At 39.1% G+C, this 1,048,438-nt stretch overlaps 41 protein-coding genes and 6 long non-coding RNA genes across 94 annotated transcripts; 21 read left to right on the top strand and 26 right to left on the bottom strand.

Annotated features, from left to right (window-relative positions):
• Positions 1-7,031: 7,031 nt before the first annotated feature.
• LOC117156160 (sperm-tail PG-rich repeat-containing protein 2) lies at positions 7,032-12,050 on the bottom strand. Its single transcript, XM_076618691.1, has 10 exons — positions 11,939-12,050; positions 11,748-11,870; positions 11,524-11,648; positions 11,322-11,420; positions 10,946-11,167; positions 10,709-10,825; positions 10,495-10,642; positions 10,113-10,345; positions 7,450-7,600; positions 7,032-7,198 (listed from the first exon to the last, which is right to left on the bottom strand). Exons 1-10 carry the CDS (start codon positions 12,048-12,050, stop codon positions 7,032-7,034), a joined length of 1,497 nt encoding a protein of 498 aa, XP_076474806.1.
• An 870-nt stretch (positions 12,051-12,920) lies between these two features.
• Positions 12,921-115,924, top strand: nudC (nuclear distribution C, dynein complex regulator). The gene is made up of 7 exons (XM_033332796.2): positions 12,921-13,109; positions 13,215-13,292; positions 13,404-13,622; positions 13,700-13,918; positions 114,341-114,535; positions 115,129-115,331; positions 115,411-115,924. Exons 1-7 carry the CDS (start codon positions 13,035-13,037, stop codon positions 115,460-115,462), a joined length of 1,041 nt encoding a protein of 346 aa, XP_033188687.1. The 5' UTR covers positions 12,921-13,034; the 3' UTR covers positions 115,463-115,924.
• Positions 14,409-84,146, bottom strand: LOC117156084 (uncharacterized). 2 transcript variants are annotated; one of them, XM_076618771.1, is made up of 4 exons: positions 83,828-84,146; positions 16,426-16,608; positions 15,557-15,821; positions 14,409-15,415 (listed from the first exon to the last, which is right to left on the bottom strand). In XM_076618771.1, the coding sequence occupies exons 1-4, from the start codon at positions 83,831-83,833 to the stop codon at positions 15,390-15,392; spliced, it is 480 nt and encodes a 159-aa protein (XP_076474886.1). In that variant the 5' UTR covers positions 83,834-84,146; the 3' UTR covers positions 14,409-15,389. The 2 variants fall into 2 exon arrangements, with proteins under 2 accessions (XP_076474886.1, XP_033188688.1); XM_033332797.2 differs by lacking the exon at positions 83,828-84,146 and adding an exon at positions 32,267-33,030.
• Positions 99,916-102,022, bottom strand: LOC143302725 (uncharacterized). The gene is made up of 3 exons (XR_013058472.1): positions 101,489-102,022; positions 101,286-101,404; positions 99,916-101,170 (listed from the first exon to the last, which is right to left on the bottom strand). It is a non-coding gene; the product is annotated as an uncharacterized LOC143302725 (long non-coding RNA).
• LOC143302726 (uncharacterized) lies at positions 101,917-103,163 on the top strand. The gene is made up of 4 exons (XR_013058473.1): positions 101,917-102,275; positions 102,360-102,511; positions 102,787-102,941; positions 103,064-103,163. It is a non-coding gene; the product is annotated as an uncharacterized LOC143302726 (long non-coding RNA).
• Positions 115,925-116,023: 99 nt separating the features above from the next.
• LOC117156082 (uncharacterized) lies at positions 116,024-140,204 on the bottom strand. The gene is made up of 11 exons (XM_033332791.2): positions 139,406-140,204; positions 137,770-138,414; positions 119,332-119,428; positions 118,864-118,985; positions 118,670-118,771; positions 118,431-118,555; positions 118,210-118,340; positions 117,942-118,141; positions 117,688-117,822; positions 117,385-117,609; positions 116,024-116,930 (listed from the first exon to the last, which is right to left on the bottom strand). Exons 2-11 carry the CDS (start codon positions 137,971-137,973, stop codon positions 116,637-116,639), a joined length of 1,635 nt encoding a protein of 544 aa, XP_033188682.2. The 5' UTR covers positions 137,974-138,414; positions 139,406-140,204; the 3' UTR covers positions 116,024-116,636.
• A 2,443-nt stretch (positions 140,205-142,647) lies between these two features.
• crok (crooked) lies at positions 142,648-144,280 on the top strand. Its single transcript, XM_033332833.2, has 3 exons — positions 142,648-142,832; positions 143,088-143,249; positions 143,334-144,280. Exons 1-3 carry the CDS (start codon positions 142,766-142,768, stop codon positions 143,564-143,566), a joined length of 462 nt encoding a protein of 153 aa, XP_033188724.1. The 5' UTR covers positions 142,648-142,765; the 3' UTR covers positions 143,567-144,280.
• A 7-nt stretch (positions 144,281-144,287) lies between these two features.
• On the bottom strand, positions 144,288-148,975 carry LOC117156100 (uncharacterized). Its single transcript, XM_033332832.2, has 5 exons — positions 148,543-148,975; positions 147,600-147,943; positions 146,480-147,034; positions 145,509-145,845; positions 144,288-145,415 (listed from the first exon to the last, which is right to left on the bottom strand). Exons 2-5 carry the CDS (start codon positions 147,804-147,806, stop codon positions 145,291-145,293), a joined length of 1,224 nt encoding a protein of 407 aa, XP_033188723.1. The 5' UTR covers positions 147,807-147,943; positions 148,543-148,975; the 3' UTR covers positions 144,288-145,290.
• Positions 148,976-151,077: 2,102 nt separating this feature from the next.
• Positions 151,078-191,567, top strand: LOC143302654 (uncharacterized). The gene is made up of 3 exons (XR_013058316.1): positions 151,078-151,378; positions 184,557-184,618; positions 191,367-191,567. It is a non-coding gene; the product is annotated as an uncharacterized LOC143302654 (long non-coding RNA).
• Positions 191,568-332,022: 140,455 nt separating this feature from the next.
• On the bottom strand, positions 332,023-337,015 carry LOC143302669 (uncharacterized). The gene is made up of 3 exons (XR_013058354.1): positions 336,421-337,015; positions 335,714-335,785; positions 332,023-335,541 (listed from the first exon to the last, which is right to left on the bottom strand). It is a non-coding gene; the product is annotated as an uncharacterized LOC143302669 (long non-coding RNA).
• A 20,772-nt stretch (positions 337,016-357,787) lies between these two features.
• sfl (N-deacetylase and N-sulfotransferase sfl) lies at positions 357,788-518,809 on the top strand. The gene is made up of 13 exons (XM_033332961.2): positions 357,788-358,578; positions 421,890-423,480; positions 463,890-464,087; positions 500,574-500,826; positions 502,905-503,096; positions 512,205-512,548; positions 513,217-513,505; positions 514,157-514,285; positions 514,348-514,530; positions 514,623-514,843; positions 514,960-515,238; positions 515,537-515,834; positions 515,924-518,809. The coding sequence occupies exons 2-13, from the start codon at positions 423,308-423,310 to the stop codon at positions 516,032-516,034; spliced, it is 2,670 nt and encodes an 889-aa protein (XP_033188852.1). The 5' UTR covers positions 357,788-358,578; positions 421,890-423,307; the 3' UTR covers positions 516,035-518,809.
• A 199-nt stretch (positions 518,810-519,008) lies between these two features.
• Amt2l (Amt-2-like protein) lies at positions 519,009-520,903 on the bottom strand. The gene is made up of 3 exons (XM_033332825.2): positions 520,891-520,903; positions 519,772-520,532; positions 519,009-519,674 (listed from the first exon to the last, which is right to left on the bottom strand). The coding sequence occupies exons 1-3, from the start codon at positions 520,901-520,903 to the stop codon at positions 519,009-519,011; spliced, it is 1,440 nt and encodes a 479-aa protein (XP_033188716.1).
• A 268-nt stretch (positions 520,904-521,171) lies between these two features.
• Positions 521,172-598,143, top strand: MCU (mitochondrial calcium uniporter). Of its 2 annotated transcripts, none has more exons than XM_076618370.1 (7): positions 521,172-521,439; positions 552,100-552,301; positions 589,979-590,149; positions 590,229-590,347; positions 590,660-590,806; positions 593,346-593,549; positions 594,050-598,143. In XM_076618370.1, the coding sequence occupies exons 1-7, from the start codon at positions 521,335-521,337 to the stop codon at positions 594,410-594,412; spliced, it is 1,311 nt and encodes a 436-aa protein (XP_076474485.1). In that variant the 5' UTR covers positions 521,172-521,334; the 3' UTR covers positions 594,413-598,143. The 2 variants fall into 2 exon arrangements, with proteins under 2 accessions (XP_076474485.1, XP_033188690.1); XM_033332799.2 differs by having other exon boundaries at positions 521,173-521,439; positions 589,973-590,149.
• jv (javelin) lies at positions 552,778-580,540 on the bottom strand. Its single transcript, XM_076618369.1, has 6 exons — positions 580,458-580,540; positions 560,203-560,421; positions 558,022-558,328; positions 556,463-557,281; positions 554,969-555,954; positions 552,778-554,577 (listed from the first exon to the last, which is right to left on the bottom strand). Exons 1-6 carry the CDS (start codon positions 580,523-580,525, stop codon positions 553,545-553,547), a joined length of 3,432 nt encoding a protein of 1,143 aa, XP_076474484.1. The 5' UTR covers positions 580,526-580,540; the 3' UTR covers positions 552,778-553,544.
• A 2,310-nt stretch (positions 598,144-600,453) lies between the features above and the next one.
• On the top strand, positions 600,454-603,259 carry Spec2 (CDC42 small effector protein Spec2). Its single transcript, XM_033332790.2, has 4 exons — positions 600,454-600,743; positions 600,882-600,995; positions 601,366-601,648; positions 601,725-603,259. Exons 3-4 carry the CDS (start codon positions 601,394-601,396, stop codon positions 601,731-601,733), a joined length of 264 nt encoding a protein of 87 aa, XP_033188681.1. The 5' UTR covers positions 600,454-600,743; positions 600,882-600,995; positions 601,366-601,393; the 3' UTR covers positions 601,734-603,259.
• LOC117156076 (uncharacterized) lies at positions 603,040-606,385 on the bottom strand. The gene is made up of 6 exons (XM_033332788.2): positions 606,251-606,385; positions 604,719-604,791; positions 604,362-604,516; positions 604,221-604,277; positions 603,988-604,091; positions 603,040-603,875 (listed from the first exon to the last, which is right to left on the bottom strand). The coding sequence occupies exons 1-6, from the start codon at positions 606,302-606,304 to the stop codon at positions 603,629-603,631; spliced, it is 690 nt and encodes a 229-aa protein (XP_033188679.1). The 5' UTR covers positions 606,305-606,385; the 3' UTR covers positions 603,040-603,628.
• A 144-nt stretch (positions 606,386-606,529) lies between these two features.
• On the bottom strand, positions 606,530-610,464 carry LOC117156075 (uncharacterized). Of its 2 annotated transcripts, none has more exons than XR_013058318.1 (2): positions 608,929-610,464; positions 606,530-606,618 (listed from the first exon to the last, which is right to left on the bottom strand). XR_013058318.1 is itself a non-coding variant. In XM_033332787.2 (2 exons), exon 2 carries the CDS (start codon positions 609,692-609,694, stop codon positions 608,993-608,995), a length of 702 nt encoding a protein of 233 aa, XP_033188678.1. In that variant the 5' UTR covers positions 609,695-609,854; positions 609,936-610,464; the 3' UTR covers positions 608,929-608,992. The 2 variants fall into 2 exon arrangements, 1 of the variants encoding a protein (XP_033188678.1); XM_033332787.2 differs by lacking the exon at positions 606,530-606,618 and having other exon boundaries at positions 608,929-609,854; positions 609,936-610,464.
• On the top strand, positions 607,348-609,097 carry LOC117156072 (uncharacterized). Its single transcript, XM_076618384.1, has 5 exons — positions 607,348-607,597; positions 607,701-607,785; positions 607,860-608,074; positions 608,138-608,479; positions 608,560-609,097. Exons 1-5 carry the CDS (start codon positions 607,478-607,480, stop codon positions 608,908-608,910), a joined length of 1,113 nt encoding a protein of 370 aa, XP_076474499.1. The 5' UTR covers positions 607,348-607,477; the 3' UTR covers positions 608,911-609,097.
• A 179-nt stretch (positions 610,465-610,643) lies between the features above and the next one.
• Positions 610,644-612,803, top strand: LOC117156073 (uncharacterized). The gene has a single exon (XM_033332784.2). It carries the CDS (start codon positions 611,576-611,578, stop codon positions 612,665-612,667), a length of 1,092 nt encoding a protein of 363 aa, XP_033188675.1. The 5' UTR covers positions 610,644-611,575; the 3' UTR covers positions 612,668-612,803.
• A 58-nt stretch (positions 612,804-612,861) lies between these two features.
• LOC117156069 (potassium/sodium hyperpolarization-activated cyclic nucleotide-gated channel 1) lies at positions 612,862-615,367 on the bottom strand. The gene is made up of 9 exons (XM_033332778.2): positions 615,194-615,367; positions 614,834-615,072; positions 614,553-614,768; positions 614,292-614,454; positions 614,089-614,222; positions 613,842-614,029; positions 613,573-613,778; positions 613,233-613,442; positions 612,862-613,149 (listed from the first exon to the last, which is right to left on the bottom strand). The coding sequence occupies exons 1-9, from the start codon at positions 615,242-615,244 to the stop codon at positions 612,862-612,864; spliced, it is 1,695 nt and encodes a 564-aa protein (XP_033188669.1). The 5' UTR covers positions 615,245-615,367.
• LOC117156061 (uncharacterized) lies at positions 613,096-620,754 on the top strand. 4 transcript variants are annotated; one of them, XM_076618377.1, is made up of 7 exons: positions 613,096-613,176; positions 613,250-613,381; positions 616,814-617,089; positions 617,172-618,191; positions 618,424-618,825; positions 618,897-619,040; positions 619,107-620,754. In XM_076618377.1, the coding sequence occupies exons 2-7, from the start codon at positions 613,349-613,351 to the stop codon at positions 619,329-619,331; spliced, it is 2,100 nt and encodes a 699-aa protein (XP_076474492.1). In that variant the 5' UTR covers positions 613,096-613,176; positions 613,250-613,348; the 3' UTR covers positions 619,332-620,754. The 4 variants fall into 4 exon arrangements, with proteins under 4 accessions (XP_076474492.1, XP_076474493.1, XP_033188650.1 ...); XM_076618378.1 differs by lacking the exons at positions 613,096-613,176; positions 613,250-613,381 and adding an exon at positions 613,864-613,974; XM_033332759.2 differs by lacking the exons at positions 613,096-613,176; positions 613,250-613,381 and adding an exon at positions 615,387-616,463.
• On the bottom strand, positions 620,470-631,992 carry LOC117156065 (Heat shock factor). 6 transcript variants are annotated; one of them, XM_033332770.2, is made up of 12 exons: positions 631,760-631,989; positions 630,524-630,632; positions 630,327-630,451; positions 629,910-630,245; positions 629,758-629,840; positions 629,497-629,685; positions 628,862-628,924; positions 627,091-627,627; positions 625,869-625,974; positions 625,716-625,809; positions 625,376-625,623; positions 620,470-622,820 (listed from the first exon to the last, which is right to left on the bottom strand). In XM_033332770.2, exons 1-11 carry the CDS (start codon positions 631,862-631,864, stop codon positions 625,391-625,393), a joined length of 1,980 nt encoding a protein of 659 aa, XP_033188661.1. In that variant the 5' UTR covers positions 631,865-631,989; the 3' UTR covers positions 620,470-622,820; positions 625,376-625,390. The 6 variants fall into 6 exon arrangements, 5 of the variants coding, with proteins under 5 accessions (XP_033188661.1, XP_076474496.1, XP_033188662.1 ...); XM_076618381.1 differs by lacking the exon at positions 620,470-622,820 and adding an exon at positions 624,487-625,067 and having other exon boundaries at positions 627,103-627,627; XM_033332771.2 differs by lacking the exon at positions 620,470-622,820 and adding an exon at positions 624,487-625,067.
• A 529-nt stretch (positions 631,993-632,521) lies between these two features.
• Positions 632,522-639,269, bottom strand: pigeon (gamma-secretase activating protein pigeon). Of its 4 annotated transcripts, none has more exons than XR_013058317.1 (11): positions 639,129-639,269; positions 638,817-638,953; positions 638,416-638,731; positions 638,079-638,341; positions 636,863-638,010; positions 636,354-636,695; positions 636,071-636,285; positions 635,093-635,296; positions 634,952-635,023; positions 633,045-634,883; positions 632,522-632,969 (listed from the first exon to the last, which is right to left on the bottom strand). XR_013058317.1 is itself a non-coding variant. In XM_033332758.2 (11 exons), the coding sequence occupies exons 1-10, from the start codon at positions 639,184-639,186 to the stop codon at positions 634,813-634,815; spliced, it is 2,826 nt and encodes a 941-aa protein (XP_033188649.2). In that variant the 5' UTR covers positions 639,187-639,269; the 3' UTR covers positions 632,522-632,969. The 4 variants fall into 4 exon arrangements, 3 of the variants coding, with proteins under 3 accessions (XP_033188649.2, XP_076474490.1, XP_076474491.1); XM_033332758.2 differs by having other exon boundaries at positions 634,813-634,883; XM_076618375.1 differs by lacking the exons at positions 632,522-632,969; positions 633,045-634,883; positions 634,952-635,023; positions 635,093-635,296 and adding an exon at positions 635,423-635,572.
• A 464-nt stretch (positions 639,270-639,733) lies between these two features.
• Positions 639,734-641,579, top strand: LOC117156074 (glyoxalase domain-containing protein 4). Its single transcript, XM_033332786.2, has 6 exons — positions 639,734-639,866; positions 639,925-639,974; positions 640,110-640,375; positions 640,459-640,614; positions 640,692-640,867; positions 640,937-641,579. The coding sequence occupies exons 1-6, from the start codon at positions 639,777-639,779 to the stop codon at positions 641,042-641,044; spliced, it is 846 nt and encodes a 281-aa protein (XP_033188677.1). The 5' UTR covers positions 639,734-639,776; the 3' UTR covers positions 641,045-641,579.
• Positions 641,580-641,709: 130 nt separating this feature from the next.
• LOC117156062 (uncharacterized) lies at positions 641,710-644,987 on the top strand. The gene is made up of 6 exons (XM_033332763.2): positions 641,710-641,868; positions 641,940-642,179; positions 642,257-642,328; positions 642,983-644,063; positions 644,136-644,550; positions 644,632-644,987. Exons 1-6 carry the CDS (start codon positions 641,817-641,819, stop codon positions 644,863-644,865), a joined length of 2,094 nt encoding a protein of 697 aa, XP_033188654.1. The 5' UTR covers positions 641,710-641,816; the 3' UTR covers positions 644,866-644,987.
• LOC143302655 (uncharacterized) lies at positions 641,931-645,391 on the bottom strand. The gene is made up of 2 exons (XR_013058319.1): positions 645,293-645,391; positions 641,931-645,165 (listed from the first exon to the last, which is right to left on the bottom strand). It is a non-coding gene; the product is annotated as an uncharacterized LOC143302655 (long non-coding RNA).
• A 43-nt stretch (positions 645,392-645,434) lies between these two features.
• On the top strand, positions 645,435-650,392 carry LOC117156068 (uncharacterized). Its single transcript, XM_033332776.2, has 6 exons — positions 645,435-645,634; positions 647,618-647,758; positions 647,964-648,122; positions 648,200-649,070; positions 649,154-649,583; positions 649,665-650,392. The coding sequence occupies exons 1-6, from the start codon at positions 645,583-645,585 to the stop codon at positions 649,896-649,898; spliced, it is 1,887 nt and encodes a 628-aa protein (XP_033188667.2). The 5' UTR covers positions 645,435-645,582; the 3' UTR covers positions 649,899-650,392.
• On the bottom strand, positions 649,997-651,046 carry LOC143302413 (DNA mismatch repair protein Mlh3). Its single transcript, XM_076618692.1, has 4 exons — positions 651,038-651,046; positions 650,884-651,007; positions 650,460-650,804; positions 649,997-650,274 (listed from the first exon to the last, which is right to left on the bottom strand). The coding sequence occupies exons 1-4, from the start codon at positions 651,044-651,046 to the stop codon at positions 649,997-649,999; spliced, it is 756 nt and encodes a 251-aa protein (XP_076474807.1).
• Positions 651,047-651,072: 26 nt separating this feature from the next.
• LOC117156067 (DNA mismatch repair protein Mlh3-like) lies at positions 651,073-653,513 on the bottom strand. The gene is made up of 4 exons (XM_076618385.1): positions 652,673-653,513; positions 652,321-652,590; positions 652,098-652,259; positions 651,073-652,029 (listed from the first exon to the last, which is right to left on the bottom strand). Exons 1-4 carry the CDS (start codon positions 652,733-652,735, stop codon positions 651,226-651,228), a joined length of 1,299 nt encoding a protein of 432 aa, XP_076474500.1. The 5' UTR covers positions 652,736-653,513; the 3' UTR covers positions 651,073-651,225.
• A 91-nt stretch (positions 653,514-653,604) lies between these two features.
• pnt (ETS transcription factor pointed) lies at positions 653,605-798,895 on the bottom strand. 5 transcript variants are annotated; one of them, XM_033332764.2, is made up of 11 exons: positions 798,711-798,895; positions 792,778-792,887; positions 782,934-783,141; positions 695,311-695,427; positions 685,362-685,565; positions 680,616-680,879; positions 657,497-657,697; positions 657,093-657,401; positions 656,480-656,755; positions 656,092-656,389; positions 653,605-655,975 (listed from the first exon to the last, which is right to left on the bottom strand). In XM_033332764.2, exons 2-11 carry the CDS (start codon positions 792,880-792,882, stop codon positions 655,912-655,914), a joined length of 2,046 nt encoding a protein of 681 aa, XP_033188655.2. In that variant the 5' UTR covers positions 792,883-792,887; positions 798,711-798,895; the 3' UTR covers positions 653,605-655,911. The 5 variants fall into 5 exon arrangements, with proteins under 5 accessions (XP_033188655.2, XP_033188660.1, XP_033188657.2 ...); XM_033332769.2 differs by lacking the exon at positions 680,616-680,879 and having other exon boundaries at positions 798,711-798,893; XM_033332766.2 differs by lacking the exon at positions 798,711-798,895 and having other exon boundaries at positions 792,692-792,806.
• Positions 785,454-789,372, top strand: LOC143302677 (uncharacterized). Its single transcript, XR_013058382.1, has 2 exons — positions 785,454-785,775; positions 786,745-789,372. It is a non-coding gene; the product is annotated as an uncharacterized LOC143302677 (long non-coding RNA).
• Positions 798,896-799,294: 399 nt separating the features above from the next.
• Positions 799,295-800,321, top strand: LOC117156077 (ATP synthase-coupling factor 6, mitochondrial). Its single transcript, XM_033332789.2, has 4 exons — positions 799,295-799,446; positions 799,729-799,876; positions 799,952-800,076; positions 800,195-800,321. The coding sequence occupies exons 2-4, from the start codon at positions 799,734-799,736 to the stop codon at positions 800,212-800,214; spliced, it is 288 nt and encodes a 95-aa protein (XP_033188680.1). The 5' UTR covers positions 799,295-799,446; positions 799,729-799,733; the 3' UTR covers positions 800,215-800,321.
• Positions 800,322-800,338: 17 nt separating this feature from the next.
• On the bottom strand, positions 800,339-809,505 carry DNApol-epsilon255 (DNA polymerase epsilon catalytic subunit 1). Its single transcript, XM_033332757.2, has 27 exons — positions 809,007-809,505; positions 808,804-808,927; positions 808,511-808,729; positions 808,211-808,443; positions 807,902-808,142; positions 807,514-807,830; positions 807,165-807,411; positions 806,554-807,106; positions 806,033-806,474; positions 805,736-805,973; positions 805,308-805,661; positions 805,024-805,238; positions 804,766-804,949; positions 804,145-804,690; positions 803,818-804,059; positions 803,540-803,744; positions 803,303-803,478; positions 803,062-803,231; positions 802,638-802,974; positions 802,380-802,569; positions 802,138-802,304; positions 801,779-802,067; positions 801,604-801,699; positions 801,247-801,524; positions 801,042-801,174; positions 800,756-800,967; positions 800,339-800,694 (listed from the first exon to the last, which is right to left on the bottom strand). The coding sequence occupies exons 1-27, from the start codon at positions 809,090-809,092 to the stop codon at positions 800,385-800,387; spliced, it is 6,804 nt and encodes a 2,267-aa protein (XP_033188648.1). The 5' UTR covers positions 809,093-809,505; the 3' UTR covers positions 800,339-800,384.
• Positions 809,506-809,613: 108 nt separating this feature from the next.
• Positions 809,614-812,338, top strand: Pnn (desmosome associated protein-like protein pinnin). The gene is made up of 5 exons (XM_033332780.2): positions 809,614-809,894; positions 810,261-810,453; positions 810,528-810,701; positions 810,770-811,064; positions 811,143-812,338. The coding sequence occupies exons 1-5, from the start codon at positions 809,734-809,736 to the stop codon at positions 811,454-811,456; spliced, it is 1,137 nt and encodes a 378-aa protein (XP_033188671.1). The 5' UTR covers positions 809,614-809,733; the 3' UTR covers positions 811,457-812,338.
• Positions 812,339-817,956: 5,618 nt separating this feature from the next.
• LOC117156071 (uncharacterized) lies at positions 817,957-836,292 on the bottom strand. The gene is made up of 3 exons (XM_033332781.2): positions 835,446-836,292; positions 819,849-820,493; positions 817,957-819,169 (listed from the first exon to the last, which is right to left on the bottom strand). The coding sequence occupies exons 1-3, from the start codon at positions 835,462-835,464 to the stop codon at positions 818,700-818,702; spliced, it is 1,134 nt and encodes a 377-aa protein (XP_033188672.1). The 5' UTR covers positions 835,465-836,292; the 3' UTR covers positions 817,957-818,699.
• Positions 836,293-837,304: 1,012 nt separating this feature from the next.
• Positions 837,305-840,241, top strand: Pbp49 (proximal sequence element A Pbp49). Of its 2 annotated transcripts, none has more exons than XM_033332842.2 (6): positions 837,305-837,584; positions 837,654-837,868; positions 837,938-838,127; positions 838,202-838,474; positions 838,547-838,791; positions 838,878-840,241. In XM_033332842.2, the coding sequence occupies exons 2-6, from the start codon at positions 837,681-837,683 to the stop codon at positions 839,146-839,148; spliced, it is 1,167 nt and encodes a 388-aa protein (XP_033188733.1). In that variant the 5' UTR covers positions 837,305-837,584; positions 837,654-837,680; the 3' UTR covers positions 839,149-840,241. The 2 variants fall into 2 exon arrangements, with proteins under 2 accessions (XP_033188733.1, XP_033188734.1); XM_033332843.2 differs by having other exon boundaries at positions 837,306-837,568.
• LOC117156106 (protein O-mannosyl-transferase TMTC4) lies at positions 839,168-842,069 on the bottom strand. 2 transcript variants are annotated; one of them, XM_076618606.1, is made up of 9 exons: positions 841,891-842,069; positions 841,590-841,754; positions 841,336-841,519; positions 841,074-841,253; positions 840,555-841,015; positions 840,104-840,484; positions 839,929-840,036; positions 839,687-839,828; positions 839,168-839,620 (listed from the first exon to the last, which is right to left on the bottom strand). In XM_076618606.1, exons 2-9 carry the CDS (start codon positions 841,679-841,681, stop codon positions 839,186-839,188), a joined length of 1,983 nt encoding a protein of 660 aa, XP_076474721.1. In that variant the 5' UTR covers positions 841,682-841,754; positions 841,891-842,069; the 3' UTR covers positions 839,168-839,185. The 2 variants fall into 2 exon arrangements, with proteins under 2 accessions (XP_076474721.1, XP_033188732.2); XM_033332841.2 differs by having other exon boundaries at positions 841,590-841,815.
• Positions 842,070-842,346: 277 nt separating this feature from the next.
• Positions 842,347-880,879, bottom strand: LOC117156130 (uncharacterized). Of its 5 annotated transcripts, XM_033332891.2 has the most exons (13): positions 880,613-880,879; positions 854,165-856,703; positions 849,406-849,500; positions 849,192-849,321; positions 848,875-848,978; positions 848,559-848,736; positions 847,926-848,169; positions 847,665-847,839; positions 847,468-847,594; positions 847,222-847,395; positions 847,017-847,099; positions 846,580-846,618; positions 845,914-846,054 (listed from the first exon to the last, which is right to left on the bottom strand). In XM_033332891.2, the coding sequence occupies exons 2-12, from the start codon at positions 856,289-856,291 to the stop codon at positions 846,597-846,599; spliced, it is 3,459 nt and encodes a 1,152-aa protein (XP_033188782.1). In that variant the 5' UTR covers positions 856,292-856,703; positions 880,613-880,879; the 3' UTR covers positions 845,914-846,054; positions 846,580-846,596. The 5 variants fall into 5 exon arrangements, with proteins under 5 accessions (XP_033188779.1, XP_033188780.1, XP_076474887.1 ...); XM_033332888.2 differs by lacking the exon at positions 846,580-846,618 and having other exon boundaries at positions 842,347-846,054; positions 880,613-880,878; XM_033332889.2 differs by lacking the exons at positions 846,580-846,618; positions 880,613-880,879 and adding an exon at positions 863,090-863,222 and having other exon boundaries at positions 842,347-846,054.
• A 1,302-nt stretch (positions 880,880-882,181) lies between these two features.
• On the bottom strand, positions 882,182-885,416 carry LOC117156131 (beta-catenin-like protein 1). Its single transcript, XM_076618774.1, has 10 exons — positions 884,808-885,416; positions 884,591-884,720; positions 884,084-884,463; positions 883,674-884,005; positions 883,378-883,601; positions 883,072-883,254; positions 882,854-883,001; positions 882,615-882,781; positions 882,371-882,554; positions 882,182-882,305 (listed from the first exon to the last, which is right to left on the bottom strand). Exons 2-10 carry the CDS (start codon positions 884,618-884,620, stop codon positions 882,217-882,219), a joined length of 1,737 nt encoding a protein of 578 aa, XP_076474889.1. The 5' UTR covers positions 884,621-884,720; positions 884,808-885,416; the 3' UTR covers positions 882,182-882,216.
• Positions 885,001-887,039, top strand: Membrin (Golgi SNAP receptor complex member 2). 3 transcript variants are annotated; one of them, XM_076618777.1, is made up of 3 exons: positions 885,001-885,019; positions 885,811-886,065; positions 886,232-887,039. In XM_076618777.1, the coding sequence occupies exons 2-3, from the start codon at positions 885,926-885,928 to the stop codon at positions 886,728-886,730; spliced, it is 639 nt and encodes a 212-aa protein (XP_076474892.1). In that variant the 5' UTR covers positions 885,001-885,019; positions 885,811-885,925; the 3' UTR covers positions 886,731-887,039. The 3 variants fall into 3 exon arrangements, with proteins under 3 accessions (XP_076474892.1, XP_076474891.1, XP_076474890.1); XM_076618776.1 differs by lacking the exon at positions 885,001-885,019 and adding an exon at positions 885,051-885,128; XM_076618775.1 differs by lacking the exon at positions 885,001-885,019 and adding an exon at positions 885,457-885,563.
• Positions 887,040-887,226: 187 nt separating this feature from the next.
• LOC117156129 (tRNA (32-2'-O)-methyltransferase regulator THADA) lies at positions 887,227-894,349 on the top strand. 2 transcript variants are annotated; one of them, XM_033332887.2, is made up of 8 exons: positions 887,227-887,526; positions 888,942-889,194; positions 889,299-890,182; positions 890,254-891,016; positions 891,089-891,476; positions 891,549-891,691; positions 891,780-891,931; positions 891,993-894,349. In XM_033332887.2, exons 2-8 carry the CDS (start codon positions 889,117-889,119, stop codon positions 894,208-894,210), a joined length of 4,626 nt encoding a protein of 1,541 aa, XP_033188778.2. In that variant the 5' UTR covers positions 887,227-887,526; positions 888,942-889,116; the 3' UTR covers positions 894,211-894,349. The 2 variants fall into 2 exon arrangements, with proteins under 2 accessions (XP_033188778.2, XP_033188777.2); XM_033332886.2 differs by having other exon boundaries at positions 891,089-891,691.
• CoRest (REST corepressor) lies at positions 894,337-902,181 on the bottom strand. 2 transcript variants are annotated; one of them, XM_033332893.2, is made up of 10 exons: positions 901,933-902,181; positions 901,338-901,406; positions 901,143-901,217; positions 900,855-901,069; positions 900,591-900,773; positions 899,793-899,903; positions 899,188-899,276; positions 898,695-898,869; positions 898,255-898,569; positions 894,337-898,189 (listed from the first exon to the last, which is right to left on the bottom strand). In XM_033332893.2, the coding sequence occupies exons 1-10, from the start codon at positions 902,033-902,035 to the stop codon at positions 898,106-898,108; spliced, it is 1,419 nt and encodes a 472-aa protein (XP_033188784.1). In that variant the 5' UTR covers positions 902,036-902,181; the 3' UTR covers positions 894,337-898,105. The 2 variants fall into 2 exon arrangements, with proteins under 2 accessions (XP_033188784.1, XP_033188785.1); XM_033332894.2 differs by lacking the exon at positions 899,793-899,903.
• A 1,009-nt stretch (positions 902,182-903,190) lies between these two features.
• LOC117156145 (uncharacterized) lies at positions 903,191-908,973 on the top strand. 3 transcript variants are annotated; one of them, XM_033332919.2, is made up of 13 exons: positions 903,191-903,257; positions 904,227-904,430; positions 904,502-904,686; positions 904,757-904,830; positions 904,959-905,139; positions 905,322-905,413; positions 905,485-905,575; positions 905,648-905,822; positions 905,892-906,059; positions 906,170-906,471; positions 906,780-907,107; positions 907,168-907,269; positions 907,339-908,973. In XM_033332919.2, exons 2-13 carry the CDS (start codon positions 904,316-904,318, stop codon positions 907,641-907,643), a joined length of 2,118 nt encoding a protein of 705 aa, XP_033188810.1. In that variant the 5' UTR covers positions 903,191-903,257; positions 904,227-904,315; the 3' UTR covers positions 907,644-908,973. The 3 variants fall into 3 exon arrangements, with proteins under 3 accessions (XP_033188810.1, XP_033188813.1, XP_033188811.1); XM_033332922.2 differs by having other exon boundaries at positions 903,202-903,408; positions 907,366-908,973; XM_033332920.2 differs by having other exon boundaries at positions 903,203-903,408.
• e(y)3 (PHD finger protein enhancer of yellow 3) lies at positions 907,107-921,942 on the bottom strand. Of its 10 annotated transcripts, none has more exons than XR_013058511.1 (11): positions 920,881-921,296; positions 913,823-920,386; positions 913,070-913,720; positions 911,998-912,327; positions 911,416-911,926; positions 911,163-911,344; positions 910,933-911,080; positions 910,652-910,858; positions 910,108-910,223; positions 909,637-909,863; positions 907,107-909,396 (listed from the first exon to the last, which is right to left on the bottom strand). XR_013058511.1 is itself a non-coding variant. In XM_076618852.1 (11 exons), exons 2-11 carry the CDS (start codon positions 920,885-920,887, stop codon positions 909,748-909,750), a joined length of 8,832 nt encoding a protein of 2,943 aa, XP_076474967.1. In that variant the 5' UTR covers positions 920,888-921,237; positions 921,622-921,942; the 3' UTR covers positions 909,464-909,747. The 10 variants fall into 10 exon arrangements, 9 of the variants coding, with proteins under 9 accessions (XP_076474967.1, XP_076474969.1, XP_076474973.1 ...); XM_076618852.1 differs by lacking the exon at positions 907,107-909,396 and adding an exon at positions 921,622-921,942 and having other exon boundaries at positions 909,464-909,863; positions 920,881-921,237; XM_076618854.1 differs by lacking the exon at positions 907,107-909,396 and having other exon boundaries at positions 909,464-909,863; positions 920,881-920,981; positions 921,099-921,296.
• Positions 920,617-927,846, top strand: LOC117156146 (uncharacterized). 4 transcript variants are annotated; one of them, XM_076618863.1, is made up of 6 exons: positions 920,617-920,712; positions 926,057-926,167; positions 926,240-926,420; positions 926,492-926,933; positions 927,006-927,232; positions 927,307-927,846. In XM_076618863.1, exons 2-6 carry the CDS (start codon positions 926,059-926,061, stop codon positions 927,386-927,388), a joined length of 1,041 nt encoding a protein of 346 aa, XP_076474978.1. In that variant the 5' UTR covers positions 920,617-920,712; positions 926,057-926,058; the 3' UTR covers positions 927,389-927,846. The 4 variants fall into 4 exon arrangements, with proteins under 4 accessions (XP_076474978.1, XP_033188814.1, XP_076474980.1 ...); XM_033332923.2 differs by lacking the exon at positions 920,617-920,712 and having other exon boundaries at positions 925,605-926,167; XM_076618865.1 differs by lacking the exon at positions 920,617-920,712 and having other exon boundaries at positions 926,059-926,167; positions 926,289-926,420.
• LOC117156144 (ESF1 homolog) lies at positions 922,283-925,473 on the bottom strand. Its single transcript, XM_033332918.2, has 8 exons — positions 925,201-925,473; positions 924,394-925,097; positions 924,133-924,308; positions 923,960-924,067; positions 923,688-923,888; positions 923,397-923,619; positions 922,567-923,324; positions 922,283-922,484 (listed from the first exon to the last, which is right to left on the bottom strand). Exons 2-8 carry the CDS (start codon positions 925,094-925,096, stop codon positions 922,380-922,382), a joined length of 2,274 nt encoding a protein of 757 aa, XP_033188809.1. The 5' UTR covers position 925,097; positions 925,201-925,473; the 3' UTR covers positions 922,283-922,379.
• A 116-nt stretch (positions 927,847-927,962) lies between the features above and the next one.
• On the bottom strand, positions 927,963-1,036,261 carry LOC117156143 (uncharacterized). 6 transcript variants are annotated; one of them, XM_033332917.2, is made up of 11 exons: positions 1,034,751-1,036,261; positions 1,029,268-1,029,323; positions 956,657-956,797; positions 951,499-951,625; positions 934,133-934,380; positions 933,293-933,794; positions 931,683-933,204; positions 930,190-930,960; positions 929,941-930,107; positions 929,657-929,856; positions 927,963-929,498 (listed from the first exon to the last, which is right to left on the bottom strand). In XM_033332917.2, exons 2-11 carry the CDS (start codon positions 1,029,298-1,029,300, stop codon positions 929,463-929,465), a joined length of 3,747 nt encoding a protein of 1,248 aa, XP_033188808.2. In that variant the 5' UTR covers positions 1,029,301-1,029,323; positions 1,034,751-1,036,261; the 3' UTR covers positions 927,963-929,462. The 6 variants fall into 6 exon arrangements, with proteins under 6 accessions (XP_033188808.2, XP_076474976.1, XP_076474977.1 ...); XM_076618861.1 differs by lacking the exons at positions 1,029,268-1,029,323; positions 1,034,751-1,036,261 and adding exons at positions 1,016,447-1,016,977; positions 1,019,253-1,019,584; XM_076618862.1 differs by lacking the exons at positions 1,029,268-1,029,323; positions 1,034,751-1,036,261 and adding exons at positions 963,541-964,050; positions 1,019,253-1,019,583.
• Between the last annotated feature and the right edge of the window lie 12,177 nt (positions 1,036,262-1,048,438).

The raw sequence follows: 1,048,438 nt of genomic DNA on the forward strand, positions 1-1,048,438 counted from the left end.
AGCTCGTTCGTTTTCCCTACGGTGAATTTTCGTTCGCGTCCGTAGCCATGCGACCGAACAATAGGTTTTCGCGAGCGACTGTTCCATACACGCGCGTCTGTGCTCACATATACTTGAACAAACAACACAAAAAATAAGAACACCCAGATGGAAAGGCCCTTTGTTTTCCACGGTGCAGCCGGTTGTTTTTGCAGGGGCCAAGCTTTTCGACGAGAAAGGATCCTGTCTCGCCCAGGAACATCTTCCCTCCCTTTGTCCTCAGTGACATCTACGTTAAATCGGAAGAAACAAATAATTCCGTAGCTCGTCTGCGCCTCTGAATGTTCCCTATAATAGCATCCTTCGTCCTCTTTGGAATCATCAGATTAAAACGTTCGAATCGCGACATTGTTCACGAAGCGAGGAAACTTGGAAAGTTCGCCATGGAAATTTTCCAATCTCTCGGTTTCTCTTCTGCGAACGTCTGTTCCTTTGACAATCCTTTTGGTTGTAGTTCGTCGAACGACACGGAAGAGAAAACGGAGTCTCGAAACTCTTTCGCGAACAAAGCTCGAGAGTTGAATCAGCAGAAAGGCCTAGTAGTGACGTTCTAATTTCTATAAAACGCGGAATGCAATGGTCGACCGGGGGAATTGTGTAGGTATATACATAATCGAGGTAGAGCGTTTTCCTCCGAAATCCGGCGAGTCGGTATGTCAGGCCTTGGAAAATTTATTAACACCCCAGGTTGGAGGCGTCGACGAAGGGGATCGCGAACAAAGTAACGTGACGGCGTTTCCAGTGGCGCAGAGGCGTCATCAGATAGAGATACGTCGGAAGTTCGCGTCGCTTCTGTCTATCTGTCGCAGCCAGACAATGCGAGATCCGACGACAGACGTGGCCGAACCGCGCCCCTTTCATGTACCACTGATTGATACCCTTGGTCCTGTCCGATGTGGGGTTGCGACGGTAATGTCGTCCTCGTTGCGAGTCCCGCCACATTATCAACGCCGACTGGAGATCCGCCGATTAACAGTCCTCTCCGATATCGTGTCGATCCTGTCGAAATTGTTCACAAGGAGCCTACATGGCCTGGATGCGCTTCTGGTCGCCATCCACGTACATGCTGCTGTCATAGAATTATGAAAATCACCATTTACATCGATCTCCTTATTACGATTCTTAAGAACAAATATTTCTTAAGAAGAAGAAGAAAAAAAAAGAAGACGTGCCCCTGCCTCGCATGTTCGTTCTCAATTAAACATGTTTATAAAATGTTTATGATTCTCTCTTTTACTTGGTTTATGTTCTTCGAATTTAATCCCATGATGATATCCAAGCATTAATATATTCCTTCCGGAAATGTAGATCATATTTTATCAAAAGTAAATGAAGAATTACGCCGATCTTCGTATTTATTAGGAAACTGTGAATATGATAATTGTATAATGCAAGTGTTATTTAATATTGCTCGACCGTGATGATTGAATAAGCGTTTCTAAATTTTTATTTTTACCATACAACGTTTCACATTTTATCTCCGATTATCAATATTTATTTATAATTATCATTATTGATATGATTATCATTATTAATCAAACCCTTTTTTGAAAATTTTATTTCTTATAAAGATGGCGAGTACTTATATTCTAACTACAGGAACATTACTTCGTCGGATTATTATTATCAGTCGAAAAATTCGAGCAATATTACTACTTCACAAACATCTTCCGCAACAACCCCACGTATCACGAACCTCCGACAAAGACGCAATTTCCAAAGTACACGATGTGGCAGGGTTCGCGGCCGTTTGGTCACGAGATGACATCTCGTGCTCGCGTCAACAAGATTCACTGCCAGGCTACATTGTGTGGCTCGACCGCAAAATGACCCGCGTCAATCGCCGTCGGTCGCAAGAGCCGAAGCGTGAGACTACGCTCGATTCAGGCGACACGACGGTATGGCGCTCGGCGATACGCGGCAAGACAATCGCGCCCGTACGACCGGAATTTTTGATAAATGTCGTGTTTCGCCTCGGTTGCTCTAAGGAGGAAGGTGTTTCAAAGGAGATCACGTAGCTATAACGGGAGAATCGGGACCGGCGAGTTATACGTTGCCTCTTGTTAAGAGCAATGCTCGCAAAGCTACGATCAAAGGGAACATTCCTCCGAGGCAAGAATCCACGGAATTGCTTCCCGGACGCGGTGACAAGCGGAGTGTGACGATTCCGCGAGGAAATTAGCGGCTACGATACGTCGTCGACGATGATACGCCGACGTCGACGCTACATTTTGCGGCGCTGATACACACGTCGGCACGTGATGCTGCGAGCAAGAGAAGAATGCTGGGCTTCTCCGATTACTGGTTCAGAAAGACGACCGAGGGTCCCGTAGAGAGAAGTTTATGGGTTCGAATTATTCTCGCTCCGAGAGTTTGACAGTTGATCGTGTTTTAGGAATTCTTTGTGGATCTTGATTAATTTAAACGAATTGCCATTCTTTTTCCTTCTGGATATAGTTAGAAAATATTCTGCAGGTAGTATTATTTTGTTTTGTGAGATTCAAGAAGGCGTTTGGTCTGTATCTGTTCAAGTGTTGGGTATTATTCACGATCAGTCGTTTTGTCCACATCTACATTTCAGTTTGGGAAATTCACAGGACGACTTGATAAATTTGCACATTATCGTTTCATAAGATTTGAGTGTGATTTATGAAGATTTATTTGACCGTATTTGGTCTAACGTTGTGCATTACTTCCGACAGTTATGAAAGTTTTGGTAATTGTGAATGAACTACGACTTCTATAAAGTGGTTGCAGAAAATTGTGCGGTCTTGTTTTCTGAGATTTGAGAATTATGTAAAAAGATGTCTTTTAGATTGTTCAAGATTTACGTATGACTGTTGATGAATAATTTTTGTCAACGTCTACGTTTACACTCGTGTAACCGTTGTTGAAACGTCGTAAGAATTTCCCGGGCGTCCACGATGTATTCTCAAACATTAAAAAAGACCGGACGATCGTAGCGCAAATATGCGAATTCTCGAACATGAATGTTTTCGTGCGATTGTCTTGAGTGTAAAAACGAAGCCGAGAACGTACTTTGTGAAAAGTATAAAAACAGAAGGAAGACGCCCGAGAGATTGAGAGAGAAGTCTGTCAAATTGGATTTAAACCGTTGTAATCGCCTTACATCGGGAATGAAGCATTTAATTGCTTTACTGTCTTGATTTATCACAGTCCTTCCATCTAAAGCGATAAAAAGGTCTTTCAAGATTTTCTTCTTGAAAGAATAAAGTATAATTCCAATTTTAAACGTGACTCAATATAAGATGACGTGCAGCAAAACGTTCTTGCTATTGCAATAATTTTATTCCAGAAATATCTCTACTAATTAATCAGTGAACAGAGTAAAACCGTTTTTAGATTGCATTTAAAATTATTCATTGCATCTCTGAAAAGCATTTCAATATTACGTTCTTAGAATGAAAGTTTTATTTTTCAATTGAATTTCACAAAATAACATGTAATAAAGTGTTAACATAATTGAAATGATTTTATTTCAAAAATATGTTCGCTATGTAATTAATCATCAGACAGGATAAATGCATCATTTTTGCATTACAATCTATTATTTATCGTTCCTTTAACATAATTAAAGTATTTAACAAACACTTTAACCAGCATTATTCAATTTCGGTCGCTGGACTGACAAAGATGTTTTTAGCACGTCTTACCAATAACTAAAGCAAATATGGAAATAACGACACGGGCCACGTTCACGTTAAAAATAAAGCAACGATTGGATATCGCTTTCCGGCCGTTCATAAATTATATCATCGAAGCGAAGAATGCAAATAGATGATAAGGGACCGAAACGGAGCGCGCTTTTTATACGATCTTCCCGAAGATTGCATACGTCAGTGAGAACATCCAGTACATAAATATTCAAGTCCCAGAGGGAGAGAAAAGGTATTATAACTACGGTGAATCTTCGTTTTCGTTTCTACCTTTCATTTCTCTCTTCTCTTTCCTCTTTTTCTTTTCTCCTTCTTTTCTTTTTTTATCATTTTCCATCTGTTTGCCGGTGTACCGAGTGAAACGAAGAGTAATTACGAAAGTAACTACGAGACTTTAAATACCCTCGAAGGATTCTTTTCGCCGAAGGGAGCTGCACGCGCAGATAAAAGAAGAAACTCTCCCCCTTGCAATTAAAGTATTTATTACCCGACAACGATGGCAGAAAACGAAGTAGGCGATGGATAACGCGTTGAAGTAACACCGACTTACGACTTTTTCTCGTCGACGTTGATTTTAAATGCTAAACCGCCGCAAATATTGTCTTCGTCATCGACTGTGTGGATTAAAGCGCGTAAGGAGAAACGGACGGGCCTATTGCCAGACATAGCGGCGTAACCAATGCGATAGAAATTAAATTATATTGACATGCAATTTATAAATATCGACAGTTGCAGTATATTTGAAAATGATTGAAAATTATTTTCGATTATAGTTTTGCGATTTTATTCGGAATTTATAACCTAAAAATTATTGTAGATTAAACTTCTATGATATTAGATACCGAAAGTTTGTGATTGAATTCGAAGGATATCTTTATTAGATCTTTGAGAGGATTACGATATGGTTTTGTGTATAGAATTTCAAGAAGCAGGTTTTGCATTTCAGAGCTGGCGTAAGAAGCTCTTTGAGGAAACTATAAGGGAAGGTAATGTACGAGTAACCGAGTTTCCATTCACAGTGATCGATCAAAGTCCAGAGCAAGCACGTTCGAACCTCAACGCTTCTTGGCTTGGCTTTTAGTGTTTCGTATACATTATGATGATAATGTATCGCTCCATTTACGTCCGATACTTGGCTCATAATCCGGCGGGTTCAATGTCCAAGTATTCATAACCGACTCTATCAATCTATAACGTTGGTATTACCCTATTAATCATAATATCTTTACGACAAGAGTTTTGCATGCAGAATATTTTACGCTAATTTCACAAATTTCCTATTTTGTATTTTAAAAAGTATTTTGTATCTCATTTTAATAATATATCGCGGGATCGATTGGGATATCATTGGCGGATCAAAAATCCTCTTTAAATTTGTTATGCAAATTCGTAGACACCTATGTATCGACGTTACTTCCTGTCGTATTTAGATTCATAGGGGTTATATCACATCATCTACAATGATTTCGCTTCGTGTATGTGCGTCATGATATTATTACACATGGAAATCGAATAAATTTGGCCGGTGTCGATCAACGTTTTTGCAAGCATCGTCGAATAATTTACGTCGATGACATGCGACACGGGGTGAGATGCGATTCATAAAATCCACGACATCAACGCGATATTACAATTGAAATTCTATATTTCGTTGATCCGCATGATTTTTCGCCGGGTTGTCGACGATTCTCGCGTCCCAAGCGTCCTCGACTTGAACGCGCTTCACCGTGAAGATCTTCGGGGAATCTATTATCCGCGAGAGTCGCGTTGCGTTTGATTTACACGCTTGGAAATTTCTGCTCGATGACTGTTGGTTACGTGTCATCCGCAGCGGGCGTGGATAATAATTGTACATTAACGAATAAACTGGAGGACATTTGCTGCAGCGACATTATTAAAATACGCGTTGAAGAGCAGAGAGGCTGTGCTTAGTATTTATGAAAAAGATATATAAATTGTTTTCTGTGGGGAAAATTAAAATCTCGAATTTCCTAGAAAAGCGAAGTGTATATTTGTTGGTAGCAAACTGGGTAGATTTTTGTAAGATTTCATGAAAGTAACAGAATCAGTTCTTTATAAAACGAAGGTAGTCTTTTATCAGAAAACAAACGTGTGACACTTTTTCTGTCGATGTATGGGAGAAGCAAACCAACGAAGCTTCTTCCTCCTGCAGACACAATGAGGTTCTTCCTTTCTTTCCTCCTGTTTCGTCCAATTTCTGATAAGTTTCGGTTTGCCCAAAGAGACGTTGAACGACTTTTTCAGAATGGAGGACGAAAGGTAAGGATGAATCTGTAAGATGATATTCATTGAAAGAATAAAGTCTCTGATAGTAGTATTAACTGCGTCTTTTTATCAAATTAAATTATTGGATTATTCTGTAGGCGATACAATCATTTTCGGAGCTGAATTTTATAAACGAGGAACAGCAAATTTAACATATCGATCGCTATGCAAATTTTGTTTTGTCTACAGCGTCAAGCCGGTCGCTTACTATCGCACATTATATTTGAATATATATACATATTAAAACATAAAAACATTGGAAACTGTTTAAACGTTTTTGGTACATTTAGCACTTTACGTTGTTAATGCACCATTGAAAATATTAAAAATTTCATAAAAGCGACTGTTCATTTCATTCAAATGTTTCAATTAATTCTCGTATCACTCTATTGCTGTGACGTGACGTGATAAATAAAACTGAGAAAATGATTCAAAATTTTTGTCTGCCAGCATATGAACTGAAGACGCTGCATTACTCACCAGGTGTATTACATATATAGAACCTGAAACATATTTTTCTATCCTTTAAAAGAAGACGTGGCAGACAAGCAGCGCACGATACAATTCCAAACTTTACATTCACGGAACTTCCATTCCCTCGACACATTCATCTCGCAGGTTGGTTGCGCGCGAAAGACGTCCAACGGGGGAAAAAGAAGGACTTCCGTTTCAATTCGGGCTATTTACGAACCCTGCTTCGTGCACGGTGGAACCACGTCGGACAGAGGTAATACGGACCGACGCTGGCCCATCTAACCATCTCGTAACGCGCGGCTCATACATCACCATCTGAAGTATCCGGTATTATTCCCGCGCGCGCACCGAGCACGCAATATCCTGGACCGTGACAACAAAGTAAATACCGTATACGTGAACCGACAGAACGGAATAGAAATTTCGACGTGAAAATACGCGAGCCATCCGCCGGCCTCTGCGCCGTTTCGATTTTCGTTTCGTTGTTACGTTGTCGTTCCATGAAAACAACGGCCTCGAAATCGTCCACAGGACGATCGTTTTCATTTCTACACGCTACGATAATTCGATACCGTTAGTTTCGTTGATATAGAGATCAAAACTTACGCAGTAACGAGTTGGTGGCGGACTGAATGATAATTCTGCAATCTTCTCAGATTCTGGAATCACACCACCCTTCACATTTTCCGATATATCAGTGATCACGTTATAATAGGTTGGATCTGGTAAAAATTATATTTGTGTAATTTGTCACAATAATAGATTTAATGGTCATCTCATTAAGTACCAATGAATTTTATTATCCCGATACATTTCTCTGTTACTTGACAAGACAATAATTTACGTTTCCCTAACTATATTTTAGTAATGTTTGTAAAATTTACACAACTTTCGAACGTTGTTTTGTTACTTGGTTCTTAATGGGTTAAAAATAATTTTGCTAGAATTTTTGACATTGATTTAACGTATATACCTGGCATATCTTTGATGTCACGCGGACTTCTCGGCAGTCGTTTGCTGCGAGTCCCGAAGGGAGGAGCTAATCGGGGACAGAGGAAATCACATTTATCACGATTTGCCTTGAAAGCCGTTAAGACCTCGTAAGCGCCGGAATCGGGAGCTGTCTATAAATATTGAATAATAAGGGTCCGTGATTTTTGGAATCAGGGAGGGTGTCGATTAGATTTATACGTAAGTCACATCGTTTCGAATGCTATTCCATCTTCATCTACGGGAGGACATATATATATATATATATAAGTATAAAGAGATCAATTCTCAATAATTCATCCAGAAGTATCGTTCGTTTTAAAGGTACAGAAATATAGAATAGAAGAATTTCCCGATAATCGTCCGATAATGTAAAGGTTTTCACGGGCATTTGCTCGCGAAAGCTGGCATTTCTTCGTCGAGTTATCTTTACCATTGCCCCATAATCGATTACACTCGAATCACCAAGCATAAATTCATTTCCTGTCAGTATTTGATCAGTGTTCGTCAATTAAGCACCGTCGGTCTTCTTCACGATAATTCGATCGAACGACAACGAACGATCTCTCGAGATTCAGAAATGAATACTAAAGGTCGATACTAGCGACGTTCCGCGTTTCAAGGGTGGGTCGACATACCAGGCCAGGGATTGGCTCGAATTTCCGGCTCAACGAGCCGGAAGTGATTTCTCTGGGCTACGTCGGCCACGCGCCTCTACGTGGAAATGACCTGCAGAGTGTGGCAGAACGTCATTTCCGCCGCTGTCGAGTTACGACGCTTCCCTACGTTATGTAAATACCGTCGTCCCTGAATCTCAACGACATCGTCACCCTCCTTCCACTCCGACATCCTTATCCGACGATCGTAAGAATTCGCGACGACACCTTCTTCCTGCGTTTTATCGCCCTGTCGCGATAATCTCGTACGACAAAAGCGACATATAACTTCTGGTCCGTATAAAACGAACCTGCTTCCCTTCCAAAATCCACTTTTATCGAGATTCACGCGGAATTTATTAAAATTTAGCGTAAATTCCTCCGATCTGTTTGTCGAATACTATGATGCGTACTGCGTACATACACCCTCGTCCATGAATATTAGGACAGTTAGAAAAATTGAAGCAAGCGTGAAAAATCATTAGAAAACCTATCAGAACACCTAAGAATTATTACTTCGTTTAGAAGAGTAAACTGTAACAAACCCATAAATTCAATATTATGATAATAAGTTCAGTAATTTAATTACTAAAATAATTATTTCCTTTTCATCACATCAACCATCCCTTTCGATCATTATAAATTAAGAATAAATAAGTTTTCGTGTAACTCTTTACGTGATATTCATAAGATTTGATCGTGAGGTTGTTAGGTCCTATAGATACATCCACACATAACATAAATCTTCGCATGTCAAAAAAAAATGTTGAAAAGTTTTTTTATATAGTGGACTTGATTGTTCTATCAAATATAAAAAATAAATAAATGAAAGAAAATTATCGGCAGTATTGTTCTTCGTATCGCTCTTTGTATCTCGTTAAATTCCACGAATTTGCAGGTGCGATCGTGGAGATTCTAATCTCAGTCCGATACTTCCTCTAAACGTAATTGCGAGCCAAGTGGACGGACCGGAAACCGCAAGCTACTTCTTCGATCCGAGCGCATAGTGGCTCCGAAAAACGATGTTTAATGAAATTTCTGCGTGTCAACTTGTCAAACGCGAACTTCGTGCCGCTCAAAAGGCGAGGCTCACAGAAGGATTCCACCTTTCAGTGTGGAGGAACGCGGCTACTTCAAAGGAGACGGTTGCGACAGAGGCAGGAACACGCGTTGTTCCGGCTATGTCCCGTCCTATCTTGGCCTATCTGCGGCTACACCGTCGTACCAGCATTCGACGGTCTCTCGATTAACGGGCAAATTGGATCCTGGTCTCGAACCGCCCCGGGTACAGATGCATCGCTTCGATCCACCGCCATTAATTTCACCTCGACCTCTCCTGATTACCTTGCGCTTCGAGGATTACCTGGACCTTGGCTGGTTCATGGATTTCCGGCAACGAACGAAAGAATCCCCTGAATTTGGTCTGACCGCAGACTTATTGTGACTATTCGCTCTCGAAGCGCACACCACGATCTCATTAAAGCAATTGCTCCGTTCCTGGTTAACATTTTCAATCTGAAAGTGCTTGGTCCTTTCTGATGTCTGACTCAACTTTGATAAAGGGAGTTTTGGTCTTCTTTTTCGAAGGCGACGACACGTGGGTGGAGGGTGAGTTATGGTAGAGTTTCTTGGAAGGGTTGTTGGTTTCTCCTTTTGTTCATTTTTTTCTTAGAGATGATTGGGGACGGTTTATGAAGAAGGATGTCGGTTTAGTAGGTGTTGTTGAGTATTTTTTAATATTATAATTGTTTGGGGAATTTGGTTTTGCCAGTTCACGTGGTTTGGCTGAGCGAATGTAATGGTGGTGACATCTGTGTTTGCTGTCGCGTTGAGTAGATCTGACATCGTTTGGTTTAGATTCAATATGATACTATTCATTGAGTTTCTTTCACGATTGTCATAGTTTTGTAATTATCATTGTGTAACTACTTTGTTACGAGTTATATTAACGGATGAAGTTAGTAAGACTTAGAAAATAGAGAATCTTTACCTTTTCGATTTTAGGGAATCTCTGTGTTTTAGATTTGAAAGCAGCATGATAAACAGCACTCTTCTTTTCTTCAGTTTTCTCTGGAGAACACGCATTATTATAATCCTCTTCGTTTGGATAGGAAATTGTCTCGAGATAAATCCGTGGCTGCAGCTGTCTTAAATAAGCGTACCGGTAACGCTTCTCTGACTCGTATGCCAAGTTACCGACTTTCGAATGGTAATCGCTGGGTCCTAAAACAGAAACGCGCTTCCTCGATAAGATGCTAACAATTTCGACGAGTGACTGAGTCGAGAACATAACAGAAATAATAATAATAAATAAATTTTATAATAATGAATAAATAACAATGAATAACTTTTTTAATGGAAAAATGTTTTACCTGGCCCAGTGTCGTCAGAAATTTTTGGAAAACGACCAACACAGGTGCCAAATGGCGCAGGGTAAATGGAGCCTGTACATTTTATTCGAACAGGAGAATCGTATTTACCTGGACCAGGTACATTTGATTCCGCTTTATCTTCGAATCTCTGTAATAAAGTATACATTTCTATAACTCGAAAATCTTCTGATAAAATTGTTTCCAAAAAACGAACCTTAGCAGTTTGTCCAAAAGGGGGTGGTTCTGTGACATAAGGGTCACACTTGCAATCGATCTTGAAGAATTTCTCGAAATTGCCCTTTACGTTATACGCATTTGGGGCTGGAAAATTCTATATTTATTTGAAAATTCTATAAAATTAAAATTCTATAAAAGTGTACTCCAAACATCACAATTGGCGAAGTATTTCAAAAACATACTTCAATATAATTTTATGTTCATATGATATTACCTCTCGGGCTTTTTTTCTGCACATTGTATCAAGGAAACGAGGCTGCCAAGAACTCATCCTCTTCGCTTCTCTTACTTTTTCATCTTGTGCTTGCGCGGCTGTTTTCTTCGCTTCGTGTTCGTAATCTCCAGGGCCTGGTGTCAGTGAGGGCGGAAGCTCGATTCTCCCTGTCATTCTGCTCCAAAAGTTTCCTTTGTAGAGCAATGTGGTGGCATTTGTTTCCTAAAAATTATATATTTTCTTTTTGAATATTTTTTTTATTCTACAAATTGCTTTATTTGGCTCGTTAACTTGTAAAGGAAAATACAGAGATTCTTACTCCTCGTGGGACGTTGTAAAAAAAAGTTGTTTTTTTTCTGAAGGGAGGGTTCTTTACTAAGCTTCCATTTTCGTTGATACTGTACGCCGTGTAATTTTTGTCTGGAATTGATGTAGGATTTGGAATAATCGAACGAGGAGGTCGAGTTAGCCATAGCTGCAATTTATTATCAAAATAAAGTGAATACACAATACACAAGATTCACAATGCACAAGACATACAAAGATACACAAGTTTAGAAACTAAATAAATATGTTACTTTTCCTGCAGGTCCTCTCCAGGTGCCAGGATGACATCTTATTTTTCGTGACTTAATTAAATCTGTAGCTACGTGATAATCCACTGGACCTGGTCCTTCGGGTATCTTTTCCTTAAATCTAGCATCTGTAAAATCGATGCTGACTCCGCCCTGTAATTTATCATTCTTTCATCACAAAGACTTAGCTGAATTCAATCTCGATAGATTTAATTTTTAGAAACTACGTTCTGGTATATGTCGTTGAGGTTCTTTTATATTGTACGTGCCAGGCCCTGGTAATCGTTCGGCATCTCTCGATATAGCAATAGTTCTCCTTTTTGATCCAGAGAGAAAGGGATAGCAATCAGCTGTGGAAATAATTTCATGTCATAACTTAGGATTTTGAAACACCGTGAATTACTTTTAATTATAGTACCAAGATGCCTTTTAGGCTCTGGCAAGTCCGATACATCGTAAGTTCCAGGTCCAATTTTAGGCGGTGTCTGAGTAATTAATTTTGGAAATCTTTTTGTTCTATCGTGTGCCATTCCCTCATAACTTTAAGAAAAAATATATACAGCGATGATGAAGTAGAAATTGTAACCTAATTAGCTGCACGTGTGGAACGCGTATGAACTGCGCTGAAAGTCGATCGAATCCAGTCAATCGAAATTTTTAATTCTCTAATGGAGTCCGATTATTCATTTTACTCCGTCAAGAATTCCACATATTTTAAAGATCCACTTGCTTTCGCTAATGAATCATCTTGGTGCAAGAAACATTATATTTGTTTGCAATAATTGTAACGGACGATGTATTCGCGCCCGAAGGACGCTGTTTTCACTTCTTTAACCTACTTTTTTACAACGTTCGCCTTGCATAAATTTTCGGTCAGGTCAGTTAATAATTTCGTTCTCGTTACGCGAAACCCATTAACGTTTTGACGCCGAAGTAAGAGATTATCGTTTGCATCAAATTGAAAACGATTCGCGGGCGCGCTTGCAATGAAAGTGAAGGGTTCTACGATGAACGACTTGAGTGTTTTGCAAGTTATATCTCTTATATTGCATCATTCAAGGAATGTTGCGTATCAGCGATCATAAGGAATTGTCATTCCATATAACATCGATTTCTTTTTTAAAAACCCAGTTCCTTTCGAATAATATTAAACTTGAAATTTTTGCTTCATATATGTAAATTACTTAATTCATCTGAGTTTCGTCGAAGGAGATATATTTTTTATAATAATTAGTTATATTAATTCTTTAATTTACTGTAGAAAAAGGTTGCATCTTATCGATACACAGAACTAAATGACCCATAGATCATTGGACAACGACGCATTCCCTTTAATACCAGCATTCTACGCTAGAGAGCGTCACGTGTACCGTTCAAAATTATGTTTGGTCGATAATTCGAGATGTTTCTCATTAAAACGTGGTAACGAAGTTCGTTGGTTTTCAACGTCAGTAGACGTTTCGTGTGATTTGTTCGTTGATATTAATTAAATATTCTTCTAATCTTGAAGAAAAATGACAAAGAAGGAGGAGAAATTCGATGGAATGTTGCTGGCTATGGCTCAGCAACACGAAGGCGGTGTGCAAGAGGTGAGTCTTGTTTCGTCGCCAGCTTAGGTTATGTCTCACTTGGAGAAACATCATTATTTTTAAAATAACTTTCCCATTATTAATGAAATACCGTTTACTTTGTAGCTCCTAGACACAATCTTCAGTTTTCTTGCGAGGAAAACGGATTTCTACACGGGAGGAGGGGAAGGAGCTGCAGAGAAGGTAATTGTTCTTCGTCTATGACTTTAAACAATGTCGTGTGATGTTGTAAATGATTTCATCACTTCTTGTGGATTTTATAATTCACATTACGATCTTTGTATTTGACTGTAGCTTGTTATGAGTAAATTTAAGAAGCACGAAGCTACGGCTGTTACCAAAGCAGCTGGTGAAAAGGCAGAGCGTGCAGAGCAAGAGAGACGTCGCAAAGAAAGAATAGAAAAGAGAAAGAAAGAAGAAAAGGCTAAGGAGGAAAAGTTCTACTCAGAGTCAAAGATTGTCGAACTGACTGATGAACAGGCTGTTAAGTTACAAGAAGAGATAGACAATAAGGTATGCAATTATGATTAGCAAAATTGAGGTTATATTAAAGAAATTATTTTGATTACACTCTGCGGTTCTGGTTACAGAAATCGGCAAAAGAATCACTTGCTGTTCCTGGTCCAAGTGGTGATAATGCGCATAATGATAATAATGAGCATAATAGTGATAATGCGCATAATGGTAAAAATGAGGAAATAGAAGATGAGGAAGAAGATGAGAAGGAAAAGAACAAACTTCGGCCTAATAGTGGAAATGGCGCAGACTTGCCCAATTACAGATGGACTCAGACACTTCAGGATTTGGAGGTAAGTAATATCATGCATGTAAATAAATTTTCGATTTCTTATTCTCTGAAATATTTTTTTGACATCAAAATGGCAGAATGTTTATTAATACACAGTATAAAGGAAGTCAATCTTGTAATCTCTTATATTTAGGATTATGTAATGTATTTGTTAATACCATTTCGTAGGATAACCTTCTATTTTCTTAAAGATTATCACGTTTAACTCCGGAAAAAGTCGTAAAATATAAAATGCTCTAATTTATTTTTTTTATATTTTACCGTATGTTTTTAGAACAGAACTTTTTCGAATATCTAACGATACGATAGTAACTAAACAATAATGCATTATGCAGTCTTAGAAAGTACTTTTTTTTCGTCTATCATTGTTAGAAATATCTTTCTACATATATTTGTTTTTTAAGTAAAAGAGAAGAAGCAAATAGAGTATCGCAATATATAATAATATTAGGAGGATAGAAGGGACAGGGGTGAAATAAAACACATCCTGATTTTCTTCATGGTTCGACAGTTTCTTGTTGAATCGACGATTAATTAATACGCAAGTAATATCACAGTTTCGGGTCAGCGATCGACACGATCGCTGCTCATTGCTTTTCCGTACATTCCCTGGAACACGACACCCTGGCATGCGGAATCCAGGTTTGATTCAAGCGTTCTTTCTGTTAGTAACAATTAAATAACGACCCCTAAAAATTAACACATATCCGCTTATCTTACTCCCATCTCGTCGATTGTTCCGAACCGTCAACGTTAATCGAAGAAATACTTGTGCGTATGACTTACTAAATGTTTCGCTGGACGACGACTTGTCCAGCTTACAATTAATATTTTCCTTTTACAATCTTATCGTCCTTAAATCTAATTTAAATTAGATTTAAATCAGAAATTTACATTTCAGAAACATCTTAATTTAAATTTAATTTAAATTAATAATTTTCACAAATCGATTCAAAGAAATGATGATTCGTACATTTTATTTAATACGTTATCGTCTGATCTTAATTATAGAAAGGGAAGGATAGTAGAAGAAATATTGATCGAATTTCGAAGGACGCGGATCGGCCTCCTCGCCAGATAATCGAGTGGCTCAATTTAGGAGTTAGGATCGCATTCGTGCTATTTATACGGCCTTACCTAAAGCTAGCTCATTACATGAATGTAATTACTGAGTTTTCACGTACCGCACGTCAAATACGGTGCAATACAGCCTTTGAAACTTTGTCTCTGACCGAGAACGTCTAATCGAGTTGTCCTAACACTCTAAGTGATAATATACATATACATTATAAATACGAATAATTCCATCGATTGTAATCGACAATCTTAATATCAAATGATTCGCAGAGATCGATACATCCCTGATTCCATTCTTCAATGTTGACTCGCAGTTTGCACTCTTTTGTCTCGTCGTTAGCATAGTCTTCTACAGGATGATCCCACGATCGCTGCATTCGCCAATTTTTATAGGCCTAGTGGTACTTGTCGCGAATTCTCACTGTAATCAGAAGCAAAAAGCACCGGAGACTGGTGGAGACTAGACTTTAAAACATTCGGTATGGGTAGCATTGTTAAAAGATTGAAGAGCCTCTGAAGTGGAGCTTTTGAATCAATTAACATCACTACGAGTAGTACTCACTTTCCATGTAGAGAATCCCGAGAAGCAGGCCGACCATGAATAGAAAGCTCATCGTGCAGACGAGCACGGTGAGCTGATTTCTCGCGCAGCAGGACTTCCTGTAAACGGTCGTCGGTCTGCCTAGGCCGTTCACTACGGTGAAGTGAGTGCTGCTCGCAACCGATGCGGTGTCCATCTGTTTCGGCGCCGTCACCGTAGGCGGATGAATCGCCGCGAGATTGGCTAGGTTAGCGGCTGTCAGAAGTAACGTACCCGATGCGGCACTCTGTAATACAAGAATGTTATTTAATCGCTCGGTTATTGAACTTTCTACTTGAAATTGAATAATTGGTTAATTTCAGTCTCCTGAATGATTAGTCTTACACTTAATGATTCATTAGATTTATTGATTATATTAATTTAATTTTGTGGGGTTGTTATGGCTTCTTAAACCTCGAGACTTCTGATACCTAATCTTTTCATTTATTTGTTTAGCTTCAATGGTTACATTTATTGATTATACTAATTGTACTTCTTTCTAACATTTATTAGGATTTCTGAATTCTTTTACAATGGGATAATTTAACCGTCAAAATATCAAGGTAGGGTGCTCAATATTCCTTCAAAGGATCTCATGTTTTTCCTCATAATTGTATCAGTTTATATTATCTTATTTTCTCATAACTGTTTTTCCAGTGACTCTGACTAAGAATTATGAATATTATTTGCTATAAATCTTCACTCATCAAATAAGTCTAATTGTAGTCATAGATGTGTTACATTTACTTTATAATTTTTAAGGTACCAAGAATTAATTTCAACTAGCTTTTCATTTACGTTCTTCAACTTCTTCTAAACTCCAAATACATGATCTATCGATGCACGCTTACGTGTGTACTGGCAGTGGATCCTTGCGACGAGGTGGATCCTCTGGATGGCGAGTTTGGGTGCAGATGATGAGCCCAGCTACCATTTTCGCTATCCCTCTCGCTTCGTCCCACCAAGGACGGCCTTGGGATGTGCCAGGAAAGCGGGCTGCCCGCTACTGCTGTCGTAGCCGCCGTCGCCTCGATCTGAAAGCAACGTAAATCGACGTGAAGCTTTGATTGCATAAGCGATAATGTCGCGGCGATTACGCTTCTGCCTCGCCCGCATGTCCTCCACCTGCAACCGCGTGTTGTTTATCTCACGCCAACAGAACATTACTCTATATGTATCCACCACGTTATCTGAGTTTCATCTGTTCGACGAACAGGCTCGTGGTCCGATTCGATTGACCAATCAGCAGATTAAATAGCTGTTTAAACCTGCTGTATTATATCCTGAGCGAACGTTCTTTGCAAATGTATCTAGTCTTTTTTACTAATACGATTCTATTTTACAGTCGTGTAAATTGTACGTCGATGATATACTAATTAACCGACGAAACAATTGGGAACTTTGGACACATAGACTTTCTCGTTAACCAAGTATTGTATTCATTCGCTTGTTTCCTTGTGTTCGCGTCATAAGCAAGTTTTACATACCAAAGAACGTTGTTTTCGAAAGGCTGTCGCAATGGCTTATTGTTCTAGCTCGGTCCCATCTGCGGGTATCCGTATCGCGCGTTTCACCGCATCGAAATACCAGCGGGGATGATGTACCGCGACCTAACTAAATCGTACACTCTTCGCTTCGATCGAGTTCACTTCAAACGAGAGAAGAGAATAGAAGAGGAGTGGTTATCGAGGAATGGTTCTTAGAACGAGTAATCTTTCTGTAATATTTTCCTCACAACAGACATATACCTTCTAGAATTTTTTTTTTCTATACTGAATCTTCATCTTTATTCTGTTCTTTGGACTTTTATTTATCCTTGCGGCTTTCAAACTCTAATTTACCCCTATGCTCTTCAAACCCTCATTCACGTCATCTTATGTGTTCTTTTCTACAATCACCTGACTAACAAGAAGGATTTACACACCATCGTATTTGTTGTGTGCCAAATATGATTTAGTCGGTCAATAACTTAGTAGCATTATGAGTTTCTTCAGAAGGTCACCAAGAGACTTCAGCTCCTCGCATATCCCAGTTCGAGTTTTGGTCATTTTAACAAACTATTACTGAGTATACCAAATAATATTAAACGCCATCATCTATAATACTCTCATTTCGAACAAAAATGATGCACTTTGCAATGGAGCAACGTTCAGAGCCGAACGAGTCCTCGATTGCGCTACCACTCGGAGCTCGAAGGAAGATTTTCGGGGGACCAAGCTCCCGATATTCCGGTTTGATCGTTGCACAACGCTGGTACTCTCGAATTCCTCTGTGCAGCTCGTTGCTTCGAATGTAATTCTCTGGTCGCATCTTGGTCGTCTTCGTCGTTGTCTCGTCGTGTCGTCGTGTGTTTCCTCGACTCTTGAAGCATGCCTGGAGGTGTACGGCCGCGAAACGTTTTCAGGGCCAAGCCGGGGATAGCAGCGCGAGCATTTCCGCGACTTTGACACTGGCTTGGCCCGTTGGCTCGGCTCGTGCGTACGCACGTCGATTACGCCAGTTAATTGGCCATTTTCGCACGTAAATCAGCCGCGTTTCGCACCGAACCTGTGGCCTACCTTCGCCGCACACTGGCCACCGCCCAAGGTCCGAACTCGGCTTGCTTCTTTTTTCGAGTCGCTTTTTCACTCGGATACGGTTCGAAGTATCGAGTCTCTAATGGAACGCGAGCCGACCCACGATTTATGCGTCCTGTCGGGCGTGGCCGATTCAGAAAATAACGTGGAAGCAGCCTTGCACCGCATTTTTGCCGCCGGTGCCTCGCGGATCTTCCGGGACTCGCCGGAGCACCGACCACCTGGTATTTTTAGTCTTGGAGTCTCTTGTTCATTCCATTGTTAGGTCTTTAAGAGATTGATTCAGTCGGAGATGCATATGTTACATGATTTACAAGGATTAGTTTTGTCTTAAATGATTTGAGGGACATTTTGTGTTAGGTCAGAATTACAGTTCTATTATTTGACAAAGATAATAGTTTCTTCAGCCGATGATATAATTGGAGAATTATACTACTAGATCGCTCTACAAGTTTGAGGATCCTGTTTAAAACAATGCGATTTTTATAAAGGTAGAATAGGAAACTTGATAAAAGATCACTGATACGATATTATTCGTGAATTATCAACACAGAATAAAGCTATTAGGATTAAACTTACTGCAATAATCAAGTCAAGCAACTTTGAATCCTCCATTTTAACTCTGAATAATCTACTGATATCTCTTTAGCAACATTGACATTTTGCAAATTGTTCTCGCTGATATAAAAGGAAGATGACCACTGTATCGTTAACGTTGTCAATGAACATTTCGAAATATAACTTTCTGCTTTCGAAAAATTTCACTGCAAAGGACTACTGAGATCACTGATCGATTGTATCAAGAAATCGTCAGAGTGCAAGATACCAAAACATGGACCTAACAATTAATACGACATATCGTATAAATCGCTATAGAAGATACTTGAAAGACATTCGTTGGCGAAATTACATAGGCTGGAATGAAAAGATACGAGTGAAATTGCGCAAAGCTCCTAGACAATGGAGGAGAATGGCGCCGTATTTGTCGGAATCGAAGTTTCATAACTGAATCTCGATACCCGACGGCGCGTTCTCGGTGACAGGTATTCGTTGCCGAGCTGGTATATCTCGAAATTTTTCGAGACGATGCGAGAGGCAAAAGAGTCGGATACTCGAGCCGGAGCAAGAAGAAAAACCCGTGCACCCGAGCGGGAACCGAGACCAAGACAGAGAGAATGGCCTGGGCGACGCTCAAAGAGAGGCGTCGTTAAGAATTTTTGTGGAATTCAATACACTGGTCAGCCTCGAAGCGCTGCACCTGTGCTGGGACCGGGTAACGCGACACTCTGAAACTCGCCACTCTTTTTTCGTTCTCCCATCGTTGTTTCTGTATCATCTCGAGGGGTTGAACGATTTTGATTAATCGTCCTCTTCATGTATCAAGAACGATTAACATTGACAGAGAGTATCGTTGTAGTGAAAAGTAACGACCGGTCAGGGGAGGATCTTTAAGATAAGTTGTAAATATCTTCGAATAAATAAATATTCGAAATGGGGATGATTTCTTGATCGCAACATGTTAAAATATTTTGATATATCAATATATTAAAGTATATTTTTATCGTATTATATACGTTCGGTGATTTGAGTTTTAACGTCTTCTGAGGAATGTGAGTTCGAGTTTTAACGTCTTCCGAGGAATGTGAGTTTGAGTTCTGGGTATTCCCCACTCTTCTTTATCTGATGTCACATTTTTTGATTAATGTGTTTCGTAAAGTAGTCTTGGTATTTCAGTGGAAGGAGAAGAGGCGTAACCTATTTTCTTAAGCACACAAAAGTGACAATAATTATAATTTGATGGCAAAGTAATATAATTGCTGATCATGCGTGGTTCTCTACTAAACCTGTTGTCTAGGTTTCTCGTAGCTCGGACCGTTGTTAATATATTCCGAAGTCATTATCTTTATAAACTAATTATAACTGTTTAACATTACTAGAATGGCTAAACGGTCGGCAAATATTTTCAAAGAAACGTTAAAACGAATTATCTCGTTTCAAGGGCAGAATATATTCGGTCATCGATCTTTGTTCCCTCTCATCTCGTGTTCCCCTCTTTTGAAGAATTCATTTGCCTAATCTTTAAGTAACCTTAAGACATTCTTCGATTTTGAGAAGACTCTGATAGAACATTAAGGAGTCAGTGCTTTTTATTGCTTCCTCGGAAACGTTTTGTTTCTCCCGGCTCTTGTCGGCTACACAAAAAATACGTCCGCCAAGAAGCCAGTGACTCGGTTGGAATTTAACACTGGTCTTGGAATATCGCTTGAATATTCGTTAACCGGTTGTACGAACGCGAGCTGTGCAGGTCGAGGATCATCATCCAGGAGCGCCACGTCAGTCGATACCTCGAGGTACGTTTTCTCGTTACCGATACCGCGAACGGGTAGAGAAGTTGGCGTCTAATGAGCGTCGCACGCGGATGCGTGAACGATCATAAAAAGATATATGTTACAAGGTAGCGATAACAGATTCCGTGGTTTGACCTTGTTCATCCCGTGGCAGATCGCTTTCGCGAGCGAGCAGATCGCATCGGTGAAACTCGAGGAAGAGGAACGAATCGGTTTAGGAATGGCCGTTCTTGAAGTTTCAAGCCATCTGGCTTTAGACATTGTTTCTTTTTCATTTTCGGAGCAATTGGTCATTCGGTGATGATACTGGAATTCGCACGATGAATTTATACGATTTAATTAAGATAGAGATAATTATGACGAAAATGGTAGAATAGTAGAAATAATATGAGGGATTAGATGGAAAATAAAAGTTATAACTTTCTTCATTTTTTTGTAACGATGGAATATTTGGTAATAATAGGTGTCGGTATTCGTGTGATAAATTTATATAATGTTATTAAGACAGGAATAATTAGATAGATAATAAAAAAATACAGAGAATGTAGAATGGAAGGCTAGATAGGAAATTTTTTTTACAGAGATTAAATCACTAGTAATAATAATGGAATTTACATGTCAAATTTATATAACGTAATTAAAACAGGGACAATTAAGAAGGAAATAAAGAATTTTACAAGCCAGGTTTCTATAACGCCACGTATTTTATGATATCCTGAGATCTAGTTCGATTATTTCTACCTTTTTCCCGTTATGGAAAGACATAAACATTTTTTGGAGCAAATTTTTATAAACTCAAAGTCGACAACCCGGTTTATTAAAAGTAGTTCCGTAATCACCCGGGATTCCCAACGTTGGATATTTACGTTTCAGAGCGAAAGAAAGCGTTGTTGTTTGACAATTTATAAGAACATACCGCTAATTCCACGAAAAGGCACGATATTTACAAGGAATTTCAATAAAATACGCACTCATGAATATGTTGAGTCATTTCGGCTTTGCTGAGCATAGAATGAGCTTGTTTCTTCTATTCGACACCTACGATCGGGCGAACCGGATTTCACATTGCACCTCCGCTCGTTCACCCTCGATGAATTCAAACTTGAATATTTTGTATAATATATCTGGTAATAAAATTAAACTGTTCTTCATTTTTTTTTCGCTATTCATCGAAATCTTATTCTGACATTTAGTATTTTCCAGTTTGATATTTCTTGAGAGAATTATTATTATTTATAATGATAGAGGTATCTCAACAAATTGTCTATACAGTTGATAAACAAACGAATAGAAAGTTTGTTATTAACGAAAGAATATAATATTTGACTCGACAACTTTCGATAATTATCGGTCATTTCTTCAATATACCTTTAAATTTTCGTAAATGCTGTTATTAACCAAATCACAGCGACCTGTTTAAAGCAGTTTCTATTGCTCTTTAATACGTATGTATTTACGAGCACGTTACGTGTCACCAGGTGAGCTAAGTGTTACGTTACGATTATGCTGTTAGAACGTTACGTGACATTTAAACATCTCCATGTTTCGTAGTGAGGAAATTACGAAGACCTGGATCTGTTACCCTTTGCATATTAGTTTACCTTTACGCTCCTCGCAATTTAGAAGTTGGTATTAGCACAAATGGAATATCTAAACACACAATGTGAAAATATTTCTTGGAAGTACGATCGTTTTGAGATCATTATGAGATTACTAGTTGAAATGGCCTAAGACACATCTGCACTGCAATTCAATCATCTCGTAACCAATTAATCATTTCAACATTCTTTCTTAAGGTGAACGAAATTAAAATAGGGTTCCTTATGTCGTTAAAGAACTAAAAAAGGGAAACTCAGAACTCGTATTCCTATCGGAAAAACAGCCCAGCCGACAACCTATTATTTGCCACTATAAAGATCACCTAGGGAGGTAATAATTTTAATAATACACAAGTTTCGACATGGTCTCATTTCCATCCGCGACGGCGTCTTCGAGCGCGGCCCATTTTCACGCCGATCTCGCGCCGCGTTGCCTCACAGAAAACATAAATCTAAGGCCCGTTTGCCACGATCGTCTACATATTTTGCAACTCGCGAGCTGGGCTCATTACATCGACTATTGCACGATGCTTCACTTTGTTTACCACGAGATCCACGGCGGTTCTTCCAATAGAAAAGAGAAGTCACAACGGCGAAGTCGAATGAAAAAAAGGACAGAGGTCGCTGCCCTCACTGTATCGCGATCTTTGATATTTGGTATGATAATCTGCTCATCGATATTGGAGATACGCATTGACTTTCGATATTTCCATCAAATCATTTGCAGTGGTCGAACATTCTCGTCCTTGAGACTCCGTGTGTCTGTTGGCTCTAAACTAGACAGAACGCGGGCATCTCGTGGATTATGAAAGAGCTCGAGCGAGCGTTACGAAGGGAGATTCTACCGTCTGTGAAATCGTTGCGCGCCTCCTGTCGTGCACAGCGAAGACGAAGATTCATGGCGAATAATATACGGGATTTAGAATAGATTCTAGAGACTTCGTTAACGAGACCGTATTGAATTCCGTGTATTATCGGTTTGATAGAAGAGTGATATATCCGGAGATATTTGCAAGAACTGGCTGTGGAAGCATTTAAATAGTCAGTCAATTATCCATCATGTTAATAGGCTCTAATAAATATTACAATTTATGTAATAATAAGCTCATTAAATTAATGAGATTAATAGAAACGTGGTGCAAATACTTCTTGCAGTTTAAAACTGATAGAATTCATTGAATTTATATAATTATTAAAAAAATGAAATTATAAATTGTAAAAGGAAACGAATTTTTTGCTAAAATAGTTTGCTAACCATTGCTAAATAGTTGGGTAATTAACAACTTTCCATTTCAAACCGACTTCTTCAAAAAAATCTTCTCGCAATAATTGTATCACTTTCCTAGCGAACCAATGAATTCAAAGTGAAATGTTTGACGCGAAATGATCCGAGAATTAAAATGATCGACGAGTGGAAGAAGCTTCTACACCGATTTCTAGCGAGCCTGCTTAATAGCCTTGGCGGCTATCTAGATGGAATAGCGATCGCGAAGTAATTATTTCGTCGCTTATATTCACTATATTCATTGGTGCAATGTTACGGGGATGGCTTTCAAACGATTTTAATGATCCCGGACGTAATTAGTTCCGAACATCGTACAGGTATCGCCGGTTTCAGGTCGTTTCCGTGATGACAAGGTCTCTGTTCTATGTCCCAAGTAGTTTTTACGATTTGTCCTCGTGTCTCGGAGAAGCGTGAAAAGTGTAACAAGAATCGTTTAGTGAGATCTAAAGCGTTCTTCTGACCTTCCTCCTTCCACGAGGTCGCTTTGATTGCCAATTAACAGATACCAAACCGATCGAAAATAGGTCGATCAATCGAAATCAGATACACCTGTCATTATTATAATTACACGCATGACTGAGCGCCTTTGATCTCGTTATGGGATATTTGTTGCAGTCGTTCCAGCAAATTCAGTGTTTAATAGAGTAAAGAGTCTAATAATTTAAAGATAACATAATATACCGATTAAATGTCAATGTCTCGTGACAGTGAAAAAAGTTCTTGTACAAAAATGTCGTTTAAGGCTCATTTTCCAGGTTACAAACAATTAAATCATCCTCCGATTTTATACCTTGTATAGATGCGTATGCCTATTTCGGAAGTCAAGATAGTTATTTATTTCTAGTTAGACTTTTATCGCAATTTTTTTTAGAGAAAAGAACGTTCCTCTTTACGCTCTATTCATTGCGTTGCACATTTGACATTTCTCGCTGAAAGGAATTGCAAACATTTTGGAAAGTTTCCAATATATGCTGGATTGTTTCTCAATCATCTTGAACTCTACATTGACATACATAAAATACTTGTATTTCTTTCAGGGTTAATTTTGTAACCTGTGGCTATAGAACATTTCTCCTTATATTTAATTATTTGCTGTTCTTTTTTTCTCTAATAACCTTTAAACATACTAGTTCCTCCACCCTGTTGAAATTTCACAATAACAAGAAAGCATGTTTGTCTCGTGTACGAGCTCTTGACAAATACCGGTCGCTGAATAGGTAACCGGTGAGAAGGAAAGTCGTTATGCGGAGAGAATCTTCGAGAGTCTGTAAAATAAAGAAGCGTTCGGAGGAGAGGAAGAAAGCCGTTTCCTGATGGCGAATGTCTGTTTCACGTATACGAATCGTTTCGAGCGTAGTGTGCGTACGCGTTCTACGGTTTTCACCAGCAGAACGAACGCGCTTATCTTTGGATAAGCAGTAGTGGCTGTTGCATGAGCAGTCGAAGGACTGTTAAAAATCGAAACGCCACGTCGTTCCACTTCCGCGAGTTGCGACCCAGCTCCAGCTCTGGGACCTTGTTTGCGAATTTACCCGCCTATTTCGTAACGCGCCTGGCACCGTTTCGGAATATATCTGAGGACAAGAAATTAACAGAAGCTCGTATATCGATACCACTGATTTATTTTGTAAAAAGAACACGGTGGTATCGGGAATTGTCCGGTTATCTGAATTTAGTTTATACGTATACAGTGACTGACGAAAGTATCGAAACGCTTGTAGATTTTTTTTATAGATATATGTATTATGTTGTACGAAACACATTTAGAAATTTCATTAGCATCGTTACGAGACTGGGCTATCATGTTTATATCGAAGTAAATAAATACTTTAGACGACTGTTTACGCTGTATATACTAATTTTTTTTACAGAATATACATATGTTTCCAGTAAATGTCTTGCAACTTCTATAAAATAGTTTCGAAGTTGTTGAAAATTTCACCAATCATGGCAGTCGTATCTCGTTATAATGCTAATGAAATTTCAAAATATTTTATATAACACATTCAATATACAAGAATTTTCTATATCTGTAAATGTAAATATCTAAATACTTTGGAGCCACTGTGTGACTGAAATTTATATGATTTTTCCTGTGATTTGGCATTCGGTTAAGAAGAATTCAGATATAACAAGAGAAGAAAGAAAGTTTCGAAGTGATACTTATGTACTTGAATACTAGTAATTTTTGTATTAGATGGTTTTTACTACGTCGTAAACATGATTCATATATCCATTGCTCTCGTCAATTATAATTCTGTCTTGTAAAATTATGATGTCATTTAGTGTCGTTTACCATCTAAGCTTTCTTCGCTGTGTATAGATTCAATCTGCAGTTTACTCAATCAGATACGAAATAAAATGTCGTTCCAATAAATGAGGTTCTATTGTTCGTCGATTGTTGGTCAAGGTTCCCAGCGAACGCTTTAAATGGTTCTTGATTATCCTACGAGTACCTTTGTCTTATGATTTTTGTACTTATTGTCTTCGAATATTTTAATGTTTGAATATGCATGATTAAAGATGAATATGTTTGGAACAGTAATCAATTTAAGAAACTATTTGGGACCCATATAATTACAGTATAATTTACTGTAATTTTCAAACTTTCTTCGTTGAAGAATGGCTGACTATCCGTTTAGCTTGAAAAATTCTCAGATTTTAGTTGAATCGTCGATTTGCTGGTGAGTGAATGGAACACTTAACCTCTGTTTCATCGTCAGCGTATAATTAAATCCAAGCTTTCCAGGTGAACCATGGCACCGTTTGTCTTCGTCGCGATGCGTCAACGTTATGTCACTGGGTGTACGCGCGCAAATTTAATTAGTCCGAGTAATTTGCACGCTTGGCTACTCTTCCCTTGTTTTTCTTTAGCAGAATTCGCCAGTCGTTTGTCTTCATTATCCTTCGCTCGAGTACCGTCCACATAATCTGTCACATATAATGGGAGAGTCAGCGAGTGTAACAATCGTTGTTATCTTCTTCACTCCAATTTTTCAATCTTCCTGCTTCGTGAATGAAATATTTAATCGCGAATTAAACGCTCGATCTCTCATCATCGTCGGTTTCTCAAGAGAAATAAGATATTTCTAAACAACAAACACATCGTAACGGGAACTTTCCATTTCGTTTATCCAGTAATAAACTATACACGAAATCCTGCTCGTGCGTTTTTAATTCCAAACTTTCGACAGCTTTCTACTTCTCTGCGAAAAGGAATATTATCGATCGAAGCGAGATTCATCGCTATCGCGATCGATAACTTCATGATGCTTTATCATCGATCTCGTTCATTTATCGCGAGCACTGCCCGCGGCGTCGACCTCAAACCGAGTCGCAAACCAATCGAACACCCTGGTCCGATCCAACTCTCTGAAATTCTTTTCTACCTGAAAGAAAAAGCTTGTGTATAAATTCATAAATCAACGCGACGCGCGAGGCTATAAATAAACCAGTCAAGAATCCATTGATTTCATAACAGCGAGGCAATTCTGTTTGCAAATTATTTACGCGTCTCCCAGCCGTTTCTCGTGATCTGCCTCGATCCCGAGTACGTTTACTCCGTGATAATAGCTATGGCCGATGATGATGCTCGGCGCCGCCACGTCCTCCGTCATCGTCGCGAAATGTCACGAGCACGCTTCGCCGAATCCGGAGGAACTTGTTGCTGGTCGATTCTAAACCTTCTCTAGGTCATTTGGAAACGATCGATTCTGGTCCATTTGCATTTACAACGTAAATAAGGAGTACGTTCCGAAATTGTGACATCGAGGCAAACACGTGTCGTGAGACCTAATAGTTGTAAACGACGTTTGTCAACCTTATCCCTCCTATAAATATATCTTCCTCCTTCGAGTCTGTTTCTTCTTGCTTTCTTCGGTCTCGAGAATCGACGCGTCTAATACACGTCGCGGCGGTGACCGTTGAAGTAGAAGCGGCGTGTCATGATCAGACACGGAGTGATCATAGCTTGGACGCGAGTGACGTGTGTGAATATATGGCAATACTGGTTCTTACGGTTCTTCTATAATGATCATTCTTTGAAAGTAAAATTATAGTGGTCTATAAATGGTGCCGTGTAGGTTAGGTTAATGTACAGTACTGGGCAAATACTAAGATCATGTACGAAGTTGAAATGTTTTGTTTTTACGAGTGGATGTGAAGATACCTTGAATCTTAAATTTATTCTTTGTTAAGTATTGAATTCAGGAATTATTGATGATTGATATTTGTTATGAAAGTATTAATAATTATCATATATATTTATTTCTCATGGCTCATCTAAAGTCGTTTTGGAAAGTTACAAACATGATACCATAAAGGGGATATTGCTTCTACATAATGATTAATATTTCCTAAAAATATGATCAATTAGTGTTGCAAAATTACTGTCGTAGATGATCTAAGACTTTTGCATATACGGTCCTGTAAATTTAGGCAAGCAGATAGGTGTCTTTGTAAATTGGAAACAGCAGGACCCGTTAGAAAACTGTCACGTCGTGGTGTCTTGAAACGAATGAAAGTTCGACACGCGTCGCTTCTATCACGCAATCTAATGAAATATGCTTCCTTAATGAAGCAGCACAAGACGAATTATATAATTACGCCGTTGTCGCTGTCATCGTTATCCAATAATTGTTTTCGGATTATAGATGGAGATCGCAAATCAATGTTTATCTCTTATTTACACAAAAATATATTTAATACTTTCATTGTTCGTCAACATAATTTAAACCTGTATTTGACATTCTGTAAAGCTGTCATGCATTCTTTTATTTAATAATTAATGAGAAAAACACCTGTTTTTATTGACGATCTTGTTCTCAAAGTAACTCGCTGTCACAATAAAGCACCCGTGAGTGTTGCACGAATCAATGTCGCGATCTCGTGAATTCCTTCCCCGAGGCGACATTTGCATGCAACAAGAGAAAGCACTTCATATTGCAAAATCGATTTCTCTGCTTCGACCTTAGACGAAAACACTCCAGCTTTTCCCCTCGGTTGATCGATGACCTTGTATCAAACCTTGACTTGACAAATCCAACGAAGATTCGTGGCTACTCCGTTTAATAGTTTTGGATATTTTCGAATTTTATCTAATCCGCTAATAAACAATGTCGTTTCGTCAGTTGATGACTGGTGAGCGAATAAACGAGCCTTCCAAATATCAAGATGGAAAGTGAAATCCTCGATTCCGCACCAGCGTAAGTTCCTCTTAAGGTCAACGACTGAGAATTGTTTTCACACACAGATCGATTAGTACTCTAATCTTCCAGGGACACGGATACTCAACCGTTCATAGCTCGATAGCTGTTCACTGTTGACGACACTAACACTTCTCGGTTGACAAATGCGAAGACGATTAATCGCGCATGGATGATAAAGGACGATTCTGATTAAAAATTCGTCGTCGTGGAAACGTGTCGACCAATATTTTAATTCCATATTTAACATGCGAAGGTTATCGATGTTAATAGGATTTGCTGAACGAAGTTGTCTGTATTCAAAGGTTAATATGTTTCTAACGTATATTTTGATTCTCAATTTTGTAATATTCACACATTTAAAAACATAATTTTGTTACATTCAGATCTTCAGTCAAAAATATCAATTTTCGTTTCATTCATATTTTCAACCGGTCGTGAATGCAAAATTTCGGATTAACATTCGGGAAATGTTTCTAAAAAGTATTTGATACGTTGTCGACCTTTACGAATTTTTCTCAAATGACTAATTTCGTTCACCAGCTTTCCGTTTTTAATCGTCGCGCATGACTGATCACGCGAGTGGAACACGCGGCATTTTGCTCGAGTCGAATCGAGTTGCAACTCTGAAGTTCTGGTGTACGCGCGCGGTGCAATGATGAAATAAACGCGTACGTTCTAAATTGTAGGTTCGCGCTAAAGATCGCGGCCACAGTTCCGAGAGATATCGCGATGTTATGTAAATGATCGATAACGAAGGCTGAATCGACACGGATCGTATCTTGCTTCTTCGACTTGCAATCTGCGTTACGAGATGCATTCATGAAATCCATTCGAACGGCAGATCTCGAGCGGACGATCAATTATATCTCGTTGATTTAAACGCGGCGTTTCCCAAAATGGTTACTTTGTTTTTAACCTTTTGCAAACCGCTTTCTGTTTGAGTTTCACCGTCGAATCCGTACAAGGTGAACGCGGTACATAAATCAGGCTAACTTCCTCCTATGATTAAGTTCCTTCCTAATATTTGTGAATTAATGTGTATACATTAACTATATATATTGATGTATATCGATAAGGCCGATCAAAGTTCTAGATAATCGGCAATGTTACACAAGGATGTATTGCAAAAGATTCTGCTTGCCAATAAGTATTCAGCTGGTCAATATTTAACCTGCTAATTGAGAAAGTTGTCTTGTATTTAATCTCGAGATTAATAACTTGATTATTGTGGGATAGGCTGTTTGTAATGCTTCGTTCTTTTGTCTTATATATTATACATTGGAGTTTCTTTTATTCGAACTTCATTTATTGGGACGAAGGTTGAATCAGTGTCTGATTAAACGAATTCTCGTCGACTGAATTTACTTGGCTGAACTTGAACTTCTATTTTATAAGAATGAAAGATCACGGATAGTGAATAAAATTAATGAATTCCTATTATATAATCAATTAGACAAATGAAATTCTGCTCTGAACGATAGCAAAGAATGAAAATCCTTCTTTATTCTTCAAGTTGTTTTATTTAAAACATATAAGTCTTCGTGATAAATCAGAATTAAATCTTTCACGATGCCTAACAAGTAATTTACACTTAGCATAGAATCAGTTTAATTCACAGTAGTAAATCCTAGATTTATCGTAGTTCGAGTAATAAACTTGGAATTCCAGCTAGGATTCTTACGCCTCGAGAAGCAATCGCGGTCCATGCTCGTAAACGTTAGGACGGTGAAGGAATTATGAAACGCGAATGTGAGAAACGGCCTACAGGTGGCTTGGTTACCGGCTTCTCGAGAATCAACCTGGAGCTACGGAATTATGGAAATCGTTTTTCAACGCGAGCCGTGTAGCACTACTTCTATCGCGTAACGCCTACACGTTCTACTGTATGTCAGTTCTATTCGTTTCTTTTCCTTTTAATATAATAACCAACCAAACGCTTGTTCGGTAGATCGTATTTAAAGTTAAGTCACTGCTGCGGGCATGAAAGTTCAATTCGTTGAATTTCGATTCCACTGACAATTGCTAGTTGCTGGTTTTCTCATTTAGGCGACTAACAACCACTTTTAATATCGAGTCATATGGTAAACTATGATCTACTCACTTAGGATCATATTCGAGGATCTTTATTTTAATTTTAAATTTTATTTCAATTCCTGAGACTGAAGTTTAAGTATCCGCTGTAAATCATGAATTTTAAATTACATACACATCTTTTTAAATTTTTAATATTCTACCACTTTATTCATACAACATCCAAGTTAAATCGTATTTCCATTCTTCTAATCTCGAAAGAAACGTAACAACGAGATAGTGAATATTTATACAAATTCAAATTTTTATGCATACATCAAAATGCATCTGATTTTTCCTCTAGATATTATAATGAATGCTTTATTTTTTTCACATTGAAGTTCCTAATGAATTCATGAAGGTCTCCAGTCTAATAATATTTGTCCTAAGACTTTTGTATGTAACGTATCGGAATGTAAAGTATCTCGTTGTTTTTCGTATTAACCATACTGCTTCAAGAAAGTGTAGCTACAAAACAAATAATAAGTGGACGGGTTGAACCTTAATCGGAATACGCGTTCTCGATGTTCGATTTTTCGTGGAAAGTTGCAAACGAATTTCTCACGAGCGACGCGTCGCAGCAGGCAGGTTTTATTGCACAATACGCGTGTACCGTAATTTGTTCGCGATTCGTCGCCGTGGTAATCGCGGCGTGGCTTTCGTGCGCGTTATTTTCTACGAATATCTGGGAACGATATTGTCCTTCGTTTCCCAACTAACATCTAGTGCGTCGACGTTGTCGCGGTGTACTCGGTTTTGCGTTATATAAACCCGTACCGGGATGGGTGTCAGGCTTATTAAGTATTCGCGGTGAACGGTGTTACGCGGCGTGTACATACGCACGCACGTTGCCCGTGAACCTAAACTGTTCGACGCCTTTTACCAAGATATCTCGATTAATCAGAACAGTTTACCTGTTTACCAGTGTCATTTTATATGTCGTTCGTTTGATAATCGTCCGTTGAACTTTCTGCATTATTAACTGTTTCTCATTAACAGGATAGGCAAAGAGAATAGAATAGATAAAGAGAAACATAGTGTTGTTAATTATCGCCGATGCATTAAATCCGGGGAATCTAGTTCCTGTTAGATAACGTTGTGAAATTTTTTTCGCGGACTTCCTCAAAATCTACGCCTGCTTTACGTAACCAGCCCAAACCTGCTAATCACTAGAAACCAAAGATCGAGAGATTTATGATTCCCGATGAATTTAGCTGATTTAACTTCCTCTGCTCCTCTTGTAGTCTCTCCTATTTCTCTTGAACCAGAAGACTAACTTGTCCATCCACTGGATGGTCTTCTATTTCTTTTTCTATCATCTGTTTCCCACCAAAGGAACTTCAGGACGTGCTTTGTATTTACATCGTGAAAGTTCGATAGGAATTGTTCGGTAATTGTGATTAAATCTCGTCGGGCCACAGAGAGGAATTGAGATTTCTGAATTGCGGAAGGGACGACGAGTAGAGAAAGCAGAGATAGTTACAGAGAAGGACCACGAGAGTTCCGTGATACAGCCGCGAACTATCATTTGTCTTCTAAAACACCATTTGCTAGAAGAAACGTCTCAACCATGTATATTCTTTAACATGTAATTCATGATGGACTTACATCAGGAACAGAATCCTCGCGTCCGTCGTTGGAGGCTTCTTCCACGTTGATTTGGATTCCAGACATGTTCCAGGGTGCCTTTCTTTTTTGCGCCTCCTTTTTTCGTTTGAAATCACTCCTATATACTCTATACACTCTCTTCGAGAATTTCGAAGGTCGATCTCCTAGGTCTCAAAGAAAAATCCGCACCTAAGAGCCGCACTCTCCGGTTACCACCACTCCCGTGAACGGCTGGTGATATCCCTAGCTGCACGTATATTCCACAAGAAACCGCGATCACCCTCGAAAGAAAGAATTCTGCCCCTCAACGCTGTGCTTCGTGGCTGAACGACCAATCCCCGAGGACCAGCCTGGCCAAGTCCCAGGGAGCCGAGTCCTCTCGACGTACTCCGTCGAGCGCGGAGTTCGTTGTCCTTTCTCTCTCCCTTTTTGGAATCCGAGAGCAGGACGAACTTTTGTTTCTCCTCTCGTCTCTCTCCCTTCAGGACGTTAGCTACTTCTCTTTTCTTCCCTTTTCTCTCGGCTGCTCCTCTCTCAGAGGCTGAGTCGAATTATGCGCACGAATTCACAGACGAAAGGCTGGGTGATCGCCGTGGTGAACCATGAAGGATCTTCACGGGTCGAACGTGATTCCCGGTATGTGTTTTCCAAGCGTTTCGCTATGTCGCGGGAGTACCGCACGCCGTGTCGTTATCGTCTCTCTCGCACGCGTGCGACTAGAGCCGCCGCCACATCTGGCCTTTGGACTGGCTGCCAGCAGTCGGCCAGATCGGTTTTATACCTTCGTATCTCCCACCCTGGAGAGACGAGCGAGCGCGCTCACGGCACGTCGATCCTGCACGCGGCCAACTCTCCGCGGCACACCACGGCCGAGAGGATCGATCTTTTTTTCTCTTCCTCCCTGGACTGTGCGTGTGTGTACGCGTTTACCAGGAATACACAGGGACACGTAGACACACGGAGGTGGCAGGTCTAGGCGCAAGGACGAAGTCAGGAATAAGGGACCAGCCGAGAATTCTGCTTCGTCCGCCCTATCCAGTCCCACGGATTAGTCCTGTGCGTTTCTCAGGATAAAAGCGTGTCGAAGATAGAATTCGTGGCTTATCTCGGTAATTTTTCTCAGTCTCGTTGCCTCGTTTGGTGTTACCGAGTTAAGGAAACGAACGTAGTATCGGCTCGTATTTTCTGTTTTATCACGTTCGTTTTATTTAAATGGCTTGTTCCGTACAAGCACCGCTGAATTATTTTCCACTGGTCGTCTCTATGGAGAAGGTGGTCTTTACAGACGATTCTTGGCAGATAAGAACCGTCAAGATACGCTTTCTGCGTCTGGTAAAATTCAATACGCGTTGTTTTTCGATGTTTTTTCACTTTATCCTGCTGTATTATCTTGAATTTTGATTTGACTGTTCCCCTGATTTTTCTATGTATATCTGTTAGCCGTTGGATTCTGGCGAAGTCGATGATACTAATCTGGTGGGTTTTACGTGGGCATCGGAATGACATCGCGGAGCGGATCCTCCTGCTCGCAAACCTGTTCCACGTTTTCGTGCAGGTATGCGTAGGTACGACGGTAGGAGAGTCTCGTTCCTTCTCTGTCCTTTTAATCTTGCTCGCAGATGTTTTATTGATGAACGAACCGAAGGGTGGCGGCCAGACGCGTCAGGCTTCCTCGGGAATCGTGCACTTTTCTCGTTTACCCCTAACCGCAGGAGACTTGAAACACGATATGTACGCTACCAGATGAGTTGCTTCCGTAAAATGTTAATACAGGAAACTTTTTTGCAATATTTTCTTACATTGTTATTTTAATATGTATATGCATATATATATATTTATTTATCTATTTATTAATAATGTTAAATACTGAGGAGAAATTCTGTTTTTTTTAAATATTAATTATTGAATAGCTTGTGAATATGATTGAATAGAATTTTTGTTTATTTTTTAAATTATTAAATTTTTACATTTTTCTTGACGACTCCACGATATAGTAATAAGTCGAATCTGTGCCTTCAAGTTTGTCTTTAAACTAAGTTATACTTTCGACAGCTTCATCTATCCTTTTAAACGGTGCAGGTGCTTTTATAGGTATTATGCGCTACTATATCACTATAGAAAAATTCGGAAATTATTGCCAGCCATAAGCTCATAAATTCCTGCACAGAAAAATTCGAAAAATATTACCGCCTACAAGATCATAAATCCAACAACTCCCTCCTTCTTCACGCTAACGTTATAATTCAAAAAATAAGCAGAACCATTTATTAAGCTCAATATCAACTACCCCAGATCTATATCGACTCTCCTATAAAGAATTGCCGCGGCAATTTTTTTCGAAGAACCCTAGAGAATCTTAATTAGATTGAAACGCGCCCTATTTATCCATGTTTGCGAAAATTAGAGAGCGCATTTATTGCCGGCGATCATGTGCATAATCCTCGTTTCATAATCGCCGATACAGGTATACGGTGTTTGCGTGGGAGGCAGATTCCCAGGCAGGTAATCTCGGCAGGCAAACGTATCACGATAACGTCCCATTAGAACAGGCAATCACGACTTCGAATCCGGGTCACAAGAAGCTTCTTAGGTGATCGCGTGTCGCGGCTCGTTGCACAGGGTCCTGGATTTACGTTTTAATACGACGACCATGTCGTCGAAACGTTTCATCTGACTCTCTTCTTGGAAACTCGAATCATCGTGCTGGAATGCCGGAGATGGTTGGATAATCCATCGCCAGATGCACCTGTCAGAAAAATCATCGAACGATTCGTAACACGAAAAACCGTCGATCCGAAACACTTCGTCATCGTGACTGCCAAAAATTGAACGATAGGAAGGAGAACGTAATCGCGTGGTTGTACCACGAGGAAATATCGTTTGCGTAATGTTTATCGACTTCGACTTGTTTCACGTGGCCTTGAGTAACGTGATGGTCATATTTCATGATTACGTTCATCTTTGACCACAGTTCGATTCGTGCAGATCCTCGAATCGGTTTAATAGTTTCTCGGAAACGTTTCGACGTATCGTCTCGCGAGAATCGGAGGCTTGAGTCACGCGTTTTCTGCGAGCGAGGACATCGTGCGTGTTAACCGTGGCGCGGGAATTAGATCGCTGTTCGGGCCTGCTCGCGATTAAATATTCCGCTCAGGAGCCAGACAGGAGCTCGGCTCGCTCTATTTCTGGCAAGGACTTCGGTTGCTTCCGTCCTGGCCGCTTCCTTTTCAGCACTTTACGATCTAACGAGGTCGTGATCTAACGAAACGATCGCGTGTGATCGTCAAAGAGACGAACAACCTATTCAGCCTCCGGTTTTTCCAAGGCGAGAACGTGTTACGTGGCTGAAACGACACGAGCGATCTTAAAGCGATCACGGACGCGCCTCATTTGCAAAATTTTACTTTGAAGCGAATCGTGGCGCGTGCCTTCCATCTCGTTGCATCGATTTCTGGCTCCAACTCGCCTCTGACCTTCCATCCGCGACGCAAGAGCATGCCAGACCCGGCGAATTGTGCGCGGATTTTTCATAATAAAGAGAAAGGCGTCGACGAGGCGAGGTACATATTATTGAGTAATCGCAAGGCTGTGCATGTACGCCCGCGAATCGCGGGCGCAAAGATAATTGGTTAATCGGTAAACGAGTCGTTACTTAATCGTACAACGGCAAAAGGTGTTGCTTGATCCTCCTTGACAGACATAATTCGATCCTTTTCCGCGCTTTGTCCGCTCGGAGAAATTGTGGAAACTCTTGTCGCCTTGTTCCAATCGCGTGTGCAAGTACAGAGCTCTGACTATATATAGGTATAAATATGCTTGTGCATGTCAGGAAAGAGAAGTTCTTTTTGCCAAGTTTTCTTCCCGCGTGTATGATTCTTCTCTGATAAATATTTCATGGAAAATGGAATTCGCGTGTTGTTGCAGAAAATTCGTTGTAGAAGTAACAGTATCTCGTTGAATGGTCGATCGTGCTCGATTCCCACCGACTCTTCTCCTCATTTCTTCGTTTCAGTGTTTCTCGTAAATCCATATTGTGGCAACCGAGGTGTAATTCCTGCTTGTCAACAGTCGCGGCTGAATGCGAGCATACCGAAGGTAATTAAAGTTATTAGTCGCGTTTCGTAATTTATGATTAATCATCGCGCCTGAAGATCCTGTTATCGCGCAGACTACGTCTAGACTACGTACGATCTTTATTAAAGATACGTGTAATCGTCGATTTGACCCATTGTCTCTAAATCAATCACCTTTTACTGTGTAATTATCATGATACTTTTATTAATTTATCGTGTACCGAGGCTATCATTAAGCATGTATTTGCTGTTGCTCTATTGGGCAGGGTGATTTTTTTTTTTTTTTTTTGACAAGAATTAATGACCGACTCGGTGTCAAAAGTTATCAATTTTAAGACATTTAATACCACACTTCAATTAATATTTGGAAGAAAACTAAAATAAAATAAGTAAAATCCCTTCTCAAGTATCGAAAGATGATTCCTTAATACATTCGCTGCCACTTGATATCCTGGCAAACTTATATTATAATTTTCATCGGTAACATACTTTAAGTTGATTTGGTAGTTATATAACAGACATATTTAGAATGTTCTTTTTTCCTCAATTTAAAATAATTTTAGGATTTCTTTTAATTCTATTCAACAAGTTCACTTAAGAATCTTCCTATAGGAACGTTCAGTTGCGACGCAGGTTTTTTTCATGAAATATAGATTAAAACAGACAATGAACTTTGGATCTTCTCAAAATCCTCGCTAATTCTTGAACGACTCTCAATTTCTCAATGATTCACGGACGATTCTTTCTTCTTTCAATTATATCACACTTTCATTTATTCTGATCTCTGCAAACTATATAAAAACCTCGTTAAACAATTCATTATCGATAAAGTTATTTAGAAACACAGATAACAAGAGCTATCTAAGAACAACAAAATATCAAAGCATACTATTTTTTAATTTTCCGAAAATTCCACAACAGTGCATTCTTTCCAAACAATCCACTGCTATTTTAAACGCTAATAAACGAGGGGGGAAAGTGAAATGCAGGTCCGGCACACGGTGTGTTAAAAGCCCCTTCCAAATGCACCGAGCGAAGCCGAAACGAGTCATCGATGACTCAGAAACGATATTGATCGCATGCAAACCGACCGTTTCCGTTGTTACCGCGGGTGAACAGGCACTGGATAAAGCGTCCAAGGGTGACGGTGCGTTGTCGAACGTGTCGGAAGCTAATTCGCCTTCCCTCTTGTAGTCTGTTCTTTCTACCTGCTCGCAATTTTGTCGGCCGTTCTATTCGTCTTCTTTTGGCAAAGCAAGGCCAAGCTTTCGACAGCTTCCTGATCCACGTTTCGAAGCGTGCGCGTAAGGAATTCGAACGTCCGCCAGGCTCGTGTATATCGATCATTTCCGATCGCGAGCAAGGCCAAAAGGGATTGGCTACCTCCGATCTTCCTCTCCATGTTGCCTCTTCGCGCCGGGCATTCCCCATCTCTGTTCGACTATCGCTATTTTTGTCTCTCTATATATTTTACCAGGCGGTTCATTTTAGAAATTGATCGCATACATTTTATAGCCTTACACAGACATCGACATCTGCGACGTTATTTCCCGGTGTATATTGTTACGATCTAAAACATAGTTTTAACAAATAAAATAAACACGATCTTTAGATGATAGTACACGATACGATTCAGGAAATAGATTAGGTACTTTTTGTCAGACCTGACGTTCGAAGGGATCGTGGAGAATGTGGTCGTGATTCTTGCGGCAATAGAGTGACCGAAGGTCTTAGAAGAACCTTCGGACTACCGTTATTCATAAAATCCGTTATAAACAGGTTGATTGAGTAAAAACTTGATTTGTCGTGAAATGGAAGTATCGGAGGAGTGAAATGTCTTATTAATTAACTTTTCGCAGAATTATCTTGAAGAGTAGAAATATGTTGGTGATTTATTAAGCATTTGTTATTCTTCCGCAGTATCGTGTGATTCGGGAAGTACATATTTATTTTAGTTGTCGCTCTTAGTTTTGTGTTACGCCACAATTGGACGATCTTTTTTCTCGTTTCAATTAATCTTCTCGTTTCTACGGTAGTCGTGTGACTACATACTTAGGATTATGAAGTAGAATGTTACTGTCATCAGAAGCTAATCGTAAATTTATAGACTTATCCCTGTTATCCCATTGATAAAAAACATTCCTTGTTTCTAAATGTCAAAATGTTATTTGTCATATTATAGGCAGATGAATCAGAGAAATAACTGTCTAAATATCTGCCGAATAATTCGGATGATAAAAGTGTTACTGTAAATGAAAGTTCTAATTATACAGAGTTAAGGAATGTTTTAAGTATTCGTTGAATGAACATTAGTTACAATAGCAGTACGTTTAACGTGCATTAGCGGCAGCGTCCTCGGAATATTTTCCACGCTGTTCAACGACAGCATTCTGTACTGTCCAGCGTCTGCGAAGACGAGCTATACGCGGTACTAGCATTAGTTTATTGCTCATCGCATGCAAATTTTCCCCGTTTGTTTCGATGGCCCATTATCGAACCGTAAATATTCATCTTCCTAGACTACAAGCAAAGACCGAGGATCGTCATTCGTTCAACGGGGATTTCCGTAAAACCGACCAATCTCTCGACACTCTCTGGAATTTTTCAATGTAGCAACGATTAATAAAAAAGAAAAAACTCCGTAAATCGAAAACGAATCAACATTCCATATCGATTTTTCAATTTCTTTTTATTTGCATATAAATCTTGAAATTGAGCAAAATTGGCACACGTATAAAAGACACGTAGTTGGAAAACAAATCCAAATAAGAACTACAAACTTTTTATATCGCTTTTACACGTCGAACTCATTTCTCCGTCGAGTTTTATACCTGTGGAAATTTTACGATCGTCTTAACCCATTCTGAAAAATTATCGATAAGATATTCCTCTCTAGATTGCTTCGAATAAAACGCAACACCGTGACGCGTGTTATACATGTCACGGGAACGCTGTTTGAGCATTCTCGCAACGATAAAGCCATTATATGGCGAACTTTCCCTATCGTCATTCGAAGACAGCCGATGTGTCGAAACGAAACTGGGTGGGTCGGTGCAAGGTGTGAAACTTCGATGATATTTCGACGCTGTGCGCCGATCGATATTCCTGTGGACAGACATGCGAACGAGAAGGAAGCGATAGGCTCTGAGGAGAACGAAACTGGTCCGGGAAGGCATGGTAACTCGCTCAGGGTATCGAGGGCAACCGCGCGATCGAAACGGTTGTTCACGACGCGGATATCCGCATGCCTCTGGATATAGACGAATATTCAGATTGTCGAACAAGAGCAATCGTACCTCTACCGGAGGCAGGATTACGTAGGAGCCACGTCAACAGACACCTGTAACTATCTTGGTTACGATTTGAAGTTTGAAGCTTCGTTCAGATTAGTCATGTTACGTAAAGTTTAACTTGAAACTCGTTTCACATTCGACTTGGAGTTTCTTGAGCAGTATGTACCTGTTGTTTAGTTTTTGGTAGCCTTTGCCCCAATTATTAACTTCAATTGATTGGGAAAAATCTGATGCAATAGTTTTTTATTCTTAACTTTGGAATAAATAAAGTTTAAAATTGCAGTGTAAGATCGTTTTTCTTTAAATTTATAAAAGAACTAATTTACTTTAATTTAATTTACTTTTCTAATAGTATAAAATCTAGAGAAATGACTGAGAGATAACTTCTAACTGTAAGTAACTAGAGTAAGTAGAATGAGACGCTACAACTTCGCCTGAAATATCCTTTCTAGTTTCACCGTTCGCTCTTAGTATTCTACTTGCTTGCTTCAAGTAACTTGAAATCACTAATGCGACTTGTATTGTTAAGCATCTTTTTCGTGTTTTTAATAGAATCTAATTATTTGTAGCCGTTGCTTGGAACTTGAAATACGTTTCGTTCAATAATGTTAATTACAAACGAACCGATAAAAATTTGCGTTTTTCCTCAAACATTATAATTGATATTCCAACAAACTCTAACTGTTTCGTTGCCATTTTAAATACGAGTTCAATTCAAACTTGATTCGAGCAACTTCACTTATTCGAACATAAATTTGGTTTCAAGCAACTCGACTAATCTGAACGAGGCTTAATCCACGTGCCTAGTTCTGTTGAACGCCTTTGTGCTGTCTAACTTAATACACGTCAACATCGTCTGCGATTAGCATGTCTCCATTATTCTTTTTTCAATGCAATCCAATAACTTACAAAGCTTTTTATCTTTGGTAACAAGATAGCACAGTTGAGAAGATTAATACCACCTTTTTTATGCTGTACATGATCTTGAGATTCATAAAAGTTATATAATTTATGGCATTTCTGGCAGGATTTTATGAGATACAAGATTAATTGTACTCTTTTCTAAAGATAGTTCAAAGTTACTTTAGATTCTAATAATAGCCAAGTCACCCTGTAGGCGGACGTAGAAGCCCTCGGATAGAGGTTAGTATAGAGGTTAGTATAGAGGTTCGTGAATGTGCGAGAGAAACGGACTCTGTCTACGAACCCGGACACGATCGCCTGCCTCTCGTGCACTACGTTGTTACACTAGTGCCGATTCTGTTTATCCGTTCAATCCAGAACACACTATATCCGTGCCCGTGAACTATTCCACATATTTTACATACCAGTTATCGTCAAGATTTTATTCTGGAAGTTCTTCGATCGTTAAACTGGATCACTAAGATTCGAATAAATTCTCGTATAAAATGACTTCAATCCCCATTATCATCTAAATTAATAAAAAGTGTACATATAAGTATTCTATAAGAGGATTAAAAATTTTAAACGATTGTAAATATTAAATCACTCAGTAAGTTCGTGACGTAAATATTTCTGACGTGACGTAAATGCATTCAGATCCAGTTCCATTTACAATTTTTTTAAAAATATGAAACACGATTGGCATGGTTATATTAGCAAAATTTATAGCCAGTCTGAAAATGTATAAAAATTACAATCGTTGGTTGCATCTCATTATTGTGCTAATAAATTCTAAAATTCGAATGTGTAACGGATAACACATTCATAAAAGGTATGGACATACAAGTGTTCGAATACTTTCACGAGTTAGTGTACGTTGGAGCATTCTAAATTGTTTAATTAATTAGAAGTACGCTGATCAATTCACGGCGAGCTAGAGAGCGTGCTGTAGGATGAAAGTACTTCACGCTGATTTCATTTACAAATTCATGGCAAAGTGTGAGCGGTCGATAGTTATCGTTCGCCTTGATAGCGTGCATTGTCGTTAAACGGTCACTTTACACAGGGCACGTCACCCTCGGGCGCGATCACGCGATCGACACTGCCAGATAATCAAATTGCCGTTCGATCATAAAGGAGCGATCGTGTTTTCGCACGACCCACGCTTTTTATCGCCCCCGTTATCGATGGTGTGTAATTTTCTCGTTGTTCGAGCCGGCTATCTCATTTGGTCCATTAATCAAATATGTATGTACAGTGAACGATGAAAGTATTTGAACAGTTACCGCAGCAAATTTTTATGGATATATTATGTACGTTATAGAAAATATTTTTGAATTTCATTGGCATTGTAAGAAGATACGATTATTACTTTAACGAATCCTCAGAATAATATATACGCATAAAAGATGTTTGTAGCAGTAGTGTTTCCACAGTTTTGCCGTTAGTTTTCGTAATGCACAATCATTTTGAAACGTTTAGTTCGAACACGTGCAATTGACAACGTAATTAATCAAGAAATATAAAGTCAATGAATATTTCCATATCATGTGATTCGAAAGTTTCAAAAATCCTTGTATAACACACATAATATATCCATAAAAGCTTGTCTATGATAACTATAAAAATACCTTTGTGAGTCATTGCACATCAATCTTGTTTCTCATTTTTTTCTTTAATCGATGTTAAGCGAGAGATCTTCCGCCTCAAGCTCACGAGTTTAAGCAGAGAAGACACGCGCGGGTCCGCGTGAAACAATTTGCAGACACGGATTGTTATGTGCAGCGGAAAATACCAAGGAGAATAATTTGCTGGGAAATTACACATTCAATTGATTCTGATTATTGGAACGATATAACGCATTCCACGTGGATTTAAAATTAAATAACGTGTCTTAAAAAAGACTCTTTACGTCTGAGTTTATTTTTTCTCTCGCGTCACGTCTTAAATTATCAATAATTTTCTCTAATTATAGGCTAGTTTCACGAGATTTATTCCGTGTTTGTTTTTATACCAGCATCATTTAATTCCTGATAGAATCAAACTCGAGCCGATAATAATCGTCCGCCGTTAGTCGTTGCAGTTTCATAATACGTTAAATATGGTCACATTTTGTGAAACGTGCCGTGTAGTCCAGCTGTTTCTTCGATCGATACTAAACCGATCTTACACGAGGAATTACATAACGGACATTGCTAGTCGAGTGTCGGACCTAAGGCCAGGGACGGAGAAAACACTTCACGTCCTCTTTCCTTAAGACTAGGTTTACCAACAACTAAAATATTCATTCAGACTGCTGATTATCTGATTATGCTTATGACGAATTAAGTCTATACAATTTCTTAAAAAAGTTATGAATTGGTAATTTTGTTAATTTTTCATATATCACAAATCACGAAATATCTTTATATTAAAAACCTTACAAATTCCTACAAAATTTCTGTGAAAAATTTCAAATTTGGGATTTGAACATTCTGATAATTAACATTATATAATTATTATTATATAATTTCTGTGGATCTGGAGCCGGAATTGTTGGAAAAGGCAATTATTCGTGATAAAGGCAAACTACGTTGTAATTTAACTGTCGTTAAGATATGTCAGTTTCCTTCTGGATTTTCCTAAAATGAACACGATTCGAATTACATCACCTGACGTAGAAATATTTTCGTATACAGTACATTCTTTTTAGTCAACATCGCGAAACAAAGTATATATGTTCTTCACTCCACGAATGATTGTGTTATGCAAGCGGAGCATCTTCGACGTGTCAGGAAACACGTGGACGATTCGTAATCTTAGGCAAGGCGAAAAGAAAGTGACCATCGGAAGGAGAGACCCGCCTTCGTAACGCCTGTGTACACGTGAGTTAACGACGTCGCTAACTTTTCACGTGTTTTGTGGAAACCACTTGCACAATCGTCCTCTCGTTGACTCAGGTAGCTTCGATTATCTTCGTTACTCCTTCGATATCGATTATTGCATCGATGTTCTATTGACTGAGAAAGTGATCGAGATAGGAACTGAACTGGTATGAGCTGAGAATATTCGATGGCAACGAGAGGGCGGTGAGAACTGGAGTATGAAACGTATTCGGGTACAGAACAAGGATCTATCTGTTCGATCTATCGGTCGTGGAACGTAGGAACGTGTAGAGAATTTGTTGGAAGCTGCATGTTAGTAGAGAGAATAGTACGATATATTCTTTTGAAACGAAATTTTAATTATTGCTTGATTAAGTGGATTGTGAGTTCGATTCAGGTACCTGAATGTGAATTTCTATTATTTGAATGACAAAACACAGAAAGAAAATAATTAAGAGAATTAATAGGAACATAATTTATCAAAATATATTTGATCATAATATAAATAAAGTTTTGGTTTGTATATCTTTCTTAAGACTCTCAATACGACGCTAAGGATCTCGATTAAGATTAATTTCATTGATACACACCACTCATTTCTCTCTATCAGAATATATTAAGTATATTGAGCTATACATGATCGTGTATGTAAATCCGACTGAAAGCCGGATTACGCGTGTCTCGCGAAAAAGTACACCCATGCGTAATCATTGTAACATGGATTATACAACTGGTTACACACAAGTAGGTAGCATTGTTACGTCTTATCAATTAGATCTTGGCTAGACTCGTGGTTCAATAGATACCACACTAGTTCTCCATGTTCATAGGAAAAGTGAGTCGGTTTGCGTACGAGATTGCTACTTTTCTCCATTGTTCCGATTCAGCTTTCACTGTTGCGCCATCACTAGTGCGGATGTTTTGCATTTACCATGTAACATGCTACTTCTCGTAATCTGCTCACACTTTTGCTCCAATGAGAGTGACTAATTCGTACGTGACTCCGAAATCGTATTTTGTTCACGAGTTAATGGAATTCCTGAACTTCGCGCTTCCTCTGTTTGTCATCTGTAAATTACATGCAAGTGTTAACTCATCGAGGACCAACGATGTTTTGACACATATTTTATTTTCAAGTTTTCGAGTTTGGATGTTCGATACTTCCGAATTTATAAGTTTGCAACGTTCCAAGTTTTCATGTCACGATGCTTCCAGATTTCCGTGTTCCTAAGCTGGAAGTTTCGAAATTCTTAAATTCGCTATTGTGCAACCGTGTTATTTCACAGTTTGGTCCTTAAAGAGTTAAGCAGAAGTGAAAGAAAGGTAAACGAAGCTCGTCGATGCGTCACGTTTCAGGCCGCAGTGCAAACAAAGAAAATTGCTTTACGGCTTAAAACGGGCCCGCTGTGTGTAATCCCAACCACATTATAAAAACGCTGAAGAGTAAAGACAAAAAAAGAAATTATTAATACACGAAACCAATTTCATTAGTCGTCGAGGCTTATTCGAGAACACAGTGTATGTCAGGTGGGCGTGTACCAAACAGATTCATCGATTACAACGCGCGTCTTTTACATCGAACGTCGACGAGGTCTTTATAAATCCATATTCATTGTCAACGCTACTTCATCTCCTCCCTTCCCCTGTTCAATCCTCGCGTAACCCTCGCAGGTATCGATTTCACGGGCGACCGGTCAATTACGGACAGGCAAATCCGTGCAAACCTGGCATAATAATTACAGTCGTGTATAGAGCCGACGATGCTGGACGAAGCAACGCCCGTGTTACGACCCATATTCACCATGTATCGTAATTTCACCAGCGCTGCCGTATAAATTACGATCCCACACTGGTTGTAACTCATAGCCGACCTTCGGTAGCAAATTATAATTATGTTCTGCCATACCGATCCGTGAGTAACGATCTTCTCTGTTCTCCAAACCCGTGAGCGATTTAGTGTTTCATCTTGGGAAGCGTCGATGGTATACCATTGGATCGATTCGTGAGATCTGATCGTTACTCGTTACTCGATACGATGATGTGCACGCTTCCTATTTTCAGTTCTTCGCACGTGAATTCCTTGCCTGATTGGAGATGATAAACGATCGTGATCGTGTATAATATGACTATGCATGTACGTTATCGTTCACAAGTATTGGAACGCTTCCAAATTGTTGCAGGTGTATAAAATATATCTCGAATGAAACTCTTTTATTTAATTTTAGTCGCTGATCTTATCTGAGTTAGTTATCTACAATTAGATGATATCGACGAAAATAATAGAATCGATGTTTATGCACTGTTATACTTTCACGTAATCAGAGAGATGGAAACTAAATGTTTCCTAAATATTATAAGTACTCGTAGTGTATGTTTCCGAGATTGTCTGGGAAAACGTTAATTCGATGAAAAATTGGAAAGCTTCTATAAGTATATAAGAATCTAGTATTTTAACTCTGTAGATTGTTACGGCGTGTTTCGTGGGGAAATGGATCATTCGTAGCCGGATTTGGCAATGACGAGCCAATGATTCGTATAATTGCCTGGACCTTGAGATGTTATATGATCGGAAGAAAAAATAAACAGATTGTAGTCTCGTACCTTGATCGAGATCACGATGCCGAATACGGAACCAGGAAGCTGTTGTCTATGCGTTACTCAATAATGAAAAAGGATTTTGGTTTTCGAGTATAACGATTAGTTGTAAGTTTAATTTCTTCTGGTTGGTTATATCTTTAGAGATGGAGAACCGAGATTAAATTGAGGAAGTTTTTTCTGTGTTTCAATTAATTCCTTGTCTGGACAAGAAAGCGTACGAAGAAAAGGGATTTGTCAGTTGTTTCACTGGTTGACTGTAATGCCTGCTACTTATAGTGATTTTTGAGGATCAGTTCAACGATCTGTGATATACGAGATCTAAGATCTTCGATGAGATTTTCAGATAATTCGGTTCAGCGCGCTGTAAAATGACTAATTATTCGGATTTGTAGAAATTTAGTCTCCAAACGGGTACTGAGTAGATTTAACAATAATGACGCGACATGTAAAAAGAGAAAAACTTATGAATTAATATTAATAAATTCTTTAATGACTATTATTATATCATGCTAAAGAACAGTCGCAATCGCTGGGAGTACGTAAAACATAAATTTCTATCAAATTAATCAAATGAAATCAAATGAATTTAATAATGTTCTTATAGATAAAACGAAGAACATAAGAATTAGATATCATTATTCCTAACTGTTCTCAAGTTCCATAAGAACCGATTCGTTACAGGTTAAACACCCAACGAGTTCATTCAAACCAGTCGTGTCAGCGAGTACACTTGACTTTCAAAGAGAATCGCGTCATTTTTAAGTGAACGATCATTATGACGAAACATGTCTGAAGATAGACGAAATCTGTCGAGACCAATCTATCCGGTTCCTGGTACGAAATTTTCGGCACTGTGTACCGTTACCACGAATCTCATCCTGAGCAGCTATGATAGGATCATGTTACCCGAATGAAACAACGTTACTTTAACGTTTGCATCTCTTTCCGGTTCGATGTCTGACATAACCGGGCAGGAATGTTGTTTTCCTGGCGCCGATTCTAAACGCGCCGGTCATCTTCGCGAATTATGCAAACTACGGCGTCTCATATGCAAAAATGAAGAGATCGGATATTTCACGAACTTCACATTGAAAAAGGAACAGATCACCTGTTGCTTTACGATGGTTACATACAGGTTGGTCCGTAATTGACGATACAGTTCGATACAGGATGATTCTATGTGAGAAAATAAGTCGAAAATATGGAATAACATCTTTTTGTATGACACTTCGATTCTGAGAAAATCGAGTTTGAAAATTTATCAAGTACAGTTAAACTTGGCTACCGGTTAGGTCTGAGTAAACGATCAGCAGGAGGCTATTATATATGTGAAAATAAGTAAAAAAAATAAAGTAACATTTTTCCGTGTAAGACCTCATTTTCAAGCAAACAATGTTTTAACATGTTTAGCTAAGAACTGGTCTGATAATGCTCTGGATATATACATGATGCACGATAAATTTTCTTATTTTTCTCGAAAACAAGGCATCTTGTGATCATTCTACATTTTTTATTTATTTTTACATGTTTAACTCCTATCGATTATTTACTTTTGTTCGAAGCGCCGTATGGAAAAATTTTATTCTATATTTTCGCCTTATTTTTTCTTGTTGAATCGCCCCGTATCAAATTGTACTACCAGTTACGAACTACCCTGTATAAGCTGGAGGAAAGTATGCGCGTGAGTCGTCGGAATACGCTTCGTCAGGGCGCTCGTTGATCCTGACGGAAGCTTATTATACCTACTTCTACCGGTGTCGTTGCACCGTATTATTACATGATGTTCCAGCGTGAAATTGTTGAAGTATCGTTTTTCTTCCGCGTTCAGGGATCGCGGGAAGTCGGGATGCGCGATTCGCACGGACATTTCGCACGCAATCTTTTATTGAGTTAAAGTAATTATCACGATTGTCAATATATTTTAAGCTAACGTATCCTTGTGTCTTTCATAATACTTGATTAATAGAATGAGCGATATCACGAGCGACGTGGAAAGTTTAATAGCAATGACAATAATTGAACGTAATAGCTAAAACGGCATGGAATGAAATTCTATGTTCAAAGTGGTCAACACTATCAGTAAGTGAATTTTATGAAAAATTGTTTGTATAAAAAATTTGTTGTTTTTAATTGTACGACAAAAAATTTTATGAACCACATATTACTTTCTGTACATATCTAAAGTATTAAAATTTCTTATTACGAAGAAATTTGTGTTGCTGCTAATACGACGATGTTACATGTGGATGGAATTGAACATTCCAATTATAATTCAGCTTTGATTACCTGATTTTCATTAATTAACCTGACATCGATTCATTTAAAAACATCCTTTTAATCGATCTGGAATTTCTCTCCTTAATTATAGCACGTATATCCAACTAAGATCAGCAGTACTTCTTCCGATTCAATCTTGTTTTTAACAGAACAGAGATTTAATTAAGCAAGCATTTTACCAGAAGTTTATCATGAATAATCGCCTGTTGATCTTGCTATATACACAACGCAATACGTTGACAGTTGTGTGAACTTTCCGAGCAACCTAATAATTCACGAAAGCAAGGACTCACTCGTGTTACGCGAGTAAGAAGGATTAAAATGGCAAGAACGATGTTCGCCGTTGGTCGAGATCTTCATCGATATTAATAAACCGGAGTCCGCGAGCGGAATTCCAGCCATTGAATAATCGAGGGTCGGTAGGAGCGCAAAAATCAAGCGTCCTCCAACCATCGATCACCGTGACGCCGCGGGACGGTGTCTCATCGGTTTGTGCGCGTGTCGCGCGATAAAAACGCGCCTTCTCACGTGAGTCATCCCTCACGACACTCTAAAGTGCGTGGCTGCACGTACGTGGGACGAAACGTCGATGCACCATGTACGTACACCACGGCGAAGCTTCCCTTTGCGGCGGTGCAAACGCGGCTTCTTAACGAACCAAATTAAAAAAGGAGAAACGACGCGGCTGAAAATAAATTGCCAGTCACGGTGGCATAACGCGGTCAGCGGTCTAGCGAACAGCGATCGATTGCGCTGGGATCTCTAATTAGAGGATCATACGCGAGGTTTTGCAACTGCCCCTTTCTTTGATGATTCGGTTGTTTCGATAGACGTGTACGTGTGTGCCTGTGTGCGTTTTATATCGTACGCTAGGTTGGTTGGTAGATTGGTGGTAGGTTGATAGCGCTGGATTAATTGCACGTGAGATTTTGATTGATTCCGAGGTTGCGATTCGGAGCTTTGCAACGTAATTTGGATAGGCTATAGTTGAGAGTAAGACAGTTGCGCAATATTAAGCGTTTAGTTGCCTGAGAGTTAGTTGCCTTTATTTTTAATCAACCGTAGATATGGTAAAGGTGCTGGTAGGACGGTATTTTCGAGATCCGTTTAGTCCTTGTTTTCTTGTTAGAAAAATTGGAATGTAGAATTTTTGCTGTCATTTGAAAATAGAGTTTAGATATAAGGAAAGTAAAATTAATATTGAGATATCGCTAAAAAGATTGGACTATAGAATGTTTTTATTGCTTGCTACTTATTTTATTGTTGTGAAAGTAGCGTTAAATATGGAGATGACAGTTTTTCAGATGTCAAAATAAAGACAGAATTGAGGTTAATTTTTGTTAGAAGAGAATTACATTCATTTTCATTACAACATTCTAATTATTGTGACTCCTGTATAAGATGCCAAGGTACAATCGAACTATTGGACTGATAGTTCTAGAAGCAACAACTTGAGACGTAATATTATACAAGTTTCACAATAGGCACCCATAATACCGACCCAGCTACCTCGGCAAAGGAAATTCATCTTCCTTTGGAAACAGAGGAATGCAATCGAACCATTCATTGAAATGAAGCAACTAATCCTCGCGAGAGAAGAATCGTGCCGATTGCGATTCTCTTTTCATCGCCTGTCAAAGATTAAGAGAGAGAAAGGAAGACATAATGTAACAGGGCCGATGTTGTTCTACAAATTCCACACACGTCCCATCGCCAACATAACAAGGCACTGCTCGTGACATCCAAATGCTCCTGCTATTGTTGTTCGAATGTACCACGTATGCTTCGAACTTCTGCAACGCGCGATCATGTTTGTTTCGTGCTAGAGTATCTTCATTTCAATTCCTATTGTTGATTTCTCAGAAATGGATTCAGTAATTCCTAAATATAAGTCTACGTTTCTCGTGACGAAATCAGATGGAAGGAACATTTACTGTTCACTCGATAGAGTAATCATTCACAAAGTCTGATATTCTATGGTGAAGTAATATAAGTGTGAATTTTTTTGCGAGTAGAATGAGAACGTCTGTCGCATTTACGTGAAATTTATAATGCAAACGTGCGCAGAATGTATATAGGTAGTTTTTCTTTGGATACAACGGTTCATACAGTGTTTGTGTCATTTATATTCCATAATTGTATAGCGTACAATTGTACCGTCGTGTTAGTGAAAATATAAATATTCCTAAGCATAGAATCCCTTCGATAAATACGAATTTACATAATAATCTGCAGCCTGCTTATAATATCACTATGCTAATTTTCATGACATTATAATAAGGAAAAAAAGCAAAAATCTACAGTTACAACAAACACTTAACAAGACCAGCGTACGGTACTTTAAAGACATTCGAACCCCGTCATTCAATTCGTATGGTTGCATTATTCAGATCTTCGCAACAGGTCAACGAACCTGCTTCAACCTTTTCAATTCCGACATAAGACATCAACGACTCTGTTCGACTCGCGTGTCGCGATGCAAAAATTCCTATGGCGGGTTTCAGTGCCGAGAAAAAGAAAAGCAGCAAGTAGAACCGAAACAAGCGCCGTCGGTGTGTTGGCCTGAACGCTAAACGAACTGCTCTTGAAAGGGAGCCGGCTCTTTTTCAAGATTCACTCGCGAGTTCTTTGACCCTGGTGGTGATGGTGGTCGTCGCATCGCAAATCCGCCCGCGGATTCTTATTTCTCATTCTCTGGTCGTATAATTCGTCAAAAACGTGGCTTGTACTTCGCGAGAACCTGCTATTCAACGTGGTAAACTGAAAGAACATTTTAGACGGCGCATAGAAGCGTTTGTCCTCTTTTCTGATCCGTTTCCCTTGTCACTGGCAACATCGTTTTTTTGCTCTGTTAAGCGTGTACTTTGACATCAGGCCGGTTTTATGATACGCGTTATTGGTTTTTGACTGAGGTGTGGTTACACAGTGGAAGTCTTTGGTTTCAGTTTGGTTCGAGGTATCAGACTATATATAATTCTTTTGTCTTATTGAACTTTAAAGTGAATGTAGATTTTACAATATATATGTAATTTCGTTACGTTAATGGGCTGTTACTGACCCTACCAATTCGTGGAATTTGATGAAGTATGCAAAATAAACAAATATGTCAGGTATTTGTATGTTATCTCAGCTTAATGATTCAGAGATATACTTGGGATTTTATAGAAAATTACAATACATGTATCTCTTAATAAGTAATTAAATAAGATCCCGACTGGTGACAGTTAGTGAAATATTTTTGTAGCTTAAATAGATGGGAAGAAAAATACAGATCGAATTAATTATTGTAGATAGTCTTGATGACTTTTTAGTAACATAGCAGAGCAACGTTCATATAGTTTCTATTGTATAACGTTTTCGTTTTAGAATCATTTGTATTCTACGATGTAAGATATCCTCTCTGTTGATGAATTAATATTTCTTAATAATACTGCTCGTTATACACAAAAGATACATGAAAACACATCATTTGTAGGTTATTAATGTAGACACGAAAAGATTCATCAATGAATTTCTATATTAATATATAGGCGCGACATCATTAGCAAGCTGCTAAAGTTATTAATGATTTACAAAAAGGATACAAAGTAATTTACAGGCTCATTGTCAGAAAAAGCCTCAATCATTTTTGAAGTATCTATAAAAAGATACATACACGACATGATTAATAAGTGACTAATATGTACATGCAGAATGAATGATCAATGAAAATGAAATAATTTAGTCAAGCATTGTGGTTCTTAATTCACTGTATAAAAAGCGGTCCGTATCATTGGATTCCTAACACTTTTGGCCGTCATTTCTCCCGATACTAGTGCAACAAATAACTCATTTCGACACGCAAGGTGCGGTCAGTTCCGGCAGAACTGTGTGAGAAAATCTGGAACTCCGCTCACGAGACTTCTTTTATCTGGTGGCGTTCTAAACGGGGCCGGCGTTTCCTCTCGGACGATCGTGCTCAAACGATTCCGCGGCGACCTTCGCGTTCACGGCGGAAACCGCGAAATTCACGGCCTTGTCAGTTGCAAAAAGAATGCTCTTTTACCCTTTCATCCCAGCCGCCTTCCAGAGATACGCATCAACGCCGTTCTGGCGACACAGGTAATCCTGTCACGTACAATACTCCCCCCCCCCCACACACACATATATGTTCGGTGGTCAAGATTTGTTCCATTTCCGGAATGAGGACAATTCAGTTTGCGCGTGTTTAATTCCCATTCGAGAGGCTTTACACGCCTTTACCGACAGGCTAATCCCAGTTGTGTACACGTGAGCACTTTTATTAAGGCTGGTTTTATAGGGTCGGTAAAATGCCTCGAGCCTGCCAAGGCTGGTGATAAACGTCGTCGCGTTGCTTTCCTTATGGCGTGTATCGTCAAGAGAAGAAGTACCTCGCGAGCGGAGCACGGCCCTTCGTAAATTTGCTACCGGAGATAATTGGTGGCTGCTGAAATGGCTTCATTCCTCGACTACTCGACCGGCTAAAGAATTCCGGGGTCTTGTATAAATTGAACGTTTAATTTTCTTTAGTGGTAATAGTTTTCATTTAAGGCGATCGAATGAAACTAACTGAAACCAATTAACTTTTCAAATGAAATATTCTGTCGTGTATGGAAGGTGGTCTTATTAAGGGACAAGTAATTTGTATTATTATGTTTCTGTTGGAGTCGCTTTGCTCCTATCGGAATTCACTGCTCATTCATTAATTGCAAATACTCGTGGTTTTTTCTTTGTACAATAAGAGCCCCTGTTCAGATCGATCGAGTCAGTCAGCAGGAATTTGGATGTCGATAAAAGTAACGGCGTGTTGGAAGATTTAAGGTATTTAAAGAATTTTTGATAATTTTAATTTTTTTTGTAATTATTTATCTGTTAATTAATATGATAGATGCACATATGAAGACTATAAATAATTATCCGTGTATCGTTATAGCAGTTATAAATCTATCCGTCTGTTATGAAGACGACGTACGTGTTCAACAACGTAAAGGTTAGTTGATTATCAACTAAACTTTCTTCTCAATAACTGAAGTTCTACCATATCTATAAAAAAATTATAATAGTTAACGCAAACAACACTTTATACCTTCGAAGTATCATTGCTTCCAACTGTATATTTAGTAGAAAATATTTCTACCAGTAGAAGGACGACCACAAAGAAATACCCGAAAACCTGTCAACAGCCCAATTAATTAAATTAAAACGATTCCGACTGGAATTCCCACCCAGTGTCACAAGCAATCAGCTGCATCCTTCCTACAAGCAATTAAGATAACCAACCGCTCTCCAGAACGTTGGAGGTCCTTTTACTACGTCATCACACCGCTGCATTCGCGATACGACGAAGAACGACCATTATCTAACCCGGGGCAATCTCGAACTTCTTTTCGCGTTAAAGCAATTTCTGCAGTCCATTGACAAGGTCAGGCTGCGCGGCTATCCTGCTCGTTTCACCTGTAACCCTGAATCCCCCTCCAAGAGGACGCGTATCCCGGAGCTGCAGCTTCTCGAGCGTTTCTCTTCTTTGTGTTTTGCTTTGGCTTCCCCTGGCGGGCGACTACCATCGTCTGGATACGAGAAAAATGTCTAATTGCAACGCGGGTGTTAGTGACCGTGTCTACGTCCACCGTGAGTTCGCGTTTTCTCTGTCTTCCAAATGAAACTTTGATTCCCTTGATTCGCATAGAAGGAAACGGAGATAGGTACAACGAATTTATATGCGCGCCACGTTTATATACAGACATACGAGCAAACCTGTCCAGGGGAACGATAAGCCACGCACGCGTTGTGTATGGTTTTCCTCCTTTTTTTCTCCTCGTTCCTTTCCGTTCGGCTCGTGCCTTTCTTCTCCTTTTTCGCCATCCACTCACCCTCCCGCGAACGACTCCTGCATCCGACCGGATATTCAATTCGCAAGGTTACGCACAGTCGCCCCGGGATGGCAAGCTGAATTATTGTGCTACAATTAATTTTTAATTAGGCTTGCCACCGGTATTCTTTGAGTGGTTCTTTTTTTTGTGTGCAAAATGTTTTATGGAGTACAAAGTGTTGATTGAATTTTAACTTAAGAGATGGGAGGAAGTACTTGGGTGGTTCAGGAACAGTCAAGGTTGTTAATACAAGAAATACGTATTTGAAGTAATATCAAGCGCTCTTTGGACGCCTCGTAGAATTAGCTTTTATAGTCTTATGGGAAATTGTATTCGATTATACTTCGATTATATTGTGAAGTTTTAGACAAGATACTTTTGGACTGAACGCAATGGAATTGACAATAAACAGTTGAAACAACTAAAGCAATATCTTGAAGTTGAAGCATCCTGAAAAGAAATTCTGGATAACAAGGGCAAAATAAAATATAACGGCCCCTGAAACCCAACAACAATACGCTGCCACACGTATAGTACAAGCGTAAAAATTATGATAGCTATGAGTCATAAGTAATTCGAGCAACCTGTCCCAGGAGAGTTCGTGTACTCGTCAGTAATTAAAACGAAATAACATATAGGCACGTAGTTCTTTAAAATTGGACAGTCTTCCCTCAGGACCCGCTGCCTCTTTGTCAAAGAATCACGATAAATTAAGAAAGAAAAATCATGTTATTATAACTGTCGGATTATCGCGTAACACAAATAAGATTATCTACGCAAACGATCTCTTGAAAAATCCCCCCTGTCGTAACAATGACGACAGCTCAATTAACATCCGCAATAGCCGAAACCCATTAACGCGACGTAAAAATGGATTCTGAAAAATGGCAAGGCCAGTGCATCCGCATAATAAACCACGAGTTGTGGCTTGGAGAATTCGATCTCCAGCCGTTCTCTTTTCTGCAGCTCTGCAATCTGATGTATTATGTCCGATTACTTAAGACGATCGCGCGAACATCGAGCGTTTGAAATATCGCGTTCAATAAAAGGGCGACAAAAAAGGACGAGCAACGTGAGATGGAATCGCGTTTTTTCTTGTGTACCCTGGTTGGTTTGTTGGCTCGAGTTAATCGCTCACCTCTGGACGAAGTCGTTTTTTTCATTACTCGTCGACGAATTACGTTTTCATTTATTCCGCGATGCGTCACGCTGCACGAGACGATAGCCACCGACTGCGCGATGCAGTACCAACGTCCTGGTGCACGCACGCTCCTTCACGCCGATTTATTATCTCGCCAGATACAGAAGTACTGGTTACTCACCGTCGCGACCCGGAACTCCACGTTATAATTATATGCGTTATGGTATTATCTACGAAGGCACGAGGAACATGTCTTGTCGTTTGTTCCGCTTATCGTCGACAAAGATAAGGAGGTCGACGAGAATCCTCTCCCGCGCACAAATCACGTTTATCGTAGCGTGAGGACAGACCCAGGCGTGGAATCAAAGACGGTAGACGAGGAACAGTCTGGTACAGCGACTACTGGTTGCTGTAATCTTTCGTTTATGTACTTATGTGCTCATGGAAGCATTCAAACAAGCACTGTAGACATATTTTGTGAATTTATTATGTGCGTTATGCGATGCATTTATGAATTTTATTAGTTGTAATGGAAGCCGATTATCATAATTATATTGGTAAATTTTGAAACGAGTCTCAAAATGTATTATATGTAGTTGCAAGATATTTATTGAATGTAGATTATTACGAACACCGAGTAGAAGTGAACTGCGCTTGAAACTGAAGTAGAATAGATCGATCTGTACTAGCCATTAGTACTGATTTAATCACGCAGTCAGTTTTTTACGAGCATATCTGAATCAGACGATTACATGATCACCTGTGAAACTGTTTTAATCCTCTACATAAATATGTTTTCCTCAGACTTAGAGGAAAATAACCATTTTAAGAGAATCTGCTATGCCATCAGGGCGTCATAATTTCCGGCATACGATGTGATATGTAAATCTAACACAATCCTCAATTTTTTTTTTTTTAAACATTACGATATTTATCTCTTACATTTTGCATAGACAAGATAATACTATTCAAATATGTGAAGATCTATTTCTTATAAAAACGTGGTTCACGTAGCATAGAACTTGCACGTATCATAGTAATTACTCGTTTCTTGGAGAATTTTTTTGTTTCTTCGTTTGAGAATAAATTAATTCGAGTAATTTAAGTAATTTTCGTGATCTGAAAAATTAACGTGAACCGAGTAAATTGAGTAGACGGTTAACCGGAAGATAGATCAGGGACAGATTACGTGAAGCGCTTAAATGAGATTCTCCTCACGTCGTACTCCATTATCCGTACGAAGATATTATGTCAATCAGTGTACCTTCTGACTCGAAACGGGCTACTTAAGAACTACGTTCACGACCCGTGTATAATATTAACGCCGCAGTGTACATTCGCGAAAGACTCGTCATAAAATTTGACAGATTAAAGTCAATACAAATCGCTCTTCCATTTATAAGAAATTTAATCCCATTGCATTTTCTCGATCATTTTCAACTCGTTGAAACACGAGTACACTAAAGCGTAAAATATTCAAAGTATACATAATGCTCGTTATAATGTTTAGTAAAAGAAAAAAGCCTCTACTTCTAGCTTCTCACTTCTAGCCTCACTTCTAGTTACATATTATGCATATACTATACATATATGACATTCATAAAAATATGAATTCGCGTAAACATTGTTAGAAAGGTTAGCTATAACTTTCTTCGAGTCGTTTATGCAAAATCAATTCGCAGGTGCGATTCGGGTTTTTATTCAGGAACAAAATTCGTAGAAGACGTCTTTTTTCTATCCTGGTTACGCAAACGATTTGTATAATTTCAAACTTACGCAAATCGACATTAGGGAAGCGTTTGACGGAAACGTGGGCAAGTGAAATCCTTTGGAATCCGGAGATTTACGCACCACCCGGACTAGGAAGCGTAAGTAATGAGGCAAGGTTGCGAAGAGATGTTGTTAGATAACTGTAACGAATGCCGCGTGCCTCGCCTAGGAATATTTATTATTCGCCAGTGAGGAATAGCGGCACGGAGAAAGGTTAATTTGTTTTATAATGTCGAACGATCGGTTTCATCGATACCGCTTAATGTGTCGATTGCCCTCGATTATCTCGGTTAAGCGTAATATATCACCTAACTAACGGGAATATTATAATTTCTTTTTCCACGAATAACTTAGAAATCTAATATTCACGTATATATAGTTTTGTCAATTAATGCAAAACTCCATTTATATGAACTTGTCAGGGGACAAATAGTTTATATAATTGGAATTCATGTAATAGAAGCTCATGAATTTTCATCAGAGTCTTTCATTTTTCGTTCACATGAGAACTCACGTTCACATAATTTACGACGAGTTCAACCAGCAGAAGTTTAGTTAATCGGGCATTAAGTACAATTTCCATCCATTAGAGTTCAAGTAAACGGAGTTAGGCTGTAGAAGAAAAGAATTCATAGAAATTACCATCGAAATGTAACATTTTTTGTCCATAAAAATTAATGTTACAGTACAATAGTTCTTGTTCGTAGAGATTAATATCGGAACATAACATTTTTTTCTTAATAAAAATTAACGTCGGAATATAACTTTCTTATTCCTCTTTCCCTAATAATCTACCAAAATCATCACGCGAACTGAGAACAGTCATCCGACGTCCTAAGATCGGGATGACCTTCTTTTCGCATTTCGTGGCCGTGAGAGAAACTGTCGTCTGTGTATTGCACACATCCGCGACACGAAAAGCAAGTGAATATGTAATCATATGAACAGGTGCAATGCGTGTCATTCAATGTTATCATATCTGTCCCTGCATTCCGGCTTTCGCGCCGATCCTCGCGAAAAACCAGTTGCAATCAAGACTTGTGTCTCCAATTAGGTTCTGCTCTCTCTTTCCGTCCATCCAATCCACTGATTCATTTATCCGCTTTAAATATCCTTCGTATTAAACCACATTGTGGATCGATGACATTTTCGATAGGAATTGCGAATACTTTCGTATATAAGCACGACAAGAAACAGTCGTTCGTAACTTACAGAAAAAAAAGTTGAAAAAAAAAAGATCATTCGACGATTACCTCGGAGACTCGAGCGACTGGGTGCTCCATTTCATTCACTATGAAATTACGGTTCGTGTAACGTGTTTGTAGCGTTTAAGCATTTAAAATCGAAGAAGAAGGAATCGATAAGAATTCGATTACGTAAGGAAGGGCTTATAAACTCGTTATGTGCTACTACTAGTAATACTCCTATGAGAAACCATGACTAAGTCGCAGTGAAAGCCACGAAGCTAATCTCAGATTCCTACACGAGTGATCTCTGTTTGCCAAGACATTAATAACGGTTAACGTTCCTACGCGAAACCTCGTGAAAATCGCGTGTTTTTCGCGAATACTCGTGATTACTCAGCTTCGAGCGGAATTCTGAGTCGAAATCGAACGAATAAGTAACGTTGTTAAAACAAGTCTCGAGTTTGACTTTTCAGAAACTCCAGCTGTAATTCAAATCATAAATTCTACAGCCTTATCGCTTTTGTTTAATGCTTGATCATTTATACTCGAAAGCTTGAAACATCTAAATTAGTATCTAAATGTATGCACGTTAGTTACGAATGAGAGGTAATTCGGAGAATGCACTTGACAAGAAAATTGAAACGCTATTTTTATGTTCGATATTACTCATTAAAGAAATATGTACAAGATCAATTGCACGTGAATACATTGCATATAAATGTTCGAAATGATCAGTCATTTTCAAAAGTGGTCATTAAATTGCCAAAAGGAAGGAACAGACTAAGCCAATTAACGATTCAGCCTCTCATGTACTCAAGTATATAATTACTTTTTATAGAATATAAACAAGATATATCGCAGAATTATTGTCAGTTTCCCAACTTGTACCTTAAGTGTCTCAAACTGTGACTCTCGAAGTTTCGAAGCTTAGCCTTCGTACAGCATCAGTTCCAAAAGTTCAGTTTTTAAGATTGAATTTTTAGTTCTCAGAGATTTAAGTTTTCTGTACCACTAAATATATTCTGTACCATAGATTCTGAGATTTTAAAATCGTTTCTTCTTCGATGGATCCGCCTTAGCCTACGTCGAAGAAGGATCTCGAAGGACACAGGGCTGCACGGTGACCATTTAAAAAGTGGCGGTCGTTGCACCATCTGACTCATGCACCCTCCAACGAGAATAAAACGAATTTCCGCGACTACAGGATACGTTAAAAGGTGTTCCATTCCGAACATCGTATATCTTCTTTGTTTGGTTTGGCGAACACGGCCCGCGCGTGACTGAGAACCATTACAATTTGAAGCCTTTAATCGATACTTAATTGCAACCGGAGATCCCAGATCACCTCTTTGTATTTGCCTGCGGCGAAACGTGTTTTCTGCTCTTTTCGATCAATAATCACTGGCTCATTGTGCCCGCACATAAATTGGAAAGTGTTGTACCACTGCGATTTTTTCTTGTCTCCCTTTGACGGTCGCATGCGATGCGGACGTTTGGGCTATGGCTACTTGCGCGATCGGTGTATTAATATTTGGTGATAAAATCGTGATTTATCTCGTGGCGAAAGTGGTCTCGGACAAATAATGGTATTGACGTATGCAAGAATTCGCCTTGAATGGTTTAAAAGTGGGTTCACCGAGTTCAAGTTTAACATTTTGCACGCCGGATTAACATCGCGTGTGTATTTAATTTCACAGGATTAAAGTGAAAAAGAATAATCCGGCTGTTTTGTATAGTTTGTCAGTTTCAATCATTATTGACACGCAAGAATTACCATGTCTTTAAGTTTCACAGTTAACATTCTTTCTTTATCGAATTTTATTATCAATCAGCAGGCTGCGAGTGTTTCGCCGAGTTCAAGTTTAACGCTGCCGTATGAACATGTAGCGTGTGCATTTAATTTCAGATGATTAATCTGTGGAAAGATAATCTGGTATAAGATGTCGTTTTTAATCGTTATCGACACGTAAGAATTACCATCTCTTTAACTTTCACAGTTAGAGTTCTTTCCTTCAAAATGTTATTGTCAATCGGTGAACTATAGGTTCTAAAGAACTAAAAAATGCACACAATGCACGTAATATAAAAAAAATATGTAGATTATACCGAGTAAACCATTAATTATACTATTTAGTAGCTAAAACAGATTCCTATCGCGATTGTATTTCACAAAAATATAAATTTGCATAAACATCCGCTGCCTGTAATGGGAAAATTGACAGTATTAACACAACAGCGTCTAATTTTCGTTCCAAGATCGTTTCAGTTTCGCGTTGCTGCCTTGAAATTGCGATACGTGTTTGCAAATATTCATGCTGTTCCACTTTCACACGAAAACCATTCATTAGTCTCACGGTTGAGTTTCAAAAATAGATGGATCCTATGAAACGAAACTCATGATCGAAATTACAGGGCGTTTCCTCTGAGACGTAGTTTGGAAATCGCTGGAATATTTAAAAAACGCTGAAGACACCATGAGTAAACAGTCCTTGTTTCCGCGTGATATTCATTATCGTGTTTTAACATTCCTTTCGGCAGTCTAGCCTGATGTAACTGGTTTTGCACGTTCGTAACTGACTTCTGGTATCTGCGGATCTAGGCAGATAGATTTAATTTAAAAAAAAAAGTAGAATGCCTGGACTTTTATTGAAACTGAAATTGGCGGCTTGAAATGCTTAATAGAAATATTGATCGATTAGCGTTAATAAAAAGATGGACGTTTTGGCAAAAACAAGGTCGGAGGGTTAATGTGTTTACGTTGTGATTCCAGTGACTATCTTTAAACGTCGGATTCATTGCTAAAATGAGACCCATTAATTTTTAAGAGATCCAGAATTTTCACGCTTTTAGTTCTGAATGAATCGAGCACAAAAGCTCGGTGACCATAAACGAATAAATTAGGCAGTTCCAGACTAAACAATTTTTTTATTCCCTGAATATCAATCTCTCGTTCCTATACATTTGTCATTCGCTTCGTAAAAACAATCGATAATTAACGTTTCCCAAAATTGTGGCTGTCACGTTGCTATTTGGATCTAGCAAAAAGTTGAATGTAAGTTGAATACGGTTGAATGTAAATACCCATCCATTTTAATATAACACGGTCGAAATATGATTTAAAGGAGTCCAAAGATATCTGAAATTTATAAACAAATCATTTTCTTTTTAGTACTTATTCACCTCATTTACTGTAAATAATAGAAAAATTATTACAGTTCTATAGACTATAGATATTTACGAATTTATAGGAAATTCTAAAAATATACAGAATGTACACGATGTACAAAGATATATAAAATATCCGAATGAAAGGACGAGAGAGTGAAATGATGAAGTAAAGTAATCGTTAGAATACTTAGAGGGTAAAACGATTCTGAATTTAGGTTTCATTTCTCTAATTACGTGTTCAAGACTACGAAATTGCATGAACATCGACGATTTGATTATCATAATTTTATAATAACAATGACAATAACTCGTAGAAAGCTCTGTAAATGAAATCGAATGCGTGGAAAAAATTATTTGCACTTGGCGAAGAATAACGTGAAGTGTCGTAACGGGCGGCGCGGTAATCACGTTCGATACATTAATGAAATACGGTTAATGAAAAAGAAGGCATGGGCGTTTCGCGATTCTGCATGACGCGACCGTGGAAAAAAGTGTGGCTTCTCGAAAAACTGGGCAGAGGCCGAGTTTCTAGATTGCCCAACGACCGGCATAAATAACTATGTAGTTAAAATAAGGCGTGCAGAATTCATAGGCGTTTCTTTGACTTGGCCTCAATCGCATACGTTTTTCTCTTCCTTCTCGTCTTCTTTTCTTTTCTCTTTTTTTTCTTTTCGTACATTCCCATCGTTTCTGAATTTTGACGATACACGAGTGTTTGTGAGGATCGCGAAAGACGAGCGAAGCAATGAGCAGTCAGACAACAGAGGAAGAACTAATCGTCAGAGAACTGGCGAGTCTGGCTTAATTACCGTCTTCCAAGCTTAACTAAACGAACGGATCTTAGAATATCAATTACCGGTACACAATAATCGCTGACGCAATGGGGATTGCACGGTGAAGCAAAGGATGTAATTATAGAGCGTCTAATGGTAGCGCATTAGTAGGTCGTTTTTGGCCTGGCTTCTACATATCGAGAACGAGCTGCTAAGTTAATTATATCGAATGATTTATGGGTATTTATGAAAAATTTCAATATTCAAACATGAAGAAAATGCGTACAATACAGGGAAAGATTCAAGATGTTTAAATGTGAAACTTTGTAAATCGTACTCCTTCTTTAAATAATAGCTTTAAGGAATCTCTAACCTAATAAATAAGCTAATTTCTACCATCAAATATCCACCCAATGAAAATGCAAAATGTAATATGAAAAATCCTTAAACTGCAAAATAATATGAAAGGAGGAACATCTAAAGTACACTCGTCGCAACCAGATCTACCTCAAGTTCAAAACATAGTTCCAAGTCGATAGTCGATCGTACGCACGTTCCCCTACCACGTCGTAGCTACGTATAGTTTCGGAGGCTCGCCGATCGATTGCAAACAAACTAGTGGATGCAAATCCGGTACCGCGGGACGAAAGGCGCGCGCTACGAGCGATGCATGCTCGATCGGTACCAGTTCGGACAGGTTTGAGGCCGAAGGCGAACCGCTCGACCCACGAAAAGCACACGAGCACAACGACGAAAAGTGAAAGGAACGACACGGAGCAACCGACGAAGAGAGGAAAGAGAAGGGATGTGGCGGTACCGCCCGTGGAAGCTCCCCGACCTAGCATAACCGCTTCTTTGACGCGTATAGACGCGAAATTCCCCGTGTTACACCCGGCCCAGGGGTCCGTTCGAACGAGTTTCTGCCGTTGAAAATGTTTTACGACGCTACCAGTCCGGTGTCTCCCTCAAGTCCGGGTGAAAATCGACCAGCCACGCCGGACGACAGAAAGGAATCGTTTCGAGGAATCCTCGAACGATAGGTGGTGCTTGGTCGATGCATCGTTGACCTTCGAGGGAACGAGAAGACGGATCCTGGAACACGAGATGCCGCCTCGTTACCAGCAGTAGTGCACAACGTTCGCTTTCGACCAAACGCTGGCCTTCAATTATGACTGTGACCGCCGTGGAGCATCATCGTACCGCGACAAAGAGCTAATCGTGACCTTGATACACGCACGTTGCGCGTTTTCTATAAGACCAACCCATCCCCCAACTTGGGAAGCTCCCGCAGTGGGTTCTCCCCAAGATCGTCATTCTCGTCCAATGAATCTTCCAGACCCTTTGGTAGTCGGTGTTCGTGACCATGACCTTGGTCATGCCATCGAGAAACCGGCAAGCTATGGTCTCTGTAAAACACGATGGAATTCGATCGGTTTTATATCGTACGATTTGTCGCGATCGAAAAAACACTTCGGAGTATCGCTATGAGCCGGTCGAGCGGCTGATGAAACGATCCCTGTTCATCTTCTGACAGTCGTAATTATTCGTCGTCCCGAGTGTACTTTCGGGACGACTTTCTTTTGAGTTTGAACGTACGGCACCGTTTTTTGGAAGCGAGAGTAAGGTCGTGGTTTGGATCTTGTTTGATTTGGTTCGGAGAAATGAATATTGTTCTTCGTTTTTTCATTATTTTTGGGCGACCTATACGTAGGGATTTTTAAAGATTAGATCTTGTTCGATTTGATCCGATGATCTAAATATTGTTATCCGGAAGGATATCTGTATTTGCGTGATTTTTATCTTCTACTATTTCCTCATTTCTTTGGAATTGCAGGATATATACATTTATGGCTTTCATCTTATGCGACTTGACTTGGAAAAATGGCTACTATTATTTATGATAAGGTTTGATTTTCTCCCTTTTTCTATTTCATTATCCTTCCACAATTACAAATGATGTACATTGCAGAAATTTGCATACCGGTACTCATCAATCTCGGTCTTTTAGGAAAACCAACTTCCCACTTTTAAGATTAATCTCCATCCGCAATGGTGTGAACGCGGTATGATAAACGTCAGACCGAATGATTGCAATAAGTTCCTTGTAATGATGGTTATAACTCTGTGTCTTGACACTATAACTATATCCGGTTTCGTGATTTCAAGACGTACAAACATTGGCCGTGATTGCGCTTTAACGGAAGAAAGCCTCGCGGAAATAATGATGACCCTTCCTCGATTTCTTGAAACGAGCGTATAACTCTCCAAGGTTTACTAATTCATTTTTTGGTCATTCACGAGCAATTGCAAGTAAATCGTAAATTAATGGTGCTGAGATATTCGAGTCGGTTGTTTTATACCACGTTAGGTGCAGAATAAATATTCGATGATAACACGTTTGGATTTATTATATTATTGTTGTATCAGTTTCAGTTTCACATTGCTTTCATTCCTTTTTATCTCAAAGATTTTATCGCAAAGAAAATTGATTTTTAATGATGATTGATAATTGCTTTTTCATACCTTTTCGCGAATTATTCGCACTGCAGAGGTCACGGTTGATGTACGTGCGAAATATTTTTAGTAATATACTTAAACAAGTACATTGTAATTTTTCTGTGTAATTTTTATTTTTGTCCATACACCTTGAGTTTGAACAATTCGTTTTTAATGATTGCAATCTCTTCAGGATTAAATTAATAGAAACTCGTTACGACATAAATTCTATCTTTTAAAAGAATTCATTGGGAAAGAATTTTACCCGTATAAAATGTTTTTAGAAAGAGAATTTATTATTTATTATAAAATCTACTATTTAAGTAACAAATATACATCAATGCCTCAAGCGAAGTATAATAGAAAGAAAGAAATAATCATTATAAGATTCTTAGCCTACAATCATTTCGAATGCATCTGTACAAGTCTTACCAATCTTTCGTCGTAACAAAAATCGCTAATAAATCTTCCCTTTGCGTGACAGTGGAGGAGCACGTTTAATGAATCGACTTCGGTGCGTGCTCCAGCAATGAAACAGTTTCGAATCCTCGTGACACGCGTACAATCAACCGCATTTAAACGTTACGCTAGATTAACACGTGAAAAAGCATCGGACTGGTTGTTTCGCCGCGCCTCTGGCCCATTAAAGTCTTCCTGTTCATCATACGCTGTTAGAAGTAACGCCGTCGCTAGCGATATTTGTCGTCTCGAATTGCGATTTGCGTAAGAATCCTGCTGGCGCAACCGTCGCAATAAACCGTGGAATGCTGATGATTTTCAATGAGGAACGGGAGACAAGGTTTCAACCTGATTCCTGATTCACTGCCAAGTCCCATATCTTCGATCGATCGAACAAGCAGTAACAACACGTTGGACAACTGTTGCAACTGCTCACGGAAATTTTCCTGGAATTTGTTTCTGGCTATTTCATTCTGTGAAATCATTGTGTCTATAATTATCCTCTTGCGCTTTACGACTTTTTAAGTAGCTATTTAGCTAAGTGAATCTTGGATATTCACTGTTATAATACCTGTCGTGTCAGGTGCAAAATATTGAAACGTTATGTACAATTTCTACCTATCTTTACGAATCTAAGTCGAAGAATTTGAACTGAAATTAGAACTCAGAAATAGAACCGGTGTTAAACTTTTTTGCAAACGTATCGTTTTTGCGAGGCTATTAGGTCCGAGGAAAATGTTTTCGATAAAAGTCGAATATGATACAATAAATATGTAGTTTCTTCTCGACCAATTTCTATGCAATTACGTTTCAGTTCTTCCTTGTTTAGAACGAAGGACGACGATGTTTTCAGAGCGATTGCCTGTTCCTAATGAAGCCTCTCTACAGGTGTAGGTGTATTAGATACGGTGAATTATAATTATAGCAGTGAAACTGGTATCTGAAGATCGTTTACGTAGTCAGGGAATTCACGCGATTGCTAGCGAAAATTTATGGAGCTAGTGTGAACGATTTGTCGTGGACGAGTTGCTTAATTGACCGGTGGAATGTGGTAATGTTTGATGTGTTCGAGGTAAATAGCGTTTTCTCTCTTTCCTATTTCCCTATACGACACAATTTCTATATTGAAATAGGGAAAGTTGTTGAGGGAAATATTCGAGTCTTGGAAATAATAATACGATTCGAGGAATTTTTCTATAATTTCAATAATATAGTTGTAATCCACTAGAAGTTAATGTTATCTTATTAATTTTTTGAAGCTATTGAGACCGAAAATGAAGAAAGCTTTGCCTATTTTCACACCTTTACAGATTTTTTACAATTCCAATAATAATGTGCTGATCAACATAAAAATATAATTTCTAACAATATGAAGCAATTAAAATTAAAAATTGAAAATATTTTCTCAATGCTATACATCAAGATAGAATTTTGAGAAATTCTAATCCTCTAGGATATTATTCTGCTGATATTTCTCTGAAAACTTAAATTACACGCATATTGAAGTACCTTACTTCCTACATTGTCTTCTCCAATCATCGTCAGGGACTAATAATAAGTGCACTTTACTGTCGCGTAAGTCGGAATGGAACACGGATGCGAATTGTCCTTTCGGTGTCGCAAATATCGTGATTGTGCAGTACACCAGACTCGAAGGCCGCTGTGGTTTCGATGAACGATGATTAGGCGTGTTAAATGTACACATAACGGAGGACGGTATAATGTAATAAGAAAATGACAGCGTTCGTTGAAAAAAAATTGAAGAAAAATCGTTAGAATGGCACCTGACGTAAGACCGTAAGAAAATAGCCGAAGAATCGATCAGTACATTCAGCAGACGAGTTGTCTTCCTCGAGATCATTTTTCATACGCCTACAACACGGTGTCGTTCCGTCTGTTGAACGAGCCGAACGACACGGAACTCTTCGTTCGCTGTCGATTTACAACCGAAGGAAGCCGATTCTGTAATGTCTGTGCATGAACAAGAGAATCTACTTACAACGTCAAGTAAAATCTTTCGACCACCGCGATGGTGACATGGTGTTACTGAAACGTTTCCACTGTAATATTCGTCAAATTGTTCCAAGATAATGTTATTCGTAGGATGAATAAAATTAGAGAATTATTAAGATCAAACAGCATTGCCAAACATCTTTTCTTTCTGTAAAAATCTGCAAATTTTCTTCACTACGAAGATGAAGATATTTTTGTCAAATTAACTTTTACTTTTATTACGACAAAAACACGATGAATACGAACCACGCAGGAACCAAATTGATTAATTCCATTGTTCGATTTCTAAAGAATCAAATCTTCATCGAGATTAAATTAAATTCGCTTTAGCTTTTGGATAGCTGTGCGTAGCAAATTTAGATTCATATTACGGACTGGTAGTTTCAATGATAAGCCAACGATTTACCAAAGATTATCTTTATCTATGCTCTTCAAGATTGCATTAAATCAAGAAAACTCAGTATCGCCATAAGAACGCATGAAAAGCAAATAGCACAGGACTCGATTCGCTGATCAAGCCAGTCCGCGACCTTGAATGGAAGAGGCATCAAACCGTAGATGGAAGGAGCAGCAAGAAGAAGAGACTCGCCCACGATCGCGAAACGCGAAAACGCGTGTTCTCTTCGCGTTGTCTCCCTCCTGGGATAATTAATTCAGCTTCTGGCATCGATCCTTGGCACACAGGCGTGTGTGCGCACGTTGGTGAATTCCAAGCCAACCGGAATGTAGATTTTTCGCAGTAACAAACGCGTGCAAGGGCAAGGCTTTTTTGCCTGGTATTCCCCCAGCGTGAGAGCGGCCACAGCCGCGCGAGAGAAGTCCAGCGCGTTTCGTCGAACTGGCCGCGCTAAACAAAGGAGAACCGGACGAGACCACAGCCCCAGGGAGAGAGCCTCCTCTTCGAGTCGAGGACGAAGGTAAACGTACCTCCAGGTTCCGACACGTCAGCGAAACACGGATAACGGATGCAGCACTGGTGCAACAGGTGGACCGGACACAAAGGCGGGCCACGAAGGCTGGTTTCCCTCTCTGCAGGAGGAAAATTGTAATTGCGTTTTATAAATAGAGGCCTGGTGACTGGTGCGGTGTCCCTGTGGTTGATCCGATAGACCCCCGTGTATTGATATTGAAACGCGCGAGTGCATATGTAAGTGTGATCCTGATGAATGTTTGACACGAAGATGGGTGTTATTTTTTGTATTTGCAAATATTCTGATTTATTAAGATAAAAGGTTTGATGAGCCTGTTCGTTCAGTTGAGTGAGATGAACAGTTTTGAACAGTGTTCGATTCGAGTAATATATTATATTCTGAGACAGCACCGCTTAGCTTGATTCATGGATCTGTGGCTGCTTTAATGAAACTGGTAGATGGATGATAGAACGTGGATGACTATGGTCCTGACGACCGTTTAATGTAAAGATGGAACAATGCTTGAAGAAATCCTGATTTAGCGTGAGTAAGATGAAATTTACGAATGGTAGTTAATTTTGGACATTACGCTTTGAGTTACGTTCAAATATCTTGGTGTTTAGTATGAGCGTGATGAAACCTATGTATGAATAGTGATTAATTTGAAAGCAGAGTTTTGTAAGTATAGCTGATAGATTAGTTCAATATATTTCGTTGCACAATATTAATATCCCTCTTGTTGAAGAACATATTTTATTTCATCGAGTGAAAGTTTGATATCTCGTGATTATCAATTATATAAAGTACAAGGATTTAAGAGTGACTAAATGCATGCAGTCATTGACTTGAATCATGATAAGTGAACTAAAAGATGGAATTACTTAGAATTAATGGGCGATTAAGTTGATAAATTCATATCCGTGGCTAATTCAATCTCCGGTTAATCTGCATAAAGCCGGAACGTCCGTACATTGAAACCCTGGGGAACGGGCCTCATTGTAGTCCTTCTCCGGTTAATTAAATCTTCCAGCGTGACTAAGTACGCGGTCTACCTATACTGCCGCGTTTCAATTATCTGATTGATACGAAGTCCTTAGTATGCTCGCCTTCGGACATTATTTAATTGACTCGTCACTTAATACGTCCTCTCTCTCCCTCTTTCTTCGTGCAATCTTCGTGTTCAGCCGGAAAGCGCGCATCGAACGAGTACCGGCATTGCCTTAAATCAATTATATGCGCCGCTTACACAGTCATAATTCATTGCACGGCCTTAATCTCAAAATACAAGATCAGGAAAAGTAATAAACGATCGGCGAGCTGTAATGGCCGACCTTGGTACCCAATCTGGATCATTCGCGTTCCACGCATTCTCGAAACTTCACCGGAGAAGTCGACGATCGTGAAGAATTCACGATGCTGTGGTCCCTGTTAAAGTCGCTACGTTGATCTTAAACCCTTCGTAAGCAGAATTCCTAGCTGTAAACCGTTCCATGGGATTGGAGGCAAAAACTGGTTTCTCAGAATCTAGTCGTTGCCAGGATCAAAATTATTCAAATTTGATTGTAGGACGCAAAGAATTATATTTCAAAGAAATTCTCAGTCGTGTCTTCCAAGTTTAGCCTAATTTTCTAGTTGGTAAAGGTTACTTACAAGGTTTTCTAACCAAGAAATAGAATCTATTGCTGCCAGAGCTAAAATTGTTCGAAATTAACAATGAATTACAAAGAACTAAATTTCGCATGAATTCTCAGTTCTATTCTTGAAGTTTCAATCTTTTCAATTCAATCCTCGATTAAAAAGCTATTCCGACAAAGACTCATAGTAACGCAAACGTGTTTCTTCGAGTTATCGCTAGGAAGAAGTTCTTTAAGTTTGTTTGGAATAATAAAGTAAAGATAGCAGAAACAAGATATGATCCTATTTTATGATCACCATTTCTTTTACCGATAGATGTCATGAACCAAATGTACCATATTATTATATTCAAAGACAGTCCCTTATATTTGATAAGAAACGAATATTTTCGAGCTCTGTCACTTTCAAATAAAAGATACGATATATAAGATCACTATGTCCTGCACGAAATCGCCAGAAATGTCCAAAACTCAAATGGTAATACAATTATCGAGAAGCATTTAATTCTCTGCGGTTGACAAAGAACTGGATCTTCCCAAGTAAGATCAAGAATCTTCTTTTATTACGATGTCGGCCTTCAGAAAGGAAACCTTCAGGATAAGCAGAAAACCAGAGCAATTCTGCTTTACTATACGCTTCATATACTCCGATTAAAGCGATCCTATCGTTTTTATGATCCTTAAAATCCAAATCGTCAACATCTTTGTAGCACTCGACGCGCCAAAATTGCCTTTTCGATGTACGCCCGGTTCTCGTGGGCGGATCTCGCGTTTGAACAGCGAAAAAGCTCGTTCGAGAAATCGTTCTGACTGTTAATTGAGTCGAACGACACGCGCGACTTGCCTTTATTGCCCGCGACCAGCAACCATAATCGTTCGCCACTTGCCCCCAGGAGCGAGGACGCCACCTCGAAACGAGGTTAATCGCAGGAAAGTGGCCCGCAGAAGCGATGTTCCGTTCACCCACGATTCTACCCGCGTTCTTGTGATTCTTGTTCTCCCGCGATAATATCGTATCGTGATTCTTTCCCATTTTGCACTACTACGCTATGCATCATGACTAGACTGTGGATTTTCGTGCAAATTCGTATCTCTGAGAATATCATATAAAAAGCAAAACGTCGGTAGAAAATTGTTTCACTTACCAAACATTATACAAAGTGCTATAGTTTGCATATCTTAAGCATTTTTTCACGTTACGCGCGCTCTGTACAATCCTGCTCTTTCAAATTTTCTATAAATACATGAGAATCCGTAGTTCACGTGTGGCTATAAAATATTCACAACCATTCAGATTTTATGTGTAAACTGTGGATTTACTGTGGACACTAACTGCGGACTATACGCATCTGAACGCATATGTGTGGTTTAATACTTACGGCACGCAGTGTATTCTAATTAAATTAAAGCTAAATATATTCTCGACATATTCTTGCTTGAACAAGACTGTTTTGAAGGATCGTGAAAACATGTAAGAGTCTGATCGTTGTTTTTTAGCCATTGAATGGAGAACAGCGTCATGAAAACGATAAATTAGAGTGATACACAGAATTGGTTTATTTTTCGAAAACTGTAATCGTTATTTTAGCGTGATGTGTTCTGTGGAGAGTGCAATAAGAGGCCTCGATTAATATGCTTAATGGCAGGCTTGTGTTCAACTTGAAATCATATTCGCTCCGGAAATCGTCGTTTTATGATACGCTCGTTGTTTGTTTATCGTGGTTTCCACTTAAACGCAGTTTCTTACTGTGACCATTTAATATTCGAGGGAGGATCGGGTTTAAAATGACCCGCCTTTTTCTTGGCGAAGGGAAGGGACGCGTCATCATTATATATAAGAGGCTCCGAGTCAAATTATCCGCTGACCTCGTTCGACCGAGAAACCGTAAAATCGATGTTCGTTTAATCCGCGTATTTATCCGCCACTTCCTAGTTGACTTTGGTTAACTGTGGGTTTATAGTCCTGTTACATTGACAATTTGGAGAACACGGAACGGATCGATTCGTAGTTATTGCCTTTTGGCCAATTTTAAACGTCATTCATAAATTTTGCGTCGTCAGAAAAGAATGGAAGATTGTTTTGAAGCCACAAGTTATTTCGGTTATTCCAAACTAAATTTTTTAATTTCTTATAATTGATGATATATATTAATATTAATATAATAATGGAAGATCGTTTTAAAGCCAAGAATTATTTTGATGTAAATTTTTGAAACCTGTTAAAAATAATTTACATATATTAATATGAATGCATTTAAAAATAAAATTTTAATTATCTTTCTTGGGAATGGCAGTTATATGCACAAAAATTAGCCTAGCTAAATTTGCGTTGCTTTTGTTAGTTTTAAATTCTAAGAATCTTGACTTTTGACGCTTGTTTGGTTATTCCAAGAGCCGCATTCCATCCCTGACGTAATAAACGCCCGATTTATATAATTTTAAACGCGACCGTGGACACGGCCTTTTCCTACGTATCATTTGTATTCAACGACGTTCTTGGCCCGTTACGCTGTCAGAAGGAAATTCTCGTAAAACTTCATCAGTATCACCCATTGTAGTTTTATCTCATATTTTCGCCGAAACAATTACAATTACCCCCAATCCATAAAATACCTTAACAATTCCATTCGTAAATTATTTATAAAAATATTTGAACAAGAAGTACACATTTACTTCGTTGATTGACAAAGAATATGACAAAAGAATACGAAGGGCTTCGTTAATGGCAATCGAGCCAACACAACAGATTTTGTTTGAATTGGATACTTATTTCATATGCGATTCCTCATTGTAATCTGCATTTATGATTGCGACCTCGTCTGGTATTTGTTAGACAATGAATATGAGAAATGCAGATTTTTAATTCAACTGGTTTTCCACGTATCTGTTATTATGAGAAAGAGGAATCTGTGTATCACGCTAATTTATCATTTTCATTATCGTTATGCAAGTGTTTAATTGATAAGAATTAGACGAAATGGTATATTGTTCTTTGATAATGAATTGAGGATTGCTTCTTGGCGCGCGTCTTCACGCTGAAGAAACATACTTATCGCTTCTGCGTTAACCCAATTCCTTACTGCGTAATGCTGGCAACATTACCTTCGTCTGCGAGTGAAAAGGTTATTTGAGAAGCGTCTCGTGTTCGCTTTCTTGGCAAATCGAGTTAAGCGCCGGATTTTTCGACCGCCGTCGAGAATTTACTCAGAAAGTCGCTCTGGCCTTTTACGAGTAGCGGCACGATGAGCAAAAATTAATTTTGGACATTTAAAACATTCGACGTTCAGAAATCGAAGAATTTGACAATTGGAAGCTTAAGATATTTGAAAATTTTAAGGCAAGAAAATTGGAAAACTAGGAGAACCTAGGCAAATTGGGAGCCTGTAAATTCGAAACTAAGAAGCTTGAAGATATGGAAAATAGAAAATTTGGAAAATTTGAAGATTAGAAATCTCTGTAACCGAACACTCCAAATCTAAGCAACGAGCCTTCTCGCATAACCACCTAGTTCCCATTTAATCCATCCGATCCAACAACAATTAACTCTCATTAAATCCCATTATATCACAATTACACGCTACACGCATGGTTCGACACAGTGGACTTCAGCTATCGCTATTTTTCCCGCATCGATTGGAAGAGCATTGCCGTAGAAGCTTTGTCGTGAATTCTAGCACCTGTTATCGTTCGATGTTACATAGTCGATGCATGGAAAATCGCATCTTGTGGACAATTCGCGGTATAGTGCGAGGTAGAAGTAAGATAGAGTCGCAAATGAAACAGAGAGAAAGGGTAGAGGATCAAACGAAGGACGAGTCGAGAGACGGGACGACGCTGTGGCATATTGTCGAAGGCTTCGTTGTTGCCCATCCTGGGATTACGTACCTTGGTCGTAGACCTTACTCGAGGCGAGCTCGTGCTCGCAGCTGATTGCATAACAGCCGAGACTCTACGGTGGCCGCTCATTGCCGCGACGATTCACAATAATGCGTCGAGAGGCTTCCCTTCGTGAGGCATCCCACTTAACCACTGTGAAAGGTTACCGGGATCGCGGTGGATAACCGCGTTATCTGCTGCAACCTCTAGCTCAACCTACGATTATCGTTGCTCCGCCGACAAAACGATGCATTTGATTGTATACATAGGTGTATGCAGCTTGCGAAGTTTATGTTTCTTTTTATAATGGGATATTGTTTAGAAGTATTCCTTTGACGGGTTGAGAAGCTCGAGGATAGATTTATATCACTGACTAGTCCAGAAAACTGTACAGTAGAACTCTATTCATGGGAATAGGATATTATTTGGATTTATTGATTGGATTTACTTGTCCAAACTTCTGTAAACTTTTGTTATTTTATGGTGAGATTGTGGACAATGGAGAGAATCAGTGAATCTTTGATATATGTATACAATTTAGTTTTATGGATTGTTTGTTGCTGTAAACTTCTGTTCTGTATTTCTGTAAACTTTTGTTATTTTATGGGGAGATTATGGACAATTGAGAGAATCAGTGAATCTTTGATATATGTATACAATTCAGTTTTGTGGATTGTTTGTTTCTTAATGGAATCAATTGAGAATACCCAATAATTTTACAAAGAGATATATGCGACAAAAGCAATGAATAGATACAATATATATCACCGAATAAATGATTTAGCGTAGTAAAAAATGTCTACTATAAAGCTATCGATATACAGGCTTTGAAATCCCTTTAGTTGGCTCTATTTGAGGAATCGTAACTCTGTTCGAAAGTCTTGAATCTCCACTCTGCTTGATAAGCGATATTTTGGTGACTGACGATAATCGAAAAGAAAGTTGAAAGTTATTTAAACGTTCATCTGTCAATGATGGCGTCGATACCAAACCAGAAACAGAAGAAGTCTCTACGAACACATACATATATCCACAGAATCAGAAAACTTTCTCCAAAGTCCCTGAATCTTCTCCTCTACCAACCATTAAAGTTATATGCAAAATTGTCTCTCGCTAAAATGACGTGCCCGTGCAAAATGCCAAACTATTCAAATTATCATAATCATCTGTGAGCACATCATGCATGTCTGCCCTTTACACGCCCTGCAACATCGATCAGAAGTGCCGAATGCTTAAATAAATATCCTCAGTGGAATAGAACACTTCAAAAGAGGCGACGTGACTTCTTAACTCGTCAGTTTAATCAAACAACTGACGTGGGATCATAATGACCCCGGTTTGCTGCGTTCCTAGTTACGATTGCATGACACAATGCGTCTTACACGACATCGTAACGAGAATAAAGCGTCGAGGAAAGTCTGCGTTGTGGTTGGCACGCGAAACTGCGTGCCAAGTGTTTGCTCGCGGTGCCCGAGGGCTTGAAACGAGAAGAAAGGTAAAAGCAAGGTAAAAGTGGCAGCAAAGGCGCGTTTTACCATCAACGACATCGTTGACGCGACCTTTCGACGAGCCTCTCGAGAGCCAAGAGCTGAGTGCACGTCGAACACACATTCTGGGGGAACGTTTTCGACCTACGATGTTAGTTTATGCGATATGACTCGTAGTATAACTTACGCGATGGCAACCCGAGACGAAAATAAAATTTTTTTTTTTTGGAAAATGGGTTTAGTGGATTTTGAAATGCTTTTGTAATGAACAAGTAGTGGTGTTATTTCGAAGAATTTTAAGGAATTTAAATTCTAGAATTATCAAACCGGTTAAAATAATTGGTTGGTTACCAAAATTATGGTTTCTTCAGTTAGCAGGAATATGCAAGTGTTTTTGGCAAGATTAATGTTTTATCGAGAATTTATGGATAAATATAATTATTCACGTTGGCCTAGAAAAAAAGCTTTTACGTCTATTGACTCTCGACGAATCACCGATCCAATATGCAACTATTTAAAAACTAAGATATTAAAGCATTCAAATATACAAATGCCACGATCTAATTTATGGCACTTGGAAACATTAGACCAGCGATTTCGTAATTACGGTGAAACTAATACCCATTAGTATTACTGCATTTATCAGTTATATTACGAACTCATAAATCACGGTAAGCAGCAATTCTGTAACCACGATTAATTATGTCGCTACTATAATGGAAACTAGAGTTTTCTGTATGCTTTGGTCTTCGACCGAACCATTGAAGCTCCGCTCGACACTCGAGTTATTCCAGAAATCGAATCGGCGAAGACAAACCGGTGGAAGATACGATCGGCGACGCGCGTACACTTCTCCCTCTCTTCTGGCGGGTGCCTTGCGAAATTCCAGTTTCCATCGTGGAGCAACAATTCAAGTGAGAGAGAAAGAGACGGAGAGAGCTAAACCAGTCGCCATTAATTGGCCCGTTAGCGGTGGAACATTACACTTTGTGTTTCGAGGGAATGCTCTTATTATCTTCCTGATTTGCATTCGTCTGTTCGTGCGTGTTGGCGCGCGACCTAATACAACCGGCTCGTAAATATTTCGTAATCGTGTGGATTTTTATGTAAGTCGTTTAACACATCCGACTGAGAATTTTACATCGGTAGTAATGACAAATTCACGTAATGAACGATGTAAATCCGAAGAATGTTCCCTTGCGAGGACAGATATCGTGCCGCCTGTTGTATCTTTATGCAGCATCTGGCGACAAAACGACGTTATCGCGAGGAGATTCGCGAATGCTCGACAGACACGCTTCGCGTAGGCGGTCGGTGGGCACTGGACAGGTGAAATGGGCAAACGAGAGGCTGATGTAGCAATGTTAGGTATCTCGAGGGACACAATTAGTTTTTAAATAATCTGGAAAAGGATAGGGTAAGATTGTTTATTGGGTTTCGAAATTAGGTTGTTATGATAATTGATGGGAGGCTATTTGTAATAGATGGTAGTTGTGACTTGTATCGAGAACATTGGATCACTCATTTACTGGCTTCCAGTATAATAGAATCTTAAAATTCCTAATGATTACGATTCCGAATATGATTGCGGAAGATTGAAGAAAATTGAAGTACATAAGATAATATTGGAACTGTGTTTTCTAACACGGCAGAATCTTATTATTCCTGAGTTTACTATATTTGCATGTAAATTGTTTCGTTCTTCGTTTTTGAACGTTTACGCATTTTCCACATTCTCCAAATATTCACCAAACACTTCTAAACATTTTTAAACATTGCTCCTAGAATCCTGATAAATACTTCAACATATGACCATTATGATGTTATATTATTATATTATATACTATATTTCTACATGAAAAATGCTCCGACATTCGTCCATAAAAGAATCGTCATCTTTGAAGCATCCACGAAACTTGATCTTACGCTAAAAACCAAGGAAAAGTAAAGTGCAGATACCAACTATAGTCATATCGTAGAGCCCACCACCCACCTGTGTCTAAGTATATACGACAATCGTGACCACCCACGTGCATTTGCGTCGAGTCGCACAGTTTTTCCGCACAGACAGCGAGACTGCTTTTTCTTTGACCAATTACGGCGTGACGCTCGACTAATCGTCCGATAAATCTCATGGAAACATTTACTTTAGCGCTGCTCGCCTCACCATTGTCGATTCACGCGGTTGTTTCGCAGTTTGCCCTCGAAATCGGTACCGACGATCGCGTTTCACGGCTGTATTACGTCGACTTCATTAAGACACAACTGCAACCTGTCGCTCTCCTTAATGCCAGTTCGCCTCCGCGCCGGAAACGCGGATGCCCACGCATCACTAGACTTCCTACCTTTTGCTTTTTTCCGCAAACCGCCCTGCAGAACGAAGAACTCGCAGTGAATAAGGAACATCCTCTGCTTTACTTGGTTTCATTTTCTCAGAAGAACACTAGCTATAAGAATCTATTGTTCGTTTTGTCTATTTGATATAATTTTTGGGGAAGTATTTTGGAGATCTATTTCCATCTGTCATACGTCTCCACCGATTAAATTTTGGATTCTTCAGGTTTCTTCTCTCACTGCGGATATTTTACACTTTTAAGAATTTCATTATTCTTGACCCTATCTTCACAATTTCACTTCGCTTTAATCGATAATTGGCAGCGATGGCACTGTTCAATGACGGCAATTCAGGAAAATTATATCTTTCTTAATATTATTGCAATGGACTAATCTATATTCGTGTTAATACAACGCACACGAATCTACATATTAGAAGTATAAATACCAAAGTACACAGTAACATCACCTGAATGAGATCTCAATGAAACTTGATTGTTCCTTTGCTTCAAAGCTTAGGCGCAAAGAATATTCGCTGTGAAGCGAAAGACCCAGAAAACTCAGAATTCAATCAGACAAGCGAAAAAGATATCGGTCATTTTAAAAGCGTAATGGAGTCATTTGGAGGTGTTTCTCGTTAAGAACAGGTAGCGGATCGATTGCTTCATTCGGTTCGGTTCTAATCGATCGTAGCCGTGTGGGGCTCGGTGTTCGGACGTAGTTGACCGACATTAAAAGTTGCCAAGTGCAGCGCGACTGGATAATCTGGTCATGGCATCTGGCCAAATAAACAAGCATGGAGCCGTGGGCGAACAACGCCAGCGGAATCGTGACTTTTTATTATGCCGTGGATTCGTGAGACGTGGCCAGCGCGACGACAGAAGCAACGAAGCTCGCTTTCTGATCGGAGCGTATACCGAAATACAAAAAAAGAAAGAGACAAAGAGAAGCTGAAACGAGATGAGTGGACGAGAGAAAAATTCTTCGATGGACTCGGCGAAACCGAGCACGCTTTAAATATCTTGAACGAGTCGCGCAGCCAAACCGAATAAATCGCGTCCGTTTCGAATGCGAGGTGTATGCGCCCGCACCGATACCTCTAATGATTAAGTGACTTTATTGCCTCATTAAGAAGTAACACAGGTATTTATACGGTGTACGGCATAAAACGATTGCTCAACGATGGAAATAAGCACAGAGAGACTCGCGGGAGGAGACTCTTTGGAGCACTGTTCACCCGGGAATGTGATAAAACGATGATCGCGACTGGCCGTAATCGCGTAAATACAAACGTTTTTCTTTTCTTTTTTTTTAAATAAATATACGGTCGCCCGAGAGAACCAGCTCGCTTATGATTAATTATCGCCTCGTTTGTTGTTCGGCTTTCGTAAGAAGCTCCAGAGCGAATGGCGAGTGGCGCTTCTACCTTCTTCTTCTTCTTCTTTTTTCCTCGCCGCCTTCTTCGTACTTCTAAAAATACCTTCGCCACGCTTTGCCTGTCAACGTCCCAGAAAAGAATGTTTTTACGATGCTTCTTCTGGTCGATACACGTGAATTCTCAGGTAGTGAAGGTTTCGCAAAAAAAAATCAATTGTTACGAAATTTGGACAATCTTTTTGCGAACTTCATCTTAATCTCTTATGCGGTATATTATGGTAGAGAAACAGCAAAAATGTCAAATACTTTATTACAAACCTTACGCAATTATTAATAATATGTTTTAATTTATCTTCCAGTATTTTTAGAATTGAATCATCTTGTAACTGTGTGAAAATTTATTTCTATCAATTAACGATAGGAGCACATGCTTCCTGGTGTTTCTGTTCAGATTAGAATTAGAATCAATATTTCCTACCAATCCTATTAAAAACATATACGTTTATTATTTAATCAATGAATAATCTATCAAAGTACAGTATACAATATTATATTCTGTGCAACATGATGCATGAAAATCAGTAGAATCTGTAAAACAAATTTCAACATGGATTAACCGTTGCTTTCGTGAAAAAGCAATCTCTCCTCGAAGAGACGAATTAGCCATGAATGGCGGACAAATTGAAACGTAGGCGTCAAAGATTTCACGGAACATGGCTAACGAAGTCGAATTGATTTTTTTAATGGCGTGTTCCAAGTGGAGTCTTAATGTGACTTCGATGTTTCCACGATACGCGCGGCCCGGCGTCCACAAAAGCGACGTGCAATTCAAGCGACTTTTCGTCTGGTCAGCCTACTTGCAGATCCTATAGTTGCATAATGCGATAACACGTAACGCTCACGTTTATAACGAGACATCGATATAACCGAAGTCGATTCTACCCACCGACTTGAAAACTTTCAGTTGTTGCGATTTGTCAAGCGGCCATGGATCGAGAAGTTTAAGGGCCCGTTCTGTCTTAATCCCCTTGCACGATAATGACACAATCTTTTGAGAGTATAAAGTTTACGTATTTTGGCGTAGGTGTTACGTTTCGGATAATCTTCAACCTTAAAACGGAAAACGATGATCAGTTTGTATTACGTACTCTTAAACGATGAAGTTTTTGTTTTGAGATTAACACTTTGAGAGGGTGTTTGTTGTAAAATGGCGAACAACTTTAAGTGAGTGATTTTGAAAATAGTTTCTTTCTTAAGACATAGTGTCTGTAGAAAATATTGATACGCACTCTTATTTTCCACTGAGGCGATTTTTTTTCAATCTGATTCTACATTTCATTTTTATAATACCAAATTTTTTTAATCGCATGAGTATGTACTACTAAACGATACGAAATTTATTATTGTTTGAACCTGATTATTTAATATGTAAATGCAACAATGGATATAATATAATGGCGTGCCAATACTTTTTGTAATTACTGTATGGACACTTTTGAGCAATAGTAGGTATAGCCGTTAATTCGCGGAAAAAATTTGAGAAAAAGAGTTTCACAAAGTGTTTTAGCTACGTGATATATCAAAATTAACATTCATCAGAAATGAAGCAAATTTTCTTTTTCTTTATTGAATCCAATGTGACAAAAATCCTAATAATTTCCTTATTAATCCCTTGCTGCTTCTAAAAACCTTGCCAAGGAATGCGCGTTCCACCGACCAGTGACACAATCCGTGTCATTGCTGCCGGAGGAATTTGAATATGTAGATCACGCACGCCACGGGGGCAGATTAAAAATCTTAGCCAGAGTACGCGCCTGTTGTCGCCTTTGAAACGCTGCAACCTATTTGCATCACGTGCGCATGATTCGCCTGCATCGTACCTGCACAGATCTCGATCGAGTCCATTAGACAGAATCAAGTTCCCATCGGTTAATTCGTTGCGATCCATAAAAAAATTATTGTACACAAAACGACGTCTTAATAGGCTTTCTTTCGCGGAAGGAAATCGTTCAAACCTATTAGGCAAATGATAATTACGAATAAACCTTTCTTGTCCAATGATAATAATCACAGGTGGTTCTCCATTTTTATTATCATTCTTATTGTGCTCGATGACAGCATCGAAGTCTCTTAGCAAGTGTTTTCTCTTCCATTGACGGCCAATCCTAGCGATAAACCAACGTCACGGTGATAAATCACGTTAACGAACCATTGCGTTATGGTATCGCGATATTATTTCTCTATTCATGGAAAGTGATTAGAATATACGTCGCTGGTGCGGGAAACAGAGTGCTCGTTGCGACAGTTGTTTAACTGGTCTGAAAATGGAAGGGTGCCACGCTGATGCCAAGGCTGAATTCCATTTCCATTGCATGCTTCTCTGGTTGGAACACTGTTGAATTAATACGTTTGATTTGTATCTAATGGCTGTCCGGCGTTAGGTAACCAAACGACTCGTATGTGATCCACGAAGGATGCACATGGGAGAACGTCGACTTGTTGCTTTGCTCTGACGCGTTATTAATGTTCTATGGGATTTTCTAGAGCTTCTCTCGAGACATAGAGGCGAATTATATTTGCATTGTTAAATTTCGAGTTTTCCTCCCTTTGTGGTCTTTCGTTGCCGTTGACAAGAAAATTAGATAGCCGAGATAATAGGGTTTTGGAAAAATTCGAGACGCAATTCTTTACGACCGATATCCCGCGGCGAATTGGAATGGTAGAACGAAGCTGTGGCTGTTACCAGAGTCAACGAAGCGTGCACGCGACTTTTCCACAGTCACTTTCATAATACAAGCCACTTCCGAAAGTGAATTGACTTATTCGAAGTCGAGAGAAGGTTACGCATAATATGCGGCCTTACGTGTACAATCGGTCTCGCACGCGCAACGGTTCTGAATGCCTTCGACTTCTTCGTGCTCCACGCAATCTAAGCGACATTTCCCTTTTATGATAATACGAAAACATAGGAAAATGCATGTAGAAACATTTTTTAATTAATATTCCTTTGTATTCGCCAAGAAAGCTGCTTTATCTACTTGAATTTGTTCCGCTTGAACATTTATTAGATTTAGCTAACGGTCTCGGTCTGCTACGGTCCTTGGCTATTTAGGTTCCAATCTTATTCTCGTTTCAACGAGCAAAAAGACTTTCAATGTTTGCAGGCAAACTTTCATATAAAATTAGAACGTAGAATACACGTTCGTAATTTCTATAATTGGTAAAATTTTCATTTGTTGCAACTTTTATTATTCCATTGTGACTTATTAGCTAAATAAAATGTTAGACAATTTTTACCAATGATGAAATGTGTATATTGTACCACAAACATAGGAACTATGAAAACTCGTAAATTTTATAAACAATATGAAGAACATCCTGCTGTATAATTAACAAGCTATTAACGACGATTCCTTCATATTCTTCTTAGACTTAAAAAATTTATGAATCATAGAAAAGTACGATTAGAAATGATCAAAAGATCGTAACAGCGTCAAAGAACGAAATGCAAAATTCTTCGCGAGGAAGCATCGTGCCTAACATTCGTTTGACAATTCCTGAGATAAATTCAGAATGTGGCCACGGCTGCTTCGATACCCTTTCGAATACGAAGCTGTCGTAGCCACAGGCCGCCCCATTGTTGACTCGTTCCGCTGCCCCATGCATCGAAGCATGACGATCCCGATTGCAACGTTTCCCTTACTAACATTATAGTCACTTCGATTATCCGCTCGAAACGACACCGAACCAATAGGCACCGCGAAATCGCCACAACCTTGTTACGCCAGCTGCCTACGTTTATACAAGAGACTACTGATAACTCGTATGACTAGCATCGTCTGTATCCCCTTGTCAGACGCGCGGTTAGTGAAACAGCACGTTAATGGTCTGACTTTCACGCTCGACGGTTCGCAAGGATAACCATAGAGCCACGGCGCGCAGACTCGCGAAATTAACGAAAAAATTCCACGTTCTTGCTCACAACGATTGAGATCTCAGACTATTTTGCAACGCTGATAATTTATGAGCCTTCTCTGGTTGAAATTCAATTCCTTTGTCATTATCATTGGTTACTTGGTTTTCTTCCTAGACGGTGGATAGGCGAGGTACGATTTGTCAAGGCGGCTTTATAAATAAAAATAAAAAAAGTTTTTAATTAAACTCAATCATTCCAGCGAGAAGTGGTCAACGCGTGTTCGCTTTTGCAACCGACGAGTAATTTGCGCGTGTGGATCTCTATAAGAGGGAATTTCACTTTCGTTTTACCCTGCTTTTTGTCGTGCTCGTTGTCTTATTGGAGTTACGTTGTCACGGTTACTTAACTATTCTAAACCGGAACGTGATTTACTAATTTTTTTCTACCTTGGTTCTTTAATCTTGACGTGTTTTAGTTTCGCATAGTTCTCTTTTCTTTTTTTGGTGTAGCTATTGACTCTTGTTTTTTTCTTTTTTTTTTTCGAATGACCCAGTTTGTCTGTGGAAAACCGATGCCACATAACGAATCAGCGGCAATGTCAATCAACGCGGCGATGTTACGTGACTGGCATTGTTTCCGAGTAAGTAAGTGTCACGGACGCGTGAGGCGCTACATCGCTTCGACGAGTGATTGACCTAGCTGTATCGTCGTTTCGAGCTTCGATCGGTCGGTGAATGTTCAACGAAAGGAAAAGTTGTTTCTCTTCGGCGTTTGCATGCTTTCAATGTATGTATAAAATCGCTAAATTTGGAGGAACTCCTGGAGTTCCAGTTCCGTCTAATTACAAGTTCTAATAGTCTGTTCTAAATGCAAATATTCTGTCATCTCTGCGGCCAAAGCAAGCTAATTATGTTCAAGTTTGATTTATTTATAATTGTTTCTAAGTTTTAACATTTTTACAATGTGTAATAATACAGTCTTTCGTTAGATGAAATGTTTGAAACTTTCTTGCGTAAGAAAGAAAAATTCAAGGGTAAAGATTCTCTTGTATCATCGATATGACCCAGTTCTCTTACAAAGGGCCAAAGAGTTATCAAAATCTTCACACGACAAGGCCACCAAAAGAGAGATAATTACTCACCGACATTTGGCTAAAATTCCAGTAAACGACGTCTCGAATCACACAGTATCTCGCGAAAGACCCTCGACCTCAGTCGCGTGACAGCGATCGCCAAAGGAGGAGGGTCGCACCTACACAGCTTCACACTCTTCTTCCTCGAAACGCAAAATTCGCCTGCTTCTCAAAAAATCACGTGAAATCGAACCAAGTATCGTCGCAATCTTTCGAAACCAAAACCAAATAAACTATACCGACAAGAATACTATGTCGCGAGTGATTCTTCTGGACTGACCCGATCCAGACCGCTTAATCACGGGAGACGTATGCGGGATTCGCCCGTAATTCGAAGACTGGTCATCACGGTGACGACGCTGGGGTATTCAAAGATCGAAACGGCGTCGCGATCCAACGGAGGCGCGTCCCGATGGTGACCAGGAGGGGTACGAGAGGAGTGAAGCGGGGTCACGAAGAGGGGATCGGGTCCGAACTGGGCCCCCCTGCGATCCTTTGCCAGAGCGGGGGACCCGTGGCCGAACCCTCGAGTGAGAAGTGTTGGTAGGGGATTCGGTGAGGACCCAACAGCCGCCAAGCACCACAGCAGCGACGAAGACAGACGAGGAGAAGAGAGGAAGAGACGGACGACCGAGTGAATCCAAGCCGGTGGGTAAGAAGCGCGCATTCTTGTGTGTCAGCGCGCGATAGTTATGGACCCCTGGCAACCTTGTCCCAGTAGCCTGTGTGTGTGCGTGTGTGTGCGTGTGCTTGCCCATCCGAAAGCTGTGTAGCGAGAGAACGAAGAGAACAGGAATATACGAGCCCTGATAAGGAGCCACACGGGGAGAAGCTTTCCACCAGGGGGAGAACATCCTTCCTCGTGAACGCAGCTTGTTTTCGCCGACCAGAAAACGCCTCGCTGCTATCTGGGTCATGGATTCCGGCCGTTCGAGAGAAGATGCGTTGCCGTTGCCTACCTGGCAGCCCCTCTCTTTGGATCACGGGAGTGGGAGGCGAAGTTCGAATACCTGGGTCTTTGGACGACCATTGTCCTGTTTGGTGAATATTGTGAATTGCTAGATGTTGTCAAATTTTTTGGAAACTTTAGGTGACTATAACTAAGGATTGTTACGAAGGGTGTTGTAGGTTCGATGGTAATCATGAAAGTATCGGGCTTAATCCGTTGTGGTCTGAGCAACATTTGGTATTTCGTTTCAATTGGTTCATGCTCGATAAGCTGTTTTTAAAGGCCTCGGGATGTAATTTCATATTTTCGTAACCAATGACATATTTGTATGTACTGATACCTATATTTTTACGAACACGTATAATAGCATTGTTTTATGACCTCAAATTGGAACGAATCGAACGAAGTGTAGGATATCAGAAAAAGGCTAATTCTTGGATGAAAGTGGGATTAGCAAGGGATTTACTGTTAGATAGAATGTTGAGTTAGATATCACAAATGGATTTAGACAAATATTGCCTATTATTAATCAATTAAGGACAAGATCAACGATGCGGGTTCTTCCGGAAGATCAGATCGCTGGCGATCAAATCAAAATAGCATTAGTGCTCTGTAGAACAGGCAAACAACGGAGCAATATGTGGGTCAGGGTCGAACAAAACGATTGTTTTGTCGGCCTAAAGCAGTCGAGGATGTCTCTGCCCTTTTATCTTTGGCACGCGAGTCGCGTTTAATTTAATTTTGTTTTCTGCGTTTCGTTTGTCAAAGGAATTGACGGTTTGATTTATGACTTAATCGAGAAAGCGCAAGGATTCTCGATTATTTCCTGATAAATCTTCTTCCCTTTCTGAAACTATTGCATCGTAGCTCTGAGAGAATTCTGTTTCCAGATTGCTGGATCGCGAGAACGAACAAAAGACATTGTTGTCCGAGTGACATCAGAGTAATCTTCATTTGAAATGCAAATCGAACGTCTTGCGTATCATATCTCTAATATGAAAAGTCTGAATAATTCGCAAAACAACACGAAAGAAATATCGTCTAGATTTTTTTATCTTTTCTAAACAGATTTTTTCCAGATAATTAATGCAATAATATAATCATGTAGACGTATGATACACTCAAGTTTGAAAAAAAAATAGGGGTTGCATTTCTTTTTGAGAGAAACATCTTTACTTTAAATAATAGTATTTTGTTAAATTCATTATTTCACTTAGTCTTCTGACTCATTTTATCGAAACAGAAAATCTAAAATACAACAAATGCATATGTATCAATAGCAGTGAATGTGTGAAGCATAATTTTGTATATGAGACGTCTATGAGTTTCACTTACAACGAGATCCTATATTCTCGTAGAATTTTATTGATGACAGAAAAGTTACAATTTTTTCTAACAATTTCAAGAAGAATTTAGAGATGAATGTCATCGTTTATTAGAGAAGAATTCTTATTATCATAATAATTGTTTACTCTTCTCGGGAATGGTAACAAGGAATTACTTTCCTGGAAGATAATTCCCTTCGAGTTTATACCACGGAATGTGGGTCATGGACAATGGCTTACTTCTTCACGTTCTAGGCGGAACACGTCGTAACAACCCTTTTGATAACGATCCCCATAAAATGCAGGTTTCTTGCCAATTACTTTTTCACGTGATTCAACTTGAACATCTGTTTTTTGTTACGGAGTCCAGCACGCAACCCTTCGGGTTATGGTTATGGCTCTGCTTGATTGGGCAGCAAGCTTTCTATTCCGTGAAATTACCATTATAAGTACAGGATTTCTTTACGAGTACCACGCTTTTGCTTTTTATGGAGATACAAACACGGTTTCGCTTGAAACCCAATCTTCTGATTATAACAAGTATGTGGATTTAAAAAGGTTTTTCTCCTTCCGTTATACTTCAGGAGCGTCAAGATACAAGGAAAAAGTTCAATTTGTATAAAAAGCAAAGCTATCATTATTAATGTGTATAATTTTTTTCAGATCTATTTACTTTCACCACCTGTAGGAAAAGCTTCTTTATAGTCGGTGATCGCTCGATACTAATTTATTTCGCGTTTCATTTACAAACATATTTGAAAGGTTTATTTATTTGTCAGTAAATAAACGAATTGATGAATTTATATAATAGCACAATAACCTACTGTACTGTACTATACATCTACTTTTCGTGTATTATATTTTTTCAACTAACACGAGGAGCACCTATTAATTTACAGCAGCAATAGCTGATACATTTCGTGTGCTATGTTCCACGAACATCAATCACGATCAAGTGAGAGGCCGACAAAGTTCAAACGGCAATGTACACCATGTCTAATGATGAATCAAACGCTCGAAACGGATTATTTATGACGTGAGCCTATCCCAGACCTAACTCAACTGCACTAGAAGCCTTACACAAACCTAACTGAAACATGACCTTATTTTTCTCCGCACCTAAATAAGATTTTGAGATTATACACGTTTATACCATACACGTTTTTAAGCTTTCCTATTAAGTTCTCCCAATTGGAAGAAATGTAGAGTCGTTTAAATCAGGCGAATAAAAGAGCCAATTAATGTTCCTACTTTTTGACGTACGAATTTAACAACTCGAATGATTGATCTCAATAATAAACTCTTATTACCATAACTGTTCAAGCGTCGAATGTTCCATGATAAAATTGGATGCTCCACGCTATACGACTGTTACCATAAAATTGCCATAACACAAACGGAAAGAAGTTACGATAAAACATAAAAGTGATGCTTCTTTTTATGACACGTTATATATTAAGAGCGATCTAAGACTCACTCATGCAGATCTCAAGCAAAGTCATTTCGATAGAGTATTTAACAGACATCGAAATCAGCATCGAAACGATCTCGATCTTGGGGCAGCCGGTGTCCTCGGTGTTTTCTCGGTTCACCGACCAAGAAAAGGCTCTCCGGATCCAACGTTTCCTCGCGCAATAACTGTCGATTGACTTGTGCTCCAGAAACGGCCGGCGCGCGTCAGTTCACGTCGTACGTGGTCGGCTCGATCGACACGGGACACCGTAATTGAGTTTTCGCAGCCCGTAATTACCCGTGCAATTGATACTAATTTGTACATGCGAGATTTATGCTCGCCCTCTGCGGATTGCGCCTTTTGTGCAACCCGCTGCATTCTTCAGGATACGCACGAAAGTTTGCTGCTGTTCGTTAGAAGAGGTACTTGTTTGGAAAGAAGATTGTAATTTGATGTATTTCATTATTGAATTGATTTGATGAAAAAATTCAAGGAAATTCTCCAGTGCAATAGAGCGATTTGTTGAATGAAACAAATATGCAGTGAATGATTTCATCAATTAGCAGCACATGTCTTTCGAAATCAATCTAACCCAAGCTATAAATTTCCTGATTGTAATGCGGTTTCCTAAGTCAAACGAACGACGAATGAAAACATAATAACTTCAAATCAAGGGATTTCTTTCTAAGTATACGAGTCCTTTGAATGAACGTTCTTCAAAATCTAGCCGAATGATCAGAACAATGATTCGCCATATCACCGCTAATCTTAAAAAATAACGTTCACGATATTATATACGTATACCGCAAACTCTGTCAATCTTCGTTCAACCACGTTTAACATGGCCGAACATCTGCAAAATTTCCCAACGTTCAGACAACTCTGGAAACCATCCTGACACCGACGAGTCCCATCCACGTAGCAAAAAACACTCACGGTTCGTGCGTTACTCTGGCCATGGGCCACACGAACGAAACAACCGACTGTCACCCAGAAATCTCATAAAGTCGGTGTGCGATTAACCAGCGCGAGAGAAGAATCAACAGGGATCAACGGCGGGGCCAAGGGTGTCGTTTCTTTTTCTCTCTTCTCGTTCGCTGCTAATTGTTTCGCACGAAATCGCCTGGAAACGAAGAAACTCCCCCACCTTCTCATCCCTTCTCCCCTCTCACCCCGTGGAGCCCCGCGGATGTATTTCGCAAGATTTCGCAATATCAATTGCGCGCTGCCTGTCAAGCGGTGCCAGCTCGCGCGCTTTGCCCGCTCTCGACCGAGAATTATCGCCCGCAAGAGGCATTTTACGTTATTTAAGACTATGTAATTTAATAAAGTGACGGCCTCGCGATGCTTCGTTCCACGATTCTCAGGGACAAGCCGCGAATTCGATTCGGTCTTCGCGTATCGGCCGCGTTCCACGCAGGGTTCAGGAAATTACGGTCCCGTGGCGGCCTTTTAACGGGCCTTTTCAGCGTGAAATTATTCCCTCCGACATAGGAACGCCGGTGATCGACTCGATGGATCGGACTCTCGATACGATCTCTCGTGGATCGACGGCGTTTGTGTTCGCCTTTCGAAAGGGTTTCTAAGACGTTTTGGTCATGAGCGTGGAACTGATCGTACCACAGGCTGTTTTAATTGGGAGATAAGTGAAACAGCACGGAGAAATAGTACCGGGGTTTGATACGGTGTGATTTGCTGATTTATGAGGGGTGTGTTGCTTGATGTTTTATGGAGGAAAGCTTAGATTGCAATCGTTTGGAGCAGTGGAACGGATAATGATTGACTGTGCGAATTTTTCTGGTCCACTGTCTTCTAGATCAGTTCATCTGAAATTCAACTGGCTAAATGAACGTGATTCGCTGTATAACGTACGCTCGATGTATTGACAGATATTTTAATAGATCGTGACTGCGTGGAATGTTAGAATTTAGACAGATGGTCAGTTATCTGATAGTTAGGTAGTAATCAACTTAGAAAATGTTTTCTTGATCGGTTCATCTGAAGTCCAACCCATAGAGAACTACTATAATTTGCTAATTTATAGATGCCCATTTTTTATAGTAGATTGTTTTCTCCATCGCTTAATCAAAAATCCATCCGATGTAAATAATCTTTTATGGGATCTAATTTTGAAATCAGATATAAGACATGGATTTAAACTCCTAAAATGGAACTGGTCCTAAAACCCGTCTTTCCTTTATCGTGATATTTTGTCTCAGCCAAGTAGATATTCTGTTATGTCTATGGACCGCCTTTTGCATTTATTCGAACTGGTATCGACCGGTGGCGCTTCCACTAGCCTCGTTTGCATGTTACACCGAATATCGCGGCTTCGTTCCCCTTGTAGAACATCAATCATTCGGTCGATGGATCACTGGACACAATTCTAAATTAACCGGTTTTGCAATGTTGGCGCCACTCGCTGTCGCGAATCTGTGGCCCAATTTTGGCCTGAAGAATCAAGGATTCTTTAAGAAAATTATAATCAATTATACGGTATATGACATAAACAAAACGCGTATAAAAATATACCATGTAGTATGTACTACAAACTGTATCACAAAAATCCTATCCCAACAGAAAACCTACAGTTATCGCTTCTACTGGCAAATCACATCAATTCAATCCACCACACAGAGACTCATCCAAAGGACAGATTTACAATGACGTCTAATCGCTTCCAGAAAATCTCTCCTCTACCACTTGACCCACTGCTCTCCAACTAGAAGTTTCATGGCGACACCATTAGAATAAACAAACTCTAATTCATCGTGTAAAAATTCCACGCGCCGATAATCGACACCTCTGATGTTCGAACTGTCTCGCCTCGTTCCTTTTGCTTACGTCAGCCAAACGATTCACTCGCGATCGATCGATGGGGACAATCTGCAATCTGGATGCAGATCTCCTCTCCGTGCATCCGGCAGAACATGTCGATTGGTATTTAGGCCTTGCGTTACATAACCTTTTCTTGTCATCGTGCGGCCGCCAAAGCAACGGATAAAAAAACTATTCCGGGAGGCGAGCGGGGGCGGTAGCGTATCATCGTTGTGACATTGGGACATTGGTTTTCCGTATGCGAGTCTCGTTCAACCGGACCCGAGCAACCTCTCTATCCTTCTTCCTCTGTGTGTTTACGAGTGTTTCACTCTCTTGTTCTTTCTCTTTCTCCGTCCATCATGGATAGACGCTTCTACGCGGCTGAAATACGGAGTTCCGCGCGTCAAAAACGACTGGTTCTGCCTAATACGTGGCCGGGAACGAGGAACGTGCTACGAGCATCCGCCAATTGCGAAATGCAGGAATTTAAAACAGCATTCCCGGTAAGGTCAGCCGGCAAACCGGGGTCATTGGTGTAATTGCCACGCAATTACTGAACACGAGAATTTGTGGATAAGTTCGTGGATTTTGGGATTTGAAGAGTTTTCGGCACAGAAATTTATTCTCTGAAGTTTGAAGATACATTTGAATTTCTGGAAACTTTTCTTTTTTTTTTTTTTTTTTTTTAGACAAGTTAGGAATTATAGGAACGAAGCACAGCGTAACGTTGATGTTGATATGAGTTTAAATGGACAATATTGATGTTCCAATTTCTTGACATACTTTACATACAACTTGACATACGTTACTATAACAAAATATTATTCGAGTATTCAATTGTTTAAAATATTAAACAAACAGCTCAACGTTTTTTGTATTTCTGTTTCCTCGTCTTTCTATCACTTAGGAACTAAAAATTCATGGAAATGTCGTTTAATCAATTTTGTCCACGTAGCTCGTTTAATTTGTTCAGTAGGATGTGTTCATCCGAAATTCAGACCTTCGAATCGACTTAAAAATTAATCAGACGACCAGAAAATCCTTTGAATGAAAAATTTATATATCTGGAGCCTCGTCGATCAAACCTCTAGACCCACATAGGAAGTCCATACTGCGAAAACCGACTAAAAGGACGTCAAAAATCACTTGAGCGATGATCAATTAAAGATAGAGTGTACAACGAAAGTTCAGTGAGCCTTTTAGTCGTGCGATTATTATGCAAATTCGCTGTCTCGTTTATCGAGGTAATTATGCATTGATCGTGGCCTGACTCCTCGAGCCAAAGTTGATCCATTTATAATTTCGTGTTATACCTTGCGAAACATCACGATTCGTAAGGTCAATCATGACGTGATGGGGTCATCACCTTCGACCAAGTTTCTTTCGTCTATGATTTCGTTTTTGTGGAATGGCGAACGCCTTGAAGAAAGGAAAATGGTCAGGATTTCTGGCATTGCGCCATAAGGAAGTATTCAAAACGATGGAATCCCTTTGAAGAAGAAATTCGTACTTGGCCACCTAGTGGATTGTGAAACGAAGGAATAGGAAGGACGCCACGACACGACAAGGTTATCCTGGCAATTATCGCGCAATTAGACCATGCACTCGATTGCTACTTTCGACACGGACGTTTGCAACATCGTCGACGCGTTATACCGTGGAAAAACGAGATTATTATTGTAAAATTTAATTCCATAGCAGCTCGTAGATAACTCGTGATTGTTTAGAAGTTGACAGGTGAAAGATAAACGCGGTCGTTTCAAAGAAATACGAAATCCTTGGATTTCTATGTACCTTTAGGTACGTAAAAACGAAAATGGCCAGTGATTGTAATTAAGTCCTGGACTCTTCGATGGAATGTTTGGTTCTATATTTAACTCGTTTGCTGGGTTGCTTTTCAAGTAGAAACTTCTCTATAGTCATGGAATCAATTTGAGTCAATTGATCTTCAATTTAGTTCATGTCAATTTTAGCCTTTACATATGTAAATGTGATGTAATTTATTATTAACAGAAGTAGGACATCGTATAAAGTAATAGGAGGTTTCTAAATAAGGAATCGTGTACAAAAAATTGACAAAATGTGTAACAAATTAACTTGTCTTTCTCAATCAGTGGCTTAATCGTCACTCTTCTGTACATGTTCATGAAACTTGTTCTTTTTCCAACTTCTTAATATTCTCCACGAATATCTTTTCTTGTAAGAGTTAATTTATATAATTTTTTTATTGCTATGTTTAAAACTATGTAATGTTAAGAAACGGCCTCGGTAGAAACCACGACAAGAATAATTGCAACATAATATACTTCGTAATAAAAATTATCTAATCATCAGCGCGCCGATGCTTGCACAAGAATTACAGAAATGGCAATTTTATTCATATTTCATATTTCCACCTTGCGTTTAAGAGTTGTCGGATTAGCCTAATGTAGACGACCATGGAAACTTCTATCCTTTATCCAGGAGAAGTTCAATGTTCTTAATGGACAGTCGATTAACCAAGTTTAATCATCTGCGTACCCTTTGCATACAAATATTGAGCAACTTTTACTTGAAATGATCATCTAACTCCAAACGAATACCAAACAACTGTGCACTCTTGAAACACAGTTAGTTTACGTCAAATTAATCGATTCGCCGAATCATTTTCTTTCGTATTGTTCGTTATGTCAGTTAAACGTTGTCGTGTACGAAACGATTAATTGTAGAGTCTTAAGCAAATCTTAACATCTTTGTCGTTATTATAATTGAATGTTATCGCGAAGGAAATAATTAATCGCAAATTTCAAGCGAGCCTTAATATCCTTTCAATTATAGTAACATAACCGCATCCTGTATTTTATTCAATTTGAAATTCATACAAATAAATTGTTGTTTATCAAATTCTGATATTTTTGATAAACAACAGACTTACTCACCAAAAGTCGGCTGTATTTTCCTGAAAACTCGATTCTTACGCACAGTTAAAGCGATATTATTAATAAAACTTCTCAATTTACTAATTACAACTCTTTTACAGTAACAGTAACAGGTTCGAGTTTCTGGTTACTCTTTGCCCTCTTACAATAATGGTAACGAAGAAAGCATGAAATTTTAGAAGTTTTACAAATGACAAGTCATCGTGGTCTAAAATTAGACAAAACATTTCTACAATCAATAACCTGTAACCTGTCAGTTTCTAATTTTCACTAATTCATAGTAATAAATCATTCGTTCAAAAGGTTCGTTCCTGGTATCACAGACGTATGTAACGTAAGTCTTCTCTTCCGTCTTCCTCGTTATTTTATTACTTTCTAAAAAAAATTTAAATACCACATCCATAAGACGTCACGTCATAAACCACCTGTAGAAACTCGTATTAGTAGCTTCTTCAGAGAGCAAAACCGTTAATCGTTAACGTCATGGAAAACCTATTGCAAGCAAATGGCATCAAACGCTGATTGTCAGAATAAAGAGGAATATGACGTTTTGCCTCCACATTGTGCCTTTATGAGAATAAGCAAAAAGCAGGAGGTGGTGGCGTGCAGCGGAAGATCAGCTGTCCAGGATTCACCGTTGTCACTTGGCGCTCGTAGCCTTGTAACATATACGCAAATAACCCAATAAATCTCGGTATAGGCTCATCCTTCGGAATCCTTGACACCGACGACGGTAGTGTCACCGTGCAGACGCGCGCGCGTATCCTCGTCGAAGCCTAGGCATCAAACCGGAGGAGGGAACACGCGATAAAACGAGCGGAGCCGGATCAAAGTCGCGTGATTTCCCAATAGCGATCTGCGACCACGAACACGAGTAGTGCGTCACTTTTCCCCACGGGGAGAGACTCTCGCGAATCCTCCAGAGAGACGTTAATGATCCTCGGATGTTAGTGATCCAAACCACCGGTCTCAGTCTTCGTCATTCTTCGGTTTCTTTGTACCGTTTACGATTTGCTAAAGTTTTATGATACTGAGAAATTTGACATACAATGGGCGGGCCGAAGAAAGTTTGAAATTAATATTTGCGTATTTGGTATGAGTAACAGGAGGATGTTAAAAGCTGGCCATTTATCGACCTTCTTGCAAACGAAAAATTCTTGCAGGACATTAAAGAGCATCTCTCAAGGAACAAAAGTTGGCATTTTTGCTTGAGATGTGACAGGAAAGTTGAAAGAACTGAGCAGAGGTCGAACTTATCTGCGCGTTACGATTAATCTTCATCTTCTTCGGATATTGATCCATCTATGAAACAATTCTTTAAAAATTCTACTATTTCTATTAAAAATGAGTAAAATTAATCGAAGTCCGGAATAGAGCAAATCCGAAGCATCGCAAGATCGTTGTTGGCTATTGTTTTCGCGTAGCAACAAGCTGGCGATAGCTCAGACTTGCTCGATTTCAAATTTCAGTTGATTTATCTGCATAATTTCTAAGAAGAAAGAATCATTACGCCGATATAGATGAATAATTATTCTGTAGCTTGATGAGAATATGCAGGAAATGAAGCTCAAGTGTAACGCACGAGTAAGTTTGATCGTTGCCACTTTCTCATCTTTCCACTCATTTTTTTCAACTTCGTTCTTCTTCTCTTTCGATGTATTGTTTTAGATAGTTGTATTTAAGATTAGAATAGCGACGTGTGAGTTTAGAAAGTTCATTGTTGAGCATCCTAGACCTCTTGGAAATGAGCTAGAAGATATTGCGGAATTTTTACGAATTTATCGACGATGGAGGTTAACGAGAGCTGGATTGAAAGGAGAATCAACACGTGGAAAGATAGCGTCTATGATTCATAGATTGCAAAATTGAGTGAATTGTTCCTGGAGGTGAGAAACACATCGAAACTCCTACTTCTAACCTTAAACTATGCTATCTGTTAACCGTCTTAACCATGTTACAACGAATAATGAGTTAACTCGTCTTGTTCGGTTAACAAGTTAATGAATAATTCAACTGTGAAGAATAAAATATTATACAATGTTATACAAAGATAGAAATCCAATCCGTATCACGAACAGCAAGTCTTCAACTGGTTTAACTGGTGTTTAACTCCTCGAAAACAGAAGCGGCGAGTATTACTTAGGCGGCGCGGAGTTGCGGTTTCCGGATGGATAAAGAAATTGTAACGATTTCGGTTGAGTAACCTGTGCGTGAAAGGCGTTCATCGAGTCGGATCGACGATCTCGATTCAACCGATTCGCAATATCGATTGGCTAATTCCCGACTCTTCGCGATTCATAGACGTTTCTCTAAAAAATCTCAGTATATTTAACCAACTACCAATTTTAAATATTCCTCTATTCGCCGCTAATAAATCTTTAAACCTCTCATGAGAAAGATGTCGATCTTTTATTTCCAGGAAATTTCATTAATTTTACCATAAAACATTTATTCAGAAGAGAGAAAATATTTATTTTGCAAATATCATTTATGAAAGAAATGTATGGAATTCGTAGATTTCCAAGAGATTTTCTACCAGTTACCTAACATTTTCAACAAATGTTGACTTAATAAACCTCCTAACGATTTCAATAAAGGATCGCCCCATGCACGATCAAAGCGCGCGATAGTCGTTGACCTGGATCAAAGCTGTGTTTCCCAATCGAAAGCCACATTATCGTCGATTAACCCAGGTTTGCCGCGGGTTCCCCATTCGCAGGGAAGGATCATCGTTGGTGGATCGATGCTTGTAATAACTGGAATCAATCGGTGGTACTCGTCGCAAATGTAATGAGGATGATGATAATGATTGCCGATGTCAATGACAGGGACCTAAGTAGTAGATGCGCCGGCGAGTCTGGCGCAACAATCGAGATGGACAAGCGGCTGCTCATAACGCGGTCGACTATGGGGGAATAGAACGTTTGAGAAGACAAGAAATTGCTTTTAAGCAGCTGCTACACGAGAATCGTTTCGTTGTATCGATCGTTGTGCAATGGATTGAAATATGATTGCCCTTTGGTAATTATTATATATGATTCATCACTCGTTAATAATACTTTCCTTAAGCAAACTAAATTTTCTTTCGATAATTTCGAGCTGAAATAATTTCGAAGCACATTAGATTAGGCTCAGATGAGTCTCTCAGATGAGATTGATTGGATTGAAATTGTTATTGGAGATGTTTGACCTTTGTTACAATGGATGTTGCAATCGAAAATTCTATATTGAATTGGTCAATAGTATCGAGGGACTCAATACAAAAGTGGTATAAATACATCCTTTTTTAGAAACGAATAGAATAAATATACTGCACAAAAGGATTTAATTAATGCTTATACATTCTTTCTTTAATTATTTCCTTGAAGTCAATTTTTATCTTAACATCGTACAAATAATACGTTGATCTATCCAGCCTATTGAGTTTCTTCGCTTTTATTCATTCGGTTGATTCAATAGAACCCAATTGTTCCGAAAAGTGTATAAGAATTAGAATATAATTTATTTCAAGAATTTTCCGGGGGGTTTCTATGTTTTTAGTGGTTATAAGTACAAAAATATTTTAATATGTGACAGTATACAGACTTTTGTACTAAATGATAATTTTATCCACAGTTCCTTCGAATTAAAAATCTAGACACATACCTTTTTCCTTCAGTCCTTCAATTACAATAATGAGAAAAATTACAGTCTACTAAAGTAATCCCATTCTAATAGAGTGAATTAATCTTGGAGGCTTCAAACCAAATAAAAAGTACAAGTAATTGTCGATAGAACCAAACATAGGGCTAGCAGCTGCCACTTGTGCTAACCAAGTTGGACGAGATTTGCTATTTCTCAACTGGAAACAATAGTTTCCACGCAAAGCGATTCTTGATTCGGTCGAGACTCGGACGAATGACAGCCGTAGTTGCCATAACGGTGCACACACCGCGTCGAGGCGAAGTCAGACTCCACTTTGAATCGATCGATGCATTCCGCTTATGTACGCTCGAGGAATCAGCGTGCGCACCAACCACGGTAATCGTCGATCCTCTCAACGTCCAAGGAATTATTATGTATTTAATTACGACGAGTCGCACGTAACGGCGATATTTCACCGCGTATCCAGTCAACGCAACGGCGCGATTAAAGTCTATCTAAAAATTTATCGTGCTCTCTGTGCGGCGCGCACGCGTGCGTTTCCATGCGCATTCGTGTCAAGGAATGCCGCACAAAATTGCACCGATGGACGCTTTGCATAATGGAAATCCTGGAAACAATGCGAATTAATGTCTTCCTAACATTCTGATCCCATAACGCTAGTCTAGGGTCGCATTAATGTGTGAATTAATTGCATTTCTTATGCCACAGTCAAATATGTAATACGTTTGCTTCTATGAGGCAAGATTTTTTTAGTAACGTTTGAAATATCCTTATAAAATTGCGCATCATATGGGTAGACGCAAATATAGAGTGAAAGTTATAGTAACCAGATTTAAAAAGAAAATTTAAATGAAATGAAATTCAGGAAGTGGATTTTCAAAGACAGATTACACTTCAAATCTTTATAGGAACCCGAGTTTGTCCTATGTTTTGTAGATAATAACGAAATAACTATAAATTCAGTAATTATTAAGTAATAAAGAGGACAATTGCGTAAAAACTGTGTGCGATGAGAAATGAAATACGCGAGGATCAGTACAAGTATTCACAGTGACAGAGACTTTGTTATCCGCTATAATCTGTGCACGTGGTGAAAAGACACATATAAATTGCAAGTTAAAACTGTAAATAAGAGAAAAGTGGATTTCTTCCAATGCAAGAAACCGCGAAATAAATTACGCAAAATATCGCGGTCGAATCGTTAGGCAGTGCCCGCATGAGCGTAATTTTTGTATACGTATACCTCTTGCATGGGTGGTCCTTTAGCAACTCGAACCATTCTCTGCGATTCTAAGCGTCGATAATGTCAATCGTTCGCGTTGTTTCTGTTTCGATAGCCAAAGTATCTCCATACGTAGTTGCGCAACGAATCGCCAGATGGTTAACTGTTTTATTACTTAGTAAGATCTCCTTTGTTATTTAAAAAAAACAGCATCATGAAAAATATGAAGGTTAAATAAAAACGGTCAACTGACTATCTGACTGTAATAAAGACTGTAAATATGCTGCTAGTCAAGTGCATTATATACAGTGGCTCCAAAAAGTATTGCCACATATCCTTAATTTTCAATGAGACGTCTTCTTATCAGGTTATTTATTTGATTTTCATAGTATCAAGTTTTTGTAACCATATGAAAGTGCTACTACATGATACGAAATTTAATATACTTGAATCCGACTAATTAGTATGTAAATGCTATATAATAAATACAGTAATGTGTTAATACTTTTTATAGCCACTGTTTCATCATTTTCTTAGTTTGTATCTCCTGTGTACATTTTCAAATTGGATTTAAACTCTACCAATGTAGTCACGATAGACGTGATTTATTACTAGCACTAATGAAGTTTCAAAATGTCTTATATAATACATACATTGTATACTTAAACTCTCGTTATGATAAGCGTTCAAATACTTCTTGTTCAAATATCTGGTGAGCAATAGTACATCGAAAGGGAGCAAAATTGGCAAGATATCCGCGATCTCGATCATGCATAATGGCTCGCCTCTCTCTAGCTCCTGGTTTACCCTTAATCCTATGTTTTCATTTAACAGCTGCCGGCGATTCCCCTCCGTTTCGTCCTGTGTTCCACCTCTCGATTTCACTTTTGGCGGCCGCGCCACCGATCGGCGCTCTTCGCCCCCTTGTCCCCCTATCGTCGAGTGGCGAGTTGCACAATTGCCTTGTTGTGCGCGGTTCGCGCGTTCGCTTGTGCGCAACTTTGCGGCGATCATGCGCATGCGCGGTTGCACGCCACCGATCGCGTACTCAATAAGTGTATCAGCCACTGGCGTAACGCGGTAACGAAAAAAAGCTCCTTCGATTGTTTGTATCTCGTTACAATGGCAACTAAAGAGCACGTGTATCGATGCGATCGAGTTTCCTTATTGTCGCCCGAAATGTTCGTTTTGTTTGACGATGTCTTACGTTTAACGGTGATCGGTAGCGACGAAAGCTACTAAATAATCGCCCTGGGAGTACATTAATTATTCTATTCTTGGGCAATCAGTCTCGTTTTAAGTGCAATATTCGTACGTTCAAAGTATGATTAATTACTCGGACTGAATAACCTTAATATCACGATTTTTCACGGTATTACTATGGCGCAAGGGGCCGCGTAAAACACTCGCTATAACAAAATCTCGCCGCGTAGACAGATGGCCAGCAAGTCGAATCGCATCAGCCGCGAGCCTCTGTCCTCGTAAAATTACGCGAGATTACAAAACGCTTGCACTTTCTCGAACAGATGCAGACGCCGTGCACACGTTCATTGTTCGTGCTGACTCTCTGAATCTATATAAGCTTCTATAGGCTCCGCTATGAGAAATCTACTTCACGCTGTAACGCTGTACAAATTTCAGGCGACTATTTCCCAGTAACCATTTGGTTAGTGAAATATTTGACCAATTTCCAATTTCACACGCCTATTAATATATTCGCTGTTATAAGTCGCGACAATTTAAATAGTCGCATTTAAAATTGAATTATCACTTTCTATATAATACTATCGTCGCAAGTTACACCTTTATTCATATACACAATAAACAACAATATTAAAACATTCATTATTACATATGCCATCGACACTTTTTATAAGAACATATGCAGTTTCTGCAAAACAGTAGTCGCTATTTTACGCTTGTTTCTGATCTTGGCGATAATAAATACAATGCTCCGGGCAATCGTACAGAAAATCGGGAGAAATTCGAGATTCTGTAAACTTCCAAGCGCCACCGGATTCCAGCGATTAACTATTTCTGTTTTCGTGTTTTCTCTGGTATGTTGCTTTTTTTCTCTTCTTCCTTTTATTTCGAACGATCGTGTAATATTACGCCACTGGCGTCGAGGTGGCGATGCGAAACCACGATGTATCGCGGCGGTGGGGCACGAGGACGCGAAAAAGTACGTGGGGAACACACACGAGCGACGAACGGGGCACGGAGAGGCAAGGTCGTTCTTTGACCCGAAACATGGTCCGCTCGGCGCCAATTTTTTGGGAGGAACCGGTCCCGGACCTCTGGAATTTTTGCCGGCGAACCGCTACCACACGGTTTCGCCGACCGATCGACACCAACACCTGCCTTCTCCGCTAATATATCGCCTGGCTATAAAGTTTCCATCGATTAACGTCAAACGTTGCAACCGCGTCCTCGTCGACGCTCGCCGATCATCGATAAATCCAACGATCTCGCGTGAAAAACTGCCTGATCACTCTCGATCGTGTTTACGCGCCGATTGGCATCCTCGAATGTTGCTTTCAACGATCTTTTAGTATTTATCTCTTCTGTGATAGTGTTTCTTGGGTGAGAACATGATGGTTTTAATCTCTCTTATTTACACCCCCATTCATCAGTATAGGCACGCTTGGTTGGTTACGGCAAGTGTTTGGTAGTTATGAAATCATGGATGGATTTCATTAAATTTTATGTATTTCGATGGTAGTATAGAGTATATATTTAGTAAATGGGACACGCACAGAAGCTGAACTGGCTGACTTTGTCAAGGTTAATTGTTCGATTTGTAGGAAATTATAAGCTATTCTAGTAAAATTTACAGTAGGTCTGCTAAACCTGGCAAAAAATAATAGATTTATTGCCTTTGTGAACTTATTAAAAATATAGAAATAAATTGTAGTAAATTTACATCCGAAATACAGCTTTTTTTGGCAAGATGTAATTAACATTTATAATTTAATGAACTTATCTTTTGAATGGCTCAAATAGTCCACCGAATGTCTTGCCTAGAACATGAATTATTATGTGATTGAAAATGCTAATTGTTCTAAGTCTTCACTTTAGCGTGTACATGTATAATTCTTGATAAATATAAGTACAAATAAGAGATCATTTAGATACCTGTAGAAAATAGATCGACCCAATTTCACATACTTATGTACTTCAGATTTTCAGAATAATCTACCGCAAGGTAAATCGCTAATATCCCAATCGAAAAGAGAAACATCTCACACGAAACCCTAAAAAACAAAATTCCAGTGAAATTACTGAAAAAAGAGAAAAAAGGAACACGAAACCTTACAAAATTGCGTTCTCTTACTCACCGAAACTATCGAAGAATCGCGAAGGCCACCGATTCCAGCCAGAAGATGCCTATCGAGGCGCATCTAACAAAAATCGTAGCGCTCGCTCGGCTTGCTCGTTGCAACCGGGCTTTCCATCATTACTTAATCGCTATGGCTCGCACGAACGATTAACAAAATTACAAAACGCTCGTCGTCGTACCCGCGTGGAACACGTGTGTTGCTCGCCTTTTCAGGACACACGGCGAAAGACACCATCTGACACCATTAGACCCTACACGCTTTTATTCGTATCGTTCGGATACGGGAGCTTCTTAAACTTCTCGTGTCCGAACCGGTTACATAAAGACCTCGCGTTTTTCCCACTGAATCGACGTGTCTGAAGTTTTCTTAAGCCGGATGCATAGGCGCACGCGCCACTTCTATCTGGGCCTCGTATCTCTTCTCGTCCCTCTATGTACCTCTCTCATCTGTTTAGTATCGTGCACGTGCTTTCGTAGAATCATCACAGTTCACCTGTGCACGTAGTGCACCTGTGTAACGCGGAGCCGCGAAGGCTCATCGATCTTCCCTGTCCTCTTCGTTTTATAGTCGCTTTTACTCCCCTGCCCTTGCCAGCTATACTTCTTTATGTGACCGTACGTCTTCGTCGAAACGATGTCGAACGGCTGAAAGAAACGTGGATACGTTCGAATAAAGCAGGATTCGTGGACAGGGCTTTGGAGATCACGTTAGTAGGAGGATGAAGTCTGTTAACGATTAGAAATTTTGTAAAGTCATGAGAAACGCGTTTGCAATTATCATAGTAGTATGTTGCTGTAATTAATATTTATTGGCCAAGTGTTCGTATTATTGTACAACAGAGTTCTTTGTGCCTGCGTTTTTGTTTTAGAAGAAGGACTAACTGGGGGCCATAGATTTTTCGTTTCGAAAGAACTACGACTATAATTATCTTGCAAAGTGTTGATGCTCTATAATCAGAATTTTGTTTTCTTATGGGAAAAGGAATCCCAGTTGACAATATCTTCTCATAATGGCCCAAAGGTTAGAAGCTATTAATTGGTATAGATGTATTGTTTGGTACTATTCGAATTAAAAAACATATATATATACAAAATGTAGATAAAAATTGGTAGGTAAATAAGTAGATAATACATGATCGTCCGTATTTGAATTAGATTGGAACACGGTTTTTTCATTTCTAGATGAGATAAATTTATCTATATTTCCAATTCATTATACCGTATGTAGTTTTTATCTTAGAAATGTTTTCTTGTTAAGTACATCAACATTGTTTTAACGATTTGTTCTTTAATTAGAGTCCGGAATGCTATATGCAATCGCTTTTGCAACCCGCGAGTTTTATGGTTCCAGTGATTTTGTAAAGCAGTTGCTGCTGATGTCATCGCCTACGAAACGGTTGCTCGATTCGATCCGACAATTAAGCGAATAATAATTACAACGAAATTTGAACGTAAGTACCATATAAACGTCCAATAATGCGCGAGGTACCTGCAGACATTTGTGTCATGAATTTTAAATGAATTGTTGGACGTGAATCCTTTTTTTTTTTCTTCTTCTTCTTCTTCTTTTTAGAACATAAATTCGAGTGTTTGAACAACAGGTCGAAAGATAACGGGCTTCGATCGATCTCCGAAACGTTACTTTATCATTTCACCGTCACCTCCGACGGCCATCCTTAAAAATTTAACTACTCGAAATTAAGTATTCCGCTGTCAGCTTGTAAATCAGTGGCCGCTCTTTTATGAGACACTGGTATCAAATTCTTGAGAGACACGACAATCCATTATGAACGATCCTTTACGTGATATCACGTTGAAAATGTGAAATGAATTATGGTTGGCGTGCACGAACCTCGCGAGAAAATAGCTTTCAGAATAGCTATGAATATTCGCGTAAGTATGCCTCTGTTTCGCGGTTTTTAAATTCATGTCATTCTTCGTGATATATACGAGGTCAGTGAATTTAACAAAGTTTCAAAAGGGTGTGACTTGACAAATTGTTATTAGGTAATAGTTTAATGGTATAGTGAAATATCGAATATCGAGAAGCTAGTAGTACCTATCGATATATAAATATGTGCCGAATAGATTTATTAGGCTGCTCATTTCTTCGAAACGACATCTCATATAATTTATACTCTTGTGTGATTTCAATAAGAAATCAGTTTTATGTACTACGATCTTTTTCCATATACGTTTCACTGAAAAATTGCCTTTATCTCAATTTTTACTATATACTTAATTTATCTTCGCTAGGCCTGACACCTGGATCAATTTATCTCCCAATTTCACTCGTTTTTACGACACAATTAACGAAATCGAAAGTTGCACACAGACAAAGCTAGATAGGCTTGTAAATTTTTCGTGAGTCACTGAATTCAGTAGTTTCGTTCACGAAATACCGTTCTTGGTCTCGAAATTACAAGATCCTAATAACAATTTGCCTGTGCTACAATTTCTGGAGTTCTCTTGCACAATTTTTAATGTCGGAATATTATCAACGAAATTGTACAAGGCACAAGTAATATCATCAATACTAATAAATCCTCTATAACAGCATCAACTTCGCTAATAAACTGAATGCAATGCTACAAACGATCTTTGATTTCTGAGAAATATTAGAAATTACAAATCACTACAATTATCCTATTCGACATGAGATCGTAAATACATAGAAGAGAAATACGCGATTTACTTTACGATCTACAATTCACCGCTACCATTACTGGGTAAATTATTCCGCAAGAAGATCGTAGCGCCATAAAATACAACAATACAGCACTACTACTTTATCAGAATCACGAGCAACGAAATGTAAAGCGTATTGCACGTAGAGTGCAACATTGTACGCGCGATGCGCCATGGGATTTCGTTATCGAGCGTGAGAGTGCAGAAACGATCATCCCGATAAATGTAAATGCACTTCATCGTTCGAGAACAGTCTGCTGACCTTGAATGGAATGGGATCTAACGATCGTATTGATAAAGAGAATCGTCGCCCGAGATAATATCGGCTCTTATTGTTCTCTCTTGCTTTTCATCTCTTTGACTTCTTTCGTGAAAGAAACTCCCTTTCTTCGATCGTCTATACGCATGATCGGACATCGTATAGCACAAAGAGCTTCAAGTATCAGCATGTGTACGTCAGGATTAATAATCAGGCTCGTCTATATATAAAGATCGTTCGATATCAATCGAAAGACCGCCGTAAGTAGTTTGTATCGGTATAATGATCCAATTAACGTCGAAAGCGGTGGATGGTCGTTTTTGTCGTCGACCGCGATTTGTTCGCCCGCGACAAGCTATTTATTGTGATTTATTCGCGTGAAGTAATCGGACGTTGAAAGGAAGGAAATCGCGTCCTTGCGGATCAAAGGTTGCTCGAGCGGACGAACAATCGCCGCCGTGAAAAAGGTTGGGAAAAAATTGGAAACTTTCTGACCGATGCCTTTCGTTTCGCATTCGACGCAGTGTCGACCCTTGGATCGATTCTTTTCGGTTGGTTTGAATGTAATTAGATTTATATTTAATGGACACGTGGTCCATTCTTTAGTCGTAAATTGCCTTTTTTCTATTAGAAAGCATCGGTGTAAATTTATCATCAGTAGAGTGTGGACTTTTATGTAAATTCATATTCTTATGAAAACCATTAAACATGAGTAATTAAAATAAGATTTAAAAGATGTTAATATACAGGCTCTGTATATGTATAACTTCTAAATCATATGATACTCATAGTCGACTGTAAGAAATAAATGAGCCTAATTTAATTCATACGTGGTGTCATTAAACACGAACAGTTTCTTGTGACGAATGCTTAAACGATTCCTAGAAAGAAAGAGTACTGTTAAGTGTTAAGCTTAATCGTTTCTATCTGTTAGAAAACTAATATTATGGTTTCGTGTTGAAGTACATCATCGTTTGCAAATATTATATATGTTAATAAGATAGATACGAGTTAGTAACTCTTGCTTTTTATTAGTACGTCTCGACCTCATTCGTTAAACAGCAAAAACGATTCTCTATGAGAGAAATCGTTTACTCGATCGTGATTGAAAAGGAAATTTATAAATATAACCGAGTATACATAATATAATAAGAACGCTAGATCATTGATGTTCAATTGTATCAGCCTTTAAGGCGCTCGCGTTACTATGTCAATGCCTTTTTAACGCTGTATCTAAACGTAGTACTACTCATTGACCGTGTACCCGCGACATGAATATTAAACCTGCACCATCAGCCTTGGTTCGACCTAATCGATCCAAGTCTAACGTCGAACGCCTCCTCGAAATAATGACCAGAAGCTTCTGACGTTGAATGGAACTTCCAGTCGTACGTGACTCGGCGAATTATTATTGAATTGCTGCTATTAAACTCAAAAGGAAAGAAAACATTTCAAAAAGTGTTATATGGCTTTACATCGGATTTTACATAAAGTACTTGCATTACAAATGTATTATTTCCCAATATACATGAGATTTCAAGTGACAATTCTAAAGAACTTAAATTTTGAAATTACGCGTTTTAAGAAAACGATATGTGAAAAAGCTACGATGCTTTGTTATTTTCTGTAATAAATGTCTGAACACTGTATATATTTTCTTTCATTTTTCTTAAGTCAAATACGATTTTAGAGACAAATCTGTATACTTTATCGACTCGATCTATATCATCTGTTTATCCAATTATCAATTTAAGTATCACAAATGAGCTACTAATGGTACAAGTCATATCCATTTTTCGTGCAGAAAAATATTATAAATCGTCGAACAAGTTTCATTGGCGAATGACGATCATTTGCCAGATACCGACAGGAAAATGTGATCTCTGATCCGTAAAGGGTTCGATGTCACGACGTGATTTTTGACACGTTATTCGGCGCAATGAGTAAAGAGAAAACTATTCGATTGCGCAACAATTCGTAAGCGGGTAGCAACGTCAATTCTTGATTACCAAGGATTTTGGCGAAGACACCAAATAAATCGGTTCCACGCGCTGCAACCTTCGATCCACTGGGCCATTGAACGAATCTACGATGAAAGTTTGATCCGTTGCGTGACTTTGTCTAAAGTTACGAAGCTCTCCGAGAAACTAGCCTTCGGCCCTGTAATGATGACGAGTTATGTGACGCATCATGGGTCAGCCAGTTACGTGTTATAAATGAAACCGAATTTCCAGATAAATGATTTTCTCCTGGAAGGTTCTTTCAACGAAAAATTTTAAACTTTGTATCAGTCGAATAGCTCGATTGTAAGATAAACACTTATGGGTGATTTGTACATCTGTCGGATAAATCGGTTTTGATAAACATACAATGAAGCGACAAATAATTTTTGTGTGTGGACAAAAAATTAATTCGCTTCGACTTGAAACCTGGCAGCTAAAAATAACTATGATTAGATTACTCGATATCAATAATAGAAACAAAGGGTAAAAATTGTAGCAAGTCAACTTCGTAATGAGATTAGTTTAGGAGAGATTATTGATGTCTGTTGGAATTTAACTGTTCGAGTAGAAAGCGCGTTGTATTGCTCAAGGAGCAAAGTTATCTGCGTAGACAGTCAACAGACCAGAGAAAGTTGCTTATTCAATGAAATGTTCGCCAATGGATACCTTATACATGTTGTAACGCGTGTTCGATCTGTCACGGCGAAAACCGCAAGCCTGATTACTATATGGACACAGGAAACAAATTCCTCTTGAAACTCACGCAGCATGCAGTATCGTTAAACACGTTTCATTGTACTCTTTCTCTCTCACAACGTTCAAAAGAAGGAAACGCGAATACTTGTTAATTTTCCTCTGTGGAATTCTTTTGGTACGGTGGCCATTTACAAGAATTCGAAAGTAAATTCACACCTTGTATAATGAGTTGAGAACGAAATATGCAGTAGAAATGCATTATTGGAACGAAATTTCAATTAGTACTCAATTACCCTTGCAATTCTATGTTGAACTGAATTCGATTTTGTCCAACTTTAATAAAACACATTCTGTTATCTTCTACATTAATTTGCTAGAAATATGTCTACGGTTACGAAAATATAAAAGTACATTCACATTATAAATAGCTTCTGAAAGTGACATGTGAATTATAACGTATGAATTAAAAATTGTAGATAAAGGGAAAATTAGTGAATTATTATTTAAGCTGTTTGTTCGACGATACATTCAGATAAATACGATTCTGCTATATCGTAATTTTAATCGAATATTTCTTTTTTATATCGTACAAATCTCATCTGTAGAATGTAATTGACAGTTTCGAAAAAGGATCGATCCGACTGATTTGTATTTTCAATTTAATATCATAGAGTAGGTGAATCGTGTGCAAAGGGAAACAAAGCGCAGCCGCCTAACGTTCTCATATCGTGTCATTTAGTTAGCGTAATCCATCCTTTTGTTCTTTCAAATTCAAGGCTACGTTACAGAACCGCGGCAAACTCTGACACACCGTTGCCCCTTAATTGTTTTCGCCACAGAAGGAATTCATTGTTCCAGCGATACGTCCGTTCGTCCTCGTGAACATCGTTTCCCGTGCTGATTGACGAATCAGATTAAATCCGTCCGGGTTTCGCTGCTTATTTCCATCCAGTTTTTACGCCGCAATGCTGCAATCTCCCTTGCGGGTTTCAATTCAATTTCAATTTGTTATTTCCAGAGGTTCGATCATTTAAATTCAGAATAACATATAGAAATTGAAATTGCGGAAATTGAATTTCGAAGGCTTGATTTCAGATATTTAAATTCAGAAGTAACTGGAGGACTGAAATTTCAAATATTTGCATCGAAAACGTCAAGTTTACAAATTGAAATAAAAAAATCCAAGTGCAAGAACATTAATTCAAATAATTAAATCTACATGTTAAAATTCACAGATATGAATTGAAGCTTTCGGATTCAAGAATATAGTTTCCAAGTTCTAAATTACAAATTTGTTATACCAACGTTCCTTTTCCGAGCAATCTTCCTCTAACATTGGCAGCTAATCAAGCGTTTAACAAATTTTCTCAATCACCTAAAATCAAGGGTACTTGGAATGCTTGCAACGTCAATTAATTTCCCCTGCCGAAGAAATTACATTTTTCCTCGATTCATTAGAAAAACCTACATCGAATCGCAGATCAAGCGTGCTTTCCTTCGACTGCCAGCGTGCACGCTATCTGATCCGATCGCGCGCATTCCCCGATACCCTAACGCTTCAATTACCCTCGCCATGAACTCCCATTAAACGTTCCGAGGCACCGTTGAACCGTTCACTGACATCTGCGTTGCGCAACATCAGAACAATCTCTATATTAAACCCGTGGCCGTGTAACATGCAACCTGGCGGTATCCGCGGATGATACAAGTTCAGAAAAACGCGAAGAACAAACGATCGTGCCGCGAGAGCGGCGGGGATAATGGGCACGAGGGAGCGTCGATTGAAAATTGCAGGATCTCCTCCCACCTCGGTTGCAAATTGTCGGCGACGTTCCATCGTAAACGATAACCGTACATAATGACGCGTGCGTACACGGGTACGAACACGCGGCCACAGGTGGAGAAGAAGACGATGATTTCGCAAGTGTACATACAAAGCGAAGATGACTTCGATGCGAACGACGACTGGAAATCACGGAAACGATGCCTCTAATGACGCAGTGTGAGACGATTAAATGAGCGGAGAGCAGTGTGATTATACAGGCTGTCTCACCAATCTTGTCCACTTGAAATCTCTCGTTGCTTCAAATATGAAATAAAAATGTTACTTATATACGTCGTAGAGTTGAAAAGAAGTAGTCGACATGGCCAAGGGGTTGGCAATTATAGTTGTATAAATCAACCTACCGATGGTTTACGTGAAACCGATGGTTTGCGTTCTACGTTTGTTATTATAAAAATTAATTATATAAGTTATTACTTAACTTATTACGAAAGCAGGCGTGTTATTTTTGCAAGTGGAAATACATGATTAAATTCGAATTGCCAGTCTTGACCTGCATCACTGTGATACTCAGTTATTATGATAAAATTGATCTTTAGATTTCCTCTATAGCTCCACGCACGTAGCAAATCATTGCCACCATACTAGGATGTCTTTGCAACCTTGAAACTTTCATACTTACGATTAGACTATAGATTTTTATGCTGTTTTATATTCTTACGAACATACCTAGCGAAATAGAATCTACATAAAAATTTGTTTCATCTATTAAACATTATATTAAGCAAGTTCCTTTGAATATTTTATATAATTTTGCATCCTTAAATTCCCCCAAAATACATAAACATCCACTTATAATAGTATACGATACTTTCATTTGTCGTTTCTAACAGCGAAGATATTTCAAATAAACAGAGTTGCTGGAACGTCCTGTATAGCATCGAGAGGAAATCGGTATTATACTCTGGAGTCTAGATAATTGGAATGGGTTAATGAGTCTGAGAGGATGTTGCGTTAGCAGAGTTATTATAATAAGGAATCTGGTTAAATAGGCGGTAATCTCTTGAGCAGTTGTTACAGTTAGCGCGAATTGAATTGATTAAGTTTTTCTGACGCTTTCATGTGCTGTTTCTCTCTGTTGATCACTTGATGGGTCTAAAGATTTGTAGCGTCTAGGTGAGCTCTTTTCAGATACGTTCTTGTGTAATGATTGCTTCAAATTGTGTATGGAGAAGAGATACATAATTGTTAAGCTGGCATGAATAAATTTTTTGTAATGGATATAAAGATTAGTAATGATAATGTGAACTTTTTTCAGATGAATTCTTGTGTAACGATTGTTTAATTAGATTATTTAAAATAAGACTTGGTTAAATTGTATGTAATGTAGCATCTTCTTATGCAACAGTTGCTTGAATGTCTACGGGAAGATTATGAAAATGAAATGATCATAAGCTTATTGACATAAATATATTTCGAAGGAATAGAATTTTGGAGGCTGCTTAGAGCTACATCGACGAGGTGTGAGACGTGAATTTGCTCACGTACATCCCTTAGTCTTCCAAGGTTGCTTTACTTTCGATTCGTCAGTCTTCTAAAGGACAAGTTTTAAATTCACGATCCGTGACTCTTTTGAAACGCTTCCATTTTTGCCACAATTTACGTATCTCCTTTATAAGAAACGGATGTAGCATTCCTTCTGCTCCTTTTCTTCGAGTAATAGACTGATTAAGTTAATCTTATCATCGTGAGTGGACGTTTAGGACGGAAACTGTACGTTAATTGTTAATTTCTCCATAAAGCGATCTGCTCTATGGCAACAAGTCTTTTCTTCCAAATCGTAAAACCCGTTCAGTTGCTACCTGCGATAAGGTTGTGGTTGTTATTAAATGCAGAATAATATCAACTTCCTAAAGGAATTGCGAATTCAGAAAAAGCTACTGAAATCACTCTTACGTAATTCTCAAGATTCAAGTTTAAAAACTATACTTTGAAAAAGTTTTTTAACATAAAAATTCCTCAGATTTAAGAATTTTTACAGATTTAAGAATATTTATCGTTACACTACGATTGAAGACACCAAAAATACTATAAATCATTCTAAAGTCCCAATCAGAATACCATTCCTTTTAGGAATACCTAATGATATATAGTAACTGATAAATTATTGTAATCATAGTTTAGAGAAAGGTCTGAGTACAAAACGAATTTCATTTCTCAATATAAGAAGCTCTTAGAAATATAAGGCCTTTTTATAAACAAATATGTCATATATATTTTGCAAACTAATAGTATTAGTAAACTGACAAGTTAAAAGTTCGAAACTATCAACTTCTCTCTTACGATTTCATAATTTTTCATTAAATAGAACAATCGGATAATTGTTTCTAAACTGTCATTTGTTTTATTACCAAACTTGTTAATGTTACCCAAGAATATTTATTAATATCGAACTTGCAAAATTTCGCGAATTGGTTCAATCGTGTGAGAAAATTTTATCTTTCACAGTTGTATATTTCTTTAAAACATTGAAAAAACGTTTTGAAATTCCTGAGAGATATAATAAATATGACATGTATGACACATAATTCCTGTAAAATATAATAAATAGATACACAGTGACACATATGACATTCTTACATATTTCGAAAGTATCCTCAAATTGAAAAAATGTACACACGTGCCAATATTCCTCCGAAAATGTGAAGTCTCTTATCAGCTGCATAAAAGCTGACGAGCGAATCGTGACGAAGAGAACAGTTGCAAAATACGAATCCCCCCTCCCCCCTCTCTTTCGTCTGTCCACCTCGATCCAAATTTTCGTGTCACAGTCTGGTTAATGCCGGCTGAGAGATCGAGGATAATCTCCGGCGACACGAGCCTCTTCCCTCGGTTATGCTCTCTGCCGTTCCATCGTAATGATATTCCACTTTGTTAACGCGCAAACTCGGTAGCCATGATCCGTTTCCACGCACCGGTGCTCTCAGCTACGCTCAGCGTCGCCGCGGTCGTCGGCGTCGTCACGCTGGAAATCCAAGAACACGTCTAACGCGAGGATGACGCCGATGATGATAATGATGATTCCACGACGCGTAATCCACGTGTCGTTCGTGATCTTTCTCTTGATTTTCTTTTTTCTTTCGAATACTTGTAATTGCGACACGAGATACGCACGATGGATCATCTAGGATTTTGGAACTTCGTGGATTTAATTGTTCCTGATGCTGGCCACCCGAGGACGTCCCACATCGATGGATCGTTGCCTCCAGAGAAGTGATTCTCACGAGTGTGATTATGGAGATGATTAAATAGGGAGGAATGTCGATGGAATGAAGTTTTACCGATGGACTGCTGCTGATTCTGTTATTTCTTGATATTTATTTTTAGAGTTTGGAGGTTTTGCGACGAATGGGAATTATAATTTGGAACTTGAATCGTCAAAGTAGTCTTAGTGTATAATACTTGTAAGATAAATGATAACTTGTATCTTGGAAAATCTTTTTTGTTGGTTGTTTTATTACTTGTTTCTCTCTCTCTCTCTCTTTTCTTTTGTAGCAAAGGTTTTGGAAGAAAGTTTAGTATTTTTATAAGAAACGATATTAAGCTGTAATAGCTTGAAAATCTTAGGAATCTTATTTTTTCTATTTCGTTACGGGTTACTTCTGTGTTAGAAATTCTATTATGTAACACTTGTTCGAATGCGGCGGCTTGATCCTTAAGAATGTTCCTTTCTTATGTCTGTTTTTGAACGGGGCAAAGCATTCCTTATGGACGGATTAATTCAGCTCATTACTCTGGATGTAAAAGTACGAGCCGTGCGATTTCATATTCAGATTTCATTCATAGCAGTTTCCTTTCGTAATGATACTTCTCGTGAGCGACTTCCACTAACCCCATTTTCCATCGACTCTATTAAGTGGTCTTAAGACAATATGAAAGTAATCAGGCTGCTGATCAACCAAGAATCCGTTTTCATTACAGCCGATTAATTCCAGTTCCTTGCTGTACGTAAACCGACACGTAAACCTTCGTTCAAAGGTAAAAGATACGAATTTGAAGCACACGGTAATAAAACAAATCATAAAGACAAACTTTACGTTAAAATATATTGTAGAACTGTTTTTTTTTCTCTCTCTTTTCGTTCAAATAACTCCCGATTCTTTTTAACGTCGACAGTTTGTGTGCCAAATCACCATATTATTATGTAGTAAATTATTATACGCAAACACCGTAATCGATATTATGGCGAGTCGGGCAAAAAGAAGCGTGATTAAAAAGTAATTCGCGAAATGCGTAAATTTTATTATCGTACTATGGGATCTTTCTCCCTTCTTTTCTCCCCTTATACGGTATATTTCGTTCGTTGGATTCTAAATTGCCCAAGGTCCGTCACGAAGGCTGCACCGTTGGGTTTCCGAAATCCAAGGCCACGGTGGAGAAGTGGATCACGATGATACGCAATGAAATCGCAGTCGCGAGAAGGACTGAGAGGGTAGCCGTGCGGAACCATGATCGATCCCTTCATCGATCAAATGAATCGCGCTATTGTTACGATAGACTCGATGAACGTCGTTTGTGCACGTCGAGGAGATCGTTTACTTTGAGGTTAAACGAAGAACCTCGATTTTTTTTATTGGATTTATCGATTGGAAAGGAAAGAGCTAGTCATTGATTGTATTGGTATACGTGAGCTGTGTTGTTAAAGATTTTCATGCTCAATTAGACCTCATCTGATAGGAATAAGATTGATTATTATTTTAATCTCTATAATAGACTTTTCTCGTGATGGATTGTAAGATAGAAACAAAGAAAGAGTTTTTAGGGCAATTAATAATAAATTGTGTTTTAATAATAATTAAATAATAAAAGTATAATTTGTGAAAGGAATAGTTGAAAATGTCAAACGAATAAGATACATACATATATAAATTTTTATAGTTGAAATATTTATTAATAATATATCAAAGTAAAGTTCATTATATACAATGTTTATAATTATATATAACGTAAAATTATACATTGGCGAGAAGAAATCTCAGCCATCTTGCGCTTTTTAAACAGCATTGTATACCTTTCTTTTCGTATTCTTAAACGACGTAAGAAAAACCAAAGCAAAAACATAGAACCAGATAATTTAAGAACATAAAAAGAAAAGTACATAATGCCACTTAAGAAATGCATGATCACCTCATTTCCTTTGTAGCAGAAAGGTACTTTCAGAATCTTTTTACACCGATAAATTCGTAATTTAACATCAATAAACTCTGCCTCCTTGAAATCTTTTTTCTTTCTTCTTCTTTTTTTTTTTTTTTTATTTGTGAAACTATCATAACTAGTTCGAATAAATCTGCCAACTCATGGCGACCGATTCGCGCCACATTCCGTATGAATGAAATAACATTTATTATCGTCTAATTCCAGATCAAAGTACCTCTGAAAGTGAACTTCTCGGCCAGGCCCAAGGACGTTGCCGTCACGATGACGAAGAAGCGGCTGACCTGTGGCATCAAGGGTCAGCCGCCGATCATCGACGGTGATTTTCCACACGAGGTCAAAGTGGAAGAATCCACTTGGGTGATCGAGGATGGAAAATTGCTGTTGATCAACCTGGAGAAGGTAAGTGATGCGAATAAACATGCCAATTTCATTCGTTCCTCGGTCCCCTGGACACGCGACCTTGTCCAAACGAGGATTTCGACGATGCTATCGCGCTAGCGGGAATTCTGTCCGATGGTATCGAATACGCAAAGAATTCGTTTGACTTGACGTGGCCCTGAATGATCAAGCCAGTGTATAAAAAATTTTGGCGAAGGTTAAATCGTGACCATTTAACAAGCAACTGTTTGCTTGATCTTTAATTGACAGGATTCGGTGGCGTTTGTTGATATTTCGATAATTGGTTAATCATGATAGATATCTCATTGATGATTTTGTGTTTATCGAGTTAATGAAGAGTGAGGTAGGACTTTTTGGATTATTTCTCTGTTTGCACAAGTTAACTTTCAATTTTTATCAGAAACAAATTTAAGTAAATGACACGGTGTGTTTCGATACTTTTATTATCGATCTAACTTAAAATGGTTGTTCTTCGAAAATATTCTAACTTTCAACTTTTATACATAAATCCAATACATTCAGAGATTCTTTAAACACTGATTCTGTTTAACGAACAGTTGGTTGAAAGCAGGAATCACCTATTCTTTCCGCAGGTGAACAAAATGCAATGGTGGGCGCACGTGGTGACCTGTGACCCAGAGATCAGCACGAAGAAAGTGAATCCTGAGCCTAGTAAACTCTCCGATCTCGACGGTGAAACCAGAGGTCTGGTGGAGAAGATGATGTACGACCAGAGACAGAAGGAACTGGGCCTGCCAACGTCCGACGAACAGAAGAAGCAAGATGTGATCAAAAAGTACGAGACAACAATCACAAACTCGCTATAAATCAACTTAACGTTAAAGATCTAAATGTTGTAAATTTTTGTTTTTCAGGTTCATGGAACAGCATCCTGAGATGGACTTCTCTAAGTGCAAATTCAACTAAAACGATTCGACCGATTGTAAATGACCGAATGTTCAAGGTTTTACAAAACTGATTATGCAGAAGATACGAGAAAAATATGATATAAAAACAAAAGGAAAATATTATCGGTATATGCCCTCGCGAATCCAGTGAAACTCTTTATGGTACTTTGTTAATCGTCACGACATAGTCTGCACTAATTAGTTTGCGTATCACGCGTCCCGGGCATGTTACCAAGCTCAAGAGATGGCACCACGATCCAGTCAAAGACTGGATCCGTGGTCATGGTAAAGAATTTTCTAGATTTCTAATAACTCTCGCTTGACAATTCCATTTTCTTTTCCTTCGATTATCTTCGAAGCGTTCGGTTTAGATTAGTACTCTAAAACGAGTACAATATCGGTCTGCACAAATGTATATTGTATGATTTTTTTCACGTTACATTTCGTATAATTTGAATAAAGAATATGAGGAAGAAAGAGATCGTCGGCTGTGTTTCGTGTTCGATTCTCCATGAAGATTCACCCTTGTTTTGTATGATAAATCGAACGATTACTGTAGGGATGATAGATGACTACTACGAGAGCTTGAACTATTATTTTATTGCTAGGAAAAAAGAGACGGTCGCTCACACTCGCTGTTCCGTTCGCTTACATTCGCTGGCTAAGACTCTCTTGTCTTCACGCAGGCACTCGCTACAAACACACACACACACACACGCTCATGCACATCTTTTTTGACCTATGCCTACGTGCCTCACAGGGACTACACGTGGCCACTAGCCCATCATTGCCTGCTGATCTTAAGAGTAAATAGAAAACTGTCGGCAGTCGATTCTCATCACTGATAGCTCTGTTCCCTTAAACTATCTACAATGTTACACTTGTCCTAACTTATACAACAACACTACATTACTTTTTATTGTTGTCGTCTATTTGTATAAAACGGACGTTGTTAACGGTATACAAAGTAATGCTGTATCAGTAGAGAGAGAAAGAAAATTAATAATAAATGGCATCCGTTTCGAGCGAACAATGGTGATGAGAATGATTACTCCGTCGCTCGGATCGTCCTCATATTTAATTGCGTTTGAAGCACGCTGGATATTATTTCAAAGGTTACTACGGGTCACAGTTAATAGCACTGAGCACGATAATTAGAGCCAAACACACAGGTGTGTGAAGGTGTGAAGATTTCAATCATAATCATCAGTTTCTTTCATCACTTTACTGATCCAACGAACGTAGTTCGATAGTCTGGCGTATATTCCGAACTTTCCACGTTTGCCACAACCTTCGCCGAAACTAGTGATACCAAAAATGGTCCACGGACGATTGGGTCTCCTGGGATCCTGACACAGAATCGGACCTCCGCTGTCACCCGCGCATGAATCCATTTTCCCGCGACGATATCCCGCGCAGAACATGTTATCGGTGATTCTGTAATCGACGTAGACGTTTCGACATGCTTCTGAAGAAACTATGGGTATCTGAAATGGAAAATGAACAAGAGACAATGATATAAATTTTTGGTTAATTTTTTAGAGCACTTGTCCATTGGCAGATCAATTACTATTACTATTTTCATTACTATTTTCACTAATAAGTACAAGTATTCTCAAGTTCGTGGCTTACATAGAAAAACTTTCGTTCGAAATAATAGTAGAAAATTCTAAAATAATAAAATTTCTATTCAAAGCTATAGAACATTTTTCAAATAACTGTTCTTTAGTCAGACTGTCTTTAAGATATAACAAAGGTATATTTAAAGGAATATCAGGAAAACCAAACTAGTACTTCTAATACCAAAGGTGATTATATCTTAGAGTTTTACTAAATTTAAAAACTGTGAAACAAGAATTCGACAGTGGAAAGAAATTCAATTTTTCGTTTCTTTAGAAAGGTGAATGCTATTAAATTCGGTGGTACTTAAATGTAACGTACCCGTGCCTCGTGAAGAACGTCGGTTCCGTAGTCATCGGTGACTCGCGATTTTCCCCAACCAATAATGGTGCACAGTTGATTGGCGGGTAGAGGCTGGCTAGGCGCTGGGAGACAAGCGATTCCTCTGGACGGTGATGCTGTTAAAGTAACCGGAAGACGCAGCATAGCGACGTCATTGTCCACTGTGTCTGCATCATATTCGGGATGTATCGTGACCGAATCCACCTGAAAAATAGGAATAAAAAATTTAATTGACAAAAATGTAAAAGATTACATACGCGAATGTGTATACGCGCCAAATACCCTTAATTCCAGTTCAGTGCCCTCTTTCACAGTCAGATCGTGCTCCCCAATGCGAACATAAAGTCGTTTCCTGATACAATGTGCAGCTGTTAATACCCATCTTGGTGAAACCAAAGTACCTCCACAGAAAGCCTCCTGTAAAATAATTTTATTTTAGCAATTAATTGAGCCAATTAAGATACAATTTATAATTAGATTTACATTTATAAATCAAAATTAAAAAGCAATTTAAAATTTTTAATTGATGAACTCACACGAAATCTGTTCAACACGGCAACTTGCCAGGGCCAACTTCCTGGAGTCGATGGGCGGCCACCGATGATCCTCGTAAAATAGGAGAGTCGAGATGTCTTTTGAGTGCTCGGAACTCCACATCTCCAAGTATGAGAATTCTTTTCAGGAATAAAACTATCGACTGTGTTGGGATTCAACTCGAACTCGTCTAATACGATATCTGTAATTATGGAAAGCGATGAATATTCCCTCGAAGAATTCAACAGAACATTCGGCTACTATATTCACCATCGCTATCCTCTTCTTGGCTTCCACGAATTTTTCGATGAATCCATCTTTGGCAGAAGCTACCCTCCACGTAACAGTAGGCACTCTCCCTTATCACGTCGCGACCGCAAATTCCAGGTTTCTTGCACCACCTTTTGATCATTAAATGAAAAAATAGAAGATATGGATATTTATACCTCAACAAGATTTATGGTTCTTTAACTGCTGGATGTTATACTCACCTGTGACGTTGAGTGGTACATAATCTTGTACAGGGTGACCATCTACTCCATTTGCCATAATATCCTACGGTTTGGTCTTTGCCTCTCTGCCTCCCTTGCCTAGGTTCTGCTTCCTTTCTAGGCACCTAACGTCAAATATTTACAATTAATTTCTCTACAAAATCCTGCCATATGGAATTAGATAATTTATAGAGTCTATGATATATTTTTTTCAATTAAATGTGCCATTAAAGTTTTACCTGTACAACATGAAATTTATCCTTCTGTCGATGACCTCGTCGCTGATGTTGCTTACATCTCCTCCACCTACTCTTCCTGTTATGCTGACAGGTTCGTTCTTCCTACACAGAATACAATGAATTCCATTATACTCTACGCCTGAGACCAACTAAAAAATACTAATTGCAATACAGAATATAATTTAAAAGCTCACTCTAAGTATTGTGGTGCTACATTTTTTCTTCACGCGACACCTTCGAACACGATTCTGCGTACAGTGTCGATCACACACGCTCCATTCGCTCCAGTTTGTGAAGTACGATAATTTCGTGGATCCTGCACAATCATTTTACATAACAAATTTGTATTCTAACATTTTGCAACACTTTCCTACTAATTAATTACATGTAACTATATTAAATTTCATATCATTTGGTAGTATTCTCATATGATTATAAAAATTTCATACGGAATTGCTTCATTTGAAAAGGAAATATAGAACCTGACAAAGGAAGGGACTATTGGAAAATAAGGATATGTCCAAACACCTTTTTGTAGCCAGTGTATATCTGAAACTGAGCATCGACTTGTATAGGCAAGATGCAGACAAATGATAATGCATCAATGCATATGCAGATGGCCTGCAATTAAAAGAATAAAAGAAACTCTGAGAAACACTCACTGTTCTTTGGTAATTGCACCATAGCAGAATTCTGACCGACCACGCGCTGCCAGCTAGTGCCATTGTTCCCGTCGCTCATGAATGTCTCGTTTCCGCTCTAAAATTAGCAGAGAGCAACGTGTAATTAATCATCGACACCTGAAAGGCAGAACGCGATCGTGACTCGTTATAAACGATTGGTCTTCTTCTTAATTAAGAGAATATATCGATATAGAAATTATTTGCGGTACGAAGTATCATTTTTATTTTCATTCGATTAGCTGCAACTTTGATAACGGTACGTAAATAACACATCGAGCGATACGTGCGAGGAAACGCAATCCTCAGTTGTGGTACACGTCTGTCACGTAGGCAGATCGTAGCAAATACGGTTTGAGATTAACGGCTATTAACTTAACTGACAGACACGCAGCGCGCGCGTTCGCGCTGAATTCGTCGCGTCGCGTGGATTTTAATTGGGCGGATTAAGTTGCATTAAGTTTTACTATGACTCGTTGCGCTGATATCTTAACCTACGCCTACTGCGTTCTTTAACTTATCTTTGATACAATCGTGTTTTTCTATCGTTAAAGCACATATGCAGGATATTTGTTTTAATTTTATTATAAAGGATAGAATGATATATACGATCAATATATGCCGCGTATGCTTGAAGGGACGTATCCCACAGACATATTAAACAAGTAAACTCCTGAAAATAAGCCAGATCTACTAATCTTAATGATAACGATGTTGTTTCGATGAAGCCACGGTCTTCGTGCTTTCTTGTCATATTTAGGAAAGTTTAGAAAAGTTTCTACTGAGAAATTGCAAAATTTATGAAAGATATAAAAAAGAAATTTATTATTTTAACATCTGTTCTAGTTAATACCAAATTTTCTTTGGATGTAAAGGTACAGATAATACCATATTTTCTATACGTTTTATCAAAAAATTCTGCATGAAATATTTATATTTCGTAATTATAATTATATATTAAAAACATCGTATATAGAAGATTGCGAAGAAGAGTAAAGATAATCGGAGATATTGGTCGTTAGTCGATCACTTTGAGAACTCGCAAATATTAAAGAAAACTAATTGTCATTGATCCGTAATATGTTCTTGTTCCATGAAGTATACGCTTAACGAGAGATGCCATAGGTCAACGAAGAATCATGGAAAACCGTGACGAAGTACGAACAATGAAAGCAATAAAAACTCGATCGAGATCCTACGTACGCGGATCGTTCTTTTGAACGGCAAAAGTCGTGGCAAAAAATGGGGAACAATTACTCGTTCTTAAGCAAAGAGTTAATAGACCAGTTGCTGACGTTGCTGTCGGCCGTCTCGGATATCGTCCAGCATTCCGCAAGGCTGTAACGATCAGCACGCGGCACTAAACTTAATTTGCCGGTTCGTAAATGGCACCGGAACGTAACCACCGGCGCGGCGTCGTTGCTCAATGTCATCATCGCGTCGTGCATCTAAGATCTGGTAATCCTAATAATTTCGTTGATACATCACTTGTTTTTTACAAGAGAAGCTCGTAAATATAGTTCTGTTAACGATTCTCGATGAATATTTCCAAAATGGTACCTTTCCATTGAGTGTAGATGCACATTTGAGGATATCATTGCCAGAAATTTAATAAGTATAATTTTATTAGTCATTTTCAATGAATATTTCATAAATAAGCAAAAATTTACAAATATCCTCATCAGAAATTTAGCAGTAATTTCCGGCGATTACGAATAATCCTGTAAACGTAGATGAAAATTGTCTAATATAATTTTATCCATAACCTTCGATGACTGTTTTAGAATTGATGTATTGCTTACGTAAGCGGATAAAATAGCGAAATTACGATCGAATTTCCTTTCGACTTAAAGAAGGTTGCTGATAAACACTCGATGAATGAAAATGGAACTGGCACACGCAGATCACACCCTTCATCGATCCAGCCCACGTCTCCCATTATCCTAGACAATGGTCGGGACAAACTAGCAACGAAGTTACCTCATCGAGGTCGGCCGTCTTGGGAAATAAAATATTGGATGGGCGATCACGAGCGATATTCTACTGTCTACAGGGTGGTTCATCGAACATAGGTCTGATTATCCCTTTTTCAGTTAGAGGCAAAAAGAACATCGGTATAACGAGACAATAGACGAATGATGTCATGGGGCGTATGAAGCGCGAAGGTAATCTTCTTTTTATCAACTAGTTTCTCAGAATCTTTAGCTACCATTACTGGTTACGATATATCTTTGGTGACTTAGTTGTTTCAAGTTTTACACACCGACCTAGATTCTTAACATAATTGACAAATTATACAATATTCTTTCACGCCAGAGGTGATATACTCGTTCCTAGAAAATTATGTATACCCAAGTATGTTTGTTGAAGAAATATGTACTTTGGAAACTTACACACGTATCTTCATATGTTTCTTCATATATCTTCGTATGTTTATTTTTAAAGCTAATTTTATCTGCCAAACTTTTTCTTATCTTATCTTCTGTATTTATATTTTATATTAAATATTAAATATCATTTTCTATATCCTATTTTATTTATTTGCCACTGAGCAATTGTTGCACCACAGTGTTCGAGATACGGTGAAACAATTTTAATTTTGTTCTTCAGAAGCAAACGAAATTCTAATTATAGAAAGTTAGACAACCATGTAATACCTATATCATATTTCGAAATAAAATAAATTATTATATGTAGAAGATGAACACGAGAGAAAGCCAGACGAATTCACCGATTTCGACAAACTCGAGTCTCGCTAAGGCGATACGAATCTCTGAATCGTTGAACTTTATGATGTTGTCCCAGCAACAGTTGCATTGGATTCATTTAAATCAGGTACATTAATTTCGTTGTTCCCCTCGAGTTTATGATCCGATTAATTCTGTCCGCGTAGAGAGAACCTCTTAAACGTATGCAACCCGAGAGTTCAGGGTTAACGAAGTTCTCGCATTGCACAATTAATTTCTTCGCGACTGACTACAAAAGGGAAAACTGGTTCTCGCACGCCGCAAGTAGATCACGAATGTATGTTCTTCCTTATTTTCTTTAATCCAGTTTCTTGTAACTAGATTGCGGGTCTTTATACGCATATGGAAAATTTCAATGCTAAAATATGTACAAAATATATGACTGTTCAAGATACAGTGTTCTGAACTTTAAAGACCCGAGGAGAACGGTAGAGTTAAATAGAAATTTCTCTATGGAATTTCACGGAATTAAAAGTTAATAAAAATAGATGGAATACATAAAAAAATGAAGGATTGACAAAAGTTTTCTTTAAAAATTCTGCAATACCAGGTTTCATTTCTTGTTAGGGAATTCCCAAATGAAGAAAATAGTAAAATTATGTATATCCAAAAAAATTGACGATCCAAGCCTCGAATTCAGCTATCTTCCTCGGTTAACAGATTAAACCAATCTCTGTAAGAGTTCTCCTTTTTTATTTACGTTTTTTAAAAAAGAAAAAGATGGATTTCTATAAACGTCTTACGAACTGCAAAATACTCAAAGATATTCAAAATATGAGAAAGGCCAGATTTGTCGTTTCTTCCGCGACACGATCGCCAAAGAAAAAGCAGACGATTGGAACAGAAGAGGACATCTCTCGTCTACACGAGGACGAGCAGAACGTACGAGGAATTTGTACGCGTCGCTGTCTGGACATGGCCAAACTAGGCTGAAGTTCGCGGTGTCCTGCATCTCCTCGATGGAATCGCAAAAACCGCGTGCCACTCGCGAGTGAGACGATTCCGCAGGATGGACACCCGACGAAAATCGTCGTTGTTAACTATTTTCAGCACGAAATCCAACTTTGAAAAAATATGGAATTTTATCCTGGAAGATTCTACAGTGGTAGTACGAGGCATCATCGGAGAGAAATTCGCTGTTGGTTGCAACGTAACGAGAATTTCGTGAGTCCGTGCCACAAATGATTCACTGGCATTACGTATGCAACTTTAATACCGTTTCGCATTCAAAGCATCCCTGAACGGCACCCTACCAAGATACATTCCACCGCTGTGCTCACCTGCGCTTATTCGTCTGCGCCTTATGCGCGTGTAACTGTACTTAAGTACGAATGCTGGTTTATTTTGTAGAAATGGTATCGAAAGTACCTACCAATATCCACGATATACACTAAAGATCCGCAAACCATTCAAACCTGGAATTCTCGCTAACAAGATATTCGTCACGGTATACATTAAAAATCTACAAAATGTTCGAATCTGTAATCCTCGCCATATATTCTAGGAAATATCCAGATTTTTAGCTCGTTATATGAACAACATAAAACTTCACTCTTTAAGGTTTTAAGCACCAATATTCACAAATTATTCAACTTGAGAACTTTCTCCAGATTCCTCTGTAGTTTTTTTAAACATTCCAGGAAATATCCATTACATCGACTCATCATAAAAACGTCAGAAAGCGTCGTTCTTGGACGTAATGGTCAACATTCAGAAATTATATGTAAGTCTGAAATTCTCCGTAAATTTCTCCTTAAAATTCCTCTTGAAACATTGCAGAAGGTATGCTCTGATTTATCCATCGTAAGGCGTTCATCATGTTCCTGTTCGGTAACAAAGACTTGTTATAAAACAGCCGCGTCACACAAATCATCATTTCTCCCCATTAAGAATCCAAAAGGCACAATTACCCCTAAAGTACATCCATGTTCACGATGAAGCAAAACGAGCAAAAGGAGGTTTAAAAAAATGGATCGTGTATCCATTTCCGCCGCGAGGATCGCGACGTGCCGCGGTATCTTGGCTGCGAAGAAGGTGCAGCAAAAAGGGGGTTGCGAAAAAAGGAGAATCGAAGGAAGGGAGAAGAACGATGGAAAGGACCGGCGCGACGTCCATGCCGAAGAAGATGGATAAGGTTCGGAAGCAATGACATTCGTTTCGCGGGCTGACGCCCCAACTATACCTTAGATGGTAGCGCGGTCGGTGTGTCCAATGTCCGAAAATGGCCGGTGATTTCTTCACCGTGGCTACCGTGGATTTAATACTCGCGGTCGGTCGCGGCGATGGAACGCTCGCTATGGCGAGATCCCGGCCTGATTTATGTGCTCGTGCGCGCGATCCGAAGGCCAAGGTCCTCGTCCACCTACTATGGTCAGGATGACGTCTGCTACAGGCGACGTCGCGTAAATCGTGCCGCTTGTATTCGCTACATGAGAATTCCGCGAACACACGCCTGATTTTCATTGGGTTAAACTGTGTCCGCTTTAATTGTAGGCGGTGAGCTGGTTTACGGAGCGACGATTTAAGTCGGTGTAATATGGGGAGTACACGGCGTGGCAAGGATACGCGATGGTATTTTGAAAATGTGGAATTTTGATTTTCTCGTATTCTAAGTTACTGGTATTTAGGATTTTCATTTTTCGCAATTTACACGTTCAGTTGCGTACGTTTTACACATTACGGGCTAATTATACGCGTGTAAAATGGCAATGATATAATTAGTTCGTCTTTGAAATTAGATTAGTAATTGAATTTGTGGACCATAATTGTTACGCGAGTTGTGTCTTGACCGTAACGAACAGCCTTACATCTACCCTAAATAGAAAGTACGTCTTCTAAGTGGATAGAAAATAGAATATCTGAACGGTATATCGGAGTCTGGTTCTACTTAGTCAATTAACTTTAGACAAACCATCGTTCAAAGACCATTAAACTATTTCTCAGGCAATAATTTTGTCTCTTGCAAATGAGGCAGAGAAGAAGATCTTACAACAAGCCAGCCCCTTGAATCTGTTTGGGTTGGGTCCGATCTGACGTTTCAGTCACGGTACGCTTGTAGACCGCGTAAATGTCATTCGAGGCTTTTCAAACGAACCGTAACTGCAACGTGACTGGATCGCTGCTGTTCTGTGCGTTACGCGACATTTGTTTAGTGCACTCGAGCAATTTGTATTCCTATTTATATGCCTTGCTGTTCACCGAGAACAAGATCGTATATAGAAGGTTTATTCCTTTTGAAAGAAAACTAGCAATCGATAGAAACGAACTCGATCGATTTCAATTGGAATGGTTTGGAAAGAAATTGAAGGATCGTCCTGGTTCCTTGCCATCGCGTAAGTCGTTTTATGCTTGTCTTGTCTGTAACGATTCAACAGAATGGCTCTCATAATGCGACACTCGTCTCTTCCGCGAAGACTCAGCGCATTTTGCGAAAGAATGCGTTCGAATACCGTTCGCGGATTAACGATCGGTCTGTCCACTGCCGGCAGATTCTACTTCCCGAATGCAGCATGCGTGCAGCCTTGTCCATCAACATTTTTCAGATATCTTTTCTCTTCTGATTTTAGTGATTTGTTTGGTGCAAAAAATAACGCGAAGTGTGATATCTTCCATTTGTACAATTATTTAAATACATTGAAGAATCTCGTGTTTTAAACTTTCTTCCAGTTACCGAGCTTTTCGATAATTGAGCAGTAATATGTTGTTTAAACAATGAATCCGGTGATGTGATATAACGAGCGTCGTTCTATTTGATGATACTATATAAGAAACAAAGTGAAATTTCATTTTGAAGATCGTAGAAGAATTTCGTTTTGAAGACCTGCGTAGTCTTAAATTTATACAGCCACAGGATTTTAAGTTTGAATAAATTTTAGCGAAAAAGCTAAAGAAAATCGGTGTTCAAATTTATGGGACAAGAATGGAACAGCTCTAAGTATATTTCGCGAGGCGATAGTCGTTGAAGGGAAAACTGCGGAGCGTAGTTTTAGATATTTCACACGTTTTACCGTTGTTCAACGGCAATTTCTTAACCGAATTATTATAAAGTTGCGAAGTTTATTATCTAGTAATATGAAACGCAAACGTGAGGAAGACAATTTCAAACTGCACCCACTGAGACAGTCCTAGAGTTTCACTAGCCTTAAGTGGCCAGCCATTTAAATTTGCATCTCTTTAGTTGTACAAAAGTCGAACCGTGCCTCTGACTATACCCACGTGGCTGTTTGCTATGAGCAAACCGCGAAAGCGAAAGTGCAAGAGAATCGACCTATTCACAGAGGGTCCTGTAAAAGACTTTCCAAATCGCTGCATAATCAAATTCTTTACCCTTTTTTATCTCCATACTCTTTCCTCGAACAAGTAGCATGTCTACATCTTTACATCTAAAGCTTTGGAATAAATTAAATGAACATTTTTAGCTTCTACTAGAATTTTACGAACCATTTAACGTTATTAAAAATTAAATACCGAGCAAAAATATAAATAACTAAAAATCAAAGTATTTCTAACAGATAGGGACAACACCCCATTAAAACTCGATAATGGAACAACAACAGAATATAATCATTTGCGATTCTTTGTTTTATAACTAGACTGCAGATTTGTACAGAAATTTATAATTTTATAAACACATGTGCAAAAATTGAATTTAAGCAGAAATTTATTATAACAATTAGATATTGCAAGAAGAACGCTGTTTTGAATATTTTGCGTATTACGTATAGTCTATAGAATTTTGCACTTTTAAATTTCGAACAAACGCATAAAAATCCGCGGTTACCCATACCCTAACAAATCTTCAGTTGTACGAGTTTAAATCTCATCTGAAAAGAATAGGAATAAAAAGGAAGAAACACAGAGACCACACAGATCACTTAACAGAACCAGTCCTCCTCCTCGGTGGTTACTTTTAAAGGACGATTTAAGCTTTGTCCAGCGGCATGCGTCTCTTCCAAGGCGATTTGCACTGAAAAACGATAACCCTGAGCTATTGCTTGGGCGTTGCTTGTTTCTCGTAGTCCCGACACGGAACGTTTAAACGTGTCACGTGTCGGAAGAACGTCGCTGAACTCGACTCCCACGGAATTTATTGCCAGTGCAACGGTAGCGCTGCTGCCTTGTTTATCGCGTCTCTTGTATCTTCCATATGCATCGCTCTTTTTCCTGTTTCTCTCTTCCTCCCTCGCGTAATATCTTAATGCCATGATGAGATCATCGCGTGATTTACTCTCTCGCTTGTGCAATGAGGAGCAGCACGCCGCTGTCCGCCCACTTCTGCTGAATCTAACGAAACGATTCCGCGCTTCATACCTTCTCGTCTGGTATGACTGTGGTCAAGACTTGCAAAATTCGACAATTCGCGAGTGATATTATATATATGTTAATACAATGTAATAGTATCGTGTATGCAATTGGTTTTCTTAGAAAGTTTTTCTTCCCCAAACTCTTGACTTCTGATTCATAATTCCGACGTCGATTAACTTTTGCAGTAATTAATCCATACATAGACTCTTTACAACCACTCATTCTTGCACACGTATATTATCTCTTGCTCTATTTCTCAGCCTGCTTTAGTGTAGTAAATTTATCGGACAAGTCACATAAAGGTTTCTTTCAAATTTCTCTAATATTCTAAATCAAATATAACGGCTACAAATTTTCCAATGAAACGTTTCTCTACCTAGCTTTAAATTTTATTTCCATAGTACCAAACTTTTGTAGTAAAAAGTACACAATACTACCGAATGAGGGGAAATCTAATATTCTCAGATTTAGTTAATTAGTACACGTAGATGCTACTATAATCAATACAATAATGTGGAAATATCTTTTGCAGCCACTGTATACCATGTAAAATTGGACGATGGAGCTGAAACCTTTGAAAGGAATGTTTGCTTGCGTTTTTGGGGAGCGAGGTTCGACGAGAGATTACTTGGTCTCGTCGAAGGGAAACGAAGTAAAAATAGTCGTTCCGGACAGCTTTAGTCTCGTGCATTTGTTTTCTCGACGCCGTCTGTTACTCGAAGCTCGATTACATTGGATAACGCGAACAGACGACTTTCTCTGAAAATGGATCTCCAGAGGACGCAGCTTTCCTTGAACTTTACAGTTGCAACTTTGTTTGAAGTTTGTGGAACAGAAATTAGAAACAGAATTCCTTCGTTGTATCCTTTCGTGGACAAACGTTTATTAAAATATCCTCATAATTTTTCCCAAAATTTAGTTTCCTATAAACGAGTACATACTATTGTGACAGAATTGTCATTTTTCATTTGACACCACAATATTAATAATCTGTCGTGATACGTGTCTGTTCTCCATAAAACCGCTCAATTATCGTTCCACGCATACCTAACACACGTCGTTAAATTCTCATAACGTGAAACAGGAAAATTTCCCTCCGTGATTGTCAAGAATCACTCAAAACTGAATCTCTCGACTGCATACACATCGTGTATTCCACTCTCAACGAAGATCATGACACGAAAGGAGCAAAAAACAAGCACGAATCAAGCGTTCGCGACAAGTGCACGTCCGTCGAGTGTCATCCACCGTCCAATCAGAGCCATCATGGAATCACGTTCCATGGCAAATGAGATGATAATTGATTCGTCGAGCGCGACGCGTGTTCTTCCTCCGCTGGTTTCGCTCAATTTCGCGGCAGTTTCGTTCGGAAACGCGGTGTTCTCCAGCGACTTTACACAAGTAAAGGTCGCTATTTCTGGCTGGCTATTAACGAGCCTTAATTCGCGGGATTAGTTCGAGTCGTGCGGCTCGAACCGTGAAACCATAAAGCCTAGCTGTTACGACGGAGCCGGTCCGTGGATGCGGCAGTCACCTGCCCCGGTTTTTCAACGACGACCGTTAAACGTTCCTCTTCTTCTTGCATGCGCTTAACGTCCGGTGGCTGACTTTTACAGTCACGGTTATTTCCGGATCGTTGCCACGACGCGCTGTACTCGTCGTTTTCAAGCGTCGTTCTTTATTAGGACATGTTCATTATCGAGCCGCGAATTGTATAAGGTCGGTTGATAAAGAGAGTCGAAGGGGTTGATTGAAACGTTTTCTTCGACCAACATTAGAGTTAGGGGTAGTTTGAGTTTGAAAGAATGTCTTGTCTGATTAAACCGTGCGTGATATTAGTATAGATCGAATGTCTATAAGCATAAGCGGAAATGATAGGAAAAGGAAGACAAGAGTAAGAAGAATTTAAATTCTAGTGAGAAGATCGTGAGGCAATCTTTATTTTTAGGTTAATATTGCATGACAGCCGAACCTAAAATAATCGCGAAATAGTTAGTATCTGTTATCATTTGACGTCTTATTGCCGGTTGAACCCTGACCTCGGCATAATTTCCAATTTCAGACGATCTATTCTAATAGTCAAATTGATACACAGTTTTTATGCTCATATATAATATACAATCAGCCACCGCGAGTAAAATAATAAATAAACAGGAAACATGTGAAAGAAAAATAGCACGTTTATCCATAATACATATATATATATCACTCGTTCGGATGCAAAAGACTTTAAAAGAAATCGCTGTAAATTGAATTGTCTTTTAACAAACACAAGACCCAAATTCGTCTGTTGTAAATTCATCTAAAAAATTTAATAAGACGAAGCGTCCACTAAAAAGAGTAAACAGAATAAGAAGAATTTTCTTGACACCTCATCGCAATGTGCCATGTGTTTGCCAACAAATCGTTCCATATCTCATAAAACAGTGGCATTCGTGTAGCATTTATGGTCACAGAGTCATTCGAGATCCATTCCATGGAGTTCTGGTAGACTTCTGTATGTTCTTCGTTCATTCAGCGGTCGTCTGTCCACTTCACATCCGTAAATTTCAATGGTAGCCCGCGTTCTCGTTAAATCCCGCTCTTTGCTCGCATTTTCCACGCTCGTCTGTCCCTTGAATTTACAGTGCGTCGCGTCCCGTGGAAATGCTCGGTAAAAGTGGCGGCCTGTTACGACTGGCCGTATTCCAGCTACGACTTCGCCGATTCGATCGCCGCTTCCTCGTACGACGCAGGAATTTACGACGTGATTGTTGAGAGTCGATTAATGGCACGTCGAAATGGTCGATGGTCAATTTGAGATTAATCCGCCATTACATTCAATTAGATTTGTATTAGGTCTCGAATGTTCCAAGTAAACTTCTATCTTGCAATTTTTTCTTCCTCCGACACTTTAGTAGAAGTTAATTTACGTATCTCCGTTACCATCCAAGAGCCTGCACACGACGATTACGCCTTTCGATTCTAATCTATGTAATTTGATGAGCGAATCTATTTTCTGAGAATTTTTATGCTGACCACGAAGATCATCAAATGATCAACGAGTGAGCAGACTTAAACATTTCTCTATTTTACTAGCAAAATACATAATTAATGTATAATCTTTCGAGAATCAAATTAACTCCGAGTCATTTTCAGTTCGTCTTCCGTGGATATATATAAATAGAAACTCGATATAAATCCTTAAAAAAAATTTCCCAGGGCGAGTAATAGTCATAAATATAAAATATAGATTGAATTCGCTCCCGTTCTAAATTAGATTAACACATATAACATTCACATATATAGAAAGATAAGAAGCAAAAGTTTAATTGGCTGTCAGTCGGCTCAGTATTTAGAAAGCAGTCCCCGAAAATCTCGGCCAAGTATGTATTTACTTAAGTTATACTGAAATTCTCGCCAGTAATCGCCATTTCTACCAATCCGTTCGAACTCTAAACGAAACGCGGCCATAGTTTTTAATCAGGAACCCGTAAAACGAGTGATAGTAGGAGTAGATAAAAGGGAGCAACATTAGCGGCTAATGAGATCGATAATTCAACGGTGATCGTGGATTCGAGAAAAGACGGTCTCGTGACTCGGCCCACGAGCATAAACCGCTCCGTTTGGTAAACACGGTCCATGCTGATCGTTTCGCGGGAATCGTTAAATCGGTCGTGCAGAAAACGAGTTGTATTTAATACACAATATTAATGAGGGCAGTTCTTTGTGCGCGGGCAAGTTATACCGGAATAACTCGTTCCGATAGGTTCCCACTTCTCGCTGGACGATTGCTAAAGCTCGGGTAAAGGTACAATGTCACGCGTGCTGCACGCCAATTAATATCGTCTGTCGCTGTTCTTTCTCGATAAATCGCCGGATCTTAACACGTCTCTGTAATTACATTTTTCTAGCTTTCAGTGTTCTCGGATACTTTCAACGAGAAGAATGTCCGTTAAAGATCAACTTCTTTGCTTGCTTTACGCGCGAGTCATTTAGAAGATAAACTAATTGGTTGCATCTTCTGGAAATCTCAGAATTTTTGTATTAGAATGTAACTTCAAACGATCAATTTCGATGAAATGGATCAGTCAGGTTTCTGTGTGACTTGAACGTTAGACGATATCTCATTATCTCTTTGGTATGATATGGTATTCAATAAAATAGATACTTTGATGAGATGATTTCCAGCTGTGCCTTGTTCTCCTCCGGAGCATAAAATAAAATTCATTTTTAAATCAAAACAATCGCCGAAAAAATACTTGGAAGAATACTGGAAGAAATTCCTGGTCACAGAACGAAGCTTCAACAGTATTATGCAAATGCACTATAAAATTGCAAATTCACCAAGAGATGACATGAAACGTTAGCTCTAATTGTAAAACGGACATATTTATCGACACTTCGCAAAGTTTACACATAAAGAGGGAATCATTTTTGTCCCCTGTATATTGTGCCAAATAAAAGCAATTTCCCCATAGTTTTAATTATTTTAACGTCAGCAAATAGATTTTAACTTTTCTAAATACCTCTGGAAGCCGATAAATCCACCTTTCCATGTCGTACTCGAGCGGTACACTTGGAATCGTTAACAGACCGACAGCGACGTCGAGGAATCCGTTTCTCGCGGAATGCTAATCACCAGGCGGGCGATCTCCGCCGTTTCACCAAACAATGGAACGGCGATCGTACGGAATACGAAAAGAAACGAGTCAAAGGAAAGCATCGATCGTAAGAGGGTGAGAAGAAAGATCGGCTAGGATTCACCAGCCTCAAACGGGATCGTAGTCGTGGAAGAGCGAAGGAGGAACCGAAGAAAGACTATATGTATCTCTGCTCGTTTGCTCGTCCTCACGATCGTCCTCGCTCCGTCTACTCTCTTTCGCTTTTTCTTTCTTCCCCGTTGCGACAACTTTTTATGAGACGCGAGGCTAACATACTTCCTGCACCGGGACGGACTGAAATTCCACGCGATAGTCGTCACGATATGTAGTAAGAAGCTAATCGAGCTGGCTCTGCTGATCCCGCGGGAGGAGAAGCCTCCGCGGGGTGTCCAGGGAACGTCTTCTCCGAATCCACTTGAGAGACGATGAAAATCACGCGATACGTTTCATACATCCCCATGGGAAGTGAAAATTCGAACGATAATGATCAGCAAGAATTTGAGACGCCTAACTATAAGCTACTCCAATGGAATAGTGATAATTTCTTTATCTTCGAAGTTAATCTTCATGGTCAAGACAAAATTTTAAAAGATATGCAGAAATTGTAGGGAAACCTAGCAAATTAAAATGTATGTCGAGAACACGAATAGGAATATTGGTATAAAATGTGGAATTCTGTTCGCATAATAGAAATTCAGTACTTCTCTTCGCTGTTTAATGATGTTTCATGAAATGAATTGAGCAAAATTTTCCAACTAAAATTTCGTTCTAATAAACCGAGAAAGAAGGATGATTGATAAATTGCAAAAAAATACGACCGAGAATATATTTCTTTTCACAAGACATCTATTGTAGTTTCTACGGATAAAAGGCGCGAAATACAGAACTTTCTGGTAATTTGTTATTACAGGAATTATCATTTAGCTACGATCATTAGTATCGTCAGCTGTTAAAGATACGTTTACAATGATCCTCTGAGATATCTTATGGGACTACACAAAAGGGGCTCCTGCGGTTAACAATACCGTGAGAATACGAAGCAAAAGAAGGGTCGTACCGATTATTAATCTTCGAAAGGTGACGGATCTTCAGCATGTACCTTACGACCTATTCGCATGGCTACATTGTCCGCTCGTGACCCTGTGTTCTTCGTTGGATAGCGGTAAATTATTCCAACGATCTCGACACATTAATAGAATCACAAGGAAAGAAAGAGAGAGTGGAGGAGAGAGCAGATCTCGCGACAGGAAGTTTCACCGCGGGGTGTCCAGCGCCCCCGAGGTCAGTCACCATTTTTATGCGGCTCCAGAGTCACGGGTGATTGGCACGTCGTCATTTCTCCATCGCAGCCAAACGCACCTCAAGCCGATTATTAATTGCATTATTAAATGCGTAATTATTTGGAAGAGAAACGCGAAGAAGAAGATAGGCGATGGAAGTTCACCTTCCTTTCACTCAATCGGTGCGAAAACGTGGCCGTGTCACTGTTTGGTGATTTTATTCTGTCACGGTATACCGTTATTAATGGCAGATGTTGAATCTCCTAATTTAGATATTTAGAAGTTTGAACCTTCTTGCATAGAGAAACGCTTTAAAAAATGCCGACCAAGCAGCAATTTTTCTTCGCAGTTAACAAACTTTTAATTCCAGAAGAAGGTTAACGAAAAACCAATCGCGTTGCAGAGAAAATTCCAAATCACTATACTCAAAGATTAAACTTCAATTTTTTATAAAAATACTTGTTCTAAAAGAACTCATCCCTTCGATCGTTGCACCACAGGAGGAGGGGGTAAGGAAAAGCAATGGTCCAACATCTGTTCGCTATCTGCGGCTTGTCCAAGGATCAACCCATAAATTGGCGTGTTAGTTCAGATAAGGAGTCCAAGAGGAAACTCAAACAAATGCTTATCCTTTATCTGATACTCGTTCCTCGTCTCTTCGCCTAGCCATGATGCTGCTCGTACAAGATTACCGACAACCGAGCACTGGTATCGATGTTACCGCTCGCTGAATCGTCCGGCTGTGAATCTGGCGCGTTTGACAAGCCGAAGGAGCAATTCCATGGATTTACGATTCGACGGAGACGCGATGGTGTTTGGTGCACGAAAACATCGTAATCGAGAACGAGGGGGCGAAAGGATGCACTAAATATAAACCGGGGACTGTGTACTTCGCGGGGAGACGTTATCGAGATCATCGGTGGCGAGCCAACAAAAAACTTCGGGTAAGTGTTCCGCTCGAGCACGAAGCTTGCTCTTTGATGTTGTTCAGACTGTGGGTGGTAACTCGAGAACTATTGCTGTTTGTTTTCATCTAAATTAGATTTTAATATACCTTCTGCGACATTTTTATTTCATGGCGATGAATCAGGGTTCGTAGTTCTTTAATCTGTTACTCGCTTCTCATTCTCTTAAACGCGGCTACGAAAAGTATTTCTACTCGTACATTCTCTTATTTTTACAGAGAAGCATCTTTTTATCGCGTTCTATATTTCATTTTTGCAGCGAGTATCAAATTTTTGCAGTCATATATAATGACCACTAAGTTACACGATATTTAATGTACTTGGTCTTATTTATATAGCGTGTAAATGCGTGGTATAGTAGTTACAATTGTATAGAAATATTTTTTATGGTTGCTGTATATACCAGATTGTGAGAAGCATCAGTGGAGTGGCAGGAAAAGGTTCTTAGCTTTCAAGTGTCCCACTTGAGAATTTAATATTCCTGGTATCATGAGTTATTATTACGAGAGTTACTATCACAAATTTTTACCTAAGTTACATTTTATCAACTCTTTAAAGCATTTTCATTTCACGACGAAGGATATTATAATTTTATGGTTCATATATTTTTAATAGACACTGATTCTCCAGAATCTTTGAAAATTTTGGAAACAATTAATATAAAGATCGAAATTATCTGGATTAATGATAGATCATAAAAGTATCGATAACGCGTTTAATCGCGGAAATAACCGTTTGTTGAAGGTATAATAGGTTCGTGAAGGTTTTAAGCAACTTCGGATATCTCGAAGCGATAATTCGATTGAATATTCCATCGGATCCTTTATTTTAGCGTTCGAAGGGGAATGCAGGTGCGGAAACGACAAGCCTTGAAACGCAGGATCAACAGGAGAATTCGAAGACGGCTACGAAATGAAATTATAGTAATTACCAGGGTATCTTAAGCGAAAGCATCGTTTCCTCCGCCTAGGCTCCGAACGATTGCGTCGCTATTACCGGGTTTAGACTGACACAATGCCTCACCGTAGGCCCCCGAGGCTTCACGCGAGCCTGAAACTACCTACTAAACGCCATTCTACCAATTTCTTTGCCGGCACAATAAATCGGCACAGATCGTTCGGCACTCGCGGAAGAACACCGTTTCTCTTCGATGTAGGTAACTGATTGTTGCTTCCATGAAAACGACTTCTAAATGCCCGGTGCCTTCTGTTCGCGTCCCCATCCAGGAATTCTATTTGCGGCACGTTGTACACGGCGACCGTGCCATCGACTTTCGTCTTGAAATAGGAGGGTAAAATATCTCGCAATTAATGGAATGGCGAAAAATTCCAGGTATATTTATTTTGTATCTTCGATCGTCTGCAAATGAGACAGTTAGTTTGATACTATACCATATGGTTTTGAATGGATCATCTTAAAGAAACGCAAACATGCCAAGGGTTAATCTCTTGTTCTGTAAATGAGGATTGAAGGTACTCGATTTACTTTCACTTCATAGAATATCAAATTAACGATGATCTATGGTCTATAAATTACCACGATCCGATTAATAACGATGATCCTGATGATCACGATGAATACGAATGAACTATTGTGATTTCCAAATGATATAGTATGTCCATGGTACAACCCCGATGACCTTTCGCGAGCTTCAAATGATCTTAATGTCCAATGAAACGAATTTGATGGCTCGTCTCTAAACTTTAAATGATCTTGAATTTCAATGACACGACTTCTATGACTTCTCGTGACCTTAAGCGTCAATGACATGATCTTCGCGATCCTTCCGTAACATTCACGTGATCTCAATCATCAATAAAATAACCTCAGTAACCCTGCATATTTTTCAAATGGTTTTAAATGCATTTGCTGTATCTAGTATGATGTGCGAAATTTCTTAGGAAATCTTTACAATACGAGTTGAACGTTTTCTTGCAGAGGTTTCCTTCTCATTTGTAATTATAATCACCGCATCTACGTCCATTAGACATCCACTTATCGCAGACTCAGTTCTGATGACGCGACGAATTGAATTATATATCATGTGCGCAAAAAAGCAGCTTCTGTGCGATACGGTGCTTGGATACATATTTTTACTTTTTCATCGTACAAACATTTTATTCACGACTTCGTCGAATTCGAACTATCTATGTACTCGAACTGTCGTCACACTGCTCGATTGTTTTGATCCGCGTTAAAACATTTACGAGGCAATTGCATTTGTACGAATAAGTACAGATAATCGTCAGACTTAAATTTTAATCAAATGCGTAATACCCTGTAATGGTACGATCGATCCTTTCATTCGCGAAGTTATCGACAATATTAACGCCGCTTTGAACGAGAAACGGGTTTGAATACTGAAAAGAATTGTCGATCTCGATGCATCAAACCGAGGCTTGATTTCGGTTAACGATGTCTTGAAACGCTGTCGACTTTCGTGTAAGAGGCATGTTACTCGCAAATACGCGGTTATCTCGGTTTTAATTAAGCAGATTAGTATGCGTCCCACTCTGATTATCTTGTTCTCGAGATTTGCGAGATGTTTTTTGTAATATTCGCTCGTTTTTTTCTCTATTTATACGTCGAGAATGTTATGAATATTTTCCGCCAGGCGGTTGCTCAATTGCGCGTGCACCGCATAGAAACAATCTTTTGGATCGGATTTCCACGCAGAAAGTGAAACTAATGAAACGAGGGCCTGGCAAACGCCGCTGCTAATCGGAAGCTTTGCTCGCCACAATTGCTTTTTTTCCTAGCAATCGTGGTTTAGTGCTCTACACACGCCACGTGCCCGTTCAATGGCTTGAAGATACGCGAGTATTTAGAAAGTACCTTGCCGTAGATACTACGGATACGTAAGTACCGATTGTTCTTGCTCAATTGAACATTTTTTGGATGCTTGTCATACGGTCAAGCTATATCGAATCTATTTAGTTCTCGATACTTCGATGTAAGTCTAAATCTGATTGCAAATAAGAACTAGAGCGTGTCAGTTCACTAAGTGATTAGTCGTAAACTGCACTGAACTCAATATCAATCAAATACTCCGAATTCTTTCTCGCGTTATCCTTCTTTACTCTGTCACCACAGAGAGCCCGCTAATCCTAAAGAATATTTACTGAGATTGCGTACTCCAGAATTAATAATAATATACGTAAAAAGTTAAAAAATACGAACTTATTACCACCGTATCCTGTATACGATTTGTAACGAGAATAATCTTATCTCAAAAGGAAATTGAATCTGACTACTTCAGTAATTAAAACCCTTCACCGCACTTAAACTAAGTATGAACCAAATACTCTGAATTCTTCTTCAAACTGCCTGCCATCAATTTACCCTGTCATTCTAACAGTATAAACGACTTCAACGCTCCATCACACTTAGTAAAACAAAATTTTCCCATCTCATTAGCAACAATGAAGGCACTCACACGAAACAGCCAATCAACGTCGGCAGAAAGTTTCTAAATACTCACCGAGACGTCGTCGAGGCAGACAGCGAAGCGTATCGTGGCGAGAAATAGCAGGAGGAACAGGAGGGACGCATTCGCCCCCAACAGTCGAGCGATCATGCCCTGTGAATCGAGGCCTGCCAGTGGGGGCAGCGAGCGCAGACAGTTCGACGACGTCGAGGACGTGCTCGACGACGAAGCGGGCCGGTGCTCCTGTCGCGGATACATCGCTTCATGATCGCGACGTGCCCGCGTGCTCGTCCCTTCGTCGACGCAACTTTCGTTCTCTCGTTTCCTCTCCGTTTGTACGGTGCGTGTCTTCCTTCCTCTCTGTTTGTCTGCGTTTCCCTTCGAACTTCCACCACCGTCTTCCTTTCCTCCTTTCTCTCCTCCTTGCTGGAGAGGAGATTTACGCGCGCGCGCGCGTGATTCTACGTGCGCGAACTCGCGAGTCCGCGCGCGGCTCTATAAATACGGCCGCGACTCCACGCGAAGAATTTCAAACGAGCTCGCCGTAAAACACCATGAGTGGAAGAACCTGGGCCTCAAGGAGGAGCTAAAAGCCTTTTCCCTCGACGACGCCGCTTCTGGATGGCCCCGTGGTACGGGGCAGCTTCAAAGCGACCACTCGACGCTCGTTAGAAGTCTTCTGCTCTTGTTCGTACGCTCCTGAAACCATCGATCAGAGAGGAGCTTGTTATTAGCGTTTTTCCGGATACTCTCACCCGAGGTACTTCGCGTTCGCTTGTTAATCTCGAGTAATACGCTGCAACGAGCTGATGGAAGGTTGAAGCTCGTTGTTGCTTAGAGACTGATGATCGTGTGAGGATGAAATTGGTATGGATTTTACGATGGAATTCGATATTTTCTCGAAAGAAGAAGTTGTTAGAGCGTAGATTCTATGCTGTCGGGTTTAAGAGGTCCAATTAAAGTGGAGGAAGTAGCTTCTTCTTATGGCTCGTTGGGTAATTGCCGATGTTCACTCGCGTATTGCGAGCAATCAGTTTCTGCTGCTCTGCTAATTGTGCCAATGAACGACAAGCTCGTAAATTATTGGTAACAATTAGCCGATAAAACATCAATTCTCTATAAATCCTTTTCCTGTATCTTTTGCTCCTGCTTGTGTGAACTTACAAGGAACGAAGTACGCGAATATTCGCGAAGTCACGAACGACTCGATTATTCATTCGGAATTACCTGTTCAGCGGATGTGAATGGAAAATTAATCGACTCTGCTCGTGAACTTTAACGGTAGAAACAATCAGCGAGTCATTGGATCGATGGTCTCGAGCGGAAGTAGTCGAGTGTGTAGGGTTACAGTAGGAAGATCTCGCGAGGAAGATATATACGTGTGGGATACAGGTGGTGAGGCACGTTCCCTAGCGAAAAGACACGAGAACATTAGGAACCTCCACGCAAACCAGCGTTGTATACATGTTACGATTGTTTATGTAACGCGAAAGTTGATACGATTCATGGGTAGCGTATCTCTCCTGTTTCATCGGAAATCGAAGAATCGAGGTGTCTTGGTCACGAGAACCATTCGTTCATACTGTTATCGAACTTTATTACCCAACAGATTAAACGTAATCAAAGCGAAAAACAAAAAATCAGGAGTATGATAAAATTTTATAGTAGAAAAAGAATACATTATATATACCTTATCTGTTGTAGCCATATTTCGAGGAATCACGAGTTCGACCATCATTCAACGTTTTACTGAACCGAGAATAAAAGTTTATCGATTTTGCACCGATACTGTCCGTTACCATTAAGATTGGATTATTAAACGATAAGAAAAGACACCAAATAAATTGTTTTGTACTTTCTCGAGGAGGATTGCACCGCTTCGACGATCCTTCCTTTGACCAACCAACGCAACGTCTGCGAGTTCTCAGCGGGATTAGAGTCGACGCACGGCCATGGAACGGTACGTTCTCCAGCCGGTAAAATTGTTCAAGTTGAAGTACAGCAAGCCAGCGGCGTGCCAACGGCCGATATTTTTAGTCCTCCTTGCCTCCACCATCTGTCTTCGGGTTTTGGTTTCCTGGTCGTTTTAGACGCACCGTCGAGACTGCGCGGTTCTTTCCTGCTTTTTCGTGGCAACGGTGCAGACTGTTCGGTGACTATCGCCGTAGACACTCGACGCTTCTCGACTGAACACCTTAACTCCTTTGGGTAAGGGTGGCTAGCTCTTCGACTGGTCGACAATCTTTCGAAAGAATCGTTCTACTGTTCTGTCTTCCAACATCGATTACTTTTTCCGAGAGACACTTCTTATCGCGCACTTAAGAGCTTCTGCTAATTGAGTTTCTTTGTTCGTACAGTGAAACGTCTTGTCAGGTGTTATTAACGAGTAGGAAGTACAAAGTCGATCGCAAACGAGGCTTGCGTTTGGCGTGCTGGAGCTTCTCGAGCACACGCACGTGGCTCCAAGCCGACTGACGAGATACACGCGCGAGGAAGTATCAACAGAGGCTGAGAGGAGTGGCTACCAAGCGAAGCGGAAGTGGAGGGTGATTCTGCGGGAGCTGCTGTGGTGGGGTGCACTCTGATAGGGGGTATTCTTGGTGGATTCTCCGTAAAGATGATACGCTTGGGGACCACGATGGGGAGACGACGATCAGTCCTTCGAAAAGTATCGGACCGAAGATGGACATTGAACAGGGTTATGTTTGATTCTAATAAGGACAACGTTCGTCCGTATAATGAACGTGATGATGAAAGCGTGGAGCGTTTTCAATGGCGAAGAATCATCGTCGTTAATCCAGGTTGACGTTTTAGGAATGAGAGGAGAGAGCGATTTTCTCGCGAAAGGCCACGTCTGTAGAATGTATTTTAACACCGATCTTCTATAGAATAGTACTGGTCGAAGGATATGAATATGGGTCAGTTGTTACGCACCTTTTATGAAATGGCAATAAAACATACGCGACAAATGTGGAAGTGTAATGACGTTACGGCTAGAAATATCTAGGATGATTCAGTGATAATCGTAATCTTGACTAAACAATCTAGCAAAAAAGTGTATATACCGTTTGATCGATAAAATGACGGGATTTTTTTGTCGAATGATGATCGAAGGACACCTATCGATCGATACTTCACGAACGTGCGAATGTTTCGTTTTTCACCGCGAAGCGATGAAGAAAGGGGTGTCAGGTTGTTTGGAGACATCAATTCGCAAATGTCGATCAAGGTGACTATTAACGCAACTGAGTAATTCGAAGACCCATTCTTCCGGCAGCGGGATGAGGGAAGACAGGCCAGGGTCGTTTGGAAGATTCGGTTTAATGACACACGCCGTTCTTTAGCGGAGTATGTTTGTGGTTTGACCACGCCCAAACCTCCGTGAAGATTACACGAAATTACCCGATTTTTGGGAAAAAAGCCGACCTCGAGCCGCTCTTGAGACGGTTGATTTTATAGCAAGAATAAGGACCATTTTTCCTCTCGAGAGTGGCCTTGATACCAAAGACGAATTCTTCATGTTCTTCGTTGTTTATTTTCGGAAACATCGACGCTCGTGTTGAAACATCGACTCGTAAGGATTGATGGATTCGAAAGGACTGATGGACTCGAAATTATATCATATGTTTTAAGTTTTCAACATTTTACTGGTCGTTGGTATCGTTTAATTGAAACAGCACCATCCTCGGTGGAAGAGTCTGTTGCTTTCAGAGTTAATTCCCACGCGAACAACCGCGAGACGAGACAGGCTCGCGTCCTGATCGTAGACCCGTGTCCTTTTAAAGTTAAAGAGACGGTGAATGCCGCAGGAACCTAAGGGACATCGGTATATAAATCAACGTCTGTGTCGGTGCGAGCAAAAGAAAGAGAGAAAGAGGTAGACAACGAAGAGACGCGAGCCGCACACAGGAGAGTCGAGGCTCTCTCGGCTACTTATGCTAATGCCAGCAAATCAATTTATTTATATTTATTTATAGCATTCAAATGTTTCCTCGAGACCGAGCTGTATCTTGTTCCGTTCGCGGACCACCCGCAAAAGAGAATCAATTCTGTTACGGGCCATAGATAACTGTAGGGTTCCTCTATGAAGCAAGCTAGAAATCGACACCATGTCGTCGAGATTTTGGGTATTTTTCAAGCCCAACTTGACCCGGAAGTGTGACGGTATGATTACATATTAAATCGAAATTTTTAAAAATAATAAGACTTCGAAAATTTGAGGGTTTAAATATTTGGAAATTTCAAGAATTCGAATGTTGATATTTGAAAATTCAGAAATTTGAGGATTGAAAAATCTGAAACATTGTAACTTCAGAAAATTAAAAATTGAAAATTGCCATGGATTTTTTATCATGTCTATATATCGCGCGTATCTGAGATAAGAATAATCCTCAATGTTTGTTAAATATCAGAGGTTCATGTTCGGATAAATTGTGCATTACGAGGCTTTCAATTAACTGGTATGTTAATTGTTGTTTCGTGGTGCATTCTTTCGTGACTAGACTTGTGACTATTAAATTAAGACTGTATTTCTTCGAATGCCTCATATATCGGGCGCGGTCTCGACTCGGAACCTGGTCACGTGACCCGAAAGAAGACGAATTTGTTCGAACTGATCAGGTGCGTACAGACTACTGTAATTCCATTCATAACTTTCTTTATTTTTTGTAAATATATTAATGAATTACTCGTTATACCCATAAAAATTTGTATGTGACTAACATTTTGATATATTCTTCTGTTATACATAAAATTATACTAGACTCTTCGGTATGTAAGTTTGATTTAAAACAAAATTTATTCAATTGAAAATAAATTTGAGATTTATTCCTTTTCATTTACAATCGAACTATATAACATTTTTGATGATTCATTTGTAACTTGTAACTTGTAGAATATTTTCGAGTATCAGCACCAGCCCTGTTACGATATTAGTTCATTAGTGGCGTTGTCGTTGTCATATGTAGGCGTGTTCAGTTGGAGTTACTAATTGTTACGACTTGACGTGAGTTTCAAAGTTCTCGTAAAGTGATCTTCAATATCTAAGAAAATGGCAAACAAAACAAGTTTTCATATTTTATTAATAGTATTATTCGTTTTCTGTTGTATTCAGCAAGGTAAATATTGCTCTGTACAATGTATCGTTTAGTTTTCCTCCTTAACCTCAACATATTTGTAAGAGATAAATTATGAAAAACAGAAGCTTTATGCAATTTTTTTGTATTATTAAATTACCAGTTGTACAAAATATTCATCACTCTAATATATTACGTATATGCGTATAAATAAATAATATTTTATTACATTAAAACAATTTCGACAATTTCACTTTATAAACAGACGATAATAATTGCTACTGTATATTTTTACAGGATTATCTATCAAATGCTGGGTTTGCAGATCCGATTCTGATCCAAAATGTGCAGATCCATTTGATAATACCACTGTACCCATAACTGACTGTAAACAAGAACCTGACTTAGAGCATTTGCCAGGTGTAAGGCCTACCATGTGTCGTAAAATTCGTCAAAAAGGTGTGTTAATAACTCCAAATTTTTTCGTAGCAAAATAACCTTTTGCAGGAAATGTTATAAGTTAGATTTTATTTTTATTCTTAGTCAACGGTGTATGGAGATATTTTCGTAGTTGTGCGTATATGGGAGAACCAGGAATTGAGGGGGATGAAAGATTTTGCCTTATGAGGACAGGGACGTATAATATATTTATGGAATATTGTACTTGCAATAGCAAAGATGGCTGCAATGCAGCCTCGTACAATCACAAAAGCATATTTACTTCAATTATAGCTTTAGCAATTTCGTTAAGATATATACTTGTTTATACTTTATAGTGTTGGCCATGTCGACAGAGCTAACTAGACAATATATATTTGAACATATTTTTTTTACAACATAAAGATTCTCTTGTACTTACTAATGCAACATTCTTTTCAACAATCATATGATCTGAACTTCAGGGAAATAGAATATTCCAGTTACAAATTAGATCATACTCACTCAAAAACCATTTTGTACCATTGAACAATTCTTTTTTATAAGTGTTTTAAAGTGCCTCTCTGTGCCTTACTACCTACCAAGATGATAATGAACAAGGTATTTTTAAGACAGTTTTTTAGTAATATAGAATATTGCAAAGATACATTTTTATCTTTTCTCAGAGTATTGCAATTTTTTAGAGAAATATATTTTTATTACTATAGTATAATTTTTAATCCAAGCACATATATGCTTGTATCATACTTACTGTTTAATTTAGACTTGGTTAGTACAAAAGATTGAACATTATACCAAACAAATGTATTGAATAGTGTTAATATTTAGCACAATATAAATAAGACTGTAAATTCTGTCTATTAGAAACTTATAAATTTAGTATTAATATGATACGATTGGGCCTTTTTGTATTTTTGTATGCATTTTCTAGAAGTGGTTAACGTTGCCACAGAAATAAAGCTATGATTGCTTGCATAATATATCATTCCCTTATATATGTTTTGTACATGTGTATGATGAAAAAGAGAATGAATAAAGCGATATGGAAAACATTCCGTGTAAAAAAATAAAAATCATCCTTTATGTATAACAACAGGTGTATTACATATAAAATATATCTCTGTCATACAGATGCGTGCGTTAATGATATTGTACATATAAATCTTTTGGTGTGACTGTTTAGACCTTAACGATATTCCTCGAAATACAATTAATTTCCGTAATAAAATACATATGCAATTAATTGCAGCGATATAAATAATTCTTTAAACAAAATACAATTATTTAAGATATAATACGTTAATGCCTACTTTCGAACAAAATTACATTTGAAACAATGAGCGAAATATTTATCACTACCATTTCTACTAAACAAATTGAAAATCGTCATAATGTAAAATATCCTACATATGTCAAAAAAAAAAAAAGAAAAAAATATTTTTCCATTGATTTTCTGATTCATCTTAAAAGTACCTCAGAAAAGTGCTAATACAAAATAAAAAGTGGATCCGCTAGATTTAAATAGAGTAAAAACGCATCGTTATGTCCATATTATACATCTTACTGAGCAGCTGCTAATTATCTGCTTACAATTTCCTCTGGCACAAAATTTAATGTATATCTTCATTTCTCCCTTTCACAATTAGGATTCGATGAATTTCGTATTCGTTTCTATTCAACGGTGGTAACCACTTATTTATTGGACGGTTCTATTATTCCGATCCTCGGCAGAAACTTTCACAAATCTGTCTTGGAATCGAGGACGGTTGTATAAAACAATCGATATGTACAATCAAATCGATAAAATACTTTTGTGCAAGTTGTCTTACAAAGAATCAAAAAAAAAATAAGGAAAGCGGAATAAAAGTAAATTTCACGAAAGAAATAATTTACAATACGAATGCCTTTCATATTCACAGATGTTTGCCTAACATAAGTATTCTTTGGAACGACACTATCGACCGTGCGCTTAAATATTCATAACATTCGCGCGAATCGAAAGTAGGTTTATACTCGAAGGAAAACTGAATAGACGTCGAAGTTTATTGATCTATTCACGTTCTCACTCGAATGCCTGCCATTTCGTTATCTGTTGTCCCGATTTCGCTAGAGCCTGTTTCCACTGTTCACCATAGGTTCCACCAACATCTGGTCCTATTACAAAATGACCAACAGTCGTTTTCTTTCCTGAAATAACATCAAATGTTCATAACTAAGAAATGACCAAACAATTGATAAAACTTTCTCACGATGAAATTTCGCTAGAGCAATGTGGCTTACCTAATTTATTTTTCGAGACGAATTTAACAACAAAGCTAACATCCTTCAGTGCTCCCTGATACGGATTATCTGCGATCACTCTTGCCGAGTCTGGCGCGAATTTCATAGACACGCAAGGTGCGAAACGATCGCTTTTCCAGAAATGAGTCACTCTACCGTTGTCTACAACAGACATCTTGATATACATCTGTCCTTTCAAGGCTTCATGCTCGTGCATTGTCTGTAACGAACATCTCAGACGATGCAGAGACAGTGTCAGTTTTTCGCTACCCTCTTCGTTCTTGTCTGTTTTTTCTTGACACAGTGACAACTCCACTTGGCCTTTCTTATTTTCCTTCTATAACAATGATAATGAAAAACTATTTAGTATAAACATGTCCTTACTCCAAAATTTAGGCACAATATCTATTTAACTCTTTTACGCCCGATATTATGTATATGCAACATTGTACTCTTATATGTTATTAATTAACTAAAAGATAAATATCGATAAATGTATGTTTTCAGTAAAACTAGCCCCAAATTTCAATACATTGTGTCTTGTATTAAATGATCTGAGGAAAATATATTTTTTTATTAGTGACTGATGAAAAATAATTTTTTCACAGCAGGAGAATTCAATCTTGAAAGGATTAATGAAAAAGAAAAAAGAAAACATGGTATAATATAAATAGTATAACGTGGTATAGTAATACAGGGTGGTGGTACAAGCGGAAAAGAAGTCGAAAATATAGAATAAAAATTTTTTTTTTAATTTTTCCATCGAGACAACGATCTACAGTGAGATCCGTTATAACGTACCGCACGCGTACCGAGCGAAAATTCAAAGTCGAGTTTCTCGAAAACAAAGCCTCAAACGAAAAATTTTTATTCTATATTTTCGACCTCTTTTTTCGCATAGAATCACCCCCTTTCCGCTTGTACCACCAGTTACCAACCACCCTGTATAATATATGTATTTGAAAATGTACCCTGTCTTCAGCTCCAGAAATGCCACTAGCAATTGGTCGCAATGGCTTCCACATATCTCCAGTAGACACATCACTTGGGTGTTTTGCTTTGTGTGGCTTCGTGGTGAAGTTTTTCGGGTCCAGGGAAATCGTCGTGGCGCCTACAGTACGTCTCTTATCAAATAGTTTCCTTTCCGTTGTTGTAGTGTCCGCAGATTTATCCGATCCCTTATTAAACAACTGACTGAGTAATTTATTTTTCGTTGGCTCCTGATTCTCCGAAGAGGCACCCTGACCATCTTTTTTCTTATTCCCCTTTTTTGGAGATTCTTTAGTGGAAGACGAAGTCTTCTCTTCCTTCTTCTCAGTCGCTATCAATGGTTTGTCCTCGAGAACCGCGTACAAAGTCGCCACGATGAATCTGGATCCACTGATTTCTTCTTCTACCACTTTTGTTTTACCAAATTTCTGTTTCGTCTCTTTGCGTAGAGGAAACGTGAATTCCTCGTTCCATTGCGGCCACGACTCGTTCTTCGACGTTGTCTCGAACTTCTCCTTTCCCGGTATTAGCTTCACCTGGAATAGAAGCGACTTACTTTCCTTCCTGTCTGAGTTCTTGCTTTAGATATAAACAGTTCATAGTGAAGTGAATGTTAGCTATAACTGCAGTTACTTCGATCAAGAACATTTTCGTTGAATTTGTGTGAAATATTCGGAACTTATCAGGGTAATGAAGTCACGAATGGGTCACGTGGAATTGTCATTCTACGCCGTTCCCGTAGTTATTACTCACGAATTTTACATAATTACACAGCCTAGCAACATGAAAATTCCTTTCAAGTTACGATCAACATCATTCTCCTTTCAGCATACAAAGGAAACAAGACGACGGCAAGTGCATCGAGCCAGAGTCTCTCCCGACCATTATAATTTATTTTATTTCAAACGTATCGTACGGAGATAAGGGGACGTTGTACGATTCCCACACGACGTTATTGTCTTCTAAGATTCGTGAGTCAATGACGGTTTTGATGTAGGCGCGCAAGTTTCGTGCGATTATTTCATCGAGTTACGTAACTATAGATAATGATGCCAAAGATCACAGTCTGCCCACCTAGATATCTAGTCCATCGTTATATACCTTGACTACGTAGCTGTTGACGCGTGTGAAGCCAAAATTCTGTGGCAAGTGACGAGCTCCCAGTACCGTCACATGCAGCGCTTTCTCGTTGATCGAATGAACGATCCTAATGCCCACTTCCGGTTCCAGATTCACCGTGCGATCTAGCGGCGTGGACACGGTCTTCAGCCCCGTGTCTATAAAACTCTTGATCTTTGCCAAAGCCATTATGGACGTTCACTGCTGGATGTTCTCGATAAATATGTGCCTTCTTATCGATCTCGAGCGATTAATAATAACTCATGGTTGGAGCAATGACAATTCATGAGGTCATCAATAATTCAATATCCCTTAACAGGTCGTTACTGCAAACAGAGAAAGCAAAATCTCGTCAAAATTACAAAAATAATAACATGGAAGGCAATATCTGGATACTCCAAAACCTCTACTAAATTGCTTGCTTTCGTTATCTATCATATGCTTTAATCGATAAACAGTCGTGTTTTTTCCGCTTGAAGCCGACTTGCCACGAAAGCCATTGACAATAATCAAACGCCGGTGTTTACCGCGCTTTGGTGCAACGCTCTTCGCGGTTCTAGACGAGCGATAAGACTCCAGCGGAAACAGTTGAGCTGCGATCAACGTCGATGAGTAACGGTAAATTTCAAAGTGACTCGCTGATCGTTCGAATAAGACTACGAAGTTACTCTGTCTCCTTGACAATCTTAAACTTCGAGCAAATTCGATCATAAAAACAGGTGATTATATCTATCAGCTGTTCCATCGAACGTGCTCCATCCTCATAAATATAGAATTTCAAGTTATAATAAGATCACGAAAGGAATTTATTCGAAGAACTGCATCTAGCGATCGAACTTTCTCCAACCGAGGAAAATTGTCCCGGTCACCGGGCGTTGTCACCTGTTCTTCGGGAGAAAAGTCCGCTTAGAAACAGCGTACGTACCATAGTCACGATGATTTCGACCGGCTGTGAAGCGTGGCTTGGAGCTGGCCGTCGAAGCTCAAAGAAACTGGCCGGTTTCTTGATGAAGCACGTTGCCAAGGAACGTTCACTAAGCGCGTTTACGACGATTATCCAGGACGAAACGTCAGATCACCGTTTCCATGACCACAAAGGCGAATATAAACACGTAGCAGGATAAAGGTTGCGTGTCTTTCACTGGCCATGCACTACATCGCCACGCGGCTCGATCTCTTCAGCTCTGTTACGCATCGTGTGGTTGATTTGAGATAAGACTATGTACGTCACTGAGAATCACTAGAGTTTTTGTCTAATACGTAGACACACGCGTGCTAGGAATTAAAAGCAATTACACGTTGAATCGTTACCTAGAGCTTCGAACGACGCGCTACCATGGTATGCGACCGGCGCTCTCGCGTGGGTTCCCTTTATAAGGGGGCAAACCGACTGCAAGCCAGGGACGGACTATTTTGAAGGTACTATTTTTCGGGCATCTGTATTACCATGTAGAATTTTGATTCGTTAGAAGGATTTTAGCAATTTTGAGGGAAATTGTGGAAAATTTTGTTTGTTATAGATATGAACAACAAGTTACAAATATCATAGATATTATAAATGAAATAGATATTATGCGTTACACATATAAGTATGAAATTAAACACGAAGGAGCTACTAGTTGATGAGATTGATATGAAAAGTATATTCTGGCATTTACATTGTTATCTATTAATGCGTGTTATTATTTATAATAAGGCACATCAGTGTGATCGACAGGAATGATGTAATCTACATCGAGATTATTCTTTAATGAATATTATTACGTTCAACGTTTCACGATTTGTAATTCAGTATATGTTTCTACAAATATTCGTATAATATTTATTACATGTGATATGTAACGTGTAATACAAGTTGAGATGGCAGATGAAAAGTAGATTTGTTAATTGGCTGCAAATATTCGTCATAAGTGTTTCATTTTTAAGCAGCAATGTATTTCATTCGTTAGGATAGGGCATGTGAAATTATTTTCACGCTCCTGTCGCAAAAACTGGCCAGTCGTACTAAAGTAGAGTCACTACTCGTACACTTCATCGTATAATCTTTATAGACTTTACTGGGTTTCTGACGCCTGTTGCGCACACAAGGTCGCGCATTGATGTGCGTGTGAATGTTTGTAACAGTATGGTTACACGTGCATGAGGTGTATGCGTGAGTAAATACGACGTAGTGAATGAGAGTGTATAAATACAGTGCCGTAGAAACGACAAACGTAGCCCTTCGTCTCGTAGTATACAAGACAATTTCAAGTGTATTATGATAATAAATTACATAATCAAATTAGATTAGGAAAATCCATGAGAGATGTAGATATGTATTAAAAATATTTATATTATGACTTTAGTTATGTCACTGTTTAATCAGTTTTTTTATCTTTTAATTAATGATTAACCGGTAGATTTCGAGTAATTAATAATTAGAAAGCTTTAAATGCTACTTTTATTATTAAAGGAAGTAACGAGAAAGATTGCGAGTAATAAAAGAAAGGGATATCAAATTGACGCGTAGTAGATCTAATTGTAATGTGTAACAATATCAGAGACAAACAACAGAATTCCATATGCATTCCATAATGTAGCACAGTGTATTGTGTCGCATAAAAAACTAATCGCGAAGATGATCGCGGCATCATGAATAGACGTATAAAATGCAATATATATGTATATTTATTTATTTATTTGTTTATCTTTTTTCATTTAATTTACTTAGTTATTATTGAATTTTTGAAACAGTATATTTCTTTTAGTTTCATCCCTTGTGATAGCTTTGTGAATCCAGATAACTGTTTATGTATATTTTCTAAACTTTTTATTTCTATTACATGAGATTTGTTTTTCATTAAAATTGTGACATTATTCGTTTGTATTCCATTGACAATTTGTTTGTAACTATTTAAATTATTACTTGTCAAGTATAATCGTCTTTAAAAAAAATGATTTACATCTTTAGAGGTTTTGATACGTGCCAGTGTGTCTATCACTATGCACTTAGAATGTTACTCTACGAATAATAAACTACATTGATCACACGTGATGACATGCAAGGATACGTTTAATAGACATATTGACCTTCGTTGCTCAGCATCTTTTGCTGTCATGCTTAGAATTATTGGGGAAGAGCATTTGTTCTTAAAACGAAACGATACTGCTTCAAAAACTACAACAAAGTAACCAGTGAATTATTAAAGAATCATATCCTACAGTCTAAACTTTTTAATTTCATTTTTCCAATCCTGTTAAATTAATCTTAAAGTAATTATTAATTTAATCCTTTTGAATAAAATAAATTTCCTGCGTATCTATTTGAAATTTAAAACCAAAAATTCGGTACAATGTTGAAATATATAATTTTAGCGATCGATGAAATATATTCTAGGTTTCAACATTGTCTTCAAAGGATTTCCGGTTCGACTTTAAGTCGAACGCTTCCTATATCCGTCGCTAGATGGCTCAACTTATCCTCCAAACCCTTACTTGCCCCTACCAACCCCAATAACGACCCTCCCTCCTGTGAACAGCTGTTCTTCACCGCCATGGCGCACGCGACTTCGTGGCATCAAAAACGCTCTCAACGTTTTCGACTTTACCGGTTCGAAACGATGTTTACGTGTCCCGCGTTATTGCATTTCGCGTCACATTTTCGGTCATAGAACAATTCTCGTATAGAATGAGTGCGGGAAAAAAGTGTTCGTGTGTTGTGTCAAAGTGAGAACTTTAGGTTTTTTCATTCGCGAGGTCCACCGGTTTGTCACATCTGAGAGGTAAGTGACGCATTACCATTTGATATTGTTTCTATTTACATATAAATATAAATGTTATACACATAAGACGAATATTTCACATAATATGATACATATAATATGTGAATATGGAACATAACATGTATGTATGGCGCCCGTAAACATATCCTTTGATGAGAGTGGTGCAATTAGAGTTCAAATATAAAGACTATTTGCGACCAATTCGATAAAACAATCGAGTGATTTTTTACTTTGAAGCATTGGCAATATAGTTTGATATATAATACTATCGTGGCAACGAGTGTCACTTTGTAATTCCGAACTTGGCTGTTGATTTTGACATATGTCTGTTGATATTGTTGGAGAATATATCTTTCCAAGACCATTCATTGCGACGTGACAGTAACAAAGATAGATCGATTTATGTAGTATGAAATAATCAGAATTCTTTTGGGGTTTTCTTATATCTGTACAATAATTTTATTAGAGTAATTATTTTGTAAGAAAACTAATCCTAACCAAGGCGTCTTGTAGGAACCATTATATTAGTAGGAATTGCTCATCCTGTCGTCAGGTGGCAGCACATGACTATATATTTGAATTGAAACGCGGTTCTTAGAAGTTGTCATGCTAGTACATAATTAATAATTCAAATCTATCTTGTCTGAAATTAATGCGTATTTCTTTATTTTCATATCGAATCTTCAACTATCACTGTTTGCCTCCTATATAAATATAACAATTCAATTCCAATTATTATAAATAATTTAATATAACGAATCAGATATATCTGCCAAACATATCAATTTATCAGTATATTAATATTATTTACATAAGAACAGATTACATCAGGAATTATTCAACAATAGGAAGAAGAAACGAAGACCGGGACAAGACTGAAATTGTGGCGCATAATAATAATTTAAAACTGCGTTACAACGTCTATCCGTTTTTCTTTTATTTTATCTGCAGGGTGAAAGAGAGGACGTTGAAGGAGAAAAACTTTTCATTCCTTTATATAATTCACGTTTCTCGTTTCCGCGTGCATGCACCTCCATCTTCTTCCATCACTTCGTTTCTCACTCTTCAAGCCAACCTCGGCTTATTTATTCGTTCGTCTATTTATTTCTTCTTCTAATAGCCTGAAGAACTTTAATCACAACCACATTGCTCTAGTTGTTCGCGCGTTCTCTCCGTTTCACCCTTTGTAATTTAATGAACTTAACGCCCCATTTTCCAGCTTCGCGAACCACCGTTTGTCTCGACGATGAATTTCATCCCCTCGTCTTACCTTTTCTCTCTTCGCGTCCCCGTTATAACGGACTCTTTTGTGTCGCGCAATTTAAAAGTTTTAGCCTCGGTGGTGGAAGATGTGCGAATCGAACCTGAAGCAGAGATCCGCAACTACCAGGCAATTTTATGCAACCGTTCTTTTCATTCCACGATGGATAGTCCTGAAATATAATTTATTTATCTGGATATAGTAACTACACGGTGATATGATCGACAAGATGCCATTGATCGTTATTTATGGAGCTGTTACTTAAGCTTTGGTTAGGTTAACCAAGTTATGTATTTTCAATTTTACTAATTTGAAACTACTTTATTAATATACTTAAAATGAAATATTCTTTTAATTTTCAAGCGAAGTTGAGAAGTTTCCAATTATTCCTTAACATGAAAGGGGCAGCTGCTGAACAATATTGTTTCTAATTACATGTATTAACATTGATTCCTTAAACAAAATTATTCTTTTTCAACGTTATTTAAATTAGTATAGTGATCTCTTTCTAGAGATAACATAATCTCTCTTTAGAGATTACATCTGTTTCTAAAAATTATATACGCTGGTAGAGTGTCGTTTAATTTTCATCGTAGCTTACCCGAACAAACTGGTTCGGCTGAAATCTCGACGAACAATAATCGTAACTCGCAATATTTGCATCGGCAATTGAATATTCCGTGGAACGAGTTTCATTCGGTGGAAACCACTGCTACATTACTGCTGTTAGTAGTAACTAACTCGTTCGAAATATTCTAGGATACTTGACCAAAATTATACGAAAATATATGCGGCTGCCGAAACTAGCAGCGCGTCATTACCTGCATTTATCGCGCGTCGTTATATCACGTATCGTGAAAGCTTGTTCAACCATTCCTTTGAGCTATGGTTCGGCCCTTCAAGTACATTAACCGTCCGGTGAAAAATGATTTCGTTACACGGGACGTATTATTCAGCTACGCGGGCGTAACGTTATTAGCACTCCGTCGGTTGCCAGCTCTCCCGGCAAGTTAACGAATTTCGACGGGGAACTTCCGCGGCCGGAACTTCGAAACGCGTTCGTAAATGTAATTCGCGGCTGGAAATTAAAAAACGCCCTGGTTATTCCGATTCACTGGTCCGTGAAATGCCTATTCGCTTTAATTAAGCTAGAGATTGGTTGATATTCCCATGAAACATTCTACAACTTTTTCCATTCACCAAGACGGATACACGACGATCCTTCCAGTTTTACAAGCGTATGACGATGACTATTTTCACGATGGACATTGTTCATTTTTCTACATACTGTCCGTTTACTGCAACCTAGAAGAGCGTGTTAGATTACTCGGGATAATTTTGTGTCATTAAATAGTTCTATATAAGCAATGTTGGCTTGAACTTTATCGATGTAAGCTTGACTGAATAAAACAGCCGTGAGTTGGTAACCTGTACCAGGAGTAAGATTATGAGAAGAAACTGACAATAAAGATATGAAGCCAACAGATTTATTGGTAATACTATTTTTCAGAATCAGGAAGTTTGCGAGCGTGAATCAAATATCAATTGGGATACTATTACATCTTTTGATATTCCGTGTTTTTTTTTTATAAAGATTTAGAAATTTTTCTGTTTGGCAACTGGCAAATTATATTATTATACATTTTGGTGTTGGCATAGGTATAATACAAGCTTCGTTAAAACTACCGATCCTTCTACTAGTTTGTCATTCTCTGTATTTATTACCAGCGTGTCCCGGCATATTTAGTTTCGCTTTGAATAGCTCGCACATCCCTTTAAGTGCATCATTACCTATTCCCTTTTGTGTCGACCGACTTTCCGTTCACCGATGCATCTCTTCTTCCCCAGTTTTCAACCGTCTTGTGCATAGTTCAGACAAAATGAATTGCAAACTGTCTGCTATTCTGACTGCAGCTTCTTTCAATTGTTTTTCTACGCCTCTTCCTTCTTCTAGCTTCACCTCTGTAGGTGGCTGAAATTCGAGGCTGATTTGGTATAAATAATTAATAAAACAATTTTCGTATTCTTCTCAAAGATTTTCTCTGAGGACTTTTAAGGGTAGTTTTGATTAGAACTTGTATTTTTATCGGCGTTTAAGTTTAAGTTCGGTCGTAGTTCTCGATTGAAATAGAAAGAACAAACTGAATATCACTAATGAATATATGAATGAATAAATACGTCGCTTGGTTGGGATCCAGCAGGTTTGTGTGCTTTGCCAGCATGGAAGTTGAAATAAGGGCGTACGGTAATTCAGACGTAAGTAGAATGCCGAGTAACTTCTAGTCTCCTGTTTTTAGAAAAAACATCTTTCTTGAAGCGTATATACATTGGGTCACGAAAGTGTTCGGTTACTTAGCATAAAAATCTTTTATGTATGTATTGTGCGTGTTGCATAAAACATTTTGAAATTTCATTATTACTGCAATTAAACCATTATCATAATTATATGGGTAAATTTTCTACATATTTTCTCAAATTTGTTCCCATTTATAATAATATAATCACGATAATCGTGTCTTATTATAGCGCTAATGAAATTTAAAAATGTTTCATATAACACACATAGTATATTCATAAGAAATATCTACAAGTGTTTGAATACTTTATATTTTTTAATTAAATCAATGCTGAAAAAAGAAACTAACAGATGATGGAGTTTCGAACGAATACTTTTCCATTTAATTGCAAAAGTCCAACAAAGTTGCACAAACAGAACAGTTTCGGGACAAATCGCTTTTTCTCAATAGTTTCGAATTTTTATTGGATTTTTAGAGTTGGCTGCCAGATACGATTGGCGTTCGGTAACGTTGATAGATGACAATTATCGCAAATAAACAATCGGCAGTAATGAAGGCGGGCCGAAACGCGCGGCAGCGGCTCATCAATCGTCGCCGCGAGTGCGCAGACAGAAATTTCATTTATCGAGAAAGTTTAAATCAAACCGCCATTACTCACGGTGCCGCAACTGTGACCGGCCGTTTCGATTCCACCAAAAGCCAATTGAAATTCGTTTCGTCACCAGGACCGTTGTATCGCTTCACCCTCTTCACCCCTTTGCCTTTTTAGCGTCTGGCTAACTGTTATTTGGAAATTTCTGAACGGACGAATTTTCGTTTCGTATTTTTTCGTTACGTGTTCTTTCTGTTCCTACCAGCGGTAGCTGCAGGAATTTTTATTTTAGTGTCTCTGGGAGCGTGGAAAGATAGGGACATGAACCAGTTTCAATATTAAAGCAAAAATATAATTCACGAACGACTAACATTCAGAAATTTAGGTATCTTCTTTTTTATAATTCTTGTTTTAGGAAGAGGATATTTGTTATAATTTGTATGTAATCGCCAAAATTGCTATTCTTACGTATTTTTACGTTTCTTCTACGTTTTATATGGACAAATTGTTTGACGTTCTTTAAGGTAGTTTAGACGATTATAAAACAGAATATAAAGGTACGTGGACTAATTGGTTTCGATCTGCAGAATACACGAGTCGCTTTGAAATTTGGGGTCGTCGAAAGTCCGAAACAAAATTGATTAGCAAGGATTATTCTTTTCAAAGAGAACGTTGATTGAATCGACGGTATCCTCTGGTTCTGCCGACCGGTCTGATTAAATTTCTCAGTTGGAAATGGGTAACGAGATTTCGGCGGAAGTGACCTGGATTGCCTGAAGGCAGCATAATACGCTTCTAAGTACGTCGCATTTCCTGCTGATTTCGGTCCCACGCGATTGCTATCTTCAAATGAGTCGTCGTTATTGTCTTGACCATTATCAATTGTCATTCAAATTACTCATAAGGGGTGCTTAGCACTCTTCTGAATAATGCTTAATATAAATTACTTAGATCCTTGAAAGATTCTAATTTCTTAACATTCTTTCATAGTCGATCGATGATTAAGAAACTAATGAAAACGAAATTCACTAAAATTATGAAAACAAGGATATTCTAATTAATGTGTGCGGTTCCCGCAAAAAATACTTGAATTCTGTTATTCTATTTTCAAATACAGGACTAACTCTCCTTGACGTCAACCATATTCTACATATCACCAAATTTCGCGTCAGAAATGTTCACGATTAACTGAACAGCGATAAACTTTTCATTTCTTACTGTAAACGAGGCAACACCTAAAACGATTTCAATATCTCAGTTTTAGACTAATATGTCAAAAGACGAATTGGACAAATATCCAAATCGCGTTAATATACATAAAGACACGATTCGCACAAGATACTCGCAATTAAGGGATCAATCAATGCATACGAAATCTTTCAATATTTTTGAATCTTTTCACAGTGAGATATCCTGTAAATACAAAAGACACAGTTTTACATCAGCGATCATTACTTTATTAGGTTCCCTTGTCCAAAATGTTCAACCGATGAATACAGTTCCTAACGTTCGGAGAAACGAATTCGTGGCTGAACTATGACGCTATTGGTCTTTCTGTTTCGAAAGTTCCATTTAAAAAAGCCTGTGCAATGGCCACGAGTATCCCGTTTCCTGCTCTATTGTCGATGATTTATTCAATCGAGAGGTTGTCGATATTTATCGTTCGGGCCCGGGTCTCTCCCTGGGCACGAGACACTCGATGAGATAAATCATATTATCGTGGACAAGTAGCGGCCAGTACGTGGCAATCTGTGCCGATGCCAAAACGGTCGGCCGCGTATGAACATGGAAATCATATTAGACTAAAACCACATTGCTTAATGGACGCCATCTGCCTTAATCCCATTATCCCCCGCAATTCATCACGGTTGCCCTTTTCCCTTGCCGATGCGATACTGTTTGCTGTAACAACGAAGACCTGCTACCTATTGTTCTATCTTGTGCGCCTAGCTCGCGCCCTGTTTTCCTTTGCCGGAAATGTTTGATGAGATGATTTTCCGTTGTATTCAGACGTCGAATTTTGACGAGTGTTGATGGCCATTTAGATGCAAGAAACGTGATATGATTTTAACATTCAATAGTCTTTGGAATTTCAATACTCTTTGGTTAGGATAGATAGTTGAATGAGAATATTTAACAATAGCGTTCGAACTTTCCTTGCACAAAATTCTCGATAAAAATTGGGAAAGAATATCGGAAGATAACGATTTCATTAAATAGATGTACCACTGATGTTAGTTTTTTCGATCTTTTAATTACTGGCAATAATTAAACGGGAATACTCGAAGTTGTTGGACAATTTTTCTTGCTTAGAATTCTGAGTGAAAGTGGGAGAAAGTTATGAAAGACGAGATGGCTGAAGGAAAATAATTTGCGCCATATATCACGTCCAGTTCCTTCGATCTTGAATCACATTGTCATTGTATAATATCATTGCCGGCCGCGTTTTCTCTATTTTAATTTTGCTAATACATATTTATGAGAAGATATTTATGAGATTCGTTGTCATAGAATATTTCGCAGAGGCTCGTGTCATTTACAAACGTTATCAGGGCATATTGCATCGGACCAGAGCAGCGTCTCTTCTCCTTTTTTTCACGACACACTATACTGAACGTTGTCGAAACGCAAAACAGTGTTCTCCATTCCGAGCCGGACAGATCGATCGATTAAAATGGCCGATGGACCGGCTGAAAGATTCGGATTCGGGTTTCAATCCAGAGATTCGATCGGATTGCGATTCTTTCTCGGCCAGCAGCAATAAAGGGAAAAAAACACGATGAAACTGGTCGCTTGCGCGCATTCTGATCGCCAGAGCGACGCGCGGAGTTCGCAAAGGTTTCGCTCTGAACGCGAAATGGTTTTTAATATTCCCCAGCGACATGTGAACGTATAAAGGAGTTCACAGCTACCCTGACTGTGTTCTCGATGTTCATGCTTAACAGAGTGGAATCGATATTATTCGCTGCGAGAGGCGGCACGTTGACTGGCCTGGCCCCGGTGCTTGCAAGTTTTTGAATTTTCCTCAAGAAATATATTCGATGGATGTTGGTTTATAGAAAGCGTCGGCGGCGGTAGAACGTGGGGGCGGTCTTTGTTTGCGTGAAATCTTAAATCGAAGGGATTTCTTGTGTACATACGGGGGACGGTATTTTCTAAAGTCTCGAAGTTCGAGCCGCGATAGGAAATCGATATTCCGTCCGGGCGAATTGAATCGAAAGTTTCGCGCTGCTGCGAGACAAGAAACGCGGAAACTCGATAAACGACAAATCCGCTACGGGGCGGGCCCCTTCCTATCTCGAACTTCGACTCCTTCTTCTTTCGGTGACGCATGGAAATAGGAAAGGGAACGCTTTCGAACATCGTAACGGCGATCTATTAGCATGGAATTTCTCGCGTAGGTACAGACAATGTTGTACGAGCTATGTCTCGAAAGTATTCAGGTATTCTCGACATCTGGAGAATGACTGGTGTGATGTTGATGTAACTTAGCGATCACGTGGATCATGGAAATTCTCTGTATATCCGTGAAAAATGGTTTGCTCGTTGGGATAGCAAAATTTTAATTAATGTCCGGTTAAATGAACTGAATGCATCGTTACGTTTCTGTTATACAATATACGTTACATTTGAGTTTTATTTATTCGAACTTCAGTTATTGGAACGTAGGTTTAATCAGTGTCTGATTAAATGAACTCTTGTCGATCGAACGAAAAATCACGAAGGAAATTATTGGATTTCTGTTATGCGAATTCCAATTATAAACTGAGTTCTATTGTAGCCTAATTAAATCTGAACGAATCTTAACTACGGAATATTCTTATCATAGAATCACCAGAATTTTTCACTCACCTTAATGCAAACACCGATACCTTCGTTTCCAAGCAGCAGCGAAGTACGATTTAAATATGCACGGTTGGTCACGAGCGCGTGCATACATCATCTTTATAGCATCGAAACGTTGAGGTAGCCGGCTGAAAAGAGGCCGACTTGCCTGGCTGATGATACGCATGCATTAATGCACACAGTGTCGACTGATAACGACTTCCTGGTGAGGGCATCCTCGCGAACGGAAGTGCCTCCACGGCCGATGCTTCCCGACATCCATCGAGATTCCTCTCCGACAACGTCGCCTTTAAAACAGTATATTAGGGCGATGGTTATAAATCAGGCTGGCAGGGGTGTCGGTTGGTGGTCGCCGTGCCAGTGCTTAGTAAGTAAGACACCATGGATACGTGCAACGTGTTCTACGTGTTACCGTTACGCGACGGTGTGCATGCGCGCATGGGAGCTTCACGTAGGTAGAATGCCAGCAGGCCAGAGTCACGAGATTCTCCGGGTTGCCTGCTGCTACAATATTGCCGTACCCTGGCACCAGGCCAACCTCCGGGAGGAGGATCAACGAGGAGGAAGAATCAGCCACCGGGCGCAATTCTCAAACGAGAGAGAGAAAAAGAGGTGCGGAGGAGGAAGCGAGAAAACGAAATGGGTGGATGCGAAAACGAGAACCGGTTAAAGATCTGACGAGGTTTTTGAATGAAACAGCCGTCGAGGTGTGCGAATGATGGGTATAAATAAATTTTAGATTTCGACGGTGGTATTCGTTTAATGGTGGTGTGATGGAACTGATTGCGAAATGAAGAGAATTTAAGTCAAGGATTGTTACCGGTGATATGAAATTACAATTTAGCAATTCATAAAATTGACTGTAATATCGCGAATTTTTATATGGGCTTTTAGTTACTTTTTGATGACGTGAAGTCAGAGTCGATCAATACTTTTGTGTACTTCAGTCTTATATTTAAGGCAGTCGATTCAGTGATACGAGTCAACGTTTAGAATAAATGAATCACTAATGAAAGTACGACGAAGCTCTTGGATACTTAACTATATTTGTATTGAACGCTAGGGGTTTCTTCAAAATTCATACGAAATTCTTTATATCGTCGCAACGTTTCCGAAAAAGAATCTTGGAAAGTGGAAAATTGTTATTGCTTACATACACTTGGTGTTCTGGTTCGGATCAGTTCCACGTAGCTTTATGTCAAGACGTTTCCTTCAGTTGGCGACGACGGAATAAACAAGAGAAATCCCCATACGACGTTATCGTCTGTTTCGAAAGTTTCTCCCGTTCCGTTCCTTTATTACACGAAAATATCGAAGAGGGCGGCTAGAGCAAGTAGATAAGTTGGAAGTCTATTTTACGAGCGGCACCATATTGCGGATTTTCCGCGGTATGAGAATGCTCTCTTCGAGAATCCCCGCCCTTATATCTACTTCTTCTCCCCGCGTTTCGAACACACGTTCGGTGGGATCTACGCGTTCCACGGATTGAAAATCTCGGATTTTCAAAGCGGCTGACAAACGTTGATTCGCCGTGTTATGGATCGCCAAGATCTGGTTGAATATTCCATTGGCTACTCTTCCATAGATCCAAGAAGTCATAAGAGAAATTACTTTGGTACCACGGGCATTATCGAACGACGTTCAATCCAATTCGAAATGATCTGATTCCGGGAACCAACCGAGCGAAACAATTGAAGTTACGATCGAATACGATTTACCTAAGGCTTTACCAGGCTCCTAACTTCAAAATAAATCTTTGATCGCCTGTGCTTGAACTTTGTCGCAATTCGTTCCCCCGATTCTCTTATAAGCGTGCTTCCCTTTGCGTGAAACCTACTTCCAGTTGATGGAAGATAACCGACTACATTATCTCTGCCACTTCACGAACTTCTCTTTGACGATATTTTCTTGGGAGTTTTAATTGCAAAAATTGTCGTTCCCAATATTTTTTATAGAATTCCAGAGACGACGAAATCGATAACAATAGTGTGCCATATGGATGTGGAAAAGAATGACACGAGAATTTGAAAAGAAGTAGTGTCAGAGCGATAAATCAGACTATCGGAAAAGAAGAAAATATCGACAAAGAAAAAATTTCAGTAGCGGAAAGAGCGAATAAAAGTATAATAAAGGAAATTACTGCAACAAAATAAAGCGATTCTAGAGCGGCAAAGAATTTTCGGCAATAAAAAGACGCAATACAATCACCAAATAATTCCAACAATAGAATGAAACAATTTAAGAGCAGTAAAAGAAATTCCGGCGATAGAATGAGACAATGCGAGGTTACCAAAAGCATTCCAGCGATAAAAGTGGCAATTCGAGATCGCTAAAAATGTTCAGCGATAAAAATGGTACTAACCTATCTTTGCACCAGCAAAAGAGATCGCTAAAAAAGTTCCTGCATTAAGCCAGTGCAAGATTATAAAAAAAAGGACACTAGCAATATCTATACTTTTCTCCAAGCAGAAAGCACTCGCCACATACTGTACATCGTCAATTTTCCTCCTCTTCTTTTGCATACCAAACCATGTGAAAATTGCGTTGTCGTGGCGATTTCACGGGGGATGGTTGGTTCTCTGGAACAACTCGCCATTCTATGCGGTCGATAGGGTTTCGAGGTCTAACGAAGTAGCACCGACGAATTCCTGATGGCCCGTTGTTTTCCATTCATCAGAAGGCGGGGTACGAGGGGTGTCGAAGCGTACGCCCGACAAGAAAAGGGGCGAACAGCCATAAACATCGAACACGTCGGGACGAAACGCGGCAAGTCGCGCTACGGAGGTGGTTCGGCCGTCATCGTCATCCCCGTGGGTGGTTTTCCGGGTTAACCAATGCAGCACCAGACAGCAACGGGGTGTACCATTGTAACCAGCTTGAAAATCGCTCGAGTGTACCGGTGGCCAGACTGAACTGGCCGGACTGCGGTTGCTCATTGGACGTTATATCTGCTGTATTATATAGACAGAGACAAAGATAGGATCAGTGAAAACGTACACCTTCATTCATAAGTATTAGGATACATGTCAAACCATGACAAATATAGAAAAAATGCTTGAAACTTGTTAAAAACATTGGGATTATTATTTCCTTTTGAAACTTTCAGATATGAAGAACGTATATATCCCATATTGTAATAATCTTATTAATTGTAAATAATACAATTGAGCTTTTTGCTTACTGATATGTTTGCTTTTCGTTAGCGGTAAATCTTGACATTTCTATCATTACATGTCTCATCGTATTTTTTGTTTCTTGGTTCTATGTATTTCATAACCCCCGGAATGAGATTCAAACTTTTATTAGACTCTTCTGAATTTCCTATCTGACTCATTAAAAGTTCCCGTAATGAAGTTTAAATTAGAAGATCGCGAGCCTCAATCCATAATTTTTAATTCATTATTTTTTTAATTTCATTATTTTCTCGTGTACTTCCATAAATATTATACGCCTGCCCTGAATCGTTATCTCGCATCAATACATAATTCTGACCGATTAGTCGTTCCACTAATAATCTCTACTTACTATCGCGTTTTATGTGAACCCAGCAGGTGTCCTAATACTTATGAACGTGGGTGTACATCTGTTCTCGTGCGCGCCACGCGTCGATGTGGAATATACAAGCGAGCATAGGATGGCTGCGATTCTACGTGTTGGGAGAGAGTTAGGTTGGCCGGGTATCGGTGTTAACGTCTCAGTGGACACGCCGTGGCGCTGTCCGCTCTAACCGATAACGTTGCCAACTCGTTAGAAATGAATGGCCGGTCCGGGGGTAGGTGCCGCAAGGGTCGCAGACAATAGAGCTCGGGCCACCTCCACGCGCTCCACGCGACTTTGTCCGGTTACTTCGCCCTCAATTACTTCGATACCTCGTAATTAATCTCGAGAGCGCGCGAGGTGGCTGTTAGACTTCGTTAGGGGCTCCTAACTCTTACTCGCTTACCAAAGAAGGATAAAAGACGTTGATAATACGAATTGTCAGCGCCCTCGTTTCCTCCAGAGAAATTAAAAGACAGATGATACCAACGAAAAGGGATGCGAAAGGGAAGGGAGCAGAGTCAACTTCGATGACGGTTCTCGAAGATCGTCCGGAGAAATTGACTCTGGACTGTTCAGGAAGATTGGAAGATTTTAAGTCCAGACGAATTAGTAGATAATTTCTAGGGTGACATCGAGCTCTGCGTTTAAAGGATGTCGGATAAAATCCTCCGTCGCTCTTAATCCATGATCAAGCTGGATCTTTCGGTGAAACCCAGGTGTTGGAATTCCTCATGGACCGATAAGGGGATTTTCGTTGGGAGTTTCGTATGGTTTGGTATCGCTACGTTTCTGGTTATCGATCGTGCAGCGTAATCGCGACATTTTAATACAGGCCGATCGTGCTCGTCGCTGACTCACAAGACGAACGAGCAATCTTTTATCGTTCGCCTGGCCGATAATGCCGCCTCCAGGCGCGTGTGCACACGAGAGCAATCGTGTCACACGATCGTACGAACTTTTGCCTGAGCTGTAGATCACCGTAAACCACTGCACGTGACGCCCAGGAACTTTACAAAACTTCGGTTTCCCTTAAACTGCGCGGCATTAAACTCGCGTCCGACTCCGGGAACAACGATAGCGGCTATCGATCGCCAGAGCCGACAAACAACCGGGTTTTTTCCGGAAGACTTTCGGCTCGTAGATCGCTATCGGAGGCCGAATTCGATCGATCATGGATATTACCGATGCTGCAGGCGGGAGAACACGTTCAGGGAAAGATGAACTCGATATATACCCACTGGGTTAAACCAGTTGACCCCGTGTGTCGCGTTATCCCTGCAAGATATTGCCACCGAGGATTCTTCGATTATGGCATCGCGACGTTTCTCGGAACGAAGTTTACGAAATGGAAACGACTTTAACGCGAATGCGGTGCGCTAAACAGTATCGGAGAGCGGGTAATGTAATATCGGAAATAACGAATGCTAGATTGAAGTTCGAATAGGAAAGTTGGTTTTAAGGAAATTGAAAGGTCGGCAAGGATATTCTACGTGGTCTAGGAAAATCGGTAGATTGGACGTTGCATGTTCCACGTAGATTGTTGAAAACAAGCGTTTAGAAACTTAAACCGTTTGTAGATCGGAACTGTCGCAATGTGCAATTTTCTGCTCCGCTACTGCGAGTAATTTATACTCGTCCGTTACAAAGCCAAGCGGTATGCAGCTGGAAATCAGAAGATTCTGTCGCACTCGAGACGCCCGATATTGCTTCCTACTTATTTCACCCTCTCTTGTACTCCCAATTTCTAAGACGATTTCTTCCAATAGAAGAACACTCGACGAGGTTTATAAATCTCGATGATTACTCTCGAATTTAATCTTCTCGGGCAAGAGGAGGATGAGAAAAGAGGACGCAATCTGCCGGTTGTTTTTCGGCCGGAAGCGATCGACGTCGTCCAAGGTAAGGAGGATCGTTCGCGCGTCGTAAACTTTTGGGGCGGAGAGGACAAAACGATCTTCGACCAAAGACGACGACGATGGCGGAAGGACGTTGTAAGCATTGTTGCCGCAGCTTTATGATGGATGGACGAAAGGAATCCCGTGCCTGCCCCTCGTGATTCCAGGGGTGGAATGCTGCCCCTTAAAAAGAGGGCCGCGGATAAACTCGAGTAATTTGTCACTTCGCCACCAACTTCTTTACGACGCTGAGTTACGCCCATCGTCGTGTTCGCAAAAAGCAAGTCCCTGTCTCGCCTACCCCTCGGCTCGTACACCAAGAGGGATAGATATGACACACCCCTCCTCGTTCCTGTTCCTAACGATGAAAAAGTAACTTCTTTTCACGCGGACCGGCCGACCGTAATTTCCGTTACTTTTGACCACGCTCTCGTGAACAGAATGACGTTGATTTAGATGTTGCGTAGTAGGTTTGGAGACACGTAAATCACGATTTTATTTTTCTGGGCAAAGAAGGAGGATGACAGGAAGATACGCGATGTAGGATTAGTGGATTCAAATAAATAGTCAAGATTATTAGTTGATGATATTTCATTGAAATTTTGTAGATCTGTTATGGCGAACGATGCAGAAAAGAAACTTGTCGTGTATCTTTTATCTAGATTTCTTTTGTCTCTTATTCTATCACAATTACAGTTGTAATTGGATTTTAGAATTATAGTAGACATGGAGAATCACATTTCATTCGTATCTATATTAATTAACTCTGAATGAATGCTACAGATATCAACGATAATTTCTTTCATTCCGATAGATGAAAAAGTTGTCTAACGTTCGTAGAATTTCAAAATGCTAAATTCTAAGAATTCTACTTAGATTCTTGGCTTTTATGAAACACGTAGGTACTTTTAGTTTTCACAACTTTTTCACAAGTACAGAGTCATTCCACGTGTGCTTTCGTCTAAAATTGATCAACGTGTGTCAAATTAAACTTCTCTATTCTGAAAGAAACATGAAAATGTTGTTGAAATCTCCCACGAGGAATATGTACATATACATTTTCCTCTTTGCCTTTGAAGAAATATGTGGATTGCCACTCGTGTCTGACGAAATGGAATTCCGATCCCTTTTGCTCGGGCAAGGTCGAACGGAATACGCTGTTTTCAAGAGGAATTCCCTTCGTGCGCTTTTTCTCGCAATTCCATCAAGCTCCGGGTGGGAATCAAGGCAGTCGATCGTCACTTCTTGCGAACGACGTTCACGATTCTATCGACGATAACGAGAGAGGAGTCGTTGCAATTTAGGGCTTTTCTTTCAGGCCACGGTGCGGAGTAAAACGTCCGCTCGAGAGCCGGCTGAAAACGCGCGCTCGCGTGTGACCATACATACACTCTCGTTCATAAATATCAGGACACTCACAGAAAGTGAGATTAATCGTGGAAATGTCTAGGATCTTATAGAGTCGTTAATAACTATTATCTAATTTGAAGATAGATCTCATCATCTGTATATAATGATGTTAAATTTTTCTTTCTTTATATCTCACGATTATTGCTTCGATCAATCTCGTATTCTTTTATTATTCGATTTTCTACCGTAATTTTAAGATTCCAGGCAAACATTTCTGATTTCTTGATTTATTTTGTTGAAATAACTACTTCAAGAAAAACTCTACATTTTATTTATGTACATCCGTGACCTGGAAACTGTTATTACGCAGAAGTATTCTAAATAAGGAGCAGTGCATATTATTGTACCCTTGAGTATACATTATGTTTTTGAGTTGCAACGTCTAGGAACAAAGGAACTAATAAACAGATTTCTATTTATGCTCCCTGTAGCCTCCAGCCAAAGCTATAAGGTAAACTTTTTTGGTAATGTCCCTTTGCTATAAACGTATGAACGTGCACCCTATCATTCCATTGTCTAGTAACACTAAGAGAGTAAGGATCTCAATCAGCATAATCTTATACATTATACTTATACTTATACCTTTAATTATTTCAATATACTTTTCTATTACAAGTTCATCCACCCAGTCAACCTCAACCTCAACATATTTCATACAGATTTTTTCTATGAGATTAAGGGAGTGCGTATGGTTCTTATTTTATAGTTCCTCCCGCGACTCTTACAAGTAGTTTTTACAAAGTTCGCCGTTTCTTTGCGTAAATATCATAATCGGCTAACCATTTGGTTGATGGTTTCAACAAATTGTATGAGATCAGAAACTGTCATAATGCTTGTGGACGGGAGTGTACATGTATGAACCCGTCAGTGGAAGTGGAAATAAAACGTGTGGCCCAGGATCCAGAGACGCTTACCGTCATTTCTCTTCCTACTTTCCCGCCATTCTTTCGTCCATTGACCTCCGCCTCTATTGCCGTCCATTTTACTTTGCCCCCGGCTGTGTATAGAAAAATGCGCCCGTGTTCGTTCGTATATGTGTTTATATATATATATACAAATATAGCGGCGGCGAAAGGAGAAACGCTGTTGCGGATGACGTTCTGTCCGCGAGGGAGAAACGTTTAAGAGATTCGAGCTTCGAATGGTTAAACTTTGGTTCGTTAATTGCGAATCCCTGTACATATTTCCATAGAGGATTCTCTAAATGTTACCCTCTCTTAGTTCTAAACGAGTTTTGATAGCTTATAGAACTTGGAAAATCGAGTGCTCTAATGCGTCGTTTTAGAGATGGATGGCTAATTGCTCGCGAGATCTTAATGGCTTGACAAAATTTCTAGAGTGTATGAGAACGCTTGCAAGAATGATCTCGGCACAGATATAGTTATTAAGAATTAAACCTTTGCTTTTATTCAATGAATAATATGCGAAATGATTCGTGAAATCGAATTAGATATAAGAAACCGAAAGAAGTGCAATTCGTTGAGCATCATAGTGTGATACTACGATGCGATGAATCTGTTGGTGGTAGTTTTGCAGGAATTCCAAAGTAGAAAATTATAGTTATCGATTACTAATTCAACTAATTATTGATTCTTATTAGTTCAAACGAATACGAGAAAACTTCCTTTCTTTGCAGAGTCAAAGGTATTGGTATATATCATAAAGTACTGATTAGATTTATAGTCTACGATATACGAATAGAATGTTAACTTTTTTTATAAATACACTTCGTGAAGAATGAAGTTACATACCTAATATTAACAGAATTTTATCCTGGTACTTGCTATTTGCCATATTGTTAATTCCACCCAATAATAACACTTATAGGTCGTAATCTTAAATAGTAACATTCTGCTAGAATTTCCTAGCAAACCCAATTACATGGTTCTCATCAATGCTAATACACCACTCTTGCTCTTGCAACATTCCAATTTGGCGCTAACAGCCACCACTCAAGTCCTTATTTCTCTCTGGAACTTTATCCAAAGAGGCGTTAAGCGTTTCCCTTGGAGCGCCTAATACAGTTCGAAGCTACTATCACTCGCCACCTACCTCTGAAGCTTAGCTCAAGACCTTCTCTGGTCCCGTTTAACGTACTTCTCGCGACCGTACCACTTTTCTTCGAGAACGACCCGTCTAACGATCTTCAACGCCCCGACGAGATAACCGAGCCGATTACAGAGCTGTGTCCGCTCGTGTCCTCGATGCTAATTTATGGTAACATGACCGGCTAGACGAGCGAGCATCGTAAAGCTGGTAAAGGGAGAGAGTTTAGCAAACTTGGTCAAACGTTACAATTACTGTAAGTTACGAAAGTATTTGAATACTAGTCGATACTTTTTATGAATACGTGTATTATGTATGGTATACGAAACATTTTGAAATTTCATTGGAACTGTTATGCGATTCAATTATTATGATTAGATCGATAAAGTTTGAAACCAATTTAAAAATTGTACATAGATACTAGAAAATATTTAGTAGAAATATTTATTTCGTAGAAATCATGGGAACATTGAAAATTTAATCAATTATTCATTGTATCAATAAATCTGAGTATTCAATAACATTATATGTTATTCATGTTATATACCAATTTTTAATAAATTGTATATGTTTGCAGTAAATATTTTGCAATTTCGATATACGTTCTCAGATTCATTTCAAATTTCACCAATATAATCGTGGCAGTCGTGTTTCATTAGAGTGCTAGAAATTCCAATATGTTTCGATGATTACGTCATACGCATATAATACATCTTGTATAATGTATACAATATATATCTTTCCAGATTGGTTTGAAATTTTGACATTAAAATCATTATAATCGTATTTCGTTACAGTGCTAATGAAATTACAGATAGACACGTACAATGTGTATTTTCAGATTGATTTGAATTTTATTGATATAATTATCATGCAGTGTTAATCGAATTTCACAATATGCATACGAAATTTTTCTATCATATGTGTTCAAATACTTTCATGAGTTACTGTAAGTAGGCGCGGCTGCCTCATATCGCCACGGGAAATCTACATACGTGGTCGCTGAAATCGGTTTCCTCTTCGGTTAACGTACGAAAATTACAGCTGAGTTAAGGTCGCGCGTTATCCTCTCACGCTTCGATATCGATCGATAAGTTTATCTCGCCCTAGCAGCGTACTGGAATGCAGAAATTTTCATGGGACGCGCGAGTCATCCTCCATAAGGAAGAATTATGCTCGATGAAAATGGAGCGGTTTTCGGAGGGAAAAATGAGCAAACGCCTAGTCGTGTTTACACATGTTGCCATTCGTGCTCGTGCGAGATAAAAGGAATCGTTAGTTTATTATAACATGCGTGCTACCTGCTTGACGCCATATTCGTACTTCATGGTGTTAATATGTGTTTTAATGAATATTGAATAGTGGAATGAGAACAGTAATGAAGATGACTTTATTTATAACATCTATTTTTCATTCTATAGAGAATAATTTGCTGTCTGGTATTAAATTGACAGAATGATAATGATCAATATAGAGCGGCAGTGGTACAAATCAATATACGCTTCGCTTTATAGGAAATCTATTTAGTCTGTTTGAATGGGAACACTAATGAAAATGACTTCATTTATATCATCTACTCTTCATTCTCTTCAGCGTAATTTGTTACCCGTAAATTGGCAGAATGGTAGTAATCAATATACAGGGACGGTAGCACAAATCAATATATACTCCGCCTTATAAGAAATCTGGTTAGTATAGTTTAGATACAGTGGCTCCCATTAATATTCGGACACTCTTTAGAATAGAACAACTTTTTAAAATTGATCCAAACAACCCGAGCTTTTTTTAGGAATTAGATGGATTAATTTACTAGACGACGTATAAATAAAATTTTGAAAAAAGATTAGTCGGAATCGCGAAGAAAAATACAAAGGTCGTTTTTTGGAACACTTTTACCTGGGCTTGTAACGAAAATTTAAACAACACATTTCAAAGATTTAATTTTTTATGTACACGCTGAAAATTTTATAAAAATCAGTTAAGATTGTTACGAGCTACAAGAGTTAATCTCACTGTCATTATGAAACTTCTCATTATTTAAAAACCCATTTAATACCGAACAAATTCCATGGCAAAATCGTCTAAATGGTGAACGCAGAAAGTAACGTGTTAATCAGCGATACCTTCTGTCTCCGCAAACTGAAACAGCAGTTTCCCAACTTCTTTTTCCCTTGGCCTCTTTTTAACCGTACCTTCCTCATCTTGCTATCTCAACTTGCCACCGAATCTCTCGCCAATTTATCTTCCGGCGAACAAAAATAAGGAATGGTGTCTAGCTAAGAGTTCGACGCAGTGGTGGTCGCGGGAATTCGAGTCTCTGCAGGTAACACAGCGATGAAAGAGGAAGAAGGGGGTGATTATGAAACCTGGTAGGATAGGACAGTCGTTTGTCATCGCTGAATAATCGCGAAGGACTTGGGATGGTTGGCCGACGACACGTTGGGTGGGGGTTGCCAGGTTGAATGTCGGAGGTCGTGGGCGAAGGGAGCCGAAGTCAGGGGCGTTTAAAAGTACAATGGAGACCATTTACCCTCGGCTCTCTCTTGTAACAGCCCGCTCACCCTTCGCGTACCTTTGCTCTGCCAGGAAAGTGGCTAGCGAGGGGTTGGAATCCGGCTCATTGATGCGATCGTGCGCTAGTGTCCGTGTTGAGCTGTGGACTATTTCGCCTGGAGAACGGAAAAGTCGTTCGTCGTTCTTTTCTCCACGCATTTGATACGCTCGTGGCATCTTAATACAATTTTTTCGTGGAAACGTGGATATCACGGTGCACGAGTAACGACGTGTAATAAGCTTCCGGATATATCCTGGTGGAAGTATCGGGTATGATTCACAGGCACGATAGCGCGATCGTTGCATCTTTCGGGGCAATTTGTCACTGTCGCCGATTCACACCGCGGATCGTTACGCCGGCCGCGTAAATACGATCGCGCGTGAGATCACGCGATCCATCGCTTTTGACGCTACGCGGCCGCGTTCTTGCATTTGTCACGGGTAACAAGTTGCCCCGGGAAACGCATTCTGGGAATATTAAATCACGAGCGACCAAGTGAACTGCCACCTCGCGAAAATAAAGATTTTTTACCATAGTATTCGTAGAAAATTTGTATGGCAAATGGAAGAGATTGGATAGATTAGCGGTCATATAGAGTAACTCATTGTGCACAATCATACAGAAATGTATTATTAATTAGTAGAATACTTGCATTTGTAGATGTATAAATGGCGAATGTTTATGCATTTGTAGTGAAATTTACAAAATCAAAATAAAACGTGCGTTACAGTATTTAGTAAATCTCCATTTCACTTTTTTAATCACTTTGATTAAGGTAATATGAATTGACATAAGAATTCGCAGTTTATTAATCGGCTATGGAATATGTCAGAGAATGAAGCTGGATTTTGCAAAGAACAAACAAATTTTTTTCAAACTTTGATCTAAATATTCTGCGAAGGCTGTATGCAAAATAACACGTATCGTGGTTTTATTAGTATCTCACGCTGGTTTTTCCTATTGGTATCTGACGGCAGTATGGAATTCGCGTATCACGTATTCCCGTAAATTGAGATTGATCGTTTGCACGTAGTTTGCTTCGTAACGCGGAATATTGCGGAACGTTTCGTGCACTGTCTCGCGGCTTTGATCATCTTCTCGTTTCGTCGTAAGCTGGTTGGCTTTTGTTCAACTCGGAGAAATCTGATCACCGAGATCGCTTCCAAAATGAGATTCACAGCGGGACAGCTTTGTTCGCTGATTTTCTCAGATGTCGGTTGTTACATTGCAGTGACGAGGGTCGGTTTACGATTCGAATTTCTCGTGCATGGCATCAATAATCATTTCGCCGCACGGCAAGAAGGCGACAGGTCATCCGTTCTAATTACTCAAGACAAGCTGATGGTCAACATCGGCACACGGATGTGTACTCGATCGATGTTACATTCCTGTGAACCGTGAAACGGCTAACTGGAATTATACCTAATGCTTGACTGTTCCAATTTGTAATGCATCGTCTTTACGCTTGATCGCTGAGGAGTGGAATTAGGATTGGCTATGAGTGGCTCTTGCACCTAGAAATGTACGATACAGAGCAGATGCTTCTATGTTTCTAATTATTAAGGATTTACACTCGGAGGACGAAGTTTTACGCTTCGAAGCCTTTCGAACACTCTGCACATACACTGAAGTACTTGGACACTTGCTTATTATTGGCAACATGTATTTTAATTATAAAATTAAAGATAAATGAAACTACAACGACTTTATCCTTCATAATCGTCGTACTTATAATAGTATATTACGAACTGATTCAATGTCTGGTTAATATATCTTTAAAATATATCTTTATCTTCAATATGTTTTTCAAATTCGATATACTAAAAAGCATATCATTGGATCTTCGAAAAATCTCGATCAACGTACGAGACGTTAATTTATTGCCTCAGAACGCAGAAGTTAAAAACCGTTCAATTTCGGAACAAATAGCGATATCGAAAAACGTTTCGCTATGTTTTCAACAATGGAATTTTTATTGGAGAAGCATTCGTGTACGTTCAGACATTGATTGGTCGATGAAAACGTTTCGTGTCATCTTAAATTCTCGACTGTTTCAGTTTCCAGTATGTCAGCGTTTTCAGTGTTGTAAACGCCACTTTAAACGTCCGTTTCAGTGGCGAACCCCTTCCTTTTCATTCTGTCCCTTCTCCATGACCAGAACTGAAAAAACCTTTCCAAAGCGTTTTAGAAGCGCCTTCGCACAAAGCGGAAGGTAAATGAAACAGGGAGAAGAGTTTACTATTTATAATGCCCGGGATGCCGTATTTAGACTGACCTCGATCCTCGTATCTAACAAAACTGGACAGAAATTGCATTTTAGAGCGGTTGTCACTGTCGCATGCACGACGAACAACGACGTTTATTACGATACGATAAATTGTAACTCGACGACATTAGATAGCTTGTTACATTATAGCTTGATTGTAAATTACACCTGGAGTGTGATGTGTATCGATCACATATGAAGCAGTAATTAATGTTCCTAGACCGCTAATGGGTTATTGATTATCGGTCAAAAGGAAAGATCAATGTGTTCCTTTATTTTCGTTAACACATGGACACATTGATAATTATCTTGATGTGTAAGCTAATTTCACAGCGGGCTGTTTATGTCTCGTTAAATCCTAGCTATCTTGGATCTTGATATTTTGACTGATTTTTACGGTTTTACACGCTTCAACGTACGACGAAGCAATCGATCCCATTGAAATATAATGAAATACGAACTTCTTGCGGTGGGAACTACTCTATGCGAGAATTACTATCGCGTGACTGCTCATCGTCTATTTAGATAATGTAACGCGCCGACGTGACTGAAAAATGGAGGCACATCGTCGTCGATACAGTCACGCATGCAATCGTTAAGTATCTTACCTACGATCTCGTTACTTACATCCCATTATTCCATCGAAATTGCGATCTCCTGTTCGAACTAGTGCGTGGAATAAGATTTCGTCGTTCGTTCGTAAGATACTTGAAGCTTGAACATCGAGCGAGTACTTGCTATACTGTCGACAAAATTTCGAAGTCTTTCGAATGTAGCTTTTTATTTCACGTGATGTTATATGATAAAATTTGCCTATTTTCTAATCTGAATTTCGATAGACTCGATTCGATTAATATTATCAGAGCACACAAGGAAAAATCAAGTGTCTCCGTAATTAATAGTTTCATTTATAAAATCACGACACGTAAAGATAAAACGTAGGGACATGTGGAGAAAAAGATCGAAATTACCATCCCAATCAATATTTGATCGTTTGATCATTCAATCTACAATACAGAGAGATGAACAAGAAAGTATTACAAAAATATAGAATCTATACTTCTCATCTGCAATTATAAAGTATTCTGTATTGTATTTATTCCTATATTTACTTGTAATTTCAATTACTGCTACCATTACACGGTGGTCTTATCTTCCGTTGAGTCGCTAATTTTTCAATGAAACCACGTTAGATAACGAATTTCATCTACAATTCTTGGACACGAAATAAAAAGTTGTATTGGCTGCTGGTTCTATTTTATCCGTGTTTACTCCCACAAGCAAATCGAAATGGCGACAACGAGAAACAGCCAAATGTTGTCCTCGATCGCGTCGTTTCTTACGGGCTGTTAGCCCCGATCCAACGACCCATTACCAACATTACGTTATCTCGCCGCGGTTCTGAATGTTATCAGAGCCATTTCTCCCCGCAGCCTCGTCGAACGCCTCCGTTGAGCTATTGCTCTGCGCGGCTGGCAGATAATCTCGGTTGCATGACTGGAGGCTCGTCATAAAGCAGTCGTACACCCACTACGGACACGCACGTTGTCTGGCGTGTAAAATGGGGAAATCGTGACACGGAGGAAGAAACGAAACGCTTGGCCTAGCGGCTAAAGCGCTTCTCTTCGACGAATCATAATGGAGTGGAGGTGTACGGGTGTCATTGGTTGGCTAGCTCGTGGTTGGTATTTCGTCGAACACCCTTGGGATAGATGTAATCTGCCTTGTGTCGCGTTCACGCTGCCGTAAGGTAAGTAAGACCATTCTCGTGTCAATGGACGATGAATTCATCCAGCTGCTTTATCTCGTCGACACGCCCCGTCAGGTATATCCTGCGTACCGGTTACCCTCTTATGATTTACGTTATTCGCTGCTCGCAGATGTCTTTAGTTACTGCGTCGTATCAGCGGTTTTCGTCGCGCTCACCAAGTAGAGACGTTAGCGGTGTCTGATCATTATCAACCGTTACTACTTAAACTGACCGTGGACTTAGAATCTTCAAACGCGTTTAATAATAAAATGCACGAACGATATCAGACTGTATTATGATTAGTGAATTACCAAGTGTATAAATAAATTTAATCACTAAATATAAATTAAATATATAGGTCACTCGTCAATGAAAAATCTAAAGTCGGTTATTTCGTCGAATTTGGTAGTTCTAGTTGATTAAGTGACGATCATGTACGTGTTACATATTATCAGTTACATAACGCATTCATATTAAGTGCATAGTAAGTAGCACCGATGCATTGACAATCGATCATTGTTTGCTTTGGTGCAGTTAAATAGACACTAGCTGTGAATATACCTACGCTAATCTATCATTCGTGCGTTATTCTATTAGATAATCAACCGCCTTAAATCTACCTAAATCTATCTGTCGTCTATCTTAAATGACAAAATTTAATTCCAATTTCCATTACAGCTTTTAATTAACAAACATTTATCACATTTCACCGCCGCTATCTTCGACTTCCATTGCAATGAGACTTGAATAACTGAACGAGTAAATACGAATACAGAGTGTCTTGTTTGATCAGTTGCTCGGCGAAGTATAGAGTTCGATTCGATGTCCGATGTACCGATGCCGATACCATATCGGTAGCCTGTAAACGAGAAATTTTCCAGTCGCGTAGCCCGCTAGTCAAATGATAGGTAGGAAGCGGGCCGCCCACGTATCAAGACTTTTCACGGGGGCAGCGGCTAGGAGTGCCGGCGATATTTGCTGCGTGCTAATATTGGCCTTTGCTATTGGCTGTTTGCCGGTAAATAGGAATTTTCTCCCGACCGTCGGATACTTGGTCAACGTGCACCGGGAACGAGATTCGATGCTGATCGCCCGCGCTTTGAAAAATTGGCTCGTTTCGGTTTGCTCGAAGTCTGCCACTGATGCGGGCTCGCGTTCCTTCAAAATCTTTACTTTTCTATCACTGCTTTAACGCGATTACCTGACCGTGATTTTTCTTCTTTCTTGTTCGGTGTCAAGTGGACAATGAACGATACTTCCTATATAGTCTCATGGAGTTACGTAGACGATTGTCTTATTGTACGAGTCCTTTTACAGGGTACAGGTTTAATCTCGCGTGAAATGTTTATTAATAATTGAAGACACAAGTTCTAGTATACTCTTGAGGCCATAGTTATTAGAATATATACCCATTGCGTTTCTTAAAAGATTGACAAGCTTTATTTAGTATTTTAAACGATAAGATACATATGTCGCGAATAAAATAATAGATTTATGATAAAATAAAAGCAATAAAATAAGAGAATTCAGTTTATACTAAATATCAGATGTTCTAGTAGTTATATCTGTTTGCCTGTGTAACAAGGGATGGCAGAAATGTTGAATCGATACTCCACAATAGCTAACGTCTCTAACCGTGTCGCAAAGCCTGTTCACCGACTAATTCTAATAAATGTAGCCTGTTCTGTTCATAACGATTCTCGCATTATCAGCTGCTTGGCGCTTTCTGTATCACGGTTTAATCTCCGATGTGTTCGCGCACCTTTTCCTTCCATCTGGTATCCCCGTATTCCTTTGCAAGCGTGAGGCTCCTTTTGTTGCATCACAGTTGCACGGCATAATGATTCTTTTCTGAAAGAACTCCGAGAGGTGTCAACGTAGCGTTCGCGGCGCGCATCGATCATTAGAAAGGTACTGGAAACGGTCTCCCTTGTTCGCCAGTGTTTGCACAGCGTGTATCGTCTGCCGGGCCCTTTGTACGCGCTCTTCACGCGACAGACTAGACGGGCAGAAAAAAAGAACACGAAGGAGACTCGTTACGCGGCACGATCGTAGGACACGTGTGCAACGCGGTCACGCGATGCATCCTTCATCCTTCCATGCGTTTGCTCGATGTCTTTGTCTGGCCTATTACCATAATGCTTCCTTGGCTCGCGCTAAAGAGCGAGCAATTTCCTTCTCGACTCCCGAAGACAGTTCCTTTTGAGTACAGCTCCATGGAAATTAATCGTCCGCGTAGGGCAGAGTGATTAACGAGTGTACCACTAGCCTTTGCTATAAATCATTCTTTGACGCTGGAGTAGAAAGACCGCGGTACTGGTCAGGCATCACTTTACCCAGTTTCAGTAGTAGAGATTGAAATTACTCAGACAACTTTCTTAGTAACGTGTCAGAGCGGTAGTATAGCTAGCTTCTAAGAATTACAAATTATTGCGTTATTATCAATGTGTTATTATTCCAGGATTAAGTGGTTTGTTTATAATTTGTTACTCCTGGACTTCGGATTACTGTAAAAAGCTATAGATTCAGATAAAACTTTTAGTTATAAGGAGTTAGATCATTTAAAAAACTACGGGTCAGGATTTTATTGTCAGCCATACACAGTGGCTGTTTATTTCGCGTATTAAATACTTTAAAATTAATTACGAATTGTTGGTAGTAAAAGATCATTCTGCTTTGAAATAATAGTTTCCAATTACGTTTCTTTATATCGATGAAATACAAATAGCAATGATATTCCGTTATTGACGCACAATATATTAACCGAGAAACTCGTAAAGAAATACGAGATATTCTGTCGTAGCCATCGATCGATCATCGTATGACAGTTACAAGACGCGCGTAAGACGTATAACTCGTTGATAAGTAGACATGGACGACCATAACGATGGCGTACTCACAATAATTGGACGCCGGTTGAAGGGACGATGATTATCGTCGGGCCGGAATAGAGCAGCGGTCGTGACTAATCGTGACGTTATTACGATTAGACCCATCCAAGCTATAATTAGACGACGATCACCGGGAATATAGTCTCTGGCTGCGATCACGTGAAACCCGTTCAATCGGTTGACATTCGGTGGTCGCGTGCATTCAGCAAACAATGGTCGAAATACACGGTATGGGGACTGTGTGTAACCGTAGATTCGAGCTGAGAAAGCAACCAGCCCCTTCCACAGGGGTTTCAATCGACGAAACGTGGTCCGAACAGGCTAGCCGACTCCCTCGATTTCTTTCTTTTCTTTTTATTGGTCGTTCAGTCGTTTAAATAAGCCGGACGTCGTGATAAGGATCGCAGGTGAAGTAAAATAAATTACATTCGTAATACCGAGTGGCCAACCCTATTACCGCGGGCTACGAGCCACACTCGCGCCTGTCCGTCTATCCTCTCTCTCTCGCTTTTTTCTTCTATCCTTCCCTTCCTTTCGTTACTCTCCTCTCATCCATACGACGGAAATAACGGAAGCGAAACGAACTCGAAGCTCGCAACGACCAGATATTTTTTCTCAATTTCCGCTGCCCATGACACTGGCCGGAATCTCTTTTGATTTTCAGCAGAACAGGGGCTTTTGCGTTATTGGTTTCCCTTTAAACTAACCACCATCCACCTTTCTCATAGCTTGTTCTCCTCGCCGTATTTAACTAAAAGATGACTTTGCAATTGCGTAGAAAATTCTACATTTGCTTTGTGTTCATTTATCGATCGATTAACTTCACTTCTTCGTCGATGAGTTTCTTACATGGTGGATTTAAAGTATTAAAGGGTCCTGTTTTCAACGTGGATATACTTGGAACTGGTTCGGATTCGTAATTGTAAACGTTAGCACGTATTGTAAGTATTTCCTGGTATTGCAAATTCGCTGAAGTCGGAACATTCGATAAGGATTTGAAGACATATTGCTAGGATTTTATTCGACGTGCAATATGTAAAGCCACTCAAAAATCACAATTGCTCCTGACGTATATCCAAGATATATGAGGTAGCTCTATAGATTCTTCAAGAATGTCTGAGTAACGAGAGTTATCTTGAATGGGAAATTCGGAATTTATATCTCTTATAATTCGATTCTTTAGAATTGCATCTGTATCTTAAAATTGTGAAAAATATTTCCCAAATTGTTACTGCAAAATCGAACTATATCTTGTATATTTCTGTCAGCTTATCCAGGTCATATAATACTACAAACATCAAAACGATGAATTCGTAATTTTTCACAGGAATTTTATAGATTTACATCCTGCGTTACATAGTTTCCCATTCTCCGGTATCAGTTTCACGCTTTAGTCGGAGTTGTAGTATCAATTACTTGGAACATTGAAATATTTCTAAATATTGTTTTATCTACTAATCGCGAAACTACTAACTCGACATTTTTTCTTACGCGAAACTGCCGTCTGAAACATAAACCGCCAAGAGGATGACGGAACAAAATTTAGAAATACAGTTAGGAAGTGTATGCAGTAGCGTACAATGCAGCGAAGCGAATCAATGCTCCAGATCCGTCTTGTAACCTCAATTTCTCCTATCATCGCGAATTTCCCAAATCATGTGTCTCGTCCACGCGAACATCCGCCCTGACATTCTGAATACGTCCTCCCTCATATTCGAAGACGTTGTAGACTGCGAGCGTAATGACAGTAATTATGAGCCGGTGCTAAACGTTCGTTCTATATTCTCACGTGTTGTTTGCCACGGTAAAACAAAGACGTCAGGATGTGTACACAACGAGGCGACGGCTAGTGGAACGTGGCAATAAAGCGGCGGGCGTTACATCGATTACGAGCACGGAACGGAAATTCCCCACGATCGAGCAATAACTCTAAATATCGAGGTATCGACCAGTGGCCCCGTTTCTCTGGATTAGTTGGCCCGTGAATAACGTTCGTCTAACACCACCCGTTATACTGAGTTTTTTTCCCATTCCGGCCACGAAGGATGTTTCCGGTCCCTTTTGCTCGATTTACACCCATGATTCTCGGATATGTTTGCCGAGGATTATGAAGTTGACGTACGAGTCGTTCTCCAGTGATTAAGCGGAGGGATAAGGTGGATTCGGCACGGTTGTTGATGCGTTGTTTGAGGATTCGTGAATCTCTGAAATCTACGCGAACTACATGGAGTTTGAATCGAATTCTCTGTGGGATCGAAGCATATTTCGTGGTTTAGCGTTAGTTTATTTAGTGGTTTGGTTGACAGGTTAGATGTGGTTTTTCAAATTTTTGAAGAAAATATAACTTTATTTTAAAAGGTGAAATCTTCGTTTAAACGTAAAATAAGGAATTATCTGTTTGCGGTCTGTATTATGTGATTTTTAATTTTTACTCGTGGTTTTGTTCTATGTTTTACCGTTTAAACCGTTTAAAAGATACATGTGCTAATCACAAATGCCTTTTATAATTAGCGGTAGAACTGCACATAAGTTACTTTTATCTAAATTAATATCGGAGTTACAAACATTTTTATTCTGCAGAAATATTTTATTAAAGTGGTAATTTAACGCAATTTAAGAACATGATAGATTAAGAGGCTTCTACACTCATTCATTTATATGTCATTCATAACACCAAAGTGCATTTACCATCAAAAATCGTATTATAGTACGTTAGAATTTTTTTCAAATTATGAACGCTATTCTTCGTGAACTTTAACTCTATTCGACGAAGAAGTTACGTAAAGAATTCAGTGCGTCATATGCAACTTTCTTTATCTGATTTTCAAGCATCTGTGAGTATCATGAAGGCTATTTGAGAGCTATTAATCGCGATGCATCGTGATCGTCCGAAATTATTTTCTCAATCGACACGCAATTAGCAAAATTATCGGCACGCTGCCGTGTCAAGTGTTGTTATGCTTTCCAATGTAATGGTACTTATTTAATTGCGTTCGCGTCGTGATACGGCCAGAGCAATTTTTTATTCTCGCGCAAAATCGTTGGCTACCACGGTTTATTTTACGCTTCCCTCGCGCTTTTCAATTTTTCCTCCTTCTCCTTGTCTTTCTTTCGTTAATTTTAACGAGACACCGGTACGTGCTAACGATGCAATATGCATCCAATTACTTTCGCACCTTGCTCCCCGTAATTGTTAATTTCGCTTGTGTTTTCCGCAATTAAATGTTTAAAAGAGAGCCACTGGCTGATTCTTTTTCCCCGCACGATGGAAAATCGATCTGTCCACTGTCTCTGTTGTAACACGTTATTCAAGGTAATTCAGGTAATTCATTCGACTTTAAACCATGTGCTTTCTCCCGTTTTTGTTTCTCAGCTTTTAACAATAATCTACAGATTTATGATGTGTATTTATGATGACTTATACACATACGCTGGCGAAAGTATATGAACATTTGTAAAAACCTTCCGTCAATATTACATATTACGTGTGTTATACGAACCATTCAATCTATGGTCAATATTTGTTAACAACTTTGTAACAAAGCGTTTACACACAGCCAAACATTATAAAACATTCACCCGTCATTTTCATTTCTAAATTGAGTTTCTTCCTTTCAGAAATTTGAAATACTTTGTATAATCGCAACAGTCGATGTCTGTATTTAACAAAAACGTGCGTATATTTCCGTAATCAATGATATTAAGTAGTTCTATTATTACATCAAACAACAAAAGTCGTTGAAAGCTTTCCAGACCGCTAACGTCGTTTGTCACAAATTTCCCAAGATTGAAGTTCCTCGGCGAACTCCAGTGCGAATCTACGACTGCTCTTGACGTGCCTGCCAAAATTGAAGTTGCTCGGTAAATTTGACTTCGCTGTTGACGACGCAGTCGTCATCCGTTTTAATTTTCCCCGTTAATCTCGAGTCGTTCATTCCAAGCAACAAGTACTCGTCGTTGATTCGCGACAGAACATTTCGCCATCCATGTGAATCGTTTAAATTACCAGACACAGTAAAATACCAATAAAACAGACGTAAATTGTTGGAGCTGTATATAGAGTGGCGGAAACGAAGTCGCGTGGTTCGATATTCGGGGCAAACGGTTCTGCAGGTCGTGCAATATTAAGGGGTAGGCCCTTGTCGGTCCGACTGTCGAAATTGAACCGGTCGAATTCATGCGACAACTTTGAACAAAGTTCCGAACGACAACGGGCCTCGCGAACTTTCGATGTTAACCTTCGAAATTCGCAAGCTGGAAAGCTGTCGTTTCTTCGATTCTACGCCTTGTTCCTCCTATGGCCCGCCATTTTTCCCTCTTTCGCATTTTATTCCTGGCGAATGGCAGCCAGTCTGTGCCGCGCTTCCCTCGAAACTGTGTAATTAAAATTTAACAGCACGTTCTCGGAATCGCCGGCCGGAAACGTCCCTTTCGAGCGGCTGGCTTTCAACAAAACGATCCGGAACGGTTTCAGGCGACGTCGTTGATCGTGCACGGAGATCTATCCCTATTAAATATTTCTTTCTGATTTGCATGGCGAAGGTAGACGATCGAATTCTTATATGTACCGTAATTCAATGATGAATTTTAAGAGGCTGTACTGTTTGATTCAGCAAAATTGTCTGGAAGGAAATAGGATTGAAAGATTAGAAGATAAAAGACTTATAAGGTATCTTCAACTCTCAATCGTAATGTGAGACTTTCATGGTCGTAACTAATTAGATTAACGAAGAGAAGAATCGAAGATACTATATGGGATTGTGCATAGAGTGATAGAATAACCGAGATCGACCTCGTGTACGTTAGAGGCTTCATTTTGGCTAAACTGGCTAAAGTAAACGCTTGGCTAAACACCGAAGTTTCTCTTATGCTATTGAGACAAGAAACAGATAGTTAGATTGTGATCTGTTCTAAATTGATACACGTAGTTAGGTTGTGATAGAAATGTTACATAGAAATAATAGTTTCTTTAGGGTGGACAAATCAGAGAAACGTAAGAGTTTCGTTGGATGAATTCACTTTATAGATGTATCGTCGCGATCGTTTTTTTATATCTGCCAAAAATACTTCTGAGTTCGGTAGGAGCAACAGTTTCCATCTTTATGGTATCAAGTGCGACTGTAAATTGACCGAAGTAATAATTTACGTTCGTGTAGTGCATACCGTGGAAACTTCAATTTTCCAAAGTGCCAGACTTTCTTCCAAAAGCGACTTCTAGTTTCGCAGAACAGCACTTCCAAAAATTCTGTAAATGATGAAATCGTTAGACCGGTACGCTCTACAAAGCCACTTTCATTCCGGCGAAACTCCTGACGCACGCGAAAAGTATACGTTGGCCAGCAGCGAGAGAGCCAGGCTACAAAACGAACGTTCCCTTTGTCGGCGCGATGGCAGATGCAGGGAAAAAAGGTCGTTCCAGAAATAAACACGAAACGCAATGGAACTGTAAAACGAAAGCTCGACATTGCCACTACAAAGCGCGTCACCTTGTTATTCCTTTTCTCTTGTCGCGACCCGCGTATAAACGCGAACGATAACGAAGCCAGGTCAGATCGATATCTGAGCGACAGGGTTGGAGATTGGAATTTACCATTCTTTTATCGAGTCGACGAGATACAGAGGGGTGATGGAGAGGAACGAACGGAAACGAGGGTTAGACTGACCCCAAGCAAGGCCAACGAACAACCCTCGAACTTTTACCTGGTGGCAACTTGGAAATCCTTTTATTTGCTCGCTTCGTCGCGGCATTGAACGTACGGGGAGCGTCGATGGTGTCAGGATTAAGTAAGGGCTTCGTCGCTTGCCCCCGCCATTTGGCTAGGCTCGGAAGACACGAAATAAAATCGTAGCACGACGGACAATGATAAAAGGGCTGAGAACGAATCAAAAGAACCAAATTGCTGGTTTTCTTGCTGTACACTCTCGTTCATAAGTATTGGATTACCTGGGTTCTCTTGTATAGGTGAACTACTGCCATTATTAGTAAAATTGTACAAGTTATGAATCATTATGAATTATGATTTAATAGAATGTCTAATATAAATATCGTCGAAAGCTTTGAATAATACGAATATGAAAATTGACTGGGACGATGAATGGAGCCATTGACTAATTAACTCTGTGTATTCAAAAATAGAGAAGCACGAGGATGTCACAGATATCTTACAAGATTTACTTTGGAATTCGCGAATGTTTATATTATCTGCTTATGACAAATAAACCTTTACAAGTAATTCGATTACTTTTTTAAGAAGATCAACGTTAATGTCGCATCTGAAAAAATTTGCAAAACGTGGAATTGATCAGTTTGACTTCTGAGATTCTTATTACAATATCGATTAGCTACGCGAGTTCTTAATGCTTCAAAGAAGGTTTAATAATTTCTCACTGATTAACTGTCAGGTTTATCTTGTTTGTTCCTAAATGTCCTAACACTTCTGCACAGGGCTGTACCTTGGAGTTTCCCTCAACGAACCGGTCACGAGGCAAAGTTCTTTTTACCGCGCTATTAACTTGGCCCTCCCTCAGGAGATCGAAGAGATTCATGTAAAATTCATCCGAAGTTACCGACATTAGTTCTTCGATCATAGCCACGGTTACAGAGGAAATGGACTTTTATGAAATTTATTCTTTCGCGGTCGGAACGTACGTAATTTTCATTGGAGCATCCCCTTTTCTTTTAATTTCGAAGCAATTCCTCGTTTAATTCCTCGACCAACACTTTTTCCGCATTAGCCGGATTTTTTTGAACGGCTACGCGTTTTTTTTTTTCAAAGTGACACGCGCGAATCACCTCGCTGATCGTTTTTTCCTCTTGTTCTCTGTTGCAGATTGCATGGCCTGAGGACTCCACAGAGGAAGCGAGAGCCGAGCGTCGCGATGGGGTGAAAAGGTTAGTCCGACCACTTAAAACTTCTCTATCCGAGTATTTACCGCGTTACACGCGGTTAAATGTCTCGCGTGCGGATGCTCGCGTTCTTTCACGACGCTCCACGTTGCGACAGCTTCCCTCGTTTCAATGCTTTTTCTTCGGGAATATCTTCCCGCGTGGATTAAGTGTATATTTAGAATTACTCGCGAGGAACGTAGGAAATGGCATCTTTATGCCGTGGAAATGAATGGATTTAAAACGTTCCTAGCGCCCTTGCAGTTTTTACTATAATACCAGAATGAAGTATTTTCACTAAAAAATGCATCTATAATTTATATTCTTCAAGTATGGACCAGGTTTATGTTGACAAACCTTTCACGATTCTCAATTGTCTACATTTTTTTCACAAATATTCATCATTCCTAATATTCTGATCTTAAATCAGCAGGAATATTTGCAATAATCAATGAGTAACGTCATTGTCTCATCGCTAAATTTTAATCGCTTAAGGTCGAATTTTTGTTGTTGCAAAAAATTATTCTTTATCGAAACATGTATTTTTTTCATGTTTCACGATGAAGTAAAATTAGGACCATTTTTACAAAAAACAAATACATTCATCGTTCAGTTAGTAAATAACGGGATACGGCAATTTAAAAGCATCGAAGTTAATAATTAATAATATACTTGTTTAACATTAGGTTTAATTATCCACGCAAAGAAATTGTGTTCGATAGAAACAAATTGTATGTATCGTGAATTTTGAAACGTAGGAACGGATCAGATTACAAGTTTGAAAGCATAGAAATAAATCCTATTACAAACTTCAAAATATACAGGGTGGTTGGTAACTGGAGACTAGACTAACTAGAATAGAATAAAATAGTAACTAGAATAAAAATTTTTTTTTATTTTTTTTTAAATTTTTCCATCGAGACAACGATCTACAGTGAGATCCGTTATAACGTACCGGACGCGTACCGAGCGAAAATTCAAAGTCGATTTTCTCGAAAACAAAGCCTCAAAGGAAAAACTTTTATTCTATATTTTCTTTTTTCGCGTAGAATCATCTCCTTTCCGCTTGTACCACCAGTTACCAACCACCCTGTATAAAAGAAATTAGATTATAAATTTCACGGCACAAAGACACATTATATCAAGAAACAAATTTACCTAATTACAATTTCTACGACGATATCTAAAGAATTTATTTTTTATATAAATCACCCACAGATCTCGGAAGCCACGTGTACAGCTACTTAAACGCATTCGAAATTCCTCGCACGGTTCACGAACAAAGAAACGTTGATGTCGTTGCTGGACCCGCAAACATTTTCTCCATGTTCCCTCTTTGATCCCTTTTCCGTAGGGCTTTGTTAATTTACTCCCTCGTGTTATCCTTTCCGTGTTGTCCGTCACGATAACTCCTTGATCCTCTCTTTGGCCGTGGCCCCTCAGCGCCGGACAGTTTCGTTTCCATCGAGCTGTTCGGGACTGTTTACTGAACCCTCGAGCATACGAGATCCAGGACGGGTTTTCGAAACTTACGGTATGAATGTCTGAAGTGTAACGAAAGGGTGAGGATCGTGCTTTCTCGCGCTGCCAGCCGGGGACAAAGATCGAAACAGAAGCGGACAGTTATTGTTGCTAGAATCGGAGGAAGACGGAAATAATGGTGTTAAAGCGTCGCTGGAACGACGAAAAGTTTCGCTCGAAATTGAGCTTGTAATGTCTCGCTAAACTTCCTTCTTTCGTCGTAAGTCTTGGTTTAGGTGAGAAGAGAAGACAGAACATCGATATTTCAGTTATTCTTCATAGAATAAATTCTCGTTACATTCAAAGAATTTACTTCGATGATCAGTTGTTGAATAATACAGTGAATATGAAAGTTAAGCAAGTTTTGGACGAAAGTAGTACAACTCTGATTAATAACTATTACGCGTATACTTTTGAAGGAAGTGATATTAAACGTCGTTTTCATTATTCATAAGCCCACGAGTTATGGTGTCAAAGTTTCTGGTGAAACAGTCAGTTCATTGGAAGGATGAGCTTTCCACGGGTTTTCTAAGTGTCACTTAGCTAGGAAAAATTTCACGGGCAACAAGTGCCTTGTAGTCTCCTTTAAACGGCGGTTCTTGCCACATCTGCATAATAGGATATCTCACTGCGAGCCGTTGGTCCGAACAAAGAGGCCGGTAATTGCATGATTCATCTTACTTGCATATCAGACCTCCTGGAACGTGTAATAATTTCATACCGGTGCGAGAAAAAAAATGAATTACGTCGTGTCCACGGACAGGAAGGGATCTACGTTACGTTTCTCGTGATAACGTTTTAATTCATATCGTAATATATACTTAAAATACTTTGATAAAATCTCCTCCCGTGCTAAAAGGTTGACCCGTTAGACACACGAAATGAAGAACGCTTCATTTACGATTAATAGTTTCGTTTAAAATATGATACGAATAATTAAACATGTTTTTATGTCGTTTGACATTTCTCACCGATCGTTGCAAGTAATTCCTTTGAACGTTATGGTGTTACAAATAATTTAATCAGAACTAATTCCTTAAATCCTCGCAAACCTTCTAGTTACAGTTCCTCATCGAAGTACCAACAGAATAAACAGCAAGAGTTTACGGCCAGACGCTTGAAGAATACAGTCGAGATCGACCCAATAATCCGATCAGTCTCCACCACGTACTCTGCTATTTCCTCTTTTTAAATCCAATTAACTATTGATCGATAAGAACATCTTAAACACTTGGTATTTCCTCAACGATAGGAGAACAAGCTTGGAAAAGTAAAGGTCGAAAAATCGTTTCACGCTTGACGTCTTAATTCTTTATTCGAGCATCTTGAATTCATAATTGCCCACTGCTACGGATAACGGGCACTGAAACCCACGACACGACGGGGATCCAGCGTTTCTCGTGGGCGATAGCTGACGGAAATTCAGACCTGTTCTCATCCTCCGTAGCCGCGCGAGAATATTTACCCGAGCACAGTGTTCGTCGCTTTCCGCGCTAATAAACCGTTACCCCTGCCAGCGTCGCTAATTACTCGACGAACGAAGCCTTCGAGCTGCCTTCCTTGTCTCTACGCTTACCCTCTTCTTGCAAGACGTTGCAACGTTCTGTCTCTCTTTTTGAATCTCGCGCCGTTTTCAGCTAGCAGCCTCCTTATTTCCGTTTCCTTCTGCAAGAGACCTTAAGATGCTCTTGGTATTTTGTTTCCAAGATTATTTGAGATTACTCGAAGGTTTTATGAAGATTGTATAAGGTCATGTTAAGAGCGTTAAAAGCTAGAGACCATGTTGAGCTCATTTCACGATCCAAGTCAACTGGAAGTCATTTCCAGGAGGATCAAAGTCATTGAAAAGAGTGAGAAAAACGCATCAGGTGCGTATATGTGGTGTTTAAAGCTTATTTAAGATAAATTTGAGGTATTTCTTCAGATAGGTCACGGTTTACTCAAGATATAATCAAATTATCGAAGAACATTGAAGGTTCAGCTTGTGCAAAGTTAATTTTAGGTTATTTGTACATCGTTCAAAGGTATTTTAAGCTATTGTCAAGTTCAGATATTCGAAAATTCAAAGATAAACTCTCGATCGGTTAAAGGTTACTTATAGGAGAAAGAGATTTTATCTCATGGAACATAAAGCTCGTCAAAATCGAATAAAATCAACGATATCAATGATCAGTGAGAAAGTTCTATGTTATCAATTATAGCGTGAGCGTAAAATATTAACGCATTATATCTGATTGTAATCGATTGAGCAACTTAATGAATTATGCCTAACCAAATCGGTCTGTCGTCGGATAATCAAGCGTCTTCGGAATCCGCAATCTCTTTCGGGAGTTATCGCGGGCGAACGAGAAGAACTGGGTCGGAACTTTCGCAGGCAGAGTGCAAGAAGGACGAGAAAACGGAGTTAGTAGGAGAAATAGAAATTAGAGAGTACCGAGGGGCGGAAGACGTTCAACTCGAATAATTAAGGGCAGCGGGAGGCGGTCGGGCACCTTTAATTCGGTACGATGCGCTCGTTAATATTAAATTCAGTCGCCAGCGAAAGAGAAGTCGTACCCTCTCCTTGCTAATTTCCTTTCGCCTTGAACTTATGTATTATGAAGAAGAAGTCGGAGTTCTGAGATACCTGACGCGTTCTTCAACAACCTGAAACTATAAACTATCCTGGCCGTCCGACGAAACTGGCCGGGAGATTTATTAAAAAAATTTCATTGCGTCTTCTTTTAATGGAGAAAGTTCGTTCAAGCTAGATCTGTGTCGAAGAGAAGAAAGCAACGAAGCAAAGAGAATGTTATTCATAAACGGAAATTCTTCGTTCGACAGTTGTAATATCCGATGTACAGTGGCAGGCAAAGAAAGTTTTGAGTTATATTTGTGTTTAGGAATATTAAAAATTGTTGAATTATATTTTCAATAACTTTCTGTATTATCTTCGTTGCATCAGCACTGGTATTTAGTCCTGAAATCATCAAATAATCACAACATCAAAAATTTTGAACCTGGCAACCTAATCTTGAAATAAAACACAGAACATTTCAAAGATAAAAAATCACTGAGAATCGATTAGACTAGCTCGAAATTCTTGGCTCAACGATTATAATATCTAACCGAAATCCAATTTTTGTCAACTTCGACGCTCTATCATCGTACATTCTCGATCTGTAATCTTGCTCATCTTGAAATAAAATACAGGACTTCCAAAGATAAAAACTCATCGACATAAAGATATCTGTCATGTTCAAAATCCTTTCACAAATCGATTCCCGGTGATTTATACAAGTTGAAAATCCCACAGAAAATTTCAAAGTATCCATATCCACTTGTATGAAACTAATACATAGAACTTCCGAAAGTGAGAAATCATAGATAAAAAGATATCTTTGCCGTACACTATATTTCCGTAGCGTATGGTTCCTTTCGACTTGACGAAGATCGAGGTATCCATCGCCCGAGGGTTGGAATCGTCGAAAGTTGAAACGATCGCAACAGTGGCTTCTTCCCTGTCCTGTTTCACAGGATATTCGCGAACATTCTTCTACTTACAAGCATGGGGTCGTTAGTCTCGGATTCCCAGAGGGTTTAATTAAGAGGGCGTGTTGTCGGTAGCTGGTCGTTGATCAATAGCTCAAGGGTTGCCGTCTATCTCTTCAGCTCTCTTTGTCCTTGTCTGTTCGTCGTGCTCTATTTCCGTCCTTGCTCACACGTCCCTGCGCTTCGTCCTTGCCCGTCTTCCTCCCCCCAGTCTTCGATTTCTCCTAGCTCGGACACTAATTCTCGTCGAGCCCTTTGATGTTGTCGTCACCGTCGTCTGCTGGAAGACGCTGTCATCACGTCGTCACGAATACAGTCGACCTATCGCGAGATCACTGACGTCTGTAGCCCTCTTCTTTTCGTGAGAAATTAAACGCCACTCCATCTTCCTTTCGCTTATTTCGACGACATTTGGATGTCTCATTACGGAAGATACAGAGTGCGTTGTGATTGATTGTGCCGTGAATTCTTGTCTTTGGGGTATTACATTAGTCTGATTGAATTCGGTGTGGTACGATGACCATTCTTCCCTAGTCTAATTGGGGTTGGAATTTTGGCATTAACGTAGCTTTTGGAATTGTTGTTATTAAACTATCTTTGGAGGGTTGGAATGCATAGAGGTTATAAAATAGTTAAGTGTAATTAGGTGTATTGAAAATAATTCTAAAGCGTAAAATACAATGCAACACAACATAAATCGAAATTGTTATTCAATAATTAACTTAAACTTAAACGCATATTTTCCTTTATCATTTCCTTCGCTCACTTCGACAAAAATACGAAAATACTCTCAAGACGTATCCATCCACGTTTACTAGAAGTTTTCCATGACTACATCTCTCACGTGCTGAACGTTGGTTTTTACGCAAAACTTCATTTGGATCATACTTTGAGCTCAAGTCTTACATATTTCTCTCACATATTTTTGCATTCAAGATATTCCTCTGTTTAACCATGATATGTTAAAATACACCGTTCTAATTACTAAATGATATGAAACGAATAAAATTGTATTATCTAATCAATCAAATTTACAAATCAAATTTGTAGCATTGCTATCTTCGTTATCGCGAACGCTTGCTCATCTTATAAAAACGTCATCTCGTGTTGGTTCGACGTCGCCTCCTTGAACGCGGACGTTTACGACACGATATTATTGGGAATATCGTGGGGAGACTTCTAGGCAGTCGTTAAGAATAATAAAGCCGCACCGTTCGAAGTACCAGCTCTCTTTCTATCAGTTTTAATGGCAGTTCCTATTGGAGCTGACAGCCTCTGGTCCCGACGTCCTTCACCACCGTCGGCCACTCGAGAGTCCGTTTTAATGGACGCGTCGGCAAACGAATATCCCCTTACGTTCGCTTTATGGAAGTGTGCGGAGGGTGACCGCTTATTATCCCCTGTATTGTAGCCGCAATTTACCTTTGTCCATTGCATTCACTCTTCTCGGTCATCTCTGCACGATAAAAGAGCATACACACTGCGTCTTTCGATTCTTATAAGGAGCGTTTTTATTGCCATCGTCGATTATTTTAATCGTCTTTACGATGTCATGAAGACGTTACTTTAAATTTCATCCACACGTTTAGGGGCGAATTTGGATGATTCGCAATCCTGCGTTTTTTAATTCACGATTATTGTTAATATTTCTTGTTGAAGTGGTTACCACTTCTAAGAAAACTCTACATCTGGTCTTTTTTAGTTTTCTCAAGCACTGAAGCCATCGACAGCGTGTAGACAAAAGACTGCGACGAAGTCAGGCCATAAACAGTAGACAGGCGACGTTGGCTTCGGGGTTTTTCAGTTATTAGGTAACACAGCTAGCGTGCGGATCTGGACCAGCTCAAATTGTATTTTTACTTATTACACTTCTATTTAAATATATTTTCTACCTTACAATTTATCCACGTGTTTTCTCTGTTTACACACCGAATAACCTCAACATTTCTAAAATTTCTTTTCGATACTAGATACCACAGATTTCATGATTATTCGAGATTTCAGTGCAGATTTTTGAGTATCTGACCCACACGATTGTCATTAACATATCTGAAACTGTTTTATTTTTCATGTCTTTACGGAGTATCGCAAATTTCACGATTATTCAAATTTCCAACGCAGTTCTATAAGCACCGACGTCTTTCAATTTGCAATTATCACTGATATTTCTAAAATTCATCGATGTCTTTTCGCTATTTATACGTCACAAAATCCACAATTGATCGGGACTTCATCAGAGGACACACCCGTTCGAACTCATCGGGAATTCGGGTACGTCCGCAGAACGAACGAGCTTGTTTTTCGTCGAGGCAGGGTAGAGATCGATAAACCGTACGGGCATGTAAATCACGGTACGAGCCATTTGCAAAGTTCCGCAGTCGGCGTGTGCTTGTTGTCAAATTAATCGGCAAACTCATACGGTGGCTCAGCAAACCGTGCGTCTCCTCGTGGAAACGTTTCCAGATTGTCCGCCACGAGCTGCCGATCGCAATGTTCTAAACCACTTAACCGCGGGCCGCGGCAGAGCGGTTAGACGAGCATCGAAAACGTAGCCGTGTGCCGCCAACGAAACTCCCGTAGCGCTGCTAAATCCCGGGGACTTCCGGAATTCGCGGTATCACGGTTCATCCCTGAATTCAGGATTAGCACAGAGACTCTGCGTCTATCTCTTCCCCTCTTCCTCCCTTTTCCTGTTTATTCACGAATCAAACGCAAGTTTCCGCAGCAAGAAGAAATGCGCGTTCGTTTGTTACCACAGCCAACGTTAAGTCACACGAAAAGCGAATATCCTGGTTGGATAATTTCTGACTTACTTACCAACCATCGAGCGATAGAACAATGGAATTGGACAGATTAACTTCGGATATAAACTCCGCCGTTTCTGTTTTCCAGCCATGGATTTGTCTTTTGGCGAACGATCTGGTTTCAGTGAAACGGCAACGCGTTTCGCGTTGCGCAACTTGAAATCAAGCGATGATCAGAGGTTCCAAGGAAGAGTTGATGATATACGTGTAGACTATTTACTATGCGACATTTGCCGGAATTGGTATTTTAGCTATAAAACCATTGCTAGATGGTCGCTAATTATCACGGTTTATTGGTGTAGGCGAATTAGACGTGTTAGGAATTAGGGTGGTTCAGGTGTCTTCTTGAACAGGAGGGGAAATCGCTTCCAATACGAACTTCCATATTGGTTAATACATGGAATATTCGATCGAGATTCATTTTCGTGGATTGGTCTCTTATAAACGAGGAATATTTACTCTATCGATTAAAAGTTGTCGATAGGACATGCTCTTATAAGAAATTGTGTTTTTAAGAATACAAGATTTGTTTCAAACTCGACCAATCTAATCGTGACACACGATATTCCATTACAGTGCTGACGAAATTTCAAATGTTTCAAATAACACGGATAATAAATTCACGAGAGGCTTCTGCAAATATTCGATCACCTGTATCCCATATCAAAATCCAGCTTCATATTCTCCAACAATTTTCAATCACCGACGAAACATCCATCATCTTCTTTAAAAAGAACAAACCTCCCAGTCACGATATCAAAGTGCACGCACAAAAGAGCAAGGAAAGTCGGCGTTACAAAGGAACATCGAGGTTCATCGAAGCAACTTGCACGGAGTCATAAATCGAAGTTCCCCTTCGTAGTCGCAGGAACACGAGACTATCGGTACAACAGAAGCGGAGGGAGACTGGCGGGGGAGGGGGTTGGTTCCGTGCACGCAAAACAGTAGTGCACGTTCGTGTACCTCTGAAAGGGGTCGTGCAGAGACGAACAGAAGATAGGGATATTAATCCGCGAGCAACCCGCCACCCGACGAACCCTTTAGACTCTGTTTGTACCGGGTGTCCCGCTAAAACCGAGAGCCACTCGCCGCTTGATTTACGTTCGAAGTCGCCGCGAAGTTCCAGCGAAGCAAGCCACGAGTTTACTAACCTTTTTGGCACGTTCATGGCCTCCTGACTAATTGCGCCGCGCTGCTTGCTAATTTCCACGCTTATCAAGACTGGCACGTTCAACCGTGGGTCTCGCGCGAATCTCGCTACCCACAGTCTCCTTAATAATAAGTAACATCGTTGGTGAAGCGTATTTCCCGCGGTGAACACCTGCTGGATAGGTGTTTTGCCTATGAAGACAACGTCACGCGGTATCGTTTTATGTAGCTTCTTGGTGTCTTGGAAAAGTTCATTCAAGCGTTTGAGATTTCTGAAGCTGTTCAACTGATTAGACGTTTAGGCTGATGACGTAGGTTATAGGTATGGGATTTTTTCTCTTTTTAGAAGATTTCCAGATGATGAAGTTGTTTCGAAAATGCAATTTTCTTGATGATTTTGTATTAATCTGTAATTTGTTATTCGTGTTGATAATCGTTTCCATGTGATAGTTTCTTTATTCGGGGATCCTCTATCTTCGTACATATCGTTCAATTTTTCTCCAGGATACGTTATATCACATTTAGGTTTTTTTAAATTTCCACTTTCGTATTTTGCTCAATTTTAAGAAATGTTACAAAAAAAAAAAAAAAAAAAGAAAAAGAAGTATCGAATCCCAAGTATCTTAAGAGGGTTGAAAAGCCACCCTTAAGACCACGTACTTCTATACCTTTAAATCACACACCATTTTCTTCCATTGTCAAGATATATTATTTGATCGAATAACAGAGAGCGATCGTTAAAAAAACATAATGCACGATATATCCCGGTACGAATTAACGAAGGAATTAATATCTTAGCAAGCATACGGTGGATCCGGCCGTGATGGTCGATAGAAGGGTCGCCAGGTTTTCCATTGTTTTTTCCCTTCCTCTGTGGCTCTCCCCTTGGTACTCGCGAGAGACCACGTGATAAATGAATTGGATGTAATCCGAATGCCCATTGTTTCGCTTTAACGAGGACCCCAACGAACACGTGGAAACGTCGACGCCTTTAAACGAGATATTACAGCCCGTTACAGACGTTTCTCTGTGAGGTCCGCGAACGAACAAAATTCCCGACGAAGTAACGAAATACCGCCTTTGTACGCAATTCGGTCGATTCTCGCGACTTCCGTTCGACTCGCGACTCCGAGATATCCACGTCGAAGGAATCGAACGATTTACCAGAAATAGAAAGCTCTTTATTCACCCTTTTCAGACCCCCTCGATCGATGATAGTTTTCTATGGAATAGAGAACGGAATGGAATAGAAACGGAACATCTTTCCTCTTGCCTTCGATGAATGTTATTCGTTGAGCTGCTAAGCTAATATTTTAGTTGCTCGTCGAACGTTGAAAGAGTTCGTTGGTTAACCCTCAGCAAATGAAATTTTATTCCAGGAAGAAAAAAGATTATGGTTAGTTATAGTTCTGCAGCTTTAATTTCAGAAGTTGGAAATTATACTTGATGCGACTAGTGTTTGGTATCAGGCTCAATGATGAAATATAACGTTGCCACGGTGAGATTGCGGATGGTTATGTGGATTCGTATTTTTACACAAATGAACCAGCAGTTAAATGAAAATTTGTACGCTTTTCTAAATATATTTTGCGCGTTTGAATTTTCCATAAATGCATAAATATCAGCAGTTTAATGATGAATATATGAAATAAGAGAGAGATATACGCATATACGTTGCACATTTTTGTTCATACACGATTTAATTCATAGGAACAGATATCATTTATAAATGAACCGCGGGTGTGTTTTTATAAATTTATACAAAATTTCAAGATGCAAAAATTTGCGGAATGTATGTAACGTAAAAAAGATAGATAAAATATTTAAAGTAAGGCGCAAAGTATAATATTTAGCAGCTGAAATAAATCTGTATTTAAATTTAATTTTTTCAGTATGGATTGACACTAACGTCCGCGTTCTATTTATAAATTGCAATGAGAATAAACCGTGGAACATCATGAAAGCGTCGAGTTGAAGGGCACAGGAAAAATGAAAAAGTATGAAAGTACGAAAGACATGAAAACGAGGACTACGTGAACCACGCGACGCCTGCAAATAAATGAACATTCGTTCGTCGAATATGGATGTCCCGCATCAATGGTGCACAATTTCGATGAACACGCCAATTCGTATCGTGAAAATTGTTTACGAATCGGCCGAAAAATGCTCCGATATCAACGTAATGTGTCGGTTCGGGCTATTGCGCGGAAATAAAATGTTTTCTCGGAGGACGGGAGCATATGCGAGAGCGCGAGGGCTAAATTTATCGGCTTTCCGCGGCCGGCCTCCGCGAATTTCGTGGCTGTCGCGCTATTTTCTGGCCGTTCCGCTTTGTTGAAATTATTCGCGAGGAAGTTGCCAGTGATATCGTCGAGAACAGGGAAAAAAGCCACGGGAGGAAGAGAGAATCAAGTGGATCGGTGAAATAACTCGAATCGCTCGACGATAAAGCGGTCTCGTGACTTAATTGCTTAAACGCGACGCGCCACATTCTCTTCTCTACCGTTTCTCCTATTCCTTTTTCTCCTTTTTTTCTATTTTATAAAAAGAATTGGTCACGGGAACATTTCCATAGTTGTCGAAGATTACACAGGAAAAGTAGGATGAGTTTATTTCTGTTAATTTGCTAATTTTGTAGCGCTTAGCGGACAGAAATAAGTGTATTCTATTTCCATATAAAATAGTCAAAGACGGAAATAACATGATAGTTTTAGAATTAGATAGTTTTAGAATAGAATTAGAAGATATTTCATAAGATTTTGAAAATTGGCAGTAAAACCATAATCATTTTCGGCAAATAAAATATCAGTTTAGTTATTACATTAACTTAAATCAATTAATGTCGGCCTATATAATCAATGGAAGGAATGTCTTTGAAGTATTTCTGGCAGCGATTTAAGTAGATGTTATTACAGCTACTCGTTGGTATAACGTGCTGTCAGATATCTTGCTGTCCCTCTCGAAGAATTTTGAAGCTAAAGTTAAATTGAAAACAAGACTTCGTTACAAGTACAACCTGTCTTTGTTCAAACGCAACCGTAATCCTATCAGGAATGTGACACGGTATTATAGAAGAAGAGTCCGTGCCACGATACAACCAGATCGTAAAATCAGTCAGAAATTAAATTGAGTTTCGAACGTCGGAGGAAGGGAATTGACAGAAATATACGAAGACAAGAACCTCGATCAAACCTGTACGGAGAGAAATTTTTGATACGAAATCAATATACCTCGTATAGTGGATTAAAAGAAAATTTATATTATATTTCTACTAAAATCTCCGCTTTATAAATAATCTGAAATAAATAATCCCGGCTTGTCTAATTATAAATAAAGCATTATTGGTTACAAGTCGTTGTATTTAAAACAGAATATGTATAATGTACGACGTTATAAGTGGGTCAGAAACCTAAGACATCAGTTAGTGTCGCTTCTTGATAACTTAATTTACGACCTCGTTATATCTTAGGCAGTACTGTATGGCTAAAAATATAGTTTTGTTCCGATTCTGGTACATAAAAATTGTCGCTCCAGTAATCCGTTTAATCGCATCGTAGATAATAAAGATGTTGTTCTATAAACGGCGAGGCAGAAAATGGAATTAAGGAGCAATCTTTATAATCGGTGTCGTCGCTCGACGTGGCTCGCAATCGAATTTCAGGGTCCCCTCCTCGTAAGGATGTTATTCGATCGTAGAGTTGGCAGCAATCAGAGAACCTTAATGACGTTAACGAGGCTGTTAGATAGCTAGGGTTCCTCTGAAAAATTTTCTTTGTGCTGCTCGGCCGACAAATAGATACGTCATTCGAACAATCCACGGTTAAATAGAACGTACGGGCCAAAACTACGTGAAGGAAAGGCAAGTTCGCCTGGAAAATGGGATAGAGTTTGCCCTGGCCTCTTCAAAGAGATGCAAATGAGCTAAAATACAATTCGAATGGAAACTGTATGTTGTGCACTGTTGCCATACGAAAGGACGATGTGCTGGCTTTAAATCACATAAACTAATTAATTCGCTTGATTCTCGTTCGTACGATTAAGGGGAGAGAAATGCCAGACCCAAAAACATCATCGATCAAACGAAACGCACCAGTGTGCGCCTGGTACCGGCTATGCAGTTTAATACGCAATCATTCGTGCGGCATCGTTCGTTTATAGATTCGGTGACGACAGTGTTCGTTCGGTAATAAAGGGGTGGCGGCCGCTGCAGGAAATCGTCGATCACCATAAAATCCTCCCTAACAGTTCCAAGCGACCGGCAATTGCTTCCAAGAATTACAACCGTGTCTTAGTCATTACGTCTTACGTGGAATATGTTCCGAATGAAACAGTGATTCGCCAATTAAGAGTCGCGTGATGCTTGCTATGATTCATAGTTGATCGCGACTGATCGAATTTGAAAAGCATTTACACGTGCAATGATTTAAGTATTTGAATACTTACCATAGGAAATCTCTATACGTAAATTATTTGTTACACAAAACATCTGGAAATTTCATTAGTTGTGACGAGGCACGAGATTGCCACAATTATATCAGTATTTGAAACTACTCTGAAAATGTATGTAGCAGGCGTTTGAATACTTTTATGAGCTACCATACGTGTCGAGTAATATCTCGAAGAATCTGAGGTGTAGCTGTTGTTCGAGATACTTGTGTAGCTGCTGGCTGTAGATGTCGCTGCTGGGGTACTGCTATTTTTCTTCTAATTTAGATGCGTGGAAGAAAAATCGGACACGGGCGCCGGGATTCGAACCCGGGTCCCGAACGTTTGTAACCTAAGGCGCTAACCACTGCGCTGTCGTCGTCCGACGCTAGTTACTGTCGAGTGGTGGTATGTGCTGTTGAGTGCCGCCACAAATCATTCAAGTTGACGAACATGGAACAATGATGAATACTAGCCGCGACTCTAATTGCAGGATTCTATGGAACTATACAAACACTTAACGATCAAATTTTAATCTTCTCAGAAGACAATACTCTCTTTTCCTCCAATTAAAACACCCTTGTGCTTCAGAGGTTAGTCTGAATTAATCGAAAGCTGTAGGACTCGGTTCGTCGAACGATCACAGTAGATGACGTCATCGAGATGGGCGCGACGTTGTACGCTCACCCCTTCGTTCTTACTCAGCCTCTCTGAAACAGCCTTCTTTGCTATTCACCAGAGCGAGTTCTTTCATCCCTAGGCGTACGCGTAAGTATAAGGGTGCTAGACCTTGATAGCGTGCTGTCTCACGCACAAAGCCTGTGAAAAATCCGTGAATGCGTCGTCGACGATACGATATATACGGTACACGCAGAGGTACTCGGCCGAAAGGGTGACACAGAGTTAACCCCGTACGGCTGGTAGGCGTTCCCTCGACACTAGGGGTCGTCGTATTTAATTTACGATCGACCGATCGATAATTCGTGGATTTATCGGCAAATAGGTGCACAGTTGTGTAGCCACACGCGAATAATCGAGCCTTTTTCGCGAGTGTCAATGCGTGGCTTAATCCCGCGTTTGGTAAATGTCGATGGAACCTATCACCTTCCTTTTTCACCGATCCTTTTTGTCCTCTCGTTTCAACCTCTCTTTTTGCCAAGCTTTTTTCCCCACCTGTAATATGAATGTACCGTGGCTCGGCCACGGCCGGACTTTTATTCTGTCGCCGTGAAACGGCCGCGTATTTCTTTCGCTGCAATAAAATTTAATCCTCTTTGCGAATTTTTCCAAGCCGATTAACGAAACTTCCGCGAACCTCTGACTCTACCCAACGTTGCTGATTTCGTGTCGCGTTTCCCAGGGAAGTCACGTTTCCCTTTGATCGTCGCGCGCGAATATTATTAGCGAAACGATCGCGATTCGATCTGAAACGCGTAACCCCCCTCCCCTTTCCTCCTCCTTCCGCTCTCCGAGCTACTAAACGTTCACAAGAGCTCTATACCGTGTGCAATTTGACTTGTTGATTTAATCCCGCGACCGTGGAAATTTCACGATTTTCATCATGCGACGCATAGTTAGCGACGCGTCGATATGTCGTCCATAACGGCGCTCGTTCCCCCGAAAATTCATACGCTTGTGGCCATATATATCGCGGGCTTTTCATGGCGGTTTAATGAAACGCGTATTTGCGCTGACTCGCCGCCGCTTACCCTCGATCCACGCCATGAACCGTCGATACGTCGTGAATTTCGAAAAAATAACTTTAGCTCGATATAATGAAGTATCGCTCCTCTCGATAGTTCATCGAACAGTTTTAACGCATTACATATTATATGTATAGCAAACCACGGGAATTTATCGCCGCGGTAAAAATTTCAACGCCGTGGAAAATTCATTCGCGTTATAATATTATTTGGCGTTTGAAATTCGTGTTAATTCGTGTTACGTTTTATATCAATTATATTTATTGTTGGGTATTTTCCAGAATTTTAGTAGTTGTTTTACAATGAAAATATTGCTCTTTTGAATCTTATGGAATTGTTTGCGCGAAAGATGGAAATGTGATTGAAAATTATACATTCGAAACATTAGGTTGTCCGAAAATGTTTCTTTCGTTTTATAAGGAAATAATAGACGCACAATGCTTTTTGTTTTATATTAGTTTATCGAATTATGCACGAACGTAATAATAGAAATAGAACGAAATGGATCATACCTAATTGAATAAAATAGTATAAAACAGAAATTGTTGTTCACCTATTATCACCTTATGAAACGGAAGAAACTTTCCGGACAACCTAATACTTGGAGATACAGAAAATCAAATATTCAGAAAATCAAATTTTATTTAGTGTTTAATATAGAGATTAATGCAGCTCGTAGAAAAGTACTAAAATTATTTTGATACATCAAAGTACTGTATGTATCTTTATAGGCTACAGAAAACACGTTTACATCTTTCTCACTTTAGTGATTCTATAAAAATTGGAGAAGATTGGTAATCTAAGCCTATCGTTAAAGTTTCAATATATAAATCTTCAATATCACTTTGCCTTCAGCCCATTAGAATTCGAGTCTCTAGATTGAAAGATCACAACAGAAGAATACTTTGGCAGTTTCCAATTATTCATGTATGCTAATTTTGTCAAAGTGGAGCCGAGCATCGCTTGAATCATGTCCACTTGACATCGTTTCTCTCGGTGGCGATGAAAAGCCGATCGAAAGTCACCGGCCGACGTGAATTTTCACGAAATTCGTCGTCAAAGGGTATTTATTTCCCCCTGTGTTCGAACGACTCGGCCACGTTCCATCGGATAAATTGACCTATTTATCCGCTTCTCGGTGCATCGAATTAATTCGACAATCGAACACGTCTCGTTCGAAACTTTTTCGAGTTTGTTTCAGTGACCTATTCACACGATCGGTTTACTGTTCGCAACCCGCGAGGTCGTTCGATAAATCGTACAAGGCAGACTTCGAACGATTACATATAATTAAAATGCTAACAGATGCGTGGTAATCGCAGATTTATTTTATTTGTTCTTTTTTTGTACTTAATTTATCCATGGAATATTACGAATTCACATTTGGTTAATCTTCTTTGCTCGTTAAGCTCATTATCAATGTGCTTCGATAAAACGTGAATTATTTATCGTGTTACACAATGCAAAGTAAATGTTCAACTCGCTGACCCTTCGATTCCGGTAAATTTACACTGTGGATGGTATACTTTTGGTATACAAAGTCATCGTATATTTTATAGAATCTAAGAATTTAAAATAAAAAGTCAGCTTAATATCCCTGTCCTTTAATCTTCTCGCACGAACGTCTGTTGAAATAAAGAAATTGATCATCGATGCATCTAGCATTTACCTTTAATTTGTAACAAAATTAGAAAGAGATCCAACGTAGATATAACTGAGGAATAATTAGAAATTTTAGATCGATAATGCACGCCACTCATCGAAATTATCAAGTATACAACAGAAATATATAATGGAAATGACTTTTTCAAAAGAACGAAAATTGAAAAGCTGTTTTTGCGTGATACGCGAATTTGATAGGAAGTTTCTTTCGACAAGACAGCGGTTTAAGGCGTCGATTTCGCGGCACAGCGAACAGATCTCGAGCAGATCTGGACATAATCCGTGCGGAATGCTGAGTGAGCCATGAATTCCGAAAGAAGTTACCGGAAAGCGGAAAGTTCCGTGGCCCCGTGGAATGCCGTTTAATCGTTTCGCCTTCCAACTTCCTTAACCCCTTCCTTCTCGTCGATAACTCACGATTCTGGAATTCGCGTTGCTGGAACTTGTTGGGGATCCTCGAAACCCTCTATGCCGGAAAACACGTCCTCAGATGGAAGAACTTTAACGCGAAGATCACACCGTGACTTATTTATTTTCACGAATTGTTGTTTCCTACTTGCCTCTGCACTTTGTGATTCTCGATTAAATTACTAAATCCTTAACCGCACTATATTACACGTTTGATTAACACTCTTAAGCGCGTTTAAGAACAATGATCTCATTAGTATGCGTACAAGCAAGATAAAACACCTACATCGTTAAATACAAATACCATAATCTCGAGCAACTTGGAAAGGACGTGAAAGGCGAAGCTTATCGCACTCTTCCGCTCCTTTCGTTCCCAACGCCCGTCAATTCCTTGGCTTTACAGCTTATCGCTACGAAAATGCATTCCATTGGTGGGTGAAATGCGCCAGTTTATCCGGCCAGTTATTCGCCGATCAATCCTCCCGCGAAATTCACCGAAAACCGCCAACGTCATCCTAGGATCGCGTTAGAATATTTAACGGCTCGTGATTTGCCGTGGGAAGGCGCGAGATACGGACGCGCTAGGTCATCCTGAAATTTCACCGAGATCGCACACACGGGATTAGTATCGGGGATAGTGGACAAAAAGCTGCGCAACCCTCGTCGATGCTGATAGATTCCTGATGCGGTCACGAGATTCGCGGTTTTTGCCTTGGCTGTCTGTCGAAAAACGTGGCGTTGAGACCGCCGGCACGGAAGAGATAAGGATGGCGACGCGCAACGCCACGAGAATTATATTTTCGACGGATACATCGATGGCCGAAAGATGCACGCGTAAACGACATTTTAATATCCTCGATCTCTGTTACGTCGCGTTTCTCGTCTTCCTGCTTCGAATCGAGAATTGGTTTGTTTAAAAAGCGATCAGCGTACAGTTCCGTGATTTTTACTCCTCTTGTCTCCACGTTACTGTAATCAGAAGTTAAACATGAATAGAGGATTGGAATTTTCAGTGTGATTTTTAACCTTTATGTTTCCACGTTACTCTAATCGGAAATTAATCATCAATGGAGAAATGGTTTCTTCAGAAGGCAATAGGAATACTTCTATGACTGTTGGCCCCTTTGGTTTCACGTTACTCTAATTAGCAGTTAGTCGTGAATTGAGAATTGGTGTTTTAGGAGACAGTAAGGGCAGTACTAGAGTTTCAACGCTCTTGTTTTCATATTACACCAACGAAGAATTAATTTATTGCTCTACCATTACCTGTTTGAAAAGCTAGGTGATACTTTAGTATACGTAAATGTTATAAAAATTGTAGAAATCAGTGGCGATTAAATGAAAAGCACAAAAGAGGTATTCACTTGAAACTGACATTTTAGTTAAAAATCCTCATTTCACAGAATTTATTCACCTTAATAACTATAATACGATGAAATACAATGTAATACAAAATAAATACAACGAAATTGACCATCAAAATATCTGTCAGATTTTTTCCAGAAAAAAGAATATCTATAAACGTGGAATTTTCTAAATACTAAACTATGGTAGGAAATTATTTCCGAGCCGCCCAAAAAAGGAAACACGTTTTCGTCCCCTCAATCTTCACGAAGCAAGTTGTAATTAATGTCAACAGGGGAGAGATTGCCCGTGGCCCGAAGTGGAACGTGCACTTCATCTTGGCTGTGACGCGACCTTGATGAACCAACCCCCTCCGGTTTTTCACGCAAGAAGCACACGGAGGGGTGCCGCCGTGCTCCACACGTATCTCCGCTATTCGATTAATGATACTCACGTTGCCGCGATAAACCATCTTTCTTCTCGTGTCTGATCCTCGTCCACGTTGGATGATCGTCGATTCGCAACCAGATGTAAGTCGAAGCTTTGTTGCGTCGCGAGGGTTGAACTAGCTGGTGAAGGAGGATCGTGGAAACAAGATTCAAAAACTCGTAGGTGGATCTCGCGTACATGAAGCACGTGTTTCGAGGCGTATCAACCAGCCTAGGCCGCTTACGTGTGAGGTAATTGAAGTGGTTTATCGATCGTGATGCAATGAGCAAGCAGCGAGCGTGGAATGGGTGAACGACGAGAGTGAAAGAGGAGAGAGTCAGCTTCTGAAACAGCTTAGAGCAAGAAGTACAAGACCATCTTCAAGTGATCCCATAAAAGAGACTTAAGGCTCGAGTGGATCATTTCTGTGCATGAAGCACGTACTTGTTTGGGAGCCAAATTGGCTTAACTCTTCCGCCGCTTCCTTTCCCTACGGGTTTATACGAGCAAGCCGATAACTCTGGCGTACAGTCCGCTTCAACAAGCAAGTCTCGTGGCGAGTTTTGCAATAAACAAAGCTTCCGGGCCGCGCTTTATCGTTCGAACGACGGAGCTTTAGCCGTGAATGGGTTCCCTTTATGGGGGGCCGTTACGATGTCGAAGCGTTCCCGTTACGAGCAAACCAGTGAATTATTTTTTGCTGTTTTCTATTTTATCTCTCTTTTTGCTAGTCTGGTATATTTTTCCTTTGTTCTTTTTTCCTTTTGTTTGGTTCATAAGAGGCAGGATGATCGTACGGTTTTCATGAAATTTTTAATGGCCGGATGGAGATGAGCTTGTTACGTGTACGATCGGTAATTAAATGCAACGTTTTACTCTTGAAATGGTCGTGCTCGCATACTTCAAACCTGGAAATTGTCCGACCGCGTAAATCTGCTTGATGAAAAAGATGCGATGCTCGTAATTACGAGCAATTTTGAAACATCGAAGTCAGACTGCATAATAGAGCGTAATATATTAATTTTATTTGTAATAAAGCGATTGAAGATGAAGAAGTATATGTTCGTACGTAAATAGGACGTTCATATGAAATACATTTTTATCATTCCGAATGTGACTCAACTCATTAAAACGTACAAATTTTTCCCCGCTTTATAAAGATAATGAAATATGTTTACAATAAAGAAAGACGATTAACAATAAAAGAGACGTGATATATCTTTTATAAAATCGTGCAGGTACTGTACAAATTTTGACTCTCACAAAATCACTGAGTAAAATAACGGAACTATCTGTGATTATTAATCACGTATTAAATAATTAACAACTTATTCCCACGAATTTTAATACACCAACCAATAAAGCTTCTCTGTTTCGTTCCAGGTTATTTGAAAATCTTGGAAACGTCCTTAAGAAACCGTACGGCCTCTTAACTGCGAACACGTTCACGTCTGGGCCAACCCCTATTTCCGGGGGCTGGTCTCGCATGGTCGATTCTTAATTCGCGGCGGGATGCCATTGTCGCCATTTTCCCGGCGATTAACCCGCGGACGGTCTCGCCTTCATACAAATTTCCACGTCCCTCGGCTATTTTTCTCTCCTAATGCACGCTCGCATTAGCGTCACGAGAGTCGCCTCTTTGCAAGAGGGAAAATTATAATTTCCCCGGGAAAACTCGTCGTTGAATTTACAGCTGCGTAATACGACCCACGCGACCTACGGGAAACTCTTTCCTTCCCCTTTCCTCCTTTATTTCCTCCTTTCGTTTTTCTGTTTACCCTCACCTCTGCTTCCCGTGCGTGTCTGCGATAAAACGCGCGAAGGGTGAGGCATCGGCGCGAAATTATTTCCGCGCGTACGCGACTGCGTTTCGACCGCGAGATATCGCCACGGGGAAGCTCGCTTTACGAGAGTATTACGATAGCATTGACGTACACGCGCAAACATCGTCCCCATATAAGCACCCTGATTCTTTCGCAATCTCGTGTGCTCGGTTCGTACAGTTGGGGAAGCTATAGGGTAAACAGCCTGGAATGAAAACTACGACTGTAAATTGATATTAGTATGTGGATATTTCGATATTACGTGCATGCTAGCGACCATGTATTTTTAAAGCTCGTCGAAGGTTGTTAGTTCGATGCCATTTTGCTTTTAGATACAAGTTAGCTCTACACTGCTTCACTTTCAGATAGTTTACGACAGACGCTTTTGATGGAATGGATATAGCGGAGAAGCAAATTAAACTTTTAAGCGTACTTCGTTCTAAATTATCGCCTTGCGCTATTAAAAACGATTTATAGGATTCTATAATACACATATTCGATTATTATTCAATGAACATTTATTTCACTGCTTTGATATTTTATTTTACTATGATTCGATTTCACAGCTCTATAAAGAAACTTTCTCTATAAAGTGCAGAACAATTTGTTAAAGTTTCTTTTTCTTTAATCATCTTACGCCTTTAAAAATTTATTCGATTTTATAACACACTTGTTCGATTATTGTTCAATTAAAATTCATTTCGCTACCATGATATTTTATTTTGTCAAAAGTATCCGTCCATATTATACGCATACATTGCTCTATCAGCAACCTTTTTTGTGAAATCCAGAACGACATATTTAAGTTACCATTCGAGTAATCTTGGGTGGTTAAAAACGAATTAACACGACTCTATAACGCTGTTCAATCCGTCGAAAACGACATCGATAAATTCAACGAGATCGTTAGGAAACAAGGCGGGTGGCAGGGTGGCGATGTTATTGTTTGGCAAACGCGATCGGCTGGCAACGAATCGTCCGAACGGATTAACATACTCCGTTGCGTTTGTTGTGTGTAATTACGATCTACTGTATTTTCCCGCGTAAATATGCCCGCGATGCTTCTGTATAATTACCAGTACGCCGGTTGCGCGACGGCGGCGGGAAATCGATAACATTAATTACAGGTAAATTACGTTCGATGGATTTCTGGCTGTACTTGAAATCACGCGTGTTGTGAGCCCCCCGTCTTCTTCCTCTCTTCCATCGGCCGGCCGGTTAATTTGGAACCGCGTGAAACGTCACGTTTCCCCCGCGGTGATTTAATTAAACCGCGACGGGGCTTTGACATAATTTCAATTGCCTTAATTGAGGGAGAAGAGGCTGTTTCTACACCGTCAAATGACGTTCTATCAGAGTCCAGATATGTAGAAGCTTATAGTTATTGCGATATTATTGTACAGCTTTCATAGGATGAAAGAGAAAGGTATATTATGATTACTATAATGAGGATCAAAAGCATTTCATAAATTTATGTCTCGATTCTGAAGATGGAAAATACAAGTATAATACAAAATACATTATTGATCAGGTTCCATTCTTTTAATTATGTTTATAAAATTATAAACTTGCATAAATATATTTGTCTAATTGTAGTGTATATTTATAATATAATGTCGTTAGAACTCTGATGTATTTTTTAATCAACTGGAAGAAATTTCCAACTAATCGAATTTCACAAACGTATTATGATAGAGTAGTCTAGCTGTAACGCGGCGTAATAAATCCAGAGAGCGTTTGAAATCTTAACAGACGTAACGAGAAACGTAACGAGAGAAACAGACGGACAGAAATTGGTCGAGATTGTAACCAGAATCGTAACAATGCTTGTCGACCAGACGACGTGGCTTCGTCCGTTTCAGTGAATGGTTTCGTGATTCGGACAGGCTTGTGGAATCGTTGCCTAATGCGGATCATCGAGTTTTCCCAGGCTGGCATTACGTTTCCGCCTCGTTTCACGATTTGCCGTTCGCTCAGGATAAATCATAGGTCTGGCCGGGCGTTAAACCGCGTCCACAATGCGGCATAGTGTCATCGAGTGCTTCACAGGAATATCGCGATGGACGTACGGTATGGTTAGAGCACGGTACGATGGAGTATCGTAATTGGTCGATTAAATTAGGCCCCGCCGCGTCGTTTGTACGTCAACGTCCGTCGCGATCGCCCGTGGTTTATGCGTTTCGACGCTTGGTTTAGATCATCGGTGACGTTGAACGTTTCTTCCAAATCCGAACCTATTTAGTCTCTTGTTATTTATCAGGGTAAATCGACGTTGAAAGATTTGGCGAGGAACCATCGTGGACATTGACGAATAGTGATGATTGTGAAAATTGCACTAGAAATTACATAATAAGTGGGTTATATCGGTCACTGAATCAGAATTGAAGATCTGTCCTCTAGAAGATATAAGTCGAGATAATATCATCTGGAGGGTCGATAGATTGTTTTTGAAGTAATGTTGAAGAATACAAATTATTTGATAAAAGGTTCTTCTGAAAGCTTTAAATAGGTCTCAGGAATACTCGATGTCTTGAAAGACTATCACATTGATCTTATATATCGGAAGATAGACTAGAAGAATAAATGAAATTTAACGAAAGACAAGGTACACGATCCTTTATAAATACAAAATATTCGTCTAGAGTCGAGGAGCTCAGCGTCACTCGAGTTCTAGCGCGCTCGTCTGACGAGTGTTGACTTATTCTACTGAAAGGCTCACCGTCGATCTCCGCGCAACTGTTTCTCCTATACATATTTTTCTTATACTGCGTTCTTCTATCTGTAAAAGATATTTTTGTTCAGTGGTATCTGTTTCTTGTCCACTTCTTATCTTATTAAACCTACTTACAACAATTGAAAGAGTGTTCGGCTTTTGATATTTCAATTTACTTTTGCTAATAGTGTACCGCAATATAAATTCACCCCCGTTTTTATATATCGTAATAAATGCATAAATATATATATATTGAACATATGCATTGAAGAAAAAGTAATGTATATTAAAACCCAATACAATTTCGTAAGTCAATCGTATCGTAATGGAAATACTCTATGTTACGTCAGGCGACACTCTGCCTAAACCAGGCCACACACCGCGGGTAAGATGGCAGCCAGATGTCTTCAGATCCTTACTGCGTACTCTCAATAGTCTCAAGCACTCTCCATAAATCTCAGGAATTTTCTAGTTAAGGTCGTTCAGACCGAACAAATATTCTTTCACTGAATTGTTTTCTAAAGTTTATTGTCCATCACGGGTTGACACGGGAAAGTTGCCTTTTCTCACGTATGAGGCCTCCCACTAGCAATTTTATCTCGAGGGCGTCCTTTCTCACCCACCACCATAGCAAATAACCAATTAACAACGAAGCCTATTTCCCTCACTCTCTTAGCCAAAATTATCATCAACACATCCGATGGTCCCGTGCGCTAGACACACCCGCCCTTAGCTTTCCTCCGCCACAGCATCGCCACCGAACTTCACTGATTTTCCATCTTTCAACATCCTTTTGACCGGGTTTACACCTTCAGATCAGTCACTTACTTAACTTATATATACGCACCAGCGTAACTATCTTCTTTACAAAGTTGTTGAAATAAACTGTGATTTATGACTTGTTATATCAGTGTCATATTTAATTTAAGTATCTCTATTATCCTAATCGAAACAGGGGATCGATCATTTCGTGGCGTCGATTATCTAATCGTAACGGGAATTTACGACTCCCATTGACGTTCTTCTTCGCTATCGCGTCTCTCCGCGAGTGGTCGAAACACTCTATGAAACGTTAAGAAATAGTTTCCTCCTTTCTTGCTGTTGATACTGTTTGCCCGAAACTATAACGAGACAAATTAATTAACTTATTGTTAGCGGCACCCGTAGCCAGGAGCGAACAATTAATCTCGTATCTAGACTCCAAAGGCAAGCGTCTGCTAAATCTCGCAACGAGTTTATTTGGATTCCGAGGTTGCGGGTACAAGTGAGCGTGCATTAAATACGTAACAACCGCGCGAGGTAGAACGATACAAGGTAAACGAGACTTGGGACTCGAGAAGCGGAACCGGAATCAAAACTACCGCGAACTTGCCATCTCTGTGAAACGTTACCGTTCTCTGTATACGCACATTCGTACCGCGTTGCGTGTTATTAATTTGCACTTTAGACTTGGTAATCGAAGCAGTTAGAGCCCGCTGTTTGCGCTACTTTCTTTTCGTTGCAGAGCAAAAGTTGAAGTGGAAAATCTTTTCTATGTCGAGATTGGATTTTTATAATGTCGAATGGATTTACGTATTTCTCTCGAATTTAATAAGACGATTAAAGTATTTCGTGCTGTAGTTTCAACGGGAGATGAAGAAGAGAACAAATGTAATACAAGGGAAGATGTACGTCTAAATCGATCGCAATTCTATTCATTAAATACACGCCATCTTGCTGATGATTAAGCGCTGATCAAACAGTTACACACTTCATTAAGAGCAAACGTTTATCTAACGTGTCAAGATTATACACAGCATACACTTGGTGCGCTTCATCCTCGCCGATTGGACAACATCGATCGCCAATTGAATTAAAAATAATTTATCGTTCTTCCTCTAGTTTCATTTTCCTTTATCAAAATACATTCGACTCTCAACTAACCAAAGCACTTGACAGTAACAACAAACAGAAACACTTCCTATTTCGTTATGATATTCAAGTAGTAGCTGCCAGTGTCGTATCAGACATAATACATTAATTTGTCGGGGCTTATTATCGCTATTTCAGTATCTGAAAATTGTACGATATTTTACAAGAATGGAAAAGGAAAAGAGAAACATATATATCTCAGTCTATCTATTATATTTCACAAACGAATTCAAAATTTTTTATGCAAAAGTTGGCTTTGCAGCACAGCTTTCAATCTCGTTACAATATTAGTTTCTGGAAAATAATTCTCAAATCTGTTTTTTCGGGCTTGTAAATTTTGAAACAATTTCTTCCGAATGATAAAGCCGATTTCAAACAGGCTGGATTCGATTTTGTTAGTTCGGTGCTCAAGTATACAGATTTTCATCCCTCTTAATCACAGGTCCATCGATCGGTATTCGAAAACCGTGGCTGAATACGGACCACGAATCACTCTGGTGCGTGATATTTACGACTTTAATTACCGCAATTATAAGTTCGTCTGTATTTTTCGCATCTGGTGGCCAGAGCGCGCGGACTCGCGTTGTTTGACGCGGCACGACCGTACCGGTCGCGTTTCGGCACAAATTAGCTCGGTTGATTCGCCGAAAATCGATTTCGTCGTGCGCTGATCCGCCACTACTTGATTAATCGGAGAGTTTGAAAATTGCCCCTAATCGCGTCGCACGCGCGCGCGAGCAAACTCTACCGATAAAAGCCGCGGAACACGAATCAGAGAATCAAATAATTATTCTCGTCCTAGGGGTAGAAAGGGGACGCGTCACTCGACAAGCCTGGCAATTTTACCTATTAATTAAGAACGACGAGGGAACGCTGCTAATACAGTCCGTTCATTTTTCTTCGTCGTCGAGAGCTTTCACGGAACTCTCTTCGTGGCGGTTCTCGCGCGTTTTAGGTCCTCCACCTAGCCGACTGTCTAATTACGTTACTGATGTTTGCTCTGCGGAAACTGTTACGTTCTCATCTTTACGCTGATCAACTGCAGATAAAGTCTTCTTTCTATTTTTTCTAATACTGGTTTCTCTATTTATTTTGAATATCGTGAGGAATATGAGATTGGAAGATGATGTTCAGTTGGACATTGGGTGGTTGTGATAGGTGCGGAAGCCCAGTGCTGGTGTGTGGAGGCCGGCTGAGATAGGTTCTGCTGCGGATGTAGATGTCGCTGATAGGGTACTGCTGTTTTCCTTCCATTTTTGATGCGTAGAAGGAAACTCAGACTCCAGTCGCCGGGATTCGAACCCGGGTTCCGGACGTTCGTAACCTAAGGCGCTAACCACTGCGCTGCCATCGTCCGACACCAGTTAGTGTCGAGTGGTGGTATTTGCTGCTGAGTGCCGCCACAGACAATTTAGAATCGGAGAACTAAGCGTTAAAGTACTGTAGAGTAGCCTGATTCCCAGATTAATATTCTTGGTGTATTTTGTATCTGGTTTTCTAATTTTTCTCACATCTTTCAATTCGTACATATTATCATCTATTTGGATTGTTAATTCCTCCTTCATATTTCGTACACGTGTAGCCAATCGAAATATAGCAGAAGTTATACACTTTAGAATCAGAGTTAGAAATACTGAACTTATTATAACCCGAATGCTAAATCAGATTATGTAAAACTTACTAAAACATAATATTTGTAATTGAACATGTACATTCATCGAATATTCATCAGATCATCTTTATCTGCAAACTTCACGCTATTATGTTATTGCAAGTATGTGACGTACGTACGTATTGATACTCTGACATAAACGTTCGCTCGGTTCTCAATTTCTCGTCGTCCGCATAAATTTTCATTCCCGTATCTTTACCTTATTTTCCTTCGAGAACAAATATATTCAACCCCGGCTAACGGAATGTGAAATAGAAGGTACGTGCATCTCCAGTACACGGCAGCCTAATCTCATTTTCCTAAATCAGCAGTGGAAAAATCCTTGTCTCGAAGCGTGGCTTTCAGACCGCCTAACAAGGTATACCTTGCGATATCCGGGGCCGGATCGTGAATTTTCATTCGCTCGTGGCCGAATAAATTCACGGTGAATCTTGATTACGATCACGACAAAACGATTCCGTCCAACAGACGGAACGCGAGATCTAGCGATTTTTCTTAATTAAAAAAGCTTTGTTCCCTTGCGAACGCGTGAGGGGGGGGATAAGGGAACACCGATGTGGATCGTCTAAAGGAGAAAAGAAGTTTCCAGCGGCGTTCGCGTCTCGTTACGAACGAACTTAAAGAGAATTTTAAAAAGGCCCACGATTCAGAACGGCGAATCCGTACTCGACTGATCGCGAATTCCGACTAATTTCGCGAGAATTGAAATTCAAACGCTCCGAATCTCCGTTCCTCTCCTACCAACCCTTGATCGGTTTTTTTCTCCTTGGCCCGCTTTTTGTCCCTTGGCTCTCTCGTCTTACCTTTTCCGGGTTCGTCGTCGACGAAACGAGCGCCGAATTCGCTCCGCGAAACACGTTCTCATTGTCGCCGAGGTAATTGCTCGGTAATTACGGGACGATAGCCAAAGCTCGGAAAAGAGAGCCCGGGAAACGGGTTTCGGCAACTTATTTTATTTCCAGCCGTTGGCCGGATTTTTTCGCTTCGCCCGTACCCCTCCATCGTCGTGAAATACGATTTTCCTATCGTTCTGTTGCTCCTGCTTTCGCAGCTGGTGGTGCGTTTTAAGATTCAATCTTGATAATTCTCTGCTCTTCCGGATTTTTCTTTAACGAGCCATTACAGAAAGCCATTTAAGAATTTGCGAATGTACTACTTGGGATAATTAGTTTGGCGACGCTCATGTAAATTCATATTTTCATGAATGTATAAAAGATATGATAACGAGAATTTCATATTTGCTATTTCATATATTTTATACATTTTAATACATTTAAATTTCCTATAAACACAAAGACATGTGTAGTTTACTCGTAATCATTCGAATAGCAGGGATTTCAGATTGAATTTTATTCTAAAATAATTGTTTGTTAAAATAATTGATGCTGTTATCATACGTACGTTAAATTTATATTATTCATGCAATATCAATCTGCACTTTCGCTTAAATAATAATTACTGGTACTGGTATAGTACATCTTACTTCAAGTAAAAAAGAACAAATCTACGAGATAACTTCTAAAAGTTTACAATTATAATAAATCGACTTGAAACATTTTTTCCCATCAATTTAATAATAATAACAATTTATCACTCCGTTTATTATTGGATCACCATTAAACAACAAAGTGACAAAAAATGATACGTCATTGTCCTGTCTGTAATCTTTAAATTCCTTTCCAATAATAACGTTCCTCGAGCTGAAAGCAATTCCTATCAATCATAATGCGCCGTTCTATGTAACGGAAAAACAAGATGAGCGTGGAAAATCGAATAAATCCGTCCGTCCACGATCGGTGGGATTACACAGGAATCTTGTCGCGAATTTGAGTGAAATAACGAGGGACGCGTTTAATTTGTCCCGTAGCGACGCAACAAATCCCCTTGTTTCAGTTATGTTTTACGTGGTGCGGCTGTTCATTGGGGTGCAATCGATCGTGATTGATTCTCTCTTCTGCTATAGTTTCCACGAAGACCGAGACACGTGAAATCAAGTTAAAACGAGTTTCTTTAATTTAGAAAATCCCCCTTGAATTAATCGAATTAATTTCTTTGCGAAAACAAAAAATTGATATTCAATATTCACATTGAATATTAATCATTTTGACTTAAACAACTTCGGCCTGGCAGAATTTTTCCTCGATTAAGCATTCCCAATGATTTAAATTATTTCCAGCGACGGACAAGCGAATTACTAAACCTCTTATCGATGATATTTATAAACAAATCTGCTAGTTCATCATACATCTATCGACGATCGAATTAGGTATTTTAAATGCAATCGGATCGAGCGCTGGCTGCGTCAAATATTCGTCAACCGGGTCGGCAGGTATTACACGTTTCGGAATAATAATGTCATCGAATTCGTGACCATACAAACCGTTCCTCTTGGCCAATTTCCATCGCAGAATTTCCATGGACGCTCCATTCGCCGCTGATTGCCCGAAAGTACACGATAATCGTTACTCTCTGTCACGCTTCCCATACCGAGCGCAATCGCATGCTGTTTTCCACCTTACCGCCATTCGTATAATTAAAGTAAATGAACCTTACGTGACTGAAACGCTGTAAAATTTTATAAACGCGTAACCACGTTACGATTTCTGCAAAATTTCATTCACGGAACAATTAAAACTATTCTAACTTTTTTGCTTGCAAAAATAATTTCTCGGCATATCGTTGCGCGTTCGGGCATCGATTGTTGTTACGATCATAGAAAATAAGATATGAAAGCATTTAAAGACTTGAAGCTCGTCGAGTGTAATTTAGCAAGTAAATCTTTGTTACTTTATCTGATAGTTAAAATTAGGTTCTGATCCGTTCTTACAAAGCTTCTGGGAAGGAGAAATTATGTATTCTTAGAATCACAAAGGATGTTTTCCTTAGAATCGGATTTATGATATCTACATATGCGAAGAAATTAGCATTCATTTGATATTCTATGCAATTTTATCGCAATACTAATCGTTAGTAATTTATTCGAATTTGGAGCGCAATGCAACGAATACTTCGATGTCTACAAAGAATTTGTGATTTTGGAAATTTCGAAGTTTCAATTTTTCTAATATTGAATACACGACACTTCACAGCAAGAAATTAGGATTCGTCCGCTATTCCACGCTGTTCTGTCCAATTCGAATACGATCGTTACCAGTTTATTCGTATTCGAAGCGCAAAGTAACGATTCCGCGTGGCAACGAGTACTCGTGAATCGAAACATTGCACTCGTTTAAATATGTCGATCGCGCGCTCACCTCGCCATTCGCTAGATACAATGGAACTCATCGTTATTTGTCGTTAGCGGGCATTTGTTCGAGACACAGTAGCCCGTTTGTCGTCGCTATAGGATCTCTTGTCACGAGAAGAAAAAAGGAATCATGGTCACGTAGATCGTGCTGTCGAAACGCGAGCACGTGCCTTCGAGTCTCCATTTATGAGTTTCACTTGAACTTCGCTATCTCTTTTTAACCACGCGTTTATCCTTTTTGCTGTGCTATAGAGCAGAGACTAAACGAGACTGCAGGCCGGCTGATTATTTATTCATCCCCTGCCACGTAATCGAGACTGTAATGGTTCATTTCGAGGAATTTAGTTGCCGTGCGTTCGCCAATTATCCGAGCTTATTCCTTTATTATTCGCAGTTGAATTATTTTTGGTGCAGTCTCTGCGAATTCTGAAACCCAGTATGCTTGGACAGGCATTCTTCCATTATTCTCATTGAGCGAGATGATTTAACGAAGCCGAAACGCGATATCAATGAAATGCTGTGCGTTTTCCGCGATTCGAAAATAAAAGCAAGGGAACAATTGTGGTATTGAAAAAGCATTTTTATTAACACATATTTTTATTAATTTTCGACGCAATTAACGAATACTGTTGGTATTAAAATTCGAGAGTGAAACAAATATCGAGAATTGAGTCTCTGTGAAGCTGATCAACTTCATTTTGTGTTGTGACAAACAGTTATTCAAAAATAGACGTGTTAATTTTTCATAAAGAAATTTCACGAACAGTAGGAAAGTTTTTAGATGAATTTGAGAAAATAATATTTCTGACATCATCGTTTTATTCTATTATTTCATTTATAGGGCTGATCGATGTAACTTCCGAACGATTCAATCGAGAAGCGAATAGAATAAATTAGAATAGCAAGCGAATGCTAATTTTCTTTCGTTCTTAATTCATCCACTACAAATTTTAAAACTCGCAATGGCAATGACCATCAATCGCCACGTAAAATCGTTGCGTTAGATTTCGAATAGAATAAACTGCTAACTCCAATTGGATAAAACAACGCAAAGCAGCACCTCCTTGAACTGTCGTAAATTGGATCCTGGAAAAATTCAAGCTTCGATCGTAACAGACGTAAGTTGGCTTGGTTCTCGTTGTTTCGACGATGCGTTGGAGAACGTTACCTGTTGCAGCGTGTCTGATGTGATTCCGGAACGGTTGGCACTCGTTCAATTTTACCACGGATTATAACTTTGTAAAAGTGAATAACAACTCGTTCTCTTCTCGGTGGTCGACGTTGATTTAGTCGGACGTTATCTTTTTCTCGTTTTTTGTCTCGCGAATAGGTACTGTTCTTTTTTTCTTTCTCCTTCCTTTTTTTTTACTATCCATGGTCCGATTAAGGTTTGAAATATCAGTTGACTGGAAGAAACGAATGGCTCGCGTCGATTTAAAGAGAATAAAGGAGCTGTATCCGTCTTAAAAGATCGTTCCGGTCGACTGAAATTTTTTTCAAGCAGCGCTAATTAAAGGTACGAAAAGGGAAGTAACGAGATACCGTGGAGCCGTTGCGCGTTATTAATGGCCACTTCGTTTATGTCACTATCGTCTCCTCGCTATATATACTTACCGGGATTTCATTAAATCGACCGAGCAACTAGTCTCTGGCCAAGTTTTTAAATTCAACTATAGAATAGCGTGGCGATGACGTTTGCGGATTACGATTCGCTTAAGTAACGAGCTCCAATAAAATTACAGAAGTCGCTGACGGTGACGCTGGTAATTTTATAAGCAGCCACTTTTCATTCTTTCGAAAACGATTTTAAACGCTCCTGTTGCAAATAACTTTTACAATTGCGTTGGAATTTTTGTTTTATAGTTCATAATGGAATTGTTGATTTTCTGTCTTATTGGTATTTAATCGTTCGCTACATTTACACTTTTCCAGTTCTTTTATTTCATTGAATATCATTCTTAACTGCTTTCATTTACGATATCGAGTCACATTCGTTTAAGACTATCATGGGGTTAATTAGAATTTTAACTAGAATTAGTTACTTATTTAGAACGCGAAATTCTGCTATATGAGAAATCGTAGATTATTTTCTAAGTAGAAACATCGTAAGTAGAATTCCTAAATAAAGGATTCCTAAATATCAGGGAATTTTTGCTGTACGAAAAATAGTAAATAATGCAGACAAATAGGGTTCCATAGCATATCATAGTTATAATAAAAAGTGAATTAATCAAATTACAAGAATCGAATCATACGATAAGAAAGTTAATTGTATGAAGCAAAGAAATCGACCTTTCGTTTTCCGTTTCGATACTGCAAAGAATATCACCACAAAAGGGAAACTTTTCCCTGCGCATCAGGAAAATCAACCACATTAAACGAGCCATACGCGTTTCTTTGGTCGAACGATAAAGCTGGGGCAACCCAGTGCCAAATAAATCATCGATTATCTGCGGCGAGGATCGAAAACGCGAGGAACAGGCGCAGTATCGAAGCGCGAAGTCATTAAATTCAGACAGGCGAAAATTAATTTCGCGTTATTCTCACGAACTGTGACCGCGGGGTGCGTCGGTGGTTGGAGGTGTTGCAGGAATCGCCACGAGTCAGGGGGCGAGGCGAGCGAGACTACGTGACAGAATCGAAACTAGTTCCTGAAGCTGGTTCCCGTCTCGATGCTCCGCGTCCCGTTATCGTGGAATTCGAGATTTCCCATTTAACTTTCGTTTAATTATTATCATGGAGTGGCCGAGGCCGGAGGCGTTATCGTTGCACGCTTCGGCCACCGGAGCGAAACGGCTTTTTCATCCCCCACGAGCAAAAAGCAAAGGAATTATGAAGCGGCCACCGCGACCTGTGTATCGGCCAAACGGCCAAATTTATGCGTATGGTTTTCATTCATTTTAAAGGGTGCCTCGCGCCGCTGTTTTTAACTATTCATCCACGGAATTACTCCGCGGTTGTGTATTGCCCCGGAAATAATCGCATAAAAAAATATCTAGAGAATAAATCTGGCGTTCGGAAGCGCGTTATTTTCTTTAGAAGAACTTGTTCGATGTACTGTATACTTGATCGAGTTTATTAATCCGATGTTTTAACGAGTAACGACAAATGGAATTAATCTTCCCGCATCGGAAGATCTCTAGCATTTTATGCAAATATTCTTCTCGCATCAGTAACTCACTCCTCCAGATACACATCATTTTCACATTTACTTTTCAAAATTTAACACTCTGCACTAGCCTCATAAAGTCGTTTCACCTGTATTAAAATCTTCCGGTTCATCCATCCACTTCAACATGCACCCATATCCACTCATATTATTATCGTTCCTAATCTTACACATTATTTGATTCCCAATAGAGTAAACTCGCAAAATGCAAATTTTCTCTACGTTCAAACACACTTTACTCGTCTCACAAAATCGCTTATCCGGCGTTACAATCCATTTACTCAAATATACATACACCCACATCCACCCACATTACCTATTATAATTACCTATTTGACTCTCAATAGACTAACGAAATCTTGCCAACATCGGCATTGTCCATTTTCGTTTCAAAGCGTAGGCAATCGCCAGCATCGACCACAACGACGCTGACGCTGGCTCGACGCTTGTTCGCCGGCTACATAGCGGGCCGCTGACGTCTGGTTGCTGACGCAGATAGTGGCCGAAACGTCTCGACAATGCGCCTAAGAGGAACAGAACCGAGAAAACGAAAAGGAGCGCGGCGTTGTGCAACCGTCGACGGTGCACGTCGCGGCAAGTGAGGCGTGGACACACAGCAATGACAGAAGTCTCGGTATTCCAGCCGTGGCATTTGAATCGCAAATTCCACGGAGTCATTGTTACCACGACCGCGAGACGGATGCGCGAATCCGCACAAACGGATTCCAGGTTCGTTCGCCTAGTCCTGAGTTGGACGCGAATTAAAAGGGATCTTCCGGTTGCTTTGAGCGGCGTGCTCCTGCTTCGTGGCTCCTTCGTTCGGGACACCGCTTCCCTTCCTATCTTCCGGATCGTATTCATCCGGTTGCCACGGGAGTCGGGATAACGAATGGCTGATGGAAGACAGACTGATGCTTTGGAGGAAAATGCTAATGCTAAGTACATTGATGCAGTTGGATGCCGGAAATTTTCGTCTAATTGGTCTTTGTTAGAGAACAGAGAAATTGACAATCGAGAAACAGTCGCAGAAGTGGATCTTTTTCTTCGAAAATGCGTTTGGTATAGAAAATGTTACTCTGTTTATCCATGAGATTTATACTATAGTTCTTGAGAATTTGAAACGAGCGAGAAGTCTAAATTATTAGGATTTTACTGAAACAATGGTGTTGCAAATTATCGACTAAAGAACAACTGGCCATCTTCTTTTACTTGTTCTCATAATTCGATAGGTTTTCCTTGTGTTGTATATTTTTCCCGCGCATAAAAATGTGTTTAACGCTTATACCACACTTGTTACATAATAATTTGACGATAGAACAATGATCGATTCTCTTCCCTTAGTCACTAAAATTCAAATTCTAATTGTTGCACATTATTCTGCTTGTTTGCTCGTTCGACGAGGATTAAAGCTCTGGCTGAGTTATGAAAAATTAATTCACGACCGACGCGCAGGTTGCAGCGACGCTTCCTAATTTTCATGATAATGGGCCAGCCTGAACGCGTAACGTACGATAGACCGACAAATCGCCGCGAAAATAACGCAGCTGCGTGTGCAAGCGGCTCTCTCGTTTTTCCTCCATGTTTCACAGCACCCTACCCCCCACGGATGGATCATGAATTTTTCGCTCCCCGGCGTAATACATTTTTACGCTGACACCCAGGCATTTTTATTGGAACCAGCCCTGTGTTCTACCCGGTTCCGTGTAAACAATACGAAACGTTGTTCCGGGATGCGCAAAAATTTCTGCCAAATGTTTGGATATGCATTGGCAGTCGGTGACTCTAACTTCGACTACATTAGTGTTAAACTGATGAAACTAATATGCAATAGATTATTTATACGAAATAAATTAAATTTTTTATCTAATAGTTGAAAGTAAAATTATTCGTAGTTATGATCAAAATTTTATTTGAAATGATTTTAAATGAAAGCGCAATTCTTCGATGATACAGCATACAAATGGGCTAATAATAAATTTTAATAATCACGTAAAATACACAACTCTGTGCTCACTCATATTAATTTTCAAATAATTCATCTATTCCGAAATGATATAAATATCCTCGCATTCTCACATAACATTATCTGATTTTAATTCTTGAAATTCTTTCTTCGTCATCTTTAAATACGTCATCTTTAATTTACAATTCAACAAACGACACGGTGTTTTACCAAACCGACAACTTAACAGCCCCATAAATTACTCTAAAACAACACTCAAGCTTCTCAATGAATCTCCCCTAACCTCTCACAAAACGTTCCGTGTAAACCAACCCTCCGCCACATTTTAACCATCGCGGAACCAATCCAACCTCACCAGAGATATTTAATCGTAGCACAAAATTCGTGCCTGCTGTTTTAACCAAGGCTGACCGAACGTGAAAACGTCGCACACAGTCGCTGGCAGAAACAAGCGGACATATAGTAAAAACAGGTATCGACAAAGTTTAATCGAGCTATTATGATACTAGTATCGTGTATTTAAGTTTCGTTTATTATATCTCCTCATATATTTATTCATACATAATTAATTATATTATTATTATATCTCCGCGTACGCTGATTATTTAGTGCGTAAATACATAGACGTATTTAATCGTATTCAATTATTATTTTATTTCATTTGTTTAATCGCAAGGAAACTACGTTGATACCCGTTTCCACCACCGACCCATTTATTTTTGTCTCCAACTGTACTCCTATACTACAATTGGATTCGTCATGACTAACGGTTTCATTTCCCGCGTCGGAAGGAAATACGCGATTTTTACGACGTTGCAGCCGAGCTCCGTCTCCGAACCATCGGGAGTGTCCCCTATTTTCGTTAAAGGACGCGGCGGAACAGAGTGCAACGAAGCGTTACCCGTGGGTTCGCGGTTTTCCGCGTGTACGCGTCGACCAATTTTCATCGTCCGGTCATTGACGCGCGCTGTCGTATTGTTGGAACGGATTCGAAAATTGTAAGCTCCCTTTGACGAGTTACACGCTATAATTTGCGCGTCGCGCTGCCGGTAAAATACGGTCGAAGTCGTGAAACGCGAGAGCTCCATTCAGCTTCGGCAATGCAAAGGGGTGGAAATATAAATTCTTCGTAATCCGGAACAAGATGAGGGACGGCAGAGAATTTTTCACACGGTCAGACGAGTATACGAGTGTCGTAAGTTATGCGTAGGAATTTTCGCGAGCTTTTGAGCGATACTGGATACCGAGTAGACACGAGGGTTGCACGTATTTTCCAATATTTCCGAAATATGGGAGACGTTCGCACGTCGTTCACACGGTAGTCCACATTTCAGGTGCCGCGTGCGGCGAATGACGACGTCGCGTTGTAAAGAAGTCCGGGCGCCGCGGTTTTCCGGGGGCAAATTTTGAATTACGGCGGAAGCGTGTGTCGCGTGCCAAATCGCGGGTCACGAGACGTGAAAACGGCACGAGGATGAAGGAGTTTGTCGAGATGAAGAGAACCCGCGATTTTAAGCTACAGTTACAAGGCAGGTTTTTGTGAGCGAAACGTGTGAAAATTGGAATTTATACACTCGTAGCGATACGTATGTACATACACTGTGAATCTAAATTCATCTGGGACAGTTGAAGCTGGCGGAGATTTTTCATTTAACGCCTCGTCTTTCTGAAGAAAATCGAATTCGAGAATTTGTCAAGTACGCGTGCACTAATGTGTGGCAACTCCGTTTACTTCAAATCAAGCATTAAAGCAAATCATTTTCTTTCATTTTTCCAATTGAGATTAAATGAAATTCGTGCATATTTGATAAGTTTTCAAACTTGATTTCTTAGAAAATAAAGCTTCAAAGGTAATTTTGTTCATTTTCGTCTCATTTCGTGCCATAGAATCTTCCTGATTTCAATTGTATCACAGATTTAGGATCACTGCACAATATACGGTATACACATTCGATTGCTCTGACGTATTCGAACGCGTATTCAATGTAACTGCAATCTTATTCGACTCTGTCTCGGTTTACGATCGTTTAACAAAGTATGCTCTATATACAGCCTGTTTCCTAATTGTTTATAGCGAGCCAGTCGAGGTTCTATCGGATATAGGATACGTATCAATCATTCGCTGATACATACCCCTATGCGTTCCGTATACCTCTAATTAGTAGTTGATGTTGGCCGATTCTTTAAATCGGTGCGATTTAATATTAGCGGTTGAGTAAATTTTCCACTCGCCAAAAATTATGTGTATTTATTGAATCAAGCGTGTGTTTATTAAATTCATTGTTTGAAATTACGGATGTATGTACGAAGAAATTGAATGTACGATCTTGTGAATATTCAAAACAATTTTCCTATTTTGATAAACGAAAAATATTCCTAGGTCGTATTAGTTACAAATTTTTGAAAAGAAGAAGATACAAAGATACGCCGTAATTTTACACTGATCTGTCGATCATCGATAAATAGATTATTACCTTTCGCAGCTCGCTATCGTAACCAGCATTCCTACTATATTCACCCTAAACGTCTCGAACCTCGTCATTCGCTATTCACCATTCAAATAGACTCCCCATAGAGAATGGTAAATATCAGCTATACTCAGTAGCGTGTTCCCTCTCAAAGAAGACGACCTCAGATCCTGCAGCTTCGGGAGTCCCCGATGCACACCCCTTTTTCCAATCTTACACGAAGCTACACCTATTTCCGAGGCTTCGTATCTCGTTCGAAAGAGGGAGGCTTCTGTGTCTGGGAGGTTGGCGATGCTCGAAAGCCCCATGGCATTACCGTAGAACCAGGCTGCTGTCGAGGGGCCAAGCCTTCGATGGAAATGCACAAGGAATATCGTCAGAAGGAAAATCTCCTGAGAGACAGAGAGATCGGCTGCTCGAAAGGGGTGCGAACGGAAGTCAAGGCCAGGCTGGGACGGAATTTGAATAATTGAATCGAGCTGGAGTCGAGGACGTACGTTAAATAAAATAACGTGGCAAAACGTTGGAATAAAGTCCGACGAGAGGAAGAAAAGGGTCGTAGGATGGCTCGTAGGCTATCTAATTTTCTCATGGTCGCCTGAGATACGCTCTTTTCTGTCCGTTTCCAGTCGACACAACGAATCCCCACTAAATAATGGCTTCTGGCTATTGGGTTTGAGACCTTTGTCAGAAATACGGTTTTTTCTGGTCTTCTGTATTTCCTTCGAGAAATATGCATCGTTAATTATTGTTAGTAGTTGACGTTAGTGTCAATGATCGAGAAACAAACGGAGTTTTGTATTGGGATATAGCGAGCGAGGAGTGTAATAAATAAATTGAGAAAAGGAAGATGTTTGCGGGTTTTAGAAGATTCGATAGTCGAGTCGTATCGTGCAATTAAACGGTGATTATATAGTTTCTGTCTTATGGGTCAAATTAATATTTACTACCTTATGTCGTAATTAATAATCAGAAACCTGTTTGCAACCCAAATTACAAGCTTCTTTCTCAACATCCACTAAACGCTCGTATTTTTAACTTAAGATGTCCATAACATCACATTTTCGTTCCAAATCTGTCCGACACTTTCCTGGGCAAACTCGGTTTAAAATCTCCGGGTGCATCGACAATTAACCATCGAAGTTGTACCCTGAATTCGACAATCGTTCGCCGACGACCGTGGAGCGGCGTCTATCTCTCTCGACCGGGAAGTTCGTTCGAGTTGCCCGCTTTCGAGTGTTTTCCCACCGGATGGAAAAAGTTCCGCAACGAAAACGTTTCGATAGGGTGGACCAGGTTCAAAAAAAAAAAAAAAAAAAATTCCTCGACCGCTGCGTGACGATCGCACGGTCGAGTGTTCTCTAGCGCGGGGGAGAGATGGAACGAACACGAAAACCGGGCGAAAGAGAAACGGGAAACTCCGGTGAACTTTCCGCCACCATAAACGCGAGGATGTTGTAATAAAGCAAGCTGAATTAATCCAGCGTGGACCGAAGAGTTTCGCGCCGTGACCGGGTACTTATTACTCGCTCGTACGAATGGTCGGAAAATGCGCGAGTAAGCAAGAGACTGGAGGAATAGAGATAGACAAAAAGCAGGAGAAAGGAAATGGAAGGAGTAGGAGAAAGCGAAATAGAGAGAGCGGGAAAGTAATGTGACCAGGCTGAAACAAAGTTTTTCCCGGTCAGTAAATTGAACACGGGAGTCCTGCAGTGACAGAAAATTACACGGAGTCGCTTTTATTGGTGACCACTCAGCGTGAATCGCGACTGTATCCCTTCCCCGTTCGTCTTTCAAAGGGATTACTTCAGCGACGCGGCTTTGTGAGCCGCGTAATCGTGAACCGACGAGGGATGAGACCGCGGCTAAATATCCGTCTAATGGCCGCCGGGTTTTCAGCTACTTTTGCTTTTGAACGCGAGCCAGCTAGATGCAGAAGTAGGCCGAGTGTATGAGCCGAGGCTCTTACGGTTGTCCGTTGTAGGGCATGCCGCAAGGACCGTCCGAAATATTAACGTCGCGCGTCCTCGCTGCTTTAATATATCAACCGTAGCCGGACTTGCTTCCGAAATTTGCCTGATTAAAACCGACACGTTTTGGTTGGAAATGAAAACGTAGCTCGCCGATACGCGACTAGCTTCTAGCTAATTGCCCGTGGAAACGATTACACTTGATTTTGATGGTATTTGAGTTATTTAAACTTAACCCTTCCTCTATGGCACATATGATTATGTTTTATGGGTTTTGTTTATATTACGAGCATAGTTCCGTTATACGGGGAAGCTCGCTGCGAATATTCAGTTCGCGTAAAAATGGTATTAGGTAAAAACATAAGCTCGAACACTGAAGAAATTAACGGATATATCATTAAGTGATGTTTTGTGATTTTCTCGAAAAAATGATATTTTTAATAGGAATCCAAACACAGGCTCAGACATTATGTAATTACTCGAGCGCGTTGATCTTGACTTTAGACTCTAGACTTTAGAAGAATCGTAAATTCAGATACGTTTCACGAATTACGGCAAACAAAGGATAAACTTATAATCATTCTCATCCACGGCATCTCGGGATTTTTGAGAAAATTTTGGGGGATATCGTGCGTTATTCTTTGGTCCCGTTATTTTCATCGATAAATAAACAGCTCGATACACTTGGTCGACCGATCGCAAAATATTGAAACGAATCAGAGGGGCTCACTTTTCTGTTTCGATATACGACGAAGCGAACTTTAAATATTTAGTATGGCAAATATTTGTTTGTCCAAATAAATTCCGTTCTTCCGTTTGGCGGCGCAGCGCGGCGGTGCACGTGGCGGCAACAGGACGATCTGTATCGTTGATTTTTAAATGTGCGCGATTCAACGCCGCAAGCGTAGTCCGTTTCGATATTCAAAAACCGTCGCTCGGAATTTAATTCTTACGAAACGAAGCTTTATCGTTGGACACGCTGACAGCCGACAGCCATACAAATTTTTCGCGTGCACGTGTGCACGAACGTGGCATTCCATGAAATCTTTTGAATTTCGACAAACGACCATATTTTGTCGTAAACTAAACTTCGCGTTTTCTTTTTTTTTTTTTATTCCTCTGTTAATTGCTTATTACTCGATCATTTATCTGCCTTTGTTTATTCCTCTGCATTGCCGTTGCCGACATTTTTCTGTGAAATATTAAATGAAACGATAATTACTATACCTAATATCAAAATAATAATGTGGATGTAACAAGTTTATTCATACACTTTGATCGATCGACTGGTTCTCTTAGAAAGTTTCTGCTGCTTGATTTTGTATGTTTGATTTTTCATTTCTGATTCTTAAGTTTGACTCTTAAAAGTACTTTATAAAACTCTAAAATTCTGTTATTCTTACCAATGCAATCATATCAAGACTCTGCAGTCTTCATATTTATGCAGATTTATATTCTTTGGATGCGATTAAAGAATAGAACCTATGCAGTGATTTGTTTCGCTCACCAAATATCCCAATGCCTACTATACATTCAGTGTTTCATATATCTCTGTGCATTGTCTATCGTGTGCATTCTGTGCACTATTGCGCCTTTAAATTTCCCATAAATGCACGAACATCCGCGTTCTAATCACAACTAAGCCGCGCCAATTTCGATTGCCCCATTCCAATTGCATTTGTCTCTGTCAAAAGACACGAACGGCACCAACAGTGTAGAATATTCCGTGCTATTCCAACGACTAACCAAACGATCCGCTAATTAATACTTCAATCACCACCTTTCATACCACCACCACATCTGAAACATACCGCACAGCGAATTCGCCCAAGTAAGTTGGCGAATCTGAGCGAGGAACGCACCCGTGTTCGAACGGATCAATCGAAATACTTGCGGTCGATCGAGGCAATAATATCGAGATGCAAGCGCCGGCGATTCTTTGGCCGATTGTTCAACCTGCATTCCGTCGTTATCTGATCAGCAACGTGCAATTTAATTCACGAAGAAGCGACCGTTAATCAAAGAGCCTCTCTTCGCCACTCCGCGCACGTGTTACAAACGGAAGCGCGTGGCAGTCACAAGCGGGAAAAGACGAAGAGGGTGCGCGTGTGGCCGTTTGCTGTTCGAGCGGATGAACGACACGCGTGCTCGAAGCTAGTCAACGTTAATTACCGCGGAATCGGCTCGCAAAAGGGAATGATTCATGGCCGGTGAGGGGAGCTTTGAGGACAGACAGAGCCGCGCAAACGAGCTCGCTCTCCTGTCGAGTACGAATTTCTTTTAGTGGAATTGTCTGTTTCATGATTCGGGTTAACCTTGTTTGCTTTTCCACTGCAGAAACTACACTCCGTTTGGACAACCACGGCCAAGGGTTTTTGATCTCTAGCTCGATGTTTGTTGCCAGTGTTATTGATCTTCCTTTTGATATACTAGTTTGTATGTACGTACGTTTAGTATTAAGAACAAATACGAAGATAACTTTAGTAATATTAACAATATAGTGAACTTTAAAACTGTATTTCCTGTAGAAAGTGGAAAACGTGTTCTTATCCTATAGTTTTCATATACTGCTTCTACTTCTAGGAACTTTTATGAGTCCTACATTATACGGGTATAATAACTTTTATGACAAGACTTCTATGATAGAACTTGATACGATAAATTTAAATTCTTGTCGTTGCTTGAAGTATGAAACTTGCAGCTTTTATTTTAGAATCTTCATAAAATAAGTTATTATAAGTTTATTAACTACAATTTAAATAATAAATGTATTGCATTCCGTTATTAAGTCGAATTTCTCGAAATTTTTCAATAGAATTTGTTCAAATTTTTTATCACAGAAGAATTGAAGATTCAAGCTGCATTGCCATTTCTACAATCCTTGATCTGATAAAATTTGTTATTCTGAAAATAAGCTCCAGGGATATCGGGAATTTCCAAGAACGAAAATACTTTTCGTACCCTGGACTCCTGTAGAACAAAAATTTCAGTAAATTCTGTTGGAAAAATCGGTCTAGTTTGTGCCATTTGTACATTCAACTGCATTTGATACTTATCTAGCAAAGTTTCTCTCTTAGAAAGTTTCGCACGACAATTTCGTACAAATTCTTTTTTACTTCTAGTGGCAAAGAAACATTTTGGGTGGGAGAAATTTCGTATTTTTCTCGTGTTTCAGTTACTTTTTGCGGAAACGCACTCTTCGAAATCCGGATTTTAATTGGATGGAAGGCTGCACGATGCGCTTAAATGTTTAAATTCGAGGCAGTTTTGAAAAGTCGTCGCAAGACCGACTTTCAAATTGTAATTTCGCGACCACGCCCTGAGGAAACGGAATGAGAAAAGACGGTTTGAAAGGACAGAATTCCGGCAGCTTGTGTAAAAGACAAATGTCCGGACTGTTTCAACCATGTGGAGGATTAGGAACCGGATATAATTAAGGATAATATTTTATTCAAAATGCGAATTTTATGAATAGTGACCTCCTTCTTCGTGGAAATGTACATTTCTGTGAATTGAAAGACGTATTATATGCTAAAGAAGAAAGGAACACGATGAAATTGTTTCGCCACCATCTTTTGACAAAATGCAATGCTAAAGATATCTATTTCGAGAAGACCAGTAGAATACTTCAAGCTTCTTCATATTATAATAGAATATTTCGTTGAAAATATATTTATTATTAACGCAAAACGACTTTTCTTCTTATTTTCACAATTATTATAGTAAACCATATCGCAGACATCGTGGAATCTGAATTTCATTCGGAATCTCTTCATAAAATCCAAGTATGTCAAGGATACGAAGAATTCTATTCCGAATAAACAAGCTTCTCGAGGTTAAGGATGCCCGTATTTCCGGCCAGTTATTATTTCACCAGCCAATTTCCTCGGACGTCGTCGAAGCAACCTTTGGGCTTGCGTGAAACATTAAAAAAGAGAAATCCACGAAGCGGATGCAACGATATTAGCGGGACGAGCGAGTAGCGGTTGCGTCCGCGGTGTTGGTGGTGGTCGCGTGAATAAATAACGAGCGGTGCGGTTTTATCTTCGCAGCTACATTCGGCTTTTATCATTTCCCAGTCGCATTAGTACCTGCAACGAGAAAGAATCATAAAAGAGACGAAAAAAAAGAGTGAGATTAATAAACGAGAGAAAACGGGAGAAAAAGTGACCAAAAACGAGAAGAAGAAATGAACGATAAAGAAGGGGAAGAAAGGAAAGGTGACAAGCAAGGCGAACGAGAATATAACGATGAAGAAACAAGAACTCAAAACTCGTCGCTGTATCCGCGAATACGAGATAGGCAATGAAGGAATCGTCGGGAGAAAATAAAGAGGAGGAGTGTTGCAGTGACGAAGAAGAAAATAACAAAAGGATGAAAGGGGATGATAGCAACGATGGGGAGAGAAAATCACACATTAGAAAAGAGAATGAGAGGATATGAAACAGAGAATCTGATTCCTTCTACGAATAGGAGAAACGAAGAGTGAGGATGATGAAAAGTGGGACAGGGAAAGAATTGTAAAGGGAAATAACTGATAAAAAAGCTGATGATAGTGAAGGAAGTCGTTTCTTCAGTCGCGATCACAAAATTCACGCGAAGAAATCGACTTTCTGATTCATGTCTGGTTTCATTTTTCTTTTTTCATCGTTTTAACGTCACCCTTGGGAGTCGCTGTTTGCCCGGCCGTTTGATTATTTCGCTCGCGTTGTTTGCCCGTTTGTTTTCGTGTTTGCTTGTTTGGCGACCAGCTTGCCAGACAAATCCTACGAGCGGCTTATGGCTGCTGGAACGTTTAAAAGCTGTTTCGCGGTTCGCGCAACGCGCTAGAAATCGGGACCTTGGAGCGTAATTGTTCGTATTACGCGTCGAACCGCGCCGCTGTAAAGATGTCCTCTTGTTGCCGCTTTGTCGAGTTACTCGATGGACCGCCACGGAATTACGCGCCGCGAGTTTCGCTTCGTTTCGCCTCGTCAACTGCTGTCGTTACCGCTCGCCGTTTCCAAACACGAAGGTTTCTTGTTTCTATAGGATTCGCTCAAGCTATTGAACATTTGGTACAATGATACTGTTACTGAAACTGGAAATAATTTATTGGGAAAACACTGGCTAATTGGTGAGTAAAATGACAAATGTTAGTTGATGAGAGAAAAGATATAGTTGACCAGTTTATCGAAGGAAGATTGGTTAGTTCGTAAACACGAGAAAATTACAAATGAGTTTATTTAAGGAAAGTTGATTTAAGATTTTGAATGAAATTACAAGTCTATTTAATCGAGTTTTCTTTGGAATAATTACATATGAATTCGTTGGGGGAAGATTGGTTAATTAATGGTTAAAAAGGTATAATTGTAGGTTTATTAGGCGCAGGTTTGCTAATTGATAGATAACATACTTTAATAGAAGTTTATAGCGAGATTTAATAATTAATATACGAAACGTTAGAAATATGAATTTAATGGGAAAATATTTATTAATTGCTAGATAAAAAAAATTACAGGACATTTAATATTCAATCGAGTTTTCTATGTTTTACTTCTCTTTCATATTAACCGATGACTAGGTTTGCTACTCTGATTTCGTATAGACACATGAGTGGACGAATCACACAAGAAAAATCCATTTCTCGTTCGTACGTACCGTAAGAATAAAAGGTTCTCGTATAATAATTCCAGGTAATATCGGGCCACTAGAACGAAACAGTCGCTTCGGAATGAATTTCAACTCGACTCAAAAGATTTTTCTTCATCGAACCTGCATCGAGACCGATTATAGCGTGTACATTTTACGCCGGATAGATACGTAAGCGTGCTTACCTGCAGAATATGAATTATTTCTATCTGAATGTGCGACACACATGAAAAATTGTGCCATCATACGGGCAACAGATACACATTCTAGATCGTTTCTATTGGTGATTGGTCTTTTCTCCGTGATTTCCGCGTTTAATTCGCGGTTCCTAGAACTCCGAATGCTGAGGGAAATGCCTTTGTTTTAAATAATACGCGTCGGTAGCGATATGCATCATGTGAAGCCAGATCGATCAGGCGAATTTCTTTGTTATTATACTTTTCTCTGGTGTCTGCTCGGCGAGCAACGGCTTCTGGAAATCCGGGTTACCCCGTTTCTGGTCGAAGTAATGCGAGACTCGCGGTGAACGCATAAATATTCCCGCGAGCCGAACAAATTGGATTTGTTCGGCTTCTACCCCGGTAGAATATTTAACCCTTTGAGGATTTACGCGGCTGGCAAGTGTAAAAAGAACGAGTTGCGAGCTTCGTTCACCTCCGACTCGGACCCTGTTCTGAAGAACTTTTGGATTTAAAGCGGTTCTCGAACTGTGTCGGTTGTTGTTGCCTGCGAAAGTAATTGTATTCGTAGCTTGAATCACATTTAATACTCTCAGGAGTCTGAATGTCTTAACTTTAATCCTCTGCTCACTTTGTCCTTTCGTTCTTTTTTGCTGAAACATTTTTGTGAAATATCACTTGGGAAAATATCGGCTTACGCTCTATATGAGTGTCATACGAGTGTCTATGGAGAAGAATTTCATTAATGAAAAATATTTGTAACGTCATCATTTTTCTCTACTGTTCAATTTGTCGACGGGGTTGTCGATAAATCATGGAAGAGTTAATAATAATACTAATATATAAGTATCATTAAAATTCTTCTTTATTTAAACATAACAATTTTAATTGGTAATTCCAACAATCTTTAAACTTAATAATATCGCAAAATAATATATAACCAAGCCGCATGCATTCAGTTTATCTCGGTAGAGCCAAATTTCGTTCTTCAGAGACTAAAATTACGAATTATCGATTTAATTTCCCCTTTGTAGAGTTTTACTTTATAACCCGCACCCTGTCATAATTTTATCCCGACATAATTTAACGCAACCAGTTCACTACCATATATATTCCATAACATATATTCCATATATTGTTATAACATTTAAAACGCTATTATCCAAGTAATTAATACCAATTAATTCGCATTTTCGCCATTTAAATAACGTTTTCCCACTCACAGTCTCGAATGAAATATTAATTAGTGATTTCGTGGATTCTATTTGTACATTTTAAGGGTGTTGGTGAGTTACTTTTCGTGGTTACAACGCGACGGTCGTAAGCTTCTAAAACGGTTTAGGAGAGGTATACGGTAGTTAATGGTCAGCCTATGCGCGCAACATTTCTCTGCTAGGCCCTAACAGGTGGCAGTACAATTAAACCGCGTTACGGTTATGTCAGTTGCGTTATTTCTGCCCGTTAGCCGCGTTGCATTACCTTTGGCCCGCTCGTTCGCGTATTTCAGCCGGTCAGGACGTTTTAGATTTTATGCGCGTTCACGTGTCCTCACATAAAATCAGGAAACGATTCAACTCGTCAAGTGCAACTGGCCAACTCACCGTGGAATGTTTTTCCTTCGCGAGATTTCCTCTTGACAAGTAACGATTGCTTCTATTAAATTATATTAATTATATTAAATTCATCAGCTGGTCCTCACGCGCTACAGTATTTTTTTTTTTGTTATTTAAAAATATTCTACAAGATGCAATTCAATCAAAAAATTGTTGCTACAAAGATTTACCATCATTTCATTCATAGTAGATGATTGTTTTTATATCATAATAATAATGTAACATAATCAAGCTTCTCAGATTCCTAACCGATTAACTCTACTATTTTTTTTTATCTAATATAAAAAGACACTAATTTAATCTCAACTTTTCCAATTTATCAAATCATCTAATTCCATCAGTGTCACTCCTAAAGACAAACTAATCCTAGCTCCCCTTTAAACAACCATAATCTCCCTTTCGACCCATACATCCCATTTCAACAAACCTTCCCATGTTTCATCATCGAAGCCATTTATAAATCCCTCCCCAGCGATCTCATCCATCACTTCGTCAATAACCATAATCGAACCGACGACAGATCGTCCAAGATTCCCCCCATAACATCTCCAGAGTAAAATAGTTGGCACGATGGAAGCTCACGATGCGATTGGAAAAAGGTCGTGGCGCGGACTGCGCGATTTTCCTGCCATGCTGTCGCGGAACTCAGGCCAAACTGTCATTCTCTCGGTACCCGAGAGAATTATCGTGCGTGTGTCGGCGGTCAACCGCTGCCACCACGATACTCCACTAAAAGTCCGTTGCACCGTTACCAACGAACCACGGTAAGCATAAAAAGGAAGTTTGCCAGACAGTTCGAAAGGCGTAAAACGGCGTCACTTGGCGGCAACCATGCCGCGGTTGCCCGCGTGTACGTACGTGTGTGACATAGTGGAAAAGTTCGCAAGTGTCTGGGCCGTATCCGGGATCCGAAGACCCGCAGGGTTAACGACGTTTTCTTTACGAGTCCCGCGGGTCGAAACCGACCGCGGAAAATGATCGTGACGGCTCGTTGGCTCGTTGCAATAGCCGCGTCCTCAGCGATATAATTCGATGATACTTCGCCGACTGCTATTCCCGTTTATGGGGCTTTGACGAGATGGCACGGTTGTTAGATTCTTCGTATTTTACATGTTTATGATATGTTTGAAATTTTGTAGAAGAATGAAATTTGTCTGCAAATTTCTGATATTATTAGCAATTTAATCGTGCAATATTACACGTATATATCGCCAGTTTATCGCTGTAATAGGATTCTATTTATCTGCACTTATATCGCAGGACGATAGTTCGTGTGTTAGCTACTCGTTGATTTCTCTTATTCCTATGATTTTTCGTTCATATTGCTGGAGTTTCCGGTCAGATAAGTGAATTCAGCCGGCAGGTACACGGTAATTGGAGCTTAGATCAATGGAATCGTATTGTATTTTATCGAGGAACTGTATGTCTTAATAAAGAAACTTCACGTAGATCGAGACAAAAGGAGAGTTTAAATTGTTGAAAGATACAATTTCATTAATTTAACGTTCATTTGCATTTTGGAACATTACCGAAAATTATAAATAACATAAAATTGTCACACACAACAAAACTTAATTTTTTATTAGAAAATCCGAGATTTCTAAAGAATCCTTAGATACTTCTCGAGGAACATACTTAAGACTATCCTCCTTTAATTACTGTACTATTGGATGCATGTTTATATTGCTTTTAGACCACTGCGTAACTTTACTGATATCATACATGATAATAATATACGATACCATTGTGTGTATGATAATTAAAATTTAATTATTTATTGCAAATTAACATTGAAAACAACGTGCAGATGTGAGTTAAACACGAAAGTAAAATCAAATTAACTCGGAATTTATTAATTAATTTGCAAACGGTCTCCCCATATCGCTATCGATTAATTTTTTAACAAATTCACTTTATGCCTCCTACCATTTCATATATAGCATCTTTATCAATAAAATTGATTTCCTCACAGGCATTCATACCTATTCTATACTTAATTAAATCATTCATTGTAGTCATCATCACTGTATTTTTTGATCTATGGACGATACCTGTAATATTAGGGGAAAAAATTCTTGTTTGACGGTGCCGCTCATTTATAATTCTTCCTGGATCACAAGCTTGTGCGAAACATCGCAATAAATATAACTCTGACGTAATAGTATATGCAATTATCCGCAGCAAATTCATAATCGTAAGAGCTAACCGCGTCTCTATCACCATTTCGATTAAACTTCCCTCATTTCCATGGTGCCGTGACCGTTCCTCATAAAAGTTGCCCGTAAACGCCCCAGGGCCGTGGCCTTTCCGTAATTCGCGAGTTGGGAAATTAGTGGCCGCGATGGTCATCGCGAGTCTTCTCGATACGACCAGCTCGCCCGACGGAAAAACGCAAGACTGGTACGCGTAGGGATGTTCCAATTAAATTGCAAATTAAAACGCATATTTTATTCGAGCACCTCCGGTGCCATTGGGAGGCGAAGAAGGAAAACCAGCGAGATGGTTTGAACGACGTCGGCGTCGCGAATTAAGTTTGCTATTTCCGCGAGACTTTCTTTTTTCGCCCCATTCCATCGTTCTGTTCCGTTCATTTCGATCCTCTTCTCTTCGTCTTCCTTCGACCGCAAGAACCCCGTAATCTCGTCAATGATTTCGCAAACTTCGGCCAGCCGAGGACAAATCAAATTTTCCGAGGGCGACGCGCGCGGCCAGACGCCGATTTCCAACCCTCGCTCACCTCAAAGTACCGCCACCCTTCCCCGAAACTAACCCCGTTCCACCGCAGATAAGGGTTGTTCCGTGGCCTCCTTGAACCTCGACGTGCACGCTTTTATTCTTCCTCCCCATCCTCTCTTTTATTCCTCTCCATCGATCTCGGACTTTCTTCCGCCTACTCCTCCAGCTGGTATCCCGGTTTCCCTCATTATTTTGCACGAATTACCATTTTCCGGGACAGCTTGTTCGCGTCTGAAACGGACCGGAACAGCCGTGTTCTTTCAGTGGTTCTTGCGCGGCTTCTTCTCTCTTCTCGACTTTAGAGGAGGATGGTTCAGTGGGTTTTATTGGGAAATGGCTGTGTTGAGATTTAGAAATGCTAGTTTCAGATGGAACTTGGTTATTGGAGTTAAGGAATTATGTCAAATTAATTGACAACGTTTAATTGAGAATTATAATTTACGTTTTCGTTGGTTACAAATTAAGTGGATATTTATTCAACCGTAAATGTTACACGATAGCGAGAGAAAAGATCTTTTGTAGTTGCAATACTTCCTGTTTCGACATCTTTGCAATTGTCCCATCTGCAACTAGTAGAATTAGTCTATGCGAGCCAGACTGTTTACTATTAGTTATCCTTCTCTATAGCTTTCTTGATATGCAATGATTATTAAAAATTTGATAATATAGTAAACGTAGATTTACTATACTGTCTAAATAGTAAAATTTAAGAAATATTACTGTCTACGTATAACGTTCTTATAAAAACAATTTTGTTCGTTAGTCTACAGTAGTTGCAATCGATATAGAAGCAGCTTGACTAGAAGTTGCAGACAGTATGCCTCTAAATATCTGTCAATAATTTATTAATCCACAAATATCTAAACGTGCAGATACGTACTTAACGCACATTACATCAATATATAACTTGGATGAAAACGATTTAGCTTAGCTGGAAACTCTCAAGAGACCCGCATCTTTATAAATATCCGAATAATCTGTTAATCCGTGAATTTCTAAGCGAACAGATAGGTACTTGAGCAAGCAGAACGTTAAAACCTCGCTTGGAAGGTGTCCAAAAGCAGTATGCAGCGGTTTTAACCAGACTATGCCCGGTCTGTTCTTTTTTTCCCAACCATCGTCCGAAAGACAGGGACATTACGACCCTAAGGAACCACTCTGGCAGAAACTATCCTTCGCGCCGTGAGAGAGAACAATATCTCGTTACCGGGGAGGGAGTCTTCTTTTTCGAAAGAAGCCACGAACCCCAAAAAGCCATTTCGCGGCCGGAACATCCGGCCAGAGAACCTTCCGACGAAGGCAGAAGATCCCGGTGGAACTTTTCCACCTTGTGGAGAAGATCTTCGACGAGGTGTGTATATGTGCGAAACGTCTCGACTAAAGTTTCCCACGGACGAAAACTGATTCCTCACGGCCGGAAGTATCGCCTTCGTTTCCGATGTCCTCGTCCCCTCGTACCTTTGTTTTCGCGCGTCTCGAAGAAAACACGCGTCTAAAGTCGCGACGGACGTGGTTTCGAACTTTCTTTGACCATCGGATTGTGAACCTTCGGCGAGGAGTGTGGACTTTTTACGAGATGGCAAATTTTTGGAAGGAAGGCTGAACCTGTTTGACGTCAGTGACAGCCGCTGAGTTGCGTGTCTTTGGCAACGCCGTTTCTTGCCTTGCCGAGCAAAGTTGCAGCCGAATCGTGTTTGTTTCGGAAGTCGAAAGTGGATATATAAAGTTGAAGTAAATGTACGGTTTTGCGAGCTGTTCTTTCTGACGGGAGTAATGTACCGGGTATGTGGATACCGGTTGTTGTTGAGTTACGAGAAGGAAATGTGAAGAATGTACATGTAAATCGCAGGAGAAATACGTCGGTTTTCTGATTTCGATTACGATCTGCGATTCATCATCACAGGACTTTAATGCGACGTAGATGAAGATGTAAGCGTTGTAAAGATAAAGATAAGAAGAAAGCCAAGTAACATTTTGATCATTTTCCTTTACCTTTAAAATCAAATAACGAGACAACAATATTATACGCATTCTACGTATTCTTACACCTTTAAATTCCACATAAAATAACGCATAAAAGTCCGTAGCTTGCTCTATTCACCATCTGATGATAGGGAAGTAGGTATAAAGAAAGGGGTGGCAAGTAAGAATACTTTCATGGTACGCGATAAACCTTCCAAAATTAAAAAGGAGATGCTTCTTCGCATAGATAATCGCAGTGGATCGCAAGATAAGAATGCAGGCTTATCAAATATAAATCTGCGATATAAGTCTTGGGGGATAAAAAGAAAACAGGCTTTTTCTCGTACGGACTCAACGAACGCGATAGTTTCTCTCGTAGATGTTAAAGTGAAAATCGCGGAATCTGATTTCCGCTGGAACTAAGGTCAAATATGGGAGAGGAAGTCGGACTGACTGGATATTTGACAGTTATCCGGCGTCGAAACGGCGGCAATCCTCCTTTCGCCGCATTATTCGGCGGGGAAAGGAAAGAAACGACACTTTTAGACGGCTTCTGGTCTCGTGAAAGCCGGAGGGTACGAAGTTTCCGTGGATTCGACGACGCGAAAGCGGGCGGGGGCCATCGATTCCCCGTTTGCCATGGTTTTCCGCTCGAGCTGGAGGATGTTCGATGGTTCAAGGGATTTAAACTCGCCGTCGAATCTTGAATAGTCGAACAGTCGAATAAAGAGCTTCGTCCGTTTGCTATTCTCACGATGCGCACAGCTTCGCCTGAGCGACGGATGCTCTCGAGTAGTTGCAGCGTTTTCGATATTTCCGGTATCGGCGGCGCCCACTTCCAAGTGCGTGTAGCAATATTGACGGCAGATGAAAAGGTGATTCGAGGGATTTCCCGAGAGCGAAGTGCAGTTCCAAGTTATTGTTTCGATGGATTCGACGCGAGCACAGTCTTGAATTGATTGGAATGCTTGGCGATGCTGGAGGAATGATTTATTGAATGTTTATCGTGATTGACAGGGGATTTAAAGGCTCGTGGAATCGTTGTATCATTATTAATGGTTTTTCTTTCTTCCTTTTTCAGTTTTCGAGCTAGGATATCTTTGTACGTTCATTGTTAATAGATTGACAATGATTTATGCGTTTATTGTGTGTGTATTACGTTATAGATCGCTGTCAGAATTTGAGTATAAACCATTGGCAATAAAAACAGAAACCCAGCATTCATATGGATTGAATAACGCGAATCGTAATATCCAAAGGGAAAGTGCAATCCACTCTATTAACGTTGGTCGGTCGATACCTCATGGACAGTAATAGAACATTGACGCAATAGGAACGCATTGACGACGTCAGGGAAAGCAAATCGATCGTACGTTTGTCTGGTGAAACTGGAACGTCTGACTCCTAGTTCCTTCCTCGAGCAGCGTAATTGTTATCGTGACTAAAATAGCTGAATCGGTGGACTGGGGTTGAAAGAGTTAAAACGTCCCATTCAAATCTTCCTTAGCGTCGTATTGTCCGGCTAATGGCAGTAAACGTTAGTATTAACAGCTTCATTTACCCGTAAAAGTTGGCAATATATTATAGCAGCACTCCTGCTGTTTCCAACTCCATTTTACGAGTAAGTGTCCTCTTAGTATCGTACAATTCGAACGGCTTCTGGTTTACCTTTCTCACTTATCTATAGAATGTTCGTCGTAACGATCATCATGATTTTCTGCAGTATCACGAGAAATTGCCAGAAAATTTGTTATTTATTAAAACTTACGTTCGTGTTTAACTTAGGCATCAATAAAAAAACGTTACTATATTTCGATCTAAATTTCTATGACACGGTTAAATTTCTCTAAATGCTACCTAAAATACTATACTATGAAAAACATCATATCGCGTCATCCAAAAAAGTGCAGCTGCTCTCAATCTTTTATCAAAAACATTGTTTTTTTTTTGACAGTTTCCAATATTTTATCCAGTTGTTGATTCACTACTCAAACAATTTTGAGTGTCCGGAACATTTTTCCATCAAATTATCGGAAGTATCTAAAAAATCCTTTTTTTCGGATTTTCACTTTAAATAATAAAATCTCCCGGAAATAACTGTCAGAAAGATATCTACGACCACTCTGCGTATCTAACACGTAATCGAAGATCGAAATTTCTCCAATAACAGCGAAACACCCTAAGAGGGGTTGCTCGAACAATTCGAATGGAAGCAGGGATGGCGCGCCAGTCCATAAAGGTTATTAAACGCGAGTGCGCGATCGCGAAAGGGCGGAATATTTATGAAAAATATTCAAAAGCAGAAGCACAGCCAAATGAATAACTCTCCGGAGGGTGTAGGATAGATTCGGTTTCTTGCATTCGATGCACGAACATCGGCGTCGGCGTCGCCTCCGAATGTACATGCATTTCAATACATTAACATTCGCGCCTCGCAATACACGGAACACGGTTATCCGGTCTAGCTAGCAGCAGCCGTGTTTTTCATCGTGGCATTTTTCATTCTCAAATTTCTCTCCTACACCGACGCGCGTCTCTTCTGCGTGCTCGACGATGCATCTCGCGGACTTTTTTGTATTCTCACGCCTCGTACATGTATGTAGATACGTGAAATCGCGTTCATTTTTCAGCCGGCTTTGCGTCGAAACCACCTAACGTATTATGGATGGAATATTTCTTTGACAACACTCCGGTGAATCGCTGAATAAAGTCATTCGTTTCACGGTATGTGTAATTAGAGAAACGTTATATTATTTCCTTAATTCGGATTGTTTCTTTGAACAATGGACATTTTACACTTGTGATTAATGGCATGCAAACACGATTGAGATGCTCAATAAAAAAGGTTATTATAACCTTGTAAGTATTATTATTGGATAGCATTTTTTAAGATTCACTCGCAGAACTTTATCCATAGTATCAGCAATCTTGTTACTATCGTACAGAGGAATTTATCAGTACTGGTGGATTGTAAACTTTTTTCTCATTAGCTCGATCGTCCTTTTCTCTACTCCTTTTTCCTCCATTTTCTTTTCCTCTCATTATAACGCTAAGATGGAAGTAAGAAATGAATTTATTTCCTGTTTGATACTTCGAAGTCGTGGAAATATCCATTGCGAACCAATCCATTTCATAAATATTAATTCTCTGAAAAATGACGTAGAGGTACAGATAGCTAGGATATCAGGATACATCGATTCAGATGCAATCATTCTTGCCCCCGAACATATCGTTTCACGAGCAATCACACACCACCTGATCCACTTGTAACGCTCCATTCCAGGCGTAATAAACACATAATGAGTACTTGTTGCTGACGCAATGGCCACGAGTAATTCGGCCGTAGAGCAGTCGATGTCCAGCATTGTTTCTCAGGCAAACAGGTTCGTTAATGAACAACCGGTTACTCGTTGGATAATTTATTACACACAGGCGGTTCGTTATCCTGTCGGCCGTCTGAAATAAAACGAGAATCAACGTCAAGATATAGAAAGTTCCGTAAGAAAAAGAAGAACAGCCAGCCAACGAAATAGGATCGCAGAACTAGAGATGATAAGACGATTAATTGTCGCACACGTGTCGCCATTTCTCTTGAGACCGACAGAGAAAAGGAGATCCTTAGAAAAATTGCGGGATTTAGGGGTAAAACGAGACGCTACAGACAAACTGGGGTACTCGTTTCGGATTATCGAACTGAGACGAAATATCAAGGTGATATAATAGTTACTCTCAAGGATTTATGACGCGGACGTGATTTCTCTGCTATTTTTTTAGTATTCCTCGCACACTCTCGGACATTTCGTTTTAGCTTTATTTATAACTAGAAGAACTTCTAATTGTCTAAAATATTAACCGAGGATACAGAGTTTCTGCTCTTCAATAGTAAATTGACACATCGTAAATTCACAAAGTCTCGAGAATTATAGGAACGTAACATGGCATGTATAATTCGAAAACTACGATCGATTATATGTATAAATAATAAATATGTATATATATAAATATAAGTAATAAATATGTATACGATTATATGTATAAAAAGAATTATTTAATACATTCACTTTGACATATTTCTTATCACTTATTCTAAATAATTACTCGATTTTCATGCGTCTCACCTTTGTAAAAGGTGAACGAGAATGCGGATTGGAGATTTCACACTTGGATGGAATTCGTTTAATCGTGATGGAGTAAGCATGAAATCATCTTCGTGGTAATATCCGATATTCTCGTATCGAACTGGTCGATCGTTGTAATCACACGAACATTTAGTAATCATACAGTTCTTTTTCCCAGTTTCAAAGTCGCGAATACCGAGTTATTCAGGCAAGGATTCGATAACGTAACACAAAACAATATTTCAGGGCTGATGGTTAATGCGCGTGTTACGTCCGATGAAAATCGAATCGATCGGATGAATTGTTTGGGCAAGGATTAAAAATTATGCTCGAGTTACGGAACACGATAGAACGACCGGTGCGTATTCATTAATGAATCGACGGCCCACATTTCAGAGTTACAGGCGCGCACGTGCGAGAAAAGCCTGTTATCCAATACCGCCGCCACCGGTAAACCGGATTACTGCGCTTACATTCGCGCCGCGTGCCGCTCACACGCGAATATGTTTCTCTTTGTGACAGACGCTCCGAGTGGACAAAGCGGCTGTGATTTTCATATTGTGCCACGTGCGTGCTTCTCTTACAAAATCATATTTTTAATATCTTAATCGCAACTTCATTTACTATTAAGAATTCGTTATCGTTGCAGATTCAATGAGATTATTTTTGATAAATTTCTTCCATCGAAGAAACATTTTTCCTTTGAATTTCATTTCAAACAATTTCATAACAGAGTGGAAATAATAGCCCTTCAAATCTCAAGCTATTAACCTTCTCGCGAACATAGATTACGCTGTTTCTAATTCGACCGAATGCATTAACGCAGACCAGTTTCGCCACGTATTCCGTAACAGCGAATAAAGCCGGATAAACCGTGGGGCAAGTTCACGGGGTTGAATAACGATGATATTTGGGGAAGGGAAAACGTAACAGTAGCGCGAAAGCTTGTTTTCAGCAAGTCTGTTAATTTCAACGTCGCAGCCAGAGGCGTTTCGACGCTCCATGTATGACTAAACCGCACCCCTCGCGATTTTATGACACCACAGCCGGAGGCGACGAACGGCCAACGATCGACGATGTGATAAAGTAAACGCGAATTACGCTTCCAGTCGCGTTCCAGGTATAAAAGCGAAATGGCGGAAACGTTTTGCGAACGGTGACGGCTGCCAATGTTACTGATTGTCAAACAGCCTTTATGACGCTCGCTCGTTGATGCAGGGGACGATTTACAGCGACCGGAAGTCCCTTCCCCCTTTTAGAATCAACGAGCGAAAGAAACTGAACCGCCTGTTGTCCGTGTGAGATAGCTACTTCGGAATGCATAGAATTTTTTCGTGTCCTCGTAGATGGACAAATGTGCAACACATTTTTCGATAAGGTTGCTGGAGAATATGTGTTTCAACGGTAATTGCGTATTGCTTTTCGTATTTGTTCGGTGTGTTTGTAAAATATTTGGTTAAGATTCTATTTACCGAAATTGTTTAAACAAGAATCTATCGAAATGATCGAAATTTCTACTCGCGACTGTAATGTTAATTTCAAAAGTAAAAGTAGGGAAATGATGAGTTCAATTAAATTTTAAATAGCGTAGTATTATCCGATTGAAAGTATATGGATTTATTTCAGTAGTATAAGAACGCGTCTTAGCGGACGTCTGAGCACTGCGCATGTACTCTACTTAATTCTTTCTCCTTCGATCTTATCATACATTAATAAATTAATTAAAACTTCACATCAAGTCTATACTATACCATGCATATTGTTAATAAAACGTTGTCTGGTCATCATAAGTATATTCTACTTCATTTTCTCCTTGGTCTCCTCAAGCGCGCATTAATACTTCAAAAACTCACGTTAAATCCAAGATATGTTACACGTATTTACAAAATAACGTTGTCCGAATAATACAGGTATATTCTACTTAGCTTTCTCGTCACTCGTCCCAACCGCGCATTAATATTTCCAAACTTTCCACAAACGCACACATTTCAATTCGACAAAGGACAGCATTTTCTATCAGCAGCAGGCCATACTACTCGTTCTTTCTGATCGAAACGTTACCCCCGTGGCTCGTATCGGGTTCCACCGCAGCGTGCATCGACACACAAATCAGTCGGCGATATTTCCGAAGCTCGTCAATCCGCGAGCTCGTTGGATCTCTGCTTTCACAACGAAACCTACCCCCGTTCCCCTCCGGTGTCGCCTGATTCGTGGTGTAACGAGAGAACGAAACAAGAACGAGAGAAAGAAAGCAAAGTAGGGAAAGAAAAAAAAATAGAAGAGCGGTCCATCGAACCGTGGAACGCGTACACGTGGACGACAGTGGCGAGCAACAGTGACGACGGAGACCAGGAAAAAAGCAGCTTCCTCGCGTAGCTACCGCCCAGCCGACATTTTTGCCTTTTGGCCGTGTTCCCGGTGCGCTTTCATGGTTATTGTTCTCCCCGACCGTCGTTCGCTATTCCTGTTATTACCGCCCTTACCTTCATCTGCTCGTTTCCTTCCTACTACGTTTCCACGTGCCACTCGCGTGTACCTTGCGGATTCTACAAGCTGCCCGCTTGTCCTCGTTCACCGGCATATTACTATGCTTCAATTTTAATCTAGACCTACCAAAATCAGTGCATCCACTGCTCTTTTTTCTCCCCGTACTTCCATCAACTTTCTTCATCCCATTTTTCTTTTCCTCTCTTATCTAAATTTCTCTTTTCTTGGTTTCTTCGTTTCTGTCGCTACCAATCTACATGGATTTGTTTCTGCTTTTTCACCAGTGCTTTGTTCTCGTAGTTTCTTCTTCGTGGTTAGTCTGGCTCGTTCGCTAGTCTCCTTTGAGTATGCCCAACGCCTTCATGAATATGCATCGCGATGACCTCGTCTCGGTAATCGTGGCCCGTGATGCGAACGGAAAGCGACATGCTGGCTGGAAATCGTCTCGTCTGGCCGCGTTTGATGCCTGTATAGTCAGGGATGAACTGGTTGATGAGCTGTCCTCGAGATTAGGTTTGACCTTCGCTTTGGGAGCTGCCTCAGAGAGGATTCCGAAAGTTTCCGCATCGAGAAGTTAGATTTGCGAGAATATTTGGGATTGGGTCTGAGAAATTTGCGACAAGTGTTTCGTTGTTGTGTTACGTAATTACAAAACAGCTCAAGATTTCATGGAGTATTACATAGAAATAATAAAATAGTAGTAGATTATGATTTAATAAAAGTTAGTCTTTTGTAAGGATTGTGTAATTATGTAGTTATAAAATTGCTTAATACATCGCTAGAATACTATTTGATAAAAAATTACATTAGAAAAATTAGAAAGGTAAATTAACAGATAAAGATATATAGGTAGAATATGAGATCGAAATTGAAATTATCATATTTAGGTTATTTGTTAAAAGTATATTTAATTGGTAAAACGATGTGACCATCAGAAATGAGCATTACGAAGTCGTCATAAGTAGAAATACTAATTATTTATCGGGACTTATCGGGACTTTTAAATATTTCGGTCATATAACGCTTCTATTATTAGTATCATATCCTAGTAATTTCTAGACCCGTATACTTGGTGTCTATAGAAGACTATGCTTCGTGGAAGTCGATCCTAAACGCTTTGCAAAGTTTCAGAGTTTCAATCGAGTTTAATGGATTGTCTGACGCTATAGAAAATTAACATTATACCGTACTCCACTGTAAGCCATGTAACGCGACGCCAACTTTACGAACACCCACTTAGTATATGTAAATAGACGATTGAAACTATACTAAAATAAGTTGCCCTTCTTCATCGAAAATTTAAAGAAAGGTCCATTACTTCTTAGAACATTTCTCTTCCATTTCTCGGATAGAAAATTTTCTACGAGATTCGTGTGTACACAAATCTTCCAATTATTCTTCTATGATAACAGAAAAATTGGAGTCCATCGGTAGAGGAAATTCTCCTTATTCCCGCTTCCCTCTTCAAACGAGAGTATAGTCTGTGGTATTTAGACGAGCGTACAAAGTTTTTCAATTTTCTATGTTATCTGTCTCAGCCTTTGTCACATCGAGCGTATTTCCACCGAGAAACTAAATGAAAACTAGGATGATTTTCCATTATGGCTGCGGAAATTTGAAATCTGGATTGTACAGGTGTCAGGATAAATTTATGGCAATAACGTCAGCGAGAAATTGCGTTTCGTTGCGGTAATGTCGCGCTCGCTCCTATTATTGTCATTTATCGACTGATATGTACAACTGTTGAATTAAAAAATTTGACTGCTTTGCGGCCATCGGTTCGGCGATTATTTGTCGATTAGTTCGATGGTTATTAGTGCGGAAGAGATAGGAGTTTTGTGACGTGAGGCAAATATACAGTGGTTAGCGAAAATATTCCAACAGTCATCATAGAAAATTCTCTGTTTATTACGTATAAGCTAAAATTCTGTTTATCAGATAGAATCGAGAGTAACATGTAATTCAAATGACAGTTTGGCAGAATATCTGATCGACTAGAGCGAAAATTATATTTTTATCGTGTCGTTATCAAACGTATAAAGCTATTAATCATGTATTTTATTCATTTATCATTTTATTTTACATTTTATGGGTCGTTGTTTGCCTGTAACATTTCTAGATATTGTTCTGAATATTGAAAAAGAACTTAGTTTTACCATTATACGTTATTCCCCTTTCCCATTATCGTCCTTATCCTGTATGCAATAAAAATCTAACAGAAATAATAATAATACTTCATCGCCCCGCGAGAAACAATATTCGACTGTCTTCCACGTTTTCACGGCACGACCCGGTGAAATACGAGTCGATTAACGGTCTCAAGGTGGAAAATCTGAGAAATCCCATTCCAGGTTCTATTCCCGAACACATATCGAGATTCTAACAAATAGCCATACGTATTCGCCGGCGAAGGTAATATTTTCCCTTGGAACAGCCACGGACCAGAAAGAAATATTAAAATTCACGGGATACGGAGTAGCCGTTCGAGTGTTTAATCGGAAGATGCACGGCGCGATAGTGGAATTACCATAATGCGACTAGGGGACGACAAAGTTAGGCGAATGTGCACCCAATCAAGAGTCGTGGCTATCGTATATAGTATATCGTATATATATAGGAAAGACAGGGATAGGGGAATGGAAGATAGAGAAACGTATCGTGGAAGGGACGAGGCGAATAACGATAAAATATCTTGGCCCTTGACGTAAAGAACGATCGTAAACTGCAGCCAGCACGCACACGAGTAAATATATACAAATGTATAATCGTCCTACAGTTAGTAGTATTGTGCGTGTTTGTATATTATGTTTCAATGTATTTAGATATTCGTATGTTGCTTGTATAAGTGTATCTCTGTATATGTATATGTACAGGGTGTTCTAATTGGAACAAGCTGTAGCTCTGGAACGGTAGAAGATGGAGAAGAACTTTATTGAACGAAATTAAACAGTGAGTCTCAGAAGTATTCTTCCAAATTCCCTCTAAATGTTATAACGAATTCCTATTTTTCAGCGAATTACATGTTAATTAAAATCGTAATTATACTACGATATATTCTTACTAATGAACATTGCAGGGTATATATTATTGTTAAATAATATTAATCTTTTAGATTCAATAATTGCAAAGGTACGAATACTTGTGTGACTTACCGTGTCAATTTCATTCATTGTAAAAGTGATTTTAAAAATTTTTCAATCGCCTCTATTCTTTCAAATAAAACTATAAATTTGTTACACACGCTTCAGTATTTTATGTATGTTGATCTAGTCACGCGAGGCACCGTGTGTACAAACACATACAAGCATACTCAAACGTATACAAACGCACGCAAGTACACGCGTTGCTACTAACTGCACGATTCACTCCTCTTCGATTGTGTTCCTTTCTCTTCCTCGCTATTTCCCGCTGTCACTGTTTCTCCAATGTAAAGTGATAGATCCCGAAGCAAAGCACTCGTTCGATTGCGCAGGATTTCGTTGAGTTAAAAGTGCCCTTTTCCACTCCACTCCACCTCCACCGTTCCTCGATAATCGACGAACCTTCCGAGAGGAATTCATTCGGTTTTAGTTCCTCGACCCCGCCTCGAAACTGATTTGCATTCGTCCGGTTTTACGGTCGTCGCGTCGGCCTGCTCGATCACGCAGGATTAGCAAATTCCGCCGCTTAGATCGAATTCGATCGACGCCGGCGAATCGTTGCCAGGTATTGGCCGGTTGAGTTAAGAGATAGTTGGATCCAGTTTTCCAGGCGATATCAACGGGATTAGGTTTCGTATCGAACCATGCATGATTCTTGGTTTAACGTTTTTGATTTATTAGAAAGGGGATATGTAAAATTGTGTTTGGAGTTTGCGGATATCGTAGAATTTTGACGTGTCGAAGATTTTCGTTGCACCGTTTCTTGATATTTTTTGTCCTGCAGAAGTACAGCTTTTAGTTTTAAGCACGTGATCAATCTCCTGGTTTGTTACATCGAATGACAGTCGCGATTTAACCAAATATTAAATAATCTGCTACAGGGAAATTGTGAAACGACAGGTGAGAATGAAAAGTTAAATATTCGCAATTCTGCGAGATGAAAATTTCGAGATAGTTTGACAATATGTGCAGAATGAAATCTCAAAAAACCTAGTTTTCTTAACATGTATCTTTGAAGGAATTAATTAATTAATCAAGCGATATCGCAATACAAACGCTTTACTAATTGCTTTATCGGTTGTATTTGCAGACAGTTTCATGTATATTTTTCTCGCGAATTGTATTTACGAGATGTTGTTTGCGTACAAACATGAAGTAAACATATATTCGTTTACAGCGTTCAGGTTCCGTTTCTCTTTTTTTTCCTTTTTTTTTTTTTGGAATGCATGTCGGAATTTGATCCGTTAATAGCAAAGCGAAATACGCGTTAAAGCGCGATATATAATATCGTGAAACAACCAATTGTCGGCTGGAAATTTTCGTTTAAATCTCAACAAGCGGGAAAAAGATGAAATGAAGAAGAAGAAAAATATTTTTATGATACAAAATTTTGAAAATTTGTGAATTCGTTAGGAGAGAGTCGTTTGACGTAGAATTAACGCGGAAGACGGAAAATGCGAAACTGAAATTCGCGTCGATGCGCGGCTTTAGCGTATTATATTTTTTAACAATCCCCGAGGTACCGCGAAGCGGGCAGGTTAAGAGATCTCGTGGGTCGAATGTATCCACTTTTAATGGCCGTGGCGTAATTAACCAGCTATACCAACTGAGTATAAATTTATCCTTGTTGTTAAGTCTTGGTCCTAAAGCATCGTCAAGGAAGAAATATAGAAATTGTTGTTTATTGTCCTGTTTCCTGATATATACGAGTAATATATAATTCGCATTTTAAAAAATGGAAGGCGTATAAAATTGAATGAAAAGCCCAAGAAATGTAAATATTAAATTATTCTATTCTTTCAACTATTCTTATTTCTTCCTTCAGTTTTGACAAATTAGTTAAGAAATGAGCAATATTTACAGCAAACACATCTTACTTTTATACATTAACGGTAAACTATCAATTCACAATTCGTAATTATAGATTGATGATTATAATCGAGACGATGTAACAAACATAAATAAATACAATAAGTGTAGAAAACATTCGTAGAACAGTTCTCGAATAACGCTCTACAAAACTATGGTTAGCTAATTTTGATAACAATATATTTCACAACAGAATTGACAAAAATTGGTAGGATATAACCATGTTTCTATACCAATGAAACTCACCACCAATTTTATCAAAAGCACCAGCGTATTTTCTGTAAAAGCGAAAAATATGAAATCCGGCATTCTAACAATTTCAGTATCTCTATGGTCAATAATTATTTTTCATTTTCCGATTGGTCGATGCCGTGGTAAAAACTGTAAATATAGGATTCGGTATCGTAATCAAAGTCGGTTTCGTTCGATTCGCACGCACTCTCGTCGCGTGTTACGATGAAACGAAACTCGCCACTGGCGAGTTTTCGCTGCAAACAATATCCCGCGTTTCGAAGGACCGAATCGTTTGAATTTTCCAATAGTCAAATAGCATCGCTTGTTTTTGTAATATATCGCTTATTTCGTGACCGGACAACGTTCGAGCGGTACAATACGATACGATACTGTGTGAACAAACTAACCTGAAACGCGCGGAGATCATCGGATGAAAAATGACCGAAGAAAATTCTCTGGCGATCGCGAACCGGCCAAACGGCATTTGAAAATAGTGTGGAAAAAAAAGGTTGTAGTAGAAGGAAATTTTCATTGGAGGGTGCAAACCTCTGCCACTATGCATTGAAGAGGTGGAGGCGACCGCGACTGCGCCTATATCAGCTTCCGGTGGTCCGGATGCGAGAGCCTATCGTTCTCTTTTTTTTCTCCCCTCTGTATTTTTTCCCCTATTTTTCTTCTTTTTTCTTTTTTCAACCTATCCCGCGTTTTGCTGTAGTAACGACAGCAGATATTTGCGTTGCTGTTATCGAATAGCATTGCTTTGGATAGAATTTATTTCACTAGGTAGCTCGGCCGAGATATAATTGTGTAGCTCTAATGAGCGACGCGACTGTGGGACTTGAATATCGCGTTTAGAATGATGAACGAACGATACTGAAATTTGGAACAGTGGAACTTTATTCTTATAGAAAATTTGTGGATAATTTAGATTATGGCTTTATAGTTTTTGTTTACTCTGATATTTGCCTTTGAGCTGACAGCTAGCCTTTGGTCTTCTGTACTTTTAAGCTTACTGTTATTATTTATTATTTATTAATTTCTATTCATAATCAAAGAGCAAATTTTGAACGCAAAAGTAAGTTAACTAGGCGTAAACAGGAGTCTGATCGTTGACCGACATATTTCACTTAGCATGTATCTCGGTGCTTCATTTAGATCTTAACTATATCGCTAATTATTTTTACTACGATGTATGTGACTAGTAATTAGTTTTCATCAATTGTACATATAAAGTAGAATATACTGGTCTATGTCTGAGCAATGATTGACTTATTCCACGTACCACGTATCTCGGCGTAATTTTCTTTTAATATTCTTATCTTTGATACCGAGCTCTATTGTTAGTTATTTTTATTATTATTTGCCTAATTATCAATTTGTATTCTCTTTTTTAATAATATTTTTTTCTCTCGACTTTTATGATCGATCAAAGTCCGTATCGAGTATATTCGAACAGAAACATAAAGCCGGAAGAAAATCAGTCGATTTTGACGGATTCGTCTTGTGGCAAGTGCTCTACGTAGCTTTCAATCGTATCGAATAAAAAGCTGAATTCTTCCTACGATCCATCGATAGGAGAGTAACGGTTTGTGGAGTATTGTGACAGCCTGCCATTATTCTTCGCCGCTGCATGCCGGTCGCTGTTTTGCCGGATCCATTCTATACGGCACATATTTCAAGCACGCAGGCAAGTGGAAACCCGCGGAAGTTACGAATAGATAAGTTATTTTCCTGTTTCGAAAATCGACCACGATCGGTTTGCTACCAGGATGGCCGATTTCTTAAGCGCTCGTTATACGAAACACTAACTGTTTCTATGGTTAACCGTGGATTTACGTGCGTTCTCTAAAATTCTTAATTCTGTTGGGAACACAAACACAAGCATTTTCATTAGTATCAATAATATATCATGGCATATTTAAAGAATAATTTGTAGAGTATAAATGTTAAGAATATAAATTTTAATAAATCACCGACGGATTATCGTTTCGATGGCGTTTAAACTTTCTACATGATGTTATTAGAATTTCATTTAACTAGCTCAAAGTAATAAAATCCACGAGTAAAATAAATGATTTGAAAAATTTTATGATATCCGGACGAATGAAACGCTTTATTCAATAAACAAAGCTTTTCATCCTAATGAGATCCCTATCTGAAATCGTTTCACGTGACAAGCCTCTAACGATTCATCTGAAGTAACAGTTCCTCTGTTTATGGCTTATCTTATCCTCTCGCTTATCTCGTCTTGGCCCTTGCAAAGCCATTTGTTAATCAGAAACAAACTATTTTTCCATCGATAAAAAGCTTCGTATTGCAACGCGTGTATTTCAAGCACCAGAGATTTGTCGAGACTGTTTAAAGAAGTCACTACATCCGTCCAGTCGAACACATTTACAAAAATTGCAAATAAAAGGTACAAAATGTAGGAATGGTGGCAGAGAAGGTTACATAGAACTCGAATGGTTAGAGGCACTAGCGATACGTACCGCCGTCCCTAGGGATAGCCCTTTCGCTTTCGCAAGCTGCGACACCGCGCTCTATTTCTATTTTCTAGTTGGGTTTCATTTAATTTTATTTTGCCTGCTGCGCGTCGTTTGGAGTTTTTAACATTTTTAAATCGTAGCTCCTGGTGTTCGTTTGTACAGCCACTCTACTCGTATGTCTTCTGGCAATAAGTTGCAACTGTGGAATTTTAGGAAGAGAAATTTAACGTTCTTTAGTGGCCTCCTTCTTCTATCTTCATTTCTCGCTTTTTCAGTACTTTTTCTTTTTCCTTTTTCTTTCTCATTCTTTCATTCCCTTCTTAAGTTCACTTATAAAGTTGTAAATGCAGCTCATTATTTCACTCGTCGTAATTAACCAGCACACTGATCCCTACAATAACAAACTCATCCAAAGATTCCTTTAAAACGCGATTGCAACTCAAGACTGGAGTCAAAAAAAGGAAACTTTTCCAAGCCATACAATTTCCTTCGTTATCTTCAAAAAGAATCAAAAGAAGAAATGATATAGTTCATTTTGATTGGTGGTTGTCGAGTTCTAATTTCATCTCCATCCAATTCTGGCTGATAGGAATTTTAAACCCTCGCGAAGACGAGTCACAGAAACAGCGAAAGAAGACGCGTAATGAAGGCTGGGGAGTTTTCACGAGCTTGGGAGCGGCATGCTTTCGTGTCAGCTTAAGAAACACTCCTTGATGATTCGAGTGAGATTACCCTGGATGTTGCCAGCGGCCGCGTCGGGACACGTTTTTCCCGGTTATTTTCCTTCGGAGACGTTCGTCTCGGATTTCGCCTACAATTTTATCCGAGTTAATTTCCTTCGCGGCGTTGTTCCCTATTTTTTCCTCCGCCGCGAATACAACCAAATCTGTCTGCATGCAGCTCGTAATAAAACACGATACCACTGAATGTAAAATACATTACTCGATCCACGGAGATTCGTTTTCCATCTTTTTCCCTCCTTTCTTACTTGAATGCCAGCTGTCAATTTTAGCGAGAATCATAGTATCGCGATTAACCTTTCGAACACGGGACCAACAAGTCATCTAGAGCTTTTTACCGGAGGAAATACGTGGCGACAGATGGCGACCCATTAACGAAGCTAGTAGATCATCCTTGTTTGACAGAGGCTAGAAAAACTGGCTCGGATAAGGGTGTTTGAACGCTTCTTGCTTGACGAGCTTGGGTTTCTTGTTATTAGAGGATTTTATGAGCTTGTTGTTTTATAGTCACTTTTGGAAGAAGATCTTTTAATTATTATTTTGCAACGGTTATATTTAGTAGTTACCTGGGATAAATTATTAACAAAGAACTTCTGAATATAATTTTCTTTTTGAGAAATTATTTGATTTTGAACGAACTTTAAAAGAAAATCTAATTATTTTGTAGTGGCTAAGTTCGAATAATTTCTGAGATAGATTAAAAGAAAAACATAGTTTAAAGAACATTTTTCGGAAGGTTATTAATTTTTAATAATTTCGGAGGAATAATTTTTTAGAATATTTTGAAATAACTAGTTTGCAACGATTACATTGAATACCGTTCTGGGATAGATTAACAACAGTGAATTCCTGAATGGAATTTTTTATAAGGTTACTGTTTTTTCGAATAGTCCCTTTGTATCGTTGAAAGTATGCAGAATGGAGAAATAACGTTGTTCACCTGATACACCGTGCACAATAAAGTCATAAAGTATCTAAGTATTTGCTATCGCGGTGAGCATAAAACAGCGCAGCGTTTCATTTTAAAACAAGTTATTGCCATGGTATCGTAGCCCCCCTGATACCCATGCAACTTTTACGAACCACATTTTTTAATATCAGCAGATATTTCAGTCAAACAAAGTTATTGCCGCGTATCTTTCATCCCCCGCGAAAGATAGATAAAAAGGGAAAGAGAAAGAGAGAGAGAGAAGGACACTTGTAAAAGAGGACTTTGTATCCCATTTGCGTTTCGATTACACGTTTATTGACACACCGGAATATTCGACGGCAGTTTATCGGCCCTTCGGGTATCGCGTGCTTCCACCAGCAGCCAGCCCGGATCTTTTCATACGGTATAAAACTCGCCAAGAATCGAGCAACCCGTACACTGCAAAAATTACTGGCAATTGGGGCTCATATCTTCGCAACGCATGACGGGCCAACCTAAATATCCGCCCCTATATATCCCTGTTATTTAATAAAGTTCCAAATCAAAGTGCCAATATTTTCATCCTACTGAAACGTTATTGCTACCCTTTCCGAGTAGCGAACTGCTCTTTCACAGGGTTTATGCACCATTCATGACGAGGTAATTCATGACACATGTTTGAAACGTTTACAGAAATTCTTTCGATAGAGCGACCTAAACATTTAGGAAAAGGAATTTATGTAAAACCTCCGTTTGCGCAAGGTTGATTAATATATTCACTGTGTACAAATCCGTACGTATTTTTACCATACATACACATATGTATATGCGATGCCGATTCAGATATGCGACACAAATTAGAATTAGCATAGAAATAGCAATTATTAGTATATAACGTCAACGGCGAAACTCAAAATTGTTTCTTTTAACTGTGAATATTTATATTCAATTAACTTTACATAGAAAACACACGCATGTGTTAATTTCCGCATAATAAAGTACTTGTACTTATCCATTTTTCATACAATTTCTTTCGATACCATTGACGATAGTCGATCGTTGACCGCCAGTTGGCCAGAGTAATATTCTCAAAACGGCATCACTGACGATACGAGGCAGAACCAGTAGCTCCTGTGGGAGGGAGCATTAACGACGCCGGAGGGTGGTTTCGTTCAGCCGGGAATTAATTAACGAGATCCCGTGCGCGACGTAATGAAGACTCGACCGGAGGAGAGCCGGCGTAAATAGTGGAGCAATTAACGAAACGCTTATCTCCGCTCGCAAGGAGACAAGAAGAGGAAAAAGAAGCGCGAACGAAGGCAGGAAAACGGAACGACGCAACGGTCGTTGCGTGCGTGCCTCTTTCATTCGTCTTTACAGCCAGTTTCTCCTGCTACTGCTCCTCTTGAACGCGTCACGGCAAAACACCCCGAGCCTTCTTTCCGCTCTTCTTCTTCTTCAACTCCTACTCTCTTCCATCGCGCTTCGACTACTTTCTCTCACCAACCAACCCCGCCTTGTTGCCTCCCTTAACGCATCGCTGTACATCCCCAACGAGACTTACGTTTTACGCAAAGATCGCAATCCACGCGTGTAACGAGCTTCTCTGAGGGATCTAGTACACTTCTGGTAGAAAGTATTTGTAAGTATCTTGATTTTTTTTTTAGAATCAATGAATTAGGTGATTTTGATTGGGTAAATACTCATATATCGTATCATTTCATTTTGTATGTATTTTCCTTTCATTTTCGTATGTATATCGTATCACTCTCGATTCAGTTCTATTTTTATAATGTTAACAGGTATTTCAAGTTCGAACAAAATATGAGAAGATTCTCTTACTAGTATACATGATTTGCATTTCAATGCGGCACATTAAATATCTTAAAACATTAAAAAGTTTGTTTGCTAAAATGAAAGCAGGATTGAAATATAAGAATTCAATGATAATGGGATTGAAAATGTCAGGTGTCCAATAAGTTTTTTAGGAAAAGTAAATATTGTGACAAAGAAAATAATTCTTCTAATTATTTTCATTTTAAAATTCTACATATTTTCGTAAACTATAAATCTTATTCGAAACGTTCAGAATAACGAACCTGCCTGTATACATTCAGTCGCAACTACCGTATGTAGTTTAAATTCAATAAAATCTTAGTTTTTTTTAACTTCAACGAACAATTTCAGCGAAGTAAATCCAGAGTTCCATAAAAAAATTGTGACCCGAAGAAACTGTATTGCTCTTCGGCAATCGCGTTGAATGACGATCGCGATTCCTGGTTCCGCTCGTAAAGCTCCTTCCTGCTCGCTTCGGCGTCATGATTTAGGACGCTGGTAATTCTTCCGAGATGCTCGGAAAATTTTTTTTTCCTTTCCCGTGACGAAATTTATCGCGCTGTAACTTACGGGAAGTAATGCGCGTTAAAGACGTTTCCGGCGAGAAGAACGCTCATACGTTTCGCGTTAATTTCCTTCTTCTTATTTTTCTTTTCTCTTTTTCTCTCTCCCCCCCCCTTTTCTCTTACTAAACGAGGCTAGTTACCGGTCAAATTTATTATTGGATTACTGGCCACCTTTTTAATGGCCATTTCGTCTAATTTAATCGGTCCTCTTACTGCACGATCGCCCTCGAGTTTCATCTTCGTGGGTTCGAATGCCACTGATTTCTTCCATTCGATATCGCTTGGTTAGGAAAATTATTTAATGCAAAATGGTGATAAATATTTAGTCAGAAAATTCCAGAAGATTTTACTGTTCTTTAGGTATTAGAAACGTGTAGAAGAATATTGAAATTCTAGGGTGAAGTTTCGTCTGAATAATTAATTTGAAAAGTCCGTACCTTAATTAATAGCTTAATTTTCCTCACGATTTAACCCTCGTCCAGTGAAATGTGTAGATCATTCTTGTCACGAGAATGAGGATGAAACGAAGACTCAAATGAAAACATTTCTTATACTTAAGGAATTAAATTGTTTATATAATTTCGCACCACGTTAGCATGTAATATTGTAACACGTTCGCGAGTAAATTTACGATTGCACGTTGCGTATAATATCTTTTGCAAGCTAAGCTAAAGTTATTTAACTACGATATATTGAATATACAAGTTAAATTCCATTAATTTCAGCCTCTACTATGCTACTCATGTTCTTCACGCGTAGTTCGCAAAACTTTCCCACGATACTACAAGACAAGGAGTTAAAAATCGATGAATCGAAACAGGCCATTACTCGACGACAAAGAACCGCGCAGCAGCTCCTAAATAACAAACTTTCTAATAATCTCTACAAATTCGAGCATCCTCGATACACCAGCCGTTGGACCACCTTTACAACCATCTCGCACACAGAACAAACACCGAGTACTGTAAATCACCCTGTAGTGTATCGTACAACCTTCCACCGAGATCGTCTTTCAACTATCTTCCCTTGCCTTCTCCTGGCTATTGTTTTCATCCCACGGAGAGGGTAGTTGGAAAGTTACCGGGCAATTTCTCGACAGGAAGGGATGCAGCGTTGCTTGCACGCATATTGTGTATTGGCGCCGGCCACCCCTACGCACGGCTCATCGCTTTCTTCGTCGGTTCTCGAACGCGTCCCATTCAAAGGGGGATGCTCTGCCAAGTCGTACGTCGTGATCGCCACAACAATGCGGCCAAAAGTTGTCCAAACTCTCGCACCGTCTCCTCTACGCCGCCAAAAGGGTCGAACGAGGTCGTGAGGGTGTGAGTGAGGGCAAGAAGAAACGGTGCAAGTTGGCGGCGGTCGAGCCACCCCCGTGTCGGGCGGCGTGAACACGCCGCGTCGTAAATCGACGCTGGAAGTTCCGTTGGCTGGCTTGTAGACTCGCCCCGCCCCCTCGCCATCCTCGCGGCCGGAAAACTGTGAAAGTTAAATTAATTAGCGGAATCTCTATCGGAGCGGCGCGTTCGGAAAAGGTTCCGCGATGTTTTCGAAGCGGTGCGCCTGTTTGATCGATGCACCCGTACCACTTCGCTCCTGAAGTTAATTTCCTTGGCCGACACCAACGGCGAATTAATAAACGGGAATGATCATGGAATTTTTGTAATAACGAATGGAACTAAGTGTTGTCGATGAAAGTAGCTAGGAAAGAATGGAGAAATTGAGTGTTTCGGGTGGTCTGACTAGTATCGCTCCGTTCTACTTGCAGTGGATCGCTCGAGCTACGGGCTGTTGTTGAACGAAATAAGTGGACAAAAAAAGAAAATTGAGTTTCGGTGGCCTGATTAGTATCACACTATTCTACTTACTGTGGATTACTCGAGCTAGGGGCTGTACATTGAGGGAAATAAATAGGGATATAAAAAAGGGAAAAATGAGAAAATTGAGTGTTGCGGGTGGTCCGATTATCGCTGTATCACGCTATTCTATTTACTGTAGATTACTTGTTACTATATATGTGGAAGTTATTCTTTCAAAAAGCTGATTGTATAATGATTTTCGTATCTATTGTGCAATTTTTGCCAATATTATTCATATGTATCGTTAATTCTTGTTTGAGAAATTAAAGTAATACAGTTTAATAATAATACTAAAATTTGATGCAATGTATTCAATTTAAATTCCAAATACGTAGAGGGTGAATTATTTTGTAGAAGCTCGGACATACATAATTCACCGTAGCCTGAATGATGCACTTAACAAGAAATGTTGTCCCTTTATTACAACAAGAACACGATATATAATATCCTTTAAACTACGTTAAAACGTATCTCTTCGATTATGAAAGTGGTCTGAGAAAACGTCCATCTGCTTCCTGCTTTCATTACATTCTCGTAAAAACCTAAACTAAGTCAGAACGCAAAAAATATCCGCTGACCCACAAAGTACCATTTTCACGCTGGCAGTTCGTTTCTTGTCCTTTCACGAAGCTTTATTCCTCGTTCATTACGAAGATGACCTGATAATTTTGCGAAACGAAGGTCGAATGCGTGAATTGAACAGCCGAAAGAAGGTGTCTCGATACATCAAAACTGATTTACCTCGTACGGAAAGGACGCATCGCGAAGAGGGCGGAAGCGAGCCTTTTTCAGCGGAGAGCGACGTCCTTCTTACGTGCTCCGTAGCCAGTGTAATGGGCAAAAAATTGTACTTCATGGCGGCGGTCTAATGAGATTTTGAATTATGTTGTAGTTGCTCCACGCTCCTTGCCACCCCGGTCTCTCTCGATTCATCACCTCGACCCTCTCGCGCTTCTCTCTCCCCTTCCCATCTTCCTCGTGATTATACGCGACCAGATTACTGTGAAGCATGGTCGTGCTGCTTCTCTGGGTCTTCGTAAAAATTATTGTTAGTGCAGCGATGTAATTTTACAGGATTCACGAGTAAAATTTATAAGTTAGAGCGCTAATATCGTGTCCTCTTAGAGCTTTGCTTTAAAATGGTAGGCGGATGCTCCATTTTTTAAATAAAATATTTACAGTTAAGTATTTAATATGTAACTATTTATTTAAATATACTACAGGATATTTAAATTTGATAATTGTCCTAAAGAAGTGAATTTTCACCGCAAAAAAGTCTTCTACTCTAAAAACTAACGAATGCACCGAAATCCTAGAGCCTCCGAATAATAAAACCCACGTTTCCTTTACCTCGTCAAACATATTCGAATTGCTAAGCGAAATCCAAATAACGAGATCCAACTACCAACCTTCGAAAGCTGATATAGTCTGCGAAATAGTTAGAAGGTACACAACATCGACCTCAAGCCCACGTCAATGGTTGTAAAAGAAAATTCCAAGAGGAATTCCAAGGACCTCTCTGGACGCCTCTTCGATTCGTCGTCGCTTCTAGTTCCGTGGCGATGCACCTGTCGCCGATACACGACGAAGCGAAGATGGGCTGAAATCGAATTCGTAATTCCGGCTGACGTGGCGAGAGGAAACAGCCGAGGCCTGGGTGACACGTGGGAAATCACGGTAACCAGTTCCATGTATTTCTTTCGTTTCGATCGGTTCGCGAATTTCTGGTGCCTCGTTGCCTCCCACCTTCTTCGTCTTCGTCGCCCTTCGTGTTCATCCACGTTCGCGAGTCTGCATCGAGGTCACACGAAGCTTGTCGATACGATTTCTGGGTCGACGGAATTTCCCACGAGTAATCGAATCGCTGTCGACGGAACACGCGGCCGTGTTAACGATAATGGCTACCGATAGCTCGCAGACCTGCCGAGGTGTTATGTGCCATCGTGATATTTCTCAGACGACGAGGTGTCGAGAAGTTTATTAAAAATTACATTTACCAGCAGTGTCGGAGGGACGTGGTATGTTAGTAATGTACCAATGCTGGGTTTAACCCTGTCACGTCTCTCGGGTTTTCATCCGCGTTCGAGTTCTCCTATATTTTTACAGATTTTTATGTTTTATGATTTATTTACGGAAATGGTTGGCGCGTGATTGCATTGAAAAGATTTGAAGGATTGACAGAATGAAATATACACTGGCTCGCGAAAGTATTTCAAAAGTTTTATAACCATAATGTGTTGGGTATATAAAGCATTTTAAAGTTTCATTGGCACTGTAATGAGACACGACTATTATGACTACATTGGTCGAATTTGAAACAAATCTAGATTTTATATAGAAATTCTGAGATATTTATGGGAAACATATATTTGGTGAGAAATTAACATATGGTGTAAATAGTATTCGAAGTATATAATAATTGTTAAATTCAATCAATGAAGCTCTTTTTAAAAGACCTACATCTTTGGATCCGACAGGTTGTTTTCATTTTCAATTATATTAAAATTCGTCCTTTTAATCATAATTTCGCAGTAAAATCAGAGAACCAACAGAAATATACCTATCATAATTTTCTCCTGCGATCTTCAGACATAAACATTATTCTTCTTCGTTCAAAGCATCCTTCCCCTTCTTACGTTATAATAAATAGAACCAAAGAAACGAAAAAAATTCTTTTCAATTTCTTAAAAAGCCACAAACTCATTGTTTCTGCTACCAAAATGGTCAATGAAAACCACGAATTGCCAAGTAATCCAAAACTCCTCAAGCTTCTATAGAATACCATACAAATCTCGTTCGCGCTACGCTCAGATTATCCACCGGCTGCCACGAAAAAAAGAAAAAGTAAGAAAAAGAAAAACGAAGAAAGAAGGTCGTCCACTTTTTTTTACGAGACGTTTCATGCGGCAGAATAAAGAGAGGATGGAGGAGAAACGGGGACGAGCGCGTTCCCGTGGGCGAAAACGCGTCCACGCGCTCGTTCCCCGCGGTATATCGATATTCGCGACACGTAAACGGAATTAAATTTCCCGCCGTTGAAAATAAGGAATGTCTAAATGAAAATCGACATTCCGTCGGGGTGGCGGCGTGAAAGTGGATAGGGTAATCTCGATGACATAGTGGACTAAGAGGAGATTTCCAACACAGTGGAAATCAGGGTAGTCGTCTCCAATATATATTCGCACCCACCCTGGCGACGCAGGAAACGAAGGAGAGACACAGAGACACAGGCAGATACGGAGAGAGAAAGAGAGAGAGAGAGAGAGATCGAAGGAGGTTTGGTGATCACTCACACATTCCTAGGAATCCTTTCTGCGAGCATGTAGGTCACGCGACCTGTGCCGGATTCTGGGTCGTTGGAATTTCCTACAAGCAATCGAATAGACGACGAACGTGACACGATAATGGAGCGTCGAAGACGCTCGGAAACGTCAAGAGTACATCGATTACCGCAACGACGTCGTCGGATGTCCACGATGATGGTGTCTGGGAGAAGCTTGCAGATGTACGAGAGGATGTTGGGGTATAATCGACCTGGTCTCAGATTGAAACGTTTAAGACATTGTAATTTGGAACAGAATTGTGTTCTGAGGAATAGAAGAAATGGGAGGAAGATTGGAACGTTTACTAGATGGTAATTTAGAACAGAATTGCTTTTTAAGAAATTTTCGAATAATGTTGTTGTAAAATTACTTTTTAATCTTATTTGAGAAATAATCAATTCTTGAAATAGTATAAATGTTTCATACTGGATTTTACATAAAAACTAAGTCGCTTTATTTCAAATTAAATGATTTATCTTTTATTCCACGAAACGAATGATTCGTCATATGCTAGTATGTTTATTTGCTTTTGATAGAATTTACGAATATGCAGTGTGTTTGTTTCTTACTAATACTGTTATACGCTCGCTACACCTGTTACTATCTACGCTCGTTTCGATTAACGTTCGCTAGTTTTATTACATGTTATTTCACGAACAAATTTTCAATTAACAGGTAAACTGATTATTTGCACAAACAACCTGCTTCTCAATCTATTATTCTCACAATTATTCGCTTAACGTTAAACTTCTTTAATTGACCAAATAATGAACACAGCATTAATTGGAATACATCATTTATCAGGCAAGTTGGACGGACAATTAAAAAATATTTGATTAAGTATAATATTTCCAATTGGTGTTTATCTCAACTTAAACTGTCTCACATTTAAAACCATTATACCGATTCTATGTAAAAGAACAACGGAAATAATGAAATAGTGAACATTACAAATTAACATAATTCTAAACTGATTAAACTAATATATTCCTGAAACTTCGTCATTCAAAATCCACCCAAACCGCATTTAAACGCGAAAATTAGGGGAAGGAGGCACGCCGCAGCTATTTCGGTGTCGTAGTTTCGTGTACCAGTTAGAACAATCCAGGCAGATCGTCGCGAGGACTCGAAATATAAAGGAAATCCCGAGGCGGCTGAAGCTAGTCGGCGATTAGGCAGCATCGAGCTTGTCCACATTTCCATGCACATTGTCACGACCGAGTAGACGATAGAGTTTCCCCGCAGTTGGCACGCGGCTCTCTTATATACAAGCTAAAGCCAAGTGGGCCGAGAATTTAAGGCCGAATTAAGTTGATAGTCCTGGCTCGAAACCGCGTGCACATTCATGCATACGAATAACAGAAGAGAATTTATTTTCGTATGAAAAACTCTCGTACCAATGGCACGCAATTTTAGGTCATTGCTGCTGGTCGTTCTCCTCGCGAATAACTTGTCGAAAATCGTTGCAACGTTCCTTTACCTCCTTCTCCTCCTCTTCTATTCTATTTTCTTGTATATTACAACTTGCGTAACTCATAGAGAGGTTGTTCAGTTTTTTTGCAAAGCAAGAGGCCTTACCTTTGGTATTATGGCCAAATGCGACTGGTTTTGCATGTAGATTTTGAAACATCGATGTAGCGAGGAACGTTCGAGTCATCTATATTTTAACATCTTAAAATTCAATCATGAACTTTGCACAGAATAATACAATTTATATATTGTGAGACGCCGTTAATGTTTCATACAAGAACGAAACTACTTTTCTGGTCCGACGAGAAAACGATCTAGAATGAATGATCCAGAAAATGAGCTATCTTACCCTCGTAGGAATTTTACCACCGGCTATCCTCTATGAAAATCATTTATTCCGTCGAGTAAATTTTGAATGAGAGAAATCCGCCACTACGACGTAGACGAAATGGCATTTCGCTGTCTCGCCAGCCGCCCCCTTTATTATGTGCACGATTTACTCTGGCGACAATTTTCATCCTTTTGTCACCTTCATCTTGAAAGCGAAGGACGCTTCCACGTGGATGTTAGGGACTGGAGGGTTCCTTTCCAGTCAGCGTAGAATTTGCTAAATTATTTGCCCTGTTTTGGTGTCATTGGTAAGAGAGTCTCTAATTTGAGAAATAGTCTGAGAAATTATATTTTACATCATAAGATACGTATGATACGGACGAAGCGATAGATTTATGAAAATATAACGGAACAGTCAAACCAATGAATTTGTAGCTAATTTCACATTTTATCCAACACAAGTGTTTTACTTATGGCCAGCTATGTACTATGCGGATTTAAATTATAGATTTACTTGTTCTCTTCACATTATATATTTTTTATATTTATCGCAACATATGAAATTATCGCGAGTAATAGATGAGATTTAAATTAGGTTTAGAGATTTGGATAAAACGAGGTTTTTAATTTAATTGCAAAGTATCAAGACGAATAGAGTTTTGAAGCCAACGCATTGTATTTTATCTACCGATGTTCATCTATGTGGAAATTTCGCTATATTTGTATCATATACTATAAATGTTTCTCATTCCTCGCATTCTAGCATTCTAAAGAAGACTTCAACTTTCTCTGTGATTCTTTATCAATTCTGCTTTGCAACCTCTTCCCTTGTTCATATTCTATTGCACCTTCTGCTTTGATATAGTACACTTAGGTGCAAAGTGCTCCTTTTAAGTGTCCGTATCCTTTCTCCGCGTTATTCGCATGATATTCTGTTTTCCACGTCCTGTTTTCTACGATTTCGAGTCCCTTCTTGGAATTTCTCCCCTGTCTAGTGCCTTGATGTCCATAGTACATGGCATTTACCATAAGTAAACTCTGTCTTTTAAAAAGACGACATAAAATGAGCCGTGATATTATTGTAAATATTTGATGTGTACTCAAGGATTCGTAAAAAGTTTCCACAAAAAGCATATTTCGGTTTTTTAAGTATAAATAAATATTATAATACCATGATGATGATGGTAGAAAACAGTAAACGGTATGTTAAAATCGCCATTACTAAACTACAAACATTTCCAGTTGAAGAGATGTGCAATTCCAGGGAGAACCATATTTTCATAGCAGCGAATCAATTAAACGTTAAAACTGTTCTCACACGCTGAATACTCGAAACGTAGTTTCATCGCGCATAGTTAATTACAGCTTTCATTACCATCATTCCCAAGCATTCTTCAGAAGCATCTCGAACATCAAAGTCCCAACACCCTTGCTCTATCAGCTGTCAAGTACGTCGAGCCAAAACGCTAGCTCCAAAAATATTTCTCGTCACGCTTCTATCCTACTTTCCCCACCACTGTATGTCTCACCCCACTCCTAAAAATTCAATTGCTAATTTAAAATTACAAAACAAACGACCACCCTTAAATCCTGCCTGCGAAACCTTGCGGCTTTCAATTTGTGCCACGATCCAATCCCCTTTTCGCAAACCTCCAGAAAAAGCAAACTTTGGCGATTGTTTCTGATTGGAAAAATTGTTAAACTATATTTTTTAGAGATTGGAAATCACGAAACCATGGGTTAGGGGTAAGAGGTTGAATACGCGTGGATAATGAAAATTTCATTAAATTAATAAAATAATTGTAAAAATTTCATTCTTCTTATTTTAACGATTCATTGTTAGCTGAGACAACGTCGATCGCTCATCGTCTGCATTCTCTGTAACGCGATCGATCGTCGCGTAGAAACAGATCCAAGAATTAGTAGAAATAATCATTTTGTATCTATCTATTAAGCGGAATAAAAGTAAATAAAGAGAACAGAAGGACTGAGTTTGCAGTACAGTTGCAAAGTATGATTTTATTATTCATCGATTGCAGGTGCGGGAGCCGACGTCGGACGCGGCCGATATACTCCCCCGGGGGCTATTTAACAGCGCGGCCGAGGAACAGGGGATAAAGATCGACGATAGCTGCACCGGTATCACGCACACGAACACAAACACAGAAAGAGGCGGTCACACAGGCAGCAGGTAAGTTTAATATCTCCATGTAGCAAAGGTATACATTGTAACGCGGGGAGAAAGAGGAAGGAAGCCAAGATTATTGCTTCAATATTGCCCCAGTGTCAGGCGTCTGCGTAGCCTTCCGTTTCTCGACGCCTTTAGCTTCTCGAGTCTGCGACCACTCTTCCAGCGCCAGCGTGAACCCGAGTTCCGATGGGATGGCGGTCCACCAGCTTCAGGGTAGTTTAAGTGCTCGAAGGTTTCAACGAGCTGCGTTTATTCAGAGTTAGAGGGTCAGTTTGTTATTCCTTTTCGAAATGGTCGACTTTCGTTTGTGCACTTTACGGGAGGATTTCGGGACGTTGGGTTTTTATTTTAGCGTTCGTTTCTGTTGGATGTTTGCAGATCTTTTTTAGTAAGTTTCTTTGGTAAAGCGAACATTTCACGTTTCTTAGACTTTTTACCAGGGTTATGTAAAATAGTCGACAGACGCGTGAGATAGGTTTGCCATTAAAAAAGATTAATTACGTTAATTAAATGAAGATTCTCAATGAGCACACTTCCTCTTCCTACATTTACATATACAACATTTTAATTTACATATTACCACGATGTTGTAAAAAGTTCCTCGATCGTTCTACCATTAAATAAGAAGATAGTTTGCAGCAGCATCTAAGAATTAGAGCGAAAATTACCACACAGATTCCAATAAGCACACTTTCCTTTTAAGAGATTACATTTTAATTTACGTATTACTAGAAAATTACAGAAAAGTTTCCCACATTGATTTGCTTCCATTAGCCGTTAATTGAACGTGACTATGGAAGCTTCTGATCAAAGAATGACCCGATTATCAAGTTTACCAAAAAGCTTTCAACTCGAAGTCCAAATCTGTTCGAACTCGTGTCGAATCCATCGCTAGCATCTTGCAGCTTGAATTCAAGTGGGCACGTGTGTGTACGATGGTCGCGCCGTTATTAAGTCATCTCTTACCAGTTATATCGTCTCTGGCGAGCTCTTACCCTTGCCTCTTTGAGTTTCTACCGTTTGGTTCGAATCAAGAAGCAGAATTCAAGCGACCTCGCGTCCAGACCGCGTATATTTTATCTGCAAACTGGATTGCAGAAGTTATGTTCGACCTGAACGATTATCGGCACTTGGGAGATTGACGTTCATGCTTCAATTTGTCCGGCAAAGCTCTTTGTTGACCTTCCGCACTCTGTGCTTTTTCCTAACCCCTGGAACAGTAAATGCAAACCTGTTTGCACTGTTTAATCGGTATTGCGGTGCTGGGAATTTTCGTTTCCGAATAAACGTTCCAGCAAAGTGAATCGTCTTGGGGAATCCTTGCTATTGCTGTGATACGACTGTGGTCGCCCGTTGCGTTTTGCGATTGGGACATTCGGTTTACAGGAATTTCAATTTTATGGGGTAGAAAACTGCGATGAGAAATTGACACGATTAAGAATTTAACACCAGAATTGCTGGAATGGTGTATTTGTATTTTTCATAGGAATTTTATAGATTTACGATGCGTCTGTGTTTTACTCTTTTGAAGATTTGAATAACTTTCCATAAGATATTCGGATAAAGGCTTGTCCTCATTCTTTCGTTGTACTCTTCTTTTTTATCTTGATTTTTTTTGACACACATTTTATAATTTAGTCTCGGTAGTTCTATAAAGCTTCGATTATTCTTCCTAATTTGTTTCTAATAAGAAAAGGAGGACGAAAGAGATTGGTTGTTCAATGATTGAAAATCGAACGTCTACGTGCATCTTCAGATTCATTTACCTTATCAATACAGTCACGATAGTTAAGACACATTATAGCCATAATATAATTTTTTAATATTTCGTATTACACGCATAACATATATTCCTAGAAGTGACATGTACATGCAAGTATACAGAAAAAGTTTATATAAGTGTTCGAATTCTTTTGCGAACTACAGTAATACACCCCCAATCCCTTCGATCTGCATAATCCTTAAGAATCTTTGAATCCTTTCCGAAAATAACGCCGGAACCCCTAAAATCCACATCGTTGGGTCGTCGTCAGAAAAACCATTGACCGTAGCCGTTGATGAATTAGCGGTGTTCGAACGAGAGCCAACAGGCAACAATCCCGCGGGCCAAGTCTCGGAGCATCGAGCGTCGTTTGCACGGTCTCTCCATTACGAGACACAAAGAAAATCCTGCAAAAAGACCGTGCTCGATTGGTGCACGGCTCTTTTCTGCCCTCGTTGCGATCACCATCGAACGACGATGTTGGAGAGAGAACGAGAAGGTTGGTCGGTGCACTGGTGTACCACTCGGTAGAGGTGGATGGACGCAGAGAGGGTTGGAGAGGATGGATCAATCGTCGTTGCGGAAGTGCGTTGATTTAGCAATCAGAGCAATGAGAAAGGGGTAGTGCGGCGGAGTGAGGGGATAGTAGGGAGGCAGTGGGCCAGTGTAAACGCAGATGGAAAGATGAACAAGCAACAGGAAAGAGAGGAACGAAGGGTACACACGGAAGGATAGCATCAGGAGATTGGGGGAGGAGGGAAAAAGGACCGTGTGCCTCTAGTAATTACGGTCGGTACAGCGGAATCATTTGTTTGCGCATTGTTGCCGCAAAGCATTGTTGCGCAGCGGAACGTTCCACCACCATCGGCCATCATCCCCCACCGTTGGGGGCTCGATTCATTCGCTTCATTCGCTTCTCTGGTTGTTCGACTGGTCGGCCCTCGTACCAAGCTTCAAACGCATTGTACCCTTTACGGGCCGCCTTCTAGCAACGATAGTGCGCTATATATTATACATGGTATAGTATACACAGTATAGTATAGTAGTATATATATATATATATTGATTAGACTGGTACGTATGTATGCATGTGCTCATGTGTGGCCAATGTTGCTGGGATCAACGCTGGAGAAGTTGGACCAGACGAATTCGACTGCGATGACAAATTAAGCGGGCGAAGCTGCGGCTAACTAGTCCGTTGAAACAGCCCGCTTCGATAAAGAGCGCTTCCGGTGCTGTTTTCTGACTACAGTTCCAGCAAATCACTTTGGTGTTGCTGGATGATGCGTATCGTATACTGTCTAGATGGTAGTGTGGATGTTAAAAGTTTGGGCGATGGTGTTAAGATAGACTGTTAGAGATCGTATGGGAATATAATTGTACAAAGGGCAAAGAAATTTAGTATTCTATTTCAAATCATGAAATTGCGACAGAGAATAATGTTACAACATAGTCGATCGTGAAACTAAAGAGATGACACTTTTAAAAATTGAGCCTTGATTTATATACAAATATAAAGCCATCAAGGGGCTAAAGAAGTACACTGCTATAAGCTCCAAGCATTTCGTTCGATTAAAATATTTAGTTTATATATACGATACATACACCGCTATGATATTCAGTTTGCCGTATAAGGAGAAATATTCGAGCTAAAGGAAACGATAAATTATATCAACACGCATAATACGCACATAAAATTTATCTATGGTACTTTCGTAAGCCAGTAGAGAGTTTGGTGAATCGTAGTTGTATGATTGTATTACGTGCTCTTCCTCGTTTGAAAGAATGCAGAGAGTAAACCGTTTTTGATATGTTTTTCCAGCGACGCGTTTGGAGACGTTCCAAGCAGCAAGCATTTCGGTGTGAATTATATGAGACGTAGTCACTTTCTTCTGTGCCATCAAGCAAATGAGATTCCAGGGACAGGAGATAGAAAAAATGTTTCCAGGATCAGATCGTGTGCCTCTAATTTAATGAAATGCTGAAAGCTTCTGAGATTGCACTTTTATAGTCCCTTGATGATTTAAGGATTAACGTGTAGGAAATTTCAACTCCTCTTATCACGTCTTTGCTAAAACGTCAATGACACGAACCTCAAGAAAATAATTTCTTAATGAACAATAATTTCTTTATGAAGGCTATTCTATACCGACCAGTAGAGGAACGTATATATTTTGCAAAGATCGCAAAAGTATTTAAGCTGTCAATCATTCATCACATTAATAAATCTTAATATTCAGTGGAACCATCTTTAACGTTTATGTGTTAAAACGGCTACTCGTTTTATACTATACCTTTACTAAATACTTGCACATACTTATATAACAATATCTAAATTCTGGTATGTCTTCAGTAAATATCTATTGTAGTAACTTTCGTATTGATTTTCCGATTGCTTTCCAATTTTATCAATATAATCAGTCGTGTCTCCTTACAATACTAAAGAAATCTCAGAAAGTTTTTGCATGATACGCGTGATATATTTATAAAAATATTCCAGGGTAAGTTTAATTTTTCTACAATCCGTGTACAAATTTTCCAGAGTCAAATATCTTCGTGAGGTAGCCGTATCTCATAAATATTTTCCTATTCCTAGGAACCTAATCGTTTCGAGTGAAACGCCATAGAAAAAGGATAGAAAGTCACCAACTGAACATCGACGAATATTACAGCCGAATACCGAAAATATCCGGTCAACGATACGGCTTGCGAGTCTCTCCATTATTTCCGCGTCAGGTACGAGCCTTCACAGCCATATTAATTATCGAAGATGCCGACCAGACCTGGCGAAGCAATTTTCCCCTGAAACGGCTCGGCTGGCAGCGCCTATCGAGGCGTATCGATCCCGCGTCTCGAATATTCGATACCCCGCAATATTTCGTAATGGATATTCAATATTTACGATGGTGGACAAACGAACTGATCGACTGGCAGCAGAAAAAAAATCGCCAACGAGATCGCCAGCGTATGAAGTTCTGCAAATATTCTACGGGTAAAAGGGCGGCGCAAAACTCTCGGCCGTTGCCTCGAGATTGCTCGATTTCGTGACCGTTAAAAGGAAGCGTATCGTGAACCGGAATTTGCTTCCGAATTTCGTGATATTTCGGTGCACGAGGTGTCTGCAGTTTATCTTTTTTTCCTCTCTCTCTCTCTCTCTCTCTCTCTCTCTCTCTCTCTCCCTTTCTCTCTCTCTCTGTGAATATTCGTCACAGGATTGTTGAGGTTATGGATGAAATGGTAAACGATGCAAATGTGAAAAAATGGAAAAGGATTCATTTCAATGGGGAGGAACGTAAATGTCACGTAGAATAAAGTGAAAAGAGTTATAAATATCAGTTAACTTTTTTTCATTTTTAAGGCCATTATACGATACAGCTACTATCGTAAGTGTCCTCCAAATAATGGAAAAATGATATCTTGAAAAGCGTGACAATAGAATACAGACATCTTTACAGAGTTGATATCTTTAATTCCTATAAATTAATTTAATTAATTTTATTCTTTGTAAAGATTTTAAAACGCGATGCGATTGAAATATCAATGGAATAGCAAAGAATGAATTATTAAAGAGTACTGCAGACAACTTTCAATTGAACTCGTCTGAATGCTCAAAGTTAATTAAATAACGAGTATCCCTAAACTTCTCGTCAACCCTCTAAATCCAAATTCCGATCTCCAGCAAGGTGAACGATTAGTTCAACAGGGCAACATAATTTAACAAGAAGTACAAATTAGACCGGAAGAACTAATCGAAGAAGTACGGCAGTAGCAGTTGCGAGGATAATAATTTGAGAAACTAAATAACAAAACGTAGATCCTCGGTAGAATTCCTCGTACCCGTATCAGTTCTATCCATCCAATTACCATCCGGAGAACTTGCACGAAACATCAAAACACATTCTCGTATCCGTTAAGCATCTCGCGCTCGTCTGTCTCGTTAAGGATCGAGCGGTGAAACTCTAGAAAGACGCGTGCTGCCAGGATCCGGCCGGAAATACAAAGTTGTTGCCACGGCGTGCGAACTTGCACGAAATTAGCTTGGTCTAGTGGATGGAAGCGGGTCAAAGGTGAGTCTCCGAGGATGTATTAGCCGAAAATTCGGGCTGATTGAAGCGCATGCCGGCGTAACCCGCGTCTCGACGAAGCTTCATAGGGCGGAGCTCGAAATTTTCAAGCGAGTTTCGTGTTTGTACATTGTCTCTTTACATTTTGCCCTGTTCGTGGCTTCCAGCTACACGTGCACCCTCAAATGTCTTGAAAACTATTTTTAACGAAAGTTTAAGGTTTCAGTTTGTGTAGATCGCTATGTACGATATTCGACGTATCATCGTGTTGATAAAATATAACGATTGTTCTAAGACTTTTGTCTATAGGTTCTAACCTGCAGGTTCTGTTTCATGAAGGATATACTCTTACGCTCTAAAGCCTTAGAGCATATCCTATTTTTTATAAAAATGTAATATTTCCTATAGATTATTTGATAGAATATTATTTGCTAGAATAGATGCCTTTTAAGCCTTTTAAGGTAAAAGAACCATCAAGTCAAAAAAGATTCAATTACAAGGATCGAAAGCTGAATTACTAATAAGAGGATGAAACATAAAAGTGGGTCTTTCATGGAAATCTTCGTGGAAGAGGAAGAGGATGTCTACGAAACTCATAAAACATGCAAGCATTGAAATTTAAATCGTCGCGCTTTATGGATTGTATGTTGCGTTATATGTTGCATGTGAAAGAGACGAAGACTTTTAGGGGCCATTACTATGGGTTCGTTGAAAATTTAATCCTGATAAAAAATGGACGCTCCCCTTGAGACTCTCTATAGCGGAGCACTTATCTCTTTGTATTCCAAGTTTTTATGCTTTCCTTCCTTTTTTCTACGTTAGATAAATCGTTGGCAATCTTTCTGGTTTAGTCAAGGCGTTCTATTTGCACGATTTTTATCCGTTCGATTCCCTCCACGAAAGTAGAACGACAATACTTGAAAATTCAAAGTTCCCTTCGACAGTGTTTATCGTTGGTTTTATGTATAATTTATGTGTTTGGTTCGGTGGGAAATTTATTCCGGCCGATTTCGAATCCAGATTTACCAACGAACGACGAGTGGACCGAGATCAAACGCGAATATTCCTTTCATTGCTCGCAATTTGTACAGCTGTCGATTTTCGTGCCAAATATCACCGACGATTCTCTCTTAACTTTCCGACCAAATCGCGAATTTTAAGTTAAACGATGTTCAACGACGCGTTCCGGTGAATTGCGACCCGGGTCGAAGTTTCGTTCGTTAAATTCCGCCCCGTCATGAAATGAATCTGGAAATATACTTCCTTGTTTCTCTTCTTGCGCTCTTCGCGACGCCCAACCATTCTCCTACTTCAAGTGTCTACTCTTCTGTTAACTTTGCCTAGAAGGTATTCTTCGAATTCATATAAACTTCTTCGTAATTACGATCCGTGGATCGTTATCCAATCCTTACAGATCGTATTCCGTCGATTCCTAAAAAGTATAAACTTTTGAATTACTCTAGAATCAACTAAGAATCAATAGGTTTCTAGAACCAATTGAGAATTTTCCATTTCCCAGAAAGTTTATTAAACCGGGCTATTCTACCTTCATTTCCAATAATTACGAGATAAGCAGAAAAATATCGGGAAAAAGAGACAATTCGGATATTTGTAATTCATCTGAGAATTCTCAGTTCTGACAAATTTGTAGTAAATCAGAATACCCAAGATAAGATTGTCTATATCTTTGCTTGCAGCAATTACAAAATGAGCGGAAGAATCTCGAATAAAATCTTTATTATATTCGCATACCTGGAACGTTCCAATTTGCAGTTTTGCGTGACGATTGAAATAGATTCCGCTATTCTTATCGCACTATCGTTGGTATTCTTTCGAGATCGCAAGGAAACGCGAATCGAACGATTTTCTCCGTCGTGTAGCCACGAGATCTCTCGTGCGATCTAAGCACGCCATTACGCCGCCGGAAGGACGTTTAATCTCCGTGGCTCGAGCGTTTCAGCGTTTCCTAGAGGCGGACGAGAACCAAGACGATCCGTCGAGGATCTTTGCCAGCATTTACCGCGATTTTCTTCTCCGACCTCGCGACATCCCGTCTGATCTCCCGTGATCGTGCCCTTTACTTTCGAATCCGGACACCTGTTCGCAGTTATATTCGCCAAAAGAACGCCTCACGATCTTCTGTTACGAATTTTTTCCAGATAGAATTTTTTCAATGTAGGATCTTTCAAGATACGAGAAAGAAAATTGAACGAATCTGGCTTTCAGCCCAGTTCTAGGATAATGAACCTTTGAGTGTGGTTTTCATTTCATTTTTTGATGATTCAATTTCTTCAATGCTTTTTTATATTGCGAAGGAAATATTTTTAACTATCGAAAGCAAAAGAGGGAAGTTTGTTGCTAATGTTTTGTTTATAGAGGAAAATGGATGATTCATGTTTTACTTTTATTTTATAGTAAAAGAGTAGATGAAATTTAAGTGTGACGTTTCTGTACAAAGTTTTGCTCGAAATGTTATCGAGATTTGAAATTACTTTCTCGGATTTATATCTTCGTATGTAATTTCATCAAAAAATCCTCCAAAATTGCCATGGAAACAGACAGGTCTTCGTACATCTCTGAACAACTTTTAAAGAACTTCTACATCGATAGTCGCAAACCAGCGATGGACAATGAGAGTCCAACTAATAATAATCGACGAAGGGAAGAACATAAAACGGTATTTCATCAAAATTCATGTATCGAACGAGACATTCAATTAGTGTCCATTAAGAAGCGGAAGATTTGATAAAACTACGAAACAACTTAGAATGAAATAGAATGAGAAGTAGGCTTCTGGTAGAAGCCACGTCTACGAAGAGGATTTCTTACGCTTGTACAGGAATCTAATGAACTCTCAGGCTGTCTCATTGCCTGCTGTCGCGCGAACTCGTGCACGAACAGTGGAATAGATATCGGAATAGAATTTTCCTTCCGCTACCAGCAGCTTGGACTCTGAAAATTGCTTGTCAGCTGTCGCGATCGTTGGTTCTCGTTTTTCATTGGCTAAATCACCCGATTCTTTTCCTCTTATTCGGCCATGCTTGCAAATTGACGTTGTCTTTCTCTGTGAATGCGATTCTAATAGCTTTCTGATAGGAATAAACGTTTGATCGTTAAATTGGTAGAATGTACGGTGCGTTTGGAGTTTAGGAAGATTTTAGGATCGATATTAAAAAATTAGAGAATGTTGAAGATCAACTTGACGCTTAAGAAATTTAAATTTTAATTTCTTCGTTCCCTTTTTTATGTTAAATCTTAGCATGTTAGGTCAATCTACTTTAAATGCTACTAGCACAATTTTTGAAGAGATTCTCTTCAGCTACTAATCTTTATCTTTAAAACGATCTCGCCTTTGAGGATTCTCTAATCTTACATTCACGTCACATGTTCTGCCCCTTGCATTAAACAAGAAATTAAGAGCAAGGGAAAAGGAAAGAAAAGTAAAAAAAGCAAGGAAAACGAGCTTTATCTTGTTCTTTTTCGCGCAGACCTTTAGGTTTAATCGTGAGACATCTGGAGTGTCTTTTTTGCGTGTCCTCCTCGTTACCAGAAACACCATTCTCATTGTAATGTTACAAATGGCCTGACACCCGACGCTGCTTTAAAACTTTTTATCAAACGTTGAAACATTGTTTACCTTTTCTGACATGCACAACCGCTGTTTTTAAATGTTTCCATTATCCTGGACCACAGTCATATAGAAGATTGGTAATTAGTTTTTTATTTTCAACTATGAAGATGGAAAGATGCAGGTTTGAAATATAATATATGCAAGTTATTTTCGGTATTTATGACTTTCTATAGAAATTTCCTCTATTCATCTGCAGGGAAATAAAATCATATCGTTTGTAACGACGATAATTACTAAAAGAAAAACTAAAATGGAATTAAACCAAAATTTTTGTTCCTATATACTCTGTTCTTTTCTTCTTCTTCTTCTTATCTAATCTAAATTTCCCTTACGTTCTTACAAAAAAAAAAGATTACGATTCATATCACAATCATATTCATATGAAATCGTCTTTAAAAGCAATTTTCTCCGCACAGCATCCACCAATCAATAAGATACGTTTGATCGTCGCCGTAAAGTGGCCGATCCGCCATCGACAGGATTCAAATCAGTCTGAGATCGCAGCTCATTAAAGAAACACAAAAAGACGCAGACGTTCGTGTTTTCCATTCAATGTTTCCATTCAAGCGATCGCACCTGTAGCTCCCCGTCGCCATTTCTAGCATTTGCTAGAAAGAAAGGTCGATGAAAGTTCCACGACACCAAAATTGTTTCCGCAGAAAGAAATAATTAAATGCATGGCTATCGAGAAGCGCGAGGAGTAATTGGTCGAAGCGACGAACAAGATCGAGTTCTCGATCGACTTCCGAATGGCGATCGTGAAACTTTTACGAGCCGTAAGCGGCAAGTAACTGGAATCCTCCTGACACCTGTTAAAGAACCTACATATTATAGTTATCTACTATAGTTCTCTTGTCTGATGCAAATCTATGAAACGATCAAACTTTTTATTAGAGTCTTTTATCGCTCCCGAATAATTTCTCGTATTAATTATTCGGAAGTCGATTTATTGAGGCCGTGAAATAATGATGAGTAGCGCTACTCGTTGAGTGACCGCTGTTCTACTGGGAGACTCTACAGGAAACCTTCTCCATTTTCTATATTCTATCTAAATTCTACATCTATTTAAAAATTGTTCTACTTTATAGAATTTTTTAATCCTCCTGCGACCCCTTTCATTATGCCGTGAGAGCAGAGAAATTAGATCTTCCCAAGAAGGAAAAGAGAAAGAATGCATGAAAAATATAAAGATACGAGAACTACCTACAATATAGGTTCTGTCTGAAATCCATCAAATCATCTAATTTGAAATCATGGAATATCTGTGTATTGACGTCCAGAAAAAGATCAAAGTCTATCTTTTGTGACCACACAAAGTTCAAGTTTCGTTTCAAGCCTATTTAATAACAAACTAATAATTTTCGTCACCTCTCAGGCCCGTTCGACGCTTGTTAAAGCGCCGGAAGTTATCGCCATGTCTCGCCAAATCCATACACCGCTTCTCTTCTCTGGTGCAAATCGATGGAACGAGTCAACTCCCAGGTCAATTATCGTGCGACGTAGCCTGCTGGTTTTCGGAAACCAACCTCTTCGACTTCATTTCCCGTCCTCAGCCGCATTGAAATCGTCTCGAAGGCTACCTAACGCTTCCACGTTGCGGCAGGATGGTCTTTCTCGCGGCTCTGAAAGCCGTGGAACAATGTTACCGGATGCAGATGAGACTCGATTCCCTCCAGACCGCCCCGACCTCTTCCTTCTTGATCCCGGGGATCGAGCGGAATTTCTCAGAGACGTAAGTGAGATCTCGCTTTCAGACATCCAGCCCGTTTTGGTCGCCGTCGTCCTTGACTCCTCTCGCTTCTACCTCATTCGGCATGGTTCGATTTCTTGTCACAGGGAAATGAGGTTCTGAATGGATGCTGGTTCGTATTCAAGTCTACGTTTCTTGCTATTTGAGACTCGTCTTTCTTGTTCGGGAAATTTCAGCCTGATGAGCTGGTAGACGTTCTTCTACTTTCGGTATCTTGCCTTTTGCTTTTCAATCTTTCGCTGCTTCTTTCGACTAACGGATGCTCGATCTAAGCTTTGGGTTCTACATATTTTCCTATTCATTTTCTTTCTTGTTCTAGGCATCGATTTTAGAACGAAAAATTATCGTACCTGACAATCACGTATGTAATCGTATGACTTTATTTGATCCACCGTAGACGAAACGGATAAGTTTCTTTCGAATTTGCAAATTATTATTACCATTATAACAAATTGTTGCAAACTATTATTATTTTTATTGTAAGAAGTTACAAACGTTTGACTGAACCAATGATTGTATAATGTATTAGAAACGTCTAGGAATATTTCAATATATTTTTGAGATATTTCTTTGAGCATCTAAAACGTTACAAAAATTAGAATATTATATGTCTTGGTGCATTTATGAAGAGCTAATGGTACATTTATCTTCTATTAATACAATACATCAGAACGATAAATTTATCATCGAAGCAAACAGGACAAATAAACGTCGTTTCACATGTATTCGTATCTTTGCTCAAAATAAAACGCCATTCAAAAAATTTCAAACTTATCAGTCCACGCTTCAACAACCTATTCCGAACTTTCTCTAAATTCAATACCCCTATTTGCTTTGCAATTTTTCCCATATTTTCTGATCGCGGAGCACAGTTTTGCTACTTTTCTACCAGTTTCCACCGTCGCTTGTCCGCGCTGGCAGAAAACTTTCCAACGCCCAACCGCCTCTTTCTTTTTCTCTTTTTCTGAATGCAGAATTTCTTGCCACCGCACCGGTCGCTTCATCGGCTCCATTCTCCATTCAGTGTCACCGTTTGCCTAACGATGCATCGTGGCTCGCTTTATCGCAGCGTCGAACCGGAAGTCCGCGGTCGAACAGCCACCAAGCTTCGATCGTCGGTTTCGCGGTCAGGTCTCGATGGTCCATCGACCTCTTTGTTGCAATTTTTCCTCCTGTCGTTGATTTACTTGATTATAAGTTGGTGTCGCGAAAAATTCACGCTGCTTACGGTCAACCGTGTACCTTTTTTCAAAAATTTCCACCAATTTCGGTTTCTTTCTCTTTTCTCGATGCAACCTTGAACTTGGTTTCTCATTGGAAAAAAGAGGGAGGCCGGCGTTTCAGTGGAAAATTCTGTGATAGTTGCTTTGGAAAGGGAGATCTCGCGCTGTTTTCCTTCATTTTATCTCATTATTAGTAAACTTGAAATTCTCTTGTGAGAAAGAACTTTCTCCGCGTTTTACACAGCTATCTTCTATTACAGAATTTCGTTTGTTTTATGATTCTGCCCTGAATTAATTAATTCTGTGAATGGGAGTTCTAGTTGAAGGATTGTAGATTGCAAAGAGGATGAGTTTTGGAAGATGAAATACTTTTTTAAAGAAGGAAACGCTAATTATCTTAGCTAACTAAAATTTCCTAATTTCGAAGGGTCTTCCATCTTTCATTTTAAATTCTCGCCTTATTTTACGTCTCACGAATTTGGCTAAGTGTGAGGGGAGGGAATCGATTAGATTCGAATATGTGATCGAATAGCAACAAGACTTTATAGCGCAAGATCTACTAACTGGAGGTGGAAGACACCAAAGAAAGAAAGAATTAGTTCCACTAATTTATCGATATAAATATTAAATTGTACTATATGAAATTTTTAATTACCAACACTCATATACACTTGTAAATGTCAAAAAATTCAAATCGTACATCGGAACGAAAATTCTACGCTTTAAAATATAATAATACAAAAATATAATTTTCAAAGGTGAAAAAATATTTACCGAAAGAAAATACGTTACGAATAATAAATAATTTAACGATCGTTGCAAATATTAAATTTCACGATTTTATCAATGCATGACGCATAGTAATTCATTTCAATTATACAAGTAAAACACGAGCAATCGTAAACTGAAAGCAGTACTTTTTCCCCTCGAATCTTTCCTCGGGCTCCCACAAAGACTTCTAGTTCGTTTCAGCGGTGAACAATTTCCGCAAACAATTTAATAATATTATCCTAGGATGCGCACGCGTGCGGGAATGCGGCATTAATTGCAGCGAATCGTGATATATAATTAACGGGGGTGGGCTGCATGGGCGTATCGCAGTCGGCAACGAACGGCCGAAGTGGGTCGGAACGTTTCGTCGACGTTACATTGCATTACGGAACATAATTTCCGTTTATGCGCCGCAGTATAACACACAAACAGCGGCACGGACGCGCACTCACTGGTGCACACGGTCCAATAACTCGGCCCGTCTGCGAGACTTTTGATCGCGCGTGTATTTCATCGCTTTAATACAGAGGCGAGTCTAGTCGAGCACATTGGCCCCGAGACACAGAAAGTTTCGAGTCGAACGAGAGACAACCCTCGCTGGAAAATATATGTGGCACAGCCAGCAAAGAGTCGGCCGAACGAAGTGTGTGGGATGATTAACGAGTTTTACGGCTCGACCGCCAATTCCGCTAACAGTTTTCTCGTCGCGAAAATTCACCGGCTTGAGAGAGCCTCCGCGTCTAACTTTGTTCATATTCCCGGACCCTGTAATAGCGGCTCATTTGCTAATGCGTTCATAATTTAATCGGTGCCACGGCTGGCCCGCGGAGTACACGTTCGCAGCCGATTAATTCGATCGAAGTGACTTCCTCCGTGAGGGAAGTACATCTGGGGTTACCTAAAAAATGTTGAGTTTCTACGAGTAGTAGAATGTATTACGACCTGAAGAGAAATCTTTACTCGGGATCGAATATTTCTGTAGAGTTTGACGTGGTAAATGATTGTTGGAAAGACAATAGATCTTTTGATTGTTAAACAAAATATTAATAAATCTAGCAGAGTGTAGTGCGTTATAGATAGTAGGAGTAGCAGAAAAGGATTTTATTAGGAAACAGTGATGTTTTAAGTAGATCGTTTGATGAAATATTTCGAAGTTTTAACAATGGTAGTGTACTTTATGAACAGTGGAGGTACTAATTTCTGCTTCACCTCGTTTATACCCTGGATTTGAAGTTTATGTCTAGCACACCAGAGTTTCTGTATGAAGACATTATATGAGACGTAAAATAGAATTTCATAGTTTCTAAAAGATTAGTCCTCCGTTTTTGAGAACAGTCGGATATCGTAAAGTAAAGATAAAAAACTCTTTTGAAAAACACGTTCACCAAGTCCAAGTTTCTTCCGCAATATAATTTGAATAATTTCTCGAATCCACTAATAATGTATTCACCGATACAAGAAAACGGGGTAAATACCATAACCGTTACTTACCACGAATGCCATATACCATGGAAACAGTCTTGGAAAGTTACGCGTCACGTTCACCTCAAATAACGGCAACCTGTTAACACGACCGACAACTTGATTCGCCGTTGTAATTGCAAAGTTGATCGTCCCAGACGTCTATACCGCGTTGAGAAGTTCGCGAAGCGGTTACGTCGCTTTCAAGGGAGATGATTTACAGATTGAATTTCAAGCGGTACTCGTTACGGCACGGAACAGCTTCTTCCACCCCCTTCATCGAAGGAGTAGCCGGTGTTCGTATTAATTCGACGAATTTTTAAAAACGTCGTGGTAACTTCTTTCGCCGCTGGTCGCTTTGTATTTTAATCGACAACGATCCTTTTTATAATGACCGCTGGTTTCGCGTCTGCTATGCAAATGACACTCTCGGGGAAAAAATTGCCTCCTCCGTAGAAAACACGAGGGAATACCAACGAGATATCTACACAGCACTCCCACGCTTTCCTTTTCTCTCTTTATGTTTCTGCTCTTTTATTTTTCTCCTCACATTTTTTTCGTTTGTTTGTTGCTTTTGACGGAACACGGTCAGCTTGAATACCAAATGGCTGCCCCTACCCTTGGGCTTGGTTCTTTGGCGAATCCTGCGCAATGATTACGAGCACGTAAGATTTGCGGGAAATGGAACACCCTCTTGGATCCGGCGGCGTTGCAATTTGAACCTGTGTCGTCCTTTGTAGCGTGTGCAAATCGACACTTTTCCCAGTCCTCGCTCTTCCTGTCGTTACCTTTTGTTGCTCCCTTCCACGTGTTTCCATGTAAAGTAGGTGCCGGAGCTGGAGAAGCAGCCTCGGCTAGTGATGTATTTGAAATTTAACGAGAGTTGCTCCTATTCTTTCCTGAAGTTTTGTTATAAATCCAGAGGCGTTATAAGCATATGGAGATTTTTCCTCTTAGCTTTAGAGTAATAATCTATGGGATATGACAATAAAGCTTCGAGATAATGACTGAATATCACTCATTAGGAATCTTCTATTTTCCTATTTGCTGTTCTGCAAAGTAAAGCGATTGACCACGAATGATGGGCATATCTGGGTTAATAAAATCGGAAATCAGATTAACAATATAGATTCTGTCATTCTGTCGAACTTTGACGATCTTTAACGTCCTTTGGCAGTCGATCGGGAATTACCTATAGCGACAGATGCTTTCATGTATTGGTGAACGATAAGGAACTAAAAGAAGGTCGCGTCCAAGTGGACATGTGGTCGTTACGATGGCCAACGACGTTAACGAGCCCCTTTTACAGAAACCCGGTCGAAGGAAGTTCGATACTGGCACTTTATTGAATCACGAATTTCGTAGAAATCGCTGGCGCCGCCGGGGCAAACGACGATTCTAGCCCGGTTCGAATGTATATTTAATGCGATTACTTGCAAGTTTGCGTTCGAGCCGCGTTCCCTTTAAAAATACGATTCCTTATGTGGGTCAACGACGCTAGTTCGCTTAAAATGGTCTAGGGATGATTTTGGATGAATTTTGCCGATAGAGACGATAAAATAGTTAAAATAATTTTGTTATGTGTTTGGCACAATATATTAATTTAGATATATTCTTGTAATAATATAGGTGGTCAAAATGTTTAAATTTTTAATTTAGAGTGTTGCTGCTGTGGACGATTATCTTCAATAGAAACGACGAAACCCTATTACAATCCTAATACATTGATGTTATTTGTATGATACTGTGATGAATATTGATTTCAAGATAATTATTGAAACAAGATGTACGATCACAAGAAGTGAACATAAAAATCAAAGTTCTCTTGCTTTGAACAATATATACAGAATAAAATATATATGTTCATGGTAAATGTTTCCACGTGTCGTATAGACTGTTTTACAAATAATTATTCACTTGCACCAAATTGTTGTTGTTGCTGTTGTTATTGCTGTTGCTGTTGTTGCTGCTGTTGTTGTTGTTGCTGCTGCTGCTGTTGTTGTTGTTGCTGCTGCTGCTGTTGTTGTTCCTATTGCTGCTGTTGCTGTTCCTGTTGCTGCTGTTGCTGTTCCTGTTGCTGCTGTTGCTGTTCCTGTTGCTGCTGCTGTTGTTGTTGCTGTTGTTATTGCTGTTGCTGTTGTCGTTGCTGCTGTTGCTGCTGTTGCTGTTCCTGTTGCTGCCGTTGTTGCTGCCGTTGTTGCTGTTGTTTTTTGCTGTTGCTGTTGTTGCTGTTGTTGCTGTTGTTTTTTGCTGTTGCTGTTGTTGCTGTTCCTGTTGTTGTTGTTGTTGCTGCTGTTGTTGCTGTTTTTGTTGTTGCTGCTGTTGTTGCTGTTTTTGTTGTTGCTGTTGTTGTTGTTGCTGCTGCTGCTGCTGCTGCTGCTGTTGCTGTTTTTGTTGCTGCTGCTGCTGCTGCTGTTGTTGTTGTTGTTGTTGTCGTTGTTGTTGCTGTTGTTGCTGTTGTTGCTGCTGTTCCTGTTGCTGTTGCTGCTGCTGATGTTCCTGTTCCTGTTGCTGCTGTTGTTGTTGTTGTTGTTGCTGTTGTTGTTGCTGTTGTTGTTGCTGCTGCTGTTGTTGTTGCTGTTGTTGTTGCTGCTGCTGTTGTTGTTGTTTCATTTTAGTCCCTTAGATATCAAACCTTTGTCTTTATTTATTATCATTAAGCTGTTTATCTGTTGAAAATACTCTGTATTATTTACATTGTACAATACAAGCTTCATCAAAATCCACGTCTGCTTAAAAATTCCGAAACTATCCGCAACCTTTCACTTTCCCCGATCCGCGCTCTATACTATCACCAGAACATCAAACTGTAATCAAACCCCTTCTCAACAACCATACTCCCTTTTACCGTACCCGAATGGATATTGAACTTCGAAACTGCGTACTGATCCTCGGAAAAGGATGAAAAGAAGCTCGATGACCCGACCCAAAAACCTCAGTGTGCCATGGAATACTTTATTCGATCGTAAAACGGACTGTCCGATTTCCATGGCTTTTCAAATAATGTGGCCGTACGATGCACTATGTCACCGGAGTAGTTTCGGGTCGAAGGCGCTGTAAATCGATAGTATCGTAGTCTTTGCATCTAGTTTACTGTATCACACAGAGATTGGATCGAGTTTAATGTAATATGTTGATATTAATATGTAGATATGTAGATAGATCTCTCTTTATCCTAATATATCGACTCAGAAATGCCTTTTGTTCGGAGTTTCGTGTAACTTAGAGAAGATGTCTTTTTCCTTGATTTAATTTTCATTCGTAGGATGAAACAAATATTTTTTCCGCGGTCATGTTCACAAACATATGAATTTGTATGAAAATCTGCGGTTTAGTCGTAAGAATAGACAAAACCTGGAGAATTTCATGGATTAACGTCTAAGAAAGAAAATCAAAAAATAGGAGAAAAGAGAAAAATATTCGCGCGAATCGTACGAACCACGTTAATTCCGGCCGACTTTTATTCACACCGAAATACCACGATCCACTCATCTCGGGACCATATGCTTTTCATATTTCCTATTTGAAAGCCGCCTGTCACGTTCAGCCGTGCACGTGGAACCACGTCCACCGTAATTTCTCTGAGGGTAATTTTGCGAAATCCCGCGAAACATTGTCGAAATATCCCAACGTTCGACTAGATTCTTACAAAGATATCCGATAACCGTGTAAAAGTAGTCGACGACACGCGAAATCACAGTTAGAAGTGATCTATTGAGTTCGATTCGACCCTCTACTGTTACAGTTTCAATCGAATATACAGAATGGTTAGATAAACATGATGACAAATTTAAGGGGTGATTCTACGAATTGGAATAAAACGAAAACGAAGAGTAAAAATATTGCTTTTCGGAGTTCGTCTAATAGTATTTAAAGATCGATAAAGATGGTGCATTTATATTAGATATATGCAAAGAATCTTCATAAAAATTCATCATATTTTGTTATTAGTTTCCGTGGTATTTCAAGTTCTCCGACCGTTAATTAAATATCTCGAATCAAAATTCATTTGTACGCTCGAAGTTCGCCACGGAATTCCTCCGCATTCGTGAAAATACCTCGTTGTGGTTTCATCATATACGTTCTCGTGATTCCTATTTAACGAACGTTGAATGTATAATTATTGCTTTCAACGGAATTCCAAGAGCTTGCTAATACGCAAGTTTCTTTGTCATTTCGATTCAGAGACCACGAAGCAATGAAATTTCGAAACAACCCTCAATTAATTTCTTTGAGCCACATCTGCCTCATCGTGAAAATCGAATTTGCAGTAAACGTGTTAATTTGATTAAAAGTCCACGAACCATTGAAATTTCGAAATAACTCTCGACCAACTTCTTTGGACTACACCTACTCCAATTAAAACCCAGAAAAATCAGTTTACATCCTAAACTCAACCTAAATAATCATCCGAAACACAATCACACCCCTTTCGACGTAATTTATTCTTCCATTCCATCACCATTTACTCTATTCGTAAATATCAAATCTGTAGCGAACGCGTTAATCTGATTAAAAGTCAACGGACCATTTCGAAACAACCCTCAATTCCTTGCAAACCTATTTGCTTCAATTAAAATCCACAAAAGTCAGTTCACTTTGCAGGATCCAGCCAAATAATCCTCGAAAACACAACCACCCTTCTCGACATTCTCCCTTCTCTTCATCATGCCACCATCCTACCCTATCTCGAAACAGCCACAATTCTCATCCCCATTCTCGGCTCTTCACCGCAGAGATACGAAGTGTCGATTATCAGCGAACCCCAGTTTCGACGTGTTTCAGTACCATGCGCGACGAACAAACCGGAAACCGGTCGCACGAGTGGTGTAACACGTCGAACTGGTACGTGGAGGTTGGCGTCAGCAGGGGAGGCATTTTCGCGACGTTCTCGTAAGCTGTTCGTCTACATCTTGCGATGCACTAACGGGTTGTAGATAGCAGATGACGCTCAGGGGATACACTGGGATGTTAATTCAACTATTACTTATACATCATGATCGCCAGCCACAATGAGCCTGCCTCCGTGGGATTTTAGACCTGGGATAGTTTCTATATGATTAGGGTCAGACGCTAATTTTCGAATCAGGTACAGTCGAGTTTAACTGTAAAATTTTCAAAATAAATATTCCTTTAAATAGATTTGAATCTAGTCGAGATAGATTCGAATCGTTCATAGAAATGTAAGTAGTCGTTTAAAGCATAGTGGTACCTCGATCAAAAGGATTTGTATCTTCTATGAATAATTTAAATTTCCAATTCTTACAGGGATCTCTAGACTGTGTAGATCTATGCGCTATTTTTTATTTATTATGCGAAATGAGTACACTGACTGTTTATATGTTGTAACGTATTTTAGTATTTGTTTTAATAGAGTAATTTTTAGACAAACGTAACAAGTTACTCTTAAGAATTCTTGAGAGGAACTACCCTTCTTTTCATGATTTTCCATTTATCGAGCGGAACTTCCTGTCGTTACACAGACTAGTAGTATACTAAATGAAGAACTCTTGCAGCCGAATATTTCATGGCACAGAAGCTTCCCAAGTTTTCCATCTTGAACCCAGTCACCCTGCGATCCATCGAAGGAATTCCGGAGCCACACTGTGCAAGTTTTCCGACCGTTAATTAAATGCAGACAATAGCTGACCCTTGCTGTTATACTCGAATCGACGGGTCGTTATTCAAGTTATTTTAATAATCTCACGATTAAACGCATCTATCACACTATCTCGATGTTTCTTCGTTCTTCTACAAACTAATACCATTAATCTTTGTGTATGATGTAAAACTCAATGTGCAGTATTCTGAACAAAGCTTCAATTTATACAATTGTAGGAGTATAGCGTTGCTAACAGATGTTTGTTCATCAAATATAAACATAAAATGATGGAAACTATATTTGGCAATGAAATACAAACGTTATAATGACAATTAAACTTTACTCTGATAGTCCCTAACTCTCAACGTAGTTCAATTGTCTTAAAATATGTCTGTTTCAATTCTCTCGATTCATCAAAGGTTCACACAGAGTCCTTCCATTTCTCGGTTATACAATTCTCTTAGACTATTTGAGACTAGTGCTACAACGTGTCATTTCATGGTAAGTACAACCACGTATTACCTGTTATAAAACCTGCGGCTCATGTTAATACAAGTAATTAATGGTAGTAATATGTGTATTCCATTTCTTTTGCAAATTTGAGTAAAGTATAATGAAATCGTTATTTAAGAAGAAACTACCTCAAGAGGGTTAAATATCTTAAACATGCAACACATATTCTCATCATAAACGCAGTGAAATTTTCACGTGACACCGTATATACCAAATCTCTTATTTCTTACTACTGATACAGTAGAACTCCATTTATATGAAATTTTAGTTAATGCTCCATTAACCGAATTTTTACTGCTTCAATTCTTCTATCTGAACGCGAGCTTCTACCACGTGAACGAAAAATAATAGATAGCGCTGATAATTGGTGAGCTTCTGTTATAGAAACTCCAACCATATAAACTCTTTGTCCGTCAAAAAGTTCAGATAAATGGAGTTCTATTGTACTCTGCAGAAATATACACAGATGCAGTTTTACGATACCCACTCAACATAAACATTCACCGAGTTCCCAATCGTTCGTCGTCTACAAAAATTCTCACTTTTACATAATCATTATTCAACCTTCGAAAAGTCGCGATAAAATTGAACGATAGCAATTTGAAAAAATAACGACGAACTGATACCTACGACAGTCTTTTTCTTTTACAACAACTTCTCGTGAGAATTATCGATCCTAAGTGGAGGTTTATACCATAGATGCAATTTTCTTTCCGGTGTGTAACGCTTCTCGAAAACTAGCGTACGTCGGGACGACGCCGAAGCGTCGTTTACGTCGCGTGTACGGTGGTTGTATCCACAAAAGGGCAACGCACCACCGTCACATCGACGACTTATCGATTCCTCGGCCGTTGCTCGCGAGGCTGTTCGTTTAATAAAACACGAAGACGGACGATGCACCTTTATGTTGGCCCAGTTGTGTTCGCGATCGAGTCCCAGCCGTTGTATCGTATCAATCATTGCGCGGCAAAGAAGCAAGACCGCTTTATTCGCGGCGAAAAGATATATATCCACGTGGTCGTTTCGCAGGCGCAATTTCCTCCATGATCGAGGTTTATGTTGGAACTTAGATTTTTTTTCTTTTGGTTGCTATATTTTGCTGGCCCTTAATGCGTTGGGAAATTTGTAAAATTACGATGGCAGGCGATGGTTTGGAAATTTTATATGAAGCAAGTGGCGAAGGAATTGTTAAATGGAATAAGAATTATTAGTTGGGGACTGGTAGTGTTAAATACTTTTAAGTATGTAAAATTTGTCTGAAAATTTATGTATTGATTATTCTAATTATGCGGATAATTCTAGTATCAAAAGTAATTATTTTTTTCTTTTTGTAGCTATAATCTACTATATTTTTCTTTTACAATGATGGATTATCTTATTAAAATTGAATTCGACAAAGCTCTGGCTGAAAAAAATATTTTTTATAATTACTTAAAATATACCACTAATTTTAACAAAATTAATACAGGCTTTTATTAAGACAGAAACATGTATACGCCTATTTATTTTTATGATACTACTTTAATCATAATAATCTAATGTATTTAGATGCAAAATAAAGATTGCAAGTCTTAATCCTCCGCCTAATCGCTTTAGTAGCTATTTACGTGAGCATTAGCTATTCGATACTCTTATACCGTGCAGAACATCGAAGAATTATACACAATTTGTATTTCGTGATGCTTGTAAATAAATTGAAACCATAATTAGACATAAAATCAAGTTTTATTCAAAGGTTATAATCTTTGGTACTATGCCATTGCCATATAATATGTAAAAACATATAAAATATCCTGTTAAAAATAATAGTAGGCGCAACGAAACTTTGTTTAAGCTTCATTTCTGTAAATTTATAAAAATTTTAATTTGCATAAATATTCGCAATCGAATCTTCACTCATATTACAAGCGTCTCTCAGTTGCAACATGAATATCGACAGAATATCGATTATCCAATTATACACTCATTTACACACTTCCTAACTCGTTACGTACAATTTTTACTCTTTAAAAATTAGTAACCGATACGAATTACGTATCTTGCACGCGAAACCAACTGTAATAATCGTCGATATTCTCTACTTAAACGTGCAGGAATTTCATCGAAACGACGTTGAAAACAATTCGGTCGTTCGTGGAAGCACAAACTAGCGTACGCTACTTGGTCTTCATTGGGGCGAAGTATAAAGTTTACGGGCACGCTATACCGAATTCATGTAAGCCTGTAAACCAGCAGTTTCCCGCGTGATTGGCCGCTGGAGAGGAAGTAAATGTCCAAGGGGATCGACAAGGAGTCGATTATACAGGCCGAATCAGACAACTGGGTCAAGTTGCACCTCCCTCGGTCGTTATCGGTGCACAGTCAAGTGGCCGTGACGTAAATGACGTTGGCGTAATGATGTCGCCCTACGTCGTTTCTCGAAAACTACCGAATTGTCGACGTTGCACGCGAGCAAACGTCCGAACGACCGTTCCATAACATCGTACTTCCTATCTGCTGGGGCGTGGCGTTTCTCGTCTGACAAATCATTGCCAATCAGAACCAAATGGATATGGCACAACCTGCGCTGTTTGTAAACGATGCATCGTCAAACTAAGTTTTGTGCGATTGGATTAATTATAATGCGAGGGTTTCTTGTAATTTTGAGAGCTTCAATGAGATTATTCTGAGACTGATCTTGTTATCTTTGTTAATTCGTCTGCTGTCTAATTGTGATTTCATTATCTTCGGTGTAGCCTGACTGTTCTATGGTTGGTTATTACTAGACTGCGAATTTTTATGTATTTTATGTATTAAAATTATGTATTAAAATTATGTATTAAAAATCCAAATTAGAATGTATAATACGCGGTATTATATATAATGGATAAAACAATCTTATACCAAAATTCTATTTTTTTTTAGTTATACCTATTCCAAAAAATATTAATTTACATAAAAATCCACAGTCTAATTATTATAAATATATCAGACACCTGACAACTTCGTCCATTCTGACTGCTTTACGATTCTTATTGCTCTAAAGAATAGTTATTCTCGAGATTTTAACTTCTCTATAAGTTTACTATTCAAATTCGAATTGCTCCCATAATCTCTCATATTTGTTCGAAAAGTTCTAAAATTAATACGAAGCATCCTTTATCCTAGCTATAATTCCCCATCAGAATGTTCTATGAATGTTTACAGTATCAGATAAAAGAAAGTTTAAGAGAGAAGCAATACGGAAAAATGACTATTCAAGTATTCCACTTCTCAACGCAATCGCTCAATCGTACCTCAATCTTTCAAATTCTCTCTAAATTCAAGCCCTAAATTCACTTGAAAAGAGTAGCAGTCTCCTCGACGTAGATGGGAATTCTCCAGTGAAACCAGAATTGTAGCCGGAGAACCGGTAGGCTGGTTTGTTGCCAGATTAAATTGTAACCTGGTGGAGGTTCGTCCGAATCGAAAAGGGATGGCACGGAGCACAACGGTGGCAACAGAGAGAAAGAGAGAAGGGAGAGAGAGAGAGAGAGAGAAAGGAAAAAAAAGGGAAACGCGGGTCAGCGAAACGGTCGCGGTTACGTCCGGAAATTGGTGAAACTTTGCGGAAGGTAAATTAGCGGCGATAATAAAAAGCCGGGTGGTTCGCGGTTCTCGTTGAGTTTCGCCCCTACATCTTCACCCTCGACGAGTCGCTGGCCCTCGAACCCGAACGAACTCGATGGCTGGAATGGCCGACGAAATTATGAGAAGTCTCTGGCGCAAGAACGGCAACGTCGTCAGGTTCCGATTGGCCGGAAGAACAAGCGCGTCGACCGGCCAAAAACAATTTGCTTAATGCTTCTCCAACTCGCGCTATCGTTCCCTTGATAAGACGGCTGACGTATATCTATATATACGTGATCCAAGGCCGGCCGAGTCGAAAAAGGGGATCATCCCCTGCGTAATCTTGCCAGATTTGCATTTAAAGGAGAACGTTTAGATCGGGATAGGCTGGCTGAGGAGCGCATTCCATGATTTTCATCGCTTATCCCGCGACGTACCAACGCTACTAGTCGAGCACTAGCAAGTTAGCATCGACGACAGATGGATCGTTCCTCGATGCTACTTGCAAAGGAAGAGGATTTTTCTTAGCCGGGGATCAGTCTACTTTGTAAGAAGGACAGTGATTTTACTCTGCTGGATTCTTTACTCGGTTTGTTATCGAGCTGAAGGTGGTGAGAGGTTTGGGATGTCTTTTGGGATTGATGATATTGAGGGTAGAGTTGGTGTATTATTTAGTAGTAATCGTTTTTGGAATACTTTTTCATAACAGGTGGGAGTGAAAGAAACGGATGAAATATGAAAAATCTGACGATGAAGTTATTTAAGTTAACAGCGTATATAGCGTTTTTTTGGATAACCTGAATATAGAAACTGCACAATTAAATACTATAATTAAATAAAGATACTATAAATCGAATACTATAATTCGCCTATACATTCGTATCTTACTATCGCTATATTTAAAATTTAGCCTTAAAAAGTTTCTTCTAATCTTCATATATATTGCTTTAATATTTCATGTTTTGATAACTTGTTCAGGTTTCATAAATTATCTTCAGTAAACTCTCTTGAAAATCATATGCCATTAAACATAACTTCTTTTAATAATACACCTTCTACAGGCAGCATGAAATCTGTATAACATCTCATTTGTTTCTTCCGACAACGGTATCTGAGAATAAAAGTTCTATTTTATCCGTAAGAAACATGCACCACTAAACATAATTACTTCTAACAAAAGTTCCCTTTTATCTGCAAAGAAACATCTACCAAGCAAGCACAGTCCTTGTTATTAGACCTACTCAATCTCTCCATCTAATAACACTATGAATAAAGTAGGCAAAAGAACAGATTTAAAAATTTGCAACAGCACACACTTAACAAACGGAGGATACATCCTAACGAATTGGCTGAAAAAACTGGCACAAATTTCAAAGGTCAGAAGATTGAAGAGAACGAAAGCATACGAGTTATTGGAATGAAAAATAAGCAAATGGAGTGGAAACGCTATGAAATGTTATCCGCACGCGCGCGATATCTACACTATCATATTTGCTGGTTGGTTCAACAAAGCGAATTGTAAATGTGATATAGGTATCAAAAAAAATCTAATAAAAATATCTAAAACACACAGAATTTTACTACCAACCACTTTTTTTTTCAATCGACTTCCGCCTCAAATCGAATCTGTGCAAATCTCGCAGGAGTGCAGAATTGTTCTCGTCGCCTAACGAGCGTAATAGATCGTTGCAAGATCCGCTGTCCAGCGTGACGATTACGAAATCGCGACAGATCGCGCCTAATTACTGGCTCGTCGATGTTCATTCCCCCGAGAGAAACGTTCTGGCTGGTAGATCCGGCCTGTTAAAAAGCGTTGCTCGGAAATTCCTACCTTTTTTTCGTTCTCTACCAACGTTCCAACCAGCGAGAGAAAGATAGATAGTTAGAGAGAGAAAGAAAGAGAGAGAGAGGGAAAGCAAGAGCAACGTTTCACCCTTTCCCATCCCTCGGTGCATCAGCCACCCCTGTCTCCTCCTCCTCCTCGTGTATTTTCCGGGGAAATGCAAATTCCGGGTCACTGACATCGACTCGATTCGAGCGATATATCGTAGCGACGACGTAGAAGGGAAGTGGATGTACGTGTGCGGAAAGATAGAGGGTACACACCGTAGAATATATTTCCAACGAATTTTTCCATATCCTCCTCGGAGTCGGAGGCCTCAGGTTGCTTGGTGACGAGGTCGAAACTATCTGCACCGCTCGTCAAACGACCAGCGAACATTTCGTATTACTGTCGCGACAGAGTGTTCCAACTGATGCTGTTAGAGGATTTCAGGAGAATTAGTCGACGCACAGCGCACGGACAGGAGTAGTGGCGCGTACTTGGTCAGACGATTGCCTAGCTCAGAGATGGAGTGGTGAAAATATTGTAAATCGAAGGATTTTCACTCGATGGGATGGGTTTATGGAATTTTTGAGTATTGGTGAAGCATTTCTTTTATATTCTGGAACACCATGGTAGGCTACTATATTTAGTTAGAGGATTTCAGGAGAATTAGTCAACGCACGGCGCGCTGGCAGGATATTCGGCGCGTCTCTGGTCAGACAGTTCCGCAAGAATCGGAAGAACGAAAATATTGTAGAATATTGATTCGATGGGATGCATTTATGACATTTTCCGTTATTGATTTAGAAATATTGAATGTAATCTGTTGAATTAGAAGTTTGTTGGAAATTCAAATGTTTAACGAAGCGAATAGTAGAAAGATAATAGAGGTTGGTATTTTAATTACAGAAAAAACGTATAGAAATATATTTTCTAAATATTAACGGCACGAAATATATAAAATTTAAAGAATTCTAATAAAACGATGATATACGTTTAATATTACGAAATCATTTTAATCAATTAAAAAGAGCTCTGTTACGTAAGCTATGTGAAAAGTAGAAAACGTTATTACTTCTAAATTCACAATGCCTCCTTCACTGCAAAAGTATTCACTAGAATTCAGTCTACCGGTTTAACCAATCCTGTTCTCTCGTGTAAACGGAATGATGAAAATTTGCAAAATTTGCAAAAGAAAGTTCCCATTTTTCGTTTGCACACGTCCGACGAAAATTCTTCGAGTCTGCACCATTCTGGTAGTTCGTGCGTTATCGTTTCGAGTCTGGGTCTCAGTGTAGACCGATCTCAAGGTTTATCGTTGGTCGATCAATTCTCGAAAATCGCCGATCGGGCACCGTGGCCGAATATGAAAAGGAATCGTGCCAAACCGCATGCTAGAAACTTGACTGTGATTTGTCTAACAGACACGCAACGGTATGCTGCAGAATTCTTTGGATTAACCGCAACGATAATCCCAGAATCGATCCATTTAACGATTTAATCTGATTCCACGTAACCCGTCTGTTGACCATCGTCGCTTCTGAAATTGAAAGGTGTTTATGGTGGTCGTTCCAATATTTCCTCCGACATCGTGCATTTAATTTTATTGTACTTCTTGTTTGTGGCGGCTACGTGTATTTTTCTTTGACTTCTTAAATGTGAGTGTTGGAAAGTTATGTTGATGTAGGTTTGAGCGTAGTTTTATAGAAGATTGGAATGAGTTAAGAAAGATTGCAAAAGTTCTAGAATAAGCAGAATTGCAAGGGACATCAACTACTTAAATTATATAATTATTTAATATAATAAAATTTTATACATATGGATATATGAAAACTTATTAATATCGTTTATCTTGTATAAGTGGAGAATAGTAGTGAAAATTTGAATGCAAAGGGAAAGAATTTAAAGACGGATGTATCACTTTTCGAGGGATTCATCTTGAAAAAAATAGATTTATTAATTTATCTTCTTTTTTCGTTTAGTTATGAATTCTATGTTTTTTAGTGATTCGATTACGATTCCAAGAAATATTTGTTGCATTTCGTGCATATGTATTTAAATATGAATTCGGATGAGAGGCAACGATTTTCCACGGGAGCATAAAAATTAGGGAACCGGGTGGGGAAGATATTAAATATCAATTACACGGTCGCGGATTTAATAGCAGCATGTATTTAATTAAGATTACTAAATTATAAAATTCGGATATCCGATTTCAAAATAATGTATGCAAATTGCAACTAACAAAAATATTTGTTGTTGTCATGTTTCTGTGATATCGGTACCGAAGCGTGGAAAGGTAACAGAAAGGAATTTAAATGGTATAATATTTCACAGAATGTTAAAATTCGTACTATCCAATAAATAAATAACACTAAAAGTGTTATTATTCATCCAAGTTATCTCTTAGAAAGGAATTTTTTCTGTCCACTTACAATATCCATTAATGTATTCTATTTCTAATTTCATTATATTTTGTTTTTCGTAATACAAAAATAATATACAATGTAAATCGCAAAAATCAACGGAGACAATAAACGAATGTAGAAGTAACAGTGTAAAGATGCAGTACAAAAACATCCAACGTAATCCAAAAATTAAATATCATTATACAAGAGAAATCCTACTTCGTTAACAATTCGCTGCGTATCAATTTCCAGAAATTCACTTCGCGTTGCATAATTAATCGTATAATTTTCATCGTTCTGCAATATCGTGAAATATTCTGCAAGCTTCGTGATGGCTGCTCGGCCTGCAGCCTATGATGGATTTGTACTGAAATTGGAGCTGCCGTGTCGTTTGAGGGTTTCCGTGGTGTCGTATTGCGGCCTGATAGCCTTTGATGCACGCGATGCGTGTCCGCAAACAGGGAGAAGTCTTATCGAGCCGAGAAAGGACAGCCTGTGTCGCTATTGCGACGGAGGCCCGTTTTGTTAACGCGAAACCATCGATAACTTCGTACGGTACCGTGGCTCGTTTTACCCTTCCTGAAAGAGATTATTATTTCTTTCTTCGATGCTTCGATCACTGACTCGAATAATTCCATAAATATCAAGCCTCGAATACGTAGTATTTCCGTCTTGAAAAATCTACCATTGATATTTCGAAATAATACGGCGAGACGTTTTATCTTTCTCGGAAGATATCATTATTTCGCTCATGGATACTTGAACGAAAGCTTGAATTTTTCTGTTGAAATCAAGTCTTGGATTCGTGGTAGTTCCAATTTGAAATATTCGCGATTCTTAATGCGAAATCATCGATACTCCGAAATTGTACATATTTTATCCGTCCTAGAATAATTCCATTAGAATCAAGCCTGCAGGATATATAATTTCTATAATTATAATTGTTCTGCCATTCGTATGATTATATATATCTTGCATACAAAATTATATCTTTTTCTATCTCATATATGTATTTGATTACGGAGGTCATTCGTAATATATTCGTTGTAAAAAATTTGCAATTTTATAACGTTTCTGCTATTTGTGTAATTGTGAATATTTTGTGTATTGAAATATGTTATCCTTAATATTATACGTTTTTACAGGTACAGATAGGTTTTAGAGTCACCACTAAAGGGTCGTTTCATCTAGGGTTTAAGTGGCTCTGAAAGGTGATATCCTTTTTTAAAGGGCCTCTCTGCATAGGAAACTAGAGCATAGAATTTAGTTCACCTTTTTAGTTACTCCATGAATTCCAAGAATAATTCCCTGCGCCGGGTGGGCTAAGGCAAAAAAAGAGAAAAGGACGGGAAACACAGCAGCACGAATGCCGGCCCATTAGCCCATGCAACAAAGAAAGCCAAAGAAGTAAGAGCAATTGCAATAAAATTTGTTGTCACGAACGCGAAAGGGTAAAAACGAAGAGAAACCGCTAATTTGCAAGTAAAAGGCGGTTGCGTCGCTATCTAAAATTCTCTCCACTTTCACCTCGCTTTCTCACCGAAAGGATCGAAAAAAGAAAAAATAAAAAATGCAAAAATGAAAGAAATAAAAAGAAAGTAAGCGAAAGAAGCTACCTCGGACCGGAAACAGCTGCGTAACAACCGCACGCGACAGAATATATCAGCCAGAGGGTGGAAGCGCGTCTTCTTCGTCTCTCTTTCTCTTCTGTAGTTGCTAAGCTTTTGTCTGACTTTCAAATAGAGGCCAGTAGCAGCTGTCTGGAACCCTCTTCTAGTTATTATGATTTTCTTTTGGGACAGTGACCTCGTTTTCGAAAGGGGATAAAGACTGTTCGAAACAGCTTCCATGTGGACCGTCCCAATACCCTGCCGCTCGAAACACTTTGATTGCCATCGGAGAAATAGTTCTTGGTCGAGTTTATGTACATAATCTTCGAAAATGAAATATTTTTTCAACGGTCGTAGTATATTCCGGAATAATTCCTATGGCTGTATTAGGCGACTTTATTGGGATAAGTTTCGAATTTGAGTAAAATATATAATAAAAGTTTTCTTGTGGTTTATACCATGTTTCCAAGGCACGGAGGGATATGTGTTAGAAACTGGGGAAGAAACGGGAATTTCTTACAATAAATTTGGAGAATTTATGCGAGTTCGTGGCGAGTCTCGAGGGCGAGTGGCAAGGACCGAGGGTAAGTTCTTGGGGTCAGGAGGTTTTATGAAGATTAGAGCAATCAGAATTATTTATAATAAAGTAGAATAATATTAAGTTACGTGTACTTTGCCCATCACCTTACTCCAGTACTAACATTTTTATTTAATCGCGAAACATATCTCATACGTCACAAGATGTATTCAAGAATAACGAGATATTGCAACTCCAATTTTTATCAATTCTATACTATTAATCTTCATTTCTGTATTTCTATCTAGTCGATCCTATTCTATTTTTTCTTTCAAAGAAAGAAACTTTGTTCGCTGTACCGTTAACGATACTAAATTATGTACATTTTCTTCTTGAAGTACTTCTACTTCGTCATTAACATCCATGTTCATGTAGAAAATCTAAAGTACCTCAAATCTAGATTTTCGTCCATACAATCCTATACAATAATTTCCTCTTCCCTATAAAACCCATCTAGCATTCATCATATTTTCTCAAGACGTTAGCCCAATCGATACCCGAATCCCTACCAGCCCTCTAACGAAATGCTAATCCGAGCTTCGAGAGGAGTGACGCAAACGTCCAAGACAATTATTCATATCGCCGCGCTATTAGTTACAAAGTCACGTTCCACGTGGGAACAAGCTCCGAGGGGGGTTGATATCGCGGCCAATTAATCCCGGGACACGAAAATAAGAATAACCAGGGGAAAGGAGGAGCAAGAATGTAAATGGAAGATTTATGTAGGAGCTAAATGAAGGATAGAAGTCGGGATGGAGCGCCATTTACTCGGCGACGGAAGTTCTCCCTTCGTATTCGCGCGACTCCGAAGGGAAGCGTCTTTCGGCCGATCCGCTAAGAGGAAAGTTCGCCACGCGATGCCAAGAGAAAAAAAAAGAAAAAATTACCATGTTGGGATCGTGAGGTCCCCGTTGTGCTTTCTTCTGCGATGTCTTCCGCGCTGGGTCGCGCTTCCGGTCGCCAGAACGTGCCCTGCAACCCTCTTGCAATTTATTCGACTTCTTCTTTTTCTTGTTTTGTTCGGGGAAAATTTCTAACAATAAGACGAGGAATGGTCGTGGAAAATTTCTCGAAATTTTGTTATTGGTTAGTACATTTGGAGATGCAACACTTTTAAACGAAGACTTGGTAACTTGTTCTTAAACGAGGACCTATTGTCTTAGGACAATTATACGTTTGCAGCGCTATCTCTAACAGTGGAATAAGGTCGTCGTGGAAAATTTCCAGAGACTTTGTTATCGGTTAATAAGATTGGAAATGCGACATTTTTAAACGTAGGCGCGTTAACTTCTTAATGAGCAAGATTACGTAAAGGCGATGTTCCTTTTATAATTTCTACTCAGTTAATTTATATTATCGAATTGAAATTCTGTTTTTAATATTGCGATTAATAGAGGAAGTTTCAAGAATTTAACTCGTATCTTTTTCATTATTATTTTCTAGATCCTACGATTTTATTATATCTCCAATTAACCACGAATTTTATAATGAACATTTTTAAGTGTCTGCTCTTGTTAGAAAATTATTCAACGTCGAGATACATGAGCATGTGGATTTTTTGGTTCTCATAGGATATTCATGTTAAATAAAAATTCTTTTACCGTTCATTTTACACGAAGAAACACGTGAGGCAATTTAGGACAATTTCATAGCGAACTGGCACGAAATCGTGAATTTTTTTCGAGATTCGCATATTCACGTCGCTCCGTACCTATCATATATATCAAGGAAGTAATTGAATTTAATCCCTCGTGAAATTTTCAACGATACTTTAGGAAAGAGATGGGATTATATTACGGCAATATCAGGGACATTTATGGCCGCGTGGCAAGTGCCATCGGCGCACCGTCAGAAACGGACAAAATGATTTACATTGTGAACGCGATGCTACGTGCTAGCTCTGCCTCCGTTTCTCCCATACTCTGTATATCTCTCGTTAAATTGCCGCGAAATTGCCAAGTTCAATCTGCTCTGGTCACGCTAATTACCACGCTTTTTCGTTGGTGTCCGCTCTTGATAATTCCGCTTCGTTAAAAGTCTCCAACGATCGTTCAGTCTTCTCCTGAATTTCAACAATGGATGAAAATAAGTTTTCGTTCTTTTTGGAGTTACCAAGAATCAGTACTTTATGGCTATAACAAGACCAATTTACACGATAATATAGACTTGTGTCTTAAATTTGATCGCCTATATAAAACAATTTATGGTTCAGTATTTTCCATCACATATATCGTAAGAGATCTTTCGAAACTTTATATTGTCAATTTTGTTCGCTAATAACACAATTTTATGATACTTTATATATATTTCGACGTTAAATAATTTTCTATCGACAGCAAATGTAAAAAGATTCATACTAAAAATGGAACTTCGTTGTTACATAAAAACAGGAAGTAAAATGGGAGAGTTTTCTGTAGAAAGTAGAAACTTCACGTTGTTTAATTGGTTTGTGGTTGAATAGTTTCCGAATAACAGCACAAGTGTATATAAAATATTTCTCTGTAATAGTCGTAGTTCTTTGTTAAGTGACGGATTGAATAAAAACGAGGACGAGAATATTCCTGTGGAAACTAAAAAATCCACATTGCACAACCGTAACAGAATAATGTTCAGATAACAGAAAAATGACAAAGAAATTCGCTATAAAAATATAAATTATTTACTAAAAGAAATCACTGAGTAAAGAAGACAGCAAAGAAGAATCGCATGAAAATATCTCCGATGTTCCAAACGCGAAGGATCTCGGAAGTAAAATTACTTTTTATTCCTGTGAAAGAAAAGAGAAGTAGAAATATGGATCGGTTGAAATTTTAATAGGGACAACAGCGGCGGAATGCGTAGGAATATCCGTGGACTCGCGCGATCGCAATTATGTTCCGGCAGACCTCGAAAAGCGTGAGCAGACAAAATGATAGCTGAAAATTACGGCGGGCCATTGGAGAAACGTCGGATGGGGTGCACGCGCCGCTGCACCAGATATGGGAATCGAAAGCAACGAGCAAACGAGCCGATTCATTTATTTTCCGGCACGCGCAAATGCATATTGATTTCCCTGCCGTGTGAGTTTGCACGAGCCTCCTCTTTTTCGCATATAGTAGCTTCTACAGGTACGTTCTAAATTAAAGTATCATATAGCGATGGTGATTGATTTAGCGATACAGACGATTCTACATAGTCTGTTATCTTTTTTTATCTTTTGTAATGAAAACTGAAAGAAGATAAAGATAATCAGAATAGGAATCCATAACATGAATTGGCATAAGAATTCATAACGTGAATTCGCATGAAAAATAATGAAAATGTAACAAGATTAAGATATAAGTTTCCACGTCTGATTAATACATTAATTGTTCTCCTTATTGTATTTATCTGTGGATTTATTGATTATCTGTTTGCTATTTGAGAAAATATGTGATGGAAGATTTGGAATGAATAATGCATGCAGGATACCGAAGGAGGAGGAATTTCAACAATGAAAACAGTAGAATAAAAACCAGAAACAGGGAATCCCAGGAATGAAGAGGACAATAGTGAGATTATACTGCGAAAGGGAGTTGCAGCGATATAAAGACGACATGGGCATCGGGATAAGAGCAAGGAATTGCAGTAATGAAGGATGAATTACGACGGGTATCAAAAAGAGATTGCAGGATGTAGCGAATAAATCTGTACAAGATTTGAAAGCTTAAATAAAAAAAAGAATTTATAAAGTGAAGACGAGAACAAGTAGCCTACAGCCATACAGATTTCAACAATAAAAAGGTAGTACGAGGGTACAGAAAAGGGAATTTCAATAACCAAAATGAGATAGCTAAATAATGCTACGAAGAAGAAAAAAAAAAGATTGCAGGAACAAACATATATTTACCATGTTATTATTATTACCATATCACATAATCTTCTTCTAAAGGACATCTCCGATAAATATGCTTAAGAATCGAAGATACGTGCAGTCTCGATGCTCGATCTTCGTTATAATTTTTCCAGCGCCACATACCAGCTCATCCTCAAGCCAGAAAATTCGAACCTCTTCGCAAAACAACGAAGCAAACGTCTCCTTTTTTCAAAGACAACAATGTACATAAATTTCCAACGCATCAGCCACCATTAAAAACGTCCGGTCCTCCCTTTTCCGCAACGTCTGCCCCATTTTTGCGCTTTTTGTCTAGCCCCCTCGCCCCGTGGTCAGCGCAGAACGGCGAAAACCCTCGCGTTTGCTTTCCCTTTCCAGAACCAACCCACCCCCTCCCGGAGCCTGACAAAACGCATCCCGTGACAACGTACCGGTTCCTTGCGTTCAGGAAAAAAAAGGGGGGAACAGAATTCACTGCCGGTATTCTGGTCCACGGCGGGGCCGCGTTTTTAAAACGGTTTCCAGGAATCTCCGTCACACCGACGACCACGGTTCCCCGTCGTTTCCGCTGACCGAGACGGTCGCCGCTTCCGTTTTGAATAAAGAAATCTCTCTTCTGTGCTCTGGTCGTCTCGTTACATCGAAATCGGCCGAATTTTTCACTTCTTTTTACTGTACTATTTTTCAGACGGTCTGCTGAAGGAAATAAAGATTGTTTGGTCGTGAAACTTTATCGAGATGCTTCATGTGCGCAGTGGTTTACGGAACGAACGTGACTGCTCGCTGTTTTGGAGAATTAAAAATCTGTTGACTCCGTTGTTTTGGGATTTTTCAACTTAATTACTCGAGGGGTTTTAATTACGAGGGCTTGGAATTTCTTAGTTCTAGGTACCTCGACACAGTGTAACAAATGCAGGATAATATTTTTGAGATTATATTTCTTATCATTTTCAGAATAATTTTTTTTTATTGATTTTTCGAATAGGTAGAAAACTTCCACTAGAGCTACTTTAATTTTATATTATTCGAAGAAAAGGAATTTTTCAAGATTTTCTATTAACGTTCATAACTCACGGTATAATTAATACAGTATCATAAGCTAATATTATAAATGTCAAACGAATGTAGTAAAGGAAAAAGTAAATTATTCTATGTTCTTCAAGATTTTATTACAAATATATCTTATTAAAGCTCACGTTTAAAGTTAGCAAGTGTCCCACGATTTATGAACAAAAACCTGTTCTCTGTGTCACGTGTATCGGAAAATCTGTATAGATAGTCGCATATGTATATCGTTATGCATTTTTTCTAAATTCAGTCGCAAAATTTAATCGAAAATGTTCAGTAGAAATTTGTCTATACCAGGCTTTATGAAACTGTTCCAAATTTAATTCAATTCAGCCAATTCTACTGAATGTTAACGATTTCGCCAAACAAAATAATGAAACCAAAAAGCAATCGGGTTTCTTCCCGTGGTATTTCCGGAAAACGGCACGGTGCATCGAGTTATTTTCTCGAAGCAACGTCGATCGTGCTAGGGCGCGATCGTTGTCCATAGAAATACATTTCGCGTTTCAATTTCGCCAGGCTCAATATCCGAAGGAAAACGCGAATCGATTCGCGGAGAAATTCAGCTCCCGGCCAAGCCCCGAAAACGTCGAATCGCTGACGGTTTCGGCCACGCTCTTAAGCCTCTGTTCGTCTTCGATGTTTCTCCGCCGCCGCACCTTGCGGACGTTGCATTTCCATCGGATCGATCGCAACTGGAAATCGTCCACCCTTGCAGGATTTCCAACTCAGACCGGACAAATAGACTGCCCGGCTTCTTTGAGTGTATCAGTTTTTCGATTTATCTATTTTTCGAAATGATCCTGATGGCTAGTGAACATTTTTTCCTTTCTCTTCTTTTTTTTTTCTTGTAGAACCTTAGATATCTCTGGATCCTTTGATATAAAAATGTTCTCGGAGATTCTCGATAAAATGTATCACTGAGAAACGGCCACTGTATTTTTTGGTTCAGCATGTAGAATTAGAGTTTCGTTTCGTTTATGAGAAAAAGAAGTATCGTTTTTGATTTTTGATATATCTGTGTTTCTTTGAGATTTCGAATAAAATTTATCACTGCAAAAATGGCTATTGGCCTTTTTTAACAGATTGACTGTCACCATGTTGTAAAGTTTTTAAACTAATGGAATAAAAAATATTTCGTGTGATTAAATTCCATGGACTGACAAATTTCCTACAACGTGAGAAAAAAGTGCGGAAACACAATATGCTATTTCGCAAAAATTAAATGTTATGGTATGCTACATTTCAATCTATTGTGACTCTCGGTGCAAAATATATCAAATTTGTGTGGCAGTCAATGTACTAGCCATTTGTGTACAACTAAAATTTTTGTTTCTTCATGGAAAAGGATGTATTCTATTATTTTTACGTTCCATACTTATGGAAAACATTTACGTTACACATGTCGCAATGGTACGCTTTGTATTGTCGAATTTTTTCTCCGAATTTTACCTTTCTCTGCTTATTAGTTTACATTCTTTTGTACGAAGAGTTAGGTGGAATTTTATTCAAGCTGCTATCTGGAAAATCAGAGACACCAGCCTTGTTGAATTGAGTTATAAATAACCCATGAACCGCGACCGAGCGTTTTACCTTGTTACCAAGGCTTATTTGGTTCGCTTGTTTGTGGACCATGCACTAGCCTCGTTGCCGTCTGACGAGAAACTTTATGAGAATCGTATAGGAGATGCTGGAATGAGATAGTGTTTGGTGCTCGCTTGATAAGAAGGATGGGTTCTTTGATATACGATGATGTAATAAGATCGAGATTACAAAATTGGGTGCACAAAATCATATATGGCTCACTCGTTTCATCGTCAAAGAATAATTAACATTGAACTCTTGTCTGTCGTTAAAATTTAATTTATTCTCTCGTTATCTAACTTATAAATAATATACTTATATGTCTATAAGTGTCTCAACAATTTTCTTCCACTTTCTTATCAATGCTCCATCATACTGACACAAATTGTCTTATCAAATTTGAATTTCCGATTAAACGTCAAATAACCAATGCATATTCGTTCAGACTGGTTTCAAATTCAGCCAATATAATCATAATAGTCGTGTTCAAAGGCAGTGATAATGAAATTTCAAAATGCTTTCGACAAGCTATTCATAAACAAATTTTCGCGAACGTTGAAATATTTGCACGAGTCACTGTGTGTATGCGTCGACTTAATAAATTAACTGTCAGTCACACCGAGCATTTTACTAAAATAAAACCGGAGAATATTCAAGAATACGTAAACCGTTCTCGTCGTTCATCGATATCTGTAACTCGATTCATATTCGATGTTTTCCAAGTTCACGTGCTTTCATCCCCTCTTTCCCTCCTTTTTTGCTTCCATAGAGGCAGAGCATCGTTGCGTCTCCGTTAAAGCGCATTTTGTCGGTGATTCGGTCTGATATTCGTTGCAAAATGAAGAATCGAATCGATAGGACGACGACGACGATCTATGACGATTCCGTTCTCACGCTGGATAGAGCCGCGATGCACTTTTATCCTGTACTCTCCCCCTCTGTGCCACGGGTTGGATCGATAGATATTATTTCCGGCCTGTACACGACACGCACTGAATCCACAATGCGCTTCCGCGTGTGCACCAGGCCGCCGCGACCAGTCGTCCATAGTAATGCGAATGCGATTTGCGTGAGTCTCGAAAAAACTATTGGCGAACACCTTCAGATGTTTATACGCATCGATCTATGCTTCGTTCTTTAAATTTCCGATGAATGACCAACCCTCTGATGAGAATTTCGTCTGAGATTTCTTGATTATTTGATAATTGAAGTTTGCGATTTTTGCAAATTTCTGGAAACGCGTTTTAAGATTTTTATGTGCGGAAGGTAGAAATGTTGGCGAATTCGACGCGATAAAATTTCAATACGGAGCCTCTTGTTTGTCCGACAGCCGTAAATTTGGCTTTTTTGTGAATTTCTGGAGATCTGGTTTTCAGATTTGTGTGCGAATCGTTGATATAGAAAATTATATTCGTAATTTGACTTGTGGTTTCCTTTTATTTGTTCGTTTGTTTGACAAGATGAAGTTTAAAATTTATGTAAATTCCTAGCGATGGATTTAAACATTGTAATGCGAATTGTTGGTATAACATTCGTATGATAAATATTCGCGCGCGTGCGTGGAAATTCGTGCATAAAATAGTCGATGGGATTTAGGATTTTTGAGAATTTGATGAATTCGAATGTGAAATGTTTGTAATTCGGCGCGATGGGATTTAAGGTTTCTATGAATTCAAGGAATTGGAATTTGAAATGTTCGCAAATTGAAAAGGTTTTCAGATTTTTGCGTTTTAAATACTTTGGAACATGCTACGTTTGCGGATTCGACGCGATGGGCTTTAGAAGTTTTGCCAATTCGATACATTGAAATGTAAAACACTTGCGTGTTTGATGCAATCTAAGATTTCCGTAAAAAGAATTTCGACATTACGGAACTTAAGTATTCTGCGGACTTGATAAAGTTGAAACGTGGTCGTTTAAAAAGTTAGTATTTTCGAAAATACAGTAAGTAAGTGTACGCATTATGTAATTCCTGTATTCCCCTTTGGAACAAAGCACATGCTCAAAGATTAAGGAACATGAGGTACAATTTCACGTATAGAAGCCATTAATTCCAGATACAGTACGTGGACAGACTATTCTGGACATGGTATGTAATTTCCCACTGAAACTGCTATCTAAGCATTGATGTATTCGATTATCGAGCTTCCCGATATCAGCTGATCTAACGTCTTGCTGTTTGAAGCACTAATTTAACAGCCAGTCCATTTGAAGAATTCAACCTACTATTCCATTAAGTTAAATAATTCAAATTAATTTCAAACTCGAAATGAAGATCATGCATTATGAATTTCAAATGATAAAATATTCATCACCAATCAAAAATGCTTCAACTAAATCAGTAGATACGCGAATAAAGAGTATTTAATCTACATGTAGAAGTAGATCATAATAGATTGTAAGTATTTATGCAAACGTATATTTTTATGAACTAAAGAGATGAAACCTCCTAAACAAAAATTTACTTCTGATACTAAATATTGTAAGGAATATTCTACTTGGACTATTTTAGACATCTTTACACATCATGCGCGTTACTGCATTTCTAAATATCCTCTAAGTGCACAAAAATTCACATAGTGTAATTGCAATCGACTCATCGACTCTGAAATTTCCGCGAGTAGTTACCAAACTCCTCTCTTTTATTCGTTTTCCTTCAAGCGTCCGTAATTAACGATCTTTTCGTGTATTCTCTCTCTCTCCTTCTCCTTTTGGCTACCAACAAATGTACAAGCCAACCGCACAAAGTTAGAAATGTGGCGCGCAAACGTGATACAGAGCAGAAGGCAATCGTCGCGTTGTCTGGTCCGCCAGCGCGGAACGCGAACCCGCTCGAACGTGAGGGAAAAGCGTTTCGGCACACAAATCCGGGGAACCGCTTCAAAAGCGCTCGCGTTTCCTCGAAAATTCCCCCGAAAACGTTTGGCTGAAATATTCAACCAGGCAGCTTATGCTCAACATTTTTCACGAATGAGGAGGAAAAAACGAACGAAGGAAAAATCAAACGCGCACCACGTACGCTAGTGGTTGGGTCGAAGGAAGGAAAAACAAAAGTGAAGGAACGAAAGAGAGAACGCAGTATTGTTGTAAAATTGCGTCGGAAACATCGTTCTCGGCGGAATAACACGATGTTCTACGCTCGAAGATTGACGTTCTACTCCGAAACTGCGCTTCTCGAAACAACAATGCTCCAAATAAAGAAAATAGTTATATTCCGCTGCAAAAGGAAGGGGGAAGTGTTTCTGTGTTTAATGGAAACGCGCTGTGTTCGCCGTTAGTTCTCGTATTTAACAGACTTTGCGAGTTTTGCGGGATGTACTTCGTTCGCTGCTCCTCCAACAGTCACGTTAAGTAGAAAGGGAATGTCATGGACAGACACGGCCGATGAATCGATTTTGACAAGTTGACGGTAATTAGGATTGAAAGATCGCTTTCTAGGATGAATTCTTTCCTTTTCTCTTATAAATTTTACTTATTCTACATGGTATTTTTATTTTCTTTTATTTCTTTTACGAGGAAGATTTTGGAAATTCATACAATCTTTTTTAATTTCTCCATCTTGGTAAAGTGAAATCGGTTTGTTTAAACGTCCCATATCGATTTTAAGGTGATCTTTTAATGTACATTTTCAAATTATCAAAGTGATGTATCCAATTTACATTTTCTCTAGAAATGATATCCCTTTGTAACAATAACACGGATCAGTTTCAATTTTTAAAAATCTACTGATTTGTCATTAATATCTCGATTGTCATTTGAAGAATTTGTTAGGCTCGCAAACACGTACCTCGAAAATAACTGATAAATCTATCATACGTGACAAACAACCAACGATCATGTTTGAAATGTCCAATATCGTGCAAACATACATATTTATCTCCACAAGCAAATAAAACGACAATTTTAGTAACATGGAACATCGTTGAATCGAAAAAATGGATCATCGACTCACCATGCTTCATTCTCGTGAAAAAAGAAGAACGACCCGATCCAACGCGTGGTTGGCGCATACAAATCGTCGAAGCGATCCGGCTCGAAAATGCTCATCAATTCTCGAAAGAGGTGTTCGGCGACGGTGCCATCGGCAGCCATTAAGTTGGTCTGCTAGCAACCGAAACGCGGCTCGCGATTTCCCTACGTCTCGCCTCCTTCTCCTCCGCCGATTCCCCTTTTCTCTTCTCGTCATCCCACGCGAGAAGAGGACGACGTAGACGGGTGTAGCAAAGCGCTTAAATTTAATCAGGCTGGAAATTCGGGGGCTCGAAGCGGGAATAGGCGGGCCGACGCTAGGGGCGGACGTAAAATTTATTATCGCGTCAATTAGAAATTGATGGAACGCCGGATAATCGATTTAGGATGGAATCGGGCCGCGCTCGCGAAACGACCGATCGCCTCGTTTTCCCGCCTGTCTGTTTCCGGCCGTTCGACCGTGCACGCGTTTCATTACGCGTTTTGGAGATGGTTCAACCTATCTGTAAGGCTATTTTTTTTAGCTTCGGATTTGTCAGTTTTAAACACGACCGCGGGGTTTACCAACGTTTCGGTTCTGCGCTACGTTTATCGATGATCGATGAGCCGCTTTTATTGGTTCGTAAACACGTTTCTCTGTGAATGCGAGTGAATGCGATGAATCGTGTCATTAAGGTGGCTTCGTGTTGTATAATGTTTACGATCGAATCGAGCAATTAGTATCGCATAGAAGGTTTCGCGGATGTCCGACGTGGAAAAATTTCACATCTGCATTTGGTAGTTTAACATATCACTCGTGTATTTCAACAGTGAAATAAACAAGGGAAAACGGGAAGCTGTTTGAAAGCTAACAAACGACTATTTATTAAACACATAATGTTGACAGAAAGCATAGATTCTAGCAACCAATGATCGAAATATTTTTTCAATTCAATAATTAATTCCACGTTTCCAAAACTTTCTTGTTTAGCTGTGTTAAGTATGTATCACTACACACTATTGAACATTTCCAAAAATATTGATTCCTCGTCTAACTGTTTATCAAATTCTATAGATTCATCGACTATTTTCAAAAAATTTATATTTGTGAATGTAACAAATTTGTTCGTCATATCGTTTCCAATTGTCAAAATTAGATTGCTATAAAAACATATTTTACAGTAGCAATAATAGAGAAGAAAAATAAGGAAATTAAACGTTTAAATACTTTGCTCGACGCTCATTGATATCTGATCTTTCACCGTCAAATCTGTCACAGTCACCCCACGACGCAACCTTCGTTCTCGCAGATGGACAAGGATTCTCCATCCCTTGCCGCAAGGGATCGAGCCACCCCATAATACCAAACACAGGTTCCCACTGCGATATGACATATTACACGTCGTCGAGTTCGTCGAACAATTGATATTCAAATAAAACGACCGAGGCGATGTAAACAGTTTCCTGTCGGCGTCACCCTTTTGGGTAAGTCGTAAAACAGCGGAATAATGGCCATGACGGGGTTCAAAAGGGTGAAACGAGAAGAGTCGAGTGGTCTTACGTGCCCGTGCCTAAACACGGCCACTTGTATTCAAAGGGATTGCACGGCAGACGACTGTTAACGACGATGGTAATAAGATGTCAGAAAATTCACTGTCACAGAGGTCGCGTGACGTGGACGCGTCTAGCCCTGATTAAAATTTATCAGCGATGAAACTGTCACTCTTTTCAACAGGAAGATGAATTCTGAAAAGATAGAGGAGAATAGAATCGATTTTGATCGATGCTTGATTAGAAAAATGTGTTTGTGTCGCTGTTTGAATTTTATTATTCTCTTTCTTACTTGATTTCTATCTGCTTGTTTTACTCTTTCGACTGTCCAAAACAGTAAATTAATTGTACCTTCGGTCAGTAGAGAGTAAACGGTGCATGTAGAATGTAAAATGATAGCATTTTGTCCATACTACTATTTTAGTTTGCACCTAATCGTGTTGTGTCTAGATTCGAAAGTATGTGAAAACTTGTACGCGTATACTAACGTATAATTGCAAGCTGAGAATAATAGAACTAAATTCTAAATAGGAAACATCTATCAGTCTATGTGGTTTTGAACGAAATAATTTCAATATCGCATTTATCACGAACCTGGTGATTTGGAGAACGCGTGAAAGAAAATTTATATTGCAAAATCTACGTCTACGCGGCTATATATCCCAAATCGTTTGTCTGCGACCATACACTCTCTTAAAAACACCATACTAGTGCTCACTATGCAGCTAAAAATTGCTCAGACTTCCAGTCAACTTCACATCCCATTATTTTCCAACAGCAGAACCTGTTGACTTTAATTGCATACGCGAGCATCTCGTCCTCATGGAATAATCCTGCCATCCATTCTCTCATCCCTCTTTTTTTACCACCCCCTGGGTTGAACTTCCCGAACGCAGAACATTCGAACAGAGGAACGAATAATAAAATGTAGAAGGTGGGATGGTTAGAAAGACGATGTCAGGGTGGAGGAAATCTTGAAGTCGATGGACCGACTTTACGACTTGTCGAGAGAGAGAGAGAGAGAGAGAGAGAGAGAGAGAGAGAGAGGGACGATGGATGATGGGGGTTGGAAAAAGGGAGGGCCAAAAGTTCCTGGCAGAACTCAAAGGCGTTCCTTTCCCGTTTTCCCCCATTTTAAACTATCGAGCGGGCCGACTTCACTTACCCGGAGGCACCATACTAATTAGAAAACTTGCCAAGTCTCTTCGGACCATGGGAACGATCGTTGGAAAAGAGAAATCGGGAAGGGGACCAGGGGGTGGAGATATCGAAGACGTCAGAATCGCAGGCAGATAGCGACGCAAATATTTGCCTGGACGTGTATCGCAGAAATGTCGACATTCCGATGGTGTAGTGGGTTTGCGAAAATATGAACGTTATGGAGGAACGTAGGTCATTACCGTTCTTTGAAAGTTTTTGCTTCTTGCCTTTTCTCTTTTCTTTTCTTTTTTGTCTATCGTTATTTGTAATAAACATGCGATAGCGTACGAGTAAAGAACAGATCTCGTGTAAATTTTACTGCACTATCTCTAGAGAAGTAGAAAAGGAGGAGCTGTAAAACAAGTAAATACAGAGTGACTCACTGAATACTTTGAACACTGTATGCTCTGACAAGCGTTCAGCCTGAATACCCGAGCATTTTTGAAGTAATTGAAAAGATTCGTTCCGACTCGAGTTACATTTATTTTGAGTTTATTTCAAGTTTCGATTCGTAAATATACATTTATTGAATTATAAACATTCTTTCACGCAAAAGTTCCTTCCAGAACCTGTCAGGTTTTTCGGCGAAAAACTTTTCAATATGACTTTTTACGCCGATCAAAGAATTGAAAATCGCAACGAACTTTCCGAGCAGCATTTAACAAGTGTAATATTTTATTAAAAATCAACGAGCATATTTAAAGATACTTCTAGCAATGTTTTTTAGCGTGACGTACTGAGAGATATTAATTATTGTATTGAATTCCTTAAAAAATCGGGACGAACTTTGTTTGCAAAGTGTTAAGACAAGAAACAACATATTGTCGAAATTATACCACAAAATGGTTTAGACAAAAATGAAACAGTTTCAAGAAAAGTATAATTACGTGTGATTAGATGTTTTATATGTAAACACTTACATTTCCTTTCTCTCTACTTTCCAGCATTTGGTCCTTCCGTAGTATAATTAATATTCGACTCATTCGTTATCAGTGAATGAAATTAATCATTCATAAATATCGAATCGCATTGATAAATTTTCTAATTGTTAAAGCGACTGTAACGACAGAATTCGTCGTAAAAGAAGCAAAGAATTGTTCAGATGGGCGAAATGATAGAATCCATCATCAAGGAAAGGCGATTATTAAAACGATCGGAACGTCGAAAATCGCGATAAAAGGAATTGACTGAATTGTTTCAGACAGAACCGATGTTTATTAATTAACCGAATAGCACGAATCTCTTTGAATCGTGTTTCGATTGGCGGGCTTGAAATTTTTATTGTTCGTTCAACGACCTAGCCGACCAGATGGTTTTGAGGTTTGAAAAGTTACAAAGCTTGGAAAGACAAAGCTGACCCCGGTAGCCGTTTTCCAATTTCCGATACAAAGAAAATCGACAGCGAGATCGCAGCGTTGGTCGAGCGGAAAACTTATTCGCGTCCGTGTTTCGATATACCGTGTCGAACAAAAATGACGGTGAAAATTCGTGGAAAAGAATAAAAGGAAAATGGTGAAAAAATCTTGTAACAATAGAGAGACGAAGAGAGATTTGGAGATAAAAGGAAAATAACGTTAAGGCGGAACAGCTAGAGAATACAGGGGATGAAGGGTTGGCGCACTTTGTAGTAGAAAGAAATGTGTATCGACGGAAATAACGCAGCAGACGTACTCTCGGGAAAGCGTATTCGCATTACTCATGCTCCAAGACCTGCTTCCAGAAACCGAATGACGTTCTCCTTAAGATCCGTCTACTTCGCGAAACCTGTGCGGAGACAAAAGAGGCCTGACACTTGGAAAGTCATACCACAAGTAACTTTCTGTTCCACCGCCTACTCTATCCTCTAGACGATTATCTCTTTCCTTCGTCCCTTTGGAAAGGAAAATTTTCGACAGCACTATTTTTTACGAAGCTGATTTTAATTAGCGAGTAAATTAGGAGATAAAGGAATAGAAAAACGAAAGTGCTAATTGAGAAGTTCAATGGATAAGTGGTACAAGCTCATTGTTCTACAAGACGAGATAGATATATGACATGATACAAAAGGATGTGCAGTAGCGTGAATTTATCAAAAGAATTTTGTTTCACTGTTTGGAGGATCCAGATGATTATACGTTTTAATATTCATCGTTCCTAGTCAACGTTAAGTTAACTAGAACAACCAACTTCTTGTGCGTAACCAAATATACTGCGTGCAGATAATTATCATTGAAACTGTGTAAATTGAAAATAATATGGATATACACAATTGTATCTCGATCTCCATAAAGGCAATGTGTTGATTCTACCAAACACTCCTACGTGTTCTTAACAATGATAAGAAACTCGCCACTTTGCCTCCAGTTTTTTCAAGCTCAAAGACCCTGCCGTTTGTACTACTTTCCCCTGAGACTCTCAATTAACAATTAAAAGTTCTAACGTGATAGAAAAATTCCTACGACTGTCAGAATGTTCCAAGCGAACTAGACAGTACCATAAAGAAATCGGAAGAAGCGTACGATAAACTGACGAGACACCAAGCAACGAGAATTCTCAAACAGAACGAAAGTAAAGTCTCTTCTGAAAGAATATCGAATGCTCATTGCGATATACGAGAGGGAAGCAACGTTGCGCAAAGACGAACAAAAATGTTCTGCGATACGAGGCAGAGGCATCGAATACCGTTTACCGCTAGGAAATTTCGTTCGTCGAACGCATCGAAACGATTCCACGTATCCAACCCGTAGACTGGTCTGCACGTAGTAAAAAAAAAAGAAGCATCTTGAAACTGTTGAAAAGCAGAGCGGGGAGAAAGGGTAGCCATCCATTAAAAATTCACTCGACCGGATGACGACGTTTAAATAACCACCCCGCGGTCCCGGCCATTTTCTTCCTCTGCTACCCGTCGTTCCGTGGAAACATTATTTCATGCACCATAGCCCGGGAGAAGATTCTCGATGATGAAAATCGCGGTTTTCTATACCGGACCTCCATTTCCGTACGAAAGTCTTGCGCAATTTCAATCCTCTTTTTACGACCGCACGACCTCTCTCTCTCTCTCTCTTTCTCTCTCCCTCTCTCTCTCTCTTTCTCTCTCCCTCTCTCTCTCTCTTTCTCTCTCGTTCCGCGCTTTTATCTGCGAAACCCCGTTCCTGCCTGCTTTCCACTTCCACCGCCGAAAAAAAAAAAAAGAAGAACGAAGAGACTGGGAAGAAGGAAAAAGAAAAATATCGTAGAGACAGAGAAAGAGAGAGAAAAAGTGGGGAGAAAGAAGAAGAGGAGGATGGAATGGTAGCTCGATTTCTTTTCAGTTTATAAAGAGATAGACCCCGACGGACGGTTCTGAATCTCGATAGAATGTGCTGTGTGCCCACTGCTTATCCTCTTTTTTTCTCGCCCTCCTGCTCTTCAGTTCGGCCTCATTTCGCAGCCTGGCTTTTATCCGCGTATCATTAGTCCCCCCGTACTTCATTACGAAAATTTCCCATTCCCCGCCGTCTGTCCCGATCCTCTCCCTCTCTTTGCTTGCCTCCACGCGCCGGATCCCCACGTTGGAAATTAATTTCAACCAATACACCGTGACCCGATGTGTCGCGAATGAAAGGGAGCCGGGCGGAGAATTGCTCGTCAGGGGATCCATTGACGCCCATTTAGCGGTGGTATTCTGGAATACAAACCGCTTTCCGCGAGACTACTTCAAGATTAGGGAAGCTTCGGTTGTTGAATGGAGTCTGGTGTTGCGTTTTTGTATACTCTGATTGATGGTCCTTTTTGTCGCTTGTTAAGGCAGGATTTTGAAGAATTTGGAAATACAGTGAGAAGGTTCGACTTAATTTCCGTTAGAAAGAAATGATCAAGGAATTGTTGTTTAGCGTTTGATTACGAATCTCCAAAGATTATCGCGAGAATAAATAGTCTAGTACGTGTAAGTAGATACACTAACATGAACATATCATAAATGGTTATATAAAATGATTAAGTATAAATTATACCGCAGTGAGTGCGACTAAAGAAATGATACGATGAAAGTAGAAAATATATCATACGATATAATCAAACGTCAACTATATTCTAATCGTTATCACTTAGTCTTAATTCAAATATCATACACAAATCACAATCCACCCCAAACTGGCCATTACTGTCCACAATCACGCCCGCTGCCACCTAATCCAGTCCAAACAAATCAATCGCTATTCGTATACCATAATCAAACGACATCTCGAGTCCCATCTTCTCCCCAAACAACTCTGACAAAGCACAATACACCCCAAATTTACCATCACACCCGCACTGTACAATCACATCTATATGTATATATAATTAAACAACCATCTACCATTGTCACCTAATTCAGTCCAAACAAATCAACCCCTATTCCTACGCTATAATCAAACCACACGTCTAATCCTGTCTACTCCGCCTCGTTCGCTTCCCTAGAATCCACAACCAGAGAGAAGAACACACAGGGAGCGTGTGTGCGTTGCGATCCCCCTCGTATGAACGATAAAAGCGAAGAGGCCAATTAATGGACGATATTAGGTTCGACGTTCGGCGAATAAGCGTAAGGGAGATGCCACCACCAAGAGGAATGCTAAATACGCGATCGGTATCCAACATTAACCATAGCCGACACCCGGCTCCGTAGTTCCGGAAGCTCGGTACGTCAAACCAGGCGGATATGTTGGCCCGGTGCCGTAATATTAAAAAGCTCTGGCGGTTGCTGGCTTTCACAGGCAACCAAGAGGGAAACGGGAGAAGAAGCGAATATCGTGGGCGAATTTATGAAACTATGCATATGTAATGCGCAGTGTACGAAGGCTGGACTCTGTATGTGTTTGTACACGCGCGAGCGGAAGCGTGAAACGCGTCGGATTGCGGCGCGAAACGAGTCGGCTTACATACGCTAAGGGACGCGTGTTCCTGTCCCCTCGAGGCTGATTTGTAAATGGAAACTACCTCTAATTTCCGAAATGTAAACTCGTTTTATTTGCCTAGCTTGATTGTTCGTTTTACGTTGGTTTGTATATATTTTTGGTTGGAGAAAAGTTGCTGCTTTGTTGTTACGGGGGTGGTTGCATTTTCTTTAGCTTCGACCTGCAACCTGCGATTCAACGTGTGTGGCTGCCCTCATATTTGTGACATTGGAACGCGAATCACGTTCGTTGCTCGGCGCGGTGGCGATCTCTAACAAAAGTTGAACGAGTGAGAGATCACGCGATGACCGGTCACACTGAGGTCGAATAAAAGAATATTGCGTCCTTCGCTGGGATTTCAGGCAACTCTGGACAAATCGCCACTTGTTCCCTGACAAGTCTTTTCCCGGTAAATTAATCTGGAACAATATTTATGGAAATAGTATACGAATTGTACGAAAGTAATCCTCGCGCAAATAAGTTTCCATAAATTGAAGAGATCAATATAGACCGATCTGTCACGTTGTACATGGCGAACGTAACATTCTGAAAAATATCATCGAAAGATACGTTTGTATATAAAATACATTTGTACGGGGGAAATAACAATCATATTATATGAAAAAGAAAATTTTCATTATTAAAACGACATATAAAATGATCTATGAAAGGTTAAAATTATTTCTCGAATAAAGAGAGATTTAGAGAATTGAGAAAGTGAGATCAACTTAATATTTACGTTTATATAGAGTGTACAATTAAATTACAAAATAATTCTCGGAAAAATAAGAGTCTCCGATTAGACATTTTAATACAGACATAAATATCGATCTGGTTTCATTCAAGTAGAGCGAACGAAAGGGCGAAACTCGTCGCTACGTTGGCTCGCCACACACGACCCCGGCTGGTCGGCGTTAATTTGTCCCGATGCAGTGTCGGGGGCTGGACACGATAAATATTCAACTCGCGTGCTTTCTGGAGGTCGGCAGTCCTGGCCCGTGCATTTCCTTGCCACGTGACCACACGTCGATCCACGTTTCCCCGGTTTCTCTGTAGCAAATGCGGCTACGAAACGTACTGTTCCCAAAATGCGAGCAATTTCTTCCTAACAATAAGAATAAAAAATAAGGAAAAGGAAAACGAAACATAAAATCTCTTCGAGACTAAAATCCAAGATAAGTTTTTCGAACAAACAGAAAAGATAGTTTGAAGAGGATACTTTCCGTATGAAAGATAAATTTCACGATTCATCAATGTTTAACGGTTACACTGTACTTTGTAAAAATTCTTGAGCACACTGACGGGAAATCTTGCCGGGCAAACAAGTTTACCGAGAAAGGGATGAAAGGTTGCTGGAGAAAGCCGTTGAACGCGCCACCGTCCAAGAAAATGTATTTTCTGAATTAACATGCAGCGCATCGGCCCTATAAGTCTATTAAACGGTGCGATTATAAAGTTCGCGTTAGACGCCGTTTAATTAATTACTTTCATCAGCAGCGTTACTGCGAAAGCCGGCTGGAATTAATTTCCTCGACTTAACAGCGGTGAATGAAATCTTGTTAACAATGTGCTCGCCACCGTTGCACGCTGAATATTAAAAACTCGATCTATGACGTCGTGACGCGAGCAATTCGAAAAAAAGAAACACTACTTTGTATTTCTGTATTTACGTTTTATTAAGACTCATAGGGCTAAATATACGGGAGGAAAAGAGTAATTGTAGCGGGTAGATTAGGCAAATTATATTTAACTTTTATCGAAAAGTAATAGAAACTATTTGGAATACGTAGAATCGTTTATATTCGTTCGATTTAGATATTCGTGAATACAACTGAAGATCTATTTCGTCCCTTAAATATTATGAGAACTATTTTGAGCATTTTGTACATTCTCGAGCGTGATATATTTTAGCGAAACTTACGTGATTGAGAAGAAGACTCGTTAAAGCCAAATGTACAAGAAATAACCAGTATCATGGCAATCGATATTGTCAAAATGGTGAAAAAAGTAGCAGGCATACATATATTTAATACGAAAATAAAACAAAAAGGGAGAATGTAAAATCGATGGACGATATATTCAACTTGAAAATTGTTTCTCTATAAAACATGAAAAATGTGACTGATATTTTTTCCTGTGATCTTGAAATATTGATTAACAAAAATCATAAAAAAGCCATAGAAAGGGATATCGAAAACTCGAAGAAAAATTCTCCTATTTCAAATGAATATTCATTAACAAAACACGCTCGAAAAAATTCCATCAATTTCAAACCTTCCGGCCCATACGACTCCTATATACATCGCCCGTCGACTGCATACGATCGAGGCTTAAACGTAGTTAGTTAGACACTCGAACAACGCGGAAACTCGTATAATATTTCCCTCGATGGAAATTTCGCAGTGAACGCGAAGTCAAAGTTCGTTGTTCGACCCTTTCACGCGTCTAGGTGTCGCTCGGAAATAAAAGACGCCAATCGCACTCGTGTTTCCGCCGAGTCTTTGGAATTTTCCCCGTGAAACCGAGAGATTACGGAGCTGCGTGTAAACCTCGAAATTACGGGTAAATTTCAGGGGTGGCCTCGGTGATTCCTTGTAGAAAAAATGCGGTGGATCAATTAGCAGAGGGAAACAGACGACCCCACCCCTCGAAGGAGGGTGTACGACGAACGTAACCATGATGTTATTGGCGAGGCTGGTCGTTACTTTTATCGTTCCTCGAAGCTTGGAACACGGAAATCGGACGTGGATTACGAGGGACAGGGATCCTCCTACCCTTCGACTGGGAAACTTTTTCTACCCTAGAATAGACCCGATAATCGTGGCTTTTCCAACGGAATATCGTCAAAGCAGAGCGTGGGGAAATTTCATTAGAATAATCGTTTAGGGATATCATTATGACTCTCTTGGTAGAATTCCTTGTGTTTTCGCTGGCAAGGATTATGTTTAGGGGAGTAAACCTTTGTGAATTTTGTAACCATTCGATATTCTGTGACATACGTACAACTAATTAGTATTCAATGGGCTATTTTCAAAAGTTTTTAGTAATTGTAATGTGTCTTTATAATTTCATAAATTTCATAGATAGTAATGTATGTATAGTAATTCGGAGAATATGTTTTATACAACTTGAACAGAATATAGCGTACGTATAACCTGATTTCTCAGAAATCATTGCAGATATCTATATTTTTTTTCTTTTTTTTCTTTTGAAGTTACATGTTCTTATTATTCAAGTTAAATGAGATAGAGGAGTTGAATACTTAATGCGCAACAAAGTTTTCTAGAGGAGTAAAGGCAGCTGTCTCCTCTGATTTGAAATGAAATGAGATGTTCATTTTTTTATTCCACTAAACTTCACTGAAGCGAATAATTCTTTTTTTATCCTTCCTAACAATAGTCCTAGGGAATCTTGTTGTATACTAAAAGATTAGCTCATATGTCTCACTGAATTATAGAAAGAAAATGAAAACGATATCTGATTTCTAAGAAAACAGCACGTAACACTTCGTCTGATCCACCTATGTGAATCCTTCTTCATGAAGTGTGAATTCTTCTCCCGTTATAAAAAGAATCCTATCATTTTTCATACATCGTTTTGTCGAATGATAATCCAGAAACGAGTTATGTACTTTTCAGAGCGAGACATTCGGAAATTTCGATATTTTCGTAAATAAAAAATCTATAATCGGCATTCAATTGAACCACTCTATGCTTTGATTCATTCCTCTCTTTCTCTCTCTCTCTCTCTCTCTCTCTTTAAATTTCAAGTAATCGAATTTATACAGAACTCTTTCGCTCTTTTCATTGGTTCGCCGATATTCCAATTTTATACACTATCAGCAAGAACGACCTGGCAATCATTGCGTATTGATATCAGTCGAAGCTTGACCCATCTCTATTGACTTTGTCAGTTAGTGCGATTAAATTATTCGAGCATCGGTGTGGCGAGTTGTTCTCCAAACAATTTCGCAAGTCGCCGGGTCAAGCTTCGATAAACACGATTCATTAGATCATGGGACCGCCATTAACTGGTCATCATTTCAAACCGAATTTCCATCGTATCTCGATCGATTCGCATCCTATTCATCCGTTTCGATCGTAACACGCGCGTCGAGCAGCTTCCTCATTTTTCCTAATTCACAATACGAGCAACGATAATTTCACTGATCTTTAGAATTTTATACAGAAAACACTTTATATCTACATATTTGCGCATAAATGTCAGAATTGTTAAAGTATAGAGAGGATTCGGAAATACAAATAGTTTACTTTATTCACACACAACAGCTATACATATATATTACACTCTGAAGACCGCGATAACCTTCTTGCACGCACGCTTGTTGTCAACAGACTCCTCTAGATTCTTCTAACGGCTCCAATCGCCTTTTGTCTCAACTCAGATCTGGACGCCCTCTGATGCTTACACACACATTCACATGTACAGTGTAAATGTATCATCTACCTAACAAGAACAGGGAAAATGTCAGTTCCCTAGAAAATGCGATGGTTATCTGACATTAATGAAATAGTTAATAAAATAGAATTTTATATATATACAACAGAGAGATGACGATTCAAGACTATTTGTAACAGTTACAGAAAAATAGTAGACTTATTAGTTATAGATACATCGCTGACCGTAAGAAAACAATCGTTAGAAAATTCGAGTAAAACTTTACTTTGCCAGGCACAATGATACAAAGCAATTACGAGATTCATATGAAAATAATTAAGAAACGAAAGCGATGAAAGGCATTTGATTTAACACCACGAAATGTCCAAGTACGGTCGTCAGTATGCATCAGATTCCACAATCTGCTTAAACGAAAAATTCGCCCAGCAATTCCAAGAACTCTTCAACCGCTTTCGCGTAGTCGTCAGAAATCCAGCACCCTTATTTTCAAAGGATAGAGGGTCCAGCCACTTTCCTTCTTTCCTTAGAGCACCGAGTCCGATATTAATCATGGAAAACGCGACGAGATCTCTCGTCGACTGAATCCTCAGACGATGGTGATCGTCGGCGTGAGCCATCAAGACGAGCGTTCCGCGCGGTTATATTACCGTGGCAGAAGGGGCGTGCCCGGTACGTCAGGGTGATTTCGAAAAGAGCCGCGCCGCATAATTCCCTAGTTAGTCGCCTGCCGGCTGCCCGTTATAACCCACTCGGCGCAATAAACATTTGTAATTCGCGAATGGCTTGCCGGCGAGGGGCTGGCGCGGGGGTGAATCGCCGGCGTTAAAAGCTCAGTGGAAAAAATATCAGTAAATCTCGTCGCCTTGTTCCGCCGACGTAGAAATTAACGACGCTTCTCTTCTCGTTACCAGCCCCTCCGACCCCTCTGGCGTTCTCCTTTTTCTACCTCTGCTTTTTACCTCCCATCAGACTCCAACACGCTCGAAACAAAATGTGTTTGTCGCGAGTTTGTGTACGTGTGCGCACGTGGATTTTCGAGTATTACAACCGAGGACCGAGTACGCGACATGGTCACGCCGTGGTACAGGGTGACTCGTTTCGATTCGAACATTCTGTTCCTTCGCTGATGGAGATATAATGGTGATGATACACTGGGGTGATATGGACAATACGTGTATCTGTGGAACGTGACGTGAACAAGGTTGTTTGACGTCTCAGTGAATTGCTCTGGTATGGAAGTAGTGATCCGGGGATGACATTTTGTACGCGAGGGTGCTGATACAGGGTAATGAATTAGGGAAAGTTGGGATTTCGGCTGACGAGTTTTAGCAGCTTATGTATATTTGGGAACATTGTGTATCCGTTGGTAACGTTTATTTAACCGTAGTGTTAATATTCTTGTTTAACATCTTCTATCAGATAGCTAAAATAAATTACTCAATTTCTCATCTTGTGTGTGGGATAGAATGGTCTTTACGAGGTTATGCATTTGAGAGTGTAGTTTCAGTAATATTGTGTATCAAATTACCGATTGATAATATGGATTCTCCAGCTTAACATTCTCTGTCAGATAATTAGGTGAATTATTCAATTTCTCATCATCTGTTTGGAGCAACTATTTTTACGAGGTTATGAATTCAGGGCGGTGTATCCTTGGCTAATAACGTTAATATTTTCATTTAATATTCTATATATTGGCTAGTATAAATCGCTTAATTTCTGATCTTGGAGCTACGCATAAAATAAACAGTTTATCATTAGCCACAATAACGAAGATATTTGTGAGAAAAGTTAAATGGAACACCCCGTATAGAAGCCCAGAGGTGTATACATTTGAGTTTTCCACGAGAGTATATACGTCCGTGGAGAAGTTTACTCGCTGGTTATTATGTCTTACATCCAACAGTTTATTGTGTATTCGAGGTCGTATTTTTTTTTTAAGTCGTCGTAAGAGCATCGCTGTGAGAGACGTATTTTTTTAAATCAGGATTACCAAGTCATTTATACGTATTTCGTTAGTTCTGACCTCGTGATTCGAATTTTCTGCCTCTTAATCCCTCGATGAATATTTCCAAGTGCGTAGAAGCAAGGATTATTCACTTTAGAGTCAAGAAGTCATTATAGGAGTCTTTGTTCTCGCAACGACTCTATTTGCCAAAGGTTAAAAATGTTCATCGAACCCTTATAATCATTTAACAATTACTCTCTCGGTTAGCGAATTGCTTTCGATGAATTTTCAATGAAATATACTTTTATTTTAAATTAATTCTCTGGAAGAAAGCTATATCGTTCTTCCCTATCAATAAACAAGGACAAGTATTGTCTTGTATTAACATGTAACAAACTTAAAAAAATATTTATTTCTATCAAATACACTTAAAACAACTTCCAAACGAATCCAATCCAAACCACTCCTCATTATCCCTTAATTAACAATTAACAAGTTTAAGAAATACCTCTTTCCATCGAATACATAATCCAATTGACAGGTAACAAGCTTTGAGAAGATTCCTGTTTCGGTCAAACATATAACCTGATCAAAGCAATGCTCAACTAAAATCAACTCGCCTTACCCTTTACGGTATTATCTATAATGACATCCAGCTAATAACCAACAAACTCAGAAAGGTGTATTTCATCCAAACTCATGATCCAGTCAAAACAACCCCCAAATAATTATAAATCCAATTTAACGTGTCCCCTATAATATTATCCAAGCAACAGCCAATGAATTACGAAAAGACACGTATTTGTCCCCCAAATGCGCGATCCAATTAAACAAACTTCCAACTAACCCCACGTCCTATAATCTTGCACAGCTACCAAGCAATAAATTTAGAAGTAGGGTGGTTTCTTCCAAATGTATGAAATTAAATCCACCCCCCCCCCCACCGAATCTAATTCGACCCTTATAACATCAACTAACAACGAGTCGAAACAAAGCTCGACCAAACCCAACTCCCCGAGAAGCTGACGTCCATATTTCAGTTTCCATTGATCCGGACGAAAGTGCACTTCCGACAGCGGTTCCTCGGGGTGCGGGCAACCTTCTGGCGGGAACATCCGGCCCGCATTTATAATCGATGACACGCGGAGTCGACGTTGACTTGCGGGGCAGTAGCCGAGGCGTAGGTGTTTGCGATTTTCATTTTGCATCGTTCCAGCAATAATTGTTTACACCTCGAGGGCGCATGAAGGCTAAGTTAAACACGCTTGCCGCACCACGCGCACACACAGCCCGCGGACATGTACACTGCACACACTGTGTCGTCACACGTGCACACGTAAACTTGCCTGCGTCTGTGTAACCTTCTCTAGGAGGATTTTCCGCGCCGGGCACCACTTCTAACGACGACCAGGCGCGGGGGTGGGCGAGCAATTACGAACATCTGCTCTCTCGAGTCTACGTGCACACGTAGCGAACCGAGTTCCCGACCGGTTTTCGTAAGCTCGACTTTAATCCTTAAACGCGTCGCCGTCGCTCGTCAGCAAAGCGCTAACGTGTACGCGCAACTCCACGCAGCGCGGGAGAGTTGCGCTCGATTTTCAGACTTCTGCGACGCTTCTGATTATCGTTTTCGATGTCTGTCTGCAACTTTAGGGTGATTTTCGGGGGAAATTTTGTAACGAGAATGGATCGAGCGACGAAAATTGAATTCGAGCTTTAATGTTTGCCATTCTCGGAACTTAATTTGTTGAAATGCTTGAAAATTAAGGGTTATTACCATCGAGATGATTGAATATACCGTAAAAATGATGGTGATAAACATTCCATTCTGTTGGCGTCAGCAACTCCTACTTTTTAATTAATAAAATCATTTAATCAAACAAATAAATCTTCCTAGTTAATCGTTCTAATAGCTCTTTCCGGAAATTAAATTCTTATATCACATCCCTGTATGGAACGTGTCGTGAAAGACAATCGTGTAGCGGCACATGAGTTAGAGGACAATTCAAATCATGTTGTTGTTTTGCCTCGGAGTATCAAGATCGTTAGGATACACGTAATGTAAGAATAAATAAGCTCCGAGCAAAACAATATCGCCGCTACGTGCACCGTCGAACAAAGACGAATTTGAATTTTCCGATCGCGAGGAAATGAGTTACAGTCAGTTGTCGATCAGTTATCAACCAGTTATCAACGAATTATCAGCTATCTAATTACCGAATCATTAGCGATCCTATTTTACGACTTATACACTGTCTCAGCGAATCGGTTAGTACGAGCGTCTTTGCGAACACAATCTGTATACTAATTTATCATTTTAAATATATTCGACGGTTTCAACAACGAGCAATCTCGTCCATTAAACCTTAGCGACCAACCATCCTCTACACATAAACCTCTACAAACGTAACACCGCTTCTTTTTCTGTCTGGTTATCTAATTAACAAAAGTTATTTATAAAATGCATCTGTTTTAAATGAAACAATGTCTAAGCTTAACATTACGTTTTAGAAAATTGATTGATGAGTGTACGTGAAAAGGATAGGTCATAATACTGAATAATATCTCTCGCGATATTCTTCGAGGTACGTCAGCGAGTCTAAAAACTACCCCCTTCTGGGGCCATTATTCGCAAGGGTAGTTCGTTTCCAACGGCCAACACGACGATTAATTAATTCATAGGGCAGTTACACGACGTATTTATACGACGTATTTATCTTGCACGGCTTTCACGGGACGCGAGACAGCGTATTTCGTGGCGCGCGCGTGAAACGAAAGGGGGTGGCTATCGAAATTCGTAGCAAGAAGCCGCTCGGCTTTGTGAGCATGGTTTCCGAAAGATCCGACTCCCCTCTCTGGTGGGGAGGTTAACATAACTCGACATAATAGTGAATTCTGTGTGATTGAACGACGTCATTTCGCGAGGACAATTGGCCGAATAAGCAGCTCGAACCGTTTAATGGTACCATTTGTATTCAAAACTGGCCGACTGCGCCGAACACAGTGAGAAATATTGCGCGTCATTCATTGCAAACGGCAATTAATATAACAACTATACCGTCGGTGTACTTACGTCCTATACTACACGACTGAACGCTTCTGCGCGTGATTTAATTCTACAAACGAAATTTTAGAAGCGAAGAAGAGAAAAAGATGAGAGACGGCGGAATTTTGTTGCGCTTTTAACTTGTCTAACCTGTCAAGTCCAAATGTTTTATGAAGCATTCAGCCATTTTTGACTTGACACTGTTTCGTTAATTTGTATGTAGATTTATATAAAGAATGCAAACTAGTTTCCTTAATTATTAATAATTCTTCTAGAAACTTTAGAAAATACGTGCGAAAATACGAAAATGTTTCTTTCTATAAATATTGTTTAAAAGTTGTACTTATACAACGTTTTAGTTGTAATTAATTACTATACGATTACTTTCTCTGTAAACCTTTGCTGTTTTGCTGTACATAATTTTACCACTTATTGTTGTTACTAATCGTGTAATATATCGTTTGAAAATACATATGCTTTAGAAATATAATACTTTCTATATTTTTTAAATATAATTATTTAATTAAAATAAAATTAATTATTTAATAATTATTAATTCAATTATTTATTTAATTATTTAAAAACCTACATATGTATGTATACATATTTCAGGTTACTTTGATCCGCCTGTGGTACTGTTGCAAGATCCAATCTTCGCGGATTAAAACCGAGGTACATCGCAATTTTTTTAAGATTTATTTATAAACGAAGTGCATGGTTAACGTTAAGAATATACAATTTTCTGCTTGATGAGAGATTGTGACCGAAAATGTTCCCTTCGTTCAAAGAGAATTTGTCTGTCACGAATCAAAGCTGTCACTTTGTTATAATTAATGAAGAAGCTCGGTTGAATGTTACACAAATAGTTCGCTAATTAATCGATCAATATACTTCAAACCCCACTCTCTCATCGCTGTCAGTGTAAACCCGCGAACAAAGAGAAAGTAGCAAACTGTGAAACTTTTCCATTAAAATACGGACGGGAGTTACAATATTCAATTTAAAAAAGATTTTACATTCCTTCGTTATTGAAAACGCATCAGTAATTTGCCATAATTATTAAACGTCACTTAAAATATCTTTAAAAATCACCATCAAAAGACTACCTCAAAGGAACAGTCGAAGCCAAGTTAGAAGCGTCCATTAAGCGCCAAAGGGTTCAGAAAACGTCAGTCTTATTTACCCGGCTTGTTTCTGTGTAATTTGCAACCCATGGTTCTTCCTCCCCGTCCAGGAAGTTGCTGATGTACACACGTATAAACACGCGTACAGAAGGGGTGGTTCTTGCGTATAGTTCCGGCTCAGCGTCCCTCATATTGCAAGTATTATGCGAGGAAAACGTCCGGCCCGTGGGTTCCTTGCGTCCTCTCGCCAGTTTGCACGTATAAACGCGGCTTTTGTCCTCCGGTGGCCAGCCGAGTGTACCATGGAAATGGGCTTATTTCGCGTACGCGTGTGTATACACGGCCGCTGTACGTGTACGTACCGCTTCAGTCCACTAAATAAGCGGCCTGGGCTCATTCACGCGCGCGTTCTTCGCGAATGGTTCAATTCAAGCTGACGCGACTGTCCGGAGACCCAAACGGTACCACGTCCCCGAGCGCGAATATTTGCGGCTGGCCACGCAACAACGTTTGTACCCACCAATGGAGCCTTTCGTTAGATGGAAGGGACAGAATTCTGTTAGCGATAGTTACCGTTCGATAGATGAAGAAAACTTTCTCCTTTGAGGATTCAGAATGGTATCGATTGCGTACGATGGTTTAAGCGAGTTAACGCACGTTGCAGAGTTGGTTTGCGACTCGGAGTTTAACCAGCGAATCGTCGGTGAAGGACTAGAATAGCATAGTATTTTCGCGTAAGTTCAAATTAGTAGCTCAAATTGGATAAGGGACTGGTCACGTTATTTTCTTTTTTTTTTTTATTTTTTTAGAGTTGCGCAGGTAGTTCGAATTAGATAAGGAAGAATTGGGAGATGGAGTGTTATGTTTTTTATTTTTGGTTTTTCAGAATCTGTAGATAGTCTAAATTAGATAAGGGCGAGTTGAGAGATAGAGTGTCGTGTTGTGTTTTTATTTTTGGTTTTTAGAGGTGGCTGGCTAGTTCGACCTAGATAAGGGAAAATGGAAGGACGGAGTATTACGTCGTTTTTTATTTTCCTCTTTGAAGATGAATCGATGAATTTTGTCAATGTCTTTCTTTATAGAAACGTTTTTCACATTCCGCTTAGCTGATAAATAATACAGTGAGTATTTTTCTTTGAATGTTTTATATATTTTCGTATATTACGCATAGAATATACGCTCTAAATTTGCCATAAATGCACGACCTACCTATCGTCGGAAGTAATTCTCCTTACACTTTATTATACGCTTCAAAGAACACTAAAACTTTCCTGTACGATATTTATTCCTTCCTAGACAGTTTCCAATACCTCAGCTAATTATAATGCTCAGTGAATACATTATACGCTATAAACTACAAGAAGGAAGAATGTTAGAGAAGTAGAAGGCGAGAAGGGTTGGCTCGACCACCTAGATATTACGGCGCGGACCATTTGAAAACCGATAAACCGTAGGAGAAAATCGTCGTGGCCCGACATATCGTTTTTAACTTCCCTCCAACCCCTGTATTTCATCCCTCCTTTAGGTTTCGATCGGCAGTCGCGTGGAGGAAGGTAGCAAACCCTCGCAGGCAACGTCTATTTACCATAAAATAGAGTTTCCAGCTCTCCAGGTTGCGAGGTCTGCATCCCGCCATTTATTTCTTCCCCTCTTATCGGTTCATTCGCGATACGTAAGGGAAAATTCAAATCATCGTGCTGCTAGGCGTTTCCTCGACTTCGTGCGAGTTCGTTCGAACTGAAAATGTTCCGCGTTTTTTTTTCTCGCCCTCTAACGACGTTCCTTTCTTTCAACCTTCTCGCTATTGTATATTCCTGTATATATCGCACAATTTTTCTAACCTTCTATCATATAATCGAAATACATAAAATTATCGATATTTCTTTCAGTCGTTAATTTACTAAAAAAAGGGAGAAACGAGATGTTCGAGAAAATGGCAAAGATATGATAATTCTAAAGTCGAATAAAGAGAGAGGAAATTAGATGACATAAAATTGACTGACAATGCACTAAGTTTGAAAGCTGTACCTCCGCGAAACACGAAGAATGTGACTTATTAAACTTTTCTCCTGCGATTTGCATATTGCCAACCCTTCTCACCTTCCCCTACGAACATCTCCGCAATCATCCAAATATGAAACCTAATTTCTTTCCCTCGAACCAGCTATAAAACGCGAATCTTCCCCCGAAGAATATAACTTCGCCGTTGTCGTTCTCGTCGTAAAAAGGACGAACGACGGGATAAATCTCACTTTATAAGGGATGTGCGCCGGGGCCACGTACGAGGAGTTAGCGTCACTTTCATCGGTTCCGGAGCGGCGATACACTCGGTGTCGCGCGTACGAACCGAATCCTGCGACGTCGTCGCACAGACACCTTTCGAAACTTGTGGAAACTTCACGATATCGGAAGCACCGCGACCTATCTTCTTACTCTATCTCCTTCCATCTCATGTTACGTAACGAAAACTCAAAGATCTCGTTGCTCGCGATTTTAGTATCGCTCCGAATTGCACGATTTCCACAAAACTCACGCCTTTTGGCACCGTGCGGTTTCCCGGCATTCGTTTTTATGCTTTTCGAAAATCGATTCTCGATCAAGATAAACTACCAGTCGTCGATCGCTCGTAATTCCGAATGCGACACGTGTGTGATACGACTCTTTGGAATATGACGCTGTAAATGATTCAAGAGCGTTGCCGGGATGTGCGGAATTAGAGGAGAAATTTAAATATTTAACGATTCCGAGTAAATATCGTATCATGAACAGGAATTCTTGCTGGTTAATTCAACTGGAATATTAATTTTATATTTGAATAAGAATTCCTAACGTTGAAGCAGTATTTTGAATAATGAAGACTTAGGATAATGGAAAGAATTAATCGTACGATACGTTCGAATTTTTCTGCTGTTTTGGATTAAATCATTGTATTTTAAAGATGGTCTTCGTGTAGAGCTGCAATAAAAGAAATTTATGAAACTTGAAATCATATAATCTGGAACTTCTTGCACGATAATTTAATAGAGAGTAACATAAAAGTAGAAAGTAATAATATTAACGTACTTATAAGTTACAAGTTGCTTATAGACCTCTCTTCCACCAGTTCATGTCAACGAGGATAGTGAAATCACTTCTGGTCGCTAAAATTCGTTTGTAAAATTAACTTTCATTAGCTAATTCGTTATCAACATGTGAGAAAGTTTGTTAATGGTAATAGTTTGTAACTTTAACTGTACAATTATATTTGTCTCATTACCAAACTTGCTTGTTGCATGTACAAGAGAATGTATTAATATCAATGACTGGTAACTTGTAACTTGTATAACTTAGCTAGGAATATATTACTTCGATAAGACTATGACAGTAGAATGGATGTGTAAAGAACAGCCTGAAAGACACAAGATTCATACAGCGGAAAGTCAATCATCTTCTCCTTCAACTTTTCCTCAAAATATAGTACGCCAATCAACTCGTATAACTGGAAAATCTTTTCACACCAACAACTCCAATCTTCCATCAAGTTTCTTCACCATATCAAACTCGTTTCGTTACGTAAGCCGTCGTAATAAAATCGTCGACGAAACGACACGAGTACTCGTGACATCTCACGCCAAACCGCAATGTCTTGGGTAGCCAGCGAATGGGAATAAATTTTATAGTCGAGCCGAATCGATCGAGTTCCTGCTGTTCGAAGGAGCTGGAAGTTATCGGGGCCAGAGCGATAGCTAGAAGCCACTTTCTCGTCTTTGTGTGGATTGCTAAAGGCTGCTATCCCTTTAATGGCGCGAAGACGAGTTAACTTTGTCCTGACGTCTTTCGCGACAAATATTTGCTCGACGATATTCATGCTCCTTCTTCGATCGCTCTTTTCTACCATGGCGATATTTCGTCGAACGATGTTCGCGAATTTGTCTGTTTTTATTTAACGAGCTACTCGTATACGAGTATACGCTTTTATGTTTTGGAGAATTTCTGAAAACAAGAAATTTAACAAATGATGGATAGACGTCAGGTATCACGTGAAAGTAACTAGGAGGTTAGGAGGGCTATCGCTGATGCGGCAACTACGAAAGCTGGATTGCGGTAACGTTACAACTTTTGCTAACTGAATTACCGCGACGCGCTAACTTGCGGGACGAGGTTGTTTCAGTGCAGCGAATTTAGCGTCGAGTCTTCAGCACTTACGACAAAAACTTAACTCCAACTATTTTATATATTTATTTACGTAGTGCAACTGGAGACTTTCACCGTCTCTCGTCACAGTTATATTAAAAGTAACTTGATTCTAACGACAAAGACTCTTCGTATTTACTATATTTTTCTATATTATTGCTATATATATAACATAATATAATATACGTGTTACTCGTATATATCGAACGATCTTTAATTAATTTATTTTTTAAATTTAACACACACGTTCATGAGACGTATATGTCATACTTGAAAATTTGTTTATTTTACTTATCGATCTTTATCAATCCAGGTTACGATATCATCTGGCAAAATAAATCTCTTATAACTAGACTACGGAAATTTATGCAAACTTAAAAAAAGAAAAAAATAGCCCCTCATCGAATGCTATTTGCCAAATAGTACAATTACTTTGAATATTTTATATATTTTTAGACACCTTTATGTAATTTAACCTCTTAACGTGCTAATATCTCTCCGATTTACTGTTTCCTACAACGAAAGGCAACTACCACTAATTTACCAGTAGCAAACTAAAGAAAATTTTGTTCGTTACTGGACTAACTACCTCTTTATCAGCATGGAACGTGAACGTAGCGCGAACGAGACAAAGGGGGTGCGGAAACGGCGTTTAATTCTCGGTAGAAGCGCGCGTAACTCTTCTGTGCAAACACGTCGACGCGACGCGTAGCGATCAGCTAAACAGAAACGGATGCCCAATATACGGCAACGGTTGTTGTACGTGAACTGGGGCGCATCGTTTCTTCGATGTTCCTCGGAGGGAAGAATACGTATATTCGGTCACGTACGAGGTGAGGGTCGGAATGGGTCGCGTGAAATTCACGATCGACTACGAGACACGTTGTTTATTCGAGGAAAATGTCCTGCTACCTTTTTCATGCCGTTTGCGTATGTGGATAAACAACGATAGAACTACATGGAACGAGCGTCGTATAGCGGTCATTGGCGCATTGACTCGCGAGGAAATTGTCGGCCGTTGTTAATCTTTCGCTGAATCGAGGAAGAGACACCGAACTGGCAAGAGAGAGAAATTGTAAAAAAAAAGTCACAGTATCATCCGTCTTCCCTTAGTGGTGGACGATAGAGTCGCATCGTAATGAACCAGTGGTTACCTTTCTGTTTTAATACGGAGGAGCGAGAATTATATTCTTCGCGTCATATTACGCTGTCTTCAACGTTGCTGGTAAGATGAATGTATGGGTTGGCCCTGTTTCATGAATGGTAAAAGCTACTTTAACGACGAGTTCAGTAGCTGGAGGATAGTCGAGGAGTTACGTTAATTCTTTAGCAACCAACCGAGATGAAGCTGTAAACGTTTATAATAAGAATCATCCTAAGAATAACTTCATTTTCGCGAAAGTCGTGGATTATTCTGAGATCTTAAATGCCGTGCATAATTCATACTGTAATGAAAGTAGTTACACGAAGTGTTGTCGCTCGGTCTCCTTAGATCAATATCTTACGTTACCAAGCCTATGAATATTTCTGTCAAAAGCTCTTTGTCTTTAATATTTACATTGTTTTAATTTCTTTATCTTTTCATATTGCTTCGTTCAGCTTCTACTTTTTCTGCAACAGCTCGCTGGCTTCGAAGATATACTGCTTGAAAACTGTACTTTCAGATTCTCGAATAAAAGTTGATTTATTCCGTGAGCAAATTTTCTATAAACTTCCTTCTGGCTCTGCATGCAACTGGTCATATTGGCGCGTGGACTGCATACTACTAACTCAAGGTTCATAATTTCAAAATATCAATGGTATATGATCGGTCAGGAAGTTCAGGTACAAAAGATACTAGAAATTTCCAATCTCGTAAGAAACTGGAAAATTGATTTCCGCCTCGAGAAAACTCGTAGTAGATTAAATTTGTGGCTTTAGATTCTTTTTATTTTCAATTCAAATATTCTCCGCCTCCTGTTTTGAAGAAATCCGAAGAACAGTGTAATAGATATCGATCAAGGGAATTTATAAATTTCAATTTCGTTTAAAAGGCCACCAGACTAGTGTATATATTTTTCTAAAAATTCGAAATCTCATCGAAACCTTGTTCAGAATACTTTACGATTCCATGTTTCTCGGTTTAATACAGAGAAGTCAGTCTGAGGGTGAAATGTAAATGCGAATACCGGCAAGTGTAGATTGAAAGGTTCTCTCCAGCATATCTTTGCTAAGGTTTCCGGAGGGCAAGGATTCATCTTACGTGCGATTTACCCTGCATCGACCCTTCCGGCTGTTCCATATCCGTTTAGCCAAGGTCTGACCCTTCTCGTAATATCGTCCCCATTTCCAAGAAAAAAGGGTTCGGTTCTTTTTTATATTGCCCACGTGTGCCAAAGAAACGGCCTGAAAATGATACACGTGTGCAATATGTGCAAGAAATTTCATCAATGATCCTTCCCTCTCCGATAATACAATTTCTATATGTACATACGTATATTTCCAAAAAATCCGATGAAAGCTGTTAATACTTTTAGAATAATTGATTATACAAGAAACTGTATAAATTCACACGTCTCTATTGAATGGAAATATCGATGAATTTCCCTCTATCGAATTTCAAATTTCGCGGAAATAAATTCCAGTTTATTCGTTGGAAGCCATATTTCATCGTACGTATTTTTCCTCCTTTTTTTTTCTATTTTGATAAAACCAGACTGGTACACACTATACTATATAAATGTACCGATACTGTGAAAATAAAGTAAAAACATAAAAAAGATAACCGTCTCTCCCTTTCCGTGGGGGAAAAAAATACGTCGGCTCCACCCATCCCACATAAAACCATGTACCATAGGGACGACAATGCGAAACCAAGTCTACAATTAAACCGAGTAAAATCTCGTTTCAACGATGGAACTCAGAAACAGGATACATCTCGGGAATAGCAATTTGGAAAGTTCGTTTTGAAGAAAATAGCTCGTTAAGGGGATCGTGATAAGAATATCGAGAATCGTGGTTATGTATCGCGACGTCTCGTCGGCGTTTCCACGACTATTTAGATATTCTACGGTGGCTGCCGGTGACAAAAGCGTCGCTCGATGGGAATTCAGCATACTTTCGTCGTATGGCGAGGTAAAAACAGCCGCGGGAACAGGTTCGAAGGCGAATAAGCCGCTAGGTGTCCACCTGTTTTACCACTTGCGTTTTAAACTATAGCTTCGTTAGGTAGGTTGCTTTGTATTTTGAATAACAATAAGGAGATTGTGGATTTTTATACGTTTGTAGGAAATTTATAGATACAAACATGCGCAGAATGCATATGGAGATTAGAGAACATGATAAAGTAAAGTGTGCATATGAGGTAGATTTTTATACGTGTTGGTTTATTAAAGAGACGAGTGAAGAATTCGTAATTATCAGTTGTATTAAAATCACTTTAAGTACAAGTACAGAGATAGCATATACCGGTCGTAATCGTCGCACGCTCAACGCTACTGTTCAACTGTACGCTCGCTATTCGACTAACTGACTCGCTATAATCACTCGTTATAGTGACTATACTAAAGAGCACGTTCGTCTATTTGTATCGACCGGTGGTATTATAAAAAGTTCAAATGTAACTCCGGTTGACGATTACAAATAGCGGCGATAATATTTTGTCCGCAGTTCGTTTACCTTTGAACCTAGCAAACCAAAACAACGTTGGTATTCCAAGGCACAATAATGTGAGTCTCTCCTGATTCAAATCTTCCGTTGACTCATGTGCCACTACACATATTTATGCAAATTCATATTTTTACGCAGCTAAGTTAATGGAACTCGAGCAGAAATTTGTGTCGTGTATTAAATATGTATTTAGTAATGAATATTGTACGATAAGTCAGTACAAATTCGTCAGTTTAACAAATATTTTAATCTAATATTACGAAGTGTGTTAGAAAATATTGAATACCTCTTTCGACGCTATTTAATCTTTTCGTAAAACATTTTTCTCTACGAAGAACTATTTCACTCAAAATACTCGCCCGACTTAAATGACTCGACCTGTACAGACTCGTGTTCTCCATCATTTCTAAAATTCCAGAAATCCCCGGCATTCTAAAATCACCTAATCAAAACTGAAACTCTAATCACAGGATTATTCCAAAGATTAGAGTATCCGTGCTTACAACTTGCCCATTCTCGACCCTGGACCGTAAACTACCATCTCGAGGAATATTCCGGCTATCGAAATAAGCTTCAAATATTCCACGACTTAACAATGTCCATGCAACATGTCCATTAGGAACAAGAACCGTGCGCGATAACAGGCGAATCGTGGCTGCTTTAAATAGGAAAACAGCGTGGAAGCCGGCGGCTTGGGCAAGTTGGACGGTGGCTGCTTAAGGATAAACTGTTTTACTTGGCGCCCGGAAGCGTAACAACGCAACCCCTCCACCCACGAAATACGTAGTAAGTAGCTTAGTCGTGTTTACGCTCCCGATTCAACTTTATCCTGAATCCGCGAGTATTTAGCGACCATACACGGCCGCCTATACATATAATAGCATCGCTTCGACTTCAAACTATTTCGCTTTACAATCAAAATTCTGCCTGGGATCTCTCTCGCTTCTACCATCTCCCTATCCGCTGTTCAGGCGTTGTAAATGCAATCTCGTGTTCCACTAGTTCGTTATGAGACGATCTCGACTAGCGGAAATTTAGTTTTACGTAATGACGAAATTGCGAGTGCCGTGGTTATGATACTATCGCTATCATATGATATATCGCTAATCAGTGTACGGTATCGAAATACGGAATACGATCGAAATTCCAGGATGTGGACGAATCCAATTTTATTTGTTATTCGAGTGACAAGTAGTAATATTCTCCTTGGTTACAGCAACCTAGAATTTTTGTTATTCTTGATAGAGACGAGCTGAAATATTCGTGAGGTGGATTATTATACGTGTCGGTTTATTAAAGAGACGAGTGATAAAATTGTAATAGTCAGTGGTATATTAAAATCACTTTAAATACAAGTACAAAGATAGTGTATGCTGGTAGTAATCGTCGCTCGCTCAATGTTACTGTTCAACTCTACGTTCGCTATTCGACTCTATGGCTCGCTATAAAGATTCGCTATAATGATTCGCTATATTGGTTCGTTATACTGACTCGCTATACTGACTATCCTAGAGAGCACGTTCGTCTATTTGTATCTACCGATGGTATTATAAAAAGTTCAAATGTAACTCCGGTTGACGACTACAAATAGCGGCGATAATATTTTGTCCGGAGTTCGTTTACCTTCGAACCTAGCAAACCAAAACAACATTGACGCTCCAAAGCACAACAATATGAGTCTCTTCCGATTCGAATCTTCCGTTGACTCGTGTGTCACTACATTTGAAACTCTTTCTGTACTGTTATGTTTTAAGTAAAATTATACAGAATAAAATAACGAGGAAAAATTGGCACGAAGAAAATGTTAGAACTTCGGTCTTTTTGCTTACAACAATTTAACTCGGATCATTCTAAAACCAACAGCAATCTATTTTTCTTTAGAAAATTTGATAATCTTTTTCTAATTAATATACGTGTTGATAGAACGGTGGAACATCAGAAGTGATCGGAATGGACAGAGGTTGCTCTGTTTTCCAACATTACTCTTTTCCAGCAATGCGGCGTTTTGATGGGTGCAGCGGTGTTCAGGTGCTCAGTCGAAGAATTACGATCAAATATAAGAGTGAAGTTTCCGTCCTCACAAGCGTCACGTGTTGCAGCGTAACAGTAACTTTAACATATCTCAAATTGCGTGACTAAGTAGAGTACCACGATAGTTGAGCGAAGTGGCAAGTAACAAAATGGTAGAAGTTTATATAGTATAATGACTAGGAGAAAGTTTAAATTTCGTAAGCGCAATTGTCACTGCAGAGGGAAAGACGAGGTGGGGTATAATAGGGCGAATTTTGTAAATCGCATATTCCGAACTTTGGACTACGATCTCCGAAGTTTTACAAATCTAATCGTGTTCTTGTTCCTGTAAACGAATTTGATAATCTAAAAAATGAAAGATCTCTTAACATAACGTTCCAATTAGAATAAATTTGCATAAACATCCGCGATCTAAAGTGAACTCTATTGCTATTCATTCTAACATAGCCAATATATCCATCGTGCAATCTTACAAGTCCTGAATCGATAAAACTTAACAGTAACACGTGTATCCACATATATACATATGTATATATCTGTATTGGTTTCCTTATAGGATTACAATGTCTCGCTTCTACACATACATATCACACACGATACTCAATGCGATATAACAAAATGCAATAAAATACACCTTAAATAAATATCACATACATGCAGACTGTAAATCCATCTAAGAAAAGGCAGGATATCTTAAAGATGATGGGAAAAACGGAACAACGATGGAAAAATCAGTGAAACACACACAGAGAAAGAGGAAGAGAAGGCTCTCGAGCAAGTCAATTCCCTTGGCGGAACAAAGCGGATCGATGCTCGAATAATCCGGTAGCGGGGAACCGGTGGCGCGAGCGTGTACATCCAATAAAAGAGGTTACTCATTCTCGCATCGAGTCGCATCAGCCACTTCGATATTGGGAAAATGCCACTCTTCGTAGGAGCGGCCGCACGCGCTCGCACGAAACACGACCGTGCTGCTTGCGATTCAGCTAGCGAGCACGTATTGCCATCGCGCGCTTGTCCGTGGAAAGGGCGACGCGTGTATGCATCAGATGCATCGTACGTTCACCCCTTTCTGTCTCGATATCCCCGTATTGCCAACACCTCTCGATATTCCTCCTCGCGACAGTATGAACGATTCTTCGCTCTGATACCAACGGAGATCTGCGATCTCTTAAACACCTTCGGCATCTTAAATCATTGAAAGCCAACTTCGCGTTAACGGAATATTTCCTTTGAAACCTCTTTTCTCAATTGACCTATATTATCGAATTTTATGTTTTATTAATCTTATTAATTGTGGCTGTGACTACGAATTTCCACGATGCGCTTAATATTCTCTTTGTTTCGTTATTTCTTACATACGGATTTTACGATCGCGTAATGAAATTTTAAGAATTGTGTGTAAAATATTTATGCAATTGTTTCCTCGCCGCTATTTCTTACACTTCGATTCTACGATTGTGCTAGAGATAAAAAGTCTGAAGTATTCGTAATCTTACGGTAAATTATTGCTTTGTCTTATAGTGGGTTAAACATTTTGCTCCCTTGTTGAAATGAAAGTGTGCTAGAATTTTTACATGATCAGTTTACATGTACATGGAGCTTGCCTCAAATTTTTGCAACAGACATCGTCTGTTTTGCCTGGATAAAAGTAATTCCAGCGGTGTATCGTTAATCTTTGTCGTTTCTACTCAGATATGAAATTATGGGAATTTTCTTTTTTTCTATTTCTTTCCTTTTTAAGCAAAACGGGACTGATGAATTTGTTCCCATGGAATCACCAATTTTTTGTTATTTGTAAATCGATAGAATTAATCTCGCTAGTACATTCTTGTTTCTCTATCCATTCTGTCGAAAAACAGAATTATAAAATTTTCCGCCGATTTTACAAAAGAAATGAATTTTCTCTCTCTCTCTCTCTCTCCCCCCCCCCCCCTTTTGTAGCTCGAACCGTGATATACGGAATTTTCGTTGGATTAGCAAACGGATTTTGTCAGTTTTAATTTGGTTAGATTAAACCGGACTGGTGTATCTTGATCCCTTCTCGGTGGCTGCCAAAGAAAGCTGAAAAAAGAGTACAACGAACTGTTTTAATTGAACTGTTGCGCCATGAATTTTTTGCGGAATTAACGAACGAAATTCGTCGGTTCTAATTTATCCGTGTATTTTCTGCTCTTTAGATACACTGGCTTCCAATATAAAATAACGAACGTTTCAAACCCCGTGTCTTTCTCACCTTTCGAATATAGAACTATCTCCGAGCCGATGTAAAACTTCAGATACAAGATATTAGGATGAATATATTCATCTAGAATAAATATATTCCATGGTTAACAAAATACATATGAAAAATGTCAGCTAAATGTAAAATATCTTTTCAAACACTGGTTTTCAGTCATTCGAAAACACATCCTGAGTTAGAGTTATAAAAAAAAAGTTATTAAAGCAGTTATTAAGCACAGCCTTTCGTTGGGAAAGAAATCCTTTTTTCATCGGGAATTATAATAAAGAAAAGAATTTCTGTTGAATCTAGATCAATTTTAATAGAACAAACACACACATATATATACGAACGTTACGTCCTTTTTTAGATCATCATCATTTTTTTAATTCACTTTCCAATTAATGATCATTAAATCTCAGAATCGAACTCAAACTCTATTCTCTTCTACTACTTCCATTAATTTCTACTAAAAAAATGCACACGTACACAGGCATCTCCTTCATAAAAATACTCTCCTTTTAAATCTATTCTCAGGTAATAGAAAAAATTCCAAGAGAAAGAGAAGTCGTTCATTCTTCATTGAATTAACATAAGCAAACTAACCACTACCAAATCCAATCTAATTCAAACAAAAAATCACAACCAAAAACTCACAAACACTAAACCCTTTCATCCGTCCACCGAACTGAGGCAAACTGAACACATAACAATCAACTTACCAATCGAAAGAATCCGCTTGCATCACTAATTCTCGGTTCACTGATCCCAATGCGTTAAGGAGCGTTCACACCATCGATATTGTTGTCGATATTATCGTCATTATTTGAGGTTAGCAACATTGTATTGACAATTTATATATATATGTATTGATCGTCTAGGAGGCCCCTTACGGACTACAATGCTAAGAATTTTAAATATTGACAATAATGTCGATTGTCTGACCGCTCCTTTAGTCATCGTCCATCGATGCTTATCGTTCCTCCCTTCCAACTTTTCTCCTTCTACCAATTCCTTTCTCTAATCCCCTCTCCTTTCGTTCACGTGGATTTAGCCTCGCACGAACCGCTTCTGCAATAGCGGAACTACCTATATGTATCCGGTAGTCGTTCCATCGAGTAGAGACAAGGAAACAGGGTAAATTTCGGTGTGGTAGAAAGAGAGTAAACGGGTGGTGTAAGCGAGGAAGGGGTCAGGGTGACTATAACAGCTTGTACAACGTAGCCTGCCCGCGCGAATTAACCGGGATGCAGCTGCAAACTGCACGCCCACACTGGTCGTTTTAGCTACCGGTGGCGCGAGTGACCCGATGGAAAGGCGAGGAACACGGGGGAAGACTCGGAGAGCGATCAAGGCCGACCGATAGAGTGAAAACGGTGCCGCGCGTATTATTTCTCCTGCGGTGGATGCGTGGGCGGTGCCAGTCCAACGGAGAAAATTTATTCCGCGAAGGAATTGCGACAGCTCACGCTGCAAGGCAAAGCGATACGCTTACGCGTTGGCGTCGCTTTCTTTTGAGCTCGGGCGCCTCTCGGCGGCATTTTTTCGCCAGCGAATTCAATGGCCGCCGAGCCGTTATTTATGCCTGACCGAGCGATCGGCTTTAAATTTAACCGCGGATACAGAGACCGATCACGTGTATACCCCACCCGATCTCTAACGAATCTCGTTTCAACCTGGAACGAGTTATGGCAGCTTTAGGCGAGGATACGAATGTTTCGACCCGGCGATGATTGGATTTCTCCGGCGTGATTAGGACCGTTTGATTAGGATTTATGGAGATTCCGGGCCTCATGTTCTTTGGGGAGATACGACCAGGTTTGGCAATGAGTTATTACGAGATGTAATTTTCCCATTGATAAATATTAGGTGATTTACGAGGAGCGTGAAGTAGTTGAAATTGTATCATATCGAAGGTTTATGAGTTTGATAATTTTAACATGTTACGTAATCTTTGCCTTAAGACCTTCAGGTGTTAAGCGTAAATTAATATTACGAATACATTTGAAGGTGATTTAATCTCTTGAGAGAAGAATCTTCCAGTTGTTTCATACGATATGATAGAATTCATATTTTGCTAGAGTAAAATTGTACGTGGAGAGAGATTAAATTTAATATGCAGGCGTAAAAATGTATACGGAAGAAGGAAAAAATAAACCATCCTCTGCGTTGTTGCAACAGTTTATTGTCTCTTATCCTCTTATCGTATTCATCTGAACTTGGTTGAAATTAAAACAATTACGTTAAGAATAATCCATAAGTAGATAAACTCACGGTTCCTCGTTGCAGTTTAAGCCGATGAAAATAAAGTCGTAGCTGATAAATGATTGATAGCAGTTGATGATCGTCCATTATTACGCTAGATCGGATTTCGCAATAATAAGGCTGGTAATTGGACGAGATTATAATAAGGCACGGGATGCTGGGTCGTGCGTTTGGAGTTGGTTGACCAGAAATTCGGCAAGTAAGTTATCGACTCATAGATAATCGCGCGGACGCAGCCCGCATACCAAATCGTTCCACGGACCTACCCTCCGGCTCGTTCTGGACATTCCTTATCGTTCTCACGTCCGTTGCAAATTCCGCTGTTACGAGAAACCACCGGCCAGCCTCGCAATTTCATCGTAGTCGTGTATCGTGCCGCTTTAATCCGAAAGGAAAATCACGAAAATATCGTGGTGGACCCTTCCAAGTTAACTTCGTGCATGATCGAAACTTTCTCAGCATAACCTTCTTCGTCTGCTGAATTTACGATATCGTGTTTGAATTACGATACGATGTTTGAAGAATGATTTTGGCATTCGATAAGAGGCATTGAATTTAAGAATTATGACCCATTAAATTAGTGAATTATATCTCGTGCCTCGTGGAAATAGTCTGTTCCAATTTTTCGTTTAAACGTTCCGTTTAAAAACCAAACAAATATTTTCTTTTCACCATCAAACTTAATCGAACAAATTTCAATTACAAATGTCCACCGCGAGTTTAAAATCAATACGAACCATAATTTGTCTGAGGCTACATATATTCTCAACCCATTGATATTCTTTTTGGTTATCACAATTCTCAAAGCGGCGGATTTTCTTTCAAAGATAAAAAGGAAAAGATCCAATTCTGTCGTAGAACCGAAAAATCCCCCATCCCCGAACGTAGTGTATCATTCGAGAAGAGTCACTTGCACAGCGAGAACCATCTCGCAGGAAATTCACGAGGCGGCAAAGGCGGATGATGAAAAACGTCCTGCCAGAAATATTCGACGAGTCAGCGGAAGAGTCGACGTCTGCGTCGGCCACGAGGGCGTAGAAGAGACACGTTTCTCACGTTCGCCTCGGAGCGTCCGGAGAAATGTGTCTCGCGAAATTCCACGGTTCGTCCTCGATGGAGACCCGTTTTCCCCTACCCTGTCAAGATATCGATTCCCCCTGGAGGGGGCCACCAGAAGTATTCTCGAGTTCGCCAGCCCGCGGGGACTTTCTCAAGAGCCTTTCGAAGTCGAAGGGAAGCGCCACGGATCGGCCGAAACGCGGCAAGGAATAGTTTGCTCCAGGCTTACACGTTAGTTCCTGCCACGGTTTCCATATTTTTATCTCGCGGTTTTTTCCAACCGAATCAATTTGTACGAGTCAATATTATCAGTGAAATTGTATCAGCCACTCGTTACAAGTTACCGATATTAATAAACATGCTCGCAGAATATTAACGATTTTGCCAAAGAAACAAATAAACTTTTATAAGCAAACTTTACGAATTACAATATCGTAGAAAAGAGCTCTATAGTGTGCAACTTGTAACTTGTCAATTTATTAATATTGTCAATATGTAAATTATTCAAGGAGCCCGGGGATCTTTAATAAGAAAATCGAACGATGAGGTAGAGGGGACATCCTTGCAGTGAAGAGAAGTCGAGTTTCCAGGCCACGATAATGTTTTTGTCAGACTTAAACGAGGATCGTTTTCGTCCGACAATGAGGAAAGGCGAGACGGTCGTTAGAAAAGTGAACTCTCTAATTACCGGTGAAATTGGTATCGACGGCGCCGATTACCACCGGAGGACAAAGGGACCGCGAAGTGACGCCCTTTGTTCCGGCGAGTCCCCATTCAACACATTCAGGCCAGCCTCGACTCGCGATCCGTTTTCCCATTAGGGGTAGCGCTGCTGTAATACCCAATGAGCACCCACCAATGGCAGCAGACTGTGTCCATGGAAATAAACCGTCCTCTTTTGCCTACTGCTATAAATCCAATGGAAAAAATTATCGAGACTACAGAGAATTTCTGCGTAGAGTCGTCCGTCAGATGCATTTGTCCATCGATTTGATCTTAACATTTAGCCAATCGACGAAGAAGAAGCGACTCCGTTTCGTAGATTTCTCTTCGAGCTGATGGATTTGTTTCGAGGATTCGTGAAAAATAAAGAGAAGATAAAAAGTTGAACGAAGATACTTTGGTTGATTTTTAAGTTTCGCTAACTAAAAGCCGGACACCCTGTACATTCGGAAGATCCTTCGAGTTTCTTTCCCGCTACACTGTGGAAGAATTAGAAATGTATCAGACGATGCGATTTTCTCGTTTCTCGATTGTGGTATGATATTTGTAAAAAAGATCAGTTTTATCCAGCAATAAATAAATTACAATAATTAAAGGTTAATCTAAAAACGAGTAAAAGCTATCCTATAACATTTGGAATCGCTTGCTATCCCTGCGACGATTATACCAAAGCCCCAGAAAATTTTGTTATTAATTCGAAATTAATATCACAAATGGCAACAGTATTGTCCTTTATTTCCATAAATGTTTGAATAAAATTTCCATGATGATAGAACCCTCGACTACCTTTCTTTTGATCTCTCTGTATTTCTAGACCGCGCAACAATTTCAAAGTTTAGGCCGGTAGTGCAGAATTAGATTTGTACATTGAACAGTGCCGTTATAGCGGCAAACACGGATCACTTGGTCGCTGACAAAGACATCGTTTCCGAATCCCATCGGCATTGGAGACAGTTGTAATTTAATATATCGGGAATCGACGGATATTCGCAGCACGATTCGAAATCGGTGGAACGTCCGAGAGAAATTACGACGACGCGGCACGTCGCGACGGACTCGCACGTCCACCGTTTATACGTCGGTCCGTGTTCGGATTAATTTAATGAACCGCGATGTTTGCACGCGTCTCTACGTGCGTTTAATGTCGATCCCAGCTGAAGTCGATGCCACGACAATGGTATCGGTTATATTCGCTGATAAAATCGTTTTGCATTGAATCGTATCCTTCGTTTACAAAAAGATATATTACATATTAAGCAAGTAGAGATACGAATTTTGATTTTCACTTCATCAAAAGTTATTTTCATCTGTCTGTTCCATCGTACCAGGTTTGTGGTAATTACGGAATAATTTTATGCAAATATTTATTAAATGTTGTATAACAACTTTCATGTCAGGATTATCGTTTCAAGTTTCAACTCGTATAAGAAAATCATCACGACTATTCTGATTATTCGCATCGATCAGTAAGGGAGTTTTCATGTTTTTATTATAAATCTTTATATCGTTATGTAGTTTTATATCGCTATGCGTATTTTGTAGTAAATGTTTCTCTTTCTAATGTGACTGATAATCAACGATAGAACAAGAACGGCTGGTATCGTCTCGTCAAACTGAAACCCGGACGAACAACGATGCACACCAAATACTAAAAATTTCTTGGATGGAATTTACAACGCCCTTTTAATGGAAGTTTGAAAATTTCTAACGTTGGGTGATAAAAAAGAAAGAGTAGAAATACGTCGCATAAAAAAAATTGCTGTAACTCGTGACGAAGCGAAAGGGGAATGTTTGCAGGAATTTCATCTTTTTGTTGTTTCGCGTTGAATGCATCGCGTACGTTGATTTATAAAATATAGATTATCCAGTGGCCGATCGCACGTGCGTCGACTCGATGAATCATCTCACAGGTGTCTCGATGGCTTTTCGTATCGATCCGGATGTGTCCGCAATGAATTTTAGTTTACCACGGTTCAGTGCAAATGCAAATTTACCATGCTATTAAGGTCCGATCTTTTAATTCGAATATCACCGAATCTACATTTTCATACGGAGGATATATTATTGCTTTATTTCTTCCGCGAAATATCGAAGCTTGTCACAAACACGCGTTTCCGAGAATTTCATTTTGAAGGTAGAAAATTATTTTCCAGCGAGTTGCTCGATTTACATACGAAGCAACAAGGTTGCAAAGCTTCTGTGCAGCGCCTGCTTCAACAATTTAGTGGCGTTCGACTTGATTCTTAGGAAAATCACTATTTATATCTCGCTGACGTAGAGGTGCAAACAGAGGCTCGTAATTCGACGATTTAGAAGCGCATCGCGATTTAGAAGGCTGAATCAGCAGATTGCTTTCGTTTTGATAGCTTATATCTTGATACGTTGAATGCTACGAAAGGCCTTAATACTTTTAATTCATATGAAAGTTAAAAATAAAGGTACGTTAAAATTTATACGCTCGTACAAGCTACCAGATCTTCAAAATCACAGGTTATCATGAAACAGATGTAAATTAAATTTTACACAACCAAATATACTTTATTTTATGATTTATGAAAATACGGATCTTCATTCAACTACCATAGAATAATTGAGACATCATGAAATGTTACAGAATCGTTCAAAATCTCTCGTCCATTATTTACGAAAATCTAAAATTAAAAATTCTAGATAAGCTGTCCAAAAAACCTTCACAGCGTCCTATATTTTATCTAAAGATAGACAACCATAACATTGATTGTCACAGGACAATTGCAATATCTCTCAAAACATCAGAAAATCGGCAAAAATTTTATCTATCATACGTATTAGAATCCAAGATCTATGATCTTAGATAAGCTGTCGAAGAGACACTGACGATTCCGGGGACGTTCGGTGATCCAGGAATCGTTATTTGCAGAGGCAGTACCGGAAGGGCTAGCAGGGTGAAAAAAGAAGCCAGAGGCTTTCCCGGGCTGTCAACACAATTTGCGTCATCGCAAGCAATTCCGCGAGTCGCCGGGAGGTTCGCTTTCCGGCAGATTGCATACGACGATCGTGATGAGTTTGCTTTCGCGTCGTAGACGACTAGGACGACGGATATCACTGCCGGAGCCAACTGTTCCGCGGAGTAAACATACCCAAGGATAACACGAAGGGATGGATCAAGCCACGAGCGTCGGAAGCTGGGCCTTTTTGTACAATAATTGTTGAAAATTTTGGATCTTAATAGCCGAAATAATGGTATAGGAACACTAAATTTACACTTAGAATTCATATTAGAATTGTTATATATTTATTTGATAAGCGATTTCAAAGATATTCATCGATACACACTTGCACGCGTCTCAGCACTTTCTTCCATATCGGACTGTTAACCGACTGAACACTTTACATTCATTTGTTTTCGAAACGCCGCGCACACACATACTTCCACACACTGATATTCACATACAAGTATCACTACTACGCATCTAACCTAGTCTAGTACATGAAATTATACATGTTTCAATAATAATATTAGTGGTTATTAATATCAGTGAATCTACAAGTTACTGTACATATGGTCGTTGTAGCTGATAGAATTCTGGTGTGCAAATAATTGTATAATTTTACGAGTTACAAGGTAAATAATTCACATTATTGGTGCATTTTAACAAAACGATCTTAACAAAATGATTGATCGATAGATGTAACCTTAATATTTTTACTTGACTTTAATTTAATAATATAAATAACAAAGTTGCTGATTAGTCGATAATTAAGAAAATGATATCAATACCCTTTGCGTAATAAATTCCATTGAACATTTTATTCCAACTAATTTATACTCAATATGATATTTTCAAAAGCTATTTCTAATTTAGTATTTTCACATTTTCAACTAATAACGCATCTGTATGTTAATATATTTCTATTAAATTAAGTTGGATAACATAATATATACAAAACGCTATATTTTGCATAGTAAAAATAAAAGAATTTATTACTAGCATCGTGCGACAGAATTCGCTAATACTTCGAACTAATGAAATTCCTCTAATGATATTAGCTCAATCGTGCAAGGAAGCTGAAAAACGAATACACTGTTACATCCATGTTAATACATGGATATTCGTGTATTCGTAGCGACAGTTAACTTATCTAAACGTCTGAGCAGAGTGTCGCCGGTACTGGTCGGCGTTAACTTTATCGAAACTCGTTTCAGCGAATACTACGAGTTGCGTCGTGCCGTTAACCGGTTTCCCTACGCTGGAAATTGGACGAGAATTAGGCACTGTTCGCTCTCCGCTTAGATTACGAAGCCAAAGGAGACGCGTGCCTTCCGCTCGCCAGACACAACGTTTGCCTCGTGTTTTCGGACTCGTTGCCGTCGACTGCGTTCCACTTGAGAACGAGCCACTTTGTCAGGAAGTTGTTCGGAAGAGATGAAAACAGAGAATTCCGTGTTTCCAACTGGAACAGATTGGGAGGGTGAAAGAGTTAGGCTCTGTACGAATTAGAGAAAGGTGTTTGGGGTTTTGTTTTACGAGCGTGTTTTTCGAATTTGTTTAGAGGAAGATGCGAAATAAAGTTGAGATTGTTTGGAGATCTGTTTGTTTACACATCTTCTTACGTATTTTACCGTTAACCAGTTAGCTGTTGCGATCTCTTCGCTGTACCGAAAATGTGCCGCATAAAATAAACGATGACGAGTATACTCGTCAAAAACACGCGTTTCCGAGAATTTCATTTTGAAGGTAGAAAATTATTTTCGAACGAGTTGCTCGATTTACATACGAAGCAACAAGGTTGCAAAGCTTCTGTACAGCGCCTGCTTCAACAATTTAGTGGTGTTCGACTTGATTCTCAGGAAAATCACTATTTATATCTCTTAAGTTGTTAAGGTACACTGGCTGGATTTTATTCCGAATAAATGAATAATAATAATGATGATAATGGGCATGCGTATCAAAAATCGTTTCTGATGAAACGGCTTTACTGCACTCCAAAGGTAGAATAATCTTTTAATAACGTCGGATGCGTTAATTGCACTTAAAGTAAAAACAATCTAAAATACCCGAATATCAGACTACATATTTTTCCAGATATTTAAAAAAAAAATATTCTAAAACCAATCAAAAACTTTCTTAAGCACACGTTTCATAACTCTATTAAATTTGATGGTAACGTTAGGTAACCAAAGTATAAAAAATTCTCGATGAAAAAAACATTCGTCGATCAATTCGATCGAAACCAACAATTTTTCTCCCACCTAATTCTCATTTTGTCATGTCGCTGAGGAAACATTTCAAGCGATCGTATCTTGGCAATCATATCCTTCACACAAAGCAGCGTACGCGAGGAAACCCGAGGATCTTTCCTGACGTGGATGTTAAAAGGGCGTCGAAAGGATTCTGTTACGAGAAATTAGCGATCGTTGAAGCAAGATCTTTCACCAGCAAGAATGCTTGGCAAGGAGCGGGGTAATGGAGTTTTCTTGTTCCTGGCCTTTTTCCTCTCGCGCGACTCGCGTTCCAACCGTTCTTCGTTCCCTTGCAACGAAGATGCTGTCTCGAAACAACGAGCGTTACTATCTTGGCCTTGTGCATACAGGCTAATGTGCCTAATTTACCCAGCCAATCTAGTCCCGTATCTCAAACTTAATAATCATTGTTTGTACGCGACGACCGTGAACCGGTGCGTCTGATGATCTCGTCTGCGAAAGAGGATCTCGATGAGGGCTAATATAGCGTCGACTTGCCACATTGCTTGTAAAGAACGTCGAATATCAGGCTTTAGAGAAGTTCATCTCGTAATATCAAGAAATAATCGCATCGTACTTGTTCAGATATAACAATTTGATGCTTGAAATATTTATTCAGTCATCGTTATACCATCTTCTGTAACAGAACACCCTCGCGATATGGACTGAGATATTTTTGAAATTCTCTATTTATTTTCCACAATAATGTCCTTTTTCTTCATTCGATAATTAAAATTCGATTTAATCAATAATTTGACTCGCAGACGACCATCTTGTCAAAGCGAGCTCAGCTAATACGAACGGGGCTGAAAAATTAGGTATCCTATAATCATCATTTTAAAAGTATATGATGCATATCTGAATTGTCGTTAAAATAGTAAACATTCATGGGAACGAGTCTACATAAAGCAACGCAACATGAATTTTCCGAAACTGCGAAATTCTTCGAATTGCACGGACGTCGTGGAAAGTGGAATAATTTAGTAGAGTGCTCACCGAAACTAACAATTGTTCAACATCAGCCATGCCAGCAGACTTAATTTCTGATTCCCTGCACGATGCACTTGGTCACACGCGTAAGCGCGTCCATCGTTCGAATTCCTTTCGTCCGTCCCAGCGATTTTCCAGTAACAAGCTGCAGCCACTCGACGCCAGCACCTACGTACAACAGTATCCTGGCATTGCTTTTTGCAATTTGCGAAATGGAGTGTCGGAGGCCAATTAACCGTGAGCCAGGATCGTTCTACTGGATTCGTTGAATTTTTCAAGAGACACAGGGATGGTCAGTGTCGTGCGTTGAAAGGCAAAGAAAGCCGCGCGCGGCGTATCCACGCGGAAGAAAGTTGGCAGCAAAGTCTGTGAAAACAAAAGGGCTGAAATTAACGGGCCATTACGAAATGGCTCGCGGGAGGAAAGAGAGACTACGCTCTCTTTCGTCGTCGCTAAACTCGCGAGCAGCGCTCAATTACGTTGATGAATTACGTGTACCTACTTCAATCCGCGCGAGGACAGACAATGAATTCATCTTCGTCATAATTCTGCGGAGGATGAACCCGCTGACGTATATTAGTCGCGTAATCCGCGGATATTTCACCACGAAGACGCGTCACTGTTCGAAATTTTCGGGAAAATCCTGTTGGCTAACGAGCAACGACGATCCGCTTCGAATCGTCGCCTAATTTCCGCGAAAATGTTGCATCGTGTGTGCCGCTAATTATCGTCGAACGAGGTAAGAATGATCGAATGTGACGGTGTCAATTTCAGGAACCTGACCTCGCAGTTCATACGACTATATAAATATAAATAACACAGAGACAGATTTTAGGTACCATGTATAAATGTTAGAGAATTATCGTTTATACAAATTTCGGTATCTGTTTCAGGATTTATATTATACACGTAATGTATTTACAACAAATTTTTGATTAATTATTCATCATATATATATTCAGATATAGATAAGCATCGGAAAGCTCAATTATGTACTCTACTATATATGCCTATCAACAGGTTAGATATCTAGTAATGAAATAAACATAAATTAGGGTCAAAATCTGTGAATTCCATCGAGTTAGTAATAATGTAATAATGCCATGCCAGAAATCCAATCCCCTAATGTGACATATTTCCAATATTTTAAAAATTAACTCCGTATCTCGTCAAGTTACAATTTATGCTACCACATTTCAAGCATAATAAGAAGAATAAGAAGAACTCCAGATTTTGTGGGTAATAATTAGCATGGATGACAAATACGTAATCGAAAGCCAAGCGGATGTTCGTGCTATGACGGGAGAAGAAGAAATCTCTATGTATACGTGGAGATCTGGTTGCACATAAAAAATATATACGTATGTACGTGCGATTAGTTCAAGTCTAATGTGAATCGTTGGAAATCGTTGGAAAGTTGAGAGAAAAGTCATAAATTATTATCGAGCCACGAGTTGTTGAAGGATCGTTGAAGTATCGAGAATTAGCTTTAGCCAGGAACTTCAAAAGAACCAAGTTACAGAATGAAATTATTACACCTGAGAAGTAAAAACGTGTCTGCAACGGAGTAGTTTCGCGGAACGATTCATCTCGATCGACGAACAGGTTACCACAAGCGACTGCTACCGGTTGAACAAGCGCAATCGAACCGACTTCACTTCGTCAACCGAAGTCGAACGTAATTGTCGATGTTCTTCACACCGTGCCGATACTTCCGAGCGCGACTTTCGACCTGCAGCCTAATTGAAGTCGGCAACGCCGAGTCCTTTTATTATGGCGAACAAAAGGCGCGAGCGGCGAGCAGTCACAAAGCGCGGAACTCATTACGAGCGGAGCCGGGGCGAGCAAGTCAGCCGCTAGCTACGCGGCGGCGGCGCGAAACCTTGATGAGAAATTCCGGAATGGAAACGATCGACTCCGCGGAAAAGTCGTTCGTTTCAAGGCGTGGGATCGGGGGGAGAAACCGGCAGAAAGGGTGGCAACGAAGGGAAATAAAAGCGAATCGCGCAAAGGAAAACACCGAGAAGATTTAAAGGATGGGAAGGTTTTAAAATCCGCTACGACGCGAACGATACTATGAACTAGTGGAACGTTGACGATAATGGGAACATTGATTGTTGGGTTCGATACGGAGAGAATAAGATGTAGTAGACTTTACATGTTACACCTAAATTTATTTTATTATGAAACGGACTATATAAAATTGAGATAACTATTTTTATTTTAATTAGGATACAGCAGATTTTAAATTGCCGTACGACGTAAAAGTACGACGGGGTGCAAAGCTTATAAAAGAGTGTCATAGTTACGTTACAAATATTATTCTTTATAAAATATCTTGAATTCTATAATTTCTTACATCATTCACTGTAAACCTGACCAATAAACCTAGGGAACTAAATAATATATTCCTCTGAAATGTTCAACACTAATCACGAACGTAGGTGAAACAAGACTACTAAGCACGCGCTTGTACTTACGTTACGCGCGAAAATTTCAAAGGATGATGTTCCACGGTTTCCGGCTGCGCGGCAACGCTACAAAGTTTCATAATGGAGGAACTAGAAGAGCCGTGAGTTTCTGTGCTCGTGATTCGCAGCAGCTCTCCGCTCGTCGATTGCTTTAAAATTGGAAACTCGTAAATTCGATGCGGGCGTTTTACACATCCCTTCTGCAACGGTCTCGTTCGTGCGGTTTTTCGCGCATTTCGAATTGCACGTTCCGCTCGTCGATACGGTAACTTTTAACCCGAATTTGTAGTTTGTCCGAGAATTCGCGGGGATTTTTCAATGACGGTCGTTCTCCAGAGAACTAAACGCTCGTTAGAATGAGACATTGTGCTTTCATTATCCTGTATGAAGGTATTATTTTATAAATTTTTGAAGGGAATACAATTGAGGCAGGCATAAGATTTATCTAATTTTAAGAAGTCAGTTTTTTCAAAATATTGTACCATGGCTTATAGTGTATTTGAAAGACGTTATGAACTTACTCCTGCGACAATTTTTACGTCAAAATACAGGAATATATGAAAAATGTTTAATTTCATTAAAATCGGTATCTACAACTGCTTATTTTTCATATTTATAGAATATGTCATATGCTCGAACCAATCGAATGATCGATGCGTAAAACACCTATAACATGCGTTAGGAATAATACCAACATGTTGGACACAGAGTTTTACGAACATATACACATACACGGTATTATATATATAGCTATGCTTGGAACACATAAAATTTTATTGTACCATGTAACAAATGTATGAACAAATCTTTTAACATGTACTTAAAAAGATTTCACGTGTATAGCTATCAAATTAAACCGCTACTTCCTTAAAGGAGAGTGGATAATGAAATTCCTCCAGTAAAACAAACCCATCCCTAACATCACCGACAAGTTCCTCGAAAAATCCCAGAGATCCTTTATCCTTCAAACGAACTCGTATTGTTTACGAACGTCTCGACTATTCGCGCCGCGAAAGAGGGTAACTACCCCTCAAAAGCTATCCTCCGGCCGCGGTGGCCTTCGCATTATTTACGCCTGGCTCGTGGGTCGAGAGGGACCGCCGGATATACTACTTTCGGAACTTGAACGAACTTCTGACGGAAACCACGATGGCCGCGGCAAACCGGAAATTTATGGATTTTGTTCTGCCTTTCGGGCTTCTTCCAGTCAGGCTAGGCATTTTGATTTATACCGTAACCGTGACGATATCGGAGGACGAGATGCTTGTCGAGAGGCCAGTTTCATCAATTTCACGATGGAACCGTATCCCGAGCCACTCGCTTGTTTGCCAAATCGATTAACTCTGCGAAATAAAAGGTGGAAAAATTTCATGAAATTATAAAGTAGACTTTGGATATTCATGCAAATTTATATTTTCACGAACGTAATTAGAGAAACGAAAGCTAGTTACAAATTTGTTTCATCTACTGAATGTAATAAAGAGCACCGTGCATCGTGTTCTTTATATATTTTTGCGTATCATGCGCATTATTGCATCTTTTGTATTTCCCATAAATGTATAAGAATTCGCATCAATCAAGTGCTTCCTCGTTAAAATTTCAAAAATTTCAAAGAGCGAACCTTGGTCTGTGAGCGGCTCGATTGTCTCAAAAACATTCGCTGCTTCTCTCATTCCTATCTGATGCTGCAGCATCGAAAATCTATCGCGAAGGAAAGAAGCTTACGACGAACGTGGTACGGTAATGCATGAGAAATTCGTTTTATAATAGAAGTCGTTAGCACAGCATATCGACGTGTATCCGCTTCAAGGGAACGTAGGTTCCTCCGTCTTCCTATTTTGGAGAAACGTTGCAGCGGAACGTTATTCGAGAACACGAGGCTGAGTCAATTTTGTATCGGAAACAACCGAGACACGGGATCGCTGGTGCCGTGCGAAGAGACCGGACGAGAAATTGTTCGAGTTTATGATACATGGATATGACTCTTCGGGGTTGTAATACAATCACCTCGGATATCCTTGCTGTTCGTTTTCATCGACGTTAATGATGGGAACAATTTAGGGATGACAGAGAACAAATCCCGCGAAATAAAGGTGGATATTCTTCGATCTTGGAATATTACAGCGAGTATTACATTTTCCAGTAGTTTTGTTTTAGTTATTTTCTAGGAACAATGAAAGACTGTGTTATTTATATTCCCCGATCAATTTTTGGTACGAAGCAAAGTTATGCTGTTCAATTATCTAAATTCTATTTTTACTCCACAAGAATAACAGACAGAATTTTCATATCACAATTAAAAAATTCTTCAATTTGTTCGTAAACATGAAGTACCACCGAGATGATTGAGATTGATTTTTCCTATTTATATTTGTCTATAAATTATTTCTCGTTGAAAGTTATTATTCACTTGACTAAAAAATCTGCTATGATCGTCTTTGATATACGAACCATCCTAGAATAATAGGTACTAATGTGATTCTGCATAGATACACTGTTATAGGCTTTAATAAACGTATGATCATTACTATAATGACAGCATCAATATATATATACACATAATTTTTTTATTAATATTATTTTTATTCGAACATTTCCGCGTCCATAAAAACCACTGCAATCTACGCACCGGGAATACTTAGACATTAAGCGCTTTACAAGGGACGGTTTAATCGCAATTTCATCAGGGGATCGGCTTTATCCAGCAGGAAATTTCCCTGTTTACATCGATACCAAGTAAACTCGGTTCAGTTCGTTGGCTCGTACCAACGAGAACTCCTCTTTCTCTTCAGGCGTCTCAACTAAATATCTCGTTAACGAAGGTAACCCTGCACGCCGTAATCGATAAATGTCTAAACGATTGAAACCGACGATTCACGGAGCTTACAGGCTATCCTTTCCAGTCTTAAAGGACTCGTCCACCAGTTTCTTACGCCATTTCCAACGTAACGAACCTCGATCCTTTTCCGTCTATATATTTCGATTTACCTTTTCACTGTGATACTCGCGAATTTTGTCGTACGTGGGCTTAATTAAAGCGACTACTAACTAGCATAATGTATATTCAACTTCCAATAACCAAGCAATATTTTCCTTCCTAGTCTTAAACTGGAATTACCGACGGCTAAAGTATACAGCTTATATCGCAAAAATTAAAGTGCAAAGCATAGGGCAAGATTTATAATACAATAAGAAATATAAGCTTTTTCTATTTATTGATATATTTTACGAAAAATCATTCAAACATCTAAAAATGTACCGCGATGAATCTATGATATTTCTATGGAAAATTACGAAATAGTAATTTTGATCATACCGGTAGTGCTAGGATTAAAGGACTCGTTCGCTAATGTCCTAGCCCATTTCCAACGTAACGAACCTCAACTCAATCCTCTTCCATCTACACATTTCGATTTATCTTGTCACTGTAATACTCACGAGTTCCGTTGTATCTGTGCTTAATTAAAGCGACTGCTAACTAACATAATCTATAACAAGCTCCCAATAACCAAACAATATCTATCCTTCCTAATCTTAACCTATTACTACCGACAACTACAGTATACAACTTGTATCACAGAAATTAAAGCGCAAGGAATAGGATTAAGTCTATACCACAATAAAGTAGCATATTTCATTCGCGTATTTTACGAAAAATCATTCAAATTTCTAGAAACGCTCCATTGAAGATTTATAAAATTTCTATGAAAAAATTACGAATTGATAATTTTAACCACTTTAGTAATTCTGGTGTTAGAGAACCCAGTTCGCCAGTATCATAAATAACATTTCTAACGTAACGAACCTCAATTCTATCTACATGTTTCAATTCACCTTGTCACCGCGATACTCGCAAGTTCCGTCGCGCGTGCAACTTAATTAAATCGACTGCTAACTAACATAATGTATATCTAGCTTCCAATAACCAAACAGTGTCTAGAAGTTCGCTCGGGGGGTAATTAGTTAATGTACCATTGGTCGACGAATTCGCTGACGATCGTGTCTGCACCGCGTGCAGAAACATGTTGGATAGACAAGGTTAATTTCCAACGGAGGCATTCGAGTTCGTTAATAAATCAGACAGCATCGGCCCATCGTAGACGTACAAACATCCCCGCGATGCTGCTTAATCGATACCCGGCTTAATGACTGCGATGCGTTTCGGCTGATGGCCCGGATTCGACGCGAGACGTCGCCTAATCTAAGCGGAGCCGTTTAAACGGCGCGGTGAACGCTGATCGACGGCCGCTTAAGGAGTCGTGATTTCTGATAGATTTGCTAAATTGCAAGCAATTCGGGCGTAAATGCTCGTCGAGCTTGCGAGTCTCTCGATGCCGTACGCAATGCAACTTGCAAACTATCGAACCAAGTTTCGCTGTCACACATCGTCTCGTATCGGTTGATCGATAAGTAATTGCAGATTAAGGATTAAGTTAATTTTAGAGAAACTTTTGGTTTCGAGTGTTACGAACGAAGAGTAACGATTGTAATAACTTTTGGACGATACCATAAATTGTATATTTAATTTAGAAACTTTGGGTTTGAAAAATGAACAGCAAATAAGATCGTTTCACAATTTTCAAATACAAACTACATAAATGTCACGAATAGAATGGAATGAATTACTGATTACGAACATTTGAACGACATTCTATATATATGTATATAGATAGACGTCAACTGCAAATTTCTTGATTAAACTCCGGAACACAGAGAAGCAAAGACCATTGAAATCTGAAAATACGTAATGAAATTTAAGTAACGCGGACGATTAACGGAAGAATTTATAGTGGTTGATGTTGCCGAATAAAAAAAAGAGAGATTTGCTAGATTGCGTTTTACGCCGATACTACTAGCAGAGATTTTAACGGTGCTTTATATCAAAATGTATGTACAATGTACACAGCACCGTTCGATACAAGAATTGCATCCGATACCGGTCGAATATCTGTAATCTCTGGTGAATATACTGCATGGTTTTCGTTCTTTCCGAGTTATGTAACCGAGCCGCGTTATCAGTTCCTCTAAACATATTATTCATTAGAACATCGATGAAAATGTTGATTCACCATAACACTCGTAGCAGAATGCAACAGAAAGCTTAATAAAGAGGGCTACGGAAGTAAACCGATATTAGAAGCATAATTCACCGTGTAATGTTGACCCCATGTGGTTAAACGTTAACGTACTCCCAGCAGTATACTTTTGCTAACGGCACCGTTGGTATAGTTCTAAATATTAGTTTCCAACTCGTTTTGCCGAGTACAATGTATCGGTAGGGGAAAAAAGAAAGAAAATGAAAATCAAACGGTGTTCTTGCATTTACGGCGCGTGCACGATGCGTTCGGGTGCAAAAAGGGGAAATGTCTTTGATAACGTGGAAAGAGGGAAATATCTCTAATTAAGCATGATTGACGGGCAATTTATTTTGTTTGTAGAATTCGAGCTTGCGCCGTCAATCACGCCGCGTGTAACAGTCGCCTTTATTTTACTGTGAAACACCACGCCACCGATCAATATTACGAAGGGCATGTTCATTGTTAGACGGTCTGTGGGTCTTGTATCGCGTCAAAGGGCGCATTTAATTAGCACCTATCGCGCCCTTCGATGCGTCAGATCTCACCATGGTCGTTTGATCACACAATCGTGATACTCACACTGACTGTGGAACACGTTCAACGACGAAGTATGTAATTGTTCCAACTACAGACGATAGTGGTTAAGCGTTGACAAAAATCATCGCGATGAAAGTGATCAGAATTTACAAAAGATAAAATGGTTAAGTGATGTATGTTCGCTATAGGAATTCATTTTTGCCCGTGTATTTATTTATCGACTTTTGCGTAAGAAATAATATCGCCTTTTCTGCATTTCTAATCTTATTTCGTCAATAAAAAGATCAGAAGAGCAAATCGAAAGTAAATAACATGAATGTATCGCGTGATCGACGAATGAAAGATAAGAAATTGTAGAATTTGTGCAGATGTGGAAACGAAAGATACGAGTAGGAAGAGAATGCAGCGGAAAGTATATGCAGGGTAGAGCGTATGCCTGCAAACAAAATCAATATTAACATTAAAGTTATCGAAGTAGACAAAATAATCGATTCCTAATTTTTAGTAGGAATCTCAGAGTATTGGAAGAATGAAGTCTTTCGAATTTGAACGATTCTTTACAAAATACATGGACTTCCAATTTGATTCCTTAAGTACAAGTTATACATTATAGTCATTAATAGCTTCGGACTGTTAACATGTCATCGATTGTGCAAATGATGCACAACTTTATTATCAATTTTACAAATTATCAATCTATCGTACAACTCATAATTACCAATCAACACGTCTTCCATCATGGAAGCATGTTTGTTCGAAAGTGAGATTTCTCCATGGATGATGTGCTAATAAAGAATGTACACTATACCGATGAATAAAAATTCCTACAAATTAGAAACTTCAACAAAGGACACCAGAACAGAAAGCGAGTCTCGTCAAAAGAATCTTTGGTCTTCCTGTTGCTCGATCGACGGTTCGAAGCGACTAAGGACGTGGGATGTCGACTCCTATAAAAGAAATGACAAATAAGACGAGCTAGTCGCCTAGTGACAAAGGCGTCGTGAGGTAGTGTGTACTCGAGCAATGTGGACAGCGCGCGATCAGACCGGTTTGACGTTCCTGGGGAATATGTGGTTGAATTTCATTCTGCTACGTGACGTTTTCAGTTTCCGCCTATTGTAAGACGCGGTCGGTATCGCGTTCAAGAGGAAGAACGAACGGAAGCAAGGTAACCGTTCGGATTCGTACTATTATCGGCTCGGAAATTCATGATCGTTCCATAACAGAAAATCCAACAATCGTTGGGGAAAATTTCACGTGACAATAGAAACTTCATCGACAATTTCTTTCAACTTCTTTGCTTTCCTTTTCTTTTCTTTTTTTTTTTCTTTTGCTAAAATAAGAGAATTTGACGCTGAAAAGCTGTTTGCCATAATTTGGAATTCTTATCTCAATAATGTTTCTATTTGCGCAATATGGTAAAGCGGCGGCCAGAGAGACGCGCCCAGAAAGTTTTCATTTCCTCCGTCGCCAAGGAGAAATACGATTGTATCTTTGAGTAGCGAGTAAAAAAGAATTTCATTTCCTCTCGTAAACCCCCCGGACAAGGAGCTCTATGATATATGCCTGTGCGCGGCGGAAACAAGTTTCTTTGAGCGAACTTGCGGTTGAATCTGGGCCAGTCGGTATCGCGTTCGGCACAGATTTCAGAAAAACGTATGTAGCAAAGGGGAGAAAGACGGATGCGTCCTTTCGAATGCTTCTTGTAGGTACAGCTCGCTACTTAACGGAGGCAAATGGAAACTCGGTATAGGTACTTCGAGATCTTTTCTTTTTTCTTTCGATTCTTATCGTTTGCTAATCTTCGTTGGCAGATTGACCAAATTAATCAAATATTTCTCGTTATTAAGAAAATAAGAATGTAACAAATAATGCTATACTACAAATAAAAGCTTCTCAAGACCTGACTGGTTTATTTAAATGAGGGTAATTTGAGTTAGATTATTCAATCTTAAACATGCAAGGCAATTTTATACAATTGTTATCACGTGAAACGCAAGATACAAATCAAAATGAAATATTCTAGAATTAAATAACTGCGTTACCTACAACCTACGATACGAGAATTTCAATTGCGGACTAAATACCATTTAAACCAACCACTTGCAATATTCCGCAATCGAACATTCATTTATTCAAGGAAACACAATTTACCCTTTATTTAAAGACCCTTTCCAAAGAATCGAGGCATCGTTCGAGCCCATTTCAATTTTAATATCATCCCTCTGGCAGTTTCGCGATCGCGAAACCGATACCGCGGTGGCATTCAACGAAAATAATTCGACGAGTCCATTCCGTAGCGCGGTAACTCACATCCAGCTAGTGGCGTAGAAGGGTGAAGAAAGGAGGCGAGGATGGCTCGAGTTCGCCGAGTCTCTCGGCTGCGCGCCGACGTTTCTCCGTCTGTAAAACGTAAACGACGAAGGTTACGAGGGTGGAGGCGACGTGGAACGCGTCTGGCCGCGAAAGAAACGCAAGAAGAACGAGAGAGAGGTCGAGGTTTCGGCGAACATCTGCCAAGCAGGCTGATTTCCAACCAGTGATAAGACCTCGAAATGCAGAGGAGCCGGCACAGAACCGCGCCGGAATTCATTAGTTAACCCCGCTCCAGGAGCGCCATTTTCCATGGACTCGTTTCGTGGCGCGAAGCTCGCGAGGCCACTGTGCACCGCGCCGGGAATTGTATCGTTGAAGAATTCAGCGATGGGACCGGAGGATGAAGGGTTGCTCCGGTTTCGAATGGAAAAGGGAAAAATGTTTTCTAAGGACGACCCGAGGGGATGGAGTGGTTCGGGGCGTGCAAGAGTACGGTCTCAGAGGAAGCTGCGGATACGTGGAGGCTTCCAGTGTATCTTCTTCGAAAGTGTAATCAATTGTCTGTGACTGGATGCATCGCAATTTGTCGCGTGAAAGATGCATGTGAATCGGCACGTTAGTTTATTCTCGAGTAAATATCGCTTATCTTAACAAAAATAAGAAATGAATGGAAAGGCTGTTGCTCATATAGAACCAGTTACGCCTTTCGCAAATGGAGTTCACTCGAACCCCGATAAAGGAATAAATACGATAACATTGATACCTTTGCTGTTACACTATATGCATGATATTTTATATAACATACGACTTTACCGCGCGTAGACGGTAACAGAACAGGATATTCAACTGCTTGTCACGCGTGTCGGTGATCTGTCGCTGATCGAATTCTTGAACGCTTTCAAAGTAACTCAACCGAAGGTGCGTAGCGGCTGTATATCTGGCAGCGATTTCTTAACGAGATGCTGTTTCGTTCATCCTTCACGTATGAGTTGTTCGGTATTCGCGAGGCACCCAATCGGTTCGCCGTGAGTGCAAGCGCGTAGTACATCAATATGAGAATCGCGAGAAGATGCGTTTGGGCGCGACCGCGTGCCGCGACTGATGCACTGCGCATGCGCCGCATTCTCGTTCCATCCATCTCTCTCTTATACGTGGCGTGTGCGTGCTTCTCTTCCTCGCGTTGACTCTCTTTCACTGCTTGGCCAGACGTTTGGTGGGGATAGGTAGCTCGGTTGAAGTTCGCGAGGCGACGCAAGGGGCGCGCCACACGACAAAGTAGTGGGGCTGGAAGGGTCGTAGGGACAAGAGGAGAAACGCGTGGAACTCGTAGAGAGGGAAGGGGTGAGAGTCCGGCGGTCGAGTGAAGCAGTAGGAGGGGGACCCCGCTTGTCGGGCGATGCCACTCAACTGAATCCCCGCTCTGTCCTCGCGGCAGTCTGACGCCGGTCGCGCAGTCAGCATGGCTGGATTTTCTCGTAGTTTTTCGCCGGTTCTACCGAGCTAGGGACGAGCGCAGTCGGTCGTGTTCTCGCGTCGCGGTGGTGCATGCTGTCTGAGTGTCGTCGTCAGAATCATTTGAAACTAATCGCGAGGCCAAGTGTCTGTATACGCGTGCATTTCCGAGCGAGCGAAAGAGACGCCAGATACTCGAACCTAACCTCCAAAGACAAAGATGAGCCGAGACGTAACTCTGTTCGTTTCGTGGCCGCGGTGACGCAGAATCTCATCTCTTTTCGTATCGTTTATACTCTAAGCTTGTAATAATATCGAGACGAACGTGCTTAGTTGTGTTGTTGATCGTGCGCGTATTATATACCGTGATTCTCGTCGTGATCGCGCCTAAAGTGCGTCGCGTGACAGCCGTGTGTGCTCGTGCGTCTTGCAACGGAACGAGGACGGGACGCGTGGAAAGAACAGAAGGGAGCGGAAAACTACTATGCGCCCTGGCGTGAACATTTTGGTGACGTTCTTCCGTGTGAACATGTGAAAGAAACAGGTAAAGAGAGAAGAGGAAAGATAGTGAATCTGGGAAGAAAAGAAAGATCAGTGGGCGGCTTATAGGAAAAAGGACTTGACCATCCAGCAACGAATCTTGTCCCAACAACGAGGGAAACATTTCTTAGAAAGCTGTTTCGTTGAAGGTTACGTGTTCGTGTGTTTGGTTTGAAGTATCAACTCAGCCGCTCGCTTCTTGGAATCGACTGTTTTTCTTCACTGGTATATTGAAATGATCTATTGTTTATCTTCTATCCCTGTTAACTAACGAGAGCAAAAAATCAAAATAACTGTATCAATAGGAAATTTCCGTGTTGTCGCATGACTGAACGAAACTCATGTAGAGATGTCTCTACATGAAGCGTCTGGCCGTCGGCGTAATTCTCGCCTGGCAAAAAGAGACGAGAGCCATGTGTGTACGTCGGCTCGGCCAGAGTGTAAACAAGCGCGGTCCTTTTAAATGCCTACATATCGCGCTCCGTTGTTATCTGTCTGACGCAATTTCGTCCCGCTTTCCTCACTGAAATTTATTCCTGGAATTATGAATGCGTATAGTATCGAGCAGTTGGTAGCTAGTCCCCGCGATCGTTTGAATATTCCCGGGCTTAACTCTTCGCGGTTGCCATTCGACGTTTTGTTTCAAGTGGTTCATACACAATAAGCTATTTGCGACGCTTGATTATATAATACGTGTGTGCGTTTCAGTATCTTCGTTAGCTATATATTAGATTAATATATTCGCTACTGTTATCGCAAATGGTGTATCGATTGAGTTGTTTAAGCAATGCTACGTGCAAACAGAATAGTTGCATTTTGATTTTTGCGCGTTTCGATAAAATGATTTGAGAAAGTGTTTTCTATCCATTCACTATATAATGTGTTAGAACGAATATCATCGCTTAAGATTAAAACATTTTGATGGAAAAATTTTAACAGTTGATGATGTTGATTTGTAACATAAACGACTATCTTCTACTTGTTCAAAGTGAGAAGAATCGAAAGACAAAATATCGAGCTGGCCAGAATTAATATTGATTAACTTTATAAGTTGGGAAGTAAAGAAAAATATGTCAAATCTTACAATTTTTTAATAATTTCCTTTGAATTTTTTGCAATAAATAGCTTATGGAGATTGAGAAATTTGCAGAAGGTAGGGTTAATCAGTCTGATTTCTGAAAGGTTTAGATAATCCTGTAGAAAATACGTAATATCTTACGATATTTTATGTACAGTACAAAATGTTTTAATTGGATTTTTAAATCGAAATTTTTATTCCAAATGAGATGATATTATTATATTCAAAAAATATATTTCCATATTATATGATTCTCGTTCTAGAGGTACATTTTGACATACATATGTTACATTTAACCGTAGTATAACAAAATGTGCTACCGGAAAATCTAGTTAAGACGCATTTACTTTAATTACGGAAAAATGTTAATCCATTTTCAAAATATCTGAATTAGTGAACGTAGTACATTCAGCTTCGGTTAATTAAATGGTACATATAGTTCTGAGCTGTTATTTTGCGTTTCTATTACGTAAAATTACGGTTATTTTCAACAGGAAACTTTCTTTATAGGAGAGCGCTCTAACTGATAACAATAATTTTAATCCTATCAAAAGTGTCTTTCTATGAAATGTATCTAATCGTAAATTATTTGTCTATCGCAAAAATGAAAGACGACTTAGAGAAGATTAGCAAACATTACACTAATACTATTCACCAGATGTATATATATGTTATATTTAATATTTGAAGGTTTTAAACTTAGTATAATTTTTTCGCAAATGAAAAATAACTCCATATATGGAGTTTGTTCCTTTCTAATTAGAATAGGGAAACCTTGAAGACCGTAATGAGACACTTGTACATTACATGATCACATTACGTGCTTGGTATATACAATCGTTTACTTGGAGATGATGTCACGTGATGGCGGAACTAGCATGAAAAGTAATTGCATCTCGATGCACTGTCTCTTTAAAATTACGTACAGATAATGTGTAATACATATTCGACTGTTCGCAGAAAAATACGTCTGTGAAGAAACTGATAATGCCACGCATGTGTCGTATGGTCACGTGATTATCGTTGCCTTCTTCTAGATAGAACCTATCGGTCGAATTACGAAGTTACACGTAGTTCTCGTGCTCGTAGAATTCCTACATGTTGTTGAAACACGGAGATATGAAATATAAAACTCTTATAGACGAATAAGTAACATTTTTTGTTCATATTCAGATTGAAATTTCGTTTAACTATTTCAATTATATGTTTGGTATATGTTATGCCGTATATAGTGTATATGGCGTTCAATTATTATGTGGAAAATTGAAACAAACGTTCCGAGAGAAATGGAATCATGATAGCTATAACGAAATTTAAAATCGAAGTGTTTCATATTCAAATAATGAAATTTGTTATTCGTAGTAAAAGGCATTTCGCGATAACTTTTGCAGAGCTTATGAAATTGAAGATTTATTGAAGCAAAGATATGATTATACAGCAGTGATCATCTATTAAAAATACCTAGCGATATAAAGAGTAGATGATATTATATATGTGTGTTCGTTCAACCCATCAGTTTATCTGTGAATAATTATCATTCTCTTTCACGTTGGACCATATCTTTTCAGTGCATTAAAATACCTATATAAATTCCATTGCAATAATAAAAAAAAAGTTTCAGAAAGAATCACTTATCAAAGTAATCGATAACTTCCTGGTCATCGTTAATTTTTTTTCAATTCGTGATGAAACTTTTGAACCTTATGTTTCTTGTTAATAAAATTCGAGATTCCCACTTTTACCCTAATTTCTATGTGCGAATTTCGTGTTTGATGGCTCCTTAAATACTTCCTGAATTCGAGCAGGCACAACTCGCGTTTCCTAGTCATTAAAGAAACTTGCACACATTAAATCCTGAAACTACCGGTTCGTTTTACCGCCCACTTGTTATACGCCTAGGCAATGAAAGACTAAAAACGTTTTCAAACATTCCAAGCATTCCGAGGAAAGAAAGCCGTGTGACATGGAAATTTAAAGTTTTATGGAAAATCGAATTCACCTGTTTCTTTTATCGCCCAGGGAATACGAAAACCTATTTCCACGTATTGTGGTAACCGTCCTCTTCCCTTTCTTGAAACTAAGAATACCATTCCAGAGACAAGAAAAATGTCCTGGATAACCTGTCCTTTAACTTCTGTGTAAGGTGCGATTTTTACTTTCAAACCAAAACAGTATAATCTCGTTATCTCTTTGCTCGTTATCTTTACATAAAGAACTAAATTACGTATTATAACGGTGCATCGGATGAGCTGTAGTTATTAAATCTCCGACCGATCTCTCGTGTTCGAACATCGTAGACCCATTAAAGGACGAGCTTCTTAAAAAACGAAGAGGAAAAAAAAAAGGAAAAGTATACCGGAGCGATGTTCCACGTAACACGGTTCAATTGAACGTAATAACGCGATACTCGAGCCATTATCCGTTGGAAACACGGATATTAATTTCGTTATTAGACCCTCTGCCTGGCCTCTCTTTCTCTCGTTCTCTAGATTGTTGCTACGTTTTTAAAGCCAGGTGTTTTCTTCTCTTTCTTCTTTTCTTCTTTTGTTTTTGTTGCTGACCGAGATGTCCGTTCATTAAACGGGAAACGGTTGTACGGTGGCTGTTTCGTATTTTGCATAGAAAAGTAGGATGAGGAGGGGCCTTTGAACGTCAAGATTAAAGAGTTTTGTTGCATTCGTTGCTGAGACCCGTAATAGGTTCCATTTACGAGTGTCGCGAGACGCTGCGTTGCAACGCGAAAATGACAATCTGAATGCGAAATTAGGCGCACGACGCTTTAATGCGGGACACACGCTAAGTCTTTGGCTATGAAAGATGCATCAGAAGAAGCCAACGTAGAAAACTCCAGAGAGAGAGAAAGAGAGAGACAGACAGACAGACAGATAGACAGACAGAGAGAGTATGTAGACGTAGAATATGTGCGCGAGTGGCGATCTTCTATTATGGAAGGAAAAATCGTGGAAAAATCGACGAGATGTTCGTGGAAGCTTCTTTGGCCTTTTGTTAGCTCGAGTGTGTCTGAGGAGCGTGTCGAAGTTTACGCTCAGGTTGCTAGTCGATTTTTGTTACGCTAGTCGTAGCTGGTCGCTGTGTGCTGCCTCGTCGAGACACACGACAATGCCGAAGTGTGTTTTCAGGTGTCGTTTGTTTAAGTTACACGGCTCTTAGCTGTTGATCTAACTGCGAGAAGGGAAGGTCTCTAGCGCCGACTGAAATTCTCGATAGTTTCACTGAGAACGGAGTCGTAAAAGCTTCAAGGACTCTAGTTTTCGAGCACTGTTCTCTTTTACTGGCGTTTCTTATCTGGGTAATGCGAGGCTTCATGGTTCAGACAGGCAAGATGCTATTCTTTTGATTTGAAACCGTGTTTTTTCTTGTACTGTCTCTTATACTAACAATTTATTTGATAATCGTTCTTTCTTCTCAAGCAGAGTTCATATGTACACTGAATAAACTTGTAGCATTGTAATAGGTTTTTTATTATATTGACTTAGACAGTCTTAGATGCATCATCAAACGTTCATATCGTAAAACAGATCACTTATGAAAAATGTGAGAAGTCAGGTTTTTCAGTTATCCTGAAACAATTCCCAAATTTGAGATTTTAAATGATTTGTCCTGTCAATACACTCGCACATTATCAAAATTGTAATTTTATTTCATTTTGAGATTAAAAGCAATTCTCCGCCAGCCTTTCGAATGTTCCAAAAATATTGATTCATCAGACGATCAATTATACCATTAAATTTCTATAAACCTTCGTAAGTCACTCATTTCAAAAAGTTTTATTTCCCATTTCAACTTCATTGTATTGCGATACTTTCTCTTAGTCATCGAATAAAATACAAAAATCAGAAAATCAACTATAATGAACTTACCATATTCCTCTTGGTATTCCACTCTAAGGATTATGTTTAATCTATCTTTTTTCAAATTTGAGTAAATTACAGCCCATACTATTGTATCCTTCTGATCTCTGGTAAACGAAATACCCATCTAGGAAATGTTGAAGAATTAAATGATAAGATTCAAACGACACACAAGAACATCCTAAACGATCAAGTTGAACAAAGTGAAGCGTGACGGTGTGAAAGTCGATCGACGACTTCCTTATACGAGAACTTGGTTGGTTCGATGGGTATTCTCGGTGGTTAGGTCGGCTTTAAACAGCGTTCGCCTTTAATGCAACGCCGTACGAACCCTCCTCTTCGGGATCTACACTGCGGGGATGTAGTAAAAATTCCGCATCTGCGGGATAGTCCGCGAAGGGTAGGACAGAAAGGAAGGCGGATATAGTTGAAGGGAGAGAATACTAATAGTGAGGCGTGGAAGGGAACTCTAAGACACCGTTTGTAGTCTGGGAGGGACGTCTAGGCATGGTATTAAATCTATTTCCCTTCTGTATCCCAAGTAACGACACGAAGTCCCATCAAAGATTCAGTAGCTTTCGAATCAGCCCCAAAAGAGAGGATTGGTTTGAAACAAAATACGATGTAACATAGCCACCCTTGCGGTTAGGAAGCTTGTCCCGATTTATTTTCATGCATACAAAGTAGTTTATTAATAGCAATGTGTATCAATCCGATGTAAAATATTTCACACTCCGGGAGAAATTGGGTATTTTCTTTCAATTTAAGGACGGTCGTTACTAAGAGCTGACCGTTGTCTTGATACAGTATTTTAGTCTCAATTTTTCATTTCATAATTTCGTTTCATAATTTACGCATAAATAATCATTTCATAATTTTTCCTTCACTAGTTTTTCTTCTACTGAAATTCTACAATTTTATAGAATTTAAAATATCGCGATAATGTTACGTGTCTGCTTTAAGGCGCGGAAAATTTTAATTCAAACATAATAATGTTGTTAATCATCTCATCGATACTTTAAGCCGTTTATAAATCTAGAAACGTGGAAATATTTCATTATCACAAAAAACCAACAACGAGTTTTTCCAATGACACGTTTAAAACGTCCATCCAGGGGATCTTCCAATATTTTTTTTTCGCATCGTTTTACAAGCATTTCACATCTTATTTGTTTACCGTTTCACGTTTTAATGAACCAACGAGAGCTGGTCGCTCGCTTCGTAGGATTTTCCTGGTAGCTACGGAAATTCGCGCTCGAATTGATACCGTTCGACTTGTTTTTGCACCGCGTTATCCAGTGCAGGTAACAAAAACAAGAGAACAGAGATGCGCCTATAAAACGAACTACGTGTGCGAAGTTTACCGTGGCAGAACGTCGTCCAGCTACGGAGATTCAATTTGACGAAACTGAAATTCTAGCCAACAGCAAAGACTGTTACAGTAGTCGGCAAGAAAAGAAAATATATCGAGGTTGGAGACGCCAAGGATACACTGAATCATGAAACACTCACCGTACAGAATCTTCATGATCGTATACTGTGTGCTATATAAAACATTTTGAAATTTTACTAGCACTGTAATGAGGCAACACAAGATATTTACGAAAAAAATTAATGTCTTAACATATTTTAAACATATAATATGTGTTAAGGATGAATATTAAATATTGAATATTGAATATTCCCATTGAATATTTAAGGTTCAAGAGTATCTGTACGACATATATACTTCCACTAGGTATCTTGTAATTTCTATGTACATTTTCAAAGTTGTTTTCAACGTTATCAATGCAATGATAATAGTCGGGTCTCGTTAAAGCGCTAATGAAATTTCACGTTTCTGTAACGCACGCAGTAGGCTCATAAAAGGTCATATAATAAGTGCTTGAATAGTCTCATGATCCTTTGTATTTGTTCATAGAAAGTCAGTCGGCATCGAATGTAGAATTTAAATGGAAAGCATGGTGGAATAATAAAGAGTTATGAGCTCGAATCGCTATTTACTCGAAGAATTAAAATTCTGTATCAATATGCTTCTGATGAAGCCGCAATACCGGCGAAATCAATTTCGAAATGGAAACCGTTTACGTTGGGAAGCTTCGAACGTCTTCGAAATGCAAATATACGATGGCTGTTCTAGAACGATGAGCACAAACTTATCTCCTTAATAGAAATCGAACGAAGAGTTTCAAAGAAACTACTTTATCGTGAGGCGATTTCCCTACTGGATTGTAAATACAAAAATTCATCGGTGCAGTCGATTAGATGATTGATTCTGTGTATATGTGGCTTGTTCTGAATCCATCGTAACGTAAATTAACTTTTCGCTATATTGAACTGTTCTTTTATAATGTTCCTATTAGTCGTTTAACTCTTCCATGTTCTCCGATCATCTTAGAATTTCTATATTCCTAGATGTATGATGTCTTAGGAAAGATCATAGCACGAAATTGAAAGTACAGAATTAATCTTAGGATAGTTAAGAATCTAAATGATTATAGTCCTTTCGTTTGTAAATGAACAAAATTTGTTGGAGATGACAACGTGAGTTCGCGCTCGCCATCCATATGCAGATGCGCTAGTTCCAATAAATAGTAACTAGAAGATAGTTCTAGATATAATCGATGGATTTAATCGATAGGTTTAAGATATTCTTTTGCTTTAACGTTGGTTCATGTAAGAAAGTCTAAAGGTTTTTCGGCTCAGAACGGTGTGATGAATAAAATAATAGCTATTGTCATCTTACCTCTAAATACAGAAATAACGACAAAATTTTTATTAAAACCATAATCCGTGGATAAGTTTCACTGGATATAATAACACAAGGCATACATTATGCAGAAAATAGTATATACAGGGTGGTTGGTAACTGGTGGTACAAGCGGAAAGGGGATGATTCTACGCGAAAAAAGAAGTCGAAAATATAGAATAAAAATTTTTCGTTTGAGTCTTTGTTTTTGAGAAAATCGATTTTGAATTTTCGCTCGGTACGCGTGCACTTTATCACGTCTCGTTATAACAGATTTCACTGTAGATTTAAAAAAAAAATGTTTATTCTATATTTTCGACTTGTTTTTTCGTGTAGAACCACTCCTTTCCGCTTGTACCACCAGTTACCAACCACCCTGTATGATATATGTATAATTAATATTTGACCTAACAAGTACATCGTTCACCGAAATAGGAGCGAATAAACCATATAGCACTGAATGTCTTTCTTTTATCGACGATAAACGATCGTTGACTTCCCTCGAATCCATCAAACGCGATCTATTAAAGCCATTACTTCGAATCATCCTACGCACCCAAACAGTCAGACTGCCCGACTCGAGAAAGCGAAAAGCAAGAAGCGTTTATTTCGCCTGGCCTAGTGACCAGTAAGCGAGCCTAGACGGCGGCGTTCTTAATGCGATATTCGTGCCAGCGTCACCGTGAATTACGTTCGACCCCGATAACCTCGTCCCGGTCACATTCGTTCTCAATGAAAGACGACAGGCGAACGCTCGCGAGTTCCTCCAACTCTCTCGATAGTGGATCTTGGGGAGTTACGATTGATCGATCGCGAGTATCTCACTCTTTCGATCTTAACTCTGTACGAACAAGTGTCGTCGAATAAATGACATCGTGCCTTTATTTCAGCGAATTTATCGAAGATTTTGCCGATAAAAAGTAAAATATGAAGTTAAATGGTATGTAAAGGAAAATAGAATATACAATAGAATTAAAAATAGTAGATTAGATCATAAGTGATAAATAATTTTATTATCTTTATTATTATTCTACGTATATTTTATTTCTCAATGATTTGTAGCTTCTATCGTTACGCTATAAATTTTACTCATTGTGAATATTTATCTTTGTGGGAAGATACTTGCGTGACGAACTATAAGTACGTGTCATATTCTTGCTTCTTGCCCTGTATTCACTGCGTTTCGTCTTCGCTCTTAATGCTGTCTCGTTGTTAGTCTTGCTTCAATTGTGCTTAATTACATGCATGTCTCCTCTAGAGCTCGCATTTTATACGACTGAACGTATTTTATTGTCATTCATGGATAAGAAATACATGGATCAGAAGAAAAATAATTTTCAAAAGTTGCTCTTACCAAATATCATAATTTAAACACGAATACAGAAACTAAACAATATCGTTATGTATTATTATCTTCGAATGATGTGACTAAAATTATATTTCGCCTGGAACTCTACATTATGTAATTTCGTTCAAATGAAAAATATGTTATTACCATCAGATATTCCGGAAAAATTTGCACGAAACGCCGTATTTCCCCTACATTATTTCATTTTGTACAGAAAATATATTATTAAACCGATAGGGTATGAATAAAATTTCCATAAAATACATTTTCACAACTTCGATATGCAATATTCTCCCAAATAGGAAATGTGTTATTGTAAGGTATTATCCGAATAACACGCATCAAATTTGCACGCAACACAACATTTTCCCTTGAACATCTATCTAATACTCAATATCTTTGGTACAGATTTCTTCCACATATTTCTCGTCTAAAATGCTTGATTGCTAGATAAACACAGTTAAAGATACACTCGTATGTAAAAGGGTTAATAACCACGTTCCAGGATCGCTGTTAGTCAGTGTCTCTCAGTTCGTCGTTGAGGCAACTTAGCGAATTTCATTATCGATGCCATCGAAAGGTTCGCCCCTTTGCGGCAAATTATCTCCCATTCACCATAGGGACTTGAATTCGACGGCACGCGTGTCATCGACTCAGACGTGTTTCGAGTTCCCCTTCGAGTTCCAGAAACGATGTTCTTTGTCATGATGCGTGCACCCCGCGTCTTTGTCGGCAAATCTCGTTTTCGGAGCTTTGCTCCGTGTTTAGAACCCATTTCCGAAGTTCTAGTTAGCTTATGGTCTTTATCACATAGAAATATATTATGAAATTTTGAAGAAGATTAGATTTTGAAATGAAATGTTCGTAAATACTTTACTTGGCTTTGAGATGCTGTTTCTTAAATTAGAAATGTTAGATCTCTTTTTTTAGTTAACTTAAAAACTGTTGTTTGTTTGAATTTGATTAATTAATGTTCAAAGTTGTTGACAGAAATCCATGTATTTTAGAAGCATGCGTTGGATATTTTATTGATTAACTTTTTCTTGCCGAGATGAAAACATGTAGTGTGTTTGCACTTGAGTAATTAACTCGACACTCGACTTATCGCTGACAGGAGAAGTATATTTATTGTCAAGCTACACTTTCTGTTACTTAGTTTCTTTGTAGTTAGATAAAAAAACTTTGCTATGTTTGAAATTGATTAATTGCTGCTTAACCCTTTAACAGTTTAGAACGTCTGGACGACGCCTGTTACATTACCAACTATGTATTCCCTGTTCTAAAACGTATCACTTAACGAGATCGAATATTTTGAGAAGTATTAAACCAAAATTAATATTTCTAAATCAATTTTAAAATATACATTGAATCAGCGGAAAAGTTCCTGCTGGATTCCAATGGATGTTGCTAAATTATTTTTCTGCAAGACGCATTTGTTGCATGTGCAAACTTCATAGCGAATAAAAAGAGCCATATTCGATTCTTATCTCAACAGCAGATAGTATTTTGACAATTCTTATAATGTAAAAAAAAAAAGATTTTGAAAATGTCACGCTCTAAGAATATAGCGGTGACAAGTGATGTAAAAAACATTCAGGACGTTTACCAAGACGGCGCATCAATTCTTCGCACAATAAAAAACCTTCGCTGCAACTTCTTCAGTTGGAAATCGGAAATTATTTCGCAATAAATTAAGCACAACGTCATTGTGTATGAAAGAATGATTCCTTTCCGCAATTCATGAGCATGACACGACGCAAATGAATCTTTTCTTCGCTCATTTTCGGAATGCTTTTTTGCAATGCAAAAACTATCAACGCACAAAAGTCTGCTGTTGAAGCAACATCTGAATATCGCTCTTTTTATCCGCTATAAAGCTTGCACACGACAACAAATGCGACTCGCGGACAAATAATTGAGCGACGTCTATTGGAACCGGACACGAATTTTTGCACTGTGCCAATATTTGTGACTTTTAACTGGGTCATTGACGAATCAAGCGAAATTTCACCATTAAATTTTTACTTTTATTGTGAAAAGTCTCGAACATTTGACTTAACGAATATGTAATTGCATAAAATAAAAACGTTGATAGGTCTCGAATTTTTTGTTTTTTTTTTTGTTAATCCTATAATAATAAACTATATCTATATAAATAACCTAGTCTGCCCAAACCGAGTATGCGGAAATATATTCTACATTATATTATTACATTATTGTGAATTATATTACTATTATATTAGCATTGCTAAATAGTACCTAAACTATGTATATATTGTATGTAACAGACGTTCTATTATTAGTTCAATTCAACAGTCAATTAAGATATCTCTAGTAGAAACTTCATAGTTAGTAAGAAATATGCTGCTTTCAAACCAACCACTGTGACTATCCCTCGGGTTCTTCAAACCAGTACTTAGATAGTAGAATATTCCCTTTTTTCTCTATTAACAACGAGCGTTCTTCGAAACACTCAGTATTGCGTTTCAACACAAGATTACAAAGAAACAAACCAGTGCACTTTCTTCTTAAGTCTTTCTTTATCTCAGCGAATCCATAGCCCAGTGTGCCAATAACTAGACGCTTTCAGCCTGTCGTAACACGCTCTTCGAACTTCTTCCTCAAGAGGAGCTTCGTTTCTTCTTCTCGTTTCGGTTTCTTCATCTCGGTTTTCCCTCGGTCCCTTCCATTTTTCTTTCTTGTTTTTTCCTTGCCTGGCAGGACGGCTCTTCCTTTCACGGTCATCTTCGTGCCCGAAAGTTTCCGGCGGCGTGATACGAAAAGTTTGAATGGTTTTCTTTGGGCGGACCATCTTTGCCACGCGTCGTTTTATCCGCTACATGCAAATTTTCAGCGTTGCTCGCGCGTCTCAGCTTGGAATTCGCCAGCCACTTTTGACCCTCGAGCACGAGATTCCACCAGAAGTAATCGAGTCCTTCGCTTCTATCTTCTTAAGCGAGTTCATTCTCTTTCTCCAGTCTGAATTTCCTTCATTGACTTCTTTGTGTTCATCGTGCTATTTTGTAAACTGATCCGTTTCACGCTGCGAAAAATAGCTTATGCAAATGCAGAGAAGAATGGAGATTAGTTGCACTTTGTTCTCGTTCTATTAGACGAAAGTGATTTTCTAATTAACTTTGCTGAGTCGTGGATTAAGTTCCTTTTAGAAGTTCTCTGAGAACGGCGCTCGTTAGGTTACGATTTTATGAGGAAACTTTCGAAATTCTTGTTTGCTTCTTGATAAGATCCTTGTTGAAACTCTTAGTTTACTAGCGCACAATCATCGTATTTATTTCATTTATTCAGATCTGTTAGGAAACTTATACTTGTATATTGAAAATGTGAAACAAACTGGCACGGTTTATCTACTATTCTTAACAAACTGATATTTCGATTATTCTAATCAAAGTATGCGGACACTCGCTCAAAATACACGAACCATGATGTTAATCCTTCTTTTGAAATCTTAGAATCACGACTCTGTCCTTTTTCAAACATTTCATTATTTCGATTAACCTGATAAAAATACGCGTACATTTGTTAATAATATGGCTAGAAATTAATGACTTTTCTCGTAACCTTCGAGTCACCACTGCTTTTTATCATACGTTCCACTACTTCAACCACGCTAATAAAAAATACGTGTACACTCGCTAACACTATATAAATCACTGCTACTAATTCTTCCTTTGGAACTTTGAAACCTTTACACTTCCATATTCCTCGTGTAAAACTTTGGAGTCATATCCTGCGCCATCAATTATATCCTTCGCCATAAGGTGTTACGAGGAAACAGGAAAGTTTCCAGCGGTTCCAATCGCCAACTCGATCTTGACGGTGTTGGAGCATTGCACTGATTTATCTTTCTTCCCGATATTCCCAGTACAGTGGGTCTCTTTCTCTAGCGACTTTGATCAACGACGTGTTACAAAGCGTACATTAGTTAATGAGCGTAATCAGCTTAATAAGAATCGTACGTTTGCATCTCTGACGCGGATCCCGAGGCGGTATATTACCTCTGCCGATGTAATCGCGTTAACTAATGTGTGCCAGCGAAAGAGAGCCAGCTCAAAGAAGATGCACGAGTAGCCATTCCGTTTCTGCAGCTGCCGCATTTTGTCTAATGGACCTCCGCTTTGAGCCCTGACGTTTCTGTCATCGAGCGTATTTTTCAACCCGTGTTCTCCACCTACTTTGTGTCTACGTGAAATGTGTCTCTAACAAAAAAGTGAAAAAAGATCGAAAGAGAAAGAGAGAGAAAGTAGAGGGGGGGGGGGGAACAAGGTAGCAGAGTCTTGGAAGTTTCCTGAAAATAGGAGAGAAGTTTAGCAGCTGGAATCTTTCGAAACTCTAATACTTAACCTTAAAATAAAGTTAATGCAGTGCGACTTGGAAGTCATGTAGTCTTTTATACTTGGAACGTTGTATTTTATCTGTTTGCCTCTGTATTATTGTATAGTATTAGTATATCATTATATGCATTGTATTATATCAAACGATTTGTTTCTAATAATTATTAAAAATTTTGAAGCTTTAAATAAAAAATAGTACACTGACTGTAATAATTTTGTCCCCTTAACTGGGCCGGATCATAGTTGGAAGATTCCCCAGTCATAGAGTTAGGAATGAATAATATAAAAATTCAGTTGTGTTTGTCCTAGTCCTTGCATCCTTGTAATTTTTCTCCAACTAAAGAAATTTCAGTATTCAAGGCATTCAATTGACGAATTAACTCATTTTCGATTAAAAGCAGTGAACAAAAGCAGACTAGGGATATTTATGCATTTATGGAAAATTTATACGTATAGAATAGCAGATATGAATATGCAAAGAATACGCAAGCATTTATGAAATATTTAAATATCTTACCTTTTTACTCGTAAGTTCGTAAAAATATAAAGTTGCAAAAATATTCATAATCTCGCAATGAATTTCGTTCACTGTTACTTCTAAAAAAGTTGAATCTTCTAATCAATTATATCGTACGAGGCAATGAATAATCGAAAAAGGAATCGCGAAAGTGTATGCAAAAAGCGAATAGACTCGCGACGCCAATTAAGTAGTCATAAAACGTGTTAATTATGAACAATGAGATATAATGATACGCATTGAATTGATTTGCAGCTAGCTTTTCTTTGTCAGCGAATTAAAATCATCGTGAAACTACGACTACCGTCTCATCACGTTTTCGTCGTTCTCGCATAATTGAAGAATTATGGTTACGTAAATGCTTTTTTATCGTTTCGTTAAGATCAATCTTCTCGTATATCAGACACAGTACAGTATTCTGCAAAAATTATAATCTATCGTCTTTCGCCGTCTAAAGCGATCGAAGATTTTGTAATAAAATAGAATTTCGATACAAAGTGATATTAAAAGAATGAGAGACAGAGATTATTTGATTGAAGAAGAGATCGCGTAAAAGAGATAAATTATTTTCTTGAAATATACATGAAGAATGAAACGATAGAAATTACACGAATGTATTAAAAATTTATTCGACAGCATTTTCGAAAGATGTCTTTTTATATTATGTATTACGACAAATAAGTACACCCAATAATAATTAGTTTAAGCATGACGAAGAATACAAATGATAAAATAAGAATTTTTAAATTTATTATATTCTCTAAATATCCAAAATCTCTTCGAAATACCGTGGTGCCGACTTCGATAATTTTCTATTGATTCCAAAACATGAAACACACTGTATCTCTCGAACCATGAATCCTCTCTAACGATCTGCCCTCAAGAAGAAAGATGCTAGGGACGATTTCAGATTCTCAATTCTTCGAAACTGGCACAGGTTACGAAGCGTGTAATCTCGATCGTACGTTTTCCTTCCATCGATCACAAAAGGTTCGTTCGCGTGTGAGTCACAGAAAGACACTTAATTCGAAAGGCAGCCGATGAAGTATCGAAGTTGTATCCCGCCAGTTCGATTTGACCCTTTTGAGACGCTTATTCGGCCCGATAGGCTCGTGGCATCGGGAAGTGAACGAGTTCCTGGCCGGGTGATCAGCTCCAGCAACACGGAAAAAAGGTTTGGTAAGGAGGCCAGGGAATAAGAAAAGAAAAAAGGGAAGAAAAGAGAGAAAAGAGGGTCAGAGAGTGGCTATGTGAGAGCGACAAAGGAAGCTGTAACAGGAACACGAGGGTAACACGCATACCTGGCGTGCATCGACTACCTGCCCTGGGTTAACTCCATCGCCAGCAGGCGTAATGCGTTGCTTCTTAGCTTGTATTCGTCGCTCTCTCTGGGTCGTTGGCCCTCGCCGAGGGTCGAATTGAAGAATTCGCTGACTAACCTGGCCACTCATCCGCCTTCTGCCTACGAAATTTCACCAACAAGATATTCGTCGTGATATTCGCAGCTCTTTTTGATCTTGTTGGCTCTTCAAATGAATTTAGGAAAATTTCATGTTATAGGAATAAATCGTTAGAATTTTATATTGCACGGGAAAAATGTTGGTCGCTTATTTAACGTAACAATAAGTTTATATATTATTATATAATTTTTATATTATATAATTTTCATCTTATAGCTACGTCTAAATATTGTTACTATTTTTTATTCTAAGAGTATATACACAGCAGTCAAAAATGAAGTACGACAGTGATCATCTATAGAGAATAGCCGTGTTATAAATAAAAATTGTACGTCGTGAAAAATTAGAGTACGGAAATAATACTACGGAATTGCCGGAAAACAAGAATAAAACCTCGGTATCTATGTCATAAACTATAGATTCCTGAACTTTAGCAAAAATTATGCTACCCGTTCTTGTATCGTCTCATTCTTATTAAAATATAATCGCAAGCACAAGAACGATTTCTCAATCCATTCCACATAACGTGACGCTTTTTTTTTTTGCTCATGAATCGTGTCGAAAGATCTTACGTCCCTGGCTATTTCACATCGACTTAAGTGATTATGTTAATAAGATGACAAGTTTATTCCATAGCTTGTCTGTGATTTCTTCTTGCAGACATGGAAATCATTTGAAAAACAGAAGTTTTCCATGCCTGGCGGGTAAAACCTTGACGACACACGCACTCCAGCAATGCGAGTATAAATTCAAGATTGAGATGCGGTGCAGTTTATTTAAACTATGATACGTGTAGTGTATGTATATCGTATGATGTTGATTTTCTTGAATTAAATAATCATAGATTCCAGTTGGAACGAATGCGTGCCACGGATTGTTGCTCGATCGGGGATTCTCCGCCAAAATTGCACGTTCTCCGCGTATTTTTAGACACACTCGTTCCTCTGTTGGGAATTTGCACGGAAACCATTGAAAGTTATCCGAATTTTCCGTCTATTTTCACCTGATTTCCTATTCTGCATCGTTCAAAATGCTTGTAATTACCATCGTCCATGGAAGGGAATGAGCTAGTAACTCGACTTCTCAAATTACGTTGGAATTTCAAGGGAAATTTCACGTTTGTAATGTATCCTTCTCTTCAATGATACAGCGAAATGTGAGAAAATTATCATACACAGACGCGAAAATAAAATTTTCTAGGAATACAGTAATATACATATTTCATTCCATAACTAGCTTCTAGATTAATATTCTATTAGATAGTTCTAAATATGTGACCAATATGACTATCATGAACAAAAAAGTTAACAATAATTGGTTTATATATTTTTCAAAGCGTAATTACTATGAAAATGATGCAAAGAGTAATCAAGAGTAATAAAAATAAGCATTGACGACGTACTTTGACAAATTTACCGACGATTATGTACATATATATATAATCAATTGCGTCTTATTATTAAGTTTATTATTATATTATTAAATTTTATTAATCGATTTATGACAATTTTCCGTATGCAGTACATAGCTTCTCTGGAATCAAAATTATTATGGGTTATACAGATAACATCGACAGACGATTAAGTCGACGATTTAGGAACAACGATCATTGTATAGCTATCAAAGTACGACGAGCAGCATTAATGAACACGTTAATACGAACTTTATCAAATACGGTAATGTGGTTGACAAATCGGCATTATGCCTTACTCGCGGACCGCAACAAGCGATTAGGTTTGCAAATTACATTTGGTTCCAGGACAATCGATTCGAGCTGTCGATTATCGAAAACGTAATTAAATTTTACAATAGAACCGATTCATTACACGTTATGGAACAGACCTTCTGCTTTTCCATTGTTTTGCCCTGTGTTCGGGTTCGAGTATAATAAATGATGGAGCAGAGAGAAAAGGAATGGAGAACAGGTCGAAATGTCGAAGGTTATTAAACATTCTCGCTTCCCTACGTAATTTGTTGCCCTTGCCTACCTACGTCACGGCGAAAACGAAAAACGTCCAGGGTCAATTTTTCACGGGACCTATTTTCGGTCTGGTTTGATTCTTGCTCCGTTTCTTTTTTTGCTCTTTGCACAGACATCGGCCGTTTTTCTTTCCGCAACGTTGCAACTCCATCACTGGTGGCAGTTTTTATTTCTGAGCGACAAACGGTACGTTTTGCACAGCAAACCCTCGAAATTCTCCTTCCCGTTCCGTTTCTCGCCTACAGGTTTCCAATTCGTCGTTTTGCTTCCTTTACATTTTGACATGAGCGAATTTAAAGCGTCTTAACCTTCAACCTCTGAATTCTAGGCTTTTGTTAAATATATGTAGATCGAAGCTACTTTTGTCAAGATGAACAAAAAATTATATTCGTGCGAACACTTAAATACTTTACGTAATTAATTACGACACGATACATACATGCAAATGTAAATAGAAGTAGATCTATGTTATAAAGAACGTCACGTAGCCCTGGGAAATTAAAACAAAATTATGTAGATAAAAACAGATTTTATATATCGCTTTCTTTACTTATTTGTTTGAAGTGTTGGATAAATGCTCCTGTATCATTCTTGCACTGAGCGCATTATACGTACTTTTTCATTTCAATTCCATTGTTTTGATCACAGATTAATTACAAAGTTTCTCTTTTAATCGCGTCGAAAATTATGAAGTTCTTCCATTTTAATAAATCGCGAGTAAAATGGAGTAGATGAAAAATCCAAGGATCGTGGGAAGATTAATTAATCGGATCGTTTCGAAGCTTCATGATCCAGCTGCACTTAAAATATCGCGAAATCATAACAGCTCGGTGCTACGTACAATCAGTGGAAAATACCAAGGCAATAGCGAAATAGAAAACAGACGCCTGTTCCGCGTAGATTCTCCTTGATCTCTGACAGCTATTTTCCCACGTTATCCGTGATAACGTAACTTTGTGCTGCACACAAATCGTAATCGAACGATCCACGAGAGTTAATCCCATTAATACAGTTTATCCGATTGCGAAATTGTTGCCTCGGTTTTAATGAACTCGCGAAGCGAAAAACCCGATGTTTGCCTTGGAAAAGCGGGTTAGGATATTCGAATCGTGGTAATCGTTGCTCTTTTAACCGCGAGTCGATACACACGACGCGTGGTGAAATTACCAATCGATCCGATCGATAAACGATTTCATTGGAGAACGGCCAAAATCCATTACATAGCTGGCCCACGCTCTAGGCAAATCGTTCCGACTGCTCGAGCGTACGTAATAGGCCACCAGTGTAATCGTCTTAACTTCGATTTTCCAATTGGCTCTCCTCCCACAAACAACGAAGGAGATACTTTTACGTAGCGAATTTCTTCTCATTTTTTTCTTCGCGTACTTTTCGCGTCTTTTCATATTACAAAAATATATATATAATATATATGTAACTCGTAGCTGCGTCAGTCAACGATTTAAAATTACTTCACAACGTAAACTATCAGCAAATCAATCAAAATCACCGATATCGCGCCTTTCGTATTTATAATCACAGGGAAGATAGAAACACGCGAGTGTCTTTCTACTGCTGTTTGTTTTTATTGACAACATCCGGTAATCATTTCTATTCGTTGTTCAAAAAGTTTCTTTCGTTTTATAAAGAAATAATAATCGTATACGATCCATTTTGTTCCAATAGAACAGATTGTATGAGATGTATGAGATTGTCTGGACGAATTAGTCGCAAGCGACGATGTCAGATAACACTCGAAGACTTTCTTCCCTCGCTTGATCTCAGTAACAAGAAGTTATCCCTTTGTCTTATGGTTTCTTTAGTTGCTATTTAAGTAGAGAGGAGAGTTAATTTGTTACTGGAGTTTCTGAGATCTGTTAATTTCTTCGTTTGTAAATTATTTGCTTTTTCATATATCAGAATAATGCGCGTGCGCTTATGTATGTGTACGTGTATGTATGTATGTATGTTTCATTTCCATTAAGAACTTCATATTTATAAAATCGACCTGATTGAAATTGCTTTGACTTTATTAACTTTTAATTCTAGTAATTTTAATATGTAACTGATTAACTTTTAATTAAAACGTTTTGTGGAAGAACGCGTTATTTGAAAATCTACCAGAATGTTTGCTCAACATTTACATAGAATCACCTTAATTAACTTCTAATTATTGAAATTTCTCATTAAACGACACACTGTCTCAAAATATATTTGTCAGAATCTTTGCACGCTACTCATACATATTGGGAATTGATGGATTGACAGTCAACAGACTGCACCTCGGTTACCTAGACAAGCGATAGATATTAATGTTTCTGGGTTTGTCGGATTCTCGATCAGGCTGCTTCGTTGGCAACCACCGGCACAATATCCCCGAGTCACGTGTACACGTTGCGGTGTTACAGCACTGTGTACCCGCAGGATGACACTCGCAATTAAGTTCACTCCCTCGTTGGCCACGAATACATCACACTCTCGAAGCGAGCAAGCAATGGAGTAAAATGCCCGGCATTTGGCACCGTGTCAGTGGTTACTATCATTCTGAACTTGAGCTGGGAAGAAGCAATCTTAGTTTCGTAGCAGTGTTATTAATTTGTAACACTTGTCGAGACACACTATGGATCGATGAACATTCAAACTTCGAAATATTTATCATTCTTCAACCTTTAACCTTTTCTAGCGTAGGCAAAATTCGATATTTTATCGGAATCGTTTTATACAATAGGTTAAATTAAATTTTCAACTGTTCGTAATTTCTGTAAGTATTAGGTCGTCCGAGAAGTTTCTTTCGTTTTATAAGGAAATAATGGATGCACAATATTTTCCATTTTATATTATTTTATCGAATTACGTATGATCTATTTTATTCTATCAAAATAAAGATCACAACGTTCGACAGATTAGGTTGTTCCATGTTTGTATGAAGATGCGTTGTTGTAAAAGACGTGTCTATAAAAGAAAGACACTTTTCGGACAACCTAATAATAGCACGTACACGTTGATACTTGACGTAAATAATTTTCTGTAATGAATCACTCAGAAACTATGTGATTGCGATAGATGTTTCAGAGATTTCGGAATCCTAAAACCTCTTATACTAATTAAGTTAAATAGGAGTACAGGTAACAAATTTGCCGATAACACAAACGAAGTTCTACGATAACAATAAATTTTAAATTGACAATTGTATCTGTCATAGAATTCTATAATCGTAAATTTTGTCCACACAGCGGAAATTTATAAATTATAACCTATCCATTCGTTAATCGAAATAGCGTCTTTTTTAGGGCTAGTAAAATTCTACGCTCTCCTGGTAAAAAGATACCCTGGTGGTTATAACGAATCTGTGAAAAAAAGTTATTTTTGGTACCTATATGGTTGAATGTGCTTCGTCTCGGGTTATCTCGACGTTTCGGATGAGCAGCGTGATGTCTCGTTACATATTGCGTGTACAAACTCCCGCCGTAATTCAACGCGGGGACCCGCGATTCCACGTTACGAGGAAAAACGCGCGTTACGAGGCTAGAAATGTGAATAGGTGCGTGCTAGGCTGGGTGTCGACGAATTTTAGTCTCGCTTAGGTAAACGCGTCGAATGAACACATCCCGCCTTTTCCCCTCGCTTCTTTACGAGACCCGCGGTTTATTACTCGCGCGTGTTAAATTTTCCCGGCTGCCATCGTTGCTGCAAATTTATCGATATATTTTTTACCACGAATATCGGCCATACGTGGGAATTTCTGTATTCGTGCATACATTTCAGTTCTGAGCTCGGAGGAATTTTACGAGATTTATTCAATTCCACATTTTTCCCATATTTTTGATATTTTCCTTTTGTCCCTTTTTATAGCTTTCATGTATCAAATGAAAGCTAAGTTTGTCATATCGTTCGTAATAGTTTCGATGCAATGCTGTTTTCTGCGGTTACGAACTTTGCGACATTTCGAAGAAAATACGAAACAATCGTTGCTAATACAGGCTGGTACTTCATTTATCTGGACTAATCGCGGAATATTTTTGAGCAATAATCGTCTTTTTAATTTGTCAGCAATTTCGTTCTAAATATACGAAACAACTCAACCTTTCGAATATCTCTCGCTATCCTCGATAAAACGAATCACACTTTGCAGCAAGCTAATATCCCCAATTACGAAACAACAAGTACATAACATCAACCTTTTTACTTTCGTACGAACGAAAGGGGATAAAGCTTGGTAAAAAAGCATCTGGATTTCAAGAAATCGAAAACCACGAGGGCGTTGTGTTCTAGCGAGCCGGATATTCGGCTGCAGATGTATGTATCTCACTTCCAAAGAGACCAGAGACAGAGAGAAAGCAGCGAAGAACAGTGGCCTCGTGTAAAGAGTGGAAAGACGGTCCTCTATCAGGCTCTCGATAGGAAACAAAGAAACGAAACGGGAAGACTGTGCCAACCGAAAGGGCGGAGAGGAAAGAAAGAAAGAGAAAAGCATGGGGACTTTCTGGCAAGCTGGTCTATTTAAAAGCATTACGATGCTGACGGTCGGGTTACTGTGTCCACGGTTAAGTAACCGGTGATGTAACGATGCAATTCAACCTCTTTCCCCGTCCTCTTTGTTCCTGGGGGGAGCAGAAGAGAAAGACCGTGATCGCTTCGTGGACAGAGAGGAAGTGGCGGGAGCTACTGTGTCCATTGGACGAAACTACCGAGGGAGCTGTTTCTAACGCGTTGCTGCACTAGAGAATATAGTTCCGACGACAATGCGACAATCTGCACTCGACGAGACGAACTCCACGAAGGAGAACTTCTTGTTAGCTTGGATTTCTCAGACGCTGCTTTCCTTCAACTTCGCGTTTTTCTGTTTAACTGCTTTTGTCCACTCGATCGCCATCGCCTTTCATTTGAAGTCATCGTATAGTACGATACACGAGGTATCTTTGGAAGTGCTGAAATTTGAATGTTTAGGTGGTTAATAGTCTCGAGTGGTGATAAATTTGTTGATCCTGTGCGTGGGTTTGTTTGGACCTTTCAAGTATTGCATTCGCGATATTAAATTAACTAGATGTGATTTTGTTTGTCTCGATTCCCGAAAATAAATCATTGTTGATGTAAAAAATTTCTATTTCAAAGGATTCTTAAAGATTCCAAATCGATCGCTCTGACTACTCTTTCTGTCTGTCTATTATTTCTCTGACTAGTGGCAGCTGTATCGTTAATTTCTTCTCTATCGTTATCCTCGCGTTTGTATGTATCATACTGTCTCAAGTAACGCTTTGAATACTTTTCTCTTCGTATTATTTACTATATCGTACAACACTATTTCAACTTTTATCTTCGTACTTTATTTGTTATGTAAAACATTGTGGAATTTCATTAGCACTAGAATGGAACACGACTGTCACGATCATATTGGTCCCTGAAACCGATTTGATTGGATTGGAATATCGTTTCGTGAAAATCCATCGAATCGAAGCACATTGTATATAGACAGCTCTTCATCCACGTAGCGATACATCGAATTCTCGTGTCATCCAATAGGTTACATCGGCGGTTTTATTAAAAATACCCGCGTTGGAAGACGCATCGAGAAACTCGCGTGTGTAACCATCGTGTCTCTCAGTGAATCAATAACCAAAGATAACGCTCGTTTACGAGCACAAAGACCTGTTCGTTCGCGTAGGAGGACTTTATGAATGCCTCGTCCTCCCTCATTTCTGTTTCTCTTTCGCGGCCGCAGAGATCTCGTTCGAAATGAACCGCTTTGATGGATGTGCTTCGTAACGCGGGCTCATCGGCACGCGCGTGCTAGAAATAGAAGGTATAAAACGCGCTGTGAATAGTCCGTTAATCAATCAACCGCGAAAGCAAAACGAAAGATCGATGGTTTTAACTATGCCTGTGATCGGTTTTCGCGCGCGTCCGCCTACCTCGTCTGTCGAATTAAGCGCGTGTTTCCAAAAAGATCGGCTTAACGAGCTGGCCGTGCTTTACACTACAGCGAGATCATGCACGGTGTCTTGTAAATGGTGTTATAATTGAGTACGCGGTGATTCTACGCGAAAAAAAAATAAAATTAGTCTAAAAAGTGGAATAAGATTTTTTTTCTCTACGCAGCGTCGTTTTTGAGAAAATTAGCTTTAAATGTTACGATATGTATACGATACCATGTTACAGTTTATCTCGTTAGATATTAGGAATTCTAATTACGTTTCTATTTATTGTACTTGATAATAAAAAGCTCATAGCGATTTATTACTATTTCTGATTATATTCTCTTTCTCTCTGTGTCTTTCATCAATGTCCGCGATGTTTGTATTGTATTAAGAAATACGTACTTTGTGAAGAGAATGTCTGTCGATTGCTATGCTGCTTCTATTACAACCCAATAGGAAAGATGGAAATACAATTTTCCCCTTCTGGAGTATACCCAATCCTCATTATTGCCATTAATAAATACAATTTGAATGCAAAGTTTATCCGAAGCCAATTTTCTCGAAAGCTTCCTACGAACAAATTTTATTTCGCGTTTTCGACTTATTTTCTCACACAGAATCACTCGGCTGTATCACCAGTTGGCCAGGTTACCCAGCATTCGTCGCTCTGCTGGAAAATGAAGTACGATAGAGCGATGCGGCGGGTGAATCGACGAGACATGGATATGATAGACTGTATACGATTGAGAGACGTTTTTACATCGCGTCCTGCTAAATTGAGCTTCCGATGGGAGTTCTGATTAATTTTATCGATTGTACGGGTACACGGTATTCCATAGTGGATGAAGGGAGTTAGACAAAGTCGGTTAGAGATCGTAGCCGGGGATGAGTACCGAGGAACGTTTCTCTGTTCGAGTTTTTAGTCACGTTCGTTCAACTCGCGAGTACCGCTTCTAACTAGACACGATCCACCTACACGTGCAAAGGGTTTTTCTCTGGCTCTCGTTAACGCACGAGCTTAAAAAGGAGGAGAGTCGGCGGGAGTGTGAAATCACGCGACCGTTGCTCGAGAATAAAGTTGAAGAACCAGCGTATAAACACGTGGAATGCGTGTCAAGATTCTACGTGACTGTATTACTGACACCGATTAAGGAATACGACGTTTAACTTGTTATGAGCTAAGGGACGGTTCAATGTATTCTTTAACGTTATCGCGCGAATTTTATATATTTTACGGGTAATTTACGTGCACACGTCTGAAAAGATGGGCGAACGCGTCGTAACCACGACGGATTTACGACGGTATTAGACTATTAGGATAAACTAGCTACGACCACGTAATAAATAAATGTGCCACCCTTAAGCTGAATTTTTCTATGCGGTCCACGCGCCCCTCTCGCTCGAGATTTACGACGCTAATCTGCGGGCACGAGTCCCACCGGCCGCGATATTCCGTTTGTGATCGTCCTTTCTTATCCAATATCTTGGCGACCTGGATTTTATTCGTTTCCTCCTTCGAACCCACACGGGGATCAAGACTTTTTCATTTCGTCTAGTTCGGTCAATGGGTGGACACGAGATACGTTTTATTGGCGAGGAATTACGAAAGCTGATTGGAAGCGGAGGGTTCAGAAGCCCGTTGGGTGATTTTGATACGAAGAAGCCCGCAATGAATTATATAATAATTAATGGAAAAAAAATTTCTAAAAACTCAACATAGAATCTCGATGGTTTAATGGATTTAACGAATTTCTGTTTAGAGTCCACTCCTTTACGCATGTTACATCGGAGGTTCAAAATTCACATAAATCGTATCACTGTCATAGTTCTTAACAGTTGCAACTTCACTTTTGAAAAAGACGTAATTAACCAATCTACGCGTGTCTCGTTGGTATAAATACAAATTTATAATAAATTGATGAAAGTTCTACATGGAAAACTACAAATATTCAGTTCTTTTAAGCCCTAACTCTATGCAATAATATTAAATGTCTCATACACATTGCACCGAGTTTTTTCAGTCTACAAATTAGTGGAGACAGGACAGTTAAGAATTAAAGTGACTATAACTCGTGTCTTAAAACGTAGCCAGTCTCCAAATCATCCCACTCTTTTAAATCGTTGCGATCTTTTAGATCGTCGATCGACGACATTCGAATCAAAGCCAACATGGTAGAAAGTTGCAACTTACGTACGTAAAGAATGTTCGTGGTCGCGGATGTCGAAACGCTACGTCTCTCCAACCTCGTCTTAGTCTTCGTCTTCGTGGAGAACTTTCGAAGCATAGAATGCCAGGGACAATAGTTTCGCGTCGCGGTATGCAAATAGCAGGGCTGCCTTCGGAACGCTTGTCGGCCGTGTCAGCTTCATAATTCGCCGGAACTCGGCTGCTGGCTGGTCCGGCCTTTGACCAAGAATCTTGCCGCGGTCTCGAGACTCTGGAATCAGCGACAACGTCTCCTTCTCGCCTGCCACCGCTTGACTCTACGAAAGCTGCTCCACGCAAAGCCAACACCTTCTGTGGCTGTCGCACCGGGACAAACCTAATCCTATCCAGAGGGCAAGTTTTAATTGCACGCGTACAGAACGTTTGAATTCTTAGAGTGGAATGATCACCATCCCTACACCGATGCGACCTGACACGATGCCGCAAATGGGAATTAACAGGCGGACGACTGTGTTCCCGTTCCGGGGCGTACATCACCGCTTCCGTTTATTTAGATTCTCCACGTTCTTGGAGAAACTGTTTCGTATCGGTAGTAGCTCGGCAAGGTTTTTCATGGAACCCGGAGTCATCCTTCCTTTTTGTTCTGGGTGATTTTTCTTTTGATATTTTTATATGGACTAGCTTCTTAACGCGTAAATTTTTCCTCGGTTCATTCATGAGAATTATTAAATTTTCTACAACGAAAAACAATTTGTAGCGTAAATAGATACACGATATATTGTTTACCAGATGTATAGATATTTTATTGCATATGATATCATAGCTCTTGAATTTATAAGGATCGGTGGTTAAAATGATCAGTCAAATGCAAAACATCTTATCAATGTTTGTAGCGTTAGGAATTTTTTAAAAAATAAATAATTATAACGTGAAAGTTCAGATCTTTTCGTACGGTGAAACGTAGCTTCTAGTTTCGCTTTGGAATTTCTCGAGAAGAGCGCTACGCAAAGTGGGGATGTTGATTGCCATGCAAGGTGGCATCAGGTGTGTTAGAATATCGCATTCTTCTTAATTTACCAACTAGAATCTTTTATTTGAAATTGTACGTTAAACGTATAACTCTCTGGTTAGTCCTACTATCGAGTTGCACTTCTCTTTCCTTCCCGGTCTCTCTCTTTCCTATCGTTATACGTAGATGGTATTGAACGCGATACGTATTGAACACGTTCCCAGACTCCAAAGACTCATAATAGATTAGTTCTAACCGAACTATTTAATTCTCCCTTTCAATTTCCCCTTCATTCAGGAAAGAATAAGAGACCCAGTTTCTCGAACCACCCTGTGTACAAGACGGGAACCTTTTCAACGTAGATTGTTTTGTTTGGAATAAAGAGGCCGGCTCCATATTTATAGCCTACTACCATGGCTGACTACTATAACGCCACGCAAATAAGTCTTCGATCATCCCCTTGGACCAACCACTCCTATCCCTTTACTACAACCCTCTAAAAGTTCGCAGCATTTGAGTTTGTATTTTTGCTAGTGTAATAAAATGACGCAGGAATTTCAGAAATAATTATCTCTTCGTGCTGCAAGTTTTCTGCATTTTTCATATGAAAATACAAAAACTCACATAGGTGAAAATTTTTTATCTTCGCATCTACCGATAACTTGCTTCAATCGCATTCGCTACATTCACAAGTTGCACGTACTTTTCATTAGAAACGAATGGAAAAATTTCCGCAATGATGTTTGTTCCAACAACACGCTGCTTATCGACCTGCTTATCTTCAATGCAAAATGCAGCGCTTGCAACAGCAGCTTCTTTGCTTTCTCGAAAACGATTGATATCGAGAGTGCGTCAATAACAAGGAATGCTTTAACGCCCTGTCATTAACAGTACGTATTTAACCCTAGTGACATATGAAGTTTAATGTATAATACGCGTATTTATTCAATCTATCTGTTGACTAATTTTTCCAAGAAACCATACAGATCGACAATTCGCTCAACAAAAACGTCAACTCCGTATCGTGAACTAAATCGCTGACTTTCTGATGATCGATCGCGCGACCATACGATATACGTTATGCGAATCGTGAAATCGAGAATGTTGGCGGAGTTTGGACATCAACGGTCGAGAAATTCTCTCTGATCACAATACACCTAGGAGTCTTGTATATTGGACGTGTATATAGTTATATATAGAGAGAAGATGCTGACGTCTACAGAGTGCAGGAGATAACAGTTGGATCGTCCCATCCAGGATGTAACTTCTGCGCTGGTATATAGGAAAGCTCGTCGTCGGTATTGCTGTTGGACCGTTAGGTTTAATCCGTTCACGTCGTACCGCGTGAATCACATCCCCGTGACTTTAGTTCATCCTCGTTGGATTACAAGCAACCGTTCCTACCAATTGTGTGACTTATGCATCAATCTGATCGATCGTCGCGTTATTACGCGCGATCGTATCTGCTGTTGGCGTATCCGATTGGCTGTTTTCAAGCCGGTTACCGATAAAACTACCTGTAAATTGTAAGCTGGTCGACTGCAAATCGTTGCTCGTTCGGCATTAAAGCGATCCAGGCGCCGATAGTTGCGAGATTTCTATGGTTTTATGTGCGATACGATGGAAAATGAATGAAGCGACAGGAGATAGGCAGCATCGCGCGAAAGAGAACACGTCGGTCAACCGTTCCCGCACGAAATTGCCGAAAATTCCCGTGAAAAATTTGCAAAACGTTTAGATCGCACAATTCTGTCGATCTATTTCTTCGTTGTTGATCGATCGTTTCAGGAACGATGTCACGGTTTGGAGGAGTCGCGAATGGAAAATTAGCGATCGAAACGGATTCTCTTTTCTATAAATCAATCAAACAGACTACAAATATCTCTCTAGTATTAATAAATTCGTGCATGAAGATAGCTACGTCGATTCTTCCGTCAACAGATTTTACATTATATTTTCAGTACTTTATATACAACGACTACTTTTCATTTTCCAATGTCTAAATTCATTCCGCCTTTCCGAATTTCTTCTTCCCGAAGATGAAATCAGACTAATATCAATAGTGCGGCAAAGCAGTCGATTTTAATACAGTCAAACAAATCTTGCTCGTAGAAAAATTAATATAAATCAAGACGGTTCTTCGCGAACGTCGAAACTCGTACTTCGGAGCTTTTTCCAAGCCTTCTCAAAGAAGCAAATCGGTATTTTTTCACTGTGATTTAGCGTCTATAATAACGCAAGGCAACGATAGTTTTGATACTTGTTATTGAAGAAAAAAAATAAAGATACACTTTGCTTCCACGAAATAAAATTACGTATTTGATATGGAGAGAACTATCTGTAAGCAGTGAGTGAATCGAGTGGACAAATATCGTACGTCGCTGCTTGTGTATAAAGTAATCAAGTCTTGGATGTTTACTCTGTCAAGATAGTACGTATCGTTGATTTTGTTTCCTGATTGGTTTGATCGTGATGAAATCAAGGAAAAATGTTGGAAATCTATGAACGTTAGAGGAAAGACTTCAAGGTCTGCACGTGTTTCTATCTTAGTTGTACTTGGAATATCTCGGTCGAGTAGCTTTAAAGAGTTTAACATTGGACGAGTTGAATTAATCTCCATGTCTTCGTCCAATGAGTTTCATTTTTGCCTTGCTTGCATTTTCGTCGACCTTCGCCGATTTCGACACACTCAGTTTTTCACATTTTAAATGCACTTTTCAAGCTCGTCCATTTGTAGACTGAAGTGTTCTATCGCGCGTTTATGAGTCACAAGTATTCAGGGTTAAAGATAAAGTTGTACGAGTGACGTTAAAAATATCATATGTTTCTTACCGTGAAATCTTTCTACGCTTTATAGGTTAAACGCAAAAATACCAAGATAAACGGTGCAATATACATTTCTTGTCTCGCTCATAAATCTATCTACACGTGTCTATCTATACGTTAATAATCGCAATTACAAACCAATAATGTAAATTGCCGGGGAATTGATGTGTGTGGTGCAACGGAGCAACTCAATTTTCTTTAAATCACAAGACTGATTATTTCTAATCGGATCTGTTAGTTTATAGTTAATGCATTTGTAGATGAAACACTTAGATGACACTTTTAGCTTCGGCCATCGCAATATCAGCTAGCAAAGTTTGACTTACTTAAGGACAAACTTTACGATAAAAGTAAGTCGAACGTAAGAATATGAAGAAAAATAAAAGACCAATTGTACTTGCTATTACAATTTCCACTGAGTTCTTCAATTCATTCCCGTGGAAAGCTATACGGCCAATACTTATTAGCCACTTGAGAAAATTAAAGAGTTAACAAATACAATGGCGTGAAAAAAGCAAGTTTCTTGCGTTGATAAAAATGTGAATTTACGTAAGCGTCGAATTATAATCTACAGCTTGAAATCTACATTTCTCATTCAGGTACCTCAGAATGTCGCAAAAAAAATTTAATATTTTATCATGTCGCAAGGACTTAAGACTTAAGAAAGTAAGTAGAAGTACCAAGATCTAAAATAAATTAGAAGAATAAAGAGCTAGTGGATAGAACGGTGTAAAAAAAGTAACAAGCAACATTTTCACGAAACGTGGTTCGTAGAGCAGCTCGGTGGACGCGGTGCACGTAAACTGGAAGCGTATCGACAGTCTGGATATACTAAACGTTTAATCCGATCGCGGCACGACGCAGTAAATCACGTCTCCGGAGAGGCTGAATAGTTCCCCGGGGAGATGTCCCCAGGTCGGCTTGGGGTATCAATTCCTGACTTACGCGTTAATCGAGCTGGACGTTTGCCAGGAATCGCTCGAAACCGGTGACGCGTACGCGCCGCTGGTAAACGGGTCACGTGCTCGTTGGAACTCGGTGTAAGGGGCTCGAGGGCAAAAGTAACGCGGAAAACTGACCCACTGACACGGTCCAGAAAACACCGGGAAGAGACGTTCTCAACTTTCCAGCTCCTCTTCTTCTAGCTTCTATTCGATCCACTCGAAAAGAATGGATAAGAATGCCTCCGATATGGCACAGAAAGAAACAGAAGAGGAACCGTTTCAACGTCGAGCGGCTGCTTTAAGACTCCTTTTCTACACCAACAAGAATACTTTTTCTTTTTGTTCTCATCTTTCGGTGGTTTAGGTCGGTGCCACATGAGCGTAGAACGGCGTCCGTTGCGTGACGTCCGTTGTAAAAATATACCTGTTCGTAAATTCAAGTGATGCACGTTCCTAGCGTGTGAACTGCAATATACGACAATGGATCGTATGCAAAAATAAGCAAATGCTTATATGTACGAAGTATAAATAAAAGCAATTGCTAAATTTCTTATACATAATCTTCTACTGGTACTACATAGTAAATGGTAGAATATCGTAAGTAAATATTATTTTAAGTAGATACTTCATTTTTTATGCATACGGAACCGAGCACTTACTTGAAAAATCATTAATAAAAGCTTTTACTAGCCTTTATGCACACGGCCGAATATATTTCTACAACGGACGTCACGCAACACACGTCATTTTAACCCTCGTGTGGCCTCGGCCTTTAACCCCGTAATTTTCAATCAGTTTGCCACATACTTTTTTAAACGCGCATTACTTGACTATTTACAACAGTGATAATATTCAAAGTACTTTTGGTTGAGTTTGGTTTTGGTTGGTTTGGTTTTGATTGAGATATTTCGGATATTTAGCTGGTTAATAGTTTTCGTACGAATAAAGTCGATCTTCGTATTGTTTGGAACCTTAAAAGAGATATAATATCGAGTCTAGTAAAGTAACTGAACATTGGAGAAATCCCAATAGTAAGCTAACTCTTTGTGCCCTGGAAGTATTGCAACATCTTACCCCATCAACTCGATAATTAAGAAACTTTACTTTGTTCAAGTCTGTTTCGATTAAGAAATATAAGAAGTTACATCGATCGGAAATATGAAAAGTAATGAGGTTACAAACATCGTTCCTTGGATTTATCTTAGAATTTACCATTGTCTGTGTCATGTTCTCATGATTTATAACTTGAAAATTGAATATTAACCACGTACTTACGTGATGAAACTAAGAAATGAATACATAATATATACAGTTGATCAGCTTGTCTTCTGAACGAATGGAAAATAAAGAACGCGTTGATAGCGCTGACTGATGAAAATGATTCGCGTGGTCGATGGATCGTCATTGTTTCAGGCGCGATAGGTAAGGCCGAATGAATTGGCTGGTTCGGCTGTAAAATCGCATGGAGCCGCTTTGATCTGCTTGCCACGAGGAAGCGTTATGGGTTGAAAACGTGGCGACACGTGACGCGCAGATTAATCGGCTCGGTCGCGTACATCGTTAGGTACATTTGCCTGGCCGCTTTCCACTCTTGTCGCGTTTTGACGAGCTAATACGATCAATCAAAATCTTTTGATGGCCCATCGATTTGTACGATTTTTTTCTGTTTTGGTCCATCGGCCTGAATGATCGCCCTGTTGCGTCCACCATATGTCGGTTTTGTGTCTGACGATACGATGGTTCGATCGGAGAGCAACAAAAAAAAAAAAAAGAAAAAAAAAGAAAAAAAAAGGAAAGATCGGGAATGGTGTTGTTCGAGGTTCACCGTCACCGTGAATAGGGCGAGTCTCGATGAAGGGAGATATGTTCAGAGCTGAATATATATAGGGCTGATTTTAAAAAATGGGGGGAGACTGGTTTTATATTTCATAGTGGAGAAATTTTATGGAATAATGAAAATTTCAGGTCGCTGAAAAAGACACATTTCCCATGGTCTCTCTTACACGGGCCTTTTCTTAAAAAATTGGAGAAATTTCATAAAGTTCACGATGGAAACATATCAGGAAGCGTGTGAAAAATTGAAATATGAAGAGTACAGGAGAAGAACGCGATATGTTACATTTTCTACTTTGTACAGGGAGACAGTTGCGAGATTCAGTATCCAGAGAATATTTTTAAAATTGTCTTTATCAAATTTTAAAAATAGCGCTCCTTATGGTACTGCGATCTTGAAAATTGTCCCAGTAACTGTACCCTTCCAATTTTTTAACTTTACCAATATAATCACGATAGCGTAGTCTCGTTACTATCAATGAAACTTCAAAATGTTTCATATAACTCATTTTCTTATCACATATTTATTAGAACACGCATGTTTCATATAAGACACACACGACGTGTTCACCAAAGATTCGTATAAATATTTCACCAACTACTGTATATCTCGTTGCATTCGATCGCAATTACAAATTCTTCCCCCTTGGATATTTTCCCTTTGGTAATTAGCGGCACGGTACTCGAGACAAATCGATGTCGTCGCACTCGAATGGATTCCACCTAGGGCTAACGTTCGAAATGCTCGATTTTGACGACGAACCACTCTCGGCCAGACGCGACCGCGCGTCGTCCTCTGGGAAAGGGAGAGAGATTACGATCCAGACGCGCATCCCTAGCGCAAGTTTTAATAGAAGATCCGCGAAAATCGATCCCCCGGGTGTGCACACCATTAACGGGCACCGTGAACTCTCAAGTACCGCCGCCGCCGGGGGTGGATGAGAACGTGTGTCGCGTTAACGAGACGCCGATGGCGACCGATCCAGACATCCGTTAACGCCCGATTAAAACGACCGTGGAAATGAAGAGACGAACGATGGCTGTTTGACGATTTGCTTGGAAATTATGTTGCAAATCTTCGAACAAGCCCAGTTTACGATACTATCGCTTTCGCAAGATCAGGATCAAGCGTTGAATTTAGTTCAACTTAGTTTAGTTTAAAACGAAGTCTTGAAGTTTGAGTAAGTATAGCGTGATGAGGATCTTGAACGCAAGCGAATTTTCAATTCACATAATAATTGGAAATTATTTACAATTAGTGTTCTTATTGTATCTGGTTGAAGTTCGCGGTTGTACTATAAATACCCGGAGACAAGAGGGTTTAGGACCTTTCGCTCGACCGAAAATTTTATTATTGGTTTTACAATTTTTAATTTTATTATTTTTATTGTTATTTTTTATTGTCCGTTTGGGAATTGTATCGAAGATGTTTGAACAGCTCGAATTTTGGATTTTTGAACTTTTCAAGGAGAAGATATGCCTTAATTAGTCTACCGATAGTTAACGCGAAGCTATTTCTACCAAAGCCAGTCAAAAATACATAATACGTAATAATAGAATATTTTTATATTTATTGATTTATTACTTTCTTACAGAAGCAATTCCATGTTATGTAGGATATTTTTGGTATTGTTAATCCATGTGGGACCATGATCCTTAAACAAAGATTGACACATTTATAAAATTGTAGAACCAGTCATTTTGACCGGTGTAGCATTTCTAGTGTTAGCATCAGGAATTTTCCTGATAACTGATATCATCATATCGAATGATACGCAGTGAAAATTTTCAAAACGTGTTGAACGTTGCACAAAACGAGAAAACTGGTTAATTGGGGTTCGATAAACAAATTGCCGCACTTTGACAAGTACCAGTCATTTTGACTGGTAGAAATAGCTTTAATACGAAATTATTTTCAGTTTGAATACATAAAAAACAAAATAAAATTCATTATATTATTCTTTTAGTTATCGTTGCGAAGGTTATTATATCATTGCGGGGGAAAAAATATAACATAAAGTAGGAATTTTTAAATAAAATTGTAACAACAGTCAATTCGACTGGTGTGGTAGTTCTAGTGTTAGAGTCGTAGTTCGAAGATCAGCTGAACTTGTAGATATATACAGAGCGATTGTAAAAGGAAGAGATGGATTCGATGTGGATTGCGCAATTGCTTCAAAGGCGAGGCACTCGCATACATACCACGTGGGGTAATCATGACTGATTAAAGCGTTTGATTAGAATGCGACCACCGGCATGACGAGCGTTTATTCGATGCTAATGTCGCGGGTCATGTAAGGCTTTGTCATTCATAGTTCCAAGCTGGCGTGAGTTAGATCGGAGCTGCTCTATTGAAAAATAATACCAGTCCCTTGTATAGTTGGACGTACGTAAATGAACTGCATTGATAAAATCTGATCCTTTTTTTTTTTTATCTTCTCACAGTCTCGAGATTGCTTCGCATTTTTGCAAATTTTTATCACTATACAGCTGGTTATGTGGATTTTTAAATCCCTCGCATGCACTCAATTTTTCGATTCCTCTTTATTTTCTTTGTATTCTTTTAATTAAAACTCGAAAGTACAGAATTCATTTTTTAACGTAGAACACACTCATCGATAACACATCGGGTTATACCTGCTACGTTAGCGTAATTTCAATTCAATTTTAATCACACCACATATACAATAAAGCGTTCCTACGTGATTGACAATTTGTAAGACCAGTCAACGCGAAGTGACGCGGAGGAAGTGACTGAGTTCAACATAAATTGCCTTGTGATCTTTGTTATAGCTACGTAAGTTACCCTTAGATATTTGCTGGTTTCGTATCGCGTCGGATGTAAAATATTGAAATATCGAGCGCAATTTGTATTTGTAATCCTCGGTGCTTAAGAATTGAAACCAGAGTCGGAGTTTAAATTAAAATTCATTACGAATGCAACTGTGATTCAACGCGAACTGTAATCCGCACTACGAATGTAACTCGATATTACGATGCAATGGATTAAGAATTGTGATATTTGGCTAGAACTTCTACAAATGAATTCATTTTTAACTTAAAAGCGGATCGATAAATATGATTGACTTTCCACCTTTGCTTTGTATTTTCCATCCCATCAAAATTGTTATTAAAAATTCAAACGAAAGTTGAAGTTTAAATTAAACTTCGCAATCAATTAAACTAAACGAACGTGATCAAACATCGAACGCCTGGTAAACGCTCCACGTAATCTATTGATTAGAAAAACTTTCAAACAACGCTTACCTCTGGCCGATTATTATTACAAATTGAAACCCTAGTTTTAATCTTTCGTTTCAAATATAACTTGCTCGAATGTAAATTAAATGATTACGAGTTACGATACTTAGATAAAGATTCTAGAAAAAGCGTCCTACATTTATGAAAATAATATTTCATTATGAAGCTTCCAATATTTCAGAGGTAAACAATGAAATTTCTTCAAAAAACGAGCACCAAACATACGGGAATGGAACGCTTCGAAAATATTTTAGGAAGCCCAGGGAAATTTTCAAAGGATACTCGAGGTTCTATCATCAAGAATGAATGGATAAAGGCAATCGACTTCTGTGTTTACCGCCTCATCGAAATCATTACGTCGTCGTTGTTGACCCATTCGACCAACTTCCGACGGTCATTTCTCCGGCTTCCCTCGATCGATGGTCTCGATCCTTTTTCTCCGGCCAATTTTTCTCTCTCTGTCTTTCATCTTCTTTTTCCTCGGAAATTGTCTGGTCTCCAGTCTGCTCATTTCCACTCGTCTTCTTCCTTTTTTCCTCTGCACGATGCCGGAGTCGCTTTCCCTCCGTCTGCCGGTTCGATATATATGTATATTCTCGGCATTGGCATCGATCAGCCGCCACTTTATCACGGTAAAACGTGCACGTTACGCTTTATCGTCGAGCCACATTATGGCGATACGTCAGCGCGCGGTTTTGCCGGCATCAATTGCCATTCAAATGGTCCTGGATCGTGGATGACTGTCACCGTTGATGACGCTGAAAAGCTGCAAGGTACCGTATCTTCCATTTGTTCGATCGATTTGCCACGATTGACTAAGTACGTAGATTGATGTCGATGTAATGGGATTGGGAAAATGAAAAAATTATATGAATTTTGGGAAGCGTAATTTAACCGTCCTCACTGAAATCTCATTCGCGAAATTTCCTAAAAAATCTTCGGACGTATCTAGGTATCTTAGAATTTCACGACGTTTTTAGCGACGTTTAATAAGTATCCCAGACTTATGGGATTGATAAGACGAGAGTATCATATGATGGTTGGAGGGCGTAATTTAAAGTGCAATTCAAATTAGGAAGCTTTGCGTTAATTTAGGATTTCCTACTGAATCACGTGAAATTGCGTTCTTTGTTTTCGAGTATTGGGATAAAGCTAGAGCATTTACTATTTAATCCTAATGAATATTTCATTGGTATACCTTAGTCTGAGCAACTTTCCATAATGTTGGTAGTTAGATTTTTAATGGACTTTAACATTCCATTCTATAATTTGCATAGTTTTTTAGTTGATATTTAATTTACCATGTAGTTCGTAATAATTGTAAAAGTGAACAAAGTAAGAGAGAATTCTAACAGATCGAGAGGATGGCTATTGTAGTGACAATCGAATTTTCATGAATTTTTCAAAGGGGTGTGGAAACATATATTTGATGGTAGAACGAGGTAAAAACGTGGTTTTAATAATACGAGATTGATTGAGAGTACTTTGAACTCCAAATTGCTTTCCTGTGAAAAATGAGAAATTTAGTTTATCGTATCTCTTTTTATACGTTGTATCATATTTCGAATTTATAATGCATCGTATTTCTCTTCGTTCTACCAATCGTATGGAAACCAAATAGAATATTTTTTCGAGTAATTATTTAATAAAATTCGGGAGATTCATAAAAAGTGAAGTTGATCGGTTTGAAATATGCCTATACGATGTATATTCCTCGAAATAAATATTAATCATCACTTCTATTTAAACCAAATATAGTCACTTCCAACAGTTAAAGGGGTTAAGTAGCCGTCTCCTACGAAAGTAGTACAAATCAATGATTCATCGTACATCCCCTTGTTTAGGAAATTCTCAGAAAATGAAACAAATTCATTGAACTTTTAATTTGTTCGTACATCCATCAATTATAGTATATGAAAATTGTTCATGGCAAATAAATAATCATTTTTAACAAGAAAAAGCAAAATATCCTATTTCCACAAAAGTGATACAAATCAATGATTCTCTATTTAACTTCTCCCGTAAAAAATTCTCAAAAGATAGCGTAGATCAATTTGTCTACTTTGATTGATCAACTTTGTCTATAAAAATTATCTCACGACAAGCAAACAATCCCTGACAATCCGACCAACTCTCAAAAAATCAACGATTCGTCTTCTTGAAAATTACCGAACATGTCTTTTTTTCCTTAAAAATCTCGTCTTTCATCGTGGAATTTCTGCAAAATCGTAGAAAGGTGACGACTTGTCGATCCCAATTTGTCAAAGCGTGTGATCAGAGACGCGAACAAAAGATAGCAGACAACGAACGTAACCAATTGTTTCAAGGACATGAAACGATGCGTCGACCAGACCAGGACTGAATGTTCGAGAAATATGAAAAATCTACGGAGAAAAGGGAACAATAGTTGATGCATCTTTTATTTGCGCTCAACGTGTGTCAAGGCTAGCTGTTCTGTGCGCCTCTTCTCTGTGTCCCGGTTCGACAAAGCGACCGGGAGTTTTGTTTCGCGTTCTCGCGCTAAGAGACACAGAGGGAAGAAAGGTAGTTCGTATTGTAACGAGTGGAGCGTGTGCTACGTGTTCGCTGTATAAAAGACGCGTGCAAATTAGCCGTGCTGACAGGTGACTGCCTCTTATCAACATCGACTTCGTGAACGTTTCCTTATGACGAGCTGTTCTCGATGAAAAAAGCCAACGACTTACAAACTAACAAAACAGATCCTTAAACGTCGCTCGACCGTAATATAAACTTGGAATATTTCTCAATGTTTTATCGATGTTTTCGGCTTGATGGATTTGCTTTTGACTTTTTAGAAGATCATTGAAATGGTCAGTTAGTCGAAAGCTTTCTTAAATTTGTATATTTATTTTATCTATCTGTGTAGTTTAATTAGTATACGTGTACGTACAGTAGGTTGATAGTTGAGCGATCAATAGACGAGACTAGTAAATCAAGCGGACTTTAATTGATTAAGTTATTGTTGCAGATAACTGCGAAAAGTTAGATTACACGAATTTTAGATTTGTCAAATATTAAGAATACTGTTTCGATAGAGACTATTAAATATCCGTATCTCGTGAAATGAAGGAGATTTAAAGACGTTTAATTTAATGCTACTTCTTTTCAATTACACTGTAATCTCAGAGATTCATGTACACAGTCGTATGTATGCAACGTATAATGGCACATGCGTGTACTTATGAAGTGTGACGCAACCCATCACTTTTCCCTCGTAATCGACACTTTGCATAAAGATTCGATCTCTTCCACTATGTAATCATCCACGTCTCATCTGAATGTCGTTCACGCTTCTTACATACACAACATATGTAAATTTTTACGATGTAACGTGTATCACGCGATATAAATTTTAAAACAATACAAACCAACGATACAATCTTAGAACGATATACACGTTGAAGCTGAGGGAAGAATTTTCTAAACTAATCTTTTGCCAGCTTATCTTACCCAACACTCAGGCTTAATCGTTCTACAAATTTACCACGAAATTCACGTATTGCATACTGCATTTACGATTGAACTGAAAAGCAGAGATCTCGATTCATTCAGCCCTCCTCGTACAACTCTAATGACCCTTCAAGATTTAGTCGAGCCCTAACGCGTTCAATTTTCTCAGTTGAACGGTCTGCTCGTTTTCGACGTATAACGGTGCCGTTTATAGATTAAAACGAGACAGTCAGCGCACGCAGAAACGTAATCCGTTTATTGCGAAATCCGCACTCGCGCGCGATGCGGATCCCTGCGAATCGGGTTATCGGATGAACATTCCGCGGCTGCGAGCAGCAATTCGCCGACGTGCAGCCAGTACAAACGTTTATAATAGTATCTTTGCGTTATTGTTTAAAATACCAGACGATCCGCACCGTGTTTATACAGAAACCACTCCTCCGTCTCTCCGTTTTCCTCTTATTTTTTCCTAACCGTTCTTCTCGCGTGTTTATTTTTACAATACCGTTTGATCCAGTTTGCGAGTCCACGAGAAAGAGAAAGACATACATTGCTAGACAAAAATGTGGGTACACGTACCAACGTGTCAGATATTGGTGCAATCGTATTACTAGTTTATTAACTTTATTTTATTTCTTTTTATCGACACACATTGACACGAGAATTATCGACACGAATTACAATATTTGAAACGTCGAAGAATATGTTATATATCGCACATTTTCACTATACCAGTTTCCACATTCTTGAATTTAATATTTGATATATATATATTAATTTTATATGAAGATTACAGGAAACAACGTGACAAGTGCTTCTTAATTATTTTTTTTATTTTAATCTCGCTTTATAATGCTTCACGAAGGAATATTTTATGAAACACCTAATAGCGAGAAGATTTTGTTAGGTCCAAAGATATATTTGACGAATTTTTGTAGGAACCAGAGGCTAAGTAATTGTTAGGACACACAGTACGTTAATACGTCGAACAATATTATTAAAATTACGAGAAGTTTGATGGAATGTGAATGCAGTAATAGTTGCTGCCAAAACTATTGGCCAGTGGGTACACGCGTATATGTACGAAGAGACAAGACGAGAAAAAGAGAAACAAAGATAATTGTTCAAGGGTGAATCGAAAAGAATATCTCTACAATTTAACACAAATGTGTGGTTTAGTTTAGCCTGTGAGTTTCGCTCGTCGTAACGATGTAACGTTTCAACTTAATATTCTGTCGATTGCCAGCTAATTATCCTAATCGAAAATCACTGGTCCGTGCGATTCCACGGTTTCGGGTCGAAGTTTCGGAAAGTTTTATTTCGTATAAACGCGTTTGGAAGCTCGGTGGGGCCCGTTAACCGTCGCGGTTCGATTGTAATTACCGTTCGTCGAACGAATTCACGCGGCCCCCCTAATAGGATTTTATTGAATCGAAACGTTCGCGTCCGTTTCAATTTTTCTTCCCTTCTGCCCTCTTCTCTTTTTTCCCCCCTCTTTCGTCCTCTCCCATTTTCCCCACTGACCCTCTTCTCCATTATTCTATATTTTCCTCGTTTTTCATTTTCCTTCTCTTTTTCTCTCTCGGTGTCCTCTTTCCCGATTTTTTTTCACAAGTTTCACCACCCACTCGGGTAGTCGCAAATATTTACCCTGCTCGCTGAACCGGTGCAGATAAATCGAGGTGGCCCGGTGTTTAATAATGCTGTGCGAAACGTTCACGTCATATAACGTGGATAGATCGGCTGGCGTCCGTGACATCCACCTTTGTCCTGCCTCAGATGAACATGTTTCGTGATCGAGATTCATTATTTTTTTTTTCGCCGGGAAGAATAAAGAGATTCGACTTTTTAATATAGACGAAAATGAATAAGAGGATTATAAGGTCTATTTTATGTTTATTTGTAATCGAGTTGATCGTATTTATTAAGAAATTGTTTATAAATTATTTATAGGAAATATTTTGATATTTAAGAAATATAGAAATATCTAAAGAAATGAAGCATTGCATGTACTGCTACTAAAATCGAGATAGTCGGCAGAAGTTCGTAGTGCAGTTATATACATCGCTCGTTTCCCCAGTGCTTCGTAGTCTTAGTCTGCTGAGATTGTTCGTTTGGATATTTAACCCAGATTCAGAACACTCGACAAGCAAATAAAATTTTAATTACATTTCTGTATCAACATTTATCCTTCGTCTATTATTCCAACCAGTCAGACAAAAGGAAACCATCAAATATGGGCAGAGCTGTCAGAAATCCTAAAATAAAATTACCTTTAAATTATTCTTCTGAGAGGATGACAAACGAATCAAGAATAAAAGCGACGTAATTATGAAAATTTGGTGTATACGCTTTGCATGCACGCGAACGAGATTAGAACGTAGAATTATATTAAGAAAAATCGAGAAAGCCAAGATTTAAAAAATGGTATGTAAAATTCAAGAGAATTATAACCACGAAAACAAGGTACAACAGCTTGGCGTTTTGCTGCAATATAGAATAAGCGAACATTTTTTGCAATTATGCAATCGTGAAATAGCATTCCGTTGAATCTTCAATATCCGCATCAAGCACGTTTATAAAAGGTGATGTTTTGACGCATGAATGTTTAAGAGCAATCACGATTACCGGGCTGGTTCGCGTGTTTATGCGGAAGTCACGAACAAATAGAATTTCCAAATAAACGGCCCTGGAAATGTTGAAATCGCAAAGGTAATTACCGTTCGATCGTGTTCACTCATCAAAAATGAAAAATCATTCATTGAACGTCCATCATCGTGATTGGATGATGATCATCGTCCTATCAGCGTAGAATTGTTTTTGCATAGAGCAATCCCGGAATTTCATAGAACTGCCTCGTAAATCGCCATTAAATATTCATTCTTAAATTGCCCACGGCCCCGTGCCGTCATTTTCGCTCCACGGCCGATGAATTATGCTTTCCACTAAAGTAAATGCACCGCTTCTAAATCATCCTTTAAAATTACTCTTGTAACTCTGTGTTTTGTTGCTCGTTGTTTTACATGTTTGGTATTTTGGATTTTACAAAGAAGGTTGCTATGTATTGCATTAGTTGTTTATCAGTGGTAGATGATTTTATCGTAGGAGAAAATTTTGTTGAAGTTTGGAAACATCATTTACTTTTCTTCTTTTTCTGCGTGAATCTTCTATTGTCTTTCTTACTATTCTCTTGCATTGAAATAATGCAATAATAATTGAAAAGGCTTAGTCTAGAATTAGGATATTCTAGAAACCATAGTTTAGATTACTGTTACTATCGATTACTATTAATTACTGTTATTACCATTACTAATATTCTAAAAACGTAGTAATCTAAAAACGACCGAATATTCCCGAAATCATGATGAAGGTTCCTATCCATTTACATTGCTTTCTTTTCAATATATAAATTAATGCATCGATACTGGTCGAAATATTTAAACGAGATTTTCCCAGATATGAATTATAATTACGAAATTTCACGTGGCAAAGTGAAAGGTAATTTGATCGAAATTACCATGCAAACCTACAATACGTCCGCAGGTCCCGAAATGAAATAAAACGTCATTTCAAACTGTTCCTCTCTTTTTCTCACTCAACCACCTTGAAAAGGGAGCTCATGAAATTTAATTAAAAAGTCGTTTCGTGATATTCCATCGAGGGTGCTGTCGGGGTTAACTAGCCCTTAAAACTTAATTGAAAAACATTTTCGAACACCTAGCGGCCCGTCGACAGGTTTCAAATTTAATTAGCAATCATTAGGAATTAATTAAAAACCTCTCTAGTGGAGCGAGATACGACTTTTTCAGGATGGAACGAGCTATCTTCTTCTTCGAGATGCTTGGAAAAGAACGCGAGGATTTCGTAAACTTGTCCAACGATACCGATGATGGGCGTGTTATGGTGTAACGAGACTAAATATAGAGCGAAAGGCAATAAATATAAAGCAACAGTGGGACCCGGTGAAATCAGGAAACTGTGCTGGTGTACACAGACTCGCGAAACTCGAACACTTGTAGATATTACTTGTATTACACGTGTTACATATTTATATGAAACGCTTTGAAATTTCAATAACACTGTAATGAGACCCGATTAAGTTTGAAATCAATCTGAAATTGTATATAGAAGTTATAAAATATTTTAGCGCATGTATGTATTTCGCAAAGAGCACGAACGTATTTAAATAGGATTTATAGTTACTAATAATATACATTAAATACAGGATAGCTGTTTTTCCTAAATTAGAATTACACAAGTATTCAGATCCTTTACCTTCTTAACTGAAACGTCTCTTAAATCGGATAACATCCGCGTTACACATCTCTTTGCACTGTTGGATGAACGTGCGTTCATTTCTTCTATAATTTATTCAATCTTTATTTAGGTAAAATAATGTGAAATATTTTCTAATAAAAATGTCTAACGCCCACGTAATAATTAACGTAACATTTATTTTACAAATATATGAGAAACAATAATTTCCATCACAGTGGATCATACTATAAATCCATATCACTGTCCAAAAATAAAATATCACTAGCTGTATATTAAACTGAAGTGAATTTTTCCCAAATACCAAATTAATTCATTGCAGATAATCGATCAAACCAATTCGTCATCCATTGATGGTACCAATTCAATTGAAGAACGAGTGTCGATTTATCAAAATTCACGGTGGCTGGTAATTCTTCCTGATTTATCCAGGTTGTTAAAAGTACAAAGAACTATAACCGAGCGAGTCATCGACCCACTGACGTGGATCGATCATGTGCTCGGACGATTATACGCGGGCGTGTATGGAAGCCAAAGGAAGCCCAGGTTCTGATGTCTGTGGCAGAATGCCCTTCGGTGAAATCAGTCGAACAACTCGACAAGCCACGACGAGCACTATAATAAACGAGCTTTACGATCGAGCGGCTCGTATCGACGTTCTGGACGTTTCTTGATGATCCAGCCTCGCGTTTTTCGCCGTCGCAGATCGTGACTCGCCGTAAATCTGTACCGTTTACAGATTAAAAATGTAATAGGTTCTTGTTCTTTTGTAACCGCGGGGTAAAATTCGTCGATTTTAACTTCCGAGTTTCTTGCTTGCTAAAAGTTGACTGGCAAAGATCGTATTACTTCGATAGAATTTCCTTGGCATTCCGCGTCGTCGATATCTCTGGCGGTTTAGATATATTTATGGATATAGTTTGGGTATTTGAAGGATTCGTAGCATTCTGTGCTACGATGATTGTTCAACATAATTAAAGGCAGTTTAATTGTTACATGAGAGCTAAACTTTTGTGCGTGTTGAAGGACTTTTAATTTTGTAGAGTTCAATTTGGCAGAGTTCAACTTTTATAGGCTGTAGAATTTTTATGTGAAAATGTTTACTGTTGTACGATTGCAACGTAGATAGTTCAATTTTTCGAAAGCCTTGAATTAGCTATTTTAAAAATCTGATTTTTTTGTTACTGTAACAATTACAACGCCAATTCCTCCTGTAGCTATTACCAAAAATATTTTTTAACATTCTTCGATCTTTGATTCAAATTCTAAGTCCTCTTCAAATATTTATAATTTTAAGAACCCAAACGTATCGACTTTTTATTTCTTCATTGTTGACGTAGCCATTCGTAATCCCTATAGAATCATTGCAACAAAAGTTTTCCATTTCACCAAAATTTCCCATTTCTTCGTCAATTAATCTAATCTATTTATCACGAAGTTTATCGCGAGGTAAAACTCGGGCTAACTTCGGATTTGGATCGACAACGTGGTAATCGCAACACCTTCATATTACACCCTCTTCTTCTTGTAGAAAATTAATTAGTTTGAACACACGTAGCTAAGTATACGGCAGTAGAGAAATCGATTCTTTTCTTGCATGCGTATCGCGTGAGGCTCGCGGCCGAGGTCGAAGATTTTCGAGATGTCGTGACTGTGTGAGAGGTACGCCTCTTTGTTCTCAGACCATTATTTTCATTTTCCAGGGAACTTTCGTTCGTCTGGCGACCCTTCATACCGCTAATAACTGGGACGCATATGTCGCGCGAGTCACCAGGCCAGAAGTTAATTAATTAAACGGGACACGATTAAATAGTTCATTAAATTAATCACGTTGAAAATAGGATGGTACATGGGATGACATAAAAGGGATGAGATCGTCGAATGGGAAACGACTCTAATTTGCTTATAACACTCTCCTCTTCTTTTTTTTTTTTTTTTTGTTTAGGTTTTAGTTGGCAACAGCATTAGTATTTGAAACATTTACAGCCACAAGTGAGCAATTTAGTGGAAGAGATAGTTAAATAAAGATTTTGTATTGAAAACATCGTCAAATGAAAGTTTCGTATTTCGTATTCAACGTACAGGTTTATTACTATGAATATTAGTCGACTATGAATTTACTGAAATCTGAACTGATCACTGAAGTTTGGAAAAGGTATGAGATTACAATGGATAAGGGTTTATTTATTCGAATGAAATCGTTTTTATGACTGATTAAACGAATCCACGTGTCAGATAGAGAGTTAATTTTATACTTGCTGATGCATGGAAATTATATTTCGAATCGCACGTAGTTAGATTTCAAGCAAAGTTCTAAGTCAGCAAAGGAAGAAACAATTTATCTTGTAGTGTAACGTCAGCAGTATCGAGTCAGTCTTACAATTTCTTCAAGTTTTCGCTCAACCATCGTTCTTCTTGTACTAGTTCCATTAACCACCGAACCCAGTTAATTTTTCACACAATCACCAAATCACGTCAGAATTCACTTTACTTTCGAGGCGGTTTCATTTGAACAAGAAATACGATCATATCATACTACAAACCATAATAAATTTAAATTCGAAAGAAATTTTTTTTAATTAGATTCGTTGTAATTTTCAATTGTAATATACTTAAATTTGAAAACTAATTTTTTCAGTAGATTCGTTGTAATTTACGATATGAGATGCGTGATTCTATTAACATTTGTAGATTCCAATGTGATGACAGAGAATACTATAACACAGTATTCTTTGTGAAATTTATCTTAGGACGTACACCGGGAATTTTCCACCATCACACTATACTTTTGACAATCGATATTTCACGCCATATTTTTGTAATTTTCTGCGTTAGCTCCCATTTATTTGTTAAAGATTGACTTCTCAATTGGCGTCTAACGTAATCCCATAAATGCCAAATTGGGTTCAAGTCAGGGGTTCGACTAGGCCGCTTAATTATATCAACACTTTGTTCCAGAAGAAATGCCTGAATTAAGTACCTTAATTAGGGGAATATTTAGAACCATTATCGTATTAAAATGACCAATATGTCGGCATTTTCTCGTTTCCAAATGGCAACGTATAAGTTTGTAAAATATCGCCATACACGAATCTATGCATGGTTTCTTTTATTTGCAGACCAGAACCATTTCGTGAGAAACAATCCCACGCCGTCGCGTTATCATCTAAACTAAATTTCACTGATCGTTTTAAGTATTTAATATTAAAACTTGTTGTCTATACACGCATAAGCTGTTATCTCTTCGTGATATTTTTCATTCCAATAAATGTATTTCAAAAGATAAAGAACTTACAGTAGTTTTCAAGCGATCATTAAGTTTTTTAACTTTTGTCAGTAAGTGTCAGTTAGTGTGTACGCGTGTGTATAAGTTCACGATGACGGAAGATATGTTGGAAAAGTGTATTGAAAGGATGGGACAAAGTAAAGCGAACCAGGATGGCAAACATGGGAACTATCCATCATCGGAGAATCGAACTTTGGTCTGCGACCTGGAATGGCTTCCAGGATCCCTTACAACGTCGATCCTTTTTTACGAGCTGGATTTGGATCGTATTGCACGGTTCTCGCTGGGGACGACGAGAAAGCCCGCTCGTTGTGAATTGGAGAAGTTCGATTGTTCATTGGCCAGGACATAGTCCGATTATTTGACGATATCTGGACGGCGCGGTTCAAAATATTGTCTTACAGATCTTGGGTAAAATGTGAATAGTCGTGAAGAGTTATAGGAATTGAGAATTATTTCGTCTTTCCTTCTCTCGTTCTATTATTTCTATAATCAGTATGGTTAATATTTTTATGTATATATTTTATAATAGTTCTATATTACTACTTTTGTAGATTTTCGACCAAAAAGTATTCTAAGGTAAAGAAATTTTGTATAATTCTTTTCAAATTCTAGGTTCTATGAAATTCCATGGGATTTTTCAAACTTCTTGCCGGTCGTGTGTTTGATTCACGGTACCGTTCTAATGAGTGTGCCAGGTATTTTAAAGCGCACCTCACAAAGTATAAATTCTACTTCGCGTTAACATTTTCTATTCTACTGGCGTCATTACAATGCCATTGAGCATTACAATTATTCCCCGTGTTATTTTTGCCCATAGAAAACGAAAGAAGGAAGAAAAACCTTGGTTTCAAAAATTTTCTCCATAAAATCGTCCTTAAAATTCTGATCTACCTTATCGTAAAAATGTTGAGAGCGCAAATAGTTAAAAACAGACGAGATAATATCGTGAGATTTTATAGGAGTAGTATTGGCCTAAGTTTGCTCGTAACCACCACTTCACTTTGTTCGGGTCACGAAACTTGTGTCGCCTCAATTTCTCAGGTATTTACAATTATAGGAGTTACAACGTGGATGCACTCTTACTTTGCATCGTCGTTCAATTTATTATTAGATCCGACATTTAACGGCAGTAATGGCGGGCAAAAGTGCGTTTTAGCAAAGTTTGGTCAGGTGTACCGACGCAGGGTACGCGTTAATTATGGTTGTAAGCTGAAATTGCGATCATATCGATAGCCTGGGAACGGTGTTAACTCTCGTCTCGTCGCTCGTACGTTCTACCGCGTTAATTCACTGTTAACATCTGTCGTGTGTTACGAACTCGTACGAATTAGCGGCCGACACTAGCCGTCGTTTCTTATGCTTGTTAACTGGCATGCAAATCGTTCGCTAACTCCTCCTTCATGTAGAAAATTAACTGTTTGGCCTGGCAAGATTGATTACTATAATAATTAGCTCTGTAACGTTTCTCCCAACCATTTTCAACCCAATCGTGTGTTTCTGTCGTGAGAAAATCACGTGAATTTAAGGGAAATGTGAAAGAGTTGTTGTTAATACTTGGGATGTCTCGTTTCAATTTAATATTTAACCTGCTACATATTTAGTATGCATTGTATAGGTTGTCCGGAAAGTGTCTTTCTTTCGCAAACGTGTTTTTTTACAACAGTGCACCTTCATATAAACGTGAAACCAAGTCTGTGAAATGTCGCGATGTTCATCTCAACACAACAAAATGGATCGTACGTGATTCGACAAAATAATATAAAACAAAAAACGTTGCGGGTCTATTATTTCTTTATAAAACGAAAGAAACATTTCGGACAACCTAATATATACTATATACTATGTATTATAACAGTATATTACTATATATTATAGAACATAGTATATATTTAATACGATAATAATATACTAATCTTCTTTGAAGGTATAAAAATATGTTTATAAATGATTCTAGTATAACTGTCAAGATTTTCAAGTTTCTACTTCATCGATCGTCGACACGATCAATTGCAATTGGAAATCGCAATAATCATTCGTGATAAAAAATTAGTTAAACGATGTGGCAATTATAAATGTTAGTATGAACACACAAATACTGAGCGTACAATTCAAGCGCAAATTCAATTCAGATCTTATTCGATAAAGAAAAAACGCAGCGGAATTAGGTAGGTAATTAATTAGCGCTCCTGTATTATCTATTCATCAAATAATCGTATTGCAGTTCTAATTCGATCGAATTACCAACAGCGAATATCTGCGAATTAAAATAATATTTCCGAGAAGGGGAAGCGTGTATCGTTTCCATTCCTGGATCGTAATTAGTCAGGGCGTTGATAGGATTGATTAACAATTTATCGTGGACGCACGCGTTTAAATTTCCACGGCCCGAATGCCCGAATCGATACGATCGAGCGACGAGGAAGTTAATAATGTACAGTAAATGAGGCGCGAGTTAATAATGAAAACTGTGTTCCATTTCTATTATTCCGGTGCGATGATTCGAATTCGAAACTGCGGATCTATTAGATCTGCACAGATCTTCCACTCGTATTATCGACTGTCGATCGGTTAGCCAAACGACTTGCCAAAAACGTTTCTATGCTATTTCGATCGCTATTAAGGAAACACATACATGTTAACGGAATCGAAAGTCATCTCGTACAAGTCATCCTACACGTATAAGACGATCTGAAGTTTGCTCAAGCTGAATCGCACGAGTCATCGTTGGCATAATCTTCTTGCCTCTTATTAACATGAGAATAAAGGAGCAGTAACTACTTGTTGGACTATAAATTACGTGTGTCGCTATAACGGTCGAAGACATCGTTCAAACAGCATTATTCATCATCTTCATTCAATTCTTTTGAAAGTTGATTGCAAATTTTGTCAGGAGGTACTTGTCTTTTATACGCCGTGTGAAATTAATTGTCTGTTCAAGGTATATGTACATATCTTTCAAGTCTCGTAATCTTGCATATTTTCTAATTTTCTTACGTTCGACGTTACGAAATTCCTATACTCATCGTTAGATTGCTGTTTATGCTTCGAGCTACTCGATATTTATTTCATGGTATTAATTTGAAAGTTGCTAGTCACCTATGTTACTTATTTTGTACTCGTATATCGTCTGTCTTCCAAATACCTACAACGTGCATATAAAGTAAGTAATTATTTGTACACGTACAAGTGTATCATCAGCAATGATAATTTTACATATACGTGTACCGGTCACAATTAAAATAACAAAAACCATTACGAACCTTAAAAGATAGTATACCGAGTTACCAAACAAACTAACACACTTCAACAACACACTTCACTTCTCAAAAAAAAAAAGAAAAAAAAAAGAGGAGAAAGAAAAGAAAGGAAGAGAAAAATAAAAAGCTAAGAAGCCTTAAATACCAACGCTTCGGTTCAAGCTTTTCAACCTCTCCAACCATTTACTCTTGCCGCGTTAATGAGATGTAACTTAATTTTCCTCTAAAGCATCAAACTAGTCACAAATACCACCAATGATCCGAACGTTCAAACGAGGGCTCCGACCCTTGGTTTAAACGCACTCGTTGAATCACAGCGTCGACCATACGCCGAGTTCAAACGCAAACAGCCGCGAGACGACGCGCACGTGGGTGAAACTGCGCGAGACAGATAGCGTGAAATAGCCGCGGGTTTTCCGCGCGTGTTTGCGCGCATTCGAGCGATTAACGTCGCGGAGTGGCACACATGCGGGTAGTTAGACGCGCACTCGACTTAATGACGACGCTGAACGACGTCTTTGAAGCACTCTGGCCCCGTGGTGCGCGAGTACGCGCGCGAATACGCTCGCGTAACTGGTCACGAGACCTGTAATTGCGGATAGCACTCGGTGGAAAAACTGTCGAGGAGCGTTTAAGGGACAGAAACGGTGACGGTGTGTCGAGACAGCGGCTTCCTCTTCGAAACGCTCGAGTGTCTTTCGCGAGTCGTCGAGGATCTTGCCTGCGCTAGGAAATTTCGAGACTGTGCAGCCACCGAGTACGTCGATGTTTAATTAACGGAACGAAACGAAACGAAACGACGGTATAGCGCGGACGGATTTCCTGCCACCTTTCGGACGTCTGGAATTTCAAGTCGAAGCCGACGAATCGATCGTATCTCTCTCAGTAGGGTTAGTTTTACCTTTTACTTTTCTCTTCTTTTTTTTTTTTTTTTTTTTTTAATTGAGGTTCTAGATATTGCGTTGATTCTTTATGGAGATAGAAACGATTGGAAATGGCGTTGTACGAATGCGTAATTGTATAATTGTAAGTCGTAAATATTGCGACCTCCGCTCGTTGCGTTTATTGAGAAATTCCAAGAATCTTCATTTTATCGAATATCTTGCATTTTATATTTGAGAAGGCACGCGCAATGAGAATGAAATAATAGAAAATGGAAGATAAAAACAGCGAGAGGTATTCCATTTATGAAAAATATCAACAGGTGTCTTAATACTTATGATCAGTAGTGGAAAGTTCCTAAATTGTTACCACCGTATATATAGGTTTCTTATATTCTTAATTCATTACCAATTATCGGCTTCTATAAAGTAGCGTGTAACTAGGGCAAGTTAGTACCATAAGTAGAACCGTATCGTAATCCATACAACATAAGTCTTCCAGGTGCATCTGTTACATACGCTGAGCTGCGTATATTTGGAATCAATCAATGAGTAGAATTTCTCTGGTACTAAAATCCTATAAATAATTACGATTTAAAATCCTGTCTTAATTAATGATTAGTCATACGAGCAAAATAAATTTTACAATACAAAATATATTGAAATATAATATTTAAAATATTTCCTTTACCCATAGTTCGGTTTGAAAATTCATTAGTATAACAGAAATAATTCCAATTAAATATTTACATAATTATACATTTTAATATGAAATAATTAAGGATAAAATATGTAAATAATTTCCTTGCTTATACGTAGATTGGTTCAAGAATTCGAGATTTGTTTCATTAATTCATCGAATCTCAGAGGCGGAATGGACTTCCTACGTAATCCAACGTGCTCCATTCATTCTCTTTATTCTCCTCTTTTCCTCTCCAAAGAGAGAGAATTATGGAAAAACTATTCGTCCTCGCGACAGGCTTATTTACAATCCACCCCCGATGCCTGTCCCCGTTTCTTTCGGCGTAGCACGCTTATCACGAATGGATTTTCATATTATTATTTCCCCCGACGTGGCAGCCACTCGGAATACGAGTTGATTCACGCGGGATTCCACCAGGTCCTGCCATCTATATGTTCCGTAGACCTGCTTCTATTTTTTTCTCTCTTTCTTCTCCCTTTCCTTAATTTTTTTCTACCCTCTTATGCCTCTTATGGTAATTGAAACTTCGTCTAATACAGAGACGAACCGAGTACGATTTCATCTCCGTAACACGATTTTCTACTTGATAAAAATTCAATTTCTTTTCGTTTTACCCTCGCGAGCGATTGTTTTTTTCAAACTCGACCGATATTCCTGAGCAAGTATAAAATACAGCTGTCGTACTTTAATATACGAAGATATTCTGCTTCGGAGCTCTTAACGTCGCTATAAATTAGAATATCTAAGTATGTATACGGTATACAGTACATGTGCATACAGTATATAAGCAGCAAGTCCATTAGTCGTGTCACTCAACCTCATAAGAACCTGTGCAAATATATCTTATCAATAAACTGCGGATATTTAATTAATTTTAGCGATATCCATTGAATCGTAATTTTAATTTTCCTTCTAATATATTACCTGATTTTTTCATGAACGCAACTAAACAACTAGGACCTATACAAAGACACGCTCCACTTGCTAGATATTACGAGTATCGCACTTTGCATATTTTATACATTTCTGCACACTATGCGCGCTCTATGCATTTTTGCATCTATAAATTTCCCACAAACAGACAAGAATCCACAGTCTACTTGCGGAAATTAATCTATTAATAAAATCGTTTCCCTATCGATGAAGAATCGAGAAGACGAGGATCTTCCGTTAGGTTAATAATGCCGGTCAAATACGTCCGGCGGCAGATATTTTCATTACCCGGATAGGGCGGAAGCATATATTACGCGGAGAACACGACAGTGAGATTATCCTGGATAATTACCGACATTATGAAGTTCCGTATTACCGTGGAATTGTAGGTTATTGCATGGCACGGCGCGGGCGTCGGGACAAGCGTGCATCAGCTGGAAGACGAGGATGTAACCGGTGGAATATTCGAATGCGGTTTAGAGCGGGAGTTCTGCTCGCGCGGCTGCTTATGAAAATGGTTGCCCTCCCTAACGATAGTGATTCAATTTCTTGCCGTTGGAACCTCGGGAAACTTGGAGCTTTTCGCGGAAAACGGGAATCCCTTAGGCGAGGATTATCGCGGACTCCGCTTCTGGCTGCGAAACTTTCTTCTGAAACGTGTGCCGCTCGCTGAATCACCTTGTGATCCGTGTACCGTGACCCGACTATGGCGCGAAAGTTTTCTATAGAGAACAATTTTCGAAAAGTTGCTTCGCGTTAGATTATTATTTGAAATGTTGTTAATTCTCATTGTCTCGCAGCGTAATTTGTGGAAATTGCGTTGAAATTAGTGGCGAAATTTTCATTTTACCGTAGAATTTAGGGGTTGCATATATATTTTCATAGGGTTCGATGATTATTGCAACGATCGCTTCGTATGTGAAGGACGTGAAATATTGTTAACCCATTGAGATCAGCAGACGCTATTTCTTCCATTTTTCAACTGTTTCGTGACAGAAGATTCGCGTCTTGCATACTTCGTGCGGTATCCTATTGGATTGGCAACTAAGTGACTGCGGGTTTTGTCATTAGGTGGTATTGACAAAATCTGCAATCACTTAGTTGCCAACCCAATATACAAAATGTTAAATAAAACAGTAGAAAAGAACAATGCTAGTTATAAACAAAATGTTGCGAAGAAGTATCTTCAAATATGCTCGTTGATTTTTAATAAAAGTTACACTTGTTAGATGCTATACACGCTTTTGAAGTTTTTCAATCATTCGAAAAATACGCGAAAATTCAGGCTATGTGCTTATCAGAGCATACCGTCACCAGTGCGTCGATTCATATTATTTGCAATCTGTAGAAATTATGTTGATTGGGGTTGCAGGGAGATTTTGATTTTAGGGTAAAACTTGGGGCTTGAGAACATCTTGATAAAGCGATGACGAGTAGTAATCATTTTGTAGGCATTGTTTTTGTATTTGAGGGATGCTTGAAATTTTCATTCTCATCGTTCTTGGTCTGTAGAAATTGCGGTTGTGCCGAAATTTTGGTTCTGAAGCAAAACTTTTGGGGGTTGGATATTCCCATAGAGCGATATATAATAATAATCGCTTCGTGCTTAGGGAATATAATATTCGAAATCTTATTAATTGCTACTATTTGTGATCATAAAATGTGTGCGTTAAGTGGGCTTGTAAGAAGTTGTTGGATTGAAACTTGCAGGTTGAATACTCTCACAGAGTGACACGTAGCGATTGCTTCGTGCTCAGGGAACATAATATTTGAAATCTTATTAATTGCTATTGTTTGTAATTGCGGAGGTTGTGTGCTAATTGGAGTCATAGGAAATTGTCGGTTTTGAATCGAAACTTGAAGATTGGAATATTCTAACAGCGATACGTAACGATCGATTTAAGTAGATACAACCCAATCTCAATACATTGGGCAGACCTGCAACTATTATCGTCCCGAAGCAATGAACCAAAAAATTGGCCAAACGTTGGAACAAAGCGCAGAGTATCGGGAAGTATTATTAAAAATACGGTGGAATTTGAAAGGTAGCAGAGTTAGATTTCACGAGGGTGAAAGAGGGATGGAATCATAAAAAGGCGTCACCGCGACGTCGATAAAACGCTGCGGCTATCAGTCTCCGCACGTCCATCCGCGTCTATCTGTGGGACGGCGCCGAAATGACGGTAGCCGATGACAGATCAGCTCCGGTTTGCGGCTGGCAAAAATATGGCGGTGAAATTCTGGCTGGCCGCAAATGCGCCAGCACCGAAATTGCGATGTAAAACGGGCGATGGCTAAAAGGGGTGTGCTCCGCGCGATAAACGAGGATAATGAAAGCGTTGCACGGTGTGTCCGTGGGTTTATTAAAAAACTTCGGTTCACCGTATTCGCCGTTCGACTGGTCTCCTTTGTCGTTAACGACAAGGACTACCTTCTTTCTTTTACTTCCAATTTTTTTTTTTTTTTTTTTTAGTTCTTTAATTCTTTTCTCTTCTCTGTTTGATTTTTTCGAAAAATGTTGGAAATTGACGGAGGGCGGGGTGGAATTTTTCTTGCAACTGTTTGAAGATCGTCGTTGTTTAATTGATCGAAGTAATCAGTCGATACAATTGCAAAGATTCGACTAACAGCAAAGTCGTGGAAATCCAGCAGTGGCCATTTTAACGGCGTATGATTTTCATGCATGTTTCTAACAAATATTATTGTTACACGTTGCTTTGTATTTGATATATTTGAAGATAATTGTTGCTTGATTCGCTGAAGAAATCAGTCGATACGATGTAGTTTGGTTTAACGGTAGAATGCTGTAAAACCACCAGTGGCTTTTTTAACAGTGTATGATTTTTATACGTATTTTCAACAAACATTATCGTTAAACACTGGCTGGATGGATCTTCTCATCAACTTTTTAATGAATTAATTATTTTTTGGAATGTAAGGAATAAATAATCAGTCAGTCTATTCGTAATATTCAAAGCTGAAATAATTAATGCGTTTCATTTAAAATTCCATGCATAGTGAACTAATATCAAATTACAGAGAAATAATTAAAATGGTTACAAAGGAGATTTATCTTAATAAAAGATATACGTGTGCGCGAAATAGTTCTCCTTTTTTTATTTATGACCTAGGTACTGCATTTGAAATAATTTAGAATTCGTTGTAATTTTGTAAGAAATTTTCAACTCGATCTCCTACAACTATAAAAATTGACACAGATATAAAGTTTTCCCTCAGTTGATTCTACGTTGCAGGCTCGTTCTGTTTAATCTCAAATTTGCCACGTTTCTCGCCACAGAATAAAACGTTTAGCAAACGAAACTTATATTTCAGCACGGAGGCCCAATGACAAATTAGAATCCGAGCTTCGCATCAAAGTCGAGGACTTTACGATTTAATTAAATTTCGTTTAGGGTGGGATTGCTTTTTCATTCCGGGAAAAAGGAACATTGGATATATTCCGCATGTTAATTTGCGACCTTAAAATCCGGCGTAGATATGTTGGCGCGTGAAAAGTTTTAAATCGACAGTCGAGGGTTTGCACAAAGGTACTTGAGGGCGAAACAACTAAAACAAACTTAGACGTTTCACGGGTATAAAATTCTTTGCTGCTCTCTGTGAAAAAATCGGGCTTTGCCTGCTTTAAACTTCCAGACTACTCGTTGACATATTCACGAATTGGAATAAATATCCCAACGACTATAACGATAACATTTACCAATAAGGGGATTAACAATGAAAACTTTCCGCATATATTTCCATAATGCTATTTAAAACAATTACAGCATCAACCGTTCAAGATGGTTTTATTGCACCAATCAAGAAAATAAAAATTCCGTAAGCTTCGTATGCTGTCGCTATAGTATGGCAGTAATTTAAAAAAGATATACAAACACAAGAAGCAGGAAAAAAAATCAACGTGAGAGTCTAATTCTTTTGTGCATCGTTAAAAAAAAAAGGAACAAAAAATCTGAACAACTCGTTTAATAAAATTGTTAACGTCTTGCGCACACAGTATCGATTCCGGAAGTATTAACCATAAATTCAGCACTTTTATCTTCCATTTCTTCCGTCACCGACCACCAATTTTTTTCGCCGACAATCTTTCTGTCCCTCATCGCTCAAATTCTTTCATCTTCCTCGACCTATTAATCGATTATCTTTCCATTCGAGCGAGAGCAAACGATTCTTCCACAAAAAGACACCATTAACGATGAAATTGAACGCGTGCAAAGAATCCTGCGTCATTATCACTGGCGGGTACGCGATTATCAGCCCTGAAATATCATCGATTAAACGCGCGGCACGTGACGTCGCCGAGATTCGCGAGCTCGGCCACGGTTGAAATCCGATTTGAAATTAATTTTTTGTCCAACGGTTCGACGGCCGCATTTCACAGGCGACCAATCACGAGCAACTTCGACCATTAAAATCTCCTTTGAAATTCTGCGTCCGCGGCGCGCAGCGTGAGTTATGGCCTTTTCGGAGCGAGCAATTATCGCCGCGCGCCATCGCGATACCTTTCGGTTCACGGTGCTCCAACACTGGCTTCCACGAGCCATTCCAGAGACTGAGTTCGCTGAATTATCGAATAGGAGACTTTGCTAGCCGGAAAACAGCCCGGTTAATTTCGCGACGACACGGCTCAACCGGATATCTATTGTCTTATCTCTAAGGTTTACTTACGCGATTTTAGTTTACCAATCGCAAGGGCGATCGATTTCTTCGTTTCATCATGTGCGTTAAATTTGATACGAGAAATTGGTATATCTTGGGTACCAGAGTTTGAGGCATTAAAGCGGATTTATGTTAATCGTATCCGACACGGAACGGTTCAATGCCGGCATTGTTCCGACACGGACACTGGCATTCGATCGATCAGTCAGCAGAGAACGATTCGCGAAAACATACAATACCGACTAATAATGGTGTCTCATTTTAGTAGATATACTGGGTGTTTATAAAAGTTGGTGCCAAACTTGAGCAATAGTATTCATGAAAAGGAGCAAAAAGATCTTAACAGACGTGGGTCGAAGAACATTAGTTTCTGCGGATTTTCTCCCCCTTAGCGAGTTTTCTCTACAGCGTAACAAAGCATAGAAAATAAATCTCTATCCTCGATTTACATATCCCACTTTCTTCAAACAACTCTTCAAATAACAGGATTTTTTACATACTTCCAGTTATGGTTATTTACAAAATACAATTGTCTGAATGATATCATGAAATATGAGGAACATCTATAAAAACGAAAAGCAGCTTTCTCTCTTTGTTTTGGTAGAAATTTCAATATGAGAAACACAGTAGAAAAACGCGATAAACAAGTTCGCCTACTTTTTTGTTTCGATGGTTAAGATAAAAAGAACAAGTTCTTAGGCTCAAAAATAGATTTTCTCAAAGTAAGCGATACATTTTCGCAATTTTGCTGAGAACTAAGAACGTATTGTAACAACGAACTTTGCGCAATATTCAACAGAATATAAAATACATATCCGATTGGACAACGAATTAAGAATGACAATTTTCGTATAGTGATTGGAACTAATTATTTTTTAATTGCTTGTCATATTCCTTTCCTACGATCTGCACATATAACCGAGCGGAAGCGTGACGTAAATGTCCTATCGTTCGATGAGTTAAACAACCCTAGCACTGCTAAAATCAAAAGAAGACCGAACAATCCCACTCACTGTCACGCGCAACAGCCACCATTTCACCAATCAAACGCTATACTCCACAAATCACTAAATAGACAGCTTCGAAACCTACACGTTCACCCTCGTCTCCGCGTATGTCAAGCAAGGGATGATCGTTTCCCGATTATAAACCCTTCCGCAAGTGCAGCCAGAAACGCAGAAAGTTTAGAAGCAAGATTTATAATGGAAAAACTGTGGTCGTTTACGGCTAGTGTTTCGTCGTGCAATTCGTTTGCAGCGCACGTGATAGACGCGTGAAATAAAATCCACGCCCATCGTGTTTCTGTTACGCGTTCTCTCTCGCGCATCCCGTTACGTTATAATGTAACACAGTCCTGATACGTCCAAGAGCGGATCGGTTTACGCACACGCAGCGAAACTGCAAAAATCCATGGGTTTGTCGGGTCTTAAGTAGTACAGTCGCGGACAAGAGAAAGTTCACAGTTGCTAAGTAATTTATAGACTGAGAATAATTGTGAAAATTCAGATTTTTACGAGTACGACTAGACAGAGCTTCGTTTGACACATTTTAATTTGTCGAATATGCAATGTACGAGGTGTAATATTTGTTATTTTATTTATATTTGTATGAAATTAAGAAGATTTGTGCAAGGAATAATATGTAAGAAAATATAATATACTCAAGCTATAGTACTTGCTATTGTATGAATATCGTATCCGTATAATGCAGGTATAATTAAATATAAAGCAAATACTATACTTTGGGTGTTCTATGCAGTTTTCGATATTATGCGCGTTCTGTACACTAATAAATACATAAACATCTACAGTTTAGTAATTCATCTGTGTATATTGGTAATTTTTGTATTAGATATTTGTCAGTAGACTGTAAGCTGTTACCTGTTCTGGACTATATAAATATTACATTTATTCATTGTTTTTGTTAAATACAATTCTGTAAAATCATGGTATTTTTGTAAGATTTAGACTTTCTTTTGTCCGCTACTGTATGTTGCACGCGAAGTATCTTCTGCGTCACGTCTAGACTTCCAGAGGAAAATTGTACACGGTAGAGAGAGGTTTTGGAATTTAATTGGCTGCGAGATTGCTGTGTCTAGATTGTAAGAAAAGGAAAAAGGGGTGCAAGCTTTTTTGGAGAGAATACTCCTCTGGTATATTGGAATTGTGGATTCTGTGGATTGCAACAGAGATTTTGAAAGTATATTCAAACGTAAGTTTAGACGCAATGACTTTTCTTTTCTATTTTCGAAATCGTTTCTTTATCGTTTTATTGATGAATATAAATTACCACACGAGGTCAGACCTTTTTAAAAATGCCACAAGATAGAAAAACATTTGAACTAGTATGATAACCTGTTAAAAATTATTGTACTTACACGTTTAATAGAATACAATTAGAACATGAGAACAAATGTTATCTTATTAACACGTAGATCTAAGAAATGGTTATTTCACGTGAGAAATAGTTACTACGTGTAAGAATTTTTAAAAGCATCTCCTATAGCGAGGGTGTTGATTTCAAGGCTCTTTGTCCCGCGTCGAAAGGAACGGAAAGGTTCGGCCGCACGGTGAGAAATAGCGGTGACAGTGGGAAATCGTTCGGAAATACTGTTTCCCGGATCCTTGTGTCTCTGGGCTCTGTCCTGAAAAAATCGTCGCTCGTTTCGCCGAAACAATGATTTATCGTTACCAGATATATCCTATATGTATAATGCTTCTTGAATTTTATAATCTAACATGAAATTCATTTAAACCTAGATAAGAATCAACAAATTGTTTAATCTTTAAGATATAACAAACTATTGACGATTAATAATAGTACAGAAAAATAAGACGTTCACATTAACAAAATGATATCGAACAGACTACTGATGATTTTTAATCAACGAAAGTGAAACTTTCTCATTGAACGAATAATCACATTCTCATTTCAATAATCTAATTAATATTTAATAAGAATTGTTATCAAATAACGAGACAAACAAGAATAAAAGAATGAACAAGCAGTGAAGCAATGTTAGTACATATCGAAAAAAACAAACATATTCTTTCCACAAAAAGCTTCCGATGCAAGTTAATCTCATCGCTTAACAAATTCTACATTCGTACTTTCGTTCACCCCTTTCAACCGTTTCATTCAACTAATATACAAGTTAATACACGTTAGTCTCCATTTTTCACCAATTAAACATGCACGAACAACCTTATCGCTTGAATCATCCTCAATTGGCATCGTCTGATTGTACATCCTATCATGAAAAATCCTATCAAAGAGAAAAATCCAAGAAATCCAACGAAACCACCCTGCTTGTCCTGTAAGAAAACGCCTCAAATGCAAATTCGATCGCATCCCTTTTGTATCTGGTCCAAAACGAGCCGTAAGCTGAAAATTTAATCGAAAACAAAAATTCCCGGTGCAAATACACACACCTCTACACATTTCGTTATCTGAATAATTCATCGCACCGCGGTAATTCTGTATCCCCTCGAAACGTACGAGGCTGAGCGGTGCTTAATTCAAGAGACACGTTTTGGCTCCCCGAGTGGGTCGTTAGTCGGATGCATCACGTGCGCGGATTTAAAGGGCGGATCCGCACGTAGGTGCAGCGCAGCGTTCCGGTTAGATTGCACGCCGCGAGAGGATAAGGGGAAGGAGGGCAAAAGAGCGCTGCTCGATCGCCGCGAAATGATCACGCGAGCTTCCGCTGATTATTCCTCCAAATGGAGTCATCTTTTTTCCGGCTTGGAGCAGCTCCGGCGAACGAACCAGAGTAGAAGGCGAAAACGTTCGTTTGTCTGGCTGAGAGAGAGTTTGGAATCGCGCAGATCCAATTTCATCCAAGGGAAAACCCCGGCTCGTTCGTCGGCTCGTTCGTCCTTCCACAAGCATATTTACAGGCACCTCGATGCACTCCAATGGCGTTTTAATCTGGCAAATGCATTCCGTTCTGGCCCTCAGGCTTCTGTCCTACTCTCTCCATCTGTCGTTTGGCTTGACTCTGATTCGTCGTTTCCTTCTTTTTCTGCCTTTTTGGCCGGAGCCGGTTCGCGAACTTTTTCCATCGCGAGACCAAGCCTCGTCAAACTGGAGATATATGTCTGTGAAGTGAAAAAGCAATATTTTTTCTTTTTTCTTTTTTTTTTTTTTTTTTTTTTTTTTGAGTGAATCGTTCGACCGGACCCCTCGGTACATTTTTGCTGAATGCACCGATGGGATTTAATAAGGCGCATTTTTTGGGCTCGTTTATCATTTCGGGGATCGGTATTGTTTGGAACACTGAGTTTTCTACGCGTAGCCTAGAAATACTTGAAATTTTGTCAGTGTATTCGTTTAAGATGGTGTTTCAAGAATGAGATTGCGAACGAGATTGATCGGAAACGAATGTTTGGTTTTTCAAGAAATAGGAGAATATATGAATGAAACGAAAGAGTTGAAAAATCAGAGTAGTAGAATGGAGTGGAGATTTTGTGCTTATTCTACGAGGTAGTTAATATAACGTCTGTATTGATTTCAATATTAATTTCTCCTTTGTTCTTCTATCTACATTGTAGTACGTTATATACTGTGTGTATACTGTGCATTGTAGTAGCTTACACGACAAATCGATAGGATTTCATTTATACATAAACGTTTAGAAAACAATATATCGATGAAAATTTAATTTCGTAGACACGTGATCGAATGTTATGTATGTAATTCTCTAATGAACTACGAGTGTAATTTATAAGAAGCAGTAAATAGATATTTCCTACGAGATTTTTTCCAGTTATAAGGAAAGTAAAACGAGAGCATAAATGGCACTTCAGCGTCAAACAAATAGCAGGAAGAGTTACGTCACAGAAGTTACTACAACGATCAAACAGTCAAACTCTTGTTCAACCAATCGTTCTCAAATTTTCCCAAACTCTCGTTTCTTTCCTCTCAAATATTCTCCGCTCTCTAAAAGCTCGCGTAATTAAATTCTACATTCATCCACGAATAGCAAACTCTGTTCTTATTCGCGAGAGGCGTCAGTACTCCTCGGTTGGAAAAATGTTAGGTCAGCTCTCAAGGGGCACATGGAAGCGACGAACGAAGGACGATATTCTTCTCGAGAGAATCTTCTTGGCGTCGATTCTACCCCATTCGCCAACCCGGTCATCCTTCTACCCTTCGCCGGATCATTTTCAATTTATTTTCCTACCTTCCTTTCCCGCCTCCTCTTTTTTCTCTTTCTTTTTGTCCGAATCCTTCTCTGTCCTTTTCCTGCTATCCTCCAGGGGAAAGTTGAAGGGAACGCTCTCTTTGAAACGATACAGATAGAGGCGCACGGTCCCCATGACAAAGACTCGCATCGCTGCGGGGGTGGTTGATTAATGGACTTCTTGCTACGACCGATGTACGATCGACGGGAAAAAATTAGAGAGAAAAGAGACGAACCTGCGATGTTGGACCGAGTCGGTTGAAATTGCAACGCCATTCCGCGGAAGTACGATCGATTAATTGGAGTTGTCGAGCGACCTGATCGCTCCGCTTGTCGTTGCGCGGTGTTTAATCGTTTTTTGATGGCGGTCTCGGGGCTGGCCTCACCGATCGCTCGATTATGTCCAGGTCTGCCTCGATTTTTGCATCCCCCTTTCTACTGGTTTATTATCGGACTCCAGAGACAAGTTGCTGCGCGATGATGTATCAGTTATTCGTTATCGACGTCCTAGTTCTTCTGTGGTCTTCGTGACTATTGGAGTCATATCGAGTCGTTCTCGGTTTCTTTTTTGTGATTTTTCCTTTTTTTTTTTTTTACAAATGAGATTTTTAGATTCGTTGCGGGTAAATAATTGTACAGAAAAATTTGAATTCTCTGATAATTATATATTTTATTTTATATATCATATATTACTGTATTACTAATGCTATATTATTACTATATTAATATTATTTCACTGATTTGAAGTTTGTTTAATTCTTTACGCTTTTGTAGTGACGCTATGGACAGAGTTTTATAAAATCTCTTTTGAAAATTACTTTCGATTACGGATATCCACCGTGAAATTTTCTCACGATTTCTTATGATATTTATTCTTAGACCTGTTTAAACAAATAATCGTACTGGAACGTTTTTTATGTCCCATACCATGCGTTTATCTGTTATATAGTGGCGGACAAAAAAAAAATTTAAAATTCATCGTTGTGTACAACAACCACAATACATTAATGGTGACTTTATTGTACCAAGCTTTTTGCAATTGTAACTTTTTTTTCTACAGTTGTGGTGCTTTTTATACTGCTCGTCCTTTAAACTCTCTTCTATTCACCACTGCGTATACGTTGTTTTACATAAATTACTTAGAAGCTGTACTGATTAACTCTAGAATAGCAATCGTCGAATATTACGATTGTTCCAAAGTTTCCTGCAATTTACCATTATTTATGTAACTTTTGGATATAAATACTTTCAATTCTGAGAAACTGAGAAGTCTATAAAAAGTAAAGTTGATCAATTTCGCTTCTGAGAGATTCCCGTACAAATCACGATACGATTGTTTCGTATAAAACACCAATTGACCTACCCAATCATCCCAGTATCGATTTGTTCCCAAACGATGCAATTCTCAAAATCCTCACCTTTCTTCTCACCATCCCTTCTACAAGAATATCCTTGGAGCATTGGGAATCGATCCTTCAACTTCCAATAGAGAAGCATAATCGTCCCGTTTGTTGTTCATCGTTCGTTCAATGGACATTCCACGTTGACTGTTGCAGAAGGAGCGAAACAAGGGAAGCCAGGAACGTAGCACGAACGAGATCGATAAAGGCGATGGGGTAACGCTCGAAAATCGTTCCATCTGGGGAGCATCGTAGCTTTCCATCGTCCCTAATTGACAGGTAGAAAGAGGGTTGGGCCACCTCGGAGACCAGGAAAGAAAGGAACGACGTGCACGACACACGTTAAGAACAGGGTGGAGACAAGCACAGAAGCTAGATGAGCAAGAAGGTCTCGAAAATTTACGAGTGAATAGCTTTGCACGCGCGTCTACGAGACAAAAGATATCTTGAAGCAGTCGTACGCTGTAACAAATGGCGGTACCGTGAAATCAGTTAACCGTACAACCGAAGCTAGAAGCTGAGGCCGAATTTCACCAACGTTCCAGCCGTGCCGGCTGAAGAATTTCCAACACGGTTTCACTTGGACTTTCTGGACTTTGGAGATCCTCTCACGTTCATCCAAGGTATTCTTCTTAGTAGCGCAGAGCCGTATTTCACGATAATCGTCCGACGAAAGTCGCGATATGGTCTCGAACGAACAATATCGAGAAAATTCGTCGATACGCAGATGAGAAGAATGTCGAGGATCCGAGGCACAGATCGCTGAGAAACCAAGAAGAGTGGATCCATCGGAGGGAACCTTAGCCAAATGGGTTAAAAACGACTGCGATGGACGGCGCGACCCCGTGCTGCTCGCAAAATGGTGATCGTGCTGCCGTCGTGGAAACGCAACAAGTGGCGATCTGTTCCTTATCCTTGAGCTATCATCGATGTTTTTTAAAGCACGGGTCGGATTCGATCCTGGACCCATCGCTCACGAACTGAGGTTCTAGCTTCGAGCTGACGCAACCCTCAAAAAGAAAAAAAGAAAAGAAAGAAAATAAGATAAAAAAAGGAAGAACGAAGAATAACGAAAGGCCGGAACTTTATTCGTATTTTCGATCGTTAATAAATATTGCGTTACGCGGGAAACGCGGAATAAATTCTTTCTGAAACGAAGAAAAGACAAAGGAAACTTTCGATTTATCGATCGGTGATTCCTCTTTCCAAAAGATCCTCGATTTTAGCTGGACAATTCTCGAAAATTCGAGATCGTGTTTGAAGACCGGATTGGTTCCACGTTGATCTTCGACGAAGCGTATTCGATCGAGGTTTCGAGTGGCTCTCGCAGACAGATTCGATCCTCTCGAGGCAAGATATTCAAGAGATATCGGCGAGAAAGAGCGTGGACGACTATGAGCAGAGCCGATGCCCAGCGAAAGAAAAGGATATCCTTGTTTTCGGAAGTCAGGGACTGTCGGCGCGGCTGCGACCACGATTCGGCGTGTTCACGGTCCGTTTTACGTCTCCACGAGCTGAGTAGAACGATCCAGGACTAATCTGAGAGACAAACCGTTACCTCGTCGGATGAGACGATGGTGATGAAGATTTCCGCGGTCGAGGCTGGCGTTCCTTTACTAAGCGCCGTCGGTCCGCGCTGCGTCGTCAAGCAGGCCACGGTGAAACGATGCGTCGCGGCGCTGTTGCTCGTCTCCGTCGCCAGTATATTTTACTACACGCATTACATCATCAGCAGCCCGCTGTCCAGGTGAGATTATCAAATTTTCCAACGATTTATGCTTCGCGTGAAATATACAGTCGTTTTTTAAATGAACACACGTGGTAGAGCATCGGAGTCGCGTTTGTTAATTAACGTAATTTTATTTTGGATACTGCTTTGGATACTGCTACTTTGGATATTCTGCTATGAAAAACGTGGTCAATTATTTAGCTCTTGCAAACTAAATCCTACGATTCCAAGAAGTTTGAGAAAATTGTGTGTTTTCTTTTGAAATCGTGGAAACTTCTTTTAGGGTTAAAACATATAAAAATATATCTTCGAGGTTAAAATGTCAATTATTTCTTTAAGTATCTATGTTATTTTTAGTTACATAATACACTAACGCACACTCGCTGTTTGATGAATAATGGAGCATAATTAGTAACGTACGAAAGATATGCTTACGCGAACAGAGCGAAATGTGTTCATAGAAAATATTCATTAAGGCAATTTTTAGATCGAGACTTAAGGGACGCGGAATATTTTATTTGACTAGAGGAAAATAAACGACCGATTGTCGAGCTGATTGCAATTTAGCGGTTTTTTTTCCTCATATAGAAAATTGGAAATTGCAGAATAATATGGTACGCTGCTTGTTTTACATACTTTTGAACAAAATTCGTTAGTTGAAGTATAATTCTGCCCGATATGTTAACGCTCATACGCGTTTATTAAAAGCTATTGGAAACTCGATGAATTAAAATTCATTTTTCGAGTCGGAAAAACATTGGCACGGCAACTCTGATAATTAAAGCTTTTGATAGATTTATTAATTCAAAAACACGTGAAACTTTTTAAAAAGTGAACAAATATGTCCTTACATTTTCTTCGTAAAAACACATTGATTGTACCGAATGTTTCCTGATAATAGATTTATGTTTAAACTATAACAAGTTGAAAACGCGAATATTAATTGATCATTTATGTTCCAACGGCGATTTGTCGAATATAATTTATACGATCCACAGTTTCAACTTCGTTATGCGGTTACATCGTTTGCGGTACCATCGTTTTGTCGTACTTTTAACATTATTCTATTATAATTATACCATTTTTCATATATTTTCTGTTGTGTAAACCTAAATGAAAGAGGGAATCGTCGACGTAAAAGTATCAGGAATATCAGGATCGGTTAATCTGGCCGTAGAATTTCATGACCATGAGCGATAAATTGTATTTGCCACACACGAAACGTACTATTATGTGTAATGAATGGGAAACGTGACAAAGATTCTCGCTAAACACCCGGGAACGATTTATTCCTTTGATACGTAATCAAATATCTCGGCCAGCGATCAGCTGATTGCGAGTTTGAAGCTCTTTGAAGTTCTTGTCGCGTGCTTGTTATCTTACTGGGGATAATTTCGAATTAAATTTAAGAACGTTGCTACTGCAAAGCTTACTTTTGATTGATGACGTTTAGGATTTAAGAAATGATCGGAAGTTTGAGATTGTATAGAATTGTTCTTGCAATTGTTCGATCGATCTTCCATTTTATCAACCACCTTCCACATAATTTATCATCCGCAACGAATTTTGCATACTTTTCGTAGTATTTCACGAAATCCCGTATCCCGTTGCTCTTTTCATTTCTCTAAATTTTTATTCTACCAACAAGACAATTCCGACAGAAAATATGACATATTGAATTCTAACAACAAACTACGAAATTTCCCAACATTTCACAAACTTCGTTCATAACAAGATTCTAAACCAACAGAAGGCACAAAGTATTCACTTCCCCATTTCAAGTCATGAATCTTCGTAAAATCTTGCCTTGCCGATCGTTCATTAATTTTGACCGTAACAAAATTGCAAATCGAGAGAAAGCTCAAAATGTTGAATTTCTACTTGGAGCCATGAATCTTCCTAAAATCTGTTCTGCCGATTCGAAATCGCCTTCTGTACACTCTATCACCTCCCATGAATCTTGTAATCCCAAAATCGGTGGCCTGTTCATCCTCAATTTTCCTCAATCTTGGCAAACGATCGCCACGGCTCTCGGACTCTACCGGCTAGTTGCACGGTTAATTCGACAAGACGAATAACCCTACGGGCCGAACTATTCGTCTCGGCTCGATATGGACCCAATTTAGGTTCGGATAACCTGAAGGCAATGGCCCCGCGATTGCAAACCCTCTAGTAACAGAACAAGGGAGAGAGGGGGGGGGGGGAGAAAGAGACAAAGAGCTCTCTGGAAATCCCGCGTTATTTCGTGGTGGCGTAATTACGTACCACCAAATTGTTGCTGGCAGTTGCTTGACTCCTGGGTTTCCTTGGGGACCTATATCTTAATTGCGCGGTAATATAGTATGCGACGAGCCAGACTCTCCTCTGGCCAGCCTTTAAAGTTAATTACGCGTCCGGTAGTATTCGCAAACGATCGTGTTCCTTCTGTTTCCATTTATGAAGTACGCTGTTGGTAATCGCTAGAATTTCGTGCCATGAGTTTTTCGTGATACACGCTTTAAGAGAGTCGACGTGTATGGTTATTTGACTAATTTGCAGGTAGATCTGTAAAGTGACGAGTAAGATCTCTAGTTTTTAATTTAACAATACAATTTGTAATTCTTTTTAGCTCGAATTTAAGTGGATTTCCTGAATCTTGGTTTCTAACGTGGGATCATATTTATGACAGAAATCGTAGTTTCGATTCTTCTTTTTACAAGGTTTCATAACTTCGTATTACATCAGGTTGTCCAAAAAGTGTCTTTCTTTTACAGACCCGTCTTTTACAACAACGCATCTTTATACAAACATGAAACCTAATCTGTCGAACGTTGTAATCTTCATCTCGATAGAACAAAATGGATCATACGTAGTTCGATAAAATAATATAAAACGGAAAATGTCGTGCATCCACTATTTCTTTATAAAACGAAAGAAACTTTTCGGACGACCTAATATCTTCGTCGTTACGTTATTGCAAATAATGGTCGACTTATCCGTAACGCTAATTTTATTCCGTTTATACACTGACAAATTCTAAGAATACGTGTTTAAATAGCAATTCGTCCAAATTACTGGTTGATTCAAAGCTTGCACTACAAGTTTCTAAAAGAGTTAAATAGGTTCAATTTTAGAATGTTCCGTGTAATTTGAACGGCAAGAGGAACTCTATGTAATTTTTCAATGTTAAGAACGTCGTTCTACTTCGCACAACAGTAACAAATTCCAAGGCTGAATATCTAGAGCGTAACGGATTAAATTGGATCGTTGGTCGATCAGGTCGATCGATATCTTGAGATCGCGATTGATCGCCTTCGGCTGATCCAGCCGCCGGATGAACACGCCTTTCGGTTAATTGATATAGTGCTTTGCCTCGACACGGATCAATCTTAATAGATAACCTATGACCGTTCTGCAAGCAATTGTAGGTTCGGAGTAAACCGTCGTCAATCACGAAACCTAATACTCTCGCGTGGACATTGACATGTAATTTCGCATCGATGTGGCCAGGCTACGAATCTGTCCGTATTGCGTTCCAGCCCTTTGCAGCCTCGAGCGGTGCAATATTCCGAATCACGCTTGCTCGAAATCCTCCGATTTGCCTGAATATCGTCGAAACCTTACACGTGGTACCTACCAATTAATTCGACTGTAATATTTTACTTAAAAGAGGAACAGTGTAATTACTGCGTATACGAATAGAGAATAACGATTGGTACGATACAGACCTGTTTTATCGTAGAACTTTCTGTTACTTTATAGTCTGAAATACCTCAGTTGCGATATTTTTAAAATATCTCAGTCTCAATATTTTTTAAATATTTCAATTTAAACACCTAATCTTAAGCACCTAACATTTGTTAAGGAACATATCTTTCCACAGTTTTTTAAGGTTGATTCAACGAATTTATATTTTGTAAGCTTTTAAAAAATCTGTTAAATATCTGCTATAAACTCCTGCAAACATCTGTCACACTCTGTCAATGGAACGTCTATTATTTGGATACTGTGAGAAAATTTTAAGGCTGACTTTTTCTCGACAACTTCTTGTTTTTTCTTTTTTTTTTGGAGTGGTATAGCCCATTAGTCTTTGTTTCGATACCCACGCGACACTTTCGCTCAAAGTTGAAGAAGGTGATGAAAGATACAGGATTAGAAGATGCTTCTGCAGCAGATGCCATGCACCAAGAAGAGTGCAAGCGCATTCTCGGTCGTGGGACGCGAAATGCGGCCGGATGTTTGTCGCACGCCCAATCAGCGCCAATTCAAGCTTCTCCTCTCGACAGTTCCCTTACGTCGGCGCTAAGCCACAGACGCATGTCGTCGCGTCTTCTTCTGCGACACGACGCGTGACGCATCTTGCTGCCGAGCCGGCAATTCGAAGAAAATTGGAAACGTCCAGTCACCAGATCTGTGAATAGACCAATTTTCTTTTGACATTGATATTTTGGTCATATTTCATTGTCGCTCTCGTGCAATCTTTCACGATACTTGTGATCGTTGAATTCCGCGCGGTTGCGAACGTAGGTCAGAAGGTCTCCTGTATCTTTAAAATTGTATATCGCCACTGTTGTTCAATTTTCAAAAATTGTTTCATACGAATTTAATATGACATTGAAAGTTTCTTCGTTTACGAAATGGAGAGTATAATTTATCAATCTGAATAGATTAATGTACGTACGTATATTATTTATTGTAATAAGATTCAAAGCCTAGGATAATCCTTATTGGCATAAGTGCAACGTTTAGAAGATTTCGTTCGCTTTTTAACTTGTTACTTATATCTATGTTGCAGTGTTTCCAATGTAAATTTTCTAGCTTACATGTGTACCAAGTCTTACATTTCAATATTATATTACAATATATCTGTACTGTGAGAGAGTTATCATAACTTATCACATGTATTATTATATTAACTTGCCAAATTATACCAAGCATCATAATATATCTCAGGGAAAAGTTTTCAAGTTTTTATCATTTAATTCGATGGCTTAACGATGTATACGCACGTCATGAAACATTTCTAACTGACAAAGCAAAATTATTGAATCATGAATCACGATCATGCGTCATTCGCGACCTCCTATAGTTGATAGTTGATAGAGAATCGTTAAAGAGCTATATATTGCGTTCTATCGAAAGTTTTAACAAAGCGGCGAGAACAGTCTTGGAACTGGAGTTTCGATGAAGTTCATCCACGAATTCACGCGAGATGGAGAAAGCCCATTAATTTCGTTCGACGAAACCGCAACAGCGGCTTTACAATATGGTGCCTCGCGAGCGAATACATTGCGTACAGGACGCTGCGGTGCGCGAAACTTGGAAAAGTTGAATATTTCGGTGTGCTCCGACCGACATTTATGCTCCAAGTTTACACAACTCGATATTACCTTGACAAGACGGATGTTCGGAATAATCAAACTTGGCGAACAACCGCGATGAATAATGTATCGCTTTCGATATGCGTGCGCGCGCCCTCATTTTCTAATACGTTTCCGATGACACTCTGTTCACAGGCAACTATTTAACGCTACCTAGAGTTAGGAAAGATATTTTTTCCAATCGTTGGTTTTTTAAATTTCTAAAATTAATTGCACTATTTCTACCGTTTTCCCCCGAGACACACTGCACAGAGATCTGTTGAAACGTTCAACACGGGAATTACCGAACATTTCTTCGAACTTTTTTATTTCTACGATTTTTAACATTGCGTAATTGTTCTAATCTTGATACGTTCCTGATAACACATCGCGCGTTTGGAAGGAACCGCTGAACGTTGAAACGTTGAACAGTAGAAACATCGAAGACCTTACCAGACCTTTTGTTTCTGTAATTACTACCTTAATCAGAATTTTTTATAATAATGAAACGAAAAATTAACGAAGACAAATCAATTTAGAATGGATGGATTTCAGTCCTATTAAGTTCGACGCAACTGACTTTTAACGGGAATAAAACGTTTCATCAAAATGTAAAGAGATCCATAAATAGATTACCTTGAACGAAATTGATGTCGATTTTTATTAAAATAGAACCATTGTATCATTTCAATTTTAAGGTTAGGAGGTTAAGGAAGCATATTTATACTTAGAAGGGCTAAAGGAGTAAGATTGATTTGCCTTTATTAACTATCAAGCTCGTAATTATAAAAGTTTCTAGGTGAGGGATGACCTGGTTAACAGGTTAATTATAATCATCTATGTGCATACTATAGTTAGGTATACATTGCAGGTCGGTTCTAGTGTTAAGAGAGTCAAAATTAGATTTAAGTGATTAGCTTTGATTATTCTTGAACAAAGGGACGAATCGTGTTAAGTACATGACTCACTTGAGCTTATGGATAATTAAAATTCATATAATACACTCGAATAAATCCCAAGAATTTCACGGGTTAGCGAGATAATAGGTGGATCTCTTTATTAAATTTTATGTATACCAAAAATTTCAATATTTTCATTTAATTACTAATTTTATTCCATTACGTGAGACCAGAAGAATTTTAGATTTAAAAAATAAGAATTTTAAAATACCTTATATGTAGGTACTTCAATCCAATAATAATTGCATTCATTTGAATACGATACTGAGACGATGTGTTCCACTAATATGTCACTAGACACATATATTCGTTCCATTTTCTTCGTTTATATAGTAACTGTAAAAGTTGAACGAATTTATGATATTACCGACTACATCGATCAGTTATTTTCGTTTAAAAATACAATTCTCTATGGGAGAACTGCAATTGAAAAAAACGAGCAAGTTGACAAAGTATCGTTCGACTGAAATATCGAATACTCTCAATATGACAAGGGCAACAGTTTGAAACCGGATAGAAACGATACTTTCCGGACAAACATAATTCTCCAAGTTCTGCAAATTTCGGTATGTTTGTTCCTCCAGTAGTCTAATATCCTGCGGAGCAGTGTAGCTATTGTGTATCTTTCGCACGAAGAATAATCGCAGCAGATAGGAGAAACGGGTCGATATCTCATCCGTATGTAATAACACCGTTAATAATTTCTAATAACAGAGATAGGAATCACGAAGGTTTCCAGAATACAAATGAACGTGTCGATTAATTTATTTCTCCTTACGATTACATATTTTTATATTAGAATCGTTTAATTCATTTTATTTGGTTATTCTTTAAACTGTCAAATTATTCTTTATAGACACATCATCACGGATTAATTATTTATCCATCCTCGCTCTTATGTAATTTATTTTTGTTTCTCTTTATACATTTATACTTCACAAATTCACATATCCGTTATTCAATCATGCTTTCCCCTTGAAAAAAGGTCTATTTTTACGTTCCTATAGACACATGATTGAAGCCGAATCAAAAAGTTCATTGAACTCTAAACTGCACTTTGCAGGATTAAAAGAATTCTCTCGTCATTGGGCTTATACTGTACATGCTCGTCTATTAACCATTCCATCACATTCATTTTCCCATACATTTTATTTTTATCTGCCTGTATACACGAACGCAAGATCCAAATGGAAAGTAATTCTATTCAATTCTAGAAATTAGAACATTTCTGAATCGAACTCTGCAAAGTTAGGAAAGTTTCCTTACCGTTATACTCTTTCTCGATAAATTCATGTATCAACTATACAAATCATACTCACCCCAATTCTCGACTAAGGAGCAACCGGTCAGGTCAAACCGATCGGTCGATATCGCGTACCTCGAATAACTTAACGCTCAAGGTGGAGGAGGTTTAATTGATCGAGTGTTAAAGTAATCTAGCACTGTATTTGCACTTGTTGTATGAAAGTAACGTTGATGTTATGAACACGACGGTGATAAGATCTTGTTGGGAGTGAAGTATTTCACCCGCACGGTACGATGTCTGATGATGAACTGTCCTCCTACGTTGCTGATTCTCCCTACCAACCATTGACTTTCGTCTGTCCATCGTGCTTTTCCGGCTGGTCCTTTCCAGGGGTTTTTTACCTGACCTCGGAGTCATTAGATTTACAGCTCGGGGAGGACATGTAATTCGGAATTTCCTAAAGAAGGGAATGGACCTGTCCGTGCCATAAACGAACGACCACTGAAAATTCCGAATTCCGTCTTCACGCACGCCCGATCAAACGTAAAAGAAAACTCGTTCAATCTCGAAAATCAAGAAAATTCTAAACTACGTTTATCGAAATGTAGAAAATGTCGCTCTGCCCTTGGACAATCCATTTACTTTTCATTGCACTGTCCAAATCCAATTAGAAAAATCAAAGACTTCGTTTGATTCGAAAAATTAAGAGTATTTCCGAAGTACACTCTTAGGACGTCCGTTTAAAATCCTCTTACATGCAGAAACGCAAATTCTTTCTTGCTCCAATTCCCGTTGAATCGTTCGCTTCAAGTGACTCGAAGCTCACCAAAGGGAATAAAGATCCTTCTATCGGGGAACTCGAGCGGAACTTCACCCCTGCTCCGGCTTCTTTCCGCTATTAACATGTTCTTCGGAAGGAATTCATCGAGCCACGGAATCGCCGCCTTTTTCACCAGTCGCAGCACGAGTTCCTCGCGATCCCTGGCATTCCAGCGCGCGTTTCGCAGACGCAATCGGCCCGTAATTACGTTCAAGGGAAAAACGTGTCTGCGTGGCTCGGCGCGCAATATCTGGCCCCGTTGCCTCGCTTTTTATCCACTTTCAGCTGGTTCGCGCGTGTGCACGCGCGCTTCTCCGCGTCGCAGCGGGGAAAAGCGCGAAGATCCAGGCCTCGTTAACGATGCCAACGGTCGCAAAAAGTAGATGCGTTCCGTCATGCAGCGTCACTACGCTTTCCAGACCGAGTATTTATAACGTCTACGGCATTTACAAAAGTGACGCACTTTATCCGAAGGATTTTTCATTTTTCTATTTAATATTTATAGGAAATTGTAATTTTAGTCGTTTGTTAATTTAATGGGATAATTTGATAGGTTACTGATTAGGTTGTTTTAAGGCTAAGATACGACCACGTGCAACGATCGTTATGTTAAGCAAAGTAGAATTTCTTTTGATATTCAATGTGATTTTATTGTATATTTTTGTATTCCATGCTTTTTATGATTTAAATGTAGCAAAGAAAAGAGAGATATTTAGAAAGATGCAAAGGGCAAGAACAAGCGTGGAGATCAGCCAGGATACGTGTTATGACTAAGAATATATTTGCAAATTATTTTACTGAAAATGAACGACAGAGAAAGAAGAACGACATTTCCTTACCAGAAGAGAAAGGAAGGAAGTTGAGATATCACAAAATTATAAAAGTTTTGAACAATTTAGTTATTCGGACAATTTTTCTACTTAAGAAGGGCAAGTGAATGTTTGAAGCGATAGTAAGAAGTTGAGAGGAAGATAATGGAAGGTGTTCATTGTTTGCAGATGTTTGATGTAATTTGGAAGTAGGTAAAGAGGGATTTCGTTGCGGTGAATTGCGAAGTTGTTCTCGAAGACATTCAAGTCTCGTGACTAAAAACTCGTAAGCTCTTGTATCTTGATTCTCTTTAATCTGTCTTAAGCCGATGCTCTTGTACACCAGCTTTCAAACACTGATTGCAAAATTACGGTATCTTTCCCACCTACTTTTTCATTTCCTATACCTGGTACTTTACCCTTTGTGTATTTGCGATAACCAAGTCTGTAGCGAAAGGACTAATTATTTTTTTAATTACTCGCACTCGTATATAATTTTTAATCTTTTGTTGGATAATTCTTTATAATTGTTCCTTGTATGATATCTACTAATCTAAAAGTCAAAATTCGTATAATATCATTGCACGTTATATATTACAAGCCATACCATAATATGTCTGGCAGTCTGTATGAGTAGTAGTGTTTCGTACCGCTCATAATTTTATTTCTCCATCTACACGTTCGTGATACTTCCATGAACGATATGACATTTTTGTAAATTTCTTAACTCTTGATTCACTAAATAAAATTTTTTATGAAGCGTCATCTTGAAAGTGAAACAATTAATCACAATTGAGGAAAAATCTCAGATTCCAGCGCCTGCGTAGCCAGACTTGATCGCTATTCTCAATCCTAAAATTGTCAAACTGCATAATGAACTCGACGAATTTCCTCCAACTTGGAAAATCCTTCAACCTTCTACCAAGACAAAAGACTGACTAGGAACGTTCCTCGGCAAATTCGAGCGTTTCAATCCGGAATTCTATCAAAGTTTCGCGTTAATCCAGCTTTGATAGTGCCAGGATGGCAGTCCATTTGACTGTGGCAAACGACACACGCCAGTCACGTAACAGTAACGTCGGCAACGTGACGCATTTCTGGATCAGTTTGCCGCGGAACAATGTGCTCTCGGATCACTGGCCCATTAACATTGTCCTGTTGCTCTTGGAGGGTCTGCGTGAGAAGCGAGCCCAATTCTGTCAATTCTGAGGCCAGTCCACGAGGCTACTCAGCAGAGGTCTGCGATGTTAACTTGCAACTCTCATCGATTCCGGTGTAAATATACCCGGCAACATGTATACGACCGTGCAGGATTTCCGTTACGCTAGATATACCGCGTGTAACACGAATCGTCGAGGAACGAGACTGTACAAAGGGAACGGCCGCTGCTACATACTTCGATACACTGAATACAGCTTCATGGGAACCAGATAACCTTCTCGAAAGAATTAATAGCTATCTTGTGAACGAGCTGTTCGAACGATGGAAGGAAATTGTGAGGCCTTATGATCGAACTGTATTTTATATGAGAATATTATGTATGAGATATACAGGGTGAATTGGAAATAAGTATACACCTAGCAAAAATGAGGTTCGTCTAATATTTCCCTACTTATGGTTTTTACTATTAATTTGTATTCCTACGTATATTGTACGTCTCAATTGTAGAAATTTCTAACTAGCCTCCAACGTGGTATTAGTTTAGTAAGAAAATTTGTGGACTAAATTGTTTGCCGATTTTGTACTACCTATATGCATATTTCATATAATTCAACGGGTCCTGCACGACGATCAATACACGAACGTTTTGATTCATCTAAAGTGTAAGTCTGATTCTATACAATTCGATCTTTCTGTCTCTCTCTATATATAAAGTAGCAACAGAAAATATTTTTACATGCCTTCATCTTCCAATGAAGCGTTTCTTTTTATGATGTTCTATATTTCACAGAAATTTTCGTAGCCCCATCGACGTACTACTAAATGATACGAGATTTAATATACTTGGACCTAATTGATTAGATATAATAAATACAACATGTAGAAATGCTTCTTGTAATCGTTGAATGTATTAGAAGTTTTTTCTTTTATCGTTGAAACAAGAACGAGTTTGTAGTACGAAAATTCGAGAAGCACAGTAGGGTCGATCATAAACCGTTTATGGCTCGAAAAAGAATCCCCTGGATCAATAGCGTGACAAGCGCAAGCAAACCTTACAAATCTAGTGGACACACGCGATCGCACGAGATTATCGGACCTACGGGTCATCGGGTAAGTTGTCTATGGCTAATCCACGATTTTCGCTCATCTACCGAGCGAACGACAGTAATACATCCACGGGGAACCCTCCAGGCGCACTTCGATGAATTATCCGCAGCGTGTAACGAACATTCTCGTTTCCTACCCGCGTTTCACCAGTTCTCGATATACCTGTGTCCACAAATATCGCTCTAAAGCTTCACTGCACGAGAGGCTCCATTGAAAACGCCCTCGTCTGGAATCCGGAACCTCGACAAAGCTTCCCACGCGAGCGTGAAAGCTTTCAGCGTATGGACTTTGACGAATCAGCGAGGATATCGCGTGAAAACGGTCCAGGACGACGCTGTACTAAATCATCGTGGAATTAGAAGATACATGGCGTCTCCTCGATAGATGGGTTGAAATGTTAAACAATGTTAATGGCAAGAGTAGGAAGTTTTAATACTAACGAGATACACGTGTCTTTTAAATTCTGGTATTTGTATATATTATTTATTATTTCAATACTATGGTTTTTTATATGGCTTTTATGGGATAGAGGGGGTGGCAAACGATGCGAGTGACAGAAGTGAAAATTTTTAGTTGAATGAGGAAGCGTGTTTTCGTTAATTTTGTTTTAAAATAAACCAAAACTAGATTTCCGCTCTACACGAACCTTTTCCGTGTACCACTCGACACATTAATACTCATTGAAATATTTCAATAAAATTTTCTCACATATTAAATATAGCCGTGAAATTTCAGGATGATTCTATCTCGCGATAGAAATAAAAGTTAAAATAAATTATTTCACTGCTAATAATCCTTTTACTGTATTTCACATAAAATTTAAATCGTTTGTCGGTAAAAAGAAAGTTCTTTTATTTTATTGATACTTCAATCTTCTGCCACAAAAAGATCTTTTTATTTTTTCGGTAATAGCATCGTTTACCATTTTAATGTTTCAATTCTGTTCGCCCCGAAGGAAGAGGAATTCATCATGCAGGGACATTCTGTGCGCCACAAGACTGTCTGGTATTTTGCCTGGAACGTAAAACACGCTGGTGATAAGAGTACGGATGAATCGGTGGAAAAATTGGACGGTCACCAGGGTCGACGAAGTTGAATGTCTGTTAATAAAGCCCTGGCTGATAAGATTCGTTGGTGGTCCGGTCTTAGGGATTGAAAGAGATTCAACCGTTGATGAAAGAATTTTGGGAAAGGGATACGTTACGTTGGAAATTGGAAACCCTAAGCCCTTGAAGAAGCAAAAAATTCAAAAGAACAAACCTCGAGCTCTATGACAATGATAAGATAGACGAATGACTGGATTTGAAAAGATCTTCATAGAAAAATTAATGAAAAATTTAGTTCGAGGATATTTTCAGGATATATCTGTCCGTAATAATTTATGAATATTTTAGAATATTCGAGAAAATGGTAAATCTCTATGCGATAATTTTTTTAATCATCTGCAAAAAGTTGAATTCGAAGCTTTTGACGTGTTTGAATTTCGTAGATTATTTAGGTCTGTTTAGGATCTTGGCAATCTTTGATCTAATTCCATTAAAACCGAAGATCAAAGGGCTCTCAATCTCCGAGAGCTTTTAGAAGGGTAATCTAAATCGCAGATATCAGTTGGTCTCTAATTCGGCGACTCTTTGAACTCATGGCATCAGTACGAAACTATAATGGAATTAGAGTTTCGTTTCTAAATCCGTCACGCATCGAGATTCAGATCCTTCGTGCCTAAATCCATTAAAACTTGGCCCATGTCACTGATCTATCTAACTTTATCTTGTTTCTAGTTGCACTCGCTAGTTTCTAAATTCACTATTTATTATCCCGTTAATTAAAACTATAGTATCATAATGAATCTATAAGTCATGCGTAAATAATACCTTGATATTACATGGTGGCAATTAACGAAAGAATGAGAAGTAATTCATCTGTGTTTAATTGATTTCGATGAATCGAGAATTTTTCATTTCTATTTCCTATAATAATTAACATTCTGCGATAAAGTAAATACAGCGCATACAGGTAAATTATTTAGCGGAGAGCCAAAATTAGAAATTAATTTAATTTAAAAAGATATATTCTTGTTTCGAATCGAAATCGATTAATGATGATCGTCGATTATTTCAATTTTTTTTTCTTTCCTTTTTAAATATGAATCTTCTATATCGCAGCAATTTTCTATAGCATCGAATGATCGTTAAGAGTTCATAATACTGAGTTTTGAAAATTCTGTTCCTTATTCTCCATTGACTTTAACGAAGCATAGTGTTTCGTACGAAAGAGATATACTTCCAAAAGATTGACATAACTTACGGCAGAGTACACTACGGCGTCAATCTTCTACAACGTCAGACAATCCATAGATAATAGTTGATGGAACACAAAGTTCACAAAGTGCCGTTCATCGAGTTCGACGAGCTATAGTTTCCTATAGATATTATATAAAGTATCCTACCAAAATATCGACGTCACAATGTTGTAGATTGTAGCGTCAATCTTCTATAACATCGGATAATCCATAAGAGTCTATATACCGTTGAAATTTCACCAACTTTAATCTTTCCAAGTATATCTTTGGAAATATCTTTCTTGGAAATATTCGTTCGAAAACATCGACGTTTTGTAGAATAATTGTCTGGCAACGTAATCTTATTCTACTTAAACGACGTTTAGTAGTCTCGCTGGTTCTTGCGCTTGCATATTTTGTTTCTATTCTGATTTTCTATCGGTAGAGTAGGTTTTTAATTGAAAATATATATAATAATAAAGATATATAAATATTTAAATTTATCAATTTTATAGCGATAATACATTAGACTTAGAAGATTTAATTTTGAAAATTAAATTATCACGAATTCAAAACTTCTTCTAATAAATTATTTCTTTATAAATTATTCTGACAAATTATTTTTATGCAACTATTTCGGATTAATTTAGGATGTCAAAAAGTCAGTTGATATTTTATATGTGTCATTTTCTGTATTTAATTTCGGCTTTTACGACCTGGAAATGGGCTTGGTTTTGCAACTCGCACATACTTGTATCTTTCTCACGCCTAGTTTCATACATGCAAAGTTTATAAAAGTAAGTCTTTTCTTATACATATATGTACATATACCTGTGTGTATTATAATTTAAAGTTCTCCTAACACCTGTATCTCTGTAAAAACTGTAATATGCTATCACACGTTTACATTTGCCTTAAATTATTCTCATTTATATCTGTTACAACGGTTTATTATGAAGTTATTTCGCTAATGAAAAGAATACAACTATCTTTAGAGACTCTAAAACTCAGAGATAAAAGAGATAATTACAAGCTCCGAGTCGCTACTCCTACATTACAGTCCTACTTTAGTGAGTACTAAAATTCTGCATACTTTATGCGTTGCTACATAAAACACCCTCTTCTTTATTAAATGTCTCGTAAACTATTCGATATCTACAATTCTAACAATACATCAAACATTCATTTCATAAAAATCATTGCAATTTTTTCACTTGCATGTGCACCATCTTTTATGACACAAATACATTCAATAACAATATGTGTTCCAACACGCTATCCAGCGCCCTTTTCGTTTTCCTAAAGCTTTTATTTAAACGTCCAAAAAAAAAAGCAAAAACGGCTACGTGTCAGTTGTCAACACAGGTATTATCCCCATGCTATTATTAATACCAATATTTAACAAAAAAACGGACCATAGTTATATTACATCGGCTCGCTGCTTAGCAGCGTTTGTGACACAACTCAAAAAATTTCAAATTTTGCGTCAGAGGGCAAAATTATTACCCGTGTCGCTATCAACCTTAGCTACGTTAGTATTACAACAACACTTGGTCGTCTTCGGTTGTTTTGTGACGCTACAAGTGAAAGGTCGTACTACTTTCGCGAATAGTGACATATCTTGCGTTAAGTCAGCCTTATAACGTTGTTGAAACGACTCACGAAGAAGTTTTCGTAAATTTGGGAAAGCCTCTCTGCCATGAAATTTTCTCTCTTTCAATTGCACCACTGTCGCTGCCAAGCAACGAAATGTAGAAAATAGAAAGCAATACGGAAGTGATTATCATTTTAATACAGAGCGCAGAATTCTGTAGAAAGGCAGATCTCTTTAAAATTTCTTCGCGTCGAGTCACGACCTCGACACGAATCTCTCCATTTGTCGTTATCATCATCCTGTTATTGCCTCTTGATCGCTGGTACTTTGACCGAAATCCTTGAGACATTCCATGCTGGTAAATTTAACGCTCGCACGCGCGCTATCTGACACTCGCCGCGATGCAACTAATGTGCGAGCTGATACTGAAACTGCAGCCGCCGTATCCGGCGGATCTTCGAGGCTCGTCGCAATAATCAGTAATATATGTGTGTGGTGCAGCGATCCTGATAGGCGCGGATGAATGCGCGATATTACGCTTCTCGTGCCGTTTGATACTAGCGCGACAATGAACGTGCACGCCATTGTCTGACTGATGCTATTTTCTTTATGATACTTCGTCGTTGTTGACGATAAAAGAATTTTTATGAGAATAAGAATTTACGAGAATATCCAATTGAAATAGATGAATTGATTTTTGCGATTACATTGCGAGAAATTGAATTTAGGACAATTTAGCAAGCTCTAAATTCGCCGCGATTTGATTTTTCTGAGCGATATTAAATTTAGAATATTTAAACGGACATTAATTGACGTCCTGTTCCAATTAACGAAGATCTACTGCATATTTCGACGAGAATTCAATTTAGCGCACGTATTTAGCACGTCTTATGTATTTTTATGTTGTCCAAGGGTAATATAAGTGAATACGAACGAACTCTTCGATCTTGTGGTTTTTAAATAATTACCGAAGGATATTTATATCACCTGATCTTCGAATCCTTATATTAAGATTAAAGTCGGAATTCAGATTGGATTTCGTCGTAAATATACTCGTGTTTGTTGCATTTGCTCCATAAAACACAGCATCGCGTTAAATCCAACGATTTACGCCTTTCAAATAACCGGTTAAAGAATGATTCTCTTAAAAATCTTTGAATTATTCTATCCCTTTCATTTCTATTTTACGATATACTTCGCTTTGTATGAATAAATCATCGAGAAACTTCCTAATACCTTTACAATTCCCCATTGAAAACGATCCAGACCCTAAATTCTCATCTTGATTCCCCGCCACTTTCCGATACATTCCCTCGCACAGAAACTTTATGAGCATCTCTGGTGAAAGGAGACGAGCGAAGATAAAAATAGGCAACTACCTGGCCCAATAATTGGACTGCTAATCAATAGAATGCGATCGTTGGTCCGTGATGAACCGTTCAAGGGAAACGATGCAATTTATACAGACGCGCCGCTATCAGCGCCCACACGCGCCTCCTCTACTCGCACACGCGCGTCCCCGTCCGGGCACAAAGAATTATTGGCTTCCATTTCGCTGCACGGTTATAGCAGTTGCATCTGTCTATCGTCCAGTGGCTTCCTTCCACCCTCTAGTCGCAATCCTCTCGTCTGTGCACGCTGTACATCAACTCGACACAATTCGAAACGTATCGACCTGTGCTCTAACGTTCTCTCTCTCTCTCTCTCTCTCTCTCTCTCGCTTTAACCCTTTTTCCAGTCGTTGGCTTGCTTTCGATCGTAGAAGGGCGAGAAAGTCGTTTTTGTCGGCTAAAACCCTTCGCCAAGGCCGATTCATCACGAACGTCCGACAAAAAGTCGATGGAGGATTTTTCAAAGGAAAATCCGCGCCACAGCCCGAAGCGTACATCGTTACTATTGTACGAAATATTTATGACCGGTAGATAGGTATACGTCGTATGGATTATAGTAGTGCATTTGGTAGGCAAGAACTCGTTCGTTGTTATGTATGCGATTCGAAAAGCATGTGCGCATTGTACGAGAGATATCGATTGGGATTTTGAGCACAGGGATCTTTCTGAGCGGAAGTTAGAACGGAAATAATTTAGGATAGAGTTGGAATTCTGTTTCATTCGTTTTTACGCATATGGAATATTTTGAACATTTTGAGAATATACGTGTACAAATTTCATTAATTTACGGATACATGAAAATTCATCATGTGTATCGATTTTGATAATGGTTTACCGAGTACGAACAAATTGAGACGTAGTACCGAATGCAGCTTCAATTACACAGAGTCAATAGGCTACTACCTGAACAACTAATTTCGACACATCGTGCGTTCTTTGTAGAAACAACAGAACAGTCGATGAAAGTACACGTGTTTTTTTTGAAACATTTCCATTTATACTCATATCTAAATACTCTATTCCAAATATTCTGATACTGCGATACTTTAAAGCATTCCGATAATATTCTCTAATCTGTTGTTGCATGTGCTCAAGGGATTAGCTCGTCGACCTTCTCAAAATCTCTTCTACACAATGATCAGTGTACCCCAACACAAACCTACATCAATCACGTTTCCTATTCAATTCTCGGATTTCTCGCAAAAACCAATCTTATCCTTCATCCTTCTTCATTTCCCTAAAAAATCAATTTTACCCATTCTCCAGACTTGCAGAACCTGCACACACCTCTGTCACACAAAGCAGGCTCTTTATCTTCTCTATCTCTCCCCAGAGAACTGTACACCGTTCCATTCCACGATATCATTATCTTTCATAGAACGTTAACGACGAACGCGACGTCCGCTGGAAGCCGATTATCCACGATTTTAGCGTGCATATCGGCGTATTGGTGGAAGGGTGGATTTCTACCTTTGAACGTGGTCGTCCTGTGCTTCGAATGATCGCACACGTTGATACTCGAAGCGTTTTTAGGTGCTTAGGTATTCAAACAGCGCGGCGATTGGTCGCGGCGCGATCGTCGAGACACTTATCGATGTAAACGCGGCCGATATGCAACGTGGAGGGTTGGCCCTTTTCACCGATAACCTCGTCCTCTTTCGCCGTTTCGAGCACAACTTTGCATTATCGGCACGTCGCCGGAATCGCGCTTATCAAGCAGCCCGTGCGAGCTGATCTCGCGTTAGTCAACCGGTCGAGAGCGCGTTGATTAAAAGGCTTTTAATCGCCAAGCCATCGATAAAAAAGCGCAGGCGAACCGACTAGCGAGATTTCTGTATCTTGTGGAAATTTTCGGGAATTTTGCGTCTTGATAAGAATTGAAATATTTGTGATGGAATCTTTCGGCCCGTGAGTAGGTTCTTTTTCATTTTTTGGATATTTTTCCGCGTATAATCGCTCGCAAACTTCTATGTGAACACGCATGCTTTACATTCGTCCAAAACTATATTGAATTACATACTTCGTACTTCTTCATCTCAGAAACGGTATCGTTAGCTACACCATTTTTTGATGTAACATTTCTAACATGGTTTCACATGATATATCAATCTTTTCAAAAATTTCTGAGGGAAGTTTCACCGTAATATATGAAAATATCATCTTGGAAACGGCTCGAATAGATAAATAAATAATTAGAATTCACCAATTCACCACATTATTTATTTTTCGTTTAAATCATATGGACTCAGATAAGTGAATTCAATCAGCAAAGGTTCAGTTGATCGGTCTTCCACTAAAAGTTCGTTCGAAGAAATGAACTTCTACTGTACTATGATAAAATAAGTGAATAAAAGAGCGGATTATTCGATCCGACTACTATGATGGCTTGATTTTATCTTTCAACTGAACTATATGATTGTCTAAGTAGATATCTGTTTTTGATAAGAGGATTGGTTACAAGAATCGACTATTCGATCCGACTACTATGCTGGTTTTATTTTAAAACGTAAGGTACGACGGTTAAAAAAGCTTTGTGAACTATGTGACCGTCCTCGGCTGGAAGTTTTCTCCAAAGGTGGAAACTATATGCAAATATTCTGATCATCATCAACCAACCCTCCCTCAATGTTTATTGGATTATAAGCTAAGAGCAAGAACGTAGGTTGAATTATTTAATTATCACAGCGTATTATTAACACGAACATTGTTAAGATTTTATTTCATACAAACATCATTAAGAAGGAATACAAACGTGTCATTTGCTAAATAATCATTTCCACGAATTTTCTGAAAACTGTAAAGATACTCGAGTGAAGGCTCAGAGCTGTCATAATCGAAACGACAGTGCCTGATTGTTCTTGATCGCGGCGACTCGGTTGATCCGCCGTTTAAAGGGCGAAAAGCGTTCTCAATGTACGCTCAGATGTTGTCCTAAGCTTCTTTTCTGCGACGCTGCAAGCGGATTACCGTCGAAAAGAATTATCCGACTGATCTCCGTGAAACCTTGCACGCTGCTGCGACCGTCTCGTCCGCGCTTTCTAAGCGGACGCCACCGTGTAATCTTTAAGCGACGTAGGGATCGGTAAACAGCGAAATAAATTAACGAGATAAAGCGATGCTTCTACTTGCCGCGATTCCCTTTAACGACACCACGCGTCCGCCGCGATTTTATCGTCGATCTTCTGCTTCTTCGTGTTCCTCTCTTCAAGAGTTTAGCTTGCAGAGGGATGATCATTGGCTGAATTGAGCCGGCATTATCTCCATAGTTTTCTTCTTTGGATATAGCGAACATTTATTACTGGTTCTTAAGTGTTCAAAGATTATCAAAACATTCGCCAATCTTTTCAAAATACTCGTTCTTTTTCTCAAACTCAAATCTTTTTCTTCCTACAGACAAAGTTCTTTCGAAGCACAAATGATCACGATCGCTCGTAAAAGCGAATTCTTTGGTATCTTTTATCTTGGCTTAACTCGATAGATTATTCTTCCTCAGAGTAGAATTTAAGATTTCGTTCGATTTTCAGAATCACGATGTAATTCTTAATCAATTTCTTCGAGTTAGGAACCTATTGAAAGATGCTACGCTAGTAGCACCCTTATCTCACGACGTTTTACGTTTCAACACTTGCAGGATGTCTACAGCTAATTCAAATAAATAACACAGCCAGAGATCGTAACTCTATCGAACGTATTCTCAAAGATACCGAACGACACGTTTCGTTGCGTTAGACGGTCCATAGATGAAGATTAAGGAGGAACGCGACATGGAATCTTGCCGGGCGAATTTCAGCAGCTGTGGTACGTCATTAGAGGTATTTCCGCCTAATTGTTTCATCGTGCAGCTCCCCAGATCCCCCGCTGGACCGTTTGTCTGTCTGTTTCCCGCGTTCAGGGCAACAGTAGCCCCAGCGGGACGTCTTCGAGAGCTCAGAAATTGCGACCGTTCCAGCATGCCGCGTCCTTTGATGACGTATTAATTGGCCCAACTTTGATACATCTCGCAGAACCGCGGCGTTAATAACGTTTCCTACCGTTGAATCTCGCCATGGCGAGCGAGTCGGGCTTGGATTGAGCCGTGTGCCGGTTTTGACAGCCGTCAGATCGCATTTTCGCTTGAAAATCATCAAACCGATTGTCTCTCGCCCTCCAGATCCAACCAACGATTAATTTTCTTTGACGTTCCGATTGGCCTAGTGACATCTTATTTTTCCAATTGATTAATGATAGCTTATATTTGAAAACCGGAAAAGGGTGTCAGACAGGTGCGTATCAAACATCGTTTTCTAGGATAAAATTTTAATTGCAAGAATTATTTCTTGGTGATATTTATATTTGATAATGGTAATAACGTTTATGTCGTTCAATGTACTTTACGTTTCATCGTTCTAAATGTTGTGAGAATTACCAATTTTAGGAAGTTTTAGGAATTTAGGAAGTGTTAAAACGAAGCTGTTGTAATTTCTTCGTTTGTAAGTCTCTTTGAAGTAATTCACGCACTACAAACTTTCTTGCGTGCAACGGGAAAAAAGTCTTTAACGTTCTCCACGTATAGTAGATTTATGCTGTCGGGAACAGTCGTTACACTTCTCATTAATTCAAGTTCACGTGGAAGGATATAGTTCTAAAAAAATAATTTTATTATAAATCTGAGAACAAACGAAGGATCAATAAGTGATTAATTTTGGAAAGGAAAATTCACCAAAGCGACGTAAATAATAAATGATGGATATTAAGGTTACTTTGAAACGTTAAAAAGTGATTTTGGAAAGAGTAATTCTTCGATAATCCAAGGGTCTTGATTAATATTCAGAGGAATTATTCATCAAAATCTAGGATTCGGAGGATTTAGGAATTGTGAAGGGAATTTTATTAACTGCCGAACTGTCGAATTTTATTCGTACCAACGTTCGCCATTCGACGTTCCAGGAAAATCTTCACACGAGTCTACCCAACTAAGCGAATATAAGCGATGGTTAAGTGACTGAATTAGAGACGAAAGATTGCGGCCATTTCTTTCTGTTAAGTGCTCGTAAGGCTGATATATGGAAGTCCATAAACAAACGGTGTAGAATCCAGAACGGTCGTTGGTGAGTTTTGGTACAGCTGCCAAATGTAATTGAAAGAAATAAACGTTGCAGCAAAATGCTGCCGCTTCGTTACACGCTCTCAGCCTGTCACCTCATAAGCAGTTGCTTCGTTTCGACTTTTTCTACTGCGTCAATTGTATTAAATCGTTCCTTTGAGAGAACCGAGGAATAATAACAGCAAGATCAGAATTTTCACATCGTTCCGGATTCGAATTAAGATTATCGAATTGCTTAGAAGATTCGTGGCTAAATTTAAAAAGAAAATCAACACCGCTCTATTGTCATAGAATTAAAATTTGATCGAATAACTCGACAAATTTTCTTTTCCTTTCTCGCCTTTTCCTAATTTCGCTAAGTACAAGATTAGATTGATTGTCAGAAAAATACCACAAACCTAGAATGTAATTACTGGCATTGTAAAAGTAGAGACGTCATACTGCGATAATTGTACCATTTATAATTCGATAGTCTCAAGTTCTATAGGTACACGCACATACGTATCGACGTAGCGTCGTTTCTCAATTAGATATTTTACAATTTAACAACGAAAAGTTGTAATAAAGCGGCAACATGCAAACGAAAGTTCTACCGGGACGATAGAATGGTATGCAAGTAAGATAAACAGCGGCAGATAAATAGGCCATAACCGGCACACCGTTCTCAACTGTAGTTCGTATCTACGGTACACCATGCTTCGTTAAAATCAACGTATAGCGGCTGTGAAATTTCTAAGTCATATAGGCCGAACATATCATGAACTGTTCGATGTTACAGAAGATTGACACCGTAATTTATTCTACCATCTATTGTAATCTACGTGTTACAGCATACAAATTTCACGTTTGTTAAAATCAATATCTCGACGATGCTTGTGCACAGCACTGCGCAGAATTTGAGTTCAATCGACTATTATGGATAGTCGAAAGCTATAGAAGATCGACACCATAGTCTACCTTACTATAAGCCGTTCAATGGTGACTTTTCAGACAGGAAATTGGTGTCTATAGAGAAGAGGATTCGAAGCAGTTTCTGTCGGATGACTATTCTTGGATCTCAATTCACAGGCAATCCAATGAATACTCCTTTGAGTATTTCTTCTTCATTGTACTCGTCTTATGCTGTATTTGACAAGATTCTTCCTATACGTCCATCAATTTATTTGTATATCGAGTTCAAAGTGAAATTAGATTAATCGATGATAGAACATCTTTCTTAGCGTAGCATTCTTGGCCAGATTATTTATTTATTCTCAAACATCAATTAAGCGAACGCGGATCAATCCAGCAGCATTTCAGCAAAATCAACGCGCAACGATTCGTTTATAATAACTTACAAAAAATAACTTGGAAAAAATTTCACATTGCTGCGAATGTTGTTATTAGAATTGATATTCTAGATATGAATGATAAGTATTCGATAACTATTTCGTCAAATCACATTGTACAGTAATAAGATTCTAAATTGACTTTTACTAAATTCCTAGAATCTATGGAATACGCGCTGATATGAAACTCTTTGTCTGTAATAAATAGCTACAAAAAGTATCTCTACATTTACTATAGCATTTACATATTAATTAATTGAGATCCAAGTACATTAAATTTGATATCATTTAACAGTAACAAAAAACCAGTACGTGACACATAGGAAAACCATTAGAGCTCAACAAAATATCGAGCCAATACAATTCTACGAAAGCATCGACGAGTCGTAGCATCACCGAATGATCGATCACCTCGAGATCGGCCCCTTTTCTCAATAAATTGATAGATTTTCACGCTCGAACTCGTCGGGTCGATATTTCACTCTCTTCTCAGCGGAAGTCTCGTCGCGACCTATCCACCCGTAGACTCTTCATTCTTCTCAGCAACTGCGTTTCGTCGCGTTCGTTTCCGACGTGTCCGCACAATTCTCGCGACCGGAACCACCGCATCGTTTCTCGAGAAACGTGACCGACGTTGGCAGCCGACAAATTGAACCGAAGCTTTTTCCTCAACACTTATCTCAAAATCCTCTTCAACGGTGGAGAAAAGGGCGAAGAAAAAACAGAAGAGCGGTGGAAAGATCGTGTAACCAGCAATCGACTGGGATAGTTAGAAGGGTTGATAAGGGATGAAAGAGAAGCGGGAAGAGGTTAATATCCGGCAATTTACCGATGTCCAGTGAAACTGATTTCGAGGCGGCGGGAATTAATTTATGGCGCTGCCGTATGGTGGGGCACTTGAACGAAGATTTGTGAGATAAAGATTAAAAAAAAATGCATGTAACGCGCAGTTTTTTCCTGAAAAGTAATATCAGGTGATGTGTAAAAGTCAGTCTATGAAATGTTTGTTAGTATTTTCCCTACTCGCTGGCTCAGTTCAAGTATCTCGAATATTTATTTCTCTGTCTAACCACACACGGTGACGTCGTACAGAGATCATTTATTCTCCTTTTCGTTTCGTCAGATATTGCGCCGACATTTAACAAAGAGCAAAGTTTCTGTGTAACTCGAAAAATTTTTCTTCGGATAAGCGTGGTCAGAAATTTATTTTTCAACCTAGGCGCAATTACGAATGGATTTCACCGAAAAAAGACGAAACACACCCAGTACAACAGTTTGTAACGTAAAAGAATTATATAGATAATAAGAGTGGACGCGTCAGCCTTTTTGTTTTATTTAAATGTATACGTTTATTGTGTCAGAAAGGAAGTATTATAGCAATAGATGATTCGTTGTTATAGTCGAGATAATCATCATATTATAATCGAGGATCGAACATTTGGATCTTAATCTAGTTACTAAACTGCGAATTTTTATTTTTACGAGTGTGCGTAATATATAAAATTAGATAAAATTTCCGAAGAAAACTTTCCGTTAGGAAGTTTGCTCGTAAAACGAAATATCTACTTACATTCTATTTGTTCAGTTTCATTTGTAGAAAATATCCGCAGTCTGCTAATAATTTACGTATTCTGCACTGAATATTCTGTAATATACAGTATAATGTTCTATACAGCGTGATTTAAATAATTGATAGCCTGCAGTGGATTTTCAGCGTATCTATAAATACATTTTATAATATTTGATTTACTGTAGTTAATAAATAGTAGTAAATAATATAGTCATTGCATAAGGAGTATAGCGATACGTATGTTTGCCAGTAGATAAGAGATATATACAGAACAAAGAGAGAGAGAGAGAGAAAGATAATGGGTCAGGAATGAAATAGAAGTGGAGTAACAGCCAGGTCAATTGTTGTATCTGTAAAGACATAATCGAACGAATGCTTATGAGACTTATCCTGAGTGAAAATCCCCTTGGTAGCGAATGTAGTAGAACTACCACAAGTTCAGAACTTCTCTTCCATCTACTACGATCCCTCAGTTATGTTCTCTGTGGTTCCGTCGAGCACGTTCTCGATTTCTTCGACTTCGAACCCCCTTTTTCGTTCGTTCGCGGTGACCTGCCTCCAGGGTGCAGTACTCACCGTTTATGCCACTACAGGAAAGTCTTGCTTCTCATCGTGACTCGAGAATTGAAGTCGGTTCCTGGTATATATGTATGTATATAGAAGTCAGCTTCTCGTGCTACTTACTCCTTGGAGGACGAGGTGGTTTCACGATGGGGTGGTTCGAATAGAGCGAGAGTAGAGCCACGTTTTCTTATGGAATATTTCAATCCTGCAGAATGGATCGTGTTTCGATTCGGAATATATTAAATTCGCTTTCTGTAGGGCGTCGGGTTTTACGTTGTGGTTTAAATTGAGTGACTGCATTGTGCTTTGAATACTTGCTGATTGCGTTATTTTGAAAAGGGAAGATTATGCGCGATTTCGATTGTTCTATTTGTCGATTGGAAATTGTGAGAAATGAAAACAGGAAATAAAAGAGAGAAACAAGTGAAAGAAGTGAAAGATGAAAATAAATAAAAGCGTACCTTGAAATCCTAATCCAACTCGATTACGACAACATAAAATGAACTAATAAATTACAAAGCTAAATCAAGAAACCATACCATGATATGAACAAACTCTGCAATCAAAAAGCTATACGATTTTGCCTTTAATTGCCCAAATTACTTCTCCCTAAACTAAAAATAACGATAATGATGGAAAGCAAAGCACAGAAATGGTAAAATATCATACAACGGACATGATAGAGTAATTTTACTAATCAAAAAAGATATTCGAGATTCTGGATCATGGTGGCCATTGCTCGTTCACCGTTGCGAGAGTCTCTTTTGTTCGGCGACATTAACGCTCGGGATAGAAGCCGCGCCGGGACCGACAAATTCTACGGGGTCATTATCGATTAAGCCTGTGCAAATAGTCAAGTAATTCGACTAGCCGATCAAATGCCGTAATCCAATAACTCGAGCCACTGGTGTATACGAAAATGCGTCGATCGGGAGCCGCGGAGTTGCCAACCGAATTACCGTTGCGCGGAATTGCTACCGTTTCGATGTCGAGAGAGCAGCAGCAGAGAAAGAGAGAGATAGATAGAATGCTCGACAAAAGATCGAATTAACCTCGGTGTGCCTAAATTGTCGACTAGCTGGAATTACCGCGTTGGACCAAGGGAGCCAGTCATTTTCGGCTCGATCGTGGATTATCACCGCAAGTCAAGCGCTTTCCAGGCTCTGAACCCGAAAACATCCGCCCTAGGGCTTTGATGGGTTTCACTGGGGGGTTTCACCTCTCGATGACGAATTTCCATCCAATAGTTGCTTAACGTATCGTATTTCGTGGATTTCGCAGTGTCGAGAGGCGTCGAAGAGTAAATTTAAATGGAATTTTATTTTGTTTGGAGAACAGACAGAATATTTGCTTAAGAGGGGGAATTTTTATGGTGCGAACTATTTTTGTGACAGAGCTTTTATCATCTTTTTTTTCAATATAATAGAATACGATAGAATTCTATAATAAAATTTATAATCAAAATTGCTACTTCTCTGTTGCTTTACATCTGCTAATATCGATATATTATATTATGCTGTGTTACAGTTAATATCGCAAGATTTGGAAATTAAATAAAATTTCTTTCACGGAAATTGGCCGAAGAATGGCTACTGTGAAATATTTCATTGACAACTAAATACAGAATTCCCAAATTCGAATTACCGTTTTAAACACAAAGCGCTCAAACTTCCACTTGCAGCATCCAAAACGCGCCATTCACGTATACACATCTCCGCTATAAAATATCTCACATATTCAAAATAAAGCTAAAAATACCCTTTACCATTCCGAACATACCGAGAGAGAGAGAAAGAGAGAGAGAGAAATTAATGAGGTTTTGATCTACGAGTATCGCGTGTAGTTGCAGCAAAATCGCCAGATTTATTCCACCATTCTGCATCGAAATCCAGAGAACGCTGTAGTCGTTGGAAAGAAGTCCAGCCAGGGTTTTATCGCACCTGGCGCCGCCGAGCTGTGGACTCGCGTGCATTGCCATCGTTTGCAGGATCCTGCAGCTAGAAGCTCGCAACCAGTCGGCGTACGTTTTCTGTCGAACAGCTATCGACACTAGATAAAAAAAAAAAAGAAAAAGAGAGAGAGAGAAAGAAAGAATGGAGGGAAAAGCACGAGTACTGGTCTAACGAAAAAACGGATACAGCGGGTGGATTCGAGGATGGGTGGGTATGCTCGCGGTACTTCCGGTAATTTGCCAGGAGAGCATTGTTGGCGAAACTTTTTTACATCCGAAGAGTGGGGAAAAACTTTCGTAATTCCGCCGGCGATACCGTTCGTGAGTGGAGGACGAAAGACGATGCTTGTTAAAAGCGTTCCTCGATCGCGTTTTATGCGCCCTTCAATCGAGAATAGATGCTGCCGTGTCGATTTTACTACCATTTTTTCCGTAATCTACGAGTTTGCTCCTAGCTGTAAGGTGTGCGCTTTCATTTATTCGCCGATATTATATTAACTATTACTTCTCTCATTTCCACGTATCCAGCAATCTCATTAAATCAACAAGTGACACTTCGAAATTCGTGCATCACAAGCATAAGAACTTTACAGAGTTTAGCATCAAGTGGAACTCCTCGAGTTCCCTAAATTCGAAACATTACAATTGCTCCACGGCTGCAAACTCTACTACAAGGCCAGTACTCCCAAACTACTCCCGAAGGACCTTGAACACCAATTAGAGATAAAGCGGTTTGTAACTATGAACACGCGATATCTGCGCGAGAAATGAAAAAATAATCCCTTTAACTTGATGCATTCTGAAAATGTAACTTGCAGCGATAAACAACCGCTTCTACCAGTTTTTCCACGAGTACGATTCCCAAGAGCAAGGGGTTAAGCATCGCAGAAACGTTCTTGCCGCGGTTTTAAAGGCGAACGAATTGCGTATCGCGTTTCGTGACGGTAACAGTATATCTTTGCGCGGAAGTTCGTTCACCCTCGCGCGTATGCGCGCCTCAGCCTCTTTCAGACGCAGAAAACAACGCGTGCTAATGTGATGCGGCTGATAGAAGCGGGAATTCGCATATGGGACGCTCGTAAAAACCGCGGACAACGATGAGACTGGAATAATACGGTTTCGGACCAACCGCAGTAAACGCAGAATAGAAACGAGAAATAGAGACTTTACGGCGGTACCCGTTGTGCTCACTGTCCATCGACGTTCGTGCCAAACGACTTTGGGAAGCTCGCAAGCCTGATGGAATTGCGAATACGCTTATTATCGTGGTCCCGCATATGGAGATTTTCGGCTGCATGTTTTATTTCGCTTTTATTCGTTGGTTTACCTTCGTTATTGGTTATAGAGAATTTATTGGACGTTGAGCGCGATTGAAGCTGAGATATTCGAGTGATTTTGATCGGTTTTCGAGTACATGAAAATTGCTCTCTAACTATGAACTATTAAAAGTTTCAAGCTTTTCAGTATGCTCCACTTACTTTACGGTTATTCGAGTTGTAATATATCGTGTTACGCATATACGTTGTTATATGGTTTGCTAAAATGGTATATTATACAGCTTATTATATAGAATTTTTCAAATTTATTTATGACACGTTTAAACACTTGGGAAAATTTTGCGAGTACTATTTTGCTTGTTTGATCCAATTTCGCGATACTACAACTATGCGCAATAATCCTGGTAACGTTATACATGTATGAAACCGAGGAACCGTATACACTAGCTGTGATAATAATCAGTAAAAGCAGATCGTGCTTGATAGAGTGTACTGAGAAATACAATTTTATTATTTACAATCTACGGCTTTTTACATTTTACATTCGATATCTCGTCTAGTTTTGCATATTGCATAGGATCTCTACGCTCTTTTACATTTCAACCTGCCATAAATGGTTAAACGCTTAATAATCACTTTGATCCTCGTCCTCTTGACGAAAGAGGATTCCCTCGGCACGCTCCGTATCATCGCGTTTACCATTTACGACGAACCAGGAAAAGGGATATAGGGAGTGGACGATTAATCATTCGAATTATCCAATGATGCACACGTGTGTGGCGTAGAAGTGAGGCCACGGCAAGCGTATTTTCCATGTGCATGCTTTCTCGTTAGAGCCACGAGAATTTCTCGGGCCGGGACACGATGCTAATGGATCCTAATCGGTACTTTCCGCGCGGAACGTTTTGCCCCGTGTAACCTGAGCGGAGAATGTCGTCACCGTGCAACGAGGCTGCCCCCTTGCAGTTGCGTGCGTTGCAAAGCTAAAACAGCCTCGTGGAATCCAGACTCCGTCTGTTTCAGCCAGCGTCAATTGCTCGAAATTAAGCTGGATTCGTCGTTCGTCAACCTCAGTTTAATGTAAAGAATTTTTAAAGAGATACGTAAAGTTTGGCATCGAGGAAATGTTTACCCTGCTATCAACAGTGTATCACAAATGTAGGATAGAATTGTTCGATACATTATAGCTTTCTATAATAATAAGAAGAGAACAAATACGGCTAGATTTTGATGCAATGTGCAAGGCGACGGAAAAACGTAACGATACCAGCGGTTTCCGCGCGAAACCGCAGGAAGTTTGGAAAAAGAATTTTTGGAAAAATTCGTCGGACGGCTACTTCCTATCTAATTTCGATGATTTTGAAATACGTTGTAAAGTTTAACATTTTGAATGATCTTACTTTTCGAGTTATACGTAAAAATATACGGTTGCTCGGTCGTAGTTTTCAAGCTGGGTTTAGGAATCAAAAATATATATTGTATTCAATTTTCCATCTACAAGTTACTAGATTACATATCATCTCCTAATGAGTTAATTCGTTGAGTGCTATAACCGTTTATGTAAGAATTAAAGTATTTAACTCTTAATTGCTATTGCGAGACCTTAGATTACTCTACTTCTTCATCCTATCTTAGACGAGACTCCCCTAGTTGTCCTAATGTCGTTCTCATAACGTATAACGAACCTTATAATAGCAATTTATAATCTCAGATTAGAATTATTCGTTATGATCAAGGGTCTAATATTCAATGATATTTCATTGACCGAAGTATAAATTGAAGCAACGAAGAATAAGAAGCCTGAGATTCACACATGTTGGCAAAGCGTATCACAAATTCCTTGAATGTCAGGCTAAATACCGAAGAAACCTTTTGATGCTTGCAATTAGTCAAGTGCAGACGTGCAAACCATTCTCGTTTTACCGACCATCCGCAGCAGCCATCATATTCTATCAAGCTCTGTAGACCCACTTATGTACGCCACTTCAGCAAACCAGTTTAAGAAACTCCAGTTTAGACATAATTCATACTCAACACTGCCGTCTTCCATTAATTTGAGAGGCGGATAGCCGACGGTGAAGCTCGGTTCCAAGCTCTATAAATAACCTGGCAACTCCTATTTCTTTTTCTGTAACATTGCTTCGCGGAAAGCCAAAGAAAATCGCCAGACCTCGAACAACAACAGGCTGTACTATACATCTTCAGACAAATATGCACATTCGACGAATATTCTATCGAATCTGGCAACCCGTGTTAAAATTGGTCTCTCGAATTCTTTTGTTTTCAGGACAAGACTAAGAATGAGAATGATAAGAATGTTGAGGGGGAAAAAGATATATAAGAGAAACAGAATTGATATGTAAAATTCAGTGCAACAAATAAGGACAAAAATATTTAAAAAATATGTGGACAGTGTGCACACACGATGATTCTTAGAAAGTTCTAGTTTCGGCTGTTTTGTAAGCTTGCAATTTGCTGTTCAACCTAGATATTTATATGATATAACTATGTTACAACTCTCGTCGCCCTTCCCATCGCTTAGCTTTTCACTTACTAAATATATTAGTCTCACTTATTAAATATATTAGAGAAAGTTAAGGATGCCCATAACGACGAACACGGAAACAACAGGACGTCTAATAAAGGCAGTCCTCGAGAAGCAATTTTAGATTACGGAGGGACGCCATTGTCGCCTATCGACAGCCGATTAAATTACATCGAGTATTGCTTGGAACGTGGCGTAGAGCGAGGGTGCGTCGTAGATCGCGTCGAGTTACCGCCTCATATAACAACGCCTCCGTACTTTTCGTGCGGATAATCGAATTACTCTTCAGCCAGTTTGCCCTGATATCCATCCCCCGTTCGCCATTTCCTTTTTCGTTTTCTCGTTTCTACGAATCTATATACCGAGCCTGGCTTGGCTCTCTTACCATCTCGATGAAACACCTCGTTTCCGACAGGCTGACTCGCCTCTAAACGCATCAATAGAAACGAAGCCGCGTCGATTTTACGCGCGTTCGCCTTCCAGGGCTGATATTAAATCGGAGAATATACATACATTTGGCGGAGCTTCTGTTTGGCTGAGTTTGCGCATGAATTCCCGATTGAATTCGAGAGGGTGGCAAAGGAAAATGATGCTTCCATACAGTCGGTGTAGTTTCTTTCAAAGTTCTACGATTTGAAACTTTTATTTCATCGGAATGTATTTGGCGGTTTGCATTGAATTTTTATCCACGTTATATTTGGAATATTAATCTTCTATTGGCGAACTATACTATAGGGTAAGTGAGAAATTGTGAGAAGTACGATAAGTAACTGATTGAACGTACTGAAACAAGAAGAAAAATTCGTATAACATATGCTGGATACGATCTTGTTTTCGAGTTACGGCTTAGATCAACGATTCTTTAAAATCTCTCGTTTATTAAACGTCAATTGGCAATGTTGAAACTCTTCGTCAACGCGACGATCAAAGTTGCAGACGAATTCGTGTAAGTTGTTCGAACAAGTTCGACTGTCTACGCGGTGCATTCACATGCTTCTATCGAAGCTGGACCTGTTCGCTTCGAGTAATCTCTCTGAAGATTGGGAAGCAACTTATTTGGATTTTATTTGGACTTTTCGTCTTATTTTAATGTGCTGAATCAGCTCCCGCCGTATTTCCAATATGTTGTCGACGCGCTGGGTGGAATTTCCTCCTTGAGTCTCCTGTGGAAAGAATTTCTACGTTTGTTGGAAATATTTGTTTCAACTAATTAACTTTTACGACGATTATAAACTGCGATTGTACTTCCTGAAAATCACGATAGTTTCTCTAGTAGTTCGATGTTTAATTAAAACTTCTAGTTAATAACGTATGACATTCGAATAATTCTGTGGACTCTATTGAAATTTCGCTGTTGAATTTCTTTGAAAGCAATTTCAATTTTTTCCAAAAACGTGTTGAACACTGCACTTTAATAGATGATTGTACAATATAGCAGAGACATTGATAAACATTCCAGAATTTGTTGGATTTTTTGGAAGCCCGAAACAGTAAGGAAATTGCGCTTGGCCATAAACGACCCAGTTTGCCAACAGAGGGTTAATATTGGCATGCGTTTGTCAGAGTGCAGGCAGAAATATTGTTATCCCTTTTATGACGTGTTATGTGTTTCGTATTAATACTTTGTTGTTTAATATTTCGCCATGCTTTTTACAGTCACGATTCCCTTTCACAATAGCTAAATAAAAAATGAAAAAAATCGCAAATTCCAACATACCGATATTCTACACAGAACATTGGAATAAGTAAATGCTGAAAATTAAACTACCAACGAAACTGTTTATAAAAATAATTGCAGATAATTCCAAATAATTGCAAAAATATAAAAATAAAACAATTCAAAGAATAAACATTCGAATATGCCAATCCACAGGCCTCGACGTATTACTTATCGGTAGATACGTTCTTCGGACGATCTTACCCTACGGAAAGACGCATGGTGAATGTGTTAGAAACGCACGAACGCGTTCCGTGGCAGAGAAGAGCAGACCAGAAGAAAATTTCCCGTTCGCTGGTTACTTCGCTCGGTAATTATTGACAAGGGGCTGCAAAGTTAACGAGAAACGCGAGTAAGCCGGCGGAAACTCTTACCGGAGATTTACAAGGATGTTGATGCAACCCAGGAGGCAGGTATTTCGTTGATGTACCACCTTAAGTAATCATACTATCGAGGTCTATGTTGTTAACTAAAGCGTTGAATTCCGTGACGTACACGTTGAATAATTCCAATCGTACATTGTAAGTACATGCTCATCAAGAAACCATGGCATTCACCGTTAGCGCTCGAAGGTCAGTTGTTCTTCGAACTTCTTGCCGCGAGATGATCAAAGTTTAAAGTTCGCTATGGGTCACGTAGAATTTTCTAATGTTTCGCTGTATTTTTTCGTTGGTTATTTTGAGTAGAATAATAGAGCGACTTTCGAACTTCTTCTTGAATAATAATCACAGTATAAACGCTATGGTACTACTATCAAACAAGCTGTTTATAATAATTGGTAATTCTTCTTTTTCCACGTTAATATCTGAGAAGATAATAAACCACAAATTCTTTTTCTCGAAATTCATTGAACCGAGCATTACTAAATACAAATTAATGTCCCTGCATTTTTTTATTTGGTACACTGTCACGGTGATAGAGTGGTTACCAAAAGATCGTTCGTCGACAGGTTAACATTAATTTATTATTTATTGCAGTCAGCAATTGTCAAACAACAGAGATTTCGAATTCCGCCTTGTAAATAACGCAACAACAAAAGATTAAGACTCGATTCAAAATACCTGCCAGTTCGTTCATGGAAATACCCAAACACAGTTAGTTATCGAATACCTCGGTCCTTCCTCTCTTTAAAATAATTCTTCGTTAAAAGTTGCACGCGAAGAGGAATAGCTGGAGGCAACGAACAGCGAAAGGGAGAAAGCAAACGGCTCGACTCGAGGTAATATCAAGGTAATATCAATTACGGGTAGAAAGTAGGAGCGATCGATCATCGACGATAATAAAGAGCTTCCGCCATGGTGGAACGCCGGCAGAAAAGCGAGCGCGTGTCCCATTTAACGAATATTCGTATCATAACGCGTCAACCAACACGTTTTAACGATTCTTCTCCGTTCAAACTATCTCGAAGATACTTTGAGAATTCGAATTTCCCGCGTTTGTCTACCGCTTGATCGCGATACGATTATCGTAAATTCGAATTAAGTATATCCACCAGGTCCAGCCGATGGAAACGTGGAATTTGGGTCAGATGGCATCCACTAATAAGCCTGCAACGCTAATAGGCTTACTCGCCAGGTACAGCCACACCGTGATGCACGATAGGATGAGGTTCCGTATCTCTCGAACCAGATTAGTGGCCTATTCGAAAGCTTACACGTGAACCACGCTCATGGATCTTTCCGGATATGAAGCTGAGTCTCGAGCTTTTACGGTTTACCTGCTCCTCTTTAATCGAGTTTAAGTCGCACCGCTGTCGTCTATCAAACTCGTGGCGCCATGGGGTTTATGGATTCTCTTATTGATTCTCCTGTGCGTATACCGCTTTTGATACACTTAGATTGTGGTATACTTTTGTGTCTGTGTTTGATTCTTGCGTGGATATAAATGCGAGGAATTAAGTTAGCGACTGAAGTTCAATTTATAATATTGGTGAATTTTATTAGTGAATTAGCGTATAATAAAAGTTTCAAAGTGTAGAAATTATGAATTATGGATGTCTATCGTACAGTGTTGTGATTATCGAAGTTTACAGGCGATCCGCTCTTCTTTCATAGAGTTTAAGTCACGCAGCTGGTGTTTGACGAACTATTTTTCTCTTGTATATTTGAGACTGATTTTCGTTTGGGTTAATGAAGAACAGAGTTGATTGGAGAAAATATCTCGACAGTAATTAATACTCGGTGGTAATTCAATCGAGCAGTAGGTATTCATTTGTGGCTTGAAATCTTTAGAACATGATGACAAATTATTTAACTGACGATTTTAACGGATGTCCAACGTTTACGTTCGGAGTTTCGAATATTAGTGGATTGGAGGGCTTGTTTGAGATAAAATTAGTGAGGATTGTACGAGTACTTTAGTTACCTTCTTGGTAATGCTACCTATTCATAGAAACACGCGGTGCAAGTGTAATGTTACAGTAGTAGTTGTCTAGTTTCATGTAATTCTGCATTTAACATAGAACGCTTACCAGGAAGATTAAAGGACGCGCTAGTAAAACGTGTAGCAGATGTGCAACTAAGTGTGATGTTATACAAGTTTCGGAAACAATCGTACGAAACGTTTTAAACTATTCAAACGTTAGAAAAAGTTATTTAATTTTTTCGATGCCTATTAAAACAGCGAAATGGCGTTAAAAGATACTTAATGTTAATTTATTTTCTATAAGCATCGCCCACGACTTTATCATCTAAATTACCAAATGCAAACTGAAACGAAGTACTTCAAAACCAAATTTTATGAAATAGAATATTTTTCATTGAATTTAATTTATTCGAATAAACGGAAAAATCTCTTTAACGTAAGAAGGTATACAAGGGAACAGATATAGACGCATATCCGATAATTTATGCGTTGAAGTCCTAAATCCTTGGATAGTAGAGAACCAAAAATCTACCGAATTGTAAATGTTATCGCTTAATCGCGTATTCTATTTATGGTGTTGATGTGTTCGAATTGGGAAGCGACAGTGCTCACACAAAGAAATTTTGATGATGTGATAAAACACGGTGGTGTATGGAAGTTGACAAAACTTCAGAGCTCAATGCAGTTTACGTAATCGTTAAAAATTTTGTATAAAAAAATTGCATCTGCGACAGATCTTCTGATAACGAGTGGCTAAAAGTTAAATTCAGTTATCATTGGTTTATAGTCGTGGCCTTCTATTTTTAACGGTTGACCAGTTTTGTAAGATAGATATCGTGGAAAGTAACGCTGCATTCTTCCAAGTTTGCTGCAATGTTTGACTAAACAAGATTGCCAGATTAATGAGCCGTATTTCATACGAAGAAGGAAGAGTGATTTATATCGTAGGATTACAGTTCTCGAGTCTCTGTCAGTGCAGCTGTGTTTCAAGAATCCGAGAATTCGGGATGAAATAGTTACAATGCTTATAATGTGTGCGTGTTATTAATTGTTAGCGTATTGTCAATAATAACTCCAAGATTCCAAATTTTAGTTACGACGTTAAAGTTAATATCAAATAATTTATAAGTGTATTTTTTATACCATGCGGAAATCTTGTTAAAACACATTTCGTTAGGTCAAGTTCCATCAGATTATTTCTACACTCCTGGATTCCAGTCTTAAGACGTCTGATTGAACATGAAGTATTGTTTCATAGATGAAAAGATAGATTCTATATATTTAAAAAAATCAATGTTCCATCAATGAAACAAATTTTCGTACCAATATATTTCACATTATACGTTTCAAAAGCTATGGAAAGAGACTATTATCGGTAGAACTTCAACGTAGGATTAATACTCGTATTTTTACATGATAGTAGTGGCCTCTGATAGAAGCGTGTATCGAACGACGTCGCATAGAAGGGCGTTCTATAATTTCCCGGGCAAGAAGTGCCTCAAGTATTTCAAATATTCGAAGTTCACGACGCCCTGAATGCTGGCCGCGAAGTGTACGCCGCATACTTTCCGCGGCGTTTCTCCTTTCAAGGGAAAACTTGTGCGGAAAGTTCGCGGGGCTGCGGGGCCGAGTGCCGTATCGCACAAAAGATTCGATTTGAATTTCATACCGGCGATTATGGATGTAGATTTCGCCGGTGGCGATTCGATTCCATTCTGGACCGCTCGGAAGTCCGCACGATTCTTGCGTTTCCGCCTAATGACGCGGAATTCGAGACGTCAAACACTCGTTTCTTTTTTATTTTGAAATTTTTAAGTAATCGGAGTGTATAAATTATTGCATTGCAACACGTAATTCTTACCAAATATGATTTCTTTTTATTCTAAAAATTGAAAGTAATCCAAGTATTTGAGTCAAGATTTCTTGGCTTCCTGCTATCAGATGTGTAGCGACACATGAGTCAGCGGAAGATTCGAATCGGGAGAGACTCGTATCGTTGTGCCTTGTAGTGCCAACGTTATTTTGAATCGTCAACCGCAGTTACATTTGAACTTTTTGCAATACTACCGGTCGATACAAATAGACGAACGTGCTCTGTAGGACGAATCATTATAGCGATTCATACAGTCGAACAGCGAGCGTAGAGTTGAACGGTAGTATTGAGCGAACGACGATTACGACCAGCATACACTATCTGTGTACTTGTATTTAAAGTGACTTTAATATACACTGACTATTACAATTTTATCACTCGTCTAATAATAAACCAACACGTATAATAATATACACCTCAGATGTATAATAAAAATGGGCAAAAATAGATATACTTCCTACCTTTTAAAGAAACATTAATAGTTGTATCACTTATGATGAAATTTAAGGTACGAAATTTATAATACGTATTTGTATAGAACAACCTTCTCTTGCTACATGTGACGAACAGATAAAATGGAGAGATAGTAGAATCAGACTATAAGGATGAAAGGAAGCAATCGTCGGCTTTGGCATTTGTTCTATAACATTTATTACGTTGTTCCCTCGTTTTTCCTGTTAAGTAGAGAACCAAGAATGTAAAAATCGATCATCTACTATTTTCTATAAAATAATATTCTCCGTTTACTGCTACACAAAATTAATTACAGTTTTTAAAATGTCTATGTACGCCGTTATAATTTTTAAATCTCTGTACGTGACATCTGAACCAAGTGTCTCTCGAGCTACACTGCCGATGGGTTAAACAAGAACCTTCGCATCTTAGAATCTCCTCACCTATTAACCGATGTTAATTCTCGCAACTATAGGGTGCAAGGGCACGATGCATTATGCGGGGTGGAATTAGCACGTCGTCGGGCGTGAGACTTCGTCCGATAAACCATTGACCATCGACCCTTTCGCCACAAAGTCACAGTCGAGTCGAGAGTGATCGATAAACCGGACCTCCGGCATTACGAGGCAAACAGCGCGATATTACGCCACCGGTCACGTACATCAAGACGAGTTTTGTCGGGCAAATTGCGAACGGAAATAGGCGTGCTGTGTTTCACCGTTAAGCTCGAAACAGCGTCGCACAAACACAGAGAGAGAAAGAGAGAGAGAGAGAGAGGAGAGGAGAGTTTTTCGTTCTCGACTCGTTCGTCGCGATTTAAAGTGTTTCGTGTCGCGAGACTGGGCACGGAAAATTTGTTACGTTCGTTCGTTTCATTTCATCGTCGACGACCGACATTAATGTAAAAACGGTGTATCCTCGCTGGCTGAACGGCTGACCAGAGTCGAACAACATGTTTCCGCGATAATTCTGGCGTATGGGATGCTGTATCGTGGATAAGCAGAAACTTCCGGCGGAATTGAGTGCTTCGAATCGATGGAAGATTTGTAATTCGGGTGCAAAAATTTATATATTTATGGGACATTGGAACAATGGTAGATAAAGAGTGCGTGTTATAGGTAAATATAAGTTATTTAAAACAAAGTTGTTATAATATTGAGAAGTTGAGTCTATTTAGGTTCCGCTTCTTTAGTTGTGTTTCGCGAAGGTATGAATTTGCATAGATATCAGCAATTCATATTCTTAACTAAATTTCTGTAGCACCTCGAGACTTGGAATTTATGCAGCCGTATTTTAGAGTACTTTAAATTTTGTTTTATCTACTAGTCGCTGTTAAATTGTATTAGCGCACTATTGATACCGAATAATGTATCGAGAACAAGTACCTATTAATTTCTAGATTTTCGATTAAAGTGGGAAGCTACAATCAACTGTAATTTTGGTCTTCGTAATCAAATAAAATCCTGATCATAGTTAAGTAGAATTTAATCCATTTATCAACGTTAATCTCATTTGAGGATGATGATAGAATATCGGATAAAGGATTAAATCTCGTGGTACTGTTTGATCGATATGTACCGTTATAGTGATGAACCTTTTAATACCAATCTTAATTACACGGAATTAAGTGTGTTGCAATAAATTAATTGTCTATAAAATCCAATAGATATTTCACCCCTCGATGATAAAAATCCTTTATAGTTTTAATTTCTTCGTCGCTGAATGAATCCAATTTCCTTTTACTATATGCCGTAAACTATTTTTCGATTCAGTCTCGTCTTTTCTATTTTCCATTACGTTTTCAACGAATTTTCCAACTCGACGGGAGTTTAACCCCTCAAAGAGATCCAAACATTATGAACTGATTTACATACTAAAATCTAAAAAGATCTGGCGATCCCGATGATCTTTTAAAGCATATCAGAAACGGATGGTTCCATCTATGCGATTGATGAAATCTGGATTAAGGGTGAAAAGGAGTACTTTGAAGACGAAAGGCTGAAAAGGGCGCATTTCTCAAAAGCTTCCAGTTACTCAGGCTTCGGTAACGATCGATCCCGATGAAGGAATTCTTTCATCGTTCTCCGCGAAACGAATCTTCTCTGTCGGCTTCTTTGAGACACAGACGGATTATCGGTAATCGTAAAAATGCCGCGCGATTCATGCCAAGTGGAGCAATCCGGCCGCTTTTGTGCGACACAACTAACACGACGACATTATCTCGTCCACTGGTCTTCTTTATCCTCGTTACGCGAAGAAAAAATGGCTCGTTCCTCGAGCGGAACGCTCGATAACGAGGCGTTCGTGCTAAATATAGTGGAATTTTGAAAAAAAAAAAAAACAGAAAACTGGGCTCCATTCTTGAGATAAATTTATAAGAAACACGTATTATATTATATTTTAACGTACTTTTTATTCAATAAATTTATATATTATTGTAATGTTACCAAGGATTTCGTCCAACTTGGTATACACAGTGTGTAACAGAACGCGTGGGAGTAGTTCGGGAGCTGATTGTAGAATTTAAAAACAATGAAAAAGATTCCTATAAACACATGTTCCATCTGTCACCTATTGAAAATATTGAAATACTAAGGTTCGGACCTATGTCTTTTCAACAAATTCGGGAAACATCAGGTTTGCATTGAAATGCAAGGTGGTCACTCTGAACATCTTCCGCAAAATCAAAACAGAAATTTTGTTATATCTCGTAAACGAAGACAGATGCAACACATGTTTATACAAACTTTTTTCATTGTTTTTGATGATTGATTAACCCCGAAATGGGTCGCGTTCTATTACACCCTGTATGTTGATGCTCCAGATATTGCAGGCAAACTAAGTTATTAACTCCCAGAAGAATACTATACCCTTTTATACTTTGTACTATATTAATTTTTAACAACGAATAAATTAATATCCATTGTTTTGAACATGTCTAGCCACGAAAGATCTTACATTGATCGACTGTAACTGAACATTTTCTATCTTGTTTCAGTCTGATTCGTCGAGATACTAGACCAGAGCCGGCAATCAGGTGTTCGACGTTGAGAGGCGCAACGAGATTGCCCTCGGCGCCGGATCATCGTAGCGAGGCTCGTTTGAGGACGGATCCAAAAGTTTTGGTCTTCGTAGAAACGCTATATTCCATGCTAGGCAAGAACATAGCTGAACTACTCGTCTCCAATCGAATCAAGTGAGTACGACGAATCTTTCGTCTCAAACATCTGAATATCTGGTAGATTGGAGATCACAGCGGTGTACGTAAAGATATTGAGAGTTTAAATTCACTCGACTAGTTCAACTTTCAACAATTTCGAAATTGATCGAGTTCTAACTTAGTCTCTGTCGTGGTACAAGATATAATAGACACTTTGTGATAATAAATGTAGAAAAATGTCTGTTTTATAAAAGCTAGCGATAGATTGATTTACACCGCTTTTAACCATTTGAAACATATTTCAGTTTTGCATGCAATCGGAGTTCCTATAACATCGATACTTTTTGATTAACAAGTAAATATCAGGGAAACAAGGGCAATATGGAGTAACTCCATTGAGACCGAACGATATTTTCCGATAGACAGTTTCCCCTAGTTATCGTGGTCGAAGTTTTTACTAGCAAAATTCATTGATATGCCGAGTGAGATACGCTTGTTTTCCATCCGAGTAAAGGATCACAGACGCTTCGTCGCGGTTGGAAAAACTTTATCTCATTAGCGTTTCGCACGAGAAACGAGGGAATTTTTCCCCCATGTTTCAGTAGAAAAAGATATTGTTCGTATCCTAATAGACTTCGTTATCTCTCTGATGGTGATCTCCATTATTTTCTTTTTTTTTTTCTTTTTTACCTTTCCTTTCTCTGTGATAATTAAAGACACTCGCGCACGTATTTATCGTTTGCCAGTACATTATGTGACTATTATCGAGGATTGCGAGTTTGCGACGAACAGGGTACAGTCTGTATCAAGAGAATAAGAAAAGTAGGGAATTTTGCTGTTAACGAGCCTGGTTAAACTCGTTCTAGTTAATCGAGACAAAATGGCACGCTAAGTAGCCGCGTGCTTAAAAATCCTTGATCTTAACTCGATTTAATTCGCGTTTAAGATGTTCTGCAGCCTGTTCGCGTGTTGTCTTGCCATTATTTAAACTCCTTCGTACTAGCGGCAACTTTAAACGACAGCAAGGTTGTACTTTAATTTTTATATTTATTTATCTGGTCATTTTGAGAATTAGTTGTGGATGTAATTACGTGGAGCAATAATACGTTATGTGGAAGCACGTTATTATTACGCATTATATGATAGCTGACGCGATCAATCTTATCACAAGCTATAAAATTGAATTTATCGTTAGAATAAAATTGAAACGAGAAATCGGTACATATATAATATACTGATACTATATAGGTAGTTGTCATACTAACAAGAATTAAATTATATTTCCTCCGATAAGAAATTTTTTAAGAAGAAAAACGAGTTTTGATCGGAAATAACCTAATAGGCGTAGCAGAATTTATTATCGATAGAATCGTGTCTTTTTTATACAAACAGAGCTTCCGAATCCAAAAAATCTGGATAAAGGCAATTTCTATTGGAAGAAACTAAAAATAAAAGAAACCACCCCCTAAAAGTCGACCTCTATCAATCGCTCGCGGTGGTTCGGAAAAAAATTACAGAGAAGGTGTAGCAAGGGGTGAATTTAACGCCATGAAAGCCCTTAATACGAACCGAGTTAACAGAGGCCTTGAGCCAGAACCAGTTCACCAGATTCTTGGATAATCGTGCAATAACGATCGGCTAATGCAACATGATGGCTAGCCAAGCCTTGATGACATCAAGAAATTACCATGAACACGACCAGTTCGCTACACGAATACCGTAGATGGATTATTTAGCAATTTTCTTTTTTTTTTATTAGAAAACGTATTAAAACGAAATACATATCTAATGTATACTTATTAATATAAATATACCTAAATATTCCCAGGAGATATTCGATCGTCTGTGTTAGAAGTCTCGGACTACAATGAACTTCTCTTTCACACCCTAATCTCAACCTATGTAAATATTCAACTATACTTCGCTATGTATTGTAACTACGCGATTTCCTGAATTACCCTAAAATATTAGCTGGTCATACGCTTTTCTTTCACGCCGCAGTCTCAAACACTCGATCCTTCTATGCATCACTAACGCTTACGACTCAATGATTCTAAATTCAATTTGGATTCTAAATTCAATCCAAAAGACGCGAAAGAATACTAAAATATAACGAAATCACTCGCGATAAACAATCTCGCGAGATCTCTGTTCCCAATATTCTCGCCGCCCCTAAAGTACAGAAAATTGCATAACATTAAAAGAACGCCGAAACTCTGCCAAAATAACAAATAGAGACGGATAGGGCTAACGATACAGAGCCACCCCTGCGTAGAGCTGGATGAAGCGTCATAGGTGGATAAAGTGACGGGGGCAGAGAGTATGACAGGGAGCATGGGAAGTTGCGTGGTCTCTGTGTATGTATGCACGTGTAGAATGGTGTGTTCGAGCGGGACGGATCGGTGGTGTAACGCGAACGGATGGCGTGACAAAGGGATGTGTAAGTCGGATGGCGTGAGAGAGACACGTTCACCTCGTGTGTGTTTCGTGTGTGCGTTGCACACTGTCGTCTGCCTGTCATCCGATAATCGGAAAGCCAACCGGCGCACCTGTACACGTCCGACTAACACGCGCGCGAGAACCACCCCTCACGCGGAGGTAGAGGGAGAGAAAGAGCCAGGGCCAGCCTCTCGTTTGCTTTATCCGGTGCAATTTCATAATCGATAATCGAGGCCGACGCGAGCAACCGTGCCGGCCAAGCGCTATCCACTCGCCGGACAACATTCAGCCGCGTTATAGACTGGCTAGGGAAATTTTGTTTTCGGAGATTGCCGACTGGACAGGGCACGCCTGTGTTTGACCAAGCAATTCGACCTCTCTCGTCGAAGACCCACTACGCATATAACCACCGAAAGGTCGTGTTTGCTGATATTGCGGTTGGAAAGGTTTTTGGTCGAGGGAGCATTCGTTTTTCTCGCCTTAATATTTTTGCGGATTTTTATTGAAATCGTGCGTTTCTCGGGAGCGTATGTTTAAAAGCATTGAGCATAGACATAGAAATGCCAAGTAGAACGAATCTATGGTCAGGCAAGTTTATGTTACGTGTAATGGCGAAACATGATAAATAATTTGTATATTAAAATTTTGATGGAACGGTTCATAAGACAACAGGAGAAACATCATAATTATTTTATATGTTAACATTTTTATCTTTCTCCTGTGTTCTTGTATATTCAGATATTTATTATCCAAGGGAACGTAGATTATTTATAGAAACTTGACTTGAATGATGTGTTACCCGAAAAGCTCTTTCATTCATCAGTAATGTTTAATCACCACAGGTCCCCAAATCAATAATTTTGGTGTAAACTGTAATTTTGTATCTACTTGCAGGAATATTTAACGAGCTTAATTTACTCGATCACAATAAATAATGCGGCTAAATTACAACCATGAATAGAAACTCTATCTACACTACACATTGTACAACAAGATAATTTGATCGTATACACATGTCACGTACATAATTTATATCGGTGAATGTTGTATTCGAATGAAAGGAAGATACATTAAATACCCTTATGAGCAAATAATGTGTCATACCTTGTTACAATATTTCATTTGTACTAATGGCAATCTTCAATTCGGATACAATATTCTATAGTAGATCTTTTTAGACTGATTGTAGCATTTACATTTGATATTTAACTATCGAATACTTGCAAATGTAAAATTACATTTTACTTTAAAAGATATTAATTTTTCACTTTTACAACATTTTTTGATCACCCCGATGATCAAATTTTTCAAAATTATAGTCTTTTATTTCTTTAACACTATATACATGAGAAAAGTAATATTTATATCGTCAATAAAAAAATTGTCTTTCCCATAAACTAGTCACTGGTTACGTACACAGCTCGATTTACAACTCTTCGCGATCGTAAAAGCGAGGCAAACAAGCAAAGAGTATCATGGCCCGAGCGTCGCGCAGAGCTCGAGTAGAATGATTCCGATCGTAGCCAGACAACTCTATCCATCACGCGCGACGTTCGCCCAGCGCTGCCACGTACAACAATTCATCCATTACACCGATTACCCGTACCATTCCATAAACATTGGTTTCATCAAACCTAGTTATTAATCATTTTATCAGGGCAGATCCCAAGGATGTGTCAGTAGTATCGTATGCAATAAAGGAAAAGAAATTCAATCCGTGTGACACGGACTACCTCGAGACCGCCCTTCTCGTGCATAAACCATTCGATAAAACACGTGGAACAGAACGTAAGACAAAAACTGGCGGGGGATTTATCATTTATGCATTCCTCTTGTTTAAACAGCCGCATATCCTCCAATATATCAAACGCGTCATAGACAGTGGTGCACGCACTATTTCATCGATATGCTCGAAGCTATCCTGTTTCTTATCCGAAAACAATGTATCAGGTGATATCGATCTGGTCCATCCCTTCGTGCATCTCCACTCTAGTTCAGCCCCCTCTATCTCCCCTCCTGTCGTTTCGTCGTTATTTTTTAGCATCCCTCTCCCTGTATTAATGCAGTCTGCGCCGCGACACTCGTTACCCGTGACATCGACACGAGAGCGGACACAGGGTAAACGTTCCACGGCCCGTCGCCAGGGGGTGAAAACGCTGATCGACCATCTCTTTCGTACATTTTCCCCTTCCCTTTTTTTTTTTTTTTTACCGTACGCACGCCGCCGCTTCATCCCTCGTCTCACGACAACGCTTCAATTTTTGTTCTTCGCGCTGTCCTTGATATACACCCTATGCGCCCCGAAGCTCGTTGGAAAACAGAAATGAACAGTGGCGTTTGTGAGCCGAGATCTAAAGTGAGAATGAAATGCAATGTCCAGGATCGGTTGCAGGATCGTTTGTTTCGAATGTTGTGAAATCGTGTTCGTTAATAAACTGCGCGCTTTTGTAAATATAACGCCTTCTATAATGCTTGCTAAGCAAACGAATTTTCTACCAAGATTTTACTTTGTTAATTACATTCTCAATGATATAAATCTGCATAAAAGTCCAAGTATGAAGAAAAAATGCGCAGTTCTTGGGGGATGAATATACGTCACTGTCACATAGTACTGATATTTTAATTGATTTCCTATATATTTTAATTGAGTTTTCATGGACAAGAAAATATCGTTTAAATATTAAATACATGTAGCATTTTCTCCGAATTGTGACGGCCATAATTGAAATTGCAAATGCAAAGTAGTAAAGGGATTAATTTTCAATCTCCCTAATCTTTAGTTTCTCTAATCTCTAAATGCTATTATATTTTTTGAAAACATCAACACACACCCCTTAAAACATAGACGGTTTTGCCAATTATCCGAAACACGTGACCGCAATTTTTACGTAATTTGGACAATAAATTTAGATTTTATTTCACTCGAATCAGATCAAAAGACATTAATGATAGTGGTAATAGTCGTGTCAAGTCAGTGTACACACGGCACAGAACGTAACATCATAAATATACTACGTTTCGTAGTGCTCGTCGTGACGCTTGTTCCTGCATCCCGAGACATGACGTACGAGCGACAGCGGCTGGACTTCGCGGATTTCCGTTCGAAATAAATATGTATCTGCCGGCTTGGTTTCCGACGTGGCTGCTCTTCCAGGCCTATGAAAATATGCATGCATTTTTGAATTTTTTTGTTCTTTTTTTGGTTTTTCCGGCTCGTGTGATCACGACCACCGTGTACAGGGAAATTATAAATTGCAGTAGGCGTGGAAATATTACGTGATTTTTCTCTTTTTATTTGTCAAGGATTGGATTCTTGCCAAGTTGCGGAGGAATATTATTCGAGTAAACTTTTTCAAATAATATCTAACGAGTACAATTAAGAAAGTGTTAAAATTTTTATCGAAGGTGAGATTAATACAAAATAAGCGAAATTTGACGAACGATATTGGAGATTAAATTATAAATTTGTTTTTAAATTACATTATTTTACTTTATTCATGTAGACTTTCTCGAATTATGTTTACCAATAGAGAATAGGATTAAGAAATTGGATAAAAATCAAATTAGTTTTGTTATGATCCTGAACCGAACAAGCATCCATCACGAAGGATAATCCCATTTCCCAAATTCGCTAGAAAATAACAAAGGGAAATCTCTTCGTGGATCGACCAGGGGTCATAAACGAAGATTGCACGAAGTATAGTTGAAAAAAAAAAGAAGAGCGCTGTAGTAGAAATAAAATATCGAAATATCCATCAAACGTATTCGATACACTATCCTAGCGTCCATATATGTTCTTTTGTTTCCTCTTTCTTTTTTTTTTTTTTTTTTTGATACAATCCTCTTGTAACTCTATCAAGCAAAACGAATCGAGCGTTCGATTTTAAGCACCGCGCTCGATTAAATCAGAAACCAGAAACAGATCCACCGACGGGTTAATCAGGGATCGAAACAAATTACGGGCGAAACGTCGAGCAGATCAAGGGCGGCCCTTGCCAATTAGAGGCCGTATTTTAAACTAATTCCGAGGCCAACGGGCTGGTTAAATGCCCTCCGTGGTTTTCACCTAATTATCCCGAACGAGCCGAGCAATCAGCTCGAACCGTTGAAAAAGTCTCGCGCTACCCTCTGGTTATCCGCGTTTTCCCTTCGTCCTTTTCACCTGGTTGTCCCGTTAATTCAAAATCTAACACCGGAAAACTATCTGTTCTCGATGAAATCGAAAATAGTTAGATTACCAGTGAATAGCATCAGAGTTATATTACGTATAACGAGTCACACGAATATTCGTATCCTCGCGATCATTAAATTCAGATGATTGATATTCTTTAATAGTATACACTCTGTGGTTTATCAATAGCAATATACAGCGGTATATAATTAATATTTCGATTAACATATCATTTATCGAGAAATAGCAGCTCGTTATAATATTTAGAAGGAATTTAGACAAATCGTCGAATACGATAATAGAATCAATAATTATGAAAGTACGAATGTTTCTGTGATTCACCGCGTATTATGTATATTATTCATAAAATAATGATATTTGCTCTGATATAACACGATTTCCTGTAACAATTCGTAACATTTCGCGTTATAAGACGGTTATCCGTGGAAACAGAGTACAAGAAGATTCATTAGTTCTTAGTCTAGGCGGATGGAGGTGGAAATTGATCGAATCCACTCAACGAGGCTGAGGACCGTAATAATTATCGCCATGCTCAATTACGTCCGATGCCGCGCCATTCGTTCGTGAAATCCTTCTTCGTTCGCTCGTCCTGGCAATCAACCTCGACTTCCTATTCTCCAGTATTCCGGAGAACGTCGTCTCACTGTATCACCTAATATCGTTTGCTTCTCGAAGCGCTGATGCGATTAGTATCCGGTAGCAAGCAGCAGAATGGCTGGAAGGAACGCCTGTCTCGATTCAACATTAGCGAACAGCATGGCCAAGTTTGTACAACTTTTAACGTTTGACGGTTTAAGTGCACCCTTGGAAATATTTCAAAATATTTCCGAAGAAACGATGAAAACGTAAAGTGGCAATAGATGAGTTTGATTACTTAAATATACAGGAAGCTTAAATAAAAGATTATCGTTCGGTATATAATTTGAATTTTCAACAGAAATTTCGATTCTCTTGTGAAAATTTAATCGTATTTCTGATTTCCATTAATTACAGAAATAGATCGCTAGTCGTTTATTATAAACCTTTAAATCAATGGCTGTTTTGTCTATATAAATAGCTTGTCATTAAAGTATTTTTAAAATTAAACCGCTCTGCAAATTAGAAACTATAAAATATCCAGCAAATCCACGAACTTGAGCCACTGGAATTAACTAGCCGGGTCGTTAGTTATCTTTGTACGATTCAGCCACAAAGATTCAGTAAAGTCCTCAATTGTTTCGAGATATCGTCTTCATCGTGGAATGTACGTCACACGGTTTTCTCCCTTTGTAGAGCGTTCTTCGTGGAACGTCTTGGCACGACTTGTCCTCGACTGAATTTCGCGACGGAAGGGTGCCTGAACTGTCTCACGAGGCAAGACAGCTTAATTGTCTGGGCGTCTCGCGAAATTTACTCGCGGTTACGCGCACCCTGTCTCGTTGACGATCCCCAGAAAGGAAATCGCGTAATTAATACACCTCCAAAACGTCACGAATCCAACTTGCAGTTACGTTACGCGTGTAGAACCGGCAGGCGTTCTCTAGGAATGCGCAAGGCAGATAATTCCGAATTCGTCTCTACTCCTATCATGCGTTGGTACTCTTCGAAGAACGCTAATGGCAACCTTCGTTTACGAAGAATAAATTCTATAGTCCGATGGAACGATCTTCATTTACCTGGTCGATTAAATTCTATTAGATTCTTGGTTCTATTAAAAGTAGGGTAGAATAATTCTATAAAATTTAAGATGGAAATTTTTCATTTCACGGAAGATGTCTTTCTCGAGGAAATGAAAGTATGAAAGTTTGCAGATGAACGGAGTATAATATCGGAAGATGTAGAAATCTATTTTTCTAAATACTCGATAATTATAGGAATTTACAGTTTGGTCAAATTATGTTCAGATAATAGCCGTCTTTTCTTCCTGTTTATTGTGATTAATATTTCACACGTATACGTAACTACGTGCTTTCGAACACTCACTTCAACTTCAACTCAACTTCAACTGAAAGCTGCTTAAATTCAAATAATTCAATTTGTCTGAACGATACTTCGGAATAAACCTTAAGATAAAACTTGGATGAAGATGTTTTAAAGTTGGATGTTGAAACAGACGTACAGTAACGTACAAACGAAATAGATTTACAGAAATTTTTCAGATTCGTATTTCTCCTTGACGTCGACACGAAGATGAGATAGTTGCATGCTCTTTAGAATGCTGTATTTCAACGTATACGTGAGTCACGAGGGAAACAAGCTCCTAATCTAGCGACCAAGACGACCAACGATCAACGAGGAAAGCGGAATTTCATCGGGTGCCTTGCTCTTCGCGTTGTCCTTTGTTCCGCGATACCGTCAGCTATTCGAGCCTCCATAGCACAGGCATTTTACGAGCGAAAAATCCTTTAAAATGATCCGCCCGCCGGTGGAACGATTATTTTCGAGCACATCGCTGGCTCTTCTCTTCGAAATTTCGTCCTACTTCTTCCTTTATTATTACCCTCAACATCTGCATCTTCGTTTCTTATTCGTTTCCCGTGATTTACGAAACAAATTGTTCCAACCGTATATTTCGTAATTTTTTTTCTTTTTTAACAGGGAGAAAAAATCTGCTAACACTTGGCCTCTTTAAAATTTATTACGCCATCGCAAAGAGTAGCCATTTCACGGTTCTACTTTTACTTCGTCAAGTTAAAGAGTTTCCCTTTTTTGTGATAATGTATTTTATTATGTTTAAGATTATTTTATTTATTGTTGAATGCATTTTTAGTTTCATAGCGATTGTCGAGTGGTTTACAAGTAGAAAGAGAGTTTACAAGTCGAGGAGTCTCGTTGAAAGACTGTAAAAAGTACTTTATGAAATTTTTAAGTTTCATGGCAGTTGATGAATGACCCGGTAGCACGAAAGCTTTGTACTGTAAATTGTTGCGGCGTAGCCCGTACGGCGTCGAGTTTTCGGATAGCCGCTTGATATTTATCGAAACTATCCTTTAATGCCAATTTGAAGGCAATTCTGGTGCTTGCGATCTCCGCTGTAATTTCTTTGTCAGAATATTCTTCAAACTTTTCTCTCCGAATCCTTCGATTTCTTATAATGTTGCAAGAAACGGCCAATGAATAAAAAGGATGTACTCGAACAACAGAGTGACAGTGCAATGAGTCTGAGAACTACGATTGTAAGCTTTTTATTGTCGCTAAATAATTAAAATTCATCGCATAGAGGCCAAGTAAAAAAACATAATATAGAATAACGAAAAGAAGAAAGTTTAAAAAGGAAGAGATACGAAAAATCACGCTAATTTCACAAAGCAGAATTGCAACATTTTGAATTGAATATAACGTCTGACTTATACTACTACTATCCACATACAGATAACAGCGGAGTACTTGTAAACCTGTTAAACCTTCGAATCCTCAATTTCTCTACTCGCAGTTCTCACGCTATCTAATCCACGGAAACTGCTCTTGCTCCCTTAAATCGAAGTACGAAGAGAAGAAGGCTTTTCGAAGTTACAACCTCGTTCGATCGATAAATTCCGTGTTCGTACACAGGAATGAAAGTACGAGGGCAGAATGTGGGTCTTGGCTTGTTCCCTCAAGACAGCGGCGAGTTGCACGAAGAAATTGCTGGGACGGTTCAAAGAAGCAACGAGATTAGAAACTGTTATCCGCTTCCTCGTCGTATAATCTGCACCGCGGGCGTTCGCGGACCACCGAGTCGTCGTCGTCCTCGTGCAACCACTTGCAGAGACTCTCTTCATCCGCTGCAGGCGGAGGACGTTCCCTTTTCCCTTCAGTATCTAACGTTGATCGACCTCAAAGCCCATTTGCAGCGAAGAGGAATCGAGTAGAGAACTCGCGAGAATCGAAAGGCAAGCATGTAAAGGGGATCAAGGCGATGGGAGAAGCACGAGAAATTCATAAAGCCCGTCCTTAAGCCTCCATGGACCTGGAATATCAGTCAGTCAGTGACCTTTTCCACGAAACGATCCGCCGTGGCCTCAAGAGGATTCCAGTTCGAATTCGTTTGGCGGCTGACGATGCCGTGGCCTCTGGTTCAAAGCTCTCCGAGAATGTTATCCTCTCTTTCTCCTATCCTCTGACCAGCTGATGGTATTCTGTCCCTCTGCTGCTTTACTACTACCATTATCGTCCTGTTATCACTGGGTTTTTGTGCAGTTATCGGAAATTCGAAAGAAAAGAAAAATGCACATTGCAAAGATCACGGAACGGAATATCTCAATACAAAATAGTTAGTTACAAATGCAAAGGATCTGGATTGAATCGAGTCGCGGATATTGCGAGGAACAACTTTCTAAACAGCTTTCTAAAGTGGATGGAAAGATACATTTTTAGCCTGAAAATTTGATATACACAGAATTAAAAACGTAGGATTAATTAACATAGCAAATTTTTCAATCGATGCCCTTGCAACAAATGATGAAAATGTGACGAGTAGTCCGACTCTCTGGTAACATTCCACAGACAAGACGACCTTCTATCCCTTTAAGGTTCTATCTTTTTATACTATAATATTTCTTCAATCTTTCAGAAAATTGTAATAATTGGAAAATAATGTACTATATATACGGGGTGTCGCACTAACTCTTTCCATCTCAAATATCTTATCGTCTAAAAGGATAAGTGAAAATTGGATTGCTTACAAAAAAATTACATGGTCGTAAGAAAAATAACTTTGTGACAAGAATACTTAGGAGTTGGGGATCATTCTAAAAGCTGAATCGTTTTCTTACATTTCATGTAACAAACTTCGCTATATCCCAGAAAGGACATATAATTTAATATCCAACATTGCCCCAGAAACAACGGCTCCGTCACAAGCTGGGATCAAGAAAATAATCCTCGGTTCTAGCACCGAGCAGTTCAACGTAAAAATTCACTACCCTAAATTCCTCCTTCCAGCCCCTTTCCACCCACTTCTCTTTTAAATTTATTTCTAGGGTCAGCCTTAAGCTTCATTCGCAAGGTCGATTGGCGTCGTTAAGACACCCCTATTCCTCCAATGTCAAATATTTACGATCAAAGTTCAAATTCCGGCCGACTACCTTCTACAATTTTTTATCGTTAGCTTATGAAACTTCGTGCGTTCACTCGCATTAAAAATCTTTAGAACATCTCGTGATTTCGTTCGTTTAATCTCCAGCCATCTTCGCGTGAATTTCAAACCAACGCTCCAGTGTTTTTCTAATTTTGTTTTGATTTTATAAATTTTACGATTCTCCTATTAATAATTTTCCAATTATCCGCGTGAGAGTAATCTCACTTTCTGCGGGCATCCTGATATTTATGGATGACACTTTCACGTAACAGGAACGTCGCTTGTCGAATAAACCATCTGACAGATTCCTGTGGACCAGTGGAAGGGCAAGTTCCGTTGGCTTTTATCTAAATTTTTCCGGCAGCCATTCTTCTTCAAACTGGAGGGAAGCTTGGTTTGCAGCATTGCGAAACGTCCTGCAGAGACGCGTGCCAAGAAACGAACGAGCGGTCATTATTTCCACGAGGTGGAAAGGTTTACGACTGTCCATCAAGATCTCGAATAGCCCCGGACCGAAGTTTCCGTGGAAAGGCAAGTTTCGCGGGAATACGTAATTTCGCCCCGTGAAACGTCGAGTCGTAAGCGCCCCAAACATACTACCGTCGCTGCGTTTCCTCTTTTTCTCCTCCGCTTTCTTCGTCTTCTTCGTCTTCCTTCTCCTTGAAGAGAACTCGTTTCTTGGCTGTTAGCAGCTTTCTTTGTTCCTTCAGCTTCGCGCTGATGGCTTGGCGGTGGAAAGGTTGCGATTGAAAAAGTGTTCTGGGAATTGTACAGACCTCATTGGCTCGAATCTAAGATCGATGGATTTATATAATTGGCAGACCACGGATATTCATACAAATTCTAATTTCTGTGGATCTGAAAAACAGAAATCTGTTGTAGCTGCTAAATGTTCCAAAGAATGTTTAAATGCTTGAAATTTCCCATACGTGCACAGAATCCGTACTCTCGTTTGATAACGTTACAAGTTTAATCGAATGCTCGAGGAAACTGTCCACGATATCGTAAAGAAGAAATCCATGGTACGAGATTGATATTTAATTTTTCAAGAAAATAATTTATCACCAAATTGAAAATAAATTTTATCACCAAATAAAATTCCAAGGTGCATTTAAGAATATTTCTTAACGCGCATTAAGTTGCGTAAAGCAACGGTTGCCCAGTGAGTACAAACATCGTTGTTCGTATTAAGCTACTTGATACACATTCTCACAGGCAACTTAATTGCCATCGAAGGCAAGAGTCGTCCAGTAAACCCGAAAACTTACGTTCTTCCCTACCTAATCTCTGGAATCATGCACCAGTCAAAAAACATCGCTGATCGAAAAATAAAACGACGCTTCAACCCCGAAGCACACGGATGTTCCCAGCAAACCGGGCCATAAAATACCCAAATCGTTCCATATATTATCCACGACCATGAGGTGTAGATATCAGAATGCTCAGTGGGGAAATGCTGTAAATTGTGTGGTCTGTTCCTCGCATTTATAGGACAGAGGGCAGAGGAGCACTTCACAGACGCGCGTGAAATTTAACTTTTACCTCGAAATCCCGTGAGAAAAACGTCCCGGGACAAACACCGATTCAGGATGGGTACCACTTGAAAATTACTGGCAACGCAGCCCGGACTAACTTTCCTCGGTTTTGGCCGCCTAAATCCTTGAAACAGAACGACTGTAGGGATGGAAAAGTTGGCCAGTCCAGGAAATTCCACGGGGTTTTGTTGGATCGCGCTTCTTGGGCAAAGTTGCGCGGCTAATTAGAAAGTCAAACAATAACGCCGGTCTACGAGAGCGGCTCAGCCGGTCAAAATAATTAAGGAATCGTCCGCTTAAGTGGTTTCACACTTGGATGAGATATCCGCGAGTGCAGGCTCATGATTCTGTAGCGTATAACGCGAGTTGCAGGATTTGATCCGATTGAGGATGAAGCGAGGTGTGCGGAAACGGTAAATGGAACTTACAGCGAGTAAAGGAAGGCTTTTTTATTCGCAAGCTGCTGATTTAAGGCGAGGAAGCGAGATATGATTTTCTATTTAAAGAGCAAATACACAGTGACATTTTATTGATATTTTATTAATCTTGTTATAGTTAGAATTTTATTTATTTATAAGAAGAAGCAATTGTTGTTACATTTCGCTGTTTTTCGATTCGATCTAATATTTAAGAACTAATAACTAGCGTAATGTTTGGCAAATAGTTTTAACGAATAAGCAAAATTTGACTCGGCAGAATATATTGACCGCGTTGATACAACTCCATGTTTTTTTAAAAACGGTTCGTTTCAATCGGATTCGTACTCTCGCACTTCTTCCTACCAAATAAAAGTTTCGACTTGCTGGAATAGGGATATTTTGAAGTTTCTTCCTTCGGCGTTCGCTTGTTTAGGAAAAAGATTCGATCGATACGTGACTTCCATTTCGAGGCGCCTTTGTCCCGGACCTATCCCACTCGAGGGGCAATGCGTGCGTGTTTCTATTATTTCATCGAACAACGTCATTTTTCAACGATATTTTATTACTTCTATTTATCAATTACATTGAAAACAAAGAGAGCGCGCGATTCGCGTCGAAAATTCAGTTTTACGATGGACCGCGGAACGAAATAAAAACCAGCGGTCGACTGAAAAAGCTTTTCGGCTTAAATTTTCTGCGCTCTTTGTGCACGCAAAGAACGGTTAAAATGCGAAAAAGGGCGGAAGATCAAAAAAAACCGACTGTTACGTTTGAGCTTTAACTTTCGCCCGCTTACAGTTTTTTCGTCGCTTTTTAAGTGCGTCGTAAAAAATTCTGTTTAGTGGGTTCGATTTAATTTCGTGCCATTTAACTCGGCCGTTCACATGAACGAGCATTGTTCACGATTAAAATTCATTAAACGGTTCCACGGATACTCGCACTGTTCGGCCATTTTTCTTCAATTAAACCGCGTAAGAACCTCGACGATATGCACGTTATTATACAAAAACGTATAAAATATCCAGAGTGTAGTATTTTCTATAACCTGCAGTAGGTCAAGCGATCTTCTTTTCATTTTCGTTGAATTATATTCATAGAAATATTTTCAGTAGTTTATTTACAATCATCGCATGATCAAAGTTTCACGCAGAGCATTAATCATTCAAGTACTAAATCACACCCAAACATATACTGTAATCTCTCCCTATCATATATAAACCAATAAATCAAACGTCAGGATTGTTCCACCCCATAAAGTCAACAAAGTCTTCCGCAACAAAATTCCGAAGAAAAGCAAGTAGAAGGAGGTCGAGTGGCCAAATATCGTCGAGCGAACGTTATACAGGAAGCTCGCTCGCCTGATCGTCTTAAATTCGAATACTTTTCGCGTGAAGCGGGCAGAGATACTTTGGTTACTGGAAAAAATAAAATTCCACGGCTAACTCGTTCGTGTGTCGGTTAATATCTTAGTTCGTTGCGAAATGTTCCATAGGAAAAGCTGAGGAGGAAGCTACGACAACGTTAATTTTCGCGAATATTGTTGGCCAATGACTGTACCTCGCTTCTCGCAGTTAACTCGTGATAAAGCGAAAAAGACGACGCGCAACTGGCTGGATAGAGTTGAAGAAAGACGCAGAAGAGAGAAACCGGAAACAGAGAGAAGCAAATTCGTTCGCATTTACGAGAGCGCTACTTGCGTACAACTTAATTTCCATCTAACCAGCTTCTACGGAGAAGTAATTTGTCCGTGTCATCTGAGAATTGAAATATCGCCCTTAAATTAGCGTTAGTCCGAGTTATGACGGTTGTTGTCACGCCCCTGAGGCGGGTTCGCGACCACGCGTTTCTGCAAACTTGACTTTCTAATTGAGACGTTTAGCGGAGCCAAGAAACCTTGATTGGACCGGAAGTTGCGCGAGAGTCGCGAAAAGAAATCACGCCGGGTTTCTGTCTGACTGTGGAAGAGGTCGTACTACTGTACAGTAGATGACAAATAAGAGAGAATATGTATTTTATGAAACTTGGGGCGTTTTAATATATTTTATACGTGCATAATGCTGAAAATAATTCAAGAACTACTGCTATAAACGATAGTGTTGCATAAATCAGGAGAATAAAAATAAACAAGTTCCATAAATTTGATAGATTGACGTGATATAATGTAATAATGTGAAAAAGATTGACTTAAATTCGGTAAAATGCTGGTCTAGGAACATGAATATTCATATTTTTCCACATTTATACTTCTAAGACCATTATTGTCTCAACGTTCACATATTTCCAGAAAGAAATAAAAGATTGGCGAACTCTGTAAAATCAAACTTTTCATCGTTCAATAAACGCTCGAGTTACCTAGCCGGTCTTAAAAACTTAAAACTTTAAAGAATACTTCTTCTTCTCCTCCAAACTTCGAAATCTCTCCAATATATTAACTGCAGAAAAGAATTACCAAAATAATCTATCGATAAACTGCCAATCAAAGAGTAAAGTAGAACGCTATTCGCCAAAAGAATTCAATCGAAGAAATCGAATGACAAAAGGGATCTCAATGTCCTGCCAATTTTTCTCACTTACGGGACCACCGGCTCAGCAAGGGCCACCATTAAATCCAGAAAAGGAAGCGGAAACACCTGGATCCCTCTTCGAAATCTTAACCCCTGGGGAATTCTACGAAGACGTTCGATCCTCCTTTCGACGACTTTCATTCAGTCACGAACGTATTCAACCCCCGTGGCACAGACCCTCGAAAACCAGCCCTCTACATAGGCTCGAACAAGTGAAAGGGGCTGAACGGGATAATAAGGTCTCGCTACGATCACATTCCGGAACAAGAGGGTGGCTTCAACCCTGACCATTCACCGGCGCGTACCAAGTCCGATGGTGTAATTATCCGACGTGTTCGAGCAGGAACAGGAAGTCGCCGCTCGACTAGTTGTTTTCCTTCCATTTGCGTTCACACCGGGGAAAAATATCGTGGAATGGTGCTGAAAGACAGGTGCATCTGGATTTTTTTTCCATGGTGCACCTGGTTTCGTATGATGGAATATTAAACTGATGCATATAAAGTTTCATTTTGTTTAGAATAAAAATTGCTAGTAAGACGATATTATTGTCTTGGTCCTTGGTATTTTAACAGAATCCTGATTTTCATATTTGTGACGAAATTATTATTTCTTTTTTTCACTTCTATGTTTTATCGGACACATCTTAAGCGAAAATTTGGAGCAATTAAAATTAGATTTTAAGAAGAAATATATAACCGTGAGATAAAATATACTGAAATATATTGCCACTCCTTTTTTCAAGTTCCTTCACAACGCTATATGCAGGATATCTCTAAAGCAATAAAGGATAGAAAAGTTTCATTCATACGTGTGTTTCGGATATATATTTTTGAAAGGTATTTTTTTCTGTACCGCGAGAAACGTTTGAACGATCCGACAAAGATACCGCCGGCTTTTCCACCGATAAAAATCGCGAATTATCGATGGTCGAATCGTCAATGTTTACTTTGAGCGTGCAGCAACTATTTTCAACTGCCGAAAACACGTTGCCAAAAATTTGCAGATTCTCTCTGTAAAAAGTTTCTTCTCGTTTGCCACTCGCAACGCAATAAATCGTTGGAAACGAGCATTGACGAATTCTCTTTCGTAAAAATCCTTTCAACTGCAACACGATTTTTCTTCGTCGACAGCGAAACCTCGACAACTACGCGAACATGTTCTACAACAAAATAAAACAAAAACAAAAAAGAAACATCCGCATGAAACCTAACCCAAACCGAATTAAACATGTTGACGAAGCCAAGTATTTCAATTAATGATTTCACAGTCGCTGTAGGAAGCAGAAACGCAAACAAGAAAGAGTGCTCGAAAGAATCGAAACAATACCACTTAAGCCCTTACATCGTATGAGACTTGAAACGACTTCGCAACATTTCTGTATATTTAATTTAATTTTTCTGCAAATGGAAAAATATTAGTATCGCAACAGTACAACATTGAGAGTTAATCCACGACTAATAATATTGTTGAATCACAGTTAAACTAGGTTGTTTAATTTCGAAATAATTTCCATTCAATATGTTAAACCAGGAATGTTAATGCTCTTCACCACTCGAAGTACAAGAAATAAAGTACAATAAATTAAAATCAAATATTCCCAAATGAAATAATTTAATCCAAAACATTATGGTTTCTGCAATATAGTTGGTTCGTGACCCAATGGTACCAATTGAGGGTTAAGGGGTTAAACCAAAGGGAGCACAGCATGATAACAGAGATCATGAACTACTGGATCCCTCTGGACTTCCCAGGTCTCTTCATAAAGGCTCTTCTTTCGGCCATAATCCACGTTGTCCAATCTACTGCCTGCAGCAAGATTCTCCCTCGCGATTTCCCTCTTCCTGTTAACCTTGTTTCCCCAAGGGGGTTATCCCTGATGTCTTTTCCATACGCGTATCAGCTAATCCCGTAGATACGATCCTGAAGGCGTAAAGGAACTTGCATCGCTGGTATAGAAGCATTTCTCGAGTCCTTGACAGTGACATGATTTATTCAGAAATTTATCCGTCCCATTGAGACTTTCGAACGGATGTGGATGCGGCGTTTGATCGAACGTAATACATAAAATCGATTAGACGTAAAGTGGAGTGTTTTACTGTTCAGGGATGGACGCGGAATTTCTCTGTTTAAGAGGGTGTGAAATGTTCGAAAGGAGAAGGAAAGGTATCTCTTGAACGGATCTTTTGCAGCAAACTGACTTACCGTAATTTGAGCCAAAAATTGATCAACGAATTTGTGCGATCTAAATCTTGCGTCGTATGTCTTGCAGTTTTAATCATAGATCAACCCTGACTGTGATATACTAACCACTTACTGTTCCTGCAGTGATAAGAAACGACAAAATAATTCAAAACAATTAATTCAAATAATTCAAAAATTCAAAAACTAAATTCCCAAATCTCTTAGCACCAAACATACGATCTTCGCACTCGACTAAATTTAACAAAGCAGTAAAAATGCTGCGACTCAAACATCGCTTAAGTACATAAAACTAAATCCGACTGTCGTTTGTTGTATGAACAGCCTAATCGCGAGTTAGCAATTCGCAGAATAGCTCATTCGCTATCGTCCGGCATAAAGTTCCGACGAGATGGCTGGTGCCGTTTCGCGAATTTCCCAGCTACTCGGAGAGAAATTGTCGTTCGTTGAATATCAGAGATATACAAATGTCTCTGGAAAAGGGTGTAGGGCACCGCATACGAAACAGGTCTCCCACGAATCACCGAGACTCGCCGCTCCCCAAGGGTGTAGATCAGGGATGGGCAGAATGTTCCTTCATGAATAATTCTCGGTGTCCCTTCGTGCATTCGTTTCCGCGAACAAGCGGAATGCGTTTAAGAAATCTAGAAGTCGGCGTCGATCATCCATTTCGTTCCTACGCGGTATAGTCTCATCGAAATTCGCTCGACGTACGCTGTTTTCTCAGCCCATGGGGGACCGTGATGGTGTAAATGGGCTTTAACTGAGTTTATATAAGGTCCCATGCTTTCAAACATCGACGTGCTTTTCCCTGTGTGTGTTTGACAGGGGTCTAGATAAGACACTCAGGAATTTGTCTTCGTCTGTGAGCTGCTTTTTCTTTTGTTTCATCTTTGATAAGAACGTGATAAGAATTTTCGTGAAAAATTAACGTGTAGTTATTTAAATATGTTCGAAGGACATTGGAGGAAATTTTCGATGAATTAAAGTTGAAAATTGAAATATAAATTATAGAGTTTAAGGAAAATCGCGGAAGGTCATCGGGGATCATTAAGGTCTCGTAATTGCAGGTCACAGTCATTTAGAAATCACACGAAAGACGTTAAAAGTGGAATACTGGTGATCGAAATTATTTGAACGTACAATACGTGTCATAGATATATTGTTCCTGACGATTCAGCTTATATGTGGTCTTCGAGGTCATTGGTATTGAAAATATGTAGTTTGAATATCGTAGAAGATGGTCCAAATTAAAATTGTTTAAAATCACTTACAAGACGTAATTACAAAAACGATTACAATCGTAATTTTATAAACCACATTGAAAGAATTCTCCAATGAAATAGCATCGCAGCAATGTTCACAAACTGCAACACACGAAATTCCCCGTAACACGAATAAAACCGTTCCATAAATTCTCTACACCTCACAATTACCAACACATTTCCTGCGTATTCAAGTGCCTCGATCCCTGAAACTCATCAATTCATCGGAACGGCGTGTATCCATCCTTCTTGACGGCATCGACTCTCCAATCGAACCGATCCTTGATCCAATCACCATCCTGAATGAACCGCCTCCGTTGCTTGTTAACCGGCTCTTGTCACGGTACACAGTCCGTCATTAACTGTCCAAGTCGCAACGGCGATCAAATGTTATCGTCGCTTGTTTAGCGCTTATCGAGGAGGATGCAAATCACGTAGGGACGACATACGGTGTCGAATCGTCTCGGCGGCCCCGAGGTGTTCGCTAATCGATCGACATGTTCGCAAACGTGACGAAGGAGAACAGCTTGCCTGGTCCCGTAGCGCGTAATTCAAAATCGCGTCGTCGTTTCGTAGAATGCGAGATAGGGGAAAGGAAATCGATTCTATGGTTCAGCTCTCGCGCGACAATTCCATTAATTCAACGTTCGATCAAGGCCCTTTCATCTGCCACCGAATTTCATTGACTCTACGGCGACTACGTCACTGTCAAGCGACAAATGTCCCGCGATAATTCGCAGTCTCGTCGACAACGGCTTTTAAAATTTTCTTATTTCCTTTCTGAAATCTCTACGCCCGCGTGAGCTCGCGAAAGTATTCGAACGATTGCAGATATCTTTTATTAATATATTATTATAAACTGCTCGTTCTAAGGTGGCCCATTAATAAAAAGTCATAAATAGTTACATGGGGTCGAGCAGGTTTATCTTGTTTATTTTTCTATATATTTAAAATTATATTATATTATATAAAGTATATTTAAAAAAGTTCCAAGGAGTTACGAATACGTTCGAAATCACTCGGGTTTTACTACATGTTGGCTTTAATGTTGCAACCCTTTCCTTCGGATAAAAATCTAAGATTATCTAGTAAAACGTGTTGTATTGATTATTGGCGATCCATAAAATTGGTATTCAGCGAGTTGTTCCTTTAATAAATGTTCATACGTTAGTCTTGAATGGCCGACTGATTGATCCTTTTACTCGAACAACCTTACTTGAAATTGGTTTTCTGGGTGGATAAAACAGAGTAATTACATTGCTTAATTATTAATTTAATGGATTCCAGACGTAGGTTGGATTCAATGATATTCCATTGGATAATACTGTTCATTTAACATCTTCGTCTCAAATGTAGAATCAGACTTGTTTTCTATGTTGCTGGTATTGCTTACTTTCTACTTTTTTTACGATTCTTGTTATCCCGTTCTTGGTCATTGATTTATAAGTATTTCATTTTAAAAATGTGTTTGTTTTTAGTAAATAACAAATAACTTGGATAAAGTTCTACTTAAAATTTACTAAGATTAGGAGGATACATTTGGTATGACAGGTCGATAAGATTGTTCATATTTCTGGTATATTTTTATATGAAACATTCTCGTGAAATAGTTAATCCTTTTTCTCGTAACAGCGCGATACAATTAATAAATTGGACTGTCAATTGTCACGTAGAATATACTCGGAAAATCAGATTGTGATCAACTAAATATCAAAAGGGTAAATCGGAATGCCAACGACATTCAAACGTAATATCATTAAAAGAATGAAATTTCATGACCGAAAATGGTAGATCGAATACCTATCGTGGAACAAAAGTTAAGTTTCACGAGTTGTCACGAGCCGTTATTTCTCTTAAAGCCGAAACGAACGTAAATATCGACGACACGTCGTAATGGAACGTAAATCAAACAGCGAACGAGGCCGGAATAAATAATGCGTGATCGTACGATAAATCGGATGTTCATTCTTATGCACAACAAATTCATATTTCACGACAAATTAATCGTAGCAATTAGTTTAACGCCCGATTAAAACACCGTGTCCTCGATGCGTAGACACGAAATGTCTGAAATATTATAAACCTAAATTACAAATTACTGCGTAGTTAGTGCACGAGCCTTTCATAAATATATTGTGCGTGTCGTACAAAATATTTGGAATTTTCATTGGCACTTTAATGAAACGCAACTATTAATATATTAATCAGCTTGATAAATGGATTATGAATTTTGATACATTTTCCTAAAATCTAAAAGAACCGAACGTATGGAATCCAAAGACAAGAGGTTTATCATGGAAATTTTATAGGCGTTGTTACACGATTAAAAATTTATCTGCGATATTGAAAGTTAAACACTTGTTAATCTTTCGTATAAAAATTCTCTCGTTACAATGCCTTTATCACCGTATCGGCTCGAGTAACGAAGCTTTTTACTAAATTACGAGTAACTACGAAGGAATATATCTACGTCGAGACGATCCTTTTGATCGGAAAATATTTTTCCTCTTCCAACAAAAAGCCGATGCTCGCCGTTAACCAACGCAGCAACTTCGATCCTGGTTCGAAGATTCCTCTCTTCGAAGCTATTCAACCGTCGAAATGGAACAATCGGTTCATCAGAAGTTACGTGACTCGCGGTTCCGTCCAAGTTAGCTTAACTCACATCGGAGCTCCTCTATCTAGAACGAACGCTGGACGCGTCTCGATTTTCTCGATATATTGCCTTCATTTACCGCGTCCCCGAACAAAAGGAGACGCTTCGAAAAATTTCACCTCTGCGACGTGGAAAAAGGGGATGGATGAAAAAGAGAGATAGTGTGGGTGGTAGAAGGAAAAGGAAAAAAGGGGGGGGGAAGTCGTCGTAAATTTGCCCGTGGCCGAACCGGTTCGAAAATACGCGACTATCGATTAGCTGTCCCCGGTCATCGGTTCGAGCTATTCCTCATAACGTGGTCTCGCAGCCACGTTACGTGATTTGCATCATCGTCGATAAACGTGCAGCCAGCCTCGGTATATATCGACAGGACGATAACGTCGAAGACATCGACGAAACCTTGGCCGATTAATCGTATAGCAAACTGCGTCGGGAAAACGGTAAACTTTGCGAGTTCAGCGATAATACGTTTAGTTAGGCGGGAGACAGAATGACGTTATAAATATGTAAGTTTGAGTGGCTCGACAAGTTCTGATTTGTTCGGGAAGATTGTAGCGTTGTTGGAAATTAATTTTACGTGGTATGGTCGAAGAATCGAATAGGATATAAGGAATAAATAAAGAATTATTTAGTAAAGAACTTGGTTGATAAATGATTTTCATTGTGAGGATTTGAAAGAAAGCTAGTAAGAAATATAATACTTTAATGGGGAAAAATGGGAAATCGATAGAGAAATAAAAATGAAAGATTTTACATGAAAAAAGATATTATAACGCAAGAGAGAAATAAGACACTTTTCGTCAACTTTGCAAGAATATTCGAAGAAATTATAGAAAAATTATCTAAAGGCGTACTCTTGTAAACCTATACCAGGGAAATTGTAAATTACGACATTTTCACAACTCTAATGGCTTTGTATTAAATTTAGCCGTGAAGGGAAGTTGTTACATTGCCTATTGTCACGTTACACCGCAACGTTAGCCTTCGTAACTATCGAAGAAGACAAAGTTGGGTATACGGGAGAGAACTTGGTCGTTATTGTTGACGATTAGGTGGAGACGGACCATTTAGGGGTTGCAAGAGGCTCCACAGAACTGCTCTTTGGCTCCTGGGAGCAAGAAAAATAGACTGGAAAGAGAAGTGGAGTGAAACAACGAAGATTTGCGATAGATTCGCTAGAAACCCGGTGAAAAGTGTCGATGGAAACGTTGAAATGTTTCCTGTGTTTTCTGTAGACGTTACATCCGCGACTTTTTTTTTATGAATTTTTTATTAGAGTCTACATGGAAACGTTAGTAGAAAAAAGAGAAATACCGTTGTTTTGAGACGTTAAATGTTTGAATATTGTGCAATACTTTTTTTCTGTCTTTGATATTCACACTTTCAAAAATAAGATTCTTAAAAGAGATATCTTATGCAGGATAATTACCAAGTAGAAAAAATGTAAAGTTAAGTAGAAAAGTGTAAAAGCAAATAAAAAATGTATTACATTTCTTTTTTCTTTTTTTTTTTTTTTAGGTGATTACCTTTGAGATGGAGATATTTGTAGAAAGAATATTCAGATGCCACCGAAGGTGAAAAGAATATTCAGGTGCAAGCGAAGTCGATAGAACGCACGTAGCTGTGCTTTAATTATTGAGCATTTTTTCTTTGAAATGATTACATTTGAAATGAAGATTCTTTTTTTTTAAAATAACATTCAGATGTTGATATGTTGCCGTTGCGAGCATGGTCGTACATCATAAGTTGACAGAGCACGTAGGGAAAAGGGAGAAGAGATTTACCTGAAATTCTAAATCTTCCAGCAAGTTTTCTCTCGCTCGTTTTATGAATCTAGATCCCCGTTTTAATCTTCCGTCCATGAGGATTCCATTTCGTTTCTTCTCTTTTTTTTTCTTGTCGCGTGTCTCGAGAGAACAAAGAGAAAGACAGGCGAAAAAAAGTCACGAAAAGGCCGAAAGCATAAGCGGGGGTGACTTTATCGGCTTCTCCTTCATCGTCCACACCGAAGAAAAAACAGCAGCTCGTCCTGCGAATTTTCGACTCCTGACACAGCACAAACGTGAAACGGAATATTCCCTGGACAGCTTTCCCCCCTCCCCCTTTTTCTCTTCTCGTTTTTTCCACCCGTTTTTTGTCGGACGTTTTCAGAAAAAATTACACACGCGCACGGTGGAATAATTAAAGATGATTATCTGGCCTGGTCTGGATCCTTTCAGCGTTTCACGCCACGTTCCACTAGCGATGCGAAACATTCATAAAAATCAGCGATTTTTTTTTTTCTCGCGATTAATCTTCCGGAAAGGGGGTAATATGTGTTAGACGCTATTCAACCAGAAACTGGATGGGAACGTAGAATTTTTTTTCTTTCCCGTTTCTCTCTCCTTTTTTTTTTCGTTTCGAGTATTTGTAAAGAGTTCAGCTTCCTAGGGGATTAATCTTTCATCAAAATTTAGCTACCTTTAATTTTTTTCTACTGGTTCCTGGGCCGTTAATGTAAATACATTTTTCACTGAGTTTCTCCGTTTCTTTTTGTACTATTCGTTTATTATTCTTCCGTTTCTTCTCGAAGCCAGTTTTAATGTAAAATTAGTGTGTTGATAGTAAGATTGAATTTTGTAATTTTCATCGTTGAATGTAGTTTTGATGGTTTCATGACGCTGATCATTTTTATTACACTTTTTATTTGCATCTAACGTTCGAGTTAGATTTTCGTTAGAATTAGATGAAGATAAAGTAATATGAACGCAGTTCATAGAACAGCCAGTAGAATGATAAAAAGTAAAGAGATTCATTGAGATGCGAAGGTTACGTGGAAAAAAATTCTGAGGCAATAAGATCATCCAGTCGCGACCGTCGCGTCAGATTCATTTCCTCCACGAGCTTCGTTTCGCATCGTAATTGGACTCTTATCCCGATAAGGATCATCAACGAGGCCGCGGCATAAAGTTCGCCACACAATCCACGCGTGAACGATTTTATTCCCGTCTCGTTCACCCTTTATTTTCCTCACGAAAGAATGAATCATTACCCAGTACAATGCAGAATCTTCTCGCAATTTAAAGGTTAATAAATCGTCTTTAACGTATGATCCTACTTCTATTTGGTATATAACGTAATTTGGCAACATTCCACAAAGTTTCTAATATTCTGTAACTCAAATCACATTCGATATTTCATTACAACCTAAATATTTACATTCGATAACGTTCGAAAACTGTTCGTAATTCGCATGTATTTTCATCTCGTAATTAATCAACGTGTTAATTATAGCGATATATCGCCATCAAAGCAACCTTCAATAAACAGAAGAGATGACCTTCCGTGTCGTCGAAATGAAAGAAACAAAAGAGAATGAAACTTGGAGTTCAACATTGAAACAAGGGATTAAGTGACAGAGATTCTTCGACTCAAAGATTCAAGAATACCTATTTCATTCTGTCGTCTCTTGGTCGTTCGTTCGTTTGAAAGAGAGCCGAGAGTATTTTCAAACCTGATCGATTCCAATTTAAAGAGAGAAATTGGTGTCATCCGCGCTCCCCTAAAGCGAATTCTCTGTCGTCTGGAGATTGCCAACCGGACTTACGAACCGCGAAGAAGACGACGTCGTCGAAACGATCCTGCTTGCAGAAGCTGACAGATCGATTCCCCTCGAAATAGCTGCGAGTAAGCGGACGCCGTGGTTTCTTCGATCAAATTCTCAAGAATCTTCGTCGACGCCACGCCGCTACGGATTTCCTACGTCAGAGTTTTAAAAGGGTCGAGAATTTTATTCCATCACCTGGCCAGACTCGCTTCTGGGCCGTATCTTCTTATTCTTCTCATCTGGTACTATCCTTCTTCAGAGTTGGCGTCGCCCCTTCTGCAAATCCTCTTGACGAGAAGTATACTCGTTTGTCTCGTCTGGCTCGTTCTTCTTGGTCTCTGGAAGGACATCAACCAGCTAGCAGACGATAAGTCCATTTCCAAGTATTGAGAGTAAATCGTGTTTGCTCACCTTGTCCAACAGCAGGAAAGCATCTTCTTCGCTTGAAGCGTTCTTTCTTCTTCTCACGTTCTTTTCTTCGTTCTCTCGTCCTTCGTTTCTCATCTTAGTATGTATATTACGATAAATTATTGAGACGTCCCGTTCATTTGATTAATCCTGGGTGCAACAGGATTTATTTGAAGTCGAAGAGTTCTCCGACTTGATGCGCGCATTCCAGTCACTCCATCTCTTACGTGAATTTCTTAGAACATCTCCATGGAATAAATTATGAAGGCCTTCGTATTCATTTACAAGACAGTCGAACATCTTGATCGTAAGATTAAGGCGATCAGCAGCCAAAAAGATGCACATAAGTCCTTTCTGGAATCCCTCTATGTCATCTTAAACTATAAACATCCAACGTTTCACGTTTCGAACTTTCCCGCTCTCCTAATATTTTTCGCATTTACATCGAACCATTTCACCCGTTTCTTTCTTGCATTTTCTTTACACCGCAATCTCCGTTGTTTTTGCATCCTCCACGCTCCTCCGCGTTTCTCGTATTCTTCCTTCCTATTCCAACTTGGTTTTTGCACATTCTCCCCTCTTCTTTTCCCGTTGCACTCGTTTACGGATATAGCCGTCTGTTTCTCTCCGACTTGCTCTGCCTCTTGTACGTTTCGTCCTTTCGTTCTTGCACGGTCCTCGAACGCCCTCCCGGCGTACTTTTCTTTATCTCGACCATTGTTGTTCCACCTCTGTCGCACCGGTGACAATCTCCCGCTATCACGTCAACCCTCTCCAAGGCTTTACAATAAAACGACAATGGCGAGAAGATATCACTTCGCGAGCCGAGCACTTCGACTCCACTTTTTACATTTCCATCCGCCGTGTTGCTAGGAATCCGCGTGGTATCGCCGCTGGGAAAACGCGTTGCGTTTCGCGATGAGGAAACGATACGTCGTGTCGTTGACCGTTTTTCCATTCGATCGGCAACGATGCCAACGATATAAATCACACGAATATAATCAGTTAACTCAGATACGGTGGTTAGTAGTAGGAGATACAATAGTCATGTTGTAACGTAGATAGGATACAAACATTTTAATGTAATTAGAAACGTAAATTAGTATCGTGAGTCTGCTTATTGGATAGTTTCTACGTATTAGATAATTTCTGAAAAGTATCGGTGATTAAAATATAAAACTTGTGTCGATTACGGTAAACGATATGCGAGTTATGTGAAATCGAGCTTTTCTTCGTGTATTTTACAAAGAATCGATCAAATTCCTAAAAATGCATCGTTGTGAACGTATAAAATTCCCGTGAAGAATTACAAATTGATGGTTTCGATCAATGATAGTACTAGCGTTGAAAATTAGTTAAATTTCTTAAGAAAAAGAAGCCAGCAAACAACTTTCGCTAATTAGAATATAATGGTACGATTGTATTGTTGGAAAGAATGTAATAGCTATAGGAGTAACGTTTCAATCTTTCGACAATTACATTCCAACGAGCATCTGTGAGGTCTAAATCGTCTTAAGTGAAGCTGAAATCATAACTCATCGTAGAGTGTGCAGCTAAAATACAGCAAAATCTGGAGACCTGTCTGCATCATATAGTTAATCTTTCTTAAGCGTATCTCATTACCTCAACGCGCCACTATTACATTAATTTATAATACAGAAGCTATATCACGGCCATTCCGCGGTATATTGCAGCAGGTTAACCTATACGACAACGTTCCGACAAAAATTATTTCATTCTCTCCGTACTGTACCGTAAGCCACAGTTATTTTTGCCTAAATTACTGCGATAAAATGCAAATACTGCAGCCTAAAAGAAATCTTTCCTTTGTATTATATATTATACCGTACACTGGACAAGTCGTAAATAATACATAATTATAAAACATTCTTTCTTCATCACATTGTAGAACAATTGTATTGTTTTAGCATATTTCTCAATTTACAATTATTCGATGCATTCAACGATAATATAAAGAAATTACGAAATTTAAGCTAACGGAAGATTACTAAGACATCCGACGTTACGTATTCCGCAAGAATGAAATTATTACGATATTTATATTTCGAGAACCGTGAAAGCAGTTAAAGGTTAATCATTTCCACTTTATCAAACTGAAAAAACTTCGTTCCACTCGTAATCCTTTCTTCCTCTTTCATAAGCAAAGGAAATTCCCTTGCAGTAGATGATAAAATTGCAAATTGATTGAACGAAACAGAAAACAACGAGCAAACACTGTATACCCGCGTTTTTCTTTCATGTAAATCAACTTGACTTGGTCGTAACGTTGAAGTAGCACGAGCAAGAGAAAAACTTTTGCCGGGAGTCTCCGGTTCGATTCGAAAGAGCCTGGCAGAGGAGATCGTTAAAAACGTTCGAGTTAAACACGCTCGCGAAACTATCGGACAAATTGTTTCCCTTTCCTTTTCCGAGGGAAACTTTCAGCCAGACACGACGACAACGACGACGACGGCAACGATAGTCGAGGATCGAGAAGCGTGGAACTTCGTTAGCAACGTCACGTTGAAACTGCATCAAACTTGTCTACTCTCACCTGAAGCTAGTTATTAATATGAAAGCATGGTAAATATGCAGCGTAACGGGGGAACAGTTCCAGAACGAACAATAATAATTTTATTCTGTAGCTGAGCGTCTCCGGTTGCATTAATGTTGCTTCCTTCGTTGCGATTCTTGCGTTTCCTCCGCGACGTTATTTACCGCCGTTGTTTAAGCAAGGGAACTCAGCTCCTGTGATTCTTCTGTATTGTTTATTTAATTAAAATTACTTTTTCAAAGCGTATCCGCTTGCTTACGCATCGCTCGAGGCTATCGAAGATATTATCAACGAAGATACTGAGATCGACCATCATGGGTCTTCTATGAAATAATACATTTGTTTTTGTGTAAGTTAGATTTCTAAGAGATTTGTGTCTAATCAATGCAATTTTACATTTAATACCGTTTAATCGAAGGGTGAAATCGCATTCTTGTTAGATTGGAAATTGACGATCAATCTGAGGTACTGTCAAGTAAATAAATGGATATTAGAGAGAAGCATCTGTAAAACAGACTCTATATGAATAGTCTCGATATTTTCCTATCGGAAGATTGGCAAAATGTATAGATAAAAAACTAATTTTTCTTGGAAATAGCTAAAAAAAAAAAAAAAAGATGAGTAGGATAATGCAGTATTCCACTATAGCGTTCCAAGATTATATTTATGCGACTGTAAAGATACTACGTAGTACAGCGATACACCAAGACGTTGGAAATTTATATTTTGATTTATCAATCTATTATTCAGACTAAAAAAAATATCTTACATATCTCAAAGTTCAAGTTCTTTTCTGGAATAAAGCAGTGACTATAGATAATAAAATCTGCAGACTTTCAATTCCAATGAAACGATTTATCATTTCAAGTATCTACTACAATGTTTCAAGCTCGAAGAGCAGAGAGTTTAAAAAAAGATTTCGAATGCCAAGTGACTTGTTTTACAAAGAATCACAATGACTAACTTCTATTCGATTAGCTGCAAATCCGAAGGAAAACACGATTAGGATAAAAGGTTCTACGGCAAAACTTTTTACCTAATTCGATATTCCGCGTAGCTCGCGACAATCGACAAATCTTACAAATCTTGAAAGAAAACTCCGAGCAGGAAATGGGCGTTTCGAAGCTTTATTTTCGAAGAGAAACTTTTTCCAAGAGAAACACGGCGATTCTCTCATAATACCATACAGAAACAACACGTGAAATCCCGGACGTCTATGAACGTGGCGCGGAATAGCTCTGCTCGCAAGTCGATTCCACGTTTAAATTCAAGACGCGTGCGAGAATCGCGAGGCTTTGACTCTCGAATCCCTCGTTTCGAATCGCTCGCGAATCGGATTAGCTCCGAAGCACGGCCGTGCCGATTCTTTCCTCGTGACTTCTTCGATCTGTTTGTCAATCCTGAACCACCGTGATCTCCACTGTGTTTCCATCGGGTGACATGTAGAATCGAGAATGAAAACCGTAGAAAACATAGGTTTTCTCGTCGAATATATCCACAGCTATCTGCACAGCAGACTGAGCATTCTAACGAAACGCTGATACGTATCATATTGTAGAAACTTTAACTTAGTAGAAAGTTTAACCGTAGACAGAATTTTAAACGACCTTCTTGGAAATCGAGTAGATTTTATTAGAAATAAAGAGCAGTGAAATAAACTGCATAAACGTTGCTCGTGTGTAAATGGAAAATTATTGAAGAAGAAGAATAAGTTAGTTTATTGTACTTTTGCAGAAATACAAGAGTGCAAAAGGATGTAAAAAAATTTCTATGATTTAGAAGAAGATAGTTTAGACAGTTTATCGTGCAAGTAAAAATTACAAAATAGATACAATCCAAATTTCTCGATTTTCAAAACCCCATTACGTAAATAAGCGTAAAACGAAACGGGCAAGGCATTGTTAGCACAGAAAATAATCAAACATGTTGTACCTTCGCTACTATGGATACGAGTTATTTGCAAGATATATAGAAGATATTGACAAGTACACGGAACAAAAAGAAGGCTGTATTCAGGTCATGTATCAAAGGGTAAGGTTTAATTTAAAAAATTCCTCCAAATGCCATATAATCGAGATGTTCATGAAAGAAATGGAACAACAAAGAGCATGAAGGAATTTCCTCGTTTCTCGGCGTAGTTCTTCGTAACAGAGGGATGCCAAATCAAAAAGGTCCCCGAAAATTATGAAGTTGTTTTCCCAGGACGAACCAGCGGAGCGAGCTTTTCAGGCTCGAGGGAAACAGACCGGACGAAGGGCGGGGTTGGCACACGTCGGACCGAATTTACGAGGCGAATACGACTTCTTTGGAACACGCCCCAGGGGTAAATTATTTCTCCTCCAGGCCACTATTGTCTCCTGATGTTGCTCTCACAGCTATATACGATACCAGTTTGAATGTCTCCAAGAAGAATATCTTCTAGCCGTTTCTGGACGGCAAAAAGCCTCTCATTTTTCCATTTAATTAAATTATTGTACGGTACTTTATCAATAGGCGGTTAAAGAGTTCGAATGTTTTACGAGTTTCAAACGATTTCAGAGTAAATACGATGAAAAGATGGTGAATATTTAAGCAAATTTGTATTCTTCTAAATGCGAAGAAACATAAATAGGGGTTCGTTTCGTTTGTTAAAAATTATAACGACGACTTTATCTTGGATTCTTTGTACGTCTTTAGATAATATGTGCATTTCCTGTCTTTTTGTCTGCAAGATTGTAATATTCGTTTGCAAATATTCGTACTATTCCACTTTGAGACTGTGCATTCCACATATTTTGTACGCTTTCAAATGTCGTATAAACGGCGAAAACTAGAACTCTGTCCTCACGTTGTTCTGTTCTTTAAATACTTCACCGAATATAAAATAAAACGTGCGAAGAATGCAGAATATTTCACCTACTGAAAATTATCACGAGTGCTTTGAATATTTTATGTTTTAGCGCGTCATTTATGTATTTTGTCGATTTCAGCAATTTTAAGTCCTCCATAAATGCGTAAACATCGGCAGTTTAGCGAAAAATAGGACTCTGTCGTCGCACCGTTCTATTTTTATACAGCGTGATGGAACAAAAGTAAAATTCTTCCCTCGTAATTCCATTTTTTAATATTTTACGATAATGTGAGGTAAAATAAAACGTTTAACGTTTAAATGTTTGGAAATTATCGCTGAATGAATTTCATCGTTCGAGTTATCGAAAAAGAACGGCGAAACTTGGACAAAGTGCCTGTCGATTCAACCAGATTCTGGACAACGTTTTATGTGAAACGTATTAATGAATTTTGATCGGAAAATGGGAAACATTACCACTGTCATTTGCTACAGAAGCGACTGTTAATTTATGTGGAACATATTAATTTGCATGATTAAATATTTACATGTAATAACGCGAGTAATTCGCCAGAATAGCAAGAAAGGTTAAAATATGAAACTCGGTGAAACGTAACAGATAAGAGCGTCGTCTTGATTGACTGCCGTGTTTAATTGAAATATCTTCGTTCAAGAGTTTATTACGAGACAGTAGTTCCTTTATTTTTTATCTTTCGTTTTAATTGCCAAGACGGAAATTCGACCGCTGTACGCTCGCAGTTGTGTCAATCAATAGTGCATTCAATTATCACGATAATTTCAGATAATGTTTAAAATAATGCAGGATTCAGTGAATAATGAGGCTGGTCTTAATAATTTGCATCACGGTGCGCGTTATTTGCATCGTGAATATGTAAAAAAATTTCCATATCTGGATGGCGTAGATATAGAACGTACAAATTATGGAATGCCATTAAGAGCTCCAACGAATAAATTCAATTAAGCATGTTTGTACCACATTTTACGAAAACCGAAATAAATTAAACGAAATTCGCCAAGATTAAACTCGTGCGGTCGATCAAACGCTTGGAATCGCTGCGTGTTTCGCGAAATACAAGAACTGAAAAGAACATTAATTTCAAGTCTTATTGCCTCATCACGTTATAAAGATCCATCGAGTAGTATCATCGTTAAATCATCGTTCAATCAAAGTATAAAAAATATCTATTGACATGTTTGTAGCACTAGTTTCATATTAATGTTATTCAAATCTTTCAAACCAGCACTACTCCATAATCATCGGTACCATCGAAGCAATCTCCTTCTATAGGTTCAAGTACGTCAAAGAATTCAAAGTACGAAAAGAATTATTTCACACTTGTATATTGCTTCTAACCACGCTGATCATGTTACGTATGTAGATCAAAATTTTTTGGGACCCATATAACCCAATAACCACAAGAACCAAAGAAACTTCCCTCCATCCCCAAACCATCTGCAAATTACCAATCATCCTCTACCCCCTGGAGCAAACTCCAAGGGGTGAAAGCAATTATTTCACTCAGCTTCTCGACCAGTACAGACCACGGAAGGACATAATCTTCGTTGACGAGCGTGCTTGACCGATCCTCGCGCGCAACACGAACTTCGAAACACTCCTAATTGCAGCGAATCGTCTTTTTTTTCGATGGAGGGGGAGGGCTAAGCCAATCGATCGATACCTTTGTTGAAATCTCCCTTTCTCTCACCGGCAGAGGATACTTTCGCGTTTCAAGCATACGGTCGGCAATTGCCTCGCGCGGCAATTGCTGGCCAAGAACAAAAGAGCCACGTCGGAGTTCGTTATGACAGTTCGTTAGCTCGGCAAATTGCCGGGCCGTCGTTAATGGGCGGTTGCCAATTATCGAACCGATTACTACGCTGAATTATCCGGCATTCACTCATTAGTTAACTGCAATTTTCTGCCGTGACACGCGAACACGCGCAACCGTAAACTGTTGATAGTCAACCGGTGCCTATCCAGCGTGTTCGTTCGAAATTACACCGAGTTTCACGAGGTTGTTATAAAACTGTTGCTCGAAACATTCAACCGGGGACTTTAGCTACCACCGGACAAAACGCTTGGAACGTGTGTTGTGGACAGATAAGGTTAAAGGATTAACTGCGGAGGATCGAAGTCGCCATTCAATGCGACTGAAATTTTTCCTTCTTAAACCTGCTGTGCTTTTTGAGACATTCTCGATCGAATCGTAGTTTTATATCGTTAAACAATTTCTGGAACATTGACGCGCGTTATCTTTCGTCGGAATTTCATGTTAAGGATTTTTCTAAGATATTAAGATCGAAACTAAAGCGAGTCAGGGACATAAGGAGTTCGTCTACTGCAACAGGATAATACGTTGAACGCTGATGACACCCACGTGGGGTCAACCGTCTTCGGAAATGATCTGACATTACACCAGCGTGGAACCATCCGCATTTAACGTGTTAACGCGATTGGGCAGAAGAAGTAAAAGTGTTTGAAAGGTTGTAATACGAAGATGTAGCCATGAAGCGTTTAATGGCGAGATTATTGGTTAATTAGAAGCGTGGAAAAGTGACGCGCGGCAGGAGGCTGTAATTAAAGTATCTGGGTAAAGTAGTCGATTGACTTCTGCGATTAAGTGTAATCTATTTGATGGACAATAAATTTATTTTACGAAGTTGCTACACTTGTTGCGGCAACTTGTTATTTTGTATCGCGTTTGTGAAATTGTTTAAGTCGTGAATAAAAATTCCTGTCAGAATTCTTGTGTGTTATTGCACGTTATGTATACGAATTCTTATGCGTTCGAAATAGTTTTCCGTTTCGGTTTTCCATACAGTCTCGCGTAACCAATAAATTTGAAAAGCCTCGTCGCATTCTTGGCGAAACACCTCGGAATATCCTGCACGATCGACGGGGCTCATCGGTTTATTTCGACGATAAAGTCGTTTTATCGGACGAGCAGACCGAATAAAAAGCAGGCGTGCTCGAATAAAAATTCTGATATTCCATCGGTATTCGTGTGGATGAACGGTTCGATGGACCCCGGTTCGAACGTTATTAAAAATCGAGAAAAAAAGCCGCGAGGTAAAATGAACGAGACAAAGAAAAAAGCATAAAACACGGGGAATATGAACGAGAACGGGAAAGAGGAAGAGGAAGAGAGAGAATGAGAGGGAGAGAGGGAGAGCACGAAAGAAAGAAAGAAAAAGTGAGAAGAGGTGGGATGCCCGTAGCAAAAATGTAAAGGTACATTATACGTGTAATTGCTTTATTATTCTCGAAACGTTTCAGATGCCGCGTAAATGGGATTTCGATAAAAGTGTCCCTGTTTTATCGTTTAACAATAACGACTCGAGTCTGGTTACGCCGCTTCTTTTTCCATCGATATTCCATTTTTTCTCCCTCGTATTTATTACCCTTGTCCTTGTTTTAAATAACCGATAGCAAGCATCGAGGCGGATTGAAATTGTCGTAACGAGTATCGGCCAGGCCTATCCTCCACGAATCGACAACCGTGTCTAAATATTCTCTGGCCAAATGGTTTATGGCTGGTAAACGAAAGAGACTCGGCCAGAAAGGGTGGCAAAGAGCAGGGTGAAACGCAAACACAGGGACGAAGGAGACGTTTATTCCGTTTCGAGGGACGCGTTAACTCCGCGGCGGTCCTTGGTTTGTTGCATAATCTCACGAAGGGAATCAGAAGGAACGGTGGAAGAAGTTTAAGGCAGGGATTCCAGTCTCGTCACTCTTGATCCTCCAGAGGCCGGAACCACCGGGAATCGTTGACACGAGGATATTGCGCGTAAAAGCTTGGCGAATTCTTTTCCACCGACTCGCCTCGAACTTTCCTATTGCAGTTAAATGAATTCTTCTCGACTTGCTCGGCGTTCCGCGTAATACTTATGTATATTTTTCCACCCTTAAATTCTTCGTAAATGTATAAACATTCGCAATTATCGCAATGGTAATCGACAATTTATTATTAACGTCTGAACGATCTTGGCGATTTATGTTTTAAAACTTGACGAAGTGTCGCATATTTTATTATAATCCTACAGTTCGATGCTAGGAAACGACATTTGTTTTACAGATGTAAAATTCGATCGGTATTTGAATTTATTATATAGTTGTATTTAAATTTACCATCTGGAAAACGAATAATTACATTAAATACAATGAAATCAAATAGGTATTAAAAAAAAATTAGTACGGTGAATAGCAAGTTATCGTTTCATCTTTTTATGGTCGCTGTTTTTATTAATTTTTATATTTGTATTCCACTGATATATATAGAGAAGTGATGCATAACGTGTTTTTTGATTGGGGCATATCATGTTTTTTGATTGGTCTGTATGTGAGGCTATAGATTACTTTTTGAGTGCAACGGTTCTCGAATTGTATAGGTGGAATTTTTGTAACGAATTTCGCTCTATTTCTCGTTCTATCTTTCGTGTTTTTGAAAATAGTATAGGAAATCGGTTTATTCATGCTATAGTCCCGAGTTTAATAAAGTCCAACAAATATAACAACCAAATATTATCTTCGAACAAATAGCGATAAAACGATTAACTGCAATTAAAAATAAAAAATAATATACAATTGCTGATATAATAAATATAATAAATTATAAAGATACGTTCGATCCTTGATAGAAAACGAATAGACACAACTAAGGAGATAAAGGAAAAAATTGAGAAAATAGGAGAAATTCGATATTTTAACAAAACCATTTACTACTACAAAAGAAAGTGTAGACGCCGATGTAAGATGTGTTTTTACAATATTATACAAGTAAAAAAATACGAATTAACGTGAAACGAAATATGATTTCAGATACAAACTGGAAGTGGCTGGCAAGTCCCTACCCGTGTTGACAAACCTGGACAAAGGTCGATACGGGGTTCTGATCTTCGAGAACCTGAACAAGTACCTGCAGATGGATAAGTGGAATCGCGAATTGCTAGACAAATATTGCAGAGAGTACTCGGTTGGCATCGTGGGTTTCGCGCCGTCCGGCGAGGAAAGTCTCGTCGGCGCACAGCTGAAGGGATTTCCTCTGTTTGTGCACACTAATCTCAGACTGAAGGTTCGTTCGAAAAATAGATTAAATATCAAACAGAACTAAAGAAATGTAGATAACTGAAACCAAAGATATTGCCATTTTAACCATTGTCTCTTTCGTTTTATGAGGAAATAATAGACGCACAACGTTTTTTCTTTTATATCATTTTGTCGAATTACGTACGATCCATTTTGTTCTGTCGAGACAAACGCCGCGACATTTCACAGACTTGGTTTAACGTTTTTATGAAGGTGCACTGTTGTAAAAAACACGTTTGGGAAAGGGAGACACTTTTCGGACAACCTAGTAGTTCGAGCAAGTAACAGGCGAAAGTAAACTCTCTATATGGTAATTGACTAAAGACAGTTCTACAATTTGTCCAATATTTCTAATTTCTCTCGCCTATCATCTTATACTTTCATTTTTACGATTTTTAAAGCTACAATACTACGCGTCTAAATACATTCACGCGTCACGATTTACGACAAGGAAAAACTACGATTTCCCAAAAAGCGTAAAAACTTGCCCCGAACGCTGGAAGAAGATTCGAAAGGATTCTCTCGATCGATCTTACGATCACGTCCGGCGGAAGCAATTCTCTAAAATGAAACGTGTCCACAGAGGCCACGAAGTGTCGGTAGTTTTTATTGGCCGGCGGAAAATAAATTTTGTCGCGATAACGTTTTTGAGCTGGGATGGTTGTTGGACAAGACGAGAGGAAACCTGATCGCATGGCGAGCTCGGATTGGCAATCTCCGTTGCCGTGACGAAACGGCTGCAAGTTTATTTCGTAGAAAAATTGCTACGCCGCCAGGAAGCTTCGTAAGAAAGGCCGTCGAAACGTTGTAATAAAAGCATCAATACCTGGAAACTGGAAACGCTATTTGCCGGCAGCAATACGACAAACGCCGCTTTGACGGCTCGCGGGAAAAGGTTGCCACGGTGAATCAATTTGCATGCGGCGTGAAATCGCGCGTGTCTGCATGTTGCGATTACTGCCGGTAATATCCTACGATTTGCTCCTTTCTTTCAGCGTTCCAACGACACGCGATTTACTTGAATCGCACGTACATTTCTTGTTTCTCTTGGCTTTCGAAAGGTTACGGCGAAGTATTATTAGCTTAGCGAACATGGAATTTCGTTCCTTCGAAGCTTAAATGAACCGATGATTATGAATCGTTGTTACTGATTAAATCAAATCCTCTATTAAAAATTAAATCGTCGATTATCAACTAAATTAAAGAAGAAGAGCAACACGAAACGAGATAAATGCGAATAACACGCAGAATAAGTTCGTCGACTGGTTCGGTATATTTCTAACGTAAAGTTAAATCGTTTGCAACTTGAGAAGTAAGCCTCAGACATTTGTACACGTGTTTGTGATATTTGTAACGACCTGCGTATTGAACGTTAGAAAGACTTCTGAAAAAAGTATGAAAATCGTAGCTTGGGAATTTGACGAAATGATATATGTTGAGTTTCACGAGACACACACGAGTGGTTTCTTAAAGATACAAAATATGTTTCCAGAAGATCAGTGTCGTTTGACGTACGGTAAAGTAGACTATAGTATCGATCTTCTATCATAAGAGTCTATGTAACTTAGAAATTTTCCAACGACTTTAATGATGCATGGTCTCCTATACGTAGGAAATATGCTTCCGAAATATGCGCCCGAAAAGTCGACGCAGTGCGGATTATGCCACGGCTGTCTGATACTTACTCATTCTACTTACAGTAACCTCGATATTAACTTCCATATTTCACCTACACTGTAATCTTTTAGTATTAGTTTGTGATTAAGTTTCGTGTACTCCATTTATAAACTTATTGTCATTGTCATCCTACCATTTTGTATCTCAACGTGATCGACTAAAAACGGAAGTAGAATATTTCTCTTTATCTTGTAATCTTTTTTCTTTAGACAAACGGAACAATTCTTGGTAAGCAAATAACAGACTCGAGACGGAGATAGCAATATTTTCGATTTTTACTCTCTCGTAAAGCTACGGGAAAGCGAAAAAAGGATCGGGAAACGACTCACGTATTGTCGACAAGCATTCGAACAACAGACAAAATGAGATCGGTCTTTCCTCCCTCAGGATGCACAGCTGAACGCGGCGTCCCCTATCCTGCGATTAACCAGATCCGGAGAAACAGCCTGGGGACCACTTCCTGGCGGTGACTGGACCATTTTTCAGGCCAATCACAGCACCTACGAGCCGCTGGCTTGGGCGCATCGGGACAGCCTCGACTACCCGGCCAATAAAAGTCCTCTAGCGACTGTCATTCAGGTGAGACACACGATTCACAACATGCTTTTCTATCCATCGCATTCTTCCGCGTTTCGACTCGTTCTACTCGTGTAGACCGAGATTAATTACAAGTGGAACGTGGGAAGATTACGGAATAACTAACGTTTCGTAAACTCGATGATATCGCAGAGAATCGTTGGAATTTTCGAACGACAACGCGATTAAAGCGGTTTGTGTTTCAATTGTCGAGTCATTCAATTATTTCCTGCAAGTGAATTCGCCTAAGCAAAGATTCTTCTGTATCATTTGCGATTCACTACGAATTAAGTAGAACTACAAGCGTGAAACAAATCACGTAATTTTTCCATCTTCCACTTCCTTTAAAATAATGTGAACAAAGAAAAGTCGATACGCGAGGAACGAATCCTAGCGAAGATTACTCGTACGTAGCATATTTCGTTAAAAATCCTCCATTCTCTGACGACTTCCATTTCTCAGCTCGCAGGAAAATTGTATTATTTGCAGAATAACGTAATATTAAATTTTAATTCTGTATTAACCGGCATTCATTTTCATTGTATTCAATGCTTGCAAAGGTTAAGAAGGTTTCCACGTTCGCCCTCAATTTAAATTACACGAATTAAGAGCCAAAATTAAAAACACCATGGAACGCAAGAAACGTCTTTCAGCGCGATCACGAAGAATATAAGGGGTGCAGTGGAATCTCTAACTCGTATCGATCGACGCTAACTTGCCTCTCCTAATTAGCAAATTAATTAACGTGCCTCCTGTTTATCGCTTTTCTTCTCGCAGTTAGCAAAGCTCTCTTCGTCCTCATCCCGTAAATTCATCAGAATCTGGGCCGCTTTGTCCGACCTTGAGTCGCTAACATAATTGCCAGGAATATTAATTACAACCTACAAAAGAGGTATAGCTCAGCCTTTCTCAGTCGGTCAGGAAAAATATACGTGCATCAGGCTTCTTTCCAACCCCGAGCTATTTTATGGGGTGGTAAGGGGTTAACGTTGATCTTTTGTAGAAGCCGTGACCCGATGCCAAGTTTCGTAACGCCAGACAAAATTCAAACAGAAAAAAGCCGCTTCTTACTCGGATTATTAATTAATACCTGCATTGTTAACGTACAAAGTAACGGCGGAATGCGAATTTCGTTTAATTAAATGCGATTGTGCGTCCCGTTGTTCTGTCCATACACCTCGCTTTTTGTTCCACTGTTTGCCTGGTCATACATTTCGTTAACGAACGCTTTTCTTTCGAAACTTTCTTTCCACGTAATATTGGTTACATGAAATCTCTATAGTGTAACGTCCCAAATGAGATAATAATTCTTATACATTTTGATAATTTCGTAATGATATTTCACGTTTACTTGAATTAATAAAATACTAATAATATTTTTAAAACGTTCAACAAAGTGGCAAAGACATACAAATACGTATTTAATGACGAAATCAAATAAAGCTACAGAAACTATAAAACATTTTTATTTTATATTAAATTTGAAAATTGTTCCTTTATGAGACATGGGAAACGTGACGTGTTCTCCTGAGGTCTACGTTTAATGTACCTTTAATTAACACCTTTCGTCCAACATCGACGGTTTTTCCTAATTCCCTTTGACGCGGAAATGGAAACAGCTGCCTCCGATCTCCGATTCGCTCTGTCGAATGTTGTCAGAATCTATACCACGTGGTCTGAACGCGGTAAACGTTGCGGAGATGAGAACACGATACTGGAATCCGTTGCTATTGACCTCCGTGCGTTGGTCAGTTTGCTCGGGACCAAGTAGAGGATGGAATGACTAAACTGGTCGATAACAACGTTTGGTTTCACGAAACTCCTCCCTGACTATCGTCGCTACATAATACTTTTGAATGTGAAGAGAATCTAGACGATATAGGGAATTGGAAATCACAGGAACAATTGTAGTGGCATACACAATTTAATTTTGATAAATTAAATTCTTCAGGGTTGAGTTGATGAACATCGAAAGAAGATAATGCAAATCGTCCAATTCTTGATAACTAATCAGTATAAAAATCAGTATAAAAATAGAAGTAGGAAGAAAATAACAGGCAGAGAAACATGTGCAGGAATATGATGAACTTTGGAAAATATTTTGATACGCGTGAGAAAAATAACTGAAACATATAACGCTATTATTATATCTTTGTATCTTTGTATCGTGTAATCTTTTAAATTCATTAATATTAAACAAATATTAGACCTACAAATGCACATTTCCATGGAAATGAAATTTCCATAAAAAATAACACCTAAGGAAAGAAACCTGTTAATAAAGGAGAATAAGAGTATTCGAATTAATAATTCCAGAGCCGACTTTTCATTTTAATCCCTCTTTTAATATAGAAATCGCTGGAGCTTAAAACGCAAACGGCAAATATAATAATGTTACGATAATAACGGAATGAGACGTGCAAACGGAAATCTCGAATTAAATCAAATATTAAGTTATACGGTAGAATTGTTGCGATATTAATGGAAATTTCAGAACTACCCCGCCTCCGGGCCACCCTTTCAGACTTCGTCGCGACTCTCATTTTCTTGAGAAATGTTAGTCCGCGGAAACGAAAACAAATGTGAAGTCGCGTGCACGCCACCCCAGTTTCATCCTACGAAGCGGAGCCTTGAATCTCTTCTGCGAAAATGAAGATGGAAGAGTGCAGGTACAAAGGTGAGGAGGTGGTGTCGAGTATGAAGAGAAGTACCGGGCTCGATGTAACACAGATAAGAAGCGAAGAGAGCAAATGAGAGTACCAAGGAGAGAATAACGCCGCTCAGATGAGAGAAGGAGGTGAATATACGAGAATAAATGTAATAAGGCAGACAGGAATCTAGAAGGGAAAAATAATAAGAGTTTCTTAGAACAAAAGCAAAAAAAGAGTAGAAAACTTTAGCAATATACAAGAAGAGCGAGTTGTAAAACTAAAATTATAGGGAACTGTAAAGAAATAAGAAAGTTAATAAGAAGTGGGATAAAATAGGAATAAATTATAGAAATGAAGGGAAGAGGGTCAAAGGAGTAACCAAGCAACGACGTAGCAAGAATAATGTGAAATAATGCAAGTTACACGAAGCTGAAGGTACAATAAAAAAATAATAAAATATTGGTAGGAATGGAAACGAGAAGGACAAGACGCATGTCACAGGAAACATATTAGCAAGAAGGAGCAAGTTTTAACGCTAAGATTGTAAACTTTAGATGAACCATCGGCACAATGACAGAGAGTACGAAACTAAGGAATAAGAAACTGTAAAGAAATGAGAAAATCAATGAAAAGAAGGGTGAAAAGAAGGACAGACTAAATAGGACCAAAAAACGACCAAAAGGCTATGATATGAAATAGTGAAAATTAGACAAAGCTGAGAGTAAAATACAATAATATCGGTAGAATGTGGGTAGGAATGGAAACGAAAAAGGCGAGACGCGTGACGGAGGAAGAATATTAAAAACAAGAAAAATTTAGAGTTTAAACGAGCTGAGAGGAAGCTTGTAAAGATACAAAGGAAAAAATTAAGGAAACGAAAGGAGACTATCACAGGGACGAAGCAGAGTGCAAGCGGGCCTGAGACAATCCGTAAAGCTGTTTCATCAGCCGTTTTACATTCGTGTCGGAATTCGCGATTGCAAGATTCCACGGCGCTGTAAAGGCTCGGCCGGAAGCAAGCGCGCACCGGATGAAAGCACCGGTGATGTATAGAACGCGAAAATGTAGACGCGAAGAAGACAGCGGATCTTCTTCAACGCGAAGAAACCCCACGCCACGCAAACAGGAAATATTCGTCTAATATAACAAACGGTCTAGACGTGATATCATCTGCCTCTGCCCGAGCACATCGTAGTCGTGCATGGATCTGCTTCGTCTTACGTCAACTTTGCATGATCTTTCATTACGTCGTCGTTCTTCTAATCTCAACTGTATCATTTGCAGGGTATAATTTAAATTTCTTAATTATTAATATTTGTATCTTAGATCATTCTAATTGATTCTCAGCTCCTACTTATTATAATTAATGACAAATAACGTAGAACGATGACAGGGTAGTCTTTCTTTACCTCGTTCAAAATTTAGGTATTAAATAACCTGAAGTATGGTATCTCCTCAGACATCAAACTAGTTTCACAACCTTCCACAACAACTTTTATGTACACGGCTTTCAAATTATTGCATATTAACTTGGAACATCAGTTCTATCGTGTGATAATCTTTTATTACACGACACGCTAAAGTGTCCAGATAATCTAAAAATAATTTAAGGCAAATCCTGTCTATTTTTCAACGTCTATGTATTTATATGAACTTTTCGAACAATCTTAGTTTCGTCAATGATCGATTAAGTATATTTGACAAAAAGTATCTATAGTATCCAAGTATCTACATTGCAAGGTTACAATTGTGCTTCTATATGTGGCAGGTAACACCGTGGCACTTGCGTGCCACTTGAGCACTTAGATTTAGGGATCGTGCAACCCTAGTAGTGGGCGGATGTAAGTAGATTTAGGGACTGCAACAGCCGTAGAAATACTCACTGTGGAGGTAAATTTAGAACCTTTACAACCATAGAAATTCTGCGCGTAGAAAGCATGCCTGACAATCGTCAGAAAGTAACGTGAAGCCATTGTTACTTACGAAGATTATCGACGGTCATAAGAGTGAAAGATTTTCAGCTATTTTTTGAAAATATATGCGGTCACGATTAAATAATGGCTTAGCGACGATAGAAATTAAGACTAGGCCAGCTGAAATACGGTAACATACACGAATGATTTATACGTTTCGACAGTGTCACCCAATTGCTCTGTCTACACAAAATTCTCGGGTATTACAAAGTCTGCGTGTAATGAAGCGGTTTACGACGCAGGATGCCAGTGTTCTGCTAAGTTCTTCCGGCGACGACAATAAATCTTTCCTATCGTCGACTTGTATCTTCCTCCTAAACAACAATGAATTTCTTGTAGATATACGACGACAAAGAGTTTCTTAAGAGGAAGGTGACTCTATTCTTTATCCAATTGCCGTAGTTCTCCTTTCTGTTTTGCGAACAATCGAGTTCGATGTTCTAACAGTAGAAACTAACAATAACACATTTTACACTGCGTTTTCATGAACGCGAAACTTACTTGGCTATACACGAAAATTTATGTATTTTTATTTATAACTATACGATACAGGAAATAAATACAATTGAAAGTGAAGATGTATCTTCGTATAATTATTATACGAATTGTTCTACATCAAATGGTAAAATAGAAAAGGTATCTTTTTTGTGACCAGCATGAGACGTGTTAGGGGAGAAAATATTTATTAAGCTAGGTTTTAACGAGTTTTTAGAAACGCGATATGATTTATTAGGCTGGTAGCTAAAAGAAAATAATAGATCGTCGAGTTGATCGCTTTTAGCGATTTTTGTATCGCAAGGAAGTTTGGAAGTAACCTAGCATTATTTATTTCAATTATTTTTAAAAGTCCATAGATTATGATGAAGTTTCCCTAATATATTAAAAATCATTCACTTATAAAGCACTCATTGAATAAAATTTGGAGAAACATTGAAAAACCACTGTTAACTTCTTAAAATTTAGTCTTCCTTGAATTCAAGTTAAGTGCCGATGAATATCACTGTGAATAAATATTCCCGAGTGTATGAAAATCTTTCACGAGTAGTTAACTTTGACACTAATGTATGTATAATTTTTCTAGAAAAGAATAGAAGCTAATAATCATCCTCTGACCTCAATCAACTCGTCTGTAAAAGAGATTAACCTATCTAAGTAAAAAATTTTCTTGACGATTCTCTCAAAGAAATTTTAATTACAGTATGTATTTATATTCCATTGAATGAACATTTGTTTGTTGATCCACGAAATGTATTCTCGTATTGTATACTTACACATCTCCATACGCGTGTTCGCCGTCGATTCAAGATATTCCCTAACAGGCAATTTGTTAATTGCCATAGAACCAGGCAGGAATTCTCGGTTGACCGGCTTGCGTTTTGAAACGGTCGCCATGAGCGGAGCTTGTTAGCAGTAAACAACAATAATAATCTCGCTGATAACCCCATTACGTAGCTACGGCTGGTAGGCCGGAGATTCACGGATCACAGGTAGCCAGGTAATTAAATCAGAACCCAATCAGCCGTTGGTTCATTCGATTAATGAGCATCGACGTAGCCCCTGCTTCGTTTGTCGCTATTCGCGCTGCCAATTTATATTTCGCTTACAGGATGCGTCACGGCTATGAGCCGCATCTTTGATGAACGACAGGTTCTCTCGAAAAAACGTGTAACAAGCATCGATCGTAATTCTCAGCTATTTTCTGAAAATATGCGACTCTTCGAGTGACAAAAGTATCGCTGTGCCAATCACGATTAATAACAACTTTGCGATGGAGTGTTAAATGCGTTTTTACATAGACACATCGTCTTATTGTAAAAACTATGATTGGCCATTAGCGCAGCTCTGATCATTAAAGGTGATAGTACGAAGATTAACAGCAGATTAAAAATGAAATTAAACATCTTGGACATTAAGAAATCCGTAAAAGAGTGCGTATAAATAGATATGCATGTACCACTAAACGATAAGTCTGAATTTTTGAAGAAACCATTTTACTTGTCAGCGAAAATCCGATACGTATGTCATTACAGCAAACCACGTCAATGAAATTTTGAATTTGGAATAGTCAGCGAGCGACGACCGAGAGAAGAGATAAAGTCTTCGAACCGTATCTCGGCGATCGATCACTAGGCGCTCGTTTATCTTTTTTGGAAAAACACGAAGCCGCCGATGAATCGCTCCTTTCAACGTCTCGACAGTTTCTTTATGGCCGTTTGAAGCAAACGAGCTTGAAATTCGATTGATAAAGCGTCCGCTTTGTTTGGCGAAAAGAAGATTATCGATGGAAACGTTCGCTTTCACGGGTAGGAAAAGAATCGAATTTCCCCCGATCCGATTCGAAAGCTAGATTCTCTTCGTTTGATGGAGAATTTCTCTGGCCAATCGAGCTATTTAAACCTTCCACAGCTTCATATTCGAAAGGACTAACATCTATTAGTCACTCGATAAATTTGTGCTTACTGACAATTTCACACAATGTAAAAACAAAGAGGGAACGGATAGAATCCAATCTAATTTAATTGTAAGGATTGCAGTTGCACATATTTTCCCATGTAATGGACGAGCTTGAAATTCGAAATAATCTTCCAGCGACGTTTAACAGAACCATAAAGAAAAACGTGACTTTCTGCTTGATGATTAGATAGATTTGTTATAAAACTACATGGAATGTTATATGATTTTATAACGAATCGAATGCAGATGATTCAAACAATGCAAAAGATGATCGTGTATAATTAGAATAATTCTATTTTTCCAAAGAATTATTTTTTCCTTCTATGGTATATCTAAACAGGAGACAATTTTAATATTTCAATTATGTTCATTGAAAACAACGAAGAAGCGTGTTTAATATTCAAATAATATCAAAAACAATATTATCACCACGTTGCATTATATTTTACCATCCTGCATTAAAACTACAAAATTTCCTATAATATTCATTATAATATCGTGATCAAAAAACAGCGAATTTCGTACACGACGAGTTTCCCTTGGAAATGTACGGCAGATAAAATCACGTTCGAGGAAAATAGAGCTGTTCGAACGCGTTATTACACGGGGTCGGGCGACACGTTGAAGTAAAACATCTTTGAAATTAACGCGCCCTTACACGCGCGCCGATCGATAAGCATCAACACGTCGAACGCGCAAACCCATTAACGTTGCATGCGGTCGTTCGCATTCAATGAAAAATAAATGGAAGGAGATCACCGTAATTTCACCGCAGCCAATGAACAATTCCCACTTTACGTGACGAGCGATCGACACGTGTGATGATCGATAGGCGACGTTGCGTTTTTCTTTTTAGCCGAGTCTTCAACGTCCGATGAACTCCGTGAAAAAAAGAAGAGAGCAGTTTTAAGTAACTCGTTTCTTTGCGCGAGAATCTAATTTAATAATATCGTTTGATCGATGGGATAAAGGCTCTTGCATAATTTCTATAAGCTTACCAACGCTTATTTACAGCGAGACGACTAGATCATAATTTTAAACGTTAAATTAACGGACTATTCTATCGTAGACGTTCGAACAAATCGATTGTTTTATATTCGTTTTCGTGAAAATTATATAATTTTGGAAATATGCGAGCGAAACCTCATGTCCAAACTTTCAAAGTTAGCTAAAGAAGTTATGGATAACGAAACTGACTTGATTAGTTAAAATTTAGAACGTTTTAACAGTTAGACATTTCTTCTCCTGCCTCCTTTTTTAGTTGAGAAACTTTGCGAGGTACTTGTTTAAAAATATGTTCAAAGAGATTTCAGACCTGTCAGTTTAGTTGCAACTTCCCTAGAGTTAAACATCGCCATCTCGTAGTGCAAAATTTCTATTTCAAGAAACAAGTGAGGTACCTGTTTAAAAATATTTCTATGCAAATTTCGTTTTTGTCAGATCGATTGCAACTTTCATAGAGTTAAACACCCGTTATCTTGCGACGAAAAACCTCTGTTTCAAACAAACGGGGTTACCTTACCACCTCATAAAATATAAAGTCCCATTCGGAATAACGATCGGCAGACGATACAATTGCTATTCGAATCGAATATATCGCTGTTGAAAGCGATTAAAAGAAGATTAGCGTTCCCCGTTCTCCCATAGCATAACCCGTTTAACTTCGGAAATGCGCTTAAAAATCGAACCTTAACTTCCTCTCGAAATCTTCCTCTCTTCCCCCTTTTCCATATGTTTTTTCTCCCTCTTTTTTTAATCGCCACTCATCGTGTCTTTTTTACGCGCTAGAATTACCCAAGGAATTTGATCGATATTAAATACCAGGCTTCGCTTTATCAGCTTGCTCTCCGTAAACGAGGTACTTCGTGCTGGCTCGTTTAATTCTCAAACCCCCATCCTCTCTTTAACAAATAGAAAAAAAAGAAAAAATCCGACTTCGCCCGCTAAACGACAGAGATCAGAGTGACGGTACAGTATGATAAGCCTAAACGCGATAAGCCTTAACGGACCCACATTGGATTTTCATTACACAGGATCACGGCAGATACGACGGGATTCAGAGGGTCTTTTTCGGCGGAGGATTACGATTCTGGCTGCACAATTTGCTGCTACTCGACTCACTATCCTATCTGTCTCATGGACAGTTGAGCCTCAGCTTGAATCGGATGATACTAGTTGACGTCGACGACATATTCGTTGGTGAGAAAAGGACTAGACTGAGAAAGGACGACGTGATGGCGTTGCTGGCTACTCAACAGAGGATTCAGGCGCTGGTTCCGGGGTTTAAATTCAACTTGGGGTTTTCTGGGAAGTACTTCCATCACGGCTCCGCGGAAGAGAATCTGGGGGACGATATGCTTCTGGAGAACGTAGACAGGTATATATTATTTTTGTATATTTTCTTTTCAAGTTACTAGTATTTAAACAAGATATTTCCTAACATTTATGTGCCTTTCACACAGTGGCGAATCCATAAATAGGGAAACTATTGCTCGTAAATCCAATTAATCGTAATGTAAAAGACTTATTTTTTCTTTTCTGTAACTTCTGCGATTCTTTTCTGTATTGAAACGACGATTAAGTGATTTCGTTTTTTAGAGAATACTAGTGTTAGATTAAGAACGACTCGTGAATACATTTCACAGTGCGCACAGTGAAAACGGAAATGGAATTGGCAGAGAGTTGTTGCGCGAATCGGGTGGTAAACAGAGCGCAAAAAGATTCACTATTGGCGCAAATTGACGTATTGAGACCGTGCACGTGTCACGGTTGATCAGACCGCGGAAGTTGCACCTGTTTGCGAATTGTCGCGATTTGTTCCAGTAATTGCTTTCCTATGGACGGCAATTAAATTCGTAGATCGATTATGTACATTTTCGATTGTCGATGAAATCAATAGATCACGCTTGTTCGCTCTTTTTATGAAAATATGAATATTAACTCGTATCGTTTGGTTGAAAGTGAGTGGTTTTAAATGAAATAGAGATCGTTAGTAGAATTTGATAAATGTTTATCAAAATTGAGATTTACGTTTCTAAATTGCAGATTTACGTGGTTTTCCCACATGTGGAATCATCAACAGCCTCATCTCTACGAGAATGTAACACATCTACAATTGGACATGGCACTGAACAAACAATTCGCGAAAGATCACGGAATCCCAACAGGAAGCGGCTACAGCGTAAGTCCTCATCATTCCGGCGTTTATCCGGTTCACGAAGGACTATACGAGGCGTGGAAAAGGGTATGGAGCATCAAAGTCACTAGCACAGAAGAGTATCCCCATTTGAGGCCTGCTCGATTAAGAAGAGGCTTCATTCATCGTAATATAATGGTAAATCTTGCCTAATCGCTATTTCAATAATCCACTCCGAAGAATTAAAGTTCACTTCCCTCTGCAAACACTATTTTTCTCCCTGATACTTTCTCTTTTTTTGTTAATCACAAAGAAAATTTAATATAAATAGTTTCAGTTGCCAGTATCTATATAGTACATAAGCACATTTCACCAATCAATATAGTCCGAACAAACCAGCTAGCGAGTTAAACAATTTTTTCTCTTTGTTTTTCCCACATAGCTCGAACATTGAACATGCCAATTGTTTGACGTTAACAGTCGGCAACCGACTGGGAAACTATGCAAAAGCAATAAACGAATTCGTGATCGAATGAATCGATAGTTTCGTAGTTTCGTGCTTTGTAGATTGACTTTTTGTCGAAACTTGCGCGACTGTTGGCCTTAGAGAACAGGCTAGTTCACGGATGAGCATTGAAGACAAAAATCGATGGATCGACGCGCGATAAAGCTGCCAGCAAAACATCCTTTGTTTCGTAGATTCTTTCGCTTAGGGCTTAAACAACCAGTCGAGCAGATAAAGAGGAATAAAAAATTGATTTCCCTGGGGCGTACGATTCTTATAAATCGCGACGAAATCAACGATAAAGGGAAACGCGTGACGATCTCTTTCCTTTGTTTCTGTGCAAGGTCCTACCGAGGCAAACCTGTGGCCTTTTCACACACACGATCTTCATCGATAGATATCCGGGCGGAAGGGACAAACTGGATAAATCGATACAGGGTGGAGAATTGTTCCAGACCATCGTTCACAATCCTGTAAGTAATCCAATATCTACTTTTTCCAAAATATGCTTTGCACTTCCACTGTTCTCTTTTAGATCAATATTTTTATGACGCACATGTCGAATTATGGGAACGATCGTCTGGCGCTATACACTTTCGAATCGGTGATTAAATTTATTCAATGTTGGACGAACTTGAGATTATCCAGCGCTCCACCTCTTCAACTCGCAGAGAGATATTTTCAGTTGTATCCCGAAGAATCTGATCCTGTGTGGGGCGTAAGTTGCTGCTATGTGAAACTGTGTTATAGTTATGATAATTGGTAGTCGTAGTAACGAGGCGTTTATAAAAACTCTCATTTATATTAAAGAATCCCTGCGACGACATAAGGCATCAAAAGATCTGGTCGAGGAATAAAACCTGCGATCAGCTACCGAGGTTCCTGGTAATTGGTCCCCAAAAAACTGGCACTACCGCTCTCTACACCTTCCTGTCCATTCATCCGGCGATAAGCAGCAATTTGCCGAGTCCTGACACGTTCGAGGAGATTCAGTTCTTCAATGGAAAGAATTATTACAAGGGTCTCGATTGGTAAGTAAGACGAAGCAAAAACGAAAACCGGTTGCTCGTTTCGAGGAAAAATTTCAGAGATACGCGAATCTCGTTAATTAATCTGCTCTTAACTTATCGTTCTATTTTCTCTTCAGGTATATGAGCTTCTTTCCAGCGTCGAAAAACGAGAGTTCACGGTATCTGTTCGAAAAATCCGCGACCTATTTCGACGGTGAATTGGTGCCGCGCAGAGCTCATGCGCTTCTACCGAGAGCAAAGTTAATCACTATACTGCTTTCGCCAGCCAGGCGTGCCTATTCGTGGTACCAGCACACGAGGGTCCACGGCGATCCTGTAGCGAATAATTATTCCTTTCACTCGGTTATCACTGCGAGCGATACCGCACCGAAACCTCTACGCGATCTCAGAAATAGGTAGGTTGCAACATTGTGCAAGCGCACGAATAAATTTCTGTTTGTTACGAGCACGAGAGCCCCTAGTACTTGCTCGAGCTTGAATAACGAGTCGTTAAAAGTTCTTGAATAGTTGAATGCAAATAATAACATTATCCGGCCACGTAATAGCCGTACGGGGTGTAGACGAGCGAAGATCTAAATTGCTAATGCAGTTCGACCTGCGTGTAGACTATCTGGACTGTATGTCTGCGGTAGAATATTAATTGTGCGCGGGAAGACAAATGCGGCAAGTATCATTCGCTTGAGTCTGTTACAGATGTTTAAATCCCGGGAAATACGCCCAGCATCTGGAAAGGTGGCTTTCCTACTATCCGCCTCAGCAATTGCACATCATAGACGGGGAGCAGCTCCGTCAAAATCCCGTGGAGACGTTACACGAGCTACAAAGATTCCTCAAGATCACGCCCGCTTTCAATTACTCATCTCACTTGAGGTACGACCCAAAGAAGGGATTCTTTTGTCAAGTTACCAACGAGGATCGGACGAAATGCCTCGGCAAGAGCAAAGGCCGTCAGTATCCTCCGATGGAGGATAAATCGTACAAATTATTACAGGTACTGTATAGCAAATTGGGAAACATTGAAAGCGGACAAGAGTAATATAAAAGAATGATTTCTTGAATCTGTCGTTCGTTTGTTCACAGAGGTATTATCTATCCCATAATACGGCCCTAGTGAAATTATTAAAACGGCTCGGGCTGAGAACGATCCCACAATGGCTGAAGGAAGATCTCAGCGACACGGTGATGACCTAGCAAACGTCGATTATATGAAACGACACCGTTTCTGAACTGTTTATCTCAACGGTGAACGAAATTCACCGGTTACTAGCTGAAGATCTGTAAAATAATTGTACATTCGATTATATTCCACTGGACACCAAATCCTCGATGGAAGGACCATTCAAGTGGCCTATCCCAGTGGTTTGGCCTAAGATCGGTGGGGAGCCTGCGAAACTAGTCACTAAACGGTTTCACGGTGAACACGACCGTGACTGTCGATCGTTGTTAAGCCAATAGCACTATTATTAACGTTATATTATTATTGTCATCGTTGTTGCGTCGTAGAAAACATGGTTATTAGGAGAATACAGCCCGATCGCTGGTGCCATCATCCGTCTATTAGGATTGGACGCTTTCGTTCTAATCTTTACTACTAAAGATGAATTCAAGAACAAAAAAAAAGAACTCTTCGTTTATACCCAAGTTAAATTTGTCTTCGATCTTAGTACAACGTGTTTCTCTTCGACTCTGTGAAGTCGACAATATTTTAATAAATCAAAAGACCACAAACAAACGCACATTTTAGATTTGCGTAATGATAATCACGAACAAGTTGTCGAGTCGAGGATAATAACTTTCTTGAAACTTGAGTAGTAAAGAGAAGAAGGCCAGAGAATGCTTTAACGAATGAAATTAAAAGCGACCAAAAAAGAAAAAAAAGAAAAGAACGGTATTTTGGAAAAAGGCGATACTTGACTTCTGTGAGACGTCTGTCCAGATCGTTGCAATGTTTGAAGAGATTTATTTCCTCATGAAAATGATCAATGTGGATAGATTGAGTACGTTGATGTTTTGATCGACGATCCGTCAGTCCTTTACTTCTGGTACTAATTGCAGGATCGTTTCTGCGAGTGTGAGATATTTTGGGGACTTTGAACTTTCTTCCCGCCCACTTACCCTCTCAGAGACACGATGTACATTAATTCTCGTTGTGTAAGCGTATTAAAAAAAATGAAGAAAAAATGAAAAAAAGCAAGAAAAAAATTATAATGATGATTCTATGTATATTTTGACAATACTATTCTTGGTACCGCCGATGGAAAGGTCGATGAAAGATGTGTGATCGCGTCCGTTTGTACATTTATGTATCGTACTGTTTTGATGTGATCGTAGGTATACTATAATGAGTTAATAAAATAAAATTTAAAGGAGGAAAGAAAGAAACTATTTCGAGAATGGTGGTTGCTCATTCTCAGCGAACGATGATGTTATGTGGAGAAGTGATAAACTGCCTATTCGCAATAACTGGTCACGTTTAAGGCACACAAACATATTCTGATTTAATGATGATTCTATGTTCCAAAATAGAAGAATTATTCGTTGTTGAAGAAAATCGTGAAGATTTTTGGAAACTTTAATACCTGGCGTATTATAGCGAATTGTATGTCGTGGAAACCAGAATGCACTGCTGTGAATAAAATCGTCTTATTCACAAGATAGTCTTAATGATGATAATGGTTTGTTACAAGCATATCAGTTATGATCATCTCTGTTAATCGTACGATGTAGTAATTACTTATTACTTCTATCAATAGATTTAATTCATTGATTTTCATTCAACAGTCTTTGATATGCTACTTTTCTGGTATTCTTTCAATATTGATATTCCTATCGGTCTAAAAATTTCAACAAACATATCTCTTTTTAGAAAATTCTTATTACTTAAATAAGAAGCACGATTATGAATATTTATTGAGAAATATAATTGTCTGATCGTCTTGAAAAAGAAAGGCGATGAACACTATGAAACATACATCTGGCCCAACACGAGCAATTTCAATATTATGAGGTCATTCTCCGTGGAAATGCACTTTTAAAAAAGCCACGTATCAATGACGAACGTTCTATATTTTTTCATACTACCTTATCAGTGTCATGTTACCCCTTGTATATTTTGTTTTCATTTTTATACTGCCGTTAAACTGTGTCGCGTGACGTTTAACGAATCATGTACAAAGTTTATTGTTAATATAATAATAGTTAAAGATAACGATATTAATACTAAGCGATTGATCTGTTTTGTCAAATCGTGCCATTTTACCAGTGTTGTATATACAATTGTATTATTGTACCAATCGCAGCGTCGAATCTCTAGAGTCAATATTAATCAATTTTGTTCGGTATGGCGGTGGCAAAAATTGTCCGATTTCTGCCAGCTGACAATAATATGTGACAAACCGAAATCGGAAAAAATCATAGGGGAATTCATTATACGAGTACGAATATTTAAAAGGTCCTTCGGTAATTAGCACTACTTCATCGTTGGTTTAGCAGTTTAGGTACATTAAAAATGTTTCTTTAAACAAGATTACCGGAAATGGATAAGATTATAATTTATGAAGTTCCCTTAATTTTTCCTATTAAACACTACTGTTAAAATTATAATTGTTAGGCAATTAGTATTCAGATCGTTTAATGATTTATAATTATCTCCATATTTAATATTGTGCGAGCCAGTCTAATATTTAACCAGCGATAAAATATTGCTAATATTAAATTACGCGCGCATTTGAATTGCAAATTATACCAATCAACGCGCGAAGGGTAACGTTTTGTAGGTGTTCTAACAGACTGCTGTGCAAAAAAAGAGAAAAGCTGTCATTGTACGAATAAAGAAAGACGCGTGTAGAATATGTGTACGACTTTAATAGAACCTTTAATTATTTAACTTAAAATTATTCTATTGTAAAATACTGTAATAACTGTATGAATAGTCCGTAAGTTCTAATAAAACAAAAGTTAAAAATCTTTGATACCGAGTCTTCTATAACTCTTTACTTAAACTACAATAAAATTTCCTTTCCTTTGTTCTAATCGATATATAATTCGATCAATCGGTACAAAAATTCATTGTATATAAATCAATCATTTAAACATTTGTTTCACATGGTCCGTGATATTCTTCGTTAATACATTATTTTTAATACCTAGAAACTCCAGAATTTGTTCATAATGGTTCAGCGAAACTTGTTCCCGGTTGAAGATAAACGGGATCTCTGTCGGCACGGAATAATCTCTCCAGGAGTGATTTCCTCCGAGTCCTACCTTCAGCTACATTCGCTCTTAAATGATTCAAATATTCCGATCTGTTTCTCAACAAGCCCGAGTGGTGTAAGGTACCGAAGGCAAGAATCATAGTAATTGCAACGAAAGCAATTATTGTGACTAAACAGATCAGTTGCCACATAAAGTTTAACAAAATCATCCTTACTTCATCATGTTCATTGATACAGAAAAGAGGAACGAGAAAACTTCCCCAAATAGCACAGACCAAGTGAATAGCTACGATGTTACAATAATCTTCAAGCGCACTATTAAACACTTGCCTTGAGACCAAATAAAAGATAATGCTTCCGGTCGTGCCCAAACCAATTGCCATCATCGGAGAGTAAATATCCAGTCCAGCAGATATTACCACCAGACCGGCTACAGTAGCTTGCACACATCTCATTACAGTCCAGTGATTAAATTCTTCACGAGGAATAAAGAAATGGAAAGCCACAACGAGCAGACTGCACGAACTCGCGGCCAGTAAATTGTTGACAAAGATATTTTTCTGTGTTTTGGCTTTCACTTCGAATCTTAGTGCTTGAATATTCAACATACCGAGACTCTAAACCCAATCAAAATATAATATATGTAATAATTCGTATCATTTTCATACAAGTTTCGAAATAAATTTTAAAAAGTTTATATCTCAATAATGTTACCTGTAGACCAATGAACACGAATAATTGACCAGCAAAAACAGTTCCCGCGGAACCAACAGCGATGCTCGCGTCATCTATAGCATCTAGACGAAGTATCCTTCGACCAAGAGTCAGGCAACCTATGAATCCTGACAATCCACCCACAAGGTGAACAACTGCGGAGCCGCCATAATCGTGGAAATACACCTCCTGCTGCAATAATACGTTTGTTCGTATCCATCCTTGTGGCGTCCAAATCCAATGAATTAGAAACGGTTGCACCAATCCAGCCAACAAAAATCCTATGATAAGGTAACCGATGGTATGCGTCCGACCCACGATTCCACAAGTTAAAATTGCAGCAGCAATTGATACGGCTGACCAGCCGATTATAATTTCATCCTTATCGACGATTTCGTCACCGATCCAGTGTCCTTCGCCAAGCAAACCTTTTATGTCGCCTGTGTAGGCGATGACAATTCCAACAAGTGCATAGACTATCGTTACCCAACAAAAGTCAATGATGTTTTGTAATAGAATCAAATTGACGTTGTTGACTGGTACGCTACCAATGTGTATAAGAACAAAACCAATTCGTAGTAAGATAACGAGAATAATACGAGCAAAACTCCGCCACGAGGAAGTGGTTGAGATTAAGTCGTCATTCCTGAACCGAAAAGAGTAATCGTAGTAAGTATAGTTAAAATCATCTGGATAAATAGCAGACATAACCTCGGTAAGAAAGTATCGATCGAAATCAATGTGATTACATTGTCGAAATACTAAAAGCTATAAATTCACTTGGGACACGATTCTCTGTCGCTCGAGATACAAAACGAGAGTTATAAATTTAGCAAGGTTAAAATAAATTTCAAAGTTTAACACCGACTGGACGCAATCTGATCGTTGTCGTTTGAGTTGCCGCGCGCACGTATTTTTCGTATTGTAGGTCACTATCGATCGATCAAGACTCGATACGATTATATTTACTGCATCATCTACATACTAATTAATTGGGCATTAACATTTAATGGTATTTACTTTCACACGACTACAAAAATTTAATGCTGTGAAAATGATATCTGAAGCCTGATAAGGGTATGGAAAGCTTCATTGGGAAATAAGGATATGTGCAAATACTGTTTGGAATCATTATACTTAGAGATATAACTTTTAGGTTAGTTTATATAGCCAACACAATAGCCATTATATATCAACAAATATTTATTTATTACTAAAATCATTTCAACATACAAATATTGTCAATAGAAATAAAATCCGCGATTTGAATATTCAATATATACCGCGCAGATGGGTACGCGAAGCGCTGATTGGTCGGAGGTTAGTGAACCAATGGTAAGTAACGAAGTGCGATTCGCGCATGTCACGCTATTGGTCGTCGCAAGGTCGTGGTCTTGGGCCGCAGGGACGAGCCGGCAAGCGATGCCGCCCGATCGTCGCAGGTAGTCGCTTGAAGTCGGTTGCTCGTTTATCAGTGTTCGGTGTTAAGTGATACGTGAAAAAGAACGATTTCACAGTACTCGTTCACGCAGTGCTCTGTTTTTCGCGGACGATACGAATAAGATGGCTACGGTAAGCTGCCGTGCTCTGTGCGTTGTCAAATGGTATGAAGTGTCCCGCGTGCTGAGTGTTTCCTCCACTCTGGTCACAACAAAAAGCTACCGGAACGTGAGTGTTGACATACATTGTTATTATCTATAGGCTTACATATGTAGTGTAATATAATGTGTGATAACGACGTTTATGTTCTGTCAATATTACATATCTTGCTCGGTTAAAAGCAACAACGTTTCTGTATAAATTTATATTACGTTTTAAGATTATGCTACTACGTATGCTTTCTCTTTTTTCGCTGCAGTCTTTCACTATGCGTCATATGTATCATATTATGAGAGCATTTTTCAATGATCGAGCAACAGGCTCCCAAATATATACATCGGTGAAACTTGTCTGTCGTTTAGCACCGGACACGAGTTAAATTGAGCCTGCAAAATTCCACCGGTACTATCCACGGTGCATACATAAACATGTATTCCCCACTGTGCTTATCAAATATGGATACCATGTGGGGCGCAAGGGTCCATTGTACTGTTTTTGATACTCTAGAACTGCCAGAGTAACCGAAATGATCACTTTCTAATTTTTCATGGAAATTTGATACACACTTGCAAGACTTGAATACATTTTCCATTTCTGTGCACTTTCTCGGATTTTTAATAAAATACACGGATAGAGGCTACTTTCTCCCCTTGCATTATGTATTTACACTCACGTATATATATATATATATATATATATATATATATATATCGTTGTGCATATTTACGTATATCGTGTCAGTACAAACTTCAGCTCTTCATTAGTAAGGATAGTTCTGGCGAAATACCATGTCACGAGGATATGTCATTATTACGATAGTATTACGTGGAAAGTATGACGCATGGTGCACGTGTAAATTCACGTTCCCTCCAGCTGTTTACTATTACGTTAGTGACTGATATGACGACGGAACGCCGTTACAGATTGAATTATTCCTCATACGTAATAAAGAACGGAGACCAATTTAGATATACATCATGCGGTTCAAATGTCACATGACGCTTGACTCTTTCACCGTTTTCATTACGACTTTCTTACAATAGGTTCATTCGAAAAACTGATATATGTTTCCATGTGGTCCATACGTCACATTCTTGCGCAGGCTGTGTCTCCAATACGTCGATATTAATTAAAATAAATAATGCTAGTTACCGGCTGCGTCCGTGGAATCCCGCTATTAGACTTATCGTCACATTCGTTGCGTCAAAAGGATGTTTTCGTAATCGAATTTCGTCGTGCATCATTCCATTACCAATTTAATTGAATTAGTTAGAGATGCAATTTAGTTTCTTATCAGTCGACGATTAATGTCGAAACGGAAAATTAGCTTTCTTCGAACGTTGCTAGCGGGTTATTTGTCCGGGTAAATACTGGAAGGACGGATAAACACAGGTACGGATATGTGATGCACTGTTGCGATGGACTATACTTTTGCTGTATCCAAAAAACAAGAAAATTTTCAGTTGAAACAAATTATTCAATTGTGCTTCATTGCAATTTGATATTGTATATAGCTGACCGTTATTTTGAATTTTTTGATAAATAAATTGCAATTTCGTTTTTCTTTTCTTTTTATATATATATAGGAATTGGAAAACCACACCTTTGTTGTCTCGTATAATACATGATTCAGAAACGCTTGCGGGCTTTTATTCTACGAATCGGATAAAACCGACGATTTTATCTTATTTGGAAATTTGACCGTCGTGGAACAGTATTAAATTAGGAGACATTGGATTACCAGATCAGACCAATATCCTAAATTTTTTATTACAAAAGTTGCAAATATTTAAAATTTGTATCACACAGTTGTACAATACAAAATTAAAGATATGTATACGCACACATGCACGTATTACATGGAATTCAGAAATTTAGGAAAAGTCAATAGTTTTATATGTATGTTATATGTATATCATATATGCATCAATAATTTTATATATTGTAGTTTTCTATAATATGAAGTGAAATAAATTCATCTTCAAAATTTTTTATTATTTCATGTTATATAAAAGCATTTACAATTCAGAATTTTGTAGTTATAGTGAAACAGCAAAGAGTGGCGTGATTTGTATATGTCGATGATGAGAACCTCAAAAGTTTAGGGCCTGAGGTATGACACTTCTTTATACATTCATCTTCGTCGAACATCAAAATAAGGTTTATGTCAGCATGATTATTACATATAGGGTGGGACAGAGGATATTTGATAATGGACCATTAAGGAGGCTTAGAATTCGATCTGATATGGAACGGGCTTATTCTCTTTAAGATAATAAACGACAGCTCATGCAGAAAGTAAGAAATGTTATGGGAACATTTATGTGCATATGATTCTTGCTTTAATAAAAGTATCTTTGATGAGTCTGTAGCGGTCCATTTGTTTTATGGGATCATAACCGTTTTTAAAAGAAATTGCTATGTTCCTCTGAGACTATCCTAGAGTGGAAAATATAAATGCAACAGTCATTTAAATAACTTCCAGTGAAAACTCAATTTAGAGGAAAAGAGAGAGACAAACAGACAGACAGATTTCCACTTTTATACTTAAATAAACATTGATATTAAAAGAGAAAAAATTTGGAATTTTTCTAATTTGTAACTTTAATTCATAGAATCAATCGTTGAGTGAATTGCAAATTCAGGTATTACATGAATAGTATCTAAATGTATACATCGAGTACATTAGTCACATAATTGATGCTTAATAGCGATCAGAGTATATAATACGATTCACTATTGATAGTGCCATTAGATAATGCGATAATACTAGAGTAGATAGTAATATTACTGCACTATGCAATACATAATAATAGATACTACAAATCGGTTGATTAAATGTTTCCTAATTTCATTTTATCACTGTATCAAGCTAATGTAAGTTCCGTAGACTTCATTTATAGATCAATAAATTAATTACATCGGGTTTTTGATCGTATTAAGTCGTGCATAGCTTGAATGTGATCAAAGGAATCGTTGCAACACTATAATGCACATCGTAGCGCCGTTACATAATACTTAGCGTACGTTGTGACGCCATGAATTCGTCACAATGGTTAACTATAAACTGCCCGCCGCAGCTTAGAATATCTTCGACATCCTCTTAAATTCCGGAAATATATTTATCTTGACTCACGACGAAAACGAACTCACACGAACTATTAACGGCGAATCGTGGATTACAAATATGTAAATATTCTCTGTCTTGTCACAGCTATTGAATATTGAGCGAGTAATATGTAAAGAAGGTAAAAATTCTGATAAATAGAGATGATGATTCAAATCTTTACGTACTTTAATTCTTTGAACTCTGGCAATTTTTATGATGTGATCGATCAGCAACTTCGGCGCATTTTACAGTAAAACCACGTATAGAGTTCGAAACCAAAAATTTCGTTTTGAAAAGTGGAAGAGATAGACTGCGGATTTTTATGCATTTATAGGAAATTTGAAAGTGCAAAGTTGTACAGAATGCACATATTATGGAAAAATATGCAAAGTATGGTGCTTTCTATAACACTTGGTACATAAAACAATTTTCTTCCGAATTTCCGAGGTTCCACTCTTCTCATTTTATTATATTACCAAAAAAAAAAAAAGGAAAAAATGTGGATTTGCGTAAAAATACTCCAAAATACCAGCTAGAAGTATCTATGAATTTATTCACACAATATTTTCTTTTCTTTTCCATCTTTTTATCGTTGAAAAAAGCAAATAAACTTTAGGCTCTATTCATACTGCCACATCTGTATTAAAAACGTTTATCTTTTTTATAATAATTTGAAGGGAAAGGAGATAATTAAATTATTTAAAATTAGAGCATTTCTAGATATCACGGTATAGGTATTTTCTTACCCTATTCTTCCATAACTTGCGTTCGAAATTATTACTGTAACCGGGGATGTGTGCCGTGCATCGCGTTCACATGATTTTTGACATTTATATCGAGTCATCGGACAAGATATTCTTATCACAGATTTGCGGGACGCAACAGAAGTGGCAGTGACGCACTTCCATTAAAATTTATTCGCTAAGGCACGATACTCTAATTTATCCGTACAGCTACGAGCATTGCGCAGACTGATGTATTCACAGCATCCAACACGATGTGTGATTCATTTCATATAATCAAGAGTAACTCTCGTAAACGAGAACTCTCCATCGTCCCCGTCTGTCTGCTGCTTCGTTGAGTTATCTGAAAGCTTCCATCAATGGACCGATACGATCGTGAAATATTCTCACTACCAGTCACCCAAAGAGCTGATTCCATTTATTGGAGCAAGGGTTCGAATAATAGACCCTTCTCTCTGCTTAACTGTAACTTTGTTTGCGAATTTGTTTCTCAAGTCTGTATCGATTCAACTTGTTCCCCCGTTATTCATGCAAAATGCAGGAAAGTTTCCATCGATTAATCACTCGAACCCTTCATTTCATATTCCTTAATTAGTTTCTATATTCACCGTTTCGTTGCGTGGTTGAAAGCGAATTTAGTAACGAAGATACAAATTGTACTTGTACTTCGATTAATATTATTTCAATTTGATTAGATAGGTTGAGTGGAATTGAAAACATTGTACATGCAGATGGAAGATTATTTCTTATGCAAAAATAAATTAAAGGGCTGTTTACTGAGAAAATCGATTATTCACATGCACTTAAATCTTGACGTAGTTAAGATACGTTGAATGATAATATAATAATAGCATATTTTGCACGAATACATCGTTTGCATAATTTTTATGACTTATCGAATTGAAAAAGACCTAAGGGGAATATTTCGATCTTGTAAGTGGATACGTACTACGCAACAAGTTCTTAAAATTAACTTATTCTTCATTTATTTTTGTATAAAGAATTCCTTTCTATCTACTTGTAAAATATTTTCGAGTAAGCCCTCTATATTTCTGAAATTGACACTCCCTCGACTGGAAAATTCCGGATTCCAGTAAATGTATCATAAAATTAATAGGAATTTATGGAACGATACCTATTTTAAAATATAGTATGTGAAAGATCTAATACCATCAGTAAGTGCTTTTTCATCTACTATCTGGAACGTTGGTAGTATCGAAGGATTGAAAATCACTCTCCTGTGTGATGAGTCGTCCAAACTGTTGTTTCATAGCGCGGAAGAAATGTGCATATAACGGATATAGTGAAGCAAAAAGCATTCTCGGAATTGTCAGGTCGTTAATCTGACATAGATTTGCATAAAGTTGTTGACTCACGTTAATGCGTAAACGTTTGCGAACGTGACGAATTCCACGACCATATCTCGAGTGCTACTGACACTGAAACGCGAATGTTGATCGATTATTGAAACCTAAAATCTCCTGTTCTGTATTTTCAGCATTTCACTCGAATGACAGTCAAAGGTAAAATTCCGAAAAGTTTAGGTCTAAATTGAAATTTTTAGAAGAATTTAATTACCGTATTTTTTTAAATTAAAGACGAAAGAAATTAAAATTTAAAAAATCTCTTCTATAATAATTTATTAATTAATGATGTTATTGAATTTTGATATTTGGAATCTTAATATTATCCTTTCTGATCAAAACTGTAGAATTCTATCGTGTATATCTTTTTTCTTTTGACGATAATGGGTTGCTAGGTAATCGAGCTCAAACTCTACACCATTTCATTACAAGATATAGTAAGTCGTATAGTGTGTGATTCGTTTCTTAATTCACCGTTCAAGAACAAAAATTCTCTTAAGTCTCCATTAAATTTTAATAGAGTGGATAGAACATATTCGTGAAAGATCCCTTTTTAGATATTCGCGTGGGTGTTGGTGATAAGCTAATCACTACGCTTAGATTAGAATAATGACTCTTATCGGTTAGTCCATAAAATAGGGCGACACGGAACGGTATTATGTAGCAAGTTAACAGCGCATTATGTTTATTTATAATAAAACACATTAGAAACTAAACAACACCAATTTCATCAAAGTAAAATTTCGCAATAACTTCTAATACCTTCGTCGCATTTGAACGCTTTAACGCTTCTTTCTTTAATGTATATTTTTCTAAAATGCTATTTTTAGGAGTTGAATAAAATTAATTGCACGAAAAATCAATCACTATCGATAAAAAATAATAAAGAGCATATGAATGAGCTATTTATTAAAATATACATATTCATTATATTAATATTAATTTTAACCCTAATCTTATCTGTAACCAACAATAATAATAATTGATTTATCCTTTTTTATTTATATGACACATGATTGACACCAATGAGTCAGGTTTAAAGTAGGTTACATAAAGATATGTCCGCCTAACCCAAAATATGGTGTAACGGAAAGTAAATTTAATTTAAATTTTTTACATGTATCTCGAACAGTAAAGCCGAGCAACGGTGACATTTATAGGAAAAAGTTGTTGAGATTGACGACGTTAACAACATACTTCGAGGTCATCGAAATCGTTGACGTATACCTCTATGTAAACAATTACCGAGAAAACTTCCACGATGTTAATTACCGCGAAACGCAGTAAATTGCCACGACGAAGCGTAAGAAATTCTTGAACCGATTAAATTCGAGGATATATCTCGACAAAAAGTGACTCTGGCTCAGCGATTCCTCAAAATCCAGTTAGTTAGCACAACTCTTTTAGACAGAACGACATGATTCCGACGCTGAGAAATGATGTCGAGTGGACCGTTTTGTAACCGAGAAAACGATTCACGTAAAAGGAAAGGACTCTCGTGCAGTCTTTGCGTTGGTTAAGCCGACAACAAAGCCCTAAGATCACTCACTTTAGAGTAATCATGATTCTGTTGAGATGTGAGCGGCAGAAAATATTCGTTGTTGTAGACAGTTTCCATTACTGGAATTTTTTATCTTTTTTTTATTGGAGGGTTGAGGAAATTCAAAGAAATAAAACATTCTAATACGCGTCTTCATATCATACAACTTTACATATGCACTTTATATGAATTATTATGAAATTTTATGTTTACAGTTCCGTAACATATAGTTTAGACATTTAGTTCATGAATTCGTTCGTAATTTCGAAATGTTTAGTTTGCAACGTTTGGTTCACGGTTTCATAATTTTTAATCTGCAGTATTTAAACCACGCATTTAAGTACCTTTTGCATAATAACCTGAAGGTACGTATAGCGTTCCTTTATTGTAAACCTTAAATCTGTTGAAATACTATGGTATTTTTGAGAAATATCTATAACACTAAGAATATATTGTTAGAACAGCAAATGTAGCAGGCATCTTGGCACCTGTTTTATTGAAAAAGTTTGCCAACTACGTTTTCAACGTCTGCTGTTAATTTATGTTACTTTGAAGAATTATTTCCAAGATTCTTTTAGGAAGAATAAATATACCTTGTAGATGAAATCGCTAATATATGATAAATAAAACTATCACTCATAGAACGCAATTAATGAATAATCATTTGAGCGTAATTATACAATGCTAATCAAAAATATCAAAGCTTGACACGTATATTGTTATTTGCTTCCAGATAATCTATAATAATTTTAGCGAAGACATTTAAATTTAGAATACTTCACTTTAAACTTATATACAAATGATATTTTTCGAAATCAAGTATCCTAATTTAAATCTAATCTAGTAGTCCAAATTATCTTGAAATTGATTGAGAAAAAAGTTTTAATTTCTTATTCCATCAAAATTAGCTCTTCGAACTGGTCTTTTAAAGTGTGCAAACTTTTCAGTCCAATTTAGTTTAGCAAATACTAGTAGGTAGCCAAGCGTTTCTTCGTTTGGGAAAGAGACCAACTCGTCATCAGATTCTTACATCATTGCTTGATAAATTGCTAGATAAAATTTATTTTTTATTAGAATTCCCGTGTGTCAACAAATATTAGATTAGATAATGATGAGTCAGTGATTGTTTTGTATCTCATGAATTTGAAATACCAGAGGCTATGTCATATGTATAAACGTGTTTAAATCAGTATTAATGAGTTTATGTTATTGATTAACCAACCCAAATAGCGAATAATTTCCCAGAGCATGTTTAATTCACGGGACAAATGCATTTTTGAATGATTATTATAAACCACAATGAATTTACCTGCAAATATATTATTCAAGATATTATTTATTATGTGCATATTAAAAGCTGTACAGTGAAAGATTAATTTTCGATTAATCTCGTCGATGATTCTCGAACAAAATAAAAATGAATAATGATTATGTTTTTAAAACTTTCGAAGCATGATTACCTTCTTCAGATATAGATTACATTCTTCTATTAATTAACTTATATCCATCAATCCTAGTTTCAAGAACTGCTTATGATTTATCTGTATTTTTATATTTTTTGTAGCCAGCACAATATATACGTCAACATATATCTGTTAAATTAAGTGATACGGTAGAATATACAGAATGTTTCGTATGTTAGAATCGAAGAGAATTGGATAATTGAACAGTCACCCTGGCAAACTCTGTCACCTCTACATAGTAATTTTCTTTAGAATGCTTACAAACGTATTGATCCTTTCTGTCTATTCCCGACGTTAATGGAGCTCAAAGGTAAAAAGAAAATACAATTTAATATCCCATCGTCGATCCAATATCAAATTTTAAACCAATTGAATGAATACTTCAAGCTTTCCTTCGAACGAATACGAATCTGCTGCTGCCTCATTTTCCTTGCTTCCGACGCGTTATTCAAACTTAGAAATAAGAGGAAAATACGACTTATCGTCTTTCCACCTATCCAATATCCACTTTTTTTATCAATCGAATAAAATATTTCTTTTAAAACGCATACCAGAATGTATCGATCCATTCTCTGGATTTGTTACGTTGTTGAAGCATAAAAATAAAAAGAAAATACGAATAACATTCGTTCGTCAATGCAATATCCAATTTTCGTGCGATCAAATAAAATGATTTTCCTTCGTCCCGTTGTAAAACCTATATTCATTCCACGAATGTCGACTAAGAGAACATGTTGATGTAACGATTAATTACTCGGAAGAATCGATTATCTCATCGAGCATATAACCCCTATAACATAAACAGCTATCTAGACACTGACATTAGTATATCCGCGCTACAGTGAACATTCCTATACCTAGCAGTTACGGAATTGTATACACTAGGATACAGTAATACAGACTGCAGAGTCTGCGGCAGGCGCCATGGACATCGATCTGTTCCACTGCACATTCTCTCGACCCAGAGAAAAGCACCCTCTTTCTTTCTCGCTCTCTCTGTGGCTGCTTCAATGACTCTTATCTATATTGACACGAGCTTTATTCTTTCGACTCCATCTACACAGGTTTCTATAGGCAAATTTTTTTATGGCTTACACCCATCATATTTGCTTATTTTTCTTTGTTCTTCTTTGTAGAAAGATTCTAGCTTACTAACCTACTGGAACTAGAACTCAAAGTTCTAATTTAAAAGTTAGGTACAAAATAGATACCATGGTGTATACATATATATATATTTTTTTTTAAATTAATTGCTTGGAATCAGAGAATCGGTTGAAACTGTAAATTGAGTATTATATCGTTTGGGAAAGATCGGTTCGGTTAAAAAATTTTAAAACTCGGTTAAAAATGATGAGTGTGGCCTGGCAGCAGCGAAATTTGGTACAATGTAGGACGAGATAGTGTACAGGAATCTTTTTAATCAAGATAAAAGATAGACGAAAAACGTAGAACGTAAAGCACCCGAATATTGTCGTAAATGAAACCTGTTTCTGGATAGAGGAACAGAAGCCTAGATGGAGAGAAGTTTAGAGGAACAGTTCCTGCTCAAAGTTCCCAACGTTATTAAACGAGGCAGCAGTTTTCAAACTAGGCTGTGATAGTTGCATTAAGGGAAAATGACTTCTTTATCAAAGTTTTACAGAGATAAATACTTTGTTGCTGCTACTATGATTTAGTTGAAAGTTCAACATTTTTATCGATTACTGTTGGGTGTAGCCACCATTGGTTGATCACTTCTAAGAGGGTTGTAACAACTGTTCGATCTTAACTTTATGCATTGTATTATGACTCTCGCTTCTTCGACGTTATATTCTGACACGATAGAACGTCTACAGGTATTGGCCTCATCGATTTTGTTAGGAATTATAGGCCATTAAAAGCGACCACTCCATTATCTACACCCCGTAAATTTCATGGAATTACGATCATGAATCCTCTGCTTGTCTTGCCTTAATGGTAATGACATAAGACGATGGTGAAGCCTGTATAAATCCTTTCGCTGACTTTGCAGCTTCGTGCAAAACAGTATGCAAACTGGGTGGAGCCTGGATGGCGTGCAATATTTTACCGATTAATAATCGTGGAGCAATGTTGCGATATTAATTGTTCCCTTTACCAAATATTGATTAGTATTGTTTCATTCGTTAAATTGCGAAATTTATGGAATTCTAGAAATGATGGAACCGTGAAGCTCGTGAAACGAACATTGCACGAGTACAATATGTTTCGAATGCATTTGTCGTGTCTCTGACGAATTTATGATTCAAGAGGTAAAATTTTCGTGTCGAAAACAGACAGCATTATATTCATAGAATTGTAAACATTTTTGAAACGTTTTATACAAGACATCTTTTTTAAATAGCGAATATTTTTGAATATATTGAACTTATTTGTAAAAAAAATGTTAATTATCATATAAATATAAATTCGTAAGAAGAATATAATTATTATTTTTTAATTATCACAGATCTGAATGAATTTCAGATTTATCAATTTACCTTAGCAAAAGCATTTTCTTACGTAATCCTCTGTTTATAACGTTTTGAGAATTTCATCACCTTCGTTTGCGTTTTAGTTTATTTCTGTTTCAATTTCTAATTCCGTAACTTTTGCATAACAAATTTGTGAAATTTAGTTCGTGTTCTGGTTATATTAAACTGTGCAATTTAGAACTCTCCGAATAACTAGATGTGTGTTATCACGAACACTCTTCAAATCAACATCCTGAATAACCATTTTACCTTTCACGCGACTGTTAGTTAAAGATTACCATTTGGAAATTGATAGCGTCTACTATATCAGCAAAATAAATTTCATTCTTTAAGGGGAAGATCTCATTTTTAGTTGAATGTAAAATCAAAGTTAAACTTCTACCGTCATTGCTTTTCATTTTCAATAGATTATAGTAGAAGATAAACATCCCAGTTTTATGTCCGTATTAGATAAAATATCATCGTTATCAGAATATTTAATATTAGATATTTTAGTATTAAATAAATTTTTGCTTCCTTCACATCTAGAAGTTTTATCGCGACTCTATACTAATTTAAAAATAAAATAAAATATTCTATATTTGTTAATAATAAATCATATAACTGCAGTAAATCGTTAAAGGTTCCATTCGATCGCATTATATTTTATTCCGAGTTGTAGAATATTGTGGAGTGCGAATAGGTTGGACAAAGGCTATCGATCAGCGAAGGGTTCTATCTGATATCTGCTATTCACCCTATTCACGTGTCACAACTACTCTGATTAATTTCTCGATCAGTATGATAGGAAGTCAAAGCGGGAAATGAACTTGTGCTACGATACTGCGAATCTTATGCGGGCAACAACCGCTACATTTCAGGAAGTTGAGCGATAGGTTGCTACAACAAACGATTTTTCTGTGATAATGCGCTGCAATTTACTGATATTTATGGCTTTGTTCTATATTTAGTTTTAGATTTAATAATTTATTGTATTTTATTTTCACGTTAATGCTGCATTTATATTCGTGTAGTATTATTTTTTTTTTTTTTTTTTTTGACATAATTGGATGAAAGATATATTCATTGCTTTTCTTAATATAGTACGTAACAAGTAAAAAGGTCGTTAATCAAACGTAGTAACGACATATATGAAAATTTTAAGTCGTGCGAGATTGAAACTGACAACGTAATAATACAGAAGAAGACAGAATGCATGAAGATTTATTAAACTTACAAATCTAAAAATTATTTTGTTACAAATTTCTAGTTTTATCCACTAAACTACATTCTTTACGACAAAATGTCAATTTTTATGAGAAATTTTATCAAAACTACACGATTCGTTCCATCCGTTTGCTAGAATTTTTGTCACAAAATGACTTTCTCGCGTAATTGAGAAAAATATATTTCAACTTTCTATAATTTTTATCTTCTTCTACAAACCTAACTTACTTTCTCCATAAACATCATTTATAAATTGCTTATCACGCGAAAACTTGTTGACATAAATATTTCACGTAACTGGCAATAGCAGCCATAAACTTTTATAACATTTCGTACAATATATTAAATATCGGAAAGCTAAGTAAAGCGATGGGGTACGATAAAAGGAAATATAACAATGTATAGAGTAACGTGACATAATATTTATAACACTAATTTAGGCGTGATTGAATCGTATCATTAAAAGCCGTCCATTAGGACACGTGTTGATCATCCAGTTCGTTAAATTCTGTTTTATGAATTATCTGCTTCCTCTTGAAACATTACTAACTCAAAGGGTAGTAAACCGAATTTGGGAGTAGAAATGCTATTCGTAATTCTTTTTTTACAATATCCGTGGAAGTATATTCATCGCAGATGCCAGTATTGAAATTATTTTGCCTTCATCTGGAAAATTGCACGAAATTCATTTCAGTGGCGACATTTAATTATTTTTATATTATTTATATTATTATTGTTGCGTTCTATTTAGTTGCTGACGAGAAGGTAGCGCTAACTGACGTTTAATGCAATTGGCAAAAGTTGTTCGAAAGTAAATTAACAATATGTAATTATTTATCCAAATCTTATTCGATTTTGACAATTGACTGACAGACTAACGGATATAAAATTCTTCGGTTGACAAAATGATGATTTCTCAATTGACAAAATGATAACTAACTCTTCGAATGGTAATTACTCGATACAGTCGGGTAATATTACAAAACGGTAATATTATTATTCGATAGACGAACGGTAATTATTGTTACTGACTTCTCTGAGTCGCTACATTTATTTACATCTGTCGGAGATGAAAACACGTTGGGGTCTTCCTTTTGAAAATGTTTGGGAAGATCCCCAACGTTTGTTCAAACTGCCGACTTTGTTTACAATTTAAATTGTCTTAATATCGTTATAAAGCATAATTAGATAAGTTTTCGCAAGATATAGCTTTTAGCCGCTTTAACTGTCTCTCATTTCAAATACTGTAAATACGGTTTCAAATAAACGTTTTAAATTACCTTGATTTGAAAGAAATTATCAATTTTACTTTCGCGCTACGGATCGCGCGGGGCGCGGGACGTGACAATTTTTAATTATTGATTAACCTCTCGAGAGATGATATATTTGTTCATTTAATTTATCTTTGATTCAAATGTGATTCCAAAAAACAGAATGATTACTTCAGCAATGAAACTCTTTCACGAATAGTAGAAGGTTCAATAGCCATTATGTATATAATTTGTATATATTATTATTATTTACTCTTCGTATTAAGAATAGAATTTATTTTTCAGCATAACAAAAGATAATCCTTTCTGGTCATAATAAATTCATTATTAAAGAGGTTGTCTCGTCTGAAATTTTATCGAGAAAGGAAAATTGAAGGAATAGTACATGTCGTAAAGTCACTTTCGCAGAACTAATTGATTTAATTAAACGAAAGTCCGTACGAGAAAGTCCTACATATCTTTCAACGATCATAATTTCTACATATTAATAGAAAACTTTATTTTCTTTTCTCTCCACTTTTTGTAAAGGAGAAAATTTTTACCAGTACATCAATGAAAATGATATATTTTTTCACTTATTTAAAGATTACTGCCCTATCAACTAAATACATGGTTATTAACAACAAACAGATGTCACGGTGTATTATTTCTTTAAATATCTTTGATTCTTTGACAAATTTCAATACATCGTATATTTCATGATTTACCACGTTATCTTCAAAAACAAATTTGAAGTCGATAGTTTAATCTAGTATTTGGCTCACAGTATGGACTAGAATTAAATGGTCCATTGTAAAAAGTAAACTAGATTTTCCGCACTGTGAAACAGGTTCCCTATACATTTTACAAAAACGAAAAAAAGAAAAGATTAGTTCGTACAGTACAGTCACGTATCGCATTTTTTTTATATCGCGGTTGATCAGCGTCCATTGATCAGTGATCAGGATCCAACTTCCAAACAAACATTTATCTCTTACTACATGGTTTTTATACTCGTCCACCAAAACACCTCGATACCGTACAAGTGAGATAAATATCCTATTCGAGACATTCCAACCGAATAGAACTCCGTATAACCTAAATCATATTATTCGCCTGTACATGGCGATTTATCATCGGCAAACCGTACCTTTGACAATTATTCCTCTATCGATCGTGCCAATAGTCATCCGACAGAGAACGAGTAACGATTTCTTTAAAATTTGATCGCGAGATGCAGCGCGATTTATCTCTCTTTTCACCGTCGTCTCGTCTGTTCCAACTCGAGTTTTATAAACAACCTTCTGTGCATCTCGATACGATCGACGATTTTTATCGTGACAAAGCACTTCTCGAAGTCCGTACCATAGGTAATAGACTGCTTGATGATCTCATGTGTATAGAGTGTATATCTGTGATTTTCCACTACCATTATACGAGACGAACGATGTCAAAGTGCCTGAAAAATCTGCCTCGACGACCCAAGGCGGATAAACCATTTCCTTGGCGTTGGAGATTTTCTTTAATGAGTATACGCGTTCTTTCGAAGAATGTCATTGATTGAAGACGTAAGAGCGAATCAATATATCACGGACGCCTCTTGCAGTCAGGATGATGTAATGATGTTTGCTTAACACTGGAAATAGGAATTTGTTGTAAAAATGTTTCTGGAGTAATGATTATCTCTATATACGTATCTTTAAAATATTTATATGGTCGCTATTAGTAAATCGCATCGGTGGATTGTTTAGAAATAAGTTTGCAAAGAGATTAATTTTTCTCGTGGATGTGGAGGTAAAATTCTATCCGTGAATTTTAAAAATTGCTAAAATTTCAATATATCTTTAAAACTTACGACACGACCAATTTTTGTAAGTTTAGTTAGTGGATTGTGTTGAAATAGAATGAAAAACAAAATTTAGATGTAAAATGAATATCGCATCGAAAGGAATCAACTGGAAAAGACGCTCGATCGTTTCGATTTACTTAGATTGAATATAATTCAGTTGTATCCGGCCGCGCATACAAGAATGAAATAAAACAAATTGAGAGGAAACGAGAGAATTTCATAATCGCATCACAGAAATGAATCATTGTCGCGTAAATTACCTTTACGGGATTGTTTCAACAACATGGTTCAACAACATGGTTCAATAACATGGTTTTCAGCGGCACTTCCAGCTACTCTTGGTATATCGTAGTATATCGTAGAATATGCCGTGTGCTGCATACGAGTTAACTTGTAAATAGGTTTATTCGTCTCGACCTCCCGTCTGCTTCTCATTTTATGCACCTCGCAAGATACTTTGTACGAGCTTCCTGCGAGTAATTATATGCTTACGAATATATTCCGTTTTGTGGTTAAGTGTAAATTAAAAGTAATGGAACTATGATTAAAATATTAAACTATACGTCACCGTCGAGACTTGGTTTAATATAAAATACATAACTTCATTAACGAGGAAGAGGAGGAACGTGAAACAAAAAAATGCCAGAATGTTAAATATTAAATATATAAAATATTAAATAAATGTTAAATATATAAAATATTAAATTGTAAATATTTAACCCATTAGGGACCAAGCGGTGAAACGAAGTTCGTAGGAAAATTAAAAAATATTTTGACACTTTTTGTTACGTGATTGCGAATGAGACGTTATTTCGTTAACGCAATGTGTTAAAAATCGTAATATTTGAAGTTAGAGGGCTCACGTGACAAAAATCAAGACGTTTTGGAACGATTGAACTTCAAACGGAGTATCGTTGACAAAATAGCAGGTTTCCTTGAACGCTGTCAACTCTGTGTAAATTGGAATCCCCGCAGGAGCAGCTTCTGGTGTGAAATTCAATTTAATCGTGACACGATCCTGGCACGAGCAGCGTATTCCACAAGGAAAGGGAATTGGTAAAAACCTCGAGGGCTTCTTCACTTGTCTGTATTTCCGCGGCCAATGATCCGTACGATGTGCGAAACTTTGAAAAATTATTTTACGACTTTCGAACACATATATGTATAACGCTGTATATATTTCATTGCAAACAATTTCCATTATGGAACTGTTGAAAATGATAACGCGAGTTCGTGCTCGCCATCCATATGCAGATGCGTTAGTTATAATAACTAGAAGATAATCCTGGTTACAATCGATAGATTTAATCCATAGGCTTAAGATGCCTTTTTGTTTTTATCCATAGTTTTTGTAAGCGCGTGCAATAAGGGTTTTCTTGGCTCAGAACGATGTGATAGATTTATCCATTTAATAAAATAATAACTATTATGATCCTACCTCTGAATGTAGAGATAACAACAGGAACTTTCACCCGGAAACTATCGTGTACTCGATAGAATTTGTATGTGTAATCGATATATCGTAGGTATTAATTAAGACTGTAATCCATTATGAGAAACGAAATTATGAGCAATTAGAAATTATTATCAGAAATTATTATGAGCAATGACAAACAGTGAAATAATACGTAAAAGTCGTGTATCTATCCTCCTTCTGTGTTATTTGTTTTCTGTTGCAATTTTCCAAGATAGAATTTCGTTAATGATTCGTACCAATTTTACAGAATGATAGAATTTATGAGTTGAACACGATATTGTTTCAATACACAGTACCAATAAGAGTTCTTGCATACAGTATCTACTAATTGTTCTTAGAATCTGTGGTGTGTCGCCTGATTCTATTGCAGCAAGATATGAGTCCATATTTCTGCCTCTATACCATTTGTTTTACTTTTTCAAGATCTAATTTCTTACAATATCGATGATTCTTTACTAATTTCGTGGAAATGATGGAATTTATACGCAACGAATTAGAAGTAACCTAAAAAATAAATTACGAATAAAAAATACTTGATCTAGAATCTAGGTTGAAAAATTCAAGTAACCATATTTGAAAATAATGTGGTATCTCAGACGGAGAACAAGGGCAAAATGGATAAGTCAAGGACGGAGACAAGGAAAAATAACCCGCAAACAAGGGCGGTTCTAATAATGCAACTTTGAAGGCTGCATCGCAAATGCAAATTAAAATCTCCTCTCTCTCTCTCTCTCTCTCTCTCTCTCTTTCTCTTTCTCTCCCATCTCTGGCTAAAATATCTTTGAAACCCGCTTTCATACTAACGCCCACTAGGAATAAAACGTTTATTGAAGTAACTGAAAGCTTTATATTTTACAAGAGTAAGTACATTTTATTCGATTCAATAAATTTTATATTAACTAAAATTTACTATATCACAGATATTTATGTATATTTTTACGAATGTAATTTAGAAAATGGGACTTAAGTTGAAAATACTTTTACTGTTATAAAAGGTACTAGATTTTGGATATTTCATAAATTTTATATAGCGTATTCTACGTATTTTAATATATATCCTCAAATTTCCCATAAATAAACAAAAGCCCGCAGCCCGGGAATAATTTTGTTAAATGTTAGTCATCACACAACAATAAGCACGAATGTCGATTCTCATAGAATGTCACGCGATAAATTTATTCATTTTTCCATTGAAGTGGAAGATTCTCTACATTCCCGTATCATAGATTATTTCAATTAAATCGTCGAATATTCTTCCGAGGCAAGGACGTTTTGCTTCACGTTAAGAATCTTTTCTAATTTACATCTCTTTCCAATATCCACGCAGCGTGTAGGAGATCGATGGAACCCGAAATAAAACAAAATTATAGCCCGTCGTCTCGCGTAAATTGAATTACGTACACTACCCTGTTCACAGTTACTTAAGCAGACTGCAATTTAATAAAAGCAGTTATTGGTGGATAGGATCGATACGATCCCGAAAATAGGAGCGAAATTCTGACTACTCTGCTGCTATGGGAAATACGCACACGTAGAGTAATAAGAAAAATTGTTGATAGAATAAAATTTGTTCTATTTGTCTGAAAAATTTGTTTCGTTAAATGTGAACCGTGAAACACTCAGGCTAATAAAGTTTCCTAACTCTCAAGTATACTTATACGAATACATATTTGAATTTAACTGAGATTAATCTAAATTAAACTTGATGAAAATATAGTAAGTTCCACCTGAGTGAAGGAATTGTTGGAAGAATTCCAAGTTCGTTTGTAGCTTGAAAGGGTATTTTACATTAACCAAGACAGCACGTTAGTAAAGCGATTGTACGAAAAAATATCCTAACAAGAACGCAAACGAGTTGGAGTTAAATCATTTGACTAATTGGATAAAAATGTTGAACACTTGAATTTAAATCGCTAACCCGAACACTCAAGCGAAGGGACAAAAAGGTGCACTTCAAATTGAGTTATTTGAATTCCTCTTAAAGCTTGAAAATAACATTTTTAAAAACTAGGTTTTTGTGGAAACTAGGAAGATCGATCAACGTCAGGAATTAAATAAACGCACCAGAAATTAGATGATCCACAGGAAGTGATGGAAAAGCGATGCCATCAGAAATTTCCACCTTCCATTAAAAAGCGTTGGTCTCGCCGGCCCAACGTTTCGTATTACATTACGTTCCTCGTTTAAATCCGAGATCCCGCTGGCAGATTACAGAGTGCATTTAATCAAGCCACTTCGCAGCCGTGACTCGCTGCTAAAAAGCATTCCAGAGGAGGATAAGTTAACGAAAAAGCGTCACATAAGAAAAATGAAAGAAATTATACCTTGAAATATTAAACTGAATTTTAGATTGTCACGTTTGACCCCTGGTCAAAATTTATATGATATGGTCCATGATATAACGAGATTCTGAATTGAAGCATCAAATAACAACATCGATATATTGATTTTACAATGTGATTCAATCCGTAGCATTTTATCTTCTTCGACAGGAACTGAATCAAGTCTAAACTATACTTTACGTAATTTCTGATCCTCTACGTGACCAGTTCAGGGTTGTCACGTGGTGATGCGAGCGGAGCAGGTCACGTCTACGTTCCAAAAGCGATGGAAATGGCAAAAGGATTGGAAGAGAGAAGGAGTTATGACATCGGGTTACATATTTCTTGGTTTAAGGCGTATTATGAATTTTTCAGAAATGTTATTTTCCAATCTGACTTTTTTCCTTCTTTTTTTTTTAAGATTATTACCACAAAAGATTATTATTTATTTCTCGTTATTGCTTCTTTTATCTTAGAATAATCCACGGTAACTAAGTTATTTTACGAAAAAAAGATAAACATTTCTCTGTAATCTCTTAAATTATATTACTTGCACTTGGAGTTAGTATTAACAAAATAAGCTAAAAGGCTTAGATTAGGAAATATGAAATCACTAAAATAAATAATTCCACAGGCATTTTAATAAAAACATTGTGCACTCAAACACGAAGATATATCGCAGAGTGCTTTTCCATGTTAAACATCATTCGTTAGGAAAGGAGGGTAACTAACCCAAAGCTTTCAGACCCATTCCTATATTTTCGATTTCTACGAGTATCAAAATATCCTAAGACGTCCGTAAACCACTGAAACTATCCCTTATCCCAGTACATGACACGGACAGCACGTTTACTCTGTGGTCAACCTATGGTCATTATTGGTGGTCAATGATCATTTTCTCCGAAATAATTCCTAGCAGCTATTGTCCGGATACCAAAGACGTTCCTAAAGCTCTTTGCTTTCGATTTCTATTACCCACGTGGACAGTATCCGTCTTTAATCAATGAGTGCAAATAATGTTATCACCCTAAGGACCCCTGCTATCCTTCGACCATTCTGGGATAAATTCCAATAGGATGAAATTGAGACTTAGAAAAATTTTCACGTTCGAGGAAGCAATCCGGCTGAGAGGAGAATTCTGGATTGAATTCCAACAAGGGGAAAGAATTCGGGCAATAAAAACACAATGGCATAAGTACGCGGAAAAAGGAGTTTGTTAAATGCGAAAAAAGGTGATACGACTACATTAAAAAGGAAAGACCTAGTAAATTAAACAAGCAGAGAAAACGAGGACAAGAGATAAACGAGAAAACTGCCCAAACATATAAAGAATTAAAGGAAATTAATCAAAAGATTTAGAAAAGCAAAAATAGCAGAAATGAATAAAAATACTGCGAGAACACTGAATAGAGCTTGTAATCTTTATAACTAATCTTCGCAAGGTAAAAATATGTAGCCTTTAATACCAAAAAAGAAAGCAGAAAGAATGTAAAAAGCAGTGCAAAAATGTATTGAAAAAGTTACAGAATTAAAGAAGCAAATACAAAGGCATTCATTAGACAAAATCGTAGAAGCAGCAAAAGAAATACACGGACGCTAAGAAAGAAATACTGTGGCGATAAAAGAAAGACGTGAAAACATCAAAGGAAGGATTCAATAATAAAATGAAAGCAGTGCACGTGCCTACATGGAAAACGAGCTTTAAAAGCAATAAAAGGCCCGAATAATGACGTCAGAAAACACGATAAGAGCAACATTGTTACAAGTTAACGATATAATTTCTGATTTGTTCCATTTAGAAATCTCAAAGACAATGAGCTAAACGAAGCTTCTTAAATTGCCTGGATAAAAATCGCAGAAACTTACGATGAAATTACGATAAATATAGGACGAATAAATTACGATAACAACTAATGGAACTTGAGAATGTTTTACAAAACACATAGAAATATGGAGAAACAAAATTGCGGTTTGATAAGCGTTCAAATACTTTCTCGAACCAGTGTATACATATACAATTGTTAATAGCTGGTCAAAGAAATGAAAAGCCTCCGGTTTCCACTCGCATCATATCGATTGACCTCGATATTCAGAAAATCCGTTTAACCAGGCGTGGTTTCTGCAAGACTCTTATTTTTTCTTTTTCTCGATGGATTTGAAATTTCGATTAAAAACCTAGTGGTACAAAGGGATTAGGAAACTTGCAGGATATATAGCTTTTCAAAGGGTATATCCATGGAAATATTAAACGCGGAAAACTTTGAAATTTAATATTTTATGACCTCTGGAGAGAAAGTTTTTGTGAATACGCGATACTCGACGATAATTTAAACCCCTTAAAAGTTTTCTAAGTTCCGCCTGCTCTCGTTTGTTCGTGGGGAAGCTGCTTTTCAAAGACAGGCTCTTACGATTTCAGTCCTCTGGTTAAATTTTAACGATGAAAACAATCACCGATTCTGTATATGGTTATTTGACTCGGCTAAAAATTTTAACATTCTAATATTCAATCCTAAACTTGTCATATATTATAAAATATCAAGTTGATTGGAAAAAAGTCGACTATAAAATATCGTGTTGGTGCAACGTTAACAGTTAATAAATTAACGAGTCAAATGGTCTATTTTCAAAAATAAATTGCTCAAAAATTGTTCCAATATACTTACATATATATAGCCAAACCATAACCAAATTTGACAAATTAAAACTGCGAATTGCTTAGTTCATTCTAAATAACCTACTGACTCAAATAATTCGATCTTGCATCATCTTTACATCTTACATTATTCTTTCTGAATAATTTATATTATGCAGATATGAGACATTCTCTGTGCCCCAATTTGAGCAACTTCTATTCCTATTCGTTTGATTTCGAGTGCTGTACACTTGATTATCTGGAATTGGTGTGTTCTCGGTAGAAACCGCAAAGCACAGGTACAGCAAGTTAGCCGATTAGCATTTAATGGGAAAATCCTCGTACACAACCTACTCAGCTGATCCAATTTTCTACCCTTTCCAGTACGTATTATCGATGTCTATGGTTCGATCAACTATCGGGAATTCCACTACTATTTGAGACAGAGCCTGTGAGGCTGTAGAAAACCTTTAAATTGGCCTTTTCATACCGAATTAAGCGTTGATCTCGGCTATTTCATTCCAGAATTTCAATTATAAACAGTGAGAATGAAAAATTTAAATGCCTTCCCATATGTGATTCTAGGAATTATTGGGATTTTCCAACTCTATTTCGGAACCACAACTATGAAAAGTCTTTAAATTAATCTCTTCATTCTGGATTCAGTGTTAATCTTGGTACGTTTCATTCTAGAATTTCAACTAGTAAAAGGTGAAAGGTCGATACGTTCTCTCGTTTGAACGAAAATCAGAACTTTATTTACATTTCATTTTGAAATTTCAAGTATAAATGGTGGAAATAAAAATCTCAGTGCATTCCGATGAGTTTCGATTTAAACGATCGTCGAAATTTTCTCTGCGATGCGAGGAAAAGCGACAATTGTTCGAAATTTGTAAATTAATCGCTTTATCCTATGAATTAAGCATCGATTCTGTAACATTTGATTTGACAAAATTGTATTTAAGCCAGGATAGAATTTCCTCGAATTCCTATTGTACATGAAAATTTCGACATTTCATGAAACTTTATTTACGCCATGGAAAATGAATTTCCCCGAAAATGTTGAGCATGAAAATTCCAACGCGTTTCAGTAGCTTTGTGAATCAAACTTTTTACAACAATTTAATGCAGAATAAGCCTGAAAACTGTTCAGTTTGAAACGCGTCATTGTAAAGAAGTTTGTTCAACATGTTATTCAGAGTTACTCAATTAGACGCATCTGAAAGCACGAATAGTTTGGACAATAAACATTCTGCTACGATTTACATTTGCTACAGTTTCGTAGGTAGCTATGGCGTTAGTTTTCAAATGTATCATTGTAGAGAAATGTATTTCGATCAACAGTTCGAAGTTACACAATTAAACGTGTCTAAATGGACAAATATCTTGAACAGGTTTGTATAAGTTTGGAAAATAAATTTCCTGTTACAACGACTGTAGAGAAATTTATTTAAACTATGATTTGAAATTTTCCAATTGTAAATGTTTAAAAGTACAAGTACTTTCAGTACATTTTTATAACTTTGTATAATACATAATATTTTTGCAACATTTCCATTTAACGTTGAATATGCCTCAAAAATGTTAATTCTAATTTTCTTTCTTCACAGAAATTTATCTCAGTTTTTATCTTTATCCATTCGATCACAAATGTCTGAAAACAGAAATATGTTCAACCCTTGTAAATTAATTCATGAAGTAATATATTTTTAGCGTGTATCCCGATGTAGAGTAGTCGCATTATTCTTTACGGCAGCAATGTCACTCGGAAGTTAGCTGGCCATGAAACATAGTGTAATGACTTCACGAGCCCATAGGGGATTTGAATGGCCAACCCATCTATTTTGCTAGTAGGGGAATTTTAAAGTAGCGGGTGTATGATGAAAAATTCAAATGACAGGATAAAATATGTTCAAACGCCATATGTTTACAGCGTAAAATATGCTAGAGGGTATAGGGAGACAAGTAACAAGTCGAATATGTTAATTTTTATCCCATGAAAAATTAACCAGATGTAAGATTCTGATCCTTACAAATCAACAGGTGAACCAGAATACTTCAACGTTCACGAGTATATTCTTATAAATTAGATATTAAATTTGTGATGCTTTATCGAGGAAAAATATTTTGGATTAATAATAGTGATGCTTAAAATAAATTCTTTATTGATTCGTGCAAGACTTTGACTATTTCTACCGAGCAGAGTAATTATATTAAACAGAGCTCTTTTATGTAATGGAATATTCAGATATTATTAGCGAAAGTTTACAAGTCAAAAGTTACAAGATGTCAATAATAAAGTTAGATATCGATTAGATTTCAATAAATTTGTTTAAACGCGTTTGAATAAACGAGAATACATTCATCGTTCAAATCAATTGTTGACCCTGAAAAGATCCAAAATTTAATCTAACTTTTTTTCGCTGTTTCGTCAAAACAGACTGCAATTAGATAATGAAAATTGGAAAAAAACTCGCTGAACTGCATAATTTAGCAATACTGATTTACCAATATAAACGGGTTAATCTACAGATTGTTCATCGTTCACGAATTGAGGACATTGTTGGGAAATAACGATCCATTAACTGGACAGCAATTAATCTCTTTTGTTTTCCGTTAAATTAGTAAAAGCTTTTACTGCACTCCAAAATGACGTCCATCTTATTTTCCCTCGCCATTTAGTCAACGCCAAAATGGTGTGCGTGCCTCTTGACGAAGGTATTGAATAGACATACGGCGAATCATATCTGCAAATGTCATTTCGTATTCATGCGATTTCACGCTTTGCAAATGTGATTTATTCCATTTTTCCTCGGCAGTTTCTCGCGCACGTGCCACTTCGTCGCGAAGAATGAAAGAAAAACATCTATCTTCAGGGAATTTCTTTTCCCCCTCGTTGAAACTAAAATTTTTGTATGCAGATCTTATCTTACTATCGAATGTTTTCCGTTCGATTCGCTGAAAGATCCTTTAACGTTCTTTATTTGCAACAAAGTAAATACCTTTAGCTCCGGAAAAATACTCGTGCGGAAATGACTAGAGAAACCGACCGAGGATACATGGAGCGCTTGATAAAACATGAGATACGAAGTCACGAGTAGCCTATGAATATTCATGACTCTGAAGGTATTAAGATCTTGTTACATACATACATCTAACGAGATGCTAATACCTTGTAAGTGAAAGATAGATATCGAGAATAATAGAATTGGTGTAAGAAACTTAATGATTTTGGTGATAATGTTTTAAGCGCCGAGACAAATTCGAAACTTTCTTGTGGAAATAAAAATCTGGAGTATCGTTGAAACTGCATTTTTCTGTCTTCCCGAAAATTACCAATCTTAAACTCTTCAGAGATGTTCTATTAAAGATAGAAGGAGATGAATTCCTCCTGTTCTTTAGAGTTCTACTTATTTAAAAAAATATCTGTGTACATTAACGTATTGATCAACTCTATAAATCGGAAAGTACAGGAAAGCGTTGATGATACACCGTTTTTGTAAATTTACCTTGAAGTTTGCCATTATCTATGCCATCTTCTTGCCATGAGAGAACTTATCGAAGTAGGTCATTTATTTCTTGCCGATGAAATATTAATCGTGTACTTCCACGCGTACTGCAACTAGTAAAAAGTAGAGTCGATCATTTTCTGAATCGCTCCGTGTCTCACCTTTTGACCCTCGACTCCACCCAGAAGCTAGTACTTCGCCTAACTATGCTCCAGTTATATCGATTCCAGCGACTATAACGAGTTCGAATGATAATAACGGCGTCTAGAACTCTCGTTTGCTCTGAAATGTGATACCATTGTAAGAATTTCCCACCGCGGAGAGAATTTCATTTGCCAGTATCAACCAAGTAGTTGTATAATAGTTGCTATATAAACGCGAATCGTAACAGTTAACTCAATTTGTTGGAGAATTGACACGAAACACTCTTATAACAGAGATGTTATTTCTAAAAACAGAAGTCGAAGCCTGAAACAATCGTAGAAAGATGAACCCGAAGATTGTCGAGATCTTCGTGTTGGACAAATTGAACGACGTTTAAGTGGCTTATTTCGGTTGATTCCGTGTCGGGAAAACAAAAATGGGTGTTGTCGAACAGAAACCCATTATTTCCTGAAAGGCGACCAACATTTTAATTAACTAAATAGTTAGCGTGTTCTTCAGGTGTTGTACTTTACTTTACGACAAACGTAAACTGAAATCTACACGAGGGATCGGTGACACTCGCGAGATCATTAGCCTTTCGATTATTTATTTCACGACAGTTGCGCACGTGAGAAATCCTTTTGGTGGTCGTTCGCTGCTTTGGCCGGCGACCAAAATTTGAGCAAGCAGAGCATGTGCATATACGAGTACGTTGATTGACTGCTGGAATATCATCGACGATGATGTGTTCTAATTGAAACGCTTGGTCGTTGAGAATCACGAGCGAAATCGTCGACAGATCGTTCATTAAAATTTAATTAACGGTGACGAATGAAACGATAAAATCTCGCTTAATTATTTAAATTCGTTCAATCGTTCGTTCAAATATATAAAAGGCTATACCATAATTTTTAAAAAGAACAAATACAATCACGAAACTTTCAACGCGACATATTTCAAGAGAAATATGAAAAGTCTAAAAATATAATAAAATAACGAAAAACAAATAGTAGAAGTGTTAAAAACGATGGAATCCAGAATTCAACCATTAAATATTTATAATACGAGGCAAAATTGATCTGATGTCGACGAGAAAATTAATCTCGGACGATACACGAAAATTGCGTGGATTTGTCGGAATTAATTTCAATAAATTTTCAACCGAGTCAGCTGTAAATACTTTTTATTCGGATTATTTTTCTTAAACAAAATTCAACGTTTTAAATGACCGAGGTAAATTTGCAATAAAAATCTGTAAAGATAAAAATTCAGTTTCCCGAGATTTTATATCCACGGCAATCCACCAGTTGATTTTTAACGATAGACTCAACAGCGAAGTATTTTTACTCTTTGATTAATTGAGTCAATTTGCCGTATATTCGTTGCACGCATAAATCCATGAATACGTGCAATGTACATGTATACACTCGCTGTACTGCATACTGTAACTCATTTAAATTAAACCAGCAAATGACAAAAATCTGTCAGTTATTTCTGCAACAGCAATCATAATTTAGACGTGCAATTTAGAAAAGTACACCCGGCATATTATATGATAGCGTTTCACGCTAGAAACTACGTCTCGTATCTAATTGTGCACAATGTGCGAACGTACGCATGCGGTAACACTGAAATATTGACGATAGAAGTTTCCAACAGGTTTTCGTTGATTTTCGCCAAGCGAATATCGCTGGTGAATTCGTACAAGCCGCCTGAAATTTCTAGGAAATTTCTGACGCGCCACTGTCACGAAATAACTCATGGGTGGACAACATTTTGCAAGGTCGTGGCGTGTTCAATGGAATCCAATTTCGAGGGGAAACGAGAACTTCCGCCGAGATTCGCGTAGCGCGGCCGTCTGAATAATCCTAACTTGTGTCTCTGAAACTTTCAGACCGCGATAATAATCGAATTACCGAATAGAGTTCTGGCGAAAGTTGCATGCCATTAGCGCGAAACGATGCTGAAGACGAACTTTTCGAGAAAAAATATCTCGGTTGAATCGTTAAGAATTTTGTACCGGCCATCGTGGAACGAGTAGAAAAAACACAATGCAAAAATAACTTCGAAAAACACGACAGCAAAATCGATTAGTCAGGACGAATAAGCGAGCGAAACGAGTAACGGGTAAAACGTTCGAACAGGAGGTTTGGTATTGAGAAAGAAAAACGAGGCGGAGCAATTGACGAATGGGAACTGGATGCTACCGATTGTTTGAATAAGAGCACGCTTCTGTGCTGAACAAATATAGATGCAACTTTTTAGGTCCTGCCGAGGACGTCCACATTAATTTAATAAAAGGAGAACATTATCGGTGTTTAGTAAAGGAATTCTTTCTTACTAAATATACCAAATTGCAAGTTTCTTTTACACAACTAATAATAAAAAAGAAAAATAAAATAGATGTATAAAAATAAAAATTTGTAAGTCTTTTTTAAATAAATGCAATAGATATTTCTCTTCTCTTTTTTCTTCGAGTTTTCAAATACCATCGATTCTTCGTAATATGCTGTATATCGATCCTTTTATGAAAAAATGACAAAGATCCGGTTGCAGGAATTCGAGAAGGCTGTTAAGAAATATATCGCGCTTCGGGAGAAAAAGTCAGGAGAAAAAGGAGAAGCAAGAATATTCTTAGACCGCCAGATATATCGTTGAAGAGTTTAAACGATCCACGGTAAAATCGCGGATTAAATCATCTCGATTAAAGCGTCTCGAATTCAAGAAACCAGACGTTTAAAAATATGAAACTGAAACGCGGTAGAAAGGTTAACGAAGGAACGCAGTCACTTTAATATCGCGGAAAAATCTAAGAAGATCGAGATATTTTACTTGAGAAACTAGAGAATCTCACCGAGATGAATCCTGGAAAATGTACGAAATTATACGTAAAATACAATTAACCCTCGCTACCAACTATCAAGTAATTCTTGTACTGACCCAATTTTTAGAAATTTTCTTGCGTTTCAACAGAAATGGCGATGGAAATTGTTGCATTCGCTATGTGGTTTTAAAAACGTACATGACGGGTCACGTTAGAAATTACGAAATTACATCTGTTACAAATATGAATAAGCAAAAATGTAGGAAGCGAGAATTAAGTCAAAGCACAAAGGTTTCACAGTTACTTGAAAATGCATACAGAAGGAAACTCATTTCACGCTTTTTGCGTTTACTGCCATTGTCTGTAATTGAATGGTATCGTCGTCGGTGTAATCGTCAACCTGCAAATGTTTGTCCATTCACAAAGAATTTAAAATGCAAAAGCGCAAAAATGCTCAGAATACAGATAGTATGCAAAGATATGTAAAATATCTAAAACGGTATTCACTATAATTATATAGTAGCTAAAATAAACCTTCCTTTAGATATTATTTTATTACCCACGATTCAAAAATATTTACTTTTTATGAAAATTCACAGTCTTAATGATCTGAGTAACGATTATAATTACGTAGTTTCGTAGTTATCGCAACGTCTTTCTTTCATTTTTCATTTCATTTTTCATCGCATATCGAAATACTTCACTGAAATTCCTTTCTTGGAGACTGATCGACAGCCTAAACTCTAAATGACACTGAGACGTTTTGAATGCTGGATCTTTATCGGTGCTATTATGCGGAAGAATTTCATCGACACAAAAAGAGACGAAGCTTGATATATGGTCCCTCACGCAAGGGAACTTTGAACTTTTCGTGCGCTTTATCTTCCTTTTTACCTTTGGTTCGCGTTATCTTTCTTTTTGTTAAACGATCACCGACAATCAAGGAGTTCATCGGTTTCATCCATTATACTTCAATCATTGTTATCATACAACACTTCATTCATAATTTGTTACCTATCAACTAACTTCTTAACGAATTAAAGTATCCTCTTACACCGCAAAGTAAGGCTAAAATTAAAGAACCGACAAAACTATACTCTACACAATTTAATTCAGAGCCGAACACGTTAACTCGTTTCTCTTTCACCGTGAGAATCAAATATCTCAAGATTCTGATAATACTAGTCTCAATAAACTCCAACTGCGCGTATATCTTCATAGCATTTTAAAGGCGGTTTTACGATTGCCTTAAAATAGGTAGCGTCAGATACGCATTGCGGTATCGTTTTTAGAACACCGTGTTGACGGGAATAACGGCATCGTTTTCCAGACGACGCACAAATTTCCACATCGCTCAAAGTGTCGAGTATTTTGCAAATTATGCATGTTTAAGGAAACAAAGCGACAACACGACGATTCAAATGCGAGAAAGCACGTAAGTTCTCCTGAAGAAAGTTTCCGCTTTTCACTTGGAAATCCTTTATTTCTCTGGGTACATGCCATTCGACTTTATGACAAAGGCCGCTCTACCAAATACTTATCGTTACATTCGCTTCGTTCTTTGAAAACCACTTTCTGCCAAATGTACAGTCGTGAGCCGACCCTGGCCGAACTCCAATTTCGGCATGACCCCGCATTGACCTCATAGTATTTTGGGCATTTGCCAATTCCGCTGCGTTCAAATACAACGTTTACGTCGAGTCATTGCGTGTCAAAATAAAAATTACCTCCGTAACCGAATAAATTCTGTTCCACGTTTGCCCTTTGGTCAATACTCTGGAAAATTTAAATTTCGCATCAATTGTATGATATTCTGTCGATATATTTATCAACGCGTGTATGAAAATATCACATTTACATATTCGGATACCCGAGTGATCGATGGTAACAATACGTGAATTCTATCGAAATACTGAACACGTTTGTTTCTGTGATTTACTCGCGAAAAATGTATCTGTTCGTTCCATAACTCCTCGACTCCTTAGCGCGTGCTGTTGTACAAGCGCAACGTTGTAAGTTAGGAAAGATAGTTAACAAAAACGATAGCAAAAATATATTTGTATTATTAACATTTGATAAAAAATAATCTTTCTCAGAAGTTAAAAAAAGTCGACTCTGAAAAGATCAACTGTACAGGACGATAATTCCGACAAAAATTCGACAGCCACGTTTGTTCTCTTAGAAATCCATTCCATGGATTGATGTTTATTGCATAGAAATGTCCAAATGCGTACTTTTAAGCTACAGTGCATACCTATGGAGCATTCTGCGCATAGGTAATCGAAGACCAAAATTGGTAAGAGCATAGCTATCAAGCAAACTCACGTAACGAGTGGGAAACTGAAATTGGTGTTTCACGATTAGTACAAGATGTAATTACGATGTTCAATGTCCGATCACAACGCCTGATCGGGTAACGATTCACAGAGCCACGATTTGCCTGATCTATCTGCGCTACGTGAAACAATTGTGTTTGATGTTCCGACCCAAACGCGCGCCAATCGAATGCGAATTGACGGAAGAAACCCAACACGAAACAAGAAACACAAGAGAGAACTGGTTTCTGGTATTTATACGTCATGTTTGCAATGGACCCTCTTTTTCCTGAGAAATTATAAAAATAGAGAAAAGAATATGAGAAAATCTGAGAGAAGAAAGGCGGAAACCTTCGTGCGCTTCGTTGAATGTTAAAACGTGGCGTGGATAAAACCAAGACTCGTTTTCACCGATAAACGAACACAAATAAAAATGCCACTGTATTGTAGTTCTATTTACATTACACTAACCGTAATTTTCTGTGTTGCAGGAAACATGGTGCAAAAGGTGGTGGCACAGCACGCAGAGAAATCTGTCCTCGACAAAGGGTAATTTTTCACCGAGGTTAAGTCCGAGTTTAATGAAAAGAATAGAAGATACGAGTACGCCGAGCAAACGGAGCCCAACGAAAGCGACAAAAAATGACACAGCAAACAAAAGTTTGATGATCACTGAGAACAAGGAGAGTGCTGGTGAGTAATGATCGAACGCGATGAAGGTTCATAAAAAAAATGAAAAAAAATTCGGAGGAAAGATATTTTTATCTTGAAGCTTTCCTTACGACTCACTTTTCGAACTTATTTTAACACCCAAAGTCTTTGATCTTTAACTTAACTCTGCGTGAAGAGAAGTAAAGAATTTGAGAGGAAGATACTTTTACAACTAGAATATTCGTGGGTTGCTAATAAAAGAGAACCATTTGCAAGCTTATCTTAAATTATGTGTCTCGTATCTCTGTGTACCTTTACATAATTATGATACATTCGTGACAATTTACACCTTGTGGATTTAAAATATTATAGAGAAACATACGAGCGGAGGTTCTTACAAAACTCTCTGGCATATTTCACATTCGTATAAATGAATTGTTATATTTAAACTTATACCAGATCATAATTAAAATTCATGGAATTTTTAGATAATATAAATAAGGCTTCCTGCACAAAGATTTAATAATAAATACCATATATTTATTTACTGACCAGTTTCTTTCTCCACGTGAAAATTAAATAACAGCACTTTATGTTGTTAAATCGTGATCTACGTTAAACCAACTCGTTACTTAACCAATTTACAGAACACGCTTTGTTCGATATTTAACTTCGTGGAAGTAAAAACGAACACATTAAAGGGATTAGGTGTTAGGAGATATTTTAAACCGGATATTTATTTAGCCTAGAACAAGGTAAATAACAATTTAACAAATAAACTGATTTAGAACGTTCTTCGCTTCCTTATGTACACTTGCTTCAATTCTTCGATCAAAATCAAATACAGTATTTCAAAATCGTTACAATTCTATAACCATCGACTTTAATATACAGTAGCTCACGAAAGTATTCGAACACTTGTAGAAATCTTTCATAAATATATTATTATGTGTATTATACGAAATATAATGAAATTTCGTAGTGTTTGATCAAACATCCAAGTTGCTCGTTGCTAAGAAACCTCGAATAACAACTGTACAATGCTCCCGAACAATTGAATTGACTAACGCGATATTCTCGAACGGATGGATCGAGAAGTCGTTTCAAAAGTAAAGACAACGCGGTTCAAATTCTTACAAAGCGACATCGTTCGAGAATACGCAAAAACTTTTACCAAAGTATCACTACCGTGACGTACTACCGCAACTATCGACTTACAACTTTGGCAACATTCCCTCTAGCTCTATCAAAATGGACCAAATATATTACAGAAAACCCAATTCCTTCAAGAAGTTTCCAAACGTTGACTCTCAGTTCCATTTAAACTATCCTCGAGTACCTCGAACTCTTCGAATTCCATTTTTCCAAAATCATCTGTTCTCCAATTATTCTCATTGACCTGCCACCTATTTAAAGCACTGCCGATGAATCTGCTAGCGTAATCTGACTTTGCATCCTCCAAGTCACCCAGTTTAAAATCCAGCTTAATATCCTTCGCCTCCTTGTTCTCCTCTTTTTTAGGCTCTAAACCGATCACCACAGGAGGCTCTCTTTTGACCTCTTTGATTCTATTATTCTCATCTTCCGATCTCACCTTCCCATCTTCATCCTCGTCTTCTTGCTTGTCTAACGTGGTGATCTCGATGCTAGGTGTCTCGGCTATCGTATACTGGCTCAAATCATGAGCTCTGTCCTTGTTTCGATGCCTCAGATGATTCTCCACGAGTCTTCCAGTTAGTTCGAATCTGCTGTCACAGGAGTTGCTCTTTATCAGCCTGAATTTTACGTAATCGTTCGATCCATCGACGCATTTGAATCTATTTTCCACTACTGGTGATATTAATGGCCCATTGCTAGAGTTTACCACTTTGCCGCCATAGTAAGTGACTGACGTGCCACATTCACGAATCTTTTTAAGAACGTCTGGTGATACGTAATGATTCGATCCACCTGACTCGGTCACATCGTTCTCGTGACAGTCGACTTCCTCATCTTCCGAGGAAATACACTGCACTCCGCTTCCGGGATCAGTGTCGGGATAATCGCTAGACACCCCAGAGCTTACGCTACCAGCATCCCAATTATTGTGGTGATGATGGTGGTGATGGTAACGGTTCATCTTGTTCTTGGAGGAAGTCGAGTCGCTCGGCGATGTGTGGCCGCTCCTGGCCTCGAAACTTTGTGCCAGAATCCTGGTTTTCGACTCGCAACGGGGACTGTCTAATTCGTCCTTGCATCCAACCACCGATGCGGTCGAAGATGTGGATTTCTCCATGTTCTCGAATAGTTTCGTGAGATCCTTCGCCCTGCTGGAACATCTGAACATGGCATGGTAATTTTCGCTAAATGAAGTTGAGTAAGTAGGGTGGTGCGTGGTTCGTTACTGGTCAAAAGTTTGGAATTACTGTGTTTTCATATAGTTCAAAGTTCAAAGTTCAAAGAAAGGGAAAAGTTACTTTGGAATTCTGGCAGCATCGAAAATTGTTATATCAATAATTTATTGAAGCGAAGGAACTTTACTATTGATATCTGTTGCGTTACTTACGAATTGATAGTAATGTAATTAATAGTTGAAAAGTGATTCCAAACATTCGCCCAACAACGTATATTAAACCGAGTAGTGTTCATCTTTCGCTAGTATATGCATTTTACTAAACTTTTGCAAAAACTTTTGCAAACTTTTCGCAGAAAAAAAGAATCATATTCTACCTGGTAGCCTCATCCACCTTCTCCGACATTTCATCAAAATGGCTGTCATCAATGCTACTCAGATCCTTCATACTAGCACTCTTCCTGCTCTTACAATCCCGTGAGAACGTCGAATTAGACGGATTCTTCATCTTCAATGTATTCTCAAACATAAGTCTCACGTTTTTCACGGTATCAGGATCAGGTAGTTCTTCATCGATAAGCTCACGGTTTACCCTAATAGGATGATAAAAGAAATGCTTCCTGATAGACGACTGTTTCGGGCTTTTAGCATTGACATTTGAACTCTCGCAACTTCTCTGGCAATTCTCTGCGTCCGTTTTCTTCTGTATAGCTCCTGCTATCTTACAGCTTGGCTCTGATCTCGCCTTTCCAACGTTGGATGGTTTGCGCTCTATGGTTTCCGCGCGTACTGGTTCTATAATCACAACGTTATTATCCAACAGAAGCTCCTGGAAGGAATATTCTCGCAGATATTGGATCAATCCCTCGTACGTGACGTCATTGCGAGCATTAGTGTACATGTTCTTGCCGAACATGTTCGACTTGACGATCTTGTAACGAACATGATCGAACTCCTGATCGTCATCCGGCTGACACTCGATCGAATCCACGCAGCTGATCGATCTTGTCAGATTACCGTGCATCTTTTGATTCTCGTTCTCCTTTGACGATAATCCCTTGTCTGTGCAGTTAGACACGTGATCCTCATCGATACCATCGTCGACGGATCTCCGTCTGGTGTCACTTCCGGATTCTGATCCTAAACCCAGATCAGAGCTCTCTGATCGTGCCTCGAAACCTAAGCTTCCTTTCACTACGCTACAAGCCTTCCCGATAATATTCGATGTCTCTTTGACGATCCTCTCGAATCTACCTTCCGTCTGTTTTCCCTTAATACCATCTTTCTGCGAGTTTTTCTGCTCGGAAGTGTTCCTCGCGTTCACCACGCTCGTGTTCGCCTCACGTTCTTCCTGGTTTACGCTCTAAAACGACAGAAATTGCATTTTGTAAGGAATGCAAGTTCTTTGGGATGTTTCATGGTTGAATGGTCTTATGTGTGATTACGTTTTCAATATTGCAACTGCGCAGGAACGAGGTTGGAGATTCTATTAAAGAAATTGAAGTGAAAGATGTGTACGAGGAAGAGAAAGCTTTTATCTGTATATATCATTAGGCTACCTATCGAACGAAAATATTTTGTACACGTACAAAGCGCTTGATGGTCGAAAATATTTTGCAACTATATAAAGATACTTGATCGCTAAGAATATTTTCTAATTGTATAAAGACGCTTCCTGGTATTTTAAATCTGCCATTAATATTTAAATTAGGTGCTAATCTTTGCCGAAGAATCTTCCCAAATTTACACATTTTATAAATCTATGAATTTATGAAAAATGACAAATTGTTCCGTTTAAACATTCTATGATTTCTAAGACTAAAATGGATAAAATGGATCGAGAGATGGAGAAACTATTCTTTATCACTTACCTCTACGTTCTTCAGAGCTCCATCAACCTCGTCGATCTTCCCATTCGGTTGCACCAGGTCGATACAATTGCCTGACTCTTGTCCATTACTCTGAAACTTCTCGTTCTTTTGCTCGTCCTTTTTAAAGGAACCAACTTCGATGGTAAGACTTCTGTGCCGCCTCTTGGTCACGTCGCTATCGATGACCTTGAGCACCTGTGGCCTACGCGACATGTCCTCCTGCTCCTCCGTGTCCGAGATCCAAATCGATTTATAGTCTTCCGCCTCCTCGACCTTTCGATCGATCTGTTCCTCTCCTACTAGCACCAGCTCGTCATCGAGCCTGTATCTACTCTCTTTGATATTCGAACACGCGGATCTTTGGTCTACGAATTCGTTTCGAAGGTAAGTTATCGAGTCTCTGTCGTCCTCGAAATCCTCTCGAACTTCGTGACGCAGCTCCTCCTTTGCGTTCTGCAGTGATAAATTATCTCTGAATAGACGCAAAGAACCGGTTTCTTCTTTTTGACAATCGAATTCTTCAATGTTTTGCGGGCTGTTCCCTTCCTTGGTGCTGCTTTCTTTACATTTTTCCTCGTCCGTAGCGTTGCTCCTCGTGGATGATCTCTCCTCTACGACGCGAGACTCGAGATATTCCAGTGGTTTTAGATTTGGGTCGTTCCTTTGACGGAGGTTATTGTTACGCGCGTCCTCCTCGTCGAATTCCAAACGCACGTTCGATAAAGGTAAGAGGTTCAGAACGTCGAAGTACTCTAGCTCGCCATCGTCTTCGAACAGAATGCTGTCCAGGCTCCTGTGCTCCTTCCGTTTACGTTTCACCTGAGAATGGAATGCTTTCTGTTCCTTTCAAAATTATTTTATACACGTCCACGTCGTACTTTATAAATTATCAAGTAACCGAGCAATAAACGTATAGTAGAACTCCATTTTTGTCAGAATTCAATGGAATGAATATGTTTTCTATTCCTTTTAAAATTGTTGTACACCTGTTCACGTTGTGCTTTATAAATTACTAGCTAGCAGAGCAATAAACGTATGGTACAACTGCATGTTTATCAGAATCTAATTGTAGAAAGGAAGATCCTGGACCAGTCGCGGGAGTATCGATATTCCATCGTAACTTCGAGATAAACGCGACCATCCTCGTTCTCTAACACTACTCGAGATAAGAGTGAATTTATGGGGTATGGTATATAGTTAGATGTAAGGACGCGCTCTATGTATCCTATAGGAAGCATCAAATGCTCCCGACGAGAAATTTATACGTGTAGTATCGGTTAGTATTCAAATGATTAGCAAACACAGGCCAAATGATACCAATATTAAAGTCAACATTAATTTGCAATTAACACTAGAATTTAGTACATATGATATTCAGTGCGTAACATTTTCTACTTGGATTCCATTCGTTTAATTAGCTTTATAAGAATATTAGTTTGCATTCCACAATCAATCAATTAACTCTATGTGACATTTAACATAGGAATCTCGTTTTCTGATAATCATCAAATATCTCCGTTTCATATGAGTCGTTTGAACAGTAGAAACGCAAGATTTACCTGAGTGTAGATGCAATCGATACTGCGATTTCCTTCGATTGGCCAGCCGTCTTCGACAATGTCCACTAAATCGCTAACGGTGTCCAACGACTGCACACTGCGGTAACGTCTGGGTGATTCGGGCCAGTCGAGGATGTTCAATCGATCAGGATCGGTCCGATTGCCTCGAGTGTAGTGCAGAGGATCCGGAAACGAGGGGAGTCCCGAAGGAATCGAGTGAAGGCCGCAAGCAGATCTCGAGTGATACGATTTAGCCTCGTTGAATCGTTCGTACGAATCCGAAAGATGCTGTTGACTCTTGCAGAGTCTGAAATATAAAATACAAACGCATTGGAAAACCATTGAATCGAGAAGTAGAAATTTTATGGTAACAACGTAAGATATTGTTCTTGAAATAAACTGGAACTTGAAGATTCGTAGGATTTATTTCTGTTTCTTATCGAAGCTATCAGATCTCGGGATAGCATTCGCTGTATAATATACCACGTAATTGAAACCAAAGGTATTTTTATGCTAGTTATAGTAGATAGAAAATAAATGTTTAATAAATGTTATTAGATAAAATTAAATAACCTACGTCTCGAACTATAATAATTCTTTTTCTTTCGCGCAACGTATTTTACGCTATAAAAATGGTTTAAACCAGCAGCGAATAAAGAAATACATCGATCAATATGTGCAAAAGCGTAGAATGCAATTCAGAGAGAAAAGCAACAGCTGCGTCGTCCGAATAAGTTTTTAGTTTACAGAGATAAATTTATTCTCTATGAACCTTCTCGGATGTTCTTGTTGTTCGACTTGTGCTTGAGGAATACATACAACGAGGAGTTTCCATTTACTAAAACGACAAGAATTAAAGGATTCGGTACGCCTGTTTCAGGTGATTGCATTATTAATGCGGCTTTAACTTAGCTAGCAGACCTTTTGCAGCGAACCGTGGAAGGCCGGTAGAAACAAGAAAGTTTCTTGAATGACGTACGACTTGGTTTCATATAGAAAATCTTGTATGCTATGTACAAACGAGTTTCTGGCTGGTCCATGAATTTCGAAAATGTTCGGCATAGCAGGCAAATTGCAGGTTGGTTAATTTATTCGACCTGTCATAGCTTTCCCTTCGAATTGACCAATTTAACGAACACTATTCGATATTATCCAACGCGAAGTGAATACATTCGCTGTTATTCGCGCGCATATCGCATTGATTGTTATTGCACATATTGTGTGTATTTTAAATTCAGTACCTTCGTAAGAGGAATACAAATTTTACCTACCTATTAGTTAAATGTTTGTCGCGAAAAAGCCTTAATTCTTTGATTAACGATTAAAATTAACAATTAACGATTAACAATTTGTGAAGTTACGTATACGAAGATGGCACTTGTTCGAAATTTTATACAAGATATTATATAAAATGGAGGATATTATGGAAGAGAAAATTATGGATACCGATATTTTAGCATCAATGAATTCGTTAAACAGTAGAAATTAAATTTTCTGTTCGTACGGTAAACAGCACAAACGATTCTCTTAATTACGCTACGGATATTACTTTGCTATTTGCACCGTTTTGATTAAACTGGCTACGAAGCTTGTAACTGATTGGAATGGTAATGTTCGAGCGGATATTATTCTCTACAAGAACGTGTAAAAAAATCCCACGACTGGGCGAAACAAAGTATCGCGTCCTGCGAACAGAGCTGTTACGTGCAGTTAAGAAGCTCGAACAAGCTCCTTATGCTTAACCCGTTCTATGGTAATTAGCGTTTCTTAATGAAAGATAGTTCCTTGTCTTGTAATACGCGAGTCACGCGATTCAAATACATACGTTGCTTTTCTTTATGCTTGATCGTACTGTTATTTCTTTCGTACAAGACGACAGAAGCAGACTATCCTTCTTAATCGGTCGAATTTCACAAGAACGAAAATTTATTTCATTGGTAATGGTTCCAATCGCGATGATTCACTGATTTTGCCATCTATAGTGATTCTTAAGTAGACGAGACTTTCCAAACTATATTTAGTTACTATAATTAATCTAATAACGTAAGTGACGTAAGACTTTTTTACGATAAGATCACAAGGATACAGAGATCGTAATTACAAGCATTTTTATTCGAAAACTAACGGATGTTCCTGAATGATGTCATCGCCGTCTCTGAGACAACGTTCGTTCTAACATACCTATCCTTCAAAGAATTGCGATCTATCAGCTTGGCTCGTGGAATCAATTGATGCCTCCTAGGCAAATCGAAGGTCGATTGCCCGAGCCTGAAGTGATGCGCCTCTCGATCGTGTCGAGATTCGTCCTCGGATATCACCGCAAGGCTCCTTGTTCGTTTCAAGAGCTTCCTGCGGTCCTGCGTGGACTGCGCTGAATTGGCCTCGTGTCGTCCCCCTTCTCTGTAATCGATCAAATTAAATATTAAACATATTAATCCTGTTTGCTTATCTTTGACGATAATACTTCTTCGATAATACCTTAAAAGGCTTTTGAAGTATAGTACATCAATAATTGATTTTCAGAGATAATTAACTAGCACTTTGAAACTTTCGTTTGTCACGAAACTTTCGTGGGAAGCTTTGTTCGAATTTTGGCCACCGCGTGCTAATGGAAATTATGTACTCTGATTGTTTCGAAAATTTCATTGAAAATTCAGTGCCAATTTTCTTGTACTTGTTACGAAAATTTGTCGTACTTGTAATTTCTATGTTGCATTTTCAAATTAGTTTCAAACTTGAGATTATCCACTTCATTTCTTTCGAAGATTTTATTGAATGTCCAACAGTAATTTTCTTGCGCTTGTCACGACAATTTTTAATACTCGTAATTTCTACGTATATTTTCAAGTTTGTTTGAAACTTCATCAATACGATCGTGATAGTCGAGTTTCATAACAGTGACAATGACGAAATTTCGTGACGTTTATACAACACACATAACATATTCGTGAAAGTTGTCTCCTATTATAAGAGTTGTTATTTCAAGTATGATGAAAGCATATTTAAAATGAATAAAAGGCCTTGCATATGTTTGATCAATAATACTAAGAAGAAGCATCGTGTTAGCATAAAAACGGAACTCTTTTATGTTCGTGCGAGATCACCTGTTCTTTTGATGCGCTTATTCCGTGCACGAATCATAGATCGAACATGATCCGCATAAAAAATTCGCCCAATATACCGATACATACTATTCATATGTTTACGTAATCCTTTGACGAACTCTCGTAAAACACTGTGTTTTCCAAGAATCATCGCCTCCTGAAAAAACTTTTTGTTAACGCGCGGTAAATTATACGACACTACGTTTTTTTTTTAAGAGAAATGCAAATTTTGCGTTTGTCATTAGAGAAAACGCAAAATTTCCGTAGCTTTAATCCTTCTGAACATCAAAATCCATGTATATGGATAAATAATTTCGAATAGCTCACACGCCACTTTTATGATAAATTCAAATTATTATTTTCTTCGAAGTTTATGAAATTATTTGATCAATAAAAGTATAGCATAATTTTTACGAAAATTGCGAATATATTTAATTGAACAACAATCGCAGAATATCTACGATAAACGTTAAAAATAAATGTTACCTCGACGAATAATAATTTCGAATAAAATTTGCAACACTAATATGCATATACGAAAACGTCGATATTAATTTTAAACATAGTATTAATATTAATTGTAAAAATAGAAGATTCCCTATGTGAATCAATGAGTGGCTATAAACGCTGTATGTGATACGCATTAATTAAATTTCACTATGTTCATCCTTGTTTAACGTATCCTGCATTCGCAGATATCGTGCGTTCAAGCTTGATTATCGGTACATCTAAAAAACTAGTTACACGAGTCCCCAAGATCATGGCGACAGTACTCTAACGATTCCTTTCAACCATCGGTAATTGATCCATTACTATACTTTTACTGAATAATGATGCAGCGAAGCATCGATGTATTCGTATGAACAGAGGCCATAATCAACAAAGTAGTCACGCGACGTTCGCTTATTTGAAAACTGAAAAAAGCCACGCCTTTATGGGTCTACTTGTTCGACCAGCGTTGATAGAAACTAGAAGGCAATTTGTTCTATTTCGAGGGATTTAAGAAATTGCGCTTCCATATTATCAATGAAACAGTTTACAAACTTGAAACTTAACAAAAACCTCAACGAACTTTAATATCTTGGAAAAATGTTACGCACGAATGAGTAGAGTCGAAACGATGCATTGGAAATGTAAGATTTGACGTAATATGTTTATAAGAAAGATATGAAAACTTTAAACTTGACTATCATGAATAGTCAAAATATTCGTATGATTTTTCTTTTTATGTGAGAGTAAATTTGGAAAAAGTACCATGAGAATTGTATGAAACAGAAATTTAGTATTTGGAAAAAGTTAAAAGCATCCTGTTGAAAAATTTGTTAATATATGAACTATTTCAAGCGAAACGTGAAACTGTAACAACTCTGTTCCTAAAATTTTTTAATTATAGAACAGGTGATTCTTCTAAATGTGGAATAATGAAACAAATTAAAGTCGGAGTTGATCAAAATTAATTGCTAATGTTAAAGTATATTGAGCCATATGGAAATTATTTTAATTAAGTATATGACGTATGAATTAAATGTAGTAAAAACAAAAAAGCACCCCTGCGATTAGTTTTATTTGAACGCATAACATTTCATGCATAAATTTATTATGTATTCATATTTCCACCTCGACAAAAGCAAATATTAATCTTCGCAAAAACAACCGTATACTTCCAACGACTTAAAAAATAAAAAACAACATAACAAATAAACTATAACAAATAAAATTCAGCTTTTTCAGATTTACTAATACGTTTGTTAATTTGTTAACAAAAAGGCGCTGGAATATTAAAATTATCAATTTTACAGAAATAAAACGTTTTATGTTTCAAAATTTAACACCACGGTAATGACTTTTAGCATAACAATGTCAATCGTCCGGACTATCAACGAAATCGAAGTGTTTGTAAGAAGCAAACTCGTCAGACGACCTTTGAGTGGCTGTAAACACGACAAAGTCTCGATTATTCGGTTTGTATAACCATCCTTGAGAAAACAGATCCCTAACAGCTTTCCAGAATAATTAGAGCAATCAACCGCGTGACGGTGGAAAGGTCATCGCGAAATTCGTGTCATGATTACTCCATGATGAAATGCACAAACTCAGCATTCGTGATCCGTATACTAACGACAATACGAAGTCATATATGACCATCTCGTCAGTGCATCGTGACACTTGTACAAATAAAGCGTGCAATTTCAACGATATAATATGGTAATCGAAATTTTGTTAAAATGCGAACATGCGAATCCGAATATATTACGATCCAATGAGGCTTCTTTCGATTTCTTCTTCTTTCAATTTCTTAAAAACAAATTTATCTTCTAGTTGCTCTTCAAGTTCGAGTCCCAAGACAACAACACGTAGCCTCGTCATATTAAATCGTTTTCATTGCCTAATAAAATTCAACTTTGAATATGGCGCCCATTGAAAAGTAATTTACCTCTTTTCCCGTCGAATTGCCCGCAAACTCGATATCGCAAACTTTCCCTTTCTATTGATTTGACTTTAATGCATCTTCAGAAAATCAGATATTACTTAATCGTAGGACGTAACTTTTCTTGTCGCATCGTTCATGTCATTAACAAACAGATAAATTCAACGAGCTGGAAATTTCAGCGAAATTTACGACCGAAAATCACCTGCTTATCAACAGAAAAGCATCGACAATACCGTGTAATATGCTTGAAGGAGGTTACAGTTTAATTTACTACCGATGTTTTTTACTTGAAAATTTTTTTTCGGTCGTTCAACTCGTTATTGAGATCTTTTATTCGTAAATAACTCTCGAATACTTTCAAAAATGAATATCTAGGCACGATCTCGATGCAGTAAAAGAATCGCAGGCTTTTCTTTAGCGTGGCTAATAGCCGGCTCAAGATCGTTGGTTTTTCCGCTCGAACAGCCAGAAACTGCAAGTAAACGCGTCCTTTCGACCGCCTTTGCGAACACGAATCCTTGAAGTCAGGATGCAAATGGCGTATCGTCATCTCATTGTGTTCGACTGAGCACGGCGAATCGTTACGTAAGATTTTTGCCGAGTTATCTCGGCCACTTTTACGAGCCATTTTTCGAGCTACGTGAACTGACTCGGGGCTCTTTATCTTTAGGTACTTTTCTTTTCCATCTTTTTCTCCGAAAAATATCAGGAAATTTTAAACGGAGAACTTTTAACGAAGACCTTTCAGAAATTTCACATCTTGCTTTGAATAGTTTGCTTCATCAAAGGTTGCGTGTTCTTTGCGACTATTTGTAAAATTACATACAGTATGTTGGCAATTAGATAGCGATCTTTTCAACTGTTTATCGTGGTTATAACGAGTACAGAAATTTTTATTAAAACTTTAAGTGCTCTCAAAGAGAACAAGACAGCGTTTCGATATAAATTACTTGGATAATTAAATTGCGTTACTTTTCATAAAAGACATAAAGATAAGTATGTTTGCAGAAAGAATCTTTTTTCTCGATTTTCTATCGAACAATAGCCAGACAAATAACGCTCTGTAACAGAAGAAAATGCCTTTTGTGCTATTCTTTTTATTTTCCTTGCAATAGTAAAAGCCCACGCAATCGAGAATTGTTCAGTGATTTTCGATCGCTGGTTCAATTCAGTCCCGATTACGCTCGTCTGTGCCCTTTACTCAAGCAACGCATATCAGAAAATCGATCGCGTGCAAACTCAACTCGGACTTATAGCTTTAACGGGCTTATCGATGCTTTTACGACACGTTTTACCACAATTTTTACGATGTTAACTAAAAATTGTCGCATGCGAACAGCAGAAAAAACGAAATGCGATAACCCTTTCGCGATTGCTTTTCGAATCCCTTTGTTTTTATCCTTCAGTAAAGTTTTTATCATGAATAAAATCACACCCGTGGTCGCTAGCTTTTAATTGCATTATTTTCCTAAGTACAATAAAACGCTTCAAAGTTTTCCATTTATATGTCGCAAAAGTAACATAACAAATTTATCTAATTTTTTTTTTTTAGAATCTTTATATGGAAAGAACAAATTGTATATGAATTATTATAAAAGTAGAATAATTAGTTGATAAGTAGTATTGGTACTTGCAATATCAGACGAAGGAAACTTTCAGAGAAAAGTACGAAAAACACTATAATTTAGGGAAACGAGATCATACTCGATAAGAGAAACGTGAATAGATGTAATATAATATATCTACTATACTCTAGAATGGATGTCTGTTGTAAGCATAGCGAAATGGCAACAAGAATTTTAATATCGCCATCCTAATTTATCATCCGTCTGTATTCTCCAATAAATAAACAATTAAATAACCGATTAAACTATTCGGAAGATTTTAATGCCTGCGTGGATGAAGCATAACGAACTTCATTCGTAAGTTTCGGTTCGCTAATCCGCGAAGAACTCAAAGTTTGATTCGCATTGATGGGTTTGCGTGAGAGCGAACTTTTCGACGCTAGTTGAAGGGACGCTTGCACGTTTGAACGAGTTTACGATAGGATCTTCCGTGACGAAGCATCGAATACCAGAGTGATTCGGGATTTATGAACTGTTAACTGAGCAAATGGAAATGAACGTTGCCCCTTAGAACATCGGCTAATTCGATTACACTTTCTCGCCTGCTTTCTCACCGAGCGCAACATGTCTCCTCTGTTGATTAACACGAGGAATCGGAGTTAGAAACTTTTTAATTGTAAGTGCTTTTAATTGTAACTTGAAATATCTTTCAACATGCTTTTAACTAGGAAAGTGTAAGCCTTTCGATAGTAAGTAGATTACTTTCGTCGTACTTTTTGGAACAGAATATTCGATAGAATATTTCAGTGTATCCATTAGGATACTTAATTTTAATACTCTGTTGCGATATATAATTACAGAATATCAGTTCAGCAGTTTTTAGCAACTTGTTCGTGTCCAATTTTTGACGCGGTTTAATCTCCTTCCTATACTGGGCAAATATAACAAATTATCAATATCATATAATCAAAACATATAATCAATTATCGTCTTACGTTTGTCAATTACGAATAATAATGTCGTTATTTCATATCTAAACATTGGCATCCACTTGATAATATAAATATTGCGTTAATCAAATGTCTATTTAGCGTTATTCTTCGCTATTCATAGTTCCATTAATTTATCATTCTAACTGGCCAACTAGAACGACGATGTTAAATACACGCTGTTGAGAATGTCAAAATGGGAACAAAAACCACAGTTCGATCATCCCGTTGAAAAGATAATAGACATAACTGGGTTAACAGCTATCGCGACGTTGGAAAAACATCTCTACCTATTGACATTCTTTCAACCCCATTTTCCTATCTTAAAGCTTCCAATCAATTTAATCAAAGCGAATTGATAACTCAATCTCGTTCAATGATCATCAAACACATAGCCATTGATCACGATTCAAACCGGATGAAGAATTCCTCAATAACGTTCTATACATTCATCTAACGCGTTGACACTGCCTCTTCCCCCCTCATACTGTATCTGTGAACGTATTGGAATCGATACAGGCTTCCGGTTGATCGATCGTCGATCATTGCACTCGCATGTGGCCACAAAGGAAAGGCCTGAATCTGTATGCCGAGAGAAACGCAGCAGGAATATCTTATGACATAAACCGGAAGAAGTTCCGCGGTCTGAACAGTCGATGGTTCACGTCTGGAAACAACTCGTGTTGTTCCCTTGTTCATGGGTCAAAGAAGTTTGTTCATGCTGCAGAGTGTCGTGAACATCTTGTAATCATAGTCGTATCTTAACGATCAACTAATTTTGTATGCATCGTTGCAGACGTGTTCGATGTTGATACGTAATTCGTAAATTTAGTTGATATTTTGAAAGATTTTATTAAATTTGCAAATGAGTTGAGGAGATTCTCGTGGAAAAGGGATTCGTAAAATAAGATGATGGATCGAATACATCGTGTTGGAAGTTTCGATGTTCTAGCTCTTTAAATAAGAACTAAGTTTTGATCGATAGCTATACTGGATCTCGAAGACTTTTTTGTTCCTTTTACATTTAGAAAATAATACGGGCTGTTTTTTCAAAGAGTGGCTTGTCAGAATTAATTCTGATATATCGCATGATGTAGAAATCAATTCCTGGTAGATTATTCTATCATTTTTTTATCTCTTCTTAAGAATCTTCTCTTACAGAGTATGACAGCACGTTATAATTTAAAACGGCGTTTAGGAAGACTCCTAGGTTATTATAATGTTCCTCTCTGTGACATATCTCATTTTAGAAGTTATATTTAACTTATCTTGTTTCAGATTTAAATATACTATAGTCGGTAATATTATACTATCAGATTCGTTTAAAAGAAAAAGTCAAATACGTCAGAGAAGTATTTAAAAAAGTACAAACTCATAGTGACTTGACAGTTGTAATATCCTTCCTAGCGATTAGCATTTCTGTTGTCCAGTAAATTACCATTCAATTGAATAAGCAATATTTCGCTGCTAAAAAATATCATTCTCGATATTTCCAATTTAAAATTCCCACCTGCTTAATGTCACGCCATTCCACGTGCATACAAACTTGCCACACAAACTATATGCTAAAACTTAACTAATATAACAGACCAGGGAAACCTGTTAAACATCGAAATACCTTTTTTCCACAGCTATTACTTAAACCATTCCCTATACACAGGAACCTCTAATTACTTCCAACACCGTAGTTCGAGAACTGGTCGTTTGCACGAAAACAATCGAGCTGTAACGGTACTCGAAACTGTTCGATTAACTGCGAAACGAGGGTTGTGCAATAATAGTTCGTTTTTCACGCGTCGTTTCGTTGAGCACAAAGTACGGAAATGTGACAACGATCGATTCCGGAAGATGCAAAGGCTCATTCAACCTTGAAGCAGGCATCTGTATTAGAAAATCAGCGTAATATAGCAGATCATTAGAGATCACTCGAGTGCATTGCATCAATAGTGGATCGCAGAGTTTTCTGCATTCGCGGGAAGTTTGTAGATTTAAAAATGCACGTAATACATTTAATATGCAAATATAAGTGTTTCATCTGCTTCGTTCAATTAGCAATATTTGGTTGTGATTTCGTGACGATTCGAATAATATAACTTTACTTAAAAAGTAAAGAGCACGATAAGCTTCGAATATTTCAATATATTTTGAAAAACGTAAGAAGAAAAAAAGGTGAAAAAAAAGAAAAATGTTAGAGAATGAAACAGTTCTCTACGTAGATTCCATCTCTCTAGTTGCGTTCGTAAGAATATAAATCCGAATAAGACGAGTCATGAAGACAAAATTGCAAGAACGCTGAACCATTGATCTACATTAAGCCCAAAGTTAGGAAATCAACATCATCGTGTCATCAAATGAGCGTCGTACTCCATCGTGCCACAATTTCTCATCTCGCGTCTGCAATAAGCGCCTTAATGACCGCGAATTGGCGCTAGTTAACGAAGAAGTATGAACCAACGATAATCGATTAGCGGTGTTAAAGTTTCGACAGAGATAAAAATGTCGCTGGTAAAGCCATTTCTGACGTCAATTCTCCTTCTGACCGAACGACCTTGATTCAGCGAAAATCTTTCAATGGACAGAATATCGAATGCGCGAATTATATAATTGTCGAGTTGAAAAAATATACACAGAACGAAAGACCATGACTAATATTCTTGTAGGATTAACAGCTTCGAACACGATTAATGGCCACGATATTTACGTACGTGTTCCGGATAACCTAGACGTACGTTACGTAATGAAAAACTGGTTTGTCGAAAATATCGCGAGTGCGTGCGAATACCTCGTTCCTTTCCATTTCTATGGATCCACAATAAGCTACTCAAAATTCAGGCTAATTACCACGAACGCAGTATTGCAGGCTATTGACCAAACGTGTTACAAAACCTCAGGATAAAACTTTCTTCTTCCTCGTTCAATAAGATATCGAGTGACTGGGAGTATACTTGACGGAACGAGTAGAAGGAAGTTGTAAAAATTGGAAGCGAAAAAAGAAGTAGGAATAATTATATTGGGTGGACTAACTTTTTCTTTAAGAGTAGCGTTTTGAAGAGATTGAATAAATTATTTTTACTCGCTGAAATGTTAGTTTCCAAGGTGTCAATTTAAATGGATGTAAATGTAATAATCGAAAATGAATAGATGTAAGGGACGTAGAGGGAAGTTATACAAATTGAAAGAAGCGCGAATAGCAATACCGGAAGGGATGATACTTTTTTGGAGACTAATATTTTAGGATATCAATTTCAAGGATTCAAAGTTAAACAGACGCAAAAGAAGTGAATGGGGAGAGAATTAGTATAGTAGGGTAATTGAAATGGGTTTGACTGATTTTCAAGAGACCTAGTTACTTTGATAGACTACTTTCGCTCACTAGAGAAATGTCACAGTAATTGGAGCTCTTGAATATCAGTTACATTTTCAACTACCTTACAATGTAACAACTTCTGCCATTCGCTTTTCAAATATATCCTTAAAAAAATTGATAGCTCCCACCAAGATTAATCAAGTGCACATTTTCAATAAATTGAGAAACTCCTAACAAGAACACTCTTGTCAAATTTGTCAACTCTTTGGATAAGCGTTCTAACAGTCAGAACAAAGATTCACAAGGACAGCTATTTTATTACAAATCCTTGGTTTTTCCTTGGCAAATCTCTCTCACTTATATCACTTAACAAAAAATCTCGATTATATCTCAAAAATGCCATCTATTCTATTGGACACAGAAATATCTCATTCTCTTACCCGTTTACTCTTCTACTTGACAAATTCTCCTCACGGCATCAGATTCTTCGATTCCCCAGAACAACAACGATCCTAATCTATGAACTGAGGAAAAGACACTCGCGACAACTCTCAAATAGCTAAACACTCGAGGTAAATCGAGTCCGAGAGTAAATTATCGGACGTTCCTACTCTCCACGATCTAAGATCGATCTTTGAGCGATCTACGTACAAACGTACCGGCTTCTCACTTTCTCGTTCGCGGATCGACTGGCGGATATCGTTGTCGTACCTGGCCGACCGATCGCCACTGTGCACCTGTTCCCTCGACAGGACAACGTGTCTCCGTTCGAATTGTCTACTCGTAGTGGGAGTAAAGTGTACACCGTACACCTTAGCCTTAAAGTATGACGTCATTGATCCGTTGACTCGGATGCGAGACAAGTTACGAAACCTAACCATGGAGTCGTTATCGATTTTTCGCGCCGATCGGTAATCTTCGTCCTTTTGCAACGAAAATAGGGTTTCCATGGAAAATCGTCGTATGAATGAACGTGCATAGGAAAGAGGAAATTATGTAACGTAGCTCTTATGATCGATTTTTCGCGGCGACCTTCGAGCTTTTACAATAACATGGAAAATTTCTATAAATTCTGGAGAATTAATCGACTATCGAACACGAAGAGGAGAAAATTGTGAAACGTAGTTTTTATCTATTCTGAGATGTAATTTACCTCGGGGTAAAGGTCTGTAATGAGTTTCATCTGGAAATTGCGAATTGATTTACTCAGACCGTTGGTCTCTTCCTATCTGTTCGGTCAGTTGACAGATTGTAATTTCTCCTGGATAACAGGATAATAAGATTTTGTGGGAAATTTACTGAAAAATACATTTTTTTTAAGAGAAGAAACTGTCCCCGTAGTTTAAGGGAGTTTTGAAATTAAAGTAACAAGATCAGATCAAAAGTTGATAACATCACGTGGAAATATTGAGAGGAAAAGCATTGTTAGTAACCTTCTTTTACGTGCTATTATTTCTTATCGCTCTGTTTGAATTTTCATGCACTTTGTGAAAAAATAATTTGTGAAAAAATAAAGAACTGTGAATAGTTCTTTACTAACTTCAAAGAATAATTAACTGTGGAAATTAGTCAAATGTGAAGGTAAATCGCGAGGCATTGGGTGGAAGACGAGTGCTCTTCGAGGTTTCCACTCTCTGGGGATTACAAAGAGATGAATGATCCTCGACAACTCTCCAACAAAGGTATTTCGAGCCCATCTGATATCCAATTGCAGGTCATTTGTGCCTACATTCTCGACATTTATCAACACCAGTTTGTTGAAAGTTGATTTATCGTATCAAACTACTCCTTGATGGAAGATCTGACCCAAAGCGCAGACTACCCAATGGCCATTCAATACTACTCACTTCCTCCAAAATAATCCCTAATGGCTGGCTGACTATTAGGAACGTTTCTAAGGATTGCTTCCTGCTTTCAATTACTATTTCTATAGGCAGGGTCTCTCTCGGATCAATGGTGGCAAATAATCTATCATTGAACGAGTTTCTCCCTTTGAATGTTGTGATGTAGAAAATTTCTCCGTATTGAAGGAAGCACTTCTTCTACGAGAAGAATTCCTAGCAGTGGGAAGATTGAACTGAACGTTTCCGGAACTGAATAATTCTAAGAATAAAGAAGAACGGAAGACCATTGGAAAAATTTCAAATTAAGGATGTTAAGACGGAGGAGTTGTGGCAGGGAAAAGATTATAGAAGAGCATAACGAAAATTGCAATGATAAGAAATCGTTTAAGTATTTCTCGTAGAAAAAGAGTTTTCACGAAATAACGCAAAAATATCAAGATTAATAATAACAAGTAAAAATTGTATGAAAGATGTAAAAGTTAAATTTCAGCAATAAAAAAACAGTGTAAAGGTGACCAAAAATAATGTGATGATATAAAAACATCATGGTGCCAAAAAATAAGCTGTTTACCTACAACGAACAGTACAAAGCCATTAAAGCGATGCCATAAAATAAAAGAAAGATTACGTAAATATATACACATATATATATACAAATATATGATGATGAAAACATCCTTCGAATTCTTCGAATATCCTAAGATTTTAAGCTAGAAATCTGGAAAATTGCAGCATTATGCTATCAACGTATCTAATTGCTGATGTAAATAGCTCCACTATTTCTAAGAATTACTCTTTCTCTCTTGTTAAATGACTTTTATTTCGTGCCAGAGCGTTTAACATATAATAGACCCTTCCGTAATTATCGAAAAAGAAAACAAACGCCCCCGCAGGACAATGGATGAACGTTATTATTCCGAGCATCGAGGATGACGTGTCAGGGGCGTCTACAACAATGTCCAATGTCAAAGACCGCAATAAGACTCGAAGGTTTCCTGCTAGATACGATCGTAGTCGTAAAATCCGAGGGTCAAGTGGCAATGACCCTGTAACATATTTTACCAGAATTTGACAGGGTCCAACCTAACGCGTTCAAACAAATGAAACCGAAAGGTGAATTGCTGAGGTGGAATTGTAAATGATATAACTGACATTGATGAAGATTTTCGAATTATATAAGCAGAGAATATACACTACTAATAATTTTAAATCATTTTGCTAATTTCACTTATGATGTGTTATTAATTTGAAATTAATTCTGCAACCATCGCTAATATTTTTTTTTTATTACAATAAATTTAAAATCTGTGGTAGGTTTTTTTTCAATTTGTAAGGTTCTATGAAACACGTAATCATACCAAAAGTATGTATTGTTTGTCATTTAAATTTCATAATTAAAAATTAAAATCTCGTAACATGAGCGGATCGCCTCTCTTTTAAAGAATTTTGAGAAAAATCTTCAACTTGCGATGCAATATTATTGTACGTAATATTTGAACGACTATTACAACGGAAATCAAATATTATAAATATCGAACATGAAATAGTTAGATCATTATGCTACGTGCGTCGTTAGTTCGATGAAACTGCAAGATCTATAAAATCTCACAGACAGAACCGTATTGCGAATATAAGTCTGGTCTCTGACGATTACTTGACTTCTCGAGCGATTTTTAAATCGCACTTTATCCCACTTCGTGACTTTATCGTTAACGCGAAAATCGTTAAAAACAGCAAAAAGGTGTGCAATCAATGAAAAAAGAGGACGACTAAGAGCATAATGTAGAATTCCTGGAACTGGCAAAGTTCAACTCGGATAAAACATCGATGAATAATATTCTCGTTGAGGAGAAAAATTAGAAGCTGCACAATATTTTCTGAACGTGATGTATGCTAATAACGTTAAATTGCAGTGTCAATTACAAGCAGACGTAAGTAAATCATGCGCGTGACACGTGTAGCTATATTCTCTTCACAATGCATCACATTACACAAATAGACGTGCTTTGAGCTAAATTCTATTTACATGAACATCACATGAATCCGCAGTTTCCATTAAAACAGACAGAAAACAAACAGATGTGATCTCGTATGTGTACCGTATCTTTCCACTTTTTCTCATAAATATGCAAATATTTTCTAATTATATATATATATATCCTTGCCTGTCACACTGTACTGGTCCTTGTTCATTGTTCCATGCTGAATTTTAATCCGTAATCAGAATACCTCAACTCAAAATAATTCAGTCCCCTGATAGAGGAATGTCGAAGCTATCAATATGATGATTTCAAGGACTACAAGGAGAAAAGGTACTCGGTCATTATTTCCTACAATCTATTCTGTTTACCAACATTGCACGTCTAATACAAATAATTTTCTTGTAACATTCCAAATAGTTTTTCACTTTCACTTTCATTCGACTTGCATTACTTTTCAAATACGAAATCTTGCAAGATAAAAACAAATTCATTACTTATTCGAATTCAGCATAAGAAAATACCTTAATCCTCAAATGACAAAGATACTTTCTAAACTATAGCATAACAATTAGTTACCATTTCTCTCTCGCCAACGAAATTACAAGCGTTTGCTTCACTACGTCTCTAGAAATGTCGTGCCGATGGCCAAAGTTCCGGTAACTCACGAAAATGGAACATAAAAGACGCATAGTTTCATCGTTATAAAGTCTCACGATGCACGGTATTCCCATAGAACAACATTTGGATCTCTTTTCCGTTTTCCGTGTAATCCCCGGAAGATTTAAGGAAACGTCACCGTGTCAAGGTGAAATGACACCGAGCAGAACCAACCCGCTTTATATCCGGCAAGTGCAGGAGTTAATTTTTCCACGAGCCCGCCTGAGACGAATTAAAAATCCAGCGACTGTTTTATCGGAATTATTCGACCGTGACACAGTGTCCAACGTCTGTCTCAGACGTCAGCCGTCCAGTTTCAATATTTCAATCGAACCTGTCTTGTATTGTAATGTCGGTGTGGAAAAGGTTTGCAACGCGTCGAAAAGACACGTTAGTAGAACCTTTTAAATATTCATGCGGCTTTATCCGTTTCTTCGGTTTCAGGGAAAAAAAGAAGATAAATTAGTCGTTGGTCGATGAAATCGATATTGTATAACCCTCGAACGAGCTATTTCAAGAAAGGATAGCTGAGTAGCGTAATTACTCTCGATAGTATTAATTGCCGGTAGAGTAAACCACGAGTAATTAATTATCGAGAAACTTTAATGAAAACTTTAATGTCTTCTCGAAGATATGAAAATTAAGTGCAGATAAATACTTCTTGAAATATGTATTTGTGTAAATTCGTGTTTTTGCAGATAGTGATAAAGGAGCTTGAATAGAAATAATTATTATTTACATGTGTATTTTAATTCTTTTTTATGTTCTTGTATTTATACGCGTACTTTCGTTCATTTTTGCATATTCACACATACCATAAATTCATAAACAGGCGCGGTACAACTGTACGTATATTGCATCATATTTCTATAAAATTTTGACGAAAATCAATATTGATCTTCCGGTAAAAATAATAATTTTTTACGCGGTCATAAGAGTTATTATCACTCTTGTTATTTGAAAAGATATTCACACCATTCTCATAAAATAAATCTTAATAATATAGCTGTAGTTCTAATAGACAACAGTGATTTTTAAACAAATTTCGTGAATAAATTTACCACGGAATATATAGACTACGACCTAACATTTTATTTATTCGTCATTGTAATAAATTATTTAATAAAATATTAAAGAATTACGATTTGCCACACGACCATCAAATATTGATAATCAATGTCATATTCAAAAGTCCTTTTCGAATATTTACGATTATAAGAAATTTATTTGCCAACTTTATAAGGAGTTATATGTTTGAACGAACATTTTCACAAATTTTTAATTAAATTTTTTATTTGATTTTTAAATAAATCGTAGAGAGATCTAACAAGACTGAACGAGGTTCTTTGTACGTTTGATGGCGAAGAACACATTCCACGAGGAATCTCGTTTTTCGTTTCGTGTTCAACGAGTTGCGAACGCAATGTCACGCGAGACCACGAAGAAAGTGACCATGGCGCTTGGCCTAGGTACCACTTACACCCGAGTCACCTGGATATGCACGACACGATACTTTCCTAACGATCGACCAGCTTTTATTTTGCCCCTTTCCTCTTAGCTCGCGTTTCACGTGTCGCTCGTTTTTCCTCCTGAACATTTTTATGCTGTTACGCGAACTACCAGCGGAAAAGTAAACGCGAGCATTAATGATCATCCGATTCTTATAGATTTTCATTGAATATTTTATCGGTCTATTTTTATCTGTCTAACGGTGTCTATTTCCTCTCTTTTATATCAGCTATAAGCTGTATCTTTTATTAACGTGAGCTTAGTTAACCTTTTCAAGATGTAATCAACAATATTTCTATAAGCTGAAGAGAATTTTTTATCAATTATTATTGGCAATAGAAATAAACCGTTTTTGGTATGCTTGTAAAGAAGATACAATTCCCTACAATTTCAAACTAATTTATCGTTTATTACAATATGAACCTTTTTTCATTTACCGTAGATACTTTAAGGGAGTAGATACGCAAAATTTCGCATCGAATTAAATTAAAATTAACATCGAAAAAATTAAAGACGGATTCCACTGTTCTGTTTCATTTTTTTCGTGAAAGGAACAGTTGGATAAAAACACGATAAATTTCTCACAAGGAATGTTACATCTATGCCAATCATCGTACTTGAAGTTCTCTTGTTTTAAGCGAATGGAAGGAAAATACGAGAGAATCTCCATTACGGCGGAACACATTTTGAAAAGCGGGATTAACGAACGTGAAATTGCGGTCTGTTTAGAGAAACGTTCCTGATAAAAGGATGAACGTGTACCAATGTTCATGACAAAAAGCACTACACATGCACCTTAACGACGCAGCATTCATACACCACATCAAACGATGTGTGTGTTGCACGCTTTCTCTGACGACTTAATGCGTTACCTGCGTTTTCGTGTGCTTCCTGGTCGAAAAAACGATGATCGATGGTAAATATATTATAGAGAAGAAATTCGAGGAAATACGAGGACAGTAATTTCTGTCGCTCGTATGAAAAACGTATATACTATGAAAATTTAAAGATTGAAAAAAGAAAAATATTTATAGAAAGGTACCTTATTGAAGAATGTATGAAAAAATTGTGAAAAATATTTCCAGGGAAAATACTTGACGTTGTTCGTGATTCCTGGCTGATCCTCGACTGAAGAAACAAGTAAAAAAATTGCTATTTAATTTCATCCCCTCTTTTCCACCCTTCACGATGAATCACATAGTTACCAAGGATACCATTTCGTCCCCGTACGAAACAATAGCGCAATCCCGTGTGAACCAGAGTAGCGACTCCCTCAATTTGTTCGCCAGGAAACGCTTGAATCACCTGGAGTCGAGGTGGAATGATTCACATTGTTAATTCATAACTCGCATACTGAACACTTTGTCTACAATAAACTCTATAGAAATTTCAAAAATAGAAAAAACTGATATTACGGATTATATTTATTATTCGTTATTTAATACTAAAATATGAAACCAAAGATTGTACCAAGGAAATAAAACAAGAAAAGAATTATATATTACAAGAAGAAGAACGAGTTTTCATCCATATATTTTACGAAGAATCATTCAAATTCTCAGAAGTTCATCGTTGTGAATTTATGAAACTTCGATGAAAAATTAAATACTGATACGCGCCATATCTCATGACAAATATTTCCCAAGTTATCACGAAAGTAAAAATTGTATATATATTAAAAGTATATAAATTAAAAATTCTGATAATGTTTTCACTTGACCAATTTATAAAACCATTGTGATCAATTTTTGCATTCTATAAATAGAGAAATAAGCTTTGTTTTGACAGAACGACATAAAACTCTCTAGTCGAGGCGATTTTTTCCGTGTCGTATAAGTAATCGATAATTTAAATTTCATTACCATGGAAAACGAGAGAAATTAAATTCGTGAAAGTGATAAGTAACTCGAGCAGTACCTGTAATTCGAACCAGGGTCGTTGACGTGTCGGAACCAATCTTTACAGTCACTTTCGATAGAAGGATCGAGCACCGGAAGAGACCCAAATGGAGGCTGCGGTTCGCGAACCGCGATCTGGAAAATTTCCTCGAGGCTGCGATCGTTTATCGCGAGACACGAACTTTCCGTGATTCTGGTATGTCACGCTCGGTTACGTAAAATTATTTATGCTACATACATGTAATTTTGTTATCTTTATTTCGACCAAGGAATCGAACTCCTTGTTATCCTACTGTGTTATCATACATTATTCCTTTTAACATCTTTCCTATATTAAAATTTTCAAACAGCAGTTTCTCGAAAACAAGAGACGATCTCTGGAACGAAGAAACTTTATTCTTAGTTTCCTAGTCATATTTGTATACAGAATAATATTTTCATAACATCCAATTGTAACATCCTGTCCATTTGAAACATTCTCTACCTATATTCTAATTTTTCTATACAATTCTCCATTAGATGTTCCGAGCTCTTCTACTTATCGCCTATATCATTTCTTTTTCTCTCTTAATATAATCTCCTACTAATGAAGCTGTTTATATCTTGCATCATTAAAGTCAAATTAAAAATTATCCATTAGAAATTCTCTACAGATCTTCCGCAGATCCTCTCTTTTTAGAGATTTTCCGTAGCAGTTAAATCTTGCGTCTTACGTACATTGAGAAATAGCGGTGCAAGCAAGATAGGAGATTATGCAAATATATTGGGGAACGAGCAGACACGGTTAAAGCACCGGTTCATCTGAGCAGTCACGTGAAAGGGGAACGATAAAACTGTTTCTTCTACTGCGTATGCATATCGAGCTTTAACGACGGTGAAGGGGTAAAAGTTAGGGAGAAAAGACGCGTAAAACTACAATGCGTGGAAAGAAACGAGAATAGCCTGTTCGACGCAATCAAGGGATCGTATCCGATGGAGGAACTGCTCTTACCTAATGTGGACATCAATTTTAATATTTCCACGCTTCGAGGCTCGCTGCCTCCTTTACGTAACTTTTCGTGCTCGCTAAACTTAAAAAAAAAGAACAAGAAAGAAGAATACATACGTGCATGTAACGATTCTATTATTATGTAAGAGGAAATCTTCAGCGAGGTTGACCACAAATTGATCGTTAATCAATTTGATGGACGTCGAAGTCTATCGACTGTCACGAGATCGATTTTAGCTAAAATCTTAGGGTTTCGTGACTAGCAGGTTACCCAGAAAATTCGTACTGATCCTTCAATAAGTAAGGAAACTTATATATTAACCAAGTACATCAAATGGAAAAAAGAGTTCTCTTCTATACAAATTTTTAATATTCTCATATCTTTGCATCCTAACAACTAAATTTTATTCTTTGAAAAGACGCACAAAGAGATAATTTTTTATACTTTATATGTGAATTCTACATATATTTATTGATTTTTAAAGGATTAATCATTATGACCAGTCGCTTATAGCACGTAATGGTGAATCGTATCTAAGATCGTGATCTTTGCAAATACAAACATAGAAAAGAAGTAATGTCATTGTACGTAAAGAGATATCAAGTGGAGAGTGTCGCAGTTTTTGTTAAATAAAATGGAAAGTAGCATTAGTTGCTCGTCGTCGCGTGATTCCTCCTAACTTCGGAAAGGTCAGGAAGCAGAGCCACCATAGCGACAGCGACAGCGGATGTTGCACAATGAGGGCCATGTTCCTGTTCTCACAAAAGCATTTCATACGAGCCGATGACGGTTCGAAGACAAGCCAAGCTTTTGGTTAAAACGGTCGTATACTTTCTCGTTGCTTTTCAATGGATATCACGGAATTTTTTATCGGAGAAAAATTTTCTTTGTTCTCTCTACCTCGACGAAATGTTTAAACGGAGAAAATCTACAAGAGTGAATATAGATTAAGAAAAATTTATGGAAAATTTAAACTTAATGATTGTAATTTGCAAAGTCGTTTGTAATAGAGTTTCTAATTACAAAAGCATTCGATTGTAAAATAAATTCTGTTCTCTTTATGAATAATAATGTCGCACCATCAAAATAGTAATATAATGTGGACTGTTGCCTATCAAACGAAAGAAACTTCTCAAAATATCTCGTAAAATATATAATCAAATTGAGTTTCGTCTTTCAGTTAGAAAAATGTATTTTCTTTCCTGCTGGAAATAATTGTTCCACCAATACAAAAATCCTTGCTTCCGTCAATGTTTTTCCCTGAACTCACACACATTTCCCATTTTCACCTGATGATATCTCTCGATCGACATACCACGATCTTACTTCCAACTAATCGTTTTCACGATTCACGCTCGTTAACGCGATTTCTAACAAAACTATCTTCCAACTCTCATGCACATCGCCAACGGAAACAAAATTAGTAATATCGCTATCTATTTACAATATAATTAAATATTTTGAAGTAATTAGATTAAAAAACTATTTTGTAACCCAATAGACGTAAAGGACCAAGAGAAAATGAATTCATTTTGCAGAAGACGTTCATACGTCTACGTTCACGATAAATCTGGTACAAAAGTTGGTTATTCTAGCAGAAGAACGTTCGCTGTTATAATCTTTACCACGTTTCAAACGTATGACGCACGAAAACTAAATGTCGCACGGATCTAAGTTTTCTTTTTACGATCATATAAAGAAATGCGATTTATCAATTACATACTAACGTCAACCGTTACCTTTAACTACGTAATCGTCATATTTAATGCAAATTAACAAGAATAAATATTTGATACATACAAATGAAATTGTTCGAATTAACATTCTACGTTCCAATTTCTAATAATAGGAAAACACAAGCGTAAATCTTCATCTTCTCAAGCGACAGAATTAACCTTCGTAAAAGGAATCAAACGTGTAAATGGCTTAGTGAGACGATACACGCGATAAAATCTCTAATCCGTAGAATGGTAACTAAGCTTGTGAATATATCTGAACCTTGATAGGAAATCTCACATTTCAAACATTTCACACGTTAGAATACATTGCTATACCTTCTTGAGAGATTTTAACAAAGTCCCCTACAAAAATACGGTATTTTTTGAAAACAAAGAACATTCACACCATTTTTTTCACTAAATTACTCAAATATAGATAGTACCTGGAGTTTGCAGCGTTCTCCACAAATTCCATCGTCACTTGACAGTAAACGATCTTCACCGCGAACATGGTGCACCGGCATCGTTCACGTCCACGGGACAACGTCGTTCAGCGTCGGTTTCGATCGCGTTTTCAGAACAGAAATGAATGTTTCCAGGCGAGGTACCCGAGCGAATTTCGATGTACGCTTGTCGCAGGCCCTTTGTCCTGCACGCAAGTGCGTGCACATCAGGTGAAACGGACAGAGACGCGCGTCAAAGCGGATGTCCGGTATGTTCCGCTGTGCCGGCCTCTTTTCCCTCGTTCTGTCGATCGCTCTTTCGATTGCATCGAACATCGCGTCGCGAACCGACCCGACTAATTAACCATTCGACGCACGTTTGTTGAATTTCGCTCGATTCCTGATTTTTCTGTCGTTATCGTTTCGCGATAGTCGAGGACGGAAAATGGAAAAAATCGACGTGCATACCTATATCACGTGAAACGTGATTCAAAACCTCTTTGTGTTTGCAGACTGTTTCAGGCAGATGATAATTGAATTTATAAGAGAATGTGATAGGTATTGACGATTGAAAGACTAATTGCGTCACATTGAGTGCGAAGATTATTTGTTTCGCTGGAAAATTTGATCGCTAATGAGATGCTAATTATTGGCGAGCTTTTTGCTTTCAATGGAAGACAAGCGTTTTTTTTATGTCTAACTTCAAAATTATAGCAAATTATAGAGTATTTCCCGACGATTATTTATACTAGAATTTCTTCTTTTGAATGAGAGAAAGAAAACTTGGATGATTCTGACATTAACGTAGATTAAAGTTGTTTTACGTATATGATGAACTCAACAAGTATCTATTTTTATTTTAGAAAAGTTTAAACAATTAAGTGTATAATATTTAATATGTAATATTTTAATCATTTTCCATTATTTGTTATATAGTTATAAGAAGGAACTCCTTGAATTTGCTGAATATTTTTCTCATTTTTATTTCTCCTCCTAACGATATAACGAGGAATAAGGTAATTTATTTCACTCGTAACAAATGTAACTGAACCAATTACCTTTTATAAAACCAGAAATATTTCTGAACGATGAATTAACTTTGCTTTCGTTATAGGGTTCAAAAAAAGTTGATTAATATGATTTCTCAATGCTCAGAAAGAGCGTTTCGATGTTACTCGTTTTCAATTGCTTTAACGAGAACGCTTTCGTCTGCCTGTTGAAAACGTTTTCCTGATACAAAATGTGTATATGAAACCGAAGGAAGTTCCTGTAGTAATTATACTGGAAATTACTGTCCGGAACGACGATTTGCTTTTCATTACACCCGCCTTTATTAATCAATGCCACGGTTCGAAATTTCTACAAAATAGCTGCTCTCCAACGCAGATTTGCCTCGAATCGATTATACGTATATATTGACGAATTTACTGCATTTCCTATTTACATAAGACCTTAATTCAATGAAACGTACAATACTAAATTGGAAATAAAGGCGAAATTCCAGCAAACAGTTGGCAGACTCGTTAGTAGAATCGCAGAACAAGAAGATAGAATTTCTCGAGTTTCTAGAACCGCTTAATTAGCGGAACTATGACAAGCGTGCAATTTATTAAATAAGATAAATCCACTCAAAGGAACAATATTGAAAATTTCCATGCAAATTTCGTTAGTCACGTATACTTAACATAAAATGAAGATATAATTTCTCGAGAATCGTATGAACTAGTTTATAAATAATAATGAATTTAAGAATCATTTAATCTCGACTAATCACGGCAAAATTCATTTCATACGCTGTAAATTATCTTGCAAGATAATCTACGTTTCATTAGTGCGAACTAATTCGGATAATGTAGGTGTGGATGGAACGAAAAGAAAATTGTTAGATATACGAAATTAAAATTGTGATAATTGCAAATGAGAAGATAATCAAACTTTATATGTGAAATTATATCATCTTTTCTACTAAAACTTCTCTCTCTGGACAATTTTCAAATTTCGCGCGGCGACGAGCGCGGTAACGACGCGCAATTTCGTAGTGAATGCGCATGCTCTGGAAAATAGTTGTATACAAGTAATCAAATAAAGTATCGATCATTATGAAATTCTACCACGTTACTTTCTAAAGAATCCAATCTTTTCTCTCTCCAAAATTACATTCTGTATTTTCTATTTTGTACACCATGTTATCAAAGAAAAGGATATGCATGAACTCAGATCGTAGTGCCGAATGATCCTTTGCTGAAACTTTTCCTGAAACAAGAAATCTTTTTTCATATCTCGAAACAGGCATAGTTTTAACAAATTTTACTTTATTTACCAAATTTCTACTCTTGCACAATTTAATTAATATTATTAATGAAATTTTACGAGCTACAAGTTATTAGTGTTAACAAATTCTTTTTTACATAACAGTAATAAGTAATATAAAAAATGAAATTTTACAAGTAAATTTTACAAATTATAAGCCATCCGGTTATCCTTTTTAACTTAAATAAAAACTTGTAACGAAGAAGTTTATAATTTACGATTTGTTTCGTTTCAATCGATCGATGTTATTGGTCGATAAGTTGTTGTGCAAGAGGGTCCTAATATATCCTAATATTTATGAGAGTAAAACACGATGAAAGCGGGAACGTTTAAAAACCGAGACGCGAACGCGCGCAAGGTCTCAAAGAGAATGTCGTAATTAGACCACGACCGCGCTAATAAGCGCAGTCTGACCGTGTCGAAATTCCACTAATTAACAATTAATCGTCCACTAATCATAAGATAGTATCTCATTCGAACGGTTTCAAACTAAAACGGTGTACGGTTTTTCTCGTCAGCGAAGAGTTTCCTAAAAGGGTTCCAACTCGGAAACTGCGGCGTATACCTCCGTATAATTCCTTGTGGCATTCCTCGTGCTTAAGCAACGAACGATACAACGATCCCGACGAATAATGAAAGATAACCAGGGAATAGATTAATATCATCGTCAGCCATCACTATATACTGTATAGTTTCTGCTCTGATATTTATGCACCGTAGAGAAGTTCCAGGCGATTTTTCGAGTTCATTAAAAATCTGGGCCAGCGTAGTTGCCCCTCTAATACCGTATAAAGCAATTAACTTAGAGCGAAGCTAATTTCCATTGTACTTAATTTCCCTCCCTCTTTCTGTATCGTATCTTTTCTCTTTTCTCCTTGTCATCCCCTTATTGTCGTCTTGCTACATGTTATTTAATTAAGAAGGAAGATTTAAATAGCCTCGCTCACTTTAGCAAATGATCGTCATAGTTAAATGAATTATGAATTATTGGCGCCTTTTCTACGCTATATATTTTCTAAATATTTTAACGAGGCATTTCCACCGTTATTTAATGTTGAGTTCCTACTGTATGGCTTTCTGGAAAATTTTCTTGTGAAGACAAATCACTCACCGATGGCATTTTTGACGTTGCCTCTCCTGTACCCATAATGCCTCTCCAAGGGTATGGGTTCCGCTTTGCACTCCACCCATGGTCGACCCTTGAACGACGAGGCCTGTGATAAATTCATCATTAACGAATCATCATTTCCACGCCAATATCGTTATACATATTAACGTAATAAACTACATCCATACAAAATACGTTCGTAGAATATAGACATAATAATAGATCGTTATTGATCGATCAATTATTCGCAATAAGTTTTAAGATAACGTCCACTTAGACCGTGAAACACACTAATTATAAGTTCCCTGCATAAATGAATAACAAGCGAAATAGTGCGGCTGTTCAATTCATTTTCACGCCTCGATCGGAAATTATACGAATTTTATTTACAACCCCGATAACGGGACCGCGTTTCATGTTTTCCTACTTATTATGCATTTTACTATTCCTAGTTTCTTTCTTTTTAATTCCTGTATTTCACGGTTAATTTACATGAGGAATTTTCTTCCGGTAAAATGCTATTATGCGAAGGATATATCATGCGTGCCGTGTTTCTTTGCGAATGGAAAAAAGAAATTGACTGTAAACGAGGCGGATGCAAAAAAATTAAAAATATTTCTTGTCATTAAAAAAATGTTACAAATAATAAATGGAGTTCTTGGTTTGCAGTTGTGCTTGACATGTGTAATATATAGAATGGTTACCTCTATAATAACTAGTAACCGTGTCTGCGTACAGATGGCGTTTAGGGGATTACGCTTTCCCGCTAGTGAAATTGATCAATCATGTATAAAATATCGGACTTACGATATGATCGGTAGAACCGAGAATTGTTCCTACGTTAATTTTGTCTAGAAAGGGTCAAACTTACAGTTTTGACCCACGAATGAAATTCTAAAAATAATATATTCCATATTTAGAAAAGTTGAAATGTTATTAGTATCATATATTTTGGTAATTGTTTCTTATTTCTTTCATACTTTTATATGGAATAATATTTAATGGGTAACTTGCGCATTACAGCTTCTCATATGACACAGTATTTTCCCATGATTTTCAATTCCACCAAGATAGACATCGTGTACATTCTTTTTTTCTTTTTAAATTCTAAAATTTAGATGGATGGATAGTTCAACGCCAGAAGCATTTATCCGGAAATTCATATAAGGATTCATTGGAAACAGTATTAATTGATGGATGATTTAGTCATTATTACATTTAGACATTAATATACGTTTTTGAATTGATCGATTAGTTTTTGAATAACGTTACGCATTCAACACGATCGTTCTACGTGTACATTTCACCTACAACATCGGCAAATCAACCGACATAAAAGCACAACCGAGGCAGAATAATATTCCACTAGAAAATGCACGTTTTGGAACGCTACACACACTGGCTTATCGTAAATCTCACTTCAGCAAGAGTACGAGGAAATCCAGAGGGATTTAACCAAAAACCAAATTTGCCATGCACTTGTCGCACAAACATCGAAGTGCATACACCAGGATAATACATTATTCGCCTACCCTTGGGAAAATCCCCGACGATCAATCGTCGTGCATCCTTGAAGAGGCCACGCCACGCGAAGACGTTCACTGAAGCACAATGAAAAGCACGCGACAAGGAAAACGAACCCTCTCTGTTTTCTTTTCTTCCTTTTTCCCTTTTTTCTTTTTCTTTTTTTTTCTTTTTTTCTGCGCACCAAGGAAGCACGTAGGATAATATCTGCGCGCACGATTCACTTATTAGTTGAACAGAATCCAGAGATAGACTGGTCAGCACGGGAAACTTCGCCACCACGAACTTTTCATAGAGTCAGGAAGAAGGGAGGACGACACCAAAAGGTGGTGGTAGCATCTTTGCCACTTCCAGCGACGAGCTACGAATCGTCGAAGAAGCTAGAGTTGGCCACTCTCGTGGGGGCGGACTAATTGTCGGACGTTGCGCCTTTGCTCATCGTCGAGAAGAATTAATCACGAACATACCGAATTTTACTCGAACTACTTCCGATCGAACACTTTTTAATGATGTTATCGAATCGTAGTCGCGGAAGAATTACATAGTTTCCCTCTCGGAACCGGAAATTGATACACTACTCAGGTTTCGTGTTCTGTGATTCTCGTACAAGTACGTATATTAAAAACGAGTATTAAATTCAGAATGAAATACTAGTACGGAATATTTACAATTAATATGCCATAATTATTAATGTATAGTATATTTTTACAGAGTTCTGGAATTCTGCGTGTAACTTTGGAAGTGATTCAATAGATGTGATTCAAATAAATAGAAAATTGAACTACGCCTCTTTTAGGGCCATGCTCACAACAGTGTGATGTAAATGAGAAGGTGTAAATGAGAAGATGTAAATGAGATGTATTAATAGGGAGAAAAAGATATGATCGATGAGGAATACGCAGGAGTTATAATATAACAGGGAAAATGAAGAGTTACCTAGAAGCAAAAGAATTAATATAAAGCGCGGAGGAGTTGAAGGTATTAAATATCCAAGAAAGGGAAAAACCAACAAAAAAAAGGAAGAACATGGAATTGGAACGATGAAATGGCAGAAGAAATAAACGATGAAGTATTTAGGATACACTCTTCAAAAACGACGGGGGATCGGAGAAGCGTTTGGGTGAGACGGCTAGAAAGGCCATGATAACCATAAAACAAACGTAGGAAATGGATGAGAGAAGGTTCAAATATAACCTGGAAAAGAGATCAATAATTTTTGGTAGTTTGGTAAAAAGTGTCATGCCGTACACAGTGGGAATATGGGGATAAAGGGACTAAGAAAAGTAGGACAAATTACGAACAAGATACATAAAGTGGGTCCTAACAATAAGATTTTAGCACACCCTCGTATATAGCGATGGAAGAAACAAAAGTGGACGAATTAAGAATAGAAGCGAGCAGCAGAGCAGTAAAGTATGAAGAAAAATCGAGGACAAGGTATATAAACAGTAGTTTACAGAAACTAATGTTCGAGGACTGGAAAAAGATGGACTGGAAATGGGAAAAAGAGAGAAAACGATACTATGAGGAGAAGAGCATAAACCTAATGGAGCTCGGGGTAACATAACAGTAGCCCTAATACTATTTGACAGGACAGAGCAGCAATGACAATATGACAGAATGGTAAGAGGAAAACACGACGGAAAATATGGAGAACTAGGAGAGAAAAGCAGAACAGAGTATTTGAAGAAGGAATCAATCAATGATAGGACGACTCGGATACATAATGAAGAAAGGGTTAATAAATTCTGAATAGAATCCCAGGAAAAGAACTGTCGAAGAACTGTAAATCTCTTCACCTGTGAACAATCTCATAGAAGAATGCAGACAAGTTGAAAGAGATAAAAGATTAGTCAGTATTGCACAGAAAGTAATGAAAATATTGTATTGGTGTATTGATTTTATAAGTACAACCATTTGCCAACTACTTTTCAAGGAATGATTTAACGCGTCGATAAAATAATTCACAAATATTTAATTTGTTGAAATCGAGCGAGCCTCGTTATTACACAAGCATCACCAGAGAAACCGGTTGTTGCTCGATTCTAGCGAGCATAATTCCTTCCGGCGTTCGTTTCATGCTATCATACGCTTTTCAAAAGCTACCGTTTACACAAGCCCGGGCATTCCCTCCCAGCTTTCCACATAGTAAAACAATTCGATGAAATTTGCCAATCACGAACATTGCTTACCTATTTGTAAAAATCAAATTTCTCGTCTCATAATATTTTTCTAAATCCAGTTACGACTGTCACGAAAAATGGTATAAAATTTAATTACATACATAATTTTGGGGTAATAATTCAAATAAGTTTGGGAATAGGTATCGTTCCCTGAATTTGGAATTCCAGACCAATAAGAATAAAATCCTACATTTTCCGATATCCACAAGCGTACTCTTGACCAATAATAAGTTCTCTTACTGCCAGCCGTCGAGCCGAAGTGTTCCAGCTTCGTGGATGCATTTTTCAAAGATCGCATAGCCGGATCGCGGCGCTCGGTTCCGTTCTGCTTACAACAGAAAGATCCACGTACTCGTCGTCCCATTCCGATCTCCACACTCTAATACCTTTCCTCATATCAACGGTTGCTAACCAGGTTAACGCGATCCAGCTCTCGATCATACGACCATCACGCGAATGAATTCACGGAAACAGCGAGTTTCGTTCGCTGAACGATCCTTTTCTTTCTCCTGTGAAAAATATCACCGAGATAACGACGATGTTAAATGGGATTACACAGCTGAGAATACACAGTTTGAATGGAATCTATTAACACAGAAAATTCAGTATTAAGGCAAATCCCTTGGTCTGGTTGGAAGGCAAACAATTTACACTTGGCTAGCAGGTGCTTTTGTTACTTGTAGAGTATCGTATTCGGCTTAATTAGGTTGAAATAGGACTTCCTTTGCTTTAAGCATGTATAGTTAGGGTTCCTTTCAGTTTTCTATTTAATCTTCCCTTATTATAATTTGCCTTCTTTTATTTTCTTTTTCTCCCTCTATTCTTTTTCAAGTCTTATTTAATCTTTCAACTGGGCCATTCATTGGTCAAACATATCTATACTCCTGAAAGTCAAAGTTAATGAAGAGAGATCAATTTCAGCTACGTCGATGGTGATTTTACAAGTTACAAATCTGAGTGAGACGAGTCAAATCGTTTTCCCTGTTTAACAAATTAAAAATAACTAGCGCCGATTTGATTTATTCGATAAATTTTCTGATAAAAACACACTTAGAATAATTCATTTTATCGCTACGATAAAATATAGATAGTTTGTTTGTCCAAATGCCTGTTTATTTATGGTTCTATTAATCGAGACATACATACAGAATACTATTTATCTTCAATATTGAACCATCAGTTATATCATGAAGAGAAATGACTCGATTTTATTCGAATAATATATTATCGAAAAGACAACCATATTGCAATATTTCTCATCGATAACAATTTTATTTTCGAAATTTGTAGCTGCGAGACAAGAAAAATTGAAACTCTCACCGAATATCTATCATATGCTTAAAATTCGAAGTTTCTGCTCCCATTTTCTCGATCCATTGAGCGAAGAGACCTAAAGCAAACGATTCTATCGTCATTAATATTTTACGAAGTAAGTCTGACAGTACAAGAATACGAAGAAGCTACGCGAAAAGAAAGTCGAAGAAGCTCTAGAGAATAGTTATTTCTGTCGCGACAATTGCTGTTTCAACTGACGTACACGATACAAAAAGCTCACGGAGTTAAATCCCATTTCAATCGCGGCTCTCCTAGATTCGTCTTCTTTTCGAAAGAAAGGAGTTTACACTTGAAGCTAGAATGCTGTAAGAAACGCTTGGTAGACGGTGTTAAAAAGAGAAACTGCATTCAATTAGTCTCTCTCTCTCTCTCCTCTCTCTCTCTCCTCTCTCTCTCTCTCTCTCTCTCTCTCTCTCTCTCTCTGACTTGGTAGTTTCGATAACGAGAAGTAGTTCGACAGGAAAATTTACGATATGGAGAAAAATTTCTGATTCGACTTTTATCGATTGTATCTGCGAAGCTTTGAGAATTTATAAAATATAATTTGCTCAAGTTGAGAATGCATAATGTAATATTACGTTTATTAGTCGAATTGTGAATTTATATGAAAGAATGTGCACATGTACTTACTGACCTACTGTTACAATATTGTCAATTCTTTCTTATACGAGCCACGCTTTAGATATCACTGTGTAATTTTGCTTACGTATAGTAGTATATCTCTATATCAATCCAATTGTCAGCGTAGAAAATATACTATGCTGTGTTATAGTTTAATTTAATTTAATATGAATATGTTGATAGATGGGTTGTTTGGTTATAAAAATTGCATTAAATTATAAACAGTTTCCGAAAGCAACCTATCAAATGTCAGTCTAATAAATTATCTATGCTATTATTTTATACTATAAGTATACTTATTTCTTTTCTATAATCTCTCGTCATCTCTCAGTGAATTTGAAAATTCCATTCTCTCGAAAGATATCAAATCTTTTCGACGGTAAATTCATGGAAATCGCATGCACTCAAAGTAACAAAAATTGAAATTGTTTTAGTTGCAGGCGTGACCGTAACATATATTCGAGGTTTGCCGAAAATCACTGTCCCACTACCATCGAGGAAGGAGCAATGTGTGTTCACCCTGAAACCAATCACTCACACGGTAGGAAACTTTCTCCACATGCTAAAGAAGGAAGATCGTGGTATCGATCGTGCAATCGTGACAACCATCGGTAAGTCCTTGAAGAATTTCTTAAAGATGCAAGACCACGAACCTTTACTCTACGGAAAAATTCTTTACGATGTTCCCAGACGGCGTCAGGATAAGCTCCAACAATACGATCGAGACGTTAATGGAGAACGACTTCCGACTGATAATAAACGACTCGGAGTACTTGGTAAAACCGCCGTTGTATCACAAGCACACCATGGTAAGTCTGTCTTTAAAAGTCGATGATGCTAGACGATTTACGATTCTTTAAAAAATTTAAAAATTCGTGAGCTAAAAAACTCAGAAAAGTGTAAAAGTTCTATTCGGTAATTCGAGACATACCTATCGCATAATTTTTCATTTTTCAAATTTAGAATTTGAGCATATTTCACGAGCGGAAATCTATTTCTTCTAACCCTTTGTTCATTCTGAACCACAGATAATCCGTATTGATATCGTTAATTTGTTAGATCAAATACGAAATGAAAAAATGTATATAAAAATTAATTGAACGTATTCGAACGTTATCCAGGAGAATATGGAGAAGTTAGCGGACGTCCAAACGCTAATCGGTCAGCTCTACGAGTCGTTTTACGTCCGAGAACACTATGCTAACATGGAGAAGCAGGTGTTGGTAGAATTGGAAGCCGTTAAATTGGAACTGGAACCTCTCGAACTAGTAAGTTGTTCAAGAAATGAAAATGTCGCTCAACTTTGAGTTCTCAATTCCAAACTTCATTATTGGCAAACCACCCAGAATTTGTCACTTGTTAGTAATTACCAACAATAAGTTACCGTGAACGATAATCCAGCTAGAAAGATTCGCTTTATAAGCGAGATGTGAGCGCTTTATATGTGAGATGAATCTTGCTAATATAATAACCCTCGCTAATTATATTGAATTTATAACGTTTTTCTTAAAATCCTGTCATAATCTTCGCTAAAATCTTCCCTAAAATGTATATCTATAATTATTGTATTCAAAATTGGTAAGTCATTAATTTGTAAGAGGGAGTATATATTGATACAAAAATTTAGGGTCGTTATTTTATTTCCTATTACACTGCAGTGCTCACTTCATTATAAAATTCAAAATAAAATATTTTTACAAGCTTTTATTTATTTTTCCTACGTTTTTTGTGGTCGTAATATTTGTTGACATTGAATATCCTGTTAATCAATATACTTTCACTTGTATGAAGAAGCCCATAAATTTCATCTAAATGGACTTTCTTCATCTAAACGAGATGTGGCAAGTACTTGGCCATGGGATATGACAGACTGATCGAAAAAAGTTAGGATTTAGACGTTAAACTGCATATAATTAACCCAGAATAACTGTGTGATTTTAATACTTTTTACATAGTCAAATATTTAACACGAATAAACAGACATTTTACTACTCGAAAGCAAACTTATAATGGCATGTGTATGCCCCTGCTGATTAAATCTATTCATCGTGAACAGCAAATCGAATTAATCGATCGCAGTTCAGCACGACAATGAACCTGTGTCTCTGGAAACGGCGCAGGGAACGATGTTATCTAAATTAAACGGAAGTTTAAGGAACTTGGAAGGCGTTATTAGCGTACCAACACGTTTCAAAACGCGGCACGCGTGCAAAATTATTCGACTAAACGCGTCTTCTTTCATTGTTCGTTTTCTCCTTGCCGCGATAAATTAATTCATCCTCCGCGAGTTTCGGTTTTAATTATCTTCGTGTATGCACTTGTACGATGGCGTAATTATATCTCGATTTTTTCTTTCTCTCTTCCTTTGTTTTCTTGCCAGGGTTGTTGTTCTCCGGCTGCATACTACGAAAATTACATCAACGTTCTCATAATCCGCCGCTAGATCGTTCTAAGGCTCGTTTAATTATACAGAATATTTCAGAAAGAAGGTAGGTGACTGTTCTACGTGAAAAAATGAATGGAATTTTTTAGTTTTGGACCTCATTTATAGAAAAGTTGAGTTTGAAGCGATATATTAACTTAAATAAAAATAATACCGGACAAGTGTAGAATACAAAATGGTACAGCTGGAGAATGTAGAACAACATTTTTTTTTTTTTTTTTTTTTGAGACTTTGCTGCCGAGAAAATTAAGTAGAATTAAGTATAGGATTAATTCAGATGGTTAAATTGTAAAGGCGATTATTTTACAAAGAAAAATTAGACGAAAGTGAACAATGCCTTTTTTCTTTATTTAAGGCCTTCTTTGAAATACTTCCTTCCTTAGTTAAAACTTCCTATCTGACTTTTTTTCATTTTTCAAGATATGTTGAAATATTGGAAGCTCCCTGTGTTTCTTACTTTTTAAGTAACTAGTAAAAGATTCACGTGCCTGTACTTCACAGATTTACGAGCACAATTTCCTCGTAAACGAATAATTTTCATTCTCCTTTTTTCATTTCTTTTTGTCTGCAAAGTAAGCTTCTGCTCCGATGTATAATGTATATGTATAATATATATTTCGTATAATATATATCTACCCTTTCGAATAATAGATGAAACGAATAATGGATAAAAACGCAGATAGAAATCAGTAATTCGTTATTCGCATCACAGCAGTGTTAAATCTGAAAGTGGAGAAGTACCAGACAATTAATCTGATGATTTAACATCAAAGATAAAGTTCTTACGCGGATATTTATGCTTGATCGTAGACTTAGATAAGCTTGCTGGTTTTCTGAAAAACAAAAGTGTGTAATTTATTGGTCGAATCTTGCCGCGATCCTCAAATTTGTATGTTCCATCCTTGCTCTCGCTTCGACTTTTTTCTTCGAAACTGATTTTAATACTTACGAAGGCTTGTACGTCATGAAATTAATACGAAATATTAAGTACGTTAACAATAATTGTTTCGCGTGTTTTTCAAAATTTAAGTAATCTTGTAACAATAGGAAAACGCGACTCAATCGAAGCTTGTTCGATTTTTGAAACATCGGTGTTTTATACTATTTGAAGATTAAAATAGTTTCTCTTCTACCGCGATTCACTTTTATGCAAAATATAAAGAAATGTTGGTCTCGCTTCCTTATGCCACTAATTTTATTACAACCTTAGATTCAGATACTTTATCACAGCGGAAATCCGCAGCAGTTACAGTTACAGCTATTAGCATTCTAAATGCAAGTCTCGAAGGACAATATTATTTATCAATACCGAAGGACAATATCGATTTATATAAAAACCATGCGTAATTTTTTATTTATTGCAGAAGCTGCAGGAAATAGATACCACCGCGGCCAAAAGGACGAACATCTTCATCTGGGTATGTCTCGTCCTAATGTCGATTCAGTTCAGCGGCCTAGCCAGGCTAACTTGGTGGGAATACTCCTGGGACATCATGGAACCGGTTACATATTTCGTTAACTACGGCACCACGATGGTCTTGTTCATCTACTTCGTCGTAACGAGACAGGTTACTAGTGGCTATTCAATTTGCCAGTTCTCATTAATCTCGTTAAATCAACGACTGATTAAATAAACTTATTACCTGACAGGGATGTTTGATTACAGCACCTTGATTGCAGTAAAAACTTAAAGAAAGCGTAAAAATAATTTATGACTTAATGCACACTACCGACCATAAGTATTAAAATAGCTACTCGCTACGTTTATTACAAAACTCGAATAGATTTTACTTTATTTGGTATTTTACATTGGGCCCCCGAAGATTGTAACGATTTAATGTGACAAATCATACTTAATTCCTGGAATTTTTAATTTCATTTAATTTTATTACTAATATCTCTATCACGGAGAATGGAAAATACGGAGTAAAATTAAGTTATACTCCAATAATCTAACATAAATTATTAAGTCATATTCATTACAATTATAAAAGTTATCTATAATGCAACGATATTATCTGAGAGTTAAACTTCAAATTATGTAATTTATACTCCTTGCTATTGACAGGAATACATACTGCCAGACGTGATGAACAGGCGACAGCTCATCACTCTTCACAAAGAAGCAAAGAAGCTTGGCTTCGATCTAAATCAATACAATGCTCTAAAGGACCGAGCCTACGAGTTGGAAACCATCCTGAAGATCATTCGTGGACCTTTATACGAGCACAAGAACCGTATCGAGCAACAGATCAGGGAAAGATCAAGCTCAAGTAGTTCAAGATCACCGAGTTCCTCGCCTAGTCCTAGTCCTAGTCCTAGTCCTAGTCCTAGTCCGGAAAGAAGTTTTCCCAACAGGGGAATCTTTCCACAAAAAGACACGTCAAAGGAATCGATTCCGTGGACGGACAAAAAAACGAGGCATGATTGATTCAGGAAGCTGTAAAATCTCTCTCTTTAGAAAAATAAAATTTGCACTCAGGGCGATCATCGAATGACACTTGTAACGTAAAAAAAGCAAGTAAACGTAACGAGAAAAGAAGCAATTACGTTTCTTGTTCGGTGAAAAAGTCTGCAGACGTTCGAATCCTCGACGGAGTCTTCCACGTCGTACGACAACGCTCCTAATCAACGAGTATGTATGTGGTATATTTGACCGATGCTCAATCAACGATGTGCATTTGGAAGACGTCGAAAAACGAAATGTATATATCACACAGATTTTCTACATATGATTATCATTAACTAACGAAACATGTTGAAAAAGAATGGGTGGGTTTAAAAAGCTAGAAAGAGATATTATTGGAATTAGATTCCTTTGTGCAATGTTGATACCTAGGATACCTCGTCAGAATGAACATTCAATTAAAAATATTTGAGACTAAGATGACTGCTGTGGAAAGATAAATTTGTTTCATGTTCTTTGCTCAGCTGTATAAAACTTCATGGTAAATGTTTAATTTAAATGTAATTTAATGTTGAATTTTTAATTTCGAATTCATTTTTGGATGTATATTGGAACGATAATTTAACGATAAATGTATTTTGAACGTTCTATTTTTAACAAATTATCCTGTATATATATATTTATATATCGTACTGTTACCTTTGTGATAAGTTGATATTCTTAGTTGTAATTCACTTATACAATTATTCGCACAAGTATACTTTAAGGAAACTCGACGATCAAAGCTCAAATATTTAATTTAAAAATTGACTTTTCATCGTCGCGTGACGTTATTTTTTCTACAAGACGATAATAATATATATTTACAGTGTTATTAATATAAATATACATTTCTTTTCTTTTTTTAACTTGATCAACGCGTGAAATTTTATTGTACTGGACGTGGTACAGCGTACTTAGACTTTGTTTCAAACTTCGTGACCTTTCTCATTCATTGCTTCGAAAAAAAAGCGATGTACTTATTCGATAATATATTATTCATGGAACTGATCAATTTTAATTGTTCTATTTTATATCGTTTTTAGTTTAACATTATTGTGTATATTAACTACCGTTTTATTGAAAATTTTGCGAAAACCTCACTCTTACGCAAAGACTTTTATCGAAAAATATTTCAATCTGTGCATTGCTTGTAAGATTGCGTATCCAACAAACTTGCTTAATCCCTATTCATGATAAGATTTTAACATTCAATACTTACTTCACTAAACCTTTTATTCCTACTAAAGTAGTGATAACACAATCAAAAGTTGAGGATCTTTGTGCACCGGTACAAACACATCATCAACATGTCTTATATTAAGCTAAACAAATTGTACGATTAAATCTACTATTACTACTGTTACGCTTTAAAATATTGTTCACGAAAGTATCTCACGTAGGATTAACATAGATTACTATTTCTAAAAACACTCTAAGAAACTTTCTCTCGCTTTCCTAAAAAAAAAATCCCTTATCCGTCCGCTCAAAATAACTCATTATTGTATTCAATGACAACTGTATTAATATCTTGCATTTAAAGTCATCGTATGCGTTATTAAATACTTTTCACTTCTTTATGTAACAGTATTTGCGACAAAAATATTTCTTGTTACGAATGAATGACAGATTTTAAATAATCGAAAATCATATGTTTCAAAATTCAGCGCTAGGAATGTGACTACAATGGCTCGCGAATCTACTTGAACATTTACCATAGAAAACTTTATGCGTATTAAAATGTATTGTGAAAAGACAAGGCTGTCGCTATTATAATGATCAAACTTGAAATTAATCTAAAAATATGTATAGAAGATACTTATTTCAGACATATATGAATTTAACGAAAAATTAATATATAGCATAGGTAGTCATGTTAAACATGTAATAAACGTTAAGGATAATTCCATCGACTATCGAAATGTATTGATTTCGTTAAATTAAATATTTCTGTGATCTTCGTTGATAAGAATTGCTTCCATCGAATATCTCGCAATTCTTATCAACACATTCAGATTTTTTTCAAGCTTTACTAATACGATCATGATGGCCATGTCTCATTACAGTTTTAATGACATTTTAAAATCTTTCGTCTAACACATAAGGTTTCTGTAAGTGTACAGATACTTTCATGAGCCACTGTATATTTTCATGTTCTGTATTCGTTATACGATAGTGCGTATAATATATGTAGATGTTTACTGTACACTTCTCCATATATCTCAACGACTACCACTAGCCAGTGGCAAACTGTAGGGAAAGCGTGTTTAAAAGTATACTGATAGTTATTATACCGCTAGCAAGTTAAATAGTTTATCGTACACGTGATTAAACACGATATCAGAGCACTTCTTCCCGAGCACAGGAATTGAAAAAGTCCATGATTTACTTTTTTCTACATTTCATTTAAATGCTATTCTCCTTTCTATAAGTATATTTTAGCAAAATTATCTAGTGCCAATGTTCTCAAATCATTGTTGCTAGTACTCGCAAGCGGTAATTTAACGACTTTTTATAAATTGCGATTCGAGATTGAAAAATAATCAGCAGGCAATATACAGGGTGTTTTACTGTAAAACGTTATGAGTATATCTTGTATATTGATTCAATGTAATTCAATATTATCGAGAAGTGCACCAAACGGATACGTGATAATTGTGATTTTAATGTCGCTTCCCAAAAACGAATTACTTGTCGTCGTAAAACAAAAAGAAAATGCTGTTCCTTCTGACATATTTTTTATGATCTTTAAAAAAAGATTTCGTATACAAGTTTTTGTACATATATAAAAGATACGGTATACATAAATGTACGCGTATATGGTTATTTTGTGAACGTTCTTGCTGCGCCGCTTCTCCGGAGCTTACAAAGGAAACGCCTAACTCCTTAATCAGTGATAAACGAACTGCGGATCTTCATGCGTTTACGAGAAGTTTGAAAGTAAAAAGATGCGTTGAATACAAATAACTTACGAAAATATGTGAAATATCCACATTATAATAGTCTCTATGATATTTGGTAGACGAAACAACTTGCTAACTAAGTTCCAGGCATTTTTCTTTTTGTATTATTATATTCGTAAGGATATAAATTTGCACAAAAATCCACAGTCTAATAACAAATAACGATCGATCGAACACACGGAATAAAATAGATAAAAGCGATCGAACGAATGAAAAAGCATAGATCTGTACTTCTCCTCGATCTTCAAGATAGTACTCGTCGTTTAAATACGAGGTTATTGTACACCGAAAATTGTTACTGACTTCGTCATCGGAATACTCGTGCACATCCTCGACGACTTTCTCCTTTTCTCTTCTTTGTAAGATGAAAATTAACGAACAAACACTCTATTGATCACATCTACATCTTACAAAAGCGTTCCTTTTATCACGAATTGTCGTTATCAATTAAATAACGCTAATTACGATGCTGTATACTATAATTGTATAGGATATAAGCTATCGCCGTTTTAAATCAACAACACTAAATGTTCGATTCTCTGAGTTTCATTTTCGGATAATTTCACGTCATGTTTCGTTAGAACTTTAATTGCTTCGCGTCGCGTAATTATAATATTATATATCGGTATAACTACTCCATGAATGCATAAATAAGTATTTATACAACATTGAGTTGTGCTGTGATTTACGTCCATGTACCTAGTTATACATAAAACAAGGATAACTGAGAATAAAGTAAAATACCTAAGAGAATCTGTATTGTTCGTGTACTTTCTTTATCATCGCATCTCTCATATAAAATATCTCGTATCTCTGCGTCGATTACCTAATGATAGACAAATTGTAACTAGAAGCTGCAACGCTTCGTATCGTCTTACGTGCATTAGGAAGAAAATAATAGATTCCCGTGAAACGTACTTTGATAAATTATTTCCGAACGATGGCATATGTGTGAGGTTAAGTTTAGAAAATGTATACATTGTTATAAGACATTACGAAGGATAGTAAAAGTTAGGTTATAAACAGAATTAAAGAGAAAATCCTTAAGATACTGTTTAAATCTTCGAAAAATCTTTAAATATCTTTGTGTATCTTCCGACAAGTTATTATAAATCGAATTAATAATATAAATTCTTCTCCATTTGAGTTGAGGGTTCCGAGTATTAACGTTGAATATGAACGAAAGATCTTATAAGAATAGATAATGTCCGGAGTTATCGTTCCAATTAACTGTTCCGTAATAAGAATGAACGGAAATTTTGCCTGCAAGTTGTCCGGAATCTCTGATCTTTGTAAAACAATTCCAAGAGTATAGGGATGTATGCCAAATATCGAATTACGTATTAATTAATATCCTTTGGTTTGAAACGCCAGATATCTATCTATCTATCTATCCTTCTCGCGCAATTGCGCCGTCCTTTTCTGTAGCTAAGAATTACTGTTGCCATTTATTGAACTTCGATTGAAATTAAAAAATTGTAATAGGAACGTAGAATGCGTAAGGAGGTTGCTGAAAGTGCGACAAGGAGGGCAATATTTGAGGGTGAGAAGGATAGACATATTTCTCCGTCTAATCAATGCAACATTAATTATTTACTTTTTCTCTGGGAGAAATTCGTACACTTTTGGAATCTTATAACAAAGATTAGATCCTTGACGATTCTCGCACATACTATTGAAGAAGAATTTTTGTTTAACTAATTATTTATTAGAAATTATTGCATAAAATGTCGAGCAACGAGTGCGATATATATCTACAAGTTTTTATTAATATTAATGATATTTTTATTAATGTTAAACTTTGCGAAAGTTAATTAATATTCTATGTAATTATAGAAATTTCCTTAGATCCCATGTACCTTATATTCCATGCAAGAAAGTTCATAAATTAATTAGGTATAATGTAAATTATGTAAAAGTTTATGGCATCGGTACTATGCAATAATGAAACGTCGTACAATAACAATTAATAATTAATCATTTAAGCGAAAATCCTTTTTCAAAACTATATGCGAAAGTATTTTGGTATTCAATCTTTATTATACGATGCGAAAAGCGCATAGATCAGACGGAGAAATATATCTGTCCTTGTGGCACAATATTTCTCTCCTTGTCGCGCTCTTCGTTGCTGATTCCTACTTGTACGTTCTATATTCCTATTACTTCTTCTTGATTTCAGTCGGAATCCAACAGATGGCAGCACCTCGCTAATGTGACGCCATATCAGAGAGAAATTGAGAGTGCTCACGCTTATGGAGCTGGTATCCCCGAACTAGTGCTGCACCATGCGACGATGTGCTGAATTCAACTAAAGTTACCATGCACAAAAACCTATAAAGTTAGGGATTTGTCCTAACTTGTTGCACATTAGCATAGACAAGAACCTATTGAGTACCACGCTACAAGAGCCTATTTAATTGTACGGTTCTACGGAAAAGTTCATATCAATTTTTCTATCCGAGATAGACAAGTATGAAAATGACAAAATCGCGCAATAATGAAACTAATTCTAAGTTTCCTAAGAAAGAGAAATTAATTGTTTACTATATCTTTGAACGATGATACATATAAAGTAGGGTTAAAAGTACACCCTTTTTTCTTCATATAATTATTTAGTCTTCGAATTAGGATTTGAAGTTCAGGAATCCATTGTACTGGTTAAAAAATTATGCAATATTAAAGTTTGGTATTTTTAGGCTATTTGTTATGTAAAGTATTTACATATATAATATTGCTATGAGTAATAATGATTTTGTTATTTTCATACTTGTCTATCTCAGATAGAAAAGTAGATATGAACTTTTCAGTAAAACTGTACAATTAAATAGGTTCTTGTAGCGTGGAACTCAATAGGTTCTTGTCTATGCTAGTGTGTAACCAAACAAGGCAGATCCCTAACTTTAAGCTTAAATAGATAGGTTCTTATATATGCTAAATTGCAACCAAACAGAGCAGATCTCTAATTATAAAGGTTCTTGTGCGTGCTAACTTTAATTGAACTCAACACTTGGCCGCATGGTGCAGCACTAATCCGAGAACAACCAGAATCATAAGCGTAACCACTCTTATTTCCTCTGTGGTATAGTATAATTCACTATACCACCGTTGATCACATTGAAATTCGTATTTTATATTTTACCAACCCGAAATTGTTTTGAACATCATTTGGATTATTTTAGAAAAAGGACCGATAAAGTAATTGCTGTTAGGACCTCTTCGAAATATGTTAATAAAACATGTAGTGAAAAACAATCCTCTTAGGATAGTTCCATGAATTGATTAGAAGTGGAAAGAAGGACGCAGATCTACGTGCCTTGTGGAAATTAATACAAAAGTCTACATCTTATAAACCGGTACGTCTTATTCGTTACTCTTTGTTCTCCCACGGAGTCAAGTGTTTATTCCTCACGCAAATCCTTAACATTGTTCCATAGGTCTTAATTTATGTTTATGTCGTATAAATGTACAAATAGCCTCAATGTCCTTTGCAGACACATGTAAACTCATCGATCAAAAGGGAATGTTTGTTTTGCTTCTCTCTGCCTTTGAGTCTCGAGCCATCACGAAGGTTAGACCGAACGACAGTACGATTACTTGACGACTTTGTAAGTGCACGAACTTCTTATTAATCTATACTCTTTCGTTTTTGTCTGACTCATTCGCATAACGATAAAGACAATTTATCAATTTGATTCATAAAAATTGTTTCAAATAATAACCATTTTTAGAAAAAAGCAGAAATTAAATTTTACATTGTATTGTTTGATAATTATTTGATCTAAATTTTAATTTATAATTTTAATGTTAATTATTTGTTTCCAGACTTATTCAAATATATATATATAATTGTTTGTATATATGCAATAAGAAAATTTTTATATGCTAACTACATATTCATAATGTATATTTTTATATGTATACACATATATATTTATAATACACATATTTATTTGTATTTTTCAAAATATGTCTTAGATTTCAAAACACGTAATTGAAGCAAATAATGGCTGGCAGTGGAGAACTTTGGGTACAGTGCTTTACCTGTTGTTTGATGCAACAAGGACCAAGGACACGGAATGGAAGACAGAGGTCACATCAGAGATTAAGGATAGATCGTAGCATGATAGGAGTACCTACAAACTTTAGGCATACTGGACATATTAGTAGTGGAGATCTCGATATGAGCAATGCACAATTGTCAAATATTCAGGCACAAATGCAAATGAAAGGAGGCTATGACAATGCATACAGTGTCAAGGTACATCAGGAATATGCATTAAAATACTATAACAAAGTATAAGTTTTTAACAAAATATCAATTATTTTCATTTCAGGCATGTTGAAAACAATTATAAAGCAATTTCAGATTGTTCTGCAAATAATCTTCTGACATGACTAAAAAAAATGACTAATTTTTAACATTTATAATCTTTGTATGAGGGTGGACATACATGCCGTTACATTGCATTTTCAGAATATGCTCAAAAAAAATACTTTGAATATGTTTAAGATTAACACAAACAAAAGCTTTGTAAACACACAATGTAAATCATTTTTATTTTTTGATGTATCTTAAGTATATTACACTAAAAGTTACTCTCATTCATACAGAGATAATTTCGCAATTGAAATTAACATTTTAATTGTAAATAAGTATTTGACTTTCATGCTATTTGAATCTCCAATTTTATACATAGTAAAGACTGGATACCTAATAGAAACAGAAACTGCCATATTGTACACAACTTCTTCCAGGTGCATTTTTTACTTACAATTATACTTCCATTAAAAGAGATCGATGTTTGTTAATGTAAATGGTAATGTAATAACATAATAACTGTTATATTACATGTTAATCATATTTACTTGTTTTTTGGATATGAGAAGAACTTTTATAGTAGTAGATTTCTCATTAATAAGTATTAGATACTGTTCTTATAATTGCAAGTGCGAATATAAGTACTCCGTGTTACTAGGTAGTGTTTTTGTAAAAAGAAAAGAATGTATTCTGCATAGCTCACCTGTGCTGACTAATCGATAGATATTTTTAGCGTATATATGGTGAACGTTCATGTTCACAAAGCACGGCCCATTTTTCCTACTTCTGTATTCATCCTTGAATAGGGTGTATAAACCTATATTAGGTAATTTTCGGAACGTAGATGTGTCAAAAATTGAGAAAATGATTTATATGTATTTGCCTAGTCTATAATCATTCTATTAAATCTCATGAATTATGCTAATCATTGTTTGTTATATTTTAAAATTACAAATTGTGATCTGTCGAGGATATAACCATGAACCAATGTGAAAGAAAAGGAAACAGGGGGTTTTAAAGAAATTCTCCCAATGACCAATGTAGATCTATAAATTTGCTAGATAACTCAGAAAAATATTCTTAATTTAAACGTACATGTAATTTCTTGAATATCTTTATCCTCTGTGCATCACGAATTATTTATGTCTTCGAAATTTAGGTAAAAAGAATGTTTAATTCATAATGTATAAACATTGGATCACTTGTAGAAAATTTTGCGAAAAAATAATGAATAGAATAAAATTGTAAGTACTGTATTTAATGTGTAAGAATAAACTCGCGTATTGACAAATTAGAACAAAGTGGATCCTTTGGATGTAAATATACATATATTTTCCATATGTTTTTGTGGAGTATATTGTTTCATCTTGTTTATATTACATATTTTTCATAACAAATATAAACATTATAATCTTTGTTTTATGTAAGATATAGCTGGTGAATGAGTATATGAGAAACAATATTCTTAAACTAAGAATCACATTATCAATGTCACTAACATATCAAATAGTATCACATGATATAAAGTCGTTTTATTCCTACTACAAAAATTTTTGGAATTGTAAAAAATGTATAATTATAAGAAAGGAAGTATAAACACATTTAGATAAATTGTACTTTAAATGTTTAGATATGTACATGTGTCAATACGCTGTTCTTCTAAATTAGTATTCGAATATCCATAAAATATGGATGATCGGAAAAATGCCTACGAGTATTTTAATTTCTTATAAGTTTAGATCCAACAGCTAACAATAAGCTGATAAACTTATCTTACATGAGTTGTTTTATATTTTCTTTACATATTCACACACATATATACATATATATATATGTATATATATATGTATATATGTATATGTATTTATATACCTATGCATATTATGTCAAAACTGTATAGTAAAATATTTTTCAATTTATTCATCTATTTTTAATAGGTGCTGTAGTAGATGTAATTTGACTTTGCTGCCCTATACCCATTCTTGTAAGTAGATTTCCAGTGAGTGTTGCAAAACAGCAACAACTCGCTGGGAATCGGAAAATATCTGGAGCAACACTACCGTTTTCCGATATTGATAACAATTCTCTAAAAATGAATTTTTGCTTGCAACTTGTTTCGTAACCTGCAGCAAGTCCACTTATCACGCTACAGCTGGCGCCCTCCGTTCTGTAAACCATACAAAAATATTTATACTATTTTCTTGTAAAATATAACATTTGTATATCTTTTAGAAAATTGTAGAAAATAAGTCTATTGTGATATTTTACGGTATACTTACCTACACTTCTCAATCCGTATGCCCTGTTTGAAATTTTTTTGATTCGCGATGAATTTCCATTCATTGTCTTTGTTCTCCGCTGATTGAGGAAATATAATTTGCTCCTTGAATAGTAATGAAATTAGAAATAGTAGAAATGAAAAGTTTACCATTTTTATATTCAATCGTATTATATTCATTTTTATAACAAAAAAAGGTGACATATTTTTTATTGTTTATACATAAGTACTTACATCAGCTACGCAAAGGGATAGTTCATCGTTTGGCATGAGCCTCTGTCCTATATCAACCTAAAATCGTACAAAATTTGTTACAACAGTTCAAAAATTGTTTAAAAGGTCTTTGAGTATTGAAAAATATTGCATTGTACTTACTCCATCTACACTAGAAAGATATTTAATGCTTTCGTTTATTCGAAGCGCCCTATTCACTATATCTTCGGGATAAGAGTCTACGTTCTCACAATAAGTGGATCCTTTGCAAGCGGGGGGCACGTGTCTCTTTTCTCCAGGAAATATAATCGTGTCATCTAATAGCATGCCACGTTATGAATGATTTAATAAAATATAAAAAATATAATTTACTAAAGATTAAACATTAATTTCTTCAATTATAATAATATGATTAACTACTGGATGACTACTTTATGCTTTCAGTATATACATGCTTTTCAACATTTTCTCAAAAGTCATTATTTTAAAATTGTCGCCAATTATGGTTTACAATCATACCTTTGTGTCGATTTGCCAATTTAATAGTACTTTGGCGAATGTCTTTTGATTGCACGAAAATATTTTGTGGCATCTGTAAAAAGTAACAATAAATGTAAAAAGATAGTTAAGTTCAACAATCATCTTCTAAAAATAATATAAGTATTGCGTGTTTCAGTAAAATTAATTGAAATTACAGACGCATCGTGATAAATGCCTTATCAGGAAAATGTTATGCTCTTAAAAGTTTCATTATTTCTTAAAATAGTATTACTTATTATATTATTATTTTTATCAATGTTAACCATATAAACTTTTATTTACTCTTATACTTGATTAACGAATTCCAGGAATAAGAAAATCTTTTCCTTGTAGATTACACTATCTCTCTGTTTTTTATCTTAGCTTTTGTATCTTTTTGTTCTTTCCTTATTAAATAAGACATTTCAAGATCGAATAAATGAGTCGTAATCAATAATGCTTCGATTATATATTTCTCAATATGTACAGAATTTATGTAAAGGCTTTCACAGACCCGATGCAAATTACATCAATAAAGTGACAACATTTAAAGAAATTAAAAAAGAGATAAAAGATGTAGTTTCATAAATGAATGAGCAATAGCAGGATTGATACTTTTAATGAACTTGAACTTTCAATAATAACGAAACGTCGAGAAATTAAAAAAAATACACCGGCGATGTTAAGAACTTATCTAGACAAATTAATATTTAATTTTATACCGGTATTCACCAGTTTATTCGGCATGGATTATTCTTAAACAGGCTCCAAGAAATATGATAATTTATTATATTCAAAAAGTAAGTGTTGAATGGTAAGAAAATATATTACTCCTATAACAAATATTATGTTATCAAATTTCGTGAATTGTAAACGTCGAATTAAAAAGATATTAAATATTTATGACAAATATATACAAATTAAAATTAATGTCTTTACATCTTTTTCTCTAATCTCATTCTCTATAGCTAATTTATAAATAAATGTACTAAATATTAAATAAAGATAGAGAGATATATTATTTCTTAGAAAGATACTCTTTTATCACGGTTCATCAGCTCAGAAGTAACAGAAGGCTGATATAATTTAACTTCATCTAAGTTTATCTTGACTACTAAGATTCTGTTACACGACAACAAACCACGAATTACGTAAATATAGTAAATGTTAATTTCAAATGTTTTACAATGAATTTAACATTCAAAAAAAGAATAATTCTACACAAGATGATTATATTTTGATTTATCTCTTACAGTAACTTTTTTCTGACTAAATAATCTCTTTTAGATATTGCGGATGGATTATTATTTACAGCATAATTTAATCCTATTAACTACGAAAGGAAAATTAAAACTGAACGTTCATCGTTTACAAAATGAAATCAGTTATTATTTCAACAAGTAGTTCGCGGCCACGAAATACCCGTGAATAATAATTTTGGTCTTAATATTTAGATAATCTAAACTACTCAAAGCTATATCCACATTTCTATCACAGTATACATGTATCTAAAAAAAAAACTGATTTCTTACCAGTAGCGTTATTAAAAAACAAAGTTCAGTAAGTATGAAGATTTTCGAGGTCATCTTTCTAATACTTTTAATATTTAATAAGTCACAAAATTTGCACTGTTTTATTCGGAAAATATTTAGAAACACTGTATTTGTTTATTGATTTTGTTCGCCAACTGTTCGTAGGGCAAAGATCACACGCGTCTACGGCGACTTCGACAACAAGACTGAAACTTCGGCTGATTACTCGGCGATCTTATACGTTCGACTGATCGTACACAATTGACCTGTTCCTTGCGTACCAGGTAGAGTTTTAGTCACAGTCACGGCAATGGCTTGTAATTGTAGTTTCTTACAATTAGTACTCCAGGTAATGGGACAAGAGACATCTGCGATGCATCATAGATATTTGTATAACAGTAACATCAGGTATACAATCCGTTTCATTGTATATATTTTTCTTTACCGTTCATTCATATATATTCGTATATATTTTTCTTTATATTTCATTTCTTTCATATTCTATGCTTTCATTCTTATCGTGCGCTAAATTAATATCTTTGTTTGAATGTTAATATTGATTTTCTCTTTTTACTTTCCATTAAAATAAAATATCTATCGTTAATAAACAATACTACTGAGATTTTGCTGTATACATGCAAGTTTTGATGGTACTTGAAGAATTAATCAGAATAAATATAAGTTAGGATAAATGGTTTAGAAATAAGTAAAGGATAAGAAACTTCGAAAAAAAAATAATTAGGTGTATATAAATAAACCAGAACAAATAGTAACTGTTAGTGTAAAATGAAATGCCGTATTTTAACCTGAGCCTACCTAATGTTCATATTTATTACCGTCTAAATTTAAGTCGGAAGGTACTTATATTTGCCGTTAGGGATCAAAAATACCTGATATCCGTCGATACCTGGGAAACCGTTTTCTTTGTTTTCTTAAAGCCCCAAATACTAGCCGGTCATTTCGTAGCCGTATATAGCCGTATATAGCCGTAATAGCCGTAATAACCGTATATTTCAAGAATTATAAATGCAAAGCATGAAATTTCACTGAAACGTTTAAATAACAGCGAAATTTTAAGATATATTAGAATTCTATGTAACAAAGAAAATTAGCTTTCATTGAAACTGAATTTATTTGAATAGATGAAACGGTTTTTGGAACGGTTTGGCAGTATAAAAAACGCGCGTGAAATCAAGGTGAAATATTAGCTCAATTTAAATTACAATAATGTCTGATATAAAGAGTGTTTTGTCTCTATTATGTCAGCATTTAAATTTCTCAATCAACATCGTGATGAAACCTGAATATTTTAGGCTGGCAAAGTTTAATAGCACGGCAGAAAATGTCGTGAGTATTATGCACGATATCACATAACCTTTCTATGTATAACGCTACACGTTTTAACATCTATGAAATAAGGATTTCTAATATATAATCTTTTCTGTATTAGACTAGAACGTTTTGGACAGCACTGAATGTCTTAAGCTATTATGCTGTAAAAGAAAAACAAATTAAAATTGATTTTCAAAAATATGGTAACTTTTGTTAGTTCTTTCTTTCAGAACTTTTTAATTGATGCTAGTATTTACAAGATTAATCTTTCTTTTAGATACAATATGGGCTACCAAATTGTGTTTTGCATATTTACAGTACCCTGCAATAGAGTTTTATGCTTTAAGCGAGAGTAGTAAAAATAACAGACCATTATTATTAGCATTTGCATGGCTTCTTGGAACACAAGATATTCTAAGTGTTATCACTCACATAAATCTGTCTAATAGTGTGCTAGGAAGAGAATGTTCACGGTTGAATAGCGTACAACAGGTAATTAACTGAATTAAATGAAAATATCAAGTAAAAGGTATTTATAACTTAATTATGCTTTAGAAGAAGGAAACACAGTATAATATACCAGAGACATTCAGTGCACAGATAAATAATATATTGTACTTAAATGGTAAAGTAAATTATAATATAAAAGAGATATCTGAACTGATTTCTGAGAAGGCTAAGTTAATAAGCAAAATTCATACTGCAAGTGTTGAAGTTTGTGGTCTTCCACATCTAAGTGTATCAGAGACAGCACTGGTAAAACGTATCTCAACTACCAATAAAAATGCACTTTCCAATGAAGACAAAAAATATATAAAAGAATTATCAACTATTGCTAGTTTACTAGATATACATATGAAGTGGTCTAAAAAGAAACATATATTTTTTGAATGGATGGTAAATGGAAGAAATTTGATATTATATTCACACATTTTATCTTATAAAATAGAATACAATACCGGTAATAAAAATTACAGGTAACAGTAGTTCAAGAACATAATAAATCACTGAACACCAGCTTTGAAGGTGTAGATTGGAATGAAGTTTCAAAGTTTATTTCTTTGTTATGTTCTGTGATTGAAGAAAAACTTGAAACTTTATCATCTAAAGAAGAAACTATTAATTCTCAAGATTATGAACCCAAATGCATTTCACGTTTATTAAAGGTCCAAGGTAATAACACAGAAATAGAAAGGTGGCTAATGGAAATTTCTGGTGACCTGACCAAAAAAACAGAAGATTTAGACAAAAGGAAAGAGGAACTTTCTGAGAAACTAAAAGAAATATTACAGTCAATCCCCCACTGTATTGAAGTCTCATTTTTATAGTAAAATAAAAATCAATACCTTTTTATCATTTAAATATCTTAAATTTATGGTATAAAATAATGATACGCGCAGTTATTCGTTATTAATTTTCACTTTCACTATCAATCCTAGATACTATAGGCATTACTGATACTTGATCAACAACGCCGAATGACGAAATGAAGACATTAAAAATTGTTACTAGAAATATACCGATCACTGTCCAATTATTAGCCCGGTTGGCCTTGCACATTTGAGCATTATCATTAACGTCGTATCTACTATTCCAAATTAACCCTATTCCCACTGCAATTTGTAATATTAGGCTGCTGCCTATTAGCACCAATGATGGATAATAATACGGATGCCCCCCGTCAGTTTGTAAAACATAACGCAACTGATTTGCATTAGCAGACAAAAGAGCCAGATCCATCATTCCTTGTGCGAGCGTTTTCTTGTGTTGATAGATATTCACGTCAGGTATCGGCTGAATAGGCGGCATAGATGGCGATGGTAAAAATGGAGTTCTTGGGATTTCTGGTTCACTTGGCAGGAGACCGTCATCAATTCCTATCCGAGGACCAAATCCTGTCGGAAAACTTCCTGCCGGTTCTAGGTCATCGATTTCTGGGCCGGACGTCGGTCGTGGATTGTTTGTATTGTCTGTCTCGAGCATGGAACCGGAACGCGATATAGTCTTTAGTGCTAAAGGTTTATAAGTCAATGGTTCTGTCAATCGTTCTTTATCACCAACCTTATCCATATAAATAATCATTTCATCACTTTTATCTCTTGGTTCAGCCATATTTAACTTGCAGAAAATACGTTCGTTCAACCACTGTCAATATATCTTCAACGTTCTTCGAATAACAACGAGAAGAGATAATCACCTCCAACAAGTTTCATGGAAGTTCTAAAAGCACCTTCTTTCTTTTGATTTCCTCGTTTCCCGATAATGCTCTTTTCTTTTAGAATGTAGCAGGAAAAAATAAATCAGATACGAATTGGTATTGCAAACACAAGAGTCTGTGGCTTATACTATCTACCTCTCTTGAATATCACTACGATGTACGTTCCTTGTATCTCGCGTTGCGTTTCTTTCGTTTAAATAAGTTTTCGTGTGTCACAAGGGTTTCGACTGGCAACACTTTTAAACTTGACTGAAACGTTTTAATACAATGCTTCTGTTCATTCACTAGATGAGAACAAGCTGATTCATGTCCGTTGTTGTGATGTCATACGTCGTATTTCCCTTGGATTTACCATTTGTGTTTCAAGGCTACTGTTTACTGATACCAATCATTTAGTTGTACTGTTTCTTTACGCTGGATCGATTCACTTTGCTGTGCTATGTAGAGTCTTCAAACAATTCTTAGAAGTAAGTTGAAAGTAGAATAAAATCAATGATCACTTCTATTTTTATTGAAAATAGCTAAGTTTCAATATGCTTCTACAATATATCACATGTAGTTATTTGTTTGACTATATTAAATTTCCTTTTTAAACAATTTATGTATGTAGACGAGTAAAAAGAAATGGTTTAGAGTTTACATGTAAACTGCAACTACCACGTGCTTTTCTAGCCACATTTAAAGATGCGTTCTGACGCGTTCTGACGTTTTATGTCAAGACTTCAGCAGTAGAAGGGGAATGGCATTGCTCCAATGGGATCTTACGAGATCATCGATGTGCGGCTATAAATAATATGTAAATTTTGTTTGCGAAGTCAGAGAAACACGAGAATGTAAAATGTAAACAAAATTCTAACAATATCCTAGCAATAATACAAACTTTATTATTTCAAGTTAGTAATGTACGTGGATCCTATTTTAAAAATACGTATAAAAACAAGTTTTCAAATTATATTTTCATGTTCACTGATTTCGTCGAAAAAGAATGATATTTGATGTACGCGGTAACAAACGGTAAAGTTCCAAATCAGTAATCCTGGGTAATGAACGATATAAAACAGATTCACCGTATTTCCCCGTCGTAACTGGTGATTCCCGATTCGAAGCACAACGAATTTGTTAAAAGACACGTACGCATCTACATTGAGCAACGATACGAGGAATTACAGACGATTTAAAGAACTTTTCTGGTCGCGTGAATCCATCTAACATACAGACGACTCAGACGTTTTATTTTAAAATAATCTATCTATACGGTCGTCATCTTTCCAAGAATCGACATAAACAATTATTAGGAAATCCTAAGCTTAAAATACTTAAATAGTTTCATGTCTAGAAATCGTAATTAGATAATATAATTGAATAATTTCTTAATTATCCTTAAACCCGTCTCCCATTCAAAGATTCATTCTCGAGATATTCTATAAATTCTAAAATTATTTGGACCTAAGATTAGCTTCGTATAACTACATATGTAGAGCATCGTGATTATCGAGCTATCACGTTGTCAAGCAAACAACCATCGTCGTTAACTCTCAGGTAGGAAGTAGCATTCCTACAGTCATTGGTTCAAGCTGGACACGGGAACTGGCAGATATACACTTGGCAAATCAGATTTTCAAGATCTAACAAAAAATTCAAGAAGCATTTTATTTATATTTTTCAAGTAAATAATTTAGTCGGACTTATCTTCAGTCTAAAAAATTACGTTCCATTTGTATATCTTTTATGGATTGATTTATCCGAAAAGAACGAGGAAATGAAGACCGATAAATATGAAGACTCAGAAGTGTTGCGCTCACTGTTCGGGAAAATTAATCAGTTGGAAAGACGAGGCCCACGCATGTTGCCAGCCACGATACGTTTCGGGAAATTTAAGAATATCTTCATTGAACAGGAACGTGCCAAACGCTTCCAGAAAAAGATGCGTTAAGGAAGAACTTCCAGAACCACTGCCAGAGAACCGATTAGCCTGTTACGATCAATTTGCTATAGCGAAGAAGCTTCATGCAGAGAATTTGGAACATCAACCCCTTCCTGACAAAGTCAACGACTCCGTTTTCAAAGATGTAAAACCAGAAGAATGTTGTAATGGAATCTCGTCGAAGAAATGCTGTGAATGTTGTAAGCATGAAATTGAAGATCGTTTCATGAGCTTGACTAAGCATTATGGACCAGTTTTAGGCTGCAAGGAGCCCAAGACGAAGATGGATCTAGCTATTTGTTGGGAAACTCCAATAAATCCAGTTTATGAACCACCTAGATCTACTCATATCGATGGGTCAGAAGGTGGACTCGCGCCAGCTATATTTTCTCTTGTCCAACATACTTCTAGACCCACCGCTCATTCTAGAATTTCGAGAAATGAGAAAGGTTGTACTTGCCGTCAATATCATTGTAAATTAGAGGGAGATTTAGATTGCTCAAAAAACGGAAATAAGAAAGGGGATTATAAAAGTGTGAAATGCTGCAGTGATAGTCTTTGTAATGGCTTGAATGGAATAAAAATTTCAAAGCAGGTTCAAGTTGATGAACGACCAACAGCAGGATATTTCAGGAAGTGCGTTGCCTGCAAAGACCAGACTAGAAATACACGTGAAGATCCTAGATTGATTAAATCAGCCGTCGGATTGGCATTGGGTACAGAAAAGGCTGAAAACAATCAACAAAAATGCGGAAGCAAGACAGCGGTATCGAAACTAAAAACGCCTTTTGTTAGAAAGTCTCCTTGCATCAATACTTTAGCTCCTCCATTTAGTGTTGTTAATGGATGTAGAGACGCCGATTTTCCAGAACATTGGAGACTCATGTCAGTTTATCAACAGTCGTATAGGAATCCGTACAGGCGAAAAATTTATCGTTGTTAATTTGTATAAGGTGAATTATGATGAATTTTCTATTCTATTCTGTTAAAAAAATGAGAATCTTTATGTTACGTGAAGTATTTAAAAACATATGTAATAAATTAAAATGAAAATTGAAAGTAAAATTTAAACATATCAATGTGGATTTTAATATTTGAATCATGGGATGGACATCTAACTTTTATTTATATTTATAACTATATTCTTCTGCTTTTTATACTGCTTATATTAATATATTGCGGCGTGGTAGAAATTCCTAAATCCTGCGTGGAGTCCAGAAGAAGGCTTTCGTTTAAGTGTTCAAGAGCAACATTTTGCAGCCGGTTCAAGAGATCAGGATACGGTGATATGAATCTCTGAAAGTCGTGGCGATATAATACAAAGATTTCACAAGTTTCCACCGCAACTATGGTTGCTATTCTATGCTCGGTGTCCATCACCAGAGCGATCTCTCCGAAATAACTTCCGTCTTCCAAGTGACAAACCTTTATGTTTCGCACAACAAACGAAAAGTATGAGAAAAAGATAAGTAATAGTCGATAAAGAATTACGATAATGTTAATGTTACTTCTTTTCCCACGACAGTGTAAACTGCTACGGTACCGGATGAAATGAAATACAAAGCTTCACCACGGGTACCAGCTTTGACGATTTCATCGCCAGCCATATAGATCTCGGAGTGTAATGAACTCGTTAACTGTACGATTACAGTTTCCGGTAAATGCTTGAATAATTCTACGCTATTAATCAGTCTCAAATAATTATGCAGTATAAGTTCCTGGAGGGTAAATTTTTATCATTAAAATATCTGATTATATGTATATATTCTCTTTTCTGGATATATAGAATATTAAGAAGAATTATTGATTCTAAATAATTTTATCGAAGTATTGTTAGGATGGATAAACCTCTCGTAAATATGGCGAAACTTCATTTATTATTTTCTTGTTCCTTTCGAAGCTCTTTCTGTTGCGGTAATGGTAGAAAGTTAATAGCCGACGTTGTAGGGCATGTGGAAGCTCCTTGTATCGCATGTACTCCTGTAACTGCTGTATTATTTTCAGGTGACGTTTGATAGTTATATTGATCGTTGTCATTAGTTGAGAGAATTGCGCTACAAGAAATGCAGTTACAATTTGTAAATCTAAAGATAACATCTGGTATAGGAGATACTTACTTAATAAAAATACGTTACCAAGGAATCCGATGATCGTTAGGATCAAGTTTAGTATAATATCTTCTTGCGTTTTCATATCCAAATAGTGAGCAGAGCGAGCACAAGCGACAATCGAACGATGCAGGCACACGAGGTATTTTTGCACTTTCGTTCGTTTAATTACAAAATGTGATGACTTGATCCAAGAGCTGAATATAAACTCAGAATTGATAAAAAAAAACAAATTTATTGGATTGCAAATACTAACTTGTTGCTTAAAGTGCCTAACGTATCTACAGATATGGGGACATAATATTGTAGACAAGCAGCCCAATGAATGCATATTATCACGACCGTGCACGACTCTAGAATTTTATGCAATTGAAAACTTATTCTATACACCTGAAATTACGAAATCATTCTAATCAGCTATTCTTTCTTCGCGATCTTCAATGCGAACTATGTACTAACATCGCGAACTCTACTAAAATAAACGATGATATTGCGGACTCTCAATATCTTCATCATGTTTAATGTAGTACAATACCACATCGAGTTAGGTATAATATAATCAATGAGTCCTATAGGTAACACGGTCAAGATGTCTATGAAGAAATAGCTCTGCAAGTATTTTCTATACAAAAAATATATTGAGATTACTGATAAAAAAAATTGATTAGTGGTAATGTATAGCATCGATCGATTAGCAGTATCATCTAGAAATGAAAGTACCGCGCTACTATCACAGGGTCAAGGACAGTGACTTTCGTTCGATAATCATAGTATCCAGTAAAGAACCACATTACAATATCGCAGAGAAACACTATATTCATCGTGTCGTTAATCACGTGCCAGTTAGTATGTCTGCCAAAGAAAAACGCGATGGACACTGGAGTAACCAAAAGAGCCACAAATGTAAATACAATCATTAACGATTCCCAAACAATCCTATGAAAATTAGCATCATTAATATGTACATATAAACTATCAAAAGAAAAGAATTTAAAGACAACCTGAATAAACTAAAAGGATGTATCATGTAACGATGTGATTTTAGGTGTCTTGAAATCTCATAATTCACTGCGGTTGTACTTTTAAGGCACCAGCGAGTCAAGGGATGTCTCCTAGACAAAATACGTAGTTTTAAAAACCAACGATTCAATTTATTCCAAATCCGGTTTCCTTTTATAATATTCTTTATTTCATCTTCTTCTTGCGGTTGCTCGCAGATATGTTGAATAACCGGAGCACGCTATTTAATGTCAAAATTAGATGGTTGTGTTAGTGAATGATAAATTTGAAGCGTTGTGTTTGTATAGTCATATTAGTGATTGAATTATGTTACTCAAGGACTACTAAAGAGATCAATTTACCTCCACACTCGGCGCTTCCGCAAAGTGGGGCACATATGCCATTAAATCCATCCAGCTGATTTGTTGTTTTGACAGATCAGTAGATATGTCGTCGACAATGAAACGAAATGATTTCTACATACGTTATGCAACTACAAACTTTTTATTGATCAAAAGAAATTAGTGAATATTTTAATCTAAAAATACGCTATCTTTATTAAATATTATATTACAGAAATATCAGAATGAATATATAGATAGAAAAATGTAGTTTACTTGTATAATATCTAGATTCGATTGACTGAACGCAAAATTGTATAACAATGCTATCAAAGCAAAATTAAAGATGAAGAGTGTCTAGTTGGTTTTATAATAAGTATTATGTATTATATGACAAATTAGGACTGTTATATCTATTGCGTGATTTTAGAAAAGCACGTGACTATCGTCGAAACAGCTGTAACACACTTGAGAAATGATTTGATTGTTACACGATATATTTAACATAAAACGGCAAATTAACACAGCCAACCGAACGGGAAGATCTCCTCTCTGTGAAGAACATTGCTGTGTTCTCCCTTTTTGATTTTAGCAATGCGTTTTCTTTTTTGTTGTTGTTATTATTAGTTATTGTTTACCTGGAATTGTTCCCAATTAATTGCACCACTTTTTCTGCTTTTATAAAGTACAGTATATAATAAAATATACCAATTTAATAGTGTTAAAATTAATTAAAAAGTTACACTATCAGTTATGACTAAATAAAGTTATAATCGAATGATACCACACTATAAAAAAATATTAAAATGCATTATGAATTTTTAATTTCACGTTCAAGTCGTGTTATTTATCTATAGTCATCTTTAATGTTTTTAATTTTACCTACATTTTTTTATACTTTTAATATATACTTTTAATTTGATGTTTTGTATAAACAGTATATGAAATCGTTAAATAAAATTATTACCGCAAAATATAGTTAGCTACTTAAATAATTTTTAGATTTCTTTGTTTTTAAGTAGTGAATATTAGTCCTCGATACTTGGAAAAATGCGCGATGGACAGCGTATAGGTTGGCTTGTTCGAGCGCGGTAGAAACGTGTAGCTCGCTGTGGTGCGCTCGGTTGGCTAAGTGTTAAAATTCAGATTTCCGGATAGATGTAGCATTCGTTGAAACGAGATACTTCGACACGTTATCTTATTAATAGTTTTTGTTATGGCGATAATGTCTGACAGCAAAAATCATATGAATAACATGTCAGAAACGGATAATTTACAATTGCCTATAGATGTAAGTTTCTTATTATCTTCCGCATTCGAAGCTGTTATTTGGGAAACATAATTTTTCATTTAAACGTTACGTCATTTACTTTTTCCTCTTTACATAGTGACTGTACAAAATAAAAGATTTATGATAACCTAAATAAAAACGTTTATTTTGTAAAAATTTTACTAATAGTTTATGTAAAAGATTCACTTTATTTAAATACTTTTATATTTGTATACTTGCTTTCTATATTTGTTATACTTCAATTAAGAGATAATAAATATATAATATGATAAGACATCTTTTATTTTTTGAACTTCATGTTTTTTGCTTGATCTAATTAAATTTATTGAGTAGATTCATTTTAATTTTAGGCGATTATACACATATTATCATACTTGTCTACATCTGATAGGATGGCAGCAGGATTAGTTAATCGAACATGGCATGAAGCATCTCTTGCTATGAAGTTTTTAGATGAAGTAGAATTGGTACTTGGTCGACCACGTGCAGACAATTTAAATGAAGTGATAGAGCTTTTACAGCATTCTACGAGACCATTTTACAACTTTGTTTTTAGAAAAGTAGAATTAAAGAGGAATATGGCAATTTGGGATCAATATGGACCTCATATGAAAAGTCTAGTACTGGTAAAATTATTTTAACTTATTATTAAGTATTACATTCGTGAAATGAGAATATATTTTCCTAATACCATATTTTAATTTTCAGTTGTGCTGTGATCTAAGTGAAAAAACATTGGTAGAAATTTTTAAATGCTGCAAGTCTTTGAGAATATTGCATATTAATGATTGCAGGGAGTCTCTAATGTCTGGTAGACTTTTAGAAGATGAGAATGACATAAAGGAACTCTCAGAAACATTTAAAAATGTCTATGAACTTAGCCTTGGATATAACCGTTTCTTAAGTGATGCACTTTTTAATAGATTAGTTGCCATTTGTCCAAATTTGGAATCTTTAAGCCTTATGGGATGTCAGATGACCTTTCATTATGGACTGAATAGAAAATTTTATCCTGATTTCTACGGCTTACCATATCCTTCAAAATCAACGCTGACTTTTATAAATGCATTAGACTATTTTGGACGACAAGCTTATAAACTGAAGCATTTGAATTTTAGCTATACTTTGATTGATCCATCTGCTTTAACTATATTATCAGGTCTACAAAATCTTAGATTAGAGTCTCTAATATTACAAGGATGTGATCATTTATCTATTGAAAGCATTAGAGGAATGACACAGCATCAGACTTGTTTAAAAGTCCTCGATATTAGCTTTAGCGTGCGTATCGCAGATGACAGTTTACTCTGTATTTGTGAAAATTTGACGAAGTTAGAAACACTTAGAATAAGACGATGCCGTCAAGTAACCGATGTTGGTATAAAGTATATTCAGTTATTACAACATTTAAAAGAACTCAATATCTCAGAAGACGAACAACTTACCGATGATTCTATTACTCGTGGAATTTGCTCTGGTTGTAATATAATAGATGACGAAAATATGGATCAAAATATTGATGGAAATATCAATTTTGCTCCTCCAGAAAAGAATTGTGTTCAGAGAAGAACAGAAAAAAGGATGAGAAAAGAGAATATGCGAATACTGTCAGCAAATGCACTGCGTATTCATGAAGAATCAGTTGAATGCATATCCAAATTTTTTCCTAATTTAAGACAACTTGAACTTAGCTATTGTTTTAGTGGCGTTACCGATAAAACAATACAGGTATGTATAGATCAATTCATTACTGTTATTTTGTAATTTAATATTATAGGAGATTTATGAAAAGGGTATTATTCATAAGAAAAAAAACAAATAATAATCTCTGATAGATTTTATGCTGATTATTTTCCTGAATTTTCAGGAATTACTAAAACTTAAGAGAGTTTCTGTAAATCATAAATTTTTGTACCAGCGATGATGCTCATGCATATAAAAGTAAGTTTATCTTTTATAGATGATATTCAAGGAGCTTGTACATTTGCAAACATTAAATATAAGCCATTGCGATGAGGTCAGTGATGCTGGCTTAACGGGTATGGGTATTGGTAACTACAAATATGTTGAAAAAATACAAGTTGCACATAATCCAGAATTTACAGAATCCAGATTAAGAATCAGTTTACGGTCAAAGGCCGAAGAAGAGATAGTACGCGATGCAGATCGAAAACGAGAAATCATGAAGCTTTGCGAAAACGTATCTAAACCTTTAAATTCGTTTTCCGGATACTCTTTGATCAGGCTTAAATGCCTTCAAGAACTCGATCTTTCTGGGTGCAACAGAATTACTGATGTCAGTTTAAAACATGCATTCGCTTTTCCAGAATTAAAGATCTTAAATTTAAGCCAGTGTCAACAAGTGGGTGTAAATCAATCAAATAGTATATTAAAAATATTTATATTTATAATAAATCATACCTTTTGTTACAGATTACAGATATTGGATTGGATTATTTATCAAAAAATAATCCGGCAATTGAATACTTAAATCTAAACCGCTGTTACAGTATATCAGATATTGGTATATCATATCTTGTTCAGAGATTGCACAGATTAAAACGACTTCTCATACAGGTATTTTTATAATTAAAAATTAACTTCTCTATTTTTAAAGCTTACACTGGTGTCTTTTTTTTATAGAGATGTTTACAACTCACGGATCGCACTCTCGACTCTATTAAATTGTATTGCAAAAGTCTACATTACCTAGATACACGTTATTGCCGGGGGATGTCAGTGGCAGGTCTTGAAAGCTTGACACATTTATATGTCGATTGCCATGAGCATGCAGATGTTGCTTCAGGAGAAAATGAAATATTACCACCACCCCCTCTGCCTTTACCATCATTATCGTCTTTGCCATAGAGACGGTATCAATACCTTCTTTTGCATTTTAAGGACAGGGTAAGGGAAAACTGAAGTATTATTTTAAAAACTGACTATAAATATATTATGTGATAGAAAGAAAAATTAATAGATTATATTTTTTATTTGAACATTTGCATAAAGATTATGCTTATGTTTGACATTATACGTATGCAAATTTTTTAATATTTTCAAGTATTTGCGTAGAAATTTTTAATTCTGTACATATAATAATATGAAGGAATTTTAGTATATATTATGTCAAATATCTGATAACGATTTTAAAGCTTTTTTAGTGGGATGTATACAGTCTAAAAATCGAATAATTTGGATATATTCGGCATATTCATCATTTAATATAAAATCTAATTTAAGCAAATATGCATATTTATGAAATAAATCGGCTAAAATATAACTTAAAGAACATAATTTTTCATTAATTCTTAAATAAATGATGTTATTATCACAGGTTAATTTACGATTTTATAACGAATTTTATTCTGCTTTATGGTACAATTTAATTGGTATTACAGCAAGTATTACAGAAATGATAAAAATAATAATTATGTATAACATTTTATACGCGTTTTAAGGATTCATCACTTTTTCCGATATTCATAGCTCAACTATCCGAAATTAAAATAACTTCAAAATTTAGGAATTTTTATATATTAAATCGAGAAATTTAATACAGATTCTTTTTTTAGACAATAACTAATAAGTAGATAATAGCTGCAATTGAAATGGTGAAAGTATTTTTAAACAAATCTTTGTACATAAAATAACTTCATACATATAGTATAAAAACAATGTTAATAATTTCTATACTGAAATTTAAATTGAAATATTTTTGTGAAAATGCTACCATTAAAAAAATCTATAAAATATAAATACAATCGGTTTTCGCACATAATGTAAGATTTGCTCCTCAAAAACTTATAGTCTAGATTATATCGTTATCATTATATAAAAAATAATATTATTCAAGTTACTCCTTTCAGCAAATTGCTCAGCATATTATTATTTGAACATATTGCAATATATATTTCGTTAACGCACCGGAGATTTTCGAGTACTTTTAAATAGTATAAAATTTTTATATAAGGATAGATCGTTCGAATTAGGATATATAATAAGATTATGTAAACAATGATCTAAATTTTATTTAGAAACAAACAAATTTAACATTATTTTTAATGATAGTTAAAAGTTTGTCTGTGTCGAATAAAGTAATTTCGATTAAAATTGTGGTTTTCAAAGATATTATAATGTTTTTAATCGATCGCTGCTTTTTTAAATATATATATTTATCATGTGATAACGTTAGTTATAAACAGCAGAATAAAGTCAATTTCCTTTTGTGATATAGTAAAAATAAGAGTATAGATATTGAATTTAGAAGATAGATGTCGGTAAATAAAAATTACAAGTTTGTTTCTCAATGATTTCCTCCAGACGTTTAGATACATTTTAATTTATCCTTTAATTCTATTGTAACTGGTATTTTTATAATTAATAACAAAACATGCAATTTATGACCGGGAAAGGAGGAATTGTCACCTGTTTTTAATCACCCTACCTTTTTGTACAAAACTTTAATGTATCACAAAATTGGATATCTACAAGTGTGTAGTATCAACTATACTTTTGTACAGGATTTGTACAGGAATTTTGATTTTGTTACACTCTTGTAGTTTGATCTTCCATGAGTAAGTGAATAATCGTTTGGTTAAATATTCTTTAAAGTGTACATACACTTAATAATCAAATGATAAAACAAATTGATATAATTTGAGTTAATCGTTTGAAACTAATGACTTTCTATTAGATTAATAGAAAAAAAAATTAACAGTTAGCCCATAGAAGATCAATAACAATTTTCTTTAATAAATATTTTGAACAAAAAGGTTTTTTAAGTTGTTCACATATTGCATTGTAAATTAATTAACAGACGCTTAATAATTACATAATAAAAGTAATGTTAACACATAGATAAGTAATTTAAATGAGTTAAATCTAAGAAATTATGAAGTGTGTTGAAATATTTGTAAGGTTGAAATATTATAATATGTAAAGAAAAGTAAACTACATAAATGTATGGTTGACACTTCACTGTATATGGAATTATATAACATATGCTAAGTTTTTTATGAATTTGTAATATATGGTGTTTTTCTTCACAAATGAATATAAAAAAATCTACTTATTACTAAATTAAAATAACATGTTAATCTAACAAAGATTACAGTGTACTATTCTGTTTATATTATTTTCTGATATACACAAACTCAATCTATTTTGTAAAGATTCAACATTAAGATTTCAGTGTTTGGTGAAAGACATTTATTGGTTTGAACTATCTACTGCATACAAGTAATTGTACGTGTGAATGAACATAATTTTTATTTCACAATGAAAATAAAAAAAATGTTTTTGATTTATACAACAAAAATATGGATTAATTATTTAGTTAAGTATCTTGATTCCATAAATATTCTAAATAATTACTTAACACCCTACTTACTTATTCACGCTCTATGATCAAATTCATTTACAAAATTAATTAGATATTCTTATCAATAGTATTACTTTCACATAGCTTTTAACACACTCAAAACAAAAAAATTAGAAAAATAAAATTAAAAGGCAGGATTGAAAAAAGGAAATCTAGAAGATTAAATATACGAAAAAGTGTTGATTAAAAGTAAAGAAAAATCTTTTACACAACAACGGGAGTGATAGTGGAACTAGACACTGAAATCTTAGGTTGTACTATCACCTTTAACTTTGTTTAAACTTTGTTTCAACATTTTAGGTTTGTTTAAACCTTATACCACAATAAAAAGACGTTTACGAAAAAATAGACTGACATTATTAAACAAATTTTATACCTTTAACATGCTCACTTTCTGCATATATATATATGTATAGATTTGTATATATATACATCTGTGCACCTGTTAGCGTATATGCCGCTCAACATAGAATTACTTCATTTATAATCTAATACTGTGCATTACATACACATGTAAAAAAATTGTTACTTTTCAGGTAATGGACATTTTTAGGAAACATTCTATGTTTTTTATCAATGCAAAATCCTGCATAATTATGTACAAGTCGGTGAAACTGGAAATTACAGCCCTTTGTCGATACATACACGATACGCGCATATTTGCTTTTGCTTTTTTTATGCTATATATTCTTTCAATGATAGTTCATAGAATACGTTTTTATTTGTTTAGTATCTATCCTCATTAACACGAAGATAAATTGTTTCTTCCGATTTATAGATTTATATCGTTTGATTCTTTATTTCCTTCTTCAAGGAATTTTAAGCATGAACCACTGTGTGTACCTCTTCAATTCTTTACATCATCCCCTTCATACTAAACTTGTTACAGGGTTTACCGTAGCATCATATTCACTAATTAAAACGAAGACATTACCAATAAGGTGATTAAAAATCCAGCAGTCTTTCTTCCAAAGCTAAAATAAAAAAACAATTATATATATTTGTGAATAAGGAAAACGGAAGTCTATAGATGCTAGTAGCAGTCTTAATTCGCGCATTATAGTTAAATGTTCTTCAGTTTTGTTTTCATATCTGAATTTTTTTCATTCTTTTAATTAAAAATATTCTTCAGCATGCTTGGAAGGACAAAGGTCTCAAAATTAAATACTGCTAATACACAACTTCTTTATGTATATATAAAAATAAGTTATTGAAATATTGGTGAACTGAACAATATCAGGCAATACCTTTATTTTAAGTGTAACTGAAATATCAACGATCCATCCATAGATTATTCCTATGTTCGTTTTTTAAGAAGTATAGATAATTTGTACTTTGCTTTCGGTTAATTTTAGCCTGATAAAGAATATTTTTTTTGTTAAGCTAAATAAATAAAATAACGAAGTGTCCGATTGCTGTAGAATAATTAGCTGCAAACACATGGAACTAATTTTGTTAGTATAAAAAAACAAAAGGAATTGTATATAATTAATACATGTTTTCATTTTAGAGACAAACAACATTTTTCACCAAATTTACTGAATATTAAACTAAAATATTCATGTAGTTTCTATGACGCATTTAATATAAATATTTTATTCTTCTTTCAAAAAAAAAAAATATATATATATATATATATTCGTACTTTTTGACAATCAGTAGTAATTTTTTAATAGTAACTTGTAGATCAAACAGACAGTTAGGAAGTAAGAAACTTATATTTATCAGCATATATATACAATCACTATAGAATTCAGGTTAATAGAGATGCAAAAATGAATTAAAAGACATTCACATATTTATTTTAGAAGTATTTGTTTTATATATTTGTATAAACAAGTCAATTATAATCAATTTCATCCATGTATTTGTTAAAACAAAGAAATGTATTATAATCATATTCAATATTTATGAGTCTGTACAAAAAACAAATTGCTTCAAGTATGTATTTTCTAATATAGAAAATAAAGTGTGCTATACTGTATTGTATATTATAGTAAGTACACATTTGCTGACCATTTCATTTCAAATGAAGATATTCTTTATTAGTTTTTTCTATAGAATATTGTAACAATAAAATGATTGTACTTTTACGTAACGAATTCTTTTATAAGTTATTTTATGAGTTACAAGGTTGTCAGAATCTAAGTGTATATTTACACAAACGTAGAAAAAAGAATTGTTTTGTGTACAATGAGTCGACGTTTATAAATAAATACTAATTATCATCTTCAAAAAAACGTTAAACGCACAGATTCTTTATATTATAAAAATATAAAATTCTTTCGCTTCTAGCGTTTTCTTTTTCTTTCTGTACAATACACCTTGATCTACAAGAACACTGAACATTTCAATGTAATTATTTTTTAGATTCAATGTGTATTATATACGATTATTCTTCTTTTTAAGAAGAATTTAGTACAAAAAATACGAATTTCGTATATACTTCTTTCTTTTATTATTTACGTGGATGGAATTCAAGCAAGACAATTCAAATCCTCATAAATAATATGATCATTAGAAATTACAGATGACAAAAGTACACAGAAACCTAAGTGATGCCTTTAACAATATTTGATTGTCTTATTGTATTTCTGCAATTTCTGTTCGAATTGTTTAAAAAAGATTACGCAATAAATATATGGTAGTACGATAATTCTTTAATATAAGATATGCAGGAACTTCAAGTTTGCATTGTACGATCGATAAGAAACGTTAGTCACTATAACGTGCTTCCGTGTCTTTAAAATAAACAAATTATTTTTGATCAAATTATATACATGAAAAAAAGGAAAAGTATTTACACAGATATAAAATATGTCGGCAAATGAACAATTTCCTTGTTTGATTTTTGTTTTGTATTGTAATAATATATACTATAAATAAAGTACGGCACAACATTAACGTTAACTCATAAAAAAATTAACGAAACAATCAAATTTTTTAATTGCTTTATATGCATATATAGCAGCAAATCCAGAGGATTTTATGCGCTCCTGCTGTTTTCACTTATTTATTGTCCTCCATAAACCGATGGGATCATTTGATTGACCGCATTTTCCTCAGGTATTATTGTCAGTACATTACAAGCTCGTTGCTTATTTGGTCATCAAAATACACCGAGAGCGACAGAGAGAGAAAGAGAGAGAGAGCATGCTCGTGATGATCCATCGAGAATAAAACATACTGAAACCAAAGCATTGGACGCAACAGATCTGAACCTGCAAAAAAATCTATCCTAAGACAATTTCATTTTGAAAAAGAGGTTGAACCTCGGAGAAGGACAATCTCGACGGGGAAATTCGCAATTTGTTTCAACGAAGATGCGTTTAGTGACCAACTACTCGATAAACATATATACATAAATCTTTTCTTTTAATATAATTTAGATTCAATATACAACAAAATTTTGTGTATTATTAATTTATGAACAATTATTTTCTGTTATACAGCAATAAAAATGTTTCTTTTTTTTTTCTTTGAATGAAATGATCGCTTATTAAATGTAATGAGAAATTATGGAACTTACCATAGGAATGAGACTTTATGATGAAGTGTTCACATCATTTGTTAAGGAATTCAGAAATGAAAATTTGCTATCCTCCAAATCGAGAGAATCCGAGCTATAAAGATTGATTATAGCTGTATCACCACCTGCTGTGCTAGTTGGAGGAGATGTGGCCTCCAAGAAAATGTCATCGTCGAAATCTAAGAAGTTTTGAACAGGATTATATGCCATAAGTTCACCACCACCAGTTCCATTATTATTTTCTGCAACTGTAAGCAAATTAAAAGGTACAAGTTAGTTTAGTTATGTATTCAACAACATTCAAATTATATATTAGTAATTGTGCAAGTAGAAATTTTACCATTAGCATGATTTTCCTCTTCTTTTTCAGATTGTGGGTTCAACTCTGGATTAACTGGCATACCAAATGACATTGGATCATCTGCTCCAAATAACTGTAAATGTACATTAATTAATAAAGGATAAACTTTTCAGATATTATTTGAATACTTACACCAAGAAGCGTATTTGCATCGATACTATAACCCTCGCATCGTAGAATATCGCGGAGATTGTCCAATTCTGTTTGCATTGTTTCGAGGTGATTATCCATTTCCTCCCTATAGAGAATTATTCAAAGTAGATGAAAATGTATAAAAGTACCGAAACTTATCCACACAAACTTAGCCACATTTGATGGATCAAAAAGGAAAACGTTGTAAATCCTTTCAATATTCATCCTGAAACGTACAATCTTTCTATTTGTTTCAATGACTTCACAAGCAAATCAATATTTGTTTTCTTTGTTTAGCCAAATTTTTGTTTCATTTCTTTAAATTATGAATGCAGCAATAGAATAGAATAATAATTGTTCCAAATAAAATAGTCATTGTTTTACAATTATTGCTTGTGCAATCAAGTAATTAAGAAATTCACAAAAACAGAAATTGATTAGTGTTTTAGTATTCTGTAAAACATTGATAATGTTGTAGTGCATGGTCTTTAAAATATTTTGCATAAAAGTTTGGGACGATGTATTATTCTATGTCAAGATATATTCAAACTAAATTGACCTTTGAAAACCAGGGAATGAAATGCAGCACTAATAGAACAATAATTAAATTACATGATAAACTACTTAAGCAGAGATATCTAATAATCACAACACCACAATTACCAAATATATATGATTATCAATATATATTATAAATATATATGAGGTAAGTATAGTTTCTTATGTAGCACATTTTAAAAATTTATCTTACAACTTTACTGAGTAAAAAGGAAAATTATTTTGAACAAAATAAATTATACGAGCATAGATTCAATCAATGGAAATTTTGTTTTACACCTAAATCCATATTGATAAAATTTCTTTTATTTAAAATAAAATTCTATATTAAAATCAAGAGAAGCTGAATACTTCTGACTAGTATTAATAACAAAGGAAATTTTTAATAATTTGGAAAATATTTAAAAAATTATATCAAGGAGCCCTTTATTCTTCTGGTTCTATGGAATGTGAAATCTCTAGATCAAAGGCAACCATTTAGAAATTTAGTAAAAAATTACACATTATTAGTGAAGTGTTATTACTCCAAAACTTCCAAATTGTAATATAAATAGAAATAAATTGGTTGTCTCCCACCTCTGTCTTCTGACTAAAAATTTCCACTATAGGTAAGTGGAAAGTGCTGCATTTAGCATTTCTTACTTATGGTCTGTGTTGAACTTACATTGATCCTAACCTGTAAGCAGCATCAGACATGCCCGAGGGAATGATGCAACTCAATGACAAATCTTTTGAATTGCTTGTCCCTGCTCCATTGCAGTTGTCTTTGTTCTGCCCCGAACATTTCTGAGCACCATTTGTATAAGAGTTTTTTTCGTTATTCTGTTCAACGTTATCATTTACTTTGTCAAGTTGATTGAAAGTGGCATTGGTTTCATTGCTTTCAGAATTGTTATTGTTTTCACTAAACTCGACATTCTCTGTTTCAAAATCCTCGTTGATTATTTCTGGTACTATTAAAATATCTTCGAGTTTTACCAGGGTTGGATTATTCTCCTGAACATCTTCCTCCATATCTGTTGAAGTTCCCAAATCGAGCTCACACTTTACATTAGTGACTTTGTTCATATTAGCTGCCATTGCTGCGAGCTTTGGACTACGCATAGTTGACAGAGGTACTGCCTTTGAGGCTGGTTTATCTTTCAGTAAAGCGATCACCGGTGCAGCGTCTAATGGTATTTCAAGCAAATGTGTTTCTTCCCTAAAAAAGTGAGAAAAGCAGTTGCCAATCTTCGTTTTCTTGAGTTTTTAAAATCATTGCTGTGCCATAATCTGCTTTTAAACACATTCTTGACTACAATTCGGATTGATGGAAGTATTGCAAGAGCATACAGAGATGAATTTAAAGCATTATATAAGAACATGCTTCTAAATATACAATGAATTAGTCAGGTTGTAGTACATAGTAATATAGATTTTTGTAGAAGAAAACTACATAATGAAGAGGAAAACAGTATTACAGTATTATAGTGCGTATATGTGAAATATATGTGAACAAGAAAGTTAAAGAGCAATTATCATCTTTTAAGAAAAGCGAATATTATTTAACTTTTATGGTATAATAAACCTGGAAAAATACTACGGACGTACTCATTCTTCTATATTTCACTGTGTATATAAACTATTTTTATTATTTAAAGGTAAATATTTAATGGTCAATTCAGCTTGATTCTTTCTACATATAAATGTTTATTATATTGAAAAATTTTATGATTTGAATATCATATAGAATTATTGCATTTATTATACATAATAGAAGTATAAATAAATAATTACGTATATAAATAAATTTTAAAGGAACATATTCATGCATGGAATAAATTTTAATATTAAGTAATATTAATAAGAAGTAATCTTTCATGCACACACACACTATCTAAATTGATGACAAAAATAAAAGAACTTCATGACATATTTAATACCACAACATAGACCAAGATTTATTATCAAATAAACTATAATGAGAATTAATATATCAACAATTGTACTCAGAGGCATAACTAAAATATAGATAAATAAATAATGACATTAATATGAAATGAAGTGGCTAATGAAGAATTGTATAATAAACAATGAAATTAAATAGAAGCAATTCAACCAAGGATTAACGAGACTTCTCCCATAAAAGTAACTAACTAGTGAAACAATATTTTCGAAACTTTAACTTTCTTTGAATGCTTTAATATGTTGAAATTACAATTAATGTAAAATTTAGGGAAAAAAGCAACTACTGATAGTTGAAAGACTTGCAGACTAAGAGATCATCTTAAAATCAACTGTTCAAATGAGGAATGCTTTCAAAGAAGAATGTTATCGCAATTTTGCTGAACGTTCATGCAGAAAAATGAAACTAAGCAAAATTGCGATATTATACAAAAATAAGTTCTAGAAGTACAAACACCAGCACCAAATGACGACAAGAGAAAAGTGTTAACCTTGGTTCCTCTCCATCCTCCGTCGATGGGATCAAAATTTTGACCGGCACCTTGTTTTTCCTCCTGGCAATATTTAAATTGCAATGATATGAGTAATAATTGAAAATGAATTATCTTATGAAGTATGACAAAAAAGTCGTTTACACATAAACTTCGTTGATCGTGTCCTGAGTAGGCATAATCAAGTTGCGATATACCATGTGCAATTTATTTTTAATGCAAAATATAAAATGAATAAAGCTACTATAGTATGATACGATTTAAAAGATCAAAATTTATGCCCCTGTGTGTTTCATTGAAGTAGAGTATAAATTTTAATTTCATTAAGTTAATTATTTCATACATTCCATGCATGGGAAATAATTGGAATGTGTGTTGTAAAGGAGTATCTTATAACTTATCTTTTTTTATCACTTTCCTAATCTCAGTAAAAAGACGAGCAAAATGAAAATATAAAAATATTTTTTCACAGAGTTACAAACATTAACATTTCTTTGCATTTATTATGCAAAATTCCATCTTATAATTCCAAAATTGAAAGATTGTACATGATGTGAAAGATTGTGTACACGTCATTTATATCGGTGATCAAATCTATAATTAGATTACTATAGTAAAAATTTTATTTAACTTACTTCTTTTTACCCTTACATCCACGTTTTTTCTTTGTTTCAGTTTCTTGAGAATTAATAAGTTCTATATCATCTGGTAAGTGAAGAGGATCATCAACTAAATGAATTGTTTCCATATTAGTGTCTTCCATTATTGAAGTGTTATTATGCTCAGGACTTTCAATAGCTGGGTTTGGATGTCCTTCCAACATTCTGAATGAAACGGACAACGATTATTTCACATAATAAAAAAAAAATACATTTATGATACAACAAATCACATACTCTGCAACAATATATTCCGAATCTAGATCCGGTTCTGATGAATCAAGTTCGTGAATTACAGGACCCGCTGGTGATGTTTGTGACTGAAAATAAAGATATATATTATATTAAAGAAATAAACTACAAAAATCCTATGAATTCTATAGAGTTACCTTTGATAATTTCGCCTGTTTGTTACGTTGACGGTTAGAATCGTCGATCATTAGTGGATATCTTCTTTTAACGGAGAGACCACCACTTCTGGAAGGCTGTACCAATGTAACTAAAAAGTGTATAAGTTTATTAACAATTTGCTGTTGTTTAAGGTGCTTCTGTCTAAGCATTGCTAGTTCTCGCCACAGTGCTTCATTTTCTCTTTTCATGGCTCCAAGTCTTGAATCTAAATGTTCTTGACGACCTCTCATACTTCTTACTTCAGTAAGCATTTTATTCATTAGTTCTGGTTTAATAGGAGTAAGTGCTGGATCTTGTCCTTTATTAGAGGCAATCTAGAAAATTATCACCGAATGCTTGTACAAGTATAAAAGTAAAATTTATGAAAAGTTTATATAAAATATGAAAGCACTTACTTTTCTTTTAATATGTTCTACAAGATATGGATGACCTTTACAGAAGAATTGATGTGCGAATTCCATTTCATCCTTATCACATTTTAAACCACCAAATTCTACAGAAACTTTCTTGTGAAAACCATCTGTATACACACTAACTATGAATATATCTACATATACATTTTAATGTTATAGTTCTATATGTTATCACTTACACATATTCAACTGCCTGATAAAACTGGCCATGTTATTGTGTTTGTAGTAATGTGGCAATAATTCTCTGGCAAATTGTGCCTGATTTCTAATGAAAAAACTCCTTCCATTCTAAAATAAATAAGTGTATACAATAATCTCTTTTCTCCTAAGTAACTTCTAATATAATTTTCTCTATGGTAAAGGCATATTGTGTTAGATAACAAGTTCTATGAATATAAATATTAAGATAATTATATAATACATATACTATTCTGCATATATGTCAATATATAGATATCAAAGTAAAATAATATTTTTATAAAGATTATGTAAATCACAGAAAATAAATGATCTAACTGATAAAATTATGTAATGAAAAACAATCATTTGAACAAAATTAAATGAAATCTTTTCCTTTCTTTAATGGAATTTGTCATCAATATACATCATAAATATAATCCTATACTTTTTACATTCTTTTTATAAGAAACATATTGTAATTGGACTATACAAGATGCAGTATATTTAACAAATAATTAATTAATTTTTATAAATGCTAAATGTTAATATCGTTGCCACATTAATCTCTTAAAAGGCTATTTATTGATATTTGTATAGAATATCTTATTTAATCTCTAAACAATGAGAACTTAAAGTATGTTTTTGGTATCTAGTACAATTTTCACGAAAATAATGTATTTTTTATTGTAATAATAATACATAAATAAAATATTCAAAATATGTATAAAATTAACATTGACTACACATTTCCTTAACAAAAATCATTCCTGTTAACGAACTTACACACATGTGTCAATGTTAAAGAAACAATTACAAGTATCGTTTAGTTAACGTTTGTTTAAATATTACTTTGCGGTTGGTATATTTTGTTAATCCAGAAATGCGCTGCCATTCAAAATTTATACGAATCGTTCGTGAAAGAGAGCCCTCGACGTTCGATAAAAAAAAATGTATGTTTATTGAAATAATGTAATATACATAATCGACCGAATAAGCACCGAATAAATTACAGCGATGTTGGGTGCATGCGAAATATAGGTTGTGTACGTAAAAATGTACACTGCGGAGGTCAACGTTTAACTTACGTTTAATTTGATCGGTCGCGCAACGTTATCATTACGAATAAATAATAGTCACCGTGAAAAAACGTATCGACCGATGCGTTAGAATTTCATACATCTGCTGCATATAAAAATTAAAGGATTATAAACGAATAACAAAATAAAAGTACTTACAGGTGACCAACAAATAAGGTCGTCAGTATCAGAATCTTCGACCAACTTCCAAAGTTTGGCAAGGAACGCTGGTACACTGGTACCCAATTCCGGGATTGTATGCATTTCTGCAATTTGTAATTTCTCCAGTTTTTGATCTTGATCTTTCACGAAAAAAATCTTCACATCTCACGACAATGGCTGGCCGCTGACGATGTTATTCTGCTAGTAGTAGTTACAGGTGGAGAGAAAGGGGGAAATATTTTAATATAGGGACATGTCCGCTTTTCATTTAAGATTATAACGCCACACATTGGTAATGTTTGTTAAATACTATTGGTCATTTCTGTTGGAGCCTGGATTTAGCTATTGAATAAGCTTAAAATATGATAAGCTGATTTTTATTAAAAACATTTTTAAGATAATTTGTAAACACTGCTAAATACCATTCGTAAAAGCGTGAAAGATAAAAATAAAAGATAATTTTTTAATGCAAGCAGAGATAAGTAGGCCGATGGCTTACTAATGAAATTCACCTAAAAGTTTGCTCTATGAATTACCGCATCCAGCGACTGAACATGAATTATATGCATATCTCTTCTAAACGTTTATATGCATGACAAGAAGGAATATGTGGATTCGTACCTGGGCATACCCGAGTTGGCCGAAAGTAGGCGATTCAAAAACAAATGATAAAACTGCTGCTCCGTACTACGAGCACTTATAGTTTTAGCACTTAAGGTACAGTTATTAAACTTATAAATTTATTTGAATAAAACAATCTTATTTTACAAATGAACAAAGCGTTTAATCATTTAAAATCCTTCCAATATGTACAATCCTTAAATCATTTCCAATTACTATAAGTTTAAGTCCAAAGTGATTTTTCTGTAATCAATTCCAAAAAAGGCAATTCATTTCTGATATTTAATAAAAGCTTTAAAACATTTTTATGTTTTTTAGCCCCCTAGCCTTCGCTTATCTCTACGCTGCACCGATACGAATGAACATTTCCCTTCTCGTATATACGTACGTTTCTCCTGCCAAGAGCATCGGAGAAGAAATATGCGTACAATTCGGACGTTTGTCATTAGAATCTCTTATTTTTAGTGCGCATTTTAGCTAACTTCTTAAACATTGTATCGGTGATCTCTTTATTCATCTCTGATGCAAGCATAGGAAATAAATTCAAAATAAGAAATTTGTTTACCTTCTATCTTTAATGTAATATCTGGAAAAAATTAAGTATATATTAAGATAGGTAAATATTGAAACACAAAATCATTTTTTAAATATTCATATTCACTTTTACATAAAAATTATTAATACTGTTGTATGTTTGTACATATCTTCTGATATGTAGTTTTGTAATACTTTTCACAATACGCACAAAAGATTTACACAGATTACAATTTTCTCATAAATGATCCTTTTTGTAACTTAACTCACACTGCACAATTCAAAAATTGTTGAATGATGCAAATAGGGTATTTTCAAAATCATGATACGATCAGAAAGAAGATGACCCAGGTGATGTGACTTGGGATGTGAATTAAGTGAATTAGGGGTAGGGATAAGCTGTGCTTGGAATACTGGATAGATGTTGGATATATCATAGTATATAGATTACATACTTAAATAATGTGGAAAGTGGGATAGAAATGTAGTAGTATGTAGGTTATGAGGTATTAGGTATGAAAAGCAGTGTTATTTATTGCGGGATACATTATATAGGAAGTGGGATGTAAGATACGGGACCTAGGAATCTATACTTTCAACTTACTTTTACGTAAAGAATCATCTCCTTCCTGATTGTACCATGACTTCAAGAACATTTTGTATACGTATATCACACTGTGACACATACTGATAAACTAATGTAACAATAACTACAAAAGAAAATCACACACAAGCTTTTGATTAACTGATTAATCACATTAATATAAAATTATAGTAACTTAGTAACAAAAATTCAACTAGTAATATACAGGGTGTTCAGATTTTTTCTGCAAAACTTTATCTGCATAGTCTATAGGCAAGAATAAGAAAAAACTGTTATGCAAACATAATGATGACAACAGAGTGCTTTCATTTTCAAGTTCACATTATAATTCCATTTTAAATATGTTGTCTATTATTACAATTGTTTACTATAGTACAATTTCTTGATCATTTTGTTTAATTACAGCAAATACGTCATAAATTCTTTGCATTAACTCCTAACACATACTAATTTGTGTTTATAATAAACTTTATAATAAACGTTAATAATAAATTTCTTCTTTCACAATTTCTCACAAGCAAAGATCTATTGATGTGATACCTAATGATCTTGGGGGCTAAGGAATTATTTCCCCTTGGCTTATCCATCATTGAAGGTAATGGTCATTTAACCTTTGCCATACTGGTTAACCAACTCACTGATCTTAGCAAGTAAATATTACAATATGTGTAAACATTTGTGTAATATCAGACAGATATCAGCAATGTGTCCTTATGCTGTGTCATAGAAATATTAGTCTGTTATCATTTCATATTTTTGTCATAACTTTTTAATAAAGCATTTAAGAGCCTATATTCATACACCATTCTTTTTCTTAATTTTGATTGTAGAATATGCTGACAAAGTTTTGCGGAAGAAAACCGGATCATGATGTATACAGAAAACAAAGATATAGTTTTTGCAGCACTTATGCAATTGTAACATCATAAAGTAACCAGTTTATAAACTTGAGTGGAATAAACATTAATTTTAAAATATAAAATATTTTTAAAATAGTCATAAGAATTAATTGTTGATTTATCCAACTATAACATAATGCAAATAGAAACATGAGCATTAGTTAAATTATCTAAGTATTTAAAGTGTATTATCTGACTATTCTATTTAAAATCTCTACCCTGTATAGAATTTTCGATAAGAAATGCACGAGAATTTATAAAATAAGGTTAAAATTACATGTTCATAAATACTAAATATTTTGGAAGATATTAATGGCACTTTGCACGATCGGATGACTATTTGCACTACACTTTCTATTATAACTGATTCTAGGAAATTAGAATACATTTACCTATAAAAAATCTTCTGTAGATGTTACTGTAGCTTCTATAAGCAGGCCAAAATCTAACTCAGCTAGACTAGCTGTAAAATATAATTAATTTATAATTGAAATAAGATTTGTGGGATCTAATAATATATTTGGTTCATACCTTTTGCTGTAAGAAGATCAAGAAATGTGTCCAATGGAGATAAACGATCTGCTGAAGGAAATGCTGCTAAACCTGTATATAATTTATTTAATAAAAACATAGCTGGAAATATTTGAGTTTTTGTTAATTATGTATCCTTACCATTATGATGATTTCTGTATTGCAATGTTCTACCTCGGTTTTGGCATATCTCACCAGATAAAATATTTGCAGCGTGTTCACGAGCTCTGAACATAAAGCTAACAGGATGTAACCATTGATTTAAAAGTCTTTTCGCTCGTGATCTTGGTAATAAAGACAATAAAGTTAATTTACGAATGGCATTTTCTTTTGTATCACTAATATCTGTAAGAAATATTAAATAAAAATTATAGAAATATTAAAAATTAAGGAGGTATTCTAGTCTAGAGGCATGAATTTCGGACGGTTTTTGAAGCTCTGTACAAACGAAACAAAAAAAAATTTTTACTATCCATTTTTTATCATTTGTTTATTGATACTTTAAGATTACATAAAAAATTAACTAAAAAAAACTCAAAATTCACAGTTATGAACTGGCAAAGTAGGAGGTCCAAAAAAAAAGGGTGTCCTGGCGTGCATGATTTCAACCCTTCTGGTCATCTGAAGCAATAACGGATTCTTAATTAGTATAGATGGGGTTATAGCATGAACCTTGGAAAAGTCAAAACAATATTTTTTCACAAAATGGCGGCTGTTTGAAAAAAATTTTGATCAGAGCGTGGTTGAGGCGATAGAGAAATGTATAAAGAACATTCACACCAAACTTCAAATAAATCGGTTCATTAGAACTTGAGGTATCGTGCACGCCAACTTGAAAAAAGTAGTTTCGAGAAAAACGCGTTTAAAGTTTTGAGACAAGTTTACTCGGACAACGTCTACCGTCTACTATTCATTTGTTCCGGTCAGACCGGAGCAGATGCCGCGTCACAAAAATGGCTGTAACACATAAAATAATTGATATTTTGAAAAATCCTTTTAAGGACATATTCTTGAATGTCTAAACTTTGGAAATATGAAAAAAAATTTTTCGATTTTTCAAATTTCTAGACTAGAATACCCCCTTGAAATAAAAATAAATTTTTGATTTAAAGAATATACCAGCCATAATAATTTTGCTGACATCGACTTGTAATTCGAATACTGATCGTTGTACATATTGTAAAAACATTGAATATTTTAAGGTTCTATATCCAAGATAAGTAAAAAACGATGTGAATCCTTGTGGTGCTGGAAATGCTATACTTTCTATTGCGCGCCTATAGCGCTCCAATAATACGAACAATAACCATCGTCTTATTTCGTCTAATTGATCGCTAAAATGATATCTTAATTTAAATTTTGTTGCAATATATGCATAATTATTCACGAATGATTTACTTACACAAGAATAAAACCGCGCTCTTGTTCAATTCGTGGATCAACGCTAGCCGCTCGACATAACATTTGACAAAGAGCCCGCGATGTTTCTAATTGCGCAGCCACATGTCTAGTTGCCATTGCGTGAACGTGTAATGGAGTACACGATCCCTTAGGATGCGTTAATGATGTCTGGGTACCATGTTTTAATAAATACATGGATAATTCTCGTAAATTTACAGATACAATATGTTCCTGCTTAGAAGCAGTACAACTTTCTGTTTCATTAAATAGCAAACCTGAGTCCATGAGTTTATTACTACGACCACTTGATAAATCTCCAAGCGACACTGTAGCCACAACTAATCTGCAATATCATTAATACAAATTAATTTTTATCAAAAATATTGTGCTACTACAAATATAAGAGAATTGCTGAAATTAAAATATAAATTTATTTAAAGAGATGTGCAAGTTATTCATAAACATTCATGTAATTAAATGGGTTAAATAAAGACTTGTTTAAAATGTTACCCTCCACTTGGAGACATTGGTGTACTGGATCTGGATAATGCTTCAGGTTGATAACATGCTAAAGAAACTAATAATTTTTCTGCAATTTTACTCGGCTTAAATCTTGTTTTATCTCCGTTATTTTTACTAAGTTGATCCCACAATCGAGTCCACAAGTCACTGCGGTAAGGAATCAACCTTTGTTGCGGTGATAGTAACATTACAGATGTATTCCATAATTTTTCATGACTCAATGTTATACTTAAGTCGTTCACTTTAATTTCAAAACTTATGTACTCTTCCATAGTCGTAACAGGCAACAAAGCCAATAAAGGTATAGCATCTGCTAATAAATTTTTTTGTACTAAAGCATATGAACCACCAATGAGAATTTCTTGCATGTACCGTACAATTTCCAATGATCTAGGTTTCTCTGCAATCGCACATACTAATTCTGAAATAATATCCAGATCATTTCTATGACAAAGAAAATAGTGCAATATACCCAAGCGTACTTCTATCGAATTTTCTTTACGAAATACTTCAGTAAGAAAGTCAGATGAGATTGTTAATTGTACTAAATCCAGTGTTGGTAAGTCTATTGTTAATATGTTCATGTTAAATTGAGATGTACTGCTTCCTTCTAGGGAAGCTGTATCATATTTTTTTTTGCTTCCTTTGGTATTAGTTTCTAACTCAAGCAATGGTACCAAATAAGAAGAACGAGATGGAAGGGAAATTAAAGGACCACATAATATGTGGCAACATGGTTCATGATTTGTTCCAATTTCGAGAACATGAGTAAATAGACCTGGTACAAGAACAATCATGTGATGATGTTCATATATTGCAAATGTCGGTCGTATAAGTTTAGCATGAGACCATGGTATGCCTGGTATAACACAATGAATCACACAGCTGCGATGAAGAAGTGTTACAGAATATGCAAAGTGCACTGTATTAGATTCATTCAATGAATTAAGTACATGCTGCTGTGGTTTTACTGGGCGATATAAGTAATGATGGCAAACACAGACCATTCCCTTAGGGTCAGAAACTACAATAAGATCTAGAGAACAATCGTGAACCCTTAAAGGTATAACATCATCCTCATATGTCCCACAGTTGGAAGAAGTTGATAATTGAGGTAAATTCAGTGGTATATTTAGCTGGGGACGAAAAAATAAATTGTTTGAAATATGTGGAAATTATTATTAAACTGCAATTGGTTACTTACCACTGTTTCATGCGGCAATTCATCATGAAATTGAAGACCACTAAGTGTTGGATTAGTTCTTTCTGTTTTATTTTCTTTTTCCTCTTCATCTTCAGAAACTAAACTTATTGGAATTTTTTTATGGTGTATATGATATAAAACCTGATTTACCATGTCCCATTGAGCCCAAATAAATGCTTTAACTAATGGTTCAGATTTTAATTCTTGTATTGAATAAACATCTGATACAGACGTATCAAAGATTACAGTGTATATTATAATACCTATACCATTAAACGATTAAATTTAGTAATCCTTAACAAATATAAGTGTAATCTATATATTACACAATTCTTACATTCTTGATGAATTAATAACAAAAATTTATCCCATTGTCCATGTTCTTTTTCTTTATATAAAAATTGAATTCTCACTTGTTTAGATTTCTTTGTATCCAAACTGTGTATATTTACTTCTTGTCCTTTTAATTCAACAATAAATGCTTCATACATTTCAATTTCAGTTGGTATACTCTGATCTTTGTCTTCTATAGACTCTGAATTTACCCTTGTCTCTACAGAAACTTTTTGTTTTATTATATATCCAAAAACAGTACGACTTTGATTTATTGTTGCTTGTACAATATTTAATACCTCTGTGAATTGGTGCAATACCTGCATCATGTTGCATTTTATTTATACTATATATATTTTATATAAAAAAGCTTGTATTCTTAGTATTGTATATAGATTAACATACCTGTAGCTTATCATTAATCCGGTCGTAGTGGCCTACAACTGTATATGATATGTTTACATTGTCCTTTACAGTTTCCTCTGTCCATCCAACTAATAAGGAACCATCCTTCTCTTGACCCAGTAATTTCCATTGTTCGGCTAAAAATCAAATTTTCATTTCACAGACACATTTTATTTCGTGTTATATATGATGTTAGATGTAACAAACATTTATATTATAACCCGTAACCTTAGTCTTATACACAATTTTTCTAAAATCTTATAAATAAAATAGTTGCATCATTAATTAAAAATTATATATTGTCGCAATTACCTGAATGTGCTTTTTCTGACAGAAGTAAACATAATTTTGCTGCAAGGTTTTCTACCATATCTATCTATAAGTCTTCTCTAATGTATAATACTGTATAATGTTTTAATTTTAAAGAAACGATCAATAGTTTTCAATTTGATAAGTAGCGTAGATCGTATGTGTATTTTGACATTATCTAATATATTGTCAGCTACTGTTATGGCTACCATACATATATCGATTTGACGTTGATAGTGAATTTGTATCACCGTCTGAATTGTATTAAATTTTTATTAGCGCCACCTTTGTTACGAAAATTCTTATTAGATAATTCAGTATAGACAAGCCAAATAGATAAAAATATTTTTATATTTTTTAGATACTGATAACAAGATATCGTTTATAAGACACGTCAACAGTAATACGTATAGTTCAAGATGTAAGTAAAAATAATTGCCTAGAATGAATACTTGAATCATATATAACGTTAATTCAATTCTTAATGATTAGTCATTACAGAGAACCGCAAAGGTATTAAAGCAACAGTTTTTCTTCAGAAGAGATCAGTGTGCGTAATCAGTATAGTAGGTATACGCCTCCCGTCTTATCCGCCAAAGAATTGGAAGTGTATTTCTTTGTGTAACGATTGCAAAAATAGATTTGTCAAAAATGGTCACCGGACGAGCGCTTCATTTTGTATTTAAAATACCAGATAGAAAAATAACTTGCAGATTTTACAGGGACATTCTTGGGATGAAGGTTAGTAGTTTAATAATTCGAATTGATGGCTGGATTTACGCAAGTTCTTTTTTTACAGGTGTTACGGCACGAGGAATTTGCCGAAGGCTGTGAAGCAGCTTGCAATGGGTACGCAATTAACTTTAGTCACGTACACATTTGTTGTATTTACTCTTTGTCTAATATATTATCATCAATCATAATATATTATATAGTAATCTTGTGCGAATTGTTATGATGAAATATCTTACGTTTACTATGTAGACCATATGGGAATAGATGGAGCAAAACCATGATAGGATATGGAACAGAAGATACTCATTTTGTTATAGAGTTAACTTATAATTATGGGATCAAAGAATACAAAACGGGAAATGATTTTGGTGGGATAACAATCCGGTCTAGGGAAGCACTTCAAAGAGCACGATCAGGTGGATGGCCAGTGCAAGAAGAAAATGGGAAGTTTGTTCTACAAGCACCTGGTGGTTACAAGTATTATGTTATTGATGAACCACAACCTCTAGATAAAGGTATTAATATAGAATTATTTTAATTCTAATATATACATATATTTCTTAGATTACATCTAAGTAAAAGACTATTTCTCCAACAGATCCTGTAGAAAAATTAACTTTGTCCAGTTCAAACCTTGAAAAAACTACTGCTTATTGGAAAGATATTCTAGATTTGAAAGTATTTGATCAAACTGAAAACAGCGTATTATTAGGATACAGTGAAGATCAGGCAAAGATTGAATTTAAGGATATTGGTAATGATCTCATAATGTTGTGTAATACTTTGATAATACAGATTGCTGTAATGATTAAGCACATCTTGCTTGATTAGGTACTGAAATTGATCACGCTGCAGCTTATGGACGCATAGCATTCTCAGTTCCTCATGCAGAACAACCAGAAATTCAAAAGAGAATAAAAGATAATAAACATAAGATATTGACTGATTTAATCACTTTAGATACTCCAGGAAAAGCTTCTGTAAGAGTTATTATCCTTGCTGACCCAGTAAGTACATTTAAAATACTGCAGTTTTAAATAAAATACACGTACAGTAACAATTGTGATTATTTTTAGGATGGTCATGAAATTTGCTTTGTGGATGATGAAGCATTTCGCCAATTATCAGTTCCAGATTATCCTAGTGAAGCAATTTTGGATAGATATATTAAAAAAGAAGGATAAACAATTAAGATAATACTTTGAAGCTATTGAAGCTATATCTTTTATAAAAAGACAATATTTTATCTCAGTATTTCTATAAATTTGAGAGACTGTATTAATACCACTTCAATATTTTAGAAAAAATATGTTATATAACAGAGACAATGCACTGGTTCTCATGCTGCATATAGCTCTTGCCTTGCAGAGCCATGTAAAAGCGATTCCACCCATATCCATTTAACTCTTACACTCTACAACTTTACACAGTATAAGTTACTAAGACTCTGTAGTTTTGTACATATTTTTCTAATTCTGAATAAAAGAGTAGTTTGTTCAATTCATGGCGGGGAAAAAGTTCATCGTCTCTACATATAATATAACGATCAACATGAATTGTTTTCTAACACAAAACTTTTTTATTAGTATATTGTTACATTACTAAGTTTAAAGTACAAAAGAGTTTACAAAACTTGTTTTATAATTTAATGTTTCTATAAAAAATATGTATTTTCTGGTGGAGGTTGTTAATGAGATCAAATAAAAACTTGTTAAGAAATGTTGTTCTCACTACCAGAGATGTCCATATCTCTCTGAGGTCATTAGCAATGACCCCTTATTATGTAGTATGATCTTAAGGAAAGCCTGTAGATAATATTGCAAGACGTAATGCATTTACTAGGAAAAGAAGTTTGATAAATATATCTAGAATATATATATATCTCCATCAAACGTATCGACGATATCAGTTTACTATTTACAGTTTACTAGTGCAACAACAGTACTTACTGTAATAATGAAATTCAAGACGTATTTTCTTATATTTATTTGCGTGTTTTTTGTAATCTGTAAGTATAGTCTGATTATTTTTTTACACAATATTTTTATTACTAATCTGTTACATATATACTTTTTATAGATGGTACTAGCGCAAAATATAAGTTTGGCAGTAAAATAAGTTTCGGTAAAGGATCATTTCATGGATCAACACATGGAAGATCACGTGGAACATTACATGGAACGTCACGTGGATCCTTATCTGGAACATCATATGGATTCCCATATGGTAGAACATCAAACAGAGCAAATTCTAATCAAGGAGTTCATGACTATGGAGTATCTAATAGTAAACCTTCACATTCTACAGGAAATTCTGCTGGTAACTTAATATGTTATATAATTTAAATATGCTATATACTATAGTTTAGTTAATACAGTTATTGATCATAATTTTAGGACCAACCCAACAAAATAAAAATATTAATACCGATTTCGTAAAAGCTGAGGGTGGAGGAGCTACACGACCAGGTAAGTATTATTTTATGTATTAAGTAATATTCAGACTGTTTCATTTAACTGAAAATGACAGAATATCTCATAAAAAATTAAAGTTATTAAAAAGATGGTTTAGCAAAAGTTGTTTAGTTCAAAGAGAAACATTATATGGTGCAAATTATCTTTTTGCACTATTAACCTATTTATGTTGAGAAATTATTAGTTTATCAGATATTTTAACTTTAATTTGCCATATGAAAGACAAGGAAAGACGCGAGAGGCTATTCATGTGTTTACGTTATCTTTGTCTTATATGATGTCCCCTTTGAACCAAACAACTTTTGCTAAACCATCTTTTTGATAACTTTAATCTGTTGTGACATATTCTATCATTTTCAATTAAACTAAACATCTTATATATCAAATATAGAATATGAATTAAAAAATGTATGTCTTCTAATAAATTCAAACAATGCCTTCTGGAACATCATATCCGTTCTCTATAGTAACTAATCTTATTGTACCAAAAGCTGTAACAGAAAGCAAGCAAAATTTACCTTATCACCTATCTGAGCCCCAGGAACCTAATATGAGATTTTCTGCGGGTTTACCTCAAAGCATAAATACTATAAAAAATTGACTCATATACCAGTTTGTAGATTATATGTGAAAATATTAATATTATAGGTCAGGCAACAATAGGCCAAGCAAATCCGACCTGGAGTAATCCTTATTTAAGAGACAATAAACCAACTGTACCAGCTCAACAACATTCTCTAGCTTATCCAGAAGCTAATAAATCGCCTGTTCCAAATTCTCTACCAGCTGTACCAGGCTTTCAACCACCTCCAATTGGATTCAAGTATCCACAGACTCATTCATCTAGTGGTACTTATCCTACTAATCCTATACATATATCTTCGAATCCTATTTCCCATCCAAATTACCCAACAAATCCAATACCATCAGGGAATCCTTATTCTACACATCCCTCTTCATTTCACCCAGCAAATTCAATGCCATTAGGGAATCCTTACTCTATACATCCTTCTGGACCTGCTTTTAATGTACCTGGACACTCTCCTTCTAATTATCCACAGCAAACACATGTACTTGCACAACCTGCAGTACAGCCATTTGTACCTGGCCAAACTATTCTAATGATGCCTGGACAACAAGATTCTGGTCGAGGTTTTGGCCAAATGGTCAAAGAGGCGCTTGTCTTTTCAACAATTAATGCGGGAGTAAATAGATTAATAAATCCTCATACTCATTACGTAGAAACAAAGCCTGCTGACTCTGCCCCACCAACTCCTACAACTCATGTTACTTACAACAATCAATATTTTAATACTGTATCTGACGGCTATAACAAAATGAATTCCACAAACGTACCACAAGGAACTGAATTTCCTACCTCTCCAACTGGACTCCCTAATTTTCCAAATGGGGCAATTACTTCAAATGTAGGAGGAAATAATATCCCTTCATCAGGAAGTGCGAGTCCAAACATACCAGACATTCCAAGTTCAACTACAAGACACGTCTTTGGATCAGGCATAAATGAGAATGTAATTACTTCTTCAACTGGATCTAATAATCCTGCTAATATAAACAGATCATTTGATTATACGATCTCGGACGATGAACTTTTTAGAATATCAGAAGAGCTGTTCGCAAAAAATTCGCGCAACATGAACAACTACATAAAAATGAATTTACAGACTCGAGTTACGTCAGCTAACATAACGGATGAAGCCAAAGAGCCGTGTGTATCTAATCATTGTCAACTTTTAAATAATTTGAGTGATTGTTCTCGCTTATCAATCTCTTTTTTTAGATTATTCGAAGTAGACCCAGAATTATTAGAGTATCCATCAATTTCTGTAATACGAACTCTATACGATAGCTACGAGTATGATTCTCGTAAAAAATTGAATCGCAGTTTGGAAATAAGGAAACAAGAGAATCTTTTGCTCGACATCTTCCTAAATACAAACGAGATGTCAAGAGCTATGGAATGGCTAGCTGATCGTGGATTTATCGCTCCGGATGATTTCGAAAGAAAAGACGTACTTCGTCGAATTTGGTTTACTGTATTCGACGGAAGTACATGTGGATTCGAGCGTGTGTTTGCGTCTGAAAAATATGGCACAGCCATTATTGGTGTGCAAGATTGGATTTATTTCGAAAACCAAGAATCTTTGAAACGCATAGATTACATGGGCTATGTAGATAAATTGGATCTTGGAAGTGTAAATGATTTAAGAAATACTAAAGAATTATTCTTATTGAAATAATACTATGTTAGCCATTTAATATAATTATTTTTTCAGACTGCTTCGTTGGTGAAATTAAACTTCCAACAGGATGGAAACATTAGACAAAATGCAACAATATTTGTGGGTACTTTACCTGAGCTGGAGATGGCTTTGTACACAATATGCTTTTACACAAGACCGAATGATCTCTGCCCAGTTTCCCTCGGCGCCACTAAGTTCACCATTTATACGCATTCATTTGCCTATTTCGGAATCCAAATTATAGATTTCGCTTCTCCAATGTTTTAATATACAAGATATTTTATACGTAGTAATTATTGTATATATAGGGACCAATATAATGTAGGCTACATTGCTCTATATATGTAGATAATTCATTATCAGCAATAAAGTTATTAACAAAAAGAAAACATTTTATAATATTAAATTATTAACGATATTGAACTCAATAATATGAAGAAATACTTATTATAAGTAAAAAATAAAAAAATATATTTTATTTTCTTCTGGATCCTTCTCCAATTCTTTCAATTAATTTTTCAATTTTTTGGCTTGATACAATCTTAAGGCCGTAAAATTCGGTTTCTCCTGAAAAATAAAATTACAATTAATCACTGAATAAAATCTTTGCAAAAGGACGCTGGAAGGAACAGAGCCATTAAATATTTATGAAGAGCAACGTCCTTGCAGGTAGAAGTCAGGGACATGTCATTACCTTAAGAACCTCCTTCATTACCAGTTTGTTCTATTAGATCCCTACTATTTGTTGCGAACGCATCAAAGATCAATGCGAGAGGAGAAAGCCCACGACGTATAACGTATAACTCGCTTTGTAATTCCAAACTAGTTTCAGCGTAGTTTAGTATGCGTCAGTTCACGGGAAGTCTTTTAGTAACGGATTAACCGTCAAGCAGTGCGCATCGATCATTCTACGAAGAAATCCTTGATCGTACTATCGACTTTGAATTGTAAATCAACAACCGAAATAGTCAGATAGCGAGAAACATGAACATCAAGATAGCTCTGATCTGCACGAGTCTCGTTTTGTTCGTGTTTGGTAAGTAAGTTTCTTTATAAATAGCATAACCAATTTAAAACGGCAAAAAGAAATCGTCCTTCCTTTGCTGAATGTTTCAACTATGTGGTAATGGATTTACTGGGTTTTACCTTGATGCAATATTTCACGATTCACGTTAGAATGTATTACAAGGAATTTTATGAGATTAAACTTATAAACGACCAAGTGAAAGTACTTTAACAAAATTTGTATGTAAATTTATACGTCTGTAAAATTACTGCCTATTTACGGTGTCAACACGATTAAGAGTTCAAGCTTCTAAACGATATAACTGAACTGAAGGAATTCTAAAGACAGAGAAAACATTCGAGAACAAAGCATTCTATGAACTGTTTAATTGCATGTTTAACTGCATGATGAAGCTGCAACCAAACAATTCATAATAAGTTCGCCGAGACTAAATTACTTGTGCTTGAGCGTACACCGATGCATGCCAGCATCGTATCATGTGTTCATTTGTCTGTATTTGAAGTCGCAAAGAAGTCGCAAAAGATCGTAACTCTCCCTAGAAAGTCGCAGCCATACGGAGGCGAGCACTGAGTCACTCAAGCAATTCCACGAAAGGTGGAATTTGTTCCGCTGATATGGTCATGAAAATCTAATTAGGTTTCATGAAATTTGTCAAGTAGCCGTGGTTTCTACGTAAACGACTACTACTCCGGTAATAGAGTGCTGATAATCAACTCCAAAGATTTTATTTGCTCTTTCAAAGTTTTATCGTAGCACTAAATACAAAATTACCCTAAAATAACATACAGAAACAAAATATTAGCATCCTAAAAACAGTACTGATGAACTATGGTCCCATATATTTAAAGAGCATTTAGTTTATAAAACATGGAGATTAGTTTAATACTTGACATTCAAATAGATTTAATGGAAATAATCAGGTTCGCGTGTTAACGATATATCATTATTTTATTTAGCGAATTGTTAAATTGTTAGTGACTATATAGAATAATTTATCATAGATTGATAGAGAAGCTCAACAAGTTGTAGGTGGAATATTATGAATCGTAATGGAATAATATACTCGAGCACGCAGCACTCGTTATGAACAAAATTGAAATATTATTTCTTTCAAACTCTCTGACGCGGTACATTCTATTTAACCAATGGTAACTTCTGTGTGCAATATTTTAAATTTTAATGATTGCATCGCATTCTGTTCATACAGAATAATGTACGTTTGAATACGTAATCTCCGTCAAGATTCTATTCAGTGATTTCATTCGTTTTACGCTTCGTTAATTTGATAACAGATAATTTGTTCACACAATAAGCTATATATATATATATATATATGTCGCGTTAGGTTTATAGGCGTGTAATGAATCTTCATTCGGACTAGCCATCGTTGTTGTACAATAGAGATTATATTTACTGGTGTAAATATTGATTTTTCCAAAGTTTGACAAATAACCGTGGTGATTAAACACTCGAGATGTTAGTGACAATGTTCTTAGGTTCAATAACGAATCCACGGTCAACGGGGTAACTCTTTGTTACACGTATAATATATTTTGAAGCACAAGGTAACGTTTGCTGTGACGCTCGGTATAATACTGCACGTACAGACGATGTGCTGCCCGCGTAGAGCTGACATTGCTCCTGCCCAGGGTTTGATTGTTAATACAACGTGTGTCCCACAATATTGGCACTTCTTTGTTAGGTAAAAGCCTTCATCCCGTGACCGTGGCTACGTTCGGCGACCAGTTGTGTTACCTCGAGCCCAAGCTCACCATCGGGCAAGCATAAAGTTTTATCATTTAAGTACAGCTATAATAAATAGTCTAGACTAAAGTATTGGGGATCTTCCCAAAAATTCCAAAAGAAAGGCTTCGATGACCCCTCATCTCCGACAAATATATACATATATATATATATAATTTGTGTACAATTTACCGAGAATTTTCATTCAAAAGTACTGAGTCGTACTTAAATTGTGGTAAATTTTCACAGTCGACATCGGGGAAGGAAAATGGTCTGGACGGAGAACCGGGAGCAGCAGTGGTTGGGGGAGTTCTATATTTCGTTCGAGGTCAACACCTCGTCCTCGTTCATCTCAAAATTCTCGAAATACGTACCAGCAAAGTAATCAAGGTAATTCTCGTATGAAAATATTCGACAATATATTATGCGTCCTTTGCGCTCTGCAATGGAATTAATCATCAGCAACACATGCTCGATTATCGATTAACTGCCCACGTATTCAATTTCTTTTTAACTGGTCGGTGACTTGCCAGTAGTATCGATAAGTAAACTTAGCTATTTAACGATCATAAATTATTGGTTATTTCTTGTACAGGAGGCTCCACTCCTGATAAAATAGGATGGAACGTTGCGAACGATAAGAAACCAGCAAGTGGAACCAATATCAATACCGCGCCTAAACCATCTGCTCCTATATCCGAACAGAGTTCTAAGACTAGCGCGACTAACGTTCAATCTGGATACAAGCCTTCAGGTATCCGATACTCCTTTTAGACCGGATATTAATGTAATATTCATAGACTAAAATATTTAATGGGCAATGATTTCTAGGTGGATATCCTAGTCAACCAGTCAGCAATCCTTATCATACCAACTCCAACCCGAATCTATCACCTGGGCAAGGTCATAATCCATCAATTGGGGGTTACAACCCTTCAGTTGGAGGTTACAATCCAGTTGGTCAAGGATACAATCCCTCTCTAGGTCATGGTTATAATCCAGCACCTGGTCAAAGCTACAATCCTGGAATAGGAGGACATGCACCTTATCCTGGAAATCCATCTTATGGTGGATACAATCCAGGCTTTGGACAGTCTTTTAGTCCATCCATGGGACAGACGCCACAACAAACGATTCTCTTATCGCAAGGACAGAAACCTGGTATAGGGCAATTAGCAAAAGAAGCATTCGTCTTCGCTGGTGTGAGCGCCGGAGTGAACGCAGCCGTGAATCGATTAATACCAGGAGGAATCTATGGCACGAGAGGCACTAGTAGCGGAACTGGCGAAGTGGTCCCCAGCCACACCCAAATTACTTATAATAATTACTATAATAATGGAACTGCTATTGTCCCGCCTCCAAATTCTGATCAACCGGCAGCTGCCGCAGCTCCTACGGCTCAACCAGCAGCTGGTTCGATTGCTCAGCCTCAACCAGCTCAATCAGCTGCTCAACCTGCCGCTGAGACATCTCAAGCTTCACAGAATAACGCAGGTACCAATGCATCACCGAATAATCAAAACTCTCAAGATTCAGCACAAAACAATCCTAATCCTCTGGGATTCGTCACCTCTAATGATGACATCAAAAAGTTAACGGAAAATTTATTCGAGAAAGAGAAGAACAGTGCTCTTAAGCATATAACGATCAATTTGCAAGGCCAGAAGAAAGATGATAGCACCAGCGACGACGCTGCTGAACCGTGAGAATCCATTTACTTTGAACTCCTAGAGTTAAAAATAAATCATAAGCTGGTGTTATAGTTCCAAACTCTACGTATTTCAGGTTGCTGACTGTGAATAACGAAGCTTACGAGATTCCAACCGTGAAAGCCGTGATAGCTTTACACGATAACTATGAACTTAACGTTAAAACGAAAGAGACGGTCACGTCAGAAGAGCGAAAAGAGGAATCGGAACTTCTTGATAAGATCCTAGAAACAGACGTGATGAAATCAATGATGAAATTCTTGGCCGATAAAGGATACATCCAAGATGATGAATATGAGTTTAAGGATACTATGAAGCGCATATGGTTCTCTCAATTCAAACGAATTGACGGAGATGCGTCGAGTTCCGGTTTTGAAACTGTGTTTCTAGCTGAACAGTTTGACTCAGATATAATTGGACTACATAATTGGATCTATTACGCGAAGCAAGAAGCAGAGAAGAAGGTCAATTATCTTGGATATATGAAGGAAGTCAAACTGGGTGATGTAAGTAACAATATGTAATATTCGTAAACCAACGATCAAAAAAGTTCATATTGTTAATGTTCACTGCATTATGTTTTACAGAAAGGAGCAGTTTTAAAAATACGTTCATCGCTAAACGGTATAGTGCAACCAGTCTCAACCATTTTTGTCGGTACATCACCGGAATTGGAATTCGCTTTGTATACAATGTGCTTCTTTACTCGGCCTAACAACCCTTGCCCAATTTCTTTAGGAGGAACTGAATTTGTGATTTTCGTGAGCAGAGTCAATTACTTTGGAAAAGATATTTTAATTTCGGGATATCCTGACGTTTAGTTTAGTTGAAATAAAATCTGCATTTTATAACATTTAATAGATTTTACATTATATGTTAGCTAATGTAATACTGACTTACGCAATTTCACTGAGAAGAATTAAAAAATTTGATAAAAATATGTAGAACAGAATTTAAATTGTTGCAAGTGAATGAATCTATAAATGAGTTCCCCTTTATTTAATATATAGCATACGAAAAATCTATTACTTGCCCGAACGATTTTTATATGGCGTCTTTCTAAATCTGTTAGATCCAATAGAGGTATTATGGATGGTCGTCCATGAGCACATTGAGTAGGTATCTTCGTCTTGTTTAGTAATTTCAAAAGCCGCTTACATTCTTTTAATGAAAGTGGATCTCCGAATTTTATAGCTCCTAAAATACTTTTCATTAAATGGTAGTGAATATAATGTTATAATGTACAAAAAGATGAGATTATTATTCTATTGATATTTTCTGCTGAAAAATATATACTCTATCTATTTATACTTTACATGTTGTATATTTTGTTTATTAAATTGTTTACAAAATTATAAATGAAAAAGAAAGAAAGAACATACCATGGCATGCTTCCATTGCAATTGCGTTGTGAATGGTAAATGGTAAAATGTTGGTTGAATAATTGCTATCATAACTTGGAAAGTTTTGTACTAATTCGTTTAAAAGATTCTGTACTTTTAACTTTAGTTTTAATTCATCATGATAGTATTTGTTCTTCCTTAAACATTCTGGCACTGCACGTATCATTACTGTGTTATTATCTATCACACTAAACGTTATACCAAACTTTTTTAATATCATATTATTAGATAAGAGTAAATTGCAGCTACTCGCAGGAAGTTGTATGATTATAGGATCTTTTAATTTGATGGAAAACAATTGAGTTCTTATCTGTGATTCATATCCTAAAAATCAGTTACATAATCAATGTCAGTATAGCTTTTTTACTTTATTTTTATATAGAAGATTTTTGTAAAGCTTTACCGTAAAGCAAATGCTCATATCTAATTCTTTCATGAATTGCATGTTGATCCATTAATAAAAGCATCTTCATATTATTTTGGGTTATTAAACCTACTATCAGTTCATTATTTATTTGACCTAATACCTGAAATTACATGATCAGTTGTAGTTCAACTTTTCTCATTGTAATTCCAACTATATACTTACTTTAATAAGTTTCAAAACTTTCTTGTTTAAAGTGAATTCACGAAATCGCTGGACAGGTTTACATGGACGTATGTCAAGTTCTTGATGAGACAATATATCTGGAATTTATAGGGAAATATATCATAAATAATTTCATACTATAATTTTCTGATTAGATTAAAAATGTTTACTCTGCAATCCAGATTTCAATTTGATTGAACATACACTTCCGTTATATTTATTTAAAATGTCTGTTTTTATCAATTTTGTGTTTCCACGTAGTAATTTATGCAATTTTTCTGGCAGGAAATCAAAATGCTTATAGAATTTTAGCGAATCATTTTCTAGTTGTTTCCAATCCTTAGGATAAGACCAATTAGACCATTCAGAAAGAGTTGACTGCATACTGTTTTTGTTAAGATTATCAGTTTGTGAAACAGGTGTAACTAAATCTTCTGCAGTCAACCGTGTTTCATTACCTTTTCTAAATTCTTCTTCACATAAAGGTTTAATACCTCTTGTAAAAATATGTAATATTTTGCTCCTAATACATTCCATTAAATCTTGTATATTAGAAAATATTAAAGTTCGCTTCTTATTTTCAATAGTAAAAGTATAATTATTACACACAAGAAATAGTAAAATGAAAACTGCCTCTTTCTTTGGTATATGTTCATATTGTTGTCTTTCGAAGAACTTTAATGTATTAATGAAAGTAGTTGAAATTATTTTTAAGATTAAGGGACAATGAACAAGTTTATTATTTAGAAAAATATATTGAGAAGCTGTATCTTTAGAATCAGTTAATCCAATGTATGCACAGTATTTGATATTAGGCTTCTTCATACATCTTATATACCATATTTTATGAAGTAACACTTCTAGGCTATATAATGACTTAAAAATATATATTGGATTGTGTGGCTTAGTGATTATCATGTTAATTTTCTTTTGATGATCATCTCTTATGGTGAATGAAGTCTGGAAACATAAAATATATCTTAATTTGAAATATAAGGAACACCTATAAATATCAAGTATTCATTTACCTGAGGATTGGCTATGGCAATGTTTCCAATCAAATGATACATGAAAGTTATATTCCATTTATTTAAGGATAACTCATGGAATCCATGAATGCTTACTGTAGTACCTTGAGAAGGTCTTCTTTCAATTTTAATAATTCTTGGTTCACAGTTTACTTTGAAAATCTGTGAGCATTAACAACTTGTTAGTTTCTACTTCAAATGAATTCTTAATTATGAAGATTACCTTCATATATGTTTTACGTGACAAATAATATCTAGATGTTATTATCATAGCATTAGACAATCTACGAATGTTAATAATCGTATGTTTTCTCCAATTGCATAAATTATATATATTTGAATAATTCAAAGAAGTTTCATTATTGTATTCTGCCATCACATTTAATCGCATTTTCGGTATTCCTATACCATTGTCTATTACTTGAATTTTACGTTGTTCAATGTGAAATCGTATTGCAATTGCTGTAGCGTTAGCGGATAAAGAATTTGACACCTGTTGAGGAGATTTATAAAAATGTCAAAAACAAAAGACAAAAGATAAGTGGTACTTTATATTTGTTTAAATAGTAATATACCAGTTCTAACACACAATCTGCAATATTCGTCACATTAGTAGCAGCAATAATTGACGCTTCCATTTTAATCTGAACCACGTTCACGCTACAACAATGAAGTTTTTTACGCGCCTTTGTCTCCCTCTACTAGCAATCAACAAAAGAAAAGCATCAATAACAATCTTTCGATCTTACGATCTGTTACTTAATATCCCACAACTTTATTATCGGATTTAAAGATGTTTCAGAATAACATCTCTGAGAATAGAATATTTTGAAAAGAAATGAAGATTAAAATATAATATTCACCAATAGCTTCTATTATTTAGTTCTTTAAAAAACTTCGATTATTCACAGATTTATACGCATTAGACCACTCAACAATTCTAATCTTCTTTTCTTCCATTGAGTTGCAAATTATGCGTATTACTAAATAATATTATATGATAATACTAAATGCTATTATTACCTTTACTATATGCGAATTAAAGAAGATGTTCATAACGTATGCGCGTGTTTAGAAATTTTGAAATGCGCCCAATTTCAGCATCCGAATAACATCTACGCATGCGTACAGTGACCGATAAGGAAGAGTGTCGCAGTCGATAAGAAAGGAATAGTTGCCGACAGAATTCCATTATAAATGCTTATCAGCAACCGGTAACCAACGAAATATTGATCTTTGAATTTTCTGAAAAATTCCTTTAATGTGAGTAGAGTGATGATTGCCTTCCATTTAAACAAAAATTACTTTCTTGTCGACGACACGTATAAAAATTTTAGAGATGACTATAATTACTGGTCACAGCTTTTGATAAATACCATAGATTTGTTGTTATTCTAGATTCTTGGACGATTTATTGGAAATCTACTCTAAATTTTGTAAGTCGACATCATTATACTTATATTTTGTAGTTATAATTATTGAATATGACGTTGAATGAAATTGTCCCTTTGTTCAGTATATTTATAAAAATTTCTTTATTTTATTGCAACTACTGAAAAATTTTCACATGTCGCTGTCGTAACTTCACATAGTTGTCGGAAACGATGATTGAATGCTTTACACACATATATGCAGTAGAGCTTTACATAATTTTCGTTTTTTCCTTTATTCGACTAAAAATATTCAAACTTAATTTACGAATGTCTAGTCCTGTGCAGAGAAGGAGGGATTTATAAATCATTTCATACGTGTTTCTTCATCAAATTTTTACAATGTATTCGAAATTACACAATTATAACGATTCCGTTAATTTTATTCGATACCTGTCCGTGAGTTACTTTTCAAAATTGGTATACTGTTAATCACATATGTCGATAATCTATAAAGGTGTCTAAATTATTTCGTTACATATAGAAAACTTAACAATCGTGACCGGATATGTCAAGATCTTTTATCTCGCGATTAACTTAATTTCCTCTTGAATCGCCATTAATCGTCGTCGATTTACGAGTCTTTCTTTTATAATCTTCATTATGAAATATATTTCAACCATAGTTTTCGTTTCATCTTCGTCTCTTTCTCTCTCTCCCTCTCGCTCACCCTTTCTCTCTTGATCCGAACATTTAACAAACACAATTAAAGAAACTTAATTTATATAAAATACGTAATGTTACATACGCTTATAGATATGTAACGCGTTTAAGAAACTTCCTCGTTCTTTTTTATCCGTTGTCGTACATATCAATACAACCGATATTGTTACAATAATTATTACGTTCAACAGAACAACATTTTTACAACGTAGAAAACGCTCATCGAAATACGGTGAGAATCACGCAAACTAGTCGCAACATTATAGTCGAATTCCGTCTATACACGCGTTATCGAGTGTTCCACACGTGTACATATTATATACAATGCAAATGATAAAGTATCACTTAAGAACGTCGATATTTTAATTATTGCTATGATCCGCAAAATGATAGTGTTACGGGTTTCTGACGAATTTGGAAGATTTAACGAAAAACTTTCTTCGGATAGCAAACGTCGTTTTCTTTACGCGTACAACATATTACAAATAAAACTGCATTTGAAATAGAAAAGTGATGTATGCTGACTTTAATTCTAACAGTTATTCGATATTCGAAGACATCCGAGCTATTAAACGAAAAAACATATATTAAATTTTAGTAGTCGATAATCTTTAAAATTAAGCGCCAAGAAACGTTATCATCTTCTATTCCAAATACTATTTTACGGGCCTATGATGTTCAATACTGGTTGCACGTCGCCCCTTCCTTCGAAAAAATGATCACTTTTTTTAATCGTTAGAAAAATATGGAGATCAACGAAACGAAATGATTTCGTTAGAAAAAGAAACGCGTTCAAACATACAACTTGTAGCGAAATTAACGGCATACTTTCTTCGCACCTGAAACGCTGTTAATTATAGTCCTTCAACATTATTCACCTGGGACTGGTCGCACGTGAAACATCGAGGAAGCGAATAGGAAAAAAGAAAGATCGGTAATAGTATAAAAGGAGGTTTGTTTTGCAGTTGTTGCAGCCAAGCGAGCTCGGAGACACAGTATTTTTAATACTACAACTTAGTAATAATCTACACGTAGAAAAGCATTTAAACGTCGAATTCAAGCTCGCCGTCTATAATAATGGTATAATGGCTTTATTGTAGTAAAATTATAGTAATAACAATCACATATGGTGTTATCTATCGACGAGATGTAACACGCATGTTTAAAATGATGAGACATAAATAATTTAGACGCATCGTGTGCTCGACGTAGTGCGTAGAAATTATGTAACATTAAAAATATATATATATATATTTATATATATTTATATATATATATTTATATGTATAATATATATAATATGTATAAATTGTTGAGTTATTTCCTATAAATATCTTCTAAAATCTGGCTTGGCAAATTAATCACTTAGAAACAAATTCACGATTTTCATTAACTTTAGGCACCAATGGTATGCAGACCCTGTCTTTGGTACATACGACCGATTCGATTTTATCATGTATCTGAACGTTAGAAGACATCAATTGGTTTTGTCTTCTATTCATTAGAAGAATTCTTTCGTTTATCAATACACCAGTTACTCGTTCCTTCGTTTCGTTTGTTCGTTTCACATTGTTCGTTAAATTGTCAGTTTGAACTTTGTTCCATCGCGGTACCAAGGAATCGCTCGGATTCCTCTTTCTTCCCTTTCTTTCTTTTTTTTTTTCTCCTTCTTTTCAATTAGTAAAACGACACAGTCCTTAAACACGTCTGATAACAGAAACTCAGTCTTCTTCCTTCTTCTCTGGCTTCAACTCAACCATTGCGTGCAGTTCTTCCGGACTGTACCTACGAACGAACAATGATACTATAAAACACGATCATCGTTATCGTCCTAACCGATTATCGTCGACTGCTCTCAAGAGAACCGAACGATCAGAGCATCGTGTCTGTCGCGCACTTACCCTAAGAGACTCTGTAAGTCACAGACAAAGCGGTAAACGTATCGTTTGCCAGCTGTTTTATGTATAATATTCTTGTCGTAATAATAACGGAGACCACGGCTCAGTTTCTCGTAGTTCATTTTAGGCTTGTTTTTACGGATGCCCCAACGACGTGCCACTTCGTCCGGATCCGTCAACTTGAACTCCCAGCCATCGCCAGTCCACGAGATAAAGCCTTGACACGATTTGTCTGTTAACAGCTCTAACAGAAATTGCCAGAGTTGAATGGGACCGGAACCGGTAAAGCAGGGTCCAGTGCCTGTTAACATTAGAAAGTAGCTGTTCCTTAGAACGAACTTTTTCGAAAAACCCAGGAGAATCGTATTCTAACTCGCGAGCGATTAATTACTTGTATAACCGGGGATCATCGCGCTCTGCAACAGAGGTTTCTGATCAGCGTTATTTCCAATAGACGAGGGATGATGAGGATTGGAAGAATCTCTTGGACCAAGACCAGCCAAGAATGCCGGATGATGAGACAGGTGTTCGAGAGGGCCGACTCCCCATTGATCACCGCCAACGCCGCCACCTCCTCCTCCGCTTCCGCTTCCTGGAACCGTTTGGAATGGCGTAGCGTCGTATTGTCCGTAACCACCGCTCTCGCTGTATCCTTCGTGGTAGCGACCTAGGTTGCAAAGCATCGATTATAATCGTCGAACGATCGTTCAAATATCATTAATTAAGTCTACTGTTCTCCTTGCTGTCCTTATTCTTCTATATAGTTCTATATTCTTCCTTTGAATACCTTGTTAGTAAATTCATAAAAAAAAAAGAAAAAAAAATATGAAAAAGACAAGGAGCAAATATATCCGAATATCTTAATGACCAAAAGCAAAAACATTTTAGCAACGTCCAAGGATACTGACAGATCAATTCGATGACATTTATATTGAACGTAAATTGCGGATAATAATATAGATTGGAGAACAGCAGCTCGAAGTTTCTTAAACCATTGAGATCACCTCGAGGATAATTTTTAAACGGCGATGGCTGATACTTCGGCTCGATTTGAATTCCACTGGCGCTGTAAAATTCCGGCGAGCCATCCAGGTTGAAAGGATGCGGCGGTTGGTGATCCTGCGGCAGACTGTGATACTCGGACGCCTCATCGTAGCCGGAATAATGTGCCGGAGTCATGTAGCTCTCCGTTGCCGTTTGACTAACCCTTAAGTCGCTCTCGTTAGTCCCTGTACCCGTGAGATCGTTGCCACTCGTCAACCCTGCTCCACCGCCTTGCAGGTGCTCCGTTATATGGTGGTTGGCATAATTCGCTGCTCGACAATCACGAACCATATTCAAATTCTACGATCCTCCTTTGAAAAATCGATAAATCCACGAAATATTCGTTCCATTTTCCGCTACTTACACTCCGTCTTCAGTTGGTTCAAGTTCCGTAGATGTATGTACGCGTTGTTCGCGTTATTGTTATTATTATTGTTGTTGTTGCTGTTTGGAGTACTGGAATGAGAGTTGGGCGCTTGAGCGTTATGGCTGTGAGGTGGCGGCGAGGTTTCATCCCTCTGGTTCTCGTCTTGGCACACGGGGCTGCGTAGATGATTGTAACCTCCTTAAAAATATCACCACAAAAGCAAACGCGTTACGTATGTTCCACGTACCCTTAAATCTCTGTGTTTTGCGAAATCTGCGAATTATTCGAAATCGATCGATCGAAGGGGGCGCGACGATTTTGTTCGCGCGAATCTGCCTGTATTTTTACTTTTTTATTCTCTTTCTTTCCAACGACACAAGATGTCCGGATAAAACGATTTCGACGGGAGCGGTGGAGATTTTCAAGCGTCATACGACGAGGGTTAAAGAAAATTCGAATTCCGTGATTTCTGTACGCTGCTAGGTCCCCATCGTCGTCGCGTCTCCGTACTCTGCTTCCGTTCGAAGGATAGCGGATTGTCGCCGACCGGCGTGCGATTTCGATCGTTTCGACTTTTCGCTCGGGCTGGCAGCATTCGCAGCGAAGGGTCGCGATGGGAAATCGTTGGAACCTGGGGAGTGCACGGTGTCACGAGAGGCACAGAGTCTGCAGGGAGGAACCGCTGACACGTGGGCGGCGCGCATCTCGACGATTGGCCCGAGCCAACTCCGCCTATCCTCGACTTCCTTTCCTCGGCCACGAGAAACCCGTCGCGCGTCCATTACGGAGGCTGCGACCCGCTTCGTCCTCGTCGGATCGACCACGAACGCGACAGCGCTTGTAAAATCATCGTCTGGTCGTTTGATCTCGCGAGGTCCGAGAGAAGATCGGGGAATCTCGGGAGATCGGTTCGAACAGCTTTGACGTACAAGTTCAAAGATTTGTTCATTTATTTAAACGGATAATAAGTTCTTCGGTATATGTGTATAGAGAGGGAGAGAGAGAGAGAGAGAGAGAGAGAGAAATTGGAAAGAAACGAATGTAAACAAATTACATCACGCCTCGAGTTATAGAAAGATCATCGTTATGCATTAACTTTTGCGATTATCCTATTAATACAATTACGCTTATGCTAGAGAATTCTGTGAGATTGTTGTCTAACGATCGTAACAAGTTTTGTTGTCTAAAGATCGTAACAACAATCTTGTCGCAGTGTGATGTTTGCCAACGTCGTATATGTAGAAATCATTGTACTTCAACCAATTGTTATTTATGTTTTGCTTTTTTATTCTCTAATTACATTATAATATATTATAATTATATTATAATGTAAACGGAACAGATGCGGTTTATTTATATCCTGCTATTTATTCGCTCATGTATGTATTCATATACAGGGTGGTTGGTAACTGGTGGTACAAGCGGAAAGGGGGTGATTCTATGCGAAAAAAGAAGTCGAAAATATAGAATAAAAATGTTTTCTTTCGATCGAGACAACGATCTACAGTGAGATCCGTTACAACGAGACGCGATAAAGTGCACGCGTACCGGGCGAAAATTCCAAGTCGATTTTCTCGAAAACAAGGCCTCAAAGGAAAAATTTCGACTTCTTTTTTCGCGTAGAATCACCCCCTTTCCGCTTGTACCACCAGTTACCAACCACCCTGTATATAAATGATTTACTGAGAAATAAAGTAAAACAAGCAAGTCGATGCCCTGTCTCTATATTTCCGAAAAAAAGACATTATTAGAATTGAAAATATTGTGCTACGAAAATAAAGTGCTACGAAAACGAGGGAGTATAGCAACTGGACCCAAAGCGACCCATTATGGGACACCGCTAGGAGGAACAAGCGTTAAGGAATAAGCTATGCCTGATCGAGGGACTCGTAGCACGCGAGTTTTAAGACGAGCTAAGATTCCATAAGCTACGATAAGATAAGAAAGCTATTTACAACGCCGTTTAGTGATTTGTGAGGGAATGTAAGATGGAGCATCTCGCGTCTACGATCGAGAGATTCAGACGCAACAGACGTTCAACAAAGGCCAGAGTAATCGTAATCAACAACGTTAGAGACGCGTGACAGCTTAAAACACGTGGCTAGGCATAAAAATCTATACGCTGTACACGTTCTAAATTGATAATGTGACGAGAATGGTAAGATGACCAGATGGTAGAACAGTAGTTCTAAGTGAGGCTTAACCAACGCACGATACACGATACGATCTAACGGTGTTGACGTCCTTAAAAAAAAAACTTACACGCTCTATGTAATGTAACGAAGAAGCTCGAGCGCACTACTGTCAGTGGCAACCTTGATGATGTGAGAAGCGAATGATAGATCAGTCGAGAAGATTACACCAAGGTCCCGAATAGTTGTTGTAGACGAGAGAAAGGGACCGTGCACGGTGTAATTATTTGAATTGAATTGAGATACTAGCTCCAGAGAAACGAATGACCGGGCATTTCTTCAAGTTAAGTATAAATAGACGACTGCACGTGCAGCAAGCTTGTGAATGTCATTCTGAGTAAGCTTATAGCTGACAGGATTATCAATAACGCGATACAATTTCAAATCGGATGATTTATGGATATAAATAGAAGAGGAAAAAAGACAGTAGGAGAAACAAGTATGTTTGTCATCGATAAATAAGTTGTAGAGTAAAGCTGATATTTTAATATTTTACGAAGATATTTCATCGTTTTTGGGCTTTGGAGTTTGCAGCTTGTTTGTTATTATTTAGCATTTTACACGCTCATGTAAAAGTCGTTTTATCGTAATGCGCTTCTTTTATTGGATATTGCGCTCGTTTCGTAGTAATTTCTACTACGTCACGGATGGTAAATATGTAATTAAGCGATGGATTGAAACAACACTGGCAATACTCTGTTCTCACTGTCGCGCAGTGCGATGCAAGGCACGTATCCTGGACAAAATTTTATAACTTTCGTCGTCTTCGCGATAGAGATATTCAACGAACGAGGTCACTAATTAATATAAAACATGCTACGATTTGCATCAAAATAATTTACTTCTCGCGCACAATGCGGCCTCGGCGCGAGTTTGCGACAGAAGAAAGATCGAAATTGCGAAATGTATTTGAAATTATAATTACAATATGTGAAATTACGCATTGCAAATATAATTTCATGTTGTAGATTATAAATGTATGTAAGCGGAAAAATATAAGTAATAAACTGTAACTTTTGCGATATTGTTTAAAAATTAGCAATAAAACAAAGATATACATCGTTAAATTTCTTCTCAAGTTCGTAAATTTTAATACCGCGCGAAGGACAAACATCCGATAAATCGCAATTTGTAGTAATTCTTTGGACTTTTGGGAAGATATTCCTAACTTTTCCTTGTTGCAGATTTCCGAAAAAAAATCATGCAATATTAAAATTTACTCTATGCTTGATACGAGATAATAGAAAGCGCAAGTTATATTGCGCTGCTTATTTTGAATTTGATTTTACAAGAGAAGCAAAATTATAAGATTTAATTGTTTTGTTCCAGCTTAAATATTATCGCACATGTAGAAGTTATAAAACTTGTGAAAGATTCGTTAAAATAAGAAATATCCTGGCCGCGATTCTTCGTAGCAAATATTTTATTTAAAACGTTTCTTATTCGTGCTGTTACGGAAACAACTACTGAATTACAATAATTACACTCTTTCGTTGCCTGAATATTTGCAGTAGCGAACAAAAGTTTAAGACGACTACCTTTCCGATAGTTAATCATACACCATATTATTAAGAAATAATTAACACTTCCAAGTTTTCCTTACAGTGACACACATGTATCTACCAATGGTCACGAAACCATTATTAAGATATGAAGAATACTTGATAGAATGTATACGAACTGTATAAGACGATTCGATGCTGCATTTAAAACATTAAATGTCATAAAATTAAACTAATGTTTAAGACGAACATTCGAACAAAGTGATGCTTCGAATTAATCGAACGATAACAAGCCTATTTTACACGACGTATTGAATTTATAATAAGAATTGTCACATTTAAGGAGGTATATCACGCAAAAAGAAAAAAGACTATAGAAAGAATATAGCAAATACGCATGTTATTGGAAGATTTGAGACAGTTTGTAAGCAGGCATGGTAGCTATAAATTTAGAAAAATTGCTCAAAAAGCTACAGCCCAGTTGGACCACGTCCGAAAACGATCATTTTCGAACCGCTACGCTGCTGATATTCAAAAAGAAATCTGCGCCACGAATGATTTTGTTTCGGAAGAAGGTACTTAGTAGTAAAAATCGAAAGTTGGCAATTGCTTTCGTCGAAGCACTAAAGCACTGGACAGTACAAGATTTGAGGAAAGTGATATTTTCCGACGATTGGAAGCTTGACAGAGTGTTACGATAGAATGGAGTTCGATAGCGAGCAACTGTGGATTAGCGTTTATTTAATATCTATAACATAACGCGATAATCAATCAATCAGAAAACTAGTCTTATGCTTTTATTTGCTATTGTCTGCATAAATAACACTTTCATTCATCTTTTACTAAATTCCTTAAATCTTATGTTGATAAATACCGCCGTCTAGATGTTAAAACATAATTGCAACACATTATCGGGGAAATTAATTACATCGGATATGAAAAGAATGGATTTTTGTCGTTTCATTCCAGTTACTGATAAGATCAAGAGCGTTAGGCTTCGCGAATCCGGCTCCGCGAAGATAACAGTACACGCGTACGTAATCTGGTTTCGATTATGCCTTTTGTGGGGGACGTTTGACGCTTCAATAACGTTTCGTTGATATTCTGAACGCTTGTGTGAGATTTCATTGCTAAAAATCGCACTTCACATGCAAACGATCTCCGTTCCATTAAGAAGCTACTATAAATAAGCTCGATAAATAAAACATTGAACCGTTTCTAAATGTCGCAGTTAGCGTGGCTTCTTATCGTATCCGTTGGTTATATAATACCGGATTTTAATTAAACAATTTTCTTTTCCAATGAATTCTGCTCGCGCTTCGCAACCATAAAAAATCGCTAATTATTCCGAGCAGCTTGGTAGCGAGGCTCGCGATTCCACGGCATCCCCCGACGTCGTGCAGGACAATGGCTTCTGGCGGATTATCATAATCCACTGGCTAAGCGTCGCGTTGCGTGAACACACGGAATTACAATGTGCACGATATGTGTGACCAGCCGACGTTCCCACACTTATCCTTTTTAACGGCGAGGAAAACAGGTGGCCCAGCACTCGACCCGTAACGAACAGCTATCGTTCGCGACACGAATAATGGGTCCACTCGCGTTAACGAACTTCCACGATCGTCGCAGATACGATAGATGATATCTAGCCGTGTCGATCGGTTGCAAAAGCCACTGCGGATTGTAAAATCGATACAGTTAGTTTGCAGTTAAGTGGAAGCGCAATTAATCGTAGGTTCGTTGGAACAATTGTCTGTTTACATGACAGAGGAACGATATCGTTTGTAAACGTTATAAGGGTGCAATGATAAGTATTTAATATAGATCAGTATCTAGATTAGTATATAGATCTTCTTAGTTAATATCTTTTTTTGTAATAGAAAGATGGAAGAAGTCGAAGCTTTCGAAGGTTTGCTAAATATCAAAATTATCACACTGAACGAAGATCGTTCAAAATATTCGAATCCTAAGCAGCGAATCTAAATCTAAGAAAATAAATCTCTCGCCCTAAGAATTAGAATTTTAATAGTTTTGAATTTCGCTCTATACTATGCAAATGATCCAAAATTACAATTTGTCGTGAAAGTTAATTTCCAAATTATCCTGTACGTCCCATTAACGTTGGTTCTACGTTAATGAACAAATTTCCTAGCTCTCCTGTACTCTGTTACTAAAACAATGGTCCTGTAACAACGAGTCAAACAAATTCTGCCCAGCGCAAGGCGCGAGAGAAAGAAACCTCTCGCTCGGTAGACACCACCATAAAGGGTCAAAGAGTGTAACGACACGCGGAATTATCATATAAGTCCAGGCGGGTTCTCATAGGTTCGCGGGCAAGTCGGTTCGAGGAACGTCGACGTTAATGGGGGCCCAAGGGACGGACCCTTGCGCACACCACCTACACCTGCATGGGTTGGCGTGTAGCTGCACCTCGCACCCCATTTCATGGACGGTGAGCGTGGGAGTGCAGCTTCGAGTCGGCCCTCACGGCGTGCCACGCGCACGCATACACCTAAACGCCCAACACACACGTACAACCATGAACACTTTGCTCGTGTGCTCCTCCACGAGGTACATGTTTTCATGCTACCTAAATGCACCCTCTTCTCGCGTTCCTTCCTCCACGATCCTTCCTCTCCACCTCTTCTTCTACCTCTTCTTCTTCTTGTTCCTCTGCTTTTTCGTCTTCGTCGCCGTCTTGAGCCGCGACTCCTAAAGAGGGGGGCAGAGCAACGAAACTATTCCGAAATTCCTGAAGCATTCAGGCCGCGCGTTTGTTCACACGGATGAACAATTGAAGCCGGAGCAGGCAATTCTTTTTTCTTCCTTCGCGTTTGTCTTGATCGCTTTTCTTTCACGTTGGCTCTCGTTCTTCTTTTTCTCCAAAGTTCAACCGGGCTGGCATACTTTTGGGCGGTTCTGGAATTTCGGCCCCGGAGTCTCGTTAAATTTGCAAACGAGGGCTTCCTCTTTTCAATTTTCCTTTTCCAAGAGCGTTCCAACGTTCTTTGTATTTTGCAGATCTGATATTACCTTCGCGGTATTGCATGATTCTCGCTGGCAGGGTACATTAACGTAATCCTTGGATGATTAATTCCAAGTTCGCGGGTTCTTTGTTATCCAGAGTGGATTACGACACGCTATCTGTATATATATGTATATATGTGTGTGTATATATATATATAAATAATCTACTTCCTGATCTGGATGTTTTTAATCCTAATTATAACTGAGCTTCCCATGGAACTATTGCTCTCTTCGTATCTCTTCCTATGAAAAATCACTCGAGTCGTTTAACTAACTTCCAATTGTAAATACCAACGATGAATTATTTGTATGTTCCACGATACCGAAGGAATGTACGAATAGGAAGGGCGTTGGAACGTAACCTATAGAAAGTGTTGGCAAATCGTGACCTGCGTTTTGTATGGTATTTTTCTTGGACCCAGAGGAACTATAGACGAAGAAGGCGAGAATTCGTGCTGCTTGTGTTAATTTTCTTTCTTTTTGCATAAACGTTACTTTCATCGACGGCGCGTTTAAGCCTCAAATGATAGAAACATAAAATTATGGTTGATTATTGTTTCTGATTCATATTGGAGAAACAGGGATTATATATAGAAATTCTTCTAGAGAGAATAGCAATGCAGTAACTCAATAATAAACTGAAATATCATAAAGTACTGAGCAGTGCAGTAATGTTTAAAAAAATACGGACATGTAAGTGTGTAAGCAACGTTCAAGTCACATGACGTCATAGAGAGTCAAGAGAATTAAACAAATTTATTATTAGACCACGGATGTTTACGCGTTTATGAGAAATTATAAGATGCAAAAATATACAAAATATCTAAGGTCATTCAGCTTCTATTTACATACAAACATTTTCCGACAATGTACCACTTCGATATTTTTCATCGCATACCTTCTATAGCGTGTCTCCTTTCGTCCGGTACACCCTTTACTCGTGTAGCTCGTTGCTTCGTCGATAAACAAATGATAAGATCTACAATGAAATACGAACTCTGTACTGGAATTCAATCCAGAAGAGAAAGCGCCTGTTAAGAGAGAAATAAACGAGTAGAATGACGAAGAAGAAGACGAAAAAGAAGAAGAAGATAGTTTCGAGGGAGCAAATGTAGCCACCAGCCAGACGCGTATCAGCTGTGGAACAGGTGCCAAGGGCTGGTCCGCAAGCAACGAGTAACGGCGAAGAAACGCAAGGCAGCCAGCAAGCAAAACGTGGTCAGCAACGCAGGCCACGAGGCACGCGCCAAATCGAATGAAACGCCAGTCGGCCTGCACAGCTGCTGCGTGTATATAAGCCGGAGAAGAGAAGAACACGACGACGAGGAAGAAGGAGAAAAAGGAGTAGACCGGCGGCCTCTTGAAAATTAAAACCTGCCCCGCGAACGCTTTCATCGCCGGAAGCCTATTATCTTTTTCTTTCTCTGGAGCCCGCCGATTCTCCTCTTCTGCTCCTTCTTCTCGCGGCCCGTATCGGAATCTTTTTTAGATACAGAAGATTCGATTTGATTTTTGGCCGAAGCTCCAGGCACTGGATATGACGCAGGTGTAGGCACTAGATTCCTTTCGGAGAAGTTTCATTCGTTAAATTTCTTTTTATCAAATGCGATAGAAATAGGGCCGTAGCATAAAACTCGTACCGAAGAAACAGAGCTTTCGTACTTTACAAGAATTTAACAAAACGCAAAAATGCATCTATAAAATTACTATGAGAGAAATTACGAATCATTTTGACGGTCATGGTAATTGTAGTACTAATTTCTTGATTTCTTAAATAATTCTTAGATCTTGTTTTAAGAAACGATGTGTTCTGTTGTTGACGCAAATAGTAACTTATTGTGAATACTCGATATTGGAAGCAGGGGTGGATTTATCCTGACGCTAATGACACTGTAAGCGTCATGAGTCCCCGAAACGTCATGGTGGCCACAAAAGATTAATAAACGATTATCATAATTACATAAAATACATTCGTTAGTGTGCAAAGACTGTAAAATTTTAGTTTAACTAAGATAACGATTATTCGAGACGGGCACTCGATAGGCCCACTCTTCATCATCTAACTATAAGCGAATATCATATTCTGACAGATTAGCCAAAAGATTTTTAAACATTAACAATATAATTATCAATTATATTAAATACTAATTTCCTATTGATTTAACAGACATCGATTCAGCCAGGCTAAATGGTTTTAAATTTCATTTAGTTCAGGAGCTCTAAAATCGTTATTAGCTGCAGGTCCTCAAAAGGATAAATCCTTTATCGATTAGAAATGTTCCGGCTCGTAAGTGTTTTATTATTATGCTAAAATAACGAATTAAAAGAATTAACAAATACCTTAGGTTAAAATACTTTATCGAAGGTTGGGACAGGTATTAGATAGCTTATGGTTAACGAATATCGGACTTTTTCCAACTGGCAAACCAGAGGTCAAATAAAAGTATTAGTGGAGGAAATAATGAATTTGCTTTCGCGCTAGTTGCCATGCTCTGAGCTGTTTTGTATGCGAATAAACGACATTCGTGGTACGCTGCGAATTCAATGAATCGGGACTGTTATTTTCCCCCTTTCCATCGTTTTCCTCCTTCGTCGAAATCATGTGCTTACGCATTCACTGGGCCCTTATCAAGATAATAAGAAGATCAAAGGATTATTTAAAAATTGCTAGTACGCAGGCAACGATAAAAGATCAATCGCTCAGTCTGAGTCTGGTATTTTATCGACGTTTACGATAGCAGCCTCAACGTGAATGTAAAAAATCCACGATAATTTCGTCTATCTAAATCATGACAGGAGATGAGTAATCCAAAAATCAAATATTTACGTAAAAGACAAGTACGCTTACATATCTCGGAAACAGTATAAATGTTCAACTGATTCATAAGAATTGGCAATAACAATATCTAATTTTGATATTTATTTTACGATAACAATGGTAATAATGATAATAATAATAATAACAATAACAAGTTCAAGGAACTAATAATGCACCATCAGATTAGCATTGTTCTCGCAACAGAGAAACAAATCTTAACGTACAAGACAGAAAAACGGAATAAAAACAAGATGTTGACGCGCGCGAATGTCGCGATGAAACGAGGATGATGAAAAACGCGAGAGGCGTGCGCGTAAGAACGCGGTGACAATTGCACGATAGAACGAGACTCGGAGAAAAAGTAAAAAAGTAAAAAAGAAAAAAAAAAGTCGTCCTCGACGACAACGAAATCGCGCATTGTTGTTCGGTAGACCGGTGACCTGCGAACTCTCCCACACTCCGCACAGCCTGTCTCCGCGACGACGAGCCGGTATACGCGTGTTTTTTCAACCAAAACGATGTACGCTCGCGCGCCACCGCGTCACAGTATGCGAATGCATGGAAAATTTTTATGCGTCGCATATAAATACTACAACTTTTTATATGTGCATCAACTTCTTGGATTTATCGCTTGTCTTGCGACTTCGAACACTGTAAGCTTCGACATTGGGTTCAATTTCAAAATTCGTTGATGCTTAGTGAATATATCTCGCTCGATGTTGCACATTTGACGAGTTACTTGGTAGCTAACCAAATGATAAATACGTTTGATCTTAGGAGGTTCTCAACGTTCGACGTATATTATCAATATTTCCAGGTTCTAAAACAAAAGCATCAATATTTATCGTCAACACAGTGTCGTCGATATTTATTGACAAAGCATATTTTCATCGAGAACCTTGAAATATTGTCATTATCATTGATCCTCCGTATATCGTCCTTAGGATAACTGGCTCTAGTTTAGTTCTAAAAAAATTACCTGTATTTAACAAAAGCTTTGGATGATATATATGTCTATGATTAGTGGCGAGTAAAAGGAAGATTTTGTTCATAGCTCAAAAGATATTTTGCCCTGGGAGGCTTAAGGGATGACTGAAGAGTAAGTTACTTGCAACTTCCTTTAATCTATCAACTTTCTTAATCTACTTATGATCGCCGATACAATGCCAAAACGTGACAATATTTCGAAAAAATCTGGCAAAATGTGAAATAGCGAAGTTACCGATATTTTTTAATACGCGATCATCGTTTGATAAACCGGAATGATGCGCTTATAGTGGACAAAGATAGTTGTCTGCGATATGACCATTCTCGCGCGATCATTCGTAATGCATATTTATCATTTTTCCATGCTTCCGGTCGAGATTACTCGAACGCATTTCATGCGTGTTCGACGAACAAACGTCTCCGCGAACAATTTCCATTTCGTATATCATTTATATTTCTTAAATATGCTTCTCAGTCAGTAACTCTCGGTAGCCAAAGATTTTAATATTCTTACGGATACCGAGTAGATTTCGCAACGAAATGAGCCGCGCTTGCAAAGAAGCGGAGTGTAAGCCGAACTCTCTCAGATCCTACGTTGCATGTTTACGTACTTACGTGGTCGCATGCACGCGACATTGTACGTTAACAAATCGTTAAACGGGTAGAAAATAAGCGTATTTGTTTTTGATAAAGTTGGCTTTAAATATCAGTAAGAAATGTTCGATCTCGCGGATCTTCTACACGACACTTACGATAAACAAACGTCTACTTAGATATGCAATTATACAATCCATAAAGTAGCGTTAATCGCTTCTGTATCTATTTATATAAATATACGTAAATACTGGAAGAGAAACAGCCATCATGACGTTATAATATCAAATTAATCTACCAACAATAAAACGTAAAATTCGAACGTACAATTTTCATTCGTACGATAGAGCCTTAAAATCATCGTCGATCGCGTTCGATTTCCGATCCAGCAGAGTTTCATCGCCGAAAATGATCGTCCGCTCCTTTCCATCGAAGCGATACCGCAATAATTGCACGGTTGCGCGAATTCACGGCGATTGTGCATCGGTGTAACGTTCAGGGAAATGTTGCGCTCTCCGGTGGCGCGAGGTGTATCGCATGCGCGATCGAAGGATCGCTTCTTTAAATCCGATCGCGGCCATCCGTGGCGAGCCATGCAATAGCGACCTTGCATGGCACGGCACCAGGTTTATTGGCAATTTAGCATCGGGCCACACCTAGGCTGCGAATGGCGACGTGCATCGCGAACAAAAGAAGCCCCCGCGTTAAAAATAACGATATAGTTACGGATCATTATGCGGCCGGGGCACAACGATTATTATCGAGCATTGCTTCCAGTCTCTCTCTTTTTGCTCGTCCGTTCAATGTTAACGCTACCGCAATATATCCATAACTAAAGCGTAGAACTTGTATCAAAGAAATCGAAATGAAAGGTGCATGTAATAACATACCTATGAGTGCACGGGAAGAGACAAACCTCTATAACGTTAACACTGCAATCGCAGATTTATTAGATTCTAGGTTTATAGAATACAGATTTATAGCATGAAATTATAAAAGGTTGATCGCGTATCGGAGCTTTTTCTTCGTTTCTACAAACGCGTTGAAAATCTCGACGCGTCTTTTTATGTACATTGGCCACCAAAAGTATTTGCAAGTATCTTACTTTCCAATGAAACGTTCACGTCGTCGTAGTATCAAATTTTTGTAGCTATATGAAAGTACTTCTAAACGATACGGAATTTAATTAGTTGATGTATTATATGCTATGATAGATACAATGGTGTACAAATGCGTTCTGTATTTTACACTTCTTGTAGACTTGGTAGAACTTTATCCCTGTTGGAAACTTGCAGGCGATACAAGAGTCTTTGAGCGAAGATTCGGTCGCAACGAAGTGGATAAGCGTGAATTCGATTCGATCGTTGGTTGGTTTACATTTACCGGAACGTTTTCGTCTCGTCACACCGGTAATGCACTTTAATGCAATCATAGACGATTGACCTTGGTCAAATGGCCAATTAACCGCACAGTGTGGCGGCACGAGCGGCACGAGTGGCTGAACGAGACGCGTTTAGCCACCACTGGGCGAAAACTTTGATGCCCTGGACGAAGATCAGACTATGCTGACACCGAACGATGATGAAGATCCATTGAACCTACTGTCTACACCGGATCAGTCTTTCGTTGAATTATCGTGAGATACGTTACGCACTTACAAATACATAAAGGTGACATATAAAGATAAAAAATACTTCATTAGTGACAAATAAATAATAATATTAATAGATATCGGAAGGATTTATTAAATTATGGTATATACGATACAACGAACGAAACTCTAATGAAAGTACCTATTGTCGACGTTGAAAAAACTTGAAAGTATTGTCCTGTTTTTGGGCCGAGATATCTCAAACGAGTTTCGAACGAATGTAAATATTCCACAGGATGTGCTCGAGCCTCGCAGAAGCTGATATATTTGACGTGACGTATGCTTATCCGATTTAAATGAAAATAATTACTTATATAAATGTATCCACCGATATCCGTGGCCAGATAGTGACAGTTTGACGAAATTTCAATTTTTGAGCTGCTTCCTGCCCTGTTACGCTTTGTGAGCTTAGTATCCAAAGGGACAGCTGGGAAGCGTCTGGGAATTCTGTTCTATCATTACTGAGATTATTATTAACACCACGGTAATATTGACCTCAACAGCCAATCATTCTTCGATACAATAATGACGTATTATCAAACATAAGCGTTTTATCAATGTTTACACTCAATATATAACATGTCCTTGGAGAAACGGTCCACGAAACAAGAATTTCGAATTGATTTTATTGACAGCACGTATGTATAATCCACAAATCTAATAGGTTTATTAAGTCATATACTTTTAACGAGCACAAGTTTTTCATTAATAAATCTGAAATCTGTTTCATACGTCAAGTAGCATTTACGGAGAACATTTTCAGAAATATCGCTCGAAACCCAGTCATCCGTTTCAAAATCATTGAAAACAGCGACGACAAAAGAAATTCTACGTCCTATTTCATCGGTAATGAACCAAAGAAGACTTCAATCCAGAAATTCCAACAATCTGTTCTAGAAACATCTTCAAGAAGGTCTGACAAAACTTCATCAACCTTCGTTTCGAATACTTTCACCTACATTAAAATCATCGACAACGACGAAGAACAAGGAAATTCCAATGTGTGATAGATCCAATACAACACCCAATGCCCGGGAAACAGGCACTTCCCTCGAAATCATCTTTGACTTTGAACAGTTTCGTCCATGTTAAGATCAGAAAAAATAACGAAGAATAAAACAACTGTATACCCGCCCCTTAAACTCTTAGAAAACATTTCCAGAAGAGTCGGAGATCTTTCTCGAAATCTAATCATCCTTCGTCTACATCGAGTTCATCCAAACTGACGAAGAGTGTGAAAATTCCAATCCCCAGGAAACTGAACTCTAAGAAGCATCCGCGAAGTTCATCTCCAAAACCCGATGATCCATCGTTTCGTATACTTTCATTCGCATTAAAGTCGCGAAAGATGTCAAGAGGAAAATCGACTTTGCAGCTGGTTGTACCGGTAAGAGGACGAAGAAGAGAATTGTCGCGAGTACCTGGCGTATGGGTGGTCGCGTCCAAGGAGACCGGCGGCATGCCGGTGTTGCGCGCGATCGCGTGCTGATGCGGATGTTGATGGTGCGGATGGGTGAGAGGGTCCGTCTCCTGGTACGAGGGGTAATCGGCGTAAAACGGTTCGTGGCCTGTCATCAGCGTGTCCAGCATGTGGAGCACCATCTCCGAAGATGCAGCGGGGCCGCTACTCGTCGTCTGACAGAGTGGATCCGAATGGTTGTTGCCGTACGTGCCGACGATTATGGCCGGCGCCTGCCCCGAAGGCCGCGACGTCTCGACGCCCGCGACGCCCGCCGTGACGTCCCTCTGATGATTCCTCTGCCGCTTCTTCTGCTGCCCGGTGCTGCCCGCTCGTTGACGCGCACCTACTCGCGCCGATGCACGCGCGCATTCGTGCACCCACCCTCTCTCTCGCCGCGCCGCGCCGTGTGTAAGAGAACACCGAGACGATCAGCCGAGAGAGGATCAGGCTCTCAGAATCGACTGGCCACGATCGAGCATGCGGGAAAGTTTCGTCGTTGTTTTCCAGGAACGCGATAGACTTTGCTCGTCCACGAATTGCATAGCTAAGTTTCGGCGAGCATGCGAAAACTTCTAGGCGAGGAGGAGGGGGAGGTAACTTTGAATATTTATATACGTTCTATCCTAAGAGAATCGTCGACGAAGTTCGTGGAAAAGTAGATAACCGACCACTTTTCACGAGGAAAAATCATGGACGATGGGTTTGCAAAATTCCTCACTTCGGTCAGTGTCCATTCACTGAGACGCACAGTATCATCACAGAATCACGACGGACTCTCCGATCGTTCCTCGCGGTAAACACACTTTGGTAGCCAGCATAGAACAGGTACAGTTTCCCTCGCACCTTTTGTATATCTTAAAACTCGGCAAACCAAACGAGACTCCTATGCACACAGAACTCTAGTACTCTAGACGAGATAACAACTTCCACGCGGAATACCGCGTTGATCCGCGCAACAGGTGTTCCACGGGTTGGAGCCAGCCACCCTCGAGGCACAAGCCCTCTATCCTCCTTTTGCCTTCCAAAACAACCACTCTGTCTCTTCCAACTGCCGTACTATAATCTTCACACTGTATCCAAGCGAAGGAACAACTAACACCTGAGAAGCTCGAAGAGAATCTCTGGCTCTTCTTTAGAAGAATGGTGTATCAACTCGCGAACGAACGAACGACCGAACGTCGAAGAATCACAACGAGAAACGAAAACTCGAGAAGAAAATACGCGTCGGATGAAGAAAAAAGATCGACGAAAAAGAGGCGCGAATCGAACGTACAACAGAGCTTCTTCTCGCGTGCACTCTCCACTTGACGTGAGCGCGCGTGTCACTGTGACGAAGCGCCGCGCCGTTTCCGCTCTCCGGTCCTCTGCATCGACCTCCCTTCCGTCACTTCCCCTCCCGTCCAACCCTCCCCTTCCGCCGCTAGCAAACGTTTCCCCCACCCCGTTCCTCGACGGGACGCGATTCAACCAGCTGCGGACTGTTTCGTCCTCCGTCACATTGCTGCTCCTTGTTGGAGGTGGAAGTGTCCAGTGGTGGGGATAACGAAGCACCGATGGGGGAGAAATGCGGCTCGTGGTGGGGATACGTGTGACGCGTAGTGGGGTGAGTGGTCGGTTGTAGGGGTGAGTGGGGAGGGGGAGGGATTCACAAACGCCCCTTCGAAGCTTCAACAACCACCTGCTGCCACCGAGGCGATATTTTCTACGCGATTGAGTATGTGCCATGCGTTTCCTCGAGAATTTGAAGCTCAGATTGGACGACTGGTTCTAAGTAGGTCCTACGAGTCAATAAAGAACAATGTAATGCATTTGAGAATCGAGTGTTTCGTAAGGCAGTGGATAGATATGTTTCAAGCATCAATTTCGGTGACTTGGTTAGTTAAGCGTCTTGATTTATGACATTCAGCTATTTCGGGTCACGTGGAATTGATTAGTTTATGAGAAAGTTGAAACGAACTGTCTGTGTTTAAGGTAGTTTCGGTGGATCATTGGCTTTGCTCGTGCGAGATCGTAAATTAGAAGTTAAGACACGTAAATTGGATAAAATTGGGTTGCTTTCCAAGGGGCGCCTAACGGAGGTGTCGTAAAGTTAGAGGCCCAGCTGGCTGGAATTACCGTAAGCGTATGCTGGAGATGTCCCATCCCCGTGATAGATCGACCAAGTCGACCAAGATCGACATAATATTATTCTTGGTCCTGTGGATCGAACGACAAATCTCGTTCCTTGTTTGACACTGATTTTCCACTAAAGAGTCTTAACACTTTGCCACCACGTCAGTAACGTATTCAATATGCCAACTGATTCATCTCGAGTAATTTACTTTCCAAAAATATTCGCAACTCGAAGGTATTCTTATATTTCTGCGAACATTAACTATTCCTGTTAAATCAAGTTCCAAGGCAGTAACGAAAATATTCGTCAGAAGAACGAAATAAAATAGAGCTGCAAACGTTTCGTCAACCCGCCCCTTCATTCTCTTGTACGATAAAACAACGAATAAGAGGAAATGCAGAAGAATCTTGCCTCCAAAAAATCATAAAGAAAGAAAAAAGAGAAGCGGAGGAAGAAGCATAAAACAGAAGTAACGTGGCGGGAGTACATATATACATACTGGTATAACGCTTATAATACGAGGTCGCAACTCGAAGGGCCTAGCCTATTTTTGAGAGGGGGCTGGCTGGGGAGGCGCAGAGAGACCGGATGCTAAGAGAGGCGAGGCAAACGGGGGTTTCTCTGTTCGGCGGGCTCGCACGTGATGCAGAGGGGACCGGAAGTGCTCGCTCCCCTACGCCTCGTGCCTCTCGCTTCTCGTATAGTCCGCCGGCAATAGTAATGGGACTTACGAGCATCGCACAATAAGGACACGAGAGTTCGATGCGCCTTGTGCCTTCGTTTCTCCGCACGCTTTTACCGTTCGCGCGAGTTGCTTTGCTCCGCTCTTGTTGCGTTTGCCTTCGTTTCTCCCTATCCCTGGATTTGCACCTCCCACTTTACTCTGTCCTCTGGCCTCTTTTCTTCCACACGTCGTCTTTTGTCCTCGCGTTCGGCACGAGTTAACGGAGTTACGGCAAATCGACGTCTGGTATGCCTGGAAGTCACCTCAACCGGTGTGTTAGATGTGTCTTCAAGAGTCGAGGGGTGAAACTAAAAGATATTCCCATTATCTCTTAGTAGTTTCGATTTAGCGGAGAATTCCACGCGTTTCTTCCAGTTTACGGTCTCTATAGCGAAAGACCGTTGACGAAAATTCGCTTGAAACTAGAGATAGGAAATGAGAAATATATCGGACAGCATGGATCTTAGAAACAACATATGACTATCAGAAACTTCGTCCCACTAGTAAAAACAACATGGAATTATCTGAACCTTCCGACCAAGATCCGAAGACCTATCTGTGAAACCTGGAACCGGCAGTTAAGAAAATTGGAAAGCCGTCAAAGAACGGTGAAAACCTAGAGATCGTCGAATCCCTAAAAACCTCGCGAGAGCTCGATAATACCCGCTCATAATGGGGGTCGGTATCTCAACGTACTGTAAAACGGACGTACAAGATCTTACAAGCTTCTTTCTTTCTCTCTTTCTCTCTCTCTCCTGGCATCTGTTCGATTCCGAACGCTCTCCAAGTGAGCAACAATGCCAACGTCGTGCACGTACGCGCTCACAAGCGAGAGCCAGTTCGAGGAGGCTGCATTTAGGGGTGCATTAAGGGAGGAGCACTCGAGGACATTATAAAACTATCTCGCTCCCGGAATATTGGGGTAGGACTCCTCCTTCCCTTTCACTATGCTGCCTCGGCTTCCGGTTGTAACGTGAGCTTCCACACGTTCTATTCCTCACCATTATATCTAACCATCTCTACCCATATTTCTCTCCTCTTTAAGACGAGCTACCACCAATCAACGATCAGGAGGAGGACGAGAAACAGCGGCCAGAAGAGGACTACGACGACGACGACGATGAACGACGTCGTCGAGGGCGAACGTACACGGACAGGAAGAAGGGACGAAAAAAAAAAAAAACATACACATACACGGCGATCGTGTCGTGAGTTCTGAATGAGCCAGAGGCTTTGTAGGTCCCCGAGGCGGTGTACGAACTATGAATGAACGAGTGAATGAATACAACCTGCGCCAACAACCATCAACCCCCCGTCACCCTTTTCCCTTCGCCGATCGTTTCATCCCTCTACGACCCTACTCGCCGGATTCTTCATCCCTCTACTGGAACGTTTGTTCCGCGGCCTTGTACGATCGTCCACAAGCCTCTCATTATGACATATGCTCGTGCTTCCACCTCGCCGCACTCCGAAAAACGATGTTTCCGATGGTCTTTCTATTCTTCGCTTTGGCTTTTACGAGCTGGATGACGGTTTAATTAAGTCAGCCCTGAATGTGGATTATCATAGTTTTGCTCGTAGATAGATAGCATAACAGTCGGTCGTTCGATCACAACTCTGGAGGACCTTGTGAAACTCTGGTAATTACGTATTCGATGCAGAAGGAAACCACTTGGAAAGCGATCGTTAGCTAGTTACGTGCGATATATTAATTTTTATGTATTCACTCTCTTCTAACAGAGTACAATTTTAGGTTCTACACGTTCCTCGCATCTTCTTGCAAACGAAATAGAAGGATCCTCAACCCTTGAACCTTACGAAATTCTTTCCGATACTTTGATTAAAAGCCTCGACAAATTCCTCGCTGTTCAAGCTCACCATTTCCGCTCCACCACGCTATTCAGCTCGTTGCAACGACATCTAATACTTAAATATCGAGTATCCCCTTCGATCTACCCTCGACGTACCATATCGATCTCTCTCTCTCGAGGTATACAATGGCACACGTGCGGCTATAGTTCAGATATGAATAAAAGCAAGAGAAGAATATCGTTGGAGGACAGCGATGAAGGCTTGTGTGGCCGCTAAAATCCGCTCTTTCAGAGGACAACCGATTGGCCAATCAAAATGCCGTGAGGCCAGTCTCGGCTAGTTATCACGCGGTGGTTGCTTAACAAATAATCATTGTACTCGTCGGCACGATTGACTAACCTTTCCATAAACGTAGCGAATGGCGTCACGATGGCCGTACCTTTTTTGGCCCGGGTGTCAGTAAACCGTAGGGAATCGCTTTTGCGCGCACGGGATTCGACACCGTCTATAATTTATGCACGAGCGGCCGCGTGTGCGAGACCACAGTCTCTGTGTCCGTGCACGTGCGACGATCATACGTGACAAACGGAAACGATCGTCGTCCAACACTATCCTCGAAATATTTATCGACGTTCTATCGAATCACGATACGTTGACTCTTCGTGTCGATATATTCGGCTAATTGTAAAGGAATCGGTCTCGAAGGGTTGATATTTCGTTTGATATTCGAGCGGTGTGTTCGTGTTTCGTAAGGTTGAACCTTGGATGACGGATTGTGCAGGCATTTGGAAAGCTCAGATTGCGGGATTTCGAAATTCCAGGGAGTTTGCAGTATATTTGTAAATTTGTTTTAAAAACGACGAATTCCTCCTTGGTTTGGTAATTGGAATTATTTATTACGAATTTCTGAAGAGCAGCGGAATGGTAAAATCTAGCTGATTGGCACTACGTTATGGAACAAAATTAAATGTTAAGGATGTAGCATAGTTTCGTTGTCGTTGGAAGAAATTGAACGTTCTAGAACGTTCCGAAAAATTGATCAAAAAATGATTGAAAGCAACAAGAAGATACACTGGTGGTTTCATAGAATATTGATCTTTCTTGAATCTCGCTACCTTTTCGAACATTCCATATATCAATTTAATAAAATTTCTAACGTAGAACTATGAGAAATTTTAATAACGAATTCTTCGTACGTACTGAATTAAGAAGGCTGAATCGAATAAATTAATTTCAATCGAAATTTACTAATCCAAATCTAACCTACATATTACTTCGTCGTAATTATATCTTTAACGAAATCCGTAATGTAACGGTACTTTGGGAATACCGATAGTAGTTCCTTTTTACGTAATAAATTAACATAAGATTCTAAATAATTTGAACAACGAATTATTATCGGTACTTGTAATTAAAGAGGAAAGATGGGAGTAGGCGCGACTGAATTAATTTCAACGAACGATTTCCATGTAAAAACGATAGGAAGATTTCGCAGATTTTTCATCGGGCTTGGCGTACTGTATCGTGATACTCGTGCACAAGTATAGAACGTGTCGTTGCAAGACGACCAACACAGGCGACCGTATAATAGACTCATTATTTCTGCTTGCCGGAGCACTGTTACGTTATGTATCGCGGCTCTTCGAGGTCTCTGGTTCGACTCTCGCTTATCCTCGCTTTCGACCTCCTCCTCTTGGAACCGATGCATTACGTTACTGCTGCACGCGCGTTCTCCAACTTTTCCAACCGACGGATCCTAGGCATAATTTATCCGATTATTCTAACTATTCATTATATCGTTCATTCAATCGCTACGATTCTGGAAAAACAAACAATCCTACGTTCCACTGCTTCGCTGAATCATCCTCGAGGAAGATAATTGCCAACTTCGGTACAAACAGAAGACTTTGAATTCGAAAATCGAGGAATTCTAAAAAGTTTGAAGAATACTATATTCTACTTCGAACCTTGGAGGAGAGACGAGAACAAGTTCTAAGGCGCGAAACGAAAGAACGCAGCGAAGATTTTTCAAAATTTTTATACTAGAAGAAATAAAAGAAACAAATCGACAGAATGGATATACATTTTTTTTTTTACGAATGAAAGACGCGTAGCGATAAATAGCTCGGTCAAATTATACCTAGTTCCGAAACTAGGAAGGGAGTGACCGAGAGGCGCGGAGGAACATCGTGGATTTTTTATTGGACTAAACGCGAGGATGTCGAGAGAGGCAACAGAGCCCGGCGTCGTCTCCATTGTCCGCGGCGAAGCGTGCAGAGGGCCCGACTTTCCCTCGTTCACCCACGGTCACTGCTGCAATGACGTAAGGACCCCGGCTAGGTAATTGTTACCTACGCTACGAACGCTCGCCTCATAATGTTCTCCTCTGTTCCGTTCTATTCGACCCGGCTGCGATTCCCTAACGCGTATCAAACACGCGTGTACTCTTCGTCACTGTGTCACTAGCTTCGCTTCTTCCACAGAACCTACTCAGATTTTATATAGGAAATATCCAACCGATTCTTTACAAACATTTAAAATACGCGTCGAAATTCGTACCTAGGATTCTTCCCAACCGAAAACGATCTTCACAAGCGTGTCGTCGTCGTGCAAGTAGAATTATCCGAATTTGATTACGGTGGATTCCATGGAAGCAAGTTCTATTGGAATGGCGTAAAATAGAATTCGATGGAGCCAAGTACCCGACTGTAACGACGTATCGGTGATACGACAAGCACGAACTGCCGTTTTCAAGGGATCACATTCCAATCCCGCTATGATATTCCACAATCTACGAGTTGCTACGGTCGATTAACCGAGAAACGAGGGAAAATATCGGGGCAACGACGAATTGTTCGATCGGATGAATGGAACAGCGATCTACTCCCCGGTGAACGATTTTCCATTGTTCGTCTGTGGAACGACGAGTCCTTCGGCTGAATGAGTTGCGTCAGAGTTCAGCCGATGAAAACGCCGAGAATAAGGTGAATCACAGCGGCGCGAATTGCGCACCATGAACGGGGCCGCGAGATATTGCAATCCCGCGAACCCTTTGCCCCGTGTCAGGTGGAAGTCTCGGTTAATGAGCCGACTTCTTCCAGCAAGCATCGCGAAAACCCTCGGTGAAATCGCGTGGATTGTCGCTAGCCCCCTTCTTCCTTCTTTCCTCGTCTCCTCGAGGAGGGACGATCCGACGACGAAACGGTTAAACGAGACGCGAACACAACGACGATAATGAGAGACTTGTGGCAACACGTGCAAACGCGGTGTGTAGAGAGATGCTATCAGCCACCCTGACGTAACAATGAGAAACTCCTCTGTGCCCGCCACTCGCAACGCTTTCCTTCGTTCGTCGCTCGCAATCGGGGAAATAAATAAATCGGCTTGTCGCACGCTGGACTTGCCATGCTCTTGCATCCTCTTCGTCTCTGCTCAGCGTTTCCCAACCTCGACTACGAGCTAATCTTCTAGGAGAATCGGTTGCGAGGAAGGAAAATCGGATTTTCTGGAAGTGATAGTCGGAAGTGACAATCTTTTTAATACGATGGACTTTCGTACAAAAATATAACAGTCGCTCTAAGACTGTTGAACGAGAGTGTAGATTAAAAGTTTAGCTATTTGCTCCTTGGAGTTCGATCTGCTCGTACTTTTCTTCTATACACGACAAAGTTGCTTTCGATCGAAGTAGAACATACTTAAATACCTAGAGGTCTTATACGAGATTTATGTTCAGAAGCAATAGTCGAAGAAGGTAAATCGACCGAGGGGTTGGGAAACGCTGAACAGAGTCTTAGAAGAATAGATTAACTCGTTGTTCCTGTGGCTGTGCCTACACCTCGCTCGAACAGGAGGAATTCGATGTTCAGTCGAGTCCATATTGTCAGCAAGAGTTTTACACGACCAACGAGAACCTTCCCAGGACAAGGCTGCTCGTCGTGTACCATGCTTCAACCCCTTTTAATTTATCACTTCGCGTCGAACCTTTACGTATCTCTTCCCTTGCTACGACTCCAGCTACACATCCGTTAACCTCGATCAATCTACACTTAGGTACAACGTTCGTCTCTCGTGTTTCCGTAAATGAATATTTGACTCTATATATTTTACGTCTCGTCCACGCGAAGCTGTACCATCGATTTTTCTACGTGTAAATCGATTAGAGTCCAATCTCGTTCGTTTGTTTTTTGAGGAAACTGGAGCAGAGGATAGATGAAATGTGAGAGACACTTACCATCATTATGATACTGTCTCGAGGGCAGAGAGACCGCGGCGGAAGGTGGTTGCAACGGGGCCGTAGGTTGGTTTCCAACGTTTTGAGGGCCGGACGAGTTCGAGGTGGCGGAACTCGCTGGCGTCGCTGGACTCTTGTGTTCCGGCGTCGCGCCCTGATGAGCACCGCTCTGGTATCCCAAGAAATCACCTAAATCTGGCACGCATACGCTTTCGTACATGTTGCCCGGCACGTTCTCCAGCGAGGCCTTCGCCGCGTCGACATCTGGATGGAAAACGGAACAAATTCCTCAGTTCGCCGCGTTCTGTCCACGGTTTTCTCGCCGACTATAGTCGCCGGTCGTCCCTGCTTCCTCGCGTATTACCGCAGATTTTTTTCTATTACCATTTCGTTCTAGGTTTGTTCTTTTTTTTTTATTCAAGGAGGAGAGGAACTGGAGGAGTAGAGTCGGAGGAGAATCTTGGAAAGACGTTCTTGCGAAAATTTTCAAAGTCTCGAACCTCGGTTAGTCACGATCGGACCGTTTAAAGTGCGAGCTGAATACGACGAGAAAGAATGCTTCTTCGTACAGTATGCTCCGACGGTGCGAAGCGTAAAAACACGTCGACAGCGAAGCTCGATTTTGTAATTTTTATTACCCTTCGCGGTTTCCATAATTTCTTAAGCTTCTAACTATTTACGATAGTCTTCGTAGTAGCGGAATTTATACAGTTATATAATTATTAGTAGCTTCTTAGTCTTCGTAGCTGCGATAAAGATGCAATAACGACAATAAATATACTTGTTGCTTTCCCATCTGTATGTTGCGGCGAAATTATGTATTTATCTATTACAATAAAATATTATCCGTCGCCTGTCGATACACCGAGCTTTAGAATCGCTAGCTTACGATAATTGGAGGAATTCTAACGAACGACGGATATACGATGATGTTTACCAGCTTGAGAAAAGCGAAGACCCTGATCTTTACTACGTTCGAGTTCTAGAACGAGTCTAGAATATTTAATTGTTTCTAGTTTTTCGATACGTTAATCTTATTCCACCGTACAGTTATATCGTACACGTTAACACAGTGTTTACACAGCAGCAGAGCAACGCGGGAGGAGTAATTAATGTTTGTGCCCGTAGTTACGCGATTATAGAATTCCATGTCATTAAGCCAATTACAGTGGCGGCGGCGTTAAGCCGCGCGTGCAAACTCGGTCCCTGTTTTTACCATTCCGGCGCAAGAGCACCGCGAACGTAATCGTGATGAACGATCTAGCCGTGCTCCATTATTACGGCCATTATTGCGAAGGAGACGATTGCCATTGGCGTGATTCATCGACGAACCAAACGAACGATTCTGCGTTTCTGACCCGGTGAGCTTGCGCTATAGGAAAATCAATTCCATCCCAGGAAACCACTCCACCTCTTCCCTTTTCCTTTTCACCTAAGTTTCCTAACGACTTTGACAACCGAACGATATATAAAATGGAATTTAACGTTTTCACGAACGAGATAACACGCTACCAGATAACTTGACAATTTTTGTCGCACGTCCGAAATATCTTTCCCTCTGAAGGGAAGAGAAATTTATTTACAGCCGAATAAATAGGATGAAAACTAAGTGATCGCGGCTTTTGTCACTAGGTGATATTGACGAAATCCGGGATCACTTAGTTGCCAAGAATATTTACGATTTTGTAGAAACGACACTGTACTACGATTCGACAGATTTAGGTTTCTCGCATAACGACGCAATGCACACGAGCGCGTAATCCTTCGATTAGAAATACAAGATTTGAGTGATCGGTACATAGCAATAAATTGTCTTGCGCGATAGCATTCGATTTTGTAATAAGCCAAATGAAGTTTACGAACTTAACCGATCGCCGTATTTGGCGCGAAATAGCGAAATTATAAAACAGAACTCTACGATCGAGTGCATTGTATCGTTAAAACTATTAATCCTGCCAAATTACATGGCGTCGCCGCTATGAAATCGCAACGATGTCGCGTCGCATGTAATAATAAACAGAAAAAAGGAAATCTGAGATTGCGCAAAGGGCGACGAAACGACAGAAATTGGCTTGGACGAACGAACGATCGTTTCACCGGTGATTCCGATCGTGTACGCCTGCATCACGAGGATGCAGCTTTTTAGTTTCTACTTTTTTTTTTTTTTTTACGGCGCACGAGAGAGTTTCCTAATATCCGTTCTCGTTCGCGGAATCAAAGCGATTACCCACGCTATGTCGCGTCTACGCGCGTGCACCAACACACGTTGAATCGCGATTGGCCACGGATCACGAGCGTTCTTCCATTGTTCCATCCGGCGTATGAAAGAACCCTCGATAAAAATATTTCAGCTACGTACGACTATGACAAACTGGTTTACGAATCGACATAAAAAAAAAAACTGTTATTTTTATGTAGATATTACGTATATGCTAATTTGCTGTTTTCTTTTATCAGACAGTCGTATCTACTTTACTGTGATGCGCTCTGTTATCTGAAATAATTATCCCGGCTCGTCTCATTATAGCGTTTCTACTCATTGTTTTCTGATAACAGAGATAGCTCGTATCAGTTACAGTCTGTTCCATATTTAGAAACACGATGGTACTCCTGTTATTTTATTATTATCAAATGCAAAGTAAGAAATAAAGTTACAAGGAAACAGATAAAACGTTATTCAAGAAATAGAATATTTATAACATTCGTTTCCTCGTAATATCACGCCGCGTCACGATAATCTTCCTCGTGAATGATTTTATTGAATTTCGAATGAACCTGGTCACACATTAATTAGAGTACAGAATAAGAAGAAGAAAAGGAAGCGTGTAACATCGGATAAAAATCGGATATGATGGAGGTTGGTGTTACGTGTGTCTAATCGGGCCATTCGATTGAATCGCGGTTTCCCCGGCTATCAGACGACACGAATAATCGATGAGGAAGTACGGGATTTTACTTAACGGGAATTAAATCATGGGTGAACCTCCGCTTCCTGCCCGGATCATTTCATACCTTGTCCCTCTTAGCCTCCCTTTCTCTTTCTCTATCCGTCTCTCTCGCTCAAGCCCTTCCTGTCCACATCGGCGAAGATGTAGAAGTTCCAGGGAAACTTCCTTCCAACGATATACGATACGAACGATCAACGTCCCGCGACTATCCTCTCGACGATAGATCCTCTGCCGAGGAAAGGGAGAAGCCGAAGAAAGTCCTTCTTTACATAGTGTATTTTATCTGATTTCACAATTTCGTAACTCGACATCTTACGATATACAGACGTTCGTTAAATTTCTTTTATCTTTAAGAAACGATATCGTACAGTTTCCTTTCGATTAATAGTTAAACGCATTATTCGATTAACGATCGACGAAGAAACGTATAATCCGCGGCGAACGAAAGATTTGCCAGCTACAGAAACGATCAACCCTTGTATTCTACGGTTAAACGGCGATAGCTCTTGCGCCGAATTAAAAAACACCGCTAGACGAATCTCTGGAATAAATTGAAAATGACGACTGCTTGGGTGACCGTCTCCGATACTCTTAGAAGGAAGAAGAAAATCATCGTGCGCGCGTCTTTTCTGGAAAATGAACAACCAACGTGAACACGAACAAGTATTATACCGGTGCTTCGATTTCCACCCTCTTTCCCGTAAAAATCGCTGGGTCCATTGTAAAGTATCCTGGTCTCTATCTTGTAATCGAAACACGAGTGGGATTACCGGGTTGCATGCGCGCTTTTACACACAGTGATCCATACAGACGTTGGTCGAGTGGTCCGAAAACCACCTAAGTGGCCGAGGCAATGGCACGGGAGCATTCTGGTGGCACAGGATATCCGGAGTGGGAGTTTCTATGGCGTACGGCTCTTTTTTCCTCCATTCTCTCCTTCGTTTCAAATAAAAAGTGCCGATTCAACGCTTCGAAACGCTGAAAACACGAAGCTCACACACAGAAACAGAGAGGATACGCGTCTCGCTTCCACGATCTCGTCATTGTTCCCCCGTCGATCTTTCTCTTTTCCTCTTATTCTTTCCTTTCACTCTCACTATTACTCTCTCTCTCTCTCTCTCTCCGTATTGCCTCGTGTGTATAGGTACCTGTGCCTGCCGTGACATTGCGATTTTACGGAAATTCGATCTGTGTTTTTGTTCAGCGGACTATAGGATGTCCCCGTGCTAGCCCAAGGAAAATGATTCTTCCGCTCCAACCTGTTTTCCCTTCTCGCGAATCTTCAGAAAATGACCACTCCCTTCTATTTTGGAGAACAGGGGGATATAAGAGGTTCTTCTTTTACTTGGAAGAAGATCCTTTCTATTTCTAGGGGAAGTAGTACGTCGATGATTCAATTTTTTAAATATCTGATGTATAAAGTAAAATCGTATATCCCGTATAAACTGAACGTTTGATCGATAATTAAGCCTGTCTTTCCATTTTGCGAGTCTTCGGAAATTTCGATTGAAAATTCTCTTTTATTTTCTAACGTAAGGGGATACGGAGGTCTGTTATTTCCTTTTTATTTTGTTGTTCGAGAAAGATTCGAGTGTCTTTCTTATTTTCTCGAGGAACTATCTTATCGATGATTGAATTTTTCGACATTTTTATATCGTGTTGTAATTAATTAATGGGGAATTCGAAGAGATTTTATAGATGTTAAGGGGGGGTTAATTAACGTGTTGACTTCGCACGAGGATAAGGGTAGCAAACGAAGAGAGTATGGAAGGAAGAAGAAGCAGAGAAAGTCACGTACCTTTCTGCAGGATCTCGAGGTGTTCCCATAGGATATCGCCCATGAAGGCCGGAGCACGTGCCAAAAATGATTCCTTGCCCATGGCACAAATCTGTTTTCCCGTCATGTTCTGCCAGGGTTGCATCGCCACACCAGCCAGGGAGAATTCCCCTATGGCCCAGTGCAACCAGTGGGCGACAGCTGCTTCCGACCATTGCCTCGGATCTGAAAAATATTATCACCAGGTTTTTTTAATCTCGCCACACCCACTTACTTTCCTTTTCTTGCACTTGAACGTATGAACCGTAGTTCCAATTTTTCTTCTTCCGACATTTAGCGATATCGAATGCTGAACAATTATTTAGAATCCGTTATGCGGCAAAATCAGTGGAAGGAAGTGAAAATAAACGGAGGAACATAAATAAACGAGCAGAACGATGAATGAAAACCTAGGATGCAAACAACAGGCTTAAAATGTAAATAAATAACACAAAAAAAGGAGGCTCCAATATAATCAAATGAATTATCAATTTAATCGAAGAAGTAGCGCAGACGCTCTGCTAAATCATGAAAAGTGGCAAGGAATACTAATATATTCAAATACACTTTTTATATAGTCTTTTTTTTGTAGATGCTAAGTAGTCAGTCGTAAAATCGTTGCAGCACAAATCATGTAACAGCCACATCTATCAAAATCAATGCGTAAAACGTAACAAGAAGTTGCATAAATATTCATGCCGAAAGAGTTCTTAACGTTTGATATTCGCATCGATGACTGAAACAAGAGTGTTACTACGATTTCGATCGATATCTCTTTAGATCGCAAAAGAAACAGCAACAATATCTTTTTTTTCCGATAGCCGGTCGTGTAATCGATCGGCAAATAACTTACGCTGCCGTCATAAAATCGCGAAGCGTTTAACACTGATCCACGCTGAATAAAAAGCACCTAACTGTTGAAAATGATTATTCAAATCGGGTCGGTGATTAATGACGATCTCGCTGCTTTCAAACAGGAAACGATCGATATCTATTCTAATGTCTCGACGAGTTCTAACGTTCCCGTCTTTCACGATCGGTCTTTTTTCTTTTCGCGTGTTTCTGACAATAAAAATTCTCGTCGCCACTCGTCCGTACACACGCGGTTGAAAAAAGTTATTTTGTTCCACGAATAGGATCGCGCTCCGACGAATCGTTTCGTTATCGTGATTTAACGAAGAATAACGCGAGATCGCGTAGAACTTCGAAAGCTGAATTTACAGAATTTTTAATTACATGGGAATCGCGGAGGTGAGAAATCGAAACGAGGAATAACACGAAGAAGCAAATCGATTTTTGATTTTAATGAAGTAACGATGAAAATGGCGACGAGGCGAGAAAGGAAAGATTATAGAGGCGAGACAAAGGCTTTTCGAATACCAGAAAGATATTGCGTCGGGTTGACGACATGATCGGTACTCGGGCCCGGCCATCTTTGGTAGAAGCAATACCGAGAAACATTGGAATGTCCCATTTGAGGTGCGCGCCCATATTTGCACGCGTGTCTTGCATTGTTTCGCGGTATCTTCCCGCGTGAAAGTACAGTTCGGTTCGTAATGCAAACAGAAATTACGACGAACCCATCCTCCCTTAACGCGAGGCCTTCTTCCTTTCTTTCTCTACGCCAAATGACAAAAGAATTCGTCGAAACGTGATCAGACGAAACGTCATCGATTTTTGCTCTCGAATATTTCCGAACTTTTTTCATACTTTCACTCTTTGCGGCGACGTTTTGCGTCAATGCAAATGTTTTAAATCTCTCTCTCTCTCTCTGTCTTTCTCTCAGGAACAAAAGAAGAAGAAGGATCTTGAGCAACGCGTCTTCGAATTTAATTCTTTCGAGTGTCGAAGCGTTCGGACGATTTAGAAGTATTTAAGACGTTCTCGAACTTTGCTCTTTTTGGTATTCGAAACTGGTTCGTATATCCTGAGTACTTTGTAAATACGAAAAGTGGAACATATAACATTCTGCGAATAGTAATGGAGACTCTCACGCAGTGAAAATTTTAATGTTGCAATTTATTTATTTACTCGTTTATTCGCCAAGATTAACGTCAGCGTGAAAAAAGCCGTAGCGTACAGAGAACAAAATACAATGATAGAGAGCCGTTGTGGGATAATGGAAATAGTGGGTACATTCGGTCTGAAACCAGCACGTGAACAGAAAGATCGATTGAAAAGTTTCAATTGGAAAATAATAGCCATACAAAAGGTGTTTTAAGAAAGGCTGAAAAGATATCGGAGAAAAATCATTCGGATAAGAGAATATAAAGATTGTGGAATGTTTAACAGTACCTACACCGTTCGCAACGTTTCGTTCCTTTAAAACGGTTTCAGAAAAAATTTCATTAACAGAGTCCTCGAATATTCAAGCTGATCGCTTATTTGCAATTAAAAACATCGTGCTCCGTCACGGAAAATGAAATATGACCTCTCATGAATAATAATTGAATCTCACGAAGTGAAACTTTTCTATCGCAATTGACTAGACATTAAATTCGATCCCATCGCCATATAGAATTAACTTAATAAATACTGTTTTTAAACGAGAACAGGCTGGAAGAGGCATCCACTTGTTGCATATTTTCTCGTTTCGTCGATAATCTCTAACCGGCGGCGTCGCGATCTGCATATTTCTCTCTCCGGGCGATGATAATGCACGAAGAATAATCTAATGTAATACAGGACTTTTAACTCCCACCCGTTGTTTCACCTTATCTGCCAGTTGATTACGTCGTAGGAAACTAATTGCCTAGATTAGTCTATTGCGGTATGGTTGATTAAAAGCTGTAACCAATGTACGCGCGGACGAGAGAGAGAGAGAGAGAGAGACAGAGAGAGCCTTCGAGTGAACCGACCCGATACTACGCTCTGTAATCGCTTCTTCTACCCTCGCGCGCAAATATCTTACCTTGGCTCGTTTTTTCCGCATTTGTTTACGTCTATTGCTGTATCGTCTAACGCGAAAATTACACCGACGTAATTACGAAACGGGAAAACGGAAGGAAATTCTGTGGAACGATTAGCAAGCTCTCGTAGTTGCTTTATTGGAAAGTCGAATCACAATTTTGCTCCACATCTGACGAAATTTCTCTAATTAACTCTGCTGCGAGCAGGTTAATCTTTCACGTCCGAATCTCGATTTCCTTTCGATCGAGAAAGCCACTCGTTTTTTCTAAAGGTTTCAAGGATACCGTAGTTTAACGTAACGCAACGTAATCACATCGATGCATGCCTTTTCCCTGGTTTCTCTGCAACTTGAGAAATTTCCTAACGATGAAAAAATATCGTCTGATCGAGAGTAATCCGTAGAACGCAGCAGAGGCGAGCTAAACGCAACCTCTCGCTCTTTCAACTCTCGGTCGCTTGCAGCTTCGAGACCGAAGGCAATTTCGATTTCTTCCACGAGGAAACGTTTCGAGACCTTCTCTCGGCCGAACAAAAAGAAAAAAAAAAAAGAAAGAAAGGAAAAAGAGGAACCCAAAATAGCTTCACATAACCCGACCATTTAGGAGGTGGTTAAAAGCGAAATAAACGGAGTAATCGTGAAAGAATGAGCGGAATGAGGGTAAAGAGGGTGGAGGAGTGTCACCACGAGCAAGAGGGAGAGCAGTCTGTTAACAATGCTGACAAGGAATAAGTTCGGCAAACATCGGCGCGATCCTCAAATATCGGCGGTCGCTTTGATCGTGCCGTGCCGTTAGACACTCGCGCGAGCCAAGTCCTCTTTGCTCTCTCTCACCTTTCCTCTATTTATGTATTATCGCCGCGACACCGATCCCCGGGCTCGATCCTCCTCGTCGACTGGTTGGCTGGTTTTCATCGTTTCCACGAATGGAAACGAGGAATATCTTCCATTCATAAAAACGGCGTTACTCTCGCGAGTCACGTAGCGACGCGCGACGACGATCGCGAGATCCGTCCGCGGCTCCGCGATTTCGCTATGGCCATCCAAGGACTAAGGCCGACGACGTTCTTCCTTCTATTCTTTTTCGCTCTACCCGATCATTATGCCTCTTTCGTCGGCCACCTTTGATTTCTGATCGCGATTTCTGACGTCCGCTAGTGCACCATGCTAGTGCACACGAGTTTCCCAGGACCGCCGATGGTTACTCGAGATCGGCGTGCAATGAGACCGTGAAAATTCAGGGCTGTACGCGATATTGAAATTGTATCTGTTGCAGAGAGATATAGACAAACACAAGATAAGGAAAGGGACGAAAAGAGGTATAGGTTTGGTATTGAAAAGCGTAAAGTTCGCTTTTATCATTTTTAACACGAATTTTATAACACGTTTGAGAGAGTTACTTGATTTTGATGGGTTTTGGCCCGGTCTTTTGTCGGTTCGCTCAAACTATTAGAAAGTGAAACTACTTCCTCGTTGCGATAGCACCTTAAAAATGAAATTAGGTGGAAGCTGGATACTTTCGAATCGGAGGATTACCGTTCCTTTTTTCTTCTTCTTTCTTGCTAGCTCCAATTACTCCATTATAGTTTGTATTTTAAACCGATTATTATTATGGAAGATATACTATTTTTGCTCAGAGTTTCTTAGAACATTTATATAACCGAAATATTTGCGATTATTATCAAAGAGAGGTAGAGACACCGCGAATTGTCGAGAACTCAAGGGTGCCTAAGAGCACCGGTGGAAGCGATCCGGCTAGTCGAGAGATCTTCAAACAGAGATAATCGCCGCAGGTGTCACGCGCAAGCATTTTCGACAATAATCGAGAAATACCGACTGTGATTTCGGTCGGTTGGTTTAGGAGCCGTCTGGCTTGCGCGAGGGCCAAGCAGTTTACCTACGATACGATGTACCTGCCCTCCAGTGATAAATTTCACCGGCCCCTCATGGACAGGTGGACGCCAATCTCATTCTCCTCCTCGTCTCTCTTTTTTCGTTTCCTTTTAATTTCGTTTCGTTTCTATGGATCTGTCTGGCAGACCGATCGAAACGTGTCTCGATGCGAGGTTATGGCAGTTCACACCGAAGATTTTAATTAACCACCTTTAACATCATGTTTCTACTTTTGCATTCTATCTTCTACTAAGATCGTTTATTGCTTTCCATTGAACGCTCCGATGTTAGCACAGCGCGATGTTCGACGTTCCAATTTACATTGCAATTTCAATTTCGTTTCGCACAATGTCTTCTAGAACATTCGTTTCAATTATTGCAGGATATTATTGGAATAATAAATCATTCTAATTATTACGACCGTGTTATTTCAACTCGCTTTAGTAACTTTAGTAACGTGATCGTCTCTTTTTTTTCTCTTCTCCTTGTTTCTTTATTCTTTCGTCAACTTTCTCTCTCGCTTCGATCGAATTCGTCAAATGACGATATCTGCCAGTAAACGAGGAAATAAACGATATTTCTATACTTTGCTGACCATTCCTCTGATCCCTGAGATCGCAGAAATTCTCGACGAGTCAACGAAAAAATATCAACGTATCGAGACTTCGACCTGGGATTCGATCAGCGCAGAATATTAACCGCGAGGATCTCGATGATGTTTGTCCTCGATGATCGCGCGAGTTCGAAGATGGCAAGTCTCGGTGGCGAGCAACATTCTGATAGTGTGTCGATGCGGTACGTGACGAGCCGTGTCTCGATTCGACAAAGGGGATACATCCTTGGCGGCGCTTATTATTCATAAGAAAGGCAAATTCTGAATAAATCATAATAACGAATGCGTCAGAGGGTTCTGACGTCCTGCAATGCAATCGCGAATGCACGCCGTGTCTCCGTGCAGCAGGTGCTTCGTCGACGGTTGTAGCACGCACGGTACCAAACTTCGAGAAATGGATCGTGTTAACATCAAACTACTTGCAATTCCACTTACTCGTTAATTGTCTTTCCGATTGATCCAGACAGAAATCACGGTAGTGTGAGTAGTACACGCGATATATTGTGTTGTTCGAACGAAGAATACTAACCCCTTCTTCGTTTATGGTTCCACTTCAACTACACGTTACAGATCAATTTATGATTACCAGACTGCGCATGTTTATGCAGGTTCATATTTTTATCGATATGATCGAAAAATTGAAACTTAACTAAAGTGTTGTTTCACCTATTGAATATTCTATCGCGTGCTTTATTTTCGATGTTGTATATATATTTTTTTATAAAACACAAACAGCTTCAAATTTCTTATGAATGCAGAGAATCCTATTATGGCAATATACAGGGTGGGTGGTAACTGGTGGTACAAGCGGAAAGGGGGTGATTCTACGCAAAAAAAGAAGTCGAAAATATAAAACAAAAATCTTTTTTTTTTAATGTTTTCATCGAGACAACAATCTACAGTGAGATCCGTTATAACGAGACGCGATAAAGTGAAAGAAAATTCAAAGTCGATTTTCTCGAAAACAAAGCCTCAAATGAACAATTTTTATTCTATATTTTCGATTTCTTTTTTCGCGTAGAATCACCTCCCTTCCACTTGTACCACCAGTTACCAACCACCCTGTATAAATTTTATCCACTTGCAACCAGCCGATTATTACTTGGTGAGACTATCTTTCTATTTAAAATCTTGAACGAATTTGTCGATTGTCCAGACAGTTTCTTAACTTCATCGACTTCTGCACACCATTTTCTATTCTATCCTTCGTTCTTCTCCTCCTATTGCTCGTATACGTGAGTCAGGCAACGTTTTATGCAATAATATCAACTTTTTCTTCAGTTCAACCAGCAATCCAAGAAAGAAGGTTTATGCAGGCTTAGCTAACCCGAGCGATGCATTAGCGTAGAGCTGCAGTACAACGTATTTATACACGTATTTGTCTTACTACTGTCTCACAGCGATTGTATCACCCCGACGCTTGTTTTCCTCTTACTATATATCACCTTTCTTGTGAAAGGGATCTTTCTCGTTTAATTAATAAATTAAATTTAATTAAAAATCCGCAGTCTAACGATCGCTAATTTTTAATGTAAAGAATTGTAATTAATGCCGGGGTACAAACGAAACTTTGTTAGAAACATTACGTCTAATTATAAATACGACCATAATTCATACTACGATTCATAATTCATACTGTGATGTGATAGTGCGAGACACGGCAAGCGGTTAAACAAAAAGAAGACTTTGGTATCATAGCGATATAATTACTCTTACACCAATGTCTAATATAAAACGAAGGAAATGTCTTCTAGAATAATAAAATTCTCGTTTCTCCCTCTGACCTTGTGTTTCAAAATCTTCAAACTCCAAATTCTCTTTCTCTTCATTTTGGATATTGTACGTATCGATATAATCTCCATGAAGAAGACTGATTGCAAATTGCCTAGTAGATATACGAAAACAAAAATATATTGTTTTTAACACGAATAGCGTGCATTTTTGCACCTTTAAATTTTGTATAAATCAAATAAAACACAATAAATTTTCAATCCAAAGAATCGAGATGAAAGCTGCAGCTCGAACGAAGCTTCGTTATAAATACAAATTGCCTGAGTTGGATTGCAAGCATAATTCATACTATGACTGTGATACGATACTATGAGGCAAGGCAAGGGATTATGTAGAAAACCTTGATAACATATTGCAATTTATCCTACATCGTTGTCTAACACAAAACGAAAGGAGATATCTCCTGAGAGAATAAAATTCTCGTTTCACTCGTTTCCCAAACTCCAAATCCTCTTGTGCTTTAATTTGAATATTTTATATACTCGAATGAATAAAACTAACTTCCAGTGTAAATAAGCAGTTGAAAATAAAGCTGCAGTTCAAACGACACTTTGTTACAAATACAAACTGCCTTTAAGTTAAGTTGAAGCCATAATCCGTACCGCAAGTCCTAACATCGTAAGGGACTTGTACTTCAACCCGACTCGTATCCGCTTAAATGAAAAACCGTAATGCCACGGCGCTATAATTTAACCTACGTCAATCTCTACCATAAAAGAGCTATCTCCCAAAAGAATAAAATCCTCCTTTGATCTCCGCTCCAAAATTTCCAAACTCCAAATCCTCTTACTCCCTTAAATCATCATCAGCCTACAGCCAAACTGTGACAAATGCCAGAGCAAAGACAATGGACGTCGAGAAGAAGATCGATAGTACAGAGGAGTAAAGAACAAAGAAACGAGAAAGGAAGGATGAAAAGACGATATTATAGAGAGAATTAGAAGAAAAAGGTGGCGAAAAAGAAGGAAGAAGAAAGGACTAGAGAATCAGCGCGACTGCGGACCGCTGTAAAGTGGAACGGCGCGAGGTTGCTCGTTAGGTTCACGGAGGTCAGACTGTAGGTGATCTGGCCGGAGGGTACGAACCCGGGGCATGTAGACCGGAAGTAACGTCACACCCGCGTGGCTCTGAATGCGCATACCGGATGTGTGGCATCGGCTCCCCATCAGAACCATCAACATCACATTCACAATTCCTGCACATCGCCGCCTCGTCGCACATCACATCACATCGCGTATATACTCGCGCGTCTCCGTGCACGCACGCACGCACGCACGCACTCACTCACTCACTCACTTACTCACGCACGCACGCATGCACGCACGCACGCACGCACGTACCATTGCACGCAGCAAGGTTTTTCCCGGTTTCGAAAGGGCACACACGCAGACCATACTCCGATTTTTCGACAAATTTCTCTCGTTCGCGGTCGACCGTGACGCGTTGTGCAACCAAACGAGAAGCTCGTTCGAGTATCGTGCGCTGAAGTTTCCAGAGGTTTTCGTTCTGCGGAATAATCGTTTCGAGTTGTCGCGTTTTGCTTCTGTTCTTTAGGCGTGCAGGATATTTTAGAGCGGATTTCTTTTTCGGAACTGCTGAGAGCAATGCTCTTGGTCTCGAAGAGTAAGACGAACAAAGTATCGAGGTTTTGAGTTTCAGAAGTGACTGGCATAACGTACGTGTTAGTACAATTTTTGGAGAACGAGAGCGCGTAAATAAGACAGATTTTCCTATGGGGTTGTTGGATCGACTTGGAGCTGAGGAGTAGATAGACGCAGAGAGTAGATAAAGATTGGAAATTTTGAAATTATCGAAGGATAGCGAGGTCATAGAGAGTGGAACAGGATATACATTTTAGCTGGAGAACGCGGAATGTTAAAAGATGGTAAGACGAATGTTAAAGAATGTCGTAGTTAAAAGGAATGATATGTATCGAGGAATATTACGTCGATTAAAACCTCGATTGATCATACTTATTAGAATAGCAACCGGGAAAAAACGCAAATGCCACAAACCGTTGCAAAAACGCTGGGGCTTGATTAATCAGCATCTGCTTCTGACTCTCGATTCTCAATAAATGCATTTTCCGAGGATATCTTAATCAGGATCAATAAATGTATCCAGTCTTGATCAACATTTATGCTATACCGAGCTGATTAACGTCTTAACGATACATTCAAGGCGTCTCTAATACCTTCTTAATGAGATTAGATTCAAGAACTTCGATCTCATCCAACACACTGAAACATTCTATCTTTCAATATCGATCCACGAGATTCTCGACGAGAAAAAAAGAAAAAAAGAAAAAGGGACATTCTGTGACATAGAAGATAAATGTCTCTATTAGCAAAAAAAAAAAAAAAAAAATTCTTTGAGATACGAGATAAAAGAAGAAAAAAATAGATCATATACATTTGCAGGCTATAGTTCACGTCGGTATAGAAAAAGTAATCGAACAAACACGTACACAGAGATCGGATGAAAACGTCAAAGCTCGCGAATAGGATCACGAGTATCGCGGCAATGATCCTGTAATTAGAAGTCGTTGAGAAACCTGTACGCCATGGAACGTGCATAAGGAGGAAGGAAAAAGAGGCGAAGTAAGAAAGAAAGAAAGAAAGAAAGACGAAAGAACGTTTTCCACGAGGTTGGAATACGAGTATACGTGGTATTAAGAGAAGAAGAAGAAGAAGAAGAAGAAGAAGAAGGAAAAAGGCGGCACTCACCTTTGGTTATGTTGAGGCGGACTCGTTCCTTCTCCCAGGAGGCGAAAGAGGCCTCCAGGGCCTCGGTCATCTTCTTGTTGGTCCCAGGTGTTAACGGCGGCACTTGTGCCGGTATATCTGCAACGTGAGGATACGCTCAAATTAAGCGGCTGCGTGTACCACAATACACTTGATATGGTAATAATATACTTAATAATATACTTAATATACTCAACTGGATAATATACCTAACTGGAAATTTGTGCGAGGGCTAACGAAAAGAAAACATAGTATTTTTTGAATTTAGACTTTCCAAATTTCTATGGTGGAGAAGTCGACATTTATCGAATACGGGGCTGTTTACGTTTGAAAATATCACAACCTGGAATATCCTGCACGTTGGGGTTCCCAGTGATTCAGCAATCTCACACAACTAAAATTCCTCGTTCGAATCTAAATTCCCTCTGCGCTACAGTACATAATAAACAAACTCTACAAAACCAGAATTACCCCACAATTACAGACGCAATTTTAAAATCTCCCACATTAATTGTGCCGGTGATTATGAAAGTGTGCTAAATCAAGAATCTAAAACAGATGAGTTTATCGCTTATCTCGCTTTGCTTCTACTTACGTTACGATAATCTGACATCATCTTTGCGAAGTAAATAGTAGAAATCGAAGCGTTGCATCGAGTTGATTGTTGCGTCGTTCAATAGAATTCGCTTTGTCCGTCAAACGCGAAACGTTAAATATCTTTCTGAATCACCGGCGAAACTATGACCAACGATCCCAATTTCTCCGACACCTATACAGCTCCGAGACCTACCCTAAACCATCTCCTTCCTAATGAAATACCTTGCCATTCTCAAAGCTCTCTCAACCTCCGTACACATTATACGTATACATATACCTTCCAACCGAGCACAAACATTGTCTATGAAAATTATCGGTAGGTGGTAAACTGCGTGTTTGTTGGAAAAGGGGAGACAGGTAGAGAGGCAGACAGACTCGGAACAGTCGGGATCGGTGGATGTGTGAGAAGCCAGGTTAATGGTACTTCTCACAAAGCGGCGTGCACGCGGTCGCGCGCGCGTCAGCGTGCAGAAGAGAGAGCCGGAGGAGCGTGTAGACGGAGGAGCGTCAGGTGTCGCGGCGGCGGCGGCGGCAGGAGCAGCGAAAGCGAACAGAGGCGAGGGGGGCATGCACACTACATCCTAGATAGCATCGTCGTAAAGAGGGGTGCAACTGGCGGGCAGGTGCAGGTGCATCGTCGTTGTAGGTACGCTTGCTCTATGCCGTGCACAACGCGGCGTACGCCTTATGGCGCGATCGCTCAATGCTCTCCTCTCCGCGATTCTTTGTCTACCATCTATACGATATACAATATATATGAGTAGACTTTGAAAGTTCTTCGGGGTTTAAGATTAAACGTCCGTTTCCTTAAACTATCTGTAGCGTACATCGAGTTCCTCCTGATGGTTTCGTTGAAAGTTTGACGGTACGTTATTTTCACATATGCATCACCTATGTGGCATTTAATTTTTTTTTAGGGAACCTAGCTCTATCGAGATGGAAATATTCGTTTTTGAAGTTGAAAATTTTGTATGATTGTCGAGTCGCTGCAAAAATGACTTTTTAATTAATTGCGGAGAAGCCGTTACTACGAAATTGATAGAAAAAGTAATACGTAAAATGGCTAGAAGAATCTTTTTCTTTCTTTTTTTTTTTTTTTTTTTTCTTTAAGGAAATTTAGCCTTCGTCTCGTCGTTTTTGGATAAAAGTACGTGCGTACTGTGAAGTATGCGATATCGGTCGTTTCTGCGCTCAAAGTGCCGTATATTATAACGCGAAGTTGCGCCGCTCTGCCCATTTCTGAATTGTTTGTTAGTGCGCGCGCGTAGAAAGTACAGACAGCCAAGAAATTCCTTCCTACACGGAGAATCTCGGACATGCGCGAAGAATATGATTTTCGAGTCTCGGCGTGCTTTGATCTCGAAGAATATTATCGCGCCACAAATACCTTAAGATGTTCTTTGATTTCGTTTCATACGTTATTCCAGTTTGTCAGGCGATACTGTTTTCTGTCTGGCATTTACGTACGAGCACGCATTTGAAATTCCTGAGGGGATGGTCAAGGATTGAATTTTGTTTCGTTATCTGATGTTCCTTGTCTTTTCATTACGGGCTACCTTATCGTAGGTTAGATTGGAGTTTTGGGGTGAATTTGTGAACGATCCGAGGCTAGAAATTAGCCTAGAACGTTTCGATGGCCAGGCAATACTTAATTGCACTGCAGATTATGCTTCTACGAAATGTCTTTAACTGTTAGAATTTCATTCGAGAAAAAATCCATCGTTTTGGAAAGTCTATATCAGAAGGAAGCTGAAGACCTGCGGCCATACATGACCAGACCACTGGCTTTATTTTCACACCAGCCACCGTTCTATCTTATCAAACCTGCTTCGTTACGTTTCTTCCGTTTTCGATAAACGCAAATTATCCGTCAGGCTCGAACTTTATTCTCTTCGTTTCTACGAAACGAAGCTTTAAAACGAAACCTGTTCTCAAAACAGTAAATCGAACGATTTATGATTTATCAAGATTTACGAAGAAGGAAGAAAGAAAGGAGGAGGAGGAGGGAGAAGAAGAAGAAGAAGAAGGAAAAGACGAAAAAGAAAAGGAACAAGGAGACGAAGAAACAGGAGAACGCGTTCTAGACGAAAGAAACTTAGGATGGCGCGGTGCGATAAAAATCGTGTTTCCTTGGGGAACGCGGGGATATCTGCACAGCTGGATTTGCATGGCTATAAGCTCTTCCAACGGCGTACCGCCGAAAGTCCATTAAGTATGTATGGCGTGCACGCACGGTAAGTCTCCCGTAACCCATAAGCACCTTTGTCTCAACGCGCACAGGCACACGCGGCCGCGTGCGTGTGCGTACAGCCACTCACGAACACGTGCGAGCCAACAAATTTGCATGCCGGCGCGCTGGTTACAAACGTACAAAGTATCGACGCTGTTCGTGGTCGTTTCGAGCCAGCTATTCGCTAGAGAGCTCTCCCGATCGTCCGACGTATCCTTAAATGGCTTTGGCGAATTTGACACGCGATAGAAATAATAAATCACGAATATCGTTAATCCTTCCCCGTAAAACGGGCTTATATTGTAGAATCGATGTATAATTTGTAAAAGAAGGGAACGTTTTTTTCAAAATTTATTCATTCTCCGATACGTAAAATTTGAGAAGATATTTAAGAGATGTACGAACGTGAAGCTAAGAAGTTAAGAAATCGAAATGTTTTACAAGATGACAAACGGATCGATCTATTTGCGTAAAATGCTAGACTTAGAGTTCACGATAAAGTCAGAGTCATGAATTACTCACGATTCTGTTACCTATCAATTTCTGACCGTCATTCGTATCACGTGTACAGCGATACGCTATTTACGATCGTACGTTCCGATATGAAAATTAAGAAATTTCCAGAAAACGTGGTCGATCAGCTCGACTTCCAAGCGATACGACTATTAGCCTCGAAAGCTCGGACCAAACTGAAAAATTACAACGAATTACGATCTCCTTCTTTAAGAAGCAAATAAAATGTTGGCTGTAAAGAATTTTCAAAATCTTCTTCTACAGATAATCCTAAACGAATTCGTTGAAAAATCGGCACAGCCTTGTCGCGAAACACCATATCCAACAGAGGGAGCGATGGCACGGGTGCAAAGTGTATCAGCCACGATACGGAATTATTCATCGTGACGAGGGAACGTACGCGTCGTGGAACGTGTAATCGTCAGGAGGAGAAGGATTGTCCGGTTGTAAGGATCGAGAGAACGGAGAACGCCGGCACGGCTGCCGGAGAAGTCGAATTGAAAACCCACGTGCCACGGCGCAACGCTTGCCCCGTGGTTGGAATATCAATCGGACCACATTTGCAGGAACGACGCCTGTGGCTGGCTCGTTGCGAATGCCGTGTATGATCGAGCACGACGAGCTCTGCCAGTAAATGCCCGATGCCCCCTCGGATTCCGTGGATCGCGATGGAGTCGATCCTGAGGCCTCGCAGATTTATCTCCTGTCAGTACCAAGCGAATCGAAGACCTCCGTGATCGAAGAATTTTAGGTCGAATTCGTACCTTCTACAAATTTCTCCATCGAATATTTGCTTCACGCGAATCGCGTATTCGTCGTGAGAATGTTTAAACAGCGAGGTCGCCTTTCTAAAAATTTGCCTCAGTTTGGTGTGTTCCGAAAGCCGAATTTACGCTGTTGCGATTTGCTTTCATACGCCGATGACACGAAGCAGTGGTGAATTTCGGTTAACGTTTGCTTCAGTTTGAGGGATTACACATTTTCTGGATCTGTGTGCAGCTTTTAGGAAGAAAGATTCGAAATTTGGCTTTTACTTGGATGGGAAATATGGAATAGGGGGATTTCTTTTTATGAGAAAATTGGAGGTTCGTTGTGTCCAGCGGTTTTTATTTGTAGAGGATCGTTTAGTCTGTGTAGAGGATGGTTGGTTTGTTCGAATAACGAGATAACTCGCTGTGGAAAACCGTCAAGTATATTTAAAATGATAAATAAATTAATACAGACAATAATCGCTCGTACTAACAGATTCGCCAAAGACAATGTAAATCGCTAATTAGATCGCTGATAACACATTGATAACTAATAGATACTGAACTCCTTACGATCGCGTCCGTTTATTTATACTGGTCGGGGGAGAGCCGGAAAATTCAAATTCGTCTACGTTTGATGGATGCACATAACGGCGACATTGTTTTGCCTGGAGTTCATTTATTATTACATTATGTGTATTCTAACGATATTGCTACTCCGAGGCAAAACAACAACATGATTTGAACATACATATGTACCGCTACATATTTATTGAAATTCATTTGAAATTTCACTTTTTTTATGGAATCCACTCGCTACATGTAAGTGGAAATAAAGATGAAGTTAGTAGACGAATTCGTAAATATACAGGGTGGTTGGTGACTGGTGGTACAAGCGGAAAGGGGGTGATTCTACGCGAAAAAAGAAGTCGAAAATCTTTTTTTTTTTTAACGTTTCCATCGAGACAACAATCTACAGTGAGATCCGTTATAACGAGACGCGATAAAGTGAAAGAAAATTCAAAGTCGATTTTCTCGAAAACAAAGCCTCGAACGAAAAATTTTTATTCTATATTTCCGACTTCTTTTTTCGCGTAGAATCACCCCCTTTTGCTTGTACCACCAGTTACCAACCACTCTGTATATCTGCTCTTTGCAGCAAAAACGTATCGTTGGGCTATGTCCACAATACCGTGACACAGACCACTCAATTGCAAGATACTTAATTTTGACACTGGTGACTGACGCTAACTTGACAACGCTGACACTATATATTCTACGCGATAAATACCACTGTCGATACGTACCACGTAAAACACATAGTAATCGTGTCGATCACCTACAATTACACGAAAGTATCTAACCTACCTTAATTGAAGATTAATCAACTTACATAAAACATCTATACAATCTCCCACGAACGAGAAGTAAATTCTCTCAAGAATTTAGAGACCTGAAATACTTACAAGATACTCGACCAAATGAAATTCTTTTATTTTATCGTTATTAAATGTAGCTTGAATAGAGCCATTAAATACAGCTTCTTTTAATTCATTTTCGATAATTCTAGTCGAAGGAGGCTGCGTTTGGTATCTGCCACTTTCTCGTACGAAACCTTTCGAACCTATACAAGTAGCACCCCGTACGCAGGAGAGCCGCGGGCCGTAATTACGTTACAAGTGGAACATGTGGACATTACGTTTCCTTTCGTGCGACTAATCGTATCTGATGTAATGGCTGTTAGCTGGTGAGCTGGTGATCGAAACAGGCCTATAGATCGAGGATGCATCTGCCTATCTGTGGCGATCGCGATTATCGATCGCTGTTGGGACACTCTTACGTCCTCAAACGAAAGCCTATTGAGATGTGCTGCCTTGGACAGACCGATTAATCTTCGAATAATTGCTTTGCCATCGAAGCATCGACTCTCGTGGTAGGGCTTTTTTTTTTTTTAAATGAAATCGAGGATTTATTATCGCGGTTGTTTTAGACGTACGAACGCTTAAGGGGAATACTAGCTGGTTCGTTGCTGGATAAAAAAAAATTAAATCGAGTACGCGAATGAATTGAAGTTAAGTACGTGGTATAACACGCTACTTACGTGGTAACTTTGTCTAGACGGAGCTCTGTCTACCTCCGCATTCCTCGCGTTAACTTCTTGCACCATTAGGAACCATAGAGCCTCTGGAGAATACTTTTATAGCTGTCTAATTGCTTTTACTTTCCAGCCAATGTTCGCGACTAAGTGCTGTCCAATGACAGTCCAGATATTTACAATTATGCCGTGTGTGATCTCAAAATGTGAATAGGATAAACTTATTTGCGCGATATAGGATTTTTATTGCATATATGTACACATTACGTTGACCTGTGATTTATATTGTACATAGTAATCGTAAGATTTTTATTACTTTCTCGTATATATTATTTTATACTTCGCCGCTATATTACCAAGCGTTATATTCGAGGAATATTACCAATTCAAACAGCTACGGCTAAAAAATAATTGGCGAATTTAAGGATGGAAATGGTGCAGGTGCAAGAATGGTTATTTCGTTTCTATGTGCTTTTTTTCTCTTGTTGCGGAACAAAATTCGATATCCAGACCGATATCGAAGCCAAGTTATCCGCGATGGGCATTGCTTAATCGAATGGAAATGCAAATGGCTAATGACCCGCGACCCGGCTGACACTTGACCCGGCTCGTTCAACATAAATTTGCATAGCTCGCGTTATTTGCGGCCACAGCTCAACCCCGGGCCTAACCGATATCGTACAGTCGACAGAAAAATAATTCTTTCGATACGATAAGCTTAATTGACTTGAAGCGACACACTTCTATTCGAAAGAGTCCCTTGGACGACTTGGATTTTTGGTCCCGCTGGTTTCAGACGTTAAAACGAATTTATTGCCCCTTTCAGTTTCCCTTCAGAATTTTCTACGATGGAATTAAGAGCGATTAAAGGCTGCCCGTGTAGAATGTAGGAATTAGGTTTTCAAATATGCATGAACGTGTTGTCTTGTTTTCAGTTTTGGGAACATTTAAAAGAGAAATACTCCGTTTCTAGTTTGTTGTATCATAATTTTAATACAATTTTTAATCGTCGCATTGACAACCGTTCGGTGTCGTAAAAATTTTTAATTCAATCACTCACGTTTCACCCATTTTTCTACTAAAAAAAAAAGGCTCGGCTTATAGTTTGTCGTATGGCAATATAAATTTTAGTGATCGTTTCAATTTATGGGTAACACTAAAACTTTTGAAACAGACCGGACTATTCGCAACTCAAGAGCAGAATAAATTCCAGTGAACAACGAAAGAGAGTAGCACAGAATTTTTCACCGACGAAAGGTTCCTTCTGAAACGTTCACCATTCGTTAATTATCAGCGATGGAAAGTTCACTCTCGATCTGCTCCGGTTCCGTGCGCTCTTTCACTTCGAAGACAAATTTAATAATCGCCCTCGGTCACTTGGTATTCTCTGGTGATCTGCATTTTTCCCTGGTAACCGTGTACAAAGCCGAAGAATCTTTTGTCACGGCGAAACGTACTGCTTTTAATTGCAAAGCGACTGTACTTCGTCATCGTGGTCGGCTCGATCGTTCGGATTTTATCGACGGAAACATTTTTAGAGGATCGTTTCAAATTCTTAGAAGATAAATACCTTACAGAACATTATTCCATATTTTTTGAACAGTTTAACGACTGGTCCCGGTAATTCGTATCTTATGCAAAGTGATCACATTACGATGTGTAAACACGAGACAGAGTATTTTAAGTAATTCCTCATTTGAATAATGTTAAATGAATAATGTAGAAATAACAATCAGGCCCTATTTAAAAGAACGTCGTTTGAAACAACCTTCTTTGTCTAGCTTATAATTTAGCAATGACGCAATGTAAATGTACAGAAGTTTCCAACAAACTTTGCCAAATATGTACGTACCTACGCCAAATTTATCATTACACGTATATTAATTTCATTTATTTCTTTGCTTATTTTTAATTATTGCAAAGATAACAGCCTTTGGTACAGTTAAAGATCGATATAAATGAACAGATAATTAAGAATTTGCAAGAGAAGCGGAGTAGATGGGCGAACGAATCAACTACCAGAGGTATAGTTAGTCCTGTACAGAGATTTAAGGTTAAAAAGCTGGAGAAATTCCGAGCAGCCTACGTAGCTTTTTACAGTTTTACGGGCAGACGTAATGTCAGCTATGAGTCTACGTTGTCTCAACGTGACAAAAATCCGAGAGATGCTACGAGCGGATCGTTTTGAAGAAATTAATTCCATCGTGTGGTCGCGTTCTATTATACATTAGCTGCGATGATCGCAAAGAATAAAATCTTGCAAAAAAGTTTGTCTCGAATTTTTCGATTAAATTAATCTCTGTCAAAGACAAACAAGCGCTCGAATGTGTCAGAGTGAAAAAGTCGAGAACTTAAAAATTTAAAAGAACCTACGTTGCATTTCAATATATATTATGAAATAATTTCCCAGTGCCGAACAAACTAGGAAGCGCGGACCGATAAAAGCGTTTCACGTAATTGACAGAGAAAGAGAATCGAGTGTCTCTGGTTGACGTCAAATTTTCCCGGAAACGCGTGCAACGCCTGGACCATATTCTCTCTCTCTCTCTCTCTCTTTCTCTCTTTCTTCTTCCAAGCTGGAGAATTAAAAAACGATCGAGTTCCTTCGGCGCTCGCTTATGGGGTCGTAATTTTTTTCCCTTCTTCTCTACCACGTGGAACACGGCGAAGTAAGTTTGTAGATGAGTTTTAACGGACACGGGGCACGTGCTGGCAACGTCTTCTGGCTTATCCCTCTTTCCACGGCGACTCTGGAATATACTCAGCAGCCAAACAACTGCGGCAGCTGTCCTGAACAAACTACTAGCCTGTGTGTGCAGTTCTCGGTTCCAAAATCTTCCACTCTCTTATTTCCTTGCTACGTTACACGCATACGTGTACGACTCGAACAATTTTGTAAACTTTCGTTCTTTTTTCTTTTCTTCCTCTTTGTCCCGTTTCGAGTCTCGCTCGGACTGGTCAAGTTGCTTGAATCCAAACTGACTCGACGTCGAGTGATTTGATTAATGAGTGGAGAGATAGAAACTTGAAGATATTTCAAGTCAAGTAAATATAGAAGGTACACGTTGGTAAACCTCTGGTGTTGTTTGAATTCAAATTCGTGCTCGTACAAATCAAATTACATCCATCAAGCGATTCGAAATTAAATTGAAGCGGTAGATAGATAAATATAGAGAATTAATAATAAGTAATATACATAGAATCGATGAGTAATATAGGCAGAATTAATTGATAAAGAGCTTGCTTGACGACTGGCCTTGCATCGCAAGGATATCGAACGCATCTAGCGAAAAGTGCAACATTCTGACGAGGACGAAAACGCTTATCAGCGACACGATCCACGATATACGGGTTGAAACGGCGTGAAAAATGCCTAACTCGCCTCCATTCAACTTGACTAGTACGAACGAGACTTAATTGCGACTCTTCGAATCGTCGCTGTTCTATTTTCGTTTCTTGTTCCATCGACTTCGCCTCATTAATATTGTGTATTAATATGTATTAACGACTCATGTATTAATATTACCCAGAAAAACGTCTTGATTTAATCCGATGGGAAATTCGTGACGATTAAGATGTCAGGTCACGTGAACAAAGCAAACAAAGGTAGCAATCACTGGAAGAAAACGCTTAGTCGTGCTCTGCACGCAAGAAAACGACTGTAATTCGTTTTTATATTCGCTCCTCGTTTCTTTTTTTTTTTTTTGTTTGTCTAGCAGTTTTCGCTCTGGACGCTGCACCGATCGTTCGTGCTTCTAATTGACACTTCCCTCTATCCGTTAATCAAGACATTAAAAACGGCACAGGTGTCGTAACTGCGATTTCTTCGCGTTTGGAAAGTTGGACAGGATCATTTTCTCCAGATAAAATTGAGTCAGACGATTGGCAAATGTAAAACTTACGAATAACGACACCTTAGCCCTTTCATAACTCTCGATGTAGCGTATACCACGATAAGTTATTAATTAAGTACGCGATAAATATACCCAGTAGTTCTCGACAAAATTGCTCTTAAATTTCAGTCCGTGAAAAATACCAGAAGAACGTTTTATCGATAGAACGCTTTTACTCTGACGAAACAGAATGATTCGTAGACATATTATCGGAACGTTGTATTTTCTCGTATTTGCTCATCGTAATGCAATTATTTCATATAGGAAAACTGGTCAATAAACATTCTGTGTCGTTAAAGGATTAACAATTGACAAGAGAAAAATTGTTCTCTTGTCTAAAACCTAAAACGATTTAACTCTAAGAGAATTAAAATTGTTGCATAAAATTTTTTACCATGGAAATACCGCTTTATATTTTTAGAAAGATCCAGTTTCGTTATATTTGATATATTACTCAATTACTTTGCGTAATTTTCTCAGCTACCTACGCTTCGTTATCTAGCGAATTATTCGAGACAAAGAAGCAGGCCACGGTTAATCAAGTTGCAAACTGTCGATCGCGCTAATTAATGAGACACACGGTGCACCGTTCCAGCGTCTATTTAGCGTGCACGTGACCCTCGTACACCTGTTGCTCGGCGGCCTCGTGGAAACGTGAAACGCGTCCAATAGGGGAACTCACCCTAATTATTCCACTTACCGCTGGAAAGAACGTGAATTCGAGACGAACGAGGGTTGCTGTGGTAAAAATACACTAGAACGAAATACATATGTATTTTCCTCCCCACAGAACAGCCGCAAATCTCTAGAGGTGCGGAGAACGTTCCACGCTATTCGTTATAAAAATAGCATGAACGTGTGTCCGATATTATTAGACATTGTCCTTACATAGAGAAGGATTTCAGCGGTAGAAATGTCACACTTTTTGTCGGTATTTTTTTAAAGAACAATTTGTCACTGTTGGTGAAAAAAAAACATAGAAAAATATTCGTCTCGTTCTCGAAATCTTGTAATTTAACGCGTAAAAAGGAATAATGTTTGGAATATTTTAACCGATATTATGCGCTTCACATCGCATCGGATCGTGACAACGAGAAGGAAAAGTTCGGTATGACCTTCGGCGATTATGGCACATAACAATGACACGCTAATGACAACATAAGGATTACATCAATTTTATGTCTACTCTAACAGAGGCAAAAATTTCGGAACAATTACGTTTATTAGTGAAAATTTATTTAATCAACGGGATAAAAGAACCTTCTTCGTTGTATGTTTATGATCACATGCACCTTCTAACTTTATTAGCGCCCACGGTGCGAATGCTCAATGCAAGATACATATTTTTTATATTTAACGAAAAGTCAGTAAAACGGTAAAAAAATTGTTTCGATATTGTTGCTAAACTGTATTTCTATGTAATTGATGTTTTGCTTCAAGTAGATTGCAGCTCCGCCACTTGGAGTCAGCGTGTTCGTTATGTCAAGTTAGAAGGATTTTAGATGAGGAGAATTGCACGAAGAAAATAAAGGTCCGTGGTTGCAGAGATTGTGGTAAGATTCCGTAATTTCCCTGTACACATCCTGTGTCGTTAAGAATATACGACACAAGTTGTATAGACTGCGGTTTCCCCGAAAGGGCTGACCAGGGCTATCCGGTAGCCAGATAAAACTTATCTATCTCGACGACGACGGTTTGTTTGCGCTTGGTACGTCGTCATTTTGTTGATAGTCTTTTCAGCCACGCCTCTCGTATGGTTAACCATCAAGAGGAACGATCGTCAGGTTTGGGAAACGAAGGATTCTTTCAAACGAGTTTGTAAATTACCGTCTTGGGAATTTGTCGTGCAACCAGAAGAGAATCGTAGTATTGTATATGTAATTCTTCGCGGATCGTACTATTTCATTTTTTAAATCCTGTAGATGATAGAGATTAAACAAATTTATTCGTACGGATATTTCAAGCGTGTTTGTTTTGAAATATCGTATTTTCTCGATTTCGTTCTCTGCCAGGTATATGATTAGCGTTCAACTTCTGTAAAAGCATATGATTCATTTTCATAATTCCAGTTATCGCTACGAGCTGCTGCGAATAACGATGAATGTTAAGATAAATTACGAAAGACATAATGTTTATAATATCGCATTAGATTTCTTGACTATTTGTAACAGAGAAAACAGTCCATTTAATTCAATTCTGCAAACTTTATCACGGAAGATTGCCATCTTTGTAAAACTGTAACCGCGTACTATCTGGTTTCACGAAAGATCGTACGTTTATTACAATCCCAGTTGTATGATTAGCGTTCCACTTCTCTAAAAGCAAATTTATTTACTTCCATAATTTTACGTATTGCCGGACGATGGTAATTGCACGATTATAAATTGCAAAAGATCTAACGTTTATTATACCATAGCGTTCCTCTGCTATTTCTAACATCTCATTTTCCATTCATTCGTAACATTTCGATCTTAATTCAATTCTATCGACTTCCTCGCTTTGCAAACCTCTGTAAAACCACGTGTTCTTCCATTTAAGAGACATTGCACGGTAAGTACAAACCTAGTCACACGATCAGCGTGCAATTTCTCTAAAATCGAACGATTCGTTTCCATAATTCCAAGAGACGATACGAACAATGGTAAGTTCTACGACAAATTGCAAAAATTCCAACGTTTACAACACCATGTTTTCTGATCTGTAATTGTTTCGATCTTCTGAGCGAATTTTATTACGGTACAACGGAAATTATCCTCCAATTGAATTTTACAAACCTTTGCATGGGAGTTTGCCATCTTTGTGAAACCATAGCCATGCGTTATCTCGTTTAAGAGAGATTGTACGGTGGTCTGCGTCGGAACGAACCGAAAGCCAGGACCACGATATAATCCTGCGGGTAACGCGAGAGATAAAAAAAAGCAGCACGGCACGAAGGGGCAGCCCTTGGTCCGAATCGCGGCTCGATAATGACGACCATGTTAACGAGCGCTCTGGCGACATTGTTGATTATCGCGAAACCGCGTGTCTCGGCACGATAAGAACGGACAACGAGCGTGTTACGCTTAATAATTAACGTCTAATCGGCGAAAGTACGAATCCTTATGGCGTGTTATTAATGTCGCTAATGATCGGTGTCGTGCCAGTTAAATCAGTTAAATGGACGCAACTACTGGCGGAAATGCGGGAAACACTATGATTTGCGAGTCAGGATAACGACTGTGGGACAGCATCTCGATACGTCTATCTGTGGGATGAATCTATGGGAAAATCTGTAGATCTATAAATTCAACGAAGAAATTAATAGAGTTCGCACGTTTGGATGTTCCGATATTCTAAGGATATTCTTTTGGCGTAGTAAAATTTTCATGAAAATCTCCGCCATCTGTACAATTATCAGGCTGCAAAATTTATTCAAATTAATTTGAACAAAGGTGTAGATGTTTTTCTATTAAAAATTCTATTCGATGCCGGTATATATAAAGGAGGCTCCACACGTTGAAATATCTTGCGATTTACGTTTAACGCTTTAGAATTTTTTATAATTTTATAGAAAATAAATTTCCTATCGAAAGGAATCATCGAGGAGGCTCCTGATTTGTATCTGGCTAGGCTCTTTCGTTTTAAAATAAATGGCTAGGGATGTTCGCGTCGCAGATGGTCTCGTTTCTCGCGATTGTACTTCGTTTTCCGATTCTTAGGCGAACTTTGTCCAATACGCGTTGAAAAGCAGAATCATCCGTACGCGACTATTTTCTACAGATCTGTTTCTCTCGATTAACCAACGTCTCGCCCGTTTCTTTCTAGCCTTTAACTTTTTATCTTTTTACAATCAACATACCTCCTATCAACGATAATAGAACCGCAGTTGGGAAATGATCGGACATTTTGAAACGCGTGTTTCAACGTTGCTATCGCGCCACGAACTGAAAAGAATCGCTAATGCGCAGGTAAACTGAAACTGATGCAAATTTTATGAAGCCTAACTGTCGATGCACGCATCGCAACATATTTCAGCGAGTAGAGCGGCCTTTTAATATCCTTAAAACGAGATTCCACGGCCTATTTCTATGCGTGAAAATCGTCCTAATACCGATCCTCGCGAGCCATCGTTATTCAATTCGTCGAATTCCACGAAGTTAACTATGCGAAAAGATCAGCAGAGGGAGGAAAGTACGGGCAACAAGTGGCAGCGGCATTGTTAACCGCGGCGATTATCAAGAAACCGCGTGTTTCACCGAGATATCGTGTCCTGGCGGCGTGCGTCCCGTGATAACGTGCATGCACACCATGCCAACTTCCTGAGACGATCCGATACGTCATCGGGCGACAAATTCCAACCACGAGTATGCGCGCGTGTGTGAACGAAGCTGAAACACAGACTCCTAAAACTCTGGTACTTGCGTCCACGACGCGTTGCGACGTATGGACCAATTATCGTAGACATGTTGATTAGCCGGTTGGCTACTCTCTTCGAGCCCACTGGCAGATAAAACGGCCGATTACGCTGAATCGTTTATCGTTTCGCTGCGTTCGCTCTAAGAGCTTCGTTACCGTGGCTTTTCCACGAGAAAACTCGCCAGGCTATCGAATATTAAACGGTTCGCCAATTAGCAGCCACAAAGGGACGCCGTGCTCGAGATAAGAGCCACAGAATGACCGGCATTACGAACTTAATTATACGCATGTGTACCGTGAGAAATCATCGTTTGAACGTATCGATAGGCGAACAGGCCTGATACGAATTTATTGGCGCACGATCGATATTTTGTAGATTTTCAAATGGAAGATATCTGGTGTGTTATATATTTCTCGTAGAAAATTCCTATATCGGAATAAATAATCATTTTTTCCATTACAAAGCAGTCATTTTATTTATCTCGATATAAATTATTATTCTTAATGCAAGTTTTTGTTTTCCTGCCGCGTATGTAGTTGGCTAGTTTGTATAGTTTGCAATGGAGATCTAAATTTGGACAGGATCGATAAGCAATAGAACGACGGATCGATCGATCCAGAATTGGTTCGAACGATCGATTTTATTGACCGACTTTGACGCAGTCGAACGGAGATTATTAATAGAAAGCTGCTCGACGAATGATATATTGTTCTATGATTTCATACGCAGGTATGTCGCTCGTGGCGAAAATCTCCCGTCACTCGTTTTTATTCCAGATTCTGTCCAACTACTCCTTTCCTCCTTCCTTCGTATAGTTTCTAGTTTCGTCAAACTGAAAATCGCACGAGTACTTGTATCAAAATAAATTCTAGCCAGCGCTATTGTACTTTTATATTTCCATTTTATCTTCCGTCGTAACGAGTGTCTAAAACGTCCAAAAATTATATCGTTAAACGTCTATGCGATACATTCTTTCTACAGTTTTGTTTTATTTCCTTGTAAGCGAATACTAAAAATTTACGACGATAATTTTCTTGCTGCGAAAAGCAGCACCGAGTCGAAAACGATTCGAAAGAATGTGAGAGGGTTAAACAAGGGCTACCAGTTTCTCGAAATGATCGATCGAAATGTGCATTGGTATCACGGCAATTGGTATCGAAACGGACCATTACTTTCTCATTTCGCGGCGTTATTAATTCACGAGGTCGCCGCCGGTTTTCGTCTCGACTGGCTGTAATCTACCACAGGGAAATTACACGCGGAATATTTTTCAAAGTCCCTCTCCGCCGGTTGCACTCCGTGAATCACGATAAAACAACGATACGTACGTACAGGCCCCGTTTCTTTCTCCCTTCTTTTTTGCCACAGTTCTCGTTATCCGCGACCGATCGCACGCGTTCGTGATCGAAACGAGATCACGACCAATCGGATCGTTCGCCACGACGCAAATTGCCTCGACCGAAACCGCAATTAGCGCAAAATGTTTCGTGTACTGTTAAACGAACAACTGACTGTAATATTGTTAGGTGGAGAAACGAATTTTTATTAACGACTCAACGATTGTTTTATCGGTGAAAGGACAAATAGGGATAAAATGACTTACGAATCGACGAATATTTTTATATAATGAATCACTTGCGATACTTAAAAAGAAAGAAAAAAACGTATATTTTCAGACGAATGTAGCTACGCGTTTCTCTGTATTTGAGATAATAGGAAATTCCTGTTTCAGCGACCGATTCGAAAATATAATTTATAGATGCATTCGTCAAGATCAGTTAAGAAGCTGATTATTTTCTATTTCTTTGAACACCTGGTGTTAAGTTTCAAATTGTTCGTAATTATACGAAATCGTCATGCCTCTGCACATGGAAATATTTATTCGTAACGATATTCATCGTAGCTTTGAAATCATCTCGGATCGAAAATGTTAATGAAACAAAACTAATTGCAGATGAATTCTGTTCATATCTCAACGATAATCGATATCTGTCCAAATCCTCTCAGGAAACCCACACGAAAATGAAGTAAATAAATGAGAGATTAGATGCGAGATTTGATTTCGCTTCGTTTGGAAACGTAGAAAAGCCCGAACTCGATCTGCTATAAACGAAGATACGAATAGATAAAAATACGTGACTCGTGTGACTCGGTACAACTTCAAAGGCGAGTCGATGGAAAGGAGGAGCGAGATCCACTCGAATCCGTCTTCGGTTCTCGGTGATATCTACATGAACAAAACGGATCAAGCCATTCGCTGGAACCGGTTGCCAGGAAGCAGCAGCATCGCCGGATAGCTTCTTCGCTCGAGATATCCCCTACTTAGAGGCGAAGCAGCCTCGACTTGCGTTCGCCAACGAGCACGCGTGTACAACGGGTGTAATCCACCCGTGAGATTTATCATTAAGCCGCGCGTTTCAGTAGATGTACATCGAGTACGAGTTTCGAGTAGAAGATAACCGTGTACGCATCGCTATTGCGCTTAAATGCAACGTAAAAAGTATTATAATTCGATCTCGGTTGCATCGTTTTTGTCGATAATTCTTTCAGAGACATAAGATTAACGTTAACCTTAGCAGGCTCGGTCACAAAGACCGGTTTCGATATTTAATTAAAAATTGTACATTCCTTGTTATTTCCTACGATCGTCCAACTTTATGTAAATTCTTCTGTTATCCGATTAATCAATTTCTCGATTTTTCTTGATAGAAAAATTTACATAAAGTTGGACGAACAAAAGAAGTAACGACGAACGCGTAGTTTTAAATTAAATATTAAAACCGGTCATTTGTCCGGGCCTGGTAAGGTTGGTGTTAAAGAGGTGATTTATATGGCAGATCGATATTATCGATTTAGGATCGGAATTGTACTTTTCAAGCTGTTGAGAAGTATTAATATATTACGTTGCTGGATGTTAACGCCGGATAACGTTTGGTCCAAGAAGCACTGCGAAAGATATAAAACGCAATGCCTTAAACATTGGCATTAAAATTCCAATTACGTATCTATCTTGTTTCGCGTTAATCAAAATCTTTTCAGATAGACGCAAGTGAAAAATAAAAGACAATTATCTTTTCCCGATCTCAATAAATCTATCTCCGAAGAGATTAATGAACGTGTACGATGCAAACTCAACGAGTCAGTTTCTAATCAAAGAGTAAAACACTACATTACGTATTTAATTAAACACTCTGATAGCAAAATCGCTGCCTGAAGTGCTCGACTTCGTGCCCGAGATTAAATTTTGTATCGAGTTTCTGTGACGAAACGTGAAGAGATCTTGTTAATTGGAAGCCGCTATTTCCCTAATATCTAGTTGCAGAAGAGAAATGGCCCGTGCTCGCAGAGCAAGAGGAAGCGTGTCAGGGTCAAGGGTCGGCCACTTCTGGAACAAGACTCCCTTCCCCACGAAAGAGAGTCCCTCCAACTGCAGGAAGTGCATATGCGAGCGGGATGCAGGTTGCACTGCTACGGTCTCCACATCTGTTACAATCTGTCCGAGCCTAAGTCACGTTCGCGCGCCTAACTATTCGTCACGTTAATCCGTCGCGAGTCTGAATGATTACGAGACGACTGGTCTGACTGTCAGGGTTAACTTTCAACGGGGAGAAGCGTGCCACGGAGCTTTACCGTGAATCGACGCGTCTTGGTTCGAGTTTCTTCATTCATAAATTTGGTAATCGCGTGATTCTTGAATTCGTCGTTTTTAAATCGTAGATAAATACGTACAATTGAACGTAGCAAAGTACATTTTTATTTCTACAAACGCAGTTTAAAGATAATCTATAGATATTCAGGTTTATCGACACCTAGATACTGTCGCGCGATAATTTATCAAGCAAATTTCGAAAATCTCATTAACGATATTAGTTCAACCGACTTTACTGTTAATCGACGAATCCAACGAATTGCATTCTTCACTTTGAAATTGTAGATAAAATGTACGTAGAAAATAAGAAAAACTAACTAGGTTTCCTCGCACAATAATTTGCCAAATAACAGTTTGTACAATTTCGTCAACGAAACTACATGAACAAAGTATCGCGTGGTATTGCGTCGACAGCATAACAAGAAATATCGATCATCGACGATATTTCCAAAAGAAAATGTAATATTACGTTACAAAGATACATAGTACGTTAATAACATCGGTGCATCGCATGTACTACATGAACCAAAATAGAAATACTATATACATAAAAATGACAAAATCCCCAAAGTAAAACATAGTACACTACGTCCCAAAAATCCTGAAAAAAAAAAAAAATACTCCGTATGGTAAAAGAACCGTAGTACTACCTCGGTACGTAATGGTAGGAAAAGAAGGTAAAAAATATGTTTCATAACCGCAGGAATGGAAAAGAAGCCATAAACGCGAGAAGTTGCACGCTGAAAGAAGGACGTGGACGGTCGCGTTTGCTCGGTTCCATACCTCTGGGCCTGGCGAAGGACTTCATGGCCTTGATTCCCATTCCGGCATAAGCGTCGCCGCCGTAGTCAACGTACATGAGTGCTGTCCTCCCGTGCTCACTGTACATACACGAATTCCCGGATCACTGTCATTCACTTTGCGTCTTTTGTATTTCCCTGTGGCGTGTATCGCGCGCGAACGCGCCTCTATTACATCACTCGGATGGAAAGTAACACAACAAGTAGGGGGTTGAACTGAACTCGTCTCGGTTCCATCGAGGCAAACGTTCGCTGCTCGTCGATCGAACGATCGAACTTCGATCGGTCACGGCATGGCGAACAATAATTGCGAAAAGGGAGTCGATGGCGGAATCGAAAGTTCTCTTTTAGCCCATGCTAGATGCTCAAGGTGTCGGCGGTTCGAGTGGTCGATGACGCGAGCTGTCAATGGAGCATCAGTGGTCTGACAGAAGCGGAGCTTGCCGTTAAGAACTTCTCTTACACTATTTTACACACTATAGCGAAATGCTGGTTCGCGAATGAAAACTTTCATCGAATTTTCAAACAACGATCAACGTTTAAAAATGATCGTTCTCGAGTATCGTCTGGTGCTGTGTGACGCAGCAGAGTCGAGAGAAAGTCTTCACGATCGGAAAATCTTCGACTTGCTGTCAACTTTAGACGTTATCGAACATTGTCGATAAGCAAAGGCACGGTTTCGAGAAGCACGAGACCGCGAGCCATGGCAGGTCTCTCTGTAAAGACGGCAGGTGAGCAGCTCGGCGAAGAAACTGGTCGAACTCGGCTACGACTGGCAGGAACGACGAAGAGAAACACACGAGGCGACTCCTCGCGTCTTGCAAGCCGGTCCGCGCGTAGTGTCCAGCATGTGTTTGCTATCAATTCATAACCGCGACCCACCGGGCTATTTCCGAATACCTGCTTGCGCAACCATGACTGGTGAAAGAAGAGGGGGGACACCGGAGCGGAAGCAGAGGAGGCTCGATCGCGGGGACCTGGCTCCGAAAATACGCGAGGAGAGCTTCCAGTTCGCGACGTCCTCGCGAGCCGTGCCACGATTTTCCGATCCTTGGAATCGGGCCGTAGCTCGTTTCGATCCGCTCTCTCACTGGCGCCTTGCCGATCGTGCGCACACACGTGGAACTCGACGAAGACACACAAACGAACGAAACGACAAACGACGATATACGTATGGCAACATAGAAGAACACCACTGTGATCGGATATAATACGAGAGTCCCTCGAGAGTGAAGATATTTTTCGGATGATCTAGATGGAAGATCGGGCGCGATCTTGGTGGTGGAAGAGCGGTTCGTTGGTTCGTCAGGCCGAAGCGCCACCGTCGAGCACGTACGACCGCGTTCCGCAGGTAAGTGCGTACGCAAGGAGAGAGAGACGCAGGGCAGGAACCCAGAAGAAGAAGAGGTAGCGTAGAAGAGAGAGGAGGTAGAGGAAGAAGTTCGAGCGAGCGAGCCAGCTGGACGAAGAGGACATGGAAGAAGAGGTGGAGGAGAATGAGGAGAAGGAGGAAAAGGAGGAGGATAGAATCGTGTATGGTGGAGGGAAGAACAGAAGAGGCGAAGAGACACGGTCGTGAGGGCAGAGAGGGGATCGAGAGAGTTTATTCGAGGCAACGGGCCGTGGGGGACGTGGCGGCGGAGCCGACGGCGGAGGTGGACAAGCACCGTGGGTTATTCCTTGTCCTTCGGCCCGTTGAATCGCGTAGATTCGCTCGTTGGCTGGCTGACGAGATAACGGAGATCGTTGCGGGTCTGCGTGTACCGAGCCAAATATGACTTCGAGAGGGGAAAAGGACAGAGAAAATGGATATACGTATAGCAAATTGGATACGATCGCTCCCGTTGCGTCTATACAGACAGCAGCAGCAGATCGTGCGATCCGGGTTTTTGGAAATTCGCAAAACTTTCGAAGCGGCGCGTATTAAAACGAACGACGTAAATCGGAAAACTTACTGAGAAAAGCGAATTTGTCCGAAGAAACGGGTCACAAGCGACAAAGAAAAGCAAACACGAGGATTCACGAGTAAAACGCCAAGGTAACGATATACCGAGGAAACACACGATCGGTAGAGACAAAGAAGAGACGATCGGCCGATAGAGAGAAACGAGCGCGCGAAGAAGAGAAAAAGAGAGAGGAGAGACGGTCTCTCCCGGTGTCGGGTCCCCACCAATCCCGGTGCACGCTGGCTTAGCCTCACTCCTCGCTTAGTTTTATGAATGAATACTCTCCCGTCGACGCGACGCGGCAAACTCACACTGGCGTCGGCGCACACGACCACCCGCTTCCCGTCTCGTTCCTACCACCACGATTCTCCCACTCCCAACCTTTTTCTTTCCTTCTTTATACTACCTTCGCCATCTTCGTCAATTACACGCTACTCCATCCTTCTTCCTCTTCCTACGTACCTTCGTCACCCTTTGAATCTCTTTTTCTCCGATACTTCCATCCTCCTCTCTTACGCTCCTATCGTTTCGTCTTCTTCTAGGCGTACGCATCTACATATATCTCTCTTCTTTTTTTTTCTCGCGTTCATCTTTCCTCTCTAACAAGCGCGGGTTATATATATTTGTCCTCGTTGCTCCATAGGTTAAAGATGATCGCGCGAGAGAGTGTACGAGGCCCCTCATGGATAGACGCAGACATAGACCAGACCATTCCTTCATTCGGTCGGCTCGTTCATTCATGCCTCAGCCACACGTTTCAACCGTGTAGTCTGCCCGGCTGAAACTGCCCCCACCAACCAGCTACGCTTTTCCTTCTGCCTCTCGCTGCCGCTGACGTCGCGACGACCGCAAAAGAATACTATTCACGGGCCGACGATCTCGCTCGCGCCAAGATTTTCTGACGCGTCCCTCCAACACCGGGGGCGGTTTTCCCCGGCAACACGTGCGGGGGAGGAATGCCCGATGAATGAATCCTCGAAGAGGTTTCGCGTGCTACGCTTCGCTTTTGTGAATGGAGTCCGACGATGCTCCTCGTTTCTTTCTTGCCTAATTTTTACCCAGTATCCGTTTTTTAACGTTCTCTTTTTGTCCAGACAATTGGGACATCCATATAGAAATTATTTCGCGGTATGCTGTACGTTACGCATTATCGAACAAATTACGATTAGCTATACTATACTAAACGACGATAAAAGGAAAAGCCAGTCTCTGCAATCGTTTAATTAATTCGGACGTTTGTTTTAAACTACTGCCCTACGAAGCATCTGGAACCTCGTTCGAGGCTTGTTTCAGCTGTACAAGATTCTGGAATATTCCATGCTTCTAGCGCGACTGCCACGCTCTTTCGTATTAAAAGATACAACGTTAAAGATGATGTTAATTATCGTTCGATCTTTGCGTCGATTTCTAAAGGAATATACATAATATACTGCTTACACTATGTCGCTATTGATCAATGACGCGACGAATCTCATTCTTCGACATACACGAGTTTCTTTACTGTCGATAAAAAATTTGCAAATTTATGATATCTTTCATCTTTTCATTACATCAATTTGCTTCGGCTCGAATACCATGACAATTGATATTACCATCACTTGCCCGATACGACACAACGTAGTCACCTGACTCGGCAAAGAAAGCTACCCAAAGTTGCTTCTACGCTGCGAAATAAAGTTGGCTTTCAGCGCGATTAGCTTCGCTACGAGTAAAAGTTTTCTCCATCGTGTCCGCTGGATATCGAGTGGCGAGTTTATGAATGGTCTCGTACTGCCGGAAATGCGTCCCGTAAGAAATTTTTAGCCTTGTCCGCGAGCAAGAAGTTTCACATTAATCACCGCGAGGCAACATCCTCGAGCTGAGAGCGTGTGGCGCGGGAAAGGCGGAGGGACAAGCAGAAATTACCGACGTTGTTAAATAGTGTTTGCGTTCGAGCGTACGGCGTAATTACGTCTCGCCTTCCACCGAATGCTACGTATTCGCGTCGATTATTCCACTGAAAACCGGGCTGCCGAGTATTACGAGGCGACTTCCGTGCCCTGACGCGAGTAGATCTTGAATGGAATCGCTCTACCTTCTTTTTTCATCCTTTTCGTCGTCGTCGTCCTCCTCCTCCTCCTCCTCCTCCTCTTCTTCTTTTTCTTCTTCTCGTCTTAGAAGGAAAGGCTGATTTTTTAGTAATGATCCGAAGATGATTGGTACGGTGAACCGATCATTTCCGAAACGTGGTGAGTCACTGTTTTAAAAGTAGCTTGATATCCTTGAAACGTTATTACATTTCGAGGAATAATCGTAATAATCGATATTGAAAGTACGCGGTAAAAGTTTGTTGCGATAGGACCGAATCGCATTTGATCCAGGATTTCATTCACGCAATCTCACTACCTCGAAACATTTCCCAAAATATTTCAGGAAATATTTATTTACCCTTAACATTTCACCCTATAAATGTACCTAAACGACGGCCAATAAAAATATTGCTGTAGAGACTGTGAGTATAGACTATAAATTAAACAATTGCGACTTGGATATTTATTTTACTGTCGGCCTCTTTTCTCACATTGCAGTTATCACAGCTAAGACGCTTAAAGCCAAGAGGTCTCGCATTCGGAATATCGACATTTTTCCACGATACTTTGCGTATGCTGTACCGTTTCTTTGCTTCGATCTCGTCTGCAATTTGACTCAGTAATTTGACTCCGTATTAGTCCATACTGTCACGTTCGAAATATCGTAGTACAGTATCGTTTCCTATCGACTAAAGGCTTCTCGCCTCGGAAAAACTTAAATCGTGCACCAAGTACGCATCTCTTTTAAGAGATCACTCGTCAACGTTCCCGTTATCCCAAAGGATTTTTCTTTCCGTATAGGTATACGAATACGTAAATAAATAAATAAATCTACAAAGTTTGATTAAAATTGACGTAACGCCATACTTGCAGGGCTATTACAAGATAGTGGGTTCGATTATTTCGAAGAACTTTTCAAGAAAATGAGACAGAGATAAGATCGAACGGAACGCTAGTTATCCAGGGTAAGTAGAGCGTGGTTTATTGCTAATTGGCAATCAAGGGTGACACAGAATAATTAGAAAGCTATTAGAAATGGAGTGGACTCGAACAGAGCCACGATTGCTGCATGATTTATGAATCCGTTGCAGAGACGCTTCGCAGGGAGAGATTAGGCAGCCAGCTGGTATTACCACTAGCAACCGTGCATAATAAAGCGCAATATAAATCAGTGTCAATCACGTTCGAGGCTTGTGCAAACATTAAGACGCGTGGTTCGGAAACCAGAGGAGTTTGTCTAAGAAAAAATACCATCCTCCGATTCGATCACGTATCACGCTTCTAAATGAATGAAAATTTTCGACGCACAAGTTGGATAAAACATACACGCGATATGTCGTATGTTCGCATAGACAAGCGATTAATAGCTTAACACGAACACGTACATGGAAAATTTTCATCAATTTTCGTATGACATCCGACATACCGGAGGAATAAATGATTTCCAGAATGTTCTAATCGTCCAAAAAAATATTCTAATCTAAAATTGAATCTTACCGATGTAACGTAACGCAATATTCAAATCGGTAGATCGAATATTGTTCGTATCGCTTAATGAAAAACGAAAGATGTCAAGCGTCCTATCGTAGAATTACGAAACGATATCGGAAATTTTTATCCATTCAGGCGCGTTTTACTCCGTTTAACTTAGAGTTTAGAGTATACGCGCGAGACCCTCCTCCCAGCGGTCAACCTTCTTTGCCAACCGGTTGCGCGGCATTCGTTTCGATAAATTAGCTGGGAAACGTTCCGCCGACTTTGTAGAGTCCGGATCTTGCCTCTAATCACGGACAACAGGTGCGGCAACCGATAAACAACCGGACCGCAGGCGAATATATTCGTCACAGGCTCGAGCGAGGGTGAATGGAACGAGAGAGGAAAAAAAATCAGGTTTTTCATTTAATTTCAAGATTTTTAGATTCGCGTTGCTCGGATCGATCGAAGTTGCGCGCTATTCGAGGAATAGAGCAAGGCCGGTTCTCTTTCTTTTTAAGAGGGAAGCTAATTGTAAGTAATACAGTATTATTAAATAGCAGATAAAATCGTGTGACAGCTCGTTTCGATGACTTTTATTTGCCTCGACTGGTTTCGTGTTTGCTACAAACCGTGGGAATGAATTTACCTCGTTGGCTCGTACTGCCACCGGAGTTCCTTCCGTTTTGCTATTCATCGAAGATTTTTACACTCCGCTCAGTCGTTCATCGTACCTTCCTTTGACCACCGGAGTCATTCTACACGCGAACCTATCTCCTTCGGAACATCGAACCGAAAAGAGAAAGATCGTCGAGTTAAACGATTATCTGATCGAGCAGAGTATCCGAAGAGAGGCCGACCTGGTTCGTCCCATTCACAAATCCGCTCTCGGTCGCGGGTCTATAATCCGTGCGCGGCTGCATGGCCGAGAACCCGGAAGGCAGCGCGAGAAAATCGTAACCGTCGATCAGCCAGCGGTGGATATTAATAAAGCGGAAGGTAGAGAGAGACGGACGCAGGAACACAGAAGGAGGCGGTGGAACGAAAAAGCAACGAGAGCAGCCAGCATCTTCCAGAATAATGAGACGAGAGCCGGCCATGAGGAGGCTATAAGTGTATGCGCGGTTTCAGGGAAGAAATGACACGCAGAATGATAAAGAAGCATAAAGAAGGTAACAGCGGTAGAGTGAAAGGTTGGGATTCACGAGTGGTCGAAGAAGAAGAAGAGAGAGAGAGAGAGAGAAAGAAGGAACGAGAGCGGGATGACCGCAAGAGGAAGGAAGTAGCCTATCCGACAGACGGCAACAGCAGCAACAACAACAACAACACCTACGGTGAGTTCTATGGAGAGAGGGAAGAAGAGAGAAAACGAGAAGTGGAGAAAGGGGAACGATATGTAAGTTCGGAGGGGAAGAAACGAGAGGCAGAAGATGGACTCGGTGATAGAGAGCAGAAGCTGTTCCATGGTGTACACTTGCCGAAGGCTAGGCAGGTTTTTGCTCGGGTTTTTTACGCCGTTTATTATAACTAGGAAGAGCTGATGCGCGTTGCGAGGCAACCCGATATACAATGAACGCGTGTAAGCGCGTGGAGCCCGCTCGATCGCGATCGGAAGCCTCCTGCGCCTTCGAACAGTTATTCCGACAGAGTTTTCTAGGGTACGAACCCTCTTCGTACAACGCACTTCGCCATGAATGTTTTATATGATATTTGTATACTGTATTGATACGTAATTTGAGTTACGAAGTCGGCTACAACGTCTGCAACTGAACGAGGTATTTTTTCTTTTTTTTTTTTTTTAAGGAAATACCAATTCGAACGAACCTGATGTTGAAGTCTTTCGTATCGTACAATATGATGTTAGAAGATTGCTAAGAGTATACGATTAAATTACTCGAGCAAAGTTTCCGTAGCGACAATTAATAACGACAGAAAGAAAGCAAACAAGAATTTTATATAATGGAATAAGATTCGAGTAAGGAAATAAGGAACTCAGTTACATATAATTTGCAAGGAGTCGTGTCTGAAATCGAAAGTCTGTCGAAGATGAAAGGCAAGAGCTAATAAATACATACGTCGTATCATATGCTATTCGCGATATCCATATTTATTCGCAGACTACTATTCCACCAATTAATTGATATTTCGCGCGATCTTTACCAACGACCAGAGAATTAAATCTTCGCTTAATGAGATCATCAATTCGTATCCTTGCAGCGTTTCCTCGTAAACTAAGAAAAGTTCCATTCGTACTGTACGCTTGCTGCGAACTTATTAAGGAGCACGGTAGACGTTGGCATTCTAGAGCAACGAAAAAAGGAAGGAGACGAAGGCAGAGTGTTTCAAAGAGGCGCGCGACCGCGCGCAGAAGGTATAGTTTAAACGTAGAGGTGGGATGGAGAGCGTGAGAACGCATAAACTTATAAGGCACGAAAGAGAGACCGAGGAAGGGAGATACAGACAGCAGCAGGCCGTGCTCCTTTCCTCGCCGCTGGAAACTGCTCCTTAGGAGAACCGTAGGATAGCCTATCCGTAACACGTCACTTCCTTCGACTTTGCCTTTATACCTATCTTTTTCGCTCATTTACTCCGCATTTTTATCCCTATTCCTCCTCGCCGCTGCTTTTTCCTCCCCTTCCCCAACGAGATTTTATTTACGAGATATATGGACGCGAGGTAGTTCTTACGATGAGATGCGATAAATAGAAATCGTTTCACTATCTTTCGGACATTGTAGAGTCGTTTCTTTGGTCCTTCGTGACTTTGCAAAGCGATACACAACTATGAGGTAAATTTTGATACTTGCGAGATGAACAGCATGGGAAAGAGTTGCTCGAGTAAGAAAACTTCCTCTTCGTCCTCGATGTAAGCGGCGCGTGTCCGTTATTTCGCGGTTTATCGAACGAATAATTGAAAGGGCAATAAGGCTTAAATAAGAATACGACAATCTTCGTGCAAAATTAACGTTTATGGGATGAAACCGGTAGTTTCGCGAAGCGGTTCCAGGCGAAGTACGCAGGTGTGAACATGGAAGAGATCGAAAGCGAACACCTCTCGACCCGCATCGAGTTTCATATATTAATTAATAGGGGGAATCTTAACGACCGTTCGAATGCCGGGCGAAGGCATAAACTCGGGTTGGAATACATTAGAGCGGACGCGTAACGTGGTTCAGATCGTAAAAACGAAGAGGAGGGAGTGTACGTTTTCGGACGATCCGTGGTTTCTCGTATTAATTAGCATAGAAATTTAACGAACTGTGGAGATGACCACGCGAGTGCATCGCTCGATCGTTGCATAATTTTCCATTCCACGGGATCAGGGTTCGTTTTAAGAGTAACCGAGTCGAAAATATCCATAATCAGCAAGTTAATGCTTATCGAACGAAATTAATTTTAGTTAAATCGATTTTAATGCCTGCAAACGTAAATATATTCTCATTTATCCGCCCTGAATTAAAACGAAACGACACGTAGAGAAAAACGGGGCTTCCTAAACCAATCCGAACGACTCGATAAACACAAGACTTTTCCATTATCGATTAAAATTAAAGAAATAGGTTTAAACTAATTCTATCTATCGATAATTCCATCTACGATGACGATAATGATAAAAATATACCGATTTTAAAGAGATCATAAGAACTCGATGCTCTTGTCAAATGTTGTCTTGAAACGTTACTACCTCGTTAACCTCCGAAATTAACAAGTTAGTGAACGATCAACGATCTTTGATAAAACGAATGTCAATTTAACCGAGTCCGTGAGATCACGGACAAAAAAGGAGAGCGGAAGCATTAACGAGAAAAGGTGGGAAGAAAGAAGGAGAGAATAAGGAAAGAAGAAGCGAAAGAAGAAGAAGTCACGGTTACGTGGCCGTGGGCCATGCGCTCGCGCGCTTGGGGTTACCGGAAGTCGAGTGACCGTAGCGGGGCAGGTGAGCCCGATCCCTGCCGATCCTCCTCCTCCCGCTGGCAGTGAGAGAAAGAAAAATGGAAGGAGAAGCCGAGTAAAGGAAGTGACGTCGCACCGCGGGGCTCGTTCACGTGGCTGCAACAGGAGAAGGTGGTGCGCTCCACCTTCTATCACCTAGGAAAACGGCCCATAACTCTTTCCTCCGTGGCTGCCGCGGCTTCTCGCGTCTGACAATGGAGATTGCGCGTAAATGGATGGGATCGTGATAGAGTAGCGCTCTAACCGGCCAACCAGATGCGTCTGTACGGAGATTCAACCTCAGATCCCGTGCTATTTACTTCGATCGAAGCAGATACAGGTGTTCCGATTGAAAATCCAGCGCGAAATAGAATAAGGTGCTCCGAAGAATTAGATTCCAAGTTTGGAAGTTCCTTTTCCTTGTAAATTTCTTAATTATCAACGCAGAGCATGTAATCAACGTTTGAGTGAAATTATTTTCAGAAACCAAAGAAATTGGCACGTATATTACGAAACATCGTACACGTACACTTATAATCGTATCTATAATATCAAACAAAGTAACGCGTCAATTTATCAATTCTGTAAAACATCTTCGCTTCAGTTCTCTCGTTTGATGCAATAGAACCATTCACACTAACGATCGCTTAATCATTTTGATCGATGTACGAGCAGAAATATTGTGACTGGAACCTCGGAATAGCGAGTGAAGCAGAAACGTTCGATTGCATAATACCATTAAGATCGTAGACTCGGGAGGAGGCGTGTAGCAACGCGTTAAATAACCGCCGGCTTTCTCGCCAAAACTTTCAGCGCTGATTATGCGAGGCCACCGCGCCGCACCGCCGGCAAACGATTGTCCCAACAACACGAGTTTTCTCTCGCAACGGCCGATTATTGCGGCAACGCAATATCGGAACGCAGAGATCGTTGCGTGAAAGTCCACCGTCCCGTACGTCCGTGCAAACGAGACGGAACAAGAGGAAAGGGAGGACGCGGACATCGTCGAGCCAGCGAAACTGACAGAGAAAGAAAAAGAACGAGAATGGAGGGAGGGAAGAGGCGACAGTTTCCGGTCTCCCTGAACGCAAGCGTTCACTCTGCCGCTTCTCTGCGCTCGTCTGCGACTCGGTGCGAGCATTTGGCAAACCGATTTCCCCATTATCTCCTCTCCATCGACTTCCAGTTGCCGATCTCAAACGAATTTCGTGAACGCTTCACACCGTATTGTGGTCGAATTAAACGTTGTCAGGTTTATGAGCAGATTCCGTAATTCTCCAGGCAGCCGACTGGCACATGTAATTTCTTTTAGGAACTTCGTGTTTCATTTGTTTCCAGATTCTGAATCGTAGTCTTGACAGATGCGATATCAGTAAGAAAAGCAAGCTTGCTTCTCCTGCAAGCTGATTCGCAATGGAATGTTCGAAGTATAAAATAATTCGGTTAATTCGATTGCACAGTAGCGAGAAAAATGTGATTTCCGTTTGGCTTCTAACAAAACTGATAAGAATAACGACGTATGTGCGGTGATTTGATAGAAATTTGTGAATGACCTGGTTGGAATTAATACACAGTCTTCGAGCACGTACGCTGTTGCTCAAAAGTATGAGATCACCTACTGTTCTACATTCATAAATTCTATCGCCCACTGACTCACGTTTCTGAGGCTTAAGAGAATTCTCGATAAAACCTCGTAAATCTGGCGAATCTCTTAAGAATGGTTACATCGCGTAGGGAAACTTGTAGTGGTCGTTCGTGCAACCGTAACCTCAACAAGGCGACACTTAAAAGTTGGTACGGAGGAATAGCAATCGAGGCAGCCCGGCTCTATAATGAAGCGGTCTCCGGCTGGCGAGACGTAATGCCGTCTTCGAGCAGATACAGCCGCGATGAATAATGTACAGAAGCAGATTATCCTCGAAACAAGTTCTCAGCTTAACTCCCACGCGCAAGGCTACCTTGAGACAGGTGTGTGCCTCGCTGCGTGTACTCGATAACTGATAAGCCTGTACCTTTTGGGAATTGCACTCTTATCGGTGGAACGCTACTTTCCGAATACTAATGGTGTTTCGTTTTGTACAAGCTGATGCAAAAGTTCCGCAACTTAACGTTACAACTATAACGTGCAGCTAAGATCGCATTAGACGAATCGATCCAATTTATCGCAATTAATCATTTGCTGAAAAAATAAAGGATAGTCGTGTAACGCCGTGAAAATTCAGAAACTTTCGAAAATGAAAATTCATCAAATGACGCAATGTTAATTTGGTCAAAGTAATCTAAAAGAGGACAAGCCTTGGGCTTGTTACAAAGATATTATCTTCGTACAGAGTCGATGCAACGTAAATATCGACGCTTTTTATTTCTTTCTAAATTTCTTTCGCCGATATGACGCAACAGGATAATGCTCGCCGATTTCGCAAAGACGAAATCGAGAACACGGAAATAAAGAGTGGACGACGATGATTTCGCGGTATGAAAAGCGACACGGTCCAGGTAAGAAGAAGCGAAAGAAAGACAGACAGAAATGCCACGACCAATTAAACAACGTCTCTATCGATTAATTACGGCCGATTGGATTCGACGAACCATGATTGATCGACTTTATCAGTGTGCATTCGCTGAGACATATGATTAAACGTTTTGTGCGCGACGCAGGACGCTCGCAGATTTCTTTCCTCGTCTCTATCCCATCGTCTGCCTCTCTCTCGTCACTCTTATCGAAAAGCGAGATCTCACGACCGAACAATCGCGCGGCAAACCGTCTCTCCTTTTATTATTCCCCTCTTTCTTTCCTCTTTTTCCTCTTTCTTTCTCGTTTTTACGAACGATCGCCGCGGCAACAATTTCCTAATCGACCCCGCGACTTTCGTGCAATTAACCGTTACACAACCCTTGCTTAACGATCGTATCGGCGAAAAAGGAAATGTGATCGATCGGCTTCTTATCGAACGCTGAATTTTCCGGCCGATCTACGCAACCGTTCATGGAAGAAACAATCAAAATACGCGAATGTATATGATTTATCAACGTCTGTTAATTAAAAAACAGACACACTTACGATCTTAAATTATACCGATTGCGTAAATTACGATCTAAACGAAGGATTTCAAGACAGGTTTCATTTCGAATTGAATATATTAGATGAAAAGAAAAAAGAAGAAGACGTTCGAAGAGATAGAAATGCGACGAAGAAATGGTGTGGAGAACAGAGTTTAAACGAAAATTTTCTAATTCAGTATCTACGTTATTATCGTATCTGTGTTGTAAAAATTATCCTTTCGCGTGATTTCGCAAACCCTATCAAAACCTATCATCCTCTACGATCGGTCTGAGATATTTCTCTATCATCTTCGTAAGTTTAAAAGTATTAACATATTAAGAGATATTCGCATATTACTTGCCTTCGTCAACCATATCTTTAGATCCAACAGGTTCTTTCCACTTTCAGGTGTCTTTGCCCTTTTAATCACCGACTGACTATTAAAGTGAATATTTAAAATCAAGTAATCAACAAAAATGTACCTGTCAGGTACCATTCGTTGAATCTCCAACTACATTTCTAGAAAATTAACCAGCAGAGCGGAGAATTCGAAGCGCCACGGTGTCTCGTTTTAATTTCAGCACCGTCCAAGTCGATCAAAGAGGAGGACGTGGGTAAGAAAAAGAAACGAGAAAGTCAAACGAGCGGCAAAAGGACGAGGATAGGAGATGAGAGAGGCGCGTGTGTGGCAGGGGAGGGCACGTAGTAAGCGTAGTAAGACACGAGCGGAAGTTCGAAAGGGGAAGCCCCTGGTGGAGGCCGGGGAACCGGAAACGGCCGAATGCTCGTCACGAGGCACCGGCCAGCCCGAAGAAAAGCAGCAGCCAGAAAGAAAGAGCAGCGCACAGAGGATATACGTTAAAAGGCCGGCACACCGCACGAGCACAGAGAGAAAGAGCAATTTGGAGCAGAGGTCGAGACGCGAAATAAGAGAAAAAGAAACGATTTACGACGGGCAGTACGTTAAACGAACTGCAGATCAAAGAGCTCGATATTAATTGATATTAATTGCTCCTCTGCCCTTATAATCCTTTCCCTCTTCTCTGTTTCCTTCCTCTTCTATTTTTCTTATTTCTTTTTCTTTTTTCATTCTTGGAAATTTGTACAGAAGGATTTTGTATAGGTAGAAAATAGGACGTAGAAGGCTTTAAAGATTGGCAGAATTTTTTATGACGTTTCTTTATGCGTTATTAGCTTCGCGGGAACGAAAGATCTCTTTGGTAAAAAACGGGAAGAAATAAGTAACAGAAATAACGAAAAAATAATAAGTAACCATTAGGAAGAAGAAGCTAAGGTTACAAGTAAGAGTTAAGATGGAAAAGATATAAAATCCGACCTGAGGATGATTTTAGAGATTCCACGATTAAATATATCGATCTTGCGATGGATGGATGGATTTAGTGAAATTTTATTTATCACCCTATGGAGACAGCTACGGTAGGCGTAAGCGGTGCGATGTCGCTAAGCGTTCAACAGCAAATAATTTCGCATTTATGAACACTAAACGTACGATCGAGAAACAAGTTGCGAGAATGGAGGATTTCTTGGTTTTGCGAAATATTAACAAGTTTCCAAATCCCAGTTATCGAATATAAACTCCAAGTCGCCTGCCTTCAATTGCCCTAAACATCGAAAAGACACACATCGTAGTCGTACAAGGACCATAAAACCGGAAAATAATAGGAAGCCAACGTCGACTATTACTCCTACTAATCCCTAGTCCATGGCGCGCGTGCTTGATACACGAATTACGATCGTGTACAACACGACCAATTACCGATCCCCGTCCGATCACGCTTCCCGTAAGGAAAAAACCTGGCAAACGACATACGACGAATAAAAAAGAAACAAGGAAACAAGAAGAAAAAGGGAAACTTGTACGCCTCCGAAATATAATGTAACCGACACTCGGAGAGAGACGTTGTTGGCGGCTCGGCGCAACCGTCACACGAAGAAAACGTTTCGACAAAAGCCGACCGTGTTGGTGCGACTGAGACGCGAATACTCGCTTCGAGACGGTGGGAGTATGTCCAAGAATGAGTAATACAGCGGCCAGCAGGGATTATGGCGGGGAGAGACGACAAAGGGGCGAAAGATAGAAGAAGACGGAGCACTAATGAATGACTACAAAAGGAACAGGTATAGCGAGACGAGGAGGTAACGATGTAGAAAAAGAGAGGGCAATATTGTGGTAAAGAAGGATGGAGGCAGTGAATGAACGACGAAGAGAGAGAAACGTAATGGTAGAGTAAAAGAGAAGGTAGGGGGAACGAGCTGACGGTAGCACGCACGCAAAGGGGATAAGGGACGTCCAGAGGGGTGAGAGCCAACACGGGGAAGAGTTATTTTGGTGCGTGTATCGAAATCAGAATGCAACAAGTGACACACGCGTGCGTCTACTGTCGTGGTCGGAAACATTGCTTAAAATCTCGTCGTTGCTCTCCTACGATCTTTCTCTTACTCTCTTCGCCTTCCTACGGCTCGTGCAGCGAACATACACTTCTAACTTTAGATTGTTTGCTATCGGTCTTCAAACATATGACGGACCTCTGAGGTCTGGTCTGCACGAGAGGCGGCGACAGCTCGGTGCAAGCTTTTTGGGCAGATTCGTGGAATATGCTTTCGGGTATACTCCGTTGCACCTAATTTACCATACGTATGTAAACTTGAAGAAAAAAATAAATATCCCAAATTTATGGAGGAACGATAGTCAGGAAAACTCTACCTTTGACTCTCTGCCGTCGATATCTTTCCGAAGTCATCGTTATCTCGTGGAATTTCTTTTTCAAATTCCCAAACTTTGTCCATGCCACGAACCATAGTTCCAAATTGTATCGCAACAAAGCAGCATGGATGAGCTTCTAACAAAATTACACGTACGTGAACTTTGTTTTTTTTTTTTTTTTTTTTTTATAAAACGGCTGTTCAAATAAACTATTAAAAGTTAGTTATTCGGTGACTGCCAGGCTCCTTCCTGATATAAATAATTTTCTCATATATACTCCGTGGATGTATTATTTTAACCATCGCGTTAGACAGAATCGCTGGAGATTTTTATGCAAACGGCCGTAAGGTCGAATCAAAGGAGAAAATAAACTGGATCTAATTAGCGGCTAGAGTTACTCGCGAAGAAGAGTACTCGCGGATAGAGGCGGGTAAGGGGCAACGAGACGGCGCCAGCTTGGCAGAATTAATTCCCGCGGAGGTGTTCTCCGCGTCCCGAAATGATGTTCCAAGAAGCAGAAGCACAGTTAGCGAGAACGAAGCATTCGTATGCAGCGTGTCGGCCGTGTAGACGATAGGCGATCGTGCCTTGCCTGGCCGGTCCGTCCCGTTCATTCACTAACTCGCTTCGTACTCCAGTACATTATTGTTAGACAACTGCCCGTTTCCGGCGCTATCGCTTCTACGTGTTTGTCATATTTTCCTCTTGCCCACTATACCGAACAGACAACACTCTTTCTTTTTCGTTAGCCACCCAACTTCACCGCCAATTTTGGAACTCTTTTTCAACCATCATTTTACATTCTACGTTATTGATATTTAAACGTACATATGTACATGTGTGTGTACGTATATATTTTACATTTTAACAATGGAATATTTAATTCTTCATTGGCATCGTTGAGCGTAGATGACTGTAGCTTTGATTAAGATCTTCCACTTTAACGTATCTTTCATTTTCGAAATAAACTTAGGTTGGATATACGTTAAGTTGCATGTACCACGTAAGAGACGATCGCAATTGTTAACGTCTACGTAAGATGCTATTTTTCATAGTTTCTAACGAACAGACGAATAAAAGGTACTATCGATGGCTATTGATGGAAGGAATGCCGAATAGAACTAAATTGAAGAAGAGCGAAATTTATCAAAGACACGCTATTAGTCGATGAGCGAACGACGATGGAGGCGGGCAAACGAAGCAGTGGAAGCTGGTTTTCGCGATCCACCAAGCTCGACATTACGATCTCACACCTGAGCAGGAGAGCGTGCCTTTCGTGTCGCGCGGTAACAGATCGTTTCCGGCGCGCGTAGAGCCTCGGCGTACCGCGCCGCCACGCCGGAAGAATTATTCAATGGCGTACTCGCTAACTGCGACTACTCAATAGATTGCTTTGTGTCGATCTACCAGCGGGCGAATTAAGCCTCTGGCCCTCTGCTTATCCCAAGATACTATCTACGCGAGCAACGGTTCACTTCATTTTCAATATCGACTAGATTTCTGCCAGATACAGGATTGTCCAAAAATAATGCACAGACGGAGAAACGTCGTTACCAATGGCTACTGATATTCCCACGCGTAGTAAAATATCTTTTATGCTTCCTTTTACTTCTTTCCACTGCTAAAATCCCAGGGTTATTGTTGAGGTTGATTGATAGAGGAACAAGTGGATGAATTTGCAATAGAAAAATATATTGAAATAAGTATAAGTACATGTATAGTGTATGCTTATCCAGATCGTCACTCTTACATTGTTACAATACAATAGCAAGTAGTTATGATAGGGAGGACGTTCATGTAATTATAGCAAAGGACATTACCAAAAGGTTAACCTTGGTGTGTACCTCTACCTAAAGGCTAGAAGAAACAGCAATAGAAATCTACTTATAGCTCTTTTGTTTCTAGACCATGTAACTCAAAACAAAATTTATATTCAAGGGCACGATAATATGGACCTCTGCTTATTTTCAACCTTTCCACCAAATTCTATTCTCTTCGTAACAGCGGTCTCCAGGTCACGGATATACAAAAGAAAAGGTGTGGAGTTTTCATGAAGTAATTACTTCAATTGTATATTTATATTTTGTCGTATTTATATCATTGTTATACTCTGTTATATTATATGGTTTAGCGTGGGACGTCCTGAAAGAATGGACGAAATTTCAGGGTAATTGGAAAAGAAGACAAAGAACGATACATAGAAGAATTCTATCTGGCCAGGTTGAAGTGTTTTAGCCTGCGTATTTAATATTCAATTTTGCATAGTGAACGTAATTTCGTTTTTCTACGCACGAAGAACACGCGTTAGGAGAATTTTCTACTGTATAACAACAACGAGAACTATTTTCAAGACTCGAAGAATTACAAGTTTTTTTTTTCTCAATCTCGCGGAAAATGCGAAAGAAGTTTCGTCGTTGAAAAAAGTATTCCAAACGTGGAAAGAATTTTACGGTGTACGATGGTAACGATTGCCACGGTATTATTTTAAACACGCCGCTTTTGCGACACTCTGTAGATGCTGGTTCTATAATAGTCGCGTGAAGGATTGAATGAAATGCTACAGGAGATAGTGCATCGATCCTCGTCCACCGCGTGGTCCCATTCATAGGAGGTGCTTGGAAACTAGCTTGTTTCTAGCACAACGTCCTGCTCATGAATAGAAATGAAATAACCATTAAGTCAGTCGCGAATTCTTAACCAAGGAAACCCAGAAATTGAGCTTCCGGGCAGGTTTACGCGATAAGATTTACCGCGTTTATGCCGTGTACACTGTACACACCGATACCGTTGCACACGGTATAATAATGTTGTTCAAGTAAACGGAGACTTTCTAATCTCGAGTGTCGTTATTGTCTCGCTTGCCATTTCTAAGAGACGTTTGCCAACTCCTACAGCGGATCGATCGATCATACAAATCTGAGAAACCTATTTCTCCATAAACAGTCAAAGATTGGAGAACTTGAAGAGATTAAAGAATAGGCCGAAATTATTAATCCGTGAGGCGAGGGCTATGGAGAGGAACACTATATGTTACTCGAGAAGTCGTTCATTTTTTATAGGAGAGTAATCTTTACGAAATAGTTTTGTTATTTGCGTTTGAAATTAAATACTTCGCGTACAAAAATAAACGAAATTTTTTAGCGAAACTTAATGTTTATTTAAAAATAAAATCACAAGTTGTTCGATGAAAGCATCTGGCGTTGCTTTCTATAACTTTAAGCCATCTATTAGGCAATTAGGATGAATTCCATCATGGAAAAATGTCGCGTCTTTAGATAACATCCAGTCGTCAGAGCACTGACAAAGGAGAACGTTCTGTGAAATTATTACGTGACAATGCTAGGCCACGCACTGCTTCTACGACGAAAGACACAATAATAAGTCTTGTTTGGGACAGTCAGCAGTTCTTGCAGCAGCCAGCGTATTCGCTGGACGCTACTCTTTCGAATTACGACCTGTTCCGATCGATACAACACATCTTATCGGATACGCAATTTCAATTACTTATCAGATACAAAAAAAATGGCTCGATGACCGGATTTTGTCTTTTGGAGGAAAAGATATGGCACTTTACAGTGACGGAATTCATCTTTTTCCTGATATTTAGATGACTTAAAGGTATAGAAAGAACATATTACGGCGAATATTTTGAGTTTCACTGAACGATTTGGATTATACGTTTGTACACATAATATGCGTTTTTCTTATCATATTGAACACTTAGAAGATACTAACGCGATTGATTTGCTTTAATACTATGTTTAAAGGAAAATATTGAAATATTACTCGGAATATCTGTTCAGTAACCAGCAATCTGATAATCTGGAATGAAAGCTATAATTAACACTTTCACGTCCGATGACTCGGACGTGTCGTCAAATGCAGGTCAAATCCTAGTGTCCGGTGACGCTACATTGGTGTCACGCGCAAATCGACTTAAAATTTAAAAAAATTAAAAAAAAGAAAAAAACAACGCCGACTACTGGTTAAAGTTTCTAGCAAATTTACTACGGACGACAAAGCGTTAAAATTAAAATTCGATACAGAGGTAGCTTGCCTTTGAATTTGCTGCCTTAAAATATGAATCTAATTGTCGAACGATATAAAAATCGGAAACTTAAATCGAAACATAGGGTCGTTATGTCTCCTTGTAAAAAAAGAAAATCGGAATAATCATTACACGAAACCCGGAATAATTTCCACGAAAGGTAAAAAAAAAAAATCGTTGTTAAAGTCGGTGGAGCGAGCACTTCGGTCTATTTCCATGAAACAGGAATCAGAAGGCTCGTGTTCACGGGTACGGGCACTGGAGGTGGCGTGCACGAAGCTGACACGTGTGTGTCCCCTCGTAAGTATACCGAAGGACCCCGAAGAAGACTATGGCAAAGAAGAAGAAACGTGGTCACAGAGAACACAACAAGGTGGAGCAAGAGGTGGAGGACAAGGAGGAGGTGGTGAAGGAGGAGGACGTACGGAGGGAGTTCGCAGAGTTCTGGCTGGGTGAGCACACGTCCGGTCATTATCGGAGCTTATCTACATGAGCACACCTCAAACGTACCCAACCAAACCTTGTACGTAGCGAGAACCTCGCGGTACCATTGTGTTCTTCGTGTTTATAAAGCGCGTCTCTGTCTCTTTGCTCGAATAAAAAATCACGGTACTCCGATTCTTTGTAAATCTGCCGTGTTCGAACCTACCAATAATCTGTTGAGTCGTAGAAAAAAACATGGAGACGTCCATTTTTAGGCTCCACCAGAATTATAGACGTTTGACTTACCTGAAACAGAGGAAAAAAATATTCATTAGAAACGAACTTCCTTTGGGGTCATTTACTAAATTTATCGATTCTTTCGTTCACAGAAAAGGTTGAACGTTTTTTGGGTTAAAATTATAATACTTCGTAAAGTCCGAATACTCCGTCTATGCGATCATTCGAGTAATAACGCTGATACAATTGTCGTATTTTTATTTTTCGCACGTATCCATAGAATACCTCTGCAAGTTACAAAACGCAGTGAGTTGAAACAGCGACTGCTAGTCAAAAAATTGATGCAGAGACTACGTGTACACAGTGCATAAATCTATATATGAATTATATAACGTACAGTGTGCAGATTTATATATATAATTGCGCAAATTCAATTGCAATGGACATAATATCGTATCTACAGGAGAATCGTACGATGGTGGACCCAATTATTTGTCGCGACTGTGAAGTATGCAATGTATTCGAAAGCAGTGAGTTGGAACAGCGATAAGTACTTAAAACAAGGACATCTGCGACAAAAAGGATGTGCAATCCCAAAGACGATGTAGCCATATTTTAACAGCAGCGAATACGTTAAGATTCGAATACTTGGAAATAAAATGTCGGGAAGATCAAAGAGGAGACTTTTGCTCCACTTCCAGCCAATTTTCTACCAGCGTTCCATCGTCGTGCGTTCTTACGTCTTTCCGGGATGAGTTCAAAGAAAAAGCGGGGCTAGAGAGGTAGAGAAAAAGGCGAAAGGAGCGGGACGACAGGGGCAGAGTCTAATTTCGGCGGTGTCGAGAAGCGCGAACGCGTTTCGTCATCGTGTTCGTCGGGTTACGTCGGCGTATCGCGAGCAAGTGGAACGACGTCGGATCGTTTTCGAGGCACAGAGGTCAGCCACGACCTGCGCGAAGAGGGCAGCAGCGAGAGGTGGAAGTACGCTTCGGTGCTCCCGGTGTAGCGACGAGTCGAACCGAGCCGACTCCAAAGAGTCGGAGACTCTGCTCGACTGGTCGAGAAATCGACTATTCCAGAGACTCGATTGAAACGGAACTGTATTACATAGTTACGTTAAAACGCTAATTATAGAAATAAATTAAAAGATAATTGATCGTTTTCCGTGTTTGTTTTCTTTTTACTTTTTTTTTTTATTTTAAGGTAAACGAGATACTTATTACTCTAACAACTAAAATTTCTGTTCGACACATTTCAACTGTTTTTACCAGGATATTTATAGTATTACACAATTACTGTATTTATGATTACATCATAGGAGGATTGTGTTTAATTAAAGCATGAAGTTGATGGAAATGGTCTATGAAATGTAATTAGAAGATTCGCGCGTTCTCCCTCGTTGCCACGTGAATCTAAATACATACACGTATGTTCCTCGGAAATGTAGCATCATCGTTCATGATCACATGAATGGACTACATACCGAGTCTGTCTGGAAGCTATCCGCACAATAAGCGCGATATGGCCGCAACAAAAGGTTTCGTTTTATCGCTCTCGAACGATTCTCATATAAGAAGAATGGTTATCCGAGAAACGATCAACCTTACCACTGCCCCGAGTCCCAAGGATCGCGCGATCCCACCCAAAATCCCATACACCGTTCACCATACCGTATGATTATATCTGATAAAACAATCGCATTGCTATTACAGTGCTGGTTGGTTCATAAAATATGTAAATCAGACCGATACGAATTGAGGCCATAGTCGAGATACAAAATTTATTTCAATTTATTCTAATTGTTATTATTATAACTGCTGTTATTAACGAACCTTAATATGTTGAAAATAAATGGAAAATATAGAGGATTGATCATTGTAGTCGTCATAAATACCGATTCACGGATGGGATAAGAACAATGTATATTTATCGCAATAAAATCTAACAATGGAAAGAACGATAATGCGTTATTAGCCTATTTAGGAAGTGATCCGAACAACTTTATAAAAATGACGAAACTTCGGAAACATCGAGGAATTTGCGAATTAATAAATCATTTTTATCATTATCATTATTATTGTGTTTTCAACTACGTTAAATTATCTTCTTTGATCCACCGAGACACTAAAAAATTTCGCCTGCAGACCACTGTGCGCTGACTGGAAAATAGCGACCGCGTTGTACGATACAAGCTGCAAACTACAGTAACCACGCGAGAACCAGGAGCCGAAGAGGAGACGGATGAATTCGCATGGGTCGATACGAACGTGGTATTTTTATCTTGGATCACGGTCGGAGTTGGTGAAAAATCGCCGGTGGCCGGCGATGCGTGAACTTGGAACGGCCAGGGGAACAAGAGCACACGAGGCACAGGTAAAAGAGGTCGTCGTCGTTGCGCGTTCCTGCGCAACCTCGACCAGCGATCGCTCGGTAACATGCCGAAACGCGTGCACAATGTGCCGTACATAGCGTTATCTGGCATTGTCTTCCTCCCTTTCCACCAGAGGCGACGCCATACTTTGCTCATCCACCTCATCAAAGAGAGAGAAAGAGAGAGAGAGAGGGAGAGATTCCTAGCGTGGTTTAATTAACAATCGAGCTCGATGCTCGATCGACTGCACTTTGTTTGCATTCTCGTTCCTCTTGGCGCTTTGATCCTTTCGTATCTTCCTTTGGGATAATTGAGACAGGCTATCGAGTTTTAAGATAGCGTAGATTGATAAAGAATTTTACGAAAACTAGCAGTCGTTTGGAAATATAACGAAAACGAAAAATACGGTACCGAACCTCGGAAGGCGTATTGATCGAATTTACTTTTCATACGCATTATATATATGTATATGTGTATTTATATGTACATATATCTTTCATTTCCGCTTGCCTTGAGACTTTGCGATGACTTCCAGTTTTAAACACTGACCTTACACAAAACACCAAATTTACACATAAAGAAAACGCGTACAAACTGGACACGACGATCGTGAGTTAACCTGGTCTCTATCAACTATTCATACAACAACCTACATCTATCCGTATAATCTATGTTCCACTTTTTATATATTTTCAGATTTTATCGTCTAGGCACGCCAGGCGTATTCCACGTCGAAAAGAACGAACGACAAATTCTAAGACAGGTTTGGAAAAATAATATTCGTAATATCATCGTCTTTCCCTGCTTTCCGATTTATAGAGAGCGCGACCTCTGATCGAGTTACATATTCTTCTAAGTAACTGCAAGAGGAAAAAACAAGGTCAATTTTCCCATCGAAACGAACGTCCATTCTAACGACTTCTTAGCGGAACCAGTAGCAACCGACAGGAAAATCGGCCTTAATCGGTTCCCCGGCGATCGAGCGGCCAACTTCCGGCGCCATCGATCATTCACAGCGTCTCGCGACTCAACGGCTGCCCCGCCACGCCGCCTGCTCTCTTATTTTCTCAACGAAGCCCCGCGACTTGTACGCGCAAACTCTTGAATGGTCTGCGCGCACCGGTGCAGCCCGGAGCGGCCTGTTTTTTCCACGCACGCCGCCGGAAACAAACGCGCGCCGCGAATTAAAAAGCTAATAGAGCTCGCGCTTGCACGGTGAATTGGATCGCCAGCGTGAAAAGGGAAACGGGCCAGCGTGCGGCCGTTCGCTCAATGAAATCACGCGTTTGCGCAACGCGAGGGCAATTGAGCGCTCGCTCGCGATACCAACTCGCGTAAAAACCGGAATTCTTAGATAGGATTCAGATACAGCTGAAAATACAACTAACGAACGGTCGATTAACGTCGCTATCCCCGGCTACCAGTGGCCTTTCCCTACGCGCCGTGGAAAATCGTTGGTGGTGGAAAGCGTGAGATAGTACGTAGGCGGTGACGCACGAAAATCCAGCAGCGATTCATTCGCGAAACCGTGTCACGATCGAGCAACGAGCAACGAGATCATTAAAGGAGCGTGAATATGAAAGGATCGACCTTAGCTTTCATTGACGTTCGAGCTTGGTTAGACTGGTGGATGCCGGTTCGTCGTGTTTCTCGAGTCGGTTTCACTGACCGTTACCACCCAGCATCCTGCGTATTCACGTTTATGCTTTCATTTTGCCTCTCTTAATTCATCCTTGCTCCAGCTAAGAACCAAGAGTAATTGACGAATAGGGAAGGATTATGACTTTACAAATTACTGTATTTTAGACCTACTATAGGATGTCCTTGGACAGTCGATAATATCGTCGATATTTCAAGGTTCTTGACGAAAATGCGGTTTGTCGATGAGTGTTGGTTGTGTGGCGGCACTCGACGCTAACTTCTACCGGACGACGGTAGCGCAGCAGTTAGCGCCTTAGGTTACGAACGTTCGGGACCCGAGTTCGAATCCCGGCGCCCATAGGCCTATTTTTCTTCCACGCATTTAAATTAGAAGAAAAATAGCAGTACCCCAGCAGCGACATCTACAGCCAGCATCTACAATCATCATGGACAACAATACACCTCAGTTGTAACAGAACATGTGGAACCTGTTACGACAGCTGATTGTAGACCTCAAAGATAACGAAAATGTATGTCTTTATGTGAAATATAACGAATTTTGTAAACGACATCCATTGATAATATTGAAACACTTAGATGCAGAGCAGAACAAGCTTTTCTCGAAATTCGAGAAATCCATGAAACACTAGGAATCGGTCAAAGTGTTAACCGGATTCGTGACTAGACGTCTACAAGCTTACCTTGAGACGCAAGGTGGTCATCTTTAGCCAAAGATAATTAGATAACACAGAATCGAAACAAAAAATATCTCATAAACGAAGACGGACGAATAATATGTTTGTGTAAACTCTTCTCGTTGTTTCTCGGTGTATAATCAGTCCCCAAAGCGAACATCATACGTTCTATTACACCCTGTATATTGATTGTTTAAAGTTGTTATTTGTTTCATTTTTTCATAGTACATACGAAGCGAATTCATTTGTTTCTCGAGAGTTGGACGTCGACAAATATGTAGAGGATGGTTGATCGTGACGTTTATAAGACGAGATTGTTCATTGTTGAAAACCATCAAGTATATTTAAAATGATAAATAAATTAATACAGACAATAATCGCTCGTACTAACAATTTCGCTAAAATAAATAAAACAATCGTTGATAACTCGTTGGTAACTGATAGATACTTGGTAGATACTGAAATCCTTGCGATCGCGTCCGTTTATTTATATCAGTCGGGGAAAAGCCGGAAAATTAAAATTCGTCTTTGACGCTTGCACGTAGCGGCGACATTGTTTTGCCCGGAATTTATTTATTATTACATTATGTGTATCCTAACGATATTGCTACTCAAAGGGAAAACGACAACATGATTTGAACTGTCCTCTAGTTCATGTGACGCTACAAATACTTACGTAAATGAAATTGAGAAATTGACGAAGAGTAGAGTGGATCGGCTCGACCTGTGAAAGGCCCAACTGTCACCGAACACGTAGGCAATCTAAGATTCTTTGAACTTTTTTATGGGAAGAATTTTTGGAGAATTTAAAGGCAAGATTCGTGAGAAGGGATCGAAATCGACGTACAAAGGTGCAGACGTGTAGGCATTTGACGGGAGGCATGCGAAGAAGGAACAGAAGAGTGTCTCCCGCATGCGAATAATGGCAATAAACGAGCGGCGAACACGAGTGGGGTGAAAGCAACGACTAATGATAGCTTCGGGCGACGATTAGCGCCTCCGTCGATCCCAGGACCGACTGTCTTCGATGCCTGACGGCGATCAACCTTCTAAAGGCTTATTTGCCTCGATTTAATTAATTGCCCCTCGGCCTATCCTTTCTACCGACTACCGACTCGTTACAGAGGGCGCAGGACGCACCGAAAATCACCTCGATTATTAGCTGGTTCTATCGAAGAACCAGATTCTCTTCCTTTGTCCTTGCCAGAAATCAATCCAGTCTTACGCGAAAATCAAAGGGTCGCCGCCACAAAAGCAACAAAAAGAAAACCATGAAACAGAGTGAAGAGAATCGTGTCCATTATTAGCCTTGGCTCTCGAAAGCCAAAGCGATCGACTCCGCTTTTTGTCAATTTCTCCATTTCATTACGCACATAACATAATTAACGTTCAATTGTAAAAAAACGGATGATTTACTTGCACGAGGCTATTTATCGCGAGGAAATGGCATAACAGTAAATGGCAAATTTGGCTTAAAAAACAATGTTCGTTACATCGTGTTCCTTTATTTCTCAATTTACACGGTTGATTAGCGTGGTCGCTGTGGCCTCTCAACGACTCGGCTACTACGCTGAACGTAAAAGAAAAAAGTTCTTCTTTATCGTTAGTTTAGAAATTAATCGCATCGTACGTCATCACATTCGCGTTGACATTCTAAAATCGAATGGATCAAATTTGGTTCGCATCTCCGCTTCCTGGAAACGAAGCATCTGCTGACGATTCGACTGGCGAACAACCAACGTGAATGCAGAGTTACGCGAACGATTATAGTAACAAAGTGAAGCGATGGAAAACCGACGGATAGAGGAAATTTGAAATGTTCCGATCGATCGAAAAATCTCGAAGCCGGTTCCTCCCTACGCTACAGAACATCTGTCAAAGATCTAGTATCGAATTGATCAAAGTGTGCGGCGTCCTATGAAGATAAAAAAAAAAATAAAAAATAAAAACGAGGATCATGGAAAGTGGAGAAGCGTGAAAAAGGGGTTAAAAGTGGAGAAAAGTGTTGCGAGCATGAGACTATCGGTGACCCCATAGACGAAGAGAACGGGAGAACGTTGGCAGAGTGGCATAGGTAGGTAGGTAGGTAGGTAGGTAGGTAAATGACGTATAGATGCGTATCACGCACAATGCACGCCCGTGGGAGCCTGCGTGCATTCGCTCCCACGCCGGTTTTGTCTGGACGGCCGACAGAGACCAGCCCTCTGTCGCTCCTCAAACTGCTACAAAAGGGTTCTCATCACTCACCTGCACAGTCTCGTTTCGCCAATCCAGTTTCCCGCGCTCGGTTCCTATCGACGAAACGTTCCTCGACGTGACGAAACAAGCACACGTTTTACGATCGTTCGGTATATTCTTCCAGAATCATTGTTCCAGGATTATTCGTCCAGGATTACACGAACGAAAGGACGAGGAATTACGTGTTCAGAGACATGCAAAAGAACGTTGTTATTCCGTGATATCGACGGTGACGCGATTCCGTGAACGTGTTCGTTGATGACCCTATTGTAGGCAAATTAGAGAATCTCCTCGGGTTTTTCCTCTATTCGAGAAACAACGTTGCGTTACTGGCGTGGAATAATTCGTTCTCGAGAAACGATCATCGTGTTATATTAATATGTAGTCGAAGTATGGCACGCGTGGTGGGATCAAAGCGATCAGTTTTCGAATTCTTCGGAGTACAGTCTCGGAGATTTGCGAAGATACATCTTCGACGGTGCAGTGAAACTCCACTGATCTATACGTATCATGGGACGAGTCGTGCGACTAAAGCTCATAAGAGTCACTGAACAAAATTTCGTCTCAACAAACAGCGTTGCATAAATGACGTTTCACTGTACATGCACAAAACCTTACTTTGCCTCGTCCGTCGGACGTTCTTCCATACACCTGCTATTTTCAGTTCTTTGGCGCAAATTTTACACCGCAACCCTCGACAACGGTTCTAGCGTTGAAAGCGCGTTAAAAATATCAGAATCAAAGCCAGCAATTAAAGTTATATTTCTACCTTCTACGTTGAAAATCGCGAGAATTTCACCGATTACACGCTGTTTGCGTATAGAGTTTTCCATGGTTTCACGGGATATCGACAGGTTTCAGGTTATTTTCGCGTCACGAAACGGTTACCGGAGGTGCATTAGCGCCGCTCTGAAAGGCAGAAAGGGTTAAGGCAACGTCGAAGGTCTACAGCCGGGTGGGTTCGATGTTTACAGGAGGCATAAACGTTGGCGGGGTTAAAAATATAAAGGAAGAACCGAGCGAGAGGCTGGATCGCGAAGAAACGCGTGCATGGTAGCCGTGATACAAGTTGGAGTTCGAGTTTGGGTTCGAGTTCGTGGCGGCTCGCGAAAATAAAGAATAGCGCGGCGAGAAGAGTGTACCGACAATAAAATGGAATTCGCAACGCAATATTCGTTTCTTATTTCGCCGGGGATTAATTATCTCTCTCTCGTATCTGGTGTATAACGTGTGTCTGGCTTTTAGCCACGAAAAAAATGCAGGCGAGGGAAAGAGAGGGAGGAGTTTACACTCGAAACAGGAGATGGCTGGCCGACTGAACTTCGCCTAATGGATTAATTAATGGCTCGCGTGTCGAGACTGCCGTGGACCATTTTATTACCGGTAGCGTTCTTCTCTTCGATCGAGAGAACGTGGCTGACCTCCAAGCGGCGAAGGCCGACGAAAACTCCATCCTGGTCGTTATTCGTTATTCGCCATTATTATCCATTTATTTCGGATTTACGTTCGCCGTTGTTCGTTGAAAGATACGAGGATCGCGAACCTGATAACTTTTGGAAATTAGAAACACTCGCGCTCGCTCACGCTCGTAGGAAATATAAGAAATAAAACTTACAGTACTATATTTAGTACGACTTGGCAGAGTATCTCGCAGGCCACACTATTAAAAGTTTCAAGGTGAAAGGATGCAACGCCTGCATGACAGTGTTGCAACAAGCTAAAACGCTTGACTTTCTAGACTACCCTTCGCATAAAAGATAATCACCATTTACGATACAATAGTAAAGGGAGCTCTGTCCATAGTTAGGAGAGCGTAAGGGCAGCGCACCTGTGACACATTCTCACGTGCGTCTGTCGAACACCTGTAACACTGGCCCGTACCGGTCACCCAGGCGACCCTAGCGTTTCCAATTTCCCACACACCCTGGCTGTTTAATAAGGGACGGTAGCTAGCGAAGACGTGTTGTAACGATTGCGCCAACGGTTGGCTCGTAAATTAAATTCGCCCGAGTTAACGTACTTCCCCCTTTGCTCTTTCCCTTCTCGTAATTCTAACTTTCCATCATCGCGAAACTCCGATAAAACGAATACTCGGATAGTTGATACTTAGGTCGCGTACAAAGATTAACGTTTCTTTCTCTATGTACGCAGAATCATACGTAATTTTTTAATAGATACTAAGAACCGGTTTACAGCAAATAATAATCGGTTTAAAGGATATTCGAACTTTACCTGATATTAATGCCAATGCTAGAAAATTTCAGAAGAACGATTTTCTTCTCTTCTCGGAAGATACTTTTATTTTATCTGGTATCAGCGACGGTGGTGCGCAATTTCGAAAGTAGAATCGAATCTCGTTTCGAAGCAACGTTATCCGAAAAAATATTCCTAGCAATAACGAAAGGAGCCTTTGTTACGGGGCGAGTGTTTCGTATCGGCGACGTGTTGTCGGTGGCACGAGAGGACCAATGACGTCACCGTGTCACGCCTCGGCGGCCACCTGTTCCGCCATTAACATTAGCCTGGCACTGTTATCTGGCAGGAACAACGAAGGAATCCACGGGGGAGAAAAGAACGCACTTTCCAACGAACACGGGAACGCAATTGTCTTGTTGCCGCACATTAACATCATGGCCGCCATTCGAACGGCACATTTCGGCAGACGTTCGTCTGCCTCCCGCCCCCTTTGGGTTATGCTTCGTTGCACGGCCAGCTCGTCGCTTTGTTCCCAATACGACCGGGATTAACTGTGCGCAATTTTAGCGCGGACTACTATACGCTCGATCGCGATAGGTCTCGCGGGAACGCGCATTATTTGCAAGACACGATAATTATTGCAAGATGAAGGGTAATTACTTTTTCGATCCTAGTCGTTGCTATGTGACTAATTAAAGAACGTTTAGATGCTCCGTAATGATCCGTGGTTAACGTAGAATCGTCTTTGATTTCAAATACAAAGTTTGTAAGAAACTTGGCTCTCACCTAGTCCTTTAATTTTTCTTTCAAACGATAGTTATCATTGTCGAACAGAATTTCGAACATTTGATCGAACGAACGACAGTATCGAATAGTCTAGAACGAGTAATAGAGATAATCGAAGCGTTGAAAATTTTTTAGAAAAAGAAAATGAATTAATAATTCGTCTACGGAGGATTAACGTTTCTTTTAAGAAATCTCTTAACTCTTCGTGGATTAATATTCGAAATCGTAAGAAGCGCCCAAAGGTGACTTGTTCTTAATACTTGCATCGCCAATTGCAGGGGCAAGTTTCCATTAAAATATGAAAATGTTTCGAGCGGAAAGCGGCAACGAATCTTCAAGAATGATATCACCGGCTCCTTATTCCGTGTCGGCTCGATGAACACGATCGAGGCTATCTTGTACTAATTGTTTTTCATACATTTTCCTCTTACATGCTCCGTTGGATGAAACGAGCCGCGGCAGCTCGTTCGGCGTTCTTCGCTGCGGAACGATTTACATTATTCAACCCTGATCCTCTCTGGATGACAACTCCAGAAAGTTTAATAAAGAATACCTGTCCCTTCTGCTGCTATGGTTGCTCATAACCGCGTGACAGAAATACATACGTATCTACTTGCCGTGTACTATGAATGTGCAACTAAGAATTCTTTATTCTATGCGTGGAAGTTGTATTTAAATTCACTTTGATCTATATATCATCTATAAAACTAGGATATTCAAACGAAAGCAGATGCTGCAATGGTCTATGTTTTTTTTACGAGTGATGAAATTTTATTTCTGCGTTGTCGCGTACACAAAGTATATAAATTCAATTAATCAACTGAATATTATTTTTATAAAGTATGACAAACAAGGTAAAAATAGATATGTTAAAGATTCCATGTAGAAACTATCCTTCCTTCCAACGAATTACTACACGAAAAGACGAGACTGTGCCTGTTCCTATTAAACAAATTCGGAAAATTAGCAACGATCGCGTTCGAAGTAGATCTTGACTTGGCACACAGTCACATACGAAGCTGCCAACGATCAAAGCGATTCTACAGGTCATGTTCTGTAAAGTCGTTGAGAATCTCGGTCGTTTTTGCTTTCACAGCCTCTACCGACAGAAAATGAGTTCCTTTGAACACTGACTTGATCCTTGGGAAGAGGTAGAAATCGCAAAGAGCCAGAACCAGCGAGCAGGGTAGATGCTCAAGCGCAGTGATGTTTTTATTAGCCGAAAGCTATTTCGCAGCAACGCGTTGTCCTTTTGTTCGCGCAGCCCGACATTTTCCAACCGAGCGCAAGAACACGCGTATTCGAAAAATTCATTCGCTCGTGCCGAATGAAGCGATCGAGCTGAATCTTGTAGCGTTATCGCCAATCGATACATCTTCTTCGATCGCTTTTCTGTCTCTTCTTGCCCCGTGCTTGGTTTCTGAGCTGCGTAAAGACAGTTCCGTTCTCTACGCGTCGAACCTCGTACAGTCGAAGCATAAAACAGGAAGAAAGGGAGAAACGAAGAAAGACAAAAGAAGAAAAATCTCTCCTAAAATCCACGACGTTACACCGAGTTTTATCGTACAGCTGTTTCCATGAACGGGCAATAGTAGGTTGCTCGATCGAATTATCACGCCACAACGGTGTTTCTAATCTGCGAAACAGAAGCAAACAAGGGAAACTTGCTCTGTTTTCGAATCGTGCGAACTGTTTACATCTGCGACAGGTGCAATTCTTCGTGTAGAGTGTCGCCGCGTAATCTCGAAGAGGGGTCCCATGCAACCTGCTGATTCTACAACCAAGACTTTATAAGTGACAACGTGGCTCATTATATGTCGCAGTGGTCGGTAAGATCGGAGTAGATAGGGACGCAATCGTCATGAGCAAACGCGGAGACACCGATCGACGCTTAGGCTATCTCGATAATCGCTATCGAGATATCGAGCTCCTCGTAAAAATACCTGTATACGTTGGATGATAATCGCGCACGCTCCCTTACGTTTCGCGAAACGTTGCTTCGACCGGTTTTGCTCGCGATTCTTTAAGAGAAAACGATTTCGAGAGAAAACCGACGGAAGAACGAAAATATTTTACGAAAATATTTAGCAGATCGGCGCGACTTTTTTCATCTGTTTCGATGGTACTACGCTTGAATTCTATGGGGAAATATTCTATTTTTGGACATTCTTGTTCGATCGAACTATTATATATAGATAACATAACCATTTTTCCAGTTACAAGTTACGAGTTGCCAGGACTAACAAATTCTCCTAGAAAAGTTTTGGCAAAGTTTAGTAAGGAAACTATCGTAGTTTCCTAAGTAAATTTGATAATGAATTACGAGTCAGTTAAAATCGTAGAATCTGTTCGTGCAACAGGAGTCTCTAATCGACAATTCATCGCTTGCCAATTCGCTAATATCGTTACGTATTGAATTATCATATAGAAAGGTCCTGAAAACGAATATTATTTTGTCACTACGCGTGCATCGCTCTGCACAGCGGTAGCTACTACGAAAATTCGCGAGAAAAGTTTATTTGCCTGCGTCGAATCTAGAAACGTCGCGGAACAAGATCGATGAACGTTCTTTCCAGCGATACGTCGACGAAATACAGAAAGAATTCGATTTTCGCGACATTCGCGAACGACCAAACTCGTACGATCCATTAAAACGGTTTAACCGTCGAAGAAACAGAAAAATTGCGAGCAACGAAGTAGGAGCAAAGAAACGCGAAGAACGGGGAAGAGGGAGAAAGAGGAGGATGAATAAGGAAGATAAGCGCGGAGAAGGGAAAAGAGCGGAGAAGAGAGACAAGAAGAAAAGAGAAGAGAACGGAGGAGAGGTGAGAGGAACACAGGATCATCGAGGATTGGACAAACTAAACTCCTCCCGCGTTATCTGCGTCCAACCTGCACCCACGCATCAATTCACCGGCGCGAGAGCCGGCAAGAGAGGAGAGATCGGGGAGTTGCAGGTCACTGAGACGGAAAGAGAAGAAGAAAGAACCGTGACGCGAAGCAGAGAGAGAAACACCGATCCTCCACCATGGCTCGCATCTTTGTAACGCTACCACTGATGTCGACCGGCAGCCATGACCTCGTACGATCGTGGCTGACAGTCTGCGTCGTGCAAATTCGTTGCGCAGCAAGAGAAAAATGGCGTGGTTTCGATCTGCCGTCGATTAATCCGATACAAGCTGGCATTTTATCGTAAAACGATCCTCCGGTTATTTCCAGGTATTTACGACACAGATTTACAAATTAATTCGTCGTTACGAAATATCATCGACTATTCAGCTTTGGAGTCGCATGGAGTTGTTATTTGTCGAAGAAGTGCTTGTTTCGATTAATAACGTTTGCTTCGATACAGCGGTTTGTGTGGCTTTTTAAGTACTTGGTCCAAACATGAGAAAACTAGAATGAGATAGTTACGTCAACGGCATTAATCAAGTACATTAGTTAAATTGACGCAATAATATGTGCGTCAGTAGCAGTGAACGCGTTAATTTCAATTTAGCATTGTCTTTCTTCAACGTGGAGTATCTGTCCTCTTCGATGAATTTGATGGTAATCGGATCGACGGATGGTATCCACGTTTCTATTTGCTAATTACTTTTCAATTTCTCGTCTTATTTCGCATAGAATTCGACGTTAATTAAAGTAGAAGCAGAGACGCAAAACGGTATCGTCTACAAATTGCACGATTCGATTTCGAAAGAAACTAGAGATCGAAGATAGCGAGAGACGCGAGGAATAATTTCATAAATCCGTTGCGCGTTACTTTGCTACACCGCGAGACGAATTTCCACAGTTGCGCGGTATAAATCGGCAGGAAGAGAGATCGAAAGAGATCGTGTCGCATCGAGGACACAAATCTCGTCGGAATAAGATTCAGGAGGTCTGGCTGCGAGAGCTAACAAGGATGATTCGAGGTTGCCCACGTTAAAAGCCGGCTAATTGATTGAATTTATGTGCAGGCTGGATAGAGAGCAGCGGCCGGAGATGTAGCCGCTCGGCCAGCTTCCGTAAATTCAATAAATCCAACGTCGAGAGTCGACTTCTGCTCGGACTCTTTTATTCCATCTCCGTGAAATCGACGAACCTTCCACGCGAATCTCTTGCTTTTTCTTCTGTTTGCCAAGGGCATAACGCGATTTCTCCCCCGAGAGAAACAATTTTCCCCGGAAACGCCGATCGAACGAATTGTTTCACGACTAAGACACGATTTACTCTTGTTTCTCAGTCGCCTCAAATTGATTCTGTCTCAAGATACTCTAGAATCTAGATGCAAACCTCAGTGGTGCGTGTTGCTATCGACCCACCGAACAAATTGAATTCCTTTCCTCTCAAAGGCGAAAGTATTCGATTATCCTTGAAATCGAATCTCTGTTAATTAATTCGTGTGGTTCGTGCCACGATATTCCTGTACGTTGGTATTTGATATTTTAAGCAGACGAACATTGACTGTTTTAAAGAATAGAGTGTCAAGGAGAATCAACTGAAAGATTCGGGACTGAGAGCTTCACCCTTCCAGTAATATCAGAATTCAATCTCGAAATACTTAAATTTTCAACAAATTTCTATTCAAAGGATCAACGATCTTCAACATGTACAGGCTACGAGTTTCGCTTAATAGTCGTCCTTGGAAAGCGAAAGAAATCAAAAAATTCCGGAAGCTTCCTGATGCAGGGTGTTCGCGGATCGCGGTGCCATTGAATGCAGATGAGAGAGGGAGAGAGAGAGAGAGAGAGACCGGAAGAAACGGTAGTGGGTGCCAGAAATCAAGGCTCAATTTATGGCTCATTGAACGCGACTTTTCTAGGGTGGACGCGAACGAATGGAAAAGTTGGATGTTCAGTTGATGGCAAACATCGCGCTGGTACCGTTATTCCTGCCCCCGGGCAATCGGCTACAATCCGATTGTGCCTCTTGTTTTTCCTGCTCGTTGCTCGGCCAGTTCCTCAGCAACCTCGAACCTGTTCCACGAGTGCCTCTGCCCGCGTACAAACGCCTCGCGCCTAGCTACGCTGCCTTCCACGGCGGATTTTCTCTGAAAATCCAAGAACTCGCGAGATTTCACCTCAAACTATTTCCCATCTTCGACTCCAGCTAACAAAGATTCTCACTCGTCTGACCAACTCCAAGATCCTCCGAATTTTCATATTAGCTTCGCGCAACTTTCTGATTAAACTCTGAATGATCACTGTTTTAAATATACAGGGTGTCCCCGATTAAAATGTCGAAGAACTTTGTGAGCGTGTATAAATGAATAAACTGAGCAAAAAACGGTCCTTAGAGATTTGCTCGCTTTGACTCCGTTTTGGAGAAAATAGCGAAAAAAGGAACAAACGATTTTTCGTTCTTTTTTTAATTACTTAGTTGCTCTTATTTATTTACCAAATATCACCAGAACAATATCTAGTTGCAATTAGGGCGGTCAATGTTAGACGTGCTGCCTGCGTTGCTGCATTTTGAACATAATCTTCGTAAAATAACAAATAGGTGTAAATAAATAAACGAAAACTCCTTGACTATCTTTCTCGCGATTTTTTCTAAAATATAGCAAGAGCGAGCAAATCTCCAAGGGACACTTTTCTCAGTTTATCCATCCTCTACACGCTCCTGAAGTTTGAACATTTAAATCTCGGTTTCCGTGTACATTTGTAGACAAACAACGGTATAAAAGATGTTCAATCTCTGTGTTAACGCATGGTTCAAATTCCATCGATAGACACCACCAAAGAAAGGGACGTTAAACTCGCGTATCAACTTTCCTCTTTGCGATTTTAATACACAACGCTGGAAGATGGTCACTTTCTGGCACTTTCGTGAGAGATATGAACGAGTTTTTGGATTTCGTGAAAAGATATTTTCGACCTAGAGACGCGTGAAAATTTTCAATTTAGCAGGCTCGATGATGTCCCCTAGAGTCTGGTTGAGGCTACAAACCGACAGGGATTATTGCACCACTAAATTGCGCGTAACTGTATCGAGCACGCCACCCAGATTATACGCATTAAGATCCACCATATTAGATTACCGAGAGCGTATCTCGAGAACAAGATCAAGGTTGCTGTTATTCGTAGGAAAAACGTAATTGCGAACCAGCGGCATAACTCATCGGCTGATTCCCTTTTTTTTCTGCTCTTCGAGATCTCGGAGGCTACACGTTCACATTGTTGCACGTGGTATAATCTATTTTTTTCGCGGAAAAGCAAGGCCTCTATGATTAAAGAACCATCACCCGCTCGTTGTTGTTATAACATACATTATCTGCTAGCAAAAATTAGAAACCACCATCTTGCCCCTACTTATCTTGTAATTAATTCGAAATTAACACTAGAATTGCCGTGGCAGTTAAAATGACCAGTTCCTAATTTTCTATGAAAATTTTATAAACTAAAAGTGAAAAGTAAAAGAATATTTTCCAATAAACTTTCCTCCTCCCTTGTATTATGTGTTTTTCCGTATATCTGTCATTTCGATTTTTTTGTAACAAATTTCAAAATACTTTGGTCATTCATTTCGATAAATTCCTGTACGAGAAAACTTTCTAGAGCAGGTGACATTTTTAAAAATTCGTATGCAGCAATTGGCGGTGATTTGACAATCTGACAATCGATAACGTATAAAGACCTCGTCGTTTAGCATCGAAAGAGTCTTAAGATATCAAAGACTCGACTTATTGTTGTTTCATTTACGGGTGAGAGACTCGTGATTCGACTTTGGTTTTATTCTCGTTACTTAAACCAATTCTACGAACCACTAAGACTCTGGGTTCGATTTCTAAGAAGAAATCGCGGACATCTTCGAAATACCCTTTCGGCAGGGGCCGTAATTACCTGGCAGCCAAGCAAGAACGATTGGGGTAGCGAATTGTTGATGAGTACCGAAACTGCGCGCCGATCCTCGACTTTTAATTAACTTTTCGCAAAATCGAGTCGTCCTTAAGGGACTCTAGACACGCGAGCTTCGCCGCATCTGCTTTCGACGATCCTCTGAAAAGGGTTTCTATCGACTTACACAAAAATTGGCCTCGTTTTCTTAATACGGTACAGTTCGTACCGTGAAATTGAACTGACTAACGGAATTCAAAGAAATTCTCACATTCGATAATAAATGATAGATAGTTTTGACACGCTTGCGAATGATCTACGGGTAGAATAAAACTAAATTCTATTAAATTCCCAAATCCAACGATGCCTATCGAAAATAAAAATTCTATCGAAAGAATATTTATCGATAGCTTTGACAGAAGCTATAACATAATATATAATAATAGCGCGATCAGTAATTTGTAAGCTTCATACCAAAAGTAACAAAAATCTATCCGCTGCTTTCGATAAAAACACGCAGAGAAGAGAATCACAGAGAACCGTAAAACTCGAAGAAATTCATAACGCGAAAAAGAAAGAGTCCTGCTAAAAAAAATATGGATACTTGCGATAAGAGCTACACAACACGGCTCAACGGTGGAAGGCCTTGACGACTAATAATTAATCAAAGTACTCGGACAAACTACCATCAACGTTCGTACGATCGAACGATCCGTTTCAAGGTCCCTGGAATGCTTCATGCTCGTGGATAAACCACGCCGGCTGGAGAACACAGGTGGCGAAGTACAACGCGTTTAGAGTACCTATAGGAGTCACAAGGCTGCGTACACGCTGTTGGTGCAATATCTCCCGGTGGATTTTTCGTGTTCCACGTGTTGCGCACGAAATAACACCGATAACATACGTACGATGCCCCATGGGGCGCACTGGTGAATAGCCTGGACTAACACTGGTGCTTTGGTCCACTGCTCTTACGATAAATTTCCACCCGTGTCGATTTCCGGTTTCACCCGGGAAACCAACGACTCTATGTGACCCCGTGTACTTATGCTGTAACATCGAGCAACAGGTTGCATCGACGTCACACGCATGAATTATATTATTTTCTTTCTTCTTCTTTTTTTTTTCCTTAGAAACATTCTTAGTCACGGAATTCGAGAAACGTAATTGTAAATTGTAAAATCGAGTAATAAGAAAAATAATTCTGGGTACAGAGAGAGAGAGAGAGAGAGAGAGAGAGAGAGAGTTTGTGAGATTTGTACGAATAGTTAATTTGCAAGAGATATTTCTGGAACGAATTAGACGTGTCACCCATTCCAGAGTTTAAAGAGAATATATTATTTTAGCTTAATGGCTATAATAATGACGATGAAAGTACATGTGTGAAACATCATACGTTCAATCAAGGCAATTCGATATATTACGATTCGATGTTGTTTTCATGTGATCAAGTATTCTCTTCGTTAATGTACTGAATAACTGACTATACGGTAAAATTTCATGGACGATAAGATCTGGCCAAAATGAAACTTCAGGCATGAACAACTTGAAATATCGATGAAACGTTAAATGAAATATCCATAGACACTGATCTAATATTAAAGAAGCAGTATACGAGTTAATCGTCTGATAGATGTTGTAGATGCAGAAGAAATTCCCGGTAGCTTGAAATGCCTCCGGTACAAGAGTATACATACCCGTTCCGATCGAGCTTCTACTATCGTCAGAATGTTGTTATCACCGCGTGGTTATTCGTTCCGGGTCCGGTAGCAGAACAATTATCCAGCTAAATAATATGCCGTGAATTGCGGTGAATTAATCCGGTATTTTCAACAGAAACTTCAACTGGAGCATCGAAGCGAAGCGGACATTAGTGAAATGGCTTGTTTAACAGCATTGGAAATCCGTAGCATCGATCTAGGTGAAAATTACTTCCTTAACCACCTATTTTTGAGGCGAGCCGATAACGCGATAACAAGAGTTGTTTATTTCTAACGTTAAATTTCATGGTTCCGAGTTATTTTCAATATTCGCCTGATCGTAATTTTATCTCAAGATTCGATCCTTCCACGTGTCCGCGAATGTAATAAAAGTTTTTACGACAAAAATAAGTCACCTTATCCCACCGAATAGTCTTATCCCAAGAATCTAGCACAGCTATCGACCGAATCGGAGCATTTATTACCGAGGACCGACGTTTGACAGAGCGTTTCAACGGGAACGCATCAGAATCGCAACGAAATATTTATCAGAAGTCTATTTCGGTGGATGCTCGAACGGCCGGTGAATCCATCATCGTTGACATTAGCGTCCGTTTGAAGCGGCGACGTCGTGGTAAAATCGATGCGTAAAACGGTTCGCGTGGATCCACGGGACATTTGATGGCGGGAATCGAGAACTGTGTAGCGCGAGCGTGCACACGCTAAGTCGATCGGAAACGAGCTCCGTGCGTCAGGTGCTAAAAATCGACCACATTCTTGACGAGTTCGAGCAACCTCCCCCTTCCAATGCCTTTATTCCGTCTCTCTTTCCCACACATACACACACACACACACACACACACACGCAAGAGGAACGAGCAACTTTTCGATATCCCGGTATCTCCCTGGTATGCGAGAACGCCGAGCAACCGGAGAGATATTCGCGTTTGCGGCTACCGTTTTACAATGAATGACGCTTGCCTCGAATCAATTTACGCGTACACTGTCAGTCATAAGTATCAGCAAATTTACTCGTGGCATTCGTCGGAATATCGTAACGAGCTTTACTTTAATTAATATTTTACACTACGAGAGATACACGCTGGCTAAGAATGCTACCTATTTGCATACACCTTAATTTTCCAACGAAGCGTTTTTTTCGTCAGGTTCTACCGTATTTTTTAACACGATCTCTATTCCATTTTTATAGCATAAAATTTTTTTAGTCGTAGGAACATGCCATCGAGTAGGACACAGAACTTAATATACTTGAACTTGATTCAACAATTTTCACCGTAAATATTACGATAAGTACATGGTGTGCGAGTACTTTTTCCAGCCATTCGTAGATGTTACAACTTCGCCTGAATAAGAACTTTTTAACGAGAAAACTATTCCAAGTATTGGAAGAAGAACACGCCTGCAAGAAGAACGAAGAAAGAACTGAGTAAGAAGAAAGGTATACAAGAAAATTGCCACACTTTAATTGCCATAAAACACGATGTGCAACAAACACGTTGGATGTTATTCATCTAATATACATTTCATTCGCGAACCGGCGGAAATTGTACGCGTTTCCTTTAACTTGTTAATTGATTCGATCCATCTATTTATCACGCAGCTACAAGTTGAATCGTCGGTGCTAAATCGACGGTTATTAAACGATCCGTGTGTTAAATAGTAGACAGGAATTCTCAACGTTCTCCACTTTTCTCCTTCTCGTACTCGCGAGATATAAACGAGCATTATAAATAGACGCGTAATAGATGCTCTTCTGTCGATCGGCTGAATATTCCGTCCCTCTCGCGCGATTATTTCGTCGGTGCACTGCCAGATGACAATTTGGCAGCCGAGCCCGGCCAACAGGGGCCGCTCCTCGTTGCCAGAACTTCAGAAATTTCATCGAAATTTACGCAACCGTGCCACGAAGCGCGCAAAGTGTATTAGTAAATTTACACAGCTCGCGTGCCATTCCTCGAGATCTTGTTCCTCCTTTATTAAATCGAATTAAACGGAGACGTAACCTCGGCAAAGAGAATGAAAGAAGAGAGAAGAAAATCTATACGCGAACGTATGACACTTTCACTTTTGCCCGATTGTTAATTGATCGTCCGCGGTTAGCGGCGTGGACTAAAATGCGCGAGTCTACCGATAACGAGTTTCTTCGACGAAGGGACGGAGGTAGCCGCAGGTGCGCGCTCGCGCGCACGCCGACCGTCATAAACCACAAAAACAGGGAGAAAACGCGGTGCTCCTGAGGTCTCGTTAATTTAACGACGAGCCAGCCGTTGTATTTCATAAAGCGAAACGAGAACGCAGTGAGGACACGATCGTAAATCTGACATCCGTTTTATCCTGTTAATTGCGGAAAAATTGTCTGCGGTTATTCGTTATTATCTTCATTCGAATACCATCGCTACTCGTGCGCTCGTATATCAACGAACAAGACACCGAACATAGAGATCGAGACGAACGAATCGAGCCGAAGCGAACAGAAATTCGGTAAATTCTGGATCTGCGTCCAGTTCATCGTTCGTTAAAACCAAACTTTACTGGCACGAATTTCGTACCACCCTGTATACGCGAGCAACCGCGCTGCCACCGTGTACACCGACTCGGACATTAGGATCGGCTTAGCCAGAGTAAAACGTCCACGGCGAAACGAAGCCACGGGAGTGGAAGCAGAAGAGCAAAAGTCGAAGAAAGGAGAAGGTGAAGCGCGGCAGATGCAACGGCGCCGAGGAGTGCAGAAGAAGCAGGGAGGAAAAAGAGCGAACCGGTAGGAAGAGCGAACCTGGGTACGGGGGAGGGGGCCGAGAGGATCCAGAGTGAGCCTAAGCTCGTCGACTTATAAATAAATCTCGATCGCGTGGCTCTCCCCACCACGAGATCTTCTCTTCGTGCTTCGCTTCTCTATTTCTCTTCCACTCATTTCCATCCCCCTCTACTTGTTTCACCTTTCCTCCTGCTCCTTTTTTCATCCTTCTTCTCTCCCTTTTTCCTCGTCCCTCGTTTTTTTCTTTTATTTTCTTTCTCTTCTTTCTGCTCCCCTCTTGCATCTGTCTTCTTTCTTTCTTACTTGTATACGTTCCGCCGGTTCTGTATGTACGCGCTCCTCTCTTACTTTCTATTTTATGCAACGCATCCTGCAAGCATGTACCTACGTCCTCCACAGGCGGTCCTTGTCCTACCTTAAGCCCGGATGCCGAGACCGCTTCTGAAGATCGGGATCGGTACGCGTGGACTCCTTACGCTCCAGTATCTCGCGTATTATTTCCATGTACAGCGAGTACAAATGGGGATAACGTGCAAGGTATTTCCGCGTTTCAACCACCTTTACGACAGGACGACGTTCGTCCTTTTCGACGCTCCTTTCGCGATTCCCTACATCTACAGATTCGAGGCGTCCGATTCTTTGACTCGTTTCACTGATTTAGCAACGATCTCTATCGCTATGCCAAGACCTATCATATATCTTTTAGAGATATTCTCCTTCCAGCGTCTATGTAACGTCCGCCGATCGATTAAATCGTAATTTCGAATATTTTGTTAGTCGCGAGGTCTTCCAGTGGTAGATTTTGTATTTACCGCTTTTGTTGCTTCTATACAGGTATACAGACGCGTTACGAGGTTTTCGCGAGTCATGTATACACGATGCTTATATTCAACTATTAGATGATAAACTGTGGCGCAATCTTACGCGATCGGGTGTAGATGTGGACAGTTCACACTTAACACGAGAGATAATCGTGGCGTGATAAGACGAGATTCGATCGTAGATAATGAACCTATTATACCATCGTATTAACCGACTTGACTCAGCATCGAACGCTAACTATCTATTTCCTATGTAACTAGAATCCACAAAGTGTAACATGTACAAATTACTTCCCATTTCTAACTTCGCCTGCAACGTCCAGGCTTCCTCCATAAATCAAAAGAAAAACTTCTCTGATGTACTTCGAGCATCGCAGGACGACACCAAATTCAATTATCAATTATCAAGTACAAGTCCTATTTTGCTTCCTTAGCGTCGAACCGCGTATCGAGTCAAGTGGAACGAGCAGGATGATGAAGATTCGGCGGCCAGGAGGCTGGAAGCATGATAAAGCGTTACAAGCCACAGCCTAAATAAATTGAAAGTGGTCAGCTAATGAATCGTAGGACGCGTCTACCAAGATAAAACACGTATCGCGGTGGAATACAGCAATATATATCGTTGCCGGGTTCTGTTCTAATTGCATCTTTCAAAAAAGTCTAATTAACCAGTCCGCGTATGTCTCATTGGTGCATAGAATACAAATTCATGGTAATACGATGAAGATTCTACTTAGAGAGGAACAAAAATTCAGCTCTATTAAGTCCTGACTCCATACAATAATATTAAACTTCTTAACGTTGAAGTCAACTTTCTCAGTTTACGAACTAACGAAGATAGAACAATTAAGATCTAGATAGAGCGAGCGATATAATAAGTGAACGACCTTTTTTAAATATACCCAGGCAGGAAGTATATTTAAAATGAATAACTTATATTCAAAGATTATTATCAATTATTTAAACTTTTGATTTATTCCCCTATTCAAAAGTTCTTCTAATTAAAATCTGTATATCTTCGCCTTTTAATCTCAACGTTCAGAGTGGCATGGGTGAATATTTGCTCAGTTAAAACTATCGCCGTAGTCTGAAAGAAGATTCCCGACGTCGCTGCTACGTCCAATGACTAGTCTACGTAATCATTAATTATCAGTACGATTTTCTCTAAGCTCGTTTAAAATTTACTATTAAATAATCGAAGGATTAAAAGTCTAGACGAGATACCAGGGCTTCACGTCCTTCGTTATTCGTTTCAATTCTCGAAACAAGTAAACCCTAACTGCTGACCGATTTTACGATCTTACTATATCAGTTCCACCGACAGTGCGACCGAGTCGGTCGCGTATCGTCGATGCTTGTGTTCGCTCTGGAACCGCCTGTGTTCGCTGCAACACCTTAAGCACAATCATTTGCATCCCGCCGTTATCGCAACAAATCGCCGCGAGAACCCGTTTCACTTCGCGTACACGCGGGGCCCCGGCGTGTATAAAAGCACGGTGGATGGATAAAGAAGGAGGGAAACGGAGCTGGCGAGTAGTAAAACGCGAGAGCTCTTCTTCTTCGATCTCGCTCCCACCGTCATGACCTTATACTTCTCGGGCAAAACCTGTTCGGCTTCCTCTGTACTCGTTGCTCCGTCCGCGACGCCTCCCGGCGGAATCAATTATTTATTTCGTTGTTTTATTTGTTTAACGTTCGGCTAATCAACGCGCGCCCTGGACGTCGTCCGCGAGGCGCAATCGAGACCACGGCGCGGCGCTCGGCCTTTACGACGAACAGCGAAGAAGAAGCCAGATGCTCGTTAGCTCGATGACAGTGGCTCCATTTCTCCGACCCTAAATGATCCCTGAGAGTGGGACAGGGAAGAGGAACGCTGATCCGCGTTTATTTCCGGAACAACGCGAGCACTGGCCGCCCGAATTTCCGGTTCCATTCGCCACATCTATTCTCGCGTCGACAAGATTAACGATTTATAAAACGTAGATTTGCGGTTTCTGCTTTTGATTGACTTTCGTCCTTGACGACTCACGGTACACCGTATCGAACTTTCTTTGAAAACGATACGTATCTTCTGTAAATATTTTACTGTATATTAGCGCGCCAGTTATCGCTGAATTTTGTGCAATTTGAGATAAAACCATTTCGTGAAAACCTTCTGTCCAACGACAGTCCTATCTCTTCGTCGAACCTCTTACACCAAGCTAATTCACGACGCGTCTCTTTCTTCTCCATTCCAAGCAATTTCTACCATTTCGAGTCCCATCGCCGCTTAAGTTCGTCTGTCTCTATCAAATTCACCCGCATCAAAACTGACCATGTCGTATCTCGAGACGAGGATCGTCAAGTCGAGTCGAGAACCGATTAAGATCGTCCAAAACAGGCCACACGACGGTCATTGAGGAATCCACTGGAGAGAAAAGGAGGAGAGAGAGACGAACACGGCTGGCTCGCGCCGAACGAAGAGGATACGAAGAGGTTGGAGGATAGAACGGAAAGAAAAGGGACGAGAAAAGGACGAGTCAGGGGGGCAGGAGAAAGAGAAAAAAAGGAAACGACTGGTCCAGAGCGCGGCTACAGCTACAAGAACGACCTGAGGCTAACTGGTGCGTGCCGGTCGTGTGGCGAGCCCGGCAAAACCTGGTGGCAGAGGGGAAACCGAGAGAAGTGGACGGATGGGTACTTCAGCCGCTGTCAACTGGTTTACTCGGCCACTCCTACGCATCAGCTGTCCGGCCGATCTCCTCTCGAAACGGCCTCTCTTACATAAGAACTGTAACGTCCATCCGATCCATTGAAATTCCTGGCTACTGGACTTTCCAACCACGTCCGACGAAAATTACCATGCATCGAGTCGTCTCGAAGTTTCTACGAATTTTCTACAGAGAATAATTATTCCGGGGAGGACAGTGGTGCTATGAGCTGCGCTTTTGCACAATCTGAGACTCTGCCCCGAATAAGCGAGCTGTAACGTTCACGAAACGTCTGTGCAAAAGTGCAATTCATAACACGGCTGTCTTCCAAGAAAGAAAAAAAAAAGAACCAAAAGCATGACATCTATCATCTATCGTCACGGAAGCTTAAAGTCTGGAATAATTATTTCGCGTGAAGAGACCAAAAGGCGCATATCGAATATGATTTTTCTCTAGAAACGGAATTTTTTCTTTCTTCTTTTTCTTTTCGAAGGTAACTGGACTTTCTGATGCAGCAGCGATTCGAAAGGAAACAAATCGGTGTTGTCGGTTTTCGGAGATAAACACAGGAATAATTCAGAAAATATGCTGACACACGAGCAACGCGCATTACCAACGCGATCGAGCATGATGAAACTAAACGAGACCGCCTTTCAATTGCTACAAAAACTTGACGACTTATGGGAATCTGTCAAAAAATTCACCGTACCGAGAACACACGTTTCATGGTTAGAAACAGTAAACATGTATACAAAGGATCCGTGGAACGAGAAGAGTTTAACGAGGTTTTCTCGGAAAAGTAGAGTCTCCGCGTTGATAGCAAACAGCAGATGAATCGCGTAATCACGTAGACGCGAACGTCTTGCAGCAATCTAGCGGAAAGAAGCGGGCAAATTCATCATCCTGTTCGAAGCGAGACTCATCGAGCAGGGAGCCGTTCTATTGGCAGGCGGATGCGGTTTTACAGGCCAGATCCAGAAATCGCCACGATTTCCGTCAATGTAGCACGTCGTTCTTATCATCGGTGCTTCGTTGATAACACGATCAGAGTCAACCACCAACCAGAGGAAACCAGAGTTTCGTATTTTATGTATCACGACGACTTTTTCGTCGTTATCGGATACGAGTTGGTTTGCCAAGGAAAGTAGGTGGATTCGAAGAAAGCGATTTCGAAGGAAACAGAGATTCGCCGACCTCGTTCTTCCACTGCTTATTCGAGATGGAAACACTTTCGAAAATGAAGGTGCCGAAGCATCTATGTGTTGTTTACTTTTTCCAAGATCGAATATTTTGGAGAAATTGTAAAAACCATTTTTTTTCTCAATTACCAATAACAGAAACACGTACTTTCTGATGTTCCGATCAATTTTCTCGTTCCGTTTTTATCACTTGCAAGGATTAGTGAGAAAGAAGGAAAGAGATAATATTTTGAGTCATTTCAAAATTTGCATTTTTCAAAAACGCGGGAGACATTTTCAAGGAAACGAGATTTTAATTCATCGCAAGATTTAAATTTTCTACAAGAACAGGAGATTTCAATTCATTATTACTTTACACTTCGCTGTGGAATTTATGAGCGGACATTTTTTATTAAAAAATTGTTCGCTTCTAGTGTAATATTAGAGATTACACCGGATTTAGTAGATACGTAACTTTAAAGTCACACAGGATTGTTGTAAAGGGTTAAAAGTCGAGAGGAGATAAAAACCGATAGGATGCCAAGTCCTCGTTCTGCTTCCTATCTCCAACGACACTCGGAACGCAGTCATTTACCGATAAGTCGCATTAATTTATGCAAATCGAACAGTGACTCGATAAAGGATCGACGCGAACAAATCACTAACTAGTCTAGTTACAACGATTCCTCATCCTCCCGCAGTTTGCCATCCATGTAGAGTACCTGCTATCTACTGCCAGTTCAGTCGATGTCTGCGTGATATTGAAAACTCGATGCATATAGATTTTTCTAATTTTTACTCGGACAGAAACCTGCTGGAATTAACTGGATTCGCTTTAATCGTCGCTCGATCGTATCATTCAGAATTCACGGAGTAATACGTAGAATGAAAATTTCCTTAAGTCTTTCGAAATTTCATACTCGAATGATAGACTTGAAAAAAGAAAATCTTTATTTAAAAAATGCTAAACCTATTCAACGATATTAATGAATTTTTTGCTGATATTTATTCACATTTATATTTATTACGATTAACTATAAAGCTGCGAGTGGGCAGAAAATATAGGAGCAGGAGGAGTCGTGATTTCGAGCAATTACAATTGCAATTTACACTTTTTTTGTTTCTTAAACGAACGATCGTATCGCGTGAAATCGAGCACTCGCGTTCCATCGAATAAAACGAGACACGAATTTTATCGTTAGTTCACCAATGGGAGAAACAAAAGGGTCGAATATATTTCCAGGTGTCCAAGCGAAAATTCGCGAGCAGCGAAACTACTATTAGGGATCCACAGATGAGATAACGATTCCCACGAGCATCGACGTGTGTGAAAAAAAGAAAAAATAATAGACTTCCCATAAGGTTCGGCAAAAAAATCACGGCAAAAAGACCGAAGTAATTATCGTGATCACCCCTATATATCTGCTTCGCCGGGTGAAATTATCCGCGGCGTGTAATTTTCTGTGTCGGGAGACCAGCGTGCTCTCTGCTCTCGCTGCCAGTAGCGATGGCCCTTGGATTTTCTCTGTTACAAATTGTCAAACAATTCTATCCGATTTTCTTCTTTTTAAAGTGCAGAAACTAATCTTCCATCGTGTGAACATGCAAATGTATTTTCATTTATATAGGATATTCTTTTAACTAGTCGAGAAAATGGAACTGAAATATTATTCATTTCTATTTGGTACTTGGAAAGAAAAGGAAATCTTTCGTTATTCGAACGTATTTTATTTTGTCTAAAATTTCCTTTTTCTTTTCTTTTAATTGAACGAACGGAAGCGAATCGCGCATAGTAGAAATTTTTGAAAGTCGCCGTATCGAAGCCATCGCTGACAGATATCGAGCGTGCGCGTGAAATAAAGAAGCCAGACGGTTTCAGAAGCAGCTGAAAATTAATACGTAATTGCAGCCGCGACTGCAAAGGAGCGTTATTGAGAAAAGGCGAGCGAATTCCAAAGAAATATCCGGCACGTTGCTCGTACGAACGTTAAGAGCGAACTGGTTCACGCGTAGAAAAGAAAAATTCATTTGATCGAGTATTAGTCAGCGCGTGATAAGGAAATGATTCTATAATGTATAACCTGAATCGTTTAGCAAGTTCGTTTCCTGTGAAATTTATAAAACATGAATACACGTACAATTCTTGGAACGCGCGGCACTTGTGAATGGAACTGTTGGGGTAAAGATTTTCGCGAGATTAGCAGAAATCGTGGAAAAGCTTAATTTGGACATCGAGGATCTACAAGATGTGTCAGCCCAATCAGAATTACCAAGGAAGAAAGTATAACTTATTCTGTAAAAATGGAACGAAAGAAAGTTTAAATGCTGATCCACGCGGAGAAGCGCCATAATTATAATTAACAACAGCAAGGAATACATACGATACACGGGCTGTTACGGAAAGCGATAACCTTGCGAACTTACATTACTCTACGTAGAACTTGCGATCGATCCTTTCGATGAGAAACACGAAACATTTGTTCTCGCGTCGTGAATCGTATGAATCATCGACGTGCTTTTATTCGTTTCTGTGTGCCCACCGTTCTGCGTTTAAACGTAGCCACAAAAATGAATCATTAAACCTCTTCGTCGAGGTAGCAGGGTATTTGGTACAAACATTAAAATCGTAATACTCATACACATGTGCCGATATTAAACTTTTCTTCCACCGCGTCGAGGGTGATCTAATCTTCGTTGAAAGTCCATCGCAACCGATCAACAGGATCCCTCATCCAGAAAATTTGTGAGATCAAGTTCGTAAGTTTTTCAACGAAACAGCTGGGATCTGTATGTACGGTTGCAAAATGGTAATTTCAGAAGAGCGAGGAACGAGCGCGTAAGGACGGCCACGCTCGGAGAAGGTGTTCGTGGTTGGCGCGAAAGGGGAAAGAGGAAAGAAAGTCTGAAGAGAAGGGAGCAAGGAAGCCGAAGAACGGAGAGTATCCTGTGCGCGGCGAGTAGCGTGGCTAGTTTTTCTCTCTATCGCGGAGGATGAATGAACCCCGCAATTTGTTGGGAGCGAGGACCGAGCAATGCTGCTATCCGGGCCCCATTATCTCTATAATCTCTCGCGAGACCAGAAGCTGCGCTCCAATAGAAGCCTCGACCGGCAACAACTTAACCATAATATACCGGCACTGTATCCCATAAGGCAGATACACACCGTATAAAACCGAGGCGACCAGAGGAGAAGTGCAAGCAGTACCGAACCGTACGCGTACACTTTTCTGTCTTTCTTCGATCGATCTTCCACGCGATCGATTCTTACTGCTTCGTCTATAGCGCGCTTCTTTCTTTCCTTCCTCTTTTGCAACCTCGTCATAGACCAGAGATCGCCACGGAATTAATATCGATCGTCGATGATTTCGTTTTGTTCCCCTGGATAATTGACTCGACGTTGAGTAAGTGAGACGTCTTATAGAGTGTCTGTTTACGTTTCTTCTCGGTGAGGAGAAGAGCTGCAGACAAAAGCATCGAGGTTACACACTGCAAGCTTGTTAATTATTCCTGTTCATTAATTCCGTACATGATCAGCGCTTCGTGATCGAGCGGTCGAATGGTATGTTATGCAAGCAAAGAAGTTGATTGCCATATTTATTATCGCTTCTTAATTATTCGTTTCCATTAATTCTATACTACGAGTGATGACGCCTTTTTAATATGTATCTAAATGTACGTAATTGATTCAAATTAAAGCGATGTAATGAAGATAAATAAATAGGTATACACCTAATCATAAGCCTACCTCGATCAAGCTAGATACGAATATTATATAAAGCATATACAAGCATGCTTCTAGTGATTGTAAAATCCCAAGATTTTCTGCCAGTCATTTTAACTGGTTTAATGGAAATATACAACATTACACAACATTTGAACCCGCTGAATACTCGCTAGCGTATTAGCTTCGGCTGTTTATACATGCGCGTTGAAAATTTCATCTCCGCTCGGTGAAAAAGTGATCTAACAGCGCAACAGATGCTACCGAGAAATCGTGAGTGTTAAAATTCTTTTTCTTCGAGAATTTTCCATGGAGGAACGCGTTCGGTCCAATTTTTTCCGTGTCTCGGGTTGGGCTCGTTTCACTGTGGCGAAAACAGGAAAAAAAGAGGGTCGATTCCGCCGTATAATTTGCAGGTATAGAGAACGCAACGAGCAACGTCTTAGATCGCGCAGGATGGATTTAAGAGGGTAGGGCAGAACCAGGCTCGTAACATATAAAGGGCGCAAGATAATCAATTACCCCAGCTACCGACTTCCCGAGAGAGCAATAACATCGGCCTGATGTTGCCTGTGCAGGTCGTGTACCTGTTGCAACGGCGTATATTTAATGGTTACCCCTAATCGTCCACGCTCGGTCGTTATTACAGCCTCTTTATACTTTTCCAAGAGATCGACCCTCCCTCGAAACCGTTTCAATAGAAATTTTCCTAATTCGGTTCGACAATCGAGCCGATACATTTACGAGTGTTCATTGTGAAATAAAAGATCCGTGGAAATCGGGGGGGAAGGTGAGTTTTCGGTCAGTCATCCATAATCTTGTGGACGACGGTTGGTTGAGTTGTTGATCCGAATAACGAAATAAATCGATGTTATAACCGTCAATTATATTTTAAAACAATAAATAAATAAGTACAGACAATATTCACTACTAACTGATTCGCTACAACTGTGTATAGATCGCCCTTAAAATCGCTCCAGACTGAAACTGAAAAATTGGTATTGATTCGCAGAACTGACTGATAACTGAAACTCTTACGGTCGCGTTCGTTTATTTATACTGGTCGGGAGAGAGCCGGAAAATTTGAATTCGAGTTTGCTTGACGGTTGCACGTAGCGGCGGCATTGTTTTGTCCGGTGTTTATTTATTATTACATTACGTGTAGCCCAGCGAAATTGATATCCCGAGGCAAAACAACAACATGATTTGAATTGTCCTGTAGCTCATGTGCCGCTACAATCTCTTTTTCAGCTTAAGAACAAGAGATTATACCGTATTTGGAATATTTATTCGAGATAAAGTTAGGCAAATTGCTTGGTAGTAGTTGATGAGACAAACCATTTTTATTTCCACTGCTTGGTAATCTTCCAGAGCTCTACTTTTACCTATCGTTATGAGTACATATTCCTAATGCAGTTTTAAAGACATAATGCTTTTTAATCCTCCGTAGACAACCCGAGAGTTAGACGCGAACGTAAACTCAGACTCGATTTGCCCACGAACATTCGATATTACGATAAAAGCATACAATACTGACCGTACCATCGTATCTCTTTAACGATTCATATGTGCCGATATAGCCAACGGCGCTTTTACTCTATAGACAATTCACGCAAAGTTTGCCCGACAGTGAACGTGTCGGAAAAACCAAAAACCTCTTCCCGTGTAATCGCCGTTCGATCGAAGAGGGTTGAACGAGTAACGGATAGGACGCAGCTTGCCTAGAAGGAAGAGACGCGAAGAAGGAGAACGTAGGCGTGTCCCCGTAAATTCAACGGAAACGTTGGATCGAACGAGAGGAGGCTGAGGCATAAAACTAATCAGCGGTTTAATAAAAGCTCACCGGGCAAGGACGCGGCCCTCCGTTTACTCTGCTCTCTGGTAGCCGATCTATCCTTTCAAAAGCGCGTATATTCTGTGGCGCAGGCCAGGAGAGAGAAACGAGAGTAGTGGCGTGTACACGATAGTCGAACGAAGCTTAGGTGGTTGGCTGCCGTCTGGACGTATTAAAGCCTGATATTCCGCGGCAAACGTTAAGAGGCTCGAAATGGTGAATAAACGTTCGCTCGTAAAATGCGCGGCCAGCCGTATCTTCTAGGAGTAATGGTGCGTATGATACGCACCGAGTAGCTGTGCACCTCTCTTTACCCCTTCCGTTTGCCTTTTACTTCGCCTATTGCTTTCGTTTTACTGTTTTTCTGTTTCTCCTCTCTTTCTGTGGCTCGCCTCGTGCGCCTCTCTTCTCCTCTTCGTAACCCGTTTCTCATTTTCCCTGTTGCTTTTCTACCTGCTCGCTCGCTCCTTCTTCGTCGTTTTCGCTTTATTTCTGCCTTCTTTTCTCTACTCTGTTTCTACTTGAATCGATTCGTTAATTGAGAAAAATCCAGGGGACGATAGCCGATCGTTTTATAGTTTCATTCCGATTAGGAATTGATAATTATTGGTGAAGATTGATCAAGCAACAATTCAATGATTCCCGAAGGATCGTTCGTCTTTCTTGCGAGGAAGAACGACTTTGAAGGCTTACGAAGGACAGGAGAAAGCTAAGCTGGAAGAGGGAAATTTCTCGAGCATTCGTTGACGAAGATTCAAGAGGATGAGAAGCACCCCGAGGCTCTGCAGCACGATGACGAGCCGCAATTATGTCTCCACTGCCTGCCGACCGTGTAGAGGTCGTCGTGTACAGTAGGCCGCGAAAGTTCCAATTTGTGACAAATTTCTTTGGAAATTATTATTCTACTTTCTTTCCTCTTTAACTCGATCGTTCGTATCAATACTTATCAGTACGTATTTAATGAACGATTAATAAAATTTCGATAAAATATATATTATCTTGTACATGTTGTCTTGTAAAAGAATCTTGTAAATCCATGAAATAATTCTGGTTGTAAATCTATACATTTTTCTTTATTGAAAAAAGATCTGATAATATATATATGTTTCCTTTATTAGCAATGCCAAAATTTATTTCACACTCCAACCTCTCGATTTCGTCGTCGATCCAGAATACCAACGCGTATGTTTTCCATCATTTACAAAATTGAATTTCCAAATTGTTTATTTGCAACCTTATTTCAAACCTCTGATCCCCATGAGCATGCGCGGAAAAATTTTTTGACCAGATGGTACGTCGAGCACCCGATAATTTACATACCTGTACGCCCCGTAAAATTAAAAAGGATTCCCTTGGTGCAAAATACCATCACGACGTCGTCACTGACCTATAATATTCCGGGCCATATATACCAACAGCCCTACGAATAATTCACAAATTAGTTGCCGATGAAAGGAAAGAAAATTCGATGTTGAAGTTTCGTCGGTTCATTTTTCTTCGCGTGGATCAACAGGTTTGGATCTGGTGCGATATCTCGCCGATGGATCGACGGAATCTCGAACCGGGATCTTTCTATTTGCATCGTTAATACCTCTGTCGAGGATAAATCATTTTTCTTCGACAGAATGCCGCGGAGACCGCGAGTTACGCCGAGCTGTAATGTAACACCTGGCCAGCGGTTTAAGATACGAATCAGCTGTACGCAGGCCCTATAAACGAGCAGTTAACGTCGAATGCGGTTGTTGCCGCGTAACGACCACGGCACGCTAACTGTCCGTCGTTCCTCTAATTTATTTGCCAGTAAGGACACGGAGTAACAAGTCGGTTCTCCGAGAGTCAACGCACTTTTTCAAGTCAAATTCGAATTTCCGATATTACAATTTTCGATATTTCTTGATTAACGCGAACTCGAGCCCTTGAGATGTTAACACTCGTTCTTTTATTGAAACATGAATTTTTCTCATTGAGAATTTCATTACAAAAAAAACTTCCAATTCGAATTCCCTTTCGAGAGAAATTTCCATTAAAATTCTTTTCAGTTCGAATAATTTCTTTTCTTCTCATCAGTGGTAATGAACTTTATGAATATTTCAAGATATTTAGCAAAAGTTGCATCGTATAGAGATAAATCTGAATGTTTTCCTTTCTGGGAAAAGGACTGCAGGGTGTCCATTATCCTCGGCTCGATCGAGGATGATATATTCCCGAGATCGAGAGATAAATACAGGAAACCTAATGGATTATGAAATACCATAAACTCCGATCGAGCGTTTCTTTCACCATTTCCTTCCTCCGCGTACGCGTCATTAACGTGCATTAGCGTGTTCCAAAATTTCGCAACGGCCCCGAAAGAAACCCGCAATAAAGAAGAGTATACAGATCTTCGCGAACGATCAATAACGCTCCATGAGAAATTAGTTCTAACGTTGACGAGGTGACGCAACTTGTAGCAACCGCTGTACACTCCCGTGTGCTCTGAACTTCTCAGGAGTTCGCTCGAAGGAGAAGGGATCGCGGATGAAACGACCGGCGCTGGGTATAGCGAGAGCGGAAAAAGCGCTAGATGTTTATGCAAGAAGAAAGAGATCATCGGCGAGAGAAGGAGCAAAATAACTTGGATCGAAAAGTAACAGTACAAGGCAGAAGCTTTTTAAGCCGACGAAAGGGGGGAAGATAGCAATTCCAGATATCCAGAAGAAACGTCAAATTAATTAACCGGAGGAAACTTCGATATCCAGTGGATAAACTTCTCGACGATAACCGATGCTCGTTCGCTTCAGCTTGAAAAAGCCACGCTCGTTAGTCATATACACACGTCCGACAAATGAGCTTCTGACCACCTTTCAGCCTGCATCGCAATTAACGAAAACAAAAAGTCGTGCGCACATAGAAACGAGTTGAAAAGAGGCAGGAAGGGTTAGAGGGCCTGAAGGCGAAAGATCGCGGCGAAACTCGGCAAAAGAACCGGAGAAGTTCGGTCCAGAAGGAGCAAAGACAAAAACGAGGCTACACCGGTCACGACGACCAACGTATCAAAGGATAGCCGAGAGACAGACAGACAGAGAGAGAGAGAGAGGGGGGGGAGGGGGGAAAAAGACTGAACTGAAAACCAGCAGAAAGGAGAGAAAAATAGAGAGAATGGTGGAAGGAGAAAGGAGAGGGGAAATGAAAAAGAAGGGAGATGCAGATATTACGGCGGACCAAGAGAAAGCAGAAACGCGGACACGCATACACACACACAGACATACAAACACATACAGATAGATCACCGACAAGGGAAAGGGAAGGAGAAGCCGAAGGAGCCGGAGGATGGGGTAAAACGGACCCACCGTGAGCCACGTTCCCACGATCTCATGAATGAACTCGCGTGGCTACTCGCCACGTGGTGGGGAGGCTACTCTCCTTCCTTACCCCTGCCCCCACTTCGTCCCTCGTCGACAGGCAACATCGTCCACGGTATCTCGGCTGTCCTCTCCGTGGTTCTCTTTCTACAGGAGGCAAAACCGAGACCTGGACACAACGTGGTAGGGGTAACATCTTCGTGGATCTACGGCCGGGGGTAAGGAACTCGGGGTCATCCTCGAGAAAGGATACGACACGTCGTTCGTTCGAGGAAATTCGAGCAAATTTCTTAATCTTCTACAAATGGATATTTCTGCCGTCCCATTGGCAAGTGAATTATGGATGATCACCATTTGAAATTGTAATAGAACGAATAGGAACTGACAATCGTTCGAAATAGCTCAAATTATTTATAAACAGATGTTTCTTTGCTCGCGAGCGAAAGAATTACGGTTGATTACCGCTTCTGAGCGTAATAGAAGAAATAGGAAACGATAACACGATTACAAGCAAGGTGCTTGATAACGATGCAATATAATAATAAAAATAAATAATCCTTATGGCGACGAGTCACAGACGTGACAGGGATTACTGTTCCGATTCGATAAAAGAAGATAGTGTTCATACTTCGATATCGTGTCGTCTAATACAATGTTGCAACAGCTAACGCACGCTCAGGTGATTACTAAAGCAAATATAAAGCGTTTGACCGTGTAAACGAGAATGTTTGGAACACCCGAAAGCAAGGATGTCGTACAGAAGACTAACAATCGTAACGGTACCTTTTTTACAAGAAAAAGAAAGGATCGTAAGCGTTGAAATATTGGGCAATAGGTTATGTCAGACACGAATACGGCGATGATTTCAGCGGCGACTTTTTTCGAGTCACTTCCGGCGAGACGATTCATTGACGGAGATTTAAATATCTATGAAAATCCGCAGAAATTACGAACGAACTTCGAAAGTAGCTTTCACTATGTAATAGAACACAGGACGCTGTTTAAACCGGAAAAGGTTCATGTTTATATCGCAAGCAAATCGGCAGAATACTTAGAAGGAAAGCAGAGTACAATAGCTCTATCGTTGAGATCGTATGGAAAAAATAGAACGATGCATGCGATCCTGGATGCGAGTGCATCGATCGATGCATTTACTTGATGCTTTAATTTAGGTGTTCCCTTTACTGTGTTGACCACTACAACCGCTGACGCAATTTATATTAAACGGCGATGCGTCGGGACGGTTGGACGTTGCGCAAGAAACGGAGCAGGTTTCGCGGTAATTGCGCTTTGCAATTGTAAAAAGAGGCGACCACGCGGTAGGGGTAAAGTAATTCCGAGCGATTGGGCCTGACAGCGGCGCCGTATTGAAATTTCCAAGAAATTGCATGCTTTTTACAGTGGACACTTTTACAGTCCCAATAACAAATTCAAGGAAAATAGTCTACTCCCACTGTAGACCATACAATTTCCTGTTAATTAACCCTCCGTGAGCAAACATAATACGAGTACAAGCTAAGTTCCTTTATATCCGATTACATATCGATTTTTATGCACTTATGAGAAATTTCAATACGCAATAGTGCACGGATTATACGTAATATCGAAAAATATTTTCAACTCGGAAAGGGGGAAATAGATCTTTAATTATTTTCTATTTATTTGACACTCGTAAAAATGTAAACTTGTATGAAAATTCATAATCTATTTTTCGCTGTCTGCGGCATAATTTTAATTCAAGAATAAAAATGGCAAGTCGGTCGGATTGGAAATTTTAATTCGAGCAGAACGAAACGTTAATTCGAATCGGGTTGTGCGAAACGTTTTTAACGACATCCGTAACATAATACCAGCCAGAGAAACGCATTAACTTAGCGCGTATCAATCTGAAAATCAGAAATCAAGGCTCGATACCGGGGCGAATTAAACCGTTACGGGCTACTAATTGCCGGACCGGGTTTCGTGGCCGTCCACGGAGATAAACTGGCTTGTCGAATCACGTGAGAAAACACGAGAACGAGAAGCCGCTTCGTTTATTAGTTCCTGGTCCACCCTCCGCGGCCTGGCTCTCCGGTTGCCTCCTCGTGAATGAAGCTGAGTCGCGTGGCGCCTCGTGACGTCACAACCTGTTGCTACCTGTTTCTCTCCTTCCTCCTTTATTCCCTTCGTGTATACCTTCCTATCTGCTCCTTATCGACCGCATCTCCCCTCTACCAAGCCACCAAGGCCTGCCTCTTTCTCTCTCGGTTCGTAACTCTTACGTGTTTCGGATTACGGTCATCTCGAAAGACTTTAGGCCTTTAGGAAAGTTTAGTATAACTTGTATCTGAATTAGATTGGAAACAATTTGGTCCACGTATTGAGAATAAGGTGCTAGTTTTCGGAGATTGTAAACGAATATCCGAAGTTAAGTTGAAAATCTTGTTGGATATAGTTTATAGAGTTGTAATCCTTTCGTAAAACTTTTTGACTCAATTCGACGCTCTCCATCATAGAAATTTGTTGAAATAGAAAATTTCGTTACGAGAAGAACACGGCAACTATCTTCCCCTTTTACATTTTATACGAGTTAGAAGGAATGAAAGAGTGATTTACATATTGTCAGTATCGCTAGAAACAGTGCTACTGTAATGCAACTTTATAGAGCTCTGTTGAATTACGTGTATGTAAATGCTAACAACTCGCTAGTAGCTCGCCAAAGTAACGCAACCTCGAGGATTCCCCGGATTCCGGGCCCAGGAAGATTCCTGTTTTACCCATAGCGGGTTACGTGAACGACAACGACGCCGCCTATGTGGAAGACCTCGAAGTCCCTCTACACGGATCAGGTTAAAAAGCACCGATAGAGGTAGCCACTTTCCGGTTTCGATCGGTGACCTCGACGACACGGTGCAAAATCATTCACACGGATCGGGGGAGCGACAAGCGTATGCATTTTTCACGAGGCTAAACTATCTTTAAATCCCGCTCAATAAGGTGTCGGGCAGTGAGAGAAAGGTTCGTTTCTATCGAACGCCTCCGACCAATGCCCCCGGCAACGTCTATTTAAGGCGAACAGAAACACCGATCGAACCGGTATAATCGAACGAATCGTTAACTCACTCGCTAACGCGCCGCGTGTACTTTTATCAAAGGTATTTACGATTTATCAGGAACGAAATTGATTATTCTGCGAATCGATGGTAACACGTTCGCGATTACGTAATCTGAAAGAATAGTAGTCTTCTTCGTTTTTATAAATTATTAACGATCCTTTATAAACGATCCACGCTGGGACAAAAAATATCAGGGACAAAAATGGAAGTGGATTTAAACGACGAAGAACGAATCGGAGGGAGAAATTCGCGGCAGAAAAACAGAACGACACTTGAAGAATATATATCCCTCGTCTAAAAATAGACCATCGATGCATCGCATTCTCAGTTCGGAGAATGAGCAGCGGTATAAATCATTGAAACAACAAGCTGTCAGTCACCGATAACCGATTCCAGAGATCGATTCACGACGTTTAACCGAGGCAAGGTAAATTTCTCAATGAATTTACCAAAAATAATCAGCGTTCGCTATCGAGAACAGAGGTGTTAATGAAAGAGGTACTGAAAGGTCCTCGCCAATTCTATTAACGTAATACAAGACGAAGATCTATCGCTTTCGTTACTTTTTATCTATTATTCGTTTCCTTCGACGAGAAAAGCATACATACAAACTGAATAACGAATTCACGAATTCAAACTGAGTTTATTAAATACGACCGACGGAAGAATGATAAAATCTATATCATTCCAATTCCCCTTGTTCTACCTCTCTAACAACAAGAGAAACGTACAATTTCAACTAACCAACTTATCGATGAATCTGTTAACAATGAACGTCCATCATTATCAAACAAACAAGTATCAATGAACGGACACAGGACCGCCTCGACAAATTTCCTTGGCCTAACCCATACTAATAACCTACCATTCTACTCCTACTATTCTTGTCATTCAACAAGAAAAATATATATACATAAGACTGAACGACAACTCGTCTCTATGCACAAGCTTCTGAAGAAGGTCCGTTCTTCAGAGTCCTCGAGAAGCGTTTCAAGCGAGCGCAGGGCAATTTGGAAATCTTGAAATTCCCTCTTCACGAGCGCAGCATCTGTCCACGGGCAAACGAGAGGCCCAGATGAGGGAAAGAACGACGAGGAGAAAAAGAGAAAAAGAAAGAGAGAGAGGGAGGGAGGGAGAGAAGAGTTTGTTTGAAACTGTAAATCGTCGTCTCCCGGGATCGAGGACGTGAGAACTGTATCTGCGTCTGGTCTCCGGTAGGTAAGCAAACCGGGCCGAACGAGAGACAGGGACGAGAAGTTGAAGAGGAGAGGAGAGAAAGGGGAGACTCGACCGCACGCACAGCTGCGGTTACGCATTTCGCGCAATGCTTCTTCGCTGTACTCTCTGCAGAACCTCGGGAGAACGGCCCACGCCAACAATCGATTCCCTTCGATGACAAACGAACGTTTCTTTTCAGAAACGACCGTCGAGAGATAGCACTTGTAACCCGTAGCTATAGCTTGAGATGTACGAAAAGGAAGAACAGATAGGACAGGGAAAAGGGACATTGTAACCTATTCACTTGAAACGTCAATCTTTAGGTATAATAACTTCTTTGTTCAGGGGTCTCCTATTGTTTTCCGTGTGGTTTCATTTCTGTTAACAACGGATTGTATCATATTGATATGAATGAGATTAACTTGTCTTTAGTCATTTTTTGTTACATCACCATAGAACGTACGAATTAAGGGCACGAGCTAATTAGTTAAAAATTTCGAAGGATAGCCTACAGGATTTTAATTCGTGCTTCAATTGCCTGACCACGTAGCTACATCATCGCTTTGATGCTTCTATGATGTCGAAATTGGCTGCTACCCGTTCCGCCAAAAGGGTCAGCTCCATTTACAATACCCTTTCTCCTGTTTTATCATGCTACCGATGTAATTACATTTTACGTACCATTATAATCGTTTTATCGTTAACAACGGCATAAAAAAAGAATCTGACAAGAGTTGCATGAAGGTAGAGGATTTAATTATAATGGAAAGGGTTAAAAATAATCGATTGATCGAACAAGCTCGTACGAAGGAGTAACAGGTAGACGCAAGTAGAATGCAAGCGGTGGATAATATACAAAAAAGGCGAGCGACACTGAAGCGTGGGACCGGTCAGCGTGGTCCCATAAGTTCACGTTTCCCTTTCATGATCCTTTCGAGCGTGCACCCTCGTCCAATCGCTCTTCCCCACGATCACGCACATTCTCATGCACTCGTCAGGCTTCGACCGCATTTTTTCTTTTTTTTCTTTTTCCTTTCAACGTTTTCCCTCCTGTTCTCTCCGTGTCGAATACTCCAACGATCCGATCTCTAATTTTTACCGACAGCCTCGTGGGGAAGCCTTTGACTTTGCGACGATCCCCCGCCAAAATGGAAAACACGAACAACGATACACGGATACAGTGAATTTCTCGGTTTCTCGATTGCTCGAAAACTTCGTCGTCTGTTTCGCGTCAGCGTCAAGAATCGACAAGAAAACAATTCGCAAAGACCAACCACTTCCCCCTGTGGCAAACAAAGTCTTCCAAGACTGCAAGATACACTATGCAGACGACGACGATTCCGCGAATTGCATTTCGAAAACCAAGATATCCTTTCCCACGTGTACGCGTGGAAAAAGCATCGTGTACTGTGGAAAGTACGTGCATTCACAAACGAATATAGAAAATGGGAAAGAATAAAACGAAGGAAGCTGAGCGACGTGAAGAAAGATGAGGGCCGGTACATACCGCCTTTTTCTGCAATGGAATTTTCCGATCTATTGAGCAGCCACATAATTGACTTTTCGATATACTTTTTTCAAATAATGAATCAACAAGTTCAAAAACATATATTTATACTTGAGCATATCTGTTACTGAACAATCCTAGAACAGATCCAGCAGCAAAATGCCAATGACAGACAAGAACGATACAATTAAGAATCCAGAGACTTAACGGCGATTGTCAAAAACGCTACTAGCTTCAACACTTCTCAAACAACCTAGTAAATCCTCCATTGGAAAATAATATTGGAAAATAATATTAAATCTTTAAACTATTCGGAAAGTGACTTCTTCCTTCCTTCTATTTCACGAGACTCGTCTTTTCCTCTCCCAAGAAATCCAACGACATTGTCTCTCGTCGATATACACCACCGATATCGCGCTCGTAGAGAAAAAAGCATGTGTCTACCGTATAAAAGAAAATGTAAAGGATCTGATTCGAAAGTCGTCGCGTTCGAGGATGCCTGGTAAAAACTTCAACTCGCGCGCTCGTATCTTTCTGTCCCGCCACTTTTAAATAACGCTACTGTACCCTGGCCTACGTGACTAGACTCTCTCCTGTCTGCTTGTGTGCTTGTACACCGATGAATCTTATCAATCACTCGTCGTACAAGGCAGACGAATATTTTTTACCCCTCCCCTTAAATGCTAAATGGCGTTCTTCTGCGACAGGGACACGCGCCATCGCGCAGCCTGTCACCTGACGCAGTTTATAGTGAAATTTTAATCGAAACAGCCCAAGAAATACCTATGGACTGTTAAGTCGACGCCTACATTGTCCGTTTTGCAATGTTTCACGAAGGTGCCTAGAGACTTACAAGTTTCGTAGAAGAGATATTCTACGAGTTAACGATGAACCTCCTGCTGTAGGTACAGATAGGACTGCTAGATTAGATTTGTGGCCGAGATTGTTTTATCTTTTTGCCTATGTACCGCGTACGGAATAGCGATGTTTCTAACGGAAAGATACTTGTCCCTGAATTGCCAAATTTTGTGACAAAGAGGCGCTTTCTGCCTGGACGTCTTGGTGACAGAGGTAGGAAATGGAGAAAATAGTGAAACGCTCGTCTTTCTTAGTGGAAAAGAGTGCGAATTTTATTCCGAGTACGACTATAAATAATCGAATAAATACATAACTGATACCTTCCGATGGAATATAACGCAAATTCTATTCTAGATTTGACTCTAAATGGTAGAATAATTTATCGCTTTAGTGGTAAAAAGCGTAAATTCTATTTTAGATACGCTTGTAAATGGTAGAATAATTTATTTTAGCTATTAAGGTTAACGTCACGGAAGAGCTAAAATTGTAGCTGTTGACCCTAAATCAATTATGTATAGATTTCCCATTTATATTTGGATTTGTTACATTATTTACCATTTCAACTTTCCAATCACCGATCGTTATTTTTCATCCCAATTTATCTAACACGTGAAGCAAATTGAAACCGCATGAAGAAACGTAACAAATTATTTACCAGACTCGATAGCACTAAATTCTTGATCGACCAATTGCACCATCGAATAATCGCACCTCGAATCGTCCACAGGAAACAACGAAAGATTTCACCATTGATTTGAGAAAGGGTCAATCTACGTTACAAAAAGTTGTCCAAGATTTTCAAAAGCGGGGGAGTTGTCGATCGCGGTATCCAATTTGTCATTCCAAGAAGCGATTCTGGGTAGTGAGTGATGGCTGCGTATATATATATATATACATATATATGTATATATATATGTATATATAAATATATACACACATATATAAATACACACACACGCACATATATATATATCCAATTTATTCCGCAGCCAGGTAGCGAGCACCGGATGAGCATGGCTCGACGTCTTACGTGCCCTGTGTGCTACGAAGGGCCTTCTACGACGAAGAAAGAGAGCCAACCACGCTCACTTTCCTCCACGATCATGTGTTACGGTACCGAAGGACAGACCTGTGCCAAGTCTTTCTGCTGCCAACGTATTTTCGCAGAGTTTGCTCGCATCTTTTCACGCAATCCATCGAGTTCCACTCACGAAGATCCCTAGATCAATACCACGAATACTTTGTTGCAGATTCGTATATAGAACATCCGGTTGCTTTTGACCAAGGATACGACTCGAACGAGTTCTGCATCGCACGTGGTGCCGCCGATGCAAGAGAAAACCTTCGCTTGCTTTTCCTTTGACACGTGACAGATCTTTACAGCCCATCTCGAGAGAACCGACGAGCTTTCAAGGGCAGCATAAACGGTGTGTTACCTTTATCCGAAACGAGCTTAGGACGAGAGTGGTACAAGTTTATGAGGATTGAGAAGTACCCTTTGTAGGAATTGTATTTTTCCGTTGATCGCAGTTAACGAAGATCGTCCATCGAAATACTCGAAATAGCATAGCAGGGTTAATTTCCACGCAATTTCCATCTACCTTAGCAACTGTACCTCGAATCTAACTTCACCCGACAATGATTACAATCTCGTTCTAGATATATTTCGCTGTTCGGATTATCTTAACGAAACCACAAAAACATTCTCAAGAACACCTGCCTTAGTCGCAAATCTTTATCTCTTTATCTTTTCTATCACCAAACACGAAATCCAGATTAGCGCGATTAGCCGGAGCAATTACCGCTGCGGGTCAGGTTTTGCTCTCAAGAGTAGAGCTGAACCGGACGATTAATTAACTCGAAAGCCGCTGTGCGTCGCGATTGCGATAATTAGAGGAACGAGAGGTGGCCGTCGTGCTCGTGTACGCAATTTTCTTATTACCGTAGTGTCGGTTTTCCAGTCTGGCAAGACTGAACGGGAAGGAAACACGGAAAGAAACAAAATTTCCACGCGTTTGTACGCGTCAATGTCGCCGTGGACAATGGCTATTTGCATAAAACATTCCGGCCGGCAACTGTCATCAGATGTCCTATCAGGTGGCAACGGGGTGAGAAAGGAGATCCGGTAACAATGGCGAACAGAGCGGTTGTTACGACTAAGTCCGAGAAAACTTGCATTATTCAATGGCCTCCTGCGGCCGTCAGGAAAATGTAAACGTCTCCTCGTTCCAACTACGCTCGAATAAAATAATTCCTTTCCCCATCGCAGGAAGGAACCGATCTTTTATTTAATCTTCGGGGACTAAAGACTATACGTTTGTCTCTTTTTGGAAGAAACCCGATATATACAGAGTCAGCCATGAAAGTTTAGTTACGTACGTCCAACTGAAGTCGCATTCTCTGTTAGAGAATCTACGTTTACGTTTGCGTATTAACACGAAACCAATTTGCTTAGTATATTAACGTATTTCCGAGAGGAATGGGAAAAATGTAGATATTTACTCGAGGAAAGTGTCGAAATGAAATTACGTCAGAAATTAGAGAATCTTTAATTTTATCCATACCACTAGATCGCGTTATTTCCTTTAAATATATGTGTGCAAGTTCGGTTAACAGGTCTTTTTCTAAATTTAAGTAGTAGGTACGTAGACTTTGTATCTTAAGCTTACAAATTACACAAATCTATTTATATAGAACTAATTCGAGGCACGTTTCTAACACGGTGGTTTTCATCGAGTTCCTGCAAATATTAAGAAACAGATAAAAACTAGCGTTAATCAGTAACTAGTTACGTGAGTGAGGCTGGCCTTCGCGAGCTGCAATTCGTTTTGGAATTCTAAATTTTCCACCAGCCTTGACAGACCAGCGTATCAGCGTTTCGACGGTTTCCATGGGAAAAACGCTACGTCGACGTGTAACTAAAGTAACGTCAACGCTGACGAAGGTTGAATGACTCGTAACGAAACCGTTAATTACTACAACCGCGATGCGTTCGTTACATTCACGTTTGGTGAAACGTTTCTGTTTTACCGATCCTAGTACTTGCTATAACATTTGATAGACGAGACAAATCTCTGCCTAGGTCTTTTAGTTCTTCTCGTCAAAAATATATTCTTCCCAATAGAAAAATCGATTCTTTCTTTAAAAATCCAGCATTTCTTTCATTTTTTAGTGAAAAATCCACTTTCGCTTTCTCTGAGTTTCGACGAATTCGATTCTATCTCGATCGAACTCAGTTCTATTGAAACAAGCGAATCTCTTTCGCCGATGTTTCCCCGATCCTCTGGTTTTTCATCGAAGAAAATCGCATTGGCGGAAAGCAAAGCGCGGTGGAATGGAATCACCGTGTTAAAACATTTCCAAGTGATGATTCATGATGATCACGCGAGAACTGGAAAACCGTGGAATCAGTGAAAAATTGTGATCGTGTGCGTAACGAGCGCGAACGTAGAGGAGTAGATAAGTGGGTGGACGACGATCCAGCAGCGGGCCAGAGTGCGTGCGTACACGCGCACGTACACACGCCAGTAAAGGAGAATGGAAGGCGGGGGCGTTCAGTGGGGGGGCCTTAATGAGGATGCTGCTGATTATCCAATTCGTAAATTCTCGCTACATTTTGATCGTGCTCGCCGAGCCGCGAGTAACAAGAATTATTCCATGCTCCGTGCCAACCGATTTCCTCCGACGACGTTCCATCAATTTTTCGTGATTTCCACGTGCCTCGTTTATCTTCACCTACTCGACTGTTTTTTAAAAAATCCCGATTGAAATTACAATTACCACTGAACGTGGATAAACACGACAGAATTAAATTTGGTTTTATTCGTTTTCGATTTGAAGCTATTTATGAACAATATATTTGTACGAACGATGTACATATTTGCCATAATGAAATGAATTTCTTAGAGATTCTGTGGCTGTGGAGTATGAGAAGTTCGATCGATGAATCGTTGAATGTTTCTTTCCTCAGCTGACAAGGTTGATCGATATTTTGGTCGGTTCCTTAAAGGAAAGGGAATGTGTACATAGCGCATATTAACCACTTTGCCGACAGCATTGACGCAATTGCATCGTCGAAGTATTCATTGTCAAGGACGAGTCGAGCTTCTTCCTTTGGTCGCAGACGTTGCATTAAAACAGTACAGATTGTATAATAGAAATATTGGGAACGAGGGCTCGTAACGGGACGGAATTTCGCAAGAGAATACTCCACGGTGGCCTTTGCTCACCTCTAGACACCGATCGAAACGGTTGATAACAACTGGACAGATAACAGATGGACAGAATCGCCGTTTAATATTCAACTATTCCGACAGTGTGTCCTCCGAGCGAACATATCGCATCTGTTAAGGCACTACACTTTCTGCGATTTACTCGTCAATCAACCCTTCGAACCAACGATATTTCGATATATGTACTCCGTATTTCTCGCCTCTATGGGTCACCATATAGAGACTAACCAACCTGTCGTTCGTGGAATTCGTTTTTGTTCGTCACGAGACTCGCGCCGCGTGCGTCGAGCAAATTGTATGCAAATCGACTGGCGATATTTTTAGACTATTATATGCGCTCTTGATCAATTGTCCTGTACCTTTCGAATACAGATACGCAGTTTAATACTCAAAAGCCTCTTCCAAGAATTTTCGTACGAGCACACGCTTCGACCAACGTTATCCGTTTTCTTTTTCATTTCTTTCCCTTTTCTTCGCAGAATATTTCATCTCTTTTTTTCGTGGAAAAAAAGTGCCACGAAAGATACTCTCCTCTCTTTCTCCCTAAGATCGGTCACCCTCTCATTTTTTTTTCTCGCCGCACCGTTTTAAATTTTAAAATAGCGCAACACGCAACGTCGTGCGAGCCGGTCTGCGCGATCTAATCGGACAAGTTATACACGAGTAAGTGCTTATGCAGCTACCGCTCATATTATGCAAGCATCACTCGATGTAAGTGCACCTTTTAGTGTCACAATCCAACAGTTAACAGGACACTACAACCACGCCGTTGGATCGATCGTGTTTCAACAGAGACACAGGTCTGGAATAGCTGATTCCAGAATTCTTTCGACTACCCACATAAACCCTTCCATCTTCGGCCCTCGAGGTGGTAAACAAAATTCCAAGCCATTTTTACATCCTCCCGTAAAACACGAGCGAACCGAGCAAGGATTTTCCGCTGACTCCGCGCGATTCCGATCGACTGCCTGATACTTGAGAAAATAGAATATCCAAATGAATAAAAGAAACTTTATACGTGTGCTCTGCAATCTTTGGAAAATACTATCAATAACATTGTATTCGCGTTCAAAACGACTCAATTCAAGACTTTTGTTGAATTTCATCGATATAGCGTTTGCAACGTGTTCCATAATCAATTGGAAGGCTTAGCGGAAAAGTAAAGCATTTAGAATCATATCATCATATCAAAAACGAGAGAAACAGAAAATTCGTATTTATGTAGAATATATTGTTTTCGATCTCCAAGTGTATGTGAGTGTTCTAACGTTCTAGACCACACGCTCTTCTATTAAAAATCAACTTATACTATCTATAGTTTCCTCAAATTACAGATTCATTCAGTTTATACTATTTTTCCTTTGAGTTTCAGTGTTATTCTACGTGCGATCTAATAGAAAAAAAACTAGTTAGCAACCTAGCGAATGAAGACGTGAAAGAAGCAAACAAACTTTCTCAAAATAAAGTACAGCTAATCCCACGCAAAAGGGAAAGGGGAAAATTAGCGATTATGATTACAATTACGTTATTCCCCTGTCCGGAAACCTGTTACGCGTTCGTGGCACATATAACCGCGTGCATTAACTATAAAGATGCCCGATGAATATGCCTGCGAGACTGCGGGAAATTCAACGTTCCCCCACAGGCTACTGAAACGCGCGGTGAATTAACGTCACACAAGGGAGCCTCGAAACGTTCCCTCCCTCTCTTCTCTCCTCCACCGCTCACAATAGGTATCTTGTGGCGCGTTAAAACTACAATGGCCGCGTACATGGCTAATTGAAACATTTGCCTGGACGATTACTAGACCGGCCGGGTAAACACACGCGTGAGCGTGTCATTTTCTCACGCCAACACCCGATACCCCGGGACAAATTGCATAGTTACATAGTATATATCGCGATCGTTCGATCGCTTCGTGTATATAAAACGTGAATAATCGTTCGACCTAGGAGTGAGCTCTTCTACGAAGAAAAAATTATACGTTCGTCAACCCTTTCGCTGATAATATTTCTGCTTCTCAGAGGTCGAATTGATCGACTCTAGATTTTTGTCAATTTTTCAATTTCATCGTGAATTTCAGCATAAATTGACGATTAACGTTTGATCGTGCGAATACGAAGCATTTACTTTCGTAAGTTTGTTTACGCGAAGAGAGAATAATAACAGTAAATTCTGTGATAAATTAAAAAAAAGCAAAAGAAAAATGGTATTTGTCGCTCTTTCTCTGCTTTTCGATTTATCGAGATGATCAACGTGGTTCTTAAACCATCTCAATTTGCCACTTTCCGATCAGCTTTCGTAAATCTCTAAAGTTTATTTCAATTCCATATTTTATTCGGTGAAATTATATAAAAGTAGAACTAATATTTGTAACACGTTGAATAAAGCGCAGCGAAAGGGTTAAAGCGAGAAACGGAACTGGAAATCACGGGCCCGTTAATGAATCAATACGATATTGGAGACAAATAAAGCGCGAATCGAACACAAAGGCGATGGAAATATGCGATTAACACCCTTGATTAACTCGCGGCCTGTGCTTCTTATAGATCCGCTATCATTAGCAGGAAAAATCTCCGCGATACTTGTTACGTAGTTTAAAAAGGGTCCCTCTATCGTGTATCCCCTCGCAAAGAGAAATAACATAGACTTTATCTACCCACGTAGAGTATAAAGAAGCTTCTACTAAATACCAAGAAATATTTTTCAAGTTACCGATCTATGCACCAACATTCTATGGTTATCATCGAAGAACATGTTCCATTAGGTCAGATCCAGAAGATCGTCGATTAAAAATGACTAATTACAAACCTTTTCGTTACGCTATCTGTTATTGAAATTGAAAGTATTTTTGTCAAAAGTAACTAAAGCTCTTCTATCACGTTAATTTCCCAAATATAGATCTGAATCGATCCGCAAGGACAGTTAACCCGGAGCATCGACGAGGTTTAACAAGCAAGAACTCTCATTGATGCTCGACGAACCTACGATCGTCCAACGGGCCAGGTGATCTCCAGGTACCGTAAGCGTTTCAAACACAGGGAAAAGTCGAATGGAAAAGAAAAACTCACCTAAGGAGCTCTCCGGATCGGACAGGTCGGAGAGAGAGGGCACTTTCCGCATCGAGGTGAACCTGCCGGAGAGGGCAGGCACCAGGCCCTCTTCCTCGGCGTCAGAGGCCAGCTCTTGTTTCATCAACTTTGCCATAACCGTCAACATGCCGCCACCGTCGCTAATGCTGCCGCCTCCCAGATAGCTGCCCACGCCTCTGGCATCGCGCTGAAAGGAGAAGAAAGCAGACTTTCTTTTTAATTCGATCTATTGACAGAATGATACATTGTTGCTCCATGTTTGTTAATATCGATCGTGAACGAGAATCAGATTCGTTAAAAAAAAAGCAAAAAGAATAAATTAATAACGTTCACACTACCATTATTCTTAACATAAGAGAGCGATGTTAGACAATGTTACGAATAGTCTAGTTTCACAATTACGACAGACTAGACATTGCTGTTGGCTTATTTAAATTAAAGACGGTCAGTGTTTAGCTATAATTACAGTGTATACGTATATGTTAATGTAATCAGATGTGTATATAGCGTGTACATTTCAGATGATGCATTGGTTAAAGCGACAGTTGTCGGAACATGACATTCATTCTAACTATTATCTCACGCGTAGCTAATGGACGAATCTTACTTAAAGATCATTGCCTACTGTATGTTCCGTAAGCGACAAATCCACGTAACTCTCACTATCTCCGTACTATGATACTATTATGGTATGACGTACAGATTCGTATCTTCTTGGTACAGTTATCGAAACAAGCCCGAGGAGATTCTAGTATGAAAGAACCAAGCCAAAACAAGGATCTGTGAAACATTAAAGAACGAGAAGTAAAACAGCAGAGACAGAGAAGAGAAGAAACTCGATGAAGAGAGCGATAAGAATCAATGATCGTCGAGGGATGGTGGGTGAAGGAGAGAGAAAGAAGGTCGGGATTGTAGGAAGGTAGGATGAAAGAGTCGCGAGGAGACGGCGTCTCGGTGGAGGCATGAATGGACGGTGAACCTGCTGGAGTTGACGTGCCGGAAGGGGAGAAGAGCGGAAAAAGAGCAACGGTAGGGAGGAGAATGGGCAGAGAACGACAGGAGGTGGAGGGGGCGGATAAAGGAGAGCTCGACGCGGGAGAAAGAAATAAAATCGCTGAATAAGAAACGGGCAACGAGAGAAACGGTACGGGAGGTAGATCGCAAGGCAGAAAAAGATGGAGAAGAAAGGAGACGGATGACCGAATGATCGATGAAGATGGAGAAACACGAGGGACAGAGATATGTTGAAAAGAGACCGAAGGGAAAGAGAAGGGAAGAGAAACCGCAACGGTTTGATCGAGACGAAATTAAACTTTAGGTGGAAGAAAGATGAATGTACCGACGAGGACGAATTTCATGGGAGATTTCATAGAGTTATTACTCGTTTAAAATACATCGTGCTATATACGCTACGTCGAGAAGAATGTTACGAAAATGTAAAAAATTCAAGCTGACCGAGGATGACCGACAAATTAATATTACAGCGATAGCGGTGGGTGGAAAAAGGGAAAGAAAGAAGGAAAGAGAGAGAGAAAGAGAGAGAAGATGCAACAGAGTCGGCGCGCTTGGCGATAGCTACGACCGCTTGACCTTCGTGCGAGGGACTCCAAGTTGAATGAAACGCTGCACAAGAGAGTGACGCAACGGTACGCAATGCAACGACAGCGCTGCGACGCGATGCAACATTCTAACCTCGCCGTACCTACGCTTCTCGTCCCCTCTCCCTATCTGCTCTCTCCTTTTACGCTCTTCTTCTCTCCTCTGTTTCCCTTTACCTCTCTCACGATGCACTCTATCACCAGGTCTCGCCCACCTCGTTGCACTCTCCGCATCTTTCCCCTCTAATTCTTTCCTCTTTTCCCTCCTCCACTGTCGCCGGAGAGCCAGTCCATCAGCCACCCTTCCTCCATCACCAGACGCTCGTCGGTCATAGACGCAGGACCATACCGGTGATGGCACTCCAACCAAGTGCATGGTGCACGCATCAATTCGATAAACTACAGTACATAAATCTCGAATTTACCACGGAAAATATAGGGAACGAGACTTAACTCGGTAAATAACCGCCATCCTGGCGCCACGAGGGTTTTCATGTTGGAGCTTAAGGTGTTTAGATGATAATCAGAGAATCGAGCATCGAGTTACATTTCCTAGGATAATCAGTATTTACATTTGCGAGAAGATATAGATGCCATGAGTATATAATATTTGCATGTATCTACATTATTGATAACTGAACACCAGCGAACATCGAGTATTCAGACTGCTTTTCGCTTCTATCTCCCTACATCGCGTTGCTATCGTTCTAAGTATTCTGTTTTCTAGAGATACCGCTCGCTAGCGCCCACGATACCAACGCTCAATGGAAAGTTTAGAATATGGAAGATTGCATAGGAGTATTACAAGTTCTATGTCTAATAGAGCGAGATTTTCCATGGATGAAAGCGCGAAGTAAGAAAAGTGATCTCGCGTTAATGGGAGAGCCGATTAAATCGTGAATCGAACAACGGCCCCTCTGTCTTACACGATAATTATTTTCCCCCACGTATTGCCTGTACACATACTAACGCAACACGTGTATGCAGAGAAGCGGTCTGCTGGTAATTCTTGTCACGCGTTGCTTGCCGTCTTTCTCCGCCAGTTCATCTATCTGTTTACCTATCTCTTCCTCTTTCATCATCGGCATTCGAACGATACCGAGCCGTGTCGATTCGTTCCACTACGTTAGACCTACGTGACCGTACGTTCAGGCCACTTGCTTCCGAACCAAACTGCCAAGCTCGATCCGTGAGACCAGCCATCGAGATTATTTTAGTATCGTGTAAGCAATAGAACATACGAGTCTCGATAAAGCTATCATTTTGATTTACATCTTCATCATTTTTTCCTCTTATGTATTTTTTATCCTATTAACCGTGTCATCCTTTCGTCAGAATTTCTGCAATCACGAAATTTAGAGTTAAAAAGATCAAATTAATCTCAGACAGTTTGATTTTAATTCTTTCCAATGCACATATGATGTGCATTTGTTTTCGAAAGAAACGAAAGTTTGACGAACAATAAACGAAGAGATTAATGCCACGGATTAACAGATTAAAGTGAAACAGTAATGATTAAACTACGGATGTTTATACGTTTACGAGACATTACACAATGCGCGTAATACGACAAAGTACCTATACAAAATATTTGCAATGTAACAGCTACGATAGATCTTAATTTAAATGTTTACAACGAAAGATGAACATCGTTTATAATTTGCACAAGCAGCAGTCTAGAAACGATAAGTCCAAGGTTTTCCGTATCTTTTCCTCGTACATTTATGTTCAACGAGGTTGGACGAGAAGAAAACGTGGATAAGAACGGAACATCGTCTACGCGAATTCACTTACCGCGATCGATGAGTGCGCATTGTACTCGCGCCTAGATAAATTAATCGTCGTACGAATTGCGAACGATACAATTCGCAATTATTTCTCGGAAATCGGCGTCGTCTATCCCCGAGCCAAAACGTCACGGTATACAGCTCCCACTCCTTTATTCTTTACAATTAACGCAACGAGTATTCATCACCGTTGAAACATTCGGGCGAGCCATCTATTTCTTTTCTAAGAAGAAAGAAAACGAACACTCATTTCCATTTTAGATAATGTCCCCTCCCTACAAAATATTAACTTCCACGAATTCCCCAAAACCCTAACAGATAACTTTATCGTTTTATTGGAAGAATACGCGTTGCCTCGGTGTGTACGGTTATCATTTTATAGCACAGTTTATATTTATTTTATAGCACGATTCTCTGAACCAGTCGGATCGTAGAGCACGATCGGAGCGGTAGGAAAGGGAATATCCTCGTGTAAAAGCGTTAAGCTTCCATCTTCGTGCACAAAGTCCGCACCTTTGGGCAGCACGACGACCTGGTTCGTACAAGAAACTCGGCATTATACTCCATCTGAACGGACTCGAACCGTTCTCTGAATGAGTGAGTAACAGAGTCTACGAAGAAGGGGGACAGAGAGGAATCGTCGAAAGAGAAGCGAACAGACGAAGAGGGAGCCGGCTAAGAGACTGTGTTCTCTGACTGACCGAGAGGACCAACGGCGAAAGCCAAGAGAGAGAAGATCGTCGAATACGCCCTTGAAAGGAAGAAACGAAAAGGAGCTATTAGCACGTTTCACGTCTACCACGATCGCCAGCTATTTTTACCCCCCATTTGCTTCTACGTTTCTTTCTTTTCTCTTCGCGCTCCTTCATCGTGTGGTAACATATTATTCTGAAACGTTTCGGCATGGAAATTTAGTCGGAGAGTTATGTTTCTTGAATCTTTGCCATTAGTTTGGGAATCGGGCTACAGCTGAGATTGCATTCGTAGAACAAATGTTGCAACCGAACTTCGTTCTCCGAGCAAAGATCGGCAATATTTCTTTCTCCCGATTCGAATCAAAGATATCGATATCGAAACGCTAATAGAAATGAGATTCCATTTATATCCAATAACGATAGAAATCGAAGCAACAATTTGTGGCTGATTTTTAGCGCTAATGAAATTATTGAATATTTAATTCCACGTTTCATTCGCTTAATTGGATTCGGACGGCAGTTCAGTTAATTGGCCAGTAACTAAAATTTCATCCCAATAAGTAGAGTTCTATCGTGACTTCGAAGAATACTAGAAAGATCGTTCTAACCAATTGGCTTCAGAGCGAGCCAAGAAGCCAAGGAAAAAAGACAGACGACCCAAGAGAAATATCGAACGAGTTCACCGAGCAATAGGCAAGATTGTTTCAACCAACGTGCGAGCAAAAATAGACGTCGAACCGCGTTCCCAGTAATGGTCCTTTCAGACATGTAAATCTATTCGAGCCACGCAGCAGCAGGAGCAAAAACGGTCGAAAATATTTTTCCAAGATCGAATCGTGGCTCGGCCACTTGGAGACTCGTCTAAAAACCATTGCATCTTTAAACATTCAACGTCCAATTCAATGAAACCTGCAAGTCGCATCTTGATTCGATTATCTCGATCGCACGAAATAGAAACTAGTATGTATTTCGAACGCAGAGAATCCGTTCAACGTCGAGATTTCAGTCGGTTCACGGCGATGCATCGTGAAACATTCGTCGGTTCCTTAACGAACGATATCGACAACTGGAGACGTGTGTCAAATGAAAAATGAACGGACGAGACGTTCGGCTGTTCATGTTTAACGCGAGCAATTCCATTAATTGACAGCGTGATTATAGATTAAAGACAAAGTAATATAATTAGCAGATAAATGCAACAGCAGCTGCGAAGTAATCGAGAAGGTCGAGACACTGAATGGAAATATGTCTTAAATATTTGAAAAGAATCTCTGATCAAGTCGCGAGAATGATTCTTTCGCTTGCAAAGTCTTTCGACGAACTTCCAATTGATCCAAAGCCAATACGAAGATAGTCAAGCGCTGGTAGAATACAGTAGTTACGAAATTGAGCGCATTTCAATGGTCAGACATACCGTCAATGAACGTAATATCAATGTTTTCTGAGACCGAATGTCGCCTGATTGCACGCACGTGGACTACGATAAGATAAGGCCTCGCGAGGAAGCGTTCAACATTACCATTTTCGATCCAAGATAGTCGATAAACCGGTCAAACGTTAAACTCGCTAATTCCAGCCTATCTTTTCGTCGATATCGTCAATGAACAATTGCGAAACGTAATTATATAAACAGGATATTCGCTAATGGACACGAATTTCAAAGCGTAACTAAATCAGGTTAAAAAAAGGGGTATTACTATTCTGTTTTATAGTGTCTTATAGATGTAATCGGGGAAACGAATCGATCGAGTAGTATTACGAGGGAATAGGGTCTCGATAGGCCCGAGTAAGTATCATCAATGAACCGAGAACGAGAGAAAAACGTCGATGAACACGTAACGTCCGCCATTCATCGTCCCATTCGCTATTTATACGCAGCTTCTATTTATCAGGGATGAATGACAGAAGACACGCACGATTAAAAACTTTTCCGCTACATCGACCTGGTTGCCGTAGCTAGCGACGTAAATATGCACCGAGCATGGATTTTATTACCCCTCGTTAAAAGCCGAAAGGTTAGCCTCGTATATTTAGAAGTTCGTGAATAATCGTGAACCTCTTTCTCTCTCTCTCTCTCTCTGAGATCGATCGCAAGCAAATCTATCTAGCGAGATGAATACTCTTTCATATTGGCTTCGTCGAGTTCCTTGAACGTTAGTTTCATTAGAAACTAGAAAACGTGAAATAAGAAAAATGAAGGGACTCCAGCGAGGAGGATGATCGTTTCAAAGTTCAGAGCGATACAAGCGACTTAACTTAAAATTTCAATACTTAAAAAGAGACTATGTATAACAATAAAGGTATTATAATTCGCTTTACGTAAGTTTCAAATATTAAATCTTAATTACGTTGCTTCTGTATTATCCTTAACGCCACAGATCCTCTTTTCCTAATACTATAGATGATATTAGAATCTTGGACCGACGTAGCGTGATTTGAAAGAAAAAGAATCGTGGGAGATTCGAGTCGATCCTCCGAATGCGAGCGGGGGATCGTTTTTCGACGAGTTCCGCGGAGGACTTCCGGCAGAGAAGCGGCCAAGTGGCCAGTTCCTGCGCTGACAACAGCTGTCCTGCTTTCCTCTTATTAAATATTCATCGACAGATGGCCTCGGAACGAAACACTGGATAACTGTGAAATTTGACAGTGCAAAGATTACGTGATGCAATTCGTAAATATTTGCAAAGGAAACAGGATGATTGTAGACTGTAAATGTCAAGTGGACAACGCGATGTTCCAGGGTATCATGAATCGAGAAAGGCGCTTCTTCAACGTTCTCTTCGAATAACTGTAATAACCAGGAGCAAGAAGAAAATATCCTTTGACATATTTCCTCTCAAAAAAATCGAGAAAACCAATGGTTGGCTCGTCCGATCTATCAAGACCAGTATTGTCAGGGGAAAACAGGTATAATCAGTATGCAGCGGGAAGCTAGGAAAGGAAACGGATGCACCACGCCCAAATCGTTTAATCCTGAATCGATGGCGAGCGAATGGGCACGATTGCAAACGGCTAATTGTTCTAGACAGGCTCTTATCATCAATCTGGTTCAAATTCCCCTATATTACTTCCTCTCTTCCACTACTATTCGTCATTCGAATAACCAAAGATATAATCAACGCTCAAAATAGAGTACGTGTCCCCTATCAAACTTTCAACGTTTCCCTCTAGAAAAAGAACCTACCTTCTGTCAAGAAAACGTGACCCACGCATCTCCAAAATAGTCTTTCATAGAAGCAAGAACTGTTGCGAGAAACCTCTGAACGAAACGAAACTGAATCATCGCGCTTCTAAAAGTCATTCTAAAAATTCAATTTCAATCTTGGACGGTGAGTTGCATTAAGCTTCTACGTGTGACAGAGGGTTCCCTCCTAACGCATGCATCGCCACGAGATGTCCGTTAGATTGTATAACGACGTTGCTCTCCTCCGTCAACCCTCGGCTCGTTAATGAAAAGAAGCAAAGTCGACAGAGAGAGGAGGGGAGTGGAGCAGAGGCGAAGAGAGGACAACGATGCACCGGGCGCGAGAGAGCGTGTGACGTAGGTGAGGCAACGGTGCATGCGACTAGAACGAACGGCGCATGCAGAAGGTCTGGCTACATGATGCGAGAAGGGATGCTATTTCTGGCGACTTAGATTTCTCCTTTCTCCTCCCCCGAGCACCGGCAGCCGTGCACGCGTTTCTTCCCGCCTGTCCCTACATCCCGTTCCTCTTAACTAACTCACCGACTTTCCCGTCTCTTCCACGTCCCTTTCGCTTTCGAAGGATTACTACTCCTCCTTCCTGCTGCTACCACCTTTTTGCTTCTTCCTCCCTTCGAGCTAACCCGTTTACGATTCCTACGGGATGATTTCTTTCGACGAATGACACTGCGGAGATGGAGTAGATCTTTATTAATTTGTCAAAGTCCATCGATCTTAGTCGTAGAACAATACATCGTCGTAATACGTACGTCGCGAAAATAGACTTTCCACTTTAAAATATTACACAATCTTGAAACGTAAAAGACGAACGTATCTACGTGTTATCCACCATATTGGGTTTGTATCGAGGAACAAGTCGGTTGCTCAAACTCGAAGCAAAAGTGCGTAAACTGGCAGTAAAGTCGACCTGATCCGAGCAGTCGGAACAGATGGGGGCCAGCAGACGCTAAACAAGGCGAAACCAGACGAAGAAACGGCGAGAAGACGCCTTCTTCGAGCACCAGCGGACCGAGACAACGACCAAGGAAGAGGTGAGAGAAGAGAACGAGACTTACACGCGGTTCGATTAACTGCCTAACGAAACTTAAAATGCAACGTGAAATCGCCTGAACATCCATTACACGACCGTATACATAGCTATTCGTTTAATTCGAAACTTGTATAAACCCATTACACGATGGTCATTTACATAGTCTTCCAACCGAGCTATCAATTAAACATCACGCCTTACATAAGCGCGCACGCTATCCAAGATTTCGTGTCTGCCCCGACAGAGGAGCCCGAAGGAATATAAAACAAAGGGGAAATAGTAGGAGGAAGAACAAGGAGGGAGCACACGGCAAAAGAAAGAAGAGAGCGATCGAACAGGCGAGGACAAAGAGAGACCGATGGTCAGGGCGCAACCGAGTGAAACGAGGAGGAAGAACAGGACAGAGAGAAGCACGCAAGCACGCAGAACGGAGAAAGAAGGATCGAGAGTAAAGGAGAACGCGTTAGAAGTGTTAGACGGTGACCACGTGAGGTCAGGGAGGAATGGAAGGGCGAGAGGGGATGAGAAACGATCGTTGGCTCTACGTTCATTCATGAAACGAAGGCGGAGAGCAGCTACGGAACGAATTGTTACTGGCACTCGTACAATCGCAAGCTCTGCCAACGGAGTTGCCAACGTCAACTATCACCGCGAAAATAGAGCAGGATTCGCCTATTTCGGACGGTCCTCTTCTCTCTCCTTCTCTATCTTCTATTTAATAGAAACTATCGCGTTTCCTGTACGATAATGCCCCTAACGAGCCATCACAGTTAATTAATAATTTGCAAAACGATGCAGCATACTTGTCCGATGTTGGAAAATTTCCGCTGCTCCCTGGTGGTTTTAGTAGGATTGTCTTTTCGAATGAAATATTCGAGAAGTTTGCCAAAAAAAATCGTCGATCGTGGTTAGGCTGTTCTTTAAGTAAACGTATTTAGTTACAATCTAAAAAGTTCAAAGCCATCCGTCAATCTGTCCACCGAACGTAGCAATTCCTCGAATATCACGCTGAGAATAGCTAGCTCTTCTTAACTATGCATAAACAATTTACATTCTTTTCCACGAGACTAATAACAACTATAGGTAGATGGTTCGATATAACAGAAACATTCGAAGCAGCTTCTGGCATTCCATTATCTTTTACAATTTTTACATTCCTTTCTATTTTTGCGCAAACCGTAGTTTTCATCCTGAGAATAAAACGAAAGGAAAACGATCGCAAGTTCGAAGTGTCGCATCGATGACAATTACACAATGGAAATGGCTGGCAGCGCGAGCGGCGACATTAAAAGGAAGTTCCGAAAATAACGCCGCGACGCGATCACGCGGCTGCAGAATCCCAGATCAAAACAGAGATCAAACCTCTCACATTTCGAAATTGCGCGCCGTTTCAGATTTAGACCGGGTGTAATTAAGCGTCACCTGTGGATCGTGTGAGGTTAAAAGCGTCGATCGTCTTCCTTCCGTCTTTGCTCCGCTCGAGTGAACGATCAAAGAGTATCACTGACCTTGATGGATCTGTGATCGATCGGGTAACCTTTCCTGGTACCAGGACTCTCCTCGTAGAAGTCCTGTTCCTCCTCCCCGTAGTCGTACAGGGATTCCATATCCATATTGGCTGCAAAAAGATTGTATTTTAGCAAAGAATATCAAAATCAACGTATTTTAACTCCTTGCCTTATACAGTATCCAATTATACTCGCGATGAACAAGTATTAACAAAGTTTTCATTTTATTATATTATATATTTATTATATATATATTTTATTAAAATTTCATTCCAACTTCATTTTTAATTCATAAGATCGAAGATTAAAAATGTCGTAAAACAAGGAGTTAAAGGCTTTTATAGTTATTCCATTCTATAAGTTGGTTTCTGCACAACGTATAGCGTACGAATAAATTTGCTCGTTCCTTCACGAAGGAACGATCGCTTGGCGTGCAAAGGGCGTTTTGTTCGAATCACCGCGTGTAAATTCGATATTTAGGCGGTGGCTGCACGTGAAAAGCATAAGTCGCGCTTTGGACGCTTAATAGCGGTCGCAACTCGCCTTAAAAACAGACATTCCCCGTGCAACGAACGCTCGCACGCGCCTCTTGAACGCGGCCTGGAGATGCTAAATCACCGTTCCTTTTTATTTGCAACCTGCACAGTAAATTCTCTTCCACATGACGTACCTACTCTTCCACCCGAGTCTTCCTTTTACCACGCTGGTTGCTCTAAAACGCGAGAAATCATCATGCCTGTTGCTCGCGACCAAACGAATACCACGATTCGACTTCGCTCTCCAGCTTTTCGTCTTTGTTAGAAAATTATTTTCCATAATTTCTAAAAGACTCGAATACCAAAGAAAAGAGTCAAAGCTGCAGTTAGAATACAGAATAGGATAAGGTGATTCAGACAACAACGGAATATAAGGTTTAGCAAGAAGCAAGTTAGAAGTGCAATTTTTAAAAAGATTCACGCGGCAAGGGGGATGCGAGGAACTACAGGCACTAACGTAGGAGGTTTTCGAACTCTGGTTTCTACAAAGATCAGGTTACTCCGGCTGGAAGCCCAAACGACAGATGGTAGGTGGAAAAGTGCTCGAGCACCGCCATCGACTCTCACGGCTCTTTGTACACGGCCGAAATACTCCTGCTTCACAGCCTACAAAGCGCCTCGCAATTCAACCTTCTTTTTTAACTCTCTCCCCGATACAAGGTGCCAATAACTTCTCAAAAAGAAAGAGTAGATACGTCTTTTCATTAGAAGCACAGAAACGTTTTTGAAGGAAGATCAACCATGGGCCTATCGTGTGAATTTATCTTACAGCTGACAAACTGTTTGTCAACTCTTCGATAAATGTTCTTACGACAAGTTAATTGGATGGAATTTAATTATAGATAACGTTTGCGACAATGTTGCGAAGGCTTGACCTAAAATAATTTCAAGGATTTCCGCCGAGGCGATCAACGAAATCCTCACTCCCACGATGTTGTTTTCAACTACGGCATTAATAACGCTTACAATATTCATTCAGTGATCCAGCTGATAGCGACTCTTATCTCCAAGTCGCCTATCGATTTAACTCGCCGGAAGATACGATTTCTTGGATTCGTTTATCTAAACAGAGACTTTTGAAAAACGACCACTAGCGAAGAACAAAGGAAAGATTCAAGCCCCCCAAAAAACAAATTCAGCAAATTAATTATGAGCTTACATACTGATAAAAAATACATACGTGTTCCCAGATAAATTGATATCAGAATAACCACCTACCATTATCGATTGGCCAACTTCAAATCACTTTATTGCGCGACAAGGAAAACCATATGTCAAAAGAGCAACTTTGACATTGATCAATGATCATCCTTCGGCTGAAGGGCTAAAGATTCTTCCAGGATTTGCTGCAAAATATTCCAATGGAAATTTGCTTTGTTATATTGAGTGCAAATTATGTCTGGTTATCTCTCGATCTTTCAACGATAGATAAGACTCTGCTTGATGACTGATTACTATTAAGAATGAAAGAAAAAATAATTAAATACATTAGAATCAATGCAGGTTTTATTAAGAATTTAATTATGTGTTTTGCAATATATAAAGTTTGGTACGAAATATTATGCGTTATATGCTGAAATCAAACAATGGAATAATACAGAACTAAGAGCCCAAAACGTAGACTCCAAATACGTTACAGAATGTAATTACTGAAACATGTATACATTATATGTATACATTACAGATATACATTATACACATCATGTTTCCTATATTTCATGGATATACCTGAAGATTATCAGTGGGACTCTGAAAGGGAACGCGATCGGTTTCCAGCTTTAAAGTGTTCAGCCGACTTCCGAGCAAACACAAGGATGCCGTTTCCACTCAGAAGCAGTTACCTGCATTTCCGAAGAATGAAAGTGAAAGAAAAGATCGTTCGATACAGACGGGTAAAGTCGTAGCGCTGTTGGTTTATTTACTCCACGAATTCCTCATTCGCATACAGAGAGGCATTCGCCAATAGACACAGCTCTACCACACAATACCTATGTAATATAACATATCGAATTTTCTACCTACTAACTGGAACAAAGAAAAAAGAATGAAGAAGGAATGCCTCACTCTAATGTTTCATGCACACACGTAACATCGAAGTTACTGAGTTAGAACTACCTCGAGAACTCTTGCATTTTCTTGACCATGAAATGGAACCGAAATAGGAAAGACAAGAGGGAAAGAAGACAAATGGCTACTTTTACTAATGTATCTTTAAACATAGTTTCAGACGCAGTTCTTCGTTTGAAAAGTTATTTGAGCTATTTATCATAGCTATTTATAACTTAATTAAAGTTTTACATAAGATTATAAGGGTTATATACCTTTATCTTAAATTTATTATCCTTCCAAAAGAACTCCACGATTGAAAAATAATTTTATTATATCTTGTGATTATGCAATATTAACGATATCCTTGGAAATGGATGCCCATTTTTTTTTTAAATTAGTTAACAATAATATAAGAATGTAATCAATACAATAAATTTGAACTCCAAATAAAGGGAAAATAATACTATTTTGAAAAACACTACAAAAAGTTGAACTATTTTCATAAAAAGAAATTTATGACTTGCTACCGTTTTGAGCGATAACAAAATGGCGGAAAGAACAAGTATGTACAAAATTCTTACGTCCGTTTCGTTTTTCTGAGACACCGTGTATAAACTGGATCGTCCTTCGAGAAGCTGGAGTGTCTATTGTTTCAACTCCGGCGAAAGAGCAATATAATATCTTTCGAGAAGCTGCCGCTGGGTTTCCAGATGCGGGCAGACGTTCCTCCAGGTTCTCCATGCACGAGATGCATGGACCCGTATGCAAGTTTCAGCACCCACGAAGGACCCATATGGGGAAAAATTTCATTACTCGCTTGACTTTCGAACTTATTAAAACCGACATGATATTTCTTTTCCATTCATAACTTCCGAATTCGTAACACCAACTCAACCCGCGCCACGAACTACCGATGCACTACTGCCAGCTTAAAATTTGAACGTTAAGAAAAAAACGCTTCGTTCGAGAATCGAAGGCACGCTATTATCGAACGATTGTCACTCGAACTCGTATTGTTGCAAACATCGTACAATTGGCTATACTCTGTTGAACGAGTCAAGTCAGGAGTGGTGAATAACATCACGTGATCAAAATCTAGGGTAAAACAGGATCGATTGTCAATCTTGAGTTTTAAGATATAAAATGGAAAGTTATTTTTTCCGAATAAGTGTATTTTTTAAAATCTATCGACTTAGATTCGTTGCCAATTAACCAAACAAATTTTACTAAGCAGCTAGATTAGAATTTTCTACAATCCCTGAAGAGTATAATTTACTAACAATTACCGAGCAATAGTTGACCGATTAATCAGTTGTGTATATGATAAATATACTGATCTGTTAAAAAAAGAAGCAACAATTTACCTCAAAGTGGAAGTTCTCTCTTTTTCTAGTTTTTCCAACAGAAAGCATATTTGGCAAAACAAGAATCGTCTTGTCTCTAAACCGATCAACGCGCAACGGTTTCTTTTTCTCTTTCTCTAGCATACATGCTCCCTCTCCCCTTTATATTCTTTCCTCACATCTTCTTCTTCCTCCCTTCTTCCTTTCTATCCCTCGTGCGATGTCAGAACGTTCGCGGAGCTTTGTCATCGTGGTGTCTTCTCTGGCCTTTGATATTTGTCGCGTCTTTGGTAGAAAGAAGAAACAGTCGAGAGACAAACGAGGGAAGAAGCATGGTAGGTCGCAGCGTTGCCATGCTGTACTCCCCGAGATCCGAGAAAGTGTACAAAAACCATTCGACCCACCAACACCGAGGGCATCGCGTTCCTTTTTTAAATTGCCAGGCTAGCCATCCCCTCGTATGCGTTTAACTTACACTGTCCAACACACTATTTCTCTCTCTCCCCCTTGCGTTTCCTATCTCTTTACCCCCTCCTCCCCCTCCTCCTCCCTTGCGCTCTTTTTCTCTCGTCTCTGTCTGTATGTATACCAAATACTGTTCGACGGAAATATTACCTACACGCGTTACCAGCGAAATATGTTACGCAGACACCGTAGAAAAAATGATCCAGATCTGGCATAAATTATTTGTCAGAGTCTAAAATATTGGGTTAAATATTCCACAAAAATACAGCCTAATATTATCACACTATCTAGATTAATGCTTTAGTAAAAATCGATGAATTTTTATGAGCTCGACTAGGTTGGCAATAATGATCTATTGGATATTTCTGTATGAGACTAGTCTCAGGATATAAAAACTAATGAGATTTTTTTACATATATATTTACATCATTATGCGTTATCTGTAATAAAAATCACAAATAATTGTAAAATGTCGTAATAGAATTTCATAATCGAAGTGTTATAAGATATGTTCATTCGTTAAACACAATATCGATTCTGTATCACTCGATATATTGTATCTTGTAGTGCGTTATCGATATATTTATTTTTTGATTTATAATTATGTATGCAAAAAAACAATTTCCGACACACCTTACTCAAAGATTATTATTAAAAGATTCCACAAACGAACAGTAAGTACGTTGGTCGAAATGATAAAAAAAGAAATAGCAAGTAACGTAAAATGTGATACGATTATCAGGTACGAGATATTTACGATCGATACGAATCAATGCGAAAGGCTTAATCTTCGAAATGTTCTTACAAACATCGAGAGTCGAATTTCACTTTGAAAGAACCTTATTTGAAACATGCCAATTACATACATATGTATATTCGAGTCACGACCGAGTACAATAGAATCGTTATCTCTATTGTGCAATCAATTTTTCTTCAAATAAATATATTTCAAGCGAGACAAAGATATGAATAATAAACGATATGACGTAAGTAAACGAATATCTCCTAAATCGTACGGTAGGCTTACACAAGATAATACGTTCGTGAATACAATACTGCGAAAGCTATGATATAAAAGAATTCGTTTTGTTACACAGAGGTGACATCAAATACAAAAAATAAAATGTAACCGCATATTTAAGGAAAATAAAACTTCTATTTATTTACCTCCAATTCGGCTCCAGCCGATAGAAATAAACAAATAAAACCTGTGACATGCCTGTACATGTAACGTACTTAGATTATAATATACGTATCTTAATTTTCCGTGGGATGCAAAGTAACCAAGAGAACACTCGTCAAAACAAATATACGCCTGACCGAACGTAGGCGTATACTTTTCTGACGCTACGTTCTACCCTGTTGTAATATTTTAGAATTTCTTCGTCTCGTTTTGCTACATCGTTTTCATAGTAAAAAAACTCGAAACTCTGGCCTAACATAAGACCAATACAATTCAGAAGTTTCGAAGATTTGCGTTCGCGCGCTCGTATCACGCAGAAAGCGCGCAGGTGGACTGTCTTTTAACGTGTTCACTTACCTGTTCTCCAACGTAAAATCCAGTGAAGAGCGCAACCGTGTCAATTGTCCAGATAATGTCCACGAAAAACACCAAACAGGAATCGAACACAAAACAACAATCACGTGTACGACTGTGAGGCGCACGCACATCGGCAGCACTAACGCGGTATACCCGTACACAATACAGATTACAAATATATTATGGCCACGGCTCAGGCGTTCATGAATGAAACTAAAAGCGGGTTCACCTCCCCACCCCGGGGCACAGTGCCTTTAGCCAATCACTGATGGGCGAACGTATTCTCCTCTGTGATTCGTTGTCGTATTCTGCGCATTCCGTTGGAACATTACTGCAGTCGGGGTATACAAATAATAGATGGTTCACACTAACTTCAATTTTTACCTACTATTTTATTAATGTACATTATAAAAATTAAAATGTAAACTTTTAAAAATATAAATCTGAAATACAAACATGAGCTCGATAGGGTGGACCAATTTATACCGATACTATTATTATAAATATATAAGTATTAGCTAGAAATAGATAACTAAATAAATATTTTGATCTTTTTGATAGATTTATTTTTAAAATATTAATATCTTTAATTTATTATATTGTGCAATTTTAACCAATCACGTAGCCTGTTGGTGGAGTTTATTATACATAAGTAAGAGTGCGTTCTATATATTGACATATATTCTAGGGTAACGAATAACGACAAGTACCTCGTAGGTTCTGTCCGAATAAAAAGGTAAAGGTGTAGTACTTTAAATTCATATTACGACTTTAACAGTATTATTTATCTTTTTTGTATCTCGACAAGTTTTTATCATGCTTTATTCTGTTTATTACATCTTATGTAATAAACGTAACCTATATTACATAAGAGAAATCTTGTATAGCATTTCCTTTATTTAGAAATTTGAATGTATATGTTAAACAATTTTCGTTATTGACTTTGTTTCTTGTCATTTATCATTTTATCATTTTTTCATTTAAAGTTAAATATGCATTTTATATTCGATTTGTTAAGGAAAAATGCTTATCCAGAGAGTCATTACAAGTGTACCAAAAGTTATCAAACGTGACATTGGTATTCTTGCACCAGCACTTCAAAAAGCAACGGATCCTATACAACAACTTTTCTTAGACAAAATACGGGAATATTCTGCAAAAAGCGCGTAAGTAAAAATAAAATATCTCAACACAAGTGTCCTAATATCAATTTATGTCTTAATATCAATCCATAAATTTAGTGGTGGAAAGTTAGTTGATGCTACTCCTGAACTTGAAAAAGAGAGGAAATCTGAGCTTGATAGAATTCGGAAACAATATGATATAAAGGGTGATCCAAAAAACTTCCCAAAATTTAAATTTGAAGGTATGCTCATTACTTAAATTATTAATAGGAGTTTATATAGTATTTTATATTATATTAAACGAGTTGAAAGTCTTGCAATTATAAAGTATTATAAAACATGAAAGATCTTTTCTTTCAGCTCCAGTAGTGGAAAAATGAATATATTACATAACTCTTTACAAGTATATATAAAACTAGAATATTAAAATTGTTATACTTGATAAATAGTTGTAGAAATATATGTATATGTAAAATTATAAATATAAGGTTAAACTTTATTTTCCTTAATATTGCTTAAATTAGATATAATCACAGTAAAAACATATAAATTACTTTGAATCTACAAGAACTTTTGTATTCTGGATAATTTCTAACAATGTTTTCATATTAGATTTTATGGCCACAGATTTACAGATCTTCATAAACTTCTCTATTTCACTTTTAGGAATCAAAGTTTTAAAGTTACCAGAACAAGAACAAAGTTCGTTCATATTTTCCCTCTTAACTTCATTACATTTACAACATTGTAAATCTTGCAACATGTAAGCCATACTTTTATGATCTAACATATCCATCAAAAGGAACTCTATTTCATCATTGTCATAGTCCATTTTACAAAGAGGACATTTCCATATGTACCTGTACAAACAGTAGTATTATGTACTAGAATACAAATAGCTTTTATAATATTGTGCATTACCTATCCCGATCCATGGTACAAAAGTTATCTTTGCAAAGATCGATGTCCCTTGTGTGATTACATACTTTACAAATAATTTCAGGCACAACTAAAGAAATGCACGGATCTTTCCAATCAACTAGATCGCTGAAACTGCCAACTCTAATTAGTTTTAACATGTTTGTTCGCAAATAGTATACTTCATTTTCAACTTCTGCATCCAGAGATAAAACCTGATATTAAAATTAATTTTTATTTACTTTCCTCGTAAAATAATCCTAACATATTCGTATTCGTGTTTAAATACCTTACAAACTGATTTTATTAACTCCAATGCTGGATTAATTTTCTTACTGTCTTTACCATCTAAATCTAAGTTTGGACATTCTTCAATTGTTAATGTTTTTTCTGGAAGATTTTTATGTATTTTCTGTACAATTCTATAACATAATTGAATAAAACATGTCAATCAAGTTCTTCATATAATGATAAAGTAAAACAATTATACTTACTGGAATAGTTTTTGGGACATATCTCCCTTTATCAGTTTTTTAGCAAATTCTGCGGTATTCTCAAGTGATCCTAATCCAAGTTGTGCAGTTGTGCAGTTGTGTGATAATTGACTTAAATTATTTAAGTTCCTAGGCCTTACAGTAGTATTCAATTCATTTTCCAATATGAACTGATAAATTGCATGGAAGTATCCCGCTATTATAGCAGTAAAGCTTGATTGACATGCAGCTTCTTTGGGGAGACACTCCATTAAATTCCAATTCATTACTATTTCAGGCTTAATAACAGAGAAAATCCAATGAAAATATCACAAATAGAAAACAAAAAAAGAATTGTATGTCTTAGTAAACACTTACCTCGCCGTCATTCTCATCTTCAGCATTTTCACTATTTGTATCCGTAGTATTCTCTATATCTTTCGGTAATTTTCCTTTTATACCTCCATAATTATGCTGTCAATTTATACAAATGTTTTTATATATTAAAGTATGCCATTTATTATTATATTGAAAGAATTGAAATTTTACTTACTACATCAAGCCATGTTAAATACTCCCAACACTGTTCAAAAGTTATTTCAATACTGTGGAATAGTTCTTTATCGCGTATTGTTTGAACAACGAATTCCATATAGTTTAATGCATCACTCATTGTCCTTTTCTTGGTACAAATGATGATTTTATTAAAATTGGCAAAAATAATTATGGATCCCAGATTTTTAAATTCTGCTAATAACTGCGCGAATAATTTTTTCATATAGGTATGCAAAGTTCTTTTCAAAGCAGGATCGTAAAGTAAAGAACTGGGTGAACGTAACCATCTAAGAAGTATAAATTTACGAATTACAAAAAAAACAGGTGTAACATTGGTATAGAGATGTCCGTGCTTACCTGTAAAAATGAATAATTTGATAATCTGCAAATATATTTTTATGAACTGATACATCTAGCAACCATGTGTTAACCATATTTCGCAATATTCTAAAAGCAGGATTGCAAAGAACAGTTTCGTCGTAATTAGGAATTATATTTGTCATGCCATCATGTGTTGCCATATCCTATGGAAAAATTTGAGTTACATATAAATATATTCTTATACGCTTTCTAACGCGTTCCTTTTCTAAATTACATACTTGAACAGATGTCTGTTGTTGAGTGTGGAATGCGACAAAATTACTAGTTCCATCAATATCGTGAATATGGTGATGCTGTAATAATGTATTTACTGCTAAACTTTCTATCTCCAATTCAATACAAACACTAGAATAAGTTCCGGCATTATTTGCAGCAGAATGTAAACTTTCTTCATAATCTGTCAATAATCTGTAATTGATTACATATATTAAGATAATGGTAGTAATTCAAATTTCATGTTTAAGCGTAAATACAACCTGTTATCATCATTTTCACTGCCACCCAAGTCTGGTTTCTCTGTTGGAGAACACCATAATACAAAGTTATTCTTTTGCAAATGTCTTGCAAAAAATAAGTCTGCACCAAAAACAATAGGATCCGCAGGAATATTTCCAATTGGCACATGAAGGAATCTACATTGTTCTGTCATTAATTCATAAATTTGCTGGCTCTTAAGGTAATGACGTAACATCGTTTTTGCACCAACTTTCTGCCACTCCAGTGTATTGTATAAAGTTTCAATATCTTGTACATAGGTGCTAATTAGAGGAAAGTCATTAAGTAATGGCATGTGAGTTACTAATGTCGTTTTATCTAAGGTAAAAACGTAAAATAGAAAAATAAAATAAATGACAAAAATTTAATGAAAAATTTTTGCATATAAATCTAAATAAAATGTACCTAAAGCTGTCTGAATAATAAATATTGTTGCACCATGTCCCTCGTTTTTATATGTAGTTATAACTGCTTGTAAAATACGACAGACTTGTTGAAAGTTTGTCTCAAATTTTAATTCGAATCGCATCGACTCTGGTAAAAATGTTACTTTGTCTTCCCCATTTGTGGATATACTGCAAAAGAATTACTTTAGAATCATTTTCACAGACTAGTAAAAGCATAACTCAGATTTTGTAAATTATACACTGTATCCCGTTCTTGAATGTACAACGTGTTCATGTTAGGCATCTGATTTGACGAAACAGAATCCAAAACAAATATATGAGCTCTTTTAGTTGCATTTAAAAACAGTCCCCATAAAGCTCTTTGATGGTTTGAACTCCAATGATGATATAAGAAAATATAATTAGTTTCATTAAGCTGAAATAAAACAGATATTCTTTTAGACCAAAGAAAAAATTACAAGTTAAAATACCATTACATTTTTAAGATATGATTGCACAGCAACACTCTTGTATTCTAACTGATCTAGGGCAAATGTATCTGCACCATCTGCCATGGTCCGTGCTGCCTTAGGATCAACTGTACAAACGCATCCTAATTGAAGAATAGCTCTAAACTCTAGTGACATTTGAGTTTCATAAATTCCTTCAATTTCTGGTCTACTCATATCTTCTAAAAGCTCCCTATGAGCAAATTAGAATAATTTAGATAATTAAATATAAAATATCATCAAAAAATTTAAAGGATGAAACTCACTGACTGTATAATTGAAACTGTGTTTCCGGCACAGTATATTGATATAAATTATATATAGGTCGAGATCGTGGAAGAACTTTCTTGCTTTCTTTCCAAGATACTTTTTTACCTGGTTCTGGATTAGGTTTAGGTTTACGAGTATTTACATAAAATATACGAGGTATTATAAGACGCAATTGATGTAAATCTCTATCGACTAATACCCATAATCGATATAAACCAGGCTTGTTTGTTGGTGATATCTAAACCGATAAATTAATTATTTAAATCATTCAATACAATTATTGAATTTTAATTATTGTTGTTAAAAAAGAACATTTTTCTTACTTGAATAATTTGCCATGGATTCATAAGCAATTTTCTTTGAGTTCGCTTGAAAAAACCACCCAATGTAGATGTATTGGTATCTCTTGCAACACCCCAAGAAACTTCATCTCCATCATTATTAGAACGCTTACTCTTCTTGCTCTTCTGATATTCAGCCCTTTGCTTAGCTTGATGAGCCCATTTCTGTTTGTGGAATTCCAACCATTTTAATCTTTCTTCCTTTGTTGTTCCCATTGGTGGTGGTGAACCTAGAACTTCTTTCCAACTTTTATTTGCATTTTCTGCTTCGTTTCCTTCTAAAAATTGTCGTTTTCTTTTATTAACAACTGGCAATGACTGCTTAGAAGTTGAGGGTTTCCCGGCGATATCCTCTATATCGCATGTTTCAGATGATTCTATATCTTGGTTGCCAATATTTTTTTCTTTATCTTTAGGCATCATGGTAAACATATCAGTAATCTTTTTTTGTTTATGCGTTGCACTTTTTTCCATTACTCTTTTATGCAACCAGTCCGGGTGCTTCACTCTAGGAACCGGATTGGATAACTAAAAAAGAATTATTCTCCTATTATTATATTTAAATTAGGAAGTTTCAAATATCTAGATAAATAAAATAAATACTCCTTGCATTGCTGCTGGAATTGTAATAATTTTTTGAATAGCACTTCCGAGTCTTTCAATATAATAACTCCAATCTAAAATATCCCGTATGTCGTCGCTTTGTAAACTAGAATCTTTTAACCATTTTCGTAAATAATATTTTCTTATTGCAGGTTCTGATTGAAATATTGCTAATGGTATGGCCCTAATTGTATAACGAAATATGTAATTTTATTGTCATACAATTTTCTTCATACAGAAGCAAAACTTCATCCCTACCGTTCTGTAACTGGTGCGCCTTGAGGTTTATTAGCAATAATGTATTTACATGCTAAGCCAGCATCTTTAATCATTTGATCACCTAAAAATTCTGCTAATCTTTTAGCAGTAGAAATAGACGTTGACTTTTGACTTCCATATTCCTCCAATTTTCGTGACATTGATTTGTTTTCGGATATAAGTTCAAATAATTCCGAATCTGGCATATCTGCACACTATAAAGATTTATATATTTAGTTATTAATATGTTACATGTAACAGAATCAACAATATTGGATATTTACTTTGCTATAAAGAATATCAAGCCAATAATCTGCATCTTTAGCTACTGACGCATAGCACTCTTCTAATGTGCTACCTTTTAAGAAAGATTCGAATACGGACGTCTGAAAAACTTTTATTAGCTGAAGTTCACCTCTCCGTTTTACTTCAAAACCTTTCAGCTCAGCCAAAGAACCGTCGAAGTTAAAGACTGCATATCGTTTTTTTAATTTTTTTCCTTCTTCTTTCGCTGCAGGTAATACCATAGCTAAATAAGGACCATCCACTTCAAAAAATATAGAGTTTTCACTCCTAATTTTATACGTAAGATTTTCAGGATCGACGAGTTCATGGTATACGTCATTAGTAAATTGATCCTATAAATAATATGAAAATGATACAAAAAAAGAGCTCTAGTTAATAAAAAAATATCGTTACGATGCTGATTTACCTTCACCATAAAATTAAGAACAGCATTCGGATATGATACTACCAATTTTTTTTTCTTTGGGTGAGTAGTATGAACAACAACATTATCAGGAAAAGATGCTGGTAGAACGCACCAGATTCCATCCGTATCTAATTCTAAAGGTCGGCCAACTTGTTCGATAATTTCTCTAGCTCTCATAATAATGTGTGCTCCCGTGTAACATACTATGCCACCCATCTCCATACTAAACCATCGAGACCTAACATATCGAACATTGTATTAATAATTTTAAATATAAGAAAAGATAAACATACATACCCTTTTCTCATAACGTATCCATAGAAGGAATTTAAGATACATTTGTGTGCCAGTTGTAATGAATCATATAGTACTTCTCGATTTTTAGCAGATTTAATATCAGCAGCATCTCCTTTTGCTACGGCTGCCGCCACCTCTTGTTTAGCTACTTTAGTAAGCGCCTTGTATTCATATCTCCTATCTCTAAACGCTCGTACAGTGTCAACATAAAATGAATTCTCTTTTTGGCAAATCGTTTGTGTTCTTTCTTCCATGCTAGTAATCTTAACTTTCTTGTAAGCTTTCTTACAGTATTCTGTGAGTCGTTTCTTCTCATACGATACTTGTTCCTCTTTAGATAATTCATGATATGCCCTACGAGCTCCGCCTGGGAATTGCGGTGGAAATTTTTCATTTTCAAGTTGTTGCTGCATTCGTTGATATTCACTTAAAGTTGCAGCAACTGAAATCAAGTAAAAATATGTTTGTATGTAAGAATAAACAAATTTAACAAATATTATTTACGCATCTTGTTGTCTTACAATATTCTCCTCTCCACATCCACTCCATTTTTCTTTGACAAAGTGCTCCTGGTTTATTATAATTACATGCAGCACATACAGTTTCATCGACCATCGCGGATGGTTGAAGACGATTGGTTAAAATAATATTTGGATACATAGCACCGACATCTAAGTGATATATTACGGGGTTCTCTAATCTCAGTGGTTGATTTCTTAAACCTTCCAATTTCACTGTAATTTCTTCAACCACTTCCTCAAAATTTGTAACCATTTCCATGGGCACTTTTTCTTCTTCTTGTATAGCATGCTTTAATGCAGATTCAACGCCATTTATTAATTCTTCTACTGCACTTGGTACTATTTTAAAACGACAAGGAATATCGGCTCTGAAAACACCAGATTCTAAAGCTTCAACATGTCCTCCAACATATGTTTCTTGATCCAATAAATGACCATCTTTCGTAAATTTGTTGAATTCCTGCTCCTGTTTGTTAGGAAATATAATGTTAGCTTGAAAAGCTTGCACCATTAAGAGGGATTCACATAATGTTCCAGATCCCTTTCTAAGTACCTGTAAATGAAGAAATATAATTTATATCATCTTTACTATAGCTTGTTATATAACTTACTTCATCTGGTTCCATAGGAATAATGGTACACAGAGCAAATATGAAAGGATGAACATATTTATAGTAAAGATAGTACGTTGCAACCGCATCAGAAACTGAATAATTTGCAAGAGTTTCTGGGTCCTCAGACGCCAATCTACACATATCTTCGGGATCCAGTTCCACTGGATTATATCTAAGCTTTGCCTTTGCTACAGCTTTTAAATTCTGAGAACCTACAGGAAGGTACGAATCGCGCCTGACCCAACTGCAATGAAAATTATATATTGGAAAAAACTCTTTATGCAATCGTTCCTTTTGCAATTCTATATGATAGTTTCAATAAATTTAGTTTTATATATTGCAGTACCATAAACAGTCCATATGCATGGCTGGTCTACTGCTGTAAACTCCATCACGATTTTTAGAAAAACCAATTCTGTCTTTCATATCCATGTTATGAAAAGCTGCTCTAGTCTCTACAAATGGCCAATCGAAAAAATCACCGTTGTATGTTACGAATATATGTGGTCGAATATCGTTTATGTGATCGAAAAATCTTTTTATTGTGGCCTTTTCATTAGGTTCGTTGAAAACTGTAAAAAATCCCTCAAACTCCGGTTTTGGGGTATACTCAAAATTTTCGATATCATTTGCAATTATTTCTCTATTTGTTATTAAATACCCCTGAAAATGTAAATATGTATAAAATACACTTAAAGCGTCAAGTAAGTATTAAAATAAGACATTTTTCATACCTGTCCATCAATCATATATGAGATCATCATAATTTGGTCAGTATCAGCATCTGGAAATTTCAGAGGGAGTTTTGTAGTTTCAATATCATATGCCAACACAATTGGATCAGGTGGTTCAATAAGATCATCTCTCTTTGTAATTGTTGGTACATCATTTCCTCTTGTTTTCACAGAATACCAGTTACCACAACAAATTTTCATGTCTATGGAGACACGAACATGATGTGGTACATCGTATTCTCTGTAGAAATATATGCACGCCGTTAACATAAATATTATACTCAACATCAACAAGTGAAAGTATATTACCTGATATCAAGAATATTATCCATAAAATCTATGGTTTGCTTCTTAATATCTCCTGTACCCTGTTCTGTATTTAGTACATCTGATAACATGTTTGAATAATAGGTATTATGTTTTTCACGTTCCTTATTTAACTTTACAGCTTTCATAATACCACGCCTGACTTTATTCAAGTCCACAGTATTAATAAAAGAAATTTTTAAATATTTCTGTTTTAAACCAATGAGGTGATTTGACTAAAAAGAGATAATAGAGAATTATCAGTTTCAACATTTTTTATACCTACTTTTAATTCTATCATACCAGATCAAGGTCTTCTTTATAAATAGTCTGTACTTTATGTATTAAATTAGTATATTTTTTATTTAAACCAGTAGAAACTTCCTCATATGTATCCTTTTTGCATAAAATATAAAAATATGGATTATAGGGATAGGAAATTTTAAATCTAGTACAGTCTTCTTCTAAAAAATAATAGTCCACACCACTCATTAATCTTTTATCATTTTCCATAATTTCTGTCTATAAAAAAGTAAAATAATTTGAGGAACAAATACAAAGCAATTCATAATATTTTATATGGTTTTTATACTTACTGCATGCATATTGATAAGAAATCCTGTTCTTTCCTTCGTATCAGTTACTCTATGAAAACCATATAAACCATCTATTCTTATATTTTCATTAACTTCATTTACCCTGTTGCCCCCTGAAATCTCTCTAAAGAAATGTAAAAAGAGTGAATAAATTACAAAAATACTAGTAATCCATAATATAGTTTAAATTACAATTTAATTACCCTGATGCATTTCCTTCTTGACTTTGATTATTCCCTGTGTTTTCCTTAAACGGTCGAAATTTCCCTGTATTTTGTAAACTTGTCATTCTGTACGATAATCAATTACGTAAACTATAAGTAGCTTTAATTATAAACTTTAATTATAAACAACAAGGCACTGTGTTACTCGAAGTATATGTGTACAGGTTGTAATTTGCCCGCCAATAGATCTTATGGGTCTATACATATGTGTGTAATAAGATAGAGAATAAGAAGAGAATATTTCTAATAAAAATACATAATATGTAAGTTGAATAACAATAAAAATTATACTTGTTTTTGTATACAATATACTTTTACATTTATTTAAATTAATTAATCCATATTTTCAAGTAATACATATGTAAGTATATATGATATTACAATTTTAGTTGAAAGCCATCTTTCAAAACTCAATCTCATCATTTCTTTTATTCCTTTCTTTGCTCTGAAAATTTACAACAAATTTTTAAATATCCTAAAGATTAGACTTTTTATATATAAATTCAGCCAATTGTAATATATTAAGTTAGCATTATGAGAAATTTACTAGAGGTATGATCTACGAGCGCAAGGAAAAGTCCCGAGACTTATCGATTTGGAAAAAGGAACGAAATTGTAGGTGGCTCCACGACAGTAATGCGGTTCGACAACAATCGTTAAGTGAATTGACTTCGCAATTTAAGTGAACGTACAGAGATATAAATAAATGAGAAAATTAGATACACAAGAGGCCTGGGGTGCCGAAAGCTTAGAAGCGCAATTAGAAGCCGCTCGAGATGGTCTTCGGGGACTCGATCGAAGTATTCGAAAGATTTTGGGCCGGGATCTCCCTGATGGAGAAAACGGCCCGCTACAACCACCACCCAGGTTAAATTCTGAATAATTTATTTCCAAATACCCTTAAACCATCATAGCAAAATGCTATTTCATAAAATATACATCTTACCTAGTAGTTCAATAATCTTTGAATGAAACACTGTTGTCTACAAACATAACCTATTTCATTTCGATAGTTTCCACTTTATTAAATTATACGTGATCTCATTGTATTTACTTACGTATCGTAGTAATGTTGTAATGAGAGCTTTATTTGCTTAAGTGCACGATACATAATTACCAAACTTGGTAATGATAAATATTCGTTCCACTTAACTATGTAACCTTATTAAAATAGGAAAGGAAGACTATGTGTATATTTATTGAAATATTCTTCTGCATTTATAATTTCAATAGATTATCACAAAAGAGACCATTGCAAGAGGATAGAAGGCGTGTTGTTTCTGATTTTGTCAACAATGAACTACCTGGTGGAAAAAGGAGATGGCAAGGTTCAAATGGTGAACCAAAAACAGTTTTCAGTCGGTTAAGTGCACGTGTTCCTTCTAATAATGACGATAGTGCTGATGAAGATGATAATGTTATTAAGGTAGAATTCTATAACAATTTGCTCATTCTTACCGATATATTGTTTTATGTATTATTATTGAATGGGTATTTTAGCCAGCAGTGTCTTCGAGAGTGATAGCAACACCAAGAGAGATTCCATCTAGACAGGAAGTTATTAGACGGGAAAGAATAGATGAACGTAGCAGACAAAGGAATAAACGAATGTTTGGTGCCCTTTTAGGAACATTACAGAAATTTCGGCAAGAAGAAACTAAACTGAAAGCAAAGGTATATTTCTCTACTTGATACGAGAAAAAATTTTTTTTCATATTTCTGAAAATAACAATCCTTTGTAGGAAGATAAAAAAGCAGAAGTAGAGGCAAGAGTAGAAGAAGCCAGAAGGAGAGAAAAGGAAGAATTACGACGAGAAAGACAACAATTATTCTTATCGCGTAAACGGCAACTAGCAGAAGTCCGAGCACTAGAGGCAAAATTGGCGCGCAGCCGACAATTTCAAGATTGGCGCGCGGCGCAATTACCACTTGCTTCGTTTATAAAAACGCGTGCCCAACCTCCTATTTATTACGTACCAAAGCGTAAACACCCACAAACTGATATTCTACTAGGGCAATCTGCGAAAGAACTTCATGGTACGCACTTCGATAAAGAGCCTTAAGTATAAATTTTAAATAAAAGGAATTATAATATGCATTTGTTTTATATTACAGAGGAGATCGAAAGAAGAGAGAAGGTATTGATCGATGAGCTGGAAGCTATAGAATTGCAAGTAGGTCTCGGAAAACATCAACAAAATTTTGATGGATCCGCAACGTTAAATGCAACAGCTGAAGTTCCACAATCGACGGAAGAAGGAGAAGAGAATCGTGATCCAAATCCAGAGAAGAATTTAGAATCAGAGAATAACGAACCGGCTGATGTTCCCATAAAATCCGACAAAGATGAAAATTACGAAAACACGAATGATATTGAAAACAAGGAGGAAGTAAAGGTAGACGAAGCAAAAGATGAAAATAATGGCTAGTATTAAATGTACTTACAATAATTGTACATATTACGTACATTGAATGGTCCAACGAAGGAGAAGATGTTTTTCTTACACAACACTTTACATGTATGAATGAATTTTACAATTTTCAAAGGAAACATTTCACTTTTTACTTGTCATCATATAGATATAAATTCATTCCCTTCATCGAATTACATGCTCATTTTGTCATCATTCGTCAAGTAGCAAACATTATTCAGATTTTTCTTAGATGTAAGAAGAAACACTATGATCCGGAATGTAGTTGCATTTCATTGGAACCAATATTTTTTAAATGTTATATATTTGTATCATGGCTGTTGTAGAATATTATTTAAGTAATTACCATCTTGTAAGTAGGACGAAAACCTTGAGAAATAAGTCGATAAATGACGATAAACAGTCGTAAATTGAATCGATACATTTATAGTTTGGGAAACATTATGTAAAATAGTCCGCTCATTGTTTTCTTCGTATCAGCATCTGTCTTTTAATACGTATGTGAAGAAGAGAAGCATTGAATAAGTGATTTAATGCTTTATGTGTATGGTAGAATAAAATATAAATTCCAATTTCGAGCATATCTGTTGGTAACATAGTATAATTCAAATACTTACGAAAATTTGTATATTTGTGTTTTCTTCCTTTTTTTTTCTTTTTTTTTTTTATTGTACACACCATATGTACGATACACATTAATTATGATGGATAAAAAGTCGATAACTTTTTTCCATAGCAATATTAGTAGATACTTGTTACATAAAATCAATTTGAATTTATTATCTTAAGAAAGATAACTTTTCTTTTGTTTTTATTAAATAAGAGATAAACAAATTTTTGAATTACATGTATTTTTAAATAAATTAAAGATGAACGAGATCCTTCTATGTACATGTCCATTTCGTCTTTAGTTAAGTTCTGTTACATATTCGATTAAAATTTTACTATTGATCGAATTTACAATATAACTATTAATAACTTTTAAACCGTTTAAATTTGCCTGAATCGAATACGTAGTATAAATCTACGTGAGATAATCGTCTTTAAAGTACTTTGCATACTGTTGCATTTTTCGGGCAATTATGGTACCCATACATTTTCTTTTCGCATATTTTGTAAATTAACTAAATTATAATTAAATTTTTTCAGACTAAATTAATTTTCCAGTAAATATTCGAACAAAGGATAATACCGAAGAAGTATCATTTTTACTTTCAAAGTTCATTAATTGTCATTTAATCGAACTTGAACACCCCGCAAGATGATACACGATTCAGCGATGAGAAGAGGTACAGTTCATAAAGAAGCGAAGATTAAGCGTTGTAATTCGTTAACTAATTTACGCCCAGAACGTAATTCCGAATCTTTGTCGGTGAATTCTACGGGACATTCTATCTTTCCTGTGATATTCAAAGGTAGGAGGGGATGGCATGAAAGGGGCGTTCCGCCATGCAACCTCGGAATATGGCTAATGCGTCTCTGCGCCGTCGTTCCATCCTCCTTTTGCACTTTGGTAAAATAACTCCTTTGGACAGTAAGCGGTAACCTCTTTACAAAATATTTACATTAAAATATCGTTTAAATGAAATTACTCTAAGTAAGATCGGGTTCAATTAAAGCTACTCTGTAAACGAATACGAATAAAAATGATCATTGATCCGCTGTAGAAGACAGTAACCAGGCTTATTCGTTAAATCTTTCGAAGACGCGCGAGATGTTACTCTTTGGTCTAAACGAAAACAGTTGTAATTTCTGAAGAATTAAATAAAAACGACAAGACCTTTGCTTCGGATGAGTTAACGTTCTTACAATCTTCGTAGTTTCGTGGTTGAAGTATTTATCTCGTGTGACGACACACGAGACTCGTTAAAATTGGACGGAGCAGGTTCATAACAAGGTAAAAGAAGATTCTGTTTTTACCACACAGATAAAATACGATCCTCTCTGTTCCACCATTTTACCAGCTGATAAATAATTCTAAAAACCGCTTTGAAGACTAGACGAGGTAAATACACGAGATCGCCTCGCACGTTACCCGTCGCTCGTCCACGGAAGCGAAAAAAGGGAACAGATTAAAAGTTGGAGCGGCGACGCTCGACATCGGATAGCGCAGAGGCATGAAGCGTGCGACGCGACGCGTCGCGGAGACATGAGAGGAGCCGACAGGGGCTAGGGGTCTGCGAGCTATTTGTACACCGAATGGAAAACGCGCCAAAGACTCGCCTCCAGACGAGAGGAACCACGCTGGACCACGGGAACGGTGACGTTTTCTTAATTACCACGCTTCCTTCTACTCTTTTCCCTTCATCCTATTTCCTATCGAGAAAGAGACTTCATTGTCGTCGGGATAAGAGAAGATGGAACAAGAAGAAGCAGAGATCAGGAATCCCGTTTAAACGTAGATGATGTCAGATTGGAGATATCATTCTACCAAGATCTTCGAATATTTGAATTTCGATATTTGAATCGAGAAGGTGAAAGAACATGCGACAGGAACGATTTAATTTCGATTTATTTACAAGAAAACCCTATTAGAATATAAAATATTATATTACATGTTATAAGTTACCATTCAAGTATTAGTTTGCATTGCTGGCATTTAACGCAATGCGATTAAAAGTAAGATACCTAACCAGTGTATGTAATGTGAGATCGTAATGCGATATGTTTCTAACAGATTGATTTTGAAATTCTCGATGATTCAAAGACAGTCTATAAGACCATTTAACGCTCTATCAGCAAACAGAATACCGTGAGTTGTTCTTCTTCTAAGTGTGGACACTACGAGCTGACAGACTTGACACGTAAAAGGCGCGCACAGTGGACTCGTCACAGGGTTTGTACAGACTGTACGGAAAAATTGCACGTTTCTCAAAGTACGGAAAAGTTATTCCATCAGCGTGTTTACCTCAGCTCGTTCTCGGGAAATCGTGCGGCTCGAGGTTGACGCTGCGCCTTTCCACTTGCGCGAAATCTCAGCCCATTAATCGTGCCCGTGCTCCTCTAATACATTCTATTCTATTCTAAGCGAGACAGATACGCGGCGCGGCCTGTTCTCTCGCGGAGGGTTTATTTACCCGTTAATTTATTAGCGTATCTTCGTCATGGCGTAGCTCGTAATCGAGCGCGACGGAGTTCGCGAGCACGGCGTGCCGCGCGAAGCAAAACGCTCGCTACCAGAACTCGCCGTATTTTAAACGGCAAGGAATCGCAACCGGACACAACGACCAGGAACACCTTTATCTCACGCTTGGGTCTTCATGTTCGTTGAAAAACCGCTGACGTGTATTTGCCGTGGAAATTTATACGCCTATTCACGGCCAATGTCCGTCCACTCCTCTGATATTAGAACCTGTAACTGTTTGATGGAGCCTTTACATCCGAGATAAATTACTCTGTATGTTTTCTACACGACGATGTACGTAGTTTGAAGAACGAAATTTTTGGACGTTCTTCTAATTCGAGTTATACTCCAAGTCTCTTTACCACGATTAATAATTCGTCTTCCGTTTATCAGTAAATCGTCGTTATTAAATGTCTACCTTAATCGATAACAGTTTGCGCGGTTTTCGTTTCATATCGAATATTATATCTCATAATAATCGCCTATCGGCTATGACCGTCGTTAGGTACGTCGTTCGATAGCTTCTGTTTTCTTCTTTCGTGCGACCGCACTTTTTCCGCGTATATTTTTCCGTGCCAATAACAAAGCGATTAATCGTTCGAAAGATACGGAGATTAACGGAAACAAATGTTTGCTCCCACCGTTATAATTGAGGCGAATGTTTCTTTCCACGACTGGGAGATTGGATCGCGGAATTCTTCGAACGACGAGTCCAAAAATTATCGCGACGTTGAGAAGAAGTCGTAAATATCGACGGAGAATACGAAACCGCACGCGCTTATGGACCAACCCGTTGGTTGATCCGCGAATCTCTCGCTTGTTACTCCATAGTGTGGAGTCATTACACGGTCCGTCACAAGATCTCCGTTCCTCCTCCTTCCTTCTTTCATTCTTGCAGAAAATCTCTCCACAGTACGCACGTATGAGAATTTTTCAGGAAGGAGAGACTACGAGGACCAAGGAGCATCCCCCTTTCTTTTTCGCGGTTAATAAAAGCGGCCCGCTGTTAATGAGAACATGGAAAGCCGACACTGAACGACTTCCAAAGAAGCGGTTCCCGTGAGCAGGTTCTGTGGCTCCTTTGACTAGGGAGTAATAGAGTATCGGGGCGGAGTATCTCACCGCGGAATGGAAAAGGGGATATTCGTATTTCAAAGGGACAGACCGTCATGCCGGCGCGATGCTCATTATGTTATAACTCGCCTAAACATCAGGAGAAAAAGGCAAACGGTTATATAGCGTGTACGTCGGCAGCAAAGCTAACAAATTTTCAGAGTTTCGTGAATCTCGTTTGTTTGGTGTCACATCGTCTCCGACACAGGCGATGATCGTGAAATTAGACAAGTTCGTCCTTTCTCGTTCTTCGATGAAATACGATGATAAGCCAACGATGTTTAGATGGCGACCACGTTGATTTTGTATAAATGGCGGCTGAAAGGAGGTCCATTGGAAAAACTATCATTGGTTATTTTGGCCAAGAATCGTGAAGCTGGAAGCACCAAGTGGGTGTCTAATTTCGTCGAAGAGGAGGGATTTCACGCTCGATCAACGCTGATTGGACAACGCCGGTCCGTTTGCTTTTATAACTTGTGGTGCTTTCGTACGCTCGTGCGCGCTCGCGTATGTACTTGCACAGAAGAGCGCGCCGAGCGTGTTACGTACTCTATCCATGCTTGTTGTCACAAATAATTAACATTAGCAAATTTAAGATCAGCAGAAAGGATACTATAGTATTTATTATTCCGCGATTTATTATTACTTGTACTTACTTCTCTTGAATAATTCTCGTTGCTCGTAGTCGAAGCTACGTGGCGAACAGGGTTCCCTTATGCAACGAGCATTTCGACGGTCGAAGTTTAATTAAAATGGCAAAACGTTAACGGCCAGCTCTCTTCCAGAAACATTGTTTCTGTGAAAAACAAGAGAGGAAACGATTAATTTAGTTGTAAGCTTGTACGCCTTAAGAACGATATCGCAGCTCATTAAACATTGCACGGCCATTATCTGTGGTTACAGAGAAACGTTGCTGATTATTCGGAATGGAAGCATCAATCAAGCAGTCCACGTTATCGGTAGTTACGCGCGAATCGATCCATGTACGCGCATTTATTACAAGACCGTTAACAGAATACGTAAAAGCCCGAGATAGACAATAATTCCATCGGACACAATACCATCGAACGTGCTTTACGACTATCCCATTCTTCCACATACGTTCTACTCGCTCTTTCATTCGTTGGCTGGCCGCAGTCAATCAAGAATCGACGGAACGAAGATCAAAAGTTAATTTCTTCGTTGTTGAAAGCTTCCCTGCAGGACGAAGCGGCTGAAATCCAAAGCTCCGTTTGCACGTGTGGACATTTGAACGTTCGAGTTTGAAATTTAAAATGCAAGCAACCGCAGCAATTTACAGTTGGCAATTATAGACTCGCGTTTAGCCGCTGAAGCTACGTAAATATATCGTGCCTTTTCTTCTTGCTGCGTCGTTTCTTGAGCACGGCGTCGACTGTTTCTGGAGCGGCGATCAAACTGAATACGTACCTTGTGCTTCGATCGATTGGAAATTCGCGATTGCACGAGCACACCGACGACTAAATCTCGACGACTTTGCCGGTTTTTCTTTCATTCTGGACCGCAGCGTCTCAAACGAACTTCGCCTTTTGCTTCGCGGAAGCCTTGGTAATTAAGAAGATCACCGCAACAGATTAACTTCGACTGAAACACGGCCGCGTTATTTGAACGTTCGGAAATTACATAAAGATAGAAAAGATAAAAAATAAATAAATCATTTACTATCATCCGTAGGGAACCGAACGTTCGAAAGGTGTGCCAAAAAGAAGAGAAGTTGTAGGAAATCTAAAGCACCGTTGTATTCTCGAACTCTTCAGCGTGCCAACTGAGCCGTGAGCTAGGAAGTAAATTAACGTCGGAGGAGGAAAAATTTTCGGTGAATTATAGCGAAGTCGCCGTGCAAAGAGACAGTCCGTCTGAGATACGTTGTTATCAGATCGATCTTTTCGATGTCTCAGATCAACAATGATAGATGCTACTGACTCGCGTGGTATTTGTTACACGTAGAAGATAATATTATGTGGTTATTATGTGGATCTAAAGTCGTATCACGAAAATAGACGGCTACGTAATTATTGAGAATTAGTATTAATTTCATTCAAGGCACTTGTGTATTTGTAGTAATTATAGAAACTATAGATAGACTTAAATCACGCCATTCAGACAATTTGGTTTTGATTGATAAATTTGTTTAATACATACCAGGTACCTTCGCCCTTTGTAGATTTTCCTCTTCGATTTCGAAGTATGGATGGAAAAAGATTGGAAGAAGGAAAAGAAGTACGTAAGCTCGTTGTTTAACTTGACGGAAAATATATATTTCCCAATGACAAAAGTTGCATTCCATAAAAAAGCATGGCAGAGGACTATAATCGCACAATCGTGACACGATCGTACATGTTTATCAGTTAAATAATATCGACAACATCCTCCCAATTTATCGGGGGAGCTTTTTTCGAACGTCTCGCTCGTGAATCTCGCTTCGCTGGGAATAAACGATCTTCTTTCCTTAACGATTATATCATTAAATCTACGCAAAGTTTGAACAAACATACAAAAAAAAAAAAAAAAAGAAAAAATAAAACAAGGTAAACGATTAAAACAGTATTCGCAGGTTCCACGAGTAACGTGCAAATCCTTTTTTCAAAAGTTGCGACAATCTCGATCGTCTTCTCTCACAGTCCGTTTCACGAATTATAACGAACGTGCAATTTTCTTTATGGCACTCGAAGGAAGGCACTCTTGGCAAATGACGATAAAAATATATAATACTGGTGAGATGATATACCGTTCTTGCCAGCCACGCCCCATTAGGTACTTATTCATATCTCTTTCTCTATTCCTATGTTTCTTGTCTTTATTCTCACTTACAACCACTTACTTTCGCCGTTTCGATCGTCCTTTTCCTTAATTACATATCGATTATTAACTCATGGATACATATGCAACCACTATGTATATGTCTTATACCACGATCCAGTTACTCAGTCTTTCCACCACTCGCGTTTACTATCCGATAAAATCCTATCTAACGTCACGATCGTTTCAATTACAGGGACTAGCTGGTTGACTGTTCGTCGCCGACGACTGCATCATGATCGACTGTACAGTGAGAACCGGTGACGTGGTTGCCACGGGGGTCACGGTGTCCGAATGGTGATGATGATGATGGTACAGAGCCGACGCGTAATACTGCTGATGATGGTGATGGTGGTGCGGATGATGGTAACCGCTGGTTTCCTCGTTGTTATTGTTGCTGGCAGCGTTGTCGTTGCTCTGATGATGATGATGGTGGTGACCGTGGTGATGATTATTGTTCACCGTAGCGCACAATGGCGACGTTGGCGATGGAGACGACTGCGAATTGATCAAGTTGCAGCCGGTGGCGAGGATGTCGTGAACCGTGTGAGAACTCGGCCACTGTAGACCGACGGAAGTAGCTGTCTGATGGCCGACACCGGGATGAATAGCGGTCGGGGAAGACGGTGACAGCTTGCCCGGCGTCGTCGGCCCAACTGGAAACGCACCGGTACCAAATTGGTATGGAGAGGTTCGTTCGAATTCGATTATTCAGCGCTCGTATCAGGATGGAAGAAAGAGACGCGACTGTTGCCTGATATCCCGCGAGCTCGCTGCTAGAACTGAACGCACACTTCAAGTTGCGCTGGTGGAGAACGAAGTTTTCTTTTTTTTGGACAGGTTTGTGTTTTTTTTCCTCCTCTCTGTCGTATCGGGATACGAACAGAGAGGAGGTGCCACACCTACTGTGTTCTTCCACCAATGTGTCACGTACCGTGCCCGGTAGGTTGGCGTCTCGAGCGAGAACTTTGCTCCGAATGCAACCCTTGAAGGCTATCAGGGAATCACGTTGATGCTACGAGCGACGAAATTTCACCCAGTGCGTTCCATTTTATCTCAGAAATCAGCCGAGTCGAATAAATGCTACTCGATCGGATAACAACAAGATCAACTAAGTAACACGAAGACGGGGTGAAACTTCCACCACGATAGCCTTTAAGAGTTATCGATAACAGCACTTCTGATACCTATACGTATCTATGTGTTACATGTACGTATATCATTGATATAATCATCTAATGAAACGCGGATGCGAACGCGCGAAACTGAAAATCGCAGAAAGTTCTCGCTCGAGGAAGAAGAACAAGAAGTCGCGAGATCATTGAGGCTACCAACCTTGATGATGATGATGATGGTGATGATGCGTTACAGCGGGCGGCGGCGTTGCGTGATAAGGCGTCGGCGGATACGGGACAGGACAAAGGGCGGCTCCAGCCGCGGCCGCGGCCGCGTACAAATGATGATGATGGTGATGATGCGCCGGATGATGGGGATGATGATGAATCGCGGTCGCCGCGCCGACCTTGTTCCTCAATATCCTCGAGATGCTGCTCACCGATGGCACGTTGTATTTGTCGCACACGCCATCCGACAATAAACGATCCCTGATCTCCCAAGCGAAGATACCAGGATCCTTCAGTTTCAATTGTTTGATATACTGCACCACCTTCGGGGTGGTGACACGGGGTTTGCTGCCACCGATCGCGCCAGGCAGTATGCTGCCTGTCTCGTGGTACCGGGCCAAGATCTTGCTGACACAACCATGGCTGACTCGCAGCTGCCGCGAGATGTCGCACGGCCTGATGCCCAGCTGTGCAAGCTCCACTATTCGCAACCTGACCGCATTTGGCAAGGGTCGGCCATTTACGAACACACCCCCTAATTGGTTCACCTCGCCGTACTGTTGCTGCTGCTGTTGTTGATGGGGCTGTTGCTGCTGTTGCTGCTGCTGATCTGCACCGAGTTCGCTCCCGTTACTCTCTGTCCGTAAACAACGTCGAACGGTGCATTAGCTTTTGGTAACTATAACAGCAATCGACTCGAGACGACCAGACTCGATATATAAATTTTATTTGTAACTATTGTTTCTTCAAATTACTCTCCGCCGGTGGAACATTCGTTGTACGATCTTAGGCTGCCCTCAGACTATCATTGCTATATCTATATATAAATGTTTCAAGGTTCTCAACTAAAAGGATCAACGTGTACGTATTGTCGGTACAATATCGTCCAATATTCGTTGATCGTCTGGGAGCATTAGCCTAAAAATAAAGATTTTTTTCATTTATATCGGAAGAGAGCGAACACGTCGAGAGCAAATTCCCACCACTTGCGCGTTAACTCTGGTCGTCTTCGTTGTGGTCGAAGAACGGTTGGAAGCAGTCGAAGAAAAATTAGGCAGCCACCTTGGGTCGGTCGTCTTTTTAAAACGTGGTTGATTACGTCGCGACCCTCCGGGCCCATAAAACTCTTAATAAATTTCTGCTTCATTCGGTCCTCTTATTTCGGATACGTGACACCCCGTTTCTCAATTCGAATCCCGCGTTCCGATTCGCGGAAACAGCAACGCGACGTCGACTTATAAAATCGTCGCGAAGGGAAAGCCATGGATAATTTTACGTTACGCTGGAACGTAAAACGAGCGGGTAATCTCGCATCGATTCGACGGGTTAGGCTACTAAATAACGCCACTATAATATACTTCGCATCGAGCCTTACACCTGGCGCCTGGGTTGGGTTTTAATGAGATGCAGATGTACGCCGGTTGCCTCTACTCGGCCGAGCTCGTCTGTAACAACCCTTAATTAGCGAAGCAATGCCCTAGCAATTGCCCCTAACTACGTTCCAAACCCACCTAAATTCCATTCTCCGGTAAGCAAAGACAACAACCCGTCACGAGAATAATAAGAGAGCTATCTTTAACTCGAGAGACCGATGCTCAAGTGTTGTTAGGACTCCCGGCGAGCACGTTAATTTTCCATTATTCAGGAAAACGCAGCGGATTTATAGGCGACGCTCGAAATAGAATTTTTCGCCAATATGCAAATACCTCGTTCTATATTACTTTACGATCGACACGAAACAAACGTAAACGAGAACGAAAACCAAAAGGAATTGAACGTCCTCCTTTTCGCAAACAGATGTCTTCCCGAGTGCAAAAACGTTAATGCGTTGACATCTTCCAGGTTCTTTGATGTCGAGGATCGAAAGCTCCTTTCTTCATTTTGCATCTATTTGAAGTGGCGTGCAGTAGAAATAGAGAGGTGAACGGATATCCGTGAAGGAAGTACGAAGTCGTCATCGAGGAACGCGAGTGTACTTTCCTCCGTCCATGGAAGGGGCAAAATTTATGTGGCTTGGCCCTTTCTCCCTTCGGTTACGTCGGTCTCCATATTCCCTACTCATCGTCTCTCTTTTCTACGCGAACGCCGAGCTGACGTACGCGTTACGGAGAAGAGGAATAAATAAGAAAACCGCGGCGGAAAGGAGGGCCCTACGATGCCTCCGTGATTCCTGGAAGAAGAGTTTCGTCGGCGACGCCGCCGACCGCAGAGACGCGTTTTTGCGCGGCCACCGGCCACCATTTTTTTTTTCTTCGTCCCCCTTTTCGACATCCCCTCGATCTCCCCGTAATGGCGGCTTCTTGGCAGAGGCGCGAAACACGCGCCCTTTACGCCACGTTTCCACCATCGACGATCCTCTATCAATTTACGTGGGGCAAGTTCGTTTTAGAACTTACGACGCTTGAAGTAATTTTCAAATGGTGCGATCTCGCCACTTTCGTTTCTTTCGCTGTTCGCTGATAGATATTTACTTATTTATCTGTCTATTTATTTATCTATCTGTACATGGAAAAACGATCTATTACGGATTACAGTTACGATACTTCACGTACTCGACGTAGAGCAGTAAAGACGAATAAAACAATATTATCGTGTATTTTAAAAGATTACATAAAAACAACGATATAATTTAGACGGTTATAATAAATAACACGTAGAGTGGAAGTTTTGAAGAATTTGAAAGATTCAGGAAGAGAGTCTACGGAGTTACGTATTTCATTGCTGTGTATATACACGTTCTATTGGACCTATTGGATCAGGGTAAAGTAAGTTAGCTGTGTAGTAATTTTGTGAAAAAAGTGGAGAGGAACGAAAAGGTCTGGAAGGGTCATCGAGTCGCATTTTACTTGATGTTAGATTTATATTAGATCGTTATATTTTATATTAGATATGGTATGGATTAAAACAGTTCATTTTTTTTTTTTTTTGTTAATAAATTTAAACAGGAAGATAAGATCGTCAATGCGTCTCCGTTCTTCTGGAGAACGTAGACGAAGGGAGTTTTGAGCGAGCTCATAGCTGTGATCGTTTTTTTAGCATTGAATTTTCTTCGTCTTATCTATCCAGTTATCGTATCAATAAAGCGCTTCAAAGACGAGGGTGTTCCGATTTCAATACCTTTACTGTAATTTTGTTACTTTTCGAGTTAGCGCGTATGTTAGACACTGTATTGCGAGTTACACGAGTTATATAGACGACATAATTTTTATCTACCGTTGACAGGTACGCAAATATTATCTTTAATCCGGAAAAAGCTCTCCGGTTTTAATCGAAAGACAAACGAGGAGGCGATTTTCGAAGAATCACCCCGCTAAAAGGAGCGAGTTTTTCAGCGGATCGCCGATTCGTGGAACGACCCCGACGTGGCCCGTTAAACTCCAACGATTTGGACTTAATGACCCGCGTTACATTAAAACTCCGTCTTTTTGCCGGCGAACCGTTCGATCGCGAGGGAGCAGCGCGGGCTCGTTAAACGGAAGACAAGCCCCGTGGTTTATGCGTGCTCCTCGTCGGCTCTCTTCTATAGGTGAGTAATTAATGAAGGGATAAACCGCTCGCATGATAGATTTATAATTACGATGAATTTCCTTGGCTCTCGAGCTGTTCCCACGAAACTGTCGACAACTCGCCGAATCGAGATCACGCTCGCGATAGAATTGGAAGTAAAGTGGAATTAAAAATTTGTCGGACGAGACAGAGACGTTGAAAGATAAAATTTCTGGGCTGCCAGATATGGAGCCTGTTTTAAGAAATAGAAATATTTCTTCTAAGACTTGTCGTCTTTATAAGTAACGAAAATGTAAAACAATTATTATCTTCGTGATTGTTTGCAGAATAGCACCTTATAACCTTACATAAAGAATAGAACCTTATAAAGAATAGAACCTTATAAAGAATAGAACCTTACGTTCAACGAAATGTTCCTTTCTTTATGCGATTTAAGGGAAATATTTTTCTTACTCCTCGAGCATTAGTCCTCGAGTCTTAAAGGACCTAAGCTCTAGTAATCCAATAAGGGTCGGCAATAAATTCTCGGCGGTTTATAGGTTTCTCCCTAAGCCTACCAGCTTTAAGTCCAGCCGATAACAGGAACGAAAACAAAAGTAGATTCGAGAAGACAAATATCGAAATCTTATAAACCAATTTAGACATTGCACAATACATTGATCTCTTTGTGAAGCATATGAAGAAGAGTTTCGTCTTTCGGTATTGTTACAACGAATATTAGTTGGCCGTGAATATATTTCACTTTCAGTAAAAGTGACATGCTTTTGATTGATTTTGAGTCGGTTCTTGCTGGTTCTCCCGAATTACTGGAAAGTGAAGCTACCTCCTTGTTGTAACAATCCTATCGATCGAAATGTAATTGACTGATCCACGTATGTTTCATTGGTATAAAGAATACAAATTCGCAACAAGTTCTGCCAGTTTATAGTTGTTTATAGAGTCAATTTATAGTGCTAGAGATATTCATCTTCAAAGTTGAAAGTTTTAACCCGTAATTCCCCGTAGTAAGGTCGCTGGTAAACTGACTTTTTGATCAATTACGGAAAAACCGGTTTCACAAAGTTGTTAGGAAACTAACATCTATGTTCTGTAAAACGACCAGAAGAATCCTTCTTTTTCAAGTGCAGCTCCGACCTCGCCAGTTTCGAATCAAAGTAATTGTGGTATATATAGCATCAGTAATCTCAGCGTGCAAAATATCTCTATGTTACAATGCGAAGTTGTCATTCTGTCCATTTCTGAATTATTCCTTAGTGTGTGCGTGTAGGAAGTGTAGACAGCCAAGAAATTTCTTTCTATGGCTTTCTTTCTTTCTTTATATGGCTTTCGAGTCTCAGCGTGTTTTACTTTCGAGGGATGTCGTCGCGCTACGAATATCTTTAAGCTTGATTCACACTGGCGATCACGGTACGGTCAGATCGCATCGAGTCAACCGTCGGTCAAAATCGCTATATACGTAATTCAAGGAAAGCATTCACAATAGGCGGTACGATCGGCTCAAGTGAAAATCTGTTGACCGTGACATCGACATAGTAGCAATAAAAATCGCGAAAGAACACCGAGCGTTTGATTGATCGAACTTTGACCGCTGGTACAAATCAGGCTTAAGAACTGGAGCGACGAATTGTAAATGTTAAAGTGTACGAGCTCGTACCTATCGATGTTAATAAACTCTACACCGTCAATGTTCCTCGGTTGACAGTATCAGAGAAAAAGAAGAATGTCCCGAATGGGAAAGAGATCCTCCGGGTGCAGAGCATGTGTGCAGACACACACGCGTGCACGGTTCACCCTCCTCAACGATGAATACGTGTATTACACGCGTGTAAAATGACTACACGCGTCGGACCCTTTGATGTCGGCCATTTATCACCGTAGACCGGAGAAAAAGTCTAATAATATTGCGTGCACCGCGACGTTCACGCGCGTGTGCGCGCGTGAAATGGCCAGATCGTTGGTTCCACGCGCGCGATTCGCAGACGTATGCGTCCACTCGATCTTCCTACGACGATATATTCCACCTCGATTCGCGGGATCCGAGAAATTTGAGCGGTTCTTCGCGTAGACGCAGGGCAAAAGGGAAGAAAGGGAAAGAAAATGAAATGAATCACAAGCGAATCAACGGAAGCTTTATAAGTTAACAGACGATTTTACCACAATCGTGGGTTATATTAGAGAAACGATGGAAGTCGACGTCATGCTCGTGATCGAGATTGATAGCGCGAGTCCAGGCATAATTGATAACGTCAAACCGTGACACGGACATTACGTTGAATGGTCGATTGATCGAAAACCACGCGGACCAAAGGTATATATCATACCTTTATAGAGATAGGTTGCCTTCAATTTATGTAAGTTTATAGAACGAGCTTCGAGAGATCGAGTATAGGTACTTTTATATGTTAATAATTTGTACTTCTCCCGCTTGGATTGCAATTCGTAACATTTCAGATACGCTGCACATGAGCTGTCGTATCAGGTAATTTATGTTCTCGTTATTTTGCCAAACATTTTGAAATTTTCTCTTCGAATCATAATTTGAATAGGTTCCAGATATTTTCAATAACGTTCAACTCTAGCACGACATACTACAATTTATGTAGCAATATAGCTGCACGACACAGTATAGCAATGTATCAAATAGATCAGTGCACGAGCTTTTACACAGGTTCGGTAATAACATGGACAGCTAACGACAATTTGACGTTTACGACGCGCAACTGAAAAAGTGAAACATGGTCCTAACTCGTCTCGCGCGTGGTCCTAAATCTCTTCGATCTCGCTCGTAGCTATGTATGTTGTTATTCGTGTAAACCGTAAACGATCCTCCAATTATTTCTCGTGGCATGCACGCCTCGTTTTCCAAGGAACGAAGAAGAAAACGATAAAAAGCAGCGAGCCGGCGAGACGACGAGGGAAGGATCGACTAATTTGGTAGCTGGAAATTTGCGAAAACGATACCGGGGAGGCGGAACAAATTGTCGCGGATAAAAGAAGCAGCAAAAATCGGCTGGTGCACGCTGCTGGTGTATAAGTAGAAAAGTTGAACGACGGACGCGCGAGTCCGTGATGTGGGCGTACACCGGACGAGTGATGGATGTCAGTGTCACCCTCGAAAACACGTGTTCCGCTTACATAGATGCCCGAAACGCGACCAGTGTTTGTCTACCATTCTCACTCGCTAATTATCGACCCCTCTGCCTATCCCCTTTGTCGGCCTCTCGCTCCTCTTTTATAGAAACGGATCTTTCGTTTAATTTCCGCGCTCGTCTGCACCCCGGCGCCCACATGTCACTGATTAGTTCCTTCCAACGCAAACGCCGCACCGTGTCGAAGATTAAAGGTTCTTCGTTTTACACCGTGAACGTGGAACAAGTTGAAACGATCTGAAACGATCTGGAGCAAGTTTTGGCTCGAAATCCATCGAATACAGTGGTACAGCACTGGATGGCACTGCTCTGTATCGCTCGCCTTCACGCATTACTCTGTGTTGTTTTATTTGTATTTATGTGACATTTTCCGCCAATACGCCTGCCCATCTCTACGATTGTGTTGAGTTTATCAGATCTACATTCCTTGCTTTAGTCTTTTCCATCCACCTCGATACATCGTTAGAAGGTAGGTTTATTTAACGAATATTTTGAAAGAAAATAGGTTCGAACTGTCTATATGGAACTTGACAAATGGAAACGACGCTTTCGAACATAAGAGGATTTCAATTACGTAAATTCGAAGCTTTATGAGTACTTTAAATAGAAGAGTAGTTGTCGATATCCTTGTGGTAGTTTTCTATTTGCTTCGGCTTTCTATTGAACAATATCCAATGATATTCCTAATATTTAGTTTCTGCCTTTCACTACTCGACCTATCATTTTTATGAAATTCCTTTCAAATTTATTAGCAGTTTAGGTTTCCTTCAAATCTAATCAAAGTGTCTAAGTACTCATAAGTACATGTACGTTCTCGAACTCTACGGAATCGATCCAAATAAAGCGGAACATAATCTCCTACGATTAACAATAGAATGTCATAAAGCGAGACCTTTGTACTAGAACTGACTCGTATTCGTACCACTACGCATTGAACTTGGTCTCATCGCCAGCGTAGAGCGTTCGGTGATTAATTAAATTAACGAAAGGATAGTTAACGAGGTGGAGTCGCGGAGCTAGTTAGGATTCGCGAGATCGTTTCATGGAATGGAGAATATTCGGAAGGGTCGTGAATCTTGATATTTAGCCGAAATACTTAGCGGAATACCGAGTCGATGCACGAGCATAGATTTATAACACGTGCTCACGTTGAATCCGCAGACGTTGAAAATAGTCCTGTCATGTTTCATCATTATTTCCAGAGGCCTCATAACCTGGGCACTGGCCAAATAGAATTGTTAGGACCTATGTGCCACCTCTTACGCAGTCATAATGTTAATAATTAACAAAAGTGCGTTGAACATATGCTTTCGATTCGCCGTATAACAGCGCGTTAGTTAGTTCGCAAACCTCTGCTACTTTTCTTCGATTCTGCTGCGAAACCGAAAAGATTCTCAATAATTCGAACGGGATTTCGCGTAATCTAAAAACTGGGAATTGTAATCGAATCGTCTATCGCGTTCGATCCAAGTATAGCAATACACGCAGTTACATGCAAGTAATATAAATCGTAAATCATGTCACGTTATCGCGAATGGTTAATTTATATATGCCAGGAATATATTTTTCGCGAACTCTTTAAGAAAAAAACTCGTCGGATCCCGACATCGAAAGAACGGATTTTGAATTTTTTTCGTCGATTAGCAGAGAGTCTATTTATAAGCGTGAAATTTATGCAACTCGATGCACGAGGAAATTAATTATATGCTAATCGCGGTACATTTTTCATGATAACCTCGTTTGACCTCGTCGAACATAGTTTCATCATAGCTCTGCCGATTTCCACATGCGGCTGCCGAGCAAACCGAGTGTTACGATGATTTTCAATCGAACTCTCTGATTCCTCTGCTAACGAAACACGATTATCTCGTCAAGCAACTCTTCTCTTCAAAATTTTTCACCGTGACGTTTATGTTCCTTGTAAATATCCAACCATTTCCTTTGAACTTTAAGCTCAGTTTTCAACCACGGTCGATAATACCGATCGTTTGACGTTGATTTCCTCGCAACTTCGAGCCCGTACAATTCAATCAATTTTAATCACCAGTTAAATCGTGATTTTGAAAGCGTCTCTTCTCGTCGACGAAATTACGCACTCGGTTTATTCATTAAGCGTTTAACGAATAGATTTGTAAGTTTCCCGCGCGATTTTTACTCGGCTTCCCTTTCCCTCCGAGAGACCGTACCTTTCTTCGCGCAACCTAAAATACACGCGTGCAAAATTTATCTCGCACACGCGTGTGCGTGAGGCCGGCTCACATCTGGAATACGCGATGACAGTGGGACCGAAATATATTCGATGGACGAACAAAAAACGCGCTCCGCCGAAAATTACGTTCCCTTTTTTCACTTAGATCCTTCAAACGCGGCTCGATTTTCGTTAAATTAAACAAATAATATTCCTTTCGCCTAAATGATTAATAACGACCTTCCCCTTCCATCAAATTTAGCCTCTGCGCATTAGGAAAATTGGCTAAAGAAATTAAAATACGAGATATGCGAGAGACTTTGTCCATATACTTTGCAAAAACAGAAATCACAGAAACTCCCCAATAACGCAGCATCGCTCAAAATAAAACGATTTTACGATCCAGCTCGATGAAACGATGTTTCAGAAACGTTCGAAGTACGTATTTGTAATTCGAAGTTAGTAAACTTGCGAATCTACCTATGAGATTTCTAAGGAAATTTATCGATCGATCGTTTTGTCTATTCTGACACATCATTCGGTATAATATACCGAAGACGGAATCGAGAGAGTTAAGTTTTCCTAGAGAAGACGAAGACCTCGAAGATGAATACCGAAGTAAACGAAGAGCGAGCCGTAATTGAAAGCATGTTCTGTGCCGAGACGAAAATTGCTACTCGACTCTGAATGCTATAGAGTCGCGACAGGTTTTTGGGATGGGCTATTAGAAGAAACCCCTGTGGCGGGCCGCCAGGATCTTGAATCACGAGACGAGTATGCAAAACTTCACGTCCAAATCGTGCAAGTAATAACTTGTCAACGATACATCTCCGGATCGTTTCGCCTTACGATCGTTGTTTGTGGATGACTATATGCCGTATCTAATAGTCCATACGATACGTTCCACCTTGCCACGCTTTCATAGCCAAATCGCGATCCACGCTACATTACCTGAGGTACAGTCAGAGGGTTAACTTCGTTAATGTCGGTCGAAAACATTCTTTCGTCTTTTCATTCGCAGCTTTTAATTTTCATTCCTATAGACATGTGCAAATCGAGGTTTTCATCGAAGGTTTCCGTTCATAGGCATTGGTACACTTGCGAGAAGTTCAGTGAACCTGAAAAGTCATTGAAAAATGATCAAAAGCTCTAAGAGTTATCGTTTCGCTTGAAACGTTAGACTACAAGGGACTCGTGTTATGTATAAACTGTGGATGATTATATAATATGGATTCAGATTTTGAACAGATTTTTTCGAATATCTGATCTAATCTACCTTCAATTTTTCTAGTAGGATTTAGATCAGCAAACTTTCGAGATCAATCATAACTTATTATAATACTATATCATGTTGTAATGCAAATAATTTGGACAAATATTAGGTTGCAGCGTCGTATACAGAAGATTGATCGATTAAATTGTTTCTTGGATACTTTAAATTAATCGTGAAGTATCGCATAAAAATAGCAGGCGTCCTGATACTTAGATACGAATTAGAGCATAGGATCAAATAAACAAATTTAACTATGTTTAGTAGGTAATATAAATGTCAAAATAAACAGAAATGTGTTTCTTATTCCAATCGAGATATTTACATAGTTTAATAGTTTACATCGTTTACCGTCTCAACGAGTCGATTATGTTTCCAAATTTATTCATTAACAATATCCATTCCTTTAAACGACCGAAGAGATCGTCGTGCAATAACATTTTACTGAAAGTTCCATAATCCCGAAAATATGATTCTGAGAACGAGAGAGACACATTAAAGTGTTGCTTAACAGTCGCAAAAAAGAAGATATCATCTCTTACGGTTTGGGTAATCCACTATTTACGTATTTAGCGATATCGATGCAATTTTAGTATATTTAGATAGTAATTGGTAGATAATCGTTTTAGCTTCACTTCGTAAGGCAGTGTTTTAACGTTCCTACAATTAAACTCGATGAAACATCCAGAATGAAAGATTTTACGAACCGGTTCGATACGACGATGTTTTAGGAGCGTTCGGAGTATTTGCAGGACCTTTAGGAATCTGTAATTTGTAGTTAGCAAATTTGCTTTAAATTTAGTCAAAAGTCATAGTAGCAAATACGGACGTTCTCCAATGAAATTAGCTTTAAAAGGGTCGAGAAATTAACGACCAAATTGTCGCGAAGTTTTCAAACCTTCTGAGAGGGCTGAAAGAGGATTCGAAACATCCCTGAGAAAGGAAGTCAGAGACAGAACAGTTGGTAGGTAGCTCGAGACAACTCCAGAAGCCAGCACAAGTATTTGAGCAGTCCTTTGTCAACTGGACCCTTAAAAGCTAGCTTCCTTGTTTAACTAGAACAAACGGTACTAATTGAACGCTAATGAATCTGTAACTGCACGTTGTCTGACAGTGTCAATAAGACACGAGACGTTCTCCCGAATCTTTCATAGGGAACAATCTGATTTTCTACTTAGACTACAGAATCGAACAGTATCCTCCTTTCATCCAAATTAACGCGAAAATCTTTTCCAATGTTGTCTATAAAAAACTACACGAAATGTCCAAACCTTGTATAATATTTAATACAGATGAGCTAAATCTTTGTCTTCATAAGAATTTATTAATTTTAATTTTTTAGCTTTCTCTTTGTATTATTAATTTGCATAAGCAGATATCGGAAATCTAACAACAAAACATACGCATTTATTCCCACTACATTTGATGTTTTCATTTTAATCATAATCTTTTATGTTACGAGTCCTATCTTATCTATAGCTATACATCTATATATCATAGCGTTAAAGCAAAAGTACAACATTGTTTGTAACTAGTCTGGACCTCGCAGTATGTACGATATTTCTTATAATATTTAGTAGGTGAACTAAATCTTTGTCCTCGTAAGATATGAATTTGCATAAACATCGGCGGTCTAACAACGAAATATACCTGTTTATTTTCACTACAACGCCACTACAGGTCTATAGTTCTAGCGTTAGAGCGAAAGCATAACGATACTATTCTAACTGGACCCCCACAGCAGCAGTTAAGAATTAAGCATCAGCCGACCAGTAGTGCATTAATCGCTTAATTATTGCACGTCGATAGCAGCGTGCACATTACGAGCATTGTTAAACGCGATTGATGAATCTCAACGTCCACAGATAGCTTTGTGAAACGGTTGGCGATCAGTGCAAAATAACGGAGGATCGTTTAACGGTCAATCGTTCGTTGCGAAGTACCGTGACAAATTTGTATCGTCCGCCGTAATGTCTCACCCACGTAAACAGGCGTGAAGGAATACAAAAGGAACATAAAACGTCGTTTTATCTACGGAATACGTTTCCAATGTACCGCGGTTACATATCGAGGTCTTGAACCGTACATGTGGCTACGGGTGTATTGGTGTCAATGACTTCAGAGATTGTCAACGTCATTGGAGAAAAAACCAGAGCCCGATAACACAGGCGTTTTAAACCGACTCAAACATCGCCTCCGTTTCCATCGTTCTTCTTTCTACTCGCGCTGCGAAATTTTACCGACTTTCACAACGCGGTCATCGCGGTCGGTCCTATTAAAATATACCCTTCGAAGCAGGATAACATTTTTAAAATCGAATCGAAGTACTCGGATTTCCTTGAGAAGTTAGAAGAATTAACGCGCTGAATGAGGCGTAAGAAACTTTCGAAAAAAGTTACGATCGATCAGCGATAATAAACGTCGCTTTTTACAACTTTTCCACCCGATGCTGTAAAGAAAAATTAAACGATACGTTTTGTAGATTTATGCCAGTTACGCTATAGCACCGAAAGTGCTGAAAATTTCATTGGAACCGGTTAACGTTGCCACGAGCTACGAGCGATGGAAAATAGCGACAAACGCAGTTTTCCACGATTTTCAGCCTGAAATCTAAAGCTCGTTTCCGTATAGACCTATTTCGACGAATTAACGTAACCGGCTGTATATTTATCGTTTATCATCAAGAAAAACATGACTCGTACGACTAGATATTTCCGGATTTTTATAAATATTTAAAAAGAGGACTCGTATCGCGTATACTGTCTACGCTTCCTATGATTTATTGCATGTTTCCCGCACAAAGTCTTCGTCCTAATCGAATACTTTTTGGGAAACACTCGAGCTAATAGATTTTTTAATTATGCGTAAGTAAGATGGATAGGTTGGCCCGCGATTCGTACATGTACGAAATAATGTCGCGCGTCCATACGTCTGTGTAAAGATCGGTATTGCTGCAAGGGTAACGATAGATCTAGGTCATCGGCAGCGTTTCGCGCGTCACAATAAACGTGGAACATCATCGAGATTTATGATCCTGCGTTACCAAAATGTAGGTCATCGTGCACTCGGTTCAGCATCGTCGATCGGACGTGTCATTCCTCTAGACGTTTTCCAAAGAGGATCGACACTTTTGCAATTGTCATACGTTTTGCAACTATCGTGTCGTGGCGCGGATACTCATCTTACCGAAAAGTGGATCAATTTGTTGGGAAAATAGACGAAAAACGGAATAAATTTTTAAGAACCTTTCCCGGTGAACATTTGAGAGAAAACATCATCGCGAAAGTAAGATCTAGAAAATTCTTATTAAATCGATTTCATCCACTGCCTTTGGAAATGACAATACATCGTCAACGTACAATACGATCGACATTGTACAAGGAATAAACTTTTTTTCCAGATTTGTTGCGATAAGAATAATTAATCGAGGAAGACGAAATCGGAGGATAGCGTAATAACAGCCAACGTTACGATAACATATATCAGAGGAAACTCTCTCCGTATTTCCAAAGATCTGTTTAGTTAACAGAAATGCGCAGTTGGCTGGACGTTTCACCGGTATCTGGTGGCATAGATCATGCTCCCTGAGAACCGTCTGCGAAACAGTCTCGTTAGGACGGTCCACTTCGATATTCGTCAAGCCAGAAAACGCCGCTGACATAATTATTAAACACCGAACGGATTCGTTCTACGCTTCGTGGCCACGGCCAGTCCCGATATACGGTTGCTACGCCTGGTCGAGAGTTTCAGAAGGAAAAGAAAAAAAAAAAGGAAGAAAGATCGAAAGCAGAGCGATAAGGAGCCGAGGAGGGCATCCGGCACCCAGCAAGGTCAAAGGTTTCTGGAGAAATGAGTACAGTATACTTTCTATGAATGGACTCGACTCGTAGAATCTTTCACGCGAATTATTCCACCATTTGCCAACTATTTATATTTATATCGAAGCTTTCGTAAATCGTATCGATCCTATCGGCTGTCCAAGTCAGCACGTTATTCAGCTTACGTACGCTAATGCGTACGCTTTCGCTCGTATGTCGATAAGTAAATAAATTTCTGTTTCCGCATATTCCTTCTTCTTAACTCTGCTACCAGTTCTTTGGGTCGCTTTTTGGACCCATTGCACGTCGTTATCGTTAACGAATTTCTAACGTTTGGGAAAAATAGAATACGACAGGATCGTTGCTGATACGTATAATTTTCGTACGTATAATTTGTTGAAAAAAAAGAAGAGCGAGATTGGGATTAAAAAATTATAATACGAGTCCTCCTCCGTTAACAGATTTCTTTTGAAAAATCGTCGTTGATACGCATTTGTCGTAAATGAATTGTCTAAAATTTCTTTCGAGCAACTACACGGTGAAAATGATGATGAAAAGGAAACAGAAAGCTTCGTTGGACGATGGTCGTACGATCGAGGAATGATCGAATATCGTTTGTCGAGACTGGCAGAGCCGATAGAAGAGATTTAGATGCATTCTAGCGATCGTAAACAAAAAATTGGAATGAATCGAGCTTGCGCACGGTGTTTAGATGCGCTCGTGTTGGTAGATAATTCTGGCAACCTATTTCATTATCGTACGCGATTCGCTTGAAATTAATAAGTGGCGAGCGACGGCGCCACACCAAGATACAACCAAGCGCCACGTCTCATTTAATTATAAATTCAATTAGGTCGAAGTTGATTGGCATATGCAAACACATCGCGCGCCATCGAGATTCGATCTTTCATCTCGTCGAACAGTCGCATTCGGGCAAAAACGTACGAGAAGAAAATGAGTTTCACTAGGAGACCGGCGTCGAGACACCCGCGATTCATCGCTCTATATAAAGTTACATCACGCTTTGAAATTTCGCCGCAGATAAGGCGCGGATGGTCCCATTAATCGCGAAACAGAAATAACGTGACGCTAACAGAACTCAAAGTTTGACGAAAGTACATATCAAGCGTGGTAAATCAATTCTATGGCATGTAACGCTAACGTAAGCTTATACCAATGTAACGTAACAGCTACATACGGCAACGTATCTCTTATTTTTAGCGAAACGTCGGTCTTCGATGTATCGTTACGTACGTTGACTATCTCTCAATATTTTACAATTTCGTAGAAGATGTGACAACTGTCGTAAAACTTTCGAGCGATGTATTTTGTATCCAACAAGTTCGAAAGCTCTGCTTCTACGAGTTTCGACTCTTCGATCGCGTTAGTTTCATAATTAGACGGTTCAACAAATATCGTTCAAATATAATTTTCCGCAGATACGTTTCTGCATATATTCTCCAGCTATTTTCAGCAACATAAAGCAAATTCTTCTTCGACTGTTCCAACTGTTCCAACAAACCAGCAATGAATTCTCCTCAACATGTAGCAATGTTTATTGAAAAAAATATTCACAAAAGGTACATCATTACGTAATCGTAGTTACGTTGTCGTATGGTACGAACACGAAGTGGGAATCGTAGGAGCAATTTCTCACCTAGCACGATGGGATCCATGAGGAAGAGCAGCCTTGCAGCCGTCGGCTACGCGCAACGCGGTTCCTCCAGTTCCTCCGCAGACCTTGCCCCGTTCACTCCGCTTTTCTCCGCTTTAATTATACTATGCAGGCTGATCGCGCGATTCGCTTACTCGATCTTCCGATTTGCCGATCTCGGTAATAGCTTGCAAAGCTCGTGCAACGATCTCATAAAGTCTGCACTGCGTTCACCGGTCTGCACCAACCGTGTTCCTTCGACTATCAGCATCCCTCCCGCTTCACATTTTCCACCGATACGTGCAACAGATCGCCCCGATCGTCTCGAACAATCTCGAACGATCTTCCGATCTTGAAATTCTCCTGTCGTACACGTAACAGAACGAATAACAGAATACGTGGGTAATTAGGTTGGCCGAGGAGGTATCGGTAAGTCACTTGGGCGAATGCGGAAAGGACACGCGAGCCAGGTGAAAGGTGGAGAACACTGGATGAATCGAGTGGTAACGAGCGTGAAGGGAGCCACGCCGCCTTCCTTCGTCGTCCTTCATTCACGCGCACCGAAGGGGGACACTGAAGGCGTTCTCGCGGCTGTACACGGAAAAACGCGACAATTGAACGGTAAATAATCCGGTGCGCGGCACCGTGTCCGTGTGCACTCGCCCTATAAAAGAAGAAACGTGGACATAAACGAAAAAGAGGAACAAGAGAAAGGGGCAGGGGGAGGGAAGGGGCAGCGAGAACGAGAAAGGCAGTAACGGCGGAGTCGCGGCTAGACGAGACGAAAAAAGAAGCACGGACACGGTCAATGGTGCGCGGCTCGCCCTTCGCTGCCTCACTGACTGGGGCGACAGATTTACCAGAGCAGAAATAAGAAATCTCCTCTCCGGCTAGTAGCGTAGCTTTAGAACGCGGTCCCCCGCCTGCTCTCTTGTGTAAGTAGACTCCTTCTACGCGTATACGTGTACGACGCACGAATTAACATAGAAAGAGAGAGCGTATCTCTCGCGATTGAACGCGTGTGTGCGTGAAAGAACGTACCCACCTACTGTGTACTCTTGTTTTAAGCGTGCGTGATCGTGCATACTCGTCGCAACGAGAGCGAATAAGAGGAAACGTAAAGATTCGGCGAGAGCGAGCGAGATAAAATATAGAGGAAGATCCTCATCCGTGCAAGGAAAATTAAACGAGGATAGAAAGTGGAAATGAGAGAGAAATATGCAAAGAAGAGCGAGTAGAAAGGAGATGGAAGATGCGAGGGCTGCAAGTGGTCGATCGACCAATCGGTGGCCGCTCACACTAAAGCTCTGCGCACACTTCTGCGCATCCGTGTGATCGAGCAAGTAAAGTACATGCTCTCTTGTAATTATGATCCCTTGCTATTGTGTGCGCCGGAGTAGGAGTACTGGTGCGCACGCTCGACCAAGCACGGCCAATAATCACGATGGGACTAAGGGGGAAAGTTGGCCACGCTTAAGAGGCGGAGTCACATTCGCACGGACCATTGGCGAGAGCAGTGCACCGTGAGCGAGCCCGGTTTACGCCTCTTCATTGTGGTCTTTTGCCACGCGTTCATTGTCTTATTCTACTTCTCCCTTGTTGATGACTCGAATGCGTTGTATATATACCATTTCGGTCGAACTACGCTTGACACTTTCTACTCGCGAATTATCCGTCCTGACTGTTGCAGGGTAAGAGAGCGTTGTACGAGAAAGTTTGCAAGCTAATTCTGATACATTTGCCTTTAGGTGTTTTTTTTTTAGTTCTTTGGATTTTTTCTTCGGATCTTTATGCGATATAGAAAGTAACCCTAGTGACGTGAGATAAATAGTAGAATATAGTTTCTTTCTATAAATTTCACTTTTAACGTAAGCATCCTAATTTTTGGTTTTGAGATAAATAACTGACCGATGATAAATAATGGGTCTCCGTGAATAATGTGGCTCTCTACTCTGCATTGCACCGCTATCTATCATCGTTTTAGCAAAACACGTCCTCCATGCAAAACGAAAGTTACCATTTCTCGATCATATATTCTTCTGAACTGTAAACATTACTAGTTGTCTTTGGTCTTCAGTCTTAACTTCGAAAGTTTGAGAGACACCGCTTTCCAAAGCATAATGCAGGTTAGGTTGGGGTTAGGTGCAGTATAAACAATCACAAAACGTTGTGAAATTGACGAGCTCATTTTAAACCTTGAAATAATTGTAGTTCTAGATATTTCTTTAATTCGTTACAATGGACGATGTATATAAATTTTATAATAGAAATGCATCAGCGAAAGTGCATATAAAAGAGTATTTTAATGACTATCGGAAACTGATCGATTGTTTTATACCTATGAAAAGAGCTGAAGATAATTTGATGGAAATGATGGGAGTTCAGCTTACAGAGGAAGAAATGTCCACGTTAACAGAATATTGCAGGTTTTTCAACATCTGTAAACTTCGATCTTTCAAAGTTGTTCTACGATAATGTAAAACAATTATTTTTAGCGTTGATAATTTGACAGTGGAAGGAGAAGTTCCAAAATTAATTAATAATAGAAAAATAAGAAAAAAAGAGGTGTTTGATGCTCAAGAACCACCAAAAGATGTACAGTTACAAACTATTCAAAGTCTAAGGCAAAGGTTAAAACAAAACTTCAAAAAGCCTACTTATAAATACCTAAGTGAATTGTTCGTAGTAAGTATCTAGTTTGAAATGGAAATGAAAAGAAATATGTTTTGTATACGATTACTATTTTTTCTTTCCCTCAGAATTATAGAAAGGTAGAAGCAACAAATGAAATGTGTGCTGTTCCTGGTCATGATATTCTTATATTTGTTAGAATTTACTATCCTTTTCTACACCGTGGAAAAAGTGCACCAAAGACGGAATGTGGTACATTGTTACGATTACATAATGTTATAGCGATACTAGGTTCTCAAACACTTGCTCAATTACGGGATAAAATATCATGTATTGCTGATTTCAGTATTTCTAGAGAATGTAGCAATAACTTGGACAATGCGATAGGACCTATGGCAAAAGTAATTTATTCTTTCTTAATATTTAGTTAGATGCACTGCATTTGTAATTTATAGTATTTTTCATGACTTTAGGATGTTTACAAATCAGGATTCTTTTTTATTGAAGATACTTTCTATAATGATATGAGGTGTCCCACAAATGTTGACTACAGTAAGGTAATCATCAATTGGGCACAAAGAAGACCAAAATTAGGACCTTTTAATACTGCTACAATGGAAGATTGTACGCTGGATTCATTGTGCGTAAGATTTGGATTCCCATGGGTGTACAAGCACCAAGGTGGTTGTGAACATTTAATTGTGTTTAGCGATGCTAGGTAATTTTATTGTGTCATATATAAACTTCTAATTTTGAAATAGATTTACCTTTTTTGACCTCATTTTACTTTCCTACTATTTTCAGGTTTATTAACTGTGATGATGAATTAGCGATATCCGCGTATCCAAGAATAATTAGATTAAGACCTACATCTTCCAAATTTTGTATGATATGTGGTATCTTCACTGTTCGATGGATTACAATGGAACATGAAAGAATACCGCACAATCCTTGTTATTTTTGTGATATTTGTTTTAAGTCTTATAACTATATTAATGGTAAAAAGGTCGGCGAATTTAAAGCGTACGCATATCCACGAAATATTGAAGCCGTGAAGGGAAAAATAGAAATATAAATGTACCGAACTCCATCTGTTTGCATCAAAAAATAGATTATTTTATTAACGTTTTCAGAGAATATAGCTTTCTCAAATTTTCCTTTGCACTATTTAATTCTGGTTTGAACTCTAATGCTTTCTTATACATATCTTCTGCTTCATTGAGTTTATTCCATCTATGATACAGTACACCCAAATTCGTATAAAACATAGCATCTTTAGGATTCCTTGATATTGCATTCTTAAAATACACTTCCGCTTCCACAAAATTTCCTGCTTTCCCCAATATGTTTGCGATATTGAAATGAATGGATGCATCATCCGGTATATATCGTAAAGCTTGATTTGCTACTTTTAGAGCATCTTCTCGCATACCTAAATCATCAAGAAGTAATACCATATTGGTCCATGCTCTTCTGTGCGTATTTCTTTGTTTCGTAGCAGATTCCCAGGCTTTCAATGCTTTATCATAATTTTTCTGCTCCAAATACTATAAACACAGTCACTTAGAATTTCCGTATTTACTTTCTTTAAGGTTTTGATTAATATTACTAACCAGCACACCCAAATTATAAAAGCAATCAGGATATTTGCTTCTATAAGTCAAAGCAGTCAAGTAACTTTTTTCCGATTCTTCGTATCGTTTTAATGCCGATAAAACAATGCCTAAATTCATCCATGCTGTGGCAAAGTCCTCCCTAAAAAATGACAACTTAGTAGCACTGCATTTTCAATAGGCAATTTCAACCAAGACGATTAAGTAATTGGACATATATACATACACACAATTAGACTTACTGTAACTCAATAGCTCGCTTAAACAACGTCTCTGCTTCTAAATACCTTCCTTGATCTTTGAGCAAATTTCCGAGGTTGTTCATAGCTTGAGCATACGTGGGATTTAGTCTACTTAATACATATTAAAGTTATTTTACGTTTGAGAGATTTATTTTATTTCTGTAGTCTTTTATACCTCAGAGCTTCCTCGTATTCGTATTGCGCTAATGTAGAGTTTCCGGCATCAGCCGCATTTTTCGCAATATTATAGTGTACTTTTGCATTTAATGGACAAACATGTAATGCTGATCGGAATAAAGTAGTTTCAGTTCTCCATTGGTCACTTCTTATCCACGATTTCACAAAGAACAACGAAATTAAAGCTACATATGATAATAGCAAATATTGCACAGGGACACGGTTATAAAGTTTCTGTAATCCTATAACAACTAAAAGGCAGTAACCAGCAGAGGGAATGTATAGAGTTCTCTCTGCCAAAACGAAACCAACATTAAAAAAGATATTGCTGGCTGGCAAAAATGGAATAACGAGCATTGTCACTCCCATAATCGAGTATCTGCAATACAAAGAAAATTTTCTTATATTTTCATTTTATTGTTCCATAGATTTACGAAGTATATAATTACCTTAAAAATGTATCTTCATAAGAATTAAATATATATACCAACATTGCACCAACTATTAACCAGAACAGAAGAACAAAAAGTATTCTTTTATCATTGAAATTAATTAAGGGTATACAACCCATTGACCAATCAAAGCACAGCCACTCAGGACATATCAATAGCCATATATTCAAACAGTAAATATAATTGTAATTTAATATTCGTAAAAATATATTGTGCATGAATGATGCTGGGTTATCCACAGGTTGAAAGATTGGAGCCTTAAACTCCATTATGCAAAATCTCGAAATTATAAGTATCAAACCAGACGCAAAAAGTATAAAGAGCCTGATTAGTAATTTTTGTTTTTGTTTAATAAAATTCTTCAGTTGCTCACACGAAGGTCTTGATGTAATGAACAAGATTATTTGGAATGGATATAGCTTGTTTACTACTATAATGTCATATATGCAACAAATTCCCTGAAAAAGATGTCATTATTATATTTACACACTAACAGATGGAAAAAATATTTCTTACCACTGCAGTAATTCCTGTTTCTTTGCACAGCATTGCAATTGCAACAGATGTGATACAACCACACATACTGAGCCATCTGTATAATAATCTCCTCGCATAGATTGAATAGTAATAAAATATAATGGATATCCACATAAATAGAGCACACAATAATTCTGCTCTACCTACAATGCCCGAAACCTATGCATTTGCATGAATTAGGAGAACAAAAGGTACATCTTCGATTCTTATAAAAGAAAAGCATATAATTACAATTACATACAGCTTCTGTATGCACTGGATGAACAGCAAACAATGCGGTAGCATAAAACGTAGTACTCCTTTCTTTTGAGTCTATAAGTATATTAAATACTGGTAACATTAATATGGAAACAATGGTATGAAGTATTATATTCACTATGTGATAATCTTGAGCTATCAATTTTTCACGAAGCCAAAAATGTAATCTACAAATAATGCAATTCCCTTAGAAAATATACTTAACACGTTAGTTCTTATTATATAAAAAGATGTTACCTAAAAGATAAGATCGTAAGTGGTCTATACGACTTGTGGCTTTGCTTATATGTCAGTCTTGTACCCCAAAAATCATTTTTAAATATATCCATCAAAGGACTGGTTTGAACATCTTCATTATGTACAATGGCTTCAGAATCATCAAATACAAATTCACCATTATAGCTATTAATAAAACACAGAGATAATGTAGTGATTATAATTAAAGAAAATGATATTGGAACATCTGTAAAAGTTAGATTATATTAGTATTGTTTAATTTATAAAATACAATACCGTACAGGTATGTACGTTAATGTACCTGGTAATTTGGAATTCATTTTTAATGGCATATTGTTTTCCGCTCTAACGAATTCTATCAAATATTCATCTTCAAGTTCTTATATATCTGTTCTTTCTAATTAAAAATTTATTATCTCTGTATCTTTGTCTTCCGTAACAAAACGCCTTGAGAATTTGTGAATTCCTTACTTCTTACCATTTTCATGTCATTTTCAATGTTATCGGTAGAGCGTAAAATACAATTACGCAGACGAGTTTCATAGAATAATAAATAGATGGCATTTCATATAACTCGTGTCATGTTTCATGTTCTGTAATACCGATTACGAAAACCTTTTACAATCTTGCGCCCTGTGCGATTTATCGTAACGAATCCATACATGTGTATATGGTTACATTATTTGAAATTTATTTCATATCAAAATAATAAAGATAAAAGGGAAGGATAAGAGAGTGAAAAATCGATTTCAGATAGTAGTTTTTACCATTCATTTTTATTAACTTGCAAAATTACCTTAATTGTCTACTCATGCACAGATAAAATATATAAATAAAAATGTAGGTAAATAGTGAACGTGAGTCTATTTATCGAGACGGTCTAAGCACGCGTGTGCAAAATTAAACCACAAATTCGAATTTCACATCGAAAAAAAAAAGAAGAAAATAATAATAATAATAATCGTCTTCCTTCCTTTCTTCGAAAAAGACACGAAATCGTGACATGACGACGCTCGATTTAAGAAATCACGTAACAGATCTATAGAACAGTGATAAACCTATCATAGAATAATGAATAAATATAACAATCGAAAACATGGCCAAATGCAATGACGAATAATATAACCGGACGTTCTCGCCCATCTTCCACGTGTCTTAACTTTCGTTTAATGAAAACTCGATGCGCACTACATTGTCACAACGAAATTTTTACCAAGAGATATGCACATATATATACATATACATACATATATATATATATATATATTGTAAAAAAAAAATCATAACGAGCTATATAAAAGATACAACTGTAAGTGTTAATAGTTACATCTTTGGACAGTCAACAAAAGCGATCACTCGCGGTGAAAACGGTTCTCTGAATGCGGAAACGCAATAAAGAAATTAAATAACTTCCGTGATAAACGTCAACCTCTTATTTGGGGAGACCTATTTGGATGATCGTTTCCTCATCTTTTTCATTTCTTCAAATGGTCAATAGGAAGCGCTAAATATCCTCCTCTTCTTATCGGAGAGATTCTTTCCTTTTTCTTTTCTCATTTTTTTAATGATAGAATATCTAACAATATTTTAAGTTAATAGATAACTCGCCAAATAAAAGATTAGCTATCCTTAAAAAATATTACGTCGATATTTAAGAATTCGATTCTGTAAGAGGTCTTTCTATTGAACACCTACATCACTTTATTTCTCTTTTACTGTTAATCGTGAAAATTCAACGACGTAAAGGAACGTGTGATTCCATCGTGTGATATCGGAAGCTGGTAAACACGAAATCTGAATGAACGATTTTAAAGAATGGTTCTTAAAAGAACCGATTTACGTAATCAAGCGAACACAGGTACGTAACAGTAACAAGAACAATAACCGTGTTTCAGGAGTATCGATAGGATCACAATTCTTTCTAATATAAATATTTCATTTTAAAACGTCTGATCGTTCAAAGATTTTCGATATGTCTTTATTACCATTGCGAATTACTTATGATATATTTTGGTAAATTCTTTGGAAGTATTTCCAAGATGTATTATCGAAAGTGATTATCTGTAATATGGTCCAGTACTCGAGCATCCTTTACGACAAAGAATTTTCCATCAACGCTCGTTCACGTTGCTTGCAATTCAACTCTGTTAATTAACAAATAACACGAAACAGATTTAAAATTAACGCGCCATCTCACGTGGTCTTCGTTATGTGAATTATAGCACACATTTCGACTAGAGTAATATTATATATGTATACGCAGTTAAAATTAAATTTCGGAAACGAAATTAATATATACATTCCAGCAGTCTTGGCGGCTCAAGCGGATCTCGTAAATCAATTGTACCCTGAACATACGAGTACTCTTCGAGTACTTTCACAATCAAACGTAACGATATATCGCTCGTACAATTATCATTTAATGGAACAACAAGTCGTAGAATTCACGCAGAAATAAAATCTCTAATGAGCAATTAATTTAACAGTAACAATTAAAACGTATTTAAGAGATGGTTAAAAAACAAGAGGGTACAACTTCCGTTCTCCAGTGTCGTAAATTAGATTAAGTCGAGCCGCGTTTAAGAATCCATTGCTGTGGCAGTAGACACTTTCAACAAAATTTCACTACACGCTCTTCAATGATCGTCATATATACGTTCTTCATGGTGTTTTCCTAACGAAAAGGAATCTAAAAATAGAATCTCCTTGCATCTGTCAGCGGAGATTTGCATACTTTAAACCACAATAATTCCTTAACAATCATTTAAAAAGTATCTAAACTCTCGGGGCCACTTTATTAACGTAATTAAAAAAAAAAAAAAAAAGTATGGAAAGAAGATAAACAATCGATATTCAGAATGCATCGTTTCGAGGAGAACACTATAAAGCAACTTTAACTTTGTTTATAAAAAAAGCTACGTCCACTCAACGTCCAACTGGTAAAGGGAGATCCCAATAAATCCCTTTGAACCTCGAAACAAATGTCACTTATAGGTTGAAGGGGACGATGTTCCTATCATTTAGAGCAGCATCTGCGTTTACACAATTTCTCTGTCTCTTCGTTTTCCTTTCTACCTTCATGCTGAAGATAACAGAACACGTCTCATCTTTGGCTTGTATTCATCATTTTGCAAGAAATGCCTGCAAACACGTGGAAAAGAAACAACAATCGTAGATCGTAGTCTGAGATTTCCAGAAAAAGAATAGGACACACCCACATTACGAATATTATACCGGATCGAATTAGAGGAATATCTTACTGTTACGATCTCGCTCGATCCTTTGAACGTTCTCGTGCGTGCAATACTTTGCGTACAGTGTAACACTATGGCTTACAAGACGATTATATAGGGTAACAGCACCTCTTACTCGCAAATCCAACGACGTCGAATCTTCTAACGTGCAATTTCCAGTTGTTGCAGCCTCGGGCTGAAACTAGGGTGTGTGTTTTTTCGCGGAATTTCATCCCGTTCTCGTCTAAAAAATAATATCCTTCGAACTAGAAAAATTGTAGTCCATCGGGATGAATTTGCTCGAGAACCGACTGATTAAATTGTTTTATATTTCTACAGCTACTGTCAGTTGACTTTCTTATAAATGGCTGCAGCAATTGAAAGACCTGCATTTTTTTCAAGTGACTTTCTCGCGTTAAGTAAAAATAAGGGTCCGTGATTTGCTGTCTATTTACAACGTGAAGTACACAATATGTATATCGTAGAGAGATTGAACAATGACGCTTGCTTATCACACATCGTCGTGCCGTTGCCTGAATCTTCCTCTCGACTACTATTCATAGTTACGGATCGATTCGGTGATATCGAAGCTTCTCCGTTTCAAAGAGGATCGCTCGATACTTCCCTCTTCTTATTTTCTTATCTCAAACGATTAAATATGTCTAGCTTCTAAAAAAGCTTCCTGTTCTGTTTCATTGATACGTTTTAACATTGTTCGATTATACTATCCAGGTAGAAGGTTAAAATCAATCGTTCTCAGATCTTTGTACTTGAATGATCTTTGTCTTTGTACTTGAAAGAAACGATTCTTGCCAGATCACCGAATGGATTCGTATACACAGTTTCGTCGAGAATCGTTTCACCATAATATACGGCTGTTCACAAAAAGATTACACGACACTCCTACTATATGGAAAACAACTACGCGTTTAGACTACTGAATTGCTTCGAGGAAAAAGTCAATTTCCCCCTTCCTTTGCTTTCTCTTCCCGAGGTTGACGTTCGGCTTTCCCATTCCCGTTCAATTATCGCTCTCAGCGTAATCGTCGCTGTCACCACTGTCGTAATATTGGTACCTCGACTGTTGACAGTTGAAATCCAATGGACTGTTCGTAGATAACTCGGGGTATCCTTGGTATTCGGTATCTATTCCCTGAAGTACATCCACGGATTCACCGTCCAGAACCTCCAGGTGTTGGGAAAACACGTCTTCCGACATGGAATCGTTTGACCTAGGAAAAATAAACGCCTTTTTTCTTTTTTGCTTTAAATAAATCTTCGATTCTGTCATAGGGCAAAATAATAGGTGAACTATCAGTGATTCAACTACAGCACTTAGTCGATTAGAAAACGATGCAACACAGGTTCATATTTTAGTAGAAGCAAAAATGGCGTCTAAAAAGCATTTGAAATTCAATCCTCGAAATTCACTCTTGGCTTACGAGCATGTAAAGAGTTTCCTTCATTCAGCGATTATAGGAATAAAAATATACAGCTTTTAATAGCGTTAATCGTAGTTTCGAAATATCTCGACCATCTTGCATGAATTAAAATTAATGATATACCGTATGTTCAACCGAGAGCCAGTTAGTATTCGAATAATACGGTACGGATAAAACGGTACGGAGAATAAAAAAAAAAAAAAAAAAATAAGAAAGAAATGAAATAAGCGGTTAGCCGACTCTCTAATTAATACATTATGCATACACGAAGGTCGTGCATCACTAGATCATGCAGTTTTTGTTTTGTTTACTTACTGAGCTGCAGATGATGGTTACATTTCATCATCACACAGCCTGCAACAAACGCATAGAGCGCACTATGGTCATTACGGTCACAGTACAAAATGAAATTGTTAGATCCCGCAGCAGGGCATACTGTCTATCTAACGACAACGCATGCCACAATTCGAAAGCTATGACTTTCGTTTCATAGCTTGATATGATAAGCAAGAACTTTCTATGAAACGTCTATTGTACTGCACGCTAGTGTTCGATATTTCTTAATGTTTCAAACGATTCTTTACACGAATCCCTGACTGATTTCATTTTAATGAATACTAATCGCTATTAATAATATCGATGAGTTATATGCTTGATGACGTTAATAGATGATAGTAAAAATATTCACGTATCGATTATATGACATAGACGAACCGTGTGTGTAATGTAAGTCGCGCGAAATCAATACTTACATTTGCTCATTCTGTTCGTTACCGCTCTCTTCGGTGACCAACAGTTCATACTCCTCTGCCGCGAATCGGTCCCAATCCGACAGCTGTTGCGAATGAAACAAAAGAAAACATAACGATAACAGATATCAGCGAGGTACTCATAACAACGAGTGTTTCCTGGTAAATTTCATTTTATTTGCATTTGATAATTTCAAGAGCTTTTTACCTCGTGACCATCGGGGTCATGCTCCCTAGCAGATGCAAAAGGATCTCTCTGCTCGTGATCCAGGTACTTCTCGAGGTTGAAGAACGTGTCGAAGAAGATTGAGGTCATCTTGCACTTCTTCAAGTCGCTTAGAGATATCTTTCCCGGCGTCGCTGGTTTGATCATGTCCAACATCTACCAACCAAAAAATTATTAACTTAAAATTATAAACAAAACTACATAATGACGTAATTTTCACTTACTAACCTGACAAAGGCAATCCTCAAAGGGTAACGTTTCCAGTCCAATCGCTTCCATACGATGCAATTGTTCTTCATAAAAATATTCCAGCTCGTACATTGACAAATATCCATCGCCATCGAGATCCATGCATCTATCGATCATCCGAAATGAAATATCTATTGTTCGTACAACGCATCTAGCTTAAACATTACACGTTATACCTGAACCAATATTCAATAGCAGTCGGATGGTTTTTGTCCTCCTCGCTTAACAAGAACCACACGAATTCCGTGTAACTCATTTTATCCTGGGGTTGTTGAACGCCGTTTCCGCTTTTCACGCCACCCCTGGTCACTGCACCGCTGAATATTCTCGCGATCATACGCTTGGAAAGAGCTGTAATACGATCCAACCAAAAATAAGAGAATTCCCTAGCAACGAAACTTACAAAGGATGTTTTTTCTGGAAGAAATTTTCCTCACCGTGATCATTATGCTTTGTGAGATCCGTTTTGTCGATGAAGAGATCGTGATCTCGGTCAAGCTCCCAGAATTTGCAGTAGATCACATAGAAATGCTCATAGCTGAAGTAGGCAGTCACTTGATTGATATCCTCCTCGTGTTCGAGGATCGCTATCACCGACAAAAGGTTGCTTCTTCGCAGTTCGGCGACGGAAATTCTTCCGCTCCAGCTTCGATTCACACAATAGAATATCCTGGCGATCACCTGACGTCAAAAATCGTGAAAATCATCAAACAAGATATAAATATAAATTTGTCGCCTTAACTACATCCTCGGTATTGAACGTACAAATACGACGTGCAAATACAGAAGCCGGTTAAATAGAAAAAAAATCTAAAAGATTCCATTTAAGTGGCTGATGTGAAATCGAGTAAAAAAACAGCGCAACGTTCGCTCGTTAAAATGATTTTCCAATGACCAGAAGCGCGCGTGATAATTGCTCGAGGCGAGCACGATCATCTTGAATAATTCAAGACGATCCACGTTGCGTAAACTACGGTCCATCTTCCGTGAAATCTTTTTTTTTCTTCTCCCTCTATCTTTGCCTGCATTGAGAGAAATATCCAGCAAATATTTATCGCGCGAATACGAACCGTGTGTACGTAGCGTGAATGGAACTCAGTAGCTTCTTTGAGGAAAGTTAAACCGGGATGAGTCTCGACTACGTCTTGTACCAATGGGATCAAATCCTCTGGTAGTATATTGTTCCTCTGGCCCCGGGTTGTGATTCGGATAAACTTGCTTGCCGCGTCATGGTAGGTGTTCGACAGTCTATAAATAATCAATCCCACGACATTCATTAAACTTACCGAATTAGAGAACAATTCTTTCGAATTAAAGCGCTCGAATATCTCGATTCATTTTTCAGATGTGTTTATTGACTTTTATAAGGTGTATGTTATAGCATACTCTTTCCAAAACTCGAGGAACGCGTTCATCTCAACGTAGCCGGTCTGATCTCCTCCGGCGGCAAGGAAAAGCGGCACCTTCCAATAGAGCGGCAAGTCGCATGCCTGCAAGACAAATCATAGCCTTTGTATGCAGCTGTTCTAACCACGGAACGTTAGAGTTACGGCTTTCCCACGTGAAATCGCTGCCCACGTGAGAGAATACGCGAATGGTCAAGATCAAATCTCGACTCGAATCTCTGTATTAAACCGAAGAACGAGTAAACGAGGAAGAACGTTATCCTTGCGACTTTTAACAAGTTTCAACGGTCGTTTTACCTTGGTGATAGCGTGAAATTGGGCTCGAGATGCACGATGACCAGGAAGAGTTTGGAAAGCAGCGGTGATCCTCGCGATAGTTGCCTCTACTTGCGACAACGGCAGAGGTTTCCCTCCGGGAAAGTAAAATCTGCAATAGAAATTTCGTTTTCGTTATCCTTAATCGAATAGTTCAACGGTTATTGTATCGCATACGGTTTGGATCAACGTTTACCGTGGTATGTGAACGTTTCTGTTCGCTTTCACGTGCCTCTGGAGTGTCGTGTGCGGTGGCAAGCTCTTTTGCTGTGTCTTGTCTTTCGCGTACGTCTAGAACCAACAAGCATCGTTCCGACCAGACTGATTGGGACCGTGAAAAGTAGCAAAATCGCAGCCTACGTTCGTCTATATATATTCGCTTAGTATACGATCGATCGTTATTTGAACATGGTTACGATTTTGCACCGTGTATTTAGTGATATTATTCGCAACGAACCCGTAATTAGAATTACTCAACTCTGCTGCGTTCTTCGAATTACATTTTCCACGGTTAGAAAATTTCTTAAGTCGGAGCCGAATAATTTTGCATCGTGTGCTGAAGTTTCTTTCGTTCCATAAAACATGAAAATTCAAGAATCGCAGCAGGGTTAATCTCGTAATGCAGCATAAAGTTCTCGAAACATGTTGGAGAAGCTAAATTGGCTTTATTTCCTCCAGTTAATTTCCTTCGTTACATAACTTGGTTTATGTCGCGTGTTACAAACAAAGGACACGGCAAGCCACGATCCTGATCTCATTATATTGTTCGAGCTTCCGGTTACGTTGGATCGATGCGGTTCTCCAAGGTGTCTAATCGATCGTCGTCGACGAGTCGGAATAATTCTATGCTTCTTCGAAAGCGCCGTTCCGAGGCGAAGGTATCGGCGTACCAAGGACACGACATCCTGTTACGCGACGCCAAGGATCCGAAGAATGCAAAGAGGCCGGCCAACGCGGCTAATGCATCGCCTCGCCCATGTGACTATGGTTACATCACGAGTCTCCTCCTATATACGCTGTTGTTTCCAACATCACGGTCAAGAAACGACAGGATCTTTCGGTTCATCGCATGTTAGGTGTCGATCGTTAAACACTGTACATCCTTTCCTTTGCTTCATTTCAAATATTTGCTTTTTTTCCAAGAAAGAACGGGAAGAATGGAGATTTTACAAAGTTTGCTCAACGAAGGTATCGAAGATAAGAGATGTCAATGATCGCCAGAAATAGTGGCAAGGCTAACGACAGCAGCGGTAATAATAGACGCGAGAAAAAAATACTGCGAGTAATAAAAATAGCGGTAGAGCTTCTTCGATGGAATCCGTTTAAGGAAGATCAATAATGCACGCCCGTTCCACCAGGCGAATATAAGGCAACGTCCGCTCGAGTGACCGAACGATAATCAACGATAGTCCCAGATCGAACGTATCGAGGGGATAAGACTCGGGGGAACCTAACTTGGAATGAAAATAGACCTAACGTAAGAGTTGCTATTCACGAGCGAAAGTTAACAAGTGGGAAAGCAACGAAATTGGAACATAAAGCAGATATAGTATAGATAGTTATAGTATAAACAACGAATCGATAGTTATCGATAACCGAAGACGCGAATCGTTGTGAAATCCTGGAACAGACCGGGTCCACGTCCCATGACATTGGGGCAGATTAGGCAAAACGACTGGTACAATTATCGCAGTCTCATGTTTGGCACGGTTCGCTGTCTGACACACGGGATACCGTCAATCAGCGTTCCAATTGACATAGCGAATTCGGCTACGCCTCCCGATCGAATCCTCGCTCTGCCAACCGGCCAAGGACCACTCGTTTCGATACCGAATACTTGACCTTCACCGTTCGACCGATGCTGCGGTATTTACATTCGATTTTGTTGCCCATCGGTGCTTTAATTCATGGAAGAGGAGGATGCCGAGTTCGTAAACATATTTTAAATTAATTGGACCGCGGCTCTGACGATGAAAGAGAGTGGCAGTTTCATCGAGGTCCTGATTCAATCAGATATTCTTGCGAGGATCGTACAGAAAGTTGAAGAGAACTGTGCAGAGAAATGCGCCAGCCAGGGAACCTAATTCGTTGATTGGATTCATCGAGAGCTCTATCCTTAAGAGGGGAATAGTTTGTTCTACCATTTTAACCTTCTAAATGTGCGAATTTGAATATCTAAAGTTCAATATTAAACTTAAGTATTCGAATCTGCATGGTTGCAATTATATGTTCGAGTTTAAACGTAAAACCTGTACGTCGTTAAAGATATTTCATATCGAAACGTTTCCTTCCTGGTTCCCATTATCCTAACGAGTGTCGCTTGTAGTTGGTCACAGTGAACTTTCCTGGCTTGAGAGTCCGCTTTTCAGCCATAAGCGGTGATAGAGTCAGCCACGCTCGATTCCAAGGCGACAGACGACGGCCTTTTAAAATCTAGCACGGTATCCAATATGGAGCGGCTACAATGAGTCAGTCAGTCGTCGCAGATATTCGCCGGCGAGAACGATTTCTCGCCGTTAACCCCAAGGGCGCTCGAAACTTTTTCCTATTTTCCTTTGACCGTCGTGCCACCGATCTCACGTCGCCGCTACCCGAGTCTTCACGTTTTTCCATATCGGGCTATATACACACCGGTGATACAACGCGGCGTCACCGATCGCACGTCCTTTCCAATGGGAATTTTAATTACCCGATACCTGGAACCTTACCTAGCCGCGTGATCGCCTTAAGCCGTTCTTCTATCGTTAAATTAATTCCAGCTGGCAATTTCAGCGAAATTACCAATTCCAGTAATCCTATCGTGCGTCGTGACCAACTATATTCTATCGAGTTGTCATTCGTTTCTATATAATAGCCTTGCGAATCATGGACCACCCTGCACGATAAATAACACCAACGTAACGTCATGGGTATTATTTAGCCAAGAGTACAAGACGATAAGCGGTCGAGAGCTGTCCGTTTCCACTTATGGCCATGGTGGTCCGCTTTATTCCTCTTCTCGAGGTCGAATAACATTAATCGTAACGAAAACCGAGCAGTGACTCAGCGGCTCGGCGATCAAACAAACGAGAGACACGCGTCGATTAAATTAATCGAGCCCTCTTCTCTGATATCACGATGAACTGCGTCTTTTAAACTCCATCGACGTATCTTTCTTTTTATTCTTCGTCCTGTTTATGAGTCGTCTTAAACGGTTAATAGCCACGAAAACTGGCGACGAAAACATCGGCTACCACATGGAAAGAGAGACTTCGTTCAAGCATAAGAAAATACATCTGGCATTGAGCAGAGGCAACAAACACCATTGACTTCTGGATACATCCACCAACTTCCATGTTACTTTTTTTTAAACACAACAAATTTTCTTCGAGTCTCCTTTATATCCATCGACGGTGCAACGCGAGGCAATTGCTGCGGCCTCTCTGCTACACATTGCATCCATAAATATCCACGTGTTTCTCGTTTACTTCACACGCACGCTGGAATCCGTGGAATCTTGTTGTTCCCATTGTTACTTTGTGCTGTTTATTACAACGATATCGAGAATTTGCTATCAATTTTCTTGAATCAGCTCGACAATGATCTCGAATTAATTGTAAAAGTCGTAGGCGGAATTGGCAGGAATTTCTCTGACCAAAATCTAGTTTGATCTCAAAGCACATTGAAAAGGTAATAACCGTCTAATAACAATGTCGTAGCCGAGCCCTCGTGCCACGTGCATTGTCTGATCATTCAGCAACGCCATATTGGAGAACCGTGGTTTATCACATGGTGGGTAACTCACGATTAACTCGCTCCTTAACTACCCGAAGAAGATTCGCTGATCAAGCTTAATAGCCTCCGTGATTCTCGATAGATCGTACCAAATAAAGGAAAAAAATTTGGAAAGAGGCGCGTGGTTGGAGTTTGTTTGAAGTGATTATAAGGTTACGGAGATCGGTGGATGCACTCGAAACAAGTATACCCATGTTCGACTAGGAAAAGCCAGGGCAATAACGGTTTTTGGCAGGCGAATCGTGCCAGGTATATTTCTCCTCTTCCTGGCTATGATCCAGAGCCACTTTGAAACTCGCGAGAATGTTTCTTTCTTAATCGTTCGATCGATTTAAACTTGTGTTTCTTATTATCGTTCGATAGTATATCTTCTAAGAACAACATTGAAATATTCATAGATTCGCGTAAAGATTAATTTTAGAAGAATCAGCTAGGTAACCAAATTTTTCGAGAAAACAGGTATTTTAACATAGTTCAAAGACGATGACAAATGGTCTTCGACATTTCAATACTCTTCGTAGCCTCGATACATAATTTTGAAGGTGCTCCAATTTAATAACATCGTTCATATCGTTTCAAAAAGGAGAGATCAAAGGCAGCTAGGCGAGTTCGATAACAAAGATGAGAAGTAGCATCGGGCGATGTTCGAGAAGAAAGACTCGAGGCATGCAGAAACGACCTCTACGCGAAGAGATCTTGAACTCGTTTCGAGACAAAAGTGCAGGAGTCGACCGGTCGAACATCCTCCCAGAGAAGGAGGAATTTGGACGGCGACCAAAACGCCCGATATAAGCCACCCAGAGCGGCGAGAACGCGCGAGGGAAGACACGTCTTTCCGATCGGCATGGACTCGAGGTTTTCGAGGCACAGACTCATCCCGTCGAATTAGACGCTGCTTCCAGGAAAACGTGGCTTGTCTTGCACGATTTTCTTTATGCATCCACGTTCGTTGCACAACCTACTGAAATTTTCGACCGGCTGAAATCTTCGCTCGACTCGATAAACCTCTTCGAAATTTTCCGCCTCTACACCGTATCCCTGGCACGAAATTCAATCCTCTCGATAGTTTCCCAACTTCTTCAATTTATTTTTCCAATTATCGTCGCGTTAATGAATCTTCGATAAACAAACTAAAAAGTAAAAGAGAAAGGATAATCGTGGATCGATGAACGTTGACTTACCTGAGCCTTGTTTTGAACATCGTGCCCAGTTCTCCAAGTGTTGATAGCCGGTTGCCGTGGCCCCCGTTTGTCAAGCAACAGCTCGCTCGGACACTTCTCGAAGATCAAAACGCGTTCCGCGACGGATCCTCTGGTCAAAAACGGTCTAATAGGATTGTTTCCGGTGCCAGTCGCGGCAGCAGCTCTTATATGCTGCTTCTGTTGCGTGGTCAATTCCGGATGGGGCACTTGTTCGATTCTCGGCCTAGGAGAATTAATTCTAGGACCCCATCTAGACGTAACAGGATCCTTCTCGTCTTTGTTAGTTTCCTTGTCCTTTTGTATCTCCGTTTCGAACTTGGACCTCGTGGTCGACACCAGCTGCTCCGTAGAATTAAAGTTGTTGTTTGTTTTCTGCTCCTCCAGCCTCTGTTGAGTCGGAGGATTTTGCTGAGCCGCTCTGTATCTGACTTTTGCGTAATCCACCATTGACATGTTTGACAAATCATCCTTGCTTAGAGATTTCGTATCCGATGTGGCACTGGCGTTGCTACCAGGCGTCGGAGATGCGGCACTGTTCACTACTGCGCCAGAAGTGGTCACCAGACCGCTTGCGTGATGATTGTGACCGATAATTATCGGTTTAACAGGCTCCACCTTCGGCTTCTCCCTCTTTATCGCCGGTTTCTGGCGAGTCAGAGGTACCGTTCGTTCTACGGGCTCCTCCGTGATCACCGAGCCCGTTTTCAGGGCATTTATCAGTCTTTCCTCCTCACGAGCGACCTCGTCGAGGTAAACGCTCGAATTAGAACCACTATTTCTTTTCTCCTCCTTACTTGTCAACGATTTAACTTCTTGCTGAGGCGATCTGGAAGGATCTGTCACTCTTTTACTTTCGTTTAATTTGTTCTTTAAGGGCCACGTAGTCAGTCCTGAATTCGTCGAAGGATCATCTAGATTAGAGGCGGTGGGAGAGGTGATTACCGTACTCGTCGGCCTCTTCTGCTGGACGATCTTCGACGGCGTTATGTCCGCCGGAAAAGTGGTCTCTATGGTTTCTAGAAACACTTCCCGGTGGTGAGCACCGGGAATCTTTGTGGATACCTGAGGCTTCACTATCTGCGACGGTTTGTTCGCGAAAGGGGACGTCGGAGACAACAAAACAGTTCCCTGTTTCGGTTTCACTTGACTACCAACGTTGCTGTTCTTCAAAGGAGAAGTCTGCGGTTGTTGTTGCTGCTGCATCGAGTTCTTCTCGAACTTCTCCAACGCGAATTGTATCGACGAGGGCAGAGTCTTCGACGGCGATCTCTGCCTCGACGCAGCTAACCTAGCCTTGTCCTCCACTACGAAATTGTTCACCAGCTTCTCCAAGTTCCCGTTATCGAGATTCGGCGTTTGACTCAATATATCCACCGCGGTGGCAGGGCTAGAGCTCGTAGGAGTAACTTTCCCCGTACTACTCGGGCTATTGGACGCGGAAGTCGGCGTAAGTGCAGTTCCAAATTTGTCCGCGGCCGTAGCATTACTGTGGCAATTCAGTATCTCTGTAGGAGCTAGTCCTCGACTCTTCCATGTCTGATAGATCGCCTCCGCGTGATCGCTGATCTGCTTGGCGATCGCCGCAATGTCCTCGTCACCGGACGTCGACGTTTCTGTCGGAAACTTCTGACGCAGATCGTGCTTCGCGGTGGCTGCCATGCTTGAACAGCGTTCGTGCTGTGTCTGTCGCTGCTGACGCAGCTGAGGATGGTGCTCGAGCAAGAAGCTCGCGGCGCGTCTGCTTAACTCGGTCGAGTGGTCCAAGACGAGCTCGGCGAGTCGTGGATCGGTCTCGAGGGGGACTACGTTCACTGGGATCGCGTAGCCAAAGTGAATCGCCTGACAGTCTACCTGTTCGTGGCCGGTTCGAGACTCGTTCACCAAACAGGCGTTTAGATCGGGACAGTGGACGGCCCGACTGGGCCGCGGATCGATGGTCACGGGGACGAAGAGGTCGCGACGGGTGGCGCAGACCCGGCGCTCGATCGTCTCGATTTCTATCGCCAGCTGTCGGCCAGCGATACCGCCAGACCTCGACGTCGCCGTCTCCGCTTTGAGCCTCGATGACGATGTCGATGATACCGTTGACGATGCCACTTCTGGCATATCTCAGGCCAACTGGCCCAAGATTCTCGTTCTCCACGGCCACGACGGAAGTCGAGCCACTGTCCACGCGATCCTCGCTCCCTCTGCCTGTCCCCCCATCGTTCGATTCGTTTTCTTTCCTTCTGTCTTTTTGCCTGATCTCTCGTTCTCGACGGTTTAGACGTTAAGTAGTTCTTTTAGCGAGCATTGAACAACGGAGGAGGAAGGTTCTTGTTTGTCGTAGAGCTCAACTGGTACGCGAGCGCGAGTTCACGTTAGGGTACACCGTCAGCACATTATATAGTTTAATTATAGACCAAGTATGTCCACTGTTACTGCGGCGGAATTCGATTCTTGATGATCACGCGGCCGGTGGCGGCTGATCAAGCTACATCTTCGCGTTCTTCGATGTATTGCGGGCATCGGACGTGATCTGAAAGAAGATAAATATAAATTAGTATTTATCCCGGCTGGTCCGAGGTGGATGTATTTTCGGATATGATACCCACGGTACGCGATGTGAAACCGTGGAGATAGCGTCCTATAAATCTCGCCCTTTGTCTTGGACACGGTGTACGTAATTAGAAATGATTTACTGTGGCATCTACTACATTTGCGCCGAGTAACCGCTTCGTACACGGCTTGATAAGAATGATAATTACAGCTGATATGGAAAACGTAGCGAGATAGTAAGATCAAAGTAAGTTTTAACGTAAGAAAGTAAGAAATCAACATCTCGATCAAAGTTGTATAAACTATTGTAATTATAAATTCTTACGCAATTAATCCATACGTTCTCGTTAAAACTGACCTTAAATTTGAACGCAGAATGTATTCTTTACAAGGTGAAACGAACACACATTTTTTCTCGCTGCTCGAAAAATATTCGTTCGTGAAAAGATTATCTTTATTACAATCCTCATGGAGACTCGTAAAGTGCCTCGAATGATCTTGGAAATTACCATAGTAGTCAATGCAAGTCGATTTACGATCTTGCTACGTTTCTTACTTGACCATGAATTTATATTCCAGCTAGTTCTTCTGAAATTTCGCATTTCAGTCTAGGCTTCCTAAAGCGCGAAGAAGTATACGAAACGTGCGACAGGCTTTGTCCAAGCTAGATCGCAACGTCGTATCGGTACTTTCACCCTGCATTGCTACGCGTATGCAAATGCGTGCGTACGGGCCGTGACCAGGCGTGCGTGCACGGCTTCGATCGTGCTCGAATGGCTGGGACTCGTGCACGTTACGCGTTCCTCACGTTTTTCCTCTCCTCTCTACCCTTTTCCCCGGCCCATTAACCCAAGCAAGGGGAAATTTGTATTCCCGAAGCGAAGCTTTCTTTGTCTCCGACTGGCCGACGTGCGTTTGGCAACTTACTGGCGATGATTTTTAACGTTATCCCGCATTCTACTCGCGCCACGATGTCAAAGACTTCGCGGGAACTACGAAGAAACGCTGGCGAGTTATTCTAATTTCTATGCTTTTAAAGTAAATCGTCGCGCCGACAATTCGTGCTTTCTATTTCCGTTGATAGAGACTTCTCTTTTTTCGCGTTTGTCTTTTGCTTCGAACCAAGCGCGTTCCTTCGACTTTCAATAGTCTTCCACTTATCACATTTGTCGAGTTCTCTATCTTCACCTCGTTCGTAGATTACAATGATAGATTGCATTCGTTGTTTCGATAAGAATAAAAGATAAGCGTTTTTAATGTTTCTCTGATATCAGTGACAATGTAAGTCAGTTAATCTCTACATCGTTATGTAAATCATCGTCGTATGTAATAATCGGTCGTTTCTTATTTTAGTTGAGGAATCTAGCAATGGAACCTGGCGTCCTCGCTTTTCGCACGCCGTCCCTGCAGTATATGCCAAACGAATTTATGGACGTACCGTTTCTGTCGAAGCTATTTCTCCGATCTACGACAACCTGTCTTCGTACATACAGATTTTCTACCTTCGTTTTTACCCAAAGATTACATTTACTATGAAAGTTTGGCAATACAGATTCGAGAGACACTCGAGACCCGTCGACGTCCTTAATGTCAACGATCGTTCGAACACTCGCTACTTTCGCGCGGAACATGCTCGAATAAGTTCCTTCTTTTAAAGTTGTTTCGCGATGGAACTCAACTCGATGAACGTCTCGTAACTACCGTCGTATAGTTTTTAACTTTCGGCTAGGTAAATCTTAAGCTTGTAGTAAACGATTCATGGTGTACTCTAAATATATCGTTCGCTAGGGATAAGAGGTGACGTAACAACGAAAACTATAAATTCTATACAGGAATATGATGTAACCTTCAAAACCGAATAGGTATTCTGATCGACGGATTGTCTAACGTTTCGAAACGCATAGCGTACAGGTTCTAACAGCGCAATTCCGCTGGCTCAATAAAAATAAAGTATATCTCCCTCGACCTGGTTTCCGAGTTGCTGCCCACCGCACCGTTTCACGAATCAACAACCTCTGCACAACCTTGCTATTTTCTACCAATCTATGAATCACTTTGGCCTGTGATAACGGCACCACCTACCTTTTCCAGCCCTCTCTCTTTCTCTCTCTTCCTCTCTCTCTCTCTCTATCTGAAATAACCAACGATGAAACAAACGAAATGCTGAAACAAGGTCGCAAACGGACCACACTTCCAGATTTTCCACCTCTAAATTGGGGTAAACGCGTCACACCTCGTCCTTTCCACAATTTGCTCGATCAGTTCGAATAAAAGATTCGCCAGGGAAATCACAGCTTTGGAACACACGGACTGAAACGGAATTTTCGTTTTCGATGTTCGTCGGATATTCGACGAAAGTGGATAACAGGCGAGTTTACCTAGGAATTTCGCCGGAAATACCATGAAACGTCGAAATCGCGTGTTCCTGGAACGGTTCCAGGAGAGGAGCGGATAATCAACGACCGTCGAACGTGAACGACCGACAGAAAGTCGAACGACGATCGCACATCGCGGCCTGATAAGTGTATATCGTAATGGGTCGCGTGTCAGCTTGTCACGTAGCGGTGTACACGCTTCGTTTTCTACGTAGAAGGGACTCTCGACGTCGCATAACTCGGTCACGTTTGCGGTTTGCATCGTTAGAATACGATACGGCCCACTAAAAATAGCGGCCGAGCCAATATCGATACGCTGTAAACGGTGTCAATCCCGTGATCGGAACCACGTCGGGTGCACGCAACGTTCAGTTTCCGCGTGTATGCAATAATCCTACCTTTCGTTTTTATTCTTCTCAAATTGCAATTTTATCGAGGAATACATGCCCAGCTATGAAAGTAAATAAACGTGCAATTTACACGATTGACATTTACTTCAAATAAGTTCAAATCTCTGCATTATTGAATAGCCTCGGCCTTGTCATGTTTCAGAAGATTAAAGTATACATGACAAAAAGTTACTATACTCTTACTACTATATTCTTCTTTTGCGCAATAATTTACAAGCTAATAATATTAGCGAATTATGTAATAGATGTTACGACCAAACAAATTCTACAACCTTCACCGAAATCCCTAAAAGGTTGCAACAGAAGGTCGGCAAAATTCTGTTACTCGTCGATGCCATAGGATTCCATAGAAATACTACTATGTAGATGGTCCTAATTAATCTCACTCTACCTTCGATCGTGCTCAATTAAAACGCATCTCGCGCAAACCTTCAATTTGCTTATCATCTATGAGGGAAAAGTGGGACAACGCGATGGGAAGAATACAGATCTCAACGAGGCGGGAGCATCGCGAAGAAAATTAGTTCAGACAGTTTCACAATCGGAGACGAGAAGGGTGTCTCGTTATAAATAGTTCTTAATGCAACGTGCGAAAGAGAGGGAAAAAATCGATTTCAAGGATGACCGTGTATTTTTCACCGACACGGTCCATCGATTCCGATATCGATCCACTGGCAAAATATAGAATCCCTCTATCGAACCTTCAAGCTCTTGTGATCATTTCACACTAGGAATACCAATTTCTATCCTTAAAAATACCCTTTCTTTAACGTTAATATAAAAACCAATTCATCACTTTCATCATCATTCACCGTTTTAACTCGTCAATTGCTCGAGCTCAAGCTTTCAGCAGCTGCCGTTCGATATTTCCCTGGAAATTCGCAGAACAAAGATAAAGAACGTTACTTATGGAACGACTTGATATTATATATAATAAACGATCGAGACGTTGAAATTGCACATGATTCGTTGAAGAACTGTGAGTTTCTTCTCCTTAAAATGTCCGTGTGGTAAATACGCAAAGAGAGAGAAATTGGCGCGATTACGCGAACGACGCCGTATGGTTTACTTAATCTCAAGGCTGTATGGATACTTCGGTTCTCGCGGTCAACGCGAAAACCTCCGTACGCAGATGGAATCGCGATAATATGTAAAACGAACGCCACGAGGGTTTGAGCGTTTCGGCTCTCGAAATAGCCGGTCGAAAAGTCGCTCACCGAAGCCCTCTTGCCTTCCATAGAATTTCACCCAAGAATTCGTCGCTAAGTCAAGCAGTTTTTAGGCTTAACAGCCTAAAGTCATTCATCCATAGTCTCCGGGCGTTATATTAAATTCTTTATTGCCTGGTTCGCCCGTGAAATTGCCTCCTCAGGCGAGAAATATGAAGAATCAGGATCAAGAATAAACACTCCGAAAGAAACTTTGCTTAGAAGTTCGTTGCGAAGTGAAATTTTGAAAATTTAATTTACCATCGTCTGAAAAAGAAGATCAAGTGAAATTCACAAGGCCGATGAACGCCAGATTACGATCAAGCATTCGTTTCGCAAATATTTTTAGATCTCTTTGAAATATTTCCAAGGAGCGGAGATATGAATTATTATCTGGCAGAAGACTTCGCGAAACTGTCTCTAGTCGATAGTTTTGCCATCAGATTGACCCAAAAATTCCAACTCGTCATCGAGTCCCCCCGATAAACGAAAGGAAAAGGAACCGATCAATGCGATTATCGACGACGTCAGAACAGCCTCGAATTTACTAGGCAAACTTTTCGATAAATCAACTTTCTCGGCGAGTGTTCCACGTCTTCCGGACTTTCGACAACGTCGGAAGTTTTGCCGATAGGCTGCTTAAAAGTTTTGTGTATTCTGGCCTGCTTAAATGCTTGAAATAACACGAATTGACTAGAGAACGTCTTTTAACATCTGCGATCGGTTTCCGATTAAAAACTACGTCGATGATAAATTAAAAGAATACGATGGCCGAACGCTCGCGTGTCAGCTTAAAACACGTCACTCACCGACGACAGACGACTATAATTCCGTTGATAAAACTTCTTTTGTCGATGGAGTTATTATCATTCATCGCAATTATAGGCAATTTCAATTTCTCCAACTATTCTACTTTTTATCGTGAATTTTTCATGTTCAAGATACGCTTTTTCCCGCGTCGTAACATCGTTGCTTAGTTAATCAACAATAGGACAAAAATAGTCACAAGATAATTCCATACAACCTTCGATCCAGTTCCAACCGAACGACAGTACCGGAAGATTTCAAAGGAATTGATTATTCGAACGGAAGCCCAAGCAACAGCGATCTATCGTCACCAGTCGCGATAAAATCCACCGATCAACGAGTCACAGTTTTGCAAATAAGCAAGACGTGTCGTGCGTGCTTTCGCATGCAGATCGTGGCTCGTGTATGTGTACGGCTGTGTGCAAGCGCGAACGTGGCGATAGGTGCGACTCGTATGCGTACATGCACCACTATGTGCACTCGAGCAAAGTTTATTTCGGTTCGTCCTGTAATATTAGACGTGATGCGAACATTCACACGCAGGATCTAGGAGGCGACGACTGAATCGAAAAACACCAAGTAAATACTAGAATATTCGAGTATCCTAACTCTGAAAATAAGGTATCAAAATCGCGAGTTTAATTACGTCAACGCTATTTAACGAATTCAACAAACTTCCTGGAATGGAAATTAATGACGAATGAAATATTTCGACGCATTAAAAATGATCGAATCGAGTTCGTCGCCACTATCGCAAGGAAGATGTCTGTCACGTTGCTCGAGTCAATATTCGAACAGAGTCGATCATCGACACCGAGATAACTTACGGTCAAATGTATTTCTGGCCGCGAATACTCTCGTACGCGAAGTCGAACACACGTATTCGGGGCAGAAACCCCTGAATCGGCTCGTGTCGAATCCCGGAGCATGATATTCGCGGAGTACAATCCTTCTTTCTATCTGTCCGCTTCTAAAATTGTAACCTGGCGTACTACCTCGGTGTATTCGACCGATTGAACTCTTCCGTCGAGACTCGTCTTATATCTTCCGAATATAAATTCCACGAAATCGTTATCTTATGGAGGCACGGTAAAACGATCAGAGTTTCCAAAACCAGATTAATACGAACGAAATACGTTTGATCATCGACGTTACGTTTGAATCGTTTGAAATTATAATCCGAGTTATCCGTCAAACGTATATCGGGTAGAAAGAATAACGAAAACGAGATTAATTAATAAACGAATAAAAGGAGTTTCTAATACGAAGCAAAAGAAAGTACACTGTGATCTTTCTTTTCATCAAAGCTGGTTCCTTTGAAACTCTCGATATCATCTTCACCAAAGCGCAAACGCGCCTCTTCCATTCAAATACAATGAAATATCTACGCTCCGTGACGCGACTCTTCCATTCAACCGCAGCTTTTAAAGGGTTAAAAATAAAATTGGCATTGAGATACTACGTTTACTTCCCTAAAATCCACGCTCGTACCACACCACCACAAGCAAAAATTTACTAAACGAATCCCCACGAGTCTCGCGATAACATTCGGCCCGCCGAACTTACCCGATTATTCTTCTATTTTTCTCGCACTCTGTTCTATTCTAATTCCAAAATCCAGAATCCAAAAATACCAGGTTTCGCAACGGACAACTAACATCGTAGAGACACAGTACGTATAGAGTAAAAATCACGAACGAGAAAAAAGTTTGAACGACATGCAAAGTGCATGCATCGACGACACGCGTCGCTCAATCCCGCGACACAAACTGAATCGTACGATGACAGAAAAGAGAACTTCAAAGCGACGATACTGTCCCCTCGACAAGCTTATCGATAGTAGACTCTACGCGGCCCGTCTTACGAACTCAAAGTAATGTCGAATAATATCGTTTGATGTGATTAACGATTGATGTGAATAGAAAAGCGGATTTATTTATTAGCGGGATCGATACACTATTGTAGATATAGCGGCGCGGAATGATATAATTGATGAAATGATTTTTCAGTTGGACAATACCGGCTTATTTCGGATTGGGAGATGTCCAAGCGCGATTCTGATTGGCATGAGATATTGGCTTTCGGAATACAATCGCGATACGCTTTCCACAGGCTGTCGCTATCCCGGTTATTTTAGGCAGGTATAATATATTATATCGTTTGATTCGAGAGAGTTACGGATTGCACTAGATCAGTTCGACAGGTATACGAAGACGAATTGATCTCTAAAATATACAGAGTGATACAAAGTTGAATCTCTAAAATTCGGACAAGCAATTATGTTCAGAAGAAAATAAGAATTATTCGTGACTCGAAACTACGATTAATCGATCGAATGCACGTGACCAGTGTTACGATCGAACGAGACACGTTCGCCAAACCGATTTCTCGCCGACTATGCAACGTTTCATTGTTCAAGTAGGCGTGCGCTGTTTAACGCGTGCCAGGACCAACGCAATTTACGCTACTTACGTAAATCAACGTGAGAATACGCATCACTCGTAGCCACTCGTAATTCAGCAAAGTTTGTAATCGCGTAACTCGCACGTAGTCGATGTTCCTGGTAATTAGAGAACGCGCATTGCGTTTTGCGAGGAGGAAAACATATGACTTACGAGGAGGAGGAGCAGGAGATTCGCGCAAATATAACATCGAGAGGTTGAGAATTTCTCTTGGCGTAAAAGAGGACCACCCTAGGAGAGACGTGTGTATTTCGAAGCCATTGTATTTCCTATTGTTTGCTAGTTTTTGTTCGAATCACGGGGTCAAGCCAAAACCCTGGTGTCACTGGGTCAAACTATACCTTCCTCCTCGATGATGAGATTTAATTCGCGACTCGACGTGACTCTCTTTCTCGCTTTATGTCTCTGCCCACTCCCCTCTGACCGTAATTTCAATGAATCCTCCTCGCTTCGACGTCTCTCACTCCCACGTGACTATTAAGTGGAATAGCTGAATTGTGACAATGGGAAAGAGACGATGCCTGCGTGGACTCGGTTAGTTCGTCGGACCAAAATTCTCTCTATCGCGTTTTCCGTTTACAAAGACACCACATATCATCAGTGTTTTTAGATTAGATTAGGTTAATTTGTGTTTGTTGTTGTTGAAACTGCTTCAAGAACCCTCATTCTCGAATAATAAGTGTTCCGTATAAGGCAAGAACTCGATTGAGCCATTATTCTGCTCGATCACTAGCAACGTTATACGAAAAATCTTCTCTTACACCGTACAATTTCGAAACCATAATGACGACCGCGGTATAAACTTTGCTACCTATGCATTAAACCTATCACTGTAATCGTGAATACGGAACTGCAGTCGCTTGTAATTCCGTGAACGTGTACGAATCGTTTCAAGGAACTGGACTGTACAGTTCGTTCACAATTTGTTGCTGCATTTCAACAACCGTGCAATCTCGTTGGACGGTGCAACGCGGCCAGAAAACAGAGTTGTTGTAAAGAATAGGACCGAATGCAGAGACGACGAGCTAGAAAAGCATAGCAAAAGTCGACGATGTCGACAGTTGAGTAAATTTTCGAGTTCAGTCCACGGATGCGCGTGACGCAGAAATTCGTGACAGCCCTTTTGCCATTCCCTGGAGGGTTCCTCGACCACTCTCTACGAACCGATTTAATTATTCCACGAAGGTAAGCGCTTTGAGTTTTCCGGCAGCGGTCGCGCGCTGCGAACGGAAGAACAGCCCGAGCCAAATATATTTCTGGACGCCAGAAACGGCTCGACATTTTCTTTTCCTTTTTTTCCCAGCCTCCCTCCTCCTCTTTTCCCTCTACCGTAGTGGATCCCGCGTTCTTTTCTTCTTCGGAGATCCGTTATTCTTTTTTTTGTCTTCCTTCGCAAGTCTTTTTCATTGTTTTTCGACTTCTCTACATTCTTCTCGCACATCCTTCGCTCTTCCGTGTATTCTTCCTGTTACTAGGTCGTTTCGCGAGTTTCGTCGTCTTTTTATCGAAAGCTTTTATTACAGAAAAGCGCCGTTCCATGGTCAACGTTTTCATTCCTTCTCGCGTAGAAGCTTTAGAAATATAGATTGAATGACCGAATTCATCTTTTCTAAGTCTAACTTATCAAATCTCTAACTTAAAATTTGATCAAAATTTTTCTCCTGGAATTATTTCTATGTCCTTCGATTTATATTTTGCCACTGTTGATACTCATAAAGCAGTTTATCAATTTTTCTGAAATTTTCCTATCAAAGATGGAACACTGGTTAATGAAACAGACAGCTGATAAATAATATGCTCTCGACATGTCAAGAACTATACGTCGCTAAGTGATGCAAAACAAAAAAAAAGACGACGGAACATATGAAACGATTTGGTTTGTTCCTTTTCCCATTCGGCTAGGCTGAGAAAGATGTTGAAAGAGGAGGAGATAAAATATACACGGCATGTCGTCTATTCTCATTCCAGACTGGCGTAGTCCTTGTCGTCTTCGTCGTCCTCTTGGTCGTTCACGACCAGCTGTTCTTATTGCGAGACAGAGTTAGACGGCTAATCCGCTATTAATCGAAGCAAATGCCCTGACCTCGCGATCTACTTGCCCGGTCGTTATTATTACTCCCTGGAGGATTTCAAGACCGCGCGGTTTCTCCGGGAACTCGTTAACAGATCCTTCTCCGTGGCTTTCAATTTCTTTTCCCTGCGTTCTGTCCGGCGCTCGAGACCCGCGCCAATTCCGCTTCCTCGTTCCGCGTTACGATGTCCAGTAACGCGAGGTATTCTTCTGCTCCAATGGAATTTCTTGGTTCCTTCCGATATCGACACGATTCCTATAGCCTACAGTTTTATTCTGCAGACAGAGAAGCTGAGTCTTCTTAGAGCGTCGACCTTTCAATGAATCAAAGAGAAGCGAAGAGTTTCATTTTCTCGATCTATCGACTCTCGATGAAGAAAAACACGGCTCTCTTCTGGTCGAGAGATTGGTAATTCGATGGGAACGTTAGGAAGAAATTAATGAGAGCCGCGCTTTCACTTCCTCGCGTCCAGAAGCTGATAGATAATTCTTGGCTATTAATTCTGCCAAGAAAATCGATGAGGATATTACGGAGGTGTTTACGGAATGAAAAGTTGAAATTTCACTTCTACTCTGACTTGGTTCTGCGTTCCACGGTATCGAGGAACTAACGTTCCTTATCGTAATTTCTTATAAGAACGTTCGACCAGGTCTCTTTCGCGTATCATTTTTCGCTTGTTACAGAAAATTCGCACGTGGCACGGCAAGCGTCTCGATTTCAGCGGATTAATCAACTAGCACGTGACGTCTCGTTTTTGCTACGAGCAGTGTCGTATGTTTCTCATTTACGATTCAATAATTACCGAGAAATACGGAGCTTATCCATGCCGTGACGCAACGAGATCGCGTTATGTAATTCGCGAATCGTGAGCCAAGCGTTGCAACTATGAATTTTTATCAACCAAGAGGGTCGTCGACTGAAAGAAACGAGATAGCAATGATACGCGAATGAACTCTGAGTTCTGTAGTCGGTTTTTAATTGAGAACGCAAGAAGACTTCGTCTTTATGAATTTTTATGGCTTTTGTCCATTGATCGACCCTCTCGTTTTTACACGATTCCTTATAGAATAACAATCGTACAAATTCTAGCCAAGATACAAACGAACACAATTCTAGGGAGGAATAACTTTCAAAGAGTATCGTTCGCTTATAGCCAGACTTCCGTTTCCACGTTTCTATATATTCACGGTGCTATTTTCAGCACGCGCCATATATCATTCTTATGTCGTGTATCGCAGTAACGGGCGACACGCGTAAGAACTCACATAATTCGTTGTTTTCCTTCAGTCCTCGTGGCTCGTGATCGCCTAACCTACATACTGCACCATCTAATCATCCGCTAATTGTCAGTCGAACGAGGAAAAAGACGACGATCTCCCTCCAGGGACTTACTTCAATTACGTTTTACAGTTGAATAGAACGCAGGTGAAGGCAATAAACAATCGAACGTAACGAGAATCGAAGGTCTCAAGCAGATTGCACATCATTTTCCTGCATCTATTTTCGCTTATCGGTGTGTCGAAGAAGAGGAAAACTTCTAAGCATCGGTTTTTATAATTTGGTCACGTTCCAAGTATGTAGCTTCTATATTTATCGACTTATCGTATCGTTAATTTAAACAACTTATCTAATATGGTATCTTCTTCAAATAAATTTTAAGTACAACAAATAAACACTGTATAGTTACGAAGGCGAGAGTAAATCTCGGAAATTATCAGTTAGGTGTATTCTTTACGTACTCGGATTATTTTGCGATAAACAGTAAATTCCACTCAGCAGGGAACACTCGTAAATCTTGAAAAGAATCTAGTCTCATTGGTCGTGTTTCAATTCGGATCACGAATAAGATACTTAAAATGTAATTGGTATTCTACGTGGGTCGAGTTATTCAAAAAATGTCCAATTTATAATTTTCGTCGTTCTACCAAACATCGCCTCTTCCGACTTCACCTAATTGAGAGGCAACGAAGTCGCGCGGATCATTAATTAATCCCACGTGAATATGATGTGCGGCTTTTTCGAAATTGAAAACCTGTTTCCTTTACGTCATTTATCATCCGCCTCTTGATAACGCTCTAATGATGCGTAGCGTAAAAAAATACAAGCAATCGAGCAACCTGAACGTGTCCACGTCGGATACGTTCTCTCGCCTAAACTTAATTATTTGACGCGAGTGTACAATTTTCTTTGCTATAAGTAGCTATCGAGTTATGGCACTGTTCTTGGTTGACTTTCGTTCGGAACGATCACAATCTTTGGAAGAAATCATCTACCGTGTAAGTGATATATCCTATACATTCGATAAGATTGGGGGCTCAAATAAAGTAAAAACGAGGATATTTCTAGAAATATGTAGAAATATTCTGGTGTATTTTAAATATTTCAACGCGTCAAGCCTAAATTAATTAGAGTTCCTGTGTGAAAAGAAATTTTTCCAAGATCGAGTCGACGTCAGACGAAGCCAGGAGAAAGCAAAGAGGCACGTCTAATCTGGCGCGCGTTCACGGTCACGGAGTTCTAAGCCGTGGATGAAAAGAGCTTTTTAGCTGGCTATTCAGTCGGTTCAGCGACGGTACGCGAATGAAGAAAAAAGAAAAAAAAAGAGAATACGCAAATTGAAGGGGGCACCGGCGAGCATAGATACCTACGTGCGCGCGGATCCTCATCAGTCGTGTCTAGCCACGCCGTGGAGCGATGCCATAGGATGTTTTATTAGCATTTCCTAGAATCTCTATTTACAACTTCGGCCCGGATGCCTCGAAACCAGCTTGGATTCAGCGGAAAAACAGATTTCTCGCGAGTTGACTTTCCGCGAGGCGAATCCCGAGTTTGTTGAAACGATGAATAGGTGGTTTCGAGGTCTACGAAGATATTGATGGATGATGGATGGGGCATCCGCGGGAAATTGCAATGATTTCATCGAAGATTGATTCGTGTCGCTTTATGCTTGGAGTCTGACGCGATACATTTGGAATACAGTATAGCATAGCTTCGTTTATCCGAATCTCATGGGAAACAAATATTTTACGTAATAAAAATCGATTCTACCCACCAGCTATGATTTTTCGTTCATTCAATGAATTCAATCGGCAGGAATTTGCTTAACAGATTCGCTGCTATTAGAATACAGTTATCTCGTCGATGGAATACCATACTCTTTTCATCAAATATGTCCTTATCTTAAGTAATCGTGATTATTCTAACATAATTTCCACTATTTCGTTTCTCTATTTCGTTTCTCGTATTTTCTAGTGAATTTTATCGAAACGCACGCAAAGTAGTGTCGGATAATCGAACGCTAACTAAAATTGTATTACAACGAAGAGCTCGGCGTCAAAGAAGATCGAAAATTTATCTCGCAAATTATATTCTAAATTCCAAGTACAATTCTTACAGCACACATGTGATCTAAATTGCTCGAAACAAATTGTTAAAATCACTACATTAGAAATGGCGTGATGTGCAGAGGAATACGTATGAGTGATAGACGAAGATATGGATATTTTAAGATATTTTTCTAAGCCAAGAGAAATTTCTAGACCGTGAAATTTAATAAATGCATTACAATATATATTATTAGATTAGAAATAGAAAAATGTGTCCCCGTGAAATTTCACGATTTCTGAGATTCCGAGTTAAAATATCGAAATGAGGGAAGATGACGAGGATTTCGGAAAAAGAAGTTTTTCCGAGAAACTATCTACATAACGGAATTGGAGCGTCGAAACCGTGAAACGACACGTGAAATGCAAACTGATGGGGGAATTTTCCACGGAATCTAATTGACGAAGCGGGACAGGAATTATCGCGTTTATGCGAGGGCTTCGTCGAATACGAATGTTCGAATTACGGAATCGCGGCCCCTATGTGCCCTCTTCGATAGGTGGCCTCGTGTTTATGAATGAGATACATTATGCATGTATCAAGTGACGCGATTTATGTACGATATCGTCGCCGACCACCTCTCACTGACAATGAAACGAAAAATCTACAAGTTCTTCAACCTACATCATGAAAGTTGCCGTAAAGAAAAATGATAAAATTACTTTTTTATCTCGTATACTTTTTTCCACTTGTTTCATCAGCTGAAATCACATGATCGTTGCTTAACAGTCAACGCTAGAGTTACCAAACTTATCAAAACGACAGATTTTGGATTAAAATTAATTTCAATGTTAATTACAATTATCTATGTCCAGTACATCGCTCATCGATATTTCTGCTGTTAACGAAGTTTAATTTAGAGGCCATAAGCTTTCCAATTACAAGAGAAATAAAACGTTTATTTGTTATTTGTTTTACGTCGTCTATTTCGTTGATTTTTGTTCGTGCAATTCATCAAACTAATGGCATCTTTGAAGAGAAGATACGCAAGAAACTGTTCACTTCGGAATGACTCACTTGTTACAACGACATGGAACTCGTCGTTTCAACGAGCAAGTGTTTTGCTTGGTGGAATACCAGTGGAAATCAGGCCGAAAAATTGTCGGCCGGGCTACAAGGGGAGCATTGAAGGAAGAACAGCACGAAAGGAAGCAACAAGGGGGAAAGCTAATAACCGCGGAGGATCCAGGCCTGTGATTAATGCCCCTCTAAACGACACATCGCGTCTCGATTGCAGATGTAATCGCTAGCAAACCGGATGTAACGGGCCTCCGCGGCTGCAGCTTCGGTACATCGATCGATTCGAAAATGCAGGCACGTGCAATTGTACGCGCTTTGCAAACATAACGTAACGATTGGCGGTGAACGCGTGGGTCGTAGGTGAACGCACGGGCTTTGCGCAACGATTATATACCGATTTTTTACAAAAAACCGACGAAAGAACTCGCTCGACGAATATCGAGACCGTGAACCTCCTTCTGGCCTTTCTGGCATGCGCCAACAGGCCTCGTATAATACGATTAGTCGGTCATTCGCTGAATTATCGATTCTAGTCGAGTACCTATTTGCTTGCAATAGAGATCTTAGATGGCCATCTGAAAGCATATTAACCGCACTTAACGCAATTAGGCCTCGGTAAACGAAGAAACTAAAGGCGAATAGAAAATATCTCCAAGTTATACGAGTCACTCAGAAGCTATACCGATCAACTCCATAAATTAAGAAACAGGAAAAAGTGATGAAGTTATTTCTCATCGTTTGAAATAAAAATAATTTTAAATATAGGTAGTGGGACAAATAGGTGAACTTCAATTATACGAACCGCCTGTTCTGCGATGACATCAAATGAGCGAATTTCTGCCGTACGAAAACAATATGAAGATTGATCGCGTTGCAACGTGGCCATTATACGGAACCATCAAAGACCCTCGAAAACGAATCATTTGTTTGACGAACCTGAAGAGACAATTTCTGAGCATCGTTGTGGCAACGGTCGAGCAGCATAGAGGAGTTCGTACGTCGACCGGAGCTCGGTGACCTTAATAACCTCGTTGCCTGTTCCCGACGATCAATTAATTACCGCCTAATTGGCGTTAAAGCGCCGGTATCGTCGCGATAAACCTGTAACGCTACAAGCGACCAGCGACGTTGTCCCCCATCGCCGTTAACGAAAACCATCAGCGTCCAGTTCTCTCATTCGCTGTGAAACAAAATAACGTCGTATATCTTCAAGGATTCAATAGCGCAAAGATAAAAAAAAGGAATATTCGAATTTTCTAGAAAACTCCTCCATCGAGAATAAATTTTCTAAGAGAAATCATAAAGAGAATGCTGTTGATCGTGATTGGCTAACAGCGTGACATCCTAACTTCTCCACTACTCTCGCTTTCTGATCATGGAGACATCACTTTTGCTCGGACGAAAATCTGTGACTTAACCAAACAGGAATGCTCATTCATATTTTTATGACAAAGTAAGAATTTTTTTTCTTTTGGGTATTTTATATATTTTAGCATGCTGTGTACATTCCATGGGTAATTGTATCTTTAAATTTTCCATAAGTGCACAAAAATCAGCATTGGACCGATCATCGATAAGGACAATTTTCCACCACCAACAGGACAAACATTTTATTAGAAGATAGCAAAATGACAATTTATGGGGACGAAGGAACCACTATAACTTCCCTTCGAGTTAACGACGATCCGATTCTGCCCCCGAAAAGAGAGGCGGTTCTCCCTTTCGTGTTCCCGCGGGCAACGCGGCGCGCGGCCACGCGGTCTCATTGCCAAATATGGCTGGCCGCGGTATTCTTAGCACTGCTCGAGCCCGAACGACACTCGCCGGAGCCGGCCGAGCGGACTGCTTCGTTCCTCTCCGCGAACACGGAGACGACACGACCGCCTCGGGTGAGAACCGATGCGATAGAACTCCAAGACGAAGCATAAACGAGTCGGATAGAGCCACGAGGAGGGAAGATACGGAGGCAAGTGGGACGATAAGGAGCATCGTGGCTGAACGAAAAACGCGAAATAAACGATCGCGTACTGGAGTAACTCGGGAGAGATGACAGTTATCCGACTGCAACTGGGGATTGGAAGGATAACAGGTTGGATAAGAGAGGTTTATGCACCACGTTGGCTACCGATCATTTCTGAAACGATTATAGCGCCCGATGCACGGAGAAACCGAATTCTGAACGTGTTTTCATATTCCATTGCGATATCTAATTCTCATTGAGATCGACTGAAATCGAGATACGAAGATGAAGACCACAGTTACGAGAAGAATAAGGAGGAAACAAAGTACGTTTTCCACGTGGTTTCACGTTATATAGAAAATCAGCAGCATACGATAGTATTCGAGCTATGACACAAATAGCCTTCAAGAAAAGCACTTGCTAGGTTAAGGAACGATTTCCCGTGTGTACTTCGAACTTGGTACTCGAGCAAATAAACCCGTGAATCGGTCAATTTCATCGGAATCGTTCCAAAGAAGGACGAGAGAAAGGAATCAAGTGTGACGATGGAAAAGGGCCAATATTTTCTTTCCCAACCGCCTCACGATAAATCAATATTTTAATCGAGCGCCCCGGGAAGCCACTTCCCGTTTGTGTTTTCTATCGTCCGACTTTTCCGCCAGGAAAACGGAGCTACGGAATTCTTCGAGCGCAAAATGCGATATTTCGTATAAACGACTGCCGATCAACGTTATTTTGGCAGTGGAAGATTAAGAAGAAAGAAAATTCATGCTTGTGAAACTATACGCAACCCGACTCGACAAACATCTAATTCAAATACGTCGAGCAATATTTAATAACGCTCGGACATAGACGAGCAGCTGAAGAGACGCCAGGAATCGTTGTTATTTTCGGATCTGTATGCTGTGTTGCAGCGTCCACTTGCAAGTGGATTCATCGAATTGCACCGTTTCCTTCGCGTCCAAGAAAATTGTCGATCGATCTCTGGATCGTCGGATACTTGCCACGAGATCCGGATACGGACACGTTTAGGTTCGTTCGTTCGACAGTCGATGACCACCTAGCTAAAGTTCAAAGGATACCTTTCGTCGTCTACAGGGTTGGCGCGCCCACCTTCCGATTTCTGGGTCAGGTCAGAAGGGTGTGGTGAATGCTTCGAGTGCTGATCACTCGATGATTTATCGAAACGAGGCTGCAATTTCATTAGACACCGTAGACCTTCGCCGGTGATCACCGGTTACGCGACTTTCCGTGGGAAGGTGCGGCTTTTTCCCTCCAAGGCTACGTCAACCTTTGTCTACAATTTCCTGAACCGTTTTCGTCCATCGATCCTCGTAGAAACTTTGAAATATCTTCCAACGAAACATGATGTATTAAATTTTGAATTTCACCAAAAACAAATACATTTATCGTTTATTAAAATAAAATATCGTATATATGTTGATATCTGCGGCTCCTAAATACTTTTTATTTTAAACATCACCTACAACATGACAAATCACAGTTGTTCATTAAAACGTTATGACTCTGACTTTTCGTTCCCCTCGATTCCTACGTGCCTTCCTTCGGTAATACGGCCGGCATTTCTAACTCCTTGCACGTCCTTGTCGCTCTTACACGCGTCATAACTCGCGCGTTCTCGTGAATGAATTTCTATAACTCTATCGAATATGTGTCCAGCGTCGCAAAACCGAACGTCCCGCGAATGTAAAACGCTCGAAAGTAACCTAGTCGAACTTCGTCAATCTGGGTCAAACGTTTCCCAAAATTCATCCGTACTTTTCATCATCCTAAAAATCTCTTGATCGTTCGAGCGTTACAGAATCGTGAATAAAAAGAGCTCCGGATTGTTTTGTCTTTTGACGAAGATTAAAGAACAAAATGGACAAACCCAGGGAAGAGTGAACATAAGGGTGAAGAAGCAAACGAACTTGCGCGAAAATAAACGAAGGAAAGAACCGGTGACCGTACAGGAGAGAGAACGAGGAAGCGAAACAAGCGTAGGTCGATAGAAGTGCTATGATAGGAGCAAGGTGTAAGGTAGCAGGTTGTCAGGGCAAGGGAAAGAGAGAAGGAAAAGAGGAAAGGAAATTGGAGGAAGCGAGAAGACCGGGCCACATAAACGGCAGTGAGAGTGAATGGATCGATGAGACCGTCTCGACGCAGCGGGCGCCATCGCCAAAACATCGTCGGGCCAAAATATCAGCGTTCATCGATCTTTGGGATTAGCTGGTCTGTAATTTGCCAAATTGCAATGTCATTGAGCGATCCATGAGCTTCCTTAAATCGCTAAAAGCGGAGCTTCGCGTTCTTTGATGTTTACGAAAGAAACATTTAAACTTGCGTCGAGCATTGAGTTGGAGAAACTCTAATTTCTTAGAAGAATCTGTTTATCCGAAAGGAAACAAGATAGGAACAGATTGGGAGGTGTATACACGAGAGAGATAGAAATTTTCTAACAGTACGATCGAACGTGTTGCGTCACCGATATAGAAACGAGTACATATTTCGTTGCACGTTCGTCATGCATTGGAGCGAAGACCTTAGAAGACGGTGTACTGTCAGCTGCCGCGATTATGAGCTATGCTTACTGCCAATTTATCTTGTGCCGTGATCACAATGCTATGCTTGCATACTCGAGGTCGTTGACCTAGCCGAGATACGATATTTCCATATGGTTTTTCATCGTTTCCATGCGTATTCGGCTATACAAGATCAATGTAACATCACGCTTATAGACGAATATCTACGACCGTATTACTCGTCCTAATTGCCATTGATTATTCAATGCTCGTTCTATAGAATTATTTATGGCCACGATAATTCGATTTGCTACATCAACTAATACCTTCTACGTGAATAAATTTGCAAACACTATCGATCATCCGTAAAAGTAGATTGTCTCGACGGAAGCTAAACGAGATCAGCCTTTGTCTTTACACTATAATGCCATTGTATCATGTTATAATACCTCTTTGTGTCTCATGTAGTCGCAAAGTGCCACGGGAAACGCATTACCAACGTATAATAGAATCCCTCGAATGCTGGTTCTGCGTTTTCCGCAATTAGCCAAACCATTAAAAAAAAGTATCTAACTAGAGGCCAATGCACAAAGTGGCTACCACAGAGAGATTTCGAAGCAAGAAAATCACCAGTCGAGGAATGGTTCTTGACGATTAGAGGCGAGTTTCTTGTCGGTAAGCTCGATTAAACCACTTTGTGTGACGACGACACAGTGGAGCCGTACACGCATGCAAAATAGCGCGAATCGTCGGACCTCTTTGATCTAGAAAGTCCATGGGAACTCGACCAGAACCGTTCACTTTCGCGATTTCTACGCCACAGAATCTCTCTCTCTCTCTCTCTCTCTCTCTCTCTCTCTCTCTCTCTCTCTCTCCCCTTCTACGTACTCACGTGCAACTGAAAAATCACGGGGTGACACAAAAGTTATCCGAAATTCGGACCACGTGTACTAACTATTACCTCCTACAGAAGTCTCCTATAGTTTCTAATACACCTGTTTTTTTTAAACTACTAACCCTTTCACAGTGTAACAAGATCACGAGAAATTCAGAATGAATTTAGAAAATGACTATTTCTCCGACATCTTGACGTCATACGCAGAAAATATGTACATGTAATACTATCCACGACAGCTTAAGCTATGTTGTAAAAGGGTAAAAAGGGGATGGTAAAAGAATAAAGAACTCGGAGAATAGTTACGTATATCTTTAACGCGAAGACTTCTTGCAATTCTGCTATCGGATAAACAAAACTACTTTTAACTTCTTATAGAAAATAATAGTAATAACCGTGACACGTATGACATTTGACATTTCAGGTTATATAGATGCGAGAATAATAGCAGGGTAAAACAAAGAATTACTCTACTTTACTTTTAGAAGAGGTTGCTGCCAATGAATCAAACAAGACACACCTGATATTGAAATAGCAAGACGGAGTCTTCACGATGACTCGAGGCGCAAAGATAACATTGTCCGACTAATTCCTCCGCGTTGGTCCGATGACATAATCGACCACTGTGTGCAATAGTGTGCATGCAAATCGTGGTAGTTTCTCGACGTTCGCGCATGCCACTGCCCACGGAAGCGCATAATTAATGCAACACGACTATTGCAAAATCAAGGAAAAAGGGTTAGCATCGAAGACGAGTAATTCGACGGGGAATGAACGCGCGTGATGTAACCGCCTGAAATGACCATAATCCCGTATTCGTCTTCCTTCGGCCGATTGCAAAAGAAACGCTCGATTCAGCCTGTGTACGATTATTTCTTCACCACAGTACCGTTCAAAAACTTCGGGAAGTAAATAGCCGACGAATAAAACAACAAGGCTGGATTGTAAGGGATGTTTTCGTCGAAAGGTACGTAAAAGAAGCTGGGAACATTGAGAGAGCCGAACAATGGTAACGAGGACGTTGGCTGCTATTCAAAAGACTCGTTTCTTCACCGATCAGCTGATCGACGAGAAACTGGGACCTCTACGTTTAATTACCGAAACTATACTAATCTTAATTATTACCAATTTGTTTATCGATTAGTTAAATGTTACATTTCATCTTGATAGATTGTTGTCCGATTATTCTTCATCAACAGTTTCTCTCGACGCTATTCACTTTCTCTCGTCTCTTCCACATTTTGTAAAAGTTCTATGTTTTGTAAAAGGTATAGAAACTTCGCTGAATGTCCTATGCAAATTTCTCTGTGAAAGTAGATCGATCGCGCGAGCAAGATTTCGTGATGAGAGATCATCCATGGGTACCATTCGAAATTAATAGTCAGTTTGGCGCGTATCTGACCTAAAAATTAGCGTAAATTTCGCGAAAGCGGCTTACACGTCCCAACCAGGCGTGCTCGCTCGTCGCTCTTGAGTAGCTCGCTCAGCGTTTTCGCGACTTGAGTGGCCACACGAGCCTTTCAGACACGAACTTTCAGAGAGCAGACGAGGAGCGGGGTTGAGTTGGGAAAAAGGAAAAAAATAGATTCCATGCGAAGAGAATCAGTGGGAAAAAGTCGCTCGTAAGAGGGATTCCTTAACCACCCTTGATTTCCATCCACTTCTGGCTAATTGACTCGACTCCAGACCGCTTTCAGCCTCGAATTACTTCGAGCATAAAAGAAACGAGCTTTCCAAATTTCTCAGACGCTCTTCAGTCATATTTCTTTTCTTTTTTTGCTTGTCGATAGACGGATCAAACTCGAGGACAAAGTCGGAAATTAAATTGTTTTCTCGTTTAATCTCCACCAAAAGAAAAAAACAAGGGAAAACCGATCGAGAAATGAAAAGGGATTTTTCAATGGTAGAAGCCAAGTATTTACGTGGTGATTTTATCAAGACTGAACAGAAAGCTTCGACTATAGGCGCACAGGATAGCCGGAGCGTTGTGCATGAACGCTTCAGCAACGAAGAATTCGCGAATCTGGGACAGTTTGATCGATAATGGCGTAAACCTGGCCGCGGCAATTCCAGGAATGGCAGCCTAATTGGATCCTCCTTAAATAAGTATTTCAATCTACCCGCAGCCCGCCGTTCTCTCAAGGCACGTCGCTCTTTTCGAGACGAACAACCGTGCGAACGTTTTTTCGAATCCTTTCGAAAGGTGAAACTTTTTAAACCTAGCAATTAAGCAATATGAACTAATTAAAAACAACGTTTTAAACTATAATATAATCCATTTATAAGTTAATTAAAGAAACTGTTAAATACCCGTGGGTCGATCAGCCATGGAAACAAGAAGAGGATCACATGGAAACAAAAATTCGAGGATTTTCAAGAGACGAAGACAAACTTCGTACAAAAGGGTGGAAAGTGACGGTGAAGATGTAAGTAGGTGAATATTAAAACTATTTAAAACAGAACAGAAAAATGACTATTATCGCTTTGAAAAGTACCATAGGGTTTGTTTGCCCGGGTTCTATTTGGATTTCGCGAGCCACTCGTTCAAGGTCACACGTCGTCCGCAGCATTCATAGTGATGCACTAGCGTGCATTCTGCACCGACGAGAATCGATAAACCACGGCAAAGGGATTAAAACCTTTGCTATATATCTCAGAACCAACAAATTTTCAACCTCGCAACTTTTGTATCGTTTCTATCGTGTTTTTTATCTAAACGTTTTCCAATGTCAAAACTAACCAACGTATTCATTTGAGATTAATATCTGCTCGTTTGCTATTCAATCGTTTAATTTCTGTCGAGAAAATTTCGTCAGGTTTTTAAACATATTAATGGGGAATTTTACATGCAACTTCACGTCCCGTTCCAAACCATAAAAAGTTCCCAACTTTCTCCCTTTTTCTCCCCTTTCCAGTGACGTGCAACTACGCAACGTGGTTAAGCTACAAGAGCATGTAATTTACAGAAATAATTACCGTATCCCTCGAGGAAAGAGATAACTCAACCCCTGAATGATTCACTCCTATCAATTTATACAGTAAAGAATCCTCTCGCGGTTATTTGCGCTATAAAGTTGCTTTGAACTTGATAACCCCCCATTAAGAGAATTAATGTAACCTAAAAATGCTAGAATTAAAAGAACGATTTCTTTTTTGACTAAATTTCGTTTCGAAGCGCCAATAATTTTTTATTCATCCTTGTAATCTATATTCGAATACTACTCAAGTAGAACAAAAAAGATACAAGTTTTGAACTGAGAGAACGGCCGGTCTAAAAATTATTTCTGTTTCAGAAGTTATATTGAACTCAGTGCAGAATGTTACTTTCACAAAACAGCGTTCAGTTCGCGGACAAAGGAAGGTAAGTTTGAGTTGTAGTTTTGAGTTAATTTACAGGTAAGTTAAGTTAAAGTTTCAATTAGATTACCAAATTTCCCAAATTTGGATTAGAGTTTTGTGTTAAATCTCAATTAAGTTAGGTTAAAACATTCAGTTAAGTTAGAGAATAGTTTAAACGCAAAATTTTTAATTTTAGACACATCTAGTCGATTAGGCACTATCATTAATAAAGATGTAGGAATCGATTAAAATTTTTTAATGACCTAAAATAATGATAAATCTTTTCTCCAAACTTATAATGGGGGAAATGACCTTGAATAATTCAGAGATTTACACGGAGCTATTGAATAAGCACTGAGCAGTAGCTCCAGCGATCACGTGACGAACATTGCTCCGCGGCACGTGCACGTAACAACAAATCGGAAGAAGCAATGTTACGTCACCAATACACAATCGCGTCAGGTACGCAATCGCGAAATTGGTTTTGAGTAGCAAGAAGACACCGCTCAACTGGAGTTACGTTACGAGAGAACGAAGAAGCCCTACGAACGAAAATTATCCAATGTTCATTACATGCGCGAGCCTCACGCGCGACTATCGGCCGAATTACAGACAATCCAGACTGCAACGATTAGAATCGCGCAAATAAGCTTCACAGATAAATCTGAAACGATCTAATTTTAGAACACAGTTTAACAACTCGCCGGAATGCTAATCCACGGTGTCAAATACACAGATGGAATTATAAAATTATCCGCGTGATCACCGTCATTCGATATCGTTTTCTTCTATCCTTCTTTTTCCTTCCCTTCTTTATGGCGAGCGAAACGAAAACTTCGTTTTCAACCGTGCTACAGAAACTACATACTACGAATTTTAACGACACCGTAAAAAGCGTTTATTTTAGGAATGCGATGTGAGGAACAAGTTAGCACCAGAGATGAGTGTATGATAATGTTGTTCGATGGAATATTAACATGGTTCAATCGACTGTCTGGTTGATTGCGTCGTAAAATCTCATAATATCGAAGCTTAATTTATAATATACCGGATGATAGCTAATTATAAATATGCGACGATTTTATAAATGGCACTAGTCGTTAATGCTAATTTCTATGAACTCTTTTTTGGATATGTATGCTAGGTAAAAGGATACGCATATACGTATACAGTCAACAAGAAAATGTAAAGATGAAGTAAACTGTACATACTTATGCCATAATGAATGGTGTGTTGCAATATTTTCTAAACATCGAGTGTCATATAAATATTGAAAAACCATTCATAAAATAATTTTGAATTTCTGAATCACAATACGTGTTCGTAAATATGCTGGTACACGCACGTACGCACGCTCCGATCCAGAGCACGATACCAATCAATAACATGCACGAATTAATCGTAAAACAAGGGATGAAATTGACAGGTGACATACCGTGGTTGTTTCTTCAGAGGAATTGACACTTTCTCGTAACAGTTTTCTTCAAATTCAGTCGGTCGTAATTGCAACACAAATGGGTGCACAAAATTTACCACTCGCATCACGCACGGATATCGTTTTTCCTCGGCATGTCTGCGACAAGTGTCTTCAACTTTATGCGGTGAATTGTAAAACGTGAAAATTAAAAACAGCGAAAACACCGCGAACCGGCTTACACAACCAACAACCGCACCTCTGAAGCTTGCAACAGCAAACTGGCCTGTCTCGTGCAGCAGACTTTCATGTTAGGGCGCAGCACGCGCTCCGATTGGTAGAGAGCTGGGCGGCTAAACCAATCGCGATCGATCGTTCACCGAACGTTGACCCCCTCCTCCCCACTTATACATATCATAACACATATCTATTTGGCAGCACATTCGAAACAGACAGCTAGAATACCATGTGTGAACACTGTAGATTCTGAACACGTGATTGATAGTAAACGTTAAATTCGATTAATTAAACATCTCTTTTCAGTCTTAATAAGTGCATGTACGACTATAACTGATATAGAACTGAGAAGACACGGTACTACGATTAAGCATACCAATTGTAAGCGCATGCGTCCACGTGGGTTACCATGGTTACGGTGAGTCTGAGAGAAAACGCGCGCATTCTTTTTTTATTACATTTAATTATAAATTTCACGAAATAAATGTTAAATTTTACCATAAATATAGATTTGCCACAGAGTGTCAAGTACGAAGCACAATTACGTGGTAGATACACGTATCATTCGTAGTTGTGATGTTCGTATTGTATACACCGGGTTATTGACCCGTCATTTTTAATTTTGAGAAATTTAAGTAGAATCTTGTACTTACTTGACAAATGATGAACTCGAAATAGGAAAAGTATTTCTGACAATGAAATACGTTGTCACGATCGTTGAATCGATGAAAGTATTTCACACAGCCACTGTCAACAATGAATTTTTCGTAAAAACCAAATTTTTTTCTACGATAACAGCTCCTCCACAAACAGCCCGATAATAGAATTTCGCCGTAGTAATTTTGAAAGTTATAAACGGTATCTTCCGATTCGTATGGATGGACAACATCGATTAAACTTGGGATTATCTTGCTCAAAACTGACATGATACAAACAATAACGACTTGTGATCACTGCTTTATTTTCACCCATTTTATTAACGTGCATCTATGATATCGTTACGAAATATTTCATCAGTGGGTGAAAAAATTCTTCGGAGAACTAAAATCAATTATAAATTTTGAATACAAGGCTTTACGCGCTATCGTACAACATAGCATTATCAATCATGTTGCTTGATATGAATTAAAACAATAAATCGATTAATCGTCGTATAATTTGATTTAGTGCTTACTTCACAACTTACTTGTACACAAACTGCGATAAAATATATGACACTCATTTAATTTTTTACAAACGCTTCTTTTAATCTTTGCATATAAAAATGAATATTTCTAATGATATATTTTATACATGTGATAGATATCCATAGGATTGCTACTTCTGGAAAAAATTTACAAAAAGGCAAAAAGCTTAAAGTTTTTAACTCTTTCATTAAAAAGTATACATCAAAATTTATCGATTAATTGCAATATATGTTGTTGCTCTGCTTCTCTCCATTCCGAATCTCCAGCATCGCCAAGATTTCCCGCGTATTCTAAACAAAATAATTAAATTAAAAGCAAATAAAATAATACTAAAATATTATAATAAAAAATATACCTCGCATGATATGCCTTATAGTTTTTAAAGATGCTCTTCTTTGAGCTAAAATTCGTGTTACTCGTTGCTTAACTGCCGGTGGACAACCGGTACACGCCTCTAATAATACATAATCTACTAATTGTAAAATAAACAATCCACCATCTAATCTTCTCAGGTACGATTCTTCTTCATCTTCATCTTCCTATATCATTAAATATATTATCAAATAAAATATCTTCAAAATTTATATCTTTTTACTAACCTTTGTATTTTTTTCAACTTCCTCCACTTTTTCAAGATATTTGAAATGGAGCTCCATCAATCGATCCACTTTCTCGTAATCATTTTCCGTAAATTTACTCAACAATCTTTGACGTTGTTGACCTTTGCAATTCCTCAGCATACTTGCTATAATTGATACTACATGTTCTACAACAATAATTATTCGTGAAAATATCGTAGACAAACGTAATTAAGGAAAATCTCTCATGGTTTAGTTACCTTCGTGTTCTTCCGCTGTAAGCATTCTCTTCCGATTTTTTGTTGGTGTTTTCATGAATAAAGGAAATATTGTTCTCAATCCGAGAATATCAACAAATTTACTACAATTATCTTTTCCATCTGGGCCATTCATTGCGTGATCTAATACCTAGAATATAACATTGTTGTTTATCGATATTAAGAAACAAATTAAATATAAATTTTAACCTGCTACTTACTTTAAGAGAACCATTCCTAGACATTTTTTTTTCTCGCAACATTAAATTCATAAGTTGCAGTCCTTCTCCCCTTAAAAACCTATCTCTGTTTACAGTTGCCATTAAACTTGAACATAATACATTGAATAAATTTTCCATCATTTCTTGCTCCTCAGCTGTTTGAGGATCATGTCTTTTGTAATACTAAAATTAATAGAAATTATTTTAAAAGCACATAAAAATGTATGAAAAGTATAAAAATAAGTAAAATATAAAGAAAGAAATACAAAAAATATATAGAAAAAGGGAAAATACAAATAATATTACCGCTAATTGTTGTAATAACACATCAATTCCATCAAGTTCACCAAGAAGTAACCTATTCTCTGGTGTGTTTTGCAAAAGAATAGATAAAAGTTCACTAGCATAAAGCTTATTAGCATCAAATGGTGTTTTTGCTTTGATTCTCCTTAGGAGCCATTGCATTAATCCTTGTTTCCCTGCATCTCCACACAGTTCTGGCCTAAACTCTAAGAGATTCTCAAAAATAGCTGAAAAAAATGTACCGTAATATTTACTTTAATTTCAAAGTAAGGTACTCACCAACTTACAATAATTATTACCTAAAGTATTATAAACTCCATCACTTTCTTCCTTTACTGATTCATCCAGTCTCTCTAAGTTTTGTACAAGAAGAGCACAAACTTGTTGTTCTAATAAAGCATCAATCAATGTATCAGCACCTTCTTGGCTTTCATGTAAAATATCTACATCTGTTAATTCTTGCAGAAGGTCCACTACACCAACTGCTATATCCGTATTCTCATGAGATAATAATTCAAGCAGTGAAGGTACAGCACCTAATTCCACCATTAAAGGATATAGATCTGGGTTTGTTGCAACAACATGAAGTTCTTGGAGAGTTTCATGCAGTTCTACTTCTGATTCCATAAATCTATTAAATTTTAAAATATAATTTCAATCTTATATTTTAAGCTTGATCTTTCATGCATAATGTTAGAAAATGATATACTTTTCTGGTTGATCAGGGAATTTTACTCTCATTTCTTGGTTCCTAAGAGCCCTTTTTTCAAATAGAAGAACCATTCTCTTTAGTGTTGCTTCATCTAATGCTTCTATTTCTGGAGCCTCAGTTTCTACGTATTTTAATATATCTTGCTTTTCTTTCTCTGTCAGCTGTGGTTCAACAACATCATTTGCTGGTGAAGGTAAAGCAGCTCTGATAGGCGTAGGAGGTTCACTGCTTCTAACTGGAGTCACTTCGATTTCTCTCTGTTGCCTTTGACGTGCATGATATGGAGTTTTAATTACTCTTTTAGGTTTCTTAGCATTTTCCCACTCATCTTCATCATCTTCTTCTCCTGCTACTGGTCGTTTTGGTGTATTTGGTGGCTATACGAAATGAACACAGAATAGCAAATAAAAATAACTTGTATGTACTGTGTGTACTTAGGTTAGCATCAAAATTTTAGATAATACAAATTTTCGTATCATAAAAAATACGGTTTTACAAACTTACTTTGTACGATAATAATTCACCGATATCCATTTGTAAGAACGATAGATTTCCTTTTAGAAGGTATTACATGCGACAAACACAATTTGGTTATCACTCTCAGCCAATATATATCATGGTCATAAGTAACTCACTATAAATTTAAAAAAGTTGTGTAAACTTTATTATGCAATAAAAATTACACATCCAATAGATTAATTAATCTTTTAATTATATTTACCAACATAAATTTCATTGACTTACAAAAATGTCTTATATACGATTTAAACCTAAAGATGTCAGTACTTTCCGTTTCATTCAAGCAGACAAGAATTGTTTTATTTTTGATTAAAAAAAAGAAAATTTTATAGTTATTTCATGACTTAATAAATAAAAAAATCACCATGAGCAGATTTATTTTTTAAAGATTTTTATTGTATAATCATTTCTTGTGTGGGTGTCTATAATGGTGATATCTACTATGTCTTTTATTCTCCCTAGTGTCGCGCTGTATGAATCTGCCATAGAATAAAGATAAAGTGCGCGAGTCATATGTTACCGTGTAGGTAGATGTGATATGGGAATAGAAAGAGAATGTTGCATAGAGGGCCTATCTGTGCTTGTCTAATCAGGCACGCTCATTGACGCCACTCGTTTACCGGTTTTACACTTCCATATTTACTGTACGACGTACGAAGTACCAATATGTATGCTTTTTAGACAAGAATATAAGGGGCTTCTATGCAGCATTCTCTTTCTATTCATATATTTTTTTTCAGCTCACTCACGCACTCTATCTTTATATCTCTATTCTATGGAGTCTGCTTTTTTCTTAATGGTGTACTTTCTTGTTACTAATTCGATTTTATTTTCTATGTCCATTTTCTATACCTGCTTCTGCATTCATCACGTTGATTGGCGTTGTTATATTATAGCGCATGGCTATTCTGCATTTTATATTTTTTCTGTTTTTTGCTTAATGGTTTCCTGTTGGAAAGTATATGTTAATTCCGTATTCTATTACCGATTTTATCAATGATTTGTATAGTATTAGCATGGTTTCCAGGGTCCGCTCCTTTATTTATATGTGCAATGTATCTTAACATTTTGAGTTTTCTCTTTAGCCTGTCTCATATTTGGCCCTCTTCATTTATTTGCTTTTTGAAGTTTGATCTATTATCTTTATTCTATCTAAAAGTTATTGGAAGTTATCCTCTGATAGATTTTGATAACCACTGTTACAGATATCCCATTTGATGATCTGACAGTGACAGTAGTATTTATACGTACACGTCATAACTTTCGCACACGGTCCGACACGAGTTGTCGAAATACGAATGGAACTATTTATTATTAAGTATGGAAACCCTATATCATCAAACAAACAAACTGGTCCAAGAAACACAACATCTTTTCTCACAGCTTGAGAAAAAAACGCCTAACCTGGATGTAAAAGAAATAGAAAACAACATAGAATCAAAAATAAACCTCATCAACAGGTAGTTATTAAAAAAAAAACTTTTATTTTTTATATAGGTAATTATATAAAGAAGTCATAGATCTATGTAGAATTCATAGATACATTTATTTTGCTTGCATGTATACATGTATTTTATAAAAATATTATGAAATAATAATATACAATTTCATACTCTTACATTTCAGTAATTGCGAGAAATTAGATGTATTATGCCGTAAAGGCCCTATATCTCAAAGACAGAATGCTAAAATGCGCGTGGATCAACTGAAATATGACAGCCGTCATCTCACAGCTGCTTTAAATTCATGGCGCAACAAAATGATTAGAAAACAAAGAGAAGAAGCTGAAAGGGAAGCATTGCTGTCTAGGACATTTACCACAAATGATCATGTTGATATTATGATAGATCATAATGTACAACACAATCATAGTTTAAGAAATGCAGTTAGTGGTATGGATGATCTCCTTCAAAGTGGTAGTAGTATTTTGGATAGTTTGAGATCACAAAGAATAACTTTAAAAGGGGCTCATAGGAAATTAATAGACATTGGGAATACATTAGGACTTTCACAAACCACAATGAGACTAATAGAGCAGAGAGCAAGACAGGATGGATTTATCCTAGTTGGTGGAATGTTGTTCACATGCTTTGTTATAGTTTTAATTATAATTTATCTTACATAGAAAATATTACCTTCCACTTTTTAAGTACATAGGATGATGCAATTAACACTATTAATTATTGAAGTATTTTAAATAGGAAATTGTTTTTGGCATTGTATAAAGAAATTTGGTATGTTTTTACTACTATGCGTGATATATAATATATTTGAATTAATAATGTTGAATGCTTCATCCTTCACATATTAAATTGAATGTTGCATTGTGAACCTGAAATTTGTAATTGTTACTTATTAAATATTAATACACATGTATTTGTATGTGTGTACACAATAAAATAAGAATGGCAGAGCTATATGTTAACAGTATAAATGTGGCAATTTAATTCATTCCGGTATCAATGTCGTTAATAGATTTCTAATTTTTTATTGATAGTGTATTACCACTTTTATACGAATTTAGCTAGAAATAAAACTCATTCCTAAAAATCACAAATTAATATATGGGTATTGGCAACACTGATATCATTTCCATTTAGTAAGTAAGTACATGTGGGAATATTAAATATGGATACCCATGTGCTTTTTTATTTGTAAAATAATTGGATTAAAATTCATTTTTTATCCTAATTTAAATGATAAAGTACTATTTTTTGACTGTACACATTAAGAATAATAAATTATGCTTGCAAGGACTCTTTATTTGTGTTGAATATTCATACTATTTTACAATAAATTAAAAAAATAAGGATTATATATATCTGTAATTTAAAAAGCGAATGTAAATTCAATACAACAAAATTTTATATAATCTTGTGTTGTAGTACTCCATGGTTTATCTTAAGGAAACTAATAGACAGGTTAGTTTCTATTTTCCACTATTAGCATAAAAATAAAGTAATCTACGTTTATATGAAGGTAAAATACATAAATAATACAAATTTCAATTTACTTGTTTTATTTATGTATATATGCCTTTATAATATTAAAAACTTTATAAATTATTTAATAAAATGGAATTTATTGTCCTGAGTAACCTATAACACAAATTATATTCAATATAATAAATTAAAAAATTAAATCACTAAGTTATATCTTTGAAAGTCGTTTTTAAATTAAAAAATAAAAAAGTTCAATTTTTTCTTATGATTTTTGGTGTATAAATTACACTATAGTGCTATAAGATTATGTAATCATTTTGTTTTATTTTAAGGTTCTTATTTTTAATTTCTGTAAAAATAAGTATTTGTAACACATTTTGAATTTGTAAGTGAAAATTTATTCAATTCCGAAAAGGTTTCAGTTCTACAATATATAATATAGGTAAGTGCAAATTAATTCTTTTGAGTTGGAACATTGTAATTTCTTTTTTACTAAAAACACATAAAAATTTATTTAATAAGTTTGTAAAGCTAAAGGAAAGGAATGCATATTGATTTAAAAAAGGAAAGCATAAATATGTAATATATAATTGGATATACAAATTGGATTATTTTAGGATGTCTTTTCCAAGTAAAGAAGATCGTGCAAAATGTTGGAATCATAGAGATGAATATTGGAAGTGTCTTGATGATGGCAAAACAGAAACAGAGTGTAAAAAATTTAGAGATCAATATGAAAAGTTTTGTCCTGCACTATGGGTAAATTTTGTACTTTATTATAATAATTGAAGAATTGTAATATTATGTTTTTCACTTATGAAGTATAATAAGTAACAGTAAAGGAAATAATTTTCCTATATGTAATGCCTGTCTCTCTTTCATTAAATCTTCATGTTTATTACTTTTTACTAGGTAAAACACTTTGATCGTAAACGAGAGTACTTGAAATTCAAAGAGCAGCTAGAACAAGGGGGGTATGTTCCTGAAGAACAAAATGCAACATAAAATATAAAACTAATTTAGCAATTGTAATTTATAATTTATTACATTTGAACTAATAGCTATTAAATTGTTTCCAAATTAAGTTTTCTTATTTTTATTACTTATAATAAAACAAATGCAAGTAACAATATTGTCTTCTTATATTGTATGATGATCCTTAATCCATTATATTAAAAGCAGATCATATTTGCTTTCTCAATTATTTTACACATAGAGGCTAATTTTATGGCTGCTGGATGATATGCTTATTTACATTTAAACCAATAATTCATTATTTTTTGAATTTTTAAACTTTCTTTATGGTTTTGCAGGCATTAATTATGTTTTCTATTAATTTTTTATGTTTAAAAAACAAAATTTTAAAGAATGTTATTATTACATATTAATTGCAGGACATGCAGCCTTGATGGAGACAAAACAGACAAATCTGATGCAACTGCACAAACTTCAAAAGCAGTTTTTAATTTCCAAACAACAAATACAAACACGTATGACTAGGGTACAAAAATATATATAATATACATAATTATTAAATTGAATCTTCTGTTATTAAATTACAATAACAAAATGTGTACAAAAAATATGGAATTGAATTATGTAATCAAAGAGTTACAAACATGTGCAGAAGACACTGCTATTTTCAGAGTTAGTATTTTATGATTCTATTAATGTACAATTTCATTTAAAACGATTAATGTCTATTAGATTACTTTACATAAACATAAAGTATTTTGTTGTTGTATTTTTAGAAACTGATAAGCTTTGCTTCATCATGCAAAGAATCCTGGAATGATGAACATTTAAAACAATGGCAACCAGTTTATATACACATTATAGGAGCTTTTGCTTCGAATACAGAAATAAAAAGAGAGAGAACCTTGTTGGCTTCCCATACATTTTTTGCTTTATTGTCAATGCAATCTAATTTAGTATTTCTAAAAGAAACTTTTACAAATCTTTTGAGCTTTAAACATAATGAAGTATACATCTTCAATAAAAAGTATAATACTGTTGAATCCGGATTATTTAAACTGATTTGCGCTTATGGGTATTTACAAGTAAATTGCAGTAAAATATATTCTAATGATATTTGTTTTCTCATTTTCGATGTTATATTTGAGCATTGTATAAGATATACTAAACATTCTTATTTTGCATACAAAATATTATACATGTGGTTGCAACGAACCATAGACACAACTTTTTGGAATACATATTCTGAAGTAGAGCAGAGACTTGAAGCAATTATCTTTTCAAATTGGTGTAATGCTATCAATGACATTAGTAAGCAAAATTCGGCACTTATTTTTAACATGTACCTGAAAATCATGGAAAACAAATATAATGGATATTTGGAGTATCTGTTTAAGCATTGTGTCAATACAATTTCTTGGCAGAACGAATTAAAATATGATATACTTGCGGAAATTTGCGAAGTTTTGGACAAAATCAAAATTATTACATCTTATGACTTTTTATTTTCTTTATGTACTAGCTTAACAAAATATTATTTGCGTTCTGCTGGTACAAAAGTTTATCTTGCTATTATAAAAAAATTAAGCGAAAATGAATGGAAAGAAGCCTTTGGAGATATAATGAACTACCTCTTTCACCATTGGGAATCGCCAGAGAAGTGAGTTAAACTACCAAACTTTTACAAATAATGGAAAATTCTAGTGTCAAAATATGGATATTTAATTTCAGTGAAAATCATAATGCTCTTCAGTTACTTTACAAACATTGGCTTGAACCAGTTGTTAAAAAGTACAGAAATCTTTTACCTTATTTATGGAATTTAATCACAGATATAAGAGAACATTTTTTACGTTCACATCTCCAAAAATTGGCTTGTGAAATGCATATTGATCTTCCACAACAAGCAAGGATAGAATGTTATATAAATCATAATAAAGAAATCATAAGATTGAATGGATTTGCCATAAATTGTTATCAAATAACTAGATTATACAATGAAAATAGAGATCAGTTTTTTACAGTACAACATTTTTTATGGCACAATGCAAATAGTACAACAGTGTACATGAGAGATGGGATTGTCAAATATTTTAAAATATTTTATACTAACGTTCTAAAAATGTGTGATAATAATTCAAACAGTATACAAGATGTGTACCACATTACACATTGGTTGCATGAATTCTTTTTGGATTGTTTTGAAATTGGTTCTTGTTATCAAAGAAAAATTCTAGGCTTAAATTTGTATAGAGCCATGCTATCATTTACCAATGGCTTTGTCACAAATAAGTCCAATGTCGAAAATGTTTTGTGCATTTCATTGCTGGAAAAACATTTAATAATAACTGGAAACTGGAAATTCACAAACAGAAGGAGTTTATTTATCTTATTAAGACTTGTACTAGATTCTGCACTTGATGTCAAGCAATTAGCTGCTTCTATTATTCTTAATTATTTCAATAAAGATATTTTGTCTCATGTAGAAAAGCAGGTAAGAAATTATTCATCTTTTTCTCAACAGTTGGTTTTTCATTAAAAAAAAAAAAGGACATTATTGATTTAGATATTATTTCACACGGCATTGAAAAATTGTAATTCTTCTAAATTCTATGAAATTGAAAGTGGTGCGGCTCTTATGTCAATTTTAGTAAAATGGTTGCCTTTGAATATTTTACAAGATCATAAGGATTATAATGATCAGTTGAAATATTCGGATTTCTTGTTTAATGAAGCTACAAATCAGTTAATGCAAATGAAAGAAGATGTACTAAAGGCAATTGTTCAAAATAAACCATTTTATGGCGTGATGACTGCTTTATTAAATATTGCTTTTCAAAATGGTCAAGAAAGTTCTAATATATCTTCAGAATTTATTGAAAAAATATTGTATCTATTGGAAGATGCTACAGATTTTTTTCTATATATATTTTCTTCAAAATCCAAAAATACAGGTATATTTTATTCAATTTCATTGAAGTCTAAAATATATCTTGCCTTAGATGAAATTGTAACTGAATTTGTAGAATATTCGTCGTCGTTCGCAGAAATGGGATTAGCGATTAACGAAGCTATTAAAAATAGTGAGATAGACAACATCAATTTCGATGATTTAAGTTTAACTCCTGCACATCAGGTACTCATCTCTTGCATTTGGATGTCTTTAAAGGTAAAAGTTTTAACCTTTATCGTTTAATTTTAATAAATATATCTCTTTGTAAACAAAAGTAAGATAATAAAGCATATTTTCTATGTAGGTCTCCTGTGAAATAGCTTGTGAAATAGGTACATTAATGTATTCCGACGATACAGTTAAACGTTCCGCAAATGTTATCATTACTGTATTACTCAGATGTAGACACAAAGGTGTAGTGGAAGCAGCGGGTACAGCAATTGGACAATTAACGAGGTATAATTCATATTGATAGGATAATAGGAAAATTAAATATCTAGCGATTATGTCATTTCAGATGTTTGTGCAAAGAAGCTAAGTATTCTAATTTGCCAAAAACACATATATTGCGTATATTAGAAAATAATTTTATGGATTCTTTAAACATTACCAGAAGAGGTGCTGGATTATCAATTATGTTTCATAGAATTGTCGTTAGCGATAATCGACGAGATAGACCTCTTTTGCATTTTGCAGTACAAAAATTATTAGACCTGTTGGACAATGTTTCTGATGAGAATTTGAAGAGCATAGAATTTCAACACGATTCTCCATGGGCAAGACGTTTATATTTTCTACGGGCTTTAGTAGCTGATAAAGAAATAAACGCACAGTTAACTCCATATATGGAAAGAATTTCGCTAACTTGTTTTAAATATTTGGAATCAGAAATATGGACTATCAGAAATGCAAGTCTACAATTATTTGGTTCGATAGTTCCAAGATTAATAGGCCAAAGTTATGGGGATACCTTAGATTTTGGAAATGGTTATTCCATTAATCATTTTGTTACGCATTATCCACTACTTGCAGACTATGCCATGAAAGAATTACATAGGTTTTCATTTACCTTTACAAGGTTCTCTACTGCTCTATATTTACATTCGAATATCGTTCATATTCTTATACTCCTTTCGAAATTTTCATGTAGTGCTTGCAACTTAATTGATTATTCCTCGCAAAAATATGTATCAAAAGTAAAATACTTACTTTATATACTGATTGGAAATCCTATTTTCTATGTTAGATTCTTAGCTGCAAAGGCATATGCAGCATTAACAGACTTTTTACAAATTCAACTCGAGCTTCAGAAATTAAAATGCGATATTTCTTCATGCCAGAGTGTTAATTTAATCCATGGTTATTTGTTAACTATGAAATTTCTCAAAGAAAAATTATCCGTTGAAATTGAAAGTATAAATGTGTGTTCGAATGTTAAGCGATACGCTGATCGTGGATTAGAAAAATCTCCAGAATGGCTGCGATTTCGAAAAATATTACGAATTTGGAGTAATATGTCGAAAGGAGAATGTAGCTCACAAATATGTTACATGATTGAAATGCTATTTTTACAACTAAAAGAATTTATTTCCGATGAGATATCTAAAGAAGACATATTTATTTTTAACGGAAACAGATTTTTACTCTCTTCTGAGAAAATAAAACCAGGATTTTTCCAATTTGTAGACCTTTCTACAAAGTTATATGCTGACTATATAAACCGTACTAATAACGTTAATATTGATATTTTGCATAAAATTTTGTACTCCCCTTGTATCGATCAAAGTATTTCTTTCTTAAATCACGTGTCACATAGCATCCCAATTTTGGAAATTTTACTCAAACGTGTATTGCTGAATGAATACGGATGTAATGAACTACTTTTAAATGCAATGATAAATTACATTTTGAAAACTTTGAAGCATTGGCCGCTATTAGATATAAATGAATTAGATATTACGAAAATAGTAGAAATTTCGTTTATTGAAAAATTAGAAACTGTAAGATATTATAATTTATGGAGTTTAAAATGCATATTGATAATTTTTTCTCGAAACGAGGCAATGATAGACGAAGTACTATCCCATACACTCAAATTAAGTGTTCATGAAGAAGAACACATGAGACGAATCGCAGTTGAACTTATGGAATTCTTAGTTCATCGATTTGCAGAATTAACAAGCAAAACTAAATTAAGTATTTTACATTGCTGTTTAATTCTACTGAAAGATGAAATTACAGAGATACGCGAAATTATTGCGGAAAATTTAAGGGCGCATGTTCTACAGACAATTAATACTGAATATAATGCTTTAGGGCATGATGAACTTATATATCAAAGACTATTATCCGAAGTAATGCTCGAAAAATTAAATTTTCCTACGGATAACGATATGAATCTATTTTTCGTAAAATTGTTCACACACAGTATTAAGTATTTTGATAGTAACACGACTATTGAAAATCCTTTCTACCATGATGATAATCCTTTTTATAGAGAAGAGTCGAAGTTTCTAAATCTTTGTTTCTATTACATGAAACGAAAGGAGCACAGCCATGATAACTACTCTACAAAAGATAGTACGATAGGATGCGATAATGAAACGCATGAATCGAAATATCAACTGCAACGAGAATGTTATTTCGATGATATGAATTTAGAAACTATTTTAAATACTAAGTATGTAAATTATTTATTAATGAAACAAAAAATTGTAATACAGAATTATAGCTGATAATAATATGTAATGTACAATTTTAATGAATAAACGATAAGCAATAACGGATTACTCTTTATAACTAGATACTTATCATTTTTTTATTAGGGTGTCTCGAAATAAATGCTTTTTAGCCTATCAAAGTACACAAGAAATATTTAATATGTAGTTCTGAATAAATACATCTGTACATTTTACGGACATATGAATGTGTATACATTCACGAAGCTTGTAACTTCATATTTACATTATGCTACATTAATTGCCTTAAAATATTAGAAAATTTTGAACGATCATAGAATATATGTATATTACATACTGTGTAATTTTCATCCTTTAATATGTCCCATTGTTCATACTTTACCGTATCTACAATTAACACCCTTACACAATGTTATCAAATGTAGTAAATTTATCGTAATATTGTTCAAAATACATAATATTTCTAATCGTTAAACTAAAATTTTGTTGTCCGTGCAAGTTAAAAGTATTGTATAACGTCAATGTGCTTCATGAATTATCAGAACAACCTTACGCAAACATTCTAATAATTGGCAATATATATAGTATATATAAAATTACAAAAATTCAATTTCAAAAGTATATCTGGACATCAAGCAAGTTCATTCGTTTGAAACATCCTTTATTCGCTGACAGCCCATCATCTTTTGTTTAAATGCATTCGTAATTAAAGAAGTATTGAAGAAAGAAGTTCCTTTAGCAGGAAAAGAGAACATCCACATAGCAAAATATTTGAATGTGACTTCCTTCTTCAATCTTAAACTATGAAAGCTTATATTTAATAATATATTTGAACACTGCGCCATGCTTTCGTGTGTGAAAAAATTGCACGTACTAAAAATATGAAAACGATCAGAACATAACAGATTATTTTTCATTGAATATTTTTGAAAGTTAACTTTTCCTTACTTATTACACAAGTAAATTCAAATGCTTTTCTATGTAGGTACTATTCATTAAAAGTTTTAATATTTTACAATCATTACATTATGCTTGAATGGAATATTGTATTAAAAAAAGAACAGAAGATTTCAAATCATTTTCTATTTACTTCTAATCGTACTATATACTTTTTCATTTGAGTTTTGCAAACTATTTGTTTGACGAGATAGTCTTTGTCGGCTATTTCATCCGCCTTCGTGATATGTCACTAACGATTATAGTAAATTTCTTTGGTGATCATTTCTATTTACATCCATGTTATATAATAATTTCTACGGTGTACCTAATCTCATAATCATTTTCAAGAATACCATCTTTTGTTAAAGAAATCGTGCACACACGCTTGCGAGTGTTTTTTTTTTATTAACCGTTTGAATCCCAAGTAGCGTGATCGCGCTGTTTAGATTTTGTGTCGAAAAGTCCCAGTACATTTGAACGTTACGGACGACTAATGGTACTTTGTATTTCATTGTTATCTTCTCAATAATTGTCATTGAACAAAACTTGAAATATTTATAAACTTATAGTATGCATATATAATAATTTCATAAAAATATAATATAATTTAATAAAATTATATAATATTTCATAAAAATAACAAATATGATGAGCGCTATTGCGCCGCTTGTTTCTCTTCGCAATTGATTAAGACAAACGCTATCGCGCTCTTCGGGATTTTTCGACCCTATTTTTTCAAAGACCTCTGAGACTCAAACAGTTAACATTAAGTAGTAGACTCTACCCTAGACAAACATTAAACTAACGGTCTTATTGCTATTGCTATTAATAGTAAATGTGGATGTACACATGAAACTATAAGCAAAGTTACAGGTATATGATGTTTAAATGTTCTTTCGCAAAACAGTAAAAAATCATTGGAAGTAAGTTTATCTTGAGAATGATGTCTAATAATAATTATTTCTTCCAAACTAAATTTATATCTTTTACAATTATTATTAAAACCTAGAAAATTCACGACATAATTTCTTCTAAGATAGAATTGTGTATACGGATTAATATACATACACTTATTTGTTCGAATATTTAAGATTACACAAGCATTTCGGCAAATTTATAAAAAACACCTTTTTTTGTATAAAGATTTTGTCGAATTAAAATTATTCAATATAATTTTCTATTATACAAGTAAAATACTCCCTTTTTATAGGAGTACAAAATGTTGTGCTTTTAAATATAGGAGCACCGTCAGTTTGAAGTACAGACAATTTTAGTATACACATAATTTTGCATAATACAATAGAAATATCAGGAACCATTATTTTTTTCTTTTTGTTTTTTATACACATGGATTGAGTATGCAGCAGCAAGCCATAAAAATATATTCTTTTCAATTTGATATATTCGATTTTCAATCTCTCAAGTTTGATATTCTATAAAACTAATAAAAAAATTTCTATTGTGATGTATTTTAATAAAATATTAAATATTTTTTGTTAAAATGTGAATGAAATTGTATTATTTCCTTGAGCATTATTCTTTTAATAATATATCATTCAACGCGATCATTGATTTCATTTTTACGTAAAATAACTTGGCAATGATTGCATTAAATTTTTGCTAGTACCTTCACAAATGATGTGAATCATAATATACGTGCGAATGATTTGAACAGTATGAAATTGTTACAGTTTCAAGTGTTCATAATCAATTATATGAAAAATTTAAAAGTTGGAAGAATTTCTCTTGTTCTCCAAATTTTTATTTACTTTAATAAAGAATGGAAGATTGTCTAATTCTCGCTAAATTTCAATGTTATACTTTGAATACATATTATATAAATAGGAAGCAGTGGGGAAAGAAGAGAAATATCTTCTCAATTTTTAAAATTGAATATTTTTAAATTTTACTGTTCTTTCCTTCATTTTCATACGCCCAAAAATGCATAGGCACAAGACAAGAATTCTTTTCCGATTTATAGAATTACAAAATAATCATGAAAACTGTTTAAGAACATTTTACATAAATGGAATATAAATAAGTGATTGCTCTCTATATTTTGTTCTTATCTATATATTCTTTTTACTCTAAGTTTCGTAACATAGATCATGTATATTTTTTATAAACATTTTATAAAAAATTAAATATACAGGATATAAGTCGACATAAAGTGCATGCAAAACTTGAAATTAATACAAACACAGCTTCATTGTAGCGACAAATCGTTAGAATAATATCTAGTTAATATTTGAGCATAGATAAAAAATCGTTGAAGACCGTTGATTATTCGCATATGAAATCGAAGTTACTGAACCATACCTGACTTTCTGAATGTTGTAAACTATAGCATTTTTTCAATATGTTTACAATTGCATCAATCTTTCATTCATTTATTAATGTTTGAATCTTTCTTCGTTTAAAGTGAATAATTTTGTTTTTTAAATTACTTTCATTTAAAATGGGACTTCGATGTCCCTTATGTATATCTACAAATATTATATGCTACATAATACAGTTGATTTATTTGAAAGAAACTTATTATGCATCCATGATTATGTACAATGGATGTTGCAGACATACTTATTATTCACACTTGGATGTATTCATCTTTAATCTAATTTATCTATGCTTAGAATTATATACTAGATGTCTTTAATAGAATTACGTTTCTTCCATATTGCTTAATAAAATCCATATTAGACATACGCAAAACTAAGTTTAGCTAAATAAATTCACATATTTTTGTTCCTATTAATTTATTCCTATTCCTTTCTATGAATTATTGATTCACGGATAAGTTCAATGAAAACTGTTGCTTGTAGTTGATGTTTCTAATGCAGTATTGCATTAGTATTGCATAACGTAGTAAAATTAAAAATAAAAATTGCAAACTGACTTATGAACAAATACCTTTTACAGAATATTATCGATGATCAAAGTGCCTGTGATTATTCTTTTCGCGTTTGCCGGTATTCAAAAGTATAGTCATTTGTTATTTAGCAGTTTGTCCAAGACCTACGGATGATTTCGTTTTTTGAGATGACTCTGCTGTTTCATTAGGCTGATCCACATCCATCTGAAACATTGATATCCAATAATATCTACTAATAACGTAAGCAGAATAAGTTGTAAATATTTTACCTTTTCTTCTTTTTCATCGTCAATTAATATTGGACCATTTTCAGCTTCATATTCTTTCAAGACAGCATCTAAATTATACCTTCGTCGATAATTTACAAAGAATGACCGCAAATGAGCTTCTGTTTTAGTTCCGATTACATCAGCAATCGCAGAAAAATCTTTCCCATATTTTCGGACACCTTGAACGGCCAAGAGCAATTCATCATTTGTCCAACGAGCATTTATACGGCTGGATACTTCCGGTGGTCGTAAATCATCAATACCATCAGTTGTTTTACGTTTCAATGCGCTTACTTGCTGTTTGTTTGATTGTATCTGTGTATTAAAATTAAAAATTTTATTCAGCTAACTCAGATTTTCTTAATCGAACAATAAATTATATAGATTTTCCATATAAAAATGTATCCACACGTTTCATATTATTTTATTGTAAAACGTACTTGGCGTTTTAGGCTAACAATTTCGGTGTCAATCGCTTGTAAACTGTTGTTTGCTTGATTGGGTTGACCAGCCAATGCTGCTAAATCATCGTGATTAACAACGAGACCGCGAGGTGGTTTTCTTTTATTTGTTCGACCTGGCATGGAACTTAATGGTCTTGCTACACCAGTTCGCCTAAATCATTTAAATAAATTTGTAATGTATACTTCTAATATTTTCTTATCAGTGATATATCTGATCTACAATTACTTTGTTCTTGGAACTTCCTTTAAAATTAACTAACATAAATAAGAATGCTCATGCATTCTTATGAAAGTATATTTTAAAAAGTTTTGTGATACATGTATTATTACTTTACTCATTAAATATATAAAATTAATTTCCTATAATTCTTTAATTCATGATGAAATATATGCATGAACATTCTAATTTTAAGAAAAGTTCTAATAGTTTCTCAATTATTGAAATTTTATTTAACTTGCGCTCACTGACCTCCAGTGCAGATAGCAGCTGTGACACGCATGTCCTTTCGGCGTCGCACGAACACTATGACAAGCAACGCCACAGTTGCTACACGAGCCCTACAACACATAATACCCTTTTAAAATATATTCTGACAATCCCCCCACCCTTTCCATCCGTTAATATTTATCTAACATGTAACTAAACTAATCTTTAGAAATTTTTTATTACGAAAAGAATGAAATATATACATGAGAGTATTTAAAATTCTATCTAGAAACGTTAATTCGGCCCGCCATAAAAAATTAGAAGCTCCGAACTTTTTATAGTTTTATTATTTTAGTCAAACTTTTAAGTAATAAAAAGCCAATAATTTCTTTCGAATTAATAAGTTCATGAGATATTTAGATCTCCCTTGTATTAGATAATTTTTGGGCTTCAACATTTTTTCCTCAGTAAGGTTTCAGCCTATCAATTCTACTATGTAGATTACTTTCGCAAAATTTTGTTCTTTTTGATAAATAAAAAAAAAAATATGTAGGGCAGAGAAATAATAAATACGGGACGGTAAAAATAATAGCAAAATATAATAAGCATACTATGCTATGCAACAGGGTAAGGTTTAGGCTGAGTACCTGAACCTGAGGGGCGTTTTCCGAGTCGGATGGGGCTTTGGCGTCAGTGCCTTGGCTTCCTGGCACAGCTTGGTTCTTTCCACGACGTATTCCGCGGTGGATCGTCCATTTCTAGAACGTTCCACATTTACGTTCATACACGATGCAACGATAATTTAACTAGCTTTAGTCTTGTATTACTGATGTTATATAGATCTTTTTAATAGTTCAGAAAATTATTAAGATACAAAAAATAGAAGTTTAATATTAATGTATCTAAGTTGCATTTTTTTATATTATATTAGTTCATTCCATATTCGTCTCTTAACTCATAGTTCTGATAATTTTTACCAATTGTAGATCAGTGTTTTTATCATTTTCGTATTATTCACCGCATGGAATACGTTACCGTGTGGATACATTTTTTAGACGCATATTACTGCATATTAGATATGTACGATTTTGAGCCAGTGCCATGGCATTAAAATGCAGCAAGAGGAGAACACTACCACACGCAATAGCACAAACGTTAATTTACTTAACATAACGTGATAAAAAAAGATAGCAAAATTAAAATGGAAACAAAAAGCTTTAACTTTGTTTGTAAAAAAAGTTAACAAGCAACGAAAATAAATTTGTTATTCTAATTAATAAAACACAATTTTATATTTGTAATTACTAAAATATTTAAAAACTGATATTTTATGATATTTTATAATATGAAATATTATTCTAGATAGAAAGAGAGAGAGAAAATTTATTCTTTTTCATGGACATCAAGTGCATGCATTTGTTAAATATCTGAAAAATATGTCTTACTTTTTCTTCTGATTCACTGTCTGTATTGGAACCTAATTCACTCCCATTTTCACTACCATTTTCTCCTTCTTTCCCACCACTCGTTAGTTTCCTTGCTTGTCTATCCATTAGTGATGTTCTAGTCCGTGTCTTTTTCCAGCTATAATAATATTTAACAAGGCTGGCAATAGATTTATCTGGTAACTGTAAATATAAGACAAAAAAATTACCAATTTTTTATATAATTCTTGTATTTTTTAATTTTTAATTCAGGAAAGATTCTACCATTTGACGAATTCGATGGAAGCTTTTCCCATGAAACTGAAATGCTTGTTCAAAAAGAACTTTGTCCTCTACTGTCCATTCATCAGGGAATGGTGTAAAATTCGCTAAATCTAATACAGCACGCTCTAAGTTATGTTTGTGCCAAAATAACATTCCTAATGCTTGTTCTCCATTATAGCCATACTTTTCCTTTGCTAATATGATATATTCATCCACTATAAAGAAAAGAGAAATTTGTATGATATATGTATTATAAAAAATCAAATGAATAAAACAGTTGATATTTACATTTTTGATCAGGTATATCAGTAGTAGGAGACCATACCAATAATGCTCTATCAGGACACTGATCTAATCGGCGTTCTAAAATATAAAATATATAATTATGAAAGTAAAAATATGAATTTGAAAGAAACTTTTTTTTAAATTACAATGTATATGTAAAAAGAACCTGAAATTAATAATTCTGTTTAAATAACATACCACTGACTGGAACAAATTCTGGAACAATAACTTGATAATCCCTCCCAACACGGATTTTCTCTGCTGGAACTTAAAGAAATTATAATTTTTTAAAAATATAGAAATTTCAAATTAATGGAAAAATATAAGTGAACTTATTGTATAGTTTGTTAAAACATGAAGTTCCAAAAATGTTTTTTTAATTTATATTTTATTGATAATATACAGTAATAGCTACAAATTATTTTAATACACAATTACATATATAAAGACTCAATTATACTTCATTTAGTTCGATTAAAAAAAATAATATATTATTACAACGATATATAGAAATAAAAGTTCAATAATACCGAAAAAGTGAATTAAAATTGTTTCATAGAGATATTCACAGGAATTGGCTGAAAATGGGAGAAGCTTAAAAAGAGGAAAAGTGGGGCGCGCTGTTTGAAGATCCTTACGGATTTTCGCGTTCGATCAATATAAAAGTATGCAAACTTCCAAAGGAGAATATATTCTTAGAGTTATTGTATATTTATGATATATCGATTGAAATAAGGATTAAGAAGATCACGCTAATTATAATACTAATTGAAGTGCAATATGAAATTAGTACCTCCGTCTTCTTCGCTCGAAGATTCCGTCTGTCCATTAGGGCTGGGGCCCCTCGATCTGCGCCCATTTCTAACATTTTCTGAGTTTCTCTCTGCCAGAACCATCCTCCAACTTTTCTTCGATTTACTTTGTATCAAATTATTACCCTAGCAAAGAGATTTTTGTACGGAAAATCAGCAAAACCTGCGTTGCAGGCGATAGCTTGAAACTACACCGTGTTCGGTAGAATTCGACTCACGCTTCGTGCGACCGTAGCGAAAGTAAAATGGCTGCTTATGAAAGTGATCCGATTGGTCAACGATTTACTAAGTAAAGATGGCAACGTATATTTTCAATGTATTTCGAAATGAATCGTATTTAAAAAAAAAAACGAATATTTGCAATAATTTCTTTGTAATTATGATACAAGTATTTTCAATTGAATTTATACATAACTTAAGCAAAACAATTTTATTTATACATGCAAAAATAATAAAACATTCGATTTTTAACACAATTATATTACTTATATATAAAAATACATAACGTTTTGAATCAATTCAGAAAAATCTATTTATTTTCAAAAAATGAACAATTATAATTGTAAAATATTGTTATATTGTACAAAATATATTATTATTTTATCGAATCATGAATGAAGACATACATATTAATTTCAATAATCTATCCTATAACTATATTTGGAATACGCCAGATAAAACCCTAAACAAATGATACTGATGGTAATAAACAAATGACTTGAAGTTATGTAATTCGAGAAAGCATGGATTAGAAAATTATTTCATCCCAACTGTATTACAATACACATTTGGTATTTGATGCTATATATTTCATCTTTGCAACAAATCATATTCTTATTTTATGATGTAGATGGATGTATGAAAAATTATAAATAAATATATATAAAAAGGAAGGAATTACGATTAAATTACAATTTGGTTTAAGTTATATCACAATCAGTAAATTATAGCATAGAAGCAGATTGAAATAACGAGACATCGATATACTTTATACATTGATGATGTCACGAGGTACAGTGGCACGAATTATGTCCGAGAATTTTTCGTAGACTACATCAATTTTTGTAACAAATTCGCCAAATTGTAAATATTAGCTTGTGATAATAGTAAATGTAACGTATATTAAGGACGAATACAGAAAGTAAATTGTTTAATAATTGTTATAAATAATCATAGAATTAAAATAAGTCATAACCTCAATTCTACGGTTTATGTTGAAAGTTTTATCACTAAGAGGCGCCACTATCAAGCAATCGCAGTCTCTGATAGACTTTGCCGTGTAAGGAACTTTCATCGCCAATTTAATGTAAATATTACATTTGTTGAGAATTTAGAGTTTATTTTAGCATACATAAGTTCGAAATTATTGTTTGCGTTCCCCGTGCAATTCATTGCTGGGCGTCATTCCGTAATATTTCTCGTTTAGCCGAGATCGGCAATAACCAAAAAATCTCTCCGTAGGTATTCTTTTTTTCCTCAGTAATAGCTGATTTTTTCCTTAACATCTCATTAATGTTAGATATTTTATTTCACATCAAGTTCTATAACCCTTCTAAAAAGAATCTAGGTTCTGTCTACATTTTTTCGGATTATGTGACGTTTACTGTTTAGAATAGTACAGTGATTAATTTTTGTTCACCAGCCAATTGTTACACATATTAATAAGTTAAATTGAATATCTGATATCCTTTTTGTGCTTCTGTCCTACGAGATTTTATTCATTACGATAGTACATATCTTTTTCTCTATTGAAAACATGTTAGAATTAAGAAAAGAAAAAAAGAACTTTCCTGAATATATTCTTAAATATTTATTGAAAAATAATAATGCTTATTGTATTATTTATATATTAGATCATTCAAGATAAACATCTGTGTACATACATTATAAATTTAATTTTGGCTTAATATATATTTGCAAGTAGTATATATACATATGTAATCTAAAATATGTTACAAGCTCCTATCATTATGTTGTTTGTAGTTTAGATATTTTCTTAGCCTCAGTAGTAAGTATTTGTTAATCTATATTTAAATAGCTTGTCCTCATATAAATGTTGCAAATAAAGGAACGATTCTTTATAAATATTTGGGTTATTAAGCTATTTTTTCTGTATCTGTTTATACATTTATACATACATATAGATATACATAGTATCTAAAAAACCATTTATAATCTTATTTGTCTATTGTCATAAAAAATTATTTCTACATTTGACATGTTAGTATGATAAGATTATCATTATCATTGGATTTTTTTTATTGCTTTATTACAGATGTTTGTCTGAAACAATATATTGAGATTTAACTTTACTCTAAGCTCTTGGTAAGCTTTTTTGAGAGATTCTAGTGTAAATTAAACAAAATGAGGGTTGTTGCACTAGTCAGTGGTGGTAAAGACTCATGCTTTAATATGATGCAATGTATAGCTGCAGGCCATGATATTGTGGCCCTAGCTAATTTATATCCTGTTGGAAAGGGTAAATAATAACTGATAAAATCTTTCAATCTATTTAAATATATTATAACTAATGAAACAACTGATTTATAGATGAACTAGATTCATTTATGTTTCAAACTGTTGGATATCAAGGTGTCGAATACATTGCAGAAGCTATAGGTTTACCAATGTATCGTGAACCAACCTTTGGTAGGTCAAAAATGCAAGAAAAGTATTATTATCCAACAGAAAATGATGAAGTTGAAGATCTCTTTAGGTTGTTAAGTAAAGTGAAGGTAAGATATAAAAAATACATTATAGGATAATTTTGTTAGTTTAATTATTTTAACTTTGTTGACTCCTTAGGAAAAAGAAAATATAGAAGCTGTTTCATCAGGAGCTATTCTGAGTGATTATCAACGAATTCGTGTGGAAAATGTGTAATTATTTAATGCAAATTTTTAAATATTTAATTCTTATGAAAAAGTTTATGAAACAGAAAATAAAAATTTTATTTTTTAATTTGATAAAGACAAAAATATCTAATGTATTGAAAGTTTATTTTCAGATGTAGTCGTTTAGGACTTGTTTCTCTATCATATCTATGGAGAAGAGACCAAGATGAATTGTTAAAAGAAATGATAGAAAGTTCTGTAAATGCAGTTATAATCAAGGTGGCAGCTTTAGGCCTTGAACCAAGGCATTTGGGTAAATCACTTTCTGAAATGCAATCCCATCTTGCCAAAATAGTAAGTAAAATGTCTTAATGATTAATTTAATACAAAAGAGTCTCCTTTGATTTCATCTTATATTGGAAGTATTCCAAATATAAATAGCTCATATAAAAAAAGTATATGCAAAGAAAACTTATTGAAATTGTAAACGAGTAGATATATATATGTTATGTTAATAGCTATATGTTTACTTATAGAAAGAAAAATATGGTGTTAACATATGTGGAGAGGGAGGAGAATATGAAACCTTTATATTAGATTGCCCCTTATTTAGTAAAAGTATTGTAATGTAAGTTCTCAAATTTATTATCAACATGAATGTAAAACGAGTACATATATGTACTTTTTATTTTATTCTAGAGATGAATATGAAAGTGTAGTTCACTCAAATGATAACATAGCACCCGTTGGATATATAAACTTTAAAAAAATTCATGTACAAGAAAAAAATGTATGTTGAAATATTTTATATTTTTATGAATCTCAGAATAAATCCATAAGTAATCAAGAAAAACTTTTTCAGGATGGTCTAGAAGGATTAACGTTACAAGAAAGATTAAAAAATGTTCCTATTAAAACCCCATCTGATTACATTACAGAAATAGTTGGACCAGAATTACATGACGGCTGTAATTTATCGGAAGATGAAAACGATGAACATGATTGTACAGACAATAATCTAAGAACTTCGAATTCTGGTAAATTTTAATCGATCAGATTATCTTGTTTATCACATAATAAATTAATTCAATTTACAACAACAATAGGTCAATTTAACCCACCGAGTCCTATGGAAATTTTATATGAGGAAGAAGACTATCCTGATGTGCCAGTAGTAAACAGAAATCAAACCGGCTGGTTCTGGTTTGGCGGTATCGCTGGTAAACATCCGGATGCTAAATCTGCGATGCGAGAAGCACTGGAGAAATTAAGCAGTAGGTAAACTTTAAGTTTTTTAAATCATCTTTTAGTTAATTTTTTTTTCGTGTAATATCGTATTTTGGATTTGATGTAGATTGATAAAACACACGTATCGACTGTCTAGGTCTAGTCAAAAAGGAAAATCTTCAAATATCGGACATCGTTGCCGTAACGTTATATATAAAAGATATGTCGAATTACATATCTATAAACGAGGTTTATATCTCATGTTTGAACAAAACAAATCCACCAGTTCGTGTATGTGTGGAATGTCCGTTAAATATACATGTTGTACTTGATGCTATAGCCTATAAAGAAACTCAAGACTGTGGTGATAAGAAAATTCACAAACGACATACAATGCATGTTCAGAGCATAAGTCACTGGGCACCTGCAAACATTGGTCCTTATTCTCAAGCTGTTCGTGTGAGTGTACTACCGTTACAAACCAATTTGCGTGCGCGTCTCTGTGTGTATATGTAGACAAAATGTGTGTATGTGCGCATTCATACGCGCACGCACACACATCTGGTTTACAAAAGAAACATAACAGTGAGGTAAACAAAATAAAATTTTTTAGAATGAAAATAAGAAATTGAACATTTAATAAGTAATATAAAAAAACATTTAAATGACACTTACTAATAATTCTGAATCTATTTTAATCAATATATATATAAAAAAAATAACTATGTCATTTTTCACAACAAAAATTTTAATTGCTTATTTGATAGGTGGGTGATATTATCTCAGTTGCTGGCCAAATACCACTGGTGCCTGGTAGTATGACTATTCTGGACTTAAATATTAAAAGGCAATGTCGTTTAACGTTGAGGCATATAGATCGTATTGTTAAAGCTATGGACTCGAATACGCAACTCAGGGATATTGTGCAAGGTATTTGTTTTTTGACTCATTCTAGTTATATACCAGATGCACGAAAGGAATGGGAGAAGCGAACAAATAATGCTATTGTGGATTACATCGTTGTACCGAATCTTCCACGTGGTGCTCAGGTTGAATGGTGCGTTTGGGCTCATAGAGATAATAATAGATTTGAATGTAAGTATATGAAGGACTAATCTTTATTAAGCAATATTTTTAAAACTCATTTTTTTACAGATGAAGAGACTGGTAAATGCGTAGGCAATTTCAAAGTGGCAATAAGGCGTAGATGGAATTACGAAAATAACGTTTCAGCAATTGTGTGTTATATGTCCACTGGTACATATTATTGTTTGAATATTTTTACAACTTTTCGTAAACAAATAAAAAGTATTCTATCCTAATTAGGTTCATCCAATTCAACTGGTAATTTAGCCGCGGAGACGAATTTATCTTCTACAGAGTTAACTGTAAACGAACTAACAGAAGCACTCGAATATGTATTGTGTAAACTTACAAAGGGATCCCAAACTGTAAATCCGACATGCAATCTACGCATCTTCTACAAAGTCGGCAGTTCGCCAGGACCGAATTTTATTCAGGACATTCTTTCTAAATTTTCTACACGAAATTTAGTCACTACTATTATACCGGCAACGCACTTACATAATTTCAGTACATTTTTATCTATATGCGGTATTAGACACGAGTAAAGCCTAACAATAGTTTTTACGTTGTCAATTATTTACATTAACATTATTGTCTCGTATAAACATTGCAAAGATTTTATTTGCCGTTTAAATTATTTCGATCAATAGATATATGAACCAAGAACAAATTGATTTTGATAAGAATATGAAAATAATTAACGGCTATGTGGAAACTCGACCACGATTGTAAAACTTTATATATTCTAAAGGATAATTACTTAGCAGTATCAGTGCTCGAATGTAAACGTTATTTTTCACCTTTTCTACTGATTGCTTGTTGGGTTTGCTCAGAATTCACTTGACATCTGTCAATAGTGTATTTATATTCGGCTAGTCAACGAGACGTTAGTGATTTTAAGTCATTTTGTCTCGTTAGTATAAGTGTTCTACATAATGTAAAACACGTTATGCCATCTCATAACGTGTGCTGTATGCTATGCCTCGTTTTTGCTCAAGTTATTTTCTATTTTTCACAATTTCACGATACGTGCGGAGTGTTAAGTGTGTGATTTTATGGAAGAATTTGAAAGCGTGCACAGTCATTTTTATAGTAGCGCTCAAAGTAAACTGAATATAAAAAAATGTATCAGACATATTAGGAGAAACTATACATTCTAACATCAGATATGAAAAAAACCTAGTTTATGCCCTCTCTAATTTTAGCCAAAAAGATTTAAAAAAGGAGAAAAAAGAAAAAAAAGGAGACTGGAACGATAAGCGGAAATTTAAAACACGCACTTCTCAACGATTATCTCCTTTCACTTTTGAAATGCTGCCGATATTCCGCTATCATTTAGACTTTATATTGAATGGCAGGCATGTAGCTTTGCAAAAAAGATATAACAAAATGTGTTTCGCAAAAAAGGTATTGTTTAAATCCTCGGTAGTTTCTGCAAAATTGATCTAATGTTTTAAAGATACATCTTGTACAAAAACGATGTGCTATACATATATTAAAATATTTTTGACAGTATAATATTCATGTAACGATATGCCAAAGTTTGTATTTTACAATTTGGACATTGTTTAATCGATTTTTATGTCATCTTATTTTCTTGTACATATTATTAAATAATCTAAAACATTTTTGCAATGTATTATAAAATGTAATTAGTTTCGAAAACGACAATTGGTTATCAATTACGTGTGAATATCAGGGAAAGATAAAATTCTGATACGAGGAACATGAAATATACTGTTCACGACGTGGATACTGCGTTACTATAAATATGTAAAAAGATATTTGCAAGGCATACAACTCTCGCAACAAAATACTATTCCGAGGATTATATTGCAAAGAAAAATAAAGAAAGTGATATATATTTTTAAGAAATTGCTATTTTGTTTCATATTTTATTATACTCCCTTTTTTGTCTTCAATATACATACGCATTAATTCTCAGTGCTTTTTTAGAAAACGTACTAATAAATTATAAAATTGTTAAGTTTCTTACAAATAAAAATTAATTCTATAAGTTATTATTGAACTTGTGTATATGCATGTAACAAATGTAAATATTAAAAAAGAAACAGCACATTATGTACATTTAAAAAGAAATGTTAAAAATCATTAGAAAATTTATATAATTCTATGAAGCAGTCTTCTCCCATAATTATTTCTTATCATGATATGTCATTTCTATCTATAAGTAATGAAGAAAGAAGATAAATTATAAACACAATTCATATATAACAAAAAAATTGATTTCTCCTCGATTCATTCTGCAGCAATATCTTCATAAAGGAAAATTCATATCTAAAAATAAAAGGATAAAAATTATAAAGAAAATTAGAATCCTGAAGATTTTTACTAAACATTAACATTTAAAGAGAGATTTCTTTATATTCTAAGTTTTATATGCAGTTAGTTATACCCATTATTGTATAACAAAACGTTAATTTTTCAAATTCAGCGTAATCATACAATTATGTACAATAGTATTTCATTCACTCACAAAATTCGTACGAAACATTTCATGATAAATCAATTACATACTTAAGTCTTCACAATGTATTCATTGTCCACATAAATAAAAACTTTTATCGTTTACGCGCGTGATTCACATTTTATACACTTCCCGAGCTGAAATAAAAATTTTGGTTTTATTTACGTTCTCAATGTTCTTGATATTAGTGATTTCACCAGTTGCTGACGATTTGGTGCACAGAAATCACATAGATAATTTTTCCTGTCTAGTGGCATTCCCTTGGTCTCCACGCAACCTGTAAGAAAATATTAATAACACGAATGATAACAACTTCTGTGCGCTATGCACATATATTAATATATGTATGTACATCACCAAATAATTTTTCGTATTTAATATTTTATTATACCTGAAACCTCTCATACATATTTCAAATGTTTACATTACTTTTAAAGACAATTACATTTGATGAAACATGCAAACGCAACAACATGCAATGAAAAGTATATAGCGGAATTATATGGAATTTGTGTCAATACCTAAGTGCAGATATTTGTCACATGCGCTGCAATGCACTAGATTCACTTCCAGGTCAAGTCTTGGGGCAGTATGACAGCGACTGCAGTGCGGGCAATAGCGACCCTTTCGCCATAGCCTTGTTATTGCATAAAGATAAAGATAGGGTTAGTGAACTTGGATGAGGGTCTATTATAATGTCAGAATTTAGTATAATTAATAAAAACCTGAACCATAGACGATTTTTTGTTATCTTAGTCATGCACAGATAAATTAAGTACAAATGAATGTATATTATTAACATTTATGAATGTTATCAATTAAGCAAATAATTGTATTATATTCAACTTTCGTAATCCAAGGATTCAGATATGATAAAACTGAATGCTAAACATTAGTTCAAAAACTTCTATAACAAAGGAGTTTAGTGTGAATTATGGAAATCGTGAAGCAGTAACGAAGCCCCGTGAAAACTTGAAGATTAACATTTAGTATGTGTGTTCTGAATCACATCTTCACTCATACATTACACCACAAGATGAAGGGAAAAGAATTAGTATTACTTACTTCGAGCATGGAACGCACAGTGTAGAAACATAAACGCGAATATTCTTGTCACCCTTCTTATATTCATGTTGCCACTGAGCGACACTATTTCTATCAGAATTTATACCACCAGGTTCTCTTGAACCACAATTCACACAGACAGCACATTCTTGGCAATGCCATCTTCCTTGCGGTACTCGTCGGAGACCAACACAATAAATATGATACCTGAATAGTATTAAATATTACATAAACATATATTATCATATATTTTATTTTTGTAATAAAACAGAAAAACATACCCTCTATCGCACATATCACAAAACAGCATTTTATCTTCGTCTGCAGGATCATGGCACTGAGCGCAAGTTTTACAATCTGTGCATTGCCATGCGTATGATTGAATATGAGGAACCATGTCTAATGTTAAATCTATACACGATGGATGGACTGCAATAAAAATATTATGATTTATATTGTAAAACAATAAAGAATATACCAGTAAAGGATAGTGGATTAATAAAGTAATTACCATGTCCATTACATGTACCACATTGAATTAATACTTCATTTTTACTATGTTTATTTAAGGTTTTCAAACACATCTTGCACTTTAATTTTATTTCATCTTTTCGATTTGTTATTTCCATATCTACGTCATCCATTGTAGATTGTGAGCCTTCGGTATCTTGCGTTCCCTCGCTAGAAGACGAACTACATAAAAAAAACCAGCTGTTTTTTCACGAAATATTAAAATACTAATTGTTTAAAATGATAGGATATACCTTGAATCATCTGAAGATGAATCACTATCGGTATCACTTTGAGATCCTTCTGATTGGCTATCAAATTTACGTTCATTTGGCCTCATGGGACCATAAAGAACAGTATTTAGAGGATAATACCGTAACTCAGCTGGTGTGTATTCGCGGTAATAATCTGTATATTGCCCTGGTATTAATGCAACAGGATAGTGACCAATTCTGCGTTCTGACTCAACTTCCTGTTGTTTCTTTGGCACATGGATTGTGAAAGTTTGTAAGTCTAAGCTGCATTTCCTATTTTCTCGTCGAGCTTTATTTAAGCTAATATTCCAAGATAATGCAGACTGAACTGCCATTTCTGCTAGATCAATTCTATTTTTTTCTGCATTTGCAGCAGCTGTTAATTCTTTCTGTTTTTTGGAATGTTCTTTTACTTGCTTTTCACGCATATGTTTGCGATATTCTTCATACTGATCTGGGAAATCACTACACATTACATCTAATACTTCTGAACTACATATAGCAGTTAGACCTATGTTAATGTCAAAAGGAGAGTACATTAGTAAACAAATACAATTTACGTGTACGTAGTGAGTGACTTACCCATATCACACATTGCCTCGCTAACCAAACCATTTTCTCTCAAATAATTCCTTTCTTCCATATCCACAACTCTTCTCTTCAAATCTGGGTATTTTCTTTTAAAAGATTTTACACCAAGGTATTGAGATATTTGTTCTTGTATCATAAAAGTTTCACCTTTACGATCAAGTGGCCATTCATACTCAGCAATTTTGTCGACTGTAAATGGTCCTTCGTCTGGATCAAAATTAATTTCCATTCTTCGATTCTTGACCTTTACTTTTTCTGATTCTGTAGTTGCAGTACTAAGTACACTTCCTTGAGACTCCTCATTTACTATGGTATCAGAGGCTATAGTAATTATTATTACTGTATTACATATACTATTGTGTAATTTGAATTATAGAATAACAATTATGGGAAAAAAGATATTGAATAAAATAATTATGTCCTTTATACTGAAACAAAGATAAATGGAACTTAAAAAAAATGTCAGCTTATTCACAGTTAAAATTAACTTTCAATATCAATGTTATTAAATCCTCCAAGATAGAAATATTTTTAAAAATTGATAGATTAAATATAAGTAATAGATAAAACTCTAATCATCATGATTTAAAAATTCTGTTTTGAAATAACAGTGCTTTTTATGCTTGATTGAAATACATCTATTTCACATTTAGGTACTTGAGAGATGTTAGGACACAAGAAAAAGATCTATTTATAGATACCTTGCTTGGAGGTCTACCAATGCATTTATCTTTTAATTTAGTTTAGTCATATGATGACTATGGGTTATATATGCTCCTCATGGCTATCAGTCAATATGCTCTTTACCTTAGTAATTTATTTTTAAAATATAATAAAAAACATATCTTATGTAGGACATATAATTAATTTATAATTAATATTAATATACATAAATAAAGTAAAATAAAGTTATTACTATTATTTATCTATATTGCAAATTTATAATAATTAATATAAGTGTAAAATATGTAAATAAATGTAACATAATAATTATTGTGTTATTTATACAATTGATAAGCAATATAAATGATGTAGTAATTTGTAAAAAGCGCAAAGATCATACCTGGTGCAGAAATATTTCTGGCTGGAGTCTGAGATCTAGAACTCGATTCTGCACTCATTCTTGTTTCCTCATCTATCACTTGTACCATAGACATATTCTCATGCTTTGTAGCATTTTCTGTTCGTTTCAATGCTGGTGTTAACCAATTTGGATGTCCGGGTGGTACTAACATGTCCTTGTTTTCCAATTTTGCATTTTCCATTGGTTTATCGGATCTAATATCGGACTCTAATTTTGTTGCAGTCTTTTGCATTCTTTCAGGAACGATGTCAGCCAACTTTTTATCCTTAACTTCATTCGATATGGGTTTAGGTAATCGCATCTCCGGTGGTTTGTTTGTTTCCGATTGCATACCCGTGGAGTCTGGAAGCGTGTTATTAACTATATTTGCACTTTTTACTCCACCATTCTTTTGTCCCATAATCTTCTTGTTGACTTTACCCGAAGAATTAACAATTTTGGAATCCATTACTGGTTGTTTAAGAGCTTTATACAATTCTGGTGACTTTCCGAAAGATTCTTGTTGCAACCCAGAATCATCTATTGTTATTACAGCCGTAGTAGACGCTTCTATCGCGTTTAGATCTTGCTCGATTCTAGGCTTCTTCATTATCTGAGGATCCACAGTATCCAATTTTCGCTTTCCTCGACCTAATGAATTAGAAATGAAAAAGAAGAAACAAAGAAAAGTAGTAGGTAAAATATGAAAAAGAATATTATAATATTTGCATATGGAAAGTTTAAGATACAAACCTCGCCCTCTACCTCTTCTAGGAGGTGCATAACTCTTCTGACTTCTGCAGGTTCTCTTAGGTCTCTCATTCTCTCTGGATTGTGGAAAATGAGGTACTTGCGGTTGTTGCATCTGTTGTGCGTCGTCTAAAGGCAAAGGATCCCTAGATATTAACAAATGAGGTGGAGGATGAGTAATTCCTTGTGGTAATGGATTCCTTCTGGGTCTACCTCTTTTCTTGGGCACCTTAACTTCTGGCATTCTATTCGTAGATACCTCTTCTATTATGACAACATCCTGGCTTGAGTTTGAGTTTTCATTTACTATTATCAATTCTGAACGGTGTTCTATAATTTCACAGTCGGAATTCAGCGGGGAACCGGATACGTTTTTCGATAAAATATCCTTCAATTTCTCATTCATAGAAGCATCAGTTGATTTTTGAGGTCTCACTTGAGTAATACTGATTTCTTGATTTATCACATTCATCTGTTGAAGACTGATTGCACTGTTTTTTGGATCGAACAAGAACTGCTTCTGTTCCCTAGACGTTACAGGCTGAATAGTAACCTCAGGTAAAATTTGAGTAAGCTGAGTTTCCAACTTAGATTTTTTTGATTCGATCGGCGCGATGGTGATATCCTTCCGCTTTGGAGACATTTCAATCACATTCTCTAATTTCTTTCCCTGCATTTGTACCGGTTCAATAGTCAGTTCTGAACGATTGCTTTGTAAAATAGTTGAATTACCACTTTTAAGAATCTTTAGTGCAGGTTCTTTGTGTCCGATTTGCCCAGGCTCTTTGTACCTTTGCGCAAAATTTTGAGGCGGATCAACAGCTTCTTTGGACTTGTATACTTCCGCTTGATTATCGCAAGCCACTATCGTTGGATGACCCGTTTTAGATAGTTTAATTTTCATTTCCAGAGATGATTCTGCATCTCGACGTCTCTGTTCTCTATCCTTCTTTTCTGGATCTACTATAGAGGCGTCTCCGGTTTTTAACAACTTTATCTTCATACCTAAAGAAGCATCAGTGGTTTTAGTATGTTCTGCCTCGATTGTTCGTATCGTTTTATTTGCATCTTCAGACGTATCAGTTTGTATGATAGAAGCGTCACCACTTTTAGATAGTTTAATCTTCATACCAAGAGGTGATTCTGTTCTCTTGGGACTTTCTTCCAATTGTTCTTGCTTTTCTAAAGAAACTATGGATGCGTCACCAAACTTAGAAAGCTTGATCTTCATACCAAGAGGCGAGTCAATTTTTGGCAAAGTTTCATGTATAGTTTCCACTGATTGCTCTTCTTCCGAGACCTCAATATGCGATGACTCCAATGATTTCGACGCATCTTGAACTGTATCCATTTTATCTTTAATTTCGTCCAATACTTCTGAATGAACGATCGATGCATCGCCAGTTTTGGACAATTTGATCTTCATTCCAAGCGGCGATTCCGTCCGTTTGGGAATATCTGGAATTTCTAGCTTGTCTTTTACTTCTTCAGAGTTCTCTACCGATATTATAGAAGCTCCGCCACCCTTCGTTTTTGCTAGCTTAATTTTCATTCCAATTGGGGATTCGGTTCTCTTTGGAATTTCTGGAGATAATTCTAATTTATCTTTCATTTTGTTGATATCTTTATTTTCTTCTAGCAAATCCGGAGAAACGATCGAAGCGTCCCCACTTTTAGATAGTTTGATCTTCATTCCTATAGGAGAGTCAGTTCTCTTGGGAGATCCATAACATGATTCGAGCTTCTCTTTTGGTTTTATTTGCACATTATCTTTATATTCTTCTAAAAAATCTTGTCTCTCGGATTGTATTATCGAGGCGTCTCCAGTCTTTGAAAGCTTAATTTTCATTCCAATTGGAGATTCCGTTCTCTTTGGACTTTCCTGAACCATATCTAGTTTATCTTTATGCTTTATCTGCATTTCTTTTGCATCTTGTTGCACTATAGACGCATCACCACTTTTTGATAACTTGATTTTCATTCCAATCGGCGATTCTGTTCGCACAGTTTCTTCGAATTTGTGTTTACCTTCTTTACAATCATCGATCGATTCGTATTTCTCAGCGGAAACTATAGATGGATCCCCGGATTTTGAAAATTTAATTTTCATACCAAGAGGAGATAACGATGATGATCCTTCGGAATACCACTGTCCAACTTCTTCGATGTTCTCATTGGATATTATAGAAGGATGACCTCCTTTAGATAATTTCAATTTTATTTTCCCTAGTTTTTGACCTGGACTGTCTTCAGGATTTGGCGAGTTGGTCGCAGATCTGATCTTCGGACTTTTAGGTGATCTTGGTTCGCCACAATCAGTGATTGCAGACTTTGCTATCTTTAAAATGATTCGTGGAGATCCTACATTTTCGAAATCGTGTTTTTCGGAATCCTTTCGTGGTGTGTCAACTATCTTCGATTCTGATTTATCGGACATCTTCGGCGATTCCAACATCTTTTGATAGGCAATTAATTTTGCATCCTTTTGAATCAAGAGGCTATCTTTAGAGATGTTCGGAGATAACGATACTTTTGCCACATCTGTAGTAGGAATTTCTATCTTGGGTGGTTCCCTTAGACGTTCTTCTAAAATCGAAACTTTTGGTATAGATTCGGATGTCTTTAAAACGTTGGGTGAAACATGTGGTAATGTTATCACTGCGTCAGATACCTTATTGCTTTCTAAGTTTCGTAATTGCTGTATTTCAATGTTCTCCAAAGGTGTTACGCCAAATTTAGTCTCAGATAGTGTTATCTTCCCTTCGATTATACCTTCATTTATTGTTTCTTTATCATCATCTATCTCAAACTTGTCTTGTAAAGCAACAATTTTAATTTGCTCGGCAAGTTTTCTCTCGCTTTCCAGTTTCGCAGCTTCCGAGATGATTTCCGCCTCAGAAATAGAAATCGAATCCGTCGTGATGTTCTGTAGTTCCACTTCTAATTCTGACGTATTTTCGCATATATCTTCATTAGGTACAAACAGAGATGATGCATCAGCTTGTTTGGATATATCATCTACGACACTTTCCATCATTTTAGGAGATAATACCAAAGGAGAATCCATTGCTTGTTCTTCAGACTCTTGCAAGAATTTAACAGCTGATTCAAGCTCAGATATTTCAGAACTAGGTTGAGATGTTTCTATGGCAGACCGAGCATCATCTAAATTTTCATCATGATCCACGTTAGGCAGCAAGATATCTGAAGGCAATTCTAATTCAATGTCACTTGATCTTTCCATATTTGGGAAATCTGCAATATTATCTTTCATATTAGTAACTAAATTTTCTTCTGCTAAATTATCCTCTGTTAGATTATCCTCTGTTAGATTACCTTCTGCTGGATTATCTTCTGTTACAATTGCTTCAGGAAGTCCTGCATTCTTTCTATCCTCAGAAGAATCCCCTTCAATATCATTTTTCACAATTCCTGATTGTGACTCTGTTTCTTCAAGATCAGTTATAGATTCCAATGGGGCTTCTTCAAAGTCCATGTCCAAGTTAGTACCTTCTCTTAAATCCTTTTGCAAATTCTCAAAATTGTTATCTTTGTTATCTTGACCCATGTTATGCAACAGGATATCTGAGGTTAATTGTGTTTCAATATCATTTGATCTTTCCACATTTGATAAATCTACACTATTAACATCCATATCAATAACTAAATTTTCTTGAATTTTTGTTATAATTTCTTCAGAGAATTCTACACCTTTCCTATTCTCATGTTCTTCTTCATCAGCATTCTTTACTACTTCTGGCTGTGGTTCAGTTACAATTTTTCCAGGAAGTTCTATGTGCTTTCTATTCTCAGATTCCTCTTCAACATCAATTTTGGTTATGGCTGGCTGTAATTCTGTTTCTGCAAGATCATTTACAGATTCCAGTGGAGCTCCTTCAAAATCCATGCCCAATTCATTTTCTGTCAAATTAGTATCCCCTTTTAAAACTTTTTGCAAATCCCCAACATCTTCTTCTTTCCCATAACAATCCATATTATGCAACAAGATATTTGAAGTATCAATATTACTTGCTCTTTCTACATTTGCCAAATTTACAGTATTATTATCCATATTAATAATTAAATTTTCCTGATCTTCTATTACAATCTTTTCAGGAAGTTTTGCGGGAAGTTCTATAGGAAGTTCTACAGGAAGTTCTTTTTTATTCTCAGACTCTTCTTCAATATCACACTTCATTATTTTTGGCTGTGATTCAGTTACAATTTTTTCAGTAAATTCCATTTTCTTTTTATTCTCACACTCTTCTTCAACACTACTTTTCATTATTTCTGGCTGTGATTCAATTATAATTTCTTCAGTAAGTTCCATATTGTTTTTATTTTCAGGTTCTTCTTCAACATTATCTTTAGCTATATTTATCTGTGTTTCTGTTTCCTCAATATTGCTTTTATTTATTTTTATCTTTGATTCTGTTTCTTTAATATCACCTTTAATTATTTCTGCCTGTGATTCTGTTTCTTCAACATTATCTTCAGCTCTTTCTGTCTGTGATTCTGTTTCTTCAACATTACCTTCAGCTATTTTTGCCTGTGATTCTGTTTCTTCAACATTATCTTCAGCTCTTTCTGTCTGTGATTCTGTTTCTTCAACATTATCTTCAGCTATTTTTATCTGTACTTCTGTTTCTTCAACATCACCTTTAGCTATTTCTGTCTGTGATTCTGTTTCTTCAACATCACTTTCAGGCATTTCTACTTGTGATTCTATTTCTTTAATATCACTGTTAGCTATTTCTGCCTGTAATTTTATTTCTTCGAGATCACTTTCAGCTATTTCTTCCTGTGGTTCTGTTTCTTTAACGTCACCTTTAGTTATTTCTGCCTGTGATTCTATTTCTTCGAGATCACTTTTAGTTATTTCTGCCTGTGATTCTATTTCTTCAAGATCACCTACAGATTCCAGGTGTGCTTCCTCAAATTCGATATCCAATTCAGTTTCTGTTAAATCACTATCCACTTTTAAATCTTTCTGTATATCTCCTACATTTTCAGCTTTGTCATTATGATCCATGTTATGCAGCAAGATATCTGAAGCTAATTCTATTTCAATATCACTGGCTGTTTCCACATTTGTTGCATTTACAGTATTATCATCCATATTAATAACTAAATTTTCTTGATCTTCCGCTACAATTTCTTCAGAAAGTCCTGCATTTTTAATATTTTCAGATTCTTCATCAACATCATTTTTATCTATTTCTGGCTGTGATTCTATGTCTTCGAGATCACCTACAGACTCCAATTGAGCTTCTTCAAAATCTATGTCCAATTCATTTTCTTCTAGGTCCGTAACTTGCTTTAAATCTTTTTGTAAATCTTCAACATTTTCATCCTTATCTATAGACTCAACAATTATACTTCCATCGATTTTCAATATATCACTAGCTGGAGATTTTTTAACTTTATCATCAACAACTTCAATTGTATTGGATTTCTTTGTAGTTTCTAATGGTAAATCATTTCTATCTGTTAAACAACTACTGATCACCTGTGTTATATAATCAGAAGTTTGTGCCATGTCAGAAATGGGATCTGATTGTTCTAATAAAAGACTCATGTCTACAACCTTTGATAATTGGTCTGATTTCTGAAGTTCCTCTTCAGCTTTTGTTGCTTTCAATGAGGAATCCTCTCCCTCTGGTATTAAATCTAAACCTAACAGTCCTTCTAGGGAATCTATGTGTTCTGAGATTGAATCCTCCATATCCTTATTTAGGATATCTTCTGAATCCTGTGGTAATTTTTCAGTCAATTCTTCAATTTCAGTTTCTGCTAATGGAATATTTCCAGATTGTTGAAGAACCTCTTCTATTTCATTTGCTACCACAGCTTCCGTGCTTAAAATATTTTTGAAATCAGTTGCATTTCTTACATCATCTAGGATACTTGTAACAATATCCTGTGTACTTTGGCACTGTTCTTCGGAAAATATATCTTCTACTTTACTAGCAGTTTCTAAAATATCTTTCAAATTATCCTTATTGGTATCGCACTTTAAATTATCTTCCAATTGTTGCTTGTTAGAGAGCTCCTCATTCTTATTTAACTCTAGATCTTCTGCATCAGTTATCTTTACAACTTTTTCTGCATTCATTTCAATATCACTTGCTGTTTCCACATTTGCTGAATGTGCAATATTATCATCCATATTAATGACAAAATTTTTTTCATTTTCTATTAAAGTTTCTTTAGGAAGTGTTGCATACTTTCTAGTTTCAGGCTCTTCTTTACCATCACTTTTGATTATTTCTAACTGTGATTTAGTTACAATTTCAGGTTGTGATTCATTTATAATCTCTTCGTGAAACGCACTACTCTGTTGATTTTCAGGCTCATCTGCGACATCATTTTTAATTACTTCCACCTGTGACTCTTTTACAATTTCTTCAGTTGAATTCTCCTTTTTATTTTCAGGATCCACTTCTATATCATTTTTCATTATTTCTGACTGTGATTCAGTTTCTTCAAGTTTTAAAGTTAAATTTACTTCTTCTTCCATACTTTCATCTTTTGTATCCTCTGCAGGTACTACGATTTCAGCATGATCTAGTGTTAAAAATGCAGGTTTATTGATAAATAATTAGTTAAAATGTAAACCCTCATACAAAATGTAAATTCAACAAACACAGATTGTAACACCACGTATTATCTATTACCTTCCGTTATATATGTTTTGATCGAAAGTAAAATATTTGTTTATTATTATTTCGTAATAAATGGTGAATAAACATGGATTATATATATAAAACAGAACTATGGGTAATCCGTAAAATTATAGGTTAGGTTAGGAGTGAATAACATTCGCTACAAGACAATAGCGTTCTCGGCACTAGTTCGCGCCCTCGATTTGTAAAAATCGATATGAGGTCACGGTAAGAGGAAATTTTTGTTATATATATATATATGTAGACTAAATGAAAACAAATAAACTTAAAATCGCGATAAGTAAAAACTACTTAGTACAATGATAGCTATCATACCAACGAATCAAAATTGGATATCGAAAAGTTCTAAATAACGAAGTTCCTGTCAGAACTCACTGAACATTATGCTCACATGGACCAGCACGGTAGAAAATTGAGACAGCGATCGGAAATTTAACCGCGTTTAACCACAGTTAAATGACTTGTCATCATAGCTCCTGTAAGCATATTTAACGTATCCTGTGTCGAATATTTGAAAAATATTTAATAATGTTCAGGTGAGCCTATTCTAAAGATAAAACGAAAGAAACGAAGAAGAACTAAGAAGGACTTACCTGACCGTTATTGACCGAAAGTTATAATGTAGAAACCCTAAGCATCATGGATATTAATCATATCATTGGATTCTACTTTAGAAAGTGAAATTACAATTCTTTCTCGGATACAAATCAATAAACCATAACACAGAAAAACCTGAAATGTAAGAGAAAGATGTGACCAGAGCCAAAGAAAAGTTCCTATAGTTAAGAAAAATAATCCTAATGACATAAAATCGTTAAAAAAAATCTGAGAATGATTGTTACTTCAAAAAAATAGAGAAATAGTAGAAAGAAATATTAATGTGAAATAATCAAGCAGACTCTCGGTTCAATAATGAAAATATCTTACAAGGAAATGTGTAATTCTGGAAACAAAAAATTGTGAATCTAATGTATTATATGTAATAATATATAAACAGGCTTTATAACTATTATCGTATCAAAGACATTAAAATTTCTTGTCGCATCCCAAGACCCTTCAAAGACAGTAAAATAAAAAAATTTCGATTGAGTTTCCCTTCTCCTACGAGAATCGTACCTTTCATATGATGACTAGCTTTGTCAAAGCGTGGGAGCTCGACCGATTTTGCGTTGTGAATATGCATGAAAAGTTGCGCAATTTCAAACAACCTAGTCTACACCGGTGATTGGTGTCATAGTTTCGAATTCTGGCGGGTAACCCAATTTACACTTGTGAAGTATCGAGAATCGCGAGAGATATGAGCGTCACGAGACGCGACACCTCCCCCCTTAAAGTTTGAAGCACAATCGTATACAACACGATATATATATACCACCGTGTATTGAAATCTCACACGGCGATTCATAGGGCTACTATTCTGGAGACATTTTATAGACTATAGACATAGATCATAATTGCTATATCTTACTTTACAGAAATTTCACAGCTTATGGTGGTTCGTCCGCACTATCGATATTATTAGTATATATTTTTACACTGCTTCAAAATTCAGTCTATGGTCGCTGCAGTGGGGAGAGACGAAGGCGAGTGCCATAGGAGTGGGGTTGGACTTCCGTAGGAGAAGGGAAACTCAACCAACAGTTTTTTAGTTTTTGTTTTTGTCGTGTCACGGCTTATTGACTTTCGCTTTTTTAAATATTTTACAGCATCATATTTTATGCAAAATAGATTAATATATGAGGTATAGAAGGTTTGCATAAATTATCAGAAATACATATTTGAATTAATAAAATTCAATATAACTGAATTTATAAATTTGTATATGTATTTACAAACGTTTTATTAAAAACATATGACATTATATATAAAAGGAATTATTTTATAGGCCTTGAAATATTTTTAGCATTTTTCTTCACTGATTTAATTAATGACTGCAATTCTGTATTAGAGCTCAGTTTTGATTCTTTAACAGGTATTTCCTAAAATATTTAAAAAAACAAGAATAAATACATGTAATATATATAAGTAGACTGAGAATACATATAAATAAGTTTTACTCACTTCGCTAAACTCGTTATCAGCTCTTCTTTTCAATTTTTCTTTAATTAGAGCTTCAGTACCTTTAGTCTTTCTGTAATGTGGGTCTGCTGGGTCGATATTGAAATGATGCGATGTGAACAACGCATTGAATCTTGCATCTTGTACATTTACTTCAAAGTTATCTTCTACTATTTGGTCTTGTCTATTTTTCTTCTTACTCAATCGTTTTTGTTTAGACTTTGTCATTGTGGCATTTTCTTCGATCTTCTTCATATTGAAATGTTGTTTGTTATCTTCATTTTCATCCATTAATAAAAGTTCTAATTCAGCTTTACGTTTTTTTTCGTCTTCGCTATCTGATGAAGCAAGGCTATCATTTTCCATACTGTTTTTCTTTTTATAAGATAATTTATTATTTCCAATTTCATTATCTGAATCAAGCATTTCTGAACCTTCAGAGTCCAATGTATCTTTATTTACATTTTTATGTTTCTTCCGTTCCTCTCGTTTAGCTTTTTTCTTCTCTTTCCGTTTTTCTAAATATTGCTCAAATGGCGTGAGGTTTTGATCTTTCTTTAATCTTTCTTGTACCAGTTTCTCAGCTTTCTCCTTTGTGCCCAAACCCCAAGTAAATTCTAGCTCAACGTCCTTTTTCTGTTTGGCTTCTTCTTTCTCTTCTATCTCTCTTAATAAAGCTTTATACTTCTCAACTGGATCGGTATTCTTTTCCGCTTCTGAGTCGCTTTTATCCTCTTGAGAATCTTTTTGTTCCTCTTTTTCTTTTGTAATAAAAAAAATGTTAATGAAATAATAGAAGTACGAAGTCCTGAGTGATAAAAAAGATATAGTACCTGATTCATTGTCACTTGACTCAGTTGCTAAATAACCTTGTAAGTCGTTTTCATTAATTTCATTCAGTTTTCCAGAACTCAGTTTTTGTGCAATCTCGGTTCTTTCAGGGTTTGTTTCATCCCAGGTTAACTGTACCTTAGCTTGTTGCAAAGCCGTAGTTATGAATTGTCTTGGTTGATACTTTGTAAGCTCCGGCAGTTTATCACATACCTCTCTAGGAGTCTTAAAATAAGTATCTAAGATCATATACAGTGAATATATTTTACATACATTAGGATTAAGTAACATACCTGGTCAAATTTCATATCATCTGGTATAAATCTAAGATCCAATTTTGTTGCTGTAGATTCATATTCTATACCATCGCATTCAGTGTAAATTTTATTTGCTGTTTCAGCAGAATCAAAGTCAACGACAGCATAATAATATTTTAATCTATTTAGTTGATATTGTCTTAATTTTTCCATGTGATATGCTGACCCCTCCTCGTCCTGGAAAATTATATTCTAAGTCTATATACAATTTCACTTGTATTTCTAAAAAGGAAAGCATGAATTCGTACATCACTTCCATTTTCGTTTTCCTTTTCCTTATTTATCTCTGTTAATTCTTTTGGACCTTTAATTTCTTCCTCTTTCATCCGCTGTATTCCAAATTCTGATGGATAAATCTGGAATTATTTAACTATAAAAATGTTGAAAATATGTATTTTATCTGTTAATTAATTATATTTACAGTAACTGAGCAAATAAAGCCACCAGGAGGCAAGAAAGAGTTAAATAAAACCATTAAATCTATAGCACGTATTCTATCCCAGTCCATATTACAAGCTGCCAATCTATGTGTAATTTCATCTGTTGTTTCAGCCTCTTTGTCTAATTCACCCCAATCATGTTCAATATCTTGTTCATCTAATTGTAACACAAACTGTTATTAAATGCCATATACACACACACACACATATATATAAAATTAGAATCATTTAATATATGTTACCAGAAATCTCAGAACATTCTTCATCAGAAGAACTGTCTGTCATCAAAATTCCTTCACCTCTGGCATAATTCACAGTTAAATCTTTTAACCTTTCTTTGATTTTATCTGTAAGCTTTTGAGATTTATGTTTACTTCTAATATTCAATTGCCTTTTACTTTCTTCCAAATCTACTTCTAAGTTTCTTGCATCGGTTGCCTCATCTATATCTGATTCAGATTCAGAGTCAAATTCTATGTTACTCTGTCTCTCAGAATTTACATCATTTTCTTTTTTTGGTTTAAGTCTAACTAACTCTCTATTATTTGAAAAACAATTATTATTTGATGAATCAGTATCCGCATTTTTATTTGCATCATCTTCTGAATCACTTTTTTTTGATCGAAGAACTTTATTCTTTTTATTTTTTATCTTTTTAAGCTTCTTAGGTTTCTTTTCTTCTTGTTTAGGTTTTTCAAGTTCTTTTTCTCTATCTTCTTCTTCACTGCTAGATAAATCATAATATTTTCTAAGATTTTCATACGATGTCTGATTTACAGGTCTACCACGTTTGTCAATGGTATATTGAACTGTAAATTTTTTATCCTTAAACATACTTTGAAATCTTTTATCTATTTTCACTTTCCTTTCTGCTTTTGGGATCCTTTTAAATTTAGGATCCCTTGTAATATGAGCAAATCGTTTATCATTTAATAATTCATCCATGCTAGAGAAAAGATGCTAAATTACTTTTTATTCTAATAAAGTATATAAGTCTATGTATAACTATTGTATAATGTTCATTGTAAATAACCTCATTTTATACTTACTTTACTGTTTCTTATAAGAACTTGTGACTGCAAAATACTTAATACTATGATATTTATTATCGTATAAATTTTAAATAAAGTATTTAAAGTTATCTTAAAGTTTAAAATTAATAATTAAATAATATAAAATTAATAATTTGCCAGACAATGTTCTACTCTCATAACTCACATGCTACTAAAATATTATATTTTAACATAACCTTATCTAGCCTCAAAGTGTCATGTTTTATTATGTTGATTCTAATTGGTTAATTGTTAGTTCTATTGGAAATTATTTAATAAATTTGTTTCAGATATATACAACAATAGTAAACAACGAATAGGCGATTTTGTAAAAAATTGAAGATTATTTTGTAAATAATCGATTATTTCATGAAAAAAGATATAGAAATAAATATAAAAATTATATTTGATTATAAAATTAAAAACTTTCACAGATCACAAAAATAATTGTCATACACGCCTAGTCAATAAGACGTGGATTTTTTTTAAGTCAATTTTATTCAAGTAGTGTAATAGAATTCAGTAGAAGGTTACATTGGAATAAACCAACTAGATTCATTCCCGCCATTTTCCGGTCTTGTTTGTTACAAGTTATAACTCTGTTTGACGCATTGTCGTGATCGTTTCTTCTAAATATTTTGTGTTCTTTGTGATCTTTCGTGTATTTTTTACCAATTTATAGATAATAATTTCATCTGATTATCAATAAACCATGTGAAATAGTTAAATATTCTGTTCTTATCAGAAAATAAGGTTGACATTTCGTGTTCTACATTTAAGTAATAATTTCTCGAGGAAAACATACATCAGTTAATTATATCTTCGAATGAATAATTCTCTGTTATATTGAAAGAAATGAATACTCCAACAACCAGAGATTTCTTGCGGAGACCAGATGGAACGCGTAGGAGATCTTCTCGCCAAGCCTTAGCGGTGATTCCTGTTAATAATTCCGCTTCACCTGGTGCGTTCCTTACATTTTTCATGTCATCTTATCTTTTGTTTACTTCTTTTAGTTTCAATTTACATGTTTTAGGAGAAGCAAATTCTACCGAAGTTAATGCAATGGATAATTTTTTAAACAGTCGACACGGCAATGACTCTTGGAGCCCTGCACCTAGCCCAGACGAGATGGTAATCCAAAAACGAGGACGTCGTCGTAGAACTATAGTTTGGTCCCCTGATCTTGATACTTGTAAAAGAAACAGCCTTTTTAGGTAAAGATTTTTCGTTCCCAATTACTTCTGTTATAAGTCAATCAGGCAAAAATATATTGAATTTGTTGTAGCTCAAATTCTAAAGATCGCACACCAGTGAAGAGTCCATCAAAATCAACTATGGTATTGAGAAGTACACCTAGAAAAAGGCTTACTCTTGGTGATGTCAATGAATCTCAGTTTACAACACCAGATAAGAAAAAAAAGTCACAGGTCTCTTTGGATGTTAATAATTCATCGAAATATTTTAATGGCAATTTATTAAATGGTTTGAGAGGTCTTAGTCATAGTCAATTAGTTCACATGATTATGGATTTGGTCTCCACGCAAGAGGATGGTCTGTTACATGAGAATGAAAAAATAAGAAATGTTTTGCTAAAAAAGATGCCAATGGCTGATATACAACCACTAATCGACACATTAAATACTTTAAAGCAAAATATTCAAATTAGCATCGTGCTATCTAATAGGGATGATTTATCTGACATTCACATTTATTTAGATAATTTTCAGGTGTGCAGTGATTTCTTTACATTCTTATATATTTTTTTAATTTGTTATTAACGCTATATCCAATTTGTACAGAAAACTATTATAGATCAGGGGAAAAGGCTTGTAGAATCACAGCACTGGGTATCAGTTATGCAATATGTTTATGCAGCATGGAACATTACAAAGCAACTATATGAAGAGGAAAATCAAAGCCTGTGTAATTTGACTCATAAATGTTTTAAAAATTTGACACACTTTTGTTCTCAAGCTCTAAAAAGAGGAAACTTCACGAGTACCATATTGGATATATTTACTGATAGGTACTGACAAAAAATTTTGGATTTTGTATTTTCAGCATAAAAGATATTACCCCGTTTTATGGAATTGTTCACAGGCTCGTTGCGATGGTTGTAGATTATGAGGATTTAAAAGTTTGTTTACAGTTGATACACGAAGTAAAAAACAATGAAACTTAAATGCTTTCTCTACGTCAACATAAAGTATGCCATATTACAAATACTATTACTTTTATATACATATATATTTTTAATATATGCATAAATTTTAATTCTGATCGTGATGTAAAGACTCAACGAGTCTTGATAGTTGTTAAATTAACTATATTTTTTTTACTATTTCTTTTTATAATAATATCACATAATGAGATTCATATAGAACGGTATTAAAATAGTAATGTTAATAGTATTTAAGATAATCAAATGATATTTTTATATTACGTTTGTATTAATTGTTCGAAATATTTGACATTTTATAAACTTTTCAACTATAATTAATGTTATACGAACTAGGAACATTGCTTAAAAACGATATTACTTTATCAGTGCAAGGTAACTTATTTCAAGTGTGTATATCGTTAGTGTCGTTTGTTATTTATGATTTACTTATGATAGACATCTTCTTTCAAGGTATTTTAACATTATTTTAATATATTTCATGTGTATTTTGTCAAAAATACTTAAGGACGATACTTATTTCATTGGTACAATTTCTCGTCTGTATCTTTTCATGACAATAAACATACATCTAAACTGATTTTTATTAAAAACAATTTATTCGTCATAATATATCATGCATTCTTACATAATATATCCATTATTACTTCTGAAAGGCACATACTTCATTTACGGGTGTATGATGTGACGTAGTGTGCGTGTGTGTGTGTGTGAGTGTGTGTGTGTGTGTGAGTGTGTAAATATCAGAAACATCCTAAGAAGCGTGTAAAATTTCTTTTCACATACCTGTACACTCTTTTAGATAGTATAACGATGCTCAGAATCTTTCTGATCGAGCCGTTTGAATTTTTCCTAGACGATAATCAATTATACATGTGTCTAGTCAAGTGTTAACAGTCGATTACTTAGAAATTCGCACTGATGAATACAATTCAAAACGACAAAAAAGTCGTGTACCATTATCGAGATCTTTTTGATCTCTTTCGTGCTCATAAGCGCAAATTTTCTTTCTTACAACAGATCATTTAGAAGTGCGTATTGGCAAGATTACATTATACACCACTCTTAGGAACATTTTCGAAATCCGAATTTGCCTCGATCGGATTTGGAAAATTTCACCAGACGAATAAAAACGTAACAATGAGCGCAACAATATAATCTGACTTCATCTAAATAAAAACATTTAGTTGAAACAAATCAAACGCGTTTTAAATTTGTCTACGCTGTTCACGTAGAACGTTTCGCATAATATGGGTAAAATAAAAGTTGCCTCTCTGATAAGGTTGTAAGATCATTCAAAAAGTTTCGTGACTCTGCTTCGACCAGTTTCGGAAAATACATAGAAAATACAAACGATCAAGCTTAAAAAGTAAATTATTATCGTTTGTTGTTACATCAAGTTAATTAAAATTGTTTTTTAAGTAATAGAAAGAAGATTTGCTTTTATCTTGTGTCAGAGATAAATGAAGTTGCATTAATTTCTAATTTGACATTTATAAAACTTTCTGAAACTTTCTGAGTGATCTTAACTGATGGATATTAAAACGAAAACGTTCCATCTCTGAACTATGCGGTTGACAGGCTAAAAGCGGAATCACGGGTAATGAGATTGAAATTTTCTTTTGTACTTTTTCGCTGAAGGAACTTACTAACAGTTATAATAATCAAAATTAAATTGACCTCGTGGTTATGTTTTCCTTTACAAAAAGGAAGTAAACAAGAGTGTAAAAAGTAAGTGCAATTAAACTTTGCGCGTATACAAGATCCAGTTCATCGTTCTTTCGGTTTTCTTAATTATATCCTAACTGTTCGTTAATGTTACGCGATTTCACCCATGATTCGGGCTTGTTAGCAATGTTCTTCGCTTTGTTTTACAAAAGAGAAAAAGAAATATAAAAAAAATTATATAGAACGTTCTGTTGCTCGCTTTGTTCAGATGACAATGGGACGCGATTAAATTAAGATAACGATCCGTAATGCGACGATGCAACTATGATACTTAACGAGATAAAGCTGCGAATCGAATACTGTGGTAATGAATCATCGGATATTACGAGTTCGCCGGCTGAGACGCGCTTCAGTCCACCTTTGCCGGTTGCACTCTTGGATACAGCTAGAAGAATGAATAAAATAGGTCATAAAACAGGTACAAATTATCAAGGAGGGATCTAGAATATTTTCAGGACGTTTCAAGCTTGAATTTCTATCTTTTTTCTTTTTAAATTATAGATCGTTGTGGCTTCTCTCCTCGTGGATAGTTCAACAACTTACGCCAAGTAAATTCCGAGGTACGTAGCCTTCCTTGTGTCCCAGTTTGCTCCACCACCATTCCCTCTCGTTGTCGTCGCCCTTTCGGAGTACAACTAGGGAATCGCCGTTCTTCAGTGTAAGCTCGTCGCTGTGTTGTGCCTCGTAATCGAACACTGCGTACACTTGCCCGTTGTTCATTATTCCGAGCTTCTCTTGGACACCTGCAGTGAGTTATAATAAAACTTGTTGCAATTGCTCATCAAGATTCAAGAAACATTCTACTAGTCGTTAAAATTAGTACTGACTGTATAAGTATTCCGAGCAGCCGTCGAAGCCCTCCTCGTCCTCTTCGCATTTTTCCGCTGCTGTTTCATGATCGGAGAGGGTAGTGGCAAATATACAAGCTCCGTGTTCCACCAGGAATCTCACCATAGATAAATTATTGCAACTCGCGGCACAGTGCAAGGGAGTCCTGCGGTAAAATTAATTGTACAATTATTCAAGGTTTACAACAAAATAAAATTAACGATTAAAACAAAGTGAGCGGCTCTTACCATCCGTCGCTGTCCTGAGCGTTTACGTCGCAGCCAAACTCCACCAGAAACTTAACGATCTCCAGATGACCGGCGCAAATGGCGTTATGAAGCGCGGTAATCCCTTCGTCGTTAGCCGAACTAGGATTCGCCACTTCTTTAGCAGTCTTCTTTACCAATTCCAATTCACCTTCGAGGCTGGCGTCCAACAGAAGCGCCAGAGGATCGAAGGAAACCCTCCTCGAAAGATTCGCCTTCCCTGTGCTAGACTTGAGATTCCCTTTTTTCCTCCTCATCACCTCGTTGCTCTTCCCATCGACTTCCAGCTCGGTTCTTCTTTCGGATTCTTTCGCCTTTGCCTTGTCCTCGATATTAATAACGTTCAACGCGTCGATGATGTCCGCTTCCTCCAATTTCTCGTTGCTAATTACATCTTCGTTGATACCGCTCTTCTTGCAATTGTCCGTCGTGTCGATGATTTGTGACTGTTGCTGAGATTGTTGTTGTTGTTGTTGTTGCTGTTGCTGTTGTTGCTGCTGTTCCGTTTGCATTAGGTCCGCTGGAATCTCGGTTTCCGGGAATAGAAACGCCGGTGGCATCTCAATCCGTCGATTTATCGACACGTGAACATTCGATTTGGCGTAACGGAGCTTCGGCTGTTCGGAGATCGGCGCCTTCTTCAGGGTCAGAGGCCTCGCTTTGATGATCTGATGGTTGCCGAATTGGGTTTCCGTTGGAGACTCCGGCGGTTCGGACGTAGGAATCGGCGGTACGTCTTCTTCTTTCTCCGTTCTGTGAACGATTCAGTGGAAACGTCGGTTAGGATCGACAGAATAGCTTGGAGGATTGCGGTTGTCCAAGAAGGTGCATTAATTGGAACAGTACGATCGACGTGGTTAATCCTCGAGCTTAGAGACTCGAAGAAGTTTCGGAACAATTAGATGCTTTAATGCGTACAACTAACTTTGATACTCTGTGTCAAGTGTTTGAATTAATGATCGAAAACGCCAGGTCTATCAAACTCCTAATCTTTTAAAAAAAGTTTCGATCACTGACGTGTATTCGAAGAAAGGGGAAAAGCGCGCGATTTGATGGTAAGATTTGGAGGGAACTTAGGTCAGGAAACAGGAACTTGGATCCCGCCTCGATGGATCGAAGAGCTCGCGTACACTAAACTGTTGTCTCAGCTGCACGGTAGTGGTTCTATTTTGGTGTCTATTATTCGAGACAGGCTTCGATTCACCGGCCAAATCGATCACGGACTAATTAACATTTATAATTAACCCGGTAATCGTTTTTACGAGCTGCTCCCAAAATCCCTGTTCTATCTACCAGTTTCTTTTGGGCAATAGTTGTTTGGCATGGATTCGAATAGAGATAGAAATTTCAATCTCAAAATTCCAATCTAAATTCCGAAATTCAAATTTTAACTTAAAAGTAGCTATGAAATCTGTGAAATTCGTTGTAATCTAAATTAATACGCCTAATAAACGGTAGCGAAACAACGCACAAACCTTGCATTGATTCCCAAATTGTTCTTGCAGTCGCTAATACCGTCGGTTGTGTTATCCACCTTTTCATGATGAGTCAGCCGTGGCGGAGGATTTGGTTTGCTCGGTTTAGGAGGTAGTGCTGGTTTCGTCTTGTCCTCTCCCATATTCTTCCTCTCGTTCTCGTTCTTCAACCTGTCGAATTCGAACGTTTTCTCCGCGGTCTTCGCAGGGATGTCAAATTTCCCGTTGTGCTCGTGCTTCGTCACGGAACCCTGCTCGAATTTATTCTGATTGTTTTCGAATTTGACCGGGTCCTGTTTGAACTGTTGCCCACCGACTTCGTATTTGTTCGAGGGTTCGTGCTTGAATCCTGCATTGTGTTCGTACTTCACCACCGACGGTCTAACCTCGTGCTGATCGTGCTTGCCGTACTGCTGAGTATTCTGATTAGGATCGTACTTTGTTCCATGTATTTGTTCGTGCTTGTTCTGCGCAGATTCGTATTTCCCTTGCTCGATCTTCGATACGTTATCGTACTTATTCGTCTGATTGGTAGTTTGTTCGTGCTTGTTTGATTGTTCGTATAATTTCGTTGGTTGATTGGTCTGGTCGTATTTTCCATGCTGATCGTACTTAGAATGTTGCTCGTACTTTATCTGATGAGAATCGTATTTAAATACCTGATTGGGCTCGTACCTTTGCTGTTCGTGCTTAGCTGGAAGAACATGTTCGAACTTTTCTTGGCCTTTCCCTTGCTCGAACTTCATCTTATCGGATAGTTCGTTGCTGGATGTAGGACTGGTCATCGGTTGAGTTTGATTGTACCTTTGAACCGAATTCCCGAAGCTGGTCCCGCTGGATGACGAGTGAATGGTCGACGGAGGGTTAGGAGAGTTCTGAGTCTGATAGACCGAGGACGAAGACACGTGAGTGTTTGCTTGAGTTGGGTGCTGAATCACAGGATAATTGTGCCTCGACGAGTAAGTCTGATCCTGATTTGGCGTTTGACTGCTAGGGATAGATTGATTTGATTGCTGTTGATTGGCATTTTGAGCGTTCAAGCCGACAAAATTTTGCGCGTTATTATGTCCACGGCCTATCAGACTCAACGTTTGAGGCATTACAGGATGAATTTTCGTGGAGGAAGTCTGATAAATCTGAGACTTGACGGAGAAACTCGGCGCCACGCTGGATACCGGTTTCTGATGCGTTTGAAGGTTTCTATGGTTCTGAGTTTGGGTAAGGGACACCGTGGTGCCAAGATTCGACGCCGACGAACCAACGTTGTGTTGCTTCTGTTGTACGTTCCCATGCTGTTGCTGTTGCGTTTGGGACTGTTGTTGTTGTTGCTGATGGATCCGAAGATTCTGCGACAGATTCTCCGGACTGAAGTTGTGGGATGAACTGATCAAATTGTTGTTCGTGCTGTTGGTGTTGTTGTTATTATTGTTATTGTTGTTGCAGGTCTGTTGCATGTTCACGGGCTGGTTGGCTAGGTTCTGGTTATGCTGCTGTTGATTCGTGCCTAGCAGTTGCGATTGACCTAAGAAAATATCAATCGAATCATCGATTAATCGAGCTTGTAGCTTACGATTAAATCGTTCTTCGAAAATTTTGTTCAAACTACTAACCTTGAATATGCGACTGCGACTGGCTGTGAGCGATTTGATGACCAAATTGTTGAAACGCCGCTCTCTGACCCAGCTGGGACGCGCTGGCCGAGTGCTGAATCTTGTTCTTGTTAACGTCGTCCTCGGCCGCCTTGAAGTTCACCGTGAACTTGGTGTTGTAAGGCAGTGTCTGGTACTTGGGGTCGTTCTTGTTTAGATTAAAATCGTTGTCATTCGGTATATGGGAGTATGGTTCGATGGCGGCTATGTTTCCAGCGGGTCTGGACTTTCCTCCGGCGTTGAAGTCCAGCTTCGACTCCGTGAACCCCGTGTTCGCGTTCGCGCGGTTTCCAGAGCCTAGTTGCTGGCTTAGTCGTTGATTCAAGGCTCTTTTACGCTGAAGACGACCCTGAAGCTGGGCTATCCTCGCGTCTATCGACGCCATTTCCGCTTGTCGTTGTGCCAGGGCTAACCGTTGTTGGGACACCATCTGATTTTGCTGCTCGTTCATCTTATTACGATACTGTTGACGGGGAAAAGGGATTCGTTTCAATTTCCTAGCTCTCGTTAGAATCAGTAACACGAATCCTGCTTCGTTTAAGACGTTAAAGCGAAAAAGAAGAAAAACAGTTGTTCAATTTCTATCCGACCCTTTAAGATTTCAACCATTCCTATAAGAAACCATCGTATAAGAAAATTCTGTGGGATCGGTAAAAGCATTTCGGTCACACTCGCGGAACGGACGATATCGACCTACTCGCCCTCGGATGGTCGGTTACAATTTATTGCAAATGGAAGCCACGACCCAGAATGGTGCAGCTGGGAACAGGAGCGACGGCTAGAGAGTGTGAAAGGGCTCACCATAAGCTCCCTCCTGAGTTTTTCCAGCTCGGCGCTGGCCGGCGTCGACAAGTGTCCACCACCGCCGCCGCCAACGCCTCCGCCACCGACGCCTCCAGCACCTCCACCTCCGTTTCCGGTCCCGGCTGCGTTCTGTCGACCCCGCAGCTCCTCCAGCTGTCGCGTCAGCTCCTCGACCTTCGCCACCGCCAGAGAGAGCTCTTTCTCCTTCTCGTTAAACAGCGCCCTTATGCAGTCCAGGTCCGAGGCTGTGAACATCAAACCAAGAAGAACGTTACAACGGAAAGCAATATTTTATTTACGAACTGTTACATTTTGTTTAAGAAATTGTGCAGAGAAATCAAGGTGGAAGATTTATATCGTAAAAGGAATGCTTTTCTTCTCTTTTTTTTTAATCGAGGAAACTCGTTCTTAAAGAGTATCGTTCTCGAGAATGGAATAGTATCGTTCCAAGTCGATATATAACTTCTCGAGTCTCTTCTTTAGAGTTGCACGGCTTCGAGTATGAACCGGAAACTGATTCGATATCCCTACAAAGATAAAGCAGGAGTCTGTAAGAGGAGGTGAAACGAGTCGGTCGTTTGACCCGACAAAGCAATAGTTTGCGAGGATGAAACTTTCGTTTAATTATTTCCTCGCTCCTTTGATCCGTTCCCTGATTCGTTCGCGACACCTTTCTTCGTAGCTTTAATCTCCGTCTAACGACGTTATCTTCTTCTCTCCGTTGCTCACCGCACTTTAAAGTAGAAGTTATCGAAAACAAGAAACGTATCCGAGCTGAAATAACAAATAATCTTCTCCTTTCTCCCAAGACGAGAAAGTCGTGTACCTTCCAAGCAGAGGAATTCGCATCTGTGGATAAAGAAACGAACGCTTTCCTCGCTGACCGCGAAAATGACGATCGTTCCAAGATCTTCCGTCCCCGTTTTTCCAATTCGATGACTATCGATTCGTTCTCGGAACGAGAACGGCGAAACAATTCAACGACTAATTGCCCGATCGTAGCACGTCGACTCGTAACGCGAATCCCTGCCGTGTCTCTCGTAAATCATTCCTTTAATTGACACTTTTTCCAACTTTCCAACGTTATTCGCCAGTCGAGGTAGCTTTCTCGTCGCACGGGTCTTTGCCTCGCGCGAGTTCGTACATCGAATTACCGCCGATGGATGAGGATTTTTTGAGCTGCAGGAGAACTCGAAGCTTCCGTTATCGAATTTGAAAGGGAAACACGAAGGGCTGTACGGTTTTCCACTGAAAGGTTCGCGGAATATCTCGTAGGATTTGAATGGCCTAACGCATGACTTTCTTTTCGATTTTAGCAAGTTCTATACGAAAGAACGACGGGTATTAAAAAACGTATCTCTCGAAAACGAAGGCTCGTTCTGGAAAATTCTATTAGCATTTCGTAACATTACACGTGTACTGCAACTTACACCTACGATCCTTTCAAGAATGATTTCTACAAGCGCGCCTTTCTCTCGTAAGAATAAACGAAATTTAATCCAATTAGAATTCATTTTCAACAAGCTATTTATTCCACAATTTGATTCTCAGCAAATTAATCATGGAACGTTCATGCATCCTTTGATCTCTTTTATCAGTTGCCCCACTCGTTTAAACATTTACGAGCTCGTAATTCGCTATGACTTTTGTTTGTTCCCATCTCTCTCCGTTATTTTATATCATTATACAATTTTGCATTTCATAGATGTATAATCTTCTTCTTTTTAAAGGGTTTCCACGTCGATGAATAAATAAATAAACGAACAAACGAACAAACAAATAAACAACAGAAAATATACAATCGTAAAAAGAAATTATTCGATTCTCTTCGATTGTTAAATTTGTCAAAAGTATTTCGACTGTCCAGGAATTTCTTTCTCCAGCAAATCGACCAGATCGAAGCATCCCACCACCCTTTCGATTTTCCGAACGATCGTTCTTTCGAGTTGCAACGCGGCTGTCTCGCGTTTTCCAGCTCGATTCGCTGGAATACATCGCGTTGGAACCAGTCGTCCGCGTTCCACTGTCTCGTTTCGATACCACCGCAGAAGAATTGCCTCGAAAGCTCGTAAACCACGCGTATCCTGGACGACCGAACGGTTGTCCTGCGGAAAGGACGATTCTTCGTCTCGTGTCCTCGATATATATCCAGCGAAGAAGAGCGCCTCGCGTGGAATACTGCGCGGCGATCATGATTCGACTGGTCTCCATTCTTTTATTTGTCTCTGGTGTTTCATTTCTTTGCAGCGCGCTGACGTTTATTGCGAATCTCTTCGTTGGATGTACCGAGGACGAGAATTTTAAGCTTTTCAGGTCCGCTGGCAGCCGTAGCTCCTCTTAATTAGAAAACCTCCGGAGAATTCATATACGAAGGACGGACGTAAGTCGTGGGTAAGAAATAAAACGCTCAGGAAGGTCGTCTTTTCGTCGAGAACGCGGTTCCAAATATTTCAGGACCTCAGAGGTTCAAATAATTCTTCAAAATTCTTCGTACGATTTTTTGGTTACAGCGACCGATCGACGATCTTTGTAATCGGCACTGAATATCGGTCGGAAAGTAAATTCACGAATTAACATTTAATATCGGTTACACACTAGGAATACTTTTGCAAGCGATTACAATTTCGCAATTTTATTCGCAACCGAAATCTTTGGCCAGAAGTCTTCATGAACCTCTCACCGTATGTATTAAAGCAACGTGGCGTTTAATTTCAAGGAGACCCGGATTCGCAAAAACCAGAGAACTGGTTCGTAGGCCTTTGACCGCCTTGCCGTCATTTCCCGCGGGTGGAAAGCAGCGAGCAAAAACAGCCCGGGAAACGATGAGGATGGAAAAATGGAGGCGAAGAATGTAGGAGAAGGGACCTTTTGTCGCGCTGCTCCACAGAGGAACGATCGGTCTCAGCCACGCCTTATTAGACTTTTCATTTCCATTCCCCCTTCCTTCTTCGTCTTCTTTCTCTTGTCCTTCTTTTTCCTTTTCTTCTGCATTCAGCTTATTGCCTCTCGGCAACGCTCGTGAACCGCGAGACAGACATGCCGTGGCGAAAGCTCGTCCCTTTTCGAAATTACTGCGAGCTGAGTCGAACCGTACGCCGCGGCTTCGTGTATGCCTAATTTGGAAATTATGTGGCGAGAGTTAGCGGGCGAACCAACATTTTCGTTGTGGAAAATTCACTCTTCGAAGCGTAGGTACAGAGAGACGTAGCAATTTGTCGTTTTCGGTCGCGTTGCTGTCTCGAGAATTGTAAAATACGTGCTAACTAGATGCGCAGCAGCTTTATAAAAGCGGAGAATGCTTAGACTAGTAGCGAACTTTACTCTTAACAACACGAGCACTCTAATTCGACGCTGAACATTCTCAGACTTTGGTCTCCTGCGTATGCTTCTGAGTTTCAAACGTTCCGTATTCCGCGACTCTGCTCGCCGATTCAGTTATAGCTAGTTTGCTGAAAATCTCTCGAAATCCAGCGACAAACGGAAGGGATGAAAGAAACGATCGAGAGCTGCTTCGTTTTTACACGATAAACGAATGCGAACTGCGAAACGGTCTGATTAATTGGATCAGGTTGCGTAAAACGTGTTCAATTGATACTGTTGCACGATTAAAGATGCAACGGTCGTTAGCAGCGACGCGAAGAGATATTCGTTCGATAAACGATACAACAACAACAACAGTGTGCCGCGTTCGCATCGATGAATTCTCGTCGTTTAATTGTATGCACCAATTAAAAGGATGCCATTTAATTAAACGCAGGCCGCTGTATCGCGCGAGTTCCTCTCCGACAACGTTTGCCGATTTTTGCCAGAAATTTCCACATTCTCCGCGATCCTGACGTTAGAAACATTAAACCAGCTGGTTAATGATTATTTCTCTGGTCTGGTTTACGTACCAATCTCTCTCGAGTTTCGTTTGCATCTTTCATACCATTCTAAGAGGATGCTCGCTATGAACGTGAAAAAAGGCCACTTTCGTCGTTCGTTGAGAGGTACGTTGACGATTTAAAATCCTCAGTTGAGAATCTATTGCCTCGATGGATCTCGGAAAATTTAGCAACTCTCTTGCTTCGCTTTTCTTCCTTAAAGATTCAAGAGTTTAGATCGTATTTAGTGGAAGAGAATGAAGCACACTTTAGAAGCTGAGTTTCGTGTTCGAAAATGTAGAAGAATATTATTAAGAATATTAATTGTTCGGAAATTTCATTTAGCACGTTCTGAAAAGCAATTCGATCGCGATGGAATGTGAGCTGAATTTTCGTTGGTCAATTCAAATTACGTGTTGCATAATCTTTTCGATCGTATTAATTTCTTTATACGATAATAAGAGATATTTATCCGCAACGGTATCTCTGTTCGTGATAACAGTCGATCGTCAAATTCTTCTGATAATTAACTGGAACTTCGTGCTGGCTGTACTAGGAGACTATTAATTGCTTCGAGTTTGATGATACGTTGTCACTGTGGCCGCACGTTGGCGGTGATTATCGATTTCGCGAGGTCGCGACGCACATAGGGTATCACGCCTCGAACACGTTCTGAGAACACCGGACCTTCCGGCAATTGCAAGTTCGATTGCACTATCGAAAATTGGCCACCGCTTCTCCGACGGCTATTACACTTCTTCGATTCTCCAGAGAGTCGCCGGGTTCATGCAAATTCGCGACGACTTCCCACGTCTATCAGCAGCGAACGAGGATTTCCGTTCGAGTTTTCACCGGAAACGGCCGTTTCCAGCACTCTGGAGTTTCTCGGAAATTTCGAAACTTCTCTCCGTTAATTTACTACGAACACGACGATAAGTCGAACAACCATATCGTATCTTACACGTGGAGCGATATAAGCTTTTAATAATCGACATGGAAACGATGGATTTTTAGAAATTTCTCATTTTCATTATCCCGTAGATTCGTTTTAATTTGAATCCAGCGTACTCGAGAGTCGATTCGTTGTTTTTTAAACGAGAGTACGGGTTAGAATCGTCGAGGATGCTTTATGGCTCGATTGCTTTTCACGCTGGATTTGATTGTCAGAGTTCGTTGCATCGAAGAGGAATATAGTCGAAATAAAACAATAAATCGGCCACGAAGATCCACCCTTGTTCTTATTGTTAGACTCACCCGTTTTCCCCCGCCAATGATTTCGCGTCGTGCAGGCTACCACGAAATGGCCAGCATTCTGTTATTTATACGCGGGCTGTCTCGAAGTTGGACGCAAGGGTTTATTGGCTTAATTCCGCTATTTTTCCTTTGCGAAAATTCGACCAGCTTTAGTAAATCAGAACACAATAGTTAGACGTACAGCTTGCTTCGACGAAGCTGTTGAATTATTTTAACGAGAAAAGTTGATGTTTATCTCTAATTGGTGTCCAAATTTTCCACCATTATGCCGAAGCTTCTCGAAGTACCTTTTGAATCGAAGGGGAAACAGAGGCAAAGAAAACCCTAGAAACTTCCGCAGAGTTACAGAGCTCTCGTTTTATGAAACTTCCTCGATCTTCCAAAACGCGTCCTCAATTTTCCCGATTCGCGATCCCACGCCAACTCTTGCGAAGGAACTGTTATCGATGAAAAATATCGCAACACCAAACGCTTTCGGCTATGGTTACAGTCATAGAGACGTAAAGGTAAAACGTATGGTATCTGCGAGCTGAAAAAGCGATACAAGAATAGAAAGAACACGCTGCATGGAGGCCCTTTGTGCGCGAATATTTCGAAAATCAAAGCCGAATGGCGGTAATATCCATAGGGAAAACTCTGTTTAGAACGATGACCTCGACAACGTATTTCACGGTCGTCAAAGATCGGCAAGATCCCGAATAATTATCCAAGCGTTTTTTCCAAACTTGTTCGATCGTCGGTATCGTTGGTCGATTCGTTAAAATTACGAGCTGCGGTGTTCGCGGATGAAGTTCGTCTAAAATTAACTCGCGAGACCGTGGGCCAATCGCTCGAAGCTTCTGCTACATAATCTCTCTAGTATAGAGAGAGGGTGAGAGCGAGGGGATGATGTATCGTCGCGTGGCGCTATTGTCCGATGACCTAGAATTCCATTATCGAATTCTGGCTATATGTGCCGGCTGGCGAACTCTCGCTCGTGTTCCCGGCTGTCGCGCGGCTTCGAGATTCGATACGCCTCTCGGCATCCGTGCCGCGGATACACCGTGTTTTCCGTGTCTACGCCGACCGAATGGATTTCTGATACGCGAGCACCGCGTGCCTCCGATACGCCAAGCGCCGTGTCCTGATTCAAATTTATCGAAGTACCCTGGCAATTTTCCTGTCGTCCATCTTTCGAGTATCTTGCGTGAATGCCGCCGTTACTCTTTGCCTTTGATTTTCCGTTGACTTTGGAGTAACTGCCGAGCAACGAAATTTGAAGATTCTTACCGAGGCTAAATGTCTGTACTGACAGAGGATTATTCGCAAACAAATGTCGCAGTCAAATAGGCATCTGTTTTTCTGCGGATTTTCCACGAGAGATAGACGCTGATTGGCTGTGACACGTGTTTGCGGGCGATTGTCTGTCGATCGAGACTTAGCTTAAGGGGGTATGCTATTTTAATTTAACATCTCTTTTCTTTTTGCTTGCAAATATTTGGTAAACGACGAAGGTTTTTATAGGAAACTTCAAGCGATGTATTAAGTCTGTGTTTATGTTTTTTGTATTACATAGAATTGCAAAATGGCAGAGTGGTTGCCACATTATCTGACTCCATATCCAGCGTAAAAGGTAAACATTTTGTACGCGAACTTAAAAACAAAAATAGATTACCTTCGATGTAGCACACGATTTTTCCATAATTTCGAAAAGTGGGGGCTTGTGAGAGACAAAATATTATTCTCCGGCAAAGAAAAACAACTTTAAACGTTTGTAGAAACTCAGCGGATTAAGACACTAAAAAAAGTCATCAAACGCTACATTATGATCTATTTTTGTTTACGTTCGCATAAAAATGTTTTACTTTTTACATTCCAGCCACGTCTGCCACTGGCTGCAAGCAAACAAGGTTCCGCTGAATATGAAGTAAGACAATGTTATACCACTCCGCTATTTTGTAATTTTATTTAATAAAAGAAATAAAAACACAGAGTTAGAAAGTCTTAATCTTTTATCAAATACCTGTAAGCGAAAAGAAGTGTTAGATTAACTCTATTTTTTTTAGACTTCCAGTCCTGCGTATCTTCTTTAAGGAACACGGAAAAATTAATTTCCTTTGTCCTTGAACTTATTTCGTAGTTTAGGTATTAATTACGACCAAAGCATACTAAGGATCGATATATGAATAAGCGAAAAGTTAATTTCGATAGACGCGTAATCAGTGACTAATTAGATTAATCAGTGACCCATTAAGGATCGAGCAATAGTTTTTAAGAAAAAGACGTAATTAGATAAGACTTACGCGAACTTGTATCGTAGGAACTTCTTTATGTGAAAAGTTTAACCAGGAAGAAGTGCCAGTTCATAACATATCGGACTCCCTAGAGGGATTTTTTGCGAGCCCACGAGAGAAATCGATTCAAAATTGAGCTCGGGAAGATAAGCGATCCCGTTTTTGCGTTTCGACGGAGTCAAAGGCGTCCCGAGACGCTCTTCCCCTTTTTACGTTGATAGTAAGACCCGAATAAAAGCGACGCCTTCGAAAAATCGGACTGAGAAATCGGTTCTCTTATTCTTCGCAGGACTTGACGGGACGTTGCGAAACTTCGACCAAGGGAGCTTCGACTAGCGTTCCATCTTGAATACCAAATCTCCAGGTGGAAGCCTGGCGCTTCTAAAGCGTCCTTCGGCTCGCTGGAAAACTTTCCGCTGCGTTCTCCCTGTCGACAGGCAGGCCAGCGAGATTTCAAAGTGCTCAAAAGCTGCAAAGCCGATGGTTACCGATGCTCGTCGCGGCAAGTCGTTGTTTTACTTTCTTTCGTCGACGAAACTTTTCGACTGTCGGCTCGTAGAGAGGGCGAGGATGATTTCTTGCTATCGCGAACGAGCATTGCATCCGATCTCGTCGATGATCCAAGCAATTTGTACGTACGTTGGTCGATGGTTTTCGATTCTCTTCGCGGCAACGCGTTTCTTAGAGGTCTTTTTCGCCGCACAGTTGCTTCCAGCCTTCATTTTCCACGAGAACGAAATTTCTCGAGTAAAAGAGAAATCGAAATGCAAGGAATTTGTACATGGGTCAATGATCTTTATTTATCTTCGTGGCGACACGTTTTTAGAAAGGTTTACAAAATTTGCTATCGCGAAGCTACTTCCAGCCTCTCTATTTCCCATGGAAACGAGATTTCCCGACCGGCAGAGCCTACGGAGCATTGCACGAGAACCAAAATGGAACGCGAAGGATAAAGGATCGCTGGAAACACGAAGAGACGTTTAAGAGAGTAGCGAGATCGAGCGTTCTTAAAAACTCTGACACTCGTTCCGTCGTTTTTTCAAGTTGTAACTTATTTTATGAACTCCGGACAGTGTTCCAAGAATGAAACGTGAAACAAGGTTAGGACTCACCGCCTACACGTATATAAGTAATCACATTTGGAATAGCTAGCGTGTTGCACGAGTGGAGTTTATACGAAACTTTCGAGAGTATAGCAAACATAAACTCACGCTCAAAGTTTAAAAGCAGCGCACGGGGAACACTCAAAGAGAAACACCGCCATCGGTATTTTTTATCAGAAGCAATTTGAACCATTTGGATCATACGGGAAATTCCCTTCGGGTCAAATTCACGGCAATATGTTAACAATTTCGTGGAACAAGAAGAGCCCAGAAATTAGTCCCGTTTCTAGAGAAAATAGAGATGAGAACTCGCGATCCAAGTACTTCAGGCACAGTCTTCCGGAGCACTCGTTCTAAAACGATCCACGCATCTCGTGCAAAGGAGACGAACAACCCTATGCAGAAGATAGATGAGGAGGAAACGGAATGGGGGATCACGTTCGTCGCTCCTCTTATTTGTTCTCCGCTGGAAAGCGAACAATGTTCGCTCGATCATATTTGTGCTCCGTCGAAACGAGATTTCGCGATCGGAAGAGGGTCACGGTTGCGTTAACCCAGTTCGTGAAATGTAGACGGAGGAGACTCGAAAATGTGGTTGCCAGCGAGGGTAGCTACTCTATACGTGCTGCAGCACGTTAACACATTTCGCAAATCATTGATATTATAATTTTCGTTTTGTCTTGTTATTTCCTCGTGGCTTACTGTCAGAGCCAGTTGATTCCTTGCATAAATGAAACCTCAATGACCGCAGCTGTCTCGCGGATTGTCTTCCGCTCGTTAGACGCGAACACGTTTTGAAAATCGCTTGTAGATTAAACAAAAGTCTATCGCTATCCATTGTATCGTTATAGCCGTTCGTTTCTTTCCTTATCCTTTCACACACTGTTTCTTCGTTCAAGATGTTCTGTTCCCTGTTGCTGCAGTCAGTGTCGTACGTTCTGTGTGGACCCTGTGAACGTTCGATGGTACTTCTGTTCACTGTGTTGCTTCAATTCGAATCTTAATCAATACGCGAATACATCGATCCTTGAAAGTGAATTCCGTGGATTCTTCGTGGAGATAACCATTTTCTTCCATCTTTTGAAGAATAGATTCAAATCAAAAGGGGAAGTGCTATTCCTGATTTGACTATCGTTCAGACAACCAACGGGAGCAAAACTGCCGCAACACCAGACATGTTCTCGGCTGAAGAAGATCGTCGAGCCGATTTAATAATTTGCGACTGTTCGCGATTACACGTTACATGGATACATGTACATGCATACAGTTTCTGGTTATCAACATCCAGTGTTTTGACAGCGTCTCGCAAGCTCCTCTCCACCAGGCTAAAATCCTTCCAAGATAAGCAAAAAGGACGATGACCCATTGATTATGAATCCAAGTGAGAAGACACGATAAGACGGTCGATGATTGTAAAATGAACGCGTGTAATCGTTAATTGGCGAGGAGTGCGCATTAGCTGATCGATCGACAGATTTTCTTCCCACTTTCATCCCGCTTGGTGAAACTAAAAATACAGAATTCGCTCGTTAGACGCGCAATTAAAAGCAGTACTGCTCGCGTTGTTAATTAAACGAACGTTAGAGCGTAAACTCTTCTTTTTTTTTCCTTCCATCGTTACTTTTTTTCTCTTTCTTTCTTTCTGCCGCGAATCCGAGAACAAACGGTACGCTTCCACGAGTCGCTTCACTTTTCAAACCACGAAACCGTTTTAAAACAGCTGCCCGATTCTCTGATATTTCCGTTGCGGTACGCTTTGAATTCGAGCTCGTCATATTTGCGATAGACACTAGGCGAAAGTTTGCCGGTCAATTTAAAAACTTCTTCAATTGTATCGTACTTATCCGCGCACGAGAGTTTACAGTGGGTTGTACCGAAAGTTCTTTTCGTTTCATTGCTAGACATTGCTAGTGTATAATATTTCATGCCCTGTATAATATCACTGAATTATATACGATCCATTTTCACATATCAGCCTCTTCCATCTCTTCGGAGATCTCTCGACGTTAAAAATTGCCGAGAAATAGCTATCTGTTGCTTCCATTAAAAAATTGTTTGCGCACTAAGAATTGCAACTAAGACTTTGATTTAACGAATGAGATGAAAATCCTGAACAATAACGATACAATATTTTTAGAGGAATCACAGCAGTTTTGGAAAAATGATATAGACGAGAGTGGATCGTATGTATTAGGTCATCCCATAAGTTCGTGCCGTTTTTCGAGCGGTTATATATGCTATTTTTTTTAAACACCTATGAATCGCTGTCTTAGGTATTTTCAGAACATTTGACATCTCTTGAACTGTCAAACTTCGTGATTTTTCAACAAGATCCCGAATTTTATCTTCGTCTGTCTGAGGAGGAGGCCCGGAGCGTTCCTCGTCTTCTAAACAGAAATTCCCAGCTCTAAAACGTTGGAACCACTTCCTATAGGTGCGAGATGAAAGCGCATTTTCTCCGTAAACAGCACATATATTTTTTGTGGCAATTGTTACACAACTTCCTTTCCGAAATTCATAAAACATGAGATGTCGAAAATGGATACGCATTTCACTCGTGATTTTTTACTGTTAGAAGTCACTGTGTTCACTATATTACGATCTTATACCCACGAAAATCTGCTCTAGCCTGTTCTCCATCAGCTAAGCTCAAGTGCATTGGTCCCTTATCGCCATATGTTCATAAATCGACACATGAAACGTACACACAAAAGTCGGCACGAACTTATGGGATGACCTAATATAATTACTTAATGAGCGATAAAATTAAAAGAATTTTTGCGACGATCTAACAGGTTTGTGTAGGAGAAATTTGATACGAGACTTCGATTTATATTGCAATTTATGTTCCTTTAACTGTGATTCCTGCTTCGTCGTACATAAGCACGAACGATGATATTCTCGGCACTCGCGCGAGAATTTCTATCCGTGTTGGCTTTCAATTGGATCAAGGCTTGTGAATCCTCCTTTCTGCAGCTTCCGTTCTCGATTAATAATTTAAGGTAGCTCGAGTCGATACTTGAGAGTTTTTCCCTTTCGTCGGGCGCGCATCAGTCTATTCTCGCGGAACGACTTGCCGAGGAATACGAAGAATACGAGGAACCTGGTAAATGCAAAGTATCGAGCTCGCGAGTGCAAGAAACGACGAGGGGGATGACGAAAGACTTCGTCTCTGTGCATCGTCGAAAAAAAAAGTTCTGCTATTTTCAGCAACCGTTTCCATTCCTGATCTCGTGATTCCTCGACAGGCAACTTTACCTTCGAATCGATCGGCCAAAGTTGTACGATTGGATTCCGTCTGTTCGGCATCAGAGATAATGGCGGAACTCGAGAGGGAAAAAGCGTCGAATCCGTGAAAGGATCTCGGTGCGCGATTTTTATTACATCAAAGGAAATCAGGCGATTTTTCGCATTGAAAATTTCATTGGAGTTTCGTCGCAAAACGATGAAATTATATCGAGATATCCCGAGGGCGAAATTTAAGCAGGATCTCTATCTATCACGAGGTTTAGAGTCTTAGACAGTCCCGAAATTCTCTGCCAAGAAACACAGGAGTGTTTAAAACTGTGCCGAAGTGTATCAGAGTTCGCCGTTTTAGAAACATGGAAATCGGCTTAAGTTTATTCAACCTAAGTTTACTCGTGGCCATTCGAGGAAAATTAATTTACGCTTCTTAAACTAATGAAGGAGGGACCTTCGTATTTCTGGTATTTTAGACTTCTTCCTACTTTCGCACTTTTTCCCCGTATCTCTGCCTTACTTTTCGAATAACGCGCTTTCTAATTGTATCTTACTCTCTTTTTTAAACATCGACCATAGATAAGGGAAAAATTATATTACGTTTCCCCACTTTTATCGTCCGGCAGGGATTAAAACACATTATGTACACAAATGAGGAAAAGTCGGACCAAGTTATTCCACGCCCTCTGTGACCATCTCCCTCGACTTCCTCCGTTTCGTCGAGCAAAAATCTCGGGAAATATCTGCGTGGAAGAAGAAACGCCTCGAGATATGGTAAAATTAGACCGTGGACGATGTACGAAATTACCGTTCGTTATCAAGAGGATCCACCTACGTCGCAGCCCGTCTTTAATTTTCTCTGCTAACCTTTCACCCACGAGATTCTAAATTATCGACTCGACTTTTCCGCTGATCTGCCCGAAATAATCTATTTCGGATGTATTTCGTGGAAGGAAGGTTCGCGATGTGGAAAAGATCGCTGTACATGCTCCGTCGACGGGAAACGAGATCGTTTGAAATTCATAGAAGGCTGGCGTGACTTTTACGTTTAGAACGTGGCGAACCTGTCATTGCTGGGAAACCTACGCTTTGATAAATTTCCACTCGTTGAAATGGCCAGAAAGATTCGCTTTATTCGCTTCAGATTTCGCGGTCGAATTTCAGTTTTACGATCTCGACATTCCAAACTGTAATTTCCTATTTCCAAGCGTATTTCGAAGAAAGGCCAAGCGTAACTCGTAATCACGGCTAGGTGTTTTACCTTCCAAACTGCTGTTCCGCGAACGCATTAACACCTTGTACCTCGGACGCGTTAATCCACGTTACACCGTGTATTATAATCTATTTGAATAACAACTGCGTTCGCGTTTCACGCGTTACGACGAACGACTTGGAATAATCTTCTTTGCTTTCGAGATTAAGCCATTAGCATCAGTCACGTCATTATCGACATTCAGAATGTTAACCGTGGCGAGTCTCGAGAAACGGATCATGGGACAATCTCCGTTTTTCAGAAGCCTCTAGGGCTTCCATTATCCGATTGAATATCGATTTAACCGTTCTGCATCCTCGATCCAGCCAGTTAGTCTGTCTCCTATTACTCCGGTCGACGAGTTACCTTGTTAACAATCTTCCAGATAGCTACGTTTCCTCTTCGAGGAAGATGAGTAGGAGATAAGCGCGTCTTTTCAAGTTGAGACAGGCGGGGGGAGGCGACGTTTTCCGATAGAGACGGTCGAAATTAGAATTCATGGTCTGTCAAAAAGTTGGGCCATTACGCGGCGAAGTGGAAACTATTAGACGGAAAATACGAGTCTGCCCGATTACGCCGCCACGTCTGTCAGCTAGCGGACCGGATTTCACTACGACGGAAACTCCGTGGGAGATTTATTCCTGCTGAAATTCCCGCGGCGCTAACTCCAAACTTTTCGCTGTTTCGCGAGAAGAGGATAGATGGTTCCGGTTTTCGACGGTTATCTTAGCTGATTATCTAAACAGTGTCTCCTGCTGCTCGGTCCAACGACCATTCTTCAATTTCCAAATCGAATTCTCACGCGGAGATATACAGAGTGTTCCAGATAACGTGATCAATCGACTAGGTGGTGATTCCACGTGCTGAAATAAGTCGAGAACGTGGAATAAAATTTTGTTGTGCCGTGCTTGGTTTCAGAGAGAATCAACTTTGAAAATCTATCGAGTATACTTGAATTTGGCTAATTATCGGCTTGGTACGAGTAAATAATAGTCCGTAGGAGGTTATCCTACATGCGAAAATTAATTGAAAATTGATCTGTTTTCGCGTGACGTTTCACTTCCGAGACAAAGGAAAGGAAAACTTTGTCATACGCGTGTATTGAGTCGATTCTTAATTAAATATGTTCGAACTTTATTTTCGTAAAAGCGAAGGCTTAAACAGAAAGATTTTCTTCCACATTTTTCATCTATTTTCGCTTCTAGAATAGCCTTCTACCGATTATTTGTCCATATCTAGCGGATAATTTAGTCAAATTCGAATGTACTTGACAAATCTTCGAACTGGATTTTCTCGAAAACGAAGCCTCAAACAAAAAAACGTTATTCCACGTTTTCGACTCATTTTTGCGCGTAGGATCACCTCCTGGTCGGTTGGCCATGGCACGCGGTACACCCTGTAACTGGTATTCGATGCGTTTGAAATCTGCGCTTCCTTAAAAGAGAAAAGATCACTGCTTCGATACGCTGTTTTTATATCGAAGGAATCCCCTCGACGTAAAGAAAAAATGGGAGTAACTCCGATTCCAGTAGTAAATATCGTCTTCGATAAAAAACAAAGCGATATTCGATTCTGCTCGACGACGTTTGTCTCCGTGAAGAGAAGAAAAAAGAGTCGCTCCACCCTGCTACGACTGAAATATCGGCAAACTCAATTTCAGGGCTCGTCAAACGTCCCTTACCTTCGGAGCGACCAAAAGAATCGTCTCTTCGGAAGGAACAGACTCTTTGTTGGGGGAGACAGCGCGACTCAAAAAGGTTTATCTTCGAACGAAGTAAACTCGTCGACGTCGTGAAACTTCTGTCATATCAGACGTAGTTGGAACCCTACTTCTCGCCCTACGAAGCGATTCACCTGCTGTAACGTCGAGAATTAGATCTTTCCCCGACGGCATCGACACCGATAGCCAGGAAATGAAATCCTGGACGAACCTCGCAACGATTCGGCAGACATTTCAACGTAAATACAGTAAATACAGACGCGAAATAAACGATCGCGAGGCCAACGATACGTATCTGAGAATGATTCATCCGACGTGAGGAAGAGCGGTCGTGACTTTTGCCGGGACAAATTCACTCGAGCCACCCTAATTCCGTCCGTGAAACGTACGAGAGAGGCCGGAAAGCCCTCTTTAATTAAAGCCCGCCCCGTCAGCTACTATGGAGTCGACCGTTTAATTCGCAGGATTTTTTAAATAAACCGCATCGCGCGTAGAACGCCGGGATTACGAGGATTACGGTCGCGTCTATTTCGTTCTGGCTGAATCTTCGCCAGGCTTTCGCGTCGAGGGTATATTTAAAAGAGACTGTCTTTGATTCCGAGTGTCGTACAACCCTCTGTTTTGCATCTAGAATGCAACGTATTTGCAAGTATGGCGAATTTAAAGCTCTTTTTGCCACGGAGATTCGTCGAATGATACGTTGAAATTAATTTAACGAGATGCAGAGTGTGTTTCTAACGAGAAGAGAATGTTTCGTCTGTCCGATTTTTAAGACACAAAAAAAAAAAAAAATAAATAAAAGTTCCTTCGGAAAATTATCGTCTTTCTTATATTGAATTTTCATGCAAGAATCAGGCGCAAAACACGGAAGCAACGCGCTCTATAAACGTTTCTCGGATATTATTATTCGGATAAAGCGTAGATACTAACGTTTGCGGCCGCCGCACCATATTGGGTCAGGATGATACAAAGTTTCGAATCCGTACCACTGTTCCAGACGTCGCGCCGGAAACTCGTCGCAAGTACGACGCAGTTTATGCTTCGAACGGTTATCCAAGATGTTCCGACGATGAATTCCCACTATTTGCATTTGTACGAGCTCCCAGCCGCGGAAACGAGAATCTATCAGCGAACGAGGACCAAGTTTCACGTTCTATAGGAAGTGGATTACACGAATTTCCGCTGGTAACGCGATCGGATCGTTCCATTCGGGTTCTGTCCTCGTTCCGAACCTTATTCTCGACCGATTGCACTTTTCACCGGGCTGATCTCGGTCTACCGCCTTTCAGTCGCGAAGTGACTTGAGGAGAATTTGCGGGAAACTTGTTGGAGAAAGACGTATAGACTTCCAGTAGAGAAAATCCGCGAACGCAGCGGATAAGACAACGAGGACGATGATGCAGCAGTGGTTGAATCGGTAACAGACAGACGTCGAATCACGTGCGGCGTACCACTCGGCAGGAGCTGCTGGAAATGGATGGTGGTAACGAGTGGAGGTTCTTCCAAATAGGATCGCGTGATGCTTCGCTCATTGGTAAGTGGAACTCCTCTCCAACCAAGTTAGATGATGTTTGGAAAGCCTCGAACCGAAGAGGTGTCGTTCATAACGAGACCAATTGGAATTCCTCGTCCGAAAGGGAATTGGGTTTAAGAATAGGAAGCGTCTTGCTTAACGGGGAACAGGCGCGTGAATACCGAATTATCTCAGTAGAGAACTTTCGTAGTTGGAGCGTGAGTGTTCGGCAACTTAGGACGTGCAAGCGATTTCGAATCAAACACGACGATTGATCGTACCATATCGATCCTTCTCCAGCTCGAGAGATCTTTGTATCGGGCAAGAACCTAGGATCGACGATGTTGTCACTTTCGGGGTTCTATCTCACGAATCGTTTTAGCCTTCGACGATGGAAAAGACAGCTACGATGTTGCACGATCCTTGGCCAAGGATCTCGTCGCAAATCCTGCAGGCTTGCTTTCCACGGAAAGACCAAAACGGGGCCGTGGTAGATCGTGGCCGTAAATACGGCGTATGTATCATCCCAGCCCGAAAATGGGAGTGAGACGGCCGAGAAAAGCCATTTGCTTCGAATGGGGACCATTTTGTCCGCGAAATCTTTATTGAATCCGATATTCCTTCGTGCTGGCTCGTTCGATATCCTTTTACGAGACGTTCGATCCCCTTGGAAATTACAGGAATTCGCCTTCCTGCTGCGTTCGTCTCTCGCCAACACGAACGAAACGATAACGAAGCTCGTTCCTTCTTCGCTCGAGATCGTGCCGGATTCGAACGATATCCTCGGTACCAAAATGGCTGGAGAAGTTCTTCTTTATTTCCTCGGCCACGATTCGTTGCGTCCGGACCAAACTTTCACTCTCCAACGCAGTATGCCGCTGCCGCTCTGCACGTCGATAATCCCGGCGAATTGGATTAAACAAGTTTATCATCGGACATTTTACGGGGATTCTCTGCTTTATAGGGATCTTTTATAGGGATTCGCGAATAGCTTCTAACGAATGTACGGTACTCGGAGTGAATAGAGGATAGTAGTGGCTCCATCAGGGAGTTCCTATGTGTTAACATACGACACCCAAAATAAAGATGAAATATATCGAACTGGATGGAATAAAAGATAGAAAGAGACTTGTTAATAAACTCACTCAACGTGGCGTTGTTGGCACGTGACTGGTCGGTCTGCGATCTGAGCAATCGCAGCCGATTCAGCTTGCTTTGTTGTTGGTCCAGCCTGTGCCTCAATCTGGCGAGTTTGTCCTGCTGTGCTGGCTCCTGAAACAGTAAACACCGTTCGTTGAATACGGCGCTGAATGCAGCGGAATAACAGAGCGGATCCAAAGTGAATACTGACTAACGAATGGGACAGAGACGGACGCAGAGGTCGTAGAATATTTCATGCGGTTACCGAATAACAGAGAGAGCCCCGTTGTCTTCTCTATGGCATTACGCTTCGCTGCCAGCAGCTCTCTCGTTTACCTTGCCTTTTTTATTAATATCGCTCGCGAAACGACCAAATCCGCCGAAACGAGCTGCCTCCGACGAGCTTAACCAGCGACGAATTCGGACCCTCCACCGATGAAACGATCACCCTCCTTCTACGTTACGATCGTCCAGAGAAAACGGACACCGAGTCTTCTACGGAAATCGCCTCTAAAATCCACGTGGAATTTAGCAGACGCGGTCGGACCAGAGTCCGGTAATCCACCAGAGAATCGTCCCACTAAAATTACCGTCAACCTTTTCGCGTAGAAAGTAAGATTCGCCTGGATGCTTGCTAGTACTAGAACGTTCTATGGCGCGTATTGTCAACCGTTAAAAAGTCCCCGAGCTTACGAGCAAAAGCAGCTCGCCCGTCAATGTTAAAGCGATACCGCATGGAGGGATCCGCGACCCACACTATCTTTGGTATCGAGCTCGTCTCGTCTCGTCCCAGGAATAGAGCCATCACGCCGAGGATTAAGGCTTTCAAGTCCTAGAAAATCCTGGCTGAGTCCTGTCGCCGTCTACCCGGTATTACTTCGAATCGTTCGTGAAGCTGGCGCGTTGCTAGTGACACGAGGCTCCATGTGTATCGTGGGATTTTTCGGCTCGATTTTATCGGGATGACTGATGAGCTCTTTGTATCAGAGGGTGGAAACGGGAGAAATGGGAGACAAGAAATCGTTGAAAGAGCTGCCAACTTCCGCCATGCTTCTTTGGTACTGTGCAGAGTTGAAAGGAACGCTGGCCCGATCAGTTGCTGGACTGCGGGCTTTCAACTGCTTATGGAAGATTTGACAAAAATGGACAGAATGCGCGTAGTATTCGAAAATACAGGATGTTTCATAACACGTGGGGCCCGCATCAGGAGTGAACAGAGTATACGAAAATAATGAAAAGACTTCGTATGAACAGGTGTCCTATTTGGCCGTATTTCAAAGTTATAGCTACTTTTGCCTTACGAAAATCCGCGATAGCTTAGCCTCGTAGAACGTGCTCGAAATGGTTATCCTCGGTCTGTATTATTCGACATCCACCTGGAATTTTGGAGAGATTGCCAGATTCTTTGACGCGACGACTGAAAGCATACAAACCGAGGGTGGTCACTTCGAGCACTTTCTATGAAGATAAGCTGTCGCGGATTATGATAACACAGAAGTGGTCATAACTTGGAGAGAAGATCAGATAGGTCACACGTTCGTATGAATTCTTTACGTTACTTTTGTGTCTCCTGGCCATTGCTGAAGCGAATCCTCTTACGAAACGTCATGCATATAAATAGAACGTTCAAGGTACAGTAATTTAAATACGTAATATTAAATATTTGGTATCCAAGCGATGATTCAATTTTTAGTTGCGTTCATAAAAACGTAGATTTGCCTTGTAATACGTGTTTTTGGCAACAGCGTGTTATTGTCTGAGATAGTCGCATCGTTAATCGTAATTGTATACTTCAATCAGCGGAGCGAGCGGAATCCTCCTGCTGCTGTGCCATCCTGCTAGTCTTCTCTCTAGCTTTGATATTTTTCAAGACTTTTGCACGCGATCTAACAAAGTGTCAGGGCTCGTTGTTGAGAGTAACGGTTGGAAGATTAGACCGACGCCAGCTAACGACACGAAGTGGATGCGGAGCGCAGTAGAGGCTCTTAATCTCGTTAATATCGTAGAAGAAGGAGCTCGTTACACGGCCGTCGAGTGCTAAGCACACGAGACAAGGAACCGTCGCCCTCGACGAAGAATTCAGCGTGCTACGCGCTTAACCAACTCGCGAGAGGCTGCAAGGGAGTCGAGAGGACGCGGCTTGATTAAAATCGCGCGCTAAGCGGATCGAGTTCAATCGGTGATTTGAACGCCTCCATCATCCCTATAGCGGCCTCTTCGATACCGCTATTTCGCGCCATTGTTCCATCGACCGACGTTGACAGACCTTGTTCTATTGTATTTAAAATTATCGCGTGTCCGTTGTAGTTGTAAACTATCGATAGTTGCCGACGAATAATAACGACAAAAGGAGAACGCAGTTTATTCTACACAGCGTGATTCGCAATTGTGTTGCGATGAAAACGAATCGAGGAATCGTAGTATAGAAACCGAGTAACGTCTTCGTTACATGACGCGTCATTTCGCGACATAATCGCCGAGTTCTATCGATCTCTCGCGTTTCTTCGCTTCAAACGTCTGTAGTCGAATTCTTCGTACACGGGGTCAAGGTCATGGCTATCAATGCCAGACTAACGGTAGGTACATCTACTAACTTCTACTCCATCTTGTCTTCTTCGTTCTCGAGTCAACCGCGTCCGATTTCGATCCACGCGAAAGACTCTCGCACGATCGCGAATTCATCAACGACGAATCGCTGGCGTTCCCGGAGGAACACCTGGCCTTCGGATTTCTTTCACGCGAATTACCATCGAATCTCGCGAGAGGACAACCGGCTGTTTAGCTAGGCATTTTCGAGGAGACTGACAATGCTGGATGGATGTAATTGCCGGTTGCCCTTTGCTCGCTATCGCGCATTTCGAACGATAGAAACCTGCTAATTATTTACTCGACCAGAGCAGGTGTTCTTCGGTATTTTTCAGCTCCAGAAATTATTCCCTTCGAGCTACTTGAATCGCGACTCTCGTGACGCGTACGAACCGTTACGATACCCTGAATCAACTAGATGAAAGGGAAGGAAAAATACGGTGGCCATCGCAGAAGATATACTGGCGTAATGCCTGACGACGTCAGCGAGGAATCCAGCAACGGTATGAAAATCCTTGTCATGGTGTGCGGAGGTGCCGTGACTTCCGATGACGCGTTCTGTCGCAGCAGGCATCTTCTGCACGCACAAATTGCACGCGCGTCGTTCTATGCGTCATTGGTGATGTAACAGATGATGTCAGCACGTCACTTACTCAGGATAAAGTATAGTATACGGAATGCACAATTTTTGATCCGAATACGTCTTTTCCGGGGTATTTTAGGTCGCTGAAGTCTAAAACGAACTTCCTTTCTCACGAAAATGAACGGTTCTGAAAATTCGCTCTTATAAATATTCGATCGACGAGAGTCTTAACCATTGAAACCCGAGTAAAACTGGAATATAAAAGATAACCCAAACCTAATCCATTACTCGCGATTCGAATGCGTAAAGAGCAAGCTATACGGTAATTCAAGAGTATCAAATTACATAAAAGGTATCCTCAAAATCCACGTATCAACGTCGCGTATCAACAGGTTGACCAAAATTTTTTGCGACTTATTTCCATGAAAAAATGGCCCGCATTTTCGGCTTTGGCGACCTCTAAAACCTCTAGAAAGTAGCTATACTATATTAGGAACCAATGCACGTGGCAATACGGTGTCCAAAAATATTCAAAACGCAGCGTCCTGTGCCCGCAAGTCTGTCTATTCGCGTCGCGTTGAATTTCTATCGCTACGACGCACGCGTAGTCTGTCGTATCTTCATTATCGTCGCATTAGCTTCGATAAACATTAAGTTCAATCATAACGCGAGCACGTTGCACGTTTCTCATCCACGAAATCCACCTGAGCGTCGTAAAGCGCGCAGCATCGCAGCGAGATTCCATGCGAGAGCGGTTACAATAGCCACGAGAGGTGGACGGCCGAGGACAAAACGCGTTTACCTCCTAATCGAGAATTACGAAGCTCCCTGGTGCTTGGCGCGGTGATTATGCTTTATTACGGTGCGCGTGATAGATCTTCCGGTGGCGAGTGGCGCATGAATCGCGCGGAATCGCGAGGAAACCGCTCGACGCTGGTGGGCAACGAGCTGCAGACGGCTCGATCGTCTTCGAGATGACGAGGCCGAACAGAATGGACAGTTATTTCGTCGATAATAGGCATAAATTGTTTGCCAGCCTATTATTACTTTGAATTATTCATGACGCGGATGCTTGGCTGGTCCACCGAAGAGTCCCTGGTCGTCGCGAGACCAGCGGGGACTAGCAGCAGCCGATGAAAGTCGCAGGATCATTCCAAGATTTTATATCACGGGAAACGAAGGTTCTTTACGATCCGTTTTATCGTCGTTCGCCAGCTGTAAACAGCTAAACATCGAATCCTGCCGAACGGGAAGAACAGTGACGTTGAACACGGTGTTCTTTTAGTTAGTTACTTTGGATCCGACTCGGCAGTACTTCCGCGACTACCTTTAAGGTAATTGGTTAACGTCGGACATAACCGAGAAAATTACCACTCTATTCTCTATATCTAAAGAACGTATTTATTTTGTCATTTTATAAATATTTCTAAGTAATAGGTTTTTCGAAAAGTTCGCAGCCAAATTCTAGCAAAACTCAAAGGTAATGTATTTCTATAGAATCGAGATCTTGTTTGGCCATGTTCGTTCGATATTTTTGTATCTTCCTAGGAGTTTTCGGTTTTGAAAACCTCATAAACTTTCGAAATGATCCTTTTTGTTTCCTTTTTTTTTTTTTTTGTCTGAAGGATGCTTTGTTTTCCGAACGAATCGTAGTCGAGACGCTAAGGACGAATCCATCGTAATTTTAGTCGATAAAATTTCACGAATCTTCCAGACTATCGTCTCCCATCTGTTTTGTCTTTTACGAATTTTATATTTGAATTCAATCGCGCGTAGAAAAATATCGAAGATAGGAGGATACAGAGACGAAAACGAAAAGACGGCGGTGTGTTTGAGCGGTGAGGTTGAGTCGCAACCGGAAGCCGGGCTCATCGACGAGCGGAAGGTGAACGCATCGGGAGCCGGCCAAGACCGAGGGAATATTACTGGAGCTTTGTCGAGCAATTTCCAGAACGATTTCCGTATTTAGGTTGGAAGAAGTGGTTCTCTCTCACCTGTGCGCCTCGAAGCACGGCTAGACGGGCCTCTCTCTGCTCCAGGAGGCGCCTTTGCTGGGCAATTTCCCGCTGTTGCCTGGCTGCCATGCTTTCAAGCTCGCTGAGCACCAGCACAGCACCACCCCCGCCCACTGGTAACTGAAACAGGATTAAGAGTACATGAGGAAAAGCGGTTACAAATATCTGCAGCAGAGAAGGTGAAACTAGTCCTGCATTTTCTTCTCTATACTGGGATTTTCTTCGGACAATTGTGGAAAACATCGAATTAACTTAAAATTTAGTTGTTCGTTTGTAAATGTTCCTCCGCAATGGTATCTCGTAATCAGAAAGTCAAGGGCCGATTTAGAAACCAGTGACTGAGATAGAAATCCATTGATTACGAGGCACTTTATTCTTTAACCACAGCTTGCAAGATTCCTCGCCTCTATAAATACAAATGACGCTGATACCAGATTCGCCAAATTTAACGTACCGCCTTTGGTTCGAAATTCATCTCGATTAAAGGCAACGATACTCGAGGTTGCACAATAAAATCTCGTTGGATGTCACGGCAGGCCGAACGGTCTAAATGTCAGGCTGCCATTTCGCAACGGCGAGTCAGAGTGCAACGAAGAGGAGGTAGAAAGAGAGGAAGAAGAACCCGTGGAGGAAGACGAGGACGAAGAGAAAGACGAACGAGAGGAGGAGAAACCGGGAGGATTACGCGATTTCGCGGGTAGCAGAAACAAATGGAAAAACGGAAGGGGGCCGGTGTCCGAGGAGAGGCGTAACGTGGCGGAGAAAAGAAAAAGCGAGACGAAGAGTGGTAGGTCCGGACTGGAGGAGCGTTCGCGGTTCTTTTTGCTTGACCTCGTGTACCATCTGGAAAGGACCGGCCGCCGATACCAAGTAGAATCCCAAGGTCGACCTGGCCCTTCGAATTCCACAGCGACAAGGACTCCCGGTAACCTTCGTACGTCAACGAAAAGGAGCTGAACGTGTCTGTCGCTGATTCTCGCGTATCGCGTTCGCTGCATTTCCCAGTGACGGATCTCGCGAGCTCTTCGACTCGCGATTTCTGTTTGCCCGTAAATCCGTACAATTATGACCGAATAAGCAAGAAAATGATTCAACGTGGAGATCTCTTCTTTTTTTTTAAATATCGCGCAAGATAATTCGAACAACGAAAATCACCCGGATAACTAAAATTCCATTTACCATCTGTACGAAGTCTCCGTCGCAGTTACGCCTTCGTTCCGTTTCGTTCGTTCAAGTAGCGAAGCCACAATGTCGCAATTAAACTTCTCCCAATTCTACAGAATCAGACTGCACGCGCACCGTTCCATTCGAATTTCAATTTCTCTCGATGCGTTCTCCTTAACGGACGATTCGCCGGTCAGTCGAATAAAAGTTCGTCGATGGATCGAGCGAATTGAAGCGAAAGTGGAGCGCGACGTCGGACTAACCCAGATTATATCCAACAGCGCGAGTTCCTTTTAACGCTGTTTAGTCGAAATCAATATCTTCTCTAATTCTCTGTTCATCATCTGCCAGCGTATTAATATCTATTACGTAGGTTGCTACGAGCATTAATTCCCGAAACGACCGATTTCGAACCTCCCGCACAGGCGCAGCTGTACGATTTATAATCCTTATTAAAGTCCTCTTGTATCGTGCTCCTTTATCGCATCATTGAACATCATCCGATTTCTCTACAGAGAATGTTGATCCAAGCGAAACGTTCGTGTTCATCTAACGCTGAAATATAATATCGATAAGCTTCATTCCCGATGGTCAAATTCATCGAGAATCGTTGTTAAATAAGGAAAGGCTGGAGGTTACGTGGGCTTTTGTTTCGCCACACGTTCATCGTGACATCATTAACGCCAGAGAAGCCGGTTATTAGCAGTGGAATTGATCGACGTCGTCGTACGATCGAGGCGTTACTCGTCGTTCCACCTCGTGTTCCTCCCCTTTATTAGCTTAGTCCTTGGTGAAAATGGCGGATCGAGGCTTCTCCTTTCCTCTCTAGTTCAAGTTAGGAGTAATCTTTAATGCAAAGGATCACCGGCGAACGGAAAATCGAGGAAACTTCTCCGCTCGTTAACCGACAATTCAATTTTCTCGATGCCGCTGTCCCGACGATACCCTCCGTTAATCCGAATTCGATTACTTTGCACTTTGATAACCACGAAAGTTATCCGCCGCCCGTTCTTAGTCCTGCTTACTCTCCTTCAAACTCTATCACGATCGACTTGATCGTCGAATCTCCGAGATCCTGCCTCCGTATTGATATAAAACGAACGTTTGTCTTGCCTCTTTTTGAAAAACATCTAATTCACAGCGGTCTACTTATTCGCTGGAACCGCTATCGAGGAAGAAAAAAGATCGGAATGGAGGCTGCAGTGGGCAATAAATCGCGCGATAAGGTAGCAGGAGGGTGAATAAATATCAAACACCCCCGGTGCAGCTGCGAGCGAGGGATTTTCGCTTCGAAAGCCACAAATTTTTCCCGCGTTTCAACGGCACCGTCGGCTCGTAAATAGACAGAACCGCGGTCACTGATCCAGGGAAAAGAATTCCCTGCGAAGGAGCTGGCATGCCTCCGAGCGTGCCGCGTTTTTCGCGCGTGAAGCTCGAACAAGTGCGATTCGAAGGGACACGCGATGCGACTGCCCTGTTATTATCCTGTACGCTCGGAAAGGAACACCTCCGAGCTATCTCGTCGGCCGCATTGTGTTTCAAGTGTACAGAAATTTCGCTGAATTTGCTCATTTCGGCATCCTTTGCGGGCGATTTAACGACGCTGGCTCGCTGCGAGTGATTTTCTCCATGGACGAAAGAATATTTTATTATCTTCAGGCCGGCGAATACCTTTGTTAGACGAGGTTCGACTGAGTTTCGAAGACGTGACCGGATGTTCTATAACTCTGCGAGTCATGTAGTTATTTAGAAGTAAAAGCGAGTCCTCGACTATTAATGGCTCGATCGCACGGCTCATCAGCCCCATTTTCCTTTCAGTTACGAACAACTTAATTTTCATTATCGCCATGAACGGGTAATTCGCGCTTTCTATTTTGCAAATGAAAACGAATCGATTCGATCAAGGACATACGCGATTTTCAAAAGCAAATTGTATCTTCACGTCTACCATCTGCGTTGCGCAAAATCAACGCGGTTGATAACCAAACAGCCGTGCGAACGGATCTTTCGAGACGAACGTTTTCCATCCGTCCAACTCTCGTTATCTTCGTTAACGCCGCTTTCCAACGGCGGATTTATCTTCGAAGGAGATTTTTTCTTTCGTCTCGTCTCGTTCCACGTTCGACGATTTTCCTTCGAAACGACCTTCTATCTGCCACGCTATCGAATCGTTCTAGGCGAAGAGATTTCGATCTCGCTATCGCTCTACACGCCTCCGAACATGAAAATTCTATCTCTGTACAAACCGTGTGGATCCGGGTCGAAAATTTTCAAACTCGTTGCGCTTCGTGGCACATAGTTTCCCATTTTTCTCTTTCTTCTTGGTGTTTCGGTTAAAAAAATCGTATTTTTATACACCAGCGGGGCCTCGTTAATCTTTTTACAGCGCTCGATTATTCTGGCCCAGCGGCGTTTCAAGGCTCGTTGTTCCAGCCTGTTCGCGAGATTCCACTTTGAGCAGATTGCGTCTTCTGCGATAGGACATTGAACAGGCAGCCTCGAAGCAAGGAAGGAAGACACTTACGTATAATTTTCGGAGACTTGCAGCACTCTAGGCGGTAGAAGCTCCGACCAATCCTTTCTCGATTCGAAGCGAGACAGCGTCGTAGAGACACGTCCCACGGAATTCTCGATATCATTCGCCGTTTCTATCTGGCGTGTTCCTCAAAGGCAGCTTTATGAACGACAAACAGGAAGTCGCGATCTTTGGATATTCCGTTTGCAAATAATATTTGGTCGAATTGCCTCTTTACGAGAATGGATTCGCTCGATTCTCGCGTACGACGATTTCAAATGTTTCAACGGCGCTCGATATTACATTCCACGAAGGCACGTTGAACTGACAACGCTGTCATCTTGCAGCTAAAAATCAGCCCAATAAGAGCAATCACTGTAACTGCGTTCTGTCCGTAGATCGTCTTCTAAATTGTAGCAACGTCTTCTAATAAAAAAAAATTAAATTTGCCCTTCCAAACGAAATTCAGACGCGTCTAAATCGTAAGAAGCATCGCGAGGATTTTCTTTGTTTTATCAAAAAATAGTAATTTGTATCGCCAGTTACGATATTGCAAGCTAAGGGCTTGGCTCTAACATACACTGTATCGCGTTAATTCCAGTTGAAGTTCATTTCACTGTACTACGCTGTAATTGAACGATGTATGCTGAGAATGTATGGATACTGTTATTTACCTTTGTAAATCTGCTTGCCGTATTCTCCTACTTCGTTTTTCGTACATTCTCGTTATGTGTCTTATTAATCGTTAATGGCCGCAAAGATTAGGTAGGTGCGCTCGTAAATAAGATAAATAGTGATAATACGTTCCACGGAGACAACGTTCTGCCTGTCTCTACCTTGTTGCTTCTCTAATCGTTTATTTATACGTTCGGTCGGCGAAATGTACTTGACTAGAATTAAATACGAAGATGAATAACCTGAGAGTATAAGACTAACGTATAATATATACATAATCTGTATATGTGAGAGAAATACGAATTACGAGACAAATAATACACGGAATGGGCTAACATTAGGATTAATTGATAGAAGAAATATGGCTCTAAGAAGATTCATCAACCGTGTTAAACGAAAGAGATCGCGTTTTGAACGCATAGGGCGCCGAATTGTCGCTTTCTATCTGACACGATCACTGATAACAGAGCATGAGATAAGCGGATGCAAATATAGCGTCATATTCTCGTTATCCAAATTCTGGCGAACGGTCTGATTGCTTCTCGACTCAGGGAATCGGGGAATAAAGAGAATCAGCGACCAAAGGAGTGGTTTCAGCCCGGCGTGGGCATCCATCAAGGGTTTCCAGTAAAAACATGGCCAGCAACGAAACCGGTCGAGCATTACCAGAGCTAAGCCTCTTCAAATGAGCGGCATATTGACCTTTCTCATTTCGGCCGGAGGTCGGGGTTAAACGCGAGTCCGGCAATCACGGTCTAACGGGTGGCTCGGAAATTCTCCCGTCGCGAATCGTTTGCCGGGAAAATCCTTCGAACCGAACGAATTGCCCTATTTCCAGACGAAGCTCCGGCTTCCAAGGAGTAAATTCGCCTTGTGTACGAGAAACGGCGGCAGCTGCCTCTGCCACCGTCGAATAAAGTCGAGAACGAAGAAGAATATCTGGCGCGTTGTTTGCTCCGGAACGTTCCTTAAAGTGAAATCTTCGCAACGACTATAGACTCGTTTGGGCAGCCGTTTAAACGTCGAATTTTTAGTGCAAACCACGCCATTTTCGTTTGGAGAGCAAACGAACGAGCCGCGAGAAATGGAACAGTGGCATTTAAAAAGAGACGAGCAGGGGGAGGGAAGAGGTACTGGAGAGAAAATCGAGCCAACGGACAATTCCCGACGATTATCGCGCAACACGACACTGCCAACGACTATACTGTAACTTTTTCGAAAGCATTTGTTCGTAACGGTCAGCGAACGAGCGCGCGATTGAATCGCGTGGAACGCGGACACGATGGAACGACGCGCGACTCTATCAACAGCTTCTCGTCGAGAACTTTAGCGGCATGTTTCTCGAGAACCCGGACGATTTTGTAGGATTTCGACTATTGGCATTCGTACGATCGAAAGGAATTATCTTTGCCGTTATGTTCGAACGTTTCGTTCTCTTTCTCTTTTTTTTTTTTTCACGCTCGATAGCGACGCGACGACGAGTAGCACCCCGTCGAAACGGATTACGAAAGTTAAAACGTTCGCGGAAACGGACCACGCATGTCGTTACGATCGCCAGGTGTACATATGGCGATTGTTGCGTGGGAATCATCAAAGCGCAATCACCAACGACAATAATTACCAATATAGGCAGATCAGTATCCAATTCAATGGCGTCTCCTTACCCCACACAGCGTTTATTTATCGTCGTACTGATTCACGTACGTAGATCTCGAGATAGGAAATTTGTAATAATTTTGGTAAACACGGCTAAATAAACATCGGTGATAAGCGGTCAGATACTCTGGCACGAAGCGGCACACGGTACTGGAATGAGGGGCGGGGGGTGGTAATTAAGGAAATTCACCGACGAAGAGACATTTTGCCGGTGAGAAGGCATAAATAACAAGGGAATTTCATCGAAATAATCCCAGCTGCCTCCGCCTTACAAAGTTATCTCGCGGCAGTTTAAGTGGCCGTAACTATTATTTATTCGATCAACCAACCGATCCAGTCCCTGTGAACTATGACGCGTTCCCTCTTCTTGGCCCGCCTTCTCCGAGCGCGGCCACGTTTTATCGCGAGGAAGTAATGAACGTCCTCCGTCCGAGATAAATGGCTGATTTATTTATTGGATGGAGGACGGCGAGCACGTAAAATGGGAAAAAATTCCGCGGGACAGTGGCGACAGAGATAACGATCCCGATGGAGGATCGTGCAGGTTTAACGAGATCTATCTCGCCATGAAATTACCTTCCGTTACTTTTTTCCTTCTCTTCGCGGCCTTGTATTCGTAAAAGTCAAGAATACAGTGTCCAGGTTGCACAGCGATAAAATAACAATAAAACCGATAATTGAAGTTTCTCGTGGCTGTGATGTCTTTCTAAGATAACGGCGGAACGGGAAGAAACTCGCACGTAACAAATAGAGAATCGCAGAGGATGAAAGTAGGTAGGGAGAGAGAAGTGTAGTCGGTAATAGCTCGTGGTCGATGGCAGCAAAGGGGTTGGAATACGAAGCGAGAGCTTACCTCGTTCTCGAGCTTACGGGTGTTGTCGCATTCCGGCTGCTTGCCGTCTGCCGGTTTCTCCTTCACGGACAGCAGCTTCGGTTTTCTCTTGGATCGGCCGTGCCGGAGCTTCACCGTCACGGCTTTCGACTTGAAGTTCTCCGCCGGATAAACGCACGCCAGCATCGTGCCTTGGCACGGTTTCGCGATTATTTTCGTTCGATTGTCCTCCCGACGCGTGGCTATCCTCGAAACTCGCTACCACTTTTTCCTCTTTGCTCAACGTTCGCGAACTTGCTTCTTTCCTTCTTTCGGTGGCGCGCGATTTTCTTCCGATTTGCAATTAAAGGTCGTGCGTCGCGGTCCCATCGGCTCCTCGGAGAACTCGTTAATTCCGCGATTAATTAAAAAGCACGTTTTTTCAACCGCCGTTAATTCGTCGTTCGCTCGCGTTACACTTTCACAGGTTTCCCTTTTTCTTCGTCGGGGCTTGTTGCTCGCTGGAATCGTTTCTCCTCGAATCTACCGCCTCTAGAATAACATCGTACCAACGAGCGTTAACCGGTTACGAGAGGGTAACTTTGACGCGGAGAGACTGTCTCTGGAAAGGGTTGCGCGGGTCGAAGTACCAGCGGGTCATCGAATACAGCCGACTGTCAAAGATAATTAACGATTGCATGGCGTAACGAGGATCCAGAGTTGAACGCTTCTAGAATTCGGTGCTCACGCGTTAGATTTCATTACGGTTGCCAATTAAAACGCGAGCTAACTGTCAGAGCGTCCGTTTTCTCTTGAACTCATCACTGGGTCTCATTGTAATCGCTTACCGTTATTTCCTGTTTCCTCTCCCACCGTAACGTAAAAATAATTCGCTGGAGAAAACCTATCCGCCGATCGTGAATATGCCAGCACAAGAGTACGATGAACTTCGTTAATTTTATAGAACCGTATACGAAGGATGATTGCGAAAGGTATCGCTGTTTGTCAGTCGGATGGAGCGATTATTGGCGAATGGGTTTGCAGGCTCCAACGAGGCCGAAAAGCTTTTTAAATGCGCGTCAGATGGGAATAAAGAAAAGAAAAGAAATGGAACGAAATGCTTATTTACATCTTGAAGTCGAGCTGTGCAAATCTGCAGCTGCATTTCGTACGTAAATCGAGTTTCGGTTTGCAAGGAGAGATATCCGTAATGCAACTCTTGTTAATTATAACCGGGCTTCTGCCGCCCGCAAAGGGAAAAGGGCAATGGGCATCGATTCGACGCGTAGCTTCGTCAATTGTATACAGTTCGCCAACTCTGTATGCGCCTCTCTGTGCATCTCTCTATGGTTGCCAAGAGTCTCTACGTTCGATTCTGAAAGCGTACGTACGAGAAGGACGGGGTGGGACGCGCAGCGAGCTTCGAATTTCACATAAAGCTGGATAACGTGTCGAGGATTCCTTTATTCCTGTAATCTCCCTGAACCGTGAAGTCAACGACGTTAGCCAAAGTTAACAAGGACCAACGAAAATCGCGCGCATTTGCATTTATTTCGCGTTCCTCCGCGAGCACATCTTTTTTCCTAATTAATTCGTCGACTTTCGCGTTATAAGTACACAATAAATTAAGAGGTTTGTGGGTCACTGGATTAATAGAGCATCGCGGTTCTCTTTAATTCCCTTGCCAGTCATTAAAATTGAACAAGCGTCTTATTTATTCCGACTTTATTTCATGTATGAATTACCGACCAACTTTCCCCTCGATAGAAGAATCTTTCGTCGAGGCCAACTTTTCACACGATCCACGGTATGACTAATATGTAAAGCAATCGCAAAGCAGAATGAGAAATTGCCGGGAATTGCGAAGAATTGCAGACGGCAACGGGGTTGAAAATGCTAGAGCGACCACTTTCCAGTGTCTTTCGCGTTGAGTAAAAGCGTCGGAAGACGGGAGGAAACGGGGAGGTTGTATTCACCAGGCTTTACTTCCTCTTTCTCCCGTTTCTTTTCAGAGAATGCTCGATCGTAAATTTTTCATTAGGTCAGTCTATCCCTGCTCCGGGAACACTTTGCTTCTCCCTTTATTCTATTACAAGCGTTCAAACAGGTCGACGTTGCTGAAAACTGGCCTCGTGGCGAAAATTCTGTTCCTTCGGATGAAAAGGGTGTTCTGCGAACGGCGTCCCTTTGATTTTTCCCGCCTGTTCCGCGGATCCGATTAGTGGCGTGGATTAAAGTTACGAGCGAAAGGGACAGCGTGCTTTGATTAAAAGACATAGGAAGAGAAACGGTTTCAGGGATGGTATCGAAAATGGGAAATAAACCTGAAATCGTTCTCCGCGCACTCGTTCAATTCCGCGCTCGTTAATCAAACCCCGATCAATCGGATATTTTTCAACCGCCGAATCCCACATTCCAGTCTCGTTCTCGCATAGTCAAATTTGCAAAACGTAGCGAGCACAGGGAGGAGCGAGGAATCTACGCTTCCGAGAGGACGGATTCTCCGGCCGAGTGGAAATTTAGCGGCGCGTAACTCGAGTTTAGCCGTATCCGAAATCGATCGAGGGAAGCGGTGGCGGCTGTTCGTGCATTCGAGAAACAATGGGAATGAGGAGGAGTCGGAAACGATTAAGCAACACCGTCTCGCTATCCCGTTGATCTATAATCGTTCCTTTAAAAATAAACGAAAGAACGACGAAGAAGCGTATCGTCCTCGAACCTTACGACCTAAAAACGCACCAAACACTGTTCGAACGTTTGCCACAGGCCACACTCACGACGTATTCGAAGGCCTGTTGCATGGCGAGAAACGCGCGCAGCGAGAAGAAGCGAATCTACCATATGACAGAGCGAACGCTCCCCTAACGGGGTTTGTCTTATTTAATTTGCGGCTGACTCGAGGGGAAAAATCGGGGCGTGATTACAGAGGCCCCTCTGCTCGAGACGCGTGTCACCGCGGGAATGAAAGTATTTCCACGGATCGACGCCTGCGGCCTCCGACTAAGCTCGTTCGAGCTCTCGTCGATAAATGAATTTTCTCGTTAACAGGGGTGTGTCCCGAGATTCCTTCAAACTTCATGTTCCGAGTGGCAGAGAGGTTTGCTTTGTAGGCAAGAGAACGTGGAATTGGCAGTCGGTTTGTTATAACACGGAAACCTAAGTTGTCTTTGGATGGAGTTTCGAGGGGATGTTTTTACTGGCGCACCGAGTATATACGTTACTTACATGGTTCAGCCCCACCCTACCAAGCTGTTACGCTAAATTAATCATGCAGAGCTTGATTTTGCCGGGTTATATTATGCTTGGCTCGAATGTCGATTAACGAGTATCGTACGCGTATAAACACGCGGCAAATTCTCTGTACCGGTAATTCATAGTCTGCGCCTAATTTTCTTTTCCGTTCTATTCTTTGACGTGCGCTCCCATTTTCTGCCGATATCGCTTCGAGGAAAGCAGGAGGCACGCGAGGAAAATCAGCCCGCGAGAAACTAAGAAACAGAAGTGGTTTATTTCGATCTTCGATTACCTCGGAGGCCTTCGTGACCTAGTAGATTGTTTCTCAAGTATCGTACCGAGATTCTTGGAAATTAACTCCGATGAGAGAGAAAGAGAGGCTTTCTTTTCCAATTCCTCGACTCTCGGTGACTCGGTGCTGTTAATTTGCGCCAGATCTTTGTCCAACTTTGCCATCGCGTTTCTTCGAACCTATTTAAAACGTTCGAGGGATTCTTTTCCAGACAAGAATGCTTCTTTTTCATAAACGAGAGAGAAGAAGAAGCGGAGCATTAATACACGAAGGGCTTTCCACGGAATCGATGATACGCCCTAGAATCGTTAATCGTTTTCTTATCGCGAAACTAGACGAGAGAAGCTACTCTTTCGGTCCGATATTCGCGGCTATCGCTGCTGAATCTCAAGCGGCCGAGCCGATTGGAGAGAAGGTCGATTCGATAGTTCGATAAACCAACGTCCCACGGTTTCATCCACTTTCGTCTGAACGTCACGGAGAAGATGGCGTCGCGCCATGTTCCGCAAGATAACTCGCGTACACTTTCCTCGCAGCCTCGAGATTCGAGCCCTATCTTTCGAGAAATTACTACCTCTCGCCTCGACCCTGTGCATCAGAGACATCTAAACGCGTTTCTCATTCATATTGGAACGTTCAAATTGATCGAAATCGATATGGACACGATATATCATCATCATTTCCGAATTTCTGACGATTTATGAAAAACACGCGATGCGAATTATAAATTCGTAAGTTTCAGAAATAAAATTCTTCTACTTTCCTATCGCGAGACATAGAGACCGCGAGGGATAATTTTTATTTCGAACACGATTCACCAAATTTTCCCACTTGCACGAAACATAAACTACTGTCTCGATCGTCAGGGCGGTCGATCTTGCTCGCTCAGCCTTATGCAACGTTATCGTCTTGCCACGACACGTTCCCGAGCCTGTCGCGGTCTAAATAGCTCGACATACGATGGAGCTTAAGCCCCGTACACATAGCCGAGCATGACACGAAATCGACACGGAGGCGTTCGCAAAATTTGCCCCCGTTCCCTGAATATTCATCGACGTGAATACGTTATCTCGTCGCGATAACGTCGACGTTTCGCCCGTTCGCTCTCCCCTGCACGCGTCCATTACGAACTTGGACACTGTAAACGCGAATACCTTCCACGTGCATCCCGATTATCGTCCGTTTTAGGCTCGTGAATGCGAGCGGCAGGTTCGTGGCGTCCGCTCGATCCATCGCCGAGGATGGATTCCGGTGAAAGGGTCACGAATATTGCCAGGATATTGCAGACGCGAGTGAACCACCACGACCGACCAAATAGATCGAAGTTAATTAAGATCGGGCAGGATAGTAGACGCCCTAAAAGCCCGGCAGCTGAGAACTTGGCAATTTCCATGCTGTTTTCTCGTTCGTTTCCACGTATGACAAATAAAGTGCCGACTTAAGCCGTGGATTTCCTGAAACGGGGGATCTTTTTTTTGTTCTACGATACGCTGCGAGTGTTCGCCGAAAATGGGATATCGTAGAACGCGGTCCTGTTTGCACAACGTGTGTACACGATTTAGCGGAAAACTGACAGAGCAAGCACTCCCGCGGTTCACCCCAATAGAAATGATAATCCGTGGGACGGTTGATGCCTGTGCACGCTTCGAATAATCATAGGCTACGCAAAATCGACGATGACTAGAGAGCTTGTACCGCAGTTTGCAACGATTTTGCAACAGGGAAGGCCAGCCGCGGTCGATGAAACAGACGGAGAGACACGAAACTGGCGTGCTCGTCGAAATATTTCCCGCGTATTTACGGAAAAACCAACGCCCCGCTATCAAAAGCGTCCTCTCGCGCGGAACACGCTCGTGTTTCTTCGTTAATTCGGCTAATGGACGCTCGGCTGGGTCGAATCGGGGACGCAAGAGACGCCGGGCGAAATAAAACCGTCACGGGACCTCGATGACACACCAGATAAGAGTGGCTGAAGAAAATATTTAAACGAGCGGAAAATTATCGTTTTTGTTTGCAAAGCGGCGTGAAAGGTGTTCGTTATGGAGAAAGGATGTCATTTAGATCGGTGACTGGATAGATAGAAGAGAGTAGGAGAATTCTCGATGGTCGCGGTTTAACCAAGTCGGACGACATGCTGAGAATTTCACGGACACCTGGCATTAAATAAAATACCCGATCGATGTCATTATCGTACGAGATCGGTCTCCGCGACATCTCTGTAAAAACCACAATTGGAACGCGTCCTCTCGTCTGCGGATGAAGTAGTCCTCGAATGGGTAGACTCCGGGCAAGACTGCTGAATATCCTTTTTCTAGAGAGGCCGTTCAATTACGATCATCGACCGGTATATTGGAATTATTATACAATCCCTGTGAAATGCAAACGAGCTCCGGATTCTCAGCCATCGGCGCATTAATCGTTGCACGCGAATGCCGTCGCTGTTTATCGTCAAATATTCACCAGTCATCGACAGGGGCCTCGTTATTTCGCGTTGCGATCGCGTCGTCGCTTTGCAGCAGCCCCTGTTAAATATTTGATATCCAGCCGGAGTAAAGAATTTGAAACGGAGAAGGCGTTCGATGAAAGACGAAGAACCTGATCGATGTCTGTCGATTGACGGCACAGACGGAAAAGGGAAAGGTCGTTGCTTAAATAAGTAATCCTCAACTCCGTGCGAGAATCTAACTCAAAGTGTGGTCGTTTCCGTTATACGCTCGTTAGCCGATCTCGAGACGCTTCGAGGATGAAACACGAGTCCCGTTTTACAGCAACGGAAACTTATGGCGACGATGTCGCGTCGATGGTAGATGCTTCGCCTTCTAATTGATTACAATTCAAGGGAGAAGATTCGTTTGGAAAAAGTAGAGTAAACCACTGGAGATATTTGTGGAAGAAGCTCGCAGTTTAAAATGGATCGAAGATGGACAATGTAAGAGGAGGTTGGTTTTCACTCTCGTTGGAACCGGCAGGACCTGCCTCAATCTTTCAGCAGACGCGAGCAGCCGCGTCTCGGCGCGGGTAGAACTGACCGATGATGAATGCGCACTGAGACAGGGATCGATGATACGACTATTTTTCTCGCCACCTCGGAAGTACCCGCTTAGAAACGAGCCGTCGGTGGGGAGATGATTTAAATTCATAAGTTCGCCGAGCTCTGCTCGAAGATTAAGAATGCATCGGTTCCTCGTCCAATTTCCATTCTTCTTTTTTACCCGGCTAAACCCTCCAACCTTCGGTGTCTAAAAAACTAATATTCCTCTTTCTTTCTCCGCAAGGCGACACGCGAGTACCTGGTTTCGTAGAATTATTTAAACCAGAGGTAGAGACACGAAGATGAAAGCAAAGAGGCGGAGAGAGGATGGAACGAGGGACGCGGCAGAAACCGCGAGGTAAATTCTTAAAAGCGTTCGCCGATTCCGCGAACCGTGGCCTGCGAGTTAACGGTTTCGATATAATTCACCATCTGCAGCTATAAATTCTTTCAGCTATAAATCGCATGCTCCTCTGTCTGTATCGCTAATAACAGCGAGGAAATGGCGTGTAACAGGTAGCGTCTTCCGATTCGAACCCGCGTCTCGTCTCGTGGCTCTCTAAGCCCTCTCCTCTCTTCTCGATCGCCTCCTTCGTTCTTCGGTTGCGTTAATCTCCGCGTTGCTCCGCTATCCCACGGATGCAGCGTTAACCGATTAACGAAACACGAGACCCGCTGATCCAGTGCTTTCTCGGTGAAACGCGAATCCACCGGGTCTCGAGCGCTTCCCAACGAAAAAGGGCTGAGTAGCTTTTCCACTCGCGAAACAACAACACCGTTTTGCTGTTTCGACTCACGAGTTTGTTTCTCTCTTCGCGGAAAACAAGGTGTGTTGAAAAAATACAAGCGGACACTTTGTGGCCATTGCCTGCCAACAACAACGACAACAACAACAACAACGAGGGAAAAGTCTTCTTTCTTTTCGCGTGGAAAGCTGGAGGAAGAACAGTGCCATTCTACCTTCTCCTTTCTTTCGTTCGTTCATTCGTTCCAGTGGGCTTTGTAACGCTGCTCGCGCCTCTTCATGCAGTTCAAAGTGTCACCGATTGTTCCCGAGGCCGGCGTGAGACAGTGGAAAAAAGAGAACACGCGGCGCGGGTTCGAAGGTGGAGATGAGCTCCACCTCGAACGCGGACAATGCCACGGGGGCGACGCAGCCTTTGTGTGTAAAACGACAGAGGTTCCGCGACGCTGTCTTCCATCTACTTACTCCACACCTCTTTTTAACTTTTTCAACCGGCGTCGTAATCGAGAACGGTTTGCTCTGCACGCTGCCCTCTGTAGTTAGACACGTATAGTGTACATCTCCGGCTGTCAGACATTCCAGATTAAGTTCTGTGACCGTAAGACGTTCCTTCGAACCGACTCCTAGAGCCAACGGTTTCACCATTCTCTACTTTCTCGTCGCTATAAGCCAGATTAATTTCGTGACTTTCTTAAGATAATGGCCGAGTATCCGTTCAAACGAACAATCGGTAAAAGAACGATCGAAAAATCTCGATAAATCCCGCCTCGGACAAGTCCAAAGTGAAGCAGGAACGTGAGGTTCGTGGCGTTGCACGACTCTTAGAAAGCATGGAATAAAATCGTGATGAATCGTCGCGGTCCGACCACGGGGAACAGATACCCTGATAATGCAGCGACACTTCGACAGCTACCCTTATTTATGACCGTGAAAAGGGAAGCTTTGGTTTAATGGTTCGATCGTCGTTCCTTATTTTCCTCAGCAGGAGAAACTACGGATAAGAAAACCACCTCCAGGCTGCAGACTACAGATCATGCATAGTTTGCATCGTGCCGTACTTTCGCATTGACAACTTTGTAGCTCGAACCCGTTCCACCTAAAAAGCTGCCATACTCAGATTTCTGACATATGTATAGACGTGTTTGAAAGTTGGCAGATATCGATGTCGGTTTCGTGCTAGAAAGTCTCAGAATTTTCATTTATCAACGATGTCGTTCTCTTCTTTTTATAGTTCTATCAGGTTTGCTCTTCGATCGATGGTATTCCCTTCTGTTGCTCTTTGCTGTCTCTGTCTTTTCTATCCGTTTCATTTCTTTCGGTTGTTTCAATTTGTTTTTTTAAGTACACTTGCGTTACCTCCTTTTATTACAATCCCTTCTTTGATGTTTCTGCGATAAACATTTTTTTAATATCGCTGAAATCCCTCTTACTTGCACCATTTCTTGTCGTAAATGTTTCGCGCTCAATGGAACTCGCTCGTCGATGTTCCCCGCTTTTTATCACGGAAATTCCTCCTGGAAAATCCTTTTTGCGTCCACCGAAGCTCCGAATCCGCTTCATCCCGATTGGCTGTCTCGATGACGGTGATACCAAAGAGAAGCTGCTGGATCATACATTATTTCGTACTATTGATCCAGAGCGGACGCGGTTGTGCGTGAAACTGGAAAGGCAACGACCATACACGTTCACGGAAGTTAGGTAGTTGGCCAGAAATGATTTTGGAGAAAGTGACCACTACCGACCGCTGACTGACCACAGAACGGACGCTGTTTCCGTCAGCTACTTGGTCAACGGCTAGTCACAAGTGTAAACCAGCTTCCGATATCCCGGTACTCGTAAAGAATCAACAGACAAGGGAATCGTATTCGGTTTCTAAGTTTATACATTCGACGAGCGAATGCATAGAAACCTGAGTAAAAGATCCTACGAAATATTGAAAGTTAATCGAGATGAACGACAGTATTCGGCTATGTCGAATATATATACCGGCAAAGAGGAGAAAATCTATTTCTGTTGAATGTTATAACGCGATGTAACGAAGAGTTCCGTTAGGCCAGCCTTATGCCACGGTCAACAACAATCGTCATTTTTGAGAAACTGAATTTCAACGCTACGTACGAGCATCTGCGTGCCAGCGCTCAGATAGTACGTGGGTTATTTTAACGGACTTACAGTACCATGTATTTTTAACGTCATCGCAGCGCTTCTCTTTAGCTCAATAGTCGAGACCTTGTCATAAACCTTGGAGTTTCCAAACGGTCACGCAACGACACGATCTAACGGTTTCACGACTCGTATGTTCTCGGATATTCCACAGGGGTGTAAATTGCACCACCTCGACGTACATCCCCACGTAGCAGTACCGGGGTCTCGTACTTCCTTCCGAAGTGCACAACGTGCAATGGGAGGGAGGATACGAGGCGTTAAAATGCTGAAATAGCGCGTTCTCGAAAGAGGAATTCCAATGGTAACTGAGAGAAGTCAAGTTAAATCGCTACCTGTCTGCAAATCGGTTCGCACGTCGTTTGAGTATCGTGACAACGTCGCTGTCTCTGCACACTGACATACACATACACGCGTCAATTCTGCGCGCAAATACATTAAAAAATTATGACACGCTTTTTTTTTTGTTTAACCAATTAGTCGATAACCAGTCGGTATATTTCTAAAAATTAGTTGCAAAACGTTCGAACGTCGTAAATTTCATCGCATCGCGCCAGTTACTCGATGCTTTGATTTAGGATGTCGCTATATCGTAGACGTTAGACCTCCTGCTCCATAAATGGAAGCGAAGAAAAGAAAAAAGGATGAAACGGTTGGATGGGATTTGAACCTTTAGTCGCGATGAATCGCGCGTTTCTTATCGAAGTATTTTTCCTGTCGAGCGAACGAAATAAGGCGAATACGTGTCGGACACGAGGAGAGTTCGTGACACGTTAACTAGAACACAGGAGGATGGAGCTCTGTTTCCAGCTTTTTCGCTTCCGTTACCGGGACACCTCGCGAATTTCTCCTATTTTCCTAGCGTACAGTACCACGTCGTGGAGTTTTCAGCTCGTCACTACTCGTTAAAAATGTATATTTCGAGATATTATTTCAGAGAAGGAAATGCGACAGCAATTTGATGGCGAACTGATAAATTTATTTGGTGGAAACTATCGATTTTTCGTGCACCGACCGCGAACTCCACTCCACGCTGATACTCTCACTGATAATTTCACTGTGTTTGACACACGTCCTCGATACCACGGATTTTTTCACAGCGAAGATGCAACCGAGAATCCTTTTAATCGCGTGAAAAATAAACACTCGACCTACGGTCTCAACGTTTAGTCGATGATTTTCTTCCGGAATACCAAGTAATTTTCCATTTAACTAGGAATTATCTTGTAACTATCGCTGTATTACCGTACGTCTGCCACAGAGATCGTTGTTAAACTACGCTACCAAGCAAGAGTCGATTCACGAGCACAATGACGAATCGTATAAATCTCAGTGGGGACGTAGTCACGTTCTCTCGAAGACGAGACAAACCAGAAAGTCGATCTTATTAAAAGACTGGGCGATCGATATTCGTCTCGCGTGCAAGGTATTCATCATTTTTCCGGCGGATACAGCAGCGGAGAAACGTGGATTTTCCAAGGCTACGTGTAACAATCGACCAGCTGGGACGCCGATTGTTCCGTGACGTCGATCGACCCGAAAGAAAATATAACCACTCGATGCATGCAGCGGCACCGATGAAATTGAGTTTCAAGCCTACGTGACGTTCCCTTCCGTGCCCTTCTTCCTGCTATCCGGCCAGGACGTTTAGGAAACGAAGCTGTCCGTCCTATTCCCTTGCAACTTCACCGCGGCATGCTACCACGCGTCGAAAGTTTGACTCAACGAACGCCAGCTACCGATAACGTGACGAACGCTTGGAGCTTTGCCGGTAGAAGCAAGCCGATCGGCGACGTAATCACCGATAAGGGAAAATTTACTACGAGCAGAGGATCGAATATGCTGGTAAAAAATTCCGATCCTCTACATCGAAATCACGACGTTCTTTTTCATTAAAATTTCAAACATCAAAGTTCCCCATTCACTTCAACATGCTTCAACTTTTATCGGAAAAACGAATTGGAAGAAACTTGGTCGCAGGTTGTCGTCGAAAAACGCCAACTTTGAATCGGCTGCAGCCAATCGACCCAAATTTCCTCTATGGCCGGTGACTCCAAAAATTCCATGGAACCTTGCAGCACGACTTTCCCTCGTCGAGGGTCGGATGGAAAAACAAAGCGACCCTCTGTCGGCGACAGTTCCACGGATCTCGAATCGAGTGTTTGTAATTCGCCCCTAAGCGGTCGGTCAACAGACCACGTTCGCGAAACATCGTTCCAATTTTCCATCGAACGCGCTCGATGCTCCGTCTCGAGTTTCATATTGGTCGAAATCGACGTAGCCATAGTCGAGGTAGCTTTCGTGGAAAAATTCTAACGATCGTCGCGTCGGTAGCAGCTGCAACGTTTCGGAATACGATTTCCCGTAAGAGCAGGAGAAATAAGGTTGTAACCGATTCCACGTAGAGACGTCGATCGAAGATCGGCGATTTGCACGCGTCGTACGTTGAACACGCGCGTGTACCGTTACTGAAATCCGCAGTTGCTGTTGTCTCCGCGTAGAAGCTACGCGGAAGACGCTTTGTCTCGGTCGATCGGCCGATACTTTGCTATATTTTCCGCTCGATTCGAGCTGCCGCCTTCCTGCCGCCGTGGACATTTGTCAGACGGCGACAGTGGTCGTTGGAGGTAGTCTAGAAGAACCGAAGAAAGTGGAAGTTGTACGTACTTGAGAAGAGAAACAAAGTCAGTAGCCTGGGATCGAAGACTGGATTATGTGGATCGATTTCTCGCCAATACTCGTCCTCGTATCGGCAGCTTGAAATTTGCAGCTGGATCGAGCAAATGAACTAGCACCGAAAGAGCGTGTCTACGAATAAATGCGACCGTTCCAACCGATCCTCGATCATCGTTACGCCGAAATGACACGAGATAAAAGATGGCGTCGTTACCAGCAATGTACCGACGCTTTCCAGATGCTTTATCCGAGAGTTATAGATCACGCGCCATTATATATCTTGCTCGCGATGGTACACGTCTTTTGAGTAACAGCCGTATCATTCCGCGAGGCAATGCTCTAGAAAATACGTTTCTTCCCCATACCGACACGTCGATGAATTTAACCACAGCTACAGTTATAGTTACTCGAAAGTAGCATTGTCTTCGACAAAGAGCAAACGCCTTTTCGTGTTACGAGAATCTCTGTATTTTCGATCAATCGCGGGGAGACGCAATCGCGAAGAAAGACGTCAACGGGAGTCGCAAATTCCCGTTACGATTATAATAATCGACACCACGAGTTGATTGATCCCCTGATTTCCGTTAAGATAATAGGGGTGTTTGAGAGGGTATAACACTGCGATTGACAGGGTTATAAAATTTATATTTTTAACACGTAAGTTACACCGTTGCATATGATACATATCGTCGACAATGATTTAGCGTATAGAGATGCGGAACACTGGCACGATATTGGTCGGTGATCGAGCAAGGCTCTTAGAGTTTTGTTATAGTTGACGTAGCAATAAGGGAAAAGACAGAACCGAACCCGGTACTGACATCTTGACTATTCTAACGTTGTAGAATAAGTAAAGTACAGTGACGATGCTGTGTCAGAGGAAAGCTAGCGATGGGTGTGTCTAGCGCACGGGACCATCGGATTTGTTCGTGACATTTTGATCAGGAAAGCGAGGGCAGTATACATTGCTTCTTATTGGATAAACGAAGGTTGGTGGACTAGGAAGGGTCTTAGCCGCCCTCGATAGAAAGTTGCTAGTGGGAAGCATCGTACGTGAGAAAAACTAACTTGCCCGTGTCAAGCCGTAATAGACAATAATCTTTAGAAAATGATTTAGAAACAAAGATATTTGTTCGGTCTGAAGGATCTTAGCTAGCAAATTACTGAGATTTATCATGGGTCCTTAAGAGTATTAAGGGTACGCAGTAAGGATGAGCGGACATCTGGTTCCCGTCTGGCCCGCGGTGTATGGCCTGGTCTAGGTAGAGTGTCGCCCGACGTAACAATCTCATTTGCTTTGATTTTCGCGATTCTCTTTTCAATTTTCGTTCGATATATTTTTGCACGGAGGAAACTCGCGGCAAAAAGACTCGTGCGAAAAATACCGCGAAAATCGAGACACCATGGCGCGGTGGAAGATAGCGTGTAGCTCGCGTGGCCGGTCGTTGACAAATGGACGCGAGCCAGAGAGGGAAAACAGGCGGCAGTCAGCCGGACAGAGTGACAGGATGTAAGCTGACTCGTAACTTTTGCAGACGGTTACGCAAATTGCTCTCTCAGACAGCGCGTCTACGTTTCGCGAGGGTGGTCGCGATTTATGGAAATTGGAGGATTCTCGTTGAGCCTCAGCTCCCGTCGGTTATCGTCGACGCGTAAGCGACGCGATGAGTGGCGGTAACGTTCGTCCGATTCGATGTAATCGACGGTTCGTTGGCGAATTCTCTGGAATTCGCGACGAAACAGCTGATCGTTTATCGAGCGGTGAAATAGCTAGAAAAACGATAGAACGAAAGTGGACGTGTCGCGTGTGAAAATTGGCTATAAACCGTGGGGTCGGTCGCGTGTAATCGTACAACCGGAGTTCCTTGTTGCTTTGGAAGCTGTTTGGCCGATACCCAAGACACTCGGAACAATTCGTTTCGCCCGAGAAAATGAAAGTTTCTTTCTCCGTGTAAAACTTGTACAGGGTATGTGAGTCTGATAGGAGTTGATTCTACGAAGCTCGTGGGACTAAGCTTCGCTCGTTTCGAATCGTCGAATCGGTTTAGCGAAGATAGTTGGAAGACAAAGACGATATCTTTACATAATATTACATCCTACTAGATTTTACTAAATTTTGATAACTAGATTCTACCGTAAAGGGACGATAATTTGTTAATTTTAAATTAAATATAAAGTCGAAGAATGCGCGAGCAAATTGATACGCTGCATTTTCGCGTAATGGACAGGCAGCGAGTTAAGAAAGTTGTCGCTGGTTAATTAGCACCTGACGCAGCTGTGATTTAATTACGGGAAAAAGCTTGGCGTACGTGTGATACGATTTTTTTGCCCCGAGCTGGCTCGTCCTCGTGGAAAAACCCGATGGATCTGGTAATGAATACCGCTGCACTCCGCGATCGTAATGGTATGCATAACGAACTGTATTGTACAGCGAGCAATCGTGTCGCAAAGTTTTTTTTAAGCTTGAAAAAAAGAAAAAAAGAAAGAAATAAAGAAACGACAAGACGAAAGAAGTTCCGCTGGTGCAAAAAACGGTACGCGAGCATTAATTACATTTGTTAAGGACCCAGTACATAATTTCCCTAGGTTTTTGAAGCCTCGGAGCTAAGTTGAAACCAACGACGCAATGAATTTACGGTTACGCGGTCGTCGAGGCTAGCAGGTGCGAAAAGGAGGACGTCGATGTTAGCGAGGAAGGACGACGCGTAAAAGGATACTCTAGTTTAGACCGGCCATATTTTGGACCAGTTACAAACGACGACGTTAAACTTGGGCCGTGGAAACCCAGCTAACTAATCGATGAAACTTCGCTGGAATATTTAAATAGAAATGTTCAACTCCGAGTAGGTTACTTCTTAAAATCGTGCTTTCGTCGAACAAAAGCTGATACATTGCGAAGCTACTCTGGTATCTTCGTTACAGCCGGACAACTCGGAATCGCCGAGTCGCGAATAAACGTGTCTATCGCCGATTCACGTCGATTTGCATGTAAAACCGCGGAATCGTTAGCGGAGAAAACAATGGCAGTGCGACGAAATTCGAGCGAAATGCCGTGTTCGGCCTGCGGAGAACAATAGCCGAAGGATCTTCGCACTTCTACCAGAACTCAACAGGTTTTTATTCGCGGCGACTGGTAACGCGTCGTTTATGAGTCCGTGGCCCGATAAATCTGTCGTTATCGTCGCCGATTCTGTTCTTTATAAAAAAGAAAAATGCCTCGTTCTCCGGCGAATTTCCATCTATTTGCACTGTCGAGCAGATGCGTGAGCGGTTTATTCGCGGACCAACGAACAATAGACAGATAAAACCACCGACTAAAAGCAGCCCCTCGTAACCGGCCGTGCACGCGAAACATTGGTCGATCGTGGCTTCGATTTACCATCGAAAACCTCGAATAAACCATCTCGACGATTCGGTTCTTCCGTCCGTTTCTCGCCGCAAGAAACTTCTTCCAGCCTCCTTGGAGAGATATCGAGCCGATTGCACGAGTATTCGTCAAAGAACGATTTCATTTCGATAGACTTCTGTTTGATTTCTGGATACATCGAATGTATATTTCAGAGGTCGGTATCGGCGATGGTATCGAAGTTTAGTTTCTTGCCAGGCTGTTGCCATGTACGTACGTTAGAAACGGCGATACCGCTGCGAAGGGTGAAGGGTTGGTTAGTGTTTGCGTGCAAAGAGGACCGGATGATTAATCGCATTTTCGAGCCGGCTCGTGCTTCGTTGTTGCTGCGCCGTTTTGGGAGAATCCGGCTGGCAACGGTGCTTTGGTTGTATCTACTCCGGCGGTGTTTTGTATTTTTAAATTCACCTCCCTTCTCCGGCAATATTTTATTTTGAATAAGCTACGCGGATGAAAAAGATAAAATACACCGACGTTGTGCTAAAACGAAACGACCCACTTTCGATCGAATAAACGCGAGAATTGCATGTAAACCGGACGTCTCAAAGTCCAAGTTTATTCAACGAAAGAAACACCGTCCTCTCGGATAGCTACGCCATCAACGCGCATGAAAACGCTGGTGTAACGAAACGTTTCGGAAATCACGTGAGAAGCGACGACAAGGTTTGTCATTCGGTAAACGGCGAACGGAAAGCTTTTATGGCAAATTGTATTTCGGTCGAGAGGCACGTTGTTGAATACGAGCCCGCCGGAAAACAAAAGACCAAGTAACGTCGCTCGATATTTCCTGGCCCACGGAAAATGAAATTCTCGCGTTCGCTCTCACCCTGGACACTCCAACGTTCCCACGTTCACGTTAATTTATTTATCTTTGTTACCGCGACGATGTCTCGGAGATCAACTTCGTCTGCAAGAAACAAGGAAAAGGATACCACGGAGGAGATGTTCCCCTTTACTTTCGGCCTGGACGCGAGCGGAAATTTTCCGTAGCTTCCATCCAGCCAACTCTAGGAACTGAGTGCTTTCGCGACGAGATTTTACGCCCTCGTAAAACCGGTTATCGAGAACGTAGTCCCGATTCGGAGCTTGCACGTTTGCTCCTTTCGTTGGAACTTCGCGAACTCGTGTCTCTAAACAGTCACAGGCTACGTAAGAGAGGAATCCGCAACGAAGAAGTTCCGCTTGCCCATTAATTAACCCGATAATAACTCCATCTGCCATAAACCGAGAATTTTCTTCGAGAAAAGAGTCACGAGCTCGTGAATTCTTCCCGAAACCTATCGTATCGTTCATCGAGGTTTTCCAAAGTTTATTGGATTTGCTACCGCCGCTGGATACCACCGAATTCGTGCAACGATGGCGAATCACAGCGCCGGCGAAGAGAGGAGCGCTCCGTCCTCTGGACAAATACGATTTTCGGCTTTCAACGGGAACGAAAGTTCTCATCTTGGTTCGTTAGGGCGATAAGTAAGAGGAACGGTCGCCTGCAGGGTAAAGGAACGCCGGGATTTTCGAATTACCGATAGCAAAAGAGACCGAGGAAGCGAAAGAAGGAGAGAGAGAGAGGTTGGCTCTCTCGGACGCGAACTAATCTCTTTAATGCGGCCTTAAACTGGCCGCCTCGGACTGTCGAGGGGAACGAGTGGCCCTCGAGACTCGATAAGCCCTAAGAAGGAAGGATTAATCCCCGAGAAGAATATTCAATTGTGAAATTCGCTTTCTCGGGTAATTGTTATCCGGCGTTGGTATCGCGTTGCGCAATTACCACTCGGTTGTCGCGGTTAATGTGGCGGAAGGGCGGAAAGAAAACGCGGCCCGGGAGGCAAATAACCGGGGAACGGCGGGCGAAAGAAACGCTTTCAGCGTTTTCTTCGTTACGCGATGCAGTCTGCCGGGAGAAGTTGAAAATGCGGCGAATCGCGAGCTCGCTTAATTTCCGTGGCGCGTGAAATTAGGTGATTCGGGCGGGGGTTGGTCCGCGCGTAATGTTGTTCCATATCGTGAGAGAAAAAGCCGAGAATTTTAATTAACGATCCGAGTGCCCAGCCCTCGTGACGTCGGAAGAACACGTCGACTTTCGAAAACAGAACCCGACGCTCTCCTTCGTCGATTCTATTAAACTTCCGCGTTACAACGTTACAGAGGAGATGGTGAACTTTCGATTACGCGCCTCCCGGAGGAAACCGTGTCTATTTTCTAGCGAAAACGAAGGCTTATCGAAGTTTCGTAAAAAAAAAAATTTGGGTCGCCAACGAAGAATCGTTTCTAGCAATAAAGTGAAGAATTTCGCTCCAACGTCGCCGTAATTGGATCGGAGAACAGGCGAATTTTTAGTCGCAGCAATACGCGAACCTCGACACGTTCACGCGGAACGCGCCGTGGCTACGCGAACGAATACGAGAATCTGTTGAATAAAGAATTTAAAAACTTCCCTTTGAATGTCGGGTACAAAAATATATGACCTAATTTACTTGGGAACGACAGAGTCGAAAAGAGGAGAAAGAAATTCGATCCTTGGAGGACCGACGGATCGATTTGGAAGATTAACTGCTCGAGTAATTGCATTTAGAGGAATCGGCGGCCAACCTTGGCAGACCGACGACTTCCAATGGCTGCCACTATTTTTCCTCGAGAGACGTTACAAGATTGTTAACCGTGAAACGAGGCTCGCCTTGCCTCTCGTAGAACCTTTGCCGTACGTTCTTATCACGGTACCATGTGGAGCATAGAAACTCGTCAACTGGCAATGGAAAAATGCGCAAGAAACACGACAAAGTCACCTTGTCAGATCGATCTCGCGCCTTTCCATATTAGGTTCAAGCTACGACTCGACGATATCGAAACAGCTCCGTAGGAATATCGATCTACATCGTCATCGTCCTTTCCAACATACAAAAGCGAACCAAAGATGATAATTTTAATGTCGCCTGTTTCGGTTAATTCGCCGCGAAGACTTTCGTGTTCGCCTCGTACCACGGGTATTCGTGTAATCTATTGGATTTTAAATCGAAGATTAATCGAGCGTCGAACGTGTCCAGAGACCATAAACGAAGATCTTATCTGGCCAGAAGAGGAGGAAGATTAGGAAAATTCCTGAGGAAGATGGTAAACGTGAGAACGGAATCGAGGCACGGGCCACACCGTTCATCGTATATATCGGGATCTAAATAACGTTCTGACGTTTTAAACCGGCACGATCGGCCTTTCTAGCCTTTATCTCTTGAAAATTTGATATTCCTATTCGCCGTAGTCCGTAGGTCATCTATTAAAGGTTTCCTCGACTCGCTATCGGGACTCCCTTTTATTATCACCTTTTCATCATCGCGATTCAAAGGCTTTCTCGATCGATTCATCGATTTTAAGCAATCCGAAAGAAGATTAAATTAAGCTACTTTCGATCAAGCTAATGACCAACAACGAGCTCGGTATTCCGATCTTCGACGAAGATCGCTCGTCGTTTCTTCTTTAGACAGCGTTTCTACGTAATGGATATCGCATGAAATGAAAATATCCGATGGCCATTCGCGTGTGGTAGAGAAAACTCGTTCATTACCAATGACCCTGACCGACTAACAGAACCATGGGGCAAGTTTTTGTCGTAAGTTACCCCTCGCGAATCCTTCCCAGAGCCGTTCATCGATTAAAACGTAACAGTCTCTCCTAGTTTTTGGCTACCTGTGTATTTCATAGCCGTTTAGACGGTGGGTAACCTTTGCGCGAAACTCGTGCTTCGGTGTATTACAGCCGCGACTACGAGATCCGAGGCTTTCGAGCTTAAAGCGTATTTAGCAGTAATAACATTGGTAGCTGCGAGCAAGTTAGGGAGAAATATAGGACAGCTGGAAATCGCAAACTGAAAAGTTTGGATGGATGTGGAGTTTCTATGTGCGTTGGCAAGGTAATTAAATGTCGTGAAAGTACATAGGCGGAATGGGGTAGTCAGAGCGAGAGAAACGCAGTCGACAAAGAAAGAGAGAGGATGCTTAAACGCGAGAGCGTATGCATACAAAACGGTCACGTTGTATCCGCCCGTGAAATAAAGCCGCGATATTGTTAGCTCTGCTCTACAGGTACAAAACCTCTTGGTACAGATGCATTACACACGTAGTAGAACACGGACAATAGCCATTGAATTATCGTTCTCCGAGCGATAGCATCGACTCGGCCTTATCGCCAGTTTCGCGACACGACCGGACCACGGAAAAGTAGCCGACCTGTATCATCCGTACAAATTACACTGGCGATCTCACGCAGTCTCTCGAAAGCCTTGGATACCTAAAAACCACCCCCTCTGGGGAGAAACACCGCGCGTGTCACGTTCGCGCATCGCTAACGTGTCGAAATCAAAACCGTGAATGATTGGCTTACTGTGAACCATTGCAGCCCGCTCCTGCCTCGTATGCCGTGGATCGTCTCGCGGATCATCGGAGCCGGCTGAACAGCTGTCACGAGGCTGGCAAAGAGCTCGAAGGACGCGCGACTAAGAGAAGAGAGATAAAGGAGAGAGAGGAAACCGGTCCGCTAATACACCGTGCCGCGCTCGTCGACCAACTGCGTGGCTTTGCGGCCGCCGCGAGTGTCGAGCCGCGCTCATTGCCGAGCTCGACTCTGTTCGGCTGCGTTCGGCCTTGTTCGACTTCGGTATTCGGCGGTATTCGGCCGACCACCGAAATGCGTCGAGCGCGGCGCACTCCCTTGCCGGTTAGCCGGTAACTTTCACGAGGGATGCATGGACAGAAACCGAATTAAATTGATTAGGATCTTCATCGGATCCCCGGGACCGACGAATTACCTCCACCAGCTGCATATTATGCCAGACAGTGCGATAGACTCAGCCATAAACCTCTGCGCGGACAGAAACGCGTCGCGTAATTCGATTTTCGCGCCGATTCGCGTCCGGCAGGACAACGCGCGTGCTACGTTCGATCGAGCGCGTTTCGGGATGTTGATTTTTCGGCTTGTCTAGGATTAACTCGATTCTTCCGCGATGTTGCAACGATATACATTGTTCGTGGATTTGGTGGAGAGCTGGGAACGCCCAACTGCTCTTCGGACACTGTTAATCGGATCGTGCGAATTATCTAAGCCATCCCCATTATGGACGATAGTAGCTGGAGATATTTGGGTTACGAAATCTGTGAGCGAGCTTTGCGGTGTATATATATATATTTACTGTCTATTACTTAACGGGACGCTGTTTCAACTTTCACAGCCATTATATCGCAGAGATCTCGTGGAGAAGATACTTCTTTCCCCAATTTAGGGGATCTTTCTCTTCGTTGGCCGACGTCGAAGAAAAACGCCGATAAGAAAACAGACGCGAAACGGATGGTTCCGGCCAGTAGACTATCATTCCGTACACGCTACGGTTAATTACACGTACGTCCTCGGTTCTCCTGTCGTGTAATTCCCCTGGTTCCTGAGAAAAACGTAGCATCTCGGTAAAACTGGATCTCGAACGAGCTTCTCGACTCAACGGATAAAAATAACGGTTCGCTTGCAACCCTGTATATTATTCACGGTGGATATGAATTATTTACGAAAGTCTCCAAGTAAAGTTGGCCAATTTTTACGGAGTACCGCCTTTGTTCGATGGAATTATTCAATTGCAACTTCCGATTTGAATAAATCTTTCCGAACCTTTCCTTTTTGTCCTCGTATATCTATGTAACCGTAAATCGTGCGATCGCGCGTGCAATTGAAAAGCGTGGATAATTAAAATTGCATCTCGTGCGATGGCGCGAGGCGGAACGAAAATATTCCTGGCTGTAAAAATCGAAACGTTGTACAATGCGCAGGGAGACGGTGAACGAATTGCACGCATAGTAGCCGAGACTGTAGACATCTGGGTTCCACGTTATGACGCACGTATTCCAATCACCTAACGCGTTCCATAATTCGGCTGCTGAAATCCCGATGCTGTCGGCCAGACGGATTGGCCTGCATAATGAAGCGTTGTAAGGGTAACATACGTCCCTCTATAGTCTTCCTCTTGTCTCTGAACACGTGCAACTTGGTGCGAAAGACGATGATCGATCTCGCGCTACGCCAGCCACGAACCTCCAAAATTCGACTAAACCTGACCACCTAAACTCCAAAGCAGCTGCTTCATTTCGCTAAACAATCCGTCGTAAGTTGTAAAGCGCGTGACGACTGCGCACGATGATTCACGGTCTTTTTACGCGAGGGAATAAGAGGAAACAATGGTGAAGGAAGGTGTTAAGCAAGAATGTAACCGGTTGCCGTGACCAGGGTGCGAAAATCTGCCGTGAGATTGATTCGATCGACTCGAGGAAGCTTTGAAACTTCGTGGCGAAGCCCGGCAGGTTCGTTTAATCGACAATGTGCCAGGCGAGTTCGTGGGAGAGACCAGGAGAGAGCTGCAGGTTCGTTAACTGGGATCGCGTTCTTCGCATTGTCGCAGCGATTGCGCAATTTCCAACGTGAACTTTGTCGCGCCACGGAGTTTAAACAACGCCTTCGAGGCCAACACCCGCGTTAGTCCTCTCCAATTACGGAGCTTCCGGTCTGAACGCGACTCGTCGCGCCGCGCCATGTTACCCGTTCGTTTTCGTTGCTCCGAACCGACTCCGAGGTCTTCCTTCGATAAAAAAAAAGAACCCGCGTGTTCCATCAAAGTCGACCACCTTCGTGGCCCACGTAATCCAATGAATAATTCAAGCAATCTAAATGACGTTCGAAATGGAGAAAATCAAGGTAATTCTACGGGTTTTCTATCAAACCGTTCGCGTAGAACGCGTGTCTGCAAGCTGTGTCGTAGCTAGGTGGTTTATACACGGTCAGGTTACCGGTTTTAAGACTCTTTAATCTTTTAAGGACCGAGCTTTAATCACCGGGACTTATCCTTTCTTAAAGAGCACTTCTTTTCACTCGCAATTCTATCCCTCAGTTCCTTTCAGTTTCTTTTGTCGTTGTTTTTCCGACGGAGAAGCGCAGGTTTTTGGAGCGAACTGTTAACAAAACGCTCGATCATTTGTCGATGCTCGTATTGTAGGCGATCCGCGTAGTACAGGCAAATTTTCAGTCGGTTACATTACGCCAACAACGAGTACACAAAGCTCGATTATATCTGTATAACGATTTCGAGCGGCTTATTGCTTTGTCGACCGTTTATTATCGAATGGATTGGGGAAAGCGGATTCGGCCAGCCGGATCCGAAAAGCCGACAGCTAATATTTTTACCGGGCGCGCAATGAAATTTCGCGCAATCTGTCCGTACCTTTCTCCTGAACCGCGCGACCGTGTTTTCCGCCGTTGTTCGACCCGCTGTGCACCGTACAAAAATGCGCGTGAAACGATAAAAAAGTAACGTCGCGTTAAAGGCTCGCCGAAACGAAATTTTCCGCCGTGACGAGCATACACGACAGTCGAATGCAGGCTAAGTTCGTTCAGCGAATATTATTTTAACGAGATTCGCTTGCGTCTATCCTCCGATCGCGATTCAAACCACACCGCGTCATCGCGCTGCTTCGTTTGTTCCCGGTTTATTTTAGAAGATCTACCATAACTTTCTTCGTGTTCGGCGTTGCAGCTCGCTGCTATAGCACGCCAGCGATTTATTTTAAAAGTAATGCAGTGGAACTTGGTTTGTACGAAGTACGGTTGATACGATCGCGCCACCGTAAATTCCCTCTCGTAAGATTAAGTAGGTACACGCTGATTAATTGGCATCTCGACTCGGCGTATGCATTGTTTCGTGAATCATGGCAAAGGAACGAGCAACCGTTCGACATCGTAGAAGAAATTTTATCATTTCGTTCGCGCAACTCGCATAGCATCGGTCCGACAGAAAACCGAAAAACAGGTAACGCAGTAAGAAGAATTTCCAGGAATTTTCTTTCCTCTGACCCAGTTTCGCGACGAGACCAGCGACCAGAGACAGGTTATGCTAGTTAGCTTGCCCGGATAATGAATGGCGCGCAAATGTCAACGGAACCAGCTCCACCTCCACTCGACGCGCTCCTATCGATACGAGTTATTTACATAAGTGTTTCGTGCTCGTATCGTACACGGCAGATATGCCATTAATCGTGGTAACAAGAACGAAATCGATGCGACCGAGGAAAGACGTGGATAACGCGCGAACGAGCGATTCTCCCGGAGAAAGGTGGATCGCTCTTGAAAATCGTTATCAAATTTACTCGTCCGGCAATTGGGTCGGTGATGTTTTTCCAGCAATTTCTGCTCCACCAGTTTTTACGTTGCTCTTTGTGTTCCCCGGCCTTTTTGATGCCTCCATTGATCGACTCTATACATACTTCATCGCTGATTGTAATTGGACCGTTCCAAAAATGGGACGGAGAGGTAATTATCAAAATTGAAGCGAGTTGATTGAAGCCGAATTGCATTCTACTCGGAGGATTTCTTGGAAAAAGGGACGATAATGTATGGATGAAAGCTATCCCACGACACTCGAAACGCGTTCCACGAGTATTCCTTAAACAAAGGAGTTTCTAGGACCCTCGACCGGGTCCCCTAATTTCCAAAGTCGAAGGAAAACAGACCTTCCGCTCTCGTAGCTCTTTCCCACAATCGCACTCGTCTCTGGTTTACCACCACTGTACAACCATATCAGTTTCCATGCGCAGTGAAGACAGTTTCGTGTTTATCGTTTTTCCAGGATCTCGGAATCGCGTAACATCTCTTCGAGATCTAGTTCGCTGATCTGTCGGATCTCGACGTAGTCGGTTGGGAAGAACCTTGGATCGAAGGCTTCACGCAGGGCTGGAAGCTCGTGCGTGCTCGCCGATTGACGTGGGAAGATGGAAGCGTGTAATTGAGCGAGTGAAAATGATCACGTTTCCTTCCTCCGTCGAATTCCTGGCTCGTGGAAACGTCATAATTTCGTTTCGCCCGATTCCACGACCGTCTTTCAACGCGATCTTTCGTCTTCCAGACGAAAGATAAGTCTGTACGCCCGCGTGTAACTTTGGCTCGCGTGAAAATTGGGTCGCGTTTCGAAATTCTCGCCAACTAATTAACGAAACTTGCCGATACGTGCAGCGCGTAATATTCGCGCTGAAACGGTGCCGGTGCCGGCCTTGCGTTCGAAATATTCTATAATAACTTGGAAGTCTCCCTTCGGTGATTTAATTTTACGAAATAGCACGATTATAACGAGTATGCACGGGTATTCGAACGTAAATACTTTTGCGATAATCGAATTTCACGACTCTTTATGTCGTTAGCAGAACTCGATCGAATCCAGGGAACGATCTGTAATCGGTAATTACCGGTCGGTTCTATGCGATTATTTCCAGCGAATATTTTAGCAGGCGACCGCACGGTAATCCGATAACGGCATTCACGAGCGTGTCCCTTCGACCAAAAGCGAGCGTTGCCTCGTTACGTCGTTTTTACCGCGCGAGAAACCACCGACGAGCGAAATAAACTCGAAATATCGTAGAGCCGGTTACGCGGCTCTGCGGTTTGCGTATTAACCGCGTTGCTGTTGCTTTCGTTATCATTTCTGCCTGTGTAACTATGCCGCTTCGACTATGTCAAAATCGATTTTCGTAGAACGAGCAGCAGAACGAGAGGATCGATCGGAGAAGCGAGGAAAACGCGATCCTCGTCTACTTGAGAATTCGAAGAAAAAACTTTGCGGGAAACGAGCCACTCTCGACGAGAGAGAGAGAGAGAGAGAGAGAGAGAGAAAGAGAGAAAGTGATTCTCCGTGGTGTCCGGAGCGCAAATTGCAAGGAAAGTCGGGGACACAAAAACGCGCGTCATCCATAATCGTTTAGGACGTTCGAAGAGCGATCACAGGTCGTTCTCGGTCGTCCACGCTGTTACGATCGCGGTGGCTTCCGTCGTGAACAGGGGAAAGTTGCTCGGCGTTTAATTTAAGCCGAGAACGACCGACCGAACTCCTTAACCCGTCGATCGCGACGTCGTTAAATAGTTTCGTCAGGGAACTCGGTTAGACGAGTGCCGCGCGCCGAACGAAACTCACAGCTAGATGCGGCTGAGAGATAATCTCCCAATGAGAACCACGTAATTCCGAAATGTGGATGTATCTACGCCGAGCGCCGAACCGCTCGGTTAATTAAACCCACTGACTGAAATCATTAAGATAATTGCACTCGTACCAGGAGCGTCGAGGAAGCCCATATCGAATCCCAGCTCCAATGAAACGTTCCACCGTTCGAATCTGTTAGCCCGAAACGCGGGCCCATTGGTCGATAGGGAATGGGAAATATTTTATTATCGGCAGATTGCGAGGTTCAGGCCCGCGGCCAACGTTGATTGATAAATTAATGGGAAACGAACGAACGCAGCGTCCCGAACCGTTTAAACGACCGGTTGTCGCTCTCAGCTTCTGTCTTTCTTTCTCTCTCTCTCTCTGTTTCTGTTCTCTCGCTGCTTGACAAGAAACATTTTATTCCCGCGTTCTTTCTGCTTCCGTTCGCCCCGTGGAAATGCGTGTTTTTTAATTACTCGCGGTCCGCGACACAATGCTGTGCCGTCGTGAGCGATCGACCAAACTTGACAGTCATTTACTTCTTTTTCTTTCGCCCGCCTTTTTTTCCTAACAGGAAACAGAGCATTCACTGGCGGACAAACGCTCGTTACTCGCAGCAGGTGCCGCAGCGGGTCTGGACGAACAAGAGTCTTCGGACCACACCAGTCTTCGCCACTGTCGTGACACGAAACAGAGCCACGTTGATTGCAACGTGGAAAAAATAGGACCTTTGTGTATGGTTTAAGTCGATGCTCTCGTACTCTCGTACTCACCAGTTCGTTTTCGCCGTGAAAAACAAACAAACGGCTCGGATACCGTATCCTTTTTTCTTTTTATTAGTTGTTTACATTCATAATTTGCCCAGTTTGGACATTTGGTAGAAGTTCTTAGCTGTTAGATTATCATGTGGGTGGCTACTCCCAGTGGGATACCATCTTCGTGTTTGTTAGGTTGTGTCCTTTGTCAGGTCTCCTACAGGCCGTGTTTCCTTTTCAGTCTTCTATCCATGTTTGAGGTGTTGATCGTTTCCACAGATAGCCGGCCGTATCCTTGCTCGAGATGGACGACGATTATTCTCTTTTCCCCTCGTGGAGTTTCGCGAGAACTTTACGATCTCGTGACGTTGTGCAGAGAATGGGAAAGAAAGTGAATCTAATGGCGTTTTGGGCGTCGTCGACGAATCGACGTTTCGTGACGGACGTTCGTGCACTCGCGGGAAAACGAAAGTGAACTGGAGCGTCACTCGCTTTTTAGTTGCGCGATGGCTAAACGTCACGGAAGAATTCCCGAACGTGTCGTGATTTTTCACCAGCCGGAACAGACGACCGATCTCTAATTCTATCGACTGAAATTTCGTTCGAGTCCGGCGGGAATTGGGAACCTAGTTTCCCCGCAATGAAATTATATTGCGAGCAAGTTAAATATTATTATTTCCCAGTTATGCTCTGCCTCTGCTTCCTAGTCCACAAACTCCTCCCCTTCGGCGAAGATAATTCTTGAGTGGCTGAGAGCGAAACAATGGGGCGAGTATTTCTACGACCTACATTTCAAGCGAGCATTTGATATTTAAATACGTGGCCTGAAGCTCGACCCGGCCTTTACCTTCATTCCTTTAATCAGTACCCGATTTCCTGGCATCTTTTCGCGGACAAAGAAGAACTCGCGTCCGCCTATGCTCGACTATCGCGCTCCATTTGTTCAAAACCGATGCAGCATAGGATCGATCGCGTAACCGCGTCCACGGAGCAAAAATAGTATGAGAGAACGTCGGTAAAATTCACCGTTCTCGTTCGTCTCGACGATGGTGTCGATCAAAGTTCCAAAGCAAACGTGAACTTCCGACGAAACACCTGATTCGTCGAACGTGGCCACCCCCCCTGTTGAAGAGAAAAAAGGCCCTGGCGCTTCGTCACGAACACGCGCGTCACACAGTGTTCGACCGGCGGCTACATACAGGCACTGACTCATAATTCAGCGTTTATTGAACAATGGCCTGTGGTTACTATAGGAACGTGACGATGGAACGACAACAACAGCACGCAATCGCCACAACCCTGGGCTATAGACATCGGCGTCTAGCTACGTCTCGAGCCAAGCCAATTTCTATGGATTCGTTCGACGATCAATGGATATAGATTTCGTTCTTTAGTAGGTGTCGTTGAAAGATCGCCGCGGGATGACGCGATAAAGCCCCAGAGAAATCGATTTCCACGCGTTTGCCCTTATCATCCGGAGGCCAGATACGTCTCATTGACGAAAAGTGGCTTTTTTACGTGGATGGCTTCGGACGCGTTCTCCGAAGCGTCCTCGAGGCTACGAACATCGATACGTGCCGTCGCGTCTACTTCATCTTAACGGGCTTTTGACGAACGACAGAAGCGGAGGCTTTCGACGAAAAGAGAGAGAGAAAAAAAAAGGAAAAAGAAACACAAAAAAAGCGGTTAGTTCGCGTTAGGTTTCGAAGCTGTGCGTTTCGTCGATAGAATAATTCCCCTGGTACGAAGTAGCTGGGAAAATCGATTCGGAAAGGACTATTTAAATCAACGAAACGATCCGAATTCCCAGCTAACCGATTGTTTTCTCGTGGTCTGGTTCGCGGTAGGGGACCGGCCAATTAACCGGCCATCTTTTATCCAATTAACGCGAAATCCGTTTGTGTAGTCGAAACAGCCAGGCATCGATTGCGCCAAAGTTTGACGAATGCCAGCTACATTTGCAATTGCGCTTCGCGTTGACAAAAGCAGGCGCTGTGTTACTCATCGTTCGCAACGGACCAAATGTAGTTAATCGTTCAAGTTTCGATAGAACGGTTTTCGAGAGTACATCTCTGTATCCACGCATGCAGCCGCGAGCAACCTGTAATTTCTCTCGTTATCGGGATCGATCGGGTCCACGATTAAACACGAACCGTGAACGATAAGCATCTGTTGCGAATGCCTGTAATATCTTTCCATATCGACCTAAAAGCGTATTAGTATCTCGCCTCGTAAAACTTCCCACCGAGATACCGGCGAACCATGATTATAGACGTGAAGTTACTCGCGTGCTCTTTGGTCCCGTTCCTTTCTCCGCGGGCGTTAACTCGCCGTTTATACCTTGTCACTTCTCCCAATCTACCTATCTAGTTCGACTTTGCTTCTGTTTCGCTGATTTATCTTGCCGCGTTAACGAAGAAATCAGATTGTAATTGCAATTCTTGTACCTCGGTGGAAACTCCGTGTAACTGCCAGACCACTTTACTACCGAGGTTCAACAACGATTAATCAGGGCATAGTGTCGGTAACTGATAGGAGCAGATTGTCCCTTAATTAAACCTATTTTACGATTCGACCTAACGAGATCAGATCGTCGAGCTACCACGTTTAATTCGGAAAACTAACATCCCGAATTACGTAAGTCGTAAGGAAACGAAACGGAGAACGAGACGGTTAGCTGCGATATCGATCCCAAGCGGAAGTTTTTCATCGTTTGAACAGCAGGGCGACCTCGTCACGAAGCTTATTATCCATATTCCATCGACATAATCGATCGCACGTGTCCGCGATGATATACGTGGCAGGAGAAGAAGAAGAAGAATGCGTGGCGAGAGAAGTACGTGCATACGTGAAACCGTGACCCCGATTCCCGTCGACGAGTTAATATCAATGTTTGTACACGATTTTGGTCTTTTTTCCTCCTCACTGTTACACCGATTCGCGAACGCAACTCTCCCGATGCAATTTGATCCTCGTAAATAAAGTTTGTTTAACGTGCTCGACACCGGCGATAAATTATCGCGCCGTCTCCGCTACGGCTCTTGGTTATATTTTACTTTGAAAACTTGCCTGTCCACATATAAATCGCGCCGGTCTTTCCTCTCCGTTTCCACGAGCCTAACTCCAGTCTTCTAGAAATCTGGCGTGCTTTCTGAAATATTAGATGCCACGCTGTTACACGACCGTTTTAAAACGAATCCAATTGTTTTAGCCATCAAATTGCACCTTAACAGAGTTTGGCGTAATTGACGATCGTGGAGTATCTTTCACAGCGAACTCGGATTTTTCGCAACGTTGCTCCGATATTGTCAACAAACCCGTGAAAACGTGCGACGAACGTGTAAATTTTCAAGCCTCAGGTTAGACCTGGTGTATTGTATGATACTGTATGATAAATACGTAACCTTATCGTAGAGAGTTCAGCACAAGTTCCTTAGATTTGCTGCTTTTAAATTAGATATTAGAACGTCGTAGCACGATCACAACTATCTTTTTATTTCGAATAATATCTGTATGAGTAAGGTGAATATAGAATGTAGGATACCTGTCGTTTTTACTCAAAATTATTGCCGGGACAATGAACTCGTCTCTTTTGGAACAAATCAAACTGTATGCAACGTCCAAATGTAGGTGTTAAAAAGAGATCGATACTTGGACATTTTCCCACGTTGCCGTGATCCATTAAATGAAGTTATTAAATTAGCGAATCGATACGCTGAAAATGTCAACTTTTTATCTGGACGTTTATCCGCTTTCAAAACGGACCTGTACGATACTTTCGCGTCGTGTCACGCTTCTTAATATTTTCCTTTCTTACGGCACTTGCTATCGCATTCTCTCGTACTGATTCTTGGCTCCGTATAATAACTTTCCGTGCAGATTATCGTAGACAAACCGTGACACGGTTCTAGCTTTGGCTGGCAAGAAGACGAGAAAAAGGAATACAGATCCGATCGATTCGCGATGAATCATCATTTTCGATCGTAACGTATCGCAGCATATTTGCCGAGAGAAACGCATCTACAAATTATAATCGCATCGCTCGATGAGTATTTATATTCCACTTTTCTGCATAATAACACAAATCCCAATTGGTTCATTGCTTTCGCGTTATTTCATATTTTATGGCGTGGACGTGCAGCTCGAAAGTCATTAGCGTCGATAACGCTAATTGACGTGTAAAACACAAGCGTCGGTATCGATATCACCGGAAAGGGATGGATATTCGAAGCATCCGGTGGAGCGGTGTGTTTCCTAGTTGCGAAAAGTTGCCGGTGTTCGGCACAGATGCAAAACGTGCAGGGCACAGCTCGGGCGAAAATTTGCCGGTGACAACACGCGCATTGTGTTCCAAGACAATAGCCGGAGGGCTCGTTTAGGGCGGCCGACTGTAACGGCGTGCTGGTGCAGCTTTCGGTAAATCCGTGCAACAGCTGGAATCATCGCAATCGACGTAGAAGCGGGCCGTGGCCGGAAGTGAGGGTCGTTACGCGACGCGGTCACCCTGTATATAAATTTTGCGTGCCTCCAAATCCCGCGCAACCCCATTCCTCCTCTCTGCTCATCCCAGTGCTCCTCCCTCGATCGATATCGACACATTGGCCATTTGCACCCGCTTCTTAATTACTGCTTCTACCCCGCGTACTTAATTACTACTTCGTCGAGCGAATCCTGAAATGAACTGTTGCCGTTTCGCAACGTCATTTGCCCCGTCTTTCTGATTTCCGAGAGAAGATCTTCCTTCGATGGTTGTTCGGTTTGTCTGTATTTTCTGTTTGATCATTCTCCGACTCTCGATAGCGAAAGAAGAGTTTAACCATCGTTTAAAATCAACCCTATTACTTAGCTTCTAGCAGCTCCGATATTTCTTTGCTTCCTGTGTATTCATCTTAATAATTCCGATGCTTTTAGTATCGAAAGAAGAAGAATTTACTGAAAGATTCAAAGGCACGAACTACCAGTTCCCAGCGATCTCTTCATTTTCCCCTCGATTTATAAATCTCGTCTGAAGTTTTTCTAATAACTTTAATTATTAATAAATCATTCGGCCGGGCGTCTTGAGATTAGAATCTTAACGTAGAAATAATCCGATGAAAATTGACGTAATTAAACGCTTTTTATTACGATCTTCGCGCGGTAATAAGTAAGTTTGTCTTATAAATGAATTACCTGACAGCAATCTTAACGTCGTTACAAAAATTCCGCATCTTGCAGTTATTATTGACAACGAGCTTACGTTTAACCATCGCGTTACGAACATGATAGCCACCTCATCCAGAACTCTTTGAAACGCAGCTGCACTGAATTCAAAACCTCGAAAGCTGTAATCTTACCGTACAAATCACTCGTTCTTTCTCGTATGGAATACGCCTCGGTAATCTGGCATCTATTTCTGCGATATTTTTCACTCGCTGTTAAAAGATTTCTCGCAAATGCAACTTTTCCATATCAAATTTTTTAACAGTTATGTAACCACATCCATACTCCTACGTTTCTTCGCCAGATTATCAAAGTTCTTTTATGTAAACACACTCATCGTGCCCAGGCCTGACCACGGCAATACCATAAATAGAAAATACGAAGTAGACTGTAACATCTACAATCGGAGAGGCTTTTTTGGTCCTTTTAGCATCCAAGGATTCACCACCACTTCGATACACAGAGTATCGACTAATTCCTAATGGGCTGTACTTTATGCATCGAAAGATTGCGATCTCAACTGTTATATTTTTCACTCTACAGTAGCTTTTTAGACAATACCCTTTAGACTAAAAACTATTGCAACTTTGGTCTTTAGCCTCCTTGTTGTGCCTCCTTCTTGTCGTTTGTCCTTCTCTTCCCTATTATTGCTTTCAGTTCTGCTAAACCTTCTCCAGTCTCGTTTAGCGTTTTTCCTATGTCTTTTGATCCTCCCGTTATTTCACATTCTTCCATTACATGTCTTAGGTCTTCTTCTTTCCTTCTGCATAGTCTGCATCTTTTTTCTCCCCTCTTCTTTCCAGTATTCCCTTGCTTTGGTCTGAAGCAATCTGAATCTTGCCAGTATTCTTCTGTCCTTCCACTTCATCCTCCCTTCTAAGTACTTTGGTAATTTTTCTCTCTTGTGTTTTGTTTTGTTTTCCCTCTCTTCTGTTTCTCTCTTTCTTCTTTCTTCTATAATTTGGTATGCTGTCATCCTTACTTGCTCCACTCTTGTTTCTATCTGCGTCCCTCCTTTTCTCACCTCTTCTAGCCCCTTCTTTCTCTTTCTTGCTCTTTTCCCTTCCTGACCATTCCCTCTCCTTCACTAATTCCTTTTTTGATTCTAGACAATACCCTTTAGATTTAAGCATTAGATTGAATTAGAATCAAACATACTGTAAACTCTTATAATCCAAGTTACAGTACCACGCCAAAATGATTTACTTATAATTCTCAATGAGAATCGATTGTAAAAAGTCTAGCAAATAGAAGAAAAGAAAGAAGAACATTAGCTTTTTCGCAAAGTTACGTACCTACGTGTGTATTTGTATGTTCTCAAGCTTAAAGAGGTTTTCCCGTTTATTCGAATAAATTGAACGACTCGAACAAACTAGATTACTTGAATAGATTGAACTTTACGACTTGTAACAGTAAAAGACCCGAGACTACCCCATGCAACGAATTCTGTAGTTTCCACAATCTGCATAAAACAAAGTAATACCGTCTCGATCGATCCGACACTTGTTCGTTGGTGGAACTCGAAACTTCGCAAACTGAAGCGGAAATCTCGCGGGTGAAGTTGTACGTCGGTAATATAACGTGCGAGTCGCTCGTGCAAACTGTAACGCGCGACGAATAACACGTACACCACCGCGTAACAGACCCGCGCACGACTAACCCGACCGCACTTTTAAACACGGTTTTTCCCTGTACTCGACCGTGGCGATAAAGCAACGACGATTACGTCAACAGGCCTTTCACGACGAGACCATGGGGCAACTGGATAGCGCTCGAAAAAGTATCTCTTTCTTCTGCAGACAGGAAGCAAAAGGAAGGTCGGGGGCTTCGAACAGGTACGTTGGAATGCCTTTCGGCAATTCACCCCTGGAATTTCTTCCCACGGCCGGGAAACCCGAAATCCGTCTGCGTTCTAAAGTATCCCAGCAGCCAGTGCACGATTACGCCTCTTCAGAGAATGGGCATCTCCTTGACAGGCACAAGTCCGATGGTGTTAACCCTCTCTAAGGGAAACTTACCACTTCTTCGTGTTTTCAGAAGCCGAGATAATCCCTTGAGCCGTGATATTCGACGGAGCACAATGGTTATTAGTCCGACAAAGTAATGGTGGATATTACGAGACAGCTGAGAGAGCGTGGTATGAGAGTCATAAATCTTGTGAACGCGAGGGTAGTTACAGAGTCGACTTCTCGGCCGATCAAACCCAACCGCTTCTCGCTTTCGTCGTCCGATTTTTTTCAATTTCCTCGACGTCCACGATGGAAGAAATTTTTCCATCGGACAAAGCAAGACTCGAGGCAATGACTAGTGTGTGCCTGTGGACAAAGAAACTCGCTTTCGCGTCCGGTCATTTTTCCAGCGAGCAATTTCCCAACTTTCCAACTTCTCAACGCGATCGTCCGCCACTGTCACCGGCGAGCGTGTTCCTGCAGTTCCACGGTGGAACGACAACGGAGAAAAACTGTCGGGTCGATATGCGATTCGGAAGCGATGTTCCGAACGTCAAGTTGCGTCGCGTTCCAAGTTCTCTGGTCGTTAAAGGCGCCGCGTTCGAAAGAAAAGTTGCGAACGATAGACGACGAGGAGCGTGGCGTATCTTTGGGCGATCGAGAACGTGGCATTGATTAATCGAAAAGTTTCGATGGAAATGGTAACGAGCGCTTGGCGCGGAGAAAAGTTCCATGAATTTCACTCGTCTTCTCGTTCCACCCAGTCCCGTTTTTACGGCCACTTTACCGTGTTTCGGCTGAGAGAATAATCGAGTTTGTCGGCCGGTGCAATTACGCCGCGAGAGTGTTTCATTAGATAATTCCATCGGTCGGGCTGATTTCTCCGAGGAGCCAAACCGTTCAGAACAATATCGTTTTACACGCAGTAATTTCATCACGATACGGCCATTTAAACAGCTGCTATTGGTAAATCACAACTCTTAACCGTACAAAGTTTATCGATTAAACGGGGATGAAGTTAGATTGGATTAAAAGGATAAGGCAAGTCCGATAATGGTAATAAACCGAGAGATAAATGATTGAAAAATGTAACGCTTCCTCATCGATGGTTCTAGTGGACAGAATGGAAGATCGCGGTACAGGATGTATCAAATAAACATAAATTTTCTCTCTGGACGTGCAGCCTTAGAAGTTTTACACTGGCTCGGTGTCGAATCCCTTCTAACAAATTTATGAAAACGACCAAACGGATAGAAGGCCGTATAAATTGTGGGAAAAATCGTGAAATATAGAGAACGTGGCACCGAGCTGACGCTTTTCAGCGTGTCTCATCGATTTTTCCGCCACGCGCTTTCCAACCAGAGATCTTCGACATTCCGAATAAACTAGCCGAAAAATCGTTTTTCAGCAAACAGGCATTAATAGCCGCGACAACGATTACTGACGATAATCGCAAGTTTCAATTCGACCGGATGCGCATCATAATTTCGCCTGTTTTACGAGGCAATTTTCCCGCGGCTATTTCCACACGGTAAGCCGTCTGATTCTGATCGATTTTATTATTAAAACGGCTCAGCGACCATTATTCTAAGTGGGTCCGTCCGTCGCTGCGATTTTATTCGATGCTCGTTTGTTAATGCCCCCTTGCAAAGAGATTTCGATTTTAACGACAACTTATGGAAAATTGGGAAACCAAAGCGATTTCACTCGGAAATTTCCGGATGGCTGCTTCTAGAAGATTAAATTTTACGCCCGTCAGCTATTTTATTAATAATTCTCGTTAGTTTCGTTTCTATACGGTTAGCGGCTACTTCTTACGTCCTCGTGCTCGTTTCTTTACTCCGGCTTCGATTAGTTTCCTGGTTTGGGTAGGGTCAGGGTAGACGAGTACGCGTTTGGAATAAATTTCGGCGGTCGGCAGGAAATTCTTCCGTCAGCGTGCGCCCGTTTCTTCAATGGCTCGAGGAAAACCACTCGACGTCGAGAGATATCGACGATTCTCACCTCGGAATCAATCATAACACGAAACTTTCGCTTGCGTTTCGATTTCTAAAACGAGACGGACGAGCGAAATTGTTTCTCTTTGGAAAATTAATGCCAACGTAAACGACGAGGCGGGTCTGGTAATATAGAAACCAATCGTTCGGTTAAAAGCCAATTGTACGTGAACGACGCACGGCGGTCGATTAACAACGTTCCCGTTTTCGACGAGATAAAATTTGGAAAATTAGATATAACCCGATATTTCCATTTGGCAAAATCCAATCGTATTTTGATGCAAGTTTTATTCGGTTTAATTCCATTTGGCGTTGCCGGCGTCTAGCGAGCAACAAAAACCGACCAGTTGAAACATTCGCTAAAATGGACCGTCCTACCTCGCTAGCCATCCGATGATAAATCGATGAGATATTACACGAGTAAATCCGCTACCGATAAATCCCAAGTTTTGATATATTTCAGAGAAAAGAAAATTGCCCTGTTCTTTATGAGATGTTCGACACGGAGTCATCGAAATCCACTCGGATATTCGTCTGGTCAAGAGCTCGCGTCAAAAAACAATCTCATCAAAATCCTATCGGATCCAATATCCATATCAATCTCAAGCGTCACCCTAAGTTATCCGTTTCCCCACGTAAAACCACAAATAGAACCGATTACGCGACGAACGCGGGGAAAATGGTTTCTTACGGCGTACCCAGTCGGAAGGAAATACACGGCAATTGACGACGTTAGGTAAGGGTTTATCAACGATATTAATAGTTCGACTGGAAGAGGAGGGGAAAAGGCCGAATTGACGAGGGTCAGGGCCGATAGATATACTGACCGATCTTCCAAGCCGTGTTTCGCTGGCCGACCACTGGCATACTGATCACCACCGCTGGCCCCTAACTACGCCCTAGGAACTACGCCCTATGGTGTCTTGGTATTTGCCAGGAAACCCGGTCGGATATATCGAACGCCATTGAACGCCATTGTACGCTAGCCAGTCTGATAGTGTTTGATTTCCGACCGATCTTATTTGCCTCTAACGGGGGATGAATCTCAGGTGGATTATTAAACGTGTTGGTTGGTTTATTAAAGAGACGAGTGATAAAATTGTAATAGTGAGTGTATATTAAAATCACCGTGAGTACAAGTACAGAGATGGTGTATGCTGGTCGTAATCGTCGCAGCTCAATGATACTCTTCAATTGTACGCTCGCTATTCGACCGTGTGACTCGTTGTAATGATTCGCTGTTTTGACTGTCTTAGAGAGCACGTTCGTCTATTTGTATCGTCCGGTGGTATTATAAAAAGTTCAAATGTACATAACTCCGGTCGACGATTGCAAATAACAGCGACAATATTTTGTCTGGAGTTCGTTTACCTTTGAACCTAGCAAAGCAAAACAACGTTGGCACTCCAAGGCAAAACAATATGAGTCTTTTCCTACAAATCCATTCGCTACAAATCCATTTAGGGGGATAGCATTTAGGGTTTAGCGGATATCGGGTTCTGCAAGGTTTTTTCGTTCCTAATTAGAGATTCTCGATGTTTAGGAATTTCGAAGTGTATTTTCGACCAATCGCGGGGAGACGCAATCGCGAGGAAACACGTCAACGGGAGTCGCAAATTCCCCTTACGATTATAATAATCGACACCACGAGTTGACCGATCCGTTGATTTCCGTTAAGATAATAGGGGTGTTTGAGAGGGTATAACACTGCGATTGACAGGGTTATAAAATTTATATTTTTAACACTTAAGTTACACCGTTGCTTATGATACATATCGTCGACAATGATTTAGCGTATAGAGATGCGGAACACTGGCACGATATTGGTCGGTGATCGAGCAAGGCTCTTAGAGTTTTGTTATAGTTGACGTAGCAATAAGGGAAAAGACAGAACCGAACCCGGTACTGACATCTTGACTATTCTAACGTTGTAGAATAAGTAAAGTACAGTGACGATGCTGTGTCGGAGGAAAGCTAGCGATGGGTGTGTCTAGCGCACGGGACCATCGGATTTGTTCGTGACATTTTGATCAGGAAAGCGAGGGCAGTATACATTGCTTCTGATTGGATAAACGAAGGTTGGTGGACTAGGAAGGGTCTTAGCCGCCCTCGATAGAAAGTTGCTAGTGGGAAGCATCGTACGTGAGAAAAACTAACTTGCCCGTGTCAAGCCGTAATAGACAATAATTTTTAGAAAATGATTTAGAAACAAAGATATTTGTTCGGTCTGAAGGACCTTAGCTAGCAAATTACTGAGATTTATCATGGATCCTTAAGAGTATTAAGGGTACGCAGTAAGGATGAGCGGACATCTGGTTCCCGTCTGGCCCGCGGTGTGTGGCCTGGTCTAGGTACAGTGTCGCCCGACGTAACACGAAGAATTTTTAAAACTTTGACGATATTTATTAATCGTACGGTGGTCGTGGTAGCGAAAACTGAATTTCCGCATAAAAACACTTTTTTCCTTTTGTTTGTTCATTTTGTTGTTTTTTCATTTATCTCTCGAATCGTAGAATCGTAGGAATCCATACGTAGGTGTATCCTCAGAACGAGCGACGAACGCAGAAATTCAATAGCTCGTGCAATATAGTTTTTATTCGTCGACAAGCACGACGATGTGTCGGTTTAAAAAAACATTTCGAGAAGAATTTCGCGTGTAGAACGAACCACGATATCTCCGAGGGTTAACAGCGAACCATCTCGCCAGATGCTCGACTTTCTAATCGCGTCACGCAGCGCAGTCGCTTATTCACCGGTGGAAAGTGATTCAATTTTCTATTAAAGCCAGACAAGCAATAACGGCGCGCCATATTTCCCAGGGACTTACGCGCCGTCTATTTAACGAGCAGATACGAGTACACGCGGCCAGGTAGTCGCGCGATAAAAACCATTTCGTAACGGTAGTGTCCGTAATGAACCTGTGGGGTTCGGAGCCCTACACCTGGTTACCTTTCGCACAGTCGTCACGGCTATTGGCTGGAGTGTCAAACTGCGTCGGAATTCCGAAAGAGGGAAAACGAAACGAGCTGTCCGGGTCGCAAAACACCACCGAAGGAAACAAAGAACGAAACAATCGTCGTTTAATAGTTTAATTGTAGGCAATCAGGAGCCGTCTTACGCACCGATGAACGCATAGAAAACGGTACTTCTACGTGTTTTTACGCGTCCACTCTGTGAGTTTGTCGTGTCGAGTACAATGAGCCTGGACAAAACGGTTGACGATAAGTCGGCGAGAGGTGAAAAGAGGAACTTTGAAAAGGACAACTTTCTTTCCAAAGGTTTCGTCGATATGAAAGACTATTTATGAGAGACCAACAAAACATAAGTAAGACCGTAATAAAGCATAAATGCCGACAGGCCTAAAGACCATCGATATTCCTGTGGTCCTTTCGCCAAATACTCAGAAGAAGACATACCTGATCACTATCGCGGACGAACACGTACATACATATCGGAAGGCGACAAAAGAAGAAAAGGATTAAGGAGGAAGGAAGAAAACGGATGAAGAGTTCAATCGCGATTGAACAGTGGTCCGCGCGAATCGCGAGTCGAGAGTGGAGTCGCTAGTCGAGTTAATAAACGCGCTGTTAAATAAAATGCCGAGTATTTCTCTGGCACCCTACGCGTTCTACCAGAGCTCAGCGGCATGACAGGGGCCGTACGAGGCGGGGCGTTTATTTTTATATTCATGATAGAAAGGCCGAATAATTGGTGCACCGGTGGTCGATAACTGGCGCGGGCTATTTCGCCGGCGGGAATTTTCCACATTTCCATAAAGGTGTCCCTGATATCGTCAACCAGGATACTGCTGGAAGCCATTCGAATCGAGTCCTCCGAACGATACACTTCCAATATAAATTCTAGTAATCCATTCCCCGGCGTAATTCGACCGCTGGCTCGTCGCTTTTAACGGCTCCCCTCAGCCTTTTTCGAACGCGAGAAAAAGAAGAAGAGGAAGCGAGTATCTAGTGGAGAGCGCGCGCCTCCTACTAATCCGAGTCTGCGATTTTATTTCCTCCGTTCGTTTTAATCCACCGCTTCATCGGATCGCCACTGTCGCGTGTCCGAATTGCACGATCTACCGACGATTAATTATCGATGCATCGTGATACCTTCGTAAAGAAGTAACGTGACTGCGGCAAGATCACCGTTACCGTTCGATCGATACGCACATTCGCGAAAATCAAGCAAAAGATTGCTGTCAAGAAGTCTGTCATTTTCACCAGCTCTCTTTCCTCCTTTTGCAACGGAGTGCCAGGCAACGCTGTACACGTCGCGAGTATATACCACAGAGGCAGAGCACGCGTATCCGTGACCGCGTTCGTCGTCGTAACATTTAGGAGAGCCGTACGCTGCCTCGGGCATGGTCGAACCAGACTTCTGATTAAAGTGAGTGCATCATCTCCCGTCAACGAGGTAGGGTATCGCAAATAGAAGAACCGCGTGCATCGGAACAAGACCTAGCCTGTCTGACCTGCGGTGGTTCGCGCATCCACGGAAAAACCTGGGTAAAATATTACATCGTAGAGAAACCGCAATTTCGCGGTCAAAGGAGCCTACACCGGGATAATTTCTAATTGCACGCGACATATAGCGAACGTGGCGAAATATTCTCTCTTGTTTTCTAATATTTTTCCCTATATTTACATAATCTTTCGCGAGGACCGTACGTTAACATCGAACGATTCGCGAAAGAAACGCGAATTAAATCCGTCAGCAGATTTATGCCGCTCGTTATCTATGAGACGTTGAATCTGCTGGCAGAAATTCTCAACGAGATTTTCGTTAGAGGGATCGACGCAAAGTAGATTTTTCAGCTTCTTCGCGTTAGCCTCTACTCCTCGTTTTCTTCGACGGTTCCCGTTTCCTCCGGAAAATCCGGGCTTTAATAAGCCGCCAGGGTGTATCGTTTCGTCTTCCGTTAAATAATTTCGCGGAACGTTAAAGAGCCCGTCGCTGTCGTCGTTTGCCTCGAAAATTAACGCTCGTTATGAATCTCTCGTTCTAGACGGAATATCCGGGCCCCGTGGAAATTTCGATCCCGAGTGATACGCGGTGTTAGGCAAGAAAAATAAATTACGACAACGATAATTCTCCATCGGTTTCCGACGATTTCTAACGGTGCAAGCAACGACGAATCGAGGCTAGAGAGGAAAGAATTGTCGGGCAAAAACTCAAGGAAACCGCTCGTGTGTCGCTCGCTACTTTCACGGTTACACACGTTCCTAAATAATGGCATCCCGCTTGAAAAGCACTCTGCGCGTTTGAAACTGGCTGGTGCACCCGACAACCAGGTCAAATTGAACAATATAGATCCGGTGTTGCAGGGAAAAAGGGTCCACCGAGGCGACAATAGCTTCGATCACGCGAACGCCAGTCAGGTGCGTTCGTTTAATTTGCGACGCGACCAGATTCTCTCTCTCTCTCTCTCTCTTTTATTTAGTTTGGCAAACCTCTCTCCTTGAATTCACCAGCAGACACAGAATTGATCTCGTGGCCCTCGAATACAGGTGAATTCCTGTGCTCTCGTCTCGAGACTACGCTAGGCCACTCCGCTGAAATTGCGGAGAAACGGTACCGGAAAAAAAAGCTTATGAATCTCGAGCGACAAAAGGATGCTCCGACCAAGAGGTGAAAAGCGGACGGGAGGGCTGCAGGAAGGAGGGAAGTTTCCAAGTTTCACCCTTGCCATACCGAGCCATAAGTTTGATAAAATCCCCTTTTCTTTTGCCTGTACGCTGCGCATATTCCCGCCTTTTTTTTTTTTTTTACCCTACTCTAATTTAACTTGCAAATATGACCTCCCTCCACGGTTCAGTCTCCTCCGACAAGCTTAACCGGTGATATCGGTAAGCGTAATATTAAACACGTGTTCGCTCCGATAGAACAATCTGGAGCGGCACTTCCTTTTACGATTATGCTCCTGTTAAATAAGAGCAAACGTACGAACTTTGCCAGTTGTTTTCAACTATCGCGACAGGGACTAACACGTCGGATCGTGGATGACGCGACGAGCTCGACTAAATTTATGGATATCGACGATTCGATGGTTGTTGGTCGCACCGTGGTAGTAATTGCCGCTATGATTACGGTGGATGCATTTTCTGTCGAATTAACGTTCTGACGAATATGTCAATTTCCATGAACCTGATTGACGAATACATAAGCACTAGGATATTCGACGAAAAAGATTGTAACACGGCAACCACACGAACATCGATCATCGAACGTTCTACGCTATTGAACCGTCGAATTAGTGCCTTCGCGTTCTAATTTTATTCCAGAAACTCCATTTCCCTACGATCGCAATGTCAACGTATGCTCGATTCTCAGCGAGGCTACCGCCCAACAAGGGTCCGCGACACCGTGAAATTTTCTATTAAAAATTCATCGAGTAGTTCGAAAAATTCTTGCGCGTTCATCGACGTCAAAATTCCATCGTTCGCCAGGCGAAAAGACTTTGCAAGAAACGAGTCCTGGTGGACGTTCCCTCTTCGTTTTCCACGATACGTCGATTCGGTCTGCACCGAACGCAGGAAGCTGAATCGCGAGAACACACGATCGAGCGAACGGAGGAGCTGTATGTCCGCGTCCTGCCTTGGCACAGGCTGAATCAATTTACCCTCGGAACGGTCTCTGCGTACGAGCCGAAGAAAGGGGAATGAATATCGACGAGTGGTGGGTAGCGCGGAAATTGCGCCCGGGGGAAAAAAAAGGAGAACGGACGGGAATGGCGCGACAGTGACGAGGCACGTTCGTTCGCTAAAACTATCGTCGAATGATGCGGCCAGTCGGCCGTGACGAATTTCCCGCGGATTATTCGAACGTGCACCACGGCCCGGAATAACGCGCTTCCTTCTCGACTCTCCTTCTTCGTTCCAGCTCCTCCTGCATTCAATTCTGACAACCGATTTTTAATTCCCAGTCGGAGCGAAATACGCTTATTATTACACCTCTAGAGAAGAATCATACACGAGATCTCTTCTTTTTTAGAAAACGTTGACGTTTTTAAACGTCATTCCCTTCTCTTTTCTGAATAATACAGAAGATTTTGTGATAAAATCGCGTTAATCTTATCGTCGGTCCTGCAAATAGCTTCTACGATTTAATTCACTTTTTCAATCCCATTGTTGTATCTACAGATGGAATTGTTCGCGTGCTATCCAATTACGATTAATTTTTAACATTTTACACGATATCGTCTTGTTTTACGAACGTGTTTCCAGTCCGCGAGAAGTCGACGAACATCAAATCAACGACGATGCGCTTTAAACGATTGGCCGATCGCACGAGTAAGTGCGCGATAAACAATAACAAAATTGAAATCTTCTCTGCGTCATCGAATACCCGGATCGTGCTATTCCAAAAGAAGCAAATCCTTTCGTGGCAGATTGCACGAGCCTGGAGAATAACGAGAATCCGTGGCAAAGTCAATTCCTTTACGGATTCGAGGGAACGAGCGGGTTTACTGAACTATCGCGACACCGGCAGACCTCTCTAACCCTGGCGAATATCCCGTTCGTCGTTTCTTCTGCTCGTTTTTTAACCGACACACTGGAAGGAAAGAAAGAATCGGGAACAACGGGCGCGGCTTACCGGCGAAATCCCGCGTTCCCGTGACCGCGCTGCTATATTTCACCGATGCGAGGATTAAGACAGACGTGCAACGCAGCCCGGACGTTTGCCTCGCAAACTGAAAGTTACGTTTTATCGATAACGCGTTGTCGCCAACGGACGGTCCTATACGCGAGCCGTTCCGCTTCGTTCGACGCGCGAACTCATGCTAATCCAAACGTACGATCGTCCTCCTTTAACGACGTCTTTTCGTGCGATCGTTTCGCTCACATTTCCGTGTCCTTCGCGACGAAGATGATTGCTCATTGTTCGTACATCGGTTCGTAAATAATTCGACGATGCGTCGAACCGCGTTTGGGGGATCGAAATTTATTTTAGATCTTCTTACGTAAAGAGATATATTGTTGAGAATCGTGGACCTTTGAAGCCGAAATAATGTTATAGGAACACTAAATTTATACTGAGGATTAATATTAAAATAGTAATATATTTATTTCATGGACGATTCCTTATATATTCATCGATACACACTTGCACGCGTCTCAGCAAGTTTCTTCTATACTCGTCTGTTAACCGACTGAACAGTTTACATTCATCTGTTTTCGAGACGCACAATACCTCCACACACTGATATTCACATACGACTACTACGCATTTAACTCAGTCCAGCACAGAAAATTATACATATCTCAACATATATAAATGTAATATAATATAAATATCCCTTTCTCTTCGGGAAATAACAGAGGAGGATAATTTTATAAATCGCTACTAGCAACGAATCCTTGTTATCTGGAAGCAGAAACGCGACTGAGAATATTTTCGCGAGTTCCGACCGAAGACAATGTCGCAACGATTCGATGGAAGGCGCAAAGATCCTTCGAACAAAACTCTGAAATTCAATTTCTCCTCGAGTTACTACGCCGCGTTTCTTTGTAGGAATCATCGATGCATTTACAGTGTTTCCAGATACTAAATACCGTATTCGATTAGTACGTAACGATACGATTATGTAACTTCATTCTAGCGTCATTACGTAATATTCAATTATTAGTAAAACGGGTGAGCGAAGAAAAATCATATTTGCGTGATACTTGGTTAGCCCGCTACGTAACAACGTGTATTCTCGGACTGCTGAGCATCAAAGAATGGGATCTCGTTTCTTCTGCCAACCCAGCAACTTTACGAAGTAGCAGTAGCCTACACGGTGTATCATGAAGCTTCGAAACTATCAATTTCCCTACGATTGTCTCTCCTTAAAAAGTATCCTAGAACCAACGAAATCACGGAAGAGCGAAAGAAGTCGTGTAAGATAGAGTTCGGCCGGAAACAAAGTACTAATTGTCCCTGGGATCTCGATAAGGCCGAATGTCTAGTCAGATAAATAGATAAAAATAGTGGAAAATAAGTGGATATGGAGTCGCGGACGATAGAGAAAGCGCGAAACGTGTAATCGACACGCGGATTGAAACCGGGTCGGACAGAACGGCGAAGGAAGCGATTGGCCGCCGTTTGTAAAACGAAAAGTGGATCGTGGCGCGCGAGACCGTGGCCCAAAACTCCATTAAATGTTTGTCGGTCGTTCGGTTTGCAATTATCGACTGATCGGTGGCACATGGAACGCGGATGGGAACCAGATATTGCAGTCGCCAACTTTTTCTTTCATCTCCTTTGCAAAAACTATGGCGTAGACAGAAGCGGAGGGCTGTTTCTCTCGACTCGTACCACGACGAATTCCTTCGTTGTTCGCCCGCGCGGTTTTCTACTCTACTCGGGTACAATACGAAGTCACAGCGGTGCTCTTTTTCTTCGCAATCTTGTTTGAGTTTGGGTTTAATGGAAAGCACGAACGAGCAAGCTGGTTTTACCCTAACTCTGCACGATAGAAGCCTCGAATCGTTCGACGACAAATTCGAGATCGATCGGATCTAAGTAGACGATATTTTTTCGTTCTTCGGTTATTACGTTGAAAATCGATGGTGTTTCATAATATGCGACAAGTTTGATTATTCCGTGCAAGGCTGAGGATTGAATTTTAAGACGTGGAAATTGAGATGACTGAAATCATCTTACTCTGCCGTAAATCGTAGAAGCGTGTGCTGCATTCATTTTAAGCGAAATTACGACGCGTGTAATTTTCCCGGCGGATCTTTTGTACGCGTGTATCCATAAACTCGCGTGAAAAATCGATCGATCTCTATCGGTGTCCGGGACAGAGCCGAATTATCCTGACGGACAGGACGTGGACCCTTTCATTCGCGCGTCAGCCTGGCCGAATAAACGACCGATACGTCATAATCTGTCGAAGAATTTCGGAATAAACGAACGGGACGATACGGCCGAACGATAGCCGATAATGTGAAGCGAGCCGATAAAAACGGGCCGCTGGCCAGCTACCAGTTTTTATACTCGACACGAAATTCCTTCGTCCAGTTCTCCGACTAGGAAAAAAAAAAAAAAATAGAAGAAATACCGAATGAAAGCGAACAAAAAATGCACGTTATTTCGCTAGGTGTTTCCGCGTTCTGCAACAGCAGTTCTACTCGGTGTAATTCAAGGTAGTGGAAGGGAAGAACTAATTACGCGATATTGTTAGGACGTAAAAGATAATTAGCGCCACCGTAGCGTAGGTGGAATGAAAGAGGAAGAGAAGAACGTATCCTTATCCAAAACACGTCCACGGAGATCGACCGGATCCCCCCTGGATCCTCGATCCTTTCGATCCGTTCTCTTTCTCTAGCCAAGGTTCGTGTCGTTGAACTCGACCACGACCCCGCGCAATGATTTTATTCGCCGTCGCGCTGTACCGTACATTCCTTTGCCGAGGAAAGTCATTGCCTGAGAACATACACACACGCGGATCCGATAGCCAAAATAGAAAATTATCCAGCTAACTCGATTTTCAAACTAAACCGAACTTAATGTAATTCATGAAGTACGTGTTATCGATCTGATGATATTTCCGCATTACCCAGGAAGCGCTTTTTCCTAAGCAACCTCGAAACTTTATATTATTTTTTATACTCGGAATCTTTTTGCACAAATACGCAATATATTTGTATAATTTCAAAAATAAACAGGTCGTACAAAGAAATATCTATATAGAAATGATTGCTTATGCTAGAGACGTGGACGTTCCATCGAAAATACCTGATACGTAAAACACAAAAGTATGGCAGGAAAGTAAATAGAAGCTGGAGGCGGGGCAACCCCCAAAGAACTGAGAATCAACTACTACAGTTTTTTCCACAAACACAGGACCGTGCATCGTTAATCCCTGCTAAGAGATTAAACGAGCAACATGCGCGGCCGCGAGAGTATCGGTTGGCCGTGTGACTCCCATAATGGGAGGTAATTTAGTCTCAATGGGATCACCGTATCGATCTCATCGCGGAGCAACAAGGCGAAGATTCAAGCTTTCATAGAAGCTGTCACCGTAAGACTGTATGATTAATCGAGGCCGGCTCTCTTCGGTCGGATGATGCTACGTGTACGCGTTAAGTCCCCGCGAAGATTACGGTTTGCCTCTTCCAGTTGCCTCGTCGACGGGAATCCAATTTATCGCTTTATGCAGGGTGTCTCGCGATGAATAGCACGAAAAAAGGCGCATCCCTCGAGGGAAAGGGAATAAAGAAAAAAGGAAAAAAAAAAAAGAGAAAAAGATCAGCTTGTATAGAAATATTCTTCAAAGAAATATTTTTGCCATCGAATCTGAACGAAGCTCCCAGGAGAAAAACATTTTTGTTGGTTTACCGATTTTAAGGGCGTTTTATGATTAAACAGCGGCGTCTTGACGTGACACGATTGAAAATGCAAACTGCCTGTTCAAGCTCGAAGATACCAACCTTCCGAACATAGCTGAGAAGTTGACAAAGTTCTATGGAAATGAAAAATACAATTATCGTCGTTAACTACGCGTGCAGGAAATTAGAATTTGTTAAGCGACGTACTTTTAACTTTGTTCATCATCCAACTCATCGAACTATTATATCGCACATTAGTTACAACACATTCAGAGTGTGCATCCGTAATGTGGTCGCCAACCAATGGAATATAAGCAGCTCATTGAGAAGCTGCGGCATAGTTGTCTTAGGTTCGCGAAATACATGTTGGATCAGGGTATGTCTGTTACTGATCATGATTGCAGTCTAATTATGTTCTTGCCGAACCTGCGATCCCTCGAGTCATGGAGAATCGTGACGGGTTTGTTATTTCTTTTTAGGATTATTAATAGCATTATACGATAGATCGCCGTCGACTCTTTTAGTTGTTAAATCTCTATGCCCCCACGAGATCGTTTAGGTTCGCACGGATATTTCTCCCACGTCGTTGTTTATCCTCGGTGTTTAATTCGGAGCATGCAATCGCATTTGCAATACTGCCATCTCGTATCGCACTTGTTTACATTCTTTTCGTACTACACTTTGTAACTCCAGAAATTCCGTTTCAAAAGCGTTACAAAGCATGCGATTCGTGCCATATGCCTGTGTATTGGGTTGGCAACTAAGTGATTGCGGATTTTGACATTAGGTGGTAATGACAAACTCCGCAATCACTTAGTTGCCAACCCAAAACACAGGCATATGGCACGAGTCATTACCACCTAATGTCAAAATCCGCAATCACTTAGTTGCCAACCCAATACCTGCGTTCTATAATTGCGTGATAATCGCGTATTCTGCATGTTGAAGTGGTCACCACTTCTAAGAAAACTCTACATCTGGCTTTTTTAGTTTTCTCAAGCACTGAAGCCATCGACAGCGCGTAGACAAAAGACTGCGACGAGGTCAGACCATAAACATTGGGTAACACAGCTAGCGTGCGGATCTGGACCAGCTCAAATTGTATTCTTACTTATAATTACACTTCTATTTAAATATATCTTCTGCCTAACAATATATCCACGAGTTTTCTCTGTTTACACATCGAATAACCTCAACACTGCATTTACACCTATGTGCGTTACTGCTGACTTATCCCACTTTGTCAGCATAATCCGCATTAATAAAGATGATACATACAGGATGACCGATTTTGATCTATAAATCCAAGTTACTCGTACGTTATATGTTGTATAAAAAATAAATCAGATGGAATGTGGATAGTTTCGTAGAGATCGTAAGAAGGTGACACATTATTTTTTAAATGGAATTGTATATTTCGCAATGCTCTAGTCGACGCAGTTCGATACTCTCTGCAAAAAGGCTGTTAATCTATTTCTACCGAAAGAATCATTACTTTAGCAGCTATCTCAGATCTTTCATACGTTAAATTCGATAAAGTAGAGTTGAAAGATTGTTCGGTAGAAATAGGTTAATACTTTCTTGCGGAGAATAATAAGCTACATCGATTCGTGAGTTAAAAAATATACAATTCCGTGTAAAGAAATGTATGCCACCTTCGTACGATCTGCTCGAGTCTGTCTAAAGAAAACTAACTACCAAATCATTCGCTTCTTATCTGAGCTATTTTTTCTTTTATAGCACACGTAGCGCACGAGTAATTTGCGTTTGCAGACTAAAACCGTTCATCCTATATTTATTATAATAACGGTTTATCGTGTTACTGCCTCTGAACTTCATATAGCGAAAACCATCGAACGCGATAGCGTAAATCATTCTCGGCATAAATAGGGGCTCGAGTCTTCTGCATAAACGAATTTCCAGCGCATTAGCGAGCAAACAGACGAACAAATCGCGTCACAGGGGGTGGATTCGTTAATTGACCATCGAATTAGCACAGCACGACGGCGGTTGACAAAATAAATAATTCATTTTGCAGGCCGGCCTCTCTGTCGCGGCTTCGATATTCCAACAATTCGCGAACGAGCACAAAATTCCGATTTGTCGTTCTGATTGTTGTTATTGTTTGGCCGGAACTGCGTCGCCGCGCAACGTTTAATGACACGCTGATTATCGGCTGGCACCGCTGCAATTAACGTGACACTTGCTTCGGTGAAATCGATTCGCTTTAACGCGTCGGTCACGACTCGATGCTGCGGTCCGGTCCTCGAATCGAAAAGTCTCGATGGACTGTCACGGCGGATCAAATATCCTGCGAGTACGAACACATCGGCGAACAGGAATGTTCGATCGCGATCCACGCTATCGAATTTCACGATCCGCATCGTTCATACCTGTTCGATCATCGCGATTAATGTTCGACATTCTGTTGCGTGGGGCTAAAATCTAAGTCACCACTTTCTTACCAACAATTCAATAATACGATAGATTGCCCGAAAACTTTCTTTCGTTTTATGATAGATGCACAACATTTTTTATTTCGTATTATTTTATTGATTTATGCATGATCCATTTTCTTCCAATAGAACAAAACAGGAAACGACTTGCGTTTATTATTTCCTTATAAAACGAAAGAAACTTTTGGCACAACCGTATATATAATAATAGTCTATATAATAGTAATATATAATAATAGTCTATATAATAATAAATAATAATAATAGTAATATATAATAATAGTCTATATATGCAAATAAATCTCAAGGAAACGACATGGTAAGAATTAATTACTCCAGGTAATAAAGTTCCTACGTATTAGTATCAAAGTCTAGCTCTAATTACTATTTCAATTTAAAGCTACGAGATTATTTATATCGCTGCGAAATCCACTAGAACAGCGACGCGGGGATCGTTGATAAGACCATTAACAAGTCTCTGAATTAAGCAGAATTACGTATTACTAGAAATTTCGTATACATATTTCCAGGTATTCCTTCAGACATAGTAAGATGTTTAAAGTAACGAATACGCATCTACCGCTGTCACAAATATCCAAAAAGATCATTGTAATCCACGGAATTAAACCTGTCTCCTTGTCGCGATCCGTTGCTTTCTCAAATTCCAAAGATACAGAAGGAAGATGAATGAGATTCGTGGAAATTTACGACCGATGGTGGTCGTATCGTAGCCGATCGGTTAAAAGGGGTTGGAATTGATTGAAATTACGGAGGACAGGATTACTTAGGCAATATGGTAATTTCGAAAAATAGTCGATATTTCCGGTGCCGGTGATATTATATGGAACGTGGAGCATGAAGTCGCGTGCGTAAGCGTTAACTTCGTAACGTCAATTGCGAGTTTCAATGGAAGGTCTGGTCGTTACACAGCAGCCCGCAGACGATGGACGAACCCATCGATGGAAATTGCTGCCGCACTTTCGGCAACGACATCGACATTGTGGTCGATTTTGCGATTACGCGCGTTTCCTGTGGCAAATTACTTTGGTTTTGCTCCTAAGAGAGCGCTCGTTCGGTACGCCGGCATGTTAAAAGCGTGTAAACGCGATTCGCTTTGTTCTCGGTCGTTCGTATCAGAAGCGAGGCGCGAGATGCTGCTTCGAAAGGAAGTCCGACACCGGGGCGAAACGATCGCGGAGAGAGAACGACCAGGAAGAAATTGGAACGATTCGGTTTCTATTGACCCCGGAATATTGTCGATCGAAGGAACGTAAAGTGAGAGAAGACCCTGCTGACGCATGGAACGTGTCGCAGTTGGGATAAGAATCTCGGGTAGAGCTCGTGCCGCCTATTCGTTCCACCTGGCGCACGGCGAATGGCTGAGATATTTCAGGCATGTACGACTCCATAAAGCCGAGGGAACGAATTAGAGCTACCAAAAATCGAGATTTCAATTAGCTGGGTCGGTCGTGGGTTAGCACGGTTCTCCAACTCTGTGTCAGGTCGGACAGCATAATTTGGTAATTAAAATTTATCACTTCTCGCGTAACCGGGTCGCGCTGATGTATCGATTTCCTCCTAACCGGCCCATTAAGTTTTTCTACAAACCTACTTCCCGAGTCTCCTATCGCGTTACATTCTTTAGTTTTCAAATAGAACCACAATTTTCTCGCCACGAAAATCGAGAACGATACACGGACGGCGGTTCGTTCGCGACGCGTAAGACGCTGGCAATTTTCATGGAGTTACAAAGAGGTAAAACACGAAATTCCACGTCGTGGAAAACGCGTCCGGAATTCAGCGGAAGTTCGTTAACCTGCCCGTTTCAAAGAATACTCTGCTAGGTAGCTGTAGCTAACAGTCGCTTGCGAGTCCACGCGACTCGCTGTAACGCTGGCATCGTTTCGTCTCTCGTTTCTCCGCCGGTACACCGAAAACCTAGCCACAATGCGAAATAGGTCATTCCGCCTCCTAAGACCTTCTCGAGAGGCTGGTCTTGTGACTCTCTAGTAGCGGAGGCCGGAGAAGAGATTCTAGGTCCGTTGGAGCCTCTCGAGACGCGATTTCCTCTTTCCCCTCTTTCGGCTCCGTTCATCTTTCTCAGGCTGTTTCTTCTGTGCTACCGGTTCGACTGTCTCCACTTCTGCTCTTTATCCGTCTGGCCAGGAGCGGAGAACAAGTAGCCCGGTGGTTGTTGCGCGACCTCCCCATTCTGCGACGAACACGTGACGAGAAGAGATTGGAAAGGACAAGCGGCAGACCCGCGGACGAGACGAGACAAAGCGAGACCGAGAGCAAGGAGGACGAAAGGAACGGGAGAATAGGCGGAAGGAGGGTGAAAGAGGGCGCGAGAGGATTCCATCTCGATTCCGGGCACTCGCGTTCCACCGGCATTTCATCCGAGGTCGGGGACGCGGATCGGAAGAGGAGAATGTTGTCACCGAGTTCATTAACACGTTCCGTGCTTTGTGTACCATCATCGGTGCGCTTTGTCGCGCGAAAATAAGAACGAATAAGCAGGAGGAATACCAACGAACAAACCAAGAATATAAAGAAAAGAAGGTGCAATTGCATTGTAACGTCTTTATCCCATTCGTTGGAAATTTTGTTAGTTGCAGATATAATACTAAAATGACGTTTACACCAAGTTGAGAATGAAAGAAAACAGTGCCAGATAACTGGCAGCTGGCGTCGCTGAATAAAATTGCTGCGCACACTCCGCAAACTACGAGATATCGTCGGCAGTCTTGGTACATACGCTTACTGCGAGGTATCTCGTAGTTGGCAGTGAATGTTAAATGGAAAGGCTTTTCTACGAATCTAGGGACCGAGGAAACGTATTAATTCGAGCGTAAATCATTGTTCTTACGGACATATAGCGGAACAAAATGCCCTGTTGGATCGCGGTTCTCACTCGCTGCTTAGAAATTCCTGGCGCAACCGCCACTCGCGAACTTCGATCGACGCAACTCCGAACCAATTCACCTAAAATTCCTGCACGCTAGACCTTTTCAGCGTCGATGCATCGCGACGGGGCACGCTTTCGAGCACGTTCCGAGGCATCGTAGATGAGCGGAGGAGAGGCGCGAGGCCCGTCACGACTTTCGTGAGTCGCGCCAGGAACCGCCGGGCGTACACGGTACGTTTCGTTCCGTACGAAGCAGACACGGCTCGAGGAGTTCGAAAGTAAAACAGAGCAAAAGAACGCGCGGCGTTCGCTGCGTGCGGTTAATAGCTTCTTTCACCGAGACGAAGACGAAGCGGACGCGACTAGAGTACGATCGAACCTTCCGGCCCGATAGAAACGTCAACGTCAGACATCCGCGGGATACGATAATTCCACGGTGGCAACTTGGGATAAAGGCGCGTATCGTAACTGGAAACGAGCTTTGCCCCGCATATGCACGAATTAGTCCCTGGTACACTCGTTCGCTCATAAGCTGACTTTGAGGTGCAAATGGCGAATCTGCTTGAATCGCAGATTCAGATTCACAGACGATTCCCTGGGGTTCGAACTGTATCGAGAATTCTGCTTATTCTCTGCTTTCACAGCGAAATCTGCGATATTCGGTTTCTCGTTCGTCGATTCCCTTACGTTTCCTTCGTCGTACAAGGATCTTCGATCGCAATATCACCGCTATGAAATTATTATCGTAAAGCCACTGTGCGCGAACGTTACAATGATTATTCGAGACGAAGGAAAAGTACAAATCTCTTTAACCGAGGTACTTTCGAGACTCACTTTCTTGTAGATCCACTTGATGCTGCGACTGAACTTCGCCATCGGCGAGTCGTCCACGAGGAAGTACTTGACGGCTGTCGCCTGCTCCTCGAGCCTTTGCTCGGAATCGCCTCTGGGAATCGCTGACTCCTCCTCGCGGCGTTCCTCGCGATCGTTATCGTCGCTGTCGATCCCAGGCTCTGAGTATTCCGTGATCGTCGACAGCCTCTTCGCGCAACTGTCGTCCGTCGAAATGGCACGCTCCATCTCCAGCTCGTTCTTCGGTAAGTAGAATCGTACCACGAAGTGCTCGCGCACAGTCACAATCCTCGCATGGCTAACCGAGCACAGGACACAAATTGCCGGGTCCGATCTGGTTCGGTCGCGATTAGGGTCAACATTCGACACGGTCGGTTAAATATTTTCGACCCGAGTCCTACGCGCGCAAATCATTAGGATCGTTCGTTCCACGAACAAGATTTAAAAGCTTTTGCCAGAAAACAATTGAAATACCAAGTCACAGCGAAAGTATGTGTTTAACCGCGGATCTATCTGTAACGCCCACTACTGATTAGACAAACGACAAGCGAACGATTCGTCAAAAATCTGAGCAAGTCCACCTTGAAATTGTTTCGCAGGAACAGAATCGGTAAGGAGAATATCATCGACAGATGAGAATCGAGCAACGTCCGGCCAACGAGCGGTTAGTAACATTTAACGACGTTCTCCATTCGCGACGCCGCATAAAGGGGAAACTGTGATCCTCGCGACATACGGTAAAGGTTTTAATCCGGCTGCGTTAAACTTAATGCCGGAATCGCGAACCAACCTGCACTCGGTGGATGAAGGACCAAGAAAGGAATACCCGGTTGATTTACCGACTCAGTTACGTGCTGTCGTGGAAACGGGCTGGCGGGATTAAGGGCGAAAGGGCAGCCGAACGGGGACGGAAACACGCGTTTCCACTTAGTCCTTCGTTCCCTTGACACTCGCTTGCGAAATCCTTTCGTTGCTACGATGTGCCACGATGACAATCATCGATCACGCGTCGATGAAGTATCCTCGAGTGTCATTTTGCCGATGTACAGTAGCAAATACGCTTCTCTATGTATACGGTATAGTTCAATGGCACGATGCAAATACGGAATAACAAGTTTTACTAGGTAAATAAAATTTGCATCGGAGTGGAAAGGGGGTCGGCGTCGCGCCTTGTTCTCGAGTAGCAACGAGGAAGTTGTTCGCTCGAACAAGTGCAAGAGGAAATTCAGATTTAATTAGGTGTCGGCTGGCGAGCTTACACGGTCGAGGATTATGAATGAAGTGTCACGTTTCCAGCTGAAAATAGCCGCTCGAATCGACCGTTTTAGCCGCCACGGAATTAACCTCTTTTTCGTTTAATTCGTAATAAGCGCGATACGTCGCGTCGATCCCGGAAAGAGAAGGCCGGTTCTCTCTTTTAACGAACGCGGGACAACGAGAACGTTTGATCGTCATCAACCGAGCTATTGTTCTGTCTCTTTCTCCCTCTCGCGAGCGGACTCGTCCAGATTGTTGGCCCTCGGTTTCTGGGACGGCACAATTTTTAACCGATTACGCTTTCCTCTCACGGGCCTCCGGCCTCGTTCGTTTAAATGCCCCGCGACTCGACGAGAATAATTAATTACGGGAGGATCGTAGATGGTGACGATACCGGACCCTCGGTATTTACGGGATTTCTCCAACCTGTAGACTGAGACCAACTGAGACAGGCGATCCCTGTTTCCTCGTAAAGCGAGCGAAACTATCCACGATCGTAAAATCCTTCCTTCCTATGCTAACGAACGGTATAAATTTTATATGCAAGAACCCCAGGAAATCTAGTCTGTGAATGAAGAAACGAAAGAACGGATATAGGACGCGCGGAGATCATCACGACGAGTATTCCGCAGTAGAATGTAACATGTAACAGTTCTAAGGCGTTTCCTGTGAATCTAGAACCAGTAGACGAGGCCAGAAGAGCTACCTGTTTACGCACAACACCGTTACGAGTCGAGGAATCTCGATGCAGTTTCATCGGTCTACGTCAGCCGATTTTTGTTGCGCCACCCTTCTGATTACCGGGAAGGAACTATAATTGCCGTTAACACGCTAGAGCGAAGCTTCGTTCGGGGCCTACGCTTCTGGTAAACGGACAACGCCGATCGCTCGAAAGCGTCTTCTCCGTTAACTCGATTCCCTTTTGAACGATAAATTAATTAACGCCAGTACGGATGGACGCTCTGCAACCAAGTTGGCGAAACAAACTTCCACGTCAATGGATGGACTCGGTCGTAAAATATCTGAGTATCGCGTCCCCGTTCGATCTCGCCCGCCACTTACGCGCGAGTGGTTCGCTATCCGCCCGAAAATAGCGCGATACAGAGAGCATAGCGCGTTCCACGTCGGTTTTTACGATTCCTCACAGCCAAGGTCGTCGTAAAATGGACAGCCTGCTTTCCAGTCGCGTCTCAGAAGCACGGCTAATTATATTTCTCTGACGCGACACGCTGCCGCTTCGAAACTTCCAATAACCTTTCGTTTTCAACTTTTCCAATCGCGTAATCCCGGCGACACGCGACTGCGAGCGAATTTTAACCACTGGTCGGTGGTATCGCGAATCTCGCGAATATCTACTTCGTCCACGACTTCTTCGAGATACGTATTTTGGTAATCACCGGGGTACTAGACGCGTGTCATTGAATGTAAATATAAACGCGTTCGCGTAAGACGTAGACGAACGATCGAGATGTAAAACGAGAAGGAGCGAATGCCATCGACGTATTAGCATTGAAAGTTCGAAGTTTCTTACTTTTCTTTTTTTTTTAATAAATTCACCGTTTTCACAATTTCTCTTCCGCTTCCACTATCGATCCTGCACGGTGGTATCGATTTCACTAGACATCGACGCACCCACTAAACGACACGAAACTGTAACATAATCGACGAGAGAAACTCGAACGACGTATTCGCGAAGAGCACGGAGAAGAGGGCGGTCTGGAATCGGACTCAGCTGCAGCGGACTGCAACTACAGCTGCAGTCGCTGTTGCGACGTCGCCTCGCGAGTTCTCCGAGCGACACAACAGGCGTGTTTTGACTAGGTGGTTACACCGCTCTTTCGCCAGGGATCCGTGGCACTCGCGCCTCTTCTCCACCGGCTCCACCGACTTTATATTTAGACGTATATACATGCGACACGCTTTATTCCTGACGATGTATTCGCGCTAACAAGTCCACCGTTGCTCCCATTGCCATGCTCCACCCACGCTCTCTCGCTAATCCTCTCTCCGCGCGCGTACGACTCTATTCGTGCGCGTACACGCTACGCGATTGTCCGGTCGCCGGGTCGAGCAGCCTGGCTTTAACACGATACCGACCAAGCGTTGATCGCTCCATGCACGCGCCTGTAGAGGAGGATGGATATCGGTAACGCGACCCGGCTTTGATTACCGCAATTATTTTTCCCTGGGAGGTGAAAGGGGGAAGCGTCCACAGCGAGTCCAATCTTTCCATCTTCTATTTGTCATCGTGCGTAGTAGGAAATTTCCCGCATAGAATTACGGTGGCTCGCGAAAGTATAAAACTTATATGTAGATTATTTGTACGAATATATTGCGTTGTGAAGTACGAGACATTTTGAAATTTCATTGTTACCATCGATGCAGACACGCGTTTCTCGTGTCTCGTTACAGCGCTAACGAAATTACCAAAAGTTTCATACAACGTACTGCACGAATGTTCCTTTTGTTCATTGATTTATCGTTATTGTACCACTACGCGATTTATATATTCGTATCCGTTAATAATAACCAAGCTTTAAATTAGAATTAAAATTAGAATTTCTTTTCCCGTAGCAAGCTACCTGCAATGACGGAGGTGCGAGAGAAGAATGAACGCATCGTCGCATAGATTAAAACGCTTAATTCTCTTGTCTACAGGTTAACGAGTTAATTATCGCGTATTACTAATCTTACAGTCGGCGTGTCTTCATTCGAAACCCGTTTCGAATCTGAAATCTGGTATCCCGGAGCGACACAGTTTCGCGATGGAACGTTCGTCGTTGTCTATTCGCGCTAACTCCTCGCCAGTCCATTCTCCACCCACGCTTTCGCTCGTACACAGACGCGTGCGTGCGTGTGTACTCACGTAGGTGGATGCGTGCGCGTGTACGTGGCCACGTGCGTGCGATACGCGCACGCCCACCGTTCTCTCTCTTCTGCGTGACACGGATCACCGGGTCTCTCGGCTCCGTGTATGCGCCACGCTCATACATATTCATCGACGCGCGGGTAATCTGCTTAACGTAGGTGCGAGGCGCGCGTCGGACCTCCGATTTGTAACGTAGACGGATATCCGCGTTATCAAGTTGGTAGGTGTACATCGGCCAATATCTAGCCCGTAATTTGCCGATCGACGAGAACCGGTATAATTTCATTACAAAGCGGATTCGACGAGCCGCGAAAGGGCCTCTTCGCAGGTCGTGGCCCCGTTACGTGCGAAGGAGAAGGAATGCGTTCTACGATCGGAATTTATTCGACGTAATCGGCCCCCTTTTTCCCAGCAAAAGCGAGATTTCGTCGTTCGCTGGGAAATAATTTACAGCGAGAATGATACGATACAAAGAAGCCATACGGTTGTAAGTAGACTGTGGTAGTTTAAGCAAATTTATATTTTTACGGGCCTTACCGAGGAAGAGAAATGTGTCAGTTCTGTATATGCGAGAATTGATTGTAAATATTAATAAATAAAAAAAAAAGAAGTTCTGTATATCGAAAAGTAGAGAAAAGCGGTGACGTTGCGAACACTGCCTCGAGTTTCGAGTTTTCGAAAGGCAACTCTGTGCTAAATCCTCGTTCCAGCTCTTCACTCTGTCGCATCTCTGCCAGTTTGTAAATCGAGAAAGCTGAATTTAAAGCTCACGAAGTTTCATATTATCGCGTGGGCTTGAAAGTACTAAACGTTCGTTGCTGTCTAAGTAGAATTTTCGTTATATTATCACGCATTCCTTATACCAATGAGACATACGCGAATCGATTAACTACATTTTTTTTTATAAAAAGAGATAGAAGGGTGACGAAATGTATCTCGTTTAAAGCGATATAAATCGTGTGCATAATGAAATCTAGCGTATCTGTTCGAAACAGCGTTCGCGTTACCAATTTCGGCAAGTTTTTGATCGTCGAATGGCACGATCGTTCACCTTTCTTCGTATGGAACGAGCGCGGTGCAATACCGTGCATGGAAAGCTTTGAAACGAGCGATACACGTTATGGCGATCGCGATGCACGACGCCGGGTTGTTGCGCGTCGGTTCTCTGCCTATGCACGCTCGTTTCCTAGTACTTTATCTCGAGCTGGTATCGGCACACGGCGTGCATTATAGCACGTGTGGGTACGCTCAAAACCGAATGCAGCAGCCGTGCCACGAAAGCCAGGTTCGGTAAGAGTGGCCTCTCTGCGACTGACTGACATCACGAAACTCCGCCGATTCTGTTTCTGTTATCATTAACGGCGAAATTCCACTTCGTATTCCGCCGGTATACAGCGCGATCATCCTCGTCCGACGTCGTTTCCAACAGCCGAGTTCTTACTCCGGGGTGGCATAAATTTCCCAAAGCTGTTGCCTGTGCTAGCTGCTGAATCGAGTTTTACGAGCTCTGTTATTTCGAAATTCTACTACTTTTTGTCCCTTCGCAGCGTGTCCGTGGGATAAAAAATGGGGGCGATGATCGAAAGATCCGATTTGTTCGACACAATCAGAACACGATAGAAAAACGAGGTTCGTCGATTTTGACTTCGCTATGATTCGACCGAAGAACATTACAGCTACTAGAACCCTCGATTAGTCAAAGTCTGGATTTCAAGTAGACACGATAAGCGGTTAATCGTTGAAACCATTGGTACAAAACTACGCCGACAACGAGATCTCCCGGCTTTTTCATCCAGCGAGCCAGCTTCTGGATAGTGTCAGCCTATTCTGAAAGGCACTGTAGCCGAGGACAAGGAAGGCTTTCAGGCCGGACGATGAAACGCAGAGAGTCAATGACAGAGGAACCCTTGGCGGGTTCTCCCTTCTTCCTTCGCCTACCATCGACCTTCCCCTCTTTCTCTCGACGAGTCCGTGCACTTTGCACTTTGCTCTCCTGTTTCTGCCACGGGACGATATACAGTCTCAACTTTCTACGCTCTACATGCAGCTTCATCGCGTTTCTTACGTGTTATCCCGCTTTAAATCCCGCTTGTGTTCGCGCCGTACAACTTTCGCGCAATTTACTCGCTCGTACACACGCGGGAATGGCCGTGCAAACGCGTTAGCTCGCCACGTATTTCAGCGTGTACGTGCGATCCTTTTTGGGCAGGCACGCTTCGTTAGTCTGGAAGCGCGCAGAGCGTTCCGAAAGTAGACACGAGGAGAGAAAAGGTAATTCCATGTTCTAAGAACGACAAATAAAACCGGTGATGCGAGGAATCCTCGCATAATCACGCAGGAAAATACGAGTGAAAATAACGCCGGAGAAACGCTTAATTAAAAGAAACCTGCCTTGGACCGCTTCCGCTTCCTGTTAACGCAGTGAATCTTCCTCTACGATTCTTCTACGATTTCGCGGTCGTTGCTCGTAGGAAACAAAAGAATATTCTCCACGAGGAGAAACTATTTCTAAGAGAGCCATTTAATTCCAAATCGCCCACCTGGTCGCTGGTTCGAAGATTGTAAAACGAGCGCAATACTCGGCTACGGCGCTTTGTACCGCACGCAATGATACGACATACACGCGTCCATTTACCGACATTGTACCGGCGACATCTCGCTCAGACTCGCTCGTCTTAGAACGCTTCGAGCGTGGAAATTCGTCTCGATTTTACGCGCGGCAAGATACCAGGACGGGCGTGGAATTTTGATACGCACGAGGAATCGGTGAATTCGCAACAAATTCCCCAGGAGTCGCCTCGAGAAAGCTGATTAGAGAGCAGAAAGAGGAACAGAGAAACGAACAGAGGATGGAGAATAGAGGTGAAACGAAAGAGGTCAAAGGTGCGGGAAAGCATGTGGGTTGAGCCTGCGCTCCTAGCCCGCGCCGCCTAATTGAGCAACGATAACGCTCGTGGTCCTTGTCGACATCTGTTGTCATTCATCACCCGGTACGCGAGATTAAATTACGAGCTTCCCGCTAATTATGATTTATACGGGCTTGATGGAGAAACGTAGACCAACCGTCTAGCTACCGTAATTGTTCTACTCGTAGTTCTGAATGAAGTTACCATTACGCAGATTCTCCGAAGACCGTACGATAGAGCGGAAATGAATGTCGGGTGCGGAATACTAGTTTGAAAGATAAATTGAAAGGGAAGTATTTGAAGGAAAAAGTCGGTAAAGATAATAGTCCCGTGGCGACGTCGTAAGAATTTTATAGACGTCAGCGACGTTTCAAGAAGCTCGTATCTTCAGTCCAAGGAAAGAGCGCCTGAAAGTTCGCGACATCGAATAAAAGGTACTTAGAAAGGACGCCTTAAAAGTGCCCAGAGCGAAAACCGTCTGAGCGCATCCGATCGAACGAGGACTCTAAAGTGACGCGAGCAAAGGGGATACAACCGGTCACCCCATTCGCATTTCCTGTATCGCTACCCCTACGCTGTTACCGTGGCTGTTGTCGCGCAAGTATTTTACAGGACGTTTAAATCGCGTTCGTTTCCTCAGGGACGAACCTAGAAAAAAATTTCGAGCGATTTCTCAGCAAGCGACGACACGGAACATCGTCGCGATTTGGACAATGAATTTGCAGAACGATGGACGGCGGTGGAACGAAACGTGGCAAATACGAGCGTTATGGAGCAACACGGCAAGAAAAATCGGTTCCCCCAACTTCTATCGTCCTCGCCATCGTTTGTTCAAAGAGATAGCGATTTGGAATGGGAGGAAGTAACCAAATTCGAAATTGCACGCGATTTATGGAGGAAATTCGCGCAAGATCTAAGGATCGATCGCCGAGAATTTTCGTGATTGGTCGGCCAAGAAGGAAGGGGGCCGCAAGAAACGAAACCGCAGAGGACGGAAGGGGAAGAGGACTATCGTAGATCTTGTACTACCGTTAGCGAGCGCTCACGTGCACGAGATGTTCGTGGTGGAAGGCGTTCGACGCTGCGGCCACGACACTGGCCTCTTCGAAGCGGTGCTAGGTTCGCGGAACGTGCTCGACTTCCGTCAAAAGAAACAGCTGCATGCCGTACGCGCCACTATGCGAGCGCAACGCCGACTATCGATGTCGTAAATCTTTCTTTTCTTCGACCACGAGGTCGTGTCCCCTCGTTTGTACGTCATAAACCCGTTTACAGCCGTTCTAATCAATGGGAATTTATAATAACCCTTTTCGTTCGGAGAAGAAGCCGCACTACGAGCCGAGTTTAAGTCCCTTTGAAAGCTAATTACGTACTCCTCGACCGGCATACACGCACCATCTTTTCCACTAGCGAGAACGACGAATATTTGCTCGCAAATGGCTCGCGGTGTCCTTGCACTCTGAACGTATACCCTGCAGCTCGTTTAATATTTTATACGAACCCGGCAAAGTATTACACGCAAGTAAAAAAAGAATGGATAAACGCAAACAAACAACTAGAGATACGCAAACCGTACGTAACAAAGTGAACGATAAATACGGCATTCTCGGGATAAGCGGCTCTCCGCTATGAGAGTGTAAAGCTGTATAAGAATGGGGTGGAATGGGGCGTTAGGAAGGGTCGGTAAACGACACGGTTTCCAGAAGTAAAATCGAAGAGGCGCGTTTCTTCGAAACAACTGTTGTTCTTCGCTACTGGAAGTCAAACAGAGGTGCGAGCTGGAATTTGTCCAAGGGCCGGGAATCTAGTTCTCGTAACTGGAAACTCACGGAAGATGTGGTAGTAAAAGCGTGCATACGTACGACGTGCGTAACGTATTCGTTGCATGGGAACGACACGTATCGACTCCCTTCTATCCGTCAACGACACGTAGCAGGGAAGAAATAGCAGCACGTGCGAACGCTTTCGCGTGTAAACGCGAGTTGTCCCCGAGGTAACGTTCGATAGCTGTCGTCCTAACGTCAACATCCACGCCATTTTATAATGGTCTGCCAACGAGGAACGATTTTCGCGACGTGAACATTGTTCGCACCGGAGGAAACAGCCTAGCGTTTGAGAAACTTGCTCGTGACACCAAGAATATGGTCGGCGGTACGTTGAATCGATCGAACGTCTTGACAACAGCCAACCGATAGAGCGTCGAGATTCGTGCTTCTGAATGACTATATTTAACGACGCGCGATATTTAAACTGCTAGACAGAGAAGAAACTCCTTCTATATAGCGTGTTACTCGGCCAACGTCGGCCGGTCAAAGAGTCAATAAATCTCGGTTGTTCGCCGGTTTTCAATGATGCTACAGAAACGATGATACATGGCCGACGGATGTCTGCGTTATGCGTTTAGCATCGACGCAGACGTCATTTGTCAAGATCGACGCAAAACAGTGGGTCAAGCATAGAGCAGACACGCTAGATACGTGGTGCGGTCATATATCATTTGCGTGGTTCGCTGCAACCTATCCTGTCATTGCGGGTTCTCGCGCGTATTATTTGCCCGATTCAAACAATGCAGCACCGACAATTTATATAGGGGTTAATTAAAGCATTCATTGTCTAACTGTTCGTTGGTAATTTCGTTGTTTGTCGGTGCCCCCCCCCCCCGCCCTCCGACCGATCTTTCATTCGTGTTTTACCGATTGTTGAAACTCTGTGAAACAACCGCCATCCTTCCATTATTCCAAACGCTTTTTCTCTTGCGTTTCCACCGACTGTCACCTTTCGTTTCGAAACGAGGAAATCCAATTGCGATTCCATTTAAAGCTTAAAATACACGCACGGGATGTCGCAACCTGTAATTTTCTCAATTTTCAGCGAAAACAACGAATCCCATTTCGCCAGCGAAATCATACTAATTCCAGTGAAAGATCACGCGCGTGCACACACGCGCTGCTTTTCCATCGTTTCAATCTGTCTACATCGCCAATTGATTCCGATATTATCGCCCCATTAATTACTCGATCGCGGCAGAATATCGCCGCGAATTCCCCTCCATAATATCTGCAAACGTGCAATCTACGTGGCAATTTTCACACGTCCATTACGCGTTTACGTTCGATATCAGAAGCATTTGATCAAAATCGAGAACGAAAATCACCGCTGGCCTACAGGATTCGCACGACGACGCGAACGTACCGCGTGTCTCGCGCAGACCAGTTGCGAAATGGCCGTGAAATTCTGCGATCGAGAATTTCCCTGGCCGATCCATTCGGTTGTAGAAATAGCAATTACATCCGAGTTTAACATTTGCAGGACCGTTGGTCGCTTGTACGACGTCGCCACAAAAGGGAGCCGATAATTAATTTAGCACCGTTCGATCGATCTCTCGTTCTCTATCGAGCGTCGAGTGTATGGAATTGTCATAACACGCGACCATTAAAACACAGACAAATTATTATCGTACGTGTACGGTGACGAAATTTTTTTACGCAAGATTTCGCAAAGCGATACACTGCGGTGTCAGAGAAATATTTTTTCACGTACGATAAGATCGTACAAAGGCACGAAACAGAGGCGTTGTCACCGTATGTGACGTTTTATTAATCCGATCAGCTGACGCGAGCAAAGTCAAACATTGTCGCGATATTTAATCGCCAGCTGAAACGGGAACGACGAACGGGGCGGATAGCGGATCGTGTAAAAATAAATACAGAACCAGCGATAAATATGCGAGAACGTACACGTCCGTCGAAATAGCAGTTCGCGAGAGTCTGCTATGTTTACCGTGACGATTGTCGCAATTTCGTTCGGACAACTTGGTAATTCAAAGCGACCTCGCGGATCTCGCTTGTAATCGATTCGATGGCTATCAAAAACCCGTGGAATTCGTGTCCCAATTATTCGCCATCGTGCAACCTCACTTTTTGATAAACTATGCGCTATAAAAGCGAAACGGTTACGGAGCACAGATCTATCGATCGAGCCAGCGAAGTTTGGTCAATGGAATGCCTCGTTTTAATTAGGATAGAACCGCGCGGAAGATCAATGTTAGTTGAACGATTGAATCAGGAGAGGAAGCAGAGGGTGCAACCGCCACGTAAACTGCGTTTTCGAATAACTTACTTCAACAATGTTCAAGTTTCTTCGTCGATTAAACGTTCCAGGCGATCGTGATCACGTTGAAGAAACTTTTGCTTTCCCGTATAAATATCGCCTTGTCTATTCGTAGGTTGCGTAAATCGTGACACCGCGCAAAAACCGTAGGCGTAGCAAGAACGACGACGGTTCTTTTGAAGCGAGAGGGTAAAAATGCTGGACGTTTGGGTGTCCAGTTATGCCGAGACCAGCTATTTTGCACGTTTTATTCCAGGGAACAAGTTTCTCGAGGCTAGAATCGTGTTAAAGTTCCAAGGTGACGAGGGACTATGAAACTGCCGTGGCACGTGCCATTCTTCGGTCCACTTTCCAACTTAAATCACGCGTTAGAACAGATACCAGATATCGTGCGAAAGAAGAACAATCGGCAAGTTCGACGACGAACGAGTATCTGGATTCCACGACCTCGTAATTGATTCGTAGGTGACCTCACGGCTCGCATAATTTCTCCCATTTTACACAAGGCTGGCACACTGTGGATCTGGGTGACACTCATCCACCAAGTATATTGAACCTGAACGTTCCCCTTCCATGCAATCCGGTATACTTTTCACCTGATCTCTCCAAGGTCAGGCAACGAGGAAACAGGTATATATGTACTATGCTTTCATCGATTCAACCGGCGCGCCTGGCTATCGTACGCTCCATTATACGTTTTTGTTTCGGCAATGGCCGCTATTAGCCGATGCGATCTCGATGGTGTATTTTACTTTACTTATCTCGCTTCACGCCGATATTTCGCTTAACTTTACTCGCCTGTACCTCGATCGAATGCAAAGCAATTATCTCGAACGATCGATACGTATCGGGGCAACACACTCTGGCTAATTATGGAGCAGCGTGTTAAAGATGGTGAAATTTCTCCTTAGTTTTTCTACGTTCTTCTCACGGTTCGTGCTTTTCTCCGGCTCTCCCTGTCAAGTATTAACCCGGTAGCCTACTTCCTGGCGCCAACAGCCTCGAGCCTTTCGAAAATACTTTGCGTACCTACTCGCCGTTTCCTACGGCACGTCGGCTCGAAAGAAGCCCTATTCACGCTCACAAAGGTCCGAGGAACTCGACATCGGGTAAACGCCCGAATGCAAGGAAACTAGGAGAAACGCTGGTTTTTACCTTCGAGCGTAAACTGAAAACACCTATCACCTTCCCACTTTTTCGCCATCTTATCTTAAACCTGTGTAAGCCGAAGGGTCGATGACGGCGTTCATTCGTGAAATTCACGTGCTCCTCGGTGAAACTATCTAAGACCGTGTTTATCGTATACTCTCTTCGAGGAAAAGGGTTGTTGAGAAGTTTCAAGAGGGGGGTGACACGAGTACCGTAAGGGATATCCGCGAGGTCGAGGCTTGGTCGAGTATGTGCATCCCGGAAGTATGTTTAGAATCCATTTTCTTAGGAACGAAGACAAAAGGAAGGGAATCGTTTCCGTTTCCTTCAAGACTTTTGCCCTATTTCAGTAAAATTACGTAGCACGTAGCAGCTATATATGTATATGTACCGTTCGGTTAACAACACGTACGAGTCGTTGCGTAATTGGAGAAACATTTACAAATTCCATATATATATATATATACTCGATATGCAAATGAGAATAGAAAGAAGAGAGAAAGAACACTTACCACCTCGGCAACGTTGCCGGAACCGTCCCTCATGCCATCTCTGTCCGTGCGTCCCCCTGAAAACGGAAATGCAAGACATTATGAAAATCGGATAGTTGCATAATTGGCGTAAAACGATCGCGCTTCGATAACTCGCGTCGTAAACTCTCACAAAGACGGACCGTACCGCCGCGTATCTCTCGTTCTTACTCGTATTCGCAAGGATTCAGGCCAATCGTCACACTCGAGTGGTCGACGAGCACGCTAGACGGAAGTGGCACGAGTGCGTAAACTGGAGTCGCGAGCCGATCGACCACTCGCGTGAATATCATTCGACTTTGTTACCGCTTTTCAGGGAATCCGGCTCGGTCGTTCGTGTTATCTGTACCGACTTCCGCTCTTGCGTATAGTCACCGTTTAACAGCAATGAACGCAATCGAAGCGAGAAATTGTACTCGATTAAACGTTCGCAATTGCTCGATACATTTTTCCTCCGATGAATTATTCAGAGACGCTGAGTCGTCTAGTAAAAGTTTTGCAACGGAGAAGATTGCGCAACCAGTAGCTCTACGGGAACGCGTGTGAATGAATCGGATCGCGGGAGCAACGAGCTATCCAGGAAGCGCCATATCTTCCCCATTTCTTCTTTGTTCTTTGCGTCTTGCGATTTTCAAACTCAATACGCGCCGTTTACCTTCTTCGTATCGAATCCGAGCGTAGACGAGATCGAGTCGCGATAACGAAACGTTCAATTAGCGCGACCAGAGTGCAATGACCAGCGCCGTCGCGCTAACACGTAATAAAACACGGAAACGTATGGTTAAAATTCAGCCAAACGAGGAAGGTTGGAACGGCCAGTTAATTAATAGAAAATTGAACCGACGCGGAGAAAATTAGTCCGAGGCATGAGCCGCGACCGATAGAACGGTATAACGTTCATGAAGATTTCATTAGGCGCGTCAAGATTTTTCAGTGATCGCGACCGATATCGACGCGATCGAACAGCCACGGGTTCCACGCGCAGCTTCGTCGAAACAATCAACGTCTTCTTTTCGTTTACGAGGCACAAGCGAAAGGTAGGTGGCTCGGGCCCGCAACTTTTCCTTCCCAAATGAAATTTAACCGAACGTAATTAGCTTCGAGGTAACCGTGCGGCACGAGCAATGGCGTAAGTGGTGCCAAAGGATTTCCGAGAAAACTTCAACTTTGCTCCGTTGGCCGAGCCGATCTTTCTCCTCCGAGAGTGCGGCGCGCGCGTGATTCCGCTACGAATGGCCTAATCACGCTGGCTTTTGCTAATAACACGTTCTCTTACGGCGAATCGAACCATTCGAATAGCAATAGTTGCCTTAGGTCTGCATATACAAGCGAGTTCGATGACCTGGACAACCGTTGAGTCGTTCAAGGTCTCGAATGTGTGACAAAACGGTCTTAAAGCTGCAATTTATGTCACTCGAAAACGATGACGAAAGCTGCGCTTTCTAGGTCACTGCGTTACGTGTTTATTACCTTATGTAATCGCGGGAGCAGTCACTGAACCGCTCGTAAAACGAAGCAAAATAACGCAATAATATTTTGTCCAGTTTTCACGAATCCAGTATATTCGGTATTTTCGACTTGAATCGAAAGTCGACTCTGGTCGACTCTGGTAAAATTATCCGTTTTTTCCTGCATTCTTTCAGGCATTTTTTTTTTCGAATTCGACGCCTTTCCTCTGTGGTTGAGACGAATCTTCGTAATTTCGCTGCCGTCTTCCTTTCTCCTAACGTTCTTGCGGTATTTCAGACGGAAAAGTGTTATTATCCGTCGTCGAAATGTACACCGAGAATTGTCAGACAAAGTATACGACAGTTAAATAAATGTCAGCCGCCGCGGCAGCACCATGAAATTAGTAGCTCGTATAATTTTCAGTCGCGAAACGCAAGCAATTACACGCGAATAGAATCTACGAAATTTGTCGATCCGGCGAGCAAAAAATTTACGTGAACGTAACTCGGACGAGTTATTTTTTCTTTTTTAACACGTTCGCTATCACGCCGCGGAGAAGAAATTCCACCCACAGCCCATTACTTTTTCTTTCAGAATTCTACAAAATATACTACAGGTTTTTATTTGGATAGTTTTAAAACCTAGTAAATGAGCATGTAAATCTAGTTTTTCAGTCACAAATCGTGTCACAAATATGTGACGCTGGGCCACATGGAAAATTTTATTCGATTCATAAAGTAAATAAAATTTCTACTGGAATAAATGTGCCATATTTAACTATACAAACGTGTATTTAAAATTAATGTAATTAATTTATATACCGTGGAACATTTTGAAACATATGCTAATACATAATCCTATTGGTTCACACTCATTAGTTTTACATGCTTCGCATGCATACCATGTGGCAGTGGATTTCTTTCTCCTCGCACAAACACGGCATCTTAATCTTTTCTCTAATTTTATTGAAAAATGTTACATCCCGCTAAGATTGAGACTAAGGACATTGGTATCGATATTAAGCAATTTTAGTGCAAGATTATTTCTAAGCTGTAAATAAGACATTTTTTGAGAAATTAATTCTATTCAGCAGCCAATTCCCATTCCAAATTGCTATATTAAATAAGCGAAAGAAAACTTTCGAATACCGGCGTATTGCTTTTCGTGGCGTGGAATAATATGCCGTCATCTGATCGCACCGATCAACCTCAGACATGTTTTTGTTACAATCGAACACAGTACGAGCTTTTATTCCTTTTCTTCTTGAAGATGGTATTTCAATTAGATCTGTGTTATGCTTCGTGGATATTGTTAATACGTCTCGTCTTTCCATTTTTGAACTAAGGTGTTATTTTTTCTTTTGAAAATACATTCTCCAGTTTATAATTTCTGCTGAATTACAACCTTGAGATTACCCTTACGATCTCTCCTTAGTGTCTCAACCACGTGAGTTTTATTTTTGTACAAAGAGATGGCTAGTTCAACGCTAATGTAATAATTGTCCATGTAGATGTAATAAATGTCCTTTTCCCAAATAATCATTTAATAATCTATAAACAATAGAGAAAGCACGTCCGATTTCATTGCGCACTGTATTTTTGCAGAATAAGGAAGAATACTTAATACGAATGCATAATAACATTGATTCGTCTATCGATAAATTTTCACCAGGATAATAGCAATCCTTTATATTTTTATCCAATGCTGCAATACTTGATCAATTGTACGAAGGCGGTACAATTTATCACATATTTGGTCATAGAAGCGAAGGCAGCGAAGAGTTTTCTTATGTAGATTTCAAGGCATTGTTTTGCTAAGTTGAGGTTGATAATAGAGTGCATAATAGTAGGCGGTCGAATGTTGCCCATGGCAATATATAATCCTAAGGATTGTTTTATTTCTTTAACTGAAGTTGGTTTCCATTCTTTTTGCAACATGGAAAATGCATGTATAGGATATAACAACAAAGCTCGAGCATTTATCCAATTCGCAATTTTCTGCATAAGAAAATCGCCAAGTAATAAACAAAACGCATCTAGTATCGAAATATTTCTTGGAAGATTTACTCTTAGTCCTGCCTTTCCGGTAAAATTATGTAAAACGGGATTAATGTTTACTTCCATCCAATCACTGTTACGAGAATCATCACAACCTTCATCAAGAGAATCGTCGCTTGTGTTAGAAATGACTGGTAAATGTATCCTGTTAAGATCGTTATCGTCTGACAAAGTACTAGTATCAAATAAATCTATGATATCTCCATCATATTATCTGCTTTCATCGCTCGAACCATCATATAATATTCGTCTGTTTTTCATGAAAGATCTCCTGGATAGGAAGATTTACTTACTACTTTATGACAGTTATGTATTATAGGACAATAATATATATTCAAGATTACTTACATATCTGTTATCTATTTTAGCAATTGCAAAACTGAGTAATATCACAGAATACACGAGGAGAAGAGTTAATATTTTGTTTTAATAAATTATTTTAACTATATAATATAACCTCAAACCATACGCGCTGGTTATAGATTTGACCATTTTCGGCTATACTTGCCAAGTTCAGGGTAGGATCCATTTGTTTCCACAGAGATAACAAAAATTGATTGTCGTCACGTGTCTATGATGCTGGGTTCTCAATGGCAAATCGGTACGTCACAGTGCGACGCTGGTAGTATTCGAAATAATCGTACGTGCGATCGAGGCTAAAAAAAATTCGAATGGTCTTACAACGCCCTTGACATGTACATATACCGAATCATCTTTGTACAGTCGTTGGTCATTTTCTTGTGCAATTTTCAGCTTCGTCATAGTCGATTTACCTGATTTTTTTTCCTTTCAATGATTCTCACAATGATCCACATTCCCGAACGCTGTCAACACGATATCGTAGGGTGAGCGCACAATAGGGAAAACCAATGCCGTCAAAGATATACACTATCGATGCACGATAACTTGAAAATATTAGCTTTTGCCATTGTCAAGAATCGATCGATATTAATGGATGTTGAACAAAAACATCTTTTGTCTCGTGTCGTGAAACGTTCAACGAATTACAGAAATTCTATCGATCACAATACTCTCTGTTACCTGAATTCGAAACAATGGCGCACATCTTTTGGGTCACACGTTGTTTAAACGAAAACATGGGAAAGATAAGCCCGCGAAATTCAAGTATGCAGAAGATATCGCGTAAAATGAAATTCATCGGATTTTCATTCTTACACTTTGCCTGGCTTCTCGAATAAAATGAAATTCTATTTCGAGATTAAATCGAGCTCGACAGTGTCAGCGACATCAGGAAGGATTTTAATTGAAATTTTGTCGAAGTCTCGAGAGCAAAAGGCGCGCGGTACGAAGAAGGTAGAAAGAAACGACTTAAAGAACACAAAAGGACCAGCGGTACGGCGCATGCGCGCGTCTTACGAGAGGCAAGATCCGAGTGTTTTAAAAACACGCAAGAGGCGACGAGTGGGATTTCAAGGTTAGGCGGAGCGAGACATCTGAGGTTAAACGGTGAGCAAACTGACTCTTCTTCCGTAGCGCGACAAGAAATTAGAGAATAACATAAAGACTGTACGCGTCACGTAAAAAATCGCACTATTAACGGAAGAGTCCTAGTGATTATTATTGCTCTCCCTTCTGTCAAGACTACGGACCATAATCTTCCGAGATGGATCCATTCAAAAGTAAATGGCTCTTAAAGATCGAACGACAAATTGGTTCTTTGCAAATTAACGCGTTGCTTTATGCTTTGAATCGGTAATGCAATCAAAATAGTGGTCGTATATTTGCCGCAGCTGTAATCGCAGCCGGTATCGCTGCTGTCGAATAAACGTAGCTTATCGAATAAACTCGATAAACCGATCCAAAAACAAACGATAAGAGAAAAAAATAGATCGACGTATTAGTTAACGAAATTGGACGCCCGTTTATTCAACTTGCCGAAGATAAGCTATCGGTGTATACAAGGGACCAATAACCGCGGATATCAACATGCGTACTCACCTTTTTTATAAACCGGCAAAATTTTGGCGATTCTCGAGTCGCCCGTGTTATCCAGTTCTCGAGGTTGCGAGCGACTCCTCTTCGAACAGTGTCCTCTTGCTTCGATATTTCTTCTCGTTTGCACTTAATCGCAGTTTATCATTTACCCACTCCTATCTATCCTTTTCTCTTTAGCTTCCTTTCTCTCCAACACGATCCTAACCTCACCCTGCACCAGCACAACTACAATACACTGTAGCACGACCGACACTCCGCGAACGATTCACGACGTACGGAGAACGCCTCTGTAGGCGCACCTCTAAAGAGAGACCAGAAAATCGCCGAGACGTTTATTCCGTCGTTTTCTTTCCCCCCTTCTTTCTACTTCTTGGTTCCAACGCGCAGAGACGCGATCAAGAAACTATTTTCGAAATTCAGCCGCTTTCCAGAACTCTGATTCGCGACGAAACTTTATCTTTGGCTTTGGAATCTACGCGCCACACGCATATGTCAGTCGGGGGTAGCTCGTGAAAAAGGAACTACACGCGCATGCTGCGGCTTTCTTCTTTCTTTTCCTCTCTTTCTCTTGCACTGCACTCTTCCCTTTCGTTTTCTTCCTCCGGTTCTCGTGTCGCGTATTCTACCTGTCACTGACGATAGCGTCGTTGTTACGTCGCCAGCGTTGCCGAGTCAGGATGGATCTCCAATGTGTTTGAATTTTCCGCTGATTCGAGAAACGTGCCACCGCGAATAATTCTGGCAGCAAGAGAGTCGGTACCGTAATAGTAGAGCCCCCCCCCGTTCCTTTCTTGCTCAAATCTCATACGTGCCCCTTGCACGGTTTCTTCTGTTGTTTGCCGCTGCTATCACTGGGAAAAAAAGCAACGGAGTACCCGTGGTACACTGTTGATCACGACTCGAAGGGTACCGTCGTATCGCGAACAACCGGAGAAACTCGGAGCCAGGAGCAGCCGGTTCGTCGTACCGACATTATTTCGACATGGATCGCCGTATCGATTTACTCGTGATTTCGCGACATCGCTGCTGCCGGATCTTTCAGGTTATAACGGACAGAAGCAGGACGACTTTTTAAAAATGCCACGCACCGACCAATCACGAACACGAGGGCACGGAACGCAGACGGTACAAGAAGATAGAAGAAGAGAGAAAGAAGTGGAGCCGCTATATACACGCGCGCGCTTGTCCGCTTGCTCGTACACACTACGTACAGGTATATACACATTCACCAAAGGGGGATCTCGCGCGCGCGCACGCACACACGGACAAGCGGCGACGCGATCTTACGGGTGTTGTGTCGTGTCGATCCTTCCCTGCTGCTTTCCAGCGATCTCACCCGCGACGATCCAAGATCGACACGATTTTACGCACGCCACTAACCCGAGGACGAACACTATTGTGCGACGAAGAGGGCGGAAGGGGAGAGGGGGGCTATTCGTCGCAACGTTTCGTGGAATGTCCGGCGTGAGTTGCGTGGCCAACCGTCCGTGCGGCTAAGGTAAGTTGAACTGAGCAGCAGCGCGCCTACGGTAAACGAGATTAAAGCTCCGTACCGGCAGAACCGTGGTATCGGCCAATCAGCGCGGCGTTTTGCGCGACTCGACCAATCATCGTACTCTCTCACCTGGCGAACGGTTAGCCCAGGTGCAGCGGCTAAGGCGCCATTGCCTGGCGTTGGCACGTTACCTGCTCGACTCCTGGAGGGGAGTCGTCGACAAAAGACGGAGAAGGGGTAACGTGACAGAGAAAGTCTGGCTTTGCGACGAATGAACGAAAGAGAAGCAACTAAGTCACGAAAGGGGGAAGACCGGAGAAAGAAAGAGAGAGAGGCGAATTACGGTAAGCCCACGTTCATAAGCGTAACTTGGAACGTTCGTTTTCGCGAATTTTCACGATCGACTTTCGCGATTGTATCACGCCTTAATACAGAACCATATGTCTCTGATTGATCGACTATCGAGAGGTATAGGCGAGAAAATATAGAGTTCCAGAGAATAACGTCGTTTCTCAATTGCAACAGCGGCGAGGGTACCAGCGCTGAGCGCAGCGTCTGCATTGTGCCACCGGAGGCACGTTACGCGAGGAACTTGGCCGATGATATAGACGGAGAGCGTGGTGGGGGAGATGGCTGTTATCTAAATTACTCTATTTTCTCGAGGGACCCTTGCAATGGATTTTTTTTTCGATCGTCTGGAACGTCGATATCGAATCAAGGTGGGTGTTCCGGCTGTTCCACAGACACGGCCTCTTTTTTTTCTTCCACGTTCATCCTTTTTTCTTTTTCTCTTTCCTCCTTCCTTCCATCCTTCTGTTTCTCTCTCTTGTTCTCCATATGATGCACCTTCCTCCTCCGCCAACGTTGGGGAAATAAGTGTCCGATTCGGAGCAAGTCGGTGCACCAAACACGAGTCATATTTAATTTCGAGATACTCATCTTTCCATTAGGACAACGACACGCCTGATGCACACAAGGCAGGACGTTCTACGGTAGGACGTTCGTTCGTGTTTATCGAATCCGAAACGAAGCAATAGAATCGTTAGAGGCACACGAAAGGGACGTTGCCCGAAGCTAAAAATACTTTCTCCGTTTATTATCGTATCTATATATCATATGCTACGTAGCACGAGTATATTGCACTATTGTCGTTGTACAGCTGCACCGTAAATATTTATTCGTCACGCTCAGGTTAAACCGGGCACAATCTGCTTTTACATTTTACGACGGGGAATAATCATTATGTACGCACGCCCAGGGGACGCAGAGGGAGTAATAACTATGAAAATAAAGACTGGCAATCGACGAACAAATTGTAAAAGGGAAAAGGAAGTGGGAGGTCTTTTACCTGACTAGTACGATTTTCACGCGGAAGATGGTTACCTTTTTGTTCGAACGGCCGACAAACGAGTGGATTCTTCTTGGAAATAAAGTGCTCTGCAAATCGGTCGAGTGAGACTAAGGGGTGGGTGGTGCGGTAAGGTTAATACGGCCAAGGAAAGATAAAGTACTGACGGATATAACAGGTGGGAGCAATATGGTGGCGTCACTGAATGGAGGGCGTACTCTCTCGTGTTCGGCGTAGTATTTGCTCATTCACTCGTTCCTATTTTATTGTAGCGCCGTTTCGTTCACGGCCAACCCGCCACCACGTGGATTAGGGACATTGAAGATTTGTGAGAACGAGAGATACTCGATATCTGTCTGCTGCTGGCTGGCTGCTTTCCCTTTTCGTTCCTCCGTATCACCTTCGAGCAAGCCTCTCGTATACAGTTTCGTATCGCGATATCGCGATACGTTTCAGAGACGGAGATCTACATGCTTGCCGAATTAGAGCGTGTAATCAAATATCTATAGAAGCCCGAACTAGGGTTTCCGCTTACTTCGATCCATCCCGTATGCTACATATGTACTTTTCTTTAATCTTGTATTCGCCGAGAACGTAACAATCTGAAAACAAGAAAAGAAACAGTTACACAACAGAATCGATTACTTGTTGAATTTCACGTGGCTACACCGATGGAAGATAATTTCGTCGCTTTTTTTCCAATGTGATCGTCATTCCGATTTACCTTGAAACGAACATGACCATCCGTAGAATTTCATGCTCGCGAACAACAAGATACCAGGTCATCCTTGACACGAATTCTATCAGTGACTTTTATTTCAATTTTCAACATGCACGCGCTTTCCAATGACCAACGAATCGTAGATACACGGAAAGAGGCGACGGTGAGAGAAACGGGTTCTCGGGCAATCGTCTGGAAAGAGTTAAATCGCCGACAATTTGCTAAAGACAAATCGTACTCGGCTTTGCCTACTAAACTAATGCGTCCCTTCTAAGAATCTCATTTGGCTTTACGTTCGTTCCGAATTCCTTAACTCTACTGTTTCCGTTATACGCTCGTTTCTATCCTCCAGTTAGCTTGGCAGTGAACATCCCCCTTGTCGACGACATGTCAACCATTATTTCCAATGATCCGTTACGTTACGTTTGCTTCACACCTTCTACGCATCTCAATGATCCAGCAAATACACATGTACTTGTCGGGTTCACATTATCCTCGTTTGGACTACACATTGTTGCTATGCAATGGAAAACACATTGACTAGTGCAAATACGACTATTACAGAATTTGACAAGTAACCGCGGTAATCAGACACTCGAGAAGCTAATGACGATGATCCTAGGTCCAACAACGAATCCGTGGTCAACAGGGTAACAGAATGCGCTTTCTTCCAAAGCCCAAACCGTAATCGACTTGCTTGGCTACGGTGAAAGTATTACTAAACTAACTCTTTGTTAAAACGTGGAATATCCACCGAGCGTAAAGACGACAAGTCGCTCGCTAATACGACCTCACGAAAGAGAATGACTTTCCGTCGCGATGATGCTCCAGAGGAAAACTATGATGGGGTGTGTCTAAGGACACGAGATCATCGGATTCGTCGGGGATAGCCTTCGTTGAGAAAAGGAGGGAAATTGACGTTGCTGTTAATTGGTCAATTTTCATGTTGGTGGCTAGAAAAGGATGCTAGCCGCCCTTGAGGGAAAGTTGCTAGCGGAAGCGTTGTTCGTGAGAGAAATAGATTTCTCCGATCTTCCCATAGTTGGGACAAAGACCGCTTGTCCGTTTGAAGAATCGTAATTAACAAAATCCTAAGATTTCTAACGGGCCCTCAGACTAGCTGAACTTGAGCTGTGTAAGTGCATCGACATCTGGCAATCATTTTGCCCGAAGGAACCGTTGGAATGTTTACTGCCGAGTACCTCTACGAATATTTCTTTTAATGAGCGCTATATTATTACTCCGTATCTTTGTTAGACGGAGCGTCCGTCCCGTTGACCGCGGCTACGTTCGGCGACTGATTGTCGCCTTGAGCCCAAGCTCATTGTCACAAATCTCAAATAAATACAATTGGGTAGAATGACGGCAAATTGTTTAATTAATTTTGTCGAAATCGCTCTAAGGTTCGTTTGTTTCGAGTCAAATCGAACGTTCCCCTCGGCTGGCTGATAACGGAGCGTCAAGGGTGGCGGTTCTGATTTCTCTGTGAGCGAAAACCGCGAAGCCGTATACGTACAGGCACACTCGGCTCACCTACGATAAAAGTACGAATCGTAACTTTAGACCGCGCTCGTCGGCGAATTAATCGGCTTTTCGAAAGTTGGCGAGCGCGTGGAGGAGTTTTGCGATCACGCGCGGCCCAATCACGCGCCGAATCGCAATTTACGTCGATTCGGCGAGACCGGGCACCCGTGTCAAATTGCTGCGACAACTCGCGATGCGAACATTTTGACAAATTGAGGCAGTTGACGCGCGACGGTGCGCGGAAATATTACGTTTACGGACACCGGTCCGGGTACATATTTTGTCGAGGGCGATGGTTCCCTAAAAAAACAGAGTCGATTCGCCGGCAATGGGTACGATAGTTGAGAAAGTAATTGCAGATTCGTTTATTATTTTGTAACAAGGAAGAAAACAAGGCGAAGGAAGAGAAGAAAGGAACCGAGCTAGGAAAACGAGATGGAGAGGAGAAGGAGAATCGGCGAACGGGTGGACCGAGGAACAAAGAGGGGAAAGAGGATCGGCCGCGGTATTCAACGAGCTGCTATTCTACGAGCTGGTTTGCATAAAATGCATTGTAATCCCAGCGCACAATGCAGAAAGCTCAAGTTTTACCTGCCGGTGTAATTAATGCTGTCCTCTCCGGACAGCTATGGTTCATGCAGACAGAGCTCGATGATAATTTACGAAATGAAATCTCTCGCATCCTCGTGCGTGGCGCAAAAAGACAGGTCGCTTCCTTTTGTGCGAACGTGTCCATCTGTAAATGCGTAGCCGGCACTTCCTCTCGGAAGACTGTATATCGCGTCTTGCCAAATTTCACATTTGAATGTTTCCATTTCAATTTTTACACTGGCAAATTCAAATTTGAATATATAAATTTAAATGTACGCGTTTGAATAAATTTTAGGTTAAATACATAATATAACAGAACATGCTAGCGATTTGACCACAGAATGGCACACGTGTCCAGAAATACGTATCGAACGTTCTTGTCCATTTCGAATGGTCTCTAGACAATGTGTCTGCAACGGTGGGCGCGGCCTAAATAATAGCGTAACACGTACGTACGCAGGAATGAGTGACACGTAATTATTACAACAATCGCGCGTAACCCGATACCGCTCTCTTAAGACTATTGGCGCCGAGCATACCTACGCCTACTACTTTATTCCCCTCTTCGGCTCTTTTCCATTTGTCCCGGTAAACATAGATAAGCCGGGCTACCTAGTACGAGCGATTCCAGTCAACGACTTTGATGAAACTAGATATCGACGCTTTGAAAATTGTGGCCCGCGCTATATCTATCTACGTATCGCTCTGGCTGATCCATCCGGTTGTTTGACATCTTTCATAGGTAGATCCATCGATAAAAACCGATTCTGGTTCTCGATATCATTGTTACATCCATGTATAACTAGATTCTTTTTAAACAAAATAATCGTTCGATCCAACAACCGTCAGCAATACGAGTTGGACGAGTAACTTCGTTATATCTATTTGTCTCGGTACATACCATCAACGGTTGTTTGCTCGCATAACAATCGAGCTTTTTTCTCGGCCGTATTGTTCTTCCGTGTTTTCCGAGCCATTCGTTGAATACTTTCGCTCGACACCGCGTCCTCCTTATTCCAACGCACGTACTTGCATCTGGAAAAAGAGATCGTGTTATCGTTGAAGCGCAGGAAGATCGCGGTATTTTCCATACGTTCGTGACGTGTCATTAAAGTTGCCGCGAAATTTTCCTCCGTGTTCGCCACGAATCTCGAATCGCGTATAGCGTGCACGCGGCTCGTTCTATAGGTTTTCTTATTATCGCGACTAATTTAGCCGCGCGAATTTCGAGGCGGATCGTTTATTCCAGCTATCGTCGTATGATTATTTGCGAACAATTTTCGTTGCCGTTCGTCGCGTGTCATTCCGGTTTCCGGGACAAAGCCCGAAATATAATACTCGGGGATGCACCGTGTATTTTCGGCCGATTCGGAGCTGAATATCCCGTGTGATAGTCGTGATCGTTACATGAAAATCAACCCTTCGAACACGGTGACGCGGTATGAGGTAAACTGCAACGCTGATGGAACAAAATCCAGTGTAAAATGATGATGCTCGCAGTTACTGTGCGACAGTTTTCCCATCGTTCGAAATCACAGGCTCGAATTTAAAGCGTTTCTTTATTACCCAACGCCTCGTATCTTTTTATATCACGACCAGGCGATAAAAACCGGAGTACTCTACTTTTAACGAGATACCCGTTACACAGCCTCCAGATGTCTCCTTAACGATACAACCGTAGGTTTGCGAATATCGCAAGAAACCGGCGTTGAGCAAACAAGAGAAGGAACGACGGATAGAACTGCAGTTTTTCCAGAACGACCGTATCATCCGGCAATTTCCCTCGTTTTCTTACAAACATTCTGTTTATCGCGTAACGCGGGCCACACGCGAAACGTGTAACCGAGCTCGAAACGCGTGCCGTTATCGTGAGATACAATTAAAACGTGAATGGTTTCTCGCATGGTTGTGGAGAACAACGGAGAACGTTGGATACTTCTTTTAAGAACGCGATGCGTCTTGTTTGAATAAATAAACGGGACAAAAAGGCAAACTGATGCATCGACGGGAAGTTTAACCCGCGGTACGTAAATATGCTTGGACGAGGAACAACCGATGTAAAGGGGTATATCCGCGAACACTGGTTGCTGCCAGAACTTTGCCCATTACTTTGCCAGGGCCGGGCTTTTCCATGGACTCGATTATCGCGCGATATCGATTTCATAAATCTTGCTGGAGTGCCGTGCAAAGGCGACGTTCCAAGCCCCTCTCCTCTTTACCGTCGTCGAATCAATTGATTCTCGATTGAAATGAAAAACCAAAACTCACAAGGTTATGAAGATCCGCTCGGCTATTACCGATATGAAAAACTAATATTGGAAATCGTTAAATATCCAGCGGGCAACAAGAAATGACGAAAAACGAGGTACTCTCGCTGCGTTGTCGCTGCATCAGACACCGAGTTTTCTTCTGACGGTCGTTAATCTCACTCAAGCCGCGACAATGACAAATAGAGATTCTCCATCGGGGACACTAAGTGCGTTTAGTCGAGATCAGAGGGCTCGTTACTTTCCCTTCGTCCCGAAGGACTTTACTTTCTTACTCTATTGTTCTATCGAGTCTGTTTTTATAAGAAACCTTTACAAAACAGATTCCACCGCGGTCAACTATCCCAGTTATACTGCATTTCACGATAAACGTGCGTATAAATACACGTATAGCCCTTCTTATTTCACGATCGAAGAAGATGAAAGAAACAGACTCGATTTGCAGTTACTATCGCAGCTGAGACAGTGGAGAGAAGCAACGAAGCCCTTTAAATTTCCCTTTGCTGCACGTTAATTCAAATCCCACTGCAACAGACTGCAATACGTTTAATCGATTTCCTCGGCGACATCGATTTTCCCAACGTTTCCAGACCGTACTCGCGTACTCCTTTGTTCCATGGCTTTTTTCACGCGAATTTATTACCCGTTGGTGTGTTTATGCGAGCCACTGCCCTGCGACCGATCGTTCCTTCGTCGCCCATTACAGCCGAGTTGCCCGCGTTAAAATCGCTTCTTCTCACGATCCGCGGTTCGGAAATACATTCGCGAAATCGCTGCCTTCTATGCACGACTGCCATTAACATGGAAATAAAAGGGACAAAGGAAAGCGAGCATCGATTTTCGCCGCGTGAAACGATGAAACGACAAGGAGGATGAATATCCGACTAGGTGGAAGTCGAGCACAGGTCGATCGATTTCAGCGAATTTCAACGATAAGGTGCGAGTATATTTACGTCACTTTTACCGACGATAAATTCACGAGATTTTAAAAACCGTAGAATTCGTTACCGATACAAAGTTTCCATCGATATTCGCGAAAGCGACAAATTCAGTGGTGCGATCCCAGCAAATCTCTATTCGGTATGTGGGTCGAGTGAAGAGTTGGGAAAAAGGATCGAAGATGAAAAATGTAACTGCGTGGCTGGAATCACCGATCTCCGAACAACAATCTTCCGATCGATCTGCTTTTTCATGTCCGATACCATTCTACCTTTCGAACGAACCTTTATATCGACGCGTAATTCCAATGTGAAACGATCGGGCTGCCGCTTCAAACAACGAAGAGCCTTTCGTCGATCGACGCTCGAGCATCTTGTCGCCTCTTCTCGATATCGTTTCGATCGGCCCGCCTTATCGTACCCGGAAAAAGAAGAAGAAGAGAGAAAAAATATTTCGAAAAAGTTCCATCTCGTTCCTATTCGATATTCAACCGGATAAACCTTATTCTCTTCTCTATTCTCCCTTTGCATTCGCGCGAGCTTCTTCTTCTTCGATTCAATTCCTATGCACGTAAGATTACCTGTTTACGGATATCCTTAAGCTTGCCACGCTAACAATAGGCTACAAATTACACGGAGAACACGGAGGATGCAAACAGCTGCGCCCTATTTCGCTGCAACGAGGATCACGCGCGTCTCAAACGAATCAATCCATCCCGATTGCAGCTGCATCGGGAACGAATACGAGGAAGAAGATCGGATCGGTGAGTTTGCGTAACGAAGGATTGTATCGCGCACCGTGATCCTACGTGCAAGTCGTTCAGCCTTTAACGAGCCGCCGATAAAAAGACACGGTTCGATTCGGTTCGACAAGTTCCGATAGGCAGACAACGCATTTTCAGAGAAATTTCCCGAAGGTTGTTTTCACGGGCCGGTGAAAGCGACGACTTCGTTCGACTTCGAAGCGAGCCCTTTCAGCTTCGCTCTTTAAAAGCAAAGAAATTTTGACTTTACCAGCGGCTTACTTGGTAGTGGTTCCATTCGTGAAACTTAATAAACCACCTCTCTCTCTCTCACTCTCTAAATGGATTTCTTAATCGGCTTGCAATCGAGTTTTTTCTTCCGGTTTCCACGCCATGTGAATTTCGCGGTGTAAATTCTTCATTTTCTTAAAAAACCAGCCGCGATACCTGCGCAGATTGCTTCCCGAGGAGGAGAGGAGGCAGAGAATCGTCGCTGTCGATGGTTACACGGTAGACTGTTTTTCTTTCGAAGCTCGATAAACATTCCGTAAAAAGATCTCCGGGCTCCTCGAGAGCTCGCGCCGAAAAAGGTTCTCTCTGTCCTTTTAAGAAGTCGAAATTCGGTTGACCTCGTGTGGTTGCCTCTTGCTTCTGCCTGTATCCGCGCATAGGATCCACGTACCCGTTTGTTTCTGCCCCTTTCAGAGCTTTTCACGCAAGTGTCTCCAAAGACGTGAATTTATTTTCTCGAGCTTCACCCTTTCTGCGGCCAACCTCGTATCACGCCATGAGTTTGCCTCTTGCTTTTCCCTTGGCTCTCAGCGTCACTCTCTGTCCAGTTCTTCTTACTTGCTTCTGCTCGCCTACTTAACAAGGAGTTGCACGAAGCCAGTGCTCCAGACTTCGAAAACCATCTTCAGACGTCTACTTTCGTAATTACGAAGCAGGGCAAATTTCATTTACGAGCGGTACAAATTGAAAAGACCCGATTTGCGCGATCAAAGGGACGCTCGTGTTTACCGAAAAAAAAGGATCTCCGGCTCTTTCGGACGTCGGAGTCTCGAGGAAAGAAAATTAGCAAATGCTTGCCGAGATGCGAACGGAAATAGGTACTCGCAAGAACATCGGCTACCTCGTAAATGATTAATCCAAGAAGCAAACAACAGTCGTTTAAAACGTCTAAGAAATTCGCCTTTCGCGAAGGAACTCGGAAATTGCAAGATATCCTCGCGAGATGTCCATGGCCGCGGCAAACAACCAGATCCCCTCGTAAAGGAATAAAAATGAGACTTCTCGGTTCTTGTTACCGAATTCCTGCACGTAAGTACGTGCAGGATGCACGAGACGAATCAGCCGGCTGCCGACTATCAATCGCAGATTGCATGGCGTGCAACATGTGCGCCGAGCTATGATTCGCGAACGCGACATCGGCCCGCTGGAAAACAATGAAACGCGACTGGCTATGTCGCAACGTTTTTTCATATCGCCGTACGACCGATATTAACGTCGTATCCTTTTATTCCTTTTACCAGCACGCGTTTCTTTCAACGCGAACGCGTGTGTCTTTTTGCACGCGCGTCGTCCACCGCCGGTACATTTTCGCGCTGTTTATTTTCCGCTTGCGCGTAAGCAAAAACCAAGTGGTCCGGAAAACGGCTTAGCTCGTAGTGGCGGCGTTTGCTCGCAGCGAGAAAACCGACCTCGGATCGAGGAGCCGCTTCTTGGCGCTTGAGAAACGTTTGTCACGAACCGCGGCCAAACAAATTGCGGCCGTGAAACGGTGTATGTAAGCGGAACTTTATAATTACGTGGACTATAATTGGGAATCTCATCGAGAGGAATGGGCAGTTCCGCGACGTAGGAGAATGGCATAAAAATTCATAGAATCGTCCGGTGATTTTCATGAATTTTTATCAGGGATAGCAGATTCGACGAGAATCGCCCAAGACGCGATTTTTCTGTCGGCCACTCGTGAGGAGAAATCAAAACGTTTGTCGGCGGTACGACATTAAATTGTCGAATTTAATTGCGGATAGCTGACGATTATCCGGGAAGCCCGGTAACTCGCTGTTAATTGGATTCGACAAGGGCGCGGCAAATTGAATTAGCAGACGATTCCCGGTTATTTACCTGTGCGTCGGACAATTCCCCGTCAGACACGTCAAAAGCGGCTTGTACCTTATCCGTTGAACCAGTCCACAGACCCCCTCCCGCTGTCCGCGTACAACAATGGAAATCCCACGTTTCAGACGTTCTCCGAGCGTGAAGCAGAACGTCAAACACTCGTCATACGCTTTCTTTCTTTCCCGGAGGGCCTCGCGATTACGCGTCTCGGGCGTCGAACAATGGAAGGCTAAGTTCGATCATTAGGTTCGCGAGAGATTCCCAAAAAATTTTTAACGAGTTTTAATGGGACTCGCAATTAAGGATAACCATCGCGGTGTCTCGTGTACGCACGCGAGAAACATTCGTTCGCAAGAACGTCTCGGTTAGAAAAGAAAAAGGCCTTCGGAGACAGAATGGTCGGAAACGTCCTGGGATCCTTCCCAGGAAGATGTATGATTAAAGGAAGACAACGAACGTTGTGCAACACCGAAGGATTCGTCTTTTCTCTCGCGACAGAAATTAACGGCGAACAACGTGGCCAATCTTGTTGTATGATCATAGAAAAATCAAGAAAAGTGTAGGAAAGATAAGATAAGAAATAATAAGGAAAGAGAAGAAATATAGAGACTCACGATATAAGAGGATCATAAAATCAGCCAAAGCATGAAATTTATTTATCATACCTTTATGTTTAGGGATTTTCGGTTGGGTAAATTGGCGAAAACTTCAGGCAACGTAACACAGCTGTTAAAACAGGCAGAATATTGCATGCAACCTTGCCTGTCACCGTATCGACCAGCAACACCGCTATTTGATCCTTCAGTTTAGCAGTTCCCTATATCGTAGAGACTTCTGTATCTTAGATCTTACGAAACGTTTCTAGTATATACCGCTACGTAGTTTTTGGGGCAAACGGGAAATTGCGAAACGTATACCTTGCGATTTATTATACGAAAAATCGATCTCGTGTAACGAGAAGAACTCGTATCTAAAAGACGTTCTTAAATAGGTTCCTGGTTCTCATGGGCGCGAAAGCATTCATCCGGTTTGGGGAAAACGTATAGATACGGTTCGCGCGATAAGCGTTCGACAGACGGTTTCTGTCGGCCCCAGTTAAATGTCACGTTTCTACGTACAGGTACCGCGATAAACACGCGCCAACAGCTTCCATTGCCTCGCATTACGCCCACTATCGTATCAGAAACGAACTATTTTCGCCCATTATTCTTTCACACCTCGTTCTCCTTTCTCGAAATTATCAAGCCTATCTTTGCACTTTTTCTACATAATACTTCTTCTTGGCCTATTTCCCTTTATCATGCATACCAACAAATACGGTCCTATTTTATCATGGCGAAAAATTCCCGACGGCAACGAGCAGGCTGGACAACCATACCGACTGTTAACTCCACTGTTCGTATCCGCGACCGAAACAAAAGCATCAAGAAATTGGTTACCAACGGAATTGGTACGCGAAAGTGACTCGATTTACACAAACAGCTTCTGGGCTGCTGGTAGTGCGATAAAAAATGGTCGTATTTTTTTTCTTTTATTGCGCGCGCCACCTCGACCTACGTCAGTTTGACGAAAATGTTCGCACGGTCGTATAAAAAAGTGCAACGTTGTGGAAGTCAGAGTCGAGAGGCAGAAACATTTCGACCGTCCGGCGTTCTTGTTCCGATTTAAATAACAACGAGGACACCGGGCATAGTAAAAAGGAAAGAAACATCGAAGAAGAGTCGTGTAAAGAGGGAGAGAGATGGCCAGTTGCCTCGGTATAGGTCAGTTACGCAATAAGACCACGGTACAGTTAAAATTAGTCGAGAACTATATGAAAAAGTAAACCGAGTGCAACTGAGGCCGTTGTCCGAACGTTGTGTACCAAGAACTTTTTTCCGTCTCCCGTCAACAAACTTTCTATTCCTAATCGCGATTACCGTTTCATCGCGAGTTCACGT

The sequence above is a fragment of the Bombus vancouverensis genome, chromosome 5, assembly GCF_051014615.1.
Source record: "Bombus vancouverensis nearcticus chromosome 5, iyBomVanc1_principal, whole genome shotgun sequence".
Lineage (NCBI taxonomy): Eukaryota > Metazoa > Arthropoda > Insecta > Hymenoptera > Apidae > Bombus > Bombus vancouverensis.

Bases quoted from the DNA above. Each gene is read 5' to 3' on its own strand.
- LOC117156160 (XM_076618691.1), bottom strand. From the start codon at position 12,050: ATGGCACACGATAGAACAAAAAGATTTCCAAAATTAATTACTCAGACA. The intron at 10,643-10,708 runs GTTCGTTTTTTG...ACTTTATTACAG, and splicing joins CTTTTGGACAAACTGCTAAG to AGATTCGAAGATAAAGCGGA. The intron at 7,601-10,112 runs GTAAAGATTCTC...CAATATTTATAG, and splicing joins GATTCCCTAAAATCGAAAAG to ACAGCTCCCGATTCCGGCGC.
- nudC (XM_033332796.2), top strand. From the start codon at position 13,035: ATGACAAAGAAGGAGGAGAAATTCGATGGAATGTTGCTGGCTATGGCT. The intron at 13,110-13,214 runs GTGAGTCTTGTT...TTTACTTTGTAG, and splicing joins ACGAAGGCGGTGTGCAAGAG to CTCCTAGACACAATCTTCAG. The intron at 115,332-115,410 runs GTACGAGACAAC...TTTGTTTTTCAG, and splicing joins AAGCAAGATGTGATCAAAAA to GTTCATGGAACAGCATCCTG.
- LOC117156084 (XM_033332797.2), bottom strand. From the start codon at position 32,332: ATGTCTGGAATCCAAATCAACGTGGAAGAAGCCTCCAACGACGGACGC. The intron at 15,822-16,425 runs GTAAGCGTGCAT...CTTGTATTACAG, and splicing joins GATCCACTGCCAGTACACAC to AGTGCCGCATCGGGTACGTT. The intron at 15,416-15,556 runs GTGAGTACTACT...TTCTGATTACAG, and splicing joins CGGGATTCTCTACATGGAAA to TGAGAATTCGCGACAAGTAC.
- LOC117156082 (XM_033332791.2), bottom strand. From the start codon at position 137,973: ATGTATCCGCGACAGGAGCACCGGCCCGCTTCGTCGTCGAGCACGTCC. The intron at 118,772-118,863 runs GTGAGCTTTTAA...TATTCTGTGTAG, and splicing joins GTAGCACCACAATACTTAGA to GAAGAACGAACCTGTCAGCA. The intron at 116,931-117,384 runs GTACGTTACATT...TTTCCATTTCAG, and splicing joins ACGTTCTTCACGAGGCACGG to ATACCCATAGTTTCTTCAGA.
- crok (XM_033332833.2), top strand. From the start codon at position 142,766: ATGGCAAACAAAACAAGTTTTCATATTTTATTAATAGTATTATTCGTT. The intron at 142,833-143,087 runs GTAAATATTGCT...ATATTTTTACAG, and splicing joins TTTCTGTTGTATTCAGCAAG to GATTATCTATCAAATGCTGG. The intron at 143,250-143,333 runs GTGTGTTAATAA...TTTTATTCTTAG, and splicing joins TCGTAAAATTCGTCAAAAAG to TCAACGGTGTATGGAGATAT.
- LOC117156100 (XM_033332832.2), bottom strand. From the start codon at position 147,806: ATGGCTTTGGCAAAGATCAAGAGTTTTATAGACACGGGGCTGAAGACC. The intron at 147,035-147,599 runs GTATATAACGAT...CTTCTATTCCAG, and splicing joins TCAACAGCTACGTAGTCAAG to GTGAAGCTAATACCGGGAAA. The intron at 145,846-146,479 runs GTACATTTTCAA...TCATTGTTATAG, and splicing joins TTTCTGGAGCTGAAGACAGG to AAGGAAAATAAGAAAGGCCA.
- sfl (XM_033332961.2), top strand. From the start codon at position 423,308: ATGGTGATGAAGATTTCCGCGGTCGAGGCTGGCGTTCCTTTACTAAGC. The intron at 512,549-513,216 runs GTATATATTATT...TCTAAATTGCAG, and splicing joins CTTCTGGAGAACGTAGACAG to ATTTACGTGGTTTTCCCACA. The intron at 515,835-515,923 runs GTACTGTATAGC...GTTTGTTCACAG, and splicing joins AATCGTACAAATTATTACAG to AGGTATTATCTATCCCATAA.
- Amt2l (XM_033332825.2), bottom strand. The intron at 519,675-519,771 runs GTAACATTATTG...GATTGGGTTTAG, and splicing joins TCGTGTTCATTGGTCTACAG to AGTCTCGGTATGTTGAATAT.
- MCU (XM_033332799.2), top strand. From the start codon at position 521,335: ATGGCTACGGTAAGCTGCCGTGCTCTGTGCGTTGTCAAATGGTATGAA. The intron at 590,150-590,228 runs GTAAGTCCTTGA...CGATGTTCCCAG, and splicing joins TGCAATCGTGACAACCATCG to ACGGCGTCAGGATAAGCTCC. The intron at 590,348-590,659 runs GTAAGTCTGTCT...AACGTTATCCAG, and splicing joins TGTATCACAAGCACACCATG to GAGAATATGGAGAAGTTAGC.
- jv (XM_076618369.1), bottom strand. From the start codon at position 580,525: ATGTTCGCGGTGAAGATCGTTTACTGTCAAGTGACGATGGAATTTGTG. The intron at 560,422-580,457 runs GTACTATCTATA...GATCGATTACAG, and splicing joins GAGAACGCTGCAAACTCCAG to AGAAGGGGGACGACACGAGG. The intron at 557,282-558,021 runs GTAAATCTTGCG...TTCCATTCTCAG, and splicing joins TCGATTGCATCTACACTCAG to GTGAAACGTAAACGGAAGGA.
- Spec2 (XM_033332790.2), top strand. From the start codon at position 601,394: ATGGCTGGCAGTGGAGAACTTTGGGTACAGTGCTTTACCTGTTGTTTG.
- LOC117156076 (XM_033332788.2), bottom strand. From the start codon at position 606,304: ATGACCTCGAAAATCTTCATACTTACTGAACTTTGTTTTTTAATAACG. The intron at 604,278-604,361 runs GTAAGTACAATG...GTACGATTTTAG, and splicing joins ATCTTTCTAGTGTAGATGGA to GTTGATATAGGACAGAGGCT. The intron at 603,876-603,987 runs GTAAGTATACCG...TATGGTTTACAG, and splicing joins ATACGGATTGAGAAGTGTAG to AACGGAGGGCGCCAGCTGTA.
- LOC117156072 (XM_076618384.1), top strand. From the start codon at position 607,478: ATGTCTGATATAAAGAGTGTTTTGTCTCTATTATGTCAGCATTTAAAT. The intron at 607,786-607,859 runs GTAACTTTTGTT...TCTTTCTTTTAG, and splicing joins AATTGATTTTCAAAAATATG to ATACAATATGGGCTACCAAA. The intron at 608,480-608,559 runs GTAAATGGAAGA...TAAAAATTACAG, and splicing joins ATATATTTTTTGAATGGATG to GTAACAGTAGTTCAAGAACA.
- LOC117156075 (XM_033332787.2), bottom strand. From the start codon at position 609,694: ATGGCTGAACCAAGAGATAAAAGTGATGAAATGATTATTTATATGGAT.
- LOC117156073 (XM_033332784.2), top strand. From the start codon at position 611,576: ATGAAGACTCAGAAGTGTTGCGCTCACTGTTCGGGAAAATTAATCAGT.
- LOC117156069 (XM_033332778.2), bottom strand. From the start codon at position 615,244: ATGGATTTAATGGCATATGTGCCCCACTTTGCGGAAGCGCCGAGTGTG. The intron at 614,769-614,833 runs GTTGTCTTTAAA...TAATTTTCATAG, and splicing joins CATCCTTTTAGTTTATTCAG to GATTGTTTGGGAATCGTTAA. The intron at 614,223-614,291 runs GTTAGTACATAG...TCGTAATTTCAG, and splicing joins ATTTTAGTAGAGTTCGCGAT to GTGTATAGAATAAGTTTTCA.
- LOC117156061 (XM_033332759.2), top strand. From the start codon at position 616,389: ATGGCGATAATGTCTGACAGCAAAAATCATATGAATAACATGTCAGAA. The intron at 617,090-617,171 runs GTAAAATTATTT...TTTAATTTTCAG, and splicing joins ATATGAAAAGTCTAGTACTG to TTGTGCTGTGATCTAAGTGA. The intron at 619,041-619,106 runs GTATTTTTATAA...TTTTTTTTATAG, and splicing joins TAAAACGACTTCTCATACAG to AGATGTTTACAACTCACGGA.
- LOC117156065 (XM_033332770.2), bottom strand. From the start codon at position 631,864: ATGCATACAATCCCGGAATTGGGTACCAGTGTACCAGCGTTCCTTGCC. The intron at 629,686-629,757 runs GTATGTGATTTG...CGTTTCATTCAG, and splicing joins TCGGAATATATTGTTGCAGA to AATGTTGGAAGGACATCCAA. The intron at 628,925-629,496 runs GTAAGTTAAATA...AAATATTGCCAG, and splicing joins GGATGTAAGGGTAAAAAGAA to GAGGAAAAACAAGGTGCCGG.
- pigeon (XM_033332758.2), bottom strand. From the start codon at position 639,186: ATGGTAGAAAACCTTGCAGCAAAATTATGTTTACTTCTGTCAGAAAAA. The intron at 638,732-638,816 runs GTATGTTAATCT...AACATGATGCAG, and splicing joins GGATTAATGATAAGCTACAG to GTATTGCACCAATTCACAGA. The intron at 638,011-638,078 runs GTAAGTAACCAA...TTTCGTCCCCAG, and splicing joins AATTGCCGCATGAAACAGTG to CTAAATATACCACTGAATTT.
- LOC117156074 (XM_033332786.2), top strand. From the start codon at position 639,777: ATGGTCACCGGACGAGCGCTTCATTTTGTATTTAAAATACCAGATAGA. The intron at 640,376-640,458 runs GTATTAATATAG...TTTCTCCAACAG, and splicing joins ACCACAACCTCTAGATAAAG to ATCCTGTAGAAAAATTAACT. The intron at 640,868-640,936 runs GTAAGTACATTT...GATTATTTTTAG, and splicing joins TTATTATCCTTGCTGACCCA to GATGGTCATGAAATTTGCTT.
- LOC117156062 (XM_033332763.2), top strand. From the start codon at position 641,817: ATGAAATTCAAGACGTATTTTCTTATATTTATTTGCGTGTTTTTTGTA. The intron at 642,329-642,982 runs GTAAGTATTATT...TTAATATTATAG, and splicing joins TGGAGGAGCTACACGACCAG to GTCAGGCAACAATAGGCCAA. The intron at 644,551-644,631 runs GTAAATGATTTA...TTATTTTTTCAG, and splicing joins ATAAATTGGATCTTGGAAGT to ACTGCTTCGTTGGTGAAATT.
- LOC117156068 (XM_033332776.2), top strand. From the start codon at position 645,583: ATGAACATCAAGATAGCTCTGATCTGCACGAGTCTCGTTTTGTTCGTG. The intron at 648,123-648,199 runs GTATCCGATACT...AATGATTTCTAG, and splicing joins ATCTGGATACAAGCCTTCAG to GTGGATATCCTAGTCAACCA. The intron at 649,071-649,153 runs GTGAGAATCCAT...TACGTATTTCAG, and splicing joins AGCGACGACGCTGCTGAACC to GTTGCTGACTGTGAATAACG.
- LOC143302413 (XM_076618692.1), bottom strand. The intron at 650,805-650,883 runs GTAAAGCTTTAC...ACTGATTTTTAG, and splicing joins ATATGAGCATTTGCTTTACG to GATATGAATCACAGATAAGA. The intron at 650,275-650,459 runs GTATGTTCTTTC...AAAGTATTTTAG, and splicing joins TGCAATGGAAGCATGCCATG to GAGCTATAAAATTCGGAGAT.
- LOC117156067 (XM_076618385.1), bottom strand. From the start codon at position 652,735: ATGGAAGCGTCAATTATTGCTGCTACTAATGTGACGAATATTGCAGAT. The intron at 652,591-652,672 runs GTATATTACTAT...TCTCCTCAACAG, and splicing joins CAGATTGTGTGTTAGAACTG to GTGTCAAATTCTTTATCCGC. The intron at 652,260-652,320 runs GTAATCTTCATA...TAATGCTCACAG, and splicing joins CACGTAAAACATATATGAAG to ATTTTCAAAGTAAACTGTGA.
- pnt (XM_033332764.2), bottom strand. From the start codon at position 792,882: ATGGATATGGAATCCCTGTACGACTACGGGGAGGAGGAACAGGACTTC. The intron at 695,428-782,933 runs GTGAGTTTTTCT...CTCACGTTGCAG, and splicing joins CGATCCGGAGAGCTCCTTAG to ATATACCGGCACAAGTGCCG. The intron at 657,698-680,615 runs GTAAGTGTCTCT...GATATTTTTAAG, and splicing joins GAGACAGTATCATAATGATG to GAGGTTACAATCATCTACGC.
- LOC117156077 (XM_033332789.2), top strand. From the start codon at position 799,734: ATGCTTATCCAGAGAGTCATTACAAGTGTACCAAAAGTTATCAAACGT. The intron at 799,877-799,951 runs GTAAGTAAAAAT...CCATAAATTTAG, and splicing joins GAATATTCTGCAAAAAGCGC to TGGTGGAAAGTTAGTTGATG. The intron at 800,077-800,194 runs GTATGCTCATTA...CTTTTCTTTCAG, and splicing joins CCCAAAATTTAAATTTGAAG to CTCCAGTAGTGGAAAAATGA.
- DNApol-epsilon255 (XM_033332757.2), bottom strand. From the start codon at position 809,092: ATGACAAGTTTACAAAATACAGGGAAATTTCGACCGTTTAAGGAAAAC. The intron at 806,475-806,553 runs GTAAGACAACAA...ACTTGATTTCAG, and splicing joins GATGTGGAGAGGAGAATATT to TTGCTGCAACTTTAAGTGAA. The intron at 802,305-802,379 runs GTATGTAATTTA...ATTTTTCCATAG, and splicing joins AACAACAGACATCTGTTCAA to GATATGGCAACACATGATGG.
- Pnn (XM_033332780.2), top strand. From the start codon at position 809,734: ATGAGAAAATTAGATACACAAGAGGCCTGGGGTGCCGAAAGCTTAGAA. The intron at 810,454-810,527 runs GTAGAATTCTAT...TGGGTATTTTAG, and splicing joins AAGATGATAATGTTATTAAG to CCAGCAGTGTCTTCGAGAGT. The intron at 811,065-811,142 runs GTACGCACTTCG...TTTATATTACAG, and splicing joins ATCTGCGAAAGAACTTCATG to AGGAGATCGAAAGAAGAGAG.
- LOC117156071 (XM_033332781.2), bottom strand. The intron at 819,170-819,848 runs GTTGGTAGCCTC...GTGCGTTTCCAG, and splicing joins CCATCATCATCATCATCAAG to TTGGGCCGACGACGCCGGGC.
- Pbp49 (XM_033332842.2), top strand. From the start codon at position 837,681: ATGGACGATGTATATAAATTTTATAATAGAAATGCATCAGCGAAAGTG. The intron at 838,475-838,546 runs GTAATTTATTCT...TCATGACTTTAG, and splicing joins CGATAGGACCTATGGCAAAA to GATGTTTACAAATCAGGATT. The intron at 838,792-838,877 runs GTAATTTTATTG...TACTATTTTCAG, and splicing joins ATTGTGTTTAGCGATGCTAG to GTTTATTAACTGTGATGATG.
- LOC117156106 (XM_033332841.2), bottom strand. From the start codon at position 841,921: ATGCCATTAAAAATGAATTCCAAATTACCAG. The intron at 841,816-841,890 runs GTACATTAACGT...TAACTTTTACAG, and splicing joins AATGAATTCCAAATTACCAG to ATGTTCCAATATCATTTTCT. The intron at 840,037-840,103 runs GTATAAAAGACT...TGTATTAAGTAG, and splicing joins GAATACGAGGAAGCTCTGAG to ACTAAATCCCACGTATGCTC.
- LOC117156130 (XM_033332888.2), bottom strand. From the start codon at position 856,291: ATGCCAGAAGTGGCATCGTCAACGGTATCATCGACATCGTCATCGAGG. The intron at 848,737-848,874 runs GTATGCTATAAC...GATTATTTATAG, and splicing joins TTCCTCGAGTTTTGGAAAGA to ACTGTCGAACACCTACCATG. The intron at 847,100-847,221 runs GTAAAAAGCTCT...CATTCGCAACAG, and splicing joins ATGACCCCGATGGTCACGAG to CTGTCGGATTGGGACCGATT.
- LOC117156131 (XM_076618774.1), bottom strand. From the start codon at position 884,620: ATGGATATCGGTGAATTATTATCGTACAAA. The intron at 884,006-884,083 runs GTATATCATTTT...AAAATTTAATAG, and splicing joins TTCCCTGATCAACCAGAAAA to ATTTATGGAATCAGAAGTAG. The intron at 883,602-883,673 runs GTAATAATTATT...CATTTTTTTCAG, and splicing joins TGGAGTTTATAATACTTTAG to CTATTTTTGAGAATCTCTTA.
- Membrin (XM_076618777.1), top strand. From the start codon at position 885,926: ATGGAAACCCTATATCATCAAACAAACAAACTGGTCCAAGAAACACAA. The intron at 886,066-886,231 runs GTAGTTATTAAA...CTTACATTTCAG, and splicing joins AAAATAAACCTCATCAACAG to TAATTGCGAGAAATTAGATG.
- LOC117156129 (XM_033332886.2), top strand. From the start codon at position 889,117: ATGTGTACAAAAAATATGGAATTGAATTATGTAATCAAAGAGTTACAA. The intron at 889,195-889,298 runs GTTAGTATTTTA...TTGTATTTTTAG, and splicing joins AAGACACTGCTATTTTCAGA to AAACTGATAAGCTTTGCTTC. The intron at 891,932-891,992 runs GTATAATTCATA...ATGTCATTTCAG, and splicing joins GCAATTGGACAATTAACGAG to ATGTTTGTGCAAAGAAGCTA.
- CoRest (XM_033332893.2), bottom strand. From the start codon at position 902,035: ATGGTTCTGGCAGAGAGAAACTCAGAAAATGTTAGAAATGGGCGCAGA. The intron at 901,218-901,337 runs GTATGTTATTTA...TTTATATTTTAG, and splicing joins AGAATTTGTTCCAGTCAGTG to AACGCCGATTAGATCAGTGT. The intron at 898,190-898,254 runs GTAAAATATTTA...TCAATGTTTCAG, and splicing joins ACGATGAAAAAGAAGAAAAG to ATGGATGTGGATCAGCCTAA.
- LOC117156145 (XM_033332919.2), top strand. From the start codon at position 904,316: ATGAGGGTTGTTGCACTAGTCAGTGGTGGTAAAGACTCATGCTTTAAT. The intron at 905,140-905,321 runs GTAAGTAAAATG...GTTTACTTATAG, and splicing joins AATCCCATCTTGCCAAAATA to AAAGAAAAATATGGTGTTAA. The intron at 905,576-905,647 runs GTATGTTGAAAT...AAACTTTTTCAG, and splicing joins TTCATGTACAAGAAAAAAAT to GATGGTCTAGAAGGATTAAC.
- LOC117156144 (XM_033332918.2), bottom strand. From the start codon at position 925,096: ATGGATGAATTATTAAATGATAAACGATTTGCTCATATTACAAGGGAT. The intron at 924,309-924,393 runs GTAACATATATT...TGTTACAATTAG, and splicing joins AGAATGTTCTGAGATTTCTG to ATGAACAAGATATTGAACAT. The intron at 922,485-922,566 runs GTGAGTAAAACT...TAAATATTTTAG, and splicing joins CTGATAACGAGTTTAGCGAA to GAAATACCTGTTAAAGAATC.
- LOC117156146 (XM_076618863.1), top strand. From the start codon at position 926,059: ATGAATACTCCAACAACCAGAGATTTCTTGCGGAGACCAGATGGAACG. The intron at 926,421-926,491 runs GTAAAGATTTTT...AATTTGTTGTAG, and splicing joins AAAAGAAACAGCCTTTTTAG to CTCAAATTCTAAAGATCGCA. The intron at 927,233-927,306 runs GTACTGACAAAA...AATTGTTCACAG, and splicing joins TTGGATATATTTACTGATAG to GCTCGTTGCGATGGTTGTAG.
- LOC117156143 (XM_076618861.1), bottom strand. From the start codon at position 1,016,692: ATGGAGCGTGCCATTTCGACGGACGACAGTTGCGCGAAGAGGCTGTCG. The intron at 933,205-933,292 runs GTTAGTAGTTTG...ATATTTTCTTAG, and splicing joins GTCGCAGTCGCATATTCAAG to GTCAATCGCAACTGCTAGGC. The intron at 929,499-929,656 runs GTAAGTTGTTGA...TCATTCTTCTAG, and splicing joins TACCTCGGAATTTACTTGGC to CTGTATCCAAGAGTGCAACC.